The 1,123,964-nt window shown below is 43.3% G+C and overlaps 5 protein-coding genes, 6 long non-coding RNA genes and 3 pseudogenes across 38 annotated transcripts, besides 84 other annotated features; 5 read left to right on the top strand and 9 right to left on the bottom strand.

Annotated features, from left to right (window-relative positions):
- The first annotated feature begins 13,129 nt into the window (after positions 1-13,129).
- ZNF648 (zinc finger protein 648) lies at positions 13,130-28,206 on the top strand. Of its 3 annotated transcripts, XM_047445722.1 has the most exons (4): positions 13,130-13,706; positions 14,406-14,459; positions 17,875-21,208; positions 24,703-28,206. In XM_047445722.1, exon 4 carries the CDS (start codon positions 24,766-24,768, stop codon positions 26,470-26,472), a length of 1,707 nt encoding a protein of 568 aa, XP_047301678.1. In that variant the 5' UTR covers positions 13,130-13,706; positions 14,406-14,459; positions 17,875-21,208; positions 24,703-24,765; the 3' UTR covers positions 26,473-28,206. The 3 variants fall into 3 exon arrangements, with proteins under 3 accessions (XP_047301678.1, XP_024309028.1, NP_001009992.1); XM_024453260.2 differs by lacking the exon at positions 17,875-21,208; NM_001009992.1 differs by lacking the exons at positions 13,130-13,706; positions 14,406-14,459 and having other exon boundaries at positions 21,064-21,208.
- Positions 26,033-26,563: an enhancer, noted in NCBI's record as "H3K27ac-H3K4me1 hESC enhancer chr1:182025348-182025878 (GRCh37/hg19 assembly coordinates)". NCBI's record gives its function as "activates a minimal SCP1, AML or CMV promoter by ChIP-STARR-seq in naive H9 embryonic stem cells {active_cell/tissue: H9 hESC(naive)}" and the evidence as "EXISTENCE:reporter gene assay evidence [ECO:0000049][PMID:30033119]".
- Positions 52,659-53,048: a silencer, noted in NCBI's record as "silent region_1615". NCBI's record gives its function as "represses an Ori minimal core promoter by ATAC-STARR-seq in GM12878 lymphoblastoid cells {active_cell/tissue: GM12878}" and the evidence as "EXISTENCE:reporter gene assay evidence [ECO:0000049][PMID:35858748]".
- Positions 78,461-79,881, top strand: LOC105371640 (uncharacterized). Its single transcript, XR_922337.2, has 3 exons — positions 78,461-78,525; positions 79,201-79,341; positions 79,631-79,881. It is a non-coding gene; the product is annotated as an uncharacterized LOC105371640 (long non-coding RNA).
- Positions 91,377-91,544: a silencer, noted in NCBI's record as "fragment chr1:181960367-181960534 (GRCh37/hg19 assembly coordinates)". NCBI's record gives its function as "represses an EF-1alpha promoter that drives an FKBP-Casp9 reporter gene in an ReSE screen in HepG2 liver carcinoma cells {active_cell/tissue: HepG2}" and the evidence as "EXISTENCE:reporter gene assay evidence [ECO:0000049][PMID:32094911]".
- Positions 162,285-162,493: a silencer, noted in NCBI's record as "fragment chr1:181889418-181889626 (GRCh37/hg19 assembly coordinates)". NCBI's record gives its function as "represses an EF-1alpha promoter that drives an FKBP-Casp9 reporter gene in an ReSE screen in K562 erythroleukemia cells {active_cell/tissue: K562}" and the evidence as "EXISTENCE:reporter gene assay evidence [ECO:0000049][PMID:32094911]".
- Positions 227,028-227,322: an enhancer, noted in NCBI's record as "tiled region #5358; HepG2 Activating non-DNase unmatched - State 24:Quies". NCBI's record gives its function as "activates a minimal TATA promoter and a strong SV40 promoter by Sharpr-MPRA in HepG2 cells {active_cell/tissue: HepG2}" and the evidence as "EXISTENCE:reporter gene assay evidence [ECO:0000049][PMID:27701403]".
- Positions 227,028-227,322: a silencer, noted in NCBI's record as "tiled region #5358; K562 Repressive DNase matched - State 9:DNaseU". NCBI's record gives its function as "weakly represses a minimal TATA promoter and a strong SV40 promoter by Sharpr-MPRA in K562 cells {active_cell/tissue: K562}" and the evidence as "EXISTENCE:reporter gene assay evidence [ECO:0000049][PMID:27701403]".
- RN7SKP229 (RN7SK pseudogene 229) lies at positions 243,002-243,237 on the top strand (annotated as a pseudogene).
- Positions 274,692-765,077, bottom strand: CACNA1E (calcium voltage-gated channel subunit alpha1 E). Of its 14 annotated transcripts, none has more exons than XM_017002244.2 (50): positions 764,653-765,077; positions 669,196-669,643; positions 598,766-599,032; positions 572,194-572,299; positions 571,266-571,405; positions 504,907-505,010; positions 503,552-503,704; positions 502,000-502,181; positions 431,335-431,438; positions 371,707-371,822; positions 367,385-367,438; positions 366,647-366,736; positions 365,474-365,683; positions 364,609-364,721; positions 362,913-363,025; positions 362,439-362,570; positions 361,921-361,993; positions 360,901-361,018; positions 358,239-358,306; positions 356,614-356,711; positions 351,545-351,601; positions 349,742-350,392; positions 349,026-349,339; positions 346,342-346,501; positions 345,122-345,251; positions 344,350-344,409; positions 343,523-343,629; positions 332,289-332,300; positions 330,537-330,633; positions 327,379-327,539; positions 326,683-326,820; positions 325,650-325,851; positions 324,665-324,829; positions 323,908-324,018; positions 320,119-320,202; positions 319,245-319,370; positions 316,165-316,230; positions 311,392-311,483; positions 310,545-310,710; positions 306,548-306,675; positions 303,237-303,333; positions 298,992-299,097; positions 298,008-298,115; positions 297,358-297,458; positions 296,957-297,063; positions 292,220-292,331; positions 288,983-289,111; positions 287,732-287,912; positions 285,918-286,108; positions 274,692-284,484 (listed from the first exon to the last, which is right to left on the bottom strand). In XM_017002244.2, exons 2-50 carry the CDS (start codon positions 669,627-669,629, stop codon positions 283,942-283,944), a joined length of 7,377 nt encoding a protein of 2,458 aa, XP_016857733.1. In that variant the 5' UTR covers positions 669,630-669,643; positions 764,653-765,077; the 3' UTR covers positions 274,692-283,941. The 14 variants fall into 14 exon arrangements, with proteins under 14 accessions (XP_016857733.1, XP_016857732.1, XP_016857740.1 ...); XM_017002243.2 differs by lacking the exon at positions 303,237-303,333 and adding an exon at positions 301,253-301,349; XM_017002251.1 differs by lacking the exons at positions 303,237-303,333; positions 764,653-765,077 and adding exons at positions 301,253-301,349; positions 691,284-691,352.
- RNA5SP70 (RNA, 5S ribosomal pseudogene 70) lies at positions 311,132-311,210 on the bottom strand (annotated as a pseudogene).
- Positions 313,676-314,875: an enhancer, noted in NCBI's record as "MED14-independent group 3 enhancer chr1:181737037-181738236 (GRCh37/hg19 assembly coordinates)". NCBI's record gives its function as "activates an origin of replication core promoter dependent on BRD2, BRD4, P300/CBP and CDK7 cofactors, and independent of MED14, by STARR-seq in HCT116 cells {active_cell/tissue: HCT116}" and the evidence as "EXISTENCE:reporter gene assay evidence [ECO:0000049][PMID:35650434]".
- Positions 314,362-314,521: an enhancer, noted in NCBI's record as "active region_2195". NCBI's record gives its function as "activates an Ori minimal core promoter by ATAC-STARR-seq in GM12878 lymphoblastoid cells {active_cell/tissue: GM12878}" and the evidence as "EXISTENCE:reporter gene assay evidence [ECO:0000049][PMID:35858748]".
- Positions 453,480-453,756: a silencer, noted in NCBI's record as "fragment chr1:181598156-181598432 (GRCh37/hg19 assembly coordinates)". NCBI's record gives its function as "represses an EF-1alpha promoter that drives an FKBP-Casp9 reporter gene in an ReSE screen in phorbol 12-myristate 13-acetate-treated (for megakaryocytic differentiation) K562 erythroleukemia cells {active_cell/tissue: K562(+PMA)}" and the evidence as "EXISTENCE:reporter gene assay evidence [ECO:0000049][PMID:32094911]".
- Positions 456,108-456,157: an enhancer, noted in NCBI's record as "active region_2194". NCBI's record gives its function as "activates an Ori minimal core promoter by ATAC-STARR-seq in GM12878 lymphoblastoid cells {active_cell/tissue: GM12878}" and the evidence as "EXISTENCE:reporter gene assay evidence [ECO:0000049][PMID:35858748]".
- Positions 568,268-568,317: a silencer, noted in NCBI's record as "silent region_1614". NCBI's record gives its function as "represses an Ori minimal core promoter by ATAC-STARR-seq in GM12878 lymphoblastoid cells {active_cell/tissue: GM12878}" and the evidence as "EXISTENCE:reporter gene assay evidence [ECO:0000049][PMID:35858748]".
- Positions 577,282-577,511: an enhancer, noted in NCBI's record as "active region_2193". NCBI's record gives its function as "activates an Ori minimal core promoter by ATAC-STARR-seq in GM12878 lymphoblastoid cells {active_cell/tissue: GM12878}" and the evidence as "EXISTENCE:reporter gene assay evidence [ECO:0000049][PMID:35858748]".
- Positions 577,932-578,051: an enhancer, noted in NCBI's record as "active region_2192". NCBI's record gives its function as "activates an Ori minimal core promoter by ATAC-STARR-seq in GM12878 lymphoblastoid cells {active_cell/tissue: GM12878}" and the evidence as "EXISTENCE:reporter gene assay evidence [ECO:0000049][PMID:35858748]".
- Positions 584,624-584,773: an enhancer, noted in NCBI's record as "active region_2191". NCBI's record gives its function as "activates an Ori minimal core promoter by ATAC-STARR-seq in GM12878 lymphoblastoid cells {active_cell/tissue: GM12878}" and the evidence as "EXISTENCE:reporter gene assay evidence [ECO:0000049][PMID:35858748]".
- Positions 597,412-597,541: an enhancer, noted in NCBI's record as "active region_2190". NCBI's record gives its function as "activates an Ori minimal core promoter by ATAC-STARR-seq in GM12878 lymphoblastoid cells {active_cell/tissue: GM12878}" and the evidence as "EXISTENCE:reporter gene assay evidence [ECO:0000049][PMID:35858748]".
- Positions 598,504-599,027: an enhancer, noted in NCBI's record as "H3K4me1 hESC enhancer chr1:181452885-181453408 (GRCh37/hg19 assembly coordinates)". NCBI's record gives its function as "activates a minimal SCP1, AML or CMV promoter by ChIP-STARR-seq in primed H9 embryonic stem cells {active_cell/tissue: H9 hESC(primed)}" and the evidence as "EXISTENCE:reporter gene assay evidence [ECO:0000049][PMID:30033119]".
- Positions 599,028-599,552: an enhancer, noted in NCBI's record as "H3K4me1 hESC enhancer chr1:181452360-181452884 (GRCh37/hg19 assembly coordinates)". NCBI's record gives its function as "activates a minimal SCP1, AML or CMV promoter by ChIP-STARR-seq in primed H9 embryonic stem cells {active_cell/tissue: H9 hESC(primed)}" and the evidence as "EXISTENCE:reporter gene assay evidence [ECO:0000049][PMID:30033119]".
- Positions 599,905-600,034: a silencer, noted in NCBI's record as "silent region_1613". NCBI's record gives its function as "represses an Ori minimal core promoter by ATAC-STARR-seq in GM12878 lymphoblastoid cells {active_cell/tissue: GM12878}" and the evidence as "EXISTENCE:reporter gene assay evidence [ECO:0000049][PMID:35858748]".
- Positions 600,075-600,204: a silencer, noted in NCBI's record as "silent region_1612". NCBI's record gives its function as "represses an Ori minimal core promoter by ATAC-STARR-seq in GM12878 lymphoblastoid cells {active_cell/tissue: GM12878}" and the evidence as "EXISTENCE:reporter gene assay evidence [ECO:0000049][PMID:35858748]".
- Positions 600,355-600,484: an enhancer, noted in NCBI's record as "active region_2189". NCBI's record gives its function as "activates an Ori minimal core promoter by ATAC-STARR-seq in GM12878 lymphoblastoid cells {active_cell/tissue: GM12878}" and the evidence as "EXISTENCE:reporter gene assay evidence [ECO:0000049][PMID:35858748]".
- Positions 600,536-601,068: an enhancer, noted in NCBI's record as "H3K4me1 hESC enhancer chr1:181450844-181451376 (GRCh37/hg19 assembly coordinates)". NCBI's record gives its function as "activates a minimal SCP1, AML or CMV promoter by ChIP-STARR-seq in naive H9 embryonic stem cells {active_cell/tissue: H9 hESC(naive)}" and the evidence as "EXISTENCE:reporter gene assay evidence [ECO:0000049][PMID:30033119]".
- Positions 628,711-628,840: a silencer, noted in NCBI's record as "silent region_1611". NCBI's record gives its function as "represses an Ori minimal core promoter by ATAC-STARR-seq in GM12878 lymphoblastoid cells {active_cell/tissue: GM12878}" and the evidence as "EXISTENCE:reporter gene assay evidence [ECO:0000049][PMID:35858748]".
- LOC107985232 (uncharacterized) lies at positions 650,387-663,035 on the bottom strand. Of its 2 annotated transcripts, XR_001738319.2 has the most exons (3): positions 659,341-663,035; positions 651,445-651,559; positions 650,387-650,860 (listed from the first exon to the last, which is right to left on the bottom strand). It is a non-coding gene; the product is annotated as an uncharacterized LOC107985232 (long non-coding RNA). The 2 variants fall into 2 exon arrangements; XR_007066763.1 differs by lacking the exon at positions 659,341-663,035 and having other exon boundaries at positions 651,445-654,920.
- Positions 652,195-652,474: an enhancer, noted in NCBI's record as "active region_2188". NCBI's record gives its function as "activates an Ori minimal core promoter by ATAC-STARR-seq in GM12878 lymphoblastoid cells {active_cell/tissue: GM12878}" and the evidence as "EXISTENCE:reporter gene assay evidence [ECO:0000049][PMID:35858748]".
- Positions 657,914-658,003: an enhancer, noted in NCBI's record as "active region_2187". NCBI's record gives its function as "activates an Ori minimal core promoter by ATAC-STARR-seq in GM12878 lymphoblastoid cells {active_cell/tissue: GM12878}" and the evidence as "EXISTENCE:reporter gene assay evidence [ECO:0000049][PMID:35858748]".
- Positions 658,983-659,032: an enhancer, noted in NCBI's record as "active region_2186". NCBI's record gives its function as "activates an Ori minimal core promoter by ATAC-STARR-seq in GM12878 lymphoblastoid cells {active_cell/tissue: GM12878}" and the evidence as "EXISTENCE:reporter gene assay evidence [ECO:0000049][PMID:35858748]".
- Positions 684,154-684,263: an enhancer, noted in NCBI's record as "active region_2185". NCBI's record gives its function as "activates an Ori minimal core promoter by ATAC-STARR-seq in GM12878 lymphoblastoid cells {active_cell/tissue: GM12878}" and the evidence as "EXISTENCE:reporter gene assay evidence [ECO:0000049][PMID:35858748]".
- Positions 763,747-764,377: an enhancer, noted in NCBI's record as "H3K4me1 hESC enhancer chr1:181287535-181288165 (GRCh37/hg19 assembly coordinates)". NCBI's record gives its function as "activates a minimal SCP1, AML or CMV promoter by ChIP-STARR-seq in naive H9 embryonic stem cells {active_cell/tissue: H9 hESC(naive)}" and the evidence as "EXISTENCE:reporter gene assay evidence [ECO:0000049][PMID:30033119]".
- LOC107985454 (uncharacterized) lies at positions 770,448-773,563 on the bottom strand. The gene is made up of 3 exons (XR_001737809.1): positions 773,390-773,563; positions 772,932-773,028; positions 770,448-770,520 (listed from the first exon to the last, which is right to left on the bottom strand). It is a non-coding gene; the product is annotated as an uncharacterized LOC107985454 (long non-coding RNA).
- Positions 774,055-774,555: an enhancer, noted in NCBI's record as "H3K4me1 hESC enhancer chr1:181277357-181277857 (GRCh37/hg19 assembly coordinates)". NCBI's record gives its function as "activates a minimal SCP1, AML or CMV promoter by ChIP-STARR-seq in primed H9 embryonic stem cells {active_cell/tissue: H9 hESC(primed)}" and the evidence as "EXISTENCE:reporter gene assay evidence [ECO:0000049][PMID:30033119]".
- Positions 836,177-836,377: a silencer, noted in NCBI's record as "peak492 fragment used in MPRA reporter construct". NCBI's record gives its function as "represses an SCP1 promoter by STARR-seq MPRAs in K562 erythroleukemia cells {active_cell/tissue: K562}" and the evidence as "EXISTENCE:reporter gene assay evidence [ECO:0000049][PMID:32103011]".
- Positions 844,172-846,388, bottom strand: LINC01699 (long intergenic non-protein coding RNA 1699). Its single transcript, NR_046249.1, has 3 exons — positions 846,271-846,388; positions 845,039-845,144; positions 844,172-844,206 (listed from the first exon to the last, which is right to left on the bottom strand). It is a non-coding gene; the product is annotated as a long intergenic non-protein coding RNA 1699 (long non-coding RNA).
- Positions 874,818-875,727: an enhancer, noted in NCBI's record as "H3K4me1 hESC enhancer chr1:181176185-181177094 (GRCh37/hg19 assembly coordinates)". NCBI's record gives its function as "activates a minimal SCP1, AML or CMV promoter by ChIP-STARR-seq in naive H9 embryonic stem cells {active_cell/tissue: H9 hESC(naive)}" and the evidence as "EXISTENCE:reporter gene assay evidence [ECO:0000049][PMID:30033119]".
- Positions 900,288-900,787: an enhancer, noted in NCBI's record as "H3K4me1 hESC enhancer chr1:181151125-181151624 (GRCh37/hg19 assembly coordinates)". NCBI's record gives its function as "activates a minimal SCP1, AML or CMV promoter by ChIP-STARR-seq in primed H9 embryonic stem cells {active_cell/tissue: H9 hESC(primed)}" and the evidence as "EXISTENCE:reporter gene assay evidence [ECO:0000049][PMID:30033119]".
- LINC01732 (long intergenic non-protein coding RNA 1732) lies at positions 900,568-908,292 on the bottom strand. The gene is made up of 3 exons (NR_125966.1): positions 908,201-908,292; positions 907,310-907,439; positions 900,568-900,887 (listed from the first exon to the last, which is right to left on the bottom strand). It is a non-coding gene; the product is annotated as a long intergenic non-protein coding RNA 1732 (long non-coding RNA).
- Positions 915,915-915,984: a silencer, noted in NCBI's record as "silent region_1610". NCBI's record gives its function as "represses an Ori minimal core promoter by ATAC-STARR-seq in GM12878 lymphoblastoid cells {active_cell/tissue: GM12878}" and the evidence as "EXISTENCE:reporter gene assay evidence [ECO:0000049][PMID:35858748]".
- Positions 915,995-916,044: a silencer, noted in NCBI's record as "silent region_1609". NCBI's record gives its function as "represses an Ori minimal core promoter by ATAC-STARR-seq in GM12878 lymphoblastoid cells {active_cell/tissue: GM12878}" and the evidence as "EXISTENCE:reporter gene assay evidence [ECO:0000049][PMID:35858748]".
- Positions 922,129-922,423: a silencer, noted in NCBI's record as "tiled region #5219; K562 Repressive DNase matched - State 9:DNaseU". NCBI's record gives its function as "represses a minimal TATA promoter and a strong SV40 promoter by Sharpr-MPRA in K562 cells {active_cell/tissue: K562}" and the evidence as "EXISTENCE:reporter gene assay evidence [ECO:0000049][PMID:27701403]".
- Positions 923,012-923,131: an enhancer, noted in NCBI's record as "active region_2184". NCBI's record gives its function as "activates an Ori minimal core promoter by ATAC-STARR-seq in GM12878 lymphoblastoid cells {active_cell/tissue: GM12878}" and the evidence as "EXISTENCE:reporter gene assay evidence [ECO:0000049][PMID:35858748]".
- Positions 928,258-930,863: an enhancer, noted in NCBI's record as "VISTA enhancer hs1862". NCBI's record gives its function as "enhancer in: heart[6/6]" and the evidence as "EXISTENCE:transgenic organism evidence [ECO:0001131][PMID:17130149]".
- Positions 929,487-929,771: a silencer, noted in NCBI's record as "fragment chr1:181122141-181122425 (GRCh37/hg19 assembly coordinates)". NCBI's record gives its function as "represses an EF-1alpha promoter that drives an FKBP-Casp9 reporter gene in an ReSE screen in phorbol 12-myristate 13-acetate-treated (for megakaryocytic differentiation) K562 erythroleukemia cells {active_cell/tissue: K562(+PMA)}" and the evidence as "EXISTENCE:reporter gene assay evidence [ECO:0000049][PMID:32094911]".
- Positions 929,611-929,820: an enhancer, noted in NCBI's record as "active region_2183". NCBI's record gives its function as "activates an Ori minimal core promoter by ATAC-STARR-seq in GM12878 lymphoblastoid cells {active_cell/tissue: GM12878}" and the evidence as "EXISTENCE:reporter gene assay evidence [ECO:0000049][PMID:35858748]".
- Positions 932,751-932,810: a silencer, noted in NCBI's record as "silent region_1608". NCBI's record gives its function as "represses an Ori minimal core promoter by ATAC-STARR-seq in GM12878 lymphoblastoid cells {active_cell/tissue: GM12878}" and the evidence as "EXISTENCE:reporter gene assay evidence [ECO:0000049][PMID:35858748]".
- Positions 940,653-941,153: an enhancer, noted in NCBI's record as "H3K4me1 hESC enhancer chr1:181110759-181111259 (GRCh37/hg19 assembly coordinates)". NCBI's record gives its function as "activates a minimal SCP1, AML or CMV promoter by ChIP-STARR-seq in primed H9 embryonic stem cells {active_cell/tissue: H9 hESC(primed)}" and the evidence as "EXISTENCE:reporter gene assay evidence [ECO:0000049][PMID:30033119]".
- Positions 940,653-941,654: a biological region, named in NCBI's record as "H3K4me1 hESC enhancers GRCh37_chr1:181110258-181110758 and GRCh37_chr1:181110759-181111259". NCBI's record gives its function as "regulatory_interactions: IER5".
- Positions 940,800-941,349: a transcriptional cis regulatory region, noted in NCBI's record as "candidate enhancer chr1.10177 targeted for multiplex CRISPR interference". NCBI's record gives its function as "positively regulates IER5 gene expression with high confidence in K562 cells {active_cell/tissue: K562}" and the evidence as "EXISTENCE:mutant phenotype evidence [ECO:0000015][PMID:30612741]".
- Positions 941,154-941,654: an enhancer, noted in NCBI's record as "H3K4me1 hESC enhancer chr1:181110258-181110758 (GRCh37/hg19 assembly coordinates)". NCBI's record gives its function as "activates a minimal SCP1, AML or CMV promoter by ChIP-STARR-seq in naive and primed H9 embryonic stem cells {active_cell/tissue: H9 hESC(naive and primed)}" and the evidence as "EXISTENCE:reporter gene assay evidence [ECO:0000049][PMID:30033119]".
- Positions 941,165-941,244: an enhancer, noted in NCBI's record as "active region_2182". NCBI's record gives its function as "activates an Ori minimal core promoter by ATAC-STARR-seq in GM12878 lymphoblastoid cells {active_cell/tissue: GM12878}" and the evidence as "EXISTENCE:reporter gene assay evidence [ECO:0000049][PMID:35858748]".
- Positions 946,763-946,812: an enhancer, noted in NCBI's record as "active region_2181". NCBI's record gives its function as "activates an Ori minimal core promoter by ATAC-STARR-seq in GM12878 lymphoblastoid cells {active_cell/tissue: GM12878}" and the evidence as "EXISTENCE:reporter gene assay evidence [ECO:0000049][PMID:35858748]".
- Positions 947,010-948,209: an enhancer, noted in NCBI's record as "MED14-independent group 3 enhancer chr1:181103703-181104902 (GRCh37/hg19 assembly coordinates)". NCBI's record gives its function as "activates an origin of replication core promoter dependent on BRD2, BRD4, P300/CBP and CDK7 cofactors, and independent of MED14, by STARR-seq in HCT116 cells {active_cell/tissue: HCT116}" and the evidence as "EXISTENCE:reporter gene assay evidence [ECO:0000049][PMID:35650434]".
- Positions 947,132-947,715: an enhancer, noted in NCBI's record as "H3K27ac-H3K4me1 hESC enhancer chr1:181104197-181104780 (GRCh37/hg19 assembly coordinates)". NCBI's record gives its function as "activates a minimal SCP1, AML or CMV promoter by ChIP-STARR-seq in naive and primed H9 embryonic stem cells {active_cell/tissue: H9 hESC(naive and primed)}" and the evidence as "EXISTENCE:reporter gene assay evidence [ECO:0000049][PMID:30033119]".
- Positions 947,423-947,842: an enhancer, noted in NCBI's record as "active region_2180". NCBI's record gives its function as "activates an Ori minimal core promoter by ATAC-STARR-seq in GM12878 lymphoblastoid cells {active_cell/tissue: GM12878}" and the evidence as "EXISTENCE:reporter gene assay evidence [ECO:0000049][PMID:35858748]".
- Positions 950,606-950,655: an enhancer, noted in NCBI's record as "active region_2179". NCBI's record gives its function as "activates an Ori minimal core promoter by ATAC-STARR-seq in GM12878 lymphoblastoid cells {active_cell/tissue: GM12878}" and the evidence as "EXISTENCE:reporter gene assay evidence [ECO:0000049][PMID:35858748]".
- Positions 950,686-950,865: an enhancer, noted in NCBI's record as "active region_2178". NCBI's record gives its function as "activates an Ori minimal core promoter by ATAC-STARR-seq in GM12878 lymphoblastoid cells {active_cell/tissue: GM12878}" and the evidence as "EXISTENCE:reporter gene assay evidence [ECO:0000049][PMID:35858748]".
- Positions 952,075-952,184: an enhancer, noted in NCBI's record as "active region_2177". NCBI's record gives its function as "activates an Ori minimal core promoter by ATAC-STARR-seq in GM12878 lymphoblastoid cells {active_cell/tissue: GM12878}" and the evidence as "EXISTENCE:reporter gene assay evidence [ECO:0000049][PMID:35858748]".
- Positions 952,435-952,514: an enhancer, noted in NCBI's record as "active region_2176". NCBI's record gives its function as "activates an Ori minimal core promoter by ATAC-STARR-seq in GM12878 lymphoblastoid cells {active_cell/tissue: GM12878}" and the evidence as "EXISTENCE:reporter gene assay evidence [ECO:0000049][PMID:35858748]".
- Positions 953,825-953,924: an enhancer, noted in NCBI's record as "active region_2175". NCBI's record gives its function as "activates an Ori minimal core promoter by ATAC-STARR-seq in GM12878 lymphoblastoid cells {active_cell/tissue: GM12878}" and the evidence as "EXISTENCE:reporter gene assay evidence [ECO:0000049][PMID:35858748]".
- Positions 969,756-970,955: an enhancer, noted in NCBI's record as "P300/CBP strongly-dependent group 1 enhancer chr1:181080957-181082156 (GRCh37/hg19 assembly coordinates)". NCBI's record gives its function as "activates an origin of replication core promoter dependent on BRD2, BRD4, P300/CBP, MED14 and CDK7 cofactors, with strong dependence on P300/CBP, by STARR-seq in HCT116 cells {active_cell/tissue: HCT116}" and the evidence as "EXISTENCE:reporter gene assay evidence [ECO:0000049][PMID:35650434]".
- Positions 976,529-977,423: an enhancer, noted in NCBI's record as "H3K27ac-H3K4me1 hESC enhancer chr1:181074489-181075383 (GRCh37/hg19 assembly coordinates)". NCBI's record gives its function as "activates a minimal SCP1, AML or CMV promoter by ChIP-STARR-seq in naive H9 embryonic stem cells {active_cell/tissue: H9 hESC(naive)}" and the evidence as "EXISTENCE:reporter gene assay evidence [ECO:0000049][PMID:30033119]".
- Positions 976,529-977,756: a biological region, named in NCBI's record as "H3K27ac-H3K4me1 hESC enhancer GRCh37_chr1:181074489-181075383".
- Positions 976,957-977,006: a silencer, noted in NCBI's record as "silent region_1607". NCBI's record gives its function as "represses an Ori minimal core promoter by ATAC-STARR-seq in GM12878 lymphoblastoid cells {active_cell/tissue: GM12878}" and the evidence as "EXISTENCE:reporter gene assay evidence [ECO:0000049][PMID:35858748]".
- Positions 977,267-977,756: a silencer, noted in NCBI's record as "silent region_1606". NCBI's record gives its function as "represses an Ori minimal core promoter by ATAC-STARR-seq in GM12878 lymphoblastoid cells {active_cell/tissue: GM12878}" and the evidence as "EXISTENCE:reporter gene assay evidence [ECO:0000049][PMID:35858748]".
- Positions 977,777-977,836: a silencer, noted in NCBI's record as "silent region_1605". NCBI's record gives its function as "represses an Ori minimal core promoter by ATAC-STARR-seq in GM12878 lymphoblastoid cells {active_cell/tissue: GM12878}" and the evidence as "EXISTENCE:reporter gene assay evidence [ECO:0000049][PMID:35858748]".
- Positions 982,894-983,093: an enhancer, noted in NCBI's record as "active region_2174". NCBI's record gives its function as "activates an Ori minimal core promoter by ATAC-STARR-seq in GM12878 lymphoblastoid cells {active_cell/tissue: GM12878}" and the evidence as "EXISTENCE:reporter gene assay evidence [ECO:0000049][PMID:35858748]".
- Positions 985,427-985,943: an enhancer, noted in NCBI's record as "H3K4me1 hESC enhancer chr1:181065969-181066485 (GRCh37/hg19 assembly coordinates)". NCBI's record gives its function as "activates a minimal SCP1, AML or CMV promoter by ChIP-STARR-seq in naive H9 embryonic stem cells {active_cell/tissue: H9 hESC(naive)}" and the evidence as "EXISTENCE:reporter gene assay evidence [ECO:0000049][PMID:30033119]".
- On the bottom strand, positions 989,876-994,076 carry IER5 (immediate early response 5). The gene has a single exon (NM_016545.5). The coding sequence runs from the start codon at positions 993,871-993,873 to the stop codon at positions 992,890-992,892; it is 984 nt and encodes a 327-aa protein (NP_057629.2). The 5' UTR covers positions 993,874-994,076; the 3' UTR covers positions 989,876-992,889.
- Positions 992,269-992,563: a silencer, noted in NCBI's record as "tiled region #8031; K562 Repressive non-DNase unmatched - State 1:Tss". NCBI's record gives its function as "represses a minimal TATA promoter and a strong SV40 promoter by Sharpr-MPRA in K562 cells {active_cell/tissue: K562}" and the evidence as "EXISTENCE:reporter gene assay evidence [ECO:0000049][PMID:27701403]".
- Positions 992,578-992,747: an enhancer, noted in NCBI's record as "active region_2173". NCBI's record gives its function as "activates an Ori minimal core promoter by ATAC-STARR-seq in GM12878 lymphoblastoid cells {active_cell/tissue: GM12878}" and the evidence as "EXISTENCE:reporter gene assay evidence [ECO:0000049][PMID:35858748]".
- Positions 993,138-993,357: a silencer, noted in NCBI's record as "silent region_1604". NCBI's record gives its function as "represses an Ori minimal core promoter by ATAC-STARR-seq in GM12878 lymphoblastoid cells {active_cell/tissue: GM12878}" and the evidence as "EXISTENCE:reporter gene assay evidence [ECO:0000049][PMID:35858748]".
- Positions 993,558-993,717: a silencer, noted in NCBI's record as "silent region_1603". NCBI's record gives its function as "represses an Ori minimal core promoter by ATAC-STARR-seq in GM12878 lymphoblastoid cells {active_cell/tissue: GM12878}" and the evidence as "EXISTENCE:reporter gene assay evidence [ECO:0000049][PMID:35858748]".
- Positions 994,028-994,297: a silencer, noted in NCBI's record as "silent region_1602". NCBI's record gives its function as "represses an Ori minimal core promoter by ATAC-STARR-seq in GM12878 lymphoblastoid cells {active_cell/tissue: GM12878}" and the evidence as "EXISTENCE:reporter gene assay evidence [ECO:0000049][PMID:35858748]".
- LOC124904465 (uncharacterized) lies at positions 994,275-994,979 on the top strand. The gene is made up of 2 exons (XR_007066762.1): positions 994,275-994,501; positions 994,906-994,979. It is a non-coding gene; the product is annotated as an uncharacterized LOC124904465 (long non-coding RNA).
- Positions 1,003,165-1,003,224: a silencer, noted in NCBI's record as "silent region_1601". NCBI's record gives its function as "represses an Ori minimal core promoter by ATAC-STARR-seq in GM12878 lymphoblastoid cells {active_cell/tissue: GM12878}" and the evidence as "EXISTENCE:reporter gene assay evidence [ECO:0000049][PMID:35858748]".
- Positions 1,004,234-1,004,767: an enhancer, noted in NCBI's record as "H3K27ac hESC enhancer chr1:181047145-181047678 (GRCh37/hg19 assembly coordinates)". NCBI's record gives its function as "activates a minimal SCP1, AML or CMV promoter by ChIP-STARR-seq in primed H9 embryonic stem cells {active_cell/tissue: H9 hESC(primed)}" and the evidence as "EXISTENCE:reporter gene assay evidence [ECO:0000049][PMID:30033119]".
- Positions 1,004,768-1,005,302: an enhancer, noted in NCBI's record as "H3K27ac hESC enhancer chr1:181046610-181047144 (GRCh37/hg19 assembly coordinates)". NCBI's record gives its function as "activates a minimal SCP1, AML or CMV promoter by ChIP-STARR-seq in primed H9 embryonic stem cells {active_cell/tissue: H9 hESC(primed)}" and the evidence as "EXISTENCE:reporter gene assay evidence [ECO:0000049][PMID:30033119]".
- Positions 1,019,929-1,019,978: an enhancer, noted in NCBI's record as "active region_2172". NCBI's record gives its function as "activates an Ori minimal core promoter by ATAC-STARR-seq in GM12878 lymphoblastoid cells {active_cell/tissue: GM12878}" and the evidence as "EXISTENCE:reporter gene assay evidence [ECO:0000049][PMID:35858748]".
- Positions 1,020,619-1,020,748: an enhancer, noted in NCBI's record as "active region_2171". NCBI's record gives its function as "activates an Ori minimal core promoter by ATAC-STARR-seq in GM12878 lymphoblastoid cells {active_cell/tissue: GM12878}" and the evidence as "EXISTENCE:reporter gene assay evidence [ECO:0000049][PMID:35858748]".
- MR1 (major histocompatibility complex, class I-related) lies at positions 1,020,838-1,049,389 on the bottom strand. 11 transcript variants are annotated; one of them, NM_001310213.2, is made up of 7 exons: positions 1,049,312-1,049,389; positions 1,048,702-1,048,889; positions 1,045,664-1,045,779; positions 1,033,464-1,033,724; positions 1,032,490-1,032,765; positions 1,029,099-1,029,203; positions 1,020,838-1,027,551 (listed from the first exon to the last, which is right to left on the bottom strand). In NM_001310213.2, the coding sequence occupies exons 4-7, from the start codon at positions 1,033,576-1,033,578 to the stop codon at positions 1,027,511-1,027,513; spliced, it is 537 nt and encodes a 178-aa protein (NP_001297142.1). In that variant the 5' UTR covers positions 1,033,579-1,033,724; positions 1,045,664-1,045,779; positions 1,048,702-1,048,889; positions 1,049,312-1,049,389; the 3' UTR covers positions 1,020,838-1,027,510. The 11 variants fall into 11 exon arrangements, with proteins under 11 accessions (NP_001297142.1, NP_001522.1, XP_047274855.1 ...); NM_001531.3 differs by lacking the exon at positions 1,045,664-1,045,779 and adding an exon at positions 1,030,266-1,030,541; XM_047418899.1 differs by lacking the exon at positions 1,045,664-1,045,779 and adding an exon at positions 1,030,266-1,030,454.
- Positions 1,036,113-1,036,615: an enhancer, noted in NCBI's record as "H3K27ac-H3K4me1 hESC enhancer chr1:181015297-181015799 (GRCh37/hg19 assembly coordinates)". NCBI's record gives its function as "activates a minimal SCP1, AML or CMV promoter by ChIP-STARR-seq in primed H9 embryonic stem cells {active_cell/tissue: H9 hESC(primed)}" and the evidence as "EXISTENCE:reporter gene assay evidence [ECO:0000049][PMID:30033119]".
- Positions 1,037,733-1,037,882: a silencer, noted in NCBI's record as "fragment chr1:181014030-181014179 (GRCh37/hg19 assembly coordinates)". NCBI's record gives its function as "represses an EF-1alpha promoter that drives an FKBP-Casp9 reporter gene in an ReSE screen in phorbol 12-myristate 13-acetate-treated (for megakaryocytic differentiation) K562 erythroleukemia cells {active_cell/tissue: K562(+PMA)}" and the evidence as "EXISTENCE:reporter gene assay evidence [ECO:0000049][PMID:32094911]".
- Positions 1,037,934-1,038,173: an enhancer, noted in NCBI's record as "active region_2170". NCBI's record gives its function as "activates an Ori minimal core promoter by ATAC-STARR-seq in GM12878 lymphoblastoid cells {active_cell/tissue: GM12878}" and the evidence as "EXISTENCE:reporter gene assay evidence [ECO:0000049][PMID:35858748]".
- Positions 1,038,294-1,038,433: an enhancer, noted in NCBI's record as "active region_2169". NCBI's record gives its function as "activates an Ori minimal core promoter by ATAC-STARR-seq in GM12878 lymphoblastoid cells {active_cell/tissue: GM12878}" and the evidence as "EXISTENCE:reporter gene assay evidence [ECO:0000049][PMID:35858748]".
- Positions 1,048,884-1,048,993: an enhancer, noted in NCBI's record as "active region_2168". NCBI's record gives its function as "activates an Ori minimal core promoter by ATAC-STARR-seq in GM12878 lymphoblastoid cells {active_cell/tissue: GM12878}" and the evidence as "EXISTENCE:reporter gene assay evidence [ECO:0000049][PMID:35858748]".
- Positions 1,049,124-1,049,223: an enhancer, noted in NCBI's record as "active region_2167". NCBI's record gives its function as "activates an Ori minimal core promoter by ATAC-STARR-seq in GM12878 lymphoblastoid cells {active_cell/tissue: GM12878}" and the evidence as "EXISTENCE:reporter gene assay evidence [ECO:0000049][PMID:35858748]".
- Positions 1,049,424-1,049,613: an enhancer, noted in NCBI's record as "active region_2166". NCBI's record gives its function as "activates an Ori minimal core promoter by ATAC-STARR-seq in GM12878 lymphoblastoid cells {active_cell/tissue: GM12878}" and the evidence as "EXISTENCE:reporter gene assay evidence [ECO:0000049][PMID:35858748]".
- Positions 1,059,383-1,060,166: an enhancer, noted in NCBI's record as "NANOG-H3K27ac-H3K4me1 hESC enhancer chr1:180991746-180992529 (GRCh37/hg19 assembly coordinates)". NCBI's record gives its function as "activates a minimal SCP1, AML or CMV promoter by ChIP-STARR-seq in primed H9 embryonic stem cells {active_cell/tissue: H9 hESC(primed)}" and the evidence as "EXISTENCE:reporter gene assay evidence [ECO:0000049][PMID:30033119]".
- Positions 1,059,625-1,059,724: a silencer, noted in NCBI's record as "silent region_1600". NCBI's record gives its function as "represses an Ori minimal core promoter by ATAC-STARR-seq in GM12878 lymphoblastoid cells {active_cell/tissue: GM12878}" and the evidence as "EXISTENCE:reporter gene assay evidence [ECO:0000049][PMID:35858748]".
- Positions 1,059,845-1,059,974: a silencer, noted in NCBI's record as "silent region_1599". NCBI's record gives its function as "represses an Ori minimal core promoter by ATAC-STARR-seq in GM12878 lymphoblastoid cells {active_cell/tissue: GM12878}" and the evidence as "EXISTENCE:reporter gene assay evidence [ECO:0000049][PMID:35858748]".
- STX6 (syntaxin 6) lies at positions 1,059,906-1,110,051 on the top strand. 2 transcript variants are annotated; one of them, NM_005819.6, is made up of 8 exons: positions 1,059,906-1,060,137; positions 1,077,313-1,077,482; positions 1,080,076-1,080,170; positions 1,089,351-1,089,413; positions 1,092,667-1,092,792; positions 1,094,431-1,094,537; positions 1,098,005-1,098,099; positions 1,106,130-1,110,051. In NM_005819.6, exons 1-8 carry the CDS (start codon positions 1,060,103-1,060,105, stop codon positions 1,106,204-1,106,206), a joined length of 768 nt encoding a protein of 255 aa, NP_005810.1. In that variant the 5' UTR covers positions 1,059,906-1,060,102; the 3' UTR covers positions 1,106,207-1,110,051. The 2 variants fall into 2 exon arrangements, with proteins under 2 accessions (NP_005810.1, NP_001273139.1); NM_001286210.2 differs by lacking the exons at positions 1,077,313-1,077,482; positions 1,080,076-1,080,170.
- Positions 1,083,377-1,083,577: a silencer, noted in NCBI's record as "peak491 fragment used in MPRA reporter construct". NCBI's record gives its function as "represses an SCP1 promoter by STARR-seq MPRAs in K562 erythroleukemia cells {active_cell/tissue: K562}" and the evidence as "EXISTENCE:reporter gene assay evidence [ECO:0000049][PMID:32103011]".
- Positions 1,091,807-1,091,967: a silencer, noted in NCBI's record as "fragment chr1:180959945-180960105 (GRCh37/hg19 assembly coordinates)". NCBI's record gives its function as "represses an EF-1alpha promoter that drives an FKBP-Casp9 reporter gene in an ReSE screen in phorbol 12-myristate 13-acetate-treated (for megakaryocytic differentiation) K562 erythroleukemia cells {active_cell/tissue: K562(+PMA)}" and the evidence as "EXISTENCE:reporter gene assay evidence [ECO:0000049][PMID:32094911]".
- Positions 1,101,009-1,101,088: a silencer, noted in NCBI's record as "silent region_1598". NCBI's record gives its function as "represses an Ori minimal core promoter by ATAC-STARR-seq in GM12878 lymphoblastoid cells {active_cell/tissue: GM12878}" and the evidence as "EXISTENCE:reporter gene assay evidence [ECO:0000049][PMID:35858748]".
- On the bottom strand, positions 1,113,414-1,118,260 carry MR1P1 (major histocompatibility complex, class I-related pseudogene; annotated as a pseudogene).

Below are 1,123,964 nucleotides of genomic sequence, written 5' to 3'. Positions count from 1 at the left end.
CCCACACTGTTTGAACCTGATTTAATCTTACTCTGACTACTTAGAAGACACCAACTTTAGAGGTGGTATGGGTGTTGGTATAGACCATGGGCTCTGGAATCAGACTCCAAGGGTCTGAATCTTTGCTCTGTCACTTATTAGCTATGTGACAAAGGGTAATTTACTTAACCTCTCTGTGCCTGTTTCCTCTTGTACAAAATGGCGATGAAAGCATCTGCCTGTGTTGCTGTGACACGGGCCTGGCACCTGCTAAGCACACAATAAATTTAAGTCACGGTCATCTCGCAAGGCATCGGTATTACTCTGTAGTCTCAAGTTAGAGAAAGGAAGTCTGAAAGCTTATAGTTTGGAAGGGGCCTGGGAACATTTTATAGTGATTCCATTCAATTGTTCTCTTGCTTTTTATCTTCTTGTCATTAGGATAACATGGAGAAGGTGTCCCAACTACAAAGCTGGTGAATGAAACTGTCTGGGTGGTGGGTGGGAGGCCACTAGTCCAGGACGTTCTGCAGCTCTGGCAGTTCTACGATCCTAGCCAATTTTCGCCCAGATAGCACTAGGCCTTGTCTTGTGCCCCAGAAGGCTGTGGTCACTGCGCTCCCAGATGGCAGCTCTATACTTGTTCTAGGGCTAAACACAGAAGGGGCCAAACTTGATAATACTCTGCTTCTGGTCATAATTCTTCTGCAAAATTGTTATATATACCTCTTTATATATAAAGACAAAAACTCATCCTTTAGTGGCCTCCAGAGACCCCGGGAAAGAGCCCAACTCCATAGCATGTCCCGCAGGTCTGCTGTGGGACACTCACCCCTATAGCATCATCCCCATATCCTGCTACATTCCAGCCATCCTGACCAGCTCATGGCTCCCCACACTCTCTCAGTAGCCCCCACCCTCTCCTCATTAACTCCTGATCATCCTCAGGCCTCTGTTTAGCCATTTTCTGAAACTCTCCCACTGCCCACCGCCCACCTCCACTACCACCCCCACCCCCACCCCCACCCCCCCCCACCACCCCCACTATGGTTCATTTAATAGTTTCTCCTGTGTGCTCCCATGTGCTCTGGGTTTACCCCATTGAAGCCCTTAGGGCACTTTCAAACCATCTGCTCCCCTCTTTGCTTCATCTGACTGTAAACTAACTTGAAGATAGAAACTGTGTGTGGATTCCTATTGCTTCAGTGGCACCAAGCACAGCACCTGATTTAAAGAGGGTGTTCAGCAAGATTTCTTAAGGAAATGACACTCAACATGAGACTTAAGGGTTTGGGGTGGGGAAGAGGTACAATTTCAAGAAAGGAAAGAACATGGCAGCAAGTGCAAAGCCCCCAGGGTTGGAAAGAACTTGATATATCCAAGGAACATGCTAAGGACAGTGTGGCTGGAATGTAGAGAGGTAGCGGGCAGGTGGCAAAGGATTTGGTCTGGAAGGTTCAAAGCATGGTGGGAAGTAATTGAAACAGGTTACACTGGATAGAAACAATATCCTATATCCTCAACATCTTCTCTTCCCCTTTTTGCTCTCATGAAACATGGCTCTCTTCTGAGAATAGCTCCTTCTCAAGTGGAGGATTAATTTTCTCTTCCACATCCCTCCTACCACTAGGTGGGGCAAGTGTCTTCCTCACTCCTTTGCTATTTCAGACCATTCTTTCTCTCTTAAAGCTCCCCAGCTTTGAATAAGCAGCCTGTGGCATCCACCACTCCTCCATGAAGTCTCCCACAAACCCCAGAGGGCTTCCTCTCATTCCTTATATGGATCTCAGCACCTGGTTCACCATCATTTTCACCAACCCCACTTGTCATCATTCTAAGAACTACAACTCTGTGGAGCTGGCTTTTTGCTTCCCTGAGTCTGTGAGCTCCTCTTCTCCAAGGATCTTGTCCTTTACTGTATCAAATATGCAAATGGCCCAAATCTAAAGCTTGTCCTCAATAACAACTGCACTCCCTCTGCAGTCTCAATTTGGTGCAACTCCCTCTCTGGCCAGCACCTCCTTAAACTTCCCAGCTCGCTGCCCCTGAAATCCCACCACCACCCATCCTTCCACCCAGGGGAAGTCTGGCCCTTCCACCTTTTAACTCGTCCTGCTCCCCTCAGGCTCTCTCTCCGCATCTGACTTGGCTTCAATTCCATGCTTCATCACATTAGTCACTTCTTTTTCATAACCCCTCATCTTTATACCTTTCTTTAGTTTCGTTGTATTTGTCTGGCAAAACTCTAACAATGGTGAACTCCAAGCTTCTGCCCACACAGCCAACATGTTGGGGGAAAGCACACCATCTTCCTGGCTGGCCTAACTTCAATTCATGACCACTAACCTTGCATGGGCCTTTATTGCTACCTGGCAATTATGAACCCATTCACTCTGCAAATGAATATTTTATGCCTTTTTTCTTTTTAGACTTCCCACACTTCCTCCACTATCATCCATCTCAGCCAACGACCTTGCTTCTTATTTTGCTGAGAAAAAGCAACCCTAGCAAGAGTACTTCCTCAAGCTGCCACCTCCACATCTAGCCACACCCTGTGCCTGTGTCCATGACTTCCGCTCTCCTTTTGCTGTGGACCAGCTGCCTGTGCCGAAGCCACTCCTGTACAGGCCCTGAGTCCCATCCTCTCTTACTTTCCCAAGGACACAATCCTATTTCTCTATTCCCACATAATCACTCCTTGAATAATCTGTTTAGACTCACAGACTACAATTCCTCTCCTCCCTTAAATCTACTCCAATCAGGTTTGATCCCCATGTAGCTTAATTGGATGGCCAATTCTTAGTTCTCATTAATAGGAACTCTCAGTAGTGTTTGACATCATGTGGCACTCCCTTCTCCTTGAACCATTTTCTTCCCTTGATCTCCAGAATATCACAGACATCTGACTTCTCTTCAAACCTTTTGTCCACATCTTTTCACCTCTTTTGCTGGGCATTTCTCATCTCCCCTACTTATGAACATTGGACTGGTCCAGGGCTCAGTCCTCGAATCTCTTCACTGTATACGCTCCCTCGGTGACTCATAGAATCCGATGGCTTTAAGTGTAATCCACACGTTGATAATTCAAATTGTATTTTCTACCAAGATCCTCATCTTGAAATCCAGATGCCTCTCCAACTGTCGCATCAATGTTTCCAAGTGGAAACCTCATCCAAACTGAAGCTCCTGGACTTTCTCTCCTAAACTCTGTTTCTCCCACAGTCTTCCCCTGCTCACTTAATGGCAGCTCCATCCTTCTGGTTGTTCAGGCCAAAAACCTTAGAGTTGTCCTTGACTCCTCTCTTTCTCTCACACCCCATAGCCAATATATAACAAAATCATGTTAGCTCTAACTTTAAAACGTATCTAGAAATTGACCATTTCTCACCATTTGTGACAACTCTGGTCCAAGCCACCATCATCCCTCACCCAGATTACTGCAAAGACTCCTAACTGATCCTCCTGAGTCCACCATTGCTCCCATCAGCTGTCTTAAAATAGTAGCCAGAGTGATCTGGTTAAAATATTACTCAGAGAAAATGCCAAACTCCTTTCAATGACCTGCAAGACCCTATGTGATCTGGCCAGGACTTTACCTCCTCCTTCTCTTCCCACTGCCCATTCCATTCACCTAGGTGTCCTTGACCCGCACATTTCAGGCCTCTGTACTGGTTCTTTCCTTTCTGGCTTCTCCCAGATATTTGCACATCTTACTCCCTTGCCTCATTTAAGATTTTGCAAGAAAGTCAGGTAAAATACACAAAATATAAAATTAACCACCTTAACTGTTTTTAAGTGTACAGCTCAATGATATTAAGTACAATGATCCTCTATTTACAATGGCTCAACTTAAAATTTTCGACTTTACAATGGTGTGAGAATGTACCACATTCACTAGAAACTGTACTTCAAATTTTGAATTTTGACCTTTTCCCAGGCTAGCAATATGCAGTGTGATACTCTCACAATCTGGGCAGCTGCATCAAGCTGCGGCTGTCAATCAGCCACGCCATCACAAGAGTAAACCGTGATACTCTCCCGTGGACTGTGATGCAGATGATTCTGTTCAACTAGAGGCCAATGTAAGTGTTCTGGACACGTTTCAGGTGGGCTGGGCTCAGCTGTGATGCTCAATAGGTTAGGTGTACTAACTGCAATTTCCACTTAGAATTTTTTTCACTTATGATGGGTTTATCAAGATATAACCCCATCATAAGTTGAGAAGCATCTGCACATTCATATTGTTGTGAACCCCCATCTCCACCATCCATTTCCAGAGCTATTCTCATCTTATAAAACTGAAACTCTATACCCATTTAAATAGCAATTCCCCATGCCTCTCTCCTTCAGCTCCTGGCAACCACCGTTCTACTTTTTGTCTTTATAATTTTAACTACTCCAGGCACCTCATGTAAGTGAAATCATACAGTATTTGTCTTCAGTGTTATTGGCTTATTTCACTTGGGATAATGTCCCCAAGGTTAATCCATGTTGCAGCTTATGTAAGAATTTACTTCCTTTATTTATTTATGTATTTATTTTTATTTTTATTTTTTTTGAGATGGAGTTTCGCTCTGTCACCCAGGCTGGAGTGCAATCGTGCAATCTCGGCTCACTGCAACCTCCGCCTCCTGGGTTCAAGCAATTCTCTGCCTCAGCCTCCTAAGTAGCTGGGATTACAGGCACCCACCACCATGCCCACCTAATTTTTTTGTATTTTTAGTAGAGATGGGGTTTCGCCATGTTGGCCAGGCTGGTCTCAAACTCCTGACCTCAGGTGATCCACCAGCCTCGGCCTCCCAAAGTACTAGGATTTCAGGCGTGAGCCACCGCATCTGGCTTTACTTCCTTTTTAAGGCTGAATAATATTCCATTGTATGTGTATACCACATTTTGCTTATCTGTTCTTCTGTTGAAAGATATTTGGGCTGCTTCCAGATTTTAGCTATTGTGAATAATGCTGCTATGAACATGGGTGTACGAATATCTCTCCAAGACCCTGCTTTCAATTCTTTTGGGTATCTACCTAGAAGTGGAATTGCTTGACAATGATACTTTTAACTTTTCAAGGAACCACTATACTATTTTCCACTGTGGTTGTACATTTTCACGTTTCCACCAACAATGGACAAGGGTTCCAGTTTCTCTGCATGCTTGCCAACACTTGTTATTTTCTAGGGTTTTTCTAATGGTAGTAGTCATTCTAATGGATGTGAGGTAGTATCTCATTGTGGTTTTGATTTGTATTTCCTGAATAATTAGTGACGTTGAGCATCTTTTCATGTGCTTATTGGCCATTTGTATATCTTCTTTGGAGAAATGTCTATTCAAGTCCTTTGCCAATTTTGTAATAAGGTTGTTTGGTTTTTTGTTGTCGAGTTTCTGGAGTTCTCTATGTATTCTGAATGTTATTCTCTTATCAGATATATCATTTGGAAGTATTTTCTCCCATTCCGTAGGTTGCTTTTTCATTCTGTTGATAGTGTTCTTTGATGCACAGAAGTTTTTAATTTTGTGAAGTCCAGTTTGTCTATGTTTTCTTGTGTTCCCCAAGTCTTTGGTGTCCTATTCAAGAATGTATTGACAAATTCCATGTTGTAAAGCTTTTGTCCTATGTCTTCTTCTGAGTTTTACAGTTTTAGCTCTTATATTTATATCTTTGATCCATTTTGAGTTGATTTTTGTATATGGCATTAAGTAAGGGTCCAACTACAATATTTTGTAGGTGCAGGCCCAGTTTTCCTAGCACCATTATTTGAAAAGGCTATCCTATCCTATTGAATGGTCTTGGCATCCTTCTCAAAAATAATTTGACCATATATGCAAGGGTTTACTTTTAGGCTCTCTATTCTATTCCATTGTCTATGTCTGTCTTTATGCCAGTATCACAGTTTTGATTACTGTAGCTTTGTAATAAGTTTTGAAATTAGGAAGTGTGAGTCCTCCAACTATGTTTTTTCTTTTTCAAAATTGTTTTGGCTATTTTGAGTCCCTTGAGATTCCATAAAAATTTTAAGATTTTTTCATTTCTACAAAAATGGTTATTGGGATTTTGATAGGAATTATATTAAATTGGTAGATTGCTTTGGGTAGTATTTACATCTTAATAATATGTCTTCCAATCCATAAACATGAGTTGTGTTTCCATTTACTAAGTCTCCTTTAATTTCTTTCAAAGATGCTTTGTAGCTTTCATTGTACAAGTCTTTCAGCTCTTTAGTTAATTCCAAAGTATGTTCTTCTTTCTGATGCCATTGTAAATGAATTTGTTCTCTTACTTTCTTTTTAATGTTGCTTACTGTTAGTGGATAGAAATATTGTTAGTGGTTAGAAATGTGTGTTGACTTTCTATCTAGCTTCTTTGCTGAATTTGTTTATTAATTCTAATGGCATTTCAGGGGACACCTGCATTTTGACCTCGCTGGTTTTTTTGTTTTGTTTTGTTTTGTTTTTTGAGATGGAGTCTCACTCGGTAGCCCAAGCTGAAGTGCGGTGGCGCCATCTTGGCTCACTGCAACCTCAGCCTCAGGGGCTCAAGCGATTCTCGCTCCTCAGCTTCCCGAGTAGCTAGGATTATAGGTGCATGTCACCACGCCCAGCTAATTTTTTGTATTTTAGTAGAGACGGGGTTTCACCATGTTGCCCAAGATGGTCTCAAACTCCTGAGCTCAGGCGATCTGCCTGCCTTGGCCTCCCAAAGTGCTGGGATTACAGGCATGAGCCACCACGCCCAGCCATTGACCTCACTTTTTGCTGGATAAAATCTATTATTTTGGCAACAGGCCCTTTCTCGGTATAATGCTTTTATTTTATGGCCAGTCACAGGGGACTGGCTAGGAAAAAGATTTGGTCCCTGCTCTGAAGGAACTTCCAGCCTGTGGTAGGGACGTAGACGGTTATAGAGAACTTCAACAAATATGGACAAATATGGAGAACAAGGAAGTGTTTTAGGGATATGCAAGTTAACTATGCTTTTTTTTTTTTTTTTGAGACAGAATCTTGTTCTGTTGCCCAGGCTGGAGTGCAGTGGCGCTATCTCGGCTCACTGCAAGCTCCGCCTCCCGGGTTCACGCCATTCTCCTGCCTCAGCCTTCCGAGTAGCTGGGACTACAGGCGCCCACCACCACGCCCAGCTAATTTTTTGTATTTTTAGTAGAGACGGGGTTTCACCATGTTAGCCAGGATTGTCTCGATCTCCTGACCTCGTGATCCGCCCGCCTTGGTCTCCCAAAGTGCTGGGATTACAGGCGTGAGCCACAGCGCCCAGCCGCAAGTGAACTATTCTAAGTTATAAAATGTGTAGGGACAAAGTTGTTTATAACATTTCCTTATTATCCTTTTAATATCTGTAGCATCTATAGCGATGTCATATCTTCTGTTCCTGATGGTTAAATTTAGGATGTGTTTTCTCTCCTTTTTACCTAATCAGTCAGATCAGAGATTTTTCAATTTTATTGATTTTCTCAAGAATCAGCTTTTGGCTCCATTGTTATTGTTTCTCTGTCTCTCTCTCTCTCTCTTTTTTTTTTTTTTTTTCTGGGATGGAGTCTCGCTCTGTCGCCTAGGCTGGAGTGCAGTGGCATGATCTCAGCTCACTGCATCTCCTCCTCTCAGGTTCAAGCAATTCTCCTGCCTCAGCCTCCAGAGTAGTTAGGATTACAGGCGCATGCCACCACGCCCGGCTAATTTTTGTATTTTTAGTAGAGATGGGGTTTCACCATGTTGGCCAGGCTGGTCTCAAACTCCTGACCTCAAGTGATTCACCCACCTTGGCCTCCCAAAGTGCTGGGATTACAGGTGTGAACCACCATGCCCAACCAATATTGTTGTTTTTCTGTTGTATTTGTTTTCTATTTTTTCCTTTTGACTATAATCTTTATCATTTCCTTTATTCTAATAACTTTAGATTTATTTGATCTTCTTTTTCCTAGTTTCTTAAAATGGAAACTAAGGTCATTATCTGAGACCTTTCTCCTTTTATATAGTATAGGCTTTTAGTTCTATAAGCTCCTGATGGGTACAATTTGTGTTTGTTTTGTTCACTGATAAGACCCTGAAGCTTACATTGGTGCCTAGTAAGTACTAAACAAATATTTGTCAGGTGAATGAATTGATGCCTCCCTCTACCCAAAACTCTTTGAACGGTTCCCATCTGACTCTAGATAAAGCCAGTTCCTTACATAATCTTCATGGCCGTACACAATCAGGCCCTTGCTACTCTGTCCTCTTTTCTTGTTGTCTTTCCCTTAGCCTCACTGGCTGTCCATCAAACATGCCAGGCAGGATCTGAACTCGTGGCCTTTACATTTACTGTTCTGCCTAGAACACTCTCTCTCTTCCCTTCCCTGCATCCCCCAAACAAGAGAGTGACGTGGCTTACTCCTTCACTTCTTTCAGGTACTTGCTGAAAGTCACATCAGAGTCTTTCCAGATAACCCTCTACTCACTTCCCATCCTCTTGCCCTATTACCACCCACTTCCCACTTTATTTGTCTCCATAGCACTTCATAGTTTTCATCACCTTCTAAAGCACTCTTTCGCCTATTTTTTTTGTGTCCTGGCAAGAATGTGAACTCCTTGGAAGTACAAAGGTAGTACCTTTTTTCTTTTCCTCTTCCCCTCTTCTCTTTCCTCTTTCTTCTGCTCCCCACCCTCCTCCTCCTTCTTCTTTTTTCTCTCTCTCTCTCTTTCTCTCTCTCTCTCTCTCCCCTCTCTCTTTTCCTGCTATATCCCCAGGCCTTGAGCAGCATCCAGCTCATAGCAGGTGCTCAATATATATTTAACAAATTCATAACTTACAAAAAGATTGCTGTGGTTGTCATGTGGAGAATGGATTGCAGGGGAGCAAAAATGCTCACATGAAGACCAATAACAAGGCAACTTCAGTATTCCAGGAAGTAGATGATAATGGCTTGTGCTAGAGAAGTGGCAATGGTGGTGAAGAGAAGTAAATTACTTCAGTATACAGTTTGGAGATTAAATCAATAGGACAAGCTGATCCAAAAGACAAGGTGGTGAAAAAAATCAGGGTAAAAGAGTAACTCCCAGGATTTTGGCTTAACCAAGCCAATTGTTGATGGTGTCATTTATTGAGATGGTAACATCTCAGAGAGGAGTAGATTGGGGGATTCAGTTTTGAATGGTTATGTTTATGATGTTAATGAGTAAAACTAGGCAGTTGAATTATAGAGATCTGGAATTCAGAGATATATTTTTGGTGGGTTTTAGAACATAGGTGAGATTTCAAGCCAAGAGCATGAATAAAATCACTTAGAGAGAACATATGGAGAAAACAGAAGAGAAGAAGAGAGGAGAGAAAGGAATAGGATCAGAGAAGAGAGGGAAAAAGGGGAGATAAAGGGAAGGGGAAGAAAATATTAAAGAAGAGAAGAGAGAAGAGGAAAAGAGAGGTAACAGAAGAGATAGAAGAGGAGTGGAGAGGAATGGAGCACTTAGGGCCAAATTCTGAAGAATGCCGACATTTAAAGACAGAAAGAGGTGGAAAAGAGACATATGAGGAAGCCAGGAAAGGAAAGTGGGGAAGGAGGGTGAGGCCAACCATGTTTACTGAGGCTGAGAGTTTCAGTAAGGGACAAAAAATGTGTATTTTGGCTTTTCCTAAATGGAGGTCAACGACCTTGACTAGAGCAATTTCAATTAGATGGAGGGTAGCAGCTAGAGTGTAACAGGCTTGAAGAGTAAATGGAATGAGAAAAAGTGGAGAGAGCATGTGTAGATAAGGGTTTCTAGAAGCTGGCCTGTATGGGAAAGAAGCAGTAAGAGAGAAAAGGCCTCTCTTACCTAGGACAGCACTGGCCTCTGCAGCTGGGCTGAAGTGGGAATTGTAGGTGCTACACCTGGGTACAGAGGTACACACATGAAGATGTGCTGCCCAGATCTTCCTCCAGAGAAGCACTTGCTGTGCAGCTGTGGGGAATGTAGTCAGCAGACAACCTTTAGCTGTCAGCTCCTTCAGAGTCTGCCTCAACTGCAGAGAGCTGCCTTGTCCGAGATCATAGCCTTTCCACTGCCTCCTGTATCTGGTGACCTGGATATTGAAAGAGCTGGCCTCTTCAGCCCAATGCTGGGCACTCTGCCCAAGGAAACTTGCTCCAAAGCTTTCTGCCAGGTTGGCTGAGGCTTTGTTGGGCCTCATCTTCCGCTACCCAATTCTGTTGATCCCCCTTCCCTTCAGAGATGTTGGTCCCTAATATAACATCTTGTACCCCCAAATCAAAATTCAACTCACAAGAGAAGTCCAGCTACCCAAAAATAGCATAGAAGAGATGTGACATCACCATTGCTTATGTACAAAATGCTTTGGGATGTTTCTTAACACTGAAGGGGTTAGGTGGTTGTGCCCACCAGAAAGGCCAAAGTTTTTGGGATACCAAGGGAGAACCAGAAATAAGGAAGAGCCAAGTCTTCTTTGCTCCATAATGGTCAGACCAGCTGCACCCAAAACATCATGTTCAGTTTGGAAGCCATGTTTGAAGAGACCCGTAAACATCATCAAATGCTGAGTCCTGAACAGAGAAACTAGGACTACAAAAGGACTGCAGTTCTTTTCTCATTTTTTTCCTCAGCTACCAGTCTCTCCATGTTTTCTACTTTTTGAGAACAACACAGCTGTTATGCACTGAGCTCTTGCACTGTGCACGGTGATGATGAAATGTTTGTCTGCATAACACATACAGAAGTTCCATAAGAGAGGCGCTGTTAACCCCATTGCCCCTCCTACACAAACAGGCCTGAGACAAGCCAGAGAACTTCATCAAGGTCATACAACTAGCAAGTGGCAGAGCAGGGATTTGAACGCAAGCCCTTCTGACTCCAAAGTTGTACTCCATACTCCTGCCTTTTCTCATTATATAAGTTGAGTATCCCTTATCCAAAATACTTGGAATCAGCAATGTTATGGATTTCATATTTTGGAATATATGCATATACATAATGAGATATCTTGGGGATGAGACCCAAGTCTAAACACAAAATTCATTTATGTTTCATATACACCTTATATACATATTCCAAGGTTAATTTTATATGATATTTTAAATAATTTTGTGTATGAAATAAAGTTTGCATACATTGAGCCATTAGAAAGCACAGGTGTCACTATCTCAGTCACCCATGTGGACAAACCAAACATGGTTGTTTGGCATCATCATCATTCCTGACTCTAACTGTGGATGCTACCAATAAGCAATCATTTTCCTATACTTATTTACACATAAGTACTTAAACAGTAAAAAAAGATACATTATTAATACAATGAAAAAATAATGTGTCTGGGTAAATAAGCAGCACAGGAGCATCACCAGAATACCTGTATCAGCTGTCAGACAACAGCAGCAACAAACAACAGGCTTTCAGCTACAATGCTGTGTTTTGATTAAAAGGTCATTGAACGCTGTATTTTTTTTTTTTTAGGTGAGGAGAAACATCCAAAGCAGTGGGGGACCAGGAGGTGGGTCCCTTAGGATGAGGAGGCATTCTGAATAAACTGTGTGTTGTGCACCTGCATTTTGGCTATGACCTGTCACATGAGGTCAGGTGTAGAATTTTTCACTTTTGGCATCATGTCAGTGTTCTGAAAGTTTTGGATTTTGGAGCATTTCAGACTTTGGATTTTGAGGTTAGTGGTGCTCAACCTATACTAAGCAGATGGCTACAGTAAGGCTGTTCTGAAGCTTGGGGATGTCTTCACCTCTTAAGAGGAAGAATCCTAATGGGTGAGGGTAAACCACCCAAGGAGCCGATGTGGGTGTGTAGCCCAGAAACACAGAGCTGAACAGGCTCAGGAAGCCCCCAGGTCCACTGAAGGTGCTGAAACAGTGTCACTGGGACTGGGATGAAACTATAGCTGGGTGCTAACTAACTAAGGGGCAACCTTTACAGTTGAAGATGTGTCAACAGGAGAATGGCCTGCCAGGGTCCAGGAAAAGGGACTTGGCAAAGCGAGAACTTAGGTCTATCCCCAGTACTGCCCATATAGGTTGTGTGAGAGCAAACCTGCAGCTGGAGCCACAGGTAACAGGGCCCTGTGCAGTTATAACCAGGAACCTCTGTTTTAAAAATCACCCATTTCCTTTTCTTCCTTCCCTTCCCTCTTACCCCTTCATTCCTTCCCTCTCTAGACAATCCCCTCACCAGTGCATGCTTATCTAATTATGCTCTTACCTAAGAAATCCCAGAGGCTAATATTGAAACAATCCAGGTGCCCCACTCCTCCCACTTAGGGGGAGTTGTGAACAATTGAGCCAAAATCAAGCTAATACCAACCAGACCTCCTGATGAGCAATTAACCAAGAGAGCCAACGGAACAAGACACACAAGTCCAGTACCCTGTACCACTCCCACATGTCCCCTATACCACATATCCCTTTAAAAACTCTATGGTAAGTTATAAAATGTAAGATGATACTTTAGAATGCTAGCTTGCCATCTTCTGGGTTTGCTGGCTCTGCTTTTCCTCCCAGAACCCCTTGCCTCTGGCTTTGCAGCAGCAAGCAGCTGAACCTGGGTCCGGTTACACAGCCGTGTCCTTGGGGTGCAGAAGAGGCACCAGGCTCCTGATACCAGCCCCAGCTCTGATTCAGTGCTCTTGGTGCTGTAGTTCAACTTGTCTACACTGTCCTATGCATAGAGCCAGGCTGGTGAGCCTTCAGGAATGTCCTGGGATCCTCGGCAGTCCCGTTTTTCCTGGTAAAGAAGGACTGCACATCACTGTGCAAAGGGCCTCTGCCATATCTCATCCTCCCTCCCCTCCTAAGTGAGAAAACCTGGCTGAAGAGCAGAAGCTTGCTCTCCAGAGTAGCCATGCCTGGAGCCCTCACACCTCTGCCCTTCCCTAACTAGCCTGGGCACCTGGGGTGGAGGTGGTGACAGGTGGGTGGGGGAAGCGTGTCAAAATAGAGTTTTTGTCTCTGCAAGGCCAAGGACTGGGTCTGGCCCAGGCACTTTCATCTGATGAGGCCCAGCTATTAGCAGATTGTTGATACTTTTTATTCCAAATGTAAGATTTCAATTCTACATATGTACAAGAATGTAATTTGCTTCATTGATGTTTTCAAACATGATGACATAAAATTGCTCAAAGTATGCCTTTATATTTTTATACCTTACTTATATTTTATTTCTTTTTAACTCACCCAGCCCCCACTCCCCATTAGATTTGCCAGAGGTTTTCATGGTCTTTTCAAAGAATAGACATGCTTACTGTTCAATATAGGCAAAACCAGGCCACAGCTCATCCTGCCAGGAGAATCCACACCTACAGAGGGATGCCGCACTCCAGCAGCCCTATAGGAAATTTCTTTCAAGAAACTTGCTTCACACCCGTGGCCAGAGTGCTATGAAGAGAGGTCCTCTCTGGTTACGTTCAGTGCAGCAGTTGAAAGAGGAAAAGGGAGTATGTTTTTATGGAAACCTCAAATGCCCTTCCACATCTCCTGTGAATTACCTCTGTGTTCAGGCAGCCGAGCTAGACAGCTGCGAGGAGAGGCGTGTGGTTTTGATGGGGGCCTTGGAAAGAAAAGGCCCCTTGTACCCTGGCCAGCGCATGTAGGTGGTGTGACCTGGGAGGACAGCGGAGCCAGGAGCTCCGCAGCTGTGTCAGAAGCCAGGCTCCCAGCGGCAATGTTCCAGGGAGCCAAAGGGGGAGCCAGAGAGCCGGGAGGCTCCAGCCTGGTCCAGAGAGAAAGAGACAGCACCTGCCCAAGGCGGTAAGCAAGGATCAGGGAATATGGGGGAGAATTCTGGACGGTGGCGAGCCCCCTGCCTTTCCCTTCCTCTCTCCTTCCTTCCTTCCTTTGTTCCTCCCTTCTTTCTTTCTTTCTTCTAAGAACAGAGAGGAAAATTTTCTTTTCTTTTTCCTTTGAGACTCGGTCTCACTCTGTTGCCCAGCCTGGAGTGCAGTGGTTTGATCATGGCTCACTGTAGCCTGAGCTTAACTGATCCTCCTGCCTCAGCCTCCTGAGTAGCTGGGACCACAGGTGTGTGCCACCACATCCAGCTAATTTTTAAAAATTCTTTGTGAAGGTGAGGTCTCCCTATGTTGCCGAGGCTGGTCTCGAACTCCTGGGCTCAAGGGATCCTCCCGCCCCAGCCTCCCAAAGTGCTGGGACTACAGGTTACAGGCATGAGCCACTGCACCTGGCCCCAGATTATTCTTATGTACAGCAGGGTTGATGCAATGTACAATGTTTTTCAACTGTGTTTGACCAAGAATCAGAGCAAACCAGACTATGAGATACAGTCTTCATTATATACCCCCAGACTATGTTTATAAACCTAAAACAAAAATTACATGAAACTATACTTTTATGTGTGAGACACTTTGATATATTCTACTGTCTTCTGTTCTATTCTAAAAAAGAATGTTGGTTGTGGCTCACTAAAGTGATTCCCTGTCATATTCACAGATTGTGTCCTGCAGTCTGAAAAACACTGACATAGTAAAGCTCAACAAATGTTTGGTGAGTAAATGAATGATCGAACAAATAAATGAATACTTCAATCTCAACACCAGTAAAACAGAGGGGCTGCACTAGATAATTTCTTAGATCTCTTCATTAAAAATACTGAGGTCGATGCCTTTGTTTTTAAATTTCCAACAGCTTCATCATGCCCCTGGGCTCTGGTAAGCCTCAGTTCAAGGGATTCCCACTGATACAAGAGATCAGAGGGTTCTTTTTCAATGTGTTTATTACGTAAAGATAAGCAGTATCTTCCCTTCTAACCTCCCCAGACCTTCTATCCCTGAGCCCAGAAGGACCAGTAAAGTCAGAACGTAAACCTAAGGTATAGAAGATTCCCAGAAGTCTCATTTGTGGTGTTCTTCCTCAGTTTTCTACAAGGTCCCAAGGCTGAGGTGGAATGTGGAGGAGTGGAGGCCTGAAGTCTCTGTGGCCTTGAAAGATGTGGTAGTCAGTGTGGGCCAAGATAATATGCTGCTATGTCAGTAGACAATTTGAATCTTCAGCCTCTTGTACCCTGAGGGTTCCATGAACCCATCCAACTGCTTGCAGTGAAGCCCAACCCACTGCTTGCAGCTTATGCTCCCTCGGCCTGGGCCAGAGGCTTCCAGGGTCATCTGGCAGGGTCACTATAGTGCAATGTAGGTCTTGAGAAGCTTGGAAAGGGCTGGTCTTCTGGTGAGCTCCAGAAGTGGCTCCAGAGACCACTGCCTCAGTAGGACCTGGTTATACTGAGTAAGGGCTTCAGAAAGTTTGAGGAAAAGGTTCCAGTGGAGACCAGAGGTGGGTTCTCTGGGTTCTCTGCTGTTTAGACAGGAGGTAGAGGTGCCTTCCTACCCCATATTATATTGTTAGCTAATACTGATTGGGCACTTGTCCATCCCTTGTACTCTGCAAAGCACATCATCTCATTTAAACCCCACAACAACTCTGTAAGCTAGATATTAAATATTATTATTAGCCATAATTTACAGACAAAGAAACTGGGGCACAGAAAGGTTAAGCAACTTGCTCACAGTCATGCAGGGTGTAGAAATAGGATTTACCCAAGTAGCCTGATGTCAGAGCCTGTATGCTCCATCACTACACTGTGCAGTCTTCACTGGGGCAGGTGGTGTTGAGTTAGTGAAGAGAAGGCATTCTACCTGGCACTGTTCTGCAGGGGGTGCCAGGAAGTACTGACATGTGATGTCATTGCCTTATAATGTCATCCCATCCAGAGCACAAACCTTCCACTCTGTCACTGATTGCCACGTGTGCCAAGTGTAGCACGCGATGACAGACCCAGGTTTATGACATCACTGCTCTAGGAACGTTATTGGCCTCAAAAAAGGCTGCTTGGTCAGTCTCTCAGTGGGAATGTTTGGGGCTAGGAGACCAGAATCAGAGAATGGCACCCTTCTGGAAGCAGAGTAATTAAGGGCTAGCATTCTGGAAGAACAGGGATGGAGCAAAGGTATCAGCAAGCTCCCAATAGCTCTAGGATAAAAATAATAAGGCTTATAATTTATTGAAAAATGACTATACAGCTAACACTAGACCAAATGCTTTTAAAATGTGGTTTCAGATTATTTTACAACCCTATCATGAAATTATTCTTATTCCCATTTTATGGGTGAGGAGCATGAGGCTCAAAGAAGTTAAGTAAATGGACCAAGATCATCAAACAAACAGAAATGGGATTAAAGCCAGGCCTTTCTGACTCAAGGTTGTGTACTGAGTTCCTGTCCAATTCTGCTTTCTGCATGTGTATTCATACTCAGCAAAGTTTGATGCCTGCATGAAAAACAATATTTAAAGTCTCCACCATGTATTGGCCACTTAACTGCCTCTATCACTCCTCCTCAAGGATGATGAAGGGCTGGGGCAAGAAGAAGATTAGATAGTATACCTCACCAACCATTCACACTGTTTGGAAGCAGCTCAGGCAGATTGCTGTGATGACAGCTGGCAGCAGAGCATGGGGAAGAACATAGGCCAGTGTGGCTCATGTTCCACCACGTCACTCCACTCCACCCATCCAGTCCATGTCATTGATAGGCACAAATGAGCTCCTGCACCATGCCCATCAAATGCCCTTCTCTCTCCCAGATGCCTTGTGTTACTCCTTCAGTCTCTGCTTTTTCCTCTTCCCAGACAGGCGGGCAGACCCTTGTTTTCACTACTGCCAGTCAGCAGCTCAGAGGAATTGCCAGATTTTAGAGGCAGACTTGCAAATAATAACCAATACATAAAAGAACACCTACTTTGTTTCCATGCTTAAGGAACTGGGCAGAATGACACAGATTTCAGAAGTTCCTAAAAGCAGGAAAAGGATGTGGCCTTAGGGAAAGGGCCTTCCGCTCTCCATTTCTAGTGGTCCTTACAGTGAGTGTTGGAAAGATTAAATGAGACAGTAAATGTGCTTGTGCTGTCAAAAGGGAAACACACCCAGGAAACAAAAGGGATTCCTGTCCCTTGGAGTCTGAGCAATAGGTTGACCAGTGGGATAGGCAAGACCTGGGATTCAGATCTGAGGCCTGATCTGCACCCACTATGTGCCACTCATTAGGATAGTGAAGTCTCACATAGATAAAGGCACATGGCACTTCCAAACAGCGTTCTTAAGATGGCTTGGAGGATGTATCAGGGTAGGTGACTCAGGGAGATAAGGGGCTTGTGTACACCTTGTCTCTTGATGTAGCCTCCAGGCCAGTCCTGGTCCCATTCACCACTAGGTGGACTATCCCATACCAGTGAGATGGCAACACCAGTGTGTCTTGAAAACCAAGGAGGACTCACGTGGACAATTTAACGTGGAAGTCCCAAGGTGTCTGCTAATTACTCGGTTGTTACGGTTTCTAGAAATAAAGCATGATGGAAAACAGGCTGTCCAGGCTGAATGAGGAATAGGTGATGAGACTGTGCAGGCACTTAGTGGGAACCATCTCTCTGGGCAGCAAGGCTGAGGGAGAAGAATGCCTTCTGGGGGAATGACTATAGTGACCACAGATACACAGGTCACATAGCCTTGGGGAGGAGGGACTAAGACTTTCCAGGAGGAAATAAGGGTAGAGTCAAGCAAAGGCCAAGCATGCAGGCTCTGAGGGACAGTGTTTGGGAATCTAATGTGGTAGTGGTTAAGAGTGCAGACTCTGATACCTTGGCTCAAATTGCAGCTCCACTATGTAGGAACTGTGTGGCTGTGGCCCTTAAGCTGCCTATGGCTCTGTATCCTCCATCTGTAAATGCAGGTAACACTAGTAGTAGCTGCTTCGTTAGGATGTGATGAAGATTAATTGGGGCATTGTGTGTGGCATGCTAGCATAGTGTTAGCACTAGTAACTGCTCAATAAATGTACCATTGCTGTGAGGCTGGGAATGGGAGGGACATACACACACACACTCATCCCAGCTCCAACTTTCATCTCCACAGGCTCCTTCACAATCAGTGAAGAATTAGGTACTTTCTTGCCAAAGATAGCTGAAGCTCAAAGCCCGTACCATATGGACACTTGGGATATTTTGAGCAACCATGTTGGGATGCGGGCTAGTGGCAGCACCAACTGATAACGTGGCTATGGGAGCTATTTTAAGTGTTCACCTACTCTCCCCATCCCATGCTCTCCCCAAATGCCAATGGTTCTCAACATTTTTTGGATCATGGCCCCTTCAAGAAATGGATGGCTACCAAGGATCCTCTTGTCAGAACAGCACATGTCCCCATATCTGCCACATTCTGCACTTTATTTCAGAGGCTCTATGGACTTCAGAATTTGAACCCTATTCCAGATATTCAGACTCAGAGACCTAGAGGTATGTCTCTGCTGCCTGCCTCTTTCCTCTGAAACCATGCCTTAAAAACACCAAGGGGACATTGAAACCTGCTTTTCTGGATCACATTCTGAAAACTGCTGTTCAGAAGAGTTGCAGCTTCAACAGGGCCACAGGGATATAAAAGCAGCCCTGGAATGATGTCTTCCCTAAAAACAACAAAATCATCAATAATGAATAGGAAGAACCAATATTGTGAAAATGGCCATACTGCCCAAAGCAATTTATAGATTCAGTGCTATTCCCATTAAACTACCACTGACATTCTTCACAGAATTAGAAAAAACTATTTTAAAATTCATATAGAACCAAACAAGAGCTTGTAGAGCCAAGACAATCCTAAGCAAAAATAACAAAGCTAGAGGCATCATGCTACCCAACTTCAAACTATACTACAAGGCTACAGTAACCAAAACAGCATGGTATGCTACAAAAACAGGCACATAGACCAATGAAACAGAAAGAGAACTTAGAAATAAAACCACACATCTACAACCATCTGATCTTCCGAAAACCTGACAAAAACAAGCAATGGGGAAGGGATTCCCTATTTAATAAATGGTGCCAGGAGAACTGGCTAGCCATATGCACAAAATTGAAACTGGCCCCTTCCTTACACCTTACACAAAAATTAACACTAGATGAATTAAAGACTTAAACGTAAAACCAAAAACTATAAAAACCCTAGAAGAAAATCTAGGCAATAACATTCAGGACATAGGCATAGGAAAAGATTTTATGAAATTGCCAAAAGCAATTGCAACAAAAGCAAAAATTGACAAATGGGATCGAATTAAACTAATGAGCTTCTGCACAGCAAAAGAAACTATCATCAGAGTGAACAGACAACCTATAGAATGGGAGAAAATGTTTTCAATCTATCCATCTGACAAAGGTCTAATATCCAGAATCTACAAGGAACTTAAGCAAATTTACGAAACCCCCCACAAACAACCCCATTAAAAAGTGGGCAAAGAATGTGAATAGACACTTCTCAAAAGAAGACATACATGCAGCCAACAAATACATGAAAAAAGAGCTCAACATTACTGATCATTAGAGAAATGCAAATTAAAACCACAATGAGATACCATCTCATGCCAGTCAGAATGGCGATTATCAAAAAGTCAAGAAACAACAGATGCTGGCGAGGTTGCGAAGAAATAGCAACGTTTTTACGCTGTTGGTGGGAATGTAAATTAGTTCAACCATTGTGGAAGACAGTATAGCGATTCCTCAAAGATTTAGAACCAGAAATACCATTTGATCCACAATCCCATTACTGGGAATATACCCAAAGGAATATAAATAATTCTATTATAAAGATACATGCATGCATATGTTCAATGCCGCACTATTCACAATAGCAGACTTGGAATCAACCCAAATGCCCATCAATGATAGACTGGATAAAGAAAATGTGGTATATATACACCATGGAATACCATGCAGCCATAAAAAGGAACAGGATCATATCCTTTGCAGGGACAGGGATGGAGCTGGAGGCATTATCCTCAGCAAACTGGCAAAGGAACAGAAAACCAAACACCGCATGTTCTCACTTATAAATGGGAGCTGAACAGTGAGAACACATGGACACAGGGAGGGGAACAACACATATTGGGGCCAGTTGGGGGAGTGCGGGGTGGAGAGAGCATCAGGAAAAATAGCTAATGCATGCCGGGCTTAATACCTAGGTGAAGGAAGGGTTGATAGGTGCAGCAAACCAGCATGGCACATGTTTACCTATGTAACAAACCTGCATATCCTGCACATGTATCCCGGAACTTAAAATTTTTAAAAATCGTCAATAATAACAATGAAAGCAGCTAACGTTTTTGGGTACTTGCTATGTTCCAAACACCGAACTAAGCTCCTTACATGCATTATCTCATTTAATACTCCCCAAACTTCCATGATGGCAATAGTATCCTGGTCCCTGTTTTGCAGATGAGACACTAAGGCACACAGAGGTTAAATAACTTGCCCAAGATCACACAGCTAGTAAGTAGTAAGATTCAAACCCAGACCCAGACCGTGCTGTCAATCAGTATACTTTGTGACCACCTAGTGACATCACAGGAACCACACTTCCATCACCTATTTTAATGCCCTGAATGTTCATCCTAATAAATGCACATTAGACTTGAGTGGGTAAAAATTCTGAATGTACTGAGTCTTCTACCTTGGGCCAATCCTTCTCTTCAAAATGAACCTGCATGGGAATCAATGCTGAAAGTGGAAAGAGACCCCAGACAGGCCTGGCATCTGTATGCATAAGACAGAAAACCATCTCCCTGCACCCCTACTCCCAGTTAAAAGGCTGTGGGCATCTTTGAGCCAATGAATGGGCTGCTACAAAGAATTCTGGGAATCCCAACCCCTCACAGTTCTGCAACTCACAGTCCTGCAAAAGGTGGGTACTAGAATAGGGAGGTGGGCATATAGGCCAAATACTCTGTTCTGCCTTCCAGGAGGGAAAAAGCATGCTACCCAGGAAGCTCACAAGTGACATGTGGCCCATGGGCATACCAGGGCTAAAGTGAAGGATGGACTGCTCTGTGGAAGGAAGGAGTGAAAGTGAACAAGAGGCATAGGGCCACCTGCAGGAAGACTGAGAGGAGGGAAGGAGGAAGGCTGGCTTTGGCAGGGAGGGGAGGCAGGAGCAGAGGGAGCCAGAGGATCGGTTCAGGCAGTGAGAGAGGGCAGCCCCACTCTATTTCCCAGGCTGCTCTCTGGATGCAGGCAGGAAGGTTGAGTGTATTACACTGGCCCCACCTCCAGAGGCTCTCTCTGCAGCCGCTGGACTGGACACAAAGCGTGAGAGACAGAGACACCATCTCTGCTGATTTGTACCTAACTGGTTCCTGTTGCTGAGAGCCCACGTGTCACAGAAGCCAGGGCAGAGGCCCCACACTGCTGTCTGCATTTCCCAGGTAAGCAACCGTCTGTGTGTGAGCCAGGAGTGGAGAGCAAGGCCTGAAGGCGGTGAGCAGAGAAGAAAGTAGGAGGCGGCTGCCTAGGATGGACTTCAGTACAATCTGGAAAGAATGAAGGAAAGAAGAGGGGTATGGGCTGGGGTTGCAACAAGCCCTTAGGGTAGGCTTCTGCAGAGTGTTGATGGATGTATGAGGTTGGGGAGTCAAAGGCTGCATTTGGTCCACTCTTGGCTGGCAAGTGCAGAGGAAGTTCCAGCAAAGGACTGCTCTGACAGCCTCTGGGGACTAGCACATCTGGGGAGCAGAGAGGCCCGCCATACCATGGCATCAGTGTTCCTCTTTCAGACCAGGTATATTTGTGCAGACTTTGCCAGAAAATCCCTCCCTGTGCCCCTGCCTGCCTCCAGGTCTTCCTGGTGGTCGAGAGCATGCGTGTGGCAGCGACAGGAGGAAGAAAGCAGGACATATTCACTGGGGATATGGCTTCAGATGGAGGAGGGATACCTCATCTGAAAAGAGAGTCTCCTGACGGGCTCTGGAGAGGAGATTGGTTAGCTAGTGGAGGGCTGTGTGCCACCCTAAGGAGGCTCCCCTGTGGCCCAGAGGAAAAGAATGACACACAGACTGTGGAAAATGGGGTATTTGTGCTGGAGGTGGGGTGGGGAGCGGGTAAAGTCAGTGATCTGTGAACAGTGCCACAGAAACAGGCAGTATGTTGTCGTAAAGAGGGAAAGAGACCTAAGACATGTGTTTCATACAAATCCAGCATCCCTTTGCTGTCCCTGCTGGGGGACCTACAGCCCCGGATCAAGCCTGCTGGTCTGAGCAAGTTCTATGAGGTTGGCTAGTGGTATGTCCCCTCTATGAACTACACATTCACTCCCTAAGATCCACTATGCTGAAAATATGTCAGATCTGGGCTCCTGTCAAAAGGCATGCCAGCTACCCTCTGCCATGTGATGGGTGAGGGAAGCAGTGAGAGAAGAGGAGTGGTCCCTGGGCTTTAGGGCACAAAGAGACGTGAGATGCTGAATTCCAGTCACAACTGCAATGTGTCCTCCCTCCATCCATGGCTTCTGTATCCAGAGCAGAAAGTGAGGATTCCTCCATACTGCTCCCTCTTCATACACACAGGGTAACTGGGCTCATGATCAGGCAGAAACCAGGGAAGAACAGTTTAATGAGATGGGGATAGGGTTAACTGTACCAGCCAAATACAAAGATCACTCCTTTTATCCAGTCTGAGATGGCAGTGAAAGGTGGGCAGAGGTAGAGAGAAGGAGCTTTCAGAAGGTAAATACTCAGTGACTAATACTCTTGAGCACCACAGGCAGTGGCCTCTGCAACATGGGTCCTGGCTCTGATGGGCAGCCACTGGCCTCTCTCTTTGGCGGAGGGCAATCTGGGTCAATGAAAGCAGGGAGGAGCCCAGCAGTGAGGCCCTGTAGCCAAGGTTCCTTGGCCCAGAAAACACAAGGGGCTTTGATGCCTGCAGAAAGCCACGGCTTTTCACCCCAGGATGCTGCAGCTGCTCTTGGGCAGAGCCCAGCCCCAGAGCAGGCTTCAGTCTGAAGGCCACAGCTGGGAGGCAGGACCATTTGGGGCTTAATGGCCTTAAAATTAGAGAGAAACCCCACTGCTGCTGTCTATGAGCTGTGTGGCCTTGGGCAGGTAAGTAACCTCAATAAAGCTCAGTTTCCTGGTCTGTAAAATTGAAAGAATAATATAGTAATAATAGCATCTATCTTTTTTTTTTTTTTTGAGATGTAGTCTCGCTCTGTCACCCAGGCTGGAGTGCAGTGGCGCGATCTCAGCTCACTGCAAGCTCCGCCACCATGCCCAGCTAATTTTTTTGTATTTTTAGTAGAGACGGGGTTTCACCGTGTTAGCCAGAATGGTCTCAATCTCTTGACCTCATCATCCGTCTGCCTCGGCCTCCCAATAGCATCTATCTTAAAGTTTGCTGAGAGGAATAAATGAAATTATGTTTGTGAAGCACTCAGCATAGTGGCTGGCTCATAACGTGTGCCCAGAAAAATGAGAGTTTTAATACCCCCTCTGGGATTCTCAGAAGTTTCTCTCCAGACTAAAGCAGATTTAGCCCTCTGGTCAACAGTTGTCCCCCTGGAGAGGCCCTCAGTACCCTGCCTCTCTAGTAACTCCTTTAAAATCTGTCACTCATCCAATCCTTGTTAACCAATCCTCCAGCAGGCTTTCTCCATGTCTTCAAGCTAAAATAAAATAAGTTTGAAAATAAAACCCAAATGGCTCTCATGTCTCATGCATTATGTTTGAAATCCTACATCTGGCTTCTTGAGTCAGGAGATGTGTACCCCAGTGGACATCTGTGGTATGCCAGGGGATCAATATGGCACACTTGGGGGAAGATTAAACATTTAAACCCAGGTAACTTTAATACTATTTTCTATAAAACAAATGCGACTGGCAGGGCACAGTGGCTCATGCCTGTAATCCCAGCACTTCGGGAGGCCGAGGCAGGTGGATCACAAGGTCAGGAGTTCAAGACCAGCCTGGCCAAGATGGTGAAACCCTGTATCTACTAAAAATACAAAAATTAGCCGGGCATGGTGGTGGGCACCTGTAATCCCAGCTACTCAAGAGGCTGAGGCAGAGAATCACTTGAACCGGGAGGCAGAGGTTGCAGTGAGCCAAGATCGCGCCACTGCACTCCAGCCTGGGTGACAGAGCGAGACTCCGACTCAATTAAAAACAAAAACAAAAATGAGACATAAAATGTAAACTCTCCTGAATGTTTATGATGAAGCAAAATTTCAAAGACAGGTCAAGCTCTCAGTGGGCATCCTCTGCCCCCGGGTGCTTATGGGTAGCCTTCCTGGCAGTTAGGAGTTCCTCAGAAGTTACAAGGGCCTGAGAAGCCCCGCTTAATCAGTGAGGGGCAACTGGTGCCTTCCTGACTCACCCTCATTCTCCCAAGGGCTGCTCCTTATCTTTGGAAGAGGTGGCCTACACAGCCCAGGGCCTGAGAGGTAACCCTAGCTGACACCATCATGGGATGGCAGACTTCCATTCCTGGCAGGGACAGCAAAAGCCAGCCTGGTTTCCAGCTTCCTGAGTGGGGGACACTGTAAGAGTGTCTTAGGAGGACCACAGCTTGGTTCCTACCCTCTCATCGAGTTGTCCCCCATGCTGACAAAGGACACATTTGGTTAGTGGTTGGGGATGAGCACCCTAGACAGGACAAGGCACAGCTGGCACCCAGCAAATGCCCCACCCTGGCTATTCCTGACAGCATGGTCTCCTGGGGCTTATAGCAAGTGGGATCTCCAGAGGGAATAGGATGACTGGAATTTTCAGCAGAGCCAGGCCTCTGTCCTCAGTGAGGCTCAACAATATGCCTGACATGGAGACCAGTTGGAAACAGAGCTATAGTGGGAACCTCAGTCCCTCTGCTCATGAAAGTGATTAAGTACATTCTTTGTGATTTTCTCTTCGTACTTTTCTTTTTGCAGGTATCCTGAGCCAAGCAGGATACTCCTCCTCAGAGGAGTAGGCAATAGAAGCGCCTGAACATCATGGCACAAGTGGACTCCCAGGACAGGTGGGGAGAGGCGTCTCCTCTCAGCAGCTTGACTGAGGAAGCTCATGACACCCAGATGCTGAGCATGAACTTAGAGAGTGACGATGAAGATGGTGGGGAGGCCGAAAAAGAGGGCACCGCTGACCCGGTGGCCTGTCCAAGGGGCAGCTCCCCAGTAACACACGAAAATCCTGACTTGCCATGGCCCCATCCACTGGGCAAAGAGGAAGAGAAATTCTCTGACTCCTCCAGTGCTGGGGGCATGGGGCAGAAACCAGTGGAAATGTCTGGGAAAGCCAGTTGGAGCAGAGATGTGACAAAGATCAACGAGACCCAGGGTTCCCCGGGAGCAAGCAGAGCTCTGGGTTCCCTTCCCAGTGGTCTCGCACACAAATTGTTAGGTCAGATGCAACCTCTTGGGGACCGACTACCTGCGGGTGATGATGGATACTCGGGGGCAAACCAGGACGCAGTCTTGGATGTCCCACCCAGCTTCCCCAGCAATGGAAAGTATCTCTGTGCGCACAAAAGTGTAGACACGTCCGCAGGGAACTCTTCTCTGTTGTGTTTCCCCAGGCCGGGGAGCAACTGGGACCTTCCCACGCAAGAGACACATACACCAGCCCAGGCGTCGGCCACCCCAGCCAGCCTGGCTGCCGCGGTCCTGGCAAAAGCGCGGAACAGCAGGAAAGTACAGAACCAGGCGGGCCGGCGCGAGGGCGGAGAGGCTGAGGCGCGTCCCTACAGGTGCCTGCGGGGCGGGCGGGCCTTTCAGAAGCCCAGCAAGCCGCTGAGCCCCGCGGAGACGCGCGGCGGCGCCGCCAAGCGCTACGCGTGCGAGCTATGCGGGAAGGCCTACTCCCACCGCGGCACACTCCAGCAGCACAGGCGCCTGCACACGGGCGAGCGGCCCTACCAGTGCTCCTTCTGCGACAAGGCCTACACCTGGTCCTCCGACCACCGGAAGCACATCCGCACCCACACAGGCGAGAAACCCTACCCGTGTCCAGACTGCGGGAAGGCCTTCGTGCGCTCTTCGGACCTGCGCAAACACCAGCGCAACATGCACAGCAACAATAAGCCCTTCCCGTGCTCCGAGTGCGGCCTGACCTTCAACAAGCCGCTGTCGCTGCTGCGCCACCAGCGCACGCACCTGGGCGCCAAGCCCTTCCGCTGCCCCGCCTGCGACCGGGAGTTCGCTGTGGCCAGCCGCATGGTGGAGCACCAGCGCGTGCACTCGGGCGAGCGGCCCTTCCCCTGCCCCACCTGCGGCAAGTGCTTCACCAAGTCCTCCAATCTGTCCGAGCACCAGACGCTGCACACCGGCCAGAGGCCTTTCAAGTGCGCTGACTGCGGCGTGGCCTTCGCGCAGCCCTCGCGCCTCGTGCGCCACCAGCGCATCCACACTGGCGAGAGGCCCTTTCCTTGCACGCAGTGTGGCCAGGCCTTTGCCCGCTCTTCGACCCTGAAGCGGCACCAACAGATCCACTCCGGGGAGAAGGGATTCCTCTGTGCCGAGTGCGGCAGGGCCTTCCGCATTGCCTCTGAGTTGGCCCAGCACATACGAATGCACAACGGAGAGAGGCCCTACCAGTGTGAGGACTGCGGCCAGGCCTTCACCAGGTCCAATCACCTCCAACGACACCGAGCCAAGCACGGCACCTGCAAGAAGGAGCCCATCCCTTCCTCCTCTGACGAGTGAAGATAGCATCGTCGACCTCACTACTTGGAACCTTCCCAGGTGGGCCCACTCACATGGTATTGCCAGCCTCACTGGTCAGCCTCGCCTCCCAGCAGGTCGCGGGTCATCAGTGGTCCATTTGATTATTTATTTGATCCCTTGAACAGAAAGTCACCACCGAGAGAGCACCCAGGTGGGTGGTTTCACATCAGTGGTTCTGAGTGTCCGAGGTCATAAGCAATTGGAAAAGGGAAAGACAAAGTAGTGGGAGCTGATCAAACGTTGAGTTCCTTGGGTTGGGGAACCTGAATCAATCAGAAACTGCTTCTAGAATTACATGCTGGGCACTGGGCCGGGCTCCAGGGATAAGGTGGGGAAAAAGACTAACCTGTCCTACCCTCAAAGCCATATGCAAATACTGAAAAGAAGGCCTGAGGGGCTGGTCCTCTTTAGAGAAAGATGCTTTTTGGTTTTTATATAAATAAAGGAATCCCCAGAAGTGGTCCCTATGATGAACTCCCCCAAAGCAACGCCGTTTTTGGAGGAACTCAAACCCAGTCCAACATCCCATCATTTCACTTGACTGCAGAAATGGCTTTACCCTTAGGATATATCTTTATGAGTCTTGGCTTTGAAGTGGAGAAGGGCTTTATCTTAGAGAAGGTGGTTTATGTCATATTCCAGTTATTCTAGAAGTTCAGGACAGCCTTAGCATCTGAAAAAGAAGCCCATTCCTCTTTATAGTGGAATTTAGTAAGTAGATCTAACCCGAGTCTCACCCACAGAATTCATATAAATTCATATATGCCTTCTCTCTGGCTGCCTCTTTTCCTGTTTGCACTCTGAGGGCTTAAGTCATATGTGATATTTACAAAGCAATTGGCCCATTTACAGAGAGACATATATAATTTCTCCACAAAGCCTTGACCATGGTTCATGAAACCGTTTGGGTTCATTTAAATTTGTCTGAATCATTAGTCTTGACTTGAAGTGAACAAAACACCCTTTGCCCAAGTGCCATTGGCTTGTCTGCATTTCAAAATCATTAAAACCAGGTATGGAAGCCTACGTGCTCACAGTTATCTAATGAGGTTATTTCAAAGTTTGCATTACTAACAGCCATTCTGCAAAGTGTATTGATGTGTATAGTGATCTGTATAAAGTCAGTAGTTCTTAGCTGAACCTCAACTGTGAGGAATCTATGACTCCACAGATGTCCTTGGTGCACATAGGCAAACGGCACTTCTCATCTTACTGAAGTTAAATAAGATATTCCATAAGAAGGTATAGTGCCCTTTTTGGGGGAGTACCTTTAGTATATTCCTAAAATTGCCACCAAAGAATGCCAAATCTGAATTTCTCTTGGTTTCCACCTGATTTGGAACTAGGGTGTGACCTCTAAATAGCATTCTCATGACACATGGGGGCGCCAAAGAGAAGTAAGAGAGATAGCTAGATAGCTAGATAGCTAGATAGTCTTGTGTCTTGTTTGACCAAGGTAACCGTAATAAAAGAGTCCATCCCCATCCTTTACTGTTGATGTGACCTTGGGCTTCAGTTTCTGCATCTGCATTGGCAAAATAGAAGTGATAGTAGTAGGTAAAAGTTAGAGTGATCCTACTATATGACGGAAACTTTGGCTGGATGCAAGAGCTTTAAATTGGTAGAAAAGTCACAAGATGAGCTTGTGACTATGAAGAGAGCAAAAGCTAACTTTTTTTTCCTAGATAATCAATAAAATATTTGAAGACTGAAGGATTACTCCTTTTCATTGTATCCTTTCTTGAAGATGGTCATTAGTATAGTTTTTACAAATTAAAAAAATTGGTTTTGTTTTATAATTTTTATGGAGTTGTTCGCCAAAACCTGGTTGCATAGGAGTCACCTGCGCTGTTTGTTAACCATATAACTTGCTGAACCCTAACCTTGAATACTGATAAAGGTCTGCAGTGTGGTATCTAGGTATGGCTTCCACATGGGCATAGCTTTGGAGAAGGAGTGAGCGTACTTGTTAATAGGCAGAAACGCTGGATTTGCTTGTGCTGGGTATCTTTGGTGCTGTATACTATGTTTCTGGAATATAAGGGGTAGAATGTACTGAACAGGTCCAAGAGAAGTTCATTAGTCCTTCAGGCCTTTCACAAAACAACTCAGATTTTAAGGAAAATTGTCCCAACCAGTCTTTTCTCACATCAACTGCAAGGGTCATTCTGAGTAGGTATTAGAGAAGAAAGGAATCCCATTGGAACCAGTAGTCACAGATCACTGGACCAGACAGTGGTACACAAGTAGAAGGCAACAGTACATGGAGTGGACAAAAGAGAAGCCAACCAGCTGTGAGGTGGCTTGGGACAAATTCTGCCCAGTAGAGTCTGTCCATTCAGAGTAGGGGTAGTTGAGTCACATCTTTGGAAAAGAATCAATGCTTGAAGACAGGTTATTCTGTCTTGCATTTGTGCCCCAAATTATGCCGAGCTACTTTCTGGTTTTCTGTTAACCTACTGTACATCACAGCAGACAATCTTATTTCTCTATTATGTAATTAAAAATCAGGGTAAAGCCAGGTGTGGTGGCTCATTCCTGTAATCCCAGCACTTTGGGAGGCCAAGGTGGGAGGATTGCTTGATCCCAGGAGTTTGAGACTAGCCTGGGCAACATAGTGACACCCCCATCCCTTTAAAAAAAAATTTAAAAATGAGCCAGGTTGGCCAGGTGCGGTGGCTCATGCCTATAATCCCAGCACTTTGGGAGGCTGAGGTGGGTGAATCACCTGAGGTCAGGAATTCGAGACCAGACTGGCCAACATGGTAAAACCCCATCTCTATTAAAATTACAAAAATTAGCTGAGCATGGTGGCAGGCGCCTGTAATCTCAGCTACTTGGGAGGCTGAGGCAGGAGAATCGCTTGAACCCAGGAGGCGGAGGTTGCAGTGAGCCAAGATCACACCATTGCACTCCAGCCAGGGTGACAAGAGTGAAACTCCATCTCAAAAAACAACAACAAAAAAAATGAGCTAGGCGTGGTGGCACACACACATAGTCCCAGCTACTGGGGAAGCTGAGGCAAGATGATTACTTGAGCCTAAGAGGTGGCGGCCGCAGTGAGCTGTGATCATGCCACTGCAATTCAGCCTAAGTGAGATGCTGTCTCAAAATAAATAAATAAAATAAAATAAGGGCAGGGCCTTCTTCGTGACAAAAAGAATTTAAAGCTTCTCTCTGGGTTAATGCTGTTTCCACAGTACAGGGTGCCAAAATTAATTTGAATATACTCAGTAAAAATGTTCATTTATATGTTTCCACTTAATAAAAATTCCCCTGATGGGTTCACCAGTCTATGGTGCTCATGACTTGTATTCTTTAGACCATAATGATAATAGCCAACACTTACATTGTGTTCAGTTTGTGCCAGGAACTGTTCTAAATGTTTTATATATGTTAACTGTTTTTTAAAGCAAACTTATGGTGATTCTTATCCCCATTTTTTTAAGATTAGGAAATCAAGGGAGAAAGATACCACAGCTAGAAAGTGGCTGGCATAGTAATGATGTGACATTTAGACATGCTTGCTCCAGAGACTGTTCACAGGGCCAACTGCCTCTGTTTGGAATGGAGTTGTTGATGTGCATTTTTAAAGTGGATGACAATAAATTTAGTTTAAACGATGATAAAAATTGAAACACAGCACAGCAGAAATCATGGCATGACTCAGGAACAAAGACCTGTGAATGACTTAATGGATCTGGGAGAGTCTGGGTTGGCAGCTCTTAATCATTGATGCCTCGGAAACTGTCAATAACCTAGCCAGGGGGAATAAATTGGAGTTAAAGGAGTAATACTTCCTTGAAGGCCCACTGTTGTTTCCTATCACTGGCTAAAGAAACATTCTGTGCCTGTGCCTTACACAGAAAAATATACCAGCAGTTAATCTTGGCAGTCAACATTTACACACTCTATACTCTAAATGCATGCACATTGAAAAGCTATATTAACCTGATATGAACACAATAGATCACCCAGGAATTCCAACTAGAGCTTAAAAAATCTTGCTTGGAAGAAAATTTTGTGTAAAGCATTAGTTTAATTGCCAGAACACTCAAGCAGATGTCATTGCTAGACTCAGAACTAGAATACGAACTACAAACTCCATGACCCATGAACATATTGCCAAAGATGGAGTGACTCAATGTTTCATCAAACCAGAAGAGGGCAGCTGTTTAAGTTGACAGGAAAGCTCATTTTTAACATCAATTTCCCTCTTTCCATTCTGCATTAAACCATGCCAGTACAATTTTTCCACTGTCTAGATAATGTTTTTATCTTTCTCTCTCTCCTCCTCATTTTTCTCCTTAACCACCCCCACCCTACAACTTTCAGTCAAATTGGTTCAGAGTTTCACTGTTTAGGAGTGTCAGGAACTCAGCAGATTGGTTCAGCAAATGAATAGAACTGCTATAAAATATAAGTTATCACTAAGATTTAAAGAAAAACACCTCTTGCTAAAAACAAATAATACATGGAGGAGGCCAAAAACAGGGATAGAGGGAATCTCTTGTGGTAGTTCAGATGAAGTCAAGGACAAGTGGGGACAGAGGTAAGATGAGAAGATGCCAGAGATTTCAGGGGTGGAGTTAATAAGGCTTGGTGAAAGGATAAAAATAGCTACCATTTAGTGAACACTTTTTAGGGATTGGGCACTACATTCATTATCTCAATTAATTCCTACAATAATCTGTTATGAAAGGTCCTTGAAAAATATTCCCACATGGGGTCTGCAACAATTTTCCTTTCCAGGAACGCAATCAAGATTAATAGGTCATGCTATTGTCTGTTATTGTTAAGCAAAGGTCAATAAGGTCTACGTGTCCTCTCTAAGAATAGGCTGCCTGTCTGCAACAAGGAGAATATGTAGCAAATTTCTTGCCTTTTGGTTTAGAAGTTATGCCTGCTTACATTTTTATTTTTCATCATCACTGTGGTGGCTTTAAAAATGTGTTCACAAATTCTTTGACATACCTCCCTTCGAGAGTGGAGCCTAGTTTCCTTCCCTTTTAGTGTGGGCTGGACTTAGTGACTCGGTTCTAATGGATAGAATAAAGCAGAAGTGATGGTGTGTGACTTTGGAGGCTAGGCATAAAAAGTACTGTGGCTTCCATAGGATACTTTGTTTCTCTTTCTCTCTCTTTTTCCCTCATTCACTTGCTCTGGCAGAAGACAGCCACCATGTCATGAGTAGCCTTGTAGAGAGGCCCTGTGGTGAGGAACTGGGTGTTCCACCAACAGCCACATCAGTGAGCTTGTAAGTGGATCCTCTATCCCCAGTCAAGAGTTCAGTTGACTGGAGACCTGGCTGACTACTTGATTGAAACCTCATGAAAGACCAACAGCCAGAACTGTGCAGCTAAGTGGCTCTCAAATTACTGATCCTTGGAAACTGTGTAAAATAATAAATACTTGTTTTTTTTTAAGATGTTGAATTTTGGTTGGTAATTTGTAATGCCACAGTAGATAACAAACAATAATATAAAGAACAACTTCCTCCTAACGAGTAAGAGACTAGTCACCACAAGCCCTGATTTCTACCTTAAGTAAATTGCCAGAAGGTTTGGAAACATGTCTGCTGCCTCTTGCCACATTCTCTCCAATGGCCACCCACTAAGGCTGGTTGAGGCCCAGTTGTTGCATAGGTACCCTTGTATAATCTGTCCCATTGCCAAGTGAGCCTTAATAGCTCCAGGGCCCAGGAAGAGGGAGCCTTTGAGAAGGGGGCAGAAATACCTGGACACCAGTATCACATCTGATAAGGAATCGTAAGTATGAATCCCTTTTGGTCACTCTCTTTCTTGGTATATTTCAATTCTTAATTCAAAGATAAGTAAATTAATGTATGGTCTTTCCTAGAAAGGGGAGAAATTCCTAGTTCTCCAGAGCCTAAAACACAGTCCTTTGAGGGCAATATTATAATATTATCCCCATTTTTCAGAAAAGGAAACACCATGCAAAGGATTACTGCCAGTAAAATTACAAATGTGAAGGAAAGCATTTATTACAAGTATACTAAAGATGGTGCTTTTGTATTGATATACCAGTCCTGAGAAAAGTAGTAAAGAACTAAGGATAAGGATGAAATTAAAGTGAGTCTGAAAATCACTCCAGAGTTTCCAAAATGCTATAACCAATTAGATCTGCAGCTGTTTCCTAAATCTTTATGATGAAAATGCTTCTGAACCTTTTCTTGAATCACAAGCTACTTGAGAATCCAATAAAAGCTGCGGACCCTATCAAAAACCCCTCATTACTGATGTTTTGTGTTACAATTTCAAGGAGTCACAGGCCTCCTGAAGCCCATCAACTGGCCTAAAATAAAGATTCTCTTTTGAATTCCACTTCCAAATGTGTCTCCAGCACCAAAACCCAGGAACTGAAGTCAGTTATAATAGCAAAAGGGCTAACACAGACTTGCAAAGTAAGCCCTATCAAAGACTATCTTTTGGATAATTTTTAAAAGAGAAAAACAAACAAGGTAACTAAGACAGCTTATACTCCAAAGTGGTAAACAAATTTCTTCAAATACTGAAATGAATGTATTGCTGATACAGGAAATCAGTCATGTTATGTCTTATAAATGTAACGATTACTCTTGGAATATATAAATGGTATATGTAGTTTGAAAAATCATCCAAATAAGTATTGTTACAGCTTTTAAGAAAAATAAATACTTTCTTTTGAAAAGTACAAATAATTAATGACAAAGATAAACCAGACTGCAAATGGACTTGAGGAAAGAGGCTACATTTACATTCAGAACTGCATGCCAACCATCACAGGGATTGCAATTACGGAAAACTTCAATAAAGACTAGTCCTTAAGAAACCAAGTAGAACACCAGATTATGAAAATGGCTTGGCTCCTTGATAAGGCTTATTTATTTGAGAATTAAATAATTTTTACAGTTGAGTTTATCAACTATAAAAATTTATATATATAAATATATTTATATATAGCTTATCAACCATAAACTCAACTGTAATAATTTATTTAATTTTCAGCCATTAATAACAGTATTATCTATACCTGTAAGTACCTATCTTATTCTTGCTAGAAATAACCACAGCATTTCTGAGGGAGAAAAACTGCATTCTTAGATTTATTTCAAGCCATTCATGAGGGGCAGGGCCTGGAGGAGAAGCCTGAACTGAGTAAGTTAGTGACAGAAAACTTGTTTTATTGAATAGATCTTAATAGACATAAAAACAAAAGGTGGAGATAAACTTGACAGCTCAGCCACTAGGGTCCCTCCACTTCATGAGTCCATCATGCCTCCTCAAGGTCCCTGGCTGAGTGACAGCATGAGCAGAGGAAGCACAGGAGACTGCTTTCTCTCCAGAATGAATCCGCTGATAGGGTTGCAGGGATACCAGCTGAGTGAAAGTCCCCCACACTCATCTCGGTAGAAAGGCTGCACTCTAGAGTGCATTTATTGGTATCTTTTTCACCTGTCCACATGGACAAAGGCCACACCACACTCTTGGCATTTTTGTGGCTTGCTCTGCTGAGGGGCCACCTTAAGTCTTGACAGCAGGTTTGATTTGTGAAACTCCTTACAGCAGAGAGGACAGATGTGTGGTTTGCAGTCTTCCTTCCCTGTGTTTTGTTCATCTGAACTGTGCTGGCTTTGGTGTACCATGGACTAGGGATCTCTCACAGTACACTTTCCATAGTCATTTTGGAGCACTCCATCTCATGCACATTACACAGGTGCCTCCAAACATCCGCTGTGCAGATGAAACCTTTATCACTTTCAGGCCCCTTACATGGCTGGTCTCCAGAGTGAATCAATTTGTGCATGCATAGGTTGGCAGCCCAGAATAATTCCTTGCTACAGGTGGGGTGACAGTAGGAATCCTCCCCTAAGTGGTTCTGCTTATGCTCCTGAAGTCCTGTGAGGTCCTAAAAAGATGTCCAACAATTGTGCTGTTGATCAGAGCAATCTTCTCTAGAGATCAGATCTATGTCTTCATCATAAAATGTCAACAAGGATCATATTTTCATCATCCTCAATAGACTCTCCCTGAAGTTCTTCTGAGTGCTTAGAACAATATGATTCTATGCCTTCATCCTCATACTGTAGGTTAAAGTTGGTTCTAGAAGTGACCGAGATCCCTATAGGGGTTTCACTCTGGGAGTGGTAACAGATTTCATAAGTTTCCTCATCTTCACACTAAAGTTCTACCAGAAGCTCCTGCCAACCTGAGAAAACTGCTAAGATACAGCCAGCAAGGAGGGTAGCCAGTACTCCTCCTGAATATCCATATGCAGCCTTAATTCCTGATTTATCTTTCCTGAGCTCGGGCTGGAGTCATCTGAAGATGCCTTCTCTGTGTCCTGGGCATCATCTGACTGCCTTGCTACCTCTATGTCCATTCTCAGGCCACTGGGCTCGGTATTTGTTTTTGGCTTTTTGGTGAAGGTCCTTTGGCCCTACATACTTCCTAAACAGTTTTGACATAGCTTTATTTTAACTTTTAAACATCCTAAAGGAAAAGAAAATAACTTTTATTCATATAATTTGCTAAAATCTACTCAAAGAACTCAAAATTATTTACATTTTTCTCAATAGATAAATGGTTTCTATTTATTTAATTTGAGACAGAGTCTTAACTCTGTCACCCAGGTTGGAGTGCATGGTGTGATCTCAGCTCACTGCAACCTCCATCTCCTGAGTTCAAGCCGTTCTCCCAAGCAGAATCAGGCCTCAGCCTCCCGAGTAGCTGGGATTACAGGCATGCACCACCATGCCTGGATAATTCTTGTATTTTTAGTAGCAATGGGGTTTTGCCATGTTGGCCAGGCTGGTCTCAAATTCCTGGCCTCAAGTGATCTGCCTGCCTTGACCTCCCAAAGTTCTGGGATTACAGGCATGAGCCACCACACGCGGCCAATAGTTTCTAATTCTAAAAAGAAGTAGAACAGTAGTTGCTTGACCTTCAGTCAAGATGGTGTTGGAAGTTTACACTTTAACCACCACTCCTAAAATACATAGCAATGCAATTGTAGATAAGATATAACAAGAGAAAATACTTAAAATATAGCTGTTCTTAAAATTAAGATTAAAGCCCTTACGGACTATAACTAAATAGAAATACAATGCAGTAGTTGAGACTAAAGATGTAGGCTTGTTGGGTTCTGTGTCTGAGAATTGGCAGAAGTGGCTGAGAGTACAGTTCCCAAAGTATAAATAAAATAAAAATGAAACTTAGGTAGAAAAAGTTGTGCTCACAACCTGTGAGATGCTTATACAAAGCTGCATAGCTGGAATAGCAGTTAGAAGAAGATACATCCTCTGAACCAGGATGTGGTCACAATAAGAAGAAATTAGTAATCTAGAAGACAAGCAGGAGAGAAAGGGATTACAATGAAAAGTTGGTTCTTTGTAGACACTAATCAAAAAGAGAAAGCACTAGCAGGACTGTTAAAGGGAAAAGGGAGAAAGGCACCAAAATATTAGAAATGAAAAGGGAGGCTAAGCATGGTGGTTCATGCCTATAATCCCAGCAGTTTCAGGCTGGTCTCAAACTCTTGGCCTAAGTGATCCTCCTGCCTCCGAGGTAGCCTGAGGCTAGAAGGATCACTTGAGCCTAAGGCTAGGAGGATTTTTGAGCCTGAGAGGTCAAGGCTGCAGGAGGATCACTTGATGCCAAGAGTTTGCGACCAGCTTAAGCAACACATTGAGACCCATCTCTACAAAAAATAAAATATAAAAAATTAGCTGAGTGTAGTGGTGTACACCTTTAGTCCCAGCTACTCAGGAGGATGAGACAGGAGGATCACTTGAGCCCAGGAGGTCGAGGCCACAGTGAGCCATCATTGCACCGCTGCACTCCAGCCTGGTGACAGTGAGATCCATCTTTAAAAAAAAAAGAACTAGAACAGAATAAATAATATTTGAATAAACTAAACCACCTAGTGCCTGTAAATTTAAAAACTTCAATGAAATGGAAAAGTTTCTGGAATAATATAAATCATCAAAATAGCCCTGGGAATATAGAAGTTCAAATCAGGCTGGGTGTTGTGGGAAGTCAGGGACCCCAAATGGAGGGACTGGCTGGAGCCACAGCAGAGGAACATAAATTGTGAAGATTTCATTTTAATATGGACATTTATCAGTTCCCAGTAACACTTTTGTAATTTCTTATGCCTGTCTTTAATCTCTTAATCCTGTTATCTTCGTAAGCTGAGGATGTACGTCACCTCAGGACCACTGTGATAATTGCGTTAACTGTAAAAATTGATTGTAAAACGTGTGTTTGAACAATATGAAATCAGTGCACCTTGAAAAAGAACAGAATAATAGCGATTTTTAGGGAACAAGGGAAGACAACCATAAGGTCTGACTGCCTGCGGGGTCAGGCAAGAAGAGCCATATTTTTCTTCGTGCAGAGAGCCTATAAACGGACGTGCAAGTAGGAAAGATATCACCAAATTCTTTTCCTAGCAAGGAATATTAATATTAATACCCTGGGAAAGGAATGCATTCCTGGGGGGAGGACTATAAACGGCCGCTCTGGGAGTGCCTGTCTTATTTGGTTGAGATAAGGACTGAAATACGCCCTGGTCTCCTGCAGTACCCTCAGGCTTATTAGGGTGGGGAAAAACTCCGCCCTGGTAAATTTGTGGTCAGACCGGTTTTCTGCTCTCAAACCCTGTTTTCTGTTGTTTAAGATGTTTATCAAGACAGTATGTGCACAGCTGAACATAAACCCTTATCAGTAGTTCTGTTTTGTCTTTTGTCCTGTTCCCTCAAAAGCATGTGATCTTTGTTACGCTTTTTGCCCTTTGAAGTATGTGATCTTTGTACCTACTCCCTATTTTACACCCCCTCCCCTTTTGAAACCCTTAATAAAGTCTTGCTGGTCTGAGACTCCGGCGGGCATCACGGTCCTACCGATATGTGATGTCACCCCCGGTGGCCCAGCTGTAAAATTCCTCTCTTTTTACTCTTTCTCTTTATTTCTCAGTTGGCCAACACTTATGGAAAATAGAACCTACGTTGAAATATTGGGGGCAGGTTCCCCCAATAGCTGGGTGTGGTGGCTCATGCCTATAATCCCAACACTTTAGAAGTTAGAGGTAGAAGTGTTAGAGGTAGGACGATCACTTGAGCCCAGGAGTTTGAGACCAGCCTGGGCATCATAGGGGAAACAATGTCTCAATAAAATATTAAAAACTTAGTCAGGTGTGGTGGTGCACACCTGTGGTCCCAGCTACTTGGGAGCATGAGGTTGGAGGATCGCTTGAGCCTGAGAGGTCAAGGCTGCAGTGAGCTGGGATCACACCAGTGCACTCTAGCCTGGGTGCCAGAGAAGACCCTGTCAACAAAAGAAAAAAGAAAGAAAGAAAACATTCAGGCCAGGCACAGTGGATCACATCTGTAATCCCAGCACATTGGGAGGCCAAGGCAGGCAGATCACTTGAGGTCAGGAGTTTGAGACCAGCCTGGCCAACATGGTGAAACCCCATCTCTACTAAAAATACAAAAATTAGCCAGGCATGGTGGTGCCTGCCTTTAATCCCAGCTTCTCAGGAGGCTGAAGCAGGAGAATTGCTTGAACCTGGGAGGCGGAGGTTGCGGTGAGCCAAGATCATGCCACTGCATTCCAGCATGGGCAACACAGTGAGACTCTGTCTCAAAAAACAAAACAAAACAAACAAAAGACAAACAAAAAATTTCAAATCAATAAGCACTAAAAATTATTAATCTATTATTTAAAATTTTATTCCCTTTCCCTCAACCTCCAAATAACTTAGGCTTACATGGTTTTACAAGTAAATTCTATCTATCTATCTATTCTTCAAGGAATAGATAATCATTTTCTAATACAGACTATCCTAGAAAATAAAATGAGAGAGGGCAACTTTTACATAAGACTGGATTAGGAAGATATAAGGGAAGAAAATTATGACTGCATCTCACGTGTAAATACAAATATAAAAATCCTAAATAAATGTTAGCAAATAAAATCCAATAGGGAAAAATAAATCCTCAAAACCAAATAACAATGAAACAAAAAAATATATGACTAAGGAAGATTTATCCCAGGAATAAAAAGATGTTGCAATATAAAGAAATTCTACTGAAGTAATTAACCACATTAACTGATTAAAATCAAAGAAACAGGATAATCGTAACAGACATGATAGAAAAAGTATTCAATAAAACTCACTAGAAATTCATAATAAAAACTCTTGGAAACTATGAAATTAAAAGACACCTCTTTAGATTTTCTTGACAACAGAGGTTAAGACAGAGACCAAAGTACTAAGTACTCTTTTTGGGAGATGATTCCAGGAAGTAGGAGTGAGGCCACAAGGAGGATGAAACAAGCAAGGAAGGCAAGCCAATATAAGGGTGTGTGTTATCAAGATTGCTGCTCTAAGCAAGAAGGTCTCAATACCACTGAGACTTCTAGGAGTATACAAAGAATTGTCCATCAGAGAAAAATAAGACTAGAGGCTGAGGCATCTATTCATAAGCTCCCATCCACCAAAGATTGACAGATGCCCACAGGCAACATTAACACCCCCAGCCCAGGACTCCCAGGTTGTACCCACACTAGGACTGAGTGGGCTCCTGTGGTTTCTGAGAAGGCCTGCTATTGCAGAGAAGTCATTGGGCAAAAGAGAAAGACACGTGGCATATGCTTGAGGTGAGATGCTGTTAGCATAAGCCACCAATGTCTGCTATAGCTGCGGCTATAATTAGAGGTGGACAGAGGGGATGTGATGCTGGGTACCAAAAATGTCTATCATAGCTAACTAACAAAAACCTACAACTGACTGGGTGTAGTGGCTCATGCCTGTAATCCCAGCATTTTGGGAAGCCGAGGCAGGCAGATCACTTGAGGTCAGGAATTTGAGACCAGCCTGGCCAACATGGTGAAACGTCATCTCTACCAAAAATATAAAAATCAGCCAGGTGTGGTGGCTCACACCTGTAATCCCAGCTACTTGGAAGGCTGAGGTGGGAGAATCGCTTGAACCTGGGAGGCGCAAGTTGCAGTGAGCTAAGATCATGCCACTGCACTCCAGCCTGGGCAACAGAGTGAGACTCTGTCTCAAAACAAAACAAAACAAACAAAAAAACCTACGACCAACATCATAATGGTGAAATGCTTTAAAGTCAGAAACAAGAGAAGGAGCCTCCTGTTATGAAAATTACTGTTCAACATTGTATCTGAAGGCCTACCTGATGCTATAAGGACAGAGAAGTATAAAAATTTAAAAGGAAGAGAGAAAACTGTATTTGTAGATAAAATAACTGCCTACAAAAACAGTCTAAGAAAATTTACAGATAATTCATTAGAACTAAACACAAGATTACCCTATAAAAATTAATAGATTTCTGTACAAGCAATAATCAATTTTTAAAATGTAATTAAAGTAATATTCACATTAACAGTAAAATCTCTGTGATCGTTGGGAATAAAATCCAATAAAAGATTAACAGAACTCTTATGGACAAAATTATAAAATGATATTGAGGAACATAAAATAGAATCTTATAAAATACAAGATAGATCAACTTTATGCTCATAGATGGAGGGACTCAGCACTATAAAGATTAAATTATCTGGAACTTAAAGTCAACACATTCCCAACAAAAACTCCAATGCATATGTTTTAAGGACCTTGAATAAAATGGTTCTCAGATTCATGGAAGGGTTGAAGTCCCATAAATGGCCAAAATAATTCTGAGAGGGAAAAAATAAAAAAGAAACATGGAGGGGTAGCCTGACCAGTTAGTAAGATGTATGCCACGGCAAGTCATTTTAGAGTCATTGAGTCAGTTTTATATTGACAAAACATTAGACAAATATTTTCATAAAAACAGACTAGAAAATCCAGAAAGAGACCCAAGCATACATATAGGCTCTTGGTATATGATAGAGCGGGCATTACAAATCAGTGGAGAAAGATCAAGTTATTCAATAATGGTGTTGGAACAACAAGATATACATACAGAAAGAAATAAAATTCGATTTCCTCCTCATGCCATAAAAGATTAAATATCCAAGTGTAAATAACAAAATGTTAAAACTCTAAGAAGTAAACTTACATACCTTTATAGCATAGGAGATGATTTTCTTTAACAAGACATTAAAAGGAAGTATAAAGGAAAATAGGCTGGAATTAGACCACATTAAAAACTTAAAGTTCTGTAAAACAAAGGGTGACATGACTAAATATAAAAGACAAGTGACAGATTGAAAGAACATTTATGACATATGTACTTGTCAAAGGAGGACTATCCATAATCTATAAATAACTCAGACAAATCAATAAGGAAAACATATCAAAAACATTGGCAAAGACTAGGAAAAAAATCTAGAAGAAACATGAATTACCAGTAAACATGGGAAAAGATGCTCAACCTCAGGAATAAACAAGGAAACCCAAAATAAAGTGCAACTCCATTTAACTTCCATTAGATTGGCAAACATTTCACAAATTTCACAACCTCCTTACGCAATTCACTGAGGACGCAACATCTCTTGTATAATATTCCTGACAAAAATGCACAACCCAATCAAATCACGTGCAAACCATTAAGCAAACCCAAATTTAGGAACAAGAAACAAAATAACTGTCCTGTAAAATTCAAATACATCAATGTCATGAAAAATAAAGAAAATCTAAAAAACTGTTCCAGATTAAAGGAGATTAAAGAAACATGGCAGCTAAATACATCGTATGTTCTGGGTCAGAAAAAAAATTGCTAGAAATAACTTAATTGGGAAAACTGGTGAGTTTTATAGTTCTACATCAATGTAAGTTTCTTGAATTTGATAATTTTATCATGGTTATGTAAGAGAATACCTTTGTTCTTGGGAAATACATGTGTGAATATTTAGGACTGAAGGGTCATGATGTCTGCAATTTATTCTCAAATGGATTAAAAAATTGTATAAGTAAAAAATAAATATGTATGAAGGGAAGAATGTAATAGAGGCAGGAGACAGCCAAGGGTCCCAGGCGAAAGCCCTCCTTCAAGCCTAAAACAACGCTAAGGCTCAAAAACCAGACTGCTGGTCCGGGATGGATGAAACCTGCCCTTTCCTGACTGATTCTCCCTGAATAATGCTCACCTGTGCACTGGGGGAAAGGGGTGGAGCCAGGGGAAGTTCACTCCATTTGAAGGGGGAGGAGCCTGACCTCTTCAGTTCCTGTGTGGTGGCCTGGGATTCAATCTGTAAGGTGGGGGCCTGCTAGCAGGACTGTCTCTAACTTTGCTGAGAGTTCCTCTTTCCTTTTTTTCTTTTCACCCAATAAACCCTGCCCTACTCACCCCACAATGTGTCTACGTGCCTGAATTTTCCTGGTTATGTGACAAGAACCCCATTTTTTCCTACATTTTTGGTGCCCAGAATGTGGGATCTGAGGAAGATTCAGTAAAATGCAGACCCAAAACCTCTCACTTTCATTTCTGAGCCTTTTGGTCCTATGGCATTTTTCTTCGTTTTTCAAGACAGTAACAGCACCTATCTTTTAAAATATTGCTGGTGGTCCACACCCACGTCAATGGCGGCAGGCATGTGCAGGACGATTGGGTGAGCTGCAGCTCCCAACACCCCTTCTCTCCCAGGGGGATACACGGCTGTGTCTGCAGCATGTGTGTAAGGTGAGGTCACACAGAATGGGAATAAGCCACAGCCGCTGCCCAGGCCCCAAGGCAGCCCCAAAGGGCTGACTGGCCAGACTCAGTCCAAACCCAGGGGAAAGGAACCATTTGCATTAAGAATAAGAGGTTCTTTCCCCAGGCGTCTTTCCAACCCTGCACTTTAAACTTCTCTCCTTTTCTCTACCCTGTCAGCAGTTAACTTTTAAGGAGTTGTTTTGTTTTGTTTTTGTTTTTGTTTTTTGCTTTTAGAAGATGTTTTACTAGGCCAGGAATGATAAGGATCACTGTTTATATTCTCTGCAAAGTTTTTTTTGTTTGTTTGTTTGTTTGTTTTTTGAGATAGAGTCTAGCTCTGACACTCAGGCTGGAGTGCAGTGGTGCTATCTCAGCTCACTGCAACCTCTGCCTCCCAGGTTCAAACTATGCTCCTGCCTCAGCCTCCCAAGTAGCTGGAATTACAGCCACGCACCACCACGCCTGGCTAATTTTTGTATTTTTAGTAGAGACAAGGTTTCATCATGCTGTCCAGGCTGTTCTCAAACTCCTGACCTCAGGTGGTCTGCCCACCTCAGCCTCCCAAAGTGCTGGCATTACAAGTGTGAGCCATTGTGCCTGGCCACTCTGAAAAGTTTTAATTAGGTAAAAGGATTTGTGAGGTTGGTCTTAAGCTGTAGCCAATCTGGTGTGCTTTGCATGATTTTCTGTATAGTCAGTAGCAAACTTTGCTGTAGGCCTCCATCTTTTTCCATGTGCCTGGGAGCATGACCTGTAACCACGTGGCAATATTTTGTTTATCCTGTAACACTTTACAATGGCAGCTGATTCAGTCCTGGCTTAGGGAATGAGTACTTTCAGGTTGATAGCTGTGTGGCTTTTGCCATTTACTGATTGCCATTTACATTAAAGGTAACCTTTAAATGTTCTAAATTTTGTAAGAACTGCTTACCCCCTTTGAAAATACCTCATACACTTGCAGTTAAATCATAACCTTAATTAAGACTTGCTGGTTTCACCTGTGAGGTTACGTTTAGTAAAGTTTGAAAGCCGGAAATATTGGCAGCTTGGTGAGGCTAAAGTAGGATAATAATGGAGTTAAAAGGATTTTCTTAGAGCATGCTCAGCTTAATTAAAACTGGATATCCAAGTTATAGGTATATTTAAAAGGCCTTTATGTTTTTTTTTTCTTCGATCTTGTTTTGCTGGAAAATTTTTTTTTTTTTCTCAGCCAAACGAATTCTTTTTCTCCATTTTGTCTTGCCACTCTTAATGCACACATGAGAAGCCAATAATCCAATTAGGAGACTGGCAAAGGAAAACTCGTATGGCTGCTGGGTTTTCTTCTGCCTATCTGTGTAGTTACATATGTGTTGTGATTGTGATGTCTATTAAAAAAAAGCTCTAATTAATTGACTTAAGGATAAGTGCTTGGATCAAAAAAATTTTTAAAGGTTAGATAAAAGCTGTGGTACCCTTCAGTTCACATGATTTTAATCTTTGAGAAGTAAAAACAGCCTTAAAGATTATTGGTAAAGTGCAGATGTCCTCAAAATGTAAATAGGTGGACTAGATTGTGCAGGTCAGATACTAGGTTTGCTAAATGTTTTGGGGTTATAAACTGCTTTCTTGGTTTTTGAGAACTGCTCAACTTCCTGCCTCACAATTGGTAAGGCCTGGGGACATACAGAACCAACCACACCCTTAATTATGCTGGAAGGAGTCAAACCTTGGCTTCACTTAGTACATAATTAATACAATTTACCAGGTTTTACATTAAAGTTAAAAATTGTTAGGAATTACCATTATAACATGTAATAGAAACTACTGGAAATAGATTTACATGCAATGTATGTAAGAGCAGTAAAATGTGTTTTTAATAAAAGATTATAAGAAGGTGTGGAAATGTAAATTCTTTCTTAGGGTTAAAGGATTGTTTTGAATTAGATAAGATAAAATTCAAAGTTCAAGCTGTGGAAAGGCTGTAAAAATTCATCTTGCAAAAGAAATTCTGTGTGTGAACATATTAACTAAATTCAAAAGGTTATTATATGGTTTTTATGTAAATTGAGCATTGAAATAAAAGCACAAGAAGATACTCTTAAGGTACTAATCTGCTCTTTAGCAAAATTTGTAAATGGTTATAAAAGGTTTTTGCTTTTTTAAATTTTTGAATCATTTTGGCAAAATAAATAACTTATGGTAATCTGGAATTCTGTTTCATAACATCAAGTGTTTTAAACCTCTCACATATTTAATCGGCTTCCCCAAATCAAACTTCAGTTTCAAAATTGTCTTTCCTGATGCCTGGCTTTTGGATGCTACAGAGGGCCCCTGGAATACTCAAAAGGGAGGTAAACGGGATTAGTTGACATGTTTAGGTACATGGGTTTGCCAAAATGATGTTCAATCTTCTTTAGGTTATATTTTAGTGAATAATATTAATATATATTCCAGAATTGTATGGGATTTCTAAAATTCTAATGTCTAAAGTATATACTCTCAATCCTAATTAAGGTTGTTATATTAAGTTATTGTAAACCCCAGAGATAACCAACCTTCTTTGTCAACTGTGTTTCTGACTGTAACTACCCTGGACATTTTGTTATTCAGAAAAGTGTTGTCTTGCTTTGAGCCTTTTCAAAAGATGGTTTATAATAAGCTACAGGACTCTGCCAGGTGCACTCAAATACAGGTTTCTGATAACTTTGGAGATTGTAACATTGAAATAAAGGAAAAACTATTTATGGCCTTTAATAACTGATAAAGGCATGAACAAAATTTGGAGCATGTTTGTTTCTTTCTGCCTGGTTCCTCTAGAATTTGGAAACTATCTGTGAATATTCTTAACTTATGGCAATATAGTTATTTCCATCAGGACTCATGAAGAGCTGAAATGCTCATGAATATCAAGCAAAACAAGACTCATTGAATGGACTGAACTAATAGAAAATTTCAGTAATCTTTTTTATTTTTGCTTGGAGCATTGTTAATCCTTGTTTTGTTTTTCAGAGTTATAGAAACTTATTTTGAACTATTTATGGCCTTTAATAATTGAGAAAGGTGTGAACAAAATTTGGAGCATGTTTGTTTCTCTCTGCCTGGTTCCTCTGGAATTTGGAAACTATCTGTGAGTATTCTTAACATATGGCAATATAGTTGTTTGCATCTAGTGCAATAAGAATCCATTTTCTGTTGCAACAGGATGCAATTAGAGAAACTGGTTGTTTTACCAAGGCTTTGACTGGAAGGGCATGCTTCCCTTTAAAGAGTCAAGCTCGACTTGCAGAGCTGATAAAACTAGGTCTCATACCCTTGTCTACACAGTCTCCATACACGGTTCCTAACCTGCAGTGAGTAAAGAATGTCACTTTCCAACAGGCCCAGGAACCACATGCTCTTGGGACCTCAAGAAGAGCAGAGTTTACCCAACTCACAGGTATTTGAGGATACAAACCCATGGCTGGGCTCAGCTTTAAAAGGTCTTACCAGAGATTCCTTGTGGAACAGTTCCACCAAAGCCAATCTAAAAGGCCTATGTAGAAATAATTATTCTTGTTGCACTTTATGCAAATAATCAGGCCAAGTATAAGACTAACATCTATTTCGTAAATAATGCAGTCCTATCCTGATTTGTTTTTAACATAAATGAGGACTAAAGAAAGAGAAATTATATTTTAAAACTTACACATTTATCATTAAATTCTAGACTCATTAGTTGTTTTTAAATTTTTGCCTACATTTTAAACTAACTCTGTTTATTCCTATAAACCGACCAGTGATCTCCAGCTGCAGCTCAGAGGGAACAAGAGGGATAGGTGATATAAAAATCTGGATCGATATTCTAGTTCTGAGCAATTATCCTGCAATTCCTGCCAGGTGATGGGAATAAATAGGGTGCCCATAACCCGGAGGTTTCCTTTTTGGGAAAGTAAGACCAAGAGAGCTAACCAAAGCCAAGCCCCATGCATTCCAAACCTTAGCAAGCATATCTATAGTCACCAATTATCTGGATGTCCTTTTCTCTCCCTTGTTGGAGGAGGACTCAATCCCACAGCTTCATTGTAGCATTCGGCTTATGATAAGGAATCCATGCAATGCCCCAGAGACACACTCAATTCCAGGCTCGGGTAAAAGCCCTAGGAAAGAAAACTGGATCTGAGGGATCCAGAGGCAGACAATAGCAGAAATTAAAAGGCACAGCACAGGTGAACATGACTAATTCCTGCCGATTAAACCAAGCTTCCGGTTTCATGGATAAAAGTCATGCTAGTATCCATGGCATAAGTGAGGTCTAAGGAATTCAAAGGCTACTGACAGCAGGGTAGATAGGGCATATGTAGGTAAGAGCAGATACTCCCACACCATCCTGGTCCCCCTGATAAAATGGGTGAAAGCCGCTTTGACACCCATGGGTGGCACCCTGTCATGGTTACTGGGACTTGGGGATACAAAGAGCAATGCCCCACTTTCTCTCCCTCATGTACCCTGAGTATTTTCCAGGGAAAGAAAGGAAGCAGGGACACCTGCTTCTCTCTTTCTAGATGAGTAGCCATTTATCTTCAGTCTGTATCCCTTTCAAATGCATCCTGAACCCCTGAGAGTCCTCTGAAAAAAATGCCTTCTTTTTTCCTTTTTCTTCCTCTGTCCTCTCTTCATTGAAAAGTAATTGTGTCTTCATACTACAGGAAACTCCCCTTGGATGCATCCTCCAAACTGGAAAAAGTTAATTTCCCAAACCTTAAACTCATTGGCATAGGATTGGGCTTGGGGAAAGGGAACCCAGAAGCCTGAGATGCTGGCACAAGGGTAAAAGTTTTTTTTTCCAGTTGGGCTTTTGGCCTCCTTCTCCCAGTGCAAACTGGTAAAAGGCCTTAGGATTTTTGAGCTGTCCTTACTCACCTTGTTTCGTTTTAATACATATTTTCTAACAACCTGATTTGTTTCTTCTCGCCTCAGGCCATCAAACTCTAAAAGGTCATGCATCCAGAGCCTCGGATGATGGCCCCTTTTGCCAGAAACCGTTATATAGGCCTTTGAGGGAGATCTGACTGCCGTAGTCCCAAAACAGCGCCCCCTGTCAGCAGGAGGCAGTTAAGATTGTCTTACTGTCCTTATCCTTATCTTTAACCCTTATCCTTATCCTTATCCTTATCCTAACAGCAGTTAGATGTACTTCTTTAGAAGGGGGAATGATAGAGACAGGAGACAGCCAAGGGTCCCTGGTGAAAGCCCACCTTCAAGCCTACAACAGCCTGAAGGCTGAAGAACTGGACTGCTAGTCCCGGAAAAAGCACACCCTTTCCTGACTGATTCTCTCTGAATAATGGCCACCTGTGCTCTGGGGGAAGGGAGTGGAGCCAGAGGAAATCCCTGCATGGGGAGGAGCCTGGCCTCTTCATTTCCTGTGTGGTGGCCTGGGATTCAATCTGTAAGGTGGGGGGCCTGCTAGCAGGACTCTCTCTCACTTTACTGAGAGTTCCTCTTGCCTTTTTTCCTTTTCACCCAATAAACACAGCCCTATTCACCCTACAATGTGTCTGCATGCCTAAATTTTCCTGGTTGTGTGACAGGAGCCTAGCTTTTTCTACAACAGAGGGAAGGGAGGAAAGAAAAGAGGGAGATAGACAAAGAGAAAAAAAGGCAACTGCAGCAAACTGTTATTAATTGGTGAATCTAGGTGGAGGTTATACAGGATGTCATTGTATTATTCTAACAACTTTTCTGCTAGTTTGAAATTTTTTCAAAATAAAATGTTAAAAGTACATATTTACATCAAGTGTTGGTAAGGATGTGGAGAAATGGAAATTTTCATACTCTGATAAAAGGAATGCAAATTATTGGTACAGTTCTTGGAGAGTAATATAATGATGTTTAATATTACATTGATATAATACTATTAATACAGTATGATGATGATGATATGATAGTAGTATCAGTAATCATCAATATATCTATACCTTATACCTTAGCAATTCAAATGGGATATGGGAAGAAAATAGTAGAATTTTGTACTTATCTTTTAAGAAAAAATTTACATTTGATAATGGGTATTACATGTTAATACAATAGGACATTTATATAATTTATAAATAGAGACATATTGAGGATAAGCAGTTAAGCTTTTTTATTGATGAGGCAACACAATCAGCATAGCAGGAGACCACTCCCCCTTAAGAAATTTAAGTATACATGAGGAGATTATAAATATATGTAAGAATATTAATTGCAGCATAATTTGTAATGGCAAAACTTTGGAAACATTTTAAATATTCATCAGTAAAAGAATACATAAATCAATTGTGTTTTATTAATATAATGGGATGTTAAATAGCAGTTAAGATGAATGAAGCGAAGCTGTAAGTACAGGTTTAGAAAATGTTGAGTGAAAAAACCAAGTCACAGAACCATAAGTCTATTCATATAAATTGTCTTATTCATTTGGCTGTTCCAACAAAGTACCATAAACTGGATGGCTTATAAACAACAGAAATTTATTTCTCACAATTCTGAAGGCTTGGAAGTCTAAGATCAGGGCACCAGCAGAGTCAGGGTCTGGTGAAGGTCCTCTTCCAGGTTGCAGACTGCTGCTGACTTCTAATTGGATCATGACACGGCAGAAGGAGAGCTAGCAGTTCTTGGACCTCTTCTTATAAAAGGCACTAATTTCAATCATGAGGCTCCACCCTTATGACCTGATCACCTCCCACAGGCCCCACCTTCAAATATTATCCCACCGGGATTAGGATTTCAACATATGCATTTTAGGGTGGACACTTTCAGTCCATTGCATAAATTTGGGCACAGAGAAAGACATGAATAGAAGGATAACAACGTGGAGAGACATAGGGAGAAGATGGCCATTAACAAAGCCAAGGGGGAGAGGCCTGGAACAGACTCCCCCTCACAGCCCTTAAAAGGAACCAACTTTTAAGACACCTTGATATCAGACTTCTAGCCTCCAGAACTGAGAGGTGAAATTTTTATTAAGTCATCCAGCTTATAGTACTTTATTATTACAGCCCTAGCAAACTAATACAACATTTATAACTTGGCAATTTTGTTATTTTTTTAAAAAGTATGTTTTCAACCAGAGGGAAAAAACCCTTCTTCCCTCAAAAATGTAAAATGAGGAACTAGAAGGGGTGAAGCTGATCTGCTATTTAATAGAATATCTTTATATATTTTAATAGTAAAGTTAAAATTTTGATCTGTTATCAAAGAGGTTTTTGTTTAATAAACCTGGTGGGTCAGTCTCATGGAGCAAGGGAAAACAATTCCCATGTGCTCAGAAGAGCATTTTGTAATTTCCTAATTAGGGATAAGAAAGACAATTCCCAAGTTTCCTTCAGAAAAGACTGGGGCAATAAACATAATTAACTCTAAGAGGTTTAATAATAAATCACCAAATCTCATGAGCATAATAAATACAACTAGGGAAGTATTTTAATATAGTCTCAATATAATAATCACAAATTCAACTTCAGAACAGTGTGAATTACAAATATAATGTGGATATTTTCTTGGCATAGATCTCAGGCCATGCTATTTTTAAGGTCATTTGTTATTGGAAGCAGAAGGGGCATGATAATATGTAACCTTAGTCCTGCTGACAGAATTTCAGCAAGAGTAACAATGTCCTCCTGCAAACTCTTGATGATACCTTGCTAGAGAAAAAATATGAAGCTGAATAAAGCACAGAATATGAATATGGCCCATGAGAAAACTTCTTTAAGACCACCTGTAGAATTCTGCAATCACATACGCAGGTTTTCTTGTTAGCAACATGCTGGTCTCTCTAATTCCCAATAGCATCTTGCTGTGATATTGTGAGCCTTTAGCATTTTGAATCTCTTGTCCTCACATGTTCAGAACAGTGCCCGGGATATGCCTTTGATAGGTGTCAACTGATGAATAAGGTGAGACAAACAGTTTGATATGAATCCATATTTATTGGATCTCATAAACCCAAAGCAAGCTTACTGACAAGTACAGCAGATGGGGTCAGGGTGGGGGCAGGAGGGTTGCTTTGTTGCCCAGGCTGGAGTGCAGTGGTGTGATCACAGCTCACTGCAGCCTCAAACTCCTGGGCTCAAGCAATCCTCCCTAGTAAGTCTATCGAGTTGCTGGGATTACAGGCATCAGCCACCATGCCCAACCAATCAGGTGATTCCTCTCCTCTGCTTCTGTGTTGGGCCTATAAAAGTCCATTGCTCACACTGTGCAGCACTCTGAACTTTTGGTTCTCAGTGATGCATGATTCCTGAGTCATTCTTTGCTCAAATAAACTGGTAAATTTAATTTGTCTAAAGTTTTTCTTTTAACACATGTAAAGTATTATTACAGAAAAAAGTGTAACTATTAAAACAGTGTTTTCAAGGACCAAAAGCACAGAAGTCAATTAGTTTAGGCAACAACAATAAAATACTTTAGACAACTTTTTTTTTTTTTTTTTTTTTGAGACGGAGTTTCATTCTGTCACCTAGGCTGGAGTGCAGTGGCGCGATCTCGGCTCACTGCAACCTCCGCCTCCTGGGTTCAAGCGATTCTCCTGCCTCAGCCTCTTGAGTAGCTGGGACTACAGGCGCACGCCACCACGCCCAGCTAATTTTTGTATTTTTAGTAGAGACGGGGTTTCACCATGTTGGCCAGGATGGTCTCGATCTCCTGACCTCGTGATCCACCTGCCTCGGCCTCCCAAAGTGCTGGGATTACAAGCGTGAGCCATAGCACCCTGCCGACAACTTTTAAGAATAACCACACTGATGAGAATGTCCAGATATTTACTATAACAAATAACTTTTAAATAATGCTTACACTAGAGATTAAGAAAGAAATGGAGACTAAATAGGAGAGGGAAATGTTAGTCCTTTACACTTTAAATACTAAGAATATCAAACTAATATCATCTTTTCCTCACAAAGTAGCATTTATTAACTTTAGTACATGTTTTCTCAATATTTTTCCAAAAGAAATAATGGTTTCAATGACCGATCCTCAACTATCCCCCACCCCTTTCCATCAACCTCCTTGAGTTCATCATATCAAGATCTTCTTGTTTCCCAACAAGTCTTCATCAAGATTTACTCTCCAAGCTTTAGTTCCATCCACTCACCTACCCAACCTTAAAACATCTATTTATACATTTGTCCGTCCCTTTTCTCCCACGTATATGTCCATCCTTGTAGCTATTCCCTCGCCCACCTGTCTGTCCATCATCAATCCGTCCATGCTACATTTACAGAATATTGAGATAAAGGCATTGCCCTAACAACTTGATACAGGAATAAGTAAAGAGAGAATTATATCACGGTATAAAAAATGCCACCAAGGAGAAGCATCCCAGAACTCGATGGTAGTACAGTGGAAAGACCTGTACTTGGAGGAAAGATAATGGAACTTTCTAGGAGAGTTGATACATTGGCTGAATTTCGAAGGTAAAATAAGCATTAGGAAGGTAAAGGAGTATTATGTACAAAGACAAAGAGATATATGAAAGCAATATGAGTCTGGAGAAACTGTAATTTGACCTGACTAGAAGGTAAGTTGAATAATGAGAGATGACTGAAGAAGCAGACAAAGTGGAGATGGCAGATAGCCTTTCCTTCAGTTATGGTTTCAAACCCTATGAAGAAAGCTGTTGAGTTTCTATCCACCTGCATATTTTTTATTATTATTTTAGTTAGGTGTGCTTTTTTCAAAGATAAACACTCTATTCCTTTTGCTTCTTCCAGTTTTCAACTGAAGATGTGGAGACCTCTCCTCACAGATGTGTTTTGAAAATTTAAAAGCATTTTAAACAGCAACCTAAGTAAATTAATTATTCAAGACAAGACACAGACCTCTTTAATTGCTTCAAAGAAAGTAAAATACCGGGTAACTTGTCAGGTATTTGTCCAAATCTTCTTTTCCCACAACTTCTGCTCCAAAGATTATGCATTTAGTAATAATACAAAAATCTATTAACAATATTTAGATTAATACTAAAATTTAGTAATAATTTAGAAATCTCTAGTTTGAACTATTCATGAGGAAATTACAAACTACTACACATCTCTAACTGGTAGCATTCACATGCCAGCTGTGGTCTATTATTTGGTGACATGCGGGGACTGCTTCTAAGTTGTTTGAGGGGCTTCTATTTTCTGAATATATCAAGGACAAGATGATGTGACCTGCAGCCCATTGGGGGTCAAGGGGAAAGGTGGTAGAGGTGAGGGATAAGAGAAGTAAAATGTAAGTGCAAAGGCTTTATTCTCTCTGCTTATGGATCTTTCCTCATATCCCCGAACGGAGTCCACCAATTCTGCTTCCCAGTAAACAGCCTATGGGGCACCTGCCTGTAAATACCTGGAGCATCATCAGGTTGGGGGGCGGGGAATTAACAAACACCCTAAAGCCTTTGAGGTAGAAGCAACGCAGGCCCTCTTATAATGTGGGCCAACCGCCCGGCCCCAGGCTCCGCGGATCCCGCCCGGAGTGGTCTCCTGGATCCTCTCTCCTCGGGCGGGCGTCCGGTTCCCGCGCGCTCCAAAGGGCTGCCCGCAGGCCGAGACCACAAGGGGGCGGCGCCTGACCCACTCAGCGGGCAGAAAGCGCTGCCTGCTCCGCTCTCCAGGCGCCGCCCCGGCTCCCGGATGTAGGGTGCTCTCCGCCCGCCCCGCCCCCCGGGGGGTGTGGTGCCCTCCGTCCGCCTCGCCCCCCTCACCCGCAGGCCACCCGGCTTCCCACCGGATGGCGGCGGCCGGGTCCTGGAGGCCCGCAAGGCGGGCGCCGCTCAGCGATCTTCGCTGATGGGCCGCGGCGGTAAAACCTGCCCCGCCCACTCGCGGTAAGCAAAGGTACGGCCCCCCAGGCCCCGCCCCCTGTCCTGACAGATAAGCCTCCTGGCCAACCAGGCTTCTCATCTTCCTCTTAAGTTTTGCTCCGTATCCCCGCCCCAGCTTTGAGCCCCACCCCCAGCGGACAAGCTCCGCCTCCAGCCCGCCTCAGAGGAAAGTGAGCTACAGGATAGGAAGCTGCGGGTCTGCGCAGCCTGAGTGCACAGAGTACCTGTAATGCCTGTGGTGCCGGCCGGGAGGGTTGGGCCCAGAAGAAGGCAGACTAGCCCCTGCCCTGCCCAACTTCAGTCCAGCCAAAGAGAAGTAAACGAGGGAGTGGGTGTTAGGTAAGGAAAGTACCCTGACCGGACGGGTTAGGTGAGAAGGTTTCTTGGAGGAACTGAGACCGGAAGATGGAAGGAATTCGCTAGGCCAGAGGCGGGAGGGTGCCCAGGGGAGGGGACAGAGTTCCAGTAAGAGAAAATAGCAGGCCTCGGTGAGAGGATCACCATAGGTTCCAGAAACTAAAACAATTTTTGACCAATATGGCTGGAGCATAGAGTAGTCCAGCAAGAAATAAAGCTGGACAGAGAATGGAAGTCAGATTCTAGAAGACTCTAGAGGTTCACACCTCTAGAGGCTTTTAAAGTGGGAACGTGGCATAATCAGATCTACATTTCATAAAGGTCACTCTGCAGAGTGCATTGGGAGAAGATCAGACTAGGGACAGGAAAATCAGAAGACTGGCATTGATGTGGACTAGGATGGGGGCAGTGAGGATGAAGAGAGAGGGGTGGATTTGAAAGATGTTTTGCACATAGAATTAACAAATTTTGGATGAGGTGGCAGGGTAGGTGAGAATTCAAGAGAATGAAGAGTAAAGATGATTTATTTCTGCATCAGCAAGGTCAATGGTGACCATACAAGTTATCGCTCGCTCCCCTCCATATTTTTAGCACTTTCAGAGCTGTTACCTTACTGCCTTGAGTGTTTCTCTTTTGCGTAGAGAATTTATTGCTGTTCCAGATTAGAGCTTCCTTGAAGAAATGGACATCTTCAGGTTTTCCTTTGCTTAGATTGTACCGCAAATTACCCATTTGATCATTTGCTGAATGATCCAATGAATCAATGGCCCCAAGGGTTTGATCCTCAAAACTAAAAAAAAAAGCTGTCAGAAAGGCCAGTCCTCAAGAGGTACATTTATAGTCATGTGCCCCATAATGACATTTTGATCATCGATGGACTACATATATGACATTAGTCCCATAAGATTATAATGGAGCTGAAAAATTCTTATCACCTAGCGACAAAGCCATTGTAACACTGTACCGCAATGTATTACTCACATGTTTGTTGTGATGCTGGTGTAAACAAACCTACCATGCTGCCAGTCATATAAAAAGGTAGCACACATGATTATGTGCAATACATAATACTTCAAAATGATAATAAACGACTGTTACTGGTTCATATATTTACTGTATTATACTTTTTATCATTATTTTAGAGTGCATTCCTTCTACTTATAAGAAAAGTTAACTGTCAGCCTCAGGCAGGCCTTTCAGGAGGTATTCCATAAGAGCATTGTCATCATAGGAGATGACAGCTCCGGGTGTGTTATTGCCCCTGAAGACCTTCCAATGGGACAAGATGTGGAGGTGGAAGACAGTGACACTGATGATCCTGACTCTCTGTAAGCCTAGGCTAATGTGTGTGTTTGTGTCTGTTTTTAACAAAAAAGTTTAAAAATTAAAAAGTTAAGATATAAAAAGCTTATAGAATAAGGATATAAAGAAAAAAAAGTTTTGTGTATCTGTACAATGTATTTATGTTTTAAACTTATTATAAAAGAGTCATTTTTTTCAAGTTTATAAAGTAAAAACATTATGGTAAGCTAAGGTTACTGATGAAAGAAAAATATTTTTTCATAAATATAGTGAAACCTAAGTGTACAGTGTTTATGAAGTCTATAGTAGCGTACAGTAATTTTTCTAACAAAAATATATACTATTCACAGAATATTAAAAAGACTAGAAGATAAGGAATCACTTTTCTGATATGAGTCAATATTTGATCCTACATCATGTTATCACAGTAAAATAGAATCAAAGATTGACTCACCCCAGCATTATCAAAAGACCATGGAGGCCAGGCGCGGTGGCTCACGCCTGTAATCCCAGCACTTTGGGAGGCTGAGGCGGGTGGATCATGAGGTAAGGAGTTCGAGACCAGTCTGGCCAACATAGTGAAACCCCATCTCTACTAAAAATACAAAACATTAGCCAGATGTGGTGGTGTGTGCCTGTAATCCCAGCTACTCAGGAGGCTGAGGCAGGAGAATCGCTTGAACCCGGGAGGCGGAGGTTGCAGTGAGCTGAGATCACGTCATTTCACTCCAGCCCAGGCGACAGTCTGAGACTCCGTCTCAAAAAAAAAAAAAAAAAAAAAAAAGACCATGGATTTGGGGGCCAAGCAGCCCTGGGTTTGAATATTGGCATATTGGCTCTATCCCAAACTAGCTGGGCAATTCTGGACAAGTGAGGAATTCCTTAAGACTCAGTGTTAGTTTCCTAGGGCTGACATAAGAAAGCACCAAAAACCGGGTGGCTTAAAACAACAGAAATGTATTACATTACAGTTCTGGAGGCTGGAAGTCCAAAATTGGTGTCAGTAGGGTCATGCTCTCCTGAAGGCTCTGTAGGAGGATCTCTTCCATCTCCTAACTTCTAGAGGCCCAGGTGTTCCTTGGCTTGCTGATACATCACTCCAATGCTCTGTCTTCACAGGGTGTTCTGGGTCTCACCATCTTCTTATGAGGGCACCAGTCACATTGCATTTGGAACCCACCCTATTCTAGTATGAACTCAAATTATTGTATCTACAATGTCCCTATTTCCAAATAAGGCCACATTCTCAGGTACTGAGGGTTAGGACTTTCACATGTCACTTTTCGGGGGACAAAATTCAATCCATAACACTCAGTATCTTCATCACATAGTTGCGAATAAAGGTACCTTCCTTGGAGAGCCATTATGAGAACCGTGTATGAACTTATTTTTAAAAATTCCTAGCACAATATCTGACACATGATAAATAAGAAAAGTGAAATGTAATAAAAACCAGTCCATTGGAATGATACATTCTTTTTTTTTTTTTTTCTCGCTCTGTCACCCAGGCTGGAGTACAATGGCGTGATCTAGGCTCACTGCAAGCTCTGCCTCCCAGGTTCATGCCATTCTCCTGCCTCAGCCTCCTGAGTAGCTGGGACTACAGGCACCTGCCACCACACCCGGCTGATTTTTTGTATTTTTAGTAGAGACGGGGTTTCACCGTGTTAGCCAAGATGTTCTCGATCTCCTGACCTCGTGATCCGCCTGCCTCGGCCTCCCAAAGTGCTGGATACATTACTTTTAATGGTGAAAAGCACAATTACTTTTGCACCAATCTTATAGTTATCAATACTGTCTTTAAACAGTGTTTCTAATATTTTCTGCTATTATCCTTTACAGTCACAAGCAATGAGTTCTGCTTTTCACCCTCTTCTTGCCTTACCCTATTTGTGTTTCTATTTTCACTTTTTTAAAGTAAACCATCTTTATCTATATGTGGGATATACCTTTTAAAAACTCTAGCACACACCTTAATGAAGAGCTCCCAAATATAATCAACAAATGTCTCAGGTGATATGTCCTAGAAGTGAGGGAAGGGAAGGTGAGAAAAAGCAGTGTTTTGCACTAATATATTATTTCTAATTCTCATTCCAACCCCATGAGACAAGCATTATTAACCTTGCTTTTAGAAGAAGAAACTCAGGCTGAGAGAAGGTTAAGTAACTTGCTTAACGTCAGAGCTAGCATGTGGTAGGGACAACATTCCCCCCAGGTTTGCTTGGCTCCAAAGAGCACATGTATTATTCTCCCCTCCTTCCATCACCTTGTGGTATTATTTCCAAACTCACATTATCTTTTCCTATTTCCTTTCCAAGTAGTCACTTGGAGCTGTCATTTTCCGTATTCATATATTTCATTAAATCCTTGCTTCTCTTTCCCAAAATTGGCCAGAAGTAAAATTGTGAAGTATGTAGAAATCTTCTTTTGATCATTTGGTAAACTTTGACAAGGCCTTGTGGAATACTTTGGAGACTGACAATCATACCCAGCCTTTTCTCTTTTTCTGCATTCTCAGAGGCCAAGATCCTTCTGTGTAAGACTCACCCCTCCTTTGTGCTCTTAATCTCATCCCTTTTAGTCTCTTTGGGGATCTTTATCTCAGAACTGTATCTTTCATCATTCCCACTTCCTCTGCACTTACTAATATTCCCTATTTTTAAAAAAATCCCTTTATAGCATCCACCCCCCGAGTCATCACCCAATGGCTTATTTTCCATCTTTTTCTTTCGAGCCCTGGAGAGAAAAGTATAGTATACAGTTGTCAACTCCATTTCTTCTTCAACTAATCTACTGTAGTCAGATTTTGATCCCACCTTCCACTGAAACTGCTCTAAGATTACGCGAAAGCCTTTTAAATACCAAAGCCAATGAATGCTTTGAAATCATCATCTTACTCCATTTCTCTGCTGTAGCAGACAGTTTTTGTTACCTCATTCTGTTTAAAACTCTTCTTTTTCTTGGCTTCTGGAAGATTGCATCTGTCTGTGCTCCTCTTAGTTTTCTTGGGTTTTTTCTTCCTCTACATTGTAATATGGCCCACAGCCTGTCTCTCATTGCATGCCATCCCGAGAATTCTTCCACTCTGATAGCTTCAACCAGTACCTTTATACATAGCTACGCACCAGAGATGTATAGCTGATTCTGTCCTCACCTGACCTCCTCTTTAATATTTCCAAAGGACTTTCTCTTAAGATGAATATTGAAGAAAAAGTGAAAATTTGCTGTGAACCTCTCAGAGAGAGAGGGCATTCTAATCAGGCAGTTTCGACATCATGTGCAGAGGTACAGAAGTATGAAAGACCAGTAAAAATTGAGAGGTCTGTGGTAAGTTCAGTATTGCTGCAGGGTGAAGTGGAATAGGTGTGGTCAGGATGTGTGGAGAGATGAGAGGTGAGGCTAAGCAGATAGGCAGGGGTCAAGTAATATGAAGGGTCTTATTAGCCGTACTAGATGGTTTCAAATTTTGCCCTGTGTATGGTGAGCCATTGTGGGATTCTGAGAAGAGTAGTGTAATTGGCTCTAAGTTTTAGAAAGCTTACTGTTAGGAAAGTAAAAGAAGTCTAAGACTAGAAGCAGGAGGCCAAGGAAGAAGCTGTGGTAATAATCCAAGTGAGAGATGGTAATGAGGTGAACTAGGACGATGGACATGGTTTGGAGAGTAGAGACAATGGATGTTTCTAAAGTGGAATCAGGAGAATTTGTTGACAAATCAAATAAAAGGGAGGAAAAAAGGTGGACTCCAGGATGATGAGGTTTCTGGTTTGCGTAACGGGGTAGATGAAAAACAATTTAGCACAATGGATTATAGGAAGTGAAGTGTATTTATTGGAAAAAATTCATGTATTGATTCATTCATCAGACAGACATTTAAACATTTTCTACATGCTAGACACTATGCTAAGCCCCAGAATAATTTCTAATTTGGACATAACTTTGAGAATGCCTTCAAACATCGAGATGGAGATGTTTAGCAAACAGGTAGAGATAGGCATCTAAAGCTCAGCAGACATGTCTCCATTTTGTTGTTATTATTAACAACATTGTCACATATGTTCTTGTGGGTAAATTTTTGCCCAGATGCTTAATTATCTACACTGTGCAGAAGATATTAGAGAAATGAGAATGGCTGAAATTTATAATCCCATGCCATGTCATTTATATTACTTTGTTTAATAATGTCCTTATCAACTTTTGTTCTTCTATGATTGACATAACTTTCTAAAAGGAACAAATGTGCAACTACATGACTGAGCAGTGTGATATAACTGATTTCTGAAAAATTTGGTATAGAATCAAAGGGTTAAATATCCTCTTCATAAGCATTTTTATTACTCTCAGAGAAATTTACTACCTTCTTCAGTTTAACATTTCAGTGTTCTTGGACTTAACGTTTTAGATATGATTACTACTTATATATTGTGATAGCATTATGAATAAGCATTATCCTTTTTGGAAAAGGGGAAAAATTTGGGAAGTCATAAATATATATACCTTTTAACTCAGTAATTCAACTTTTTGAAAATTCAACTGCTCTAAAATCATCTAAGCAATAGAAAAAGCTGTATGCATGATGATGTTTATCACAGCTTTATTTATAGCTTTTAAAGGAAAGGAAGCAACCTTGGTGTCCCTGGGAGTAAATTATAGTTATTTTATGTGTAACCATTAAAATAATGGTTGGAAAATTATAGAGAGACATGAAAAGTGTATATGATAGAATGTTAGACAATTCAGGAGAAAATTTTAAGTAGACTATAATTATAACCATGTAAAAAATACATATGAAAAATAATGTAAGTATATTGCCAAAATACTAACAATAGTTATATTTGGATGGGGAAATTATAGTGTGTTTGTTTGTTCCCAAATTATCTGCATATCAGAGATTGATCATTTTCATTTTCCCAGGGATCACTTGCCCTTTCTCTAATAAAAGCACCCTGACTCAACAGAGGGAATTGCAGGTTCCTTCTCCGAGTTCATGTGGTTTCAGTGGGGTTGACTCCACCCCGCCAGAGACATAGCCCAAGCCAAGATCATCAAAAGCAATTAGACCCAATTCTAGGATTTTTATTGGAACTTTAGGAAAAGATGCAAGTTATTTCCACTGCGGATTGGTAAGAGGATAGAGTGGAAGCTTGGAGCTGTAGGCAGCCATATAGTCAGAGTGGGGGTACAATCTATCTGTGAAAGGAGCCAAGACAGAGGAACACAAAGACAAGAGATGACTACAAGGAGACTGGATTCTGAGAACACTCTTTGAACCCCAGGACCTAACTGTGTCTGATGTGAAATTATCCCTGGAATTTTCAGTTATGTGAGCCCATAGCTTTATTTTGGCTTCAGCCAGTCTGTATTTTTTCTCTTTTAATAGACAACAACAACAAAAAGAGTCCTAATTAATTAGATAATCAGATTTTGTCACCTTTTTGTTATTTTTTTTAAAGCATATGCATCGAAAGCATTCCAAACCATCCTAAACATTCTAAAGTTTATATTCATTTCTTGACCTGCGCTAGAAGCGCAGGTGAAATATTGATTTTAACTTCAGGATTCCAGAAATTCCAGAAATCTTGACTCAGCCCAGTCACATTGCCTTCATAAAGTTACCGAAGGTTTTAAGCAGAGGGAACAAAGTAATACAGAAGGACTTTGTTGTTAGTTGGGCTAGTATTTGATAATTACAGTAATGTGTACTTTTTGTTTTGTGTCTCTAGAACCCCTCCCTTCTCCTGCTGACAGCATTCCCTACTTCTTTTTGGGAACTATTTCTTTACCCAGCTCTGCCAGGGATGGGCAGATTATGTAACTGTGGTCATTCAGGATCCTTTTGAGATTTTCCAAATAGAAATTAAGAAAAAAGACTCTTTTACCTGAAGTTGAAGCGGAAAGATGCCAGTGCCCATGACTCCAATCTTCTAGAGGATGCTGGTCTGAGAGGAGGCCGTCTTGCTGAGGAAAGCAGAGGCAAGATATAAAGTCCAAATGGTAAATAATTCAGTTCTAGTAAGTCTCCAAGAATAGCTACATTCCCGCCCTTTGCATTATTTGATTATATGAGCCAATAAAATTTCCCCCACCCCCTAAGGTACTTCCTATTAGATTTGTTCACTTGCATCTGAGAGTCCTAGCTAAATATATGTCTAGTGCCCCAGTAAACCTAGGTAGGGACATGTAGCCTAACCTAAAGGTCACGTCAGATCTCTCTGTTTTTCCCTAAACATGCAGATCTTGGGATTTCCACTTTCTAGTCAGTGGCATGTTGGAGATCAAGCCAAGGATTTTTACTTTGTGTATGAATGAGGAAGATAGTACAAGATGGCAAGGAGTGTTTTGAAGCAGGAAGTTCTTTTTTTTTGTTTGTTTGAAACGGAGTTTCGCTCTTGTCACCCACGCTGGAGTGCAGTGGCGTGGCTCACTGCAACCTCCGCCTCCTGGGTTCAAGCAATTCTCCTGCCTCAGCCTCCCAAGTAGCTGGGATTACAGGTGCCTGCCACCATGCCCGGCTAATTTTTTGTATTTTTAGTAGAGACGGGGTTTCGCCATGTTGGGCAGGCTGGTCTCAAATTCCTGACCTCGGAGATCGAGACCATCCTGGCTAACACAGTGAAACCCCGTCTCTACTAAAAATACAAAAAAAAAAAAAAAAAAAAAAAAAAATTAGCCAGGCATGGTGGTGGGTGCCCGTAGTCCCAGCTACTCGGGAGGCTGAGGCAGGAGAATGGCGTGAACCTGGGAGGCGGAGCTTGCAGTGAGCCGAGATCACGCCACTGCACTCCAGCCTGGGGGGGCAGAGCGAGACTCCGTCTCAAAAAAAAAAAAAAAAAAAAGTCCTGACCTCGTGATCCGCCTACCTCGGCCTGCCAAAGTACTGGGATTACAGGCGTGAGCCACCGCGCCTGTCCTGAAGCAGGAAGTTCTAAATCAGCTTACCCACTTAAGTGAAAAGGAGTAACAGAGAGAGAACAAGATGGCTAGTCATCTGTGAGGAGGCAGTTCATTAGCTGTAAAGAAAAAGGAAATGGAAGAGAGAGTATCTACATGGCACTGAAAAAAGAAGGAAGCACCCACTAAGAAATGTGGTCCAATCAGTAACTTGAAACCCAACTGGATTAGCAATTCTTCTCCCCTGAGAAGGGGAGAAGAGCAAAAACTTGGTGGAAGGAAAAACAGGAGAGTTGAGAATGGGATAAAAGTTGCATGTTGGTTTAGTACTAGGAGAGTTTTACAGAGATATACTATACTATTCCAGTTTTTTTAAAAACAGAAGGAGTGCTTGCTAAATATTCAATCATCAAAGATAAAACATGGCAGTATATTATTTCTGATTTCTCATTGATATTATACTTCTCATATGAACAACTAAGTTTGAAACTCTAAGGAAAAGAAAAGCTCACATAAGACCCGGCTAGTCAGGTATGTATATTGAAATTCAATCTTTTCATAATAAAAAATAAGGATTCTTACATTTTCTCTAATATGAATCAAAATGCACAAGATTTTAGTTGTCATCAGCAATGTTATATAAATTAGCAAACACAAGAAAAATATGAAAAGGTTGTTAATATTTATAAATTTAGAGATGCTATTTATATCCTATCCCTTTGAATTTGATGCTAATATATAAGAGTTGGTGAGTTAACTTGGACAAACAGCTTGGAAGATGAAATACATTTACTTCAAAGTCAAAGCCATTTTTCTAAAAGGATAAACTAGTTTTGCAAATGTACATGCAAATTTTAAAGGGAGCTGATGTGTTAGTACATGATTCAGTTATTGGAAAACTTCTAAGTATGTTTGAAACAATTTGGGCATATAAATCTATTTTTTAAACTGTAAATTTTATGAAATCTTACTACAAGCATTTCTGATGAAAATTTAACATCTGCACTGAGATGTGCTATAAGTGTGAAATATACACCAGATTTCAAAGACTTAGTATGACAAAAAGAATAGAAAATATTGTAACAATTTCTTATATTGATTACATTATGATATTTGAAATATGCTGGAATATGCTGTTCTATCTCAGCGTGAAATTTAAGAAGGACGGTGTGGAGGAGGTGGGAGTAACCTTTCTGAGCTTACATTTCAGCTTATTCCCTTTTAGCCCACCACTGCATTTCTCAAGGGTTCCTTTGGAAATTATTTTGCCAATGAGCCTCCACTGGAAAACAAATGACAAACATGGAGGAAATGTTTATGTAGTAACATATAGAAAAACATTCTCACTAATAATCAAAATGATGCACAGTGAAACAGTGATGAATACTCTTTCTTGGATCTTCAACTCAGCTGTGTACATACCCTAAATATGCATGTTCCAATTCATAAGGGTGAGCCACTGATTCCAGCTTGAGTTCAAGGGAATTGCCTGGGAATTCACAGCTCTCGTTTTTCCTGTCTGGAAGTCTTTATGAGAGCAATTAGGCAAAAAAAGAAACAAGACATCCATAGAGAAAAGGAAAAGGTGAAATTGTCACTGTTTGTTGATGACATGGTCTTATATATAGAAAAATCTAAAGACTCAAAAAAACTATTGAAACTAATAAATAGATTAAATAAAGTTGCAGGATGCAAAATCAACACACAAAAATCAGCATTTCTATACACTAACAACAGTCTATCTGGAAAAGAAATCAAAAGAACAATCCCATTGACAATAGCCACCAAAAAAAAAAAAAAAAAAAGCTTAGGAATAAATTTAACCCAGGAGAAGGGCCTATACACTGAAAACTATAAAATGTTAATGAAAAAATCAAAGACACAAATGGAAAGATACCCCTTCCAATCAATTCATCGATTGGAAGAATTATATTGTTAAAATGTCCATACTACCCAAAGCAATATACAGATTTGAAGCAATCCCTATCAGAATTACAATGTCATTTTTTTTATAGAATAGAAAAGATAGTCTAAAACTGATATGGAACCAGAAAAATTTTGAATAGTAAAGACAATCACTAACAAAAACAGCAAAGCTGGAGGCAACACAATACCTGATTTTAAACTATACTACAAAGCTACGGTAATTTAAACAGTTTGGTACTGCCAAAAAAATACACACATTGACCAATAGAACAGAGTAGAGACCCAAGAAATGGGTACATGTATGTAAGGTCAATTGATCTTCAGAAAAAAAAGTCAAGAATACACAATGGGGAAAGGATAGTCTCTTCAATAAAAGAGTCTTGTAAAAACTGGGCATCCATATACAGAAGAATTAAATTGGACTCTTACATCATATGCAAAAATCAACTCAAAATGGATTAAAGACTTAAATGTAAGACTCGAAATTGTAAAAGTACTGCAGGTTGAGTATCCCTCATTCAAAATACTTGGGAATGGAAGTGTTTTGGATTTTGTTTTTTTTTATTCTGGAATATTTGCATTACATTTAATGGTTGAGCATCCCTAACCCAAACATCCAAAATCCAAAATACTCCAATGAGAATTTCCTTTGAGCGCCACACCAAAACTAAAAACGTTTCAGATTTTGGAGCATTTCAAATTTCAGATTTTCAGATTAGGGATACTAATTTTTTTGTTTGTTTTTGAGACGGAGTCTTGCTCTGTCGCCAGGCTGGAGTGCGGTGGCGTGATCTCAGCTCACTGCAACCTCTGCCTCCTGAGTTCAAGTGATTCGCCTGCCTCAGCCTCCCAAGTAGCTGGGACTATAGGCATGCACCACCATGCCCAGCTAATCTTTTGTATTTTAGTAGAGACGGGGTTTCACCATGTTGGATAGGATGGTCTTGATCTCATGACCTTGTGATCTGCCCACCTTGGCCTCCCAAAGTGCTGGGAGTACAGGCATAAGCCACTGCACCCGGCCTAGGGATACTAAATATAGAATAAAATAAAAGGGAAAAACTACATTACATTGATCTGGGCAATAGTTTTTTGGACTTTTTTTAACCCCCAGTGCTCAAGCAACAAAAGTAAACATAGACAAATGGGACTGTATCAAACCAAAAAGGTTCTTCACTGCAAAGAAAACATTTAGCAGTGTAAAGAGACAACCTATGGATTGGGAGAAAATATTTGCAAGCTGTACTTCCAATAAGGGGCTAATATCCAAAATATGTAAGGAACTCAACTCAATAGCAAGAAAACAAAAAAAACCCAACTAAAAAATGGGCAAGGGACCTGAATAAACATTTCTCAAAAGAAGATATATAAATGGCCAACAGATATATGAAAAAATGCTCAACATTGCTCATCATTCAGAAAATTCAAATTAAAATCTCTGTATCATCTCACACTTGTCAGAATGGCTATTATCAAAAAGCTGAAAGGGAACAAGTGTCAGGAAGATTTGTGGAAAAAAGGGTCCCTCTTGTATCCCTCTTGTATACAGTTGGTAGAAATGTAAATTAGTACAGTCTTTATGGAAAACTGTAGGAAGTTTCCTCAAAAATCTAAAAATATAATTACCATATGACCTAGCAGTTCCACCTCTGGGTATTGACTCAAAATATTTGAAATCAGTTTGTCAAAAAGATGTCTGCACTCCCATGTTCCTTGCACTACTATTCAAAATAGCCAAGTTACAGAATTAATCTAGATGTTCATCAACAGATGAATGGATTAACAAAAAAGTGGTGTATATATACAAAATGGAATATTTTTCAGCCTTAAAGATTCTGTCATTTGTGACAATATAGATGGAATTGGGAAACATTATGCTAAGTGAAATAAGCAGGCACAGAAAGATAAATACTGCATATTCCCACTTACATGTAGAATCCAAAACAATTGAACTCAGAAGCAGAGAACAGAATGGTGGTTACAGAGTCTGGAGGGTGAGGAGAATGTGGAGATGATGGTCAAAGGGTACAAAATCTCAGGAGAAAATGTTATTTTTTCTTGAGAGCTATTGTACAGTATGATAAATATAGTTAATAATAGTGTATTCTACATTTCAAAATTGCTAAGAGTAAATTTCAAATGTTCTCATCACAAAAAAAATTTGAGGAGATATGTTAATTAGCTTGATTTAATTATTGCACATTATATTCATAAATCATAATATCACTTTGTACCCCATAAATATATGCATTTATAAATTGTCAATTTACAAAAAAATGGAAAGATACGTTTGGTTTGAGATGAACCTGTAGTGGGCTCCCCTCCCCACTCCCACAGAAGGAAACTAGATATTTGTCTACTAATCAGTGAGGAAAACTGCATGTTTATAGGGAAGTGAGGTTGGCATGTTACAGTTACGAAATCTGCTGGGTGGCTTGGATAGTATCTTGTTGGAGAAAGGACTCCTAGTCAAGTTTTAGGCCTAATTCTGCTCCTAAGATACTTGCCCTGGAAAAAATCACTGATGTCCCTAAGTCTCTTTTCTATAATTTGAAAATTGGGCATTAAAACAGCTGAGCTTCAGAGTCCTTTTCAGGTCTATCATCCTAAAATTATGTAATTCGTGAATCACAATAATTTCAGAAAACATAAGTACATTTTTCCCCCATATGGGGCCACCATCCATAATTCTCAAACACTATTATTAAAGAAGATAAAATAGAAAAAAAAAAACAGGTTCTATGGCTATTTTAAGGGTCTATTGGCATAATTCCATGAAGCATTTTGGTAAGTGACCTTGTTTTAGTTCTGCAGTTTTAAATTTCAAGAAAGTTTTCAGACCAAGCTGTATCACCCTTGGAGAGGGAGTGGCTGAAGGAGAAAAATGGTTATTATGTCTAAGCCTCTGTACACTGCACTGAACTCGGAAGTGACGTTGTACATTGGCTGGGCCAGAGATTGATGAGATGCACCTGACTCAGATGAAGACATATCCTGATTAGTCTATAGACAGAACTACTGGAGGGGATTAATCAAGCTTCACATGACCCTCACTTACTTGGACTTAGCAACATCTGTGCTTCCTTCCCCTCCCCTCCAACAGAATCAGGGAGGGGGTTCTAGAAGCTTGCCCCTGCATGTTTGCTCTAAAAAATAATGCTAAATTCTGTATCCTTCCTTTTGTACCCTTTAGAGAATTGAACTTTATCTAAAAAACCCAAGAAAAGACTGTCAGATATTTCCTGTAGTCTGAAACTGTAATTGAACTTAACAGTACAGTGGTTGTTTATGTAAAAATGAAGGAATCCAGCCTGGCACGGTGGCTCATGCCTGTAATCACAGCACTTTGAAAGGCCAAGGTGGGTGAATCACGAGGTCAGGAGTTTGAGACCAGCCTGACCAATATGGTGAAACCCTGTCTTTACTAAAAACAAAAATTAGCAGGGCGTGGTGGCGTGCACCTGTAGTCCCAGCTACTTGGGAGGCTGAGGCAGAAGAATCGCTTGAACCTGGGAGGCAGAGGTTGCAGTGAGCCGAGATCGCACCACTGCACTCCAGCCTGGGTGACTGAGATTCTGTCTCAATAAATAAATAAAAACAATCCAATAATTTATTCTTAGTCTAGTATAGAAAAAAAGCATATGTTGAGGCAACCAAGAATTGAGTAGCAAATGAAACATTAGAATTTCCCGTGAAAACAAATACTACATGGAATGAAACTGGGCCTCCAAAGCTTTATCTTAAGGATAGCAAGAAATAACCAACAGTAAATCCCATACATTGAGAAGAGCCAGCAGGAGGCAGCAGATCTCATTGACTAGGGGAAGCACTTGCCCTACAGTAGATCTGAGGTCGTATTTCTTTTCTAAGTCATATTTTTTTTTTCATTTCAATTATATGAATTGAATCAATCTACTTCATGGGTTTCTCTACTTTGCATTCACTTTTGAAGGATATTCTCCCTGCATGTGAAATTTTAGGAAGTTTTTTGGGAGTTTTTTCAGCACTTTACACATGTTGTTCCTTTGTCTTGGGTCCTCCATCATTTTTTGTTTGCATTGTGTTTTTGTTTTTGTTTTGTTTGTTTTTGTTTTTGACACGGGGTCTCACTCTTGCCAAGGCTGGAGTGCAGTGGCATGATCTTCACTCCCTACAACCTTGGCCTCCTGGGCTCAAGCGATTCTCCCACTTGAGCCTCCCAAGTCGCTGGGACTACAGGTGTGTACCACCATGTCCAGCTAATTTTTGTATTTTTTGTAGATGAGGTTTCACCATGTTGCCCAGGCTGACATTGAACTCCTGGACCCGAGCAATCCACCTGCCTCGGTCTCCCAAAATGCTGGGATTACGGGTGTGAGCCACCATGCCTGGCCAGGTCCTCCAGTGATTCTGATGAAAAATCAACTGCCATTCTTCTCAATGTTCCTTTTTATGTATTGTGACTATATTTTTCAGGTTATTTTAAAGACTTTTGTTTGTTTCAAAAAAGGCTTTGGTCTTCAGTAGTTTGACATAATGTGCCTGTATGGTTTTCCTTGTGTTTATCTTGCTCAGGATTGTTGAAATTTTTGGATTGTAGGTTGATTTGTTTTTAACAATTTAGAAAAATATTTGCTATGATTTTTTCAAACATTTTTTTTTGCTCCAGTCTATGTCTTCTCTCTCTCTTTTCTCTTCAGTTATATGTATATATTGCTTTATGTTGTTCCATATGTCTCTGGGATTCTTCTTATTGATTTTTTTCTCTTTGTAAATCAGTTTGAATTGTTTCTATTGTTTCAGTAAATAATCTTTACTTTTACAGTATCCAATCTGCTATTAATCCCTTCAAGTACATATTTCCTTTCAGATGTTGTACTCTCAATTCTATAATTTCCATTTGATTTTGTTATAGTTTCCATTTTTCTGCTGAGATTTCCCCATCTGCTCACTTATTATATGTATAGTTTTCTTGAAACCCTTGAGTATATTTATAATAGTTTAAAAATATTTTTCTGCTAATTTAAACATCTATGTCATCTTGAATCTGTTTTCATTTAGGTGTGTGTATGTGTAATTAACACTAATTTTGCTATTCTTGTATTTAGTGTTTTTTTTTTTAATCATACATTAGATGTATCAATTGCTATGTTAAAGAAAGTCTGGATTATGCCATCTCCTTCAAAAGGTACTGAGTTTTGTTCTAGCAAGTAGTTAACTTACTAGTGAGTCATTTTGATCCTGGGGTGACTTGGCTTTAGGCTTTGTTAGAGCAAGTCTAGAGTAGCCCTCACTCTATGCTATGGTCTTCAGTCCTAAAGAGTGGCCTTTCTAGCATTCAATTGTTTACATTGAGTGTTCAGCAAAGCCTTTCCACTTTGGCTGGTAGGAATCCCAACATCTCCCAGTTTTGTGCAAGCTCTTGCATTTTCTTCTGGCTAGAGCACTGCCCCCCACAACCCCAGCAGCGATTCCATGCCATGTCCTTATAGAGTCTTCCTACATGTTTGTGCAACTTAGTTTTCACCCAAAAAACCAAGGAGACTTCTACACATGTTTCTGGGGCTGCTTGTTTACAGAGCTCCTGCCTCATTAGTACCACAAATCTGAGCTACCCCAGCATTACTAACCTCTAGTCTGTGTTTTCTCCATCCAGCATGACCACTGCCTTTTGTGTTGCCCTCAAGCAGAACCTGTGGTGAATATTGAGCTCACCTCCTGTGTTTTCTTCTTAAGGATTACTGCCTTGTGCTACCTCTTATCCAACACCTAAAAATTGATGCTTTATGTATTTATACATTTTTAGAGTTATTCATTTGGAAAGTAAGTCCAAAATTCATTATTCATCATAGCCAGAGCCATAATATTATGTGCCTCTCTAGATCTATCTCATTTATGCCTTGTGTCTTCTATCAAAAGCATTTGGCTTTGATACTAGACCTTGTCCTGATACAAGACTGTGCTCATCACTTAGAAACCTGGAAAATAAATATCCTTTTTCCTTTCAGCTCTGATTCTTTTACTTTTTTATTTACATATAGATATTCAAAGTGATCATATTTTTTTTGCCCTTACATACTTGAGTAGGATTGGTATTTAATTGTGGAGCTTATTATAATGATTCTCAATGACTTCAGCAGAGGTTTTTGTTTTGTTTTATTTTGTTTGTCCTAGAATATTATGTGGGCACTTACTAGAAATAAGTAAACCATGGCCCAGGTCTTGAAAAACTTTTTGCTAGTGTTTGATGAAATAAAAATTAACCTGGTATATCTTTTTATTTTTTATCAGTTTTTTTATTTCAGTAGGTTTTTGGGGAACAGGTGGTATTTGATGAAATGGACAAGTTCTTTAGTGGTGATCTCTGAGATTTTTGTGCACCCATCACCTGAGCAGTGCACACTGTACCCAATGTGTAGTCTTTTATCTCTCGCCCCACTCTCACCTTTCCCCTTGAGTCCCCAAGTCCACTGTGTCATTCTTATGTCTTTGCATCCCCATAGCTTAGCTTCCCCTTATAAGTGAAAACATACGATGTTTGTGAGTTACTTCACTTAGAATAATGGCCTCCACTTCCATCCAGGTTGCTCCAAATGCCGTTATTTCATTCCTTTTTATGGCTCAGTAGTATTCCATGGTGTGTACACATATTTCTGGGTCTGCTTTTTTACATATATATATATATCACATTTTATTTATTCACTTGTTGGTTGATGGGCATTTGGACTGGTTCCATATTTTTGCAATTGCAAACGGTGCTGCTATAAACATGCTTGTATAAGTGTCTTTTTCATATAATGACTTCTTTTCCTCTGGGTAGATATCTAGTAGTGGGATTGCTGGCTTAAATGGTAGATCAACTTTTAGTTCTTTAAGGACTCTCCACACAGTTTTCCATAGTGGTTGTACTAATTTACATTCCCACAGCAGTGTAAAAGTGTTCCCTTTTCACCACATCCATGCCAACATCTATTATTATTATTATTTTTAAAATTATGGCCATTCTTTTAGGAGTAAGCTTGTATCATATTGAGGTTTTGATTTGTATTTCCCTAATAATTAGAGATGTTTAGCATTTTTACATATGGCCACTTGTATAACTTCTTTTGAGAATTGTCTAGTCATGTTCTTAGGCCACTTTTTGATGAGATTTTTTTTTTCTTGCTGATTTGTTTGAATTCCTTGTAGATTCTGGGTATTAGTCCTTTGTCGGATGCATTGTTTGCAAATATTTTCTCCCACTCTATGAGTTGTCTGTTTACTCTGCTGATTATTTCTTTTGCTCTTCAGAAGCCTTTTAGTTTAATTAAGTCCCATCTATTTATCTTTGTTTTTGTTGCATTTTCTTTTGGGTTCTTGGTCATGAAGTCTTTGCCTAAGTCAATGTCTAGAAGAGTTTTTCTGATGTTATATTCTAGATTTTTTATGGTTTCAGGTCTTAAGATTTAAGGTCCGTGTTGAGTTGATTTTTGTTTAATGTGAGAGCTGAGGATCCAGTTTCATTCTTCTTTTTTTTTATTTTTTATTTTTTTATTTTGAACCATCCTTTTAGAGTAACAGAGATTTATGATACTTGTTAATATTTGGCAGAGCAAGTCACTTCTTTTTTTTTTTTTTTTTTTTTTTAGTATTTATTGATCATTTTTGGGTGTTTCTCGGAGAGGGGGATTTGGCAGGGTCATAGGACAATAGTGGAGGGAAGGTCAGCAGATAAACATGTGAACAAGGGTCTCTGGTTTTCCTAGGCAGAGGACCCTGCGGCCTTCCGCAGTGTTTGTGTCCCTGGGTACTTGAAATTAGGGAGTGGTGATGACTCTTAACGAGCATGCTGCCTTCAAGCATCTGTTTAACAAAGTACATCTTGCACCGCCCTTAATCCATTTAACCCTGAGTGGACACAGCACATGTTTCAGAGAGCACGGGGTTGAGGGTAAGGTTATAAATTAACAGCATCCCAAGGCAGAAGAATTTTTCTTAGTACTGAACAAAATGGAGTCTCCTATGTCTATTTCTTTCTACACAGACACAGTAACAATCTGATCTCTCTTTCTTTTCCCCACATTTCCCCCTTTTCTATTGGACAAAACCGCCATCATCATCATGGCCCGTTCTCAATGAGCTGTTGGGTACACCTCCCGGATGGGGTGGCGGCCCGGCAGAGGGGCTCCTCACTTCCCAGATGGGGCGGCGGCCGGACGGGGCGGCTGGCCGGGCGGGGGCTGCCCCCCACCTCCCTCCCGGACGGGGCGGCTGGCCGGGCAAGGGCTGCCCCCCACCTCCCTCCCGGACCGGGCGGCTGGCCGGGCGGGGGCTGCCCCCCACCTCCTGGACGGGGCAGCTGCCGGGCAGAGACGCTCCTCACTTCCCAGAGGGGGCGGCTGCCGGGCTGGAGGGGCTCCTCACTTCTCAGACGGGGCAGCCAGGCAGAGATGCTCCTCACCTCCCAGACGGGGTGGCGGTCGGGCAGAGACACTCCTCAGATCCCAGATGGGGTCGCGGCCAGGCAGAGGCGCTCCTCACATCCCAGACGGAGCAGCGGGGCAGAGGCGCTCCCCACATCTCAGACGATGGGCAGCCGGGCAGAGACGCTCCTCACTTCCTAGATGGGATGGCGGCCGGGAAGAGGTGCTCCTCACTTCCCAGACTGGGCGGCCGGGCAGAGGGGCTCCTCACATCCCAGACGATGGGCAGCCAGGCAGAGACGCTCCTCACTTCCCAGACGGGGTGGTGGCCAGGCAGAGGCTGCAATCTCGGCACTTTGGGAGGCCAAGGCAGGTGGCTGGGAGGTGGAGGTTGTAGCGAGCCGAGATCACGCCACTGCACTCCAGCCTGGGCAACATTGAGCACTGAGTGAGCGAGACTCCGTCTGCAATCCCGGCACCTCGGGAGGCCCAGGTGGGCAGATCACTCGGGGTCAGGAGCTGGATACCAGCCCAGCCAACAGGGTGAAACCCCGTCTCCACCAAAAAATACAAAAACCAGTCAGGCGTGGCGGCGCGTGCCTGCAATCCCAGGCACTCGGCAGGCTGAGGCAGGAGAATCAGGCAGGGAGGTTGCAGTGAGCCGAGATGGCGGCAGTACAGTCCAGCCTCGGCTCGGCATCAGAGGGAGACCGTGGAAAGTGGGAGACGAGGGAGCGGCATCAGAGGGAGACCGTGGAAAGTGGGAGACGAGGAAGAGGGAGAGGGAGCCAGTTTCATTCTTCTACATGTGGCTTGCCAGTTATCCCAGCACCATCTGTTGAATAGGGTGTCCCTTCTCCACTTAAATGTTTTTGCTTAGTTTGTCAAAGATCTGTTGGCCGCAAGTATTTGGCTTCATTTCTGGGCTCCCTATTCTGTTTCACTGGTCTGTGTGTCTATTTTTATGCCAGTACCATACTATTTTGGTGACTATAGTCTTGTAGTGTAGTTTGAAGTCAGGTAATGTGATGCCTCCAGATTTGTTCTTTTTACTTAATCTTCCTTTGGCTATGCAGGTTCTCTTTTGGTTCCATATGAATTTTAGGATGTTTTTCTAATTCTGTGAAGAATGATGATGGTATTTTGATAGGAATTGTTTTAAATTTGTATATTCCTTTTGGCAGTATGGTCATTTTCATCATATTGATTCTATCCATCCATGAGCATGGGATGTTTTTCCATTGGTTTGTGTCATCTGTGATTTCTTTCAGCAGTGTTTTGTAGTTTTCCTTGTAGAGGTATTTCACCTCCTTGGTTAGGCATATTTCTAGGTTGGTTTTTTTTTCAGCTATTATTAAAGGGGTGACTTTTGTATTTGATTCTCAGCTTGGTTACTGTTGGTGCATAGCAGAACTACTGATTTGTGTACATTAATTTTTTATCCCGAAATTTTGCTAAATTCATTTATCAGTTCTAAGAGCTTTTTGGAGGAGTCTTTATGATTTTCTAGGTATATGAGCATATCATCCACAGACAGCAACAGTTTGACTTCCTCTTCACCAATTTGGATGCCCTTTATTTTTTTCTCTTGTCTGATTGCTCTCGCTAGGACTTCTAATACTATGTTGATTAGAAGTAGTGAGAGTGGGCGTCCTTATTCCAGTTCTCGGGAGGAGTGCTTTCAACTTTATTCAGTGTTATGTCAGCTGTGGGTTTGTCATAAATGGCTTTTATTACATTAAGATATGTCCCTTCTATGCCAATTTTGCTGAGGGTTTTAATCATAAAGGGATGCTGGGTTTTGTCAAATGCTTTTTTTTGCATCTATTGAGATGATAATGTGATTTTTGTTTTTAATTCTGTTTATGTGGTGTATCACATTTATTGACTTGCATATGTTAAACCATCCCTGAATCCCTGGTATGAAACCCACTTGATCATGTTGGATTATCTTTTAGATATGCTGTTGGATTCAATTCACTAGTATTTTGTTAAGGATTTTTGCATCTATATTCATTAGGGATAGTGGCCTGTAGTTTTCTTTTTCTGTTATGTCCTTTCCTGGTTTTGGTATCAGGGTGATACTGGCTTCATAGAATAATTTAGGGAGTATTCCCTCTTTATCTTGTGGAATAGTGTCAATAGGATTGGTACCAACTATTCTTTGAACATCAGACAGAATTCAGCACCAGCTGTGAATCCATCTGGTCCTGGACTTTGTGTGTGTGTGTGTGTGTGCGGCAATTTTTAAATTACCATTTCAGTCTTGCTGCTTGTTATTGGTGTGGTCAGAGTTTCTATTTCTTGCTGGCTTAATCTAGGAGGGTTGTGTATTTCCAGGAATTTATGTATCTCCTCTAGGTTTTCTAGTTTATACACATAAAGGTGTTCATGGTAGCCTTGAATGATCTATTTCTGTGGTATCAGTTGTGATATCTCCTGTTTTGTTTCTAATTGAGCTTATTTGGATCCTCGCTCTTCTTTTCTTGGTTAATCTCACTAATGGTCTATCAATTTTATTTATCTTTCCAAAGAACAAGCTTTTTGTTTCATTCGTTTTTTGTATTTTTTGTTTGTTTATTTCAGTTTCATTTAGTTCTGCTCTGATCTTTGTTATTTCTTTTCTTCTGCTGTGTTTTGGTTTGGTTTGTTCTTGTTTCTCCAGTTTCTTGAGGTGTGACCTTAGATTGTCTATTTGTGCTCTTTTAGACTTTTTGATGTAGGCACTTAAAAATATAAACTTTCCTCTTAGCACTGCCTTTGCCATTTCCCAGAGGTTTTGATAGGATGTGTCACTATTATCTTTCAGTTCAAAGAATTTTCAAATTTCCATCTTGATTTCATTTTTGATCCAATGATCATTTAGGAGCAGGTTATCTAATTTCCATATATTTGCTGGTTTTTAGGGTTCCTTTTAGAGATAATTTCCATTTTTATTCCACTGTGGTCTGAGAGAGTACTTGGTAGAATTTTCTTATATTTATTGAGACTTGTTTTGTGGCCTATCATGTGGTCTATTTTGGAGAATGTTTCATGTGCTAATGAATAGAATGTATATTCTGCAGTTGTTAGGTAGAATGTTCTGTAAATATCTATTAAGTGCATTTGCTCTAGGGTATAGTTTATTTTTATTTTATTTTAATTTTTTTATTTTTTTTGAGTCGGAGTCTCACTCTGTCACCCAGGCTGGAGTACAGTGGTGTGATCTTGGCTCACTGCAACTCCGCCTCCCATGTTCAAGCAATTCTCCTGTCTCAGCCTCCTGAATAGCTAGGATTACAGGCATGCACCACCATGCCCAGCAAATTTTAGTATCTTTAGTAGAGACAGGATTTCACCATGTTGACCAGGCTGGTCTCGAACTCCTGACCTCAAATGATCCACCCTCCTTGGCCTCCCAAAGTGCTGGGATTGCAGGTGTGTGAGCCGCTGTGCCCGGCCTGTTCTAATGTATAGTTTAAGTCCATTGTTTCTTTGTTGACTTTCTGTCTTGATGACCTGTCTAGTGCTGTCAGTGGAGTACTGAAATCCCCACTATTATTGTGTTGCCATCTATCTCATTTCTTAGGTCTAGTAGTAATTGTTTTATAAATTTGGGAGCACCAGTGTTAGGTGCATATAAATTTAGGATTGTGATATTTTCCTGTTGAACTACAAATTTTGTCATTATATAATGTCCCTTTTTGTCTTTTTAAACTGTTGTTGCTTTAATGTTCCTTTTTTCTGATATAAGAATAGCTACTTCTGCTTGGTTTTGGTGTCCATTTTCATGGAATATTTTTTTTTCACTCCTTTAAGTTTTTGTGAGTCTTTATTTGTTAGGTGAGTCTCTTGAAGATAGCACATACATGGTTAGTGAATTCTTATCCATTCTGCCATTCTGTGTCTTTTAAGTGGAGCATTTAGGCCATTTACTTTCCATGTTAATATTGAGATGTGAGGTACTTTTCTATTCATCATGCTAGTTGTTGTCTGAATACCTTGTTTTGTTTTCATTTTATTATTGTTTTATAGGCCCTGTAAGATTTATGCTTTAAGGAGGTTCTATTTTGGTGTATTTCAAGGATTTATTTCAAGACTTAGAGCTCCTTTTAGCAGTTCTTGTAGTATGGGCTTAGTAGTGGTGAATTCTCTCAGCATTTGTTTTTCTGAAAAAGACTGTATCTTTCCTTTATTTATGAAGCTTAGTTTCACTGTATACAACATTCTTGGCTGATAATTGTTTTGTTTAAGGAGGCCAAAGATAGGACCCCAATCCCTTCTAGCTTGTAGGGTTTCTCTTGAGAAATCTCCTGTTAATCTGATAGGTCTTCCTTTATAGGTTACCTGATGCTTTTGCCTGAAAGCTCTTAAGATTCTTTCCTTCATCTTGACTTTAGATAACCTCATGACTGTGTGCCTAGGTGATGATCTTTTTGCAATGAATTTCCTGGGAGTCCGTTGAGCTTCTTGTATTTGAATATCTAGATCTCTAGCAAGGTCAAGAAATTTCCCTCAATTATTCCCTCAAATATGTTTTCCAAACTTTTAGATTTATCTTCTTCCTCGGGAACACCAATTATTCTTCGGTTTGGTCGTTTAACATAATCCCAAACTTCTTGGAGGCTTTATTCATTTTTTTAAATTCCTTTTTCTTTGTCCTTGTTGTATTGGGTTAATTCAAAAGCCTTGTCTTTGAGCTCTGAAGTTCTCTCTTCTACTTGTTTGATTCTATTGTTGACTTTTTGGTGTATTTTGCATTTCTCTAAGTGTGTTTTTCATTTCTAGAAGTTGTGATTGTTTTTTATTTATGCTGTCTATTTCTCTGGAGATTTTTCTGTCTATATCCTGCAACATTTTAAAAATTTCTTTAAGTTGGTATTCACCTTTCTCTGATGCTTACTTGAGTAGCTTAATAATTGGCCTTCTGCCATCAGAGAAATGCAAATCAAAACCACAATGAGATACCATCTCACACCAGTTAGAATGGCGATCATTAAAAAGTCAGGAAACAACAGGTGCTGGAGAGGATGTGGAGAAATAGGAACACTTTTACACTGTTGGTGGGACTGTAAACTAGTTCAACCATGTGAAAGACAGTGTGGCAACTCCTCAAGGATCTAGAACTAGAAATACCATTTGACCCAGCCATCCCATTACTGGGTATATACCCAAAGGATTATAAATCATGCTGCTATAAAGACACATGCACACATACGTTTATTGTATGCTATAAAGACACATGCACATATACGTTATTGTGTCTTTACTATTCACAATAGCAAAGACTTGGAACCAACCCAAATGTCCATCAGTGATACACTGGATTAAGAAAATGTGGCACATATACACCATGGAATACTATGCAGCCATAAAAAAGGATTAATTCATGTCCTTTGTAGGGACATGGATGAAGCTGGAAAACATAATTCTCAGCAAACTATCGCAAGGACAGAAAACCAAACACTGCATGTTTTCACTCATAGGTGGGAATTGAACAATGAGAACACTTGGACACAGGAAGGGGAACATCACACACCAGGGACTGTTGTGGGGTTGGGGGATGGGGGAGGGATAGCATTAGGAGATATACCTAATGTAAATGACAAGTTAATGGGTGCAGCACACCAACATGGCACATGTATACATACGTAACAAACCTGCACATTGTGCACATGTACCCTAGAACTTAAAGTATAATTTAAAAAAATATATATATATATATGTAAAATGCCTGGCACGTAGTCAACCCACGTGTTAGTGATTGCTACAATTTAATTAATTTGATAGCGTGTTCAGAGCTAGATTTAGGGTGTGGCTATCATGGGTGCTAAAATATAACAGGTACATAAAAATATCCCTAGAAATATCATGAGATGAATAAAACTGTATTTATCAGAAAAAACAATTGGCCTTCTGAATTCTTTTTCTGGAAATTCAGAGATTTCTTCTTGGCTTACATCCATTGCTGGTGAGCTACTGTGATCTTTTGGGGGTGTCAAAGAACCTTGTTTTGTCATATTACCAGAATTGTTTATCTGTTTTTTTCTCATTTGGGTAGACTATGACAGAGGGAAGATCTGGGACTCAAGGGCTGCACTCCAGATTCTTTTGTCCCATGGGGTGCTTCCTTGATGTGGTGCCCTCCCCCTTCCCCTAGGGGTGGGGCTTCCTGAATGCAAAACTGCAGTGATTGTTATTTCTCTTCTGGGTCTAGCCACCCAGCGGGCCTACTGGGCTCTGAGCTCGTACTGCGGAGTGTCTGCAAAGAGTCCTGTGATGTGATCCATCTTCAGGTCTCTCAGCCATGGATACCAGCACCTGCTCTGGTGGTGGTAGCAGGGAAGTGAGGTGGACTCTGTGTGGGACCTTAGTTGTAGTTTTGTTTAATGCTCAGGTGTTCTCGAATGCTGGTTTTGCTGGCAGTAAAGTTGTCACGTGGACAGACTCAGGACCTCTAGTTAGCCAGGATGTCACAGGCAGTGGAGTTAGCTATTGTTTTCTCCTTTCTTGGGGAAGGGTTATTCTTTTATGAGTTGCTGTAATGGTTTGTGTTGGTTGGCCTCCAGCCAGGAGGTGGCGCTTTGAAGAATGCATCCGCTGCAGTATTATAGGAAGGATACAAGCTTGCCCTAGGGTAGCCTAGATAAATACTGGGGTTTCTCAGGTGGTGGGTGGTGCCATAGAGCTCTCAAGAGATTATGACTTCGGCTGCCACAGCGCGTAGAGAAAGACCATAGGTGGGGGAAGGGTTAAGTGTGTCTGAGCTCAGACTTTCCTTGGGTGGGGCTTGCTGTGGCCACTGTGGGGATGGGGCTGTGTTTCTCAGACTGACGGAGTTATATCCCTAGGGGGATTATGGCTGCAGGTCACCAGGGAAGTGGGAGGTTGCCGCAGTGACAGGCCCCACCCAGCTCCCACACAGCCAGTTAGGCCAGTCTCACTCCCACCATGCTCCCCCAACAGCACCGAGTTTATATCCAGGCAGCTGGTAAGCAGGACTGGGAACTTGCTCCAGGCTACAAGCGCCGCCACCCTCCCCACCCCCCCAACCCCGCGCCCAAGAAAGCAAGCAGGGTTTTCAGGTTTTGCCCCTCCTCACCATGGCTTCTGTGATTGCACTTCCCATTCACCCCCAGATTCTGCCCTGGAAAATTCATGCTTGGTTGAAATTATTACAAAGCAGCTGGAAGTTTCCTTCTCCCTGTGGTCCTTCCCCAACTCCACTGACAGCCCTCCTCAAGGACTTCTGTGAGATAAAAGTCAGAAATGGGTTCCCTGGGCTTTCTTGGGGCCTGGGAGTGCCTACAGGGCTCTTCATGCTGCTGCTTCTACTTTTATATTTCTCCCAGCTTTCTAAATTCGTTTCAGCTCTAGGTAAGGTTAAATTCTTCTCCTGTGATCTGGATTTTCAGACTCTCCAGTGAGGATGTGTGTTCAGAGGTAGCCTCTCCCGCCTCGCGCTTTGGGCACCCGCAGTTTTTCAGCTGCCTCCTGGAGTTTACAGCAGCAAGCTGCTTTTTTCAAAGGGTCTGTGAATTCTTTTGGTTTTCATGGTATGTTTCTCCAGTGGTTCTTGGAGCAAAAGTTCACAATGTGAGTCTCCACATGCTATTCTGTCCATCTAAGTGGGAGATGCAAGTTAGGCCTGCCTCCTATTTGCCATTATCCCCTGCCTAGAGGTCAATTATCATATTGATCTAGAATGGCTGGGATCCTGGCCAAACCCCACCCTTAAGCCTGGAACCATCGCCCTAAATGAAAACAGCTGACCCTGTTTTTCCACCCAAATGTTGCTTTTTTGGCCTGCCACGCCCCTTTCCTGTGTTCACAAAAATATTTCAGCTGGCAGAGTTATACAATCTGCTGAGCGTCAGGAACACAAGCTGCTGAGCATCGGGGATACAAGTGGCTGAGCGTCAAGCACAGAAGCAGCAACTGAACATCAGAGACTAAGGATAGACATGGCTAACTTCAGATGGTGTGGCTTCAGGGAAACATCACCTTCTTCCTGCACTACCTCCTTTCCAATTCCCCATCCCACTGAGAGCCACGCTTATTGCCCAATAAAATCCTCCGTGTATACTACCCTTCAATCCGTTTGTGTGACCTGATTCTTCCTGGGCGCCAGACAAGAACTCGGGTGCCAAGAGGGCAGGGGCTTGGATGCTGCTGCAGGACCTGCACAGAGCCTGCTTCTGCCAGACAGGAGTGACCGGCTGGTTCCAGCATTTGTTCCCTCTGTTTCCTGCGCTCACTTTCTCACACACTCCCTCTTGTGAGGAGTGGCCAGTGGCAGGCTGAGTGAACCGAGCCACCCTAGTTCCCGCCCATGAAGGGAGTCAAGGTCAAGGGAACAATCCCATCTCAATATTTTTTGACGTATCTTTTTAAAAAGGTAAGTCTGTGAAATAAACTTTTTATCTACTGATACCTGGATTCATTCATTTTGTTTATTTTAATTTTCAATACTCACTATACATAATTTTAAAAAAACAAACTTTCTTTACTGGAGTCAGATAAAATATCAGAAGAACTCTTATAGGTTCAAAATTCAGAGATCCTTCTGCTCAAGCCGCAACTCTAGGCTGCCCTGAGGGACTCTAAAACAATTACTGATGAAATTCTACACATGCTTTATATAAAAGGGTCTATAAGACAGGTAAGATTTTAATCACTGAGGGACAATACAGCAATAATGGGTTGAAATCATAAAAGCTATACAGTCTTAACCCAATAGCAAAAGGGGCAAGGAATTTGAATAGGCAGTTCACAGAAGAGAATACTAAATATCCAGTAAACATGAAAAGGAGCTCAAAATCATTAGTCATCCAGAAAATGAAAAAACCATAATAAAGCACCACTGTACATCTGCTAAAATGACTGTAATGAAAAAGACATACAATAATGAGTGTTGGTGAAGACAGAAAACACTTGAAATTCTATATTCTGTGGGGGTGTAAACAGATACAACCACTTTGGAAAACTAGCAGTATTCACTAAATTTAAATTAGGCATACCCTATGCCTAGCAATTTCACTCCTATATATAGCTCACAAAAACATGTACACATGTAGACAAAAATATCAATATAAAAATGTTCATATCACATTGTTCATTATAACTCCAAATTGGAAACAACCAAAATGCCTGTTAACACTATAAAATGGTAGTAGTATTTTTATGTGACTGAATGCTATGAAGCCATGATAAATAATGAACTGCTATATGTAAAAATATGAATACATATCATAAACACTAGTCAAAATCATCCATACACAAAAGAATATATGTTGTATGATTCCATTTATATAAAATTTTTAAAAATACAAAAGCCAACCTATGATATATCACTACAACACCTACCTTTGAAGAAGGGGGTACAGATTAGAAAGGGGCACAAGGGAGGCTTCTTGGGTATTTCTAAAACTCTATTTCTCGATCTGGGAGATAGTTATATGAGCATGTGTACCTTGTAGAAATCCATCAAGTTATACACAGATGGTTTGATAACATTAAGAAACATTCTTAAACTGGAGTTTCGCCCACAGCAAATGATAAGTTACATTGATGGAATGAAACACTATTACCCATAACTATTCCTGAAATTTGATTTATATAGAATTCCCACATTCTGAGACTAAACTGGTAGATAAGATTTAGGCAAAATTTAGAGAGACTGGTGCAAGTAGAGAGAAAGGTATGAGAAAAGCATAAAGGTCAGCAAGTGCAGATCATGTTCAGTGACTAGCGAGAGATGCAGCATCATGGGAAAGGTAGCTGAGAAGGGAATCCAGGACTGGACCAAGGAAGGTCTTGAATATTGGACAGGGTTTGTTCTTAATCTCGTAGGCTGTAGAGAATCAATATGAGTTTTGAACAGGATAATAATATTCCCTTCCTTCAGTTCTTCTACTTTTAATAAAGTGAGGTATGGGGAGAGTATCTGAACTTATTCAGAAATGTTTTTGTCCTAGACACGCATGTATGTGCATGCGCACACACACAAAATAGTGTTGTGTGTGCTATTTTGTGTGTGTGTGTATAAAATAATTTCATCCCCACAACAATCCAAAGGAGTGAACTATTCCTACTTCACAAATGAGGAAATTGATGTCTAGAAAGGTAAGTAACATCTGAGGACAACAGGAGTAGACTTCTGCCAACAGAGGGACAGCTTTGCTTCCTTTTTCAGAGTAGCCTCAGGAGACAAAGCACAGAGGGATTCAGCACTTGTCTTCTCCATTGGTGGTAGGAGGTGGTGAGCAGAAAAGAAAGCAAAGAAAATCTCAGTAGCATTCTGGGGAAGCCACCCTTGAGGGCAGGTGGCTGGCATGGTTCCTATAGTAATAGATACGAACCCCTGCACAAAACTTCATCCTCCTCTATGCCAGAGAACCCAATTTGATGATTTAATCCAAGCTGTGGAGTCAGAGTCACTCAATTCTGTGTCAGCTCAGGGCACTGCCTCTAGAAAAATACTTTTTATTTTAGCAAGTCATTATTAATGATTCTTCTTTCTTGTTTCAGAAATGTTCTCCTGCTCAGTGATGTGCTGGGTGAATGAGTATTTTTTGAAATTTTCCATCTCCTTCATAGCCTTCAGATTTGGCTCATGTGAAAGAAAGCTGAGAAGGTGGAAAATTTCCTTTACCCATACTGATCTCTCTTATCACCAATTGTGTCTATATATGTGAATCTAAGATAAGCCATTTTCTCATTAAATGTCCAATATTAGTTTTGGTGTCAGATAGTAGTTTTAGTTTCATTCTCAGACCCATCCCTTCCTAGTTCAGTGATTTGAAAATAGTTAACAAACCCCCTAGAGTCTCAGTTTTCTTATCTGCATTGGGATGTGATGCTAGTACTTACTTCATAATGAGAAAATGGATGTAAAGTGCTTAACACACAGCCCAAAGCCAAATAAATTATTAATCCCGTATGGAGACTTGTTTTCTGGCCTTTTTATTACTTAATGGAGAATTTCCTAGTAATTTTTAACAATGACTATCCAAGGTAATTGGTAAATATAGTGTTTCAATTAATTGAATATTGCCAGTAACTGAGTTGATACACACACACATAAAACCAATACGTAAGATCAACAATACTTAGGGAATAAGATTCACAATTGAATTCTAAGGGCACTATTATTGTAAAGCACTTAAAACCCAGGATATGAATCCAGTTGGCTAACCTTAGTGTCCCTACATTAAGATATAAACAGAGATAGGTTCTGCATGTACCCATTTAAAACATGCAGAAACTGAGATATGCCTTTTTATCTATGATATTATTACACCTGAATACATGGCCCTTCATTGTATAACCATGAGAAAGTCACTTGAATTCTCAGGATTCATTTTCCTTGTCTCTAAAATGGATACAATCATAATACCTCCTTCATGGAATTGTTGTGAAGTTTAAATGACAGAGTCAATTTTTAAAAAGCTTATCATTAGGCTACCTATAATCCCAGTGCTTTTGGAGCCCAAGGCAGGTGGATCTCTTGGAGTCAGGAGTTCGAGACCAGCCTAGTCAACATGGTGAAACCTCATCTCTACTAAAAATTAGCCAGGTGTGGTGGCACACGCTTGTAATCCCAGCTACTCCGGAGGGCTGAGGCAGGGGAATTGCTTGAACCCAGGAGGCAGAGGTTGCAGTGAGCCGAAATCATGCCACTGCACTCCAGCCTGGGTGACAGAGTGAGACTCTGTCTGAAGAAAAAAAAAAAAAAGGAAAGAAAGCTTATCATATAGTACATACTCATTAGTGTAAAGGATTAGCTTTGTACTCCACCTAGATCCTCTTTATAGGCCTCTTTATATCTCCTGGTTGCTGTTGTTTGTGTTGGCTGCTGATAATTCTCAGCTGTGCCTCCACTAGGAACTAGCCTTCAGCCAAACAGAAGCCTCCTTTCCTGGGAGGAAACCCCCCCACCTCCCAGGACAGCCAATTGTAACAGACACAGTAGTACAAAAGCCTGCCCACCGAGCTCTCTACCCGCTACCTCAAAGTGGGCTTAATATGTGGTGCAACTTGCGCTTCCCTGTAGAATCAAACCAAAACTAGTCTTCAGCCGTGACCACACTCTTGTTTAAGTTTCCTATTCCTGTCCTGTCCTGCTGCCTTCACTCCTCTTATCCTGGGAGCACTTTCCCAATCAAGCATAAGAATCTTCATCTCAGTCCTCACTGCTTAGGAAACCAATTTAAGACAACTGGCATTGGAGATGGATTCTAGGGTTAATTCACTTGCTGGCTGGATGGCAATGAGGACCCCACTGGTGGAGGTAGGTGGAGAATTAATCCCTGGTATGCTATACAGTGTGATTGCTAAGATTTCCATTGTAATGAGCTGGTGTGGGTTTGGGTGGAATGTCTGGTGCAGTGTCTCAGGCATTTGAGAAATGAGGGAAAATAGTTATAAGTTACTTGGAGTTGAATGAGTAGTTGAGAGAAAATTACAGACTCAGATAAATTAGTCAAAATTTTAATACAAAGCATGAGAGTAGAAGGCTTCAATTCCTGCAGCTGGAATGGGGTGGGGGCACAGGACTTGATTGCAATAGTGCAAAACTCTGAGAAGGCAGAGCTCTCAGGCTAGGCAAGTCTCTTAAGCCAAAGTCATGATCTTAATAGGGAAAGCATGTGATTTTGACTCTTGGAATAGATCTTTGCATATATGCACTTCGAACTTTAATTTCCCCTGAACCCTCCCCGTTCCTGAAGAAATGGCCTATTCTCCATTGTTGAAGATTGTCCCCCATTCTCCACCTTGCTTGAAGACTATAAACAGACTTCAAATAAGGCCTTACAAGACCATGAAGGGTCCTCTTCAGGATATACCCCCACTTCCCCTCTTAGCCACCTGATGCGTAACTAGCATCAAATCTCAGCTCAATCAGAAAAGTGCTGGGCCTTCGTAATGGAAGATGACATTATTTGTTCAAGGAACCTCAGGACCTAGAGAAAACTTACTAAGCAGAAGCTGAGAGAGTGTGTCTAAGAGAGGACCCTAGGAGTGCCTAACCAAAGGGAACAGAGTATAAGTTTGTTAAGGGAAAGCTTGGAGATTTGGGGCACTCCACCACTGCTGTAAGCTAATTCCCTAGCAAGGACTTGGGAGGTGACTCAAGCTGATGCTAGGAAACATTTTGGAAGACTGAAAAAGGCAATGAAGCAAAGTGAAGTAAAAATGCAGGAACTTTTGTGACAAATAATGGAGAAGGTATTAGAAATTTCAGAGAAGTGGGTATGCTGGATTACATCTGCTAAATAAGGCAAGAAAACCACTAGATGACCAAATTCTTAAGAGAACTCACAGGGCAATCCATTTAGAAAGAAATGCACTGGTGAGGGGGCTTCAGCATCATTGAAAACCTCAGCAGTAGCTGTCTTTTGTAAGCCAGTTCTGGTGGTAGGGCATGCGGTTACAGAATTGGGTGCCTAATAACAACGGAGATGATAGAAGTCTGGAAAACCAAGTCAGGTGGCAGCACTTAACTGTCAGAAGCAAGGTGGGTGTAATAACCATAATGGGCAGCAGGCTCAGGATGGCAGCCAGAGAGGCCTAACCTACAGATATCAAAGGAGATGGCTAGAACATGGTGTTCCTAGGGACAAAATAAATGGACAGCCAAAAAGGGTACTGCTTATTATATATAATCAAGAGATCAAGAATGGTTGGGTAGAAGGCTGAAGTCAGCCACTTCTGTAGAAAGTCATAATCTCCTAATCAGTTTTTGGCTCTCTGGTTAGAACCCATTTACTGAAGGAGAGGCCAGGTCCCTATGAGAAAGAATGCTGCAACACCATGGCAATTGTAGATGGTAGTTATTTCTCCAATCTTCCGCCCCAAAAAAATCTTTGACCATTTACCCAGATCTTTCTAGAGCTATTAGATACATATTTTGGGTTGATGCTGATACCCAGGGGGCTCAGAGCACCAACGTGGCACCGCTGTTAGAGTAGGGGCACATTTGCGGCTGAGACAGCAAATGGAATCTTGGCCCAGATCCACCTCACGGTGGATCCAATGGGTCACAGTCCCACGCTGTGCTCATTTTCCTGCTTCCAAGCTTGGTAATTGGAAGAGACATATTTAGCATTTGGTGGAAACCTCACATTCATTTCTTGATGTATACAGTAAGAAGTCCTGTAGTAGAGAAGATTAAGTGGAAACCCCTGAAACTTCACACCACCTGTCCCCTTTCTGCCCACACCAAGACTAAAAATATTTTATCACAAAAGAATGGCAGAGATTAGCGCCACCCTGAGATCCAAAGGATGCAGGTATGATTGTCTTCATTGCATTCCCCTTTAATTCACCAGTTTGGTCCCTGCAAACAGATGAATTATGAACAATATTGGATTATTAAATATGAAACCAAATAGTATTCCTAATTGCAACTGCTGTGCTGGATGTGGTATCATTACTTATCATAAACTTATGACAAAATTATCTTCCCCAAGAGTACCTATGTCTTTCATGAAAGACATTCATGAATTCATGAACTTGGGAATTTTTAAATAGACCAATTAGACATAGAGTTAATTTCTTAAAATGGGTTGGGTGTCTGATTACATTTTGGGTTGTAGAGTAGAGTGAGAATGTAAGTAGCTAGTAGATTACTTTAAATTTCTACTATTAAGCAGGGCTTTCAAATAATCATGCCAATTAACAAATTTATACATTTCGGTAAGAGCTTATAATATATCAAATCTTGTTTTTAAATGGTTTAAAATAGATACCTTACAAACAATAAGTATGACTCACAGTTGGGGATAAAAACAGATTTAAGCTTTGTGGAGAAATGTGGGGAACCAGAAACTCCCCCTATTCTGACTGGAAAGTATAATCTTTCTTCCCCCTAAAAGCTTGTTTGCCAGCTGGCTCTTCCTGAGTCCAGCTTTAGGAGAAGACTGAGAGGGAGCAAAATCTCTGCACAGAGAGAGGGAAAATCTAATCTGAATTATACCAAGTCTTTGAGAATCTACTCCTCTCCCTCATGTTCACACAGATCCTTAAACTTCTCCAAAACATTCCAGGGATATATCACCAGGAGGAAAAGAAATGGAGCAGGGGAGAGCTCCACTGCTGCATAGGATTTTTACCCTCCCCAGAAGGCCACCTAAGGCCAGCAGCCCAGAACAGAAGCAATCTGAAAAGAGGTTAATCTCAACCAGTCTCCATTTTAATTGTGTAAAGTACTTTCCTGTGACTGAATGCAGAGTGAGTCTCTACAAAAAGACTACAGCTGCCTTCTTGCAGTCCCCAAGAACAAACACATAGCCTTTTGTTTAAAAGGTTGTAGTGCTCTTTACTACTGGGTCACAGACTTGGAAGAAGTTAAGAATTGATGAAGTTCTTGTCATCACTCCTTTTCCATGTCCTGAACTCCTTGCCTAGATGATAGCAGAAACCCCACTGATCTCCTGTAGGCTTAACTATTTACAGAGTGCTTGTCTTACTTCTCTACTTCCTCGTATCCCAATCTTCCCTTGGTCTTATGGATCTTTCCTCTCCAGTTCCTTCTTTCCTACATGAGTTCGTGGTATCATTGGTCCCAATTCTTTGCCCCATTATCTGCATTCTCTGCCCCATTCACTGCATTCACATCCTTGTCATGGCCTCATTGTGAGTGGGGCTTGACTTTGGGCTTAGTCCTGTTGCTTGCTTTGCATTTCCATTTGCTCTCTTGCACTTTCACCATTTGCCATGAGAAGGACATGCCCAGGGTAGGGAGGATAAGACTCATGTGATACAAATCTGCTCCCACCACTGGCAGCTTAAAGCAGACCTTGCCTCCTCTTACCCTGCCAGCTGATCTGTAGAGCTGTAGTGAGAAGCAGAGCCCAGTCCAGATCTGCTGAACCCCAGTTGACAAACTGAATATGAGCAACAGTAAATTATTTTTGTCTTAGGCCACTGAGTTACAAAATGCTTTTTAGTTAGCAATAGGTGGACAGGTCTCAGGATTCCACCAGAATCAACAAGTATAAACTGCAGCCCTTCTTCTCAGTTGGTTAATATTATCTCTGAATCTCAAGATATCACTGGCAGACATTGCCACCCCTGCATGCCATAAAACACACACACCTCTGAATGTTAAATAAACCAACAACAAAACAAAATCCAATAACTTTGCAAGAGTCTAAAACTATTAAAAAGGTATAAAAGTTTAGGATATTTAACTGGTTTATTAAAAGTTACAAAGATAAATGTAGTACTCACACCTACCTTTATTTTCCTTTGTTCATAAGTTGGCCTTTTATTCTCTCATCATTGAACTTGGATACAATACCACAAAGACAATATTAAGCACTATTAAACAACAGGCAACACTTTGCCAGATACTCAACAAGTATTAAACTATAAACTTAAAGGCCGGGTGTGGTGGTTCACACCTGTAATCCCAGAACTTTGGGAGGCCAAAGCGGGTGGATCACCTGAGGTCAGGAGTTCAGGACTAGCCTAACCAACATGGTGAAACCCCGTCTCTACCAAAACTACAAAAATTAGCCAGGCATGATGGTGGGCGCCTGTAATCCCAGCTACTCAGGAGGCTGAGGCAGGAGAATCGCTTGAACCCGGGAGGCAGAGGTTGCAGTGAGCCGAGGTCACATCACTGCACTCCAGCCTGGGCAACATGAGTGAAACTCCGTCTCAATAAAAAAATAAAAAAAAAAACTATAAACTTTATAAATAGAGAACCCTACCATACTGTGAATTGAAACATCCAAATAATGTAAGGACTTCAACTATTTTCTACCTACTTGACATTAATACACGTCCCATAAAAATTCCAATATTTGGGGACTTGAAAAAATGATTTTTAATATTTGTTTAAAGAAATGAACATCTGGCCAGGCACAGTGGCTCATGACTGTGATACCAGTACTCTGGGAGGCTAAGATATGTGGATCGCTTGAGGCCAGGAGTTCACAACCAGCCTGGACAACATGGTGAAGCCCTGTCTCTACAAAAAAAAAAAGAACATCAAATAATGAAAAACAGGAAAAACTTAAATTCACAGATGTCAAAACAAATTACAATAATTAAAACTATAGTTCTTACACAAGAAAAAACAGGAAAAACAGCTAAAAATAGAATGCATTTACATATAAGAATTTTTTACATGAGACAGCAGTGGGAAAAGCATTCTGCTCAGTGATGGAGCTGGGATTAACAATTTGTAGGAAGCATCAGTTCTGTAAACTGCTGGAGGCAGGACCATTTCTGCTCATCTTGTACCTCCAATGCCTGAAATGTAGGAGGCACTCATCAAATAATACTGAGCATATTTTACTAAGGACCTGCATTTACAAAATTTAATCACAGTGAAACAAGTAATTGTGAAATTTCTAGAGAAATATATGATTAGTAGTAATCATTAAAAGGGGATCAACTGATTTAAAGATTTTAAGGACAGATCTATTAAAAGGCAAATAAGTAACTGATGGATCAATATAGAGTATTTCTACAAAGTAATAGGAAAAGCACTAAGCACTGAATGGATACATAAGTGATGTTTACAGACAGATAATTCATTAAAATGAAATTATATGCAAATATACAGAAATGTATACAAATCCATTTCCTCCTAAGTTAGCAAAATATTTTTCAATAAAAACAATGCCAATGACTGCATGTGCATTTATGCTTGCATGCGTTAGAAGTTGGTATAATAATTGTAGAAGTTGATTTCTGTAAAATCCACCAAGAATCATGGAAATGTAATAAGGTTTGCTCCCATTCTTTACAGCTTTAGGGTGCCCCTCCTAAAGAAATCATTTAAAACTTTACTCAGATAGTCACAACGATCTTATTTAGAACAATAAAAGATTGGAAGCAACATTAAAGTCTAACTAGTGGGAGGGTTAAGTAAAATATGGCGTGTCTGTTGTATAGGATATTTGTAACCAATAAATGTAATAGTTGTGAAGGTCATCAAGTTCCATGGAAATACAATTATTATACAAAGTTAAGTGATAAACAAAAGGCATGACACCTTATACTAAACTAAACAGGCTCTGCAAGGTACTTGCCAGTCATCCCGCTTCCTTCCATTAAACCAAGTGCAGGCCATACCTCTGATGGTTTGTTGTTTCAACCACAGGCTGTTGGGTCATGTGTCACATGACTCCTCATCATAGCTTTTGCCCAAAGGGTGAGTGTCTGTGTTAGTGGACCTTTTTAATTTGGAGACTTGCATGTTTTAGTTTGTGGATGATTTTTTGGTATTTATAGAAAATTTCTTCCCATTCTTTTTGTCTGCAATCTTCATAATTCCTAATAATTGGATGGATTATAAACCTCTTTAAGTTTCTCTGTGATTTAAAAATGTATAGTCATCCCTCAGGATGCACAGGGGATCGTTTTCAGGACCCCCTTGTATGCCAAAATTCACATATATGCAAGTTCCACAGTTGGTCTTTTGAAATCTGCATACAGAAAAAGTGTAAGCACCTTTTGTATTCCTCAAATACTATATTTTCCATCTGCTCATAAGTGGATCTTCCCAGTTCAAACCTGTGTTGTTCAAGGGTCAACTGTATCTCCTGATAGGTTTTCTCAAGTTTATCTTCTACATTTTCTACTGAATCTTTAATTTCAGCTATCATTATTCATTTTCATGAGCTCTTTCTTGTTCTCTGATAGTTCCTGTTGCAGACATGTGGAGCTCAACAAATATTCCATGTGCTTTTCTACATTTCCTGGCTTTCGTTAGATTGGAGCCATGTGACTAGTTCTGGTGAGTGGTCTGTGAGAAGAAGTGACATAAGTCACTTTCAGGCTGAGGCAGGTAAAAGCTACTGTGCCTGGGTCCATCCCTCTTGCCTCCTGCTCTGGTGTCCTTGTAAGCCACATGTAAAAATGGTGGTGTCTTAAAATCAAGGGAGCTTGCATCTCTGAGTTCCAGATAAAGGAGAACAACTTATAATTGCTTTGGACTTGCTATAAATGAGAAATAAACTTTAGTTGTCCTCAATCATTGAAAATTGAGTGTTGCTACAGCATAGCCTATTATATTTTAATACAATGCTTTTTCTTTTGTTCATGGCATTCTGTCTTGCTTCATGAATGCAGTATTTTTTCTCCTCTCAGTATTATAATAATGCCTTGCTGGTATAATCTGTTTTTCTTCTAATTCCTTTTTCCTGTTTGTTGTTTCTCTTTTGGATGTTAGAGGCTCTCCTTAAGTATCCTATGCTTTTTGACCATTCAATTTAAAAATAAGGTATTAAAAATTTGATACAAAATTTCGTAAGCATGGATGGGTCTTGTAGCCCGTTAAGCAGGGGTTAGCTCTTTATTGAGAGACCCACATGTGTCAGTACACGAAATCCTTTGGGGGCTATTCAATATCCAAATAGAATAATCCTCCAATATTTTGGGAGGTGGGATGGCACATATATACGTCTGTATTGTGAGGGCAAGGTGTGGGAAGAGTCTCATTATTTAAAGTGCAAACTTTCACTAAATTCTGCATTTTCAATGCCTGGTGTCCCCACATTTGGAAGCCTTATTCGATTTTGTTAGAGAATCAACTTCTGATCTTTTGCAGGGTTAGTCATCTGGTTGTGCAGTTTTTTTGTTTTTGTTTTTGTTTTGTTGTTGCTGTTTTGAGATGAAGTCTTGCTCTGTCACCCAGGCTGGAGTGCAGTGGCTCAATCTCGGCTCACTGCAACCTCTGTCTCCCAGGTTCAAGCGATTCTTCTGCCTCAGCATCCCGAGTAGCTGGGACTACAGGCGTGCACCATCATACCCAGCTAATTTTTGTATTTTTAGTAGAGACAAGGTTTCACCGAATTGGGCAGGTTGGTCTTGAATTCCTGACCTCATGATCCGCCTGCTTCGGCCTCCCAAAGTGCTGGGGATTACAGGCTTCAGCCACCGTGCCCAGCCTGTGTAGTTTTGAGAAGGGGATTTGGGAGGATCCAACTACATACAGATTTCAACCAAGCCCTCTATTTTTAGTCTTATGCCTCATCCTCATCTTTGGCAGTGCCTGGGTCTTCCAAATGCTAAGTCCTCCCAGGAACCCATTGGGCAAGTTACCTTTCTGCTGTAGGCATGTGGGCTGGGCTTACTCCACTCTGCAGTCAGTCACTACTCCTCCATCTGGTATTTGGACTTGACATAAATGAGATCTTTCAAACTTGCCAAATTTTCTTCTTATCTGTGGTTTGCTTGTGTGTTCTCTTGTTTCTTGTGGGATTTATGTATTTTTATTCCTTCACTGAGACTTGACGGCATGTAGGAACAGAGAAGAAATTTCTTTTAGAAAATAAATGATAAATTACCTCTTTTACCTGGAGATATATTGCTTTTGTAATGGAAAAATATGAATAAAATAATTATAAGGAAGTGCCAACACTGCTCACTATGAATTACTAAAATCTATACAAGTACAGCAAGAAAGTGGCCAACAGACATGATTTGATTTTCTTTCCACTCACCTCCCTCTAATATCAGCAAAGATTTCATGGAATTCTGTAGGTGCTTATGCAATTCTTGAAATATTAAGAAGGTTTAGTAATTCAATTTCAGGAATACTTATTGATGAGAAAAATCACATCACATCACTAAAACTCCTTTCCAGAATTGTTTTCTGTGAATTGGCACCAATAGTACAAGCAAAAATTAATATTTTAGTTTTTGTTGCTTTGTTATTTGGTTTCTGAACAAAATTGTAAACTTAAAAAATTGACTTTTTTGGAGAAAGGAATAGATGTAAAAGTTATCATTTGGATTAACTGCATTGTAACATATAAACTCAGATATATTTGCTAAGTGTTATTCATGTTTTCATTGTAGCTTAGCTCTATTTTAAGTTTTTCTTTCATAAGGTTAATTTTTCCCTCTCATATGCAACAGTGAGCCAGAGATAGCTTATTCCCCTGATTCCCACTCCCCTCAGCACATACTATATTACCATGAAAATAGAAATATGGTTTGCCCTCATCCTTACATCTTTTTGGGAATCCATTCTAAGGAAATGATCCAAAATTCAGCATATTTGGCATTAAGTTATTCATAACAGTCTTGTTTATAACAGGAAGAAATTAAAAGCACACACAGTTTCAACACATACACACTCAACTTACCCCAGTCAGGTGTTCTTAATTATGTGAGGGAAAGATTGGCTTCAAAGAGGAGCATAGGGTTCATCTTTAGTAACAGCAGGAAGGCAGAATATATGGGTGCAGATGGTGGAAGGTGGGTAGATTGAGGGAGTGGGAGTTTGTGGAAGTTCTCTTCTGATTGCTCCAATTTTGCCAGGAAAGTAAGAAGCAAGGTTGTCTGCTGCGAGTGGGGGCAGAGGTGTTGGATGTGTGAGGAGAAAGAAGAAGGTGCGAAATACTCATCTAGTAGAGTGGGAGGGTGAATGTACTAGGGAAATACAGTGTGGTTGTCAGGCAGCTTTATGGACCTCCTTGAGGTCAAGAGTTGAATTTAAAGCAAGACATGCCAGCATGGTTTTTTATGTTTCCAGCCACTTCTAGCTGGACTGACTTCATAGGCCAAAGCAGCAAAAATGAGAAATAATCAAATTTGGAGTTTAGCCAAGCAAATGTAATGAAACAACAGGGACATGGAAAGTGAGGATATATACACAGAAGTGACTAATGACTGACTATGGATCTAAGCTGGTTTAGGAGGGAAGAGAAGAGGACATAAAGTGGGTGGGGACAGTAAAAAGGTGGCAGGATCAATGGATTATAGGTTCTGTGGAGGGGGGTGCAGAGGATTTTTTGGATCTAGGGCTTTAGAAAGAGCTAAAAATATAAGGGCGATCACAGAGGGAGTATCACGGAATAGTCACAGTAATTTGTTATGATAAGGCCCAGGGTGTCACCATGAGAGTAATGAGGGAGGGTGGAGGACAAGATCACCAATGCAGGGACATTTAGTGAAGTGAGTGGCCATGACACATGAAGTTTCTTCAGGTGGTATATTAAAATCACGAAAAATCGAGATAGAAGTAATGTTGAAGAAAATGACAGTGAGACAAATGTCAGTAAGTTATAGCTGCAATGAAGGGTAGTGGGTGATATAGTCGGATGACATATGATTCAAAGCAGGGGTATTTTGGGAGGAGAGAGGGAGAATGGTCTGGAAGTTGTGATGAGCAGCAAGGAGGACCTCATCCTGCCTTCAAGCCCAGAAGTCTGAGGGCCGTGGGAGGAAAAGCAGCCTCTGCGCTACTGGAGGCAGTGTCCTCTGGGGAGAGCCAAGTTTTGATTAGAGCAAGAAAGTGAATGTTCAGAGAAGAGGCTGGAGGCAGAGGGATTTTTTGCTAATGATGGATCATGAATTCAAGAGGGCACAGTGGAAGGTTTGGGGAGCTCAGGAGGGGTGGGATGTGGGGATAGAATTAGGTTGTAGAGAGTCATATAGGGATAAAAAGATGGGAAGTGAGAGTGTCCTGGGAACCAGCAGCTTCTTGGGGCAAGTAACACAAACAGGGACAAACGCCATAATGAGATTGGTTCCAGTGGACTCAAGGCAGATGTTGATGAGAAACTCTGAGTGTTGAGCTGTGAGCATTTGAGGGTATGGAGTCATGAGTGTCTGGGGCTTCCTGCTGGCCCCTGTCCTTGGCAGGTAGAAGAACTGGGATCTTAGAGCTGGGGTAGAGCTTTTGCTTGAGCTCTCTTAGGGAGGGACCATGGGGTTACTATCATACATTGTCTTTTAAACCTAACAACTCTAAAAGGGTTTTATTCCTCATTTTATAGATGAGAAAGTTGACCTTAGCTCAGAGAGGTTAAGCAACTTGCCCAAAGCCACACAGCTAGTCAGGTTTGAGTTCAGATTCAAAAGCCAAATCTGTTTTTTCTTTTTGTTTAGTTTTGTTCAGGTGTGTTTGTTCACGTTTGTTCTTTTTCTCTCAAATCACACTGCCTCTATACCTCTTCTTTGAGATGAATGAGACTGAGGTAACATAGGTATAGCTGAAGATACGTTTGTGGAATGGGGGCAAAGTTGAAGAAATTTACTCTTGAAGGCATGTTTTTTGTTTTTGTTTTTGTTTAATCCAGATATCCATTTGTGGGGGTCCTCTCTTTCCCTTTAAACTGAGATAAGAGTGCTTCAGTATTTCAAACAAGTGAAAGTTATTAAGGCCTTCCCAAAATTTCTACAGAGTCCCAGGGCTCGTGTTTTCATAGATTCCTCTGGGTCTCAATCATAGCGCTCTTATGTCTACGCTTCATTGCCCCAGATAGAAAAGTGTTCCTTCCTTAAATTCTACAAAACCACATTCTCACAAAGCGCTTGTATTTGTGGTAGACTGTACAGAGGCTTTTGATGGGAGGCAGACAAGGGGTATTTATTCACTCTTGTTCTTAAAAGCCTTTGTTTTCCCCACTGGGATTTTGCACTTGGGGCTTCTCCTGAGTGTCAGTTAACTTTGGCCAACTTGCCGACTCCTCCCTATTCCTCTCCTTGTTGTCCTTCAGAATGCGATTTTTTTCCACTCTATTATGTTAGGCAACTGTTCCTATCCCTTACTCTCCTTTCTGGTCTAAGCCTTCCTTTGTAAATCCAAGTTCATTAAGGCTTTCCACTGATGAAAAGATCTTCCATGAAACAAGATCCAGCTGCCTGGTTTCCCTTTCTATTGCCCTGTGTGCAGATAGAAGCAAGGCCATCTGCTAAGATGGGGAGCTAAGGTGGGGAAAGCAGGAGTAATAAAGGGCTTGGGAAGGGGGTAGGGTAATGCCAAGTGGCCTCTACAAGGAAAAGGGAGGCAGGAGTATCAAGGGAAAGGAATGCCAGGGATGCTGGGGAACTCAGCTGAAACAGATTCTTTAGCAATCAGCCATGTAAGCAGAAAAGTGAAACATTTGCTGGGTTTTCTTGGGGTTAAAGTCTGCAGAGTGAGCACAGGATAAAGACAAAGACACAAAGTTATGTAATGTGCTGACAAGACAGTTGCTGGCGAGACTGGCTGTGGGTCTGAGCGGGACAGTGAGAAAATGGGCCAAGAAGAGGAGAGGGAAAACAAAAAAGGAAAGAAAAATCCAACATCTCAACAAGATTGGAAAATGGGCTGTGAAAGGAGGGGCAAGACAGGAAGGAGGTAATGTTAGAAAGGGGATTCATAGAGGAGTTAAGATTCAGCAGTTGCTTGGCTCTCCTTGCACCCTAGGACCTGAGTGCCCACTGGGCCTCAACGCCATGCTGGCGCTGCCTGCTGGCTGTACTCCCATTTTCTCCCTGAAAGACATCAGCCTGCCAAAGCTGCAGCAGCATAAAGCAGCCCACCTCTCCAGCTTCACAGAAGCCTGATGAGAAGGCTAATCAGGAAATCAAGTGCCCCTCCCTAGGCAGGCTTAGCACGGCTCCCTGCAGCACCTGTGGTCATCCAGTTTAGGAAACACACAGTCGCAGAATAGCTCCTATTTCTCTCTCTCCCACTTCTCTAACATCCCACTCTCCTTTTAGGGAACAATGTTCTCTTCTGCCTGCTGCCACACATATGGGGGGTAGCAGGAGTGGGCATTTGATTTCCCTGGATTTGAAATTGAATCCATCTCTACTGAAATTCTCTCTAATTTACATGTGCTCAGTGTTATCACCTTGTGGTCTGATTGCTCATCAGTTGCCTTCCTCCAATCCCACAGTCTCCCCACATTTTTGTTTCATTTTTATTTACTCCTCTTCCAAATCAAATGTCATCTCTGTTAACACTATATTGGAAGAAGGGCAGAGAGAGCCCTTCTTTCTGCATTCTTGTTAGAAGCGAGCTGTGGTTTAGGAAATGTTCCACATGCCATAGGTGATCCATCTGTCATCAGTGTAGCACAAAGCAGCATTTCTGCCTGCTTTTCCTTTCTCTCTCTTCCCCCCCAAGCCATATCTCTAGTAGCTTGATATCATGTACTACTGTGCCTATGGCACAGTTAGGGACCACTTTAAAGTTAAAACAAATGTCCTTAGTCACGGGGCCATATGGAGACTTGGTGGGTGGTACCATTAGTGGTAAAGCTTGAGGCAGATTTGCATTTGCTTTGTCCAGAAGAGAGAATCCCAAATCAGAGAAATGTTTTCATAAAATATTCTGGAACAAATTTAAAGCTGCTCTACCACCAAACAAGAATCTTCCTGTTCTCTGTGCAATTTTTCCCCTCAAATGATTTCAGACATGCCCATCCTGGGCAGAAGCTCCCGACACTTACCTGCGTGATCCTTGGCGACCATCATTTTATCCCAATGGGCACATTTGATCATGGTCTTCTCCAAAATCAGCACAGAGCTCTCTCAGGGGATTTTTTGGGAAAACAATGACCCAGTTTCTCTTTAATATTTCATCATAGATTCACATATTTCTGGTGAACTCACAAGGAAACATCTAAAGCACAGAGCAAGCTATTAGCCAATGAACTATAAGCAATCTTCAGCTTCTGGGCATTCTGCTCACCCTTCAAAGTGATGTCCTCAGCTAATTAGACAACTTGCTCTTCTATCACAGGGACCGGAATAGACCATGACTGTGAGCAGCTTGGAGGCAGGGGACATGTCCCTTCTCATTGCACGAGCACATGTTTGGCAAGAAGTAGGGCCTTATGGCAGAACCAAATTGAATCTGGAGCTGAAAGGAGCCCACAAAATCATCTAGTTAATAGGTTCCTTAGAACACTAGGGCCCAATGAGATAGAGGTTAAAGGGTGTCGGGGAAGAGGAAAGAGAGAGGTTCAGGGGCTGTTTCATGGGCAAGTTAGTTTGGAAAATAATGTAATCAACAAAGTTTTATTACTATTATAGAACATACTGAGTCTTTAAAGTGCTATTGAGCCTTATGAATGACCAAAAGAAGGGACATACGTGTATATTGTGTATTCTCACTAGAGTTCTGTGAGTCGGTGTGGGAAGGGCTGATACCATTCAATCCTCTCATTTTATACATGAGGAAAATGAGGCTGTAAGAGGAAATAGCAAGGCCAGGTGTGCCACATGCCTGTAACCCCAGCTACTTGGGAGGCTGAGGCACGAGAATCACTTGAACACGAGAGGTGGAGATTACAGTAAGCCAAGATTGTACCACTGCACTTTAGCCTGGGCAACAGAGGGAGACTGTCTCAAAAAAACAAAACAAAACAAAAAACACACTCAGAGACATTTACTTTATTATCAGTGTTTCTGGGATTAGAACCTAGACCTCTCCTTGCTGTGCTTTTTTCCACAGAAAATCACCACAGCCTCTGCATCCCAGGCAATGGGGAGAGAACCTGCTGAATGAGCCAATAGCACTAATATGATGTCAAGAGCTTGTTTTTAGCTTGACATTTCAAAGATTCATGTCCTGTGACAAGAAGAATTACCCCAAACCTCCCCAGGCCTTTAGAGAACACATTTTCCCTCATGAACCATGCAGTTCCCAAACTTTTGATCCATGTGAGGAGATGTCATACGCTGCTTTATATTTTATTCATGAGAGCCCAAGCCATCACATCACCTGTAAAAAAAAAAAAAAAAAAAAAAAAAAAAAAAAAAAACGCAAAAATGATTGCTACAGAAAAAACCTTTATGGAGAGATGCAAAACCCTATACTGAAATTAGAAAAACATAAAATGCCAAGAAAAACAGTCAAACGTGCATGGAACACTAGACAGAGAGGTGTGCATGTGATGGAGTGGGGGTGTCTTCTGAATCATTTCCCTAAATATAGCAATGCAGTTTTAAAAAAATAAGCCTTTAAGTGCTGCTTCCCAGAAATCCTGTTATTTCTCTGCATATGCCTTATGTAAGTCTGTGCCACAGGCCTGCAGAACAGTCAAACGGGAAAGGACAGCCCTATCCCGAAAGAACCATCAAGAGAGATTCAACAGAAAATTTGAGAGACTATGAAGCTCAGGAAGCTTTGGCTTTTCCATCCGTGCAGCTGTGAGTGGTGCTGTCTGTTACAGCTGATGTCTGTCAAGTGCTTCCCACCTAGATATTGTGGGGTAGCTCTAATATTTATTCATTTCACTTCTGAATAGAGCTGTCACTGTTGTTAATCATTTCCAAAAGCCTTAATGTTATTCTTATTAAACTCCTGAAGGAACGTCTCTTTCTACCTCCTACTCTCATTCCTTTGGCATCTCTCTCCATTTTCCTTTTTCTATCTTTACCTTCTGAGTGGTTTTAGAAAGAGGCCTCCAGAGGTTTTAGAAATCCATTTCTTTAGATTCTTCTTCCAGCTTACATTTAGTAACTGCTTACAACAGTTCTCTGAACTTCCTCCTAGTAAGTGGTACAGGGTGGCAGGAATCCTGATGGCCAATGGCAGGCATTTGTATACCACACAGGTGAGTTGTTGAAAGAGAGTCACATTTATGTTGGAACAACTGTCCTGATGTTTCTGGCTCCACTCTGCCGCCTCCATAAATGCCCATGTTTGGGGTCAGCTTTGAGCACACCAGTGAACAGAGTGAGTTGTCATGATGGCAATCTCCTCTCCTTTCTAGAAGTCCCTTCTAATGTCATTGACCTGCGTGCACCCTCATCCTGGCAGTTTCTCCTACCTGGGCCTCTCTTTTTCCTACTTACCCATAACAAAGCCTCTTTACCTATCTGCAGTCCCATTTAATCCTTTTTAGTTTCTCCCCTGAACTGCTAGAGATAATCATGCATCCCTGCTAGCTGGAGCCCTGGAAATAAGCTGATAAACAATTTCCTAATAATCTATTAACTGATAATGACTATATGTTATTTGCCTAGGATACTTCACATTTTCTATTAAAATATGAAGTATCCTAGGCAAATAATATAGGCAATAATATAGGCAAATAATATAGGAAATGTGAAGTATCCTAGGCAAATAATATATTACTCATTAATTCACAAAAGTACTGAAATACCTATCATGTGCTAAGCCTTATTCTAGGGATCAATTTAGACAAGGTCCCTGCTTACCTTCTAGTGGGAGAGACAGACAGTAAGTACATAAACAAGACCATTTGTGATAGTAGTAGGTTCTATGAAGAAAATAAAGAAGGTAATATAATAGAATAATTAGTTGAGCTTGGGTAAGTAGGGAGGGCTTCACTGAGGAGGTGATATTTGAATCTTCCCCTGAATGAAGCAGAGCAAGATCTGGGAAAAGAGTGTTCCAGGCAGAAGGAAGAGCAAGTGTAGAGTTTCTGAGGTGGGAACAACTTGGATAGGAAAGGGAAGGAAGTGAGGATGGCTGTGGTGTGATGAGTAAGGGAGTGGAGGGAATAAGCCCGGAGAGGTGGGCTACAGTCAAGTCATGCAGTGCTTTGTAGTTCCTGATAAGAAGTTTAAATTTTATAAGTGCAATGGGAAGTCTTTGGAGGGTTTTGGAAGGGGACTGACTTTCAATTTAATTACTAAAAGGCCAGGCTCTAACTTAACAGAATGTTCCTCTACCTGTGGAGAAACTTTCAAGCCAGCAGAGGAAGAGCTAAGACAGTGTATTGAGAAGCAGCTTCAGGACATCTGGATCACAGTTCTAACTACCCAAAACAACTTAGGAAGCTCCTTCACCTCATTGCTTTCAGATTTTTCACATGGACTATGATGAGGTTGCACCACTTAGTACCCACAAGCCTTTTCCCATCATAACACACATAGAAAGTAATTTTTGTACTGCACCCCTGGGAATGAGGCTTCTAGAGTCTTCCCTAAGGGCTGAGGTACACCCATAACACACAGGGAGGGAACTTCTAGACTAGGTGACTTCTAAGGTCTGTCTTCGTTCTAGTAGTGTAAGAGTTCATGATATTTCCTTGTGATGTCCTTCAATTCATACCACACAGGCGATTGTCTATTCTAAAATAAGAGCAATACCGACCTAGGTGATAATGATTCATGTGGCCTATTATTTCACATTTCCCAAGCATCAAGCCTCAAATTCTAAATAAGCATTGTCATCTGGTACTTTCTGCTGCTGACCATACACATTTCTCTGACTCCGGCTTTTCTGCCACTTGAGTGATCAAGCCCTTCCTGAAGTGGCCTGCCCAGCTCACAGCTGGCGATGCTTCAGAATGTTTTACCTTTCTGATTTGCAAACTTAGATTTCAAACCAAGTGGCAAGATAATCCATCACAATGACTGAAGTCCAAAGTGTTTATTATGCCCTTTCCCCTTTTCCATAGTTTGAAAAAATTTCTTATTGCCTAAAAAGCTAGAGCCATAGTCTGATGTAATAGATAAAACATGGAGACAGGAGGTATCTGCATCAGAGGATCAAAAATCACTCTAAAACAATAAAAGGTAAATGTGTAAAGATTGCAAGTTATCCTCTACCCATAGAACATGTCCTTTGATTTACACATTCAGTCACACAGATGCCTTTGAATGTATCCCTCCTCATTTTTCTATCCTATCCTAGTATATACAAACTAATTGAACTCTACATTACTTACATTTATTGTACCTCCAGACTTTAAACATCCTTTCTGTTTTATGATTTACACCTCCCATACTCACCTTTGCTCTGCACCCCATCATGAGCTCAGTTTTTTTTTTATTTTACTTTAAGTTCTTGGATACATGTGCAAAATGTGCAGGTTTGTTACATAGGTGTACATGTGCCATGGTGGTTTGCTGCACCTATTGACCGATCCTCTAAGTTCCCTCTCCTATCCTCCCACCCACCAACAGGCCCTGGTGTGTGTTGTTCCCCTCTCCATGTCCATGTGTTGTCATGGTTCAACTCCCACTTATGAGTGAGAACATGCAGTGTTTGGTTTTCTGTTTCTGTGCTAGTTTGCTGAGAATGATGGCTTCCAGCTTCAACTATGTCCCTGCAGAGAACATGATCTCATTCCTTTCTATGGCTGCATAGTATTCCATGGTGTATATATACCACATTTGATTTATTTTTCTTTATCCATTCTATCACTGATGGACATTTGGGTTGGTTCCGTGACTTTGCTATTGTAAACAGTGCTTCAATAAGCATAAGTGTACTTTATAGTAGAATGTTTCTATAAATAATATTTATAAATATTTTTGATAAATATTTTAAAAAGATATATATAAAGGATATTTAAAAAAGAGTAGAATAGTCCACTCTTTATAGTAGAATGATTTATATTCCTTTGGATATATACCCAGTAATGGGATTGCTGGGTCAAATGGTATTTCTGGTTCTAGATCCTTGAGGAATCGCCACACTGTCTTCCACAATGGTTGAACTAATTTACATTCCCACCAATAGTATAAAAGTGTTCCTATTTCTCCACAGCCTTGCCAGCATCTGTTGTTTCTTGACTTTTTAATAATTGCCATTCTGACTGGTGTGAGATGGTATCTCATTGTGGTTTTGATTTGCATTTCTCTAATGATCAGTAATGTTGAGCTTTTTTTTCATATGTTTTTTGGCCACATAAATGTCTTATTTTGAGAAGTGTCTGTTCATATCTTTTGTCTACCTTTTCATGAAGTTGGTTTTTTTCTTGTAACTTTGCTTAAGTTCCTTGTAAATTCTGAATATTAGACCTCTGTCAGATGGGTAGATTGCAAAAACTTTCTTGCATTCTTTAGGTTGCCTTTTCACTCTGACGATAGTTTCCTTCGCTGTGCAGAAGCCCTTTAGTTTAATTAGATCCCATTTGTTAATTTTGGCTTTTGTTGCAATTGCTTTTGGTGTTTTAGTCATGAAGTCTTTGCCTATGCCTATTCCCTGAATGGTATTGCCTAGGTTTTCTTCTAGGGTTTTTATCATTTTAGGTTTTACACTTAAATCTTTAATCCATCTTGAGTTAATTTTTGAATAAGGTGTAAGGAAGGGGTCCAGTTTCAATTTTCTGCATATGGTTCGCCAGTTTTCCCAGCACTATTTATTGAATAGGAGATCCTTTCCCCATTGTTTGTTTTTGTCAGGTTTGTCAAAGATCAGATGGTTGTAGATAGGTGGTGTTATTTCTGAAGTCTCTGTTCTGCCACATTTGTCTATGTGTCTGTTTTGGTACCAGTACCATGCTGTTTTGTGTAGCCTTGTAGTACAGTTTGAAGTCAGAACAGCCTCCAGCTTTGTTCTTTTTGCTTAGGATTGTCTTGACTATACCGGGTCTTTTGATTCCATATGAAATTAAAAATAGTTTATTTCTAATTCTGTGAAGAACGTCAGTGGTTGTTTGATGGGAATAGCATTGAATCTAGAAATTACTTTGGGAAATATGGGCATTTTCATGATATTGATTCTTTTTATCAATGAGGATGGAATGTTTTTCCATTTGTTTGTGTCCTCTCTTATTTCCTTAAGCAGTGGTTTGTAGTTCTCCTTGAAGAGATCCTTCACATCTCTTGTTAGCTGTATTGCTAGGTATTATTTCTGTAGCAATTGTGAATGGAAGTTCATTCATGATTTGGCTCTCTGCTTATCTGTTGTTGGTGTAAAGGAGTGATTGTGATTTTTGCACATTGATTTTGTATCCTGAGACTTTGCTGAAGTTACTTATCAGCTTAAGGAGTTTTGGGGCTGAGATGATGGGGTTTTCTAATTATACAATCATGTCATCGCAAACAAACAATTTGACTTTCTCTCTTCCTATTTGAATACTCTTTATTTCTTTCTTTTGCCTGATTGCCCTGGACAGAACTTCCAATACTATGTTGAATGGAGTGGTGAGAGACGGCGTCCTTGTCTTGTACCGGGTTTTCAAAGGGAATGCTTCCAGCTTTTGCCCATTATGATATTGCCTGTGGGTTTGTCATAAATAGCTCTTATTATTTTGGGATATGTTCCATCAATACCTAGTTTATTGAGAGTTTTTAACATGAAAATATGTTCAATTTTATCAAAGGCCCTTTCTGTGTCTATTGAGATACTCATGTGGTTTTGTCTTTGGTTCTGTTTATATGATGGATTACATTTATTGATTTGTGTATGTTGAACTAGCCTTGCATTCCAGGCATGAAGCCGATTTGATCGTGGTGGATAAGTTTTTTGATGTGCTGCTGGATTCAGTTTGCCACTATTTTATTGAGGCTTTTCACATCGATGCTCATCAGGGATATTGGCCTGAAGCTTTCTTTTTTTGTTATGTCTCTGCCAGGTTTTGGCATCAGGATGATGCTGGCTTCATAAAATGAGCTAGGGAGGAGTCCCGCCTCTTCAGTTGTTTGGAATAGTTTCAGAAGGGATGGTACCAGCTCCTCTTTGTATCTCTGGTAGAATTCAGCTGTGAATCTGTCTGGTCTTGGGCTTTCTTTGGTTGGTAGGCTATTAATTACTGCCTCAATTTCAGAACTTCTCATTGGTCTATTCAGGGATTTGACTTCTTCCTGGTTTAGTCTTTGGAGGGTGTATGTGTCCAGGAATTTACCAATTTCTTCTAGATTTTCTAGTTTATTTGCATAGAGGTGTTTATAGCATTCTCTGATGGTAGTTTGTATTTCTTTGGGGTCGGTGGTGATATCCCCTATATCATTTTTTATTGTGTCTATTTGATTCTTCTCTCTTTTCATCTTTATTAGTCTGGCTAGCAGTCTGTTTTGTTAATCTTTTCAAAAAAACAGTTCCTGGATTCATTGATTTTTTGGAGGGTGTTTTTGTGTCTCTATTGCCTTCAATTCTGCTCTGATCTTAGTTATTTCTTGTCTTCTGCTAGCTTTTGGATTCATTTGCTCTTGCTTCTCTAGCTCCTTTAAGTGTTTTTGTTGTTGTTGTTTTTCTAAATTTTAGTTCTGGGATGCATGTAGAGAACATGCAGTTTTGTTACATAGGTATACATGTGCCATGGCCGCTTGCTGCACCCATCAACCCACCATCTACATTACATATTTCTCCTAATGCTCTCCCTCCCCTTGTCCCCCACCCCACTGACAGGCTCTGGAGTGTGATGTTCCCCTCCTTGTGTTCATGTGTTCTCATTGTTCAACTCCCACTTATGAGTGAGAACATGTAGTGTTTGGTTTTCTGTTCCTGTGTTAGTTTGCTGAGAATGATGGCTTCCAGCTTCATCCATGTGCCTGTAAAGGACATGAACTCATTCTTTTTTATAGCGTTTTAAATTGTGATATTAGGGTGTCAATATGAGATCTTTCTAGCTTTCTAATGTGGGCATTTCATGCTATAAATTCCCCCTCTTAACACTGTTTTAGCTGTGTCCCAGAGATTCTGGCACGTTGTCTCTTTTTTCTCATTGGTTTCAAAGAACTTCTTGATTTCTGCCTTAATTTGATTATTTACTCAGGAGTCATTCAGGAGAAGGTTTTTCAATTTCCATGTAATTGTGTGGATTTCTTAATCCTGAGTTCTAATTTTATTGCACTGTGGTCTGAGACTGTTACGATTTTAGTTCTTTTGCATTTGCTGGGAAATGTTTTATGTCCAATTATGTGGTAGATTTTAGAATAAGTGCCATGTGATACTGAAAAGAATGTATATTCTGTTTGCTTGGTCTAGAACTGAGTTCAAGTCCTGAATATCCTTGTTAATTTTCTGTCCTGTTGATCTAATATTGACAGTGGGGTGTTAAAGTCTCCCACTATTATTGTGTGGGAATCTAAGTCTTTTTGTAGGTCTCTAAGAACTTGTTTTATGAATCTGGGTGCTCCTGTATTGGGTGCATACAAATTTAGGATAATTAGCTCTTCTTGTTGAATTGATCGCTTTACCATTATGTAATGCCCTTCTTTGTAACCCCTGCTTTTTTTTTTTTTCTCGCTTTCTATTTGCTTGGTTAATTTCCTGCATCCCTTTATTTTGAGCCTATGTGTGTCTTTGCATGTGAGATGGGTCTCCTGAATACAACACACTGATGGGTCTTGACTCTTTATCCAATTTGCCAGTCTGTCTCTATCTTTTTTTTTTAATTTTATTATTATTATACTTTAAGTTTTAGGGTACATGTGCACAACGTGCAGGTTTGTTACATATGTATACATGTGTCATGTTGGTGTGCTGCACCCATTAACTTGTCATTTAGCATTAGGTATATCTCCTAATGCTATCCCTCCTGCCTCCCCCCGACCCCACAGCAGTCCCTGGTGTGTAATGTTCCCCTTCCTGTCTCTATCTTTTAATTGGGACATTTAGTCCATTTACATTTAAGGTTAGTATTGTTATGTGTGAATTTGATCCTGTCATCATGATGCTATCTGGTTATTTTGCACACTAGTTGATGCAGTTTCTTCATCATATCATTGGTCTTTATGTTTTGATGTGCTTTTGTAGGGGCTGGTACCAGTTTTTCTTTTCCATATTTAGTGCTTCCTTCAGGAACTCTCTTGTGAGGCAGGCCTAATGGTGATGAAATCCCCATCATTTTTTTGTCTGGAAAGGATTCTATTTCTCCTTCACTTATGAAGCTTGGTTTTGCTGGATATGAAATTCTGGGTTGAAAATTCTTTTCTTTAAGAATGTTGAATATCAGCCCCCAATGTCTTTGGCTTGTAGGGTTTCTGCTGAGAGGTCCACTATTAGTCTGATGGGCTTCCCTTTGTAGGTGACCTGGCCTTTCTCTCTGGCTGCCCTTAACATTTTTTTATTCATTTTGACCTTGGAGAATCTGATGATTATGTGTCTTGGGGTTGATATTCTTGTGGAATATCTTAGTGATGTTCTCTGTATTTCCTAAATTTGCATGTTGGCCTGTCTTGCTAGGTTGGGGAAGTTCTCCTGGATAATATCCTGAAGTGTGTTTCCCAGCTTGTTTCCATTCTCCCCCTTTCCTTCAGGTACTCCAATCAATCATAGATTTGGTCCTTTTATGTAGTCCCATATTTCTTGGAGGATTTCTTCATTCCCTTTTATTCTTTTTTCTCTATTCTTGTCTGCATCCCTTCTTTCAGCAAGGTGGTCTTCAAACTCTGATATCTTTTCTTCCACTCAGTCAATTCAGCTGTTGATACTTGTGTATGCTTCACGAAGTTTTCGTTCTGTGTTTTCCATCTCCATCAGGTCATATATGTTTCTGTCTAAACTGGTTATTCTAGTTAGCACTTCCTCTAACCTTTATCAAGGTTTTTAGCTTCTTTGCATTGGATTAGAACATACTCCTTTAGCTCAGTGTAGTTTCTCATTACCTATCTTCTGAAGCCTACTTCTGTCAATTCATCCATCTCATCCTCTGTCCAGTTTTGTGCCATTGCTGGAGAGGTGTTGTGATCATTTGGAGGAGAAGAGGCACTCTGGCTTTATGGGTTTTCAGCATTTTTTCATTTATTCTTCATGAGTTTGTCTAGTTTTGATCTTTGAGGCTGCTGACCCTTGGATGGGGTTTTGGTGGGGACTTTTTTTTGTTGTTGATGGTGTTGTTGTTGCTTTCTGTTTGTTTTTCTTTCAATGGTCAGGTCCCTCTTCTGCAATTTGCTGGGGGTTCACTTCAGGCCCTATTCATCTGGTTACCTCCTGCACCTGGAGATGTCACTCAAGGAGGCTGGAGAACAGCAAAGATGGGTGGGTGCCTGTTCCTTCTTCTGGGATCTCTGACCTCAAAAGGCACCAACCTGATGCCAGTAGGATCACTCCTGTGTAGGGTGTCTGACAACCCCTGTTGGAGGGTCTCACCCAGGTGGGTGGCATGGGAAACAGGACCAGTTTAACAAGCACTTTGACTGTCCTTGGTGGAGGGAGTGTGCTTTGCTGGGGGGTAACCCACTTGTCTGTGCTGCCTGGATTCCTCAAACACACCAGGAGGAAAGGCTAAGTCTGCTAGTCTGCAGAGACTGCAGCCACCGTTCCCCCTAGGGGCTCAGGCCCAGGGAGATTGGGGTTCTGTCCCTGAGCCTCTGGCTGGAGTTGTTAGAGTTCCTGCAGGGAGGCCCCACCCAGTGAGGAAGGATGGGTCAGGGTCAGGCCTGAAGAGGCGCTCTGGCTGCAGTTTCCCATATCTGGTGTGTTGGGCTGTGGAGGACACCTTTTGGGATCAAGCCGTCCAGCCTTCCTGGCTCCAGCAGGGGAAAAGCTTGGCCTGGAGCTACAGAGACGGAGCCCAGGAAGCTTAGCATATTAGGCAGTTATGAGTCCCAGTGCAGGTTGCTGTCCCTCTCCTAAGGAGCTCAAATGGCTTAGATAGGCAGCAGCAGCTTTGGTGCTGGTTGCCCCTTTCCCCAGGAACTTGCCAACCTTAAGCAGATTCTAGCTGAGAGGCTGTTGAGAATCTGTGCAGGTCCGGGATTGGGACCCTAGGCCCTGGTGGGGTGGGTTTGCAAGTGGGATCTTCTGATCCGTGGGTTGCACAGTTCCGTGGAAAAAGCATGGTTTACCCTGCCGGGTAGCACGCTCACTCATCACCTCCCTTGACTGGGGGATGGGGACTCGCCTGCCTCGTGTGGCTCTCAGGTGGGCCACTGCACCACACTGCCCTTCCTTCCTCTCTATGGATCACACCAGCCGTCTAGTCAGTTCTGATGAGAAAAGCTGGATACCTTGATTGCCAGTGCAGGATTCACATGGTATAATGGTTCTTTTCTTCTCTTTCTTTCTTTCTTTTCTTTTTTCTCTTTTCTTTTCTTTTGAGTTTTGTTCTTGTCACCTAGGCTGGAATGCAATGGTGTGATCTCGGCTCACTACTACCTCTGACTCTCGGGTTCAAGCAATTCTCCTGCCTCAGCCTCCCAAGTAGCTGGGATTACAGGCAGCTGCCACCATGCCTGGTTGGTTTTTTGTATTTTTGGTGGAGACTGGGTTTCACCATGTTGGCCAGGCTGGTCTCAAACTCCTGACCTCAAGTGATCTGCCTGCCTCAGCCTCCCAAAATGCTGGGATTACAGGCGTGAGCCACCATGCCCAGCCTAATCATTCTTTTCAGTGGGAGCCTCTGATCACTGCTGCTTCTAGTCGGCCATCTTGTGAACTCAGTTCTTTGACCTCCCTAATTCCACCATCCCATCCCACCTACTCCCAACCTCACTTATTTCCCTTCTCACTGTCTATGATGTGTTCACCATAATTTCTTGTGACCTTGACCTACTTTATCAGTTCTCAACCATAATAGCCCCCTGAAATCCCCAGCATTACCAGTTAGATAACCCAAACAATTGTGAGTTGATTTTGAAAGAGTCAACTCTGTGGCCACCTCTGGTTAACACTGGGTTCTACCTAGCTGGTCTCAGGCTTCCCCGTAAGTGTGTGTGCTTTTGCTTTCTTTTATGTTGGGTACAATTTATTTTTTATGTTGGGGGCTTTTTTTTTATGTTTCAGGTTGGGGCAGGGTTTCCTCAATCTTCACCCCAAGAATCTGGTGAAATTCCTTAAGGTAAAATTCATGAAAGTGTGGAGATCCACCCTAAAGTGAGGCACCCAAAGTTTTATCTCTCAAGCTGGTTTACATTAAGTCTCCAGCAATTAGTCAATTTTCCTTAAATACTCCTACCTGTCTCTAGCAGCAGCTTCTGCTCCAGGTAAGCTGCAGTTCTCTATATTCATCTGCCTCTCCAATTTTGAGGATGTATTTAATAGTTGGCTTTGTGACCTTAATTCTCTGATGGATCTAAGAAGAATTACTGGTTTTCAGTTTATTTCTTGTTGTGAGGACAGGAGTTACAATTGACAAGCTCCTTGCATATCAAACTGGCAACTGTGGGGCTTCTTAGTGATAGTCAAAGAATTTTATGGTGATACAATGCCTAGAAGATAGCAAATATTTAATAAATGTTTGCTGTGTCAAAGTCTAAAAACAAGGGCGCACTAATTTTAGGGGCAATTTCTCTGAAGATATAGGGCTTATTTTCAGCTGTCATGTGAGAAAAGGAGCTTTACTCCTTGGTCTTGAGCTAAGATTGTGGCTTTACTTGTTTACGTACTTTTTGGAATAAATAAGTGTTTTCCCAAAACTTCTGACCCAGAATCAGATCCTAGTTTCCCAACTAGGTACCATCTGTTGTATTATTACTATTATTATTTTATTTATTTATTTATTTTTGAGATGAAGTCTCACTCTTGTCCCCCAGGCTGGAGTGCAATGGCAGGATCTTGGCTCACTGCAACCTCCTCCTCCCAGATTCAAGTGATTCTCCTGCCTCGCCCCCAGGTAGCTGGGATTACAGGCACCTGCCACCATGCCTGGCTAATTTTTGCATTTTCAGTTGAGACTGGGTTTCACCATGTTGGCCAGGCTGGTCTGGAACTCCTGACCTCAAGTGATCCACCTGCTTCAGCTTCCCAAAGTACTGGGATTACAGGTGTGAGCCACTGAGCCTGGCAGCATCTATTATATTCTTAATGACTCTCCTCTAGAATTCTGACAGATTTTCTAAGTCTCAACTTGAATAAAATACCTCGTTTCCTACGTTGTCATCTACCATGAGCCCCCTGAATTTCTGTTCTCTCCATCTTAAACATTTATCCCTATCCTCCTTTAGGTCAAAGCTATTAAGCAAGTTAAAAACACCAGGTATTGTGCTGTGTGCTTTATAGAGATGATTTTATTGGCTTCTCATAACAAAAAATATGAGATGGGTATGAGTTCTGCATTTGGAAGATATGGAATTATGACTTAAAGAGGTTAAGTAAATTACCTAATTTACATAGCTGGTAGGTGGCAGAGCTGGGAGATATTCAACCTCTCCCCTTGTCTGTCTCATCTCAGCGCATCCATCTATCCTACAAGCCAAAGCAGAACACCTTCATCTGACAGGCACAGAACTAGGTGCCTTGGTGGTTACAAAGATCAACTGCATGTTCTTGTGCTCAAGAGTTACAATGCCCTCCTCTGGAAAAGAGTTGCCAACCTATGACTAACTCTGACAAAGCAGCCCCTGAAGCTGCCATTTTTGCTTCCTGCCTGGACTTCTTGCAAACTTGGAATGGGGCAAACTGATAAGAGTTAAAACTTGTTGGCTGAGTGTGGTGGTTCACGCCTATAATCCCAGCAGTTTGGGAGGCCGAGGCGGGTGGATCACTTGAGGTCAGGAGTTTGAGAACAGCCTTGCCAACATGGTGAAACCCCATCTCTACTAAAAATACAAAAGTTAGCTGGGCCTGGTGGTGCATGCTTGTAATTCCAGCTTCTCAGGAGGCCGAGATATGAGAATCACTTGAACCCAGGAGGTAGAGGTTGCAGTGAGCCAAGATTGCACCACTGTGCTCCAGCCTGGGCGACAGAGTGAAATTCTGTCTTAAAAAACAAAACAAACAAACAAACAAAAAACTGTTTTGGGGGATTAGTTTTATTATACTGTATTAGCATTATATACATTAAATATTAGAGTATTATATATTTTAGGTTTTTTTAACCTGATTTTAGTTTTCAAAGCTTCACAAATGTGCAATTCTGAGTTGCAATTTGATTTGGGAGCCATTTACAGAGATGAAGATAAATGATAGAATAGATAGAATAAGTAGATAGATGAGATAGTGTGACCTGACCAAAGGGAGGAAATTATAACACCTTAGGGTTGTGAGGGAAACTTAGCAGTCAATTAGAGTCACCACTCCAGGAGTTGAGTGGGCCTAACAAGCTCTCATGAGCTGTCAGGCCACCAGAACCTCACTCTATTCTGAAAGTGTGATAACAACTAGCATCTGGCTTTCAGAGTAATTAATCTACCACCAGGTCAGTAGCTGACATCCCAGGATAATTTTTTACCTTTTATCATCTTATAACTCATCTTTCTAATGTTTTGAAAGACTATGGATAAATATAACACCTGTCAACCAGTTAAGAAAGAACATTTCTATCTAAAAACATAACTTTATGGAAGTTCTTGATATGACATTTGTTTTACAAGCTCAAATATTTTAATCTTTCTTTTACCATCCAAACAGAACTTGCTTCTTGTATTCTTACCTGTAAGTTTCTCTCTGCTTCTCCCAATGTCCTTCCCATTTCTTTACCCTCTGTTTTTCTTTTCTTCAAAAACTTAGAGCAGACAGACCTTTTCTGACACAAGCTGTTTGGAATTGGACTTGTTACCTCTTCAAAATTCCTTTTTTTTTTTTTTTTTTTTTTCTGAAAAATGGGGATAATAGCAGCTTCACAGAGGTTTTTCAAGGTTAAATGAGTAATAAAGATAGGGCCTATAGCTCAGTATCCAGCACATAAAGTGTTATAATTGCCTAGCTCTTATATTTAGCCATTGCTGCCAGTGTTACTGTTTTTATTTTTATTTATTCATAGGTCCTTTTCTGTTTCTTTTTTCCTATGTCAGAAAGCCATTTCTAGATTTTCCTGGGTTTTCTATTCATGTAAGGCCGTCTTCTATGTAAATCCAGAGGTTTGCTCATGTGTCAAAATGTTTTCAACCCATAATTGGAAATATCTATGATGAAGATGTAGGTACCATGATGTTTACTCTGGATGTGGGGACCTGGGACTTCTTTTTCAATTTCTAGTGATGATCTACACACAGCAGTTTATAATAAAAATTGTTACTGAGGACTGAATAGAGGAGGCATTTTATTGCCCTGTTTGGTCAGTCTCCATGGAAATTTGACCCCAACTATAACAAAGTTATTAGTTGACAAAGACAACCTTGGAGGGGGACTGGGAGGGCAGAGTCTGTTTTACCCCCACCTCCTCAGGTTTGCATCCTCCATCCTCATAGTGTCCTGGGGCCCAGTGACCACCTGAGGCTGCACCCAGAAAGGGAACAAGGAGGACTTGGAAACATTCCTGCCAGGCGAGGCTCTCAGATGGCCCCTGAGGGTGCCTTTTGAAATATGTATAACCCTAAGTCACTTAGAAATACAGCTCATTAAATGAGATTTTTTTTTAAATGGGAAATAATTTATAAAGATAAAAATAGCCTGGCCACAAAAGCACAAAAATAAATTCTGTAGCTTCTCTGCCTGATTCTGGGAGGGAAGGAAGGGAGGGTGAGAGTCAGAATGTATTCTGGCTGAAGTTAAGTAAGAACAGAAACTTGACCAACTTGCACTGGTCCCCCAAGATGCAGGGATCTTAGGACAATGAAGGGGAATTGGATTCTTTAAAAATGTATATATATATAATTCCTTACTCCTGAGCTCCAGTCATTCCCAGCATGGGGTGCTTTGTTCCTAGACAATGGCACACCACAGGGGTGCAAAATCCATCCAGCCACCTGCCCTAGTTCCTCTTCCTCCCAAAAACCTTTTAATCACAGGGCTCATAGCAGAAAATAATAGCTCTCAAAAGGCCCCTTCCTTCAGCATTTTAAAAATACTTTCTCAGGCCGGGCGCAGTGGCTCACGCCTGTAATTCCAGCACTTCGGGAGGCCGAGGCGGGAGGATCACGAGGTCAGGAGATCGAGACCATCCTGGAGCACCCATCTCTACTAAAAAATACAAAAAATTAGCTGGGCGTGGTGGCGGGCGTCTGTAGTCCCGGCTACTCGGGAGGCTGAGGCAGAATGGCATGAACCTGGGAGGCTGAGCTTGCAGTGAGCCTAAATCTCGCCACTGCACTCCAGCCTGGGGGACAGAGCAAGACTCCGTCTCAAAAAGAAAAAAAAAATATTTTCACATGACCTCAGCTTCTAGTGAGCTCCTCTTCACTCACCTGCCCCAGCCTTGGTGCTTCTTAAGAAAAGCAGCCATATTCCTGCTTCAGGACCTTTGCACTGGCTGTTCTTTTTTTCCCTCCAGAGGCCTCTTCCTCGAGAAAAGCTCATTCCCTCACCTCCTCCAAGCCTCTGCCAAAACATCACCCTCTCAGGGGGCTCATTCACCAATGCCCCTTCCCCAGCCAGCACGTTCCATCCTCCATACCCTGCTCTACTTCTCCTGTGACACATGCCACCTTTAAACCTACCATAACAGTTATTTCTCTTATGCTTCATCTTCTCCAATGAGGGCAAGAATTTTCATCTCTTATGTTTATGGATACATCCCCAGATCCAGAACGGTATCCATCACATGGTCTGATGAACAAACAAATGATCAAACTTCTTTTTTTTCTTTTTTCTGACACAGAGTCTCACTCACTCTGTTGTCCAGGCTGGAGTGCAGTGGCGTGATCTTCATTCACTGCAACCTCCGCCTCCTGAGTTCAAGCAATTCTCCTGCCTCAACCTCCTGAGTAGCTGGGATTACAGGCGTGCACCACCATGCCCAGCTAATTTTTGTATTTTTAGTAGAAACGAAGTTTCACCGTGTTGGCCAGTCTGGTCTCGACCTCCGACCTCTAGTGATCCGCCTGCCTCAGCCTTCCAGAGTGCTGGGATTACAGGTGTGAGCCACCATACCCAGTCAAAATTTTCAATCACATCTGATAGCAGCATAGGACAGACTTCCCCCCAAAAGGATTTGATGAATGACAGATTCTCCCTTCCAGCCATGACTTAGGTGGTCATGACTTAGTTATGATGATGAGAGCAGGGTGGCCTCAGGGATGTATGATTGCCGAGAGCTTATCAGGCAAACCATAGCACCTATGACTACTCAGAAGATTTGCTTTACTCAGATTGTACCTAATATAGCAGCCACATTTGTACTTCAAGAAATTGGAAATGGAATCATAGCAAAAGAACCATGAAGAGGTCTTAGTGTGGAGTGAATTTTTCCCCTTTGTTTTTTTCTGTCCTCTGCCTGGAACACAGCCATGTGCAGGGCTCAGAACACAGGAAGTAGGGGCATCTTTTACATTGACTGTGTAAAAACCCCATTATTTCTCAATTCCTGTGTTCTGGGCTTATAATATACCAAGTGAGTAATTGTGAGTAGTTAGAATAATGCATGGTTCTAAGCACTTGGTACGTAGCTGTAAATACATCTTTAGTGAGGCATCCTGTGCGTGTTCTGGCTGCCTGTCTGCTTCCCCTAATCAGCCAAAGACCTGAGAAGCCTCCAAACCCCATGCGGAAAAGTAGAAAGCACGCCTTGATAGCTGAGGAGCAGTCGGGGAAACTGAAGTCACCCTTGAAAGAGCACCAACAGGGATGGGGGCTAATATCCAAAATATACAAGGAGCTCAAGCTACTCAAAACAAAAACTATTAAAATGGGCAAAGAAATGTCAAATAGACATTTCTCAAAATGAAGACATTTCTCAGAATATATAAATGGCCAAGAGATATGTGAAAAAAAAGTTCAACATTTCTAATCACCAGAGAAATCCAAATTCAAACCACAATGAGATATCACCTCACACCATTTAGATTGGCTGTTATTGAAAAGGTGAAAAATAAATGTTGGTGAGGATGTGGAGAAAGGGGACTTCTTATGCATGGTTGGTGGTATTGCAGATTAGTGCAGCTATTTTGGAAGACAGTATAGCGACTCCTCCAAAAATGAATAATAAACATGTGATTGAGCAATCCTACTACTGGATATATACCCAAAGGAATTGAAATCAGTATGCCAAAGAGATGTCTGTACTCCAATGTCATTGCAACATTGTTCACGACAGCCAAGATATGGAATCAACCTAAGTGTCCATTAATGGATAAATTGATTAACAAAATATGGTATATGTGCACAATGGAACATTGTTCAATCTTAAGCAGAAAATTCTGTTATTTGCAACAACATGCATGAACTTAGGAGACAGTATGTTAAGTAAAATAGGCCAGGCACAGGGAGACAAATATTGTATGACCTCACTTATATATGGAATTTTAAAAAATCAAGCTCATAGAAGTAAAGAGTGGATGGTGGTTATCAAAGGCTGGGGGAAAGGGCAATAGGTGGGGAAACAGGACGTTGGTCAATGGGTACAAATTTTCAGTTAGAAGTAATAAGTTCAGGTGTTCTATTGTACAGCATAGTGATCACAGTTAATGTATATTTCAAAATAGCTGAAAGATAGGATTTTAAATGATCTCACCAGAAAGAGGTGATAAATATTTGATGTGATGGATATGCTAGTCTGATATGATCATTCCACAATGTATACATGTATCAAGACATCACATTGTACCTCATTAAATATAAACAATTATTTGTCAATTAAAAGTAACATAAAACATATAATATATATTATATATATATTTTATATATAGAGAGAGAGAAAGAGAGAGAGAGAGAGAATGCACGCATGTGAGAGAGCACACCAAGACAAAGCAGGTAGCACTGCCTACCCTAGACCCAGCGTCAGAGTCAAGGCTCAAACCCCAGCTCCTCCACTTGTCAGTTCTGCAAGCTTAGATGAGGACTTGAATACAGTCAAGCTTCATTTCCATCTGTGAAATGAGACATTACTTGTTCTATTTTCTCTGTGGGGTTTTAATTATGAAAATGGTTAACACCTATTGAGTGCTCACTATGTACCAGATGATGTTAAAAGTGCATGTGTATATATTTATACACATATATATATATGTGTGTGTGTATATATTTGCAATAAAGTGCACAAATCTTAAGGGTAAAGCTTAGTGAGTTTTTATATATTTATACACTTGTAAAACCACTACCCAGATAAAGATATAGATGACAAGCACTCCAGAAGAGACTTTCATGCCTTCTCCCAATTCAAAGCCTCCAAAGGTAATTGATATTTGGCCTCCATCACAATAGATTAGTGATAGAGTTTGGCTGTGTCCTCACTCAAATCTCATCTTGAATTGTTCCCATAATCCTCACTTGTTGTGGGAGGGACCAGGTAGAGATAATTGAATCATGGGGGACAGTTTGCCTCATCCTGTCCTTGTGATAGTGAGTTCTCATGAGATCTGATGGTTTTATAAGGGGCTTCCTCCTTCACTAGGCACTCAATCTCTCACCTGCCACCCTGTGAAGAGGTGCCTTCTGCCATGATTGTAAGTTTCCTGAGGCCTCTCCAGACATATGGAACTGTGAGTCAATTTAATCTCTTTCCCTTATAAATTACCAAGTCTTGGTTATGTCTTTATTAGCAGCTTGAGAACAGACTAATATAGTAAATTGGTACTGGGTAGTGGGGTGCTGCTGTAAAGATACTAAAAAATGTGAAAGTGACTTGGAACTGGGTGAAAGGTAGAGGTTGGAATAATTTGGATAGTTCAGAAGAAGTCAGGAAAATATGGGACAGTTTGAAACTTCCTAGAGACTTGGAGGGCTCAGAAGACAGGAAGATGTAGGGAAGTTTGAAACTTCCTAGAGACTTGTTGAATGGCTTTGACCAAAATGCTGATAGTGATATGGACAATGAAGTCCAGGCTGAGATGGTTTCAGATGGAGGTGAGGAACTTGTTGGGAAGTGGAGCAAAGGTGACTCTTGTTATGCTTTAGCCAAGAGATGTGGTGGCATTTTGTCTCTGTCCTAGAGATCTGTGGAACTTTGAAGTTCAGAGAGATGATTTAGGGTATCTGGTGAAAGAAATTTATAAGTAGCAAAGCATTCGAAAGGAAGCAGAGCATAAAAGTTTGGAAACTTTGCAGCCTGATGATGCAGTAAAAAAGAAAAACCCATTTTCTGGGGAGGAATTCAAGCCTGCTGCAGAAATTTGCATAAGTAACAAGGAGCTGAATGTTAATCACCAAGATGGTGGTGAAAATGTCTCCAGGGCACATCAGAGACCTTCATGGCAGCCACTCCCATCATAGATCCAGAGGCCTAGGAGGGAAAAAAATGATTCCTGGGCTGGGCCAAATGGTTTCCTTCCTGCTCTATGCAGTTGAGGGACATGTTGCCCTGCATCCCAGCTGTTTCAGCTCCAGCTGTGGCTAAAAAGGAGCCAAGGTTCAGCTTGAGTCGTTGCTTCAGGGGATGCAAGCCCCAAGCCTTGGCAGCATCCACGTGGTGTTGGTCCCGCAGGTGCACAGAAGATGAGAAATGAGGTTTGGGACCCTCCACCTAAATTTCAGAGGATGTATGGAAATGCCTGGATGTCCAGGCAGAGGTGTGCTGCAGGGATGGAACCCTCATGGAGAACCTCTGTTAGGGCAGTGCAGAAGGGAATGTGGAGTTGGAGCTCCCACACAGAGTCCTCACTGGAGCACTGCCTAGTAGAGCTGTGAGAAGAGGGCTTTGTCCTCTAGATCCCAAAATGGTAGATCCACCAACAGCTTGCATTGTGTGCCTAGAAAAGCTTCAGACACTCAACACCAGCCCAAGAAAGCAGCCAGGAGGGGAACTAGACCCTGCAAAAGCCAGAGAAGCAGAGCTGCCAAAGGCTATGGGAGCCCAACTGTTGTATCAGTGTGACCTGGATGTGAGTCATGAAGTCAGAGGAGATCATTTTGGAACTAAAGTTCCAAAGGTTTAATAACTGACCTATTGGATTTCAGACTTGCTTGGAGCCTGTAGCCCCTTTGTTTTGGCCAATTTCTCCCATTTGAAATGGGTGTATTTACCCAGTGCCTGTACCCCATTGTATCTAGGAAATAACTAATTTGCTTTTGACTTTACAGGCTCATAGGCAGAAGGGACTTGCCTTGTCTCAGATTAGACTTTGGACTTGGACTTTTGAGTTAATGCTGGAATGAGTTAAGACTTTGGAGGACTGTTGGAAGAGTGTGATTGTGTTTTGAATTGGGAGGACATGAGATTTTGGAAGGGCCAAAGGTAGAATGATGTGGTTTGGCTGTGTTCCCACTCAAATCTCATCTTGAATTATAGTTCCCATAATCCCCATGTGTCATGGAAGGGACCAGGCGAGATAATCATGATGGTGGTTTCCACCATCGTGTTCTCGTGATAGTGAGTTCTCATGAAATCTGATGATTTTATAAAGGGCTTCCCTCTTCGCTGGGCACTCATTTTCTCTCCTGCCATCCTGTGAAGAGGTGCCTTTGCCATGACTGTGAGTTTCCTGAGGCCTCTCCAGCCATATGGAACTGAGTCAAACCTCTTTCTTTTATAAATTACTCAGTCTTGGGTATGTCTTTATTAGCAATGGACTAATATGATTAGTTATGCATATTCTTGACTTTTATATAAATGGAATTCATACAAGATGCATTCATTTTTTTCCTGGCTCTTTTCATACACGTTTGTGAGATTCATCCATGTTGCATGTAACAGTCAGTTTTGTTTACTCCTGTGTACTGTTTTATTATATGACTATATCAAATCTGTTATTGATGAATATTTGGTTGTTTCCAGGTTTTGCTATTATGCATAAAGCTGCTTTGAAAATTCTTGTAGAAATATTTTGGTGGAAATCCTTTTATTTCTTTTGAGTGTATAACTGGGATGGTTGGAAGGTGCTAGATCTAGGAATTATGTATGTTTACCTTTAATATCAACTGCCAAGTGGTTTTCCAACTGGGTTATACCAATTTTTACTCCCACCAGCAACAACAATTTGAATTCCAGTTGCTTTGTATTTTCATGAACACTTGGTATTGCTAGTCTTTAATTTTAGTCATTCTATAGAAAATGTTTTGTCATGGCTTTAATATGAATTTCTCTGACTAATAATGATAAGCAACTGTTTATATATGTATTGGCCAGTTGGATAGCCTCTATTTGAAGTTCAGGTCTTTTGCCTTTTCAATTTTGTTGTTTGTATTATTGGTTTATAAGAGTTTTTATACATTACAGGTGATAGTCCATTGTGAAGTATATGTTTTGCCCATATCTTTTCCCTCTGTGTCTTGACTTTTCACTCTGTTGATAGGTCTTAATGTTTATTTAGTTAACAGTGTCTCACTGTATCGCACAGGATGGAGTGCAGTGGCACAATCATAACTCACGGTAACCTTAAACTTTTGCCTCAGACTCCTGAGTGGCTGGAACTACAGACATGCACCACCATGCCTGGCAAGTTTTTTTATTGTAGAGACAAGGTCTCTCTATGTTACCCAGGCTGGTCTTCAATTCCGGTCCTAAAATGATCCTCCCAACTCAGGCTCCCAAAGTGCTGGTATTACAGATATGAGCCACCATCCCTGGCCCATAGTTCTTAATTTTAAAGAAGCCAAAATTAATATATCCTTTCTTTTATGATTATTGATCTTTATGTCCTGTCTAATAATATTTGCTTCTGGCAAGGCTTCTGAAGATGTTTTCCTATTCTTTCTTCTAGAAATTTTATCATTTTATGTTTTATATTTGGTCTTAATTTTTATGGTGCAAGATAGGAGGGTCACTTTCATTTTTCCTATATCAACATCCAATCGACATTTATTAAGAAGGACATCCTTCCCCAGTGACTTGTAATGGCATCTTTGTAATAAGTTGTGTGATGGTATTTATGTAGAAGTATTCCTATGTTTCATTGTTCTTTTTCTTTCACTGATACCACATAATATTTATAGTACTGTAGCTTTAAACTAGATCTTGAACTTTGATCTTCAACATTTTTTTTCACAATTCTAGGTCTTTTGTATTTCCATGTAAATAATAAAATCTGCTTACCAATTTTTATAAAAACCTTCTGATAATTTGATTGGATCAGTCACCTGGGGGTAAATTTAACATCTTAAATTTAACAATGTTAACTATTCCAGTCCATGAATATGGTATTTTTCTCTATTTATTTGCTATTCTTTACTTTAATCTCAGCAAAAGCTTGTAGTTTTCAGTGAAATTATTTTAAGTGCTATGCTTATTTAACCTCCTGAACAGCCTTAAGAGATAGGCACTATTATCCCGGTTTTCAAACTCATAGAAGGTAAATGATTTGCTTAGGGTCATGTAGCTAAAAAGTGAGTGAGTCACTATGCAAATGAAATATAATCATGCAGGGACATGAGTTTATAGATTAGTGCTATAAAGCAAAAGAAACAATCAACAGAGTGAAAAGATAACCTATAGAATGAAAGAAAATACTTGAAAACTATTCATCCAACAGGATTAATATCCAGAACATATAAAAAACTGAGACATCGCAAAAGAAAAAAAAAATCCAACTAACATAACAGGAAAGGAGGTGGCTGGCAAGATGGCCGAATAGGAACAGCTCCAGTCTGCAGCTCCCAGTGAGATCAATGCAGAAGGTGGTTCTGCATTTCCAACAAATGTACCTGGTTCACCTCATTGGGACTGGTTAGACAGTAGGTGCAGCCCACAGAGGGTGAGCTGAAGCAGGGTGAGGCGTTGCCTCACCCAGGAACTGCAAAGGGTCAGGGAACTCCCTCCCCTAGCCAAAAGAAGCTGTGAGGGACTGTGCCATGAGGAATAGTGCATTCTGGCCCAAATGCTATGCTTTTCCCATGGTCTTTGCATCCCACAGACCAGGAGACTCCCTCAGGTGCCTAAACCATAAGGGCTCTGGGTTTCAAGCACAAAACTGGGCAGCCATTTGTGCAGACACAGAGCCCAGCGATGTCTGGAATGCCAGTGAGACAAAACCATTCACTCCCCTGGAAAGGGGGCTGAAGCCAGGGAGCCAAGTGGTCTAGCTCAGTGGATCCCACCCCCTTGGAGCCAGCAAGCTAAGATCCACTGGCTTGAAATTCTCAGCGCCAGTATAGCGGTCTGAAGTCGACGTGGGATACTTGAGCTTGGTGGAGGGAGGGACATCCACCATTACTGAGGCTTCAGTAGGTGGTTTTCCCCTCACAGTGTAAACAAAGCCGCTTGGAAGTTCCAACTGGGTGGAGCCCACCACAGCTCAGTAAAGCTGCTGTAACCACACTGCCTCTCTAGATTCCTCCTCTCTGGGTAGGGAATCTCTGAAAGAAAGGCAGCAGTCCCAGTCAGGGGCTTATAGATAGAATTCCCATCTCCCTGGGACAGAGCACCTGGGGGAAGGGGTGGCTGTGGGTACAGCTTCAGCAGACTTAAATGTTCCTGCCTGCCAGCTCTGAAGAGAGCAGCAGATCTCCTAGCACAGTGCTCGAGCTCTGTTAAAGGACAGACTGCCCCCTCAACTGGGTGCCTGACCCCTGTGCCTCCTGACTGGGAGATACCTCCCAGCAAGGGTTGACAGACACCTCATACAGGAGAGTTCCGGCTGGCAAGTGCCCCTCTGGGATGAAACTTCCAGAGGAAGGAAGAGGCAGCAATCTTTGCTGTTCTGCAGCCTCCGTTGGTGATACCCAGACAACCAGCGTCTGGAGTGGACCTCCAGCAAACTCCAGCAGACATGCAGCAAAGGGGCCTGTTAGAAGGAAAACTAACAAACAGAAAGGAATAGCATCACATCAAAAGAAAGGATGTCCACACACAAACCCCATGTGAAGGTCACCAACATCAAAGACCAAATGTAGATAAATCCATGAAGATGAGGAAAAAACAGCACCAAAAGATTGAAAATTCCAAAAACCAGAAGCCTCTTCTCCTCCAAAGGATTGCAACTCCTCACTAGCAAGTGAACAAAACTGCACGGAGAGTGTTTGACAAATTGACAGAAGTAGGCTTCAGGAGGTGGGTAATAACAAACTCCTCCAAGCTAAAGGAGCATGTTCTAACCCAATGCAAGGAAGCTAAGAACCTTGAAAAAAGGTTAGAGGAATTGCTAACTAGAATAACCAGTTTAGAGAACATAAATGACCTAATGGAGCTGAAAAACACCGCACAAGAACCTCAGGAAGCATACACAAGTATCAATAGCCAAATCGATCAAGCAGAAGAAAGGATATCCGAGATTTAGAGATCAAAATACACAAGTGTCAACAGCCAAATCAATCAAGCGGAAGAAAGGATATCTGAGATTGAAATCAACTTAATGAAATAAAGCATTAAGACAAGATTAGAGAAAAAAGAATGAAAAGGAACACCACAAAGATACTCCTAGAGAAGAGCAACCCCAAGACACATGACAATCAGATTCACCAAGGTTGAAATGAAAGAAAAAATGTCAAGGGCAGCCAGAGAGAAAGATCGGGTTACCCACAAAGGGAATCCCATCAGACTAACAGCAGATCTCTCTGCAGAAACCCTACAAACCAGAAAAGAGGGGAGCCCAATCATTCTTAAAAGAATTTTCAACCCAGAATTTCATATCCAACAAAACCGTGCTTCATAAGTGAAGGAGAAGTAAACACTTTACAGACAAGCAAATGCTGAGAGATTTTCTCACCACTAGGCCAACCTTACAAGAGCACCTGAAGGAAGCACTAAATATGGAAAGAAAAACCGGTACCAGCCACTGCAAAAACAAACCAAATTGCAAATACTATCAATACTATGAAGAAACTGCATCAACTAATGGGTAAAATAACTGGCTAGCATCTGAAATTCACATGTAACAATATTAACCTTAAATGTAAATGGGTAAATGCCCCAATTAAAAGACACAGACTGGCAAATTGGATAAAGAGTCAAGACCCATCGGTGTGCTGTATTCAGGAGATCCATGTCACATGCAAAGACACACATAGGCTCAAAATAAAGGGATGGAGAAATATTTACCAAGCAAAAAAACAAAAAAAGCAGGGGTTGCAATCCTAGTCTGAGATAAAACAGACCAACAAAGATCAAAAGAGACAAGGCCATTACATAATGGCAAAGGGATCAATGCAACAAGAAGAGCTAACTATCCTAAGTATATATGCACTCAATACAGGAGCATCCAGATTAATAAAGCAAGTTCTTAGAGACCTACAAAGAGACTTAGACTCCCACACAATAATAGTGAAAGACTTTAGCACCCCTCTGTCAATATTAGATCAACGAGACAGAAAATTAACAAGGATATTCAGGACTTGAACTCAGCTCTAGACCAAGCAGACCTAATAGACACCTACAGAACTCTCCACTCCAAATCAACAGAATATACATTCTTCTCAGCACCACATCACACTTATTCTAAAAGCGACCACACAATTGGAAGTAAAACACTCCTCAGCAAATGCAAGAGAATGGAAATCATAACAGTCTCTCAACCACAATGCAATCAAATTAGAAATCAGGATTAAGAAACTCACTCAAAATTGCACAACTACGTGGAAACTGAACAACCTACTTCTGAATGACTACTGGGTAAATAACGAAATTAAGGCAGAAATAAATAAGTTCTTTGAAACCAATGAGAAAAAAAAGACAATGAACCAGAATCTCTGGGACACAGCTAAAGCAGTGTGTAGAGGGAAATTTATAGTACTAAATGCCCACAGGAGAAAGCAGAAAAGATCTAAAATTGACACCCTAACATCACAATTAAAAGAACTGGAGAAGCAAGAGCAAACACATTCAAAAACTAGCAGAAGGCAAGAAATAACTAAGATCAGAGCAGAACTGAAGGAGATAGAGACACAAAAAACCCTTCAAAAAATAAATGAATACAGGAGCAGGTTTTTTGAAAAGATTAACAAAATAGATACACCACTAGCCAGACTTATAAGAAAAGAGAGAAGAATCAAATAGACACAATAAAAAATGATAAAGGGTAAAACACTACTGATCCCATAGAAATGCAAACTACTATCAGAATACTATAAACACCTCTACAGAAATAAACTAGAAAATCTACAAGAAATTGATAAATTCCTGGACATATACACCCTCCTAAGACTAAACCAGGAAGAAGTCAAATCCCTGAATAGACCAATAACAAGTTCTGAAATTGAGGCAGTAATTGATAGCCTACCAACCAAAAAAAAAAAAAAAAAAGTCCAGGACCAGATGGATTCATGGCCAAATTCTACCAGAGGTATCAAGAGGAGCTGGTACCATCCCTCCTGAAACTATTACAAACAGTAGAAAAAGAGGGGCTCCTCCCTAACTCATTTTATGAGGCCAGCATCATCCTAATACCAAAAACTGGCAGAGACACAACAAAAAAAGAAAATTTCAGGCCAATATTCCTGATGAATGTTGATGTGAAAATCCTCAATAAAATACTGGCAAACTGAATCCAGCAGTACACCAAAAAGCTTATCCACCATGATCAAGTCAGCTTCATACCTGGAATGCAAGGCTGGTTCAATGTATGCAAATCAATAAACATAATCCATCACATAAACAGAACCAATGACAAAAACCACATGATTACCTTCATAGATGCAAAAAGGCCTTCAATAAAATTCAACACCCTTTCATGCTAAAAACTCTCAATAAACTAGGTAATGATGGAACGTGTCTCAAAATAATAAGCTATTTATGACAAACCCACAACCAATATCATATTAAATGGGCAAAAGCTGGAAGCATTCCCTTTGAAAACTGGCACAAGACAAGAATGCCCTCTCTCACCACCCCTATTCAACATAGTAGTGGAAGTTCTGTCCAGGGCAATCAGGCAAGAGAAAGAAATAAAGGGTATTCACATAGGAAAAGAGGAAGCCAAATTGTCTCTGTTTGCAGATGACATGATTGTATATTTAGAAAACCCCATCGTCTCAGCCCAAAATCTCCTTAAGCTGATAAGCAACTTCAGTAAAGTCTCAGGATACAAAATCAATGTGCAAACATCACAAGCATTCCTATACACCAATAATAGAAAGCCAAATCATGAGTGAACTCTCATTCACAATTACTACAATGAGAATCAAATACCTAGGAATACAACTTACAGGGGATGTGAAAGATCTCCTCGAGGAGAACTACAAACCACTGCTGAAGGAAATAAGAGAGGATACAAACAAATGGAAAAATATTCCATCCTCATGGATAGGAAGAATCAATGTCATGAAAGTAATTTATAGATTCAGTAGTATCCCCATCAAGGTACAACTGACTTTCTTCACAAAATTAGAAAAAACTACTTTAAATTTTATATGGAACCAAAAAAAAGAAAAAGGCCTGTATAGCCAAGATAATCCTAAGCAAAAAGAACAAAGCTGGAGGCATCACGCTACCTGACTTCAAACTATACTGCAATGCTACAGTAACCAAAACAGCATGGTACTGGTACTAAAACAGATATATACACCAGTGGAACAGAATAGAAGCCTCAGAAATTACACCACACATCTACAACCATCAGATTTTTGACAAACCTGACAAAAACAAGCAATGGGGAAACAATTACCTATTTAAAATGGTGTTGGGAAAAGTGGCTAACCATATGCAGAAAACTAAAACTGGACCCCTTCCTTACACTTTATAAAAAAATTAACTCAAGGTGGATTAAAGAATGAAATGTAAAACTTAAAACCATAAAAACCCTTAGAAGAAAACCTAGGCAATACCATTCAGGACATAGGCATGGGCAAAGACTTCATGACTAAAACACCAAAAGCAATGGCAACAAAAGCCAAAATTGACAAATGGGACCTAATTAAACTAAAGAGCTTCTGCACAGCAAAAAAAAAAAAAAAAAAAAAGAAAAACTACCATCAGAGTGAACAGGCAACCTACAGAATGGGAGAAAATTTTTGCAATCTGTCCATCTGACAAAGGGCTAATATCTAGAATCTACAAGGAACTTAAACAAATTTACAAGAAAAAAACCCATCAAAAAGTGGGCAAATAATAGAACAGACACTTCTCAAAAGAAGACATTTATGTGGCCAACAAACATATGCAAAAAAGCTCATCACTGGTCATTAGAGAAATGCAAATCAAAACCAGAATGAGATACCATCTCACCCCAGTTAGAATGGCTATCATTAAAAAGTCAGGAAACAACAGATGCTGGAGAGGATGTGGAGAAGTAGAAATGCTTTTACACTGTTGGTGGGTGTATAAGTTAGTTCAACCATTGTTGAAGACAGTGTTACAATTCCTCAAGAACCTAGAACCAAAAATACCATTTGACCCAGCAATCTCATTACTGGATATATACCCAAAGGATTATAAATCATTCTATAAAGACACATGCACATGATGCACATGTATGTTTATTGCAGCACTATTCACAATAGCAAAGTCTTGGAACTAACCCAAATGCCCATCAATGATAGACTGGATAAACAAAATGTGGCATATATACACTTTGGAATACTATGCAGCCATAAAAAAGGATGAGTGCATGTCCTTTACAGAGACATGGATGAAGCTGGAAACCATAATTCTCACCAAACTAACACAGGAACAGAAAACACTACATGTTCTCACTCATAAGTGGCAGTTGAAAAATGAGAACATATGGACACAGGGAGGGAACATGACACACTGGGGCCTGTCGGGTGGTGGGCTAGGGGAGGAATAACATTAGGAGAAATACCTAACGTAGATGATGGGTTGATGGGTGCAGCAAACCATCATGGCACGTATATACCTATGTAACAAACCTGCGCATTCTGCACATGTTTCCCAGATCTTAAAGTATAGTTTTAAAAAACCAGGAAAATGATCTTAACAGACATTTCTCTTAAAAAGGCATACGAATGGCCAGAAACATATGAAAAAACACTCAACATCAGTAATCATCAGGGGAATGCAAATCAGAACCATGATAAGGTATCATTTTACCCCGTTAGGATGGCTATTATCAACAATACAGACAATAACACATGCTGGAGAGGATATGGAGAAAGGGGGACTCTTCTACACTGTTGGTGGGAATGTAAACTATTACAGCTACTATGGAGAACAGTGTGGAGGTTTCTCATAAAACTACAAATAGAGCTACCATATGATTCAGCAATCCCATTACTGGACATTTATCCAAAGGAAAGGAAAGGAAATGATTATATTGAAGAGACCCCATGTTTATTGCAGAACTATTCATAATAGCCAAGATAACAAATCAAACTAGGTGTCCAACAACAGATGAATGGATTAAGAAAATATGACATGTATACACTGTGGAATACTATTCAGCCATAAACATAATGAAATCCTGTAGTTTTTGTCAAAATGGATGGAACTAGTGGGCCCTATGATAAATGAAATAAGCCAGGAATAGAAAGTTAAACACCATATGCTCTCACTCATGTGGAAGTTTTAAAAAGTTGATCTCTCTCTTTTTTTTTTTTTTTTTTTAGTATTTATTGATCATTCTTGGGTGTTTCTCGGAGAGGGGGATTTGGCAGGGTCACAGGACAATAGTGGAGGGAAGGTCAGCAGATAAACATGTGAACAAGGGTCTCTGGTTTTCCTAGGCAGAGGACCCTGCGGCCTTCCAAAGTGTTTGTGTCCCTGGGTACTTGAGATTAGGGAGTGGTGATGACTCTTAACGAGCATGCTGCCTTCAAGCATCTGTTTAACAAAGCACATCTTGCACCGCCCTTAATCCATTTAACCCTGAGTGGACACAGCACATGTTTCAGAGAGCACGGGGTTGAGGGTAAGGTTATAGATTAACAGCATCCCAAGGCAGAAGAATTTTTCTTAGTACAGAACAAAATGGAGTCTCCTATGTCTACTTCTTTCTACACAGACACAGTAACAATCTGATCTCTCTTTCTTTTCCCCACATTTCCCCCTTTTCTATTCCACAAAACCGCCATCGTCATCATGGCCCGTTCTCAATGAGCTGTTGGGTACACCTCCCAGACTGGGTGGCGGCCGGGCAGAGGGGCTCCTCACTTCCCAGATGGGGCGGCGGCCGGATGGGGTGGCTGGCCGGGCGGGGGCTGCCCCCCACCTCCCTTCCGGATGGATTGTTCTATATCACTGTAGGGTGACTATAGTTAACAATAATATAGTGTTTTCATGAAAAAATGCTTATCACTGGCCATCAGAGAAATGCAAATCAAAACCACAATGAGATACCATCTCACACCAGTTAGAATGGTGATCATTAAAAAGTCAAGAAACAACAGGTGCTGGAGAGGATGTGGAGAAATAGGAGCACTTTTACACCATTGGTGGGACTGTAAACTAGTTCAACCATGGTGGAAGTCAGTGTGACAATTCCTCAGGGATCTAGAACTAGAAATACCATTTGATTCAGCCATCCTATTACTGGGTATATACCCAAAGGATTATAAATCATGCTGCTATAAAGACACATGCACACGTATGTTTATTGTGGCACTATTCACAATAGCAAAGACTTGGAACCAACCCAAACGTCCAACGATAGACTGGATTAAGGAAATGTGGCACATATACACCGTGGAATACTATGCAGCCATAAAAAAGGATGAGTTAATGTCCTTTGTAGGGACATGGATGTAACTGGAAACCATCATTCTCAGCAAACTATCGCAAGGACAGAAAACCAAACACCACATGTTCTCACTCATAGGTGGGAATCGAACAATGAGAACACTTGGACACAGGAAGGGGAACATCACACACCGGGGACTGTTGTGGGGTTGGGGGAGGGGGGAGGGATAGCATTAGGAGATGTACCTAATGTTAAATGACGAGTTAATGGGTGCAGCACACCAACATGGCACATGTATACTTATGTAACAAACCTGCACGTTGTGCACATGTACCCTAAAACTTAAAGTATAGTAACAATAAAATTTAAAAAAAAACACAATAATATAGTGTTTCAAATAGCTCGGAGGCAGATACTGAATGTTCCCAACACAAAGAAAGGATAAATGTTTGATATGATGGATATTAATTAATCTGATCACTATACATTGTGTACCAAAACACCAGTATATACCTCATGAATATGTACAATTACTATTTGTCAATTAAAAAATTTTGTAAATGTGCCGTCCAAATGTCAGCTATGATTATGGCTACATTTTGCTGGACAGATGGATCCCAGTGCTGCCATGTAAATATTCAGAGCCTGGAACCTCTTGTGAATTTTAACATCCTTAGCTTGGCTCATTAGTCTTATAGACTTTATTTTGAATTCTCCCTTCTGAATGAAATTTGGTATCCTAAGAAAAACTTTTTGGTCCCCCCGAAAAACTCCGCTGATGCAAGGACCATGTCTTTCTCATTTCTTTAGTCCCCTACGGCCTGGCATGATGTCCGATACATAGTACATGCACTAAGTGTTTGCTGACATGATGGTCCAGTCGTAACGGTGAATTTTGTTAGCAGTCATCATGCCTTCTCAAAATAATTCTTTTGTAATCATGGCTCACTAGAAATTTAGTGACAAACAGCTTAAATCCAATGGACAAACTAAATTGTCTACTCCAAATATTACAGGGGAATAACGGCAGAGGATGAAGTCAGATGAATAAGGCTTCTCTCCTTAAAGATGATTCCTCTCTAACATATTTCTGAGTTAACACAATACGCTGTTTGTTTTTCAGTACTACATAATCAGTAGGTGTGCAATCTAGTGGATACTAGTTTATAGATCATTGGAGAACTTATTTCAGATATTTGAATTAAAGACTTTTCTATGTTAAAATGTTCAAAGCATGCAATTATGGAAGACAATCTGCTTCAGAAAATGAAGCATAAACTCAGTGCTAGTGGCTCATAAGAAAGGTTCTTTGTGTATCTTTTTCAGAGGTTGGTGAAGCTGGCACTTGAAATTAAAAATAAAAATTTCCGCCTAATCTCCATTACTACAAAACTGAAAGTGCAAAGTGTAAGATATGAGAACTTTTACTATCATATCAGATATATATAACATATATATATAAAATGATACATATGTAAAATATATAACAATTGTCACAGTGAATTTTCACTGCCTCTTGCCCACAGGTCGGCACTATGAAAGCTAAGAAAGAAAACCTCTAAAATTAAAGGACCAAGTCATCTACAAAGCTGGGGTGCTGTGTGTGTTGGGTGTGTGTGTGTGTTTCTGACCCTGCATATTACTAGTAAATACCCCAACATGAGGTATAATTACCTCATAATTCTCACTGGCAATCTTGAGCATTGATCTTTGCTAAAATAGACCAAATAATATCTAATGATGGGGATGTCAGAGAATCAAGCAAAGGTAGCAAAAACTTCATATAATTAAGAAGACAGCAAACTATGTCAGGAAAAGATGTAAACATATAAAAGTTCCTTTAATTTAGTTAACTTCATGAAACAGTTCTAAGCATCACTTATCAGCTTTTAATGTATCTATTTGTTATATAAGCTATGTTTTTGAAGATGCATCAATCCCAATGGATTCTTCTCTATGGATTTAATAAAAGATTGACCTAGAGAAGCACAGAGAATAATAATTACAGTAAAAAGTAATAGCATTAATAATCCACCTTGAATTTATACAAGGACTTTCTTATGTCAAATGCAGAGCATTCCTCATATTTTCCCATTAATACACAACATTTAGGCAACTTAGGAGCTAAAACAGTGTTTTCACAGATGGAATTAAGTTTAAATAAGTTAACTGACAACATTGCACATGGTGCCTGTGAATGAAATAGGACAAATAATTCCCAATTTTTTTCATCAAGCATCTTTCAAATAGGTTATACTTTTCTCTACTAGTACACTCCAATGCTTTGCTTCACTAACACATTTCTCTTTTTTTTTTTTTACCCCTATTCCCTGTAAGAAATGAGGTACACATATCCTTTCATTATGTTTGTTGAACAAGCAATAGAAACTAAAGTATGCTGCTGGCATTAAGGTAGTTTCAAATATTACATATATTTAAACAAACAAAAATGCAACCTTGGGATCCATTTGATTACTAAAATTTCAAGAATGTAATATAAACACTCAATTTTACTAGCTTCAAATATTCTGATGGTGACCCTAAGTTATTTCTAAATTCTGAGACTATAAACACTTCCTCTTTCTGTCTATGTATATTTTTAAATGGCTGCCCCAAGTAGAAGTTAGCAGTAAACAAATTATGAATCAATGAAAAGAAAATGTCTAACAGTATGTGAGAGACTCAAACGATGAGCATACAACTGTTGCAGGATTTAGAGGACTTCAGGAAGCCATTCAAGAGCCTTGAAAGTTAAAATGAAGTCTATGAATTAATAGCAAAAAGTCACAAAGGGAGATAAGGTGAAATGAAAATCATAAAATGAGATTAAAAGGTAAGAATTTTGTAAGAAAATTGTAACACAAATATTATACATTAAAATTTACTGTCAGACGCGAAGAGCAGAATTGAAATTGTAGAGAACTGAATCAGCAGATGAAACGGAAGATTTTGGAATTCAGATTAAAAGGACAAAGAGAAAAATGCTGACCAAGAATATTTTGAATATAGATGGTGGAAAATAGAGAGCACAGTATGTGGATAATAGGTATTTTTGGATGAAAGACCAGAGTAAGTGGAACTGATGTAATTGTTCAAGAAATAGAGAAAAGTATTTCCATTATCTGGTTGTGGGGTAGGAGAGCACGTATTTGCATGCAAGCTTTAGACAAATGAATCACTTTAAGAGATCATATCTAGATATAGCCTGACCAATTTCTTTTAATTTAAGAAAATCTTACATACATCCAAAGATAGACTAAGAATAAAGAGAAAAAAATCAGGCTGAGGTTTTATTTTAAAAAATCTAGAAAACTCAATTTTGAAAACATTGTGGAGCTTCCAAGTCAATGAGAATTTGTGAGGCTACAATCTGGAAAGAAAAACTTAAGGGGATAAGCCCAGCATTTTGTGTCATCTTACCTCGTAAGACATTTGTCAATTTCAAAAGCAGCTGAGTTAAGATTTATACCCTATGGGAAATCATGAATTAGGAACGACTCCCAGAGAGACATAAGACTACCTTTGAATCATCTAAATATCTGATGGTAGTAAGTGATCTGGGATTGTTAGTACTCCCAGAGTCGTGGCCCATGGGAAGAAAATATAAGCTGTTTTTGAAGGAAGATAAAAATATCATCCAAAGCCTCAACTATTTATAAAATTTTTCATTAATGGTTTTCAGAACTTAGTCAAATATAGCCAGGTATATGAAAACAGAACACTTAAGTGAAAACAAAGAGAAAATAAAAGCAGACAATAAAAACAAATCCATGAAAAATATATATAAGGAAGTTATAAGGGAAGCTATAACAGACTTTAAAATAGCTTTGATTAGTGTGTTGAGGGAATTAAAAGACAAGGGGAATTTCTGAGAACCAGAAAATTTTTTGAAAGTAAATGGAAATTCTAGAATTGAAAAACACAGCTGTAATTAAAATTCTGGGTTTAGATAACAACTGAAAAAAACAGATAAGACAGGTAAGAAAAACAAGGTAAGAGTCAAGGAAAAGTGATGAAATAATGGAAAACTTTAGAGTCACACAGGTTATGATGAAAAGTTTTAATATACAATTTTAATCTCAGAGGAAAATGAGGATGAGGATAGAGGTGATATTTGAAGCAATTATGACTGATAATTTTAGGAAACTGAAGACCTCAACCTACATATTGAGGAAGTACTATGAACTTCAAGCAAGATAAATACAGACAAAAATACACAAGGAACTTCAAAATATGCCAAGAGTTGATGATAAAGAAAAATTCTTAAAAGGAACTTGTGCAGGGGAAAATCAGGCTGAATCATAGCAAAGGAAATAAAGGGAAGGACTTATAGACTTAATTATATTAAGATTGAAAACTTGCATGTGATGAAAGCAACATGAACAATATCAGAATACAAACAGGACATTGGGAATATATATTTTATAACATATGACATAAACTATTAGTATTTTCTTATAAAGAAATATTTCAAATCAGTAGAAAGTAGGCAGAGAACATAGAGAAAATATTCAAACTTAATAGACATCGAGAAGTGCAAATTAAAACATTTCATTTTCATCTGTATTCTTTTCTCATGCTGCTATAAAGAACTGCTTGAGAGTGGGTAATTTATACATGAAAGAGGTTTAAGTGACTCAGTTCCACATAGCTTGGGGGGCCTCAGGAAACCTACAATCATGGTGGAAGGGGAAGCAAACACATCCTTTTTCACTTGATGGCAGGAAGGAGAAGTGCCACATAAAAGGGGGAAAAGTCCCTTATAAAACCATCAGATCTTGTGAGAACTCACTATCACGAGAATAGCAGCATGTGAATAACTGTCCCTATGATTCAATTACCTCTCACAGGGTCCCTTCCATGAAACATGGTGATTATGGGAACTCCAAGATGATATTTAAGTAGGGACAGAGCCAAACCATATCATTTGCCCTGGGCCCTCCCAAATCTCATGTTCTCACAACTCAAAACACAATTATGCCTTTCTAACAGTCCCCAAAAATCTTAATTCCAGCATTAACCCCGAGTCCAAGGTCTCATCTGAGACAAGGCAAGTCCCTTTTGCCTATAGGCCTGTAAAATCAAAAGCAAGTCAGTTACTTCCTAGATAAAATGAAGGTATGGGCATTGGGTAAATATACCTATTCCAAACGGGAGAAATTGGCCAAAACAAAGGGGTATAGGCCCTATGCAATTCCAAAATCCAATAGTGCAGTCATTAAACCTTAAAGTTCCAAAATGATCTCCTTTGACTCCATGTCTCACATCCAGGTCATGCTGATGCAATAGGTGGGCTCCCACAGCCTGGGGAAGCTCTGCCCCTTTGGCTTTGGCAGGTATGGCTCCACTCGTGGCTGCTTTCATGGGCTGGCATTGAGCATCTGCAGCTTTTCCAGGCACATGATACAAGTTGTCAGTGGATCTACCATTCTGGGGTCTGGAGGATGCTGGCACTGTTTTCACAGCTCCACTAGGCAGTGCCCCAGTTAGGACTCTGGGGACTCCAGCCCCACATTTTCCTTCCACACTGTGCCAGCAGAGGTTCTCTTGAGGGTTCTGCCCCTACAGCAAACTTCTGCCTGGACATCCAGGCATTTCCATACATCTTCTGAAATCTAGGCTGAGGTCCCCAGACCCCAGTTGTTGACTTCTGTGCACCTGGAGGCCCAACACCACGTGTAAGCCACCAAAACTTGGGGCTTGCACCTGCTGAAGCAATGGCATGAACTGTACATTGGCACCTTTTAACCATGGTTAGAGCTGAAGCAGCTGAGACTCAGGGCACCATATCCAAAGGCTGCATAGAGCAGGGGGGAAACTATTTGGCCCAGCCCAGGAAACCATTTTTCCCTCCTAGGCCTCTAGGACTGTGATGGAAGTGGCTGCTATGAGGGTTTCTGGCATGTTCTGGAGATATTCTCCCCATTGTCTTGGTGATTAACATTTGGCTCTTCATTACTTATGAAGATTTCTGTAGCAGGCTTGAATTTCTCCCCAGAAAATGTTTTTTTTTTCCTACTGCACCATCAGTCTGCAAATTTTCTAAACTTTTATGTTCTGCTTCCCTTTTAAACATAAGTTCCAATTCCAAACCATACCTTTGTGAATGCATAAAACTGAATGCTTTTAAGTGGACCCAAGCCACCTCTTGAATGCTTTGCCATTTAGACATTTCTTCCACCAGATACCCTAAATCATCTCTCTCAAGTTCAAAGTTCCACAGATCTCTAGGGTGGGAGCAATATGCCACCAGTCTCTTTGCTAAAGCATAGCAAGAATCACCTTTATTCCAGTTTCCAACAAGTTCCTCATCTCTGAGACCACCTTAGCCTGGACTTCATTGTTCATATCATTATTAGCATTTTGGTCAAAGCCATTCAACAAATCTCTAGGAATTTCCAAACTTTCCCATGCCTTCCTGTCTTCTGAGCCCTCCAAGGCTCTAGGAAGTTCCAAACTGTCCCATATTTTTTCCTGTCTTCTTCTGAGCCCTCTAAACTGTTTCAATCTCTGCCTATTACCCAGTTTCAAAGTTGCTTCCACGTTTTTGGGTATCCTTATAGCAGCATCCCACTACTTCCTGATACCAATTTACTGTATTAGTCTGTTCTCATGCAGCTATAAAGAACTGCCCAAGACTGGGTAATTTATAAAGAAAAGAGGTTTAATTGACTCACAGTTACACATGGCAGGGAGGCCTCAAGAAACTTATAACCATGGCAGAAGGGGAAGCAAACACATCCCTCTTCACATGATGGCAGGAAGGAGAAGTGCCAAGCAAAAGGGGAACCAGTCCCTTATAAAACCGTCAGATCTTGTGAGAACTTAGCATCACAAAAACAGCATGGAGGTAAGCACCCCCATGATTCAATTACCTCCCATCAGGTCCTTCCCAGGACAAATGGGGATTATGGGAACTAGAATTAAGATGAGATTTGGGTGGGGACACAGCCAAATCATATCACTATTATATCTACAATATAAAATGGTAAAACCAATTTTGGCATGGACATAGGAGAATATGAACTCATTTCTGGTCAAAACCATAAATTCAGATAAATTTTTTCGATAGCAATTTAGGCAATGTGTATCATAAGTTTTAAGTGTTTAACTCTTTGCTCAACAATCTTTTAGGATTTTTACTTAAAGGAAATGTTTAAACAAGTATAAAAAGGTAGGTACAAAATCCCAATTGCAATATTAAAAAATAGCTCAAACTGTAAATATCAATATCCAATTCGGGTTGTTTATAATGAATTTCATAGACCTCAATACATTCCTTTTTGTTTTTTAAGTTCAGGGTTACAAACGCAGGTTTGTTACATAGGTAAACTTGTGTCATGGGAGTTTGTGGTACAGCTTATTTCATCACTCAGATATTAAGGGTGGGGGCTTAATACCTAAAGAAAGGGGCTATACCCTAAAAATAACCTAGTATGCATTAGTTATTTTCCCTGATCCTCTGAAAGACCCCCGTCTGTGTTGTCCCCCTCTATGTATCCATGTGTTCTCATCATTTAGCTCCCACTTTTAAGTGAGAATATGCAGTATTTGGTTTTCTGTTCCTGTGTTAGTTTGCTAAGCATAATGGCCTCCAGCTTCATCCATGCCCCTGAAAAAGACATGATCTCATTCCTTTTTATGGCTGTATAGTAATCCATGGTTTATATGTACCACATTTTCTTTATCCAGTCTATTGTTGATGGACATTTAGGTTGATTCCATGTCTTTGCTATTGTGAATAGTGCTTCAATGAACATACATGTGCATATGCCTTTGTAATAGAATGATTTATATTCCTTTGGATATATACCTAGTAATGGGATTGCTGAGTCGAATGGTATTTCTGTCTGTAGGTATTTGAGAAATTGCCACACTGTGTTCCACAATAGCTGAACTAATTTACACTCCCACTAACAGTGTATAAGTGTTCTTTGTCTCCACAACCTCGCCAGCATGTTATTTTTTGACTTTTTAATAGTAGCCATTCTGACTGGTGTGAGATGGTATCTTATTGTGCTTTTGATTTTCATTTCTCTAATGATTGGTTATGTTAAGCTTTTTTTCATAGGATTGTTGGCTTCATGTATGCTGTCTTTTGAAAAGTGTTCATGTCCTTTGTCCACTTTTTAATGGGGATGCTTGTTTTTTTTTCTTGTTAATTTAAGTTCCTTGTAGACTCTGGTTTTTAGACTTTGTCAGACGCATAGTTTGCAAAAATTTTCTCCCATTCTGTAAGTTGTCTGTTTACTATGTTGATAGTTTCTTTTGCTGTGCAGAAACTCTTCAGTTTAATTAGATCCTATTTGTCAATTTTTGCTTTTGTTACAATTGCTTTTGGCGTCTTCATGAAATCTTTGCCCATGCCTGTGTCCTGAATGGTATTGCCTAGGTTGTCTTCCAGGATTTTTATGGTTTTGGGTTTTACATTTAAGTCTTTAATTCACCTTGAGTTAATTTTTGTATATGGCATAAGGAACAGGTCCAGTTTCAAACTTCTGCGTATGGCTAGCAAGTTATCCCAGCACCATTTATTGAATGAGGAATTCTTTCCCCATTGCTTGTTTTTGTCAGGTTTGTCAACAATCAGATAGTTGTAGGTGTGCAGTCTTATTTCTGGGTTCTCTATTCTGTTTCATTGGTCTATGTATCTATTTTTGTACCAGTACCATGCTGTTTTGGTTACTGTATCCCTGTAGTATAGTTTGAAATCAGATAGTGTGATGCCTTCAGCTTTCTTCTTTTTGCTTAGGATTGCCTTGGCTACTCAGACTCTGTTTTTGTTCTATATGAATTTTAAAATAGTTTTCTCTAGTTCTGTGAAGAATGTCAATGGTCGTTTAGTAGGAATAGTATTGAATCTATAAATCGCTTTGGACAGTATGGCCATTTTAACAATATTGATGCTTTTGATCCATGAGCATGGAATGTTTTTCCATTTGTGTTATCTCTGATTTTTTTGAGCAGTGGTTTATGTTCTACTCGTAGAAATATTTCATCTCCCTAGTTAGCTGTATTCCTAGGTATTTTATTCTTTTGTGGTAATTGTAAATGAAAATTTTTCCTGATGTAACTCTTGGCTTGACTGTTGGTGGTGTTAGAAATACTAGGATTTTTGTACATTGATTTTGTATCCTGAGACTGCTAAAGTTGTTTATTAACTTAAGAAGCTTTTGGGCTGAGATGATGGGGGTTTTCTAGATAAAGAATCATGTCATCTGCAAACAGGGATGGTTTGTTTCGATGTCCGTTGTTTGTTTTTCTTGCCTGATTGCCCTAGCCGGAACTTTCAGTACTCTGTTGAATAGGAGTGGTAAGAGACAGCATATGTGTCTTGTGCCAATTTTAAAGGGGAAAGGGTTCAGCTTTTGCTCATTCAGTATGATGTTGGCTGTGGGTTTGTCATATATGGCTCTTATTATTTTGAGGTATGTTCTTTCAATACCTAGTTCATTGAGAGTTTTTAACATGAGGGGATGTTGAATTTTATCAAAAGCCTTTTAATGTATCTATTGAGGTAATCATGTGGTTTTTTTGTCATTAGTTCTGTTTATGTGATGAATCCCATTTATTGATTATGTATGTTGAACCAACCTTGCATCCTGGGGATGAAGCCTACTTGAGCATGGTGGATAAGCTTTTTGATATGCTGCTGGATTTGATTTGGCAGTATTTTGTTGAGGATTTTTGCATCAATGTTCATCAAGAATATTGGCCTGAAGTTTTCTTTTTTAATTGTATTTCTGCCAGGTTTTGGTATCAGGATGGTGCCAGCCATCTAGAATGAGTTAGGGAGGAGTCCCTACTCCTCAATTTTTGGAATAGTTTCAGTAGGAACGGTACCAGCTCTTATTTGTATATCTGGTAGAATTCAGCTGTGAATCCATCTGGTCCTGGGCTTCTTTTCATTGGTAGGCTATTTATTACTGCCTCAATTTCAGAGCTCATTATTGGTTTGTTCAGGAATTCAATTTCTTCCTGGTTCAGTCTTGGGAGGATGTATGTTTCCAGGAATTTATTCATTTCTTCCAGATTTTCTAGTTTATGTCCACAGAGATGTTCATAATATTCCCTGATGGTTGTTTGTATATCTGTGGGGTCAGTGGTAATATCCCCCTTGTTGTTTCTGATTGTGTTTATTTGCATCTTCTCTCTTTTCTTCTTTATTAGTCTAGCTAGTGGTCTACCTATTTTATTAATTTTTTCAAAAAACAAGATCCTGAATTTCTCGATCTTTTGAACCGTTTTTTTGTGTCTTTATCTCCTTCAGTTTAGCCTGGCTTTGGTTATTTCTTGTCTTTTGCTAGCTTTGAGATTTGTTTGCTCTTGGTTCTCTAGCTCTTTTAGTTGTGATGTTAGGTTGTTAACTTGGTCTTTCTAACATTTTGATGTGTGCGTCTAGTGCTATAAATTTCCCTCTTAAGACTGCCTTGGCCAGGTGCAGTGGCTCATGCCTGTAATCCCAGCACTTTGGGAGACCAAGACTGGCAGATCACAAGGTCAGGAGATCAAGACCATCCTGGCTAACACAGTGAAACCCTGTCTCTACTAAAAATACAAAAAATTAGCCAGGCGTGGTGGTGGGTGCCTGTAGTCCCAGCTACTTGGGAGGCTGAGGCAGGAGAATGGCGTGAACCCAGGAGGTGGAGCTTGCAGTGAGCGGAGATCGTGCCACTGCACTCCAGCCTGGGTGACAGAGCGAGACTCCATCTCAAAAAAAAAAAAAAAAAAAAACGACTGCCTTAGCTGTGTCCCAGAGATTCTGATACATTGTATCTTTGTCTCATTAGTTTCAAAGAACTTCTTGATCTCTACCTTAATTTTATTATTTACCCCAAAGTCATACAGGATCAGGTTATTCAATTTCCATGTAATTGTATAGTTTCGAGTGAATTTCTTAGTTTTGATTTCAAATTTGATTGTGCTGTGGTCTGAGAGGCTGTTAGAGTGGTAAGCTGGATGAGAAACCCCAAGATCCATTGGTTTGCTGTCAAGAAACCCATCTCACATGCAGTGACACACATAGGCTCAAAATAAAAGGATGGAAAAAAATGTAGATAGCAAATGGAAAACAGAAATAAGCAGAGGTTGCAATTCTAATTTCTGACAAAACAGACTTTAAACCAACAAAGATCAAAAAAGACAAAGAAGGGCATGACATAATGGTAAAGGGTTCAATTCAATAAGATCTAACTATCATAAATATACATGCACCTAACACAGGAGCACTCAGATTCATAAAGCAAGTTCTTAGAGACCTTCAAAGAGACTTATATGCCCACACAATACTACTGGGAGTCTTTAACACCCCGTTGACAATATTAGACAGATCATCAAGACTGAAAATTAACAGATATTCAGGACCTGAACTTAACACTGGATCAAATGGACCTCATAGGTATCTACAGAGCTCTCCACCCAAGAAAACAACAATATACATTCATTTCATTACCACTTGGCACTTACTCTAAAATCAATTACATAATCAGAAGTAAGACACTCTCAGCAAATGCAAAAGAATTGAAATTGTAAGACAGTCTTATATTTCCAAATTAAATGCATGCTACAATTGATATTGAAGGCCACCTACATTTGTCTGGTAGAATAGTAAATTATAATGTGATTGTCATTACTTTTACATGTATGAACCTCATTGAAGACTATAGTTTTACACTGAGTTGTCTTTTTAGTTAAGTTACTTGTCTTGGTATAACACTAACCATTGAACTTTAACTTATTTTGAAATGCCTCTTCATTGCATAAAACGTCCCAAAAAAATGTCTGTATGATGACAACATTAAAATAAAAAGGTTTCCTGCAAATAGAAGATTGCATGTTATATGCTAAGCAATGTGATAAAAGATGGTAGGTACCATCAGATTTCTTGTACCAAATAGAATTTTCAAAACTAGAAAAGCTCTGACCAATTCATGTGTCTGGAAGAAGTGCTGTCACTCAGGCTCTGTCCAATAATATGATTAAGGAAATAATAAAAATTTCCAAATGGGAAATGTAGACAAAATCCTGGCATTACATGGTCTACTTTGAAATTATAGTATTAATTCTAATGTTGCTAAAAAGATCAATGTTATAAACATAAGTTATAAAAGTATATTATTCTTATGTATGATTGCTAATGACTAAAATGTTTCATAATTTTTTTTAAACTTCAGATGAAAAGACAACTTAAAGCTTTTATTTTAATATTAGAATATACTTATACAGACAAATGTGTTTTATTGTCTACTAGTAAACACAAAACCACTTTTATGTCCTTTAGTGTGATGTCCCTTTCTTCCCAATAAGCTGTTAATAAATTAATGGTAATGTCACAATCTCAACTTCATCTTATAAATGGAAAACTATATCATAGGAATAAAAAAATCTGAAATTATTAATATTAAAGTATTGTGTTCATTGCTGGTAGTATTTGTATATTATTTTTCTTTGCCTGATAAAACAGGTTGATTTTAGATTCTAGAAACAGGAAATTCTGGAAAACAATGGAATACAACCTAGAAAATTTTGTAACCTAAGAATTTTGTACAAAGCTAAGCTTTCTTTCCTTATGTGTCAGCAATTTGAAGATATTCTAAGATGTTTAGGTACTCAGAAAATGTCCTACTCATGTATATTACTTTTTATAAGCTACATGAATATTTTTTCCCAATGAATAATGGAGCAAAACTGAAAGCTCGAGGTTAGGGAGATCAGGATATAAAAAGAAAAGCAGCAATGACTACTTAAACCAGTTAAAATAGAGATGTCTAAATATTTGCTGTTTATATGAACATAAAATTTAATGAAAATTTCAGGCCGGGCACAGTGGCCTGTAATCTGAGCACTTTGGGAGGAAGGTGGGTGGATCATTTGAGGTCAGGAGTTTGAGGCCAGCCTGGCCAACATGGTGAAACCCTGTCTCTACTAAAAAATACAAAAATTAGCTGGTCCTGGTGGCACGGGACTAAAATCCCAGCTACTTGGGAAGCTTGAGGCAGGAGAATTGCTTGAACCTGAGCGGCTGAGTTGCAGTGAGCTGAGATCGTGCCACTGCACTCCAGCCTGGGCAACAGAGCAAGACCCTGTCTCATAGAAAAATTAGTGAAAACTTCAAATAATTCTTATCAAAAGATAATATAAAGCATATAAAATAATTGCATAATAAAAACATGGATAGAAAAACTTGAAATGTAATAAAAAACGTAGAAGTTGGTGATCGAGGGGTAGGGTGGAAAAAATGGCATCAAATATGGTAGTTTTAAAAATATTGTTGAACTTCTTAATCTAATTTTAAAGAAATATAAGTTAACACAATGCTTTTGAAAAGCTTATGGGAAGCCAATGGCATAATTAGGAACTACTTATACCCTTTGAAAACTATAAATAATAAATGCAGAGAAAATATAATTTATCAACAGAAAAGAAAATTTTAAAGTATGGAATGCTACAAAAGAACTAAAACCAAATATGAAATTTATCAAAATAAATGCAAATTATTAATAGATGAAGTTTTTCATTAAAATATAAAGACATTCAGATTGAGTTTTTGAAAAACCCACAACCTATATCCTTTATTCCTAGGATATAGTTTTTCATTTATAAGATGACATTGAGGTTGTGATATTACCATTAATTTATTAACAGCTTATTGGGAAAAAAGGGACATCACACTATAAGACAGAAAATTTGTTTTCATTTATTTGTTTTTACTAGTAGACAATAAAACACATTTGTATAAGTATAATATTAAAATAAAAACTTTAAATTGTCTATATCTTATTTATCTGATACTTATTTAAAGCAAAGTGGCAATAAAATTATGAACATGCCAAAAGCATTTTATGCAAATGCAACTAATAAGGAAACAGTGAACAATATCAATATCAGATAAAAAAAATTTTATACATTTTTACACAGAGAACCACTATATTAACAAGGATGTAGTTCTCAATGAAGCCGAAACTGTCATAAACCTTTATGTACCAAATAACATTGCCTCAATTTGTTTAAGGGTAAAATGATAGAAATACAAGAAGAAGCAGAAATATAGTAATATTTCGACATTTTGCATTTTTAACAGGCAAATAATAAGGATATAATTGAATAATATGTATATTGCAATGTATACCCTACATATCAGAGATCTTTATAGAAAACCATCACATTTTACTGAAGAACAAAGATTTTGTCTTCTGCAATTAAGAGAATATTTAATTGATCACATATTAAGCTACAAAGAAAAAATCACAATAAATTCTAAGATTTGGCCACAATCTCTGACCAAAATGCAGTGGACTCAGCATCATAAGTCATTAAGAAAATGCTAATCATAACCACAATGAGCTACTCCTTCATACCCACTAGGATGACTAAAATAAGAAAAATATCAATTATTGGGCAGAATGTGGAGAAATGGTTGGACTATAGAATGATACAGCCACTTTGGAACACAGTTTGACAGTTCCTCAAAATGTTAAACATAGAGTTTTAATATACCATATAATACAGCAATTCAACTGGTAAAGGTATACAGCAAAGAGGAATAGTTTTTGTGTGTTTTTATTCATGCAAAAATTTGTGCACAATAGTTAATAGTAGCATTATTCATAATAACCCAAAAAGGAAACAATCCAAATGCCCATCAGCTAATGAACAGAGATAAATGCAGTAAATTCATGCAATGCAGTACTATTCCAGCCATAAAAAAGAATGAAGTATTTATTCTTGCTACAACATAGAAAAGACTTGAGAACATTTTGCTAAGTAAAAGAAGCCAGACAGTAAAGGCAACATATTATATAATTCCATATATATGAAATGTCCCTAACAGGAAAATCTATAGAGATAGAAAATACATGAGAGGTTTCTAAGATGGGAGTGGGGTGGGGGTCTAAGGAGATTAGGGAGTGATGGCTAATGGATATAGGTTTTCTTTTTGGAGTGATAAAAATGTCCTAAAATTAGATGGTAGTGATTATTACATAACTGACATACAAAAAACAATTATACACTTTAAAAAGGTAAATTTTAGGGTATGTGAATTATATCAATACAGCAGTTATAAAAATGTAATGCAACTAGAAATCGAGTATTTTTTAAAAGAATCATAAGAAACTTTTAAAAGCTTTTAATTTTTGGACAATAGAAAAAACTAAAACTTCAATAATTAGAATTTTAAAAAAATAGAACATTATATATAAAAACAAAGAATATAGCTAAATCTGTACCTTAAAGGGAAAATTCATGGTGTTAAGTAATTATAAAACAAGAAGTAATGAAATATATTTATCCAGGAAAACAAAAATCAAGAGACTATAAAACAGAAAAATGAAAGGCAGTAGGCCTGATAAATAAGTCCAACAACATGATCTTTGAAAGATCACTAAAATAGACAAACATCTGGAAAAGCAATAAGTCCTTTTCAATTTACTCTCCTTTGGTTACCCCAGGCTGTAGATCACATTTTTCACACTAGCTAGGGAAGAATCAAACTACCTTCAGTTCTTTTATGGACAAGGCATCGTATAAAACACAACTTAAAAGATTGTTCCTTTAACTATAAAGTAATTAAAATGGACATTTATCTGATTTTTCTATATTTTGACAGTAGAGAAACACCAGACAGATCCTCTACCCCTTTCCTCTCATAAAGCAAAGATTAGGTGACTCGTATCTGTCACAGAGTAGTCGGTGTCAGAGAGGGGATGAGTGTCAAGCCTTCTAGCCCCTTGGCTGTCATGCTCGCTTTTAAGTGGCTCCTAACCTTTATGGGGTTGGACAGTGTCATACAGAGCTTTGAAAACTAGAGGAAAGCTAAGCCTTCTCCCTAGAAAAAATATATCCACATCCCCTTGTTTACTATGCCAGTGAGGTTCTGTGCCACCCATGTGTCCCATTCGATACAGAAATGATGAGAGTACATAGTTGGACAGTCCAACTAAGCCTCTGAAACTTAAGTTTTTAAGTTTTCGGTTATTAAGTTTTTTAGTCTCAATACCCTTTTACACTCTTAAAATGAATATCCAGGACTCTAAAGAGCTTTAGTCTATGTGGGGGGGGGGGGGGTAACGTCTCTCAATACTTAACCATATTCAAAATTAGAAATTTTAAAAATGTTCATTAAAAATAACAATTCTTGGCCGGGCGCGGTGGATCACGCCTGTAATCCCAGCACTTTGGGAGGCCTAGGCGGGCGGATCACGAGGTCAGGAGGGCGAGACCATCCTGGCTAACACGGTGAAACCTCGTCTCTACTAAAAGTACAAAAAATTAGCTGGGCATGGTGGTGGGTGCATGTAGTCCCAGCTACTCCGGAGGCTGAGGCAGGAGAATGGTGTGAACCCGGGAGGCGGAGCTTGCAGCGAGCCGAGATCGCACCACTGCCCTCCAGCCTTGGCGACAGAGCGAGACTCCGTCTCAAAAAAAACCAAAAAAACAAAACAACAACAACAAAACCAATTATTACATACACATAATAACGTATTTCAATAAAATAACTGTATTTTCCAAAAAAGTAATAAATGACGTTTTTTAAATTTTGCAAATCTTTATAATATCTTGCTTAATAGAAGGCAGCTCCATTCTCATATCTGCCTCTGTTTGAGTCTCATATCTGCCTCTGAGGACAGTGTAGGTCACATAGCCCTGGGAAGACTCCAGTGTACCCTTATAAGGGAATAAGAAGCCAAAGGCGGAATATGTCTTAGTATTACTATAAAAATAATTCTGACTTTGCAAAATCCCTAAAAGGTTCTTGGGACTCCCTGGACCACACTTTGCGAACTGCTGCTCAAACTCTATAAAGCATTAAGCCTTCAAAAGGTTCGTAGACATTAAACAAAAAGAAAGAAAAAGGCTGCATACTCAAATGACATTGAGAAAACAGGTTTCCTTTTTTTAACTTTTAAGTTCAGAGGTACGTGTGCAGGTTTGTTATATGGGCAAGTTGCATATCACGGCGGCAGGGGGTGCTGGTTTACAGGTTATTTTGTCACCCAGGTAATAAGCATAGTACCCGATAGTTTTTGATCCTTTGCCTCCTCCCACCTTCCACCCTCAAGGACACAAGATCATGTCCTTTGTAGCAACACAGAAGGAGCTGGAGGCCGTTATCCTAAGCAAACCAACACAGGAACAGAAAACAGGTTTTTATACCACAGGACTTGTGAGGCTTCCTGTTCAGGAGCACTAGGAAAACTACAGGTGCAGAAAGATGGAGGAGCTACTGCATTACACAAGATTGCCATTGGATGGCACTGCGGTTCCAGTCACAGGCAACCGGAGGCTCTGCATCAGGAAATGGCCCCTAGCTTGTGGAGGTCCACATGCCCCAGAGAGCTGAACTTACACAGGACACTGTTTTTGCTTTTTTTTTTTTTTTTTTTTTAATAGTGATTAAAGGTTTTCAGAGAGGGCAACATAAGCACGTTTCTTCTCAGTCCAGTGGGTGTTTTCCCCTTCACCCCCAGTTGTGGGCTTTCAGGTTGTCAAAATCAACAGTGAGGTTTGAAAGTACCTTCCAAGTTCATGACTCAGATTAGGAATCTGAGAAAGTCAAATGTGGAGATGACAGAGGCCCTGACCACAAAACATTAGTTATATGTAAAGGTCATGAAGAAACCAAGATGTTCTCAGCTAATATTCCCAGATCTGGCTAATACTGAGTTAATTTTACAAGAGTAAAAAATTAACTGGACTCCCCGAGAATATCTGCATTGAAGAGGGCAGTGCACATGAGGAAAAAGCTGTCCTGAGAGACCAAGGGCTCAGAGAGATGAGGGCTCCCTTCAGGTGCTAATAGGCTCTGCAAGAAGCCACTCAAATGATGGGAGAGCCTGATGGTGGTGGAGGAGTGACACACACTCTGGTCCATGGTGAGGCACTCAGCCTGATGGCAGTGTGGGGGTGACACATGTCCTGGTTCATGGAAAGACACAGAGAGAACCTGATGGTGGTGCGGAGGTGACACCCTGGTCCATGTTGAGGCGCTCACACAGAGAGCCTGTTGGCAGTATGTGAGTGATACATGTTCTGGTGCATGCTGAGATGCTCACACAGGCAGCCTGAGGGTGGTGTGGAGGTGACACATGTTCTGGTCCATGGTGACATCCTCACAAAGAGTAAGCCACTGGTGAACCATGAGCCGTCACTATTTTTCTGGGTTCTGCTGCTCTGTGCCAGCTGTCTAGCCGTGAAATTGGCTCTGGCTAGAACATCAACATTCAGAGGGTGGAGAAGGCCTCAGAACAAAGGTCTGGAGAAGGTTAGTGGCTGGGATATTTTTCAGGGCTTCAGTGTAGCATCTGAAGAGTGTTGGGGGAGAGTGTAGGCTTGAGAGGCCAGCTCCTGCCAGGTCTCAAGGAAATCTAGGCAGGCTGTGGAAGTTGGTCTTTGTCTTAGGGGTGGTAGAGAGCTACTGAAGGGTTGTAAGTCAGTGCTCTTGGATTTGCTATGTTCCAAAATGTTAATTGCTGTGATATGGAGATACAATTCATAAGGTGGTCAGTGACTATTAAGAGAGACAGGTATATACGTATAACTGTTTATACTTTCCTTGTGCTAGTTATTAACATCAACTTATTTAATCCTCTTTTCCTCCCAGTGAGGTAGGAAGTATTATCACCTCTTCTCTCTAGATGGGGAGACTGAGGCACAGAGCATTTAAGGGACTTTCCCACCATCTCACAGTCAATAAATGGTAGAGCCAGGATTTGAACCCAGTGAGTCTGGTTCCAGCAGCTATTTAACTACCCCATTATACTTCCTCACTAATTAAAGGGGGAAATGGCCTTGGAGTGCTATAGCTAGTTTGGAGACATCACTTGGGTACAGTGGGAACCCAAAGGAAAAAATGTCAAATCCTATTGGTATTGGGGTAGAGAAAGAGAGGGTGCAGTAAGACAAAAATTCATAGCTTGTGCTGAATCTGCCAGTGGAGTTTGTGTTGATTAAGTATATTGTGGGGTGGAGGAGAAAAGTGGGGGGACACTTAGAAGAAGCAAGGCTCGTCTCAGTACTGCAGGTAGTTACCTTTGTCCAGAGTCTAAGGAACTTGTAGCCACAGGTAAAGCTGGCCTGGTGATGACAGGGCGACATACCCCATGCAAAGGAATTCATATTTGTTACTAGTAAGCTTAGGTTGTTAGAGTCAATCCATTATTTCATACACGTCGAGATCATTTAGAAGGCTGCCTTTTCCAAATATTAGCCTTTTTGGGGTTCTGACATGGAAACTTGATAAAAATGTCATCATCCAATTCATGGTTTAAAATACTGATTTGGGACAGAAATCAGTTAGGGCAGAACCCCTGAGCAAAGGACATAAACCACAGCTTATGGCTAATCAATCAGTTACATAGTCACCCCACCATATTGTCGCCTGGTCCACATCTTCGTCTTATTCATAGCAGCAGCAAGAAGACAAGTATTTAACTGAAATAAAGATATCCTGTGTGCTCAGCTTTCTTGTATCTTTCAATCTCATAATCACACTGGATAAGAAAGAGGGATTCTGGTGTAACTTCTTCATGAACCCATGTTGATTTTTTATGATTATTCCTTTTGTCAAAATTGTTCATTTTAAAGTCCATTCTAGAATTTTACCTGAACAATGAGCCATTGTTCTTTCTTCCTTCCAGAAACCAGACCAACATTTTTCCATTTTAATAGCCCAGCCGATCTTCCGTTTTCCATGGTTCGGTTTGAGATTTCTCACAAGGCCCTGGGAAGTGATCCATCTGGGTTGAGGGCATGCAAAGCCCTTCATGATCTGGATTCTGCTGGCCTCTCCCAGGTCTCCTAACTCTTCCACACTCCAACGCCCTAGGGCAACTCTGAGTGTATTCCCCACTGTGTCACATGTTGAGTATTTGTAAATACTTGAAGATGATTTCTTCCTTCTCTCCACCCAGGGAAATCTTTTTAAATTTAAATGTTATATGGGTTCTAAGAAGTCAAGTAGTTATAAGCCTTATTATGAAAAATAGCAGATTCCCGGCCTTCCCCTTCTCCATCCTTCTTTCCCACTTCCCAGAGGCAACCACTTTTGATTGCTCTTTGGGCATTTACCTCCAAATTGTTAAATAACATGTTTCTACTGCCGACCTCTTGATTTTTCATTTTAGGAATTATTAAATTCTCACTATGAAAGATGAAGAATTAGCTCTCTTTAACACCTCCCTCACCCACCTCCACAATTTTTTTTTCCAAACCTCCCAGTAGGCTTATATCATCATTTTAGTTAGATCTGTATTCAGTGTTTACATAATTATGACTGTATTCACAGCATGTCCATGTAGTGTAAAGGATGATTGCATTTTCTTTCTTGTACAACATTTAATATTCCTTGGAGTTAATAATTGTCTTATTTCTTCGTTTGTGCAGTTTTCTGTTCACCTACCACTAATTCCTACCTAGACATTCTTCCATATATGTACATTTCTTCTCAATATATTTAAACACATCAGATATTCCAAGAAGTTCATCTTCTTGGGAGCTTTCTAGATACTCTCTGTGCTTCCTCTCCAGTCTGTGCTACCTGCACTGCATGCCTGCTGAGCAGCTATCTTCCTCAGTTCCCTTCTTCATCATCTTAGAATTCTCTTTCCCCCCTTCCCCTCTCCTATGTTAGATTCCCTGTTTCCTGGATCCCATGTCATCTTGTCTTTATTTACTCCCTGTCTTTGTCAAACCATATCCTGAAGTAGCCTCCTGAGAAAGATGTATGGGTGATAAATGTTTTTGAAAACTTGCAAGCTGGAAGTATATTTATTCTGTTCTGACTTTTGATTGACAGTTTGTCTATGTATAGAATCCTAGATTGGAAATGATTTTTCTTCAGAGTTTTAAAGGCATTGCCCCATTTTCTTTACTCACTACGAATCCACTGACAGCAGCTCCCAATGCTTTTCTCTTGGATTACGCAGTTTTCTCTGGAAAATAGTAAGTGAAGAAATGAAAACTAAGCAAGTCTGATGCCTTTTTGGTTCTTGATCCTTTGTATCTGACTTCCCTGAAAACGTTTCAGGGGCTTCTCTCTGTCCTTCATAGTATGAAATTTTACAATGATGTGCTTTGATGTGAGCCTGTGTTCTGTCATTGTGCTGGTTGCTTGGTGCACCTTATAATCCAGAAGTTAAAGTCCTTCAGTTCTGGGAAATTTTCTTGAAATATTTAATAATTTCTATTTTTGCCATTGTTTCTTTTAGAAATTCTTTAGTATTCCTGGGCTGATTCCCTAATTTCATAATTTCCTGTTTTCTATCTCTTTGTTTTTTTTCTTCTATTCTCTGTTTTCTTCAAATTATCTTCCAAATATTTGTCGAGTTTTTATGCATTTCTAAGAAATTGTTAATTTTTGGTCCTCTGAATGACCTACTTCTTTCTAAATCATCCTGTTTTGTTTCATCAGTAAAACTTTCTCTTCTCTTTAAGGATATTGAAAAAATATAGATAGATAACATAATCTATATTATATATATCATAATACATATAACATATCTTAGATATTATGTATAATATATAATAGATATAATGTTACTATATAGCTTATATATAGTAATAGATGTTATATATAATATATAACTATATATTGTAAAATATAAGATATATATCTTTTATATAATTATATATCTTATTTCTTCTCTATATGATATATATATCTTTTATATATATGAGACCTATACATATATATATGAGACCTATACAATTTTATATATATATGTAAATTGTATATATAAATATGAATATGTATATATAAAATTACACAGGCCTCTTTTCCCTGACTTGTCTTGATTTTCTTCTAAATTCTTTTTTTTCCTGTTTTTGGAGGGAGGGGGAGCTTTGCTTTCAGAGGCTTTTCTCCAACACCTGGAAATTCTGGGCTGTCCACTCTAAAAGCCAAGCCCTAAAGAACTCTATGCTTGTGAATGGGGTCTGTTGACTAGAAACAGCTTCATCAGCTGGGTGATGTGACCATGCTGTTATATGGTGGCACCCTTTATATCTTTTCTCTTGGACTAGGCAGTTTTCTCTCTTTTCCTAGAGAGAATGAGCCTGGTGCTGATGTTCTGATTGCAGAAGGCTCTGACAGTTCTATCTGCAGACTTTCCCTGAATCCCTGCTTTCAGGACAACACTTCAGCCCTCACTGTACCTGATGGCCCCAACCTGGAGTCCCTCTAGTTCATCCTCTCCCAACTTCTGCCATGGTTGAGGAAGGAGAGCTATCTGCATGTGTTGTGGGGAGGGTGGTTGTGGGGAGAAGGCATCATGGGGTCAACTTTGAGATGCTTCTGCTTTTAGCTTCACTTTCACCTTCATGATTAGAGACATCTTGTACCTTTCTGGGGTTCTGCGGTTCAGTCACTTCCACTGCCAGTTAAGATTTCAGTCTTCTCAGCTCTGTAGAGTCGTTATCAAATGCCCATCTGCTTTTCTTCTTCAAAATAAGGTGTTTGGTATTGTTTCTTTTCCTGATCTCCTTGTCTTTAAATATTTATTCCTTAAAGAAAAAAATCCCTGTGTTGTTTTTTGGTAAGGTTTCAGGAGATAGTGGGGATAATGTGCATTCATTCCACTAACTCGAATAGGAAGTACACAGCTATTTTTCAAATTTGTGTGTGGCATGATCTCCTGTTAGGACACTTGACTGCCCCCACACCTGTAGGATCAATGGCTTCCTTCTTTATAGCACTTCTGTATCTGAACCTTGTACATACTTATTTAGTTGCATATGTAACATGATTACATAAGAAGTTTGGGTCTTCTTACTGGACGATAAACTGCTTGAGTGAAGTAGTCCTGTTATCTATTTTTACATCTTCAGGATCTAGCACAGAACCAGGTACTTAAATTTTCAATACATGGATGTTGAATTGAGCAGAAATTGAATGGTATTTTCTATAAGCAGACTCAACTGCAAAGGAATGAGTGGCTCAGTTGTCCTGCCAGCAGGAAGCCCCTAAATGTGAGGGTATTTTCCTAGATCCTATTTCATCATTCTTAGGAATGGTGAGGAGTGGAATTGCAGACTGAACCTTTCCTAAGCGATATCCTTCAAACCTGGGACATGAATTGGGCTTAGTCACCTCCCTCAGGAACAGGGTATTAAAACTAAGGGCATTGAAACTAAGCGTGTCCTTGGAACAGGCATAAATTGAATTGTTTTTGTCTGTAAGTTAGGATAAGCATGGTGTCCTGGCCCTGGAGGGATGGTGTTTATGATCATCATCTCTCATGTATGGGAAGTAGAGTGTGAAAGAGTGGGTGTTGCATCTTCTCAAGCCTCCTTGAATGTTCCTTGTCCCTAAAACACACCTAGTTCATTCTAATAAAGGCCATATTTCCAAAGGCAAGGCCATTCAAAGCTGGGCTGTGTTGAAGAGCCTTGGCAGCTTATAAGGTTTGGTCTGCAGTGACATAGACAGGGGTCTTGGCTTCAGATCTCCCTGCTAAGAATCTAGCTAAAAATAATATAGTAGGACACCCTCCTTGCTCTGAGTTGGTCAGTAACTCTGCCTCTTCCTCAACAGGCAGGTTCAAGAAATACAACTCAGGTCAGTGACCAAGAAGCCATCCAGCAACTGTGTCAATAAGTTGGACCCTGTTCTTTCAGTTGGAGACTCTAGGTTGTGGAAAGGTGGCCTGGGATAGTAGCCTGAACCTCTGGAAGGTACACTAAGTTAGGAAGGTCTTCAGAGGGAAAGGAAGCTTGGAGGGGCATAATTCCAGGCAGCATTAATAGGCAGTGGCAGGCTATAGGGCAGAATCAGAGACAAGAGACAGCAAAAACACACCTGGAGACCAATTAGGTACATCCAATCTGATGGGTGAGAGGAGAATGGAATGACATTGAGCTAAAAGGATCATGTCTGGACCAAACACCCAAGTCTTAGGAGTACTTCTCTCTTCTTAGCTATTCTGGCTTCAGAAGTGTTGTCTTAAGATCTCATGCTCCCATTTGCAGCTAATGCCGTCTGCATTATGGCACTTCTCTCTGCATGACACCTCACCATTCATCGTGGTGACAATGTTTAGTCAGGACCTGTTCAGGCAGGAGAAAGAATCTAAGAGAGAATAAGTAAAGAAAAAAAAAGATACTATTTTCTTAGGAATGGGTGTGTTTATACCTCTCTCTGGGGGAAATAAACCTGTCAGGAATCTGTTGGCCTATTTGGGTCATTGATATGATGTTAAATGCTGACATATAATCCAGGCAGCCTTGTAGGCCTGGATGATTGACCATTTTGACATATACAGATATGCACATGCTGGAAGAAACTTGACTTTCATAGCCAGAATGGCAACATATGGGAGTGGGGGGAATGGCAGTTCTAAAATGGACAGGCACAAATCCTCCCTTGTCTCCTCTTCATTTGCTTATTTTCCTTCTTCTTTACGATAAATTTAAACAATAAATGGAATTTGGACATGGATCTGGACATCACTGAATTGCAAATATGTGATTACCCTTAGAAAACCCAGAGAGTCTTGGAGAAAAGGTCAAGCAAGGCCAGGAATTTTTCCAGTGGCCTATGAGACAATCTGGGCTTTTGTACTCCTTCAGGTGATTCTTTCCCATCAACTGTCATGGATGAGAATGGGGCATAGAAGTTAATAAGGCCCAACTCTGCCTCTTATTAACCATGATCCTAGGCAGGTGAACTCACCTCTCAAGGTGTTAGTTTCCACACTTTGAAAATAGGAACACCTGCCTCATAGGCTGATTATGAAAGTGATCAAGAACATGTAAATAGCAAGCTTCACACAGAGTTTGGCATCTCAGTGCCCAACACAGGCTATGAAATAATGTTGATTTTATTACTGCTCTCATGGCTAGAGGGCAGCAATGGTTTGCCTGTTGGCATTCTATCTTATGGTCAGGCAGCATGGGCCATTCCTTGGCCACTCTATGGAGATTATCTGAACTTGGCCAAAGAAGTAAGTCTTTTAAAAAGAGGGAGTAGAAACTCCCTCATAACATTGTAGGTGTTCTATAAAGAAGTCACTATGAAAGCACTTCATTAATGCTAACCTTAGCTATTGGTAATGTTTTCTGGGAAGCAGTGCAATGGTGCACACAAAGTGTAGACTCAGATAAACATGGGATCTGATTCCACCTCCAGCTTACAAACAGCTTCACTCCGATCAAGGGCACTTTCACTCTGTGTGGCACTGGGGAGTTTTAATCTGTTTAAATGTTACTATCAATGCTTTCCTTGTAGGTTGTCACTAGAATTAAAGGAGGTAAAATATATGGAAATACCTTCAGTCTGGGCAACATGATGAAACCCCATCTCTACCAAAAATACACACACAAAATTAGCTGGGTGTGGTGGCACACACCTGTGGTCCCAGCTATTCAGAAGGCTAAGGTGGAGGATTGCTTGAGCCTGGGAGGTGGAAGTTGCAGTGAGCTGAGATCGTGCCACTGCACTCCAATGTGGGTGACAGAGGGAGGCCCTGTCTTGAAAAATAATAATAATAAATATCTTGCCTAATACCTTGCATAAGGAAGGCATTCCTTGATCAATGTTAGCTTCCTTCCTTCCCATGGTTCCTCTTCTATTACCTACTCAAGAATCTCTGGTGCATAATTTGAAATTCAGACATCAGGGCAGACAAAAACACTGAGAGATGATAGAATCAAGATTAAATAGCATCTTAATAGGTTAAGAGATTGAGGCTGAAAAAATATAGAACAACATTTAACAAGGCTGTCTGTGAAAATGACATTTTGTATCAACATCCACTTAGTACATAAGCGTATGATGGATTTGTGTGAGTTTAGGTGTGTGTGAGCACAGCTCATACCCAAAGCTTTAGTGATAGAAGCACCAAACACTAATTACTGGAATTCCATGGGTCCATTGTCGTCAGCACTGGTCAGGCCATCCAAGGGAATGTGTCACATCTGGGAGCCATGGTTTTTAAAAAGGAACCCTGATATGTCAGAGCCTTTCCAGGGACATGGCCAGAGTGAAGAGTATCCTTAGGAATGGCTGAAGGAACTGAGGAACTCTAGTATGAGAAATAGAAGATTAAGGGGAAACATGACAGCTATCTCTTTTTTCAATTGAAGGATTTTATAAAAGAGGGAATGAATGGGCAATGTGTTATACAAGGAAAAAAACATGAAATTGCAAGTCTCAAAAAGACAATTTTGACTCCCAAAAGCTTTTATTTGCTCATATGTTCATTCATGTATCCAGCAAATATTGATTGAATTGAGTGCATATTTGGTGTTAGACATGGTGCTCTGTAGGCAGGGATATGCTGGTGAATATTTAACAACCAGCTCTCCAGGAAAGGAAAAAATTCCTGATTTATATAATTTGCCAATTTCTGTGGTGTAAATACTCCCTCCATGGCTGATTACAAGCTACTAAAGTAAATGTGGAAACTGGGGAGAGCTGCTCAATTGGTTTTTCCAAGCTGGAGAAAGCTGGCTTCAGCACGATCCTGCCTATGTAGGCTCTGGGGATGCAGAGCTCAAAGGCACAGACTTTGCATCTAAGAGACCTACAAGCTAGTGGTAGAAACCACTTCATCCAGCTGTGACCTAGGAGTGCGTTTGGTTCTGAGAGAAGACCCATACCTGAGTGGGAGGGTGTGACTTATTGGGGTTGGCTACAGGGAAAAGCAGAGGGAAGGGAATTCCAGACAGAATAGCTACAAACCTGTGCAGCTAGGAGGAGAGATGATAAACACGGCCATGCAAGTTGTCCAGTTTGACTGGAGCAGAGAGGACAAGGCTGATTCAGGAAGACTGACATGAGAGCTATGTGGTAGCCAGAACACAATCATGAATTTGGGCCTAATTTCAAAGGCAGTAGGAAATGGATACAAGATTTTTAACAGGGAAGTGGTGTGATATTTACTCTGAGGGAAGCATAGAAAAATGTATTATGTCAGGTCAAAGATGGAGATATCGATTAGAAACATGCCCAGATAGCTGACAAAAAATAGTAATGGTATGAAGTATTGACTTAAAAGCATGAGATCTAAAATTTGGAAAAGAGAACTTTATTTCTTCTGAGGGGTTGCAACCTGCAGGCTGGGAAGTGAAGCCTCCTGCTGAGACCAAAAGCAGGCACTTAGAGGGGAGGAAAGGTAGAACAGGAATTTTATGCCAAACAGGAAATATACATATTCAACAGGTTTTAGGAGGAGCTATGAATATTCATAAAGGGAGGTCATGCAGGCATGGCAAGGAAACATACATGTTACAGACATCCCAAGTTCAGTTTGGGGTAGAGACGTAGCATTAAAATACAGTAAAATTAGTCTCTATACATCAAAAGGTGAAATTTAGGACACAGGTGCTTTGTTGGGCACAAGCTTCATAAACCAGCTGGACCTAATTTGTGGTTGATGGTCATTTACCAGGAAAGAATGCTTTGTGAAACTGATTAGTGTCACCAGGAAACTGCAAAAAGGGAGGGGAATTGGCCATAATATCAAGTGGTTGGCTGAAGTCATCAGAGGACTGAGTTTTCCACTCTTTGTTTTCCAAGGCTGGTTTCTATTTAACTCTTAGGAAAAAAATCTGGCAAGTTAGCAAGGAAGGAGGGTGTACTGAGAGGCATGACCAACCTCCTGTCCTGTGATGGCCCAGAAATTTAGTTTTAAAAGTTTTTTTGGAGTCTTCTTGGCCAAGAGGGGTTCATTCAGTCAGTCAGGGAACTTAAGATTTTATTTTTGTTTCACAGAAGGTAGTGACATTGGAAAATAGGGAGGGTACACATCTAAGTAATGTCAGAAACATTAGATGGGACAAGGAGAGAGAAAAATAGGGCATGGTGAATAACCGGATCTGCAAAGTAAGAGGGAATGATGAGTTAGGATGTGCAGATTGGTGACAGTGACATTCATCTTGTTAGGAAAGAGTTCCTACAATAACTAACTTGGTGAGCTTTTTGAAAATGTCATTTCCTGGGCTTCACCCTAGAGGCTGAGGTGGAGTGGGGCCTCTGAATCTGTATTTTAAAATCACCCCAGTGGAGTCCACTGCATAATTCTGAGCCCATACTTTCATTCCTTATGTCCCAGGCATTGTTCTAGGTGCAGGAGATGCTGTGGTGAATGAAAGTCCCTGTCTTTTACAGCCTTTAAGTAGGAGAGACAGAAAATAAAGCAAATATATACAATAATGTTTAGGTTCCAATACATTCTATGAAGAAAACACAGGATAAGGGGATGGAGATTGTTGGAAGGTGAGAATAGGGTTGCTATTTTAGATAAGGTAGTAGAGAACCCTCTGAAAAGGTGACAAGGTGAGACATAACAATAAGTAAAAAAGTTTGAGAAACACTGAGTTACAAAATATAGAAATAGTAACAATGGAATTGATCAATGGCAGGGATAAAGGAGTGGTAAGTTCTGTTTTGGGCATGAGTTAAAGCTCTCTGTTAGAGATCTGAGTAGAGATAACCAATAGATCGTTGCATAGAACTGTTCAAGGCTCATAGAACAGATCTGGGCTTGGGATCTAGTTTGGGAGATATCAGGCTATGGGTGGTAGTTGAAGCTGTGAGAGTGTATGGAGTAAGAATAGGAGCTAAGAAAGAAACCCAGGGAGGGAATGCTCTTCTGAGGCAGGTAAAGGAAAGGACCCTGGGAAGGAAAATGAGAGGCAACAGAGAGGTGGGAAGAAAACCAGTAGGCAGTGCTGCCAGTGAAAAAGAAAGGTTTGAGGAGGGAGACGCAAACAGGTTCAAGAGTTGCCCAGAGGTCAGATGAGATAGTGTTTGGCAAGTGAAGATAATTTTCCATCTTGATGAGCAGCCTCAGAGTGGAGGTGGTGGGACTTGGAATATAACAAACAGAGGATTCAACGGGAGGTGAAAAGTGGAGACAGTTGTGGTAAAACTGCCCATTGAAAAAGCAGAAGAGAAGTCATGGAGTGGTGAAAGAAGGGCAAAGGAATGAGGGAGAATTTTTTAAGTTAGACTTGGACATGTATATTTGTCAAGGGAAAAAGCAGGGCTGGGCCCAGTGGCTCATACCTGTAATCCCAGCACTTTTGGAGGCCGAGGTGGGTGGATTACCAGACTCCAGGAGTTCAAGGCCAGCCTGGGCAATGTGGCAAAACCCTGTCTCCTCAAAAAATACAAAAAATAGCCAGGTGTGGTGGCATGCACTTGTAGTCCCAGCTACTCAGGAAGCTTAGGTGAGAGGATCACTTAAGTCCAGGAAGTAGAGGATATAGTGAACCGAGATCATGCCCACTGCACTCTAGCCTGGGTGACAGAATGAGAATGTTTCTCAAAAAAAAAAAAAAAAGTCAATGAAGGAAAGATGATAGAGAGAGGGGGGAGATAATTAAGACACTGACAAAGCACAGGGACTGTGATCTCTTCCCTGAGATCAGAAGACAGGGTGGATACTCATGCAGATGCGGTGCTAGGTAGGTTTGGGAGGTAGTGGATTTCCAACCCAAGAACCTTTATTTTACTTGATGTGAAGGTTAAAGCCATTTGCAGGTAATGAGGCAGGTAGGTGGTCTAGGCAGGCGGGGGAGAGTGGCAAAAGTGTGGAGGGCATGGACTTAAAAATAGGTTAGTGAGGTGGCAGGACCACAGTGTGATGGTTGGGTCGTGGCTGAGCCAAGTTGAAGGCCCTCACTTCGAGGGCCGCCAATCTGCCCAAGAATACGTGTTTATCCGACAAAATTCAGTATCTCAAGGAGTTTAAAAAGGTGGAGAATTAGATAGATCTGGTGTTGGGGTTTTGCTGTATGAGAAAGGACAAGAAAGGAGAGATAATTGACACTTTTTAAAAATTATACTTTAAGTTCTGGGAAATGTGCAGAACGTGCAGGTTTGTTACATAGGTATACAGGTGCCATGGTGGTTTGTCGCACCCATCAACCTGTCATCTTCATTAGGTACTTCTCAAAATGCTATCCCTCCCCTTACCCCCCACCTCCCAACAGGCACTGGTGTGTGATGTTCCCCTCCCTGTGCCCATGTGTTCTCATTCAAATGCCAATTATGAGTGAGAACATGTGGTGTTTGGTTTTCTGTTCCTGTGTTTGCTGAAAATGATGGTTTCCAGCTTCATCCATGTCCCTGCAAAGGACACAAACTCATCCTTTTTTATGGCTGCATAGTATTCCATGGTGTATATGTGCCACATTTTCTTTATCCAGTCTAACATTGATGGGAATTTGAGTTGGTTCCAAGTCATTGCCATTGGGAATAATGCTGCAAAAAACATAAGTGTGCATGTGTCTTTATAGTAGAATGATTTATAATCCTTTGGGTATATACCCAGTAATGGGATTGCAGGGTCAAATGGTATTTCGGTTTTAGATCCTTGAGGAATCGCCACACTGTCTTCCACAATGGTTGAACTAATTTACACTCCCACCATCAGTATAAAAGCATTCCTATCTCCAGCATCTGTTGTTTCCTGACTTTTTAATGATCACCATTCTAACTCTAACTGGTGTGAGATGATATCTCATTGTGGTTTTGATTTGCATTTCTCTAATGACCAGTGATGATCTTTTTTTTCATGTGTTTGTTGGCCGCATAAATGTCTTCTATTGAAAAGTGTCTGTTCATATCCTTTGCCCACTTTTTGGTGGGGTTGTTTGTTTTTTTCTTGTAAATTTGTTTAAGTTCCTTGTAGATTCTGGATATTAGCCCTTTGTTAGATGGATAGATTGCAAAAATTTTCTCCCATTCTGTAGGTTGCTTGTTCACTCTGATGATAGTTTCTTTTGCTGTGCAGAAGCTCTTAATTTAATTAGACCCCATTTGTCAATTTTGGCTTTTGTTGCCATTGCTTATGGCGTTTTAGTCATGAAGTCTTTTCCCATGCCTATGTCCTGAATGATATTGCCTAGGTTTTCTTGTAGGGTTTTTATGGTTTTAGGTCTTGCATTTAAATCTTTAATCCATCTTGAGTTAATTTTTGTATAAGGTGTAAGGAAGGGGTGCAATTTCATTTTCTGCATATGGCTAGCCAGTTTCCCGAACACCAATTATTAAATAGGGAATCCTCTCCCCATTGCTTGTTTTTGTCAGGTTTGTCAAAGATCAGATGGTTGTAGATGTGTGATGTTATTTCTGAGGTCTCTATTCTGTTCCATTGGTCTATGTATCTGTTTTGGTACCAGTATCATGCTATTTTGGTTACTGTAGCCTTGTAGTATAGTTTGAAGTCTGGTAGCATGAGGCCTCCAGCTTTGTTCTTTTGGCTTAGGATTGTCTTGGCTATAAGGGCTCTCTTTTGGTTCCATATGAAATTTAAAGTAGTTTTTTCTAATTCTGTGAAGAAAATCATTGGTAGCTTGATGGGGATAGCATTGAATCTATAAATTACTTTGGACAGTATGGCCATTTTTACGATATTGATTCTTCTTATTCATAAGCATGGAATGTTTTTCCATTTGTGCCCTCTCTTATTTCCTTGAGCAGTGGTTTGTAGTTCTGCTTGAAGAGATCCTTCACATCCCTTGTAAGTTGTATTCGTAGGTATTTGATTCTCTCTGTAACAATTGTGAATGGGAGTTCACTCATAATTTGGCTCTCTATTATCAGTGTATAGGAATCCTTGTGATTTTTGCACATTGATTTTCTATCCTGAGACTTTGCTGAAGTTGCTTATCAGCTTAAGGAGTTTTTGTGCTGAGAAAATGGGTTTTCTAAATATATAATCATGTCATCTGCAAACAGAGCTAACTTGACTTCCTCTCTTTCTATTTGAATACACTGTATTTCTTTCTCTTGCCTGATTGCCCTGGCCAGAACTTCTAATACTAAGTTAAATAGGAGTGGTGAGAGAGGGCATCCTTGTCTTGCACTGGTTTTCAAAGGGAATGCTTCTAGCTTTTGCCCATTCAGTATGATATTGGCTGTGGGTTTGTCATAAATAGCTCTTATTATTTTGAGATATGTTCCATCAATACCTAGTTTATTAAGAGTTTTTAACATGAAAATATGTTCAATTTTATCAAAGGCCTTTTGTGCATCTATTGAGATAATCATGTGGTTTTTGACATTGGTTCTGTTTACGTGATGGATTACGTTTATTGATTTCTGTATGTTGAACCAGCCTTGCATCCCAGGTATGAAGCCAACTTGATTGTGGTGGATAAGTTTTTGATGTGCTGCTGGATTTGGTTTGCCAGTATTTTACTGAGGATTTTCCCATTGACGTTCATCAGGGGTATTGGCCTGAAATTTTCTTTTTTTGTTGTGTTTTTGCTAGATGTTGATATCAGGATGATACTGGCCTCATAAAATGAATTAGGGAGGAGTCTTTTTATATTTTTTGGAATAGTTTCAGAAGGAATAGTACCAGCTCCTCTTTGTACCTCTGGTAGAATTTGGCTGTTAATCTGTCTGGTTCTAGGCTTTTATTTGTTGGTATGCTATTAATTACTACTTCAATTTCAGAACTTGTTACTGATCCATTCAGGGATTCAACTTCTTCCTGGTTTAGTCTTGGGAGGGTGTATGTGTCCAGGAATTCATCCATTTCTTCTAGATTTTCTAGTTTATTTGCATAGAGGTGTTTATAGTATTCTCTGATGGTAGTTTGTATTTCTGTGGGATCAGTGGTGATCTCCACTGTATCATTTTTTACTGTGTCTATTTGATTCTTCTCTCTTTGCTTCTTTTTTAGTCTGGCTAGTGGTCTATCTATTTTGTTGATATTTGCAGAAAACCAGCTCCTGGATTCATTTTTTTTTTTTGAAGAGTTTTTCATGTGTCTATCTCCTTCAGTTCCGCTCTGATCTTAATTATTTGTTGTCTTTTGCTAGCTTTTGAATTTGTTTGCTCTTGCTTTTCTAGTTCTTTCAATTGTGATATTAGGGTGTTGATTTTAGATCTTTCCCACTTTCTCCTGTGAGCTTTTAGTGCTATAAGTTTCCCTCTGCACACTGCTTTAGCTGTGTCCCAGAGATTCTGGTATGTTGTGTCTTTGTTCTCATTGGTTTCAAAGAACTTATTTCTGCCTCAATTGTGTTATTTACCCAGTACTCGTTCAGGAGCAGGTTGTTCAGTTTCCATAAAGTTGTACAGTTGTATGTGTGTATAGTTGTGCAGAGTTGGCAGGCAGGAGCATTTAAATCTGCTGAAGCGGTGCCCACAGCCACCCCTTCCCCCATGTGCTCTGTCCCAGGGAGATGAGAGTTTTATCTATAAGCCCCTGACTGTGGCTGCTGCCTTTCTTTCAGGGATCCCCTGTCCAGAGAGGAGGAATCTATAGAGGCAATCTGGCTACCATGGCTTTGAGGCACTGTGGTGGGCTCTGCCCAGTCTGAACTTCCAGAGGCTTTGTTTATGCTGTGAGGGGAAAACTACCTACTCAAGCCTCAGTAATGGTGGGCACCCCACCCCTGATCAAGCTCGAGTGTTCCAGGTTGACTTCAGAATGCTGTGCTGGCAGCGAGAATTTCAAGCCAGTAGATCTTAGCTTGTTGGGTTCCATGGGGGTGGGATCCACTGAGCAAGACCACTCGGCTCCCTGGCTTCAGCCCCCTTTCCAGGGGAGTGAACAGTTTTGTCTCATTGGCCCTCCAGGTGCCACTTGGGTATGAAAAAAACTCCTGCAGCTAGCTCGCTGTCTGCCCAAACGGTGCCCAGTTTTGTGCTTGAAACCCAGGGCCCTGGTGGTGTAGGCTCCCAAAAGAATCTCCTGGTCTGTGGGTTGTGAAGACCATGGGAAAAGCGTAGTATCTGGGTCTGGATAGCACCATCTTTCATGGCAGGGTCCCTTACCACTTCCCTTGGCTACTGGAGGGAGTTCTCCAACCCCTTGTACTTCCTGAGTGAGGCAACGCCCCACCCTGCTTCTGCTCACCCTCCATGGGCTGCACCCACTGTCTAATCAGTCCCAATGAGATAAGCTGGGTACCTCAGTTGGAAATGCAGAACTCACCTGCCTTCTGCGTTGGTCTCACTGGGAGCTGCAGATCAGAGCTGTTCCTATTTGGCCATCTTGCCTGGGAATTCCCAATTGACGCTTTATGTTTTATTTTTTAATTTTTGAGATGGAGTCTTGCTCTCTCACCCAGGCTGGAGTCCAGTGGCTCAGTCTCAGCTCACTGCAAGCTCTGCCTCCCAGGTTCATGCCATTCTCCTGCCTCAGCCTCCCGAGTAGCTGTGACTACAGGCACGTGCCACCATGCCCGGCTAATTTTTTGTATTTTTAGTAGAGGTGGGGTTTCACCATATTAGCCAGGATGGTCTCGATTTCCTGACCTCTTGATCCACCCACCTTGGCCTCCCAAAGTCCTGGGATTACAGATGTGAACCACCGCGCCTGGCTCCCAATTGACACTTTTAAAGTAAGCTACCTGTGCTTCTGGAAGGGCAGCCTGTTATCATGGGATGGCCATTTGGTCCAACCCACCCTGTAGGTGTGTCTGGTCTGATCTGAGGACTGTTGGCATCAGAATCACCCTGGAGTTTGTAACATGAGCAGTGAATCTCTGAGGGGCAGAGCCTAGGAGTTTTCAATTTACAAGCTTCCTATACCATTCTAATGTATATAACAATTTAAATATTGCTGCTTTCTGAGTCCTAAAATCCCTCCCCAGCATCCTGATACATCACTAGCCCCATTGCAATGCCCGCAAATGAACAGCAGCAGGCAGTAGATGATGCTTCTGGCCAGCAGCTCCAGAGGAAAGCCTCCTCTCCTCTCTCTCTCCTTGCAGTGTAGTTATGTCAGTCCCTCAGCTTGACCAAATGCCCCAGCAATGCCCTTGCTAGCTGCCAGGAGTGCTCTGTATCAATATCTATCAACACCAAGAGGGGATCCCCCCTTTCCCCTCCCCTGGCATCCTGCCCACAGGCCCCTCAGGTCCTTTGCTTTGTCCAGGTCTTCCCAGCACAGCTGCAGAAATGTAAGATGGCCCCACAAGTTCCCTGAATAGCTGAGGGGGTCCAGCCACTTGCCTTGCTCCCGGAAAGTCTCTTCCCTGGCTGTGCTCTTTTCCATTTTCCCACTGGCTCTGCCCCTGCAGCTTCAGCAAATCCCACTCCCCCGCAGCTCCCAGCCACCCCTTCACAGACCAGAGAGCTGAGAATCTAAGAGGCAGAATTAATTAGGCAAATGTCATGCGGGCATGAGTCACCAAGGCCCTGAGTATTTTAGTGGATTACAAGTGGGAGCCCTCACAGCAAGAAGGACCCTGAGACAGTGTCCGCCACCCCCCATAGGTGCTGATCCCTGCTTGTGGATCAGTGCTGCAGGCAGTTTTCCGGAGACCCAGCAGATTTCCAGCCAGGACTGGGTGTGGGCAGGGGATGTGACCCCAGCAACTGAGGGAATCCTTATCAGTCTTTTGGATCATTGGGTGCTGAAATATGCAACCAAGTGAAACCAGAAGCTTGTGTAGGCTATAAAACTGGGAGTATTCTCAGTGCCGAAGAGAAACTTCACGCAGGCTGTAAGGAAACCAGCAACCTGCCCATCCTGAATGTCTTTTTTGATAATTTTCTAGACTCAATGAGCCATATTCTTATCCAGTTATTCTCTAAGATGGGGAGCAGGGGGCATCAGGTAAGTGACTGCCATGTTCTCATGGGATCCCCTGGCTTATAAGAAGAGCTGAGACCTTTTCCCCCAGAAATCTGCCCTCTTGCACCCTATCCAGTCCTCCTGCCAAGCTCACCCTGCAGATCAGGCAATAATTGTCAAAGTAACATAAAAACCAGGAGGAATCTTCCAGATGGATTTTTCCTGATGGATTTTTCCCACCTTTCAATGAGTTTTATTCATTTACTCATTTAGCCAAATTATTGAATATGTAGCAGTATGCTACATACTGTTGTCAAATGAATCTGCCATGAATCCTGCTCCTGGTAGTTTTAATCTATGAAGGGAGTCAGAATGTGCTCACCCTAAACTATAATACAAGGTAGAGTGATGAAAATATCTTAAGAGATATAGGGGTTGTGTGTGGGAGGGGGCATGGTTATGACTGATCAGAAGGAGGAGAGATTATATCAAATTAGGCTGCACTAAGAATACAAACCTTCAGTTAAAGGATGAATGAGAACTGGAGACCAATAATATACAACACAGTGACTATAGTTATTAACACATATACCTGAAGTTTGCTAAGAAAGTGGATCTCAAGTATTCTCATCACAAAAACATGGTAACTGCTTGAGGCGATGGATATGTTAACTTGCTTGGTTGTATTAATTATTTCATAGTATAGACACTTATCAAAACATTACATTGTATACCCTAAATATGTACAATTTTCATTTGTCAATCATATCTCAATAAAGCTGGAAAAAATTACTGGGAGGTCCCAAGGGAAAGCTTGCAGTGGGAGGTAGTGTTTGAAGCAGTTGGGCTTGCAAGCATGGCTCTCCAGTCAGAGAGGCTGGACCTCATGTCTGAGTGCAAAGAGTTTGTGGCTGGCAGAGCAGGACGAGTGGTAGAACTTCATTCTCCTGAATCCCACTCCAGGGATATTTAGCCATTAGATGGTAAGTTTTGATCCAGCAGGCAATTCAACCTAACACAATTGATGAAGTATTTACAACACTCAGTACCAAGCTGGGTCTGATGAGGTATCTTTCCTCAAAGAACTCCAAGCCCAGAGCAATCAAAAACTTCTTGGTAATAGGCTAATAATAGTAATAGGCATCACCTTCTCCCTGCCCACACAAGTGAGGCCTTAGGAGTCTCTTTTTCCTCTTTTGAGACTCTCCCTTTCCTCCTTACTTCCTACATTGAATTTATCACCAATTATTGTTGGTTCTGCCTCATTAAAAATTCTATCAATATGTATTTATTGGACATCTCTGTTAGGTTCTGGGAAACAAAGATGAATAAGGCACAGTCTCAAGGAGTCCATGATTAATGATGGGGGCAGACTTGTAAACCAAAAATATGGTGCGATGTGATATGTGAACAATACATCACAGCAGAAGTGCTGTGGGAACACAAAGGGAGTCATGAACTCAGCCTGGCGGGGATTCAGGATGGGTGCCAACAAATGGTTTTCTAGTTCATCCCACCCCTCCATCCCCAATGCCATATGTGCCATCACTCTAAGCTTTTGACAACTTGCAAATGTCTCTTAATGGTCTTCTTGTCTCCATACTGGCCCTCTGCCTATATATTCTCCACGCTGCTGCTGGGTCTTTTTAAAGTGCAAACTCACCTGTGACACTCCTCACCCTACTTAAAGCTCATCAGTGGCTTAGGATAAAACCTGAATGCCTGTTCTAGTACACAAGGCTGGTAACAATATGGTCTCTGCTTACTTTCTCAAACTTTTAATAGATATTAATCCTTACCCCAGCAAACAAAACATCCCACTTATTTATAAATACCTTTGCACATGCTGTTCTCTTGATCTAGAATCCTCTCCCTACTTATCCCCCTGAGGAATCACCACTTTTCTTTCAAGACTTCATTAAAGCTCACTTCCTGAACCCTGCCCTCTGGTCTTTAGGCATAATTCCTGGCTCCATTTTTGTCTCTTCTTGGTACTTCAAACATTCTCTATTACCCTCATCTCTCTGTTCTGGACAGCAATGGTCCGTTAGACACAAGCTTATCCCCAGATAGTGAGCATTCTGTCGACAGAGGCTATGTCTTACACATCTTTATACCAGTCCGACACATAATAGGCACTTGATAAAAGACTGTCACATAAATGTAATTAAATAATCGGAAAAGAAGTGTGTTATCAGAGACTTTAGCTTTAAAGAAAATCATCTACAAATTAAATGGAAATTCTGTGGAAAGCAACTGGGCAACTAAAAGTATATTGAGATGACTTGGTCTTGACATTACCGCTTAATTTTTACTTTAAGATTTTTCCTTCATCTATGATGAACAGCACATAACTTGAGACACCCATTTATTGCTAAAACAAGGCATTGGGTATTCCATTGCTTCAGAACATCCCAAGAGATATGATATGCCATGTCCTCTGTGTTCCAAATCTGGCACTTTCATTAATAGCTTTGTGATTTGGATGATTTAACCTCTCACAGTCTTGGTTTCCCTTATGTAATAAAATTGTCAGCCTGTGGTGAGTTCAGTAATGTTGCCTGTATTTGTCCGTTTTCACACTGCTAAAGAAGACATACTCAAGACTGAGTAATTTATAAAGAAAAAGAGGTTTAATGAACTCACAGTGACATGTGGCTGGGGAGGCCTCACAATCATGGCAGAAGGTGAAAGTCACATATTACATGGTGGCAGGCAAGAGAGAACTTGTGCAGGGGAAACCCCTTTATAAAACAATGAAATCTCGTGAGACTTATTCAGTATCATGAGACCAGCACAGGAAAGACCCACCCCCATGATTCAATTACCTCCCACTGGGTCCCTCCCATGACACATAGGAACTGTAGGAGCTATAATTCAAGATGAGATTTGGGTGGGGACACAGCAAAACCATATCACCCCCTAAAATATATGTCTACCTAAGACCTCAGAATGTGACCTTATTTGGTAAGGGCCTTTCTAGATGTAACTAAGGTAAGGATCTCAAGATCATGACGGATTAGGATGGCCACTAAATCCAATGATAGGTTTCCTATAAAAGATAAGAGATGCAGGTACAGAGGAGAAACATAGAAAGACCTTATGAAGAAAGGAGAAATTGCAGTGATATACGTAGAGGTCAAAAAATGCTGGGATTCCCAGCAGTCACCAGAAGCTAGGAAAAAAGGATGGAAGAAATTCTCCCTCATAGTCTCCAGAAGGAGTCCACCGTGCTGGCACCTTTGTTTCAGATTTCTGGCATCCAGAACTGTGAGAGAATGAATTTCTGTCTTAAGCCACCTAGTCTGATAACTTATAATGGCAGCCACAGGAAATGAATACACAGCCTTACCTGGCCCACAGAGTCTTGAGAAGGTCAAAGGAGGTGGTGTACATGGAGATGCTGGGCCACAGAGCTGGGGGTGGAGGAGCTGAGCTCTGAGCCCAGCCCCAATCTAGCAGAGCAGCTCTTTTTTCTCTGGATCTGAAGGGAGTCTGTTCTAGGTCCCAGGTGACCTTTCCTCTGCAGAATACACTGGCCTCACAGGAGAAACATGCTCAGCTAGGCCTTTAGTGCTTCCTTGAGAAGTAACTCCCTCTCTTCAAAGTGTTTTGAGAGCTCAAGCCACAGGTGCCCTGACGACAAAGGTCTCAGGCTCTGATCCTTTTGGTTACTTCCGGAGGGTGTTTCATTCATCATCAATTTCTGGCTCTTGGGCCTAGGTTAAATTTATTTAGTCTATAACTTTGTTCTCCTGGCTGCTCAGCTGGGCCCCTCTGAGCACTTTGGCCTGAATTGGTAAGGGACCTGGTTACCTCCATCCCCCAGGATGACTGAGTTTTCATTATTATGTACAGCATCCCAGACTCAGCAGACAGGCCCTCTATAAATCGGCACAGTTATTATGTTGCTGCCAAGGAAGCCTGCCTCAGCACCAGCCTGGGCTTGGCCTTGAGGGTCAGGCTTGAGAGTACCATTTGCAAAGCAACCACTGTCAGCATAGTGCTGGTGTTGATGCGGGGTCTTGAATCCCAAGGAGGGGTTTGCAAGGGCAAGACAGGGCCTGATGCTCATAGGAGGGTCAGGGAGAGACCACTTGCTGGAACAGGAAGGTTGGGGTCAGGGCTGAAGCATAAACTCAGTCATCCAAACTAAGCATACAGCATAGAGGGCAAGGACAGAGATGGAGTAGACCTCAAGAACCCCATTATTAGAAGGGGGGAATCTTGGGGAAATGGTACAGAGGAACAACCAAGCAGACCTGTGGTGAGCATTGATTCTAGGTCATGGTTGTCAGACGAGTGATTTGGAACCCAATGCAAAAGCCCATTGGCTGTGGTCATTGTGGGAGCAATGTCATGAAGTGAGGGGGTTTGTGCAGTTTCTAAACTGTACCAGATGGAGGCTAGGGAGGCCTGACAATACTTAAGTTGTCAGTCCTTCCACATACTGATAGTTTCTTTTTTACCCAGCTGATGTTTGTCCTCATCATTAATTGTTATGAGGACAAAGGAGAGACTACAGGCAAGGAGACAGGGAGAACCATTGAAAGGCAAGGGCCAGGCCAGAGATAATGGTGGCTTAAATTATGATAACAGTGAAGGCAGGGTAGAGAGAGAGAATAGTTGGTATATTCTCTGTGGGTAAAATGAATAAATAAAATGAAAAGAGGATTAGTTATGAGGTGTAAGAATAAGAAGGGCAACAAGGATGACTCCAAGAGTTGTCATAAGCACATGTGTCAATCGCAGGACTATTTCTTGAACCAGGAAACATTGAGGTAGTGAAGATTGGTCTCCAGGGATATAACTTGAGAGTTTGGTTTTACGCGTGTTAGCTTTGAGATGTCTATTAGACATTCAAGTGTGAAAGTAACAATAAGCATTGGATACATGGGTCTGGATGTGTGGAAGAGGCTGGATTCTGAGGTAAAAATTTGGGAGTCCTTGATAGACGGAACTGGATGATGTCATTCAGGGAGTAAAGGTGGGTATAGAAGAGACCCAAGGACCAGAGTCTCTCTTCTACATTTAGAGATGTGGAAGAACAGGAAAATCCAGTAAAAGAGAGTGTTATTTTATACCTGGTCTCCCTTTTTACTCACCTGCCTAGCCCCTGTAGGCATTTGGGTGGTTAACAGCACCAGCCCTGGAGTCAGACACACTCAACTTAGAGACCCAGCACCATCTTTTAACAGTGTGAAAATGTTGGCCAGTTATTAACCTCTCTTCAATTTTTCTCCTTCTTTTTTCTTTCTTTCTTCCTTCCTTTTTTATTTCTCTCAAATTTGGATAGTAGCCCCTACTTCCAAAGGAGTTTGTGAAAATTAAAGGTGAAAATACATCTGAATCACTCAAAATCTGGCACACGAGAAGTGCTCGTTAAATTTTAGCTATTGTTAACAATGCTATGAAAAATGCTTTATAAATTATAATGTGCTGAGAGATTCTACTGCTACTACCATCATTATTTTACAGATTCTCAGAACCTGTGTATTTTTTGGGTCCATGATCATTAAGATGACTTACCAATACACATGACATCTTAAATAAGAGAATCTGAAGATGTTCTCTCAGTGACCTTGACAAAGCTCATTTAATTTGTTCCTGGATACTTCTGTTTTCCCAATAATATGATCATTTCACATGCTTAAAAAGCAGAAGAAGGCTGAGGTAGACAGGAGAGGTTTTCCATGATCAGCCTCCAAAAGTACAGCCAAAATAGAGTTTCAAACTCTTTAATGACATTTCTGAAACAGAAAATTCTGGAAGAAGGTTTACCAAGGCACCTCTGCAATTGGGTGTGGCATTCTCTGGGGACTATCCTACCCTCCCCAGGACTTTATGGAAAACTTGAGGATTCTTTAGGAACATCAGCTTCTCTTCCTGGTGCCTATGAAAATAGGAACAGCAGCAGGTCTCGGCTGATTTGAGTGAATGGTCTGCTGCTGCTTATCTCAATAATTAGAGTACGAGAAGCTTGGCTAGGGATCTGGAAGGCTTACAGAGAACAGGCATCCTGGCCCAAAGTCAGATACCTCAATTCCTTCCTGGCATTCCACTAAATTCTGTCAGAAGCTGAGCCATGTCTCATGGCTGAAGAGTATCCAATTTGCCACCAGAATGGCAACTGGAAGTGAAAACATGCCTCTTGGAACCTATCATAGCCTCCGACGATCTTTTATTTTCACAGAGTAAGGGGAATAGAGGATATTCTAAGTCCAGTGGAGTTACCCATACAGGCAGTGTAAGGGAGAAGGCAGGCAGTTTTGAAGTCTGAAGCAGGAAGCAACAGACACTGAGTGCCTCAGACCCAGCTCTTCTATGGCAAGAACTCTCTGTTCTAAAAATCAAGATGGTTCCAAATTAACCCAGAGTTTTAATTTTACATTATCTATTGGCTATTAACCAGCTATTCTAATGACCCATTGTCAAATTGTTTAATAATTCAGTCAGTATGGAACAGTAGTTCTTATCCCTGGCTGAACTTTAGAATTTAATGGAGAACTTCTGAAAAATATTGTTACCCAGATCACACCTTCAAAGATTCTGCTTCAACTGGTCTGCTGCCAGCCCCAGTAACTGATATGTTTTTAAAGCTCCTCTGGTGATTCTATTTTGCAGCTGGGGCTGAAAGGTACTAGTATAGAGAATACCTAGCCCAAGCCTAATTGTTGTAACTATTAAGATGACTGGCTTGATCTGGCTGCTGTTGGTTGATTGATTTCTCAGCAGTTGACCCACAAGAAACAATTGGCTATTCACACATGACCTGGGGATCCATAACCCCACCTTCAGCAGAGACTTAGAGACTTAGAAATCCTTCTTCGAAAGAGGAAGTCATGTTCAATCCAGGGAAACTAGCCTCACATACAAAGATGTGTGAATTCCAGATCCACTGCTGAATTTGAATATTTTAATTTTTAGATGCAAATCAGAGAAAATGGAGCATTTCCAGGATGAGTCAGAGCACCTCACTCTGAAAAAAAAAAAAATGCTTAAGGCAGGACCTTGGAGAGAGACATACCTCCTCAGCAGAGAAGAATCTAGCAGCTCTCTTCTATAATAATTACATTTTCTAGTTCTCATATTTGATGCTTTGAAATCTAGGGCTTTCCTCATCCTGTAGGGACTGCCCCTCCCAGGGTTAGCCAATTCCTAAAGATGGTAAAGGACTGGGCTGCAAGCCTGTGTTTTACATGCAAACCATCCAATCCAGAGCCCACATCCCCAACTATCTCCTCTGTGCAGTTCTCACATGCAATGCCACCATTCCCCTGCCCTACTCACCCCAGGACCAGAAGCCAGAAAACTAGGAACATCCCTAGAAACCACTAAAATTATTCAAACTAGCCCATTCTAAGGCTGCTTACCCTGCCTTGGCCGTTTCTTCCCAGAGAAATTACAATAAAAGCATTTCCCATGTTTTCATTCCATTTTTTCTGTCTCTCTACTGACCCTGGTACATTCTTGCGCTGCCCCTCCTTTTGCAGTATGTTACTGTAACAAGTTCTCTTTTCAGTGGTAGTTGTCTCCCAATCTATTGGCCTTGCAATACCAGAATAATAATTATAATAACTTCTTTCTTAAAAACTTTCCCGAGTCTGGAAAAAGAAAAAAAAGGAGTCAAGCCAAAAGCAACTAGGAAGGAAATGACACTCTTGCTCTATGGGTTGGGGGATTTGGGGTGGAGGGGTTGTGTTGAGAACTGCCTTGGAGATCCATGAGTTTTAAACTGTAAGAAGGATCCCAACATTGAAAACTTGGTCTATGGATGTTTACCTAGCAGAACACTGCCCTCTCTGGCAGAAGCCTTTGTTGCTTCTTTCCAGGTAGAAGTCAGTAAGTCAATGGTAAACCGCATGTGTCAAGGAATCATTGATAAATGTGGCTGAATTATACTGTATTCGTCTGTTCTCACACTGCTATAAAGAACTACCTGAGACTGGTTAATTTATAAAGAAAAGGGGTTTAATTGACTCACAGTTCCACAGGCTGTACAGGAGGCATGGCTGGGGAGGTCTCAGGAATCGTACAGTTATGGTGGAAGGGTGAAGGGGAAGCAAGCACGTCTTCACATGGTGGCAGGAGAGAGAGAAGGAGGAAGTGCTACACACTTTTGAACAACCAGATCTCAGAACTCATTCATTATGAGAAGTGCAAGGGGGAAATCTGCCCCCATGATTCAATTATTTCCCACCAGGCCCCTCCTCCAACATGTGGGGATTACAGTTTGACTTGAGACTTGGATAGGGACACAGAGCCAAACCATATTATATGCTAAAGGAAGTGTGCCAAGGACAGGTCATCCAATTAGTACAAAACAACTGCCATAGCAAAGCCCTCCTTGGGGCAATTTTGGAAACTTAAGCAAATTGTTCTTTGTGAAATCCGAGTTCAATGACTATCAAGGGGAACTTTGGAGGTGTGAAAACGGGGGAAAGTGTCCCAAAGGACTAGCATGCAGCTGGCAAGGTACATGTGGAAAGAGAGTGAGATTAGACTACTAGGAGCCTTCTCAGTTTCTCTTGAGGGCCAAGGGCAGGTAAGAGTGTAGTAAGTGCTATTATTAACAAGACATAATGCATTAGCATCTGAGTCATGTGGAAATGAAATGCTACCCTCTTCTTTGCCCACTGTCTCTCTGTGTTGCTGTTTCTAGCTACTTGGCACTTGGGATTGTAGGAGTCCCACACACACAAAAATTTGAAAAATGTGAGTCTTTGTCCCAACTTGGTACATAGCTCTGATTCAAATGATGTACTAATAGGTTTCCCCCGCTGAGAGTTGGTTTCTAGAGCTTCTCGTAACTTAATAAATCTGGTGCTGAGTCTGAAAATGTGGGCTCCCATTCCTCAGGACCTGATTCATACTAGATCAGTCTGGCTTCTCGGTTCCTCATTTTCCTCATCTAGTAAATGGAAAATATATTTAATTATCTACTTATTATATTGAATATTGAATGCATTTATATATGCAAATATTAAGAACAATGCTTAGTGCTTACTTAGTAAGCATTCAATAAATATTAGCTCTTATTAACCACTAAGAAAACTAGAAGGTGCTAAGATGCTAAGAAGTAACTCACTTGATTTTGTGAAGGGTAAACTGTTCTTGGACCTCACATGAAAGGTGGAAATAATCAGTTATTTGTCTCAATTTCAGGAATGCTCAGGGTATGCCCCACAGGTCTCAGAAGCTATAGGTTAAATCAAGGTCTACTACTTTAGGATTATTGTCAAAGTAAGATTGTTGAAGCTCATCTCACCCCCTGGGACCTGACTAGGGACACTTCACCTCCCTCAGAGTTAGCCCAGTTCTGGGAGCTCAGAAATCTTCAAGGCTGGGGCCCCGGTAGCTGTGGGAGTCCATTTTGAAAATGGACAAGAACCAGGCTCAAAATCCATTCTGAGATATAGTAGCTAAGGACTCTGGAAAGCCTTCTTCCTCCCTTCTTTGTCCAGCTAATTCCTTTGCCCTTGAGAATGTGATTCAGGTCAGTTCCTAAGAGAAGCCTTCCATAACTGGCTCAGACCAAATTTGCTGTCCTTCTAGCCTTACTTCTGCTCTAATATTGCCCTGCCTCTCAGCTTGAATGGCACAGTTGAAATAAAACAACATATTACAGAGCACTGTACAGTCATTTTTCTGTTGACATATCTGTCCCATGAATTAGGCTGATTTGATCATGAGCTCCTCAAAGTCAGGGTCTTTGTCTCATTCATCTTTGTAGCCCCAGGGACTGTCAGAATGCTGACACACTGCACAGTAAACGCTGTACAGTAAATGCTAGGATAAGTGAATGAATTAGAGAAGCTACTCTGAGCATCAATCTAAAAGTGAGAGAAATAATACTTCACAGTATTATTGTGTGGATGCAGTAAGATACTCTCTAATTGTGTACAGGATAATTATAGCCTAGGTGTATCCTAGTGCTCATTGTCTGATACCAGTATCTCTTCAATCAGTGGTTATTTCCTTCCTTTCCCCCAGGGTTCTTTTTTGAAGGTGACTTTGCCATCAGGGTCTCTAAGTCTGTCTTCCAGAGTATCTGGGAGGTCTGTATCCCCATGATTGGAAACCTGGCTGGGCACCTCACCCATAGTCCTCCAAGTGTGTGAAGACCTGCCTTCCTCCACCTCAGGGCAACTTTCTTAGACTCCTTAGCCACACATTCCCCAAATTATTGTCTGAGACTTCTTATCATGGATTCTTGTCAAGGATTATTTCAGAGCCTATATTATTTCTTCTAAAAAATTGACGCTCCTCCTCCTCAAATTCAGTTAAATATTTTGGTGAAAGCCTCAGCAATTAGGAAGATGCTTACCAGATACAGCATGACCTCGCTAGCACTTTTTTTGGGCTCCAAGACTATTTCTGGACAGAAAAAGAATCATTTACTTGCACTAAAGGGCACCCTGTTTCACTGTAGCTATTTTAACCTGTCAGAAATATGAGCATTACTTTTTCTCTTCCTACTCCCTTTTTATCAAATAATTTCCATCATATATTTGACATGGCCACTTGTAATGGAGGCAGCCCCTGGCTGTGGGCAATGTTGCTTAGTCAGTCATCAGCTCTCTAACCCAGGAAGGATGATGGGCCTATGTGATGGATGGCGGTCTGGGGAAAAATCAACCTAACCATGCCCCTGGGCATTTCCAGATAATCAAGTATATTGTAGATGGCTCTGGAATGGGATCCATATTCCCTCTATGGACTGTCATACAATACTACTCCTGCCACACTAAGACCTTTGGAGGAATCTCAGGACTTAGCAGTCCTGCAAGAAGAACACAGCTGGAGAGCATTTGCCTCCATGCCTTCTACTTGTCATTTGATGCAGGCTTGTTGGCATGGTGAAGATGATGATGCTGATTTGCAGCTGTACACCACATAGGAAACTGCAATGAACTGCGAGGTGCTGCAGATGCTGAAAGTGCACCTAGCTTTCAAGTTTGCCTCAGGGCTCCAGAGGATGCTAGGAGTGATTGATTGTAACACAGTGAGGCAGTCACTGTACCTGCCAACCTGCCAAGCATCTGGGTGCACACTAAAGGGGGGCCTGCTGCCTGGTGGTGGTGTCAGGAGTTTGATGAAAATACTACCTAATGATCCCGTGACGTGGCACAGGACATAACTCCCATGTCCTGGCTACATGGTAAGTGTGGTGCCACATGTGCTAATACCACCTAACTTCCTGGATTATACAAGGGTACCAGTAACAGAGCTCTTGTTCTACCCCTCCTAGAAACTAGCATTACACATCCCAGCATATTGAGATGGGCTTCTCAGTGATTACTTGCAGCAGAATTCTGCTTTTTGAAAGACACTATTAAGGCAATAAAAAGCCACACATTGGGAAACTATATTTGCAAAGCCTATATCTGATAAATAACTTACATTTAGAATATATAAATCTCAAAACTCAAGAAGTAACCAAGTTTTTAAATGAGCAAAATATTTGCACAGACACTTCAAAAAAGATACACAAATGGCATTTAAGCACATGAAAAGATGTTCAGTATCATTAGTCGTGAGGGAAATGCAAATTAAAACTACAATAAAATATTACTACACATCTTTTAGAATGGCTAAACTTCAAAAGACAGAATACCAAGTGTTGGCAAAAATATGAAGGAACTGAAACTCTAATCCATTGCTGGTAGGAATGTAAAATAATATAATGGCTGTGGAAAACTTAGTTTCTTAAAAAGTTGAACACATGCCTGCCATGTGATCCAGCTATTCCACTCCGAGGTATTACTCCAAACAAAAGCACATGTCCATACAACAACTTGCTCACTATTCATATCAGCTGAATTTGCACTAGCTCTAAACTGGAAACAACGCAAATGTCTACCAACAGGTGAATAGATGAACAAATTGTGGCGTATCCATACAATGAAACACTACCCTATCAAGCAATAAAAAGGAAGAAGTCATTAATACACACAACCACATGGATGGATCTCAAAATAACTATACCGAGTGATAGTAGCCAGGAAAAAAAGAAGTACATACTACATGATTTCATTTGTATGAAATTCTAGAAAATGCAAACTAATGCATAGTGACAGAAGCAGATCTGCGCATGCTTGGAGATAAAGATGGGGAGAAAGGCACAAGGGAGGGGATCGCAAAGAGGGATGAAGAAACTTTAGGGGGTGACACATATGTTCGTTATCTTGATAGTAGTGATGCCGTCACAAGTATTTAAAATGGCAAAATTTATGAAACTGTACATTCCATATATACACAGTTTTCAGTATGTTAATTATACCTTAGTAAAACTGGAAGCGGCATCCCATGGGATACTTTTCCTGTGCATAGTTAGCAACAGTGATAGCATAATATTCCTGCCATGGGGACTCCTGGGTGTTCTGGATTAATGGGGCACCACATGGTGAATCTCCAGATCATTCTGAGCCTGCAGATTCTTTTTGAGGTAAAGAAAACATCCATGGAATTATCTGTTGACAGCTTCGGTCACTCTGCCACACATGCAACCTAGTTCTGTGCCCCGTTCTCATGGGAACATGGTTTAGAGCCAAGCAGCTTCTAGTCCTTAAAGGAATGAAAGGGATCAGGATATGCCACCCCTGCATATGCTACTTTGGAAAAGGGATAGTTTTGAGATGAAGGCAACTAAGAACCTACAAATGCAGAAAGAGATTTCTGTGCTTATCTGCTTAAAAGCAAGGCATAAATTTATTCTGTGAAGGTTTCCCCCTGTACCAGGAAAAGAAGAGGAGGGACTCTTATCACTGGAGACAGAGAGTTGACACCAAGATGAGTTTGCATAAACAGGTTTACTAAAATAACCCTTACATTCATTCCCTAATTTATTTCCTAAGTCACTTCCCCATGATTTATTGTCCCTCAAAGTCCAAACTCCCTTTCCTTTGTTAAAATTGTCTCTAAATCCCTGATTCTAACTACTTCTTTGAGTCTCACTTTTTTCTGTGAACTCCTGTGCATGTAAACATTAATGAAAATTATGTGCTTTTTCTCCTATTAATCTGTCTTTTGTCAGTCTAATTTGAAGGCCCCTAGTCATTAGTCATTGAACCTAAAAGGGTAGAGAAGTTTTTCCTCCCCAATAGGAATTATGAATCAAGTGGAAAAAGCAAATTAGCCTCAGCATATAATGATTCAACATAAAAAATATATTGCTTGGTAGACTTGGCTCTTGGTTCAATTCCATATGCTGATTGAAATTATTTCATGATGTATAAAAAGGGATGGAAATACTTATCCTGCCCCTTGTGGAGGTGCTATAAGCATAAAGTAATTAGATAATTGTCGGAATGTGTTTGATAATTACTCTCATTTCAGATGTTTTAGATGCATACAAAAAGAAGCAGGAGGGTGAAGACTGTGTGGTTAAAGTCTGTTGTGTCTGTCCAACAGCCTTCCCTTCTCATGGTACCAGCCTATCCTCTTCTCCTTGAAACTTTCTTTTCCAGGCACTCATGTGCTTATAGGGAATTTTAAATTTTCATATGTTCCCATAACCTAACTTCAGGGTCCCTAGTGATTTATTTTAGAAGTGAGTGCTGGTCCAAGCCAACCCTGTCAGGGTCCTTCCCTGTCACTCTTCAAACTGGCGCTAAAATAATAGTGGTGATTATTTTCTGGAGGTAAAAGCTATGAAGTGTGAGGGCTGGGCACTATCCATGGCATCTGCACTGCTTTGTGGAGAAAGCTGAACTGCAATAAAAGAGAATACAGAGAGGAAAGAGAGAGAGAGATGCCGATGGCAGTCCAGGTTCTGTTTCCCGCCTGAGGCATCCCTGCCCCTCCGTTGTTTGATTATTCGACTCTTCTTTTGCTTACATAGATTATTTTTATATTCTCCCAAAAAAATCACCTTTTTGCCTAACCAGTTTGAGTTGGGTTTATGTCACTTGCAACAAAAATTTTTACTTCATAAAAACAGAGTGGGAAAAATTTTCACAAAGATTCAATTCAGTTAACTATTAAGCACTTACTATTTGCCTAGTGCTTTCACGTATATGTAATAAAATCTTCTTAGAATGGTGATGTTTTTTCTCACATTTTCCAGATAAGGAAACTAAAAGTAAGAAATATACAGCAAATAATAGATAATAGAACTAATAACAATCAGAGGCCAGGTGTGGTGGCTCACACCTGTAATCCCAGCACTTTGGGAACCAAGGCAGGCAGATCACTTTAGCTCAGGAGTTCAAGACCAGCCTGGGCAACATGATGAAATCTCATCTCTACAAACAACACAAAAATTAGCTGGGCGTGGTAGTGTGCGCCTGCAGTCCCAGCTACTTAGGGAGCTGAGGCAGAAGGTAGGATCGCTTGAGCCCAGGAGGTCACAGCTGCAATGAGCCATGTTTGTGCCACTGCACTGCAGCCTGGGCAACAAAGCAAGACCCTGCCTCAAACAACAAGAAAAAATCAGATCCAGGACTCAGTCTGTCAGTTCCAAAGTCACTCACATTCTTCCCACTATATATACTATGCTGCTGTGAATAGGGCTCTTCCAGACCAAGTCTTACCTACCTTGGTATTTTCTACACCTTGCAAATTTCTTATGTGGTAGTTACTTTACACGTTGAATGAGTGAAGTGTTAAGTTTAATTAGAATTGTTCTGAATTCAAAGAGCTAGGATAGGACCAAGCAAGATTAGGTAGTCTCTGCAAATAAGGCATTCTACGTAATTGATGTATTACTCAAAATGAGTCTAAAATTAAGTTTCCCTGAACCTAGTAACATTTTAAACATGGAAAAGAACTTGCTTCTTAAAGGAACCTATGATAAATCTTTTTAAACAATAATTATGCCCTATTTTAACTTGTGAATAAATCTAGATTTTCCCATAATAGGTCTACTTAAATCAAAAATTGCAGACCAGTAGCCTGTGGGCTAAATTTGGATTTCAGATGTTTTTTTTATTCAGCACAGTGTTTAAATACTGAAATAATTGCCAACATTTAAAAGCAGGAGTTTTTACATAAAACTCTGAGTTTGTGGGGCTTTTTATTTTTTTGTAAGTGGGATGATGTCACATTAAGCCTGTCAGCATGTAGCATGTGACAGCAATCAGCTGAGTGAAGGAATGACCACCACCTTTGGTCAGAGCGAGGCCACAGTCCTCCCCTGATCCTCACACTGTACTTACCTCCCTGTGTGCATTTACATTAGAACTCTTGGATGAAGATGCGTTCTATCTCTCTAGGTCATATAGAGCATGGGAAGAGCACATGTAGGTGGGAAGGGTTCTGTCCCACAGGTTTCCCAAGGAACCCCCAAATGAGGGACTTATCAGAAGTGCTAACAAAAGGCACATGTTTTCCTGACTACCTGGCAATCTGTATTTGGTAAGTGCCATAAGTTACTTCTCATATTGTTTCACTTGGTAAATAGTAAACTTGGCTTTCTCTCTGGCATATGCACCAGCAGTAGACTCATCGCCTAAATTTCTTTCCAGAAATCTTCCCTAATGGCATTGAAATGCAAATTAGAATAAATGCAAAACCAAGACTTTGGAACCCTGGCAATTAGCAAATTCATTTTTTGACTCGGCAAAAAAAAAAAAAAATACTGGTGTAGGAAATTACTCTGTCACTTTTTTAGGTTTCTGGACTGTTCTTTTGTTTTGTTTTCTTAATTTGGCTTTGGTTTCTTGTGATGTATCCCTAATGAAGTTAGCAAAATGGATAAGAATTAAGATGTTTTTAAATTCCCTTCCTCTCCTCCATGAATTACTTCCCTAGACTGTGTTCAATGCCTACATGTCATATATAGTAAAACATAGACATTAAGCCTGTGGAATCAGAGCCAGAATAATCAAGCTCTCACACCTACTAGAACACAGCTTATTGGTAAAGTTGGTTAACTCTTTGTCTTGGCCTTCTTAGAAGACAACTCAGAAGTTAAACATGTAAGCTTTGATATCAAACAGCCTAGCTCTGCATTCTGACTCTATTATTTACTGTTCATATGTTCTTGTGCAAGTAAGGAACGCCTCTGTGTCTGTTTCCTCAACTTTTGTACAGGAATGATGACTATAGCAACCACCTCAGAGGATCATTGCAAGTATTATAATATCAAACTACATAATTTTCAATAAGTGAAATACATAATTATGCAAATATAAGGTACAAAATGTATCAAGGATTAATTTGAATTATTAATGATGGAACCAGGAGGATGATAAAACTGGTGTAAAGGAAGATACAAGAAACTTGGAAAATAGAAGCACCAGAATAAGATTGGAACATTTTGACAGAAAACTGGTTAACGTCCTAAGTAAAAGCACTATGATCATTAGGATTATCTTTCCTATCAGACAAAAATAATTTGCAAAAATCATTCGTAACGTTTGATTTTCTAAAAGTTAGAGAATCATATGACCCTTATGCAAGTTTGTTGGACGTTGCTCTGTACGTCTTCAAAAGGTCATGATGTAGCCTTTTTACCTTACTTCCAAGTTTTTGGTAATTTTACTTAAAGGATTTAATGCAATAATGCTCATAAAGCCATTGAAATAGTGCCTATGTTCAGTAAGTATTAGATATTTTCATCATTACTTACAAAATGGGGAAAATGTTTATGGCCCACATGGTGGTATTGTAGAAAAAACTGGGTTCTTGTCACACGACCAGGAAAGATTAGGCACGCAGACACTTTAAAGGGTGAGGGGTTACAGGATTTATTGGGCAGAAAGGAAAAAGACTGTCAGCAAAGCCAGAGAGGTTCCTGTTAATAGGCCGCCATCTCACAGATTGAATTCCAGGTCACCATCCAGGAACAGGAGAGGCCAGGCTCCTCCCCACTGCAAATGGCACGAACTTCCCAAGGCCTCACCCCATCCTCCCAGTGTGCCAGCTGGCCAGAGTTTCTCCAGGGGCCCCTTTTAATTACTTGGCTGTCTTGGTGGTGGTGGTGGTGGTGGTTTTCTGTTTTATTGTCATTGATTTTTAAGAAACAGGGTCTCACTCTGTCACCTAGCCTGGAGTGCAGTGGTGCCATCTCAGCTCACTGTAGCCTCAACCTCCTGGCTGGGCTCAAGAGATCTTCCCACCTCAGCCCACCCCACCCTGCCAATCCCACATGGTTGTTGAATTAATCTGTATAAGGTCTTAGCATCATGTCATCCACATAATAAGTACTCAATAAGTGTGAACTGTTGTTATGGTTGCTGGAATGTCAGAAACATATAATCATACTACAGTATAACTGTATTGGGAAACTATGATATGAACTTTACACATGATTACAAATTCTGGAAATTCTCCCACTATTAACATTTTAAAAATGTGCCACGTTCTAGTAGTTTCAATGCCAATGCTTTGTATTCAAGTGTCCTTAATTTTATTTTATTCTAAGAGGAACACCTTCAACTCTTTACAAGAAAGGCTCTTTTCAGATTAATCAGTCTGTCAATCAACCAGAAGTCCACTGAGTCATACTCTCCAATTTGGCTCTGTGTTCTATTTTATGAATAAATTTTCACAGGGAGAAAATGTATTATCCACTTTTTTGTAAATAATGTTGAGTGAGTGCATCTATATCTAAGTTTTCACAGAAAACTTTTGCATTAGACATGACAGATTTCTTGTCTCAAAATTTCTCATTAATGAGATCCATGATCTTTACTACCACTGTCACTACACCCACTCCTTATCTCCAGAGAATACCCAAGATCTGAAAAGTAGCTGGTGAGAGATGAAATACCCAGATTAAATAATAAGAACACTTTTTTCACAGTCTGTGTTGGTTTCATTAGCAATATCTACACTTATTGAAAACTGGCCAATATTTAGAGCTATTTCTCAATAATGAATGAGTGTAGAGGCAAGACAGTTCTTTTACATTCACATCCAACTATTATCAAGCACCTACTCAATGCAGTATTCCACCACATCTGGTATCTCATTTAATTCACCCTGAGGGCAGAGACCATTCTGTGGGTGGACTGTTTCACACTCAGCACAGTAATAGGATTGAATATACCCCTTGGGCATGCGAATGTTGCAGCTTAGAGGTATTTGGGAAACTTCAGGAAGAAAAGAAAAAAGAAATAGGCCATGGGAGCTACTTTGAGCATCTTTACATAAGCTGGTTACAGCTATCAAGGATCATAAAGCTTGGAATCTCATACCTATTTAGAGAGGCTGGAAGGTAATTAAACACCTTTGCACCAAATCTACTTTCAAAAAAAAGTGGAGAAGCCAAATTGCTCAGCTTGGAGAATCTGGACTGCTCCACCCTAAGATTCCAAGAAATTGACAAAATCTGTAAAATAAATATTTAATTATCTCCAAATTATGTGCCATTAATAGGACTAAGAAAGCCGTTCAGCCTTTTAAGAAAGCAGACTAAGTCAATTGCTAAAGTCCTGGATCAATCAGCAAATATATTTGAGACCAGTTGCTTTCCATCACTCTCTTAGGCACCCTGTATCTTAGATTAAAAGATAAAAGTAGCACAACTGTAGAGATGCAGCATTTATGTCTATACTGAGCCTTTAATAGCTCCTCACTTCACATGTGTAAGGAAGGAAAGACTTTTCCTCTACCCTCTTGGGGGTAAACCAAGGGTATATGAGACAGGTCTCAATCAACTTAGAAAGTTTATTTTGCCAAGGTTAAGGACACACCCATGACACAGCCTCAGGAGGTCCTGACAACATGCACCCAGTGTGGTTGGGACACAGCTTGGTTTCATACATTTTAGGGAGACATCAATATATGTAAGATATACATTGGTTTGGTCCAGAAAGGCAAGATAACTCAAAGCGGGGGCTTCCAGGTCATAGGCAGAAAAAAGACAAAAGGTTGCCTTATTTTTAGTTTCTGATTAGCCTTTCTCTGAATACATGATTTATAGGAATAGTCACTTATGCTTTAGTCTGGCTTAGTGAAACAATAGAGCAAAGGAGACAATCAGATATGCATTTGTCTCACGTGAGCAGAGGGATGACTTTGAGTTCTGTTTGTCCTTTGTCCACAAGGAATTTCTTTGTGGGCAAATTGTGAGGGAGGTATGTAGCTTTTTATCTTTGTAGTTATCTTATTTAGGAATAAAATGGGAGGTAGGTTTGCCTGAAATAGTTCCCAGCTTGACTTTTCCCTTGGCTTAGTGATTTGGGGGTGCCAAGATTTATTTTCCTTTCACATTAGTTTCTGTTCCTGGGCCTTTGAATTAAACAGACATAAGACACCTCAGCAGGAGAAAAAGCATACAAATTTTATTTGATGTTAATATTTTTATGTGGCATTGGGGATCCATAGAAATAATTTTAAAAACCCAAAGAAGAAGTTATACCTGTGGGCCTATATACATTTTAACAAAGAGTAATAGATTTTGCAGCCATGACAAGAAAAAGGAAAAAGGGACTTGGGCTGGAGGCAGTAAGTTGTAGGAAAGCAACTAGGAAATATATAAGGAAACTAATGGAAGATAAGTGTTATTTTAGTGAGGTTTATTTGTACAGACTCATCTCTGTGTCAACTCCCTGTTTCTAGAGATAGGAATGTTTTCTTCCTGGCACATGAAGGGCCCCTTTCCCAAAGGAAATTTTTGCCCTACCTTTTAAGTAGAAATGGGGAGAGTTGAGAGCCCTTTATCCACTCTTTCTCATTGTCTTCAGCTCAAAGTAATCAATATGGCAAAGCGGCATATCTTGGGGTAGTGTATTCTGATTCCCTTCTAATGGTTTTAAGTTGCAGCATCTTTCTAGTCAATTTCTTCTATATCCAACTTATCTTTATTACACCCAAAGCCCAGTATCCAGAAGTGACCACAATATTCCAGGTGTGTTATAACCAATATGGAGTATAGAAAAGCCATCACTTTCTTTTTTCAAATACCATAGTTCAGGTCAATGCTATCAAAGTTGAATCAGTTCTTTGGCTGACACAGCTCAGAGTACTGACTCATCCTCAGCCTCTTGTCACACAATTCCCAAAGTCTCTGTCACATGTGCTGTTGCTAAGCTCCTTCTCCTCCACCCTTGCTGATGCAGATGCTTTTTTTGGAATAAAGAGCTAACTCTGGGACTTAAATGGGTATTCTTAGGTGTGGCCTCTGTATTGTTCATTCAGGTAAACAATTTTTATGAGTACATTTGCTGAAAGAGAAAACATAGGAAGAAAAGCAGGTGTTTTCTTGGTTTCTTGGGTGAGTTATAAGTTCTATTTTGCACATGATAAGCTTGGATTGGCAACAATGGAGACGTCAAATATACAGTTGAAAATATTAATGCTAATTTGAAGGGCAGACCCAAGCTAGGATTAGGGATTTGGAAATTATCAGTAGATTGATGGGAAGTGAATAAAAGGGACAGGATGAGAGGTCCAGGGGTAAGAAGAGAAAAGGGTGTAAGAAACTCCACCACATAGGTCTTGGAAGAGAAAGAGGACTCCACAAAGGAAGAAGAAAGGGAGTATCCCGACTTACAGATAGAAAACCAGCAAGGAGGTCTCAAGGATGGAATTGTCAATTGTTTCAAATGCTGCTTAGAGGTCCAGTGTATTTCTTTCATTACAATTCTATTATGCAAACTTTAGCAAGTATGTCACAATATTCATTCAAACAAATTTGTATCTACATGCTAGGCATTCTTCTAGGTCCTGGAGCTAAAGCAGGTAATAAAGCAGACTTGCTCTGTGTAAGGCAGATTAAAATATTTCAATAAGACTGAGGTAAGACAGAGTACTCTCTTTCTATAGTTGGAAAATCAGCTTCCTTTTGTTTCAGCTAATTTTGACCATCTTAATAAATAATATCAAGTTTGCATTTTGTTTTCTTCCCCAAAAGGTAACATGAGAGACCTTGTCAAATGCTATATTGCAATCTGTGATGGTAATATTGTCAACTTGACTGGATTGAAGGATGCAAAGTGTTGTTTCTGGGTATGTCTGTGAGGGTGTTGCCAGAGGAGATTAACAGTTGAGTCAATGGACTGGGAGAGAGAGACCAACCCTCAATCTGAATGGGTACCATCCAATTGGTTGCCAGGATGGCTAGAAAAAGCAAGCAGAAGGTGGAATTAGCTGACCTGCTGAGTCTTCCAGCCTTCATCTTTCTCCCCTACTGGATGCTTCCTGCGCTTGCACATCATACTCCACGTTCTTCAGATTTTGGACTCTTAGAATTTTACCAGTGGTTTGCCAGGGGCTCTGGGATCTTCAGCCACAGACTGAAGGCTGCACTGTTGGCTTTCCTACTTTTGAGGTTTTGTGACTCAGACTGAGCCACTACTGGCGTCCTTGCTCCTCAGCTTGCAGACAGACGGCCTATGGTAGGACTACACCTTGTGATCGTGTGAGTCAATTCTCCTTAATAAACTCCCTTTCGTATATACATATATCCTATTAGTTTCATACCTCCAGAGAATCCTGACCAATACAAAATCTAAATGTAATAACTGTCTTGTATTTTCCTGATCTCCTGGGGTAGCAGTATCTATGGCTAATTTTTCTACTTTGTGGGGGATGGAATTGTCAGAAAATCAGTTTGAAATTTGTCAGATACTTGAATTTTAGTCAACTAATTCAGCCCACAAGTTATTAAATATTTACTGAATATCCGCCTTTTGTCAGGCACTGTTCTAAATACTGGGATACTCTGGTGGACAAAACCAACAGGGACCCCAACTTTTCACAGAAGGTAGGGTAGTACTTAAGAGCATGGACTGGGTTTAAAGCTCTTCTCTGTCACTTACTAGTAAATTATTTCCTCTTTGACACAATTCTATTATCAATTAGGGCTCAGTTTCATCAAATGTAAAATGGGGATAATGAGAGTAAATCTATTACATGGTTATTAAAAGATAAATTTTAAAAAGGGTAAAATGATTCTCATACAAATGTAAAATGTAAAGTGAACATGTATTAAATATTTATATCATAAATGAGGAAACTAGTAAGATGTTACACATAAATCAAAGAATATGTACACATGTATATATGCACACATACGCTATGCAATATATATATATATATATATATACATAATCAGAAATGCTAACGTTAATGCTAATTTGAAGGGCAGACCCAAGCTAGGATTAGAGATTTGGAAATTATCAGTAGATTGATGGGAAGTGAATAAAAGATAAGCGGTCCAGGGGTAGGAAGAGAAAAGGGTGTAAGAAACTCTCTTGTCTGTAAAAAGACACAGAGCTGCCCAATATCAGCAGGGTGATAATCAATTGCATTTTACTGAACATGAGAAGTGACATCTGAGGCAGGTAGGAATTAACCAGATGATAGTGGAGAGACAGTAGAAAGGGGAAAGAGGACTGCTAAGTCTGGAGGTGAGTGTGAGTTTCAAAAATTTGGGGAATCGAATGCAGCTTAGTCTGATGGAGTACTGAGTTCAGGGTGAAGGGAGAAAATGGTCAGAAATTAAAATAGAAGACCTTAAAGAGCCTTGAGCACCATGTCTAAAAATTTGGGTTTTAAGAGCAAGAAAGAGATATTGAAAGTTTGGTATACAGAATTGGTAGAAAGTGGTGTGCATTTTAACAAGGTCTTACGGTTGAGGTACAAAGAACTGTGTAGAAAGAAACCAGACTGAAGGGAGGAAGACAAATTCTTTTTTTCCCAGTAATCCATGCTAGAGATGGTGATAGCCTCAACCAGGGGCTAAAAGTAAGAATATATAAAAATAGAATCAAAATTATATATGAAGTAGCCCTGACTTAGTGATAGATTGTGATGGGTGAAATGAAGAGAGAAGGAGAAATTCAAACTGCAACCCATGTTTCTAACTTGGGTACCTGAGGAGATCATGTTGTCATTCTCTAGGATAATAAAAAATAGAGGAGACAAGTTTTGGAGGGGAAAATAAACTGAGTTTTGGACATGTAGAGTTTGAACAGCCTATGGGGCATATAAATGGAAATGTTTAGTAAGTATTTCAGATATGAAGTTTAGGGCATTGAGGCAGTTTGGGGTCATTGCGATATAAGAAAGAATTGAAATAACGTTTGGGATAGCTCACCCAAGGAGACTGAGAAGAGAAGACCTAAGAAAAAACCCTGAGGAACATTAACATTTAGAGGATGGTAGAGAAATAGTACCTGCTAAGGAGATGAGAAGCAACACTGGACAGGTCTCTGGAAAGCTGGAGGAGTGCAGAATGGCTGAAAATAGTGTTTCAGGAATGAAGAAGGGAGTGGTCAATAATAATACTAACACTTAGAGAGTGCTTACCCTGTGCCAGGCACCCCTGTGCTAAGTGCTATACACAGAGCTCGTCACATCCTCCCAACAATCCTATAAGGTAAACACCATTACTAACACCCTCATATTCCAGGGAAGAAAACCAAAGCCAAGTGAAGTTAGAGAACTTACTCAAAGGTAATAAAAGGAGTAATCAGAGACAGACCATGGCACTGTGGCTACAGAGTTCATGCTCTAACCACTATGCTATACTGCATTGTCACACACCACAGAGGCTGAGAAGGTAGGACATGAGAAGTGTTCATTGGATTTAGCAAGAGAGTTCCTGTCAACTTTGGTAATAGGAACTTTAATGGCATGAATTGGAAAGACATATTTGAGTAGAAGAGTGAGTGGGAGATAGTTGTGTTATGTGTGTGTTTTAAGAAGTTTAATTGTAAAAGAAAGGTGAGAGGGTAATATCTGGATGGGAAGAAGGGATAAAGGGAGAAGGTGTTATGGCTTTATATGTTGTTTCTGTGTTACAAGGGAAGAAAATTAACATCATTTAACAATAAGTGGCAAGAAACCAGTAGGGAAGAGGTGGTTTAAGATACAGGGGGAGAAAAGGGTAACCTATAGGTGAAAACTTCTGAGAAAGAGGTCGCATAGGATCCAGAGACCTTTCCCTCTCTAGAAGGAGAAAAGTAGAAAAGAATGACTAAGGATGCAGGTTCACTTATGGATCTAGGGGCCAGAATTGGAGTGAGGTTACATCTGATGGAAGAGAGAAGTCCAGATATTTTGAAGGGCCAGAAATTGAAAAGAAGTAGAGAAGGTATGAAACAGCCTTGTGAAGATGGGGAAGTATAGAAGGAACCTACAGAAGAACAATTGGGAGGCGCTGAGAGACCACTCATGGCTGGAGACTCAGATCAGAAAGTCCAGATCGCAATCGTTACAATAAGGGCTAGTCAGCAGTTTCTCAGACCTTACCTTATCCAAAGCCCTGACCACAGGTTCCTCAGGCCTTCAGCCACAAACCCTGAATATGTATCCCTAGGTTTTTCCTGGTGAAATCATCCCTGCAGTTGTCAATCACAGGAATGGGAGGCTTTTAGAGTTCGGTAGGTCTCTACAGGATCCTTATCACACCCAAACACACTTCTGGAAGACAGCACGTCCCTCCTACAATATTGTTCATGGAGAACGTTTTGGAGGGCAAATATTTGTCTTAGTATTTTGAAAGAAAAGAAAGACTAAATATCTACCTTGAGCTGGAAAACTTTGTCTTTTTCTGGTTTCCACTGAAAGAATAAACCATTTTCCATCCCTGAAAATTGCAAATGAAGTCTGAAGGGAGAGAATGTATGTATGCCTGTCTTACGGTTTTATAAAATATTTCCCACAAAAACCAAACATTTTGCAGTTTCACAATTCTAAATGTATTCTAGTCTGTTGCAGTAGGTATGTTTAGAGGATAGATGATAGCCAGATAGGTATCTAAGCAACTCTTCTATGACTGACTTAAATTGGGGAGCTGCAAGTGGGATTATAAAGAACACAGAAACATCCTAAAAAATTATCACAAGGTCAAACAGCATTGCCAGTGGCTTCTGGCAAGGGACTGCAATTGAGCACCAGAGCTGCACTGGAGATAAGACACCTCAAGGCCTCCACGTGATGTTGTCAAAGTGATCTCAGTTCAACTCTTTAGAGGGGTCATTCTTTCTCCTCTCCTAACCCATCCCCACTTTAAATAAGTGGTATTTCATTGTATGGATGTATCACTTTAACCATTCATCTGTTGATGGACATTTGGGTTTCTTCAAGTTTGAGACTATTCCAAATTAAGTTTCTATGAAAATTCATGTATAAGTCATTATATGGACGTATGCTTTAATTTATCTTGGATAAATGTGTAGGAGTGGAATAGACAAATCACAGTAGTTGTATTTTTTAACTTTTTAAGAAATTGTGAAACTGTTTTCCAAAGTGGTTGTACCATTTACATTCCCAGCAGCAGTGTATAAAAATCACAGTTCCTCCCCATCCATGTTTCTCAGTAGTTAATATGGTCAGTCTTTTTAATTTGAGCTACACACACACACACACACACACACACACACACACACACACTTCAAGTTCTGGGATACAAGTGCAGAAACTGCAGGTTTGTTATGTAGGTATACAGGTGCCATGGTGGTTTGTTGCACCCATCAACCCATCATCTTATGTTAGGTATTTCTCCTAATGCTATCCCTACCCTAGGCCCCCACCCCCTCAACAGGCCCCAGTGTGTGATGTTCCCCTCCATGTGTCCATGTGTTCTCATTGTTCAACTCCCACTTATGAGTGAGAACATGTGGTGTTTGGTTTTCTATTCCTGTGTTAGTTTGCTGAGAATGATGGTTTCCAGCTTCATCCATGTCCCTGCAAAGGACATGAACTCATCCTTTTTTATGGCTGCATAGTATTCCATGGTGTGTATGTGTCACATTTTCTTTATCCAGTCTATCATTGATGGGCATTTGGGTTGGTTCCAAGTTTTTGCTATTGTGAATAGTTCTGTAATAAACATATGTGTGCATGTCTTTATAATAGAATGATTTATAATCTTTTGGGTATATACTCAGTAATGGGATTGCTGGGTGTCAAATGGTATTTCTGGTTCTAGATCCTTGAGGAATTGCCACAGTCTTCCACAATGATTGAACTAATTTATACTCTCACCTACAGTGTAAAAGCGTTTCTATCCTCTGCAGCATCTGTTGTTTCCTGACTTTTTAATGATAGCCATTCTAACTGGCGTTAGCTGGTATCTCATTGTGGTTTTGACTTGCATTTCTCTAATGATCAGTGATGATGAGCTTTTTTTCATATGTTTGTTGGCCGCATAAATGTCTTATTTTGAGAAGTGTCCGTTCATATCCTTCACTCACTTTTTGATGGGGTTATTTTTTTTTTCTTGTAAATTTAAGTTCCTTGTAGATTCTGGATATTAGCCCTTTGTTAGATGGATAGATTGCAAAAACTTTCTCCCATTCTGTAGGTTGCCTTTTCACTCTGATGATAGTCTCTTTTGCTGTGCAGAAGCTCTTTAGTTTAATTAGACCCCATTTGTCAGCTTCAGCTTTTGTTGCCATTGTTTTTGGTGTTTTAGTTATGAAGTCTTTGCCCATGCCTATGTACTGAATGGTATTGCCTAGGTTTTCTTCCAGAGTTTTTATGGTTTTAGGTTTTACATTTAAGTCTTTACTTCATCTTGAGTTAATTTTTGTATAAGGTGTAAGGGAGGGGTCCAGTTTCAGTTTTCTGCATAGGGCTAACCAGTTTTCCCAGCACCATTTATTAAATAGGGAATCCTTTCCCCATTTCTTGTTTTCATCAGGTTTGTCAAAGATCAGATGGTTGTAAATGTGTGGTGTTATTTCTGAGGTCTCTGTTTTGTTCCTTTGGTCTGTATATCTGTTTTGGTACCAGTATCATGCTGTTTTGTCATTCAGGAGCAGGTTGTTCAATTTCCATGTAGTTGTGTGGTTTTGAGTGAGTTTCTTAATCCTGAGTTCTAATTTGATTGCACTGTGGTCTGAAAGACTGTTTGTTATAATTTCCATTCTTTTGCATTTGCGGAGGAGTGTTTTACTTCCAATTATGTGGTTGATTTTAGAATAAATGGTACGTGGTATTGAGAAGAATGTATATTCTGCTGATTTGGGGTGGAGAGTACTGTAGATTTCTATTAGGTCCACCTAGTCCAGAGCTGAGTTCAAGTTCTGAATATCCTTGTTAATTTTCTGTCTCATTGATCTGTCTAGTATTGACAGTGGGGTGTTAAAGTCTCCCGCTATTATTGTGAGGGAATCTGTGTCTCTTCATAGGTCTCTAAGAATTTTTTTATGAATTTGCATGCTCCTGTATTAGGTGCATATGTATTTAGGATAGTTAGCTCTTCTTGTTGCATTGATCCCTTTACCATTACGTAATGCTCTTGTCTTTTTTGATCTTTGTTGGTTTAAAGTCTGTTTTATCAGAGACTAGGATGGCAACCCCTGCTTCTTTTTGCTTTCCATTTGCTGGGTAAATATTCCTCCATCCTTTTATTTTGAGCCTGTGTGTGTCTTTGCATGTGAGATGGGTCTCCTGAATACAGCACACCAATGGGTCTTGACTCTTTATCAAATTTGCCAGTCTGTGTCTTTTAATTGGGGTATTTAGCTAATTTACATTTAAGATTTATATTGTTATGTGTGAATTTGATCCTATCATCATGATGCTAGATGGTTATTTTGCACATTAGTTGATGCAGTTTCTTCATAGGTCATTGGTCTTTATATTTTGGTGTGTTTTTGCCATGACTGGTACTGGTTTTCTCTTTCCATATTTAGTGCTTCCTTCAGGAGCTCTTATAAGGCAGGCCTGGTGGTGACAAAAATCCCTCAGCATTTGCTTGTCTGTAAAGGATTTTATTTCTCCTTCACTTATGAAGCTTAATTTGGCTGGATATGAAATTCTGTGTTGAAAATTCTTTTCTTTAAGAACGTTGAATATTGGCCTCCACTGTCTTCTGACTTCTAGGGTTTCTGCAGAGAGATCTGTTGTTAGTCCAATGGGCCTCCCTTTGTAGTTAACCTGACCTTTCTCTCTGACTGTCCTTAACATTTTTTTCTTCGTTTCAACCTTGGAAAATTTGACAATTACGTGTCTTGGGGTTGTTCTTGAGGAGTATCTTAGTAGTGTTCTCTGTATTTTCTGAATTTGAATATTGGCCTCTCTTGCTAGGTTGGGGAAATTTTCCTGGATAATATGCTGAAGTGCATTTTCCAACTTGGTTCCATTCTCCCCATCACTTTCAGGTACACCAAACAAATGTAGGTTTGGTCTTTTCACATAGTCCCATATTTCTTGGAGGCTTTGTTTGTTCCTTTTCATTCTTTTTTCTCTAATCTTGTCTTCATGCCTTATTTCAGTGAACTGATCTTCAATCTCTGATATTCTTTCTTCTGCTTGATTGATTCAGCTATTGATACTTGTTTATGCTTCATGAAGTTATCATGCTGTGTTTTTCAACTCCATCAGGTCATTTATGTTCCTCTCTAAACTGGTTATTCTAGTGAGCAGTTCCTGTAACCTTATATCAAGGTTCTTAGCTTCCTTCCATTGGGTTAGAACATGCTTCTTTAGCTCAGAGGAGTTTGTTATTACCCACCTCCTGGAGCCTACTTCTGCAAATTCATCAGTCTCATTCTCTGTCCAGTTTTGTGCCCTTGCTGGAGAGGAGTTGTGACCATTTGGAGAAGAGGCATTCTGGTTTTTGGAATTTTCAGCATTTTTGCACCTTTTTTTTTTTTTCATTTTTGTGGATTTACCTACCTTTCATCTTTGAATCTGATGACATTTGAATGGGGTTTCTGTGTGGGGGTCCCTTTTGTTGATTTTGATGTTGTTGCATTCTGCTTTTTAGTTTTTCTTCTAACAGGCCTCTCTTCTGCAGGTCTGCTGCAGTTTGCTGGAGGTCCACTCCAGATGCCGTTCATCTGGGTATCACCAGCAGAGGCTGCAAAACAGCAAAGATTACTGTCTGCTCCTTCCTCTGGAGCACTGGCCTGATTCCAGCTGGAGCTCTCCTGTATGAGGTGTCTGTCAACCCCTATTTGGAGATCTCTCCCAGTCAGGAGGCATGGGGGTCAGGGACCCAGGGACCCACTTGAGGAGGCAGTCTGTCCCTTAGCAGAGCTGGTACGCTGTGCTGGGAGAATCCGTCTTGTCAGGATCAGCTGCTCTCTTCAGAGCAGGCAGGTGGGAGAGATTAAATCTGCTGCTGATGTGCCCACAGCCAACCCTTCCCCCACGTGCTCCATCCTAGGGAGATGGAAGTTAATCTGTAAGCCCTTGACTGGGGGTGTTACCTTTTCTTCAGAGATGCCCTGCCTAGTGAGGAGGAATCTAGAGAAGCAGTCTGGCCACAGCTGCTTTGCCATGCTATGGTGAATTCTGCCCAGTCCACACCTCCCAGCCTCCTTAGCACTGTCAGGGGAAAACCGCCTACTAAAGCTTCAGTAACGGTGGGTGCCCCTCCCGCCTCCAAGCTGGTTCGTCCCACGTCAACTTCAGACTGCTGTGCTGGCAGTGAGAATTTAAGCCAGTGGTTCTTAGCTTGCTGAGCTCCATGGGAGTGGGACCCACTGAGCAAGACCACTTGGCTCCCTGGCTTCATCCCCCTTTTCATGGGAGTGAACGGTTCTGTCGCTGGGGTTCCAGGCACCACTGGGGTACAAAAGAAAAAAAAAACTCCTACAGCTATCTCAGTGTCTGCCCAAACAGCCACCCAGTTTTGTGCTTGAAACCTGGGGCCCTGATTGTGTAGGCACATGAGGAAATCTCCTGATCTACAGATTCCAAAAACCGTGCGAAAAGTATAGTATCTGGGCAGGGTAGCACAGTCCCACATGAATTCTCTTGGTTGGGGGAGGGAGGTCCCCCTGGCTCCTTGCACTTCACAGGTGAAGTGACGCCCCACTCTGCTGTTGCTCACCCTCCATGGGTTACACCCACGGTCTAACCATTCCCAGTGAGATGAACTGGGTACCTCAGTTGGAAATGCAGAAATCACCTGCCTTCAGTGTTGGTCTCACTAGGAGCTGCAGACTGGAGCTGTTTCTTTTTGCCCATCTTGGCCCCAGTGTTTTTTTTTTTCCCTCACTCTGTCTCCCAGACCGGAGTGCAGTGGTGCATCTCGACTCACTGCAGCCTCTGCCTCCTGGGTTCAAACGATTCTCCTCTTGAGTGAGTTTTTGGTAGTTTGTGTATAAGGAGCTTGTCTATTTCATCTAAGTTATGGAATTTATTGGCATAAAGTTGCTTGTAATATCTTTTTACTATCCTTTTAATATCTGAAGGATCTGTGGTGCTGTATTTTCTCCCATTTTTAATATTGGTGTTTTGAGTGTTTTTCTTTTTTCCTTATCAGTCTTGCTGAAAGCTTATCAATTTTATTAATATCCTCAAAGAGCCAGCTTTTGATTTTGATATTTCCTTTTTTTGTTTTTGATTTTATTTATTTATTTATTTTTATTATACTTTAAGTTCTAGGGTACATGTGCACAACGTGCAGGTTTGTTACACAGGTATACGTGTGCCATGTTGGTTTGCTGCACCCATTAACTCATCATTTACATTAGGTATTTCTCCTAATGCTATCCCTCCCCAAGCCCCCCATCCCACGAGAGGTCCTGGAGTGTAATGTTCTCCACCCTGTGTCCAAATGTTCTGATTGTTCAATTCCCAACTATGAGTGAGAACATGCAGTGTTTGGTTTTTTGTCCTTGCGATAGTTTGCTGAGAATGATGGTTTCCAGTTTTATCCATGTCCCTACAAAGGACATGAACTCATCATTTTTTATGGCTGCATAGTATTCCATGGTGTATATGTACCACCTTTTCTTAATCCAGTCTATCGTTGTTGGACATTTGGGTTGGTTCCAAGTCTTTGCTATTGTGAATAGTGCCACAATAAACATATGTGTGCATGTGTCTTTATAGCAGCATGATTTATAATCCTTTGGGTATATACCCAGTAATGGGATTGCTGGGTCAAATGGTATTTCTAGTTCTAGATTCCTGAGGAATCGCCACACTGACTTCCACAATGGTTGAACTAGTTTACAGTCCCACCAACAGTGTAAAAGTGTTCCTATTTCTCCACATCCTCTCCAGCACCTGTTGTTTCCTGACTTTTTAATGATCGCCATTGTAACTGGTGTGAGATGGTATCTCATTGTGGTTTTGATTTGCATTTCTCTGATGGCCAGTGATGATGAGCATTTTTTCATGTGTTTTTTGGTTGCATAAATCTCTTCTTTTGAGAAGTGTCTGTTCATATCCTTTGCCCACTTTTTGATGGGGTTGTTTTTTTTTTCTTGTAAATTTGTTTGAGTTCATTGTAGATTCTGGATATTAGCCCTTTGTCAGATGAGTAGGTTGTGAAAATTTTCTCCTATTTTGTAGGTTGCCTGTTCACTCTTAAGTCCAGGACCAGATGGATTCACAGCCGAATTCTACCAGAGGTACAAGGAGGAGCTGGTACCATTCCTTCTGAAACTATTCCAATCAATAGAAAAAGAGGGAATCCTCTCTAACTCATTTTATGAGGCCAGCATCATCCTGAAACCAAAGCCTGGCAGAGACACAACAAAAAAAGAGAATTTTAGACCAATATCCTCGATGAACATTGATGCAAAAATCCTCAATAAAATACTGGCAAACTGAATCCAGCAGCACATCAAAAAGCTTATCCACCATGATCAAGTGGGCTTCACCCCTGGGATGCAAGGCTGGTTCAACATACGCAAATCAATAAATGTAATCCAGCATATAAACAGAACCAAAGACAAAAACCACATGATTATCTCAATAGATGCAGAAAAGGCCTTTGACAAAATTCAGCAACTCTTCATGCTAAAAACTCTCAATAAATTAGGTATTGATGGGACATATCTCAAAATAATGAGAGCTATCTATGACAAACCCACAGCCAATATCATACTCAATAGGCTAAAACTGGAGACATTCCCTTTGAAAACTGGCACAAGACAGGGATGCCCTCCCTCCCCACTCCTTTTCAACATAGTGTTGGAAGTTCTGGCCAGGGCAATTAGGCAGGAGAAGGAAATAAAGGGTATTCAGTTAGGAAAAGAGGAAGTCAAATTGTCCCTATCTGCAGATGACATGATTGTATATCTAGAAAACCCCATTGTCTCAGTCCAAAATCTCCTTAAGCTGATAAGCAACTTCAGCAAAGTCTCAGGATACAAAATCAATGTACAAAAATCACAAGCATTCTTATACACCAATAACAGACAAACAGCCAAATCATGAGTGAACTCCCATTCACAATTGCTTCAAAGATAATAAAATACCTAGGAATCCAACTTACAAGGGATGTGAAGGACCTCTTCAAGGAGAACTACAAACCACTGCCCAATGAAATAAAAGAGGATACAAACAAATGGAAGAACATTCCATGCTCATGGGTAGGAAGAATCAATATCGTGAAAATGGCCATACTGCCCAAGGTAATTTATAGATTCAATGCCATCCCCATCAAGCTACCAATGACTTTCTTCACAGAATTGGAAAAAACTACTTTAAAGTTCATATGGAACCAAAAAAGAGCCCGCATCGCCAAGTCAATCCTAAGCCAAAAGAAGAAAGCCGGAGGCATCACACTACCTGACTTCAAACTATACTACAAGGCTACAGTAACCAAAACAGCATGGTACTGGTACTAAAACAGAGATATAGATCAATGGAACAGAACAGAGCCCTCAGAAATAATGCCCCATATCTACAACCATCTGATCTTTGACAAACCTGACACAAACAAGAAATGGGGAAAGGATTCCCTATTTAATAAATGGTGCTGGGAAAACTGGCTAGCCATATGTAGAAAGCTGAAACTGGATCCCTTCCTTATACCTTATACAAAAATTAATTCAAGATAGATTAAAGACTTAAATGTTAGACCTAAAACCATAAAAACCCTAGAAGAAAACCTAGGCAATACCATTCAGGACATAGGCATGGGCAAGGACTTCATGTCTAAAACACCAAAAGCAATGGCAACAAAAGCCAAAATTGACAAATGGGATCTAATTAAACTAAAGAGCTTCTGCACAGCAAAAGAAACTACCACCAGAGTGATTTGCATATGTTAATCCAGCCTTGCATCCCAGGGATGAAGTCAACTTGATTGTGGTGGATAAGCTTTTTGACGTGCTGTTGGATTTGGTTTTTTGGTATTTTATTGAGGATTTTCACAATGATGTTCATGAGGGATATTGGTCTAAAATTCTCTTTTTTTGTTATGTCTCTGCCAGGCTTTGGTATCAGGATGATGCTGTACTCATAAAATGAGTTAGAGAGGATTCCCTCTTTTTCTATTGATTGGAACAGTTTCAGAAGGAATGGTAACAGCTCCTCTTTGTACCTCTGGTAGAATTCAGCTGTGAATCCGCCTGGTCCTGGACTTTTTTTTGGTTGATAGGTGATTAATTATTGCTTCAATTTCAGAGCCTGTTATTGGTCTATTCAGAGATTCAACTTCTTCCTGGTTTAGTCGTGGGTGGGTGTATGTGTACACGAATTTGTCCATTTCTTCTAGATTTTCTAGTTTATTTGCACAGATGTGTTTATAGTATTCTCTGATGGTAGTTTGTATTTCTGTGGGATCGGTGGTGATATCCCCTTTATCATTTTTATTGCATCTAGTTGAGTCTTCTCTCTTCTTTATTAGTCTTGCTAGCAGTCTATCAATTTTGTTGATCTTTTCAAAAAACCAGCTCCTGGATTCTTTGATTTTTTTTGGAGGGTTTTTTTGTGTCTCTATATCCTTCAGTTCTGCTCTGATTTTAGTTATTTCTTGCCTTCTGCTAGCTTTTGAATGTGTTTGCTCTTGGTTCTCTAGTTCTTCTAATTGTGATGTTAGGGTGTCGATTTTAGATCTTTCCTGCTTTCTTTTGTGGGCATTTAGTAGCATAAATTTTCCTCTACACACTGCTTTAAATGTGTCCCGGAGATTCTGGTACATTGTGTCTTTGTTCTCATTGGTTTCAAAGAACATCCTTATTTCTGCCTTCATTTTATTATTTACCCAGTAGTCATTCAGGAGCAGGTTGTTCAGTTTCCATGTTGTTGTGTGGTTTTGAATGAGTTTCTTAATCTTGAGTTCTAATTTGATTGCACTGTGGTCTGAGAGACAGTTTGTTCTGATTTCTGTTCTTTTACATTTGCTGAGGAGTGCTTTACTTCCAATTATGTGGTCAGTTTTAGAATGAGTGTGATGTGGTGCTGAGAAGAATGTATATTCTGTTGATTTGGGGTGGAGAGTTCTGTAGATGTCTATTAGGTCTGCTTGTTCAACTCAGTTCTGAGTTCAAGTCCTGAATATCCTTGTTAACCTTCTGTCTTGTTCATCTGTCTAATATTGACAGTGGCATGTTAAAGTCTGCCATTATTATTTTGTGGGAGTCTGTCTTTGTATGTCTCTAAGGACTTGCTTTATGAATCTGGATGCTCCTGTTTGGGGTGTGTATGTACTTAGGATAGTTAGCTTTTCTTGTTGAATTGATCCCTTTACCGTTATGTAATGGCCTTCTTTGTCTTTTTTGACCTTTGTTGGTTTAAAATCTGTTTTATCAGAGACTAGGATTGCAACCCCTGCTCTTTTTTTTTTTCTATTTGCTTGGTAGATCTTCCTCCATCCTTTATTTTGAGCCTATGTGCATCTTTGCACATGAGATGGATCTCCTGAATACAGCATACTGATGGGTCTTGACTCTTGATCCAATTTGCCAGTCTGTGTCTTTTAACAGGGGCATTTAGCCCATTTACATTTAAGGTTAATATTGTTATGTGTGAATTTGATCCTCTCATTATGATGTTAGCTTATTATTTTGCCCATTAGTTGATGCAGTTTCTTCCTAGCATCAATGGTCTTTACAGTTTGGCATGTTTTTGCAGTGGCTGGTACGGGTTTTCCTTTCCATGTTTAGTGCTTCCTTCAGGAGCTCTTGTAAGGCAGGCCTGGTGGTGACAAAATCTCTCAGCATTTGCTTGTCTGTAAAGGATTTTATTTCTCCTTCACTTATGAAGCTTAGTTTGGCTGGATATGAAATTCTGCATTGAAAATTCTTTTCTTTAAGAATGTTGAATATTGGCTCCCCACTCTCTTCTGGCTTATAGAGTTTCTGCTGAGAGATCAGCTGTTAGTCTGATGGGCTTCCCTTTGTGGGTAACCCGATCTTTCTGTCTGGCTGCCCTTAACATTTTTTCCTTCATTTCAACCTTGGTGAATCTGACAATTATCTGTCTTGGGGTTGCTCTTCTTGAGGAGTATCTTTGTGGTGTTCTCTGTATTTCCTGAATTTGAATGTTGGCCTGCCTTGCTAGGTTGGGGAAGTTCTCCTGGACAATATCCTGAAGAGTGTTTTCCAACTTGGTTCCATTCTCCCTGTCACTTTCAGGTACACCAATCAAATGTAGGTTTGGTCTTTTCACATAGTCCCATACTTCTTGGAGGCTTTGCTCATTTCTTTTTACTCTTTTTTCTCTAAATTTCTCTTCTCACTTTATTTCATTAATTTGATCTTCAATCACTGATAACCTTTCTTCCACTTAATCAAATCGGGTATTGAAGCTTGTGCACGTGTCACGAAGTTCTCGTGCCATGGTTTTCAGCTCCATCAAGTCATTTAAGGTCTTCTCTACACTGTTTATTCTAGTTAGCCATTCATCTAATCTTTTTTCAAGGTGTTTAGCTTACTTGTGATGGGTTTGGGGTTTGAACATCCTTCTGTTTGTTATTACTGACCTTCTGAAACCTACTTCTGCAGCTTGTCAAAGTCATTCTCCATCCAGCTTTGTTCCACTGCTGGCGAGGAGCTGTGATCCTTTGGAGGAGAAGAGGCACTCTGGTTTTTAGAATTTTCAGCTTTTCTGCTCTGGTTTCTCCCCATCTTTGTGGTTTTATCTACCTTTGGTCTTTGATGTTGGTGACCTATAAATGGGGTTTTGGTGTCGATGTCCTTTTTTTTGATGTTGATGCTATTCCTGTTTGTTAGTTTTCCTTGTAACAGTCAGGACCCTCAGCTGCAGGTCTGTTGGAGTTTGCTGGAGGTCCACTCCAGACCATGTTTGCCTGGGTATCATCAGCGAAGTCTGCAGAACAGCAAATATTGCAGAACAGCAAATATTGCTGATTGATCCTTCCTCTGGAAGCTTCGTCCCAGAGGGGCACCTGCCTGTATAAGGTGTCAGCCAGCCCCTGCTAGGAAGTATCTCCCAGTTAGGCTACACGAGGGTCAGGGACCCACTTGAGGAGGCAGTCTGTCCATTCTCCAAGCTCAAACACTGTGCTTGGAGAACCACTGCTCTCTTCAGAGCTGTCAGACAGAAATGTTTAAGTCTGCAGAATTTTCTGCTGCCTTTTGTTCAGCTATGCCCTGCCCCCAGAGGCAGCAGGCCTCGCTGAGCTGTGGTGGGCTCCTCACAGTTTGAGCTTCCCTGGCTGCTTTGTTTACCTATTCAAGCCTCAGCAATGGCAGATGCCCCTCCCCCTGCCAGGCTGCTGCCTCGCAGGTCAATCTCAGACTGCTGCGCTAGCAGTGAGCAAGGCTCCGTGGGTGTGGGACCCACTGAGCCAGGCACAGGATATAATCTCCTGGTGTGCCATTTGCTAAGACTGTTGGAAAATTGGAAAAGCACAGTATTTGGGTGGGAGTGTCCTGTTTTTCCAGGTACCGTCTGTCATGGCTTCCCTTGGCTAGGAAACAGAAATCCCCTGACCCCTTGCACTTCCCAGGTGAGGCGATGCCCCACCCTGCTTTGGCTCACCTTCTGTGGGCTGTATCCACTGTCCATCCAGTCCCAATGAGATGAACCAGGTACCTCAGTTGGAAATGCAGAAATCACCCATCTTCTGCATCAGTCATGCTGGGAGCTGTAGACTGGAGCTGTTACTATTTAGCCATCTTGGAATGGAATCCTGTTTTTTATTTTGTTAATAGCCACTGTAATATTTATTTTTATCTTATGCTTACCTTGGATTTAGTTTGTTCTTTTTCTAGCTTAAGATAGAATCTCAAGTCATTGATGCAAGATAGATCTCAGGTCATTGATGCGAGATCAGCTCATTGATGTGAGGCTTTTCTAATATATGCATTTGATTTTCCCTATTTACTTCTTTAGTAGGATCTTAAATATTTTGATCTGTTATGTTATTTTCATTCAGTACAAAATAATTTCTAATTTCCCTTTAGACATCTTCTTTGTCCCATGGGTTATTTAGAAACTCATTTTTGTTTCCAAATATTTGGACATTTTCCAGGTATCTTTCTGTTCTTGATTTTGTATTTAATTGCAATGTGGTCAGAGAACATGAGAACATGCTTTATATGATTTTTTTTCATTTCAAGTATACTGAGACTTGCTCTATGAGCCAAGGTATAGTCTATCTTGGTAAATATTCCTCATGTACTTGAAGGGAATATTTACTCTGATATTGTCAGCCAGAGTATTCTATACATACAAATTTGTTTGAGTTGGTTGATAGTCAAGTCTTCTACATTCTTACTGATTTTTATGGGTTTGTTGGTTTGTTTGAGATGGGATCTCACTGTGTCACCCAGGCTGCAATCTCAGGTTACTGCAATGTCTCCCTGCCGGGTTCAGGTGATTCTCCTGCCTCGGCCTCCCAGGTAGCTGGGAATACAGGCTCACACCACCATGCCTGGCCAATTTTTTTTGTATTTTTAGTAGAGACAGGATTTCACCATGTTGGCCAGGCTGTTCTTGAGCTCCTGACTTCAAGTGATCTGCCTGCCCTGGCCTCCCAATCTGCTGGGATTAGAGGCACGAGCCACCATGCCTGGCCTATGTATTCATATTCTATCAAGTTTTGAGAGAAAGTATTGGAAGCTATTGCTACAATTATGGACTTGTCTTTCTCCTTGAAGTTTGGTCAGTTTTTGTTTTATGTATTTGAATTTGTTATAAGATTTATAAACATTTAGAATTGTTATGTTGCACTGACCCTTTTATTATGTTTAAATGATCTTTTTATTGTTGGCTGCATGTATGTCTTCCTTTTAAAAGTGTCTCTTCATGTTGTTTTCCCACTTTTCAATAGGTTTCTGGGAAAGAGGTGGTGTTTGTTTACACGAACAGGTTCTTTAGTGGTGATTTCTGAGATTTGGGTGCACCTGTAACCTGAGCAGTGTACACTGTACCCAATTTGTAGTCTTTTATCCCTCACCCCCATCCCACCCTTTCCCAAGCCCCCAAAGTCCACTGTATCATTCTTACGCCTTTGCGTCCTCATAGCTTAGCTCCCACTTATGAATGAGAAACAGGTGATCTTTGGTTTTCCGTTCCTGAGTTACTTCACTTAGAATAATGGTCTCCAGTTTCACCCAGGTTGCTGTAAATGCCATTGTTTTGTTTCTTTTTATGCCTGACTAGTATTCCATGGTGTGTGTGTCTATATGTAAATATGTGTGTGTGTTTGCAAATATGTTTGTGTATATATATACACACACACACATATATATACATACATATATATACACACAAAAACATATATATACACACACACACACTTGTTGCTTGATGGGCATTAGGGCTGGTTGCATATTTTTGCATTTGTGAATTGTACTGCTATAAACATGCATGTGCAGGTATCTTTTTTGTATAATGACTGAGCTCAGACTCTCCTTGGGCAGGGCTTGCTACAGCTGCTATGGCAGATGGGGATGTGGTACCCAGGCCAATGGAGTTATGTTATGGGGAACTATGGTTGTGTCTGCTGTGTCACACAGGTCACCAGGGAAGTGGGGAAAAGCCAGCAGCCACAGGCTTCACCTAGTTCCCATGCAGCCTGCCATGTGAAAGGCCCATCTCACTCCCACCATGTCCCCGCAACAGTACCAAGTTTATTTCCAGGCAGCCAATGAGCAGGGCTGAGAACTTGCCCCAGGCTACAAGCCTCCCAGCTGAGAAACCAAGCAGATTCACAGTTCCTTGGCTGTCCCATGGAGCCTACAGCAGCAGCTCACCTCCTTCAAAGGGTCTGTGGATTTTCTCAGTTTTCCTAGTATGTTCCTGTGGTAGTTATTGGAGTAAAAGTTCACAATGTGAGTCTTCACATGCTGCTCTGTCCATCTGAGTGGGAGCTGCCCGTTAGTCCTGTCTCCTATCTGCCATTCCCTCCAACCCTTTCCCACTTTTTAATGTTTTTTTCTTGTAAATTTAAGTTCCTTATAGATGGTGGATATTAGTCCTTTGTCAGATGTATAGTTTACAACATTTTTCTCCCATTCTGTAGGTTGTCTGTTTACTATGTTGCTAGTTTCCTATGCTGTCCAGAAACTCTTTAGTTTAATTAGATCCTGTATGCCCATTTTTCCTTTTGTTGCGATTGCTTTGGTGTCTTTGTCATGAAATCTTTGCCCATTGTTATGTCTAGGTATTGCCTAGATTGTCTTTGAGGGCATTTATAGTTGTGGGTTTTACATTTAAGTCTTAATGCATCTTGAATTAATTTTTGTATATGGTATAGGGAAGGGGTCTAGTTTCAGTCTTCTACATAAGGCTAGCCAGTTATCCCAGCACCGTTTATTGAATAGGGAATTTTTTTTCCCATTTCTTGTTTTTGTCAGGTTTGTTGAAGATCAGATAGTTGTAGGTGTGTGGCCTTATTTCTGGATTCTCTATTCTGTTCCTCTGGTCTATGGGTCTATTTTTGTACCAGTACCATGCTGTTTTGTTTACTGTAGCACTGTAGTATAGTTTGAAGTTGGGAAACATGATGCCTCTAGCTTTGTTCTTTTTGCTTAGGATTTCCTTGGATATTTGAGCTCTTTTTTGGTTCCATATACATTTTAAAATATTTTTTTTTTAGTTCTGTGAAGAATGTCAATGGTAGTTTAATAGGAATAGCTAACAATCATATGAAGAAAAGTTTTTCTTCATATGATTATAAGAATGGCTATTATTAAAAAGTCAAAAAATGACAGATGCCTGTGAGGTTGCAGAGAAAAAGGAATGGTGTACCCTGTTGGTGGGAGTGTAAATTCATTCAACCATTGTTGAAGACAGTGTGGTGATTCCTCAAATATTTAAAAACAGAAATTCCATTCTACCCAGTAATCCCATTACTGGTTATATACCCAAAGGAATATAAATTATTCTATTATAAAGACACATGCACGTGTATGTTCATTGCAGCACTATTGACAATGGCAAAGACATGGAACCAACCTAAATACCCATCAATGGTAGATGGGATAAAGAAAATATGGTACATATATGGTACATATACACCATGGAACACTGCGCTGCCAGAAAGAACAAGATCACGTCCCTTTCAGCAACATGGATGGAGCTGAAGGCCATTATTCTAAGCATACTAATGCAGGAACAGAAAACCAAATACCACATGTTTTCACTTTAAGTGGAAGCTAAATGATGAGAATACATAGACACATAGAATGGAACAACAAACACATGGACACATAGAGTGGAACAACAGACACTGGGCCTGAGGGTGGAGTGTGGGAGGAGGGAGAGGATCAGAAAACATAAGTAATGGGTGTTAGGCTTAATACTTGGGTGATGAAATAATACGTACAACAAACCCCCATGACACAAGTTTACCTATATAAGAAACTTGCATATATACCCCTGAACTTAAAATTTAAATTTAAAAAGTGATCTTCTTTATCTCTGTTAATATTCTTGTTATGATATTAAAACAATCCCTCCAACCTTCTTGTATTTTTTTTTCCCATAGATTACTGGGGTACAGGTGGAGTTTGATTACATGAGTAAGTTATTTAGTGGTGGTTTGTGAGATTTTGGTGCATCCATCATCCGAGCAGTACACACTGCACCCTGTTTGTAGTCTTATCCCTCACCCTCCTCCTACCATTTCCCCCAAGTCTCCAAAGTCCATTGTATCATTCTTATGCTTTTGCATCCCCATAGCTTAGCTCCCACATATCAGTGAGAACATACAATGTTTGGTTTTCCATTCCTGAGTTACTTCACTTAAAATAATAGTCTCCAATCTCATTCAAGTCACTGTGAATGCTGTTAATTCATTTCTTTTTATGGCAGAGTTAATATTCCATCATATATATATACTACAGTTTCTTCATCCACTCATTGATTGCTTGGCATTTGGGTTGGTTCCATGATTTTGCAATTGCTAATTGTGCTGCTATAAGCATGCATGTGCAAGTACCTTTTTTGTATAATGACTTATTTTCCTCTAAACAGATACCCAGTAGTGGGATTGCTGGATCAAATGGTAGTTCTACTTTTAGCTCTTTAAGGAATCTCCACACTCTTTTCCACGGTGTTTGCACTAGTTTACATTCACACTAGCAGTGTAGAAGTGTTCCTTGATCACTGCATTAACGCCAACATCTACCATTTTTTGATTTTTTTATTTTGGCCATTCTTGCAGGAGTAAAGTGGTATCGCATTGTGGTTTTGATTTGCGCTTCCCTGATTATTAGTGATGTTGAGCATTTTTTCATGTTTGTTGACCATTTGTATGTCTTCTTTTGAGACTTGTCTATTCATGCCCTTAGCCCACTTTTCAGTGGGATTGTTTGTTTTTTGTTACTAATTTGAGTTTCTTGTAGATTCTGGATATTAGTCCTTTGTCAGATGTATAGATTGTGAAGATTTTCTCCCACTCTGTGCGTTGTCTGTTTACTCTGCTGGCTGTTCCTTTTGCAGTGCAAAAGCTCTTTAGTTTAATTAAGTCCCAGCTATTTATCTTTGTTTTTATTGCATTTGCTTTTGGGTTCTTAATCATGAAATCCTTGCCTAAGCCAATGCCTAGAAGGGTTTTTCCAATGCTATATTCTAGAATTTTTATAGTTTCAGGTCTTAGATTTAAGTCCTTGATCCATCTTGAATTGATTTTTGTGTAAGGTGAGAGATGAGGATTCAATTTCATTCTCCTACATGTGGCTAGCCAATTATCCCAGCACCATTTGTTAAAAAGGCTGTCCTTTCCCCACTTTATGTTTTTGTTTGCTTTGTCAAAGACCAGTTGGCTGTAAGTATTTGCCTTTATTTCTGGGTTCTCTATTCTGTTCCGTTGGTCTATGTGCCTATTTTTATACCAGGGTCATGCTGTTTTGGTGACTATGGCCTTATAGTATAGTTTGAAATCAGGTGGTGTTATGCCTTCAGATTTTTTCTTTTTGCTTAGTCTTGCTTTGGCTATGTGGGCTCTTTTTTGGTTCCATATGAATTTTAGAATTGTTTTTTCCTATTCTGTAAAGAATGGTAGTGGTATTTTGATGGGGATTGGGTTGAATTTGCACATTGCTTTTGGCAGTATGATCATTTTCACAATACTGATTCTACCCATCCATGAGCATGGGATGTATTTCCATTTGTTTCTGTCATCTATGATTTCCTTCAGCAGTGTTTTGTAGTTTTCCTTGTAGAGGTCTTTCACCTCCTTGGTTAGGTATATTCCTAGGTATTTTATTATTTTTGAAACTGTTGTGAAAGGGGTTGAGTTCTTGATTTGATTCTCTACTTGGCCACTGTTGGCATATGGAAGAGCTACTGATTTGTGTACATTAACCTTGTACCCGGAAACTTTGCTGAATTCACGTATCAGTTCTAGGAGCTTTCTTGAGGAGTCTTTAGGGTTTTTAAGGTAAACGATCATATCATCAGCAAACAGGGAGGGACAGTTTGACTTCCTCTTTACCAACTTGGATGCCCTTTATTTCTTTCTCTTCTCTGATTGCTCTGACTAGGGCTTCTAGTACTATGTTGAGGAGGAGTGGTGAGAGTGGGTATCCTTTTCTCGTTCCAGTTCTCAGAGGGAATGCCTTCAACTTTTCCCCATTCAGTATTATGTTGGCTGTGTGGTTTGTCATAGATGGCTTTTATTTCATTGAGGTATGTCCATTGTATGTTGATTTTGCTGAGAGTTTTAATAATAAAACGATGCTGGATTTTTTTGAATGCTTTTTCTACATTTATTGATATAATCATGTGTGTGTTTTTTTGTTTTTAATTCTGTTTATGTTGTATATCACATTTATTGATTTACATATTTGAAAGCATTCCTGCATCCCTGGTATGAAACCCACTTGATCATGGTGGATTATCTTTTTGATATGCTGTTGGATTCAGTTAGCTAGTATTTTGTTAAGGATTTCAACATCTATGTTCATCAGGGATATTGGTCTGCAGTTTTCTTTTTTGGTTATGTTCTTTCCTCGTTTGGGTATTAGGGTGATGCTGGCTTCATAGAATGAATTAGGGAGGGTTCCCTCTTTCTCTACCTTGTGGAATAGTGTCAAAAGATTGGTACCAATTATTATTTGAATGTCTGGTAGAATTCTGCTGTGAATCTATCTGGACGTGGACTTTTATTTGTTGGTAATTTTTAAATGACCATTTCAATCCCACTGCTTACTATTGGTCTGTTCAGAGTATCTATTTCTTCCTGATTTAAGCCAGGAGGGTTGTATATTTCCAGGAATTTATTCATCTCTAGGTTTTCTAGTTTATGCATGTAAAGGTGTTCATGGTAGCCTTGAATGATCTTTTGTAATTCTGTGGTATCAGTTGTGATATCTCCCATTTTGTTTCTAATTGAGCTTATTTGGATCTTCTCTCTTCTTTTCTTGGCTAATCTCACTAACGGTGTATCAATTTTTTTTTTACCTCTTCAAAGAACAAGCTTTTTGTTTCATTTATATTTTGTATTTTTTTGTTTCAGTTTTATTTAGTTCCGCTCTGATCTTTGTTATTTCCATTCTTCTGCTGGGTTTTGGTTTGGTTTATTCTTGTTTCTCTAGTTCCTTGAGCTGTGACCTTAGAATGCCAATTTTTGCTCTTTCAGCCTTTTTGATGTAGGTGTTTATGGCTATGAACTTTCCTCTTAGCACCATCTTTGCTGTATCCCAGAGGTTTTGATAGGTTTTCTCATTATTGTCATTTAGTTTGAAGAATTTTTAAATTTCCACCTTGATTTCGTTTTTGGCCCAATGATCATTCAGGAGCAGGTTATTTAATTTCCATGTATTTGCATGGTTTTGAGGGTTCCTTTTGGAGTTGATTTCCAGTTTTATTCCACTATCATCTGAGAGCATGCTTGATATAATTTCAATTTTCTTAAATTTATTGAGGCTTGTTTTGTGGCCTATCCTATGTTCTGTCTTGGAGAAAGTTCCATGTGCTGTTGAATAGAATGTGTATTCTGTGGTTGTTGGATGAAATGTTCTGTAGGTATCTGTTAAGTCCATTCGTTCCAAGTGTAGTTTAAATCCATTGTTTCTTTGTTGACTTTCTGTCTTGATGACCTGTCTAGTGCTGTCAGTGGAGTATTGAAATCCCCCACTATTATTGTGTTGCTGTCTGTCTCATTTCTTAGGTCTACTAGTAATTGTTTTATAAATTTGAGAGCTTCAGTGTTAGGTGTATATATGTTTAAGATTGTGATATTTTCCTGTTGGACAAGGACTTTTATCACTATATAATGTCCCTCTTTGTCTTTTTAAATTGCTGTTGCATTAAAGTTTGTTTGTCTGATATAAGCATAGCCACCACTGCTTGCTTCTGGTGTCCATTTGCATGAAATGCCTTTTTCCACCCCATTAAATTTATGTGAGTCCTTATGTGTCAGGTGAGTTTCCTGAAGACAGCAGATAGTTGGTTGGTGAGTTCTTATCCATTCTGCTGTTCTGTATCTTTTAAGTGGAGCATTGAAGCCATTTACATTAAATATTAGTGTTGAGATGTGAGGATCCATTCCAATCATCATGCTGTTTGTTGCCTGTTTACCTTGATATTTTTGGTTTTTGTTTTTGCTTTTTAAATTGTATTTTTGTTTAATAGGTCCTGTGTGCTTTATGCTTTAAAGATGTTCTGTTTTGATATCTTTCCAGGATTTGTTTCATGATTTAGAGCTCCTTTTAGCAATTTTTGTAATGGTAGCTACAAGAATTCTCTCAGCATTTGTTTGTCTGAAAAAGACTGGATCTTTCCTTCATGTATGATGCTTAGTTTTGCTGGATACAAAATTCTTGGCTGATAATTGTTTTGTTTGAGTAGGCTGAAGATAGGGCCCCAAACCCTTCTAGCTTGTAGGGTTTCTGCTGAGAAATCTGCTGTTAATCTGATAGGTTTTCCTTTATGGGTTACCTGGTACTTTTGTCTCACAGCTCTTAAGATTCTTTCCTTCAATTAACTTTAGATAACCTGATGACTATGTGCCTAGGTGATGATCTTTTGTGATGAATTTCCCAGGTGATCTTCATGTTTCTTGTATTTGGGTGTCTAGGTCTCTAGCAAGGCTGGGGAAGTTTTCCTCAATTATTCCCCCAAATACATTTTCCAAGCTTTTAGATATCACTTCTTCCTCAGGAACACTGATTATTCTTAGGTTTGGTGGTTTAACACAATCCCAGACTTGGAGGCTTTGTTCATATTTTCTTATTCTTTTTTCTTTGACTTTATTGGATTGGGTTAATTTGAAGACCTTTTCTTTGAGCTCTGAATTTCTTTCTTCTACTTGTTCAATTCTATTACTGAGACTTACGAGGGCATTTTGCATTTCTATAAGTGTGTTCAATGTTTCCTGAAGTTTTGATTGTTTTTTCTTTATGCTATCTATTTCCTTGAATATTTCTCCCTTCACTTCTTGTATTGTTTTTTGGATTTCCTTGCATTGGGCTTTGCTTTTCTCTGGTATCTCCCTGATTAGCTTAATAACCTCCTCAATTCTTTTTCAGGTAAATCAGAGATTTCTTTTGATTTGGATCCATTGCTGGTGAGCTAGTGTGATTGAGGAGGGGGAATGTTAAAGAGCCTTGTTTTGTCATATCACCAGAGTTTGTTTTCTAGTTCCTTCTCATTTGGATAGTCTCTGTCCAAGGGAAGGTCTATGGCTGAAGACTGTTCAGATTCTTTTGTCCCTTGGGGTGTTCCCTTGATATAGTACTCTCCCCCTTTTCCTATGGATGTGGCTTCTTGAGAGCCAAGCTGCAGTGATTGTTACCTCTCTTCTGTTATCTCTCTAGCCACCCACCAAGTCTACCAGGCTCTGAGCTTGTACTGGGGGTTTTCTGCACAAAATCCTGTGATGTGAACCATCTATGGATCTCTCAGCCATGGATATCAGCACCTGTTCCAGTGGAGGTGGCAGGGAGGTGAAATGGACTCTGTGAGCATTCTTAGCTTTGGTGGTTTAATGTTCTGTTTTTGTGCTGGTTGGCCTCATGCCAAAAGGTGGCACTTTCCAGAGAGCATCACCTATAATCGTATGGAGAAGAACTGGTGGTGGGCAGGGCCCTAGAACTCCCAAGTGCATTGCCTTTTGTCTTCAGCTACCAGGGTGAGTAGGGAAGGGCTATCAGGTGAGGGCAGGGATAGGTGCGTCTGAGCTCAGACTCTCCTTGGGTGGGACTTGCTGTGGCTGCTGTGGGGGGTGGGGGTGAGGTTCCCAGGCCAATGGAGTTGTGTACCTAGGAGGACTGTGACTGCCTCTGCTGAGTCATGCAGGTTGTTAGGGAAGTGGGGGAAAGCTGGCAATCACAGCCATCACCCAGCTCTCACGCAGTCCAAAGGGCTGGTCCCACTCCCACTGTGCCCCCCCACCCCCAACAGCATCAAGTATGTTTCTAGGCAGTGGGCAAGTAGGGCTTGAGAACTTGCCCCAGGCTACCTACCTCTCAGCTGCAAAAGAAAAGGGCTTTGGTTCTTCCCCCACCTATGGAGTCTGCATGTTGGATTCATGCCCTCCCTGAGTTCTGGCCAGGAGGCTTCTTGCCCCATTCAAATTGTTACAAAGTTCAGCTGGAGACTTCTTCCTCCCTGTATCATTTTCCCCATGCCTCTGGCCACCCTCCTGAAGGATCCTTGTGGTGCCAGGAAGGAATGGCCTGCTTGGGGACCCTGCGAGAGTTCCCAGGGCCTTTCCCACTGCTTCCTCTGCCACTGTATTTTTCTCAGCATTCTAAGTTGACTCAGCTCCAGATAAGGTCAGAAACTTCTCCCACAAACTACACCTTCAGTTTCCATAGTGGGGATGTACACTTGAGAGTGAAGGATCTCCCTTTCCCACTTTTGCAGTTTGGGCACTCACAGTATTTGGGGTGTCTCCCAGGTCATTCAGGAGCAATCCACTTCCTTCAGAGGGTCTTTGGGTCCTCTTGGGATTCCTGGTTTGTTCTTGCAGTTGTTCAGGAGCTAAAATTCACAATGTGAACCTCCACATGCTGCTCTGTCCATCTGAGTCAGAGCTGCAATCTAGTCCTACTTCCCATCTGCCATGATGATAGATGATTATCACACTCACACTAATCAAAAGAAGGTCAAGTCCCTCTGACCTTCTTTTGATTAGTGTGAGTGTGGTAATCTTTTTCCATCATTTTACTCTTAAGCTATTTGTGTCCTCATATTTGAAGTATATTCCTTGTAGTCAGCATACAGTTGGGTCTTACTTTTTATCCAATGTCATAATCTCTGCCTTCTAGTTAGGGCACTTTGACCACTTATATTTAATGTGATTATTAAGATGGTTAGGTTTGGGTCTATTATATTATTTGTTCTCTATTTGTTCCCTATGCATCCCCCTTCTCCCACCTTTTCCCCCTATATTTGCCACCTTTTGGAATATTTGAATAGATTTTATTATTTCATTTTATCTAATTTTTTGGATTATTAGCTACATCTATTTTTTATTTTAGTATTTGTTTTAAGGTAAATAATATACTTCTTTAACTTATCAGAGTCTACCTTCACTTCATATATAATAGAAGAAATTTATGATAGTGTATTACTTCCCTTCTGAACTTTATGCTATTTTAGTCATCTATTTTACTTTTACAGATGTTTAAAACTGTAATAAACTAAATATCACAATGTATCATTTGTGTCTAAGCAGCTAATTATTGTTAAAAGTGACTTAAATAATAATATATATATATTTACCTATGTAGTTACAATTTCCATTGTTCTTAATTCTTTTTTACAGATCTGTATTTCCATCTGGTATTACTTTCCTTCTGCCTGAAGGACTTCTTTTAACATTTATTATAGTGCAAATCTGCTGTAAAAGAAAAGCTGTAACATTCTTTTAGTGTGAAAAAATATTTAGCCTTAATTTTTGAAAGCTATTTTCACTGATTATAAAATTCTAGGTTGATAGTGTTTTTTTTTAGTATTTTGAAGTGTGACATCACTGTCTTCTCAACTTGCATTGTTTCCAATAAGATGTCTGTTTTCTTTTTTTTTTTTTTAAGATGGAGTCTTGCTCTGTCGCCTAGGCTGGAGTGCAGTGGTGCGATCTTGGCTCACTGTGAGCTCTGCCTCCTGGGTTCACGCCATTCTCCTGCCTCAGCCTCCAGAGTAGCTGGGACTACAGGCGCCTGCCACCACGCCTGGCTAATTTTTTTGTATTTTTAGTAGAGATGGGGTTTCACCACATTAGCCAGGATGGTCTTGATCTCCTGACCTTGTGATCCACCCGCCTCGGCCTCCCAAAGTGCTGGGATTACTGGCTTGAGCCACCATGCCTGGCTTGTTTTCTTTTTTATCTTTGTTCCTCAGCCATTAATGTCTTTTATTCCTCTGGTTGCCTTTAGGATTCTCTATCATTGGTTTTGAGCAGGTTTCTTATTCAATGTGGTGTAATTTTCTTTAATTTTTTGTGCTTGGGTTTTGTTGACTTCCTTGGATCTGTGTCTTATTGTATTTCTCAAATTTGGGAACATTTCAGTCATTTTGTTCTGTAAATATTTATTATAACATTTTTTTCTCACCACTCCTCCCTCTCTGTCTCTGTCTCTGTCTCTGTCTCTCTGTCTGGGTATTCTAGTTTTAAAAATATTAAGCTGCTTGAAGGTATCCCATAGCTCACTGCTGTTTTATTTTTAATTCTTTTTTTCCTGTGTGTTTCATTTTGAATAGTTTTTGTTGCTCTGTCTTTATAGTTTACTGATCTTTTCTTTTGCCATCTCTAATCTGCTATTTCCAACTAGTGTGTTTTTATGTTAAACATTGTCATTTTCTTCTCTAGAAGTTTTCTTTAAGCTTTTTTCATAGAAATATCTCTAGTTACTTTTTGACTTATATAGAGTACAGCCATAATAACTGGTGGTTCCATGTCCTTGTCTGCTAACTCTAGCATCTGTGTCAATTCTGGGTTATTTTCAATTACTTGGCTTATCTCCTCATTATGAGTTATATTTTCTTGCTTCCTTTTATGGCCAGTAATTTATTTTTGTTGTTGAATGCCAAACATTGTGAATTTTATCTTGTTGACTGCTGGGTATTTTTGTATTTCTATAAATACTCTTGGGCTTATATACTCTGGAATATAGTTAAGTTACTTGGAAACAGTTTAATTTTTTTCTGTCTGGTTTTAAGTTTTGTTAGGCAGGATTGGAACAGTTATCAGTATAGGACTAATTATTCCATACCACTGAAGCAACAACCTGTTTGACCTACACATTGACCTTTGAATCTTGAGGTCTTCCATTCTGGGTATTAAGAATAGGTGCTATTTTTGGCCCTATGTGGATGCTGGATGCTGTCACTTCTAGTCCTTTTAGACAGTTCCCCCAACCCAGTCTTAGGTAGTTTTCTTATACATTTTCAATATTCAGTTGAATATTCAAGGGGTATATTTGCACATATCCAAAGTGCTCACACTTTCATTCTCTCTCTTTGTAGCTCTTTCTCTCTGGTATTCTGTCCTTAGAATTCTACCAGCTTAATCTCACCAGACTCTGCTTTCTCCTTCCAGCTCAAGGAGTCCACTAGGCTCCACTCTGCACCAGAGCCTAGAAGCTTTCTCAGGTTTCTCAGGTAGTAAGCTTGGGATAATCAATGCTTACCTAATGTTTTTCCCATGTCTCCAAGATTATTGTCCTTCCTTTTTTTTCTATGTGAAGTGCCCTGTAGAACATTGTTTTATATACTTTGTCCATTTTTGGCTATTTTAAATGGGAGAGTATCATGATCTGTTATTCCATCTTAGCCAGAAGTGGAGGTCTCAGATATTCTCAGTAAGTGTGGGATTGGGCTCAACGAAATGACTCTGAGGAGCGATCAAACTTGAGAGCCACTGCTTCAGGTAAAGAACCACCTTAGTAAAAATGATATTTTCATTTCCATAATCAAACAAGTAACACAATATAGGCAAGCTTTATTTTCCTTCCTCAATTATCCAATATTAGAAGCGATTTCCTTTCTGCTGCTATGGCCCTTTGTTTAGTCTAGAGAATAATCAGTCTTATATCCTTCCCTTTCAATGCTAAGATCCCAGGAAGTGCTTTTTTCATTGCCCACTTTGTTCTCTAAGTTACTGCTTTTCTCCCTCACATATAGTTATGGTAAAAACTCACCATAACTCTTTGAGGAAGATAGGTGTCGGTTATATGTTGCTGTATTTTGCAGACTGAACAACTGATGCCACAGGGTTAGTAAATAGCACAGGTCCTGCTATAGTTTTGATATTTGACCCTCCAAACCTCGTGTTGAAATTCAATACTCAATATTAGAAGTGAGCCTAATGGGAAGTGTTTGGGTAATAGGGGCAGATTCCTCATGAACGTCTTGGTGCCATCCTCACAGTAATGAATGAGTTATTGCTCCATTAGTTCTCATGAGAGAGAGTTGTTATAAAGATCCTGACACCCCCCTCCCATCTCTCTTGCCTCCTCTCTCACCATCTGCTCTCTGCACAAGCCAGCTCCCTTTTGTCTTCCACCATAAGTGGAAGCAGCCTGAGGCCCACACCAGAAGCAGATACTGACATTATGCTCTTTGTACAGCCTGCAGAACCATGATCCAAATAAGCCTTTTTTCTTTACAAATCACCCAGCCTCAGGTATTCCTTCATGGCAACAAATGGACTAAGAGGCTGAACCCCAATTAGAGGCAGATATAACAAGGAAATCTCTGACTTCCCGGGGGAGTTCATAGATTTTATCAGAGGAAGGTATGCAGCCCTTGAGGGAAGACTCACTATAGCCAACTGCAGCTTGAGACCTGGAAACTAATGTCCTTTGTAATTTTGCCCAGGTGAGTATTGCTACAAAAGCTATTCTTATCCTCAGGCTCTAATTTGAGATGAAAGCCTAGTGGTTTTTCTGTCTAGTTCACCACTTTAGCTGTCACTTCCCCATCTGAAATTACAGTTAGAGATTTTTTTCACCTTGACTGAATTTGTGGGTAAAAAGCGTACCCCAAAAGAGCTTCATAATCTCCTCATTGTCCCACATTCCAGATTCAGGGGATTCCATTGGAGAAGGTGTGACTCATTCAGGCTAATATTTAAATTAAATGTTTATGTAATATATATTAAATGTTTATTAGACCTTTTTTTATAAATGAGGACACTTAGACCCTGATGAATTATATGGCTATGCCTGTTCAGAGAAAGCTCTATGTTATGCAGAATTAAGTGCTTGCTTAAGACCTTGAAGTTGCAAAACATTAATCTCTGGCTTCACATTAGACTGCAACACAAGGTAAAATAAAAAATACCCCTAAGTGGGTGTTTCAGACACTATTATATAAAACTGCTAGAGGGGTTACCAAACTCCACCCCCTTATGAAAGGAATTCATTAACTGCTGGTCAGATCAAGTGGAGCACAGTCAAGTTAAGCTATGCTGAACTCAGCAATATATGGAATAATTTCTAATTCTACTAGTCAGAGTTGTTTGTTGTTGTTTTCAAGCTATCAGAACTTTGATAACTAAAATGAATCTAGTTATTTTGTATGTATTAAGCACCATATATAATTTTTAAAAACTGAAGTATCTATAAGGTAAACTTAAATAAAAAACAAGCCTATGTTCATCATAAGTATGTCTATAAGTAGAAATGTGCAAAGGACAGAAAACTTGAATCAAGTTATGCAAAAACACAAAGAAGGAGGCGGTCTTTAGAGGAATGTTTTGCCTCCTGTGTGAGTTTTGTCTAGGACTTGACTACTTCAAGTTACCTCTAATATGTGACTAGAAAGTTCAGAGCTAGAATTATCAGTTCTTGGTACTTAGTTGGGTGGCTGCCAAATACACACTGAATGAATTAATGAAAGAAGAAAGGAATGAGACTCTTCTGTCTGGTTTCTGCCTGAATCCCTGGACTCCTCACCTGTCTCCTCCACTGTTACCATCCTTTAGATTCCCTGTTCCTCTTGTTTTGTCTGAGTCATGACCACTCATTCTTGCTTTCAGGTCTTTACACAAGCTGTTAGCTTTGGCTAAACAATTCTTCCCCAGATCTCAGATCAGCTGGAGCACAGTCAAGTTTAGCTATACTGAACTCAGCAATATATGGAATAACTTCTAGTTATTCTTTCTTGTTGACCTTTCCTAGCTTCCAAATCTAAAATGGTTCATTAGTCACCATATCACATAACTCTCCTGATTTTCACCTTAGTATTTTCACCACCTAGTATTTTTTCTATATATTTCTCTATCTCCTTTACTAAAACACAAGCTCTATAATAACTGATGTTTATATAGACCTTCTAACCTTGCACCATTCTAAGTACTTTACATATTATTTTTTTCCTCAGCTTTTATTTTAGGTTTGGGGGGTACACGTGCAGGTTTGTTACATGGGTAAGTTGCATGTTGCTGGGGTTTGGTGTACAAATGATTTCATCACCCAGGTAGTGAGCATAGTATCCAATAGGTAGGTTTGTTTTTTTTTAAATCTTTACCCTCCCCTCACTCAAAGTAGGCCTCAGGGTCTGTTGTTCCCATTTTTATGTCCATATGCACTCAAGGTTTAGCTCCCACTTATAAGTGAGAACATGTGATATTTGGTTTTCTGTTCCTGTGTTAGTTTGCTTAAGATAACGGCCTTCAGCTGCATACATGTTGCTGCAAATAACATGATTTTATTTTTTATGGCTGTATAGTATTCCATGGTGTATACATACCACATTTTCTTTATCCAGTCCATTGTTGGTGGGCATTTAAGTTGATTCCATGTATTTGCTATTGTGGATAGTGTTGTGATGAACATACATGTGCATATGTCTTTTTGCTAGAACGGTTTATATTCCTTTGGGTATATACCAAGTAATGGGATTGCTGGGTCAAATGAGAGTTATTTTTTAAATTATTTGAGAACTCTCCAAACTGCTTTCCACAGTTGCTGAACTAATTTACATTTCCAATAGCAGTGTATAAACATTCCCTTTTCTCTGAAGCCTCATCAACATCTGTAGTTTTTTGAACTTTTAATAATAGCCAGTCTGACTGGTGTGAGATGGTATCTCATTATGGTTTTGACTTGAATTTATCTAGTGATTAGTGATGTTGAGCATTTTTTCACATGCTCATTGACCATGTGTATATCTTCTTTTGAGAAGGGTTTTTTCATATCCTTTGTCTTTTTTTTTTTAATGGGGTCGTTTTTTGGTTGTTGGTTTAAGTTCTTTATAGATTCTAGATATTAGGCCTTTGTTGGATGCATAGTTTGTGAATAATTTCTCCCATTCTATAGGTTCTCTTTATTCTGTTTCTTTTGCTATGCAGAAGCTCTTCCATTTTAATTATGACTCACTTGTCAATTTTTTGTTGTTGCAATTGCTTTTGGAGACTTCTTGAAATCTTTGCCAAGGCCTATGTCCAGAATGGTATTTCCTAAGTTTTCTTCTAATGTTTTTATAGTTTTAGGTCTTACATTTAAGTCTTTACTTCATTTTGGGTTGATTTTTTTATATGGTGAAAGGAAGGAGTCCAGTTTCAATCTTCTGCATATAGCTAGACAGTTATCCCAGCACCATTTATTGAATAGGGAGTCTTTTCCCTATTGCTTGCTATTGTTGAGTTTGTTGAAGATCAGATGGTTGGTTTTAAGTGTGTGGTTTTGTTTCTGGGGTTGCTAACCTATTCCATTGTTCTATGTATCTGTTTTTGTACCAGAACTATGCTGTTTTGGTTACTATAGACTTGTAGTGTAGTTTGAAGTCAGGTAGTGTGATGCCTCCAGCTTTGTTCATTTTGCTTAGGATTGCTTTGGCTATTCGGGCTCTTTTTTGGTTCCATGTGAATGTTAGAGTAGTTTTTTTAAAATTCTGTGAAAAAATGACATTGTTATGCTTAATAGGAATAGCATTGAATCTGTAAATTGCTTTGGGCAGTATGACCATCTTAACAATACTGATTCTTCTTGTCTACAAGCATGGAATGTTTTTCCATTTGTTTGTGTTGTCTCTGATTTCTTTCAGCAGTGTTTTGTAAATCTCATGGTATTTAAATATAACAACATGTTTAATCCTAACTACAATGCTATGAGATTAATATACTATTATTATCCTCATTTTACAGATGATGAAACTGAGGCAAAGTTGCTGATGAAATGGAGGCAGGGAGAAATTAGACAGCCTGTTAGTAAATGGCAGGGCAGGGCTTCAAACCAGGCAGTCTGACTCCAGAGCCTGTGCTCTTAACCACTCTCTTTGCCACCTCCTGCACAGAGTTGGGGACTGCTAGTCAGGGCCCTCTAAGAAGCAGACATCAAGATGGGGTTAGAGATGTGATATAGTTTAGATGTCTGTTACCTCCAAATCACATGTTGAAATGTAATCTCCAATGTTGGAGGTAGGGCCTGGTGGGAGATGTTTGGGTGTGGCTGTGGATCCCTCATGAATGTCTTGGTGCTGTCTTCATGATAGTGAGTGAGTTCTCATGAGACCTGGTTGTTTAAAAGTGTGTAGCACCTCCCCACTTCTCTTGCTCCTGCTCTCACCATGTGAGATGCCTGCTCCCTTTTTACCTTCTCCCATGATTGTAAGCTTCTTGAGGCCCTCACTGAAGAAAAGATGCTAGAGCCATGCCTATAAAGCCTACAAAACCTTGGGCCAATTAAAAATCTTCTCTTTATAAATTACCCAGCCTCAGGTATTTCTTTATATCAACACAAAAATGGCCTAATACAAGACACAATAGACATACTGGGGGAAACACCAGTAAGGGAATATGGGGAAGAAACCAGAGAAAGCTGGAAAACAGGTTAGACTATACTGGAGTTCTGACTCTTGTGAAGGAGGGAAAGTAAGAAAGACAGACCATGGATTGCAGTATAATTTTAAGAAAGTTTCTGGAAGGCCAAGGAGTCCCTAAGCCAAAGTCATTCATTATAGGAAGCCTACGTCTTTCAGGACCTGGCCTATCCTAGTACCTCAGCCATGTTCAGTTAACAGCTGGAAGCAGATTATGGGAAGTGTAGCCTTGGCAGGAATATTGTGACAGATTTCAGAACACAACAGCTAGGGGTGTCAGTGACATTCCCTGAAATAGGAGATCTGAGAGGTGCATTTTCATGGTAGCCACAGGGACATTGTCTTGTTCACTACCATATCTCCAGTGCATATACCAGCATTTTACACATGGCCAGCACTCAAATATTTGTCAACTAAACAAATTTACATATTCCTTGGATTATGCAAAAAGTACTCAATGGTTGACTATCTGTGAAAAAATAAATGAATAAATAAACACAAAAAATAAAAACAAGTCTCTTAACTCCTTCACAATTTTCCCACCACCATTGCTGCTCTGGTGGAAAGTGAGAGTGAGCAAACTGGGCTTAGGATCACAGGAGATAAAGTTTATCTGCTTCACTCTTTCTTCCTGGTGATGCCCCACTTAGACAGTGATTTACGAAGACAAGTAGCTTCCCCCAAGGAAAAGAATGAGACTTGGCTGTTGTTTGGGCAGGTACATTTACAGACACTTCAGACCTGCACATTTCAAGCACTTAATCCATGTGAAATAATGATACTTCACCCTCCTGAATCCATTCCAAGCTGGCTAGATATATCGCTTTGTGTAATGTTTCACAGAAGCTTCAGATTGGGGCTCTAAGGCTCGTGAGTTCGTTTTTTTCTTGGCTTAAAACAACAAAAATTTATTTTTACAGTTCTGGAGGCTAGATGTCTGAAATCAAGCTGTCAGCTGGGCTGTGTTCCCCTAGGGCTCTAAAGGAGAATCCCTTCTTGCCTCTCCCCAGCTGCTGGTGGCTGTTAACAGTCCTTGCTTGGCATTCCTGGACTGCATCATTCTAGTCTCTGCCTCTGTTGTCACATGGTGTCTTCTCTGTGTCTTTCATCTCTGTATCCAAATTTCCTCCTTGTTTTTTCTTAAATTTTATTTTTAAATTGTGGACAAAATACTTAATATAAAATTTACCATTTAACTATTTTTTTAGTGAATAGTTCAGTGGCGTTAAGTATATTTACATTGTTGTACAACCACCACCATCTATCTCCAGAACATTTTTTCATCTTCTCAAACCGAGACTCTATACGAATTAAACAGTAATTCCTCATTGTCTCCTCTCAGCCCCTAGAAACCACCATTCTACTCTCTGGCTCTATGAGTTTGACTACTTTAAGTATCTCATGTAAGTGGAGTCATTTGCCTGTCATAAGTGGTTTATTTTACTTAATGTAATGTCCTCAAAGTTTATATTTTAGCATGTTGTCAGAATTTCCTTCATTTTTAAGACTAAACAATATTCCATTGTATGTTGTATTAGTCTGCTAGGGCTGCCATAACAAAATGCCACAGACTGGGTGGCTTAAAAAACAGAAATTTATTTTCTCAAAGTTCTGGAGGCTGGAAGTCCTAGATCAAGGTGTTGGCAGGTTTGGTTTCATTTGATGCCTGTCTCGTTGGCTTGAAGATGGCTACTTTCTCACTGTGTCCTCACATGGTCACCCCTTAGTCTGTGTTTTCTGTGCCCTAATATCTTCCTATAAGCATACCAATCACATGGCATAGGGGCCCACCCATAGAATCTCACTTTATCTTAATTACCTCTTTAAAGGCTCTATCTCCAAATAGTCACATTCTGAGGTACTGGGGGACTTTAACATAGGAATTTTAGGAAGATGCAAATTCAGCCTATTGTATATGGTACAGTTATCAAAATCAGGAAATTAACATCGATACGATTTTATTATGTATTTACCAGACCTTGTTCAAATGTTGCCAATTATCCTATCTCATTTTCCTGATCCAGGATCCAATCTGAGATCACACAGTGCATTTAGTGGTTGTCTTGTCTCTTTAGTCTTCTTTAATCTGAAACAGTTCCTTGATCTTTCTTGTTTTACTTTAACATTTTTCAAGAATACTGTTCAAAATATTATGCAATATTCCTCAATTTATATGATGTTTCCTCATGATTGGATTCAGAAAAGTCATTTTTTTTCAAGAATTCAACAGAAGCGATATCATGTCCTCCTCAGTGTATCATATCAGGAGGCACACAATGTTGACTTGTCTCATTGCTGGTGACATTATCCTTGACAGTTGGTCAACACGGTGTCTGCCAAGCTCTTCCACTGTATTTCCCCTTTTAAATAAGTATCTTATGGTAAGATACTTTGAGACTATGTAAATACCTTTTTTTCTCATCATATTTTGTCTAATTATAGTTTCTATTGATGATTCTTGCCTAAATACCTGTTACTGAGGTATTTGATGAATGGTGAACTTCTCTTTTCAGCATTCCTTCTACATTTATTAATTGGAGTCTCATAAAAAAAGTGTTTTTCTTTCTTTACCATTTATTATTTATTTATATAAGCATGGACTCACAGATTCTTTTTATTCTATGAGTAATAATTCATCACCATTATTCATTTTGTTGCTCCAATTTTTCTGATCACCAGGAGCTCATTCAATTAGCTCCAGTGTCCTTTTGATATGGCCCTATCATTCATTGAGTGCTTTTAGATCTCTGGCACCCCAAGATGGTGGAGGCTTATCTTATACTTTCCCTGTCCTAGCCCTGGAGTGTGCCTTTTCTTCAAGGAGTCCCGGCTTCTTTTACTGACAAATGATATTTTATTGAAAGCATTCCTTTTTTCTAGAGAATAAGTGTTAGGTTCATTCACTGATATGTAGGTATAATTGCTCCTAGTCCTCAGAAGACAGGCCTATGAAATACATGTATGAATATATACACACACACATATTCCTATAGCTATTTCTCTATCTAGATGCATTTTCAAACCTTGAGCTAGTACTGATAACTCCAGACAAGGTTTTTTCTAGCCTTCCCCTTTTCTTATTCACAATGCCCTTCCCTAACAAAAACCAACCTATTATTATTATTAATATCATAGGCTGATTCATAGAATACATGCAAAGTAGTTTCAGGATACGTAAGCCTGTGGAAAACAAACCTAACTAAAGTACAATATTTGTGCACAGTTTTTCTTTTGTCTTTGACCTTAAAAATTTATAGTCAAAATGATGTTTTTTAAAGTTAATTGGTTAGTTAGCTACAGGCACCACCCCTTCAGTGTGGTTATATTACAGTCACACACCACAATATGATATTTCAGTCAACAATGAACCACATACACATCAGTGATCCCATAAGGTTATAATACCATATTCTTACTGTGTCTTTCCTGTGTTTATATATGTTCGGTAGGCTATACCATCTGGGTGTGTGTAAGTACACTCTATGATGTTCATGCAAAGACAACATTACCATTTCTCAGAGCATATCCCCATTGTTAGGTGACACATGACTGTATTTGTAATGGAGTGTGGCTCATTCTTTTCTGTTATATCCTATTTGAGGTCTCCTTCCCCACTTTGTTAATTATTATATTTACTCCAAGTCTGTGAGAAATTACCATAGTTCTAAAAGTCATATATATATTTATTTATTTATTTATTTTTTTACTAGAGAAGTGTCACTCCCCCAGTCCCTTATACTCCATTCCCCTTCTTTTTCACCTGGTTTCTACCCACAGTCTGTAGGTAAACACTCTTATTAGTTTCTGGTTTGCCTTTTCTGTTTCATTTTTTCACAAATGAACAAAGTAATGTGTATTTTCTTTTTTTTTTTTTTTTTTTTTTTTTTTTTTTGAGACGGAGTCTCGCTCTGTCGCCCAGGCTGGAGTGCAGTGGCGGGATCTCGGCTCACTGCAAGCTCCGCCTCCCGGGTTCACGCCATTCTCCTGCCTCAGCCTCCCAAGTAGCTGGGACTACAGGCGCCCGCCACTACGCCCGGCTAATTTTTTTGTATTTTTAGTAGAGACGGGGTTTCACCGTTTTAGCCGGGATGGTCTCGATCTCCTGACCTCGTGATCCGCCCGCCTCGGCCTCCCAAAGTGCTGGGATTACAGGCGTGAGCCACCGCGCCCGGCCGTGTATTTTCTTATTCCTCCTTTCTTATACTCAAAGTAGCTTACTACTGGCACTTTTGTGTAGGTTGCTTCTATTCAACTAACATTCTATGCTAACAATTACTCTTTATCAGTTCATAGATAACTCATTCTTTTTACAGCTGTATAGTATTGCACTGTGTGGATGTACCATAGTTTATTCATCACTTTGCTATATTTTATTCTTTAAGTTATTTCAAATACTGAACAATTACAAACAATGCTGCCATAAGTAATATTGTACATGTGTATTTTCATATTGCTGAGGTTATATTTTTAGGGTAAATTCTTAAAACTACTTCTCACAATTGCTTCGACTATTTTGCTGGGCCAAGAGGTAACTGCATATATATATTTTAAATTATGTATTGCCAAATTCTCCTCCAAAAGAATTGTACTAATTTATATTCCCACCATCAATGTAAGAGGGAGCCATTTCCACATGGCATCACCAACGAAATGCCTTTTGTTGTAGTTTTCACCTTTCTGATAAATGAGAAATGGTATGTCAGTGTAATATAATTAGTATTAAATTAATTTGCATAAAATCTAATGAGTGAACATTTTTTCATATGCGTGAGGGTCATTTTGTATGTTTTTGTGAGTTGCCTATTCATGCCTTGCCTACCTTTATATCAGGATTCTAGTCTCTCCTCTTAATTTTTATGAGACATTTACATATTAGGGATATTAGCTTTTATCTCTGATATATGTTGCAAATATTTTCTCTTGGCTTTTCTCTTTTGACTTCAGTTATGGTGCTTTTTTTATCATGTAGTTTTTGGTTTATATACTAAATTTATCAGGAAGGTAGATTATTTCAAAACTGTACCCTACATGGTAGTTGAAAGAATTTCTAGGAAAGAGCTTGAGATAGAAAGTAATCCCTAATCTTCACTATTTAAATGACTGTCATGTTAAAGGAACAGACTTATTCTGTGTTTCTCCAAGGGAAAGCACTAGGTTAAGTGACTTGAAGTTAAAGGAAACACCTTCTGCCATTATGCAAAAAAAGGGCTTTCAAGTGACATGTGACCCTTGTATTCACAAATGGCTTGTTCTGTATGACTAGGAGAATTAAAAGTTTCTGTCATGATGTCTGTTATTTAAATGATTAAATATTAGCACTTGGTACAAAGTGAGATGCCGGTTAGCTGGAATAGTGAGCCTAAAATAAATTGTCAAGAGCTGGGGGTGGGGGGGTTATAGGAAATGTGACATTCAATAACAAAGCCAGACTAAGGTAGCAAAACCAAGGAAGTCCAGAGTTACACAAAGCAAGTCAGAATGCATAAATAGAAAGGAGGCTGGACCAGTTCTGGAAATGTGTGTTCATATCCTTTATGATTTACATGGGTTCCTGCTGCATGTCTGTCTAGGTGGGTTGAGTAAACCTAAACCATACCAATAGACACTTTGATTCATTTTCATATTCTATCAATATTTCTTGAGCATCTTTATGGCCCCAACACTGTCAGGGTGTTTGAAACATCGCAGAACAAGAAAAACATTTTCTGTTTCACAAGGCATGCAGTCTTAGCAACAGTTGCTTACCAGCTGTGAATCTGCCTACTGGAACTTTGTCCTGGGCCAAATTTTTGCACCTAGCACATAACAATATCAGGAAATGTCATTCCACGGAAATTCAGGTGACTTTCCTGGCTGGGCTAACCGGAATTAATTACCATACCTTTCATTCCAAATACTAAGAACATTTTGTATGATGTAATCATCATGACTATCCTAGGAAAAGTGTTTTCAGTATCTCCATGATAGTTTTGAAAGGAGGTGATAAGTTAGAGAGTAATAAACATCCCAGGTTTGGTGTGAGTCAGCAGAGGACCCAAAGCAGGACCAAAGACCTCGTACTCAGAACCTCCACTCAATGGCTATATCACACAGCAGGAAAATTTGGAATCCTTGTGCTTTGTTTCCATGACAACACACAGAGACATCCCTAAAATTCATGGAATAGGGAAAAATTGCTTGAGACATCAGGCTATACTTTACCCTAAACTATACCCTGTAGTGTACCTCTAGCTACATTTCTCTCAACCCCCAAATTTAAATTGTGGGCTTCTGGAACATGGAATAATTGAATGTCATACATTCTTTCAACCTCAGAATTGGAAGGGTTCTTACAGTTCACCCACTCCAGTATCCTGTACTATGATGGCCCAAGGAGGTCTTCCCAAGATCATAGCTGTTGGATGTTATCTCAGGGTCTTCCATATTCTGCTCCTGTGTACCTCCTCTTCTTTGTCTCAGGATATTTTCCTCCTGTTCTCTATGATCTAACTCATCTGAACTTCCTTTAATTCCTCATGTGTGATGTTCTCTTTTGCCGCTAAAACTTCACCACACGTGTTTCCTACTGTTTGGATTACTTTTCCTTTACCTTTCCCTGGATAACTGTCACTTAACTTTCTCATCTTCACTTAACTCTCAGTAAGTAAAAGTCCCTTCATCTATGCCCCCATAGTATCTTTCATATCCCTCTTGGAAATGCTTATATCTGCAATTACATGTTTAGTGCTTATCTCCCCCAATGAATTAGTAAGCTATTTTTGTCTTATTTGCCATTGTATCTCCAGAATCTAACCCAACATTTTTGCACATACTGGTTACTCAATAAATGTTAGATTGAATGGAAACCGGGGCTCAAATTTAGTTTTTCTGTTCCTAGTATGACTTTATTTCCACACTACAGCCCTGCCTCCTGACTGAACATTCTTTTCTTATGGATATGTTAAGGGATAATTGACAAGGCCTAAGTATTTGCTCTGAGGATCATATGGTTACTTATGGTACTTACTTGACTAAAGAAAGATATTTGAAAGATTAAGATGACTCAAAGTTAGATGGATGTGGCCTCACACAGGATTATAATGTAAACAGCCATTTTCCAATGTGTAGGGCAAAGATACACATTTAGTTTGGTCAAATCCTGGATTACAGCAAATGTCATCCTGGATTGTCTAGCTAACAAGATCAGTCCATCAGCTCTGTCATTCAATGGTGTAATAGTTTGCCCTTATACCCACGGGTTCTTTTGAGTTCATGAATACTTGTAGCAATTCAAGAGTACTTGGGGGAAATTTGAACAAAGTTTCATTTGTTTACGGGCTCTAATAAATCAAATATGCTTGTTTAAAACTAAATGTTTAAACGGGACAATAAAATCTTAGGTAGAATATTAATATATTTTTCTATTTGTTTTTTCTTTATATAGAAGTTAAAAATAATGGAAGTTAATGAGATTGGATTGTAGACATTTAGTTCACTCATGCATTTTAGAGTACAGTTAAACAGTGTTCTGAAAAATTAAGCGACTTGCCTATGTCCACATGAATAGTAGTAAAACTGTGCTGTTTTTGTCCTCAGTGTGCTACAGTATGATCATGTTTTTGTGTATAGGAACATGTGCAGATTTAGATATGCAAAAAAATCTTAAGGAAGTTGATATCACACTTAGATTTAGGCACACATTCATACATGAAAAATAAACAAATAGACAATACCCATGGCTCCAGACTAACATAGGACATTTGACCTCATCATAATCATCAGAGAGGAAGCTAATGTCACAAATGATGCTTGTTATCTGTGGGATTCTTCTGGAGCAATGTTTAAGAAACCAAATTCTGTTGGATTGGAGGTATGGAAATATTCTGTGAGTCCTATAGGGAAACTTTCAGCCACACAGGCAGCCATTGGCCCTGATCATGATTTAGATAATATTCAATATTTCTGAAAGCACTTTTGCAGGCATCCCAGGACTTTTCATTGATTAGAAATTTGTTTCAACAGGCCCTGAGGTTTACTTTTGATTTACAAACTCTTCCTTCATAGAGAGCGAAATTCAAGTGTGCTAATATGATTTTTGAGGGGATAATCAGTCCAGAAGTCACGATAGCCCACTGACTTATTTTCATAGGACTTTGTATCTATAGAGCTAAATAAATAGCAAACATTTTTTCACTGTAGAGGAAGATAGCATTGTTATTAAAGTAATGACTATTAGTCCCCTTGTCTCCAACTCTCTGCTACAGGCATAAATATGCTTGTTTCATCCACCAGTCACATATTTAATTAGAGGCATTTGTTATCTCTGATTGACACTTGAATATGTCCTAAATTTATCCTAATGAATAGTCACCAGTCTCCCCACTATTTGGGCCTTCCAAGCCTTCATCTCATTTAAGGAGATGCCAAGCTCACTCCCATAGGGCTAGACCAGCACTGTTGAATAGAACCTTCTGTGATGAAGGAAATGCTTTTTATCTGCACCATCCAGTATGAAAGTCACTAGATATGTGGCTGCTGAACACTCAGAATGTAGCTAGTGTGACTAAGAACAAAGTTTTGTTTGTTTATGGGCACCAATCTGTGAGTCAGCAGAGGACCCAAAGCCGGACCAAAGACCTCATACTCAGAATCTCCACTCAGTCTGCTTACCAGAACTTTGTCCTTGGCCATATTTTTGCACCTAGCACATAACAATATCAGGAAATGTCATTCCACTGAAATTCAAGTGACTTTTCTGGCTAGGTTGACTAGAACTAATTACCATACCTTTCATTCCAAATACTAAGAACAATTTTGTATGATGTAATCATCATGACTATCCTAGGAAAAGTATCTTTTAAATTTTTAGTATTTTTTATTTTTATAGAATTAGGGGGTACAAGTGCAATTTGGTTCCATAGATATATTGCATAGTGGTGAAGTCTGGACTTTTAGTGTAACCATCAACTAAATGGTGTACATTGTACCCAAGAGGTGACTTTTCTTTCTTTTTTTTTTAATTTATTCTAAAAAAATGTGATACATGTGCAGAACATGCAGATTTGTTCCATAGGTATATGTGTGCCATGGTGGTTTGCTTCACCTATTGACCCATCTTCTAAGTTCCCTCCCCTCACCCCCCAGCCCCCAACAGGCCCTGGTGTGTGTTATTCCCCTCTCTGTATCCATGTGTTCTCAATGTTCAAATCCTACTTAAGAGTGAGAACATGTGGTGTTTGGTTTTTTGTTCCTGTGTTAGTTTGCTGAGGATGATGGCTTCCAGCTTCATCCATGTCCCTGCAAAGGACATGATCTCATTCCTTTTTATGGCTGCATAGTATTTAATGCTCTATATGTATCACATTTTCTTTATCCAGTCTATCATTGATGGGCATTTGGGTTTGTTCCATGTCTTTGCCATTGTAAATAGTGCTGCAGTAAACATACATGTGCATGTGTCTTTATAGAAGAATGATTTATATTCCTTTGGATATATACCCAGTAATGGGATTGCTGGATCAAATGGTATTTCTAGTTCTAGATCCTTGAGGAATCCCCATACTGTCTTCCAAAATAGTTGAATGAATTTACATTCCTACCAATAGTGTAAAAGCGTTCCTATTTCTCCACAGCCTTGCCAGCATCTATTGTTTCCTGAGTTTTCAATAATCATCATTCTGACTGGCATGAGATGGTATCTCATTGTGGTTTTGATTTGCATTTCTCTAATGATCAGTGATGTTAAGCTTTTTTTCATATGTTTTTGGCCATGTAAATGTCTTCATTTGAGAATTGTCTGTTCATGTCTTTTGCCCATTTTTGATGGTTTTTTTTTCTTGTAAATATGTTTAAGTTCCTTGTAAATTCTGGATATTAGACCTTTGTCAGATGGGTAGATTGCAAAATTTTTCTCCCATTCTTTAGATGGCCCGTTCACTCTGATGATAGTTTCCTTTGCTGTGCAGAAGCTCTTTAGTTTAATTAGGTCCCATTTGTTAATTTTGGCTTTTGTTGCAATTGCTTTTGGTGTTTTAGTCATGAAGTCTTTGTCTATGCCTATTCCCTGAATGGTATTGTCTAGGTTTTCTTCTAGGGTTTTTATCGTTTTGGTTTTTACACTTAAGTCTTTAATCCATCTTGAGTTAATTTTTGTGTAAGGTGTAAGGAAGGGGTCCGGTTTCAGTTTTCTGCATATGGTTTGCCAGTTTTCCCAGTACTATTTATTGAATAGGAGATCCTTTCCCCATTGCTTGTTTTTGTCAGGTTTGTCAAAGATCAGATGGTTGTAGATATGTGGTGTTATTTCTGAAGTCTCTGTTCTGCCGCATTTGTCTATGTGTTTTGGTACAAGTACCACGCTGTTTTGGTTACTGTAGCCTTGTAATATAGTTTGAAGTCAGGTAGCATGATGCCTCCAGCTTTGTTCTTTTTGCTTATACTTCTCTTGGCTATACAGGGTTCTTCTTTGATTCCATATGAAATTTAAAATAGTGTTTTCTAATTCCATGAAGAATGTCAGTGGTAGTTCGATTGGAATAGCATTGAACCTGTAAATTACTTTGAGCAGTATGGCCATTTTCATGATATTGATTCTTTTTATCAATGAGGATGGAATGTTTTTCCATTTGTTTGTGTCCTCTCTTATTTCCTTGAGCAGTGTTTTGTAGTTCTTGAAGAGGTCCTTCACACCCCTTGTTACCTGTATTCCTAGGTATTTTATTCTCTGTAACAATTCTGAATAGGAGTTCATTCATGATTTTGCTCTCTGCTTGCCTATTGTTGGTGTAAAGCAATGCTTTTGATTTTTGCACATTGGTTTTGTATCCTGAGACTTTGTTGAAGTTGCTTATCAGCTTAAGGAGTTTTGGGGCTGAGATGATGGGGATTTCTAAATATAGAATCATGTCATCTGCCAACAGAGACAATCTGACTTCCTCTCTTCCTATTCAAATGCCCTTTATTTCTTTCTCTTGCCTAATTGCCCTGGCCAGAACTTTGAATACTATGTTGAATAGGGGTGGTGAAAGAGGGCATCCTTGTCTTGCACCGGATTTCAAAGGGAATGCCTGCAGCTCTTGCCCATTCAATATTTTATTGGCTATGGGTTTGTTACAAATGGCTGTTATTATTTTGAGGTATGTTCCATCAATACCTAGATTATTGAGAGTTTTTAACGTGAATGGGTGTTGAATTTTATCAAAGGCCTTTTCCGCACCTATTGAGATAATCATGTGGAATTTGTCATTGGTTCTGTTTATGTGATGGATTACATTTATTGATTTGTATATGTCGAATCAGCCTTGCATCCCAGGGATGAAGACGACTTGATCATGGTGGATAAGTTTTTTTGTGCTGCTGGGTTCAGTTTGCCAGTATTTTATTGAGGATTTTTGCATTGATATTCATCAAGGATATTATCCTGAAGTTTTCTTTTTTTGTTGTGTCTCTGCCAGGTGTTGGTATCACAATGATGCTGGCTTCATGAAATGTGTTAGGGAGGAGTCCCTCCTTTTCAGTTGTTTGGATTAGTTTCAGAAGGAATGGTACCAGCTCCTCTTTGTATTTCTGGTAGTATTCAGCTGTGAATCTGTCTGGTCCTGGGCTTTTTTTGATTGGTAGGCTATTAATTACTGCCTCAATTTCAGAGCTTGTTATTGGTATATTCAGGGATTCAACTTCTTCCTAGTTCAGTCTTAGAAGGGTGTGTGTGTCCAGGAATTTATCCATTTCTTCTAGATTTTCCAGTTTATTTGCATAGAGGTGTTTATATTATTCTCTGATGGTAGTTCTTATTTCTCTGGGGTCAGTGGTGATATCCCTTGTATCATTTTTATTGTGTCTATTTGATTCTTCTCTCCCTTCTTCATTAGTCTAGCAAGTGGTCTATCTATTTTAATTTTTTCAAAAAAACACCTCCTGAATTCTTTGATTTTTTTGCAGGGTTTCTCATGTCTTTATCTCCTTCAATTCTTCCCTGCTCTTAGTTATTTCTTCTCTTCCAGCTTTTGGATTCGTTTTCTCTTGCTTCTCTAGCTCTTTTAATTGTAATGTTAGGGTGTGAATTTGAGATCTTTCTAGCTTTCTGATGTGGGCCTTTAGTGCCATAAATTTCCCTCTAAACACTGCTTTAGCTGTGTCCCAGAGATTCTGATATGTTTTCTTTGTTCTCATTGGTTTCAAAGAACTTCTTCATTTCTGCCTTAATTTTATTGTTTACCCAGGAGTCATTCGGGAATAGGTTGTTCCATTTCTGTGAAATTGTGTGGTTTTGAGTGAATTTCTTAATCCTGAGTTCTAATTTGATTGTACTGTGGTCTGAGAGACTGTTTGTTATAATTTCAGTTCTTTCCCATTTGCTGAGAAGTGTTTTACTTCCAATTATGTGGTCAATTTTAGAATAAGTGCCATGTGGCACTGAGAAGAATGATTATTCTATTGATTTGGGGTAGAGAGTTCTGTAGACATCTACTAGGACCACTTGATCTAGAGCTGAATTCAAGTCCTAATATCCTTGTTAATTTTCTGTGTCATTGATACTGACAGTGGGGGTTTAAAGCCTCCCACTATTATTGTGTGGGAGTCTAAGTCTCTTTGTCAGTCTCTAAGAACTTGTTTTATGAATCTGGGTGCTCCTGTACTGGGTGTATATATATTCAAAATAATTAGCTCTTCTGGTTGAATTGTTTCCTTTACCATTTGGTAATGTGCTTTTTTGTCTTTTTGATCTTCATTTGTTTAAAGTCTGTTTTGTCAGAGACCAGGACTGCAACCCCTGATTTTTTTTTTTTTTTTGTTTCCATCTGCTTGGTAAATTTTCCTCCATCTCTTATTTTGAGCCTATGTGCGTCTTTGCATGTAAGATGGGTCTCCTGAATACAGCACACCAATGGGTCTTGACTCCTTATCCAATTTGCCTATCTGTCCTTTAATTGGGGCATATATCCCATTTAAATTTAAAGTTAGTATTGTGTGAATTTGATCCTGTCATTATGAGGCTATTTGGGTATTTTGCACACTAGTTGATGCAGTTTCTTTGTAGTGTCATTGGTCTTTATATTTTGGTGTGTTTCTGCAATGGCTGGTACTGGTTTTCCCTTTCCATAGTTAGTGCTTCTTTCAGGAGTTCTTGCAGGACAGGCCTGGTGGTAATGAAATCCCTTAGCATTTGCTTGTCTGGAAAGGATTTTATTTCTCCTTCACTTATGAAGCTTAGTTTGGCTTGATGTGAAATTCTGGGTTGAAAATTCTTTTCTTTAAGAATGTTCAATATTGGCCCCCAATCTCTTCTGGCTTGTAGAGTTTCTGCTGAGAGGCCTCCTCTTAGCCTGATGGGCTTTCCTTTGTAGGTGACCTGGCCTTTCTCTCTGGCTGCCCTTAACAGTTTTTCCTTCATTTAGACCTTGGAGAATCCGATAATCATGTGTCTTGGGGTTGATCTTCTTGTGGATACCTTACTGGTGTTCTCTATATTTCCTGAATTTGCATGTTGGCCTGTCTTGCTAGGTTGGAGAAGTTCTCCTGGATAATATCCTGAAGTGTGTTTTCCAGCTTTTTTCCATTCTCCCTGTCTCCTTCTGGTACTCCAATCAATCATAGGTTTGGTCTTTTATGAAGTCCTATATTTCTTGGAGGCTTTGTTCATTCATTTTCATTCTTTTTTTTCCCTATTCTTGTCTGCATGTCTTATTTCAGTAATGTAGTCTTCAAACTCTGATATCCTTTCTTCTGTTTGGTCGATTTGGCTGTTGATACTTGTGTATGCTTCATGAAGTTTTCATGCTGTGTTTTTCAGCTCCATTAGGTCATTTATATTCCTCTCTAAACTGGTTATTCTAGTTAGCAATTCCTCTAACCTTTTGTCAATGATCTTAGCTTCTTTACATTGGGTTAGAACATGTTCCTTTAGCTCATCATAGTTTTTTATTACCCATCTTCTGAAGCCTACTTCTGTCAATTTGTCCATCTCATCCTCCATCCAGTTCTGCACCCTTGATGGAGAGATGTTGTGATCATTTGGAGGAGAAGAAGCGTTCTGGCATTTTGGGTTTTCTGCATTTTTTCATTCATGTGGCTCTTTCTCATCTTCATGAATTTGTCTAGTTTTGGTCTTTGAGCCTGCTGACCCTCAGATGGGGTTTTTGTGGGGGCCCGTTTTGTTGTTATTTTTGTTGATGGTGTCATTGTCACTTTCTGTTTGTTTTTCTGTCAATGGTCAGGTCCCTCTTCTGTAGGGCTGCTGCAATTCGCTGGGGATTCACTTCCAGCCCTATTCATCTGATTCGCTTCCATGCCTGGAAATGTCACTCAGGGAGGCTGGAGAGTAGCAAAGATGGATGCCTCCTGCTTCTGGGACCTCTGACCTCAAGGAGCATCAACCTGATGTCAGTAGGATGCTCCTGTGTAGGGTGTCTGACAAACCGTGTTGGAGGGTCTCACCCAGTTTGGTGGCACCAGGAGCAGAACCCATTTAACAAAGCACTTTGTGCCTTGGTGGAGATGATATGTTTCGCTGAGGTGAAACCCACTCATCTGGGCTTCCTGGATTCCTCAGAACTACCAGGAGGAGAGGCTAAGTCTGCTGGTTCACAGAGACTGCGACCACCCCTCCCCTAGGCCTAGGGAGATCCTAATTCTGTCCCTGAGCCTCTGGCTGGAGTTATTGGAGATCCTGCAGGGAAGCCCCACTCACTGAGGAAGGATGGGTCAGGGTTAGAGCTAAAGAGTCACTCTGGCCACAGATTGCCACAGCCAGTGTGTTAGTTTGTGGAGGCAAGTCTTTGGACCAAGCCATTCAGCCTCCCTGGTTCCAGCAGGGGAAAAGCACAGCCTGCAGCTATAGAAATGAGTGCCACCCTTCACCCACCCAGGGAGCTTAGCACGTTAAGTAGTTGTGCATCCCAGTTCTGGCTGCTGCCTCTCCCCCAATGAGCTCAAACGACTTAGACAGCTGGCAGCCACAGCCGGTGCTTGTTGCCCCTACCCCTGGGAGTTCAGTAGGCTCAAGCAAATTCCAGCTGAGAGGCTGTAAGTATCTGTGCATTCTAGGGTTGGTATGCTAGGCTCCAGTGGTGTGGGTTCACGAGTGGGGTCTTCCAATCCATGGGTTACCCAGTAAAGCACAGTTTCCCTGGCTAGGTAGCAAGCTCACTCACTGCCTCTCTTGGCTTGGGGGAGAGGGTTCCCCTTTCCCATGTGGCTCTCACATGGGCCGCTGCACCACACTGCTCTTCCTTCTCTCTCTCAGTCATGCCAGCCTTCTAGTCAATTTTGATGAGAGAACATGGATACCTTTGTTGCCGGTGAAGGATTCACACGCTTATTATGGTTTCTTTTCAATGGGCGCCTTGGAACACCACTGCTTCTAGTGGGCCATCTTGGCCCCACTGACCAGTAGGTAATTTTTCATCCATCACCCCCTCCCACCTTTTGGAGTCTCCAATGTCTGTTATCCCACTCTGTATATCCATGTATACCCATTCTTTAGCTCCCACGTATAAGTAAGAACATGTGGTATTTGATTTTTTTGAGTTGTTGCACTTAGGATAATGGCCTCCAGTTTCATCCATGTTACTGCAAAGGACATAATTTCATTCTTTTTTGTGGCTAAGTAGTATTCCATGGTATATATGTACCACATTTTCTTTATCTAATCATCTATTGATGGACACTTAGGTTGATTTCATAACTTTGCTATTGTGAATAGTATTGTGATAAACATATAAGTTCAGGTGTCTTTTATATATTATATATGTATATATATAAAGTGATTTTATACATACATAAAATGTGTGTATATATAGACACATGCACACACAACACACATATATATATATACAAACACACACACACACACACATACACACACACACACATAAAATGATTTATTTTCCTTGGGGTACTCAGCAGGGGGATTGCTGGATCAAATCATAGTTCTATTTTTAGTTCTTTGAGAAATCTCCATACTGTTTTCCTTAGAGGGTTCATTAATTTACATTCCCACCAACAGTGTATAAGTGTTCCCTTTTCTCTGAATCCTTACCAACATCTGTTGTTTTTTGACTTTTTAATAATAGCTATTCTGACTGGTGTAATATGGTATCTCATTGTGGTTTTAAGTTGCATTTTTCTGATAATTAGTGATGTTGAACATGTTTTCATGTTTTTTGGCCACGTGTATGTCTTCTTTTGAAAAAGTGTTCATGCCTTTTGCCCACTTTTTAATGGTTTTCTTTTTTCTCGTTTAGCTGTTTGAGTTCTTCATAGATTCTAGATATTTTTCCTTTATCAGATGCATGGTTTGCAAATATTTTCTCTCACTCTCTAAGTTGTCTGTTTGCCCTGGTTATTTCTTTTGCTGTGAGGAAGCATTTTAGTCTCAGTCCCATTTGTCTATTTTTGCTTTTTGTTAATTTGCTTTTAAATAGTTACCTGTGGCTAGGGGCCACTTTATTACTTATTGGTAACAGTGAGTATGGATGATCACTTTTATCCACATCCCACTTGCCAGAACCCATTCTTATTGTTCCAACATAACTGCAAATTATACTGGAAAATGCAGGCTTCTGTGTGCTTGAGAAAAACAGGTTTGATAGTGGACAGCTAGCAAGCCTCTTCATGAACTGCCCATCTGATCAGAGAAGTCTCTTTCATTCTTGCTTTTATACATAGGACATGCTCTCCAAGGGCATCACCAAAACCCCCTCCCTCAAGTCCCTGCATCCAGCTTAAAGTTCAAGAATCCTGATAGTTGTACAGTCATCCTTTCCATCATATCTAAATGTTGCTTTTTTAAGCCTGGCAACTCATGAAATAAAAAAGTTATATTCCCTTCCCCCCAGTATACAATGATGGAACAGAGGTAGGATAACCACAATAAGTACCCTTCAGAAAGGGAAAAAGTAGAGACACTGTTCAGTTACTTGTTTGTAACACTTCTGGAATCCTGTTAGGCAGATGTCATAAGGGTTCCTTAGCTATGCCCTGACTATGGAAATAACTCTCTTGTTCGTTATTCTCGATGGCTCCTGATTTCTCTCAGAGGCCTCCTATTATATGTAATTTTTCTTAACCACATATGAAAGTACAGGGAGTTTTGTGACCAAACCTAGAAGTGATGCATATCACTTCCAGACACATCCCATTGGTGAGAATCTGATGGCCTCAATGTAATTCCAGAGGAGGGTGGGAAATGTAGCATTTCTTTGTGCACAAGAAGAAGTTGGATTGATGAGCATCTAGCCTGTCTCTGACCACTGAAGATGTTCCAGGAACTTTATCATTGTTATTCTCACAACAATACTATGCAGAAGGTGTTAACCTCATTTTGTGGGTAGGAACTAGAAAGAGCTAACACTCTTAGTCATGCCACCTTTTGTTGCCCAAAATTAAGAGTCTCCATCACAAGGCAAGGTAGCTATCAGGGAAGGTTACCTGATTGCCCTTTAACCAGCTGACTTCACCTAAGTCCAGGTTTTAGCCATCAGTTTTGAACACCTGAAACCTGTTTTGGTTTTCTGAGAGTGAGTGAGTCAGGGGTAGCATTACGTTAGTCTCACATGAGTTAATGTACATATTACTTAAATTATTTATGAACTTATGAAAAGAAATATAATTGTCACATGGGTTTTAATTTCATGTAGGTGTGATATACTCTTTTTCTGAAGGCTGGTAATATTCAGAAATGGGTGATGGCATGAATGCCAGGGTCACTGGAGAGGATTTCAGCAAACACATGGCCACTTGCCTTCATCGTGACACACTTGCACCTCCTGGAAAGTTTCCTAGGTGCGGACAACCTCTCTTTGTCGTTCTCCAATTGACCACATTCATTATAAATAGGCATGTTTTTCTGGACAGCTAAGTGTTCCAGGATTAGGCAAATAGAAACAGTGTGTTTCTTTAGATGGGGTCCCACTCTAGCTAAGGTGGCTTGAAACTCTTCAGTGCATTATGAAGGGTCCTTTACCAGTGGGAACTCTCCAGTTTGCAGTCAGACTTTCTTCTGTCCTAGACAGTGCTCGAAGACTCTGCCAACGCTGGCCTCTGGCTTTGTATTTTCTACCCCTTTTATGTAGTTGAAGTCATCCCTCTATTTATTTTTTTCTAAGTTTCTCTTGCTGTTCATCCCTATCCTGATTGCCATATGCTTTCTTGGACATCCAAGAAAGGTTATATATAACCTGAATGGACATCCATTCAGGTTATAGTCAAATCTTGCTGTCTTTTAAGATGACTTTACATATCTCTGCTGTAACTTATTATGTCCTGTAGGCCGGGCATGGTGGCTCATGCCTGTGATCCCAGCACTTTGGGAGGCTGAGGCAGGCAATATAGTGAAACCCCATCTCTACTAAAAATACAAAAATTAGCGGGACCTGGTGGCACCTGCCTGTAGTCCCAGCTACTCAGGAGGCTGAGGCAGGAGAATTGCTTCAAGCTAGGATGCAGAGGCTGTGGTGAGCCAAGATTGCGCTACTGCACTCCAGCCTGGGCAACACAGCGAAACTCCATCTCAATAGTAATAATAATAATAATAATAATAATAATAATAATAATAATAATGATGATGATAATAATTCTGCAAGGCAGCTTTACCTCCTTTCCAAATTCTGGATGGTGTCTTATTTTGTCTTCATGACCCCTGTGCATTATAACAGAGAAAGCATGGCATGAAAGAAGTAAACAACTTCCCTCTGCTTTGGGATTTCTTCTCATTTTCTCTAATGCTATGATGATCAATTTTCATACATGGGGAAACCTGAGAGGAATATATTCTTTTAAGTCAAAGATGACAGATTTGTGGTGTTAGCACAGTTACTTGCCTCCCCTGTGTCCATGGCAGGTGGCACTGATGGATCATGGCTGAGTAGTCATCTGTAGTTTGCAGTCAATATAAAACATCCCTCTTTAAGTTTTGTTCATATTTGGAAAAGACATAGATTCTCAGTATATTTTAGGATTATCTGAGTCATAATTTTCTTAAGACATTGGTTAATTAAAGGATAGAGAAACTGAGTTGAAGAGAAAGAAATCAGTGAACTCCAGGGGACATTCAGATTCTTCTCTGGGGGAGTACATGGTCCTGGGTGGGAGGTAAGTCCAGATTAATCCCAGGAACTCTTCTAACCCTGATATTCTAGCAGCTTTATGGTTCTTCTTAGGCTTCTCAGCCACTCTTCCTGAGGGTAAATCTATGTCCAGCAGCAACTCCAGGTTTGTGATTTATTTTTTTCCCCCACTGGACTCCCTGCCCTCTGCTGAGATTCCCTTCCCTCTGAGAGCTGACTCTCACTTAATCTCTGCACACACCATCTTCATAAATGTCCCAGATGGAGCAGCACCCCTGGATTTTAGAAACCGTTTTTCATTTTATTTTTATTATTATCTTAGTGTTTCAGTAGAAGATGCTGTTTGTGAGTTGCCTGTGTAAAATGAATAATGGCTCATGGAATAAAGAGATAATCACTTAAGGCAGCCTGTTGTGCACACTAACCATACCAGCATAGGCAGTTGTAAAGCATCAAGTAAGCCGGAATAGACTTGTTAAAGAACTCCTCACTATGCTCAACTCAGTCATTCCTAGGACTCAGTAGCATACTGGAGCTTGTTGGCACTGGCTTATGCAAGCCAATTGTTCATATCTCTTCCCAAACCCCACATTAAGTAATCATGCTGGTTGCTTGAAATTGAACATAGTGGGAGGATTTATGCTATAAGTAATGGATAATGCTATAAGTCGATGTGTGTTTGTTTCTTCCTTGAAGAGCCACTTGTTAGATATTTAGCAACACACCATTGTCCAAGGTTATGGTCATGACATTGCTTCAGTTCAGTGATTTCAGAAGAGACTAAGGATAGAGATCTAGTCACCTATATCTCACAGGGCACCACAAAAAAGATGCTTAATGAAGTCTTGTTGCATTATAAATGTATAATAACTATAGTGTGGATATAAACAATGTATAAATACAACATTGATATCTCATTTTTCTCTATATATTCCTATGATGTATTTTGAAGAATCTTTTTAAAAAATGTTTGAGATTGTATAAACTAACTTATAAAACTCCTCCTTTATTTTTCAATTAATGAAATTCAAATTTCATTAGAATTAGTGGATGTCCCAGCTTCCCGATTTCCTAAAATGTGCTGCTATCTTATTTAAATAAAAAGTAATATAAAGGGACGTAGCAGTTATTAATATACTGACACCCAGTTTTCATTAGAAAATTGGAAACCATATCTGCATCAACTAAAATATAATTTTCAAAAGTTGCAAAAATTAGTTTGGGAATTTTTTTGTTTTTTTTTTTTGACACAGTCATACTCTGTCGCTCAGGCTGGTGTGAAGTGGTGTGATCTTGACCCACTGCAACCTCTGGCTCCTGGGTTCAAGCAATTCTTCTGCCTCAGCCTCCCCAGTAGTTGGGATTACAGGCACTTGCCACCACACCCAGCTAATTTTTTGTATTCTTAGTAGAGACAGGGTTTCACCACGTTGCCCAGGCTGATCTTGAACTCCTGAGATCAGGCAGTCTGTCAGCCTCTGCCTCCCAAAGTGCTAGGATTACAGGCATGAGCCGCTGTGCCCAGCTAGTCTGGCAATTTCTCAAAGAATTTAGAACTACCATTCAACCTAGCAATCCCATTATTGGGTGTATACCAAAAGGAATATAAATTATTTCACCATAATGACATATGTATATGTGTATTCATTACAGCACTATTCACAATAGCAAAGACATGGAATCAACCTAAATGCCCACCAATGGTAGATTGGATACAATGTGGTACATATATATCATGGGATACTACACAGCCACAAAAAGGAACAATATCATGTTCTTTGCAGCAACATGAACAGAGCAGGAGGTCATTATTCTAAGTGAACTAACACAGGAACAGAAAGTCAAACACCGCAGGACTTAAGAGACAAATTCTTAAGGACAGATTGTCCTTTCCTTTGCCAGATATTGAAGTGGAATAAGGCAGGAGACTAAAAAGCTAAGCTTAAAACCTCTGAAAGGAATAATAGAAGCACATGCCATCTTTCGGGTGGAAGAAAGATGCTCACTAGACTACAAAAAGCCTTGGAGGGCTAATCTTGGGGTATAGGGACTACCAGAGGTAAACTGAGTCACAGAAAATCTTCAAACCAGACACTATTCAGTAGAAAGCCTGACCAGATTGAGATTATTAACTGTATACTCAATAAGCCTAACAGACAAAAAGGGAGAACAATAGCTATAGAACTTATCATCTGGTGTCTTTATGGTTTTTTATGAACAATAGGTATATTAAAATTAAAAGTTACTGAAAATGCAAACAGGTTAGAAAATAGCCAAAAACAAGGAAAGAAGAAGAACAAGAAGAGGGAAAGAGGAAGAGAAAGAAGAATAAGGAAAGAAGATCCACAAATGATCCAGATATTGGTGTTAACAGACAATAACTTTAAAGTAACAGTGATTTATGGTAAACAACATAAAGAGGACCAAATGGATAAAACATGAAACATTTCATCAGAGAATTGAAAACCAATGAAAGTGTCAGGTGGATACTCTAGAACTAAAAAGTACAAATTAAAAATTCATTGATCTTAAAATGTCATTAGTTTCAACAGTAGACTTAGACACAGAATATAGAATTAGTAAACTGAAGATCAAGAGATAATACTCAAGTTGAAATTGAAGCACCGCAGATTAAAAATTTTTAAAAACAAGAGAGTAACAGATGCGTGGAACTCAGTTTAAAAAAAAAATTGTAGTAGGACGGGAATGGTGGCTCATGCCTATAATCCCAGGACCTTGAGAGGTCAAGAGAGGTGGAGGGCTTGAGCCCAGGAGTTCAAGATCAGCCTGGGAAACCTGGTGTAATTTCACCTCTACAAAAAAATACCAAAAAATAGACTGTGGTGACAGTTGTACTTGTAGTCTCGGCTACTTGGGGGGCTGAGGTGGGAGGATCACCTGACCCTAGGGAGGTAGAAGCTGCAGTGAGCCATGATCACACCACTACACTCCAGCCTGGGTGACAGAATGAGACCCCATCTCAAAAAAAAAAAAAATTATAGGATTACATATAGGTCCCAGAAGAAGAAGAAAGACAGGTTGGGGCAAAAGTAATAACCGAAGAGGTAATGGATAAGAATTTTTCATTCATCGGTGAATGAAAGTCTTCAATTCTAAGATCAAAGCGTTTAGCACATCCCAAACAAGCTAAGTCCAAAGAAAACCAACTATAGCACATACATTCAACCTGCTGAAAACCAAAGACAGAGATAACCTTAAACATAGCTGGGGGCAGAGCAAAGTGGGAACTGCAGATATCACTTCCAATGTAACAACAAGATTAAGGGCTGACTCTTCAACTAAAACTCTTTAAGCCAGAGGCACTGAAATGACATCTTTTAAAAAACTACGTCCAGAGAGAATATCCTTCAAAAAATAAAGGTGAAATTTAAAAAACCCCATAAATTCACATTGATACCAATTAGTAAATGACTAAGAAGGAAAAGCTGTTTCTGATGCTAGATAGCCAATGAATTTAGAAAGAAAAATGTAATTAAAAAATTATCACGGGGTATGGTGGCTCAAGCCTGTAATCCCAGCACTTTGGGAGGCCGAGGCGGGCGGATTATGAGGTCAGGAGATTGAGACCATCCTGGCCAACATGGTGAAACCCCATCTCTACTAAAAAAAAAAAAAAAGCAAAACAACAAAGATTAGCTGGGTGTGGTGACATGTGCCTGTAATCCCAGCTACTCAGGAGGCTGAGGCAGGAGAATGGCTTGAACCAGGCAGTCGGAGGTTGCAGTGAGCCAAGATTGCACCACTGCACTCCAACCTGGCGACAGAGCGAGACTCTGTCTCAAAAAAAACCACAAAAAACAAAAAACAAAAACAAGAAGTGGGGCTGGGGGAGAAGACAGAGAGGGAATGATATGATAAATGCAAAGAAGTAATCATTTGAGGAATCTAGGTGAATATAGAAATTCTTTGTATTATTTCACCTTGTATTACTGCTTTGAATTTTTGAACTCTGAAATTCTGTCAAAATAAAAAGTTAAAAGAAAATTACGGTAAAGATTTTTAGACAAATAAAAACAGCATCCACTGCAAGCAAATAAGCACTAAAAAAACAATAGAGGAGGTTCTTAAGGCTGTATTAAAATAATCCTATTGGAATCATGGAATTATTTGAAAGAATGAAAACAACAGGAGATGGTAACTAAAAATGCTTTTTAAAATGATGATGATGATATAAAGTCCTATGAATTTTATTACATATGTAGCTAAACTATATATCACAATAGTACAAATGGCAAGAGATTGAAGTTAAATACAGTTAAGCTTTTGTTTGGGAGATTGCAAAAGTACTAACTTAAGATGGATGCTAAATACGTAAAATATGAATGTTGAAATTTGTAAGGTAACCACTACAAGATGTTAGCTATAGGTTTTTCATACATGCCGTTTATGAGATTAAGAAAGTGTCTGTATATTCTTGCTAACAGATTTTGTCAGGAATGGAGGTCAGATTTTGTCATGTGATTTTTCTGCATCAACTGAGCTGATCACAGGGTTTCACTTTTATAGATTATTAATATGATTAATTACATCACTTTATTCCAACTTTTTATTTTGGTAAAATACATATAACATAAATTTACCATCTTAACCATTTTTAAGTGTACAGTTCAGTGGTATTGACCATATTGATATTGTTGTGTGACCATAACAACCATCCATTTCCAGTACTCTTCTTATCTTGTAAAATGGAAACTCTATAACCATTAAACCATAATTTCTCATTCCCTCTTATCCCTAGCCCCTGGCAACCACCATTCTATTATCTGCTTCTATGAGTTTGACTATTCTAAATACCTTATATAAGTGGAATTGTGAAATATTTATATTTTTGTTACTGGCTTATTTCACTCAGAATAATGTCCCCAAGGTTCATCCTTGTTGTAGTATTTGTCAGGATTTTATTCCTTTTTAAGGCTGAATAATATTCCATTGTATGTATATAACACGTTTTGATTATTCATCTGTTGATAGACATTTGGGGTTGGTTCCACATTTTAACTATTGTGAATAATGCTGCTATGAGCATGAGTATAAAAATAACTTGTCTAGACCCTGCTTTTAAGTTTTTTGGGCATATGCCCAGAAGTGAAATTGATGGTTCATGTAGTGATTCTATTTTTAATATTTTCAGGAACTGCCCTTTGTTTTCCACAGAGGCTATCCTATTTTACATTCTCACCAATAGTTCACAAGGATTCTAATTCTTCCACATCCTCACCAACACTTGTTTTTTCCTGTTTTTTTTTTTTTTTGACTGTAGATATCCTAATGGGTAAGAGGTGAGATATAAGCACAACTTTTATTCACATTTCTCTGATTATTAGTGAATTTGATCATCTTTTTATGTGCTTGGATATGAGGGTGATCTGGCTGCAGCATCTGTCTCCCCTTTGATTGCCAGTGTTGATTTGGCTGATCTGGCTGGCTAGGCAGCTATGTCCTTCCTCTGTCACTGCTCCATGTGCGTCCCTCTCGAAGCTGCATGCTCAGTCATGGAGGATGACCATCCCCGATAGAGGAAGACAGGACAAGGGTATATGAGTAGGAGTAGCTGCGCTCCCCTGCTAGAACCTCCAAACAAGCTTTCGTGTGCTTATTGGCCATTCGTATATCTTCTTGGGAGGAATGTCTGTTCAAGACTTTGACCATTCTTTATTCAGGTTGTTTGATTTTTGTTTAGTAGTTGTAGGAATTCTCTATATGTTGTGCATATCAATTCCCTATCAGATATATTATTTGCAAATATTTTCTTCCATTCTGTGGGTTTCCTTTTTACTCTGATAGAGTTTTTTGATGCACATTCAAATTTTTTTATGAAGTCCAATTGTTTTTCTTTTATTGCTGGTTTTTGTGATGTCATATGTCAGAAATCATTGCCAAATCCAGTGGTATTAATATTTTGCCTTATGTTTTCTTCCAAGAGTTTTATAGTTTAGCTCTTATGTTTAGGTCTTTGATTCATTTCACGTTAATTTTTGGGTATGGTGTTAGGTAACAGTTTACCTTCACTCTTTTGCATATGGATATTCAGCACCTTTGTTGGAAAGACTTTCCTTTTCCCATTGAATGGTCTTGGCACTATTCAATGTTTATTTCTGGACTCTCTATTCTATTCCATTGGTCTATATGTCTGTATACTAGTACCACACTTTTGATTACTGTAGATTTGTGGTAAGATTTGACATCAGGAAATGTGAGTCCTCCAGCTTTATTGTTCTTTTTTGGGATTGTTTTGGCTATTCAGAGTCCTTTGGAAATCTATAAATTTTAGAATGAGTTTTTCTATTTCTTCAAAAAATGTCATTGGGACCTTGATAGTGATTGAATTAAATCTGTAAAGCACTTTGGGTAGTATTGACATCTTCATGCTATTGTCTTCCAATTCATGAACATGGGATGTTTTTCCATTTATTTACATCTCCTTTAATTTCTTTCAGAAGTGTTTTGTAGTTTTAAAAAATTTTAATTGACAAATAACAATTGTATATATTTATTGGGTACAGTGTGATGTTTTGATACATGTATACATTATATAGTGATCAAATCAGGGTAATTAGTATATTCATCATTCAACCTTTTTTTGTAATGAGAACATTCAAAATTCTCTCTTGTTGCTATTTTGAAATACACAATACATTATTGTTCACTGTATACTCCTTACTGTATAATAGAACACCAGAACTTCTTCTTCTCTAACTGTAATGTAGCTGTTGACCAATCTCTCCCCATTCCCACCTTTTCCCTGCATTCTCCCATCCTCTGGTAACCACTGTTCCAATCTCTACTCTTAAGAGGTCAAATATTTCAGATTCAATGTATAAGTGAGATCATGTGGTATGTGACTTTTGCGCCTGGCTTATTTCCCTTAACATAATGTCTTTCAGGTTTATTCATGTTTTTGCAAATGACAGGATTTCATTCTTTTTTATGGCTGAATAGTATTATGTTGTGTACATATATCACACTTTAAAAATCCATTCATCTGTTGACAGACACTTGATTTCATATCTTAGATGTTGTGAATTTTTGCTGCAATAAACATGGGAGTAGAGATATCTTTTTAACATATTGATTTTGTTTCCTGTAGATGTATACCCAGCAGTGGGATTTCTGAATTACATGGTAGTTCTATATTTAATTTTTTGAGGAACTTCCATACTATTGAATATAGTGGCTATACTGACTTACGTTCCCACCAACAGTGTATAAAAGTTCCCCTTTCTCCACATCCTTGCTGGCATTTGTTATTTTTTGACAGTTTGATAATGGCTCATCTCTTTAACCAGAGTGAGATGATATCTCACTATGGCTTTGATTTGTGTTTCTCTGATGATTAGTGACGTTGAGCACTTTTTCATGTACTTGTTGGCCATTTATATAATTTATGTGTCTTTTTTTTTTTAATTGAGGCAAAGTATCACTCTGTTGCCCAGGCGTGAGTGCAGTGGCTTGATCTCGGCTCGCTGCAGCCTCTGTCTCCTGGGTTCAAGTGATTCTCATGCCTCAGCCTCCCAACTAGCTGGGATTACAGGCGCATGTCACCACGCCTGGCTAATGTTTTTGTATTTTGAATAGAGACAGGGTTTCATCATGTTGGCCAGGCTGGTCTCAAACTCCTGACCTCAGGCGATCCACCCACCTTGACCTCCCATATTTCTGGGATCATAGGGTGAACCATCATACCTGACCACGTCTTCTTTTCAAAAATGTCTATTCAGGTCTTTTATCCATTTTAAAATCAGATTTTTAAAATTAATTTATTTTTGCTACTGAGTTGTTTAAATTCCTTATATATTCTAGATATTAACCCCTTGTCAGATGCATAGTTTGCAAATATTTTCTCCCCTTCTATAAGATGGCTCTTCACTATGTTGATTGATTACTTTGCTGTGCAGAAACTTTTTAATTTGATATAATTCAATTTGTTTATTTTTGCTGTTGTCTGTGCTTTTGAAAGGTCTTATCCAAAAAATCCTTGCCTAGACCAATGTTATAAAGTGTTTCCCCCAGGTTTTCTTCAGTAATCTCATAATTTTGGGTCTCCCTTTTAAGTCTTTGATCAATTTTGAGTTGATTTTGTATATGGTGAAAGATAGGAATCTAGTTTTATTCTTCTGCATATCCAGTTTTCCCAGCACGATTTATTGAAGAGATCATTCTTTCCCCAATGTACACTCTTGGTACCATTGTCAAGAATCAGTTCACTGATTCTTGCATGGATTTATTTCTGCATTCTCTATTATGTTTTATTGGTCTATGAGTCTGTTTTATGCCAATACCATGCTATTCTAGTTACTATGGCTTTGTAGTATATTTTTCAGTCAGAAAGTCTGATGCCTCCAGCTTAATAATCAACCTTCTAAATTCTTTTTCTGGCAATTTGGGGATTTCTTCTTGGTTTGTATCCATTGCTTATGAGCTAGTGTGATCTTTAGGGGGAATTAAAAAACCTTGTTTTGTCATATTACCATGACTATTTTTCTGGTTCCTTCTAATTTGTTGTACTATGTCAGAGGGAAGATCTGGGGCTCAGGGGCTGCTGTTCAGATGCTTTTATCCCAAGGGGTGCTCCCTTGATGTAGTGCTCTCCCCCTTTCCTTAGGGATGTGGCTTTCTGAGAGTTAACTGCAGTGATTGTTATTTGTCTTCTGGATCTAGCCACCCAGCAGAGCTACCAGGCCTCGGGCTGGTACTGGGGGTGTCTGCACAGTGTCATGTGGTGTGAACTATCTTCAGGTCTCTTAGCTATGATACCAGCACCTGCTCTGGTGGAGATGGCAGGGGAGTGAAATGGACTCTGTGAGAGTCTTTAGTTGTAGTTTTGTTGATTGCACTAGTTTTGTGTCGGATGGCCTCCTGCCAGGAGGTGAAGCTTTCAAGAGAGCATCCACTGCTGTAGTATAGGGAAGATCAGGCAGTGAGCGGGGCCCTAGAGTTCTCAAGATATTATATCCTTTGTCTTCAGCTACCAGGGCAGGTAGAGAGAGACCATCAGTTTGGGGCAGGGTTAGGTGTGTCTGAGCTTAGACTCTCCTTGGGTGGGGTTTGCTGCAGCTACTGGTGGGGATAGGGGTATGGTTCTCAGGCCAATGGAGTTATGTTCCCAGGGGGTTTATGGCTGCCTCTGCTGTCTAATGCAGATCACTAGAGAAGTGAGGGAAAGCCGGCAGTTACAGGCCTTACCCAGCTCCCACACAGCCCAAAAGGCCAGTCTCACTCCCACCCACCCCCTACCTCCCAACAGCACTAAGTTTATTTCCAAGCAGTGAGTGAATAGGGCTGAGAACTTGCCCCAGACAACCAGCCTCCTAGCTGAGAAAACAAGCAGGGCTTCAGGTTTCACACCTCCCAGCCTACAGTGGCTTCTGTGCTGTGTCTGCACTCCCAATGCACCCCCTACCCCAAGTTCTGTTCAGGAAACTTTGTGTTTGGGTGAAATTGTTACAAAGTTTAGCTGGAAGTTTCCTTCTCCCTCTGGTCTTTTCACAGATCCTTTGGCAGCCCTTCTCAAGGACCTCTGTGAGACAAAATCAGAAATGGCTTCCCTGGGGACCAAGAGAGCCCACAAGCCTCTTCCTGCTGCTTCTTCTACCCCTGTATTTTGTTTGACTCTCTAAATTTGTCTCAGCTCCAGGTAAGGTCAAATCCTTCTCCAGTGACCTGGACCTTCGGGTTCCCCAGTGTGGGTATGTGTTCGGGGGTGAATGATTCCCCTGTCACATTTTTATGCTTTGGGCACTCACAGTTTTTTGGCTGTCTCTCATGGCCTGCAAGAGCAATCCACTTCCTTTAAAGGGTCTGTGGATTCTCTCAGCTTTTTTGTTATGTTCCTGCAATAGTTCTTGGACCAAAAGTTCATGATGTGAGTCTCCACACGCTGCTCTGTCCGTCCAAGTGGGAGTTGCAATTTAGTCCTGCCTCCTATCTGCCATTTTTCTTCCCTGCCTTTTTGTTTGTCTTCTTTTGATAAATGTCTGTTCAGATCTTGTGCCCATTTTAAAATCAGATTATTAATTTTTTCATAGTTGTTTGATCTCTTTATATATTCTGGTTATTAATCTCTTTATTTCTTTCTCTTGCCTAATTGCTCTGGCTAGGACTTCCAATGCTGTGTTGAACAAAATTGGTGAAAGTGAACATCCTTATCTTTTTCTGAATCATAGAAGAAAAGCTTTCAACTTTTCTTAGTTTAGTATGATGTTAACTGCGGGTACATCATATTTGGCCTTTATTATGTTGAGATATATTTCTTTTATACCTAATCTGTTGAAAGTTTTTTTTTATGATAAAAGGATGTTAAATTCTACCAAAGCCTTTTCTTCCTTTATTGAGATTGTTATATTATTTTTATCCTTCATTCTGTTAATGTGATGTATCACATTTATTTGTGTATGTTGAACCACGTTTGCATTCCTGGAATGAATCCCACTTGTTTATGGTGAATGAATTTTTTAATGTGCTGTTGAATTTGAATTGCTGGTATCTTGTGGAAGATTTCTGCATCTATGTTCCTCAGGTATATTGTCCTGTAATTTTGTTGTTGCTGAGGTGTCTTTGTCTGGTTTTTGTATCAGGGTAATGCTGGTCTCAAAGAATAAATTGGAAGAATGTCCTCCTCTTAAATTTTTTGTAATAGTTTTAGAAAAATTGGTATTAATTCTTCTTTAAATGTGAGGGAAGCCTTCAGGTCCTGGGCTATTCTTTGAGAAAAAGGTTTTCATTACCGCTTTAACATCAGTACTTTCTATTGGTCTGATTATGTTTCTATTTCTTTCTGATTCAATGTTGGTAGGTTTTATGTGTTAAGAAATTTATTCATTTCTTCTAGGTTTTCCAATTTGTTGGCATATTTGTTCTTAATAGTCTGTTATGAGCCTGTTTATGTGGTATTTGTTGTGGTGTTTCCTTTTTCATCTCTGATTTTGTTTGAGTTCTGTCCCCCCTTTTTTAGTCTAGCTAAAGGTTTATCAATTATATTTACGTTTTCAAAAAGCCAGCTCATCATTTCATTAATTTTTTGTATTTTAAAAAATCTCTTCTGCTCTGATTTTTATTATTTCTTTTTTTTCCATTAATCTTCAGTTTAGTTTTTACTTTTTTAGTTCCTCTACATGCAACATTAGACATTTACTTATGGTCTTTGTGTGTCCGGGAATTGGTGGGTTCTTGATCTCACTGACTTTAAGAACCAAGCTGTGGACCCTTGCGGTGAGTGTTACAGTTCTTAAAGGTGGCGTGTCCGGAGTTTGTTCCTTCTGATGTTTGGATGTGTTCGGAGTTTCTTCCTTCTGGTGGGTCTCGCTGGCTTCAGGAGTGAAGCTGCAGACCTTTGCGGTGAGTGTTACAGCTCTTAAGGTGGCGCGTCTGGAGTTGTTCATTCCTCCCGTCTGGAGTTGTTCATTCATCCTGGTGGTCTTGTGGTCTCGCTGGCCTCAGAAGTGAAGCTGCAGACCTTCATGGTGAGTGTCACAGCTCATGAAGGCGGTGTGGACCCAAAGAGTGAGCAGCAGCAAGATTTATTGCAAAGAGCGAAAGAACAAAGCTTCCACAGTGTGGAAGGGGACCCAAGCGGGTTGCCGCTGCTGGCTCGGGCAGTCTGCTTTTATTCCCTTATCTGACCCCCACATCCTGCTGATTGGCACATTTTACAGACAGCCGATTGGTCCATTTTACAGAGAGTTGATTGGTCTGTTTGGACAGGGTGCTGATTGGTGCATTTACAATCCCTGAGCTAGACACAGAGTGCTGACTGGTATATTTACAATCCTCTAGCTAAACATAAAAGTTCTCCAAGTCCCCACTAGATCAGCTAGACACAGAGCACTGACTGGTGCATTTACAAACCTTGAGCTAGATACAGGGTGCTGGTCGGTGTGTTTACAATCCTTTAGCTAGACACAAAAGTTCTCCAAGTCCCCACTAGATTAGCTGGACACAAAGCACTGATTGGTGCATTTCCAAACCTTGAGCTAGACACAGGGTGCTGATTGGTATGTTTACAAACCTTGAGCTAGACACAGAGTGCTGACTGGTGTGTTTACAAACCTTGAGCTAGATACAGAGTGCTGATTGGTGTATTTACAATCCTTTAGTTAGACATAAAAGTTCTCCAAGTCCCCACCAGATTAGCTAGATACAGAGTGCTGATTGGTGCATCCACGAACCCTGAGCTAGACACAGAGTGCTGATTGGTGTGTGCATATATAATCCTCCGGCTAGGCATAAAATTTCTCCAAGTCCCCACCCAACTCAGGAGCCCAGCTGGCTTCACCTAGTGGATCCTGCACCAGGGCCGCAGGCGGAGCTGCCTGCCAGTCCCACACCACGTGCCTGCACTCCTCAGCCCTTGGGCGGTTGATGGGACCAGGCGCTGTGAAGCAGTGGGTGGCACCCATCGGGAAGGCTCAGGCCATTCGGGAGCCCATTGCCGGGGGGCTCCGGCATGGCGGGCTGCAGGTCCTGAGCCCTGCCCTGCAGGGAGGCGGCTGAAGCCCAGCAAGAATTCAAGCGTGGCGCCGGCAGGCTGCCAGTGCTGGGAGACCTGGTGCCCCCTCTGCAGCTGCTGGCCCGGGTGCTAAGCCCCTCACTGCCCGGGGCTGGTGGTGCTGGCCAGCTGCTCCGAATGCGGGGCCCACCAAGCCCATGCCCACCCAGAACTCGCCCTGTCCCACAAGCACTGCGCACCGCCCTGGTTCCCACCCATGCCTCTCCCTCCACACCTCCCCGCAAGCAGAGGGAGCTGGCTCCAGCCTCGGCCAGCCCAGAGAGGGGCTCCCACAGTGTAGCAGCAGGCTGAAGGGCTCCTCAAGCATGGCCAGAGCAGACGCCGAGGCCAAGGAGGTGCTGAGAGCAAGCGAGGGCTGCCAGCATGTTGTCACCTCTCAATCCCCCCTCTAAATAGGACACCCCAACTGCTGTTGTGAATTTGTCCGATGACCGCTCTAGCTACTTCCTGCTGGATGGGGCAATGAAGGGACCCTGCAGTTGTAGGGTCCTCCAGAGGGGAGCTCTCTAGGCCAGTGAAAGTGCCAGTGGGTCAGTCCAGGGGTCCTTGGTAGAAGTTGTTAGTTGAACTCATTTGGAGTTCCATTTGTAAGACTATCTGTAGCTTGATGGCCTTGATTCTAGAGGAAACAAATTTGAAAAGAAGGCTAAAAATACAGGGCTCAAAGGTGAGTAACAGCAAGATGGCTGCCATGGGACCTAGAAAGGGGAGAAGCCATGTTGCCCAACTCCAGAGGTTGGTATAAGAGTTTGAAAGGCATTGTCTGATTTCAGAAGCCTTTTCCTGTAAACACTGGGTGGCATCTCATACTATCCCTGACTGGTTAGTGTAAAAACAACACTCTTCCCCTAAAAAGGTGCAGAGTCCTCCTTTCTCAGCAGTGAGGAGGTCTAGGCCTTGGCAGTTTTGGAGAGTCATGGCTGCCAAAGAGTCTATTTGGGATTGTAAAGTAAGGATAGATTTTGTTATTTCTTGCAAACTGTCTGAGAAATCCTTTGAGAGTGTGTGGTAGTAGGAAAATGAAGTAGATAAACTGGCTATTCCTGTTTCTGTAGCAGTAGCTATTCCTAACCCTATAAGTAGGGGTATTAGTTGTATGGCTCTGTGCTGACAGACTTGAGCTTTGAGGAGTACTGATAAGGTCTGATTTCCAGGGACAATGTTAATGTTGGGACGTAGAAAGACTAAGGTGCAGGTGCCTGTCCAGTTAGTGGGGAGGCAGATATAGGTCGATGTTCCACATAAGAAGAATATACCTTGGCTGGGTAGACAGAACTAGTTATGCATGTTAAACAGGTGTGTGAGTTTGTTGTTTTCATTTTCCCATACTCCTAGAGTACTTGCCAAGGTAGCTTCAGTGAGTGGCTGGAAAGGGGTGTTGGGAGCAAACTGAGTGGCAAGAAGGCATTCACTAGTGGTGGGGGCGCTGCTGGAGGGTGGGGTCCAGGGGTGAATGGTCATGCAGGGGGTATGTTTGCCATTAGAAAACCTGGACTGTTTGTTAAGCAGGGAGGAGGTGATGATTTTGGGGGGCCCTGAGAAGCAGACAAGCCATCTGAATGGAGCTGTTTGGGTGACTCAGAAGTTACTATGATCAGTTGGGGCTTGAAGTCGTAGGATGTAATTACACTCATGCAGTAGTAGGTGCCCCAGGGGCAGGCCTGATAACAGGTTGCATTGGATGCATAAAGGGGCTTGGAAAGTTAAGATAGTATTCATGGTTACAGGGCCTTGTATGGGTTTTCATTTCTTGTGTAATAGGTGAGGTTGGAAATGTAAGAACGTAAAATTTGGATTGCATGTCATATTAGGGTATTCTTGGTCCATCAGATATGGGGAAGTCAGCTAATGATTGCATATTTAGAAGTCAGAAAGGGTCTTTTTCCTTCATAATGAGGGTGATAGGTTAAGTTGGTAAAGACCCAGTTTTTTGCAGGAATGGGAGTGGCAATGTAGGCAGAAGTTGATAGAGATACAAAGCCAACAGTCATTTGCCAGGGAAGGATTGGACTGGTTTAACAGAGAGCGAGTTAAGTTGAGAGCCTTGTAGAGGTAATTAGGAGCTAGTGGAAGGGGAGGGGTGATTGTGTGAGGTATCCAAGGAAGCAGGAGGGATACATAGGCAAAGAGCAAATAGGAAGGTAAAGAGGGTACTCTGGAAAATGAGATCATTTTATCTAGTCTGAGTTAGAGGTAGGAGTAAATTGCTGTCAAAAGGAAGGAAGATAGAAAGAAGGTTGATGTGATTAGGATTTTCATCCTGGCAGGAGCTACAGTATATAGTCCTATCACAAAGAGTATGGTTAGTATGCTGTTTTCACTTATTTTTTTTAAAGAGGAAGGGGTCTTTCCTCAGGATCAGTGGTAGGGGGCTTTTTAGTCTGGAATATTTCCTTCCGAAATAGGAGGTGCAAGTCCTCTAACGGTTCACAGGTGTATCGAGGCTGGTCTGGCTGATCTTGGGATTCCTGAGCTGATGGTCCCGCAGGTTCCTCAGGGGATGTCCAAAGTTTAACTCGGGTGTGGTGAATCCAAGATTCCACTCCTGCCACCTTAACTGCAGTGGGAGTAGAGAGGATTACCAAGTATGGTCCTTCCCACAAAGAGTCCATAGATGGGGAGGTAGAGGGGAGAGATTTCACCAACACTAGATCTCCTGGTTGAAACAACTCTGTTCTCTTTTCTCTGTGACATCCTTCAGGTAGGTTTTTAAGGTTTTGTTGATATTATGCCAAATGAGTTATATCTTTGACCAAGTTGGCCATTTCCTGATCAAGTAGGAGGTCATTTGTGAGAAAAGGTGGTCCATACAGCATTTCATATGGAGTGAGCCCTATTTTGTGAGAAGAATCTTGGATTCTCAACAGGGCCATGGGCAAAAGAGTAGGCCATGGGAGATGAGTTTCTTGTGTTAGTTTCCTTAAATGCCTCTTGAGTGTTTCATTTGCCTTCTCGACCTTCTCTGAGGGAAGATTTCTTAGTTACTTATTTAACTCCTTACTAGTTATAGGTCTATCCAGATTTTCTATTTCTTTGAAGTTTCATCTTGGTAGGTTTTGCGTTTCCTCAAATTTGTCTATTTTATGTAAGTTATCCAACTTGGTGGCATCCAGTTGCTCATAGTACTATCTTCTGATTCTTTTTCTTCGTGTAGAATTAACAGTAATGTCTTCACTTTCATTTCCAGTTTCAGTAATTTGAATCTTCTCTCTCTTTTTTCTTAGTTCATCTAGTTAAAGGATTGTCCATTTTACTGATCATTTTGAAGAACTCACTTTTGGTTTTGTTGATATTTTTTCTCTTATTTTTCTGTTCTCTCTCTCTCTTTTTTTCCACTCTATCTCTGCTCTAATCTTAATTATTTACTTTCTTCTGCTAGTTTTGGGTTTAGTTTGTTGTCCTTTCCCTAGGTGCTTTCATTGTAAAGATAGATTATTGATTTGAGATATTTCTGGCTTTTTTAATGTAAGCATTTATAGCTATAAATTTTTCCCTTAGCACTGCTTTTGCTGCCTCCTGTAAGTATTGGTATGTTGCAGTCTTATTTTTGTTCATCACTAAGTATTTTCTAATTTCCCTCATGATTTCTTCTTTGATTCATTCGTTTTCTAAGTGTGTGTTGTTTAATCTCCATAATGTCAATTTTTGCTTCACATATTTGATGGTCAGTTATTAGGTGCATAAATGTTTATAATAGATATATTGTTATATCTATTATGAAATATGTTATATTTTCTTGCTGGATTAAATATTATATACAATATCTTTCCTTATCCTGTCTTTTTTTGATTTAAAGTATATTTTGCCTGATATTAGTATAGCCATCCTTGCTTTCTTTTGGTTACTATTTGCATACAATATTCTTTTCTATTTTATCACTTTCAGCGATATGGATATCCTTATGTGGATAGCATATGGTTGGATTTTTTTTTTTATTCTGACAATCTCTGTCTTTTTGATTGTATAGTTTAATCTATTTACATTTAAAGTAATTGCTGATATGAGGAACTTCTGTCATTTTGCTACTTTTTCTTTATGGCTTATAGCATTTTTGTCCCTAGTTTCCTGCATTACTATCTTCTTTTGTGTTTAGTTGAATTTTTGTAGTGAAACATTTAAATTATTTCTTATTTTCTTTTTTGTATGTTGTTTAACCATTTTCTTTATGATTGCCATGAGGATTACACTTAAAATCCTAAGGTTGTAATACTTTAATTTTAATTTATACCGGTTTAACTTCAATAGCATATGAAAACTTTTCTTTTTTAACAGCTCTGTTCTCACCCCCTCAGTTGTTGATTTTATACAATTACATCTTTATACATTGTGTGTTCAGAAACATAAATTAGTCGAATTTTAAATGCATTAGTTTCATAAGTTAGATAATATAAAGTTATAAACTTAATAATATTAGCTTTTAGACTATTTAAAAATATATATTAGTCTCTTAAATCATGTAGAAAACAAAGAGTAGAGTTACACAGCATTGCTTCAATAATACTAGCTTTTATAATTGCCCATGATTTGCCTTTGCTGTGATAGTTATTTCTTTTCATCACTTCAAGTTATTGTGTTGTGTTCTTTCATTTCAGCCTGCAGGATTCCCTTTGGCATTTATCCCAAGGCAAGTCTTGTGATAATGAACTCTCAGCTTTTGTTCATCTGGGAATGTTTTAATTTCTCCTTCACTTTTGAAATAAAGTTCTGCTGGATATAGAATTCTTGGTTGACAGATTTTTTTTTTCCTTTTAGCTCTCTGAATATATCAGCCCACTGCCTTCTATCCTCCAAAATTTCTGATGAAAAATCTACTAATAATGTATTGAAGATCTGTTATATGTGAGGAGTCACTTCTCTCTTTCTGCTTTCATGGTTCTTTGTCTTTCAGCAGTTTGATCATCATGTGTCTCACCATAGGGCTTTTTATCTTCATTGTACTTAGAGTTGGTTGAGTTTCTTGGGTGTTTATATCTTTCATCAGGCTTGAAGTTTCACCTACCACTTCAACTATTCTGTATGCCCCTTTGGCTCTTTCTCTCTCTTCTTCCTGGAACTTATTATTAGTAAATTGGTCTGCTTAATGTTGGCCTACAGGTCCCTTAGCCTCTGTTCACTTTCCTTCTGTCTTTTTTGCTTTCCTGTTGCTCAGACTAAGTAATTTCTACTGTTCCAACTTTAGGTTTGCTGATCCTTTTCTCTGCCTGTTCAAATATGCCTATGGACCTCTTCTAGTAAATTTTTCATTTCAGTTATTGTACTTTTTAGCTCCAGAATTTCCTTTCGGTTTCCTATTACATTTTCTGTCTCTAATATTTCCATTTTGTTCATACATAATTTTATTGATTTAGCTTCAGAATTTCCTTTTGGTTTCTTATGTTTTCTATCTCTAATATTTGCATTTTGTTCATACATAATTTTATTGACTTTCTCTACTTCTCCACATCTTCCTCTAGTTCTTTGAGCATTTTTAAGCTAGCTGTTTTTGCCTACAAAATCCATCATCAGGTCTTTTGACAGGGACAGTTTCTGTTGATATTTTTTTCCTTTGAAAGGGCTATACTTTCCTATTTCTTTGTATGCCTTGTGATTTTCTGCTGTTGAACACTGAATATTTGAATCTAACAATGTGGTAACTCTGGAAATTTAATTATCTTTCTTTGCCAGTGTTTGCTGTTTTTGTTTTTAGTTATTGTAGGCAGTCTCTGGCCATAGTTCAGCCTGAGGTATAAACTTAAGGCTTTTTTGCTAATCCTTTGGGATATCTGTCTTTGGGAGGCATGGTGACTTTCTACTTATGCCTCATATGTATGGTTGCTTTTGAATGACCTAGTCTTCAATATCTGGGTCCCTGTCAGGGAAAAGAAAAAATAGAGAAGGGGGCACTGCAAATAAAGGAGGTGGCAAAGCAAAGCACTAGATCATTAAATACTATGAAAGTCATTTCAGCCAGAGGAGGAGGGTCTTGAAACAATGTAGTGGGGAGGTGTAACAACATTGGCTGTCATCTCTTTGTCTATATCTCTAAGATGAGAACACAGATCTTCACTGTTGGAAGGACATTGTACTTTTGCCCACCTTGGCTCCCACAAACTGTGCAAGCTACTCCAGGAAAACATGCACAGCTGTCTCCTACAGGAATGAGGAGTGGAGAATTAGGAGTAGCTACTAATTTGCTAAGAGCTGAAACTAGCTGAAATTAATTGTAATTTATTGTCTAAAGCTTCCTTTGGAAGTTACATGCCTTCAATAGACTTCAGTTTCAACATTTTTACATCAGACAGATTCTACCAGTGTAATTGTTGTCTAGGTGGGAAGACAGATTTCTGGTCATTCCTACTCTGCATCTTCCCATAATTCTATGTTAATTGACTTTTGCATGATGAACTAATCTCACATTCCTGAAAAAATTTCACTTGATCATGATGTATTATTATTTCTACATACTGATGGATTTAATTTGCTAAAATTTTATTTATAACTTTTGCATTAATATTTATGAGGATAGTAATTGATAGTTCACTTTTTGTAATGTTTTTACCTGATTTTAACATCAATTTAGTAATAACCTCATAGAATGACTTGGGAAGTAGTCCATCCTTTTCAATTTTCTGGAACAGTTTGTATAGTATTTGTATTACTTAACCAGTGAAGCCATGTGAGCTTGGGGTTTTCTTTATGGGAAGGTTTTAACTACAAATTTAATCTAAGTGGTCAAATGTATTGAGATAAATTTATTTATAATATTCCCTTATTAGGTTTTTAATATTACTAGAGTATGTAGTAATGTCTTCTATCTAATTATTGATACTACTTGTTTGTATCTTTTCTTTTTCTTTTCCTAATCTGTCAAGCTTGAGATTTATCACTTCATCTCAAAGAACCAGCTTTTCATTTTATTGATTTTTTTCCTATTTTCTATTTCATTAATTTCTTATCTGAAATTTACTTTCTTCTGCTTCCTTCAGATTTAATTTGTTCTTCTTTCTCTAGTTATCTAAGATGGAAGCTGAGGTCATTGATTTGAAGCTTTTCCCCTCTTCTAATGTTGACATTAATGCTATAAAATTATGGCATCTCACAAATTATATATAGTCTTTTCATTTTCATTAATCTCAAAATACATTTTAATTTCCCTTTTGATTTCTTCTTTGACTTGTGTTATTTAGAAGCATATTATTTAGTTTCCAATTATTTGAGTGATTTTCCATAAATCTTTTTGTTACTGGCTTTTAATTTCATTTCATTGTAATGAAAGAACATACTTTGTGTTAGCTGAATATTTTTTAATTTCTTGAGGCTTTTTAATGGCCCACAGTATTGTCTATTTTGATAAATATTGCTTGTTCATCTGAAAATATCTCTTCTATTATTGTTTAATCTTCTATGGTCTTCAACTACGTCAAATAATGAGGGAGGTATTCAAGTCTGCAATATCCTTACTGATTTCCTGTCAGTTTTATCAACAAATGTGAGAGGAGTATAGAAATATCCAACAATAATTGTGAATATGCTTATTTATTCTTGCAGTTCTATCCATTTTTGTTTTATGTGTTTTGAAATTCTGTCACATGGTGCATAAACCTCTATGATTATTTCTACTGGATGAAATGACCCCTTTAGCATTATAAATTAACTTCTTTCATTCCTAGTAATCTTTACTTTGCAATCTATTTTCTTTAATATTAGTATTACCACTTCAGCTTTTTAAAAACTATTATCAGCGTTGCATATTTTTCCTCCTTTTATTTTAAATCTACTTCTGTCTTTATATTTGAAATGTGTTTCTTATAAGCAGCATAAAGTTGAGCCTTAAATTTCATTTTAATCTGACAGTCTCTCCTTTTAATTGGTGTATTTAGACCATTTAATATAATTCTTGAAATGTCTAGTTTTAATGTATCATGTTGCTAGTGTTTTCTGTTTCCCATCTGTTTTTCATTTTCTTCTTTTTTCTGCCTTCCTTTGGATTAAGTTAGTATTTTTACAATTCCATTTAGTTTTTTATTGGTTTATTCACTATAACTCTTTGCTTTGTTATTGTAGTGGTTGCCTTAGGGTTTGTCATGTATGTCTTTAACTTATTCTTTGTCTATTTTCAAGTGATAAACCACTTCTAACAGGATATAAGACACTTATAATACTACACTTTCATTTCTCCCCTCATTTCAGGAGGGGAGACTTACAGTAGACTTACACTAGTAAGTCTATTTACTTACAATAGACTTACAGTAGTACACTTTTCATTTCTCCCCTCCTGAAATGAGAAATGAAAATTGTACTACTGTAAGTCTCTTGTCATAAATTTTACTTTTACAGATGTTGTAAAAATACATTATTTCTTTGATTTAAAACTTTATCTTTAACAAATATTTAAATAATAAAAATACTATACATTTACACATGTAGTTATTTCCAGTGCTTTTCATTTTTTTTGTGTGTAAATTCATATTTCTATCTGGGGTCATTTTCCTTTTGCCTGAAGGACCTCCTTAAACATTTATCTACTGTGTCTTTCAGCTTTTGTACATCTGAAAGAAACTTTACTTAACCATCATTTAAAAAAAAAGTTTCACATTTTAAAAAATTTAGTACTTTAAAGATGTTAAGCCATCTTCTCTCTTGCAATGCTTCCAATAAGAAATCAGCTGTCATTCTTTTATTTGTTACTTTGTCTATTGACTTTTTATTTGCTGCGGTAACAAATTACAAGAATCTTAGTAGCTTAAAACAGTACAAATTTACTTCCTTTCAGTTCTGGAGGTCAGAAATCTGAAATGGACTCATGAGCTACATTCTTTTCTGGAAGCCCTAGGGGGAAACTTTTTTTTTTTTTTTTTTTTTTACCTTTCCCAGATTGTAGAAACCTTTCACATTTTTGGCTCCTGGTCCCCTCTTTTGTCTTCAAAATCAGCAACATTAGGCCATGTCCTTCTCACACTGCCATCTCTGGTCCTCTCTTTTGCCTCCCTCTTCCACTTCTAAGAACTCTTGTGATTACATTGGGCTCACTCAAATCAACCCAAATAACCTCTCTGTCTTAAATTTAGCTGATTAGCAAACTTAACTTTCTCTTCTCCCTTGATTCTTTCTTGCCATGAAACCTAACATTTATAGGTTCCAAGGGTTAGGACATGGATATCTTTAGGAAGAAATTGTTGTGCACACCACACTCTGTATGTATTATGTCTTCTTTTCTCTAGATGCTTTTGAGATTTTCTTATATCACTGACTTTGAGCAATTATATGCTATCCCTTGGTGTATATCTACCTCTGTTTCTTGTGTTTGTGTGGTTCATTTTCTTGCGTTTGTGGTTCATTTAGCTTCCTGGGTGAGCTTATAGTTTTTATCAACTTTGGAAATTTTTCAACCATTATTTTAAAAATATTTTTTCTGTCCCTCCACCTTAAAAAATTCAAGTCGCACTTTAGTTTGGCTTCATAAAGTTGGCCCAAAGATCACTGATGCTCTATTCATATTTTTTAATTTTGTTTTTTGCATGTTTTCTATTTACTATGTATGTTTTAAAATCACTAGTCTTTTCTTCTGTAAAATCTAATCTGCTATTAATCTCACCCAGTTTATTTTTCATCTCACACTTCGTAATTTTCATCTCTAGTAGCTCAATTTGGGTAATTTTAATGTCTTCTATGTCTCTTCTTAATGTTTTGAACATACATAACACAGTTATAATAATTGTTTCAGTGTCCTTGTCTGCTAATTCTAACATCTCTGTCAGTTCCAAGTCAGCTTCAATTTTACTAATTTATCTCATGAGTTGTATTTCTTGCTTCTTTGCCTCATGAAAATTTTTGATTAGATGTTGGACACTTTACATTTTACTTTGTGGGGCACTGCATATTTTTGTATTTCAATTAATATCCTTGAATTCTGTTCTGGGTTGTTTTTATGTTACCTGGAAATAATTTGATCCTTTAAAGTTTTGTTGTTAAGATTTGTAAGGCAGAATTAGAAATGTTTTCCTATAACTAATTGTTCCCTATTATGAGTTAAATACCTTTTGGGAAATATACCAAATACCCCATTAATCTGGTTTTTCATTCTAGTTTCTTGCATTGTCTTATCACCAGACATTGTTACCTGTAATCATTTGAAATCATTCTTCCCAGCTATGGTTAGTTTTTTCGTATGCATGGGCTGATCAGTATTCAGTTCAATTCTCAAGGGGAAATCGCTACAGAGCTCCAGGGTTCTCTTTGAAGCTCTTTCCTTTCTGGTACTCTATTCTGCCAGTGTGAACTTCCATGGTCTCCCACAACCTCTCCTCTCCTCTCCTCTCCTCAGCTCAAGGACTTCACTGGGCTCCATATGGGCCCCCTTCTCCCAGCCCTTAAACCATGGCCTGCAAACTTTCTCAAGAAACTGTGCTGGGGCAATCATAGTACTCACTTCATTTGTTTCCTGTGTCTCAAGGATTACTCTTCTTCATTGCCAGATATGCAGTGTCTTACAAACCATTGTTACCTATAGATGGTCCTTTTTTTTTTTTTTTTGGTTGTTTGAAGTTAAACATAGACCCTATTATTCCATCTTGGATGGAAGCAGAAGTTTTTATAGCCTCACTTTTTGGAAGTAGAATTATTTTACATTTAGGGGTAGGGGGGAGGAATGAAATTCTAGAAGTCATATGGGCTGCCCTAGAGGAAAATACTGTTCTCTAGCATTTCTCAGCAGCAGACATTATTTGGCTTCTCTTTTACTAGCAGACTCTGTAGTATCCAGATTGGATCCTCCATCTGCTTTTGTGTAATGCTGCAACTTTCTGGGAATCATGCTTCCTGGTTGTATATTGTGGGTAGAGAGCTAGAGTGAGCCTAATATTGATAACTAATGAGATAGCAACACAGCATTTCATTATAAAATATCCTCCAGAAAGAATATTAGAAAAATCATTCAGAAACATCTCTTTCTGATATATCTGGATTACACAGGCCTGTAGCATAGATGAAGGGCAAAATTATTCAAATAGTATTCTTATAGTCCCCAGTCTTTTCCCCCTGCTCAACAATAGTTTATTCAATAATTGTATTTAAGGGATATGACCAGAGATACTTATTCATCATCCATGTATCCACTAAATAAATATTTATTGAGAACTTATAATGTGGCAGGAAGTAGCTGGCACTTTCACCCTCTCAGGTTGTATATATGTGCCTCTTTATAGCATTTTAAACCTTATTACTCTTTCCTATGTCCTAGAATTATGTATATGAATGTTTATGTTCTCATCTGATTTGTAAGCTTATTTCATTCAAAGTCCCTTCCTTATTTGACATCTGTGAATCCCTCATAGCCCTTAGCACAGTTCCTAGAATCTAGAAAGGTCTCAATAAATTATTGCCATTTGAAATGAACTTTTTTAAAAAACTTATTTCCATAAGTTTTTGGGGAACAGGTGGTATTTGGTTACATGAGTCAGTTCTTTAGTGGTGATTTGTGAGATTTTGGTGCACTCATCACCTGAGCAGTATACACTGAACCTAATTTGTTGTCCTTTATTCCTTACCCCCTTCCCACCCTTTCTCCCCAAGTCCGCAAAGTCCATTTTATCATTCTTATGCCTTTGCATCCTCATAGCTTAGCTCTCACTTATAAGTGAGAACATATGACGTTTTGTTTTCCATTCCTGAGTTACTTCACTTAGAATAATGGTCTCCAATCCCATTCAGGTTGCTGTGAATGCCATGAATTCATTCCGTTTTATGGCTGAGTAGTAATGAACTTTTAAATACACATCTGCATTTGTGGTTTTAATATGTAGATATATACCCTACTTGTATGTGCGTGCATTTGCTACTTACAGCCTTATAGCTTTCGCACAGGAAACAATTTTAAGGAGACAGTATGGTTCTTTCTAAAAGTCATTCCTTCTAAACAGTAACAGTTGCTGCTCTGCAAGTTTGATCAAAACAAGGCAAGAGTGCCCTAAGAGGCCCTAGTTGGTGAGTTTAAAAGGAAGAGGGTTTTATTTCTTATAAATATGAATACTTGTAAAAGGAAGTTTTTTTACAAGTATTCATATTTAATACTCGTGCTTGGAAATTATGATGCTAATCATTTACAGTGAAGGACATAGCCATTCCTATGGATGCACTACAGCTTTAGGCTGAAAGGTAGCAAGAGGAGTGCAGACATATACAAATATTACCCATTTCCCCCGATACATTTCAGCTCAGACTGAATGATAACAAATGAGAAAACTTTTCAGCAGAGGTTATTTTTACCTTTATTTAGGCCCTATTGACTTCTCCATTTAGTTATTTGATAAATTTTACCAGGGCTGGGAATCAGTTTTTGGTCTCTACCTTTATCTTTTCTGTAATACTCCTCTGCACACATTCAGGTCTATATCAATGAATCTCAGGCTCACAGGGAGGGCTGATCATTGTCCAGGGTAAAAGGACTTTGGGGAACACCAGGATGGGTTTATTGCTTGAAACTAATTCTAAATCTATAGAGTTAGAGGTGCACATCAAAACCTCTCTCAAGACATGAGGCTGTCATTATTCTTATCCCCAAAATATTACAAGAAAAAAAAACTATAGACCAATATTTCTCATAACCATAAATGTAAAAATCCTTGATAAAATATTAACAGATTTGAAGTAAGCAATTTATAAAATTAACCCAACAATATTTGAAAGGATTTAATACAATCCAGATAATAATCATAACAGGCTACTGTTGAGGAAATTGACAAGGTGATTCTACAATTTATGTAAAAATACAAAGAACTAAGAATAGTCAAAACAATTTTGAAAAAGAAAATGTTGGGCTAACACTATTTGATTTCAAGATTTATTATAAAACTACCAAGACAGTATGGTTGGTATAAATATAAACTTATAGAATAATAGAACATTATAAATATTCCAGAAACAGACCCACATGTATATGGTCAGTTGATTTTTGTTTTAACAATCCAATATAATTGAATGGAATAAGTTTAGTCTTTTGCTTTTGTTTCTGTTTTAAGGGTGCTAGAACAACTTGATATCCATATGGGCTAAAAAGGAGCTTCAATTCTTAATACCATAAACAAAATATACAAAATGTTTGTCCTATAAGAAAATATAGGAGAAAGTTATCATGGTAGGCCAGCAAACTTTCATCTGTAGTCTCCTTGTGGTAGGCAGAATAATGGCCTTCTGAAGATGTTCACATCTAATTCCTCCAACCTGCATGTTACATTATTACACGGCAAAAAGGAATTAAGGGAGAGGGTGGAATTAAGTTTGCTTATTGGTTTACCTCAAAATAGGGAGATTATCCTGGATTATTTGAGTGGGCCAAATGTAAAACCAAGGGTATTTAAAAGCAGAAAAGGGAGGCAAAAGAGAGAACCAGACAGATAGCAGTATGAGAAGGACATGGCCAGATGTTGCAGACTTTGAAGACAGAAGAGCAGGCCATGAGCAAAAGAATGTGGGAGGTCTCTAGAAGCTAAAAAAGGAAAGGAAATGCATTCTCCCCTAGAGTTTCCGGAAGGGAATACACCCTGCTTACTTGTTGACCTTTGCCAGGTAAGATCCATGTTGGCTTTCTGCTCTATAGAAGTGTAAGATAACAAAATTTGTGTCACTTTAAGCCACTAAATTTTTAGAAATTTGTTATAACAGCAATAGAAAACTAATATACTCCTGCTGAAGACAAACTATTGAGCAGATTCTAATACAGACATGGCCATGTTCTGTGCCATATGACTCCTAATCCCAATTTAGCTGCAGCTAATTTATGCCTGAAAGACATCTCAAATAAAAGCTGCCCATCTATAGTTTGGCCAGTAGCCCATTAAATGTTGCTTAAATTGGGTTAATCAGGGTTTTTTTACCCCCCCTTGAGCTTTTGAACTCTGCGATATGAGAGAATCAGAATTACATAAAAAAAAGAAGAAAGAAGTGGAAAGACCAGGGGGAATCAGCCATGGGGAGAGTAGCTGAGTCATGCTGATGGTGTGGGCTGGGGATACGGGGTTGCCTTGAATGGATGCCTGCTTCTAAGGGGTCAGTTGTTAGCCTATCTGCCAGGTCACCAGAATTCTGCAGACTACAAACTTTTTCCAGTCTCAGTGGCATCTGGTCATATGGTCAAGATTACTGCTATTCTTATGTCCAGAGATAGCCTTATGAAATTTCCTCCAGTACTAGTGCTAACCTGAGTGGATGTAGCTATTCTTTGCAAGCAATAGAGCTTAAGTAATGCTAGTATCTAGAATTTCAAAGGCTCTGAATGGTGGGTGATTGTTTGGAATACTTATGCTTTGTTTTTATTTTAGTTAACGAAAGGCCTAAGAAGCTATAACAAAGACCTCAAAGCATAGGAGTTTGAACAAGTTATAGGTTTATATATTTCCTCATTTAACAATCCAAAGTTAGGCAGCCAGTCATCATAGGTCAGACAGTACTACCTTACCCTACACGATCATCCAAGAACTTTGTTTCCTTCTACCTGGCTGCTTCCCCATCCCTTGGGCATATGTTCCACCCTCACCTGCTCCCATTTGGCTTACCAGCACCATATCTGCCTTCTAGCCCAAATAAAGAAGGGAAGAGGAAAAAGTCGATTGTAAGCATTTCTTTTTAAGAAAGTTGTATGTATCACTTGCACTTTTGTTCCCAGACCAAAATGAGGGTCAGGCTGCTTATTCTCGTGGCCCAATAATGAGATGCAGATGAACTGGGAAAGAAGAGAGTTTATTTCTGTAACCAGGTACAGGGAGAAGGCCTGGAAAATACTGCCAGAAAAACTCAAAAATGACAAAGTTTTCCATAGCTTATATACCTTCTAAGCTATATGTCTATGTGCAAGTGTGCATTTATCTAAAGACATAGTGATTAATTTCTTTTAATCTATAACCAAGATCTGAGTCCTGAAGACCTCCTTCTGGATCCTTAGTAAATTTACTTAACCTAAATGTGTCCAGGTGCTGGGGTGATTACCCTTATCTTGTCTTCTGCTAAATTATGGAGGTTTGGGGAGTTCCTTCAGACCCCCAGTAAACTTGTTCGTGGAAGTCTGGAGAGTTTTTTCAAAACCCCAGTAAAACTCGTTTAATTCTAAACGGGCCCTGTTAAGAATTCCTTCATTGTCTTGTTATCTTAGTTATCGTGTAAGGCCCAGGAAAGGTGTGGGCAAAACTCTTGGTGGGCTTTTGTTACATTCCAGCCTTTGTGTAAGGGCACTGGCTCTATCAGCTTTTAATATTTAACTTAACCACTCAGTCAGTGCTGAATCAGTTGTTATGGAGGCCTGCATTAGTAAGACCAGGCCTGCCACACTTTGATTCCACTGGTGAAAACTTAATGACTGTCTACATCTAGCTCCAAGGTGGGCTGGGCAATGCTGTCTCTGGTTTGGTAGTCATGTGACCTAAAATACCAGTGAGAAAATTCTGTTCTTAGAAGAAGAAGGGAGAACAAATATTGGGAACAATCATCAGTTCCTTCCATGGTTTCTAATGTTCCTCTGAAAATATTATTACTCTATGCTAGGTCCCTGTTGTGTCAGAAATAAAAACTGTTGAAACATTAACACAGTCCTTGCCTTTGTGTAGCTTACATTCTAGTAGAATGGATTGACCAATTATAATTTGGTGTGATTCTATAATATGGCGATAACAGGGAAAGTACAAGGTACTATGGGAGTACATAGAAGAAGTGCTCCACCCAGACTTATTTGCCATTGGGGAAGATTTTTCGCCTCAGCTCCTCCTGAAGGTTGAGTAGGAAGCTGGCAAAAGATAGTTGGGAAAGATTTTCAAGGTAAATAAAATGCATGCCTCAGTCCGGAGGTGAGAGAAAGCATGTTGCAATAAAGAAACTGAAAGGTCAGTGACTCTTTTATATCACTCTAGCATATTCTAAGTGAATCATCCATTTCCTTCAATTAAACATTTTAGTACCTATTATGTACTAAGTACCATTCTGGGCACTGGCAAACTTAAATGACAGAAAACCTTGTTTTTAAGCCAAGAACTGCCATTCGGTAGCTGTGTGAACTTGAGTGAATAAGTTACCTCTCTGAGCTTCTTTTTTGTTTCCTTTTCATTCATTAAATAAGATTAGACTATCTCTATTTTTTCTCCCAGGTAAAACATCCGATCATGAATAATTTCAAAGATATCTCATTCTAACCACATTCTTGATGCATACTGAACTGCTGGCAGAGTATATGTACAAATACAAAATCTCACAGCCTTCAGAGTCATGAAGGATTACCCTAGTAGAAGGTCAGAATATATAGGATTACTTTATATACAATAAGATTAGCAAACACTGATTGAGAACCAGCTCTGTCCTAAATATTGTGCATATTAATCTATTTAATCCTTGTAAGAATCATATGAGGTAGGAACAATGATTGTCTTCATGTTTCCCATGGAAATGACTTTCCCAGGGTCAGGAGGTAGTGAAAGCAATATTTGAACCCAGCCAGTTTGGCCCCAGAGTCTTTGCTCTTAGTTGCTATACAAAATTGGCATAGTAATAAATAAATGGCATAAATAAATACATGGCATATTAATATTGTACACCAGGGTCATTTAGTCTCCAAGTAGTAAATCTCCCTCTTTATTCCTCATTCTTTCATATTGAGTTCTTATAATATTTAGTACTGACTGGACAGTCATTACTATACAAAGTAAATGTCCTGTAAATGGGTGAAATTAGTAAATAAATTGATTAAGACAATGCCTAAAATTTGATTATGTTTTTGAGGTGATGAAAACATTCTAAGGTTGTCAGTGGTGATAGTTGCACAATTCCATATAATAAAAACCATTAAATTGTAATTATACATGGATGCACTGTGAGATATGTGAATTGTATCTCACTAAAGTTGTTAAAGGACAAAAATGTTAAGGCAAAACTCTACAATTCATGAATAAAGAATGTTTTATTGAAAAAAAATGCTTTTCTTTGAAACATATGCAACCCAGTCTGTAGGAACTGTGGCTCAAGAAGTTGGTTATCATACTCAGCTCCAGCTGTTATAACACATTACCACAGACTGGGTGGCTTAAACAACATTTATTTCTCACTGTTCTGGAAGCTAGGAAGTCCAAGATCAAGATGCAGCAGATACGGTGTCTGGTGAGGGCCTGCTTCCTGGTTTGCAGGTGGCCATCTTCTTTTTTTTTTTTTTTTTCACATTTTTTCAAAGCAGCTTTATTAAGATATAATTTACATACCATAAAACCTATTTTATTTTATTTTTTCTTTTTTTTATTATACTTTAAGTTTTAGGGTACATGTGCACAACGTGCAGGATTGTTACATATATATACATGTGCAATGTTGGTATGCTGCACCCATTAACTCGTCATTTAACATTAGGTATATCTCCTAATGCTATCCCTCCCCCCTCCCCCCACCCCACAACAGGCCCCGGTGTGTGATGTTCCCCTTCCTGTGTCCATGTGTTCTCATTGTTCAATTCCCACCTATGAGTGAGAACATGCAGTGTTTGGTTTTCTGTCCTTGCAATAGTTTGCTGAGAATGATGATTTCCAGCTTCATCCATGTCCCTACAAAGGACATGAACTCATCACTTTTTATGGCTGCATAGTATTCCATGGTGTATATGTGCCATCTTCTTGTTGTGTTGCTTATGTGGTGGAAAGAGTACTAGCTACCTTTCTGGCCTTTCCTTGTAAGGGTATTACAGTGGTTTGATTGATGGTGCCACTCCAAAATTCATGTTAAAACTTAACCTCCAATACAAAAGTATTAAGAGGTGTGGCCTTTGGCAGGTCACATCTGCCATGAAGTCATGAGGGTGGAGCACCCTTATAAAAGGGCTGGAGGTTGAAGGGAGCACTCTCTTGCCCTCCTGCCTTCTGCCATGTGAAGACACAGCTACTAGATGCCATCCTGTAAGAGACAGCAGCCCTTACCAGGCACCAATGCTGGTGCCTTGATCTTGGACTTCACAGCCTCCGCAACTCCAAGAAATAAATCTCTGTTCTTTATAAATCACTCAGTCTATGGCATGTTGTTATAGCAGCACAAGTTGACTAAGACGGATACCCATCCCATTTATGAGGGCTCTACCCTCCAGATCTAATTAGCTCCCATTGGCCTCACCTCTAAATACCATCACACTGGAGTTAGAGTTTTAACATATGAATTTTGGGGAGACACAAACATTCAGTCCATTGCATCAATCATACCAATGTTTTGAATGGATTGTCTCCACATCTCCACTTGGCTTCAATTTATTGTCACCATTGCTAAAACAATTCCCAGTCCACACCTGGAAGGTAAGAGGAATGGATGCTTTCTCCCTCCATATTCTGGATGGGGCCCTTTTCACAGGGTGAAAGATTCCACAAAGATTCCACAAAGATTGTGGAAATCTTTGTGCTTTTCTGTGGGTCTGTGGGTCTCCTCCGTTCACCTCACCCAGTTCTAATGATAGATGCTGCATGGGAGGAGATGGGGTGGGGATGAGGATCTGGGTTCAGTTCTGGATGATGCACTTTAAAAAGACAGTAATGTTGTAAATCACACCTGGAGGAGAACTAGGAGTTTGGAAAGGGGGCTTGACACCTGAATAAATTAGGGATGTATAGCCTAGGTAGGTCTTGATAACTTTTTCCAAATATTTGAAGAATTGTCTTCTGGAATAGGAATTAGACTTAGGTAGCTCCAGAGGACAAGTCTATGAGCATTATTAGATAAAAGTCACATGGAGGAAGATTTCTGAAGACTAGCAGTATGCGTTCAGATATAAAAACAAAAAATAAAATGGGAGAAGACAGACACAGAATAAAACAACATGAAACGGGTCGCATCCCAAATTGCCAGCTTTTTAGTTAAAGCCAGCTTAAAATACCACATTAGAAAGCTTACCCTTTGCCCTGAAATTTAAGGACTGATTCTATATGCTATGGAAAAACCAGAGATGAGGCATACTGACATGAAATGCCTTGGGTCCAATTCTATAAACTGCAAATTTGGGAGCCTGAATTGTTTTATTATGTCTAATCTCAGGTACCTTTAAAATTAACATCCCCTGCCCTGGCTGAATCAGTGTGAGGTCTCGGAACCTTGTATACAAAAGCAGACTGGCTCAAAGCAGCTGGTGCTTCTAAGAAACTTCTCAAGAAGGAAAACAAGACATTACAGCTTCTGTTCCTTTGAAGCTGGCATCAGCTACTCACAGAAAAGAAATGCCAAACCCTATAAATATGGCTACATCTAGTGAAGTCTCTATTTTCTTTTTGTCAAATATTTTCTGAAATGATATTTTCGAGAAGGATAACATGATCAGACAGTCGCAAGGAAAGGGACCATGTAATCCCGAAATGCTATAAATGAAAATAAATTTGAACCAGGAGTGGAGTGCATATTTGAGGCTTTATTTTAGACCAGGTTGCAGTTGCGTATTGTGTGGCTTCAGGCAACATAGACTTCTTATCCATAAAATGAGCTGTAATTAAATCCCTGCTTTCCAAACATAGGTCCTTGGACCATGTATAATCAGAGTCATCTAAGGTGCTTATAAAATTGCAGAATTTGGGACCCTACCTAAGACATATGGATGGAATCAGATTTTTGCAATAGAACCCAGACATTTACATTTTCAATAAGCAGCCCAGGGGGTTCTGATACACACTGAAGTTTGAGAACTACTGGATCAGGTAGTTACTAATATCCCTTTCATCCTGCACATTTTCTCATTCAATGATTTTTCACCAACTGTGGAGAACCTGGAACAGCATTCAAGCCAAAATTTGGCCTTGCATCTTACTCTTTGTGAGGAGAGCAAAGATGACCAATTGTTGGTTTGCAGTGAACTAAGGGGATTCCCAGGTTGTAGGATTTTCCATTTTAAAACCAGGACAGTCTGGGTAGACTGAAAATGAATCAGTCACACCACGAGGACCCAGTTACGGTGGCTTCTTATTGCAGTGCAGAGACCTACCGGTTCACAAAATTACCAGTAATTCTCTGTCCAGCGTGCATTCAAAACAAGCTGAGGATTATTTTCCCGGACACTCTGTTTAGCAAAAGGTCAAGCTGCCTTTGTTTACCCCCTGGCCTGAGGATCAGGTCAGAAACCATGTTGCTCACTCTACAGTCCATTTGCTCCCAGTGAAGATGGAGGTGGGTGGTCTTCAGTCTCCGAGGAGTTGTCAAGGAGGTTTTAATCGGCCACTCCCAGCCATCTGTACAGCTCTTAAGATCGGCAAACGTGAGTCACCTCTGCTGCATCCATGCAAACCACCCATGGAGAGTTCGACCTCCGCCTATTTCTAGAGAGGCATTTAACGAAGACTGACCTAATTCAAGCAAAAATAGGTCTTGATTAGTGTGTGACTAACCTGCTTATTTCTCTAATTAAAAAAGAGCCTTTCTTCTATGCTTAGTGACTAGATTGTGATGCTTGATAATGGTAAAGTTGCCAGTTACCATTTTTCTCCTTTTTCTTCTCCTTCCTCTTCCTCTCTTTTCCATACCTTTTTTTCTCTCTCCCTCTCTTAAAAAAAAAACAAAACAACAACTTATGCTGGTATCCAATTATGCTGCCTGAGAACCTCTGTTATTTCCTCAATCTTGCAGAGCAGCTGCCATTCAGAACTCTAGTTATTGCCCAAGGTTAAAGTCATCTCTTCCCAGTTCAGATCTGAGCGGCAGCTGCTTCTCCCTACAGACACGAATTCAGTGTGCAAAGACCCACCTGGCACCAGGAACTCCTTGTTAGCTCAGCTACTCCACTGCTAGCCGAGGGAGCATTACCAATCTCCCCAAGAAGCACTCATGCCCATACAACATCGCTTATTTTAAATTGATTCTAAGAATCAGGGAGTTATTTAAAACTTCTTTGAAACTGTTCACAATTACAGTCTATCTATGGAGACCCTCTCCTTTATTTTTATGACGCACACCACATTGAACAAAAGAAAAGTGATTGAAAAAGATAGTTTCCAAATGCCTGGAAAATAAGAAAGGTGATCTGATAGGTCTGGGGCAGAAATATAACAGGGAAATAGAGTCCCAGGCAAAGGGACTTAATACAAGAGAGGACTTTAAGTAGAACTGGTTAACCAGTTTTACCACAGCCACTAGTTTGCTTCTCCTTAGACAAATATTTGAGGTGAGTTTCACTTTAAGATATGCTCCTGGAAATTGTTCATGCATCAATTTATTAACACAATCCTATTTTTAAGGGACCATTATTGTGTTTTAATGAAGCAAAGACTGCTTTGATGACATACATCAAGCTTCTATAATTTATCTCAACCACTGGCCATGATTCTATCAGAGGATTTTCTTACTAGAAAATGAGACTGTGGTCTGATTTCTTTTGGTCCTTGGCTCATCCTGTGAGAAATGTTCTGAAGAAGCTGAAGATGTTCATTACAGAGCTGTATATGCCCTTAAAGGAAACTTGAAAGGTATCGTACGGACGGTCCCTTGGGTCTCTCAGGGCAGTGCAGAATCAGCAGGGAACGTCTGAAGGCTTCACTAGGGCTGGTCAAACTGACTGCCTTCCACTGGTGGGTATAGACATGTGGAGCTTATGTTGCTGAAAGAATTAAATGAGACCCTCTGTGGTAGGCTAAAAATGGGGGAGAAAATCAGGTCTCCAGAGGGTCTGGTGTGACCTTTACTCATTCATGTTTTCACTTTTAGCTGTGTACCCTCTCATGCAGAATTCAGTGGCCAGAAGCTTGTATCTTGGTCTTGGATAATACAGTTATCTCTGTATTTTGAGTTTCTTCCTTATTCAGGTAAGTAAACCTGGTTTGGTTTTATCGATGTGTTGTCTGTGCCTAATCTCCCCATGATTTAATACTTGCCATTGCTGTTTGCCAATACAGGGATGGTGTGAAGGCTAAACTCTGAGAAATGGCTTGTAAGCTCTCCCTTCACTCTCCAGCCTGTCCTTTAACAAGCTCTCTCAAATATCTGCTCTTGAACTAGAGCAAGATACCTCCTCCTGCACCTCTACCTGACATCTTCGCCCCATCCTTATGGCCCAGCCAACCCTTGTTATTCTTTAGGTTTTGTCTCAAATAGCAGTTCTCCCTGGAAGCCATTTCTGACTCCCCAAGTTGTTTTAGGGGCTTCCATAGTACCCTGAAAATTCCTCACCCTCACAAAGATTACACCATGGTGCAGTGGTTTGTTTTCTTATCTGTAGCTTCCATTAGGCTGTGAACAACTTAAGGACACTGCTTCATCTGGCTTGCTTATTAAAACCCTAGTGCTTGGCACCATAGTAAATGGTTAATAAATACATTCAATGAATGAGTGAACAACAATAATAGCAGTCATGTTTTATTGCATACCAGCTATGTGATAGACACCATGCTGGGCGCTCTCTCTCTCTCTTTCTCTCTCTGTGTGTGTGTGTGTGTGTATGTGTGTAATCCCTAATCCTAAATACAACTATGCAAGGTTAGTCTTGTTATCCTAATTATACAGTTAAGGAAGTCCAGGGTTACAAGCTAAGTAACCTGGCTGGGGTCACTGTTAAATGCATAGCTAGAATTTGTACCCAGGTCTACCTAATGCCTTATGCCAGTGTATTTACTGAGCTATATTTATATAAGTTGCCCTTTTCTCTTCCACCCCACCTCCCAGATAGCCACACTGTATTCCCATCATTGTCAAGCCATCTGATCTGGTCACAGAGGCAAGCAGTATTTCCAACATGGCAGGAAATCAGCCTGGATTCCGTCCTCTATTTCCAGGCCTGAATAGTTTGATCCAACTGTCATAGCTCGCTCTTTGAATTACTTTGATGAAAATAGCTCATTTATGCCTGGTCTTTCCATGATACCACCTGCTACTGTTGCAGGGGTTATAAACAGGCTCAGGTTGGGACTGGAGGATGTAAACACTCAGATTTTTTGGTACCCTTTTCAAGGGAGAGGATACACAGCTTCCATTAGGTTCCCAAAGGAGTCTTCTGGACACATGAGCAAAAGAAGGCTCCTGGGGTGTGTTTCAGTTATTTTTTCCTTCTTTTTTGGACGGTTGTGCTAGGGTTGCTGAGGCTACCCTCAGGAGCCTAATATGGCAGTCCAGGTTCACAGGATACTTTCTTGGCCTCTGGAAAACCCATTTTAGAGTTTTTCCAAATGTCAGATCCCTCATATATGAAATAGACTCTGGCAGAATCAATACCTAGGCTCTCCCTTAAGCCAACGTTCTGGGCTCTATGATTCCTGTGTGTTGTAGAATCATTTAGATCAGCAGATGAAGGCTATAGTTATTATTGTTGATTTTAAACACACCCATGATTTTGCCTGCAGAAGCAGAGGATGGGGATCTGGAAGCAGTGCCCCGAGGCATGGGAGCCCTCTTTCTGGATGGATTTATAGTGCTTGGCTTCAGTCTTACATTGTTTTGCCTTCTGGTATCCTGAATGTTCCCCTGGCGATCTCCTGGAAAGGGTTTCTCAATTTATTTATGTCCAGAGTTGATGTTTTATGAACTAATCATTCTTTATTGACCACTTAGGAATGGTCTTTAAACAGAATTATTATTATTTTTCCTTTTTTCTAATGGACTAACAGGCCACTGACCCTAAATGTATGGTTCACTTACATGTGTCATCAATTTGTGAGTTACTTGATATTTCAAATTGCCTTGAATATTGCCGTGTTTATAGGTGTACAGTATTTTTAATGTTGCCATTAACTTTATTGCTACTTTTACAATTACTATCTCCCACTAATGTTTCTCCCATTTTGTTATTAAACGAATATGGAAATGAGAAATGAAGAATAAACAAAATTATGACTTGTTTCTGATGCAAGAGTGGCAGCATTATTTTAAAATAGCTACATAGTAATGGTTTGCTTTTTAAATGTATCCCCCTTTCCTTAGAAACTTGCCTAAGGATCAACTCGTCCTCTGTGTTTCATTAACAGAAGGGGAGCACCCACCAGTGTATTCTCAGCATGTGGCCCTGAAAGATTCAGTTTCTCAGATGTGGTGGGTTTGGGGAATGCACTTGTATGTGGTGCTAATGACGACAACGATGGTGAGACCTGACATTTATCAGATGCCTATTGTGGACAGACACGGGCTATTCTCTTCATACACAATAATTTGGTCACTCTGCCTAACCACCCTACGGGGTTGTTGCTATTATTGTTCCCATTTTAAAGGTGAAGAAAGTGAGTTTTAGGTTAAGTGGCCAACGCAGGGCCTCACAGCATGTAACTGGTGGTGCACAGGTTGGACCTCAGTTGGTTCTATTCCAGCGCTTGCATTTGTAGCCTCTATTCTTTTCTTTTTGTTGCAGGTGTTTAAGGAGTTCCCGGGCTATGTGTGCCTGTGACTAGTCCCAATATTTTGTGATTAAATATTTTAAAAACTGAAATCCGGGTCTTTAGTTTGGGAATTTTCCCAGCTCATTAGCAAAGTAATGTGATACACAAGTAAAGACAAGTTTCTAATATCCCAGAGGCAGGATAGAAGATTTAGGAATGTAATGTGTAAAGGTAACCAATAGATGATCAGATCATAGCACAAAAACACTCAAGAGAAACTCAGAACAGTGTCTATTTTTCTTTATATCTGTTTCATAGTGCCATTAGCCTGTGGAAAACTGTGGACCTGAGTTCTAGGTTAGAAGAAAACAAGAACAGAAATCATCAATCCATGTAAATGGCTTACAAACCAACCTTTGCCCAAGAAACCAACTTATTATCTCATAAAAGTGTGAAGTTAAAGGTTGTCAGATTCTAACTCCAATGGTGATAGAAGCCACAGGAAAGAAATTATGATTGAAAAATAACATAAAATTTAAAAGTTGTAGAGAATCTTAGAAATTTCTAAAATCCAGCCTGCAAGGACCTAGACCTCCCTGAGAGATGACCACATATCACATTTTTGGATGTTTTTAATCATAAGAAAAATCCTAGCTAATAAAGTCATATATCTTAGGGCTCAAGAAAATATCTTGGCTCAAACTACAAACTTAGGGGACTTATTTTGGAATGCTGGTTTCTATCTAATTGATAAAAGCGTTGCTCAGATTAAAATAATTAACACTAGGATTAGGTGAAGATATCTCCTCAAGCAGAATGAAGCAGACAGTTCTCGGAGTGGCAAATCAAATGGAGGCCTGGGCCTGGGGCTTGCTGCTTTCCCTGTGGCAAGGGAGCAATTGCAGTTAAATGGGGAGTGATGTGGACAGGAGGAAGAATGGACAGTATCTCCTAAGAGTCTTGGGAATCAGCTGCTTCCTGAACTTGGCGGCTGAGCTGGTGCCCTATAATCCCCCCACCTTTTTTCAGAGGAGGCTGGTCATAGTTTTTCTGGTCACAGAGCCCTGTTGTTCCATAAGGAAGTTCTCTGCCTACCTTGTTAAACTCCTCGCTTGCAGATCAGGACAATGTCCTGATTAGAAAATCTGTTTTTCTCTTTCAGGGAATGAGTTTGTATGGAATCTTTAAAAAAAAATGTTATCCAAGGCAGAGAACATTTTTATTCCTTTTTTTTTTTTTTAAGAGATGAGGGTTTCACTCTGTCATCCAGGCCAGTCTTGAATTCCTAGCCTCAAGCAATCCTTCTGCCCTAGCTTCCTGAATAGCTGGGGTAACACATACGAGCTACCACACACAGCACAAAGTGCATTTTTTAACAAAAGAAAACCTTTCAGAGCCAGGATGTCCTTGGGACTTTGAAAGCCTCCTGAATTCCTCCTGACTGGTCTGAGCAGACCCCAACTAAGTGCAGCTGCAGAGCCTGCTGCCAGCTTACCCTGAGGGTCCTGGCAGGCTTCACTCCCATGATTTCCCTTTCTGGTAGCAGCAAAGAAACACATCAAGTGAGGGAAATCAGGCCGATGCATTCTTTACAACAAGGTTTTATTTATTCTTTTCTTTTATCCCCCCCAAAACATTAAAGTTTTTCATCTTTCTTTTATTTTTAATGGTTTTCCTTTTGGATCCAAACGAGCATCTATATTATAGGATATCCGCCTGGTCAACATGCAGTGCTGAACTGTGGCTTTAGGAGAGATGCACCGATACTCTGGGTGGGCCAGCATCAGCTGCCATTCAAACACCGTGACTGCAGGGGTGTCAGGCTGGCACACCACAGTGGATGCTGCCCTAAGGAGGTGTCTTGTGGGGCATGACTTGCACGTTTTAGAATGCAGGTAGCAGCATTTTAACAGCCTGAGGCAGAGCACCCAATTTCCCTCCTGATCTCATCTTACATGCTCATCCTCTAGGAGCAAAACAAAGAGGGAATGGCCTGACCATGGGCCCCGAAGGACAGAGGGTGTGGACCCTGTAGTCCACCTCCTTGCAATGTTGTTATTTGAGGCTAGAACCGGTGCACCCTGCAGAGTCTGAAATCTGTTCCTGATGAAGCTCATTCCCATCCCACTCACTGGCCCTTCTCCCATCCCATGGTATTCTCACCACTAGGAAGTTAACATAATCTCTCCTTTATTGGTGCTACTATGTTGAAGAGTTGCTGAAGTCATAAAGATTGTCTTCGAGCCGCTTTAAAGCAAGAACCTCTTTCTCTCCATCTCCCAGGTCTGGAAGAAAATTTTGGGAATCTATTAATCCTCTGAGGCCTTCAAAGCCACTACCCTAGGTGAGTTTAACAGAAAGAACTTCTCTTAATCCAGTCTTGTGCTAAGAAGTTTACCCATATTCTAAGTGAAAAAGAGGATCCAAGGTTACACATCTCTAAGTCTGTCCTCGTCTGGGACCTGTTACTTTCTACCTCACTTTGCTTTTGTTCTACAGCTTGTCTTCCTACCCTCTACTCCATTGTCCCAGCCATGAAATGCCAAACACATGTGGTGCATTAGGCTTTTCTCCTCCATTTGTTTTTCTGGATGAATTCAAATCTTGGACTCAGTTTGAGCGGAGTTGGACTGCCCTCTAATATCACGAAGAGGCAAGTTCCTCTGCAATTGCAGCACTTAGGGTAGCTTTGTATAAATTTTGACTTGTTCACAAAACAACATGATAGAAAAACACTGACTAAAGTTCAGCCTGCAGGCTAAGTATATATCCCAATTGGTAGCCATTAAAACTCAATACCTATGTTTTTACTAACTCCACTGGGATCTGCTTAATATTACACAACTCCATATCAAATGTAACTAAGACCACAACTACTGTCTACCTTAACTGGCAGTTATATTACATTGTTTAGCCCTCATTTCATATTACCTTTATTCTTAAAAATTGATTAATGGCACTTTAAAATTTTGGAGTGTGTTTTTCTTGCTCATCCCTTATAAAAATGTTCAACAGATTTGCTTTAAGTGGTGGTTCTTGTGCCATATAGGCCATTGCCATAAAAAAAAATTAGAGTACTGGAAGGAAAATATTGAGTCATCAAATAAAGTCAAATTCGGATTTGGTATATTTGATTATTTCATTTCCTTTTCAGTTTTGGGGCCATCCTCTGAGTGAAGTGAAGAGGAAGTGGCACAGCCTGGTATAAAGTCTAGGGTCTGGTTGTAGAATGTAGACAGCAATCCATTCTCATCTCTGACAAACTTGTAGGACAAAAAGAGAAAAGATTCGTTCAGATTTCCAATGCTGGGTTGGAGAATATGTCTGGGTGACAATCTATGACTGGTTTAAGTTTGCACAAAGAGAAGGAGACATAAGGAAGCTCAGATCATGAAAACCCAACTTTCTGGATAGAAAAAAAAAAGCCTAGGTTTTTTTTTTTTTTAATTAGAGAGACAACAAGAAGAATAAGGGAAAATGGGAAGAATAGAGTGAAATTAAAGCAAATCTTGGATTCAGATTCCATTAAACAGGAAGTTTCCTTAAAAAAAATCAAATGCTTATAGCAATGCTGAGAATTTCATAGGTACTTCATGGGATCTAACAAGTGAAGATTTTTCTAAATTGCTTTGTGGAGACTAAGTGCTTTAAATTATGTATTATTAACTTAACAGACACTTTACATCATGAGTTAGCCAAACATTCATGTTTCAATTGACAAGGGAAAGAAAGTGAAGAGATGCTTGCTGAAGGCACAAGTTTGAATACAGAAAGCTGGAATATAAAAAACTATTGACTTCCAATAGTTTTCATTTATCAGATTACTACACTATTGTAAAAATTATCTTCTTAAGACATAAATTTTGTATTGGTTAAAGATGTCCTGAAAAAATTCTGTACCTCCTTGGCTTTCACTGAAGTTTTGGGGCAGTTCTTCATTAATTTGGGTTATATTTTAAGTCCTTAGGAAAAGACAGAGGCCAATTTAGACAGAAAGAGAAAGACGACAAAAAGGAGACCAGAGAGAAAAGACAGCTGGTACTATAACCTCAGATTTTTGACTCAAATATCATATCACTAAATTTGATGGCAATCACTTCCTAAAGAGAAACAGATTCAGAAACATTGCAGATCACCAAGGTATCCTTCTTTGCTATTCCAGAATAGGTCTGTTACAAGAAACCCAGCCACCAACCAAACAACCCCAAACAAATAAAAATAAACATAAATCCCCACACCTCTTTTGACTTGGTCTACTCAACTCTTTCATACCTCCAAAAATAAAAATGCAAACCTCAATAATGTATTTACAGGTAGCATGGCTTATTATAAAATCTCCTTTTGCATTTAGAAGTTCAAGATACTAACTCCCCTAACTTACAGCATGCGGAGAGAGGGTGGGTGGAAGAAAGCAAAACTACAAAAACAGAAGGGCAGTTTGGGGGTGTCCCAGCCTCAAAAGCCATCAATTGGACTTTGCTGTGAACCCCATTCATACTTCTCAGCTATCTTGAGTTTTGTTTAGAGAGGCTTTTCAGGCCCTTTGGGTAGGCTGGGACAATCTATGAATTTTTTCTCTTTGGCTTGGTGTGACCTCTCTGGGATGCATAAACCTCAGAAGTTTAAAGCAGAAAGGATTCAAGGAAAGAAAAAGATGGCCTCCGGAAAGCAAAGATAGTTCTGTTTGTCCTTTGTCCCTTAAAGCGCTATGTCTATGTACTCTGACTGGGTGGGCTGTAGCACCTAACAGCTGACAAAACACCATAGGTCTGCAGCCGAGCCCTCCCTCCACAGACAGCAGAGAAGCCATCAGCTGCTGCTCTATTTGGGGTAGACCTGGCTATGATGTACAGGGTGGTTCAGGAAAGAAACAACAAAAGACAAAAAGACAAAGCTGGTGCTACAGGCAGTGCTTATTAATGTAGGATCTCTTTGATCACCTTCTTACAAAGGTTAGGTCACAAGCCCTGAGTTAATTTTGTTTGGATTTTGTTAAAATAAGAGTCTCAATGTGGAGATATTTTAAAGAGAAGTTATCCAAACCTGAACCTGATTCCTGATTTCTGGAGTCAAACCATCATTCCCTGTCTGGCCACTTGCAAGGGACCCACTTCTTCCTTCTTTCCTGCATCATAAAGTCCTCTCCTGTACCTCCTGGACGGTGCCCATTGCTCTGGGATCTATGAGAGAAGGACTTGTAGGCTGGGTGAGAGAGCTAGTGGGGAAGAATTCACCCCAAGGCATGGCAACGCCTCTCACCAGGATTCTTGGTATACGCTAACCCTAGGCCTCTGAGGATCTCAAAACATAACAGACATGAAACTGATGAACAAAAATAGCAGTAAAAATTCCTTAACCTTCAAATCTCAAAATCCTTGAAAGGTAGCTATTTGCTCCCCTTCTGCTGTACGTTTGCCCTTTCTTTACATACAACCTCATAATATTTATATCTTATAAATGAGCCGAGAAATATCCCTCAACCTGTCCCTGGCCCCAACCACTAAAGAAACACTTTGTCCAAAAAAATGAAACATCCAGAGGGCTGAGAAGTAGGATGTAATGAAAAATTGAGAACAACTTTTTAAAAATCAAAATTATATGAGATTTTTGTTGCATTATGCCAGGAGACCTCATTTTCCTGCAGTGAGCTTTTATCCAGTAGGTGGGCATTTTGTCCACCCCCACACCCTACACCTTGTGTCAGTTGTCTTGCGAGGAGCACCAGGTGAGTTCCAAACCCTATTTCATTAGAATGCAATATTCCCCCATAGCTGAGAGAGTGGTGGAGTCAGTCAGGCAAGCAAATAAGCTTGGATTGGGTGGAATTAACCATCTCAGGAGCTGGATCAGCGCTAACATGCAGCAAAACAGAGGCTGGGATGGGAGAACAGAGGGAAGACGACCCTCATGCTCACCACATAGGCTCTATGGGGTTGGGAGGAATCTGTGCAAAGAAGGGAGATACTGGCTGAGAGGTGGATTATGGGGCCTTCTCTTTGTGGCCCCAGAGTCAAGAGAGGTCAAAATCTAGAACATTTGGACTTCAGCTTCTGGGTAATGTTCTTGGTGATCTCAGTGCCCTATGGAGACATTGAATAGGAACTACAAGTGAAGCCCAGAAGAAAAACAGATTCTTCAGCCAGAAGAGCAGCAGAGACCCCCACTGACAATTGTGTTCATGACTCATGTGGAGCCAAGGGGATGCTAGCTGGTGCCAGCCCTTCACGGGGCAGGAAATTCTATGTTGACCCTGGCTCAGGGGCACCTTGGCTGGAGCCCTGCCCCTGTCCAGAGGTCGCTGGCACTCTGTCCTCTAGGAGATGGGGAGACAGACACAGAGAAAGAGACAGCATGCATTCCCTACCTGGAGTCTGTCTGGAGCCTTAAGTGAAATGAGGGGTAACTAAATGCAAACCTACTTAGAACATCTCCCTGCCTTGGTTTCCTTTCCTCCTCCTTTTACCTTCCTCTATCTTGGCTTTGCTCTTGTTTTGAGGAGATGGTGAAGACGAGTCATATATTAGCAAGAGAAACTGAATATATGACTCAAGAGTCTTCTGAGGTGGACCACCAGTGCCCAAATTTGATCTTGTGGTATATCTGAAACACTGGTTGTAGTCTTCTTTTGCATGGAATTTCTCAGATGCTGCTGTAATTAACCAGAGAAAAGAATAGGTGTTGGGGTCTACAGGGGCCTCTTTTCAAGGGAGGCAGACTCTGACACCCAGCAAGGGAAGGCTGGCATTCACTTTTGTTCAGAGGCAGCAGAACACCAAACAAGATGATGAGTTTGTGACTCAACGGAAAATTATTTTATTTTCTGGTCTTAATAGAAGAGTAAGTGCAGGCTGAGGGAAAAGAAACCCAATTTCTTGGTCAAGGGAAGGTGAATAAAAGAAATTCACTGGTAATAGAAAACCCAGGTGGTCAGTCAGGTGACCGCATCTGCAGTGCTTTCCAACACTTTATTCAGGACTCAAATACCTGTGTGTATGAGTTCAAGGAGTTCAGGAAGATTTCCTGGCACAGTAAATTTAGTGTTGTTTATACTATTTGCAGGCAAATTCCATTTCTGGAAATTGCTCTGCCAGCCTGCATTTCTCCTCTTGAAATGGCATAAGGTGTCACTAAAATTCCCTTTCTCAAAACACCATGCAATAGACTCACTGGCTCAGAATGGTCGTCCTGTTGTAGGCCTCCCCCTAGGGAAAGCTGCATTTCCGAGGTGGAAAAAGCAATTTTGTGCACACAAAGCAGCCCATAGCAGCACTTTGGCATGAAATGATGCTGAGCAGAGGAAACTTTAAAAGCAATACAAGGCCCAGTATCAGCGTCTTACGTAACAATCACACCTGTTAGGATCAGGGTGCTGTATATCACATTCCCAGCCACCCTCAAGCACACATGTGCTAAGTGGGAGAGGAAAATGAAGACAAAAGAGGGTCTGAGAGTGGGAGAGCTCTGTCTCTGCCTCACTGGCCTCCTCTGTTGGGACAACTTTGGTTTGGGGGCTGACCGTGGGTCATGAAGCTCCATTAGTATCAGAAGAGAAGGCGGGGCCATGACAAATGATTCTCCAGCCATGTGGTTGAATTTGGCTTTTCAGGGCTGATGCAGCTATTATATTTCAATTTAAAAAATAGAGGGAAAAGAGGCTCCTTCTAAGAAAAATAACAACTCTGGATTGCTCCTGCCCAAGAGGAGGAGTGTGTCTGGGCTGGAGGAGTGTTTATCCACTGAGTGCTCAGTGCAGGGCAGATCAGGATCCTGGGTGGCAGGTTCCATCTGTTCCTGGTGGGGGAAGGAGGGCCCCGTAGGGCACCCATTCACCTGCTGTGATGGCACTAAGGAGGAACTTAAGGGAAAGGTACATTTCCACCAGATAAAGCCAGTGATGTGTCCCCTCCAATGGAGCTGTATGCCATATACCAAAAGAGCACTGGCTTGGCAAGAAAGGGCTCTCTTGCTCAGTGCTTCTGCGTTTGGGCTATTAGGAATGACAGGGTGGGACTGTCAGCCCCAGCTCTTACTCTGGGGAGGGGTGAAGCCCCATCTTGGCCCAGGGGCATGTTCAAGGTGAACAGGGCCCCAGTCTTGTCATCCTGTATGATGAGGCCCCACTGGAGCCTGCTTTGCTAGAAGGAGCAGCCCAAGTCTAAGCTGAGGTATATTTACTAATCACCTTAAAGCATCCTGACAAACTGACCTGAACCCCACACCAGCTGCAGAATCTGCGGTCCCAACGGTCCCTCCTCAGGGGAGGTCCTCAGTAAATCCAGACTTTCACAGAAGCTTATTTCAATCTATCAGCCTTTCCCATCTTTACAGAAATCCCTACCCAGTGGTGGGTAGCCTACTTGGATATGTGTGTTCTGCCCTCTCAGAGGAGTGGCAGGGAAGGCTGGGCCTCGGCACTTGGCCTTACCGGGCTTGGCACAGCACTGGCCTTGCTGCCTCATGGACCAGAGTGTGGGCTGACCTTCAGCCAGGAGGTGCTGGTGTGGCCGTAGCACTGTTACGCATATTTAATTGCTTCCACACTGGTTGGAAAACAGACTGTTTTTAATCTCTTAGGTGGCCCCTGCTACTCTACCCACACCCTCAGGGTTCCCCCATGACTGGCATCTAAAGAGCCAATGCCTGGAATAGCATGGGCTCCGGCACTAGGACCAAACTCCACTTACATTGATGCCATAGCGGTTGTTAAATACTTTTATCTTCACCCTTACCAGAGCCTCAGGCACCTTTGTGGACCCTGGGGGACTTCCTGACCTGTCCTAACTCTCAGCACCTACTGTGTGGGTGACAGGCCTCAAGGATGGGGGGCTATACCCCCCAGCACCACCAGTTCTGTTTCTCTGTCTCCCTCATGGTAGGGGCTGCCGGGCTATGGCTTTTCTTGTCCAGACCAGCCCTTGCTGCTGTTGCCTCAGCACCCTGACCCCTTTCGCTTCGGCTTTCTCCTCCCTCCCTGGCATCCGATGTTCCTGACTTAGCCTGTGCTGCCCTGGGGGAAGCAAGCCACAGGGTTATGCATGAGATGCTGCTGCAGTTGCCCTGGTGGCAGTGGTGCTGGCTGAGGCGTAAGAGCTGGTGAGGGAGGAGAGTCCTCTCCTATGGTCTCCACTACTCCCCAGTTAAGAGCCAGAAAGTCTTCCAGGCTTCTCAGGGCACTGAGTGTAGACATAGGCCAGCTAGATCCCTCCACAGCTTTTAGAAAAGTGGGAAGGGGCAAGGGGAAGCAAAGCCATCCTCGTGTCCCTTCTCCCGCAGTAATAACCCTCCACGTTCCTGGTTTCTTTCCCCAGCAAAGAGGCAGAACTATGGCAGTGCCCATCTTGCAAAGGGGAATAAAGCAATTTGGTGGGTTTGACTGGTGTTCTGATTGTCCTTTACTTCCTCTTCTCTGATAATGCATGGTGTCCTTCCATCTTCCTTTTCCCTCTTCCTCCCCCCCGGGCCGCACTGGCTTCCCAATTCTGTCTTGGTTTTCTCCATGTGAGAGAAGAGCATGCATCGGAGGGGGGAGCAGCCTCTAGCATTTGTCATCTTCTTCCGTGTCACTTAGCAGGTTGTTGACAGCCCCACACATCATGCCTGGCCCAGGCCCCCCGCGCCTCCGCCGCCGATAGTGCCCGTTGGGCATCTGCCAGCTATGCCGCAGGGGTGGGGCTGAGCCGATGGTGTTGGAACGGCCCAGGCTAGTAGCCACGGCTGCTTCGAAAGTGAGCGTCTCCTCCTCACCACAGTCTGAGGCGTGGGAGTCTTCGTGCAGGGCCAAGTAGGGCTCGGAGATGTAGCGCTGTGGGGAGGCATGTTGGCTCTGCTGGGGGTGCGGAGAGTTGGAAGACTCGGTCAGGCAAGCATTGTTGCTCTCCAGAGCTTGGGAGGTCAGCGGGGAGCCCTCCTCGCTTCCATCAGCAGGTGGAGAGATGCTGCCCGCGTGTCGAATCAGGGAGCTGTAGGAAAGGAGGGGCCGGGGCTTTGGCGGGACGGGTGGGAGCTGCCGACGACTTCTTCTTGGGGTGCTGGTGTCAGAGACAGAGGGGATGGAGCTCTCACTTAGGGAACCTGTGCCCTGTATAGCAGGAGAGACATGGCATGTTAGATTGGGCTTGGCATGATCCCTACTTGCAACTCTGTTAAGAGAGTCCTTGGAATCTGAATTCTGTCAGGGAGAGGCCTGAGCTGGAGCTCCCTGTAGTATTCACATCCACTCAGGGAAAAAGGGATTGAAGAGATTAAGGAGTCAAGAACATTTAGACCAGGACATCTCAGACTTTGTGCATACAAACCTCTGGGGATCTGGTTAAACTGCAGATGCAGGCTCAGAAGATCTGGGGCAAGGACTGAGATTTTGCATTTCTAACAAGCTTCCAGGTGATGCTAGGGGTGGCAGGTCTGTGGAACAAGCACTTGGACTACTAAGGAAGCTCTACATATGTAACAAGGGGCACACTAAAAGAGAGACTTTAAACTTGAGAAAGACAACTCTGTGGAAGGTGAACAAATGCTGGAGTTGCTCTGGCTGGGAAACCCTTATTCCTGCCCATGTCTTCTGTGGTTTGCTGAACTCAGCTTCTGTACCTGATACACTCAGTTGTTGGCTCAGGCCATACTTGCCCTCACCTATTCCCAAGGGAAACTGAGCCCAGGTTTTGGGAAGTAAACCTCCAGGAGAGCATTTCTTAAGGTATGTGTGACCTACGAACCTCCTGCTGAGAATCCTACAGAGGGGTCTTTTCAAAGGCAGACTCCTGGGTCCTTCAGGCACCAGGAATGTGCAGTGCTAGTAAACCTCATGGGTTAATGCTGTTCTGCACTAAAATTTGAAAACTGTTGTTCTAGAAGGGAAACCTCTCGACTGCTGTGTCTCTAAAGGTTTGCATTAGCAGCCCTGCCTTTTCTCCGCTGATCGTTTCTGTTGAGGGGGTCTCCTATTATGGGTCAAAATGCCATGACTAGAGATAGGGCTGTAGTAAGGAGTAAAACAGAGTCTATGAATGTTTTCATACAGATCTGATAGTTATTCCTTAGGCACCAAGCTGGTGGTTCAGCAAAAGGCATGATCTTGCTGGGACGGCTGCAAGCTAGGTAAATGAGGGTGAACTGCTCTGACTTGTGAATCCTGGGCTGAGAGATGAATCACAATTCTCACAAATACTGAGGATCACAAGATGGCCAAAGGAAACTTTCTGGCTAAAGGACCATCCTCTCCTCCAAAATCTGGCTGTCAACCTATTTATATCTCTGGTTTCTGAAGGCTGGAATGGAATGACCTCTAGACACCATCTTTTTGGGGGAAATCTGGTTTTCTGTGAATTCAGATCATCTCTGAGTACACAAGCATTGAGCAGCTAACCTCTATGCACTATAGGTATAGCTTCCTGTGAAATTCCAGTCTTTGTGGGTACTTGAATGCGTTTGCGAAATGCTCACGACTTGCATCTAATGATACAGCCCACCCTCCCCTGTCCTTCTGCTGTAGACTGGCTTCCTCTCTGCGCTCACCTGTCTGTTGGGCGTCTGTGACCTGCCCTCACTGGGTGACCTGGATTGACGGCGCTCTGGGGACTCCCAGTCAGCCTGGGTCCCTCGCTCTTCTGAATTGCAGCGGGAGACATCAGGAGAGAGAAGATGCTTTCGCTCTTTTGATCGTCCCCGCTCCCTGCCCCCTGAGCGGTGAGTGTCAGACTTGTGGCCTGTGAGAGGTGACAAAAGCACTTGGTTATAACTCTGTCCACTCTGACCAATGATGATGAAGGGACTTCTCTCCAAGTATCACATCACAGCCTGGGGTTGGGCCCTCAGAGGAACCACATGTTTGTGTCCCCCCCCAAATTCAAATGTTGAGGCCTAATTTGTTCCTGATGGTATGGTATTAGGAGGCAGGGCATGAGGGTGGGGCCTCCATGATGAGATTAGTGCCCTGATAAGAAGAGGCCTGAGAGTGCTTGCTTCCTGTCTCTCTGCTCTCCATCATGTGAGAATAGAAAGAAGACAGGGATCTGCTGGTACCTTGGTCTTGGATTTCCCAGCCTACAGAACCATGACAAATACATGTTATTGAATCTACCCAGTCTGTGGTAATTTGTTGTAGCAGCCTGAAAAAAGATAGGCCCCTAAAAGAATCCTGGCTTCTCCAGGTATGTCAAAAGATGATCTGAAAGGGAAGCAGGGGAGAAAGGCAGGCTAGCAAATTACCTATTTTGTAAGCAGGTAAGTTTGCAAGGTGCCACTAGAGACACATATGTCAAACAATGCAATCTATTCTGTTTCTATTTATGCTACACACAATATAGGATCTTGGTTAACAATATGGCTCAGGAACTCTATCATAAATATGGCTGCATAACTTTTTGGGGGGAAGGTGGCACCAGCAGAAGGGAATTAAGAAATTTCTATGAACTAAATAATAACACACCTAACATAATGCTATGGTGAGAAGTCCAGGATTGAAATGAAAGGATCCCAGTGCTAGTCCCAGTTCTGCCACTTAATGGCCCTATGACATGGGACAAGTCACTGCTTTTTCAACTTTGATTCCTTTATCCAATAAAACAAAATAGTTGAGCCAGACTAATATATATATATATATATATTTAAAGCAAAAAGCTTAAAAGAAATTCAGGCCAGGTGCAGCGGCTCACGCCTGTAATCCCAGCACTTTGGGAGGCCTACGCGGGCGGATCATGAGGTCAGGAGATTGAGACCATCCTGGCTAACATGGTGAAACCCCGTCTCTACTAAAAATACAAAAAATTAGCCGGGCACGGTGGCGGGCGCCTGTAGTCCCAGCTATTCAGGAGGCTGAGGCAGGAGAATGGTGTGAACCCGGGAGGCAGAGCTTGCAGTGAGCCGAGATCACACCACTGCACTCTAGCCTGTGCTGCAGAGTGAAACTCTGTCTCAAAAAAAAAAAAAATTCAAACACAGGAAATAACTCCAGGTAGCACTGTTTAGGTTGAAGTGGAACTGGTGGTTAAAGTTCAGTCCTTACAGTGGGTCTCTAATACAATCCTAAAAAGCCCCAGTGGTTTTGTAGAAGGCTATTTGAAAAGCTCCCTCAATTCTAATGATTTGTATAGCCCTGCTCCAGAAGGAAGGGATTGCAACAGCTTTTCCGGTGAACACAGAGGAGGGCTTTGGCCTGTTTCAGGATGTAAGTCAGATACAGGAATTCCCTTTGGTAAGGAGCATCCTTCACTTTCTTCAGCCCTTGTCTCTGAATTCTTTTCTGGTTATCTACAGTCCTTGGAGAGTAAGTGCATCAGGGCAGGAGCCCACTGCCTGATGAAAGAGCTGGACACTGAAGACCTCCTCACCTGAATCAGAGTTCAGGCGGTGGGCTGACAGCCGCAAGGAGGAGTGGTAACTCCGGCGACGGGACTTGTAGGTATTTTCACTGCTTCGCTCCATGGAGAATTCCTCCAACCACGAGGAATTTGAACGCTTATCCCGAATAGTGGAAAATGAACGTCTCATGGAGCTAGGGTCTGTCACCACCTGGAAATACAAGCCCCCAGAGAAACACAAGGTATGGATTAACGATTGAAAAGATCTAAAAGGACAGAAGCAGCAAGACTGAGACGTTAAGGAAGGCAAATTGTAACCCCTGGAAATGGTAACTTCCCTTGAATCTCTCTTGCTCAAACCTTAGCTGGTGGAAACTGTTCAAGAAAGCATCCTTACATTATGTTAATATAGTCACTGGAAATGGTCCAGGATCTTTTCTTCTGTAGCTGAGTGTACCAAGGCAAAGCCATGCGGAATGCAGGCAGGAACTGTGCAAGCTCCCATAGAGCCCTCTACCATGGGGCGCAGCCAGGCTGCAGCAAATACTGTGCTGCTTTGAAACATGTGAGGGCAATTGTCTAAGAGGCCACCCCATTCATGAAAGAAGCATGGCTTTGCTTTTTTTTTTTTAAACGCCCTTGCCAGAGAAGGCCCTGCCCTGCAGCACTAGAGCCTAGGAGAGCTTGCAATTTAACAAGTGCTAAGAATGTATCACTCTCCCTCTGCTGCCATCAATCCCACCTAGCCCCGTTTTAAATTCTGGCATTTTGATTTGCCACAGATATTAAAACAAATCTACAAAAACTTCTTGTCTCTGTCAAAACCTGATGTAAGACCGACAGACAGGAAAAAGAAGCCAGGAAAACAGACAAAGAAATGAGATGTGGCCTGCACTGGTTAGGACAGACAGTCCTGACACAGACCTGTGTGTGTAAGTAACTGCATATGTGCTGGAGGAGTCAGGAAACAAAAAAAGGATGGAGAAGTACACAGAGAAAATCCTGGAAAATATTTCTTGCATGGCTGGTTGAATCTTGAGAATGTTTAACCCGTCCGGAGTGAAGTATGCAATTTTGTTCGCTGGGCTGTTGTGGTTAGGGGGGGTCATTGAAAACACCGGAGAAGCAGGCTCTATTAGAGACGACCCATGAGCCAGGTTTTATTTATAGGGAAGGGGTGCGGGCAAGTCAACGGCTCACCTGCAAATATCAGATATTATTCCATAACCCAGCTAATACAGCCCGGATGCCACTGCATTAATGTAGGTGGTTGCTTTTTACCTGGGGATCCACAGTCAGACGTGGCATAGAAGATGCCCTCCCAGATCCCGCATGCTCCTGGGTGTCCGAAGGAAGGTAGATGCCATGGTTAGAGGGCTGCACGCTTTTTAATTCACTAACCTCTGGCTCCTGGAAATAAACACACAGCCAAGCTTGTGGGACTTGGTTCCATCTCATTGCTTCTCACGTCCAGTGGACAATTCAGCCTCCTCAAGAATGGCTTTCAAAAGAGAGACTTGCAGCTTTAAGGTCTCAGTTGTATGTATATGTGTGTGTGTGTTTATGTGCACCTATGTGCTATATGTTCCGGACAGGAAGCTCTAGCTGGGATTGAGTGCTGAAGGTCACCTATTTTTCTGGTGTAGATTCCTCTTTTTCATCACTAAGCAATGATTCAGATTTTATTGTTTTCTGCAACAAACACTGTTTGGTATAATACTTTTCAGATATGTGAAGTTCGCTTTCTAAGAAGTGATAGCATTGGATTTATTCTTTTAATCTGAAGAAGCCTTTTATCAATTAAATAGAAACCAGTTTTCTAAGGGAAGTCAACAATTTCTGATGTCAAATACGTCTTCTCAAGCCTTAAGACACGTGACGTTAAGAGTTTTCTTCTGATTGAAACCATCCAAAGATGTGGTGGGTGGCTGTCAGGGATGCCCTGAGTGACACAGTCCCATGGAAGGATGATGCAAGCCACTTGCAGAATTTTAAATGTCCAAGTAACCATGTTGTTAACCATGTTGTAAAAGGTGAAATTTAATAACATTTAATTTAGCTGAATATATCCAAATAGTAGCATGTCAACATGTAATCAATATAAAAATTAGATAGTTTATATTTTATTTGGACTAGCCACATGTGGCTAAGAGCTATTGTTTTGGACTGTGCCAGCCTACAGTGTTATCAGGTTGGACTGGAAATCTCTAAGGTTCTGTCATTCTTGTTTGGCAGCTGTGCATGCGCTATACAGATAGCTAGTATCATTGCATAAAGAGCTGTATGAGAGATGTTTACGTGGGCTACCTAACAAAAAGACCTAAGAACATCTTGGGCAGATGGAGATCGTACCAGAAAAAGCTATTTTATATTTAGGAAATGACACCCTAAAAACAGGGCATTGCCCAAAGGAAAGAGTGTCTGGGACCCCCACCTTAGCCTATGTGACCATTTGGCTGAGCGGTTTCTGGTGTGTATGGCAGGGGTACTTTCCCAAGACATGTGCTATGGTGCACTTGAGGGAGTTATAGTGTTTGTTTGTAGTACATGCTTTGTATAGCACACAGTTCTGACTCCAGACAGACGTGGTAACAACACTGCAGTCTACAGGTATCAGAGGTGGTGTGAGACACACACTCCATATGCACACACACAATCATGGCCACGCCTGGGGACATGGAGCAGCAGCCCCGAGGGATGGGCAGAAGTACACAGTGTTGAGTGTGTAGCACAGGCTGACACCTAAATTGAATTACAGACACTGGTACTGACAATGAGATGAACACATATCCAAAAAGTCCTGGCACTACGGCTCAGCCCTGGGGAACCCGCAGAAATGATGTCATAAAGTCTCCCTGTGAAAGAAAGGACACATTATTGAGATTTTTTTCCCACTAGACACATCGCCAGGCAGGCAAAATGCTGCGAGGTCTTTTTAAGAATCAAACTATCTATAGTTTATTATTCCACAGGTCTTGGTGCTAAGTTCCTCAGAGGGGAGGGCAGAGAATGACTCTACTAGTTCCTACCTGCCTCATCAAGAACACCCTCAGGCAGTCAATTGCTCAGCCCTGGGGGCGTCTGGACTAACTGTCTCCCCCACACAACCATGCACGATTCTCTGTCTCAGCACTCGCAGGAGATAGAAGCACGCATTTGTTTGAGCTACTGAGTGTTTTTCGCCCTCTGTGGGGGTGCCCATTCCATCACACATCATTCAGGGTGGCTCTGAGGTACACAGTAGCAGCGGGGAGGGATCAGGAGAGAAATGAAGGGGAGAGAAGAGCCACAGATGAATCAGAATTTAAATGATATGGAACTCACTTAGTACAAGCTGTCTGTACAGACTTTTGCAATGGTTGGGTTTTGTCTTTTTTTCTCTTCAGTCCAGTGACTGCTTGGGCTTCAATTCTAAGCTAAGGTCGGGGTGGGGGACCTTGAGCTCATGGCTCCTGAACTAGGAATAATGGTAAAGTCAATGATGTTTAGGAACCATATTTTAGCTTTGTATTAGCTAAGCCAAAACTTGAATCTCTCCTCTCTTCTTCAGGCTTTCACTTGACTCAATAGGTCTCTCAGGAATTGCTTTTTTGTTTGTTTTTGAGACGGAGTCTTGCTCTGTCACCCAGGCTGGAGTGCAGCAGCGCCATCTCGGCTCATTGCAAGCTCCGCCTCCCAGGTTCATGCCATTCTCCTGCCTCAGCCTCCTGAGTAGCTGGAACCACAGGTGCCTGCCACCAAGCCTGGATAATTTTTTTTGTATTTTTAGTAGAGACGGGGTTTCACCGTGTTACCCAGGATGGTCTCGATCTCCTGACCTCATGATCTGCCCGCCTTGGCCTCCCAAAGTACTGGGATTACAGGCGTGAGCCACCGCACCCAGCCAGGAATTTCACCATTTATGCTAATAAACTCATTTTGGGGTCAGGGAAGTGACTTTAGTGGCCTGTTAGAATGTCTTTGAATTGTGACCAAAAGGGACAATGTGCCTGAACCCACACAGAGCAGAGGTAAGACAGTCTTCTGTGCCTCCTGGCAGGCAGCTCATCACTGTGGCACATGCTGCTGCTAGGTTCTAGAGGAGGTGGGCATCACTAAGGAATGGCATGGGGCATTTGTGTGTCCCACAAGCAGTACCTAACTACACTAAGAGGCAGGGTTGGTGTCACTCATTCTCTGGTGATGCATCTTCAAGCTCCCCATCAAAGGCAAGATTTTATAAGTGACTTCCGGTCTTACACTTGATATTCGGGCATAAACTAAGAGGGCTTGGCCTAAAGCAATTTAAGTTCCTGCTGCAGGGAAGGGACCTCTGGGACTGTAAAACCTGAAGAGGGAACATTGTCAGAGCACATGAGAAACTGGGCTAGAAAAGGGCTAAGGCAGGACACCTCCAGGGCAACTGGCTAAACTACTAGAATGGATTTTCCTGACGGACCATGACTATGTAATAAAATTAGTGAGAGGGATCAGGAAACCAAGGAAGTAGTTTTGAGGTCATATAACTCATGCATTCACCAGAGACTGCCGTTCTTGGAACTGTCCGTCATCGGCGGGGTCCATACAAGCCAACTGGAATATATCCTGGGGAGAGAGTGGACTCATCGAAGGGTATCCACTCCGGCCACTCCTGAAAAGCAATGTCAAATCCAGAGGTAATGAGGGACAGTCATGCCACTAGCAATTCCCACCCCAGCAGGGCAACACCCTTTAGCCTTGGCTGGCTTTTGTAAACCTAGTAACTTACATGTGGCTAGTCCTGAAATTAAAAAAAAAAAAAAAAAGCACTAGAAGAGACAGAAACTGATGTTTTCAACCTGCATCCTGCCTTTGAAACCATTCATTATTCTGCCGGGGGCTAGCATGTCTATGACAAATGACATCATTTGTCACATTCAGCCATATGGAAGAGCAACACTAGATTGTAAACCTATTTCTGCTCAGTTTCCCCATTTGGCGGAAAAACACCCTAGTTTACACAGTGAACAGTTTGTTTAAATATTAAGCAGCCATGGACTTTTTAAAAATTTTCCCTACTCGCAGTAAGAATATGGTCTTATTTCGCCAACATCCCTGGCCAAACTAAACAATTAAGTCCAATTCCATTGCCATTTATTGAAGGACTACTTTGTACCATACATTAAGTCTGTTGGTTCATGAACTGAGAAGGATTTCAGAGGTGGTGGTGAGGAGTTGAAAACCTCTTGGTTGATGGCAATGTAGGAAGAGGTTTAAATGGTGGTGAGAAAAGAGGATGGAGACAAAGTCTGCCCAGTTGTTTAGAGGCCTCCAAGGGAAAAGAATGCAGAACTGGCACAGTAGGCTTGTTATTAAACCACTGTCTAGTACTTCCAGATACTCTTAACCTGACGGGATCCACTGGGCTTGTTAGGAGAGAAAGAAGCAGCCAAGCTTTCTGGAGAATGAGGTGCCTGTTGCCAAATTATTGGCTGACTGCCACCAGTATGGTAATAGCTACCATCTGACCTGCTCAAGAATGCAGAGTGAGCTTCCAGATTATGGGAGGAAGGACTGGGGTCAGTGGCTGGGCAGCAGCTCTCTTGGTGGCGGAGTTAGGAGGGAGAGATGGGACACCATCTCTTTTAAGTCTACTGCTGATGACTCTGCATCCAATGGAAAACTCAAGGCATGAGCAAGGATTGCCAATTACTTAAAAACAATCCATAGGAATGTTTTTTTAGATTACAGGAGAAGATATGAAGAGCAGAGAATCACCTAATCTGTCCCCTTGCTTCCAATGAGAGCTTTTGCTGAGTTTTCACAGCTGCTACAGAGTTTTTACAGTATTTAAATGACCTGCCTAAATGTCAGTCATCTTCCCCACTTGTGGCATCTCCTGAGAACCACTGGGAACAAGATTGAGCACAGCTAGTATAAGAATGAGTGAGTTCTCGGCTTTGCACTGTGTTTCACACCTGTACTCTCGGCACTTTGGAAGGCCGAACCGGGAAGATAGCTTGAGCTCAGGAATCTGAGACCAACCTGGGCAACAAAGCAAGACCTGTCTCTACAAAAAAAATTAGCCAGCAGTGATAGCACGTGCCTGGGGTGGTCCCAGCTGCACAGGAGGCTGAGGCAGGAGGTTCACTTGAGCCTAGAAAGTCGAGGCTAAAGTGAGCCAGTTGTGCCACTGTACTCCAGCCTGGGCAACAGAATGAGATCATGTCTCAGAAAGAAAGAAATGGGTTCCTTTTTGTCCTACAGAGAGTAAATAATTATAGAATCCTCACTAGAGGGAGAGGACCCTTGGAATCACTTAATAATCTCACAGAGTTAAATAACTGGAACCCAGAGTGATCTCCTACTTTGAAAACCTTGTCAAGCCGGGGCATAAAGTCCAGAATTCTGAACACAGCCTCCCTCATGATCTGGTCCCTACGTCACTAGCCTCCTCTTGTACCACTTTCCCCTTTGCTCCCTGAACTCCAGACATGGCGGCCTTTTTTAGTTCATTGGATAGGCTAGGCTTGTTTCTGCCTCGAGATTTTAGTAGAGGCCACTCTAAGAGTGCAGAACACTTCTCTCCAACTCCCCTACCACTCTGTAAACTCTTTCTAGCACTTATCAGAACTGTAAGTAAATCACTGAAAATGCAACTTTTCTTCTTTCCAATAATCCTCTGTTTAATGTCTGGTTTTCCACCATATTTGAGGGAGCGACCCTATCTGTTATGTCTACCACTATACCCCTAGATCAACCTCTACTGAACAATGCATGGCTCTAGAAACACAGATGGTTCTGAGGAACCAGCCTGCTGTTCCACCAGTGTCCCAATGTCAGGAAATGTACCAACATGCACCCAAAGGCTTCACCCAGAATCCTTTGCTTCCTCCTTCCCCTTTAGTCCAAGTAGCAAATCAATCACCAAATCCTATCCAGTCTTATCTACCAAATTTCTCACATCTGACCATCTGTCTCCATCTCTATCCTGCTAGTCCAAGCTACTATCACTGATAATTTACACAACTGCAGTAACCTACGAAATGGTGTTCCTGCCTCTAGAAATGCTTCCCTCCAATCCATTTAGCCTACACTGAATTCAAGAAAGCACACATCTGATCACATGATTCTGATGCATAAAACCCCATTATCCAAAGACAAAATCCAATTTCTTTATCCTGCTTATAATGCCCCCAAAGTACTAGCCCCTGTGTATCTCTCCAAATCCATAACTTAACACATCCCCTGAGCTCTCCATGCTCCAACCATCATGACAGTTTTTAGGTTCCTTAAACTTACCATACTTTCTCTTACCACTCTTGAAGAGCTTGTCTTCAAGTCTCACTCAAATGTTACTTCCTCAGGAAGGACTCTCTAAACCCTCAAACTGAGTGAGCTGTTTCCATGACATCACAACAGCCCACCCTTCAGCATCGTTTGCCTGTATTGCTCTTGTAATTTCTTCTTCCAGATTTGTCTCCATGGGGACGTGTTCTTTGCCATAGCCCCAGTGCCTAAGTCAGCTCTGGGGACATATTGGCTCTTAATAAATATTGGTAAAAATCAATGAGTAAATGGATCAATAAATACATGGAGAAAAGACAGAGTGATCCTATGGTGGTGGGTTAATTTGTAAAGCAAATTGTAGATAAACAGAGATTGCAATTTAGGGGGTGGTATCCCCCATTTCTAAGCCAAGGACTGCCAAAACAAAAACAACTCAAGCCTGTAATCCCAGCACTTTGGGAGGCCAAGGCAGGCGGATCATGAGGGCAGGAGATCGAGACCATCCTGGCTAACACGGTGAAACCCCGTCTCTACTAAAAATTAGCTGGGCATAGTGGCGGGTGCCTGTAGTCCCAGCTACTCGGGAGGCTGAGGCAGGAGAATGGCATGAACCCGGGAGGCGGAGTTTGCAGTCAGCTGAGATCGTGCCACTGCACTCCAGCCTGGGCAACAGAGCGAGACTCCGTCTCAAAAAAACAAACAAACAAAAAACAGTGTAAACCCTTCCAGTGAAGAGGTCCCACTCTTCCAATCATACTTCTTTCCCTCCCTCCCTCCTACACAAGCAGAAGATAAACACTGACTTGTTTTCTGTGGACAGGAGAATTCACACACTGTACTTCATAACATCAAATTATTTAAAAAAAAAATGACCTTGGTCATGACTCTCATCCTTTTCTTCTCTTCCAAAGATGTTGGACTTTGATCTCTGAAAACAGTGCTTTTCAAAAACAGTCCAGCCCCACAGGCAGAAAGAAATCAATGATCTGAGCAATTCCAAATGACTCCGACAGAAGTCTCATTCCCAAGCCCTAAGTATCACTCTCTTAGTAATTAACATAAGCGATTTGGTGATTCCTGGTTTTGTAAGAACTGGGACTTTGTTAAACCCAATCACAAAAGCTCATTTACATTGAGTAGAAATACTTGTGTTCTTTAGGTATGCACTAAATGCTTGCTGATGATCGAAATATAATGTTATGAGATACATATGCTATAGTAGATTAATTGGGGCAAAGGCTTATCACTCAGAAGGATGGGAAAATTCCTTAATTTGTGTTTTATTTTTACTCCTATTATAGAAAAAGTAAGTTCCCTTTCTGAATAAGGTCCCTTTTGTTCATTAAAGAAAACATGGTATAGTGAAAACACTCTGGGGTCAGAAATAAGGAACTTAAATTCCAGTTCCACATTCTACTACCCAGGACTTTAGGCAACGTAGTTAACCTCAGTTAGTCTCCAGTTTCTTCATGTGTAAAGTGGTGATATTAATATATACCTCCAGGGTATAGTAGGCTGCTAGAGTGGGAATCAAGTGAGATTCTGCAAATAGTGTCTCTATAAGTGTCAACCTCAGGGAAAGCAGTAACTGCTGGTTTTATTCCCCTCTTACACTCAGCCAGCATGGCACCTGTGAGGGAGGCTCTATCTTCCAGCAGGACACTAGATCCACGGGGAAGCGATAATCAAGAATTAGTTGTAGTTCTGTTGTGAAGAAAAATAATCTCCTCTATAAGACCCAAGTATATTAAAAGAAGTCAAACTCCCTTCTTCTATTGTTCATTCAAAGTGATCACCGACGTTGACCACAGTGCTAAGTATGCTTAGTCTGCTTTTCTCTTACTCCTGCTGAAAATCACTTTAAGATATTCAACTTCAGAAAAAGGATCACTCAAGCTCAGAGTATTTGTTCTTGGGCCCTTCTGAGCAGTGAGTTTTGGGGTCTGCACAACAGCATGGGTGACAGATTGCAAACAGCCATGCCAGGGATGTTTTGGTGCTACTCACAGGCCTGAAACGGGGTCCTGCTGGAGGTAAGGCAGGGCTTTGGCATTAGCAATGATCTCCTGAGGCAGAGATGAAGGCTCCATGCGCTGGAACATGGGGGCATTTTTCTGGGTAAAAAGAGGGAAGAAGAAGGAAAGAATTCCAATGACTACGGAGTTTGCTGTGGGGAAAATAAAATTAACATGGATAATACAGGCACATAACTTATCCCTTGTTTGACCATTTTAACCTTCGATCCACTGGGTTTCTAATTCCACGTCACTAGAAAGTTCTTGGGCCCCGCACCCATTACTGCTGCTTCTAAGTCCTTGCCGGGCACTATGCCCCAGGGAGGCACAGGCCTATTCCCTCCTGCAACTCCTCATGGCCCACCCACTTAGCATGCTGGCATTGACTTTCACCTGTTCCTCCAGCTGCTGCCTCTGCTTCTTCACCTTACTCTGCTTATAGTAGTCCATGATCATCATTGCTGCATAGATTTTGCCCACAGTCAGGTCAGAGGCTAGAAACACAAATGTGGCATGATGGTGAACAGGGAGTAGATAATGGGAGAGAGTGAGGAACCTCTAAGCTTTGTTACCCACTCTCTGGAACAGGTCTGTGCTATCAGTCACCCATTCATCCAATGTATATTGAGGGCCCCCATGGTGCCAGGATCTGAGGATGCAGAGTGCATAGATCCCCTGATCTGTCCTCAGGGGGCTTGCATGCCCACCTAGTGATGGTGACGATACTGAGGATAAGCAGTACATGAGTAAGCATCACGCCTACCATTCTAAATCTCTATAGCTAAGTGACAACATCCTTTCTCCCATGAAGGTTTGCTGAGCAGTATTATATGGAGGGAGAGAGCTATACACCCAGGAAGTCTCATCCACAACCACAGTGACCTATCTTAAAGAACATGTTTTATCCTTAAGTCCCTTTTGTCCTTATTAATTGAAAAGGGCAAACTTTCCTTATCTCTTTGATCACTCTGGGTTCCCCCCAAAGACGTAGTCTTCACATGCTGGGCCCACAGTGACAAGGATACCCAGGAGAAGACCCAAACCTTTGGGCATGGGCACAAGCAGATCCAGCATCTTCTGGGATAGGTGAGGCCAGATGGCTAGGGTCTCCTTTTGTAGCTCTGAGTCTAGCTGCTGCCTGTCTGCACCACCTAGAATAAGATAAATTACTAATAAATAGAATAGACCCAGAAATAACCAGGACTGAGGGAGGAGGTGAAGGTAGGAGCTGAATCAGCAGGGCACCTCATATTTTAAGAGGAAATCTTGGCACTGAGTGACAGTGGATCTTGCAATACCAGGTCTTTCTGCTGAAGAAGCAGAACACATTTTGGCTCCCTTTTTCAGTGACTCAGGGATATCCTGCCAAGAGATCTGAGGCCCTCAGACTAAGAGCAACTTCCTCATTCGTTCTAAAAGCCTCCCAGGTGCTCAATACATCAGAGGAGAAAATAACAATAGCCGCAAGTACGTTCCTCTGCCTTCTTATCCATACATCAATCCCTCCAGCAACCCTAACTCCATAGTCTGAGTGACCTGATTTTAAAAAGGATTTAGATTGCACAAAAGCAGAAAGGCTAAAGGTCCACCTGGAAGTAGTAGTAAGCCTGTTCTCTCCTAAATCAATCATTAGAAATCAAGAGGAATAAAACACTACCATGGCCTCTATGACAGCACCTTCTGCCACAGAAGCCTCTCAAGACTTCAGAGAAAATAAACCATATACAGAAAAAAAGGACAAAATTAACCTCTGGTCAATAAATATTTCTAGAATACCTATTGTGAGCCAGACACTGAAGATCATATACTTTTAAAGCTGAAAGAAGCCCTAGAGATTATCAAACCATTCACTGTACCAGAAGGAAAGGGCAATTATTAGTTATTGAGTCAGATACTTGATGTTCAGATGACTGCATTATTGTGTCCTTAACTGGATAGATGACAGTTCAAATATCTCCATCCTGTGCCACCTGCATGAGTTGTTCCAGAATTCCTCCTTCCCACCTCCCTTCCTAAGCTAAGCTTACCTTTGGCAATTTTAATGTCCAGAGCTGTCCGGATCAGAGCCATAAGTGTGGAGGTGAAGTGGACCGTCATGTCCTCAGCTACTGGCATGTTCATCAGGACCAACCTCTGTGTGAAAGAGAAAAAAGAAACAGCAGGCAAAAAAAAAAAAAATTGAAAGACATCTCAGTGAGAAAGGAAGAAAAGGGTAGAGGTCAAATGCACAGACGAAAAAGAAGGGCAAGGATCCCCATCCCCTGCCCCAGTCCTTCTCTCCCTGCTTCTCACTTAAGGCTCATTTGCTGCTGTTTTGTTGTTGTTGTTGTTGTAGTTTGTTTGTTTTTTCTCCACCAAGGGAATGATGCCAAATTCCAAAGGGAAGGGGCTTCCCTAATCATTCAGTAAGGCCCCCCCTTGGAGTCCTAAGAATGTCTTTGTTAGGGATGGGAAGTGATTTCTAAAAGAAGTGGCTCAAGGAAAGGAGTCAGCTCGGGGAGGTGGCTCCATTTCCTGTTCAAGGCTGCTCCATATTTCCACTTGTCCCATGAATACCCCCTGAAACTCATATGGAAATACAGTGAGAAATGAGATTTTGCTTTGCTTATCTAACTTGAAAGATGTATCCTGGTGCCCCCTTTTTGAGTCTTTAATAGATGAAATTTGCCCGCACATGATTGAACATGCATAAGTCCAACTTGTCTAAAGGATGAGGTGGAGCAGGATGGACAAGGGGGAGAGTGCAAACAGGCTCTGGGGTAGGAGGATGGGGAGAGCGGAGGAGACAGAACGAGGAAGGGTGGCCCAGGCAGGAGCAGAGTGGGCAGGCCTTGTTCCCCTTACCCAAAGAAAGGGATCACACTGAAATGGCCAAATCCACTTTCCAGAGAGTATTTTGCTTTTGGAGCTCTTTAACTTTTCCTCCAATCCCCGCTCCCCTTCTCCCACCAAGCTTCATCCCAGAGGTACAAATTCAAGGCCACATTCTACCACCTGGTACTTTTGGATGTGGCCATCGTGAGCAAAAAGGATGCCAGCCCCTAAGCTGTGCACGAGGAGCCATGTACTGGGGGGAATGAGGGTCCCTAATGGCCATGTTCCAGTGAGATGCTATCTGGGGCCATACAATGTGAGGTAGCAGCAGGAGAACGTCCTCTGGCAGAACCACCAGCCTGGCAGAGAGGGAAGTACCTCTTCCCAAAGAAGGGTCTCTAATGTTCCATTGCAGCATCCTGCCTAAAGCTGATGCCACATGGTGTCTTAGAGTGGAAAGCCAGTTTCTTGTTTGGATTTGAGTTCCATCTCTCTCCCACTTCTTTAAACATCTAGAGAAGTGGAAACATTACTATGATGTGTTCCTAGGTGAATGAAAGAGCTCCAGAGTTCTGGGTCAGTCTAAATAGCAAAGGGGAACTAACAGTAACTATTACTAATGGGTGGCAAAACAACTCATGTCCAAAAGCTATGAGCACCCCAAGGGCAAGTGACTCCCAGTGTACAATAATCTCTAAACAGCAAGCCATAGGGGAATCCACCCATAACTCTGGGGCCAGGCCCCATAACTATGTTATGCCAGTAAGTCAAATTTAATGCTGAATACAACTTGTGCCCATTATTTCCCTTCCTTTTGAGTATTTCCAAGAGAATTGGGTAGCTGGGCTAGTGGAATAGAGCTGCATTCCTCAGTCTATCACAGGATGGAAGACAGGTTCCTCTTTTCTTCTTACACCTAGAAGGAACCTATGCCATTCTTCCTATGTCATGGGTGAAAACATTTGTTATGAGTTTTCCTCTCTCCTAAAAATTTCTTGTTTAAAGGAATTTTCCTTTCTCCTAACAATTCCACGTTTAAAGGAATTTCTGCATGATTTCCTTATCTGATTGAAGATATTTCTTTGCATATGAGCACTGATAGCTGTTTTGCTGTAGGCTTCCTTCTTGCCCATATATGCCATCCCACAGGCCACCACTCTGCCTCCTCTAAAAGGAAACACACCACTTAACACTGCTTGTCAGGTAACTCACTCACAAGAAGCCACACAGTTGTAGAAACACAAAATATCACATAAAAAACCATGTTGAACAGTATTAAAAACCATTCCTTGTATTGTCTCATGAGTTCGTCCTCCTGGGAACCTTCCTGACTCTTCAGTCTCATCGTGCCTTTCCTCCTTAGTTCCCTCCTCCACCTCCCCAGCCTGGCTTCCTCCCCATGTTCTGGCCTCCCCACAACTAGATCCCATTTCCTGTTGGTCTGTAGCCCAGAGCAAAGGAAGGGGTGGTCTACCTTATATGCCACTTTGGAGGGACATCTCTTGCCGAGGCCTAGCGGAGGTGACATGAGAGTCAGCATTTCATACATCTCAGTGTAATGGATGCGGCCACTGCTCATGGAGGGTGGTGAGTTGGGATGGGGTGGGTTAGCGGGGCAGTGGGGTGGCAGGGAAAGGAGAAGGAAGTGGGGAGAAGGATGCAGACAGATAGGAGAGGAGAATAGGCATTCCCAGAGAGCAAAAACGAACAAAATACAGAAAACAGGAGAAGAAAAACAAAACAAAATGGACAAACGGGAAAAGAATAGGAAACCTGTTAATCAAGGCAAATCGTAGACATGACTCCATCCTGGTGCGGTTTATATCACGCCCCACACAGACCCGGGAAAACTGGTGGCAACCTTCAGTCCCTATGACTCTCCATGGGAACAGTCACGGGGTCTCATTTTCTCCTCGATTAGCATTCCCCTGACTTCCCTGTTCACTTCATCCCTCCCCAATACAACACAGCTTATTTTCAATTCCCAGGGCTGTGTGTGAGTGGTATAAACCGGATAGACGGTGCTCCAGCCATGGGTTGGAGTTTCTGACCCCGGCTGGGGCGCTGGCCTGGAAGTCAGGCTGTTCTCCACTGAACCCACAGGCAGAACGTCGTGTATCCCCCCTCTGGTGTGTGTGTGCAGCAGGAGGCGGCGTCTTGCACTGAAGGTGGTGGGCTGTGCTTGCTGCTCAAAGAGTTGGCCCCGTTGCTTCCACCTGGCTCTGTGGACAAGACTGCTCTTTATTCCCCAGCATGTGCCAGGTCAATGGCATGCTGGGGACAGAAGAAACAAAAACAGGAGGAGGAAGAGCATCTTGCATGCCATGCTACCCTCCCCAGCTCTCCCACATGCGGCTGCGGGTTTCACCAGGGTGGAGTTTAAAGAGTCTCAGCAGAGGCAGCTGTCCAGCCTCCTGAGTATGGAATCACCGTGTCACCATCCCAGGCCAGCTCTATCCCATTGTCCAGGCTGGCATCCTTCCTGAGCCTAGGTCATCTTCCAGCTGCCTGGGCAGTGCTATGCCCCAGGGAGCCCATGCTTCCCTCCACTTGCACCAGGAGAGGGTTCCTTACCTAGCAGGCTTGGCCTCACATAGGGGCTTAGTAGAGCCATTGGGATATAGAGAATTCCCTGGGTATGGCAGATTTGAGCAGGGAGGTCCTACTCACCCCTGAACAATATCCTTGGTGTAACTGACAAGAAGTGACTTGGAAATTATGACAGCTCCCTCAGATCCCTCACAGCAACCCATGGCAGGACCCTAAGGTAGGGACTCTCTCAGTAGTGCTTCATTCACTGTGATCTTCCCAGACTCTCTGAGCTATTACTACCTTCTTCCACACAGCACCAAATCCATGCCTCTTTTACCTACTCTCACCTCTTGCCCTAATTCCTTGTTTCTCACCCCTTCTGTCCTATAGCTTTCATAGTCATTCTGACCAGACCATCCAGGAGCTGGGAGGGTGGGATCACTAGGATCATACTCCATACATTACATATGGGACGATGAGGCTCTTTTGCTAAAATGAGGCTTCTCCATCTCCAGTGAAAAGAAGCCAGAATTCTTTTGCTGGGTTAAAAATATTTCTGCATTCTATAGAGAAAGGAGAGGTCCCTCTGATTAACTATACAGACTAAGGTGGACCTGTGTGTGTGTGTGTGTGTGTGTGTGTGTGTACATGTGCATATACACACATACATGAGTGTGTGCATGTGAAGAGAGCGATCACACTGGTCTTCACATGAAGTTCTTAACTCTTCTGCCTTTTCCCCAAAGTATGCCCTTATCTTTATGTAACAGCTGCTGGTTCTGGAAGGGTTTGGACCTCTTTAAACTCAAAGGAAAGCAACATGAAGGTTCCCTCATGTGGCGCAGTGGTGGTGGAGCAGAGGACAGAGAGGAGGGGTTAGATGTTGCATCCCACGGCAGATCATGGCTGGGGACTGGGAGGCAAACCTTGCAAGCCACCCTGTAGGGGCAGTTCTCTCCCAGGCCCAGAGGAGGCGAGATCACCCGCACTAATTTGTACATATCCTTATACGGGATCCTGCCGCTGTAAAGGAAGCACAGGTGGGTTAATAGGACACTCAGAGAAGGGTAGAAAAGAAATGACAGCTTAGCCATGAAGAGGATGGCTGAAAGAGGTCAGAGCAGCTTCTTTCCTTGGGCCTGGCAAAGCCAGACCAGGAGAGACTGAAAACAGTAAGCACCAGAGAACCATTACCTTGCCAAACTGCACTGCTGCAATTTTCTAAGGAAATCAGAGCCTGGTCAATGCCAAAGGGAACTGCCTAATGACCAAGAGCACCCCATTATACCTATCTGGACCATACCTGGCCAGATGCAGACACAGCCCTGGCTCTAGCTAGGCTTCTAGGAACAAAGCCTGCCAATTCACAAATGACTCAGACCGCTGTCCAGAGCAGATGTCAGGCTGCCTTGAAGTGGACTGCAGAACTGTTTGCTTTTCACAGACACTGATTACAGTCAGTTACTCAGACCCACTTTTCAGGGGCAGTGGGAAGTCAGCGGCTTTCTGCAGTCTGGAAGAGACAAATTTCCCATTAGGCTAATTAGCAAGGAGCACAGTTGGCATGAGGGAAATCACAAAGGGCTTTGTTTCTCTTTGTGACAGATTTTTCTGCGTTCAGCTTGGGCAAGTCTTCTTTACTCAGTAGGAGCCTGCTGAGGTCTGTGTTCAGAGAGCAGCCAGGGAGGAAGCCATGGACACTCTCCCCGCAGCCCTCTTTCTGCCACTCAGCCAACAGCAGCTTGGCTGGAGCCAGCCAGAATTCTAGCTATCTTACCAACCCTTTTCCCAGGAGCCCATTAGAGAGTACCAGCTTCCTATGGAAGGGATAGAATTAATGATTGATTAATTTTCAGTGGCTACAGCATCTTCTCTGTCAGCGTCCAGAAAAAGAAGCAACACCCAGGGATCTGCAGGTCTGTATACACCCTGGAACAGACCAGGGTTTCCGCTGGAAATTATAAGCACAACATCTCCACCTCTGTGCATTCAGTCCTTGCTTGCAACTGTCTGGAGACTATTGCTTCAGCCCAGCTTTACTCTTTCTAGGCTTTTTGAAATTTGAGGGTTGATTCCTCCTATTCTTCCAGATAGCAGCTCATCAGTACCTCCAAGTCTCTCAACTCTTGAGAGGAGGTAATTTAGCCAGTTGTCCTTTCATTTTGCCTTAGTGAGATTGGGAAGTAGGTGGGTTGGGAGTGGCTATAGACTGACATTTTTTGCAACTGGTTTCAGCCCCCCTTTTGAAGACACTGGCTCACATTACTTTTGTTAGTCTTCCTCACCCACCTTATAAAGAAAGCCAACCAAACTCTAACTAACTAGAATGAATTACACTGTGAATTACAAAGCACACAGAAGAAATTCTTCTTTGTCTTTATGCTCTTTCCCAGTCCACACGTCTGAGTCTCATGATTCATCCTCATGGAATCATTTCTTCCCAGCAACTGGAATAAGTAGGGAGGAGCATGTTTTATACACACAGCATTTGGATCCCAAGATAAGTGAAACCACAAGAAGCTGGGGTTTCTGGAAGCCAAGGATACCTGAGTGAGCCCAGATGAACAATGGACTTTTTTGCTCACAGTTGGTTTCTCCTCTTGGGTGAGTGAAGAGGTCCCTTCTTAGGCTCCCAATCCCATAGATATCCATGGTAACAGAGGCTGATTTTCTAGACATTCCAATTAGCATTCCCGTGTGGTTATTGTTGATTATAATAACAGTTACACATGATTTAATATCATCCTCACAAACACCTTGCAAGTTATGTAGGTATCACGATCACCATTTTACAGGTAAAGAAGCCCAGAGTGGTTACGTGACTTGTCCAAGGCCATGGAGCTGAAGACACGCAGGCCTGGCTGCCTTCTCCTCTAACACACTGCCCATTGCTTTCTAAGATCTATTTATTAGAAAGTAAGACCAGAAAGAAAAAGCTGTTGCTCAGCCATTGTAATAGGAATGGATTTAGATAACTCTGTACCCTAAGTCATTAATAATTAATGAAGGAAAGAATTCTGATTCACCCTTCTAGTCTGTAAAACAGTGACCCAAGTTCAACAGCCTCACCAGAGGATAGATTTTTGGGAAAAGTCTCTGATTATGAAGGGGGTTCCAGGTGGAAGCAACTTGGTCCATGCCTGTAAAGGATAACATTTCTTGTAGTATTTTTCAGAGGGGGACCAGAATGGATAGAGGATTGGTGAGTTAAGACCCAAAAGCTAAAATGACCTGGAACAGAACAGTTCCTTTGGAGTAAGCATTCATAGAACTCTCACCTTGTCCTCAGCCATGAGGGCCAAAATGCTGCCTTTATACTCCAAAGCAGGGATTAGCAAATGTTTCTGGCAGTAAATTTTTTGACAGTAAAATATATAGGTTGTTGCAAAAATGGCCCACAATTACTTTTGCTCCAACCTAATATTTCTGTAGTAAATACTTTCAAATTTGAGGACCATACCATCTCTGTCACAATCACTCACCTCTTCCTTGTAGTATGTAAGCAGCCAGAGACAATACGTAAACGAATGGTTGAGCTGTCTTTCAATAAAACTTTATTTGCAAAAACAGACAATGGGCTGAATTTTGCCCATGGGATGTAGTTTGCCAATCCCTGCTCTAGAGCCTAGAAGGCACGCTATCACTTCAGAACTACTAAACAGCAAAAGAGACAGTAAAGAAGTTATCTTCACCAATTCCTACCATTTAATTTAGTTCCATGTAATAAAAATCCACAAATATTTAAGGGAACAGTTGGAAGAACAACTTGTTTGGTTTTTAAAAAATAATTTCAGAGTTATATCCAACTGTATCTGTTGAGAGGAACGAGAAAGAGAAAACACAGTCACTGATCATGGTGGCCAGATGTCCAGCTGGCCAAAAACCCTTGTCAAACCCCCTGATAACTCAAAGGAGTCCACTAACCATTGGCAGAAAAAGATTATTGGAAAGTTCTCTTGGGACTGAGCCCAAATAATCTGAGGTGAGGACTGGATGATGAGACCAGCCCACAAAGGGAAAACCCTGTCACAGAAGGAAAGAGAGGGGAAAGGAGGATACAGAAGTCCTTGGTGACTGGCTTGATACCAGAGCCTCTTCTATGGGCCACAATCAAGAGGAATCTCCTTTCCTTCTGTAACAGGCAGGCATTTGGGTGGCTCCAATTCCAGCCTCTTCCCTGGGAACTCCAGAGACCTTTGCTCTGGGCCCCGCTGGGGCGGCCGAGGGGCCTACGCACCATGCTGCTCGGTCATATTCTGCCCAGACGCGGACAAACTCGTCCAAGTGGTGAGGCCCCAGGATGGAGGAGTCCCGAGTCAGGTACTCAAAGTTGTCCATGATGACGGCCACAAACAGGTTGAGCATCTGAAGGGCAAGGGGAAGAAGAGGGGTTAGGGGAAACCTAAAGCAGAGCTCAGGAAGCAGAAGAACAGGCTTCAGGGCATGGAGGAGGGTGTTTTAGCAAACGAGCCAGAACAGAGGTATGCAGGGACAGGGAATAGTCAGGGATCTGCAAGGAGGGCGGAGCAGCTGGATCCAAGTGCCGGATCACAGAAGCATCTCATACACTGAGCTAAAGAGTGTAGACCAGGATCGGTGAACTGGTCAGATAGCAAATATTTTAGGCTCTGCAGGCTGTGTGGTCTCTGCTGTAACTATTCAGTTTTGCTGTTGTAGCACCAGACAGACCATTTGTATACAAATGAACACGATGGTTCTGGTTAAGCTTTGTTTATGGACGCTGAAATTTGAATTCCATGTAATTCCACGTCATGAAACATCATTCATCTTTTGTTTTCTTTCCTCAACCATTTAAGAACATAGAAGCCATTATTTCATGGGCTATACAAAAACAGGTGGTAAACCTGATTTGTCCCAAGGGCTATAGTTTGCCAACCACTGATCTAGATTGTTCTGTAAGCAACAGGAACTACTAAAGGGGTTTAGAGAGGAGAGAGATAAAGTGACATTTGCATTCAGAAAGAACTCTTGGTAGCAGCATGTAGGGTGGGTGGGAAACCAAGGGAGGATGTTGCAGTACTCCTGAATCTACCAGGGGCAGGACGACAGCACAGACCAGAGTAGAGAGTTAACAAAGGTGGAATCGACAGGACTTGATGTTCAACAGCACTGTTTCCTTGTTTCCTGGCTGCCCTGCTCACCCATTCACTGTATTTCTGGCCCAGGTTCTTGGCTGTTCCAAGTTAGTGAGATTCAGTGGGATGCCCTCCTGTGACCCAGGCCTCAACTAGTCATTAAACCCCATTTCCCTGGGCACAGTGGTTGGTGATCCCATCAAAACCAATAAAATGGTATTGAATCTTCTGGGCAAAATAGTTCTTCCTGTTGCTCTTAAATGTGTGAAAATGTGCGGTCTAGAGCTGCCACTACAGCCATCTTGAGATGTTGATATTTGCACTCACAAGGATGGAGCAAGGTGGAGGCAGAGATCTGTAAATAGAGAGAAACCTGGACCTGGTGATATCATCTGAGCCCCATATCAAGCCTGCTCTGCCCCAGGACTCCTCATTTACAGGAGCCTATAAAATCCCACTTTACTGAAGCAGATTTAGCTGGGCTTTCTGTCTCTTGTAAGTGAAAGGGTCCTGCCTGATAGATAACAACTGGTGGGAAAACTGGAGTCTCTATTGTGGACCCCCAGGCCAAGTGGCCAGGTGCACAGAGGTGCCAGATATGCAGACAGGGTGTACAGGATAAGGAGACAGTGTGGAGGAAGGACATGGTTGGAGTCTTTCTACAACACAGAGACTGCTGGTCATACCTAACAGCCAGACTCTTCTCTTCCTTCTTTTCTCCTGCTGCCTAGAGTAGAGATGGATGGCTGGAGGTCTAGGTGTCTTCTCTTCCATGAGGATGAGGGACACACCACAGAGGTGATGGAGCAGAAAGCAGGAGTAGGTCTGGGGCCCCAACACCCCTTTGGAGCCACCATAAACAGACTGCCTGCCTTCCTCCAGACTTCACTGATGTGGAAGGGAAATCAGCATCCCTCCTGGTTAAGCCACTGTTATCTGGAGATTTCTGTCTCATGCAGGCGAACCTAATCCCAACATGGGCCTGTCTTTCTGCCTCTGAGGTTGGAGCCACAGTGAACTTGTTCAACTACTACCTATCAGGCAGGACCCTTTCACTTACAAGAGACAGAAAGGGTTTTCCATGTATCCAGACATTTCTTTTGTATACTTTTCGGGGTACCTATTATTAATGTCAATGAAAACTGTTAGCACTGTTACTGCCTTTCATTTGAACAGTCATTAAGAGTGTAGCGTGTGCAGTCACACCTATTACTTGTTGTTACGCTTGCTCCAACTCTTTGTGAGGCAGGTTTAATTACCATCACCCTTCAAGGACAGAATTGCTTTGGATTCACATTTTTTGTTCTTAGCTTCCAGCACAAGGCCTCGGGCACATCGTAGAGGCATCAGTAAATCTCTGTAGAGTGGCTGGTTTGAGTTGAGAAGCTGTGTGACTTGTCCAAGGTCACAGTCAGTCTCATATAGATCTGAAAGCAGATCATCTCGTGCTGAATATAGCCTCATTAAAAATAACAGTAATGTGAATTATGCAGCACCCTCTGTCTCAAAATTCCAAAAGTACCTTTAAGGTCCCTAATTAATTTCCAGTTATATCTTTGGTTTCTTTTAAATATTTATTATGAAACACTTAAACCATATAAGATAAAAGTAAGATGTCCACATGCGCTTCTATCTGCTCCATTTCACCCTAGCAGTGAGCACCGATTCCTGGAAGCTGTGAGCTGGTTTCACCCCTTGACTACTGGTGACTGAGGGATGGGCCTTGCTGAGAGTGAACCTCACAATGGCCACTCAATAAAAATGTGCTGAAGATGTGAATAAATGGAAAACTCCCATCAATAGCATTATTCTAAATTTCAGGGGGTTTTTTCTTTATACATTATACTTCCATATTTGTAAATAAGATACTGTTGTATATTCTTTTCTTTTTACTGAAAAACCTTTCACATACATAAGAAGGAAGTGTATTAAAACACATGGATCAGTTCATTGTGTATAAAATGTTCCTATTATTAAGTCATTTTTTTCTCCCATTTTATAGATGCTATAAAAGGGAAAGTGTCTTGGCCCAGGCTAGCAGAGGAACAAAGCCAAGACTACTGCGTGGGCTGCCCACATCTCCCATTAGCTCCCTCCCTGCCACACTGACCTACAGGCAACACTTAATGGTCTTTCTGTAGCCCACCCCCCTCACTGGAGAGCTGGACATGTGGGAAGTTTCAGTCCCCTTGGGATCACTTGCAAGGTAGCAATGCCTGGACATAAGACAATTAATTCACTTTTTGATGCATGGCCATGAAATTGACCACTTTTCAGTGGCATCACTGTCTTAGTTTTAGGTTTTTGTACAGCCAGTGGCATTAGCAGTGTAGTTGAGCTGAGGAATTTCAGAGTGACCAGAAACACTAAACTGGCCCTTTTATTATTCTATTTATCACTGCTTGTCTGATATGCAGGGTAGAAGTTTCTGGAAGTGGGTGTGCTGAGTCATGCTTTCTCCAAAAGAGACTTCAGAGGCACGTAGGGCTTCCCACCACTTTATAGGTGGGTATGCTCCACATATACTACTCAATATTTACTAACACCCAAAGCAATCAAGCAATCTCATTCTTTCTCATCTATCAGCTGGTCAATTATCATCAAATGTAATAACATTACAAGTCAAGAGAGAACCACATTTATTCCATTATCATCATTCTACTCTTATCAATGCCATAACCTTGCATTTTCAAGGTACCTTTTCTCAAGCAGTTCAAAAATCTCCCAAAGCGAAGATATCCATAGACGTACTTATAAGATAAAATACCTGAGGTATGACAAAGGATTACTCTGAGTGTCCATAGATTCGATATGAAGCTCAATGCACTTAAATATGCTCACCTTCCCTTTTCACAACAATCTTTCCCTAGAACCAACAAAGACTTTTCTCAATCATTGAAAGTCACCCATCCAGGAGTCTGACAGGCACTCTAATCTCCAAGAGTTCTCCAGAGGATGATCTAGTTCTTAACCTGGGTGTGGACGTGAGTGTGAGTGTGTGCATGGTGGGGGTGTGGAGAGAGGAGGGGAGGGAGGCACAAACATACACTGAAGCAAACATCTCCGGTCTATGTATCAGAGGGTTAGGGGTAGGATGGGATGGGCCACATAGCAAGGCAAAAGCACAATGTTGCTCACCAAGAAGGAGCAGAAGAAGATGAAGGAGACAAAGTACACGTAGGCCAGATCGGTGCCGCAGCGTTCGTTCTCGTTCTGCCCTGATGGTGCGGTGGTGTCAGGCTCACAGCCCTTCTCCCCAAGGCATGACAGCATAATCTCCTGCCAGGCCTCACCTGTGGCACTCCTGAGCCCAAGAGACATTTTGGTTAGCAGGAGCAGCTCTGCAGATCCTATCATATTCTTGGTCCTCTTTCCCAATTTCCCCATCCTCGCTCTTGTCTGGGCCCAACAGGCTCTCTTTTTACCCAGTTGACCCCTTCTAGTGCTTTCCATGCAGAGATAAAGAGTCCCACTGAGGTCTGTTTTGGGTTCTGCTACCCCATCCACTGCGTCTCCATCTTTTATGGGGTCTCTGCTACTAGTCATGGGATTCTCTAAGACCCAGCATAAACCTGGCTATCTAAGGTTTCAGCCCTTAAGTGGAATTTGGTCTGCAAACACTGTCCTGACATTCCCCCCTCCCAAACCCTTGCAGGCCATGTTGAAGTTAAAATTTGCAAATTAACTGCTGAGCCAAAGACATTGATGAAATTTTCTCCCACCCAAGTATTTAGCAGACCCAACCCTGCTTAGCTTCCAAGATCAGACAAGATCAGGCACATTCATGGTGGTATGGCTGTAGACAAGACAAAACTGTCTAATGTTATAGGGGCAGTTTGGCAAAGACATTGCCTGTTCCCCTTTCTACTGACAGGAGCAAAGGAAGTGGAATAAAGATACAAAGGGAAATGGGAGGAAGAGGCAGACAAACTCTCTCTCCCTCCATCAGGAGAACCCCAGCTATGACAGTTACGCATCCAGGTACCTGAAGAGTAGCATTAGGGACCCAAAGAAACTCCGGAAGTTGTTGTGCCGGTTGATGTGACTCTCCTCGTCTAATTTTATGTTTCCAAATACCTTGAGGAGAGAAACAACAGAAAACAGTGAGCATTACCAAGCTGTGTGATGTGTCCAGCACATGAGGGTTGGCAAAGCCACTTGCATGGCTCTTCCCGATGACCTACCCCTGAAGCAGACAACTCAGACCCAGAGAGCTGCTGGATACTGTGCTTTTGGGCTGATATGCAAGAATAATTATCCTCCACTGCTCTAGTGCAGCAAAGGGGACCCATGCAGCAAGGTCCAAGCATAACGTAGAACGCAAGCTCTTTTGAAGTCATTCTGCCTGTACATAGTTCCTCCTACACCTAATCTGGTCTTTTAGTTCCATGGTACCTGTCACCATGGTACTCAAGCGTCTGTCAAAGACATTATCTCACAGCAGGAGTGCACAGAAGGAGCTACCCCTCTCTTCCTGTCTCAGGTAGTCATGATGGGAGCATTCAGATTTGCAAGAAGACATCATTTATGGCTTGGGCAGATGCCACCCTGCAATTTACAAGCAGATCAGGTTAGAGAGTGGCATCTCTATCTTCCTTAGATATGTTTCTATCCATTGAGTCACATCTTAGAAGGTCTGTATGTCATTAATGTAGAATCTATGAGATTGAACACACATATATCCACATGCATATATTTATATATGTCCACATGTATCATCCAACAGACCCAAATCCCATCCAAAAGGAAACATTTATGCAGGAGCTAAAATGAAGTCCAGGCCAATAGGATGGAGAAAGTCGGGCCAACTGGGCACTTTGAAAAGGAAAACAGAAAATGGCTTTGGGCAGATTCTGGGTGACAGAATGAGATTTGCTGATCTGCTGCTGGCTACTGAGCTTAGAATGTAATCACTGTGAACATTCAAAAGAGGGAACACTCAGAGATCTTTATCCACAGAGACTGAGTAATGATGAACTCCCAGACACAGCACTGCCTGGAGCCAAGGTCAACCCCTCCACTCTTCAGATGAAAAGGAGGCTTTCACATGCACCCTCCTTCCCCAACCACATTTTGGGTATCAGGACCTATTCTCACAAGTCAATGTTGAGACAATCGCGGACTTACTGGGTTACTTTTCCAGTCATTTGAGACAATTTTCAGCCTGCATTGAACATGCTTCAGTTTATCCAATGTATGCTAAATGGAACACATTTTCCCCCTCACAGTTTTTAGAATGTGCAATTGAGGAACAATCTCTGCCCCCAGCTATTTTGCTCAAGTAACTCCCACTGACACCTGCTCTGGGAATTTGTTCTCAATGCTGTTTTTCAAAACCCAAATACTACTTGTCTCTCAGGGAGAATGGAGGTGGCAAGTGAGGCAGCAGCAGAGAAGAATGGAAAGAGAAGAAGCAGCTAGAGGGCCCCAAAGAGACAAATAGTAGCATTTAAAAAATCCCACCCAAGCAGTCAAATCTAATTAACTCTGGATACCCCAGGAGGGCACTGACATTTATCCTTGCCCTGTTCACATTTCCTGCCCTCTTCTTCCCTCTTGGTTTGGAATTCATGATTTATCCCTGATTCACCACAGACATACAACTTACAGTGTCTTTTTTCCCTATGACACTTCTGGAGGTATCATGAGTTGAATTCATTATGATTTTCTCAAACACCTCATCCAATCACAAACTAACTGCAGAGCACACTGCGATTTTGCACAAAGTATGTGTGTAATAGTCCAAGAAACCAAAACTATTTATTTTGAATCTAAGATAATTTAAGTCAAGTCAAGCCGGGCATGGTGGCTCACACCTGTAATCCCAGCACTTTGTGGGGCTGAGGTGAGAGGACTGCTTGAGCCCAGGAGTTCAAGACAAGCCTGGGCAACACAGTGAGACCTCATCTTTACAAAAAAAAAAAACCAAAAAGCAGAACAAAACAAACATAATTTAAGTCAAAAACACATATTTATTGTGAAGATGTTCTTAAATTTTTTGTACTTTTTTTTTTTTTTCAACTTTTCACTTAGTCCTTGTCACTAACTTAAACCTCCATCAACAGGGTATGGAAGAGAAAGAAGGGATGCTGAGGCCTCATAGAAAAATCTCATGAGAGTATAGATTTAAATCCATTTCAGTTGGGATTACAGAACTTTAGAACTAGAAGAGACTTGTGAAGGTCTCTAACCAACACCTCCACTGTACTGGTGAGGGAGTTAAGGTGAAGAGAGATACAGTGACTTCACCAAGTTCACACAGTTGTTCAGTGAAGGAGCTGAGGCTGACAATCCCACTTCCTGACACCACGTAGCCACAGGGCTCTTTCTCATCCCCAGCAAGTTACTCCTCCTTTCGAACTTCCGATTCTTCTGCAAAGGTCCCTTTTTCCAAGGCGCCTTTGAAAGTTTGGAATAATAATGGTTTTTCTCATAGACATACCTTGTTGCTATTAATATTTTTCCAAAAGCTTGTCTCTGCCCTTGCGTTTATTATTTGTACAGATCCCTCAGTTTTGTTGTGACTATATTAGAAACAGTCTCTCTAGCAACAAGCTCAGGTGTCTGCTTTGTGCTTGGTGCTGTGTCTCTGTCATAGACCAGGATGGGGATGGCCAGCTCAAAGCAAGTCATAGCAGAAATGTCATTCATGTCTCTGTGGAATGGACATGGTGCTATTATCCTTTGGAAAGAAATCTGAGGGGAATAAGATGTTAGACCATACAGTTATTGTGAAGACTACAATTTCATAATTGAACAACTTCTACCTCCAACTAGAGGGTAAAAATAAATACTTGTGTCTGCTTGTCTGGTGGGATGAGACACAGTATAGAGTTATGAACATGGGCTAGGGAGCAGACAGAGCTGATCTTACAACTCACCTCTTTCACTTACTGTCTGAGAACTTGAGCATGTTATAAGTTACTTAACTATGCTAAGCATCAATGGAGACAATGAAACTCACCTATAAACGTTTTCACATTACTCAGAAACATTAGTCATATGTCTTGCCTGGACATGCTCACTCTCTCTTCCTTTCACTCCCTCCCTTTCTCCCCCCTCACTCTCTCTCTATGCATACATTTAGTACAGCGTCTTGTACACCAAGGAATTTAAATAATGATAAACAGCATTATCACCATTATCAGAATCAACAATATTCATACCAGATCAGTACTGGAGATGGTGTTATTCTAGTTTATTTTATTTGAAGATGAAAAGGGGTAAGAACTATTTTGAGCATAGGCAAAAGGAACTTCATGATAACCAGATGAGAAGAATTATAATGTTTCCAACATAAATAAGATATAAATGTTTGAGGTGATGGATAAACCAATTACCCTGATTTGATCATTACACATTGTATACGAGCATCAAATTATCACATGTACCCCAAAAATATCTACAATTATACATCAATAAAAAATCAATTTTGAAAAAATAATTTAAATCAAGCTTTCATTTGGCTCTTCAAGAATATTTTAATTCCAGAATCAAATATATTGGAGTTAGACAGGACTTCATGAACGTTACAAAGCCAATATGAAACTTCAGCAGGAATTCTATTTCCAACACTGCCAACATGATCATTAAATTCCTACTGAAATATCCTCAGTGAAGGAGAACCCACTACTTCTCAACCAAGTCTCACACATTTTGACACTTGACATTCTATTGTATTTTTAGAGAACAAAATTCTCCAGTAATAGAGTTAAAGAATGAAACCAAGAAGTACAGGCAAGAGAGAAGAGTGAAAGGAAGAGACATTTCAGAAAGGGTCTGGAAAAGGCTGCAGACACAGCAAGGCTGGGACACTCCAGCAGCAGCTCCAGGTGGCAACACAGTTGGGAAGGCAGCCAGCAGGCCCAAGGCAGCCAGACTGCCTGACTGCAGGAGGCTGTCACATAGCCGAAGTTCTATGCTGGGATCTAGTCACAATATCTCCAAGTCAGAAAGTTAGCCCTCTGGAGACAAGCAGAAAGCCTGTGTCTCCAACCAGATAGGTTCATGGGATGTGCTGCTGGTTATTTACAGTAGGAATTCACCCACCAAGAACCACCATCATCTTTGAAAGATCCTTTGGCTTCTTCTGCTTAGTAGGCCTCTGGCTACCTGCATAAATACCTGGGATGGGAAAACAAGGGAACTGTCCAGGAAGTTGCATGGCCTAATTAGCTGGAATGTGGCCCTTGAGTCTCCCTAGGAATGAACGGGCTGCCAGGAACTCCATGAGTTGTTCACAGTGATGTATCTTAGGGCATAAATCTCAGCCAGTCAAGACTGTGTAAGTATAAGACTCTATAAGACAGCCATGACTATATGTGGTGATTTGGTGTCACCATATACAGGAAGAACTAACATCTGACCTTCTTTTAGGCCAAGTCAAAATACCAGAGATCCTGAGAAATAGATCCTTAGTCTCCTGGGGGATCTTTCTGGCTAAGAACAATGGTGTCATCTTTGCTTTAGTTCTATGGCTGTCACCACAGAAGCCCAGCTGCTTATGAATTAGCACCATGATCTGACAACCTGAGATGAAGCCCCTGTACCAGACTACCCTGAATACTTAGGCAAGCTAAAATGGGGAGCCACTGCACATGTGAAATTCCCAAGGTCACACTGTGACAAGACCTCAGGGGAGCACCCTTAGGCAAGAAGGGGTTCAAAGCATCTTCAGGTCTTGCATGCTTAGGTTGCTAAGCCAGAGATTATCTGGGTAACAGCTGTCCCCCACCGGGCCCTTGATTTACCAGCTCACCTGCATCCCAATGATGGCATAAATGAAGAAAAGCATGGCAATTAAAAGGCAGACATAAGGGAGGGCCTGGAAGGAAAGCAGAGATAAGACGTTAATCAAAGAAAAGCAGCACCCAAGCTCAACAACCTGCAGTCACCGGCAGTACAGGATCTTGCCTGGAGGCTAATGCAAACACAGACTGGGACTCCCTATTCCCTGGGGTTGTTCTGTTTTGAGGTGTAGTACTTTCTCAGGCATCCTTGTCCTCTGACAGATAGGTAAACAGTTGGCCAAAGGGAGGCTTAAAATTTACCTCTATCAGGGAGATTCACTCACCCATAAATGTAGCCCATATCTAGAAGGAAAGCTGGGAAAACTTCCTGGGCTTGGGGTTCATCCCACTTGCCATGCAGAAAATTAATAACCTAGCAATTGTGATGCAAATTAAATATGAAGCACCTAGCTTTGGCTTCCAAATCCCTGTATTACCCCCTCCCACTCCCATACCCAAAGTGGCACCCATAATGAAGAATCTGGAATCAAAGTGAAATGATTGGGGTCTCACTTGTTTGTAAGTTCCTAGAAAGGTCATTCATTTTCTGATGAAATGTCATTTCCCAGTATTTAAGCCTCCTGGCGTTTTATTATGTTTCATGCAAAAGCCTGGTAAGTTAGCCACCAAAAAACTCTGCCATGAAGCCATGTGGCACAAAATTCCATACTGCGCATGCTTATTGCCACTTTGGGATAACATTTCAGTTTTAGAGGTGAGGGTCAAGGCAAGGAGATATGAGGCAGGGAACTGGCCTTGGTACTGGAGGAGGATGCAGACATAGGACAGTTTGGATTTGGGGCCAGAGTGGGACACTGTAATTTTGCGTTGATCTCAGCGCTGCCAGAGAAGTCCCTCTTCTTTACCATCCACTAAGCTCCCTGGCAGACAGTGCTACGAGGAGTCTCCACCCTGTCTTGATTGTGCACATCATGAATCCCAGGAGATCAATTGAGGCTTTCAGACTGCATGAGCAGGGCAGAGCTTTTCAACAGCACTAACAAAATGAAGAGCCCTATGAGACTATTTACAACTTGAAGAGAGGCTAAAATTAAAATGCAACTGAAAGTGGGTGGGAGAATTCCCTCTCCAATGAAGTGTTGATTCCTAGGCTCTGTGATGGGGGTTGACTACACTTTGATGGGCAATGTGGACCTCCTCTACAGAAAGCCAGAAGGAAGGACAGGGTTTCTTGTGCCTGCAGTGCTGCTACCTTTCATCTTTACCTTCTGCCCTTATTCTACTGTCTCCACTCTAGTCCCTAGTTTATCTCTCCCTACTCCCAATGTAGGGAGAAAAGCAAAGATTCATTCTGTTTTCCTTTCTTGTCATGTTTATACATTCTAACACAAAATAAGGGAAAAGAGGGAAGAACTCTAGAGTAGGGGTCAGAGGTAGAAAACTGGATGCTGTTTAGGGAGGGTGGGGGAGGTATAGGCAATGGCGATGCTCTTTATATCGTGTGGCTCTCTGCTTTCTATTTGCAGAGGTAGTCTTTGTTAATCTGACTTTTAAAAATCAAACTTCTATACTGTGTCACAGAACTGTTCTGAAAAGGGAACATCTATCTATAACACAGTGTCACCTGGAGGCAAATTCACCTGTCTTCCCTGTTCTCTGTAGTATTTGCTGGAATAAGCCAACCATTTGGCCATCAATTTTTGACAATATTTTCTTTGCCCTCAATAGTGTATGGTTTCTCAGAGACTTGGTGATTGTGATAATATGACAGGATGACACATATTTCTTAAAAGACTAACCACTGAAGTTTGTTGGGCAATCCTCTAAAAAAAAAAGGTTTTAAAAGCATGTTGTGTTTCCAATTCTAAATCCAAAATCACCTGAGACTCAGAAAATTCTCACTAAGGTTTTAGATTTATCCTCCATATCTAACTTTAGAAAAATAGTTTTCATTGAAGTGAGGCCTCGTGGGAGTCATTACGCCAAACACTTTCTCTGGATATGATAAAAAGTGTCAAGGTCGCTCCTAGGAGCCAGAACATCCTTAAAATTGATCTCACATCTCAAAATCCCAGGTCCTCGATGAAGAAGTAAATCAGTAATGATGGATGTGGGGAGAAATCCTTTTCCAAGTGATGAGAAACCATGAATTCACTGGCTTGCCTTCTTTAGCTTAATTTTTAATTAAACTATAAATAATTAAAATAAGAAAGTCAATTTGGTGAATTCATAATTTCTCATCTTTGAATCACTTAATTCCATCAAATTTATTTTTAAACACATTCACTGAAAAACTCATTTTGGTAAGAACAGGCATTTGAACAACATTTAGGCCCCCCAAAGCTTAAAAACAACTAATTTATGATATTTGCTAGAGTCCAAAGATATTTCAGTATGTTTAAGAAACTTTTACTCAAAGTCTGGGTCTCAGCTGTCAATTTTTTACTTATATTTATCATATGTACACCTCTGTACAGCTCCACGAGACTGTGCAGAGGAAACACATCATATTAACCTGCCCAGATGTCCCTATTTATTTGTAGGACACAGAGGTGGCCATTAGTATACCCTGTGTTCAGTGGCTCAGGAAATAAACACTGATGAAGACAAAGGTGGGGCTAAGTATGAATCATCTCTCTATGAAACACAACTCAATGAGTCCTTTGAAAAACTTTCATGTGAAATAAAAACAAACACCCAAAGTCCCTGAAAATGCAGAGGACATCTGACTACAGATGGCTGGCTCTTTACATGGATGGGGTTACTCAGGACTGTCTGGAATCTCTATGGATGAAGCACATCTTATAAAATGTGTCCCCTGCCTCAGCAGACAGAGAGGATGCCTGAGTCACAAAGTCAAGGTGTTTTTCTAAAATAAGATTCTATCCAGTAGACATAAGCTGATCCCAGTCAAGCCAAGCTGTGCTGTAACTAAGAATTGCAGTATTTACTGAATGCTTCTAACAAACACCCGTTCTACTAGCTTCAGCTTCCCAGAGGTGAAGGGACTTGGGTAATGATGCCAGTGTTGCCTGGCTGTACTGTCTGATATGACAACCCTCAGAGAGGATTTGCTGGTACCTCTTACCTTAAAGGACTGCACAAAGGTCCACAGCAAAATGCGTATGGTATAGCCCTGACGCAGGAGCTTTATGAGGCGGGCAGCTCGGAAGAGCTTCAGAAAGCTCATATTGAAGCCACTGGTGTTCACCAGCTGGTGGACCAAAAGGAAACATATAATTAGGAACATTATGGTGATTTAGAAAAATCTAAGCACTAGTATTTGTGTATTTATCCCTCATTCCGATAAATGGGACACAGTCTCTGTCTTTGTTAACCCCAATTCCAGCTGATGGGCTGGCCAGTGAGGCCCATCTCCTAAGCCTTCCCATGCCTGCTCTCTATCCCCAGGTAGAAGGGTAAAGGATGTACTGGAGAAGGGTACCCTGCACACAAAACCAGCCTCCCTAGTCTTCTACTGAGTGGCCTGAAGTCTGCACTTAAATGCCAAAAAGAGCAGATCTAGGAACCCCTCTAGCACACGCTGGCCCTCTAATATTCAAAGAGAGTTACCCTGAGCTCTCCAAGTCATCTTTAGAAGGAACAAGTTTATGGAAAAAATACAGGTCTGTGAACTTTGAGGGCAAAGATACTGTGCCTCCTTTGAGACTCTAGTGCAACGCTATGCATACTAGCTCTCTTCTGACACCGTCTATCCCACCTACCCCATTAGAGGTCTGCTGCCTGAGTCAGGCAAATCAACAAAGCCTTCCTGGAGATCCAGTGCCACTCCCAAGTTTGCATTCCCTGGCTGATGCCAAGCAGCAAGGGAGTAAATTCCCAACACTTAGAGGGGTACGCATTTGCTTTGGTGGGTTAAAAATGGACTGAATATACAGAGGAGTTTTAAAAATGCTACTCCAGGGCCAAGCTTACAGACATGGATCTTATAAGCCATTCACCTTGCTGTCTGTCAGGATAATTTCTGTGATACTGCCAATCACGGTGATGAAGTCAAAGATATTCCAGGTGTCTCGGAAATAGTTCTGCCAAATGAATTCAGTCATAGGAACATCAGAAAAGGAAAGAAAAAAAAAAGGAGAAAAGACATCTTTCATTATATAACTTTGTTTGTCCCTTGGAAATAAAACTTGTCAATTAATGCATAAGTTCACTCTTACTTTGGCTTCAGTTTCCCATTTCTAACCAGAGATGCCATTTCTCCTTTACTAATCTGGAAATTTCTCATTTGGAAAGCAGTTCTATCACTATTTGAAGACTTTATCTTTGAAAACTGTCACCAAAAGCTCATATGTAAAAAAAGTTTTTTTCAATTTTTATTTTTAACAAATATTTATGTATTTAAAAACCTCTATGGAGGCATGATTGACAAATAAAAAGCTATCCATATTTAATGGCTATATCTTGATGGGTTTGGGGAAACGTTTGTACCTGTGAAACCATTGCCATGGTCATACAGCTATAACTTTTAAATTATCTCTATTGCGTCAAGTGCCCTATAAAATACAGTCTGACTTTCAACTATCAACAAAAGTCACACAAGTCATAAGTGACTGAAGGTTACAGATGTGCCAAAAATCTCCTCCTAACTCCATTGAGCCTTTTCAAACCAACTACTGATTGGTAATAGGATAAATAGACTTCATCTTTCCACTCTTTCTCTGCTGTTACATCTTTTGAGGAGATGTAACTAAGTACAAGGAAGCAGTAATACAATGAGTGGGCTGAAGGAGATATAAAGAGCCTGGAAAATCCACCAACCAGATAACACTCCATTTAACAGGAGAGGGTGGACTATGCATCCATCTCCTAGGCTCAGATGAACACAGACCTTAGACTATGTTCCTTTAAAAACAAACAAAAAGGACACTTGAATCTCAAAAACAATTCACTTGCCTGCCCCTGGGACATTTAAAGGGCAGTCTGTAACACAGAAAACAGAGATTTAAATCAACAGAATAAAGAAATTCAGAGGAGACAGAGAAAGTACCAGGAGGAGAAAATTTCAAACACCTGTAATTGATATCCTCAGCAACATCACAGGACAATGGATTATTTTATTCTATCCTTGGAATAAAACACAAGAGACTCTCAGAGCACTGCAGAAGTATACTCCAACCCAGCCTCACAACTAGCATCATTGAATTCCTACATGAGCCAGACACTAGGCCAGGCCTTTGGCATTCTTTCAACTCATTTATTCTTCTCATGGATCCTAGAGGCAGGGATTGAAAAATATCCCATGTTCATAAAGTCCTGAATGGAAGAGTTGGCAAGAGGAGTTGGGGGAAAATACCCAATAAAGAAAGAAAAGGAATGTGGAGAGAGAGAAGTTACATTTAATGAACACCCACTCAGAAGGTTATGAACATCACTTAATTGGATACATACAACAAAGTAGCTAAGGCCATAAGGTAGCTACTATTATCCTCATTTTATGTATGAGAAAATGAGGCTGAAAGAGGCCTTATTACAAAGCCACATGTACCTATGGGGCATATGGACAGATTGAATCACACAGTTTCATAAATTCACTTTCCATTAGAATATTTAGTCTATCAGTGGTGGAGCTAAATTAAGTCTCCGAATTCCTCAATTCTCAGGGCTCTCCTATTGTCCAACCTGGGGTGAACTTCCTAATTCTTGGTTTTAATTCTTTCTAAACCTTGGTGCATGGATCTAGGTCTCAGAGGACCAGAAGCTCTGGATTCCAGTTAACAATGCTTTACAATACAGAATAGCATGCTGTGGTATAGACTAGAACACTGGTATATGGTATAGAATAGTACAGTGCAGTGTAGACTAGATTATTGTGAGCTTTGAAGTCAGATAGAACAGGGTCTGAATCCTGGCCCTACCTCTTACTAATCTTGGCCAAAGTATTCAACCTTTCTGAGCTCCAGCTCATCCATAAAAAGGAGAAAATAAGAATGCTTATTTAATATATTGTTATGGAGAGAAAAGCAATATGTAAAGCATTTGGTACTTAATAGCCAACCAATTGTTGTTACATCTTTCCCTCTTTTTCTTTTTCCCTTCCCTTTTTATTCCCATTTAGCCTTGCAATTCTATTGCCTTTCATTGTGTAATCTTTAAGAAGCTATACAATTTTTCTGAACTTCAATTTCCTCATTTAAAATAACAACAACAATAATGGCAATTATGATAGTGACATCTGCCATGCCTATTTCAGAGTCACTGAGAAGATCTAACGAAATAGTATATATTACAATATTCTGAAAGCTTAGAGTGCCTTAACAATGTAAAGACTTATCAGAATTAGTGGTACCTTTTACAGAGTGAAAATCCCTCTAGACCTTGAATGAAAACATGGGGGTAGGGTGGGAAGGAGGCAGGCTTCAAGGGCCGAATCTAGTTAAGGCTGTGAGTATATATTCAGCACTCACCATAATTAGACACATAATGGGACTTAAGTCACAGACAATGTCAATACCACATACAAGTAATCAACATGCATAGAAAAAATTTCCCTGTTGTGGTGCTTGCGTCTCCCTCTCTCTCAGCTCCCCCTGCTCAGGGCTAGACTGTATTATAAAGGCATCTTTGTTGGTAGTAGTTTCTTTTACTTTTTTATTTCCCCAAGTCTCAAAACACTCAAAAGGGAGCCAGGCAAACACAATGCAGCCAACTGCAATTGGTTCCCTTAAACTCTCCACCCAAAATGATCAAATTAATGGTTTTTCAAAGAACCGCTGGGAGACCAAAAGCAGCCCCCGTAATCAACACTCACAATTATCGAACCCAGCCCAGAGTCTCTGTTAAAGCTGCTACCAGACAAACACTTATTCAGATAATGAGCAAAGTTCTCCTCCTTGCAGGGAAAGCCATACACACATGTAATTTGAAATGGTAGCTCACGTCCTAAGTAAGTGTGAAACAGCTGTCACATGGGCTTGCATCCCACTGAACTTGCTGCACACAATGAAGCAGGTTGGGGGGAGGGTGGCCAAGGGGATTATCTTGTTTATAGGGCACTGAAGCCAAGGGCTGGATTTTCTTAACACTCTTGAGGACAGATGCAAGAATTTGCCCAACAATTATAATTATTAATAGTAGTTGAGGAGAAGAAAAAAGAGGGCTCATGGCAGAAAAATTCATCATCCCCAAACCTCCTCAAACTTAATTCCAGAATCCTTCCCCTTGCACTCCATACACACACACACACACACACACACACACACAGACACACCCCTTAAAGGTCATTAGCCTTTATAGGCATAAGTAATAAACACCTATTTTCTTTGGCAGAAATTACTCTTCATGTTACTAATGGCAGAAGGACTAATAGGTAAAAATCTATTATTTGCTATGTTTGAGGCTAAGAGAGATAGTTATTTTCCCATTTGTGTTATAAAACTGTTATACCTTTTACCAGTAAATAAGCACTCGAAGTTTATTAGTCCAATCTTTGGCTTCCTCCTTCATCTACACATAAATTGCAGTTCTAGTGAAACTCAATGATGGCCGCCTCTGGACTGCTGACAGAATTTCACAGGACCAGGCTGATGGCTGTGGCTTCCTTTGCCCTTTCTCCCAGCTTCCTCACACATCATCTTGTCTCTACGGCAGTTTACTGAGCAGTCAAAACGAGCCCACATCTAGGTGGGTGATTTCTGGAATAGCAGTAACCACCTCCCCTTCAACAAAGACTGGGAAGGCACCCAACAGAAAGAGACAAGCCCAGTGCTGGGAAGGATTCAGCAACATACCAAAAAGCCAAAAGCGATGACCTTCAGGACACATTCCAGGGAAAACACCATGGTGAAGGCGATATTCAGGTACTTCAGGGCCAGCTCATAGGTACAGGGAGCAGAATAATACTGCCAGGAAGAAAAAAGAAGAGAGAAAGAATCACAGCCTTAAGGTAAGAGGGGGAATACATGTCACTGAGGTTGGCCATCTCTCATTCCTGCCCTGTGGGACACTCTGGTGTGTGGTACAGGAGGAGAGATGGACTTCGAGTGCTGGAGAGGAGAACCACATATTCTACCCAACAAAACAAAGGAAAACACAGACCCACGCCCCACCAGACTTAATAGCAAAACAGCCAGTCTTCCTAGAGATGAGGGTGGGCAGGGAAGAAACATTTTCTAGAGTTAGTTACTGGAGTTAGTCATTTAATATTAAATAGGATGAGCCTCTCTGAATACTCCAAGGCTCCTTTAGACCCCGTGATGATGGATCTCTGTCTCCTGATTTTTCCACCCTTGTCTGAAGCTGCCTCCCATTGCCATCTCAGGTCTTGGGAGCCCCTGGATGGCTACTATAGTCTGCACTGCATTTTGCTCAGTGGACCCCCAAAGCCCCAGAGGTTGGGTTATTGAACAAAATAAGATCACAAAAGGATTCAATGATGGAAAAGTAGGTAAAGCAGTGATGGGCTGGGATGTTGGGGTGTCTTCCCACTTGCCCTGGGAGGGAACCATCGCTGGGGCTCAGTCGGCTCTTGTGCCTCTCTCCTCTCACCTTCATCATCAGCACAACAGTATTCAAGGCGATCATGGCCATAATGGTGTACTCAAAGGACGGAGACACCACAAAGTGCCACACGCGGTACTGGAAGGTGTGTCTGTTCTGCGGCATGTAGCGGGTGAGAGGTTTGGCGCTGATGGCGAAGTCGATGCACGCCCTCTGCAAGAAAGTCATGGTTATTAGCACAAATTCAAATCCCCTAGATCTACCATGGCAGGCTCTGTTCCATGCTCAGAAGAGGAGGACGGTGAATGGGAAAAAGGGCAGGGCTGGGCAAGTAAAGATGGCAACTGGGGTCACTTGGACAAAACTACAGACAAGGCGTCACCTTAAAGGAGTACACAAAACTGGAGGTGTTGCCACATGGAGTAGGGACTTCATGGTTATTAAAAAAGTCCTTTACACAGCATGTGGCTGAGCTGTTTAGGCAGGAATCCTTCCTTGATGTCCTTAGTCAGAAGTAAAGATCTACCTACCTATGTATTTCTACAGCACTTTATGTCGCATTTCTCTTACAGTCCCTAACAGTTTCTAGTTCAGTTCCATCGAAAAAATAAAATAAAATAAAGAAATTTCAAAAACAGCTTTTGAAACCTTACAATGTGCCAGAACTATGCTTGTTGCTGGAAAAGCTGCGATAAGACACATTCCCTGCCCTTACAGCAAGTACATGGCATGGAAGGTCACAGTCAGATAAGCAGATATCTGAAGTTATCATTGTTTTCTAGACTATGTGCACACAAAGGTAAAGACTGCATGTTAAACATCTTACATATCTTCCAGATCTCCGTGCCTCATACGTGGGCCTTAAACAGTGCTTGGAAAATGCTTATTTAATGGCTGAATAGTTACTTTTCCCATCTTCTCTCTATAATTCTTAATCAAGTTAAGAAAATGCAGTCCTCCTTTCTTACATTGCTGGCCCAAGAATCCTTTCTGGAGCCTCTGCTGCTCCCCACTTTAGACCAATTGTCATTACCTCATTCTTCTCCAGGCTGCACTCCTCCATCATCTTATCCCCTTGCTCCTGGAAGGTGATGATGATGAGAGCCACAAAGATATTGACAAAGAAGAAGGGGAAGACCACAAAGTAGACTACATAAAAGATAGACATCTCCATGCGGTTGCTGCGGCTTGGGCCTCGGTCTTCCTCTGTCACATCTACAGAGTGCTGCAGAACTCTATGGGGACAGAACAAGAGGGCACAGATGGTGGATGACAGTCTTGGCTTCGTTAGGAAATGTGCCACCTATTATAATTTTTTATCTGACTTCTTTGACTTTGCAGATCCTCCATTAATTTTTTTTGAGTCCAAACCCAAGTTGTCATATCCTGCTATCAACAATCCACTTCTCTTTCTAGCCTCTGTTCCATCACGCACTCAACTCCTAAGCAACAGAGGGACACCATTTCATAGTTTAGGTTGTCATGTTCAATACAAAGAGACTCCCAGATTCCCATTTAACATTTTGCTGCCAAGTAGAACCTGTTGCCACTAGAGAGTGGTGTCTTAGTCATTGCTAAGTCTCTGAGAAATTAGCTTTCAACTACGGGCAGCATAAGACCTGCATTCTGTGGTCTTCCTCATGATCACAGGAGGTGCCTTTGGGTTTTGCCAACTCATTCTTAACCCTCAATCCTCAGGCTTTCAGGTGCTGGGCCCCCCTGGAGGATAAATCTGTCTATAACAGCTCTCAGGAATTCTCCTTATGGGTACAGGGCTGTTCAAAACTCATTTGTTCCATAGAAGTCAGATGGCTCCACTTGACTCCTCAATAATTGGCTAAAACATTAAGAGTTTCAAATATTTTCCTGATTTGCTCACCCACTTCTCTATTTTTGCCTGAAGAATTTTCATTCTTCCTCTTTTCTGCCTGTGTCACCTTCTCAAAACCCCTTACTTTCCCTGATACAATAACAAAGCGTGAGCCTTGTTCATCTTGAGTCAGCTTCTCAAGGCAACCAGGGGTCCTATCACAGCCACAGACAAGCATGACAACTCAATCACTCACTGAGGCCATCCTTCCCCTGTGGAGACGGTGAAGAGGGTCAGCAGGGCCCAGATAATGTTGTCGTAGTGGAATTCATGGCGCTTCCATTCCCGGCCCTTCACCTCCATCTTGTTTTTCTCATGATCTACATAGTTGCCTCTAAAACCAGAGCAGAAATGAAAGAGAGCCTCCTCACTATAGCTCATTCTACAGAAGAGTCAGCACATTCTACAGGCCGCAATAATGTGGGGGTAATAATGATCACCATACATGTGTAAGGCAAAAGGAATTCTATTAAAGGAAGGTATTTTTACCATGGAGCAAAAATGGGATTTGGTGCCCAACAGATACAGGAGTAAATCCTAACCCTTTCACTACTGGCTGTGTAACCTTGAGCAACTTGCTTAAACTTTCTGAGTCTTAGCTTCCACTTGTATAATAAGCAAATAAAACTTATTTCAATAGCTGGTTATAGGGGTTTGAAATGAAAACTCGAGTGTAAAATGTCATGGTACGAGATATTTTACACTCAAGTTTTCGTGTCTGACACAAAAGAGGCACTCAGTAAAAAGTTTATTGATTCCATTTTGTCTTTTTGCTGAAAGAAGAGCAGAGATGGGTAAGATAGAAAGGAGGGAGGGTGGACCTGTGGTGGTGGAGTGGGATCATCAGGACATGCTTCAGCAAAATCAAGTGGAATGCGCTGGTGGCACTTACATGCACTCCTTCTCTGTGTCCTTGGAACTGTCCGTGCAATAAAAGAACTTTCCCTTGAAGAGCTGAACTGCGATGACAGCAAAGATGAACATGAAGAGCTTGTACACAATGAGTATGTTGAAGACATTCTTCAAGGAGGTCACTACGCAGTCGAAGACGGCCTGTGGACAGAGCAAACAGCCCTGCTGTGTGAACCCTGTGATGGTCTGCATACTTGCCTAGAGCCGAGCTGGGCCATACCACCACTACCCAGCCCCACCAAGAAGTTGTCCCAGGAGAGAATTTCCTGCTAAGAGGTGAGGTGGTGCTCATGAGATTAAGGGCTGGCTTCTAAGCTGGTTATGACTGCAAGGACCTACCACCTGGGATGGGAACACATGTTCTGAAACTGAATGTAGACCCAACGCAGTAGAAATCAGATGATATCAAGCAAGGAATGCGGTCCTCTGTGTGATCCTGGTACGGGTACTCCACTTAGTGTGAAGCATAGAAGTGTATAGCTGGAAGGAATATTTGAGATCATTTAGCCAATTTTAGTCTTTAAATAGCTTGTGCTTTATTTGGTGACGTTCTTAGATTCGATTTATATACTGATTATGTATTGTTTTCTCCTTACCTTTCTAAAAGGATCAGGTAATAATACACTATCATCTTTGTTCATTTCACTAATATTTCATAGGCAAGTTCATACATTTATGATTATATTCAGCACTTCATGTAAATGTTCTCTAGTGAAGGTGGCTGCATTTGGGATGAAGACCAATAGAAGTAATGTGGGAAAGACCAATAGACACCTTCTCTTAGAGATGGCGAGGCTGGGTAGATAGAACTAGGGACTTACACTTCAGTTAAAAGGCAACAGACCTCCAGAGACCTCCACTCTAGGCCCTAAGCTGTGAGGAGTTACATGGGAATTCAATACATTGCAGGGCATTTTCAGGTTATTTTCTAGGTTTTTAGGTTTAGCTCACAGGACAATCTAGCCCCACGGTGGTGCTGCATTTGTGCAGTTGCTTCTTTGCAGCACTGGGTGAAGCACTGCTGGTTTAATTAGTTCAACACTGCAGGGAATGTAAGTGACAGGCACCCTTGTGGAATCATCAGAGCCACCTACGTCTCTCTCAGGTTATGGAGCTGCAGAGCGAGGAACTAGCCCTTTCTAATTTAACAGAATTAAGCCAGGTTGCAGGGTGCTTTCTCTGGCCTATTAACGAATCTCATCAAGCTTGTCTGCACTCTCCTTGAGGCCCACTGAATCCTGCCCTGCAGGATCACTGACAATACTGATAAGGGTCAGGGCCCAAGGCAGCCTGGCCACGCTCTGTGTGTGAGGCAGAACCCAATGAGCATTTATGGGCAGGAAGGTGGTAAGAAACAGCTGACATTGTGAGAAGTGCTTCCTCCAGGGGGGAAGGCGGGGTAGCCAGGGAGGACAGCAGTCGGCCAGGCCACTTCCTTGGGAGCATGGGTGTCTCTCTCTGGGAACCCACGCGGTGGGCCAGGGCCCTGGGCTCTGAAAGGTAGCCAGGTTTCAGTCACATCGGGGCCTCTCAGAAGTGACTTTTCTTCTGTTTCACAAACCTAGTTAGTTTTGCCTCCTCTCTGCAGAGCTAAATGGCTGAAAGGGAAGCAGTGCTATGAGGCCTGAAGGAGGTCTGGGGTAGGCGTGGGCAAAGAGTATCAGAGGTGATGAGAATTCAATAGGAAGTGGGAATTGAGAAGCAAGGGAGAGCCAAGTGCACAAGAGCCCTCCCCAAGCTGTGTCCTCCGTGGCAGGCTTGGGAGAGCAGGCCCAGGCATTCCAGAGGAACTGTTGAGTTTTCTAACAGGGACCACTCACGTCAGTTCATTTTCTCCACACCACAGATGTATGAGTTACAATGTGTCCTCATTTCCCATGTGAAAGAAAGTCAAAGAATAAGTAATTTGCCCTGGGTCATATAGCTTCTAAGTCCTAGAGCTGAGCCTCGCACTCAAGTGGGTTCTTTTTAATATTGACAGGGGTTCTCAAACTACACTATATTCTAAGAGTCACCTGGGAAGCCCGTTTAGGAGGCGCACTCCAAGCCCCTCCCACAGGGAGTCTGGCTCTGTTGTGTTGCGGTTGTCAGCAATCTGGATTTTAAGAAGTACCCAGGTGATCCTGATGCAGGTGGCCTATGACCCACACCTTGAGAAGCACTGCATGATTCCATGTGATGCTGAAGTTAGGGAATTGAGTCTGCTTGCTGGGAAGTATTCTGGTGTAGCCCCTGAAGATGGGGCTTGACTGGCTATGTGGCCTGAGCAGCAGAAAGACTTTGGGGCTGGAAACCAGGAGCTCTGGTCCTCTCCCTGGCAGTGCCTTGCTGTCATTCACAGGAATTCAGAGAGAAAGAACTTTCCTCCCATGGAGCCTCAGCTTCCACTAACAGCAAAGTATGCGGGGTGGGGCAGGTGGGTTCAACAGTCTAGCAGAATTGTGTGATAGAGTGCAGGAAGCTTTCCTGAGAGGCAGGGAGACTCGTGGAAGGTGGAACCCCAGGGGAGTTGAGGAGGGAGCATATTAGACAAGGAGAAATCTGGGTAAGATACCTAGTAAAGGTCCTGGCAATAGGAAGAACTTAATTCATGTCAGCTCACTTCCCATTTCTTCTCTGCCTCTGCCAAAAATGGACTGCATGTCCTTGGACAAGTTACTGACCTATCTGTGCCTCAAAATTATGAAGGGTAGGGCTAGAAGAGCCTCTTCTCCTCTTGAGTTATAAGAAAAAGAAAATGTCCCAGGATACTCGGCCTTAAAAAATATGCAGACCAGAACACACAGAGGGATCCCGTTGCTTCCATTCTGGTGTTCTGGGTCTGCACTGGGGACATAGACATAGGAGGCCCCAGGACAAAGCCACACAGGATTCCCTCTTGGATGACATATCACACCGGAGAGAAGACACCATCTGGGTCTGAACTTAAAAGAAAAAGCTTTCTTATAGATTTCTTGGGATGTTGGTTATTTTCCTTTGAAACTAAGACCTTTAGCTCAGGCAGATGAAAAGAACTTCGATATCCGTGTGAGAAAAAGGAATATTCCCAGAACAAATTCTCCAAAGGCAGGCCAGCCATGGCTAAAGAGAGAAGATGGGAGAAGGGGATTTGATGGGAACAAACTCTGTAAACACTACCTTGAGCTTGGGCAAGCGCTTGATGGTTTTCAGTGGCCTTAGAACTCGGAGCACCCGCAGAGACTTGATGGTCTTGATGTCCCGTCCTTTGTTGGTTCTGCAGGGGAGAGGCCCCCAGGGAATCATATGGAATGGGGGAGAAATAAAAATGACATTCAAACTATGGCATTAGTAACAACAGGCTAAAAGGGGAGAGATGTATGGGAGAGATGGAGGCAAGAAGCCAGAAACTGAGTCAGATTTGACTCCAGGGACATCCTGCGAAAAATGCTTCAGGAATATTCTCAAATCACTTCCCAGTGTGCACGCATGAACACACATCCACATGCACGTACACACTCATATATACACACACAGAGGAACATACAGGCACACAGAGGCATCCATGCACATATGTTAATAAACACTTCCTTCCCTAACTACCAGTCTAATGCTGCTGATTACCACACTGGCACAATGAAAACGGAAGACACATCAACTAGGGAACGTGAGCAGTAGCCCACTTCAGATCCCTACTGTGCCTAATCCAGTGCTTGTCAAATGATAGGTTCTCAAATGATATTCGCTGAATTGATGAACCCACAGTTGAGAGCAAGTCTCATCAGGGCACTAGACTTAATCTGGGTTTGTCACCGCTGCACAGTTCATTAGTTCAGGAGACAGCAAGGTGAGGCAGGGTGGCAGACATGACACTCTCACTGGGCCACGTGTTCCAGAGAAAGCATGTCATGCAGGCTTCTAGCTAGGACCTTGGCTCACACCCCAGTACCTCTGTGTGGCTGGCTGTTCCCGCAGTCCCTTCCATTGCAGATGGTGTGCACCTAGCACAGGCTGCAGAGAGCCACTCAACTGGAGGAGGCCCAAACTGCAGGCCCAGCCTACCTTTATCCTGGCCCTACAGCTATTGATCCTCCCTAGTCAGCCTCTTGGAAATGTTTACTCCTAATAGTGACAGTATGTTTCTCTTTTTATTTTTAGGAATAAAATGAACAAATACATTTGCATTTCTCTTTCTTCTCTGTTCATCCCCTGAGATATTTGCATTCAATTCAAATAGTTGTCATTTATAAAACACACAAATGGTGGAAAACAAGACTCTAAATAGTGGAGTCAGGCTCTGTCTCTTTCTTCATGTTGACCCAGATTACTCTTACACCAACAATCTGAGGAAATGGGGTCCAGAACATCAGGTGGGAACTGCAAGGCTTCCGGCTGCTTTCCCCCTGACCTTCCTGCGATACCTACCCCCCTACCCCACCCCCCTGACAGGGAGATAAAAGTCCATCCATTCTTTCACAGAAAACGAGGCCAAAAGATATTTAATCGAATTGAAGGAATGCTGACTTTGCCCAGAATGTTTATTTTAAGACTCTCTTAATGATTATAGGCCATGACCTACAAGTCACTTTTATTCAATCCCAGATCTGAATATAAATAATCCAAAAGCCTTGCACTGATGTGGTCTTTAGCATCCAGAGACTTTGGCATGTTTTACAAACGATTTCACTGCATTAGGCTCATCTGTCTACATACCTAAAAGAGGCAACATATGAGCCGAATACATATCCAAACCAATAAGAATGACCATTTCCCAAGAAGGCTTGGTGACTCCTAATTTTGATCCCTTGGATATAAATAAAAACTGACCACTCTTTTCTCAGTGCGTGAGCCCCTCCCCTCCCAACCATACTTTCTCGCTCCTCCAACTCATTCCTTGTATCGTTTACTTCAAAGATAATCGAACATATTTACCCCAAAGCGTTCCTATGGAGGATCCAATCAGAGAGCAGTAGAAAATCAAAATAAAACAAAACAAAAAAATGGGGTTGGGGTAGAGAGAAGAAAGACAGTCAGAACACTTCAGGGAGAAAAGAGAACCCTACAATGATAGGGAATCAGAGCAGCACAGGCCCAGGGGACCCCACCCACAGCCTTGGCACTTAGAGTGTCCACACCTTTGTGAAAGGAAGGGCCAGCACACCATTTGCTCCATTGCCACTGTCCCAGCCTGCAGGGGCGAAGGCCCTCTGCCAGCACAAGGGACAATTCTACATAGACTTCTGGGTATTGTGTGTTATTTCCATGGAGTCTGGTTTAACTGCAGTTTTCTAAGTGCAGGCGTTTACTTTCATTTCCTATGCAGTCTTCAGACAAACTCTGTTTCCAGTGAATTTATAAGAAACCAGGCTGCAGGAACTATGCCCACTCTGGGCCAGAAATTCTCTCACACACTGGCACAGTTATGCTTATAAAGGGTTTCATCTAAAGAGGGACACGCAACCACTCAGAGAGAGACTCACTGATGTCTCTTAGAAGCTCAGAGGAGCAACACCATTAAACCAACTTGAAATAAGGGAGGGAGGCATTTGTCTGTCAAGATCATGATGTCACACCAAAGTTTGCCTTTTGATAAATTAAATGACCGCCAGTCCATTGTGAGCATACTGTGCAGCTTGAAGGTGAAAAATCATCCCAGTTCTACTGGTGAGGCATTTAAAATAAGTCAGGGCATAAATATCTTCAAGATAGAAATAATGACAACTTCTAAATTTTTTGAATATTTATTTATTCTGGGCCAGACTCTGTGCTAAGCAATTTTAGTGCAAATCTTTATTTAAACCTCCTAACTTTAGCACATAGGAATCACTATCCCCATTTCACAGAAGAGATTCAGAGAGGTTGAGTGCCCGACATCAGCTGGCAGAGCTGGGACATGAACCCAAGCATGTATGATGATCAAAGCTCTTGCTCTTAACCACTAAGGCTCTGCATCAGCAGGTTTTAGTTCAAGGTTCTGTCAAACAGCACAGTGAATTTCTGAGCTGGAAGAGATCCCTGAAATCCACCCAACTGCACAGGAAACTGAGGCCCCAGGAGGAAGTGCCTTGCCTAAGATCATTCACTGAGTGAGTTTAGAAACATAGGTGAACCTGCATCTCATGATTCCCTATCCTGGCCTGCTGCTAAGAAGAAGTGCTCATAATTCAGGCTTTGGTTCTTAGTTGGACATTGTGATGAAGGTTACTTTTTTTCTTTCCTTTCTTATTTTTTGCCAACGTATGGCAAACCTATGTTCCACTACTGTATGTCACAAGCAAAGACTTCTAATGGTTATTTTACTCAACAAATGATCCCATATTCAAAATTAAATTAATTTTCACTATAAATGCCAAATGAATCATGACTTGGGAATTAGACCCAAGGCCTTATAAACCTTAAATCCTTAATGTGATAACCTCTAAATGTTCAGAGGACAGAAATATCTTCCCCAGCATCTTCTCACATATAAGACAGGGCATATGGTAGGTCAGCCAAACACATCTTTATTCATCCATATACCAAGCATCTGTGGAGTCCTTAATATATGTCAGGCACTGTTCTGCATACTGGATATACAGTTGTGAACAAATGAGGTTGCCAACCTTTTGAAACTTACCTAGTCTAGTAGGGAAGATAGACCTCAAGTAAACAAGCACATTAATAAAAGTATAACTGCAAGCTGCCATAGGAAAAATGAAATCAATTAAAAAATTTACCAAAATAACCACAAAGGTTTCCCTTTCCCCAGGCTACATTTGTCTTAAGGAAGAACTAAGGGATAATCTTTCATATCTCTAAGATGTAAGAATAGGGTGGGAGATCAATATATGGGCAGGTGATCTAGGATCACACACCCCAAGCTTCTGCCTTCTGCTTAGCTCAAGTCCTTATCTCGGAGACCTTTCTATCCTGTAGCATCTGAAAAGGTTCTCAGAGGTCATGCTCATAGACATGCGTCTTCTGCGGGAGGGCCCAATATTTCCTGCTCCTCCCACACACCTGGATAAAGGATATAATTTGCTCTCTTGAATTAATTTCCCCCCAGAATCCTAGTAAAGCATCATGGTATAATTCATTGTATTACCACATATACCATATAAGGCATGTTATAATGCAAACTCACCATTGTCTCTTGTTTTGGAAAACAGGGTTCCTTAATGGTACACTCTAATCTTAACAGCTGAACGTGGCTGCCAAACCACTGGGGGGGCTATTTGTCACATCCTAACTCCCACAGGTCTGAGCCAAGGATAGCAATCAGACACAGGCCAAAAGTAAAATAAAAAAAAATAAAATTAGTCATTGCTCTACGCATCTTTCATCAGGTCTCTTACTGCAGAGGAGCCATTGAAAAGCTATGAATTGGAATAGCTGCAGAAAAATATGCTTTCATCCTCAGTTTTGTTAACAGGGGCAAGATTTAACTGATTTTAAAATTGCCATTTGAAATGAAAAGAGTACTGAATAACAAAGCCCTGGAGTCAAGAAACGCCTCAACACTTTAGTCCCCATTAGTTAAAATATAATTTACACATGGACTAGGCCAAAGTACTGCTCCCAAATCCATACATACAAGAGTGATTTAAGCCATTATCAAAGCCAACAAGATTGCAAGGAAGACATTTCACCAAACTAAAAGGATGAGCTCTTCAAGTACCTTAATTGAGGCACATTGTTTAGGAAATAATTCACGTGCATTTTACAAATCATTTAAATGTAACTGTTTGATAACACTTTGCTAGTCTCTGATACTAAATTATAATCAGATATTTTTACACTGCCTCATTAATAAAATTTCTATCAGGTTCAAAAATTGACTCTAATGTTAAAATCTAAGGACAATTCCACACACTAGGATGCACTGGTCTCACTTTAATTGGGACTCAATTGGGCCACACATTTTACCATTTATTTTCTATTTATTTGGTAAGTTCCTGGCTGCTCTCCAGTAAAAAAAAAAAAAAAAAAATGACAGATTTTTCTTGTTTCATCAGTAAAAGACGAGAATTTTCCAGCTCAATTGTCAAGCTGCCCTCCAGATCTTTCATGTGTAATTACTCATCATTCAATGTAATCCCGCTCTTCACCTCCCAGCCCCCTCTTCTCAAAGGACATGCTCTCAAGTTGATTTCTGCCAGGAACTGATTCTCCTCCCATGAGGGCAGAGCAGGGACATCAGGTTCTAAAGAACCCTTCTGTCCTTTAAGTGCCATGGCCTTCTGCCCTACCCCATGAGCGGGGAATAGCTCAGGGATCTGAAGGAATCTCTTGCCTCAGGGAATGGCCAGGCTCGCAGGAGTGAAAGGTAGATGGAGGGGTCATGCTGTGAGGAGCCTCGAGTGTCTCACTAATGTGTCTGGACTATTATTTGGTAGGAAATAATAACTATCATTTATTATACAATTACTAAGTCCTTGGCACTATAGCAGACATTAAATACATTTTACCTTATTTAATGCTTATAGGACCAAAATATTATTTTGAATCCCCATTTACAGATGAAGAAGCAGAGGTTCAAAGTTAAGGCGGTTAATAATAGTGCTGGGATTCAGGCCTAAATGTGCCTGACTCTGAAATCTATGCTCTTATTTGTGATGTTAGAGTGCCTTTCAAATGGGAACCACTGGAGCGTTTTAACCAAAGAAGGAAACAGTAAAAGGACCAAGTACTTCCTGATCTCAAATACTAAGCTATCACACTCCCCTCCCTGTAATCAGTTTAGGGTCTATGAGGGTTCCTAGGAAAAAAAAAGTTACAGATGAAACAACAAGATGGACAAGTTCAGGGATGACCTTCTCCATCTACCCATAGGTCTTGTCTGTCACCAGGTAGAGACAGAAGGATCTGTAGGTTGAGGAGAGATCTATACCAAGCCACTGCTCTTAGCTTACAGGGGTTAATTGCTTGGAGCTAACTAGAACATGATGTGTAGAAGGGCGCTTAACATAATGGAGACAACACTGAACTTCAAATCAGAACACCAAGGTTGCTCAAGAACTGGCTTTGCTATTTACTAGTCAAATGAGTCAGACTAGTCAAACCTCAGGCAATCCACTTCTCAACTGTAAAACAGGACTGTTCGGTGATAAATAAAATAAAGAGTGTGAAAGCACTTTAAAAATTCTAAAGACCCCATGGGGAAGTTTCCCCTTTTGCACTGGCAGTGCCTGTCTCTCTAGGATCTGCAGATAAGGATATGTTCATCTGCTTCTGTGAAAATTTTAAATTTACCACTTTGACGTTGTCACTGCTTAGCGGCTACCATTTGGGGTTTATTTTTCCTCGTGGTCCATGCCTCAGCATTTCTTGGGGTCACCCTCGAACCCTCAATCCATTGTTATTCTGCCATCTTTCTTTGTCATGTGACCAGAGCACTAGCTCTATGCTAAGTGGTGCATAATCCTTTCCCTCTTGCACATGGACCTCAACGAGCTCCTCACACACACTCCCGAGAGCCTTTTGCAAGCTTTCTCCTTTGCTATACACAGCACCATACTCCAACTGGCAGGTGTTTTTGTCCAAACACTGAGAAGCAGCAGGAGAGAGCAGAGCATCTAACTGTCTCCTAGCAGTTTTATTATTCAATCTGGTGAACAGTGGATTTAGTTGTCTCTTTTGTCTTATTCTAAACATACCCAAAGACACCTCATCTGCTGATCTTTCTAAGAAGGCCTTGGAGCTGGTGGAAGTCCACCCAATACACTTGTCCCACTGAAGACTAATTTGAAATGCTAGGCTGTGCCCCTGTGCATGTGGATTAGGAAGGTGGCTGGCATGATCTGTGTTGATGGTCCCCAAGTCCCATTATGAAGTCTTCCGACTCAAGTTACTCTAAAATCTACTTTTAAATCTGGAGGGCACTATGAGGAGTTTCCACTAATCCAGCAGTACTGGGCTCTTCCCATGGTTGTGAAGGCTCACAGGGTGCATTTTATATCTGGGTCTAGTTGGTTGTTGGTTACCGTGTGGATGGGGCAGTGTTCCCTGATTGGATCATTTCATTTTGCTTGGGTCTGTGGCCACGGGCTGAGATCCCATTTACAACCAACCATCTCCCAATTTCATGCTGTTAATTAAAAAAAAAAAAAATACTTGGGTGTTCACACCCATTGCCTCCATAAGATAAAGGTCTCAAAGTGAATATTCTACAGGCAGTTCCTCAGCAGTACCAATGTCACATGCAGCAGACAACACATTTTCCAGCGTTCACTAAAAAATATGCATGCTGAGACTTAATGCCAAGAGTAGGTAGACTGAGGACTTATCTCCTTTCAGACACTCACTCCCTCCATGTGGCTGCCACTCTGTCCCTCCTTACTCCCTCCCAAACTCCATTTTCAAGGCAGCTATGATATAGTAGTAGGCACCTCAAAAGTCCATGGGCATTGATCATCCTTAGTGTCCTTGTCTGGGCACAAAAATCAGATGTAGTCATTCTTGAGGTGACTTTTAAACTGGAGTGTCAGGAAACAAAATCCTCCTATCTGCTTACAGTTGGAAATTTCCAATTCCTTTTCAGCTGGCCTCCTAAATCCACAGTTAATGGGCTACTTGACGGCTAAATTTAATTTTAATCCTTCGTTCTCTTCCACAGAACAGGGGCACTGGATGACCTGTCTGGCTCAGTGGTAAATGGGTCTTCTTTGCATGAAGCAGGACTTCGTCCACTTTTTTTGCCTCCAAGATTAATGTGCAGTCACTGCTTCCTTTGGAAGACTCCCCTTTCAGTTTGAAAAGAGGGAAGTTCTGTCAAGAAAGAAGACCCATAGGCAACGCTGGAGGTTTGAGGGGACTGCCTCAGACACAGGCAGGTAGTGAAGAATAGGAGAAAGAAACAGCCAGGTTTAGGGTGAAATGTTTGTCTGTTGTTTCTATGCTGTGCTGAGCGTGAGTGTGTACGAGCATTTTGGTGCTGAATAGCCACCTCTTTCTTACATGTGCACATTCTCACCTTCTAAAACACAAAATCCCACAAGCAAATCCGGAACCAGAGGACCATATTCTCAAACTCCCAGCCTTAAACAATCCTCCCACCTCAGCCTCCCGACTCGTTGGGGTTACAGGCATGAGCCACCACGCCCAGCTCCCAGAGGAACATATTATGTGGCTCCTTAGGATCCTTCCAAATCTAAAATTGTCCATGCCTGTGTATATAACTCTGCTGCTACAGCTACTGCTGAATGCATTCAATGGACCTTATCCATCTCAGTGACTAGGGCAGAGTGTCAAGTGTCAGGAAAGTGACATACTTCAATGAAAAGAATGTAATAAAAGCTAATGTGGGAACTCCAGTTCCTTCTGGCATCAAGAGGCAGATTGACTCATGTTTTTCGTTTCTGGCTAAGGACTGAATAATGAAAGGCCAAGTGCGGCTGTGAGCCAAATCTCCTGAGTGCCAGGGAGTCCTGACCTCACCCCATGCCCTGCTACAACAGCAAATGGCAATGGGAAGCTTTGGCGTCAGCCGCCAGAGAGCCTGTGTAACTGACTGATGCACGGGCCATGGTAAATTCCGAGGTGGGGGAGGAGATGGGAGCAGAATTGCTAGTTATTTTTCTATTAAACCATCTGTGCTGACGATCAATTATAAGCTGTGAGATGACTACTTAGAATCCAATCCAGGAGCGCTCACCTGCTCATGTGAATCGAGCTAGTCAAGTAACGTGCTGTAGAGCAGTGGAAATGGAGAGGGTGAGAGTCCTGGGTTGGAGTGCAGGTGTCACACACAGAAAGACACACACGCACAGGTGTCCTGGTCCTCTCCTACATTTCTCCAGAGATGCTGTCCCTGCCCACCTGTTTGCCCAAGTCACTTCACTAGACATGAAACACATGAAACATGAGGGTTCTGTGAGGTTCATGAATGTAATCTGTGTAGTGGTTATGTGACCTCCCTACAAGGCAGCTGACTTTGGTTGGGGAGCAGGGTCCCCCAAAGCAGGGGAATGTGCCTCATGTGCAGATCCCCAGAAATGCCAAGGCTGTAACCATCTTTGCCTTCCATGCAGGAGTCTGGGAAGCAGCAGCGATGGCAACAGGGTGTGTGGAAACTAGACAAAGCGGTTTCTGGTCCTTTCACATGAAATCACACAAAAGAATCCCTCTTCATTGGAAAGAAAAAGATAAAAGAGGAAGGTTTCATAGATCCAGCCACTCACCAGACTTTTCTTGAGACCTCAAAGTACAGAAGGCACAGCTCTGGACATTTATAGTCAGCAAACACTCTGTCTCCATGTGGCCCAGAAAGCGGGTGTTGTCAGGGCAGCGGAATAACGAAGCCCTGAACCCAACCTTTGCCAAAACTCTGCCCACCTCCCTGCAGGGACGGTGGGCTTAAGGAAGGAGACCTGAGTGTTCTTATAAATGCCTTATAACGTAAAAGTGAATTGGAAAGAACAGAAAAGTTGCAATGTGGGTATCTTTCCATTTATTTTTTTTATCCACTGCTCTGCCCACACTTAAAATAAATCCAAGAAGAAAAATAAACAAATGAAAAAATCCCCTTCCCTTCCTCCTCAAAAGTCAATAAAGTTCCCTAATGGAATTTTCCAGCTTTACATTATAAACGTTCCCTTAACTTGATGTATGCAGCTGTGGAGAACAGTCTTCTCTTCAGCCACTGCATAAACAACATATATGCTTGTAGAAAACATACATGGTGGCAGGCACACGCCTCGGCAGGAGGGCTCAGGGGACACCACAGCTTTGTTTGAGAATTCAGCTAGAGGTCACTCCCCCGACTCGGTGAGGGGCTTTGCTCCTGGGAGTTGGGCCAGGGTCTGAGAAGGCTCTGGCTGGGTGGTGGAAGGAATGCCATGTCAGCCCTGGTTTCTGAGGAGCCACAGAAAGATGCTACCATGGCAACCACCATAGCTCAAGTTTATTAAGCAATAGGCTTCACAGAAGCCTCCTCACTAAGTCATGGTTCAATTTCAAGAAGGGCAGAAAGAGACTGGGACAGGAATAAGGTTATTTGAATGGTGGACATTATGGGGCAAATATATGGGATATGATAACGAAAGTTGTAAACACAAGGAGAGAGATACTTGACAAGCCTGCAGACAACCCCACATTTGGCTTTCTGCTGGCCTGAGCCCCTGACCATGAGGAATATAGGCTCAGTGACTTCTTTCACTCTCTGCCCCAGGCCAGGCCCTCTCTCTGCTGGCAGGTGGGACTCTGGCTAACCCCATCAAAGTGATGGGAGAGCTGAATTCTCTGGTACGATTAATGAGGAAAGGAACAGGGCAGAGTTAGAAAGCATGGGTGCATGAGTGAGAGAAAGCATTACCTGGACCTCCCTCAGCAAATGTGACGAAGGCCAAAGGAGGGGGAGTGGGAACCTGCTCCATGAGCGGAGAAAGGGGAGAGGGAATGGGCATGGCAAGCTTGGGAAGTTGAAGGCAAAAGAGAAAATGGATGGAGAAGGGTGAGCAAGTATCATCTATGTTTCAGAGAAAATGAAGAGAGAGTTCAAGAAGTAACATGACTAAAAGCAAGTGATGGATCATAACTCTCAATACATCACATAAGTGTGGACCCCAGAACGAGGGGGTTCCTGGGGGCCCCTGCACTGTACCTGGTCTGAGGACCAACAGAGAGGCTTCAGCTCCGGGGCCGTTAAGGCTTCCCCTGCCACCAGCGCCAAAGCCACCACCGCCATGTTTCAAAGGGCACAAAGAAAGAACAAGACAGATGACAGCTCTACTGCACATCATCACTGCTCTGGGTCTCAGGAGAGATGTCTGGACTGTGGACAATGGGCAGGCATGCAGGAGCTCCCTCTAAAACACACCTCCTCCCACACTGGCACCAACACACCAGCCTGGTTACCAGGCACACGGGCATAGGCAAGGGGGGTGTGTCTGTATAAAACAACTAGGTCTTGGGCCAGCCTGCACACATCTATCTGTATACATTGTGCATCAATATGTACTTCCTCCTATATTTGGATTTCATGATGTGATAAGAGAATGGAAGGATGAGGAGGGGAATCAACATGTATTGACTGTTCACACTACATCAGGCCCCGTCCTAAGCACTTTACACACATTATTTTATCTGCATTTCAGAGATGAGAACTGAGGTTAGGAGGGTTAATATTTTGCTGTGTGGCTCAAGGACACAAAGCTGGAAAGTAGAGGGGCTGGGATTCAAACAAGAGCCCGTCTGGTTCCACAGCCCAACCTTTCTTGCCACTCTGTCCTGTTATGCCAGTGGGCTCTGTTCTTCCTAAAGATGGGGTGGGTTCTTTCCTATATGCTTCTATCTCTTTGTCCTTTATACTTCAAAGAGAGACACATGATTTTTAGAGATCAAAATAAGAAGAATGATACAGTGAATAATCTATGCAAATGAATTAGTAAAATGAAAGGGAACTTGACCTTTTAAAAACCTAAGGATAATATTTATCTCTAACAAAAAAGGTGGGTCTCCTTAGGGCAAAGGCAGACTTTAATCCTTCTTTCCAAGAAGACGGAAGAGGAGCTGGAAGTCCCTCTTTTGGAGCCAGAGCTGCCTTTCCTTTCATTGCACCATGAGAATCCAGACAGGGCCCAGATGCTTGAGAAAATACCCCATGCTTCTGTAAAATTTCCTCAAGAACAGTCCAGCCACATGTGACAGAAAGCTTTCTTTTTGTGGGGGACAAAGGTGACTGCACACAATGGAATTAACATGTGCACAAGGGGACAAGGGACACTGGAATTACCTTGATCACCAGCCCATTTTAGAGTCACAAACTATGCTCAATGTGGTTTTCTTTTGAAGGGTCTCTCATGGCTGAGGAAGCAGTGGACACAGTCCAGTTCCAGGGTCTGGGAGATCCTACACTCCTAGCACAGCTGGGAGTGTATCTTGTACCTCTCCTTAAGAGAGAGAGAGCCCTCCACTATCCCCACCCCCACCAGGCCACTTGAGAAACATCTGGTAATTTTTATCCCACCTGTTTTTCTGCCAGAAAGGATAAGAGACAGCAGCTGACAGTGCTTGAAGAGAAGCTTGGGGAGAAGCACTGTCAGCTTCCCTGTGTTTCTAAACATTTAGAAGGGCAAACCCTTCCAAGGGTGATCTCTTTCTAAACACTTGGAAGGGCAAACCCTTGGAGGGAAAACCACTCAGAAGGGTAAACGTATGAAGATACTGTGTTCCTTTTGCAGCTGCCATCAATGACAGAAGCTCCTGAAAGCTCTCCTGCCTCACTACACAGTGTAGCTAGCCTTGCTTAGCCTAAAGATGAGGCTTCCACTTGTACTCAGAGAGACTTGAGGGATGGCTCTGAGAATTCTGTTGTGCCTCCTGGAAGAGGCTGAAGCTGCTCAGGGTGAACAAGGTACAGACAGAGCCCTGAGGCTGTCATTCATCCTACTGGGACACTCTATACACCGGGTTAGGAAAAAGGCCCTGAAAGCATCCCATTTCCTAGTTAATCCCAGGAGGGCTAGAAGAGCCCTTTCCTTGGCTAGATTCCACAGGAAATGTCAGAATGTGATTGAAAACTGGCTAGAGCTGGATCCATGTGCAGGGGGGAAAAAAATCCCACAAATATTATGAACATGATTTTGTTGCCTGAATGGTTTAAGACTGTTTTCCTAGGTATGTTATCAAGGAAAGTTTGGAAAGCCTTTCCTTTTGGAGATTACACATATTATTAGGTTTGTGCAAAAGCATGGTTCTGGCATCCCTGGAAGAGCTCTCGTTTACACCTGCTATGAATAGAAAACCTCACCATGCCTAGGATTCCGTGATCCTCAACTTTGCTCTACCCTCTGCATCTTTCTTTCAAGCTGCTTCCTTGATTGACACACTCAAGAAAGAAAGGGCCCATAAGCTGTTCCTGGGTCCATTGCTGAATGCATGGAAACACTGTCCACACTGTGAGTGCCTGCCCATGCTTACTCATCTCTAGGAAAGGAATTCCTAGGGCCTCTGACTTCTCCCTCCTGACGCTCCCTACTCCTGCTTCCCCCGTTCTGCCACTCAGGTCACGTGAGCTGGAGCTGCAAGGCGCTCAGGAGCTCTGCTGGGGGCGACTGGGGAGCAGATTTCCAGCGGGGGCATTCTTTGGCATCACCCTGCATGTTGCATTTCTGGAAAGGGCTTCAAATCAACTGGAGTCTCCAGGAAGAGGGGAAGGAAGGGAATCAAATATGAAAAGAGTCACTTACGCCAGAGCAAAGGCCACCAATGCGCCAACGACCACCACAAAGTCCAGGATGTTCCACAAGTCTCGGAAGTAGGACCCATCCTGCAGGATCAAGCCTTGGTCTATCATCTGCAGAAGGATATGAACAGCCACAGTGAGCCAAGAAAGTGTGGGCAACACTTGACCTGAGCTCTGTTCATCATGGCAGTGCCCCCACTGCCACTGTCTCCACAACCAACCCTATGCTAGGACCTGGAGAATGAGAGGTTAGGTCCAGCAGGCTTTCTCCACATAACTGAGTCCTGAGGCCCCCATCTCATAGTCACCCAGGGTTCACTAGACTCCTTGGTTGTCACAGAACCCTGACACATTCCTCCTTTCATTTATGGCTCAGAGCACTGGGCATTGCCACATATGCACAGATGGGTAAAATCCTGGATGGATGAGGCTGGGAACAAGACAGACTATGGAGTGTTGTGGTGGCTGGGACTAGATGAAGCCCAGGAAGACTCATCTCTACCTAGCCCTTTGCCTTGGCACACACCCAGGCTCAGCCAAGACAAGCACTGGGGAGGGGAGTGCAGGCCCCAACCCTGTCTGCACATCTGTTGCCTGCCTCCTACTTGGGCCATGTCCACAGGCCTGCAGCAGTACAAACACATCCACGCAGCCGTGTCTTGCTGAGACAGATTTCTTCAGGATTCTGAGGCCAGAGAAGGGGCGGCAGAAGCTCTACTGAGGGCTGCCATTGGCTGGTAGGTGGTAACACTGAGGAAGGGCTCTAGCCTAAGGAGCAGACAGGTGACCCATCTAAACCCAAGAGCCCAGGTTTTCTCTAGAAGTTTTTACCTTTATAACCATCTCAAAGGTGAACACGCCCGTGAACACATAGTCAAAATACCTCAGGACCTGAAAGACACATATGGTGGAAGGAAATGACCATGTGTGGCCAACAGGCTACTACATGAGCTCCCACCTGCCAGGACACATGCACTCGTGCACGCCCACCCTGGCCCTCACCCACTGCACCCTCAGAACAAAGGCTTGGAATTAGAGCCACTAGCTGGACTGAGAGAGAAATGCCAGAAGGAGGGGCATGGGCCCTGCTGGAGCCATGTGACCCAGTGGCCACTCCTTGGCTGCTCCCTCTCGTTGGCCAGAACTTAGCATTTTGGGTCTGAATTGCCCACATACCTGTCCCTTAGTTCAGGCTCGGGACCTGAAATCCTTGTCAGCTCCTGTCCTCCTCGCGTCCCTCATGTCTCCTGACACATACCCGTGGGACCCCAGGAGAGGCCTTGGCCCCCTGTGGTGGAGCTGCAGCTGCCAGCTTCACACACACCATCCATGACCCTATATTAGACCCACATCCAAGCCCATGGGTGGCTGCAGAGCCCTGCAGAGCCCTGGCCGGTTTGGGGCAGAGCCTTGTAGTATGTTGGGCTAAGAAGGGGCTTGTCTGGGAATGGTTCATACTTCGCCCTGAGGAACAGGAGTGGACAATTTCCAACCCTTGCTCATTCCCCAGAAACCTTGCTACCATCTCGGTTCACCTCCAGTGCTGGGATGGGGTGAGCACCAGAGCACTACAGAGGCTGGCACATGGCCCCTGTGTACCCACTTTGTTGCGCTCCGAGTTGGTCAGGACGGGGTCCTCTGCCGCCAGGGCGATGCTGCTGGCTGCAATCACCAGGAGGATGCACATCTCAAAGTAGCGCAGGTTCACGATGTAGTGGCAGGCCCTCCGGATCCTGCGGGCAGTGGGCATGGCTGAGCTGGCCCACTCCCCACCACGCCCATGCCCTTACTCCTCACTCCCACATACACATATTGGCCCCTTCCAGACAGCCAGGCCCTTGCCAAAGGAAGCCGCCAGGGAGAGCAATTTAATTTCTCAGCCACCACCCTTGATTTAAAGCCCCAGTGGAGGAAGGTAATCAGATTGGTTAGAGGCTGCAGCACGCAAGCCAAGATACATTATCCACAGACACGTCTGAGCCATGGGGAGCAGCCAGCATCAGCCTACCAACTCAGGGCAGCTGCATAGCACCCTCTGCTGTATCTCGATGTCTACTCTCCCACTGAAAGGAAACTGGGACATCCCAAGGAAATTACAAAGAACCAAAAAACATAAAAAGAGATCTTGATTCTAAAATTCCTGACGAAAGCAGTAATGAGTTTTCATGAGCCCCAGGTTATTCTGGTTAAAGTAACTGTATTCTATATTCTGCATTCTAGCCATGGATGGCTCACATGCCTTAACTCAGGTTGCTCCCTTCCCAGAGCCCTGCTGGAACGCTCTTCCCAAATTCCATCTTTCCTGAATCTAACCTTCCAGACTCCGCTCTGTCACCCCCACTTCATGTCCCTGCCTCTGCTCTGAGTAGCATGCTCAGAGCAGACCATTTCAAAACTCCACATGTAGAGCAGTGTGACCAAAATTCTCAACTCCAACAGGTGATCTGGTCATTCTAGGCTCCACATTCTTGGCTCTATCCACTTCTGGAATATTTGGTGGCAAAATCTCAAGTAGATTTCCTTCCTCCCTCCACACTACCTACTGACCAAAGACTGGTAAAGAGTTCCTTTCCAATGACATTTCTCATGTTCTCCTGTCGATGTTACTCTTTCAGCTATGGGCACAGAGTTCAGAGGCTGACTAACTTACCAACCCACCTCACTTAGGGGGCACCCCAGATGCTCAATGTCTGGCCATGCTCCACCAGGAAGGCTTAAGAAGATGGCTGGGCCCCCATCCTTCCTCTCCCCTTCACCCTGCCCTGCCTCACACCTGGCCGTTTACCCTAGCACTAAAGAGGGAGCAACGCGAGGGTGGCTTACGGGTTGGTGGTGCTGAAGATGAACATTGAGCTGTGGGGCACCATGGCTTTGCCTGTCTCACGCTTCTCCTTCTTCTGCTTCTTCTTCTCCACCTCCTCCTCATCCTCTCTGATCTCTGCCTCCTTCAAGGGACTGGCTTCCCCATCCGTCTTGTTGCTAACTGCAAGAGGAACACGTTGAAATCTTCAGAAATCATGAGGCATGTGAAAATGGCACCATTTGTGTTTAGTTGGGGATGAAAGGAGAGGAGGAGAAAGGGCTCCAGGGATGTCCCTAACAAGGTGCCCTGCAGGCACTGGGGGTATTTACTACCTGACACTGAGTTAAACTCCTCTTCTCTTCTTATTTTTACCCTCCCCAAATGTTATGAGAAATAACCTTTTATGTCATATAAATGACCATGATCATGTTTCCACTTTTAAGGTTGAACTTTTACAGTCTGATAAACAACATGATGTTTCTGTTATAAAATTCACAAGGTTTAGATTTTATATCTAAACTCTGGATTCTTTGTACATGCTCACTTACTGAATTTTCCCACTGAGGGGTATACCCTCAGTGGCATGTATTATTACTCCCATGATACAGATGGGAAAACTAAAGTTCTAGCAATTTAAGTACCATTCCTAAGGTCATACAGCTAGTATGGGTTCCCAATTCAAAATCCTATAGCCTTTCATTGAATCACCCTGCAATGGAAGATTTCAAGAAATCATGATTCTGTTTGCAGCAGGCTTTCTGGCTGTGCTTTTCTCGGCCATGGTTAATGTAGAAATGAGAATGCAATATTCATGTGAGTATAGGTCCATGACTGCATCCAAGGATTGGGAGGACGAAGGAGCCAGAGGTCGAGGGGAGCTCTCAGCTGCTGCTCTGTTTCCATACTCAAGACACGGTGTAGGTTAAACTGGCAGGAGGCTGAAGCTGTCACAGTGGGGAAAGGGCCCCAGTCACCCTCGCCCACTGCTCCCTGCTCATTGAATGACTCCACCCTGGAACCCTGTGTCAGCAGTGGACCTCGGTGGTCCTGGCCCATGCCCAGGCCTCCTAAAGAGTAAGTCATAAGAAGTATCCAAAAGCCTTCCTATCACATGCTTTTACCTATGACCAAGACCAAAGACTAGCTCTGGAATTACAACAGAGGGAGAGTAAAGCTTTATGTTCTTTCTCATAAAAGAAGGCCCAAAACACTTCTTATGTATTAAAGCAAACAAACACCAAAAGAGCTGTGGGTCTGGGATCCTGAGACATGCCCAAGTCAACTGAAGCATGCACTGGACATGGGAGATTGCACTTTCTGAAGTAGCAGTGGCACGTTGACTATAGAGAAGATGCGGAAATGGAGAGGGAGCCATGGAAGAAAGAAAAACAGGGAGGGAAAAGATTTTCATGTGAAAGAGTAAATACAGAAAAAGTAGAGGAAAACAGCAAGGCTGGAATCCTGTGGTCACAATTCAGTGATCACGGGGCAGCAGGTGGGATTAATGCACAGAGATCATGAGGCCAGAGCAGGGATGGGGTATGGGGTCAGGGCAAGGATAGGGTGTGGAATTCATAATGCAGGGATGAGGTGTGGGGTCAGCGCAGGGATGGGGTGTGGGGTCAGGGCAAGGATAGGGTGTGGAATTCATAATGCAGGGATGAGGTGTGGGGTCAGGGCAGGGATGGGGTATGGGGTCAGGGCAAGGATAGGGTGTGGAATTCATAATGCAGGGATGAGGTGTGGGGTCAGGGCAGGGATCGGGTATGGGGTCAGGGCAAGGGTAGGGTGTGGAATTCATAATGCAGGGATGAGGTGTGGGGTCAGCGCAGGGATGGGGTGTGGGGTCAGGGCAAGGATAGGGTGTAGAATTCATAATGCAGGGATGAGGTGTGGGGTCAGGGCAGGGATGGGGTATGGGGTCAGGGCAAGGATAAGGTGTGGAATTCATAATGCAGGGATGAGCTGTGGGGTCAGGGCAGGGATGGGGTATGGGGTCAGGGCAAGGATAAGGGGTAGGATGAATACAGGGATGGGATGTAGGGTCAGGGCAGGGGTGGGGAAGTGCTTTTTTTTTTGGCTGTGTTTCCCTTTAGGACACCATTGATTAACATTTGTTGCCTAAGGGAACTGTGATGGGGAGAACTTGTGGCTAAAAGCTCCTAGGAGAAAAAGAGTTGATAAGAGCAATAGAATCATATAAAATGTTAGTACAGGGAAAGGCCTCAGAGATCATCTAGTACAATGCTCTCACTTTACAGATGACAAACTGAGGCCTCAAGAGATGCAGAGATTTTTCCAAGATCACTCAGTGAGCAGAGCCATGGTCCACTCCATCAGAGGCTCCCTAACTTGCCAGGGCAGCAGAGCACCTGGGAGACCCCAGACAACACCATCAAATATTCATGCACCAAAGCAAACAGCTGAATATCTAACTGGGCACAAAGTCACAAGTGATCACTCTGAAGACTTGAGGGTGGTCACAGGAACAAGCCTGGGGAAATTTTATGGGAAAAATTTAAGATGAAGAGAACGCTAGCTTATTTTTGTTCTGCACACTGGGAGAAAACCGCCACTCATTTTTACTTCTTGAAGGATGATTTACTCCTCCTGGTGGTGCTTTCCATGTGGCTTTATTGTCATGGCCCCAGCCCCAGATGGGATAGGAGTTGGGGGTGGAGGGGAACAGGGACTGTGCTCTCACTGTGCACCACGGTTGAGTCCACCAAGGGGTCCACGTCGGGGATGGCGACGGTGACGCTGGTGCTCTCGGTGGTGGCCTTGTCCGTGTTGGCCGTGATGCAGGAGAGGTCAGGCTCGCTCTGGCTGATGACCCGGCCCATGTCTAGCTGCACATTCCCCAGCAGGGCCTGCTCACTGCTGCCTTCTGGCTCCTGCTCCGTCAGCACCACGTGCTTCCCCACTTCCAGCTCAGGATGGGGCAGGACTAGGGGGGTGTCAGCCTCATCAAGGCCTCCTGCCAGCCCGGAGCCTCTGGACACCATCAGACTGTTGGTCCTGTGAAGAGAGAGGAAGAGAGAGCTGGTGCTCAGACGCTGTCCCCAAATGGCAGGTGTGCCTGGCACAAGGGGAAGGCGGGGAAGCTCAGGCAGCCTGGAAGGTACAAGGCCACCACTGCCTTCCACCCCAACCAGACAGGCAGAGAGGTGCTAAGACCCACAAGCCATGGCCACTGCCTTATTCCCATCCTTCTATCCACGACCCACTTCCAACAGGCCCTCGTTTTTGGGGGGACAGAGCCCACTGCCTGTTATATTTATTCATACCTCACAAAGTGTGTGTCAGCATCATTTCCATTTTATAATAGGAGAAGAAACTGGAGCTCAGAAAGGCTTATATTGAGGAACACCTAACAGCAGCCTGTGTGCCATCCATCTGGGAGCCCTGTGACTCACTCACCTCCTTAAATCCTGGGCTCTCTCTTCTTGGATCGTTGGCTCCTTGGCACCATGGTTGCCCCTGAGCTCATGGTCCTTCTCCCCTTCAGTGGGCATGGCTTCATCCAGACTGCGTTCCTGGCTGGCAGACCTGCTCCGGGAGGCTGAAGAGGACTCCTTGCCTTCTGTCCTGACGCGGCGATGCCGGCTGCGCCGTTGGCTCTGCCTGTGCCTGGCCCGGTCCTCAAAGGTCACCACAGCCTCTCCTCCCCCTGCCTCCTGCTGAGTCGGGTCACAGTTTCCATGACAGGGCCTGGCCAGCCATGGTGGCTCCCGCTGGCCCAGGGACAAAGGGGTCCTCTGGTTGTCCAGGGCACTGGATCGGTCCCCTCCATCCCCCTTGAGGGACCCCCCACGGCTGATGCGCTCCTCCTCGAACTTCTCCAGGGCCAGGCCCAGGGCCAGGCCCTCAATGGCCCTGGGTCGCCGATAAAGGCTGGGGTGGGCATTGAGCGGGTTGAGGGAGCTGAGCGGGTTGAGGGGGTTGAGCGGGTTCATGGTCGGCGCCTCCTCTCTGTTGAGGGCCTCCTGGCTGGACATCTGCATGTGCTTCCTCAGCTGGCTGGTACGCTGCTCCCACACGGACATGTGGTGCCGGCGCCTCCGCTCCCTCCTGCCAAGGGGAAAGGGCAGGGCCGCGGTCAGAGCCCAGAAGCTGCAGGCAGGGAGGGTGGCCACAGGGGCCATGTGAGAGGGCAGGACACATGGTGGGGGCAAATGGGAGTGCCCAGGACCTGCAGACAGGAAGCACAGAAAGATGCGAGGAGCAGGCGGGCCACACGTGAGGAGCTCATCAGGCAGGTGCCTCCCAGCCCAGGTACTTTCTGCTCCAATCCCTGCTTTGTAGTAGCTGAGGGCTGGGTAGGCATCAACCCTGGGAGGAGTTCCAAGTCCCCAGGGCCTGCTGGGGCAGCCATCCACAGGCTTACCACGTCTTCACTCCCCTGCTCTCCTTGCTTTCGGGGCATCTGCTTGTACACACTCAACGGCCCTTGATTCAAGGTCAAAGGTCTTTCCTCCTCCTCTCCCCCTCATCTCCCTTCCCTCTCAGGTTACAGCCCGGGATAATGAGGGCTGAAATGGTCAGATACCATTGAAGGGTAAGAAGAGTGCCAGGCAGACTTATTACAAAAAGTCTTGATATCACCCTCAAAAGTAAGAGTGCTAGGAGTCTCTTCCACAATAGCTAATAAAAGCCAGAGAAGGCTAAGTGCAGAGACCACCAGCAGCTCATACTCAAAACTGCGATCGAGCATTTCAGCCCAGGGGCCTAGAGGAGCATTCATGGGGCAGCGGGAAATCATGAACATGACAAGTGCAGGAGAGCACATGGGAGAGGGCTCGCTGGGCGGAGGGGAAGTTACCTCCTCCCTGAGCCTGTGCCTGTGGGCGCACACCTACAAACTGTGAAGGGGACACGCGCATGTACCCACACGCATCCTCGCTGAGGCCCACACATAGCTGTACACAACTACCTACGTGAGAGGTATACCCACCAACACTAACACAACATATACCCACTCACAGGCCAGACTGAAGAGCGAAAAACACACAGTTCACAAAGGTAGACACACGCTGATATAAGCAAATGTTGAGAGGTGCAGAGGGCATATCCACAGATCATGTGAACGGAACACACACACACACACCAAGCCACACACTGACATGCACACCCAGTGCCACTTTGTCTATGGCAAGGACAATGACACATTGTCCCACGCCCACACGTAACCACTCACAAACACGCAAACTGGTACACACATACAGGTGGCTGCTGCGTGGCTCCCACATCGACATGTGGTGTCTTCTCCTTCTGTCTCTTCTGGGGAAGAAAAATGGACAGGTTCAGTTCACCCCAACCTCTAGGAACCTCAAGCCCCACAGCCACCAGCAGATTTCCAGAGGGAGACAGGGAGTCCTCTGTGTGGCCATCAGGTCTCCATGTGCCTGCTTGCCTTCTGTAGACTCCCCACATTCGATTCTCCAATGGAGTGACTTTCGATTCCTTGCTATGTGCAAATACATGGATCTAGTTTTTGAAGCACACATGCAGAGGCACACAGGTTATGCCATTTCACATGATCCACAGCTCCAGATGCTCAAACACCATGCCTCACAGGCACGCAAACTTCCACCTACACATCCTTCAGATTCCTATTTTGGAAATCCTGTAGATGTTGCTGAGTAGTTTTCTTCCCCTCCCCCGAGTCATTTCTAGGGCTAGCATAGCACATTCATTGGGTGTGGCTCCCCAGCTCATGACTCCCATAGCAGAACCTGACCCAGCTTCACAAAACATGCAGCGGAGCAAGTGCTCTGCCATGCACGATGTCAAGGCTACGAAGTGGTCCATGGTCAGAGGCAGCACCATCTTTCCGTAGGCCACCATCCATGTACTCCAGGATGTGAGCAGTGACCTCTGCCTTTGAGCAACGCAGAGGCCCTGGCCATAGACCCTGTTCTATGTTCACCTGGGCAGAGCAGAGTATTGACCTTCTTAGCCTTGTACAGAGAAAACTCTCTTCCATATGCATGTTGTGTCCTTACAAACACAAGGTTAGAATGGCAACGTATGAACTGTTCCCGCAAAAACAGACAGGATGCCTGGTAAATAAGCTGTCAGCACAGGTTCAATGCTCAGCTAGAGGACAACACATCTGGGCTATCCTTGCAGTGAGCCTGCCCCAGTTACTGGCCTGATGAACTCAGTCCAGCCCAGTGGGCCCTGCTTGGACCTGGGATGTTGGCAAATGCTGATCCTTTCCTGATAAAGCTGATGCCCACCCACGGAGAACATGCTAGGCAAATTAATCCCCCTCAACTGCCATCTTTCACATGTCTGCAGAAGAGCCCCACACAAGGGTGGGACTGAGGGAGCAGAGGCAGTTGGTCTGAGGCCCACTCTGGGTGTCTGGAAGATGCACAGTGCACATGTGTGTGGCCACCCAGGAGCACCCACTGATGCAGACATCATTGTGGAGAAGCCTGTGAGCTCCTCAACTGAATACAACCCTCAGCATCAGTGACCTGCAATGCAACAAGGCACAGGTGGGGGCGGGAGAGCCAAGAAGCATGGGTAGATACAGAAGTAGAAGCGTACGCTTTAGACAGGCAGCATGCACATCTGCTAGGAAAAGCACATCACACCATCTATTTGCAAATTCTCAAATATTCAAATACCAGCTATCCAGAAGCATGTGTGTAAGAGTGTACGTACGTGGAAGGATTCTCTCACACACACAAGCATGAGCATTCTCTCTACTCACATATGCACAGATTCAAACTTACATTCATACCTAAAATCATACAGAGAAGCATCCACATGTCTCCAACTCATATGAATGAGACCTTGTGTACGCCTCACAATAGCCCTTGTGGGATAGGAAGGGCAGGTGGCATTCTTCTCATTTCAAAGATGAGGAAATAGAGGTTCTGAGATCGGAGTGGTTTTCTCTCTGAGGTCACAGGGTATATTAGTGAGACAAATATAACTAGCACTCAGGCACTTTGCTTTTTAACAGTGCTTCTTCTGTGTTTCTTCATGGATAGCCATGTTTGCACTTAAAGTGTAGTCGGAAATCAGCAGTTTCGCCTTAACACCCAAGCAGGGCATGAACACCTGAGCAAGGCATATACAACTGAGCAGAGCACACACACCTAAGCAATGTACGCACACTGGTGCAGGGCACACACACCTGTGCAGAGCACACACACCTTAGCAGGGCACATACACCTGAGCAGTGTACACACATCTGTGCAGGGCACACACAGCTGAGCAGGGCACACACACCCGAGCAAAATGCACACACACCTGAGCAGTGCACACACACCTGAGCAATGTTCACACATCTGTGCAGGGCACACACAGCTGAGCAGGGCACACACACCCGAGCAAAATGCACACACACCTGAGCAGTGTACACACACCTGAGCAGGGCACACACACCTGAGCAATGTTCACACATCTGTGCAGGGCACACACAGCTGAGCAGGGCACACACACCCGAGCAAAATGCACACACACCTGAGCAGTGTACACACACCTGAGCAGGGCACACACACCTGAGCAATGTTCACACATCTGTGCAGGGCACACACAGCTGAGCAGGGCACACACACCCGAGCAAAATGCACACACACCTGAGCAGTGTACACACACGTGAGCAGGGTACATACACCTGAGCGATGTTCACACATCTGTGCAGGGCACACATAGCTGAGCAGGGCACACACACCCGAGCAAAATGCACACACACCTGAGCATTGTACACATACCTGTGCAGAGCACACACACCTGTGTAGGGCACACACACCTGGGCAGAGGACACACACCTATGTAGGACACACACACCTAAGCAATGTAGACACACCTGTGCAGGGCACATACACCTGGGCAGAGTACGCACACGAGCAGGGTGCACACGTCTTTGCAGGGCACACACATCTGTGCAGGGTACATACCTGAGCAGAGTGTACACAGCTGAGCGGGGCACACACACCCGGAGGTGGCTCACACCAGCAACGCCAACCTCACAGCACATGTACAGCACCAAAGCCCGGGTCTCTGCTGGTCTTGGATGTTTGCAGCACGTCCTTCCACCTCACTGTGCCCTGATGCACACTCTGCTCAATTCCCACGGCCCTGCCTGTGCCTACCCACATTTCATTCATTCTTTCATTCCAGAAATAGTGAGTTTCTACTCTGGGCCAAGCGTTGTCCCAACTCACATCTCTCTAAACCCACTTCTCCCCCAGGCTTCCTCATCTCAGTAAATAGAACCACCCACTCCTAAGTGACAGCCAGTCCTACCCATCCACATTTTTGGATACCTGTGTGTATGTGTTTTTAACCCAAACTCATGAGTTCAGGGAAGGTGGAGTAGAAATTACTCAAGGCCCAGAGAATATTCCAGAGAGGAATATTCCCTATCAATCTTTGGCATTTCCCTATCAACCTTTAACGATTTGGAAGGGAATTTTTCTCTTTCACTCACAGAAGAGGGATCCAGGGGCCAGGCATTTGTTACGAAAGGCAAAGGCAACATGATGGCCGTGCAGGAGGGAGGTCCCCCGCTTCAACACACAACCCTGGCACACCCCACAAGGCAAGGAAGAGGCTGCCTGGGAGCCCTTCACTGGAACTCTAGCCAACCAAGGGCTCTTCCCTTACTAGCTTCAAGTAACAATGACAGGGTCATTGCCAGGATAGACTTCTACCCCCTTGGGGGTCTCGGACCCTCCCACAGATGCCCCAGCACCACTCACCACTCACACAGTCCTCATGCAGGCCCCGATGCAACAACAGGAGTTATGTGGTTCTATGGTCACTTCCCAGCCTCTTCTCCAACACCCCTCTGTGTCACCACGCAGAGACCAGGCCACGCAGGGCCCAGGCCGACTACCTGTAGCTCTACCACAGGTCCAGGCTAGATCCCTGAAGCAGTGGACTCACCACTCTCCTTTATCACATCCTGTTCTCTCCCTAGTCCACTTCAACTGGGTTCTGTTCCAACCTGGCCACGAAAATGGCTCTTGTAAGGTCACTAACAGCTTTCATTTTGCCATATGCAGTGGTCCCTTTTCTGTTCCTCATTGTATGTGATTTTTCTACAGTATGTAGCACCGGCACCCACTCCTCCTTCCTGCAGTTTTCCTTCACAGGTTTCCAGCACACTATACCTCCTGTTCTTTCTCTTGCCTCCCGGCTGCACTCCCTTGGTCTCCTTAGCTGATTTCTCCTCTTAAGCAGGAGGAGCGCTGTCAGCCTCTGTCCTCAGCAGCTGGGTCTCTGGGTCATCTGACCCATACTAATGACTTAAATGCCATCTAAATGCGAACAACCTTCCCCAATCATTGTTTTAATTCTGACTTTTCTGAGCTCCAGATGCAGGTAACCAATAGCCAGTTCAATACTTGGATGCCTTAGAAGTATCTCAAAATGAACTTTAGATTTCCAACAGTTTCCAGGGATACAGTAACTACCACCACTCCCCAACCCGTTGCTTAGTCCACAAAACCTTAAAACCTGGGATCGATTTTTGTTTCTTCCCTTTTATTCATCCTCACCCCTGCCACATTTAATCCATGAGCTCATCCTATTGGCTCTCTCTCCAAACTACCGACTGAATGGGATTACTCATCTCCTTGACTTCCCCCACCCTAGTCTAAACCCCCATTACCTCTCACCTACTTTACTCTGAGAGCAGACTCTTTCCCTGCCTCCACTCTGGCCCCTACAGTCCATTATGCTCCATAGAACAGAGTGACCTTTTTAAAAGTGTAAATCATATCCTATTCATCCTTCCACTTGAAGTCCTCTTGTGATTTCAGCTAGAATAAAAGCTAAACTCTTCCACCTGGACTTTAAGGACCTCCGAGTTGGCCCCTGCCCCCTCCCTGGCCCTTTCTCTATTTCCCCTCATTAATTACACACCAGTCACACTGAACCTTGCTGGGGAACACTCTTCCTTCAAAATGTCACATGACTGTCATCTACACACTTAGGTCTTGGCTTAAACAGCTCCCCTTCAGAGAATCCCTTCTGGCTTGACATAAGCTGCTCCCACCCAGCTCCTGTACTTCTCCACCATAGGACCCTGTTTCATTTACTTATAGCACCTGTCACTATCTGAAATGATGTGCATGTTTATTATCTATCTCACTCACTGAAATAACACTTCCATGAAAACAGACTCTGTCTGGCTCACTGCTGTATTCTCAGGAACAGTTCCCAGCATGTAGTAGGTACACTCCTATAACCAATAGTTCTGTGAGTTGATGAATTGGCTGTTAGCACAGGAGCTCAGGGATCAGTGAAGGGGGCAGCTGACTCACTCGATCGAAGGCATGTTGGGTGCAGACATCGGGCTGACCTCCTTGGCCTTCTGCAGTGCATGTTTCTGGTTGAAGGCCTCTTCTTCCTCCTGTTCATCCTAGACACAAAGCAGAGATGGCTTTGCCTGGGATCCCCAGGAAGGAGAGTAGCTTCCCTTGGCTGCTCTCCTAAGGAGGAGTTCTGAATACCAAGTGAAGTGAGGAAGACACAGGAAGAGGATAAACAAGACAGCGAGATGTTAGGTTGGCTCAGAGACTTCTGATGGCCAGAGGCCAGGCCCCTTGGGAGTCAGTAGTCTCACAGCTATAGCGTGGCCAGCAATCCCTGTCTCCATCCTGGAGCCATCCACAGGTTGCTCATGAGAACCAGGAGAAGTCTACCCCAACCCCTAGCCCTCAGTGGAGCTGGCTATGGCTGTGGAGGTCAGTGGCAGGAGCTGACACTTCCCAGATGTCCTACAGTGTCTGGAAGTGATGGAGCAGGGGCCTTCCAGGCAAGGACCCCGCCAAGTAAAGTGCTGAGGCTGAGTGCCCCATTGTAGTGTCTTCTTTGCACAGCTAAGTGGGTGCTTAGGCCAAGATCTCATCCCTTCAGCAGCATTCCTGCAAGTGTCCCCTCTATGTGATGAACCCAAGGAAAACCAGCTCAGGTAAAATGACTAGAGCTAATAAGAGCACATACATCTTCAGAGCATGCTATGGTTTTCACAGACGTTATTTTACTTGATCCTCACAGTAATCCTGTAAGGTACACAATGCAGATATGGCATTCCTGTCTCATGCATGAAGAAACCAATGCTAATAGAGATCAGGAGTCCAAGCAAAGCCAACACAGCCAATGGCAGGTGTGGGACTCAGACCCAGTTTCTCAGCTACTAAAGCTGATATTTTTCCTACCATATATGCAGATAAGAAGACCCTCAAGGATGTAGAAAGATCATCAGAGAATGCATGGAAGAAGCTCAGAAATGTCAGCAGGATGCTATGCACCTCTGCCCAAAACCAAATTGGCACCCTCTGTGAAGAGAAGGGTTTTTACTCATCTCTGTAGACCATCCCACTGCTGTTAATATTACCTCCCCACACTGGGGAAATTAATCAGAGAAAAGAAGGGAACAGTTCTGTGAGAAATTTAGTATCTGGCTTCATTGAAATTTCCCCAAAATGACCTTTGCCTACTGGAATATCCCAACAGCCATAGCCCAGGAACTGTGATGGCCCTGATCTCTCTCCCACCAAAACCCAAAAGGGTTAAGTCATGTGATTCAGGTCACACAGCCGCAGGTTGCAGTAGCAGAGGTGGAACTTAAAACCAGGGCTTTAGAATTTTCTTGACTCTCCATGATGATCCTGGAAAGGACTCCTTTGAGGGCTCATAGAAATTAAGATGTTATTTTCTGTGTTCCTTGAGGCCCCCTGGGCTAGGTTGAGGCTCACCAAACTCAATAAAAGTGAACCAGCCTTCCGTCATGGGTGTGTGGCTCTCCAACTGTCCAGAAGTTTCCAGAAAGGGCCTTCCTGGCAGGCCTGAGTCAGACAATGTAGACTTTGGGAGAGAGTTCCAAAGGCCAAAGGGTACCCAATGGCACTAGAGAAACATCAGATCCCCAGAAAACAATGCTTACCTTGGTCAGTTCCTGGGCGTTGGCGAGATTATCCACAGCGATAGCCAAGAACACATTCAGTAGCGTGTCTGGGGTGATGAATTAAGGATGGGCAAATAAGAAAAGCAAAAGTCTTCAGCAAGGCTGAGAGGCCACCTGATAATCTTTCCTGCCTGGGACATTAACAGGAACAGAAGCTACCCTGAAGAGTCACTTAAGCAGGGGCTGTGAGAACAGAGAGGGAGATGTTGTACAACTCTGTTGAAAGGAGAAAGAGGATATTTCTTCCCTCCTTCTGCATATCATCTCTTTACCCAGGATAAAGAAATACTTGAATCAAACCATCTGGGGGCCAGATGGGGTGAGGAAAATTACGATACTGTGAAAAATTATTATTTGGTCTTTAACTGTGTTTCCTGGCATACAACTCTTTAAATCCTTAGAAACTCCAAAGTGTTATCTGGTAGCCCCTAGGTAGCTTCTGGATGGGGGCTGGTCACCAAACCAAGGCATGATTAGAGAGTTGGAACTTTCAGCCCTACCCCCACAACCCCTGGGGAGGGGTGAGGGGCTGAAGGTTAAGTTGATCACCAATGACCAATGGCTTAATCAATCATGCCTATGTAATGAAGACTCCATAACAATCCAAAAGGACAGGGTTCGGAGAGCTTCTGGATAGCTGAACATGTGGAGGTTCCTGGAGACTGGCACTCCCGGAGAGGATATGAATGTTCTGTGCCCATCCCCATGCCTTTCCCTCTGCCCCTCTTCAACTGCATCCTTTGTAATATCCTTTATAATAAACCAGTAAATGTGTTTTCCTGAGTTCTGTGAGCCATTCTAGCAAATTAACCAAACCCAGGAAGGGGGTTGTGGGAACCCCGAATTATAGCCTTCAAAACACAGGTAAAGTAACCTGAGGCATGCAATCGTCATCGTAAGGCAGGGGCAGTCTTGGGGATTGAGCCATCGACCTGTGGGATCTGATGCTATCTCCAGGTAGATAGCGTCAGAATTGAATTAGAGGACACCAATTAGTATCCACTGCCGGATTGCTTGCTTGTTGGTGAGTAAAAAAACCCACGCATTTGGTTACAGAAGTCTTCTGCATTAATTGTTGATGAGTAAGGGAACAGAAAAAGCACTTTGAGTTTGTTCAGCCACATTCAAAAGGTCTTTAGACAGCTGTGGCCTCTACCCATAGCAATAACAACTAAGAGAATCACTGAACGAGATGTGTAGGGAGCTCAGTATGGGAGCTCATCTCCCCATTCTGGGAGGCTGGAATTGAATCCTACCTAGACCAATGGGCGTCACACCATTCTGTCCTTAACGACAAAAAGAATGAGATTCCAGAGCCCCTGTTACTGAGCATCTCCCAATAATGAGATGCTAACTTCTCCCATTCTTCTTGTGAGGGTCCTGAAGGGTTCCACATTTCATTTAACAAAATGTGACACAGCAGACATGATTCACTATGAAATCTATTCCTATGCCATACTCTAGTGCCTGAAGTCTCAATTTCCAACTCTCTTCAAAGCCTATGTGTTGTGGAACATAGAACTGTTCTAGCATCAAAGCCCAGCTCTGACTACCCCCAGAATATCAGGAAAATGATGGTGCCATTGGGACACATGGAGCTTCCATGTCTGTGACTTACTGCCTAGTGTTCTTTTCATGAGTTTCTCATATTGAGCTTCTAGTCTGTCCCAACCTCTAGATGTTTTCAGGGTAGAAAACGTAAAACAGCATGTCTTCTCTATGAAACTATGGAAAATGCAAAAATACACCTGCGTCCCATGGTTCTGCCTTTCTGTTCTACTAATCCCAATTCACGGCCAACCCAACTCCCCAAAAGCATCTAACAGTTGTATAGAAGTTTGTAATTATAAATCACATGCAAATAAATTATCTCATTTAGTATTCACCACGAACAAAGGAGATAAATATTATTATTCTCCTTTCAGTTGTAAAAAATAGAAGCTTGGAGTCATTAAGTAACTTTCCCAAGGCCACACAGCTGATACACAGAGTTGCTGGGATTAAAACCTAAATTTCCTGTTCTAGATCTTGTGATTGGATAGGGCACTGGAGTTAGATGGAACTGGACTTTAGTTTCCCTTTACAATTTAGTAGTTATTTTACTCGAGATATTTTTTTCTCTGTCTTGTAAGGATTAGATGAAATAGTGCCTATGAAGCACTTAGTTTAAGGTCTCACGTATAGCCCAAATACAATACATATTTGCTATAATTAGCAGTAATAGCATTAATCCTAACACTAATTTTTTGGGATCTTACTATGTGGCAGGCTCTGTTCTACATTAGCATGTAATTAATTCATTAGTGGTATAATGTGCCTCTTTCAGCCTACAGTGATCTCTGCTTTGTCTAATGTTCCCCAGCTCATAGTACCTCCAACCATTCAATGTAACAGCCTCCTATGTTATTCTTTGCATACACTACAGATTTGGATAATACTCTATCTTGTTTACGTTTGTATTCTTTACCCAACTAGTACATAAAGTCCTTCAGATCAGGATCCTTATTTACTTTAGTACACCAAACAATGTCCACGCCCCTGTCCCACCAACCCAAGCTCTAGCACCACCACCACCAATGCCTCCTCAAATGCTGGTCCAGGAAGGCAGGCAGCTTGAGGAGGTGCATCTTAAAAAGGATACAGTTGCCAAACAAGGTGAGCACAATGAAGTAGATGGCAGACCACATGCCTGAGCTGACCCCACCCTGGGAGCGGATCCCATTGTACATCACCTCATTCCAGTCCTCACCCGTCAGGATCTACAAAAAGCAAATGACAGGCGCATCAGAAACCTGGGCTGGAGGAGAAAATGGGGCCAATGCCAAGGGCAAATTCTGGGCCTGGGTCTTTTGCATCTACCCCCTTGCTTGACAATCTTGCCAGGGAGTTAAAAAAAAAAAAAGTCATTTCCATAAATAATCCTAAACTTTTTTTTCGTATGGAAAAGAATTTTAGGCATTGAAAATGGAAGGAGAGCATCAAAGGGAAAGATTCTGTTCCTCCAACTACAGAGTGTCTCCCACCTCCAGTTTTGCAAGGTCCTTGTGGAAATGACACAGATCAGGTGGTCTGGTCATTACCTAACTGTCCTCAGAGCTGCCCAGATACAGGGTCTGGAACAGCAGCATGATTGGAAAGAGCCTTGTGGGCTGCAGTTCAGGAAACGGGTTGTGGTCCAACCTCAGATTCTGGCCAAACAGTATTTTTCTTTAGGCCTAAGACACTATTGATTTTGAGTTTTCCCCATGATTTAAACGGTTGAGTTTTGGGGGGAGTAGGGATGGAAAAGAGACCTTGTTAAATAAACACCATTTAATGGATACCTCATTAAATGGGTTAGAAGATGCCCCTAGATTTCAGAAAACCATAGATGTGATTCTTGGCTGAATGCCTCAGACTCAGTGTCTCCTGCAAACTCACAGGTGTGAGAGAAGGACAGTGAGATGGTCCCAACAGAGCTCTCTTACTATTGGTAAGAACAAAGCCACAGAAGTTCTAGGGATTATTGTAGTAATGACCGCTCAACTAGAAAGAGTGCCTCAATCCCCTGGGAGGAGCCTGGAAAGGAAAAGCAGAATTATCCTGAAACTCATCCTTGTCTTGCAGTGTGCAGTCCAAGGGACCCCATGCAGCACTTGTGAACCGTCAGCTGGCCTCATACCTGGAACACAGTCATGATGGCTGCAGGGAAGGTATCAAAATTTGCCGAAGGAGTCCCATCATTAAAGTTAAACCTGAAAAACAAAATTAGAGAAAATAATGAAATGAAAATCTCACATACCAAGTTTTCCATTCCCCAAGATCACAGCTTTCATCACTTCTTTTCTCCTTTCTTCTACAACCCCCCTCTTCCCTACTTTTTCCCCATTCCACATAACTTACAAAGACTGTAACAGTGACTACTACTGATAAACTATGCACTTTGAAGAATGTGCCCACGCTGCACATTTCAGGGACAGCACCAAAGAGATGGGTCCCCGGAATGAGAACCCTGTACAGCATGAAAGGAATAAAAGCAGAGACGTTTACTCCACATATGAACTCACTCAGTGGTTAATTCAGGCCATGGGCAAAGGCAGACAGGATAGTAACATGGTGATTGAGTTAATGACCCTAGCCCAACACAGGCTACGACTGGGTTTTGAGCCTCCTTTGGATGGAAAGCTTCTGGGCACTTACCTGCCTCCAAATAACTGCATTCCTAGGAGAGCAAAGACAACGATGAAGAGGAAGAGGAGGAAAAGCAAACTGATGATAGACTTCATTGAGCTCATCAAGGAGACCACCAAATTCCGTAGGGAAGCCCAATACCTACAAAACCCAGACAATGTGACAGCTGTGAACACTGCATACCAAGTCACCCACCAAGCCCAGCTCAGCATATGCCTGGTAGTCTATGAAATAAGCTGCATTTGTATATTTGTAGGAAGTAAAGAGGGCAGAAACCTATTGCTCCCCTTGGGAATGTGGCACCATAGATATTTTTGGTTTAATCTTTGGAGAAAAAGGAAGAGCTAAAGAATAGAAAAGGGGTGGGGCAGGGAAGGGATACTTTCCCCCTAAGGGGGAAAGAGAAGATGGAAGAAAATATAAGGCAGAAAAAAGGTTCTACTCTCAAAGACATTGGGAAAAGTCCAAATTCTGATCACTTACTTGGTTATTTTAAATATTCTTAGAAGCCGGAGGGCTCGCAAGACACTGATTCCAAAAGACGTACCAGGTCTGAAGATTGCCCAGACCACTTCAAAGATACTGCCCACTGTGACCTAGAGAGGCAATGCCAGCCACAGTGAGAGGAGGAGGAAGAGGAGAAGAGGGGGCATTCTAGCGCCCAGCACACCATCAACAGCTCTCAGTGGGGGATGGGGAAATAAAAACTCTCCTCTCCCACCAGCCCTACCTTCAGTAGAACTACCTATGTGGGAAGCTGCCACCTCTCTCCCATTGCTCTCCAATCCCCTTCCTAACTTTAATCCTTCACACTGTAGATTGGCTTACTGACTCCTGTCCTTGGTGAAAACTACAACAGCCAGTTGCTGCTTCTGCTGCTCTGACAAAGGAGTGGTACTCAAACCAAGGAAACTGATTAGTACAAGTTGCTTCTCAATACAGAAATCTCAGAGAAGGTCTACATTCTCTCATCATCCTAAAATTTAGTGCTAACAAGAATGTTTTGGTCCTTGATATAATAAATATCTTTCAGTCATGGAGGTCTTGCATCCCGCAATGTGACAGTTCATGGTGATGTAGGATCTGATTGCTGCAAGATGCAGCAATTTCAGATGAACATTTCTATTTCTTTTATTTTAATTATATATTTATTGAATGTCCACTATGTTCTAGATATTGTGCTAGGAGAAACAACAACTATTAATCCTGACAGCAATGCCGAAAGGTACGGACACAAAGAAACTGAGGTTAAAGTGATCTCTCACTAGCTGTTATGCCTGAAAATTGCCCGTACTCAGAACCATATGTTCCAAGTTAAAATGTAGATTAGCAAGTGTTCAAAATCTTTAGCACCTAACTGAAGCTTTGGCAGAAAAAGTAGTGGGATTGACAGAAAGAGAAGTGGTTCAGGAGCCCAAAGTTCTGCGACCCAGTTCTGCTGCTAACTGGGTATATGAACTTGGGCACGGTAGCTTCTATTTATTCTTGTGTAAATGGGAAGGCTAACTCCTGAAATGTAATGTAGTTCATAGGACTCCTGTAAGCGGCAGGGGACAAAAATAAAAGATACGTGAAAGCACCTTGAAGTGTTAGCACAATGTATACATTTAGATATCCATGCTATGTAGAAAGTAAACAGCTGACTGAGATATTCTCTGTGAGGACTTGCTAATATAAGGGTGTGTGTGTGTGTGTGTGTGTGTGTGTGTGTGTGTGTGTGTGTGTGTGTGTGTGTTTGAATGAGGGTCTATCTAGATAATTATCCCAATTTTAAACTGAAGTAGAAAAACAAATATATAAGCTTCTCTTTCCTATGGAACCACCTCTAAAATCAAGTCCTTTGTCCTTTTCAGGCTTCCCCCAAGATAATAAGTGGTTCAAAACTCTGGCTATGGGTAGCTTTGTAAACTCTCACGGAGCTATACACTTAAGTGTACCCTCTATAATGTATGTGTTACATTTTAATAAAAATATTGAAAATCAAAGAGCTCAGAAAAACAAACAAACCCTGCATGGGAAGGATTCACTCGCTTCTGAATTCCCTTTAGCTAATCTTATCTATTCCGCTTTTACATATTCTGATTTCAGTGCCTCATGCTGAGTAAGGAGCAAGCTGCTTATCTAAAACCAGGGCATATCAACACGAAGCAGGAGCAGAGGCAGGCTTCCGAGGACTTACCCCAAAATCAAAGCAGTTGAATGAAGAGTGAAAATAAAGGCGAGGCCCCATGCCATACATCTTCAGGGACATCTCCAAGAGGAAGAGTCCCAGAAACAGAAATTCTGCATAGTCTGGAAGTATTAAAAGTAGAGCATTGGTTCCACATGTGGGGTGGGCTCATGCACTTCTCAGCTAACACACCCACCTACAGAGGATCTCACAACAACACACGTCAGGACATTCGGTGGCCACATCAGGCCAGGGCTGGACAGAGCCTAATGATGTCCGAGTACCCTCTGACCCAGGCCGAGTCCCAGGTGCACTCAAGAGATCAGCATTGCTCTCTTTCAATAGGTAGGCCTGTCACTGGTCTTTATATGGTAGAGGGCCCTCAGGGGGAAAGAGAGGACTTACTATGGCTTTGATCAAAGAGCTGGATTCCTCCCTACATGCCTGGCAGGGACAGGCCCCTGACCCTCACTCACACCCAGTGGCAGTCTAATCTGGAGCTGACCTATAAGCTCTTCTTCTGGTCTATTTGAGGTCTCCATTGCCCTGAGAACTTCCTGCCCAGGATTTCAATGATCAAAACTCCTGATCATTGAGCCTCCTTAAGAAAGGAAGTGAAGGCTTTATGGTACCCAAAGGTATAACGTTATGCTATCTTGTTGATTCATCAACAATGATCTGTTTACCTAAAGAATGAAAGCTGGAAACAGTCATGAGATACTCCAGCCCCCTTGAGGACGATGTGGCCTCCCTCACAGCGTGAAGAGGTAGAACCTTTCCTAGCAGGGTGCTTTGCTGTCTTGCGTTCACACACACATCAAGCTGCCCCACATGGGGACCAGCAGAGGAGGCTTTAGAGAGAGGCTTTACTTACAGAGGAGGTGGGTGAGCCACTGGGGCTGGTTGTGATGGACAATGGCCACACAGGCAGTGTTGAGTGCCACAAGGCTCAGCACAATCCAGTAAAACACCTGGGATTTAACCATGTGGCGAATGGAGATGCGCAGAAGCCTTTCCTTGTGCCGGAAATAAGAGACCCCGTCTACCTTTGCACTTTTGATACTGGCTCGGGCCAGAGGTGTGCCTAAGAGGGAGAAGTAAGGAAGAATGAGACTGCAAAATATCCTGTGGTCCGGGCCAGGGAGCATTCGAAGGGCAAGATGGGCTGCTCTAGTCCCAGGGCAAGGTGACTGCCACATTGCAGGTGTGGGGAATCCCCATCTTACGGGCTCAGTAGTTTCTATAGGCAGTGACCCTGTTTTTCCTCTCTGGGCACTCTCAGTCCTAAGAAATGGAAAGATTCCCCAGACAGGACACCAGTGTCTTGAATCTTAATAGGATCGTGTTTATGTTTTTAACAGATTGGGCTTCTTTCTGCCCTTTCCTTTTAAAATAGCTTCAAGCACTGGAATTCTTCTGCTACACTGGTGATATTTCTACCACTGGTGGCACAAAACAGCAATGAGCTTTGTAAGTCTCTTCTGCTTTTGAGGATGGAACAAGACCTTTCCCTTTTTCTGGGGAGGAAAAACCTGCCATCAGCCAGAATCTCTAGGAGCACCTGAGATGGAACACATAATGTTAAATAATTGCCAATCAGAATTAGTTTAAATTTCACATGATGGAAGTAGGTGGGGGCTACTGTTGTTAAGCAAATGGCTTCAAGATCTCACATCCGTGTCCCTGGAAGCAACAGGTCCTCAGGATCCTTTGAACAATGTCCCATAGTGGGTTCTCATCATCACTCCCAGGAGAGGGTGGATACTTCTGCAAATGGAATACATCTGCCACACCTGAAAAACTTGGGTTGGATTCTTAGCCCTAAATCCCATGTTTCGTGTGAATAAATAGCATCCCCAGGTCCTTTTTTTTTTTTTTTTAAATAAATCATTGTAATCTAGATTCGATTTCCACCCTTTTCCTTAATTACATTCCTAAATTCTGGACCCTTTGGATTCTTTCCCTCCTTGTGGTGCTTCTCAAAAGACAGGATCTTCCTTTTCGTGGGAGATTCAGAGCAGTAAAAGATCTAACTGGATCCACTCACCCACAGAGGAGATATCAACACAGTGCTCATCACTGGAGTCTCGAGTCATGGCCTCTGTCCGGCTCCTCTTGATGGTTGCCCTTCGAAGCACTGCATCAGGGAAAGGGAAGACCAGTGAGAGGCCACAAGTACACCCAGACCATTCTGGACAAAATTTTGAGGAATGCAGGCAAGATGCCTTGTGTGAGGCCCCTGTAACACAGGCATCTATCTGCCTTTAATACCTGAGCCAGGGTAACAGAAATCACGGATGTCTACCGGACCGCAAATGCTGTGCTCACCAGCACCTTCCTGCAACACAAGAGCTCTGGAAGCCATGCTAGAGCCTATCTAAATGCAGGAGGTAAACAGGCACTCCGTATCCATCTGTCCTGGCTCTTCATCTACAATGCCACTTCCTGGTAATGAAAGTGGTCTCAAGGTGATCCCCACACATTTTAAGAGAAGGTCCCTTTAGATAGCATTGGTTGTAGGATGGCCTTTTCCTTGCTCAGTATCAATCACATGCCCTGGAACAAAGCAACTCTTGGGTTTCATTTTCATCACTTTAAAAGGCATTTAAATCTGTGACTCAATTCCCTTCATTTTAAAGCATGAGGGATTTTATGACAGAAAGACTCTCATTTCCAATCCCAGAACACCATCTTTCATTTCTTTCTCTCCTTTTGAATAACAGAGATTGCCATCGCCTAAGAGGGGCAAATGCAACTGGAATAAGGCATCAGAACATTTCCTTACCTTCTAAGGCGGATGTTCCAGCATTTTTATTTTCTTCAGCGAGCATGACTTCCTCTATATGGAAACAAATGGTTTGGTAAATTATCTGTAAATGCCAAATTATTCTGCAAGATTAAAATCCCTCAGGGACAACTTCAGCTCAGGGCAACAGAGAGAGAGCAGAGTTCAGAGCCTGTCACAGGCACCAGCATCAGAAAGAAAGCAAGTGTCACAGAGGGTGCACAGAGAGCTCCTGAGAACAGAAAGGAAGCCTCGGGGAGGGGGTGTTTGGGGTAACAATCGGCTCTGTGTCTGATACTCCTGTTCAGGAGGATACCTGTGAGAAGAGAGGAAGAAGCTAAAATCCTTGATAGGAATGAAAAATTTCCATTTCTGTTTTTAATTCCACCCAGCTTCCTGTCTTTCCTAACTCCTTGAACTTCTAGCAGCAACAGCTTCCTTAGCTTCTCTTGCCAGTGGCCATGGGTTATAACATCTACACCCTCATTCAGGAGCTGAGCCCATGTTTTGGGCTTTATTCTATGTCTCTGAGGAGGAGTCAGAGGAAGATGCCCAAAGGTCCTTGGAGACAGGAGGGGGGCTTGTGGGTTTCCTCCTGTCCCCATGGCTTCCATCCTTTGTTGGTTGACCAGAGCCTGAGCCAAAGAGGCTTGGGCCAATCATGAATTTGTCCCTAAGATAAAATTTAAAAAGTATTTGGTTTTTGTCTCTGGTTCCTGGCAGTCTTTCATATGCTAATGAAATGACTCATGGAGGAGAGAGGGGCCCTGGATAGGTTAGAGGAGGTAGCTTGTAGCCAGAACAAACAGCCACAGGACTGGAGGCTAGAACTTTCAGCCTCCCCCTACTCCCACTTCTAGGGAGGAGGGGCACTAGAGATTAGTTTAATTGCCAATGGCCGATGGTTTAATCGAGCATGCCTATGTAATGATGGGCATGCTAAATGTTGGGGTTCAGCATGTTGGGGTTCAGGAGGCATCTGGGTTGGTAAACACATCAGTGAGCTGGGAGGGTGGTGTTCCCAGAGAGGACATGAAGCTCTGTGCTCCCCACCACCATACCCTGCCCTATATACCTCTTCCATTGGGCTGTTCCTGAGTTGTATCCTTTATAATACAGTATGGTTTTGCCAAAGTTCTGTGAGTCATTCTAACAAATTACTGAACCAGTGGGGAGTGGGGTGATGGTTGTGGGAACCCCAGATTTGTAGTCAGCCAGGCAGATATGTTGGTTGCCTGGAGATCCCACTTTTGGCTGCCATCTAAAGTGGGGGCAGTCCTGTGGAACCGAGCCTTTAACCTGTGGGGTCTATGCTAATTTGAGGTAGTATTTCGTGTTAGAATTTAACTGATTGTTGAACACCTAGTTGGTGTTAGAGAACTGAAGGACTGGTTGATGATGAAATAATATATTTGCTTGTTGGAGTTCTAAAATGACACCAGACAGTCCCCTGTACTCTTCCCACTTGGTGTCCCCAGGAGCAGTCCCATACTCTACTGAGGTGTCATCATCTGAAGGGGAATATTTTCTACTAAGACTTTTAGACCAAACCTCACTAGCATCCCTCCAAGTGCATCAACAAAATAGCCCTTCTCTCCCAAGTCTGGTGGGATCCTGCATGCCCTATGAGGAGTAACGGGATGAGTTTGAGCTCAACCCATAGGCCAGGGAGCCAGAGGCCTCGTTAAACATTCCCTAAGATCCCAGCTGCTGGGGGAAAGCTAGCTTCAGACCCTACTAAACAATGGTTTAATTTAAACACTTTTAACAAGTAAAAGGACAGTAGGAGAGGTTAAAGTCATTACCGTAATTCCAGCTACAGATAAAACTGAGAGTACATAATGTATTTCCTAGGGAGGGGAACATTTTAAGGCTGGGATGGTACTCACCGGATGGCCATTATTACAAAGTCATAAATGTTTGCTTTCTTTTTTAAGTATAGCCTCTGGCAAAACGCTAAATTAACAGGTTAAGTGTTATTGGTGGGGCACTCCTTCCTGCAGACATAAAGGGTTTTTAAGTCATTTTATAGCACGTGTTTGGAGGGCATCATTTAAAAATTAGGAACTTGTTAAAATACCTCATAGCAACTTTAATTATCTTAGCCAGACAGTCAAGTCACTTTTGCTGTGCACAGTGTCTGGGCTTTGGGGTGAGCAGATCTGGGGACCCCCCAGGACAGATGGAAGGTGTGTGGTGCTGCCGAGATCTCTGGGAAGCACTCAAGGGCTCTGGATTTGCTGAAGCCATCCCCCTTCCTCCTCACCCCATGCCTTTTGCCAAGTTCGCTTTAGAACTTGAGTGTCTTTCCAGGGAAATGTAACCCATCTGTCTCTGATTCACTGGCGCTCCATTTGTAAAGGGAAGGGCCAGGAAGCACACTTTGACGTCGCAGTGCGTCTTTTTTCTTAGAAGGAGGAGAGAGCTGGCTTTGCCAACTGGAAGAAAGGGAAGCCTTGGAATTCTGCAAGTATTTGAAAAGCAGAGCCCCAGCGAGCAGCATACCCTGCCACCTGACCTGTGTGGGGTGGCCAAGGCTGGGCGGGCTCCTTCCTGGGTCTGCTGCCAGCTCTCTTAGTGGTCTGTCAGATGGCTCCTCCGCCGAGAAAGCCAAGGACAGCTGGGACCATCAAGCTGCCTTCCTGGCCTAGAGGCAAATCTGCTTGACCTCCCATGGTAAGCCTGAGTTACCATTCTGGGAAGCGGTAGGGGATATTTGTGTCCACTTCATCCCTACACAACAGCCTTGGAGGAGAAAGGGCGAAATGCAAGTATAGTCAACACACATTGCTCATGTTTCCAGAGGCTACAAGGGAGTGCAGATCGCAATCATACAGGTACCCTCTCAACCCTTGGAGGTCACCAAAAGTTGACTGCAGAGCTTAGAGAGGGTTTTTGTGTGTTGGCAGTCACAGTAAGTGTTATAGTGTCATTCCAAAGCTCCTACAGAAGAATAAGGCTCAAGCAACTAAGCACTAAATCATACTCCAAATTTTTCCTCTGTGACCTCACTTTTGTGCTATGTTTTCTATTAGGAATAGAGAAAAGATACTGTCATACGTGTAGTTTTTATTTAAGAAATCACTTGTTCCTCTGGAAGAAAATGAAGATATATAATACTAATGCAAACCAACCTTTAAAATAATAAAGAAAGCAAACCCGTCCCTTTTATTGACAAATATGGGGGTGATTGATGCCCTTCATAAGCATCTGAGCCACAGCCAAACTTGAATCTGGTGGCTCTGTGGGTTAATGAAATCATGATAGGTTTGGACCTATTCTCACAGGCAGCTGAGAACTATTCCTAATGTTGAGTCACAGGGTAAGAACTGATGACAGCTCAAGGCTTAGGAAAACACCTGTTCTCACCATTATCTCCTCCCTAGATGGCGGCACTACTAGTCCCTCTGCTTCCAGCCTTATCCTTCTATGGTCTATTCTCAATGCGGCCAGCACGTCAGTCCTCTGCTCAAAACCCTCCCATGGTTCTTGTGTCACTCAGAGTGAAGCCCATAGCCCTTACAAGGCCCCATAAGGTCAAACACGATTGCTGCCCACTTCCCCCATGACAGCTGTCACTCTGTCTCCTGTTCCTCCTCCCTATTCCTTCCCCCTTCTGCTCCTTGGGCACCCCAGCTCACTCCCATGTTAGGTACTTGGCGCTGAAATACTCCTCTCCCAGAACTTCTTCTGGCTCACTCCTTCATTTCTTCAAGTCTACACACCAATGGGCCCACCCTGACCTCCTATTTAAAACTGTGGCACATTCTATATCCCATACCCCTAACTTGATCAGTTTTCCCATCATATTTACCACCTTATCATTGTCTTATAAGTTACTCATTTATTATTTTGTTTATCGCTGCCTTAGCCAACTAGAGAGCTTTACAAGAGAAGAGCTTTGGTGAGCTGGTTGACTGTTTGGCTCACTGCCATATCCCAAGTGCTTAGAACAGGGTCTGGCACAAAGTAGGCACTCAATAAATATTTGCTGAATGAATGGACTGCTGTGAGCACCAGGAACGGTATTACAAAACGCCATCAGCCCAGTCTCAGCTCCAGGATTGGGTTATGTTACTTTTACTCAGTTCACCTTGCTAAGATGCCTGCCTTAAGGTGTTGGGACAGTTTGATAGACAGGACAGTTAGACCCCAGAGGAAGAAAGTCGGATGAGCAGGGAACCTTAAGAGCCAACCAAGCATCCAGAGTGTCTCTCTTGTCTTGTCTAGGCTGCCCCTTGAATGGGAGCATTGGGAGTGAGGGGCCGGCCCTGATGTCTCTGCAGCCCACTCACCAGCCTCCTGCAGCCCCCCAGGCCTACCTGCTTTGTCTATCCAGGCACGGTAGCCATTCAGCTCACGCTCAATCTGCTGCTGGCGCCGCAGCTTCATGAAAGCCCTTCGGTTCTCCACTCTCTCTCTCTCTTTGGCAAATTCCCTGTGGACAAGAAGGATAAGATTCACTGGGTTTGGACAGGGCCATGACTAAGGGAAAGAGTGAATCAAGCAACAGAGAGAGAGCATCTGAGCAAGTACCTCTATTAAGCCCATGTACCCTTTCCCCTGACCCAGGCTGCAAATATGACCTCCTTACAATGTTACACAGAAACACACCTCATTCAGCCTCACAAAGGAAGCCTTCCCAGACTAGCTGCATTCCAGTCAGGACCAACTGATTGCTTGCTCTGTTTTGAAAGGTATGTTCTTAGCCATGTGAGAAACTAGGTTTCAAAATGCCATGTTCCACCTCTTCAGCTACAACAAAAACCCTTAACCCTCTGAAGGGCACAGCTACTCTTTCTCCTTTTGATAACAATAGTGATTAACGTATATTGACCAATTATGATGTGTTGGCCCTGTATCAAGGTTTTTACACCCATTAACTCATTTCATCCTCACGACCATCCTATGAAGTATTAATACTATTAAAATTCCCATTTAACAGATGGGGAAGCCAAGGTTTCTTGAGGTGAAATGCCTTGCTGGGATTTGAACCCTAACCACAATGCTGTGTTGCCTCTGCTGTCCTGTACTCTAGTGCTCAATAAAAGCTGCCACTGAAGATCAATGAGCCTGATGACTTCAAAGGCTAAAATGCTATTCGAAGGTGACTGATGTCAGTTAAATAAGAAAGGAAGGGACGTGAGAAGGACACCTGACTCCCATAAAGCCAGTGGGAAGGTGGTGGGGGTGGGGTGGAGGGGAGATCATGAGGCAGAGGGAACACTCAGGTGAAGGTCAGGGTCAGGAAGAAGATAGAGCCCAAGATGGGCTCAGGGGGCCAATGCCACTCCGTGTGACAACAGGAATGAGAAGGCTACAGCTCCATGGGAGAAAGAGAAGAGAAGAGGACTAAGGGCTCCCTGATAGAGAAGAGGAGGATCAAATTTATTGGGTGAAAGAATGGGGATAAATAAATCACAGTTTGCTAACAGGTTCCTCCAGAAGCCACCTCTAGCAATGCCTCTCTCATCACCAAACACCCTTCCAGGCTAGGATGCCCTTACCAGTGCAGTGCCTCCCAGCCATGGCTCAGGTGTTCTCCTACTACCTGGGAAGCTGTTCTACTTATTAAATGTGATCCCCATAAAGAGCTGCAGGCCAGGCACAGTGGCTCATGCCTGTAATCCCAGCACTTTGGGAAGCTGAGGTGGAAGGACTGTTTGAGCCCAGGAATTCGAGGTTACAGTGAGCTGTGATCATGCCACTGCACTCCAGCCTGGGCAACAGAGCAAGACGTTTAAAAAAAAATAGAGCTGCAGACTGAATCTGAGGGAGTCCAGCACCCACTGTAAGTCCTGCCAGTTTCTCTGTCATGTCTAGGAAAGAAGAAATGAATGAGGGGCTGGGGGATGGGCCCCAGCTACAGTGCAGGGAAAGGGAAGACGCCAGTCTACCATAATGCCAACAGACACCTGTTCGTGTCACACCTGGCCCTCCTGCCAAAATAGAGCTGGTGTCCTTGGGTACAGCCACCTGCTTACAATCAGGCAGAAGGTGTAGGGAAAGGCACACCGGAAGGACAAATTCTCCTGTGCTTGGCTTCAGGTTCATTGGGTTCTACTAAAGGTGCTATGGGGGAAGGGAAGGAAAGAGTCAAAATGAAGAGTGACCAGGGCCAGTGAGGGCCAGGATAACTGAATTCAAGCCCTGGGATGCCTCCTTTCTACTTTCTGAATTTCAGAAATTTGAAAGTAACAAGGGGCTGGCTTGGTTCATGACATCACCATCCACCAAAATTCTTACCTTTGGATTTTTGCTTCTTTCAATCCCTCCTGTCCAGTTAGTACCATTGTCCTGTTGGTTCTACCTTCATAAAAGCACTTGAATTCACCCTGCCTCTCCATCCTCACTATCTTGATCCATGATCTCATCCTTCCCTGCCTGGACCACTGCAATAGCACCCGGCTGGTCTCTCAACCTCCTGTCTCTTTCTCCTCCTTTCACCCATCTCACACTATCAACGTTATCTTTTTAAAAGGTCATTCACTGGATCTTACCACTTCCAAACCTCCAGTACTAACCATGGCAAGTAACATGTGTAGAGCACATCTTAATTTACCAAGCACCTTCATATATTTTGCTCATTTAATCTTTACAACCATTCTGAGAAGAAGGTAGAATAGGTATTTTCATCCTTAACTTAAAAGTTATGCAACTTGATGGAGTTTAAGTAAGAAACAGAGCCAAGATTAGAACCCAGGCCTTTCTCTTGTAAGAGCCCAAGTCCTTCATGCACCACATATTTGCCTAGCCAAATGGCATTTTTATATGTTACTTTACCTTTTCATAGGTCTGTGTCTTGATTTCTCAACCCTGGGGGAATCCAGGGAGGTTTAATAAGAAGGTGATATTTTGAGCAAGACCTTGAAAGAGGAGAATTGAAGCAGGCTACGACCGGAGGAACATGATCATCCTTGAGCATCTAGGATAAGCATTATGACCAACATATCCATTTTCCAGCTCAGAAAACTGAATCTAAAGTGACTTAAGTGGCCCTTTGAGAGGGCAAGTGTCCAAGGACACATAGCCCCTCAGAGGAACCACAACTCTCAGATCTTCTAAATTTCATCTCTTTCTACTCTATTAGCCCCTCTTCTATGGCTTCCATCACCCTCTGCTCAATGAAGAGGATGAAGCCTTCAAGCGTGACGTTCAAAGTCTTACACAGTTGTAGCCAAACCTTTCTCTTCAAGCCTTATCTCCTCCTGCCATCCCTATCCACCCCCTGCCTGCCTACAGCCCACCACAGCCACACTTCAACTACAGCACATTTCCCACACTTACTGAAAAGGCAGGATGGGCGTTCAAGGCTAGTGCACAATGCTTATCTGCCTGAGTCAAAATCCTTCTTCAAGGCCAGGCTGAAATGTTGCCTCTTCTCTTTGGGTCCCACCATCACTGCACCCCAACCTTCTGGCCTCCAGTCTACCTCTTCCCCATCCCTTTAGAGCTCATCTTGCAGTCAGACCTTTACTATGGTCAGCTGTATGTCTCTCCTTCTATGTGAGCTTTTTGCAAAAACATTCTGTGCCTTACTCAACTTTCTATCTTCCTAGACTAGAATAGGCCTACCACATAGTATATGTTCAGTAGATTTTTTTTAATGACAAATATCCAGGCTAACTAGGAGAAGTCATAGTTCTTCCCTGACTCCCAGAGGCTTAAAAGGAGGAGTACTCCATCTCTGCACTGACTCAAAGGGAGCAGGTGAACTAGGAGCAACTCCTGCACACTGCCACCAGTTTCTCTTCATTTGACTCCACTATAATCAGTGTAAATTAGACTATGAAGAATGGGGTATGTCATCTTTATAAGGCCCCCAGAATGACGATGTAGCTTGATTTCTGGTAGGATAGGCCAACAAACCCCCGTCTAACCTCCCTTTATCTAACCTCTTCCGGTTCCAGGTTAAGCGCTGTTTCCACATGCCTCCTTGTGTTTGGAAGTTTCCTGGATCCAGGTCTCACTCGCTGGGTTCCCTGCTCTTCTTCGCCATTGTAGGCTCCCTTTCCTCCCACCCTCCCACCTGGCATCCTAGCTGGAACTCACAGTCCCAGAGCCCAACCAATTTGGCCAAGCCTCTTGGCTAAAAGAAGTAAAGCAACGAATGTGCACCACTGGGAGTACCTCCTAAGCAGCTCCAGCACCTTAATGGAGGATGTGGGGGACCTTCTTTATGATGCTTTATCAAGCAGCCTTTTCTGTTTTGTTCTTTCATTGGGAACCTGGGTAGCAAGTCCAGCACCTGTGTCTTTCCTAACTCTTACAGCCCCTCTGCCCTCGCTGCTGTAATTGTTAGTACCCATGGCCTGTCTCCCTGACTAGTCTGCAGGCTTCATGAGGTCAAGTAAAGCCTTCATGAGGTCAAGTATCACATTCCAACAAGGGTCAGCGAAGCTTAACCCAGTGTCTGGTATGATAGATTCCATAGATTATAGAAATAAAATATCAAGAACAGCTAATGTTCATGTAACACATTTAAACTTGTTAAATTTACAAATCATTTTCATGTAAATTATTTCATTTATAGTTTCAAAAGCCCTGCGAGATTCAAAAAGATTACTTGCCCAAGATAATCCAATTAGCAAGAGGCAGAGACAAAATTCAAACTAATGTCTTCTTCCAGGTTATGTGCTGTTTCCACAATGCCTTAGCTGTCTTCCCTGCTATCTAGAAGTCAACATTTAAAATCTACAAGAGGGATTTCATTTCAGCCCAAGGTTGAGGAAAATAAGGATATTAAAACAGATGGGTTTTGTTTTTCTTTAAGGGACTATCCTTTTCATTGAGACAGTAGCATAAAAATCCATTGCTCTGTGTTGGGTTATTAAAGACCTAGAATAAAATTCATAGCGTTAGTCAAGCTAGTGATATACTGCTTGATTTTGTGTCCATTTATTCATACACATATTGCATTCTGGAGAGAACAGGAGCAAATAAGATTCAGCTTCATAAACCTTAGATTTAACATGCCCATCAGGCTCATGGGTATATATGTGGCCAGACCTGCGAAACAAAGCATACTCCTTTAACTGGTCCCTCTCTCCTCTGAGGATCTGAGTACCCTGTCCTCTTCACAGAGGATCCTGGGGTGATTCGGATGATGATGCATATTACGGTTATTTAGTTTACCAGATGACTGCTGAATTCCCCCACTGAAAGGCAGCTCATAGCAGGGCACTATGAATATCTTAATTTATCCAGTTCCCTTGGAGCAAGGCATAGAAAATGTAAAAGGGGGAATCTGGCCTATAGAAGAAGAGTGTTCATATTCCCTAAGGCCCCTTGGCAACAGCCTGTGGCCTAAGGTAAGAGGATAGGTAATTGGCTCCTTTTCATTTGTTCTATCCAGGGTTTCTACACCGAGAGATGCAACAGAAATCAAGAAGGGATGCATCTAGATTTCAGAATTCCAAACAAGGGGAACAAAAACAAATCCCCATGTGATGCAGCAGAAACACCACCATTCTATTTTCAGAGCTGGGGATCTAGGTATCCTCTGCTGCTTACAAACTGGACAGTCACCTTGCTGTCTCAATTTCTTCATCAGTAAGAGTTGACATTAGGACCCACATAAACCCTAGGCTCATAACCAGAGGCAGGGATAGATCTGGTTGACTCTGAGAGTCCTGACTAGATTCCCATAAGAGATTGTACAGTGACACAAATCCAAGTCGTGTTTCATTCCCGATACTTCTCCTTACCCAATTCTGTCATCCTTAATTTTAGGTTGCTCCTCCAGCCCCAAACCTGGCTCCTCTGAGGGAGGATAACCTGTAGGTCCCCTCACATACGGCTCTTGCATACAGGGAAGTAAGGTGAATTGGAGTTAAGCATGGATGAGCCTCTACTCTAGATGCTACATATGTATGCAAGGTTTGGGTTTCTAAATTTCAGTCATGGAAACTAAGAACAAGGTGGATCTCTTTGCCCTGCATGGTTGAGCACAGTTTTCTTTTATCCTGGTTACTACATTTGTATTTGTGACTGCTTTTTTTCTGCAGCAGTTTACATGAGAAATATAAATTGTAAAACTCAACTATTCATACACAGCTAATTCTATATAATTAATCATTAAGATGAAGTGGAAGAATTACATAATCTCATACAAGGTAGAATGCCCAAAACATTTATCATGTGTGCCTGGAGGGATGAGGGGAGAGAAGACAGAGACTTCTTTGAAATCATTTTAGGTTATTATTAAAATTAGCATTTTATGAATGTATGAACCTATAAGGAGCCACTGCTACAGACAAATCACAAAGTGGCTAATTTCTGCCTTAATGAAGTAACTGGTTTTAGCCCATAGGCTGATACTAGGAGGGTCTTCGGTCATTCACATTTCTAGACTTGATTATGCTGTTGCTAACTCTTGGGGATTAGAAGTGAGGTTGATGAAAGCCTAGCTCCAGCCTGAAATGTCTGCCCATGTTATGTGACCCCAGAGTCAGTCACAGGGCACCTGGACTGGTATCTCGATGCTTGTCTAGCGATGAAGATGTTCTGGTAGGTCGGCTGGGGTAAGAAAGCCTCGGTTGGAGGACTGCTTGACTCATGTTTTAGCCTCTCGCTCCAGACCTCTCCTCCCGGCTCCATGCAGGGAGCTTTGTTTACTGATGCACAGCCCCTCGCTGCTGTCATGACAACCAAAAGGAAGACAAAGTGCCAGGATGGGCTGGCCTGTGTGACTCAAAGATCTGTTTATCCACACTACTGTACACACTTGCATGCTTCATCACACACATTGGCATGGAAACACACACTCATCCTGGCACAAGCAGCATACGTACACACACTCTGCCAAGCACACAAATGGCCACATGGTCATATTCCTATTAATCTTCAGAGTCCATGTTTCAGAGAGCTTTGCTACCCATAGGGAAACCTTGCCAAGGTTCCTGTAAAGTCTTTGCTTTAGGAAGGAGGAATTTGGGTTAGACATCAAGAAAAACCTCTTCAACCCTAAATGTTCTGAAACTAACAGAGAAATTGGAAGCAAGATTGGCAATTCTGTGTTGGCAGTGGTTTCATTTCAGTGCCATTGGAAAATGGGTTGGGGTTAGGGTGAGCCTCTTCAATGTTTCTATATTTTCAGTGTTCTTACGAGCCTGGGGAACCATTTCTCCCATTTTTCAGAGAAGCAAACACAGCCCCAGAGAAGGTAAACACCTTCCTGAAGGTCATAGAGTTCAGCAGTATTAAAGTTGTTTATGCTTTATCCCTTGACTTGTTCCAGAAAGGATTTAAGGAGACTTAGGTTGTCAATAAAGGCCAAAACAGAAGCTAGCCCTCTAAATCCTATCCATTATTGACTCTAATAAGCAGGATGGGTGATGCAAATGCTCGACGACATCATATGGGGTCATTCTTCCTTAGAATCTGGAGCTTTCAGAAGGCTCCTCCTATGAGCAGAAATCCTTCCCTAAAGTGGTTAAGGCAAATAAATGGCATTACATGAAGTGCTATATCCCACTCCTACTCCACCACCTTATGTCCACGGCAATGGAAGACAGACCAGGAGTCTCACAGACCAGGATATCAGGCGAGGGGAACCTGACAGATCACCTGTCCAAGACCGGCTTTCCATAAGCAGGGAAACTAAGGCATAGAGAGAGGTCAGATGACTTGCCATTTCCAAGGATTAGGGCGGTGGCGGCAGACCTAGAGCATCACGTTCCAAAGCCAGTGCTATTCCACAGCTTCATGACATTTCAGTTATGAGAACTCAAAGAAGATTATTCTTTTAGGAGCTCAGGGAATGACTGGTCTTTTTTCTTTCTCTTCTCAATATTGAGATCTCATTTATTTGTTTGAGTAGACACAGGGGAAGAAAAGCATGACAATTAATGTAAGGGAGATAATGAAGGAACTGGAATATGTTTCCTGTTTCGGTTTTTAACCTTGAAGTTGGTGGAATCCAGAATGTTAAAGTATAATGATTAAAAGCTCTGAAGTTGTACAGACCTGGGTTTGAATCCTAGCTCCATCGTGGTGTGATCTGGGGCAAGTTCTTAAACTAAATCTTAGTTTCCTCATTCATAAAATTAGGAATAATGATCATACCTATCTCAAAAGGTTGTTGTGAGGATTAAATGATAGAATGTGCAAGGTATAGTAGGTGCTCCAAGTAGCTGTTATATTACTGACTTTTCTGAGAATGTATCATAATACAGATAACCTATTATCAAGGCCTTTATTTTATATATTCATTCCACCTCCAAAATACAATTTATTGAGTGCCTACTACATGGTAGGTACTGTTTTAGAATATGAGGATATAGCAGCAAGTATAATTGGGCATGCTGGTATGCACCTGTAATCTCAGATACTTGAGAGGCAGAGGAAGGAGGATGGCTTGAGGTCAAGAGTTCAAGACCAGCCTGGGCCAGAGAATAAGACCCCCTTCTCAAAAAAAGAAGCAAATCTTTGTCCTCAACAGAGCTTACATTATACTGCAGGAGAAAAACAATAAACAAGATAAATAAGCATAATAAACAGAATGTTATAAACTGATAATTCCTCAGGGAAAAATAAAGCAGAGAAGTATAGTAAGTATTGGGTGTCGGGGAGCTGGAATATTTGGTTGAGTGGCCAGGGAGGGCCTCACTGAGGTGGCTTGAGGAATGACATGAGAGATGTGAGGAAGTGAGCCATGCAGACATCCGGGGAGGAGGATTCCAGGCAGAGGTGATGACCAGGGCAAAGCTGTGGGGCAGAAGCATCTTGCAGGAGCTTTTGAAGAACAGAAAAGAGCCAATGTGACTAGAGTGGACTGAATACATGGAAAAAAGGTCAGAGTGGTAGCAGGCAGTGGGGAAGTGGAGGGCCATCATGTAGGGCCATAGATACCCTATAAAGATTTGAGTTTTACTTGGTGTCATTGGGAAACGATTGGTCAGTTGCAGCAGAGGAGTCCCACAACTTAAGTTTGCAAAGAATGTCTCTGGTTGTCCTGTTGAAAAGAGACTGAAGGGGATTAAGGGTGGAAGCAGGGAGATCTTCCAGGTTGTATCCAGATGATGGTGGCCTTGGCGAGAGTGGTAAAGTATAGCTCATGAGAAACAGTGGGGCTCTGGATAGACTGTGAAGACACAGCTAGGAGGACTTGCTGGCTGGTGGACGAGGAGTGTAAGAGAGACATGCATCCAAGATGACCCCAAAGTTTTAAGCTACAGCAACCAGAAGAATGGAGTTAAACAAACCAGGATGGAAAAGATAATGGAGCAGGTTTGGGAAGAGGGAGGATCAGGAATTCAGCTGTGTATATAAGTCAGCTGGATATCCTGACATGTTTATATTAAAGATCATTAAGCTCAATAGCACCAAATTCTCTGTCATCCACACAATATGTGCCAGCTGCTTCAAGGATTGTCTGCTGTGAATGAAACAGAACCATCCTAGATGCTCTTTCTCTGCCACCCTCCTTCCCCTCTGCTGGCACATGCTAGAAAGATGTTAACTGATAATTCAGTAAAACATCATCAATAAATTGTTGTTGATATTGCTGCAAATAAAGTTTAAAACAAAACCAAAAAACCCACAAATATTCTTGGATGCTACACTATTTCATTATAACTGCTTCATGAATCCCTCCCATAAGTGGGATGATCACAGAATAGCATGTACTATGAATATTGAAAAGTTATGAGTTCTCACATGGTGGTCCTTAAAACCTTTTAAGAAAAGGGCTAGGGGACCACACTTTCATCTCTGTTTCGCAGTTTGGAAAAATAAAGGCTTTCAAGAGTGTTGAAAGACAAAGAGTTACACAGCAGAATTCAGACCTACTCTGTTTAATTCTCCGCCAGTCTGCGCCACCTCATTGTAGCACACAGATACTATCAAGGCATGAACTCAGAGGTGTACATGCTGCTTTCTCTCTGTCTCTGCATATAACAGTGTATGTTTCAGTCACAATATTTCAGTGGGTTCAAAGCCCCGTGGTGCAGGAAGAATGAGCCACAGGGAAGTAAGAGCATTTCATATTCTTCTTTCTCCTCCATCTACACCCCCCACAGCACTCTAATTACAGTCTGAAAGAAGCATCCTAACAGAACAAATGGCTGTGTTCTTCTCAGAGACACATTTCGCACTCCTCTGAGAAGGCACAGCAACCAGCTCCCTCCCCAAAAGCTTTGGAGGTGTCTGAGGAGAGGTGCAGCTGTGTTCAAGGAAGAAATTGAGAGTTTATTACCAGGTTGAAGCTTTGTACACTTCACCCTGTGTGGGCATCTTTCCCCTTTGTAAAAAGTTTTGCATTTCCCACATTCCTTTGTTAAACATCCCCAGATAATTTAAACATCAAAGATTCCTCTCAGGAAGGCAAAATGTCATGGTTCATCACCAAAAGGTTCTTCCTTATGAAAACAAGTCCTTTTATATGCTTTGGGACGGTCAAGTGGAACCAAGGAGAAGGCCCAAAGCTCACAGAAATGGGATGGTGGAGATGGGAAAGAAGAGCCAAAATATGAGGGAAAATGGAGCAGGGGGAGCTCCTGAGGAGAGACTCGAAGTGAGCGGAAGGAAGTTTAGAGGCTCGGCGTGGGCTAACGCACCAAACGTGACTCAATACACAGAAGGACTAGCCTGGCCTTTCCACTCGCTGTCCTTTCCAGGGATGCAATTAAAATGGGATGGGATGTATAGGAGTTTTGATTCACACAGTCATTAATTCACATCTTCAGGGTATCTTAGAAAGTCTCTCAGACTTAGTTCTATTTTTCAGGCAGGAAAATCCAGGCTTAGAACAGCAACTTGACTTACCCATATCACACAGTCTGTACTAGAAGCAGCTGTACCTCAACTATTTCCATTTCTTGGAATTGTCTCATTTCTCGTTGGTGACCCTATGATGCTGTAAGCTCTGCAAGGGCAGAAACTGTGTAGATTGCTCTTGTTCATGGTTATGCCTGAAGTCCCAGCACAGACAGGCTGTCTGGCAACTGTTTACATCATGAATAAGTGCACCACACACTACGGGCAGCCACCAGACAAGAAGCAGTTCAGATTTGGGAACAACAGGAGAGAATGGAGTGGAGGGGGCACACACCCTGTGCCTTGACCTAAAACAACTGAGGTTAGCTCAATTCCAGGTCAGTCCTGAAGCTGTGTGGGTCCAGGGTCTGTGGACTCAACAGGGGTTTGGGGCTCAGTGGATCTTTAGACTTCAGCTTATCCTTCCAGGAGAGGCCTCTTCTCTTGGGCTTCCATGACACCCACTCTTTTGTTTGATTCTTCTCAATCTCCTTCACTCCTCCTCTAGACATTGGAGTGCCCCAGGGCCCAGGCATAGGTCCTCTCTTCTAAAACATTCTCCCTCCAGGTGACGTTGCACAGGCCCATGGAGACTTCCAACATCATCTCTATGCTGAAAGCTACCGAATTTTTGTCTCCAGCCCAAATTCACCACTGAGCTTGAAACCCAGTTATGTAACTGTCAACTTGACATCAGCTACTTGGATGTCAAATAGGCATCTCGGATGTAACATGGCCAAGTGATTTCTCCCCAAACTTCTCCTCCTCTAGTCTCTCCCACCTCAGTAAACAAAACCACCCAAGTTAGGGGTCATTTTCCCTTCTTCCTTTCTCATCCCAACCTCAGCCCAATCCATAAGCAATTCCTGGCAGTCTTACCCCTTTTCTCCAAACCCACTGCTGTCACCCTAGTCCAGGCTACTGCTGTCTCCTGCCTGGATGCTTCTTGCCTTCAGTTGGCTGCAAGAGCGCAGTAGCCTCCCTTACTGACTTCACATTTCCATCTTTGTCCCAATCCCCCTATTTCCTTCATAGCAGGAAAACAGGGTGACTTGTGAATTCAAAATACATCATGCTATCCTTCTGTTTAAGACTTTCTGCTGGCTTCTCATTGTTAAAATACAAACCCTTTATTGTGGCCTATGAGACCCTCCATAGATCTGCTCTGTCTCTCTTCCCGACCACTGGCGTGGGATGGGAGAACTTTCCTGATCACAAAATTAAAATTAATGGCCCCATTACCTGCTGCACTCTACCACATTAACCTGTTTATTTCATTAATAACATCTGTCCCTAAAAGCTACCTTGTTCAGCTATTTGGTTTTTTGTCTTTGCTCAAGAATATAAGCTACACAATAAAAGGATCTCTTCTGCCATGTTCACCATCATATCCTCAGAACAATGCCTGGTGCCTAGAAGGAATTCAAGCAATATTTGTTGCATGAATGGATAAAGGCATCAGAACGTTCAGAAGTACATATTCTTTCTTCTGGAGGTTACCTCTATGAGTCACAACCACTGCAGATCATATCTACTGGTAATGTAGTCAATCTAAGAATTCTCTACCAGGACCTTCTGAAAACAAGCTGTACACCTATTCTTTGACACTCTATATGAACTTTCAAGACTATTCCAAAGCTGTAAAGCAACATCATGGCAGGAAATTCTTCACTATATTCAGCTTAAATATTTTCTGCTGCAATTGAGACTTTGTCCCTCTGTAGTCTCAGTATCATTTAAGTTGACCGTTATCATCCCTTACTTAGAAGTCTTTCTTAAATTGAGGATATTTAATAAATCACCAACTTCTTTAAGCCTGTCTTACAGTTAACCTAAGTTCTTCATTAAAATGCAATTAATTGTTACCTTATTGAAAATATCCTTATCTATTAGAGATAAATGAAACAAAAGCTGGTGACATACAAGCAAAGACATTTTCTTACTAGATGGCTGGCCTGTCATGGACTCCAGTGCCTAGGGCTGTGGTAGGCTATGCACTTTTCCATGAGGATTCGTACAATACATATACAATGACAGTGACAAAATGCCATGAAAGACGATTAAACCTGTGGTATTGTAAAAATAAAAACTGTATTGGGACTCATTACACCTATCTTTGAATCAGACCACAGGCAAGTTATTGAAGCTTTCTGAAGTTCAATTTCCTAATAAATGGCATTGATAAAAACTGCAACTTCACTGAGCTGCTGCATCAGCAAGCCCATGTGAACCAAGGCACCAGTCATGGCGCCTAGTATGGTAGATCTTCAACAGATAAGAGTGGACTCTGAAATTCCTAAGGAGCTGCTCTCTTAAAGTACAAAGTACTGTCAGTTGACAACTCTTATTACTTTGTGACCTTGAAATATTAACTCAAATCAGACATTTGCATCAAGGATAATACAAATCAACACTGGAAGGGAAGGAATACTGGTGAGGTTTAGAGAGGAGGAGAGTGCATCTTTTGATAAAGTCTATGTTACTGAATACGTGTAGACTGTTAGACAACTTCTGAACTCTAGCTGTTCACCTCATAGATTCTAAATAACTCTACCACCTTCAGGAGAAGACATTTTTACATAGGACCTTTTATGTGAAGATTTCCTTCAAAGCAGACTCTCCAGAGTTTGGAGCCATCAGAGACATGCACGAGGGTGGAAGCTTCCAGCTTGGACCATAACCCCCACCCCAGCATAGACTTCTAAATACTCCTAAGTCCCTTGCCTTAGCAAAGTCCACCCTTATGTATTTATAGGCAACAGTAGATCTGCTCTTCACAGAGCAGTGTATGAAGTATCGGTCAAAGTGTGAACCATGGACCAATGCCTATCTGCAAACTATTTCCAGTCCATAAGATAAATTCAGAAATTAAAAGCACTAGTAACTTCTACAATAATTTTACAGATATTTGATGTCTACCAAATGTAAGAATAAAAATTGATGGCTGTATTTTATATCTGTTTATATTTTTCATTTCAGTTTTCAGGTAATTCTTTTTATAAACAAATGCATTTTACAAAAGTATAAACACACAGTAGACTGGTAATGTTTAGAAGCAATTCTTCGACACGGATAGTTTGAAAAGCACTGTCTGGAGCAAAACCATTTTTTGCAGCTGGAAGATGTGGTATTGATATCATCATACTAATGACCACTTATTTTGTGTTTATGATGTACCAGATGCTCTGCTGAAGTTTGTAAGCACTATCTGCTTTGATTTTCACAAAACTACAAAATACCTGATACTAGCTCACTTTTTAAATGAAGCCAAAGGATGTTTAAGAATCTGTTCAAGATCATACATCTAAGTACTGACAGAACAAGGTTCTTCTGACCACAGATAGGTCTAGAGAGGCAAATAGAAGCCAGGGGACCTGTGCCACCTGAGGCCCTTAGGATTACATCAGCAACATTTCACCACAGCTTTTCAGTGTATTTTCCTCTTCTTTCTTCCTGTGTGTTTCCTCCCCTGCTTTTGTTATTCTTTTTCATCCTATTTTTCCCCTTCTGTATTCTCTTCTGCCTCTTGTCTCTGAGGATGTACTCAGATGAAAGGATAGGACCCGAGGTCAGAAAAGCCCCTGAACTCCACTACAGAGTATCTCTTCCTCATCCTGCTCTATGGAGTGGAGAAATGAGGCTATAAAGAAGGCATTAAATTCACATTCTTATTATGTGCAGGAAGCAGGAAATTCACATTACCCTTATATTATCAAACAGTAATTACTAGAAATGGATTCCTATGAAAAACACTAGTTGTCACTAGCATAAATAAAATAGTCAAATTCTTTTGCAAGTAATCACGCTCTACCAATAAACACTGATCTTTTTTTAGATATCTTATATCCAAACATTACAATGAACCCAAGTTAAAATATTACTCCATTCTTATCTGAAAATACATCTTATCTGCAAACATTATCTGTGCATACACGTGTCTACATCTGCAGTCATGAAAATGTACATGCATACACATGTGCATACATACACCTGGTCACAGCTCCACTTACAGGAAGGCTGATGCCTAAAAAGATACACCAGGCCAACATTTTTTCCCCACAGGTTTAATCTACTCCTTTGCAATAACGACTCCTCCCTGGGAAACTAGTAAGTATAGGCTTTACTTCTGAAGGGGTAACTATAGAGAATTTGGTTATATAATTCTGTTTGTGTGAAATAAGGTAATCACATGATACTATAGTATATTTCTACCTAATGCTGCTCAGAAAAATGTTATATTTTGCAGAGAATCTGAAAAGTCAAAGAACTGACTTCTACTCTGGCAGAATAAAACACCAGTGTTCTGAAATAACTTTTACACAAAACACCCAAGTGCTAGATTGACAAGCATGATAATTAATGCATTCCTAAGCTTACAAAAAAGTGATGGAAATCTCCAAGGTCAAAAAAAAAAAAAGATATATGTTACGTAAATATTGTCTCCTAGTCTGTGTCTTGTTTATATTCATTTTCTTAATGGCATCTTTTGATAAACAGAAATTGTTTATTTTGACAAAGCCCAACTTATTAATTGTTTTGATTTCATTGTTTATGCTTTTTATATTGTATTCTGTCCAAGAAACATTTGTCTCGCCTGAATTCGCAAAGATATTCTCAAATTAATTTTAATCTACACAGAGAGAGGAAGGTCTAGATTCTTATTTATTAATTTATTTATTAGAGACAGGGTCTAGCTCTGATGCCCAAGCTGGAGTGCAGTGGCGCAATCTCAACTCACTGCAACCTCCGCCTCCTGGATTCAAGCAATTGTCATGTCTCAGCCTCCCGAGTAGCTGGGACTACAGGCAGACACCACCACACCTGGGTTATTTTTGTATTTTTTGTAGAGATGGGGTTTCGCCATGTTGGCTGGTCTCGAACTCCTGACCTCAAGTGATTCGCCCACCTCAGCCTCCCAAAGTGGGATTACAGGCATGAGCCACCACACCCAGCTGTAGATTCACTTTTTTTATATGAATATACAGTGGATATAGCAAAATTTATTAAAAGACTTTCCTTTCCCCCTCTAAATTGAACTTGCATCTTTGCCACAAATCAACCACCAATATACATGAGGGGCTCTCTAATCTGTTCCAGTGGTCTATTTGTCTGTTGACAGCAATACCATATTGTCTTGATTACAGTAGCTTTACAGTGGATCTTAAAATCAAGTAGTGTAATAAGTCCTACAATTTTGTTCTCTTTTTAGAATTGTTCTGGGTTCTCTAAAGCCTTTGCCTTTCCATATCAAGTTTTGAATCATCTGTCTAGTTCTTCAAATTAACCTGCTAGAATTTTGATGGGGATTTTATTTAATCTCCATATTGATTTAGAGATAATGGATATCTTAATAATATTAAGTTTTTCAATCCATAAAGATACCATGTCTCTCCATTTTTCAAAAGACTAATTTACTTCAGCAATGTTCTGTAGTTTTCAGTAGAAAGGTCTTGACATCTTTTGTCAGATTTATTTCTAGATATTTGATTTTTTTGTTATTCCTTAAATATTTAACATCCATTTTTAGTTAATTTAAATTTAAATTTAACTTGGTCATTGCAAGCATATATAACCCAATTAATTTTTGTATGTTGACCTTGTATCCTGTGACCTGGCTGAATTCACTTAATTAGCTCTTGTAGTTTAGAGTCTACTGTTAGATTTTCAAAATACATAATCATGTTATCTGTGAAAAAATTGGTTTTTATTTTTTCCTTTCCAATTTATGTACCCTTTATTTTCTTTCCTTTCCTTATTAATATGGCTCAGATTTACATAACAACATTAAAGACAAGTGGTAAAAGTGAAAGTCCTTGCCCATTTCCAGATTACAGGGAAGAGGGATTAATATTTCATTAAGTATGATGCTGGCTGTAGGTTTTTTATAGATGCCTGTCCCAAGCTATTTTGTGCCACTATAACAGAATACTTGAGACTGGGTAATTTACAATAAACCAAAATTAACATGGCTCATTGTTCTGGTGGCTGAGAAGTCCAAGATCAACGGGTTGTATCTTGCAAGGGCCTTCTTGCTGCATCATCTCATGGCAGAAGGGTGTAATGGCAAAGCCTATGCAACAGAGCATGGGAAAGTGGGATGAATTCATCCTTTTATCAAGAACCCACTCCCACAATAATGGCATTAATCCATTCACGAGGGCAGAGCTGTCATGACCTAATCACCTCTTAAGGGTCCCACCTCTCAACTCTGTTGCACTGGGGATTATAACACATAAACTTTGGAAAACACATTCAAACAATAGCAATGCCATTTCATCAGACTGAGAAAGTTCTTTTCTATTATTAATTTACTGCAAGTCTTTATTATAAAGGACTAGTAAGTTTTAAGTTATTTTTGCACATATTAAGGTGCTGTATGCTTTCTCCCTCTTTTACTGCTAATGTAGTACATTAACTTGACTGATTTTCAAATGCTAAATCAACATTGCATTCACGAATTAAACATCACGTGGTAATGACATATTATCCTTTATATTTTGCCAGATTTAATAATATTTTCAAGGAAATTTGCATTTACATTCACAATGGACATTGTTATTTTCTCATTACATATTTGTCAGGTTTAAGTAATGGGGTTATGCTGATCACATCAAATGAGTTGAGAAGTGTTTTTCCCCTTGCCTCATATCCTAAAGGGGTTTGTGAAGGATCAGCATTATTTCTTCCTTAACGTTTGGTAGAATTGACTGGTAAAACAATGTGGCCTACAGTTTTCTTTGTGGGAAGTTTTAGAATATGAATTAAATTCCTTTAACAGATCTGTGTTTATTTAGATTTTAAATTTCTTCTCTTAGTTTTGGTAATTTTCTTTATTTCAACTTTTATTTTAGATTCAGAGGGTACATGTGCAGATTTGTTACATGAGTATATTGTGTGATGCTGAAGTGTGGGATATGAATGATCCTCTTGCCCAGGTAGTGACTATAGTGCCCAACAGTTTTTCAACCCTCTACCACCTCCAGTAGTACCCAGTGTCTATTGTTGCCATCTTTATGTCCATGAGTGCCCAATTATTTAGCTCCCACTTATAAGTGAGAACATTTGATATTTGGTTTTCTGTTCCTGCATTAATTCACTTAAGTTAATGGCCTCCAGCTGCATTCATGTTGCTCCAAAGGAGATGATGTCATTCCTTTTTATGGATATATAGTATTCCATGGTGTATATGTACCACATTTTCTTTATCCAATCCACCATTGATGGGCATCTAGATTGACTCCATGTCTTTGCTGTTGTAAATAGTGCTGCAATGAACATATAAGTGCATGTGTCATTTGGGTAGAACAATTTATTTTCTTTGGAATTATATACCCAGTAATGGGATTGCTGGGTCGAATGCTAGTTTTGTTTTAAATTCTTTGAGAAATCTCCAAACTGCTTTCCACAGGGGCTGAACTAATTTACATTACCACCAACAGAGTATAAGCATTCCCTTCTCTCTGCAGCCTTGCTAGCATCTGTTGTTTTTTTTTTTTTTTTTTTTTTGCTTTAGATAGCCATTCTGACTGGTGTGAGATGGTATCTCATTGCGGTTTTGATTCGTATTTCTCCAATAATTAGCAATGTTGAGCATTTTTTTCACATTTGTTGGTTGCTTGTGTATCTTTTAAAAAGTGCTTTTCATGTCCTTTGCCCATTTTTTAATGGGGTTGTTTGTTTTTTGCTTGTTGAATTGTTTATGTTCCTAGAGATTCTGGATATTAGACCTTTGTTGGATGCATAGTTTGCAAATATTTTGCATTCTCATTCTGTAGGTTGTCTGTTTACTCTGTTGATAACTTCTTTTGCCATACAGAGCTCTTTAGTTTAATTAGGTCCCACTTGTCAATTGTTTTTTATTGCAATTGCTTTTGAGGACTTAGTCATAAATCCTTCTCAAGGCTGATGTCCAAAATGGTGTTTCCTAGGTGTATTTCTTGGATTCTCATAGTTTGAGGTCTTATATTCAAATTTTTAATTCATCTTAATGTTTGCATATATTGAGAGGTAAGGGTCCAGTTTCATTTTTCTGCATCTAGCTAACCAGCTATCCCAGCATTGTTTATTGAGCAGGGATTCCTTTCCCCATTGCTTAATTCTGTCAACTTTGTTGAAGATCAGATGGCTGTAGGTTTGCAGCCTTATGCCTGGGTTCCCTATTCTGTTTCATTGGTCTATGTTTCTGTTTCTGTACCAAGACCATGCTGTTTGGGTTACTGTAGTCTTATAATATAGTTTGAAATCAGGTAGTGTGATGTCACTGGCTTTGTTCCTGCTACTTAGGATTGCTTTGGCTATTTGGGCCCTTTTTTAGCTCCATGTAAATTTTAGAATAGTTTTTTCTAATTCTGTGAAAAGTGACATTTGTAGTTTGATTGAAATAGTGTTGCTTTGGGCAGTATGGCCATTTTAACAATACTGACTCTTCCAATTCATGAGCATAAAATATTTTTCCAGTTTTTTGTGTCATCTATGATTTCTTTCAGCAGTGTTTTATAGTTTTTCTTGTTGGTAGAGATCTTTCATCTCCTTGGCAGATGTATTGCTAGGTATTTATTTTTTGTGGCCATTGTAAAGGGGATTGTGTTCTTGATTTGGCTCTCAGTTTGAACACTACTGATGTATAGAAATGCTACTGAATTTTATATGGATTTTGTATCCTGAAACTTCACTGAAGTTGTTCATCAGTTCCAGGAAACTTTTCGTGAAGTCTTTAGAGTTTTCTAGATGTAGAATTGTTATTGTTAGCAAAGAGAGATAGTTTGACTTCTTTTCCTATTTGAATACCTTTCATTTCTTTCTCTTACCTGATTATTCCAGGTAGGACTTCCAGTAGTATGTTCAGTAGAAGTGGTGAGAGTGGGCATCCTTGTCTTGTATCAGTTCTCAAGAGGAATGCTTCCAGCTTTTGCCCATTCAGTATGATGTTGGCTGTGAGTTTGTCACAGCTGGCTCTTATTATTTTGAGGTATGTTTCTTTGATGTCTAGTTTGTTGAGGGTTTTTATTATAAAGCAATGTTGGATTTTATCAAAGGCTTTTTCTGTATCTATTAAGATGATCATATGGTTTTTTGGCAATGTTTTGGTATTTTGGTTTTCAAGAAACTTGCCATTTTATCCAAGTTATTGAATTTACTGGCACAACATTATTCATAATATAACCTTAATTATCTGATTTCTGTAGGATCTATAGTGATGCCACCCTTTTCATTCCAGATTTTGATCATTTGTGTTGTTTTTTCTTTAAAATTTAAATTTCAAAGATAGGTTACAGGACAGAGCAGATAGCAGAACAGAAAATGTATGTAAAATGTAGTACCTAAAAAAATTAAATAAGTAAAAATCTGACCAAATATGTACAATATCTACATAAGGAAAACTACAAAACTCTGATAAATAAAATCAAAGAACTAAATAAATATATATATACACATATATATTTTTAATGCAGTGCATAGAAATAAAGAGATGAGAAAACTGAAAGTGAGGCTAATAGAAATGTTAGGTTGAAGATCTTAAATAAGTCAAGTCAGAGTTTCATAAAATGAGAAGAGACAAATGATGAGAGAAAATATTTGAAAAGATAATATTTGATTTTTCAAGAATGAAATATTCAGATACATAGATGCAGTGAGCACAATGCATATAAAAGCAGGATAGCTAAAAGGAAACCCATAACTAGCACCATTAGAGTAAACTCCATAACACCAAGATAAAGTCTTTAAAGAAGCCTAAGAAATTTAAAGAAGTCGTCTATGTAGAAAATCCAAAATACTTGATTAAAAAAAACTAGAACAAAGTCTCAGGATACAAAATCAATGTGCAAAAATCACAAGCATTCCTATACACCAATAATAGACAGAGAGCCAAATCATGAGTGACCTCCCATTCACAATTACTACAAAAATAATAAAATACCTAGGAATACAACTTACAAGGGATGTGAAGGACCTCTTCAAGGAGAACTACAAACCACTGCTCAAGGAAATAAGAGAGGACACAAACAAATGGAAAAATATTCCATGCTCTTGGATGGGAAGAATCAGTATCATGAAAATGGCCATACTGCCCAAAATAATTTACAGATTCAATGCTATCCCCATCAAGCTACCATTGACTTTCTTCACAGAATTGGAAAAAACTACTTTAAATTACATATGGAACCAAAAAAGAGCCCTTATAGCCAAGACAATTCTAAACAAAAAGAACAAAGCTAGAGGCATCATGCTACCTGACTTCAAACTATACTATAAGGCTACAGTAACCAAAACAGCATGGTACTGGTACCAAAACAGATATATAGACCAATGGAACAGAACAGAGGCCTCAGAAATAATGCCACACATCTACAACCATCTGATCTTTGACAAATCTGACAAAAACAAGCAATGGGGAAAGGATTCCCTATTTAATAAATGATGTTGGGAAAACTGGCTAGTCATATGCAGAAAACTGAAACTGGACCCCTTCCTTACACCTTATACAAAAATTAACTCAAGATGGATGAAAGACTTAAACGTAAGACCCCAAACCATAAAAACCCCATAAGAAAACCTGGGCAATACCATTCAGGACACAGGCATGAGCAAAGACTTCACGACTAAAACACCAAAAGCAATGGCAACAAAAGCCAAAATTGACCAACGTGATCTAATCAAACTAAAGAGTTCCTGCACAGCAAAAGAAACTATCATCAGAGTGAACAGGCAACTTACAGAATAGGAGAAAACTTTGGCAATCTATCCATTTGACAAAGGGCTAATATCCAGAATCTACAAAGAACTTAAACAAATTTACAAGAAAAAAAACAACCCCATAAAAAAATGACCAAAGGATATGAACAGACACTTCTCAAAAGAAGACATTTATATGACCAAGAAACATATGAAAAAAAGCTCATCATCACTAGTCATTAGATAAATACAAATCAAAACCACAATTAGATACCATCTCATGCCAGTTAGAATGGCAATTATTAAAGTCAGGAAACAACAGGTGCTGGAGAGGATGTGGAGGAACAGGAATGCTTTTACAGTGTTGGTGGAACTGTCAATTAGTTCAATTCTTGTGGAAGACAGTGTGGCAATTCCTCAAGGATCTAGAACCAGAAATACCATTTGACCCAGCAATCTCATTACTGGGTATATACCCAAAGGATTATAAATCATTCTACTATAAAGATATATGCACACATGTTTACTGCAGCACTATTCACAATAGCAAAGACTTGGAACCAACTCAAATGCCCATCAATGATAGACTGGATAAAGAAAATGTGGCACATATACATCGTGGAATACTATGTGGCCACAAAAAAGGATGAGTTCATGTCCTTTGCAGGGACATGGATGAAGCTGGAAACCATCATTCTCAGCAAACTAACACAAGAACAGAAAACCAAACACTGCATGTTCTCACTCCTAAGTGGGAGTTGAACAATGAGAACACATGGATACAGGGAGGGGAACATCACACACCGGGGCCTGTCAAGGAATCAGGGGGCGGGTAGGGGAGGGATAGCATTAGGAGAAATACCTAATGTAGATGATGGGTTGATGGGCGCAGCAAACCACCATGTCATGTGTATACCTATGTAACAAACCTACACATTCTGCACATGTATCTCAGAACTTAAAGTTAAAAAAATCAAAATTCTGTCATTCATGACAACATAAGTGAACCTCAAAGACATTATGCTAAATAGAATAAGCTAAGCACAAGAAGACAAATATTGCATTATCTCATTTATATGTGGAATCTAAAAAAGTAGAACTCATAGAAGCAAGGAGTAGACCAGCAGCACCTGCTGGTTACCAGGTGCTGGAGTGGGAAGGGGAAATGGAGAGATGTTAGCCAAATGGTAAAAATTGCAGTTAAACAGGATAAATTCTGGAGGTCTATTATATAGCATGGTGACTAATTAATATCAATGTATTGTATATTTGACAATTACTGAGAGTAGATAGCAAATGTTCTTACCACAAATAAATGATAAGTATTTGAGGTGATAGACTAATTAGCTTGATTTAAACATTTCACAATATATACATATATCAAAACATCACTTTGTACCTTGTAAATATGTAAAAATTTTGTCAATTATAACTTAAAAAGGATAGGGGAAAAGAGCAATTGGGCATTATCTTGCAGAGTTAAGCATGCAAATGTCCTATAGCCCCAGAAAATTTCCAGAATCTTCATAGCAATGTCACTTGCATTAGCAAAATTCTAGAAGTGGAGAGGGGATAACTTGCAATACACTTACACTTCTGCTGTGTAGAATTCTGCTCAGCAGCGAAAGTGAAGTGAATGAACCAACCTCTATAAAAACATACACTGTATTTTACAATTCATATAACATTTAGCGATATATTGCATAGGGAAATATACACAAGTGGTAAAACTAAATGATAAGCAAAGGGATAATAAATACTACCCTTGAGTGGGAGGGCGAGAGTTGCAGGAAAGGCAATTGGGTTTCCCTGGCATCAGTAATGTTCTATCACTTAAGCTTTATTGTTAGTGCCCAGATACTCATTTCATTTTCATTTGTCCCACATATATGGAACAAACCATATGTAATATATATATATTCTTTTGTGTATATGAAATATTTCAGACAAAATGATGTTTGGAAGTCAATGAACCATAAGTCACGAAAACACAATGCTTCATGGTTATGAGGGAATTGAGTTATATTGAATAATAAGAGAAAAAACACTGAGCCAGAAGGAATAAAGGTGGTTTCAAGTTCTGACTCTGGCATATTCTATGTGATTCTAGTTAAATCATCAATAAGCCTTTGTTTATTAATTGAAATAATGGGGGAAATAATGTCTTTTAAAGTTATAGTAGGAAAAAAAATAAAATATATATATGGAAAATGCCCTGGAATCTGTAACAAACCATATACTATTGTAGATGAATACAATGACCCTAAAAGCAAACAGGTTATAATTTTTCTTCCAGTCCAAAGAACTGCGTGTCCATTGGCTGTATCCTTTTATTTGTCCCAATGCCCCTTCTTTCAAAAGTCATAAAATCACTCAGAAGCCATCTTTATTTTTCCCTCACCATGTGCAGAGGTGAGCCTCTGGGGCTCTCAGACCCAGCTGCCTTGCATTCACTTAGTTAGAAACTTAGGCATGCCTTCTTCCTGAGCTGTGCGTGTAACACCTTCTCAGACTTAGCCAGCTGAGGGGTGAACTGGACAAGACAGAAGAAGTGTGGTGACAGCCCCCCAAGCTGTCTAAATCAGTAAATAATAATCCCAACTCCAAGTGGGGGTATGAAACTTGTCCTGAGTGACTCCCCAAGGCATAAAGAGTCATAGATCCTATTGTTCATTAAAAAACATTAAAAGGCAGGACAGAAAACATGAAAATCCCAATAGAAGACTTTTGGTGGGAAACTGCTGTTATTCCCCTTGCTCAGGCAACTGCTGCCCCAATGACTCCAGGGTCTCGGCTCCCATCTGCCACTGGAGGTTAGATGGTTCATTCCTCCCTTCAAATGAAGTCCTTCTGTGCTCCTCTCTTGAAATCTGTGAATTATGGGGAGCTTGAGAACCACCCCCACCCCACCAGTCTCATGTTCCCAATCACATCAATCACATTTCTCTTGCCAAGGACATAACAAAAGACAATATCTACAGAGCCAGTAGGAATACAATAAAAATTGGCACCACATGTCACCCAGGATCTCTGCCTGTCTTTGAGGTGAGCTACAGAAAAATCCAAAAGGTCAATGCAGTCTTTTTAGAACTCTCTTTGCCCCTCACCCACAAGCCTGTTTTCCAAACACCTCCATGCAGGGAAACTCTTCACATGAAGGTGCTGCAAGCATCCCCACCATGTCTTGGCCTCTGAACACCATGTCCTCACTGGATTAGGAGGGCCTTGTAATTCCTACTATCAGTGATCCAAGCTGTATTATCTGGATATCTATGAAGATTAAAAGAGCCTCATCACCTTGCTACCAGCCATAGCAAGTCAGTGTGAAAGGCCAAAACTCAGACGTGAAGCCATCCCTTAAAAAACTTGGCTCTGGCCAGGCGCAGTGGCTCACACCTGTAATCCCAGCACTTTGGGAGGCTGCTGCAGGCAGATCACCTGAGGTCAGGAGTTCGAGACCAGCCTGACCAAACATGGAGAAACCCCATCTCTACTAAAAACACAAAATTAGCCAGGCATGGTGGCGCATGCCTGTAATCCCAGCTACTCGGGAGGCTGAGGCAGGAGAATCGCTTGAACCCAGGAAGTAGAGGTTGCAGTGAGCCAAGATCGCATCATTGCACTCCAGCCTGGGCAACAAGAGTGAAACTCCATCTCAAAAAAAAAAAAAAAAAAAAAAAAAAAACTTGGTTCTTACTGGCCTCCAAGCCTCTGTAATTGGATCTAATGAGGAATGATGACAATAGCTTAGCATCAAATAAAGAAAAAGGGATAACAAGGATGGAAATCAAATATCAAAAGGTTCACCGGACAAGGATAGGTAGACATAGGGTACTGACTAGGAGTCAGGGGCCTGGATTCTGGCCCTAATCTACCCCTCACTGTCTCTAGGTCTTGGTCAAGACTACCCTGGGGAGGCAGAGAGTGGGGGCGGGTGGGGGTGGCTTCATTTTAACTGCAAAGTGCTCCCTGAGAGCCTTTCTAGCCCAAGCACTCTACAGGTCTAACTCAAATGAAACCCAATGTTAGTTGCATTTGATTGCTTTCAGGAAGTAAAACTTAGAGAACTAGGATGCAGGAGATAAAAAATATAAAGGACAGGGTCATTTTATATACAACATAGGAAACAAGTGGGGTACAAATGAGTAAGTATTGAGAAACCAGAAATAATAAAACTATGAGATATAGGTGAAGTATTCCAAAAGGTCTTCCAGACAAAGTTTGAGAGTGTGCCTTAACAATAGGTCTGTTTGTGCTTTCCCCACCAAAATTAACAGAGCACTTAACTCATAGCAGAAACTTTAAGTTTATTGAATAGGTGAGACCAGGACTGAGAACATCTTCCAGAAATGGGTTTAAGATTTACACAACTGAAAACACCTGGCCAAAACATGGCAATTTGAAATATTATTGAGAAAGTTCTGAGAACCTTCCAAAAGTAAAAAGGAGATACTCCAAGAGGGGCCAAGTCAGTGGGGTAAGGTGACTGACCTCCAGTAAGGAAGATTGTGCAATGAAACTGTTACTGGCAGAAGATAGACCACACTGGGTTAGTTATTCACATTCCAACTCGGTTCCCTCAACACTTGTACAAGGCATTCATAACATAATACTTGACTTGAGAGGTATAATATATATGGTTGCACAACAACTTGTTATGAGGACATGAAATAACACATATAAAAATCATTTAAAAACTTAATTCCGTCTCAAAAAAAAAAAAAAAAAAACTTAAAGGTGGGCTATGTGCTACCTAGGCAAGGCAAAAAAAAAAAAAAAAATGTTTCCTTTGTAAGCATGCTCCTGGGAGGAAAACTTCTCCATTTGTTCATCAAATTCTCCTAATTAGTATATACTATGCAGCAGACATGATGCTGGATGTTACATATAATACTTTCAAATGTCAGCCACTTTACAGTTTGAAAAACTTACAGAGAATCTCAAGAGTAACTCAGTCTTTACAATATATTAAGCCCCCCAAAGCCATATGTACTCCTTTAATTCAAAGGCTGTCCAATCACAAATCAGAATTACCCTGTTTATTTTCTGTAGCATGTCACTAACAAGGCAAAAAAAAAAAAAAAGGATTTAAAAAATCCTTTATTTAGGAAGAACATCCATCTTGAATGGGAATATGGCATTATCACCAAACATGAAACAAAGCAAATCAGCAAACCAAATGAAGACAAGAGAGAAAGTTGACAATAAGAAGCAATAGGGAAAGACTCCATATTCAATAAACGGTGCTGGGATAGCTGGTTAGCCATATGCAAAAGATTGAAACTGGACCCCTTCCTTTCACCATACACAAAAAACAACTCAAAATGGATTAAAGACTTAAATGAAAAACTTAAAACTATGAAAACCCTAGGAGAAAACCTAGGAAATACCATTCTGGACATTGGCCTTGGCAAAGATTTCATGATGTAGACTCTAAAAGCAATTGCAACAAAAACAAAAATTGACAAGTAGGACCTAATTAAATGAAAGAGCTTCTGCACAGCAAAAGAAACTAACAAAAGAATAAACAGACAACCTACAGAGTGGGAGAAAATATTTGCAATCTATGTATCCAACAAAGATCTAATATCCAGAATCTATAAGAAACTTAAATCAACAGTGAAAACCAAACAAGCCCTTTAAAAATGGACAAAAGACATGAACAAGCACTCCTCAAAAGAAGACATACACATGGCCAACAAAGCATATGAAAAAATGTTCAACATCACTAATCATTAGAGAAACGCAAATCAAAACCACAATGAGATACCATCTCACACCAGTCATAATGGCCATTATTAAAAGTCAAAAAATAAGAGATTTGACAAAGTTGCAGAGAAAAGGGAACGCGTATACACTGTTGATGAGAATGTAAATCAGTTCAGCCACTGTGGAAAGCAGTTTGGAGATTTCTCAAAGAATTTAAAACAGAACTACCATTTGACCTAGCAAACCTGATCAAGTCATTGTCATATTTCCCCTAGAACCTGGCCTGAAGGAGCAATCTGTATATATACCCAAAGGAATATAAATTGTTCTACGATAAAAACACAGGCATACATATGTTCATTGCAGCACTATTTACAACAGGAAAGACATGAAATCAACCTAGATGCCCATCAACAGTGGACTGCATAAAGAAATTGTGGTGCATATACACCATGGAATAGTATGCAGACACAAAAAAGAATGAAATCATGTCCTTTGCAGCAACATGTTGCAGTTGGAGGACATTATCCTAAGTGACTTCATGCAGAAACAGAAAACCAAATACTGCATGTTCTCATTTATAAGAGGGAACTAAACATTGAGTACACATGGACAGAAATAGGTTAACAATAGATATCAGGGCCAACTTGAGGATGAAGATCAGAGGAGAGTGAGGAATGATAAACTCCCTATTGGGTACTATGGTCACTATCTGGGTGATGAAATCATTTGTACACCAAACCTCAGTGACATGCAATTTACCTATGTAACAAACTTGCACACGTACCTCCTTGAACCTAAAATAAAAGAAGAAAGAAATAAAATCTGATCTTAAAAAAGTCTCTTAAACCCAAGCATAAGAGCATGGAACACAATGCTGCAGGAGACTGAAAAACTGTAAGCTAAATGCAATTCAGTAGTAAGTGACTGAGAACAAAAATCAGAAGTTCCAACTCTTCCACTGCCTGTTGTTGAACCTGTGGGAACTGGTTCTTTTCCAATAATTCAGACAAGAATTCTATCCAGTGCCATTGCATAAAGTGCCACTTGCTAGACTGGAAAATGCAAAGATGCATAAGATGCATAAGATGCCCTTGCTGTACTCAAGTCAATCTTATCTACCAAGGAGCCAGACAAGTAAACCAATATAAAACGTCATATGCCATAAATGGGACATGGATAACATAGGGAGGGGAGGGGCTCCAATTCTATGGAAGGAACTGGGGAAGGTATTCATGGAAGAGGACACTGCATGTTAAAGGACAAGTAGAGATCAATGGCAACACCAGTGATATGGTTTGGATCTGTGTTCCCGCCCAAATCTCATGTCAAGCTGTAATCCCCAACACTGGAGGTGGGGCCTGGTGGAAGGTGACCGGATCATGGAGGTACTTCTCATGAATGATTTAGCAGCATCCCCTCGGTGCTGCTCTTGTGATAGTAAGTTCTCATGAGATCTGGTTGTTTAAAAGTGTGTAGCACCTCCCCACTCACTCACTCTCTTCCTACTGCTCCTGCCATGTAAGACGTGCCAGCTCCTGCTTTAACTTCTGCCACAATTGTAAGTTTCTTGAGGCCTCCCCAGAAGTTCAGCAGATACCAGAATCATGCTTACTGCACAGTCTGCGGAACCATATGCCAATTAAACCTCTTTTCTACATAAACTACCCAGTCTCGGGTATTTTTTTATAGCAATGTGAGAACAGACTAATACAACCAGCCATTGAGGAAATATAGGCTGGAGGGTGGGATTTGCTGGGAGGGACAATGAGAGTTCAGAGGTGGCCATACTGAGTCTGAGATGCCAGCAACCAGCTTGGCGGGAATGTCTCACCCTTCTTGGTCCTCCGGTTTCCTCACCTGTGATAAGCAAAACTGACAAGAAGATAGTCAGCATTCCTTCTAGTTAGAGCATCTTGGAGGGTCAGTTTTTATCATCAAGTCCTAAATGTACTTAAAAGTATTGTGTATCCCATCCTCTTTGGAAGGAAGCTAAGAAAAATCTGACAAAGTCAACTGAACTATGGTCACACGGGGTCCCAGTGTCAGACCTTGACCAGGCAAGAGGCACTCCAAAGGGCAAGGGTCTATACCCACTATGGGGTCATCGTTAATCGGATAGTCATTAACGCTGCTCACATAATACTTTTGGCTCCCAGCCTTCTTGGCCCCCAACATTGGATGTGGCCACATGACCAGTTCTGGCAAATACATTTAAGGGCAAATATTGCATTGCCAGGGTAAGGACCTCCAGAGCTTCTCTTTCCCCTTTCACAGTTATAGAAAGTGTGGCTGAAGAGAAGTAGGCAAGAGAGTAGGAAGTGATGAGGTCAGAGAGAAGCTGCTTCCCCATCCCTGGTTGTAGAGGAAGAAAATGACTTGCCCAAAGCCCCCAGCCAACCAGATGATAGGCACAGAACACAGCAAAAAATAAAGGCAACCCTGTGAGGTAGGTATCATTATCTCCCTTTTATAGATTGAAAAACAGAGTCAATGAAGTTAAATAACTTACTCACAGCTGGTAGGTGGTAGACCAGCATTCAGATCCTTGTCTGGTTCTGTTCAAATACAACCCCATTCCCCCAATGACTTGATGTGATTTACTTCATTCTGTGGGTTGTAGGAAATAGTCTAAGGTTTTTACATAAGGGAGTAACATGATTAGGTCTATTTTTAGGAAAATAGCTATGTTTTTGCCAAAAACTAAAGAGGAGGAAGGGACACCATTTGGTAGGCTATGGCAGAAACCTGGGTGTGACAGGATCAAGGATACTGGAAATAAACAGGAGGATGGGGAGAGCAACAGACATTTCACAGAATAAAAGGGAATTTGCAGACCAGATAAGGATGCTCCAGGAATTCCAGAGGCCCCCCAAGATGGCCAAGTGGGTTTTTGGTAGGGGAAATTAATTTGGTTTGTGGGATGCTAAGCTTGAAGTACTTCATTTGAATCTACCACACAGTTGAAAATACGGCTTTGCAGCACAGGAGAGGCAGAAGTTGGGGACATGGATCTGAGGGTCACAAGGACACAGAAGGCTTAGAGCAGTGGTAGGCAATCACGCTCAGAACAGCTCCCTGTGGAGAACCACCCAGAACCCAGAGAAAAAGAACACATCCAGTTCTCCTCAACTGTTCTTCACCCTTGAGGGGAGGCACGGCCACGTGACTCATTTCCTAATGAAACGTCAGTAGAACTGTCACACACCGCCCTAAAGCATTTAACTGACAGTGCTCCCTCTGCAGCCTTTCCCTTCTTCCAGGGCGACTGCACGGGTACTTGTTGAAAAGGTAGCATTGGCAGACAATGGAGTATTCCTCAGCCTGAGTCCCTGTGTGACACCTGGGAAGCAACTCTGACCTAGCACCTATGGCAACAGGGCTGAAGGTTTCTCCTACTGATGCTGGGAGGGAGTGGTCAGACACATAGGAAGTGAGAAATGAGAAATCTAGGGGAGAAGGAAGGTCTCAAGGAACTGGCCAACGTTTTCAAGCGCCCCAAGGAGGTGAAAGAGCTTCAAGGCTGAGAGACCACTGACTGGGAACACAGAGGATAACTGAGGACAGGGATGGGGTGTGGTGAAGTGTGCTGCTGCGTGGACCGATGTCTGGCAAGATGTAAAAAGCACTCTCGGGAGGTTTTCCCTTTTTGGCTCTTCGTTTCCGGAGGCAGGGCGTGTGAGAAGCAGGGTGGGCTGGGCTGGTCGGCATGTGCATGAGAGAACATGTGCGGGTGGAACACACAGTTCTTGACTTTCCCGGCCCTGTGGGTTGGCAGCCTACACGCTGCTCACTGTGGCAGTTTTCACTCACTCAGGCCCATGTGGTTGTCACATCATTGGCTTGTGCTCTCACCCCAGATCACATCCTTCACCCTAATGGTTGGAGGCTCATGCATCATAGCACGTCAGACCTGGCTCCTTGAAAGTGCCTAGCCACTGTCACAAGAAGGACATAGGAACCACACTAACAGCCCATTCTCTGCCCAGGGAATACCTCTAGTGACATCTCCCAAATGCCCATTTTGATTCCCCTCATTCACTGCTTCCCTTCCACCCACTGGTTTCTCCTGGGTCTTGACTCTTGCTCTCTGTCTAGCTGCTGAGATTGGGGACTCTTTTTTTTTTTTTTTTTTTTTTTTTTTTTGAGACAAGGTCTCACTCTGTCATGCAGGCTGGACTTCAGTGATGCAACCACTGCAGCCTTGAACTCCTGGGCTCAAGCAACCTGCCTGTCTCAGCCTCCCGAGTAGCTAGGACTATAGGTACACACCACCATGCTCTGCTAATATTTTTTATTTTTAAAGTTTGTTGTCAAAATGAGGTTCCACAATGTTGCCCAGTCTGCTCAAGTGATTCTCCCCGCTCAGCCTCCCAAAGCACTGGAATTACAGGTGGACTTAACTTTAGAAGATCAGCCTCACCCGGACTTTGATGCCCTTCTGAACATGGATTTGTCAATTCTGCACACTTCTATGGCAAGTAACAGGTTGCCTGCCTGCCCTATGTTCCCAGGCCACTGTCCAGCCTGGCCTGCTGTTAGCCCAGCCACTGACAGGAGGAGGACAAAGATCTCAGAATCCCATCACTGCAGTGCCATCCTGATGGGTAATATGCCTTGTGAGTGTGGCCTCTCTGTCCTCCTGAGACCAAGCCAGCTCTAAGGACACTGGAAGTAACCGTTTGTGAAAGGATACCTTGTGGCCCATTTCCCTCTTTCACGTGTTTACATGGAGCTCCCTGGCATTATGTCCTTATCTGCCCCCTGGCTGCCCAGGAGCTCTGGCCCGAGTTTGCCTTCTTCTAATAGGACCTTTGCTCTGTGCATTTTCCGAGGGGCAGCAGAGTGTAGGACAAAGCACGTGAGCTTTGGATTAAGAGAGACCCAAGTGAAAAATCCTAGTCCCCAATTTACTAACTGGGGATCCTTGGGGAAGTATGCAAGGCTCCTGCAGTTCACATTCCACCATGGGTAATATGGAGAAACACAGCCTGTCATACTGAATTGTTGTAAGGAAGAGATAATATACAAAACCTAGCACATTGTAGTTATCCAATACATTTTGTTAACTTTCCGGCTATTCTTTTCCAGATTTCTTCATCGTTTACAACTCTACTCCCTATCTATTAAAATGACTCTGTCCTGTCTGAGTACCTCTCTCCTGGGACTCTGTCATCCTTAGGTGCCAGTAAGTGCGTCATGCAAAGGTGTGAAAGACCATGAGGAAGAAAATGTGGAACTTTCACCAGATATCATATTTGTAGTTATCTAGAGGCTCTTAAAAAGCCTTAACTCAAAGATAAAAATGAATAATAGAAAATTCATGTTTCACAGGAGGCTAGTTTAAGAGGTTCTTAATAGTTATGTGTTACTGAACATCTCTTATGTGCCAGGCACTGTGCTAAGTTCTTTGTATTCATTACATCATTTAATCAACAAAAACTCCATGAAATATTATGATCCCCACTTTCCAGGTGGAGAAACTAAGTCTGAGAAAGGTTAGAAAATGTGCCCAAGGTGACACAGCTAATTAAATGAAGAATGAGGATTTGAGCCCCGTAATCCAAAACAATGCTAAATTGCCTCCCTCTTTTCCTAAGAGGTCCTTCCAAAACCTTCAAATCAGGGTTGTTTTTGTATGTCTGTATTTACCCCAGCCTTTTCAAATCCTAATACCAGTATTCAGTGTGTCCTTGTTAGTTCAGTATGTCCTTGTTAGATACATACATGTTAGATAGATGTGCAGCAATACAATAAGAAAAGTTCTAACAGGCGGTTAACACTTTATAAACAGTACCTGTTTTATTATCATTATTGTTATTATATATAGCCCATTGCTACTGCTCCCAGACAGTGGTGCCTTTTCAGGTGAATGGTGACTTTGTTTCTGATTTCTCATTTATCTAGAAGATAACAACAAAAAAGCTCTTTTAAAAAAATAACATGCATCCTGATATCCAATCTCAAAGCCATGGTCTGGGTAGAATAAACACTCTCTCAGTCCTCTTTTAGAGACAGCCTATCCTAACTTCTGTGCTGGGCAAGTCTGCCACAGTTCAGAGTGGCTGGCAGAGGGGCACCACTAGAGCCCTCATGCTGGGGCCACTCAGAGTTCCTAGAAGATTAAAGTTGAAGAGGCAGCAGAGAACCCAGACAAGCAAGTGTCCTCATCCACAGAACAGGCCTGCAAGCTAATCTTCCCCAAATACTATGTCCCGCATGGTCATCCTGCCCCCTCCATCCAGCACCCACAGTAACTCTCCTGCCTTAATTCCCTCTGCTGTGAGGTCCTCCATGATCTAACCAGACCTAACTAAACCAATGATGTTCCCACCACTCTCATATTCAATATCGTTTTTATCCCACAAATAAATTAGGGCCTGCCTCAAAGTTGGGGATCATCCTGTTATTCCTAAAACTTCTCCCCCAAAACCCACTCTATGACACCCCTGGGCTTATATAAGTTCCAGCTACCTTTCAAAGCCCTGTTCAAATCTCACCTCTTCTACAAAACTGCTCTTACATGATAGAAACCACAGTGGTATCTCCAGCCCAGAATGCCTATTTCAGGGATCACCCATATGAAAAGATGTGGCAGGTTTCAGCTTTCTGTGGGAGGAAATAAGCCCCCAAGACAAAGGACCAGGTTTCATACTTCTTTTGAATTCTCCTGTGTTTGGTGATCAGGAAATTGCACACTAGCCAAGTGTACTATGAACATAATTTGTGTTTTGTGACTACTCTTTTCCAACTGACCTGCGATATAAATATCTAAGGTGCTAGAATTGCTGGATGTCTTGAAGGTGACAAAAATCACATCTGAGATTGTATTGTATCATTTAAAATTACATGTTTAAAGGGGGAAAAGACTTTCTAATCATGTATAGCAGTGCTGTGGGGATCAGTATACAATTTTCCTTTTATTCCCCTCCTGATTATGAAACCAGCTGAGACACGGGACATACTGGAGTTAGATAAATAAAGACAAAAAATAATCAGTTTCATTTCTGATAAAGCAAGTTGGAGAACATGACTTTAGATCTATCATCTATCTTCTAGATCTATCCTGAGTGTATACCCCAGAATTTTGAACCATCCAGTCATAGGAACAACCACAGAAGCCCAGTCCTACCCTATTACAGGGCACTGTCCCAGAAGCTACAAGCAAAAGGGAGTAGAGAAGATACGTTCCTGGAGGGCCGGCCAGTTCTAAAGAGGAGGAAGAAGCTGAGAGGAGCACAGCCAGTTCTTCTAAATCCATCTATTACAGTTCAGGAGGAATGAGCAAAGGATGATGACAAAGGCCTAAAAAGTGTTTTCTGGAGGAAGTTCTTCCACCAAGAAATATAACAGAGAAAAGGAGGTTCCCCTCACTGACTAATGGTTCTAAACTATAGGAAGCATTATGCAAATATTAACTACTTAAGTGGTTAACATCTGAAAGAAGCTAAAAACTTAATAGATTTAATCTTTGCTGATACACAGAACTCACACAATGATTTGCTTATTTCACTGAGAATTGCTGTCCTCCATAGGGGATATTAGTTCACTTATACATCATCCACTCAACTTGACATGTATTGCCAAACAGCTATTCGTTGGAGTCTAGCCGGAGCACATATATACTAAGGAGGGCTTCATGCTTCAGCTGGAACTAAGCACTCATTCATTCAACATATATTAATTACTGTGTGCCAGACACAGAGCTTGGTGGTAGAGACATCATAATGTACACCCTAGATAGTCTCGTGGGCAACAATATCAAACAAGCACAAGGGGGCAGCAGGATCCCCACATTCAACCAGTTCTCAGAACAAGTGCCTTAACTGATGGATTGGCTCAGATGCTGTTAAACACCGATTATATTATGGAAACATATGTAGTGCAACGTCCTGGCCATTATAATGAGGAAAACATGAACACGACTTGAACCAGGACAAGGGATACCAAGGGATATCTTCATTAAAATACACTTTTAATAATAAATAATTCTAAGATGCTGTGGGTGCATTTCCAATTTGAGTATGGTGGGCAAAAACATCATTACCTACAAATCCTTCTTGGCTTTCACATTCTGCACTTCTCAATGCTTCCTTCTTTTGTATAAGCCTCGCACAGCTCTGGGACACTTTGCTGGGGAGAAGAGCCTTATAGTTCTAACGAGTGCCCAATAATGGGGATTTTACATTCTATACCATGGTGGTAAGAGTGACACAGCACACACTGTCGCTTGGGCTACAGTGAAATTCATTGAAAAGAGTAAAGCTGAGCTATAAGAAAGGGCGGGTGGGAGGGAGGAAAGGGAGGAGAAACGGAGCAGGAAGACAGCCTGGCTTGCAATGGGTTCTCAAGCACAATGCACTTCACACACAATGCATGAGGTCTTTTTTGTCAAAATCCCTTAGCTGCGCATTGTCCAGAGCCCGGGAGGCTGCAAAGGCATTCCAACCCCTGACGGCAATCCCGCAGGCTCTGCCCAGGTCAGCCAGGAGCAAGCAGCTTTGACACTCCCAACACACAGAGGGTGACAAGAAGGGCTCACAGCCTCTTCAGATGTATCCTTTGCTTCATGATCACTGTTTTATTATTTTTATTATTTTAATTCTTTCCCTTTTGAGCTTCTCTGCCTTCCCATGCAAAACTGGTTCAGAGATGCCACTTTTGGAGCTCATTATGTTGTCATGGCAACTAGAATTTTCAAAGTTTATTTCTCCTCCTCTTCTCTCCTCCATGAACTCTCCTTCCCCATCCCCTTCTCTTAACACATATACGTTTTGCATAAGAAACAAAACATGGAAGAAAATAAGACCTATAGCAGCACCATCAGGTAAATTTTTTCTCACACGCTATTTTCTCACACGCTCTTAGCACAGCATGTCCCTACTGGGTACGTGAAATTACCCCTGTTCCCACTGTCTCCAATTAATATTCTTAGACTCCCAGTCACCCATGATGTTTCGGAGCAAGGCCTTGGGTAGCAGCCATCAGCTGTGCCTCCTCCTCTTTTCCTCCTCCTCTCTTCCTGCAGAGAGAAGCAGATATATTCCTTCCTGCTTATATAAACCACGAACATGCTGTGTCTTATTTGTCATTTGTTAGTCCCTGAAAACAACAACAACTGTGGATGAGGGAAAGTGAAAACACCTCAGATGCACTTCACAGGGGATCTCTCTGGAGACTGGAGGAATTACAGTTGGCAAAACAAAAGGAAAGGAAATCCCCAAAGAAAATTTGCTAAATTGATTGTTTAATTATAACACTAACCTTTGCTATCAAAGACCAGGTGAGACAGAGAGGGAAAAGGAATCGAAACAGGAATGAGAGAGCCTGAACTTCCACACTGAACATAAGCCACCTAAGAAAGGCAGTCACCCTGCCACCTGGGGGACACTCATGCCCTGGCACGCTGAGCTGGCACCTGCAGGTGAAATGCTTGTTTGGTCCACAGAGCTGCTAGAGGGGTGGCACTCTGCAGACCTCTGCTCTCTCTGTGCTGGGGTGTAGAGAGAGACTTGAGAGAGATGGTCAGGTCAAGCCTGTGGCAGAGTCCCTCTGTCCCCCTGAGAGCCCACACCCCTGCTGCACTGCCCTCGCAGGAAGAGGTCAGATAACTGGCCCAGAAAACATGGGAATTCGCAGCTGAGGGGGCATGGAACATTCAGATGAGGCCTGGTCCATATTAGGGGGACTGTGTCCAGGGGCTCTAAGACAGAATGACCCTCTGGCTACTGAGATCCAGTATTTTTAATTTATGGGTCTACTGAATTTAAGATTAAACTCTGTGACATCAGACATGATCAATGAGTATTTTAATTGAGACTCTGCTTATTCTTTTTTTTTTTTTTTTTTTTTTTTTTGAGATGGAGTCTTGCTCTGTCACCCACACTGGAGTGCACAGTGGCGCGATCTCGGCTCACTGCAAGCTCCGCCTCCCAGGTTCACGCCATTCTGCTGCCTCAGCCTCCCCAGCAGCTGGGACTAGAGGCGCACGCTGCCATGCCTGGCTAATTTTTTTTTTTTTTTTTTTTGTATTTTTAGTAGAGACGGGGTTTTACCGTGTTAGCCAGGATGGTCTCGATCTCCTGACCTCGTGATCCGCCCGCCTTGGCCTCTCAAGGTGCTAGGATTATAGGCATGAGCCACCGCGCCCAGCCCTCTGCTTACTTATTCTATCATTTATCATTGGTAGCATAAGGAGAGCCCCAACTGCTTAGGTCATAAAAGCTCCAGACTCTTGTATTGCCTAAATTGGCCCTAACAGGATTAGCTGTGTGGCTGGGGAACTGAACAATAATAACGGGAACATGGTACTCTACACTGAGGAGCAGGGTGAAGGGCAGCAAGGCTGTGCAGGACAAATGCACGCTGGGAGCTGGGATAAAATAAAATGGTGGTTATATTGAGGAGAAAGAGGCAACGAACGAGAGCTGGCAGAGCGGGTGTTGGGGTGTGCACTGCTGGGTGGGGTTGGGAGGAGGAAACTGTGTTTCAGGAGAGGGGTGGGGTCATGTCGACTGTAATTTCCAGGACTCTAGCTGCCATGTGGGTTGGGACAGGAATGTCCTGCCCAGCCCATGGCTTCCATCCGCTGGCCCTATAAGGGATGTCCTCTTTCTGGGCAGTGGACCATCTGCTCTCCGGCTCACTCTAGTCCTGAATTCTGTTGTCACTCTGCTTCTTCTAACTCACTCACCTTGGAAAAGCTGTTCCTGGCACATAGTAGGTGCTCCACAAATGTTGAATGAATGATCTACTCCTTGAATGTGGAGCAAGAGCATATGCTCTGGATGCCACCCCATATCCCCTCGGGCCACCTCTGGGTTCTGCAGCTGCAGTGGACAGGACTTAAACACTCACACAGGTATGTGACAGTGCCCACTTTGAGTGCTTACATCTTCCTGCTTCTCCACCTACGGAATTTCTCCAGGCACTGTTAAGTCCACAAACAGGGCAGCCCCAAAGTGTCATCACTCAAGGATGGACAGGGATTGATGGATGGGGGAAAAATACACACACACACACACACACATACTCATATACATACATACATAAACATACAGATACATGTATCTATGTCCCAGTTTCCCAGTTGCTTGGTGGAGCAGGGCTGAGGTACGTTCTACATGGTTCCTTCTAGGGTTCCCAGTGGATTAAGCCTCAGCAGTTCATACTGACAACCCTCTCAATTAACACATAACTCTTTGGCTTTTTCCCCTTCTCTGCCTCAATTTTCTCACTTGCTCCCTTTTGCAGCCAATTCTTTTCTTGGGGTCGTCTTTCAGGGAACCCAGGCCAAAACCCCATACGTGAGCTAGTTAAGTCCAACAAATAACTCCTCCCTGACCGAAGGACAGGGAAGAGAAAAGGGGAACATTAAACTAAGGGACAGCAAAGGTGCATGATCTCAAATACAAATGCCACCAACTTCTCAAATTTTGCCAGGAGAAAACCTTGACCAGGTTTGAAAGACTATATGGATAAGAAATGCCTAGAAAGCAGGGAAAATGTTTGCATTGTCTGTGAACATGACCAGCACAGCGCAACCTTGCAATAGGTATCTGCTACTGTTTCTGAGGGTAGTGCAGAGGAAAGGGGGCCAGAAATGAATGACTGAAGGAAGACCTTCCTCTCTGGAGCCAGACAGTCTGGGATACAACTTGGCCTTGGCCTCGAGGTTCCCTCTGACCACTTTAGGTCCTTTCTTCCCTCCTATTCATAGGTGTTTACAGAGGGAATTTAGAAGGTGAAGATATCAATAAAAGCACAGTCTTGGTTTCCAGATCATTACCTTTGGAAGAAATATTAAGTTACTTAATCCACTAGGGCAACTTTCCCCACTAGTTAATGCAAAGACATCCTTTTTTTCAAAAGTTACTTTATTTTAGGTTTGGGGTACATGTACAGGTTAACTCATGTCACAGGCATTTGTTGTACAGATTATTTCATCACCCAGGTATTAAACTTAGTACCCAATAGTTATGTTTTTTGCTCCTCTCCCTCCTCCCACCCTCCACACTCAAGTAGACCCCACTGTCTGTTGTTCTCCTCTTTGTGCTCATGAATTCTCATCATTTAGCTCCCACTTATAACTGAGAACTTGAGGTATTTGGTTTTCTCTTCCTGCGTTAGTTTGCTAAGGATAACGGCCTCCAGCTTCATCCATGTTATTGTAAATGACATAATCTTGTTCTTTTTTATGGCTGCATAATATTCCATGAGTATATGTACCACATTTTCTTTATCCAATCTGTCACTGATGAGCATTTAAGTTGATTCCATGTCTTTGCTATTGTAAATAGTGCTGCGGTGAACATTCACATGCATGTGTCTTTACAGTAGAATGATTTATATTCCTCTAGGTATATACCCAGTAATGGGAATGCTGGGTCAAATGGTAGTTCTGCTTTTAGCTCACAAAGGCATCCTTTTTAACACCCCTGAGTGAAGAATGAAGCCTTCCACACAAGTTAATTATGCATTCAAGGTCCTATTGCTCCGGTTTTTGTTTGTTTGTTTGTTTGTTTAGCCCAGTTGGTTGGTAAATCACATCTTCAGAGTAACTGACACTGGCCACTAGAGAAACACAAGCATCATTTCTCCTGTAGGGAAATAGTGTGGGAGCCGTTATGTCAGGTGAGGGAAGCATATCCATAGAATCACACGGGGTCAGATCAATGCAGGCTGTAGAAGTCTGGCAGCAATTCTCTCAAGTCTGATTGTTTTTTCTTTCTAAGACAGGAATCAAAGTTGCTATCCAAAGCCTGCTCATTTTCTTCATAACATTTCCCATTATTTGTGTTATTTGCTTGCTTGTTTTCTGTCTCAGCCATGAGAAAAATAAAGTTCATAAGAGCAAGGGACTGCATCTTCTTGTTCACTATCAAACTCAGAGTGCCTGACATATTGGTGCTTAACAAATGTTTGGTGGCTGGACGCAGTAGATCACGCCTGTAATCCCAGCACTTTGGGAGGCCAAGGCAGGAAGATTGCTTGAGCTGAGGAGTTTGAGACCAGCCTGGGCAACAAAGTGAGATCCCACCTCTACAAAAAATTAGCCAGGTGTGGTGATATGCACCTGTAGTCCCAGCTACTGGGAAGGTTGAGGTGGGAGAATCCCTTAAACCTGGGAGGTCGAGGCTACAGTGAGCTATGACTGCACCGCTGCACTCCAGCATGGGTGACAGAGCAAGACCGTGTCTCAATAATAACAATAATAATAAATGAATAAATGTTTGTGATTAGATATTTTAGTAAGTGATCAAAGAAGTATTTCTCCCCCTTACCACCTTTTACTTTAAAAAATTAGTCTGTACCTTCCTCCTTCAGCTCTTGCTCACTAAGGTATTAATTGCTCATAATTAGATCATCCCTTCCTCATATTATATTTGGTCACTGGGTACCTTGATCTAAATAGAACATACAATGTGAAAACACAGGGACAAGAGGATGGAGGAGAAACTTCTCTGTGAACAGCACAAAAGGTAGTGGGGTGGGGGCATGGGGAAGGGAAGTCATGTCCTACTTTAATGCCATTTCAGTCAACTCTGCCGAGGGTGGGGAGGCCTCTTTTGGTCTGGTCAGCTTCAGCCTGAGGACGTGTCAGCTGCTAAAAAGATTAGCTATCAAGTTGAGTCTAATATAGGTAAGAATATGTGGCCCCTTTAACAGGTTTTGGGGCTCCTCCAGTTGCCCCAAATGCCCTCAAATGCCATTCATTTCCTGGGTTCTCTGTGGAACACGGCATCTCAGTGCTCTCTTGCATAGTAGAGTTAGCTTCTTCAACAGGAAAGAGTAATTTCAATATTTTGCTAAATGAAGAATATTTTGGGACACAACGATAATTAAGTGTTGAGAATGTAGTGATACACTTGACACCAAGGGGAAAATAACTTTTAATTCAACTACAACTCTAACAGCTTCTCAACTTAACAGCTAGAAATGCCAAGCACCCAGTATATAACCAAATTGTAAAGACTCTGATTATCAGCCGGGGAAATTGGGAGGTATTATTTCAGCCACCTCAGTGTATACGTGTCTGCAAGTGCACAGAAAACATGTCTAATTATAGGGCCTCGACTATGGACTATAACCTCAGAATGATGTGGGGCTCTAATGTTATTACAAATTTCCATGTGGCAAAGCCAATTATTATGAGGTTCTATAGACCAGAAAAAGAGACAAGTTTAAACAAAAACATATTTTTTTCTAATCTGGAAAAGCCCAAGATTTTGGTATCAAAGCTATAGTGAAGTGAATGTAGGAGATAAATTATCATGGGGAGAGGGAAAACCATTCAAAAGGCCTTCACAACAGCAACAATTACACTGGGATCATGTCCATCATGCTGATAACAAATATTCCCTCTTTCTCGATGTAATGGAGACGTTCTTGGAGTGGCACACTTCTTGGAGTCCTACTACAAGTGCCTTGTGCTCTGCTCTTCAGCTAATATTAAACTTGGGTTTCAGGGGAATTATGCACACTGAAAACAATGCTCAAAATCTCAGGAAAATTTCTGATGAATACAGACATCACAAACAGGAAGTTGGCCTTTGATTTGTTCACTTGAGGCCATTTACTGGGAGCTTACTGTGTGCTTGTTAATTATGCTTGCTAAATGCTGGGGAAAAGAAAGTGAACTCACCATGATGCCCTTCTTCGTAATCCTGTGAAAGGGACAAAGACCTCCACAAATAACTATAAAATAACGTAACGAGTGCTCTAATAGAGGAGTATATATAGTGCAATGGGAACCCAGATGAAGAAACTTGACCTGGAAGGATGAGTCAGAGTTCCCCAGTCAAATACAGCAGTGGGTGGAAGTGGCTGTGGGGGTTGGTTATTTCTAGCCAAAGAAGTGATTACCTGGGAAATCCGGGAACAGTGAGCCGTGTGGCCAGGCTAAGGCAGAGGAATCGTTGAATTGAGGCTAGAAAAGTAGGTTGCAGCAAAGCTTTGAGAGGTCTTGCAAAACAAAGAACATTAATTTGGACCTTTTCTTTAATGAATTGATGGTGAGTGAAGCTAGCAGTTGAGTTTTTGTGATTAATCTATTTGTTTTAAAGTCTTTAACTGCTAAAATTAAAAGTTATTAACTCTGTATTCAACTTTTCTACCCAACCAATGTTAGTTTTGTTGTTTATTTTTTTCCTGAGAACTTACTGGTCCATAATTTTAAAAACATGATTTAATAATTATTGGTCTACCTTATTATAATTTTTTTTGAGACAGGGTCTCACTTTGTTGCCCAGGCTGGAATGTAGTGGCACAAACACAGCTCACTGCAGCCTCGACCTCCTGGGTTCAAGTGATCCTCCTGCTTCAGCCTCCTGAATAGCTGGGACTACAGGCACATGCCACCACACCCAGCTAATTTTTTTTTTTAAAAGAGACTGAGTCTCGCGTTGTTGCCCAGGCTAGTCTCAAACTCCTGGGCTCAAGCAATCCTCCTGCCTCAACCTCTCAAAGTGCTGGGATTACAGGCATGAGTCACCATGCCCAGCCTGGGTCTACATTATTGTCTTATAACTTCGAGATAAATTTGTTAATTAATAAGATACTTATTAATGTTCATTGTATATTATTTAATTTTCTAAGCCCACAGGTAAGAATATGGAAAAACCAGAAGTCTCATGCATTGCTAGCAAGAATGTAAAATGGAACAGCCACTCTGGAAGACAGGTAGGCAGTTTCTTATAAAACTAAACATGCACTTACCATATGGCCCAGCGACTGCACTCTTGAGCATTTTTTCCCAGAGAAAGGAAAATTTATGTTCACACAAAAACCTGTACACAAATGTTCTTCATAGCAGCCTTACTTGTAGTAACCCAAACTGAAAAAAATTCACATGTCCTCCAAGGAGTGCATGGAAACAAACCGTGGTATATCCATACCATGGAATACTATTCAGAAATAAAAAGGAATGAACAACTGATACATGGAAAACCTGGATAGACTTCAAGGCAATTATGCTAAGTGAAGAAAGGTCAATTTCAAAAAGTTTTCTATCCTATGATTCCATTTATTTAACATTCTTGAAATGACAAAATTAGAAGAATGTGTTGGCAAGGGTAGAGGATAGTAGATGTGGCTATAAAGGGTAGCACAAGGGGTCTTATGGTGATAGGACAGTTCTGTATCTTGATTGTGGCAGTGGTTATGCAAATTTACACGTGATAAAATTACATGGAACTACACACACAAATGAGTGTATGTGAAACTGGTGAAATCTGAAGCTCTATGGATTGCACCAGTGTCAATTTTCTGGTTTTGGTATTGTGCTACAGTTATGCAAGATGTTACCACTGGGGGAAACTGGGAGAAGAATACATAGGACCTCCCTGTAATTTTTTACAACTTCCTGTTGATTCTATAATTATTTCAAAAAAAAAGTTAAAAAAAAAAAAGACAGACACGTCCTCCACATTGCCAGCTTCAACAGCTATTTTTTAGTCAACTGTGTATTGGATCTCTATGACTCATTCAGCACTTGGGGTCTTCTCATTCCTTTTTGAAACCCTGTACTTCTTCATCCTCTATGATGTGATGTTTCTGGTATGTCTTTTTGAAAATCTTAATATTCTCTTAAATGGTGTTTCTAGAAACCTCTATCTGTGGCTGTTTTTTCTTCTCTACCTCCCCTCCATGGATAACCTTATGTATTTGTACCATTTTCTCTATTGTGTTCTGATAGTGTATCATATCTTTCCTCCCTCTTTTCTTAAGACACAGATATTGGATGATCCTATCTACTTGTCCAGGCCTCTTGAACTTCAAACTTTCTAAGTCTAAAATTAAACAAACCTTTCTCTCAGAATAAGAGCTTTTTTCTTCTTCTATTATTCATGTCAGTAAATGGAACCAAAGTTCTCCAAAACATTTGCAACTGAATCTTGGGATCATATACTAGGTGATCTTCCCTACTGCTTACAGCCAGTCATTCATCATCTCCTGACTATTTTACCACTTAAAATCTTCAGCTGGTTTTCACCTTACATTTCAGCCATCAGTGCTTGAAATCCTCATTTTCTGTCTGGAACTAGAGCTTTATTACAATCTTATTACTTATCAATCATCTTTTTATCACCTTCCTGAATCCTCTATATAATCAATCTAAAATTTAAAACTAACTCATTTGTTTTTGGAAGTTATTAATAAATTATAGTGGTCAGTGTATTTTTATTTTTACAAATTCAAACATATCAATTATTTCCTTTATGGCTTATTGATTTGCATAATGCTTAGAAAGGTCTTCTCCCTTGAAGTTTTTAAATTGTCTGTGTTTTCTTTGAATCCTTTTATGATTTAATTTTTAAAATGCATGTACTAGCTCCACCTGCAATTTATTTTGATATAAGATATAAGATGGGGCTCCAACTCAATTTTTGTCCTGCCAAGTAACTAGCCAGTCACACAATTCACTGAATGATTTGTTTTCAATGATTTGAAATGACACTTTACACTTATATATACTGTAAATTCATATATATACACACACATACACAATATATGTCGTGTGTGTGTGTGTATATATATATATATTTGGTTCCTGTATTCCTATATTATATCACATCATTTCAATTATTGTAGCTTTAGAATATATTTTACTCCCTATATAAAAAGTTCCTGTTCCTCATTGTTCTTTAAGGAAATGTCTTGGCTACTCTTATACATTTACATTTTCAGATAAATTTTAATATAATTTAGTAAAAACATTGTTTACATTTATCAATATCACATTAAAGACTAAAGTGGAGAAAGCAGACATCTTTGTAATTTGAAGTATTCCTTTTCAAGAGCAGGGTTTGTCTTTTCATTTACCTAAATCAGAATATATGTCCTTAGACTCTCCCCATACTGGAAAGCAACTTTTATGAGGGCAGGGATTTTTGTTTTGTTCCCTGCTGTATTCCTAACATCTAGAATACTGCCTGGCACACAGAAGCTCAACATCTATTGAAAACTGGTTAAGTGAATACATAAGTGATTCTATCGTTTAGGCAATGGGATCCCATTATAAATAACTAAGGTATACAAATTCTATAATTAAATGTCTGGTTTGTAAAGACTGTTTTCTCATGAATAGCAGGCTGCATTACAGCAGGGAGAACATTTAAAAAGACAATTGCTATAGTCCAGGACATAGTTTTATGAAACTTAATCAGTAGGTCTTGATGAGCAATTAGGCCCAGAGAATAAGTGAGGAGAAGATACCAGGATTAACTCAGGTTTCTATCTTGGATAACAAATGTGATAAAAGAATCACAGAAAGAGTAAAAGAAAACCAGAGAATATAGAAAGAATAGAGAGTGTGTTTAGTGATGAGGAAAAGAAGTTAAAGAATGAATTCTGTTTGGGGCATCCTAAGCTTAAGACACCTAAGGGATATCTAAGTGAATATGTACACTTCGGAGCTTAGTAGCAGACTGGAACATTAAATCCAGGTCTGTCTCTTAGCAAAGCCATCTTTTTAAATTTTTTTCATTTGTTTTTATTTTTTAATTGGCACATTGTAATTGTACATATTTATGGGGTACAATCTGATGTTTCGATACATAAATATGTTGTTTAATGATTAAATCAGGGTATTTAGCATATCCATCACTTCATGCATGTATCATTTCTTTGTGGTGAGAACAATTAAAAGCCTCTCTTCAAGCTACTTTGTAATATATAATGCCTTACTGTTAACCATCATCACCTACTGTGCAATAGAACACCAGAACTTATTTCACCTATCTAAAAAGCCATCTTTTTAAACATTACTTCATGTTATATTTTACTAAGTAGAAGTTATCTCCTCCTCTAAAAAACAAATAAAACTAGATTTTAAAATGGAACATTCTTGAAATAAGTTTAAATGTAGTCACTCTGCAAGGCAAATTCAGAGAATGGCACAATCATCTACTGGGTTCCTTAAGTACTAAATGAAGGGACAAATCCTGGAGTATATGAATTGCAGTTTGCACATGAATAGAAAACATCATATACATGTGTGAAAATGTGTGTGTATGTATGCATATATGGGTGTATATATACACAGATATGTACATATGTATAGATGTATATGTGTGTGTGTGTGTGTGTGTGTGTATAGGTATATAGGTATACAGGTATCAGAGTGTTAGAAGATTTACCTATACTAAGTTAGAGCATGGCTGAGGAGCTACAAGGATGTTTCAGTTACCTAAGAACTTGGTCAACCAGAAATTTCATGTGTGAAAACTTGAACAGAGAATGGAGGCATTTTTATATTTGGTTATTGTCTTCATATCCAAAAAGGCACCTAATGAAGTCCCAATCTAATTGTCAACAGTTCGCTTTAAAAAGGATAAATGCTTGTAAAACAGTACCTTGTTTTGATTATTTATGTTGATAGTTCTACTTACTGATTTCTCTATTCCTTTTCCCTCAACACCTTCACCCTGCCTCTCACATGCAACCTTTCTGGATAGGATTCTTGGCTTCTCCCAGCTATGACTTCACCTCTCCACCCCCGCCATACCTCTGCAGCCAAGGATGCTCTCACCTTGGCTGAGCCCCCAGAACCACCTATCCTGACACTGCCTCTGCTTCTCAAGGTAGATAACAGCAAGAGACACTAGAGATTAATTTTTGAAAGGAGACAGAATTTTAATTAATACAAGAAAATCAGAGCCTTTTTCCCCCCAAAAGCAGCTGCATTACATTTCACATTCACATTTCACAGCCCATAGCGTTATCAATACAGGGCAATTTCAGGGTGTTGGTGCTGATTGTACTTCTTCCTAATAATAAAGTCCTAAAATGGGGGTAATATTACATAAAATATAGATTACATGTGCAACAGAAAAATATAAGCTCCATGGAGGCAGGGATTTTTGAATCCCCAGCATCTAGAGAACAGTGTTTGGCACTATCTGTTGAATTAATCAACTCAAAAGAGCACTTTGTTGTTGTGCTGGGGCATGTGTGTAAATCACATCTCTGTTGTGAGTAGAAGCTGAGCAGCAAAGGTCCCATTGCAAATGCCCACTCCATAGGGGAAGCACTCCTTTGTGGAACAAGAGCACTGGACTGGGAGTCCTAAAATCACACTTACATTTGTCATTTAGGGCATGTCACTTGCCCACTTCGAGCTGCAATCTCCTTGTTTGTAAAATACTAATATACTTCTTAGGATTATTGTGGGAATCAAACACATGAAATGCTTTATAAACCAAATGCTCTAAAATAAAAAAGAATAACTGTTTTGTCTTTTTCTGCTTCCAACAGCCTTATTTGCCCACAATTGCCTATAGGATAACAGCTTTAACAATCCTTTAGAAGTGATTATTCTGAAAACATGCACCACATATGATATAAAAGGTTAATATCCTTACTATGCAAATAATCTAAGTTCATATGAAAAAGATAAATATGCCAATTTATGGGAAAATGGGCAAATGGTATAAGGAATTAACTCAAAGAAAAAAATATTAGCAATGGCCAAGTGTAAAAATGTCCAACCTATCATAATTACTTGTCTGTAATGCTTGTAAGCTGGGATCAACATTCCAGAAAGCAAACAGCTTCTCTGCAGGTTTTTCGAGGATCTCCAGTACCAGTGATTATGCTCCTGACTTTTAAGATGCCAGCCTCTTCCTCAGTTCTCTGCAATACTATCCTCCAGGAGGTCATAGGGGGGCATGGCATTCCCTAAGAGGGTCCTGATGTTACTCGGTTTCCCTTCAATTCATCAATCATTTCTTGAACACAAAAACAAGGCACTAAGATATCAGGAGCGATCCAAATACATGGAAAGACATCCTCAGCAGAAGAAACAAAACTTAATGGGTGACAGAGACATCTGTGACTCCAAAGCACAGGAAGATAGTGCATCCAGGAGAAGGGAGGAGAGCTCTGCCTCTCATTAGACTGTGCACCCTTAGGCAAGACTCTTAGCCACTCTCAGTCTCCATTTCCTCAATTATAAAATGGGGTTAACAGCAGTACCTGCCTCATAAGGCTGTTACAAAAATTAATTGAAATAATGTATATAAAGCATTTACCATGGTATCGGGCAGATGACAAGGTTTCAATAAATATTACATCTTATCTTTAGTAGTATTAAATTATATAACAATTCCATGATATTACTATGAGTGACAGATTCTATAACAAACAGGCATATAGTGCTATGGGAACATGTGGGAGAAAGATTTTAATACTAATTGTAAAATGAGATTGGGGGGTATAGACCTGGAAAGATCTTGTGAAAGAAGCCAAAGTTAAAACAAGCTGAGAGGGATGAGCAGGAATTTAACAAAGAAAATTAGAGGCTTACTCCAGACCACATGAGCAGAGAATAGAAAGGCCCAGGTACTCCAAGGAACTTCAAATGGTGGAGTGTCTAAGCTGATGGCCTCATGTGGGGCCCAAGGGCACAGTCTGTCTTTGCTGTTCCCTGTAGGGTGCCATGGATGGTCAGCTCTACCAGTGGTATCTGAAAACATCTGAGCTCATGCTAATTGACTCAATGGGAGTACTTGGTAGGTAAGAATGGCTCTTTCCCAGCCCCACCTACTGAGTGTAAACCAGGCTCTTGAGAAAGAAATCTGCTACTAACAGCTAACATTTATTAAGTAATTACTATCACCCAGGTATTAAACACTTAACATGTATTATCTGATTTCATTTCCCCGGTAATCTTATATGACAAACACCAATATCCTTATTCACAATTGGGTAACTGAAGGTATAGAAAAGTGAAATAATTTACCTAACATCATTGTCATAGCTGGCAAGTGATAGGAACAGAACTCAAACCCAGCTAGACTGTCTAGAGTCTGTATTTTACTACTAGGCTATACATAGGGCATGGAGGAAAAAGCACCCCAGACAGGGAGCCAGGGCAGCTAGCTTCTAGCCAAGGTCTAACACTAAATAGCTGTCTACAAACTGAGCAAGTCATTTCACTCTCCAGCCGAGTTTCCTCCACTGTAACAAGGAGGCAGGCACAAACGACACTTAGAGTCTTGTCTTCCTCAAATAATTTTTATCTCACCCTAAGATACAATTTTCACAACTGATACACTAAGCAGTGTCTTGGGGAAATGCAGATTCTCTCAGCAAGCTCCCATAAGCTTTTTATGTGACCCCCATGGTCACACAACTCACCCAGGAAAAGTCCTTCTCATCAGTGTAGGAATTATGAACACCCCACTCTGGTCATCATAGCAGGGTATCATACAGGAAATTTCTGTCCACAGGACTGGGAAGTTACATGTGCCATGGCCGTCATGGAGGACCTGTTCATTTTCATCAAGTTCTGCTGTACTAGATGACAGATAATTTCCTTCCATAAAGGACATTTAAACTATCTGGAGGATCTGCTTAAAAGCATAGGTGTTTGTGCCTAGTAGATCTCAGTCCAAATTCTGAATCTACTGCTCATGAGCTTTGTTTACTTTGGCAAATTACCAAGCATCCCACAGTATCTCTATTTATAAAAGGAAGTTAGTACTTCCTCATATGGTCACTGTGAGGATTAAATGAGACAATATGTGTCATGTGATTGGCACAATGCTTGATGGGTAGCACAGTCTCAAAAAATTATAGCTTACAAGAAAAACAACTTAAAACAAACCCTACTCTACTCCTGTGAACTGGCCAAAAGTCATGAAGTGTGTTACGCTTTCTCATACTCAACAGGTCCAAAACCTGCCCTCTTTCCCTTAAGACCTACCCTTTGGCCTGTGTTCTCCCCCAGCCACCTACAGTCTCAATTCAGAAACCTAAAAGCAATCCAGAAGACTTCCCTCTGATTTCCACACCAAACCCACTCAGACATACCCACACAGTCCCGAGTCCTGCAGATCCGACACCTGGCCCCCAACACCTCCTGGAGCTGTCCTGTCCTTTCCGTCCCCACCGCTGTACTTCAGCCCCGCTGCTTCTCTGCTTCTCCCCTGAACTGCTGCTCCTCTCTGTTTGCTTCCAGTCTTGCTTCTCTATGTACCTTCTCCAGGGTGATCATCTTCAAATGCAAATCTAGCCATCTCCTTATCTAACAATCTAAAACCTCCCACAAGCTTCTGGAATCAAGCTTAAACTTACCAGCTTAGCCCAAGAAGCCCTTCTCGATGAGCCTCTGCCTGTGCCTCTGTGCTAGAATGTGCTTCTCCCTTGTGCTCGCAAACTATCGCTGGCTCTTCAAAGGCACACACCACTGTCACCTGCCTCAGTTGGCCTTACCTGATCCTTGCCCCTTCTAATTTAAATGCTCCCCTGTTGCTATCTCTTCCTAGACTCAAACCCGTTGAGGGGTAGCAGCTCTCTGTCCTTGTTTGACCTGGTATCCCTAGCCCCTAGCAGTGAGTCACATACAACAAGTACTTAGTAACTCTTGCGTGAGTCAGTCATTGACTTTCTACTGGTTGATTCCAGTGTTAGAATCCCAGCAGAATTACTCTCCCTTATGTTAGCCAGTCACCTTCAATGTCAGCCAGCCTTGGGAGGAGCAGATATACGTCAAACTAATACCCACCAACTCCCCTCAGAGATCTCATCTGGAACACTGAGCTGGGCATGAATAATTTCCTTCTTAAGACCAGCAGCCATTCCTGTCTCAGGTCAGGCATGGGAAACACTCAGGAACCACCTCCTAAGATGCAATGGCACACCCAACAGGAGATGCAAGGTTTAACACTGAAGTTATAGTTGTTAATATGCCCATTGTGGCCAAGACCTAGGTCTTATTCATCTTTTTATCCTCAACAATGCCTTGCAAGATAGTAGGAACCCAACATTAGTGACCTGCATATATGAATCTCAAAAAAAAATTAGCTTTGGGGAGGGACTAGCCTTCTGGACTATTTGAACTTAGAGTCCCATTACATGTATTTTTGAAATATTTCCATAATTAGTCTACAATCTCCTCATTTTACCCATCTTTGTATTCTAAATGTCTAGCCAGGTATCTTTTGCATAGCAGACACTCAATAAACACTTGCTGAATTGCACAGAATCAGCTTGCACATGAGTTGCTAGCAAGGCAGACAGCTGTAGTTTGGCTTGTCGTGGGAGCCACTCTATGCATTCATGAGATGCAACCAGAAGAATTCCTCCTCTACTATGGACACTTCACTACTTCCCATTAGTCTTAGGGCAGCAGGACCTTGACAGTGGGTCTTGGCATCTTCTGCCCTGTACACATACCGGGTCACATTGTATACGTGAACATCAGTGTGTGTGAATTAGTGTGTACATCAATGCACATACACATTAAAACTTGCACCAAATCTATATGGTCAAGATGATATTCCAGGCTTACCACTGGCGGCATATCTCTGGGTATGCCACCTCAGGTGTCAGTATCCCTGAATAGAAGCTACGTAGTGTACACTAAAATAAGCACTAACTAGAAGTTGAGAAATTGTAACCTCTGGCCCCACCTCTGCCAGTAACTAGTTGGAGATTAACTAAACCTCCCTCTTCTCATTTCCAAATAAAGATACTGTCCACATACTGCATGGAGTCATTGCAAAGAACAAATATGATCACAAAAGCAAAGGTGCTTTGAAAACTATGGCATGCTTTACACAAGAGAGCTCACATTGCTCCCCACACGTATATGGAAGCAGTCTCTGGTCTGACTGTCCCTGCTCTGGTTTTGAGACAGCTCAACTGCTTCCCCATATTTACCTTTCCCTGTCCAGAAGCCCAGGCAACAATGGATGGAGACAGTGGGATGGCTCATGGTCATTTCTGTTTGTGTTAGCCGCTGCCCTGTAGCCCCTGATGGCATTTCAGGATGTGCTTATGCAGCCCTGCTTTGTTTCCATGGAGACAGGAAGCTCTGCTTCTCTTCATGCCTAAGCTAATGGTTTTCATCAAATCCCATTTCCTTTGAGACAAGTAAAAATGCTACAATGCTTCCATCCATACTTCCTCTTTAAATCTGAGCCGACAAACATGCCTCACAGCCTTCCTCCCACCAATGCCTGTGCCCCAGAGGCAGGTGCCTCAGTCATTTCCACACTTGGCATCCAGGGGTCCCTGAGCACCAGTGGATGTGGCCTGCCCCCTCTCACATGGACTCTCTCCCTCACTTGCCCAACCTAGGAGCCATGTGTGTTCCCCCTTTAATTTCTGTCTCTCTCTGCTCTGGGAACAGCCTTGGTACATAACATTCAGCTGCCTGCAGGTCACAAGAAACCTGCTCCCTAGGTTTCCAAGCTATTTCCCAGGCTGCTTCTGAATTAAATCCCAACTAAACCCCCACTCTAAGGAGAAAGCTCACAATCTTTCCAAAGGCATGTGAGAGACAACCAAGCAGAAGAGAGAACCCACGGCCCCTCCTGTACACAGGACTGGCTGCTGCTGAACCCCCTGCAGACACCAATAAAGCCCACCCCAAACTGTGCTGAGCTTCAGAATGAGAAAAAGAAACCAGGTCAGAATGATTTCAGTCCCAGCCTATAAGGCCCCTATTGTGAACACTCCTTAAAATGTCAAAATTTATTCATATCAGCTGTTCCCAGCTGCCACTGTCACTTCCTAGGCTTCTCCAGAAGTGCTAAGAAGGCATCTGCCATCCCAGTTCCATGACATCTAATCTGTGCAGACCATCTCCCAGAGGAGCCCATGGCCCGACAGCTGGATCAATCGAACATCCACAGGCCGTTAAGCAGGTGATGCCACCTGGACCTAAGAGGCTGAGAAAATGTATGTTAATATTATCGAAGGATATAGGCAGCTAATAAGAGCTAAGGGCTACTCCATGCCAGACCCTGGGCTAGGGTTTTGTATATGAGAGAGCTATTGCTATCCCATTTTACAGAGGAGGAAGCAGGCTCAGAGTAACTTATCCAAATTCGCAATGCTAATAAGTGGTTTCTTACAGGGTTAGGCTTCTCACCCATGAATGTCAGATGCTAAAGCCCATGCCTCTTCCAATGTACAACTGTTTCCCATGCAGAGAAAGACGTAAGAGAATGAAAAGATGTGATTCCAAACCAGAGAGAGTCCATGTGGTCAGACACAAGGCACTGTCCAGTATGGTAGTGTTCTGTTCCATTTCCAGCTCTGTTAAGACACAACTCAAACCTATGCTGGAGCCTCATCCAGAACACCAGTGGCTTTTGTTGGCACCACATCTACTTTTCTCCCCAAATATATAGTAAGAATCTGTCTTAAATTTTCCAAACTAAAATATATACACACTTAGGACAAAGAATATCAGATAAGATTACACAAACATGACATTATCCTCTCAGTAGAAATACAAGAGGAGAGCCTGTGGTCAGGCTTCTCTGGGGGCCAGAGTTATGGAAGGTGCACATTGGAGTTGTAGGTACTGGCTGGCTGGAGACAGTAACGTCTAGCAGTGCTTGGGCACGAACAAAGAATGCCAACAAACACTCACTGAATGAGTAAATATAGAAGAAATCTCTTATGTCTTAAGACTCTCCACTCAAAATAAACATTATTAAAGTTCTTCTTTACGATGTCTTCAGTTTTTCACAAATTACCACCACAGGCTCTTAGTACCACGTCGTTGGATTACTATGGTTGTTTCCTGCTTAATCCTACTGAATCTGGTCTCTCTCCATGCCAATCCTTCCCCCACGGATGTTAGATGAATATTCTTATATACGCCTTTCGTCCTACACTTTTGTGTGTGTGCAATATTTTTACTTTAAAATTTAATTTCTATTTTTTCAAAGTAACACATGTAGAATTTAAAAAGTCAAATAATTTTGAAAGACTTCTAATGAAAAACTGGCAGCCCTCTGCTTTACCTCTCCTAACCCCTGAATTTCACTCCCCAGAGGCAACCACTTTCAACTCTTTTACCTGTTTCTTCTGGTATTCATTTCCAAATTTCTAAATATTATACTTAAAAACTGAAATGTCTTTATCTTTCCATTTTAGATATTGCCTAAATACTTCCTTACTGTGGAACCTAAGATTTCAGTCTTTGACTGAAATCTCCCCCTCCCTTTCCCCTCCTCATATTCAGCCTCCTCCATCCACTTAAGGTAATCACAGCACTGTAAGGGGCTATATCAAAATTCGGCATCAGCAACATAAATTTGGTTGACAACTGAGCTGAATAGAGGACCTACTTACTATGCTTATATTTCTTACTGGTAACAATTTCATATTTCATGGAATTAAATGCTTAGAGTGTTTTTTTGTGTATGTGTGTATATACAAATACATACATATATTCATACAGTCATGTATGGCTTAACAAAAGGGGTACATTCTGAGAAATGCATTGCTAGGCAATGTTGTTGTTGTGTGAACACCAGAATGTGTACTTACACAGACCTAGATGGTATAGCCTACTACATACCTAGGCTATATGCTGTAACCTATTGCTCCTAGGCTGTAAACCTATACAGCATGTTACTATACTAAATACTGTAGGAAATTATAACACATCATTAAGTATTTGTACATCTAAATATATCTAAACATAGAAAAGGGATAGTAAAAATATGGTATAAAAGATTTTAAAAAATGGTACACCGTAGAGCACTTACCATGAATGGAGCTTGCAGGAAGTTGCTCTGGGTGAGTCAGAAAGTGAGTGGTGAGTGAATGTGAAGGCCTAGGACATTACTGTATGGCACTGTAGACTTTATCAACACTGGACACTTAAGCTACACTGAATTTATTAAAAACATTTTTATTTCAATAAATTAATCTTCACGTACTGTAACTTTACCTTATAAACTTAGAAAAAATTTAACTTAGACTCTTTGGCAATAATGCTTAGCTTAAAACACACATTGTACAGCTGTACAAATATATTTTCTTTCCTTACATCCTTATTCTATAAGCTTTTTTTATTCTTACTTTTTACTTTTTTACTTTTTAAAATCTTTTGTTAAAAGCGAAGACACAAACACACACACTAGCCTAGGCCTGCACAGGGTCAGAACCATCAATATCACTGTCTTCCACCTCCATATCTTGTCCCACTGGAAGGTCTTCAGGAGCAATAACACACAGGGAGCTGTCATCTCCTATGATGACAATGCCTTCCTCTGGAATACCTCCTGAGGAACCTGCCTCAGACTGTTTTACAGATAACTTTTTTAAAAATAAGTAGGAATAAATTGTAAAATAACAATTGAAAGTAAATGCCAAATCAGTAACATAGTCATTTACTGTCGAATACTATATACTGTACATAATTGTATATGTTCTACTGTTATATGATGGACAATTCAGGGTTTTTTTACACCAGCGTCACCACAACCATGTGAGTAATGCATTGCACTATGATGTTAAGATGACTATGACATCACTAAGCCACAGGAATTTTTCAGCTCCACTAAATCCTGTGGGACCACTGTTGCATATACATCAGTCATTGACTGAAATGTCATTATGTGGCACATGACTGTATATAGTTTTGGCAAAACCATGAGCTCTTTTGAAAATAATAACACACATTGGGGAATACATTAGTTTTATTTTTTCTTACAGATAGCATTTTTAGAGGCCTCTGTCACCCTACTCAAATCTTGATACTGCTTGATACTCTCTAGGCTTCTGTCATCCTAGACTTCCGTTCATCGCCCTGGGAATCAATTCCTCTTCTTTCTCTCCTCCATCGAATCCCTTGTTTCCATGAGTATCACATTCTTCTCTTTCTTCAATTACTTCCTTATTTTTAGTGACTCACATTCACCAGTAACTTTTTCAAAATGGATATCAAAAATATTGTGATCCCATCCTAAAAAACAATTGGTATTCGAGCTAGGTATAGAATTCTATCTTGAAAATTATTTTCCTTATGAAAGTTTTAAGAACTTATCTATTTGTTACTAACTTTCAGTGTTGCCATTGAGAAGCCCAAAGCTATCCTGATTCCTATTTCTTTGTAGATAAATTCTATCTCCTTCCTAATTACCAGGCACTTTCAGAATATTTTTTAATCTGATATTCTGAAATTTCATGATGATTCACCTTGGGGTTCTCACTTTCCATTAGTCATGCTGAGTTTTCAGTGTGTATTTCATTATTAATTAAACTCATTTGTTCTCTTTTACCTCCATACCTACCTTATATCACCCTGCTATAAAAATTATCATTAAAGTAAAATAAAAATTTAAAAAAATTATAATACATTCAAAATGTGCCTTTGATTTGAATGTATTTTCACAAACTGTATATTTTGTGTGCATGTAGTTTTATGTAAATGGTATCATATCACAGTGATTCTTGTTTTCACTAAAATCTATGTTCTTAAGATATCTTATGTTTCTTTTTTTTTTTTTTTTTTTTTGAGATGGAGTCTCGCTGTCGCCCAGGCTGGAGTGCAGTGGCGTGATCTTGGCTCACTGCAGGCTCCGCCCCCTGGGGTTCACGCCATTCTCCTGCCTCAGCCTCTCGCGTAGCTGGGACTACAGGCGCCCGCCACCTCGCCCGGCTAATTTTTTGTATTTTTAGTAGAGACAGGGTTTCACTGTGTTAGCCAGGATGGTCTCGATCTCCTGACCTCGTGATCTGCCCGCCTCGGCCTCCCAAAGTGCTGGGATTACAGGCGTGAGCCAGCGCGCCCCGCCCAAGATATCTTATGTTTCATGTGTACACAGTATTTGTTGCTCTGTGCTACATAGGATGCCACAGTACATACTGCTACATACTGTGCCATGGTATACATCCAATATTTTACCTATATAATCTCCCAGTTATGGACATCCACGTTGCCTCCAACTCCCCACTACCATGAAATAATGCTGGAAAGAACATCCTTGCATCTGCCTCAACACATCTTTTAATCTGGCAATGTGAGTCTTTTGGCTCTGGGAACATTTCTTAGATTTTTGTTAATTTCTTCCTTTCCATGTCTCTGTTCTTTTTATAGAACTCCTATTATAGTTAAAAGCTGGATCAATCCTATTTTGCTGTTCTGTTTTGTAGGTAATTTCATCAATTTTATATTCCAAATATGTATTACCTTTATATTTTATTACATTCTTATATTTTTACATTATTTCATTTTTATATTTAATGTAAATATATATAAGTATATATATATTACTTTGTAAAATGAATGTACATTTTACATTAATTTCCAAGAGCCCTTAACCTCTAAATGTTTTTTTTTTTAATTTATTGGCCTGTTATTCTGTAAATGAAATGGTTTCTCTTCTATCTCTAATAGCAGATACAGCTTTTAAATTTGTCTTCTACTCCCTGCATTGTTCATATTCCCTCAATTACCTTTTTATAATTCATGATTTTGTTTTTTGTTCTTATGTGTTGGTCATTTTCCTCAAATGCTGATGATCCCTAGCTGTGTGTTCATATTTAAAAGCACGGCACAAAAGCCTCATTGGCAACTCTGTATGCAAGCTTGGAGCTTGTAGAATGGTGAATGTAATGGGATGACTGGGAGCCCCCCAAAAGATTTGTTCACATCCTAAGTCCTGGAACATGTGAATGTTACTTTATTTGGAAAAATAATCTTTGCAGATTATTAAGTTAAGGATGTTCAAATAAGAGATCATCCTGGCTTATCAGAATGACCCTAAATCCAATGACAAGTGGCCTTATAAAACTGCACAGACATTGAAAAAGAGGCAATATGATCACAGAGGCAGAGATTACAGTGACGTGGCTATAAGCCAAGGAATGCCTGGGGCTGCCAGAAGCTGGAAGAGGAAGAAAATCAATTCTCCTTTAGAGCCCTTGGAGGGAGCACAGCTGTATTAGTCCATTTTCGTGCTGCTAATAAAGACATACGCAAGACTGAGGCATTTACAAAAGAAAGACGTTTCATGGACTCACAGTTCCACGTGGCTGGGGAGGCCTCACAATCATGGCAGAAGGTGAAAGGCACATCTCACTTGGCAGCAGACAAGAGAAGAGAGCTTGTACAGGGAAACTCCCTTTTACAAAATCATCAGGTCTCGTGACAATCATGAGAACAGCACAGGAAAGACCCACCTCCATGATTCAATTACCTCCCACCAGGTCCCTCCCACAACACCTGGGAATTGTGGGAGCTACAATTCAAGATGAGATTTGGGTGGGGACACAGCCAAACTATATCAATGGCCCTACCAGATTTTGGGCCTGTACCCTTCAGAACTATAAGAAAATGAAGTTTCTCTCACAGTTTTAAGCCGCGGAGCTATGGTAATTAGTTGAAAGCAGCCATAGGTAATTAATACAGTGAGTCTCACCAAAGGTGATGAGGTAGGAACCTGTTTCTCTGGTCTCTCCCAAATATCAGTATAAATTTGTCCCTTCTCTTCAGACAGTTCCCCAAAAGAGGAATCCTCTCAACTCCTACCAGACTGCTATGTTTTTAAGAGTCAAGCAGAAGTGGGCTGGACTACGCACATTCAGTTTGTAGACTTTCATTTAGCCCTCCTGTTTTCAGTACAACATATCAACACTACCCTCAGGTGTATCTGATGGTACAATTCCAAGCTTCTCTGATTCCACATCTACAGAGATTAAGTCTCCTAACTTTTGCTAGGATGGGAGTTGGGTGAAGCAGATATCTGTCAGCATTGCCTGGAGGTTATAGTGGGGTGGGGCAGGGATTCTAATGTTCCTTACAAGGACTTTGCATCAGTCCTTTTGTTTTTAGCACCACGCCTACCCCAGCTCTCAGACCTACCTGGTGTCTCCAATTCCTGAGCCTTTCTAGGGCTCCGAAGAACAATCAGTTTGCTTTTTTACTGGCATTCCCTAAACAATTAAACTTCAGCTTTCCTATCACTGTCTGTTGCCAATTTTTTCTATGTTCAAAAATGTTGTTGACATCTTTCATCTCTTGTCATTCCTCTTGTTCTCTTTGTCCTAGTGCCCTTCTTAAAATTTATTTTCTGTGTTAGTGGAGTTTCAAGAAATGACCAACTTAGTTCAATCTGCCATGTTTAAACAGAAGTGCCACCTTATAAATTTTCATTTGAAGAACGTATGCCACTCTGACAAAAAATTAAGTTCAGTTTTGCTTAGAAAAATATAAGAATCTCTAAAATATATCCCCGTCTCAGCTCTCCTAAGATGTTACATTATAATTTCTTCACACTCCATGACAAGTCCCATTTTTTCATCTTTGCTTATGGTGTGATGTTCCCCTTCCTGAAATGTTCACTCCCATATAGTCTATGTAATCCTACTACATATTTCATAATCCAAGCAAAATCTCAATCCTTGATGAAACTATCCCTGATGACTTCAGATTACATAGATTTGTCCTTTCCCCAAAACAAATGATTATACCTTGTATAAGTCAGTAAAAGAACTCCTATTCTCTGTTTCATGTGTATCATCTTCTTGGCAAAACATGTTTCCTAAGGAGAGGAACCACACCTTATACTTTGTGTGCTCCTGGCGATGCTTACCATGGTATTGGACCCCAAATAGTTGCAGATTTGTATAAACTAATTCAAGCCACAAATATGAGACTTGATCCCCAAAACACTACAGAGTAAGAAACTTTTGAGGCACAGCCTGTGTCTAGTTCAATTTTATTTCCCTAACAACCAGCACCGTGTTTGACATAGGTCTCTGACTGCTGAGTTACTGAATGAAAGCATGGATGAATAAATGAACTCTCACTACATACTGTGTTCAGTGTTGTGCCTGACATCAAGACTTTTTAATTCCTGAGAATAATCAAGATTATTAGAATGATGGTTCACTACTGCATTCCCAGCATCTAGAAAGCATTTGGCACAGAGGAACTGCTAGGTAAGTGTCTTCTAAATGAAGGTTAAATGAATGAATCTGCCATGAGTCAGGAGGCATTAGTTTACAGTTAGCAGTCAGCAAATGAGTTAAGAAGAGAGAAACATCTGGCTCACCCGGAAAGCACTCCCAGGACTAGGTTGAGAACAAAGAAGGATCCAATGATGATGAGGGGGATGAAGTACAGCCAATTCCAGGTGGCTCCTAAGGCATCATTGGTCTGAAAGAAAGAAAAATGGTTCCTTAATACTTAAAGCCATCTTCCATAAGTAAAGCTTACATTCTTGCAGCTGCACAGAGGGTGATGTAAAAACCACAATGCAATACAGTTAAATATTGCCTTACTCCATTCCCAATTTGGTATTACCGTGAGTTAGCTCAAAATCTCCCATGTACGTAATGAAGAACACAGCATCAGCCTCACCATAATATACTGAGTTGGAATATTCTCACACTCTTGCTTAGCACATGAGAAGACAATACAGAAAGGTCAGATACTTTTCCAAGGTCACGCAAACAACCACTGGTTTTATAGCATTTGGTAATGTGGGTTCTAAGCCTCTGCACACAAAATTGGGCAAATTCTCAAAAAGACAAAGGCAGGCTGTGCCCAATCTATTCCATGGATGCTAGCAAAGGCCTTGACAGGGTTATTTGGAAGACATTTTAGGGTCCTCTGCGTCTTGCTCAGCCCTTGACCCACGCTCAGCTTGCTTTCTTCCATCATAGTACAATAGCACAGAGCTGGCCCAGGCTTGGCCCCAGCAAGGCTCTGGCCAGAACAAGGAATAAATCTAGATTTGAAGAGTGATCACTTGCACTCTAATGTTAACACTCAGTGAATTAAAAAATGCCTGCAAATCCATATTCCGGATTCTCGAATCATGAATCAGATGCAAGACCCTTGAATGGTCAGGGATTGAGGAAGAATTATATCTCATGACTTAAACAAAGAAGCAATTCTTAGCAGGATATCTTATTAGAACCTTGAAATAGAGCTTGGGAGTCTCTCTAAAAGCTGTACCACTCAACTAAGGGTTCTCAGTCTTCCCTTTGACTCTTCCTCCCCTGACAGCACCTCGAAGTCTTTCCAAATAGTCTTTCTGAATTGCATTTCACATATGCAGGGCTTTGAAATCCCTTCGACCCCCACTCCACTCTCTCACACACAAACTCTAAGACCCATTTGAAACTTACAACAGATATTTTATCTCTACTTCACTGGAAAAACAAGGCCAAAGTCAAATGCCATGCCTAAAACTCACAAGCTAAATTAGTAAAATTAAGACCAGAACTCAGAATTTCTATAGCAAAGTATTTCTTGTCCCTCCAATTTACCTTTTCCCCCTCTCACTACTAAATTCTGAAAACATATTTTGATTCATTGTCCCCATGCTTCCTGTGGACTTCTGTGACATTCTCTTGTTTTCTTCCAAATTATCTCATTTCTGTCTCCCATTCAAATATTCCAGTCCACAGAATATAGCCTCTTATCAGTCATGGAAGCTATCACTGTATAGTTGATTCATCCATTAACAACAGCTTAACTTTTATATTAAGTTCAAGGGTACATGTGCAGGTTTGTTATATAGGTAAATTCATGTCAGAGGGGTTTGTTGTACAGATTATTTCATCACCCAGGTATTAAGCCTAGTACCCAATAGCTGCTTTTTTCTTGGTCCTCTTCCTTCCCCCACCCTTCACCCTCCAAAAGACTCCAGTGTGTTGTTCCTCTCTATATGTCCATGTGTTCTCATCATTTATCCCCCACCTATAAGTGAGAACATGCAGTATTTGGTCGTCTGTTCCTGTGTTGGTTTGCTGAGGATAATGGCCTCCAGCTCCATCCATGTTCCTGCAAAGAACATGTTCTCATTTTTTTTAAGGCTACATAGTATTCCATGGTGTATATGTATTGCATATTCTTTAACCATTCTGTCATTGATGGGCATTTAGGTTGATTCCATGTCTTTGCTATCATGAATAGTGCTGCAATGAGCATATGCATGCATGTGTTTTTATAACCGAATGATTTATATTCCTTTGGGTTGTAAGCAAACCCAGTAATGGGATTGCTGGGTTGAATGCTAGTTCTGTTTTGGGGTATTTGAGGAATCACCCCACTAAAACAGCTTCTAAGGCAATCTCCTTTCACCACACTTGTGTCTTTTTTTTTTTGCCCCTACACTATTCAGAGAGAGATAATTGCAATTGAAGCAGAATAAAAGTTAAAAGTAAACAAGAAAACACTTTCTGAATGGGAAGGGACAGATGCAGGGACCTGCCAATTTCAGTGTGTAAGATGGAGCTCTTTGGTTCAATCAGGTCTGGTCAGTTAAATACAATCAGGGAAGATGTGGGCCAGACCTCAGAGAAAACTGTTCCTGAATATTAGTAGAAAGATCCAAAGGAACTAGATGCCAAGAGTTGTTGAGGGTTTTAAGGGAGGTAGGAAGCCGTTTTCTCTGAGATCGTTAAGACATGGACCTTCCCTATGAGCTGAAAAGTGAATTGCAATGATATTTGTATAGCTAGCTCTGTGTTTATTTGTGATTACAAATCAGTCCTTCTGTAAGGCTGGCTAGCTCTGATGGTTCACCAGTAAAGCTCCAGATTAACAGGGTTTATTCACTCTATGGCTTAGCCAGTGGCCAAACCCCCCAGCACCCCAACATTCCTTGGCAACAAAAACTGAGTCTACACCCAGCACCCAGATAGGACTTTGTTGCCAACAAACATTAGCAGGTATCAGCAATAGCAATGATGAAATTGTGACTTTTAAGATAATTTTGTTCTTAAATAATTGAGCTACAGTTTGAGGGTGGCTCAGAGCAATTTCACTTGGGTGACTACTTGCCAGGGATGCTGTAATGAGGATGTCCAAAATTACATTGTTCTCATTGCTAGAGATCTGTAAGAAGTTAGTGTATTTTGTGGAAAAGGGGCTTCTGTAACCAAAGAAATTTGGGAAACAGCAGATTATATTTTCTTCTGAGCCCGTGAGAAGATCCACAAAAAAAGAACATTATTTACCTTGTTTATTCCACCATTTCATAAACACTTTTGATCATAGTGAAACCCTCATTTTCAGAGAAAATCTAGTAACACATCGAAGAACATAGCCTTTGAAATGTAGGAACTACAGTGGGTCAGAATCTGGAATGTGTTTCTCAATTCTATAAAAAACCAATGACGAGCAGTGTCTTTTGATTCAGCATTTTGTGAGTATGTTTTGGTGTTGCTTCAACCTATATTCAGGCAGAAACCTTAACTGTCTGCTCATTTCTGTATCTGGCACCTAACAAAGGGTTTGGCATGCATAGATGGTCGACTAATCAAAAAACGTCCACAATTCTAATATGAAGATTCTCCTGTTAAAAATACACTGATACAATTCATTCTCATAGCCCCCTCTCAATCTGTGGAGATTTCTCTGAATTGCCGCAAACATTATCCACCACAGTGGGGCCTGCTGGATGAAAAAAGAGGAGGATGGGAACTAGAAGGAGAAAAGCATAGCTGGGAAGACACCAGCACCAGCAAGGCCCTGGGGGTTCTTGAAGATGACTGACAGCTTAAAAGGTTCTTCTGGAGAAAGCAGCTTGACAGCTCCTGTAGGTTATTCACACACCTTTTAATAGGCTTGCCCCACCCTTCTCCACACCTTGCTCCTCTCCCTCCTGTTTCATTCTTCCTGGCCAACTGGCTTCCACTCCCCTTGCATGTTTGTCCACGGGTCAGTGACACACCCGGTAGGACAAAGGGACACACCTCGGCAGGAAGCAGGCTAGCAAAGGAATGCATGCTTCCCTTTTTCAAAATGGCATGGTTCTTTCTGATGCCAGTTGGGGCTTCAATCTCCTTCTGATTCATCATTATTAAAACAAAATTGTCCAGTGTAGGAGAGACAATGACTCAAGCGTCCTTTGAGATTAAAAAAGCAGCAGCAACCGACAACTCAAGGCAGCAAGTACCCAGAAAGCACGTGAAGTGGAAGTCGGGGTGAAGCTGCCAGTTCAACCACAGAGTTGTGACTGTTTTCTCTCTCGTGGTGTGCACGTGTCTGTCTCAGCAGGAGGTGCAAGAGAGGAGGGTTGCCTGTGAGAGGGAGAATCACTCATTCTCTCTCTACAGCATCCCCCCCAACTTCTGTGACAGAGTGGCAGTTCTCGCAAGCTCCTTTCATGTAAGACTTGCACTCTATTTTCCCCAGAGACTCTTCCTTCAGGAACACGGGACAGCCATGCTAAGTACTCCAATCAAGATTCTGGCCCCAGGAGAACCTTCACAGCCGAGACCTCTACTGTGGAGCAGCTAAGGGAAACCAGGGCCCTCCCTGCAAAGAATGCTGCCCAGAAGACGCCAGCCCCTCCATCCCACACCACTCATGCAACACCTACTATCAGTCAGGCATCATAGGAGAGTGCTTCTCTTTGGTCAGTGTCCTCTTACATGGAGCACTGATGCTCCTCCCATCTCCCAACACCCTCCCCACCCAGCCCTTCCCTAGACTGGCACACTGGCTGCTCTCCATCTTCCTCACCTGCCGATCCCCTGAGTGACACACACATGCACACGTGTGCACGACGAGGGTGATGACAGAGAAAGCAGTTCGGGGGCGGCAGCCCACCTGCACAGGAGTGCTCAGCGGGTACCAGTCCTGACATTGTGGGAATGTGTTCCTTTGGGAACCTGACTGATGGGGGTGGTGAGCTCACCCACTCCCTGCGTAAACAGGCACACATGGTAATTATCACATTAATCTCCAGGGGACTGGGGGAGATGCTGCAAGGTGGGGTGGGAGGAGGATTGGAGAGAAAGATGGGGATAGAGCAAGCAGGAGGAAAGGGGCCCCATGGGTCCCCTGAGCTGAAGCTATGCAGGCAGGGCCCAGCCCCCAGCCCCAGAGACAGGTCTCTAACAGGGTTCCCCAGGGCTCCATGGAAAACATTCTCCCTGTCTGTGCACCCTCTTCACAGAGCAGCTGTAACCTGGGAGGCTGAATTGCCTATGACTGAGTGGGGAGGCTGAGTGTGTTGGGGCTGGGAGTAAGGCAGATGCTGATTCCATGGTCCTTTCAGAAGCAAAGGGTCTCTGGGGAACACCTGCTCCAGAGGCTGTCAGCAGCACCTGCTGGTTAGATCAGGGCTGGCCTAGGCAGGGCTTCCTCCACTGCAGCACTGCCAGCACCTGTGGAGAGACAGTTCTGTTTGGTGGGGGCTCTCCTGTGTGTGCCTTAGCAGCATTCCTGGCCTCTACCCATTAGAGGCCACTAGTACTTCTCCAGATGCAACAATCAAAAATTGCCAAATGTTCTGGGGGACAAGATTACTTTTGATTAAGAACTGCTGGACTCAAGGCTCCATCTCGAGGAGAGATCTTCGGCTCAGGCCAGGAGAGGGTTGGAGCAGCCAACATAGGCTAGCAAAAAAGCCAGGCCATTCATCTCTGCAGAAGCATCTGTCCAAAGCCTCTGCTGACCACTCCTAGGGAAAGGAAAATTCACAGAGCAGTGAGTGGGGAAGGAAAGAGGCCAGGGACTGATTCAACTACTTCACACCTTCCCTCACAGACACATACCTGGCCTCCTGCACCTCACAGGCCAGCACACCCTCCCCTAGGCTCCCATTTCCTCCAGCACCAAGTATGACAGCTCCTGTCCCACCCCGAGGGACTTGGATTCCATGTCTTGGAGCTGAAATGCCATATTTTTTATTCAACACATTCATGGGCCACCTACTATGTGACAGATAATTTTCTGTGTGTTAAGGATGATGAGCAAGACAGTCTCAGTCCCAGCTCTTTGAAACTTGTGATCTAATGGGGGAAACACCCATGAAGCAAGTGAGCACACAAATGTAACTTTAACTCTGGAGTGTGGTCAGTGCTATGAAGGGAGCACAGGGAACTGGGGCAGGTGGGCCTGCATGGGTCCGGGAAGTCAGAAAAGGATGTGCTGAAGTTTTCAGGGAAAACAATAACACGGGAGTCTAAGAAACTACCTTCGCTGAGACAGCAGAAGCCAGAAAGGCAGTGAAAAGATTAATTATGGAGGTAGAAGAAAGATGGAGAAAAAGATTAAGATGAAGACATGCCAAGAAGTGGGGGACCTATAAGAAGAAAAAAGAGGGTGGGGAACGCCCTCTCAGAATGAACTGCTACTACCTTGCAGTAGCAGCGCCCTGGAGCTCTGTGTGGATGTTATGCTGAAATGCAAGTCATAAAGGTACCCCGGATTTTGTCAAAATATATATCACTGGACAACCAGCCTCTAGATAACCTTAAGGTCTTCCTCACGTCCCTTCCTAGGCACACTATCCCCCACCCCAAATGTAACATCATCCCAACTTTTAGAACAATCACTTAGATTGACCTAATTGGAAATCCCATCTGAACACTTTCCTGCATGTGCTGAGCCATCCACAGGAATCAGCCACCCAGGACAGCCCTCTCCCACCCTACTCCTGCCTTCCTCCCTGCGCGGCTGTCACCAGTAAGGACGTGGCAGGCTCTGTGGCATTCTGGCCCATGTCTCATCCCCCAGCTGCTATGTAACTGTTGGCTGCTAATAACTCACACCTGCCTTGCTCCTGTACGCTTTTCAGATGCTTGCCCTTGCCTGACAGACCAGCTTCACCTGGAATGTTATTCCTGCCCCTGCTGGTGATGATGGGGGGCTGTAACAGATAACTACCTAATGTAGGAGTTATCAATGGCCCGGCCCTTTTGCCACTGGGTAAGACAATTGCTGTGGTGGAATTCACACTTTGGGCTGCCCATGGAACCAGGCTGAGGCTTTGCCTAGTTTTTCCCTTGACCTATCCTGCTTCCCTCACATACCTTTAGGTAACTCCTAAGAGCAGTCCCTCATTAAAACACTGCCACAAGAAGCTCAGTTTCACAATCAGTTTCTAGGGAATTTGATTTAAGGCATTCTATCAGGGTTTTGACCCACCATACAAAGCTGGCAACACCCCTCCCCTGAGTCACACCAGTTGGATGGTGTTTCTACCTCAAAGCCAAGGTATGATTCCTCTGACCACACCCACATTTTAGGAAAAGGATACAATGTACAGCATACCCCACACATCACTGGGCAATTAAATGCCTATAACGGGTTTCCTGCAGACTAGGAAATCCAGTCATACTCTTGGAAGAGGATGATGAGAACAAGTCATCCAACTCATCATTCCATAGGAGAGGAAACTGAGCCCCAAGGAAGCAAAGCGACTTCCCTGAGGATCCAAGCAACTTATCGGCAGATCTGGGGCCACAATCTAGAACCAAAATGGGTCAACTTCTTGCAAACCCTTGACTCTTCATGTCTGCTTTAGTTCCAGAACTCTTAAAAGCAATCCTACCCATACTATTACTACCTTCTAGGGCAGAACAAAAGACAGATAGGACAGTCACCACTAGGATCTTACAGCCAGAAAAATGAAAGCTGTCTTCTCAGCCCCCAGGCAAGAGGCAAAGGTTGGGGAGCAGGGGAAAGAATGAGGACCTAGAGCTCCAAGTGAAACATAGGCACCTGCTGCCACCCAGCCAGGAGGCTGAGCCTGTCAGGCCCAGGAGCAGGGCGTTTCACTGTAACTTGGAGCCCTGAGTATATTTAATAAACATACTAAGTCTCCCCACACAAACAATCTCTGGAGGCAGCATCTGGCTTAGCCAGGGGCCGTTATGAGTAAGCAAGGCTTCCCACACATTCTGGTCATTCAGAATCCTCTGGACTTGATGCAGCCACCATCTCCCCGCTGCCAAGAATGTCAGTGATTGTCACTGAGGATGAAGCAGTGCCTCAGTCCAGAACCACATTTCACCACCTATTCTTCCCCTTCTTTTGCCAGTGGGAAAATGCAGCAGAGTGTTTGGCAAAGAGGAGGAGCACAGAAAGAAACACTCCTCCACCCAACCTACAAGCAGCCACACGATGCTACCGAGACCAGGGTCAGGAGCTCTGGCCGGTCAGCTGCAAGGGCTGGCATGGCCCACCCCAGATGTGGGCAGTCCTCACCACTGGCACTGGGCAGGCAGGTACCCGTGTGTCAGTGAAAACCCATCCACGCTCTTGGGAGGACAATTCAAGAGCAAAGAGCGGTGCCACATAGGACTACGAAGGCTGCCGTGGCAGGGTCTGCAAAAGTGGGCACCTCCAATATGGGCAGGGCTCAGGGTCCTGCTGTGCTTAAAATCCCTCTGCTTAAATCCTAGTAATTCCAACATTGATGTCATGTGATATTTATCCTGTCCCTCCCCTCTCCCTTTCTGAACTCTGACACAGAAGCCCAACAGGGAGATGCCGGATCCTCTAAAGACTTTAAGGTCTTCTTGTAACTGCTGGGGCTGATGTGGGTTACATAGGGTTTAATATTTTATTCTCTCTACTTTTGTGCATGACTGAAAATCTCTATAATAAAAGTTTTAGGGTCTTTCTCCAAAATAAAATTAGTTTATTTAAATAGTTCTGGGTCATGGGTGAATTTTAAAAGAAAACCTTTTTTAGTCAAAACAGTGAAAAATGTTATTAATAATAGTGATGATAACCTGTGGGGGGAGTGAGGGGGTAGAAATGAGTTATTCTTAAAAATTATTTTTATATTTTTGCAACTATCATGCAATAACAAAGTGTTGTTTTAGGGTTTGAAAAAAATGATTATTAGAAAAACATTAAAAAGAAGGCCCTCTGCAACTGCAGCCCAGGGTGCTGGGGAGGCAGATGCTCTGGGGGGCCAGGATGGAGGCAGCTGACCCTGTGCTGGGCCATCCAGGCTGGGATCCCGCTTTGCTTTGGGAAAAGGCCAGTGTGTTGATCTGACACCACTCCCACTGTATGCAGATCAGCCAAAGCAGGTGAATTTAAGAGAGGATTAAAGAGAACGTGCCCAGTGGTGATGAGCTAAAGTGCATCACCCCTTTGCCCCTTCTACAGGGCTTGCTGATGAGAGATTTGTATTCTTTAAAGAGTGGCAAGCACCAGAAAGGGCTCTGAAAACAAGAGGGGAGGTGAGTATCAGAAACGCAAAAGAGTACAGGAGGCTTCATATATCCTCTATTGTGAACGTTTTGTGCAGTGCCCATCCTATTCCAGAAAGAACATGCTGGATAATACCAAGGTAACCGCTCTTCAACCAGTCCCTCTCTGATTCTCCACTTTGTCCTATGGTTGTCAGGAATCAGTCCTTCTGGTCGCCATCATTTATTGCTTTTCCTGATGTTCCCCTCTCCCCTCTTACTAACAAATCACTATTTCCCACTCAGTCTAATATGAGTACTCTAACCTTTATCATCTTGCAGATTCTAGAGCTGGAAGGAATCACAGCATCTTGCACAAACCCCTCATTTTACAGAAGAACCAAGGTTCAAAAGCCAAGTGACTGCCAAAAGGTACTCCACTTATTGGGTACGGAAGTAGAACCAGAATGCAGGACTTCTGACCTCCAATCAACTCTGCACAGTTCTTCTGTTCTGTCTACTCTGTTTAGCACCTAATTATATACAGCCCTGCTCCCTCTTATTATTTTGTATATAATTAGTGTTGCCCCAGGCCAGGCGCGGTGGCTCACGCCTGTAATCCCAGCACTTTGGGAAGCAGAGGCAAGCGGATCACAAGGTCAGGAGTTCAAGACCAGCCTGGCCAAGATGGTGAAACCCCGTCTCTACTAAAAATACAAAAATTAGCTGGGTGTGGTGACGCATGCCTGTAGTCCCAGCTACTCAGGAGGCTGAGGCAGAAGAATCGCTTGAACCCAGGAGACGGAGGTTGCAGTAAGCCGAGATCACACCACTACACTCCAGCCTGGGTGACAGAGCGAGACTCTGTCTCAAAAAAAAAAAAAAAAAAAAAAAAAAAACAAAAAATTAGTGTTGCCTCATGATCTCATTTGAAAGCTACCCGAGGTTGAAGACCATGATTGTCTCTCGTTTCCTCTGAAGGTTAAGACCACTGAAATCAGACCTGCAAACACTGCCATTTAATGAAGATAGGAGCAAGGATAGAGATGTCATGTAAGGCTTCCTGAGACTCTACTTTCACCCAGACATGAAGTGGAAGGTGGATTCAGATGGCCAATCAACAGAGGAAGACATTCCAAGGAGAGAGAAAGAGGTGGGAATGCTAAGGCCACAGTGGGCTGCCTTTGGTGGCAGCAAGCAAGGCAAGGTAAGACCTGAAGGATCAGATCATGGAGGACCCTGAATGGTGGCATAAATTGTTTGGATTTGCTCAGTCCCCGTGAACTCTTCCTTCTTTCTTCTCCCTCCTGTCCCCTTACTCCACCAATTACAAGTCCTCTCATACTTGAAAACACTGCTAAGCCGCTATAAGGTTTCCCCTAAACATGTCATTCTACTTCACTCCAGAATTCCCCCAGCAATTAGGCACACCTCACAGTAGCATACATATTCATTCAACACTTTTGAGTGTGTACTCTGCACAAGATGAATGAGAAAGGAAAACAGTTCTCAAGGGCTTTGGTATCCATAAGAAGGCTAAGTCGTGAGTACAAATACCTATAATAGAAAACAGAACATTAAGTGCTGCACTCAGGCATTTATTTGCACTTATTTATGGACCTTCTTTATATGTGTTCTGTCTCTTTTACATATTGGTCCTCCATTCCCATTAGGGCTGAATGTTTCTTAAAGACAGAACTGCATCTTTATTTCTGTGTTCACTCTACAAATGCCTAGAATATTACTCCACAAACAGGAGATTCTCGATAATGTTGTTTACTAATAGGAGATTAGAAACCTGCTGGCATTCTTCTGCTTCACAAGCCTATATAAGTTTCCTTCTCTGGAAATAAATATATCACCTGTAAAATGTCATCTCTGTTGACATACAGCAAGTACACTTAGCTCACTCAAATATTCAGCACAGCCTACAAGGGCAGACGCTCAAGAAAAAAGCTTCAGATAATCATTTTTCTTGGCTTCCATTCTTCCCTCCTCAATGAATTCTGAGCAGAAGGCGAATTAATTTATCATTGAACATCTCTGTTTTAATTAATGATTGTGTATCAAACACTATGTAAGTCTGGTTAGCCCCACTGGTTTCCTGAAGAAGCCCCAGGACAGTTAGTTTCGTTTATTCTGTGGCCACAGGAAACACTCCTATTCCTTAACAAAAACAGGTTGAAAGCAAGGAACCATGGCTTGTAAGTCTTTGTATCTCCAGAACCCAAGACAGCATCAATGGAAGACATGCTCAATAAGTCTACATCAGCGTTGATGCAGTGATAATGAAACGTCAGTCCTACATGCCTATTAATCACCTGAAGGCCTGAAGGTACATGGGTGAGTCACTCCAAGATGGCCCTATGAGGTCAGTTTCTCATAGCACACTGAGCTACAGATGTGCACAAAATATCTTCCCATCACCTCTTTGACAGACCTTGGGGACAGTCAGTCCCCAGGCTGGTCAGCTCCATTTGTAAGTAGCCTCATCCACTTCCCGTAGTGCCATATAATTGTTATTTATAGAAATCACTGTGTCAGGCAACCATCTGTGAGGGACACTGATGCCGAATTCCTCCCTTGAGTAGGTGCCTGTATCAGACGACAGATGTGGGGTTCCTTCCCACTCAGACTCCATATTTCTCATTTTGCTTCTCCTCTCTCTCATGGACTCTAACTCTCAGGTTCCAATTCTGCCATTCCCAACCCCCTTCTCTTTACTCATCTCTTGATTTGTGATGATTTGTACTCTCTTATTCACTCTCCTGCTGCCCTCCTAGAAATTCATCTTGGTTTTCCTCTTTGCCCAAAGATACACAAAGCTCATTCCAAATGAGCATCCCCATTAGTTTGGGGCACAACAAGATTAAAACAAAACAGAGATAATAAAGTAATCATGTTCATTGTTTCTCCAATCTGGGAAACATCGGAAAGAATCCCTTTTTACTTTGACCACTTTGCATAGCTCTCTCTGCCGTTCATTAGGGTGGAATGTAGGAAGAGCAGTGAAGATGGGAGAGCAACACAAGAATGCACGTAAGCTGTCGGAAGGCAGAGCTGACCTAAACCCATGCAGACCTCTTTCTGGAAGTACTAAGAAGACATAATTAAAACATCTTTATCTGAACATTTTCCTGTCACTTAGACCCTAAGGCTCCATGTATCGAAGGGGAGAAAAATAATAATGGTTTCCACTTGTTAAGCATCTACTCGGCTGGGCGTGGTGGCTCACACCTGTAATCCCAGCACTTTGGTAGGCCAAGGTGGGTGGATCACAAGGTCAGGAGATCGAGACCATCCTGGCTAACACGGTGAAACCCCATCTCTACTGAAAATACGAAAAAATTAGCCGGGCATGGTGGCAGGCACCTGTAGTCCCAGCTACTTGGGAGGCTGACGCAGGAGAATGGCGTGAACCTGGTCAGCGGAGCTTGCAGTGAGCCAAGATCATGCCAATGCACTCCAGCCTGGGAGACATAGCGAGACTCCATCTCAAAAAAAAAAAAAGGCATCTACTCTACTCTAAGCTGGACATTGGACCAGGTGCATAGCATACATTAATCTTCACAACCACATGCAAGAGAGGTGCTATTGCAATTGTACATGTAACAAACTGTATTGGTTTGTTTTCACACTGCTATAAAGAACTGCCCAAGGCTAGGCAATTTATAAGGAAAGAGGTTTAACTGACTCACAGTTCAGCATGGCTGGGGAAGCCTCAGGAAACTTACAATCATGGTAGAAGGGGAAGCAAGGCACCTTCTTCACAAGGAGGGAGGATGGAGAATGAATGCAGGAGGAACTACCAAACACTTATAAAACCACCAGATCTTGTGAGAATTCACTCACTATCATGAGAACAGCATGGGGGAAACTGCCCCCATGAGTCAATCACCTCTACGTGGTCTCTCCCTTGACACATGGAGATTGTGAGGATTATAGGGATTACAACTCAAGATGAGATTTTGGGCGGGGACACAGCCAAACCATATCACAAACCAACAAGCAACAATAACAACACAACCCAGGCTCAGAAGGCACAGGGGATGTGCCCAAGCTCCCACAATAAGCATGTGAAGCTGGGTGAAGATTCGGAATCCACACCCAGCTTGGGCCTCTCCTCAAGAAGCTATATTGTATTGCCTGGGTTAGAGGGCAAGGGGGTTAGAGATAAAAATAGCAATGTTTTAACTTACAATATATTTGAGAAGGGAGTGATGGATGCTGGTATTTACAACAATGCCAGCAGAGAAAATAGTTTCTAATTTCATATTGTAATACTATTCCAATGTTGTGTTGCTTCAATTCCTTTGATATCTATACCCTAACTTGGCAATTCCTTCCCTGCTCTGGATGTCAGATAAGGTTGGAAGACTGTCACAGCAAATTCCCTGGCTAGTTGTACAACAGCCATTCTGTTGCCAGGGAGATCTTGTAAAGTGGGGCAAGTGATTCCCAGGCACAGCTGGTTTCATTCTTCAGAGCAGGGAAGAGTTGTCATTTCTAACCAACACATCTTGCCCTGTCTCTCCCCTGCTTAATACCTTGAAATGGGAATTTGCCCATGCCAATCCCCTACCATGACTGACCCAACCTACCCTCTCTAGCTCATCTGTCTCTCACAGCATCTGCCTACCTGTATACCAAGTCACACAGCCACATCCAGCTTCTTGCAATTCTATGCCACATTCTTTCCTATGTCTACACTATTGCTCATGTTGTCCCCACTGCCTATAATGCCTTTCCTACCTTTTCCACCTGAAAAGCCTCCACTCAATCCCTGACTGAATGTTACCTTCACTAAAAAACCTTCCCAGAGTCAGTCACTCCCTTATGCCCTACACTGAATTCCACCATACCACTTAACTGCAACATAATCATTGTGGGCTGGTATGTTGTTCACTTCTACAATATTTGACACCCTCAAGAACAAGAAGCAGGTTTGCTTTGTCTGTTTCTGGCCCAGAACCCAACTTAGCTCTCAGTAGGTGCTCAGCAAGTGTTTGTTGAATGAACAAACAAATAAGTGAATAAGCGGAATGTATGGCTCCGATTAAATCTGAGACAAGCAGAAAGGATGAAAGACAGAAAGACACAAAGACACACAGAAAGGAAGGAAGGAAGGCAGGAAGGAAAGGAGGAAGGGAGGGAGGGAGGGAGGGAGGGAAGGAGGGAAGGAGGGAGGGAGGGAGGAAGGGATTAGAAAGATTTCCCCAAGAGTGAGTTAAGTGCCTAGGGTTTTGTGTTTTTTTTCCCACCACTAAAATAGCAAAACTAGTAGATGATTAGAGGGGCTTTATCAGGGATGATCACTTAATAACCCCTTCCCAGGTATATCTTGCCACAAAGAACTTCTAATCCTCTCTGTAAGAAGAAAGTTTCTATCACTCTTATCTCTGATGAGCTCAGGAAAGGATTAAAACAAAACTGGTAGATTCTGCTTTCTCATATAGCTACAGTCTCAGCTGTGAAGCTGGGTCTAAGAGACAGAAAAGAGAGACCTGACTCAACATGAATGTGGACTGTGGTCCCTGTAGAGCCCCAGACAAAGATTGGGAAACTCTCTCCCTGATTTCCAAATAACAAGAGGAAATCACTTCTCTCAGGGATGGGGGTGCATATTGAAGAGGGGAGAGGGCAGCCTCTTTGGAGAAGGTTCAGAAAACACAGCCTCTTTGCTGATGGGCATTGCTAGGAAACGCTCTGATAATGCTGACAGCACCAGCCCCGTGGCATTTGGGCCTGAAAGTGACCCTGGTTCTCTAGATGGAAAGACTGGTCAAGGCTAAGCTTGAAACTCTCACACCCCAGCCTGAGGGTTCTGCCTTCCTCAGCTGTGTCAACCAGAGACTGTAAAGCCTCAGTCCTGACAATCCCCCTCCCTCCTCCAAAACAAGTTTCATGGTCCAAATCCTGGCCATCCATCAGGGCCTTTCTTATATTCCATTGGGGTGCACTGATTCTCCGACAGCCAAGTAGGGCTGCTTCCTCTGACTGGTGCTCCAAGGAGTTTTCAGGCCTGTTTTGGAATTCTCTAATCCCCACATTGAGGTCCAGCCCCCATCCATTCTCTTGACAAAATCCTGGAGATTTATTTAGTCTGGAAGATATCAATTTCTCTAGGCCAATTCTGTGATATTCAGCCTCAGGTCAAAATATGTTGGTAATAAGAGTCAACGTGTTTTGGAGTAATTACTATATATGTTTTGACTACATTATCACATTTCATCTTCTCAGTAATCTGCTGAAGCAGAAACTAGTACTATAACCTTTTCCTCTGATGAGGAAACTGAGGCACAGAGTGGTTAAGTAACTTGCCTGAGGTTGCACAGATAATGACAAGTCAGGACTATATCCCTAGCAGTCTGACCGCAGCACTCTTAACCAATATGCCTTGTATGTGGTACAGTATCTGAAACATAGTAAATGCTCCACAAACATTAGATGTTAATATTATTATTTAAATAGGTTAAGCTCAGTTCCCTTCAGGCAATTCTTGGCAAAGAAAGAAAAATAAATGAATAGGTCATTATTATTTATATTCCTATCATCTAAATATTTTACTTGCCATGAGCAAGGAGTTGGTTGTATACTTTTAAATCTCTTATTATTTGCAGGTTATTACAATACTTATCACCCCATATAATAATTACTTATTTACTGTGTCTTTTGTACAGATCTGTGAACTCTTAGAGGGCAAGGTTTTATGTTTCTCTAGGTAGCTAGTACCTAGTACAGTGTTTCACACTGAATAGATGCTCAATAAACATCTGTTCTATGAATGGATGAATGAGCTAATCAAATACTTTAGAATCAAAATGCAGAGGAATATTCCAGCCACAACCAAATCAAACTGGGTAAACATAGTCTAGCGCAGTTGTTCTCAGAGTGTGGCCCCTGGACCTGCAGTGTCAGCATCATTTGGGACCTTGTCAGAAATGCACTTTCTTGGGTCCTGGTGCAGAGTCCAGATCAGAACTCTAGAGGAAGCTCAGCAATCTGTGTTTTAATAAGCCCTTTAGGTGATGCTTGCTAAAGTATAATATAAATAAGAAGTCTACCATGAGTAGCTTTAGCTGCTACATTGATGTATCATAACTAGGAGTAAAAAAAGAGAGAGAGAGAGAACTGGGGAAGGAGAAAGCTTGAGGTTGAGTGGGGAGGAGGAAAGATGACAGAAGGCTGTGGGGAGAGATGGAGAGGGAGGAGAAGAGGAGTGGGTGACAAGGAGATTGATTCACCTTGCAATTGCCTCTGAATCAAATGGGTTCATGATCTCAACTGGTTGCTGCCATAGCAACAGGTACAGCCCCTCCCACAACCCCTTCTCTAGGATGACCGGGCATCAGACACACCTACACTGAGTCCTGAAGCCTGCAGAAGGATGTAAGTTTCAGGAGTTGGAAAAACAGAGGGGAAAGCTTAAGGGAGGATCTTCCCACTTGGGCTCTGGCCCCAGTAGGGCTCCTGGAAAGGCTGCTTCATAGCATAAAGGTAGAAGAAAGCTGTTCTGTCTCAACAAGCGGTGAAGACATATCTGGCTGAAAGCCAGTGTAGAGGTGCTGGGGTGTGTCCTCTGAACGCCAGGTCATACCATAACCAAGTCTGGCTAGGATGGCATGGCTTCCCTGTGGGACTTCTTGCAGGAAAAGAATGATCGGCTTATGAGGAAAAGGAGAGAGAGCCCATCGTAGAGGCAGGGTTAGAAGCAGAGGAAGGCACAGCGAAGTGGGGGTTCAGAGAGCAGGGATGGGTTACTCCAGAAGCCAGGTGAGGGGACATACCTGGAGTAGGAGAACAGAAGCAGAACTCACACAAAAATTCAAGGTTGGAGGCTCTGATAGGCTCCTGCCTCTGTGGATAATGAGGGGCAGAAGGCTCACAACACTGTCACTGGCCTTTGCTGGAGTTTCTAGGGCACCCACAAGGCTAGCATACACATAATTGGCCTCCCGAATAAAGCCAAGATGGGGACTGCAAGAGGAGGACATCAAGATAAGCAAACTGCACAATGCTCTACATGTTCGATGGAAATAACTTAGTAAAAGCAAGTTTACAGCCAATTAGACATTAAAAGTAAGATATAATTGCTGTTGCTATGTTTGTTTCCAAGAAGAAATGTGTTATGATTAGACTAACAGGCTAGTGTTAGAATTCTGAGCAAACTGCATGGAAGACAGTCTCGCTTTCTCTCTTGCCTCTTGAGAGAGGGAAGCAAATGACAAAACGCTGAATCAATAAACTATGGCTATGTTCAGAGTATCTGCCCTTAGATAATCTTTGTGCAGCCTTGAACCCTTTTGCCAGGGAGGGGAGAATGTGCTGAGAGATTTCTCATACCTGATTTCTTTTAATCCTCATAATGACCCAATGAAGTCATCATTATCACCCCCATTTTAAAGAAGAGCAAAGTGAGCTTAGAGGTGTGAACTGACACGTAAGTCATAAAATGAGAGCTAGAATTCAAACCCACATCTGCCTAACTTCAAAGACCACGCTCACTGACCCACAACAAAGGGCATGATCGGTCCACATTAATGGAAAGGGGTGCAAACTGGTGGGCCATCAATTACCCAAGGTCTGTGATGCCTTCTCCAGCCAAAACTGGGTATCTACCTGGACAGGTTATCTCTGTGAGACATCATAGGCTAATAGGAAAACCCTGGCCTTACCTCTTTCTTCTTTGTTCTGTGACATCGGGTAAATCCCTTAACCTCTCCATGCTTTAGTTTCTCAATTTGTACAATGGGAATGATAATTCCTATCATGGGATAGCGCTTTGAAAATTACATGTGAAGTACAGTTTGAGGCCAGGCACAATGACTCATGCCTGTAATCCCAACACTTTGGGAGGCCAAGGCAGGCAGATTACTTGAGGTCAGGATTTCAAAACCAGTATGGCCAACTTGGTGAAACCCTGTCTCTACCAAAAATACAAAACTGAGCCGGGCGTGGTGGCAGGCGCCTATATTCCCAGCTACTCAGGAGGCTAAAGCATGAGAATCGCTTCAACCTGGGAGGTGGAGGTTGCAGTGAGCTGAGATGGTGGCACTGCACTCCAGCCTGGGTGACAGAGCAAGATTCCATCTCAAAAAAATAAAAAAGTGTAGTCTGACAGTTATTAATAATTCCCCTCTCCACCTCTCTGCCTACCATGGTATTCATTGTGCAGTTCACTTCTCTGCCCCTTAACTGCCTCATCTCTACATTGCATGAATCGGAAACAGTGCAGCTAAAACACTCGCTCAAGCTATGGCAAGCAGAAAGCATTCGGTAAGTATTAGCTATGGTGATAAGAATGAATTTGAATGCCTGGAGTGGATACCATGATATTATACTCAGGTTCTGCTTTCAGGGCAGACACTCTTATTCCCCAGCTGCTGCACCCTTCCTTGGAAACTGCCCCTTGCCTCGATTAGAGACACCTCTGAAGGGACATCCAGTTCTGGTGGTGCGAGTCAGCCTTTCCTCTGTTGAACTTTGGCTTTTTTGCATCCTCAGGTGTATCTTCCCAAAGCACACTTCGAAAGACGTTCTGCTTGCAATTCTCTTTTGCAGAGCTGACTTCCAGGGAAACCAACCTAAGATAGTACCTATATCATACAGGGTGCTAATAAAAAGTAATTGACAACAGTAATAATATTCTCCAAACTCAAAAAGACTATGGTATTTTTTAGGAAACTACTGGAAGCTTTAAAACATTGTTGGCTGGACTGTGCATTCTTTGAATACATGGATTGTGTCTTGAATGTCTTTATGTTTCCTCCAAGTGCCCTGTAGATGGCAGATGCTCCAGAAACATTTGACTTGTACAGGTTCTATTTCCATTTAGCCCAGAATCAAATCAATCTGCATGGGTCCAGGGGGTACAAATTTCATTTCCACGGTGTTGACACATGTGACTCATAACTGGAACACACAGAGGCTCAGCAATAAGGAACTTTATAAATGAAATTCCTCTGACAGGACAACTTTGTAAAACTGGGCCAAACAAATCACATCAGGAAGTGGGTTATATATGGGCTATGACTGTCATTAATTCTTTTTAAATTAAATATTAAATATGTAACAAAGCCCACATCTGTAAATACAGGTGTTACTGACCTGATCCCCAGCATCCTAGCAAGAGGGGCATAAGCTCCTTGGGGGCCAGCCAATCCCCAGCAGCAGGCTCCTTTCAACACCTGCTCCCACCCCATGCCTTGACCAGGATGACACAGAGAGCCAGTGGCAGCACTTGGAATAAAAGCCAGCTCCCTTACTCCCAAACCTGTATTCTTGGGTTACTCTATACCCTCTATAAACTGGCTCCTCTGGAAATGTACGGATACAAGAAAAGAGGAAAGGCACAAGCATTGCTCATTCAGTGCAAAGAAACAGGTTAGCTCCCCACTCTTGCTATCCCTCAGGAATATCTCTGTGGAGACTACAGGGTGAAGAGAAGTTGAGAAAAGAGGTGTCATATGAAGAATGTGTAGCTGCCAATATTGCATCAGCTTATTCAATTCAAGGTGAATCTGGTTCAGTCTGAAGTCTTTGGGGCTACACTGGGATGAACTCTTTTAGAATATCAGACAGATTTGTTGCTGTTGATACCATCTCCTGCACTTCGTGCCCTAATTCTGAACTCCCCTGAAAATCTGAGTTCCAGTGGGATCTTGAGATCTACTTGAAACCTGAGGTAAATCTGATCTCCCTGGGCTTATGGAGTCTTCAAAGGGATCTAGGAATGCCCATGTGGATCATGTGTCTCCCACAAAGGATCTGTCAATGCAAAAAAGTGGTCAAGCCCGGGGTTCCTCAGCTCTCTACTTTCAGCTTGCAATGAGGGAATAAAATGGGCATTTTGCCAGTTGAGCTTTCAGTCTAATCCCTGGAAGCTGAAGATCTATCTCCTCCTCTTCCTCCCTCAGGTGCTCCAGGGTTTACTTCACACTGACAAGCACCATCCCACTGAGGGGGCAGGCAGGAGGCCTATCTCACCACCCAGCCATACTGCAACAACGCCCTCTCCTTCTGGGAATACGGCCCAGGCACTCCTCTGGAATCCTGAACACACTCCAGGCACCTCTCTTCTTGCTGAACACCACCTATGCTCAGAGCACGATGCTGGGGGAGCACACTGTGAGAGGACACCTCTGGTATCAGGCAACTTAAGATATATTCAGAGAGACTGAAAACTGCAAGGATTCAAGGCATAGCAGATGATATACAGGCAAGAAAAAAGACATTTAGAGAGGGGGATAGAGCCTGAAGGTTTGAATGGTCCTACAAGACTTTCTCAAAAGTCATCACCCTGGACCTGAAACATCAGAGCTCTTTCCAGAGTAAGTCTATTCTCAGAGGTCTCCAACAACAGCCCAGACTAATCAGCACACAGCCTGGGCTGCAGGACTACCTATAGTTACCTAATTAACTGAGGATCATGCACCTGGCTGGCAGCTCGGCCACCCTGGGCACCAGGCCGAGAAAGCTCCCCTATTCTGCAGCTATGCAGCGTCAGGCCAGGTTTGTTTGTTCTTGGAGAGTAGGCCTTCAAAGAGCCCTGGGGCTGAGGGTGAAAAACCCAGGGCTCCTGCCAGCCAGGCCTTCCAGCTGCCTGAGAGCAATTTCAGAAGGTGCTGGCCAGCCTGGCCTGGGAGGAATTAGGTCAGGGTCAGAAAAAACAACACTTGGGAGGTAAGCAGAACTTGAAACCAGTACACATGGACAGCCTCTGTTGGAGACCTCTGGCTGAGAATAGACTTACTCTGGAAAGAGCTCTAATGTTTCAGGTCCCAGGGTGACGACTTTTGAGAAAGTCTTGTAGGACCATTCAAGCCTTCAGGCCCTATCCCCCACTCTAAATGTCTTTTTTTCTTGTCTGTGTATCATTTGTTATGCCTTGAATCCTTGCAGTTTTCAATCTCTCTGAATACATCTGAAGCTGCCTGATACCAGAGGTGTCCTCTCACATGGTGCTCCAAGCATAGGTGGTGTTCAGTAAGAAGAGAGGTGCCTGGAGTGTGTTCAGGATTCCAGAGGAGTGCCTGGGCCGTATTCCCAGATGGAGAGGGCGTTGTTGCAATACAGCTGGGTGGTGAGATGGACCTCCTGCCTGCCCCCTCAGTGGGATGGTGCTTGTCAGTGTGAAGTAATTGACAAATGTTTTCTTTTTAAATAATAACCAAAGTAAGAGATGAATGAATATTAGGTTTTAAGGCGGGGTGGGGGGGCATGTTAATTACACTGCTTTGTCCCATGCATGAAGACAAAGCCCTCAGGAAGAGGTGGAGAGTTCATCTCACCTGGCACCACAGAATTGTTTTCTAGCTGGTTTGAACAACACTATGGCAAGACAGTAGCAGAAAAAGTGTACTAATCTGTTCTTAATTTCTAGGTACTTATTTTGTCTTTGTACATTAAATTACAAAGGCAATATGTATACAACTGCATACAAAGATGTATATAGAAAAAGTTACTTGCCCCCACCCTCCCCCCATTCCCATCCTGCTGTGGTAAGTGCTTATGGCCCGATGTGTTTTCTTCCCACCTATCTTCATGCACATTCAAACTTACACATAGCATTTTGCTATTTTTTTGAATGGGATCATACTATACACATTACTCTGTAACTTGCTTTTCTTATTTAAAAAACACACTGTGAATGTGCCTCCAGGACAAGCACCTAGATCTAAACTCATTAAAGTAGACCCACACAGACGCACAGAACCACAGGTAGGCAACATTCCACTAATCTTCCTACTCATGTTAGCCAATCTGATGGATAAAGAATTGGTCCAATTTATTGCTTTAATTTGCATTTTTCTGAGTTTTAGCATCATTTCAGGTGTTTATTGGCCATATGGTTTGCCTTTCCTTTGAATCGCTTACTCTCTTCCTTTGTCCATATTTCTATATGTTGTCTTTTTCTTATAAATGTATAGAGGCTCTTTATATATACTTATATTAGAATTTTTTTCACGTGTCATTTTTCTCAGTGTATTAATCATTTGTTGACATTACTTATGGTGTCCTTTACCATAAAAAATTTGTAATTTATATATAATCATTTTTAATGTTACTAAGTCAAATATGAGAGTTCCCACTAAAACTGAAAATATTCATGTTTTTTCCCTCTCAATCTTATTTAGGGGTGCCCTCCTACTTCATGAATATAGATTGAACTTACAGATTGAAGTAAGACAATTCACACTACAGAAACTCCACAAGTGTATTTGATAGAAAAGTTGGAGAGAAATAATAGTGAAATAACCCCTCCCTGGCCATTAGAAAAATACATGTTGCAAACAACTTTTCCCCACAACTCACTCCATGTAGAAGGCTAAGCAAAGAGCATCAGCTGCTTCACTGCTTGTCCTGAGACTGAAACTCCTCAACACCAAAGTCCTTCCAGTTAGTTAATCCCAAACCTGCCTCTGATCCTGGTCTTCCTTGGATGGGCATCACCCAAGCAAGCACCTCCTCACATCTTCAGATCCTTCAGTAACCCCTGCCCTGGGAAGCCCTCCCCAGACAGAGGGACTCCGTGCTACCACAGCTTCTCTGTACTCCTAGGATTTGCATTTACCATTTCCTACGGTAATTGTTTACCTGTCATTCTTACTTATATTCCCAGTCCCTATCACTGGGCCTGAGACATAGTATTTACTCCTTAAGTAGTTGCTGAAAGAAAGTGAGCAAAGAAAAAAAGGCAAGAAAATCAAGAAAGAAGCACTAAAATCCAAATCTGAATGTTAGCAGTTAACTGCCAACTCAAGATCAATCAGTAATGAATGTTAAACACTGCTGAAATTACAGGGAAAGTTAATGAAGGAGAAAAAAGGATTCCATTTACAAAAAGCTGATTGACACACAAGATTTCAAGAACATGCCTGGTTCCTAAAGAAAGGCCCGCCTACACTTCGGGGTTGCAGGGCTGTCTTTCTCTCGCTACCATATTTCACTCTAGGACAAATGGGTTTTGGTCAAAGTCTAAATATTCACTTTTTAGACTCCTAATGAGTTTTGGAATGATCACTATCATTCAGCCCTAACTGCAGCCAATTTTCTCTGAGTTAATCTTGACATCAACACCCCACCTAAAAGCCTTTTCTATGATAAAAAGAAGATTCATGTGATAGCATTCACACTTCAAGCTCACATCTTCCAGAAGTGATATATTTTTGAATTGACTATAAGACTACAGAGAAGGCACTGGCAATGAGCTCCTGGGAGAAAGAATTTCAATTTTTTAATAGAAGAATGATAATTTAATTATACAGAGTCCTTCTTGAGAAACAGAGCCACTGTATCCACTCTGTAAACCCTGGACATTTACTCTGACTTGGTCTCATAAGGTCCCTGAGTGTGAGTTTGCTGACGAATCTAAGAAAATGGAAAGTTCTGAGGCACCCCCAGTGATCAGTCCTGAATCAGCAGCTGAACACGTGCATTTGCAGTAGGGCAATCGAGGTTCTCACTTAGGACAGGTTCCAAAGGTTATCGACATTGACTCAAGAGACACACAGTCCATCTCAACTTCTTCATCTCATTATCTCATCATCTTCAATAGCTTCTGGGTGATTTTTTTCGCTTTTAAAAAATATGACTTAACTAATCCTATTTTTTAAAACTCTAGCTTACAGCATTAAAGAATATTTCCAATGATCTCAAATGCCAATTTCACAATACAGAAATAATTACTTCCCTTTAATACTAAAATGAATATGAACTAAATGCCAATAACATGGGGTGGGAGACGGTTAGAAAGAGAAAGCAGAGGTGGGTGGAAAAGACATGACACTAAAACAATGAGATTATTGTATCACAATTCTAACAAGTTTAGCAACCTGTAGCCTCACCCACTGAATAAGCATGTTAGTGACACAATTTAAACCTTAATCTTCCTAATTTGTAATAATTAAGAACACCTGGGAAGAAGCCTGGTGCTTATACAGCATTCCCTTACCCTGAACCACTGTGCTGCCCAGTGAATTCCCTCTGACCCTCCTGAAGCCAACATCAGTGTTCCCAACACACTGTTCTCATGGTGGCCTTCCTCTGCTTAGAACCCTGCAGTGGCTCTACTTTGCCCACTAGTTAGACACCATGACACAACAGTCTGGGCCTCATCCATTTACCGAGCCTTATCTCCCCCCACTCCTAAGGAGGATCCCTCTCAGAAACATTCACGGTCCTTTGATAATGCATTACATTTTCCAGATACAGGTACCATTTCCTCTTCCCAAGATGCCCCATTTTCATATTCTGTCAATTGATAACTCTTCCTATAAGACCTAGTTCAATAGCTTTCCCTTCTGTGAAACATCTTGCTCTGTGAACAGCTCTCCTTCTTGAATCAGTTACTGGTAACCCCTGCAGTACCTGTAACATTGTAAGTGGTAAATAAATATTTATTGAATGAAATGGATAAATGTTCACTGAAATGAACTGAATTTTGAAATTCTTCCTTGTTCTTTCATCTTGCTAGAGTATCTATCATTCTTTTTTATAGGATTTGTTTCTTCTAACTATAAAAGTTATATATGAACATTTAGAAGTACAGAAAAGCATAAACGGGAAAACAAAAATTACCCACAATCATTACCTAGAGATAACCACTCTCATTACCCTTTTAATTGCACATTTTACACCAATGCAATTAAGAAAATTTGTGTAGTATGGAAGTCCTACGCCCTGGGCATGTTTTCCTGAATTTAGATCAAGTAGCATACTCTACACTAACCCAGCATTTGGTTGACCAGAATCTCTGCTAATGAGCACTCCTACTTAACAGTACAATGAAAGCAAATGTTCTTGGTGATGACTACAGAGCCCCATAAGTTTCTGAAGTGCTTTCTCTTCATGAAAGAGAAAGTGAATCATAAATTCATAGAGCTTTACTGCTCGGAGGGACCTCAGAGAACGTCTATACTTACACTACCTATACTTCCTCCTCTGCATTTGCTGACATGACTAACAATTCCAGGTACTTTTCATAGATGGGTTTGGACATGGTCTCAGAATCTTTCTCCAGTAAACCATGTCCATACACTGAAAACTGCATGCAAGGTAAATCTAGTTGTCATCTGAGAGTCCATGGCCTCACCTTGTAAATGGTGAAAGGCCCTGAGAGAGGCTGAGTAACTTCCCAAGGTTCAAAAGTCCATGAAAGGCACAGCAGAAAGCAGAATTCTCTAACCTGGCTTTAGTGTTCTTTTCTTTTTTTCACACATCTAAGACACGAGATTAGTTCTACAGGCATACCTCATTTTACTGTACTTTACTGCACTTCGTTTTATTGTACTTTACTGCACTTCACAAATGTTGCATTTTTTACAACCCTGAGTCTAATAAGACTATGGATGCTATTTTTCCAACAGCACATGCTCGCTTCGTGTTTCTGTGTCACATTTTGATAATTCTTGCAATATTTCAAAATTTTTCATTATTATTATATCTGTCATGGTGATTTGTGATCAGCAATCTTTGACGTTACTATTATAATTGTTGTGGGGTACCATAAGTCATGTTTATGTAAGTTGGTATGCTTAATTGATAAATGTTGTGTGTTATGACTGCACCATTGACCTGCCATTCATTCCCCCATTTCTGTCCCTCTTTTTTGGCCTCCCTATCCCCTGAGACACAACAATATTGAAATTGGGCCAGTTAATAACCCTAAAATGGCCTCTAAGTGTTCAAGTGAAAGGAAGAGTCACACTTCTCTGACTTTAAATCAAAAGCTAGAAATGATTAAGCTTAGTGAGGAAGGCATGGCGAAGGCTGAGATAGACTAAAAACTAAGCCTCTTACACCAAATGGCCAAATTGTGAGTGCAAGAAAAAGTTGTCGAAGGAAATTAAAAGTGCAACTCCAGTGAACACATGAATAAGAAAGCTAAATAACCTTTTGCTGATACAGAGAACGTCTGAGTGGTCTGGATGGAAGATCAAACCAGTCACAACATCCCTTTAAGCCAAAGCCTAATCCAGAGCAAGAACCTAAGTCTCCTCAATTCTGTGAAGGCTAATAAAGGTGAGAAAGCTGCAGAAGTTGGAAACTAGCAGAGCTTGGTCCACGAGGTTGAAGGAAAGAAGCCGTTTCCATACATGAAAGTGCAAGGTGAAGTAGCAAGTGCAGATACAGAAGTTACAGCAAGGTTTCCAGAAGATTAAGATAATTGATAAAGACGGGTACACTAAACAACAGATTTTCAATGTAGATGAAACAGCTTCATATTGCAAGAAGCTGCCATCTAGGACTTTCATAACTAGAGACGAGAAAATCGTAAGTAGAGAAGACGACGTTTGGCTTCAAAGACTCAAAGAACAGGCTAACTCTCTTGTTAGGAGGTTAATGCAACTGGTGACTTTAAGTTAAAGCCAATGTTCATTGGCCATTCCAAAAATCCTAGGGCCCTTAGGAGTTATGCTAAATCTACTCTGCTTGTGCTCTATAAATGAAACAACAAAGCCTGGATGACAGAACATCTGTTTACAGCATGGTTTCCTTAATATTTTAAGCCCACTGTTGAGATCTGCTTCTCAAAAAAAAAAAAAAAAAAAAAAGATTCCTTTCAAAATACTGATAATGCACTTGGTCATCCAAGAGCTCTCATGAACATGCACAAGGAAATTAATGTTGTTTTCATGCCTGATAACACAACATCCATTCTGTAGCCCATGGATTAAGGAGCAATTTCAACTTTCAAGTCTTATTACTTAAGAAATGTACTTCATAAGGCTATAGCTGCCATAGTGATTCCTCTAATGGATCTAGGCAAAGTAAACAGAAAACTTTCTGAATAGGATTCACCATTCTAGATGCCATTAAGAACATTCATGATTCATGGGAAGTGGTAAAAATATCAATATTAACAGACATTTGAACAAAGTTGACTCCAACCCTCATGAATGACTTTGAGGGGGTTCAAGACTTCAGTGGAGGAAGTAACTGCAGATGGGGTGAAAACAGCAAGAGAACTAAAAATAGAAATAAAGCCTGAAGATGTGACTGAATTGCTGCAATCTCATGATAAAATTTTCATTGATGAGGAGTTGCTTTTTACTTTTTGAGATGAAATCTACTCCTGTAAAGATGCTGTGAATGTTGTTGAAATGACAACAAAAAATTTAGAAAATTACATAAACTTAGTTGATAGAAGAGCAGCAGGGTTTGAGAGGATTGACTTCAGTTTCAAAAAAAGTTCTACTGTTGGTAAAATGCTACCAAACAGCATTACATGCTATAGAGAAATCTTTCACGAAAGAGTCAATGGCTGCAGCAAGCATCATTCTTCTCTTATTGCTATAGTTTGGAAATTTGACCCTCCAAATCTCATGTTGAAATTGGATCTCTAGGGTTGAAGGTGGGGCCTAATGGGAGGTGTCTGGGTCATGGGAGTGGATCTCCCATGAATAGCTTGATGCCTGGTGCCATCCTAATGATGACGAGTTCTCCATTCTTGCTCTATTAGTTCTGTCTAGAATTTTTAAGAGCCTGGTACCTCCCTCCCCACTCTCTTGCTTCCTGCTCTCACCATGTGGCAGGCTCCCCTTCGCCTTCCACCATGAGTGGGAGCAGCTTGACGCCCTCACCAGAGGCAGACGCCAATGCCATGCTTCTTGTATAGATTGCAGAACTGTATGGCAAATAAAAAGCTTTTCTTTATAAAATATCCAGCCTCAGGTATTCTTTTATAGCAAGAAAAACACACTAAGACGTTTTAAGACACTGCCACAGTCATCCCAACCTTCAGCAACCACTACTCAGATCAGTCAACAGCCATCAACATTGAGGCAAGACCCTCCACTAGCTAAAGATTAAGACTTTCTGAAGGCTCAGATGATTGTTAGCAATATATTTCTTATTTAAGGTATGTAGATATGTTTTTTTGACACGATGTTATTGCACACTTAATAGACTACAATATAGTGTAAACATAACTTTTATATGCACTGGGAAACAAAAATTTGTGTGATTTACTTTATTGTCATTCACTTTATTGCAGTGGTCTGAAATCAAACCTGCAATATCTCCAAGGTATGCCCATATATTGTTTGAATTTAAAATGTATTTTATTGCTGTTCAATTTTTTCAAAATTTGTAATCTACGAAATCTATATAATGTTATTTAACAGTAATTTCTAAATTTATGGGCCCAAAAAATACCCATCCTCAAATTATTTAATCATTTAATCATTCAGCAAACATTTGAGAACTTTTTCTGTGCCTACTCTCTGTTAAATTCCAGCAAACAAAAATTATATAAAGTGTGGTCTTTTGTCCTTAAGGAACTTATTTTGTTATGTATATGTGTACATTAAAGATTTTAAGGTACACTATAATACATACCAAATAAGTAATACAGATGTCAAATGTTACACAAATTTTGAAAAGGGGTTTACCATTGTGGGCCAAATTAGTTAGGGAGAGCCTTCTGGAGATGGCGATTTTAACTGAGGGGTTGCATAATTGGAAAGGTGGGAATGGGGTTGGGGAATGTTTGTTGAATGACCAAATGGACTTCAATTGCAGCTGATGATGATTAATAATCATTGTGTCCCAGTTATAGTATCTGATTTGAGAAAAAATGATTGTTTTTCTTTTCCTAATTAGCCTAATAAAAGAAATTAGAAAATTTCCTTCACCACAGGAAGTCCAACTGTGAGGGTGTGTTGCTGCTGAAAGGTGCCCAGAAAAAGCTCCTAAGCATAAGTGGGCTGTCGCGGTTTTTTTAAGCAACACTTCAGATCTCTCCCTTGCATCTTCTGGATCCAGGCTCAAATAGACTTCCAGAAAAGGTGAGGGAAGGGAAGTAGAATTAGGAGAGCAAGGACAACAGGACAATGAAATGTGGAGTGGGAAGAGCTTCCCCAGGATTATGATCGGAATTGTGTCTCCCACCAAAATTCACCCCAAGGCCATAACTCCCACTATATTTGGAGACAGGGCCTTTTAAAGAGGTGATGTGGTTTAAAAATCAGGTCAATAGGGTGGGCCCTAATCCAACCTTACTGGTATTATTACAAGAAAAGTAAACTTGTACACAAAAGATGCATGCACACAGAAAAAGAACATGGGAGGACACAGCAAGAAGGGGGCCATCTGCAAGCCAAGGAGAGAGGCTCAGGACAAAACAAACCTGCCAACACCTTGGCTCTAGGACTCCCAGCCTCCAGAACTATGAGAAAGTAAATTTCTGTTTAAGCCAGTAGTCTGTGGTGTTTTGTTATGGCAGCCCTAGCAAATATACCCACCAACTACTCTAACATTACCTTCATAATCAGAAGAGGTTCCATCATGAAAGGGCCCTGACTCAGTGAAAGAACAGCCCTCTACTAAGCCAAAAGCTGGACTTCCCAGAGTTCCAAGCAATTACAGAAGACTCGCAGGGGAAGGAAATGAAAGATCTAGCCTTGGATATGCCAATGCTTCCTACAGCATAACCTAGGCATGGAAATAGGCATGAGGCAGCTCTGATGGACCAGTGCCATGGAGAGTTGGTGGAGTCCCTGTTGACCTAACTCATCCAGGAGCAGGGAGTAGGGACTCTGCTATTCTTGCTACTCAAGGACAGTTATTATGGCCAGGGGCATTCTTGGCAGTGACAAAGACCCCATACTGGATGTCTTAGCTCGGCAGGGTCTTGTATGCCCCTTGAGGAAGGGATGCACTCATGGCTGCATCAGGTATGACCCTCGCCACAGCTGACAAAGCTGGCTCAGTAACTAGAGGTTCCCCTACCTATGTATTGTAGAGATACTGAGCTTGGCACAGTGCAAGGCTAGGTAGCACAATAGGTCACTCAGTCTCTCGGCATCTTGGTTTCCTCATTGAAATTGAAAGATGGCTGATAACACTAATTTCATAGGGTTGTAGTAAAAAAAACTCGTGTGATACAGTCATGCTTTAAGCCATTAAGGAGCTCCATAAATGCTAACTAGTTGGCAGTTATTAAATTTATTCACTATATCTCATTCTGCTTATCTATGTTCTGTCCTCCCTTATTGACAGGCTGACTTGCAATGTGGATATGTGTTTTATATTCACAGATATACCTGGGATTATTACTGTTGAATTTTTTTCTGTCTCCCTTTTACATGTATTAGAGAACCACGGACATAGTAAGCATTTACCAAGCACCTAATTGGTGAATGTACAGTCGACTCTGTATGTTTGAAAATGACTCCATGTCTTTCTGTTAACCCATACTGAATTACCTTTAACACTCTCCACTCTTTTCCTGGTTTATGGTTTTCCTTCACTTCCCCACCACAAGTCACCCCATAACCCAAGCCATCTGGCACATTGTTGCCAAGATATCCTTCTAGAACACTATTTTTAAAACATCAACCTCTCATCCAAAACCTTCTATACCTCCTGATTGCCCATGGGGCAAAGTCCTAAGTCCTTGGTTTGACATTCAAGGCCTCACATTGAATAGCAACAGCCCACACATTTTTGTCACTGCTTTCCTAAATGAATCTTCCACTCTGTTCAGTGTGATCTCAATGATGCCAGACGATAAATATTTCCTAAATAAGTAGATGGATATTTGACTAGCATCAGCCAAATAAACTTTCCATGTATTATGTAACTCTATCTCCTTGTTTTTTTCCATGCTTTTTTTCCCTCCTGGAGTGTCTTTCCATCTTGGGGCCATACACATGGATTGTGACATTTATGGTGCTGTTTAGAGTTGTTTATGTACAACCTGCACAACCACACTAGGAAGCCCTCTTCCTCTTTACTTATTTAAGTCTTCCCACTCCTCAAAGGTCAGCTCAAGCCCAATCTCCTATGTGAATGAGCCTTTCCTGACTTTATGGCACCTAGGATTTCACTCAGAATTTCTCATGACTCATATGAACTATTTCATGCCTCTGTTGTCTGGCACCTTCCATCTTGCATTACTATTTGAATTTTCATGTAAGTCCACCAGATAAGTTCCTTAAGGGAACTCTCCAAGTCTTCTACTTCTTTGCACCTCCATTACCAACCATAATGCCATGAGTATAGCACAATCCATTTGGGGCTCCTTGGAAAGAAACACCTTATGACAAGTTGAGAGCAGCTGTGTTCTCAGGGTTTCCTCAGCACATGATCTCCAGCCCATTGGTCAACTCTACCTAAGTCTCACCTTGAGGTGAATGTATCACAAGAAAAACAAGAAATGAATTCAATTGCACGTGTATGCCCATGTCTCAACATGTGGATGAGGAGTGCCTACATGGTGAAATGACATTATCCAGGTGAGTTTATCTTCATATCTATAATAGCAATCAGGATGTCTTCCCCTTCACAGAAAGGATGATAGCAGAGCTGACTCAACACCCAAGGCTGCTTTCCTGGCAGTGAGGCTGGCTTAAGCTGATCCACCCCCTTCCCTCACCAGCTCACCTGTAGAGTTAACACATACTTGCTCTACATGGCTATCTTGGATTAGTAGCCCTGAAGCTAATCAGTTGACCCCCAGAATATAATAGAAAACCCTATCTTGGCCATATACTAATAAAACTCATGACATCAGCTTTATTCACACCTAATTCTCATGGTCTTAAAAACTATATACTACAATAATGCAGATATATATGTATTTTTTCACCACAAACTTCTCTGAATTCAAGTCATTTTTCTACCTGCCTACAAAAGATCCTCTATGGATGTCTAGTAGCCACCTCCAACTTCACGTTTAAACCTGAGTTCCTGATCCTTCCCCCCTCCCCAATAAAACACAGACCTGCTCTTCTCACCATTCTCCACAGCTTAGTTAATTACAATGCCATCCTACCAGCTGCTCAAGCCAAAAGCCTTCAAATAATCATGACCCTCCCCCTTTGTCTCGCATATCCCATGTCAGGTTCATCAATAAATCCATCAGCCTTTCCTTCCTTCAAAACCTATCCAGAATTTCACTCCTCCTCACCATTCATACTGCTACCCTCTGGGCTAAGCCACCATCATCTCTCACTCATATTATTGCAATTGCCTCCTAACTGGTCTCCTTACTTCCATCTTTGCCCCCTTTCAGTCCATTCCCAACAAAGCAGCTAGGGTGACCCTATTCAAATGTAAGCTGAATCATGTCACTGACCTCTTTGAAGCTCTCCAAAGGCTTCCTAACTCACCCCAAGTTAAAGTCAAAGTCTCATCATGACCTACAGGATTCTACCTGACCTGGCTCCCCTAGTTGATAAGCTCCATCCATATGGTTCTCCTAGCTCCTCCCTGACCTCTCTAGACACCCTCCTTCCTCAGGGCCTTCACACTTGCTGTTCTTTCTCAAAATGCTTGTTCCCCAGATGTCCATATGGCTTAATCCCTAGCTTTCTTCAGGTCTTTATTCAAAAGTCAACTTCTCTGTGAGGCCTTTCCTAACTACCCCATATAAAAGTACACCATCAGGCCCTCCTACCAAAACCGACCCCGTCCCCTTGTACTGTATCACCATCTAATGCACTATGTATATGATTTATCTGTTTTATTTTTACACTGTAAACAATGTAAGTTCCATGAGGGCAGGGATTTGGATTGTTTTGTTCCCTGATGTATCCCCAGTATTTAGACCAGTGCTTTGTATATAATATTGATACTCAACAAAAATTTGTTATATGAATGAACCCTCATCTAATAAACTGAAATCCATTTATTTTACTTGTTATCATGTATCTATGAATTTAAAAACTGATAATTTTTGTAGTACTTTAGGGCCAGATTAACCAGATGCTCTGGAGAACAACTTAAAGTGTAACATAAATGAATTTTCAGCAGCTGTAGGTATATATTTGGTGTTTACTCAGCAAATATTTATTGAGCACCTACCCTGTACTACTCACTGAATTAGGTGCTGGGAATACAACAGTGATCAACGTCAATATAGTCTTTGACCTTTGAAATTCACAGGCTAGCAGAATCAGATTCCAACTTCTTCTTCAAATAATGAAACATCTCTGGATTTCAATTGTATTGTCTATAAAATATGGATGAGGACACTTCGTCTACTGAAGGACAAAGGACTCAACCAGATGGTTTCTTTTTTCTTTCTTTTTGAGATGGAGTCTTGCTCTGTCACCCAGGCTGGAGTGCAGTGGCACGATCTTGGCTCACTGAAACCTCCACCTCCCAGGTTCAAGCAATTCTCCTGCCTCAGCCTCCCGAGTGACCAGGATTACAGGCATGCACCACCATGCCCAGCTAATTTTGTATTTTTTAGTAGAGACAAGCTTTCACCATGTTGGCCAGGCTGGTCTCACACTCCTGACCTCAAGTGATCCACCTGCCTTGGCCTCCCAAAGTGCTGGGATTATAGGCATGAGTCACCACGCCCAGCCCAGATGATCTCTTGAAGTCCCCTCTACCACTGTGACTCTCATCTGCCATGCCCACCACCATCTCTTCGCTGGTGTCTTCTTATTCTTCCCAAGAATGCTTCTCTCTAGTTCATCTAGTCCCCTTGTCTCACATATTCATACAAATACAGACATACAGCCAATTCATAGTTGGTTCATCTGTAACATTCAAAACAGCACCGTAGGCGAATTAAATGTCATGCAGAGACTCATTGTCTACATCTTTGGGCCTCTGAAGCAAGGCAGGGGGAAAAAGCCATATCAACTTTGGAGTCTTTGAAAAAAATAAAAGGAACTGACAGGCAAATCCAAAAAGCTTTTCTTCCTACACCGAAAATAAACTCCTTCAGCTCTGGGGCTCACCCAGCTAAATGTGGACAAAACAGCAGTCACCCAGATGACATGCAAAGCCCTAATGGCACATCCAACGGAGTCATTTTGCTAATACCACATCGCTCTGTCACTGTCATAACTTTGCGCCCCTTAAAATACCAGGAGTCATTTGGGCTCTTTTGTAATGAAGAGAGGTGTGGGAGGCAATCTTTCTGTGAGAGAACATTGAAAAGGAGGGGTTGTTGGGAATGTTGGCAAAGAACATGCTATATACTTAAGCTTGTGGCACCCCTCACTGCTATAATTGTGAGTGATGGAGGTGGGAAGAAGGAAAGCAGAAGTTCTTGATAGGGGGATTGGCATGAAACAGATAAGCATGAAGACTGGCTAAATCATCGTCAGATAGGGAATACACAGAGAACAAAAGTCCTCAAGGGAGTTGCACCGATTCACTTGTTGCAGGACAAACTCAGATTCCTGATGATCTCTGTCCCACCTTCCACCCTTGACAAAGACCTCAGTGCTCATTCTCTCGTTCATTCAATATTTTCTGGCGGAAGACTTAGGATGTTCCAGCTACTATTCCAGGTACAAAATACCATGATGAGCAAAACACACACTAACAACTCCCACTAGGAAAAAAAAAAAATGCTGCTCATAAGAAATACACCTTAAATATAAAGATATGCATGGAAAAGTTTGAAACAGAACAGCATATTAAACCCCTCAAATTTAGAAGGAAATAAAGAACATAAATAAAAACAAAAATAAATTTACAATCCAGAAAAATCAACAAAACCAAAAATTGGTTCTTTGAGAAGACTAATGAATTTGATAAACTTCTAGCAAGACTAATAGATATAAATAAATAAGAGGGAGAAAGCAGAGATTATCACCATCAGGAATGAAAAAAGGACATCACTACAGATCCTATGAATGTTTTAAAAGATAATAAGGAGACATTATGAGCTTTATGCAACTAAATTTGAAAATAAGAATGCAATGGATAAATTACTTCAAAAAATAACTTACAGTAATTGACACAAGAAGTAGAAAAGCTTAATGGTTCTCTTTCAAAGAAATTAAATCTGTAACTTATAAGAGACATAAAAAAGACAAAACAAAGAAAGTTTGAACCTCATTAAATTTTTTTCTGCATTGATTCCATGATTCCCCCCACCTCCTTTTTTTTTGTTTGTTTGTTTTGTTTTGTTTTTTTGAGATGGAGTCTTGCTCTGTCACCAGGCTGGAGAGCAGTGGTGCGATCTCAGCTCACTGCAACCTCTGCCTCCCCAGTTCAGGCAATTCTCCTGCCTCAGCCTCCCGAGTAGCTGGGACTACGGGTGTGCACCACCACACCCAGCTAATTTTCGTAATTTTTTTAGTAGAGATGGGGTTTCACCATGTTGGCCAGGATGGTCTCAATCTCGACCTCATGATCCACCCACCTTGGGCTCCCAAAGTGCTGGGATTATAGGAGTGAGCCACTGTCCCCAGCCTATTCTTTCAACATGGTAAATAACAGATTGATTCTCCACTGTGTTAAATTACAACTTGGTAGAAACCACAATAAAAAACAAAAAAAACAAAACAAAACAAACAAACAAACAAAAAACCTCCAAGCCCAGATATCTCCATGGGTGAACTCTAAGGAAGAAAATACTTCAATCTTACAAAATCTTCCAAAGAGTAGAAAAAGACAGCATATCTAGCTTGTTTCATTAAGGAAACCTAACCTTAATATCAAAACTTCACAAGAGCATTGCAAGAAAAGCAAATTATAGGCCAGTTTCTATTGTGAAAACAGATAATGCAATCGTAAAAAATCAAACCCAATGATATAGAAAAAACATATCACAACAAAGGTGATGTCACTCCAAGGTTGCAATGAAAAATCAATGTGATTCACTATATTAAAAGAATATAGGAGGAAAATCATGATCAGTGCAATAGCTGCAGAAAAAAAATTTAGTAAAGTTCAACTTGTGTTTATTAAAAACACCTAACAAATTAGGAATAGAAGGAAACTTTCTTAGTCCTAAAAAGGGTGTCTATAAAAAACCTACAGCAAAGATCATGTTTAATGAGAAAACAGTGAAACTTTTCCATTGAGACTGTGAATGAGATAAGAATTCCATTATTGCCACTTCTATTTAATTTATAACAAGGTCCTAGCCAGTATAATAAGAGAAATAAAAAGGGAATAAGAATTGAAAATGAAAAATTAAACTACCATTATTCACAGATGACAGGATTATATATATAGAAAATCCAAAAGAATCTTCAGATACACTACTAAAATTGGTAAGTGAATTTATCAAGATAGCTGAATATGGCTAAATTAATGTGTATATTTATATACTGGCAACAAAAACTAGAAAACAGAACTTTAAAAATAATGCCAATTATGATAGCATCAAAATGAGTTTAATAAAAGATATATCAGCCAGGCATGGTGGCTCACACCTGTAATCCCAGCACTTTAGGAGGCCGAGGCGAGCAGATCATGAGCTCAGGAGTTCAAGACCAGCCTGGCCAAGATGGTGAAACCACATCTCGACTAAAAATACAAAAATTAGCCAGGCGTGGTGGCAGGTGCCTGTAATCCCAGCTACTCCAGAGGCTGAGACAGAGAATTGCTCGAACCCGGGAGGCAGAGGTTGCAGTGAGCCGAGATCGCACCACTGCACTCCAGCCTGGGTGACAGAGTGAGACTCCATCTCAAAAAATAGAATAAAATAAAAGATATATCAGACCTCTACACAAAATAGTATAAAACTTTAATGAGAAAAAGTATATAATGAATGGATGACTATATTACCTGCATGAATGAGAAAACTCAATATTATTATAAAGATGTCAATTCTCCCCAATATTCTATAGATTCAATGCAGTCCCAATCAAAACCCTAGCAAGAGTTTTTTTAGTAAAAATTGACAGGATAATTCTAAAGTACATACAACTGATCCTTGAACAACACATGTTTGAACTGCATGGGTCCACTTATATGCAGATTATTTTCAATAAATATATTGGAAAAAAAATTTGGACGTTTGCAACAATTTGAAAAAACTTACAGAACTGTGTAACCTAGAAATATCAAAGTTAGGTATGTCATGAATGCACAAAATATATGTAGATATTAATCTATATCATTTACTACCATAAAATATACAGATTATAAAAAGTTAAAATGTATCAAAACTTATCCACACATTTACAGACTGTACATGATACCATTTAGTTAAGAGAAATGTAAACAAATGTAGAGATGCAGTATAAAGCATAACTGCATAAAATTAACTGCATGTGTAACTGTACTACTGCCTATATTTTTGTAGCCACCTCCTGTTGCTATTGCAATGAGCTCAAGTGTTGCAAGTATCTGCTTCAAACACCATGTGACAATAATCATCTCTGAGTGAGCAATTGTCTCCAGTAAATTGCATGCTGTAGTAAAAAGTGATCTCTCATGGTTCTTGCATAGTTTTCACTGTGTTTAGAGCAATACTGTAAACCTTGAATAACATCATGGGGCCCATAAGAAATGTCACTACTAGTGATGCTGGAAGTGTTCCCAAGAAGTAGAGAAAGGTCATGACAGTATAAGAAAAAGTTAAATTGCTTGATATTTGCCATAAATTGAGGCCTACAGCTGTGGCTACCTGCTATTTCAAGACAAATGAATCCAACATGTGGATCATTGTAAAAAAGAAAAAAAAGAAAAGAAAAGAAAATTGCGAAGTAGTTGTAGCAGCTACGTCAGCAGGTACAAAAACATTATACTTTTTGTGAAATATCTTTTTATCTCATATTAAAAATGCAGCTTTTACATGGGTGCAGGATTGCTATAAGCAAGGCATACCTATAGACTAATTTGATTTGAAAAAAATTGAAGTCATTATATGACAAAGGAAAAGGAATGTGAATTATCTAAAGCTGGAGACTTTAATGCCAGCAAAGGATGGTTTGATAATTTTAGAAAGATATTTGGCTTAAAAAAATGTCAAGCTAACAGGAGAAGCAGCTGCTACCAACCAAGAGGCAGCAGAGGAGTTCCCAGGCACCAGTGAAAAAACATCATCGAGGAGGAAAGATGTCTACCTTAAGTGGTTTTAATGCAGACAAAGTGCCCTATTTTGGGAAAAAAATATGCCACAAAGGACATTTATTAGTAAGGGAGAGAAGTGAGCACCAGGATTTAAGGCTGGAAGGAATAGGCTAACTCTACTGTTTTGTGCAAATGCAGTTAGGTTTATGATCAGGACCTTCCTGATAAAGTACCCATAAAGTTGCTAACCCCCAAGCCTTGAAGGGAAAAGATAAACACCAGCTGCCAGTCTTTTGGTTGTACAATAAGAAGGCCTGGACAACAAGAACCTCCTCCTCCTCAGCCTACTCAATGTGAAAATGAAGAGAATGAAGACTTTTATGATGATCCACTTAGGCTTAATCATAGTAAATATGTTCTCTTCCTTATGATTTTCTTTTCTCTAGCTATCTTAAGAATACAGTATATAACACATATATTATATAAAATATGTATTAATGGACAGCTTACGTTATCAGTAACGCTTCCAGCCCATAGTAGGCTATTAGTAGTTAAGTTTGGGGGGTCTCAAAAGTTATATGTGGATTTTTGCCCAGGAGGTGGTCAGCACTCCTAGCCCTCATGTTTTTTAAAGGCTAAATGTATACATAAATGCTGAGAAGAAAACAAAATAACCAAGACAAACCTGAAAATAGAGAACAAATTTAGAAAAATTACATCACCACATGACTTTTATTATAAAGCTACAGTTATTAAGAAACTGTGTGGTATTTGATACAAAGAGATACAATGGAATAGAACAGAGTCCGGAAGCAAACTCATACACACGTGGTCAGGATATGGTTATGATAAAGGTGACAGACAGTAACAGAGAAAATAAAAACTTGTAATAAATAGTGCTAGGTCAATTGGATGTCCACATAAAAAAATAAATCTTAACTCCTGCTCACAACACACATAAAAATCAATTCCAGGTGGATTGGAAACTAAATGTGAAAAATAAACCAATAAAACTTCTAGAAAATAAAACAGGAGACTGTCTTTATGACCTCAGGATAGGCAAACTTATTCAGTCAACCTGACAGTTATATGTGTACTCAAAAACTGAAGGAGGGGGTATCTTGTGTGGGATTGTAGATTGCAGTAGCTGTATAGCAAAGAGCCGTTATGAATATGATATCTCTGTGCATGAGTCTACCCTCCATGGAACTGTCCCAGCTGCCTTAAAGAAAACTCAGAGTCAAGTATCACCAAACTGGAAAAGGAATGGCATCAAGGACTATTGCCTACAGGCCAGACAGCATTCTCCCAGGAAGCCTCTAGTGAGAGGCTTTCCTGAGTAAACTCTATCTACTCCAGAGTCCAGCCCTCAATGTCAGTTGCTCACAAACCTGATTGATCAGCCCTGACAGTTGATTGTTTCTCAGGTCGAACTCACTACACCTGAGCATTCCAATGAAAAATAAAACCTTGCAAAGACCAGGGCCCACATGAGCTCAGGTAAACCCATCACCCTCTCACAGGCAAGCCTCCTGGGAAGTCAATTTGTGATTGGAAGATGGATCAGAGCAAGGAGAGTGCATCACGTGACTGAGATAGTCAGTGGCATTAGGCTGCAGTAGCATGGTTCAGCCTGCTCCCCTCCAGAGAGACCTGAAAGTCCAGCCCTTGGACGGAGCTCCCTCTTCCCTACAGATGTTGGGATGGGTCCTACCTATTCTTTCCTCTGGTGCTCTTTCCCTTGCTTCCATAGGTGGCCAGGCCATGAGAGGGTCATCCTTTTTTGGGTATGGTAATCTCAAGTGTCGTGTTTTCTCCTGGGACAGGAAGACTCTGTAGGGTGACTTGACAGTCTCTGCTCTTAGGTGCATTGGTGCATTGGCCTTCAGATGGAAATCTTCTCTTGCGTGTTTTTTTAGAGAATATCTTTTTTGCCTTCTGTATGTATCAAGGGAAAAGTTTATTCTCAACTAGAATTTCATCAGAGATGATCACAGAGAGTTGGTTGCATACTAGAATGATCATATACAAGTGGTCTTTATCTAAGAACTGTAACATAAGCCTGTTGCCCAAGAAGAAATCTGCCAACCATAGGGTCTTTCAATATTATAGCTTTAAATACACTATAGTAACTATGGCAGTAAACATAACTCAGCCACAGTGCAAGGATAGGGTCAGAGGCTGAGATCTGCTTTCTAAGTCAGGAAGCACCCTTCCCCTATTGAATCTACAAATTATCTAGTGGGATAGGGCCTCTGGAGGTAGATCCACATCATGCATGAACTCACTTCTGTGTACCTCAGGTCTATCTTATCCTTGAGGAAGAATGGCAACTGTCTTGACAGTAGAGGTGCACCTGCCCAAAACCCACCATCTGCCTGCTAATGTCTCACATTCTTTTGATAATTGACAAGGTTTTTCATTCTCTGATTAGAGGTAAGCACTCAGAATGAATTGCTTCTGAGAAAAAAAAAAAAACACTGACTTAAAAATCAAGCAAAAATGGAAGTAACTGAAATTAGAATCTTTCCTTAGAGCAGTGCCCACCATGGTACCTAGCACATAGTCAGCATGCAATAAAGATCAGTTGACGAAATGAATGAAGGAATCAATGGGGAAAAGAATTTGCTAGTGGAGACAGTGAGAGGTAGAAGTGTGTTGATGGTGGTGATGGGGGTGGAGAATTTTACGAAAGGTTCTAAGGGAAAGGACAAAAGGGCTGGCAGCTAGAAGGCATGCCTTACTATCTCACAATTTTGCCAAGGCCTTGCTTGTTCATAATCATGGAAATGGATTAGTATCAGAACCATGCCCTGTTGGAACTACTACACAGCAGGAGGCATGTCTTTCAGAACTGGTAGAGGCTAAGATCATGGACTGAGCTGTGACTTTGGTGAGTTATTAACTCTTCTGTTTCCCCATCTTAAGAAAAAAAAATTGTAGTAATGTTAGATTGCAAAGTTGTAAGAGTTGGAAATAATGAACTTAAGCCCTCTACATAGTGCCTAGCACATATTATAATAGTAAAAGTCCAATAAAAATAGCTACTTCCATTGTTTTTATTTATATTAGAGCAAAACTGCATGCTGTTGTGCATGGGGCTGAGCTGGTCCTCAAAAGTCCTCATTGGAACCACCCAAGATGCTCCAATGTGGCTGAGGAGCTCACCACAATGCAAACAGGGATTTCTTGAGCCTCAGGACATCTCTATTGACATTACTACCTGAGTAAGTACATGTCTCTGCAAATAAGACCTTAGATGATCAAATTCACAAGGCCTGATTTCAAATTTTTCAACAAACTTAAGCATAAGAAACAATGTTTGGATCAGAACTTTTTGCTGTATTGCAAGGAATAATTAATAATATTCAGCATGTCCAACTTCAAAGCCAAAGACAGACCACACTGTATTCTGTAGCTGTCTTTTATAGACCACGCAAAGTAGAAAGTGCTGCAGACAAAGACATAGCACTTGGGCATCACCCAACAAGTCCTCATATACGTTCTGTAGATCATCCAATTACCCAAGATATTTGGGAGGAGCGTTCTCAACCTTAGTATGTTTAGATTATTGGTTTATTATTGGGATGGGAATGAGGAAATGGCTGGAAAAATTATCTAATTGGTACTTATGTGCAGGGACTGTGAAAAGACTTGCCTTCAGGAAGTATGCCCAGTCTACAGACTCTCTCTGTAACACTGGAGGCAAAAGGCTTTTATCCTTTCTCTTGTACAACATAGGGAGCAAACTGTCATGGCTTTTACAGTAAGAGGTCAGGAAGATGCTTTGTGCACACCAAATGGACCAGGCTTTTCCCACCGTTCTTCACCATCCAATGAATACTGTGTTGGTGTCCAGGGGCCACAAAACTGGATAACAAGACATGGGATGGGGAGACAGAGGAAGATGGAGATGTGCTCTGTCCTGGCAATACTTCTCTAACTCCAGCCAATATGCTGGGAGTTAATGCCTAGGAGCTATGTCCAGAAGGAACACTCCCTTGACCATCCTGGTTTTGCCCACTTGAGTTTCAGATCCAGCGTACTGCTTGTCAGCTGTATGGGCAAGTTACTCATGTTCAGCCTTAGTTTAGTCATCTACAAATCTAGGCAAATCATAGAAAATAGAGTTCTAGCTCACACAACTGCTGTGAGAATAAGATAATGCACGAAGGAGCTAAACATAGTGCTTAATGACATGAATAAATGATGATTTGCATTGGTTTATTAGCAATTTTCTCATAACTTGCACACAAATAGCCAAGCAAAGCCCTCATCAACTCCCCACCCTGTGTTTGAGCTCCTTCTGCCACACTGAAACCGGTGTGCCTTTTCACTCTGTTCTTTTCCTTCTCTTTCTACTCTGCCACATTTAGGGCCATTATTCCCAATCCTTCCCCATACTTGGCTGTTCTTCTGTTTAACATCCTCCCTCAAAATTCATCCTTCCCAAACATCTTGACTTCCTTCTCACACTACCAACCCATACAAAACACACACAAGCCTCTCCCTCTCAAAGCAAGAGGCTTGAAAGGAAGGGAGCAAAGAGGAGGAACAAGCAAGCCCACTGCCATTCTTTGTCTAGGGCCCGCCTTCCCTGCAGTTATGTTTTATTTCCTGTTCATCTTATTTCAGGCCTACACCCAGGGGGCACCGCCAGCATTTCACTTTCTTTCCACGTGATCCTGATGGACCTTTTGTGTTTGGCAGACATTAAATAAGAATTGGCATTACAACAAAGGTAGAGACTGGCGGGAGGTAGCCCTGCTGGGCAAAGCATTCATTCAGGTGCTAAGGAAGAAAAATGTTCTCTCCCCATTTCTTCTTCCTAAGCTGAACTTTCCTTTGTGGATACTGGGGGCCCAGCTCTGGGTGTGGCCATCTCTTCTGATGCTAAAGCTGTCTGTGTGGCCCAGGCTGTGGCAGAAGATTGAAATGGTCAGGAGACACCCCTGCCCCAGCCCTGTAGGCTCAGAAACCTCTGACGGTCATTCATGAGTTGCAGTAATAATATACAATCAATAAGGAGAAATGTGGAAGAAACCTTCAGAAATAAGGGAAGAGGCAGCAGTGACAGTAGCAGAGATGTCCCAAGGAAAAGAACAGAAAAGCACGGGTCACAAAGCCCTGGCACATGACTAGAATAGAGGAGAGGGAGAAGGTGGCATCGAGCAAAGCAATCCTGCTCAGAAATGCCAGGCTTGGGGCTTCTCTGTGCCCTGGGGTCTCCTGTAGACATGCCCTTGCATTCAGTCTCATCCATTCCCAATGGTTCTTGTGTTCACCCAGCGCTCTCCATTCTCACCGGTGGTCACAACAGTGTTCTGGTCATTCCTTGCCTCCCTCTACTCACATACCTCTGCCCAAACCATTTCTCCAGACACTTTTCATAATGGATCTCCTCTGTGGAAACAACTGCTGTAGCCCCCCTTGTCTGCAGGATAAAGCCCAGTCTTCCAAGCCTGACAATCATGGTTTGGTCATTCCTGCCAACTTCTTAAATCCTATTTCCCACTAATTTCTTCAACTGCTCCATAGGTATTCTCCAGCCTTTCTGCTTTTTCTCCCATCACTATCCTTACCTGGATATCCTCATCGTTCCTCGCTCCTCCCTGTCTTCCCAAATAATACCCATCCACACTGGTTATTCTCCACTTACCTGCCCCTCCCTCACCTACTTTCCACCCTTCTCTGTTCCCTGAGATGTGAGGCCCTACAAACTGCATCACCCAGCTCCCTAGCCCTCTAGTTTCTAAGAGGTGGCACCAGAAGCATCAGTGTGGCAATTCAGGCAGGTTGAGGTCCCTCTGTGGTCACGGTCAGGCAGCCCCTCTTCCTTCCTCACCAGGCTCTAACAACCTCATTTCCTCACCTTGCTCCTTCAGGCCCAGGACTAGAAATGACATCCCACAATAGCTAATCCCCAGGGTCTAAGTATGGCTTCTCAGTCCCATATTCCTGTCCACATCCCTGAAATGGTACCATTACTAAACCCTCTTCAAAACCCAGCTGAAGTTGCCTTCCATTTCCTGCCAGGATGCTGCCTGAAACACCATCTTTCCAGCCTCATTCCTAATCTCCACCTCCTGCAGGAAACTTTCTTCTCTGTAGTTAAGAGCAATTGCTCATCTCTCGTCACTCCCCAGCATCCTTACTTAATTCCAACACTCTCATGGAGCTTTGTAGTTTTCAAAGTATTTGACATAAATGAACTCATCTTTTCCTCACAACAACCCTGAAAGATAGACAAGGTATTATTACCATTAATAATCTCATTCGCATTTTGCAGAAAGGCTGAAGCTTCTAGAGAATAAGAGCCATGGCCAGGAACGCCCAGCTCTTAGGCTGTCATAACTCAAGCAGTTCAGGCTACCGCACACGCTGGGATCGCAAGGATACAGACCAGTGGGAAGGGGAGGAAGGTGCATCCACCTAGACAGGGACTGAAAGGTACATACATGTCTATAAAACATCCAAGGAAATGAAACCTAGTGAGTGTGACAACAAAATTTAAGACGTAATCCTCAAAAAGCAACAATCTTTATTTGGTGAAAGTTTATATACACATAGCTGATAATCATAACACAAAACAGAACAGGACTAGGTAGGAGGGGCCTTAAGGACAAGAATTCTTTATTCTGTCTTTTAGAACATCCCACCCTGCTCCACTCTCACCTTGTGCTTGAATCAAAGCCCTAGGCACAAAAGTGTTCGAGATAGATTCACTCATTTATTCAACCTCTACGATGGACCATCCAGGGTGCCATATCCTGGAGACACCACAGTGAACAGGACAGACATGGCCCTGCTCTCATGGAGCTTAGGTTTAGTAGGTAGAATGGTATTAAACATTCCAAAAACAACTGGAGTGTTACAATGGTGGTAAGTATTCCAAAGAAAAATTGAAAGGGTCATGAGTGTGATTTCTGAGAGGGACTGACTTTGTTTAGGGTCAATGATCAGAGTGGATTTTCCAGAGGATATGTCCTTTACACTGAGATGGAAACAATAAGTAGGAATTAGCCCAAATGGGAGGGGCCGCCGAAGGAAGAAACCCTCATGCATGCAGGACAGCATGTCCAAAGGTTCTGAGGTTGATGGAGTCGGGTTGGGGGCTGATTCTGACACAAGCCAGCATGGGTAAAACAAGGGCAAGGCTGGAAAGGCTGGCAGAGGCCACTCGTCTTATGGATCATGTTAGCTTTGGGTCTGTATTTCAAATGAATCCAGTAAAGGGTTTTATAAAAAGGGAAGTGACATAGGACATTTGCATTGTTTAAAAATCCTTCTGGCCATGGAGTAGAGAATGGATTGAAGAGAAATAAGGAAGAAAGCTGGAAAGACAGTCAAGAGGCTGCTGCAGTCATCAGGGGCAAAGAAGATGGTGGCCAGGTCAGGGTAGATGTAATGGGGAGGGAGGACTGGGCGCAGCCGGGGATATATTTTGGAGGTAGCATCCATACGACCTGCTGTTTGATGGCAGACAGAAAACAAGAGGGTGAAGGAGTAGGGAAAAAGAAGGACAATGTGAGGTTTTTGGCTTGGGCAACTCCGTAGGTGGTAGAGCTGTTTTACTAGGACAGGCAGGTGGGAAAGAGAACAACAGAGGGATCAAGCCCTCAGTTGAAGGCTTGGTAGTCTCAGGTATTTAGAACGGTGCTAACAGTAGCTGATTAGATATGAGTCTGGAGCTCAGAAGAGAGTTCTGGGCTGGAAATAGAAATTCAACTCATTGGTGTATAGTCAAGAGACTTCAAAAAGATCTCCTAGAAGGAGAGGGAGTGAGAATAAATGAGAGCCCCAAAGGAGAAGAAGCAACCAGAAAGACGGATGGAAACAGGACGGTGTAATGGCACCAAAGTCATGAATTTTAAAGAGAGAGAAAGCAACCGTGTTGAATGCCACTGAGAGATAAAGCAGAAGAGATTGATCCATATACTGTACTGAAGGTAACATGGCTGAGTTTTAAATTCCCGAATTACCCCCAAGTTTATATCCAGCACATTAGGATAAATGTCAATGCCAAAATCTCCATCTGGACAAATACCTACCATGTAAAGCCGGAAATCTCTATATGCTGAGAAGCTCCTCAAGAAGATGACACACCCTGTACCCCATTCCCTTGACTGGCTCAGCAATTCTTCCCACCCAAAATAGCCCAGGACACTGGAACCCAGGAACTGCCTCCCAGACTCTGGGCAGTGGCAGAGGTTGCTCTGAGGGCTGCTGGGGGGTGTCAGAAATAGCTGCATAGACAATACGATTTGTGCTTGCTCCCGACCTGCTAAGAACACTGGGTGTTGATTAAATCTTCATGCCTCCTTGAATAGATTTTTTTCCCTTTCTATTTTTTTTTCCTGTGTTTCTCTTTTGGTAGTTTTTATTCCTGTTTCAAAAACACGAAGAAAAGGAAACACAATACGATACTCTTCTCGTGTGTGTTTGGCCTGAGCTTGAGCTGCCAGTGCTGCCTTGGGCATGGCTCAGGCTTACAAAAGCACCTGGAAGACAATGCACATAGGCAGAACTTCCCAGCCCCCACCTGCTTTCTCCCCCACCCCACCCTCCCCTTTTTCTTCTGCTTCTGTCTCCCCAATTGCATGTGGTCCATTCACTGCTTCTTTAGGCAGGCTTTTGTCCATGTTATGCCCCTTTCTCCCCCATCTTGGAACTCTTCCTGCTTGTTCTAATTTCTTTCTCTCTGTTTCCTCCGAAATTGCCTCCTAAGTTAAGCACGTGAATGTATGAGCATGCATGCACACACTCAAAAGCACTTTCTTTTCTCTCCCTCTCCTCCCTCACTCAATCTCTGGACAGCTCTCCTTATTTCCATTCTCAGAGAAGAGCTATCAACTAGACAGCGTGGCTTTCTGAGAGAAGACAAATAACTGCCCGTTCCTCCTCCTGACTCAGAGTGACAAATGAGGCCTCTCTCATGTCTCCCACACTGGGAATTTGGGGTCACTGTCTTCCCCATGTCCTACAAATTGGACTTAGAAAGGGATAAAAGATTCACTCTGACCTCTGTTAAGAAACTCCCCGCTAGGTTAAGCAAGGCATCCCCGGGCCAAGTTCCCACCCTATGAGGATCAGAGTGGCTCTGAGAGGCCCCCGCTCCTCCCTCATCTCCTCCTCCAGCTAAGATATGGGATCAGATCCAGTCAGAGGTTAAAATAGGGCAAAGTGTGTAGTAAGCACAGTTCTACCTCAGTCCCACAGGAATTGTGACAGGTGACCCAATTTCATCTCAAGTGACTTGGCAGCAGCTTGCCCTTGTCAATAGAAAATGGCATTAGAAGCCTAATTACATGCAGTGTGAGGCCTGGCACTGTGCAGAGGATCTCCTAGTCCAGAGGAAAATACTGCCTGCAAGGGCCAAACCCAACTGCTCCTTCTCCTCCCACTTTCCATGTCCCAGTCTCATCCTAAGGAAAGTGTAGCCAACCTGGGCTTCTCTGAAACGATCCCTCAGCTGGCCCTTTTCATGAAAAACACCATCTCAAGCTTGCCCAGAAGAAGAGGGGAAAGTTCTATGTGTTATATTGAACCCGGATATCTAAAAGTGGGGTCTGGGGGTCCTGGTTACTCCTCCAAAAGAAGGGCTGACAAGCAGGGAGGGTTCCCCAAAAGCTCACGCCCTGGTGGTGAGTGGGACCCCAGTCTGAGACAAGGTTGGGGTGGAATTAGTCATGAGCCACAGGCCAGAGAAAGCAATGGAACTTGAAGACTGGACCCCTGGGTGCCATTCATGGAGTCAACAAAGACCTTCCTTCCAAGTCAGGATGGGTGCAGCAAACACAAGAAGACTGGCCTCTCCCTTAAAACCAGCGTTTCCAGGATGAGAATGGCTGTCTAGCTCTGCCACCCACAGGGAAGGGCAAGGTACAGAGGGCAGTGGGTCACAGGGCAGTCGCCAAGCCTCATTTTCACTTAGTGGCACACTTCTCCTACCAAGTGAGCAGCTCGGCGGCAGCTGCACAGCCGCCTCCCCATCCCCCAACACCTGACGGTGAGCCAGTACATATCACCAGAGACTCAGAGCCAGGGAGACAGGCAGGCGGAGGCGAGAACAGGAGGCAACAAGACAACTGGCCCCTCTGAGAACTATAGATTAGTCCTAGGCTATCAAGAATTCCTCAGAACAGAGGATCAAAGGTGAGAAATGCTCAATAGCATCTGACCAGTCTTCATATGTCCCAAAGCCTCTAGGACTTTCATCTAAGAGATGGCCCTACTTTAACATTCTCTCCTATGGGGAAAAAAAAATGTGTCACGAGCAAAGTCTCCGGGTAGGTGCAGTGTTGGGGTGTTGGCGGGGGCGGGGGAGGGGGTTGCTTTTCTCTCTTGGAAATACTAATTACAGTGTTCACACATGCATGCCTCATGAAAAGTCCGTTTCCACACACAGCTAGCTACTCCCCACAACAATACCACACATCAAAATGTAACACATAAGTGTATTAAACATCAGTGTATCATCCTAAATGGCCCTAGAACAACACTTCTTTTGAGATGGTTGTAACATAATCAACAAGAGCAAAGACCCTGCAGACAGGCAGCCTTGGTTTTCTCAACTGTAAAATGGGAATATAATCTTTCTACCTCAAAGGGCTATTGGGAAAATTAACTGGGTTTATATCCACAGAGCGCTCTTAGAACAGCGCCTGGCATATAATATGTGCTCTGTGAATGTTTGCTATCATTCCTTACCCTCATCCTTTCACCACAGTAAATATCCCCAAGGATATAAGCAAGGGGCCTTCCAATTCTTAAGGCCAGTAGGTTTTAAGATTCATTTACCTCTGATTCATTTACAGATTCAAACCCTACCCAGAGGTGTTTAAGGCTTCTTACGGCACCTGAATGAGGTGTTTAAGGCTTGTTGAGGCTGGATGGAGGCCTCCTCATGAGGACACCCTTGGCAATTCCGATCCCCCACCTATCCCCCAGCAAGAGATCCTAGAGTAATTTTCATGCGTAAGTATGGATCTTGTGGACTCAATGAATGGTTGTTTTTATTAATACAACCTCAATGAGCTCTTTTGTGGATTCATCTAACCCTAAACCTTGGATGATCAGTTTGCCTAATAATACTAAGGACATCCCAGCAAATGGTTCAACTTGCTAAGGCCAACTGGCTTCTAGTGTGGCAATGCTATTCTGAGAACACAGCTTAGGTCCCTAATGGCATCCAACCATCTCACAAATGCAGCCCACTTGTCACCAAAGGGCCTAGTGCAAAGACTATGAGAGTAACAGTAACTAGAACAAATACAGTGCATTGACCACCCTCCCATCCCATGAACTCATGTTCTGTCATTTATTCATTCAGCAAATATTTATTAAATACAGGTTGAGCATCCCAAATCCAAAAATCTGAAATCTGAAATCTTTCAAAATCCAAAACTTTTTGAGAACCAACATGATGGCCCAAGAAATGCTCATTGGAGCATTTCAGATTTCACATTTTTGGATTTGGGATGCTCAACCAATATAATACAAATATTCCAAAATCTGAAAAAATCCTAAATCTGAAACACTTCTTGTCCCAAGCATTTCCAATGAAAAGTAACTCAATCTGTACTTACCTTCTGCCAGGTACTAACCTGAGCATCAACTGTTTGCAGCAGTGTGTGAGACAAAAGTCCTGCCCTCATGAAGCTTGTACTCTAGTGGGATCACTTAGCCAATAGACAAAATAAACAGGCAAAGTATATACTGTGGTCGCTAGTGATAAGCTCTCTGGAGAGAAATACATCTGAAAGGGAGTTAAGAGAGTACTGGGAAGGAGGAGGTTTGATTTTAAATACGATGGTCAGGAAAGAACTCACCGAGTAAAGACCAGAGGACGGGAAAGAGTGAGCCCACCCTGATAACTGGGAAGAATGTTCCAGCAAGACCCATGTTAGCAAGGTTCCATCCAAGGCAGAAGCATGCCCAACATGTCATCTGCAGCAAGAGGGCTACTGTGCTGGAGCAGATTAAGGCAAGAAGCAGAAGGGAGTGGAAGAGCAGATCATGGAGGGCCCTGTAGACCCTTGCAAGGGCTCTGGCTTTTACTCAGCAAGGGAAGAGGAGCTACTGGAGGGTTCTGTGCAGAGCGGGGACATGGTCTGATTTACACTGCCAGGATCATAAGGATGTTCTGAAGTGGGGTAATGATGCAATCAGGGAGAGACTGCACTAACTCAGGCAAGAGATGGTGGTGGCTTAGACCAGGGTGCAGCGCTGGAGGTCAGGATTGGTAGGCAGATTCTGGATAAATGTTGAATATAGAGCCAAAGGAGCTACTGATGAGTTAAATGTGGGGTGTAAGACAAAATGGGAAGACTGGTTCCAAGACTTGGTAGCTAGAACATCTAATAATGATATAAGAGGTATGAAAAATGATGGACAGGTAGATGATGTAATAGCCATCAATAAAATGAGGACCAGGTGGGAGAGAGCAGATGGCTTTGAGCAGGAAAAGAATCACGGGGAGGAGCCGTGTGTTTGGAAAGGGAGCATCCCAGCACTTAGCAGTTCTGAGCAGTGTCTAGCACATGGCAGGCCCTCAATAAAGGTTTGTAGAATGAAAAGGAGTACAGTTACAGAAATAAAAATTAAGCTTTAAAAACATCAGCTTGAGGGAAAACAATTTTCACAGGAGAAGAACAGCAGACAAAAGGAAAATGAACCAAAACAGAACAGACTCAGACTGAAGAGCTCCCTCCACACCCGAATCTCTACCTGCCCTGCACCTTCAGCTAGCCCATGGGGTGGTAGTGGGAATTCCTATTTTCATCCCCTATGGCAAAGTAGCCCCTGTCATAATAACTTCCTAAAAGGAGCAACAACACTAAATTTGGGCTCAATTCCAGAAGAAATAGCCCCAAGAGAAGATGATCAAGTTCTCAGGGCCTTAGTAATAGACCTACTGCAGTGCTAATAGACATTAAGTTGTAGTTTCTCAGAGCTAAGTCGTTGGTCCTCTTCTCTGTCTATGCCTTCTTCAAGACTAAGGGACATCAGTCCATCTCATGATTCAAAACACCATTAATAAATTAATGTTTCTCAAGTGTATATCTCTTGCTCTGACCCAGCTCCAGACTCAGATGTCCAGCTACTTACTTCTTATGACATCTCTAACTGGGCTATCTCATAGACATCAATTAGGCCACTCCAATTTAACATGCCTCCAGCTCAACTCTTGACCTTGCTCAACCATCCTGCCCCTTCTCTCGGCTCCCCTATCTTGGTAGATGGCACCGCTATTAACAGATTAATGTAGCTGAAGAGCCCTCCTTGATCTTCCCATCTCTCCTACCCCACATTCAACCCATTAACAAGTCCTGCCAGCTCCACCTTCAAAACACATCCCAATCTAATCACTGCTCAGCCCCACCAGCAGAGCCATTCCAGGCTGCACCACCACTGCCAGCTGCCCGCCTCCACTCTTGCCCTGCCATGGCCAGTTCTCCATACAGCAGGTAGAGTGATCTTTCAGCATATATCAGATCTTCTACCTCATCTGTTCAAAGCACCTCAAAGACTTCCCATCACACTCGGAGTAAAATCCAAACTCCTAATCACAGTCAACGAGGCCCAACCTGATCTGGCCCTGACCCTCTCTCTGACCTCTTGCCCCTCAGAGTGCTCAAGCCTCCCTGGCCTGTTGGACACTCCCTGAACCTGCCAAGCAACCACTTTGGGTCCCTGCACTTGCTGGCTCTCCATCTGGAATGCTCTTCCACAGATATCCCAGGGCTTTCCCTCCCACTTCTGCAGATTTCTGCTCAGATACCACCTCCTTCCCAGACCACCTCATCTGAAGCATACTGCCTCCCTGCAACACTCTCTGCCCCTTCCTTTGCTTTGTCTTCATATGACTCATCACTACCTGACAGTATACACTTATTTTTTAAATTGTTTAATAGATATCATCACACTATAATACGAATTCCAGGTGGACTGATTTTGCTTGTTCTTCACTATATCCCTGACTCCTAGCACAATGCCTAGCTATAATCGGTGCTCAACAAATATTTGTTGAATTAAAAAAATGCAATTGGAAATACCAACAAATTTGCCTCATTTAACATAGGCTTTGTGTTTTCACTGAGCATAAGAATATTCCCTGCTGATAGCTTGATCCTATATCATTCACTAATTTATTACTCCATCCATCCAGTAAATCACCAGATTTTTTACTAAGCACCTACTACATGCCACACGATATGCAAGGTTCTGGCAATAGTCATGAAATAGTAGACATCCCTGCACCTACAGAGTTTACAGTGTAGTTAACAGAGCAGAAACTTAATAAATGGTCACACAAATACACACACAAGAGGTGATAAGTGCTATGAAGGAAATAAGATTGTGATTTAAAAAATTATACCAAAAGCACTCAATTTATATTAGGATTAGGAGAGTGCTCTCTAAGGAAGTAACAATTAAGATGAAGCTTGAGGGATCAGTAGGCATTGGCCAGATGAAGAATACAAAGACATGGAATCAACCTAAATGCCCGTCAATGATAGACTGGATAAAGCAAATGTGGTACATATACACCATGGAATACTCTGCAGCCATAAAAAGGAATGAGATCATGTCCTTTGCAGAGACATGGATGGAGCTGGAGGCTGTTATCCTTAGCAAACTAACACAAGAACGGAAAACCAAATGCCCCATGTTCTCACTTATAAGTGGGAGCTAAATGATGAGAACACATGGACACATGGGAGGGGGGAACAACACACACTGGGGCCTATCGGAGGGCAAGAGTGGGGAGGGGGGAGAGGCTCAGGAAGAATAGCTAGTGGATGCTGGGCTTGGTATCTGGGTGATGGGATGAACTGTGTAGCAAATCACCATGGCATACGTTTACCTATGTAACAAACCTGCATGCACATCCTGCACATATACCCCTGAACTTAAAACAAAATTTAGAAATTTAAAAAAAAAAAAATGGCAGAAACAGTGTGGCCACAGCCAGGAAGCAGGAAAGAGCCTAGACGGCTAGCAGTCATGGTGAAGGGAACACAGTCAATGGAGGAGGCAAGGGCGTGAAGTAAGACAGAAGAGCAGTCCAGGGACAGATTATCAGGGCTATGTGGGCCACAGTAAAAGACCAAAGGAGGCATGAAAGGGATGAACTCTAGTTCATTAGACTAATTCCCACATTTGAGCCCTGGGGGCACTGAACAAGGACAGTGTCAGACAAAAAGATGTACAGATAAGTCATTGATAATTTCAAGTAATGAGATGATTTCCCTGATAGAAGGAACTCTGTAGTCATTAATGGACACTCAGTCCTTTATCACTCACCCCCAATCTCTTCCCCAGTCTCATCTCCAGGCATTTTCCACCCCAACTCCTTTATTGTGGCCACTTCCTCAACACGGCACACAAATGTCATACCTCCACCACGCTTCTGCCCAGGTCCTGATCTCCTTCTCCCCCTGGTGAAATTCTATGTCTACAAGGTTTCTCTATGAAGCCTTTCTTGGCTACCTCAGAGAGAACACCGCCACTGCCTTTATACCCCACAGCAATGGGTCCATAATGCTCAAAGGGACCATAACACTTCCTCAAGGCATCCACTGAACACAAGCATGTCTTGTCTCCCTGAGGGCAGGAGCAAAAGCTCTTCCACCATCCAATGCCTAACACGGGCCCTGGTAATCGGTCGGCACTCCAATGTTTGGTATGTCCGTTAAGTTGAAGTGAATTGCCGAAATCATTCATCCATCTCCTCTCACGTCCTCCTCTAACAGGGAGTAGTGGGGACAGCCTGGGCTTTTCTAGCTCACAAGACAAGGTTCCAGTTGGGCTTTCTACCTTAACAGCTGTATGACCTTGGGAGGATCCTTTAACCTCTGTAAGCCTTAAGCGCCTGATATAGTTTGGCTGTGTCCCCACCCAAATCTCATCTTGAATTGTAACTCCCACAGTTCCCACGTGTCGTGGGAGGAAGCCGGTGGGAGGTGATTGAATTATGGGGGCAGGTCTTTCCTGGGCTGTTCTCGTGACAGTGAATGAGTCTCACAAGATCTGATTACTTAAAAAATGGGAGTTTTTCTGTACAAGCTCTTATTTTGCCTGCTGCCATCTGCATAAAATGTGACTTGCTCCTCCATGCCTTCCGCCATGATTGTGAGGCCTCCCCAGCCATGTGGAACTGTAAGTCAAATTAAACCTCTTCCATTTGTAAATTGCCCAGTCTCAGGTATGTCTTTATAGCAGCATGAAAACGGACTAATACAGTGCCTCATTTATCAAATGAGGACCGATCCATCACCTTCGAGGCAGTCACACGTGTAGAGTGCCCAGCACTGTGCCTGGGCACACAGTAGGTGTAAGAGGAATGCTGATGGTACGTTTATCCACGTTTCCTGTCTTTCATCTGTATTTTCGGTATTATTTAACATTCAAAGAGATCCCAACGAAGTGTGTTTTGTCCTGGGAGAGGAGAGGTAACACAATGCGAAACACAAAAAATATACATGGATAGAAGAGGCTTCACTCCCTGGTGAAGAAGAGGAAGGGGCAGACTGAAGCCATTGTAAACAAGATGACTTTGACAATAATAAGGGAGCCCCTTTCTCCTCTCAAATCCACCTCTGCTCACTACAGAACTGACCATGATGGCAAAAGCTACAGAGGGTCCAAGTCCCATGGAGGTGATAAACTCCTCTGAGTGCCAGGGTGGGTCTCATAAAAGAGATTGGTTGCCACAGCAGTCGAGAACATGCAAGCTCTTCCAAATTAGAACAGAAATTTAATTAAACCAGGAAAGGAATGAGAGATAAGGAGATGATTAAGGCCCCATGATATCTCTTTCCTTCAAAGGGAGGGGAGGAGGCAGGGCAGAGCTAGAATTCACCCCCACTTGCAATCTGCACCCATTCTCCCTGCCCTCAGCCCCTTCTCCTCCACATCCCTATTTCTGCTCCTCCTGAGCATCTCCTTCCTCCTTTTTTGGACACCTAGGCCCCTACCCCAAAACCAGCCCTGTGCAAAGCTCTCCCTAAGGACATATGTACTGCTGACTCACTCTCCCAGCTTCTAACAATGTTGGAAACTTTTAATTCCCCAGTTATTATCTTTTCTTGTTCTTTCTACTTTATCTTGCTTCGTGTTATGAATTATGTACAGTACTACAGTACTTCTGGTACTCAAGAAACACCCTTTATCAAGTCTGTACAAAAGAGAATTCACGAGTGATCTGGATGGACCAAGAGTCTCTTGGCAAAGAGCTCCCTGGGCCTGCAGGGCATCTGAGCTTAAATATGTGTGTGTACACACACACACACACACACACACACACACACACACACACGTACATGGTGGGTGGAAGACTACTCTCTGGAGATGAGACTCCCTGAAACCTCATTTGGACAGGGTGACGATAAAATGCCCCAACGACGTTCTTCCTTGTACACCTGCCCTCTATTAGGCTGCACAAGTCCGACGCAGGTGGAGGGGGCACGTGACCGTGACAAGCAGGCAAAGAAGTGGGGAGCTACCCTTCCAGGTGCGGTAGGTAACTGTAGGCTTTGTGCAATCTGCACTCCTAGGCTGTGCCTTAGTTTTTTATTTATAAATTGTAAAAGCAAGATATGTCCACAGGAGGCTGCTTCCCAAAAGCCTGAGACAGAAAGCTCTTCAAGATCCCCCAGCAAAGGGGATCTCTGTCTGTGAGCCACAGCACACCATGCCTTCCACTACCAAGGGGAGGAAAATAAGCCACGTTGTGTTTCTTTTGGCCTCTTTCTCTCAATCTCCCCGGCCCAATCTCCCATCTTTCTCCCTCCTCACCGCCCACTTCTCCACTTGCTAAAGCACCCAAGATCCAGTTTAAATAACCTACTTTGCAGTTTATTTAGCTCTAAATGGAAGTCGTAAGACAAATGCAATAAATAACCTGGATATAAAAGAGAGGTCCATACCTTCCTTTTCGCTCTGTCACCCACATGCACACACAGACTAAACACTGGCAATTACTCTCTGTGGTCACCTTCCCAGGCATGGTGTGCTGATAGGTACAGCTGCCTATAGTAGCGCCAAGTGGCAGGCAGGCAAGTTTAGTGTTCCTGGGTGGACTGAGGTCCTACAGCGTGGACCAAGGCTCCTGGCTCAATGAGGCAATGGAATCTGCAGTCCCAGGAGCCCTGGATACCCTCGCCTGTGGGGAGTGTTATCTTGGTGACCTGGCCAGCCACGGATGCCTCTCTGCTATTCCTCCCCAGCTTGGGCAGGTGGCATGATCCCTGAGGGACTGTCACACCATTCCAGTGCAATCTGCCAAGGAAAAAGAACCTGTCACAGAGAGAGGAGAGTGGGAGACCCGGGAAGGGGAGGATGGTGGAGAGATACAGGCCTGCTGAAAACACTAGGAGAAAGGGAAGCTTGTGACAGAGATGTGGCAGCCTTGCTGACTACGCCAGCCCCGCCTGTGCCTGGGGAACATGTGCTGCCAAGAGCTTAAATGTGTGCAGGGGACGAGGGAGGTGTGATCACCTGGGTGTGCATGTGCCTGCTGCCCTTTGGGCCTGCCTTTCCTTCCAAATTGTTAAGGCAGCTGGTGGCAGCCACGAGAAGTACCTTCAGAGGCAGTGGGGGACACGCCTTGATCATTCATTCAAGGATGGCATCATAGAGACCCCTGGGGAAGGAATCAAGCTCCACACTCCCTTTCTTTTCTGCTTCACCTAGAAATCTGATGTTTTTATACAAACTACTCAGGCAGTGGCAGCTTTGTTTCATATCAAGAAAACACTTGAAAAGGTCATGATATCAGGATGCTTTGAGCACAAAGGAAAGAGAAATATCCTAACAATATTTTGAATATACGTTCTACCTTTCTTCTGAGGGATACCATTGACTGTATCTGTCAAAACATGTTTAAAAATGATACGTGAAAAACCTGTATTGTAAATCTCAATAATAGAAATCTTCCTAACATGAATGTTCATAACTTTAAAGGATTTTTATAATACCTTAAATTCGTAAGGCACATCTTGATGCACAAAGCACTCTCACACATACATTTTTCTTTAATTCTTACAGCCATTGTATGCACTAAGTACTGAATTGGTGTTCCTAATTAATAGAAGTTGAAAATGAGTCTCACTGAGGTCACGTGACTTGCCTAATACCATGGCAGAGTCAGGAAGAATGGATAAGAAACAAAACTTGCAGCCAGGTGCGGTGGCTCATGTCTGTAATCCCAGCACTTTGGGAGGCCATGGCAGGTGGATCACTTGCAGTCAGGAGTTCAAGACCAGTCTGGCCAACATGGCGAAACCCCGTCTCTATTAAAATACAAAAATTAGTCTGGCATGGTAGCAGGGGCCTGTGATCCTAGCTACTCAGGAGGCTAAGGCACAAGAATCACTTGAACCTGGGAGGTGGAGGTTGCAGTAAGCCAAGATCACGCCACTGCACTCCAGCCTAGGTGAAACACTTGGCCCAAATACAGGTCTTCTGAATATAACCCAATGCCTGATACTACTTTATTCTTAGAAATGGCATTCACTATACCAGCCTATGTGGTTTTCTAAAATACTCATTCTTCAATGACAGGTTACATAAATGACTACCAGTTTCTCTTAAAATTAATATAAAAATCTCAGTATCACTAGAATGGAAAAGAAAACTCAACCTGCTAATAGCAATATTATGCATTTGCAAGTAAATTATATAATTATATTAATATATTTACCTATTATATCTATTACATAGATAAAATATATATCAGCATAGATTTTTAGCCTTCACAGATCACAAAATTTTCACAAAACAAAGACAAAAATATCTATGCTCGCAATGATGTTCTTAACTTTTTATTTTGCCAGGAAAGGACACTAACATTTTCAATGTTTAAATCCAGTTTCAAGTTGAACAAATTTAGTTTCATGAAAAACTACATTGCCATTATTTTTCCATTATGCTATTCTGGTATAGACTCTCTCATGGGCTCAGCCCCAGCTCATTCAGGAACACTGCCACAGATGAATGTCAGGTCTACCCTAACACTTGCAAAGGTTAAGATGTCCTTGGCCAGGCATGGTAGCTCACACCTGTAATCCCAGCACTTTGGGAGGCTGAGGCGGGGGGATCACGAGGTCAGGAGTTCGAAACCAGCCTGGCCAATATGGTGAAACCCCGTCTCTACTAAAAATACAAAAATTAGCTGGGTGTGGTGGTGGGTGCCTGTAGTCCCAGCTACTCAGAAGGCTGAGGCAGAAGAATCGCTTGAACCCGAGCGGAGGAGGTTGCAGTGAACCGAGATCATGCCACTGCACTCCAGCCTGGGCGACAGAGCAAGACTCCACCTCAAAAAGAAAAAAAGTTCTGAAACATGTTTGAATTTGGAAGCAACTGCAACATAGGTTTCACCAGTTATTCACAGTTTATGCAAGTTAGCAAGAACTATTAAAGTGCCACTTTTGCACCAAATATAGGTATGTTTTTCAATATGTACAAAATATAAATACTGTATTTCTAACCAAGATCACAGGACCTGAGCACGCTCACAACACAGAACAAACACAGCAAACTGATGCTAAGAGACAGAAAATATGTTAGGATAATTTGTCTTACATGCTCCCGAAGCAACCAGACACCCACTCTGCATAAGCACAAAAAAACTGCTAACTTAGCAAAATTGAGTTTGTAAGTCCACAGCTCACAGCAGCAAAAAGTCATAAAAATAGTACACTCATATAGTGAGGGCTGAACGTCTTTTTCAAAGCACTTTCGTATACTTTTTCTCATGTAATTGCTATAAAACTTTCAAGGTAGAAACAGCAGGCAGCATTACCCCCATATTACTGATGAAAAGACTGATGCACATTTATTTATTCATCTATTCAATACTTACAAAGAGGAGAACAGTGTTTTGCCTGCAATCATGGGGCTTATGGCAGGAGGGGATCAAGTGACTGTTCCCCTATCCCCAGTGAAGATATCAAAGCCCAAGCTTTGATGTGAACAAAAGGTTAAAAAAAATGTACCTTGTAAAAGGTCTAAGTCGAAGGTGGATTCACTAACAGAATATGACTCAAGAAACAAAAGTGTGTTTGTGTGTGTGTGTGTGCATGCATGGGAGAGTTGGGGAAAGAAGGAACAAGGGAGTCTTCACTTTAGTGGCTGTCCTTGGTCAAGCATCATCACCAAAGACAGGGCATGACATTTTTCTTCACTCTCTTCCCAAGTCCCCAGCACCCCTCAGATTGCCTAGGTATGGGTCTCTTTAAGAGCATTTCAAAGTCAGGTTCCAAGCTGAGGAGGCCAGCTGTGTCACAGAAATAAACTGCTAATTACACGCAAACCCTCTGTAAACACTGAAATAAATTACCTTTCCCCTACTTTTCATTGTTTCCCCACCCCCCACCCCCCACCGGTCACTGGAGGAGGGAGCTGAGCTGTAGTGAGGCAGGACAAGCAGAGGCTGCAGCAGCCATAGTCCCTGCGGACAGCAGCTCACTCTGAGAGCAGAACCTGTGCTGCATCTCCCGACAGCCTGGCAGTCTGGAAGCCATGGCATCTTTGGTGGGTTCCGACAGCCACTCTGTGAAATCAATCCATCAGTGGATATTTACCGAATACTTAGCCATGTCTAGGGGACTGGGGTTGATGCCAGGAGACAGAACATTTAATAAGGAAAAGGGATGTAAACACCTAGAAGACGATGAATGATACAGGAGAATCTGGGAAGGAGTGCTAATAACATTTAGGTCTGGGGGAGAAGGCTCAGGGAAGCATCTCCTCTCTTTTGAATTTCTCAGGGATAGTCAGAGAAGGCTCTGTGGAGAAGGCGACATCAGAGTTTTGGAGGTAATTCCAAGAGTGTACACTCAAGGTTGGCAATGATGCAAATGGAAAGTGTAAAGTGGCTAGACTGAGAGACAGGAAGGACCAGTCTGAGAGGAGCAGGTTTATACAGTGGGCCAATGGAAGAAGATGCTTTGTCTATCCTAGATGGTTTTCAAAACTTTTTAACTAATAATTTCTCACATGAGTGCTATGTGCCAGACATGTGTCAAAGGCTTTATCCATGTTACCTTACTTCTTACTACAACTCAGTGAGGTGGGTACCATAATTATCCTCACATTACTGATAGAAAAATAAAGGCACAGAGATTAAGTAAGTTGCCAAAGTCACATAGATAGTAAAGTAAGACCAGGATTCCTAACCACTATGTTATAGTACCTTTGGCATCAGAAATCACTTTTTTCAAATAAAACTTTTATCAGAACATCCATGCATAAAACTTACAAAAATGAGACATCTTCTGGCATAAATATATTGTATATATTTAATATAAATATATTCATAATAAAGAACATTTATTCAATATCACTCAAAACATGAGGTTGTTTTCTGGAAGATAAAAATTTGAAACCAGGGTTATAGATGACTATTGCAGTCTTGAATCAGCTTTGGCATCCAGCTTATTTTTGTATTTTATTTTAGTTTCACAGTATTGAGAAAATCTTGAATCATACAGAAAGGTAATAGTGTGATCACTTACATCACTTTATAAAAGCAAACAAGCTGGGGCCTGATTCTTTTAAAAAGACTAACACAGAACTAGAAGCTTTCTAATCAATACCACATTTACACAAAGCTCAAATAAATGCAGAGATAGCAAAGGGAGATTGACTCCAAGGTCTCCACAAAGAAAAGAATTAAGCCAGTGTGACTGTGGGTGGTCTTCAAGTGTGAAAATTTGTATAACACATGGATTACATGTGGCTTTTAAAATCAGTTTTATTCCTTCATTTTCTATTTCCTCAATTCTACAATATACCTTTCTTTACAGTGGAAGGTTTTGTAACTCAGAATATATGAATACATAATGCATAGAAAGCAGTAGCTTTTCCCCCAACATTTAATAATGCTTAAATTTAATAACAGAATTATTCAATTTTTGATAGAGTATATAATCAATGGCATCTTAGATTCAAGAAAATGTGGTAGTTAAAAGATATATTTTAAAAACAAAACTTGCAACAAAATTTATGGATGCCATCAAAGCCCATCCACAGATACCAGCTGACAAGTCCTGGGTTCGGAGTGAAGGCCATGGCTTGGGGATGGTGAGTGGGGAGAGTGGGAGGGAGGGGTGGGAGCACCTGCAAGGCACCCTCAGGAGAACAGAAATTCAAGTGGTCCTCTCTGACTATCACAGGTGCTGTGACCCACCCACCAGCTCCTGGGGTGAGGAAGACTGCACACTGCAAGGAAGGGCCCCGCCTTGGGTCACTGCTTCTCAAGAAAAGGGGCACTAGGAGAAGCTGAGGGGACAAAAGTCAGAAGATATCCCAGGTCCTCTGGCATTGGTCCTGTCACTGTGGCTTCTTTATCTGATTTGAGTGTTGTGATTTCCCAAAACATCAAAGATATTCCAGTGCAGATGATAAACCAAAGCTGTACTCATCAGTCAAATACAATATATATATATATATATATTTTTTTTTTTTTTTTGTAATTGACTCCACTACTCTGCTGCCTCATCAGTGCACAAAATCCTGTTTCCTCTTGTGGACAGACAATGGGGCTCAAGGTGGAAGGCAGTGAAGAGTGGAGGTTCTCAGGAATCCCTTTTAAAAGAGCTCTCCAGAAGTGTAAATGGGGCCCCTAGTACCTGGCACCTTAAAGGAGAAAAGATCCTGTTCAATCCTTCCCTCTCTTTGGGAGGGAACTGAGGTGTAATTGAGGGCACACATGTCAATCAACAGGGAAAGCTGCAGCTGAAGCTTCGCTGTGGCCAAACAGCTGACATCTAACTGCAACATAGGGAACTGGAGGCAGGCAAAGGTCTGTAAATCTACGCATATTGTTTTCAACAGGCATGGAATGAGGACCAGCTAAGGAGAGGATGGTTAAGGGAAAGTTAGTACATCCAACCCTTCCCTCCCACCAAAAGGGTTGGGCAAACTAACTTTCAAGTCAGTTTCTGAGCCTTGTCCCTAAAGGAAGGTAAAAATATAAAGTAGCATCTAAGCACCCAGTGGGTAAATGATGCCTTTGATGTGTTATCAAGAGCTCTGACATCTTTGTCCAACAGGCTACAATCCAGTATCATGGGCTCCCCTTGAGTTCACCAGCTTTCACATTTCTACATGGGCTGTCCAGAAGCTCACTTTATTTTATTTTCTTTTTAGAGATGGAGTCTCACTATGTTGCCCAGGCTGACCTATGATTCATAGGTCAATCATAGCACACTGCAGCCTTGAACTCCTGGACTCAAGAGATCCTCCTGCCTCAGCCTTCCAGGTAGCTGGGACTACAGGTGTGAGCCACCAAGCCAGGCTCAGCAGTTCACTTTAAATTATCCACTCTCTCCTCAATCCTCCCAGAGATCTCTGCTTGTATATCTCCCAATTATTCGCTATATTTAGTTTGCCCTATTGTTACAAGTATATGTATGTACCCATGCACCTGACTTATTGCCCCTTCTTGACCTAAGTCCATAAATTAACTACTTCCTGAGAGCCCACTGTGTGTCAATCACTTTATGTTAGGCAAACATTGAATAACGCATGACCTCATGGAAATTCACATAGTAGGCTTGCAGCCTGAAGGCAGAAGTGTGCCTTTTTCTTCAGTACTCTCCCATTTATGTGCCATGTCACCCTCTTACTGCCTGGCAATTACATTGATGTAGAACAGTGGTTCTCAAACTTCAGCGTGGCCTCAGAATCACATGGGAGCTTGCTGAAAATACAGATTCCTTCCTCCTACCTCTAGAGATGCTGGCCCACCAGATCTGGGGCAGGGCCCGGGAATCTGCAATTACAATAATTACCCCTGGATGATTCCAAGATGGACCACACTCTGAAGGGCATGAAAAAAATTGCTCATAAGTCTTCGAGTGAATAATGAATTGAGGAACAGTGAATAAAGACTTCTTGGCTTTCCTAGTGTGCCATATACTGGCACTGTGCCATCCCCACCTGGCTGAGATTCTGTCAGCATTTGGATTCCAGAGTGAAAAGTACCTGAAACAGCCATTGAGTCACCAACGCACCACCTCCAGCTAATTTCTGCCCCTCAGTCCTAAGGCCTGGTGTTGCCTGAGAACAGGAAGATCATAGCCCAAAGCTGCATGACACATCAGGCACCTGAGGCCTTTGGCCATGGATTAGAAATTAAACCGCATATTAGAGTAAATGAAACAAAAAGGAAAGGAGCCCTGAGCCAGCCTAATGGCTATGCACAGACAAAAGACTAGGAGACTGGCCTGGTTCGTGGTGTGAAATTCAGGCACCAGATCAGGAGGCACACTTAGCACATTTGGAATAAATCCCAAACATGATGGCATCCTGGTTTGACAAACCAAGACAGAAATGCAATGAGTAGGAATAACTTCAGGGTGGAGACTGCTATGGATGGGAAAATAGTTAAGTGTGAGAAAGAAAGAAAACGCCGGTTTCTTCCCAGGGAGGGAGCGGTGGGGAGAAGGCTGTGGACCACAGGCTCCCAGCCCAGCAGACAGGGGCCAAGAAGAAGGCACTGTAGGGTTTAGAGAGGACAAGTATTAACAGAACAGGCTGCCAAAGTCAGCATCATAAGCTGCAACGTTAAGTGTGTTTAAAAAAAGAGACAGACACTCTGAGGAGGAAACCAAGATGACAGAGTACAATGCTAGTGAGGTAGGTGGGCGGGCCTGGTGGGTTTCAGTCCCCAAATGTTCCCCAAGTTCACATTCTGAATTGAGCTGAAACAGGACCAGACACCCTGGGAGTGGTGCCACAGAGGGCCCAGCGGTGCGCCGGCGCCCAGAGTCACAGCTTACTCTGCACATGTGCGGCACATGCACACACTCACTCTCCTTCCACTGGGGGCAGTGCGAGCATCAAATTAGAAATCAGAACATTTGGTTTCAAAACCCACTCCCTACTTCTATGCAGTGAGACAGGTTTCTCAACTTACTCCACAGACTGAATTTGTCCAGCAGATTCAAGAGTACATTTCTTTCTTTCTTTCTTTCTTTTTTTCTTGAGACGGAGTCTCGCTCTTTCACCCAGGCCGGACTGCAGTGGCGCTATCTCGGCTCACTGCAAGCTCCACCTCCCGGGTTCACACCATTCTCCTGCCTCAGCCTCCTGAGTAGCTGGGACTACAGGCGCCCGCCACTGCGCCCGGCTATTTTTTTATATTTTTAGTAGAGACGGGGTTTCACCGTGTTAGCCAGGATGGTCTCGATCTCCTGACCTAGTGATCCGCCCGCCTCGGCCTCCCAAAGTGCTGGGATTACAGGAGTGAGCCACCGCGCCCGGCCCTAAGAGTCACATTTTAAAAACGGTCTATAATCCACGTTCTCTCCTCCCTTTTCACGGTTTCTCCGCCACCTCTTTGCTCTTTATCCAGCTCAAATTCCATGGCTATGTTATAGTCACTCTCTTGATCTTCTCTCATTTTATTGTGCTCAACTGGCAAAACTATTCTCATAAAAGCCAAATCTCCACCTACTTCCCATATTCAGTGGCTGAATGTGACCAGAGGAAAACACACCAGGCTCACTGGTCTCACTTGAACTTCATCACAACTAACTCCAAGTGAGTCCATAAAGCTGCCCAGCAACCCAATGCATTTCCTACTCCACTTACTCCCTCAGTCTTCTGGAAAACTATGTTATACCTTCTCAAACTTTCAACATTTTCCTCCTTCCACCCTCTGCTGATGACCTTACTTCCTCTTTCATTGAGAAAATAGAAGCAATAGGAAGAGAATTTCTACAAGATTCCAACACCACATCTACCCACGTACCAGCCTTTGCAGCCACTTGTTCTTCCTCTACTCCTAGTACTATGAATGGATGATTAGAGCTCCTATCTAAGCCAATCCCTACATCTGTGGTCTAGACCTCCCCACACCACACACACACACCTGTTCAAGGAAATCACTCCACCAATTCTCCTCCCTCTCCTTCATCAACAATAATTTTTATCTCAAATGGATCATTCCCATCAGCATGTAAGTGGTATTTCTTCCACGCTGTTTCCATTGCTCTCTGAAATCCTTCCTACTCCACTCAAACTGCTCCTGGCATTCAGTGGTTCTTAGCCCTCACCTTCCTTGACCCATCTGAAGCATTTGATTCAAATGAGCAAAGCATATAGATAAGAGTTTTTGAAAGAGTAAATATGAATGTGAATTCAAGAGAATCTGTGGATGAATTTATACAAATGACCAAGAAATTATTTGCAAGATACTCTAGTAATAACCTTTTTTAACTGAATAATCATATGATAGGAAAAACACTTCTTCAGAGAACTGACTTGATCATCCTCTACTTTATCCCTCTGCAGCGCGCTCTTCACTTGGCCCCAGGACACCAGGTTTCTAATTTTCCTCTCACCTCCCTACTGCTCCTTCTCAGTCTTCTTTGCTGATAACCGTTTTCCTCTTCACCTTAACATCAGAACTCAGTCCTGGAATCTCCTCTCTTCCCTGTCTATATTCACTTCCTTGGTGGTTTTGGCCAGTCTCAATACTTTACCATCTATACACTGAAAACTCCCAAATTTATTTCTCCAGCCAAGCCTTCTACCATGAACTCATTTATTCACCCCCTTCCCTATACTACTGTATCAAATGAGCATGGCAAATTTAACACATCCAAACTCAATTCTCCTCTTCCTCCCAACATACTTTACCTGTGTTCTTCCCCAGCTTAGTTAATGGCAACTCCACTCTTCTTGCTGCTTTCTCCCAAACTCATATTCAATCCATCGAAGAATCCCATGAGCTCTACTTAAAAATATATGCAGAATCCAACCACTTTTCACCTCCTCCGCTGCTACCTCCCTGGCCCAAGCCTCTATCATTTTTTTTATATCCTTGCTATAACCTTGATTTGAATCCCTGTTTCTACTTTTGCTCTACCAAAGGAGGTGGAGTGATCCTTTTTCAAACACAAGTCAGGTCATGTCACTCCTTTCCTCAAAACCCTCCATTGCTTTCCCATCTCACTCAGAGTAAAAACCAGAGTCTGTATAATGGCCTTCAGGGCTCCACATGATCTGACTGACTATTCCATCTCCTACTTTCCGCCTCACTCACTGCAGTTCAACCCACTGTGCTCTTTGCTGTTCTTCAAATACACCCAGCCCGTCCCCATCTCAGGATCTCTGCACTTGCTGGCCCAGCTATCTGGGACTCAGGAGACTCTTCCCCCAGATAACCACATGGCCCACTCCCTCACCCACCCACTTCAAGTCTTTGTTCGAATGCCATCTTCTCAATGTGGTCCTCCTGACATCTCCATTTAAAATTGCAACCAAGTTCTCTTTTTCCCCACATTTTTTTTCTCCACAGCATCTATCACTATCTGATATACCATATGTTTTCCTTATGTTCTATATGCATTTTCCCACTAGAATATAAGTTCCATGAGGGCCGGGACTTTCCTATGTTTTACTCTCTACTGTATCACCAACATCTAGAACAGTATTTGGCACATAGTAGCCACTTAAAAATTATTTGGTGAATGAATGAGTTAGTGAATGAATCTATACTTATGTATGAATGTAAACAGAGGGGAAAAGCCTTTACTATGAGTTCAGGAAATAGTTTCCCTCTCCCTCTACTCTCTCCTCTCCATGAAAAGCCTGACAAGCAAGGTGTTCTGCCAATTAAAAAGAAGTTATCATAGCTCCTCACTAAGCACATACACCTCACCTCCCAGCCGTCATGGGAAAAAGAAAGTAACTTCCAAGATCCACTTACCAATCCCTCTATGGATAAGTAACAGATGAACAGATACTAGTATCCAATTCCAAGCATCACCTATATTACAGGATCCCAGACTCATGCAAGGACATAAGAACAGGGCAGTCCAGATGGGGTTGTTTGAGGCAGGGGGGGGGACCAGTTTATTCCAGAGCATGAGTGATCCTGGATACCAATTACAATTACAGTAACACTTACAGTATCTACAATACCAGTCACAATTACAGTGTCTACAAATTTTAGGAACTATACACCTGATCCTAGGTCAGTTGGTTCATCTTATCACTCTAGCACCATAAGATAATCATAGACTCCTGCCACCTATTTGTCAAATTAGTTTTGAGTAGTTCTACTATAATGTGGAGGAGGTGGTAGGAAAAGACTGAAGCAAAGATGGAAGCCACATTCCCTAGTCTCATGGATCTCAGAACCCAAAGCATTCTCTGTAGATACCACAAAATGAGAGGAACTTCATAAAGAGAATGGTAGTTTTTCATCAACTGCGAGATGGATGTTATGCCTCACCATGCTCATAGAGGAACATAAAGCAAAATCTCAATGAGACAGAAAGTGAATAGCTGTTAACCATTTAATAAATCCTGACTATATGCAGCTGTGAAAAGGCAACTTAAAAGACAGCCACAGTCATTGTTTATAGACCAAAAGATTTCTGAGGAGTTGGGAAGACTCTCAGAAAGCATCCAGACTTTCAGTTGCCTCTTCTTGCCAAAAGCCAATGAAGTCCATAAAACCCCTTCCACCATAGCAGCTTGGAGCATCTTAAGTAGTCACAACAGATGCGGAAAGCATACCTGCAAAGCTGCAGAAACAGTACACCTCCAAGAAATTTCTGCCTCTACATGAGTTTATCAACAGTAAGTAAGAAGAGAAATAACTCCAACTACAGAAATACAAATGAAACATACTAGACTTCAGGAGCAAAGATGTGAGTAACTGCAGACAGGGACTGGGAACCTCTGCAATCTGGGAATTAGTCCTGATACAATAAAAGAGCTAACTGAATCAGCAGATAACATAAAACTATAATGACAAAGAGAAATAAGACTCAGATCAGAATCAGAAGAAAGTCACTTCTCTCAGCCACCTCCAGCCCAGGTGAAGAGGGTTAGCGAGCCACAGTAACATTTGTTGAATGAAGAGCATTGATCAGAAGGAGAACACATTGTACTGTGGAAGACATACTTATCAGGTTACGAGAAATAAGTAAAGAAGAGAGTTTGCAAGTCGAGGAGACCTTTGGGACAGACAGTGCAAACAGGTAGCAATAGCCAGAACTGTCGACAGTTTTGCATTCCTTCCACCAGAGGAGGGAGGGAAGCCAAGAATATAGTTGGAGTTTGACCAAGCAGTTGACATTTGGATAGAGACTAAATGAAGCACAGGTGACTCCAGGTTGCCTTGACAATGGGAACCCTCCCCCTTACAATTCATTATAATGAGAAAAGCCACAAGCAAATGAAGTTAATAGTAATCATTGGCAGAGCAACACAAGGTCATAGGGAGGCATCTAGGAAGAGTCTGTGCTACAGAAAAGGGAGGCAAACATGAGGGAAGCATTTACATTGCATATAAAAAGGTTAAACTGAGCCCACATGCTTGAGAGCTTCTTCCTACTGGGTAAACCTGAAGATTCTCCTACTGGTTTGGATGTAACTAACAACAATAAATCTTACATGTTCGTTGCACCACTGAATAGAAGGTGCATAGGGCTGGGAAATAGGGGATCCCCCTCTCTTAGTGCTCTTCATGAACAAATCCAGCAGCTGGGTGAACTGGGCCTTCCCAGAATGAGGAGTGGTAGAAAGGAAAATCAATACAGTTATATTTATATTTGTATCTTATTGGTGGTGGTTGTGGTGATGCTTAGTGAGTCATTTTTCTATATGCAGAAACACACACATATATATGTATACATGTATTTATAATACTAAGCTGACTAGTCATTCATAGTTAACTTCATGGTACGCAACCAGTGTGTATAAGTGTGTGTGTGTGTGTGTGTGTGTGTGTGTGTGTGTGTGTGTAGGAACAGTCCAAACAGGTAGCAGACAGTCCAAACAGGTAGACAGTCTTTGGGTAACAGTCCCCCTAGCCCTAAATCCAGCCATCAGAATAGCAGGAGGCCTTCAGTAAACTCAAGTTCAATGACTGACAGGCTGGAAGTCAGAGTATGTGAGTCTGTGGGCCCTGGACACCCATGCAATAAAAGGTTTCAAAGTATCTGCAACTTGATCTCCTCCCCTCCCTCCTTCCCTCCTTAGTGAGCAAAACTAGAGAGAGGAGCAAAATCTCTGCCTGTGTGTAACTTCTAAACCTGTGGTTGACAGGTAACTGGGGAGAGAGGGATTTGAAGAGAGCACTATGATAGCAGGAATCATGGCACTTTTTTCTCCCTATTTCCCTAGTGCCTAGGACAGTGCTTGGCATGTAATAGATGCTCAGTTAATAAACACAGAAAGAATGAAGGAATGAACAAAGAAACTAATAAAGAAAAAATGAGTGGTTCTTCAGCTGTGCTCCTTCTCCTCTCAGTACCATCTGAATCTTGGCTAAAGAGGACCAACAATCACGCCTGTATCCTCAAATGCAACACTTCTCCTTTCAGGCTTTCAATGCATTTATCACATCACTTAGGTGAGTCTACACATATAATTGAAATGCATCACTCTCAAAGCCCTCCATGTGACACCAGCCACTGCAGGGCCAGTGCTGCAATTCCTAGAGGTGCCTGGCTAATTTGAGTGGCATGGCCTCAAGACAACCTTTACATCTCAAATGAGGAGTGACTGCACTCATCAACCTTGCCTCCCTCCCCTCCTTCCTGCTGCCTCCCACAGCTGGTGAGAACTGCAGAGTGTCCTCCAGGGCTTTCTGGGTCACACTTCATCCCTGGGCTTGCTGGGTGTAAGCTGGTCCTTGGGACTTCTTCACTGCCCTTTAGAGCTTTAGCATAATAGCCAGTGACTCTTTTCTGCAAAGCTTCAGTCCTGCCTTGCTCATCCTATGTGGGAATGGATCCAGGTTAGCAATGGACCTCTACTAAGTACTTCCTTTTACAGGCCTTACACAATCCTTGCTCTTTGGGCATTATAGTCTCGTCGAGTTTCTTCTGAGACACAGCATTTCCTTTCCCTCCAGTGTAAATTATATCCAAAGCTCTTTCTAAAGGGTGCTTTGTATAAGCCACCTTATGTTCCACCTAATAAGTTTTATACAGATAGAATCAGGCTAAAAAGATCTAGAGAAGAACTGAAGGAAACAGACGGCACCTTAAGGTAAAGGCAGACGGTGGGAGCGTGCATAAGAGGCATGATCATTCCAAAGTTACTGTTTTGGGGTGGGCTGGCTGAATGCAGGTAAGGGTACAGTCCTTCAAAAGCACCTGCCCAAACTGCTTTACCCACCTAGGATCCATGTACATCAAACCACATACCTCAAGTCACTCTCATTTTTGAGCATAGAGTCTGCACCAAGCCTTTGATAACTTATTAAAATTAGACTCTGGAAGATGGAAGAGACTTCATGATCACCCTACCTTCTGTCCCCATGCAGGAATCCCCAACATCCCTGACAGGCAGCTAGACCAACTCAGAACCTTCTCAACATGTCTGATCATGTGAATCACCAGGGCACTTGAAAAAAGCACAGCTCACTAGCTATACAAAGCTACACAAAATTAGAATCTCCAGAGAAGGGGTCTGTGAATCTGAATTTTCAACAAGCACCCCTGGTGAATCTCACAATTAAGCATGCTTTTTATGTGTGTGTAATGCAGTAGTTCTTGACAGTGGCTACATATGAGAATCAGATAGGAAGCTTTTTAGAAAAGTCAATGACTTTTCTAAAATGACCTTCACCCCTAAATATTCCTACTTAATTGGTGTGGGATGGAGCTCAGTTGGTATAATTTTTTTTTCTTTTCTTTTTGTTCTTTTTTAGTAAATTCTCCCAGATCCTGAGGGGGTGATAAAATTTTTTAAGGCTTCCAGCTAATTCTACTGGGCAGCCAGTATCATACATTAGTACCCTTCACTATACCCTACCGCCACGTCCAACCAACATATTCTGTAACTATTAAGTTGATCTGACTTAACTAATTTGTTCACCTATCCAACATAGGATGTAATTTCCTAATCGTATTAAGAAGCTGTGTACTTGTACGTAGCAACAGGCCAGACAAAAGAGGGTTATGAACTGCTAAGGCTTATCCCAGTTGAGTCTTCACCTCCCATCCCAATACACCTATATCCATAGCCCTCCCTGTCCCCGGACTAGCCAGGCCAAACAACCACAGAAGCCTCCATCCAGGGTTCTTCCCTCCTCCTTCCAGGTCCCCACCAGCTCTACTCACATTGTACAGCACAGTGGTCCACCCTTCCATGGTGATGCACTGGAAGACAGTCAGCACAGCAAAAAGGATGTTATCAAACTGGGTGATCCCATCATTGGGGCCGATCCAGTCCTTGCATTCATAACCAGCTGGGCAGCCCTGCACACCACATGGGTGAGGGGGGTCAAATCCTTCTAGAATACCTGCAGACACATTTGGAGGGTAGGAGATAAATCACATGGTGTTTCGCATGAGCTGGAAATGACCCCAGGAAGCCATAGGCAAGCAATTCCATTCCCCCACGGAAAGAGGCCTGCCCTTTTTTGTCTCAGGCTCCCTCTCCTCCCTGGCCTCTCTGCACCTCCCAGCTCACATATCATGTGTTCAATCCAATGTTTCCCAGTCTCCTGAAAAATGGAGCCTCTCCTCCACATAGTCCCCTGCTCTCTGCAAGCTTCATCCTCTACCCTCACCTGAAGTACCACAGGAATTAAGAGGACTGAATCACACGGCACACTTTGAGGAAAAGGCAAAGTGAGGTTTTCTGGCTTCAGACTCCAGGATGAGCCCTGAGTTCTTCCTGGGTTTCTTGGGGACAGTTATAAACTATGGTCCTTTTAGGGGGGTTTAACTCCTTGTTTTTCCAGCGTGGATTCCTGGTTTTGAATAAAAGATAAAAATAAAAAATAGAAATCCAAGGTGGAAAGTGTTCTTTTAAGGTTCTTTTCATAAAAAGCATGGTACTTATTTGGAATTCTTCAGCCTGCCTCCCATCTCCTTTCCTCCTAGGATACTCAACTCAACTTGAAAAGAACAAATGAAATACAAAGATATGAGAATTTGGGGTTGTGTACCCTAACAATCTCCCAAGCACACTTGCAAACCAAGCTCAGAGCTCCCTCAGTTCTTCCATACCACGTGTGGGTCAAAACAGAGAGCGAGAAGATGGTGAGAAGGATCATGAAGGGAAAATGTCTCCACAGATCCGGAGGGACCCAACTCTGACTCTGGACTCCTAGATCTCACCAGCCTGTGGGCCAGAGAGGCCACTATACAAAAAGTACTTATTTATTCAGTCAGAGGCTGCTGTACAAAGAGTAAAGGGGTATTGATTCAGATATTCAGAGAGGTTGCACTTTTTTTTTCTGTAGACAGAGAGATAGGGACAGAGAGACACTAGTTGTCCAGGCTGGCCTCAAACTCCTGGGCTTCAACAATCCTCTTGCCTAAGCCTCCAGGGAGTAGCTGGAACTACAGGTGGGTGCCACTATGCCTGGCTCAGACAGATGGCTTTTCAAGTTCATTCCCATGGCCCTTGACCATGGGATAGGGGAGCCAAGACCATCTATTTGAAATCTTCCAACTACATATTTGCTTTGCAATATTAATGTCAAGTGAGGATATCTAGTCTTGGTTGACTGTGCCTCAAAAGGCTGCTGACTAGAAGCTTCTGATTCTAATTCCAGGGTCAGAATAGGACATACTTTTCCAATGAGCCTCCAAGTGCCCTGAAATTACCCCAGTTAACAGAGGGGAGAAGGGAAAAGGAGAAGACAGAAAAGAACGACCCTACCTGAATTGTTCATGAAGCATGCTCGATGTAACTTGCCACTGTAGAACTCCAAACCAATGATAGCAAACATCAGGATGGCAAAGAAGAGCAGAAGGCCAATCTGCAGAAGAGGTACCATGGCCTTCATGATGGACTTCAACACAATCTGCAGGCCTAGAAGGAAGGACAGAGAATGACCAATGCAGCTGTCCCTCAGCACCATCTGATAGGGGAGGATTAGTTTCATTCCCTCATTGGTTTCATCCATGCTGCCGTCTGCCTCTGATAGATTAAATTTATTAGAATGTGCTCCTTTCCTAAAGGAAATTAGGCCCAGCTCTGCTAGGCTGTAAATCCTTCAAGAGCTGGGATAAAGTTCATCTTCCCATTCACTCTATCTCAGACCCAGTTCTCAGTCTCTGTTGGGGAAGCACAATTAGTACAAGCACTATTCAGAAAATGCCATATCCTTTGACCCACACATTGCATTTCTAGGATTCTAGCCAAGAAAACAGTCAGAGATTTGAATAAAGATTTAAGTAAAAAGGTGTTTGTTGCAGCACATTTATAGTTGGAGAAAAACTGGAAATAGCCTATTTTTATTTTTTATGCCATCCAGCAACATAAAACATAAAAATGGCTAAATAAATCATAACACATATAAGAATTTTTTTGTTTTGAGACAGAGTGTCGGTCTGTCGCCAAGGCTGGAGTGCAGTGGCGTGATCTTGGCTCACTGCAGCCTTGGCCTCCCAGGCCCAAGTGATCCTCCCACCTCAGCTTCCTGAGTAGCTGGGACTACAGGAGTGAGCTGCCATGCTCAGCTACATTTTTTTTACTTTTTTCTATTTTTTGTGGAGATGGGGTTTCACCATGTTGCCCAGACTGGTCTCAAACTCTTCCTGAACTCAAGCAATCCACCCACCTCAGCCTCCCAAGTGCTAGGATTACAGGTGTGAGCCACTGCACTCAGCCAAGAATTTTTAAGGTTAGGAAAATAAAATACTTATTTCAGGATATAAAACTACAATCTACATAACGATTTCAATTATATTAAAATGCACAGGGGAAAAATGAAAAATATTGAAATTTTAACAAAAGTGATTTCTGAGTGATAAGATAAAGAGCACTTTTCTTTTTTGTTGTTTACTTTCCACATTTTCTGTAAAGATTTTCTATTATCTTTTATATTTGCAAAAAGTTAAATGTAAAGTAAAATGTTACACCAGATTGCTCCATCTCCACTATTTATTACCACTGAGGCTTCCTCCCAGGAGGAATATTGTTTGTTTATCCCAAATTCCCTTAGACCTGGATCCAGCTGAGGACACATGAAGAAAGTTCTTAGCAGAGCAGAAAGAATGGCAGATGCTCACTAGGTATCCCTGACACGAGCTTCAAAGGCCGCAGGACACGCACAGCCCGGAGGGTCCTCAGGTCCACGTGAGTATTGAAGTGGGTTCCTGCAGTGGCCAGGATGCTGCAGACAGAGACACAGAAGGGTCAAGGTTACCAGTCTGGTTTTCCCCTCTTGTTCCATGCAGGAAGCGGGGCTGAGGCAAGCTCAGCCTGGAAAGCACACAGCGCTGACGCCAGCTGTATGTGGGTGCACCTGAGCTTGGGTGAATCACCAGTGGCTCCAAGTGGAATTAAATTTAGCCATCTGGGTTTTACTTTGCAAAGAAGGAAAACTTATCATCATACCAGAACCCTAGTTCCAAATCCCAAGCAAAACACAAGGGCCACAACATCTGTCCCATTCCTGTCCCCAACACTTGTCCCCTTTCTCCTCTCTGCCCTGTTTCAACTCCTTCCCCTCTTTCCAACCCACCAGGCCCTTGTATTTTTTTATTTCAAAATTTTCTTAGGTTCCCCTGTCTATCTCCTTCAGGAAATTTCTCTGGATTAACTGCAGTAAAAAAGTAACTCACTCATCTCTACCTTGACAGAATTTTTACCAAACAAATCAATTATGCTGATGCTTGCAACTGGAGAAGAATTTCAATGGTCTTCACATAGTATCAGTATTTTTATAATTGCACAAACCACTCTTTGACCCTAATTGGATTTCTTCCTATTTTTCCATGTTCCACAGCCAAATCCAGAAATACACACACATACAAATCCATAATTCTATTAGATTGTGTACACCAAGGAGACAACTTATTTCCTATAATCTCATGACATTGCAGGGACTTTGGAGAGACAAGGACATATATGTATTTATGAAAGACATAGCAGAAGATTAAGAGCAGAAGAACTGAGTTTAAGTCTGACTCACTCTGTTGAGAATGGGGTAACTCAACACAAGTCTCTCAACCTCTATGAACCCCACTTCTGTCATCTCTAAAATAAGGGGGTATCGTGGTCTAGTTATAAAAATAAAATGACATGGTATTTAATATTAAGAGTGTTCTATAAACTATAATGTACACACAGACATTGTGGCTAATGCAAAGCTTACTAATATTAATAAAATCTTAATTTAAAACTTGCTCATTTTATTCTTCTTTCTGTGAAGAATGAAAGGAAGTTTCTCACCCATAATCCCTCCAGAACAATCTCAGCTACTCAGAACCATCAGGAAATGAGGCATTCAGAAAACTGGGTTCCTCTATAGTCAAAGGGTGGCAAAAATGGCTTGTTTTGTTTATTTCTGATGGAACCTCTCTGAAATAGTTCAAGTATTAAAGAAGGTACCTGAACTTCCTTCACTATTTGACGTGTCTTCAATCTCAGAAAAAGAACTGTATGGAAAGTGCATGCCCTATGGCCCTCGGAAGCAGATATACAATCATTAGGTACAAATCATACAGACCAGGACAACAGAATCGCAAGCGGTAACTGACACAATTAGTGCTGCCAACAGCCAAGCGGACGGCTTCATGTGCTGGCACCCTTCCCAAAACTCCAAGTATCCGGGAGCTACCTGTAGAGCATCATTAGGAAGTAAAGAGGGATCCTACATGGGGTAAAGGTTATTTAAACAACCAATAGAGATTCCTGTCAACTTTAAGATTCTCTGAGTCTACGTTCATACTACCTAAAAATAAGAAGCAGAAAGAAATCCTACTCATAAAGAATCTCAAGAGCTAGACAAGGTTTCTGAATCTTCCCCATCTCTCCTGAGTCACACTTCCATGCCGTCGTCAGAAACGGGGGGACTTGGGGCAGTGGAGTCTTCCACACTCCTTTTGACTCTATCTTCCAAGGCCAAGGAAAGACATTAAGGAGGGGGTCATATAATTTCTAATAAGTAGGGAAGGACTAAAGAGAAAAAAGAACGAGAAGCAACATAGAAAATAGAACTGAAAAATATGACAGAAATAGAAAAAGAGAAAGAGCGAGATAAAGAGAAACTTCAAGGATAGGTGTGGAGATAGAGAACCACAAAAAAGAAGGAATCATTGTTTGGCTGGTTCTTGTAATAAAGGTAAGGTGCACAGCACAGTCTCCTGTGCTGCCCAGGTGGGAGACTCTCCTTTCATGATGATGTCTTTCAAACACAGTATGCAGAATATGAGTTAGAAATTAGACTTCTGTTTCCTAGGATACTCAGATACACATGAGACACTCTTTTCATATCATAAAAAGCCCTGTTGGAAATGAAAATTTCCTCTCCAACCCTGAGTTTAACAGTTATGTTTCAGAACATGGTGATAGAGGCAGAAAGATAAAATTAAAAGGCAAAGAAGGCTCAAATGTAGAGGGGAAAAATGGTAGAGGGAAAGAAGAATAAGATGATAGAAGAGTGAGCAGTAAAAGAAAATGTAGGGATATAAACAACAAAGGAAATAAATAAGAACTGGGGGGAGAAGCAAATGTCAGAGAAATGGGAAAGAGAACAAAAGCAAAGCTAACTTGAAAAAGGGAAGGAAAAAGGTGGCATTTGTTGCAGGGGTCTCACAGAGCCAGCCATGAGGTATGCGCATGTCACCAAGTTAGTCTTTGGCTGAAACTACCTGCTCCCCAAATTCTCCCAACCACACTGCAGCCAGGGCCATGCAGCCTGTGGCCTTGTGCTGTCCTGGGCCTCCAAGTGTTCTTTTCTGTCCTCCAGTGCAGGAGGGCTACCAACTGGGTCTTTAATTGATGCACATTGGCCACTGGCAGCTTCCTAACTCCCACAGTTCCAATACTCCTTGAGGCAGGAATGACAGCCGGCTCCCCGTTCACCTGTTAGAAAGTAAGCAGGGACAATGGGATTCTTTTTTTTTTTTTGAGACAGAGTCTTGCTCTGTCATCCAGGCTGGAGTGCAATGGCACGATCTCAGCTCACTGCAACCTCCGCTTCCTGAGTTCAAGCGATTCTCTTGCCTCAGCCTCCCGAGTAGCTGGGATTACAGGCATATGCCACCAAACCTGGCTGATTTTTGTATTTTTAGTAGAGACAGGGTTTCACCATGCTGTCCAGGCTGGTCTCGAACTCCTGACCTCATGATCCGCCTGCCTCGGCCTCCCAAAGTGCTGGGATTACAGGTGTGAGCCACCATACCTGGCCAACAATGGAATTCTTAGAGGAAAAAGACAATAAAGGAAAATAGCCTTATTCTGTGCTCCCATAACGTGTCCACCTCCATCACTGCCCTAACCACATCCTAGAGAAATTCTGTTTTCTCATCTGTCTCTCCCACTAAATCTGAAACACTTCTAATGGAGGCACCATTTTACTCATCTCTACCCCCAAAACCTAGCCCAGTGACTGGCAAGTAAGAGGCACTCAATAAAGGCTTGATGAATTGAACTTGAATTGCACTGATTAAATTAATAAATTTGTTGAAGCAGAGGTCAAAAGGAGAGAACATCAAGGAAATCCTAGAACTTACTGAGAATAGGGTAGCAAGCTGGGATACTATTCAAACATACATGTGTTTGAGTACACAGGAGAATACTGGGAATCTATACTCAAGCATTTAGAGTCTAATGAGGATCTTCTAATATTCTTTTTTAAAAATTTTAAATTCTGAGTTACATGTGCAGAATGTGCAGGTTTGTTACATAGGTAAATGTGTGCCATGGTGGTTTGCTGCACCTATCAACCCGTGACCTAGGTATTAAGCCCGGCACGTATTAGTTATTTCTCCTGATGCTCTCCCTTCCCCTCTCCCCACACTTACCCGTGAGAGGCCCCAGTGTGTGTTGTTCCCCTCCCTGTGTCCATGTGTTCTCATCATTCAGCTCCCACTTATGAGTGAGAACATGCAGTGTTTGGTTTTCTGTTTCTGTGTTAGTTTGCTGAGGATAATGGCTTCCAGTTCCATCCATGTCCCTACAAAGGACATGATCTCATTCCTTTTTATGGTTGCATAGTATTCCATGGTGTATATGTACCACATCTTCTTTATCCAGTCTATCATTGATGGGCATTTGGGTTGATTCCACATCTTTGCTTTTGCAAATAGTGCTGCAATGAACATACATGTGTATGTATCTTGATAACAGAATGATTTATATTCCTTTGGGTATATGCCCAGTAATGGGATTGCTGGGTCAAATGGTATTTCTGGTTCTAGGTCCTTGAGGAATCACCACATTGTCTTCCACAGTGGTTGAACTAATTTACATTCCCACCAACAGTGTAAAAGCATTCCTATTTCTCTACCATCTGTTTTTCCTTGACTTTTTAATAATCACCATTCTGACTGGTGTTGAGATGGTAATATTCTTGAAAGACTCTTACTGAGGACTGGACAGATCCTGTCCCGTGGGATCTTCCCAGTTCTCAGTAAGAGAGCTAGAGAGACAGAGGAAAGAATGGAAACTCAGAAGTTAAAGACTTGCCTCCTAGCAAAGCTTAAGTATTGAAGTACACACAGCTCAGCAAAACTATGGGCCTTGTAAGTACCAGGGCTTAATCAGGAGGCTACTGGAAAAGTAAAGAGTTGAAAATGGCCCTTGATTCTCAGTCTAGTGGAAGTAGACAGACACATAAAAGAAATAATTATAACACACCATGAAGCATTATAACAGAGTTAGTTACAAAGTGCTATGAGAATGGGAAACACCGCAGTGACAAATACAAGGTGCTTGCTGTCAGTTAGCATTTTCAAGTGGTATGTCATTAAATCTTCAAAATTTTCCTCATATTGCTATTGTCTCCATCTCATAAAAGAGCAAGCCAAAGCTCAGAAAAAATTAAATTGCTAATAAATGGTAAGATCAGGAGTTAAAGTCAGTTCTCTTCTGATGTCAAATCCAGTCCTTTCCCCACCCTGCCATTACGCTGTGTAATGTTTGCCCAGTGCTGGGAGGGTCCACTGTTCCTTAGTCCAGTGTGTTGCTAAAAAATATCAAGATTTTTTAGTTTTCATCCCCAAACAGGCAAGTGAGCATTCTTCCCTTCATTCTAAGGCCACAAATTACCAAGCGCCACAGATCACTTGCCATATCTCACTCTCAGGACCAGACTCCATGCACCTCTCCTAATTACTATGTACAAAAGTAGCTTAATGGCAGGTGATGATTGCTGCAATATTTCTATATACACACATGGAGAGACACACACACCACAAAATCAGAGTGGGGCCACTGAGAATAACTCCAATTTTGAGTTAATAAAAGCCTAAGCTCTCTGCTGTCCCAAGAGGCATATATCTGTGCTCCTCAAGAGCACAAGCGTGTTTTCCATTTGTTTTGTCACTATAGGCACACAGCCCGGTGGAAAGCTCTGTATACAGGGGGGTGCTTAATGCCCACTTTGCCCCCACAACAGAGGACAGTTGGAGAGTACACTCAGCCCTCTGACCACCACCAGCACAGGTATCATGTTCTGCACACAGTCAAGTTCAATAACTATTTCCTGTTAGAGATCATGGCTCAACCCTACCTTGAATGTTTTTACTTTTAGGTGTCAGCAAATAGGAAGAGAATGGAGATTGATACAATCCTGATGATGCAGCACAAGTCTTTCTCATTGTGGCCATAGCACAGTGGCACAGCAGAACAGAAGACAGAGGCAATGCTCTGGGCAATGAGAACCAAATCATCTCTCCCCAAGTTAGTCGCCCAAAGAATTCTCCAACCTTGCATTCCCTTTGAACTTGGGGTTCTTTCCTAGCCTCCTTGTCAATCCAGGTCTATAATATCTTTTCACAGGCACATTCACTGTACAAGTCTATGCCTGAAAATACCCTGAAACAGTGGTCATAGGTTCAGGGTTGCCAGCCAAAATGCAGGACACCCAGTTAAGTTTGAATTTCAGATAAATAATTTTTAGTGCAATGTTTGTACAATGCATGGAATATTCATTGTTTATCTGAAACCTAAAATTCAAATTTAACTGGATGTCTTATATTTTCATTTGCTAAATCTATCAGTTACACTTAAGTAGTAACCAGAAAACACCAGATAAAGAGCTCCCTTCTTAGTCATTGTCCCAGCCCTAGAAAAAAATTTCCAATTTCTCTTCTGAAAGGAGACACAAGCCAGAGATCTTACACCATTAGGTCCAGGATGTCTCCCAAGCTCCAGAAATTACCCATATCGATACCAACAAAGAACCTTGTTAAGTTTTTGAAAGACAGGCTGTTCATCAGCATCTGTGAGAAAAGGCTAACACTAGCAAAGGATGTTAGATGTTTAACCAGCCCATGTGATGAGGAGGCCATGAGGAGGCAGCAAGGGACCTAATACAAGCTGAATTTCCAACACAAAGTTGAGTCAGAATATCATTCCCATGGGTAGTTGACATAAATGAGTTGCTGTGTCCATTCAAAAGCATTCCATACGTGGTTGGTTCCTTTATCTGTCATTCCACTTTACCTGTCATGTCCCTTCCTTTAAATCTCTTGGATTCACTTCTTAGTCTCCAGCCTCTCTCCTACCTGGAATGCTTCTCCCTTGCCTTCTCTCCCCTGCCTAAACAATTTGATTCAGACCTCAGGGCCCAGATGACATTCTACTTCCTCCTTGGAAAAGGTCTAAGACCAAAAGCTAGTTGAACTAGGATTCTGAGAAAGGGATAAGGCACACGCTCTTCAGTCACACTGGCTAGTTTCAAATCCCAGTTCCATCACCTATACTAGCTGTCAGGCTTTTTGAAATTGCCACTCTGAGCTACAGTTTTCTTACCTGGAAAAAGGAGATAGTGCCTTCCTAAGAAAGTTAAAACAAGGATTAAAAAAAAATAATGCTTGTAAAGTTCTGCACATAGCACTGATTTACCATGGAGGTTCCTGGTCATAAACAACAGAAACAGATTTCAACTGTCTTAAACTGCAGACCCATCAGCTCCCTCCCTCCAAAAAGGTATACTGAGAAGATACCAGGAACTCACAGAATTGAGGGGATATTGGAAGACCAGGCTGGGAAAAGAGGAAAGCAGAAACCTTGTTGGGGCAGGGATATCCAGGTCCTAATTGAGAAATCTGTGAACGTTACCTGTTATGGCAAAAGGGACTTTGCAGATGGGATTAAGGATCTGGTGGTGGAAAGAATAACCTGGATTATCCAGGTGGACTCGAGGCACAATCACAGGTGCCCTTACAAGAAAAAGGCAGAAGATTGACTAGAGAGAGAGAAGGCAATGTAAGGACAGAAGCAAGTTATTCTGCATCTGACTCTGAAGATAGAGGAAGGGCCCAAGGGCCAAAGAACACAAGAATGTAGCTCTAGAAGCTGGGAGAGGCAAAGAAACGAACTAAAGCCTCTGGGGAGGAGAGATGGGAAGCACAACCCTGGATTTTAGCCTAGTGAAAGTGATTTTAGACTTCTGACTTCCAGAACTGTAAGAAAATACACGTGTTGCTTTAAGCCACCAAATTTGTGGTCATTTGTTACAGAAGCTATAGGAAACTAATACACTTGGCAAAGGTCAGAGATTCTGGGAAATCTGATTCTTAGGCCACTGTGGCTATTGGTATGATTATAAACATCAACTGTCTTGCTGTTGTTGCATCATCAGCTTAAGAGTAAAGTCAGAAGAAGCGTGTGGTCAAGGTTAAGTCCCCCTGCACCCAAATCCCCTACCACTTCCAAGGTGAGCAAGACTCCCCCCGAGGAACACACAATAAGATCTTCCCAAAAGGGAAAACTGGTGCCACTGGGGAAGCTGAATGAGGAAGAACTTTAAAAAAAAAAAAAGTCTACTACAGTTTGGCTCATAGAAAATAATTAGGTGTTACAGAGGAAGAAGAGAAATAATATATCAGTTTCCTTATCTATAAAATGAAATGATCAGATAAACGGACCTCTCAGACCCCTCCTGGCTCTAACTCTGTGAGCCAACACCTGCCCTGATGGTGCTATGCTTCTGTAGCTCACACCAATCTCCCTTCCTCTCAACATCCAGAGAGCTGCTCTATGTTTAACTCCCAATTACATACAGTTCTTATATCTTAGAACATGGGTCTGATCATTAATGAGTTAGATCCTCGTAACTCAGTTCAAAACCAGCTCCCTGATGGCAGAAACCATCTTTCCCATTTCCACACACTATGGCTCCTTCTGGAACAATATGCAACAGTAATGCTCTAGAAATGCCCTTCGCTCAAGGAGAAGTGGGTGTTAATACATTTCCAATTGCAGATTAGTTGGACTCATCCACAGACGCATCCACGGAGCTGTGACTGGGCCCATGACACCTAATAATTGGATATCCAAATTAAAGGGGGTGTAGCCACATGTGTAAGTAATTATGATCTATCAAAAATCTACTGAATTACACATGATGTTTTGCTCTCTATTTCTTTTAAATTACTGAAGTGTGATTTGATTTGGGAATCAATTTCTGGAGACTTTACTTCATTTTATTTTTTAAAAAGTCCCTGTGTATTAAACTGTTCACATAGAGATAAGCCAAAGAAAATCAACTTGACCAAGGAAATATATCTGAGGGAAGAGGACGAGGCTGGGAAAGGTGTAAAAGATGTCAAGCCCAGCCCAGATGGCTGCAAGCTGCCTCTTCCTCCCCACCTACTCTGCCGGGGCCCCTTGATGCCATCAGGCTTAGCTCCATCCCAGAGCCCAAGACTTACTCTACAATCGAGATACTTCTGACCATATGCCATGCAGCAGGCCCTGGCATTACAGTAGAGAAGATGGTGATCATGGCTGTCCTTGCGATACTTAATGAAAGAGACATACATTAAATAGGTCTCAATTATGATAAGCGAAAGGTCAGGGAAGGAAGCTTCACTGTGGAAGTGGCAGATGAGCTAAAAAGTGAAGCTGGAGTAGGTCAGAGGAAACAATGTGGGAAGAACATCCCAGATGCAGAAAAAGGCCTGCACAGAAAGTCTTGAGGCACAAAAGAAACCAGCATATCTGAAAAACTGAAACAAGGCTGGTGTGGCTGAAACCTAATGAATCAGGGGAGAGTAGACAGTAAGGAGTCCGAAGAGGGCCAGGCACAGTGGCTCACGCCTGTAATCCCAGCACTTAATGGAGGCCAAGTTGGAGGAATTGCTTGGGCCCAGGACTTCAAGGCCAGCGTGGACAACATGACAAGAACCTATCTCTACGAATCTCTATGAAAATAAATAAAAATAAGCTGGGCATGGTGGCATGTGTCTGTAGTCCCTGCTACTTGGGAGGCTGAGGTGGGAGAATCACAACCCCAGGAGATAGAGGCTGCAGTGAATCACGATCATGCCACTGCACTCCAGTCTGGGCAGCAGAGAAAGACTCTGTCTCAAAAATAAATGAATGAATGAATGAATGAACAGATCTGAAGAGACTGGGAAATGTCACAGAAGGAAAATTTTATAGGCTGTATTAATGTTTTGGACCAAGCCTGGCAGTGTTCAAAGAACTCCAGGCTTAAATTTGGCAATGGAACACCAGGTTAACCACACTGCTACTCTAAGCTCAAAAGAATTTTCCTGATTAACTATTGGTCTTTTACCTTCTCCCCAAGCCCCAGCCCCAGTTGCCATAACTGGGTGTTTACCTTGGTCTCTGTACCTAAACTAATGCTACTTTCTCTATCCCCACAGGCCATTCCTGGGGCGGCTGTGCTGGCTGCCTTCTCTGCAGCAGCCTTCCCTGACAACATGCATGCTGGGGAGGCCAGGCAGCTCTCCAGACTCCCCTGTGGGTGAATGTAGATTCGTATAAGCAAATCATCCACTGTCCTGGGTAGTGACTGGTTTAGGAATGAGCAGGTAAGCAGGTAATGAAACTCAGGCCCCTGAGTTAGAACAGAAAATACACTTTGGGCTTCAATTGACCTATGTTCTAGAACAAAGGTAAAAGCATATAAAGTGGTGATTTTCAAGCCTTTTTGATCATAGCCTACATTAAGCAATGTATTTTACATCACAAGCCAGATGTGTGTGTGTGTATATATATGTGTGTATATATATATACACACATACATAAAATTACATAATGTTTCATAAAACAGTACTCTTTATTTGTGTGATGTACTCATGTTTTCTCTTCAATTCTTCCTTACTTAAGGTTTTAATCAACTAAATGCATTTCATGACCCTCCAAAGGAGCTGATCCACAGTTTAAAAAACCCACCTCTACAGAAGACAAGGCAGACCAACATGAATGGCTGCTTTAATAGCACCATGCAGCTTCTTGGTGTTATCCCAGAATGATGAAACAGTTTGCCTTGAAAGGTTTTGCTGTGCTTTTCCAAGAACCACAAACATGGCATTGTAGAAGAGAATCTGTTCCCTCTTATGCTACCTGAAGCAACAACATCTTGCTGCCCTCCAGAATGGACAGTCTTAAAGCTCTTTCTCCTCTTTCACACACACTTCAAAACTGTCATGGGGCAGTGACCTGTTTCTGATTGGTTGGTTGGTTTGGAGTTTCTTTTGTTGTTTTCCATTTGTTCATTTGTTTTACAGCTTGGTGGGGTATATTGCTCAATACATATGGCTCTGAGTTAATTTATGGCCAAACTGGAGCACAGACTTTCTTCTAAGACCACAGACAATATATAACAGATAAGAAGCCATGATATTTCTTAAGAGGATGAGAAGGGGAGTAGAGTCACCTTGCCCTCTCCAAGAGAGATCTGTGCCATTTCTAGGAGGGAATAAAGAGTACTGTATTTAACAAAAGTAAGGCAACCCCTTCTGGAATTTAAAATGGCATTCATAATTAAATTTCAGAAAAATCCTAGCGGGTATGAAGTGGTCTCAATATATGCCTTTTGATGAGAATAAAAATCATGGCCTAAAAATCCTTTCTCCTTCTCCACCAAAAGAAAGCTCAACAATCAAAACCACCACACTAAGAAGAAGATGTTGTATTGATGTTTGGGGACAGACAATTGGTGGTGGGGAGCTGCCTTATGCATGGTAGTAGTGTATTTAGCAGCATCTCTGGCCTCTAACCACTAGATACCTGTGGCAACCCCTCCTGCCAACCCCCTCCCACCTCACCCAGCAATGACAACCAACAACATCTCCAGACATTGTCAAATGTCCTCTGGGAAGCAAAAATCACCCCTAGTTGAGAACCACTGCTATAGGTGAACCTCTCAGATAGAGGTTCCATCAAAACTGAGAAATGCTTAATAGCCTGATTAAAGGCAATGGCATATGTTTCACATTAGTCCCTATTCACACTGGGAGAACATACACATAGCTCCTCTCTCTTTCTTCCTGAAACAACTCCTCAGAGCATGAAGCTTGGCCTGAACGTGTCTCCAAAGGAAGCCTTCATCTCACCTTAACCTCAAGAAGAGGTTCCCCAAAGGATGCCAGACGAAGAATACAGAAATAAAGAGTTTGCTTAACCTCAGTATGATAGAAACAAAGGTCAAGTTCCTACCAATGGTCCTGCATTTCCTTCTCTTTTCTGAGAAAGTCCCTGATTATTCACTCAGACACAGCTAGGAGAAATGCCAAGAGATGGAGAAAAACTCTGTCATTCAGGCCCAGGTGATAACAAAAAGAAAAAGAAACATTTCTTATTGTTGTTTCACAGTTTATATAGCCCTGTTCCATACAGGTACCACTATCCCAATTTTATAAGTTTGAGAATTAAGGTTCAGAGAGAGAAACTAGCTAGCTCCAGGTCACTGAGATAATACGTGATCAAGCTGAGACTCAAACCCAGAAATTTAGATTCCAAATTTGGAGTGCTTTCAAAAGCTACGAAAGATAATGGCTAATAGCTAGTAATATATCCCAAAGGCACATATATTTGACAAATGCATTCTCTAGGACAACCAGAGTTGCCTCTCTGCAGAGCTTTATGGTATCCTATGATTGCAGCATCATATGAATGTTACCAAAACTGTGCTTCAGAGAGTTGGCAAAGGAAAATTGCTGGAGAGGGAAATCCCACATTATAAGAAATCATCTACATAAATACATGTTCTTTGAGTTGTTTTTCTAGCAGTGGCGAGGGATTTCTGTTGATCTACCACCCACACACTTTCTCTCCGCAGGTACCCCCCAGGACCAGGAACAAGCAGTTGTGAGATGGCTAGTCAGGGATAGAGCAGGACACAGCTGAAGACCAGGATCCAGCTAATTATCCATGTGGGAGCCACACCCCCAAAAGTGGCCTTGTTACAAGATGCACTAATGAACTCCAGTATCCAAGCCCCATGATTAGCTATATAATCCAGCACTGCCCACAAAGAATGTACACCTATTGTTTTTACTACCAGTCCCTCCTCTTCCTCTGACAACAATACTTCATCCCTAAGGTCTTTCCAAAAATTTCAGTGCTCTTACATGGCACTACTGGCCACAGTTAACAGGATCAGGGGCAGGAAGTTCCTTCCCTGGATGTTTGGAGTTAGGACCAATAGAGTTTGGTTGATCTCTTCTGAAGCAGCTGAAGCCATAAGCTAAAAGGCTCAAGAGCTGTCACTATCCATGTTTTCTCTTCCAGAAGAAAACTGGCTACAGTGAGAGAGAAAAATAAAGCCAATCTTACAGGGCCAAGAGGGAATGAAAAGAGGAAATAATTCTGGTGGACCTGGAGCCCTATTTCTGCAATTCCCAAGGCCTATTTTCTAATTCTGCCTGCAGCGTGGCAGTTTTGTGAAACATCATTTCCCTGAAAAGTACCTCCTTGCTCAAACTAGTCCAAGTTAGGTTTCTGTCACTCACAATAACCCACTTGCCTATTCCATATAGATAATACCATCTAGATAAGAAACCAAAGTGAAAGATGGTAAAACTGGTGTGGCCAGACTTATAAGAGCCTCAAAAGACAGGCTGACTCTCTTGTTATGGGTAAATGCAGTTAGTGACTTAAGGTGACACCAATGCTCACTGACCATTCCAAAAATCCTAGGGCCCTTAAAAATTATGCTAAATCTACTCTGCCTGTGCTCTATAAATGGAACAGCAAAGCCTGTGTGACAGCACATCTCTTTACAGCATGGTTTCCTGAATATTTTAAGCCCACTGTTGAGACCTGCTCAGAAAAAAAAAAAAAGATTCCTTTCAAAATATTACAGCTCATTGACAGTGTACCAAGAGCACTGATGGAAACAAAGATTAATGTGGTTTTCATACCTGCTAACACAACATCCACTCTGCAGTCCATGGATCAAGAAGTAATTTCGACTTTCAAGTCATACTATTTAAGAAATAACATCTCAGAAGACTACAGCTGCCATAGATCATGATTCCTCTGATGGATCTGGTCACAGTCAATTGGAACCTTCTGGAAAGGACTCACCATTCTACATGCCATTAAGAACATTCATGATTCATAGGAAGAGGTCAAAAGACCAACATAAACAAGAATTTGGAAGAAGTTGATTCCAACTCTTATGTATGACTTTGAGGAGTTGAAAACTTCAGTGGAGGAAGTAACTGAAGATGTGGTAAGAATAGCAAGAGAACTAGAATCAGAAATGGATCCTGAAGATGTGACTGAATTGCTGCAATCTCATAAAACTTTCACAGTAAGAACTGCTTCTTATGAATAAGCAAAGAAAGTAGTTTCTTGAGGTAAAATCTACTCCTGATGAAGATGCTGTGAACATTGTTAAAATGACAACAAAGGATTTATAATATTACATGAAATTAGTTGATAAAGCAGCAGCAGAGTTTGAGAGAATTGACTCCAATTTTGAAAGAAATTCTACTGTGAGACAAATGCTATAAACCAGTATCACAAGCAACAGAAAAATATTTCATGAAAGGAAGAGTCAACGGATACAGCAAAGTTTGTTCTTGTCTTATTTTAAGAAATTTCCACAGCCACTCCACCCTTTAGCAACCAGCACCCTAATCAGTCAGCAGCTATTAACATCCAGGTAAGATCTACCAGGAGCAAAAAGATTACAACTCACTGAATGCTTAGATAATCATGAGCATTTCTTAGCAATAAAGTATTTTTAAGAGATGTACATTGTTTTTCACATAATGCTACTGCACACTTAATAGACTACACTATATGTATAAGTTACACTATAGTGTAAACATAACTCTTATATGCACTGGAAAACCAAAGAATTTATGTGACTTTCTTGAGATATTTGTTTCACTGCAGTGGTCTGGAGCCAAACAACCATTCTCTGAGGTATCCTTGTACATGAAAAACAAGGAAAAACCCAAAACTATGTAACTGGCATGGAGCCAGTATACCAATTGGAGAGTGTGCAAGCTTTTTTCTTGATATCATGTTAGCAAGTGTCTTAATCCCTAAGATACCAAAATGATGCTTCCTTTTCCCCTTCTGGAAGACTGAAAAATTTACTCACTCATGATCCTTGAGCAAGCCAGAGTCCTCTTCTCATGACATCAAACACTGACGAGTGTGGGTTAACACTGAATGGAAAGCTGGCCAAAGAGATCTTTCAAAGTATGAGGAAAAGAAAAACCCAAGCAATAAAATTCTACTTTCTCATAGTGTTGTGTGGTATTGGGGGACAGGGGCCCTTTTTTGGGCAGTCTGGGAAATATCTAGTTTAAAGGATCTGTTTGAGTTTATAAAAACCTTCTCAAATAACTCTTTCAGGCAAGTCACAGATCCATAAATTTTAGACAAAAATATATATTTTTCCATTGTTCTACTTTCCTAGTTCTGCCTATGATGCCTGAAAAGTTGATTTGCATGACAGGCATAGGCAATCCGCCTCCTAGGATGACAAGTATTTAAAAGAAAATACCCAGTTCCCCATACTTGCAAAGAAGACAAACCTACAATTACAGTGCTTGATGAAGAGGCAATCATAAAGTTTTATAAAATATCAGCTGTCTGTCGAGCATCAAAATGAACGAGAGCTATTTGTCAGAGAAAACAAAATGCTTTTTATTTTTAGAGTTATTAAGTCAAAATTCATTCTAGTACTTCTGAGTCATATCACATCCCATACCATCTATTTGGAATAAAATAAAAGATAAGCAATTTTAATAATTAAAAAAGAATTGTGCCTATATACAGGAACTGTTTGCTGCCTGAATCTATTTGATAGAGCTATGCAAGCATGAAGTAAGTGATTTTAATTGTACTTTCATTGTGAACACATAAAATGCTGAGTTGTTAGAGGAATCAAGAGGTTACTCTCACAACAGGGAAACTAAGTGGCATGGCCATTTTCTCAGAGAGGAATTTAAAAGAACACTTTTTCTATTTATTAGGAACAACAGAGAGATGTCTGCCTCTCACAGAAGTGCTGACACCCAGTGTCCAAGTTTAACTTGAGGGCAAAAATCTTTCTCTTCAACTCTTATTTTTACCTTGCCAGCTACGCAAATTAACTCGTGACCTCCGAAAGTGAAAGAAACGAGGCTAAGACCAAGTTAAGATTTTATGAAAATACTGTAAACTGCTGATCCTGGCATGGAGCATCACATACTGTAGAACTAATCCTGTAGAGATACAGCCATGGCAAATTTCTATGTCAATCCAGTATCAAAAAAGGCAAGGGATGATGACTCACAAAAGAAGAAACACAGACTGTTTAATAATCATATGAAAAAAAGTTCCATAGCATTATAATCAAACAAATTCCAATTAAGACAACACAATGGCCTGTCATGCCTATTAAACTGCCACCAGTAGGACAGTGAATTGGTGCAATGGTTTTGAAGAGCTGTTGGACTATGGGCATATAAGGATGGTGAAGATGTTCACTCTCTTTGATTTAGTAGCTTTAGGAAATTATTATAAGTATAGACCCAAAGTGAGGGCAATATTTTCACATACAATGTTGTTCATTGAAGCATTATCTATAATAGCAAAAAATTTAAAAATCATCTACAACTAAATAATAAAACAAGCAACCTAATTAAAAAATGGCCAAAAGAAGTGAACAGGTCACTTCAGCAATGAGAGATAAGGAGAATAAATAAGCACATGAAAAGATGGGACATTATTAATCATTAGAGAAATGCAAATTAAAACCACAATAGTTATTACTACACACTTATTAGAAGGCTAAAAACAAACCAAACCAAAACAATAAAAAGCCTGATAATATTAAATGCTGCTTAGAACGTGGAGCAACTGTAACTCTCATATATTGCTGACGGGAATGCAAAATAATACACCCATTTTGGAAAACAGTTTGGCAGCTCCTTACAGAGTTATACATATACTTACCATTTGACCCAGCAATGAATAGTTATTTATCACAGCTACATTCATAATTGCCCCAAACTGAAAACAACTGAAATGTCCCTCGATTGGTGAATAAACAAATTGTGATCATCCATACAACTGAATACTAGGCAGAAATAAAGAGAAATGAACTACAGATATATGCAGCAACATGGATGAATCTCAAAAGCATTATGCAAAGTGCAAGAAGCCAAAAAGGCTGTAGACTCCTCTTCCCATTTATGACATTCTAGAAAAGGCAAAACTATAAGAACAAAAAATCAGCAGTTACTAGAGGCTGAGGATGAAGAGAAAAGATTAACTAGAAAGAGGCTGGAAGGAATTTGGGGGGTGATAGAAATATTCTATATCTTGATTATGGTAGTAGTTAGCCAACTATATACATTTGTCAAAACACAGAGTTGTATATCTAAGAAGAATGGATTTTGCTAAATGCAAATTATACCCCAATAAACCCAACTTCAAAAAAATGTCAGTATTAAGATTTTTAATTGTGGTAAACTATACATAACATGAAATTTGCCATTTTAAACCATTTTTAGTGTAGAGTTCTGCGGCATTAAGTACATTCCTATTGTTGTACAACCATCACTACCACTCATCTCCAGAACTTTTTCATCTGCCCTAACTGAAACTCTGTACCATTAAACAATAACTCTCCCCTCCTGCTAGCCCCCTGGCAACCATCTTCTGCTTTCTGCCTGTGAATCTGACCACTCTAAGTACCTAATATGAGTGGAATCACATAGTATTTGTCCTTTTGTGCCTGGCTTATTTCACTTGGCATCATGTTTCCAAGGTTCATCCATGCTGTAGCATGTGTCAGGCCTACCTTCGTTTCTAAGGCTGAATACTGTTCCATTGTATGTTCAGACCACATTTTGTTTATCCATTCCTCCATCAGTGAACACTTGGGTTGCTTCTGAAACCTTTTGGTTATTGTGAATAATGCTGCTGTGAACATGGGTGTACAAATCTGTTCAAGTCCCTGCTTTCAATTCCTTTGGGTACATACCCAGAAGTGGAATTGCTGAATCATATGGTTTAATTTTTATGGTTCAATTTGGTTTATATGGTTAATCATATTATGTTTAATTTTTTGAGGAACTGCCATACTGGTTTTCCACAGAAAGACTTTAGTGTTTTAACAGTAGGGGAATGGTTGAGCAAAGTATGGTGCACTCAATGGAATATTACACAGCCTTTTAAATGCTATTAAATGTTATTTCTACAGAACTTTTAATACAATGGAAAAGGCATCATATAGTCTTAAGAGGAAAAGCAGTATAACTTTAAAGGGAAAATATTTTATCTAAAATATTAATTCAACAGTGTAAAATACATTCAAAAGGAAAAAAAAGACTAGAAGGAAATATACCAAAATGGTAACAGTGATTGTCTTTAGGTAGTGGAATTACAAGTTATCTGTATTATCTTTATGCTTATCTGTATTTTCTTGATTTTTTTTCCAATGGAAATATATTCCTTATAATCACACACACAAAAAAAAACTTAAAAAAAAAAGCAAGGTTGTTTGCAGTATCTTCCTAACCTTCTGAAGTTGGCAAAAATATTGAGAGCTCTTCACAAAAGCAACTCTTTGTGACCCTGTCTAGGTGGGCCTGGATGGTGAGTTTACATTCAAATTAAGAGCTGTAGTACATGTTCTGATTGCTAAACTTCAAATATGACTAAAGGTCAACAAATACAGAAAAAAAAAATAGCTCTTCCATAATCATTAGAGATCCTTATTTTAAACAATCAAAACTTTCTAATACCAATGTGGACTGAAGTCTCCTAAAAGCTGGTGACCCTTTTTCTCACATTGCAGAAGAATGTCGATGCTCTGCATCCCACGCCTTCAGCAGCTCTGTGATGACCCCCTCTCCTGTTTCCTCAACTTTTTGTGTGCTCTCTTCTGACACAGCTCTTCCCTGCATCTCTGTGGCCCCTCCTTAGCCTCCTCACTTCCCTGGTCCAGCTTCTGAAGCTGGTGCACATTTGTACCCTCTACCTACCCAGCCTGCTGCCCCTGGCTGCTGTCCTCCTCACTCCGTGAAAATGACTCATTACAGGGCATCAGAGGCCCGCAGGTCTCCAAATTCAAGATGTACTTGTCGGTATTGTATTGCAGCACTTTATAATAACTCTGTAGTGTTTAGTACCCTCTCCTTGAAATTCCTCCCTTTCCTTCTGAGTTATCCTTTTCTCCTTTGGCTACTCCTCTTCCTCCACTTCCCTTTAAAAGCCACATTTCCTAAAGTTTCATACTTGCCTTTCCCCACTTTTATTTTCAATCCACACTCACTCCCTAAAAGGCCTTACTGAAACGAAGTGCCCAACTATCACTTGGATGCAAATGACTCCCAGTCTTTATCTCCAGGACAGACCTCTCTCCTTGCATACCTGGTACTCTGCTGGGCATTTCCACTCTCCAACAGCTCCCTACAAGGCCTCCAGCCTGCACATATTCTGTGCAATCCATTCTTTACACAGTGGAGTGAAATTTCTAGGGTGTAAGTCAGACCAATTTGCTTATAGCTCCCTAGCTTCTCATTACACTTGCAGTAACAGCCCAAACCTTTCCCAGGAACAAACCTCTCCCAGGCCCTGCAAGATTCAGGCTGTCTCCACTGATCTCTGTGATCTGGGCACAACAGCCTTCTCTGTTTCTTGAATGCTCCAGGCTTAATTCTGTTTCAAGGGCTTCGCTAGTCCTTCAATTTGGAGCTCTCTTGGTCTCACATCTACACGTGACTGTTTTATTCTCATCTTCCAGGTCTCAACTTAAATGTCACCTCTTCTGTCTTTCCCAAAAGACCGTCTTGTAGGAACTCCATAGCTTTTTCTCTATTAACAGTTTCATTTCTCTATCCCTACTGCCAACGTCCTCATAATTTTTCACAAGAATACCTACTGGTTTCTCTCTGCCTCCCTACCCTTTCCTCCCGTATTCTTCTCTCCAGACCATTACTAGAGTGATCTTTCTAAAATCCAAGTCTGGCTTATAGCTTCTCATTTAAAATCCTCCAATCCTTCCATGCTGACTTTAGAATAATGTCATGATCTGTCTTCCACCTTGTCTTCCAGCCTCTTGCCACGCCTCCGCCTGCCACCCTCCAGTCACCTGAACTAATTTTGGTTTCCTGCAGGTGCCCAGCTTTCACATTTCAGGGCTCTCGCATGCACCTCACCCTGGCTAGGTTTAAACTGCTCCTCCTCAACACTGTTCAGCATGCACTTGCTTCAGGAAGGTTTCCCAAACCACCCTTTCCCTCAGTCTTCTATCTTATAATTCAGTTTTCTTATCTGTTTTTCCCTACTAGACTGAGTTCTCTGAGGGCAAAGCCTGTGCTGCCTTTCCAGTATAACACAAACTAAGGTGCTTGGCATGTAGTAGGTACTCGATAAATGTATGTGGCAGGAAAGGGTGAACTGATAAACTTCAAGTTGGATATGATCTTAGAAAATCAAGCCCAAACTCCAGGAACACAGTGTTCCTGGGCGAAGCTCATCCCAGCATCTATATGAACTCTTGCAGTGAGGGCAGCACAGCCCATCCCTGAACTTGGAGCTACACAAAGTAACCCTCTCTTAGTGTAGCTTCAAGACTGCCCTTCAAGTGTTCCAAGACAAATGTCACTTGCTTCTGGAATTATTCTCTTCTCCAGGCCTATGTCCTCACTCCTTCTCTCATTTCCTGGTAACTCACTCTTTAGATTAAACCCTAGTTATTCTGGACAATTGTATCTGAGACTACTCCTTTTTGCTCTTCTAAGGTAGCACCCATTTCAAAAACACTGCAGAGGCAGTCTAGCCAGAGCTGAATTTAAAAATGGGACTGTCTGAATCTTATTCAAGGCCTGGAATCCCAGTCACAGCAGGTCCAGAGGGTGGGATCCCTTTTGGCAGCAATCTCACTTTCTTAACATAACCCGAGTCCTTTCCCCACAGAGTGCCGCTGAGCCAGCTCTGCCCCCTCCTCTCATGAGCACTGAGACCCATGGATGGTTTCTGCCCAGCGGATAACATGAGCAAAGCTATGCTTTAGGAAGGTCTCCCAGCAGTGGTTGAGAAAGTAGACAGGAAGGGGAGAGATGCTGGGCCAAGGGAGCAAAGCAAGTTGGAGGCTCAGCCACAGCCTGATGCGAGGGCACAGAGTTCTGAACTCGGAGGCAATCACTGGGGTGAAAAGGAAGTTCATTATCTCTGTCTTCCCAGAGTCTGAGTACTTGGCATGCGAACAGGACACTCCTGCTCCACACAGCTGTCAGCAAGAGGACTGTTCAAATATCTAAAGCTGTCAGATGGAATGGAGGCAGGCACTGAATGGCAAAGGGTGATCACAGTAAGGTTAGAGCTCCTGGTGGCATTTTCCAGAGGGCAAAACAAAGGCTGTACAGAAAACTCAGTAGGTGCTCCTGAGTAATACGCAGAGGCTCCACAGCAGCCCTTTCTATGGATCCCACCACATCTGTCACTGGCTCCTCCCCATGCCCTTCCAAGCAATCTCATCGTCAGGTACTTTGTACGGCACAGCCAGGAAAGTCCTGCTATGGACCTGCAGGGCTGAGCCTTCCAGAAGCCAGCACCCAGGTGACAGGGAGGAAGGTGGTGGGAATGTTGATCCCACACACTCCCCAACATGCTCCCCAAGATGACACCCAAACACTCCCCCAGCTCCCACCAAAATCCCTTCTCCCAGGGCCAAGGAGACAGAGACCCATGCCTCAGCTCCCCTTTCCCACACTGCACGATGTTCACAGCCTGCTGATCTCACACCTTCTCTGAAACAGTTACAAAAAAGGGAGGGAGAGAAAGTACTAAAAATTCTGTGTGAACTCTAGGAAAGGCTATAAACTAGCAAATTATCCTCGGTTCTCTTTCCAAACCCACATTTCACACCTCTTTGTAGCAGCAGCAGCAGCCACACTGAACACACTTTGATCTTCACTCTGTTGAGAAACCTGAGCCCCTCAGAACTGGAAGCTTTAGCAGTCCATGACCTCATTATGACCACAGTGCCCTCCTGCCCCAACTTCTTCCCATCAGCCCCAAAATGTGGTCTGAGGCCATGCACCCTCTAAGCAAATGCAATATAAGAAGGAGATCCTCAATACAAAGTGACCCCTCTTTAGGGGAGAAGGTCCTGCTGGGTAGCACGGAAGGGGCACAATCAAAGATCAATGCTCAGAGGATTCTTTGGGGATGTGCTACCCAGGGAGACAGGCTGGCCTGCTCCACCCTCTGCCTCCCCCTCCCACAGGGGCCCCTCTCTGAGTCCCTTTCAGCAGTTAACAGCTACTGTGATTGTAAAGGGAGCCTGAAATTTTGCTTTCTTATTTATATCCTTGCTCTAGAGGGGGTTGTTGTGGAAACATGAGGAAGCAAAAGTACCTTTCAGGAATACTTTGGAATAAAAATGTATGAGAAATTGCTGTCCTGGGGTCAGCAGTATTTAGTGTAAACCCCTCACCAAGGTGTGCTGCACCCCATCCACCCCAGAGGGACCAGGGGTGTTGCTGCCATGATGCAAGACATCTAGTAAGAAGATGCCCTGGGCTACTCTAGTCTATAACGAATTTGAAGCCAGAAAACCCATCCTGCATCCTTACACTGCAGCATCCTTCACTTTGGCTGTATCCTCCAGTGAAGGAGGACACATGGTAACCACCACTGGCACAACAAAGGAGGTGACAATAGCTAGAGAACTAGGCTCATCTTTGTTATTCCAAAATCATTTGCTGGTCTAGGCCCATGTTTTCGTCAGTCTCAGAACATTTCATGCCTTTATATAGAGTTTAAAGAATAAAGATGGGGGAAGCTTTTCTGAACTTCTTTCTAGCCTTCCTCTTCATAAAGCTTAAGAAAGGCTGCATGCCTTTCAGACTAGCAGGAGCCACAGTTCAGGTAGAAAAGAATTCTCCCTTCACTTATTCAGTCATTCATTCCTGCATGCACATATGATTACAACATAGTACATTATATTTACATAAATACATCATCTTGTATTTCCTGCCCCTTAGACCTTACAACATAGTGGATCACATCTTCCAAATGCCAAGACCAGGGATGGAAGAATGACTGCTGGCTCTGAGTTTATGCACCATTAAGTCCTAACCTATTCCTTCATACCTTGGTTTTCCCAATGAGAAAATGGGGCTGCAGGTGCCACAGGAGAAAACCTGGTTATTCTCTTTATGTAACCCTCCCTTCCACAGTAACATCAGAAGAAATCGCAGGTGGCACTGGATTAGCCTTCTGAGGCTGGGGGAGGGTGGAAAGAAAAAGAAGAAAACAGAACTCTATGTATATGGTGCCCTCAGACCAGGATCGATATGTCTTGTTCCTGTAATGATTTCTGCTGATTAGGAGAAGGTGGGAAAGATTCGCTCTAGATGAAAGACCTCTAGAAGCATACCTTTTCCTCCTGGAGTCTGCAATTCTGTTTCTTCCACCTCAAGCACAACTCAGTGGGCAAGAGCTGGTAGGTATACCCCTTTCTGGGTCTAGTGACCAACATTCAGTCATACCTCTGAGTGTCTTATGAATATTTTTTAAAAATCTAAAAGGGGGAGGATAAATTCTGTTAAAAGTGAAACTTGGATAGGAGATAATACTAGTAGGAACACTTAACCATTTTAAATAACAAAAATGGCTCAAGTGTGTCTGCAACTGAAGTCTGAGAAGCACTTTTACACAAACATTCTCCTGTATGAGCATCTCAGCATCTGTGGAAATACTCTGCATAGGGATTATAATCTCCATTTGGAAGAGGAGAAGACCAAAGCTCAAGGTTGAGTGATTTGCTGTTGGTCTCATTGATAAAAAGCTGTCATAGAGCCAGACTTGAACCCAGCCTGCAGCTCCAAATTAAATGCTCACTTAGATCCAGCACTGATAAGACATCCAAACAAGCAGCTTGTGAGAAACTGGGGATAAAAACAGAGGCCTTAAAACCTGAGCAAATGTCTTGATTCCAAACAGAAGACTCTACAGTGATAACCAGTAAGCTCATTGTCAATCCCAGGAGAATTCAGCCGTACGTCAGTACACAGTGTGTGAGCAACGAGAAAGCAGGATGATCAAACAGTGCATGGGACAAGCTTAGCTCAGTGCCTGGCACAGGCTGGGACTCAGCAAATGTGAGGACCATTAGTATCACTATTGGCATTGTTTCTTATTATTAGGAATTAGCATGAGATTTCTTGGAATAAACCGATCCAAGCTAATCTTGTTTCTTTTTTTAAACAGGGTTATTGGACAAACAGACTAGGAAAATGCTAAAGATATGGTACCCTGGATTTCAGCAAGCCCCTTGACAAAAATCTCATCTGCTACACTGACACAATGGTAGATTGAACCCCTGTCAGAGTCTGTGCCATTTGAACAATCATTCCCAAATTATATGGATTACTGAATAACAACTAAATTCAGGCTGGGCGCAGTGGCTCACATCTTTAATCCCAAGCACTTTGGGAAGCGGAGGTGAGAGGATCACTTGAGCTCAGGAGTTCGAGACCAGCCTGGGCAACATGGCAAAACCTCATCTATACAAGAAATAAAACTAAAAAAATTAGCTGGGCATAGTGGAATGTGCCTGTATTCCCAGCTACTAGGGAGGCTGGGGTGGATCCCTGGAGTCCAGGAGGTCAAGGCTGCAGTGGGCTGTGATCTCACCACTGCACTCCAGCCTGCATGACAGAGTGAAACCCTAGCTCAACAAAAAACACTAAATTCAAATACTGACTTTGCTATTTAGAGCCTGTGTGACCTTGAGCAACTTATTTTACCTCTCTGTGGCTCTGCTTTCTTATTAGTAAGATCATGATAATGATAGCAATCACCTCAAAATACCAGTGACTATATCAAAAAACTTATCCACCACGATCAAGTCGGCTTTATCCCTGGGATGCCAGGCTGGTTCAACATACGCAAATGAATAAACATAATCCATCACAAAAACAGAACCAATGACAAAAACCACATGATTATCTCAATAGATGCAGAAAAGGCCTTTGATAAATTCTACATCCCTTCATGCTAAAAACTCTCAATAAACTAGGTATTGATGGAACGCATCTCAAAATAATAAGAGCTATTTATGTCAAACCCATAGCCAATATCACACTGAATGGGCAAAAACTGGAAGCATTCCCTTTGAAAACTGGCACGAGACAAGGATGCTCTCTCTCACTACTCCTATTCAACATAGTATTGGAAGTTCTGGCCAGGGCAATCAGGCAAGAGAAAGAAATAAAGGGTATTCACATAGGAAGAGAGGAAGCCAAGTTGTCTCTGTTTGCAGATGACATAATTGTATATTTAGAAAACCCCATCATCGCAGCCCAAAAACTCCTTAAACTGATAAGCAACTTCAGTAAAGTCTCAGAATACAAAATCAATGTGCAAAAATCACAAGCATTCCTATACACCAATAATAGACAAGCAGAGAGCCGAATCATGAATGAACTCCCAATTCACAATCGCTACAAAAAGAATAAGATACCTAGGAATACAGCTAACAAGGGATGTGAAGGACCTCTTCAAGGAGAACTACAAACCACTGCTCAAGGAAATAAGAAAGTACACGAACAAATGGAAAAAACATTCCATCTTCATGGATAGGAAGAATCAATATCGTAAAAATGGCCATACTGCCCAAAGTAATTTCTAGATTCAATGCTATTCCCAATGCTATACCATTGACATTCTTCACAGAATTAGAAAAAAACTACTTTAAATTTCATATGGAATTAAAGAAGACCCTGTATAGCCAAGACAATCCTAAGCAAAAAGAACAAAGCTGGAGGCATCATGCTACCTGATTTCAAACTATACTACAAGGCTACAGTAACCGAAACACCATGGTACTGGGTATCGAAACAGATATACAGACCAATGGAACAGAACAGAGACCTCAGAAATAACACCAAAATATCCATGTCCCTGCAAAGGGGCCTGTTAGGGGGTGGGGGCGAGGGGAGGGAATTTAGAGGATGGGTCAATAGGTGCAGCAAGCCACCATGGCACACGTATACCTATGTAACAAACCTGCACGTTCTGCACATGTATCCCAGAACTTAAAGTAAAATAATAAATATATAATGATTTTAAAAAATGTTTAGAGCAGCTTTATTCATAATCACCCCAAACTGGAAAACATCAAATGTCCTTCCATTGCTGAATAAATAAACAAACTGTAGCACATCCATACAATGGAATGGAACACTCTAAGGAAAAAAAAAAAGATCAGTGATTAATTGGTTAGACAAGTAGATAGTTGGATATAAAAACAGAAAAAAAAAGCTATGAATACTATTATAATTTCCACCTGCAGGGAGGCCTCTAGAGTTTTGCCACGGCATTCCATCATCATTTCTGTCCATTTCAACGTGTTTCTCAACAGCTTAGATGACAAAATCAAAAAAGTACAAATGTAGAGCCCAGCATCAGCTGCTCATATGTAAAAGATCTGGGAACGACAGAGAATCACAGCCTTTGTATCAGCCAAGGGTGTGAGGAGGGGGCTACAAAATCATCTCAGACTGTTCACAAACATGGGTGTCACCCTAAAGTCCTCTGCATTGGTCAGACCAGTCGAGTACTGTGGTTCATTCTGGGTGTTATATTTTAAGAGCAATATGGAGAAATATAGGGGATGGGGAAATAACAAGGGGTCTTGAAATAATGTCAGAAGTAGCTGAGAAAAGTATGAATGTTTTGTTGGGTGGCAAGTGGTTGTCACTTTGATGAAAGCTTACACTGCTTTCCTTCTTGGCATAACTTGAGTCAGTGAATCAAATTAGAAGGGGCCAGAATTTTGCCAAAAAAATGAAAGGATGCAAGGAAAGGAGGGGGGAAGGAAAGATGGAGAGAATGAGGGAGGAACGAAAGAAGTGAGGGAGAGAGGAGAAAATGTAAAACCTATTCAACAATGGAGTGGTGTGCCTTGCCCGGTAGTGAGCTCCCCATCACAAGGAGAGTCCAAGCAGAAGCTTGGTGACCAGCTGTCAGGGATGTTGTTGAAGGTGTTGATGAACTGGACGATCTGAAGGGCCTCTGGCCTTCTGTTGTCCTCAGAGTCTATTATCCCAGCCACTCTCCCCTGCACAGAGCTTTTTCGCACACCCCTTCCCCCACCAAGGTTGCTGTGGAGCTCCTAATCCCATGAGCGCCTGCCAAAATTTGGCCTGTGAGATGCATATTCAACAATGAAGGTTTCAGCTGGCTGAGCTGGCGGGTCTGTCTGAAGATTTCAACACCGCAGCAAGTGACCCTCTGGAATCCTAAACAAACTGTCAAAAGCTTCAGCAGCCTGGGCTCCAAGCAGCCTGCATTGAGGACCTCAGCTGCACAGGCCAAACGCTGCATCACCACCCCACCAACCACCCACCATCACCATGGCAACCACTGAGTCTGACTGCCTAGGCGAGGCTCTTCAATCCAAGCAGGGGGAGGCCCAGTTTTTCCTGCAATTTCCCAAAGTAGTGGGCCCTAAGGGGATGCAGGTGGGAGGACCAGAGAGGGAGAGTTTACCTTGTCCTTCCCCAACAGGATGCCCTGACACCACCTGGAGACACAGCCTGTCATCTATAACTTGACCTTGGCATCCTCTAACTCTAAGCAAAACACAGGAGAACGAGCCACTGGGGAATCTCATTATTTTTAGAAGCAAGCACAATCACTTAGCAACCTAAATGTCCCGTTTCTTCCCCACCCCTCCAAAAGCCCAGAGAAATAAATACAGTATTGAGGACTCCAGTGTTTGGCGCTGATACAGCGTAAGGATGTAATAATAATAATACTTTCAATCTATGTAGAAATAAAGCTTGCCTTCCAAGGGGCTCAGAGCCTTGCTAAAATTAAGGCACCGATCCTTTACACTCGGCCTCCCCTCCCTCTCAGTACAAACTGCCCAAAGATGACTGTTTCCCTGCTATCTGACAAGGGACTTTACATATGGATTCTGAGACACGGAACAATCATGATTCCATTCCAGTACATTACTGTCTGCTACCAAAAAAAAAAAGCATTTATTTCTAGCAAGGGAACAGAAAAAGGTCAGGGCTTCTCAAACAAATGCCAGCAGTGAATTCCTCCCTCACATTTGAACCTGGTAACCATTCCCTTCTGGAAACTCTTTCTCCCTCATTTCCCTGCTAATGGTCTCAACCAATCTGCCCCCACCCCTCCTGCCAGCTCCCTCTCAGCCTCCATCCCAGGCCCTCCATATTTTCCATACCCATTTGATTCAGGGCCTCTTGGAGTCTGTCCTTGCCCTCTTCTCTGCCATTTCACTGGGACAATCTGACCCATGTCTATGGTTTCAACTACCAACCATGCAGTGATGAATCGAGGTGTCCACACAGACCTGTCCCAAGCTCCAGCCTTTCTATAGGGCACCACACCCAGTCCAAAAGACACACCCAACCGCCAAAGCCAGAGCCACCCTCATCCCCTCTCCATACCAGACTGCTCCTCATCCAGGGTGAAAAAAGCCACCCTCCCCTACACTTGGGATTCATCTTGGATTCTTCCCTCTCATCCCCCAAGTTTAAAGACCCCTAAGTATTTTTTGTATCTGTCCCCTCCTCTGGTCCCACTGACACAGCCCAGGTCACAGCCCTCAGTATATTCTAGACAGTAAAGATGGTGTCCTAACTAGTCATCCTAGCTCAGCCTCACCCCTTCCTCCCTAATTACCCCCAACACACACATGTACCACCATGGCAAGATTCCAAGGCTCTGAGTGCTGGGAGGTCTATGTAGCCAGGATTCTACCACCCCCTCACTTTAAGCCTCTTAATGGCCCTCTATTGTCTTCACAGTAGAATCCAGAAGTGTCACCGCAGTACACAGACCTAGAGCTCCTGCCTGCCTGTTCACCCCCACTCTCCGCCATGCTCCACTCCACGCCCACTCCAGTGGTTGCCGTGACATGCATGCCGTTCTCCACGGACACTGTGCTTGCTCTGGTCTCCATGCCTGCACCTGTTGCCTCACTGTGGCTTTCTTCCCAGCCCCACCCCACTGCTGACAACCTCCTTCTGAAGAAATCTGCCAACACCCATTGCTCCAGCAAGCACGATGGGAACCCATGGGCAACTCCCCTTCTCCCATCATCCCCCTTTAGACAGTCACTTCTCAGAAGTTTCCAGAAAGTTCTAAAAACTGGAGGCAGCATCATCATTATAAGGGAAAGAGATGAATGAATGTGAAAGCAGCCTGAAGGTGAGCTGTTGTGTCTACACCCAACCACCCCTGCCAGTCTGTGGCATGATTTTAGCCTTCTATTCTCTTACTTCTCTTTCCAAAAAGGGAAACTATTCAGAAACAGAAGCAAATACGACTGATCCCTCTCTCTTCAGCCCTTCTTCCTCATTCTCACTCTGGCCCCTTGGTACCCTACCTGTCCATTCTAATCCATCCACTTCTGTCCCTTTCTTAATGCCCTCAAAGCCCTTTTGACAACCTGGTTGTGTGACATTTTTCCTAAGAACCTGATGGAGCTGTGGTGTTAAGAAAACCCACACCAGGTGGTTGTAGCAGCAGCCCAAGAGTCCAGAGCTCTTTCTGCCCATCCTGACGCCACTCCTTCACCATCCCTGTGGCTTTAGGCTACTTTCCTTTATGGGGCTTTGACTTTTTTATTTGTAAAATGCAGTCAGACCTTCCAGCTCTCAGAGGCTTGGGATCGATTAAGAATGATTCCCCTTTCCGGCTGGCTTTTCCTTTCTGTTTCTCCTAGACGTGCCTGTTCTTCTCAGACCATCTCAGTTTCGGGGCTTGAAAGATGCTGCTGTGCCTTGTTACCTGGGAACTTGCTTTATTCTCTGTGCCACAGAGAAAACAATAAAAATCCCATCTCTTCATTATCTGGGCTGATAGAGGAAGAGGCTTAGCCAACTAAACATGATGGATAAGACGAAAGTCATTTATCATATTTGGTTTTGAGATGTGGTTAGAGACACATTCTGAGACACAAAACTATCTTTGCCCATCTGGAAACCATCCCAAACCCTCCTAGCCTGGCCTTAGTCCCAGTCTGGGGTTTGGCCACACTGTGGAAGAAAGCCCTGGGCTGTGTAGATAAACCACATGAGGGTAAGCTACTGTTAACTCTGTCATTATTCATAATATTCAATTCAACAACCATGTATGAGCACAACCATGTGCAAGACATTGTGTGGACAAAGCAGCCTACGGGCCATACAAAGAAAGACTTCTTATTGTCCCCAGAAACATAGGAGGAGGCAGGAGTCTGTTCATAATTATCCATATGACATGAGCAACAATAAAGATACTAATAAAGTGTTATGGAGGCTGGGCACGGTGGCTCACATCTGTAATCCCAGCACTTTGGGAGGCCAACGCAGGTGGATCATTTGAGGTCAGGAGTTCAAGACTAGCCTAGCCAACCTGGTGAAACCCCGTATCTACTAAAAACACAAAAATTAGCTGGGTGGTAGTGGCACGCACCTGTAATCCCAGCTACTCAAGAGGTTGAGGCAGGAGAATCGCTTGAGCCCGGGAGGCAGAGGTTGCGGTGAGCTGAGATCGCACCACTGCACTCCAGCCTGGGTGACAGAATGAGACCCTGACTCAAAAAAAAAAAAAGAAAAAAAAAGTGTTATGGGAACAGAGGGGAAAGTATACCTACCTCTAACCAGGAGGCTCTAAGAAGCCTCAGATAGAAAATTAAGGCAAAGCTGACAATGCTGTTAGTGGACAGGTCTTCATCACAACTAATGGCTCAAATGTGAGCCTTGCCTGGAATTGTCCTTGAAACCCAGTGAATTAACAAGTAGATAGTAAGTTCTCCTCTATGCCTAGAACTTCAGGAGATGCTGTGGGCTACAAAAGATATTTAAGACAGTTTTTACTTCTATGTATGAGGTAATTAGCAAACGAGGCAGTGTTATATTCTGATAAAATAAAGGGCTCAATGTGTGGAACTGACAATAAGAATGAGAACAAGCTATAATAAAGTGCTAATTGCATCGCAAATGCAATGAATAAGAAGGCCTCCACAAACATTGTTATTTACTCCCACTGCATCTCCGCCGCTGTTGATGACAACATCCCAGTCAGCTGTGGGCGAGAATGCTTCCTCTACATCTTTGGGCAGCATGGTGTGGTGGAAGGAGCGCTGGACTAGGAGTGAGAGGTCTGGTCCTGGAATAACCTAGTGTGTAGTCAGTGGCAAGTTACTGCCCCTTGCGGGGACTCTGGAAAGAAGCTGGACTCAAGGACCTCCAAGGTCCCTTCCATTTCTAGTGAACAGAGGATCTGAATGCAAATGCACCAGCCCGTGTCATCGTGAAAGGCTTTGAAAGATGCACAGGAAAGAGGAGAGGATAGAGGATTCCAGAGGAGGGCAGATCATGAACAGGGGTGAGAAATCCAAAGCGACAGGCATGAGCACCACTGGAGTTAGGGTGGCATCGGTGGCCAGAGTCAGGGGCAAGCATCAGCACTGCTGGAGTTAAGGTGGCATCGGTGGCCAGAGTCGGGGGCAGGCATGAGCACTGCTGGAGTTCAGGTGGCATCAGTGCTGAGGAAGGCTTCAAAAGCCACAGAGAACAGGGCAGAGGGGGCAATGGGAAAGAGGGAGATGTTTTGGGTTCCCATTTAGGCATGTGCCTTGCTGTAGAAGGGCTTTAGTGAGATTTTCATGGCCGTTAACAGACTGAAGCTGGGGAGAAAATGACGGCAAGAAGCCAACCAGTGAGGCTTTAAATCATCTAAGTTATCAGGTAATGAGGATGTAGGCTGGTGGCCAGGAGGACGACATCAAAGGGAAGAACAGATCGCTTGATTTAAAAGGACAGGCACGACTTGAGAAACTGTCAGGCATAAAGAATGCAGGAAAGGGGTGAGCCCAGTGCCTGGGTCACTACTTCTTACCCCAGGCTAACACCAGACACCAAATCCCCTGGGTTTGAAATGGCCCGACACTGATATTCAGAGCACATCATGTCCTGAGAGGTGGACAGTTGTCATGAAGAGGCAGAACAGGAGCTGATGAATGTGCACTGTCTGCACGGCTTTTTTGTGTAGAGAAGAGGGTGTGTTTATCACCGCAGCAGCTGGCCCCAAGCTTGGCACAGAATGGGTGAGTGGTGGTGTCTACTAAGAGCCCCCTTCCACCCTAGCCCCAAACAGTCCCTCACATAACTTTAGAAACTTTCAACATAGAGGACAACAGGTCTGGGAAGGGAAAGGGGACAATTTGAGATAGAAAACAGAAGGCAGGGCCCCAGCAGGGACTTTTATGAAGAGCTCAAGGGCAGCAGGAAAATTGAGGGGGTGAGGAAGAAAGTCAAGGGGGCTGAGGCCTGGTGGCAACTAAAGGATTAGAAATCAGCATCTTCCAAGTGCCCTAATTCCTTCTCATCACTCCATAAGGCAGAGGAAGGGCACTACCTGCTCTCACACAGCAGGGCAGAGGTTCGAAGAAGGAAGAAGCTAGCAAGAGCCCAGGGCTCCTAACTTTCAGACCACAGTCCTCTCTTCCAGCCTCCCTCTTGCTCAGGGATGGCACACGCTGCCAGGCTTCCCAACTGGCCTGAGACTGCTGTGAAACTTGACGACCTGGCACACATCCCCTTCCAAACCATGCCTTACATCTGCTAGAGGTGAACACTCCATTTACAAGACTGTCGGGGCAGCTTCTGCTTCCCCACGGCGTGTCTGTCAACACAGGCCAGTCATCCCGCTCTCCTGCAGCACCCCAACCCTCTCCCCACATCTCAGGATGGCTCTCTAGGTTCCTTAGGCTCCTCCCCAACCCCCTAGAGGCACACGTGATGCTCCATCTGCATATATTTCAATATAATGGGATCACAGAAAGAACACTCCTGAAGGAACAGCAAAGAAAGTGTTTGGACTTGGGGCCCCTGGGGGAGCCTTGGGCCAAGAAAAAAATAAATCATCTTTCCTGGAGACAGAGGGACATGAAAGGGGTCTTGAAAGCTATGAGGGAAAAGAAAGGCAGGCGACAACTATTGTGATCAAAATGTGGAATTCACCCAAACTCCCTGAACAGAAGTCCATCAGGGTAAAGCAGACAGACTGTGGTTTCCTCGTGCCTCCTCTCTTTCCTGTTCTCAGGGGAGAAATTCTATCCTCCAGCTTCTTGAGCTCCTGCCCCCTGCCCTAAGGGACAGCCTGTGTGGAGCCAGGAGTAGTCAAGACCACACCCTCACGTGGGAGGAGGAAATCTCCCACCTCAGTGTGGGGGGATTCCAAGCTGGGAGCACTGCCATCCCCCCACAGCCCTGCAGGACACAGGGAGCCCACCAACTGGACCACTGTCTTCCCTGCCTCAGTGCGCTGAGTCCCTGGAATGGACGAACATCTAAAATGCCAAGTATGACAAAATACTTTGAGATACTGCATTTCAAATAGTCAAAAAATAAGGCAAAAGATACAACAAACATGGTATTATATGTAACAGGGGTTAATATTTTCTGTTATTTCTTTCAAATCATGTTTTAAAAAACCTAGACATTTCAGACACAGGCAAGGCTCCACCCAACCTGTTTTCATCCCCTCCTTCTGGGAGTAACTACTGTCCTGGGGTTGGTTAGATCAGCCCCATGCTTATTTATGTACACCCCCAACATAGCAAGACTTTTTTTTTTGGAGCTGAAATGTTTTTACCGTGGTCCATGAGCCACCTGCATCAGAATGATCTGAGTGCTTGCTAAACAGGCAGATTCCTTACCCTCTGGGGGTAGGGCCAAATTTTTCATTTTAAACAAGAACCTCAGAAGATTTTGATGCACGCTGAAGTTTGGAGAGCCACTGTGCTAGCTTAAGGCTCCAAACATTCTTAAAATGCAAAACAACCAACCACAATGACCAAAACAAACAGCCATACCCTGGGAAAGGTGACCCTTTAAATTGCTATCTGTCATTTGCTGCCCCATGTAAATGACAGATTCTGAAACAGGTTTTACACTCTCTCTGATTAGCAAACCCTCCGGGGTCAGCCTGCTGCTTCCCCACCATGTCCACAGCTCACTTGGGGCCACAATAGAACAACAATAAACATTTATTATCTGCACGGGAATGAAGGAGGGGGAGAAGGGTGCTAAAACGCCAGCTACATCTAAATTTTCAGCTTGCACCAACCCACCACTGCCACCATTTGTAGTATGCCTCTGGCACCTTATAGGTTACAATAAAGTTAAAACGTATACTGCAATTGGATATTTGTACTTTTGTTGCCATCCTAATTTAGAAGCTATATGCATTTTTATAGCAGCTTTATTGAGTTATAATTTACAACCACATAATTTACCCTTCTAAAGCGTACAATTCAGTGGGGTTTTTTTTTTTAGTATATTCAGGATTGTGCAACCATCACCACTATCTAATTTTAGGACATTTTCAACGCTCCAAAAAAACTCCAAACCCATTACCAGTCAACTCCCCACCTCACTTCTACCAGCCTTTCGTAACAACTATCGTACGCCCTTTATGGATTTGCTCATTCTGAACTTTTTAATATAAATGGAGTCATAAAATATGTAGCCTGTTGTGAGGAACTTCTTTATGTTTTCCAGGTCCACCCACATTATAGCAAGTATCAGTACTTTGTTGCTTTTCATTGTCGAGTAGTATTCCATTGTCTGACATGCCACATTTTGTCTACCCATTCATCAGCTGATGTACACTTGGGATACTTTTTGTCTATTGTGAATGATGCTGCTATGGACATTAATGCACAACTTTTTGTATGGGTATATGTTATGCCTCTTAAAATTTCTAGAGGTGAAATAGCTGGGTCATATGGTCCATGTTTAACATTTTAAGGAGCTTAAAAGAGGCTGTGCCATTTCACATTCTCAACAGCAATGTGTGAGGATCCAAATTTCTCCATATTCCTGCTCAATATTTGTTATTGTCTGTCTCTTTTATTGTAACCACCCTAATGGGTGTGAGGTGGTATCTTATCGTGGTTTTTATTTGCATTTCCCTAATGGCTAATGATGTTGCCTTGCTCAGTTCCAGCTGCTTTAAAAAATACCATACACTGGGTGGCCTCAACAACAGAAATTTATTTCTCAAAGTTTTGGAGGCTGGGATGTCCAAGATCAAGGTGCTGGCCAGTTAGATTCCTGGCGAGGACCCTCTTCTCAGTCTGCAGAGAACCATCTTCTTACTGTGTTCTCACATGACAGAGAGAGATGAAGCAAGCTCTCTTACGGCTGTTCTGAAAGCACTATTCCCATCATAAAGGCTGTACCCTTATGAACTAATTAGCTCCCCCAAACCCTACCTCCAAATATCATTACATTGGGGACTGGGGTTTCAACATATGAATTTGTGGACAGGAACATTCAGTCCATAGCAGATGAACATCAGTTCCTGTGCTTATTGGCCATTTGCATGTTCATTCTTTAAGCTCTTACTCAGGAACCTGAAACCCTAGTGAACAGTGGTTCCCAAAATGTGGTCCCCTCCCGACACACGCACCCATCAGCAGCATCAGCATCAGCAGGGATCTTATTAGAAATGCAAATTTTCAAGCCCTACCCCAGGTTATCTGAATTAGAAACACAGGGAGTGGGGCCCAACAATCTCGTTTTAAGCTTTCCAGACAATTCTGATGTAGGCATAAGTCTGAGAATCAGTGTTATAAGACAACATTTCTTACAGAGTATTCTCTAATATTTTAATATGTGACATTTGACTTTAAAAATTCCTTGGTTATATGAGTTTAGGAAACAATGGACTACGCAAACAAACAAAAAATCCTTAAGACTTGTTTATATTCTTTAATATGCTTATGAGCAACGTGTATTTCCAAGAAGGAGATCTAGTATGCAGCATTTCCCAAACTAATAAACACATCAAACCCCTTATATATGGAGCATCTTGCAGGACTACTGTTCCACAAAAGTTACTTTAGGTAACATTACTTTAAAGGTATTCCATAAATCAAGAAATTAAAAGGCATGCCACTGTATTAGTCCGATTTCATACTGCTATAAAGAACTGCTCGGGACTGGGTAATTTATAAGGGAAAGAGTTTTAACTGACTCACAGTTCAGCGTGGCTGGGGAGGCCTCAGGAAACTTAGAATCATGGCAAAGGGGAAGTAAGACACTTTCTTCACAAGGCAGCAGGAAGGAGAAGTGCTGAGCCAATGGGGAAGAGCCCCTTATAAAACCATCAGATCTCGTGAGAACTCACTCACTATCATGAGAACAGCATGGGGGAAACCACCCCCATGATTCAATTACCTCCACCTGATCTCCCCCTTGACATGTGGGGACTGTGGAGATTACAATTCAAGATGAGATTTGGGTGGAGACACAAAGCCAAACAATATCAGCCACTATTTCTTCATCAAGTCAAGTCTGTTGTTAAGAACATCCTTTAAACTAGTTCTTTACAAAGTTTTTTGCTTTAATTATCTATTAACACTTCTGAAAAGCAAGCTTCGTGGCTTAAAACAGTAATTAGCAATGTGGGGAATCTGAGAGTGTTTTTGTGGGGATCTTTTGCTCAAGATCTCTCATGAGGTTGCAGTCAAGAAACCAACCACAGTTGGAGTCAAGCTGTCAGCTGGGGTTTGCAGTTATCTGAACACTTGACTAATCTGGGTTTCCAGGACGGCTTACTCATGGCTTTGGCAGGAGTCTCCAGTTCCTGATCATGTGACTTTCCATAGGGCTCCTTGAGTGTCCTCATGATATGGTAACCTGCTTCCCCACCAAGCAAGTGATCCAAGAGAGCAAGGAAGATATGGCAATGTCTGCTAGGACCTAGCCTCAAAAGCCACACCCTCACTTCTGCCGTGTTCTCTTGGTCACCCAGACCAAACCTGATACAATGGTGGGGAGCAAGGGCCTACATGAGGACATAGAGACCAAGCAGCAGTGATCACTGTGTTAGTAAGTGACAAAGCTGAGATTTGAACCCAGGCAGTCTGGCTCCAGAGTTCATGCCACTGAGACTGCTACTTCTCTATTATACGAAGAAACAAGATCTCTAATACTCCTTGAAGAATGTGTGACTCAAAAAGACGAGTCTTTGCAGGTCAAAACATAACATGTGCTCCTCTGCTTGGTGTTAGCATGTCCACATGGTTTAGCAGCTGCTGCTAAGCACTGCGGCTTGCCCAGAAACAGAGCCTTTCAGAACATAGGACTGGAACTGTTCATTAGCTAATTAGGCCGTTCTCAACTAATCTGGGAGATGAGCATCAATTTACTTCTGTTTTGCTGCTCTCAACGATCCTGTTACCATCAAACTGCAAATCATCCCCTTCCCCCTTTTTTTTTTCATTGTCTACCTATCTAATGGGGAGATTCATAACTCCTAGTACCTCTAGCTCCTGAAATCCTATTCCTTGAAAATTCTCTCCATCTTTTTTTAAGTGTATCTTTAACTGTTATTATGTTAAACATATATAATGTTGGATATAAAGCTTCAACTTCTTTCTAAATGGAAAGTACAACATTTCTGCCTAAAAACCTGTTAAATCTTAAGATTTTTTAGGACCTTAAGAACATCCTTGCAATATTTTGCCCGCGTAGTGGAGGAAAAAACCTTTTCCTTTTACCCTTCCAGGTTCTCAGCTGTGGTTCTATAACAAAAGACAAATTAACAAAAGAAAAACATACAGATTTATTTAATTCAGGTTAAATATCCTTTATCCAAAATGCATGGGAGCAGAGGTGTTTTGGATTTCTTTGATTTGGGAATATTCATGTTATACTCACCAGTTGAGCATCTCTAATCCAAAACTCCAAAATCTGAAATGCTCCAATGAGCATTTGAATACCACGTTACAAGAAGTTACAGATTTTGGAGCATTTCCTGATTTTGGATTTTTGGATTAGGGATGCTTAACCTGTATAACTTTTATAAGACACAGGAGCCTTTATAAGGAAATGAGGACTCCAAGAAATGATTATACCTGACTGTTTTAATACCAGGTTTGATGAAGAGTGGAAAATTATGGAAAAATACAATAAGACAAAATGGTGTGGGCTAAGTACAGTAAACTAGGGGAGACTTTGCGAGGTCCATTTGTTCATATCCCTGTCAGTGTCCCTCTGTCTTCAGGGATCACGATGCTCCTTTCCTCCAGGGATGGGAGGGCACCTCTCACATGAGCGTTCTATGAGCTCTTTCAGGGGAAGACCAGAGAGTCTTTCCTGCACACGTTGTTTTTCAAATTCCTTTAGCTTAAAACATTGAGTACGCCAAGGTGACATATTTTGGGGAGCATATTCTAAACCCCATCATCTGCCTTCCTAATTCTCTCACTTTCATATGTGTCATTCATTTGTTAATTTGTTCAATATTTATCAAATATTGCTGAATAACTACTAAGTGCCAGGCACACAAGGAGTACACACTACCATATAAAAGCCATATAAAACACCATGTTGCCATAGAGCACAGAGATTAGGGTAGTAAACACAGGGGAATCAGCCCTGTGCCACGGTTTGGGAGATGAGGATACAGGGCATTCCTGATGATGAGGCACCTACTCGAAGCCCTCTGATGTTTATTGTGTGCATGTATAGAATTACAATAAATTCCACAAGGGATCTAGGAAATGCGTTTACATCGGGGGATTTTGTGAAGGTTCTCCATCTCCCTTATTATAAACAATCTGAAGGGTCTAACTGTGCATCACAAGCACACAACAGGATGTCACACCCAAATAGGAGGTGTTCATTGAGCATCTGCTGATGGTGATGATAAGGAGGAGAGAGACCAAAGAGGACCTAAATAGGAAGCATGTTTATTTGTTGTAAGACTGGGGACCTGAAATCTGGCATCCTGGTTTCTAATTTTACCTTTGTCCTATTTTAACACAAGACCTATAATAAGTAATACAGCTCCACTGTACACCACTTTTACATGTGGCCACTAAAAGCAAAGACTAAACTCTGGGTCTATCTTCTGTGGAGACAAGGTGAATTTTAACATGAGTCTTATCCATTAAGTAATGTAATGGTTTTATACATAATATTCAGAGGTTACTGCTCAGAGGAAGGATTTCTACTAAGAAAAATGCTTATCAGTTTTTTCAGGTTACTTTTACTCAACTTAAGAAAAGCTTCAGTGGGACTCAGACCTTGCGGGACACCTGGATTGAGAGGCTCATACAGAGCATTAGTAGTGGTAAAAGGACCATTAGAGAAGGGGTAAGCAGACCGGGAATAATATATTCTTCCTCCCATGAAGGTGATCATGTGACAAGGATTGGCTGGATCAACCTTCCATTTCTTCATTTGGCCTTAAAGGTATCCTTGAAATATTTTGCCTGTCTTCCTGAATTCTTCCCCCTTTCATATCTGCCATTCATTCATTCATTAATTCATTAATTAGCTTGTTCAGTCATTATCTGTTCATTTGGTAATATTTGCTGAATGACTACTAAGTGCCAGGCACACAAGGAGTTCAAATAGAATACAATACAACCCCTGCCTTCAAGCCCTTGGTGAGAAGCTATGTAGTGGAGGAGATACTAATGTCAACTGGGTGAGTGAAGTTTAGGGTGAGCCTAGTCAACGAGTAACGGAAAATAGAAGGAAATGGGGAGGAAGCACAGTCAGGGAATAGTCACTTAGCTGAATAGATACCAGCCAGAGGGATGGCAGGGTTGGTGTTACAGCATGCAAAAGAGCACATTCAAAAGGAAGGAGGCATGAAATAGCACACAATTCAAGGAACCACAAGTAGTCCAGTATAGCTGGAGGGCAGGCTGCATGTGGTCAGGTCAGGAGGGATCTTGTATTCTGCTGCAGAAAACAGCAAACCACTGAAAGCCTTTAGGCAAAGAATTGCAGAATTATATTACATTTTGTGAAACCATGCTTATCATCTTCTGCATGATCTTTTTCAAAATTCAACAGAAGCCTTTTCAGATTAACACTATATCACTGAACAGATTTTCACTTTGTAGATTCTCAGGACTTTGCTAGTCAGTTTGCTTTCCTCCACTTTCCCTGACTGAATGCCCTTTCCCATGTTCTCCTTGGCAATCTCCTACCCACCTTCAACATCCAGCTTAAATAAATATCACCTCTCTGTGTTTTTTTTTTCCCAAACACAGTCACCTTCTCCTTCTTCCATACTCCCAGAATACATTCAACAGAGCATTAGTGCGGTGATGTATTGCAATTGCTTCTTGTCACTCTCTTCCACTAGACTATGGGTCCCAGGAAGGCACAGATTTGCATTCCAATTTACATATACATGCACATTTACGTATAACACATGAAAAAGATTCCATTGAATCAGCAGTACTTTATTGAACACCTGCTCTGTGCCAGACAATGTGCTGGATGCTGGTATTCAATACAGAACCACCATATAAAGGACATCTTTCTCATGCAGCATGTATAAAAATGCATGTAATATATATGTGTATGGAAATTAGAATGTAAGTTCCCTTAAAGCAGATATATTTTTCAGTTCTCTGAACCTGAAAGATTAACCACAACTGATTTTTTAAAACTCATTACCTAATTTATTTGCAATCATATCATATGAGAAAGCAGAAAGATTTAAAATGGTTTCAAGCACCAATAACTCAATATGTAAAAATTTTAAATATTGAGCTGGTAGGGTAAGAATCAAATGGCCAGAAACACACAGCTTTTATATTACATAAAAACACTAAGACAGAAAACACTAGAACAGGGCACCCTGTCCAACTAACTTCTACAAGATCTTCTGCAAACTGCATGGAATATAAATATTTGGTGACTTTTCATTCACTCAGTATATATTTATTAGTGCCATTTTTGTTGTTCCAATATATTTCAGGTACTATGCTAAGTGCTTTACATGTGTTAGCTTAATAATTCTCAAACTAATCCTACATAGTAGGTAGCCCCTTATCTGGGTAAATTATTTAATCTCACTGTACCTCTGTTTCTTCATCTATAAAATGGCAATAGTAATAGAATAGACATCATAGGGTTGTTGAGGCATTAGATGTGTTTGCACAGGTAAAGTACTTAGAACAGTGCCTGACATACACTCCAATTTCAAATATTAACTGAGAATCACCACTACCACCCTCATGCTTCATCATCATCACCACCTCATTTTGAATGTGAAGTAACTGAGACTCAGAGAGGTTAGAAGAAAATATTGCCTCAACTTCTCTCTCAGACAGGTAGACTGAACACACACTGTGACCTCTCCCCCCTTCCACCAAATTCCTAGAAATCATTTTCTATATACATACAGTAACCACACTGGACAGAAAAAAGAGAAACAAACCCTCACTAGGCTAGATGTTGTGATGAATCCCCTCTGGACAGAAAGTAGCTACAATCTGATTTTTAAAAAGAAACCACAGGCCAGGTGTGGTGGCTCACACCTGTAATCCCAGCACTTTGGGAGGCCAAGGTGGGTGGATCGCCTGAGGTTAGGAGTTCAAGACCAGCCTGGCCAACAAGGTGAAACCCTGTCTCTACTAAAAACACAAAATTAGCCAGGTGTGGTGGTTCATGCCTGTAATCCCAGTTACTTGGGAAGCTGAGGCAGGAGAATCACTTGAATCTTGGAGGTGGAGGGTGCAGTGAGCCGAGATCGTGCCACTGCACTCCAGCCTGGGCAACAAGAGCAAAACTCCATCTCAAAAAAAAAAAAAAAAAAAAAGAAAAGAAAAAGAAACCACGGCCCCCAGCCCTCAGAAGAGAATATGACCACTCTAAATGTAGGCATGTCACCACAAGTGCTCCCACCTACAGAGGGTGGCCACTGGGATCTGATGGGATCCAGGTGACCAACAGGGTGATGGTTTGAATACAGTAGCAGGAAGATCAAGCACTCACTTTAACCCTCCTCCTTAACCCACCTTATCCCTCAGACCAGGCAGCAAAAAGGAAAATATGCCCACAAGCAGGGGCAATGGGCATGAAAGTTGGGTGAGAAAGATGGGGAAGTGCTCTCATGCCTTTCCATGCCTGAGAGGAACAGGAAGTGCTCTCTCCCAGGGGACTGGTCATCAAAGTGACCCATCCAGCAGCAGGTCTCACCACTTCTATACCCTTGCCAGACTATTAGCTTCATAGGTATTCTCCTTCCAAGAAGTTTGCACAAACAGACATGGTAGAAAGAAGATAATATTACAATCAAGAATCACCAAAAACTTGAGGAATTTCAATACCACGGAGAGAGAGAGAACAAACTCAACAATCAAAGAACTTATACTCAATGAGAATGAAGACATATAATTATCAGCTTAGAGAAAAGTGTGAGAATATTGCAAGCATTTTACAAAATTACCTAGAGATGGTGCAATTGAACATTTCGATAACTGAAAACTTTTAAAATGATTAAGTAGATTGAGTGGCAAAATAGACAGGTGAATTTGAGATGTGAAAAACTGAACTGAGCAGTGTTCCCAGAAATCAACACAAGAGTAAGAAAAAGATGAAAAATATAAAGAAAAGATTAAAAATAGAGGGAAGAAATTCCAACATCATTTAAAACAAGTGCTACAAATAAAGAATAGATAAAATGGAGAGAAGCAAAATTAAGAAGTGGAGAAGCAGAGAATTTGAAAGTAAAAGAATCAATTCAAAAGTACTTCCCAGCATTGAATAAAAATAGAAATCTTAAAATGCCATAAAAATAAAAATAAATAGAAACCATCATATAAGACACATATTAGTGAAATTTTACAGCACCAAAAGTAAGGAAAAAATGCTAATGCTTCCAATGAAAGAGGAAACAAAAGTTATCTGTAAAGAAATAATCATGTTGGCCAGGCATGGTGGCTCATGCCTGTAATCCCAGCACTTTGGGAGGCCAAGGTCGGTGGACCACCTGAGGTCAGGAGTTTAAGACCAGCCTGGCCAACATGGTGAAACCCCATCTCTACTAAAAATACAAAAATTAGCCGGGGTGATAGTGCATGCCTGTAATCCCAGCTACTTGGGAGGCTGAGGCAGGAAAATCGCTGGAACCCGGGAGGCAGAGGTTGCAGTGAACTGAGATTGCACTGTTGCACTCCAGCCTGGGCAACAGAGAGAGAATCTGTCTCGAAAAAAAAAAAAAAAGAAATAATCATGTTGATATTGGAAGCACTATCAGCCACAAAGGATAAAAGACAACAATCGAGTGGTTAAAAATTTAAAGGTAATCATCTATATGTGCATGGGTATGGGTGTATTACATATGTATGTATGTGTGTGTATATATGGCAGAAATGTAATTTACATTTATACATATATACATAAAAATATATTTATATACACACATTATAGTTTTATCAAAAATTTCAAATACACAGAGTAACTGAACTACAAAAGTTTTGTGATGATGTTGGTGGTGAATTTTTAAAAGTCAGAATTGCAGCATACATTTTTTCTCTTTGCTGCCCATTACCTTGTTCAAAACTTAGTTCAGGACCTCTAATGCCTAAGATTAGCCAATTTTAAAGACAAATGGGGGAGGGGAAACATTTTATAAATGTTTAAGCCTCTGAGGACCTGCTTTGTAAATCAACCTAAGTGCCCAAAATGATACTGAACTTTTTTATGAAGACCCCTAAATTTTTGTTGCATTTTGTTCAAAACCAGTTGGAAATCTCCTTACCTAATAGTTACCTTTACGTTTTTAACAGACATTTATTCTGACGGTGCATAAGTTTTAAATGTCCTTCAATTATTTTCTTTTTATCACAGTGAAATAGTCACTATTGTTTCCTTTGATATTTTCACCTTGAATTTTTTTAATGTTATGTTCACTTACTTTTGGTTGGCATTTGTCTAGAACACCTTTTGCCACCTCCTCTATTTTCAATTTTCTAGTGTCATTTTACTTAGCTTAGTCATTTAAACATAAGATCAAAAAATTAAATAAAGTCACAGGGCCTCTGACTTTTAAAAAATAAGTTTAATCTGTTACATTTGTTTCAATTGCTATTAAGTCAGGACTTACTTCTACTTTCACACATTCTGCTTGCCTCACTTTAAAATCGCTTCCTTTCTCTGCTTTCTTGCTTTTTGATGAACTTGCTAAATTTTCTTGTTACTTTTTCTTTTTTACTCATTCTTTTTGCCTACTACTTCTTTTCTTATTTTTTATTTTTATTTCAATAGTTTTGGGGGTACAGGTAGTTTTGGTTACATGGATAAATTCTTTAGTGGGGATTTCTGAGATTTTAGTGTAGCCGTCACCCAAGCAGTGTATACTGTACCCAATACATAGTCTTTATTTCAAAATGCGGAATACCATACTTTGTGTGGCTGTGATAATGAATTCTTTGTCCATACAATTCATCCTATATGTTTCTGTTCCATAGGTTTCTTAATTTAGTAAAAACTTTGTTTATACAATAACATCATGTTTCATCAAAATTGTATGTATATTATCACTCCAAAAATAAGCTTATTGCTAGTACTAAACTTTTAACTCAGTTTTCAATAGCACCCACAATAATGTCAATGTTTAATCTTCTACAGAATGAACTTCCAAAACCTTTGAGTTTATGAATTAGATGAAAATATTGAGCTATTATTGACATTAGTTTAACAATCATTCTTTACTTCCTTTATAAAGAGTATTCACCATAACATTATAAGGAACATCTGTCTTCATTGTTAAACTTTAAATAAGGAACAAAATAAGACAGCCTTCTATTACTGTCATTACCCAACATTTTCCTGGAAGTCCTGTTTAGGGCAATAAGATAAGAAAAAGAAACATATACTAGGTGAATTAGAAAGAAACAAATACAATAACACTTGTTTGTAGTTAATACAGTTTTCTACCTATATAATCTAAAAAAAAATCTACCAACATGATTTTAACTAACAAACTTTTACACGATTGCTGGATATAACATCAACGAATAAAAACTAACATTCCTATACATTAGCAACATTCTATTAGAAATAAAAAAATTAAATCATTCACAAGAGTAATAAAATTACAAGATACAGAAGAAAAATTATAACAAAGATGCGCAAGTCATAAGTGGAAAAAATCTCCAAAACTATAATAGGGTATAAAATATATCCCAAATAAGTGGAGAAATATTGGTAAGATTCAACATTGTGAAAATGTTAATTTTCCCCAAAAGTAGTCAATAAATCCACTGCATTTCCAAACAAAACCTGAAGATTTTGACAAGTTAGTTCTAATTCATATGAAATTATAATGGCTAAGATTAGCCAGTTTTAAAGACAAATGGAGGGGAAGATTGGCACTATCAGTTATCAAAAAGTTTTATAAAAATATAGTCATTAATCATTGCCAATGGGATAGAAAAGACAGCCTAAAAACAGACCACATATATATGGGAATTTGGTATACAAACAGAAGTGACATTACAAATCAGTGGGCAAAAGTTGTACTGTTAGTATTCACTCAGTGGAGTTGGGAAGTGACGGAAAAACATATAGGTATAGTCATACCTCACATACTAGATGCAAAGAAACACCATATGGATTAGGGACCTAAACATGATAATCATAACTTATGCTAGAAAATAAATTTTTATGCAATATTTTTATGATCTTACTAAAAAAACCCCAAATGATCAATCACCAAACTGCCACATCTTCATCAGAGTCTTGGATTTTATTCATATCCTGTCTCTGTCTCGATTCCCTATTTAAAAATGTGGGATCTGACTGCCTAAGAGACAAAAAACTTGGTTCAGGACTTAATGTAACCAACTTATTTTTCCTAACTCAGCTTCTAAAGACCAGGACACATTAAGAAGTCTCAAATACTGAGAGGTTTTGTAGATAGGGAATGCCACTCTTCCACAAGCTAGGCAACAGTCCCATTGCCTCATGCAAGCAAGTATGTAATAATAGTCTTCAAAGACAAGGGAGACCTATAAAGCGAATGGTAACCAGGTGTTCTCCATCTCCAGTAAAGGAGATAGACAAGGAAATAAAATTAGCGTAGTAGCAGGGAGTGTTTAGGAGAAGATCCAAAGAAAAAAGTATCCCCTGCTTGGGAAGGTTTGAAGTACTGTAATGTAAAGGAAGACAGGCAAGAGATCTCCTTTCCTCAAATGCTTTGAAAATCAAATCAGCTATTCAGCTTGGGGAGAGTGAAGTGTTGGCTTAAAGGGGAAAGCTTCAGTTCACTGACAAATCCAACCCAAACCAGAATCACTGGTCTGGAAGTCATACACCCATAGAGAACCTTGCTTTTCTGGAAGAAGCTCCAACACTCTCTCTTTGAGAGAACATGAGAGAAAGATCAGGTGCAACGTGCTCTGCCCCTGGAGGTGGCCTGCACAGCCCCTGCACCAAGCTTGGGAGAAGCTTGACCTTTGTAATGAGGTGCTGCTGCCACACACCCATACACCACATCATGCTGCCCCAGCATATGGGCCATGAATCATTCACAAAGCTTCTGAATCAATTATTCATCCAAACCAAAGACCAAACACTTTGCTAATTGTCCAGGAAGAGTGGGGAGAGGGGAAAAGAGACTGATTGAAAAGAAATCTGTGTCATGCAAACAACTGACTGTATTAACACATCATTTATTTTAAACAAAAAACAACAAACACTCAAACAGAAAATAGAGTCCTCCAACTTAATTGGCTAAATGATGTGGGCTGCCTCTGAAACAGGAAGGGAGAAACACACCAGCCTCCTCAGAGTCCTGATCAAAGGACCCCACTCCATGTCACCCAGTTTTCTTTTCTTTTCTTTTCTTTTTTTTGAGATGAAGTTTCACTCTGTTGCCCAGGCTGGAGTGCAACGGTGCAATGGCGGCTCACTGCAACCTCTGTCTCACAGGTTCAAGTGATTCTACTGCCTCAGCCTCCTGAGTAGCTGGGATTACAGGTACGTGCCATCACACCGGGGTAATTTTTTGTATTTTTGGTAGAGACGGGGTTTCACCATGTTGGCCAGGCTGGTCTCAAACTCCTGACCTCAGGTGATGGACCCGCCTTGGCCTCCCAAAGTGCTGGGATTGCAGGCGTGAGCCACCATGCCTGGCAATTTTTCTACCTTCAGCCTCAGTCCCACAGCTGGACTATGAGCTTAGAACCCACACTCTTACTGCTCCTGGGCCTAAGGTTTGGTTATAGCTTAGATTTTTACACCTGCTACCTGGGCTCAGGAGCAGTAAACACACCCTGGGCAAAGTATGAGTGAACATGGACGATAAGGCGTAAGCTGGGCTCATGATTTCCATACCTCCCGCCCTGCCCAGCTCCATGGACAGGTTTGCACAGAACCCTGCTTTTCACCTCTCACTCATCTTGCATTTGTTGGGCATCTATTGTGGGTCTAAGAATATATACACAAGTCACCCTAGAGAACAGGGAAAGGAGAACATGACCCCCGCCCTCAATCTCAGTGAAGAAACAAGAGGGCCACGAGAATAACACAGAGGGGACACAAATGCCTGCTGATGGAGGGAAAATGCAGATAAGTGCTAAGTGGGCACAGAGGAAGGGGGCTATCCCCCTAGGAAGCCAGGTCTTAGACTGGTTCCCACACAACAGAACATCATGGCATGGATTGGTAAAAGGCAGAAAAGATACAAACAGAAAAGACAGGGGAATCCCATTCTGGAGCAATTTATCCAAATAAGTTATGGTTTCTCCAAAGGAAGGAAAAGGCTTTTAAATTCTTTCAACAAAATCATTCATAAAGCAAGCAAGCTGCAAAGGAAACACCACTGCCACACAGTTCACATTCAAGAGTTCTCCTTAGGAGAATATATGGTATAGAGGATGAATATGAAATATAGATGTAGATGTACTTTGATGTAATCTCAGGCAGGAATAAATACAACCCATAGGCAGGCATGCATACAAGCAGATCATAAACCATAAGCCTGTGCCTTCCTTCTTCAAAAGCTGCAAAATTTCTGACTATTCTTATTTCTTATTCTTTCTCTTCTCTTCCATTTTACCTCTCCAGCCCAGCAGCTCCTGGGAACACCATCAAATTTTAATGGGCTCTCTTCTCTGCAGCACCCATAGCCTGAATATAGATAACTGCATATGGTGCCCCTCATGACTCATGCTACTGGCCAGCAGAAGGGATGGGAGGAAGGTAGACAGGTAAAGGTACCAGCAACAATAAAGTTACCAGACATTTTCACATATGCCATTCCATTTAGTCTCTTCGATGGTTCTGTAAGCTAGTATTGCTATCTCATTTTAAATTAAGATTCAAGAAGATAAAACAACTAGTGCTGCAGTCATACCACCAATAAGGACCACTACCAGGATTCTACTAATTTGGGTCTAGGTGGGCTTTCCACTACAACACACCATTTTTCACTGGAATCAACTGAGTTTCACAGTCAAACTGTCAGCTACACATAAGTATTAAAAATCTGCTATATTCTCAGCATCAAATTTAGTGCTGTATGTATATGGATGCTTATAAGCCTGCAAAAAAGTTATATTAGTTCATTTTCATGCTGCTGATAAAGACATACCTGAAACTGGAAACAAAAAGAGGTTTAATTAGACTTACAGTTCCACATGGCTGGGGAGGCCTCAGAATCATGATGGGAGGTGAAAGGCACTTCTTAACATGGCGGCGGCAAGAGAAAAATAAGGAAGAAGCAAAAGTGGAAACCCCGATAAACCCATCAGATCTTGTGAGATTTATTCACTATCATGAGAATACCACAGCAAAGACTAGCCCTCGTGATTCAGTTACCTCCCCCTGGGTCCCTCCCACAACATGTGGGAATTATGGGAGATACAACTGAAGTTGAGATTTGGGTGGGGACACAGCCAAACCATATCATTCCACCCCTGGCCCCTCCAAATCTCATGTCCTCACATTTCAAAACTAATGATGCCTTCCCAACAGTCCCCCAAAGTCTTAGTTCATTTCAGCATTAACCCAAAAGTCCACAGTCCAAAGTCTTATCTGAGGCAAGGCAAGTCCCTTCCACCTATGAGCCTGTAAAATCAAAATCAAGCTAGTTACTTCCCAGATACAATGGAGGTACAGGTATTGGGGGAATACAGCCATTCCAAATGGGAAAAATTGGCCAAAACAAAGGTGTTGCAGGGCCCATGCAAATCCGAAATCCAGTGGGGCAGTCAAATTTTAAAGCTCCAAAATGATCTCCTTTGACTCCAGATCTCACATCCAGGACATGCCAATGCCAAAGGTAGGTTCCCATGGTCTTGGGCAGCCCCACCCCTGTGGCTTTGTGAAGTACAGCCTTCCTCCTGGCTGCTTTCATGGGCTGGTGTTGAGTGTCTGCGGCTTTTCCAGGTGCACAGTGCAAGCTGCCAATGGATCTACCATTCTGGGGTCTGGAGGACAGTGGCCCTCTTCTCAAAATTCCACTAGGCAGTGCCCCCGTAGGGACTCCATGTGGGGGCTCCAACCCCACATTTCCCTTCCACACTGCCCTAGCAGAGGTTCTCCATGAGGGCCCTGCCCCTGCAGCAAACTTCTGCCTGGGAATCCAGGCATTTCCATACAACTTCTGAAATCTAGGTGGAGGTTCCCAAACCTCAATTCTTGACTTCTGTGCACCTCAGACTCAACACCATGTGGAAGCTGCCAAGACTTGGGGCTTCCACCCTCTGAAGCCACAGCCTGAGCTGTACATTGGCTCCTTTCAGCCACAGCTGGAACAGCTGGGACACAGGGCACCAAGTCCCTAAACTGCATACAGCACAGGGACCCTGGGCCCAGCCCACAAAACCACTTTTTCCTCCTGGGCCTCTGGGCCTGTGATGGGAGGGGCTGCCATGAAGGTCTCTGACATGGCCTGGAGATATTTTCCCCATCGTCTTGGGGATTAACATTAGGCTCCTTGCTACTTATGCAAATTTCTGCAGCCAGCATGAATTTCTCCTCAAAAAATGGGTTTTTCTTCTCTACTGCATTGTCAGGTTGCCAATTTTCTGAACTTTTATGCTCTGTTTCCCTTTTAAAATAGAATGCTTTTAACAGCACCCAACTCACCTTTTGAATGCTTTGCTGCTAAGAAATTTCCTCCACCAGACACCCTAAATCATCTCTCTCAAGTTCAAAGTTCCACAAATCTCTAGGGCAGGGGCAATAGGCCACCAGTCTCTTTGCAAAAACATAACAAGAGCCACCTCTGCTCCAGTTCCCAACAAGTTCCTCATCTCCACCTGAGACAACCACAGCCTGGACCTTATTGTTCCTATCACTATCAGCATTTTTGTCAAAGCCATTCAACAAGTCTCTAAGAGATTCCAAACTTTCTCACATTTTCCTTTCTTCTTCTGAGCCCTCCAAACTGTTCCAACCTCTGCCTGTTATCCAGTTCCAAAGTCACTTCCACATTTTCAGGTATCTTTTCAGCAACACCCCTCTCCTGGTACCAATTTACTGCATTAGTTTGTTTTCATGCTGCTGATAAAAACATACCTGAAACTGGGAACAAAAAGAGGTTTAATGAGACTTCCAGTTCCACTTGGCTGGGGAGGCCTCAGAATAATGGCAGGAGGTGAAACATACTTCTTACATGGCAGCAGGAAGAGAAAAATGAGGAAGAAGCAAAAGTGGAAACCCCTGATAAACCCAGCAGATCTCATGAGACTTATTCACTATCATGAGAATAGCATGGGAAAGTCCAGCCCCCATGATTCAATTACTGCCCCCCCCACCCCGGGCCCCTCCCACAACATGTGGGAATTGTGGGAGATACAACAAGTTGAGATTTGGGTAGGGACACAACCAAACCATATCAGAAGTGGAAAGATGGGGAGTAAAATGAAACAGATAAAAAATGGTCTTCACCACAAGAGTTTGATAATCCAGTAGATAATTATAAAAAACTGGTTTAAAAGATGCTGATCAATACAGAAAGAAGTAAGAAGAAAAATGAAGAAACAGTAATAAAGTCTAATAAATAGCAAATAAAATAAAGGAAAAGAATAAAAACAAACCATTTATTACAATAAATATTAAGGTGTTATATTCTCTCAAAAGAGGAAGACTCAGATAAGTAATTGGAAAGCAACAAAAACAACATAGAACTATCATGAGATTTTGATTATATAAGTAGGAAGGCATGGGAAGTAAGTAATGAACTAGAAGGGAAATAAAGAGGATCTATTTACTGAAGGTACATTTAAAACCAGAACTGGAATGAGAATTCAAAAAAGAATACAGAGAGAAAAAGAAGACCATATATATCAGCCAGCATTTTGTTCACAGCCAGCTGATACTGTGCCTTAAAGATATAGCCCTACTTTAATATTATCAAGTGAGTGTAGCTATTCAATTATATTTTGAAACCTGTATCAAGATAAATTAAGCTATAAATACAGATCAAAGATGAAGTGATTCCAGGACTCTAAAGCCCACTGTAATAGACTGAATGTTTGTGTATCCCCAAAATCCATATGTTGAAACCTAATCCCCAATGTGATATTTGGAGGTTCAGCCTTTAGAAGGTATTAGGTCATGAGGACTCTGCTCTTATATGGGATTAGTGTCCTTACAAAAGAGACACCAGAGAGCTCCCTCACCCCTTCTACCATGTGAGGACACAGACAGCTGTCCAGCAGCCAGGAAAGGGGCCTTTGCCAGGCACTGAATCTGCTTTGATCATGGACTTCCCAGTCTCCAGAATGTTGAGAAATAAATTTCTGTTGTTTATAAGCCACCTGGTCTATGATACTTTTGATATAGCTGTCCAAATGGACTAAGAAATTAACTCAAGATTTAGTATGTTCTAGAAGCTAGCATAATCCAGCACAAGTAGCAACAGATTGAAAATACAAGGACAACAACTTCATCCCAGCTAGGGCAAGTTTTTTGTGGGGGCTAGAGTAACCCAGAGAATATATTTGTTCATTATATGCTTCCCTTTCCTCATCAATAAACTATAAAATAGTAGCAGGTACTATTGTTGAAAATCTACTATGTGCAGAGCACTGTTTCAAATGCTCAACATATATCATACCAGTTTAGTCTCATAAAATACTCAGAAATACCCTAAATCCTTCATTTCCCAGTAAGGAAATTGAGGATGAGAGGTTAAATAACTTGCTCAGTGTCACAAAGCCAGAAGCAGACTTCAAATACAGAACTATGTCATGCCAGAGCCTTTGTTCCTTGCATCTTGCCAGGCTGTCCTGTGTTATAACTCTAACCTATTGTTAACAGGCTAAATGGACAATATTTCTAAATTGATTTCAAGATCAAAATGATATAGAAAAACCAATAATCTATTGTTCTCTTAATTCCCTTCAATAGAAGCCATTTTTCCAGTAACTAAAACCAAGTAGTGAGTTTTATATTCCCTTGGATGGATTTTGACATCCAGACCAACAGATACACCCTTTCACTTTTGTTAATTAAGATGCATCAGGAGTAAAAAAAAAAAAAAAAATTCAGACCATGCAGCCACTAGATACATAAATTAGGAAGGCAGTGTAGCATCACGGTCAGAAACCTAAGCTCTGGAGTCAGGCTTCCTCATTGGAATCCTGACCCCACCAACTAACTATTAGCAGCATGATATGGGGGAATTACTGAACCACCTAAGCCCTGGTTTCCTCATCTAGTAGTGATTATAATAGTACCTACCTCACAGGGATGTTGCCAAGAATTTTTTAAAAATCCTTTGAAATGTTTAATGCAGTGATTAGCACTGAACACCAGCTATTAATTAGGTCCACAGTCCTGAATAACTAGGTAATCTCTGCTCTCCTTTCCATTCTTCCCCTCCCTGCCTCCTGACCTAGCATCCCTGCAACAAAGGCCAATTTCTGAATTAAGGAGCCCTTTTCCAGAATTGTGCACTGGAAATATCAAGGAGGCTGAAAAATTTGGGCAACTGCTTTCTGAAACTCCTTTCCTTAGGGCTATAAACCTGAGACCAAACTGGCCTTTTTCCATGGAAAAGGATAGCTCCCCTAGATCCAATTACCCCACATAGAAGCCATGTCATAAACTGCAACAAGCAGCAACATAATTAACATCCTCAAGGACCACTCCAATCTATGGCCACAATAATAAATCCTTCTCCAAAGACTCGTGACAACCATTTATTTACTACTGACTCTATTTGTTGTAGTTGCACACAGTTCATAACTAAAATTCTGACTTCTCAACCTTCTTTGTGCAGGCTAAGGATAGAAAAGAAATTAGTAAATGGAAAGGTTGGTTTTCCCTCTGAAACTGGCTCCTGATCCTCTGTTTTACTAGACTACAGAGTTTAGAGTTTGACAAATGTTAACCAGTAGTGATATCCAGGCCAACATGGACATTTTATAAATAGCCTCAGCTGGCTGACTACCCCTAGGCTTTGCTATCTTGAAGAGGACAAAAATAAGCATGACAACAAAAATAAAAAAAATATGAAATACACTAATTGTTTCTCATGCTTATCTTCAAAGCTTGATCAAGAGAGGTGGCAACAACAGTTCAATGGCTAGTTACACCAGCATGTAGTGTGTCAACAGCTGCTGCATTAGGGCAAAGTGAAACCACATTCCCAGTGATCTTCCATCTCTTCCCTATTTAACTCTACTGCTGTCCCTCCTACTGCTCACCGCTAGGCCTTACACATGGGACCCATTCAATGAAAGGAGGATAGATGGACAGATAGAAAGCTGATTGCACAGAGTAGAGCACATTTATTCCCAGTTTTTTCTTCTGATCAAATGTTGTCAAGCTCAAATGAAAATCATCTACCTATATATACTATCTACACATCAGACTTAAAGTTCCTTGGGGGCAGGTATCTTATTATTTATCTTTCTAGCCTCAATACTTAGCAAAATGTTTTGTACACACATAGCAAATATTTCTTGACTCAATGGATGTTACTAATAATTAGAAGAAAACATTTATTATATATCTCCTATGCATCTGACAATTTATACTCACATAGATAATGAAGAGATCATTACTGTCCTCCAAAATTGATGCTCTCCTTCCCACAGGGCAAGGTTGTTGCTAGAAGGCAGCTGCCCAATTAGGGATTAGATCTCCCAGTCTCACCTGCAACTAGGCTGAGCCACATGGCTGTTCCTTGTCAATGGGATGTGACTAGAAGTAATGTGTATCAGTTCTATACCAATACATTTAAGGAGTATGCCTTATTCTTACTCTCTCTTTCCACTTCTCTTGAAGGGACATAAACCACGAGATCATAGAGGACAGCAGAGCTACCAGATAGAAGGAGCCTGGGTCTCTACCTCACCAAGTGGAGGGAAGCCAGGAGCACTGTTCAGGACACACTGGCCTGTTCAAGGAGCAAGAGAGAACCTACTATGTTAACCCATTGAAATTTGGGGGGTTATTTGTTAGAGCATCTAGCCCTGCTTAATCTAGTACATAAATCTTGCAAGAGAGGTATTTTAGATTTTAAAAATGAGACTCCTATAGCCTGGACCAGCCAACCTGGAACAAGCTCTGTACGGGTCACATTGTTCCCAGCTGCCTTAGGACCACACATACATTCTATTCCAATTAGATTGCTCTTTTTTAAAAAAGGAAACATACCATTTATTTATAATTATTTCACTTTATCCACAATTTCCCATACAAACATAAAATATAAAAAAATAAAACCACCACTTGGGAATGTGAGTGTCTCTTTCATAGTCTGGTTGAGGGATGAGCATAAGCCCTCTCACTTTATGAAAAGGAAAAGAGTTAGGAATAATGCCTGAGAAATGGCTCTGCATGAGCAACCTAACTCATACTAGTGTGGGGTGGTGGGGCCTCACTGGCAAAGAGACTTGGGGTGTCACCTGCTGGGGACAGCATGGCTTCCCAAAAGGATGACAGCTGCTTGCTCCCAACTCCCAGACCTCCACTACCAAATACCAAAAATCAAACACGGGCCATATATCTCGTGAACTCCAATTAGACTGTTCTGTTCACGAGTGAAGCATTGTATCTAACTTCTACTTCTACTTTCCCCATCACCTCTACACAAGACTGAAGACCAGCTTGACTAAAATCAGGCTTTAGCCACAGGCAAAATGGGGCATACATTGCAGTTCTGGGCCTCATCTCCTTCTTTCATATCAATGGGTTAGTTACACTGAACTAGCAATTCTCATTCTTTCAAGTGTGAGGCTCTCTTTTTAATGTCACAAATTCAAGACCAACCCCATCCCTTGGAGGAGTTATTTCAATTACTATAGCCCCTTAACAACATGGTTAAATAATTGTTATTACCCAGAGCCATTCCTTTTTCTATGCAGATGGAGACATTGAGACTTAACAGAAGCTGGGTCACTTGCCCACAACCACAGTACTAGAAAACAGTAGAGCAAAGATATGAATTCAGGTTTGCTTGTCTATGAAGCCCAAATTCTTAATCACTATGCTATATTGAATAAATTAAAAAAGAAAACAATACTACTCATTCAACAATACTTTTAGATGTATTTATATTTTATAAATCACAACAGCATCCACACACTACAAAATATACTATGTTACATATTTGAGGGAAACTTTATTCAGGAAACAGCCAGTGCTTGTAGGTGACTTCTTGTTGCTTAGAGTTCAGACCAGTCACAGCTGGGGGGAGTGGAAATCATTGGAAGTTCCTCCTCCTTTATTTGCAGTACTAGCTAGTCAAACTTTGACCTGATCAGATTCCCAGTAGGGAGATCCCACCCCAAACTTGAATTTGCTTATTGGAGAAGAAGGACTGGAGGTCAGAGTCTAATAGACAAAGTTCTAAGAAGGTCTTGGTCAGAATGAGTCTCTCATACACACCACAACCACAACACCACGTACTACCCTCTGTGGCATCTACCTCAAACTCCCCAAGTCTTGTATTTCAGAACAGAATGTAAAATGAAAACAGGGAAGGATTAGGGAGACTAAGAAAAGGACAACAGAAGAGCAGGGAGGAAGAAGCTAACACGTTAAAGAGCTGGCTGCACTCATCTGAAGAGGGGATGTGGGATGGAAGTGGGCAGGAGAAAAGACCGGGGTGAGCATTTACTCCCTTCCCGTCTCTATCACCAGAGTCCATATGTGAAGGATCCATCTGGGTGACCTGTCTCCAGAACAGAGAATACGACACTTACTTGGAAAGGGAACTGGGATTCTCTATTTCCCTCTTCCAAATGAGTGGGTAGAATGTAACTCACAGAGCACTTTGAGCTCCCCACTGGAAGGATGTAAGGGCCCCTAAATCACAAAATGTTATATTTACAGTGGTTATTAACCAGAGTTCAGTTAGGATCCAGATTCAGCATCATGATGTGTCATGGGCTTTGGGAACAGGGAAAAGAGAAACATCCCATAAACAAGCATGTGGGTTGGCTTGATCTTTTGACCATTGTTCTATCAGAAAAATAAAAATCATAATAATCATATAGCAATGTTCTCAGCAAAGCATTTTTAAAATAATTTCTGTGCTGAATATAAAAAATAAAAGCCCACACACTCATCAATTCTTACCCATTATTTGAATCAGTAGGAGATGCTCAGAGTATAATCTCAGAGGGCCAGGGACTATGTCTCTACTCTGGGCAGGTTAACAAATCTTTAACATGTGCTCAGCTAGATTATAAGGTCTGTAGACTGGGTTTTGGTACAGCTCCAATAGGTTAAACAAAATTATAGTTGAGGGCTGATGTTGGAAGGAGGGGGCAAGAAGGAAGAAAGGGACACTGAGGACTTTAATCCTATTTCCCTAATTCTGAGGAGACATGGAGTCATTTGGGCAACTTGTTCTATCTTCTTCTCTGCAAACATCGTGCCTCTCCTGCAAATCTGTTCACTTTCCTGTTTCAAACCATTCAATGGCCTCCCACTGAACATGCCTGGACATGCCAACGAGGCCCTGAATGATGTGAATGATGTGGTCCCTGCCTACTTTCCAACCCCTCTTAGATTACAATCACTGTGGTCCCCTCCAGCCTTCTTTTTGTTTCTCACACCTGCCATGGCCTCCCCCACCTCTAGCCCTGCACAACTGTCCTACCCTCTGCCTGGAACTCTCCTCATCCTGTCCCCTTCCCTCTTCTCGTCTCATCCTAGCTAAGTATAACTCAGTCTTCAGGTCTCAAGTTAGGTTAGGGTCCCAGTGAAAAGTTATCCTAGCACCCTAAGTCTTCTCCTATGCAGCATGTTATACACTATTAAATTAAAGTAAATATCTGTCTTCTCTGCTGGACAGCAAGGTATGAATAGAGGCTATATCTCCATCCAGTGCTGCGTCCCTAGCAGTCAGCACAATGTTTGAACACAGGATGTGCTCAACTAATACCGGCTGCCTCTATACTTCCTTCCCTCCTGTCTTCTCCTGACTCTGTCCATTTTCCCCCACACCATAGTTCAGAGCTCATATATGGGTATTAGGGATGCTTAGCCCTGAGTGGGCTTCTTTCTGGTTTTCTCTCCCTCACCCAGAGTTTTGACTAAGATTCAACAGCAAAGATACCCCAAACCAGGTCAGTTTCAGTTCCATTTCAGATTGAGCTCTCCCATGGCTAGTCATGCCAACCTGGACTAGGTAAGGACTCTCCAAGGCCAGCTGGGCCCCAGAGGGCTGGTGGAGAGGAGGTGAGATGCAGGGACCCCCACAGTGATGTAAATTGTTTCCAATGCATCTGACATGTGAAGCAGCCACCCTTGTCACTCTGCCTCCTAGTCACTGTTCCAGTGCTGGAGGCCAGGGAGAAAAGCCATGGCCCTGATCCCCCTTCCTAAATGTTCTGTCACCAAGGTCCAGGCAACTGACAGAAGAGTGGCAGTCAAGAAGGAAGGAAATGAAAGACAAGAGGGAAGAAGTCAGACCTCAGGCTTCTTTTCAGCCCCTCCTTTGTGCAAGGGCTCTGCCTGGACATTCTTCCTGGAGGAGAGAGGGCATTGTCAGCCTTCCTGGGTCACATCCAGATGTGGGCGGACAGGGGCTGACCCCTCTGGCCTGTGTATGTTTTGTGAGAAGTGGGGAGGATAGAAGACAAAGAAAGGGAAGACCAAAAAAATGGAAATCTAGAAAATGTAACATTTTCCTTGTTAGAAAAATTTAAAATAAAGGCCTTTGTTTCAACTTTTACTCTTGGAACTTCTTTGTTGTTCTTATGGGTAATGACTGTAGCAGGATTTGACTAATTTTGATAAAATTAGATATGCTGCTGATAGGAAATAAGATACATCCTATGTGCGATATGTAGTAAACTTCTCTCTTGAGGCAAAATTATAACTAATGGAAAATTTTAAATTTACCATAGTTTTAAAATTTGCAATAGGTTTCAGTGAAATTTGTTTCTGTGGTTGCAAGTTTTATAGAGATAAATGACCATTCTTAATGAGGTCTACAGAACCATAGTATTTTGAGTACTTTCAATTTTTATATGCTGGTTTTTTTCAAGGCACTCATGGTGCTTTATGTGTATTTTAACATTTATCTTTATAATATCACTGTCCTGGAGGGAAGGTATTATTGTTCACTGATTTGGTATTTTGCTTTATTGTTTTGCAAAACACTTTGGCAGTGGAGGCTGTGCTGTACACTAGATATAGCAAGGGCTTTAGAATTGTTGATAATAGAATTAAAGGGCCAATCTCTCCCCTTAGTAACTATTTGACCTTGAGCAAGTGACTTTGCCTCTTTAAGTTTTGGTTTCCTCATCCGTAAAATGGAGATAATATCACTATTGCCTTACATTTCTATATTTAAAATAATATGTGCAAGTGCCAATATAGAATATGAAGCCTTCTGCATTTAAAATAAGACATGAGCTCCTGGTTAAATGGGAGCTGTCATTATCAACATCATCACTATCCTCTTTGCTTGTCATGAAACCTGGTGGAGGTAGCTACAGCAGGTTTTACCTTCACTTCATAAATGAAGTTTCATAAAGGAAAGCCAAGCTGAGATGGGTTACATCATCACCAGTATGACAGAGAGAATGTATGTCAGGATCAGGACCAGAACCCAGAGCCGCCAGGTCATTCAGTCCATGAGATTAAACTCTGTTTCCATGTAAGTTGCACATGTATATTCCAGCCAAATAACAGAAAATCTTATTTCTTAATACCTCCAGCTTCATGGCCTAAATACAACCAAGAAGCAGCAGATTCTCATCGCCAGGGGTAGTAAGGCATCGCTGCAACAGAGTCCTAGATTTGGAATTACACAGGATCCAAGCCCCAGCTCACCACACCCCATCTAAAAGACCCTGGACAAGTTACTTAGCAACATGCACTTTAGTCTTCTCTTCTGTGAAAAAAATAATAAGTAAGGGAAAGTTAGGCAAATTTATTATTCTCCTAGATCTAAAATTCAGTGATTGAGCTTTAGTAACCTTAGCCTTACCTTGTCTTCATACGTTCTTTCTTAAACCAGCATGCCCTCATTTTCCTCTCAACATCGGCTCTGCCCCACCTTGCCCCTTCCCTTTGGTAACCACTCTGCACTCATTATATCTGCTATTTCCTGACTTCAGTGACACATACATTAAATAGTGCTGCTGCATTTTCACATTTCACACCAACACATTTATACTTAACTGTGGACTACATTTACAACATAGACACAAGTGCACAAATCTCTACCCAAAGGAGGAGACATATTTCAACCACAGAATGGAAATGTAAACAGTTCCTTTAATTCTCAATTCTTGTAAATCTATAGAGTTCGCATTTATGCCATATCCACCTCTGCTTTGAAAACATACCTGGGGATTTTCACCCCACCTCCCTCTTCCACATACACTCATGCACAAGCACAAGAATGCACGAGTTTAACTGCCTTCAAATGAGAGCTCCAGGCCCAGGAGAACGGTCTGACTTAGAAAGCACCTTGCCATAATTTCTTTCCCTGTATCACCCTGAGTGAATGCAATGCCAGGAGACAAATAAAGTCCCAAACCAAACCACCCAGGGATTTCGAAGCTTTCTTCACTCCCTCTGGCTTTTCCTCCTCTTTGGTGATATCAAAGCCAATTCAGGCCCCACTCAGTTCTGTCCATATGGAGCTTCTGTCAATGGGTGGGGGTGGCAAGAAGAAGCCTTTCAGGAAACAGAAACCATCCCAACACCAATGTCTTACATCTGGAACACAGTGTATATTCAATATATATCTGTTGAGTGAACCAATGGTGCATCTCAATATAGAAAAAAGACAGAGTGCATACATGAGAAAAAATTCCCTCCCACCCAAGGCACAATCCCAACTCAGCTGCCCATCAACTACTAACTGGCACTCTCACTAGGAGTCTCCCTGAAGTAACTGGATTTATCAGCAGCACAGAGCTAAGAAGAGACCTTTAAGCTTCACATTTTGTCTTTTGCCCACCTCTCCCTGGAATCGAAATCCTATATTCTAACCTTATCTTTTCCATCATTTGCCCATCTGGGGGGAAATGCAATTGGAACAGAAATAATGTTCTGATAAAAGGAGATGCTGCAAGTGGCAGCTGTGCTCCCCAGTGTGGAGCTAGAAATGCACAAAAAGCCAGGGAGGAGGTGGAGATCTGTCAGAGGAGCAGCCAGCAACGATGCTGAGAGGAAGAACTGAAAAGTGGTAAGGCTTACAGGCTTGCAGACCTCCCCAACATCAGCATTAATAATGCTGATGCCAGGTTTAGTGCCTAGCATTAAGGCACTAAATAAATATCTGTTCATCTAGCAGCTCAGCTAAGTATCTCTGAGTCCCTTGCCTTGCTCCACTCAGCCTCGGTTTCCCCATCTCCTAAATAACAAGTTCTCATGTCTCCTCCCTCTACCCATTCTGCCCTTGCTCCCCATCTGCATCCTTCACCTGCCCAGAACAGTAAGGACAAGTAAAAGACAGGTCTCTGAGGTCCCGCCAGGCTCACTGGCCTGGTGATGCTATATAAATACCCACTGATATCATACTATTACCACAGGGATTCAAATTGGGCTGGGGGCCTGAGGACTGCATTCACAACTCTTCCCCCACATTCTCAGCCTCAGAGAGACAGTGCTGAGGAAAACTCTGCTTTCCTCGATCTTTAGCTGCTCAGGAAACTCTTGTATTAGGGCAGCCTCTTTACAGAAAACCCTCTAAAAATACCTATCAATATATATTTAGCTCTAGATAGCATCCTCCTACCAACAGGCTTCAGGCTAAATCGTTCTGCATGTGCCACTGGCGAGAAGCTGGGGATGAGGACGGCAGCTCCCAGCTTTACTGCAGCACTCCCTGGCTCTCCTCTCCCCTGCTCCCTTTTCCTCTGCCTCCCCTCTTTCTGCTTGGCTCTGCACATTCTCCCAAACTGCAGCTAAGGATGTGGAGATGGCTCCAACTTTTTTCCATGGCTTTCCTCAGAGTTGATTCCAGGGTAAAAAAGAAAAAAGAGTTGTGCCACATCCAGAGCAGACTCAGAGTGAAACAGTGAAATAGTGAACCCCCTGCTCAAAGCCTTCCGTGGCTCCCCACTGCCCTCTGGTTAAAGTACAGACTACTCAGAATGGCCTAGACTGGCCCCTGCTGACCTCTGCAGGTCTCTCCCCATGCCACCTGCCAGGCTTCCAGAAGTGTCCTGTGGTCTGTCTGTGTGCCTCTCTCCATGTGCCACCCCCACAGGGCATTTGTACATAGCATTCTTTCTCCCAGAAGGGCTCTTCTCCTTCCCTGCCCAGCTAAGTTCCATCTGTCCATCCTTTCCACTTGTTTAAATGTGACTTCTTTCAAGAAGCTTTCCCCAGTGCCCCAGGGCCAGGCTGGACACCCTTTCACGTTCTCATGTTGCGTGGCTCCAGCCCCCACCACCATGGAAGACACTAGGCCCCATTCCACCCACACCAAACACAGTACCTGGCACACAGTGGGTATTCAGCAATAGCTCTTGAGGGGCCTCCTAGGCCCTGGGGTGATGACCTTGGCAGAGGAAGGAGGAAGAGCCAGGCACAGACACACCTGCCCCTCCCCAGAGTCTACACCATGTGCTCCGCAGTAAAGGGAAGAGCCAACGCAGGTCACCTCCCACGCAAGGCTGACAAAACTCAGGAAAGAGCATATTTTGAGCTGATTTGGGGGTTTTCTTAGGAAAATAGACAATATTACCAACACTCAAGACTAGCTCTGTAATGTCACCAATACTTTAACATACAATGGAAAACAAAGACTTCCTAGATGGAAAGGGATAACACACTTTTCTCCATTTGGCCTGAACCCAAAGAGACACAAGGGAAATAGGGAAAGGAGACTAAATTGCTCCAGCAGCACAGGAACAGCTGGTGCTGTCGCTGAGTCTGAGGCAGTGACATCACTTGGCCTAGGGAAGGTGCCCAGGTGCTAAAGGCAAACTGGCCTGGGTTCAAATTCTGACTTTACCTTATACCAACCATTTGGATTTGGACAAGTTAAATTGTCTGTGCCTTGGCTTCTTCATCTGTAAAATGGGACTGGGTAATAGTCAAGCCTAATGATTCTCAACTCCTGGTACATTTTTAGGATTAGAAATTGTGTGTGTGTGTGTGTGTGTGTGTGTGTGTGTGTGTGTGTGGTCTTTGGCACATGGTTCAATAAATGACCATTTTTATTATATGGTAAACGCTAGGTGATGTGATACCCCTGCTTTCTCCTTATCCACCCCTCCAACCCCCACCCCATCCACAGCCACTTCAATGAGGTTAGGTCTTCAATATGCAGTGCTGACTCTGCCCTTATCACCCAGGAAGCAATTCTCAGGAGATAACACTGACAACCTGGTAAATAACCACAGGTGACTGGAAGCCCAATATTGCTTAATGGCCTAGAAATTGAGCTCCCAGCTTTCATTTTCCTAATAGAATGACCAGAATATGAGCAGCCTGGCAGAGGTAGATAGAGATGAGAGAGACATAGACACTGCCTGGCTCAGCCAGGCCAAGGGGGAAGGCTGGGAACAGACAATCCCTCTTTACCCCAGCCCCAGCCTTCCCCCAGCACTCATTTTTGTATCCTATAGACAAGAGAATCTGGGGATAGGCAAGCAATTCAATTCAATCAGCATTTACTGAGTACCAACTATATGCCAGGCACTGGGCATATAGAGATGAGTGGGCATCTAAGACACAGTCCTCGCCTTCATTTCCCTGTTGTTACCCATGATTTAGGAGTACCCTTGACTCTCATCCTCCCATCTCATCTGTCCATCTGCTCCAGGTACTATATTTTTATAACTCACTCTTGACTAATGTGTAATAGTGACTTCAACTAATTTGGAATTCTCCAGGTGGCCTGACAAGTGTTTAAAAATTGCCTGAGTTGTTCCCAATGCAAGAGAGATCCCAAGTTCTGTAAGATAAGAATGTGTTAAAAGAATGGCAAATTCCACTGTCTTTTAGCAGGTGGGAAAATATAATAACGTCCACATTTCTCGGTCCCAGCATTGCCTTCTGCCTTCACCAACACAATACTAGTTTCACTGAATTAATGAATTGGTGAGTGAATGAGTGAACAAACAAGCCATTTAAGGAAGAAATCAGCTGGAACTCTGATCCACTCTCTACACATCAAACCATGCTATGCTGACAGTTAAAGTGACATGCCTTCTTTACCACAGAGCAGGGAGTCTCATCCCAAGCCCACAGAGAGAAGTCTCAGGATGGACACATTGGGCCCCTGTCCCCTTCAACTCACATGTGAAGCCCCACCTTTGAGAGTGAACATTTGCCTGATCATACCTCCCTGAGCTCATCCCACACTGCCTCACGGGGACTAAAGGAACCTGCAACCACAGAGCCTTAGAACCATGGGGCCCTTGGGGTTGTGAAGTAACTGCCAGTATGGGGAAAAGTCAGTGAAAGAAGGAACTTGGAGCCAGGAGATGTGGTCTCAAGTCCTGGATCTAGTGCCTGCTAGCAATTCATGTGCCCTCTCTGATCCTCGGTTTCTTCATCTGTAAAATGAGGCTAGCAAGGTCTTTTCTATGGCATTATGAGGACAAGATGAAGCAATGTACATAAATGCGCTTTCTAAACCATGCACACCCTCAACTTATAGGCCAAAGAACACTAAAGTTTAGGAGGTCAGAGGTCACAGGCAGAATGTGGTAGCCCAGGCCCCTCAACTAGTCATCTCTCAGCAAAGATCAATAAGAGCAGGTCTTACACTGAGCCAGCTGACTGACACCTCAGCACCCACTTCCCTCCTGTCAGCACCGAGAGCTGAGAAGTTGTGCAGCCTCAGCCCTGAGGCACTGTGTCATGCTCCAGCACCTGTCATTCCTCCTGTGCAGAGGGGAAAATGGGAGGTGACACCTGGAGATGAGGTGGGAAGGAAGAGCTGTCAGCAGGGACTGCTGTGGGTGCAGGTGTCAGGAAGACAAAGGGGGACACCAGGTGGCCTGGTAAGGAGGCTGCACAGGGCAGGGGTCAAAACACCAGCCCTGGATCAAAAGGCACAATTCTGACTCCTGCATCTGCCATTAAGAGGCAGGTGTGATCTTGGGTGAATAACTTACCCTCTTTGAGTACCAGATGACTCATCTCTAAAGTCCACTTTGCCTGCCTCCCTGGTTGGTATCACATGTCATTGAATCTACAACCCCAACAATTGTAAGATGCCCCGTAATTTTATGTAGCACTAAGAAAGAAAAACATGCTGTCAATTAAACTATATCATGCCATTATTGTAAGACACAGGCTGATTTCAGCAATGTTCCAGCATGAAAAACGTGCATCTTAGAGCCACACAATGTGGTAGATGAGAGCATCATGTGACTGTAAGACTAAATATGATCATGCATTCCTGTGGGATAGAACCGCAACCCTCAGCCCCTCAGCAGGGATCTCAAGAGGACCAAGCTCTTTGCCTGGAGCACATTCACCCATGAATTGAGGAGAAAGGGAACGGTCCATGCTGAGAAGAGGGCTAAGCAGCAGGTCTGGAGGAGGAGCAGGAGCAAAGTCCTGTGAGTTCATATGGAAATCAGGGGCCTGTGAAGGCAATTCACAAAGCCAGGGACATCTGAAGAGCCACTAAGAAGGGAAGATGTGAGGGATGGGAAAGAGAGCACAGAGAGGACAACTGACTCAGCCAAGCTCAGCACCTGCACTGACTCTTGAACACCCCCTGGACATGCAGGCAAGGACCCAGGGGCCCTTCTTGGCTTCGCTGACAAAAGAACCCTATGGGTCCCTATGAATCTGCTTCTTCAACAACCATGTAGCAACCCTTATTTGCAGAGAGATTAACATCTACTGGAAGTCTTCTCTCATGCAGTCAAACAGACCAGTTTCTCTACCTCCTCTCAGCCATTAGTTCCCAGACCCCACACCAGAACAGCCGTATACTCCTCCAGAAGTACTTCTTCAACCTTGTAAAATGTCTCATAAAATGTGATATCCAAAAGACGTACGTTGGAGCATCTTTAATAATTATTTATCAGAGCCAAAAAACAGAAAGAATCCAAGTGTCAAGTAACTGCAAAAATGAGAAGCAAGATGTGTACATCTACTTAACAAACTGCTGATCAGTCATTACAGATTTTTACCAAAATATGCAATAACATGTAATATGCTCATACTATATTGGGAAGAAAGCAGCAAAATTACAAGCATTTAAAAGACAGCTTGCTTAGCATCGAAGGCCTGGAAGGAAATACCACAAAACAATCAGGAATTTTTCTGAATCAGTGAATTTTTTTTTCTTCTTTTGACTTTTCTGTATTTTCCATATTTCTTTAATGAACATATAATCATTTAAAACAAAAATAAATGGACTAGACAAGAAATTTCAAATGGATTCTGCCACATATAGAGCTGAGCAGGACCAAGAATTTACACAAACTTATTATATACACATTACAATACTTTTCTTTTTTTGTTGTTCTTCTGTAGTGACTTATACAACACTTTTCTTCTAGATAGAATCATAACATTTCTAAATGATTCAGATTCTCATACAGGCCTCTTCTAATACAGCACATATTATTTATTTTAGGGACATTTGCAACATTACCCAATATAGTTCTGTAATACTATGTAAAAACTATATCTTCATATACTAATTCATATTTAAAATGTAGTAGAATTTTCTTTTAGAAAACTAACCTCCAGAAAATCCTTTTGTAAGGCAACAGATATTTTTAAACATGAATAGTCATCCCAGTCTATTTATCCATTTCCCATATTGAGGGGCTGGCTGCTTACGTGCTTCCATTTACATATTCCAGTCCATTACATCTTCAGTGTTTTCTCTTTCATGTAATCCCAATGGTGTAAAGATTAAAAAATAAGAGTATTTTGTCTATTCCACATGACAACAAATAGATGCAATCATTCCCAAGCCCTTACCCTTCCTTCTAAGACTTTATCTACCTTCACCCCTCCTCTGACTCCTCCCTGGAAAACAATTCCTCTTTTCTCTCCTTTCCTGTTGGTCAATCACAGTAGTAGCTAATATTTCGCCTTCCCTGCCATTCTAAGTCACTCTCTTCTTTTCTTCATGGGTTTGAACCCTGTCTGCCAAGCAGTTGGGTAAGGGAATTTCCAGACCACATCACTTGCTGCCACATCCACACAGGACCACTCCTCAGTGCCCAGCTTTGCAGGTACCAAGAGCCACCTGACACAAAGACCAATAGGAAGCCACAAAAGCCCAGGAAGGCCTGCCCGTCACACCATTCCCAAGGCCAACACATTTGCTGCCAAGGGCACTGGGTCAACCCAGCTTCCTCATACTATATTCATTTCCAAAAGAATGATTTATCAAATATTTAACTAAATGTACTGCCATCATATATGCTGCTGTGACACTGGGTCAGCCCCAATGTCGTATGGCTATATTAATTTCCACAGAATGATTTATCCAACATTTTAATATGATTCGATTTTATACTATTAACAAATCTGCAAATGATAAAAACTTCTGTTGTCAGAACACAAGTCTCAATGATCAGTTCAGAAAATATGGCTGAGGTCTTCTCCAACGCCCAAAAGAAGCTGCATTTGACTACATCTTTTGGCCCGTCTTGGAGGTGCCTCCCAGGCGGGGGTAAGCTGCTTGCTTTGGTGAAAAGGCTCATTGGGAAATGTCACCCTCCCCAGAGAAGTGGGTGTTTAGCCACTGAGCCAAGCACAGAATGGAAAACCAGAAGTGGCAGCTTCCAGACCTGGCTGAGAGTCCCATGGCCTCTGCCTAACACCACACGCATCTCCACACAGTACTCATCCTCCTCTTGAGGTGGCTGACCTATGGTCCAGCACCCTGGGGAATCTTAGCCTTGAACTTTTTCTTCTGCCCCTACTCTACAGATTGCTGTCTTTCCACCCCAGGTTCCCTGCCCCCAGCCACCTCATGATACCAACCCCCTTCATACACACACACAGACAGAGAGAGAAAATGGACTTACCCACTGAGGACCACGATGAAGTCCATGACATTCCAGCCATTGCGGAGGTAAGAGCCCTTATGGAAGATGAACCCCAGGGCCACAATTTTGATCCCAGCTTCAAAGCAAAAGATCCCAATGAAATAAGGTTCTGTCTTCTCCTGTGGGGATGAGGAGCAGAAGCACCAGTGAGAAGAGGACTGTGCTTTATGAGACACAGGCAAAAGCACAGCCTGGCCCTTCCTGGATGTCTGTGCTGGGCCTGCCCATGTGTAGGTGGGAAGCAAGGGTGCTAAGGGACCCTTGCAGGCTGTCTGTGACTCAGGAGTGCACAGGGCAAGGGAGACCCAGGGGAGCCAGCTGTAGAAATGGACAATGTGAGGGTCACACCCAGGGGCTAGACTTCCTTCCCAGGAAGGTCCCTGATGGCCCTGGCTTTGCCCTGAAGGAGTTTGCTGCTCTTCACATAAGTTAGAAGCTTGAAGGTCATCATCTCAAGTACACACGTGAATTTTAGGCAGTTTGTCTGCTCTTTTTAGGGGGAATACGTTAGATGTGTGACTCATTTCTTTAAGGAGAATAAGGACGTAAGCATTGGGAAGTTCATAACCACAAATACACACAAGCACTGAGCATCCTTCATCCTCTCCCCTCTACTCCCCACCTCTTCCTCTCGTATCAGAAGTCCCTTAGGAAAGAGGAGGGAAGAAAATGGGCCTGTGCCTGCCCTTTCTTCTTCCCTGGCTGCCACGCAGCACAGACACAGTGTTTGTAATCTCTTCTTTTCCGTGTGAATCCCCATGGGGTCTGTCATTAGCTTGTCCCCCAGCAAAGAGCAAACTCCTCCCAGAACTCACAGGCAGGAAGGGAATGGGAGAGTGATAAAGCAGAGGAGAAGAAACCAAGAAAGACAAAAGGGGCAAAGGGGAGAAGGAGGGGAATCACATACCAGTCTTCGGGACATGGGGGTCTTGTCATCCTCAGGAAGATGCTGCTCCAGGGCCAGGACGATGCAGTTGGCAATGATGGTGGCCAGGATCATGTACTCAAATGGCGTGGGAAAGCGGAGTTAAGGAACAAATTCACCAGAGAGGGACACAGCCTCCAAGATGGCCGTGCCCATAAACACACAACTCTATCAACCCGCATTGTGTCTGTGCAGTTTGCATGATTTTTATTTGTAAACAGGCAGGCAGGCAAGACAGTGGATGGTCCTTAGCATCCACTTTTGGTTTTGTGAAACCAAAAACATTTGTGCCTGGTCTCTGAACACAAAGCATCTTCTCCAAAAAAGGAACGTATATAGCCAATACATAATATAGTTGGGCATATGGCAGACACTCCAGCTACTGAGTGAATTCAATAACAAATCCAATAACCAAGGCTGAAAATAGAAGGGGGAAGAAAGGAGGAAGAAACATAATTAATGCCATCGCAGACCCCTTGTTCTCCCCAGTCTTCAAACCACTGAACTGGGTAACGATGCTTGTGCACAGATCCAGCTGCTGCAATCCATTGCTCTCCTGGGCTCACAACTGGAGTCCTCTCTTCTAGAATCTCTGCACCACTGAGTAACAGAAGAACATCTGGAAAATAAACAATTCTCTCCATGTGAGCTTCCTTCTATTTTAAAATTCCACTCAGCAATGTACTTCTGGGGGAAGGAGAGGCTTGCTTTGTCCCACCTTATTTTCTTCTAAGTGTCTGCATCTATATGAAACAGAGACTGATCACGAGTCTGGAATCCTGGACAGCAAAGTCCAGTCCTGTAAGAACCACACTACAATGAATGAATGCAGGCTTTTTTCTGTTAGATGTTTTTGAAAACAGGTGAGGTGCTCCCTGTGCCTTTTCAAAAACAGGACTATGACCCCTGCAGGAAGGTTTTGCCACATGCTCCGAGGGAGGTGGGAAGGACTCTCAGAAGAGAAAGAGGGAATCACCAGCTCCCAGTGCTGTCATTCTGCATGTTGGAATTTCATTCTGTGATTACTGTTACGACAAACACAAGTTAGCTACTGCAGCTGGTCTTGCTGAGCAACCTGTGCTCCAGAAGATTCTGGAATCCAGGCAGAAGAGAGGAGCCGTAGATCTGGCAAAGTGGAGGGAAGGAAAGGGACTGTTCTTATCTCCCCACATACCCAGACAGGCTGTGTAGGGTGCAGGGCCTGGAACCCTGTCGTGGAGTTCAGGAGGGCAAATCACAGCTATCCCTGCAATGCCCCCATCCTGCCAGGCTACCTGTGGCAATAACACAATGTTAAGTTAGCACCCAGGGCATCTCTGGGGAGGGCAAGGCAGTGTGTGCAATGAGATGTGAGCTGCTCACCAGTTGCTCTGGTCTTGGTGCTGGCATCAGGGGCTGCAGGGCTGAGATGCTGGCTGTGTGTGAGCCCCTAGTCCTTCTCTTAATCCTCATTTGGCAGTGCCTTCTCCTCCCCCACCACCATGCATCTCTGAGTCACACTGGAGAGTCACACTCACTCGCCAGCAGCTGACCACCATCGTTCCTTCCCACGCACCTCTAGCACTCACACAGCACACAGACCCCAGAGACCATTCCACGGGCCTCTGCTGCCCTGAGGTTCAGCCACCGGAACTAAAAACAGACCTGGCCTCAGGGGACTTCAGAGCCTGTCCATTGCCTCCACACCCCACTGTGCCTGCTTAAACCCTCCCACTCAGAGGGGAGCCTCCCCACATGGAAAGTCCCTCAGCACCCATGGGCATTCCTCTTCCTTCAAACACTCCGGGTGTGAAGCCCCTGAGAGCCAAACATGCCAGCAGACACACACCACAGACGCCCACCCAGCTAGCATGACCACCTTCTAAGGACTGGCCCCCAACATACAGCCTGCCAAGGGCCACCCATGCCCACTGATCGCAGGAGGAGTGCTCCTCCCCTCCCATCATGGCTGTAACCCAGACCTCTGAAAAAATGCAGAGCAACCAGGAACCACACAAGGACCCAGTGTCCCATAAGCCTTCTGAACAGCCTAGGTTGCCCTGGGCCTGGCATAGGCACCCGGAATCCCAGACTCATCCTGCAAATTAAAGATGGGAACCCAGCAGCAATGGTGGCCAAGGAATCCATACCCTTTCCTGAAAACATGCTTGGGCGATGGATCCAGAAAGAGAACTGGCAACACGCATACAAGTCACTGACAAAAGACAACAGAAGTTGAGAGCGTTGAGAGTGGTATTCCTAAGATGCAGGCCATGAAATACTGGTGCTATAGGAACTTGCAATCAACCAATGAGAGAAAGCCTGGGTTGGGCAAAGTTAAGCAGGTTTCTCCCCAGCAGGACTTCTTGGGGCCTTTAATACTTTTGCATACAGTGGGCACACACCCCATCACACACACACACACACACACACACACAAGGCGTTTGGGACAGCACACAACATTTCCCAAACTTGCTTCACCTTGTAACTCTTTTTTTCAGAGCATCTCTTTTGAACGGTGTTCCCAGGAACATACCTGGGCAGCCTGACACAAAGTGGGGGTCTGTCTGCCAGTCCCCAAGAGCTGGGGCAGGAGGGATGATGGATCTGACTGGAGTGAAACCAGGGCCTCTTCCATGTCATCCCCTGTCCTGGTTCCTAACAAAAGTGTTCACAACAGTGTGGGGCTCACCTGGTCACTCCTCACAGCTGGAAACGTCTCATGCAATTTCAGACACCTGCTCAGCAGATCCAAGAAGCCCAGTGCCTGCCCTGGAAGGTAGGACTGGGCACAAGTACTTTCTCGTTCAAGCTGCAGACCTCTCGCATTCTAATGGGTCTATGTGGGGTCTATGATTGTTTTGGGGGGTTGAATCTTCTTCCCCTGAAAACCTGAAAGTGATAAGCACAGGCTTCAAAGTAGATGGGTTCTCAGTGCTGAGCCTGCAGGCAAGACAGGTCCTGGCAGCCATGTGCCTCCGAGGCCTCCCCACTCACAATACCCACTTGGACCATGGCAGCTCCTCCACTGCCCCTGACTCTCCACTCACAATATCCCCTTGGACCATGGCAGTTCCTCCACTGCCCCAGCTCCCTGCTTCCACACCCATACCTGCATTTTCCTAGCCAGTTAACCCAAGTATATTGCTCCCTATAAGGACCTTTAAGCTCAACTAGTCCAGAATGTCCAAGGGCAGATATGTGAGGTTTGTGGGGACACAGGCTAGCTCAGGAAGGTGTAGCCAACACCACCGGAAGATGCTCCAGGCAGCGGAATGGCTCTTGGCCCAGGTGCTGATGAGTCAAACTCCCAGTGACTGGCCAGGTATCTGGGTGGCTGAGAATTCATGAGGTCTTGATGGCTGGTGCTACCCAAGGCCCTAAAGTCTAGAATCTAAAGGTGGGAGTTTGGTAATTCACAGGTTCTAAGAAGACCCTATTCTCACTTCCTCTCCAGCCAAATCCTCTTCCCACTATCTGATGTGAGGCCCATTCACAGCAGCAATCTTCTGGCTTAAAAATATTTTTTTTTTTGCTTTACATTTTTAAAATTGTTCAGATATATATGCCCTTGAGAGGGATGTCCCTTTCAGCCTTATAGGGCATCTAGACCTCAGGATGAATTCATGGCTGCGGTAATGAAGAACCTGCAGTGAGAATGTGGAGATTCTGTGTAACTGTGGGCTAGGTGAAAGAATGGATAGTGGCAGGGAAATCTCAGGGGAGGTGAGCAGAAGAGACCATCCAAGTCTGCCTAGGCCCCAGCCACTCTCCCTTACAGCCCTGTTCTTTAAACTCTTTTCCACTTCCCTTTCTGAAGAAAGCACAAAAAAGAGGCATTTACATCTAGGTGCTTCTGCCACCACATGCAATGGCGTTTCTTCTCCTTTCCAGTCATACATCAAGACCAAGCTGAAATGCCACCTTGTCAGTGAAAGTTTCTCCCCGTGCCCCACAGCTCTTTGAATTGTGTGACTGTATTATTTCTTCTCCTATTTAAATCAAGAAACTATATCTTGAAAGCAGGAGTTTTGCTCATGTCTCTACTGGCAGTGCTTAGCAGAGCCCATGGTATATAGTAGGAGCTTAGTCAATGTTCAATGCAGGTAAGAATGAACATGAGGCATTCACTAAGGAGCCATTACAAAGACAGGGCTTTGCTCACCCACTCTGGCCTGAGCCATGGCTCCTGCTCACTCCCACCCTTGCAGGCTGCCTCCGAGGCACCACTCCCATTTCTTCCCGACAGCAAAACTTCACACCCCAAAGCAATGGCTCTGCTACATCCCCAAAGTGAAGAGCCTAGACGGCAAATAACACCCACCCACCAGTCAAGCTAGTGCCCCTCAACCTGGCAGACTGGACAAAGACATGACTTAGAAAGGTCAAAGGGAGCTCCGAGTCGCCACGGCCTCAAAGACCATCACCCTTCATGGCAACCACAATCAGGGACAAGATGGAAGTCTGTCCAGGACTCTGACTCTCTGTTCTAGAATTCAGTGACACTCATTACACTCTGTGCCTGACACTGTGCATATTTTAGGGAAGAATATCTATCCCTGGTATCCAGATTGCTTGTGTTTTGAAATCTTGAACAAATGGAGATGATGGGGCAGTAAGGACTGGGAGCCCCAGGGCAGGACCTTGCCTGCCTCACTCACCACTGTACTTGGCACACAGTGGGGCCCCGGTAACTGTTATTTTATTAATAAATTAATATTCAATTGATAAATGAATCATACAGGGAAACTAGAGCCAGAGGTATCCTTACAAAAGGTACCCACACTCTCCACACTGTATACCCATTTGAACTTTTTATACTGTCCACTGTAGACACACATGACCTATTTAAAAAAGAAAATAAACCAGCATACATGGAAGATCCCTTTCATGTTTAAAAAAAAAAAGAGAAGGCCAGGTGCGGTGGCTCACGCCTGTAATCCCAGCACTTTCAGAAGCCGAGGTGGGCAGATCACGAGGTCAGGAGATCAAGATCATCCTGGCTAACACGGTGAAACCCCATCTCTACTAAAAAAAATACAAAATGTTAGCCAGGCATGGTGGCACGCACCTGTAGTCCCAGCTACTCAGGAGGCTGAGGCAGGAGAATGGCGTGAACCTGGGAGGCAGAGCTTGCAGTGAGCTGAGATCGTGCGACTGCATTCCAGCCTGGGCAACACAGCAAGACTCCGTCTCAAAAAAAACAAAAACAAAAAAAAAGAGAAGGGAGAGAACAAGAAAAAATTCTGTCTTGCTGGAAGGATGATGAGTCTTCTCTCGGTAGCAGGGTTATTTTCACTTTCTTCTTTACTCCTCTAACCATTTTCTGAGTGTTCAAATGAGCATGTGTTCATTTATCACTACAAAATCAATTAAAGCTATATGTATCCTGAAAAGAACAAATCAACACAAAAACCCATCCCAACCTGAGAGTGAGGAGGAATGCGATGGCCAGAGAAATCAGAAAAAGACTTCGGAGAGGATTAAATGCAAGAGAATGAAGGGACCTGGCCAAAATGAGGAAATGACCATGAAACCACTTTGAAACTTGCAAAAGACATCTTCCTTCCTGCCTTCCCTCCTGTACCAGCTCACTGCTCACTAGAGGCCTCATTTCATAAACTTTACTGGCAATCTCCTCAAACACCCCTTCACTCCTCGTTCCCTCTGAGCCCATTAATGAGGACCTGTGTTGCTCCAACTCTCTTTCTAGTCTAGCAGTTTCAAGACAATCATTAGGGAAATGATAAAAATAGGTTCACTTATTGATTTATCTCCTTTACCCAATGCTCCTTCCTTTGAATGGTTGACTTGTTTCCTTAGCAACATGGCTAATTTGAGCAGCACGACGTGGCCTGCACACCTGCCATTTGTTCATTTCCTTCTTGAAGCACAGAAAGCTGGGGCAAGGGTGGTGATGCTGGTTCTGCTGTCACCGGAGCCCTGGGGGCCTGGCCTGGAGCTGAGCTCTTCATCTGCCTGAGCCTGAAAAGCCTCCTCATCATCACCTCTCAGGTACAGATCTGTAGGTACATGCTTGGGAAGGACTTAGGCCTCAGGCAGTAAATATTGGGTGTCCCCAGGCAAACATGCATCTCTATCACCACCAGGGGGCTCATCCTGAAGACCTCTGTACTTAGCTGTCTCCTCCCAGAGCCTATGACATCCGAACACTAAGAAGGCCATGCTCTGACAGGCAGGCAGATAGAATGCTGTGCACTCTCCCAACTTCAGCCTAATGCAGAATATGCTTTTGTGGGGAGCAGTCGGTGGGCACTCAGGCACTTCCTGGAAACTCCTGGGGGGGTATAGAAGAGTCCACAGTCTGAGGGGAGGCATTCCTCAGCCTCCTTTACCCATTTCCACCCCTCACCCCAGACCCTACAGGAAGACCTGTCTCCTTTTCTCCCTTCAGTCTCATGTTTTTGGATGTCTAAATCCAAGAGATGTAACAGCCTCAGAGGATGGCATGGACACCTTCATGCATGTCTTTCCACCTCTTCTTCATGTGCACATAAATATCATCCTAATAAGTGGACTTTGACTCAAAGACAGTAACAGAGAAAGAGCCTTAACTAGTCTGTGATTCCCTATTAGCATGACACCAAATAGACATTTTACATATGAACAGGAATGAAATACAGCTATCCAAGCCTTCCGTGTAACTTCAGAATCTTCTTCAAGACCTGGAATGCAATGGAAAAAATGTAGCTTGGTAAAGGAAACCAGAGCCAGGCCTCCGACTGCAAAAGCTGTCCCAACACAGTACTCAAGAGTCAATGAAGGGTTATGACCATCCATTCCCACAGAACCAAACAAGAAATACAAAAGGACTGAAGCCTAAAATGATACCGGAATCTGAACTCCCTCTGAAAACTGTAAAGTGTTGCACAAATACAGTTACTTTCAGTATCCTACTAACTCAATCTTTCAGCATCTACTGTGGCTCAATACTTTGGGGAAAGCATCTGTTGGTGGTTACAGCCTCCAGCCCTCAGGAGTGGGCTGGCTGGCTGTAGCCATGGACTGACACAGAGGAGACCAACTCCAATAAAGGATTTAAAAGAAAATTATGGTAATGGGCCTCCAGGAAAAGAGCAAAGACATTTGGCCCAGAACCTCCTGAGAATATGGAAAGCGCATCCAAACACCAGTCCCCAGAGGAGGATTTATGAAGCTGATGGCTCTGATGCAATCTCTCCCAGTGATTAGAAGGGATATTAATCACACCCCAGGCCAGGGCTAAGAACAGGAGGGGTTGAACCATCACAGAAGTCTGGCTCCAGTTCCCACAGACCCTGATGGAAATGCAGTGAGATCATGCTGGTGAGATCATATGACCCTCGTCTGAGCCGACTGAGAAAGATACATCTGTCCTGGAGGGACGAGTAATGCCGAAGACATAAGACCTTGTGCCTAAAACCCAGACATAGCAATAGTTATGACCATCACTTCAACAGTGTGTCTGCATCCCTCATGGTCTTCCTCACCTTCCTAGAAGCAGACATTCTTACAGAAATCTCTGCTTCCTAACCTGTCTACACAAAAGGAAAATTCAAACCAGCCCTGTTCAAACAGGCCTGGCCTGGCCAGGCACAGTGGCTCACGCCTGCAATCCCAGCACTTTGGGAGGCCGAGGCGAGTGAATCACTTGAGGTCAAGAGTTCAAGACCAGCCTGGCCAACATGGTGAAACACTGTCTCTGCAATTAATACAAAAATTAGCCAGACATGGTGGTGGGCACCTGTAATCCCAGCTACTTAGGAGGCTGAGGCAGGAGAATAGCTTGAACCCAGGAGATGGAGGTTGTGGTGAGCCGAGATCATACCACTGCACTCCAGCCTGGGGGACAGGGTGAGACTCTGTCTCAAAAAACAAAACAAAACAAAAAAAGAACAAGCAAGCAAAAACAGCCCTGGCCAGTCCAGCTCCCTTCCTGGAGGGATGTTTCACATTTTCTCCAGATCATGGCATAAAGTAGAAGTCAGTATGAGGTAAAAAGATGGAGAGCCAAGAGGGCTTTCTAATGCCTCTCAGCAAGCCGCTCCACCCTGCCCAGGTGAGAGGGCCCAGGTTAAGAGATAAGCTATGGTGCAAGGAGTCTTGGCCCAGGGCTCCTTCTGGACTTCTTTGCACTCACTCCTATGGCTGCCCTGGCAGGACATGGCAGCCCAAAAGAGACCAGCCCAGAAAAGGGAATAAACAGACAGAACTATTCCTGGAGATTCTGAGGAGCTATAGATGAACTTTTCAATTCTCTGAAAATAAATGTTAACCTTCCAAATTTATCAATATATGGACTATCTTCCTATTTGGGTAGTCCATACTTTTAGGTTTCCTGGGTCTGTTCTGGGCTGATCAACAGAAGGTGAACCACACATCACCTCCAAAGGGCAAGAGGGCTAAACCCCTGTGTTTCTCCATGTGACAGTTAGCAGTGTACAACTCTGGCTGCAAACCTGGAAGTCCACCCTGCATACCCCTCCCATCCCCTCTCTAACCACGGCAGGAGACATGCACTGTCAACAAGCAGAAAAACATGAAAGAAGGCTCTGCCTACTCCATACTGTCCCATGTCATCATCTCATTGCTTTCCTTGTGCAATTTTTCTCACCACCCAACCTCATCTTAAAAAAAAAGACTAAAAAACCAAACCCCTTTTCTTTTTTTAAAACAAAACAAAACAAAAATGTATCATGTGACTTCCAGCCTTAACATCAGTTTTTTAACTTTGGTTTCCATGGTGGTGGGATGCAACCTGCCATCGCCATGACAACAGCTGCCTCTGTTCAAATTCACCATCTGACAGGCAGTCCTGAACAGACACACACCTCTCTCCTTCTTAATCCCTCTCTCTCTCTCTCTTCCCCACTCCTGCTGTCAAGAAGATGGAAATGCCATCACACCTACTCCTAAAAACCTAATGAATGAAAGACAAATAAAGCAATATTGAGAACATAACAAAGAGGCAGAGAACTCCCCAAAAGGCCTTTTGTTTGCCAATACAATCCTGCTGCTCTCTCATGGAGGTCAGTGGACTCAGTTACTCAAAGCAAAAGATCCTAAGCATTACCCATTTAATGCTGGCTGTGAAGGCAAGTCCAAATTCTCATTACTTTAGACCAAAGAACTCCCATCTGACTCCCAGGACCCTGCCCTCTGGATAAAGTGGCTGAAAGGAAGTGCACATGATTGCTACTTTGGTGAACCAACACTGAGGTCAGTTCCAGACTCATCTGGGCCCTGATTCCCAAAGGATGGGAAGTGCTGGTTCTGAGAAAATAAGACAGTACTGTCTCCCTCCCTCCTCCCACTGCCATGCCCCTTGCAGTTACAGACAGCTGGATAAGTCTTAACAAATTCATTTGTTTTGCGTGTGACTGGATCCTGGACTCAAAACGCTGTCATTCAACACACAGTTTTGGTGAACAGCAGACAAATGATTGAACGCTACAGAAAAGGGAAAAAAGAAAAGGGGAGCATTAAAAGCCTCTGGAAGAAAACAAAACAGCAGTGGGAAAATTACCTGTTTCAGAAACGAGAATTTGTGTTTTGATGACACTCTGATGAATTGGAGCCCATCAAGAGTTCTGGCAGCAACGTGCATTTCAGGGAAGATGACTATGAGGTGCAATCAGCAACCCCACCCAAGACTACACCCCACTTCATATCAACACCAGCATCATGGAACTGAGACAGCATAAGAAAAATGAAAAGCCTTTTGTGAAAGAGTCCATAGATCACCTGTGGGAGAATGTTTGTTTTCCTCTGAAAACTCTGCAACTGTGCCCTGGCATTCAAAGACACCTACTGAGCCTGCAAACCACGTGAGATAATGTTGAAAGAACTAGGGATACTCAGCTTGGAAAGGGAAGACTTGAGAAATACATCACAGCTGCTTTCAAATATCTGAAGGGCTAGCTTGTAATAAGGGGCTCAGATGTTTTCTAAGTTATTATGGAGGCAAAGACTAAGACCCAATGTGCAGAGTACCCATCCGAAGACAGATCTGGAGCAATAAAGAGAAGAACTTCCACTGTTCCACAAGTGAATGGACTATTTTGTTAAGTAGAAAACTAAGTGTTGTGCTAATAGATGTTTAACTTCGGGGGAAAAGCCCCAATGTGTAGCATTTGCAAATTTCTGGGGTATAAATACTCTCTCCATGGCCAATTTCAAGCTACCATCTTGATATCACTGAACATGGAGTCTAGAAGAGACATACAGAGAGGACACTCAAGAGCTGGGACAAGCCAGTTTCAGCACAGCACTTATTGTGAGTTCCACATCCCCAGGGGAGTGTCAAGGATGTTAAGGCGGTGACTGCTGTATTCAATGGTAGTCATGCTGGATCAACCTTCATATGCATAAGGGGTGAACCAACCAGGTAGGAAGCAAGGTCAACAACTCTTAGTCACTTGCTCAAGGGCCTCCTGGGTGAGCCTTACTCTGTCCTTCAGCCTCAAATGGCCTCCTCAGCCAGACCTGCATTCAGGATGTCTGGTCCATCCCCCTCATCACAGAAGGCTGTTACCTGTGCAGCTGGAGGTGTGTCGGAAGCAGCCACAGGTGAATGGCTTTGTCAATGCAGTGACACATAAGAATTAATCACCCCATTCTCTCAGGCTAAATTTCAAGACACCCAGGCGGCTCCTGCTATTTCACCATAGCCTGCAAGAAAACTGAGAGGGAGCAGCCAAGACGTAATCAAAGTACACTCAAAAGAAACAGAAGGAAGTCAGGTAACTGGCTCCCCTCGGTCTAGAAGATCAGTGGATCTCAGCCATGGCTGGACCATAGAATCACCTGGAAAGCTTTTCAAAATTAAGAATACAGGGGTCCTATCTCCAGAAATTTGGATTTAATTTGTCTTGGCTGCAGTCTAGGTATCAGCATTTCTAGAAGTTCCCAGGCTTATTCTAATGTGCAGCCAGGCTTCGAATGCTGGAGACCAAGAAAGTTAATCGTGTCCTCCAATCAGCTGAAATAACAATGATGGAAACTAGAATCCCAGAGTCTCTACAGTGGGAACTGAAAGGCACCTTAGAGTCTTAGTAACTATTCCAACACACTCATTTTACAGATGTAGATGCTGAGACCAGGAAAGGAATGAGATTTTTCTAGAACCAGGGCTAGAAACCTCTCTGTACTCTCAGCCCTACACCCTGAAAAGCTTGGGAAAACTATTATCAGAATAATCAAATAAAATTCCCTGGTCTCTTAGCTCCAATAGAGAATTCTAAAAGAAAGGGATCTAAAGATCTTTTTATTTGAGCTGCTTCCTCCTTCCCAGGAGTACTCAATTGTTCTCAAAGAGCTACCTCTCAGGGCAGAGTCTGGATAGTTTGCCTTTCTTAGGGCTACTGAAGAGCCCAGCAACCATTCTGAGATGAGTGCTTGCCTAAGCATCCATCTATTCTCCCATCTGCTGAGATCTGCTCTTGGTTTTACACTGGGTAGAAGTCCATTGCCTATTGAGTTTTATATTATCATTTCACAAAGTTCTCCAGCAACATATTTGGGAAAGAAGAATATTAACCATTTTTCTGAGTCACTGTTACCAATTCTCACTGGATCTCTGCTGGTTGGCTTCACCTCTATGAATATCTTTCTCTTATCCATTCCTATTTTTTCTTACGTAAGTCCTTTCTTATTAGTCATGATCCTTATATCCAGCCTCCTATGCCCCAAACACCAAAAACATATACTTGCTAAGGATGAGGAAGCCCCAGAAGAGAAAGAAGGGACTAGAGAGAAGATGGTTGAGCACAGAAAGGGTACAGAGGAAAGAAGAGAAAATGTGACAAAAGGATGCTGGCACTTGGTCGCGGCCCTGGGTTCTAGGCTCTGCTCTGCCACTTATTGAGGCAAATCATTTAACCTCTATGGCCTTCAGTTTTCTTATGGATAAGTGTGAGTTTGATTCAAGTTTCTTTTTATTCTCTATAAATCTAATATTCTAGTATTCTGTTATGCTAATGAGGAACATGATGGGAAGGGAAATGGAGGAGAAAGAAAGAGCATACATGATTACAACTGAGAGAAGCCATTTTTGGTGAAATTACTAATGAGGAGATCCCACAATAGCATTCAAAAATGGAAATCCTGGCACACCCAGGGACATCTTGAAAGGGTCTAGAGTCCATGGAAATACTTCTAAATTGTCAAGCATAGGAGCTCCATGACCAGTTGGATTCGCTAGCAGCTTCTCTAACAGAGTTAAAGAAAAGCTAGAATCTTCACAATGGTGGCCTGGAAGTGAACCATTGTGGAAAAGCTGCCCTTTTCCACAAACCTACTATAAGCCTCTTCTATAGTCTTTATCAGGATATAAGAGTCTTTCTGCAGTCTCTCTATAACCCAACCCTCATTTCCTTAAAAAGCTGCATTCAGTATGTAAAATTTCAAGAGAAGGTCATGAAAGCTGCCACCTCCACACTATGACTCACACTATGGGTACCCCAGAACAGAAAGGACTGAGGGTAGACTTCTCTGAGAACCGGAAAAAAGAAAATGGACTTTCCATGCTAATATTGAAAGGGGAACTGGCATTTCCAAACCAAACGCGCTCTGCAGACAGATAAAGGAACTGCAGCAGTGGAGTTTTGGCGGGGGAAAGACAAAATAGCAAAGATCTCAGATTCCGACTCAAGCTCGCATTCCAGTGACCCAGGCCAGGATGTCTCAGGTCCATTTCATGATGACCATAATGATGGGAAAGAGATAGTTGCTCTTCTTCCATCTACTGATCCTTCACTCCTTCATGAGTTAGCCTCATACCCAGTGATGCTGCAGATGCATGCAAGTAGTTCACAGTGTCATCCTAAAAAGATACTCTGTTAGGGAAGAGTACCTGCTGGTCTTCTGGTCTAACCCAAGGCAGCATGAAACAATGGAAAGAGAGCAGCCAGTGGCACCAGTCAGACCACATCTATCTGTGACCTTAAGCTAATCATCTATAAAATGAGAACAATATCCACTTCACCCGGGGTTGGATTAAATGATACACTCCTCTAGAGCACACTGTAGAGTGCCTGTCATACAATAGGCATTCATTAAAGGTTAGTTTCCTCCATCCATTCTCAGGGATGCATATTGAGGAACAGAAAGCTCTCCAGGCCTGGAGGGAGGTCCTTATAGAATGGTGGTAAAATTATATGATAAAAAGACACGAAGGTAAGATAAAAAGAGAAATGGTAAGGCATATGATTATGCAGGTTGTTCTGCACCCAGCCTTTTTCACAGTGGAAGTATAGAAAGCTGTTAGAAGTTCTAATTTCCTAGAATCTATTCCTTTGCTTTGCTCTCCTGAGCCTGTCTACTGATGTTTGTGACAGAAATGAGCTCAGTCTTTCTCAGCCTGTACAGTCTTTCTGAGTGGGCATTTGTTACTCTTTAATCATCGCCAGGGAAAGAGGTTACCCAGAGATGTAACATCCTTATCCATAGAACTTCAGGTGGGGGGAGGTGGTGGGGCAGATGGTGATCTCAAAAATAAATAAATACCTCTCTATGAGAAGGGAGGGTGCTCTTGCCAAAATGCCCAGATCCTCGGATTGACATAGGCCCATATTCCTCAGACCTGCTCCCTCCTCATGTTACCACATCCACCTACTCACCCCACCTCCAGACAAGCCCACACCCTTCAACTGCTCCTCATATCAACAGACTAGAAGAACACATGCATCCTTGTGCATCCATATGGCTCAGTTATTTCACAAATACAAATTTCCATGCAAAAACAATCCAAAGTTAGCAGAAAGGAGAGGCAGTTCCTTTAACTTTTTAGGCCCACTCCTTAATTTCTTTTGAGTGCTCTGTCTGGTTTCCGGAAGCCAAGTGGTGCATCCTAATTCTCCATTCTCGTCCACACCAGTAAACATTTCCCACAGGTAAAATGCCCCTAATATCCCTAGCAGAGGACCTTCACCAAGCTCATTAGGCAAATTTCCAAGAGTCCCAAGCAATGGAGGTTTCCCCTTCCCCCCACAGCACCCTAACCCTTTCAGAAGCTTCCTCCACAGTTAATGAATTCCAATCTTTTCTCTCTTATCTGATAGAACAAACATAGAGGCCCTAAATACCCAAGAAGCCTAAGCAGATAGGAAGTAGTTAGCCAGGAGGCTGGCAACCCCCAGGAAGAAAATCTGCCCAGATGCCAAGGATCTAAAGGGGATCCTTCTACATGCCATCCATCAAGCCATCTGAAATTTTTTGCTACCATTTTTGTTCAAAGACAAAATCAAGTGAGTCTGTTAAGGTTATAGATCATTTTAAGTATCCTATCTGTTTTTATCAAAAGCTTTCTGGGAAAATTCTGCATCATTATTGCTCCTGAAGATATTTTTTCTGATTGTAAATCCAAATATGTCCTTAGGTACAATACTGGTATAAAATCAGCATTAGAAACATATAAAGGAAACAGGTTTTGATGTAGATATTTTAAATTTTATTTTTAAAAGTGTAAACCCAATAACTTTGAGAAGGAAGAAAAAAAGTCTTATGGAAAGACTATTTAGCTTCAGTGATTAAGAGCACGAGTTCTGATCCAGGCCTCCAGCTCTTACTGTGCGATCTCAGGGAAATGAGTTAACCTCTCCACACCTTAATCCTTCTAACTATGAAAGACAGAAAACAAGAATGCCTATCTCTGTAGGATTGTCATGAAGAATCAATGCAATAACTCATGGGCAGCACTTAGCACAGTATTCTGACACATAGTAAATGTTCAATAAGTGTTATATATTTATAAATTCTATCAACATTAACACTAATACTAATACCTAATATGTTTGCAAAGGGCTTTCATACACATTAGCCAATGCTAACCTCACAACAGTCTTATAAGGCAGGCAAAGCAGGGAAAGTGACCTCCACCTCACATCTGAAGACACTGAGGCTCAGGGAGGTGATGAAACCAATGCAAGGTCACGTAAACATTATCTGGCAGCACTCAGGTTAGAAACTTGGTAAGAGCCAGGAGGAAGTAGGACAGCATTGTTGGAAAGAGAAAACATAGCTGCAGAAGTTTAATGTTTATGTATCTGAAATTAACCATATACTAATAACCAAGATTTATTCACAGCTTACTATTTGCCAAACATTGTTCCAAGCACTTTGCATGTATTATCTCATCTGACCTTCACAAAAATCCTATGATACACCCCAGAAGCAAATTACTATCTCTGTTTTACATTTGAAAAATCCAAGGCACTGCAAGGGTAAGCAGGTTGCCTGAGGCACACAGCTATAAAGTGACAGAGGTGATACTGAGATTTGAATCCAGAGGTCATTTTTAACAACGACCCCCTAATACCCTAAAGCTTCCATGCAGAGACTGGTAAATCCTGAACTCTAAGGTGAAGCTTTCATCAACTGGGCATTGGACTAGATGACATCTAATATCCCTTCAACTCCTGAGATCTAGGACACAACACTTTTATTGTCTAAGAAAGAAATAAAATATTGTCTGAGTCTCTGAAAATGATACCTAAAGTGGACTTTGGAGAAACCAAGATGCTACCTCCTGCTTAAAATAGACATGAAGTAGTCATGAAAGTGTGTACTGATTTCAGTAAAGCATGTGACAAGAATATCGCGTACAATATTTTTACAGACAAAATACAGAAATGTCAGTAGGCTAAAGCACAGTTCAGAATACTTGAGAAAAGCTGAACGGTCAACGCACACTGACTAATACACTGATGATAAGCAGAAAGAGGGTCCCTGATTCTAAATATATTTTTTATCAATTACTCAAATGAAAGCATTAAGTATTTGCTTATAAATCTGCAGATGACATAGCACTTAGGGTGGGGAGCTCACTCATGAAACAGCAAAGTCCATAGACAGTGCGGTGTAGAAATCACTTAAACTTTGGATTCGGACCACTTGTTCAAGCTCACCGGTGGTGACCTTGGGCAAGTGATTTAATCTTCTTTAGCTTCAGCTTCCCCATATTTAAAATGTGGATAATACACTTGTTTGAAGTAGAGCCTGAAATTTGGTAGATGCTCAATGAATGTTAGTTCTTTGTTCTCAGTTGAAAAGGATCTCTGCAGGATAAACATTGGAGCAAAAGCAAGGAGATAAAATATACTTGATATAAACATAGAGTCCTGAATCTAGATTCAAAAATTAAACTGAATGAGAACAGAGTGAGAGAAAACTAACTCTGTCATCAATTCATATAAAAAAAAAGATTCAGAGATTTTAGCTGACTATCTCAAGTCAGAAACGGAATGCCACTTCTTTAAAAAAAAAAAAAAACACCACTTTAAAAAGTATTTTAATTCAAACTAATGTGTTAAATGCTGATGTTAATAAGCATTGCCTTATTATCTGGTAATTAGATAACGTCCCCCCTCCCTTGCAGGGATTTTAAACCAATACTAAAATTATGTGGTATGTGATACAACAAAGTAATAAATAAAGTGCCCTATGAGAGCCCAAAGGAGGAAGCTGGTCTTATTCGGCCAAGAGAAATCAAGGAAGGCTTCACAGAGGAAGTGACCTCTGAGTACAATCTTAAAGCCAGACTCATTCTAGGTGGAAAAGCAGCAAGTGCAAAGGCACGGAGGCCTGGAAGAGGATGGTGCCTTCAGGGATCAGCAGCCACTGAAGCAGCTGGAGAGACAGTGATTACAGTGGTCAAGGAAAGCTGGCGCAATGTGCAGAGTGGCTCATGAGAAGCCCTGCATACCAAGCCAAGGAGACCCTGCCCAGTTACAAGGCTAACAAATGACAGAACCAAAGGGGAGCTTAAGCTTTCTGACTCATCATGTATTCCCTCTGCTTGTGCCATCCTGTACAGTAGCCACTAGCCATATGTGGCTATTTAAACTTAACTAAAATTAAGTCAGTAAAATTTAAAATTTAGTTCTCAGTCGCATTAGCCACATATCAAGTCCTTAAGGGCCACATGTGCCAAGAGCCATGTCTATCATCACCAAAAATCCACCAACTGTGCTGTTCAATGCCATAGTATTGTCAAGTGAAAGGAAGTAGACTGAGTCTATATTGTTTTACAAAACAGAAAACAGGAAGGGAAAGAACAAATGGAAGCTATAAGGAGGAATATTTCCACTTCCTATATCTTAAGTTTTTTAACAACAGAAGAGCACCCTGTCACTGGAGGTATTCCAGCTTGACAGTCGTCTTTCACAGTGATGTAGAAAGAGTTTCTGTATTGAATTCATGCCCTTTGGTTAGAATGTTTGTGTTCTTTCATAGCAGCCTGGCTGACAGCCCAGTGCAACCGTATCTCTCTAGTTCCTTCATATAAAGTTCCTGTCGTACTTGCTCATAAAGGCTTTGATATTTGGTTGAGAATCACTACTCCTGATAGCCCAGCATCCCAACATCCCAAATTGTGGGAATTTTTTAACATGATAGATGTTTTTAAATTGTGATTCATAGACCTCTAAAATTGAATGCAAAATTGTATGTGTATTTTTCAGGAGAGACAGGTCTATAGCATCAACCAGATGTCAGTAGGATTTGTGATCCCAGTATAGAAAGCAAATGAACAAACACTGTACTAGAGGGACTTAATGGTCCCAACACTCCAAAAAGAGTCATCTAGATGCCATCTAGACACTTACTGAGGTCATCTAGACACTTACTCAGGTCACTACTCAGACATTTATTCAGGTCATACTCTGAAGTTCCATAGAGTTTCAAACTGACCCTGAAGAACCTAAAGACCATCACCCTACAACAGAATCATTTTAGAGCTCAACATCTCCTGACCTTCAGGAAGGAGGGAAGTGGGAGTAAAAAAGAGCAGGAAAATAAGCCCAAGGCATAAAAGTTGGATAACTCAGAGTCAGGTTGGGGAAGGTATCATCTGACAACCTCTTGCTGAGATGCTTATTGAAAGCTCTCTTGGAAATCTTGGTGGTTCATTTTCAGTGTTAGCCTACAGAAACAAACACACCCAGTTAGATGTGATACCAGCTTACCAGCTGGGGAACTTGCCCAGTAAATCTAAAGCCTGCTGAGCTATTAGTCCATTTTTGAAATAATGACTTTGTTCTAAATATCACCTGATACATGACAATTGCACCAGGATTCACCTCCAGCTCCTATAATATTTCTAGAACTAAAAGGTCTGATTTCTAGAACAACATACCAATTCCTCTGTCATCTGGTACAGCTGGAGAAGAACACTTTGGTTAATTGAACAAAAAAAGTGGTAATGAGCTACTTATATAATCAATATGAATTATAAATCACACAAAGCTCAAAATACAATGAAGTGCACACACCATTGGAACTGTGTTGAATATAATACAATGAATGCTCTTCAGAAAGCACTCCAACATTCTGTGGTACCTAGGGGGTCACCATTACAAATCTCAATTGTCATTATACTATATGCCAATTAATAAAGAGTTCCATGTAACAAAATGCCAGATAACAAATACCCTGGTTTTTGTTTTGTTTTGTTTTGTTTTGTTTTCCGTGAGAAAGCCTGCATCAAGTAATACAGAAACTGAAAGAATCCTGAGGAAAATTATGAAGTAGCTAAATCTTGTCTTTTACAGCCTCCCAATTCCCATGTGATGATCCTTCACTCCCCTCCCAGCCATCCACTGCCCTCACACCACCTCCTGGCAACCTCCTGTCCCCTCCCTGGGGCTACACCTGGTCTTACAGGTCCTGGTCAGGGCAATATGAGGCACTTTGTTGATGCTTGTTAACTCAATAGTAGCCAATTTGGGTATAAATCATCCAACAAAAGTTTACTGAATGCTCACCATGTGCCAGCATGTGCTAGGTGCTGGAATTAAATGGGTGCATGTCCCTTCTCAGAAGAGCCTGCTCTCAGTGATAAGTCCTGAAAGAACAAGATAAACTAACTCAAAGTTGATAATGACATATATTTTGCTTAATATGTCCCTGGTCTCAAGGTCATCAGCATTTTGTTAGAGAAGTCTCAAAGCCTCCTCACTATCCAAACCCAAAGCATAAGCTTTTGTTAGCAGCAGGGCTTTAGCTGGTAAATGAGAGAGATTTGGGATGAGGAAATGCATCAGCAATTTGTAAGACTGGCCTTCTAGAAAGGCATTGCCAGGCAGATAACAAAACCATGTACAGCAATGGTTCTCAAAGCATGATGTCCAAGACCAGCAGCATGAATATCACCTGGGAAATTGTGACCAACAAAAATTCTCCAGCCCTACTTCAGACCTACTGAACCAGAAACTCTGGGAGTGGGGGGTAGTAATCTGTATTTTAACAAGCCCTCCAGGTGATTCTGAGACACAGGTTGACAGCCAGTAGTGTAGATGAAACGGGCAGACCGCCTATGTCTGACATCAACACAAAGGAACTAAATGAGGAATTAGCCTTGATGTTGATGGAAATCATCTGCTGAAAGGAATGGTCGCTGATAGAAAAGCAGCAAAACAGTTCCCAGGAGAACACAGCTGGAAATTGCCAGGACGTTAGTGAGTGACTGTTGAAAATCCATTTCATGCTTTTTGGCTCTGACCAGTCCCATGAGACAATGGTGTGGAAATTGAGAAAGAGGCACAGAAAGTTTGAAAAACTTCCAACCTACAGCAAAGCTGAAGGCTGAGAAAGGCTCGAGAGTATTAATTTTCCTCCTAGTGCTGGTTTTCAGAGCCTCCGCTCTGGATCCAGAAGGCCACGCACGATGTCCTGCATCTCAGCAATGATGCCATAATAGACTGAGTATCATCAAGGCTCCACCCATGATCTACACCAGAGCACTTCTTCCTTTCCCCTCTAGCCTGCTACCTACCATCCAGCTACATCCTTTTTAATCCCTCCCCCAAAGGGAAGAAAGATGACACCCCCCTTTAATGACACAAGTCTTTGGAAAGCTCAGGCATATATCTGAAGGAGGCTTTCCAAATTCTCCAGAGATGAAGAGAACCGATGCAGCCCAAATGCAGCAAAAATGCAGCAAAAGACAAAATGCAGCACACACACAAAAATATAGCCTCAAGATTATGCAGAGTTGCAACAGTGATTCAAATCAACCACCCACAGGCAAAAAAAAAAAAAAAAAACATGCTTGGCACAGGTGCCAGGCAGGGCCTCTCTCTGAAGCCTCACGTGGCTGGAGCGTGGCTGGAGCCTAGCTGGGCATAGCATTCCCAAGCCCCACCCACCTGCTTCTGGGATTAACTACTGCTTTACAAATGGGTCTATTTGAGGCTCCTTTTTTTTTTTTTAATAAGTAAGAGGATTAAGGGTGGAACTATCTAGTCCTACAAATTTGGAGCTCAAGATACAATAAAGGAAGCTCCTAAGAAGTACCCACTGCTCTGGGAGGTGGCAGGGAGGATCTCTTGGATAACCGACACATTTTAAAGTCATTCATTGCTGTTCCCCTTAATCTGGCCCATCTTCACCTTATAAGAACACATCTTCTAGCTGCTCCCTGCTTTCCAGAGATGAGGACACTGGGGCTCGTCAAGCTTTATAAGGAAACATATTTGGGGTGCTCAGTGAGCAAAGATACACCATAAACATCTCTCTGCAATAACCTTAACACTAAGAAACCACGAGGTTGGGGGAGTCTAAAAACTTTGTGCTATACCTTCTGTCCTTAATTAAGATTGATGCTGGAAACATGACTGATGGGTGAACCCACACGTGCATCCTCTCTGTGCATGTTTAGAAGGCTTGGGAAAAGTAACATTGATCCAAGCCCCTCATGTTTCTATCCCTCTGTGGAAGGGACTGCTTTAGAAGCCACATCGTGGTGGTGGTAGTGGTGGCGGAGTGTTAGACACTAATTTCCATGCCTGGTCCCCATAACTACCCCTGCTCCCTGTAATTCCTGTAAAAATTCACACTGGAATTTGAAAAGAAATGGTTACAGAGGACTGTTCCTTAGCCTAGTCGTTCAGCATTTATCAGTGTGAAAACCCAAGATGATGAGAGGATTCAGAGTGACACGTACCTTCCACTTAACCACAGTCTCTGAGTAGAAAAGGCTAGTAGTTGCATATTTTGGGGGCACTCAAATGTAACAGGGCTGGGTAGGAGGCAGTCATCATAAAAATGACAAGAAAAAGCAGGTTACAAGATTTCTCCCCAGCTTCCTTTCTGTTGTGTGACAGTCCCACTGCAGAAAACAAAGGTCTTAGAGAAAAAGTAGATTCCTGAAGTTGGTCCTCTGTGAGAGACCTTAATAATCCTACCCAAGAGGAAGACAAATAACCTTCCTTTTCTGAAAATCCTAGGAAAAACCCACACATATAATGAATTATTCACAAAGGCTGAACCTAAAAATGAGAGAGGGAGAAATATAGAAAGATGAAAAGACGGGCAGAAAGAGAAAGTAAAGACCTGGTCTCTCTCTCTCTCTGAATAAATGGATATTAATTAGAGTTGCATTTAGGTTTCCTCTTTTATGTCTTTGTGGTCAGTGATAAGCAAAATAAGATCAGCAGAGTCACCATTGATGGACTGGATTGCACATCTGGGCTTTGGTGTTTGGTGAGCTGTAGCTTTCCAGGCAGCCCTGTGCATGACGTAAGGGAGGTGGCTGACCTGCTCATCAAACACATGGAGTCAAGGGTTTGCAAGAGTTCTGAGAGCTTAGCAAAGCTTCACTCAGTTTTATTTTCACTAAGAATATGAAGATTGAAAGAAACCAGATGTTCCTATAAAGAAGGGGGAAAGCAGCAGAATTTGAGGGGGAAAAACACCTACATTTTGTACAGCAGTGCTATAAAGAGATAAGTAATTTTGGATGGAGCTAATAATTTCAGAGTCTGGATGTTTCAGAAGAAAAAAAAAGCAGGCCTGTTCTCATTACTTTCCTCTTCCTCCTTTAATTCATAGCATGCACTGCGCCTATTGCAGAAAAAGCAAGTGGAGGGAAGTGGAGAAATAATGACATGCAAACCAACAGACAAAACTATCACATTGAGGATATTTTTGTCTCTATCCTCAAGTCATTTCATTTCTGTCAAATTCCTTCACTCCAACTCATTTTTCAGGCTTCATCCCAATTATAAATGGTCCCCACAACAAGTCATGGCCTGGTTTCCACATGAAACATTACCCACACTTCATATCAAAAGCAAAGCCAACAGGCAATTCAGAGATTGTCCTGGGATGCTCAGAAAATGAAGAACTTTCTCCTACAGCTCCAGTACCAGCTGCAGTCACTATCTGTTTCACCATCTGCATCCACGCACAGGTACACAGAAGATATGAACCCCTCTGCATTATCTGATCATAGGATATAATTACAGACTTCATCCTTGTTAGCTGCCATCATCTTCCCTAATCAAGGCATCTTGACTCATGATTCACTAGTTACATCAAACCTGAAATTCTTACCGGGACCTCAGTCTACTATCCTGCAATGTGCTATACATTTATAGGCAACAAAAGCAGAAGAAAAGAAGACACCAAAATGGGAGATTTAAGAACTAAAACTTTTGGTAACCCTCACCAAAATCCTCCAAAATAAACGGACATTTTACAATGGGAGATTCACAGTAGTAAAGCATACAACCTCTGATCCATAGCCAGAGTGCTTTGGGGATACAGTGAAATTCTCTACAATAAGAAATCATGGATTAATGTCCACAGGTTCATTGTGATGAGCTTCATTATCTCAGGGCTGCAAACATATTTGACCTTCCTACTGTAAGCCATATTCATTTCCACACGAAGCATGTTCTCCCCTGCTGAGACAACCAAGGCGATGGAGGTGTGGGGGGAATATCCTATTGCCCAACTCTGGCATAGAGTCTCCAAGCCAGACACACTACTTCTTGCCTTCACACCCGTGACCTGGAAAAGTTCAAACAAGTGTGGGGCATCCTGCAAACCACATGAGAGATGCTGTATGGCCCACAGGGTAACTGGCCCTGGGCATGAAACAGTGAGAGCTGGTAAGCATGAGGCACGGTGAACATGGGAGGGCACTCAGAACAGCCAACTGCCAGAGAAGATCTATTAGATGAGCAAAAAAGAAAATGAAAACGAGGAATCGTATAGAATGTAACATCACATTTTAAATCACATTAGCATTTTTAAAAAGAGTATGGTATCCACTGCAGAGGAAAGTGCCATAAGAAAATAAAATTATCTCCCTATGCAGATGTAGCTTCCAAGAAAAATGAAACACATTCAGAGTAGGCTGTTGACTTGCCACCATCTTTCATGCCAAATCTGGGTTATCTTGAGCATTTCTTCCCATAAGAACTAGACCTCCCCTATTAATAACTGGATAAGATTACCCTCCCCCTCCAAGTCGGGGTGATCCTAGAAGCATAAATTAAACCATTCCTTTTACTTAACCAATCTTTTCAGACAAACATGATTAAAGACCAGTAATGCACAGCATGATGAGACCACTAATGCGGCACATAGAAGTGTACATTATCCCCCTCGTCCTACAGTGACTTTCTGCAGCCAATGAAAGTGTAAGTCTCAAAACGTGTTGTAACACAAACAAAATCCTCAAGCATGCTAAATGTGCAAATGTCAATATGAAAGCAGGTCTTGACATGTTTTCTGAACAACTGAACAACCTTCCTTTCTTAAAAAAAAAAAAAAAAATCTGGCACTTACAAAGAGCAAAGAAGTACTTCCTAAACTTTAATGAGCATATTAATCACACAGGGATCTCATTACAATGCAGATTCTGATTCAGCAGGATTGAAGTGGGGCCCAGGATTCTGAATTTTTAGCAAGCTCCCAGGTGATGTGGATGCAGCTCCTTGCTCTCTTTGAGAGGCAAGAATCTAGAGGACTTCACCTGAACTAAGACCCCTCCCCACTTCAGGCACGCTGAAATTTCTGAAAGATGCCATTAATAATAACAACTAGTGATTACTGGGTAATTAGATAATGTTTTAGGCATGTGATATATATTAAGTCATTTAATTCTCCCAGTATTATTATTATTATCCTCATTTAACAGGTAAGAAGACTGAGTCACAGAGTAATGAAGTAATTTTCAAGGTCAGAAAGCTGGTGAAGGAACTAGGATTTCAACCCAGGCAGCCTAGCTCCAAAGCTTTATGGGCAACCACTACCCAGACTGACTCCCAATAAGACAAAGCAAGATACTTGGGAAGTTATTTGTTTAGAAAGGAAAGGAAGGTGAGACTAGGAATTTAGGTGCGTTTCCCACGGAAGCCCAATGTTTCCACGTGGTCACCACCAGAGGGAATATATTAGTCAATTACATTGTACATGGTGTATTTTATATTTTCCAACAGGGCTCCACTAAACACCTTAGCAGATGTTCCCTGAACACTGTTACCACAGCCTACATGCTGTAGAACCACTGTGAAATTTCCAACTATGCAGACAAAAGAGACCATTGGGACAGGGCTCGGGGCCAAGGCACTGAGCATGATGCTGAAATCAACTCCCTCGAGAGTCTCCCGTTTGACTCTCTTTGGTCCATTTTTGGCCAAAGACAAGGAAAGGGAGGAGTAAGACTCACAGCCGCACCTTGCGCGCTCGCAACGCCTGGTGGAAAGGCGGTGTCTTTGCAGCGGAAGAGAAAACGTGAAAAAAGGTGACCACGTGGTGTAGGAAACGTGCCTGGTTTCTCAGCTCCAAGGCTGGGCCCGGCCAGAAGTACCCGAGGTGCTGAACCCGGGTAACTGGGGAGCCCCGGGCCGCCGGGAGTTTCAGCGGCGCTGTCCGAGGTGCCAACGATGGCTGCTGGCACACTTTGCCACCCGCGGGGCGGTTGGGCGGCTTTGTCTACCGCAAAGAAACGGGAGGGCGCCTGTCTGAATAAACACGCCCCTAAGAGAGGGGCACAGCAAGGCAGCACCTGGTGGATGGGAAGATTTAGAGAACCGTAGAAGCCGAGTGAGAAAGGAGGGCCCAGCTGGGAAATCCGTAGACTGCCTAGAGGAATATTTGCAGCCGCAGCACACAACACAATGAGATCTGTCCGCTTTGTGCAGCGCACCGGCAGGCGTGACTGCAGGGACCCGACCCCTCCCCCGCCCGAAACCTCCACCCTAGCTAGATACGTTCAACTCAGGCAATGGATGGCCTGGGATCACTCTGTGAGAGTGGAGCAGGGGAGCGGGATGCAGAGAGGAGAGAGGGAGAAGCCCAGCCGGGGTTGCTGTGGGAGGATGCGAACAGCAGCAGGAAGAATATCTGCTTAGAGATGCTCCTTCGTTTCTAATGAGGGGGTGCTGCCTAGAAGCACCACGCGCCAGCCAATCACCGAGCTGCTGAGGCAGGGAACTAGAGAAGAAGGGGAAGGCCAGAGACTGGGGTTGGGGGAGTAGGGAGATGCCCAGGCCCTGGGGGAAATGAGCCGCGTGTCTGGCTAATACTAGAGACCCAAGGCAGCTCCAGCTGCCTCACTGCTGCACACCTGGACGGTGGGGGTGGGAAAGAGGGAGAATAGGGGAGAAAAGAAGGGGCCTCCATTGCAGATGCATCCCTCCCAAATCTCCCTCCCAAAGTCCCATGTCTCCAACCCCATCCCCATATTTAACGCCAGACCACTAGCTTGCCTCCTACTAATCCCCTTCACTGCCTCACCACCCCCAATTCCCAATGGCCTTGCCAGGCGTCCAATCCTTAGTGAAGAACAAGGCAGTGAGCTGCCTAATCAGCAGTCTGCATTTGGTGCACTTGATTAAACCTGCAAAGAAGCTCCTTCCATGCCTGTTCACCCTGACACCACCACCATCAGAGATGGCCCCCACCAGTGCTTTGGGGAGAGCAGTTCCTTTGGAGCTAGGGAGAGAGAGACTGCATGCACACCTCTGGCCTCAGCGGATGAATTCAGGCCCAGCCGATCCACCTGGATCCTGGATACTGGGAGAGCAATCAGCTGGGTCAAGCACTAAGAAGCAAGAGTACCCAACCAAGGACCAAGGACAGGATGGGCCTGATGAGCTGCTCTTTCTTGGCTGAGAGGAGAACTCCAAGTTTGAGCTCCTTGGGCTGTGGCAACAGAGATCACCTCCCCTGACAGACACTCACTCATGCCACTTTCAGTGGAACTTAAACTTAAGTCCCTAGAGTTAGCTGAGTCCCCACCCAAAAGCCTGTTTTATTTATTCATTTGTCTATCTGTACACAGGGTTTTGGCCCTGGGAACTTCTGAACTGATAAATCCCCTCATGGAGCCTTGACTTCCCTACAGGAAGACAGTGCGGTGTCTCCTGGTTGGTGGGGATACGGGCAGAGTGGCTGGCTTAAAGAAAGGAAAATGAGAATTAATTATGAAAGGAAGCATTGGGGCAACCCAATCTATGTAGAGGGCGGCATGTGAAGGGAGTAGGGGTGGGGAGGGGGCTGGGAATCAGACAAAGCCCAGCCCAGAAAGGGATGCACCCAGGGACACTAAAGATTTCCACATAGGAAAAATAAAAAACCAAAAGTCTTACCTTGAAAAACACTAGTGCCCAAACGGGTCTCCACGGCACCAAGCTTGCCCCTTAGATGCACCGAAGAGTGTGCTTCAGCAAAGGGGCAAATTGGCACCAGGAAGGGGTGGGGGATACATTCCATGCTAGGTACCCCCCTTCACCCGAAGAAATGCAAAGGGGGAGAGGGAGTTATGGTGGGCAAGAAAGGATATGGCCAATCGATGAGCTTCTTGGCATATTTCCTGACAATGTTATCTTCTCCGAAGATGAACAGGGATCTGTTGACGGTGAAACAGTTCTGCCGGACGGGAATGGGGTTGTACAAAGCCATAGTCCGCGCCCTCTGTGCTTTCGTCTGCTTGTAGGCGGCCGCCTGCCCCGAGGCCGGCACGGGGGTTCCTTGCCGGTTCCTGCTCTGGTCCGAGTCTCCATCGCCGGACCCTGGCCTGGCGACCACCGCCTCCCCGAAGCGAGCCATCCTGAGGTTTAAACAGACAGAAGACACACAAAGGTGATCGCGGCCGAACACCCGCACACAGCAACAAGCAGAAAGACACACGGAGACTCAGAGCCGCATCCAGACAAGCACGGGGACCACCGCCTCTGGGGAGCTCCGCGAGCTCTTCGGAGAGGCAGCAGCAGCAGCCCGCCGCTGTGAACTGTTGAATCTAAATGCAACCTCTGCGAAGCTCCATTCCTCAAGAAGGAAAAAAAAAAAAAAGAAAAAAGAAAAAAAAAGCGGGTGGTAGGGCTTGGGGGTGCCCAGTTTCTGGAGGAAAATATTTTTTTCAAAATGCCAGTGTGTGGTGGTGTTCAGGGACCAGAGAGGAGAGGGGTGGAGTAGGCTGCTCTTCAAACATAGCTCCTCTTCTGGCAGACGCACCACCTAGTTCAGGGAGAGAGGCAGGCACCGGCCCGCTAGGTAACAGTTTGGTGATTTATTGGTTGGGGGAAGGGGTGGGAAGGAGGGGAAAATGAAAACAAAAGAACTTTAAAAAAAAATAAACAAAGACGAGGACGGGGTTACGATGACATGCTTTATAACGCCAGCCCCTGCAAGTCCATCTAAGAAATTCCACCGCGAAGACTTGGGTCTTTATATCTGCCAGCAGAGACGCATCCAAAGGTTGGAGAAAGAGGGAGGGAGGTGGGGAGAGCGATATTGAGGTTCCTGCGTAAACCGCAATGCCCAAAATCTCAAAATAAGAAGTCGATCCAAGCGAAAAGGGACAAATGACTTCAAAGCTCCTGCGCTTGGGCTAGAAGTTGAGCAGCATCCAGAGAGCAGCGAAGCCTGAGTGCCAGCATCCGCCCGGAGCGCTCGCCACCGCCGCCTCCCCGGATCAGCATGCAACAGCGATCCGCGGCTGCGCCGCCGAGAGGGCGGGAGTGCGAGCGGGCGGGCGGCGAGCACCGGCGGGCGAGGAACAGGTTGCAGCCGAGCCTCGCGGCGGCCTGGCACCACACTTGTCCACAGACCGAACTTCCTCACTAACGGCTCAGTCTCCCTCTTCCCCGCAGGCAGCGCCCTCGGCGGAGCACTGGAGAAGATGCGGAAGGAGAATGGGGAGGCGAGGCAGAGGACAGCGAGCGGCGCGCAGAGGCGCAGCGAGGCGCGCAAGAGCGCTGGGAGAAGCGGGGGAGGAGCTGGCCAGGCGGGAGGGGCGGGGACGCAGCCGGAAGGCTGGAGGTTCCTGGAAGGTGAGGCTGGCTTGCCTTCTTGATTTATGTGGCCAAAGGGTAGCAGCCACCTCTGCAAAGGTCCAGTGAAGAGTCCCCTTTCCCCCAAGTAATGCCGAGAAGAGAGAGGCAGGTGCAGCCAGCGATGCGGCGGAGTCTCCGCAAGAGAGCGAGGGCCTGGCGTGGGGCGCACACGCACGCGCGTCTTGGGTCCCTGCAGAGAGGTGTCCCCAGTGCTGTGCCCTGTTCGGTGCCGGGAGCGGTGCCACGGGCCCGCCGCCGCCCTAGTAAGGTGTCGGGGCCTTTGCGCGCCTAGCGCCATGGCCGCGTCGCCGCTCCTCCGCACCTCCCAGGCTCCACGAACACGGCCAGGCATTTCCAAGTAGAGGGCAGAACCCTCTCCCCATCTCCCCACTTAGCACCTGGGAGGCCCCGTGGAGGAGGCTAGGACCTCTGGGGGTTCCACACTCTGCTGGTGGTGCTGGCTCCTGGCGGGAGCTTCTGCCCTCACGGGGCGGCCTCCCGGTTCCGCTGTAGGAAAGCCCTGCCCGACGTCTCCTGGAAGGGCCCTCCATGGTGAGTTATGGGCTAAAACTACCCTTCTCGAAATGCGAACAATCAGAAGGATCCTCCCGCCCCCCATCCTTTACTCCCAAATAAGCTCCACGGACTTTCTCAAACCCAACCCATTAATGTAGAAAAAAAAAAAAATAGAATTGGTATCTGAGCTGCAGAGGTGGGAAAGGTGGACTCCAAGCCCCAGGGAAAGAGCTCCTGTTTAGCCGCCAAGCCCTTCCCCACAGGTGACTGGTGGTTTGAACTGAGGGCAGGGACCAGCTGTCCCCTCCCATGTCCACACTAGCTGGGGCACACCGTCTTCTGTGTTTTCCTGCCTTGGCTCAACACATAGGCCTCTCCAAATCCTTCCAACCCGAACAATGGAAGGGAAGAAGGAAAGGAGGGGCTGAGGAAGGAAACAGACACTGACCAAAGCCCAGAGGTTGGAAACCATGGGTGAGTATGGCTTCACGCCTGTGAAGTGAGATTAACTGTTGAGAAGTGAGGTGATGTCTGAGTGCATGGCATGTGTGTTTCTACGGGTATGTGTCTGTCTGTGGGCAAGGCCCTGTGAGCACTGACATGTGTCTGTTGTGTGAGAATGTATGTGAGAGTGTGTGTGTGTGTGTGTGTGTGTGTGTGTGTGTGTAGGAAAATTCTCTACTGGAAATCCAAAGGAATGGTCTCAACATGTCCAGCCTGCTGCCCTTGGGGAAGGCATTTGACCTTTGGATTCAGGGGAGCCCATTTCAGGTGAAATTACTATTCAAGGTGAGTCAGCTGTAATTGTTACTTTGATTTCACATTACTGCCTTACTCTGTCCTTCCTCCTGCTTTAATCAGAGGGTCCTCTTCTGTCTGAATACCTAGTCAGTCGTGAAACGGAGGGAGGGTGGTGCTGTGAACCATGAAGTCCCATCAGCCAGTCACTTAGAACTAGTCCCAAGTGGCTATCTCGGTATCCCTGTAAACTACATAGGGTTAGAAAAAGGGCTTTCAGAAATTATTAAGTGTATGTCGCTCCTTTCAGACAGTACCATAATCCATAGCACAAAATTCATTCAAATCATTAGAGAAGTATCTTTGAGTCCCTTCCAGGTGCCAGGCACTGTTTTAGGCACTGAGGATACTATAATGAACAAGATGGGTGATGACATAAATCATGTAGCTTTTTACACTAGATTATACTAGATTGTATAACCTTGCAGGCCAGAAAGCTTCATGAACTTCACTCTCATGCTGTCACCTCACCCCTTTCCTTTGTGGTTCTGCCTCAGCAGGCTGGCGGCATACCTTCTCAATGCCCAGAATAAGCAGGGCTCACTAGCCTTTTACTTCCCAGACTTAGTTCTTGGAACATCAGAGATCCCCGACTTGTCTCTTCAGTGTTATCAGATGTCAGCAGAGATCCAGTATTCCACGTCCTGTATTCTCTTTGGCTGTTGTAATTCTTCAGAGACCTAGAATACTCAAGATGGGATACTACATGTGCAAATGCGACGACACACTGGAGTTGATATCTGCCTTCTTGCCTTCCAAGGAGACAGGAATCATAAATGCATAGGTTGGGAATTAATGTGGAATACCTTAGGGAGTTTCAGCACCTATGTGAGTTAAAAGGGATAATTCTTGGAGGGTGCAGCCAAAAAGGAAAGGGGCAAACATAATGGCATAAATGGCTTTGTGAAGAGACTTGGCCTAAGGGCAGCAGTGCTAGCAGGAAGACAGACTCTCATCTTCCACCCCCACCTGGCTGTCATAGCTCTTGAGAGCTTTGAGATCTATGAATTTCTATACTGGTTTCATACTCTCTAATCCCCCATTCTACCAGCCCCCAAGGCAGCTACAGTTGTTGTTTTTATTTTTTTTTATAGAGACGACGGTCTCACTATGTTGTCCTAGCTGGCAACTCCTAGGCTCAAGCAATCCACCTGCCTCAGCCTCCCAAAGTGCTAGCATGAGCCATTGCGCCCCGCCAGTGGCTACAATTTTAATGGTTGAATAATACATGTGTTTAATAGTTTTCAGTTTACATAAGCCCCACAGCTGAGCCTGACTCCAAACTTCTGAGGTGAGCCTGGTAACACATGTATCACGACCCTTGACAGACAAAGCAGCAGAGTTTCAGCAACGTTAAGCCGTTTGCCCACATCTGATAAGCGGCAGAGTGTGGACTTCTAACACATCTGACTTCCAATCTGCGGCTCTTTCTAAAACCCATGCTGCCCTTCAGGACAGCAATAGGGTAATTCTAAATTGTTTATCAAGAGAAGAAACTATACAATGACACTAAGCCTATGGAAATGCTATGCTTACCATCCTCAAATTGAATTTGATCAGAGGCCAAGTGTTCCTGGCACCATGCCCTCAATATCCAGGAGGATCCTCAGAAAAAGTTCATGACCAGAATACTGTAGTCATGCGGTATTGCATGACTTCATATGGGAATTTCTTCATATGGGAATTTGGTGGGCATTCTCCTTCCAGTGCCCCGAGTTCCACTGTCCTATTAAGGATCCACAAATGGAAATGTGGAAAATTAGCAATTAGTCATAACTCTGATTGGAAACCAGTCTGAAGACCATCTGAAAATCCCTTTCCAGTCTCAGAGGGACAGTAACTGTATTTTCCTGTTGTCAGAGCACCATCTACTGGTCACTGAGCACGAGTGCTTGGCAGCCCAGCACCCCATGCACCATGCCTCAGAGCTTAGATATTCCTAGGCTCTGACCTCTTGTCAACAGCCCTCTACTCCCCTATGGGACTTTGTTGAGGTACTAAATTTCACCACAATGCAGCCAGCCCATCTCACAGTAGTTGGAAAGTGCAGCCCCACACACACCCTCCCAAGTTAAGATGGGGTTACCAAATGCTCCACATGTTTTTCTGAAAGCAATGACCTGCAAAGTGGAAACCCAACAGGAGCTAAGGAAGCAAGTGGAAAACTTTCCTACTTTATAAAGCCCATGAAGACTATTACATTTCAAAGCATTTATCCTGCAGCCCCTCTACTGCAGTGTATCATCGAGCTGCAATCAGGTGTGAAGGGGACTGGTAGGTAGTCCCTCCAGCCTCTTCTGGAAAAGGCAGAAAACAAGGTGTCCACACTGCCCCAGATCAGGCAGCCTGTGGGAGTTTGTACTAAGACAGATGGACATGAGTGGCAAAGTTGGAGAAGCAGTTGGCCTATTACCCTCATTCTTAAGCTCTTCCCAGATCTGTCAGGCCTTGGGCCATCTTCATAAGAGATTTTTCACCCATCACTGAGAAGTCTGTGAATGTGGGCTTCATCCAAATGGCCTGTGCCCCTCCCACCAGGCCTGCTCCTTCATCTTCCCCCACCCTGCCAGTTACACTCAGATAGCTTATGCTTAAGTTATCAGAGCCCCTTTTGTTCTATTTTTCCTCCGTTGAGCTTTTCCAAGAAATAGACTCTTATGCAAAGCAGTGCTCTAAGGAACATAATGCAGAGAGGATTTGGGAGTGGGTTCTTAAGAAAAAAGTTGGCAGGAGACCATGTGCAAATGCATAGTGGAGCAGAGGAGCATTATGGCAATGCAGACATCTTGGGAGTCTGGTGGCTTTCACAATACCTCACAGCCCTTACTTGGGTGAAAACATAACTTCACATCCTTATGTAATGTCCGTCCCTAGAATCAGCATCTCTCAAACCTAAGCCTGAGAAGCCCCACACTCCAACATGCTATCAGCTAACCACAGGTCAGCAAAGTTGGTTTTAAAGTGTTTTAAAAACCATTCATTTATGACAACCCATCACTTCCTGGGTGCCAACCGTAATGTTTTCTCATTGCATCTTTGCAGAAGGACTGTGAGGCACATCCTGTTATCTGAACACCCAGAGAGTCAGGGACTTGTCCAAGTGCACAGAGCTAGGAAATAGCAGAGCTGGATCTCCTAATAATAAGGACAGGATTCTTCACAATATGTGACCATTATTAACATACTGCATGTCAAAATAATATTTTCCTTGCTTAAGAGTCAAGTTATAGGCAGGATCTTGAGCTTTAGAGAGGTAAGGCATGACCTTGAACCAGAGAGTCTCCCAGAGGGTTTAATTGTTAAGAATAATACCATTCTGCTCCACTGGGCTGTTGTGAAAATTAAGTTAGTTTATATGCATAAAGCTCTTAGATCAGTACCTTGCACACAATAAGTATGTGCTACGTAAGTACTTGTTATGTACATTTCACCTTCAGTAGCTGTGACCACGGTAACACACTGGAAACACTGCATGTCTACAGACTCTGTTTCTGAAAGCCAACTTCAGAAGTGCAGCCAGGGATGAACACACTCTGTTGTGCGGGGGATGGACAGAGGAGCAGAGACATGTAAGTGCCTGAGATCAGGTCAGAAAGAGGAATGGAGGAAAAAAGGAAAAAAAAATAGTAGAGACCAGTGTCTGGAGACCCAAAGGCCATGATACCTGAGAGAGCTGTGTGTTTGTTTACTTATTCATGAATTCATAAACCCATTTAACAAATACTCATTAATCCCCTTTGATGAGCCACACATTGTTCTCAGGGATTCTGGGGCTCAGAGATAAATTAGACACAGTCATAGCCTCTAAAAACTTACAGTTCAAAAGAGGAGAAGGGAAAACATACCCACAAAGGGCTCGAATACAAGGCGGGATGTGGAGTGCACCACAGGAGAGTACTGGGAGACAACAGAGCAGGGAGCCATCCCCTCCCACTGGAGGCAGCTGGAAAAGGGAAGAATACAAAAGAGATCTCTTTGAAGAGCTAGTTTATTGGAGGCATGGAGCAGCAGCCTGCAGCATGAATGTTTAGGATGTTTTGGGGGGTGGGGAGGGGGGCAGTACACAAGATGCATGGAGTTAATTAGTAAATCAGCATTTTTATTTTCTTTCAATGTATCTAGGATCACGAAGATTATAGCATTACCACTTCAAGCCTTTCTTTCCCATAAGATGAGGTCACCTTTCAGCCCAGAGAAAAGCCAAAAATATGCTTACCCTAATAGATATTAAGCTTTATTGGGAAAGTTGATTTGGAGGTTCGGAGTTTAGCCCCAGACAGCAAAGGATCCCATGCCCATCACTGTCTACCTCCCTTCCCACCCTCAGGGCCCAACCTTGCTGCTCAGCCAAGGCAAAGTGCAGCAGGAGGACTCAGCAGCGCCCCAGCTCCCACTGATGGGGGTGAGCAGAGGGTGAGAACAACCGGCAGGAGCACATCCATCCATCCACCCCCACGGCCTCTTGACTCAGAAAACACAACACAGCCCACACCTTGCAAAGCTCGTTCAGCCCGGGTGGGCTCAGGCCGATTGGTTCATTTAGCAGACATGCAGTGAGCACCTTCCACGTGTCAGGTATCATGTCAGGGGCTAGCCCAAAGGAGGCAGTGCCTAGGAGAAGGTGCCCAGGTTGGATTCGTGTCTTGCCTGGTCTTGATCCACTCCCTACATTTCACTCTTGAAGATAATGCCGCAGTAACAGAAAATGCAGCTCACAGCTGCAGTCAAGCCTAAAGGGGCCCTGAAGGCCCAGAGAAAGAGAATAAGATTCCACTGCACCCACCAATCCTGCCTCTCCAAGAACCCTTTGTGTTGGAATCATCAGCAGATTAAGCCACCACCTGTCCATCACCACACCCTCTCTCTCCCACTCTCTCCTACACTGAGCAGCTGGTTACACCCACCTAGTATAAAATAATCAAAGGGAAGAAGGCATTCCCATATGATATGGACTTAAGGCCAGTTTTGAAATATATACCTGGGCAGGCCATTTACTAGCTCTGCCCCTTCCACTCCACAGAAATTGCTCTAAGACTACCACTGAACCCCTGATGGTCCCTTTTTTTACCCTCCTACTTGACCACTCTGCAGCATTTGACACCACTGACCTCCCCCTCTCCTCAGAGGTCATCGTTCTTGGCATCCCAGCCACCACATCTCCCAGTTTCTCACCGTTTCCTTCTCTTCCTCTTACTGCTCTCACCTGTAGGGCACCCATGGGTCTGTCCCCAACCCCTTTCCTCTGTCTGACTTCTCTCCCTTCAAGATTATATCCTTACCTGCCATTTCAACTACCCCCTCCACACCACATCTAGCTCCTAGACCTCACCTTTCGCCTCATTTCCAGACCCAGGTGTCCAATGAAGTTAGGGGTAGCTGCATATGGATTGTCCCTCATCCCCAGACTCAATATGTGTAAAAGTGACGTCATTGTAAATCCTTCAAAGCAAGCTCCCCCTCCCAAAATGCCAGTTGCTATGCATGTTACATTGTCATCACTTCGGTGGCTCCCCACTGCCTATAAAATGGCCAGACACCTTAGCCTGACAATTCAAGGCAATCAGAATTCAACCTATCTTTCCAACACTATCTCCTCACGTACCATAGTATGAGGTACATAAACAAACGTGTCATGCCCATTCCTGCCTCAAAGCCCTGCTCACAGCGCCTGCTTCACACTGCCCCAAAAATATTCTTCCTCTTTTCTGCTTCTCCCACTCCTAGGCATCCTTCTATGCATGGTCCAGTTCAAATCTGCTCTCCCACAAAGCCTTTCATAATCTCTCCAACACTGACCTGTACCTCCTATAAACTCACAGAATTTCTGTATCGTTCATAGTACTGTTTTATCACTGATATTGTCATAACTGTAACTTTGCCATTATATTCATATTTAGTTTTTCAATTATGTATGCCTTGTCTCCTCAACTATGGTGTAAGCTTCTCAGGAGTAGAGGACATATCTTTCTCTTTGTTCTTTTACCTAGAGTGCCTGCATTATGTTATCCTCATAGCAAGCCTTTGCAAAATAAATTGTCACTGAATGCATGGATCTCCTGCAACTGTTATTGGTGAAAAAGAGCTTGGGCATCAATCAGGTATCTGGGCCCTGTCTGAGGAGCTACCCTTCCCCTAACACATTCTAGCTCTGACTAGAAGCCTCTCTCTGCTGCCAGGTGTTCCCAGCTGTTTCTTGTGAGTTGAGTGGACATCAACCCAGATGATATAAACAGGAATAAATATATATCAAAAAGGGGTATTTACTTCCCTTGTAGGAAATTAAGTGCCTCTAACTCAGGGGTAACTTCTCCAGCACACTAACTGCCCAAGCACCATCTTATCAATCATTAAACAATAGGGTTCATTGTCTTATGAGGAATATTTCTTGCTCTTAGAAACGGAGTTGAAATAAGATCTGGGGAATCAGTTATTAAAAGGAAACAGCTCCCCACCTAAAGAATATTTTGAGATCCCTTTCCACAGAAAATTAAACATAAGATAATAAAGTCCTGCTTCAAAAAAAACCCATATCAACTACAGTATTAATTCGTTCTATCTCTTCTTTACAAAAAGGCAAATGTCATCATGCCTATTTCTCTTATGAAGAATTACATATGAAAATGACACACACGTTTGCAAAGACATGCACTAGATTCTGATGTGATCTCACGTTCTGCCAGCCAAGTGTACAAACATGCAGGTTATCTTCCCATGCTACGGGAAGTTTTCAGACAGGCTTAATACAGTACATTCAAATGTGAAGAATTACAGGCTCTTTTGCAGGTTTCTGAATATTCCTAATGTGCAGTTTACAAATTGGAAAGGTGGAAATGTAATTCTCAATCAAGAGAGAATTTCTGAAATCCTCCTAACACCACTGACAAGCCAACTCCTTGGACACACACATATACATGCACTCAAGATTTAGCTTTTTCCTTTAAAGGCTTGTATTTTTTCACAAAACCACCCCATCACTGGATCATATTTTTCAATAATATTCTTCCATATGTAGTCAAGTATTAATAGAATAATTCAAAGTTTCCAGTTATGCTACTTTCCTTTGTTTAAATAATCTCTATTTTCATATTGCAAATTCTGGAGCTGTAAAAAAAAGAAAAATGGACATGGATCAAACAAATAAAGAATAATTACAAAGAAAAGTATAGGTGATGCTGTTTATAATATTATTTGTCCTAGGTATTAAATACTTACAATGTGCAAGGCTCCATGCTAACCAGATTCACTTTCCTTATTTCTCAAAATAAGCCCATGTGGCAAGTGCTATTATAAACCCCATTTTACAGGAAGAGAAGCAAGACTGAAAGGAACTAAGTAACTTCCCTGATGGTCACATAGGTGGTGGGTGACATAGCAAAAGATCAATCCTAGGTCACCCTGACTTCAAAACCCATTATCTTAGCCACTTTAATTCATCTCGCTGATATCATTAATAGAAATTTGAGCTAGAGAATAGAGATTTCATGATGATTCTACAGTTCCAAGAGGCAAGAATATATCCAGACTCTACAGATGGTGCCGAAGGGCCTCAGAATAAATGAGTTATCAGGGTGGAAACAACACCAGGAGGCTTGCACCTCAGTCCTGGTTGGGTTTATATCCTTACATGCAAAAATGGCAAAAGTAGTACCTGCCCTCTGAATCGCATGGGGCTACTGATAAACCAAATGTGATGATACATTCGTAGCCCAACCTGCTCCTCCTACTGCTGCTGTCATTTTGCATTGCAATATCCCAGAGCAACAGGAGTCAGATCAAGAACTGAGTGCTAATTCAAAAATTATTTCAACCCTTCAAAACTCTCAAAATTCAAAGGGTATGCTATTGCCCATAATTTATGCATAATTAGCATGGTTTTACACCATTTACTTGTTTTTCAATGAATGGCTAAGTCTATCCAAAATGTCCCAACCCTGAGCTCCCTGGTAGGCCAGCCTCAGTTAGCTATCTGCAAAAGGTATCAGCCAAACTCTGGAGAGGTCAGTAAGGGAGTTCAGGGAGCAAGGGGGAAGGATAGTTGTTCAGTCATAGAAAACAAGGGTCTGCTGCACCGGCGATACAAATACTATGCGGTGTTCAGCAAATCAAAGGGTAGCACTGTTCCTACCATTCAGGAACATCGATCCTGATCATTAGTTCTGGCTTTAATTTTTTTTCACAAATACTTCTGCTGCCAGCCCATGCCACTAAAGGACTCAGCGAATTTAAATCCTCCTGCATCTCAACTAGTTTTCCTGCCTGCACTCCAGCAGGTAAAACACCCACAGACTCACAGTGCTCTGGGCTGTAGAATTCACAGGAGTCTATAATGTTCAGGTTATTTTTAAACTTTCAGGCCACTCTCCCTCCCCATGAACAGCAGGCCTGCCATTTAGAACGGTGTTTAACCCACACCCCACCTGCTTTGAAACTTCAGCTTTTTGTGTTAAAAGAAGCAATACCTCAAGTGCGCGCGCACACACACGCACGCGTGCATCTAAAACCTGAAGACAGTCACCAGCTCACTGGGGCTGAAAGACCCAGCTCACAGAATGATGTTGAGATGGTAGAGATGTGTATTAAAATGCTTTGTAAACTCGGTGTCATGCCACTGTAGGTGGTATTACTATTATATTTACAGGTACAGATACCAGGCATTATAGGTGATGTCAAAAGACAACTTCCTTTTTTAAAAAATAAATTTTATTGTGTACATTTGAGATTTACAACAGGATGTTATCGGATACATATAGATAGTAAGATGGTTACTACAGTGAAGAAGATTAACATCCATTATCTCACATAGTTACTTTTTTTGTAACAAGAGCAGCTGATATCTACTTATTTAACACAAGTCTCTAATACAATACAATTTTATTAATTTTATTCCACATGCCCCACATTAGATCTCTAGACTCATTCATCCTACATACCTACTTTGTATCCTTTGACCTACGTCTCCCTACTTCCTCCTCCAGTCCCCACCCCCCACCCACTGGTGCTAACCACTGTTTCATTCCCTTTTTCATTCTACATATGTGAGATCATGCTGTGTGTATTTCACTTAGCATAATGTCCTCCAGGTCCATCCATGTTGGGGCAAATGGCAGGATCTACTTCTTTTTTACAGCAGAATAAAAATCCATTGTGTGTGTGTGTCTACATACACCACATTTTCTTTATCCATTCATCCATCGATGAACATTTTGTTTTTTCCATATCCTAGTTATTGTAAATAATGCTGCAATGAACATGAGGGTGCAGATACCTTTATGAGGTGGTGATATCAGAAAAGGGATTACTTTCACTGAGGGTGAAAGACCCAGTTTACAGAATGATACTGAGATTGTTGATATGTATGAAAATTCTTTGTAAACACAGAGTGTCACACCACTGTGGGTGGTATTATTGTTATATTTGCAGGGACAGACACCAGGCATTATAGATGATGTAAAAAAACAAACTTATTTCCAAAAGGGAATTATATCACTATAATCAAAGCATTCACGGCCCTTTATTTCCCCAAGAGCCGCACAGAAGTTGGCTAAGAGGTGTTAGGTTATAATTTTCTTCAAATTAATTACATTTTTTTCTTAATTGAAAAACATTGGGAGAAAAGGGAAAGAAATTCTGAAAGCAACTCAACCAAAAGAGTATTAAGTTAAAAAAAAAATCAAAGAAACTCTTCAAAGCAGCAACAGTAACCAACATCTGTGGAAGGCTGAAGCACTATATATGTGTTGCCTCGTTGATCTGCACAAGAATCCTACAACATAGGTATGGTTAGCTTCAACCATTTCCCAAATAAGGCGAATAAAGATCAGAGAAACTAAGTTCCTACACTAAGATCACACAGAACTACACTTGGAGCCTGGGCCTGCCAAATGCCAGAGACTACATCTTACTACTGCCCTTTGCTATGGTTTGAATGTTTGCATCACCTTCAAATTTCATGTTAAAACTTAATCCCCAATGCAGAAGTATTAAGAGGTAAAGTCTTTAGGACATGATTAAGCCATCAGGGCTAATCTTATGGATGGGATTAGTGTTTTATAAAAGGGCTGGAGAGAAGTAGCTAGGCCCTTTTTGTCCATCAGCTGTCTGCCATGTGAGGATACTGCCATCAGCTACTCTGGAGGAAGCAGCATTCAAGAAAGCAGAGACCGTGTCCTCGACAGACATTTAACCTGCCAGCACTTTGATCTTTGACTTCCCAGGCTCCGTAACTGTGAGAAATAAGTTTATGCTGTTTATAAATTACCCGTTCTAGAGTATTTTGTTATAGGAGCAAAAACAGACCAAGACAACCTTATTGCAAGAGACAAGCTGAAGGAGAAATTGTAGCCTGGAACTTAAGACTAGTTGAGGAGAGTTTCAAGGGCCTAGCGTAGAAGAGCAGGGGGTCACTCAGGACTTGATAAGAGCCAAGCAGTAGGCCCAAAGCTTCCTCCAAGCCATGGCCAAAGGTGAAAAGATAAAAAGTCCCTTTACCTGGGAACTGTAGGCTTTGTGTGAACTACAGATCCCCACATAGCCACTTGGCCATCAAGGCTATGGGGAACAAGATGGCACAGACAAAAATCAATCATAGAAGGTCCCCAAATGTCCTCTCCTTGGTTATATACCTCTCAGGGGAAAAGGCATTGTTGCCACAGTGCCCTAGGAACCTATTAGAAAATAAATCAAGGCCAGATGTGGCAGTTCACGCCTGTAATCCCAGCACTTTGGGAAGCCGAGATGGGAGGATCACCCAAAGCCAGGAGTTTGAGATCAGCCTGGGCAACATAGAGAGAATAGAGAACATAGAGAACATAGAGAATCTGCCTCTACAAGAAATAAAAATAAAAATAAATTAGCCAAGTGTTTTGGCACATGCCTATAATCCCAGCTACTCAAGAGGCTGAGATGGGAGGAATGCTTGAACCCAGGAGTTCAAGGCTGCAGTGAGCTGTGATCACAGCACTACACTCCAACCTGGGTGACAGAGATCCTATCTATAAAAAAAAAAATATTTTAGAGACTCCATCTCTAAAAAAAATTAAAATAAATCAAGCAGCTCGCTCACGCTCACTTGTGTGCTCTCGTGCTCTCTCTCTCGCTTTCTTGCTCTCTTTCTTTCTCTCACGCTCTCTCTCTCTCACTCTCTCTCTCTCACTCTCTCTCTCTGTAAATCTTTTAACCAAAACTCCTAACATGCAGGAGGGATGACTCACTGGAAAGCCTCCTCCACTCCCCCTCCCTCCTCACCCTCTGGCTGAAGCACTAAGAAGTGATAACATGATAAGGTGGCTCAACACTTTTACAGCTAAATATGTTCCAGGGAATTTTTTCACCCCAAAGTCTGTTTCCCTGGAGGCTATTAGGGTGTGCACACATTCTTATATATTGGGACTCAGCATGAATTGGCTTTCCTCTTCCTGCCTCCCTCAGGAGCATTTCCAAACTCCTCCTTCTACCTCCCTAACTGCTCCTTCATCTTCTTCACCTTTCCTTCTCCTGCCTCCTAAATGTGAACATTCCTCAGATCCCGGTGTCTGCCTTCTTCACTATGTATGCACTCTCTCAGTGATCTCATCCATATGGATGGCTTCAAATAAAGCTAATATCCAGAAGACTTCCAAACCTTTATCTTCGGCTCTGTTTTTTGTTGGTTTTTGTTTTTGTTGTTGTCTGGTACTATATTCACCATGGCTCAAATGGGCACCTCCACCTGGATGACCTGACAGCACCATGAATCAGTTTGTTTAAAAGCAAACTCATCCTCTTTCTCTACAAACCAGCTCCCTCCTAGGTCTCTAATGCTGTTTGCAGCATTGCAGTCTCCCCCTAACTCGGGCACAAAACTTTGGCTGCATCCTTGACTCCAACTCCCACAACAAGCATTCCCCAAGCCCTGTCATTTTTCTCTCTATGCCACAGTCACAGTCTTCCTGTCCTTGCCATTTGCACCACCACCCCTCGAGTCAGTATTACCTTCCATTCAGGAGATGGGCAGAGTCTCCTCATCCATCTTCCTCTTCCAGGTTCTACCACAAAAATTCATTGCACAGCTCAACTCTGACCCTATCTCACCTTTCAGTGCAATAAAATTGAAGCGCTTGTACAATGTTGTATCCCCAATGCCTAGAACAGTATCTGGTTAAAAAAAAAATTTTAATAAATTTTTTGTTGTTGTTGAATGAATGAATGAGTTTTCTAGTGCCTATCAAATATAACTATCCAATCATAAGATCTTATCATCTTAGGGTTGAAAGAAAACTTAAATGTCATCCAGTCTAAGTCCTTATTACCTGCCATTATGCTCCTAGCAATATCTCCTACTACTGCTCCAATGAAGCAGGACTGTTAACCCTTCCCTGAGAACACCTTGTAATTGACCTCCTCCATATCATTTCTCATTTTCTTTCTCCCTTCCTTACCCCTTCTTCCATAGCCACCTGCCAAAAAATTATTTAGACTTAAAAGCCCAGCCCATATGCTACCTCCCTTATGAAGCAATTTGTGGTCATATGACAAAAGTGATCTCTCTCTCCTCTGAGTACTGCTGGCACTTTATGTCACCCTGCCTCAGATACTGTGGTGTACACATCTTGGCTCCCCACTATACTACAAGGGGCTTGGCTCATTCATCTTTGCATTCTCCATAGTAACTAATGCACTGCCTTATGTCTAGTGGACTCTGAATACATGTTTATTAAATGAATGAATAAATGCATAAATAAATGAATGGAAACTATAAACAAAGCCAAATGGACACAAGCAGGACATGGACTCCTTAGGATCTGCACCATGTTGGGAAGGTGCTGTGGGAGAAGCTACAGCTGATAAAACCATTCTGGAGACAATCAGTTCAGCTCAAGGAAGCCTGTCCTCAACCTTCCCTTCACAGGTGCAAGTGCAACTCGCAAACCTAACATGACAAGACCAATGACCCAATGCGTGGAGGCAGACACAGTGGTCACCGTGAACCTGCAAAGCTCACATCTCGAGTACAATATTTTGTTCTTTGGTAGAAAATTGGGGAACATTTTCAACTAATTTCATTTCCTCCATGTATCTAGAGATGTGATGTGGGTTGAAGTGCTCTCTGTTAGACAGATGGGTAATAACCTAATCTAGCCACACACATCAACCTCTTCTTCTAACCCCTCCATGTTGCAGATAAGAAAAGACATGTAGAGAAGGGTGTCTTAAGCTCAGCATTATTGGCATTTCTGAGTCACATAATTCTTTGTCATAGGGGATGCCCTTGCACTGTAGGATATTCAGCAGCATCCCTGGCCTGTAGCCACTAGACACCAGATATACTTCCCCCACTCAGCTGTGACAATCAAAAATGTTTCCAAACATTGCTAAATGACCCTTGGGGCCCAAATCACCTCCCAGTTGAGACTCCTGGTGTAGAATAATTAAATAGATTGCTCTAGCTCATAGGACTCATCAACATCATGACCAGGAATGCAGGAACCCCAGTGGAATGCATTTGCCTCACTATGTACACTTTCATTTTCTCCCTCATATCTAGTAAGTCACAGCCTTTGAGAGTTGGAGTGAACTCAGAGCTGCACCTCTATTTTTCTGATGGTCTCATAGGCCTGCACAGGGCTCCATGCCTTAAGATAAAAGAAACTGAAGGGACAGCAGAGTCTGAAGGGACAACCCAAGCTGAAAAGAAAAAGTGACCTCAACCTGACATAATCAGCTTAAGGCTTATCAACTAGATTTCAAATAAATAGGATTTCTCCTGACACTTTGGATCCTAAGAAATTTGGTCACAAGCCCTGCAAAACAATGTTTCCCCCTCAAATCAGCTATGTCTGCAGTGAAAACTCCTACACTCATGCTTTCAACTCAACCCTGTGTACCCTCATCCCCTGCTTTTCATTCTGTTTTCTTTCCCTTCTTATTTATAAAGCTACAAGAAAGCTTGAATCCTTCAGCTTCTCTGGTCAACAACACCCTTTGAAAGCTTTTCTTCTAGAATTTGTCTTCACTAGAATTTGAGAACCATCTCCTTGCTTTCTGAATCTGATCTTTCGTTTCCTAAAAAGGCTCGATCACTTCAGGCAAGATATTTTTGGGAGCTGCTGGTAAGGACTTACCAATGATCACTTTTCTAAGTGAACTGCCATTAGCTAAGCACTCACGTACCATCTGAGGGGGCAGAAAGTAATTGCCCATTAATGCACTGCTGTTTCTCACCCACTTCCTTCCTCAAATCTTCCCCTGTGCTGTGTCCGGCACTCTTACTAACCTCTCCATTAGGAACATCTAGTTTCAAGTCTTAGAAGACTGTGTGTATTTCCCAGGGACTATTTTATGCTTTCCTATTTTATTCTCTTTGTAAAAGTCATTCAAGGATTCAGTACTAGAAAGATGGCAGAATAAGAAAATCTCTTGCTACACATTTCTAGAAAAACTGATAAAGTACAGAAATATATTTTCAAATATATTTGAAAAGATATATTGCTGAACTTGAAAGATATAAAAGGAAATCCCTAGGAGGAATTGAAATACAAAGGAGGAAGCGTGTGAATTGAAATTGCAGCTGTCCCATAGGCAGTAACTAGTCCTGGTAACAAAGATTTAATGGGTTGGGTTTTTTATGTGTTTTGTTTTGTTTTGCTTTGCTTTGCTTTGTTTTATTTTTTGTTTTGTTTAAGACAGAGTCTCGCTCTTTCACCCAAGCTGGAGTACAGTGGCCCCATCTCAGTTCACTGCAACCACCACCTCCCAAACTCAAGCGATTCTCATGTCTCAGCCTCCTGAGTAGCTGGGACCACAGGCACACGCCACCCACACAAGGCTTAATTTTTTTTTTTTTTTAAGTAGAAATATGGTTTTGCCATGTTGGCCAGGCTGTTCTCAAACTCCTGGCTTCAAGTGATCCACCAGCCTTGGCCTCCCAAAGTGCTGGGATTATAGGCATGAGCCACCATGCCCAGCCTAATGGGTAAGTTTTAATGTCCACTCAAGAGAAGTGATAAGGTCTTTAGACCTTATGTGGACAGAAGTTGGAACTAAGATTCTGCGCTAAGCTATAACCCTTAAAGAACTGTACCTTCAGTTAAATAAACTGCATGAAAATCAACTCTACAGCAAAAATAGATAACAAGGAAGCTTCTGTCTCTGAGTGAATGAGAAAAAGCAAAACCCTGAGAAATCAAAACTCAGGATTGTGTGTGACATGGATTTATGGGCTGAATTTACATGTTCAGCGGGATTCAGGAACACTTAGGCCAAGAAAATAACACCCCTGGGTCAAGTAAGAAAACCAAACAAAACTACTCTATTAGGCTACTCTCACAATCCTGAGTACACTGCATTTCCATGGGGAAAACAAGCACTACTAAACATGACTTGTAATCAAAATTTTTGAAGCACACAAGGAAATAATCAGCATAAGGATAAGTTAGCTAATACAAAGAACAAGAAGATTAAAGCTCCAGTACTTGAAATAATAGAAAAGATATGTAAAGAAATAAAATAATAGAATGCAATGAAATGAAAAAAAGATAATTTGAAAAAGTGGCAAATACAAAATTTCTTGTAATAAAATATATAATCATTGAAATTAAAGGCAATAGATAGGTTAACTATTAGATTATATATAACTAAGGAGAGTGTCAGTAAACAGGAAAACACATATGAGGAAACTCCACAGTATACAGCCCAGGGAGATAAAAATAGAGAAAATATGATTAAAGTTAACAGACATGGAAGACAGAATGAAGAGACCCAAAATATATCTAATGGGACTTCTATAAAGAGATCATAGAGACTGCAGAAAGACAATATTTGAAGATCTGTAGGATAAATTTTCTAGTATTGATGAAAGATATAAATCCTCCAAGTCAAGAAATTCAATGAATTCTAAGGAGGATAAATAAAAATAAATTCAACCTATACACACATATTCTAGTGAAATATCAAAAGATCCAAAAATATGAAGGAAAAAATCTTAAAAGCATCCTGAGAGGAAAGACAGATTACCTACAAGAAGCAGCAATTAGATTATTAATTATAATAATAGAGGCCAGGCCAGAAAGTGATAGAATAATATCATCAAGTGTTGAAAATAGCTAAATTATGACTCGAAATAAAGACTTTTCCAGGAAAATAGAGAGTTTACTATACAAGTTCAGGGGAAATAAGTACTATAAGACATTTCTTGGGGAGGAAATTTAAATGGAAGAAAAGAATGGTCTGCAAGAAAATGGTGTGAGGAGCAAAAGATATTAGTGGATATAATGACAATTTTATTTATATATATATAATGTCTAATTTATGAATACATACACAAAAAAGGAACTAAATTACTAATCAACAATGCCACGTAAAGTGGGCAGGATGGTCAGAGGTAAGGTGGTGTTCACAGGGAACACGGACTAAGTCAAGACATAGCTGTAAAGTGAAGTATCAGTCTAGGACACCCACTGAAACTCTTTCTATTCAGTATTGGACTTGAAGTACTGGTTAATGTAATAAGTAAAGAAAAAGAAAGAAAAGGCATATGGATTATAAAGGAAAAAACAAAGTTATCATTATTCACAGGTGATGCTGCCTGCATCCAAAATATAAGAGTTGCCTACAAAAAAAAAAAAAAAGCCACTCACAGTAGTAAGAGAATTCTACAAAGATGGTGGACATGAAATCAGTGTACAAAAGTACAAGTTCTGGTACACCTAAAACAAAGACTCAGAAAAAGTAATGATAAGAAGACACCATGCAAAAGCAACAAAACCATAAGGTACCTAAAAACAAACCCAATTAAAGATGTAAAGAAAAATTTTCAACTCTCTTGAGGGACTTTAAGAAAGCTCTAAACATAAGAAGAAATAAGTCATGCCCAGGGACTAAAAAAAAAACAAAAAACGAAGTAGCTTAAATATGGCAAGGCTCCCTTAGGTTAATCTATCCATTTATTCCATTTCAATTAAAATCTAATCTTTTTAGTGAAATGTGACAAGGTGATCCTAAAAATCATATGATGAATAAAGAGCCAATAGCCAAGACAATTTGGGGAGAATTAATATACCAAAACTACAAAGTTATAAAAACTAAATTAGTGAGACATGGGTGAGAGGGATATACAAATAGACCAGTGGAATAAAATAAAGTGCCCAGAAACAGCAGATAAGAATTGCCTACTCACTAAATGGTGTTGAGTCAAAGGACTAATCATAGCAGAGAAAAAATAGATAAAATTAGAGCCCACCTCACACTATACACAAAAATTAATTCCAGATAGATTAAAAGAGCCAAATGTGATATGCAAAACTGTAAAAAATGTTATTTAAAAAATATAAATGACTTCTTTTTTATCTCAGTATGTGGAAGGAATTTTTTAATGAGAGAAGATGAACAAAAATCATCAAAAAAATGCAGATACATTTTACCACACTAAAATTAATAACTCTGTATGACAAAAAGCACCATAAACAAAGTGAAAAAGACAAGTCATGTGGGGGAGAAGATACTGACAACTCACGAATTCTATCTAGAACATATACAAGATTCTCAGAAATCATAAGAAAAACACATACTACCTCATAGAAATATGGGCAGAGGATAGGAATCTACAGTTCACACAAGAGGAAATCCAAATGGCCAACAAACATATGTTCAGTGCTCAATTTCATTAGTAATCAGGGAAAGTGCAATTAATGCAATAATTGGATTCCATTTCACACCCATCAGATTGGCACACTTTAATAATTCTGAACATCTCAAGTGATGTTGAAGATATATAGAAATGGGAGTGCTGCATATGATATGCAGAGTGGAAATGACACATTCACTCTGAAAAGCAATGTGTTAGATAATACAGTAGTCCCCACCTTATCCACAGTTTCACTTTCCATTACCCTCAGTCAACCAGAGTCCAAAAATATTAAGATAATTTTAGAGAGGGAGAGAGAGCCCATATAAGTTATGTGAATAGCTTTCATTACAGTATATCACATAATTGTTCTATTTTATTAATAGTTATTATTCATCTCTTCCTGTGTCTAATTTATAAATTAAACTTTATCATAGGTATGTATGTGTAGGAAAAATATAGCATTTATAAGATTTGATACTATCCACAGTTTGAGGCATCCACTGGGGGTCTTATCCCCTGCAGATAAGGGGGAACTACTGTACCTAATAAAAGTTGGAAATGTGTATTCCTAAACTCAGCAATTCCACTTTTAGGTATCTTTCCCAGAGAAAATCTCACACATGCACCCAAGAGACATGGACAAGATGATCATTTTATCTGTAATAACAAAAAATTATAGCAACCTAGCCTCCCCTCAGAAGGGAAGCGAATTAAGAACCTGTGATTTATTTATACAATGGAGTTCTATGCAGAAAGTGAAATAATGAACTCAGTATGCATGTAATAATACTGGTAAATCTTAAAAACAAATGTTCATTTTGCTGCAAAAGGACACATTCTATGTATCACGTAAATAAAACTTTAAAACTCAAAAAATTCATATACATGCTTTTTCATAAATGCACATGTAGTAAAATTACAAAAATGCACATGGTAATGAAATATCAATCTCAGAGGAGTGATGACTTCCGGAGCAAGGAACAAAGAATGAGCATACAAAATGCATCTGTAACATTGTATTTATTTGAAAATGGGAGAGGGATGAAGCAAATATGGCAAATATTATTATGTATTTAATCTTGGTAGTGGGTACGTGGGTGTCTCTTGTTTTCTATACAAATGTTCGAAATATATCATAATTAAACTGTGTTTAGGAGAAGTTCAAGAGACATTCTTACTAACTGAAATACCCAGAGTTGGCAAAGATGAGTGCAATCTCATTCACTGTGGGTGAGGTTGGAATTAGCACAACCTTTCCTGAAGGAGGTAGGGCAATACTTCTCAAGAGTCATAAATATGTGCACAGCCTATGCCCCAATAATTCTAATCCTAGGAATTTCTCCTTATCAGGTCATTAGACTTGCACATGAAGATGCATTTATAAAACTGGTCATTGGATTGTTCATTTGAATATTAAAAACTACAATCTTTTTGTATTGTAAGTGAAAAACAATAAGGAACTTGTTATCAAATCATAAGAATCACATAAGAGAATTCTTGCAATTATTCAAAATCACATGGTAAAACTATATTTAATGACACAGTACACTGTTCATAATATATTATTAATCAGTAAAGCTGGTTACAAAAGCAAGATGTGCACCCTATAATCCCCATTAGTATAATAAGCTGTATGTGGGTATATGTATGTGTGTGAATATACATACAGGTATGTGTGTAGGGAAAAAAAAGCCTAGAAGGATATTTATCCATTATTAACGATCAGTTGTACATGATGGCATTACGGATAATTTTCATTTTCTTCCATATGCTTTTCCATATTTTCTATAACAAATGTAAAATACTTTTGTAATTTCCCAAAAAAAAAAAAATCTAAGATGGGCCTGAGATTCATATGAGTTGTTCACATCAGCCACCCTCAGAAATTGATGATTTATTCTGCAAGAGCTGGTATTTTTGGTTGAGCAAGTGAAGAAGACAGCATCAAGGGGAAAAATGCCCCAGAGTTTGATTGCAGAGGGAAGGCACAACTGCCTGAAGTATTAGAAACTATCATCTATAAAATGGATTGAACAACACTTTTTTTTTTTTTTTTTTTTTTGAGATGGAGTCTTGCTCTGTCGCCCAGGCTGGAGTGCAGTGGTGCAATCTCGGCTCACTGCAAGCTCCGCCTCCCAAGTTGATGCCATTCTCCTGCCTCAGCCTCCCGAGTAGCTGGGTCTACAGGCGCCCGCCACCACGCCCGGCTAATTTTTTGTATTTTTAGTAGAGAGGGGGTTTCACCGTGTTAGCCAGGATGGTCTCGATCTCCTGACCTCGTGATCCGCCCGCCTCGGCCTCCCAAAGTGCTGGGATTACAGGCGTGAGCCACTGCGCCCGGCCCAACACTTCTTTTAAACTATCTCACAGGGGTACTATCATAGTCATTCATAAACCGATACTGTTTTGACCCTCTCAAAAGAAAGGGCTCAGTTCTAGTCTCCTGAATAACTCCAGAGGAATGTTTTGTAATGATCTGTTACCTCCCTTAATGGCAAAAGCTCCAGTATCTCCAGGTTAAACTCTAGAAGGAAGTCTACCAGGTGAGGGCTAAGGTTGCACCCACCTCAATTCAATCCCCACCGTACTTCAGCTTCCCACAGGATTTATTTACTATGAGTGGAGTAAAGAGGGTATAAAGAGCATGTATCAGATATTTTATACACCCAAATCATTTAACTCTCACAACTCCAGGAAGTTAGTGTTAATTCCCATATTGCAGATGAGAAACTTAAAGGCCACATACCTAGAAACGGGTCAAACTAGAATTCAAACTCAGGGCTGGCAGAATCCAAGATTCAGACTCATCTTATTAAGCTAAATTAATTTTCATTAATGGAAGCAGTAGTACATTTTTAGCCATGCATCCCTTTCTGCAAAAGAAATACTACTCTAAGTGTAAATGAATTAAACAGATGAAGGCGGAGAGTTACTTGATTCAACTAGGAGCTGAACCCAAGCTCCTTCCTCCTGAGGGAACTCCATGGATGGGTTTGAATAAAAATGTCCTGAGGTTTCTGTAAAGGTCTTCAGTTCTCCCCAGCTGAAGTCTCTCTATGTTCAACAGGTGATGAAGGTCCTTGGTAGGTTGTAATTTGTTGTCTTGCTGAACCACATATTTGAATTTCAACCATAACAGCTGCTGTGCAAAGGTGTGGGTCCTGTTCCTGGCCCACTACCCAGTATGCTTCTCAGTACAGCCTTGTCTTATGGTTGCCCTTCACAAACACACAGGCTCATGACCACCACTGCTCCCACTCTGGTTCATGCCATCATCCATCTCTCCCCTGAACTGTGATAGTAGCCTGCCCACTGCTCATCCTGCCTTCCTTCAATCTATTCTCCAAACTGCAACCAGAGTCAGCTTTTTTAAAAGTCTAACAGACCATATCATTCTCCAGTTCAGTATTCTCTAATAACCTCCCCTAATTCTCAAAATGAAATGTAAATTCCTTATCATGTCCTACCAGGCCCTATATCAGCTGGTGCCTGCCTCTCCGTCTAAGTGTGGTTTCCCCCAGAAAGCAGAGCCTGAGGCAAGGGTTCAGGTGCCTTTATTAAGGTATGCAAACGCAAGGAAGCAGGAGTGAGGGAAAAGGGAAGTAAGGCAGGCAAGGAGGGAGAGCCAATATGATGGTGCATTACCTAGCTGGCCATTGGTAAAAGACAACTGTGCCTCAGGACAGTCCATCAGAAGACAGAGAAGAATTCATCTGCTCAATCTCTCACTGATCAAATGTTCATCACTCAGGGAGTTAATTTCCTCTCCACCTTCCAGTTGCCCAGGAGAGTCCTGTGCATCTCGTGAGTTGGTGTCAATAGGGAAGCTCCAGGGTAAGAGGTGGGAGGTACACCTTCATGAGGTGAAGTGCTGTCGGGTTTTACATGCATGGAGTTGGTCAGTCACTGCAGTGACAACTGGAACCTGAACAAGCAGCCAAAAGTCCCAGAAACAGTTGAGGCCACAAGGCTGTGACGTGGTGCAGGTAAGGTGTCTGGCACACTAACCCTCTGACTGTATCTTCCACGTCCTTCCCCATCGCTCCAGTCACAGGTGGAGTAGCTCCAGTGTTAGGCACAAGAGGGCATGGATGATGGAGTCTGAGGCATTACTATGACTGGTTTACTTGGCACTGGCCAGCGTGGGCAGCTTCTACAGAGGAATCCTCACAGAGTTCATGTGCTAGACACAACAACAAGCAAGGCTGGGAGCCATAGCTTCTCCCTACCTGAACATGTGTAAAGGGCAAGTTCCCTCAGAGCCTGCTGCCTGGTGCTGACTCAGCCCAAGTGCTCACCGGCTCACCTATCTCAACTGCCCTCCTTGAGGTTTCTCAAACATACCAATCTTGCTTCTGCCTTAGGGCATTAAGCTAGTTGTTCCCTGTACTGGGAATGTTGTTCCCTGTACTAGGAATGTTCTTCCCCATCCTCCCATAGTGGTTGCTTCCTGGCTTTCAGATCTCAGCTCACATGCTACCTTTGCAGAGCCTTCCTGGACCATCCACCCAGTCACAGTCTGTGACATCACCCCAGGTTAATCTTCCACTCTTTACTATCCTGTATTTTCTTGTCTATTTGTTATTGATCTATCTCAGATGAATGTAAGCTCCTTGAGAGCAGAGACTGTCAATATTGTTCACTGCTATCTCCCCATAGTTGGAACAGTACATAATATATAGTATGTAATCAATGGTTATTTCTTGAATATTTGTTGAATAAATGGATGGGTGGATGGATGGATGGATGGATGGATGGATGGATGGATGGATGGATGGGTAAATAAATGATTTAAAATGTATCATGTGAAAAGTAGCCATCAAATGTGATAGAAACCAAAGTGAAAGATAGAAAGGCAAACAATAATGCAGTGTGCCCAAATCACAGGAAACTTCACAAAAGTGAAGTCAAGGGCCCATACAAAAGTTTCTATATTCATAGGCATGGAGAGTCCCAGCTGCCAGATGCTTAGCTCATAGGTGTCAAGGGCATTCAGTTTATCTTCGTGTTTCTTGGAAGTGGCTTTTCACAGCTAAATCCTGCCTTGCTGTCTGCTGCCTTCTTTTCTCTTTCTAAGTGTTGATGGGACAAGTGTTCCCTTGCGGTTCTTGCCCAGACAAGGGTCCCATCTTAGTTCTGCCATAGCTCAATCTTGAAAGGGGCAGTCTATGCCTTGCCAGGCTTTTTCTGAAATGGCCGTAACAAAGGCAAATATTACACTTATTTCCTCCTCTGTTTTTGCCTTCTGGTGGGCATAGGAAACTGTGGGAAATGCAGAGGGGTAGGAATGGGGAGCCAGGTGGTGGTCTGTAACACCAGGAGTCCCCGAAGCACCAGCCTGAAGTCACCCATATCTTCTTCTGCCTCCGTGGCCTGCCAGCAAGATATTCCCACCCAACTGGAGACGACCCCTAGCCAGCTACCATGGCAACAACAGGACAAACTGGGGCATGAGAAATCATGACACACAGCATAAAAGAGCAGTTTGAAGAACAGGAATAGACTTTCTGGAAAACTGCTATAAAGGCAGGAAAAGGCACTGGAGAAGTGAGTGGAGGAGCCTCCAGCCGCTATGGGCGCTGGCTTACACACACAGATGGACTTAGACCTTGTGTGGAATCCATGCAGGCCAACATCCCCACCCACTCCCGGCCTCAAGGTTCTCCTTTTCATCCCTGCCCCATCTCCCACCTGTCCCTTCCCCCAGCATCCTGGAGAGGGACGATCCTGTCCCATAGTGGGAATGTACCAAGGTCTTAGAAATATCACCAGTTACTCTTTTTGTCATGCGCAAACCACATTGAGCTGAGACATTTTTCCTATTCCTGGCCTCAGACATTCGTTCAACTTCATCTATATGTTCAACTCCTGACTGGTGAGCAGGTAAGCACTTGGGCTGAGTCAGCACCAGGCAGTGGGCTCAGAGGGAACTTGCCCCTATGCACATTCCCTGCAGGTAGGGAGAAGCTATGGCTGCCAGCCCTGCTTGTTGTGCCTAGCACATGAAATCTGCTAGGCTCCCCCTGCAGAAGTTGTCCGAGCTGACCAGCACCAAGTAAGACCAGTCATAGTAATGTCTCAGACTCTGTCATCCATGCCCTCTTGTCACCAACGCGGGAGTCACTCCACTTGTAAGGAACAGTATGACAGTATTCCTTGGCTGACATTTTCTCCCTTCTCTGCAGCATGTCCTAAAAGCCCACCAATCTCATCTTCCTCCTTGTTTTGATGGACTGAATGTTTATGTTCACCCAAATTCATATGTTGAAATCCTAACCCCCCACGGGGATGGTATTAGGAGGTGGGGCCTTTGGGAAGTGATTAGGTCATAAGGGTGGAGCCCCCATGAATGAGATTAGTGCCCTTTTAAAAGAGGCCCCAAAGAGATCCTTTGCCCCTTACACCTTGTAAGGTTACAGTGGAAAGAAAGGTATCCATCAGGCAGAGGGCCCTTGCCAGACACCAAATCTACCAGTGCCTTGATCTTGGACTTCCCAGCCTCCAGAACTATAAAAAATAAATTTCTGTTGTTACAAGCCACTTACTTTGTGGTACTTTATTATAGAGGCTCACAGACTAAGACACTTATCTTTCAGTAGAAAAGTGAGCACAAGACCCCTTGACTTTTCTCAACAACATCTGAAATCTCAAACAGGCAGTCTTAAAGATTAAAATTACAATTTTTCCCTTTTCAAATCTCTAGGGAAAGACAGGTGGAGGAGGAAGGGAGAAAAAAGTCTTCTCCACCTCCAGCTGCCACATCCCACGGCCCCACAGCTAACACTGCAGGTAAATATTAGCTCCCATTGGAGCTGAAGAATACCAAAGACAGAGTGAGAGAGAGAGGGAGACAGAGAGGGTGAACATGAATTTCTGCTGCTTAGTGCCTTCCTGGCAGCGTGGGAAGCTGGTTGAATAAGCAAAATATGAGCTCTCAACTCCAGGCACATAAATAAGCTCAAACAGATCTACTGCTCTTAGCAGCCCCAGAGGGAGGCGTAAAAAAAGATGGCTCCCTTGGCCCCAACCCTCTCCATGACTTGCAGCCAGTCAGTTACTTGAAGCAAGGACTTCTTCCCCCTGAGGAGGAGGTATGGAAAGATTGAAGACACCAAGCAAAGGAGGTGGGTGTCTGAGTATGTGCCAAGGGAATACCTCAGATCACATGGAGGGTCGCAGAACAGGCACAGCCTCTCCTTACCCTCAGGCTCTTCACCCATAGTGAAACACAACTCCTCCTAGTCCAGAACACAGGAGTACCCCCTACAGACACAAATGGTATGTTCTCTAGGTTAATGGACTCTCTCATCTTGTCCTCTGTGACCTCCCCAGCCTCCTACTCACCTGCCCATCCCTCCTGCACTAATTTCCAGCCTTCCTGTGAGGCTGAACTCTTTTCAGTTTCCTCCTCACTCACTGGTACCATCAGCAATGATGCAGTCTCTCTCCAGAAGACCTTGACCATGACTCCAAATGGACCTGGTCCTTCTCCTCATCCTCCCTTCACCTCCCTCCAATTTCTTACCAGTTCTCCCTTCCCATTCCTGGGCTCAACATCCCTGAAACCAAATTCTTCTCCTCCAAACAGGCTCTCTTCCCATTTTAGTCAATGGTAACCATCCGAACCTCAGTCCCACAGGCATAGGCCACCAGTTCCTCCCTCTCCACCCAGTAAATGCATCCTGTTGAGCCTTCTTCCATTCCCTAAGTCCCCTCTGTGACGCATCTGGCACACTACTGCTCATGGGTCCTCCTCACAGAGCTAGGGACACATTCAAGGGCATGGCCTAGGGTGTAGGGCCCAGAAACGAGGCCAGAATGAGCAAAGACCATCTAACCCATTAATGAGTCTAAATTATGGTCAAGGATGAAAAAAAAGAAGTCAGAACTGGAGCTGAGTTACTGAGCATCAGATGCTCTTGTATGCCTGTTTTTGACCTTGCCTTGAGCAGATGAAAGACTAGTTCTGGAATACAAGGTGAACTGGGGCATTGATTCAGTGACTGGGGCAAGTAGTTCAGGACAGTGACCTGGTTAATTGAAAGGAGCCAAAGATCAGTTTTTATTGTGGTAACAACTGGGTGAATTTTTTACGAGCACAGCAGGTAAAAAGACAAGGCATCCAAACTTTTCTCCCTATTGCCCTGAACAGACCCTCCACACTTGCTCCCAAGGCTCTTCTCACGTTATCCTCTCAAGAGGAAGCCTCCCCAAACCTCTCCACATTATTGAATCCTCTCATCCTTCAATTCCTTATCAGTGTTTGTCCTTGTCCTTGGAGCTCTCCCTGAGCACTCCACTCCTCAAAAATTGCTCCTCCCCTTCACTCTGGACTTTTGTGCCCACCAGTGGTTGTCTTAGCTTTAGATTTCAAGGATGAGCCAAATTTCAAAAGAAACCAATATAATGTGGCCAACTTTCTATTTTTTTAAGTATGGGCTTTCAACCACCACTATTTATGCTCCAACATCTCATAAAAGAAAGGGCATTTTAGCACTAAAATGTTGGAAGGATATAATCTCAGAAAATCCTATTAAATAAATGTAGCCTTATGAAATAATCACACCTTGCCCTATTTTTCTCATTTCACAGAAAACTGATGAAAATGTTATCATCAACAAGTACAAATCCATAAATTAGCATTTGGGAACCACAGGCATAGATTTCTCATTTAACATTTAATCATATAGTGCTTTGCATTTTTGTTCACTTTTGTTTTTCCTGTATTGTTTATCCAACTTTTCAACTTTGCATGTCTTGGCTATGAAGTCCCTGTAGTACGCAAAGCCTAGTACATGTGGAATAAATACCAAGTGAATGAATATCAGGTCAGAGGAGGAAAATACTTAGAGGAACTAAGGGGCAGGAGGGAGTTAAGAAATTAAAACTGGTTTAGGGGGAAGACAGCATATTTTCACTACCATTTCTTGCTGCCTTTATGCTATGAACCTTGAATGATGCTAATAAAAATGGATTTGTCTATGATATAAGTGGTCCAGCCAAAAGCACCTCAGATGCAATAGTTCATGAATGCTCCCAAACTCTCAAGCCACCACCTACTTGGGTAGCAACTATGTGAAGGGGAGCATTATATTGGGAGTCAAGACAGGGCCACCCCCTGATTTGCCTTTGGAGCTTCATTTCACCTTGTCTAAGCCTCAACTGTCTCTTCTACTAAATACACCTATTGTAGATTATATTGAAAGGTCCCTTTCAATTCAGAAGGTTGTGATTTTTCACTTCCATTTTATCAGTGTTTGAATAGGAATAATGTACAGAGAAGGTTAAGAGTCTTGTCCAAGGTCCCCTGGAGGCTCTGGGGAGCGGGGTGGGGATGGGGGCCTGATCTCTAGACCCTCACTCCACCATACAGCATGGCTTTCCTGACCACTCACAAGAGTAAAATGCAACATCTGTGCTAGGCCACCACAGCTGTGGTCCTTGATCCCACCATGAAGCCCTTGGATTCATAACAAAAGTAATGAGGTACTATCTAATGAGTGTCTACTGTATGCCAAGCTCTTTCCCTGCACGCTCTCCCACCCTTTCAACCACCCATCAAGGTAGGTATCATTTCCCCTCTGCACTGTGAGAACCCTGAGGCAAGAGAAGTTAAGCAACCAACACAGTAAAGTGAGAAAGAGAGCAGTAACCTATACCCAGTCTCTGTCTGCAGAGCCTGTGTTCTCCCTGCTGTGGATCTGGTGGGTGACCAGCCTATCAGGGGCTAAGGGCTCAAGAGCTACTGGCAATCAAACAGATTTTGCAAAGCATACAACTGAAATACGTGAGTTTGTCTCAGCACCAGAATTCCTCTGGAGCCCACAGCTCTCTATCATCAACCACACCAGCAGCTGGGACTAGATTTATCAGGGTCAGCTCTCCTTGCTAGACCTTCTGTCCAGTTGGCTTCTGGGCCTCTGTCCACTGCGGGATTCTGCCACCAACCCCTACACTTCTGGAGCAGGATATAAAAGAGAAGTTACTTAGCATAATACTAATGTTCTCATTTGGAACCCTGAAATAAACTGATTACTTCCATTTTCAGGCCACCCTCAGCACTTACTCCATCCACCCCTCCCTGCCTCCTCCTTGTATTACTTAGGCACATGCTGGGACCATTAACTCCCTTGAAGGCAGAAACTGTTTGTTAAAATCTGTATCCTTTACAGAGCCTAGAGCTAAGCTTTGCACCTATACTGTAGGTGCTCAATAAATATTTAAGAAGAGGAGAAAGGCTTAGGCCTAGGTTTCACAATTTGTGAGTCAGGAAATTATCACTAAATTCTAGGCAGTTCTCAGCAAGGGAAACTACAGAAATGCTAACTTGTAATGTCACTGTATGATTAGGAAACAAAATTATTTCCTTTGCCCCTGGGCCCTTTGTCTTTAATCTCTAACTCATGCCTACTGGATACATCCAGGCAAACTGTAGCCTTTAAAAAAAGTAACTTAATGGACAAAGGATTGTTTTAATGAACGTACAATTTCTGAGAACAAAGGAATTATTAGATCCAACTACTTGAGATGCACTGGTTTCAGAAAAACACTGCCACAAAGTGTCCAAATACAAGTCCATCAAGATTTGAAGACACTAAAACTGTCCAGCTGATGGTCACAGGGTCAGCAACAATGCATGTCTGGGAAAGGATCCAAGCTGGTAAATGTTTATACTCGTTCTTCCAGTGTCTGGAGTGCCAGGAATCTAGAAAAAGGTGGTAGGGTGTTGGGGCAGAAACGAAACAGATTGTACTGAGAAGAACCACCAGACAACCTAGAACAAGATCCAGAGGGAATAGGCTGGAGCTGGAGCTGAAGAGTTAGGGTTAGAAAAGAAGAAGTGTTTTGCTAGATCTTGTATGTGGTTAAGCACAGGAATTCACACCAACTTCGGAGGAGGGTTTAGGGACAGGCCTACCTAGAGATAGCCTTGAAGACAGCATAGAGTAGGTTTTTCCACATTGGGAAATGCTTCCTTGGGGGAAACCTTCCAAAACAGGCTGACATAGAAAACTGGAAAATTCCTGAGAGCCCTGGCTGAGGTAGGGCTCTGGGAGCAGAAGCCCTGCTCCCTGAATGCTTCCCATCCCCTCCCCATCACCTGCAAGCCCAAGGCATCCCTGAAGGGCTCCAAGGAACACAGTTTGCAAACCACTGGAGAAGTGTGAAAGAATCAAACTTTGGATCTAAAGACCCAGACATGAAGACTGGCTCCATAACTTATTAATTAACTTCTAACGTCTCTGGGCCTCACTTCCTTATCTCTGCAATGTCCTCTAACTTACTTGTTAAAAGAATGAAATGAGGTAGCAGACATCAAAGGGCTTTGTAAACTGCACAGTCTCATAAAAGGCATTTGCTTTTACTAAGAACCCTTCCTAGTTATCCAAGTGTCTAGCCTTTAAAGGGAACTCAAAAGTCTATTTGTCTTCTCACCCAAGGAGCAGCCTCTTCTATTCAGGATTACCACAAAGGCAAATTGATTGACTAAGCCCTCATCCGGCCCTAACCATAGGGGCTCCAAGTTACTTTGTGGGAAACAATTAGCCCCCTTACTCTCTGTGCTACACACCTGCTACTTAATCATCACACCTGGCATGACCATTACTTTCCAAGAGACATTTATCTCGCCTACCCCAATTAGTTCATTGAGGGCAGCAACCTTGTCAGACATCTCTGGCACTCCCTTTAGTCCTGCAGGCCTCACCAGTTGCCTCATGCCCCTGCTTAAAATACATTATTGGCTCCCCACTTCTCGTAGGGTAAAGTCCAAATTCCTTAGCCCTGGGCCCTGTCTTCCTTCTTGCTACACTCTTCCTGAAGACTTTCATGCACTCAAAGGCTTTACCCTTTAGGTGGTGACTCTCAAATAAAACATTGCTAGCTATGACTTTATTTTTTTTGTTTTTCTTTGTTTTTTGAGACTGAGTTTCGCTCTTGTTGCCCAGACTGGAGTGCAGTGGCATGATCTCAGCTCACTGCAACCTCTGCCTCCCAGATTCAAGTGAATTCTCCTGCCTCAGCCAAGTAGCTGGGACTACAGGCATGCGCCACCATGCCCGGCTAATTTTGTATTTTTAGTAGAGATGGGGTTTCACCATGTTGGCCAGGCTGGTCTCGAACTCCTGACCTTAGGTGATCCACCCACCTCAGCCTCTCAAAATGCTGTGATTACAGGTGTGAGCCACCGTGCCTGGTTGGCTATAACCTCTTTCTCCTCAGCTCTTGTCTTTTTACAACCAACTGCCACAGGAACCCTACCACAGGAACTGTCTCCACAGAAGGGATGTTAAAAATATTGATCTGGTATGGCAAGGGCACTAACCAGTCAGAACAGGAGACCTCCTGCTATGTCACACAGTAACTGTTCCATTTCTAGATCTTGAGAATGCCCTAGGTACTGGGTTAGTTAGGGTGAGCGAGGCAGTGGAAGAAAATATATGAGTGCCTGCTAAGGGCTGACTATTCGTCAACAGCACAGAAGTATTTCTATACCTCCACATGCCCATACAGCTCTCATCTTTCCACCCCATGCCTCCACACTTGTGCTGCCTTCTCTGTCTCTGTAGCCATCAATGGCTCCACTATCACCATCCAGTTGCCTAAGCCAGAAATAGGGGTATTCTTATTGCCACCTCCTCTCCCTCAATCCTATTCTTCAATCACAAAGTCCTACTCTTTGCAATTCCTAAATATCTTTCAGATTCACCTGCTTTCTCCATTCTAGTCCTTAGGTCAGGCTACTGCTCTTATCACCTAAGACCACTGCAGTGGGTCTCCCTGATGCTGGTCCTGCCTCCTCCAAGCCGTTCTCTGTATCACAGCTAAAATCATCTCCTTTAAAGCCAAATTTGATCATGAAACTATTCTACAATTGTTCAGTAGCTCTGCATTTCCCTAAGGTTAAAGCACAAATTTCTGCACCTGGCCTATACATTATTATCTCGTTTTTTAGTTCCTGCTAATCTAATCTCTCCCCATACCTCCATCCATGATATTACTGCGCTCTAAAAACCACCCATAATCTCGGTTTCTAATTCTCTCAATTGCCAAATTATCTCTGGCCTCTGGGTGTTTTCCCATGCCATCTATTCTGCCTAGAACTTGTCTTTCCTTCTTCTTGAACCCCTTCTACACACAAACACACACACACACATACACACACACACACACACACACAATCCCCCTTCACCTGAAAATCTCCACTTTGTTTTTAGGTTTAGCTTGTATGTCAGTTCTTAAAGGAAGCTTTTCCTGACCATCCACTACCAAGATGGGGTTGGGCACTCACTGATATGGTTTGGCTCTGTGTCCCCACCCAAATCTCATATTGAATTGTAATCCCCAATGTTGGGGGAGGGCACCTGGTGGGAGAAGGTTGGACCATGGGGGCAGACTTCCCCCTTGCTATTCTTGTGATAGTGAATTCTCATGAAATCTGGTTGTTTGAAAGTGTGTAGCCCTTCCCCCTTTGCTCTCTCTCTTCCTCCTGTTGCAGCCACATAAGACATGCTGGCTTCTCCTTCACTTTCCACCATGATTGTAAGTTTCCTGAGACCTCCCCAGCCATGCTTCCTGTATAGCCTGCAGAACTGTGAGTCAATTAAACCTCTTTTCTTCATAAATTACCCATTCTCAGTATGTCTTTATAGCAGTGTGAAAACAGACTAATATAGGCACCCTCCTATGTGCCCCTGTGCCCCTATAATACCTTATATTTCCCAACCACTCCCCATAGCAATGATAACACTATATTGCATTTGCCATTTTAATTGAGAAATAAGTTGGTCATTTTTTGTCTTTGAATATCCAAAATAGATGTTTAATCAATGTTTCCTGAAATAAAACAAAGGAATTCACAGCCTAGCACCTTCACATAAGGTCATCTGTGGATAGGCATTGGCAGTGCAACAGAAAGAAGCCCCAGATGTCTGCTCTCCTGGGGCCTCCCACCCTCCTGGATACAAACAGAAAGAAGCCAACACCACTTCATGCACACTTCTGACTCTCAATGCAGAAGCTAAGGGGGAGAAGAGATCCCAATAGACATTATAAATTCCTCAGGAGCCAGGGCCTAAAAGCAAGTTAGTAATTTGCAATCCTGATATGTCAGAGTCAGGTCAATCAATGTGCAAAGACAGAATTGTGGTGTGCTGCCAGCCTGTCAGAGCAGTACCCAAATTGGAAGAAAAGAGCAAGAATACTGAAGCAGGACATAAGCCGATCACATTATTTAAAAGTGTGTATGTGAGCACACATATATGTGTATATGAGACTGAAGTAACTGCAGCCTCCATGAGTTGGTACTGTGGCAGGCATCTCAGGGATGGAACGGCATGTATCTTGAGATTTTTCTCATTCAGACACAAATGAAGTATCTCTGGCTTGGAAACGTGAGCTTCCAAAGTGCCACAGCATCAATAGTCTACCCACATCCAAACAAACTGCACTCAAAATAAATCAATTAACACACTGCTGGGGTGTTTCACAGAATGGGAGGCCTCCAGATGTGGCCCTGCCAATGGCCCCACCAAACTTGCCGCTCATATCTGCCCCATCCTATCTCCTTGCACCCTCAATTCCTGGAAGGTCTTTCTCTGCACAGCTCCTCCCATTATGACTGAGTTGGCACAGCCACTCCAGGCCGTTCTGTGCCAGTCAACCGTGCTGGCTGGGGCAGCTTGAATTGACCAAAGGCAGCCTCTCTGCAGAGTCCCAGGCAGCCTCTCTGCAGAGTCCCAGGCAGCTGAGATGAGCAGGACAGAGGAGGCTTGGACCAGCTTTCCGACTGGTATGCCCTCCACCTGTCACACCCAGGGGAGGCCCTGCAGGGATAAGATGCCTGGTTCCACTTTAAGCCACTTAGTTGACTTAGAGCTCAGCCCCACCAAAGGCCTTGAGACAAAGTCTCTTCACTTTATCAGTTATCTCTCTTTTCCCAGGTTGTGGTAATATACAATTGGTCTGCTGCTTATCAGAGGCTGGAGTAGGGGAAATGAGTAATCTATCTACGTCAAACTCAGACTTCAAACAGACTATAACGAACCTGGAGGAAACACATACATTTAAATAAGTGATTACTTCTGAGGCTTTTAGTTGAGATCCCAGGAGAAAAAATATGATGTGGTGGAAAGAGAAACATTCAGATTTGGAATCTTAGCCACCTGAGCTTGAGTCCTGACTCCTACGTTTACTAGCTTTTGGACTTCAGGAAAGTTAGTTAATTTCTCTAAACCTCAGTTAACTCATCATCAAACAAGGATAGTATCTATCTCATCTGGTTGTTGAGATGTTAGAATGAGGGGATGCATGTGCAGATCTAGCATGAGGTTTGGCATACAGTAGGTGCTCAAAAAAAGCTAATTTACCTCCTCCCCATTGTAACCTCTAGAATTTAAATTACATGTATTGTGTTTAATGAAGAAATCATATGTGGTACACAGAATAATGTCCCCCTCAAAGATGTCTACATCATAATCCCCAGAACCTGTAAATTACGGGAACTAAGACTGCAGATGGCATTGAGGTCGCTAATCAGCTGACCTTAAAATGAAGAGATTTATCATGGATTATCATGGTCTGACTAATTACATAATCTCTTATCTAATCACACCAGCTCTTAAAAGCAGAGATGAAGAGAAAAGAGTGAGTTCAAAAGACAGAGCATGAGAAAGACCCCACCCGCTATTACTGGCTTTGAAGATGGAGAGAAGAGGCCACAAGCCAAGGAATGCAGCAGCTTCCAGAAGCATGAAAGAGCCCTTAGGTTACAGCCAGCAAGGGAAGGAAACTGCGACCCTACAGCCACAAGACTTGACTTCTGCCAACAGCCAGAAGGAGCAGGAAATACGTTCTCCCTGAGAGCCTCCAGAAAGGAACACAGTCTGCCCACACCTTAATTTTAGCCTGGGGAGGCCCATACCAGGTCTCTGCTTTACAGAATTGTAAGATAATAAATTTGGAGTTTTTTTAAACTACTAAATTTGTGGTCATTTGTAAAGGCAGTAACAGAAAAACTAAAACACTTTACTATCTATACGTAGATTTAACTGCTTTTTTTTTTTTTCTTTTTAAGAGATGGTCTCACTCTGTTGCCCAAGTTGGAGTACAGAGGTGCAATCATATCTCACTGCAGCCTTGAACTCCTGGGCTCAAGCCATCCTCCCACCTCAGGCTCCTGGATAACTGGGACTACAGGCACACCACCATGCCTGGCTAATTTTTTTTTTCTTTTTTTTTTTTAGAGATGAGGTCTTGCTATGTTGCCCAGCTGGTCTCAAATTCCTAGCTTCAAATGATCCTCCCACCTTGGCCTCCCAAAGCTCTGGGAATGAAGGCATGAGCCACCATGCCCAGTCTAGATTTAACTTTTAAATACAGTTCTATTTTTATAGGGGGGGAAAATCCCAAAATAGAATAACAAGCAGGTTTTCTTTTACTCAGTTAACTATTCCTAAGAGAAACCTTGATATTCTGGATATTTGAACCCTGAGACTAATCCAGGCACCCTTTTCTCCTGGTAGCAGCTTGTGCAATGAGGTACATTTGGGAAGAATGTAAGAACCTTGGAAGTGCAACCTTACCAAATCACCCTACAGTGAAGGATAATATTACAAGCTTAAAAAACAATGGCCCAGATTCTTCGGGAATTAAGAAGAGTCCAACAGGTGCAGTTCAAAAGAACAGCACTCCTAAGAATACTGTAATTTAAAGATAGGAAACAAACCAGGTACCATTTACACCAAACACAGGATCTGGAAATAACACAGTGATCTAGTAGGTGCCACAGCCCCACCAGCCACCAGAAGAGCTTTCTCAGTGAAACAAATGGCACATTTCATGATGTCTCCCAGCATGTGAAAATCTGCTCTACAACCAGACAACAAGATACGAGAGTGTCCAAGGGCACGTGCTGGAAGGCAATAATGGGATTGAGCAGACAGCATTTGAACCAAGACAAATTCTTCGCTTTCAGTCCCAAAGACTTCTAGATTTCAAGAGCCCAAGCCAAGAAGCTGTAAACATGAATTCAGCATGGCACTTGATCATCTTTTTAAATGCCTCTGAATCTTCATATAGTACATTAGCCACCCCAACACCAGGAACAAGAAACTGATGGCAGTACCTCTACGCATTGTGCACTGACAGAGTCCATAGCCCCTGTAATGAAACAGCAGTCTGCTGTATTAATTAGATAATCTATAATAGCTTTATCCATTAGGCCGACTGTATGCTGACGTGCTCAGAATGAAACCCTTGGCACCAAGCAAGCCTGGGACCTTTGGCAGAGATTCACTTCATCCTTTATTACAGACCAAGGCAAAATCTAAGCTGTGCTGCAAGGGCAGGATGGCACCCCTGTGATGACCTCACAGATATTGGGAGACTCCAGAACAATGGCCCCTGCCACATCCTCTCCCAGTCCTGGAAGTCCCCCCAAAGAACACCACAGTCTGGTAAGGTACCTAAGACTGCCCCAGACATCTGAGGTCAGCCCTGCTAGTGAGCATAGAAGAAGCCAGCCTAGAAAAATGATGCTATTTTACCTGGAAAGCAAGTTGTCAGGTGGGCTCCAAGATGAATGAGTGACAGTCATTTGCAGAAAAAAAAACATGCATTCACCCTTACATTCCTCTGCTGTCCATAAGTGCTGGGGTGCCCAGTGTGGTGCGCTGTTAAGAGCAATTATCTCCTGAGACTGGGGTTGCTGGGGATTCTTTTGAACCAGTGGAAATTCTGGAGCCATGTGCAAAGGTGAAAAGATGCTCTCCCCATACTGATGCCTCCCTTTTTGGAATCTGAATGATCTTACTGCATGAATCACTAATTTAGCAAGTCAGGTGAGCTTGAGACCAGATCTGTCAAGAGCTACAATTTTTAACTCTTAACTTAGAATGCTCCCCAACTGCTGCCTCTGTGTCAGGCTGATCCACCCAGTTCATTGAGGGCAAGGCCCTTGTGTGCTACATCACCTGTTGTACCTCATACTCCTGGTGTAATACCAATTACAGGACAAGTATGCAGCAAAGACATGAAGTTGGGGAGGACTGACAGAAGCTCACCTACCAATGAGCCAGCTACACAAGGCACTTCCTCTAGGCCAGAGAATCACTTCCATCCTTCATCCTCACTTCCTATCCTTCATCCTCTCCAGCCCTGAAACCCAGAAGCATGGGGAATAGCAGGGTCATCTGGTGTGTTCATGTTTTCCACTTTTCCACATATTTGCTTAAATTCATGCTAAACACAGAAGAGGCACTCAGGAATAGTGTTGACTTGGAAATATATGAAAAAACAAATCTTGAATTGGAAGATTATGTATTGTATTTTAATCTTTGTTTTCAATTACAAAAGAAGTAGCCACAGAATTTCCTAAATACTAAGTTCCCTAGTGCATGGAAAAGGAGAATTGGTTAGTGCTCAGAAAGAAAGGGATTCCTGCCCTTAAGAAATTCAAAGTCATGAAGGGGAATGAGACATGAAAACAAATAAGTATAGAAGTGTTGATCAAGAAAGTAGGCTCAGTACGTATCTCTCTTTCTTTTCCTCCATTTTGTTGTGTTTTGTTTAGGAACATATCTAAAACTAGTACTGGAAAACATGAATGCCATCAGTGAGCCAGAGATGTGAGAAATTTCTGAAAGATCAGAAGTCAAAAAATTTACAGAGAGAGAAGACAGAGGAACCACAGCTGGGAAAAATGGAAGAGGAGACCCCAGAGGTGGGAGCAACCCCAGGGGACTCCAAGCAGAGTAAGTTGTCTACGGAGCACTCATCATGGCGGTGAGCTGGGGAATCACATTCTGAGCTCCTGAGCTTGCTGGCTGCTCCCATCTCCCCAGCTGGTGCTGGCCTGAATCAGCAGATGAATCAGCAGATGACCTAAAACTAAAGCAAAAAGTGCATCTGCTGGGGTCAGACAGGAGGGGCAGGGTCCCAAGTAGATAGCAAGGAAGCCCTACATTCAGAAACTAAATTATCTTCCCCAAACTATTCTTCTTCTCACCCATCTCAAATCCATTTTTCTTCCAGAATTCTCCATCTTACTCTACCCTGCTGCTGTAGTCAAGTACCTGGGAGTCCTCCCTTCTCTTTCCTTTCTCTACTTCTCCAGATAATCACCAAGTCCTGTAATTCAAATTTTAATGTCCCCTGTCAATTCCCTCCTCCCTTTCCCCCCATAGCAGTTCCAGTACCTTACACCCTCTCTTTTACCTCTCCTTCTCCATCTCTCCCACATCACACAATATAAAGAAAAATCTTTTTTTTTTTTTAATAGCACAGTCCACCTTAGCCTTGGAGGACACCTACTCTGTTGAGTGAATGCTTTGGTCAGCCCCACCTGGGGACATGCCAGAATAACCCAGATGCTCACTGGATTGCTATCAAAGGAAGGCAGCTCAACTAACTGCAGGGCTTTTTCTCGGCCACCCTGCCTATGCTGCGGGAGGGAAATGAATTACTTGGAACAATGGAGGAGATACCAAGGGATCAAAGCAAAAGAGTGAGAAAAAATAGATGAACCAATCCTGGAAGTAGAGCTGAGAAACAAGCATTAGGAAGAACAGAGATGTTAAGAATGAATTCAAGGAATTAAAGGAAGTTTGTTTAGATGATGTTTAATGCAAAATGTCTTCTTGATCTGGCCCCAGAAAATCTTCAGTAAAAGCTCCATTTCCCATCAGTGTACTATGAAACTAAATTATTTTGAGGATTCATCAAAGCACTAAGTCCTGCTGTGAGGCAGATACAGGATGAGAGCTGTCACATATACATTCTATGCATAATCAAATTTATTGTGCTGCAGGGGGAAGAGAATGGATCCTGGAGTTTGACGGACCTGGGATCAAATCCTGGCCTCACCATTGGAGAGACCTCTGTCTGCTCACAAAGCCTCAGTATTACCTTATCTGTAAAACAGGGATAAGAAGCCCTGCCTTACACAGTTGCTGCAGGACATGCCACCTCAGAACCTGTGTGTCTTTATAGCTGTGTAGTGAGGTGATAAGACTGTGGTCCTGCCTGCAGCAGGCTATCTGCCTCCTTTTAAATCTGTACCACCCTTTGTAGTTTTCCTCAGCAGCAGGCTTTGTTTTAGAATACCAGGCCTCAAAATACATTTAAGATATTTTCTTAGTCATCTCCAACATCTCAGACACAAAGAGAGAGCACATTTTCTGATCTCTTATCGCCATGGGGAAAACCCAGGGAAGAGACAAAGAAACCATGAAGTATGAGGTTGAAATTGAGACTATGGAGTTCGTGTCAAACATCTACTGGAGGCAGACAGCAGAATGGACCTGGATCTTTGGTTGAGAAGCCTGAGGCTGTACAGTTCTGTCCACCACCTTACTTTCATCTGGTATTTCATATTCTGCATAGTGCTTTCACACATTTTTATATTAGTTCTGTAAAGTAGAGAAAGTGGAGATTTTTTCCCATAGTTTGCAGAGAAAGAAATTGAGTATAAAAAAGTAAAGTGGTGTGTGTAAACTTACACACTTTGCAAAGCCAGAGCCAGGACTCAAACTCTAGCCTAGTGCTTCCTACTAAGTTATGCTGCCCCTCTGCACTGGGCCAGCTTATCTCCATTTGGGCTTTTCTTCTCCTTGGTTTAGAATTCTGCCCCTCCTGCACAATAAGCCAGAGAGGCCGGGTGACCAGGGCGCTCCTGACAGCAAGGCTGGTCTGCAGAGATAGACTTCCTGCAGAGGGAGCAGCCCACGTATGGGACAGTGGGCACAGCTGCACTAAGATCCTTTCTCTCCCATGGGGTGGAACATCACCTATGGAGCCCATTGACCCACCAATCACTGTCTTCTGGGGAATGGAAGGAAGAAAGAGACAGGATGTGGAAGGGCTTGAAATTGAGGGCCTTTGAGTTTATCTGAACACAAAGAACCAGGACATGGTCATGTCCTCCAACTCCTTCTAGGATATTATAGAACCAGGTCACTGGGAGGCTGTTTTGAGACCCTGCCATCTGGGCAATAGGCTGTGCTGGCCTGCCCCCAACAGAGGAAGTGGGGAGGTGGCCCACTGGAAGGCACTTTGTAACAGCTGGAAAGAGAAGGCGCAAGAACAAAATGAGGAGCAAAGATGAAGCTCTGTGTCCTTCACATCTGTGCCCTTCACACCTGTGTCCCCCACATCCATTCCCTTCATACCTGTGCCCCTTATACCTGTACCCTTCACACATGTTCCCCCACACCTGTGCCCCTTACACCTGTGCCCTTCACACCTGTGTCCCTCACACCTGTCCCTCATACCTGTGCCCATCACACCTGGCCCCTCACACCTGTCTCCCTCATGCCCTGACCCTCATACCTGTGTCCCTCATACCTGTGCCCTTCACACCTGTGTCCCTCATACTTATGCCCCCATACCTGTGCCCCCCACACTTGAGTCTCTCATACCTATGCACCTCATACCTGTGCCCTTCACACCTGTACCCTTCCTCCCTAAACCCAATCCTCCTCTCCCCATGCCCCAAGTGAGATGGGAAGCAGAGCTGCTACTTTTTGCAGCCTATTACATGGCATGCCAGAGTCCAAGGTCCGTGTGGGCTATAAAATACTGTGATTGTGTTGACAACACAACCTGCAAATGAGTAGACCTGGCAACTTCTGGCTCTGAGCTGTCAGATGAAATGAATTAAGGCTTTTCTAACTCTCGGCTCCCCTCCTTTCTTCCCTCACTCTCTCCCAGGCTGCTTCACATTCTCAAAACAGAGGCTTTCTTACTGCCAGCCACTTTCTCTGGCCCCTTTCCTACTATGCTATGTAGAATCAGGCTAAAAAGACACAAGAGTTTGCCTCCAGCCCAAACACACTTACAGCTGCCCGCAAATCCCAGCTCCCATGCAAACCCAGCAAAGCAGGAAGAGAAAAGCAGAGGCGGCGCTTGATAAATTCCTTTGAGGCCCAGTTGTCAGTGAGTCTCCCATATCCGATATGATGACTTTTAAGTTCTGAGTACTAGAACACACAGTGATTCGAGTGTCTGCATTAACCAGATGTGATGACAGAGCAAACTTGGAATTTCCAATCTGGGTAGGAAAGAAAAAGAATGACCAATCATTGTGTTCTTAAACCTATAGCAGCCTTCCAGTAGCACTTTCTTGGCATCAACAAATGTTAAAAGCAGTGAATTGGGCCAGGTGCGGTGGCTCACGCCTGTAATCCCAGCACTTTGGGAGGCTGAGGGAGGCAGATCATGAGGTCAGGAAATCAAGACCATCCTGACCAACATGGGGAAACCCCGTCTCTACTAACAATACAAAAATTAGCTGGGTGTGGTGGCAGGCGCTTGTAGTCCCAGGTACTCTGGACTTCTGCTGAGGCAGAAGAATTGCTTGAACCCGGGAACTGGAGGTTGCAGTGAGCCGAGATTGCGCCACTGCACTCCAGCCTGGGTGACAGAGTGGGACTTTGTCTCAAAAAAGAGCAATGAATTGTTAACTTAGCCGATTAAAGATGATAAGGATAAAATGAAGCCTTGCCATCCACTGTGGAACACAGATTTGACATAGCCCCTAGGGGCCAGGAAGCCTGCTTTTCCAGACTTTGGGAAGAGCTGGGCGCTTTTTTTTTTTTTTTTTTTTTTTTTTTTTTTTTTTTGAAACAAGGTCGTCTCGCTCTCTCACCCAGGCTGGAGTGCAATGGCATGACCATGGCTCACTGCAGCCTCGACCTCCCAGGCTCAAGCGATCCTTCCACCTCAGCTTCCTGAGTAGGATCATAGGCATGAGCCACCACACCCAGCTAATTTTTTTAAATTTTTTGTGGAGACAGGGCTCTCACAAGGTTGCCCAGGCTGGTGTCGAACTCCTGGGCTCAGGCAATCCAAGGCCTACCCCAGCCTGGATCCACCGCAGCCTCCCGAAGTGCTGAGTTTACAGGAGTGAGCCATGGTGTCCAGCCAAGCTGGGCATCTTAATAGCAGTGGCCCCAGGCAGGGCATCCTCTGTTGAGAGCATGATGTCATTCTGGTCACCCACAAAGCTATTTCAACTTTTTCAGTAATCAACATCAACCCTTTCTGCCTCTGCCTACCCTGCAGGTTCAAACACAGACCAATCACTCCCCCAAATTTGGGGGAGTTTCAGCTTGCTATTGTTCTTTGGTGGATTGACAGCTTCTTTGACACACACAACTTTCAGTCCACCTCCCCTGGGCCACCCTGCCCAGAAGCATTGTGCTATGCAGCATATCTGTGGATTTTAAAAATTGAAGTGAATTACAATTAATTTCCTTTGAAGAATTTCAAGACACCCCTGGGGCATCAATAAGCAGGATTGGGTATCACTGATGTAAGGTTTTACTCCCAGGGATGGGAAAGTTTCCATTCTTCGCTCCTTCATCTCCTTCTATGGAAGCATACGACAATTGCCTCTTTCCCCCGCACACTCATGCAACCTAAAAAATATGTAGCCCAATGCTGGAGATCATTTTCCAAAGAAAACATCTACCTGATCACAGGTGCTGCCTGAGATTTGGTCACCAAACCATACTGAGATAATTGACACGAAAGTACTTTTGAAAGGTCTAAAGCATTCTATAAATGTAGGTCTTTATTATTTCCTATTATGACTATTATTGCCGAAAGGATTGTACTCCACATACCACGCTCTGTTTACCACTTGATCTAGAGCCTTCTGGCCATCTTGGTGGAAATGCCCCCTAGACTTCTGTCCCCTGGCACTTAGTAGGATTCAATGTTTTTGCGATTGGATTAACTTGAAAAGCACTTCCGAAAGGTACTTCTTAAGTAGAAAAGATGCTGCCTCCCTGTGGGGATAAATTTGGCCATCACTCGGGAAAATCCATTTTATGTTTTTATACCTGTGACCATATGACATGTTATGTTCTTGGAAGTTAGTATTATACTGTATCTGTGGGAGAGGCTTGCCCTTTTGTGGGGAAATGCCTTAGATGAGCCTCTTGCCAGGGCACGCACATACACCAAAAAGACTACAAACACCGTGATGCAATTAAAGGTGACAAATAAGTACAGATCACTGCTGGTCACTGTGCTGGGTGATGGGGACACCAGGATGACTGAGTTGCAGCCCTGTCCTTAAGGGGTTCATCCTCTAGAAAGTAAGGCAACTGATTGTGTATACCGGTTTCACACCACAAGCAACTCGGAGCAATTTGGGAGCAGAAAAAAGGTAGAGTCTAGCTCTAACTGCCATAGACAAAGTCATGGCCTACTCAAGCAGGGCATGAAACTTGGTTTAAAGGCAGTTCTTTAAAAAAAAAAAAAAATCTAAATTTGGGAAACTCTAACCTTCTAAAATTTACAGGGAAAATATCTCAAATTTGAAATCTCTGTCTTTAATTTTAGACATATTATTATTCTCTATGTCTGAATTGACTCCAGATGCTACAGGGCTTTTTCCCCCTTCAACCCCCTGCCTAGCATGGGTACCATCTCTGACATATTTAACATACAAACTTAAATATTCAAATATCCAAATCAAATAGGAAAAGTTTGGTAGGTATGTTTTTAACTTAACATATAAGTCATAATATGTTATAAATCTCATCCAGTTCCTATTGTTTTTTACTCAACACTGTTGTGAAAATCTAACCATGCTGCTATATGTGTTTAGGCTGTCGCTTCTCCACTGCATATCCCTCCCATAGATGCTCCACCACACTTTATCTATTCCCTTGGAATGGGTACCTAGGTTGCCTCTAAGTCCCTGCTATCACAAGTAAAATACTACAATGAAATCTTTGTACACATCTTTTCAGAATTTATCTAGGACATATATACCCAAGAGTGGGATTGCTGGATTATAGGTCAGGCACACATTTCACTTCACTAGATTCTTCCAAAATAAGCGTACCAGTTATGCTCCCACCAGTGTACGCGTGCAAATTTCCATCTCCCTCATCAGTGACAAGAGTGGTATGATCCACCTTTCTGAATTTTGCCATTCTCATGGGTATAAATAAATTTCTCCTAATTGTTTATATTTGTATTTCTATATTGGGGATTTCTAGCCTAAAATACCATCTGAATGACAGTCTTTGATTTAGACTTTCCCACTCCCCACCTGATGATTTAAAAAAATAAAAAGGCAAAAGCAAATGGTATTTTTAAAAATGAGAATGGAATTGGAACAAACCTACTGCCCTGAAAGAATTTCCATAAATGCACCATTCCCCATCCACAATTCCAGCTCCACATCATATGGACCTAGGGATTGTACTACCCAGAAAACCAGGAAGTCAACTTCTCTTGCATGAATATAATTTTGGAAGTAGAGAGAATACTTTTGCCCACTCTAGCCTTCAGTTCCTCTGCTTCTAGAGCCATTATGAGACCAAAACTCCTAAGAAAAGGGGCCGGAAGTGAAAGCAGTGGGTGGAAGTGGCCGTGCATATCATGTTCTGAGACATATGCTACTAAACAAGGAGGGCTGAACTGGGCTCAAGACTGGTCCTGGTGACAGCACCCCAAGGGAGTATGGCCACCATTCTCACCACACACCTCCCTTAACTGTTTAGTATAATCTGGAATTGGAGCCACACCATAGATGGTAGTGTCATTTGTGGGGAAAGGAAGACATGAGGAGGAATAGACTGGAGGATGGCATAAGTCAAAAGTTCCTTGGACCTGTTCAGTTGAAGACTCTCATTAGACACCTGAGTTAAGATGTCAAGGGAACAGCTGGATTTCAGCCTCAGGAGCTCAGAGGAGAGATGAAGGCTGAATCTATAAATGTGGGAGTCATTTACATGTGGATTTATGTAAACCTACAAAAATGGGTGAGATCCTGGGAGTGAGCATAGACAGAGAAGAGAAGAGGGCCCAGAAGCCAGCCCTGGGGCACACCTACATCAGGGGTATAGCAGAGGAGCAAGAACCAGCAACAGAGACTGGAATGGGACAGCCAGTGAAATAGGAAAACTAGAACAGCATGCTACCACAAAAGCCAGAGAAGCAAATGCTTCAAGAATGAGAGTCTAAGTACTCTGAGAAGTCAAATCAAATAAAGACAGAGAAAGAACCATGGGACTCAGGAATGTGGGCATCACTAATGACCTGAACAAGAGCAGTTTTTGTGAGCAGACCACCTGTTAGAGTGGTTAGGAGGGGCAGGAGATGAGAAAGTGGGGACAACATTCGCCACTTTTCTGAGAAGTTTTGCTATACAGGAGAGCAGAGAAATGGGACCGAGGATAAAGAGGCGTATGAGGTAGCAAGGATTCTTGTGTTTTGTTCTTATATGTGACATTCTATTGCATGTTTTTACACTGGTGGGATGATCTAGTAGAGCTGGAGAAATTTATAGCACAGAAAAAAGAAAGAATGAGATCAAGAGCAAATGTGGAAAATTTTAAAAGAGAATATAAAACTGTCAGAAGTTAGTCTACACATATTGGCCATGCAGTGAGCACAGAAGTCTGTGGCAATAAGAGGGTGTTGCATGGGCTCCAGGGTGACCACATGTCAGAGAAGCCTCTGGCAAGTGCACAGAGAAATTGCTGTAGTCTCACTAGAAACATGCAGTTATTGACGGCTCTTGGTTTTTCGTGTTTTAATGGATAACATGCTTTTTTGGGGGTTTTCTATTATTTTAATTCATTTTAATTGACATAATAATTGTATATATTTATGGGGTTTAATGTGATGTTTTCATATATATTTAAATTGTAGATTTTACATGATAAAATCAAGCTAATTAACATATCCATCACCTCATATACCTATTTGTGGTGAGAACATTTAAAATCTACTGTTTTCGCAATTTTGAAATACGCAATCTGCTATTATTAACTATAGTAACATGCTGTGCAACAGATCTCTAAAACACATTCCTCCTGTCTAACTAAAATGTTGTACCCTTTGAACAACCTCACCCCTTTCTCATCCACCCCCCTCGTCCCCAGCCTCTGTAACCACCATTGTACTCTGTATGTCTGAGTTCAACTTTCTTGGGTTCCACATATAAGTGAGCTCATATGATATTGGCATTTCGGTGCCTGTTTATTTCACTTAGCATAATATGCTCCAGGTTCACCCATGTTGTCACAAATGACAATTTTCTTCTTTCTAAGGCTGAAAGTATTTCATTGTGTATACACACCATATTTTCTTAATCCATTAACCCATTGATAGACACTTAGCTTGCTTGCATATCTTAGCTATTGTGAATAATGAGACAATGAACATGGGAGTGTGGATATCTCTTCAAAATATTGATTCATCTCCTTTGGATATATACCCAGAAGTGGGACTACTGGATCATATGGTAGTCCTGTTTTTAGCTTTTAAAGAACCGCCATACTATTTTCCATAATGGCTGTATCAATTTACATTCTACCAACAATACATAAGAATTTCCTTCTCTCTACATTTTCACCAACATTCATTGTTTGTCTCTTTTATTATAGCCATTCTAACAGGTGTGAACTGATATCTCACTGTGGTTAAATTTGCATTTCCCTGATGATTAGTGATGTTGAGCATCTTTTCATGGATCTGCTGGCCATCTGTGTGTCTTCTTTTGAGAAATGTCTGTTCAGGTCCCCTGCCCATTTTTTAATAGGGTTATTTGTTTTCTTGCTCTTAAGTCGTTTGAGTTCCTCATATCTTTTTAATATTAACTCCTTATCAGATGTATGGTTTGGAAATATTTTCTCTGTGAGTCATCACTTCACTTGGATAACAGATGTTTTAAAGCTGCATTTTATTGCAAAATATCTTGTTATAATGTTAGGTTATTGCACAGTATTTTGTTATCAATTATTGAACTCTTTGGACTTAATATACCTCAACTCCAGAAATATCATTAAGCTGAAAAAAGCCAATCCTAGACATTCCAAGGAAAGGAACTCCTTTGACTGTATTAGTATCAATTTGAGAATTCAGAAAGGTAGGCGGATGCATTCATTCATTCAATAATATATATTGGGAGCCTACTATGTGGCAGACCCTGTCCTAGACATAAATAAATGGCCATGGTTCTGGCAAATAAGTAATTACAATGAAATAGAGTGGTCAGGAAAGTCCTCTGAGAAGAGAGATGTGAGACCAGACCTGAAGGATTAATAAATAAATAAATAAATAATCAGCTACACATAGAGAACAGAATGCAAAGTTCTAGATAGAAGGAACATTCTATGGGGGTGGCTAAAGCTAAGTGTGAGTAAGAGTACAAGGAAATGGTACCTTGCTGCTAGTGGAGGTATAAATGATGAACATTTTCAGTAGGGGGAGCAATTAGATAATTTTCTGTAGTAATTTCACTTCCAGTAATTTATCCTAAGGAAATTCTCAAAACTACAGTCAAAACTGCATATTGCCTCCCTGTAATTCATTCTTCACAGAGCATAGGCAAAGAGAATTTTTTAAAACCTAGATTAGTTTGTTCCAGTGGTGTGCTGGTAAACATTTAACAACTAGCTCTCTAGGGGAAGAGTAGCATCTGCTATAAACTCCTGTGTTATAAATATAGACAGTCCTGGGCTTATGATGGTTTGACTTATGATCTTTTGACTTTAGGAAGGGTTTAGATGGTGTTAAATGCAGTTTTGACTGATGATATTTTTCACTTACAATGGGTTGATCAGATTGTGTCCTGATAAATCGAGGAGAATCTGTAACTGTCTGCAACCCAGATCAAGCCACTTATCAACATGATTTCACTGAATAAGGAGCTGGGAAGAGACGTGCCAAGAGGCTCTCAGAAGCTCCCATGAGCCCGCTCCAGCACACCACTGAGTAGGCATCCCTCCGCTGCACGGAAGCCTCCAGTGCATGTCTCACACCTTGCAATGAAGTCCACAGTCCTCACCCTGAGCTCCGAAGTGTTCCCTGACCAGGTGGCTCCTGCCCACCTCCCGTAGCTCCTCCCACCACACCAAACCCCCTGCGCTCCCTGCTTCTGAATTTTGATTGAACTCCTCAAGTTCACTTCCACTTCAAGGTCTTTAACTTGCTCTTCCCCAGATCTCCCCCTTGTCATTCAGATGTCTGCTCACACATCACCTAACTCAGAAAGCTCCTCGCTGCCCACCCTACCTGAAGCTCAGGGCATCATCTTGTTGTATGTGATTGATAGCCTTTTCCATATCCAAACTTACCCTGCTTATTGATCATGTCTCCCATTAAAATTTAAATTCCATGAGATCAGACACTTGTCTGGTCTTGGTTACCCCTGTAATTTCTAGTATTTAAAAAAAAAAAAAATTGGCCAGTAGTAAGTACTCAATAAATATTTGTTACTGATAAACTGATTAATTTATAATAGTAAAAAAAATTAAGCCACTTAAGTGTCCAAAAATAGGGAAATGGTAAAACTAACATTTATGGATCATTTACTATCTGCCAGGAACTATGATAAGCACTTTATATGTCTCTCTCATTTAATTTGCACAACAGACCTATGAGGTGAGCACTATTATAATCACCACTTTACAGATAAGGACATACCCAGAGCGGTTAAGCAATTTGCCAAAGCCAGTCTGAGCCAAGTAGGAAAGTCAAGCCCAAGGTTGCTCCACAAGCCCAGCTCATCTTAGATTCCAGGGATGGGGACCAGGAAGCCTCACCTAGACCAATGAGCGTGGAAATGCAAACATGCCGGTCTCCAGTGCTTGCTGAGCTGTTAATAAGGTAGTTCTTTATTTCACATTTGGCTATTGCTTTTTACATTGGTCAAGAGCTCTTCAACAAGGAGGAATGAGAAGCAGGGCAGATACTAAGTTTATCTAAGTCCCTAGCTTAATGGTGACATAATATTATCAAAATCTCTCCCTGAACCTCAGCCATTAGCAATTACAAATGATGTTTTCAAACGATACTTAATGATATTGTTATAACGCTCACAGTATAATGAAAAGTGAAAGAAATAGAATAGAAAACTATATATTCTGTAAAATCTCCAGAAAAAGAAATTTAAAACACATTTACATGTATACGTAATGCTTAGAAAAAGACCAAAGATAAGCACATCAAAACATTAGCAGTGGTTGGGTTGGAGTGAGTGGATTATGAGTGATTTTTATATTATTCTTTATAAGCTCCTATATTTCCCAATTGTTTCACAATGAGCACGTCTTTTGTAATGAAAGAAAAAAATGTATATTGTTACATTTTTAAGTGGTTGAAGATTTTAAAGGCAATGGAATGCAAAATTAAGAGAACATGAAATGGCCTAGACAGAGCAGGAATGGGAGGCTGCAAATGGGTTACCTCAGGGACCAGGCAGAGATAAGGCAAGCTGGGAGGGATCTCAGCCTGAGAAAAAGCGAGGGAAGTGATTCCAAATCAGGAAAGCACAGGACAGAGAGCAGACAGTGCAGAAAGAAATCATGGAGTGGGGGTGGCCCTCAGGGTTTTGATCCCTTCACCCCATGCCTGAAGAGAAGCCCCAGGTTGGGGGATGGAAAGAGAGGCCAAGACACTCAAAGCTGAGTCAAGAAAAAAAGGTGACAATCCTCAAGGGTCAGGACTGAAAGAAACCTTGGAGCTCTGGAGGGCAGCACCATTCAAAACAGTAGCCAGGAGAGGTGTGCAGCTGCTGAGCGCCTGACACTGTGCCAGTCCAAACTGAGATGTGCTGGAAGGGTAAATTATACACAGCATTCAAAGACTTAGTGCAAAAAAATGTAAAATACTTTCTCAATAATTTTGTTTTGTGTTGAAATGATAATATTTTTGGTGCATTGGATTAAATAAAATATATTGATTTTACTTGTTTCCTTTTGCTTTTTTAACATGGCTACTAAAAATCTTAAAATTATACAGGTGGCTCAAATATTATTTTTATTGGACAGCACTGATCGAGACCAATCCTTTCATTTTACAGATGATAAAACTGAGCTAGTGAGGTTAAGGGGCTGGAGTTGTTTAGTGAAAGCCACACAGCTAGTTAGTGAGAGAGGGGAGACCAAAACTCAGACTTCCCACCACCCTATCCAATCCTGTTGCCTCCTCACCCAACATACACATCAAATGTTTAATTCTGGAAGCATTTAAATGACATATTTGGTTTCTCTGTGGAAAATTGATGTTATTTTTATCTGATGTTCTGTACACTTGGAACAACCAAAGGATTTTTTTTCTCAATGTCCTTTGTTACTTTGAAAACTGTCTTTGTGAAAACATTTTTTTGTTATTTTATTTTATTTATTTATTTTTATTATACTTTAAGTTTTAGGGTACATGTGATTCAGTTGAAACGATACATGAATGAAAACATTAAAAAATTTTTTTATTAACAGACATGCCAGTGGACCTGGGTGCTTGATGTTACTTAACACAGGTATCATTTCCACTTTTTCCCTCTGCTCCAAGCCACAGGGAAACTCAGCCATTTCCAGGGCCCTTGGCTTCAGGAAGGTCTCTTGATAAAAATTAAACTAGATCCCACCATTTCATTTAGGGGCATATTCTTTGTTTGCATTGGTTTTGTGTTGAAATGATAATATTTTTGGTGCACTGAATTAAATCAGGCCAAGGAGGTATCATCAGAAGTTACTAGGTGGGCTGTAGGGAAAGTTCTTCCAAAGGGGGCTGACTCCAATATCAGGCTTCCTTTTGCCCTCAGGTCTGCCACTTGGTCGATCGGCGATGCAGGAAGCCACACTAAAGATGGCAGGGTGGGCAGACCCTGTTGACATCAGAGAAGTGCCCCACCAGGCCCAGGCTGCCTCCTCCTGACTTGCTGTAATGAGAAAAATAAAACTGCAATTTGTTCTTCAGGTCACTCTACTCCAAAAGTCAAATAAAATTTCTGATACAGGAGCCCTGTATCTCTTATCTGTCCATCACATAGAATGAAAGGGTTTTAGGAGAAGACTATTTTAAAATGCAGGAATTTGCCCAAATCTCTGATTTGACCCAGTCAAAATCCTTGTACTAAAGAATCCTGCAGAATGCCAGGCAAAGCAGGCTCCATGCAACTGCAGAGACCTTCCTGAAACCAAGGGCCCTGGAAATGGCTGAGTTTCCCTGTGGCTTGGAGCAGAGGGAAAAAGTGGAAATGATACCTGTGTTAAGTAACATCAAGCACCCAGGTCCACTGGCATGTCTGTTAATATCCTGGACCAGGTCATGAAGGAAGTAGAAGCTACCCTACTTTTCTTTAACTTTTAACTGTCTGCAACCCAGATCAAGCCACCCAGCCAATCTCTGGCATCCATCACCCTGGAATATACCAATGCCATCTCAAAAGAACTCCTATTTTGGGAACCACCCTTTGAAAATGTCAAGAGCTGTGGGTGTCTTCAAAATGGTGAAATTACTTACCTCTGAGTTTCATGGTCAGTATATGTTGCCATCAAAACCGAGTCAAAACAGCTGGATAACCAAGACAGCATACACACTGCCACATCAAAACTCACTCCGCAATTTCAGCTTCTTACTTAAAGAAAACAACAACAATCTTCTATTGAAATTTACTTTAAAGCAGAGCTCCAATTTACCTTTTGTTTTACTTGCACAATTTGAATTCTTTTTTTTTTATTTTTTAAACATTTTTCCTAAAAAAAATTGAGAGGTATAATTCTTTGGAATATCATTTTTCTATTTCATATATGTAAAAGAAATCAATAAAATAAGTTATAGGAAAATTTGTTCCTGGTGTTATGCATGTGTGTGTGTTTCTAGAAATCTAATGTTATTATTGCAAAGCACATATTGTCCTATAGATGGTGAAAGTGAGGTTCAGGAAGGCTAAGTAACTTATGTAATATCAGACAGCTAAGAATTACTGGGTTCAAATCCAGATAATGCCCCCTCTACATCCAACTATCCCAGGACTCAGCCTCAGAGTCATAAGTTATGATCCAGTTGAGGGAGGAGAAAAGGAAAAACTAGTTGGGCAGACAGCTAAAGCTTGTCTTTGGTAAAATTCTTTCAAAATGAAAGACAGCCTGAAAAATCAAGCTACAGGCACAAATAGAGCAGCCTGGGGAAAACTCAGGCTGCAGCTGCACAGACAAGCAAGTAAGGCCCAACATAGCAGCCTTTGTTCTTGGTGTAATCAGTGGGCTCCCACAGAAAGGTTTCCTCCTCTTTTCGGGCATGTACACAGTGGGCTCCATGGGAACTTGCACAGGGAGGTGGGGGACCTACCCAAAACATAACCACAGTAACCCGAACAAGAGAAGCTGTGCTTTGTGCTTGCCTAAGGACATGCCCGCAGCTGCACAGATAAGGGGAATTACACAAACAGCTACAGAGATGAGGGGAGTTTCTTATAAAAGCTTTTGAATTCAACTGTAAAAAGGCAACCCTCTTTCGGGTCCCCTCTGTGGCAGAGGACTTTCTTCTTTTGCTTATTAAACTTTCGTTCTAACCTCACCCTTTGTCCACACTCCTTAATTTTTTTGGTCATGAAACGAAGAACTCCGGGTGATGCCTTACAACGAGAGACTGCTACATTGTGGTGCATTGGTAAGACTGTCACAGAATGAGCTCTGTCCCCTTACTGTATGTGCACAGAGATCCAGAACCTTTCAGAGATGTTCCAGTTGCCTTCTAACTGATCCAGAAAGGCAGCTTAGTCCCAGAAAAGAGTATGTAGAGGTCATCAGATGATCTCAGACAGTCTGCTGTGTCCCAAAAGGGAGATAGGGGGATTTGCTCCTGAAAAAGGCTGTGTCTGGCTGGGCAGGCCCCATGAGCACAAGGTACCTGCCCGCCCAGTTGCCATGGGTCTCAATCAATGGTTCTTAAACTAATCAATCACCTGAAGAGCTTGTAAAATATATACATCTATATACATCTTCCTGTTAAAACTTCACCTAAGATGAACTGATCTGAATCTTTGAGGGTTGGGGTCTAGACACCCATATTTTTTAAAAGCAGACTGGGAATGGGAAAGGCAGGGTCATTGGGCAGCTTACTGTGTAAATGGCTGTTCTGTCTTCCCGGCCACAGCCTGGGGGAAGCAGGACAGAGCCTAATAACAAACATGAGTAATAATCATACTAAGCACCTCACACACAACCCTGAATGCTGGTGTCCTCAGCCCCAGAAAGGTTAAGAGATGTGCCCAGGCTCCTGAGCAATAGACCCAGGCAAACTAATTCAAATGACTTTTCAGCTTCCACCAACTCTGCTGCCTGAAACTTCTTGAGAGGCGCCTGAGACAGCAGAGCTACGCATAGATGCTGGTGGAGATGAGGGCTCAAAGTAGGAAAGACTCAGAGCCTCCACTGTGTGGAGAGAGATTGGGCAGAGAGGCAGGCACCGCAACAGAGGAGCACCCTTGGGGAGCAAGTCCTGGCTGGTGTTCTAGATGGTTCTGGCTGCCCAGTATGGAGCAAACCAAAATAAGGACCACCTCTAATCCACATTAAAAAGGGCCCAGAGAGGTGAAGAGGCCTGGCCAAGGTCACGCAGCTTCCTATAGGTAGTTTCCTTTACAGAAACAATTCTTTTTTGTTTTTTTTAAGATGGAATCTCACTCTGTTGCCCAGGTTGGAGTGCAGTGTTGTGATCTCGGTTGACTGTAACCTCTGCTTCCCAGGTTCAAGCGATTCTCTTGCCTCAGCCTCCCAAATAGCTGGGATTACAGGCGTGTGCCACCATGCCCAGCTAATTTTTATATTTTTAGTAGAGATGGGGTTTCACCATATTGGCCAGGCTGGTCTTGAACTCCTGACCTCAAATGATCCACCCACTTCAACCTCCCAAAGTGCTGGGATTACAGGCATGAGCCACCGCACCCGGCCTCCTTTACAGCAACATTTCTTGAGCAACCCTATGTGAGCCTGGCCATGCACCAATGCCAGATTTAATGATATCCTTTCCAGGAGTGTGCATGTTATGAAAGAGGGCCATGGGTTAGAGTAATATTGATACGCAATCAGTCTTCCTGGGGTCAGTCCTCCCCATCAAAGGAACTTTGGTTTGAAAGCAGGCACCTCCCTGAGACAACTACACCCAACACAGCTTGGTGAGTGTCACTGTCCTGCAGCAGAACCAGAATCACAAACCCACCACTGGGGCCCAAGAGCAGCACACACCAACCATCACCACCACCTGGACACTAAAACTCCCATTCCTGCCCCCACTCCCAGCCTGTTTCTCTCCCCTACCCCACAGCAGGCACAAAGGGATCCCTGAAGGAACTTCTGAATTCACAAGCCTCTTGCAAGCGCCCCTCCACCCCACCCAGAAAGGCACCAGGGCTCTCCACTCTGTGCCGGATGCCCCTAGCTGAGCCACAGTGTCCCCAGAGCCTTGCCCTAGCTCTGGATAAAACCGAAGCTGTCAGCATGCTAATTAGGACCTTGAGAGGGTGGGCTCATGGACTGACAATTAATAACTCCATCTCTCTGTTTCCTGCTGGCATATTATTAATTCATCGGGCCTCTCCAGTGGGGCCAGAGAGATAACACAGACTGTGAAAGTTCACATTTCAATTTGAGGCTGAGATGCTGAGGAGGGGTGTTGAGAGAAGTGCCAGTCCTCCGGAGAGTGAGGGCATAGCGTGGGAAAGACTTGTCCACAGTCCCACTTCTAGGACTTGACCCTACAGAAATGAAAGTGCACATCCTAAAGGCATGTAGGGGAGGCTTACTACAGCACAGCTGGTAACTGCAAAGCAACTGGGAACATCCATTGATAGGGTTGCTGGAATAAACTGTGGTTCAGTCATGCTGAGGAATACTCTGCAGCGTGAAAGAGATGTTATGGACATCTTTCCAGAAATGGCCAAAGAAAGATGCACACCATATCCTGTAATTTTTAAAAACTAAAAGAATAAGAGCAAAACAAAGACCTATATGTGTAATATAATTTCATGTTCATCACAGAAAGAGGGAAGGGGAGGAGGGAGGGAGGGAGGGGGAATTTTTCCCAGCTTAAGTATAAACACAGGGGAAAGAAGCAACCATAACAGATGGCAGCTGGGGGAGGGGCTGAGATGAGAGAGGAGTTGAGATGGGGAGAGGTTGAGGTGGGGGAGGGGTTGAGATGGAGGAGGAGTTGAGATGGGGGAGGAGTTGCAATGGTAGAGGAGTTGAGGTGGGGGAAGGGTTGAAGTTGGAGAGGAGTTGAGGTGGGGGAGGGGTTGAAGTTGGGGAGGGGTTGAGATGGAGGAGGAGTTGAGGTAGAGAGCAGTTGAGATGGGGAAGTCTTGAGATGGGGAAGGGTTGAGGTGGGAGGGGTTAGGATGAGGAAGAGGCTGAGATGAGGGAGAAGTTGAGGTGGAGGGGGTTGAGATGGAGAAGGAATGAGGTGAGGAGGGGTTAAGATGGGGGAGGAGTTGAGATGGCGGTGGAATTGAGATGGGAGGGGTTGGGACGGGCAGGGGTAGAGATAGGGAAGGAGTTGAGATGAGTGAGGTTGAGATGGGGCAGAGGTTGAGATGGGTGAGGGTTGAGATGGGTGTGGTGAGATGGGTAGAGTTCAGATGAGGTAGGCTTGAGATGGGGAGAGGGTGAAATAGGGAGGCGTTGAGATGAGTGTGGTTGAGATGTTGAAGGGTCAAGTTGGGGAGACACTGAGATGGAGAGGGGTTGAGTTGTGAAGGGGTTGAGATAGGAAGGGATTGAGTAAGGAAGGGGTTGAGTTGTGAAGGGGTTGAGATGGGAAGGGGTAGAGATGTGAAGAAGCTGAGGTGGGAAGGGGCTGAGATGGGAAAGGGTTGAGATGGGAAGGGGTTGAGTTGTGAAGGGGTTGAGATGGGCAGCGGTTGAGCTGTGAAGGGTTGAGATGGGAAGGGGTTGAGTTGTGAAGGGGTTGAGATGTGAAGGGGTTGAGTTGTGAAGGGGTTGACATGTGAAGGGGTTTAGATGGGAAGGAGTTGAGATGGGAAGGGGTTGAAATAGGAAGGGGTTGAGTTGTGAAGGGGTTGAGATTGACAGGGGTTGAGACGGGAAGGGGCTGAGTTGTGAAGGGGTTGAGATGGGAAGGGGTTGAGATGGGAAGGGGTTGAGTTGTGAAGGGGTTGAATTGTAAAGGGGTAGAGATGGGAAGGGGTTGAGATGGGAAGGGGTTGAGTTGGGAAGGGGTTGAGATGGGAAGGGATTGAGTTGTGAAGGGGTTAAGTTGTGAAGTGGTTGAGATGGGAAGGGGTTCTGTTGTTAAGGGGTTGAGTTGTGAAGGGGTTGAGACAGGAAGGGGTTGAGTTTTGAAGGGAATGAGATGGGAAGGGGTTGAGTTGTGATGGGGCCATGATGGGAATGGGGTTGAGTTGTGAAGGGGTTGAGTTGTGAAGTGGCTGAGATGGGAAGCGGTTGAGATGGGAAGGGGTTGAGATGAGCTGGGTTGAGTTAGGGAAGGGTTCAGATGAGGAGGAGTTTAATTGATAAGGGTTGACATAGGAAGGGCTTGAGACGGATAGTGGCTGAAATGGGGAGGACTTGAGATGGAGAGAGGTTGGGTTGAGGAAGGGTTGAGATGGGGTAGGACTGGGTTGGGGAATTGTTGAGATGGAGTGACAGGAGGGGGATGCAGTTAGACCTGACCACCTGACCCCAGTGCACCCAAGCTGGGTGTGTCCAGCCAACACTGTCTCCACACCAGGAGCACTGTCCCCAGAACTGACCACTGGTCTGTCCTACTCCAAGAGCAGAAAGAGAATTTACTGAATTCCTCTGTTTTCTTTATAAATTTGGGAAGGGTTGCAGGTTCCTCATCACCTGATCAGCAGGCAGTAATGCTGCCTTTTTAGAACAGCAGTGAGGCTGAGTAGTGGGATGTGAGCACAGCTGCAGAGGGTCTGCAAGGAGGTCCCCAGGAGAGGCGGGGGCAGGGACAGAGGGGAAAGGGGGACAAGCCCTCTTCCTCACTCACACGCCAACCCTGCATGCCTTCATTCCCTCCCTGCTACAGGCTTCGAGAGAAAAAGAGGAAGAGAAAGATGGTTAAAGGAGCTAAAAGCAGAAGAGAAGAGAAGGAGGACAGTGTGGCTGGGGTATGAGCGGCTGAGGTGGGGTCCTCAGAAGGGTGCCCCACGCCCACCTCCTTCTCTGCGCCTCAGCCTTCTCACCTGCACCTTCAATGAGAAGTTATGTGCGATTAATTTTAAAGGTCTTTTCATCGGTGCCTGGAATTCTATAGGTGTCTAACTCTGCTTGGGGTCGGGGGGGGGAGCGGGGGTGTACAGCAATTTCATAAATATTTTTTTCAGCCAAAAAGGCCAAAGCGAATTCCTCCAATTATGTTCACCTCCTCCACAATGAGCACTTCCTTTTCTGCACGTGTCTTCACCCATCCCCTCACATCCAAGAGGAAAACGCCTTTGGCTCATTTGCAGCCATGGGTCCAGGCAAGCCCTTAAAGATGGCAAGGGGTTGCCAGTGGTCAGGGAGGGGGAAGGCCCTGGACTGCGGTGGGAGTCTCGGGGCGCTCATCGTGCCCTGCCAAGGCCCTTCTCCTCCTGGCTTCGCTTTCCTTTCTTGTGATGTGAGTGCTGACCACCAGGCTGCCCCAGCCCCTCCAGCTACACAGCGGAAAGCATCCCAGTGAGACTGCGGCTGCAATACACAGAAACAACCACTTGGGGGCACCATAAAAGAAGAAAAAATATCTCTTCTGAAAAAGAGGGAAAACAAATTGAGCAGCTGGCGCTAGAGGGCGCCGCTTTTCCCATTTTCTTCAAAAAGGTGGCTGGGGGCAGAATTTCCGAATCTTGACATGTTCAGAAGACTGAAGAGCCTCCTTCTACAGATATGGCCATGGGAGCAGAGTGGAGGCAGCCCAGCGCAAGGGCAGGGTGGGAGAGAGGGGACTGATTCACCTGAGCCTCCAAACAGGGAGGAGACTCTGATGGTACCACAAAAGGAAGCACAGAACGGGCCGATCCGGCTTGAGCACCAGGCTGCAGAGTCTTGGGGGAGAGTCCTCCCCCAAGGCCTGCCTTAGAAGGGAAGAACTGGGACAACAGATCTCCCCCAGCCCTTGCTCCCAGCACTGTGCTCTGGAAAAGATGGAAACCCTCTGCTTTCTCTCAGGGCATCCAATGGCTTCAGAAAGAGAAAGGGAGTGGCAGAGAGGTTATGCATTCGTTCTCTGCAAGAGATGAGAGTCGCCAGGCACTTAGCAGGGGGCCAGTCCCCCTCCTTCCCAGTACAGGACCCTCCTTGTCACAGGCGGTCTCCACTGCAAGCACAGAAAACCGCGCTGCTCGCGCACCACCTTGTTTATTCTCAAACCCAGTTCTCTAGGGAAGCATTTCTAGAACTGCGGAAGGTTGAAGGGAAAGGCGAGTCACCAGAGACCAGATCTAGAAACAGCCTCTTTTTTCTAATCCCGGGAGGACAGGTAAGGAAAATTCAAGGGTGTGTGCTGAAGTTCCCCAAAGGATCATCTTAAAGCAAATCTCTAGAAATCACCCAAATTGTGTCAGTTCCTAAGGGAAGCCCAATTCTCTGGATTCTCTGCACCTTCCTGCTCTGCTCAGAATTCCAAGAAAGCAGGGCATGTGCTCCGGTCTCTTCTTGGCTGGTGGTTTTCAAACTTGCTGTTGGTTAGTGATAACCCAGTGTGTTGAAGGCTCATGATTTCTGTGTTCCACTGGCATATGTTTTGGTTTCTGCAACCCTGTTATACTACAGCCCTAGGATCCTGAAATGCCTCGTCTCTGAGTGAGAAGGTTGGATTTTGCAGACCTGCAAACTCAGGTGCCTTCAGGACCAAGTCAGTCCTCTAATAGCCCTAAGGCAGTAGGGAATGGTGGGGAATACAGTGACCTGGAGACTTCCTGCCCCCTCTAAAAACATACACATTTAAATAAAATTAAAATATCCGATAATTCAACAAAGCACTCATATATAAGAACAAATTCTGCCATGCACCCTTTTGGCAATAGTGGTTCCACAGATTCCTGTATTCTAACAACCCGAGTGATGTCTGATGCTGGCAGCAGGTGGCAGCATGTGGACTGAGGTCTCCACTTAGTCTCACTAGATCTGCAGGAGGCTGGCCGCCTTTCAAAAGGCCAGCAAAAAAAAAAAAAAAATTGGCCCAATGGCCCTTAAATTCACCCATAAAGCTTCAAGGTTGAGACAGGTGTTGCCTTACAGAATATGTTGCTGATGCTGAATGCGGTGTGAATGCCAGTGAGACTGTTGTTTGAATGTGATCACCCCTACTAAGTCAGCATAGCTGCAGGGCACATGAGACAGAAGTGGGTGGGACTTGCAGGACTGGTTCCTCCTACCTTGTCACTCACCACAGTCCACTGACCTTCACATAAAGCACCAGCAGTCACCCAGGCTCTCAGGACCCCAGCTTCCTCACCTGTAAATGAAGCAGCTAGACCAGATGAATAATAATAATGATCATAATAATGGCTCATATGCACTGACTGTTGACCTTGTGCCAGGCACTGTGCATTCCCTCCTGTAGTCTCCCACATGCTGCTGTGGTCCGTTGATGTATACAGCTGATCCCAAGCCTAACTACAACCTCTGCACCTTGGGCTTCGGCAAACCTCTGATGCCTGTCAGTTTGAGATAATGACTTCTTGATCTGTACATATAAACATTGTTGTAGGGATGAGGCTGATGATGAAGGCACATGCGATAGATGTTTTTACGTAATTTGGATATGAACCTTTTTTATAGGGGTTGGCTAAGGTAGTAATGATGGGTAAGATTAAGGGGATTAGGGTTATTATGGTAGTGGAAAAATACATGTTTGCTACTTTTATTTGGAGTTGCATCAATGTTTTTGGTTCCTAAGACCAACGGATGACTCTAATCCTTTCAAAGTTGAGAAAGCCATGTTGCTAGGCATGGGGGCATGAGTTAGCAGTTCTTGTACACTTTCTCGGTAGACAAGAAGTTGCAGGCTTCTATTGTTAGATTCACAATCTAATGTTTTGGTTAAACTATAAGTGATAGCAAGTGACAGGCTCCTGAAGGTGAGGAACCAGACATCAAGGAGAAAAACAACCAAGCATCGGACTAAGTACTTTACATGCTGTTTTTCCTTCATAACAATTCAAAAAGGTTGCTGTACTCATCCACAATCTAGCAAAAGAGCAAAATGAGGCCCACAAAGGTTGGATATCTTACCCAAAGTCAAATAAGACATGGCTCTGTGGTGATCAAACAATAGCTTGAAGGAGGACAGTTCTCATACAACCTGTAAGTTAACCAACCTGTGTTTTACAGCTCATGAATCTCCACACCCCAGGGGCTGACCCTGGTCTAGACCTAGAGCCAGTGGTGTCCTGAGCTTCCTGGACTAGACCGTTTGGTATGGCTAGGGCTATCAGAGGCCAGGTGAACACATAGATCGTAACTATAACCATAGCCACTGTTACGGAACATTCATAAATATTCATTCACAAATAATTACTGAGGGCCCATATGTCAGCATTGCCCTCAGCACTGGGGATATGGAGTGAACGAGGCAGTCAAATCACTGATCTCACGGCACCAACATTCTTGTGGGGGTTGGTGGTCAACTGCATAGGTGATATGGCACAGTGACCAGGTGTCTATTTTAGACTGTGTGATGAAGGACAGCCTCTCTGAGGAAGTATCATTTGAGCTAAGGTCCAAATGGCAAGAATGAACCAACCCTGTTGAGATCTGGAGAAATATTCCAGGCAACGGCAGGAGCCAGGGTAGAGACATAAACAGGCATAGCCTAAATAAAAGGCGAGTGGGCAGGAGCACAGGGAACAAGGGAGAGAGTAGATGAGGCCAGGAGTTAAGCAAAGCTCAGGTCGGATAGGGCTTTATGAGCCAGCAAAAAGAGTTCATATTGTCCCTGCCTGTTGTGTCAATAGATCACATTCTCTTATTCTAGGGAAACAAAGATGCAAAGACACGTTAGCAGGCCATTGCAATGGTCCAAAGGATAGTGGCTTGGAAGAGATTGGTAGCAGTGGGGATGGAGAAGTGTTTGGACTTGGGATATGTTTGGGAGATGTTATTGACAGGGCTTACCACTGATCAGAAGTGAGGAAAAATGGAGAGAAATAAAAGATAATGAGAATATTTGGCTCGGACAACTGGAGAAATAGTGGTGCCATTTACTGAGATAAGGAAAAATGAGGGGCCAGACAGGATCAGAAGAGGATCAGGAGTTTTGTTCTAGCCACATTATGTTTTAGAAGCTGATTAGATAGACAACAGTGCAGAGATGCCAGACAAGCATTTGGCTTCAAGAGTCAAGGGTTCTTTGGAAATTTACATTTGAGAGTCATCTGCAGATATGTGGACCTGGTGAGGTCACCCAGGGAGGCTGTAGGCAGAGAAGAGGCCCAGAATAACCCTGGTGCTCATCAACATTTTGAGGACCCCCCACCAGACTATATGATCTAATAAATGTGGTCAAACTTTGCAACAGGCTTGCAAGGTAGGTATTATTTCTCTCCTCTACTCAAAAAATGCGGAGGTTACAAAGTGCCCAAGCCCACAATTTACAAGTAGCATTGCAAGAATTCAAGCATGAACTGAGTTCCCGTCATTTACCCAGTGCTGTGCCAGTTACTGTAGGGACACCAGTGAGTAGGATGGCTCAGTAGAACAAACATGGGCTTCGGAATTAGAGGACCTGGAGTGAATCCTCACTGGCTCTGTGATACTGGGCAGGTAACTTAACCTTATCAAGCCTCAGTTTCCCAATATGAAAAATCATGTTGTTGCTGTTGTTGTTGTTGTTTTTCATCTGCAAATGTCTACTGAGTGCCTATTATGTGCCCAACACAGTACTAAGTAAAGGAGACACAATGGGGAGCAGACAGACTTCTCTGCTTACAATCTAGTGGGGGACACAGACATGTAAACAGGCAATTACAATGTAGTGTGCTAAGTACTATGATTATGGAAATACCCCCTCCCTCTTTATAGAGTAAGTCATACCAACCTACGCAGACTTTAAAGTTACACATAATTTCCTTTCTTCCAGACCCATATGCAATAATAGTGCCATACAAAATGTTTCTGTTCTTCATCATGGTACCTATTATTTCCATTAGAATAAATAATACATGCAAATCACCTACCATATAGCCAGTGCTCAATAAATGGTGGCAGTCATTATCAAGACATAGGTTTTTGACCTAGTACCACCTCTAACTTCGGAGCTCATTTTTCTCTCCTGTAAATTATAAATAATAACAGCTAATTCATGAGGTCATTGTGAGGCTCAGATGAGATCATATGTATGAAAAATGTTTTAAGCTGGAGAGAACTATATTAAAGTATTAGTAAAACATTGTGACATGCCCACTTGCTAAAGTTATAAAACTTAGTACACAATAAACACTTGGTGCTAACCAAGAGGTCCTCATCACCTGAAAAGTGGGCCTGAGGAAACCTTTAAATAGGTTCTTAGGAAAACAACATTCTGTACAAGAAAATCTGCTTCATCTGAAATCACCTAAAGTACTCCTTCTCCCATCAGCATTTGGCTTACCCAGCCAAAGACAAAAAAAAAATGCAGGAGACCTCCCAGGTTGGTTTCTAGTCTGTTTCACTATCACCAGGGTCCTGACTCAGTGTCTAGGAGACAGGATTTGTAAAGCTGGTGGTATGTGTCCCAGGCTTTCACCTGTATAAGCAGTGGACAGGGCCTTGGGAGGAGCAAGATGCTGTCAGGGCTGCCCACAGAGAACCCTGCCTGATTTCCCACTACAGTAAATCCAAGCCCTGGGAAAGGACCAGGCTGCCCCTGTCCTAGAGCCAAAGGGATCCTGTCTAAAGAACATAAGTCAGGAGAAGCTGAAAGGCAGGAGACAGAAGGGAGGAAAAATTTCCATCTCTACAAAGTGCATGCAGATCCTGGGCAGCCCTGAAGTGGGGCAGAGAACAGACTCCCCACTTCCACTGCTGACTATTCAACTGGAGGACTCTGCAGTCAGCAACCTGTACAACCACACAGTGGACACAGGGAACTCAGCTGCCTCCTTCCCTGGAACTTAGCTGATTAGAATGGATATCAATTCCCCTCAATATGTTTACTTCATCATTCTTTCAGCAAACACTTATTGTGAGTCAACTGCACACTAGGCACTGTTTTGGACCCTGAAGGTAAGACAAAGGCCCTGCTTTCAAGAAGCTTGCACTCCAGTGCAAAATATCTGTGCTTGTATGTATGTGTGTGTGTTTGTGTGTCCGTTGGGGAAACAATAAGGGCTATGATGAAAAATAAAGCAAAATAAAGAGGGAAAGAGAGTGACAATGGGGGAATGCTATTTAAATAGGGTGATCAGGAAGTTCTCTCTGAGCAGAAACCTAAATGAAATGAGAGAGGAGCCATCCTGATAAATGGGAAAAGCATTCTAGGCAAAGGGACCAGCAAAAGGCAGAGGCCTGATGTGGGAGGTCTGAGTACATTCAAGGCATAACAAGGGACCAGTGTAGCCAGTGCAGAATGAGTTAAGGGGAAAGATGAAGAAATCAAACCAAAGACATTCATGCATCTTTAGGAGGCTGGCTGGGCAGGGGGAAGAGGGAGAAGATGGAAATCATGCACTGAGCTAAGGACTGATATGAAATATTTCTTAAGACTCTTGGACAGAAACTACTTGTTCTACCTTTCTAAATCCTTTGTGAATCAAAAAAGAAAAAGTAAGGATCTTTAGCTGCAGTTGGGGAAACAGAGTCTAGCAGGGAGGGGCAGAGGCAGGGAGGCTCATTAAGAGGTGGTTGACATTATGATCTTGGGCAAGTGACTTAAACTCTCTATCCCCCAAGTGCAAAAATGGGGACAATAATGGTAATAATGGTACCAGCTTCAATCAATTATTACATGGATAAATTAATTAATATTTATAAAGTACCTAGAATAGTGCTGGGCATCTAGTATCATATACGTGTGTGGAATAAAAATAATAAAAGGTGCTTGGACCAGGGAGACAGCAGCAGAGGTGGTGAATGGTGATCTGATACATTTTGAGGGGGGAGACACTGGGGATTGGCAAGAATTGAGTGTCAATGTGAGAATCAAAATGACTTCAACATTTCTGGCCCCAGCAACAGAAAAAATGTAGGTTTAATGAAAGAGAAAACTACAAGAGAAGCAGGTTTGGAGAGAAATCAATATTTTGATGTTAGACATGTTCAGCTTGAGATGTCGATGGATGTACAAGTAAAGATGGTGAATAAGTGGGTGGTATCTTAAATTCAGGGAAGAGGTCCTGAGTACAGACACCAATTTAGAGGTCAGCAGTATACGATGCTAACCAAAGGTCTGGGACTGGGCAAGAGCACTAGGAAGTAAGCACTGGTGAGAAGAGAACAGGCTGAGGACCAAGCCCTGGGACATCCAGTGTTTAGTAAGGATTGGGAAAAGGAAGTGGAAACTAGCAAGAGATTGAGAAGCAACCCACAACATAGGAGGAGAACCAAGAGTGGGTATCGTAAAAGCCATGTGACAAAACACTTTCACCTGTACTCCTAGCTCAGGAGGCTGAGGCAGGAGGATTACTTGAGGCCAAGAGTTTGAGATCAGTCTGGGCAACACGGCAAAATCCTGTCTCTAAAAAAACATAAAATATAAAAAATAAGGACAAAAGAGTTTCAAGAAAGAGGAAGTGATCAAATGTTGCTGCTAGGTCAAGGAAGATGGACACGAAGGAACACCCATTGGATTCTGCCTTGGGAAGGCCAATGTCACCATGTCAACAGCTGTTTGTTTGCCTGGGACAAAGACCTGATTGGAATGGGTTCCAGAGAAAATTGTAAGAAAAAAAAATGGAGACAGAATAAACAAAGGGGCTCATTTTTCTCTACATGGGCAACAGACTCCACATGGAACTTGAGGGGTGGTCAGTCCACAGTAACAGAAGGTAAAGGCCTGGTACCAGGGACCAGATGCAGCAGGCGGTCAGTGCAGTGGATGGAGCCTGTACATGCCTCTCCTGATTGCTGCTATTTTCCCAGTGAAGTAGGAAGGCAATTGTAGTCATGAGCTAGGAGCGAGCTGGCAGGAAATGATGGGATTTGAGAGTTAAGGGAAAAGCATGTGAAATAATCTCTAGAGGAGTGTGAGAGTGAATAGAAAAGGGAAAAGTAGTAAGATTTCTGGGCAGGACTAAGGGCCAACTGGAGGTGGCAGTCATCAATTCACAGTGAGGTCAATCGGCGTGGTTGTGACTTTTTCTATAGCTATGGTCACCTGCCCATATGTACATGAAGAATAGGGGAAAGTGGGATTTAGCAGGGCTGAAGTCTTGCCAGACAAGGTATAACAAAGCAGCAGAGGGACAACAAAGTTGAGGGTGAAAATAAGGAGATTATAATGATGGTGAAGCATGAAGTACACTAGAAACCAACTTGAGCTCCAGCATTCTTGCCCTTTGTGGATGATTCATTCTATCTTAGAAGTTGGTAGAAGAAAGAGCTTGAGAGGGTAGGAGGAGACTTCAAGTGAAAGGTCACTATTTTATCTGGAAAATATGTTTGGTGCTTATGATGGAGTTCAGTTTGATAAGATGGGAAATGGTGACATGACTGGGGAAGGGGATAGTGAAAAGGTAATAGGATCAGTGTCTTGTGGATGCAGTAAGATTAAAGAATCTTGGGAACTGAGCACTAGAGGGAGTGGAGAGAAAAGAGGGGGTGATCACACAGTGGGATGCTTGAAACCGAGATTATGGAGTAATGCAGTTACGACAATGTCCAGGCAGACCATGGAGGTGAGCTGTCAGCAGGAAGCAAGAAGGCAAAGTCACCAAACAGAAGGGGCTAAGGAACCAAGAGGTCAGGGTGCAGGAAGGGTCATCTACATGGATACTGAAATCACTAAGAACTGCCAGCAGCTGAAGACGTGGGGAAGAGAGGCAGTAAACCCAGGGCTAACCCATTCTTCCTGGAATGAAGCAAGTGACTTGGGAGTTTGTAGATGGTGGCAACGAGGGGTAGTAGGTGGTATTATCTGATGACATGCACGCCACAGCTGGCATTTTTAGGACAGGAGAGGGGAGTAATGGTCTGGAAGCAATAGTGAGGAGCAAATTGCTTCTCTAGACTCCAGGGTCCAAGGCAGCGTGGAAGGGAAAGCAGCTGTCACATGAGGCAGCTGCAGAGCAAGCCGCATTCCTGGGGGGAGGCTCCAGCAGAAATAAGAGAGTGAAGGGGACTTCCAGAGAAGATGAGGAGGATGAACAGGACTTTGCTGATGATGAAACATGAGTGCCAGACAGTGTATTAGTGAAACCGTGCCCCAAAGAGTTAAAGAGGCCAATGACTACATTCTTTGGCTTACAGGATAGCAGATAAGAAAAGAAACAACCTGCTGAAAAGCTGAAGCTGAAACTGTGCCCCAAAGAGTAAGAAACCAATGACTAACAGATATTCTTGAGCTTGCAGAATGGCAGATAAGAAAAGAAACAACTTGCAGAAATGCTGAAATTCCCCACAACGTGAGATCAAGAAAAAACTGGCTGACATCGGTTGGAACCAAGATGGCCTGGCCTACTGGCGTCTGCAGAACAAGCCTGCTGACACCACAGCCTGAACTTCCATGACATGTTTCATACTAAGTCCTCAAGAATTTTCACATGCGACCTGTGAGGTAGCATGAAGAGATAACTGAGCATGTCCAAGGACTTTCCAGACCTCCCCTTTCCCTCCACCAATCACTTACTAATCCCTTGAACCTTTTCTAATGAAAATACTGCCTTGAAGCGAGGACAGAGAGACAGATTTGGGCTTGACATCCCGTCTCTTTGTGAATTGACATGCAATAAAAAGCTTCTCTTCTCAAAAACCCAGTGCTGTAGTATTGGCTTCTAGTGCCCCGAGCAGCAAGCCCTCTTTGCTCAGTAACATTAGGGTTCGTAGAACTGGGGAGGGGTGTGGAGAAGATCAAATTAAGGCATGTACAGAGCCATGAGGCTAAGGAATTTGGGTGGTGAGGGGAAAAGCCATGATGAGGCCGTGAGTGTTGGGGAGCAGAGAAGGATGGGGCAACATCACTGTCTCTATCACTTCCCATTTTCTTTTCAACCCACTCCAACTGGGCTACTGACCCCATCGCCCTGTGGAAACTACTCCCATTCAGGTCATCTCTGTGTTGCCAAAGCCAGTGTTTCCTTCTCTATCTTCATTTTATTTGACCTCTCAGCAACATTCTATGGAGATGATGACCTTCCTTCTGAACACACCATTTTCCTTACTTCTTTGTCCCTATACCCTCTGGTTACCCTCCCACCTCCTTCTACTCCTTCTCACCTCCTTCATGTGCTCTTCCTCCACTGCCACACCCCTAAAGGCTGACATTCCCCAAGGCCATTGATGTGTGTACCCTGGTTTACCTCTTCATGGACCTGCCCAAGTGAAAACAGTCTCCCAATCATCCCCGCCAGCACCCCAGGTAGGTGGCTGGTACTAGATCTTGACATCCTCCAATCAGTAAAGTTTAACTTAGAGACATAAAAGTTATTTCCACATTGCTAGTCATGGTAAAGCTAGTTTTTCATTGAGTATTGTGGGATTTTTTGGGTTAGGCCAGATGATAGGCATTGAGTGACATGAACAATGTGCATGACAGTCTCAGCCCTCAAGTTGTTCAGGGTCCTCTTAGAAAGATAAGATGGAGGTGCATTAAAAAATAGTACTTCTAAATATGAAGAAAGGCCAGCTATCAGAGCTGCATTGTATTTAAAGGAAGTCTACTCCCTCCTACTTGTCTTTCGAAGTCATGATGAGGTGACTTACTCAAGGTCACACCACTAATTAGGTCACCCTGGGAATTAGACCCAAGTCTCCAAACCCCAACACCAGTGCTCTTACCATGGCATCTCAATAGGTTGTTGAGAGAAGTACTTTGAGAGTTAGAATGAAAGGCACTGTGCCATCATGGTTAAAGGCATGGATTCCACAACCAGACTGCCAGGGTTCAAATTACTAATTAATATCAAATCACAGTAACAATGCGGTTGTTATCCACGTGACCTTGAGAAAGTCACTTAACTTCTCTGTGCCTCATTGGTTACATGTGGCTAATAACTGTACCTACCTCATAGTTATGGTGAAGATTAACATGAGTGGATATATGTAAGGTGCTTGGAATGTTGCCTGGCACTTAAAGACAGGTATGCAAGGCTCTAAATACTAATAGTGCTGAGAGATGAACAACCAAGAGATTTGTTGAATGCTGGCTGTGCCCAACTCCTCTCTGAATCCCAGGAGCCCGGCATACATTCGGACTCACTGAATGAATGAATGAGCGAACTAACAAACATTAACATCCTTATGAAACAGAGATCAGCTCATTTACCCCTACTTGTATCATCCAGAACATTCACTGAAACCAAGTAGGTAAATCCCACCACGACCACCACCATCAAAATACATCTGTGACTAATCTCTTTGTACTTGATGACATCTAGCAAGTCAACAATCTAAAGCAAGAAGAGATGAAGACATACAGACCACAGGGCATGCCAGCATGCCGAGTAAACTCCGGCATCCACAGGACAAAGCAAAGTCCTTCTATGGAGCAAAAACCTGGGGCAACCGAGAGAATTAAGTGAAATCCCATCTTCCTTTAATTTAGGACTCCTAAGAAGAAAAAGCCAAAATTCTCAACAGGTGTGAATTAAAGTTGGCCTTTTGCCCTACACAAACAGAGCAGAAATAAAGCCAGGAGTGGCCACACAGATCTTGGACATTTTCCTCCATCCACTGGAGATGTGCCCAAAATGTAATCATTCATCCAAGGAGGATATTAAAAAGGCAGGGTTAGCTGCAGTTCCTGAAGTAAAGATGAAATAGATGATCCACGTTGTGAAGGATTCTCCCTGGCTTTCAGGAAAGCTCAGAGAATGAAACAGACCCCAGTTCTTTCTCCACAGGCTCTTAGTAAAACAAGTGAGCCTTGGGGGCAAGGCTGATTCACCCACATCTGACAGCTGAACGCCTCAGTGAGGCTGGACGAGGCCTACAGCCGGGTGGTGAGATCAGGGACTGACCACGAGGACCTCATCCAGAGGGTCCAGCCTCTCGTTAGTCGCAGCACAGCGAAAGCATCTCCCGACCCTCCAGGGCGGCCTCACGGGGCCCATCCGCTCCAGGAACCCACCCCGACCTCAGGCCCAGCCAGCCATGCCCGCCCCCGCGTCCCCGCCATACTCACTCCCATTCCTTGCGCCGGGCCTGCGGGGTGCTCTGCATCTTGTGCGCCTCGTGGGCCTTGATGATGTCGCGCTGCTCGATGAGGCCCCCGCGCCGCCGCTTCATGACCTCGGGGCTCACCGGCAGGAAAGGGCTGGAGCCCGCCTCCAGTGCCATGGCGCCCTCCCAGCCCTGGCCCTCGCCCTCCTGCACCTGGAAGAAGTTGTCGAAGCCAGAGGCGGCGCGCGGGGAAGCCGGCAGCATGCCCACCTCGTCCGAGGCGTCGGCCTCGAGCAGAGCGCACTGCTGGGGCCGCCATGCCTCTTCTTCCGGCAGGGCCAGGACGTGGCGTTGGCGGCGGCCCGCGGACCTGGGCTCAGGGCTCCCCGCAGCCGGGCAGGGGGCGGGCTCGGGCAGCCTGCGGTCTGGGCTCAGTCCACGCATCTCGGGCACCATCACAGAACATTGCTCTGTGGGAGGGAGAGGGCAGAGACAAGGAGTGGGGAAGGGAGGGAGGGAGGAAGAATGGGGCCAAGGTCACAGGGAAATAGAGAAGAGAAAGAAAGAGGTTAATGGCATTGCCTTCCAGGCCAAGGCTTCTGGCTTGCTCAGTGCTACATCCCGGGCCTGACCCACAAACTGGCACACAGTGGAGCTCGATAAATGATGTTGAAATTAGGAGCATCCGCGGCGGACCAGGCTGGGCCCCCAGGTGTCCAGAATTTAACAAAGTGGACTGGATTCTTGCCCTCATAAACTTACAGTCTACTGCAGAAGACACAGATTAAAGAAATAATGATATGCCGCGTTGGTAAGGTTTAGAGGTGCTGCAATAAGGAGAGAACTCCGAGGGCCGCACATCTCAGCCCCACCTCGGACAGCTAGCTGGCTGTTCCCTCCCATTTTTGGTAGAAGAATCCCTCTAACCCCTTCCCCAGGGCCCACTCTGGGGGGATTGCCACCACCACCTGCTGCCCTGCCTCCCAAGTGCGTGCCTGGGGGCACCAAGCCACAAGGTGGTCTCTCCTTTTTTTTTTTTGAGATAGGATCTGTCACCCAGGCTGGAGTGCAATGGTGCAATCACGGCTCACTGCAGCATCAACCTCCCAGGGTCCGGTGATCCTCCCGTCTCAGCCTCCTGAGTAACTGGAACCACAGGCACACACCACCACATCCAGCAATTTTTTTATTTTTTGTAGAGATGACGTTTCCCCGTGTTGCCTAGACTAGTCTCAACTCCTGGGCACAAGCGATCCTCCTCACTCAGCCTCCCAAAGTGCTAGGATTACAGGCATGAGCCTCTGAGCCCAGCCTAAGGAGAACTCTTCTTGAGAACTGGGTCCTGTATGCAGGTTCCTTCCTCCTTTTTTAATGCCTGTGCCTGCCTCAGGACCTGGGGCCACGTGTGACTCAGATGCCCCTGCTGCTCCCCTTGGCATCATTCTCCTTTTCCATGCCAAGGAGGACATAACCAGATTGGCCTCTGAAAGACGTACGTATTCAATCAGCGTTGACTGAGAACTTACCATGTGCAAGGCACTGTGCCAGGCACTAGGCACAACAACATGAGCTGGACTTAGTCCACATCATCCTCATGGAAGAGGCAGGAAGAACATCGATTGTGACCACATCACAGAATGTGCTATGATTGGCGTAGGCCTGATTGCTAGAGGAGCACATGAGAGGCACACCTGGCTGGGCGCAGTGGCTCACGCCTATAATCCCAGCACTTTGGGAGACCAAGGCGAGCAGATCACTTGAGGTCAGGAGTTTGAGACCAGCCTGGCCGACATGGTGAAACCTAGTCTCTACTAAAAATACAAAAATTAGCCAGGTGTGGTGGCGTGTGCCTGTAATCCCAGCTACTTGGGAGGCTGAGACAGGAGAATCGCTTGAACCCGGTGGGCAGAGGTTGCAGTGAGCTGAAACCGCACCATTGCACTCCAGCCTGGGTGACAGAACAAGACTCCATCCCAAAAAAAGAAAAAAAAGAGGGGCACCTAGCCCAGCTGGGGTTGGTCAGGAGGGCTTTGTGAAGGAAAGGACCCTGGAGCCGGGTTAAACAGAGTTTGCCAGTTGAAGAACAGGAGAGGAAAACAGGCAAAAGGAAGAGCATGTGCATGAGAGAGGATTTAGGGAAACCAAAGGATTCTTCCTGCCTCCCTGGTCACTCCTCTCTCCTCCTTTGTGCACTGTTCCTCCACTACTACACCCCTAAAGGTTGAGTCCAAAGCCATTGAGGTGTTTTCCCTGTTTTACGCCTCATGGACCTGCCCAAGTGAAAGCAGCACTCCAGGTGGGTGGCTGGTACTAGATCTTGACATGCTCCAATTAGCAAAGGTTTAACTTAATGAGAGACGTAAAAGTTACTCACACATTGCTAGTCCCCACAGCAGGTCTAAGTACTGGGGGGAGTCCTTGTGGCTTGAGAGGGCCTGAACTTACCACCTTTTCAAGATACCTGCTTATTGCCTCCCTCCTAGCCAGGAGCCCAAAACCAGAATTCCTCCCAACCACACGTCTCAGTGACCACAGGTGGCATCTAAGAAGTGTCCCGTGCTCTACATGCTCAGAGGAACTCTGGCCTCCAGATCATTCAACCAGTGTTGGATGGTTGAGCACCCACTATGTGTTGGGAGCTGTACTGGGCCCCCAGGGTGGCATCCTCCCAGAAAGTTGCCCTCCAGACACCATCTCCCACCCCGCCTTCCCTGGGTTGGACGGCAAGTCAAATTGCAAGTCACAAAAACAAAGACTATTTCAATGGTTAGGAATTATAATGATCTAACCATATCATTTTATGGATGCTGAGGTCCACAAAGGTAGAGAGCCCCACCCAGGATCACACTGCCAATAAAAAGCAGAGCTGGGAGAGAACTCAGATTTCAAGTCCTAGCTTATGGTTTTCTCCACTATATTGATCACAGTGTCTCTACCACATGAAGCAGAATCCATAAATGCCTCTCCCAGCCCCCCTCCTCGTTATGCTAAGATAATAAATAGAAACAAAAAGTCTGGATGAGAGGATGATCTTAGCGCATACATGATAAAGCCTGATGGGAGCATTCAGTAGACTCGGACGCCCCTGGAGCCCTAAGATACCTTCTCTATTCGTCCCCTTCTCCATCTCCAGCATCTGGACTGGTCTTCCTTGCCCTACCAGCACCACACCCTAAGGCCTCAATGCTTTTGAGCTTGAAGCTCCCAGGACATGGTAGCCAACACTCGGTACTTGGCCACCAAGGCCAGGTCAAGGGATCAGGGAGAAGGAAGATAAGGAGTCCAGAATGAGCTTGGTAAGGAGAAGAAAATGTATTCCAAATCATGCCAACAGCTGGGTGGGTCCCTAGAAAGAGTGATTCACGTTCCTCACGTTGTCATTCTGTCTCAACTCCCCTTGAGGGATTTTAAATTTATCCTTCATTCCTACGATGTTTAAATGTCTCTCCCTCACCACATGCACGCGCACACCCCTCCCCTGCTGCTCCCACTCCCTCCCCAGGCCTTAGCATCTCCAGCAACTCCAAGAATTCTCAGGCCCTGCTGGCTGCAGCCTCCTTTCCCTCGTGTCTGTCTGTGACAAAGGCTCCTGGGCCACCCTCCCAGCTCTCACCAGGCCACCAGTACCTGGCTCCCCACCTCTGTTTCCTGACCCATCCCACCCTCTCTCCTTACATGATTTCCTCTTCCCAGACACTTTGCCAATTTGAATCACATCTTTGCCAAAATTACAACAGCAATAATATGCACTGCGGAGCTCCAGCTTTATGTTATGAATATCAAAATATGAAATTATCTCATCTTTCCTTTAAGAATTTCTGTTAAACAACCCTTCTATTATTGATACAAATGTTCACCAGGAGGGTCTGTTGCCCCCACTGCTTGCCAAGCCGATCAGTCCCCAGTTCTGGCTAGCACCAAGCCGAGATCTCAAGCAATTCAGACAAGCCAGTCTATATCTTCTAGGAAAGGACACTCGAATCTATACTTAGCCTTCCCCCTCCAATCCCCAAATTCTGGCATTCCTTAAATTCCTTGAGATCAACAATTTTGTCTTGTTCTTCTTTCTATACCCAGCACCTAGTACTGAGTTCAATTCATATTAGGTGCTTATGGTGACCATTAGTGCTGTTTGCCAAATATTCTGATTATCCCCTTCTTGGGCACACAGTAGGATGTACTTCCTGGCCCTCTATGGTTGAGTGGGGCCATGTGACCATTTTGGCCAGTGAGTTGTGAGTGGAAGTGATATATGTTACTTAAGGGTAGCATTTAAATGCCCATACAAAACTCTCTAGAGCAAGGATTGGCAAACACTGCAAAGGGCCAGAAAATAAATATTTCAAGCTTTGCATGCCATATAATCTCTGTTGCAAAGGACCAGAAAATAAATATTTTGAGCTTTGCGTGCCACACAATCTCTGTTGCAACTATTTAAACGCTGCTGTTGTAGCATGAAAGCAGCCAGAGAATATGTAAATGAATGGGAATGACTGTGTTCTGATAAAACTTTATTTATAAAGTCCTGTAAACTTTGGTCTTTCATCTGCGTCTCTTGGACTCCATTATTGTCATTCAGCCTACGCCCATGGAAGCAGGTTCTACAGAGAACCTGGCAAAAATAGGAAATGGAGATCTACAAAAGAGAATGAGGGGTGGACCCAGGTGAGCAGCTTCCTGAGAGCAAAGTTGCTGTCCTATAGCTCACACTCAACACTCCTGAAGAGAGGGAGAAGAGGGCCTGCTTCGAAATTAAAAGTTATAAGATGAGCTCTGCAAAACTTGCCCAAGAACGAGCTAATGAAAGCTTTGAGAGCACCAGTCTGACTCTAACCCTTGCTTCCTACCTACTTCTCTTCTTATTCTTCATTGCTAAGTTTGGTTAATGAGCAGAGGGTGTGATTTTAAATTATGGGGATCCTGGGGTGGAAGAGCGTTTAGTGTAATCCAGCAGCCCCAGAAAAACCCTTCCCTTCCCTGTCAGGGCACAGTGGAATGGCAGAATAAGGGCTCTCTTCCTCCACCCCCACACAAGCACCCTGCACTGCCAAAAACACTCGAGCTCATAGCCTACTTCTGAAATTGTCTTCCCTGTCACCCTTCCAGAGTCAAAGTCAAGATCTTTGTCCATGAAGAAATATTATGTCCTTTGCACCATCTTTCCCTTTATACCCTATCAAGAGTTTTACTTCTTAATTCATCTATTTTTTACTGCTTTAGAAATAATGGTCCATGCACCCCTTTGGCTTATCTGTGCCTCTCAGACCCTTAAAGATGAGTCTGTCACATTGAGGACATTCATCTTCCTTTCCTTGGGTGCATGCCCATCCTATTCCCACCCCTCCACCACTCTCTTTCTGATTCCTCCAGAACATGTGCATCCTCCAACTTACCTTGTGAGAAGTGGATACACCAGCAAGTCAATGAAACTCATGCTTTTCTAAGTCTACTATCTTTATTCCCTGAAAGTTCTGAGTTCAGCAAAGAAATCTCCACTGCATAGACCACCAAGCACATTGGCTAAGAGATAGTGGACAGAAATGGAACTGATGAACACTACGAGGTGAGTGGTAGGCATACAAGTGTCCCCAAGCTGGCCCTGAGCTATCTTGGCTCTGTACCCTCTGTCTGCCATAGGCTGGATGAGGGTAAAGATGTCCTAATTCCCACCTGTTAGAAATTAAAAGTTATAAGATGGAAACAAATTTTGAGATATGATACTCTACAACTTATATATCGTGTTGAGTTAATTCTAAAAATGATTCTCTTGAGAGAGAACTGATACAGTAAAATGGGTTTCCTGCCCAGCAATAGGAATGGCAGGGAATGACCTACTCAGCATACTCACCCGCCTACTCTGAGAGGAAACATTCCCTGTGCAGAAATAAATATTCATCTAGGGATTTTTCTTAGCTGAGCCAGCCTGCTACCTGACTGAAAAAGGAGGAGTAAAAGCTGGGCATGATTTTCATTTACCATGACTTCCTAAGACCGCACTTCTCAATCTCTAATGTACATCAGAACCATCTACATTGCTGGTTAAAAATGCAGATTCCTGGATGTCTCTTCAGAGATTCTCATGCAGTAGATCTTGGGTGGGTTCAGGAACCTACATTGTTAATAGACACCCTTTCCCCCTAGGAACCATGTCTTCAAACACTGTCCTAAAAGCAGTGTGTCAGCCTGAGAGGTTGTGCTAAGTTGGTAAGAGGTATTGTCCTGGATGAGTCAGGTTGCTAAAAGCCACTAGAACAGTGTCCTTCTCAATCATTTCCAGTCTATATCATGAAAAGAACATAGCAAAACACACCCAGGAAGTGTTCCCTGACCCACCCCCACTCCCTGCAAAGCTCTATTCTCCCCTGGACTGGCATCAGTTTTTGCCTACCCCACATTCCTCTCCATGTGCCTATGTTGTTATGGTGACTGTTCAAGGATGGGCTAATGTCCAACAGCAATTTAACAGGCTGGTGCATTCTGAATGTAAACCAAGACTCAAGGAAAACACAGCTTCAAATATGGAGTGTGCACTAAGTCAGTCTGAGTCTCTGCGGAGGAGTTGAAAGAGTCCGTATTCTGGTATCAGAAGCTCTGGGTTCAGGCTACATTTCTGCCACTTGCTAGTCAAGCAACCTTTAGCTTGACTTCTCTAGGTCAGTTTTCTCACATAAACAATGAGGATAATAATATAACCTGCCCTACAGAAGCCTGTGATAAGAATCAACATAGTATCTGGGGAGGAACTTGGAACTGTAAGTTAGGTAAATATGGGGCAAAAAAATAGAAGTTAGGAGCCTACGCTCTGAAGCTGGGTATGAATCCCAACTCCACGCTCACCAACTGAATCCCTCGGCAAATTACATAGCCTTGCATATCTTAATCTGTAAAATGATCATACATCATTTTACAGATTAAGTAGATACATGTAAAGTAGATACATCCACTTTGGGAGGCTGAGGCGGGTGGATCAAAAAGTCAGGAGTTTGAGACCAGCCTGGCCAAGATGGTGAAACTCTGTCTCTACTAAAAAGACAAAAAAATTAACCGGGCATGCTGGCAGGTGCCTGTAATCCCGGCTACTCAGGAGGCTGAGGCAGAGAATTTCTTGAACCCAGGAGGTAGAAGTTATAGCAAGCCGAGATCGCGCCACTTCACTCCAGCCTGGGAGACAGAACGAGACTCCATCTCAAAAAAAGAAAAAAAAGAAAGGTAGATACATCATAAAGTTGTGAGAATTAAATACAGAAGCTCATAGAACAGCACCTGGCCATAAAAAATGCCCAATAAATATTAGCTACCATTTTTATTATGTAAAATAACTTATGTTTGTATTAAACAACCTCAAAATATCTATAGCTTAATAAAATAAAAACTTATTTCTCTCCAATATCACTGTCTAATGATGCAAGTTGGCCTGGAAGATGGGAAAGAGAGACTCTGCTCTACATAGTCATTCAGGGAACCAGGTTCCTTTCATTCAGTGGCTCTGCCATCCCCTGGGGAAGGGTTAAGCAAATTTTTTTCTTAAAGGGTTAGATAGTAAATATTTTAGCCATTGCAGGCCATAAGATCTTAGTTGCAACTACACAACTCTGCCTTTTCAGTGTGAAAGCAGCATAGACAATATATAAACAAATGGATACGGCTGTATTTCAATAAAATTTTTTATTTACAAAAACAGGCACCTGGTCCTGCTAACACCCAAGCCCTGGGCCTCAGAGTCTTCCTAAACTCTTTTTCTCTCCAGCTGGGAGACAAAGAAAAAGACTAAGCACTTGAAAGATTTTGCATGAGGCTTACAGGCAAGGCCTAGAAGTGGTGTATATCAACTCTCCACATTCCATTAGCCAGAATTCAGTCACCTGGCCCTGCTTAACCACTGGAGAGCAGAAATGTAGTAATTGTAAGCATTCAGTAAGTGCTTATAAAAGGAAGGAGTGAGGGGAGGAGAGAGGGAGAAAGGTAAACAGGTACGGAGGAAAGAAGATATTTTGCAGTTTCCCATACTTTTCTAAGGAACTTAAGGGAGGTAGAAAACTAAGGACAGAAAACTACTCCTTGGACAGTCTCTGGAAGGAAAAGTCACTAGGAGTCAGTAATAGTTAACTGGAAAGAAAACAAAATGCTACAACCCCTTGGACTTGGAGAAACAAATTGAAATGCCAGTTATCTAGACTGGGATAGAGAAGGGCTAGGGGCTAACTTCCAGAAGCCTCTATATAGTCCCTGAAGGGTGTTTGTCCAAACCACTGCAGCATCAGGCTCAGACAATGGCATCTGCAATGCTGCAAAATCTTCTCCAATAGCCTCTTTTCTATCAAAACATTTCTCAAGTATCAATCCCAGTAGCACTGGGGATCTCCAATTAGAGCCTCGTAATATCCCTCCCACCCACTCAGACCAAGATTACCTGAAGTGATTTTCTTGGAGGTGATTGTCTTTTAAAGGGAGTACGTTGGTACTGCAGTAAAGTTATGGACAGCACTGTTTGTGCTGGCAGATTAAATCTCCTCTCTGAGTAGGGTCATAACAGCAGCACAGGCTTTCAAAGGTACTAGCCCAGGGGCAACCCCTCATGCTGCAGCTCTAAGTAGGGAACACGGTTTGGACTGGGAGAGCCAGTCTGAGTTGCCACCTAGGGAAACAAGAACAAAGCCCAAAGCTGGACATATGGGGCCTACAATGTGGTCTTCATGGAGGACACCTCACAGCCCTCGAGTGCCTCACATGTTGGCCAGTTGTGAACCTCTGTGCTGGTGGCCTGAGCTCTTCCCCATCTGGCTGCCAGGCCTGGCCCCTTCTGGTCAGATTCCATCTGACCTATCTCAGAACCCAGCCTTTTTGCACACCTCAGCTGTGATCAAACACGTGGGAAGTTCAAAGAAGCTTGACAATGAGTGGGAAGATCTTGGGTTAGGATCTGGATACTCAGGAGCTGATGGAAATGGAAGAAGGGCATACCTGTGCCTCCAAAGCGTGTCTGATCTCTGAAAGCTTTTAGGATCTTTTCTTCATTCCACTCTCTTCTCTGTGCCCTCTGACTTCTGTTTTATGCTTTTTCTTTCTGGTCATTTACTACATATTTTACGACATGATTACCAACAATTATGTTATAATTAACCTGCTTTTTAAGCCAAAGAATTCATTGAGAACAAAATTCACATTTCTAGAGATAATGTGGCCTGAAGGATTTTTAGCTCAATAAATGCATACTGAGCACGATGTTGGCAATTCCAGGTGCACAACTCAGACAGGTGTTCCCTGACGTTCTGCAATAAGACACAAGGCACTTGTAAGATTAGACCAACAATTACAATCCAATTGAAAGTGCCCACATCTCTCCAATGATCTAAAAAGGAAAACTGTAGTAGGCATTATGTTTACCTCCTCAAGATCGTTCCATCCCCCAACCTTGTGCACCGTCCGTACAGTTTGGGGGATGGGCTCCAGCTCCATAGCAGGTTCTAATTAGACTAATCCAGTCAAGGTAACCACATCCCTTTGCCAGTGATTAGTTAAGGAAAAGGCATGTGACTCATTTAAAGCCAATGAAGTATAAGGTAACATTTACTAGGGTTTTGGAGGGAAAATCTCCCAGCTTTTAAGGGAAGGCTAGAAAAAGAAGTGGCCCCTCTCTGCCTCTGGACAGTGTGCTGCACAGATGCAAACTGTGAAACCGCTGCCACCACATCACTGCCAGCTGAGGATAAGCCTGCCACATGGAGGAGAGCAGGGCCAAGAAAATCACAGGAAATGGAGAGGGAGCCCCAGATTCAATCAACCCGGAAGCCACCCCACCTTAGACCACCAGCAATATGAGCCAATACAGCTCCTACTGGCCAAAGCCCATTTGAGTCAGGTTTTCTGTTACTTACACCCCAAAGCACATTAGTTGAGGGAGTTCCCATATTCACCTGCAAAATTATAAGATTTTAAATACTCCACATTCTACAAAGCCATTTAATTGTTCTGATCACAGCAGGAGGGAGTCTTCTTATCCCTCTCTATGTTTTTTGGTTGTAGTTCATCCTCTATAAATGGACACTGAGACTTCACTTTTGCATAAAATTCTTGGTCAGTATTCTAACAATCCTCAGAATAATGGAAAAATGACCCAATCTAAACTGAATAAAGTTAAGTTCAATTGGGCAAGCAGTAAGTTTGAGGTGGGGAAGTGAACAGTGCAATTGGGTTATATGTAAAAGGCCTTTCTGCAATTCAGTAGGGTAGAATGAGGATGAGGGGTCATACTAGACACCACCTCCACCACCATCATCAATAAAAATAATGGTTAATATTTATTGGGTTCTTAATTTTATACTAGATACTATAAGGGGCTTTTATGCAACAAATCCTTTACATTTTTACTTAATTCTCGAAAAAAATCTTATGAAATAACTATTACTGTGAACTCAATTTTACAAATGAGGAAACTGAGACTTAAAAGGATTAAATAATTTTCCCGAGGTTAGGATCACACAGTCATTAAACGGAAGAGCCTCTTATCCAGATCTGACTGACTCCAAATGCCATGCCACCATCTACTGCACCATGCTGGCTCTAATAATGGTATTAGTTCCATTTCTTGAACTCAAGACCTGAAATTCATGTTTATTAACCAACCTATTGGGTAAGTACTTTTATCTTTCCCATTAAGTAAATAAGAAAACAGGGCACAGAAAGTTACCCAAGGTCACATAGCTAGTAACACTGTACCTAGAATTCAAAATCTGATTCCTTACCTAATGTCTCTCTGGAAGTTGAAGTAAGGATAGTATAGGTTGTACTTTGAAAGTAGATGGGCCCTCAAATAGTCCTGTCCCTTGGGTATAAGACTGTGTGTTTCAGTGATGGCATGTACATATGTACATGTGTGTGCAGGGGGGTAATAAGTTCATACATGTTTGTGCCAGGTTCCACCTGACCCCTCCCCCAGGCCTGGCTCCTTGTCTTTATGCAGGTCCATGTAGAGGAAGCAGAGCTGTTGTCAGCAGCACTTTCTAACTAAGGACAGTACTGCATGGGGACGGAGTACGCTCTGGCTTGGCACAGCAGTCCTGGGCCTCTCCAAGCAGCATCATCACAGAGCAAGCTCTCAGACTGCCCCAAGAGGTAATGGAAAGAAGAGGTGGATCATCCTTTGTGATCTTGTGATTGCCTGATGGGAATGAAGTGATGGCTCTGCTCTGGGAGGAAACTAGGAGGAATGGGAAAAATGAGTCTTGGGACCCTTCCCACCTCTTTCCCTGGCCCCTGGGCTCTCTCTCACCACTTATACCTCTGTCCCCCAGCTGCCAGGGTCTTCACACCACCCTCTAACTGTTGCCAAATTCCTGTCTTCACCATAATATTCTACAAAATCCCCCATGATTATGGCAACACTACTCTTCAATCCAAAAAGGAAGATAACTGGTCTGAAAAGAATATTTTTTCTGATTCGCAAATTTATATATAAGAAATATCTCATCTGGTTATAAAAATTAGTATACCTTTAGTTGTGTTAGCAGATCACCTTCTTTGAAAATATGTAATGATACAAAACGGGAGTGAGAGAATGTCTGGGCCATCAATCATCACACACAAGCTCCAAAGTGGCCATCCTACATTTCTTCTACTTCTTCTCAGACCAAACACAAGTGCCCCAGGGCCAGGCTCTTCATTGGAGATGAAAATCGCTGACATAAATAGGCGGTATTTAAGGTGTCGGTATTCTAGGGAGCTGGGCCACTTAACAGCCAGGCAGTAATTCCAAGAGGAGTCAAGAAGAGGGGCCTCTGCTAGCAGGCATAAGAAAGATCCAATGCTTCAAAGTGCAGGGCTGCCACTTCCTCCTGCCACACATCTTTCAAGCATTTTAGCCTGATGTTTCCTACATAAAAATCCGTGCAGTTTTCACTGAAACTAGTTGAATCACAGACAATACAGAAGCTCTGTGACAAGAAGCCCTCCTTTATCATAGGAATTATAAATATAAACTTCCTTTTTTTGAGCCAAGCACCATACTGGAGGTTTTACAAGCCTTACTAGCCAATCTCCTCAACAATCTTCAAGCTTTTTTTAAAGTGAACTGAGTCATTCACTCATTCATTCAACCATTTACTTATTCAATACATTGACAATAAGCACCTATTACTTGCCCAACATTGTGCCAGCCACCAGAGCTTAAAACAGAAAAATAAACAGATTCTAACATGAACCTTGATTTGTGCTCAAGTGGAAAAAACAAATAAGGTTCTCTGGGAGGCTATAGAGGGTCTTGGGGAGTTGGGGAGGCTGCCTGGAGGACAGGGTGTTTAAGCTAAGAACTGTGCATCATGTCAGGGTCAGCAAGGCAGGAAGGATGGGAGTTAGGGTGGACTGCAACTGAAACAGTGTGGTCAGAGTAGGCCTCACCAAGAAGGTGACATTTCAGCATATTCGAAATAAGTGAGGAAGTGGCAATTCTGATATAGGGAAGACAGAAAAAGCTGCACAAAGGCCTAATGAGGGAGCATGCCTAGAATGTTCCTTGCTAGGAGCAGCAAGGAGGCCAGTGTGGCTAGAACAGGAGTAGCAGCAGATGATATCGGCGATGTAATGTTGGGGGGCAGATCACAGAGGGCCTTTGCCTTTTGCTCTGAGGTAAGTGGGAAGCCTTTGGAGGGTTTTAAGCAGGCATGACACTCCTGTGTAGCTGCTGGTGAGGACAGACCGTGGGAGAGCAGGGGAAGAGGCAGGGAGACCAGTTGGAAGCCATTGCAGCCATAATACAGCAAAGCGTGACCCTCTCAAACCCTGGACAGAGACAGCTTTGCAAAGTGCCTGATCAATAGGAGCTCAATGTACCCCAAGGGAAAACACAGGCCATCAGGACTGGGGAGAGGCAGAGAGAGAGAGCCCGTGATGGCCACTCCCTATCCCTAAAGCTCCTGTGTCTCCTGAGTGGTGCAGGAGGCTCTCTGAAGATTTCCTGTCTTCAGCACACGACCTTGAGCCAAAGAGGGGCACGGGGACCTTGCCAATGGTCCTAAAGGGGTCTCGAGGCTTGGGCAAGGAGGAGACAGGGTTCATGTATCAGGAGACAAGAGGCTTGGTAGGGCATGGGGATGCTTCAGCAGCTGATGTGGTGGGGGAGAGGTGTCAATGCCCACAGACAAGGAGGGCCCTCTTCCCTGCAGCCACGGCCAGTCTGCAGCCTCCCCAGAGGGTCTGCAGCCCAGATGCCCCACCCCAACGTCAGGCCACATAAACTTCAGGAAAGGAGGGGTAGCAGGCAGCTGACTGTATATACATCAAAGGAATGATATATATAATCAAAAGAATGATAAATCATCAGTTAACTAGAAAACCTCTGGCTAGAAATAAGGTAAAACATAAATTTAAAAAGATCAAGTTGTTTTCCACTAAAGTGGCTGGAAACTCAGAAATCTAGCAAGATCCTGGAAATAATGAATGCTAGATTTTTATAACCTGAGTTTTGTGAAGCAAATTCAAATCTGCTTCACGATGTACCCCTGGTGGGGGGGAACACTGAGATATAGCATAGAACTACAGTAGATCAGATTCCCTATTATTTATCTGGGTCACCTGTACTATTCATCCTTCAAAACATTTAAGGCTAAAATTTAGCAATGAAGGTCTTAAATGTTCAAGGTTACCACTTAGGGCCTCACCTGTAATTTTTACAGTTTAAATGTCCATTACTATGGCATGGGTTTTGTTAGCTTCATCCCAGGCAATGATATCCATGAAATTGTGATTTGTTGTACTAATTGTATTTTTACTATTTTAACAGTAAATTCCTTACCAAAGAAAATCATCAAGCATACCACCCTGTGGGAAACATCTAACAAGTCACACTTTGGGAAACACTGTCCTCACTGGCACGTAGTATCTACATAATATTAAACAGTCATCTCAGGTGTTAATGCTGAACATGAGGTGAGAACATTAAAGATCCCCCGAGCTATCTTCCCAGTCCTGCTGGAGTCAGCTCGATCACATTCCCTCCACAGTCATTCAGTCTTTGAACACCTCCGTTGACAGGGATTTCACTATTTCATTACCACCCTCTTTCCCCCACCACCCAAGCAACTATTCCAACTTTAGATAGCTCTATTAGGATGATCTTTCTTACTCTGAGCTGAAATCAATGTGTGTCAACACAGAAATCAGTGGTCTGTAAGTAAACACAATTCATTCACCTGTGGCCACCTGGGACAATCTAGAAAAAGAGGATGTAATCAGCAATAAAAACAATGAAGAGAGGCCAAAAATCAATGTATCTCCTGTCAGAATAGCTCTACGGAAATAACTCAGTGTTTTCTAAATTGACTTAGAAGACCACAAGATTTTTCATTTGCTTTTTTTTTTTCCTTCTACCTCTTTTCCTTTAAAAAAAAAAAAACTCTCTAAACTTTCTTCCCTGTGAAAAGCTAATTGTAACTTTCCTGCAAGCCATTACTCAGGTTATTTTGGGAAGAATCAACTCCTACAACTTCAGAGGAAGGACGGAAAGGTCACAATACTGGGAAGAATCAAAGGATTGAGGGGATGTGGTGGGGGGACTCACTGAAGGACCCAGGTTCATGTGAGGCAGAGGAGATTCTCCCTAATATTTATGTCCTCATAGTGTAGACAGAATTTCTGAAGTGACCTTCTACACAGCAGCATTGCCTGGAAGGGAGGAAGGGAGCTCTGTTTCCAGTTGGATCTCCATTGCCTTTTGCCTTTTGATTCAAGCTGAAAGGCTGATTTTTAGGGATGGGGCTACAGATTTCAAAGGGGTGTTGGTTTTCGCTTGATGAAGTCAAAGCCAGTGGAAACTATGACTATAGTAGGTCCAGCTGCACTGCTCAGACCTCGTTTCTGAAAGTGAGACAGGATGGAAAGTGGTCATAGTGAAAGGTGACCAGGTTGGGTGGGGGTGACAGAGCAATGCTGGTGCTTCATGGAAGCCAGTCCTCCTTTAGCTCATGGAGGGAGGGCACTCCGCACACCCTGCTCCAGCTGCCAGGAGGTGCCTCCAGAGTTCCTGCGCTTTGAATCAGCTTTTCTGGCCCTTCTTGCCCTTCTTCCAGCCCTGGCTTTGCAATTTACTGGCTTAATATCCTTGAGCAAGTCAGCCAACCTCTCTGGGCCTCAGTTTTCTCATCTGTAATATGGAGATAATTGTCCTTTCCTCCAATAGATTTATTATGAGGGTTAAATAAAATAAAGTGTGAGCATGCACTTCCTAAGCTACAAAGCTTATGGAAGAAATTGATGTGATCTTAATCTAATTTAAGGTTTTGGCACCAAAAATAGGTGCAAAGTTTTGTTTTTATTTTGTTTTGCCTTGTTTGTGTTTTTCTGGAAATGGTGATAAAGGGAGAGCTGGTCCTTGCACGTCAAGACTCTTCAGAGAAGGAAGGGAAATTAAACTGCCCCTCCTCTCAGCCAAGGCATCTGGGTAGAGCCTGTGGCTTTCATAGATGTTCAGATGGCAGCAGTTTCATTTTACAATTGACCTCAGAAGAGACAGAGGTTGAAGCAACAGCAGAGGGCTGAGCTTCAGAGTGGGGACAGGAGAAAGAGGCGGCTTCCCCAGGCAGACACTAGCTTAATAAGGTGACATTTGCACATTAGCAGCAGGCTGGCTAATTGATTTGTTCCTGTTACAGGAGCATCTGTCTCTGCAAAAAGGCGATGGCCACCAGCTCTGGCACAGTTGCTAGGAGAGTGTCCAGGATCTCTCAGGTCATTTTTTGCCCTAGCCAATAGGGTAAAAGCATTTTGAGAACCAGGAGAATGCCAATGAGAACTGACTGGAGTACAAGAAGGGTAAGGGCTACATGTGGAATCCCCAGGGCTGCGGAGCTCAGCAGGGAGAGGGAAGGACAAGACGGGATGAGGGGGAGGGACACCAGGTCCTGGAGCTGGATTCTAAGCATCGCTGATGTAGCCCATACAAAAGTTTTTCTCACTTTCCTCCTTTTTCCTGGAGTCTTCCTAGTGACGTGATGAGAGGCTGAAACACCCCACCCTGTCCAGGCGCAGTGGCTCATACCTGTAATCCCAGCACTTTGGGAGGCCGAGGCAGGCGGATCACTCGAGGCCAGTTCGAGACCAGCCTGGCCAACACGGTGAAACCCCGTCTCTACTAAAAATACAAAAATTAGCCTGGTGTGGTGACGCATGCCTGTAATCCCAGCTACTTGGAAGGCTGAGGCAGGAGAATCACTTGAACCCGGTAGGTGGAGGTTGCAGTGAGCTAAGATCGTGCCACTGCACTCCGGCCTGGAAATAAACAAAAAACTCACCGAGGCAGGGGCCTGGGTTTTGTAAGGGTTCAGGACAGAGTTCCCATCCACCATTATTGTGGTGAGACGTAGTAATAGAAGAGAATTCTATAATGTGAGGCCTGCTGGGAGCATGGGAGGCATCAGTGAGGACTGATGCTCTTGACCCTCCCAGAGACATTCTGAGAGCTCCTGTAGACCTCTGCCCTTTTTTACTGTGAAGGTCTGTTTGGTTGCCTCTAGAATTCCCTCATCTGGTGGCAGAAAACCCACCTATCTTCAGGGCTTGGAACTACCCTACAAAGCAGGTCTGCAGCTTGCAAGGGAGTCCCAGCTGTTCCATTGGCCAGGTTCGCTGCAGAGGTGTTCAAACCAGGCATCTTCTGCAGGCTGGACAGATGTGTTCTACTCTTAAAATAAAGTAGCTCCAGTCTTTACCCAAGTCCCAGAAGAAGAAGTAGTTAATGGAAATAATTTTCCCAATTTTAAGATTTCTCTCCTGTGATTTATTTTCCTTAAACTCTTGAGATCTGATACCTCTTGTCTCTATAAGAATGTAGTGGGTAATTTTATCTGTTTTAGCGTAAACTATTTATTCTGGGTTGAGGGAATCTCTGTTTCTATGTTATTCCACATTGTTCTACTCAGGACCAGGCTCCAGCAATTACCTTTCTCTTCTGCGTCATCAATTTTTCACTCGTTGGATTACTCCTATCAATGTGCAAACATACTGTTGTTTCTCTCATCTTAGAAAAACCACTTCCTTCATCAGCTATTTCCTGATTTCTTTGTTCTCCTTTGTGACAAACTCTTCAAAAGAGTCATTTCTATTCACTGTCTCAGTTCTCCTCCTCCCATCCCTTCTTACACCAACTTTGATCAAACTTTTCTCCCCACGCTTTTGTTAAGGTTATCAATGCCCTCCACATTGCTAAACCCAATGACCAATTGTTCTTGTCATGCTTGATGTGGTAGCCAGCTTCCAAGATGACCCCACCTCCTGGGATGTTCACCTTTGTGCGGTCCCCTCCCACACTGTACCAGGGTTGGTCTGTGTAACCAAGAACATTCAGAGGTGATGGCATGACACTACCACAGTTAGGTACAAAAGACTGTGGCTTCCGTCTGGGGTGCTCTCCTGCAGTCTGTCTCCCTCTTGGGCCACTTGCTGTGGGGGAAGCCAGATGCTATGTCATGAGGCCACTCAGATGGCCTACATGGCCAGGAAATAGGGTGCCAAGAACTGCAAGAGTGAGTTTGGAATGGGATTCTCCAGCCCCAGTTGACCCTAGAGATGACTGCGGCCACAGCTAACAACTTAATTTCAACCCGCAAGAGATCATGAGTCAGGACTAGCCACCTTAGCAACTCCTAGATTCCTAAGTCTTGGAAACTTTGTGAGATAATACATTTTTGTTGTTTTAAGCTGCTAAGTTTTTGAGTGATTTGTTACACAATGATAGATAGCAAATACACTTGACTCATCACATTATTTGACATAATTGATCACTCTTGCCCCCTTGAAACACTTTCTTCATCTGGCTTCCACGACATCACACTCTCCTGGTTTTCCTTCGACCTCATGGATCACTTCTCAACTTCCTTTGCTGGCTTTTCTTCTTCTGCCTCGATTCTTTAAGCTGGAGGCCCTCATGCCGCTCTTAACCCCAGCTGCTCTTCAAACGCACAAACCCAGGAGGAGGTTCTTGGTACCTGCTTGTTGAAAGTTCCAAATATTTTTTCCAAATACTTGAAATGTAATGGTTTTTAAAGTCTTGAGTCCAAATGAGTACTCACTGCCCCCATCAGAAAAGATGGTGACCTCATCCAGTCATGTGATTTGAATTACCATATATGTTGTCAACTCCAAAATTTATAACTCAGCTCAGACCTTTCTCCCAAATTTCTGACTCATATAACCAGGTGCCTCCATGACTTCTCTACTTGGATATATAACATACAACTCAAATTCAACATGCCCAAGTGTGAACTCCTAACTTTTCCCACCCAAGCCTGCTTCACAATCTCCTTCTGAATTGACGGCAGCTCTGTCCTTCTGGTTGCTCAAGCTGTCCTTGACTCCTATACTTCTCATTCCCCATATCCAATCATCAGTGAATGCTATTAAATCTACCTACAAGATATATAAAAAGATCGAGTCACTTCTCACCATCCACTGCTACCATCCTGGTACAAGCCACCATCATCTCTCATCTGGACACAGCAACAACCTTCTAACTGGTCTCCCTATTTCCACCCTTACCCCTCTACAGTCTATTCTGAACACAGTAACCAATGTGCAGCGTGAGCCTCTTAAATAGGCAGAGCACATCATTCCTCTCTGCATAGCATCCTGCAATGTACCCTCCCTTCACTTAGAGTAACAGCCACAGCTGACCTCCCAGTGGTCAGCAAGGCCCTGCACCATCTGGCTTCCTGTTACTTCCCAGACTCTACCTCCTTCTAGTCTCTCTTTCCTCTGCTCCAGCCACACTGGCCTCCATGTTGTTCTCGGAACATGCCAGGCTCACTCCCACAGCATTTGCACTGACTGTTTCTTCTGTCTGGAATGCTCTTCCCCTAAATATCATTCTGGCTAAGTCCGTCATCTTCTTCACATATTTGCTCAAATATCACCTTAACAATGATGGCCTGTCTTAGCCATCCTGTAGAATCCTGCACACTGCCCCACCCTCAGCACTCCCAATCCCCCTTATCCTATTTTCCCCTTTTCCCCCATAGCACTTATCATCTTTCAACGCATTAGAAGCTGTATTTGTTTATGATAGTGTATTGTCTATCTTTCCCTGCTAAAATCTAAACTAGAAAAGGGCCGGTATCTATGTCTGTTTTATTTGATGAGATACCCCAAACCCTTAAGGATTTTTGGCATGTAGTCAACACTAAAAATATTTTAGTGAATGAGTAAATTATCTGAAATTGTTACAAAAGCCTCACAAAATGTTCTGTATTATCCACATTTTACAGATGAAGAAACTGAGAAAAGGGAATTCACATTTATCAGTCTTACTATGTGCCAGACACTTTAAATATGCTATCTTATTTAAACCTCCCATTTTACAAGGCTCAGAGAAGTTAAGTGGTTTCCAAAAGTCACATAAGTGGTGAGAAGGCAAACTCTGATTTGAACCCAGGTCTGGCTGGAGATAAAGTAAACTCCCCCACCACTCTTCCCATTCTTGTATCAAGCACCTTCCACACACACCTGGACTGAGTCAGCAACCAACCGTCCCCTGAGAAGCCACCTTTGGCCAACTGAAGTCACCACATCACACTCTTGCAGGGTACCTTACAGGCCCTGTCTAGAGACTAGGAGCCAATCCCTACTTTTCTTCCTATCCCCAGGTTCAGGCACTCAGTCCCACTCAGTCCCACAGTGGCTGACAGTCACACAACATAACCCGAGCTGCTCTTCAAAAGCACAAACCCAGGAAAAGGTTCTTGGTACCTGCTTGTTGAAAGTTACAAACATTTTTTCCAAGTACTTGAAATGTAATGGTTTTTAAGGTCTTGAGTCCAGATGAGTACTCACTGCCCCCATCAGAAAAGATCACCAGTCCTTCTTGGCCAGGCACGGGGGCACACGCCGGTAATCCCAGCACTTTGGGAGGCTGAGGCAGGTAGATCACCTGAGCTCAGGAGTTCGAGACCAGCCTAGGCAACATTGCAAAACTCTGTCTCTACCAAAAATACAAAAAATTAGCTGGACCTGGTGGCATGTGCCTGTGGTCCCAGCTACTCAGGAAGTGAGGTGGGAGGATCGCTTGAGCCTGGAAGGCAGAGGTTGCAGTGAGCCAAGATCACGCTACTGCACTCCAGCCTGGGTGACAGAGGGAGACCCTGTTTCAGAAAAAAAAGAAAAGAAAAGATCACCTACCCCTCCAACAGTTCCATCCTCAAAGCCTTGAAGACGACATAAAAGACAACTAATGGTAATAATAACTAATGTCCTGTCAGCTTTTACAATAAGCTAGACATTCTTGAATCCTTTACATCTTGTTTAATCCTATGATAATGCTGTAAGGAAGGTATTATTATTAACCCCATCTTACAGATGAGGAAAACTGAGGCACAGGTTTATCAACTTTCCTAAAATCCCATAACTGGTAATTGGTAGAGCCAGGATTTGAACCCCGGCAGCCTTCCCCCACAGCATGCATTTAGCTGATAAACACATTTCAGCATGAAAGCATGTGGAACATGTAAACAACACCTGCAGCTGTTTATGCCTCCAGCACTCCACAAAGAAAATCCATTCACACTCATGGCAATGCCTGCATTGGCAAACTGACATTATAACTTCCAACACAGATATCTGCAATTAACTCCTTATCATTTCACAGATCTCATTCTTACCTCCCTGAAGAACCAGCCCTACATTTTCCACTAGATCAGTTATGTATTACTCATTGCTAAACATAACATTTCAAAATTGCCAATATCACACAATACCTCCATGCTAAGCTTCCTCAGCCTGCTTCCCATCTCAGCCTCTCTCTTGCCACTGTCTTTTTTTCCAGCTTCCTGTTAATTAGGGGCAGCCTCCCTTCTCTTCATGAGTCACAGTCTCACATTTGGTTCCAATGACTGTATTGCTCTGTCTTATTTCTAAAGCACCCTTTTGGGGTTCTGAGATCACTGATCACACATTTCTACCTGCTCAGCTTCTTCTCCTTTGTTTTATTGAACACTGACTACTTGATCTTTAGGACTGAATACATTTCCCTTCCACAGATGTTGGTCAGGCATCCGCTGTGTTCCTGCACACAGTGATGACATCTCTGGTGAATACAAAGACTTAATGACTCCCTGTCCTGGCCATGGAAGAGCCTGAAATATTTTTGGAGAGGTAAACTATCCTTCTTTGGCAAAACTATGATCTTACCAAGTAGTAAAAGCAACCTTAACCCTTTTAGGAGCTCTGAGAAGGAAAGCAAGATCCCTGAGTGCTGGAGGAAACCAGGAAGGCTTCCTGGAAGAGGTGAGGTTTGAACCATTCTTGAAGAATGATAGGAATTGAATGAAAGGAATCTTACATGCAAAGGCATGGAGGGTGAAATTAGTAAGTCTTGAGTTGAGCGTCAGGAAAAATATTCCAGTTAGAGAAACATGGAAGGTAAGATTGGATGAGAACCTAAAAGGCTTTAATGCCAGATTAAAAGACACTGGGATTGTATTCTGGAGGTACCAAACTCCCTATTCCTTACCCTTTCTGTGCTGATCTACCACAGACCTCTCTTAAGAATATTCTGTGCTTATCCTCCCAGGCTCAACAGGAGGCCAAGAGAGGCTCTTCCTCATTCACCAATCCCTGGCCCAAAAGAGGTCTGTCCTTCCACTAAACACACACACACACACACACACACACACACACACAGAGAGAGAGAGAGAGAGAGACAGAGAGAGAGAAAGACAGAGAGAGAGACAGAGACAGAGAGAAGATCTGGAGTGGCAGACCAGATTCCTGTGCTATGGTACTTTCTGACAGACAAATCCAACAGCCTTCTATTCCACCTACGAGCCAAACCCAGTCTGCATAAATAGTTCAGCCAGTGCCTGAAATTTACTGCACCACACTCCTGTCACATCTGTTTCCACCCTTCAGCATTCCCCAGACTCCCTAGAGAACTGGCTCTAGCAAGGTTTGACCACTGGGAGGCCCCAGGGGGAGACTAGAAGAAAGAAAGAAAAGAGGAGCCCGAGTATTTCCCCTCTCCCTCTTGGCTCTAGCTGGCATTAGTTGGCCATGGTGGTGTCTCCTTTGCCACGGAGCTTCCCCCCCAGACAGCCCCTCCCACTGAATTCCCAGCTACCCCCAGGCAGGACTCACCATGGTTGAGTAGGTTCCAGGTTCCAGGGCTTGGGTGCCTCCAGTGTAAACATGGTAACGGCTGCCTGCCCTGGGTTGCCTTCCATCTCTATTTGTACCTATGCAACCAAATCTTTGTATTAATATTCCCTGCTTGAAATACCCAAAGTTGTTTCACAGCTGGATCCCGACTAATACAGAAATCTACAAAGGTTTTTAAGCAGGGGAGTGGCAGGATCTTAGATTATTTTTTGAAAGATTACTCTGGCTGCTGCAAAAACTGCTGATAAAAGAGGAAAATGAGTAGAATTTTAAACCACCCTTAGGTGAGGCTTTTTCAGTAGTCTCAGCCACAGGTGATGTGCCCAGGGCTCCAGTGGTGGCAATGAATAAAGAGTAAAATTGAGAGCGTTGAGCTCTCTTTTTAAGACAGAAGCTAAGCAATTTGGTGATAGATTGGATGTGGGGAAGATTAAGAAAAGGAGAGAATTGGTGATAACTCCTCCAGATTTTTGGCTTAAGTAACTGGGTGGAAATTACAGAGATGGAAAGGTAAGGGCAGGGGCAGTTTGGCGGCCAATCAGCACATCAATCATCTCCTCCTTCATGAAGCCTCGGGCATCTTTCCAACAGGAAGCAATTTCTCCCTCCTTTGTAATCACACAACACTGGAGACACACTATAATTACATAGTTACATGTCCATCTGACTTTTTCCCCTGCTTGAATGCCATGTGTTATAGCTCACTGTATCTCCAACTCTCTGACCTCCACAGCATTTACGGTTCTAGGATGTTGAGCCACAGGGCAAAAGCACCGAGCTGGCAGCCTAACAGAACAGAATCATCTCTAGGCAACAGATTTCAGGCTCAAGCCTCGTACTACACAAAAGCATATGGCTTTCAGCAACCACTCTGAGCCCTCGCTTCCAGTCCTTGATGTGCTTCCCTGACTCATGGATTTACACTCTCCTACTTACGGGCAGCTGTCACTGACCTCCATGCCCAGAATTCTTCTCTGTCCAGCCCATGATTCCATCCTTTGTGGCAGGAAGGACACGCAGAAGCTCAACAAATGTCTATTGAACTGAATCAAGCTGTCATGACCAAGCAACAAAAACAACACCTCTCCTTTTACAGGTTCTCTCGACTTCTTTCACTTTCCTAACTTCTCATAAAAAACAAATAAATAAATAAATAAATAAATAAATAAGGTGTCTCCTCTCCTCTCCTGGGTAATCACTGCATTCAGCAGAAGCCCCTCCTAAGGCGGTCAGGTTAGCAACAGTGGGAACCCTGGCGCCATCGCTGATCCTGTTCCCTTGGGAAGGTGGCTTAAGCCCCCTCCCACTTTGCTCTTCTGAACAGTGGACACATAGCCCTGCCTAGGCTCAGGGGCACCGTCACGAAGAACAGCAGTCAATCACACGGCAGCAAAGTCCTCGTGCTCTCAGGAAGGAAAGTCCTTCCTGGGAAAAGGAAAACAAGCTTCTCACCAGTCCCATGCCAAAGCACAGTCAGCCTCCTCTAAAATCATCTGTATTGTGGCTGCAGCCACGTCAGTCTCCTCCTTCACTTTCTTCCACTGCCTCTTCATTGATTTTCTGAATTAACCTAAATCTCTGTGTCTTCACTTGAAGTATCTCTTAGGACCTATGCACATCTCTTGTCACATTTCATTCTCTCCCTCAGCTCCTTCTGCTCTAAATCAGCACTGATCTCCTCAGCAGCCCCAGTAACAAAGATTTGCAAGTGCCACTCTGGGTGAAACACTGTGCCAGACATGGCTGATGGAAATGAGAGGCTTGTCCAGCTGGAGCTGAGAGTCCATCTGAGGACACGGGACCAAAAGTAAAACACACACAGACACAAGCCACTACCTGGGACCTCCCTGCGACACACGCATGCAAGAAATTTCTGCTATGGCACTATTCTCCACATCCTGCATGAAGCCAACCACTATTTTTCTGCTTCCTTAGGGTCATGGTACAGTCCATCCTCATTAATTGCAGATTCCGTACTTGTGAACTAGTCTAGTCACTAACGTTGATTTGTAACCCCAAGACCAACACTCACAGCTCATCTGTGGACCTATGCAGGGTGTGAAAAAATTAGTCGCCCAACACACTCTTTCTCAGTTGAATTCAGACAGGTAACACGAAGTCTCCTTGTTTCAGCTCTCATGCTGTACACAAGGGCCCCTTTTGTGGTCTATTTAGTGCCATGATTTTTGCATTTTTGCACCTTCTGTTGATGATGGTGCTGCTAAAATGGCCCCAAACATAGTACTGAGTGCTGTCTAGTGTTCCTAAGTGCAAGAAAGCTGCAATGTGCCTCACGGAGAAAATACACGTTACGTAAGCTTGGTTCAGGCATGAGCTACAGGGCTATTGGCTGAGAGTTCAATGCTAATTAATCAAAAATGTATATTAAAGAAGATGTCTTTAAACAAAAACATACATGAAACAAGCTTATGGATTGATCATTTGATGAAAATGTTGTAAGCAGAAGCTCACAGAAACCTAACCCTATACAGTCATGCACCACAAAACAATGTTTCCATCAATGTCAGACAGCATATACAACGATGCTCCCATAAGATCATAACACGTTTTTTTTTTTTGGAGATGGAGTTTCACTCTTGTTGCCCAGGCTGGAGTGCAATGGCGCCATCTTGGCTTACTGCAACCTCCACACCCCAAGTTCAAGCGATTCTCCTGCCTCAGCCTCCTGAGTAGCTGGGATTACAGGCATGCACCACCACATCCAGCTAATTTTATATTTTTTTTGGTAAAGACGGGGTTTCTCCATGTTGGTCAGGCTGGTCTCAAACTCCCGACCTCAGGTGATCCACCCGCCTCAACCTCCCAAAGTTCTGGGATTACAAGCGTGAGTCACCGTGCCCGGCTTATAATACCATATTTTTATTGTACCTTTTCTATGCTTATATATGTTTATTAGATACACAAATACTTACCATTGTGTTACAAGGGCCTACAGTATTCAGTGCAGTAACATGCCATACAGATTTGTAGCCTAGGAGCGATAGGCTATACCATATAGCCTGGGTGTGTAATAGGCTATATCATTTATGTTTGTGTATCTGTGATGTTCACACAATGACAAAATCACCTAGCGATGCCTTTCTCAGAATGTATCCCTGTCATTAACTGACACATGACTGTATTTCCTCTTTGTCTAGAAGCAATGGCTCAGCATTGGCTAATTGAGGGCTCACGGCGACCTTCTAGAACGTTACCGCAGATAAGGAGCACTCACTAACTGGAGCTCTGTAGTCTCCCACGGTTCTCTTAGGCTGTGTCAAAGGAGTGGAACATCTAGCATGATGTTCCAGCGATGGCCGTGCTCTGGCTGCTCTGCTAAGACCACCGCTGGGTGCTCCACTCTCCGGGGAGAAACAAATGTCTATCGGCCAAGGTGACCACAGGAATTGAGACCTTATCCTCAGAGCAAATGTTGAAGGAACTCTTAGCTATCATCAAATACCAGTTCACATGAAGGAGGGATGATCAGGCTTGCTTTATAGGGTCCCAAGGGGGAAGGTTGGGACCCAGGAGTGAACACTACAAAGGGCAGATTTTAGCTCAACCTAGGGAAATGTGTTGCAATAGTTAGAGGTCCTGAGGTCAGGAGGGCAGCCTCATATGGTAATGTAGTCCACGTCGCTGCAAGTGACAACCACCAGGAAGGGACACAAAAAATGCAAGCACTGACTAAATTACATTTGAAAGTCTGTTATTCTATGAAAATACGTTCCCCAAGTAGGAACCAAGACTCTGCCAGGGCAGGATCCCTGTTCCAACACTAAAATTACCACGTCTCCAGTCTCCGTGTACTCTGAAAATGGGGCAACACCATCTGCACTTCCAGTTAGAGAGAACTAGCCCTGGGCACCGTGTCGTGGGCCTTCTGCTGCCACACAACAGAACACACTGAGGAGCAGCTCTCCCTTGGGGCAGGAGCTTCATATACCTTTGGCTCCTGTGGCTGAGGGGAGCTGGGGAAGAGGCAGATCATCTATTACCCCCAAATCCATTCAGAGCAATTACTATGAGGACATTTCCTTTTATGCCTCAAGCTGAGCCTAAAACATAAGCATGGAAATAGGCCCTTTTTTTAATCATTTTAAAACTAGAAGCCTCAGTGGGAAAGTGATTTGACTGTCCAGAGAAAATACAGGAATGGAAAGCAAGCTCGCTGTCACTGTAAAGCACTCAAAGGAGCAGCCCAAGTGTTCAGGGTGGTGACAGGTGCCTGCCTTTCTGCAGGAAAGCTGAGAACTCCCTCCACCTCACCCCACTCACAGCACAGAAACACCCGAGGGCTGGGCAAATGAGACTCTGGAAGGGCTCCCAGAGGTCACACGGCTTGGCTTCTCAAGGACAGACATCCCCTGTGTACTCTCGGAGGGCTGGGGCACACAGTCCTCACGGGCAGCCCATCTGCAACACTGGTATCTGCATCCTTGCACTTTCTACCCATCAGCCCAAGGAAATCAGGAGTCAATCAATCGAACAAAAGTTATTCAATGAACTCAGGCCATGTGGCCTGCGATGAGGCAAAAACAAAAGCCCAAGAGCGGTCCCCACTCAAAGCGTGTGCAGACTCATTGAGGAGAAATGGGAACACACATAGTTACCCAATTAACCAAGAGATTCAGTCAGTACAAGAGGCTTCAGTGTTTGGGGAAGGCTTAAGAGTTGCAGAAGGGCCTACATGGGGGTGCAGGAGGAATTTGATTGTATTCTGGATATGATGAGCAGACAATACTGATTTGTACTGTCCATTATGCTAGCTACTAGCCACGTGGAGCTATTTACATTTCAATAAAATACAATTTAAAACTCAGTTCCTCAGTTATACTAGTCACAATTCAAGTGTGCAATAAATAGTTTCCATGGCTAGCTGCTGCCATGTTGGCCAGAGACCAATTTCCATCACTGCAAAAAGTTTTATTGGATGGCTCTGATCCTGATTGTCCTCACCCCCTTCGGTGTCCTTCAGATGACCTAGAATAAACCTCAAACTGCCTACTGTGGCTCAGACAGCCCCTGCCTTGCTCTCAGGACTCATTTTTGCCATTCTGACCTTACATGTGATGTGTGCCAGCCACACTGATTGAGCTTCTTCCTGACCTTCCACAAGCTGCTCCCTTCAGCAGCTAGCTGGAACACCTCCCCTGCCCCTTTTGTTGCCAGGCTAACTTCTCACCGTCAAAGTATCCCTTCCCTGGGATACTTTGGATATCCTTCCCTCCTGACCCCTTGGATAAGAAGAGGTCTCTTGCTTTGCATTCTCAGAGAAGTCTGTACTTAGACCATCAGAGCCCCACTATCAGTTGTTCACTGATTTATACCAAGTGCCTAGAACATTGCCTGGCTCATAGTAAGCTCTCCTTATTGATTTACAAATGAAAGAATGAATGAACAAATAACACTTTGTTAGAATTCCTTGTGTTGTTGATTGTCAACCATCATAGTTTGCAAATTACATGAGAACAAAAATCTTATTTACCTCATTTGCTACTTTATCTCTACTCTCTTCAGTATATATATGGTAGATGATCAAAATTATGAGGAATAAGAGTAAAATAAATGAAGGAAGGGAGGAAGAGAGGGAGGGAGAGAGGAAAGAAAGGAAGGTAAAGAGAGGAGGAAAGGAACAAAGGAAGGAAAGAATGGAGAAACGGAGGGAGGGAGGGAGGGAAGAAAGGAGGGAGGGAAGTAAGAGAGGAGAGGAGGAAAGAGGAAGGAAAGGAAGGAAGTGGAGTAGGGAAGGAAATAAAAGTAAGGAAAACAAAAGGAAGGAAGGGGTAGGGGCAGAAATGACGGATTCAAAGTCCCTGCCTTAGGAAACAGGAAAAACAATAGTAATTAAGTAACAGAATAGCTGGAGAGTTCATGGCAGCAAGCCGTCTAGCTTTGGCTATTTACAATGCTAGAACAATCATCTCCCCATCACCAATTCAAGGACGCGCTTATAAAGCTTCCTTGAATATCCCCATCCCTGTCACCTCCACTCCCCAACCCAGTGAAATGAAAAATAGAAGAAGTGCAAATTAAGCTCTTTATTACAATTAGCAGCTGAACACAGGCATCACCTGTCTTGCTGTAATGTGATATTCCATCGGAGATGTTCATAATCATAACCCAATGAGGGAGACTGTGAACCAATTCACTGCCTGTTTTTCAACAGCTTTATATGAAATGATTTTTATTACTTGCACTCGCTAGCTATCTCCAAGGAACTCAAGGCAATTTACAAACTTTTAATTCTCATGACACCCTGGCAGTGTAGGAGGTAAGAGTCTAGAATTTATAGATGAAAGGAGAAGAGCCATGCAACAGGATTAAGTGTCTTTCTCTGCTGAGACAGGAGAGACTCACCCTGTCCCCAGAGACCGCCCTTTGTAAGCTGAAGGGAGGGTATTTACAGTGATATTCCCAAAATCCATCTCAGCAGAGACATCAGGGCAAAATCTAGGCTGGAAAGAGTGAAGGTAAGTGAAATGGAAGGCAGTAGTGATAGCAGGTATGGGCTTAATCATTGGTAAAGAGGAAAGAGGCAGGAAAGCAGGAAAGATTTCTTTTATTTTATTTTATTATTATATACTTTAAGTTTTAGGGTACGTGTGCACAATGTGCAGGTTAGTTACATATGTATACATGTGCCATGCTGGTGTGCTGCACCCATTAACTCGTCATTTAGCATTAGGTATATCTCCTAATGCTATCAGAGGGCAGAATGGAACATGGCAGGGTCTGGGAGGGGCTTGTACCGGGAACACCAGGAGTGAGGATCGTCCCTTCCAAGATAGGAGGAGAAGCACAAAGGGTGCAGAGAGAGAGCAGATATTTGAAAGGAGCATTTTAGAAAAAGAACCAAAACCAGAAATCGCAACTTTAAAGATGAGGAAGCCAATAATCAGAGAAGAAATGTAACTTGCCTGAGTCACACAGTGAGCTATGATGGAGAAGAAACGAGAACCCTGAGTTCACTCTGCTACCCTACATGGAAAAAGGAAGTAGTGTTGCTTGGAGGGCCTCCATTTTTCCCCAATAAAATAGGGTGAAGAAAGATTGGGAGCTCAAGAGAGGCAAAAGAAGAGTAGATTTTCCTTCTAAGAATGACACTGGATAATTGGATTTGACATTAGATACTGGGTTTGTCCAGCCACGTTGGTATCCAGCTGAGATGTATACTATATGAATTTTTAGTATAGGTGAATCAGCAGGTATCCCTCACTTTATGGCATAGATATCGCATCTCCGTGTCTTAACACCATACTGATTTCTCATGTACTTCACTGCGCAGTGCAGGTAAACAGGAGATTCTGCTCCATCCAGTCACCCAGGAACCAGAATCCTTGCATCAAAAGCTGTGGTGCCCAATGTGGCAGCCATACCCACGTAGGGCAGTTTAAATGAATTAAAATTAAATAAAGTAAAAAATGCAGTTTTTCAGTCACATTCGCTCCATTTCCAGCGCTCAGTGAGCACATGATTATCATAGTGGATAGCAGAGGCATGGAAAGTTGCATCACCGTGGAAAGTTCTGTTGGGCAGTGCTGCCCTCTGCCAGATCTCTGGCATGCAGCCAGCAGGAAATAAGAGAAAAGGCCTGGATGATGATGTAGGAGGTTTTGTGGGTCAGGTCTGGAGGTGCCACACATCCCTTTTGCCTACGCTCCACAGCCAGAGTTTGGTCACATGTTCATACCCCGTAAGGGAGGCAGGGAAATATAGTTGAGCTGTGTGCCCAGGAAGAAAAGGAAATGGGTTTAGTGAGCATTTGCCAGTTTCTGCCACAGTATATTCTAGCAAATTCCTAAAATAAAAACCTAATTTCCCAACTGAGTTCTGGAACAAAATCAGATTGATGATCCTAAAAGGAGAGTCTCTCCCCACAGACCGTTTTAAATTTTAAATGAGGAAGAGTTAAGATGGTGGTCAGGCTCCTGCTCAGTCAGAGTTTTCTAAAGGCATTTGCCACACACATACTTTCTTAGTTCTAAGCACTCCCAACTGCTCCGTTTACTACTTCTGCTTCCTTTCTGCCCCCGCTTGCCTCATCATCATACCTGTGTAGAGATAAATGAATCAGCATTCACCAGGGAATCTTAGCTCCCTTCTAATTTTTCTGTGCACCTACCACATCCAAAGGATGTATTTGACCTTGAATGAGTTCAATTAAACAACCTTCACTGGACTGTGCTATATGCATGAGCTACATGCAAGTGGGGCTGTGGGGAATAAAGAAGTGAAAGACACTATAACTCAAGGAAAGTTGGAAGTAAGTATAACAATTGGGCTGAGATAAATGCCTGAAAAGAGATACCAATGGGGAAGTTCAAAGGAATGAGAGATGCGGCCCCGGGGGGAAAGCAGAGAAAGATCCCATTAAGGAGAACACATTACAATATGGACTGTGAACACGGCCTGATTTGAACAGGCTGGAATGTGGGGAGGAGGTCCCCAGAAGAGGAGGCAGCTGTCCTGGCCTTGTCTTAAGACAAGATGGCTGGCTGTGTACTCAGAGCCAGTCTCTGGAGAGGAGTCACTTCTCCAGCTTCATCCCACCACCTAAGCCTCCGCCCCTTCTGCATGAGTCCCACTTTACAACACAGGAACCACCATTCCCTGCATCTGACTAGCAAGATAAGACCAGATCAGCTGGAGCAGAGCACCTGAGCAATGGGCTGAGCTAAAGGTTGGGTCAAGCCATGCCCTTAAAGGAAACATTGATTATGAAGCACACGGGAAGCTTTAAAGGACCACACACATTTGAGAGAAGATTGTTATTGCTATTTGCTAAGGTATTTGTACAGAGCAGAGTGGAAAATAAGGTGGTTGGTCAAGGAGTAATATTAGGCCATCCCTAACTCACTTCCAACTCTAAAATTTCAAGGCCCAAATGATTTGGTCATCAACAAGATTCCTAGACACACTGGGTTTTATCAAATCCTGCTCTTCCTACCTTAAATTCTTCCTCTCCACTGCCATTAACCTAGCCCAAGTCACTGGATGCACCTGAACTACTCAAAGAACATCTTAGCTGATTCTGGCTTCCACTCCTCCCCACTCCACAAGCACTTGTTCGCTTGCAGCCAGAGTGACCTTTCTAAAAACCCATTGATAACTTTCTATTGTCCTGAAAATAAAATCTAAACTCACCACAGCCTACCAGCCAAACCCAGTCTCACACTACCTTCCTCTCCCTTACCAACTCTAGCCACACTGCCCTCCTGAACTGTTCTGAGAACAGTTTGGGTCTTTCTCATCTCAAGGCCTCTGCAATCACTGTTCCTCAGCCTGGAACACTTTTCCCCTCATCTTCATATGGCTGGCTCAGCTCAAAGGGCACCATTTTGGATGACCTCTAATTGCCCTATTCCAAATAGCCCCTTCGCTATTTACTGTTCCAGCCTAGGGGCTGTCCCCAGGCTTCTCTTCCCTTGCTCCATGCTTTCTGGCCAGAGATCTCATCTACTCTCCTGCCTTCTGCTCTCACCTCCATGCTCATGTGCACATTTTCGTGGTAGCATTCACCTCTCTGCAGCTGTAGTTCCACATTCTCAACTAGCTCCTGGGTTTTCTCAGCTATATGTTCCCAACTATATGTTCCCTACATAGATTTGGGAAAATAGAATTCACAATCTTTTACAAACCAGCTCCTATTCCTTTCTTATTTCTGCTGATCCGACCACCACACTTCTAGTTTCATAAGCTTACAACCTCACAGTTATATGTAATTAATTCCTTGTATAGAATTAATAACTAACTATTCTATAGTATTGTACAGCATATAAAGGGCTTTCATGTATCATCTCACTAATCACTGAAGTTTTCATTACTATGTTAACAGCTTTATTGGAGTAGAATTGAGTACAATATGAAACATTACCAAAATCAAGATAACGAACATAGCCATTTTCCCAAAAAACTTCTTTGTATGTATCCCTTGGCAATCTTCCCCTTACCCCTCCCCACTTCCTCATCTTCTCCACGCAATCATTGATATGCTTTCTGTCACTATATATTAATGTGAATTTCCTAGAATTTTATGTAAGTGGAATCATATATTACATACTCATTTTTGCCTGGCTTCTTTCAGTCAGCATACTTATTTTGAGATCCATCCCATGTTGTAGCTCATATCAATAGTTCATCCCTTTTTATTGCCACATAGTATTCCATTGTGTTGATATATGGGTTTGTTTATCCATGCATCTGTTAATGGATATTTCAGTTGTTTCATTTTTTGCTATTATAAATACTTCTATGAACTCTTGTGTACAGGTCTTTATATGGACATTTTTTTTTTTTTTGAGATGGAGTCTCACTCTTGGTGCCCAGGCTGGAGTGCAAGTGGCACAATCTCAGCTCACTGCAACCTCCACCTCCTGGGTTCAAGCGATTCTCCTGCCTCAGCCTCCCGAGTAGCTGGGATTACAGATGCCCATCACCATGTCTAGCTAATTTTTGTATTTTTAGTAGAGATGGGGTTTCATCATGTTGGCCAGGCTGGTCTCAAACTCCCGACCTCGTGATCCACCCGCCTTGGCCTCTCAAAGTGCTGCTGGGACAGGCATGGGCCACCGTGCCCAGCCTATATGGACATATACTTTCATTACCCTTGGGTAAATTATTTTGGGTAAAATGGTTATATCATTTTGTAGGTATATGTTTAATTTTTTTTTAAACTGCTAAACTGTTTTCCAACATAATTCTATCATTTTATATTCCCATTATTAGTGTTTCAGAGTTCCATTTCTTCCACATCCTCACTAACACTTCATACCATCAGTATTTTTAATTTTAGCTTTCCTAATAGACATGTAGTGGTGCCTTGTTAAGGTTTTAATTTACATTTCTTAACAACCAACAATAGTGAGTGTACTTTAATGTGCTTATTTGCCACTTGTTTGAATTCAGTTTGCTGAAATTTTGTTTCAGCAAACAAACTATTTTTGCAACTATGTCCATGGGGGATGTTGATTTGCAGTTTTCTTTTCTTATTATATCTTTTGTCTGGTTTTGCTATCGGACTTTTCTGTTTTCTATGTAATTGATTTTAGCTTTGATCTTTATTATTTTCTTGAACTTACTTTGGGTTTACTTTGCTCTTCTTTCTTTTATTTCTTAAGATGGAAGCTGAAGTCACCACTTTGAGATGTTTCTTCTTTTCCAAAATAAGCATTTAGTACTATAAAGTTTGTGTCTTTATTATTTGCAGTATGTTTCTTGTAGGCAGGATGTAGTTGGGTCTTGTTTTATCCAATCTGACAATGCCTCTTTCAAGTGCGGTATTTATTGATAAGTTTTTTCCTCTTTTTCTGCCTTCTTTTGGATAAACTGAATATTTTGTATTGTTCTATTTTATTTCCATTATTGGCTTATTACCTACAACTCTTTGCTATTTTAATGGTTGATTTAGGCTTTATAATATATATATCAAATACATATTATATTTAAATATATATTAAATATATTTACCTTATGATATATATAAATATATATATATATATATCTTATGACAGTCTACCTTCCCACTACTTTAAAGATGTTGCCACTGACTTCCCATTTGCATTGTTTCCAAAAGAAATCTGCTGTCATCCTTACCTCTGTTCCTCTATCCATTATGTGGCTTTTTCTCTGGCGGCTTTTAAGATTTTCTCTTTATCATGTGCTATGATCTAAATGTTCCTGTCCCCCTCAAATTCATATGTTGACACCTAATCATGAATCTGATATTAGAAGGTGAGGCCTTTAGGAGGTGATTATATCATAAGGGTAGAGACCTTATGATTGGGATTAGCCCTCTTATAAAAGAGATCCCAGAGAGCTAGCTAGCCCTTTCCATCAAGTGAGGACACACTGAAAAGGGCACTGTCTATAAGCCAGAAAGTGAGACCTCACCAGACACCAAATATGCCTTGATCTCACGTTTACCAGCCTACCAAATTGCAATAAATAAATGTTGTTTATAAGCTACCCAGTTTGTGGTATCTTATTAAGGCAGTTCAAACCGACTAAAACATAGTGGTTTTGATTTGATATGCCTTGATTATGCAATTTGATTATAATGTGCCTTGGTATAGTTTTCTTCATGTTTCTTTTGCTTGTGGTTTGTAAGCTTCTTGAATTTGTAGATTTATAGTTTTCATTAAATTTGGAAATTTTCAGCCATTGTTTCTTCAAATATTTTTTCTCTCCTTTCTGTCTCTTCCTTTGTGGATTCCAGTTGCATATATACCAGGCTGCCCAAAGTTGTTCCACAGCTTACTAATGCTCTGTTCTTTTTTTAAACACTTTTCCTTTGTCTTACTTTGCATATTTTTATTGCTATGGACTTGGCCTCTGTTTATTTCCCATGTCTCTACTTAACTTTTTGAACGTATTTAATACAGTTATAATAATGATTTTAATGTCCTTGTCTACTAATTCTTACATTTACCTCAATTCTGATTGACTTATGTCCTCATTATGGGTGTATTTTCCTGCTTCTTTGCATGCCTGGTAATTTTTAACTAGATGGTAGACATTGTGAATTTTACTTTATTGGATGCTGGAAATTGTTTCCCCATAAATATTTGTGAGCCTTGTTCTGAGATCTAATTACTTGGAAACACTTCAGTCCTTTTGTGTCTTGTTTTTAAATTTTGTTTTGCAGAATCAGAGTGATGTTTGCTCTAGACATAGTTTTTCCCCACTACTGAAGAAGACTTTTCTGTGTACTCTACCAACTGTCCTTGAATCTTGAGGTTTCCAGTCAGCCTACTGAGAATAGGCACTATTTATGTCTCTGTGTGAATTCTGGGCACTGTTACCTCTAATCCTATCCAGCAGTTATTTCCCCAGCCTTGGGTAGTTTCCTCACATACATGCACTTATAAGTACTCAGCTGAATACTTAAAAGGAATCCTTTCCAAATCTCCAGAGTTCTCTCTGTGTACAAGTCTCTCCTGTCTGTCACTTTGTCCTGTAAACTCTAATCTCTTTGGTCTCCCTGGGCTCTCAGCTTTGTCTCCTCAATTCAGGGAGTCTGCTGGAATCTACCTGGGTTCCTATTCCCTGAAATGCAGCCTGGAATCTCTCTCAAGACAGTAAAGTAAGGCAATCATGGAGTTCACCTCATGTGCTTGCCATTGCTCAAAGATTACTGTCCTTTTTTGCCTGATGTTCAAGATCTTGCAAACTCTTATCTCATATACCATGTGTGATTTTTGGTTATTTCAGGTGGGAAGTTCAATATGGTCCTTTTTGCTCCATCTTGGCCAGAAGCCAGATCTCTGTTATTATTATTACACCTATATCACAAATAAGAAAATTGAAGGAAGGATCAGCCCAAGCTTCCAAATTGTAAGTGGTCTCAAATCCCACAACAAGTCTAGTGCTAAGTTCTATCAATTACTCCCTTTTTACCCATTTCTATTACCATCACTATAGTTAAAATCTTAATGGCCATCTGAATTACCAAAATAATTTCCGATTAACTAAATGATGAAGGACAAAACTATGTGCATTTTATTTATGTCTATATGTTGCTAGCAGCTCCTGCACATTGTTAGGCTTCAATAAATCCAAAGAGAATGGATAGTGTGTTATTAAGAGTATGGAATGCTGGAGCCAGACTGCCTGAGTACAAATACTAGCTCATTGTATTTGTTTATTGGCTATATGATCTTGGGCAAGTCATTTAACCTCATTATGCATTCATTTTTTACTGTAGCACAGGAATTATTATAGTGTCAATATCAGAAGTTATTGTGAAGATTAAATGATTTAACCTAGGTGAAGTGCATAGAACAGTACCTGATACACAGTAAACATTATTTAAGTGTTAGCTAATATTATGGGCTTGAATTGAACTGGTCTCCTTGCTTTCAATTTCTCCTCCCTTTAATTTATCCTCCAGAAGATAATTATTTTAGAAGATGCTTCCTGAATTTTAAGTTTTATCCTATTTCATCCCTGCTGTAAAACCCCTGATGGCTCCCCACATAACCTCCAAAGTGATCCTACTCTCTAACCCCAGCATTCATCTCTAAACACATCTCTCTACCACCACAAATACCATATGAACTCTTTGCTACAATAATATCAATTCATTTGCCAGACCCCAAACAGGTCTTTATTCTTATTCTGGCCTTTGCTCACACAATCACCTCCACTTAGAATTCCAGAATTCTAGCATCTCCCCTTCCACCCAACTCTACCCCTGATCAAATTCCTATCCATGTTTAGAAGTCCAACTAAAACTCCACCTCTCTTATAAAGTCTATTCTGATTACTCAAAAAATATTTAATCTCTATGTCCTCTCAACTCCTTTGGTAACAACTGTCCATGATTTTCATGTAACCCCTTTTTACGTTCTTTATAAGTGCTTGTTGTCATAGACCTAGGCACCTAGAAGGCACTCAGTAAACATCTACTCAATGAACAAATACATGAATTTGACTCATAAAACTAGCGGGGGCATTCAAGGTAAGGGACCATACAGTAAACTCTTTCCTTAACCAGTTCTTCTTCCTGGGAGAAGCTAAGCTCCTCATCATGCAAATGGTAGGAGGAGCTGAGCTGAAAACAGCCACATTATCCCTGACAGCCTCAGGGGTACAGAAGTAGCAAAGGCCACAAAACTCCAGTGCCAGTTTCCAGACTCTTTAATGGGTCTAATTAACTCACCTTCACTGAGTCGAATGTGACAAAGAGAAGCAGAAAATCCCATCAAATATAGACTCAGCCACCATCCTCCCCTGGAAATAGAAAACTAGGAGACAGCAGCTTAGGATACAGAGGAAGAGTGACATGATGTCAAAAAACTAAAACCAGTTCCCATCCCCGCCAACCCTGCAGCAAGACAGACAGTGGGAGCCACCCCTCACCCTCTCCTGCCCCAAGCTGTGAGGGGCCTTCCAAAAATGGGAAACAGGGAACAAAGGAAAATGTAACACAAGCTGCCTCCCAGCATGAGGTCCTCTATGCCTCTATCTCTTAGAGACTCAGGGAGGAAAAGAAAATTAAGACATAAAAATGTGTCCTGGCATATTCTGCACTGCTATACTGGTTCAGGAAACATGCAATAGGCCAATGCAATCGTAGAAGGAAAAGCGGCTCTTCCAGCTCTCCTTCCTTCTTTCTTGCCTCTGCGCCAGAAAGGCAAACAGCTTACCTTCCTGGGTGGGTAATTCTGGTCAGAGTTTATTTGAAGGCAAACAACAACAAAAAAGGAGGAATCCACATAGATGGTATGATTTGTGGAAGGTTTGTCCTAAAATATCTCCAAACCCCATGCCCACTCTCGTTCCCAGCCACCTTAGGTTTCTACCATGAATTCTTCCTACAGCTCAAGCCCTATCCTGGCTCCATTCACTTAAAAAATATTTATTGAGTGCCTTATGTGTGTCAAACTCTTGCACTAGAGATCAAATAATGAGAAAATGCATGCATAGTTTCTGCCCTAATGGAGATTACAGTCTACAGGGAGAAACAGACATTAAATAACTTTTATTTATATGTTATAAATAACAATATGTAATAATTATCTAGTAAGTTATAAATAATTTAACAGATTGAATGAATAATGTACATAGATAAATTTGTAATCATATAATGTGGTAAGTTCTAAGCAGGGCAAGTACAGCATGCTGTTAGAACACGCAACCAGAAAACTCAGCCTCATCAAGGGAATCAGGAAAGGTCTCCCAGAGAAGACTGGAAGGATGAGTAGAAGTAAATCCCTCACGGAGGAGGGGAAGGGGGGCTCCATTGCTTGCCATTGCTTACCAGCTAGGAAATCCACAGCATGATGCCTGACTTACCTGTGTCTCTGTTTCCTCATCTGTAGAATGGGGACTATAATAGTACTACCTGCTTCACAGAGCTGTTGTGAATATTAAAATAAGCTAACCAACACATTCGATGGAAAATTGTTTAGAATAGTTCCTAGAATAGACGAAGTAAGCACCAAACAAAAGTTTGCTTTTGTTATCATGGTTGTCCCTGATCCTCCAGGAACCAGCTCAAGTTTCTCCTCTTAGCAGACTCTATCAGATATCCCCAGAGGTCTTGGCTCAAACCTTGCAGCTGGGGGTTAGATTTCAACATATGAATCTGTTGGGGGGACATAAACATCAGTCCATTGCACATCCCCAGTACCTGCATGATAAGCATAATGTGCACATTCTATAAATATTTCTTGAAAAAATTAACAAATTCCCATCAAGTTGTTTCCCACAGGTGTTATTTGTCTAATGCATCACTAAGCACCTCATGGTCTCCCCAACTTCAGTGTCTAGAAATCTTCTTCAGAGCAACTATTTTTCTTTCACCTTCTAAAAATGTGACACCTGTGACTAATTGTGTTCTCTTCTTATTCTAGCTGCAAAGAAGTTCAGAGCCAAAACTGAAGCCCACTTCATAACTGAGAAGACATTTATGGCATATAGTGTACCCACTTTTTGATTCATCTTAACTATGTTGTATTATTTTGTTTTCACCCTACTAATCCTAATCCTTTTGTATCTTTTATATTTATTATTTGATATATGTAGAAATACAAAAATTATACGTATGGCTCAGATGTGTAAAAAAAGGTTTTACCTTTTTTAAAGCCAAATTTAGTTTTATTATTGAGCCCTAAATCTCTCTAGGCAGTAAGAGAAGGGGCGTTTAAACATGCTGTTTAAAGTTGCTTAAGACCCTGCTGACTTAAAACAGTTTTTCAGCCATGCTCAGTTGCTCACACTTGTAATACCAGCATTTTGGGAGGCTGAGGTAGGAGGATCACTTGAGCTCAGGCGTTCAAGACCAGCCTGGGCAACATAGCAAGACCCCATCTCTAAAAAGCAAAATTTTTTTAATTAGCCAGGCATGATGGTACATACCTACAGTCCCAGCTGTTCAGGAGGCTGAGATGGGAGGATCACCTGAGCCCAGGAATCCACGGCTGCAGTTAGGCATGATCGTATCACTGCACTCCAGCCTGGGAGACAGAACAATAACCTGTCTCAAAAAAAATTTTTTTTTTCTTTTGGGATATCTCAGCTTTTTAAGAGAAAAAAAACTGAATCAATTCAAAGTTGAATTTCCTCCAAAAAAAAAAACATAAAATAATGCCAAGTACTGTCTTGGACAACAGTGCAACAAAAATAGAAATCAGTATTAAGGACATCTCTCAAAACCATACAATTACATGGAAATTAAACAACCTGCTCATCAATGACCATTGGGTAAAGAAATAAATTAAGGCAGAAATAAAAAAATTATTTGAAACTAATGAAAACAAAGATCAAACATACCAGACTTTCTGGGACACATCTAAAGCAGTGTTAAGAAGAAAGTTCATAGTGCTAAATGCCTACATCAAGAAATTAGAAAGATCTCAAATTAACAACCTAACATCATACCTAGATGAACTAGAAAAGCAAGAGCAAACCAACCCCAAAGACAGCAGAAGAAAATAAATAACAAAATCAGAGCTGAACTGAATGAAATTGAGATGCAAAAATCTATACAAATGATAAACAAAACCAAAAGTTTGTTTTGTAAAAGAATAAACAATGTTTATAGACTGCTAGCTACATTAATAAAGAAAAAAAGAGGACTTCTGGGTCCCAGACAAGAGCATTTTCTCCTCCTCTGTGTCTGCCTCTAAAATCTACCTTGGGCCAGGCACGGTGGTCCATGCCTGTAATCCCAGCACTTTGGGAGGCCAAGGCGGGCGGATCACAAGGTCAGGAGATCGAGACCACGGTGAAACCCCGTCTCTACTAAAAATACAAAAAGTTAGCCGGGCGTAGTGGCAGGCGCCTGTAGTCCCAGCTACTTGGGAGGCTGAGGCAGGAGAATGGCGTGAACCCGGGAGGCGGAGCTTGCAGTGAGCCGAGATTGCGCCACTGCACTCCAGCCTGGGCGACAGAGCGAGTCTCCGTCTCAAAAAAAAAAAAAAAAAAGAAAGAAAAGAAAAAGAGAGAACATCCAAATAAACACAATCAGAAATGACAAAGGTGACTTACCATCAACCCCACAGCAATACAAAAAACCCATCAGAGACTATTGTGAATAATTCTACTTATAAAAACTAGAAAACCTAAAAGAAATGGGTGAATTCCTGGAAACATACAACCTTCCAAGATTGAACCAGGAAGAAATTGAAGTCCTGAACAGACCATAATGAGTTCCAAGATTAAATCAGTAATAAAAACCTACCAACCAGAAAAACCCCTGGACCAGATAGATTCACAGCCAAATTCTACCACAAATACAATGAAGGAGCTGGTACCAATCCTACTGAAGTTATTCCAAAAAACTGAGAAGAAACTCCTCCCTAACTGATTCTATGAGGCCAGCATCATTCTGATACCAAAATCTGTCAGAGAAACAATGAAAAAAGAAAACTTCAGGCCAATATCCCTGATGAACATAGGCACAAAAATCCTCAACAAAATGCTGCCAAACTGAATCCAGCAGCACATCAAAAAGATAATTCACCATGATCAAGTAGGATTTATTCCTGGGATTCAAGGTTGGTTCAACATATGCAAATCAATAAACGTGATTCATTACATAAACAGAACTAAAAACAAAACCCACATGATCATCTCAATAGACACAGAGATGGCTTTTGATAATATTCAATATCCCTTCATGTTAAAAAAAAAATATATATATATATATATATTCAACATCCCTTCATGAGCTAGTAGCTCAACAAACTAGGTATCAAAGGAACATACTTCAAAATAATGAGAGCCCCCATGACAAACCAGCATCTTACTGAATGAGCAAAAGCTGGACGCATTCCCCATGAGAATTGGAACAAGATAACGATGCCCACTCTTGCCACTCCTACTCAATTTAGTACTGGAAATCCTAGCCATAGCAATCGGGCAAGAGAAAGAAATAAAAGGCATCCAAATAGGAAGAGAGGAAGTCAAACTATCTCTCTTTGCAGACGATATGATTCTATACCTAGAAAACCCCCTAGTCTCTGCCTAAAAGGTCCTAAAACTGATAAACAATTTCAGTAAAGTTTCAGGATATGAAATCAATGTACAAAAATCAGTATTATTTCTATACACCAATAACATCCAAGCTGAGAGCCAAATCAAGAATGTAATCCCACTCACAATAGCCACAAAAAGAACAAAATATCTAGTAATACAGCTAACCAGGGAGGTGAAAGTTCACTACAATGAGAACTACACAACACTGCTGAAAGAAATCAGAGACAACATAAACAAATGGAAAAAATATTTTATGCTCATGTACAGGAAGAATCAATATCATTATAATGGCCATACTGCTCAAAGCAATTTACATATTCAGTGCTATTCCTACCGAACTACCAATGTCATTTTTCACAGAATTATAAGAAACTATTCTAAAATTCATATGGAACCAAAAAGAAGCCCAAATACCCAAAGTAATCCCAAGCAAAAAGAACAAAGGCATCACATTACCTGAGGTATCACGTTACCCAACTTCAAACTATACTACAAGGCTACAGTAACCAAAACAGCATGGTACTGGTACAAAAACAGATACATAGACTAATGGAACAGGTTAACGAACCCAGAAATAAAGTCACATGCCTACAACCATCTGATTTTCCACAAAGTTGACAATAACAAGCAATGGGGAAGGACTCCCTATTCAATAAGTGGTGCTGGGATAAATGGCTAGCCATATGCAGAAGATTGAATCTAGATCCCTTCCTTTCACTACATAGAAAAATCAACTCAAAATAAATTAAAGACTTAAATGTAAAACCTAAAACTATAAAAACCCTAATAGAAAACCTAGGAAATACCATTCTGAACATAGGCCTTGGCAAAGATTTCATAATGAAGTCTCCAAAAGCAATTGCAACAAAAACAAAAATAGATAAGTAGGACCTAATTAAACTAAAGAGCTTCTGGCCAGATGCAGTGGTTCATGCCTGTAATCCCAGCACTTTGGGAGGCCAAGGCAGGATTGCTTGAGCTCAGGAGTTTGAGAACAGCCTAGGAAACATAGTGAGACCTTGTCTCTACTAAGAATAAAAATAAATAAATAAATAGTCAGCTGGGTGTAGTGGCACATGCCTGTAGTCCCAGCTGTTCCATAGGCTGAGGTGGGAGGATTTCTTGATGCTGGAAGATGGAGGCTGCAGTGACCTATGATCACACTATTGCACTCCAGCTTGGGCAATGGCAAAAAATAAAAATAAACTAAATTTAAAAATAAAATAAAGAGCTTCTGCACAGCAAAAGAAGACATCAATAAACAGACAACCTACAAAATGAGAAAATATTCATGAACTATGCATTCAGCAAAGATCTAATATTCAGAATCTATAAGGAATTTAAACAAATCAATAGCTGAAAAACAACCCCATTTAAAAATGGGCAAAGGACATGAACAGACACTGCTCAAAAGAAGACATACGTGCAGCCAACAAGCATATGAAAAAATGCTCAACATCACTAGTCATTAGAGAAATGCAAATCAAAACCACAATGAGATACCATCTCACACCAATCAGAATGGTTATTATTAAAAAGTCAAAAAATAACATGTTGTCGAGGCTGTGGAGAAAAGGGAATACTTATATGCTGATGGTAGAAATGTAAATTAGCTCAGCCACAGTGGAAAGCAATTTGGAAATTTCTCAAAGAACTTAGAGCAGAATTATTTGACACAGCAATCCCACTACTGGGCATATACCCAAAGGAAGATAAATCATTCTACCAAAAAAAATGCACCCATATGTTTATCACAGTGTTAGTCACCATAGTGAAGACATGGAATCAACCTGGATGCCCACCAATGACGGACTAGATAAAGAAAATATGGTATGTATACACCATGGAATACTACACAGCCATAAAAAAACACGAAATCATGTCCTTTTCAGCAACATAGATGCAGCTGTAGTCCATTATCCTAAGCTAATTAATGTAGGAACAGAAAACCAAATACCACATGTTCTCACTTATAAGCGGGAGCCAAACATTGAGTACACAGGGGCATAAAGAGGGGAACAACAAATACCAGGGCCTACTTGACGAAGGAGGGTGGGAGGAGGGTAAGGCTTGAATCAGGTACCATGCTCACTACCTGGGCATGAAGAAATCATTTGTACACCAAACCCCAGTGACATAAAATTTACCATGTAACAAACCTCCACATGTACTCTCTGAACCTAAAATAAAAGTTGAAAGAAAAAAAAAAAAAAACTATGAAACAATACAAGTGTGAATAGTTAGAGTATCCTGGAACATGAGATGATTTTCTGAAACAAAGAGGAAGGCAACACTAACACAGTGTCCAAGTTGGAATGCAGCTTTTCAGGGTTCATTGTATTTTAATTTTGTTTTTTTTTAACCACACCCCTGAATGTCCTAGTCTTTCAATTTTGCAAACTGATTGACATCAATTAATAATTTTGAAAAATTAAAATTCTCAACTGTGAAAAAAAATAAACAAAGTTGAGTACACATGGACACAAAGAAGGGAAGAGCAGACACCAGGGCCTACTTGAGAGTGGAGCGTGGGAGGAGGGTGAGGACTGAAAAACTACCTGTTTGGTTCTGTGCTTATTTACTTGGATGACAAAATAATCTGTACCTCAAACCCCCATGACACACAATTTGCCTATATGACAAACCTGAACATGTACCCTTGAGCCTAAAATAAAAGATTTTTTTAAAAAGACAAAGTCGAATTTCCTACCAAGGGTGTTTCTCCCCTCTTCTCCTACTAATCAAATGGTGTTTGAGTTTCAGGAGGCCCATAGGGCATCTTGACGGCATACAGAAGGGACTCATTGGTCTTCCTGTGTCTCCAGGGCAGTGTGGTTAGTCTGGCCTGGCCCTGAGCAGCTGGAGCCCCTTGGTTCTTTGGTGTGTCATGCTTCAGGCTGGCACCAGCTGCTAAAAAAATGTCTCCTGGTATGCGGTCCCCACCTTTGAGGCCTATGTATTAAAACTACAGGATGGCTTTCATTCTACAAATTCACTCGAGAGAAAGCTCTGTGATGTTGCCTTTTGAGCTTCACAAGTCCCTTAGTTAATGTCTAGAAAATTAGCTTCCCTCGCAGGGGACTCTGACAGCCAGAGCAAGGCTCGTGACACCACAGACATTCGTTTTCTCCTGTGGCCAAGTCAGACCAAGAAACAGAGCCCGAAGATGCGGCCATTAAAAAGACTTGGTAGCAAGCCAGGTAATTTCTCCAGTTTCCAATCTCCACACTGAATTTTGTACAAAGCAAGGCTTCAATTAGTGGAAATTTCCAAGCTAGAAATACCTTGGAGCCAACTAGCTTTGAAATGTTGACACACAACTATTCACTGGTGTACTTGCAGTCCTGCATCATGAAGTGACGAATGTCCTGACCTGAACTAGTGGAGTCGCTTAGACAAAAGAGTCTACTCTCTTCCACAGCATGCGCTTCAACCCTCTGGACTGTGCTTCTTCTAGCATAGCCATCCTCCTGATAGAACATCATTCATACAAATCCTAGCAGTAATTTTAAAAGAATCTACCGTGGGCCCAGTGCTTTGCATATATCATCTTTACCTACTGAAGAATATGTAGGGAGAGTATTCTGAGATCCATTCTAGGAAAGTGGAACTGAGTAATCTGACTCCAAAACCCATGCTCATTTACCCTGCTGCCTCCAAGATACTTCATTTGTCTCCTTTCTTGGAAAGTTAGAAACAAATTCAGTATAAATAAACACCAAACAAAATCTTTTTGTGGAGTGCGAGGGGCTTTGTTTATACAACTTTTTCAAAATCAGTTCCATGGCCACTCATACTGAAGCCGCTCATGTTAACTATGGGCACAGCACTGCCCCCTCCTCCCTGGTCCTGCCCCCCAACCCCATCTCCTTTTCTCCATCCTCACAGACAGAAGAGGGAAAATGTCAGATGGAAATTTTGAAAAGCAGTTGTTACTACAGCTCCATAGGGATGTCTGAATTATTTGTTACACAACTCAACCTTCTCTCACATAAATTGATATTCTTATTTCAAGCTAATTGCGATTTTCAGCTTTGATCATTTCTAATTCAATTGTCTTTAATAACTTTTTAGAAATCTTTTCAACAATAAGATTTGTACATAGGTTCTCTGCGAAAATAGTTTTCATTTGTCACCCTGTTATAAATACCTTCTTTCTGGGTATTCTGGTAGATTTGCGATGTATTTTTTTTTTTTTTAGACAGAGTCTCTTTCTCTGTCTAAATGACACATTTTCTTTTTATTTTATTTTTTTTAGACAGAGTCTCTCTTTGTCACCCAGGCTGGAGTGCAGTGGCATGATCTCGGCTCACCGCAACCTCAGCCTCCCAGGCTCAAGCGATTTTCATGCCTTAGCTCACCAATAGCTGGGATTACAGGTGTGCACCACCACACCCAGCTTATTTTTGTATTTTTAGTAGAGATAGGGTTTCACCATGTTGGCCAGGCTGGTCTCGAACTCCTGGCCTCAAGTGATCTGCCTGCCTTGGCCTCCCAAAGTGCTGGGATTACAGGGGCAAGCTACCATGCCTGGCCAATTTTCTTTTTGTCAACTACTTCACAAGACAATCTATCAAAAGCATTGTTAAAGTTATTCTGAAGACTATATGAGAAATAAAGCATTATTTTCAAAGAAACCAAAGTAAATTATAAATAAATTGGCATATTTCTATGACTCTGGAATAGAATTATATTCATTGCATTTGAAAATGATTAAAATATAAAAGCTACTTTACCATATCTTACCCATCTCTTATGAAACATTTTTAAGTAGTCAACTAGTTACTCTCTGCTATTTTAATATCTAATTAAAGTTATAATTAGAAGTTATTCATTAGTAATAATTTGTTATATTTGATTAATCATATATTATATAATTATATTATAGTTATATATTATATATTATAGTATTATAATATTATAGTTATATAAATATAAATAATTGATTATTAATTCAAATCAAGTTCGTCTGGAAAGTTTCAAGCTTTATTTTTATTAATTTCTTCTACAACTCCAATGTCTATACCCCTTTGAGATGACAAGCTAGAGATCCCTAAATGTTTTGCAAGGTTATAGTGCACAGCAGAAATAAATATCCAGGAGGTCCTGGGAAAAGCTGAGAAAAAAATTCCTGGAACCCAAACAGGAAAAAAAAAAATTAGTTTGAAAGGAGAGATGAGACGGTGACAATTCAACTCAAAAAAGAGCTTCTTAAACAGCACTTTGGGTGAGGCACCAGGCCAAAGATCTTTGACAAATTCTAAATTTTGCTAAGAACCTGCCTTGATCCTGATGAGCGACAGGGCACCCAAATCAGAAGGCGCAACCACAACACTCTTTTGCGTGGCAACCTCCAGGGATGGGAGAGGTAGGAGACGCAGAGGTGTCCCAGGAAGCCAGGTGTCCAGGGCCCGCTCTGGGCCCACCCATCGGTAGCTCCCAAAGTAGCTAATAGGACACGTTAGGCAGGGAAGGCCTCCTTCACCACAGACACAGAATCACAAAATGGAAAGAGGAACAAGTTTTAAGGGATGCAAAACTCCATGCCATTGCCCCTTTACTTATGAAATGGAAATAAAAGTACCCCTAGATGGCTGCTTATGAGAATTATAGATCATACAGGTTAAGTGCCAAGCACCACAGGGGTCTTCAAAGGATGATAGCTACCACTATTATCAGTATTAATCTATCACTCTTCAGTTACCCAATATAAAGGCATATATGCTTCCTCTTCATTTTTGTGAGGCAGGTCTCAGGTTCAGAGAAGTGAAGCAAGTTGTCTGGGGTCACACAGCAAAGAGGTAGCAGGATCAGGGCTCACACTGCTAATCCTTGCAATTGCAGTCGGCCACGTAGCCCACTAAAGTGCCAGGATGCTCTCCCCTCCTACAGCAGCCCTTATGAAGCCTTGGCTCAAATGTTATCCCTGCAACTGTGGCCTCACCTTGGTAGGCTGCTGTTTTACTTCTCAAGTTGCAAAAAAAGAGGGATAAATGAGAAAAGCAGAGGAAAGTGGCAAGATTACAACAGGACCCCTCAAAGTGCCTCAGGTCAAATCAGTTAATAAGATGTACTTATTGACTCTTACCTTGAGACAACTAGGTCTCGTGCAACCTGCAAAGCAAGTAAATCCAATCAGATTCTAGCACATTGCATTGCCTTGAGCCAGCGTCTGATACCATGGACCAAAGGCCATCACAGACCCCTGTAGCAAGAATAGGAGAGATGGAAGGAAGGATGCAACACCACAGAGGTCATGTGTGAGAGGTGCTTCAGTACTCTCCTCCAACCCTAAAATGGAAGGTGTCAGATAGGAATAGGCATTCAGAGAGGATAGTCAAATGAGAACCAGGTCCCCAAGGGGAGTCCTGTTCTCTGGAGGCCCCAGGCCCAGGTTCCATTCATCAGCCTTTCTCCACCTCTCCCCAGCCCACAGATGTAGAGTCAGAGTAACAGAACACCTCAAGTTCACAGGCTCTGGCAGGCCTTTGGTCCCCTGCAACATCTCCCCAGTTACAGCAGAAGGTCCCCAAGAACCATCTCACTTGTGCTCACCAGCCAGTTTGCACAGTACATCTGCCCTAATCCTCCTCTCTACCCTAGCCCCCTTGTCCACTTCCTCTGTGAGGATGCTGTAGCTACCAGCACTTCCATCATCTGCCTTAAAAGACTACCAACTGTGCCTAGGTGCCATTTCCTGCTAAACGTCAGGACACCAGAGCAGGTCCATGGCCCCAGCCACAGAGAAGAAGGCCTGTGCCCAACAAAGCAAATACAGCTCCTTGAACTTCTTGCTGGGATGCCCCTCCCTGTCCAGACCCTGGCTTCAGGTTAGAAAGGGAGAACAGTGTCTAAGGCAGCCACTGAACTGACCACCCCGGCCCAGGCCTCCCCTTGCTACTTTTTCAGTAGAACAACAACAAATCAAGCCAATAGGCTGCAGCTGCCCTGACCCCATCATCAGATTTACCCAACTGTCTCCGAATGCCAGGTAACCCTCAAAGGCTAGGATCGGCCAGGTGCAGTGACTCATGCCTGTAATCCCAGCAATTTGGGAGGTCAAGGCGGGAATATTGCTTGAGGCCTGAAGTTCAAGACCAGCCTGGGCAACGTAGCAGGACCCTGTCTTTACAAAATAAAAATTTTTAAATTAGCGAGGTGTGGTTGTACATGCCCATAGTCCCACCTACGTGGGAGGCTGAGGCAGAAGGATCACTTGAGCCTGGGAGGTTGAGGCAGCAGAGAGCCATGATCGCGTCACTGCACTCCCACCTGGGTGACAGAGTGAGACATTGATTCATAAAAATAAAAAATAAAAAAAAGCTAGGATTGCCATCCTGATAGCAGGCTGTCCTCACCTTCATTCACAGTCATGCACACTCACTGGGAGTGTTAACCAGCACTACCTCCCAAAGCACGTGCTCAGTGCTGCTACCCAGACATGTCCAGGGTGAATGAGACCTCCCAGGCCCCTCAATGGGACAGGGGTGGCTTGGCTAACGAACGCTTCCAAAGGCTTGTACAGAGGAAAGGCCAGGAAACCACTCATTCTCCCAGCAGCCCTGCTGGCAGGAAGGGGGCCATGGGCAGGGGAGCAGGAAAAGCCTCCTGCCCACTCCTATCAAAGCACCTGGCTTTCCCTGCAGAGGTGGAAGACTGGAGCCCAAGAGGATCCAAAGCAACTACTTTCTCCTCCCACACCCCATGGCACCCTCAAGGGAAAATTTGCTCCCCAGAACCACACTGTATTGTATATCGCCTCAACATGCTGCTCCACTCGGAATTCTGTCCCCTCCATGCCACTACATCAACTACCTGGGCACAGCTACTCACCAAGGACACAGCATCATTCTACCTTCCTTTGTCCAGATCTTCGTAATCTTTCTTGTAGCTTCCTGCAATTCAACCCCTGTGTTGAACCATCCATCCCTGTTATTTCTTCTGTATAAGATCTCTGAGGTCTGGCCTTCCAATCTGGCTCCTTCTGGGATAGCCTCCATCCCACCTCTGATCACAGTGATTCATTGTACAGAATGTTTACTGCGTGCCTGCCATGAGCCAGGCACTCCTGACCCACTCATGATGAATCGGTGAGGAAAACAGAGATCCTGCCCACACAGAGCTCACATTCTAAGGACAAGAGACAATTAACGACGGGCATCATAAACAAGTGTGGTGTAAAATACAATGGCTGCTGACCAGCACTATGGAAAAAGCTGGACAAAGGCGCTTAGGATGGTGAATAAAGAAGACACACAATGTAGAGTTCAATGGAAGAGTCAGGGAAGGCTTTGATGCAAAAGTGAAATCTGAGCAAAAACCTGAAGGAGGTAAGGGAGGGAGCCAATCAGAGTCACGGGGAATAAACATTCCAGGCAATCTGGAACAGCCATTACAAAGGCCCTAATGGGAAGGGCATGCCTAGCCTGACTTGCCTCCAGGCTCTACCACCTCCAGTCCCCGTGAATATCACTGTTGGTTTCATCTTTCTCTTTTCCATGTGCCAGTCACCTCCTCAGGAATTCATAAGGGCTTATGGTGAACAGAGGACCAAGTTCAGACTTCTAACTCTGGTGATGAAGACATCCCATACTCTGGCCCCACCTCTCCTATCCGTAGTGAAGTCTGTTGCTGCCCTTCCCAGAGCTCTCTCACCACTTCCATGCACCAAACCACAGCTTCTGCATGCCTTGTTTCTGATGGCTGGCACCTGCAACCTTATTGGGCTTGGCAACTTCCCACATCATCATGCAGAGAGCCAGAGACCAGGGGAGTCTCTTTCTGCCCTGCAGCAACCTATATAGCCAATGACTGATGGACAGGGTCCATGTCAACCACCCTTGCCTACTGGTTGACAAACTGTTTTGTGCAATTTATGCTCCAGAGCTCCCTGAGGGGTCAGGCTGAGGCTGGGATGTCACCTGAAATTGCACCCCTACTTGTTGTTCTCCTCACCTTGTCCTGCCCCTCTAGTCCCTTACCTCTGTCTCCTCGAAGCACTTCCTTGGTAAGTCATTTGCATATCAATCTTTATTTCGAGGTCTGCATTTAGGGATATGACCTAAAACACCATCCAAATTTAGTTTCCACTATTTTCAAACATGGATTCTCTACTTCCTTCCTTAGCCATGCTGGCTAGGACTATTTCTCTCCTCTGAGGTATTATAGTAATAGACATCCCACACGCGCATTTTGGCAGGTATTCACAAGCGGGTTTGTTTCTGGTTTTTGGTTTGTGTAATAGTTTTCCCATATCTACTTCTCATCTTCCTAATGAGATTGTGAGTACCCTTGAGAGCAGGGATGAGATTTTAGGCTTCTTTATAACCTTCAGCACCAGACTAGGCACAAAAATCTGCCCTCAAGACTTAGGGGATGGAATCAGAAATGATACAGGTCTATTTGTCCCCTGTAGATGGTCCCCCAGGGGGAACTATGTCCACAGAGCCCTTGAGGGCCTATATGGGGCATGATGTCAGACCTATGATGGGACATTTATGTCCTTTCACAGATACCTCCACCCTCTCTCCACGCCTCTTGTCTTCAGTAAACTTATAACGAGATCCTAAGGAGGACTCCCAGAGGGAGGGTTACAGCCTAGGGGTCAGGTCAGCCCAAGGCAAAACTGCAAACAAGTCTGTAAAACAGGAAAAGAGTCTGGTTTTCATTTCTCCCATCTCCTCTTTCACATTTGCTCCGGTTCCCCCGTTTCCCTTCCTTGATGTTTGTTTCTAAGTCTTATTCCCATCATATTTCACTCTAATTCCTACTGACATGAGGTCCCCAGCAAGCTGCCTCTGGGAGACATTTGTGTTTCCAAAGCATTGGCAAACTTTAGATAGTCAGGTATCCCAGGAGAATAATCCCTTACAGCATTTTACAGAGCTCACAGTATTTTCACATTCATCATTCCATTAGTTTCAAGCAACAAGCCTGTAAGATGTGTGAGGCAAACAGTATCATCATCTCTATTCTACAGACAAGGAAACTGAGGTCTGGAGAAGCTGAGTTCCTCACTGGAGACTACATACCTATGGACCGACAAAGCCAAGGCCAGATGAAGCCTGTATCCACGTGGGAAACAGCAACAAAGGCAAGAACTCATTCCCGTAATGAGGAGGTCTTGCTGCCATCCACAGCAGAAAGGACTCACACATACCAGTCCATTCTTCCATTTCTGCACCTACTAGGAAAACACAAGAGACTTTGGGCCTCCAGGGAGAAAGAGTCAGGAGTTTGACAGACACAGAGCTGTGTGCTCATGATTGGGACAAAGCACTTCTCCTTTTGGGCTCTGATGAGGAAGGATTGGAAGTTGCTGGAGAAAACAGCTGGATCAGAAGTTGCTGGAAAAAGGTCCATTAAGGTTCATTTAATACCTACTGGATGCCAGATGCTTCAAAATAGTCCTATGAAGGAGGTAATATTAGCCCCATTTTACAGATGAGGAAACAAGCTCGGAGAAGGCAAATGACTAGCTCAAGACTGCAACCTAGTAATTATAATCAATGTGATAGCCATTTAATGAGCTCCTGCTATGTGCCACATACTATGCTGAGTAGTATGTACACTTAACAAATCTAATAATCATTAATGTCTAGACTGGAGAGGCTGTATAAGCTAAGGAATCATACCACCATTTATAGATGTGGAAACTGAGTCTTGTTAAGTAATTTGCCCAAAGCTATTCAGCTTGTAGATATCAGAACCATCCAGGGGACTTAAAGATCAAGTCTAATCCCCTTCCCCCTTACATCCTCAGATACAAACAGAGCAGTGACAGTCACAGGCAGAACTTGGGGCACCAAGGCAGACACCTGTAGGAGGGGAACAGGTTGAGGAAGAAAGGCTTGCAGGAGAGGTGGGAAGAGAATAAACAGCTGCCTCAATGGGGTGACTATGGGGGCATGAAAAGGCCCCTTTTCATGTTGCCTCTGCCCAGGGCCAGCCCTCTAGCAACCACTCCATCTTCTTCTAACAATAATCTGGGAGTTTTCCCAGTGAGTCATGGGAAAAGGAGTCTAGCAGCCAAATCTCCTGCCTTGTGAAACCTCTGAGACCTTCCCTGCTACATCCAGGAAAGGGGTCCCTGCCCAAAGTAGAAGACTGAGCCACATATGGTAGTAGAACAATATTTTTAAATATTAACCATTTTAAATACTTCCAAGCCCACCTCCATATTTCCCTATGCTCCTCTGTCCTTCCCTCATTGAGTCTGCTTACGACAGTACATTGCCTCAGGGAAGGAAGACACAGAGGAGTTACAAAGGAAGAGAAAGAGTTAGATTTGGCTTTTGGGTCTTCAAAGCCCAGCCCTCAGAAAGGAGCAGAGAGGATTCAGTGTCTAGGCCACAGATTGAGGAGACCACATGAAGAAGGCTCTCAGAGTGGTGAGTGGTGAGGGTGACTGGGAGTGGTGAGATGCCACCTGTGAAGCAAGGAGTGGAAAGATGTACTAGGTCCCTAAGAAAGAGGAACCCTGTGTCCTGCCTCCCACCCTTCAAAGGTACTAGAGTCACTCTCCCCACAGGTTTAAGGGATCTGAGAGCACTGTGGGTCCTTGCCCGCTTTCCCAGGTAGAACCCTAGGGGGCAACAAGATCTTGGAAAAGATATAGTTGTAAAGGCTGAGCCACATATGGTAGTAGAACAATATTTTTGTAAAGGGTGTCCAGAAATATTTTGTAAAGGGTGTCCAGAAGATTGTGAGGGTTTTTTTCAGTACTCAAAATTGAAATATAATTCACTTAACATAAAATTCACCACCTTAAAGTGTACAATTCAGTGGTTTTTAGTATATTCACAACGTTTTACAACCATCACCACTATCTAATTCCAGAACATTTCCATTCCTCACCCTCTAAAAGAAAGCCCATACCTGTTGTACCCGTGAGTAGTCACTCCCAATTCTCCCCCACCCCTAGTCTCTGGTCTACAGATTTGCCTCTTCTGGACATTCCAAACAAACAGGATCATGCAGTATATGGCCATTATGTCTGGTTCCTTTCACCTAATATAATGTTTTCAAGGTTCATATCTATGATACAGTATGTATCTGTACTCCCTTCCTTTTTATGGCTAAATTCTTTGTATGGATATGACACATTTTGTTTATCCATTCATCAGCTAATGGGCATTGTGTTGTTTTCATTTTGGGGCTATTAGAAATCATGCTTCTATGAACAGGCATGTACCAGTTTTTGTGTGGTTATATGTTATTGGTTCTTTGGGGTATATGCCTCGGAGTGGAAGTGCTGGGTCATACGGTAACCCTATGTTTAACTTTTTGGGTAAACCCTATGTTTTTTAGGGTGAACCCTATGTTTAACTCTTTTCTGCTAAAGGCTGTACCAGAAATAGGGTTTAGATAGCCCTGTGGTGCTGCCCCTATGGCCCGAGGTGTCATGGAAGCAGCAAAACCCTTATGATTCCCGTGCACCAGAAGAGAGGGAGTCAGACCTAGAGCAGCCTTGCATTGAGAGAGGGAGAGTCAAAACTGCTCAGCAGTGAAAGTAAGGCTGGGCAGCAATGTAGACATTTCAGCAACTGCCAGTGTGAATTCATGACCGATGCTCCCCCATGCACCCCAAGTTAGCTACAATCGTAAGGAAAGGAGGTGATCCCAAATTCAGTGAGGTTAAGTTTCTTCTCTAGCAGAATAGGAATGTATTATAGAAATAAGTTGTATTATAGAAAAATAAATAAAATTACATTTCTTACACACCTAAATTTGTGACTAGAGATAAGTACCCACTACACAGTTTAATCTTAGAAACGTCTCAGAGAAAAGACCAGGGAAGCTCGGGAGGAATTTTAAAACCCCCTATCACCCACACTTCTGGGTGGATATCCAAACTAGCAGAGGAAGCACAGAGCCATAGAGTATCGGAACTACTTCTAGCTTCTTAGTGGGAGCAGAAGCCCACCCGCTTACAATGGCCTAGTGAACTCATTTAGCTGGTTTCAGCTTCCTCCCCAGCATCACCTCTCCCTTCAGCCACACTGGACTGCTTGCTAAGCCCCATATCCATGCCATGTTCAAACTTCTGTGGTTTTGCCCACGCTGTTTTTTTCTGCCTTCTCACCTTGTACACTAAAAAGATCATATGTTAAGGCCAAGTGCAAACGTCACTTTCTTCAGTGTGTCATTTCCGAACCCTCTCAGGTATAATTACTCCATCTCTCCCCTCTGTTCCCTTAGCATGCTGTACACTTTGCCTTGTACTTATTTGTTTATATGTCTCTGTCTCCTGTCCAAACTCCATGCCCCTCCCCCAGCTAAAGGACAGTGTCTTATATCAATATGATTGTACATGCTATGCATTTAGCACATACCCAGTGTTCCATAAATACCTGTTCAGTGAATGATCAGGCCAAGCCTCTATTTTACAAACAGGGAACTAAACCCAAGAAAGGTAAAGAATTTATCAAGGACTCCAACAGTTAGTGAGTGGCTAAGCCACTGATCAAACATAGCATACCCAAGGCACTTTCCAAGGAATGGCCAGAAGCTGCACCAAATAAACCTTCTGGTGTCATCCAAAATTCCTGTTAGTCCCACAACCACTCTCTGAGTTGCTGATAAAATGATAAAAGTAAGGAAATGTCATAAGTGAGGAACATGGCTGGCATATGCATTAGACTGGTATTTGAGGAAAAACATATGGGGGAAAATGTTACGGGGACATTATGTAGCATGCTGGGTGTACTTCTGAGGGAGGACAGTTTATAGAAGCCTGCTTTACATTGATGGGGAATGATAGTTCATTATGAATAAAGCAGAGCTAACACACAGCTCTGTGATGGCCAGATTCCACACTCACTAACACTCCTCCTGCAAAATCGAATATTCACATTCAACCCATTCCAAAACAGCAGCTGTCTAGGCTTCTCCAAGAAATCTCCATGCCTAGTTCCTCAGTTTATCAGAACACCAGCCACAATAAAGAAGCTCTTTATAATATCCAAAATATAAAATCTCTCCTGCAACCTAGTAAATTTTCATAAGATTATACATTGAATAAGATTTCACCAAATACTCTTTAAAATGTCTCTTTATACAGTAGAATAGAAATCAATACAAATCTCATTGTTGCATCTTCCAGCAAAACAAAACTGAGTGTGTGATCTTAAGCATGATTTCATACACTTCCAGGTTCCAAGCTAAGTCTCCAGAAAAAGGTCCTGACCAAGGAATAGGAGTAGTAGGTATAACTCACCTGCTCCAAACAAGAGAAAGACTACTGCTAGCCTGGTCCCCCTGAAATTAGAGGAGTGAAGACTGCTTAGGCCATTGTAGTGAGGAAGACCTGGCCCCTTCCACGTAGAGAGCTAGCTGTGGACCCGGCCTGGTGTGTTTGGGTAGGCAGCACTCCCCATTCTCCTGCAGGAGTTGTCAAACCCCTCTACTCTCCTCAGTCTCCATCCTACTGCCTCCCCTGACACTAGAAGAGGACCAAACCTCCCACTTTCTGACAGACAGAACGCTCCACCAGCAAATCTCTCACCTCCTTTTCATGGCAAATGTCATGAAAGGCTCCATCCTCCCTTTTCTCCACTCACCACGAATGAGCAGCAGAGAAACACCCCTCACTGGAGTAGAAGTGACCTCCTTGCCATCCTCATTCATGATGCTAAGAGGCAGAGATTCCAGGCATGGTGTTCAACTAGGGTAGGCACCAAGGGTACCTCAGGGGGCTGGATGTTCATGGCATCTAGATGTCAAATGTCATTCAGCTGTTTGGAGTTAATCTATATAGCTTTGAAACCCAAGAAAAACCAAATACCCTTTAGTTTGTCTAAATTGAACAGTGATGGTTTAGGCAGGGCTGAATTTTGCCAAAGAGCAAGGAGGAGGTTTTCTTTTGGTCACATACAGGCAATCCTATCTAGGACTTTTCATCATCAACTAACCCTGAACTCACAGAGGCTGCCTGGCAGCATCCTTTCTCTCAAAACAAGAAACAAATAAAAATAGGGAAACAAGAACAGGAGTCTGCTCACTACAAAGGGTGGTAGCCCAGAACAGGGGACAGAGGGTCCAGCCCTGTTCACTAGGTGACCTGAGAAGAGACTAACGCATCCATCTCCATTTTCTCATATGGAGATGGGAATAAATCATAGTTTGAATATTGAAAAATTCCCAAAATGCCCCCCTGAGGACTTCTAAACATGGCAATGGTGAGGCAACACCCATTCTGAGGGGTCTGAGCTGAGAACAGGAGTGGGAGCCACCTCCGCTGGAGGGGAGGAAGCTGACAACCCAGGCTTCCAGAGACCTGCCCCAGACCAGTGAGCCTCTGGGGCTGATCCAAGAGCAAGAACAAGAGCAAGAGAAAAGGCTCCTTTCCAGCAGTGGGTGGGGGAGGAAGCAGCAGGCAGGAGGGAGGAAGGGAGCGAATTCAATGGAAGCAATCACATTCGCTGCTAAAAAGGAGAAGAGGAAGCCCGAGAGAAGGCAGCTCCAATTAGTGGTAAAATAATCAGAAATGAACCGTCGTTTACCCAAGCACAACTTCTCTGTACCCTCTAGCTGAGCCTCTTTGCTGCCGTGGTTATATTTAGAATCCATTCGAGCAACCAGGTTATTTTGTCCACTGGAGCCAAAGAATACTCTAAAAGCTCCTACCAGGGCTCAGGAGAGTGGGGAGGAAGGGACTAGAGCATAGAGAAGCTAACCTCCCTGCACCTCACATCCCAGGACAAGGAAACTCCCAGGATACAACAGGAGCCCGCCCTGGTAGGAAGAGATGCACAGCAGTAGAGCCTGGAACAGCCTCCACCGCCGCAGCTTCCTCCAAGGTGGCAGAGAAGTTTCAACAAGGCTGAGGCCTGAAGAGCCTAAGTGCCCTTCAGAGCAGACCTGGCTCTCTTCTCCCTGAAGGCCTGCTGGCAGGCTGTGCAAAGGCAAGAGCATGTATGTCTTCTGGGAACAGCAGAGCCACAAGTGGGTCCAGCTGCTAAGGGACCAAGTCAAACCAAGAGTCTTTCTTGCATATTTGTGTCCCAAGTGTGAGGCATAAAATCTTATATTAAACTAGGGGAAGGGGAAATAGTATGGGTTAGATGCAGAGCAAACAGTTGATATAGGGACTATCTTCTAGAATCTCACAATCAACTTGAACACACACACACACACACACACGAATAGAAGGCAACAGCCAGGGAATACAGTGGCTGGAGAGAGTCCTGCTACTTTTCTTCTCCCCTGAGTCCTCGTGCTCCACTTCCTAAAAATTCAGAGAAAAATAACTCGGCTCCAAGTACCTCTAAGTCATCTAGAATATTCCTAATAAATCTGTCTTCAGGAGCACTTGTTGGCCAGTGAGCCTAGTCTAATGGAGCAGTTTTCATGTCTGCTACTGCAGGGCACCAGGCACTGTGATGGCCCTGAGTCAGGCTGTGAACCCTGGGAGGGGGTGCCTTTATGGTGTTGATGAAAATGTTTTAAAAAATGAGTATTTTTTGAGCCAAAAAAAATGAGCAAAAAAGGAAAACAGGAAATGAAACACTTAAAACAACTTTAATATTATATGAACTTTTGGATCACAAAGTAATATGCAAATTAATTGCCTTACAAATTGGGTCTTCATTCCCCATTGGTTTGCTGCACAGTCCCTGAGATGCTTCACTTTCCTGTCTAATGCCTCCACTCTCAGTATCTCCTCCTATCAATTCAGCTTTAACATCCCCTGTCCTCCAGTGACTGTCACACAGCTGCTGCTCTGTAAACAAGCATTGCAGTGCAAAGCTCTCTTTTAAAGGGGGCCTTTGCATATTTTTTTAAAATTATCAATAAAATGAGCACTTAATCATGGGACCTGGGCTAAGTACTTTGTACTCATTGTCTGGTTTGTTTTGTTTTGTTTTGTTTTGTTTTGTTTTGTTTTGTTTTGTTTGAGATGGAGTCTCACTCTGTCACCCAGACTGGGTTGTATTGGTGCGATTTCGGCTCACTGCAAACTCCCCATCCCGGGTTCAAGTGATTCTCCTGCCTTAGCCTCCCGAGTACCTGGGATTACAGGCACGTGCCATCATGCACTGCTATTTTTTGTATTTTTAGTAGAGACAGGGTTTTACCATGTTGGTCAAGCTGGTCTTAAACTCCTGACCTCAAGTGATCCACCTGCCTGGGCCTCCCAAAGTGCTGAGATTACAGACATGAGCCACCATGCCCGGCCTGTACTCATTGTCTAATGCAACCCTTATTGCCACCCTATGAGGGAGGTCTCATTATTTTTCCACATTTTTCTGATGAGGAAACTGGTGCTTAAAAGGATGAAGAGTTTGCTTTGGGTCTCCCAATTAGTTCACGGTGGGACCAGGATCCAAGGATCCAAACCCAGGCAAGCAGACGGGCCCCGCCTGGCTTAGGCAGCCCACTGGGCTCTTTCCCCAGGGACTATTTTATGTGTATTGAGAAATTTGCACCTTTCTCTGGGTTTTCTGGCAGTGGGGCTCAGCTTTCCTTGTGGGGCAGGCACCAGCAGGCTCTGCCTGTGTGCTGGCCCTCTTTGCTCTCATTGCACAATTGAACACAGCCTGAGTTCCTGCAAGTATTGCTAAGGTCCTTAACCTTGCTGGTTCATGTTACTCACTAGGCTTGGGGTGGGCCATTTTAATTTTCTGGTTTGGTTTCTTCATAGGCAAAATCCTCCTTTTTTGCCTCCCTCTCTTTTCCCCTTTCCACAGTGGAACTTGGCACCCTTGCCCTCACCCATTATCCCCCCAAACCCTCTCCTCCCTAAAACCTTCCCGGAACCAAGGCTCTACTGCCCTTTTCCCTGTCTCCCTCCATGAAAACTACTCTGCGGGTGGGAACTGTAGCAAGACCTGCAGCTCAGTGTCCCTCTGAAGGGATGGAGCCATGTGCACTGTGGGAAGGTGCAGACAACCTGAACCATAGAGAAGAATCTCTAATTAAGACCCTTCTAACCACAGGAAACTGGCACAGAAGGTATTGATTCTAACAAGGTGGACTCCACAGTGCCCCCCACACTGATCAACTGTGTAAGCCCATTCACTCATTTCTTCAGGTGTTCACTCAAGTCACCTTCTCAGCAGGCCATACCTGAGCACACTATTTAAAAGAGCAAGTCCTTCCTGCCACTCCTTGTCCTCAGCCCCAGATTTTCTCCATAGCAGGAGTCCACATCTAACATGCTGTAGATTTTACTTATTTATTTTGCTTATGATCTCTCTTGCTCTAGGCCCAGAATGTGCCTGGCTCACGATGGGTACCCGATACATATTGGTTTCATTCATTTATTCAAATGCTGATTGAGTGCCTACGATGTGGCAAGCACTGTTACAATAGACTGTTTAAAAAAAAAAAAAAAAAAGTCCTCTGCCCTTATTCAGCTGCCAGTCTGATATAGAGATAGATATTCAATGTAAATACTATATAAATAAAGTAAGATTCCAATTTGTGTGTCCCAGGGGAGGAACCGAGTCAGGCAGCAGGGCAATTAGACCACACTCAGAGAAGTGGCTGTTTACTAAAATGTGTGGAAACCTTTCTATTTTTAGCAACCCAGTATGGCAATACAGGTACATAGCAAATAATTATTAACTCTAACAGACAGGGAATCTCTTCAAATTCCTTGCCTGTGAGTAAGAATGGTCTTGCCTTTTACAACCTTCCATTACCTTCCTTCCTCAGTGTGGTAGCCACAGATTTGTTAGCACTCCCTCTTTCAGGAGGTAGAATCTATCTATGTTCCCACTCATCCCTTGAATCTAGGTGGGTGGATCTGTGACTGCTTTAGCCAATGGGATGCATTGGGAAGAATGGTTTATTTACACTGTTAAACTCCCTCAGAACCCATTTCCTTAATGCCTCATCCAAAGTGTCTAGCATGCATGGTTCACTGACATCTCTTCCCACCCCCATCCGTCACCCAACAGCATATTCATGCCAGACTACTAATGGTTCCCCAAACACATCATGCTCTCTCTCTCTCAAGAGCTTGTCAATGTTTTTTCCTACTATCTGGAATGTTCCCCTTTCATTTGGCTAAACCCAAGTTATCTTTCAGACTTCAGAGCAGATATGACTTCCTCCAGAAAGCCACCCTTGACTCTCAGCACTGGGTTTTGTGTTCTCAGATCCCCCTGCACTCAGGACTGAAGCACTCTGTAGTGATTGCCTATCACTTGTCTGTTTCTCCGACTGGACAAACTTGGGGACCAAGCCTGAACCATGTTTGTGGTATCCCCAGAGCCTGACCCACAGTAGGCCCCCATTAAATGCTGTGGGATATATAAATGGGCCCCTCAAAGGATCTCAGGGAGATGATGTCCTGCAGGCCCATCAGGGTTAGTGGAGAAGGTCATTGGTTCATCAGAAGCCAGGTAACCAGTCATCCCATTAATTCCCAATATGTGTGGGCAACGATCTGTGTTAGATACAGCAAATAGCAGCACAGCCAATAACAAGCAGCTGTCCAGAAGCTGGGGCAGCATGACTGAAGCCCACAGAGGCCACACTGAGTGGGCACTGAGGGTCAATCCAAATCCCTGACCTGCCCTCCCTCAGGTCAGAACTAGTTCACTAGTTCTTCCTGGAGCCGGCCCACTGCTCCTCTCTTGCAGCCCACACTAAGCCCTACTCCCCAGCCCAATCAGGGAGTCGATCTTATTTGAAAGGTCTCATCAACCTGAGTCCTGCACTGAGACAGATCAAAGAGACACTGGCACAGTCCCCCAGGCACTTACAGTCAAGAGCCCGCACCCTCCAATCACAACCACCACCTCCACCCACAAACCAGGCAAGCAATTTAGTTGATGTCTCCAAATTGCCTTGCCACTTCTCTGATCTATTTCTTTCCTCTCAGCACCTTAAGATGATCTAGACACTAACAAGTGGCAGAGGAGGCGGTGAAGAGAGAGACCAATGCATTAATTATTCAAATTTATTCTTGTTTAACTTCAGAAATAATAAAGAGAAATTCAATATTTCTAGAAAGACTGTCTAGGTAGGAGACCTTATGGCTTCTTTGACAGATCTAAGAAAAACAATATTCTTTGCTTATTTACTTGATCTTGTCTCATAATTATTTAACTCCATCAATTCTTAAAACCTACCAACAAGTAACTCAGAACTAAAGCCAGCCAAGGACCCTGTTATGCCAACGGAAGTACTCACCCCTCCCCACCCACTCTCACCCCCACTCACTTGGATGCCGTCATTTCCCACTGCTCTCCGCCCTTTTACTCCTGGTCAAAAGGCTTTTTATAAGAGTCAATGCTACTGAAAGGCCCAGGGCTTCTGCCACCCCAAACTTCTCATCCCTCTTTCCTGCTGATCAAATCCTCTCCTGGGAATGACAGGATTAAGATGTTATGAAAAATTAAAATATCACAGCTGGTGACATAATCAAGTATAGGCCTGTCACCTCCAGCTGATGGCAGGATTCTCTGATAGCATTTTACCAGAGCATATTGAATGTCCAGCACTATCTACTCCAGATGCTGCAAGTGCATGGACTATGCCCTCACTGTCCCCACTCACCTCCTCCTCCTCTTCCTTTTATCATCTCATCTGTGGCAGGCTGAATAACAGCCAACTATGCTCGCATTCCAGTCTCCAGAATCCATAAATGACCCTAATATAGCAAAAGAGACATTGCAGGCGTCATTGAGTTGAGGATCTTGAGATGGAGAGATTATCCTGGATTTATCTGGATGGGCCTAAATGCAATCACAAATATCCTTACGAGAGAGGCAGAGGGAGATATGACAACAGAGGAGGAGACAGCAATGTGACTGTGGAGGCAGACATGGGAGTGATGTGGTCACAGGCCAAGGAATGCCAGCAGCCACCAGAACCTGGGAAAGCCAAGGAACACATTCTCCTCTACAGCCCCCAGAGGGAGCTTGGCCCAGCTGACACCTTGACTTCAGCCCAGTGATACTAATTGAGGACATCTGGCCACCAGAACGGTGAGAGAACAAATTTCTGTTGCTGTCAGCCATGAAGTTTGTAGTAATTTGTTAGAGCAGACACAGGAAATGAATACAACATCCAAATCACTTTATCTCCATACCGGAAAACCAAAGTTCTGCCACTCTGGGGAACTTATGGCCATCTTCCTCCACCTCAGAGAGTCCAGGGTAGGACCATTCTTCTCCCCACCATATTCCGTGATACACTCATGGACTCTGAGCACTTCTTGAGCCGTGGGGCTACAGCCCTAGATGCTGAGGTGGCTGAGACTCAGCACATCCACTCCCCACTGTGTGAGCCACCTATCCTGCCTGGATCCCCCCACGGCTCAGGAGTAAGGAGCTCAGACCTACCCGTCCTCCTCAAGGTATTCCCAGCCCCAGCCACTGGCTCTATCTGCAATCCTGCTCCTACAGCTCTTCACATGGCTGGCTCCTTCTTTGGTCTAAACCTAAATGTCACCTCTGAAAGGGTCTTTTCCTAACCCAGTCTCCAAAAGAGTCCCCTCCTGTTTTTCTCTGCCTCTGTGTGTTTTCTTCATAGGACTTACCACCATTTATCATTGTTTTACTTATTTGCTCATTTACTTGTTTGCCTTTTTTCAGTTGCCTCCTCCCACCCAAAGCACAGGGACTGCATTTGTCTTGTTCACCCCTGCGCCCTCAGCACCAGCACAGTGCCTAGTAAATGGTGGGCACCCAACAAATACTTGCTCAATTAACTAATTAATCCCTTAACTATATAAGGTTGTAGGTGGGAAAAAATTGGGAGAATATGAGGCAAAGCAGGGTGGGCATTTCTGATGATTTCCAAGTTTGAGTCATGGGGCCACGACTCTGTTGAAACAGAGCCCCAGTCTGGGTGGAAATGCCTCCTGTAGGAGTGCTGACTAGAGTTACTTTGACCCCCAGGGGTCAAGGTTAGTGCAAGCACATGACCAATGCTGCCAAGGGACTCATTCCGTCTAACGTTGTCTCAGTCCTGGGCAAGCTGAGCTCTGCGAGTCCTTGTGAGGTTCCATTGGAGACGTGGAGCCAGCTGACACTCCCAAGTCTCCCACCCTTGGTTATAAAAGGAGAGAGGAGAGGAGAGGAAGCAGAAAAAGAGCAGGAGAAAAGAGGAGGGGTGCTTAAAGCCCCAGAGGAGCAGGGCTCCACTTGATCTCCTTTTTGCCCTGTTCTTGGGGAGCAGCTGCAGGAACCACCCAGCTCTGGATGACGGAGGGCTCTCAGTGCCAGGACACACATCCTCCGCGAAGGCTCCACGGGAGTGATTTCAGCCTGACTGATGACAGATCAAGAGAAGAAGAATATCACTTGCGTGAGTTTCCCAAAATTAAAATGGAGAACGGGGCCTTAGGGAAGGCTGCCTGCATAATTAAAGCATTAATTCAGGCTCTGGTTTGCTGAGAGCATCAGGCTCCTAAGAGCCCACTAAATTTCCCCCAATAAACACAAGCAGCTCCAAGGCAGCTTCCTGGCCAGGGTGCAGGGGTCACAGGGTGCAACACCCTTCCTCTCCACACTCAGGGACAGCAAAGTTGAGGAGGCGAGGTTCTTTACCCAGAATATCTCAGAAGTTGAGGCTGGATCAGGTCTGAAAGGCCAACTACACGCCAGGATACTGAGTGCAGAGAAGACAGTGACTTGCCTGGGGTCACACAGCTGTTGGTAAGAGTGGAGGCCAGAATTCAAATTTCCCAACTTTGCTCCTTTTCACATTTCTTGGAGGCTTGTCCACAATACCCCTATACACACACACAGCCCTGATTCCTCCCTACACAACCCTGAGTCCTCTCTACACAGCCCTGAGTCCTCCCTATGCAGCCTGGAGTCCTCCCTACACAGGCCTGAGTCCTCCCTACACAGCATGGAGTACTTCCTACACAGGCCTGTCTCAGTAACTCAGGCCCAGCCCCGCCTCTTGCTTTGCTGCAGGCACTCCCACCCTGGCAGCCCTCACCCCCTCACTGTCTCTCTCATTTCACCTTCCTTCGGGCTTCAGTTCAAGGTCTCCCTTCTCTATTGTCTTCCCTTTCAATGTCACTGCTTCATTCCCCTCTTTGAACTCCTCCAGCACTTGGGAGTTTTCATAGAACACAATTTAGCCCTGAAATGTACCCTGCCTCCCTTGGGGCAGGGCTGTTCTTCCCAACAAGACTGGGGCTCCCCGAGGCTTCCTCTCAAGTCTCCCCAGCCCAGTACACAGTGAGAGCAATCGCTGCCTGCTCCTTGGCAAGCCAAGATTTGAGTCCAGGTTTAGTTGACCTTTGTGGCCTTGGACAAGCCCCACAGGGGACCTGTGTTTCTGTCCCCACCCAAACAGACAACAGGCATCAACTCCACCAAGGGCCAATTTTATTCCACATTGTGATGCTTCCCTGCACCTTCTCTCTGTCCCATAACAGCAGCCCACCCAAGCCCGCCCCCTCCCTGCTCTTCCCGTGGGTCCCCAAGAGCTCCCCAAGGATGCTGCTGTCTGAGGAGCCCCCTGACTGCCTATTAATCAACCATTCTGCTGTCTCTGCCCAGGAGAATGGCATGGCTGGTGGGACAAGCACTGGATAGGGAGTTTCACGCTGGGTCCTGGGTTCCAGTCCTGCCCCTACCACTGTCTGGCTGTAGGACCTGGCCACATCCCATTGTGCCTTCACTGAAGGCTCTTCCTCTGTGAAATGAGGATATGAGAACTCACTGCTGCTCCCCACAGGCTCTACTGCCCAGTGCTCTCCTAAGTTGTAAGTAGACATCGATGTCTCCAGGCACAGATGCCCAGTAGAGCAGCTGAAAGCAGAATATGGCTTTCAAGGCTGGAGCATTTAAGAGGAGAAAGGAGAACTCACCCTTTTCCTGGACATCTGGCTTGGATCTCCTAGAAGAGAGTGTGCAGTAAATACTAAAAGGCACAAAAACCACTGAGGCAACAATACACCCACCCAACACATACACAGTTGATCACCACCTCACACAGCTTCCCAGGAGCACAGCAATGGTTAATGAGATCTGGAGACTCAGTGGCTTGTATCAAGGCTCATCACCAAGATGATAACAGCAGAACTGCCATTAGCAAACCATACTGACCCTCTAAGTCAGCTCCTCAGATCACTCACGCTTTCTTTGACTGTGAAATGGGGAATGCACTAGATGTGGGGAAGGGGAGGGAAAGGTGAGATGCAGACTCACAGAGACCTCAGGCTTGGAAGCTCTAAGTTTAGATGCGACCTGGTTTGATACCCTCCCCCATGCTGACCTTGGGCATGCTGACCAGCCCTGCTGACCCCCATGACAAAGCGTGCCCACATCTGGAATGAAATGACCCCCCATCTCAACTGCAAGTCCATCTGTCCACCGAGACCCCATCGAAGCTCCCAGGATAGCTCTGTGCTGAGCTGCAACTGGCATCAATACCACCCTCCATGAGACGCACGGCTTCAAGGAATGGGACTGAGTCTGTTGTCAGGATGTTCAGCTCCAACTGCTCACTTCAGGAACCAAGCCTGGGTGGAAGGTCTGGCCCTGGCTGCACTCCCAGAGAGGATCCTTTGTGTTCCTGGCTGTGAGCCGCCTCTGGATGGTGCCCCAAGGAGAGCTGCTGTGCAGCCTCAATAATTAACGCCTATGCAAATTGCCTTTTACACCTTCAACTGGGATATTGTTATTTCTTGATAAAAAGGGGAAATATTTACTGTCTTAGAGCACTTCTCACCAGAAGCCTGATAGGGCACAACACTCAGAAAAACTCCTCGTGGTGAAGGGGCTATCCCCCATCCCACCCAGCAGGCTGAGGCCCACTTGCTGTCACCAATTCCATCACCCACAATGGCTGACACAGTCATTGAGTTTAGACTGTCACAAGCCCCACAAATGACTGAAACACGCAACGTGAATAAAGGCCTGAGTCACAACAAACCCCGAGTCACTGGTGGAGGAGGAGTGGGTGCAGAGGCAGGCATGGGCCTTTCGAATGGGCGATCCCAGAGCCTGCAGGGTCTGGAGTTCAGGGTGGAGATGGAGGGAGGGGGCCCTGATGCTCTTTGGGCAAGAGCTTCTCTAGTAGGAATTCTATCTGCCTTGCTGTGCAGAAACAAGCTGCACATTGATTCATAGACAAAAACACCAAACCACCATCTGGGGATGGGAGGAAAAAAGAAAGACAGGGAAGGAAGAATATGCAGACAGATTTTGATTCTTCCATTGCCTGCTTTGTATCTCTTCAGCTTGGGAAGGTTCCTGGGACTTTCTGCCTCCATGAACAGTCATGCTTTACAGAAAATTAGACAAACCCTAAGAGAAATCAGGTTAGAAGCGAAACAAACCGTCTGTGGGACAAGCCTGTGGGAGGCTGCATTTCTGTGATCCTGGTGCGCATACAGTAGTGTGGTGGCCATTCTTCGAAGTGATGGGGGATGGCACGGGATCTGAATGCAGGAAGCGTGGTGAGTGAAGATTTCCTTGGTGCTAACAGGAAGGCAGTGCTGAGATGAGATGTTTTCATGAAAAGGCATGGTCCTCCGTGATTAGCCCAAGACTGTCAGTCAGTGACTGAGCACCTACTAGGTGCCTGGCTCTGCTCTCAGGAAGTTTTTAGAGGACTCTGCACCTCAGATGCAGGGCATGCTCTCCTCAAAACACACCACCCGGGGTTTGCTTCCATAGAGAGACTTCCTTATGGTCCAAGCAGTGGCCCCAAGGCAGGAGTCAGCAGCTACTTCGTCCCAGTATCTAAGAGGCAACCCAGGGAGGCTTGATGCCAGGTGCCTCCCTGTCCCTGCCCATGGTGCCTCCAATTCCCGTCATTAAAGATCCAGCCCTTTGCATGAAGGGAATGTGATCCCAAGAGCCTCTGGTTAAAAGGTAATAAAGGTAAAGACATTGACACACCTGAGATTGGCTGACTCCCCTTAGAGAAGGGTCCTAAGGGAATGGAACCCTGCCCCAGAGAATTGCCAGGAGGGACTGAGAAAAGGTAAAGTAACCTGAATTGATTAGGAAGAACAGGGACCTATAATGTAGCCTACAAGTGATGGGGAAGTGACAAGGTCTCAAAATAAATTCAGGCTGCGTCCACTGATGGCCTTCTCCCTTCCACTGGGGGCTGCCCACTGTACTGGCAACAAATCAGACAAAATCCCTATCCTTCTGTAGCCTGCATTCTCATGGAGATACAGACAATATGGGAAATGTTTTTAAAGTACAACAAATGGCACTTTACATGGTGATAAGGACTAAGGAGAAAAACTACAGCAGAGAAATGTATTGGAGAAAGTATGACCCAGGAAAATCTTCCAGAGAAAATGACTTTTGAGAAAAGATCTGAAAGGAGTTGGGGACAGAACTATGGAGACACCTAAGGAAGCACACAGAGAGAAGTTCTGGTGTGGGTGCCCTCCAGAGGGAACCCTCGGCCCTCGCTGACCTTCAGTGCCCCCCAGCACTCCTGCCGTCCTGCTGCGCCCCTTCAGCTGTGCAGGGGTCTCCATTCCACATCCTGCCAGAGCGTGACAGCCTTCAATCTTGCACGTCCGGTTGGCCATCTATGGCCTGCCCCTCAGAAACACCTGGTCCTGCCTGAGACAGAGCTGTGAGGAGACTACCCTGGACACGTTGTGGGGAGCTGAAGCTCACCCTCGGTGCCTGCAGCCCCTCCTTCCTGTGGCCACTCTCTCCCCTCCTCCCACAGTACTCAGTGATCCTGGAGCCCCGACTCCTGCCTCTGTCAGACGGTCCTTGGCCAGAAGGTAGAGCTAGGCACAAGCCTGGCTCAGCCACTCAAGAAGCGGGGAAATGAGCAAGTCATCTGCCCTTCCTGGGCCGCAGTTTGTGCATCTGTAAAATGAGGGTTGTTGGATAGCTCATCTCGAACACCTCTTCCAGTCCTCGATGAGCCCCGCTCTCCACTGAGAAGCCCAAACTTGCCAGCGTGTTCATCTATGTCTCCTCTCCGCCAGTAGACTGACCTGACATTCTAACAGCAGCCCTGCAGTCACACAGCCACATGCCCAAGAAAGACCCAAAGCCAGCAGACCCTGGGGAGTTATTTTAGGCCTAGAGCCTTCTCGGTAGCCACTCATGCCCCAGGCGCAGCCCCCTGGCCCCCCAACTCAGCAACTCGGCATGTGGCCACATTGAACCATAAGAAGAAATGCAGCAATTCCATGTGCAGCCAGCCCTTCATCCGCCAGTGTTTCCTGTCACTCAAATTCACACTGACTGTGAGATCATCTCACCCCAGGGTCTGTGGCACTCTTATTAGGAGGCTTTACAAGCAAATAGCTACCAGCACTCCAATGCAATCAGCATCAATCAGCACAGCCGATGACGGCTCACCCTGCAAAGCTGCTTCTCCCTGGCTTTGCCTTCCAAGGAGCAGAGCCCAGCTAGGTGTGCAGACCCTGCTGAAGGAGGCACCCAGGCTGCAGCTGAGGCAGGGGGCTTCTGGCGCTGGCACCTCTGTTGAGGTGGGTAACAGGGAGCTGGCTAAGACTGCAGGAGTCCTGCCTGCCCCACTCACTGTCTTTACCTCCAGGGTCTGGCCTGGATCACCCTTTTCTGACAGGCATGAAATTCAATGTATCATACCTTGGCCACCTAGGAATGGTGGGGCAGGGGAAGGGATGTGGCATAATTACAAGAATGGCCTCAGAGCTGGTTAGCTCCCTGGGCTAACCCAGCCAGTGTAAACCAGAGGCAACTGGGGCTTTGCCAGCAGGTAATTAAAAGAAAGACTTCAGGTTCCCAGGCCGATGGCCAGCCCGGGGGCCTCAGTGCTATCAGCCAAGAAAGGGCCCTCTATCTTGCACTCTGGGTGTTTCCTTTTCCACTAAGGACTCCTCCAACATTCATGTCAAGTGGAGGTGGGCTGTTAGGCAGGGATGATGCCACAGTGTAATTCCACTGTCCTTGCCAAGTGTGTCCCTAGGGCAAAGAGCATTTCCAGCTGCTCAGACCCCTGGTTTTCCCCTGAGGCAATTATTCAGTCATTTTTGTCTCTGAGGGTGGCAGAAAGGCTGAGTGTTGTTTCTCTTTCCTTGCCTCCTCCTTGGTGACCTTTCAAGACCCTGAGGCAGGAAAGCATCTGCCATCTCAGGAGACTTTAGAGACAGCACCAAACTTCCCATGTCCTCTCCCTGCCAAGGGTTTGCCTTAGCCTTTCAGCCCAAGACAGGATCCTTGTAGAAGTAGCAAGACCAAGCATGTTTTGGGTGGAGAGAAAGAGCAGTGCCTGGAATGCGTACGGAAGTACGTTTGATGTACTGATTTAGCAAGCAGTGTTAGTGGAAAGAGAGTTTGCCTGGACAGGTACATGCAGCTGCTTGGAATCCAGCTGTGAACAGGACCCAACTGTTGCCCTCAAGTAGCTTACAGTTGCACAGAGAAGATGGAAGTGAAGAGATTCTTCCAGAGCAGTGGGGTGACTGCTAGCTAACAGGAGAGCTAACTAAAAGGAAGTTTGAGAGAACACAGGAGGGTACCTGACTCTGTTTGTGGGGCTGAGAAAGGCTTCTTGGCAGGAACAACTTCCTGTGGAAACAGGTATGCAAGCTGATTGAAGGGTGAGCAAGAGTAGCCAGGTGAGGGGGGTAGGGACAAGGGAAGGGCCTGTTGTCCTTTTATATAGCCAGGGAGGGGAGAGGAGAAGCCGGGGAGGCAGACCACCCAGGCACAGGCTTGGGGCCACAATGAGGACTTTGTTTTCTATCCTTTGGGTGATAGGGACGATTCTGAGAGGAGACAGGGCATCACCAGGTTTCCTCTTTAGAGAGGTCATGGGAACCATGGGGCCAAGGATGCAAGGATGCAATGCAAGGGGCCAGGCTAGAGGCCAACTAGCCAGTCAGAAAGCTGTCGCCTCCTTGATTTCTCCACTTAAATGCATAATACACATCTGGGTTAGTCCATTTTTTGCATTGCTATAAAGAAACAGCTGAGGGTAATTTAAAAAGGAAAGAAGTTTATTTGGCTCATGATTCTGCACCCTGTACCTGAGGTATACCACCAGCATCTGCTTCTGGTGAGGGCTTCAGGAAGCTTACAGTCACGGTAGAAGGGAAAGGGGAAGCCAGTGCCTCATACGGCAAGAGAGGGAGCAAGGAGGGGAGAGGTGCCACAGTCACTTGGACAACCAGATCTCACGTGAACTAGTAGAGCAAGAACTCACTCATTATCATGAGGACAGCACTAAGCTGCTCATGAGGAATCGATCCTTATGACCCAAACATCTCCCCCTACGCCCACCTCCAGCACCGGAGGTCACATGGCAACATGAGATTTGGAGGGGATACCATCCAGCCCATATCAGCCTCTCAAACTTGACAGAACGAAAGCAGCATTCTTTCTCTCTCCCTCCAGCCTCCTCCACCCCAGTCTTCTCCTTGTCAGTGAATGGACCCTCATCTACCCAGTTGCTCAAGCCAAGTTCCAGGAGGCATCCTAACTGATGCCTCCCTCATCACCACCACCAACCACAGCCAATCTGTGGGCACGTCCTGTGGCTGTCACCACCAAAATACCTCCCAATATACCACCCCCTGTCCTGTGATTTTGGCAGCCCACTAAGGGATAGTCCTCTCCCCTGGCTCTTGATGCCCTGCCACCCATTTGTCACACAGCAGCCAAAGTGAGGTTTCTATACCTTTTTGTTGTGAATATATAAGCAGGAAAGTGTACAAAACAAAACCATACGAAGTGAGCACATGTGGAAGCACCCACAAGGTCAAGAAATAGAACATCACCAGTTCTACCCCGAAGCCCACTTTGTGTTCTCTATCAGTGGTCCTCTTTCTCTGCCAAAGACAACCACTATCCACGCTTTCGAGGTAAGCACTTCTTTGACTATTCTTATATTTTATCACCCAACCATGCATCCCTAAAAGCATCCAAACATGCATCCCTAAAAGCTCTAGTCTGGGTTTTGGCTGGAACTTGAAGTCTCCACAAATGGAATCAGACGGCAAGGATTCTGTTCTGTTGGGCTTCTTTCCCTCAGCATGATATTTAGGAAATTCATCCGTGTGTGTAGCCATAGTTTGTTCATTCTTATTGTCATATGACAATCTATTATTTATCCATTCTACTGTTGATGGGCATTTGAGTAATTCCCAGGGTTATTTTTTTTTTACTGTTATGAATGATGTTGCTACAAGCAGTTTGATATGTCTCTTGGTGCCAAAATAGTCTTAAACATAGATCAGAGCCTGTCACTCCTCTGCTTAAAATTCTCCAAAAATCATCTTATCATACTGAAAATCCAAATGCTTTATAAGGCTATGCTTCCTCCTCTGACCTCCTCTTCTTCCCCTTGTCCCCTTGCCCAGAGCACTAATGCCTCACCAGCCTCTGGAACATGCCACGCCTGCGTCAACCTCTGGGCCTTTGTACCTGCCCTTCCCTTTGCCTAGAATGCTCTTCTGCCAGGTCTTGACATAGTTGGCCCCTTCTTACCATTCAAGTCTAGAGTCAAATATCACTTCCTCAGACCACTCCCTTGACCACTTCATTTGGAAGACACTCCCAAATCTCCCTCTTCCACACACCCTTGTCCTGTTTCCTTCCAGGAACTTGTCACTGTGGGAAGCGTCTTATTTACTTGTCTAGTTACTTGCTTGTTGTTTATCTCCTCCCACCTTTATCTTGTTCACTGCTGCATTCTCAGCACCTGGAATCTTGTCAGATGCAGAGTGAGCATTCAATAAAACCTTTTTGAATGAATGGATGGATGGATGAATAAATGAATTCCCAGGAAAAATAGCCATGTAAGTAGTCCAGTGGCAGTTGGGAGAAGGGAGTAGAGTAGAGAGCAGTGAACATTTTTGAGAACAACCGAGAAAGAATAAAGGAAAGAAGAGAGGCAGGAGATTAACACTGATTGAAACTCTGTGCCCTGTGCCCTAGGCCAAGGGTTTCATGTTGGGCCCATGCAGGGCTGGTCTCTGGTGTGCTAGAGGGCTGTGTGCCCCTTGCAGGCTGGTTGAGCTGAAGCCCAGGAGAAGGTTCCCTGGGAGGCAGAGAACACTGAACCCTCTTCAGAGCACAGCCAACCCTTGCTAAAGTGGGAGAATAAGGGAGGCTGCCTTTAATCCTCGTCTAGACAAGGGAGGAGGAAGGTGGGGGTGTTTCATTATTCTCTAAGAAATCAAGGCAGCAGCATGAGACACTCTGGGTGTCAACCTGACAATGCAACCTCTAGGAATGACAAACTCTCCTCACTGCTGCTGCAGTAAACATCCAGAGAGCAGCAGAAGCCAGCACCAGACCTCAGTATCTTCCAGCCGGGCTGTGGGGCGTGCTCCAAGCATTTTGAAGCACTTCCCTGCACAGACCCAGAGCAGCAAGGCCAAGGCTTTGGGGAGGGAAGACTGGAATAGGAGCAATCATAAAAGGCAAGGCAGGAAGGTGCTCCTCTCGGAGGTGGACTAGGAGGGCAGGACCACCATCAGGACGCGGGAGTAACTTTAAGAACCTGGACTGGAAGGTAAGAGGCCTGAGTTCTTCCTGGTCCCTCCTTACCTGTGTGATCTCAGACGGGCTTCTTAATCTGCCAAGGGTCAATTACTTCCACTTCAAAATGGACACAAATAGACACCCTCTTTGTCAACATCTCAAGGTAATTGTAAGGATCAAATGGAATCACATATATAAAACAGTTTGTAGACAAATGTAAGATGATATTGATGGGCCTGAAACACACTCACTACTCAAAAAGTAAAAGCAGATAGTAAATCATCAGCCAAATTTGGAGTAAGTGGCAGGATTTGGGGGAATTTTTCCTTGAGGGACACTCATAACATCCTAGGCCAGGAGGGTAGAAACTAAGTTTCTATCAGCACAATAAGATCTCTACTAGTTAACAATGTGGAACCCTGTAATAAAAAATAAAAACAAAACCCTAGGAATGAATTTAATAAAAAATATGCAAGATGGATGAAGAAGCTTTTAATTTAAATACTATTTAAAGACACAAAAGAAGAACTTGAACAAGTGGAAAATCATACCACATTCATGAATAAAGAAATTTTATATCATAAAGACGTAAATTTATTCTCAAAAAAATTACCAATAAATTTTGTGGAGGAGCTAGGTAAGTTTAATTTAAAGATCATGTGGAAGAATAAATAAGTAATATTATCCCAAAAAATTCAAAAAAGAAATGTATCAAAAATGACTAGCCATACAACATATTAAGGCATATTATAAAATCGCATTAATTAAAACCTGTATTCTGGCATATGAATAAACAAATTAATCAACAGAATAAAATAGAAAATGCTGAAACAGATGCATATACCTATAAGAAATATTAAATTTGAGATCACTGAGGAAGAGATGAATAATTCAATAAATAGTATTGGGACAAGTGAGTAGACATGTAAAAAAAAATTATGTAGGATCCTTCCCCCAAGTCTTCTACCAAAATTAATTATCAATGAATCAAAGATTTAAATGTAAGAAATAAAGCCATGAAAAGTGCTAGAAGTAAAAAAAAAAAGTATAATTTTTGTGTTTGTGAAGGCCTTTGTAAGAATAATATAAAACCAAGACACAATAATAAAGAGACTGATACATTCAACTGTATGAAAGTGTAAAAACTGTCATAAAAACATAAACACCTTCAAAAGGCAAACTACAAACTAGGAAAACATTTTCTGAATTTACTACAAAAACATTTTCTGAATTACTACAAAAGTCTAATTTGCTTAATATACAAAATAGTCTACAAATTAATAGGAAACTGTGCAAAGGATATAAACAATCATTCACAGAAATGGAAATATAAATGGTTTTTAATAATTTTAAAGATGTGGAATCTCACAATAAGAGAAATGCATATTGAAACCAGGAGATACCATTTTTTATCTCTCAGATAGTCAAGAACAAAAATGTTTGGTAACACAGTATATTAGTAGGGAGGCAAGGAAATAGGTACTATGTCGGTAGATGAATAAACTCTACAATTTCCTTGGAAGGTTATTTGGGACTATATTGCAAAATTTTAAACTCATACCACAAAATGTGGTATGTACATACAATAGAATATTATTTAGCCTTAAAAAGGAAGGAAGTTCTGACACATGATATAACATGAATGAAGCCTGAAGACACTATGTTAAGTGAACAACAGTATCAAAAACAATAAAATACTCAGGAATAAATTTAACCAAGGAAGTGAAAGATCTGTGCACTAAAAACTATATAACATTGATTAAAGAAATTGAAAAAAAGGCATAAATAAATGGAAAGATTTCCCATGTTTCTGGGTTAGAAGAATTAATATTGTTAAAATGGTCACACTGCCCAACGTGATACACAGATTCAGCACAATCCCTATCAAAATTCCAATGGTACTTTTCACACAAATAAAAAAACAATTCTAAAATCTGTATGGAATCATATAAGATCCTGAATAGCCAAAGCAATCTTGAAAAAGAAAAATAAAGTTGGAAGCATCATACTTCCTGATTTCAAATTATATTACAAAATTATAATAATCAAAACAGACACATAGGCATAAAAACAGACACATAAACCAATGGAACAGAATAGAGAGCCTAGAAATAATTCGAAGCATAGACAGTCAACTAATTTTTGACAAGGCCACCAAGAATACATAATGGAGAGAGGACAGTCTCTTCAATTAATTGTGCTAGAAAAACTGTATATCCACAGGCAAAAAAAAATGAAACTGGACCCTTAATTTACACTATACACAAAAATCATCTCAAAATGGATTAAAGACCAAAACATAAGACCTGAAATCATAAAAATGCTGGGAAAAAAGAAATAAGGGAAAAGCTCTTTGATAGTGGCCTTGGCAATAATTTTTTGAATATCACACCAAAAGCTTAGGTAACAAAAGCAAAAATAAACAAGTGGTACTGCATCAAACTAAAAAGCTTCTGAACAGCAAAGGAAAATCCAACAAAATTAAAAGACAGCCTACTTATTGGTAGAAAATATTTGCAAACTACATATCTGACAAAGAGTTAATATTTAAAGTATATAAAGAACTCACACAACTTAGCCACAAAAAAAAAAAAAATGGGTAAATGACCTGAATAGACATTTTTCCAAAGAAGACACATAGATGGCCAAGAGGTGCATAAAAAGGTGCTCGACATCACTAATCATCAGGGAAATGCACATCAAAACCACAAAGGGGACCAGGTGCTGTGGCTCACTCCTGTAATCCCAGCATTTTGGGAGGCTGAGACGGGCAGATCACTTGAGGCAAGAGTTCAAGACCAGCCTGGCCAACATGGCGAAACTCCATCTCTACTAAAAATATATAAATTAGCCAGGTATAGTGGCGCACACCTGTAATCCCAGCTACTTGTTAGCCTGAGGCAGGAGAATCGCTTGAACCTGGGAGGCAGAGGTTGCAGTGAGCCAAGATCACGCCACCGCACTCCAGCCTGGGTGAGAGCACGAGACTCCATCTCACAAAAACAAACAAAAAAAAGCCCACAATGGGGTATAACCTTATACCTGTTAGTATGGCTATTAACAAAAAGACAAGAGACATGTGTTGGCAAGGGTGTAGAGAAAAGGAATGTCTTGTACATTGTTGGTAGGAATGTAAATTGGTACAATCATTATGGAAAACAGCATGGATGTTCCTCAAAAAAATTAAAAATAGAACTACCATATGATCCAGCAACGCTTCTGCTGGTTATATAGCCAAAAGAAATGAAATCAGTACCTTGTAGAGATATTTGCACTTTCATGTTCACTGTAGCATTATGCACAATAGTTAAGACAATGGAAACAACTTAAGTGTCTACCGATGGATGAGTGGATAAAGAAATTGTGATATATGTACAGAATGGAATACTACTCAGCCTTAAAAAATGAGATACTCTCATTTTAGACAACACGAATGAAACTGGAGGATGTTATAGTAGACAGAACCTAAACACAGAAAGAAAAGTACTGCATTATCTCACTTACATGTGGAATCTTTAAAAAGTCAAATATGTAGAAACAAAGAGTAAAATGGCGGTTAGGGGCAGGAAGGAGGAAGAAAAGTGGAGAAGTAGGTCAAAGGGTAAAAACTTGCAGCTATATAGATAGGATGAACACATCTACAGATCTTAAATGTACAGGGTTAGCGCTATAGTTAACAATATTGTATAGTACACTGAAATTTTGTTAAAAGGGTAGATTCTACCATCCTGGCTAACACAGTGAAACCCTGCCTCTACTAAAAAAAAATACAAAAAATTAGCCAGGCGTGGTGGCGGGCGCCTGTAGGCCCAGCTACTCGGGAGGCTGAGGCAGGAGAATGGCGTGAACCTGGGAGGAGGAGCTTGCAGTGAGCCGAGATCATGCCACTGCACTCCAGCCTGGGCGACAGAGTGAGACTCCATCTCAAAAAAAAAAAAAAGAGTAGATTCTAAGTGCTCCTACCACACAAAAAAGGAACTATGTATGGTGAAGAATATGTTAATTTGCTTGGCTGTAGTAATCATTTTACTATGTATGTGTATATCAAAACATGTAACACCTTAAATATATAAAATATAGATATAAAGAAAATTAAAATAAATATAGATATATAAATATCTATATTATATATTTTAATTTTCTTTGCATTATATCTATGTAATAGATATGACATTATATAGATGTAATATAAAGACAACTAAATTCCAAAATCACTTCCTACTTTAAGAAAAAAAGACATTATGCTAGATGAAATAAGCTGATCACAAAAGCACAAATACTGTAGGATGTTACTTATATGAGATACCCAGAGTAGTCAAATTCAGAGAGACAGAAAGTAGATTGGTGGTTGCCAAGGGCTGGGGGAGGGAGGAATGGGAAGTTAGTCTTTGATGGGTAAGCAGTCTAGTTTGGGAAGATGAAAAAGTTCTAGAAATGGAATGCAGTTGCAGTTGCACAACAATGTGAATTACTTAATGCCACTAAACTGTACACTTAAAAATGGCTAACATGATAAATTTTATGTCATATATATTTTACCACAATAAAATAAATACAGAGAAAAAAGAAACCATAAACAATACACAAAGAGTACGAATTCTAAAGTCAGCTGTGCTAGGCCTAAATCCTTGCTCCTTCCTTTAACAGCTATGTCACCTGAGACAAGGTACTTAACATTTCTAAGCCTCAGTTTCATCATCCACAAAACAGTAATAATATACTGCATTGAGTTGTTTTGAGGCACGTATAGGGCTTAGAGTAGTGCCTACCACATTATAAGAGCTTGATAAGTAGTACTTTCTTATTTATCATTATTATTAACAGTTATTGAACACCTCTAACATCTGGGCATTTTGCCAAGTACTAGGAATACAGAGATGAACAGGATGGGTTCCTGCCTTTAAGAATCTCACCACTTAGTAAATGGTCCCTTAACTGATTCTATCTTCACTCAAGCCCTCACTGTACGAGCAAATGTTGAAAAGTCACAATAGAAGTACCCATCAAGAGGAAAAACAGGAGACTCAACTAGATTGAAGGTCTAAAGTAAGTTCTATTGATTAGACCTGTCTGAAATAGAAGGGACTATCCTGAAAAGTAGTGAGGTCGTCTGGATAACCACTTATCAGGCATACTGCAGAGAAACTCAGAAGTTGGACTATGAGATCTCTATGGCCCCATATGGCTCAGACAGTCTGTGGTGCTCTAGGGTGGGGGCCAAGGACTGGACTATGAGCAACTTGGCTGCGGAAAGGCTCCAGGGTGTCAGCCTCACAGATACCTCTGCTTCATGACATCATCCAAATTCCCCCCAGCAGGAACCTGAAGTGTCCATATGTCAGGTGTGAATTCAAGTTCAAAATTACAGACATGATTTCCACATAGACGAATGGAGATGAACCAAGGCACAATGGTCCCTGGATGGCAGACAGAAGGGTAAAAAGGCCCAAAGAGAGGGCCACCACTGCCTTTTTCTGGGCCAGGGCATGCTCCAGGATGCAGGCCTTGGATTAAAACTACAGCAGCATGCACAGCTGAAAACCTGAAGACAATACCCCAAGGCCACCTGTGAATCCAAAGAGGGTATCCTACTCCCCAGATTCAGGACAGCACATCTAGGCCAGCAACCAGAGGAGTCTGAAAGCTTAGCATTTAAGGAAAAGAAAAACAGGTCTCTTTCTTGGAGGTTTGACAGTGTCCTGCACAGAGACAGAAGGAAAGACAAGACTCCCGTTTCAGTACTCCCGTTTCAGTCTTGGGACATTATGTGCAGTCAAGACTTCAACTGCAGCATCAACTTAGGGCTAAGGATAAGGAAGGGCAGGGCAATATTCCCTACATGGTCTGCAACCAGGCAGCTTTCCTGAGGGTCTCAGAGGAAAGACAGTGTGGATCCTGTTTGCTAGAGATCCTGACTTCCTTTCTGGAGGGCAGGGTTGGTAGGAATAGCAATGTGATCAGGGAAGGCCTCACTGATACAGTGACATTTGAGCAAAGACCTGAAGGTGGTGAGGGGCAAGCCATACAGAAACCTGGAGAAGAGCATGCCAGAGGGAAGAGCAAGTCTACAGGGCCAGAGGCGAAGTGTGCCCAGCACATGTGAGGCACAGCAAGGAACCTGTGCAACTGGAATAGAGAGAGATGGGGAGAGCTGTGGACAGTCCAGGGAGATAAGCGGTGGGCCAGCTCTCAGACCCTGCAGGGCTCCATAGGCCATTTTAAGGCTCTAACTTCTACTCTCAGTAAGATGGGAAGACACTGGATGGTTTCAGGCAGAGGAGTGAGACCCCCTGACTCAGCTTCTAAAGGATCCTTTGAGCTGCTGGGTTGAGAACACACTCCAGGTAGGGCAGCATGACCACCTGTGTCAGTTAGTGGTAGGCTGTGACAGTAGCTTGAACCAGGCTGGTAGCAGTGGAGGTGGTGAGAAGCAGATATATTTTGAAGACAGAGCCAACAGGATTTGCTGACAGATTGGATGTGGGGAGTGAAAGAGAGGTGTCAAGAATGATGCTGAGATTTTTTGGCCAGAGCTATTAGAAGGATGGTGTTGTCATTAACTGACATAGCGAAGATTGAAGAAGGAGCAAGAAGATCAAGAATTCATATTTAAATATGCACAGTTTGATGTGCCTGTCAGACATCCATGTGGATACCTCTCATAACAATTGGATGGACACGTGTAGCATTCAGGAAGAAGGCCAGCTATATGTTTAGAAGTCATCTATATTGGGTGGTATTTTAAATCTGGACCTTGGATAAGTGATTATAGATAAAGAAGAGGCCTTAGGACTGCACCCTGGGGTATCCAAGGCTCACAGCTGGTTGATGACAGAAAATTAACAAAGCCCTGGAAGGAGTTAGCAATGAACACGAGGAGAGGGCGTGTCCTGAAAGCCAGATGAAGAAGTGCCTGTCCATGTCAAGGACTCATTAGGTCAAGTATCTCAAGATGAAAACTGAGAGTTGACTGCTGGATTTAGCAATGGGAAGGCCATTTATGATCTTGGAAAGAAGAATTTTGGTGAAGTGAGGGGAGAGGAGAGCCTCATTAAAGAGGGTTCAAAAAGAATGGAAGTAGCCAAATAGTGCAAGGAAAGTTTCTCTTTATAAATGTATTCCAACTAAGAAATAAAGAAGGAATGGCTGGGCGTAGTGGCTCACGCCTGTAAATCCCAGCACTTTGGGAGGCCAAGGTGGGTGGATCAACTAAGTTCAGGAATTCAAGACCAGCCTGACCAACATGATGAAACCCCATATCTACTAAATACAAAAAATTAGCCGGGCGTGGTGGTACATGCCTGTAATCCCAGCTACTTAGGAGGCTGAGGCAAGAGAATCCCTTGAGCCTGGGAGGCAGAGGTTGCAGCAAGCCGAGATTGTGCCATTGCACTCCAACCTGGGTGACAGAGTGAGACTCCGTCTCAAAAAAAAAAAAGAAAGAAAAAGAAATGAAGAAGGAATGATGGATTAGAAAGCATCATTTTGTAAGCCCCTAATGAAACAAATGATCTCAGCAGGAGCTAGCAAACTATGGCCCTTGGGCTATATCTGGCTCACTTGCTTTTATAAATAAAGTTTTATTGGAACTCATCCATGCCCATTGAGTTATGTATTGGCTGTGGCTGCTTCTGAGCTACATTGGCAGGACTGAGTAGTTGAGACAGAGACCACATGGCCCACAGACTAAAATATTTACTGTCTGGCCCTTTGCAGAAAATGTTGCCAACCCTGATGTATGTAATGGGTGTGGGCTTGGAGGAAGTGAGACCCCAGAAGATGGGCACAGAGGAGAGGGCAGGGCAAGTCAGGAGGAGAAATAAAGTGAGTAAAGGCTGAGGCTTGTGAGGGGAAGCCTCTTCCACAGACTTCTAGTGTGTTCATGCCAGAAGGGACTGGGGACTGATGTAGTCCACCCTCCACTGCCTCACCGTGAATTGCTTCCTGTGGGCCTGCTCAGTGGCGTCTGGGCCCACAGCTGATGAAGGGAGCCCCTTTCCTTCAAGGTGTAGGTAGCATCCTCAGAGAGATCCAGTTAGCACACAGCGGATGGAAACACCCCTACCTGCATGACTCCCATACCACCAGATGTTTCCATGAGGGCAAGCCCTAGGCCTGCCTTTCCACCTAGTAGTATCTCTGTCCTCTGCATTCTGCATGGACCTCTTCTGGTTGACTCACGATGGATAGCCTTGATCGAGGGTGATCCACCCAGGCTACAAGTAGAATGACTTTTAGGAGACTGTGGGGTCCCAGATGTAATATCAGCATTTGGAGTGTGCATTTTATCAGTTTGAGTCCATAGCTTTCATCAGATTTTCAAAGGGTTCTATGACTACAAAGGTTAATAATCACCACACTCAAAGTTTAATAATTGTTTGATGTACTGGATTTAGGAGCAAGTCTGGGATATAATTACATCTGTCAAGTCTCCTTCAAAAGTCAATATGTGCTCCCCACCCACCAAACTAGAAGACTTTTTCTGGATCAATGAAAATAAGAATTAAAATTATTCAATGGCAGGCTGATAACAGTGCAAATCTCAAGAATCCTCTATGTTTATAGGCCGAACAAAAGAGCAAACTTATCAGGAGCTAGTTCCCATGTAATAGTTGATATTATACACACTTAACAAGCCATGAATACTTAGAAAATAAAAATGGGGTACAATTTGTATCTTTTAATTGAACTATGTTTCATTATCTCTTTTTTTTCCAACTTTTATTTTAAGCTCAGGGTAACATGTGCAGGATGTGCAGGTTTGTTACATAGGTAAATGTGTGCCATGGTGGTTTGCTGCACAGATTGTCCCATCACCTAGGTATTAAGCCCAACATCCATTAGCTATTCTTCCTGATGCTCTCCCTTCTCCCACTCCCCAGTCTTCGACAGGCCCCAGTGTGTGTTGCTCCCCTCAATGTGTCCATGTGTTCTCATCGTTCAGCTCCCACTTATAAGTGAGAACACGTAGTATTTGATTTTCTGTTCCTACGTTAGTTTGCTGAGGATAATGGCTTCTAGCTCCATTCATGTCCTTGCAAAGGACATGCTCTTGGTCCTTTTTATGGCTGCATAGTATTCCATAGTGTATATGTACCACATTTTCTTTATCTAGTCTATAATTGATGGGCATTTATGGTATTGATATAAGAACAGACACATAGACCAATGGAACAGAATAGAGAACCCAGAAATAAGACTGCACACCTATAATTATCTGATCTTCGACAAACCTGACAAAAACTAGCAATTGGGAAAGGATTCCCTATTTAATAAATAGTGCTAGGAGAACTGGCTAGCCACATGCAGAAAACTGAAACTGTTTCATTATCTTAATGGTTTGAATGACCTCTACAAATTAGCATCACCCGAGCCCTCACAACTTTACATGCTGTGATGGTTAATATTAGGTGTCAACTTGACTGGATTAAGGAATACCTAGAGAACTGGTAAAGCATTATTTTGGGGTGTGTCTTAACGGTGTTTCCAAAGGAGACTGGCGTGTGAGTCTGAGTGGAATAGGTGGGGAAAGCGTACCTTTAATGAGGTCAGGCACCATCCAATTAGCTGAAGGCTTGTATAGAACAAAAACAGAGGAAAGACCCTCTCCTGGAGCTGGGATACACTCTTCCTCCCCTCTCCTTGGACATCAGAACTCAGGGCTCTCCACTCTTTGGATTCCAGGACTTATACCAGCCACCGTCCTTCCAGGTTCTTAGGCCTTTGGACTGAGCCATGTTACTGGCATCTCAGGGTTCCCAGCTTACAAATGGCCTGTGATGGGCCTTCTCAGCCTCCGTAATCACGTAAGCCAGTTCCCCTAATAAATCCCCTAAAATAGGTAGATAGAAAGATATTGTCTATCTATCTATCTATCTATCTATCTCCTATTGATTCTCTCTCTGGGGAACCCTAACTAATACACTTCCCCACCACAGCCATGCCTGAAAGGATATGAGATCCAAGGCAATCTGCACCGTCTGCCTCCCACAAATACTTTATATGCTTGTTTAATCTACTTTTATTGGGCTTGAGGCTCTGAGATGCCATAAGACAGCAGATTAAGAGGGCCAGCCACAGGTACTATGGTGGTGCCCAGCTAGAGCTCTGCTTGCCACCCTGCCCTCCTCCCTTCCCACAAGAGCTCAGTACAATCCCTTGCTCTCAAACAAGCCCAGATCATCTCTAGCTAATATTTGTTGATTGTTTCTACTGATTCAATCTTTACACAAATCCTGTGAGGTTAGGTACTATTCCTACATACATCAAGGAAACTGAGACTCAAAGAAAATAAGTCACTGTATGGAGCCACTTAGCTAATAATTGGGAGAGCTAGGACCCAGTCTGAAATTTGTTCCTGTGAGCCCTGCCCTGCAGCACTGACTCCCTGGCTGCTTAGCTCTTGCTTTTCTGACACTACGTTGGACTCACCTGCCAATAGGAAATTCTGTCACAGGGACTTGGGCAGCTTTATGTTTCAGCAACAGAATTTCAGCAATGATTTCTCAGGTGCCAGCAGGCCTTGCCCCACCCAAGGGGGACAGAACATGACAGAATCTGGGGTCGGAGTTGTGGCAGCCACACACGGAACTCGGGCTGTGTTTGCCCCGTTCCCCAGGCACCTTCCCCAGGCTGACCCTCTGGCACTCTCCTCCACTTATGCCCAGCACAGCCAGCATCACCAAGACCCCTGTTTTGACATTTCTGAGGTGCTTCAGCCTATGGTTTCAGCCATAAGAAACTGGAGGCAGGCAGAGAAGAAGGGGAGAGGGGGCTGGGGGGAGGTGGCCATGGCAGGGAGGGGTGGTGGTGAAAGCCAGAGGAAGCAGGAATCAGAGCGAAATCAGGGTGCCGGGATGCCTTCATAGGTCAGGGGTGAGCTCAGGAAGGGGCCTCAGCTTCTCTGTCCAATCCAGGAACAGCTGATCAGCCCAATTCCTTTGAGACCCTGGGTCTTCAGTATGACAATATCCCCAAAATGAGGGCACAGAGAGCATGAGGCTGGTAAGGCAGCAAGGAATGTGCAGGGAGAAACAATGCTACGTCTTAGCTCACATGCTCAGAACCAGAGCAGCTTCAGTTCCTCCTGAGTCAGGGACTGGGAGGGGCAAATCCCTGCAAGACCCATTCTCCCCTACTCCCCTCCACTCCCTTGGACCTGTATCCATTCAACCAACAGTGATTGATATGCTGCTATATACCAAGCACTGTGCTGGGCTCTGAGACACAGCCATGAACAATGCAAACACAGTCCCAATCCTTAGGGAACTTTCTGCCTGGGAGACACAGATGCTAAACTAACAAGTAACTAAGTATACATACATGAACTGGGATGGGAGCTATAAAACTGTAGGATGCTATAAGAGAGTGTCATAGGGGAACATAAATTAGATGGGCTAGGGTGAGGGGTGGCAGTTGTCTGTGAGACAGAAGATCTCACTGAAGAAATGACAGTTAAATCAAGAACTGAACAATGAATAGGCACTAACCAGGTGAATGGGGAGTGAGAGGATGGGAGATTATGGGGAGAGGGAACAGCATGTGCAAAGGCCTGCAGTGAGAAAGAGTGTGGCGTGTTTTAAAAGAGACCAGAGTAGCTGGAAGCTGGTGGGTGATAGAGAGCAAAGTAGGCATTGAAGCTGTGGTGGGGTAGGGGCTGGAGCATGCAGGGCACAGAGACCATGGCTAAGATCTTGGAGTTCAAGCTGAAAAGTGGTATAATCATGTTTATGCTTCAAGATCATGCAGGCTTCCTTGTGGAGCTTGGAGCTCCACAAGGGGACCAGAGAGGAAGTGGAGAGATTGGTTAGGAGGCTGTTGTGGTTGTCCAAGGGAGAGATGAAGATGGTTTGGTCTTGGTAATGGCAGCAGAGCTGGAGAGAAGAAGACAAGGTCGAGACATATTGAGGGATAAGGTGGACAGGCTTTCATAATGGATCACCTACAGGAATACAGAGATGCAAGTATCAACAATGACTCCTGGACTTGCGGGTGGATGAAGACGCCACTCACCAAGACAAAGAAAGCTGGAGGAAAAACAGATTTGGAGGCAGAGATTAAGAGTTCACTGTGAGATGCCTCTGAGACCACCCAGTGGAAAGATTAAGAAAGCCATTGACTATAGAGGTCTAGAGCTTAGGAGAGAGGTCTGAGCTGGAAGTATAAATTTGGGAGTTGTGATAAATTCTTTGAGTAATGACACTATGGTGGCTGTGAGAATGTGCCTAGCAGACCTCTAGGAGTCACAGGACTCCCTTGATAGCCAACTTTGGCGTGAGGGCCTCCCAAAAGCCTTGCAATCCTCAGATTGCACAGCAGGCAGGGACCCTTGAACTCAACTTACCTTCCCTCAATCTGTCACTCAGGGTTAGACTTGCATGGTGGTCTGATGGCTTTTCTAGCCTTTCCCAACTCCTTCCCCATTACTCTCATCACTTTTCTCCTAATAAAAATCCATGTACATTTCACCCCATCTTGGTGGCTACTTCTCAGAGGACCCAGGCTAACACAAATCCCAATTTGTTCACATTTTCCTATATCCACGCCTTGGGTAGTCACTTCCTATACTGAATCTAGCTTGGCCATGTGACTTGCTTTAGGCAATGGAACAGTAGGAAATGTGACACAAGCAGAGAACTGAAAAAGGCTTGCTCACTGGGGCTTGCCCTCTCTCCTTGCTATTGTCTGAATGTTTGTATCCTCCCCAAATTCATATGTGGAAAGCTATTCACCATTGTAATGGTATTAGAAGGTGGGGCCTTTAGGAGGTGATTAGGTCATGAGGGTGGAGACCTCATGAATGGGATTAGTGCCCTTACAAAAGAGGCCCCAGAGAGCTCCTTACCTTTCCACCATGTGAGGACACAGCGAGAAGGCACCACCTATGAACCAGGAAACAGGCCCTTACCACGACTAAATCTGCCAGCACCTTGATATCAGACTTCCCAGCCTCCAGAACTGTGAACATCAAATTTCTGCTATTTAAGAGCCACCCAGCCTACAGTGTTGTGTTACAGCAGCTCAAACAAAGACACTTGCTTCTGAAACCTTCTGCAACTATGTGAAGACACCTGGGCTGGCCTCTCTGAGGACGTGAAATCGTGAAGAGAGAGGCTCCAGCATCCCAGCTGTCCCCCTGCCCCTGCCTCAGCTGATGACCCATAGATGTCAGTGAGGCCAAACCAGACCATCCAACTCCAGCCAGGCCAGCCTAGGACAAAGGAACCACCAGCCAACCCACAGAATTGTGAGAAATGCTAACTGTTGTTTTAGGCCTCTGAGATCGGAGGTGATTTATTATGCAGCAAAAGCTAACTGCTACAGGAGTGTGGGGCATAAAGATGATATTCAAAGCCATGGGACTCAGCTGGTCTGATCATGGATTTGTAGGTCCTGCCCTCATTCTCCCAACCCAGAACCTTTCCTAGAGTTCTTGCCATTAGCCAAAGCTCTTTCTGAACATTTATTTAGCACTTAACTGTGTTCTAGACAATATATTGAGGAGCTGTGGGTATACAGTGATAACTGAAATACAGTCTTCACCCTGGGGGGAAAGATGGGGGTTGGGGAGATCAGAGAAAACTCTTCTTTGATTTTCTATAAATTACAAATTGTTGGATATAAAGTTGGCAGGAATATGAAATCTGCCTGGATTCTTCCACTTCAGCTTCATGGCAACACTTTCTACACAGATATATATATACCACATACACACTCCGTAGTATTACTGCCTTCCGTCAACTCCCTGCTTTCTCTGAGAGGAGTTGGTGGGTACTCACTGTCACTTCAAAGTCAAGTGTTAAGGATCTTGTCAAAGTCATAGTTGGCGAGCACAATGACCCCATCATAGGGGAGATTGTACTGCAACAAAGGGAAGGAGAATCAGGATTTGCCAAAGGTTCCAGAGTAGCATCTTTACTTGTTTATATATTCAGTAAACTTATCAGTCACCTAAGGGCAAAGCATTGGAGACACATAGATAAAAGACACAATCCTCGCCATCAAGGATCTCAGCCTAGGAGAGGCTGACGGTTACAACACTACCTAAGGAGCACAGTGTCAGAGGTAAGCATGGGATGCCAAGGGAGTGCAAAGGAGAAGAACCCAGGACAGCCCAAAGGGATTGAGGAATCAGGATGAGCAACTGAGAGCCAGGCCCACGTGGGGTGGGTGAGGGCAGGTCAGGTGATGAACGTCAGGGCAAAAGGGAGGAACAAGAGTCACAAATGACTCCCAGATTTCTGTCTCGGGCAACAGGACGGAGGGCGGTACCATTTGCTGAAAGAGGCCATGTGAGAGGAGGACAAGATTTGGGAAATGAAGATGGGTTAGGTTTTAGACAAGGTGAGTTTGAGACACTATGATGTGCTGAAGTATAAACATCTAGTATTCAGTTGGAGAGAAATCTCAAACTCAAAAGAGAATCCTAGGTTAGAACAGAAATTTGGAAGTCACCAGCATACGAGCGGTGGCCAAGGCAAAGGGAGGGATGTGTGGACCATAAATAGCTGAAAGGGCCAGGGTGGACTGGGAAGCACCTGTGTTTAAGGATCAGTCACTCAGTCCCATCTGGAGGAGGAACTCAGCCAGAGCTAACCACAGGAGAAACTGCCAAGCAGTGGGAGCACCCATGAGACACCATAAGGTATCCAGGCCTCCTTCTCAGGGCTGTTCCGCTCTCCTCTCAGCAGTCTATTGTGAATGGCCAGGACAGGAATTAGCACTAAGAGCACCAAGATGTTACTGATTAGTAACAGATATCGTCAGAAATATTTGCATTTTAATTAGGGGTCCAAACCTCACAATAATTCTGGTTTCGAAGTCAAGACTGGATTCAAACTCAGGATCTACCACCTACTATGATCTCGGGTTCTGCAGGCCTTTCTGCTCATCTATAAAACAAGAATGACAATTCCTGTACCTCAAAAAGCTGTACATACAATATAACTAGTTTCTGGGGAGTTGTTAAACGACTTAGCATATGAAAAAATCGGAAATGAGGCGCTGGGGAAGGAGCTGGGATTGGCAGCGGCCTGGGTGTGGACAAATCCTCCAAGATTTAACTTCCAAGGAAACCGGCGGCGGAGCGGGTGGAGGAGGCGAGGATGTGTGGCCAGTGCACGCGGAGTGCAAGGCCGTCTAGTTGGGAGCCGCAAGAGCCTGCCTGGTGTGGCAGGCACACAGAACCCAATCCCTGTCTGTCCCCTGCGGCCTGGGAGGGGAGCGCCGGCCTCACCAGAGGAAGGAACAGGAAGGGAGGAGTTCCGAGAGGAAATAATTAGTGAAATATTTGCAGAAGATGCTGGGATGTGGATTTAATTCCGGATGGACAGTGGTGCTTCTGATTCCCTCAGTCTGTTTCCCCACCCACGATCTCCTATTTCCTTGGCCTAGACACACCAAAAATAATTCAATAAAATAAAAATAAAAATTTAAAAATAAATAAATAAATAAATAAAAATAAAAAACTAGTTTCTGGCACATGCTGGATGCTCCACACTCAGTTATCCTTCTAACAGGGGTTCCCAAACTAACGTGCATGAGACTCCCCTGGAGGGCTTGGCCCCGCCCCTAGAGTTTCTGATCCAGGATGTCTGGGACTGGGCATGAGAATTTGAATGCCTAAGAAGTTCTCGAGGGTGCTATGTGGCTGGTCCGGGAACCACACCTTGGGACAGGATGTTCTTCCTAAGGACCCCTCCCATGTGAGTGAATAAACACTCCATGTACCCCCAGACTGGTCTTGTGGCCCTGGGGAAGGGCCGTGAGGTCTGAGCTCTAGGGTCTAAGGGCAGGAAGCATGATAAACCCAAAGGGAAGTGAGGGGCAGGGACACACACACAGCCTTCTCCCTCAGCTGTCACACAAGATGTCTCAAAGGCTAGAAGTTGAGTGATTCACACCTCCGTGTTTGAACAACTGTGACTCACAGCTCTGGGTGCAGGAGGTGGGCTGTGTTGACTCAACTCTTCCGGCAGGCAGGTAGCAGGGAGAAGGGGAGCAGGTCTGCAAAGTCTCAGTCAGCAGTCCGCAGAGTGGACTGAGAGCCCCTCTGAGCACGATGGGCTGGAGAGAAGAGAGAGCTGTGGCAGCACTGGAGGAAGGCAAAGGCTATGAAGTCTGCATCCTGTGCAGCATGGGAAGAACAGCCACCCTCCCAGATGCAGGAGATGGAAGGAGGCCTGGACGTCTCTTCCCAATTCCTGCTAAGCTAACCTCTGTCCGCTCTGGGTTAAGAAGACCCTGAAAAGCAAGAAGAGCAACCTGGAACTTACTCAAGAACACTACTCCCTCAGTATTGCCTGTCCCTCTCCATCCCTCTGTACCCTGTAAACCCAGGGAACCTCCACTCTCCCGGGGCTTCATGGATGCAAACCTCCAGGAAAGCCCAGTAGTGGCAACAGTGGAAGGAACAGGATCTTCCTTCCACAAAGGCCTGTCCTAGGCATCATCTAATTTATTTCTTAAACATTTCCTTTGAACTCCCGATTTACATTTATAATTTAATTCATCCTACATTCAGTACTATGCTAGGTACTGAAACTGCAAATATTAATTAATCACAATGCTCAACCTCAGAGAATTTTGCTCAATGAGATATAAAATGTGCTGCATTCATTTCATAGTCTCAAACACTTCTGCATACAATTTAACTTATTCCTCATAATAGCCATAGAGAATCTGTGATATAGATCCTATTTCATTTTTATCATTCTGATCTTCGGCTTAAATATCACCTCCTCAGAAGCCTTCCCTGATGTTGCTATCTAAAGTGTGACCCTGTTACTGCCACATCACCCTCTATTAATTCTCCAAATGCCATTCATTACGGTCTGATTTTTTTTCTAAATCTACTTATCTATGTATGGTTTCTCTCTTCCTACAATATAATATAAATTCCACAACAGTATGATATCTGGCTGTCTCGTTCATTGCTCTATTCCCAGTATCCTAGTCAGTGCCTGGCCCAGAACAGGACCTCAGGACACATTTTCAGAAAGAGGGAAGAGGGGAAAGGTGAGTAGAAGAAAGGAAAGGGAAAGCAGGGAGAACTTAAGTGATTTTTCACCCAGTGACAGAACTGAGCTCACATAAGGGGCTTTGCCCCCCAAGCCCAGGCTCCTTCCTCTCCAGTCATCATGGGAGCTGCTCTGGACCAGGGCTCAGGTTCTGAGGTTGGAAGGCTGGCTTTCCTTGCCTGGATGAACCTAGGACTCTCAGACTTCAGCACCGAATAGCTCATTAACCCAGAGTCTGAGATCCAACAAAAAAAGAAGGCGGAAGTTGGATGTGTGTTTACCTGTCATTATGAATCCCTCACTAAGGAAAGGGTGGAACTTTTTTGTATTTAGGATCATTACTTTCAAGAAAACATCAATCAAGGACTAAATAAGTCAAGAGTAACTCAATTTACCTTCTTTTCAGAAGCAGAAATATAAAATGTTCCTCACAGCTTTTTAAATTAAGAACAAAGAATAAAATTCCTATTCAGTAAATATAGCAAACAAAAAAATCCTATTGTATGACTAGTAAAGGGTAAGAGAGGGAGAAAGATAATAGAAGAAGAGAGAGAAGGGAAGGGAGACAGAATCATATGACAGTCAATGATCCTAACATGGGAAGGGGCCTCAAGTGGCCATTGGCTCCAGTTCCCCTTCTCTGAAAGACAGTTCTGTGCCTGTGTATTAATAAGTGGAGACCCAGCAGGTTTAAGTGCTTTTCTTGTGGTCATATAGCTAGTATGGATTGGAACAAGACCAGATCCACTATGCCAGCGTCAGAGAATATATAATTTGATAAAAGAAATACTTTATTAAAGTACTGGACTTAGAGCTAGAAACCAATCACTTAAGAGAAAGAACCATGCATCTTTATTTTCTCATTCCTTCTGGAAAAAGCACATGTACACATTTGGTTCATGAGAAAGGGGAAGGAACCCCAAAAGGCACTTAAGAGAGGCATACACACAGATACTCTCTGCAAGACAGCAAGGCACAGAGAACTACTTTGATACCAAGTTGCATTTTTGCAACTACAGTGATATTTTCATCAATAAGAGGTGTGGCCATCGGTGCAGCCCTAGATTTTTTTACCCAGGTTAGAAATTATATGAAAACTCACAGGGACGGATGCACTCCCGTGCCATACGCAGTTGTGCCCAAGACAGCATCACACCTTCATCCTGGTGCTCCCAGGGGCTGTGCCCTCCCTCAGCCCCATTCAGCTGCTGCTGTCACTACCAATCCTGTACTGAGAATCTAGAGCACTCTCTCTTCACCCCAAGCCCAGACTAGTGTTTATGGAGGAAATTTTATTTTTCAACTGTCATCCACATAGTTACAAAGGCCCTGTGATTCAGAGACTGAATCTGCCACAGCAATAACACATGAACATAAACGGGAAGGCCTTTCCTTGGAGGAGCCCCATTCTATAACCTCATTCAGTGCAGTTACCCCCAAGTCCATGCATGTATTGCAGACAATAGAACCTTCTTGAATCCTCATGTCAGGGATGAGGATGACATTCATAACACCAGTTTTCCAGGTTACAATGAGAAAGGTACCACACATCTTCGCTTCTGCCAGGAAGGTACTTTATTTGCACATAAACAACTCTAACTATTTGTTACAACTGTTTGTAAAAATGGTTTTGCAAGGGGCTTTTTGGTTCTGAATGGCTTTATAGTTTGTAACATGTATACTTGGTCCAATGGCCTAGTTCCAGGCTCTCCCCACACTGTCAGCACCAGGAGGACAAAGACCATGTCTCTCCTTCTCCCTTTGTCCTATCTCTCACCCCCACCCTCTTCCCCCACTGCTCAGATAATCATTCAGGGCATATTGTAGATGGTTGTTAGTATACTATTGTATTTCCTGCTTTTCCCAATTCTCCCTCACTTGTTGGGAATGCAAAGTAATATATGCCAGCATCTCATCTACTCATCCCTGACCAGCTGAGCTACCCAATTTTTCCAGACCAGAACTGGGCTGAGGCCTGCCTATAGGAGACCAAGGGCAGTCGCTGCTCCACCCAGAAGGTTTCTTCCATGGCCCTCCATCTAACTCCTGTCCATAAGCCCCATCTGCCCCGCCTACCCTCCCCCAGTAGAAGGGAAGAGAAAAGGCGTGGTTCTGCCTCAGATTTACAGAGCACAGAGCAGAAAGCCACCCTGAATTGTGGGACTGCTGAAGCTAGAAAATATCCCAACCTTCATTTTCAGACAAGTTAAATGAGGCCCAACTAGGTTACCGATTTGCACAAGGTCACATGGCTTCTTAGAGAGGCTGAGTTGGGTAGAAATGAAGTCTCCCACGCAGTACTCTTTAACTACCCTATCCTGACCCAATCTCCGTCCTGCCTCCTTTCCCCCCAGCCATGCTGTTCTTGGTCTGGTAAATTATTGTGCTGCAGGGTAAGTGGGAATGACAATGCCTAGAATTATCTACATGAGCCTCTATTTTTGCCTTTATGATAGAGAGGATCTGAGGGACCCAACCAACACACTATCAACTAGTGATGGTCTGGTTCCCCTACTAGTCTACAGAACTATTTCTGGGGAAGCCAAGGAGTGAGAAGGCCTTTTCCAATCTAGGCCATGGTCAGTCTCTGAGACAACTGGATTCACCTGACTATGATCCTGAGAGAAGCAGGCATCAATAACTAAGGTGCAGACAAACCCTGAAAATCAGATGGTGACATGCGCTCTGCCTTTCCATTAGACAATTCCACCACCCCAGGTAGGATTCATGAGCTCACTGGACTGGGATCCAGAGGTGAGATCCCTGTGGTGAGATCTAGGTTGCCAGGCAAAAAGTGGAAGACACACAAAGTTTGGTTGTTCATCCCTTCCAAATCTCATGCTGAAATGTGACCCCCAGTGTTGGAGTTGGGGACCTAGTGAGAGGTGTTTGGGTCATGGGGGCTGATCCCTCATGAATGGCTTGGCACCGTCCTCGAGGTAATGAATGCATTCTCTTTCTATTAATTGCCACAAGATCTGGTTGTTAGAAAGAGCCTCCCTCCTCTCTCTCTTGCTTCTCTCTTGCTTCTCCCTCATCTTGTGATCTGCACACACCAGCTCCCCTTCCCTTTCCACAAAGAGTGAAAGCTTCCTGAAGCCTTCACCAGAAACGGATGTTGGCACCATGCTTCTTGTACAGCCTGCAGAGCCATAACCCAAATAAACCTCTTTTTTTAAAATAAATTATCCAGCCTCAGGTATTCCTTTATGGCAAAGCAAAATGGACTAAGACGGACACCAAGCAAGGACACTGCTGACAGAAAAAACGGGGGTAACATGAGTTAAGGACCAGTCAGGATGGCCGAGCAGACTGGCCAATCTACCCCACTCTGGAACCAGCCATCACCCCCCCGGCTGAGCAGCTGGGACTAACTCTGTGAGTCAGATGCCATCAACTTCAGCACAAAGGGTCAACCTCGTGTGCAGGGAGTCAGCTAGCCTGGGTTCAAATCCCAGCTCTGCCTCCTACTAGCTGGGTGAACTTGAGAAAGTTAGTTAACTTTTCTGAGCATCAGTTTCCTCATCTATAAAATGGGGATACCTACTTAATAGGATTGGTTAACAATTAATTATGAAAATGCCTGGAAGCTGCTTGGTATAATATTTGGAAAATATAGCAATAAGCAATCAATCAATGGTAACTACACTTTTTGAGGCCCTGCAGGAACTTAGCTGTCTGGCAGATTTATGGGCTGCAAGGGGGATGGAGGTGTGACTGACACATCCGTAAGAGTCCTCATCACTCCCTCACACAAGCAAGGAAGTAAAAAACAGACATTTCTCCACAATAGGATGCTTCTTGAACATGAGTTTCTCAGTTTGAAATCCAGACATGTAGGATTTTTTTTCCTCTTCCTTCTCTCTCACACTCAACACACACATCCTAGCCTTCAAGGAGTGGAGGCGCTGTGACAGCGATGATCCGATAGCTCAACCATGTGACTCTGTGGGTCACTGTATATCATGCTACCATCACCACAACACTCACAATTCCTGGCAGAAGGACAGCCTCCTGGGAGTCCCAGACTCATAAATACAACCAAGAAGACAGAGGAATAGATGTAAATCACTCTCAGTTTGTCATCCCTGCAGAGTTAGAGCATGAAGCTCCACTCCAGGAATGGGCATTTCAGAGGGACTCATGTAATTGGAGAAAAAGGTGTTCATCAAAGGACAGAGATTTGTATTTGAGAGCTGGATTTTCAGAGGGAACTGAAATAAAGCCCATTAGAAATCTGAGTCAGGAAAAACGATGCAAGATCCAAATGACATGAAACCAACACATGTTGCCTCTTGAATTATCCCTACCTCTAACCTAGCATAAATACAGTCACTCTTAGGGCAATCATTTATCTCTATCTGCATGGGAGTCTTCATTGGCCATGTGTAATTATTACCAACATCTCTGTCCACTCTCAGAAATGTCCCAGCTTGGACAATCAGTCAATCATAAATGATATGATTACACTATACTACAAAGTGGTAAAAAACTTCTTAGCTGGTCAGAAACTTAGCATGTGAGAGAACAGTAGAATGGAATCAAACAACAAGAAATGGTCATCTTAGTTTAGATGGTAGAAATCGCTGCACCATCCTACAAGACCCACGTATTTACAGTGGAAGTTCTATATCCCATTAGCAATTTATCTTGGAATTGCAAATGGGAAGTTTTTTCCTGGTGTCTAGCCCAAATCCCAACCCCAGGAGAGAAAGCCCCTTTTCCTCTGGTTCTGACCTCAGTGGAGATAAAGTAATGCCCTTATTTAAGCATCAGAAACATCCTTTCCTTGCAGGAAAACACTTCTCTGAGTTCAGCCTGCTCTGTGGATTAAGCTTATCCTGACTCCCAGCCTTTCCTCTATGACACAGTGTGATTCTCAGCCAAGAGTAAGTATGCATCAATGTTCCAACACGGTGAACCATTACGACAAGCCCCCAGATCTCTGCACGCACCCACAGCCTGAATCATCTGCTCTGAGCAGCCAGACTCACAGACACGACTGCAGCAAGTGACCTCAGTCCTCTGCGCAAGGAGGAAGCCGCGATCTCAAGGGAGACGTCGGTGGGTTAGTGTCTCCCATTATTCTCTCCAAGACATGGGCACAAAGCAAAAAAGCACAGAAAACTGGATGTTCCATCCCTGGGAAAGGACGCACAACCACTCTCGCACAAGGAGACTCAAGCCGGATCAAAAAGCAAGTCACCCTATGCAGCCTGGCTTCCTCTGTGCTCTTTCCTCCCCTACTTCGAGCCCCAATTCCCAGTCCTGTCCCAGGAAAGGACCCACCCTACTCGCTCTGACCCGCAACTCCATAGACACCCAGTCCACCCTACAGCAGTCCCGAGTCGCCTCCAAAGGCACATGCAGTTTCCTTCACGGAAACTTCGCTGCAAGCTCAGCCACTGGCCCGCGCGCCCTCCCCACCAGCGATCCGCGCACAAAACTTCCCGAAGCCGGGGACCTGCTGAGCCGCCCGCGCCCGGAGGCATGGAAGGGCGGCCAGAGGCCCCAAGGCTTGCGAAAACCCAGCGGCTCGAGCCTGCTCCCTTCTCGGAGCCTGGCTCCGCTCCCCGGCGGCGCGTGAGTCCCCCTCACTGCTTGGTGAGAACCCTGCATCCTCGAGCGGGATGCTGCCCTGAGCGCTGCGGCAAGGGGCGCAACACTCACACCCTAAGTGCCAAAGAGCGCGGGGGCGTTTCCCACGCCAGGACAATTCCCACAGAAGTTGCAAAGGAACGGACAGAGCGTGCAGAGGAGGAACAGGCAGCGCGTGCAGAGGAGATTCCGAGAAGGTTAGGGCCAACTACGGATCTCCAAGGTCCATGCATCCCCCCAACACGTAGAAGCGCGGGGGCCAGACCCGTGGCGCCGCCGGGGAGTGCAGCGCAGCCCCGCAGGCAGTGCATGCGGGGCGCAAGACAGACACATCTCTGGCAGTAAAAACCCGGGGCTTACCTTGAATTAATGCAGAGTCCCGCGCTCAGCTGAATGAAGAGGGTGTGCTAGTATTCCCGAGACATCACTGAATTATTTTAAAAGGGGAAAGGGGTGGGGATGGGAGGGCGAAGACGGGGGAGGAGAAATGGTGAAATTGAAGGGGGAAGAAGGAGGAATCCACAGAAAGAATGGGGAAGGAAGGCAGGCGGAGGTGAGGGCCACAAATGGAGAACAAAATAAATAAAAGAGAAGAGAGACAATTTAAAAAAATCTGTCTCTTGCTCACACAGTGGAAAAGAAATTTCTGGCAATCAGAAAGAGAACTCGCATACATGCCCACCACCCGAGAGGGCAGACCAGGGACTAACAAAGGAGGAGGGAAGAGAGCTATATCCAGACAGCAGAAGATAGCGCTGTCCAGACACGGGCGGCACGCGCGAGGCGGCAAGGGAGCGGCGGGAGGGTGGGAGCTGAACGCCGGCGTGAGCGCGCGTACACCCGGGGCTGGGGGCGGCGGGCGGGGGGAGGGGGGCACCACGAGGCTTCATTTAGGCGGGGATTTGTGTTGTAAACAGCCTGAGGTCAAGAATTTAGGTCAGGGTTTCTGTGGAAAAGTTCAATAACCTCAAACTTCCGCGGGCGATTTCCACTGGAGTACCCGATTCTCGTTTGCGGGCGGGATGGCCCCTTCCTGGGCTCCAGCTCTGGACCTCACCAGGGTCCTGGCCGCTGGCCTTACTGGGCAGGGAGAGGAAAAACATGATTACATCTAAAAAGAAACAAGAGAACTGGGGGCTTCAAGGATCAAGTTAAGGGGGAAGGAGAGGTGTAGGGGACCAGCCCCTGAGCCAGACTCTTCCCAAGGGAAGCCCCAGCCCGATGCAGAGCCTGTTCGCTGCCTGTGGACTGATCCAGAGGCTCTCTGAAGGTCTCCAGGAGCTAGCTGGGGGCTCTAAGGGAGACCCTGTTTCCTGTGGGCAGTTAAGGAGCACAAAAAAATCAACAGCCCCAAAACTGAGTCAAACTGGCGTTTCCAAGGCTTCCTAGACCTGAATCCCTCTAGGGTATCCTCTCCCCCATTTCTCTGGCTCTCTGCATATCTTTCCCTCAAAAATAATAGAAATGTCTCCCAGAACCCTGCAGGTAATGACTTTCCGTCCCACCCACCCATCTTTACAAGGCCCAGCAGGGTCCCTAGGGAGGCTTTGGCAGGTGGCTTATGAACAACTGCCTCCTGTCCTCCAGGAGCTCAGAGTCAGAGAAGAGAGGGGCTCCAGAAAAAGAGAGAAGAGGAGGCAGTGGGATTGGAAGGGACAAGAAGAGAAGGGAGTCACAGGGAAGGAGGAGGGAGAGAAAGAGAAGCGTTCTCTCCCTCTCCACTCATTGCTTTGGCTTAGCCTTGGCCCAGGTGGGTCAAGTCCTCAGAAGGCCTCGCTTGAGGGTGGCCAGGGCTGAATGACGACAGCTGGCCCTCCTACTTGGCCATGAGTTTCCATGGCTGAGGGCAGAGCCTGGCACACAGTGGAAACGTGCACTGAAGGGAACTAAATAGCCACCATGCCAACAGCTCCTCTCACCTTTCCTCAGCTGTGGCAGGAAAAGGGTGGCTATGTACCCTCCTTGGCTAGTTCCCAATTTACCCCCAGAAGGTCTGCTTGAGAGGCTCATGCTGTGAGGAGCCAGGACATTGGCCCCAGGGCCAGGTAAGTCCTGAAAATTCTCACCAAGCCTGAAAAGAATTGAGTCAATGAATCAGACTTTCAAAAGCTGGGCTTTAGCCTGACATTAAAAAGAAAAAAAACTGTTCTGGCAGGGCATTAGGAAAAAAATCAGGGCTACACCTCAGTTTTTCAGAGGCTGATAGATTTTTAGAACAGTCTTGGAGGTCTGGTTTCCCATATCAAAAGGTTGTTTGGTTGGTTGGTTTTTCTGTTCAAGCATAAGAGTGCAGTGGGGGCCTCTCCTGAGCCCTTGAGAAGAGCCTGGCCGTAGGATTCAAACCCCCAGGTCAGAAGCACAACATGGTGAAGGAGAGGAGGAGATTTTCCCCACTTTAAGAAATTACCTCAGAATCTGCTGGAGCTCGGGGGAAGGAGAATAACTCCATGAACCCCAAAATATACTCTTCATGCCCCCACCACTACCCCAACATACACACACACACACACACACACACACACACACACACACACACAGCATAGTTACCAGCCACCCAGGCCTTCTCCCCTCAGCCCGTAGCAGGAGCATTCACTCTACTATGTGTGGGTTTTTTTTGTTTTTAATGAAAAAGTTTAAAGAGCTAGGATACCAGACGGCTGATGGTTTTCCTGGCTTGGAATCTTCTAAAGAGCAGAGTGTCCATACCCGCTCCTCTCCACCGTCAAAACAAACAGCAATTGTACCCACAAACAAGACTATCTCTGACAATGCATTCACACAATTGGGAGCATGGGATGCTCACCAACAAGATGATCCCACAACCCATTCCCTTTACCTATCCATGCAGGGGGCTCAATGCCAGATGCCCAAGTATGATCCCCCGGACATACCTGCCATTTTATTTCTTCCTTCCCTGGCCACAAGTAACAACTACTTAGAACGATATGGTGTCCTTTCAGACATAACAAAAAGATTGGTTTTTGTTCTTGTCCCATTTGAATGAGTTGTGGCTGCTGCTCTAGACAGAGGAGGTAGGGGAACCAGGCTGGGATGCAGGAATTCTTCTCAGCAGCACACAGGGCCTGTCTCCCTCCATCCCTCCACCCGCGCTGGTGCACCTCCCCCCACCCCCAGACCTCTATACATCTAGCAAGGGAAAGAGCCCAGTGCCCAAGATGCCCTCCCTGTCCTCTCGGTTTTCAGCCAGACCTGCAAGAAAGCACCCTGGCTCAGACCTATGCCCCACATGACGCCCCCTAACGGGACTTCATACTGGGACCAGGGCTTCAAAGAAAAGACCCTGGTTTAATAATTCAGCTTGCGCGAATGCTATTTAGTAGCCATGGCAACCAGTTCCCTGACATCTAGTTGTAGGCAAGATGTGGTTGGAAAGGGAAAGAGAAAGTGAGAAAGAGGAAAAGGTAGAGGGGAAAGGAAAAGAAAGAAACCCAGCTGAGTTGTCATCTAAACTTTCCCTGCTTTCACTCCACACCATAATCCTGACAGTGAGACGCCAGTGAATCTCAGCCAGCCGTGCTTTTACCTAGCTTTCTTCCCTCCATCTCTGACTTTGCTCTCGCCCTACGTGTCTCCCTCTGTCTCCTCTTTCTGCAACCCACTGGAAGCTGGAGATCTAGTTTCCTCACTCAGCATTCCAACTAAACACCTTTGGGACTCTGGCAAATTATTTAGCCTTTCTTTGCCTCCATTTTCTTATCTTTAAAATGAGGGGCTTGTGGATGTCTGCTCTGGTTCCCTCTGGCCCTAACAATGCATGATTCTGTGGTCCTCTCTCTGTCTCGCCATCTCCCGACCATCCAGCTTTTCCTCTCTGCCCATCTGTCTCTGTCTCTCCCTCCCTCTGCGTGTTTGTTTGCTTCCTGTACTTCTCCATCTCTCTCTCTCTCCCCCCGAACCCCTCAGTTTTTATCTCTCATGAATACCATTTGCCATGAGGTTTCACCTGTGAAGCAGTTATGTTTCTAACAAATACTTCATTCCCCCTTGCTGGAAAGCATCCCATTACCTCCCTTTACCCAGATAATTCCCCTTCACCCTTTAGATTACTGATCAGACATCAGCTCTTCTAATAAACCTCCCTGCTCCCCAAAACAGGGCTAGTGCCCCTCTTAGAAGCTCCCATAGTGTCCTGGGTTAACCCCTATTGGATCTTATCTCACTGTATAGTACTATAACTGCCTTTTTATTTGTTGGCACTTTGACTAGCGTGTGAGCTCACTAAGGGCAAAAAGAGTGCCTTCTTCATTGCCGTATCTCCAGAATCTACCATTTGGAATGAACTTAAAAAGTAGATATATGAAAATGTAAATAAACTAAAGCCACAGGTTTCTGAATCATTGCTTGTTAAACACTCAAGACATGCCCTGGAAGGAGCACAGGGTAGGAAGCCTGGGCAGGAGCACCCCCCCCCCGTACTATAGCAGAGAGAGGGAAGGAGACCTCCTCCTCCCTGGACTGTTTTGAGGAGGTGGGGGGCCAAGAGCAAGGGTATCTTTCAGACATTCTGGGTGGACAACCCAGCTCCTGAAGGAAATGAGGATGGGCAACAGCAGGAATGGGGAAAGTGATCAATGCCAAGTGGGTGGTTCTCTTCAGCCCATCTCTGGGGTTGCCCTGGTGCCATTTGGGCAAACCTAAAAGGTAACTTTACACATCCAGTGCTAGGAATTCCTTTCATGGTGTCAGAGCTACAAGCAACTGCCTAACATCCAATGTCTCCCAGCCTTTTAGCCTGGCCCTTTCTTCCTGGGAGCAGACGGAGGCTGGGATAGTGCTACCAGAGGCACATGGGCCATGTGGGCAGTGTTTCAAGCCGCTGCTGGGAGATGCCAATGTGGATTTCAGTCATCCAGGAAGCAGCTTGCTTTAAAAACAGAAAATAAAATATTCTTTTGGTAATCATCTTTTTATGGACAAATAAGACCTCTATACTTTAAAAACCCTCAGCTATAAATGTGAATGAAAGGCAAGAATTTAAAAGACAGGGTTTCTTCCCAATGCCTCCTAATGAATTCTCTTTCATTCATACATCACACAAAGCGGGAGGGACAGAGCTGGTAAACACACGTACACATAAGCCCTTATACTTGTGTGCACAGAGCTACCATTAAGTTGAGACAACCTCTAACACAGGGCCAGGTTTTGCATGGTGTGTGCCCCCCCGCCCCATTCATCACTCAGAAACGTAGGAATGCCTATCTGAAGTCCCAGTCTTCATATAGCCACCCCCCCCACACACAAATAATTCTTAATCCAGACGGAGCTGCCTTACACTCAAAGATCTGCCAAGTGACACACAGTCTTCTTGATATTGTGCACATACTGAGTGACATATTTCATTAGCAGATGTTCATGAGTTGTCCCTACCACCCCCTCCCCAAGTGCAACATTCACATATCCCTCATGCAATACGCAGCTAGCCCCAAGCTTAAGAAAAAAGGATGAGGTTTAAAGCAGGAAGCTAGAAAAGAGAAAAAATACAAAAAGACCAGCACATACCCTGAAAAAAGACACTGCTTTGTAAAAATGATACCCCCAAACCTGGATTTACATCCGCATTAGATTGTTTGAGAAGTTCGATATGGATCCACACTGAGTTTCCCCATTCCACAGGAATATAACTCCCAGCCGGTAAAAAATTCAATCCTGTACCCTTTTGTGCAATAGAAACCTGACATGGGAAAAAAATAAGTTAAAAGCCTTCCTACATGCCCAAACCCTGCCACCACATTACCCTCCACTAAACCGAAGTTGCACGTCCTCTCCCACGTTCTAACCATCTTTGAGTGCAGCACCCAAACATTGGGACAAATCTGCACTCTTTCACCACCTCTGAGAACAGAACCGGAAAGCATGGCAGCAAATGCCCATACTAATTCCATGTGATATACACACAACGCAAACTGTCAAGTATCACACAAACACACCCCTCATACACAATAACTGAAACATAGGCATATGCACACATACGCATACATACATACTGCCCTCTTGAGGCATGCGTGTGTGTGTGTGTGTGTGTGTGTGTGTGTGTGTGTGTGTGTTGTGTGTGTATTTTGCTCGGAGACTGGTGATGCTTTGGATTATGAGGTTTCCATGGTTACCTTCTGCAGCGAGAACTGGGGTAATTGAACTCTTGGGGTTCACCATTCAACAGATGCTGCTTGCTCACTCCTGCATGCTCTCTCGCTCACTTGCTTGCTCTGTCTGCAATTCATCACCATCATTTTTAGTTACAGTTTCAAGTCGAGTATATTGTAATAGAGTCGTACCCTTCCTAGGGCTCTGGCTGTACCTTGGAAAGAGATAAAATTCTGAAATGGAAAACTCTGACTTCAACAGATGGGTTACCCTGGAAAAGTCTCAGGCTAATTAAGGTCTAGGAGCAGCCAAGATCATATACACCCATCCCCTCTCCTCTATGCAAGAAAGACAACCACCCTATAATGGGAAAGAAAAACCATATTTACTAATTCATAAGAATCTCCGAGAGAATAAAATCTAAGGGCCCAGACCAGCATAAGCCCACAGGAATGGGGACAGGGCTCCAACACTGGTATCTCCTCTCCACTCCATGTCCCTTCCCAGGGGACCTTTAAATGGTTATTGCCTTAGTCAGTTCAGGCTGCTATAACAAAGTACCATGGACTGGGTGGCTTATAAACAACAGAAATTTATTTCTTACAGCCATGGAGGCTGGAAGTCTAAGAACAGCATGCTAGCAAAGTCAGGCAACCAAGCTTGTCAGCACCTTGATCTCAGACATCTAGCCTCCAGAAGTGTGAGAAAATAAATTTCAATTGTCTAAGCCACCCAATCTGTGGCACTTTGTTATGGTGTCCTGAGACAAAACTGCAGAAGGTACACCAAAGCGAGACCCTGAGGAACGGCTCCCAAGCAGTGCTCCAGGCTAAGGCTCTGGAGTCAGATGCCAGGCTCACTGCCAGAGCAGCCACTAAGCAAACAACACGTGGGTTTGGGCAAGTGATTTAACCTTTCTAGGCCTCGGTTTTCTTGTCTGTATAATGTGGATAATAGCAATACCTTTCTCATAGGGTGATTGCAAGGATTAAAGGAGATGATGCCTGTCAAGAACATAGTACATAGAAAATATTCAATAAACATTATAATAAAAACAAGCCAAGCAATTTTTTAAATGGAGATTTTTTTAAATGGGCTGGAATTGAGTCAGGTGCCTTGGTTGGTCTTGCCTGAAGACAACGAAATAGGGAAGATAACTTCCCATGCACCCTCCTAACACTGCAATTACACAGAAGTCTGAGTACCACCTCCCTACCTTTCAGGGAAGGTTGCAAATTTTAATCCTGAAAATCCACACATATTGACTATTTTAGAAAAAGTAACCATAGTTTTCCAAAACCATCACAGTCTGTGAACTGTTTTGCCACAGGTGCCTTCATGCCTCTCTAACAGCCCACCTGAGGCTTTTCTAGTTTTCATTTTCCCATCCCTGTTTACACATCATTCCTGAGAGATCTCTGACAGGTCTCCACTCTGAGGACAACTGATCTGAATCATTATTTATTCTGTCCCTGTGGGATGTTTAGAGTAAAAGGAGGGGGAAGTGGGAGAGTTCATCTTTGGCACCAGACTAGAACAAGCAGGAATGCATTTCCATTGATCAGGAAGGGATGGTCCTGGACTACAGCAGGCAGTGCTCCCAGCAGCCTCTGCCCGAGCCCCATGGATGCTCTGGTGATGACTCACCAAATGTCCCTTCACTTTCCATTACCTAGGACCACAGGCAGCCTTGTCGGTTGCCCTCCTTGGGCCTTTGATCTGGTTGCTGCTGGGTCTGTTCTGCAATATTTCTATTGTTCTGCCCTCAGGAACCATGGCTGGACACCCAGGCCTATGGTTCTTGGGACTCTGGTCATACCCAGAATTTCATGAGGCTGTATTTGCTTGAGGGAAAGGCCAAGACCAAGGAAATAACATTTAGTTCCACATCTCCAGGGAACGCAGACAATGGTGGTCTGTCTATTCAGAGAGCCTAATGGTACACAACTTGCCAAGGCCCAGAATTCTCAAGCAAAGACCACATGAGTCATCAGAGAAAGAAAGTGGCTCATGCCTGTAATCCCAGTACTTTGGGAGGCCAAGGAAGGCGAATCACAAAGTCAGGAGTTCAAGACCAGCCTGGCCAACATGGTGACACCCCTTCTCTACTAAAAATACAAAAAATTAGCTGGGCGTAGTGGTGGGCACCTGTAATCCCAGCTACTCAGAAGGCTGAGGCAGGAAAATCACTTGAATCCGGGAGGCAGATATCGCAGTGAGCCAAGATCGCACCACTGCACTCCAGCCCAGGCAACAGAGTGACACACCATCTTAAAAAAAAAAAAAAAAAAGGAAAGAAAAGATATTCTCATCCCAAGCCCATGCTGTATCCTAGAGGCAGGTCTAACAGCAGGTACAACTGATTAGACAATGTACTGCTTCCTCAGCATGTGCCAACCCTGTCCTCCCAGGTGGATACCCTAAAAATGTTGTCACACATAGAAAGGTGGCCATTTAGAATCTCTCTCTTTCCAAGTCCAGGGAGATAAGGGACAGAAGAGACAGGGAGAAAACAGAAAACAATAAAGGCACAGAACCTTTGCACAAAGGAAGTCCTCTTCAGTTGTCAAGGTTAAAGACAAGTGCCTCCTTCCTCCTTCACCACACTGAGATATCAATGTCATTGGCATATTTCTGAAGAGCATATTTGGGAAGGAAAAAAGGAAAAGCACATATATTTAGACAGGTGAACCTACCTCCTTCTACACCAGAAGCTGGTAGGTTTTGAGGCACCCATTAGCTTTCTCTTCTCAGAAAACATACTAATAGTCCAACCATCATAAGAGGAAGGTTTGGGCATCTCTCCCATCAAAACCTTGCGTAGTCCCTGACAAGCTCTGCAGGTGTCATTAAGCACTCATATTGGCTTCATTGTTACTTTGCTGGCTTTATTGGGTCCACCATCCTTCCCCATGCATCTGTTATGTTACCCATTTAACAAAAGGTGAGAAAAGAAACCACAGTCTTATTAGCCCCCAGATTGCCCTCATTTTACCTCCTCAGGTGCTGAATCCTACCATTTCCCAGGACTTTTCGTATACAAGCTTGAGTCAGTTTCTACAAAGTGAGCAAACTTCTAGCCTGGCCAAATGGATTTAATTCTGCAAATAAAAATTTCATAAGCATATTTAATCCAAATATTTCAGACCTGAGCTTCCTTCTCTCCTCATCTTTGAGACACACAGGCCTTCATACTAGAATGGATGGCAGGATCTTCACACCCTCTCTGCATATCTGATGCCCCAGGTCTCTCTGAAGATCTGATGACCAAGCCAACATAAAATATATATAACATAAAACTCACCCTTTTAATCATTTTAAAGTATACAATTCGTGGCATTAAGTACATTCACATCGTTCAACCATCACCACCCTCCACCTACAGAACTTCCATCTTCCCCAACAGAAACTCTGTACCTATTAAACCATTACTCCATTCCCCCTGTCCCCAGCCCCTGGCAACCACAATTCCACTTTCTGTCTCTATGGATTTGACTACTCTACGTACCTCATGTTAAGTGGATTCATACAGTATTTTTCATCCCACACATATCCCTTGTGTCTGATTTATTTCACTCACCATAATGTTTTCAAGGTTCATTCATGTTGTAGCATGTGTAAGAATTTCCCTCCTTTTTAAGACTGAATACTAATCCATTGGATGTACATACCACATTTTGCTCATCCAATCATCTTTCAATGAACATTTGGATTGTTTCCACCTTTTGGCCATTGTGAATAATGCTGTAGTGAACATTGAGGTCCTAGTGTCTATATAAGTCCCTGCTTTCCATTCTTTTGGGGATATACCCAGAAGTGGAATTGCTGGGTCATATGGTAATTCCACATTTAACTTTTTGAGGAACTGCCAAACTGTTACCACATTCTCTTTTAAAAGGACCTCATCATGTAGATAAACCTTTCCCAGGGACGATGAATAACAAAAACCTGTCACCAAGAATTCCAAATAGCAGCTGGCCCTGGGGATTGCTTGTCTTAATGTCTTCAGTCCTCCAGCCCTCCCTGTGTCCACACTCTTTGCTGTGTAAAACTGGCAGCTCCTCCCACAAGAAGGCAGGGAACCGTCCCTGGCCTTTGAAGCTGGGCTCAGCCATGTAACTTGCTTTGGCCCAAGGGATGCAGCAGACACGAGAAAGCAGGGGCTTGAGGTGTGCTTGCACATTAGGGCTGTCTCACCTGCCCCTGTGACTCCACCATGGAAGGAACATGCCCAGCTTGGCCCACCAGTCCCAGGAGGAGCAGGAGGGATGCATGAAGAAGAGCTATGCCACCACTGTAGCCTGAAGGAAAGCTGCCCCAGCTCACCTGCTGGTCCCTGAGAATAAATGATCGTTGTTTTAAGCCTCTGAGTTTTGGGGTGGTTTGAGCTGATGGCACAGTAACAGGCCCACTTACTGTTTGTCCTAAATATAGGTGAGAATGAGATTTCTGGAGAATGAGATTGTTTGATAAATGGTAGCAAATTCTCGTTGGCTTCAGGATTTTTTTCTAACTGGAATCTGCCCTCACCTGAATTAAAAGCCGGGCATCCCCTTTGTCTCACAGCTGTCTAGGATTGCCTCGGCGGTCCTCTTGGGCTGTTTTTGGGCTGACGTTGTAATCAAGCTTTGTGAGTACGAAACCCAGCCTGTGAAAGTGCCTTAGCTCTGCATAAAATGGGGCGTACCAAACGGAACCAGAAATCAAGTAGCTCATCATAAAACTGTGATTAGCTGGCCCACTTGCAGTTCCTAAGACAAGCCCTACAACACAGTCATGGCCCGGCAGAGCCATCATCAGCGAAGATCTGATCTCGGCTGAGCAGCTTCTAAAACACAGTTCTGTCTGTCCCCTCCAAATTAACCAGTCTCAGGGGATAGTTCACATAAGCCAAAGTTTCCAGAGACTGAGAAACTAGAATGCCGGTTTATTAATTTACTCAGGGAGTTATTCTTTCCGAGGCCTGAAGTAATGTACTCAAATTCTCCAGCCAGCTTACCTCCTTCCTATCAGTGTATCTGCAAGACCACATGAGTCCTCGGAAGGCTGCTTGGTAAGCACAGAGGCATAACCAGGGAAGGAGGACAGAGTCGGTACAGTCTCTCTGGGCCATGGAAAATCCTAATAAGTGCTCCCACCCAAAAACAGAGCTTACAATTGAACCTTTCCATAATGTAGACATATTTCAAAACATCATGTTGTGCATCACAAATACAATTTGTTAGTTTTTTTAAAAAGACTTTTTTGTAAATAGAGCTCAATTCTAGGGACCAAATATTGTAAGAACTGGCCCTCTAACCAAATCAGTACTGTCTTGATAGAAGTAAAAAATAATAATAATATAATAAATGAGGCACAAAGCATTATACAAACATACCACATTATCATTTTATTATTATTTCTATTATTATATGTTTATAATAGTAAATGTGAGCAGTGCCATGGAGGTGGAAGCATACCAAACTGTGAAGACTCAGATTCTAATCACAATTTTGCTATCAAATTACTGCATGACCTTAGGAAACTGACTACGGCACTCTGGGCCTTGGTTTTCTCATGTGTAAGGTGAGTGAGTTGAACCAGGTGGGCATCAAAGACAAGACATTATGACTTGATGAGTCCGTGGGCAGCATGGACGATAAGTGCTAGGACTTCAGTGGAGGGAGAAATCAGTGAGGACTATTCACAAGATGGATCAGGAGAAAAGGCCTATGGAACATAACAAGGCTGATAGCACTCCCAGCAAGACAATGTAAATAGTATATCCTGTTAGGTCAGGAAACAAACTGATGGACACAGAATGTCTAAAAACCATCTGTGACTAGAATAACAATAATGTAACACTCGTTGCTGATCTAGAGACACCCTGCTTAGAAAATTCCTTGGTCTCACAGAACCTTCCGGGAGAAAAAGTCAGGCTGACATTTTGTGTACAGGATGAGACTAAAGTGCCACTCTTATTCAGTGCTGTGTTCTTACTTCATTGATGTTAAATTTTAATTTCAATTAAAATGCCAGGATCATGCCCCAGGATTTAACTTGGTTAAATCCTGTTGAAATAGCCATATTTGCTTTCTTGATAATCCTCATCTTGGCTTTAAGCCCCTCTACTTAAATTGAAATCTTCAGACACACAGGTCCATCATTTACTTGTTTCTTTTAAAGATTTACTCCTAATATTCTGCACTGCAAACTTGGAGCCCTCGACTCTTAAAATTGCTCTGTGACCACCTACAGTGAAATTTACAGACATAAATTCACAGACATTATTTTCTACTGCAAACCCAGAGCTCTGAGCTGTCAAAATGTGTTCCTGGTTTCAAGTTCAAACCAATTTTACTCTAATAACATGTCCTATGTTAGGCACTGATAGGTAGATAAATTGTTCAAGAAATGGGATCCAGCCCTGAAAATTATTACAGACTGATAGAGAAGACAGGACATGTACATATGAAATTATTAGAGGACAAAACAGGGGATAACATAGTCCACAAATACTCAGTTCTTGGAGAGATTTTTTAAGTGAGATTATTGACAATCTCAAAAGGCTTTATGAAAGAAATGGTATATTTGAAAGAGACTACAACTTAGTGTGAAAGTTACACGAGAGGCAGAAAATATGGCAGGATCCAGTGATTGCATTTCCCAGGATTCAGGGAACAGACCTCCATTTTTGATCCCTTTTCCCTGTGCTTTTGTAGACACAATATTCCCCCGCTGGAGGTAAGGTGGTCCTCTTGCTGTCAGACTGAAGGGCAATCTCATATATGGGAGATTTAAGAAGATGTTGCCATCTCAACTCTACACCTGCTCTGCAGACTGGGATGCTTGCTGAGCACAGTCCTGTGGGCTCATAGATGGGAGATGTGACACCTGACACTGCCCTGATTCCATCTAGCTCCAAGTGGCTAGCAGTGGCCATAGTGAGGCTCAGAACCTAAGAGGCAGAAAATTCTCCTATGGAGAAGTACTCATCATTAAAACGTGAGCTTCACCATCAGCCTCAACCCAGAAAAGGCAGGCTTTGCTATAGGGGAGTAGAGAAATCACTGTTGAAGGATTATTAGGATCAAAACTAATCCCATCTGGGCCTGCTCCAGAGACTGGACTTCCTCCTGAACTTGACACTTTCAACATTTTTTAAAGTACAGGTTGAGGATCCTTAATGCAAAAATGCAAAATCTAAAATACTCCAAAATCTGAAACTTTCTGAACACTGACATGACACCACAAGTGGAAAATTCCACACCTGACACCTTTGCTTTCCAGCAGTTCAACGTACAGGAATTTTGTTTCATGGACAAAATTATTAAAGTATATTGTATAGAATTACCTTCAGGCTAGGTGTATATGAAACATAAATAAATTTCATATTTAGACTTAGGTCCCATCCCCAAGATATCTCATTATGTATATGCAAATATTCCAAAATCTGAAAATATCCAAAATCCGAAACACTTCTGGTCCCGTGGATTTCAGATAAGGGATACTCAACCTGTACTAAGAGAAGTTCCGCTTCTGGTATAAAAGAGTGAACTCTTGCCAAGTCAAACAGCATCTATAAACTCTTAGAAAATAAATACAACAAAAAGTTACCTGAGAACTCTAAGGACTGAAACAAAGGCAGGCATATTTTGGAGGTGAGTGAAATTCGAAGCAAGTGGCCAGGCTGGAGTGAGTTCCTTGCTTATTGTGGCTTTACCCTGAGGGAGACCACATTTGCAGCAACACTGGTGCGGAACGGCTTAAATTCTGGTAAAAAGTCCATCATCTTTCTAACCAGAGGAACCAGGACAACCAAAGCTTCTGGAAAATAAGAGTAAACCCCAGAAAGAAGAGAACAAGAACAAGAGAATCTCAAATTGTATGTATAGACCTAGCCCAAGTCTCTGACTGACTTCTGAATCACACATACATGGAACAAACTGAAAGCAGCTGACTGACTGCTGTGACTTCAAGAACTGACCAGAGATCTGAGCCACTACCTAACACAGGCACAAGAGTTGGCATTCTGAGTCTAAATCAAGTTAATTGTCTGCTAAAACAAAATGTCAACACTCCTTGGAGAAATATAACAGAATGCAGAGTCTTTACAACATAATATTCACAGTGTCCAGGCTACGATCCAAAATTATTCAACAAATAAGACTCAGGAAGATGTGAGCCATTCTCAAGGGAAAAAAATAATCAACATGATGCCAACCCTGAGATGACCCAGATGTTAGGATTCTCAGGTGAGGAATTTAAAGCAATTTTATACAGTATAACTATGCTCAGTGAGGTAAAGGAACATATGCTTGTAATGAATTAAGAGGTAGGGAATATCTGCAATGAAATAGACATGATTGTTTACGTAGAAAGTTTTATAGGAAACTATAAAACAGTTGTTAGAACTTATTAACAAATTTAGCAAGGTTGTAAGATACAAGGTCTATATACAAAAAGTAATTCCACTTTTATACTTAGTAGCAAACAACTAGAAAATAATTATTTAATATTAAATGTGGATTTATTAGTAAGACTCTGACTAAATTATTACAAGGGAGAACACATAAGAATATGAAAAGTAGTGTGTTAAAGCTATGTGACAATTTCCATGTGATACAACAATTAAAAAATAGAAGGATGTTGGAAAGAATATGTGAAGAATAAAATAAGCTCACTGATTGCCTTATAGGAATTTATTGGGAGTAAATGACTATTACTTCAAAATAGATTCAGTGAAAGAAAAGGGAGAGAAAAGAGGGGGTTATAGACAAACAAAAGAAACCAACAGACAAAAACCCAAATCCAGCATCTTACCAAATGGAAACAACCAAAGGTGTTTCTACAAAAGTCGGGAACAAGACAAGACAAGCACTATCTCTTCCTCTATTTAACATTGTGTTTAAATTAATCCAGTTGGATAAGAGAAAGAATCTAGAGGAATAAGAATTGAAATGACAGAGGTAAAGTCTATTTACATATAATATAATCTCAAAAATTGCAAAGAATCAATAGAAAAACTACCAAAATTATAAGAAAACTTAGTAAGGTAGCAAGAATTAAAATTATTATATGCAAAGAAACCCAATTCAAAGTCTAATGAAAGAGAAAACCTCATTTTACTATAGCAAAAATAAAATACCTAGGCCAAAACTTATATGAGGAAAACTACAAAACAACCTGGAAGAAACAAAAGTAGACTTGAATAAATGAAATGAGATATCATGTTTTTCAATCGGAAGACTTACCATCCTAAAAATTCCATTTTTTATGTCTTCTAAGTGTAATGCAATCTCAATAACAAATATCATCAAATAATTTTTTATCTTGAGTTAGACAAGTATAATATAAAGTTCATTTGTGGCCGGGAGCTGTGGCTCACACCTGTAATCCCAGAACTTTGGAAGGCTGAGGTGGGTGGATCACTTGAGCTCAGGAGTTTGAGATCAGCCTGGGCAACATGAAGAAACCCCGTCTCTATTAAAAATAAAAAAAAAAAAAATTGTCCTGGCATGGTGGCAGGCGCCTGTAATCCCAGCTATTCAGGAGGCTGAGGCAAGAGAATTGCTTGAACCCAGGAGGCGGAGGTTGCAGTAAGCTGAGATCGCACCATTGCACACCAGCCTGGGCAACATGAGCAAAACTCTCAAAAAAAAAAAAATGTAAGAACAAGCAAGAATCACCAGGAAAAATCTAAAAATTAAGAACAATGGTTTGAGGTGAGTGAGAGGGGAAGAGTAGTCCTGTTAGAATTCAACCCTACCATAAGTCTCCATAATTAAAATTCACTGGTATTGTCACATGAACAGAAAATAAAATCTGGAAAATGACCCCACTGTGTATGAACATTTAATATATGCTAAAGACAGCATCTCAAAGTACCAGAGGAAATGTAGACTTTCTACTAAGTCGTATAACTGTATAACCACATGGAAAAAGATAAGATCGGATCCATTACTATGCCAGAGGTTGCAATTTTTTGAATTTTTGCATGAGTGAAAAAGCAGACCTTGGCAATGACCTTGAGCAGTAGGATATAAATAACTCCCCCATGCTTAGCGTTCCAGTAATGGAACACTAGGCGTAAATGGGTTAACCTGTATTCCAGAATGAATTCCAAACAGATCTGAGATTTAAATATTAAAAAATGAAACCAACAAATATTTGGAGAAAACATGGGTGAGTTCCTCTATAATCTTGCAGTAGGAAAAACCTTCCTATGACTCAAACCCAGAAGCAATTTTAAAAATTGATAAATTTTATTACATACATTTTTTTAACTTTTGCATGGCAAAAAAAAAGAAAAAAGACAAATGGCAAAATAGGAAAAACTGTTCACAATTTATTCATAAACAAAAGGTTACTGTTCTTAATATATGAAGACCTTCTAAAAATAAAGAGGCCAAAACATTTTTAATTTAATATACAATATATAATAAAATGTAATGTATAATAAAGATATGAACTGATAGTTCATAGGAAAAAATGCAAATAGCTCCTAATATGAAAAGATGTTCATCCTCAGTCATAATAAGAGAAAAGCAAGTTAAAACTACACTGAGATATCATCTCTCACCAATTAAATTAGTAAAAACCTAATTTCAAAATCACATTCTGCTGGCAAATCTTGTGGGAAGGCAAAATGATATAACCTCCTGGGGATAAGAATTTAACAATATCTAGCAAACTTCTCAGAAAGTAAGACTTCTATATTCACGTCAAAGGAACTCAGGAGCCAACTTGAATAGTTTCCTGCTAGCCAAGGAAGGGGCAATTTGAGAACCATTAAGGAAAGTAACTACAGTTGATTGAAACACATTAAATTAGTTTAAATCTATGAATTCACTACAATATTTGTTTTAAAAAAATTTCATTGATTACCCTGGGAAATCAACTCATTCTTTTAAAAACTGTTAATAAAAAGAAAGAGTCAAGCATTTATTCTACTTTTCCTACACAAACTGATGAGGGAAAGTTGATGAACAAAAGTTTCCCTTTCAGTAGTATTTCAGCTAACAAACAAAAACAGACATGAGAAAACTAGGTTATGCTCATTTTGCATTTTCTAAGGAATTAAATATAAAGAATGACCATTAAGGGCTACTCACATCACAAGACAACTAGACGTCACATCCCCTCTGATGGAAGGACATGGTTCTACCTATAATGTAGTCTGGCCTCCCCTACATTGAACCTAAATCTGGTCAAACCTCCAGATCTAACTTCTAATTTACAGAGGAGACAGAGGAACATGTCAGGCACTATCACAAGGATGCAATCAACAAAACAGTTGTTAGAAATAAATAGACAAATGACTGAGTTTCTTTAAGAATAAAAAACCGCCAAAGACAAAAAGGAATAGAATGGGAACCTATAGGCTAAAAGAGATTTAAGAAATATGTTAACCAGTTGTAATGTATTGGGCCTCCTTTGGTTCCTGATGCAAAGTTTTCAAAAGGAAGAGTTTTTATCTTTTAGAAATACATACTGAAATATTTATAGATTAAACTATATTATATCTGGGATTTGCTTTAAAAATCTGGAGAAGAGTAGGAAAACAATATACAGGAAAAAGAAATTAGCCATGAGTTGATAATTGTTGCAACTGAGTGATAGGTACACAGAGATGTATCAGGCCTTCCTTTTTTGTAAATGTTTTAAATTCTGCATAATTTTATCAAATGCCATATATAGAAAATGCACTATTCCTCACAGACACATGCATACTCAAGGCCACAGATTGAGCACTCCAGTGCTGGTTAGAGAGATAGGAATAAGGACCTGAATAATGAAGAAAAAATAAAATAATAATACAAGAAAATGACTGCAAAGAATGATGATAATTATACTCCAGGAACAGAGGAGGATGATTAACGCTACTCTCTAAACCCAAAGGCCCCCCCAAATTAAAGAAATAAAATACATGACTGAAATTAAAAATCATGACTATGCATTCAGAAAGCAATTTGATAATTGGGAGGTTAATGCAGGAGGATCCCTTGAGCCCTGGAGTTGGAGGTTACAGTTGGCTATGATCGCACTATTGCACTCCAGCCCTGATTACAAAGGGAGACCTCCATCTCTTTTTTTTCTTAAAGGTAACTTGGGGAGTTATATGTAACCTACTCATTAACAGCATAACTGTAATTATTTATCTGAGAGCCTCATGAGTACCATCATCATCTATCAGAGAGTAGAATCGGTAAAGGTTCTTCTGCCCCATCAAAACTCCATCCCTGCACTGTTCCCTTAGGATGCTGAGGTCATAGAAACGTGGATTAATCAATCCCTGCTAATGTGCTGAATCTTTCTGAATCTATCCCTTCTCCCCTTTTTTTGTTTTTTTTTGTTTTTTGTTTTTGTTGTTGTTGTTGTTTTGTTTTGTTTTGTTTGTTTTTCTTTTTTGAGACAGAGTCTCACTGCATTGCCCAGGCTAGAGTGCAGTGGCACGATCTTGGTTCACTGCAACCTCCACCTCCTGGGTTCAAGCGATTCTCCTGCCTCAGCATCCCAAGCAGCTGGGATTACAGACGCACACCACTATACCTGGCTAATTTTAGTATTTTTAGTAGAGATGGGGTTTTGCCATGTTGGTCAGGCTGGTCTCGAACTCCTGACCTCAGTTGATCCGCCCACCTTGGCCTCCCAAAATGCTGGGATTACAGGCATGAGCCACCATGCCAGGCCCATACCCTCTTAACAAACCTGCTCCACAAGTCAAATTTCCAGAAGGTGAAACCCATAATTCAATCAACAGTCTAGGATCTGAGGATGTTCTTTGAATTTTACAAAGATCCAGGAAATTAGAAAGGGAAATCCAGTTTCTCCTAATGGAGGGAATCCCATTTTTTCATAGAATGTAAAATTGAAGCTCAGGGAACCACAATTGAAGGTCAAGCATTAGGGGGAGAAAGGTGAACAGAAAGAAAAGGGAAGGGAAAAGCAAAAGCTAAAAGCTAGCACAGATAAGGAAAGGGGGGAAACCTCAAAAAAGGGAAGATGCTCCTCACGACAGAGCTCAAAAATCCCATTCTTTTCATGGAAATCTTTCTTGATCTGGGAAACCTGCTTACAGATAATTTTCTTATTAAATTTCACAGGTGATTGCTCAGTCATCAGAAGGAGAAGTGGGTTTGGTGGCTTTGTTTGAGATATATGTATTTGGCTCTTTCATGATACTTTGATTCAGAACAGCCTTCTGTTTCCCTGTTCTCATCAGCAGACCTTTTAGGAGCAGAGAAAGCCTCAGTGATGTCTGGGTCTGGCCCTATTGGGTCATGCACAGTACCTGGAGAAGCACAACTGTCACTTCTCCATGTCATATGTATGGGAGTCATTCTCACAGCGCTAATAGATGGCTTTGCATACTCAGAGCTAGGAGTGTTTGGAGAGGCTGAAGCCATTCTTGGGTTCATCATGATTCTCTGTAAACAGCTATTTGAGGGCATGACAAGAAGCACCAATTAAACAGATCAATGTGTCGGAAAACAAAAGTTGGCTGGAGTCTGATTGCAGCCCTCACTGTGCAACACGCAACATCAGCATGCTTTCTCCCATTCCCAGGCCCCTCTTGGAAACTAGTCAAGTTCTCATCATTATTAGCTCCTATGTGCCTTGAGCTTTCTTCCCCTCTCAAGGTCTCTACATTCATCTCCTACTCAACTTCATTTTGGTGTCTTCACCCCATCGAGGCAAATCTGTATGACAAATAAAATTGTGCAACCATAGACTGCACAAAAAGCACGATATTTTTGTTGTCTATAACAGAACTTAGTTCATGAGCCCTCATTTCCTCCTCTGTAGCAGAAATCATAATCTTTCCAATTCAAGGTTACTCAGTCTCTTTTGAACTTATTGATAAATACAGTTAATGTGACATGTACACTCTCCATCTCTTTTCCTTCCCTTCCTGCTGAGGATGCTCTAAATTCCTACGTTAGGGAAAGGTGGGTGTTGTCCTGGCTTCTAAGAGAGACATCTGATTGTTGACTTGTCCTCTGTCCTGGCTAACTCCACAGAGGGACATCTCATCTTCTCTGGTCCTCACCATTCATCATCCTGCCATAGCTTCTCACCAGGAGGCATGCATATTCTGCAGCCTCCTTGTAGAGACCAACTTGAGGCTCTTAGGGCCTCCCAGCTTGTTACCAGCCCCTTCTGCAGCCATTGCAGGTGCCGTGGGAATTATTTGCATGCTCTCTGCCTCCACGCTGGAGAGTACAGAACACTCTGTGGGACTCCATAAGGCTGTCCTCAGACCTGCCAACCTCGACTTTCCCCAGTTGTTGCTACTCTGCAGCCCAAGTGCCATGCTGGGGAAAGACTATACTATTTGGTCTTTGGCCACAGACCAGGAAGAGAGGCACAAGTGTCTGCTGTTCTTGGAACTCTTTTCAATCCATTTATTGTTTCAATCACCCAGTCCCACCCCATGTCCCCTAATTCATCCCAGGGGAATGGAGATTCTGAGCTCCTTTATGGAAACTCAGGCAACACCTAAGCTCTAGCAATATCCACTTTGGTTCTCCTCTTTCCCCCAGTTTGTCACGTTTTTCTCTCCTTTCAGTGGGAAATAAATTATATCATTCTGCTGTCTAAAATCTCAGCTATCTAGACTTTGGATCTTGATATTTAAAGCCAAGCTTTTTAGAATTAAAAAATATATATTTAAAATCCTCAACTTATTATTTACGTTAGGCAAGAAAGAATATTCCATCAAAAATCCAATGGGCTTGTTTGTTCCAGCTCCATCCACCCACCCCCTGAGTGCTGTGTAATAAAAAGCTACAGGTGTATTTGGAATGTGAGGGAGAAGTAAAGAGAAAAGGAAGCATGATGATAGGAGCAGGGGCTCAAGTTCTAAATATCTATCACCATCCCCAGAACACTTGTTTGCCCCCTCCCTTCTGATGCTTCAGTCTTGCTCAATCCTGCTTTCTTCCAGGTCTCTCTCTACCCTCTGCCCCCCAAGTAAAGATACTCACCACTGGCAGAACATTGCTGACAGCACATCTCCTCCAGTGTCTTCCCTTGACAACACTGTGGTCCTGGGTGATGGGTCCCTCTTTGTGTTAGTAGCCCTCCCCACAGGCAAACTGCCCTCAGCTGTTGACATCCACACTGGATGTCTAGACAGGGCTTCTCTGCAAAACCCTCTTGGGGCCTCTGGACTGTGTAGGCAGGCTGCAGGGTGACCTGTTTGCATGAGGGCCCCTAGGCCACGTGAGAAAAATAGAAAAGAAGGCTTTGGGATTGACAGGCTCTAGGGACAGAACAGTTTTAAGAAGACTTAAGAAACAAGCAAGGAGAAAGCTAGGCTACTCCAACCTGTGGTGAAGATGGAAAGGTAGAAAAGACCCGAGACATGGAAGGCCATCCCTGGCCTGCTGTTCAAACCCTGCTACTCCTGTCTAACCTCTCATGTGCGCATGATTTTTCTGTTTTTATTTTCTATCTTGACATAAAAATACGATTTTTTTAACAAACACTGCTGTGTAGCAAATAGAACAATGTTGACATGTCCCAGTTTTTATAGCTCCTTTCATATATTTTTGATCCTTCTATCACTAACTCTAACAATTCTAATTCTTTGTTCTTTGGGGAAATGGAAATCAAGTACGTTTTAAAGTCAAGGAGCACATGCCTGTGTTCCTTTGTATCTCTTTATACATTCTCCACAGAGGCAGTGCTCAGGAAGTGTTATCTACTTGCTAAATGTTAGAAGAGATATTTGGGTCTTACAAAATAACTTTAGAAACTGGCTAGGAATGACCACAAAATACAGACTTATCCTTTAGAGAGCTTTGAAACGGATGCTCCTCACAATAGGAGCATCCTCCCCTCCACTGTCCACTCCCTTCCTCCAGCCTAAGATTGCCATGAGCATGAGCTGTTGCTGCTAACTTTCCCTCAGAGTCCAAGGAAAGAGGTCCTGCTGCTTGATGCTCAGTTTGCCATTTCCAGTAATCCCATAATAGCAACACTACAAGAAGCCAGCTGTGCACCTGGGTAAGCATTCAGCTGCTCCCTGGGGCCCCACAAATTAGACCCTGAATTAGCCACATAGAGCCCAGATTCCCAGTCCCACCCACTGATCCGTCCCAGGCAATCCCCACCATGGCTAGGAAAAGACCACTCTCAGCCCATGCAGAATGAGGAGAGGGGCCCTGGAATTCGCTGCCAGAAATTAATATTCTGTGCAAGGAGTACTAGGAAGGGCTTAAAGAGGAGAATGGCGTGGTCTGACCAGTGGTTTAAAAAGATTTGGCAGGATCTGGCAGCAGGTTTTGTTTGCTGTAGTTTGGAAACTGTGTGTGTGTGTGTGTGTGTGTGTGTGTGTGTGTGTGTGTGTGTGTGTGTATGCATAATCTTTGGAACTTTGTGAAAATTCTGTGAAGTCCGGGTTTCCTCTGAGAGGATTTGCATCTCCTTCCAAGTAACTCTTAGAGACACAACCAACCCAGGACCATTTTAACCTACACGTTTGGATTATAATTTTGGAGGTTAGAAAGAGGATGTGAATTCCAGCCCTCAACCTGCAGGAGGGTGGGCATGTAGATATTCCCAGAGGGACTTTTTTTCTTTTTCCTTTCCACTCAGAACCAAGACTGGGAGAGGAACTTATTCTTCCCTCCACCTCGCTTGGCAGGGTGGGTTTTATTTTTTCACTAGGAACCAAGCCTCTGAGGGTTCTGGTGGTTTCATATGGGGGCCTCCAATCCCAGCAAGGGTCTCCAACCTCCAATCTCATTCACTCAGCTTTGATCTAAGATGGTTTTGACTGAGTCATTTCACATAGATTTCACGTGAAACCCAAGTTCTAGACCATCGAGAATCTGCAGTGGCCCCCAATCTCACACCAGATTTAGCACGAAGTTAGCTTTCCCTAGTCATATTTCTTGTCATTTGAGGCCCCCAGGAATTTCTACTACTTCCCTGCTAGTTTATTCATGTGTTTACAAGACATATCTTTTTTACTACATCAGCATTTTTTAGGTATTCTCTACCAAGAGACATTTAGTCTATCATATTGCTAGAAACAAATAGTAACTTTAGCCTTTTCAGTTAAGATAATTTATTGCAAGTATAAAAAAAACTTACCTTTAACATATACTCACATTAACAAATTCATAAAACATAAAGGAGTATGCTTTTACTATGTCTGATAATTCAGAAAAAATAGACACACATATGCACGCGTGCACGCGCGCACACACACACACACACACACACACACACACACAGTGGCAGATTGTATTTTCCAAAGATGACCACAGCAATATCTTCCATTCCACATGCTTCTTACAATGTAGCTTTGGCCCTCCTCCCACCAAAAGGTGGGCTCTTTGTCCCCTCCCCTTGGAACTGGGCATGCCTTGTGATTATTTCAAACGATAGAATAGAGTGGAAGTGATGCTATGTGACTGCCAAGGCTAAATCAAAAAAAAATGCCATATGCTTCTGCTTTGCTCCCTTGGGACATTTGCTTTTGATATCTAGCTGCCATATTGTGAAAAAGCCCAAACTAGCCTACATGGAGAGCTGAGTTCTCAGTTGATGGCCAACATCAACCACCAGACAAATGGGTAAAGATTCCTCTAGATGATTCCAACTCCCAGTCATCAAGTCACCCTCCACCTTTGCATCTTCCCAGCTGAGGCCCCACACATCATGGAGTGGAGATAAGGAATCTCCACTGTGCCTTACTGTGTGAGTTCATTATCCACAGAGTTTGTGAACAGAATAAAAAATGGCTGTTTTATGCCAATAAGTTTTGAGTGGTTTGTTACACGAAAATGAAAACTAGAGGGGCAGGGCATGTGTGTGTGTGTGCATGCACGCACGTGTGTGTGTATTTAATGAAAGGCATAGAATATGGAGTTACACTTACCCACTTCACAGCTTCATGATTTTGAATAAATCATTTAATATGTACCTCTGTGCTCACATCTGATTGAAAACGATGGTGTTGGTGGTAATAACGATGGTGATATTAACAATAATACCAGCTCTACCTACCTCATAGTGCCATTAAATTAGCCATGGAAAGCAGTTTTGTAACTGTAAAACACTATAAAGATATAAAATATTATTATTATTCCAATTTCTGACACAGTCTTGGAATACTTTATTGAAACCAAACTAAAATCTATCTGTCTGTAACTTTCACCAATAACATTCACTGAAAGCTAACACAAGCCTAATTCTTCTTCCACATGACAGTCCTTTAAGTATTGGGAAATAGTCCCAATAACATTCCCAAGGCTTCTTTCCGGGTTAATGATGGTTAGTATTCTTTGTTCTCCCAACCACATGCCATATGTCATAACCTGCCATGTCTTGTGGCCTTACTGGGCTCCTGTGAAGGCTCCTTTGGCTTCCTCAGGTTTCTGGTTGCTGAGATGGAGGCTGAAGAGTGCTGCCATCTCAGACAACTCTGCACTTCAGTGAGGGAGGCGGGTTCCAGCTGCAGCCTGTGCCCAATGCCAGGTCACTGTCCCACCCTTGAATCCTTACTCCCCACCCCTAAACCAGCTGGCTCTCCTGCTCTTTCTTGTTATAGACCAATTAAAATGGGCCTTGAACAGCACACACACACACACAAAAGAAATTTATACCCCCAAACATGAACACCAGTAAGATCTCATTTTAGCCAATGGAAAGTATATGAATTAGAATGTAAGAGGAATCATTTATGCATTCCATTTATATAGTTTGTTTCCTCTAAAATGCTCAGGGCACTGTACTGGGAAATGTTAATCAATTAACATACAGGGCTCAGCTTCTCAGGGCTTTGCAAATGTCATTTCACTCTCTTGACTCAACTCTCCCTCTGTTTCAGTGCAACCGTTTCTTGTCTGCTGTGCACTCATGGTGCCCTATGGTATGGAGCATGAGTGAAGAATGCTAAGCTGGAGCAGAATCACAGATGGTAGGGCCAAAGGAAAATTTCAAGACAATCCAATTCATGCCTTCATTTTAAAGACAAGAAATCTTTGACTCTGAGAAACAACTTTCTCAAGGTCACAGCTAGTGAGGAACAGCACTAGGCAGTTTTTTTTACCTCTCTCATCTGGAAAGCAGAAGAAAAATTAAGCAAGTCTGTTCTGCACTCCTGAGAGAGATAGAACTTGAAGCAACATGACATTTCTGCACAGTTATCTTAGCCTTGGCCATAAAAAATCTCCAAGTTTCCCAGAGAAGAGCAACTATAATGATTAGGTAATACAAGAACCAACTGAAGATGATCAAATAACCCATCCAGCTAGGTTAGTTCCATCAGTAATTATTTAAAAGTCTGTGACAAAACAATGATTTCATGTTTTACAATTAAGTGTTAGTGGTGCAAAATAACTTGAGTGGCATAAGGGAAGATAATAGGCAGCAGGGATGAACATGAAATTAAGAAAGAAAAAATTAAGGTTGAGTATCATGAGAACATTGCCCAGCACAGATTCCCATAAGGAACCCCAGTTACTTTTTCATAGATATAATAATAATCTTTGTTTTGGCAGTAAAATGAGCCTTTAATATTTCTTTTTCTTCTTTAGCTTTTGTGATTATTTATAATCATATATACGTGTATATACATGTATATACACGTATATATGATTATAAATGATTATAAATTATATATGTATATATGTATATTTGCATGTATGTATACATATGTATATACATATATATGCGTATATATGTATATACATATATGTATGTACACATATATATGTATATATGTATACACATATATATACACACACACATACACACACAGAGAGAAAGGGGAGAGAGAGATATATATATATAATGTTCAAACACTCCTACAGTCATAAAAATCCCTCCCTGAAAGCCTGTTCTATCCTTTTTAATTAATGCCAAAAGCAATTAAATCACGGTGTGCTTCCATTACCTGCCAAGTTTTGTTATTTTTAAAATACAGGAATACAGTTTCAGATTCTATTATTTCGTCCACACACAGCCTTTCAAAGTTGGTTTCCTTGGTTCCCCCACATATGAACTTTTAGCCAGGCAGCTGAAAAAAAAACACCCCTGCTTTGAGATTTCTTGATTTTGTTTGAAAAGACTCTCCTTTAAGGGGTACCAACCTGTCTGCCCTTTACCCAAGGCCCTCTCCAGAGGCAGTGAGAAAAAGGCCAAAGAGATGTTGTGTGCAGGGTCACCATCCCCACTGCCATGCGCACATAAGCCAGCCTTGATCATGGCTCCAGGTGCCCTCCAATAGATTTCTCTTCCTTTTGAACATTTAGGAATTAAATAGGCATGTGTGGCTTCCTGAAAAAAATATTCTTTTTGTTCTGCTAGGAGAAGTAGCTACCCAAATCATGGGGTGAGAGGAGTGTATTGTTGACTTTGGGTAGACTCATGTCATCATTAGCAGAATCCCAAAAACTTGCTCTAACGAACAGAGCTAAACAGACCTTGAGGGTGATCTTCAAATGCTGGGCCAGGAGAGACCTCAAGGTGTTCAACACCTTCCCCGCCTGCAAGAATTTTCAAATGACATAAGCCAGTATACCTAAAGGGTTTTTTAAAAAGGGAAATATCTGGCATTCAGTGATTAATATTCATAACAAAGAGTGTACAACTTTCCTAGATTAAAACTAGCTAACATCATCTCCTTCAAGCAAAAAGATCTACTTTGACAAGTTGACATTCATTATTAATACTTCAGTAAGCACCTGCATTATACAAGAGCACTGGGCTAGGTGCTATGGGGGACACAGAAAAGTATGAGCCAATCCTCGCCTGGAGAATTTTATAATTTATTGGAGATACAAGACAAATACATGTGAAAAGAAAAACGCCAAAGGCAGTGAATGAAGAATGTGTTAATGTCAAGTGAGGGCATTAGCAATAAACTCTAAAATACTCACCTTTGCTAGTGAGGAGGCCCATCTGTCCTAGAGACCAAGAAAACACCCAAAGCCAAAGGGAGAAAAAGCAACTGAGACTTTATCTTAGTGTCAGGAAAGACCAACTACAGCTTTGGGGTTGGTATACACTTTATCTCCTGCTACTGACAACAGACCTACCCTCACTTCACCCACACCCCAGAACCAAATTACCTCCCAGAGGTAGCTCAGAGGTTGCCTATGATCAGCCACTTGCCTTGGGAAGTACAGACAGGTAGAGAAGCCAGTGCACCAGGAAACACCCTTTCCCTTGTAGGGCTGCATTAAGTGCTGTGTTTCAATGTTTGCCAAGGGCAATGGAAGATGTTTTCCCTCTTGGAATTTATTTCTCTTCCTCCCTCTGTTCTGTCTCTAAGAGTGGCTCAAATATGACTCAGAAGTGGGGCCTCTGGAAGTCACTCTCTTTACCCACTCAGCCAAGGTTCCTGGTTCCCATTAGCTCTGCCTCTCCACTCAGAGGGCATTGGGGTGTGATGGGATTTGTTATAGAGTACAGAATTGTATAACCAAACAACCCAAGCATCTTTCAGATACTGAAATCCTTCCACAACATTTTCCCCAAATGTTCATCAAATTTACCCAGTGATGGAGAGCTCACTGCCCCAACAGACAAGCTATTCCATCTTGAAACTGTTCTCATTGTTGAAAACTGTTCCTTCACTTGTATTTCCCTGATACTTCCTTGAGTTGCTCTTAATTATAACTCTGGGGTCTGCCCAGATCCAATCTAATAAATACAGTTCTCAAGTCCTTTTTGAGTCCTCACTTCTGTGACAGCAACATACAGACTTCCTTCGGCCATTTCAGATATCGCTTGGTTTCAAATCTTTCATTTTCCCATTTTATCTCTTAGTGCTTTAAGATATCAATTTGTCTACATCTCTCTTAAAACCTGATCTCTACAGATGAATAAAAGATGAATAGAAGACTCTAGACATAAACTGACCAATGTAAAGTAAAACAGAAATTCTTCATTTCTGATACTTAGACACTATACTTTTATTAACACAGTCTAAGGCTGCATTCAACTCTATGTGTGGTCACGTGGCATGGCATGTGCTTACTGTAGACTAAAAACTTTTTGCTGAAAGGGCTTCCCACCTACTGATGAAATAGTTGATTTTCATTTATTATACCTGCCTCACACAGCTGGGCATTATCCCAGAAACTATGTAAGAAAGTGACATCTTTCACGATCTTTTCATCCTTTCTACTTGAGCCCCAATTATAGATTCAAATGACTGTCTCAAAAATCTAAGAAAAGAAACACTGTTTCTGACCAAGAAATCTCCATGGAAAGATGTTGAGAATGTCAACGTGGAATTCTGTGATATGAGAATAAAGGCTGCAGCAGCCCCAGAGGACCCCAACACTGTTCCTGATTTCCATCCTGCATCCTCCCTTCTTGTACCACTAAGCCAATCAGAATGCCCTGGGGAGAGGCCCTGCAGGATGAGTGAACTTCTCTGGTAACAAAAGGACAGGAGAGGAAACCTGCATTCAATCAGTCATTTATTTCAGTCCTGTGTGGTCACTAGACTTTAAGACATGGAAGGCATGGACCATGTCCTATTAAGCATCCTAAGATATTGACTGAATGAGTGAATGAACAAATGCTAAAACTTTGTATCTCTCTCAGTGTCTCAAATTATGTCTGGGAGAGAAAAGATGTTCAATTACTAGTTTAACATGTTAACTCAGTGGTTATAGTCCTAAAATATTATTACAGGTTTTTGTGGAGAGGATCAACTATATAGCTTGTTAGAAAAATAAAATGTAAGCATAAAACTGATTTAAAAATTGTATCACTATCAAAAACAAATTTTAAAATAAGCTCACATGAAAGTGGAGGAGAGGAATAGAAAACAGAGCAAAAATTTCTGTCACTTTGCTGCAGAAGAACCTCCTACAGCTCCCTCTTCAATTGCAGCAGCAAATCCACATGCCCCCACCCAGGCTTAAAGACATTTATTATTGGGGGTCCTCCCTTTATCCCATAATAGCTCCCAAAGTCGAACTTCCACCCTGTTTGGGTTAGCCTGAACACCTATGATATTGCCCGAGAGGTTTCTGTAGTCCAAAAGATCTTACACGTCTTCTTGAGCAGGCTCCACTCAGCCTATCTTTCAAGACAACACTCAAAAAACCTCTTCTGTAAAGTCTTCTCTACCTAATACCATCCCACATTGACTATCCTTTTTTCCAGATAACATATAAACAATCTTCGAGAGAGTACGTTGCTTATCTTTTTTACTGAAGGTCACTTTTCAGTGGTGAAAAATTACCAAAATAGTGAATTATTATGATTATTTTTCAACTTATATTTGTCTTGCCTTCCCAAGGGCTGGAGCAGTAGTCTTTACTTATTTTGTATTTCTTTAAAAAGCAAGATAAAACAGTTAAATAAATGCGATAAAAAAATGAATGAATACATTTCAGCATGTGAGTCAGCCTCACTGTTGAAGCTGTCCAGGGTTCTGGTGAAGAGATTGATGATAAGGTTAGGCACAACCAGCTAAGCAAGTGACTTAGGACAAATTTTGCTGACCCTTAACCCTGAAAGAGTTCATCAACTGGTTATCATAATGACCATGAAATAGCTTGCTGTCCCTGTCACCCTCCCATACATAGTTCTCTCCACCTCCAACACCTAAATCGCCATTTCATCATGTCAACTCCCTGCTCAAAAACCTTTACGTCAGGGCTCCCTATTGCCTGCAGTAACATTCAAACTGAGCAGCCCTAACAGAGTAGAAAGTGAGAGTTTTGTCGTTTAGATACTAAAGCACATCTTAGAAGAGTGGCTAACACCAGTTGAAAAAGTAAGTAATGAGATATTTCTGATGAATGTACGCTATGGGCTGAATTGTGTCCCCCCAAAATTCATGTATTGAAGCCCTAATGCCCAATGTGATGATTTTTAAAGATGTGATCTTTGGGAGATAATCAGGTTCAGATAAAGTCATGACGGTGGAGTCCTCATGACAGGATTGGTGCCCTTTTAAGAAAAGACACCAGAGAGCTCTTGCTCACTCGCTGTTTCTCATTCTCTCTCTTTCTCCCCAACCTTCTTCCCTCCCTCGCTCCCTCTCTTTTGCAGCCACGTGAGGACATAGTGAGAAGGCAGCCATCTGCAAGCCAAAAAAGGAGACTTCACTAGAACCTAACCATCCTGGTAGCCTGATCTTTAACTTCTAGTCTCCAGAACCATTAGAAAATAAATTTCTGTTCCTTAAGCACTCAGCCTATGGTATTTTGTTACGGCAACTCAAGCAGACTAAGAAAAGTGACCCTCAATAACTATATGAAGGCACAAACATAAATATACCTGATCACATAAGCTCAAGCACACACATTGATAAATATTGCTCTAGACTGTTGCTTCTACCTATGAATAAATAACTGCTGTAGAAATTGCCCTGCCAACTCATACAAATAAAAATCTAGACAAAACAACTATCTTCAGAGATTGAACTACAAGCAATGCAGAAGTATGAACCCTGAGAAAACTGAAATAAATGGGATAAGTTCTATGTTCACTCTGACTAGCTGCCTAGATGCAATTTCCAGATTGCAGCACAGGAGTGAGGAATCCAAACAAATCCTGGTAGTCTTGCCAAGTTTAGGAGACAGAGATTGAGGTTTGAGAAGGTCAAGGCAGTCAAAACTTTCAGGGTGCAGTCAAAACTTTCAGGGTAGAATACTGAAAATGAATGAGCTACATGAAGAAAGGGCTCCAGATAGCTGCATAGGGATCCCCTTAAGTCTTTGCCTGAACACTAATCTGTACATGCATAGGGTGAAACCTCATAATACTGAGAAAGAACAATTAGCAAAGAGCTGTAAGCCAAGAGATTTCAGAGCACAAACAGATCTGAAAATCATTTGAGTTTCCATCAGCCAAAGTGGACAGACCCCAAAGCATTTACGAATCATTCTTTAGAGACGCCAGAAGTATCATAGTGTGGTAATGTTGCAAACAAGCCCTAGAATAAGGTATACTCCATACCTACCTTAAAAAAAAAAAAACTTTAAAACAAGCCTCAAGATCAATCTTCAAGTAATTTAACTACCTGCCAAAACAAAGCCAATCACTCTTTAAAGGAATACAACAAAATCAAGCAGTCAATGAACTAAATTTATAACATTCACCTTCTAATGCAAATAGTTATTAGATATGCAAAAGCACAGAAAATTGTGTTCCAAAACCTCAAGGAAAATCAGTCAATGAACACACACTAAAAATGACAGATTAAATGAGGAATTTGCAGACAAGATGTAAAACAAAAAATTTAAATGTTGCAACTATGTATAAGCATTTAAAAGTAAACGAACATTTGAGGAGAGATATAAGTAAAAACAACATGAATCACCCAGAGATTTCAAACACATTATTTGAAATGAACAGTTCATTGGATAAGATTAAGAGAAGATTAAACATTGCAGAAGAAAAGATCAATTAACTTGAAGACATGAGAGTAGAAATGATCCTAATTAAGTACAGAAAGAGAAATTTTTTAAAAGACTAAAACAAAATACCAGCACCTTAGTAACCAGTAGGAAAATATCAAGATGTCTAACATAACAAGAAGTTTTGGGAAGGGCAAAAACAAATTTGAAGATATAATAGATGAAAATTACCCAGATTTTATAAAAATTGTAAATCCATGGATCAGACACTGAACAAACAGTCTAAGCACATAGTCTAAGAAGTCTAAACACACAGAAACCTCACCAGGACAACTCATAATCAATTTTTGAAAACCAGTGACAAGGAGAATATCTTTAAGAAGAACCAGAGAGAAAAAAGACACACAATACAGACAAACAAAGGTAAGATTTTTTTTAATTTTTAAGGGAACATAGTAGGCATATATATTTTACAGGGTACATGAGATGTCTTGATACAGGCATGCAATGTGAAATAAGCACATCGTGGACAATGGCGTACCCATCTGCTCAAGCATTTATCCTTTGAGTTACAAACAATCCAATTACACTCTAAGTTATTTTAAAATGTACAATTAAGTTATTACTGACTACAGTCCCCCTGTTGTGCTATCAAATACTAGGTCTTATTCATTCCTCTATTTTTTGTACCCATTAACCATCCTTACCTCCCTTCTACAGCCCTCACTACCCTTCCCAGCCTCTGGTAACCATCTTTCTATTCTCTATGTCCATGAGTTCAATTGTTTTGATTTTTAGATCCCACAAGTAAGTGAGAACATGTGATGTTTGTCTTTCTGTGCCTAGCTTATTTCACTTAACATAATGATCTCCAGTTCCATCCATGTTGCTGCAAATTGACAGGATCTCATTCTCTTTTATGGCTGAATAGTACTCCATTGTGTATATGTACCACATTTTCTTCATCCATTCATCTAGCAATGGACACTTAGGTTGCTTCCAAATCTTAGCTATCGTAAACAGTGCTGCAACAAACACAGGAGTGCAGATACCTCTTCAATATACCAATTTCCTTTCTTTGGGGTATATACCCAGCCATGAGATTGATAGATCATATGGTAGTTCAATTTTTAGTTTTTTGAGGAACCTCCAAACTGTCCTCCATAATGGTTGTACTAATTTATATCCCCACCAATAGTGTACAAGAGTTTCCTTTTCTCCACATCCTCTCCAGCATTTGCTGTTGCCTGACTTTTGAATAAAAGCCATTTTAATTGGGGTGCAATAATATCTTGTTGTAGTTTTGATTTGCATTTCTCTGACAATCAATGATGTTGAGCACCTTTTCATATGCCTGTTTGCCATTTTATGTCTTCTTTTGAGAAATGTTTATTTAAATTTTTTGCTCAACATTTTGATTGGATTATTAGATTTTTCCCTATAGAGTTGTTTGAGCTCCTTGTGTATTCTTGAAACTAATCCCTTGTCAGATGGATAGTTTGCAAATATTTTCTCCCATTCTGTGGGTTGTGTCTTCACTTTGTTAATTGTACCCTTTGCTGTGTAGAAGCTTTTTAACTTAATGTGATCCAATTTTTCCATTTTTGCTTTGGTTTCCTGTGCTTGTGGGATATTGCTCAAGAGATGTTTGCCCAGACCAATGTCCAATGTCCTAGAGATTTTCCTCAATGTTTTCTTATAGTACTTTCATATTTTGAGGTCTTAGATTTCAGTCTTTAATCCATTTTTATTTAATTTTTGTATATGGGTGAAAGACAGTAGTCTAGTTTCATTCCTCTACATATGAATAGCCAGTTTTCCAAGTGCCATTTATTGAAGAGGCTGTCTTTTCTCCAGTGTATATTCTTGGCAACAAAGGTAAGATTTACACAGACTTCTTACCAGAAACAATGCAAGCCAGATGACAATGGAATGCCATCTTTTTTTGGCTCAACACTTATTTTATTTTATCTTTTGTTTTTTTAATCAACAAATTAAAAATTATATATATTTATGGTGTACAGCATATCTTTATTTATGTATACCTTGTGGAATAACTAAATCAAGCTAATTAACATATCCATTACCTCACATATTTATCATTTTTTTGTAGTGAGAACATTTAAAATCTACTCTCTTAGCAACTTTCAAATATACAACAGATTGTTATTAACCATAATCACCATGTTGTACAGTAGTTCTCATGAACTTGTTCCTCCTAACTGAAATTGTATAAGCTTTTATTCATATGGACTTATCAGAAACAATGCAAGTCAGAGAACACTTAAATGAACCCTTTAAAGTGATGAAAGGAGAATAAATTTGTCAATCTAGAATTTAAAATCCAGTGTAAATATCAAAATGAAATAAAAAATGAAGTCAGGATAAACATTTTTCAAAGATTGAGAAAATCTGTTGCCAGAAGACCTTCATTACAAGAAATGTAAACTTATTCAGGAAGAAAGAAAATAATACCATATGGAAACTTGAAACTACCCCAAGGATGAAGAAAGTTGGAAAAAGTAAATGTGATGATATATGTAAAAGTCATTTTTTCTCATATTTTAACTTTTTTAAAGCTGGCTGACTATTTTTAAAAACTAACAACAACAATGTATTGTGGGGTTAATAACATATGTAGAAGTACAATTTATGACAACAATAACACACTGAGATGCCATCTCAAAAAAAAAAAAAAAAAACCTAAAAATTAGCCAGGCATGGTGGTGTATATCTGAAGTCCTAGTTACTCAAGAGGCTGAGGTGGGAGGATTGCTCAAGCCCAGGAGCCAAGATTACAGTGAACTATGATTGTGCCACTTCACTCCAGCCTAGGCAACAGAGTAAGACTCTGTCTCTAAAACTAAATAAATAAAAATAGAAACAAAGCAAAGGATAGGAGAAAGAAATACAGAAGTATATTAAAGTTTTGATATTACATATGAAGCAGTATAATAGTATTCAAAGATAGACTGTCATTAGTTAAACATGCATATTGTAAACCCTAGAACAAATATCACTCTCTCTCTCTCTCTCTCACACACACACACACACACACGCACACTATTAAGCTAAAGGTGGGGAGCAAATAGAATATTACAAAATAACCGAGAAAAGGTAGGAAAAAGAGGAAAATATGAACATATGAACAAAGAACAGATAAAAACAATTTTGAAGAGAAAACATATAGAAAAATAATAGATTTAGACCCAACTATATCAATAATTACATTAAATGCAAGTGGTCTAAACAGTCCCATTAAAAGGCAGAGATTGTCAGTCAAAAAAAAATTGGAACACAAAAGCATGTGCTGTCTATAAGAAATCAACACTAAATATAAAGTCAAAGATAAGTTAAAATGAAAAAGATGTAAAAAGGTATATATGATGAAAATACTAATCAAAAGAAACCTGGAGTATCTATGTTAATATCAGAACAAGGAATAAAACCCAGGATAAAGAGGTACATTTCATAATAAAAAGATCACTTCCTCAAAAAGATATAATAGCTTTCAATGTGTGTCACATAACAGTTTTAAAGTACAGGAAGCAAAAACATACAGAAGTGAAAGGAGAAATAGATAAATCCATAATTAGAGTTAGAGGTTTCAACACCCCTCTCTTAGTAATTGATAGAAGTAGACTAAAAATTCAACAAAAATACAGAAGACTTGAACAACACTATCAATCATCTTGAGCTCATTGATATTTATAGAACATATCACCCCACTCAGTATCTTCTACTCAGAGAACTTACAGTGTACTCTGACCATAACAGAATGAAATTAGAAGTCAACAACATAAAGTTATCTGAATCAAAATATGTTGAAATTAAATAAAATTCTTCTAAATAATTAAGGGGTCAAATAAAAATCATAAGATAAACTTTGAAATATATTGAACAGAATGACAAGGAAAACACACATATCAGAATATATAGCATGCAACTAAAGCAGTTCTTATTGGGAAATTAATAGCTTTAAATGCTGACATTAGAGGAGAATAAAAGTCCACAATAAATTATCTAAATTTCCACCTTACAAAAACTAGAAAAAAGAGCAAATTAAAACCAAATGAAGCAGAAAAATGAAATCATAAAAAAGCAGAAATCAATGACATATAAATGGATAAAAGTAGAGAAAGTCAATGAAAAAAGTTGCAGTAGCATTAAAAAATGAACTATTTAGGGAGAATTTAAATAAAATATGTGAAAAACCTCTATGCTGAAAATACAAAATATTACTGTGTAAATAAAAGTAGGCCTAAATAATTAGACAGATATACCATGTTTATGGATTGGAAAACTCAATACTGTTAAAATGTTATTTCTCCCCCAACTTGATCTGTAGATTCAATGGGACACATATGGAAATATCAACAGACTTTTTTATAGAACTTGAGAAGTTGATTTAAAAATGTATATGGAATTTCAAGGAACTTAGACAAAACAATTTTAAAAAGAATAAGATTGGAAAACTTACACTACTTGATTTTGAGAGTTACTATAAAGCTACAGTAATCAAGAGAGTACAGTATCAAGAGAGGATACACATGTAGACCAATGGAATTGAAGTGAGGGTCCAGAAATAGATTAAGGCATATATGGTCAATTGTCACTTTTGACAAAAGTGCCAAGGGAATCTAATAGGGAAAAGATTGTTGTTTCAATAAATGCTGCTGAAACAGCTAGCTATCCATATAGAAAAGAATGAATTTCAACCCTTTTTTCACATCATACAAAAAAACACTAATTTGATACAGACCATAGACTTAAATGTAAAAGCTAAAACTATAAAAGTTCTAGAAGAAAACATAGGAGACAAATCTTTGTGACCTTAGAGTAAGTAAAGATTTCTTAGAACGAATACAAAATTCATGAACTATAAAAGGAAAAATTGGTAAATTGACCTTCATAGAAAATTAAAACTTCTGCTCTTCAAAAGACAACTGTAACTCTCTGAAGAAAATTATAAGACTATATAGAAAAGGGTAAAAGAAAATTCAAAAGTGTGAAAGTATAAATTAATACATTTAGGGTATATCTGATCAATATCTTTTTTTATTTTATTATTATTATACTTTAAGTTTTAGGGTACATGTGCACGATGTGCAGGTTAGTTACATATGTATACATGTTCCATGTTGGTGTGCTGCACCCATTAACTTGTCATTTAGCATTAGGTATATCTCCTAATGCTATCCCTCCCCCCTCCCCCCACCCCACAACAGTCCCCGGTGTGTGATGTTCCCCTTCCTGTGTCCATGTGTTCTCATTGTTCAATTCCCACCTATAAGTGAGAACATGCGGTGTTTGGTTTTTCGTCCTTGCGATAGTTTGCTGAGAATGATGGTTTACAGCTTCATCCATGTCCCTACAAAGGACATGAACTCATCATTTTTTATGGCTGCATAATATTCCATGGTATATATGTGCCACATTTTCTTAATCCAGTCTATCATTGATGGACATTTAGGTTGGTTCCAAGTCTTTGCTATTGTGAATAGTGCCACAGTAAACATACATGTGCATGTGTGTTTATAGCAGCATGATTTATAATCCTTTGGGTATATACCCAGTAAAGGGATGGCTGGGTCAAATGGTATTTCTAGTTCTAGATCCCTGAGGAATCGCCACACTGACTTCCACAATGGTTGAACTAGTTTACAGTCCCACCAACAGTGTAAAAGTGTTCCTATTTCTCCACATCCTCTCCAGCACCTGTTGTTTCCTGACTTTTTAATGATCATCATTCTAACTGGTGTGAGATGGTATCTCATTGTGGTTTTGATTTGCATTTCTATGATGGCCAGTTATGATGAGCATTTTTTCATGTGTTTTTTGGCTGCATAAATGTCTTCTTTTGAGAAGTGTCTGTTCATATCCTTTGCCCACTTTTTGATGGGGTTGTTTGTTTTTTTCTTGTAAATTTGTTTGAGTTCATTATAAATTCTGGATATTAGCCCTTTGTCAGATGAGTAGGTTGCAAAAATTTTCTCCCATTTTGTAGGTTGCCTGTTCACTCTGATGGTAGTTTCTTTTGCTGTGCAGAAGCTCTTTAGTTTAATGAGATCTCATTTGTCAGTTTTGGCTTTTGTTGCCATTGCTTTTGGTGTTTTGGACATGAAGTCCTTGCCCATGCCTATGTCCTGAATGGTATTGCCTAGGTTTTCTTCTAGGGTTTTTATGGTTTTAGGTCTAACATGTAAGTCTTTAATCCATCTTGAATTAATTTTTGTATAAGGTGTAAGGAAGGGATCCAGTTTCAGATTTCTACATATGGCTAGCCAGTTTTCCCAGCACCATTTATTAAATAGGGAATCCTTTCCCCATTGCTTGTTTTTCTCAGGTTTGTCAAAGATCAGATAGTTGTAGATATGTGGCATTATTTCTGAGGGCTCTGTTCTGTTTCATTGGTCTATATCTCTGTTTTGGTACCAGTACCATGCTGTTTTGGTTACTGTAGCCTTGTAGTATAGTTTGAAGTCAGGTAGCGTGATGTCTCCAGCTTTGTTCTCTTGGCTAAGGATTGACTTGGCAATGTGGGTTCTTTTTTGGTTCCATATGAACTTAAAAGTAGTTTTTTCCAATTCTGTGAAGAAATTCATTGGTAGCTTGATGGGGATGGCATTGAATCTATAAATTACCTTGGGCAGTATGGCCATTTTCACGATATTGATTATTCCTACCTATGAGCATGGAGTGTTCTTCCATTTGTTTGTATCCTCTTTTATTTCATTGAGCAGTGGTTTGTAGTTCTCCTTGAAGAGGTCCTTCACATCCCTTGTAAGTTGGATTCCTAGGTATTTTATTCCCTTTGAAGCAATTGTGAATGAGAGTTCACTCATGATTTGCCTCTCTGTTTGTCTGTTATTGGTGTATAGGAATGCTTGTGATTTTTGCACATTGATTTTGTATCCTGAGACTTTGCTGAAGTTGCTTATCAGCTTAAGGAGATTTTAGGCTGAGACAATGGGGTTTTCTAGATATACAATCATGTCATCTGCAAACAGGGACAATTTGACTTCCTCTTTTCCTAATTGAATGCCCTTTATTTCCTTCTCCTGCCTAATTGCCCTGGCCAGAACTTCCAACACTATGTTGAATAGGAGTGGTGAGAGAGGGCATCCTTGTCTTGTACCAGTTTTCAAAGGGAATGCTTCCAGTTTTTGCCCATTCAGTATGATATTGGCTGTGGGTTTGTCATAGATAGCTCTTATTATTTTGATATAAGTCCCATCAATACCTAATTTATTGAGAGTTTTTAGCATGAAGCGTTGCTGAATTTTGTCAAAGGGCTTTTCTGCATCTATTGCGATAATCATGTGGTTTTTGCCTTTGGTTCTGTTTATATGCTGGATTACGTTTATTGACTTTCGTATGTTGAACCAGCCTTGCATCCCAGGGTTGAAGCCCACTTGATCATGGTGGATAAGCTTTTTGATGTGCTGCTGGATTCGGTTTGCCAGTATTTTATTGAGGATTTTTGCATCAATGTTCATCAAGGACATTGGTCTAAAATTCTCTTTTTTTGTTGTGTCTCTGCCAGGCTTTGGTATCAGGATGATGCTGGCCTCATAAAATGAGTTAGAGAGGATTCTCTCTTTTTCTATTGACTGGAATAGTTTCAGAAGGAATGGTACCAGCTCCTTCTTGTACCTCTGGTAGAATTCAGCTGTGAATCCATCTGGTCCTGGACTTTTTTTGGTTGGTAAGCTATTAATTATTGCCTCAATTTCAGAGCCCATTATTGGTCTATTCAGAGATTCAACTTCTTCCTGGTTTAGTCTTGGGAGAGTGTATGTGTTGAGGAATTTATCCATTTCTTCTAGATTTTCTAGTTTATTTGTGTAGAGGTGTTTATAGTATTCTCTGATGGTAGTTTGTATTTCTGTGGGATTGGTGGTGATATCCCCTTTGTCATTTTTTATTGCGTCTATTTGATTCTTCTCTCTTTTCTTCTTTATTAGTCTTGCTAGCAGTCTATCTATTTTGTTGATCTTTTCAAAGAACCAGCTCCCGAATTCATTGATTTTTGAAGGGTTTTTTGTGTCTCTATTTCCTTCAGTTCTGCTCTGATCTTAGTTATTTCTTGCCTTCTGCTAGCTTTTGAATGTGTTTGCTCTTGCTTCTCTAGTTCTTTTAATTGTGATGTTAGGGTGTCAATTTTAGATCTTTCCTGCTTTCTCTTGTGGGCATTCAGTGCTATAAATTTTCCTCTACACACTGCTTTGAATGTGTCCCAGAGATTCTGGTATGTTGTGTCTTTGCTCTCATTGGTTTCAAAGAACATCTTTATTTCTGCCTTCATTTCGTTATGTATCCAGTAGTCATTCAGGAGCAGGTTGTTCAGTTTCTGTGTAGTTGAGCGGTTTTGAGTGAGTTTCTTAATCCTGAGTTCTAGTTTGATTGCACTGTGGTCTGACAGACAGTTTGTTATAATTTCTGTTCTTTTACATTGGCTGAGGAGGGCTTTACTTCCAACTATGTGGTCAATTTTGGAATAGGTGTGGTGTGGTGCTGAAAGGAATTTATATTCTGTTGATTTGGGGTGGAGAGTTCTGTAGATGTCTATTAGGTCCACTTGGTGCAGAGCTGAGTTCAATTCCTGGATATCCTTGTTAACTTTCTGTCTCGTTGATCTGTCTAATGTTGACAGTGGGGTGTTAAAGTCTCCCATTATTATTGTGTGGGAGTCTAAGTCTCTTTGTAGGTCACTCAGGACTTGCTTTATGAATCTGGGTGCTCCTTTATTGGGTGCATATATATTTAGGATAGTTAGCTCTTCTTGTTGAATTGATCCCTTTACCATTATGTAATGGCCTACTTTGTCTCTTTTGATCTTTGTTGGTTTAAAGTCTGTTTTATCTGAGACTAGGATTGCAAACCCTGCCTTTTTTTGTTTTCCATTTGCTTGGTAGATCTTCCTGCATCCATTTATTTTGAGCCCATGTGTGTCTGCACGTGAGATGGGTTTCCTGAATACAGCACACTGATCGGTCTTGACTCTTTATCCAATTTGCCAGTCTGTGTCTTTTAATTGGAGCATTTAGCCCATTTACATTTAAGGTTAATATTGTTATGTGTGAATTTGATCCCATCATTATGATGTTAGCTGGTTATGTTACTCATTAGTTGATGCAGTTTCTTCCTAGCCTTGATGGGCTTTACAATTTGGCATGTTTTTGCAGTGGCTGGTACCGGTTGTTCCTTTCCATGTTTAGTGCTTCCTTCAGGAGCTCTTTTAGGGCAGGCCTGTCAGCACTTGTTTGTCTGTAAAGTATTTTATTTCTCCTTCACTTATGAAGCTTCGTTTGGCTGGATATGAACTTCTGGGTTGAAAATTCTTTTCTTTAAGAATGTTGAATATTGGCCCCCACTCTCTTCTGGCTTGTAGAGTTTCTGCCAAGAGATCAGCTCTTAGTCTGATGGGCTTCCCTTTGTGGGTAACCCGACCTTTCTCTCTGGCTGCCCTTAACATTTTTTCCTTCATTTCAACTTTGGTGAAACTGACAATTATGTGTCTTGGAGTTGCTCTTCTCAAGGAGTATCTTTGTGGCATTCTCTGTATTTCCTGAATTTGAATGTTGGCCTGCCTTGCTAGATTGGGGAAGTTCTCCTGGATAATACCCTGCAGAGTGTTTTCCAACTTGGTTCCATTCTCCCCATAACTTTCAGGTACACCAATCAGACGTAGATTTGGTCTTTTCACATAGTCCCATATTTCTTGGAGGCTTTGTTCATTTCTTTTTATTCTTTTTTCTCTAAACTTCTCTTCCCGCTTCATTTCATTCATTTCATCTTCCATCGCTGATACCCTTTCTTCCAGTTGATCGCATCAGCTACTGAGGCTTGTGCATTCATCACGTAGTTCTCATGCTGTGGTTTTCAGCTCCATCAGGTCCTTTAAGGACTTCTCTGCATTGGTTATTCTAGTTAGCCATTCATCTAATTTTTTTTCAAGGTTTTTAACTTCTTTGCTATTGGTTCAAACTTCCTCCTTTAGCTCAGAGTAGTTTGATCTTCTGAAGCCTTCTTCTCTCAACTCGTCAAAGTCATTCTCTGTCCAGCTTTGTTCCATTGCTGGTGAGGAGCTGCGTTCCTTTGGAGGAGGAGAGGTGCTCTGATTTTTAGAGTTTCTGGGTTTTCTGCTCTGTTTTTTCCCCCTCTTTGTGGTTTTATCTACCTTTGGTCTTTGAAGATGGTGATGTACAGATGGGTTTTTGGTGTGGATGTCCTTTCTGTTTGTTAGTTTTCCTTCTAACAGTCAGGACCCTCAGCTGCAGATCTGTTGGAGTTTGCTGGAGGTCCACTCCAGACCCTGTTTTCCTGGGTATCAGCAGCAGCGGCTGCAGAACAGCGGATATTGGTGAACTGCAAATGCTGCTGCCTGATCGTTCTTCTGGAAGTTTTGTCTCAGAGGAGTACCCGGCCGTGTGAGGTGTCAGTCCACCCCTACTGGGGGGTGCCTCCCAGTTAGGCTACTCATGGGTCAGGGACCCACTTGAGGTGGCAGTCTGCCCATTCTCAGATCTCAAGCTGCATGCTGGGAGAACCACTACTCTCTTCAAAGCTGTCAGACAGGGCCATTTAAGTCTGCAGAGGTTACTGCTGCCTTTTGCTTGTCTGTGCCCTGCCCCCAGAGGTGGAGCCTACAGAGGCAGGCAGGCCTCCTTGAACTGTGATGGGCTCCACCCAGTTTGAGCTTCCCAGCAGCTTTGTTTACCTACTCAAGCCTCAGCAATGGCAGGCGCCCCTCCCCCAGTCTCACTGCCACCTTGCAGTTTGATCTCAGACTGTTGTGCTAGCAAAGAGTGAGGCTCCGTGGGCATAGGACCCTCCAAGCCAGGTGCGGGATATAATCTCCTGGTTTGCCGTTTGTTAAGCCCATTGGAAAAGCACAGTATTAGGGTGGGAATGACCCAATTTTCCAGGTGCCATCTGTCACCCCTTTCTTTGACTAGGAAAGGGAATTCCCTGACTCCTTGCACCTCCCAGGTGAGGCGATGCCTTTCCCTGCTTCAGCTCACGCATGGTGCACTGCACCCACTGTCCTGCACCCACTGTCCAGCACTCCCCAGTGAGATGAACCCAGTACCTCAGTTGGAAATGCAGAAATCACCCATCTTCTGCATCGCTCACGCTGGGAGCTGTAGACTGGAGCTGTTCCTATTCGGCCATCTTGGCTCCACCCAATCTGATCAATATCTTAATGAAGCATTTATTAACATGTTATATTTATTAAAGTTTACATAGAAATAAAAATGCAAGGGCCAGGCACAGTGGCTCATGCCTGTAATACCAGCACTTTGGGAGGCCAAGGCAGGTGGATCACCTGAGGTCAGGAGTTCGAGACCAGCATGGCCAGCATGGTGAAACCCCGTCTCTACTAAAAATAAACAATTAGCCGGGCGTAGTGGCAGGTGCCTGTAATCCCAGCTACTTGGGAGGCTGAGGCAGGAGAATTGCTTGAAGCCAGGAGGCTGAGGGTGCAGTGAGCTGAGATCACACCATTGCACTGCAGCCTGGGGGACAAGAGCAAGACTTCATCTCAAAAAAATAAAATAAAAATAAAATGCAAGAGAACAGCTTTAAAACTGTACAAAAAGGAAGTATTATGAGGAAGACATATTTTAGCAGACATCAAAAACATTCTAACAATAAATATAGTAATAAATGTCAGCACAGGTCACTCAACAGCATGACAGAGTCTACAGTCAGGCCAGTGAATCTCTGTCTAGACCTCTTATGTTTAGAAGTGATCCTATCCCTAACCCCAGATTTACAACTTTACATGCCTAAGGATTATATGCTGCATTGTTTGTAATAACAAGAATAAAAACAATCTTAGTGCCCATCAAATAAAATAGAACATATGGATCTATTAAAAAGCATGAAGTAGATTGTACATATTCTGCCCTGGAAAAACATGCACAGTATATTGTTAGATTTTTTAAAAAATCAAGTTGCAGAACAATATGTATATTATGTTGCCATTTTAAAAATAAACAATAAAGGAAAAATTCAAAAAAAGACACCATCATGAAAATGAAAAGGCAAGATATACAAGAAAATATTAATAGTACATATGTGTGACAAAAGACTGATATCCAGAATATTTAAAGCATTTCTCCAGCCCAATATAAGACAACCAACCCTAAAAATGGCAACATATTTGAACAGAGTCTTCACAAAATAAGATATACAAATCTCAAGTACAGGAAAAGCTGATTATCATTAGTCATAAAGAATATGTCAATTAAAACCACAAGGAGATACCACTTCATACCCACTAGAATGGCAAAAACTTTAAAAACTGTATTGGCTGTAAGGATGTGCAGCAACTGGAATTTTTATACATGACTGAGGTTATATAAAATGTTGGAACCTCTTTGGAAATAGTTTGGCAGTTTCTTAAAAAGTTAAACATGCTCTTACCATATGACCCGCAATTCCACTCTTAGGTATTTATCCAAGAAAAAGGAAAACATATTTCCACAGAAAGAGTTATATACGAATGGCTATGGCAGTTTTATTTATAGTAGTAGAAAACTGGAAACAACCTAAATGTTCAACAACAAATGAATGAATAGCAAATTTTGGTATAGCCGTGCAATGGGATATTATTCAGTAATTTATTAAAGCTACATTCTACATATAAAAATAAATAAATCTCAAAAGCACTATGCTGAGCAGAAAACAACAAGTCTCATAAGAACACTTAACTATCTGATTCCATTTGTATGAAATTCTCTAAGAGGCTATTCTATGCTATATTTTTTGGTCTAGGATCATGGGTGGCAGGGGTATTGAGTGCTAAGAAATATGACATTTTAGGGTCATAAAAATGTCTTATATCTTGACTGTGCTGGTGTTTACTCAGGTGTATAAATTTGTCAAAATATATCAAACTACATTTATAATGGATGCAATTTATTTTATGCAAATTACACCTCAATAAAGTTGTATTTTTTAAAAAATACTAGTCTGAAGAACAAACCAAGACCCTCTCAGACTTGCATTCAGGATTCTTCATAACTTATCCCTACTTTTTTTCCATCCTTATTTCTCATATGCCCCGGATTAAATAACCCTCAGAGTCAAACAAATTGAAGGACGACATATCCTCCCCAAATAAGATTATTCACCCACTCCTACTCTCAGTTTCCTGGGCCTACATAAACCCTCTTCATTCTGCAGAGCCCAGGTTTATCACCACTCCTTCCACAAAGCCTTCCTCTAGCGTGTCCTGATTTTTCTAGCCTTTGTTATTTGTACCACTTTTAATATTTAGGTCATTCTTTATGTGTTTTCTGTGTGTTCCTCTCATCTCTCAAGGTTGGCTATCACCCTTTGATATACAGCTAACTCCCATTATTCCCAGTAGTTATGTTCTATAAAGTTGCTGGAAACACTGAATTAATGAATACTGAACCATTGCTCCTAGGGGAAACGTAAGGTTAGATTCCTGAGAGCCTCTGGTCACAACATTTTCAGTGATCAATCAATCCATTACCTTGTTTTACCTATGTTTCTGTTTTAAAGACTTCTTATTGGACATACATTGTTGATTCATTGAACTCATGGCCAACAACACTCTAACTCATGCCTGAAACAAACCTCACCTAACACACGCGTTTTTTCCACAATGCATATCACAGTCTCCATGTGCTTAGGAACATTAGAGCACACTTCAGCAGTATGCTTGGGAGCTATTTCAAACAATGAAATGACCAACAAAAAGCAAAAAAAAAAAAAGGCCAAAAAAAAGGCACTAAAGGGACACACCACAAAAGGGACACATTTAGAGTATGAGAGATGAAACAGAAAGGCACAGGATTGCCTTGTGCAACCTCAGCTGGGAACTGAGCTGGTCACATTGGGCGACCCACATTTTTCACCATTCTGTGCATGTCCATGGATAGCCAGGAAAGCGGCATGAGTATTGATTTGCAGGTCACAAATAAATTTTAGCAGGTAGGCAAATTCATAAATACTGGATCTGTGGAAAATGAAGATCATCTGTACTTGACAACATCTAGTGTAATGCAAGACTCTTAGCAGGCATTCTATAAGTATTACTCTAGATAATTGGAAAGACAAATAAAAGAAGAAACTAACTCATGGTTTCACTTAAATCTCTATCAAGAATGCATGTTTAAAATTCATTTTATGATGCATGTTCAGGCTGGGAGACAAGCTCCCCAGAAGTAAGTTATTGATATGCTTGCACAGAAAAATGGGAGGCCATTACTAGGAAGAAGTTGCCTGGAACCATCTGCTATTTGCAGCATCCATTAAGAAAAGGGGTTTCTTGTTCTTTATTAGTAATCTGAAATTTCCTTGCTTCTGACTGGGCAGAAGGTGTAAAAAGAAATTGATTGTTATGTTTTGAAAAGCAAAGACATATTTGCCATTTTACTTCTTGAAGAGAAAACAGAGAGATATTCACGGGATTTAATTCATTCCATTAGAAAACTCTAGGAATAAGCCAGAAAAGGAGCAATCAAGGAAAAAATAATAAGAGCACCAATAAGTATTTTAAGTTATAATGCCCAGTGTTGGCAGACATGTGGGGAAATGAGCTTGCTTGTACACTGCTAATGGGAGTATAAATTGATACAAGTTTTCTACAGGTGGATTAGTCATGTATATTAAGAGACTTAAAAACATCCATATCCTTTAATCCAGTGATTCCACCCCTAGGAATTTATCCTAAGGTAATAATTCAAGATGCAGGCTAGGATTTATATGCAATAATGTGCATAACATTGCAGTGTTATAGAAAATAGAAAGATCCTGAAACAAACTAAATGTCTACAGAGAAATTGTTAAATAAATAAATTATGATGCACCTCACAGCTCAGGTGTCATGCTGTCCTTCTTCCCCACCCGATCCCCACCCTTTATTTTCAAGGTCACCTTCCTCTACTATATGAGAAATGAGAATGTTTCACCTTAAAGATACTCAAGGTGCTTATCTTGCCATTTCCAGCTGCACTGTGGACCATCATTCACTTCATAGGTGGGCTCCATGTAGAACTCCTAGATACAGCCATCTCCAGTGACACCATGGAGGCTGGATTTGGGGCCAGCCACACTTCCTTTTACTGACATTTTACTTTATTCTTCATATATCTAGCCATAGGCTGTGAATGTAGCAGGTTTTTTTGTTTGTTTATGAAAAGCTTAGATTAATTAAAGGAAGTTATAAGTAGGAATAGAGAGTCTAAAGCTATATGCTGTATGAAGTTTCTCCAGCCTATGGGATGAGCAAGCTAAAGTTTGAGTTCTTCATGGAACTCCCATGGATGGGAAGAAGGTTTCTTTCGTTGATACATCCCATTTCCTATCTCTGCTCCCCAATCCCCATGTCTGTCCTCTTTTCTAACCACCTTCTTTGAATCTCCACACTAGTTTTGAAAAGCCCTCTTCCAATCTATAACAGAGGGTCCCCCTCTCTGAGTAGCACATGTCCCTCAATTTGAAGTAACCATTCCAGAATAAGGTCCTGTTTTTCAAGGGCGGGAGGGAAGAAGGGGAAGGAGAAGAGACTTCAGCAGAATAATCAACAATGGCTTTGACAATGCAATCTGGAGGAAATGGGCAAAGGTCAGCGGTTGGCAATCTAAGACCCATAGAGCAGAACAGGGTAAATATGGACATTACATATCTGATCTGTCTCTCTGTTTTTGTTTGTTTGTTTGTTTTGTTTTGTTTTGTTTTGAGACAGAGTCTTGCTCTGTGGCCCAGGCTGAAATGCAATGGTGCAATCACAGCTCACTGCAGCCTCTATCTCCCAGGCTTTAACAATCCTCCTGCCTCCTGCCTCAGCCTCCCAAGTAGCTGAGACTACAGGTGCATGCCACCACACCTGGATAATATTTTAAATTTTGCTATATTGCCCAAGCTGGTCTTGAACCCCTAGGCTCAAGCAATCCTCCCTCCTTGGCCTCCCAAAGTGCTGGGATTACAGGCATGAGCCACAATGCCCAGGCAATGATTGTCTGGGCACTTTTGTGATTCCCACTTCAGTAATCAGTCTCTTTTGTAATTCCTACTTCAGTAATAGTTGACACATTTGCCTGTTTGTTCTCCTAACTTTCCAGCAAGAAACTGTTGAGCTAAGTGCACAGCCTCCCAAGAACAAACAGCCATTCTCTGAAATAATAGTCTAAGTCCATGGCTCTCAACCTGATTGCACGTTAAAACTACCTGAACTGAGGAGCATGTTCTAACCCAACTCAAGGAAGCTAAGAACCTTGAAAAGAGGTTACATGAATTGCTAACTAGAATAACCAGTGTAGAGAAGAACATAAATGACCTGATGGAGCTGAAAAACCAGCATGAGAACTTCGTGAAGCATACACAAGCTTCAATAGCCAAATTGATCATGCAGAAGAAAGGATATCAGTGACTAAAGATCAACTTAATGAAATAAAGTGAGAAGACAAGATTAGAGAAAAAAGAGTGAAAAGAAATGAACAAAGCCTCCAAGAAATATGGGACTATGTGAAAAGACCAAATCCATGTTTGACTGGTGTACCTGAAAGTGACGGGGAGAATGGAACCAAGTTGGAAAACACTCTTCAGGATATTATCCAGGAGAACTTCCCCAACCCAGCAAGGCAGGCCAACATTCAAATTCAGGAAATACAGAGAACACCACAAAGATATTCCTTGAGACGAGCAACCCCAAGACACATAATCGTCAGATTCACCAAGGTTGAAACGAAGGGAAAAATGTTAAGGGCAGCCAGAGAGAAAGGCCGGATTACCCACAATGGGAAGCTCATCAGACTAACAGTGGATCCCTCAGCAGAAACCCTACAAGCCAGAAGAGAATGGGGGTCAATATTCAACATTCTTAAAGAATTTTCAACCCAAAATTCTTTCATATCCAGTTTCATATTCAGCCAAACTAAGTTTCATAAGTGAAGGAGAAATAAAAGCCTTTACAGACAAGCAAATGCTGAGAGATTTTGTCACCACCAGGCCTGCCTTACAAGAGCCTCTGAAGGAAGCATTAAACATGGAAAGAATCAACCAGTACCAGCCACTGCAAAAACATGCCAAATTGTAAAGACCATCAACGCTATGAAGAAACTGCATCAACTAACGGGCAAAATAACCAGCTAGCATCATAATGACAGGATCAAATTCACACATAACAATATTAACCTTAAATGTAAGTGGGCTAAATGCCCCAATTAAAAGACGCAGACTAGCAAATTGGATAAAGAGTCAAGACCCATCGGTTGTGTGTATTCAGGAGACCTATCTCAAGTACAGAGACACACATAGGCTTAAAATAAATGGAAGGAGGAAGTTCTACCAAGCAAATGGAAAGCAAAAAAAAAAGAAGGGTTTACAATCCTAGTCTCTGATGAAACAGACTTTAAACCAACAAAGACCAAAAGAGACAAAGAAGGCCATCACATAATGGTAAAGGGATCAATGCAACAAGAAGAGCTAATGATCCTAAATATATATGCACCCAATACAGGAGCACCCAGATTCATAAAGCAAGTTCTTAGAGACCTACAAAGAGACTTAGACTCCCACACGACAATAGTGTGAGACTTTAACACTCCACTGCCAATATTAGACAGATCAATGAGACAGAAAATTATCAAGGATATCCAGGACTTGAACTCAGCTCTGGACCAAGCAGACCTAATAGACATCTACAGAACTCTCCACCCCAAATCAACAGAATATACATTCTTCTCAGCACCGCATTGCACTTATTCTAAAATTGACCACATAATTGGAAGTAAAACACTCCTCAGCAAATGTAAAAGAACAGAAATCACAACAAACTGTGTCTCAGACCACAGTGCAATCAAATTAGAACTCAGAATTAAGAAACTCACTCAAAACTGCACAACTACATGGAAACTGCTGCTCCTGAATGACTACTGGGTAAATAAGGAAATAAAGGCAGAAAAAAAGATGTTCTTTGAAACCAGTGAGAACAATGACACAACATACCAGAATCTCTGGGACACATTTAAAGCAGTGTGTAGAGGGAAATTTATAGCACTAAAGGCCCACAAGAGAAAGCAGGAAAGATCTAAAATTGATACCCTAACATCAAAATTAAAAGAACTAAAGAAGCAAGAGCAAGCACATTCAAAAGCTAGCAGAAGACAACAAATAACTAACAGCAGAGCAGAACTGAAGGAGATAGAGACACGAAAAACCCTTCAAAGTATCAGTGAATCCAGGATCTGGTTTTTTGAAACGATCAACAAAATAGATAGACCACTAGCCAGGCTAATAAAGAAGAAAAGAAAGAAGAATCAAATAGATGCAATAAAAAATGATAAAGGGGATATCACCACCAATCCCACAGAAATACAAACTACCATCAGAGAATACTATAAACACCTCTATGCAAATAAACTAGAAAATCTAGAAAAAATTGATAAATTCCTGGACACATACACCCTCCCAAGACTAAACCAGGAAGAAGTTGAATCTCTGAATAGACCAATAATAGGTTCTGAAATTGAGGCAATAATTAATAGCCTACCAACAAAAAAAAAAGTCCAGGATGAGACAGATTCACAGCCAAATTCTACCAGAGGTACAAAGAGAAGCTGGTACCATTTCTTCTGAAGCTATTCCAATCAATAGAAAAAGAGGGAATCCTCCTTACTCATTTTATGAGGCCAGCATCATCCTAATACCAAAACCTGGCAGAGACACAACAAAAAAAAAGAGAAAACTTTAGGCCAATATACCTGATAAACATCGATGTGAAAATCCTCAATAAAATACTGGCAAACCAAATCCAGCAGCACATCAAAAAGCTTATCCACCATGATCAAGTTGGCTTCATCCCTGGGATGCAAGGCTGGTTCAACATACACAAATCAACAAATGTAATCCATCACATAAACATAACCAAAGACAAAAACCACATGATTATCTCAATAGATGCAGAAAAGGCTTTTGACAAAATTCAACAGCCTTCATGCTAAAAACTCTCAATAAACTAGGTATTGATGGAACGTATCTCAAAACAATGAGATGGAATGTATCTCAAATAATTTATGACAAATCCACTACCAATATCATACTGAACGGGCAAAAACTGGAAGCATTCCATTTGAAAACCAGCACAAGACAAGGATGCTCTCTCTCACCACTCCTATTCAACATAGTATTGCAAGTTCTGGCCATGGCAATCAGGCAACAGAAAGAAATAAAGAGTATTCAAATAGGAAGAGAGGAAGTCAAATTGCCTCTGTTTGCAGATGACATGATTGTATATTTAGAAAACCCCATCGTCTAAGCCCAAAATCTCCTTAACCTGATAAGCAACTTCAGCAAAGTCTCAGGATACAAAATCAATGTGCAAAAATCACAGGCATTTCTACACCAATAACAGACAAACAGAGAGCCAAATCATGAGTGAACTCCCATTCAAAATTGCTACAAAGAGAATAAAATACCTAGGAATAAAACTTACAAGGGATGTGAAGCATCTCTTCAAGGAGAACTACAAATCACTGCTCAAGGAAATAAAAGAGGACACAAACAAATGGAAGAACACTCCACACTCATGGATAGGAAGAATCATTATTGTGAAAATTGTCATACTGCCCAAAGTAATTTATAGATTCAATGCTATCCCCATCAATACCACTGACTTTCTTCACAGAATTGGAAAAAAACTACTTTAAAGTTCATATGGAACCAAAAAAGAGTCCACATAGCCAAGATAATCCTAAGCAAAAAGAACAAAGCCGGAGGCATCACGCTACCTGACTTCAAACTATACTACGAGGCTACAGTAACCAAAACAGCATGGTACTGTTGCCAAAACAGATATATAGACAAATGGAACAGAACAGAGACCTCAGAAATAACACCACACATCTACAACCATCTGATCTTCGACAAACCTGACCAAAACAAGAAACGGGGAAAGGATTCCCTATTTAATAAATGGTATTGGGAAAACTGGCTAGCCATATGCAGAAAACTGAAACTGGATCCCATCCTTACACCTCATACAAAAATTAACTCAAGATGAATTAAAGACTTAAATGTAAGACCTAAAACCATAAAAACCCTAGAAGAAAACCTAGGCAATACCACTCAGGACATAGGCAAGGGCAAAGACTTCATGACTGAAACATCAAAAGCAATCGCAACAAAAGCCAAAATAGACAAATGAGATCTAATTAAACTAAAGAGCTTCTGCACAGCAAAAGAAACTATCAGCAGAGTGAACAGGCAGCCTACAGATTGGGAGAAAATTTTTGCAATCTATCCATCTGACAAAGGGCTAATATCCAGAATCTACAAATAACTTAAACAAATTTACAAGAAAAAAACAAACAACCCCATCAAAAAATGGCCAAAGGCTATGAACAGACACTTCTCAAAAGCAGACATTTATGCAGCCAACAAACTTATGAAAAAATGCTCATCATCACTTGTCATCAGAGACTGTTGGTGACAGTGCAAATTAGTTCAACCATTGTGGAAGACAGTGGGGATTCCTCAAGGATCTAGAACTGGAAATACCATTTGACCCAGCAATCCCATTACTGGGTATATACCTGAAGGATTATAAATCATTCTACTATAAAGACACATGCACACGTATGTTTATTGCAGCACTGTTCACAATAACAAAGGCTTGGAACCAACCCAAATGCCCATCAATGATAGACTGGATAAAGAAAATGTGGCACATATATACCATGGAATACTATGCAGCCACAAAAAAGGGTGAGTTCATGTCCTTTGCAGGGACATGGATGAAACTGGCAACCATCATTCTCAGCAAAGTAACACAAGAAGAGAAAACCAAACACCACATGTTCTCACTCATAAGTGGGAGCTGAACAATGAGAACACATGGACTCAGGGTGGGGAACATCACACACTGGGGCCTGTTGAGGGGTGGGGGGGTGGGGGAGGGATAGCATTAGGAGAAATACTTAATGTAAATGACAAGTTGGTGGGTGCAGCAAACCAACATGGCACATGTATACCTATGTAACAAATCTGCATGTTGTGCACATGTACCCCAGAACTTAAAGTATATTTAAAAAAAAAAACTACCTGAAGTGCTTTTCAAAAATTCCAATGCTCAGGCCCCACCTCATAGATTATGATTGTATTGGTCTGGTGCAAATGTTCAAGTCAAGCTCTGAAAATTATGTGCAATGATTGAAAACATTCTTGAATAATACTTTGGGACCTGTTCTGGAAAAGTTTGCTCTGGAATCTAGAGCCTAGATAACGTTTCTTAACAAGAGCTCAAGGGACATTAGTTCAGCAAGATTTTTAACAGTTATTACAGCCCAAAAAGAAAAATTTTAAGTTTCTTTGCTCAAATAAGCTTTAGAAAAATCTAAACTCTGACAGAAGATAAATATTTATTTGCTGCAGGATTCTCAGAGGCCTTGATGTGTCAATACGCATTATGACTTTCCAAGAGGAGGTTGTATGTATAGAATGCAGCATTTTCTGAACTTATTTGACCACAGAAACTTTGTTTGTTTTCTTTTTGTTTTATAGGATGACTCTAGGAAGAGCTAAGAAATATAACTTGAGAAATATTACCTATATCATTTATAGTATATTCTTTTTGTCAAGCAATTTTTTAAAAAATATTTTTAAAGGAAATGGTGACAAAAGCAAATTATCCACATTTCATTAACCATGTATTTGGCTTAATCTTTGAGTTTCATTTCTCTATATAGTGAGCAAACCTCCTAAATCTTTGATAATCAGATATATCCTTTGATACTCTTCCCATTAGAGTCTATATTTCTTCCCTTTGGATATGAATGGAATTGTGACTCCTCCAACCTAGAGTATTCTGAAGGCTGGGTCATCAGGCCATGCAGCTTTTCTTTGGTTGCTGGAACACTTGCACTTGGAGCTCTGAGCTACCATGTACATAAGAAATCTGACTACCCTGGGGACCCGGGCCCAGGGAGAGGTAGGTATATGGAGGCATTCCAATCTACAATCCCAGCTGAGCTCAGTCTTCTGGCTATCCAGACATGCATGTGAATAGCCACCAAATGTTTCCAGAACCCCACCTTTCAAGTCACTCGCATTTGTTATATCTTCTCAGCTGAGGCACCAGACATCCTGAAACAGAAACAAGCCATCCCCACTGTGCACTGTTGAATTGCTGATTCACAGAGTCTGCGAGGATAATAAATTTGAGAGCAGTATATTAGGCAGCAGTAGATAACCAGAGCATACTCTAAAATAGGTTTTAAAAACATATCGAGCCTCGATCACAATTTTAATGAAGCACATTGAGTTCCATTTCTAAAAAGAGGAGAAAAGATTGAATTTCATGAGCCTGACAATAGTTCCATCAGACAGTAATATCCACAGCACTAATAGCCAGCATATGCTGAGCACTTAGTGTGGCCAGGTGCAGGCTAAGTGCTTTATGTGTATTTTCTCATGAGAATTATAGAAAAAGAAGCTATCAGATTGAGTGTCACTCTTAGAGCCAGTACCTTATGGCTCACACTGCTCCTGCACATGTCACTATATGTGCCTCAGTTTACTCATCTGTAAAGTGGGATAATATTAGTTCCTTCCTTAGGAAATTATTGCAAGGATTAAGTGAATTAATGTGTGTAAAGCACTTAGAACAGTGCCTAGCAAGGAGTGAGTGCAAAGCAAGTGTTTGCTTTTGCTATATGGGTTCCAAGGAAGAAAGGAAATGGAGCACAGGATGGGTATGAGAAGAAAATTTCTGTCTTTTCGGTAGCAGTGGTTCCCCTGGCCTCAGCAGGCCTGTATCTGTCCACCTTCACATCCCAGTTTCCAGCACAGTGCCTGGATCACAGCAGGCTCTCCATAAGTGGCTGCTGGATGCTGAGTTTCTGCCCATGGTTTCATTCCTCACCCCTATCTAATCCTAGTTAATACCTCCATCTGTGGAAACTGGGTCTTTGAAAGAAAAAATGACCCACGGAATGTCCACTGGTAGGAACCTCCAGCTCCCCAGTGCCTGTTTTGCCCTGCACTGTCCTGCCCTGTCCTGTCCCATGCCCTGCTTTCTCTAGCTAGCCTGGCCCCTTTGTTCAGACTGGCATGATGATCACTCTCACCAACCCCTGCCGGGCACTGACCCTTTTCACCTGCCCCTCCAGGGAACTGCGCTGGTGCAGGAAACAAACTCCTGCTGGTGAACACATCTCTAGCTCAGGCTCAGGGGTACCGAGGCCCCCTGGAAGAAGACCAAGTTGCTGAAACAGGTTGTGGGATATGGTTTTCCCACTTTCAGATGAGGAAACTGAGGCTCAGGTGATTGGGTGGTCCAGTGTTACTCAGGTGGTAAGCAATGATGCCAAGACTTGCACCCAGGTCTGTCTGATTACAGACTAGAATTCTTCCCATTGCGAAATCATTCCCCTGTTCTGCACCTCACCTACCTCATTCCTCATCACTTAACTTTCCATGTGGCAATCTGGCCCATTCCTTCTAGGAATTCATCTTCCTGCCTTGGTTGTAAGGAGCAGCCTTACATCCAAGAACTTGGAATCTATGAACATCTACACACCCCATAAATGTCCTCATCCTCTTTTGTCCTCTGAAAGACTGCTAAACACACACACACACACACACACGCACAAACACACACACACACACACACACAATGCTTCTGTTTGTTGGGGTTTTTTCCAGTTGTCACAATTTTTTTTAATCCTACCAAATGGACTGGGTGTGGGGAAGTCAAATAGTTACTATATTTACATGGTGAATGGATTTAGGTGATAATAAAGGCAGATGTTGCTATAGCAACTAACATTCTAGGATCCCGTATACATCTTTTTGCCTTTGTGCAAAGTGCACTGAGTTGTAGCTAACATATTCCCGAATGGTTGGTGCAGAGCAGGACACACTGACCACTGTGGTCAGGTCAGAGTCTGCTCACACCTGTGGGGCTCCTTAGCCACCAAAGTGTCCACTGCAGCTCCCGGCTCCAGGTAGACCTGGACAACCACTCAGCCTCAGGGAAAACCATCCAGAGGCTGCCCTGTCTGTCTCCTGGGCAAACTCTCTCTTGCTCACCTTTTCTTTCTCTCTTTTTCATGCTGGTTCTAAATTATGCTAACTGGTTAAAGACAGCCTGGGTTGTTTTCTGAACACCACCTCGAGGTACAAGGATAGGGTGTTCACTCTGACAATAACCAGGTGAGAGGGAGGTGCTCCCTGTGTGCTGTAGTGGGAACAGCCCGGGCCCCTTCCCCTAGGACTCCTTCCCTGCTTGTGGAGGGTTCCTGCCCGAGGATCTCCCACACCTCCTCCTCATCCCAGGTACCCAGAACTGCACATGTGCTCCCTTACTCACCCAACCAAAGCCAGTCCTTGGGGTATCACACGTAGGGGAAAAGATAACTGGAATGTAAAGGGTGTGGTTCCAGACCCAGCTCTGCCACCTACGAGCTGCATGACCTCCCAGAATCTCAGTCCCTTCCACTGTGAGACAGGGCTGCACCGGTGGAAAAAGTGCTAACCTAGTCAATGCATTCACAAGTCGGTGAAAATGACCACATGTGGCAAATTTGCTTCCCATGGTTATTTTGCCTTTTTCACAAAATAGGAGCCTTAAACCAAAAGAATAAATTTCAGGTGCTCAATCTGCCAGACATCATGCTAAGTTAAATTAGCCAGATACAGAAAGACAAATACCATATTATCTTACTTATATGTGGAATCTAAAAAAGTTGAACTCATAGAAGCAGAGGATAGAACAGTGGTTGCCACGGGCTGGGGGTGGGGAAAATAGGGCAGTGTTGATGAAAGGGTACAAAACTGCAAGTTCTAAGATGACTAAATCCTGAGGATCTAATGTACAGTGTGGGTGGTGATGGGTGTGTTCATTCATTTGGTTGTGATAATCACTATATAATATATGTATATCAAATCATTACTTGTACACCTTGAATATACACAATCTTTGTCAATTAGTCTAAAATTTTTTTTAAATTAATAAAAATTTAAAAAGAAAATTACTTCCAGAAAAAGAATAAATTCCAAATTGTAGAAACCCAGGCATCAGTTAACAGTGGAAGATATTCTCTCACAGCAATGGGCTCCTGCGATGACCATCTACACACAGGGCCATCACCCACCCACCTCGAAGCAACTGCATGCTCATGGGCTCAGAGTTTGGTAGGGGAGGCAGGCAGGTAAGAGACTGTAGACACACATTGTGATGGACACCCCTGGAGGTGTGCTCTGAGGAGGGATGAAACCAGAGGGAAATAACAGGTGTGTAAACTTAGGCAAGCTACTCAATCTCTGAGCCTCAGTTTCCACATCTGTGAATTGGACACAATGTCTGTCTCAGGGGGTTGTTTCTATATGATCTTAACTACTCCACACTTTGGATCATCACTATTTCTAATGGCTCCCAAACATCTTATATCCCAATACCCAGCCCACAACTTTTCCTTGAGCCCTACGTCCATATGTCAAGGTGCCAGCTGGCAGCTATGTGTCCCTCAGACACTTCAAACTCAATATATCCCCAGCTGAGCTCATCATGGCCCCCTATACTCTCTGCCTTCCCCATTTTCTCTATCTGGGTCACTAGTGCCATCTTTTATTCTTGCCTCTCCTTACACACTCATGGGGCCAACCAACCATTCAGTTCTGTGGACTTCACCTCCCAAATAGTTCTGGGTGCCTTCTCTCCAATCCTTAAATAGTTGCTCTGGCCTGACTCTGTGTCTTTAGACTTTAATGGGCCTTCTTCTCCCAAGTCTTGTCCCATAATCTCATCCTCCCCTCGCACTCTAGAGAGGACCTTTTTTTCTTTTTCTTTCTTTCTGTTTATTTTATTTTTATTTTATTTTTATTTTATTTTATTTTATTTTATTTTATTTTATTTATTTTATTTTATTTTATTTTATTTTGAGACAGGGTCTCACTTGAGTGTCCCAGTGTCCCAGCTAGAGTGCAGTGGTGCCATCATAGCTACTGCAGTATTGACTTCCTGGGCTCAAATGATCCACCTGCTTCAGCCTCCCAAGTAACTGGGACCACAGGAGCATGCCACCATGCCCGGCTGTTTTTTATATTTTTTGTAAAGACAGGGTCTCCCTATGTTGCTCAGGCTGGTCTCAAATCCTGGACTCCAGTGATCCTTTCACCCTAGCCTCCCAAAGTGCTGGGATTACAGGCATGAGCCCCGCACCCAGTCAAGAGGCCCTTTTAAATGCAGAGGGCCTCTGCATTTGCTCCCCATCATCTACTGATAAGTCCAAACCCCTCTATGAGGCTTTTCAGGATGCAGCACCACCTTCCCAGCCTCACTAGCCTCCACCACCCACAGTCCTCACTCCAGGCTCACAGACCTGCTTACAATCCCCTGCAAATCTGTGGCATTCCTCACCTTTGTGCCTTTGTGGAGTTGTGTGTCCACTCTGCCTGAAATGCCCAATTTCCCAACATCTCCTTCCTAACTGCTTCCCCTAGTTTCCCTATCCATTCATAACCAGGCATTGCCTCCTCCTGGAAGCCTCCTCTGACTTCCCAGGGCTGGGCTCTTGAAAGCCATGTGCGTAGCACTCTTGTGGCACTCGCCACATTGTCGTCTGTGTATGTGCTCATTTCACTCACCAGACTTCAAGCTCCCCTGCAGCACAGACTAACCACAGCTTACTCACACATATACCTCTAGTTCCTAATGCAGTGCCTGGCCCCTAGCAAGTGCTCCAAATATGTCTGATGAAAATGTAAATGAATGAAATGTTTGGAAGAAAATATTCCTCTTAAAATTCAACTGAACCCCATGGACTTTCTAGCACCAACTGAGCCAAGCACAGGCAATAGTGCTAAATGGGATGGCTGTCTCTAGATTGGAGCCATGATGGTTAGTTTTGTGTGTCAACTTAACCAGGCTATAGTACCCAGTTATGCAAATAGCACTAAGGTATGTGTTCTTGTGAGGGTATTTTGTAGATGTGGTTAACATCTACAGTCAGTTGACTTTAAGAGAAGAATATTATCCTCAATAATCTTGGTGTACATAATCCAAGCCATTGCAAGCTAAAGAACTGAGCAGAACCGAGGCTTCCCTGAGGAGAAAGAAATTGTGCCTGTGGATGGCAGCTTCAGCTCCTATGTGAGAGTTTCCAGCCTGCCCTTCCTGACAGCTTGCCCTGTGGCTTTCACTTGCCTAGCCAACCCCATAATTGTGTAAGTAAATCCCTTGCAATAAATTCTACTGGTTCTATTTCTCTGGCAGAACCCTGATGGATACACCAGCCTTCAAATCCCTGCTAGACCCCTGAACTGAACACTTATCTTTGGACCAAAGCTCTTCCAGAGAGGAGCACACTTAGGGCCCTTTGGATTTTGCCACTTTATGGAAGCTCTGCAGCATCCTGGAGAAGTGGGTGGGTGGTGACGATCATGCCCCTGTACTCCAGGAGAGGCTCAGCACAGGGTTCAATGTCTTGTACAATATGGCACAGTAGGACTGATCATCAGTATCCTGCCTCCCAGTCTGGGCTCCCCAGAAAACCAAGTCCGGGGCATCAGTAATTTGTATTGACGAGAAGAAAGGGCTACTAAAATTATTAAACTTGGACAATTAACAAGTAAACAAACATGTAATTGCAAGCCAGAGCCCTGGCTAACCCAATGTTCTCTGCTCATTTAATTTGACATGAGTCGTTTAGTTTTAATGAGGACAATGCGTCACAGTATATTAGTAGGAGTTCTGTAGTATATGCTGTGGAAATAATGAAGGCTTAGCAACAAGACCTGTTTCAGTGCTGTGCTATTAAACCTTCACTGAGAAAGGAAGTGAGGCTGCCAGGCTCTTTGTGGAAGTGACTGGGTTTGGAAATTAACACTGTTAGAAAGAGCTAAGTGAGACAGAACCTGGCAAAGCCCCCAGACTTGAGCAAACCCAGGAATGCTCAGCTCACAGACCTGAGCACCAAGCCCACTGCTGAACCTCATGACCACCCAGCTCCAAAGACCCCAGTAAGTCCTGGAATATGCCCCACCTCCCACCCCCACCACCAGTGGCCAAACAGGCAAGACAAATGCTGCCCAGGCAGTTCCCAGAAGGAGAATGGCCCCACTCGGATCCTATGTGGTCGCCTTCGGACTGCACTAACCTGAGCCTTTCTAGGCAGATCATTTGGCCCCTTATAGGAGCAGAATTGAGATTCAGGCCTCACTCTCTTATTGGTGGGATGAAAACTGAGCCGCTGTGGCTTTCTTCTGCCTTCTCAAGGGTGCACAGTCAGGTCGATTCATCATGAAATCGATCCCTTCATGCTCAGAAAGCAAAGAGCAAATTTGTGCCTCTCACTCAATTTCAGTTTGAATTCCACAACTCTAGCCTTCCCTTTCCTAACTCCTGATTCCCTACCCCTCTCCTAAGGAATCGCTGTCAATTAATCCTTAGCAGAGAAGCAGCCCCACCTTTGTTCTGTCTCCATCGTTTGCAGTTTTAGCCTTTCTCATTTGTGGACAAGAAGGCTGTCTTTTAAAGCAGTTCTGGGTATTACTGAATAAGTAGAAGATATTCACCTAAGAGGGATACAACTATTCCTTTCCCCAAAGTCACCACCAAGTTATAAAGAGGACACTGAACTGGGAGACACAAGGGATGCATTCTAGGCCAGCCCTGCCACATAGCCACCTCTAAAGTCATAAGTCACTCACTTCTCTGAGCCTCAATTTTCCTTTTGTAAAATGAATGTGTTAAGCCAAACCATTTTTCTGCCCCAAGTTTCTGAGATGCCAGAGGAAAAAAAGCTAATTTTCCTAAGGTCGCCTCTTTTATGCTGAGCCACTATCCCTGTCTTGGGTCTCTTTCCCTCTTCCTCTCCCGATCTGCTCTCCTTTCTCTCTTCTTTCTCCCTCTCATCTCCTCTCCTCTCCTGTCCTGTCCTCTCCCCTCCCTTGCTCTCCCCTCCCCTCCCCTTTCCTTCTCTCCCTCTCTCTCCCCGTCCTCTCTCCTACCCCTCAGAATTCAACAGGTCACCATCAAGGCAGACAATGTATAAATGTATCTCCACAATTCTGAAGCCCTATTTCCTGGTACCTAGGTAGCTTGGCCAGAAGAAATAGTCCCAGAGTGTTCAGCATGATAAGGGAGAGGATTGTTGGTGGGGGCATTGGCTACTATAAAAGGAAGGCTTAAAAGAGTCTTCAGGCCCCTGGAAGGTGAAAAAAAAATAGAGAACCTCAGCTAGTTGAAACAAATCTGGAGGTTTGGGCAGTACATGGGGTTGGTGCAGGGGGGAGGTGCACATCCCCTTGGTTGAGTCCTGTGTTTTGTGAATTTCGTTAACTTAATACCACTGTATGCATGGCATGAGCTCAGTGTCATTAACAAGACACAATCTTCAAGGAACTTGGGGTACAGAGGGGGAGATGGATGTGACAGAAGATAACTACAATACAGAGAATCAGCAGTGGATGTGCAGGAGTGCAGGAAAAAGCCAAGGGTCCACTTTGAGGGGATAGAGCAGACTTCTTGGAGGAGCAGCCTCTCGGTCTCCTAGCAGCATCACAGCAGGTGACTACTCCCTCCTCCTTGAAACACTTTCTTCACTTAATTCTCCTCCTCCATCCACCCTTCCTTACCTCCCTTGCTGGCGCCTCGTCCTCCACACCTTCGCATGTGGGAATGCCCCAGTCCTCAATCCTCACACCTCTTCTGTCGCTCTTACTCCCTTGAGGAGTTCACACATGTCTTGGCTTTAAACACCACTTGCAATCAGAAACCACCAAATTTGTATTTCTAGCTCTGACCTGTTCCTCTAACCACAGCTCAACATCTCCCCTTCAAGTTCTAATGGTAATCTTTAACTAAATCTAAACTCGACATCTCCCCTTTAAGGTCTAATGGGAATCTTTAACTAAATATGAGCAAAACTGAACACTTGAGTTCCACCCTAATCTCTCAGAAAAACTGCATCTCCCTCAGTCTTCCCATTTCAGGCCAAATCTCTGGAGTTCTTGAGTTCTCTTTTCCTCTCATGCCAACATCCAACCAGTCAGCAAAGTTTGTGTTATCTCCACCTTAAAACTAAGACCCTAATTTATCACCTCTCACCAACTCCATTGCTCTCACCTTGGTCTGAGCCACCAGCTTCTCCCTCTGAGACTTTTGCATCAGCCTCCTAATCAATCTCCTTGCTCCATCTTGCCCTTAAAATCAGAACTATCCTTTAAAATTGTAAGCCAGATGATGTTCCTCATGGCTCAAAAGCTCCCAGTGCTTTCCTGTGTCACTCAGAATAAAATCTAAAGTTTCTCTCATCACCTAGAAAAACATTGGTGTAATCTGGGCCTCTGCCTCTCTGGCCCTGATTCCTATCATTTCTCCACCAGCTCAGTCAGCTCTGGCCATGGCCGCCTTGTTGCTGTTCCTTGAATGTGCCAAGAACCACTTTCCCACTGCTAAGTTCTCCTTTCAATCTGAACCATCTTCCTTCCCCACTGCAATACCTGCCTGACTTTTTTTTTTTTTTTGACAGGGTCTCATTCTGTTGCCCAGACTGGAGTGCCACGGTGTGATCTCGGCTCACTGAAACCTCCACCTCCTGGGTTCAAGCAATTCTCTGTGGATGGCAGCTTCAGCTCCTACGTGACAGGAGCAATTCTCCCACCTCAGTCTCTCCAGTAGCTGGGACTATAGGCACATGCCACCACACCCCGCCAATTTTTGTATTTTTTGGTAGCAAGTAGGGATGGAGTTTCACCGTGTTGGCCAGGCTGGTCTCAAACTCCTGACCTCAGGTGATCCACCTGCCTTGGCCTCCCAAAGTGCTGGGATGACAGGCATGACCCACCACACCCAGCACCTGCTTGACTTTCTCCCTCGCTTCAAATGTCATGTCCTCAGAGGGGGCCTCTGTAACACAAATCCTTTGACCTATTATATTTGAGGGTCCCAGCAAGAAGTGGCTAGAACATTCAGCAATGATCTTTGGAGAGATCTTTCCATGAATATTCTACTCAAGGAGGAAACCAAGAAGAGATTTTAAGGCCCCTCAAAACTAGCCACACTAGGAAGCCAATACCACGGTTAGTCCTGCAAGAGGAGAAACTGGTGTTACCAGAGCCCCTCTGAGAGCCAGAGCCATGGAAGTGAGAGTGCTTGATGGCGCTGTGGCCTGAGGAAAACAATCATTGCAAAACTGTGGCCAAGCAGAGAGCAACAGAGCAAGCACCTGGCTCTCTTCCCACCCTCGAGTCTCCTGATGATGCCTCCAAATACAACTGGAAATCAGAGGGCAGAGAGCCCTGATGATGCAATCCATGGAGTTCAGGCTCAAGAGCACAGAGTGGAGCAGAGCAGAGCTATAAGAACAGATCTGGAGCAAGCAGAGATTACTCAGCACATCAATATCCCTGGTTTCCCCTCTTCCAACATGAGTCATCACATTCCTCCTTCTGCCTGCTGTAATGACTGGTGATAGTCCAAAGGATGAGGACTCAGTGAGCCTGGATCACAGAGTGAGAAAGATGCAGAATAGAGCCCACCTGCCCACCCCACAATTAACATGGAGCATGAACAAAAAAAATCAGCCCCTGAGATTTGGGGGTTGTTTGTTACTGCAGTTTCATCTAGCTTCTCCTGACTGATGCACTTCCTCTATCATCTTAACATGCCTTGTTTTCTTCATCAGACTTATCACCACCTGATAAACTTTCAGACTTGTTAATTATCTGTCTCCTTCCTCTAAAATGTAAACTATGGGGACAGGACTTTGTTTGTTTCACTACTAATTCTCTGCATCTAGAACACGACCTGGAAAATAGTGGATGCGGTTCTTTGTTTATCAGGGGAACCCGCCCCCAATATTTCAACGTAGGTTCTATTTTCCATAAGTGTCAGCCAACTGAGAAATAAAGAGAGACAGTATAAAGAGAGGAATTTTACAGCTGGGCCGCCAGGGGTGACATCACATATCGGTAGGACCATGATGCCTGCCTGAGCCTCAAACCAGCAAGTTTTTATTAAGGGTTTAAAAAAGGGAGGGGGTGTAAGTACAGGGAGTAGGTACAAAGATCACATGCTTCAAAGGGCAAAAAGCAAACTACTAGTAAGGTTCTAACAAAGATCACCAGACAAAGGGCAAAAGCAGAACTACTGATAAGGGTCTATGTTCAGTGGTACGTATTGTCTTGATAAACATCTTAAACAACAGAAAACAGGGTTTGAGAGCAGAGAACTGGTCCGACCACAAATTTACCAGGGCGGAGTTTTTCCCCATCCTAGTAAGCCTGAGGGTTCTGCAGGAGACCAGGGTGCATCTCAGTACTTATCTCAACTGCACAAGACAGTCATTACCAGAGCGGCCGTGTATAGACCTCTCCCCAGGAATGCATTCCTTTCCCAGGGTATTAATATTAATATTCATTGCTAGGAAAAGAATTTAGCAATATCTTCCCTACTTGCACGTCCATTTGTAGGCTCTCTGCAAGAAGAAAAATATGGCTCTTTTTGCCCGACCCCATAGGCAGTCAGACCTTATGGTTGTCTTCCCTTGTTCCCTAAAAATTGCTGTTATTCTGTTCTTTTTCAAGGTGCACTGATTTTATATTGTTCAAACACACATGTTTTACAATTTGTACAGTTAACACAATTAGCACAGTGGTCCTGAGGTGATGTACATCCTCAGCTTACAAAGATAACAGGATTAAGAGATTAAAGACAGGCATAAGAAATTATAAAAGTATTATTTGGGAACTGATAAATGTCCATGAAATCTTCACAACTTACGTTTGTCTACCGCGGCCCCAGCCGGTCCCTCCATTCGGGGTCCCTGACTTCCCACGACACCTCTCCCTTTATTTTTATATAAATGTGCCATGGCGATGAAGACTTCTTCGTTCTCTCGGTTTTGATGCAAGATTCTTTGACTGGTCTGGCACACTAAAAACAAGCCGATTAAACAGAGAAACATGATTCCAAAATGTACTACAGTGGAGCCCCCAACAGACTTAATCCAAGTCGTGGGGTTTAGTCCAGAAAGACTTTCTGCCACCTGATCTAACGCATCAGCTCCAGGCACAATGGGTAAATGAGCTTGAGAGGCTTCAAAAATTTGTTTCTTTAATTTAGTTATGTCCAAGGATAAATTATCTTCCCTACCCAGAAGGTGTCCTTTGACCATTTCCCATGAATGATCAGTCTTGTTGTAGGAATATGGTGTGACACAGAAATCAGAAGTATTCCAGTCACACTGCATTTGCATGTGATATTCAAGACTCATTCGCCGATCTCCAAGCCAAATAACAGAATGTCTTAAATCATTAATTTGATTAGCTAATTTTTGATCACTGCCCTGTTGAGAATTCCACATTTGGGTGGAATTGGCTTGCCAATCATTAACAAAATGAGTCATTTGAATAGATTGGTGTAATGCCACTCCAGCAGTGGTGGCCAGTGCAGTGACTGTAATTAGGCCCATGGTCACAGTCATTAAAGTGAAAACAAATCTCTTAGATCTTCTGAGAATTCATTGTAATATTTCATTAATTAAACATACTGAGGGGAAAGATTCCCAAGGTCTGGGTAAAGTTACCAGTATCCAGATTCCTTCTCGAGCTCGAATCAACATTACACTTTTCCTGAAGTCAAAACGGGAATTAACACAAGTGTGTAAATGACAATTAATGCATTGGACAGTTTGATTGTTTGTCCAAATTTTGAAATTTCCCACTAACAGCATGTAAGGAGGCTTAACACAACTCTGTATAGGAATATTCAGGCTGGAGGTAAACAAAGCAGAATGTTTGAATCTACATTGATACTGAGGGAGAGGAGCGGTGGTGGCAACGCCCAATGTTCTCCACTGTAAAGAAGCAATCCGAGGTGCCCGGGGATGCCAAAGAGGTAGAGTTAAGTCAAAAAGAATTATCATAGAGAATTATCAGAATTATCAGTCAAGAAGAATTATCATAATGCCAATTGGAGTCCCATAAAGGAGGATCAGCATCAAAAAGAGGAAAAGCGTTCAAAGGAGATTTATCACGGGGTTCAGAATCACGGATGCAAGGGGTGGTAGTGGGGACAACAGACAGAAAAGTTTCCCCATCCCATACTCGCAGTCCAGACATGGCAATAGCCAGTTTCCAAAGTTCTGGGTGTTCTGGGCTCAGAATGGGAAATATAATATGAGGCCTCAGGGGAGTAATGCCCTTATCTTCCCATTTTAAGGGAAAGAATGAGCTGAACCTCCTATGCAAAGTAGGATGATGATCCTTGTCCTCCCAATAAGAAATAAAATAAGTAGACTCCAGGCATTCCCTCCCACCAGAGGAGCAATTGTTTTTTAAATAGCCCTTTGGTGCCCAGTCTATTACTAAACCATATGAGTCATTTTTTAATAGTACTGCATGTGAGTTAACACAAGCTTCCCAAATTTAAGTTTTAGATGGGCCCTCAAAATTTTTAGGACATGGTTTTCCTACAGGTTTATATTGAAAGTATGGGGTATCTCCTATTACTCCCCTTTTCATTTGTCTTAAAGGAGAAAGGGAGAGGCCAGAGACCAAATGTCCCTGTTCCCCTGTAGCTAATCTCTCCAGAAGATAAGCAGCCCAGACTTGAGTTTCTAGATGGATCCAACCAGGTGCATGTCCAAGGCACAGAGGAGGGTATTTATAACCCATAGTAACATTAAATGCAGTGTTTTCTTCTGGTTGAGTGGGGAAACAGTCATCTGTAGCTCCAGGCATCCACACACTATCGTTAGTATAGATTTCTGCAGGAGCATCCATCCAGGGGAGAGGTCAAATAAGTGGAGGAAAAGGCACATAAGCCCAATAAGAATAATTTTGTTTAGCAGGTAAATCAGTATGAGGGCAAACTGGTGAGACAGAAAGTATAAGGAGGAGAATTATTAAATAAAACCTATTGTAAGTGAGATCCAGTGCTGAAGGAGGAAGAGAACAAGGGGATGTTATTTTTAAGCTAATAGAAATGGTAAGATTTTTAGGTTCGTAGGGAGAAAAAGAAAGGCAATTAGGAGAAGTGGGATTAGTTAGAGGGGTCTCCGTTGCCATTAGGGAGGATTGAATCAGACTCTCTTGATTTGGCATGCCAGTTTCTGAGGAGTCGGCACAGATCTCACCAGGTATGAGGGCGGTCTCTGATGCAGATGTCTCTTCCCTGTGGTTTTCATTGTTAGTATTCACATGAAGTTTCAGCCTCTTAGTGGGCACCCAGACAGGGGATTGATGATCTCCTGGTGAAACGTAAACATAACCTCTTCCCCATGTTATAATTGTTCCAGGTTCCCAGGTATTGGTTTGGGAGTTTTTCCATAACACTGGCTTGCCTTCGTTTAGGGAGAATTTTTTGCCTGTGTAATGGCTTTCAGCTGCGGTCAGAGTATTGTCTTTAGGAACATTTAGAAAGTTTAAAGTAACAATGCTAAATGTAATTGGGATTGGGGAGTGGTTAAATTATGGTTTTGTTGCTCAGACTGTTTGGACAACTGAGTTTTTAAAGTGCGATTGGCCCATTCCACCACAGCCTGTCCCTTAGGATTGTAAGGGATTCTGATAATATGGGAAATTCCCCATTGTTGCATAAATAAATCAAAAGCCTTACTAATATATCCAGGGGTGTTGTCTGTCTTTATCTGATATGGAAGCCCCATAACTGCAAAGCAAGAATACAGATGTCTTTTTAACATGGGGTGTGCCTTCCCCTGTTTTGCAAGGAGCCCAAATAAAACCTGAAAAGGTATCCACAGAAACATGTACATATGAAAGTCTGCCAAAAGAGCTAACATGAGTCACATCCATCTGCCATAAATCATTAGGAGTTAGGCCTCTGGGATTAATGCCATGTTCCTGATTTGGAAGTACAAAAACTTGGCACTGAAGACAGCAGTGGACAATAAGCTTAGCCTCCTTCCAGGTGAGAGCAAATTTATCTTTTAATCCAGCAGCATTGACATGAGTGAGATTATGGAACTCGTGAGCCTCTTGGATAGCAAAAGAGACCAAACAGTCGGCCTTATGGTTACTAGCAGACATGGGTCCCGGTAAAGTGGTATGAGATCTAATACGTGTAATATAGAAATGGTGTCTACATTGGTGAACCACCTGTTGTAACCTTGAAAATAAAGAAGCCAATTCGGAATTATTAACATGTTTGATAGTAGCAGTTTCTATATTTTTAGTGGCATGTACAACATAAGCAGAATCAGAGACAATATTTAAAGGTTTGGGGAAATCCTGTAAGGCAGTAATTACAGCAATTAACCCTGCCTTCTGAGCAGAGGTATAAGGGTTAGAAATAAGCTTGTCTGTAGGACCCACATAACCAGCATTTCCATTACTGGAGCTCTCCGTGAACACTGTAACGGCCTCAGGAATAGGCTGATCTTTGGTCAATCGAGGGACCACCCAAGAAGTCATTTTTATAAAATCAAACAATTTGTTTTTTGGATAACGATTGTCAATAACACTGATAAAATCAGCCAAGTGAATTTGCCACAGTATGGAATGTTGAAAAGCAGCCTGAACTTTGAGCTGATTTAAAGGAACCACAATTAAATTCGGATCAAATCCAGAAATTTTAAGTATTCTACACCGAGCTTGTCCAATTAGGGTGGCCATTTGGTCCAGACAAACAGATAAAGTTTTTGACACAGAATGAGGAAAAAAACACCGTTCCACTAAATCATTATGTTGAACTATTAGCCCAGTAGGGGAGTGCAATGAAGTGAAAACCAGAAGCTGAAAAGGCTGAGATGGCTGTACCCTAGACAACTGGGCAGTGTGGATTCTTTCCTCCATGAATTCCAGTTCCAGTGAAGTCTCAGGGGTCAAAGTCCTGGGACTGTGGAGATTGGAATTTCCACACAATGTAGAAAACAAGTTAGACAGCGCATATGTTGGAATGCCTAAAGTAGATCTTAAATAATTAATGTTACCCAAAAGTTTTTGGAAATCATTTAAGGTTTTTAAAGAATCTCTCCTAATCTGAACCTTTTGAGGTTGAATACATTCTTTATTGACCACCATTCCTAAATATTGAACAGGAGTGGTCTGTTGAATTTTATCCTGAGTGATGTGTAAACCAGCCTCTGTAACACGGTGACTCAAAAATTGATAACAGTCAATTAATTATTTATCAGTGGGGGCAGCAATTAATATATCATCAATATAATGAAGCATATAGGCCTGGGGAAATTGAGCTCGAACTGGAGAAAGCACCTGTCCAACATAAAGCTGGCAGATGGTAGGGAGTCTTTAAGATCAATAACTATGAGAGGCCAATTCTTAGGTATTAAAGCAGGGGCAGGCACGCCAGGTTGGATGGCACCCATAGGTTTAATTACAGCATTAATGGCCCTTAAATCAGTTACCATCCTCCACTTGCCTGATTTCTTTGTTACTAGAAACACAGGAGAATTCCAGGGGGAAAGAGAAGATTCCACATTTCCAAGTTGTAACTGTTCAGAAACCAATTGAGTTAAAGCCTCCAGTTTTTCTTTAGAGAGTGGCCGCTGCTCAATCCAGACAGGTGCTTCAGATTTCCATTGTAGGGGAACAGGATTAGGAGGCAAGCAGTGGCCGTCATTGAAAAGGATAACCTAAACCAGCCCTGTCTTCTTTTACAGTAACTTGAAGAGCTTTAGTAATTCCTTCATGTCTTGGACTGAGACCAAGTCTGGGAACAAACCCCATGTTTTCCATTATATGCTGACTGGGAGCACTGTAAGAGTGATGTGGAATATTAATTTCAGCCCACCTTTGTGCCGGCAAATCTCTACCCCAAAGATTAATGGGGATTGGTGTGATATAAGGCTGAATTGTACCCTTTTGACCATCAGGGCCAGTGCAAGGCAAGATAAATGTGCTCTGGTGAACTTCATCAGCTTTTCCAACACCTACTAGTCCCACGTTAGTGGGATGTTTAAGCCAGGAGGAAGCCATAAATTAGAGGAAATAATAGAAACATCAGCCCCAGTATCTATTATGCCCTCAAACTTTTTTCCTTGAATGTGTATGGTGCAGGTGGGCCATTGTTTAGAAATTACATTAATCCAATAAGCAGCTTTTTCACTGCTGGAGCCCATCCCAGGGCCCTGTGTCTTATCTCCTTTGTTTAAAACAATATTAGGTAGTAAAAGTGATTGAGCAATTGACTCACCAGCCAGAATGGAAACAGGAACCTTGCAGACACCATAAGTTTAATCTCAACAGAGGAATCAGAATTAATGAGACCAGTATGAACTGTGATCTTAAAAGCTAACATACGAAGGAGAATACCTTGAGTGCACTCATCAGAGACAGATTTTTCAACAGCATCTTGTAATTTACCCATAAAATCAAGATATAATTCATTGTGACCCTGTTTAACAGTAGTAAAAGAAACAGGAGCTTGGCCCAGGGCACTTAATCTATCCCAAGCTCTCATACACACCTTTGTTACTTGTTCCATGGTGAGAGCATCAAAGCCTAATTGGGCGGTAGTGTGAGAGTAATTATCAGAGCCTGTGAGCTGAGCCTGAGTAATTGGAATGCCATAAGCCCAATTTAGCTGAGCCTGCAGACGGGCCTCCTCTGATCACCAGATACAGAATTGTAAATGCTGAGATGGAGTTAGAACAGCTTTTGCCAAAAGGTCCCAGTCTCAAGGAAGCAAAATGAACTCAGTACAAAGGGTCTGTAATACCATTTTAACATATGGAGAAGTAGGACCATACTGAGTACAAGCATCCTTGAATTCTTTTAAAAAGGTAAGATTGAGCAGCGGATATCGATGCACTTATACCCCTTGAGCATTGGGAGGTTCCAGCACAACTGGATAAGCCCATGCCTCTAATCCACTTGTTTCTTTGTTCTAGTATAATAAGCGTTGCATGGAAGTTTCAAGAACAGGCACATGAGATGGAATCAGCATAGAAGTGACAGAAAAAGTATGTGTAGATAAGGGAAACTGAGGTTGAGGAGGTCAGACCAGTATGAGAGCATGAGAAAGGGGCACTGGAGGAGCAGAAGAGGCAGAAGCATACTGGTGATTATTGTCCCAATCCTGTGCAACCAGAATGACAGGGGTGTCCCTGCATGAGGAAGGGTACAGAGAAGCAGGTTGAGTGAATGGCAAAGTGACCAGTTGAGGGACCGAAATAACAGGAGGGTGAGGGGCTGTGGTGGACGGGGGAGGGCCTGCAGAATTACAGGTAAATTGTAGTCTGGTCCCGGAGCCATCAGATGGCTCCGGAGGCAAAGGCTGCAAAGGTTTGGAGAGGGAAGAGTTAGCATAGATATGGTCCCAGGCTGTCCAAGTCAGGGCCATGGGAGCTACAAGTACTGGCTTCTCGTGAAAAGAAATAAGATCATCAGGGGGTGATGTTAAGCCAAAGTCACCGGAGTTAGATATTGAATCTTCAATATCTTCAGGTGGGTGAGGAGTAGGCAAACGGAGAGGCTGAGCAGATAACGAAGGCTGAGTGGGAGAGGGAAACTGAGGAAGAGGTAGAGGGTTGCCAGATTCAGAAAACTGTGGTAACTGCAGGGGGTCACAGGATTGGTATGTCATTAGAATGGCATGTACCAAGGCCCAATCACCCAAACAGTGACGGGAACATAATTTTCTGTCAGGACCAGTTCCCGGAATTTTCCACCAACATGATCCCATAGTTCCACATTTAACATTCCCTTTTCAGGAAACCAAGGACAGTGTTCTTCCACCACCCTGGATAGGGTGACAATATTTTCCATGGGTACCCGAACTCCTCCCTGTTTTAACAGGAGTTTAATATAGCAGAGATAAGCATAATGTTTAGACTCCACATGACCCATAGTTACCCTGGACAATACACAGACAACTCACCAATCGTCAGGGAGCTGAACAAGCGTTTCTGTGGACCGGACCGATGAAAGTTTCTCCGCACCTACCAAAAGGAATCAGGTTCCCACATGCACTTAGGAAAAAGAAAACCACGTTGGCATGCCAGATACTGGGGGAACCCGCCCCCAATATTTCAATGTAGGTTCTTTCTATTTTCCGTAAGTGTCAGCCAGCTGAGAAATAAAGAGAGACAGTATAAAGAGAGGAATTTTACAGCTGGGCCACCGGGGGTGACATCACATATCAGTAGGACCATGATGCCCACCTGAGTCTCAGACCAGCAAGTTTTTATTAAGGGTTTCAAAAACAGAGGGGATGTAAGAACAGGGAGTAGGTACAAAGATCACACACTTCAAAGGGCAAAAAGCAGAAATACTAGTAAGGGTCTAACAAAGATCACATGCTTCTGAGGGAACAGGACAAAGGGCAAAAGCAGAACTACTGGTAAGGGTCCAACAAAGATCACAAGGCAAAGGGCAAAAAGCAAAACTAATAATAAGGGTCTATGTTCAGCGGTACGTATTGTCTTGATAAACATCTTAAACAACAGAAAACAGGGTTCGAGAGCAGAGAACCGGTCTGACCACAAATTTACCAAGGCGGAGTTTTTTCCCCACCCTAGTAAGCCTGAGGGTTCTGCAGGAGACCAGGGGGTATCTCAGCCCTTATCTCAATTGCACAAGATAGACATTCCCAGAGCGGCCATTTATAGACCTCCCCCCAGGGGCGCATTCCTTTCCCAGGGTATTAATATTAATATTCCTTGCTAGGAAAAGAATTTAGCAATATCTCTCCTACTTGCACGTCCATTTATAGGCTCTCTGCAAGAAGAAAAATATGGCTCTTTTTGCCCAACCTCACAGGCAGTCAGACCTTACGGTTGTCTTCCCTTGTTCCCTAAAAATCGCTATTATTCTGTTCTTTTTCAAGGTGCACTGATTTCATATTGTTCAAACACACATGTTTTACAATCAGTTTGTACAGTTAACACAATTATCACAGTGGTCCCGAGGTGACATACATCCTCAGCTTAGGAAGATAACAGGATTAAGAGAGTAAAGACAAGACAGGCATAAGAAACTATAAAAGTACTATTTGGGAACTGTTAAACGTCCATGAAATCTTCACAATTTATGTCCCTCTGCCGCAGCTCCAGCCGGTCCCTCCGTTCGGTGTCCCTGACTTCCCGCAACATTTGTTGAACAAATGAATGAATAAAGGAGCTAATAACATATATTATTAATTATGTCCAAGGCACATTCTCAAGCTGAAGCAGTGGAAAATTAAGCAACTCACTTAAGCTCACCCAGCTTAAACAATGGAGTTAAGTCGTGAAGGCATTTTGACCCCAGAGCCCAAGCACTTGACCTCTGTGCCATGCCTCTTCCAAGTATCAACAGGGCTTGATGGAGAACTTCAAGAGAGACCATTCCAGGCACAGGCCAGAGGCTGGAGAGGGCCAGAGCCTCCTACATGCTGCAAAGTGTTAGTTATGGCTGGAACCGAGAGAGATAACCAATAAACTGTACGGGGTAACAGTGAAAATTAAAAACTTTGATCACGTAAAAATAATGCTAATTAGTCATTTATGTGGACTGCTTACCATTGCTGCCTAATTACTAGGCAGCACAATAATTATGTAGATCTTTAACTAATCTCAACCAAACTTTGTGGTAGGTTTTATTTGATTATAACTGTCCAAGTTCAAAACAAGAGCTTAGAGCAACAATGAGTTGGTTGCTCATGGAGAATGGTTCTCTCCCCAGAATTTAAAATTAGAAAAGAATTACCTGGTCCTTACCAGATACTGCCTGTATTATTAGTGATCCTCCAGGTATAAGAATTTCATCTGGATTAGGAGCTCCTTGAAGCAGGGACTATCTAGTTTTTCCTGATACCATTATTCCCTCCACACCCAGAGTCCAGCTCAGCCCTAACTACAGTGGAGTCCCCTTCACCAGGGTTTATCTGTTGGTGCTCACTCTGTACAAAGATGGTCCTGGTTCATGTGTTTCTGAGTCTCTTCTCGCTGCCTGGAGGTGGGGGATATGGGAAGCCCATGAGTGTTTTGAAAGCATTGGCTGGAGGGTGCCACCTCTACACCAGCTTGGACAATTCCAAGAGCCTTCCTGGAGACGTGCAACAGGCCTTCAGAAGAGTTGGGATGAGGGAGTAGGGGACTGCTTGGTGGCCTAGAAGCTGAGTAGAACCCTTGAAATGTTAGAGAGGGCCAGCTGTCCCCTAATATCCATTCTTTCCTTCTAGAGTTAGAAATGTTTTAGCTGGGCACATGGCAGCCCTGATGAAGACTATATTCCCAGGCTGCTTTGCAGCTAAATGTAGCCATTAAGGTAAGAGAGCAAAAGCAATGTATGCAAGGTCAAGACCATGAATTTAAAAGAAAAGAAGGGACCCTCCCTCTCCTCTTTCCCCTTTTTCCTTGGTCTAGGGTGCAGGCAGGAGTTAGAGCTTAGACAAGCCTCCTTGGATGCAGGATGGAATAAGGTGTTGAGATGCCAGAGCAGCAGGATCAAAGGAGACTGGATGGTCAGAACCCAGAGCTGCAGCCTCACCCCATTACAGAGCATTGCCCCATGCAGACATGATACATGCGAATCACTGCAATAGCGTCGAGAAGAGTAGAATGTAGTCAAGGAATTAGGAAGGCGGGAGTTTTGAGTATTCATTACATTGACTTTTAATATATTCACTTTTAAGTTTATAAAATTTAATTGTTAATTATAGCTCTGTGTAACAATCAGATCCCAAGACTTCTGAAAATGTATGGCAGCTCCAGCTTTGGGTCTTTGTCAGAGTAGCAGAACCTGCATCCTTACTAACACAAAGCTGTTGTAGGACATGGGAGCACACTGGGAGCATGTTCTTGGGGGTGCGTGATAGACCACTCAGCCCGAGGATGAGCTGGCGTCCCCTGAAAAACCATGGTGCCCCCAGGGATAACTGTGAGCAAAAAATTCTCAAGCTTCTATTATGTTTTTTAAAAGCAAAATACTTCTTGCGGCCTAACTCCCACATGAACAGCCCCCTCTCTGTGGAGAACTGCTGTTCTAGATGATTGTGAGGGTTCCTGCTCCAATGCGCAGGGGTCCTTCATGACCCAACTCAGCATTTCTGCCTCTTTCCCATGCTGCCTCTCTTGAGACCTTCTCTTACCAGTTTAAGGGCAAAAAGACATCTCTCTGGTGTGAGGCATAGCCCCTACCCTAATTCTCACTTTCACAAAACACAGGATGAAAGGCAGGTAAGCCATTCATCCAATAAATCTGCATAGATTAACTGGGAAAATACGAGTCTCTGAGTAATGTGTCTAGTAGACTTCCACTTTGTTAAGAATCACAAAGAAGAAGAGAGAAGAGAAAAGAAAAAGAGAGGAATGGGGAAAGGAAGGAGGAGAGAGAATGAGGGAAGGAAGGAAGAGAGAGAGGAGGGAAGGAAGGAAGAGAGAGAGGAGGGAAGGAGGAAGGAAAGAATCTGTATAGGCTCCTTTCTCTCTATTTATATTTATATATTTATACACATACACACACACACAATATAAGAATTTGCATGGGGGCTGGGTGTGTAAGTGTGAGCCTATAGTCCCAGCTACATGGGAGGCTGAGGCAGAAGGATCACTTGAGCCCAGTAGGTAGAGCTGCAGTGAGCCATGATCACACCACTGCCCTCCAGCCTGGGCAGTAGAGCAAGACACTGTCTCTTTAAGAAAATCCATGGGGATAATAAACCTAAATTTATATTAAGGGCTACTTCTAGACAGGGAGGACAATGAAATCCAAAGGAACATCCAGGTTCTTTCAGCTGATCTGCAACGCACGTGCGCGCGTGTGTGTGTGTGTGTGTGTGTATGTGTGTGTGTTTTCATTTAAAGTAAGTTTGGCCAAATTTATAAGAAAAAACAAACAACCCCATCAAAAAGTGGGCAAAGAATATGAACAGACACTTCTCAAAAGAAGACATTTATGCAGCCAACAGACACGTAAAAAAAAGCTCATCATCACTGGCCATCAGAGAAATGCAAATCAAAACCACAGTGAGATACCATCTCACACCAGTTAGAATGGCGATCATTAAAAAGTCAGGAAACAACAGGTGCTGGAGAGGATGTGGAGAAATAGGCACACTTTTACACTGTTGGTGGGACTGTAAACTAGTTCAACCATTGTGGAAGACAGTGTGGCAATTCCTCAAGGATCTAGAACTAGAAATACCATTTGACCCAGCCATCCCATTACTGGGTATATACCCGAACGATTATAAATGATGCTGCTATAAAGACACATGCACACGTATGTTTACTGAGGCACTATTCACAATAGCAAAGACTTGGAACCAACCCAAATGTCCATCAATGAGAGACTGGATTAAGAAAATGTGGCACATATACACCATGGAATACTACGTAGCCATAAAAAATGATGAGTTCATGTCCTTTGTAGGGACATGGATGAAGCTGGAAACCATCATTTTCAGCAAACTATCGCAAGGACAAAAAACCAAACACCTCATGTTCTCACTCATAGTGGGGAATTGAACAATGAGAACACTTGGACACAGGAAGGGGAACATCACACACTGGGACCTGTCTTGGGGTGAGGGGACGGGGGAGGGATAGCATTAGGAGATATACCTAATGTAAATGACAAGTTAATGGGTGCAGCATACCAACATGGCACATGTATACATATGTAACAAACCTGCACATTGTGCACATGTACCTTAGAATTTAAAGTATAAAAATAAAAATAAAGTAAGCTTGGCGAATGTTTGGCAAGATCTAGTAAGTTTGGTGACAGATATTCATTATAAAATTATTTGTATTTGTCTATATGCTATAAAATAAAAATAAAAATGACCTTAATTTTTTTATTTCAAAAAGTGTATTTACTAAAATGAATTCAACCCTAAAAAAAGAAAAATGTTCACATTATACATACCTCTATTAAAGTAAGTGTCTCATTGCATTGTCATTATATAGTTGTATGCCCATATCCCCTTTAGACTATGAGTACTTGAGGGCTAGATCTAAATCCTTTAATCTATGAATCCCCAGTGCCTGTCCTAATGCCTGGTTCAACATCTCCTGAGCCCCTGTTATGTACCAGATGTTCTACTGGACTCCAGAGATACAAAAAGGTAATTTGTATTCAGCCCCTGTTTTTTAAGAATCTTACACATAGCAGGAGAGACAGATAAATAAATAACTCATTATAATTAACTAGGTTTGCTCTGTGATAGACTTGTTGCCCTGGGAGTGCCTCTTCCGCTGACGGAAACAGTAGCAAACAGGTGTGGAGATGCATCATATCAGGGTCAGGGGAGGGAACAGACTTCTGCTCACCTCCCAGCTGCACCACTCAGAGACATGGGACATTGAAGAAACCCACAACTTCGCTAATACTACTCCTCATCCATAAATTCTTTGCAGGATTGTCAGTGTTCAATGAGATAATCTAATTGAAAGTGCCTGGTACCTTGCTGGGATGGTGAGTGCTCAATAACTATTAGAAGACATGGAAAAACTAAGGGTCAAGAAAGCTGAATGATTCATTCAAGATCAGATTATCATAGATAACCAATCCAAGACTCCCAACCATGTGTAGGCTCCCCAGGGCACCTTGAACACAGTAAAAATCTTGAGTTTTCTGGGTCCTCAATAAATGCCTGTTGACTTGAGACTTAATTTTGAATTTGAAACCCCATCTCTACTAAAAAATATAAAAATTAGCCGGGCATGGTGGCAGGCACCTGTAATCTTAGCTACCCAGGAGGCTGAGGCAGGAGAATCACTTGAACCCAGGAGGCGGAGATTGCAGTGAGTCGAGATTGTGCCACTGCACTCCAGCCTGGGTGACAGAATGAGACTCCACCTCAAAAAAATAAAATAAAATAAAATAAGTAAATCCTTTAATCATAGAATCATATCACTTTAAAGCTAAAAGAAATTTGAAAGAATAAATCATTGAATCACCCCCTCTGGTCCCCATAATTGTAAGGAAGGCCAAGACAGAGATGTCAGCTGTCATCTCCAAGACCCCACAGCAGGGCATGGTGGACTTCAGGTCTCCCACCTGCCATCACACTGCATCTCCCAGGTTGAGAGGCACCCTCTGCTCTCCCCTCACAGCACATCTCCCCTCTCCCTAGCCTGTGACACCAGCAGTCACCCCTCACTCATGAGAATCTTTTCTCTCTGTCTTTCAAGGAAACACTCGCCCTTGGTTTTCCTCCGGCTTCTTTGTCAGCTCCCGCCAGTCTCCTGCCTGGGCAACTCCTCCTCTCCCCATGTGGTACTGTGTGGCTTTGGGTATGTCTAGGACTTCTTTGTGCCTCTGGAAAGGTAAGGCAGGCCAGGGTTAGGGCCTGTAGAGAGTACCTGGAAGGTGAACACCAGCTTAGGCCACCAGAATAGGAAAGGTTCCGATGAGGATGCTATGATACTTACTGTGTGCCAACAGTGTTCTTTGCTCACATCATTTCACTGAAACCTCAGAATCATCCTGAGATAAACCCAATTACAATTTCTGCTTCACAGAGAAGGAAACTACAGCTAAGAAAAGTTAGAGGAATTGTCCAAAGTCACATAGAGAGTAAATGGTACAGCCAGGACTTGAATGCCTAAGGCCAAGACTTCACCACTGTGTAACTCTACCTCGTTGGAAGAGGATGTGAGGCACATCCACAGGGTTCTATCCTCCCAGCAATGGTAGCAGTCAGTCCTCAGCTTGACATAAACCTACAAGGAGGGGAAATGAATCTGCACATGTATTTACTTTCTTGCGTTAAAATTCAAGTTCACAGCCTGGCCAACATGGTGAAACCCCGTCTCTACTAAAAATACAAAAAATAGCCAGGCGTGGTGGTGGGCACCTGTAGTCCCAGCAACTCGGGAGGCTGAGGCAGGAGAATCACTTGAACTTGAAAGGCAGAGGTTGCAGTGAGCTGAGATCGTGCCATTGCACTACAGCCTGGGTGACAAGAGTGAGACTCTGTCTCAAAAAAAAAAAAAATTCAAGTTTAAATTGTTTCAGGCCCACACTCTGTGCAGTTGGGTCTGAAGTCTACAACCATGTCCCCAACCCTTTCCTTCTCATTTTCACCTGAAAAGTAACCACTGCCTCCATATGGCTCCACCTACTAAGGATGGTATTGAGCTTTATACTTCCTCAGGGCATTTTTCTCTACAGTCTCAAGTGACCCTTTAAAGTCTATCCTATGGAGCTGGAGGCCATAATCCTTAGCAAACGAATGCACAAACAGAAAATCAAATGCCTCACATTCTCACTTACAAGTGGGAGCTAAATGATGAGAACACATGGACACACAGAGGGGAACAACACACCTGGGGCATATAAGAGGGTGGAGGATGGGAGGAGGGAGAGGGAGAGGATCAGGAAAAATAACTAATGGGTACCAGGCTTAATACCTGGGTGACGAAATAATCTGTAAAACAAACCCCCGTGACAAAAGTTTACCATATGACAAACCTGCACATGTACCTCTGAACTTAATAAAAGTTAAATTTAAAATAATACATAAATAAAGTCCATCCTGAGGATGGGTTTGGCAAAAGCATTCAGGCCAAAACCCCACTCCCTTCCTGGGTTGCCACTCCATTCCTGCAAGCAACCCGTCACCCTGGTGTGTCACCTCCACCAATCTTATACTTCTAAAACCCTCCCCAGAGCCAGCTGCTCATAGCTCACGGCCCCCTCTCTCTTGCAAAGTCTCAACCTTTAACAGGAAGGAGAGATGAAAACTCATGAGTCCTCAAGTCCTTCTATTTCCTACTCAAAATCTCAAAGTCTGTAGAGACACATTCAAGGTTTGGTTTTTTCACCTTGACTAGATGATTTTTCCTGTGTGAATCAGCAGAAGTGGTCAGTCATGGGAGATTTGAACAAGCAAGCTGAGCCCTATCCATGTCAAATTAGGAGACAAAGGAAATGAGAGTGTTTTATAGGTGGCAGAGCACTAGTCAGATGTTAGATGGTGGCCGTTATTTGAGATGAGCCATCCAAGAGGACAGCAGCCTGTCTCCTTCTTAGTCCTGTCTAATCAGACACATCTGACCTCACACCCCAAGACAAAGGGTCACCAACCCCCTGCCTGCAGGCAGCCCACCAGGATACCTTCTAACTTCCAGATAGTACCTGTGGATATAGTTCTCCTGGGGGAGCATCTGTTCAGCCAGGCAGACAAAACTGCTCTTAAATGCACTGATTTGCCACTCTGAGGACCTTGGGCACCTACCATGTCACCAAAGTCCTCCCCGCGCCCCATAACTGGTTAAATGGCCAAGACTTTCCCTTGAGAGAGAGTCTTGCTTCTTGCCCAATGACTCCACTCCATGTGTTTGCAAAATAAAAACATGCAGCTAACATTATTAAATAATTTATACATCTTACCCCATTCCATCCTTTCAACTATGTTTTGATATTTCTAACACATTACATTTTGGCAACTCGAGACTAAGAGAGGTAACTAACTTTATAAAAGCCCCAAGCTAATCAATGGTAATGCTGGGATTTGAATCCATGGCTACATAGTGCAAAAGCCTACTCTCTCAATCCTTTGGATAGCGACCCTCATCCTCATAACCTAAAAATAAAGAATATAAGTGTTTACAACTGACTAAAAACTGAGGCCTTGTCTTTTATTCTTGGAAGACTAGGTAAAGGGGCAAGCTGCCCTGCTCATAAACACTTTCTTCAAAAATCCCCCAAATTGGAAAGACATTGAAGCAACAAACCCCTCTTAGGTAACTCACAACATCTGGTGCTTCTCAGATTTTCCAGTGCCAAGTGACAAAGGGGGTAAACTTTGTTGATTGTTCTCCATGTGTCCCCCCAAGTCCCTTCTCCACCTTCTGTCCTGCTTTGACCTCAGAAGGTTGGCCCCCATAGGCTGCTACACTGAGGGGCTCTTGCCCTCCAGTTTCTGGTTTAGCCAATGCAAGCCACCAGCAAGTCAAAGGGTCAAAGGGACAGGTGCTGGGTGTTGATTCCCCCTGCTCCCGCCATGCCTTGCCACAGTCTGGGCAGTGGTTGCATCTCCCTGTGACTATAGCTTCTGAGGTGACCCCTCTTGCCCTCTTCCAAGCTCCCGCTCCCCAGGGCTCCAGAAGCATAGTCCCTTCTGTTGGCCCTGAGGTCTCAAGGTGGCCACAGCTTCCCACTCTTGCTCATCCCTGGGGCATCACTACTGCACATGGGCATCCCAAACCCTGACCACAGATAAATAGACCCCTCATTAGATTTTCTTTGGCTAAACCACCTGTCTTCCACTGGGAACTGAACTGATAGAGATGGCATGGTAGAAAGACAGTGAGATGAAGGAGAAGGAGATGAAGACGCCCCAAGGCTTGCTGACCATCAGCTGAGATAGAATGCTGGAGAGCATGTGTGTCTGCCACGTGTTTTCACACACATACCATTGGCTATCGGCTTCTCATCCTCCCTCAGATCTTTTTCTTCTGAAGTCACTAAAGCAGATCTGGGTTTTGCCTGGAAAATCTTCTTAGAGGAGGTAAGAAGCTTCTAAAAGAAAGAAACAAAGCAGTAAAATGGAAGTACACAGGGTCATGTTTATCTGCCCCGTGGAGATTATCACCAAGGGCTGCTGTGCTGGTCACAGGAGGTACCAGTGTGGGCAAACACTGCATCCCCTTCACCTCCCAAATAGCTGAGAGTGTCCACTGGCCAGTCCAGCTCCTGGTCCACCCATGCCTCAGCCCTAGGGACAGTGGCAATAATTCACATTGGAGACAATTTATTCAAAGACATTCACTCTACACAGGCCATGCCCCCGTTTGCTCTTTCATCCATTCCCTGCCCTTTCCCTGCTCTGTTCTGTTCCACTGTAGACTCATTTCCCAAGCTCCTTTGCCATCCTGTAGGTTCAACCAAAGGGGGATCAGGGTAAGATTGGAGGAGAGAGTAAGGGAGATGCCAGGGTATTTCTCTTCATTTCTTTCTACCCCAAATGACATCTCTCAGATCTGTCTTCCCCATGATTCCAGCTCCTCCCCTGGCTCCAGAGCCCTGGCTCACACTGGGCAGCCCCTCCCACTGGAGGGCCCTTGGCTTCCCACCTCCTGCAGAATCCCTCTCTTCTTGGCCTGTGCTCTCGGTCTCCGTTTGGCCCCCGTTTGGCCGCTGTTTGTCTCCTCAGCTCTTCCATTGCCTGTGTAATTAAACACCCTCTGTGGAAAGACCTGGGCCTGTTTCTGTTTTCCTGACTGGCAGAGTGATTTGTGCAAGATCACATGGGTGGTAAGTGGCAGAGCAGAATCAAACCAGTTCTCCTGACCCCGGAGCGCCCACTATCCCCAGTCATACCACGCTAACCACCTCGGAGGACTCCAGGTCTTGGGATCTCACCAGGCCTTCTGCTTCCCACTGGACACTGTGCCTGGGAGTCAGGGTTTTCATATGTGGATTCGAGGCCATGACACTGGTTACCTGATTTGCCTGGATCAGAGCTTACTCAGGACCTAAAACGTAGTAGACAGCAGGCCTAGAAAGAAGGCCTCTCTTTGCTTTTGTTTGCTTGCTTCTTTGTTTATTTGTGTGCAAGAAAATCGTAAGTCAATTTAGGAACTCTCTCTACCCCATATACAAATGCCCCTCAAAATCTTCTGGGCTGGAAAGAGAACTTACTTACCCAAGACTTCCAAGCAAGGAAAGCACACTGTCGTGGCAGCACACCTCTGGGACGCTGAGGTCTGCTTCACTCCACTGTCTCCTGGAAAATTATATAACAGCCCAGAGGGCCTGACCATAATTGGTTTGGGTGTAGCTCTCTCTCCAGTTCTCTTGCTGGGTGATAATGATGAGAAACAGCACGTTCCCAGCTCCTCTCAGGTAGCTCAACGTGAAACAGACCTGATGTGCACAGCACAGTAAAATAATGAGATTTCATCTAACAGAGAGGAGGTTACATAACTGGAAATCAGCCCACCAGCAATAACAAAACAATCAGGGGGGTCAGAAAGACAGACAGCTCCATTCTCAGCTATCGATCTGGGTTCTGATGGGGGCTGGGCTGGAGATTAACAGCAGGGCCCAGTAGAGATGCAATTCTAAGTAACTCAACTGGACAGTTTCCCTAGTAGTGCCGGGAGGCTGGAGGGCTCTCAGGACCGGCTTCTCTTCCTCCAGAAACCAAGCCAGCCTTGCTTTTCCGCTTCCTTTCTGACCTCCTAGAACAGCTATTGTCAGTCCCACTGGCCCTCAAATATTTCTACCTGACTCAGAAAGGGATGTGGGAAATGGTCAGAAGGGCATGTCATTGCCATAACTACATTCCCGCATACCTACTGCATACAGAGCGATGCAGGGAGAGAATGGGAAAGCTCTCTACTTGACAGTTACATACAGGAACAAATAATGATCTTTATTCACCCACCTGACAATGGAAAGAGCTTTGATACAAAAGTATCACATCCAAACCAATCATTACAATAGCTCTGCCAGAGCAAGTGGATTACAAAGGATTATCCCCCACACAAACACACTCACTCTCCACAGACTAAAACAAAATAAAACAGGCAGAAAAGGCAAATCAGCACTACAATGAGTTCCATAGCTAGTTATATATCAAAATCTCCTGAAGACCTTTTTTTATTATTTGAGATGGGGTCTCACTATGCTGCCCAGGTTGGCGTGCAGTGGCTATTCATAGACATGATCATAGCACACTGCAGCCTTGACCTCCTGGGTTCCAGTGATCCTCCCTCCCCAGCCTCCTGAGTAGCGGGGACTACAGGCATGTGGCACCACCCCTGGCTCACTGAGGACCTTTTAAAAACTCATTCACTGTTCCCATCCCCAGAAACCAGGACCCTGTTGTCTGAGGTGGATTTTGGAGGTCACACGCTGGCCAGCCTAGCAACCTGGCTCAGAGACGAGCCTGGGTAACCACTGATGAACCCCCACAGAAGGCTTGCCTAGACTTCCTCTCTCCTTCACTCATACAAAAGGCGTGACCTTCAGTCCTCAACTGCTCAGCTTCGCTTCACCCAATCCAGAGTAGCTGCAAGAATCGAGAAAGAACTTCATAAGATGAGGAGACATCATCTAAGATTTCAAGCTCCATGTTTTTATAGGTCCCAAACACCTATACAGTGCACCTGCATGTTCAGCACTGTTCTAAAAACTTTACAAATAGCAATTCATGTCATTAATGCAACACTTCTACCAATTCCCTGGGGTGGGTACTGTGGTTATCACCCCATTTACAAAGAGGAAACAGAGGCACCCTGAGAGGTGAGGTGGGGAGCCATGCAGATCTTTGGGGGAAGGACATGTGGGCAGAGGGGACAGCAGGTGCAAAGGCCCTGAGGTAAGTCCACTTCTGGCCCATGCAGCTGGCTCAGAGTGAATGAGGGCAGGAGCAGTGGGAGGTGTCTATGTCAACTCAAACTCTATGTCCACCTGCCACAAACTATTTCAGTATTCTTTTTTCCCCAGAATATAATTACCAGAATAAACGGTTGTAGGTGTCTTTGAAGGAAGGAATGGTAGAATCATTAACATGTATACCTGCAGAGATGTCCTTCTTCCTGGGGACTTTGCCTCTCCTTCAGTGAGTCCGGGAAACTATCTCACGTCCAGAAACCAGACAAGGAACTATGACTTTTTATTGGGTGACTGCACTTACAGTCCTGATCATCTATTCTTTTTTGTTTCTTTTCCTTTACAGAAATCCTTCCTTCTAATAATAATATTCTTTTATGATTACTTTGAGACATTGTAATTGCACATATTTATGGGATACAATTTGATGTTTTGATACATATATACATTGTAAAATGACCAAATCAGTGTAGTTAGCCTGACGGTCACCTCACACATTTATCATTTCTTTGTGATGAGGACGTTCAAAAGCCTCTCTTCTAGCTATTTTCTAATATACCATATCTTACTGTTAACCATGATCACCCTACTATGCAATAGAACACCAGAACTTATTCCTCTATCTAATTGTAACTTTGTATCCATTGACCAACCTCTCCTCATCCTCCCCTCTTTTCTCTCCTCCCCAGTCTCTAGTAACCACTTTTCTACTTGCTTCTAGGATGTCAGCTTTTAATTTTTTTAGATTCCACATATGAATGAAATCATATGGTATTCCTCTTTCTGTGAATGGCTTATAGACTGTCCTCCAGGGCCATCTATGTTATCACAAATGACAGGATTTTGTTCTTTTTATGGCTGAATAGTATTTCATTGTGTATATATATGATTTTTTCTTTATTCTTTCATCCATTGTTGGGTACTTGGGTTGATGCCATATGTTGGCTATTATGAATACTGAACCAATAAACATGGGAGTGCAGATATATCTTCGATATACTGATGCCTTTTTTTTTTTTTTTTCAAATACATACCCAGGAGTGGGATTGCTGGGTCATATGGTAGTTTCATTTTTACTTTTTGAGGAACCTCAGCACAGTTTTCCATTGTAGCTATTCTAATTTATAATCCCAATAGTGCCTAAGTGTTCCCTTTTCTCCACATCCTCACCAACACTTATTTATTTTGTCTTTTTGATAATAGCCATTCTAACTGGAGTGAGGTGGTATCTCACTGTTGTTTTGATTTGCATTTTGATGTTGAGCATTTTTTCATGTGCCTGTTGGCCATTCAAATGTCTTCTTCTGAGAAATCTCTATTAAGGTCTCTGCTCACTTTTTAATTGGGTTCTTTGATTTTTTGCTGTTGAGTAGTTTAAGTTCCCTATATATTTGATATTAACTGCTTGTCAGACGTAAAGTTAGCAAATATTTTCTTCCATTCTGTAGGTTGTCTCTTCACTCTGTTAATTGTTTCCTTTGCTGTGCAAAAGCTTTTTAGTTTGATGCAGTCCCATTTGTCTATTAATGTTTTCATTGACTGTGCTTTTGAGGTCTTCTTTAAAAAATCCTTGCCCGGCCCCAGGTTGTAAAATGTTTCACCTATATTTTTTTCTACTAGTTTCATGGTTTTGGGTTCGACATTTAAGTATTTGATTTTTGTATATGGTGAGGGGTAGGAGTTTAGTTTTGTTCTTCTGCATGTGAATATCCAATTTTCCCAGCACCATTTCTTGAAGAGACTGTCTTTTCTCCAATGTGTGTTCTTGGCTCTTTGTCAAGAATCTGTTTGTTCTAGGTGTGTGAACTTATTTCTGGACTCTCTATTCTGTTTCTGACAATCTATTCTTGATTTCTTCTGCTGGTACAAGTTGAGTAGTACCCTTGTTTGCTACCCATATATTTTGCCCCTAAGGACACTGTCTTCCATTAATCATTTCCACAACTATCTGTGAGTCAGACCCCCTTTGGCTATCACTCTGAACTTGCAGCTCACTATAATAATTGCCTCCATGATAATGGATTCTGCCATGCATTACAATTATTGCATCCATAAATGGCTTCTGGACGCTAAATACTGCCACCTGGCTTCTATTGTATTGGGGTCCTATTCCTTCTGCTACTAGTCACCCTAGTTTTATCTCGAACTCCTTATCTCTGGTGATCCACATGCCTCGGCCTCCCAGAGTGCTGGGATTACAGGCAAGACCCACCGCGCCCAGCCTAGTGAGCCTAGTTTTATAATGGTTCCTCCTACCATTAGCTCTGGTCCACAGAGGAGAGCCACAACCAAACTTTGTGATGTTGGTGACTCTCTCAACAGTGCATTCCTTAAATTGTGTAAGCTCATCTAGTGGGTTTCCTGGGCTCGTGTGGTATATGCATCGAGCATACCTATGACCCTGAGTCTTTTAATTCTTTCTCTGCCACTTGTTTTGGCCGCTATGGCATTTTGACCTAACTTAGGTGGGCACAGTTCTAGGAGCCACTCTAGTTTTGGGTTCACACCATCTGATTAAATCATGTGTCTTGTGAACATATTCAAATCAATATGCTTTCCATATTTGATCTTAAGCTCTGGCATTCATGATCAAGCACTCTCAGAATCCAGTCTAAAGAACTCCTCCAGTTCCTGCCAGTAAATGCTGGCTAGATTTGGGGAGATAGATAGTTCCCTTCCTCCTTTATCAAGCTCAGCATATCCCTGGCTGGACTGTGCTGTGACTTAACCCTGGTTACATATCCAGTGGCCAAAAGGAGGCAGGACAAATACTGAGGGAGGAGAAACACAATTTATCCTGCAGGGAGAGGCCTCTGCATTGTCTTCAAGCAAGAGGATGGAGGTAATCCTAGTTTTTGTTTTGTTTTGTTTTGTTTGAGACGGAGTCTCACTCTGTCACCAGGCTGGCGTGCAGTAGCACGATCTCAGCTCACTGCAACCTCTGCCTCCTGGGTTCAAGCGATTCTCCTGCCTCAGCCTCCCGAGTGGCTGGGACTACAGGTGCGCACCACCACACCCAGCTAATTTTTAGTAGAGATGGGGTTTCACCATCAAAACCAGGATGACTTTGATCTCTTGACCTCACAATCTGCCCACCTCGGCCTCCCAAAGTGCTGGAATTACAGGCATGAGCCACCACGCCCAGCTGTAATCCTAGTTTTTAATAGGGGGGATGACCAACTTCTGCAGGCTCAAAGAGTTCAGGGAAATCTGAGAAGTCAAGATTTTGGAGATTTGGCCCAGATATACATGTGTCAGGATTGTATCCTCTTCCAGCCAGGGCCCTGACCTTGGCATAGAAGACCTGCCTTGTTTGGGAGTTTAGCCTTCTTTGGACATCAACCACTCTGACCACTAAGGCCTGGACCTGGCCTTCTTTTCCTGTCCTCCCTCTGTAAGACAAGACAACCTGTTTACATGCTGCCAAGGAGGATTTAACCCTTGCTTTAAATTGGCTGATAACCACTCTCAGCCTCTTGTTATCTTTCTCTATCTCTTCATAAAACTCAGCAATATCCATCTATGAATGGAAAATAAGGGTCCTCAAAGATAGCCATGCTCTGATCCTCACAGCCCATGGAATATGTGACCTTACATGTCAAAAAGGACTTTGCAGATGCAATTAAGGTTAAGGACCTTAAGGAGGGGAGATTATACGGGATTGTCTGGGTGGGCCCAATCTAATCACATGAGTCCTTAAAGGCAGATAACTTTTCCTGACTGCAGAGAACTAGAGAGATAGCAGCATGAGAAGGACTCCACCCATTACTGCTGACTTTGAAGATGGTGGAAAGGGCCATAAGCCAAGGAATGCGGACAGCCACTAGAAGCTGGGAAAGGTAAAGAAGAACACTATCCCCTGGAGCCTTCAGAAAGAATCACAGTCCGGCTGACGTCTTGGCTTTTGAGACCTCTGTCAGACTTCTGACCTACAAATCTATAGGATAATAAATTTGAGTTGTATAAGGCACTACATTTGTGGTAATTTATTACAGCAGCAATGGAAGACAGACATCACCCAGTCCTATTGTGTCTATAGCAGTATTTTTCTCATTTTTTCTAACACCTGATGGATAGCACCAGCTAATGTGTTTTCTTCTACTGGTACACCATTCAAACCCACAACTGATGAAAGGTTGAACCACTAGACTAGTACCAGGGACTGTCTGTGCCCCACCCAGCAGCAATGATGGGATCATTATTCTTGGGAAGACAGGTGAATGATCCAGCTCCAAAGCCCCATCTTATCATCTGCTTTTATGGAATGCTCCTCAAGAAACTGCTGCAAACTGGGTTGCCTAGAAAGTGGACTATGAGACAGAGTTTACCACACAGGAAGTCTATTAGGGAGTACTCTTGGGATCAGCACTTGAATAGAGCTGCAACTCAAGTCTGACAGCTTTAGCCAACCCTATGGAGTCTCTAGAACTGAAATTGTCCCATGTTGGGCCAATAGAACTGGCCCACATTGGGCCAAAAATGCCAGGCAGTTATATCTCCACCTTAATCAACCATTGGATGTGGGCCAACACCGGAAGGACCTTGGGCAAGGTGGCTTCCTGCAGCTTGGATATCCATAAAGGATGACACCTGAGGGCCCGTCACTAACAGCAATCCCAGAAGCTGGCCCAACATGTCCTTTTTCGAAGGTGGAGATCCATCTCCACTACAGACCCCTTCCCCTTCTGAGCAGCCACTGCTATACTCCAAAGCAAGAGAATGAAGGATTTCTCTGTTGGGAACTGGGCCATAAAAAAAATATAGGGATACTGACCTTTGGGAGCCTGCAATGTATTGGCTTTAGGGAGGCTCACCTGTCAACAAACCTCTCAGAAGTTCCCAGGAGACTTAACACCTCTCTCTTAAATATAAACAGCCAAGAATTGCCAGATATTTGGAAGAAATTCTCAAACATGACAATGAAGGGCCAAAACAGAAAAAGAAAGAAACACAGAGGTAAAAGAAATAATGCAATAAACAGAAGAAAACATTTCTTTAAACTGTAATTTTATCCTCATAGAGATAAAAGAAGATACCATATTCATGAACCAAGGATACAACACTGGGGGAAAAAAGTAAGATTGATCGATTGATTCAAAGAAAAAAAAGGACTTTTGAGGCCAGGCACAGTGGCTCATGCCTTTATTCCCAGCACTTTGGGATGCTGAGGTGGGAGGATTGCTTAAGCCAGGAGATTGAGACCAGCCTGGACAATACAGTGAGATCTCGTCTCTACAAAAAAACAATTAAGGCTGGGCACAGTGGCTCATGCCTGTAATCTTAGCACTTTGGGAGGCCAAGGCGGGTGGATCACTTGAGGTCAGGAGTTCGAGACCAGCCTGACCAACATGGTGAAACCCCGTCTCTACTAAAAATACAAAAGTTAGCCAGGCGTGGTGGCACACACCTGTAATCCCAGCTACTCGGGAGGCTGAGGTAGGAGAATTGCTTGAACCTGGGAGGTGGAGGTTGCAGTGAGCCGAGATTGTACCACCGCACTCCAGCCTAGGTGATAGAGTAAGACTCTGCCTCAAAAAAAAAAAAAAGAGTATATATTAGATGGAAAACAAGATTATAAATTGTACAAGAATATAAACCAGACATACAAAATTTCTTCAATTTTACCTATAAATTGTACAAGAATATAAACCAGACATACAAAATTTCTTCAATTTTACCTCTCATGTACCCTTTCTTAGAAACTACTGGAAGATCTTTTTTGTTACAACAAAACAAATGAATAAATAAGGAAAAATTAGGATGTAGAATCCAGAAAACAGGCTGCAACACAGGAGAGTAGCAAAAGGAATTCCCTAAGATGACAGTAAGCGTTAACAGCTATACAACAGACCTAGCAAGAAAACAGATTAGAGGAGTTGAGCAATCCCTAGAGGGCTTTCCCAAAGAAATCACTGGGACTGATACATTAGCAAGCAGGTTTAACTGTGCTGCAATGAGATTTAGAGTTCTGTAAGGTGGGGATCAATTAGTGACAGGCACTGTATTAGGTAGAGTAAGCTGATCTGTAGAGACAAATATACCCCTCCAAAGTCTGCAGCTTACAGTCAACATGTTTATTTCTTTTTGGTGTAATGGCCTTGAACAGACATTCATACTGGCAAGTGACTCCCCCATCACATTCATCAGGGACCCTGGTTGACAAATGCTCCCCCATCTTCAGCACCTGTCTTCCAAGCTTCTTGTTGTCACCCTCCCAAGCACACAGAATGGGGCAACGCACAGAGAAGCCTGGGGGAGGCTTTTATGAGCCAGTCCTGGAGGCAGCATACACCATTGCCGCTCATAGGGTCACACTTAACTGGAAGATAGGCTGGGACACGCAGTTTAACTAAGGTCCAAAGGAGAGGAGAGTGGATGCTGGTGGAAAACTAGCAGTCTTTACCTTAGATACTTGGAGGGATGGGATCCAATTTTGGGGCCCTGAAGCTTATATAACTAGAGGGCTTCCTTAATGAAAAGAATACAGAACTACAAACACAAAATGACTAGGGCTCCTTCCAGGGCCCTGAAAGGGGCCTGGGCAAGTGAGAGATCCTGAAGCTTGAGCTTCATTCACCTCATGGAAAATCTGCCCACAGGTACTATCATGGCTATTAATACTAGGCCCCACAAAGACCCAACAGTATAGGAGCTCAAACAAGATAGCAGGCATCTTTCTTTCTCATGGTAACACAGGCATCTTGTATTATGTTGTCCTTCCTTCAACACACAACTTCTACCCTATGGTCTAAGTTGGCTGATCACACTCCTGCCACCACATCTGCACTTCAGTCCACAAGAATGAAGAAGGAGAAATGGGATGGTACATGCCTAGCCTGTTATGGCAAGATCCAGATGTGGCCACATTACATTTGCCCACCTCCTGTTAGCCAAACCTCATCACAATGACTGTAGCCAGCTATCAGGGAGGAGGATAGGAACTGTAGCTTTAGCTGGGCACCAATAGATGCAGCTAAAAATTCTCTTACTACAGAGAAGAGAAGGAAGGATGCTGGGGCACAGCTAGCTGTCTCCATCACAGGTACATAGAAAACAAAGCCAATAAGAAATAAGCAATTACTATTCTAAGACACACCTAAGTTATATCGTAAAAGATATGTAATCATAATACACTAAATGGCTTAGCTGTGAATAATTTTACCTAGAAAACTAAACACTGATTTTTATTTAACCAAAAATTATGAAAAGCTTTGCAGGGAAGATGGAGGGAAAGAACTGGGTCTGTTGAGAGGGACAGGGATGAATGGAAAAATTAATCATCAACCTGAGGGGAAAGTTGGGAGATAACACCAAAAATTGAAACATCAGGAAACAGTAGTACACATGTGTCATTTAAAAATATGGAGGCTAAAACGCAGAATAAATATTAGCTAAAAGAATTGAAAGAGGTTGCCTCTGGGAATATGAAAGAGGAAGATAGGAACTGATGATTTTTATTATAATTGTTATAGTAGTTTTAGAATTCTTAAATTTATATTTTTTTAAGAAAAATAAAAATTTAAGGTATGGTGTAGGTATAAAAAAAAATGCTGAGGATGGGCACGGTGGCTCATACCTATAATCCCAGCACTTTGGGAGGCCGAGGTGGCGGATCACAAGGTCAGGAGTTCGAGACCAGCCTTGCCAATATGGTGAAACCCCATCTCTACTAAAAATGCAAAAATTAATCAGGCGTGGTGGCTCATGCCTGTAACCCCAGCTACTCAGGAGGCTGAGGCAGGAGAATTGCTTGAACCCAGGAGGCAGAGGTTGCAGTGAGCTGAGATCACACCATTGCACTCCAGCCTGGGTGACAGAGCAAGACTCTGTCTCAAAAAAAAAAAAGAAAGAAAGAAACAAGAAATGCTGCGTAAATGCCTTCTTTTGAGAAGTGTCTGTTCATGTCCTTCGCCCACTTTTTGATGGGGTTGTTTGTTTTTTTCTTGTAAATTTGTTTGAGTTCACTGTAGATTCTGGATATTAGCCCTTTGTCAGATGAGTAGGTTGCGAAAATTTTCTCCCATTTTGTAGGTTGCCTGTTCACTCTGATGGTAGTTTCTTTTGCTGTGCAGAAGCTCTTTAGTTTAATTAGATCCCATTTGTCAATTTTGTCTTTTGTTGCCATTGCTTTTGGTGTTTTGGACATGAAGTCCTTGCCCATGCCTAAGTCCTGAATGGTAATGCCTAGGTTTTCTTCTAGGGTTTTTATGGTTTTAGGTCTAACGTTTAAATCTTTAATCCATCTTGAATTGATTTTTGTATAAGGTGTAAGGAAGGGATCCAGTTTCAGCTTCCTACATATGGCTAGCCAGTTTTCCCAGCACCATTTATTAAATAGGGAATCCTTTCCCCATTGCTTGTTTTTCTCAGGTTTGTCAAAGATCAGACAGTTGTAGGTATGCGGCGTTATTTCTGAGGGCTCTGTTCTGTTCCATTGATCTATATCTCTGTTTTGGTACCAGTACCATGCTGTTTTGGTTACTGTAGCCTTGTAGTATAGTTTGAAGTCAGGTAGTGTGATTCCTCCAGCTTTGTTCTTTTGGCTTAGGATTGACTTGGCAATGCGGGCTCTTTTTTGGTTCCATATGAACTTTAAAGTAGTTTTTTCCAATTCTGTGAAGAAAGTCATTGGTAGCTTGATGGGGATGGCATTGAATCTGTAAATTACCTTGGGTAGTATGGCCATTTTGCTCATCATCACCGGCCATCAGAGAAATGCAAATCAAAACCACTATGAGATACCATCTCACACCAGTTAGAATGGCAATCATTAAAAAGTCAGGAAACAACAGGTGCTGGAGAGGATGTGGAGAAATAGGAACACTTTTACACTGTTGGTGGGACTGTAAACTAGTTCAACCATTGTGGAAGTCAGTGTGGCGATTCCTCAGGGATCTAGAACTAGAATTACCATTTGACCCAGCCATCCCATTACTGGGTATATACCCAAATGACTATAAATCATGCTGCTATAAAGACACATGCACACGTATGTTTACTGCGGCATTATTCACAATAGCAAAGACTTGGAACCAACCCAAATGTCCAACAATGATAGACTGGATTAAGAAAATGTGGCACATATACACCATGGAATACTATGCAGCCATAAAAAATGATGAGTTCATGTCCTTTGTAGGGACATGGATGAAATTGGAAATCATCATTCTCAGTAAACTATCGCAAGATCAAAAAACCAAACACCGCATATTCTCACTCATAGGTGGGAACTGAACAATGAGATCACATGGACACAGGAAGGGGAATATCACACTCTGGGGACTGTGGTGGGGTGGGGGGAGGGGGGAGGGATAGCATTGGGAGATATACCTAATGCTAGATGACGAGTTAGTGGGTGCAGCGCACCAGCATGGCACATGTATACATATGTAACTAACCTGCACAATGTGCACATGTACCCTAAAACTTAAAGTATAATAAAAAAAAAAGAAAGAAGAAATGCTGAGTAGTAAAGCAAATAATATTTTAAATTTTGCTAATTTGAGAGAATAAAGTTAGTGTGACTGCAATCCACTCCTTCAACTTTCTACCTCAATGGTCCCCAAACTCAGTGTTTCTCAAAATGTGATCAGCGAATCGCCTAAATGAGAAGAACCCAGGGAGCTTGTATTACACACAGATTTCTTGGCACCACTCCTCTGGCATTCAACACACTGAAGTTTAAGAACAATCTCCCTTCATAAAATCTCAGCTCCAGACAAGCTTGTTCATGCTCTTGTTTCCCAAAAATTTTGGACACATTTCTAGCTCCAAACTTTCACCTGTTCTCTCCAGGGAATCCATCCCCTTTCCATCACCCACTTCTCCCTGCTTCTATAATCCCTACCAGCTCGAGTTCTTCTTGACCATCATGTGACCAGCAAGGAGAAAACCAAAAAGGTTGCCAACCCCAGTCCTGACCACGCACCGTGTCACTGCCCATCCTGCTTGGTAGTTGCCATTGTATCCAGCATTGGGCTGGTCCCCTGGTTAATAGTAGTTGACCAGTTGGCTGAAGGATTGAATTCAGTAGGTTTTATGCTGGGCTAGGGAATGCAGGTAATTAGCCCATAAAGGGTAACCCTGACCTAACATTTCACATGGCCTCTCATGAAGGGCAGTGTATGAGTCTCCTGTGGCTGCTGTAACAAATTACCATAAACCACATGGCTTAAAACCAACACACATTCATCTCACAGTTCCAGAACCAGAAACCAGAGTTTGTTTCACTGGACCAAAAGCAAGGTGTCAAGAGGGCCACACTCCCTCTGGAGGCTCTAAGGGAAAGCCCATTCTTTGCCTCCTCCAGCTTCCAGTGATTTCTAGAATCCCTTGTCTTGGGATCCCTAACGAGCACTCCGATCTGCAAGGCCAGCCTCTTCACATTTCTCTCTGCTCCATTTTCACATCGCCTCATCCATGGGTGTGAATAGCACCCTCTGCCTTCTCTTATAATAGTTCATGTGATAGCACTTAAGACCCACCTGGGTAATCCAGGATAACATCCCCTTATTAAGATTCTTAATGTAATCACATCTTCAAAGACCCTTTTTCCAAATAAGGTAGTATTTCATAAAGTAGTAAGTTCCATGGGTTCGGACATGATATCTTTGGGGGCCATTGTTCAGCCTACTACAGGCAGTGTCTTAATTCACAGAGCTGCCTCACCAGCAGGTGCCCCCAACACCATCTGGTCAAAGAGCTCAAGGGTGGTGTTTACAGATTCACCTCTGGAAGCAGTGCTTCCAATGCTGGCTGCATATGAGAATCACCTGGGAGTTATAAAAACATCTTGCTCACCCCCAAAGCTTCTGATTCTACTGTCTGAGGCATGGGTATTTTTTAACCTCCCAGTTGATTCTCATATGTACAGCTGGGCTGGAGAACCACAGCACAAAATGCCTTGGGGAACCCGGAGGAGCTGCAAAGCTCCCTTCAGCTGCTTGTAGCTCGGCCTCTCTTTCCTGACTAGTCAACCAACCCAGGAATCCCAGAGGCCTTCTTCTGATGCCCGGAAATAAGATGAAAAGTCCAGGCTGACAGACAGGGGCTGAGCAGAAGGGTTCAGGTAGAGCTTGTTCTCTTCCAGTCTGGCTGCCTGGGGCTCCACACTCGCTCCCTCTTCCCCTAACTGGGCTGCAGTCGTGATTCTCCCAGCACAGATCTAATTCCTGCACTTCCAGTAAGAAAGGATTGAAAAGGCAATGAGAGGAGCAGGGGCCCTGGGCAGAAAAATTATTGAAGAGTACAACCATAATCCAGTAAACCCATTATGTTCTCTCCAGGAATAAAGAGAGCTTCACAGACTATAAACACACATACACACACACACACACACACACACGGAATTGTCCCGCCTCAGTCTCACTCCCCACATACACATACACACACACACATGCACACTTATACCGTCAAACACATGCGCATACACACAAATGCATAGTAAACTCACTCTAGCTGCCTGTCAGGAGTTGGCACCCTAGCCCACCTCTGGGAAAACAGATGTTCAAGAAATGAAGCTGGAGCAAAGGAAGGCACAAGCCAGTTGTTCTCTCCTGTGCCCGGTATACAAAGAGATGTTTCTCAGGCTCCAAGGGCAGGGCAATGCCAGTGCTTGGAGTATAATCTAACTGCCTAAATAGGCTCAAGGCCACGTCACAGTTTTCTGGGAGCAGGACCAATTTGGCATTGCAGAGCTCAAAAGTGACCTCTGGGGTTTGGCAGCAACTGGCTGCCATTTGGAGCCAGGAGACCCTTACTGAAAGGTGGAAGGGCCACTCTGAGGTCTGCCTCTTGCTGTAAGACCTCAGACACAGCCTCAGACCCTGGAGCGATGTGTGGAGAAAGGCCAAGAGGCAGCAGACTATGGAGGTTACAAGCATGGCTATGGAGCACACCTGGCTTTGACCTTCACCCACATTCTCGGGGTCCCCATCAGCTCAGTGCACCCGTCTTCCTGAGCTAATCCCTTCCTGAGCTAAGGTTTGGTCAACCAGCTTTCTTACTCTTTTTTTCCTGTTTCTACATAATATATTTAGCTAGTTCTTCAGATTTCTAGTACTTTCCTAACCCTTAAAGTGCCTCTGTATCTATTAGCTATTATCAGTAGACTGCTGCTTAACAGCCACAAAACCCCAGTAGCATACAAAATTAAATAATGACAGCTCACACACCTGCATGGAGCAGCTGATGTGGGCTAAGCTCACTGCAGCATCTGTAGACCTGCAGGGGCTCTCTCTGGGATGCTCAGCTGGGGTGGCTCTGCCCTATGTCTCTCATCCTCCCCATCTCTGAGGCTAGCAGACCAGCCCAGACACGTTCCTTTCAGGGAGACAGCAAGACAGCAAGCAGAAACACACAAGGCCTCTCAAGGTCCAGGCTGGAAGCCTCAGACTCCCTTCCACCTTATTCTATTGACCAAAGTGGGTCACATGACTAATCCCAGATTCAAAAAATAAGGAAATCAAATCCACAAAGTCACATGGCAAAGGGCATGGATACAGAGTGAGGGAAGAATAGAGGCCTTTAGTGCAATCTACCACAGCCTCTCTGAGACAAGGAGAAGCACCACCCAAGTCAGGCCAATGATCCATCCTCCTGGGCCTGAAGGAGGTTTCGTTGGAATCAGGTACTTCCTACAAATGTGCAGGCTCCTCTTCCCCGATGATGCAGCCTGAAGAGAACTCTGGGCTCCAGAGACTGCTGCCTTGCTCCACCCCAAATGCCAGAGCCTCTGGGCTTCCTAGGGTCCTGGGTCCAGGGTGAAAAGTGTCACCTCATGGGGTGATGGAGCAAAGCAGCAGAACCTGCCAGGCTTGGGCCTCAAAGGCTCTTGGTACCTGGATCTGACTGGAACTGAAGAGGAGGAGGCTCCTGAGAGACGGGTAGGAGAACCGGGAGGTAAGGGGTAGGTACAGCCTCCAGGGACCTGCAATGCTGACCAAACACCTGACCAGGGTTTGATCTCAGCATCAGAAAACCTGATTCAAGTCCTGGTTCTGCCCTAACTAGCCAGGGGCCTCAGACAACTCATTCAACCTCTCAGGGCTTGTCTCCATATCTAGGAAATGGAGATGGTGTTATGTTCCTTACAGGTAGGGATTAGGCTATTTACATGAAATGGACTTTACTAAGTCCCACTAAATGTCCTTTGAAGCCCAGGCATCTTTGACCATCCTGCTCTGGGAGGGTAGGGGAGTGATATTTTCCATCTCCCTCCGCCTCCCCCAGACACTGCCCCATCTCCGAGCACTGCCAGTTCTCAGGGTGGGTTGTGGTACCCTCTACCCACTTCCCTGGGCACTGCCTGGCTGGCTTTCCCACTGTGGCACCCACTGTTTGCAGGCCTCCACAAAAGCCCTCTCCACTCACTGGGCTTCTTCTTAACGTTCAATTGCTGGCTTCTGGAGTTCTTTTAATTTCCTGTTCTCTGGCTGCCCTTTCTACAGGCTATGCCCCTGGCCACTCCGCCCTTGACTGGTTTAAATTTGCCATCAGCATCTCTTGGCTTGATTCCTTTGGTCTGTCCCAGCACGCTGGCCTCACACGCCCACATTAAAGGTCACCTCTTGGATGGTATTATAGCTGAGCAGCTGGAAAAAGTCTCAGAAGCTGATTTCCCTTTTTCTAGCTACGAGATCATTCTTTTATCCACCAACTCCCAGGTGAGCCCCTGGGCCTCAAAATGGGCTGTTCCCTGTTGCCTCAAACAATGGCTTATTTTAAAACCTCATCTGGACTCATCTCCCTGAGTGATCTCCACCTCCCTTGAGAACACAAACTGCCAAATCTATTCCTTGAGGCTTGCTCAGTGGCAAATGCTCACCATTGGAGGCCTCAGGAAAAGACGGAGCCATGAGGGACAGGAGGGGGTCTCCTCGACCTCATTTTCCCAGCCATTCAGGCAGAACCAGGTGCTCACCAGCTCCCTGCTGGCCTTCTCAAAGCTGGTAGGCAGGGGCCAGAGGGAAGGACAAAGGAAATGCTTCCTGACTTCATGAGTATATGCACAGGGCCCAGAGCAGAGGGAGAGAAGGCCCTGTCCTGCCAGCCAAGCCAGCTGATGGACTTGATCCAGAGATGGGCACCTATCTTCAGGGCGCCTCCTGCCCAGGCCTCTCAGACTTGGGTGAACCTCTTACCACCAAACTCTGAGGGGTATGTCCCGATCTCTCCTCTACCCCAAGATTAACAGATTAGATATTTCTGTCCTCCAGTTGGCAAATACATATTAAAACCCTGCCATGTGACAAGTAGGGGTGGGGCTGGGGTAACACCACGCTCAATAAAAGAGACAGGGTCCCTGCCCTCATAGAACCTACATCTAGTGGGGTCCCAGAGATCATAAACAGCTAGAGCAACTGATGACTAAAATTATTTCAGACTATGAAACATTCTGTCTAGAAAATAAATATAGTGCTGTGACAGAGTCCAGCAGAGCAGGAGCCTACTCATGATGGGTCATCCAAAAGGCCTATCAGAGGAGGTTAGTGATATTTAAGCAGAGACTCCCAGGATAAGGAGCTGGAGGAATAGCAGGCAGAGGCACTGGCTGCACGCACAAAAGTCCTGAGGCAGAGAGCACTTGGTGTGTCCTAGGAAGTGTAAGAGGAGCCCTGTGTCTAGAACAGAGTGAGAGAAGTGGAGGGCAGAGACTGCTGGGGAGGCAGGCAGGACCTGCTCACCAGGGTGGTGAGTCACAGAAGATTCTGGGTTTCTTTCAACTCAACGGGGAAGCAGTCACTGAAGGGTTTTAAGCAAGAGCACCGACATGGTTAGGGTTTTGAAAAGATCTCTCCAGTTGTGTAGAGAAAAGACAAATAAACGTTAAATCAGAACAGAGGAGCCAGGGTAGCCAGAAGAGAAGTCTTCCTGATAAACAAGACCAGCTAGTAAGGAACTTGCTAGAAATTTCTACTTTCTTGAAAGAACTTAAATAAGATGGAAACATTTATGTAAAATGGTGTCTAATTGTCTCACCTTGGAACAATGGTCTAATTCTGGTTCCTACATGAGCTGTGTCTCAGCTGAAATTTTTGATTCTATAAAGCAGAGAAAATATCTACCTGTTCTGCCTTTTTAAATTGAATAGATAGCAAATTTTTAAAACTTTAAAAACATTACAGGAATTATGTTCAAATAAGCCAACAGATAGGTGTTGAGGCATTTCCTATGAACCATGCTTTGTGGAAAACCAGTCACTGTCTTCAAGGAGCTTACACTCTGATTTGGGGAGGGATGACAAAATATGTATACAAGACGTTTAATCACAATCTGGTATTGAAGTTCAGTTCAAGACAAACAACAGAAGAAATATCATAAAGTTGTGCCTGAGAACTTCTAAGTGGATTTTAAAGAAAATGCCCAGGACTGTTGGAAGGAGGAAAAAGTCGTGCCAGGCCAAGCATAGCTGACTTTGAGCCAGGCTCTGGCCCCACTATGAGGATTGGGAAGGACACGCCAGTGGGTGAATGATCCAGACAAAAGCACCAACAGCGTGAAGTACAGGGTGTGTTTGAGGGACTGCTGGACATAGCCCTGTCTGGTCCCTGTTTCTACAGTCTTTGTGCTCTCTAAGCACAAAGAAAGAAAGAAAAGAACGCAGAATTACTAAGATAAAATTAGGTGTGAAAGAACATTTATTTAGAATAAGATAAATGATGACAAATTATTACTGGAGCCTTGGAAATTCAGGACCTTTTCTACTAAGATCTCTTTAGGCAACTTGCCAGAAATGCTTACATAGAAATTCTCCTTTCACTTAGAACACTCTATCACCCCCACCATCCCCCACCGGCCACAGTGCCTCCTAGAGCCTGGAGATAAAGCCTTATGAATTCCAAGCAAATCTTTCCCGAGCATAAGAAAACGAGAAATTGATTTGGATTAAATTTCCAGAAAACAGAAGGAGTGAGTCAGTCTATGGGACAGATCCTGGGGATGACCCTCATACCCCGTTGAGGACGTGGAAAACACAGAGGACAGTGACCTATGTGACCTGGCACATAAAAACCACCTCTGATTCATGTATGCACTTGGGTTCCTGCCATCATGGGCATTTCCCTCATGTGAACCCCCATGCTGGGCCCCCCAGTGGGGCCGGTGGCTCTTCTGCTTTGGCTGGGGCAGTGCCTTTGAAGAATACTGACAAAGCTGGAGAGTTTTGTGGCCCAACAGGTCAAACGTGAATTCCGTAAATTTGCCGGAGTGCTTCCAGTCATCAGTAGATCAGCGCTGGTTTGAGCAGGGTGGGACCCAGGGTCTCCAACCATGCCTCCCAGAGTCTCACGTGTGCTCCGTGAACCACATCCACATTGGTAGTCCACATTTTACTCCCCAGCCATGGCTGAAACTATACCATTTTCACAGGTGTGCCCCCTGGTGCACAGCAGTTCTGGGGAGGGGAGATGCAAGAGGAATTCCCCTAGTTTGGGACATTACCACCCTCAAGTCACCATTAAAGCTACCATGTCATCAAGTATCTATTCCAGAAAGAACCTTAGAGGTCAGTCAGTACGGTGGGTTGCAAACGTGTAGTCACCTTTCCTCCAAAAGAACTCTTATCTAAAGGCCAAACAAACAGAGGATTCCCCCACATCATTCACATTCTTTATTCTTCTAAAGTGCCTTAAATCTGGCCCCAGTCTCTACCCATCATGGTAGCCAAGAGGTCCAATATCAACCATGTCCAGTCTGTAAAGCTACCTCTTTCCCAGCTCACACCTCAGTCACCAGGGAGGGGGCTCTGCTCTTAATGCCATCTGCTGCTGCTCCTCATACAGGGAGGACCACCCTCCTCAACCCTCACCCATCTCTTAGACCCTGCTACTTAGGAAGACACAGAAATGCCTCTTTTGGTGATTCCTTACACCAGCACATGCTTGATGATATTCCCACCCGTGACTATTCTCAAGGCCACAGCATTGACCTTCAAAATCACAGCAGCCAACCACCCACCAAACACCACCACCTTGGCAGGAAAGGCATGGACCTCTATCCCTCATGGCCCCTGCCAGCCCCTCTCTTCCAGGAAGGAACACTCTTAGCCCCAGACTCCTTCTCCTCTCCTCCAGAACTCCCCACCTCCAAACAAAACCCAGCTTGGTCCCTGTGCATCGGTTTTTCATCCTAAAACTCAAAAGTTGTTCATAAACCCCTAAAGCAAGAAGGTCAGAATTCCAAATGGGAAGGTTTGGCTACTTTCTTAAGATGGAGGGAGAAAAAATCTCACTTTGATCTTTGGAGTCTCTCATGGCAGTCAGAACAGAGCATGAATTAATGGATGAGCTAAAACCTCAATGGATTACGCAAATGAAATAATGAATGCAAGACTTTTCAGGCAAAGGAGGCCAGGACCCTCTGACCCCATCACTCACCTTTATGATCCCTGAAGGCCAGTGGTTTGAAAAGTATTGAGTGCTCCATCCTCCCACCCGGACCCCCGACTCACAAACTTTGTTTTGTTTGTCTGTTTTGAGATGGAATTTTGCTCTTCTTGCCCAGGCTGGAGTGCAATGGCATGATCTCAGCTCACTGCAACCTCTGCCTCCCGCGTTCAAGCGATTCTCCTGCCTCTGCCTCCCGAGTAGCTGGGATTACAGGCATATGCCACCATGCCCAGCTAATTTTTGTATTTTTAGTAGAGGCAGGGTTTCTCCATGTTGGTCAGGCTGTTCTCGAACTCCTGACCTCAGGTGATCCGCCCGCCTCTGCCTTCCAAAGTGCTGGGATTACAGGAGTGAGCCACTGTGCCTGGCCTCACACACTTTGTTTTACAGGTGAGGAAATTCCAGGGGCTGGCCCAAGGTCAATCAGACCCTGAGACAAGCCAGAGGCCCCTTCAGCTCTAACAGAATCTGACATTTGACACCAGCTCTGGTGCGTGAGCAGAAGCCCTTTAGTCCTTGGCAGGTACCCTGACACCTCCCCAGGAGCTCTCCAAGGACAAAGAGAAAGAAGCAGCAGGACTTCCTCCTCTACCACTAGGATAGAGAGGAGCTCCTTTACCTATACGTGACTATTTGTCTGTGTGGGTGGGGGTTGTCTGCTTTAGGTCTGATCCTCTCAATTCGGAGCCTGCTGAATAACTGGAAGAGCTCAGGGCCTGAGAGGGACATGCTCTCTGCCCTGAGATCACCTAGGAGAAGTCAAAAGGGTATGTGAGACATTCCAGGAATCTGCCAAGCAGAACTCCTCTTCTAGAAGCTGTCAGAAATGTCACCAGGGGCTGGAAGACATTTACTTAACATGAAACATTGCTCCTGGAGGAGGGGAAGGAAACTGTATCAAGAGACCAGTGCAACCAAATGTTGGCAGAAGAGGTGGTGTCTGAAAATCACTGGTGGGATGCCTGGAATGCTTAATACAAATCCCAGAATGCCTGAAGCCATCTGGCTAGCAGGTATGAATTTAAAAGGAAATAAATATTTTGGTTGGGAGAAAACTGAATTGCGAGGAAGGTCTAACATGGTGAAAGAGTATTAGTCAGGACAATCCATAACATGCTGCAGTAACAAATCTTGAAATCTTAATCAGATTAATTTTAAATCTGAAGGCTTAATATAACAAAGATTTCTTTCTCATTCACAAAGAGGCTGGTGCATGTCAACAGAGCCTCCTCCATCTTGCAACTATGCCCTGTGGAAAAACATGGCCATCAAGGTAAGGAAAGAGATTTAAAAAGTACACTGAGGCCAGGCGCAATTGCTCATGCCTGTAATCCCAGCACTCTGGAAGGTCGAGGCATGAGAATCATTTGAGCCCAGGAGTTTGAGACCAGCCTGGACAACATGGTAAAACCCTGTCTCTACAAAAAATTTGCTGGGCATGGTGGTACGCACCTGTAGTTCCAGCTACTCAGGAGGCTTAGGTGGGAGGATCACTTGAGCCAAGGAGGCAGAGGTTGCAGGGACCGGTGATCGTGCACTACACTCCAGCCTGGGTGACAAAGCAAGACTCAGTCTGAAAAATGAAAGGTAAAAATAAAAAGGCATACTCCATCTTAACTGTGTCTGCCTGGAAATGGCTCCATTACTTCCATTCACAGCCCGCTGGAGACAGCCAGGCATGGCCCCGGTGTAATGCCCAGGGAAGCCAGCGTATGCGAGGAGCATGTGGATATTTGATGAGCACCATCTCAAGCACATTGGATTTAAACTCCCAACTGTTTGCCAAAATATCTCATCTTTTAACTGGGGTACTGAGCTCCTGGCCTCCAAAGAGTCCATTCATTTCCCTTTTGTCCAGAGCTGCTGTCAAACATGACTAAAGCATATTGTCCCAAGGGTTTGACTCAGCCCAGGTCTCACAAAAGCACTGCCCAGAGAGCTACCAAAAGAAAATATGACTTTTCCTCATTTGAGGCCCCTAGTGGCAAATGAGACACCCAGAAAGGCTAGGCAGTGGCGATGGGTGACAGCTTCTCATCCAACACATTTGTGGAGCCCTCACTCTGTGCCAGGCACTGTGCTCTGTGCTCAAGGAAAAACAGAGGCCAGGCACGTTGGTTCATGCCTGTAATCCCAGCACTTTGAGAGGCCAAGGTGAGCGGATAACCTGAGGTCAGGAATTCAAGACCAGCCTGGCCAACATGGTGAAACCCCATCTCTACGAAAAATACAAAAATTAGCCAGGCATGGTGGTGCATGCCTGTAATCCCAGCTACTTAGGAGGCTGAGGCACAAGAATTGCTCGAACCAGGAGGCGGAGGTTGCGGTGAGCCGAGATCACGCCACTGCACTCCAGCCTGGGCACAGAGTGAGACTTCATCTCAAAAAAAAGAAAAAAAAGAAAAAGAAAAAGAATGAAAGAAACAACAGGGACTCAAACAGACATGGCTCCTGCTCTCAAGGGACTTAGAGTCTAATCAGGAGGGCAGCCACTAATCAAATCACTCCCCAAATATATAACTACTAGCAAAGGTGAGTGCTATGAAGGAAGAGAATAGGGAGTGATGGCCGAATGCTAAAGTGGACCCAACCTTGCCTGGGTCAGTGAAGACTCCTCTGAAGAAGCGAGGTGGAGCCAGGTAGGAAGGGTGAGTAAGGGGAAGCCAGGCAGAGCATGAGGTGAAGGGAAGAGGGCTCCAAGGAGCAGCCCCAGCAGGTGCCAAGGCCCTGAGGAGGGAAGCACGTGGAGAGTTTGAGGAGCTGCAAGGTGGCCAATATGGCCAAGCTCAGAGGGCAAGAGTGCCCCTGGGTGCCACAGCCTTGGGGTATACAATGCATATGGAAAACCATGTGTTTTATTTTTTGTTTTATTTATTTATATTTTTTTGAGATAGAGTCTCTCTCTGTCACCCAGACTGGAGTGCAGTGGCGCAATCTTGGCTCACTGTAGCCTCTATCTCCTGGGTTCCAGCAATTCTCCTGCCTTAGTCTCCCAGATAGCTGGGATTACAGGTGTGTGCCATCATGCCCGGCTAATTTTTGTATTTTTAGTAGAGACGGGGTTTCACCATGTTGGTCAGGCTGGTCTCAAACTCCTGACCTCAGGTGATCTGTCCACCTGGGCCTCCCAAAGTGCTAGGATTACAGGCGTGAGCCACCATGCCTGGCCGTGTTTTATTTTTAAATGAGAGGAGGTTCCTTCCAAGATTGCTGAGGTGCACAGTGGTTACAGTTTGACACTGGTTCTTTAGTCAGTGTGGGACATGTGTGTGGGTCCTTCCTGGTGCTGGCACGAAATGGTTCATGATCAGTCCCCTGACCCAGCTCCCACGTGCCCTTCCCCCACAAAAGCAAGGGCTCCCGACAAACCCTCAGCCACATTTCCAAGGAAAACATGCAGAAAAAAAAAAAAAAAAGACAGGCTTACTAGAAAAAGAAGACTATAAAGTTCCAAAAGGCTTCTATGCTGTCAAACACCCTTGATGCCTCAAACCCCACTGACATGGGAAAAAATTGTTTAAAAAAAATAGAAATTAGGGAAAAGAGTTTAGCATGGAAGGCCAAATGCAAAAGGTATCCCAGCAGCCCAGAAGGCACTGAAAGCCTGAGTGAGAACTGAGGGGAACTAAACTGGCTGAAGGAGGCTCTGAACTTGTGACTCTTCTGTAGGGGGGAACATGCTCCCTCCTGCTCTTCCTCACCCTTCTCTCAGTTCAGCCTTCTCCTCTCAGGGAGATGCTCCCTGACCATCTCCGACTGCACTATGACAAGGATCCCTTACTGTTAGTCCTTCTTCCCTCTCAGACCACAGGCTTCCTAGAATCTAGCACAGCCCACTTCTACATGGGCCACCACTGTCTCTCCAGTGCCCAGCACAGTGCCTGACACATAGGAGGGGCTCAACCACTGTTTCCTGAATGAATGAACAATCCAACTGCAGAATGAGGGCTTACATTTCTCAAAGCCGGGAGTTAGTGTCTGATTTATTCAGGGCTACATCCCCAGCCCCTAGAACAGATACTTGTTCTATGAATGTATGAACTTCTAAGCCAGGATGGGCAACTCGGAGGTTAGTCTAATGCACTGTTTTTCCATGTGAGGAAACTGAGGCCCAGAGAAACGAAAGACCTGCCCATGGTTTCACAGTTCAGACAGCTGGACTGGGCTCCCAGAGCCAATGAATAAAGTCATCTGTAACAAACCGCCTGTCCTCCTCCCTCCATTCTCTGCCCCCACCCACATTCACCAACCAGATTTATTTGGAGGAAAACACATTCAGGTACTGACCCCTCCTGGAAGCATCTGCCTAAAGTATTTATGTATATGTGAAGGTATTTATTTGCTTATTCCCTGCCCTGCTCTAAAAAGAACTGGAGGCAGTTTGCCCACTGCAGCTGATGTCAATGCTGTATTTTCCAAACTCAAGAACAAAACACAAAGTTAAAAAAAACCTGTTCAGAAGGAGGGCTGATAGCACCTCAAACAGAATCAGCTTCCTTGTTCAGAAGAGAAAAGCTCCAACAGAGAGGGTTTTCTCTGTAATCAAATTACCAAAATTAGTGACTGAGAGGAACACAGCAGATGTGGCAGATTTCAATTTTGCTGAAGGGTTTGGCACAATGTCTCAAGGAACTGAGTTTGCAAAATTCTTGTGTAAGGACAGTGTCCCATGTAATAAAAATCTGCCTGCAGGACTACAGATGCGGGCAATACCAACAGCCAAACCCACAAAGTGATGTGATCATTGGCATGAGCCTCAGTTTCCTCAGTTGTAAAAAGAGGGCATTCTCAGTTGTAAAAAGTTGCCCATTCTGGCTTAGAAGTTCATCCTTCATTTAACAAGTATCTCTTCTTGGTGCTGGGGATATAGCCATGAGTAAATCAGACACAAGCTCCAGGCTTTGAGAAACGTAAGCCCTAGTTCTGCAGTTGGATTGTTCATTCATTCAGGAAACAGTGGCTGCGTCCCTCATATGTGTCAGGCACTGTGCTAGGCACTGGGGAGAGAGTAGTTGCCCCTTATCTGAAAGGGGCAGCAGGCAGCTCCTTGGAGGACCTGCAGCCACAGTGACAACAATCAACACCTTATATTTTTACATCACAGTCAACTTTCTAAAGCCTTTTCAGCCACACAGTCTTAGCCAATCCTTGCCATCAAAAGTAGAGATGCAAAAGTGATCCCCTAAGTCCCTGGGGCACCTGGGTGACTAAAGTACCTGCTCTGAGGTCCACTGTTTCCCATCCACTCGTGAAAACATCAGTTATCCCACTTGAGGGAGTGACTCATTGTGGGAAGGACATTTAACTCTTTCAGGACAGAAGGGCATCATATTTTTTAATGACTGCAAGTTACCATTACACTAATAGATAAATTAGTCTCCCAAATAAGTATTTTTAAGTGATCATTTCTCATGGAGGTATGAATGGACACACTCAGGGAGGGGAAAAGAGACAGAGAAACATCTCTGTCAGTGGTTTGTCTCTGAATCTAATTTCTGAATCCAGAGATGCTTGGGGAAAAAATGAATGAATAAAACATGGACACAGCCAGATGGGGAAACTGAGTCATCACTGGGCTGAAGGGCTTTGATGAAGGATGTAAAGTATAGCTAGAATTAGGCAGACCATGGACACCATCCAACATCCAGAGATCTGGTGACTATGCCCTCCCTAAGTTAGAAAATGCTACTCTTCAGCAGGTTCAAAATTTGGGAGAAGGAAACTGCAAAACACAAACAACATCAGACCTAGCAGTAAGAAGGGCTGGCAAGGGAGGCTCCAGCTCTCCATCTCTTCCCCATTATCCACCCAATTAAGGCTGGATAGCCCATGAAAGAGTCAGAAGCTGGAGCATTCAAGAAAGCAAAGAGTAACTTCAAGCCTATGATGTTATGAAGGGGTGTGGAGGTGTAGGGGATTGATCCCACCCTGATTATAGAGTTGGTAGACTCCCTGAAGCATCATCCACTCATTAAACAATTATTAAGAGCCTAACATGTTTCCACCTGAAAGACTGGTGGAAAAACACAGTCTTTGACCTCATGAAGCTCAAGACTAGAGAGGAAACAGGTCTGTAAATAGATCATTGCCATCTAGCAGGTAAGTGCTAGAATAAAGGTATGTCCAAGGTGCTGTGGGGGTCCAGAGGAAAAACAACTGACCTCCAGAGTGAGATGGGGAAAGGGCTGCTCAGAGACAGTGCCACTGAGGGCTGCATCTCACCAGGCAAAAAAAATACATCCTGTTCTCAGCTTGCTTCCACCAAAGGTTAGGAAAGCTTCCATTGTCCCGCAGTGACACAGGGAAACAAAATACCCAGAAGAGCGATGACTGTCACCAAGGTGGCCCTTCAAGTGGCCAAACCAAGACCAGAAGATCATAGTGCCTCCTCTTCATATCCAGAGAGGTGAAGAAGTAAAAATGCCATTCAGAAAAAGAAAACTAAAGGCAGAAGTCAGCAGGACAGCGAATCAGGGTACTTAAGAGTCAGAGGGACATCAGAACTCAGCCAGAGCTGGGTGCAGTGGTGCACGCCTCTATTCCCAGCTTCTCAGGAGGCTGAGGCAGGAAGATTGCTTGAGCCCAAGAGTTCAAGCCTGCAGTGAGCTATGATTATGCCATTGCACTCCAACCTAGGCAACAGAAAAAGACCTATCTTAAAAAAAAAAAAAAAAAAAAAAAAAAAAACAAACTACAACAACAATGGAAGAAATCAGCTTGGTCCCGAGGTTTTAGCCCACATGCTACACTGTGTTGACTAATGATCCTCTAAAATCCATGTCCACCAGGAACCTCAGTATACAACCTTATTTGCAAATGGGGTCTTTGCGGATGTAATCAGGTTAAGATGAGGTCATACTGGCTTGGGGTGGGCCCCAATCCAATGATTAGCACCCTTAGAAAGGGACATGGGCACCCAGGGAGAATATGGCCCTGTGATGATGGAGGTAGAGTTGGAGTGATGCATCCACAAGCCAAGGAGCAGCAAGCATGCCCCCGACAACACAAAGCTAGAAAGAAGCAAGGAAGGGGTCGTCTTCCCCCGAGCCCTCAGGAGTGCATATGGCCCTGCTAACACCTTGATCTCAGACTTCTGGCCTCCAGAACTGTGAGAGAATAAACGTCTATTGCTCTCAGCCACTCAGTTTGTGGGAATTTGTTATGGCAACCCCAGGAAACTAATATACATGCCTAGAGAACCAAATAGGTAAAATTACTGAGTGACCTGGCATGGTAACAGAAGTGGGCCTGATAGCACATCCCACAGCCAGGGGCAGCAGTTACTCAGGTCCAGCCAATGGCCTCCAAGAGGCCCTGATGATGCCAGATATGCCAATCTTCCTAGAGAAGGAAGAAATCTATACTTATTCTAATTCTTATTCTTGTAGAGACTATACCTCGCTATGGTGCCCAGGCTGATCTTGAATTCCTGGCCTGAAATGATCCTTCCACTTCAGCCTCCTAAAGTAACGGAATTAGAGGAATGAGCCTGGCCAAAATCCATACTTTTATATGAAACTTTTCAATGTTAGTACAAATGGGGTTTTTTCTTGGTTTTGTTGCTGTTTATTGTTTTTTGGAATCAGGGTGGGCCAGATAAAGCCAAACCAAGCTTCTCATTTACAGATGAAGAAACTGAGGCCAGGCATGGTGGCTCATGCCTGTAATCCCAGTACTTTGGGAGCCTTAGGTGGGAGGTTTGCTTGAGTCCAGGAGTTGGAGACCAGCCTGGACAACATAGTGAGACCCTGTCTCTACAAAACATTTAAACATTAGCTGGGTGTGGTGGAGCATGCCTATGGTCCCAGCTACTCGGGAGGCTGAGGTGGGAGGATCACTTGAGCCTGGGAGGTCAAGGCTTGATTCTGCCAATGCACTCCAGCCTAGGCGACAGAGTAAGACCCTGTCTCAAAAAGAAAGGAAAAGAAACAGAGACCCATGAGGCAAGGTGATTTATGTCTCACAACTGTTAAGTGACAGCCAGGACTGAAACCCCCACTGCCTTCTACCATGCTGCACCCCTGCCATCCACTGTCCATTCGGTGTTTCCTGCCAGGCTGGTTTCCCAGGAAGAATCTACACTGGTTCACAGCAGAGAAGTCCTCAGCTACAGAGAGAGAAAAGGATAGGCTGAGGCTTAGAGAAACATGGGGTATGGGGATGGGAAGGCCGTGTTAGTAACAGGTCTGGCATCTCCAGAAAGTGGCAGAAGGCCTCACCGGGCAGCATCTGTGATTCTACAGCAGGTGTTTCACAGCAGGCTATGGGGCAGCCTGGCCAGATGGGGAGAGCCTGTTCTCAGCAGTGTCCATGGAGACATCCTGAGCAGCTCCACTGGTTATTATAGGAGAAAGGACGTGGAGGCAAAGCAGCACGAATAAGATGCCAGGACAGGCAGACCCAGAAGCCCTTCGGAAGCATGTTGCTAGCTCTACCCAGCACACCTTTTCAGATAGGTTTTTGCTTTCCTGTGCAGGTTCTAAAAGTTCCTGGACATGAGGAGAGGGGCCTATTCAGTTCTGTCTCAACAGTGCCTATTGTGGCACCAAAGGCCAACAGCCCTGCAAGATACTCCTCTTAAATAACGAAGATGCTGACACCAATGCTGGAACCACACACTCAGGGACCTTATACCATCAAAGTCCGAGCACCAACTTCTCTTGTTGTGATGGGGGAAGCTTCTTGGGAAAACCAGCGAGAAATGAAGAGAGTGGTTTTAATATTTTGGCAAGATGCAACAGAACCTCTGCTAAAAGTTTTTCATGGAGACCAGAAATGAAACTTACAGCACTGTTTGGATCTAGCAAGCACATTACACTGTACAGTTCAACAGCTTCTGCCCCCACCTTTACCAGTCCTCACAGAGCTCAGTGAGGCCAGACACAAGACAGAGGTGGGCAGAACCGGCAGAGTACGGGCTGGCCTATGACTCCCACCAGGACCTCTGGCTGGTGGAGATGCCCTCATGCCAGTGTAGCTTGGCAAGACCCCCAAACATGCATACACAGACACACAGCCCGCACAGTGGCTGTTAAAGATGAATAAGAGGGCAGGCTCCAAGGACAGCAGCTCTCATGTTAAAACATGAGCCATATGCAGAGGCACGCCTCTCTGCTAAGCCCTCATCCCCCTGGCATCTGTGCCCTGCTATTTGCATAAGTAAATGGCAGCTCATTAAGAAAACATTAGTGGTTCTGCAACCATGTAAGGAAGCCAAGCTAGCGAACCCTAAGCCACTGGAGATTTCTCTGATTCCGTTTTACACCCTTGGAGGCATGAAGCAGACGCTGTCATCTGCCGTCTGTCTGTCCACCTAGAAGAGAAAGAATAGACCCTTATGAAAACACAGAAGAGAATTAATAAAAATTTGTTGAAGCGTGAATGATGGTAGGCCAGGGTTGCAAAGGGCAAATCTTGCTAAAAATAGGGAAGTGTTTGGACTGGCCTGGGGAGACATTTCTCCCGGTGTCTAGCCATCCACTAAAGGCTTGAGGATAGTGGTTGCAAATCAAAGTCATGCATCAAATCACCTGTTAGCTGTTTGGACACATCATGTAATGACTCTGATTCAGGAAGTCTCAGACAGTGCCCAGGAATCTGGAACTTTCAAATGCTTCCCAAGGATTCGTATTTGCTTCCCTGTTTGAGAACCATTGCTCTCAAGCTTTCCTTCTCACGGTGTTGCTCCAGAGAAACGCAACATGAGCATCACCTGGGGGCTCCTTAGGAAGGCGGAATCTCAGGTCCCACCAGGCCTGCGCAATCAGAAACCGCACTGCAACAGGAGCCTGCGGTGACTTTAAAGGTGGGAGGAGCACCCACCTAAAGGCAGTTAGGGTCGCCTCTGTGTGTTAGGGTCGCCTGGTGGGTCGTCTGACAGCCAGGCAGTCCCCTGCTTGAGCACTGCAGGGAGGCGGCCTGTCACCAGGTGTGTGGCCCTTTAGTCACAGTCTGAGTCTCCACATTACCGTCCTACAGGGCTCTGAGGTTGTAGCAGTGGCCTCAGAGGTCCTTGTCAGAGGGAGTTTCCTAGATATCAGAATCCCAAGACACCTTCAAACCCACAGCACTATGGGGTCAGTACCACAGTGAGGACCTAAGCTCTTGCCACACGGAAACTCAGAATGAGGGCTGCCTTCTGAAGCATGGACTGGCAGCCTGGGAGCAGCAGAAGCTTGCCTTCTCGGCTTCAGTGCACTTCCCTGCAGCACATAACAAAAGGAGCAGGAGCCGCAGGCTGGCAAAGCTCAGAATGGCCCAGGCCCAGGCTCTGCAATGACCCAGGAGGGCCTCCTCAGCTCTCTGTGGCCACGAGGGAGGGAGGGCGGGCGGGTGGGCAGGAGACCCTTCTGTCTCCTGTGTCTCCAGTGCCCCCAGGAGCTGCCAATGGTTTTACGGGTTTAAGCAGGCTGCCCAGGAGTTACCAAGCTAATGACTTCCAGCGAGGTAAAACAAGGCAGGCCCTGTGTCTGCCAGGGAAGTAGCTGTCCTTCTCTTCACACCGCCCTAACTCAGGCCTCTGCACCTGCAGCCAGTAAGGTCATCGTCAGTTCTCCAATGTGCCTGCCCTCCTCACCCTCAAGCAGTGCCAAGCCCTGCTCAGGGGAATCAGAACACAGCCAGGGCACAGTTTCTGACACACTGAGATGCAAGGCAGAGGCCTCCAAAACCATGCGGGTGTCAATTGTGGGGTATTTTTAGCCTGGATCCCTACAGAAAAACAGCTCTGAGATCCTACTGTCAGCACGCCCTTCCTCCTGTGTCCTGGGCGGAGCAAGGTTGCCTTGGTAACCCGGCAGCGTGGATCCACCGCTTTGGGAGACACCTGTAACCCACCCACAGGTATTAGGCAGAGGCATCCAGGGGTGTTCTCACCCTCAGGCACTGACCTCCTTTTCGGGACATAGTCCCTGGGGAATACAGCCCCGAGGGCTCAGGGGTCCAGGAAGCCCCCCCAGATGTCACAGTGGCCTCCATGGGAGACCTTGAGGCTTTGGGTTTTCAAAGATATTTAAGCCACCACGAAAACAACATGCAGAGCCTGCTTCAACTCGGGTCTTTAAATTTTCATGAAATCTCTGCTTGCTGAAAGTCAGTTCTTCATCCTGCGGGGGGTTAATTATTCACAGGATGTGATTCTGCAGGAAAGCGAGGTGGGACTGTGGAGACAGGCCCTGCCAGCCTCCTCCTCCACCACACTTTGCTCTGCAAAGCCCTTTCTACTCTTTCCTCGAAAGGGGTTGGTGCAAGGGGCCACGGTTGCTCTGCGGCCCAGGATTTCTAGGTGGTGGTGCCGCTCCTTCCTTTTTCACTTCTTCACTCCCATCAGGTGCGGGGTAAGGTTCAGCCCTAAATCTGCAGTTCGCCTCCTCACAGCGTCCACCTCTTGACAGTGATGAGCTTGGAGTGAGGCAGATAGGCTGCTTGTGAACTTGCAGCACGGAGGGGAAATGCTCTGAATGGAGCAAACAGGAATGAACCACGCAGAAGCTAAACCACCACAGCTTCCAATCAAATTTAGCTCTTTGACCCACTGGAGAAGAAGAAATCACCCCCATCCCCATCCAACTAGTTCCATCCTGTTTTTGAGTTGGTTACTTCAGTTGGTTTAAAAATAAGTAAACAATACAGACTGTATTTTTAAAATGTATTACCTGGTATCATAGATATAAGGCAATAAATGTAGGAAAATTCAACTTCTTTTGAACTGTAATCTAGTTCTACATTTTAACTGGTGAGAAGGTTAAATGTATCAGCAGAACAAAACACAAATCCAGTAATCGCCCTGAATCTTTCATTCTTCTACCAGGAAAGTGGCTCTGCTGGCTGGGCACCGTGGCTCACGCCTGTAATCCCAGCACTTTCGGAGGCCTATTGAGAGGATCACCTGAGGTCGGGAGTTTGAGACCAGTCTGACCAACATGGTGAAACCCTATCTCTACTAAAAATACAAAAATTAGCCAGGTGCAGTGGCACACGCCTGTAGTCCCAGCTACTCAGGAGGCTGAGAGAGGAGAATCGCTTGAACCTGGGAGGCAGAGGTTGCAGTGAGCCGCACCATTGCACTCCAGCCTGGGAGACGGTGAGACGCCATCTCAGAAAAAAAAAAAAAAAAAAAAAAAGTGGCTCTACTGAATTTTTTTCTGGCTATATAAATAATACCTGCTTCTTGTAAGAATTTAAAAATAAGTAATCAATACAGAAATATATTTGGAAAAAAAGGATCACCTGAAACCTGCCACCCAGAAATAACCACTGCCTGTTTTTAATGACCAGTTTTCACACACCTCGAGTACTTCTTACATACATACATGTGTAATTTTACATAAATGGAATTGTACCGTCCACACTGCAGTTTTCATAGCCACTTTTCTCTCTCTTTTTGTCAAGAGCGCTTTCAAGTTTATTTCAAAGCCTCCCCCTCCGACCTCTCTCCCTAGGTACCCGATGATTCCATCCATGTTTCTCCATGCTCAGGCCCAAATTGAAGGTATCCTCACCTGGGCCTTCCCTCGAGGAACCATCTCACCATGCCCCCAGAGCTAGAGGCCAAACACTGTTTCAGTCTCTCTTCAGCATCCTGCAAAAGCCGTCCTGTAAAACCTGAAGTCACTCCTCTGCTAGCAACTGTCCAGCAAAGGCTTTGAGGCAGCCCACACAGCGCTGCATGACTCACCCCTCTTCCTATACCATCTCCTACCTGTCTCCCTTTTGTACTCTCTGCTCTGGCCTCACTGGCCTCCCCTACCACAGGGCATTTGCACCTGCCATTCCTCCTCCCTGTTCTACTCTTTCTCTAGATAACCACAAGGCTCACTCCCTCACCTCCTTCAGGTCGTCGTGTAAATGACGTCTTCTCAGTGAGGCCTTTATTAGCCACCCCATTTAAAGTTGTACAACCTTTCCCCCAACACTGCTTTCCTATCCCTTGTTTTTCTCCAGATGCTTCTCTCCAGCTAGTATGCTGTGTATTTCACTTGTCCATTGTCTAGCACCACTAGAAGGCAAGCTCGATGACAATAGGGTTACTGATTCTGTCCTGCCTGCTACTCTGACTCCAGCACCCAGAGCAGTGCCTGTCGCAGGTAAGTGCTCACCAAATGATTGCTGAGGGAGTGAACCTTGGGATCTTCAGGGCTCAGCAGGGTGCCAGAATAACCAACCAATGTGTGTTCAGTAATTGCAAGTTCCTTCTAGAGTCACACCTTCAAGGTCAAACAGTGTCATAAGCCTTGCTGTTCACCGGAGCAGCCACCTGACTTTTCACCCATAGGGAAAACTCTCTGCTCCCTGAACTCCAGCAGCAATGGCTCACTCCTCCCCAGCTGCATTAAAAGTCCAGATAGATGCTCCAACACGTTCTCCACATGGGATCTGGGGGCATTCCTGCCTCTGAGTTCTTGGGAGGAGAACGCTTCCATGGGGGCAAGCTAGTCAAGCTTTCAGCTCAGCTTTCAGCCTCAGCTGGGGGCTGCTGGCAGCCTGGACTCTTGAGCAACACTGCAGCTCACCATGTGCCCTCCTGCTCCCAGACTGCAGAGAGAGATCCAGAAATGTCAGCCTCCTTCCTGAGGCACTAGGGAAGGGACTGCAGCAGATAGCGTGAGCCTTTGATTTGTTTATTTGTCTTATGTGTTGCCTATTTCTTCTTTTGGCCATTGATGATTATTATGTAATAGGGACTGTATTTTTAAAATGTATTACCTGGTATCATAGATATAAGGCAACAAATGTATGAAAATTCAACTTCTTTTGAATTGTAATCTAGTTCTACATTTTAACTGGTGGAAGAAGGCATGCTTGGGGGTGTGGTTGGGGAGACAGTTGATCAAAAACTCCCCTGCACCTGGTTTGAGACCTTCTGACATCTGGCTGGAGAGTCTACCTATGAACAGACACACACACAGGGACACACACATACACACACAGCACTCACAACCCAGATGGCAGGAGCCTGAGTGCCAAGCTGTCTCTGGCTAAAGGCTGTCTGCCTCCCCTCACTACCCCATGTCCAGGATCAGAAGCACAGGGAACTAGAAATTTCTAAATACTGCCCTTGGCCTTGCTGTTGGAACACTCCCTAGAAGTCGATACATATTGCAGCTGCCCCCAGGGCCAGTCCAACCTGGCTTCTCCAGAAGCTCTCCCTACTACTGCCTCCCTGGAAAAGGAAGGGACAGCCACATCTGAAGCCTCCTATCCCTTTCTTCCAGGAAGAAGCAGCCCGGCATTGTCCACCGCAAGTTCAGGAAGGTAAGGACACTAAGCCAGTCCGTAGTGACCGAATCCCTGCCATCCGAAAGGCAGATGGCTCCCTTGATCACAGGAAGACAGTGATGGCCAAGGTGGACATCAGCTCCTTAGTCAGTTCAACACTTGGAGAATTCGCTTGTCCCAGGGTACAGTGAGATGAAGGTTTTCAAAAATGAAAACATGACTGATTTGGAATAAATGTGAATGTGGGAACACTAGTGAAATCTTTAATTCTACCACTAGTAGAATTTTTAAAATATAATTATGTCTCTTTTAACTACACAGAGAAATATGAATTCAAGGCTAGACATTATACATAAAACAGCTCATTTAATACTTGCAGGCAGTCTGTAAGGCAAATATTAGAGATGCTATCTTATACGGGTGAGTGAATTGATGTTCAGAGAGGAGAGTAGCTAACAGCTGGTAAGTGGCGTCCCTGTAGCTGTTTACATTGTATTGATCTTGTCCATGGATAGAGGGGCAGGTAAATGGATGGACAGATGAAGAGGAGAAGAAAAGGCAACTAACCCTCATAGCCCCTCGGTTAGCTAAAGAAGGAGTGGAGCTATTTAAAAGAATAAATGAGAGTGAATGGTAATTTCCTTTTCCTGGTAACTGCTTTTAAGCAGTTACCAGGAAAAGGAAGAAGGAAGAGAAGGAACTACTATCATTAGAACTTGTGCTCTGAAGCCCAGCTGCCTAGGTTCAAAGCTCAGATCCACATTTACCAGCTGGATAAGCTTGGTCTAATTATTTAACTTCTCTGGGCCACGGTTACCTCATGTGCAAAATGAGAATATTATAACCTGTAAGGTTGTTGTGAAAATTAAATGAGCTACATAAAATAATGTCAAGGATTTAGAACTTTGTCTAGTGCCCAGCAAGTGCTCAGTGAGAGTTGCTATTGTTATTCCCATTTTGTATGAGAACACCAAGGCCCAGAGAGGTAAATAATTGTTTATTCTGTACCTCTCTCTCTTTTTTTTTTTTTTTTTTTGAGACAGAGTCTCATTCTGTCACCCAGGCTGGAGTGCAGTGGGAACCTCCGCCTCCTGGGTTCAAGTGATTCTCCTGCCTCAGCCACCCGAGTAGCTGGAATTACAGGCATGCGCCACCATGTCTGGTGAATTTTTGTATTTTTAGTAGAGACAGGGTTTCACCATGTTGGCCAGGCTGGTGTCAAACTCCTGACCTCCAGTGATCCACCCGCCTCGGCCTCCCAAAGTGCTGAGACTACAGGAGCGAGCTACCGCACCCAGCCTCTGTACCTATTTCAATAATGCCATTTTGGTACTGATAGTTGGCATCCCTTTTATTCAGCCATGGTGATAGCAGAAGATTTGACCCAACAGTTGCCAAATGATTTTCAGTTACAGTGAGGATCTAGATTTGAAGTAAGATTTTTCTTTTTCTTTTTTTCTCATGAACTTTTTATTATTATACTTTAAGTTCTAGGGTACATGTACACAACGTACAGGTTTGATACATAGGTATACATGTGCCATATTGGTGTGCTGCACCCATCAACTCGCCATTTATATTAGGTATTTCTCCTAATGCTATCCTTCCCCCAACCCCCCACCCCCTGACAGGCCCCGGTATGTGATGTTACCCACCCTGTATCCATGTGTTCTCATTGTTCAGCTCCCACTTATGAGTGAGAACATGTGGTATTTGGTTTTCTCTTCTTGTGTTACTTTGCTGAGAATGTTGGTTGCCAATTTCATCCATGTCCCTGCAAAGGACATGAACTCATTTTTTATGGCTGCATAGTATTCCATGGTGTATATATGCCACATTTTCTTTATCCAGTCTATCATTGATGGGCATTTGGGTTGGTTCCAAGCCTTTGCTATTGTGAACAGTGCTGCAATAAACATACATGTGCATGCGTCTTTATAGTAGAATGATTTATAATCCTTCAGGTATATACCCAGTAATGGGATTGCTGGGTCAAATGGTATTTCTAGTTCTAGATCCTTGAGGAATTGCCACACTGTCTTCTACAATGGTTGAACTAATTTACACGCCCATCAACAGTGTAAAAGTGTTCCTGTTTCTCCACATCCTCTCCAGCATCTGTTGTTTCCTGACTTTAATGATCACCATTCTAACTGGCGTGAGATGGTATCTCATTGTGGTTTTGATTTGCATTTCTCTGATGGCCAGTAATGATGAACATTTTTTCATGCCTCTGTTGGCTGCATAGATGTCTTCTTTTGAGAAGTGTCTGTTCATATCCTTTGCCCACTTTTTGATGGTGTTGTTTTTTTCTTGTAAATTTGTTTGAGTTCTTTGTAGATTCTGGATATTAGCCCTTTGTCAGACGGGTAGATTGCAAAAATTTTCTCCCATTCTGTAGTTTGCCTATTCACTCTGATGGTAATTTCTTCTTCTGCGCAGAAGCTCTTTAGTTTAATTAGATCCCATTTGTCTCTTTTGGCTTGTGTTGCTATTGCTTTTGGTGTTTTAGTCATGAAGTCCTTGCCCATGCCTATGTCCTGAATGGTATTGCCTAGGTTTTCTTCTAGGGTTTTTATGGTTTTAGGTCTAACATTTAAGTCTTTAATCCATCTTGAATTAATTTTTGTATAAGGTGTAAGGAAGAGATCCAGGTTCAGCTTTCTACATATGGGTAGCAGGTTTTCCCAGCACCCTTTGTTAAATAGGGAATCCTTTCCCCATTTCTTGTTTTTAATCAGGTTTGTCAAAGATCAGATGATTGTAGATGTGTGGTGTTATTTCTAAGGGCTCTGTTCTGTTCCATTGGTCTATATATCTGTTTTCATACCAGTACCATGCTGTTTTGGTTACTGTAGCCTTGTAGTATAGTTTGAAGTCAGGTAATGTAATGCCTCCAGCTTTGTTCTTTTTGCTTAGGATTGTCTTGGCAATTCAGGCTCTTTTTTGGTTCCATATGAACTTTAAAGTAATTTTTTCCAATTCGGTGAAGAAAGTCAGTAGTAGCTTTATGGGGATAGCATTGAATCTATAAATTACTTTGGGCAGTATGGCCATTTTCACGATATTGATTCTTCCTATCCATAAGCATGGAATTTTCTTCCATTTGTTTGTATCCTCTTTTATTTTGTTGAGCAGTGTCTTGTAGTTCTCCTGAAGAGGTCCTTCACATCCCTTCTAAGTTGGATTCCTAGGTATTTTATTCTCTTTGTAGCAATTGTGAATGGGAGTTCACTCATGATTTGGCTGTTTGTTATTGGTGTATAGGAATGCTTGTGATTTTTGCACATTGATTTTATATCCTGCGACTTTGCTGAAGTTGCTTATCAGCTTAAGGAGATTTTGGGCTGAGACACTGGGGTTTTCTAAACATACAACCATGTCATCCGCAAACAGGGACAATTTGACTTTCTCTTTTCCTAACTGAATACCCTTTATTTCTTTCTTCTTGTCTGATTGCCCTGGCCAGAACTTCCAACTCTGTGTTGAATAGGAGTGGTGAGAGAGGAAATCCTTGTCTTGTGCCAGTTTTCAAAGGGAATGCTTCCAGTTTTTGCCCATTCAGTATGATATTGGCTGTGGGTTTGTCATAAATAGCTCTTATTATTTTGAGATAGGTTCCATCAATACCTAGTTTATTGAGAGTTTTTAGCATGAAGCGCTGTTGAATTTTGTCAAAGGCCTTTTCTGCATCTATTGAGATAATCATGTGGTTTTTGTCATTGGTTCTGTTTATGTGATGGATTACATTTATTGATTTGCGTATGTTGAACCAGCTTTGCATCCCAGGGATGAAGCCAACTTGATCATGGTGGATAAGCTTTTTGATGTGCTGCTGGATTCAGTTTGCCAGTATTTTATTGAGGATTTTCGCATTGATGTTCATCAGTGATATTGGTCTAAAATTCTCTTTTTTCTTGTTGTGTCTCTGCCAGGCTTTGGTATCAGTATGATGCTGGCCTCATAAAATGAGTTAGGGAGGATTCCCTCTTTTTCTATTGATTGGAATAGTTTCAGAAGGAATGGTACCAGCTCCTTTTTGTACCTCTGGTAGAATTCGGCTGTGAATCCATCAGGTCCTGGACTTTTTTTGGTTGATAGGCTATTAATTATTGCCTCAATTTCAGAACCTGTTATTGGTCTATTCAGAGATTCAACTTCTTTCTGGTTTAGTCTTGGGAGGGTGTATCTGTCCAGTGTCCAGGAATTTATGCATTTCTTCTAGATTTTCTAATTTATTTGCATAGAGGTGTAGTATTCTCTGATGGTAGTTTGTATTTCTGTGGGATCTGTGGTGATATCCCCTTTATCATTTTTTATTGCATCTATTTGATTCTTCTCTCTTTTCTTCTTTATTAGTCTTGCTAGCAGTCTATCTATTTTGTTGATCTTTTCAAAACACCAGCTCCTGGATTCATTGATTTTTTGAAGGACTTTTTGTGTCTCTATCTCTTTCAGTTCTGCTCTGATCTTAGTTATTTCTTGCCTTCTGCTAGCTTTTGAATGTGTTTGCTCTTGCTTCTCTAGTTCTTTTAATTGTGATGTTAGGGTGTCGATTTTAGATCTTTCCTGCTTTCTTTTTTGGGCATTTAGTGCTATAAATTTCCCTCTAGACACTGCTTTAAATGTGTCCAGATATTCTGGTACATTGTGTCTTTGTTCTCATTGGTTTCAGAGAACATCTTTGTTTCTGCCTTTATTTCATTATTTACCCAGTAGTCATTCAGGAGCAGGTTGCTCAGTATCCATGTAATTGTGCAGTTTTGAGTGAATTTCTTAATCCTGCGTTCTAATTTGATTGCACTGTGGTCTGAGAGACAGCTTGTTGTGATTTCTGTTCTTTTACATTTGCTGAGGAGTGCTTTACTTCCAATTATGTGGTCAATTTTAGAGTAAGTGCGATGTGGTGCTGAGGAGAATGTATATTCTGTTGATTTGGGGAGGAGAGTTCTGTAGATGTCTATTAGGTCTGCTTGGTCCAGGGCTGAGTTCAAGTCCTGGATATCCTTGTTAACCTTCTGTCTCATTGATCTAATATTGACAGTGGGGTGTTAAAGTCTCCCATTATTATTGTGTGGGAGTCTAAGTCTCTTTTTAGGTCTCTAAGAACTTGCTTTATGAATCTGGGTGCTCCTGTATTGGGTGCATATATATTTAGGATAGTTAGCTCTTCTTGTTGCATTGATCCCTTTACCATTATGTGATGGCCTTCTTTGTCTCTTTTGATCTTTGTTGGTTTCAAGTCTATTTTATCAGAGACTAGGATTGCAACCCCTGCTTCTTTTTTTTTTTTTTTTTTTTGCTTTCCATTTGCTTGGTAGATCTTCCTCCATCCATGTATTTTTGAGCCTATGTGTGTCTCTGCACGTGAGATGGGTTTCCTGAATATAGGACAGTGATAGGTCTTGACTCTTTATCCAATTTGCCAGTCTGTGTCTTTTAATTGGGGCATTTAGCCCATTTACATTTAAGGTTAATATTGTTATCGGTGAATTTGATCCTGTCATTATGATGTTAGCTGGTTATTTTGCCTGTTAATTGATGCAGTTTCTTCCTAGCATCAATGGTCTTTACAATTTGGCATGTTTTTGCAGTGGCTGGTACTGGTTGATTCTTTCCATGTTTAGTGCTTCCTTCAGGAGCTCTTGTAAGGCAGACCTGGTGATGAAAAAATTTCTCAGCATTTGCTTGTCTGTAAAGGATTTTATTTCTCCTTCACTTATGAAGCTTGGATATGAAATTCTGGGTTGAAAATTCTTTTCTTTTTTTGTATTATTATTATACTTTAAGTTTTAGGGTACATGTGCACGATGTGCAGGTTAGTTACATATGTATACATGTGCCATGCTGGTGTGCTGCACCCATTAACTCGTCATTTAGCATTAGGTATATCTCCTAATGCTATCTCTCCCCCCTCCCCCCACCCCACAACAGTCCCCAGAGTGTGATGTTCCCCTTCCTGTGTCCATGTGTTCTCATTGTTCAATTCCCATCTATGAGTGAGAACATGCAGTGTTTGGTTTTTTGTCCTTGCGATAGTTTACTGAGAATGATGATTTCCATTTTCATCCATGTCCCTACAAAAGACATGAACTCATCATTTTTTATGGCTGCATAGTATTCCATGGTGTATATGTGCCACATTTTCTTAATCCAGTCTATCATTGTTGGACATTTGGGTTGGTTCCAAGTCTTTGCTATTGTGAATAGTGCCGCAATAAACATACGTGTGCATGTGTCTTTATAGCAGCATGATTTATAGTCCTTTGGGTATATACCCAGTAATGGGATGACCTGACACACTTCCCAAAACAGGTCTAAAATCCCATATCAGAAATCCTTGGAGCCAGATGCATTTCAGAACTTAGAATTTTCCAATCTTAGAGAGAACTGGAGTGCATATACTTTATACTCTGTAATCCCCAATAGGGGTCTGAGCTAGCATCTCATAATTAAACAGCCTAGTAGTTCTGCAGAGAACTGCATGAATATTCACACCAAGTATGATAAAGACTATAAAGAGGCCAGCATCAGCTCAGGTCAGGTTTTGCAACCAAAAAAGTTTCTTGCAAACAAACAGAAAACTTCAGAATCTGGAGATTTTTGGACTTCATAATGGCAGATAGGGGACTGTGACCTATGATGAATGAAGGTGTGTCCCCTCCTCCAGGCTGCTATGGGGTGTTTGGATTTGTGTCTCACTAATATTTTCTGAGCACTCACCATATGGGCACTGTTCTAAGCTTGTTTACATGAGTTGTCTCCTTTAGTTCTCAGAAGTAGATCAAAATAAGGCCTAGAGTGGAAAAGTAAGTAACCTAAAAAGTTGAACTGGAATTTAGCCTTCAGTATCTGCGATTGGCTGATAGAAGTTTCCCAGCCAGTGGGGCATTCCCAGTGTTTTTTTCCCTTCTTCCTCGACTTTTTATTTTTTGGTTACTCTTTTTTTTTTTTTTTTTTTTAAGAGACAGGGTCTTTGTCACCCAGGCTGGAGAGCAGTGGTACGATCATAGCTCACTGCAGCCTTGAACTTCTGGGCTCAAGTGATCCTCCCACCTCAGCTTCCCAAGTAGCTAGGACCACAGGCTTGCACCACCATTCCCAGCTAATTTTTGGTAAAGATGGGGTCTCACTATATTGTGCAGGCTGGGGTCTCAAACTCAAGCAATCTTCCTGCCTTGGCCTCCCAAAGTGCTGGGATTATAGGCATGAGCCACCATGCCCAGCCACAATCATACTTTCATGACAAGGTGTATTAGTCTATTTTCACGCTGCTGATAAAGACATACCCAAGGCTGGGCAATTTACAAAAGGAAGAGGTTTTTTGGACTTACAGTTCCACATGGCTGGGGAAGCCTCACAATCATGGTGGAAGGCAAGGATGAGCAAGTCACATCTTATGTGAATAGCAGCAGGCAAAAAGAGGGCTTGTGCAGAGAAACTCCTGTTTTTAAAACCATCAGATCTCACGAGACCCATTCACTATCACAAGAACAGCAAAGGAAAGACCCACCCCTATGATTCGATCATCTCCCACTGGGTCCCTCCCACAACATATGGGAATTATGGGAGGTACAAGATAAGATTTGGGTGGGAACACAGAGCCAAATCATATCATTTGGCCCCAGACCCTCCCAAATCTCATATCTTCACATTTCAAAATCATTCATGCCTTCACAACAGTCCCCCAAAGTCTCATTTCAGCATTAACTCAAAAGTCCGCAGTCCAAAGTCTCATCTTAGACAAGGCAAGTCCCTTCCACCTATAAGCCTGTACAATCAAAAGCAAGTTAGTTACTTCCTAGATACAGTGGGGTTACAGGCACTGGGTAAATACAGCCATTCCAAATGGGAGAAACTGGCCAAAACAAAGGGGCTACAGGCCCCATGCAAGTCCGAAATCCAGCAGGGCAGTCAAATTTTAAAGCTCCAAAATGATCTCCTTTGACTCCATGTCATGCTGGTGTAAGAGGTGGGTTTCTATGGTCTTGGACAGCTCTGCCCCTATGGCTTTGCAGGGTACAGCCTCCCTCCTGGCTGCCTTCATGGGCAGGTGGTGAGTGTCTGTGGCTTTTCCAGGTGCATGGTAGAAGCTGTCAGTGGATCTACCATTCTGGGGTCTGGAAGATGGTGGCCCTCTTCTCACAGCTCCACTAGGCAGTGCTCCAGTAGGGACTGTGTCAGGGCTCCCAACCCACATTTCCCTTCTGGACTGCTCTAGCAGAAGTTCTCCATAAGGGCGCTGCTCCTGCAGCAAACTTCTGCCTGGACATCTAGGTGTTTCCATACATCCTCTGAAATCTAGGCAGAAGTTCCCAAACCCCAGTTCTTGACTTGTGTGCTCTTGTGGGCTCAATGCCGCATGGAAGCCACCAAGGCTTGGGGCTTGCACCCTCTGAAGCCATGGCCCAAGCTCTATGTAGGCCCCTTTCAGCCATGGCTGGAGCAGCTGGGATGTGAGGCACCAAGTCCCTAGGCTGCACACAGCATGGGGACCCTGGACCCAGCCCACGAAACCACTTTTTTCTCCTAGGCCTCGAGGCCTGTGACGGGAGAGGCTGCTGTGAAGACCTCTGACATGTCCTGGAGACATTTTCCCCATTGTCTTGGGGATTAACATTCAGCTCCTTTTTACTTACACAAATTTCTACAGCCAGCTTGAATATCTCCTCAGAAAATGGGATTTTCTTTTCTATCACATTGTTGGGCTGCAAATTTTCCTAACTTTTATGCTCTGCTTCCCTTATAAAACTTTATAAAACTGAATGCCTTTAACAGCACCCAAGTCACCTGTTGAATGCTTTGCTGCTTAGAAATTTCTTCTGCCAGATACCCTAAATCATCTCTCTCAAGTTCAAAGTTCCACAAACCTCTAGGGCAGGGGCAAAATGCCACCAGTCTTTTTGCTAAAACATAACAAGAGTCACCTTAGCTCCAGTTCCCAACAAGTTCCTCATCTCATCTGAGACCACCTCAGCCTGGACCTTATTGTTCATATCACTATCAACATTTTTGTCCAAGCCATTCAACAAGTCTCTGGGGAGTTCCAAACTTTCTCACATTTTACTGTCTTCTACTGAGCCCTCCAAACTGTTCCAACCTCTGCTGTTGCCCAATTCCAAAGTCATTTCCACATTTTTGGATATCTTTTCAGCAGCACCCCACTCTACTGGTACCAACTTACTCTATTAGTCTGTTTTCACACTGCTGATAAAGACATACCCAAGACTGAGCAATTTACAAAGGAAAGAGGTTCAATGGAGAACTCACAGTTCCACGTGAGTGGGGAAGCCTCACAATCATGGTGGAAACAAAGGAGGAACAAGTCACATCTTACGTGAATGGCAGCAGGCAAAAAGAGAGCTTGTGCAGAGAAACTCCTGTGTTTAAAACCATCAGATCTCATGAGACCCATTCACTATCACAAGAACAGCATGGGAAAGACCTATCCTGTGATTCGATCATCTCCCACCCAGTACCTCCCACAACACATGGGAATTATGGGAGCTACAAGATGAGATTTGGGTGGGGACACAGAGCCAAACCATATCACAAGGACATTAAGTTCTTCAAGAAGTTTTAAGGATATAGCAGAGTCAGCTTCTAGCAACAGTAACAGCAAACACTTATATAGGACATACCAACACAATTTCTAGGGAGGTAAACAGAATCCTACTTTGATTAAAGCTTGGACAAAGACAATGAAGAGGCGACTCCCAGGACCTCAGGTGGTTAGATCAGGAGACTCTTAGCTCAGTTTTGCAAACAGAGGGCCTCCTTTGGTTTTCCCAGTCCATCAATCCCATTTGAGTCAATGCTTGTTAGGGAGCACCAGCCATGTGCAAGGCACCGTGCAGGATGCATTGGAGCTGGAGGCCAGGGAGTGGATGGAAAGGTAAAGAAGGGCACTCCAGACCTAAGACATTGCATCGTGTGTTTAGAGAAGGCAGAGTGGTCAGCAAGGCCAGAGCTGAGCTCACAGGCAGGTGATGGAAAACAAGGGGCTGCAAAAAGAGTCCAGGACTGACACTGACATGCTCCAAATGCCAACCGAGGGATGTGTGCCTTAGCCCCATGGTTCTGGAAACCCCCAGAACGCTATGGACAGAGGTTGCCCCATGGACACTGGAGATCCTGTCTTGCTCACAGCCATCTCCCTCGTGCCTGGAACAGTACCTGGCACGTTTATTGATGGAAGTAAAGAATAAACGAATGATTTACATTGGAGAACATACTTAAATGTAGAGCCTGTGGAAGGACTAAAGACAGGAGGACCCCATTAGGAACTCACAGCAATATGGAATCCAGGAGGCAGAGGTTCCAGTGAAACGAGATCGCCCCACTGCACTCTAGCCTGTGTGACAGAGCGAGACTCCATCTCAAAAAAAAAAAAAAAAAAAAAAAAAAAAAAGAATTCACAGCAATCATCCAGGTGAGAATTGACCAGGGAAATCAGTGGTGATGGGTACAGAGAGAAGAGCACACAATCAATCAACAGTGAGGGTGGGCACAATAGGACTTATAGACTAATGGGATACAGTGTACAGAGGACAAGAGGTGTTAAAGACACCTGGCCAGTATCCTGATGAATGAGGGAGAGGGGAATGGGCTGCTTGGGAGAAGAAACCTGTAGGGCTTGGAGATGTGAGATGCTCCAGGCCCACCCTGGAGAACAGCATGTGCATCCTCCACCGAGCAGATGTTGTGGGGAGGAGCTAGCGCGGGTGGTGAGAAGCAAATAGCGTGGAAAGTAAGAAAGAGCATGGTTACTGCAGCCTCCTGCAGAGAGCTGACAGCCTCCCTGCAGCTCTTTTCTCTGCTCACCAGGCCATGTAGCCCCTTACTCAGGGACACAGCCCTAGAGACAGAGGAGTGGCTGGATAACAGGAAGGGAAGCAGGGGTGCAAGGGAGTACAACTCGTGGTGGCAGGGTGTAGTGCCAAGCTGGGGCCTGTGGCAGCAGCTGAGGTGTCAGGGAACACAGAAGATGTGAGGACAGCCCATCTCACCAGTGGAAGCTCACAGGGAGGTTTTCAAGCCGCATCCGAGCTAGGGCTGGCAGGACCGAGGATGGATTCTATGTTTCATGGAGAGAGGACCAGGGTGGCTCCTTTCCCATGTATAGGCATATGTTTTAGGTTTGGGTGATGACATCATTATCTTGGTGTTCCCTACACCCTGTTCCAGAAATTTTGAGAAGCTGGGAGGAGCCAGGGACCTGCTCATGTCTGTGATACAGACCCCACCCCTAAACTGTCCTCTACAGATATACAGCCAGGGCAGGGGGCTCCAGGTGCCCAGGGGATGTGCTCAGGGTGATCCTCCAACAGCCAGCCCTCAGACGGCACATGGTTCCCAGGAAGGACTTTGAAAAGCTGAAATCTCAACCAGCCATGCAGGCTCCTTGGGAAGGATCCGTGCAAGGGTCCACAGGTCCACCCTCCCCAGGCTCACAGAGAAGGCCCAGGCTGAAGGGTGGACCACATGTTTCACTCGCACAGGACTATAGCTTTGGGTTTGAAAGGGACACACTTATTGAGTACCTACTATGTGCCAAGCTCTGTACTAGACACTGGGGATACAAAGATAAATGTGACATAGTCCCTGCCTTCAAGGAGTTCGCAGTTCATTGGAAAAAACTGACATAAAATCAAATAATTAGAATGCGTAAGGCCATTCTAAGGATTAAATGTAATTAATTGTAGTTAAGTGGGAGACAACACTAAGTCATTTAATCCTCACACGAACAGCCTGGGAGAGGTGGTGTTGGCCCATTTTACAGGTGAAGAAAGTGAGGTTACATTGGTGAAATCACTTGCCTCAGGTCATACAACTAGGGAGAGACACTGCCGGCGGAGTGCGGGAGCACCACACAGCCTGGTGAGAGTCACTTCTGGGCCTCTCTTCCCAGCTGTTTGCTCTGTGGTATCTCACTGGTGGCTTGAAACCTACCAACAGATGGGTCACAGAAATCAGCAAACACTACAAAGCAGGTGACAGCCTGGATTCAGATTCCAGTTTGAAACTAAAGACTCCCTCCAGTCTCCCCTAGAACATTCTCTGATTTGAACCACCCACTCCTTCTAAAAAGTCTGCCTCCCCAAGAGACTCACAGCAGCTTGCCCTGGACAAGACCAAAAAAGACAATGGATGTGGTCCGCCTTGGGAGTCCCCAAGGGCTGTGCAACAAAGTCAAGTCACCGTCCACCCTTCAGCTCTGAGCTAGAATCTCAGCAGACACATCTGGGCCAGGTAAGCCAGTGGGCCTGGGATGGGAGGGATAGAGTGGACCAAGAGGAAGAGGCGGCTGCGAGGGAGAGCGCGTTCATTTCTCTAGAACGCTCATCTGGAGAACGTGGTTAGTGTGATTAGTTGAGTAATCTCTGTCTCCCCCACCAGGTCCACAAGGACAAGGACTGTGGCTGGCTTCACTAACCACGGTAGTGCAAGCACCACACCTGGGCAGCAGGAAGCCCCGCACCAAGATTTGTTGAGTGAATGAATGAGGTAGTGAATGAAGCAGGAGGCCATAAACGCTGAGGGTGTACACCTGCCTCCCTCCCGCATCTCCTACCCACCCTATGAGGAGGGAGGGGAGGCAGCAGGAGAGCTGGGCTACCTGGGGTAGAGTCCAGGTTCTGCTACTTACTAGGTAACCTGTGCCTCTGCGTCCTCCGCTGTAAAACGGGGTCTGTGGGGTTGTCCTGAGAATTAAATGAGTTAACATTTGTAAAGTACCTGGCACGCAGTAAGCGCTATATGTGCTAAACAGATAAGGAAGATACCCCCGCCCCCCAACCCTCCACTCCCCAGATCACTCTGTGGGCAGAGACCGTTTTCTCCTCTGCTCTTCCAAGGTAACGGTTCAGCCCGTTCCACCCCGAAAGGGTTTCCCTGGGGAAAAGAACCACCGCCTTGTCAGAGCTCCGAGCGTCCTCCCCTTCCCCACACCCCGTCCCACCTCCAGCGTCCCCACCCACCCACCTCTGTCTCTCTGTAAGTGACCCTGAGCCTCGTCCAGCTCCGCCAGGCCCCCAGGCTCGCGGAAGGGGCCCCAGCAGCCCCGCTGCGGGCTGGGGGTCCGGGAAGCTGCAGGCTGGACGCACCGCCCCAGTCAGCGCCAAGGCCCGGCCCGCACGCCGCGGGCGCCACCCAGTGGCCATCTGCGGAATCGGCGGCGGAGGCGGCCTACAAGAGCCTGGAGGCCCAGAGGGCACCCGGGGTGACAAAAGGGAGAGAAGGTGGAAGGAAGGGCGTAACACCGAAGGGACTGCTAGTCTGTAGGTCATAGAGCAATTCATTCAGTCCAGGAACAGTGATCCGTGGGGAGGGCTGCACGGGCGCCGGTGCGCAGAGCCTGCAGGGGCCCTTTTCTCTCTGTGGGTTAGATATCCCCGGCCCCAGGTGACCCCTCCTGTAGGACAATCTCTGGCATGAGTCTGAGGTTCCTGCTCCTGGAATCCCTGGCTTCCCTGTGCCAAGCGCATTACACCCACAGCGCCACAGCTCTGGGCTGATGAGAAGACAAAGACGGGACTCTACACCCTGACGTTGGAGAAGCGCCTCGCTCCCTGGCTGAGGTCTCTGGGGAATAGCATTTGGCGGAGACTCCAGGTTCTAATCCCAGCTATGCCCTGACTCTACGTGTGCCCCAGCCCATCTGTGCCTCGATGTTCCCATCTGTGGAAAAATGATGATAAAAATAAAAAATCTACCCAACCTCCTTTCCGGAGGTGGGGGAGGTGAGGCTTGCACGAAATAATGCTGACGAAAGCATTTTGAAGACCAAAAACCATGGTATTCCAAGTTTCTGATCTGTGATAGCTTTAGTAACCAGGTGAATACAAGAAATTACAAATACACTTACTTAAAGAGTAAGCCCCTCAAGTTCTGACATTAAAAACTCAAACAGGAGACTTTTGTTTGGAGGGGAAAGAAAGGAGCATGCAGTTGAGATCCAAAAATACGAAGTTCCATATGGGAAATTTAAATGATCTTAAGGATTTTACTATATAAAATTTAGAAGGCAGCTCACTCTTCAGGAAACCAGTAGAACAGACATTACCATCCCCAAAGACATTTGGAGGACAAAGGAAAAGCCAAAAGTTAACTAGGATCCTACTTGATCTACTTCAAAAGCACAATCACAGAACCTCACAGTGACCTAGGACATCCCAACAGCCACCAGCATCTATTCAGAGTGCGCATGAACACCTCCACCTGCCCACTTGTACAGGGCTATTCCTTGTACAAGAACAAATCCACCTGCAGACCCCATTCTGATAGCCACAGCAGTGGAACCCAGGCCCCTGACTATTGGCCCAGTATCATAAGAATGAAGCTGTCCCCCATTTCAGAGTTCAGACCTGGAATCTCAAGGCAGGATGAGAATTGACCCCAGAGTGAGGGAGAGAGGCACCCCTGACCCAACCTCTACCCCCGAAACAGAGCAGCGAGCCAAACAGCATTCCCTCACTGACTGGGTACCATGGGTAGCAGCTGCGGGGAAAGCGAGACCACCTGCTTCAGGAGAGAGGATTGGGGCAAGCTGAGCAGGGGCCCAGCACCTGGCAGGGCAGACCCGAATGAGGGATTTCAGCTCCTTTGATTAACACATCTCCTCAAAGTCCTTTTTATTTTTTTTATTTATTTATTTATTTATTTATTTATTTATTTATTTTGAGATGGAGTCTCACTCTGTAGCCAGGCTGGAGTGCAGTGGCGCGATCTCAGCTCACTGCAACCTCCGCCTCCCGGGTTCACACCATTCTCCTGCCTCAGCCTCTCAAGTAGCTGGGACTACAGGTGCATGCCACCACGCCAGGCAAATTTTTTATTTTTTGTAGAAACGGGGTTTCGCCATGTTGGCCAGGATGGTCTCGATCTCTTGACCTCGTGATCTGCCCACCTCAGCCTTCCAAAGTGCTGGGATTACAGGCGTGAGCCACCTCACCCAGCCCCAAAAGTCCTTTTTGACATGCAGGGTCCTATGCAGATCCTAGCAGCCTCCTCCTCCTCCCTTCCCCCTCTCTTACTGTCTTCCTTCTAAGTAGAGAGGGTCACATACACCATCACAGCCTGTGTACTTCTGCTTCACCGTGTTTTTTCCCCAGTTTGTTCTGTTTCTCAGGCTTTTCTTCCCCCTTACATCACATGGTGCCACACAATATCTGTTTCCTCTGTGGTCCTCCAGAGTGCCAGAATCTCTGGGAGTGAGCTTTGACAGACATCTCCTCTGAGTTCTCCAGGCCCCGTGGGTTGTTGGATTTTACTGAGCTCCACTGTCTAAGTGCACTCGCACAGAGGCAGGCAGAGGGATGAGATGCCTAGCAGCCAAGTGGACAGCACTCTGATGTCAATTCTCACCCTGTTTAGAAGTTCCACGTCCTGGATTCTGAGGTGAGGGGCAGACCCAGTCTCATGGTAGCAGTATTGACTTCAAATTAATTCAACAATTCCCTGTTGCTCTTACTCTGGCTTCAGCACTGTGCTGGGTATTGGGGGATTTCAAAGGCAGGATGAGAAGATCTCAAGACTCCCTCACCTCGCCTTTCATTCTGACCCAAGGAAGAAGAGCACTCATCTGGTTGGTCAGATTTCAGGACATTGACATATTTGAAGTGGGTGTAGTCACTATGCATAAAAGATAAGCTGAGGACGTAGCTGCAGAGGTTCTCTGTTCACCCAGCAGATGCACTTCACTGGCCCAGGCTGAGGCATTGTCCTTGTCCTTCCATGTGGCTGGCCAGAGAACAAGAAGAGCAGAGATTTGGGGAGAGGAAGGCCCCCATACTCAGCCCAGCTAACCCCAGTTCACTGCATGGGGTTTATGGTCCAAGCCCAGCTACGAGTAAAGGTGATTCTGCTTCCTCCTCTGTTCTTCCTCTAGGGCTCCCTTTGGGACTTTGCAGGCAGTGGTTGCTAGAGTCTAGGTCTGCCTGGATGCCCTAGCCCTTACACATGGCTTAGCACCTCAGTACTGCCAATAGCTTTGATAAGGAGCCATCACCCTCCAGCTCAACAGGGAGGCTAGCGCAGTGCTGAGGGAGGAGGGAAGAGCTAGAATATGATTTCATCAGGGAGTTGGGAAAGGCTTCACAGAGACAGCAGAGTTTAACACTGGCCTTGAAAGACACATAGGATTCCATAGAAATTTGGAGGCAAAATTGACAAATGGGATCTAATTAAACTAAAGAGCTTCTGCACAGCAAAAGTAACTATCATCAGAGTGAACAGGCAGCCTACAGAATGGGAGAAAACTTTTGCAATCTATCCATCTGACAAAGGGCTAATATCCAGAATCTACAAGGAACTTAAACAAATTTTCAAGGAAAAAACAAACAACCCCATCAAAAAGTGGGCAAAGGATATGAACAGACACTTCTCAAAAGAAGACATTTATGCAGCCAACAAACATGAAAAAAAGCTCATCATCACTGGTCATTAGAGAAATGCAAATCAAAACCACAATGAGACACCATCTCACACCAGTTAGAATGGCAATCATTAAAAAGTCAGGAAAAAACAGATGCTGGAGAGGATGTGGAGAAATAGGAACACTTTTACACTGTTGGTGGGAGTGTAAATTAGTTCGATTGTGGAAGACAGTGTGGCGATTCCTCAAGGATCTAGAGTCAGAAATACCATTTGAACCAGCAATCCCATTACTAGGTATATTCCCAAAGGATTATAAATCATTCTACTATATAAAGACACATGCACACGTATGTTTACTGCAGCACTATTCACAATAGCAAAGACTTGGAACCAACCCAAATGCCCATCAATGATAGACTGGGTTAAAGAAAATGTGGCATATATATACCATGAAATACTATGCAGCCATAAAAAAGAATGAGTTCATGTCCTTTGCAGGGACATGGATGAAGCTGGAAACCATCATTCTCAGCAAACTAACAGAGGAACAGGAAACCAAACACCACATGTTCTCACTCATACATGGGAGTTGAACAATGAGAACACGTGGACACAGGGAGGGGAACGTTACACACCAGGGCCTGTCGGGGGGTAGGGGGCAAGGGGAGAGATAGATTAGGAGAAATACCTAATGTAGATGATGGGTTGATGGGTGCAGCAAACCACCATGACACATGTATATCTATGTAACAAACCCAGGAGTTCAAGGTTACAGTGAGCTGTGATTGTGACACTGCACTTCAGGCTGGGTGACAATGAGACCCCATCTCTTAAAAAAAAAAAGAAGAAGTTTTCACCTAATTTAGTAGATACCTGGGAGCCGCTGAAATCTATTGAGCAGAGGAAGGATCTGAGCGCTAAAAGGATGACTCTGGCAGAAGTGTGCAGGATAAATTGGAGCCAAACAAGGGGTGGGAGGACCAGTTAGGAGACAGAGACAGCAACCCAGGCAAGCAGAACGTGAGGGTGGAGTGGTGGTGCTAGACCAGAGGCCCCAGCTGGAGTGAGCATGGAACCTGGAGGGCTTCATCCCAAGGAAGAGACAAGCTGGACTGTGGAGGATTGCTCTAACGGCTCCAGGACAATGAGGGTGCCCACCAGAGAACCTGGGAAGATGGGGAAGGTGGCGCTGGTTTGCAGAAAGATGAGCCTGGCCACCTGCCCTGGACCTCTCCACCTCACCTACTACCACTGCTCCCAGAATACACCTGCAGTGGTGTCCCTGGGCTGCTATTGTCAAGAGCTGGAATATCCTTCCCCCAACTCCCATCCCCTTCCTCACCAGGCTGTCTCTCACTTATTCTTCAATTCTCAGCTCCAGCATTGCCTCCTCCTGGAAGCAGCCCCTGAGTCCCACAGTCAGACTTAGTCAAATGCCCTTCTTCTTCCCCAGTACAGCTTCTTACTCACCTCCATCCTAACACTTGTGCTAGGTGAACTGCAGTTACTGGTTCACTTCTGTTTCCCTAATCTTCCCAAAGCCTTTTGAAGACAGGTGTTTAGTTTATCCAACATGTATGCAACAATATTTATTGAGCACCTACTATGTTCTAACTCCCAGGTGCTGAGAACTCGCTGTGGAGCAAGGAATGCTTGGTCCGGTGGAGGAAGGAGGTGGCCATTTGAACTGATGCAGGGCTAACTCTTCTTTGACTCTTTATTCTTCACACTAGCAAGGCCTGGCACAGAGAAGACTCTAAATAAATGGTGGTGGAGTAAAAGGAGGACATAATGATTGGGATGTGTTGCAGGACATCCAGAAAGCAACTAGGAACAGAGGGCTGGAGTTCAGGAGAGGTGACCGCAGAGGGATATTTTTGGAATTCTGCCCTGCTCATCTGTAAGTTCATGTGAGTTGCATTAAACCTGATGTGGAGAGTGCGTGGGGGTCTCGGAGCCTAAAGGAAATATGAAGAAAATGAGCAAGCTCCCATCCGCATTGCCTCTGCACTCCCAGCACTGCTTTTGCATGAATAGGGGACAGACACATCCCTGGCACAGGGAGGCTGTTCCCACTTAGAGCACATCTGTTGAAGGAATGAGGACACCAAGTCTGCCTGCACCCTAAGGCCAAACATCAGCTGGGCATCCAACACTTACACTACCAAAAGCTGCTGTCCAAGGAAGCAAGAGAGACTGGGGAAAAGCGCAGCTGCCTGCATGCAGTGTCCCAGCAGCAAATCATGTCTGCAGGCTCTAGACCCACCAATGATTTTTCTTCTCTTCCTAATTCAATGCAAGGTTTCAGCTCCATCTGAGTGCCTGTGGCACTGAGAAAATTAAAGGTAGACTTAATTGATCCCAAATGATCTTGGCTCACTGCAACCTCTGCCTCCCGGGTTCAAGTGATTCTCCTGTCTCAGCCTCTCAAGTAGATCTTCATGCAAAGCGACATTGAAAATGGAAAGACCCTATTCTGGGCATCATTTCTGCTGGTCCTAAAAAAGGGTTATCCAAATCCCCACTCAAGAGCTCCCCTTATGGCTCCCTGGTGGAAGCCAGCCCAGGTGAGGGCTCCTTCACTCTCCCACAACTCTAAAATGCAGTGTATAAGTTCTTGTGGACAAATTGCCATTAGGAACAGCTTCCAGCTGTCAGAAAACACTTGCAAGTAAACAACCCCATCCCAGTCAAACTGTATGACTTAGCTTTGGAGGTTTCTGAACTTCTGAGCCCTTTTGCCATCCCAGCCCCACCCCTATAGTGCCTATGACCTTCAGCTCCTCCTCCGATGAAGATTCTAGACTGAAAGCTCCATGAGGAAGGGGCCGTGCCATGGTTCACTATCACAGTATCTAGTACATCTCCTGGAACATAGTAGGCCCTTGCTAAGGATTTGCTTTGCGGATTCAAACCTCTCTTGTATAAGATACAAAGATGTATAGGAGGCCGGGTGTGGTGGCTTACACCTGTAATCCCGGCACTTTGGGAGGCCAAGGTGGATGGATCACCTGAGGTCAGGAGTTTGAGACCAGCCTGGCCAACATGGTGAAATCTCATCTCTACTAAAAATACAAAAACTAGCTGGGTGTGCTCGTGCACACCTGCAATCCCAGCTACTTGAGAGGCCGAGGCAGGAGAATCGCTTGAACCCGGGAAGCGGAGGTTGCAGTGAGCCAAGATCATGCCATTGCACTCCATCCTGGGCAAGAAGAGCGAAACTCCATCTCAAAAAAAAAGATGTATAGGATACGTTTCCCACCTTCGGACCCATCCTCCTTCTTAGGACACAGTCTAGAGAGGGTGGCTGAGGTCTCTTCCCACCAACAGTCCTTTCGCCAGATGTGCCAGGGCTGGCCAGCCCCAGCAGTGAGACGCACTCCTGGGTGGCACCAGGGTCAGAAGAGCACCGGTCTAGCCACAGTGGCTCCTTTAGTCCTCCACTCAGGACCCTTCCTCTGAGCCTACAAATAATGCAGGCTGGCCTCTCCCATTCTCGACCCTCATTTTCCCCCATCAGCCCAGCGCTCCCTGTTCCCTCTAGGATGCTTCCAGGAATATACAGCACCGTTTCAGAGAGGATTGAATTGCATGGCTTCTTGAGCAACCTGGAACACTTGAGCCAGCCAAATTTCTGCTTTATTTCAGACCACCAGGTATAACAGCAGAATTCTTCATCCTGATTAGAAAGGTGTTAGTGTGCAGTCCATAGAGAGAGAGACATCATGGTTAAGAGGCAGGTTCAAGAGCCTGGATACCTCAACTCCATCCTGGCTGTGCCACTTACTTTCTGGTGGTGGTGGGGAAAGTGCTTCATCTCTGTTTTCTCACCTCTAAAATGAGGCTGATATTAATAGTTCCTACCTCACCGGGATGTTATGAAGGTTAAATGAGATCATCCATCTGAAGCACTTAGAAAAGTGTGTATGCAATACAAACCTTCATTATTATCCGTATTTACAGTTTACAGAGGGCCCCACCAGAAGTGTTAACTCTAATTTACAAATATAAGAGGGTGCACACACACTGGCTCCCTTTTCTCAATTTAGGATAGCACTTTCCACTTCACCTTTCTATCTCCAGGAGGCTCTTCTCTGCCCCCTCATGGAAACACTTCCACCAAATCCCACTGCCTCTCCCCCAGCCCACAAAACTGATCATTTCCCATGCCCTCCTGGCCGCTCCGTATTAATCAGCACAGCCTGTTTCAGATGTCCCCCAAAACTTAGTGGCTCAACACAACAAAGGTGAGTTTTGCCTTCAGAGTCCAATACGAGTTGAGTGTAGCAGACATTCTGCTCCACTAAGGCATTCGGGACCTGGGCTCCTCCCAAGTAGCTCCACTGTCTTTCAGGGCCTTGGAGTACCACCCTGGGTCCCCTGCATCCAACAAGCAGACGGGAAGAAAACAGGGGGAGGATGGTATGGCAGGTTTTAGGACCGAGCCAGGCAGGGCTGCTCATCCCTTTAGCCCACGTTCCACAGGCCAGAAAACCAGCCCCATTGTTAGCAGCAGTGAATCTGCAGGGGTGCGCAGCAACTTGATTCTTGCCCTCTCAGAGGAAAGAATTCGGCTGCGGGGGCAGAAGTAGTTTTAAGGCAGAGGGAGAGACCGAGGCAAGTTTTAGAGCAGGAGTGAAAGTTTATTAAAAAGTTTTAGAGCAGGAACAAATGGAAGTAAATACACTTGGAAGGGGGCCAAGCAGGTGACTTGAGAGATCCAAGTGTGCCATTCAGCCCTTGACTTGGGGTTTTATATGCTAGCACAGTTCCAGGGCTTCTGTTTCTCCTCCCTTGATTCTTCCCTAGGGGCGGGCTGTCCAGGGCTGTCCACTTGTGTGGTGGCCTGCGGGCACTTGGGAGGGGCCACATGCACAGCATGTTTACTGAAGTTGTGCACATGCTCATTTGAGGCATTTCTCCCCTTACCAGTAGAGTGTTCCTAGAGGAAGGTCATATACAGGTTAAACTCTGTCATTTTGCCTCTTAGTGCCCAGGCTAGAGCCCACTTGCCCAGCTCCTGAGATCTTACCAGGAAGCGGCTGCTCACCAGCTTCAGGTGTTTTCTATTAGGAGTCTTCCTTTCCTTGGTGCCAGCTATGCCCTATTATTATTTTAGACTGACAGTTAACAACTGCCTGACCATCACCTGATGGTTGCCTGACATTCCTGTGGGCGGGGGGGGGGTGGGGAGTCCTCTCCTGTCCTGCTCATGTCTGCTTAGCTACCTACTCTAACACTATGACTCCACCTTACAGTAGTGGAAGCTCAGAAAGATAGCCTTTCCAGCCGGGTGCAGTGGCTCACGCCTGTAATCCTAGCACTTTGGGAGGCCAAGGCGGGCAGAGTTCAGGAGTTTAAGACAAGCCTGGCCAACATGGTGAAACCCTGTCTCTACTAAAATACAAAAATTAGCCAGGCATGATGGCAGGTGCCTATAATCCCAGCTACCTGGGAGGCTGAGACGGGAGAATCGCTTGAACCCAGGAGACAGTGGGTGCAGTGAGCTGAGATCATGCCACTGTACTCCAGCCTGAGTGGCTGAGCGAGCCTCCGTCTTAAAAAAAAAAAAAAAAAAAAAAAAAAAAAAAAAAAAGATAGCCTTTCCATGTGTCCAGGAGGGGAATCAAACCTGTTTGATGAACATATTGTATTTTTTCTGCTACCTGCTCCTGAAGCAGAGGCTTTTCTGGGAGAAAACTTGAATCTATTCTCTTCAGGCCATTCTCTTAGAAAATAGGCCCAAAGTGATACTCCATGTTTCCCTGCAAATCCTGTAGCAGACGATGTCTCATCATCAAATCCTGCAGGCAGACATGGGAGAAAGAAGGTGGTCTTCGGGAGAGACGGAGCTGGTGCTGCTCTCAGCTCTGCCACTCCTTGGCAGCTCAGCTTCCTCCTTTGCAGGATGGAAGTGGGGGCATGGAGGACTTTGAGCATTGGTGACTACATATATGAAGAGTGGCCAGGGATATTACTGTCCTTGGCCCTGCTTCCCTGTTCTCCCGTCCCCCAACCACCTCACACCACCCCACACCACCTGTCCAGAGTCAGGGCTGCCGGGACAGGCACAGTTCTTCTGGCTGCCCGGGTGGTCTGTTTTCAGCCAGTCAACCCCGCTGACAGGGCAGAAACAATGGGGAAGGGGAATGAGGATCAGGACAGCCTGCGAATGTAATTAAGCGAAAGGAAATCTGAAAACCCAAATCCCTCTCCCGCCCCAACCGATGCCAGCTTGATCTTTTTTGTTTCTGGACCCCACCCCCAATGCACGCCCCCACACTTCATGCTCAGCTGATCCAGATGGTCTGTGGATGCTGAGAGCCAAACAGTGTGGGGAATTGGTTGTTTCATAAGCTCCTACAGACTCTGTCACTAATTGTAAACCCATTTGGGACACATTCTGAAACAAGAGGCTTTTCACTAACCTCTAGTTCCTAAACAAACAAACACAAATCAGGGTTCATGCTTTCTCTCATTCTACCCTTCCCCAGGCTCCTCCTCACCTTGCTTTAAAACAATTACTTGGGAAACAAAGGGCAACACCCACTTTGTGCGCCCCTGGTAATACCGCAGTCACCTACCAGCTCTGGAAGCAAGAGAGTCATTGTTCTCCTAGCAACACGCACTGCCCCAGCTGCACGTGTTTGGTGCTTGGATTACACCAGCCAGCAGCGGGGGTGTGCATGTTGCTAGGAGAACTTGAACTTGATTCTAAATTTGCAACCTCTCCTCACTGCCACAGCTTTCTTTCAGCTGCAAACAGACACAACTCAACTGCAGAATCCACAACACTGGGCCCAACGGGGAAATCCCCAGCCTCAGATAAGACCAGTGTGCTTTCATCCTTTTCTTTTCTCATGTCCTTCTTTCTTGAATTTCAGACAGATAACAACCACACAAATAAGCAAGAATTATGAAGATCCATTGTACAATATCGACTGAGCACGTCCTATTGCCGGCTGCTGTCCTGGTCACTTCAGACACAGCATGAAGGAAACAGACAAAAGATCTTCCCCTTAGAGAGCCTCCGTCTGGGGTAGGGAGGATGATAAGCAAATAAACACATCAGTATCAGTCGGGGTTCTCCAGACAAACAGAGCCAGGAGGAGCTAGATTAGCTCTAAATCTAGATGACATAGATGTGTGTATGTGTACATATTACATATATGTATAAAGGAATTTATTTCAGGAATTGGCTCATACAGTTGTGGAGGCTGGCAAGTCTGAGATCTGTGGAGCAGGCTAGCAGGCTGGAAACTCATGCAGGAACTGATGCTGCAGTCTTGGGGCAGAATTTCTTCTTGCATAGGGAAACGTCGGTTTTCCTCTTCAAACCTCTCCACTGATTAGATGAGGCCCACCAAGATATCAAGGGTAATCTCCTTTACTTAAAGACAACTGATCTTGTTTACCATATCTATAAAATACCTTCACAGCAACACTAGGTTAGTGTTTGCTTCAATAACTGGGTCTTGCCTGGGCGCGGTGGCTCCCACCTGTAATTCCAGCACTTTGGGAGGCAAAGGCGGGCAGATCACAAGGTCAGGAGATCGAGACCATCCTGGCTAACACAGTGAAACCCCGTCTCTACTAAAAAATAAAAAATAAAAAAATTAGCCAAGCATGGTGGCGGGCGCCTGTAGTCCCAGCTACTCAGGAGGCTGAGGCAGGAGAATGGCGTGAACCCAGGAGGCAGAGCTTGCAGTGAGCCGATATCGCGCCACTGCACACTAGCCTGGGCCACAAAGCGAGACTCCATCTCAAAAATAAAAATGAAAAAATAAAAAAAAATAACTGGATCTTATAGCTTAGCCAAGTTTGACACATAAAACCAAGCATGCCAAATGCATGTCCAATGTGTTGGGTAGTGATAAGTAAGTGCAATGGGAAAAAAGAAAGCAAGTGGAGAGGGACAGGGAGCCCCAGGCAGTGGGGCACAGGAGACATACCATGTGAGATATAATACGTCGTTCAATACAAACTTGAAAGAAAAATAAATGAACATACCTAGGCACTGCATTCAAAAAGCACAACAAAATCCTCACTTAGTGACAGATCTGCTTAATCATGACTCTGCAGCACTGGAATTGAGGACAGGAGAGAGGCCGTTTGCAGAGCTCTAATTAATAGCAGCACAGCCAAAGCAAGAAGCAAGTGTTTAGTCTCCGGTCTTGATGGATCTTCAGAAACAGATCCCTGTCTGCAACGGCCTCCTGGCTGAATTCCTGCTTCCACACTCGCCCCTCCCTCCACTACTCTGCTCCCACCCCTGACAGTGGTTGCAGGCACTTGGCCTCTTCTGCCCGCTGCCCCCCCACCCCATCCCTTCACCACCCCCTCCCACTGCAGCTGCAGTCCCGGTAGCCTCTTGCTGGTTCCCCAGCACTCCTTCTCACTTCTGCCCCAGGCCTTTGCTGCTCCTCCTCCACATCCTGGAAGGGTCTCCTCCCAGCCATGTGCCTGGCTCTCCCCACACATCCTCCTCAGAAAGGCCAGCCTTGACCACCCCATAAAATAGCACCCTCGTCATCACTCTCTGCCTCCTTAGCCCATCTTCTTGGTCTTCATAGTGTATATGTTAAATATCTATTTCTCTGTTGATTGTCTTCTCTCACTCTGTTGTTTTTTTAAAATTGTAGTAAAATTACATAAAATTTACCACTTTCAATTGCACAATTCAGTGACATTTAGCACATTCCCAGTGTTAGACAACCATCACCACTACCTAGTTCCAGAACACTTTCACCACCCTAAAGGAAACCCATACCCATTAAGCAGCCACTCCCCATTTCTCCCTCCTCCAAGCCCTGACAATCACCACTCTGCCTTCTGTCTCTGTGGCTTTGCCTATTCTGGGTATATTACATGAAAGGAATCATACAGTATATGGCCTTTTCTGGCTGACTTCTTTCACGCAGCATGATGTCTTCGAGGTTGGTCCATGCTGTAGCGTGGGGCAGTACTTCATTCCATCTATGGCTGAAGAGCATTCCATTGTGTGGGTGTGCCATGTTTTGTTTCTCCATTCATCCACTGAGGGACATTTGGGTTGTCTGCACCTTCTGCTATTGTGAATGATGCCACAGTGAACATACATGTGTGGTGTTTGTTTGAAGGGGACTCTGTCTTGATCATTTTGTGTCCCTGGCCTGTGAACGGACCTGCAGATTAACCTGTGGACAGCTTAATCTTCAGGCAAATGAATAAAAGGCAAAGTTCAGCATCTAATTTAATTTTCCCCAGGCCCCTTTATCAACCTTCTCTGCCACAGCAAGGACCAAGCCTTTGTATCCACACCTAACCAATATCCACACCCTGAGCCAAACCCATCCAGCAGAGCGGCAGGGGTCCAGCTAGGCTCCTCCCAGCTCCCTGCTTCCCAAAGGTAAGACATCCAGGCCATTGAGCCAAATGTGCCCTTTGGAATTCCCATACAGCCCCAGGATTCCCCCAAAACAAAGCACTTTTGTCCTCAGGTAAAGGCTGACTAGTAGGCTAATAAGACTTCGGATATTTCTTTGAATGGGATAAAATCTCAAATTTTATGATTAGAAATCAGACCCTAAGAAACATCCCTGGGACTCGTTTCCAAGGCTGCCATAACAAAGTACCACAAACCAGGTGGCTTAAAGCAACAGAAATTCATTTTCTCATTATTCTGGAGGCCAGAAGCCTGAAATCCAGGAGTCAGCAGGGCCACGCTCCCTCGGGAGGCTCTGGGGAAGAGTCCTTCCCTGCCTCTTCCAGCTCACAGTGGTTTCCAGCAATCCTTGGCCTTGTTCTTGGCATGCAGCTGCCTAATCCCACCTCCACCTCCATATTCACATGGCCTTCCTCCCTTGTATCTCACATCAGCTTTTTTTTTTTTTTTTTTTTTTGAGAGGGATTTTCACTCTGTCACCCAGACTGGAGTGCAGTGGCGCCATCTCAGCTCACTGCAACCTCTGCCTCCTGGGTTCAAGTGATTCTCTTGCCTCAGCCTCCTGAGTAGCTGGGATTACAGGTGCCCATCACCACGCTCAGATAATTTTTGTATTTTTAGTGGAAATGGGGTTTCATCATGTTGGCCAGGCTGGTCTTGAACTCCTGACCTCAGGTGATCCACCCGCCTCCCAAAGTGCTGGGATTACAGGCATGAGCCACCACACCCGGCCCACATTATCTTCTTAAAAGGACATCATTCATATGGGATTAAGGGCCCATCCTACTCCAGCGTGATTTCATCTTAACTAATTCATCTACAATGACCGTATTTCCAAATAAGGTCATATTCTGCAGTAGTTGGGGGTTAGGACTTCAACATATCTTTTCTGGAGACATAATTCATCACTTTGGAGAAGGGGTCATGGAATGCATAGCCTTGATTTTACTAAAGCGTAAATCATTGGTAAGGTATTGGGGAGGGCAGGGAGCTGTGTGCAAATAAAGAAGACCATGCACAGGCAGGGTTCCACTGATGAGGAGAAATGGGCAAGAAACAGGAGAATGGAACCTTCCTCTCTCTTCCTCTGTCTTCCTTGCAATTTAGCTGAGGGCCAAATCTGTACCTTGCAGCCAGCGCAGCTGCAGAACAGGGCAAGGAGGTATCTCAGGTCTCCTAGAGGGATCCTTGGAATGCACGGAGCAGCTCACTTCTCGCTCATAACCCTCCAAGAGCTCCCCTGTGAGCCCGGCTAATGCCCACAGGACCCCAGGCCATCTTCCCTCCACATTCCCGCTCCTATCCCTTCCCCACCTCTCACTCCACACCAGCCACATTGGGTTCCATCCTGTCCTTGAAAATGCCCAGTATGCTCCTGTCCTGGCACCTGTGTCCTCCTGGTCCCTATCCCTGGAATGTTCTTCCTTCCTTCAGAGATCTAAGTGGCTCAAACTGCATTCTATCTGGCCCTCCCTGCCCACCCTATCTCCCTTCCATCCTACCACTTTCTATGCCCCTCTCTTGCTCATTTTTTCCATAGCCCTTGCCACCACCTGATGTACATATATTTACCTACTTACTGTCAGTCTTCCTCCACTAGAATATGCACACGTGATAGAGGGAACATCGTGCTGTGCTCCTCATGGCCATATTCCTGGCCTCCCAGCAGCCTTGGCCTGTATTAGCTGGTCAGTGACCTATCATCAGATAAAGGAAGCTGCTGTGCCACACCAGGTGCTAGAGGAGCTCTGCAGCTGCTGGAGGGCCCCTGCACTGGGGCTAGTGTCCTGAGGGTCAGGGGAGGGGCGGCTGGGCTTTAGATCCCTTCCTGCCTTGGGCACAGGGAAGACCCCAACCCTACCTGGAAGGGCTGCTGTCCAGCAGGCCCCACACCGCCTCAGCAGGCCCCACACGGCCCCACACCTCCCAGAATTGCTTACCTCAGGCTGGGGAGGGAGTGGCCTTGGGTTCACCTGTTTTCTGGCTCTTCCTGGCAGCCTCTGCCGCTCCAGCCTGGGTGGTGGGGAGTCAGAGGGTCCATCTAGGCAGTGCATTTTCTGTTTCCTGCAGCTGCCGCAAAAAATCACCACAAACTCAGAGGTTTAAAATAACACAGTATTATTCTTACAGTCCTGGAGGTCAGAAGTCCAAAATAAGGCTAATGGGGCTAAAATCAAGGTATCAGCGGGGCTGGTTCCTTCCAAAGTGTGGGGAAGACAATCCATGGCCTGCCTTGGCCCCTCCTCCATCTCCAAAGCACAGCCCTCCAGTCTCTGCAAGCGCATCACTTCAGTCTGTGCTTCCCGGATCTTCCTGCCTTCTCCTCTGACTCTTGACTCCTGGGTCCCTCTGATGAGAACCTTTGTGATTACCTGGGGCCCATTTAGATAAGCCAGGCTAATCACCTCAAGATCCTTAACCGCATGGACAAAGTCCCTCTTGATATATGTTAACACTCCTAGTGCCAGGGATTAGGGCATAAACATATTTGGGGGCTGTTATTTAGCCTCCCTCAAGCAGGAAGGGGGCAGCCCTGCTCCCCAACCACTGTCAGGATGTTACTGGAAAGAAGTCCTGATCCAGACCCTAAGACAGGGCTCTTGGAGCTCACACAAGAAAGAATTTGGGGCAAGTTCACAGAGTAAATTGAAAGCAAGTTTATTTAAAAAGTAAAGGAATAGGCCAGGTGCAGTAGCTCACGCCTGATCCCAGCACTTTGGGAGGCCGAGGTGGATCACCAGAGGTCAGGAGTTTGAGACCAGCCTGGCCAACATGGTGAAAACCCATCTCTACTAAAAATACAAAAATTAGCCAGGCATGGTGGCTCATACCTGTAGTCCCAGTTACTCGGGAGGCTGAGGCAGGAGAATCGCTTAAACCCAGGAGGCAGAGGTCACAGTGAGCCGAGATCACACCACTGCACTCCAACCTAGGCAATAGAGTGAGACTGTCTCAAAAAAAAAAAAAAAGTGAAGGAATAAAAGGGTGGCTACTCCATAGGCAGAACCGCCCCGAGGGCTGCTACTGGCTATTTTTATTTCTTGATCATATGCTAAACAAGAGGTGGATTATTCATGAGTTTTCTGGGAAATGGGGCAGAGATTTCCCTAGGAACCGAGAGCTCCTCCCCATTTTAGACATACATGGTAACTTCTGGGCATTTGTAAACTGTCATGCACTGATGGGAGTGTCTTCAGCATGCTAACGCATTCTAATCAGCATATAATCAGCAGTGAGGGTAACCAGAGGTCACTTTTGTCACCATCTTGGTTCTGGCAAGTTTGGGCCAGCTTCTTTACCACATCCTGTTTTATCAGTGGGGTCTTTGTGACCTGCATCTTGTGACCTCCTGTCTCATCCTGTGACTGAGAATGCCTAACCTCCTGGGGATGCTGCCCCAGCAGCTCTCAGCCTCATTTCACCCAGCCCCTATTCAAGATGGAGTCACTCTGGTTCCAACGCCTTTGACAATGACGTGCCAGGCACCTGCCCCACCCTGCTGAGGTGGGACCTTGCCTCCCAGAGTCCTTCTATCAGCTCCTCCTCAACCCCAGCTTCAGATCCCCCAACACCCAACCCCAGGCTTTCCCACAGTTCCAGGACAGCTGCAGCCCCTGGTTACACCTTTTTGCTAAGGCTGAACCAGGGCTGGGCAGTCTCAGGAACTGGCGTCTCTGAGGCCGGGATGGTGGCACCTCCTTCAACTTTGCGGGGAGGGGTACAGAGACAAGGCAGGGATGAGAGCGGGATAGGTTAATGTCTCAAGGTCAGTTTCACACTTTTTTCTTCTGTTCTTTTGCCTCCTGCTTCCTCTCTTCCCCAGAAAACACCCTGGCTTTTCTCCCTCTAGTTCTCCATCCTCCCCTACCTTAGCTAGTGACACTCAGTGCATCCAGCACTTTCCATAGTCAGTGCATGGAGAAGGGCATTCACGGAGTCTATGCTGGGGCTCTCGCTCCCCCCACCCCACCCCACACATGGGAATCACATTCTGAATGATGTTCGATGGGAAAAGAGGCCAAGCACATGGACACTGCCCCACCTCAGCCCAGGGTGACCACAAGAGCTGCAGAGCCAGAAGGGCCACTCCCAGTGCCACCATCATCCCTGATGGCTGTGAGACTCACCCCCACAGAGACTCAGTTTTCTCTTCTATAAAATGGAGATCATCCCTTTCAGGATGACCGTCCCTACCTGTGGTCCCCAAACTACTGTCATAACTCACAAAATATCCATGATATGGAAGAATCGTTGTAACAGCAGAACAAGGAAGAAACAGAGATCATGGCTGCAAGAACCTTAGACTGCATGGGCACCTGGGGCCAGAGGTCAGGGGAACCTACAGCATCCAAGACCAAGCCTTAACCAGGGAAAGCACCAACTTTCACAATGGTTTTATACGCTGGAACAGCCCCCAGGCCCCTTCCATTGTCCCCCCTCAGGCCCCAGCACACCCCACAGGGCCAAAGAAGAGGTCCTCTAACCGCCCAAGGGGTTCACCTTGCCTCCTGCCTAAACAGAGCCAATTTATCAAGACAGGGGAATTGCAACAGAGAAAGAGTAATTCACGCAGAACCAGCTGTGCGGGAGATCAGAGTTTTAATATTACTCAAATCAGTCTTCTGGAAAACTCAGGGATCAGAGTTTTTAAGGATAATTTGGTGAGTCAGGGGCCAGTGAATCAGGAGTACTGATTGGTTGGCCAGGGGATGAAATCATAGGGAGTCAAAGCTGTTCTCTTCTGCTGAGTCAGTTCCTGGGTGGGGGCCCCAGAACTGGTTGGCAGGTCCAGGTGGGGCCATCCAGTTGTTAGAAATGTAAAAACCTGAAAAGACATCTCAAAAGGCAGATCTTGGGTTCACAATAGTGATGTTACCTTCAAGAGTAACTGGGGAAGTTGCAAATCTTACGACCTCTGGAATAATGGCTGGTAATAGTTAGAATTCTAGCCACTGTCATCTTGACTTCATAGCTGGTGGCCTTTCATTTGTTTTACAAGAACAGTTTAGCCTTTTGGGAAGGGCTATTATATAAACTATACACTAAATTCCTTCTCAAAGCTAGTTCAGCCTATACCCAGGAATGAATAAGGACAGTTTAGAGGTTAGAAGCAAGATGGGGTCAGTTATGTCTGGTATCTTTCACTGTCATAATTTTCTCAGTTATGATTTTTGCAAAGGTGGTTTCAGTCTCTAGAGCAATCCTGTCTCTTATTGCCACACACTGGTGAGGCCAGCATTGTCCTTGGAAGAAACAACTTCCCTAGACATTCCACATCCCGTGCAGGCTGGTTCCAACAGTGACAGTCCTTCAGGTGGCTGAGTAGCCCGCAGAGACAGGGAAGTGAGGCAGGAGAGAAAGCACACTTTTTCCAGTCATAACTGCCTGATTCTTCCTATAATTCCTCAGCTGGCTGTGGGGGCCGCGAAGTGATGTGAGGAAAGCACAGAATGGGCCCTCGGGAATTGCTGGTTCTCTCCCCACTGCTGCCCTACAAGGGGCCCCTGCACAAGGCCCTCAAAGCCTCTGAGCCTCCGTCACCTGTTAAACGAGTTGACAAGTGGCCCTGATGAAACTGCCTTTGCAAAAATTATAACAGAAAATTATGACAGCAAAAGAGATCTGATCTAACCAACCCCCATTTTGTCTTTAACCTCCAAACTTTCCTCCATCATTCCTGGGCATGGGCCAAGCTACCTTTGGGAGACATTTAGTTTACAGTTTAAATGGTAATAGCCCTTCCCCAAAACTAAACTGCCTTTGAAATGAAAGGTGGTTTACTAATGAAAATCTATGAATGAAAGGCCACCAGGTTAAGAGGATGAGAAGAGACTAGATGCTGCTGAGGTGTAGACATAAACGATTACTGGCCATTATTCCAGAGGTCAGAAAATTTGCAACCTCCCCAGTTAATTCTGCAGATCACAGCACTATCACAGAACCTAAGACTGGTCTTTTGAGATCTTTTTCAGACTTACCCACCTGGACAAGTGGCTCAAGACTCAGCCAGCCTGTGGCTCCCCGACCCAGAGGTGGACTCAACACACAAGGACTGTTTTCCGCAGCCCTAGGATTGCATCCCCAACCAATCAGCAACACCCATTCCCCCTGCCTGCCAAAATAACCTTGAAAAACTCTAGCCTCCAAAATTTGGGGGAGGCTGATTTGAGTTATAATATAGCTCTGGTCTCCTGTTTAGCCATCTCTACGTGAATTAAACTCTTTCTCTATTGCAATTCCCCAGTGTTGATCTTCAGCTCTTTCTGGGCAGCAGGCAAAATGAACACACTGGGTGGTGACACCATTACCTCATGTATGAGGGCCACCTTGAAGTGACCTGGCACAACATACAAATGTGTTACATAAAAGAACAACAAGGAATAAAGAAAAGAATTGGTTAGGCAGTGCATTCATTTCCTAGGGCTGCCATAACAAACTGCCACATACCAGGTGACTTAAAAAAACAGAAATCTATTGTCTCACAGCTCTAGAGGCCTAAAGTCTAAGACCACGTTGCCCTCAGAAAGGAGCTGTTCCAGGCCTCCCTACAGGCTTCTGGTAGCCTCAGGCATAGATGCCTCGCTCTTCACAGGGTGTTGCCTCTTCACAGGGTGTTGTCTTCACAACATCTTCCCTGTGTGTGCGTTTGTCTCTGTGTCTAAATTTCCCCTTTTCATAAGGACACTACTCATATTGATTAAGGCCCACCCTAATGAACTTATTTTAACTTGATTATCTTTGTGAAGACCCTATTTCCAAATAAGGTCACGTTCTGAGGTACTGGAGGTTAGGACTTCAACATATCTTTCTGTGGGGACACAGTTCAAGGGTTGGTAAACGTTTCAAGGGTTGGACACAGGAAAGGGTTGGTAAACATTTTCTGGAAAAAGCCAGATAGTAATATTTTAGACTTGTGAGCCACTGTCTCTGTCACAGCTACGCACTTCTGCTGTGGCAGCCTGAAAGCAGCCATAGACAATACATAAATGAATAAGCCTGGCTTGTTCCAATAAAACTTTATTTATAACAATAAGTTGTGGGCTAGATGTGGTTGGCAGGCCATAGTCTGCCAATCCCTAGGTTAGAACACCAATTTTAAAACAAGGAAAAAGAGTTTCTGCAGCCTTTCTGAAAGAGGGGACTCAGTCAGGGAACCAGAGATTCGGAGCAAAATCTGAGTCCCCAGAAGTGCTAAGAGGGGAGTCAAGGAAACTCCTGGGGTTTAAGAACGTGGACTCAAAATGCGGGAGGAAGACAGGGCACCCTGGAGGAGTTCCACAGAAGGCCCTTGGCTTGCCCACAGGCACTAAAGGCTGATCTTACAGCTGAGGAAACTGAGGCACCAAACGATCAAGTGACTTGCCAAAAGACACAGCTAGTAGAGGAAGGATTCCATCCCAATCAATGTGATTCCAGGGGCTGAGCTTGTAACCACTAGCAATTACTCCAGAGGACAAAGAAACAACAGAGGATCAGGCACTGGGAGCTGGGTGTCTCAGGCCGAGTTCTTCAGGGGTTGGAGTCACAAGGGTGGAACACAAGGGGGCCAGGGAGTTAGAAAGGGCCAGTAGAAAGCAGCAGCGTGTCAGTCATTAGAATGTGCGGGCATCAGCCTTGCTGTCTAAACATCATCAGGAGGGTCTTTACCAATACCCCCCACGGAACAAAGCTATAACACCTCTCCCGCAGAAGCAGTGGAGATGGGCGCTCTTACTCTGAGTTAACAAAGGTCTTATGAGTTGTGTTCAACATAAACTAATAAATACATACTCAGGGAATCAGTTCACCAGGATTGTAAAGAAATAAAAATAGAAACAAGGTCAGGTACTAATGGGAAGATGCTAATTGTGCTCTGTCATGGAACCTCACCCTTGTTGGCCTGTCATCTTCACACTTCATTGAAAATCCATTAAAACGATTGTGAGGCCATTAACCCTGACTTTCAGGCAGAAGCTTCCCTTGGGCGCAGTTGTGTGACTAGGGTTCTTTCATTAATATTTAGTGTAATTGCTTGAGAGCCGGATAATTGTGATTACAGACTGCCACTTAAATATGGAAGGGGAGCATGAAGATGGGATCTTTTCTTTGCATCTTTTTTATTTTTAATATGTGTGGAATCATCTCCCTCAGGCAAGATAATATATTAAAACTTGAATTTTTAAAACAAAGAGAGGGCTGATTACTCGGTCTACAAAAGAATTCACCACAGGATTCCTTAAATTGTGAGCTCCCAGAGCAATCAAAATTATTTGATTTACAAAATTTCAATCTGCTGGCATCTTTTCCATATTATGACTCTACCATAAAGGTTATATTTGAAAAAAGAAACACAGCTACTAATGAGTGCCGTAGAGGCTGCTGAGTGGAGAATTAAGGCCTGCATTTATAAACAGGGTGACCAGAAGACATACCTTAAGGACACCTTGAAATTCAGCCTTGATGCCTGGGATAGGACTGTGACTTGCTAGGACATGCAGTCAGACAGATGAACCAAGGGGGACACCAATTAGAGATGAGAGGACCCTGAGACCAGTCTGCAACTTGGAGCAACTGCAAGAAGATGCTCCTTCCAGAGTACAGAGGGGAAAACTGCTGCTCCCAAAAAAGATTCTTCCCCCTCTGTCCCTCAGCCCCATGAAATGGGACAAACTGATCCAGTACCACCTCAGATTTAGGCCTGTTAAAAGCCTGGGAGGATATTAACGACCTTCCCCATAAAACAGTGGCTTTCTCTTCTTATATTTTATCAGCTTCCATTGCTCTGCATTTAAAAGGAGGCACACAAAATTGCAATGCCATCCTCCAAGGTGTGTGGCAACAGCCAAGGTGAGTGGAACAAACGTGAACAATGTTTCTTCTGCTCTCACACCACCAACAACATCAATACAGAAGACTTTTGGCCGGGCTCAGTGGCTCAAGCTTATAATCCCAGCACTTTGGGAGGCCAAGCCAAGCAGATAGCTTGAGGCCAGGAGTTCGAGACCAACCTGGCCAACATGGTAAGAACCCCTTCTCTATTAAAAATACAAAAATGAGCCAGCTGTGGTGGTACACACCTGTAATCCCAGCAACTTGGGTGACTGAGGCATGAGAATTGCTTGAATCCAGGAGGCGGAGGTTGCACCACTGCATTCCAGCCTGGGTGACAGAGCAAGACTCTGTCTCAAAAAACAACAGACTTCTGTGACCAAATACTCGGTGGTTTTACCCCACCAACATGCAAGCAATCAATTCAGCAGCAGACGTGAGCTGCAGGGGTATCTTCCAATTCAATTCGGACACTGTCTACCTGGAGATAGCATCAGATCCCACAGGTTGAGGGCTCAGTCCCACAAGAATGCCTCCCTCTTCCTCCAGACACCAGTCACAGATCCTCAAGCTGGGCTTTCCACATTTCTTTAGGTTTGATTAATTTGCCAGAGTGGCTTACAGAACTCAGGGAAACATGTTTACCAGATTATGAAGGATATTACAAAGAATATAAACAAAGAGAGGCATAGGGCAAGGTATGGGGGAAGAAGCATGGAGCTTCCATACCTTCCCTGAGCACGCCACCCTCCAAGAACCTCCACGTGTTCGGCTATCCGGAAGTTCTCCGAACACTGTCTCTTTGGGTTTTTATGGAAGCTTCATTATGAGGCATGATTGATAAAGCCACTGGCCATTGGTGATCAACTTAAACTTCAGCTCCTCTCCCCTCCCCGGAGATTGCAAGAGCAAGGACGGAGTTTGGAAACCACCGCCCTTGACCTTTGCTGTCCAAAGCAGTAGCCACTAGTCCCATGTGGCTACCCACAATTGCAGTGAGGCTGGTCTGAACTGAGGTGTGCTATAAGTGTAAAATTCATACCAGATTTCAAAAACTTATCAAGAAAAGAATATACAATATCTGGTGAGTAATTTTTACATTGATTACATGTTGAAATGATAATATTTTAGATATATTCGGTTAAATAAATTATATCATTAAAATGAATTTAACATGTTTTTTATTTTTTAATGCGGCAACTAGAAAATTTTAAGTTACTATGTGGCTCATGTTATATTTCTGGGTTTTTTTTGTTTTTTTGTTTTTTTTGGAGATGGAGTCTCATCACCCAGACTGGAGTACAGTGGCACAATCACGGCTCACTGCAGCCTCAACCTCCCAGGCTCAAGTGATCCTCCTGCCTCAGACTCCCGAGTAGCTGGAACTACAGATGTGCACCACTACCGCTGGCTAATTTTTTTATTTTTTGTAGAGACAGGGTCTCGCTATGTTGCCCAGGCTGGTCTTAAACTGCTGGGCTCAAGCAATTCTCCTTCCTTACGCTCCCAAAGTGCTGGGATTACAGGCATGAGCCACCATGCCTGGCCTCAGCCCTGTGTGATATTTCTATGGGACAGTGGTGCTTAAATGATCAACTTCAATGGGAGAATGTGTGTACCTCTACATACAGAGGTAGATATATAGTTTCTGATTATATAAATAAATATAATATATTTGGCTTTGAAAGACCAAATAAACAGGACTTGAACTTTTTTTTCCATGAATGGTAGGAAAGTTATGACTATGAGAACCTTAATGTTTGCTATGAACGGCTTGGGGTGGCTTTACTCACTGTTCCAGACTACAGAGTTGATGCCTGGGTTGACCACTAGAGAGCAGTGGCGTATATAAAATGTGAGCGTTCACACAGCCATTAACTGTGAAGACACTCCGCCCAGCCCACATGCAGAGCCACTACAGGGTCGGCACTAGGTAATGATTAAAACCCATGCTCTTTCCCTCCCTTTTAAGTGCCATATGCCTGGGGAAGAAGAAAAGACTACAGAAAACTGGGTAGAACTAGAGCTGACCCTTAAACTGTGAGGCTCAGACAGCAGCAAAGCAGGAAGGCCATTCTGCGTGAAAAACATCAGATGTTCAAAGGCAAGTGTTCAAAGACCCAGGCGCGGAGTCACGTTTACCTTCCTGGCTCCGAGGCTATCAAAATGCGGGGCCTGAAGCAAGCCACTGGGCCTTGCTTCTGTAAGATGAGGTAGAGCTAGGTGAGCTTTAACATGTCCTCCAACGTCAGCATTGCAGCCATTCCAGAGTGAACCCCGCGGGCCTGCTGTTCCAATAGGTTTAATGGGGGACACAAACACCTTCCAGGCACAATGGTACTGTAAATCCATGCTTTAAGTGCCCCCCACCACTCCAAACACCTAGCAATAATACATAAGATATAAAAATTTTAAAAATGAAAGTCCAAGCCTTGCTCCGGAAGATCAGCATCTTGGCCGGGCGCAGTGGCTCACGCATGTAATCCCATCCCTTTGGGAGGCTGCTGCAGGTGGATCACCTAAGGTCAGGAGTTCGAGACCAGCCTAGGCAATATGGTGAAACCCTGTCTCTACTAAAAATATAAAAATTAGCTGGGCGTGGTGGCAAGTTCATGTACTGCCAGCTGCTCAGGAGGCTGAGGCATGAGAATCGCTTGAGCCCAGGAGGTTGCGGTGAGCCGAGATCACGCCATTGCATTCCAGGAAAAAAAAAAAAAAAAAAGATCAGCATCTCCAAGGATCAGAGAAACACAGAAATACAATTCTACAGCAGAAATGGTGCTATAGGTTCTCCAGGTCACCACTCAGGCAGAGGTGGCCAGGAGCTTTTCTCTTCTCTTGTGGTAAAAGGGGAACTATACATGGCCAGGGGTTCCCAGTCCAGAAACTGGGTGGGGCTTTCACACCCAAGAACCAGGAATATAAAATGCTGGGGCTGAGACTTATACAAAGCTTCTTATCCCAGTTGAAGAGGAACCTTGCCAAAGAGGTCCCCTGGCTCAGTGTTGGGATCAGCAACGTCCCCAAATCATGGCAGTATGGATACCTGAGCTGACAATTGAAAATCTGGTTCTGAATTGGGGGCTGCGAGGACCAAAAAGAAGCTACTGCAAAACCACTAGGTTGAAAGGGAATGAGCATAGAGAGAGACTAAAATTACTAATAATAACTCCCACAAGAGAAAGACTAAAAAGGCAGTCAAAAAATGTAATCTAAAAATGTAATGGTAGGAATTGAATTCACTTCAGAAGAAGTGAAAATGGTAGGGCAATGTGACACTGACTTTTTAAGGAATTGATTATTTATTTAGCAAATATTCTAAGCACCTACCATGTCCTAGACACTGTTTTAGGTGCTCAAGATACAATAATCAACAAAACAAGACTGCTGATATGGTTTGGTTCTGTGTCCCCACCCAAATCTCATCTTGAATTATAATCCTTTATAATCCCCACATGTCAAGGGAGGGACCAGGTGAGAGGTGCTTGGATCATGGGGGTGATTTTCCCATGCTGTTCTCATGATCGTGAGTGAGTTCTCACAAGATCTGATGGTTTTATAAGGCAGTTTTTCCTGCTCTTGCATGCTCTCTCTTCCCTGCCACCATGTAAGATGTGCCTCCTCCCCTTCCACCATGATTGTAAGTTTCCTGAGCCCTCCCCATCCATGCAGAACTGTGAGTCAATTGAACCTCTTTTCTTTATAAATCACCCAGTCTCAGGCAGTTCTTTATACCAGTGTGAAAACAGACTAATACAACTACCTTCTTGAAACTTACATTCTATGGAAGAGACAGAAAATTTTTTAAATTATGTAATATGTCAACTATTAAAAAGTGCTTGAAGAAATGTTTAGGATCCTCAAAGATATAAAGGAATGACTAACAACCATTTATAAAAACATAAACTATGAAACAATAAATAGGCAAACTAAAACAAAAGCAAGTTATAAAAGAGAACCAATTGAAATGAAAAATATAGGTATTAAAATACATAAACTCAGGCCAGCCACAGTGGCTCACTCCTATAATTCTAACATTTTGGGAAGCTGAGACAGGAGGATAGCTTGAGCCCAGGAGTTTGAGACCAGCCTGGGCAACATAGCAAGACCCCGTCTCTACAAATCATTTCAAAATTAGCCAGGCATAGTGGCGTGCACCTGTGGTCCCAGCTACTTGGGAGGCTGAGGTGGGAGAATTGCTTGAGCCTGGGCAATCAAGGCTGCAGTGAGCCATGATCACACCATTGCACTCCAGTCTGGGCAACAGAGTGATACTCAGTCTCAAAAAAAAAATACATAAACTCATAAGTATTGGATAAACTCTATGTTGTCATGGTAGAAGAGAGATCCACTAATTAGGAGGCAGTACTGTAGAAATCACCCATAATGCAACACAAAGAGGGAAAATGTATTTTTTTAAATATGAAAGGGCAGCTAAGAGATACAGAAGATACACTGACGGGCATCAACATACAGCTAATAGGAATTCCAGAAGAAAATAATAAAAGGAATGAGAGAGAAGTGATGTTCAAAGAGATAATATCTGAAGTTTTCCAGTATTAAAGTTAGAATTCACTAGATATGGATACATAGAAACTTGTATTTTCACTGTGATATAGCTAAGTGTCTATATATTACAGTGAAACTGTGAGACATCTCAGGATAAAGAAAAAAAATCTCATTGGGGGAAAAAAAAGATTATCTACAAAAAAAAAGAACACTGATGGGAGGAACATCATCAGAAACAGATGCCAGAAAACATGGGAGGAACTCACAAAGTGCCAAGAGAAAGTTACTATCAATATAGAATTTTATACCTAGCTAAACTGTTACTCATTCAAGAGTGAGAGGAAAATATATATACTTTTCTATAATAATTAAAAGAAATTATAGCCCATGTTCCAGGTAAAAAATTTATGTGGAATGACATCACATTGAAAATTACAAAAGTTTAGAACTAAACTACAAAAGCACTAAATATCTAAGCAATAATGACTATTGCTATGATGTATTGCTTCCAGCTGTGAGCCAGGCATTATATCATATTAGACATTTCCCAACTAGCATATCTCTTAGCCCTCAAAGTCATGTTATTAACTAGTTAGTGTTAACTCCTTTGTAAGAATTAAAAAAGCTTTTGGGAGAACAAGGTAACTATACTCTTATGAACTAAATGTTTGTGTCACTCAAAATTCATATGTTAAAATGCTAACTCCCAATGTGATGGTATTAGGAGGTAAAGCCTTTGGGAGGTAATTAGGCTTAAATGAAGTCATGAATGTTGGTCTTTCATAATGGGGTTAGTACCCTTATAAGAAGAGGAAGAGACTGTAGAGTTTCCTCTCTCTCTCTCTGTCATTTGAGGATACAGCAAGAAGGTGGCTGTCTGCAAGCCAGGAAGAGAGCCCTTACCAGACCTGAACATGTTGGTATCCTGATCTCAGACTTCCATCCTGAAAATTGTGAGAAACAAGTAAATGTCTGTTGCTTTAGCTGCCCAGTTTAGTATTCTCTTATAGCAATCTGAGCTAAGATGCATGCACAAAAATCTGGGTCTATATGAAGATAAGGAGCCAGTGAAGGTACAGATGGAATTTTATTGACACTTGAGAACAATAATAGGGGGCCTGAGCCAGGTACACACAGCTGTTTGACAGGGAGGAGGTGGACAGCATTCTAATTCAGAGGTATTTCATGCTAATGATTACTTTTCTCCTGCTTACCTTTCTCTAAGTCTAGCCCAAGCTTTCCTCATTTGAAATACAGTTGACCCTTAAACAACATGGGGTTGAACTGCTTGGGCCTACTTATATGCAGATTTTCTTCTGCCTCTGCCACTCCAAGACAAGACCAACCCCTTCTCTCCCACCTCCTCAGCCTACTTAATGTAAAGGCTATGAGGGTAAAGACTTTTATGATGATCTACGTCTACCTAATGAATAGTAAATGTATTCTCTCACTTACAACTTTCATAATAACATTTTCCTTTCTCTAGCTTACTTTATTGTATGAATATAGTTATAATACACATACAAATTATGGCCAGGTGTGGTGGCTCATGCCCATAATCCCAGCACTTTGGGAGACCAAGGCAAGTAGATTGTTTGAGCTCCAGAGTTCAAGACCAGCCTCGGCAACATAGTGAAACCCCATGTCCACAAAAAAATTAGCCAGGCATGGTGGCTCACACCTGTGATCCCAGCTACTCAGGAGACTGAGACAGGAGGATCACTTGAGCCCAGGAAGTTGAGGTTTCAGTGAACTGAGATCATGCCACTGTACTCCAGCCTGGGCAACAGAGCAAGATCCCATCTCTAAATAAATAAATAAAACAAATTATGTGTTAATTGACTGTGTTACTAGGGCCTCTGAACAGCCAGGCAAATACTTTAGCAAACCTCAGAGGTGCTGGTCTGATAGGTCCCGGAACTGGCTCCCCCTTCCTTGGAGGAAAATGTACCCCTTCTCTGAAATCAAAAAAGAGCACAGGGTGCTTTTCAGCATAACTAACAACCCCCAGGACTGGAAGAGGGGAGTCTTCTTGCTTCCTAACACTGACAGAATTAAGAGTAATGAGGAGACACTTCATTTCTCACTTGCACAGCCTCATGTGGAAATGAACTGAACAAAGTAAGTTTGCTGTTAAATCTTATTCTCTTGGATCTAGAATGCATTTCTCCTTATCCCCTCTCCTTCTCCCCCTGTCCCTTGCCCCCACTTCTCCACCCCCAGTGTCCTCTAAATCCTGGGCACACCTTCCCCACTCCCAGCCTGCAACCCCAGGCATCTGGCTGGTGATGCACCACACAGCCTCGTCCTTCCCAGCCCAGCTCGTCTGGTGTCCCAGCTGCTCATTTTCTCAGCCACTACCCAGGCTAGCACCCGAGTTTGCAGCAGACCTTGTGTAGACCATCCTGCCCGGGTGACAGCTCTCCCCAGGCCTCCTCACAGAAGATGCAGCTGTCTTCCTGAGTGGCCACGTGTGGACTGCATCATCTTCCGGTGCTCATGACTCCCAGTTGCTTATTACATAAAACCCAGCCTCCTTAGCAGAAGCTTGCGTCTTCTTTCAGCCTCACCTCACCCCTTCCTTCCCCCATCACTGTTTTTCCTGGGCTGTGCTCTCCACCCCACACATGATGCAAGGCCACCAGCGCCCTCCCTCCTCTGATAGCTGGCTTCAAACTCTGACCCCAACCCGCTCCCTGCCTCTCCTTTGCGACCCCCTCATGGCTCCTCTGATATCCCCTCCAGCGCCCCCTACACCCAACATCTAGGTCCTCGGAGCTCTCCAGAAGCATGGACCATCTGCCTCACTCTTCTCCATGCCCCTTAATTCCATTGTCAGTCCCTAATAGGAAACAGAAACTGAAAGAACCATGACTGTGCCCAGCTTGCCACAGGCCTCAGCCCACTGTGCCCAGTACCTCCCCGGTACCCAGGAGAGAAAGCTAGCAGATTCTGGCTAGCAGAAACTGCTTGTCCAATGCGGCCCAGAGCCCAGGCCCTGCTTCCCAATGACAGTCTGCTGCTCAAATATCCACCTGGAAATACTCGTGACAGTGAGCCACAAAGATCTGGGGACCCCTACAACCTTCTAGGGAAGTTCTTTCCTTCATTGCCAGACCACTTGCTAAATGCCAGGCCCTGCACAGAGCACAGAGGCGCAAAGCTAGAAAGACAGAGCCGGCCTTCACGGGACCCCCAAGGCAGCAGGGTGGACCAGCAGGTATACAGCTGTGACTGCATGGTGGGAGGAAAGTGGCCTTTGGGAAATTGGCTTTCAGGAGGCCAGAGGCCTGCTCCCCAGTGGGAGGTTGTGGGGGTCTGTCCCACAGACCCTGACCCAACGATGGATGAATAACGTACAGTGACACAGATATTCTGCTTGTCAGTCCAGTTAAGGGTCTGGGCCCCTCACAAACACCAAGGAAGGTGCTGTAAAGAGTAGCAGCCGTGGCCTCAACTAGCTGGTCCTGCCAGCATTTATCCAGCACACATTAAATGACAAAGGCTTTGAGTCAACACACCTATGGGTAATTAATCTGGTTGCCCTCCCCCAAAGACAGCCATCCTGCCCACGAATGGTCAAAGGTTAGTCTTAGGACCACATGTGTAAACATGCTATTTAGATAAACTCCCTTATATGCCTTTGTATCTGCGCCCTAAGCTCTTAGGCTCCTGAAAAGAGAATCTGGCTGCCTTCAGCCAAACTATCTGAAGCTATGCAGAACTCCCCAGCCTTCCAAGAAGATTTGTGTCTATATCCTATAACTCCATCTAAAATTTTTTCCACCAGCCTGACTGAACTCCCACATGAGGTGCCACAGAAAATGAGAACTGGGACGAGAGGAAAACAAGCCTGTTGCTCCCAACCCCTTTACACAGGGAGGCCCACTTATTCTCATAGTTCGGAGCCAAGCATCTCAGGGCACCCACTGGAAAAGGAAACTAGAAAGAGCTTCCACCTCGAGGGCTTACAGCCAAATTGACACGGAAGTCCTCAAAGGACCACACCTTCCCTCCAAGGAGCAAGGTCTCTGAGCCAAAGACCAGCCCCACCCATTCCTGCCTGACAGTCTTCGGAAGTCACCCAACCTCCTCAGCCTCCACTGATCTACAGCAGGAGGCTGCGGGACTGCATCTCAGGGTCTTAAGTGAGAGCAAAGTACGCATTTGGTAAACAGCAGCTAATGGCCCCTGTGGATGTGTGGTTGTGCGGGTGTTGTGGTTGCTGCTGTTGTGGCTTGTGTGGTTGCTGCAGTTCTGGTAGTTACTGCACTTGTGGTGTGTGGTCAAATGGCTGTGGTTGTTGCAGCTATGGTTGTTGTGTGGTTTGTGGCAGTTGTGGTTGTGAGTTTGCGTGGTTGTTGCAGGTATTCTGGTTCCTTCATCACAGATGGAGGAGGAGGCCAGCCACTGGGGAGGGGTGGCCTCTGAACACCTGGCACCAACTCATCACACAGCAGCGCCAGGCTGTGCCCAGACAAGCAAAGAAAGGGGAGGGCAGAGAAAGGAAATTCTCTTCAGATGAGTGTATGTCAGAAAGGAAGCCCCACAGCCCTCTCTGTGGCCATGGGTGACTCCCTCGCACTGCTGTGTAGGCCTCTTATCTGGAGCTGAAGCGAAGTCCAAGTGCTTGAAAACCTGAAGGTGCTCCTGCTTGCAGCACCTCTGTTCCCAGGAACATGCTCCTGTGCAGGAACCCATTATGGGCACCACCAAAAATAGACCCTGCCCCATCCCATCCCACTGTCCTGAGATGCCCAAGCAAGCCCAGCAGGTAAACTGATAGCCCCAGGGTGTGGGGACAATGGCCTTGGATCACACCAAAGGCCCAAGTGCAGGGTCCAGCCTGCTGACCACCTCCTTGACCCTGGACCCCAGAATCAGAATAAGACAAGGTGGGCTGGCACAGCCCTCCAGTAGGCAGGACCTGGGCATCTCCTGGCTCACCTTCACCCACCATTCATGCAAGAGCCCTATGAGTGGATCAGAGCCATGGTGAGGCCACACAGTGTAGCCAGCACAGCAGGCGGAGACCTTCTGCCCCTGGTACCCAGGCTGGAATTTTACAACTGCCTTAGGGAACTCAGGTCCTAAGCAACATATCCCCCTCCCCTGCACCCTGCTCCTAATCATACGTTTATTGAATTTTTAAAAAATATATAGATAATATTTCATGTGACCCAGTAGTCATATGCACAGAAGGAAATACAGTGAAATATCCCCTTCCCATAGTTTCTCTTAATCACCCAGAGATAGTTTATGAAAATACAAACAAATATGCCCAGGTATACATACAAAAGAACATGATGTAGTAATGAGAGTAAAAATTCTGAAGCCAGACTGCCTGAGTTCAAGACGTAGCACTGTCCCTCACCAGTTAGTATGTGACCTTGGACAGCTTCTCTGTGCCCCAGTTACCCTCATCCACAGAACAGGACATAATTGTGGTACCTACCTCACAAGGGAGGTTCAACACTATATATCAGCTCTCACTGTCACATATGTTCTTTCCCATTCTACAGAAATGATAGCACACTTTTGCACACACTGTTCTGCACCTTATTTTTTCACTGTGAAGTGTATCTGGGAGGTTATTCCCATATCAGTACATAAAGAACTTCCTTCGAGGGCCGGGCAAGGTGGCTCACGCCTGTAATCCCAATGCTTTGGGAGGCCGAGGTGGGTGGATCATGAGGTCAGGAGTTCGAGACCAGCCTGGCCAACATGGTGAAACCCCATCTCTACTAAAAAAATACAAAAATTAGCTACTCGGGAGGCTGAGGCAGGAGAATAGCTTGAATACAGGAGGTGGAGGTTGCAGTGAGCTAAGATCATGCCATTGCACTCCAGCCTGGGACAGAGTGAGACTCCATCTCAAAACAAAACAAAACAAAACTTCCTTTTTTTTTTTTTACTTGCATTAAAGATGAACTAATCTTAATTTTTTTAGAGCTGCATAGTATTACATTGCCTCAACATACAAGAACTGATTTAGTTGCTGCTTTTCTGATAGACATTTAAAAGGTTTCCAGTCTTTTACTCTTTCAAACAATGTTGCAGTGAATAACTTGGTACATACTTCATTTTGTCCAAAAGTGACTAGGATAAATTGCTAGGAGTAGAAAGCTAAACAACAGGTGTGTACATTTGTCATTTTTGTCACCTATATAGGCTGTATAGATTTAGTGTCCCGTCGGCAACGTATAAGAGTTTCTGTTCTTCATACCTTCACCAACAGTATATAAACAAATTTTTAATCTTTTGTCAATTTGTTAAGTAAAAAATGATAAATGCTATCTCTGTTGTTTTATTTTACTATTTCTCTTACTATGAGTAATGTGAAGCAGCTTTGTATATGTTCATAAAACACTTGTGTTCCTTTTTCTACGAACTCTCTGTTCATACCTTTTGCAAATGTTCTTACTGTATAGTATGTCATTTTTCTTGTTGATGAAGAGAAGGTCATTATGCATTAGGAATATTAGCATAATTTTTCTGGTTTGACATTACTCTTCTGAACTGACTTTTGTTCTTTTTCCCATGCATAATTTTAATGCAATAGAAGTTATTGTTTTTTTCTCTATGGCTTCTGTTTTTAGTGTCATACTTTGGAAGTTCTTCCCTGTTCCAACATGGTCATTAGATCCTTTTTTACTCTCCCAAACTTGTTTCTATCATTTTGAAACATTTAAATCACTGACTTCTCCTGGTATGTATCCTAATATAAGAAGTGAGATCTGAATCCAACTTAATTTTTTTCCAGATGGCTACCCAGTTGTCTCAACACCATTTATTGAATAATTCATTTCTTTTCCTGAATGATTTGAAATGCCATCATTATCAGAAGCTAAACTCCCAATAAGTTTTGGTTTATTTCTGGACGTCTTATCTCATTCCAACTCCAAGATGTCCTACACTATTTTATTTATTGTAGGTTTATAATATGCATTACAGTATATCTTGTAGGGCTCATTTCCCATTGATTTTCATTGCTTCTTTTTTCATATGAACTGTTAGGTTTCTTGGGATTTCTTTTAATTTATAGGTTAACTAAGGCAAAACTGATATTGACTATGATGTTGAGTCAGTTTTTGGCAAATTATATTTTCCCAGAAAAGTATCCAATATGTCAGGCTTTACAAAGTTGAAACTGACCACCCTCAGTTTCAATAATTTGCCAGGACTCACATAACTCACTAAAAGCTGTTACATTGTGGTTAATGGTTTATTATAGACAAAGGATACAGATTAAAATCAGGCAAGAGAAGAGGCACTTAGGGCAGACTCCAGGAAAGTTCCAAGCACAATGCTTCCAGTTGCCCTCGCCCTGCGAAGCCATGGAAAATGCTGCTTTCCCCGGCAGCAATGTGTGACAATACACACAGAGTATTGCCAAACAGAGAAGCTCACCTGAGCCTTTGTGTCCGGAGTTTTTACTGGGGCTCAAGAACACAGACATAATTGACTGTCCATGGGGCTGACCTTTCCTCTCTGGACCCACAGGAGGTAGAACAGATACCATGTGCCCCCAGCTCCCATCATAAATCACATGGGATTTGACTATCCAGGGTGGCCTAAGGCTCCCAGGTAGACAAAGATACTCTTATCAGGCAGGACATTCCAAGGGTCCAGAGCTTACCTTCCAGGAGCCAGGACAAAAGCCAAACCTCTCTTTGGGTAAGGTTAATTCTTAACTACATAAGTTTTTAAATTTTCTTACATGTAGTTCAGCAAAATAGTCCCTAAGGATTCTTTTAATTTCCTTTATCTGTAGTTATTGTCCCGTTGGTATTTCTTTTTTTCTTTTATTTTTTAAGAGCAGGGTCTTGCTCTGTCAACTAGGCAATAGCATGATCATAACTCACTGCAGCCTTGAACTCCTGGGCTCAAGTGATCCTTCTTCCTCTGCCTCCCAAGTAGCTGGAGCCACAGTCACACACCACCACACCTGGCTATTTTTTTTTTTAATTTTTTTAGAGACAGCATCTCGCTGTGTTGCTCAGACTGACCTTGAACTCCTGAGCTCAAGTGATTCTCCCACCTCAGCCTCTCGAGTACCCCTTAGCATTTCTTATTTGTGCTTCCTCTTTTCTTTTCTCTCAAGAGGATTAGCTGACAATTTAGAAATCTTACTGTTTTTTCAAAGAATTTTATTTTGAATATATTTATTATGTATCAGTTTATCAATTATAAAATATTTTTGTTTTTTAATTAATTGATTTCTGTTTTAACATTTATTAATTCCTTTCTGCTTTCTTGACATTTATTGCCTTTTTTCTAACTACTTCCATTGGATGCTTATTTCATTTTCTCATTCCTGTTTAATTTTTTATTAATTCATTATAAGACTATGCATATTAATCAGAGTTATCCAGAGAAACATAACTAATCGGATATCTATGTAGATATGTATTAAATTGTTATGAGGAATTGGCTCACACAATTATGGAGGATGAGAATTTGTAAGATCTGCAGTCAGCAACCTGGAGACCCAGGAGAACTGATGATGTCATTCCAGTCCAAGTCTGAGGGCCTGAGAACCACGATTGCTTATGATTTAAGTTCCAGTCCAAGTCTGAGTCTGAAGACAGGAGAAGATTGATGTTCCAGCTCAAAGATAGGTAGAGAGAGAGAGAGAAGATTCTCTTATTCTGCCTTTTTGATCCATTCAGGCCTTCAATGAATTGGAAGAGGCTCACCCACATCAGGAAGGGCAGTCTGCTTTACAATCTACCAATTCAAACACTAATCTCACATAGAAACACCCTCAGCCAGCATGGGGGCCCACACCTGTCATCCCAGCACTTTGAGAGGCTGAGGCAGGTGGATCACTTGAGCCCAAGAGTTCAAGACCAGCCTGGCCAATGTGGCAAAAACCTCATCTCTACTAAAAATAGAAAAATTAGCTGGATGTGGTGGTGCACACCTGTAATCCCAGCTACTCGGGAGGCTGAGGCATAAGAGTTGCTCAAACCTGGGAGGCAGAGGTTGCAGTGAGCCAAGATCATGCCACTGCACTCCAGCCTGGCTGACAGAGCAAGACTCCATCTCAAAAAATAATAATAATACAAAAATTAGCCAGGTATGGTGGCATGCCTGTGATCTCAGCTACTCAGGATGCTGAGGTGGGAGGATCGCTTGAGCCCAAGAGATGGAGGTTGCAGTAAGCCAAGATCACGCCACTGCACTCCAGCCTAGGTGACAGAGCAAGACCTTGTCTCAAAAAAATAATAATAATAATTTTAAAAAAGAAACACCCTCACAGACACACCCAGAATAATGTTTGACAAAATATCTGGGCACCCTGTGTCCCAGTCAAGTTGACACACAAAATGATCCATCACACTACGCATTTTCCTCTGGACACTGCTTTAACTGTACCTCCTAAGTTCTGGTAAGTGATGTTTTCATTATTGCTGTTTTACAGATAATCATTCCATCTTGAAAATGTCTTGTGGCTTACAGCAGGAATATTTTGCTACTAAATTTTGACCAAGAAGTAGGTACAACGACTTGCCTTTTCATATGAGGTTGACCTGATTCTTATGAGGCCAATATGAAGGTGAACCAGAACCTTCTCAGGGCCCAGAAGTTGCTTTGAAAAAATTCTCTCAACACTTGAAAAACTCATTTAAATATCAATGGAAACACACACCTACCTGCCTAGATGGGTTTCTTAACAACCAAGGTCAAAAGTTTCCCTATTGGATCTTGAATCTAAGAGGAAAAAAAGAAACCACCAACTCTTTCTCATTCAAATGTTCATAAATAATAATATTATTAACAATAATTATAATAGCTACCATAAGGCTGGGCACGGTGGCTCACACCTGTAATCCTAGCATGCCTGTAATCCTAGCATTTTGGGAGGCCGAGGCAGGTAGATCACCTGAGGTCAGGAGTTCGAGGCCAGCCTGGCCAACATGGTGAAATCCCGTCTCTACTAAAACTACAAAAATCAGCTGGGGGTGGTAGTCGGTGCCTGTAATCCCATCTACTTGAGAGGTAGAGGCAGGAGAATTGCTTGAACCCAGGAGGCAGAGGTTGCAGTGAGCCGAGATTGTGCCACTGTACTCCAGCCCGGGCAACAGAGTGAGACTCCATCTCAAAAACAAAACAAAACAAAACAAAAAAATAGCTACCATAATGCCATCTGATGTATGTTTTCAGTGCTTTACATATGTCATCTTATTTACATTTTACAACAGTTCTAAGATGGAAATATCACTCTACATTTTAAAGATGAGAAAACCAGGCTTCGAAGGGGTTACATAACTTACTTAGGATCACACTTCTTTCTAAGTGGAGAAGCTAGGATGTCACACCAGCTCCGATTTAAAACCTGTGTATTTTTTCAGGATAATACCTTGCCTCTTTTGCACACTCCTCTGCCCTGACTTACAGCAATAAGATGGTTCTGCCTCTCATGACAAAACTTATTTTCTAGGCAGAGCAAGTACGTCTGCTGTGGTCCACTCTCAATTAGGTAGAAGTCCAGCCTGGAATTGTGGCACTGCAATGCAGCAGGCCACCTGGCCACAGAAGGCCTTTGCCTGTAGAAGCCATATGGATGAAGAAGACTCTGAGCCAAGCACTAATGCAGAGAGGGGATGGAACAGGGGTGGGGGCTGGGGAAGGAGGGAGCTGGCACAGCTGCTTCCGAAGGGGACGTTACGATGGGCCATCAGTATTGACCACTAAGCCTGAATGTGCTGGACACACCAGTCACCCATGCCAAGCCCATTAAGTTCATCTCAGCTGTCTGGCAACTGCCCTCTAATGAAACAAGCCAACAACTTCCTATATTTGAGGTTTCAGTTAGTGTTGTTGGCCAAGTTTCAGTGGGAACCAGAGAAGACGACCACACGGGGGCTGTAGGCCCTGAGAGCAGCAGCCCAAGCCGACCTCAGAGCGCCTGCCAGCTGGGCAGATTATCAGCGTCCTGCTGCAGAGAGATAAGGAACGTTCTGATCCAGCCCCGAGAAGTGCAGGGCTTTATATAGCAGCTTGAGTAGGCTGCAAGGGAATGTCCTGGCCGAAGGCTTCTCCGTAGCCAAGAGAGAGGGGAGTGGGTGGAGAGGAAGGCGGGAGCTTTATAAATAACCCGATGTGTGCTGATCTGCTCAGCGGCCTTGTCTTAGCAAAGCCTGAGGCCTGGGGGAGGAGAGGGACATTTACAGATGACTTTTATTTTCTTTATCACTTCTCTATATTTTCTAAGTTTTCTACGATGAACTTGAACTCCTTTTATAATCAGCAAGTATGAATACAATTTTAAGAAAGCAAAAAAGAGAGGCATAAAAAGAATTCCTTTGGTTGGAGATTTTAGTGACCATCTTTACCCACTCAGAGGTTCCCAAACAAGCCCCAGTGCTCTCCTCCCTTCTCTGGTCTCTCCCATTGGGCCCCCTGGGGTGCCTGTACTCACCTATGATGCAGGATCTGACCAGTTTTCTTAGCTCCTCCCGGGTTCCCGCATTCCCCATACTCTCCCCCTGCTCCCACTAATCCAAATGTGGCTGTCCTTGGCCTTATTGTTTTTAAAAAAGGTGTCCAGGTCCCTCATCTCTGCTAGGGTACATAAGGGTTACTTGGGTATGTCCCCTGTGCCTGCTACACTAGCTTAATAATGGGTAAAAAGCCATGGAGTCCCTGTACAGAGTGTGGTTTATACTCTCTGTGCCTCAGGGTCCCTTTTCTATAAAATGGTGATAACAAGACCACCTACTTCATAGAGGTCACATTAAGATTAAAATAAGACAGTGGATGTAAACTGGCTGACACATTGGAAATGGCCAATTAAATATTAACTAATTATCACTCCACTGAGCATCCCTCCTCACACTCAGGCCCTGAATGACCACACCTACCAAATGTGACCAGACAGATTTTCACTGTTTCCAAAAATAACTCCTCCCAGGAGGTGTGAAGATTCACCACTGCAACTCTGGCACTGATTCAAAGCAGGAGTTCCAAAAATGTTTTGCGAGGTGACAGGCTCCCAGAATCACAGTCAGCCTTCACAGTGCCCCTTATACGGCTGCAATCCTCATTTGGATGTGTGAGTCATGGTAGGGCTACCACATAAACAGATAAATGAATAAACATGTTGTGACTTTGTAGTAACGACCTCATGTAAGCTAAGTTCAGCTCATGACTCTGGGGCAATTTTTAGGACACAAAAGTAGATAAAATATCAACCGATCCCTATTTTTTGAGCAAGCGCTATGTGCAAAAAGGCACGGCGCTAAAATGCAAAAATGGAACATTTTAAAAAGATGAAAGCTTCTGCTTGGAAAGAGATTACACCCTAATCGAGGAAGTAAAATGCAGATACAGGAATAGAAAGCACACTCAGCAAAGCAAGATATGATCCATGGAGGTGATAAGGTGGAGAGTTCAGAAGAGCACGCCCGCTGGGTTCTGGAGGTCAAAGCAGCCTCGTGGAGGAAATTAATACCCTTGATAAGTGGATGCCAGGCCTTGTAGAATTCTGATGCAATCAGGATAGAGTCTGAGAGAAAGGGTCTCACATGTCAATGTCAACAAAGCATGGTGCTAGGTACTCATATAAGTACATCATCTTTTTTTGATCTTGACAAGAATCTAGTGTGATGTTACCATTCCCATTTCACAGATAAGAAGACAGTGGCTCAGAGAAGCTCAGAGAGGTTAAGTTATATGCCCAAGGTCATTCACAGCAGAGGCAGGATTCAAACCAGGTTCTACCCGGCTCCACAGTCCATATTCTGGCTTCTACCATCTGGCACTGCTATGGCCTCCCTTAAATCTGGCTCCCAGAACAGACCTGGGCTGTCTGTGACCAGGAGCAGGGCTTTCATTCCATGGCTGTGGCCTTTTAGTAGAGAGGACACTGCCCAGTGTGGCTGACAAATTCTTTGGCAATATATTGACTTTACATTGCCTGCCAGTAACATGGGCTAAGGTGTAACAATTTCTAAGCCTAGATCAAAGTCACAATTTTGATCACAGGTTACAATTTTGTATATTTAATCCCCTGCTTCTACTTTGTAGTATTTTTGTCAGTTCAGCAATTCACCTCTTTTATCACCACTACAATCTATAATAAGCACATGGATTTTTCAGGAATGACATAGGAATAAGATAGAAATAAGCTTTCAGAGGTGACCTTTGCCCCCAATTTTCAGTCATGTGGACTTGGAGGATTTTTGTGATATAACAAATAGCACCTGTTGGTTAGCATTGGAAAAGTCCCCAGATGCATCTGGGAGCAGCCAACATCAGCACCAAGATATTGCCCATATCCACTGGTGTCTTGCCGAAAGCCCACCCAACACCAATATCACACAAGCCTAAGCTTCACATTCCCCAGGCCATCAACTAGTATTTATTGAGTACCAGGTTCATGGTTCTTAAAACCAGCTGGAAATCACAATCCAGTAACCCTAACTCAATCCCAGCTCAGACTGTATAACCATATTCTAATCATGAAGGGAATCTGGGAGGCTCTCTAAAAGAACAGAATTTGTCCCCTCTGAAACTCATGTTGAAACTTAATCTCTAATGTAACAGTATTAACAGGAGGGGCCTTTAAGAGGTGATGGGTCAGGAGGGCTCTGATTAATAATTAATAGTTAATGTGATTAATGGATTGATGGGCTAATGGATTAATGGGAAATCAGGGGAGTGGGTTTGTTATCACAAGAGCGAGTCTGTTATTAAAAGCCAGTTCAGGTCTCTCATGAGCCCTCCACCATGTGATACCCTGCACCACCTTGAGCCTCTATGGAGAATCCCCACCAGCAAGGCTCTTGCTCAATGTGGTTTCTTGACCTTGGACTTTCCAGCCTGCAGAACTACAATAATTCCATAAATTTCTTTTCTTTATAAATTACCTAGTCTGAGATATTCAGTTATAGCAACAGAAAATGGACTAAGACAAATGGGAACTGAAGCTGGGAGGGAGCCATAAAACCACTCCCCAGGGAACCAGGGCAGGGTCATTTCAGCCATGAAAAGCCCATTGCAGACATCTTTCCTTCAGCTGGGAGCCCAGTGTTGGGGAGAGATTGAAATAGATACCATCCCTCTTTCATGAACATATGAATAACAAAACCGATTCAGGAAATGTGACTTAGGGACACAGTAACCGTGTGCTTTCTAACACTGCATCCCAGGATCAGGCAGACTCGCCCTTCCACGCACTAGCACAGCTGCATCCCCGAGGCCTCCCACCGTGAGGCCTGCCTCACTAAGCACCTGGCTGAAAGCAATGATCATACTCTCTACAGGCAGGCAGATCCTAAGAGAGGGCCCGGAAGTGGCTGAGCCACATAACCTCAATTTCCTTTACAGGCTCACTAAGCAGTTCAACTACTAAAGAAAATAGAGTAAGAGACAGAGAGAAGCTAGGAATGTCACCCTAATCAAACTCCCTCATACGGAAATGTGAAAAGAGGAGAAAGTAAGTTCCTCCTCAACACTCATCCCAATTCCATTCTAAGTACACATAAGCCCCTTTTCAAGCCTCCCCAAAATAATATTATGAGTCAGGCTTTCAAATGATCAATAAAATTCACAACTTGCATAGAGCCACCGCTCATTACACACATACATGTACACATAAACATACACATACACATACACATACACATACACATACACATACACATACACACCTACTTAAGCAGGCCTGGGAAGCCTCCTACATGGAAGGTGAAAATGTCCAGTTGCTGAAGATAGGTGAGCTCCTCTGTGACCCCGTCTCAGAAGTGGACAATAAACATTTCTGAGCCTGGTCTGCTCTCTTGCAGCAGTCTAGGTCCAGTCACTGTCTCTTTTGCTTAAAGATGAGTCCATTCATTCGTTCATTCTTTATTCAATAGATATTTATGGAATGCTCACTATGTGCCAAGCACTCTGCGAGGCTGATTGTTCAGGAAACTGAAAAGCCAAAGGTGTTGGCAAACAGCAGCCCCAAACCAACCATTTGCCCAGGCCAGATACCTATTCATCATCCTTGACTCCTCCCCATCCTTCAAACCCCTTATCCAGTAGTCAGCCACCAAGTCCTGACATTCTAGGATTCAAGCATTTGAAAACCTTCCACTTCTTTCCATTCCTTCTGCTGTTCTTTGGTCCAGACCACCATGTTCTCTTCCTTGGATTGCTGCAGCAACTAGCAATTGATTTCCCTGCTTCTAAACTTGCTTTCATCCAGTCTAATTGCCACACCACGGTGTGAGTAAGGAATCTGGCCTCACCTAAGGAGAGATCTGGCATTCGTCCCAGCTCCTGGGAGGTAACCTCTAAATCCTTGCAATTTCCCAAGTGATAGGAGTATCTGTGTTATTCGTGGTGGGTCCCTTATTTAGTATGAGAGGACTCAGTGTATGGGTTGACCATGCCAGAAGGACCAACCATGTGGTTAGGGGGTTGGGGCTTTGGGCCTCATGATATCAGCCTGACCTCTGGGAAGGGGAGGAGGCCTGGAGATCGAGTCCACCCACAAGAGCAAAAATTCGATCAATCACAACTAGCTAATGAAGGCTCTGGACTTCATTATAGTCCAGTAAAAACTGTATGACAAAGCTTGAGTGGACTTCCTGCATAAATGTTGTCACATACAATGCTGGCAGGGCACTGTATCCTGAGGACACAGAAGCTTCATGTTTGAAACCCTCTCAGATTCTGCTGTATGTGTCCCTTTCTTTGACAGGTTCCAATTTGTATCTTTTTATTATAATAAAACTGTAATCATAAGTATAGCTCTTCCCGGATTTCCATGAGTTGTTCTAGTGAATCATCAAACCTGAAGGTAGTGTGGGAACCCCTGAATTTCTAGGCAACTTGTCAGAAGAGAAGGTGACCCTGAGGACCTCCAAACTTGGGGCTGATGTCTGAAGTGAGGGCAGTCTTGTGGAGACTGTGCCCTTAACCAGGAGTATGGCTAACTTGTTGTACACAGTCAGGGAGCTTTTCTAAAATGGGATCATGATCATATCACACGTCTACGGATCACACTTGAGGGATGTCTCGCTCTCCCTAGGACGAAGTCCAAATGCCTAAATACGGCTTCCAAGACCTCTGATGATCCAGGCCTGCTTAGCTCTCCATCTCACCCCCACCCCATTCCCCCTCAAACTTGACATTCCCACTTGCCACTGGCCAGGCGCTCCGTGCTCTCTCACTTTTCCAGACCTTGGGACATGTGGCCACTCATCCCGTAACATTCCCTCCACTCCCTTCTCTTGGCTGATTCCCATGAGTCCTTCAGGTGTCCACTTAGCGGTCACCTCCCTGGCACACCTTTCCACATACCTCCACCCAGTCAGAGCTAGATGCTCACGCCTCTCAATGCACATAGCTCACATGCTGAAGTGCCCTGGTCACTGTCTCCCACTCCAGACCATGAACTTTCTGACTATGAGGAATGTGTTTTCTTCCCTGTTATATCCTCCAGTGCTCAGCCAACTGACATACAATTCCAAAGAGATAAATAGCATTGTTACAAGGGAAAACACGGCAGACATCAAGGTGAATAGTGTTGAATGAATGAACTACTGCAGAGGAAGATTTTGGAAGGCTCTTCATTCTCCTTCATGGAGATGTGAAAGATGCCTGGAGTCAATTATAAGTCATCTTCCAAGACAGTTCCACCCACAGGTAGTTAATCTCATTTATTTGGGGCTGCTTTTTGTTGGCTTCAACCTCAGAGGATAAACAAGTTTGTTTTTGTTTTTGTTGCTGTTGTTGTTTTTGAGAAAGGGTCTCACTTTCTTGCCCAGGCTGGAGTGCAGTAGTGCAATCTCGGCTCACTGCAACCTCTGCTTCCTGAGCTCAAGAGGTTCTCCAGTCTTAGCCTCCTGAGTATCTGGGACTACAGGCATGAACCACTAATGCCCGGCTAATTTTTTTGTATTTTTGTAGAGATGGGGTTTTGCCGTGTTGGCCAGGCTGGTCTTGAACTCCTGAGCTCTAAGTGATCTGCCCACCTCAGCTTCCCAAAGTGCTGGGATTACAGGCATGAGCCACCGTGCCCACCAGGATAAGCTATTTTTAACTTTGTCTCCCAAATTTTGAGAAGTGTCCTGTTCTGAGGCCTGAATGCAACTCTGAATTGCCCTTTGGGCATTTCTTTGACTCCTGATCACATTTCTGATAATTTATATTTCCCACTCCACCCCATCTACAAGGTTTTAGGGTATTTGTGAAGAAAGGAGTATCAACAATGTACTACTTTTAAACATAAATAACTAGATTATGTATTAAAGTCATATTCATCACTGATTCGTACATGCATGAGTATATACTTTCTTATTGATATCTGTACTTTCTTATTGATCAATACTTGACAAAGCACTTGCTGGCATAGGCAAAATGGCATCTCCTTCTTCCTTTTGGCATTCAGTTAAAACAATCCACACAGGCTTCATCTTCCTTTCTTCTCTTTTTCCTTCCCCTCCCTTCCTGGCCTGGAAGAGTCACATAGGGCCCCTATGGGGTACTGACAGAGAGGGGGCTGCTGTGTGGAGTTCACTGATGATATGCCTGCTGGCACCTAAGGATACAGGGCACTAGAGGTGGGGACAGGGAGTAGAGGTGAAAGACACAGCTGCTGTCATTGGGAGATTGATTACGTTACAAAAATAAGTAAACTTATTGAGCAAATAAGTACATATCTTGAGGATAATGACAGTCCGGTTTCTTACTGTTGGAGAAGAGAATTACAAATATAGAAAAGAAGGAAACTATAAAGAACACTGAGGTGGATTGGAACTGGAGGTGTGAGTATCATCGACTTACTGTTTTCTGATATATAAACACAGGTAGATATGGAAATAGTTGTAGATGTGTGTATACACCTGTGAGTGTACATATGCACACATATATTTCCTAGATCTGTCCACTCAACAGGCCTAGAAGCAATGACACCTCAGTAACAAGAAGCACACTAAGGGCTCAGATTTTGGTTCCTAAACACCATCCTCCACTACAAGAAGGCAGGGCTCCTTGGAGAAAGAGCTAATTCCAGGCTGGAGAAGGAAAAGTACCATGATGAGCCTTGGTCATTTTGTAGTGCCAGAAAGTAAGACAGTGCTGAGAATGGTGGAGATGTGTCAGAAGGAGGCAGGAGCCAAGCTGAAGGGACTCCACTGGCCATATCTGGAGCAATGTGAACATCAAAATAAACAAGGACGGCAATGGAATACAATCCATTGAATAAAACAAGATTCCCTACTGAAATAAATATGCAAACGAACATAGAAAATGGGAAAGCTTTGTATTACAGTAGCCCACCAACTAATAAAATGAAAAGGAATGATGGAAATAGAAAACCATAATTTGGAAACTGTCATAGTTGTGGTTGATTCTGGCAGGAGACATCAATGGAGGCTAAGATTGGGAGATGCAAGTTTGATAAAGAACAGGATTACCTCCCCACAAAATGCCATCAATTTAAAGGGGGTAAATGGGGTCTTTATAGGAGAGAAACCTGGCAGACAAACGTTGGTACGTGACTGGTGATCAAAATAAACAGTTCCAGTTGTGGAATGGATTGACATCCTATGTCTCCTCCTTCCACCCCATGCAATTTGCTGAAATGAGAATAGCATCATTTCTGTGGTGTTCTTATCAAGGGAGCATGACCCAAGTCTGGACACCAGGACATTAGACAGACCCAGGGACGTCCTGCAGAATGAAAGGTTTGTACTCTTTAAAACAGTCGATGACATGAAAGACAGGGAAAGACTAAGAAACTGTTTCAAATTGGAGAAAACTAAAGAGGCACAAGAACCATGCAACTTGTATTCCTGGATATGATCTTGGACTAGAAAGGAAAAAGAGACATTGTTGGGACAGCTTGAAAATTTTGAATGGGGTCTGTGGATTGGATGGCAGATGTGTCCAAGTGCAAGCCCTGACTTGAAAGGTTCTATGGTGGCTATGTAGGAGATTATATAGTCCTAGTTCTGTAATAAATGATTTAACATGGCCAGGTGTGGTGGCTCATGCCTCTAATCCCAGCACTTTGGGAGGCCAAAGCAGGCAGATCACTTGAGGTCAGGAGTTCAAGACCAGCTTGGCCAACATGGTGAAATCCCCGTCTCTACTAAAAATACAAAAATGGCCCTGGCATCGTGGCGGGTGCCTGTAATCCCAGCCACTCAGGAGGCTGAGACAGGAGAATCGCTTGAACCCAGAAGGCAGAGGTTGCAGTGAGCCAAAATTGCGCCACTGCACTCCAGCCTGGGCAACAGAGTGAGACTCTATCTCAAATAAATAAATAAATACATAAATGATTTAACAGTTTGCCAAGGACCAAGGGAACAGCTTCCTCACTTCACGCAACAGAACATATAAAGATACATTTGAAACATCTTCATCCTTTGTTTATTTTCTAATATAATATGCTGAACTCCATCTAACATCATGGCATGGCCCCAACATCCTCTTTGGCCATTTGTCTTTCAGTCTATCGCTAAGAATTTATCTTCTTCCTGACCTGCTACTTCCTGGTTTTCTAACTTCAGGAGCTTTTTGTTCATTGAGGGTGCAAGCTTTTATTCTGCCTTGAAGCACTCTCCCCATTAGCTAGGAGATTTTTTGACAAGAAAGGTGTATCTAAGCCCATTTTCTGTAAAATCTGTCATTGCCTAAGTGGTACCCTGCTGCTTGAGTCCTCATTCGTCTCCATGGCAATGTTCTGAAACTAGTCTGCTTGTGTAAGTTCAAGGCCCATCAAATTATTTACCCTAACAGAGTCTTTGTATCCCACCAATGCACACACAGACACATTCAGTGCATCATAGCAGCAACCTTCAAAAACGTAGCCACAGTTTGGTTTATATTCATTTCAGAAACAACCTCATCTTTTGAACTGGATAGTCCACTCATCAGCTGAGCTTCGTTTACTCATCCATTCATTCATGTGTGTGGGCTTAGTGAGGGGTGACATAAAAACTTACCTCTTCCTTGGGGGCTGGAGTAGGAATCAGGGATGGCTTCATGGAGGAGTAGTTAGCTGACCACTGAAGGAGAAGGGCTTTCCTGACAAAAACAAAGCACAAAAGCATGGAGCTATGAATGAGATGACCAGGCTGGGGAATGGGGTGAAGGAGGGTGGTAATGAGAGGTACAGAGGAGAGGCAAGAGAGAAGGATGGGAACACTCTCCTAAGTATAAAATACTGAGGAATTGGCACTTTTCTTTAAGGCACTGAGGAAGATTTTAGGAGGAAATGCAGCATCCTCCGATTCATGTTTTCAAAAGCTCTCATTTGCTGCTGCACTGAGGTTTGATTAAAGGGTAAAGTCTCAGGGGCAGAAACACACTGACGAGGGCCTGAGCACACCACAGAGTGAGGGTGCACGGTGGAGATTCAGGCACCACTTCAGAGGCAGGCTGGGGAGGACCCAGTGACCATCAGATGGAGGAGAGAGGGACACTGCAGGGATTTCTGAGCCTGTTTAATGTCCAAGAAGGGAGAGTGTGGGAGAGAAGATAAAGAGTTTCATTTGGTACAGTTTGAGGAGTCTCTGAGACATTTAGTAATAAAATTAGATTTTGGCACACCCCCTGTCCTCCAATTTCCCCACACCCTTCATTCTCTATCACAGGGATGAAGCAACCTGATGAGCTAATCTCCACTGAGGTTGAATTAAGATTTAAAGGTTTAACCTGTGACTCCCCCACAGGAATTGCATTTTCATTTAACAGGAGTACCACTTAGCCAATCTTAATCAAAGGAAGGACTCTCTTTTAGCAAAATTCCAGGCAATGTGATGAGCAAGTTGGGGAGATGTTTTCAGGCAGGGAGATCTGCCAAACACCCCTCATATCACATGACAGAGGCTACAGCTACAAACTGTCTTAGTGAAGAGAATTCCCTGTTGAAGTTTCCCCTTCATTCCAAAAAACCCAGTTCATCCCATAAACAAAGGGATCTTCCTCCAGGCAGGACGATGATCTCTTATGGTGGGGTGGCGGGACAGCAGATGTCACAGAGGCCTGGGGTCACTGAGTTCAAGTCCTGGGTCTGCCATTTATTGCTGTATAATCTTGGGCAGTTATTTAATTTTTCTCTAAGACTCGACTTCACCATCCATTAAACAGGAGTTCAGAGCATTTGCCTCTGAGGCTGTTGTGAGCCCAGATTTAAATCACATGGTCACTGTAAACACTAGTTCCTTCTCCTCCCACCCCCAACCCTCACCTCCCCAACTTATTACTTCAGACTTGAAACACCATCAGTCATTCTCACTGCCTCCACCATTTATCTCAGTGTCTTTCAACACCCAATTCACTTAGAGAAGCCTAATTTTCTTCCTGTTCATGCGCTATTAGCTGCTCTGACAACTCTAGGTGATGAAAACCCATTTGTGTGGGACAGGCTGAGCCTCCACACCCAGCGGAGCGGGCTGTGTCTGCGAGCCGCCTGCAGGGGGCAGCATCGGGCAGCGTAAGGCAACGCCAGGGCTCCCTTGTAAAACGCTGGGGTCGGTCTGGGGAGGGCCGCAGAGAAGGCGTTTCAATTCAGACTCCAGCTGACAAAGGATCCATTTTACTCCATGCGGGTCTGACGCAGTCTGTCAGAGAGTCAGGTCTTTGGTAAACAAGAGTGCAGGGAGTGGCTATCCAAAAGCAACCCCGACCCGCGCAAGTCCAGCAGCGTTTTTCCCAAACCCACACCGGGACTAGGTTACCTTTTAATAAGCACGGGTGAGAGAAGCAGAAGACATCTCCTTATGAACTCACGGGGCCCTTGTTGCGGATGCGCCTTTCACCCCCAGTGAAGTAGTGGGAGAGAGCCCTTGACAAGGACAAGAAGGGGAGCTTAACCTCCCCCTCCCCATAAGCATTTTTAGATTTTCCCACACACTCAGCCCCTTCGAGGAGTCCTGGAGAAAACAAAAGAAACAGACACAGATGCTGATTCTAAAGAAGCTATTAATATTGTTGAAAAGACATGCAGATGTGAAGCTGGGATGCAAGGGTACACATGATCATGCTCTGTTTCTGAGAAAGCCTGGTGGCTCCGTGTCCCCAAAGCCCCAGGATGCACAGGCCAACCTGGGATGAATTTCTATGATTTGTGAATTTGTTGACGTGGAAAAACAAAGGGGCAGAACGTTTAAAATCAATCAAGCCTGCCCTGGAAGTCCAGAATATGGGATCGCCGAAGGGACAGATGATCAGAGCTGTAGGAATTTGAGGAAGGGAGCTATTGATGAATGTGGTGTTAAGTGGCCTGGACAAGCCAGTGGACTTGGTCATTCCTGAGAGCCTCGGGCCTCTGTGCCAATGAGAGACACTCATCACCCACTCTCCTATTGACTTTGGCTGGGGAGGGGAACTGCTATGTCACCATGACATCATCACCTTCCAGGAATCATCGAGTCAGCCTCAGCCCTCGAGGCCCCGGAAGTGGAGGCCCCAAGGCAGGACCCACTCACTTCCTCCTAGCCAAAGGCCAGGGGAGAAGGGGCTGCTCCCCACAGAGCTTTGGGCCTGTTTTTCACCACCCTCTCCCAGTACTCAAGGCAGCCAGGACCTGACCCAGGGTAGGTCAGCTTTGCAAAGAGACAGACATCAGCATGGTGCCAGCTGCACCACGCCCACCCACACTCTCACACTGTGGGAGAGAGGCCCCCAGTGGAGAATGGCAGTGGCTGAGAGTTGAAATGCAAGCATCCCTGGTAGAGGTCGGGCTTGTAGCTTTACCAGTCCTTCATACCTCCTTATGTACATGAGCTTCTAAGGGAAAAAATGTGATGGAGGAAGGAATTAGGAATGAAGTAAGAGGGAGTGGGGGCTGGCAGGAACAAGTGCAGAAAGCCGAGGTGGGGAGGGCTAAAAGGAAACCTGTGCCCACTTCATAGCTGAAGGTCACTGCAGATCTGGTGTCACCTGCAGATAGTCATGGGGGGAGGCAGATCGGTCCAGGCCCATTCCTTTCCGGAAAGACAGTGAGCACCACACAGCTCAACTCATCCCATGGCCAGAAGCCCAGGTACAGCACCAGAGGGTATCCACCTGTGGCCCTCAGGGGGTGACTTCCTCTTGCCCTTTCCTCCAGCATAGTCACAGGTGCCTCCCCCATCTTCCCCATATCAGAACTTTCCCTTCTCTGCTAAGAGGATTCAAACCAGTATCTGTCCACACCACATCAGCATCTGTTTCATCTTTTCATTAAACTCAGTGTTCCATTGCTCTGTAAGCTGGTCTTAGGAAAAAGAAAATTAACCAGTAGGCAATAATACGATTTTCTAGCATGGCAAACATCCTATACTCCTCCTACCCCCACTAACACACACACACACATACACACACACACGTGTGCACACACACAATTGGCCATGTTTACTACATTGATTCACTTAATGCCAACAACACCCTGCCAGGTAAATATCTCCATCTTCCAGCTGAGAACACTGCAATTCAGAAAGGGAAAGGAAGTTCTCCAGGGCACACAACTAGTGAGTGACAAAGCCAGTCTCAGAAGCCAGGTCCGTCTGTCTCCAAGGAGCTGGGATCTTTGCATTTGGGTACTCTGACTCAAAATAGGAGCCTCCTCTGCCTCTGAGTCAGAAACTTTAAAATTAGAATTTCATTCAGCGATTCACAAAATCTTAAGGTTGGAAGAAATGTTGAAGGTTGTCCAGGTCCATGACCCGGCAGACATCTGCCTCTCCTGCATAGCAGTGTTCTGGCTTCTGCTTGGATGCTCCATATCCAGGAAGTGTCCTGGTTCAGCCCATGCCGGTTTAGAATTATTAGATGGTTCTAGTGGTTTTGGAGCTGAACTCTCTCCCTATAACATCCATGCATTGGGTCTCCTCTTGGGAACATACAGAACCTAAGCAGTGTCACCCCTAAATTCTCTTTCACCAGACTGTGTGTTCTCAAGTCCTTGCAAGCTGCTCTTATGTGGAGGTTTCTCCCCACTCTCCTCTGTATGGGGGTCTGGTTTGTCTGTTCAGTCTCGAAGGGAGACCCAGCATGACTGTAATTCTCCGGAAGGGAGCTGACCAGCCCTGAGAAGAATGGGAGCAGGTTCCACTGAGGAGACTGTAACTTGTTCATTTATTTACAGATCTTAATACACTGGGGACTCATTTTGACCTTATTATGAATGAAAACCCTTAAATGCCTTTCCCATATGCTGTCCCTAAGCCACACCCTTTCCTGCCCCTGTGCGGCTGGGTTTGAGATGTTTATAACCTGTTCTCTCGGGTTAGGCAATGGCCTGAACATGCTCTTGTATGGTCTGACCAGCCCCCTGCTGCCCGGGCCTCTCCTCAGTGCTCCCTGGCACTGCTGACCCTCTAGGGCCCAGCCACATCCTCCCTCTGGCCCTGCTCTGGTTGTCCACTCTGAGGCTCAGCCATGGGGCCTCCTAGGCCCACCTCTGCAGCATGCTGGCTCTTAATTCCCAGCCTCCTTATGCCCCGCAGGAGGCACCTGGGAAGTCGCGGATACACCTTCATGCAGGTCGTGGAGAAGCAAGGGCCACTGTCTCAGCCCTTCCTCTGACAGGACACAATTTGCCAGCATTTCCACCATGCCGGGGCTGCCCTGCAGACACCTGCAAGGGACTCTCTTCCCAGATATCCAAATGGGAAGTAGGCGGCAGGCCCCTCTACTTTCTACCTCCTATCTACCTATGTAGGCTGTTTCTACCACCTTGCCCCTACCCTTAGTTCATGGGTGGTGGGTGGGGCACACAGCATGGTACCCTGCTCCCTCATTGTGTCAATCTCCCTCCAAGCCTCTCCCAGCACCAGCTGGGTTTTTCTTCCTTCCTGTGGGGCAGGCACTTCCTTTGTGTGGAATCCTCTGTTCTCTCCACTGTGGCTTCACACATCAAGCCATGCTCAGATCCCCCCAGCTCTGCTCTGGATTTACAGAAGGGATCTTCTTGGAAAGTAGAAAAAATATATCCCTCTTATTAACCAGGCTCTCAAAATTATTGACTATTAGCTTGCTATGGACTTTTTAAAATCTGGTTTGAAACACAAAACTGAGGAAGGCTTCTCTGTTCTAGGATGTCTGGGGCTTCCCTAAAGCCACTAAACCCGTTGATTCAGTGAATAGGAGCACTTGATTACTGAGAGTGAAAATCCATTGTTTTAATATCTCAGAGATAATACTTGACTTCTTTCTCACGGCCCTAGACAAACATCTAAAGAACTTGCTCTTTTTGCCTCTTATATTCATACGTTCCTCTCCCTTTACCACCAAGTCCTTCACGTGTCCTGAATCTGTTTCTCCCAGGACTCTACTTGACTCTTCATAAACATACCCCTAACTTATTTTAGGGGATTCTCTTTCACTCATTAGTCATCCCACCATGTGGCACAAAGGTCACACCTCCAAAGGTGTGCCGGCATCTGCTCACATCACCGTGTTTTCAACACAGGCATTAGCATATTTAAAACCAATTAAACTGTGATTATTTTCACCCCAGCCACATTACTCTCAACCCACTTAAGATGGGTGGGAAAGTGGGGTTTGTTTGTGTTTAAACCACATAGCCCAATTTATTACAAGCATAGATGCAGCCCTGGCAACATAGTGAGACCCCATCTCTACAAAAAAATTAAAAGTTAGCTGGGCATGGTTGTGCATGTACCTGTAGTCCCAGCTACTGAGGAGGCTGAGGAAGGAGGATCGCTTGAGCACAGGAGTTTGAGGCTGCAGTGAGCTATGATCATACCACTGTACTCCAGCCTGGGCAACAAAGTGAGACCCTGTCTCAAAAAAATAACAATAAATGAAAAATAAAATAAGCGTAGATGCAGCAAGGTCTCCACCAATGGCTATACCTCCCCTGTGATCCTCCTGGAAGCATCATCCCCAATGGCATGTCCATCCTGGACACTGACTCCAGGGATTGGGCTTCTAAAGCTCATCCTCACCAAACCCAGCAGGGCCCTCTAACCACTAAGGCCCTCACACAACTCTGCTTGTCCTCCACTTTGAGTCAGTCACCAACCAGCACGACTTGGCAGGTTCTATAGCATCCACCTCCCAAAATCCCTTCACGCCATAACGCTTCCCGACCATGGGAGCATTTTGTCATCAATCTCTTCAATGTGCTTCATTCAACAAACATTTATGAACAGCCTCACAGTCAAGCACTGTTCTGGACTCTGCAACTATAACTATTAACAGGCTTCCAAAATTACATTCTGGTGGAGGAGACACAATGTAAAAGGACACACATGAAAAAACAGAGCACTGTGGATTGTTTTTTTGTTCTCTGAAGGAACAAATGGGATCAGCCAAGAGAGTAGAGGGAGGCCACTTTAGGAAGGGACATCAAGAAAGATGTCTCTGAGGTGGAGGCCAAGATTTAAACTACACCTGACAGGTGCATCCTACAGTCTCAGGACAGCCACAGAAGGAGCCCAGAGCCAGGAAGGAGCTGGATGTCTTCAGGCAGCCCAGGGCAATGTGGTGGCAGAGAAAAGAGAAAGGAGGCGAGAAGCAGGAGGAGCAGAGGGACAGGGACAGGCTCAAAGCCGGGGGTTTCACTCTCAAGGCTGGGAAGCAGCATGGCCTGACAGACAGTTCAGCGCTCACTCCAGCTACCAAGAGGGGAATGGAACCTGGGGTCGGCGCAGGGGTGCCAGTGGGGAATCAAGAGTCCCATAGGCGGGTGGGGTGTGGTGGCTCACGCCTGTAATCCCAGCACTGTGGGAGGCCGAGGCGGTCAAGGGGTTCACGACCAGCCTGGCCAACATGGTGAAACCCTGACTCTACTAAAAATGCAAAAATGCAAAAATTAGCCAGGCGTGGTGCTGTGTGCCTGTAATCCCAGCTACTCAGGAGGCTGAGGCAGAGAATTGCTTGAACCCGGGAGGCAGAGGTTGCAGTGAGTTGAGATCACGCCACTGCACTCCAGCCTGGGTGACAGAACAAGACTTCATCTCAAAAACAAAGAGTCCCATAGGTGATCACCTTGTGTGGATGAGAAGCAATGACTCGGGGTTGGCGAAGAAGACGGAAGGCCCTAGAAGGATGGAAATACAATCTGAAGGGAGGTGTATTTTGGAGGCAGGACTAACCATTGGCATATTGTTGTTGTCAGACTTTAGGACAGTGTGTGAAGGAGCATCTCACCCTGGGAGTCAGAGACACTGGGGTGAGGGAAGTGGTCACGCATCCACAGAGGTGAGGAGCTGCTCAAGGCAGGCCCCGCTGTCTGTGTGCGTGCTCCGTGTCTCTGTGTGTGTGTGGTGTGTCTATGTGTCTGTGGTGTGTCTGTGTGTGATGTGTGTCTGTGTGTGTGGCGTATGTCTCTGTGTGTGGTGTGTCTATGTGTCTGTGGTGTGTCTGTGTGTGATGTGTGTCTGTGTGTGTGGCGTATGTCTGTGTGTGTGGTGTGTCTGTGTGTCTGTGGTGTGTCTGTGTGTGTGGTGTGTCTGTGTGTCTGTGGTGTGTCTGTGTGGTGTGTCTATCTGTGTGGTATGTGTGTGGTGTGTCTGTGTGTCTGTGGTGTGTCTGTGTGTGGAGTGTCTGTGTGTCTGTGGTGTGTCTTTGTGTGTGTGGTGTGTCTATGTGTGTAGTGTGTCTGTGTGTGTGTCTCTATGTATATGATATGTTTGTGTCTGTCTGTGGGGGGTATGTCCGTGTGTGTGTCTCTGTGTGTGTGTGCACACGTGCGCACAATTGAGGGAAGAGCTAAAAGCCTTCCAGAAAAATCCAGTAGGGGTTGGGGGTGGAAAGAGGCAGGCTTCGCCAAATACTAACAACCTGAATATTAAAAGAAGCTGTGCCTCTGGCCATGACATCATCGCTCCCTTCACAAAGTGTCCAATGGGGCATTTCCTGGTCATAGCAAAGGAATGGTGAAAATCAGCTGCACATCACAGCTGAATTGCTTTCTCCTATTGTTTTCTCATAAATATGAGGTTCTGAGCTATAGGTGGGCATTTCCAAGCTAGCTTCAGAACTGTGCCTCCATTCCCACAGTAATTCTGCAAGGCAAGGGGTTCTGCGTTCCTAACAAGCGGTCTAGAAATAAAGCCTTGGGAACAACTCAGAGGAAGTCACTCGGCCTTACACAAATTGCAGGCGGAGGACAGTTCCCTCTTTTGCAGATCACACTGTCACAAATCAGCTTTTTCTTATAAATCAGCATCTCTGCTGCTTACTCATGTTCAGCTTGTGGCCAACTATGACACTCCAGGAATTGTTTTCTTCTGTAATTTGACCCAGGAGGGTTTGAGCTGTAGTTTTTATGCCGGTTCGTAGTAGTATGGCCCAGAGGAGCCATCACAGGCAGCATTCTGAAGGAGTCTTTTAGAGAAAGCTGCACCTCCTTATGAACAAAGGCTAAAGAAAGTTTATTATCTTGGAATCCAGGGTGAAAACAATTCAGTTTTTTAAAGATCTATAAAAGTTACCCAAGGCTTCTTAGACCCTGCCAGTCTGAGACACAAAAACAATAGAAATCCATATTTGCCTGGCTCTGAACCACACCGCTGCAGCTCCCCCACCCCTAGAACCCCACCCAGCAGTTCCAGATGTCCCCACAAGGGCTCTCAAGTTCTCCAGAGAGGACAGTAGTCAGAGGCTCAGACAGGCAGGGACTCCAATGATGACTGGTGACGTGAGCCTCAGTTTCCTTATCTGTAAACTGCAAAATGTAAAATCTGAAAAGCGGAGATAAATCTCACTTCATGGTGTTGTTCTAAGGACTAAACGATCCAATATATGTAAAAGACCTAAGCCCAGTGCCAGGCATCTGGTAAGTAGTCAATAAATGCTACCCACCACTACTACCAGCCACCCCCATTACAGCCTCCTCATCAATACCCATCCCTGCTCCGGCTCGCCTCCCTCCCGACTCGGGCGTTCTCTCCATGCCTCAGATCCAGTCACCTCTCCCAAGGATCTCCTTGGTCTTCTCAGGAACCTGGCCAGCCTGCCCCAGCAGACATGCCCGGGCATGCCTCCCTCACCCTCAGCCTCATGCTGGGCTGCTGCCACGCAGATGCAGACACCCAGGGACACACAGGCAGAAACACCCCACTACAGTCTCGCTGCTCTCTGTCCTTGCCTGCCCCTCCCATGGGGCACACCCATCCCCAGGCTCCCAAGCTGGGGGACCAAGGCTCTGAAGAAACTAGCGCCTGGCAGGGATGGCACTGTGAAACCACAAGGCTGTTTAAGAGTCACGGTCACTGTCAGGGGGCCCACAGGAGAAGTCAGTAGTGAAAGCCAAACACAAAACACCCAGGATGAAATCAGGCAAATTGGAGAAAGTAGCTGGGGGCACAAGGACACTTGGGTGGAAGACAGAGGAAAGATGCGGGTCACATAGCAGCTTCCCCTAATTCCCACGCTCCTCCACCCCGCCTTGAAAATCTGGCATTGTCAACACAAAGCCGGAAAAACCCTGGAGGCAACAATCTCAAACCTGAGACTTAATAAATGCCAACTCTGTCATTTACAGAATGACCTTTGACAAGTCTCTCTTCTTCTGGGGGAACCACAATTTCCTCTTTTTTTTTTTTTTTTTTTTGAGACGGAGTTTCACTCTTGTCACCCAGGCTGGAGTGCAATGGCACGATCTCGGCTCACTGCAACCTCTGCCTCCTGGGTTCAAGCAATTCTCCTGCCTCAGCCTCCCAAGTAGCTGGGATTACAGGCATGCGCCACCACGCCAGCTAATTTTGTATTTTTAGTGGAGACGGGGTTTCTCCATGTTGGTCAGGCTGTTCTCGAACTCCCGACCTCAGGTGATCTGCCCGCCTTGGCCTCCCAAAGTGCTGAGATTACAGGCGTGAGCCACCACGCCCGGCCCACAATTTCCTCATTTCAAAACAGGAGAGCAGCCCAAATGGCATGAATATCTGCAGGCAGGCCCTGGCCGCTGCCCTTACCTCAGCTGCACTCATTAATTCACCTTCCCTGAGCGCCTGCTCTGTGCTGGGGGCCACTAGGCCTGGGAAGCAAAGGCTGAAGGCTGCTGGAGAAATCTGGTCTTAACCATTCCCACGCAGGCATGTGGGCAGGCAGTGCGGGCTGGGTGTGCAGAGAATGCACTGAATTCACCTACAGGGTCTGTCGCCTGAGCCTCTTGAAGGAACACAGGGAATTCAGGTAGAGAAGGCAGAGAGGACATTCCAGGAAGGGAAATGAAGGTGGGGAGGGAATGACAAGTGTGGGGTTTCTCAGGGTAGAAGAAGTTGTGAAGCGAGGGGTAGCAGGTGTGAGGCTGGAGGATTACGGCCATGTGCTCTCTCAGGAGCCTGTGGGAGGTGGGCGTATCCCATCCAGGCCAGGAGCCGCAGGAACCTGTCTGTGCCTTGGGTCAAGGTCATGCTGACTGCCTGAGCAGCAGGGGCCTGGTTGGGCGATCCCTGGAGAGGCAAGGGGCCAGCACAAGGTGGTGGCAGTGGGAACAAAGAGATGGAGAGGAGGGGAAATGGGGAGAAGCTGGCTCTCTGTAGAGAGTGCCACTGGCTCAGTCAGTTCAGGGATGCAAAGCAGACTCATTTTAAAGACCTGCTGTTCCCTTCTTCCCACTATACTCAGCAGCTTCAACCCCTCACTCCCTTGAATAAGACCAGCCTGTAATTAGCAAACCTCAGTAAACAAACCAGTGGTAGCGTCCTCAGCCCAGGCTGCAGGTTAGCCTCATATGGGGAGCTTGGGAACTTTTTAAATGCCAGTGTCCATGACCTTCCCCAGACCCAGGGAATCAGAACCTCTAGGGATGGGGGACTAGACTGCTGCATTTTTTTCAAGCTTCCAGGTAATTCTAATGTGCAGCCAGGGTTGAGACCTACTGGGCAGGCGTCTTTAGAATCGCTGGTTTCCTTAAGCTGATGATCTTCTAGTGCCTTAGTGAGGTGGGGATGCTGTCTCATCCAGGCCTTTGCTCCTGCTGTTCTCATTGCAGAGATCACTGTTGTCCCTTTCCCCCTGCCTGGGTCAGTTTCCTACCTACCTCAGGTCTCAGCTGAGGCAATATTTTCTCTGCAGAGGCACCCCCAAGCTCCCCAAATCTGGGTCATGGGCTGCTCCTATACTGTTCTTGCCTGTTTACGTGTCTGTACCTCCCAACTCTTACCTCTTCTGGGGTGGGGGGGATTTTAGCTTAGCTATCATTTATCCGACATGGAGTAGACACAATATACACACTTCTTGGGTGAGAAAATGAATGAATGAATCTTATTTACACTCCCATTTGCTTCTTCCTAGAATTGGAATTAATTCAAGTCCAAAATTTGAGTTCAAAAAGTTTTTCCCCTGTACCAGTAGAGTGTTTGAAAAGAGGAGGGAAGACCGGGTGTGGTGGCTCACACCTGTAATCCCAGCACTTTGGGAGGCCAAGGTTGGGTGGATCACCTGAGGTCAGGAGTTTGAGACCAGCCTGGCCCAACATGGTGAAACCCCGTCTCTACTAAAAATACAAAAATTAGGCTGGGCGCAGTGGCTCACACCTGTAATCCCAGCACTTTGGGAGGCCAAGGCAGGCAGATCACAAGGTCAGGAGATCGAGACCATCTGGCTAACACAGTGAAACCCCGTCTCTACTAAAAATACAAAAATTAGCCGGGCGTGGCAGCGTGTGCCTGTAGTCCCAGCTGCCGGGGAGGCTGAGGCAGGAGAATGGCGTGAACCCGGGAGGCGCAGCTTGCAGTGAGCCGAGCCACTGCACTCCAGCCTGGGCAACAGAGCAAGACTCTGTCTCAAAAAAAAAATACAAAAATTACCTGGGCGTGGTGGCAGGCGCCTGTAATCCCAGCTACTCGGGAGGCTGAGGCAGGAGAATGGTGTGAACCCAGGAGGCAGAGCTTGCAGTGAGTCGAGATTACGCCACTGCACTCCAGCCTGGGCAACAGAGTGAGACTCCATCTCAAAAAAAAAAAAAAGGAGGTGAACAGGTGGGTGGAGGGGACAGGATACTCACAGCCAGGACGGCCACTCCAGCAGCAGGAAGCTCCCTCCTCCATCTGCCAGGCAGTGCCTTTGCCATGGCCCCTTGAACCAAAATGTCTCCCCCTTCCCCTGCTGCCTCTGGATCCAGGCACGCTGTCACACCCACAAGGCCTGGAGCTTCGGAAGGATGGAAGAGGTTTTTCCGGGGAAACAGAGAGAAGGCCTTGCTGGGTCTGGGAGGGGGACTTACCCCCTCTAAGGAAATTCTTTATCAGCAACTTCCCTGAAGGTCTGAGGGACACCCCCACCCCTGGAGGCCTTGCACAGGGGAGCACCTGCAGACATGGCCTGCACAGTCGCAGTCTCTGACCCTCAGCACCAGCTGGTCACTGGGGCCCTGCAGCTCCCCGGGGCATCCAAGGTTCCAGTGCCACTGGGAGGTGCAGAATGTAAGGCCAAGAATCACAAAGGGTGAGCTCAGCACCTGGCGGGGTGGGAGGAGGGTGGGCAAGGAAGAAGCTGAACATGTTCCAGACAAGGTTTTAGGGTTGATTATCAGGGAGCCCCTGCTGTTCACTGTTGGCCCCCCCGAAGGTCCAGCAAACCACTGACAACCACCAGGTTCAAAATAAAAATCCACTCCCTCCTTCTTCTTCCCGTCCCCTCCCCGACTCAAAGGCACCTTCTCTCTGTGACTTCCCCATTTCTATAAATAACCCCTCCATCATCATTTCAGTCACTTTTGAATCCTCTCAGGCCCCGACTCTCACCCACTCATCCCCTGTCCCCACCCAGTGTCCCTGTAGATGCGGCCTCCTCACCACCCCTCCATCTTTGTGCCCCCACAGTGCTTTTCTGCCTCAGCCCTGCTGCTCTTTGTTCCCCTGCATTCCAACCCCTCAGGCCACTGCCAGGACAGGCCCACCCATGGGACTTCCCTCATCAAAACCATCATCAGACCCCACCCCTATAAAGAAAATACAGCCTCCCCGAGTGGCATTAAGACTTCATACAATGAACCAGGTGATGTGGCACAGGTCTGTAATCCCTGCTACTAGCAAGACTGAGGTGGGAGGATCACCGCATCCCAGGAGTTCAAGGCCAGCCTGGGCAACATAGTGAGACCTCATCTCAAATAAATAAATAAATAAATAAATAAATAAATAAATAAATAAATAAATGAATAAATGGAGAATGGAAAAAAAAAAAAGACTCCACAAATGGACAACATGCCTCCCTGGCCTGACTCTTCCAAACAGCACTCCACAATCTGCCCTTTTCTCAGATCCCAAAATAGGCCCTGTGCTTTGGTGCCTGCTATTTTCTCCATTTGGAAGAAATATCACCCTTCCAAGAGTCAATGTCCTGCTCATTCTTCAAGGCCTCCTCCATGCAACCCTCCCTGACACCCCCACCAGCTGTGCCCCTCCTCCACTGCACTCCTTCAGGCCCAGCCTTTGTTGACCCCTGGCCACAGTTTGGAGAGCAGTTTCGCCCCTTATTGGCTGTGTGATGGTGGGCAAGTCCCTTAGCCTCTCTGGGCCACGGCTTCTTCATCCTTCTCAAGGGTGCTGCAAGGACTGATTGGGACCACCTGCCGTGCAAAGCCCTGCACGTCGTAAGTGCTCGATACACAGCAGTTGCTGCAAGTCATCTCTAGCCCTTCTTCAGGTGGCTCAGCTGTGAGCCTGTCTGCAGATGCACACGAACAGACATCTCCCAAGATCTCTGCTTGCTGTCAGCTGTCCGCTGGCCACATCTGGTGACCTTGCTCAGGGATCTTCTGAGCCGCAGCCTGCCCTTCCTCAAGGTGAGCGTGCCCCGCTGGCAGCAATTGCTTCCCCCGTGGCCTGCCCTGCTCCCCATGGCTCCTCGGGGAGCATGTCTAAGGCACATTCTCCTCCAGAGCCCAGCAGGGCTGAACCACTGCAGGGACATTTTGAGGCAGGATGGAGCACCCCCACACCAGCACTGGAGCTGCAAAGTGCTTCCTAGAGCTGCCAGCCTGTGATCTTCAAGTGAACTTAATGGTGGAAGAAAAAAATCTTGACACTTGGTTGATGTTAAATGGACCTACATGCACTAAATCAGTCACACTCAACTTTCTCATGCCTAGTGTGCTCTCCCAGTGCCTCAGTCGTGCGTTCATTTGCAAAGATTTCCCACTTCAAGGACAGTACTTTCCAGATGGGACTGGAAGACAGACCCTGATAAGGCCTTATGCAGATGACTTGGCAGATTTTGGGCTAACCACACCTCAGGGCCAGAGTGTAGAGGGAGGGGGCCACTGCCTGGAAGAACTCAGCAGGGAGAGGAGCTCAACTCTGAGCGGGCTCCAGGAACAGAGCCAGGGAAAGGCAGGCATTCAACCCAAGTCCAGTCTGTATTGTCCTCAGCAGAGAAAATAGCCCATTCTCTGTGTCCTCTGTGACTACACCAAATGCAGACCGTGAGCCCAAATGAACATGGCACCAGAGAAGCACAAAGCCACATGCTTTTATTGTTATTCCTGTGTCTGCATCATTCATGCCACGCCATTGGGACCTGATGGAAGACACGGGATGTTCTGCCATCCGGCAGGGGACAGGTGCTTCAAAGCCTGTAAAATCCCAAACGTGACATTCTTTAAAGTCATGCCTCTAATGCCCTCAGTAATGCATTTTTACTCCCCAGGTGAACCCCATCAAAGGGGTATTAGTAGGAGACGTTTTCTTCCCACCCCTAGGGAGTCCGCAGTTGGTGCCTGCCATGACTGGGAACCAACCTGCATGGCCACTGGGCAGGGCCAGGCTGGGCCCCAGGCTGCTCTGCGGAAATTCACGCTGCAGGTCTCAGCCGCCCCTCCCTTTGACCCTCAGCCTGACCAGGGAAGGGCATCCGACCCACACACTCTCACTTCCTCTTTCCAAGAACAGAAATAAGGCACCAACTTAACACATTGTACTTGGAGAGAGTCTTGCACCCCTTTCAACTCCTGGACATCGTTCTTTCCTGAGTGCTTTTCTTCCCTCTTCTGCAGCACTCCCTTTCCTCTCCACACAGCATTCTGGTTCTGGCTTGCTCTCTCTGCTCTCTTCTCCCTTTGAGCTCTCGTACCCAGGATCCTAGAGCGTCCGTTCCTTCTGGGCTTTCTTTCTCCCCCCCATCTCTCATGTCTCCCTCCTCCTTTCCTCCTAAGTCCCAAGCCTAGAGTCCCCTCCACCTCTTTCCCAGGCCCTGCTCCCCTCTGTCTCAAACTCCTCCTTCTCCTCAATTCAGAAGAAAGCTGGCCAGAGAGATCTCCTGTCTCCTCCCCCTTCACTTCCCCTCCTCTCCCCGCAGGCACACAAAAGGGGACAGAGGCACCAGATGGCCCGGTGCTAAAAGAGGGGCTCAGGGAGGCTGCCGCCCACAGAGGCCCCTGCTGGGCCTTCAAGCTAGTCCAAGCTGCTGCCGGGCCCAGCCGCCCAGCTGGCAGAGGAGCAGGGCAGAGGACCAGCATCCCCAGTACGAGGCCAGCTCCCCCTGCCCGGCCTGCCCTGGGGCCAGCCTGGAGAGGGAGCACGCTTGCCAGCTGAAAAGCAGAGGGTGTCACCATGTGTCCAAGCCTCAAGCGCCAGGGGCAAGGGTCCGATGGCCCGTGGGGACACTGGGCTTCCTCAGGAAGAAGGAGAGGAGTGGCTGGCAGTCTGCTCTTTCTATGGAACAGGCTGTGCCAAGGAGGGGGCCTCAGCAATGGGTGAGCAGACCACAGGGGAGCCAACAATCCCCCAGTCCCCTCACAAAAAAGAAGATTTAATGACGCATTGGTTAATGTTAACAGCTACCATTCATTCAGTGGTTAGCTGGGCCAGGCATTATGCTAAGTCATTTCCTATAACATCCCTAATCCTTCAAGAGTTCTGCAGGGTAAACATTTTGATCCCTATTGTACAGACAAGAAAACTGAGGCTAAGAGAGGTTAAATGACTTCCCCAGGCATCATAGCTGGAAAGTCAGTTAACACAGTTTATTCCAGGGTTCAAGCGATCCTCCCACCTCAGCCCCACAAGTGATTAGGTCTATAGGCACGCACCACCCTGCCCATAGTGAGACAGGATCTTACTGTGTTGCCCAGGCTGAGCTCAAATGACCCCCCCAGCCCCACCACAACCACCACCTTGGCCTCTCAAAATGCTGGGATTACAGATATGAGTCACGGTGCCCGGCCTAGTTAATACAGTTTAAAGTTTCTTTTCCAGTTAAGATTCTGTAAGTCCTGCTAAGGTGGTGTTGCAAAAGCAGGCACCTAACAATGTCCCCACTAAGGCCTTCAATAAAGCCACAGGCAGGCCAGGCGCGGTGGCTCATGCCTGTAATCCCAGCACTTTGGGTGGCCAAGGCAGGCAAATCACATAAGTTCAGGAGTTTGAGACCAGCCTGGCCAACATGGTAAAACCCCGTCTCTACTAAAAATACAAAAAAATTAGCTGAGTGTGGTGGCACATGCCTGTAATCCCAGCTACGCAGGAGGCTAAGGAAGGAGAATTGCTTGATCCTGGGAGGCAGAGGTTGCAGTGAGCCAAGATTCCACCACTGCACTCCAGCCTAGGCGACAGAACAAGACTCCATCTCAAAAAAAAAAAAAAAAAAAAAAAAGCCACAGGCAGAAGCTTCCAATTCAGTTCTCCATTGCACATGCCTGTGTTGCTTTTTTAAACATCAAGCTCCCAAGTCCCCTCCTCTGGAGGTTCTGATGTACCCCAGCCTCTCCGGAGACACTTGTGCAGGAACAAGAGCTGTGAAGCAGGGCAGACTCGAGTTCCCAGTACCAGTCACGTGACATGGGAAAAGCTACTTCCAACCCTTGGAGCCTCAGTTTCCTACTATTAAAAAAAAAAATGGAGATAATAATGTTTGCTTTACCCATGTGTCATGAGGAGTCTAGGCTGCTTGGCACAGTGCCAGGTGCTCCATAGGTGCTCTGCTGACGTCAGCTCCCCTTTCCTGCCCTTCAGAAACCTGATGCTGCAGCATCCACACTTCAGAGAGCTAAAAAGAAAGGGGCATAGCCCATGGATACTACTCCAGTTAAGCTGACCTTTGGTTCTGGCCTTAATCTAAGTCCGTGCACCCTGCCCCAGGGTCAGGCAGCTCCCACAGGGCTGCAGGACAACAACAAGCCGGCGTAGGCTGGGGGATTTCCAGGGGCGGGACCTCTGCTTTCAGAACTTCCACGGAAAGGCCTCAAAACTGACCAGCTCCACCTGCAAAAGGTCACTATCCAGGCTGGCTGAGAGTCTCTGGAAACCTATCAGTCCATCAAACTGTTCCCCAGTCTTCCTTCCATCATCTGCCAGAGCCCGTATTTCCAGAGCCACCTCTACCAGCTGCCCCTCTGGATGCAACAGGCCCGCCCCCAGGTTCAAGCCCTCCTGCCTGGCCCAGCCGCCATGAGCCCCTCAGGCCATTCTCTCCTGCCAGCCCTAGGCATTTCCCAACCCTCACCTAAAACCCATGTCCCAATTTAAAAGGCAATGAGTGGCTTCCAAATACACCCTTACCTGTTTACTCAGAGTTGACTTTGAGTTACCTGGAAGATGCGCCCACTCCCAATAGCCTGGGTGACAATCTTTCCTTTCCACCTTTTTAACAGAGGACAAGTGAGTTCCAGGAAATGCCTGGAGTGCCTAGCTACCTCTCTGGAGTACACTCAAACCCACACTCATTCTCGCTAAGCAACTTGGCGGAGGCCCTGTTTCACAGGCACCATGCTGGGCACATCTGCCTTCCTCAGCTCCCCTTCTTGAGAAACTGGGAGGTAGGTGCCGGTATCTTTATTTTATACATGAGGGGACTGAAGCATTAGGCCATCTGTATAAGCTCCCACATCTGATGAGTGGTGAACTCAGGATTTAATCCCAGGACTTCTGGGTCCCAGACAAGAGCATTTTCTACTCCACTGTGTCTGCCTCTAAAATCTACCTCAGGCCAGGCGTGGTGGCTCATGCCTGTAATCCCAGCACTTTGGGAAGCCAAGGCAGGTGGATTACCAGCGATCAGGAGTTCAAGACCAGCCTGACCAACATGGCAAAACCCTGTCTTTACTAAAAATACAAAAATTAGGCCGCACAGTGGCTCACGCCTGTAATCCCAGCACTTTGGGAGGCCAAGGCAGGCGGATCACAAGGTCATGAGATCGAGACCATCCTGGCTAACATGGTGAAACCCCATCTTTACTAAAAAAAAAAAAAAATACAAAAAATTAGCCGGGCATGGTGGCAGGTGCCTGTAGTCCCAGCTACTCAGGAGGCTGAGGCAGGAGAATGGCATGAACCTAGGAGGCGGAGCTTGCAGTGAGCAGAGATCGCGCCACTGCACTCCAGCCTGGGCGACAGAGTGAGACTCCGTCTCAAAAAAAAAAAAAATACAAAAATTAGCCAGTGTGGTGGCGCCGCCTGTAATCCCAGCTACTCAGGAGGCTGAGAAAGGAGAATGGCTTGAACCCAGGAGGCAGAGGTTGCAGTGAGCAGAGATCGCGCCACTGTACTCCAGCTTGAGCAATAGAGTGAGACTCCATCTCAAAAAAATAAAATAAAATAAATCTACCTCAAATCTATTTCTCACCCTCTTTGTTGCCCCCATCCAAGGGGGCACCTTCCAAGCCACCACAGCCGAGGCCTGGGTGACTATAATGGCCTCCCAACTGGTCTCCCTGTTCTCACTCTTGGTCACAACCATCCATTTTCCACAACAGCCAGGATGGTCCTTCTCATGAAGTGATCATGTTGCTCCCCTGCTGCACAAAAAATAAAATCAAACTCCTCCCCATGGCATATAAGGCCTGTGTGATCTGTCCCTTCCCCCTCCCCGCTGTCCCTGATACCCCTTCCATTCTTGAAGTCTTTTCCTACTCTGGGATCTTGGCACTTGATGTTTCTTCTCCTTTCCTCTTGTTGCTCCGTATATTACTTTATTTTATTTTCTTCATAGCATTTATAACTATCTGAACCTTTTAAATTTATTTACATCTTGGGTGTTTGTCTGTCTCCATTGACCAATGTAAGCTTCACAAGACAATTTTATCATGCTTTCCATGGCACCCTTGTGCCTGGAACAGCACCTGGCCAATAGTAAGTGCTCAATAATTATCCACTGGATGAATGAATGAGGAGGTCTCCCTAAGGAGACCTCAGAGATGATGGGGCTGAAAGACATCAGAGGAGAAGAAAGCTGGGGCAGTTTCACCTGCAATATGTTCAACAGAAATGGCCCCACTGAGCCTCACAGTCAGCCATGCGACAGTGCACCTCGTGTCTGGGACAGAAGAAAGATGGTCAATGTGTGCCCCAAAAGAGGGAACTATTTGGAAACTGGGAGGGTAAAGAAATAATAAAAATGTTGGGTTTTGTAGTGGTGGCTGTTATTTTTTAAGCCCACTCAAGGGGGGTTTTCTGCAGTGGCTCAACATAAGCAAACACTAGAACTAAAAAAAAAAAAAAAAAAAAGAGGAATTAGAAAACTGGAAAGAACTAAATGCTGCAGCTAAAATGGAATAGGTTCCCCAGAGTCTGATCTCATGTGTGTGGGCTAACATGACTCTTAGGGAGGCCTCCTCCAGAAGAAAACAAAGCAGAAGGAGGAGGAGGAGGGAGGAAGAGGAAGGAGGAGGAGGAAGAGGAACGAGGAAGGAGGAGGAGGAACAACGAAGGAGGAGGGGGAGGAAGAGGAGGAGGAGGAGAAGGGGAGGAAGAGATGGGGGAGGAAGGAAAGGGGAAGCAGGGAAGGGGAGGAGGAGAAACAGCAGCCACCAACAAGGCAGCCCAGTGACCATAACATGGGAGTAGTCCATTGACAGAAGTCCTTCACACTGATGGTCACATGGGGAAGTCTCTGTCCATGTTCCTAGCATGCACTCTGACTTCAGAGAGACACTAGTATAAATAGGGTGAGAAGATGTAGGGTGGAAAGCAATCTAGCACCCATGTGAAAACTCAAGTCCCTTCTTCCCACCTCCTGCAGCCTGGTCTGAGCCCCTCCTGTTCTGAAAGCTGTGCTTGGCTGGGCTCTCCCTGCTGCAGACTGTCTGAGGATACTCAGTGCCTCAGAAGACATGGGCCACATCTCTCTGAAGCACCGATTCTACTTGATTATTTGGTGGAAGGTATTTTTATTAAACAGAGATTTTGTTTTGCCATAGATGCAAAACGTACATGACTTTTTTTTTTTTTTTTTTTTTTTTTTTTTGAGACAGGGCCTCACTCTGTGGCCCAGGCTGGAGTGCAGTGGCACCATCACAGCTCACTGCAGCCTCAACTTCTGGGCTCAGGTGATCCTCCACCTCAGCCTCCCAAGTAGCTGGGATTACAGGCATGCACCATCACGCCCAAATTTTTATATTTTTTTGTAGAGATGGGGTTTTGCCATGTTGCCCAGGCTGGTCTCGAATTCCTGGGCTCAAGCGATCCTCCTGCCTCAGCCTCCCAAAGTGCTGGGAATTACAGGTGTGAGCCACTGTGCCCGGTCACAATGAACGTGAGTTTTTAAGATAAGATGTGAGTTTTTCATACATTTTACACCTGTAGTACTTACTACAAATTGCCCAAAGGGCATTTACTCTCTCCTGTTTTTCAGCAGTATTAGGAAAAGCAGTATAGTGGTTAGGTGCATGGGCTCTGGGACTGCACTGCCTGAGTTTGAATCCAGGCTCTGCTTGTATGACCTTGGACAAGTTACTCCACCATTCTGTGCCTCAGTGTCTGCATCTGTAAAGTTGGGATGATAGTAATAGCACCATCCTCATAGAACTAGGTGAGTTCATGCATGTAAGGTGCTTGTTCAGAACAGTGCCTGACTCACGGTGAGCACTAAGTGTCAGTTATTTTATTACTCTGGTAGACAGGCTGAGAAGCTGTCAGAGCCCACAACAGCCAGTCCCTTGCCACCTTGAGCTACCTTCTCTCCCCAAAAAGAGTACTGGTAACAAGGGGGGTGGGGACAATGGTCTGGCTCTTGGGTGTGACTGATGAGGTACAGGCACTAACTAGCAGCTGTCCCAGACACACGGCGCCCCCTCCAGAGGGGTGGACATGAAGGAACCATGGGGCTCACTTCAGGCCTCTGCCACAAGCTGCTTCCCTTACCTGGAAGGCACTTCCCAGCTGTTCCCCATCACTGTCTTCCCCTTTCCCCCACCAACTCCAACCCATCCTCAGGACCAGAGCTGGGACTAAGGACACAAAGTGTAAGGGGGCACTCACTCCCAGGGTCATGCAAGTGCTCAGGCCTCGGCTCAGCTCTCATCTTCTCCAGGATGCCTTCCCTGAGTCCCATCCATCCAAGTCTTCCTGGTGTCCCTCACTGCACTCACCTCCAGTCAAATGCCATTGTAACCCATTGCCTTGTCAGGCTGCCCCCTGTGCATGAGCTCCTGGGGGTCAGGTGCATTTCCTCATTCTTTTTCTACCTATAGAGCCTCACACTTGGCAAGCACAGAGAAGGCACCCGATAAGTGTTTGGTGAATAAGTGTTGAATGGATCATTCTCTAGGGGATCCCAAAGCCAGCAAAAGTAAAATAATATGTTCATCTCCCAGGTAAGAGACTAGAAAAGGGGCCAAGGAAGGGAGAAGAGAAGGAGGGGAGCATGGAGAGAGCGCTAGGAATTGGATGATGGTAGAAATTCTCCTGACCTTAGGAAAGACACCCAAGAACAAGGGAGAGCACTCCCTTCTCCTCCTTCCTGAGAAGCATGGCATTCTGGAATGCACCCAATCATTCCTTCATTCATGCAATAGTCCTGTGCTGGGCACCAGCTGGCACCAAGCACACTGCTGAGCAAGGAGACAGGGAGGGGAGGGCCCTGCTCCAGGCTCCTGGGAAAACCCGGGGCCCAGCTCTGTTTCTGCTTCTCTCCATGCTGAAATGGGCCACGGGGGCATAGGCCCAATGTGCCTGGTCGTGGAGTCACAATGCTGTCAGCCTTCAGGCCACTTTGTGACAATCCTACCGTAGGAATTGTGCCTCTGGAGAGACACAGTAAGGTGTGATGAAAACGCACCACAAGACCAGGCACAGTAGCTCCTGTCTGTAATCCCAGCACTTTGGGAGGCCAAGGTGAGAGGATCATTTGAGGCCAGGAGTTCAAGACCAGCCTGGCCAACATGGTGAAACCCTGTCTCTACTAAAAATACAAATATTAGCTGGGCATGGTAGCACATGCCTGAGGTCCCAGCTACTCAGGAGGCTGAGGCAGGAAAATCGCTTGAACCCAGGAAGCAGAGGTTGCAGTGAACCGAGATCATACCACCGCACTCCAGCCTGGGAAACAGAGCGAAATTCTGTCTCAAAAAGAAAAAAGAAAACACATCGAGTTGTGGGGACTTGGGCATCACTGATCCTCTTGTCCTGGTCCCCTATCCCTTGTCTACTCCCTTGTCACAGTCCTGATAGGCCTCCAGATAGCTAAGAAAAGAATCCCCACACTGGATAGCCTGCCTGTAAATAGGAGAGGCCAGAGGAGGCAGGGAAGGAGCAGATAATTCGCCTGGACTTGATCCCTAGGTGTGGCCCATAACCGCGGAGTGACTGTGGGTCTGCCATCTAGGCTTTCTGTGCCTCAGTCCTAGCATTGTGGGTTAAGTGACATAACACATGTAAAGGGCCGGCATAGAGTGTAGTAGGCTTCAACAAATGCTAACTCTCTTCCTTTGAATAATGAACTACACAAGATATACATAGTTTTCTAAAATTTATTTTATGTTGCAGTGTCTCCTCGACTTAAAACACTATTTTCTAAGGCTGTTCATTTGTCAAACAATGACTACAGTTGCCAAGCATCCAAAACTCCAATTCTGGTCAGCAGAGCCCCACGGTCTGTTCTGGGGACAGGTAGCAGAAGCGAGGGGCAATACCTCCACCTGGGGCATCTGGAAATGCTAACACAAAGGGGTGAAACTGGGGCTAGGTTGGAAGACACAAATAGAAGTTGGGGGGATGAGCAGAGATGGGTGAGAACAAGGGAGGCCAGAGAGAAAGAACAGCTTGAGCAAAGCATGTGGCAGACAAGAGGTGTGGCACACTCGGGAAACCACACACAGGTCACCTGCCTGGGGGACAGTAATGTGCAGGAAGATTGGATAGGAGATGTGGCACTGCAAACAATCAGGGTCCAGTCCAGAAGGGCCCTTCAACGAACATAATGGGTTTGCATTTATCTTGACAGAGAGGTACCTGCAGCAGCAATGTGGATGGGAGAGGGTGGGGAGGCTCCAGGCAGGGAGCCCAGGCTAGAGGCCATTCTGATAACCAGGCTGATACATGATTCAAGCCTGGATTAGGACAGTGGCCCAGGAGGGGAAAAGAGATGTTTAAGTGGTAAGAGAAACAGACCTAGAGAGTAGGAGCAAGAGAAAGGGAAGTATCTAGGAAAACATCCACATTCCAGGCAGCTGCACTGAGACTATTTACTGAGACAAGGGAACCCTGGAGGAGTCAAGAGCAGTGAACTTGGTTTTAGATAAAATGAATTTGAAATACTTAAAGGAGGCCGGGCGTGGTGGTTCACACCTGTAATCCCAGCACTTTGGAAGGCCGAGGCGGGTGGATCACCTGAGGCTCACCCCGTCTCCACAAAAATACACACACACAAAAATTAGCCGAGCATGATTGCGGGTACCTGTAATCCCAGCTACTCAGGAGGCTGAGGTGGGAGAATCGCTTGAACCCGGGAGGCAGAGATTGTAGGGAGCCAAGATCACGCCACTGCACCCCAGCCTGGGTGACAGAGCAAGACTCCATCTCAATAAATAAATAAATAAATAAATAAATAAATAAATACTTAAAGGACATCTAGGTGGTGTCCCATAGAACCTGCCAGCAGGATGAGTTCAAACCCAAATCTGGTGAGTATTCACTGTGTACTCTTAGGCCTCCACAGTTCTGTTTTCTTATCTGTAAAATGAGGCTGCTACCTACTTCATAGAATTATTATTTTTGAGCCAGAGTCTCACTCTGTCATCCAGGCTAGAGTGCAATGGCACAATCTCGGTTCACTGCAACCTCCGCCTCCCAGGTTCAAGCGATTCTTGTGCCTCTGCCTCCTGAGTAGCTGGAAGTGCAGTCATGTGCCACCACACCTGACTAATTTTTGTAATTTTGGTACAGATGGATGGGGTTTCACCACATTGGCCAAGCTGGTCTCGAACTCCTGACCTCAAGTGATCTGCCTGCCTCGCCCTCCCAAAGTGCTGGGATTACAGGAGTGAGCCACCTACTTCATAGAATTATTGAGAGAATGTGGGCTAAAGAAGATAGCTGTGGAAAAGCACCAAGCCTCTTAGCTGGCACACGGTGGGAACTCCATGAATATTGGTTGAATCTGAAGATGACTGTGATCATGGATATTTCTGTGTTAAAGTGCTGTCACCACGAGTGTGTGGGCAGCTTGGTTCTTTTCATCACACGCCGTTCCAGCTAGGTGGAGAGGACTGTGGTCAGGGTTGCTGGGTGGCCAGCTGCTCCTACTCTCTCGTTCTGTTTTTCTTACCACCCAAACATCTCTTTTCCCCTCCTGGGCCACTGTCCTAATCCAGGGAGTTCTTCATGTCCACCTCCTCAGCCCCCACCCCTGGGACAGGCCTTACCTCTTCCAGATCCCCTGCAGCCACCCTGCCCAACAGGATTCCAAAGACTAGAAGAACCTCCCCAGCCTGACTCAGGCAAACTGAATGCCCTGTCTCAAACAAGCAGGGGCCCTGAGGCAAGTCTTGCTCTGGGAAAACAAACAGGTTTTTATTACCTCCACCTTAAGACAAAGCCTCAACCTCTGGCTGCTGTGAGACACTCATTCCCAGGAAGAAAAATGACCTCTAATTGCAGTAGTACATGTGACACCTCCCTGGTAGACTGTGAGCTCCCTGAGGGCAGGAACTGGGTCCTACAGGTCCTGATTTTCCTCCTAGCCCCTAGCACCTGCCAATCTGAGTACATGGTCAAGGAAGGTTTGTTGGGTTTTCATGCCTGTGTGTTTGGTTTCTGCTTCTGAGCTAGAGTCTCTTGCCAGGTAAGCAGAGTAGATGCACTCCTCAAAACTCAATAGGAAAACGTCATGCTGGGTCATGGTGAACAGGATCCAGGACCAAAGTCCCTGCTGCTTCCTTCTCCTCCTTCCCAACTCCACACCTGCCCGAACTTATGACAAAGAGACCGAGTGTCTTGGGAGTAGATTCCCAAGTCATGCCTAAAACAATGCATTAGGTCCTTGAATAGATACGATTTGGGTTACTAACCTCCAAGTCACATCCCCTTCATCAATAAATCAAGGCAACTCCAAGAACTTTCTCCTCCCCTGTGGTCTCACACACTGGTCCATGGAGCTCTGGAGTGGAGCAGAAGACACTAGGGCCTGTTCCCTAACACACTCACGGCACTTTCCACTAAAAACAAGCCAGCTTGGCTGGGCACGGTGGCTCACGCCTGTAATCCCAGCACTTTGGGAGGCCAAGGTGGGCGGATCACCTGAGGTCAGGAGTTCAAGACCAGCCTGACCAAGACGGTGAAACCCCGTCTCTACTAAAAATAAAAAACAGGGTGTGGTGGTGCATGCCTGTAATCCCAGCCAGCAACTTGGGAGGCTGAGACAGGAGAATTGCTTGAACCTGGGAGGCAGAGGTTGCAGTGAGCCGAGATCGCGCCATTGCATTCCAGCCTGGGCAACAAGAACAAAACTCCATCTCAAAAAAAAAAAAAACCAAGCCAAATAACACAAGTTCACCTTCCAGCCCTCTGAGTCTTCTCTTCTTCTGGGTCACCTCTTAGGCTTCTCTGGTCAGTACAAGGTGGACACCTGTAAGCTGCTTCTCATCCCAGCCAGCTAAGCCACAGTACACAGGAACCAGCCCCGTTCCCTAAACAAGTCATGGGATTCAGCAAAAGGCTTTCTCCCAGACCAGCCTCTCCTCCCCATGTGCCCTGGGCTGGCTGGGTCCCTCATTCAGTTACCAGACGGACTGCCTTTGCATCTGGACGGGCCTCTGACCTTCCCAGGTGAGAGGTCAGTCATTCAAGGCCTCCACTTGGAGAACAATCAATTTCGAGTTCAGAGATTTGGGGGACCTAGGGAGATTTTCCTAAATGAGATCCCCTGCTTCCAGCACAGACTCCTAGTTGCCTAGCAACTGTAGAAAGAGATCTGGGAAATCTGGAGCTTACTCCACAGCCCCCTGTGCTGTGATGAGCTCGTGTGGCCCACCTAGGGAGGAAGGCACTGCAGCTGATAATTATCAGGAGTAACAGCCATAATCCCAGACCTGCTATTACTGTGTTTACAGAGGAGCAATTACTGCAGAAGCTCACACCACTGGCCTTTCCCAGGCCCTCACCCTTCCCGCCCTGTGCTGACTAAGGGAGTAGAAATAGCCTCCAGCCTTTCCCAGGAGTAGAAGCTACAGCCTCACAGAGCCCCGGGGTGCTCTGATACCGGTTCTGCCACTTAAGCTGCTCTCCAAAGCTGTGAGTGGCCCTTAAGGAGGAAGGACGTGAGTGAGGCTCAGGGCACACACCCTTGGCCTGGCTAAGGGTAGAGGTGTCCAGTGGCAGGAGAGCCAGAGATAGTGCTTGGGGAGGCAGGAATGCTGGTCTTCTAAGAGCATGCTGGGCTTTTTCTCTTTCCTTCCTAAAGCCAGTGGCCTGCTCACCGCCCTTCTTTCTGAGCAGCTCTCTCAAGGCCAGGCTAAGGACAAGGCATAGATGTGGAGCTGAAAGGTTAAGCTCCCTACCCTCCACCCCTGCTGGTCTCCAGAAGGGGACAATTGGAATTCAAATATCCAGTGTCATGAAGCCAAGGAGAGAGGTGGCATAGGAGTCTATAAAGCCAGCCCACTAGCTTCTCTCTCCTGGGAACTCCCTGGTTTATGAGCTGCCAACCCGAGCTTCATGGGTGAAAAAAGCACCCAGACTTCCAGAAAATTGTCTGAGAATGACAGCCTTCCAGCTCTGCCTTCAGTCTCCATCCCCCATGTCCTGCATCCTGGATCTAGCAACAATATTCTGATGCACACCATCTCTTTTCTTTGGCTTCTCTCCCTCCATGACACAAAGGCCAGAGTATGATAGCCTGCCTAGAAATCAAGACCATGATAACTAATTAAAGTCATAGACTTCCAGACTGTTAAATCTTAGTGTGGCATTAGACATGATCTAATCTAACATCCCCATTTTATAGACGGGGAAACTAAGGCCCAGAGAGAAAGGCAGTTGATGTACAATCACACTGCTAGTTAGTGGCAAAACTGAAATCAGAGCTCAGACATCCTGTCCTTGCTCAACTGTTATTTCCAACATATGAACCTGCCCTTTGACTCTGATTGCCCTTTGGGTTCAGGCCACAGAGAAGATTATTTTTAAAAAATCGGTGGGGCATGTTGGCTCCACAGTTTGGGAGGCTGAGGTGGGCATATCCCTTGAGCACAGGAGTTCAGGACCAGCCTAGCCAACATGTCGACACCCCATCTCTACAAAAAATACCAAAAAAATTAGCTGGGCATGGTGGCATGACCTGTAGTCCCAGCTATAGGGGGCTGAGGTGGGAGGATCACTTGAGCTCAGGAGGTCAAGCCCAGTGCAGTGAGCTGTGAGCATACCACTGCATTCTAGCCTGGGTGACAGATCAAGACCCTGTCAAAAAAAAAAAAAAAAAAAAAAAAAAAACGCCTGGGTGCAGTGGCTCATGCCTGTAATCCCAGCACTTGGGAGGCTGAGACAGGCGGATCGCTTGAGCCCAGGAGTTCAAGACCAGCCTGAGCAACATAATGAGACACTGTCGCTATAAAAAGATTTTGGTTTTTTTGTTTTTCAGGATGAAGTCTCACTCTATTGCCCAGGCTGGAGTGCAGTGGTGTGATCTCAATTCACTGCATCCTCCTTCCACCTCCCGGGTTCAAGCGATTCTTGTGCCTCAGCCTCCTGAGTAGCTAGGATTACAGGCACCAGCCACCACGCCCAGCTAACTTTTGTATATTCAGTAGACACAGGCTTTTGCTATTGTCTAGGCTGGTCTCAAATTCCTGACCTCAAGTGAACCGCCCATCTCAGCCTCCCCAAGTGCTGGTATTACAGGCGTGAGCCACCACGCCCAGCCTCTATGAAAAGTTTTAAAGTTAGCCAGGCATATTGGCGTGTGCCTGTAGTCCCAGCTACTTGGGAGGCTGAGGTGGGAGGATTGCTTGAGTCTGGGAGATCGAGTCTGCAGTGAGCTATGGTCACGTCACTGCACTCTGGCCTGGGAAACAGATGGAGACCCTGTCTCAAAAAAAGAAACAACAACAACAAAAACTAGTATTGTAGGACTAGATACTAAACACTTTTAACTTTCCCAAAAGTTTTTACAACAGGGTTCTTATCCTATCCTCAAAGCATTGTTTTCAGGTAAATGGAGTTAATAATATTACTCTAGCTGCACAGGTTGGGAAACTGGCCAGAAAAAGTCCCATTAAGTTGAGAAAGATATGTTAAAAGTGGGTAGAAGAGTTCATGTTTGCTGACTCCTTATCCAATGCTCCTTCTACTATACTCCTTGCCTCCAAAAATTCAGCCTTGTTACTCAGAAAAACCTAGCTAACCAAATAATACTGTCACAGAGGCCCCTTCAGAGAAAAGATGTGGACACCAAGTCAGAACCAACACTGCATTTTAATGCTGAGCTAACATGTTTCCTCTTGCAAGTCACTGGTTCCTGGCTGGTCTTGAACTCCTGACCTCAAGTGATCGGCCTGCCTTGGCCTCCCAAAGTGCTGTGATTACAGGCGTGAGCCACCATGCCCAGCTTTTCCCGTATTCTTTCCTTATTTCTCTTTCTCTTTTCACTGCCCCTTTCTTCCCCAGCTTCACCACATTTTTGGGGAAGAGCGTTTCTACCTCTGTTGAATCCCACTCCCAGTTAGGAGAGATGTCGGTGAGAACTGTCCGCTCAGCATTTCTGGATGCCTCTGTTGTAGTTGTTAGTGAGTGGGACCCTCTAGCACCTGTTGCAAGCTGTAGGGTGTTCACCAGGAAGTCTGGCTTGTTAGAGCAATTACCCACTGCTAGCCTTGGCCTCTCTGCCCTGGACAAAGTATTCTTTGCTCAGATTCTTGCAAACATCATGAGAAAGAGTGGTTCTCACACCTTAGAGAGCATCAGAATCACTTGGAGGGCTTGATGAGCAGATTGCTGAGCCCTATTCTCAAAGTTTCTGACTCAGCAGGTCTGGGATGGGCCGGTAATTTGCATTTCAAGTCCTCAAGAGATACTGATGCTGCTGGTCCAGGAACCACACTTTGAAAACCACTGTGATAAAGGACACAATTCATACACTCGGTGGACCGTGGGCCTGGAGTATGGGAGGATCAGATAGCTGGAAAGGAGGGTTGGGGCTGAGGATGAGTGTGACCAAATTTGGCCAGCCAGCTACAGCAGCTCCTCCTGGCTTTCTCCGTGTACTCTGGTGTCCTCCCACATCCCAAAGATGCACGTGTTGGGTGAATTGGCATGTCTCCATGATCCGAGTCTGAGCGAGTGGGGATGTGAGTGTGCCCTGCAATGGAATGGCGGCCTCTCCAGGGTCAGTTCCTACTTTGTGCCCTGAGCTGCTGGGATAGGCTTCAACCCTAAACTGGAAAGCAGGTTAATAATTATCTTATTTTTATTAATCTTTCTTAAATGTATGCATAGCTCACATTTATTTCAGTGTTTAATATTAGAAATGTTTTGAGTCTTTATTAAGAAGTTTAGTGATGGCCAGGCACAGTGGCTTATGCCTGTAATCCCAGCACTTTGGGAGGCCAAGGCAGGTGGATCCCTTGAGCCCAGGAGTTCGAGACCAGCCTGGGCAACATGGTGAAACTCATCTCTACAAAACATACCAAAAAAATTAGCTGGTCAGGGTGGCATGCCCCTGTGGTCCCAGCTACTTGGGAGGCTGAGGTGGGAGGATCACCTGAGCCCAGGAGACAGAGGCTGCAGTGAGCAATGATCCTGCCACTGCACTCCAGCCTGGAAGACAGAGTGAGACCCTGTCTCAAAAAAAGAAAAAAGAAAAGAAAAAGTTTCGTGATATTTTTGTGACCAGAAATATTCCATAGGAACTTAACTCTTGTTTATATCAATTAGTCTGTGGTAAAATTGATTTCAATATGTCATTTTGCTTAAAGTCACAGTTTCCAAGAACCCATCGATCACGTTAGCTGAGGACTTACTGCACACTGAATGTCTGCATATGCAAGCAATATATACGTGTGACTATTTCAATGCTCATCCCCAGATGAATGTAACAAATTGGGAATTGGGCGCCTAGAGATGATTGGTCCTGGCAATTTAGGCCACAATTCTCTCACTGCCGGTCTCCCTTTCAGTTTTCACTCTCTCTCCCCACCCCTCTCAGCCACTTCCCTCCAGAGAAAGTTCCCAGCTCTTCAGATTGCTCTGCTTGTGCCTGCACAGCCAGTAGCTGGCTAGGGGGCAGGGAAGGGAGGTCCGCGGGGGGCTGCAGTGAGAGGAGCCTCAGGTCTCTAAATGCAACTGACCACAAGGCACAGAGACCTGACGGTGGGCATGTAAGGAGTTCAGGGACTTGCTAGCCAGGTGGGAGCAGGCCTTGGGCTGCCACCAAAAGGAAGGAGCAGGGCAGGGACAGGGAGGTGGAGGGGCTGTGGATACAAAGGCACAGCACCAGCTGCGGCTATCATCTGCTGACAATTGCCTCTTTCCCCTCCCGGGCTACTTCAGAAGGCCCAGTCAAAGCCAGATGTCTGCCAGATTTCCAACAGGGCAGGAATCTAGTCCATCGGGAGGTGCAGGAGGGTGGTTCTGGGAGATGGACCACCTCTGTGGAGGGGGAGGCACCCAACCATTCACCCTGGCACCAACCTCCCCTTCCCGTGCTCATCTTGGGGTGGTGGAGGCTGCAGAGAGAAAGAGAATCCCTCTGCAAATCAGCGAGCATGACTGTCCCCAGCTGGCTGCCGAGGCTGCCAGGGAGGGTGGGAAGCAGAGGTCTCACTGCTCAAAGATAAAACACCATGAAAGCTGACCCAGCCCTTCTGAGTCATTTCCCAAGGATCTTCCCAGGAGCCAATGGGCTTAATGTGCCTAGAACCAGCCTTACCTGTGGGCTGAGGAGGTATATCATATATAAATAAAGGGGGAGCCAGGCAGCTCCCCTTCCCCCAAATCCCTCTCTCATCTCCCATAGGAAGGCCAGAAATTGTACTCTCACTTTTCATGGCTATGGGCTGTAAGCTACTTTGGACATGGGGTGCATGAAGATTTTTTCTCTGCAGCAACAAGACGCCACCCGGGAAAGGCCATGGGGTTGACAGGAAAGAAGCAGGGGACAGAAATAGAACTTGAGAAGTCACCACCCCATCCTCTCCCCCATTGAAAACATTTCCTACCAGCATGCTGCAGGAGCATCTTAAACATGCTGCCCTCGGCCCCTGTGAGCAACATGTTTGGCCTCCTCCCTGCCTCCACATCCTCCACACCCTTGCTCCTGCCCGCCTCCCACCTGTCAGGCATGTTGCAAGATTCCATTGACCAATGTTTACAGAATGCTCTGAAGAGAATGATCCAGTTGCCAAACCCCTGAGTCATCTGGCCTAGTCACCCTTTGCTCCTCTGGCTTGGCTTTCCCACCAGAGCAGATATCATGTTCAGCAGCATTTGTTCACAAGGCCTCACCAGCCAGGAGGCCAACAGGCCAAGCAGGCTTCCCAGACCTGCCTTTTTAGAGCAATGCGAGGGAAGAAAAGAAAGAAACCTTTAGTGAATGCCTGCTATATGCAGGGACTGAATCGGACATTCTCACATATATTGAATTATCAAATATTACAAAAAACCTTGTGTGGTAGGCAATGATATTCATTTTTCAGCTGAAGAAACAGAAGCAGACAGGTGAAATGGTTTTACCCAAAAATAGAACTAGTTAGTAGCAGAGCCAAGAGTGGAACCTGATTGTCTTCACCTGAGTTCCCCCGAAAAGCAGAACCTGAGACAAAGGCTTACGTGCAAGTAGTGCGTTTGGGAATATAATCCCAGGAGGCAGAAACAGGGGACAGAGAGTCAATAGGATTCATTATGAAGCTGTCTATGGCTAAGGATCAACTGGTAACCAACCCTGCAACCCTGCAAGACCGTCTGAGGAAACTGAAACTCATCTTAAGATGATCCACCGGGAAAAGAATGGGGGGAAGCATTCATCCACAAGGTACGAACTCCTCCATACTTCTGAGTTGTACATGCACAAAGCTGGGAATCCTGCACAGAACTGGCCACAGGAGCAGAGGCTGGAAGATTTCAGACAGAGAAGACTTGAAGTGGTCCATAAGGCTGTGCACTAAACACAGGTCCCACCACAACTCCCCACACACACGCACACCATCCTAAGTATACTGAGGAACTTACACGAGGTCACTGGGGCACTCAGGGGAGGATCCAAATGTGAATCACAGCTCATGACTTCCATGCATTCATTCAACAAATATTTATGGCAGGCCCACTATGTGCTAGACATTGGGGTTTAGCAGTGAATGAAGAAGACAAGATCTTTGCTCTCATGGAGCTTAAATTCTAGTGGGGGTGGGGAGGACACGGACAACTGGCAACTAAACAAATAAACAAGTGATGATTCTGTATCAGGCACAGTGCTAAGCACTGAGAAACCCCAGAAGAAATTGTTTGTTTCTTAGGAAGACAAAGGAGCTTGGCCAGGCACAGTGGCTCACACCTGTAATACCGACACTTTGGGAGGCTGAGGCGGGTGGATCACCTGAGGTCAGCTCAAGACCAGCTTGACCAACATGGCAAAACCCCATCTCTACTAAAAATACAAAAATTAGCTTGGCATGATGGCACATGCCTGTAATCCCAGCTACTTGGGAGGCTGAGGCAGGAGAATCGCTTGAACCTGGGAGGCAGAGCTTGCAGTGAGCCAAGATCACGCCACTGCACTCCAATCTCGGCAACAAGAGTGAAACTCCATCCCCCCAACCCCCGAAAAAAAGGAAGACAAAGGAGCAAATGATCACAATCTAATAGATAACTGCCGTGACTGGGTTGACTGGGAGAACAGAGAAGGGACCTCTTACCCCAGAATGGGGAGACATGGGGCATCGGGAAAGTAACTCTGGAAAAGACGAGCCACAAGTTCTTTCAAAGGCCTCATAGGAAGAGCCAGGCATCTCTGGATTGGGAGAAGGGAAGGATATGCTCCAGGGAGAGTGAACAGCATGGGCAAAGACACAGCAGAATGACAGTAGACCATCCTCTGGAAAACTACAAACACCTCCATGTGTTTGGACTAGAAGGTGCCATGCATGTGGGATGGTGTCAAAAGATGAGGCAGTAAAAGTAGGCAGGGAATGGACCACAAAGGCTTGAATATCTAGTACTGGAGAATTTGAATTTAATCCTGAAAGTGAAGGTGAGCCTCTTTTCACCCTCTAAGCTCAATTAGCTCTTGAACGTGTCAGCTAAGGATGCAGATAAAACCAAACAGTCCAACACAGAGGTTGACAGGTGGAGATGGGAAATGCAGGGAACCTCAGGAGGAAGGCTCAGTGGCCTTGGAGTAACCAAAAATGGCCAGATCTGAGTTGCCAGAGTTACACGTTAATCACTCAGCTCTCAGAACTTGATTATGCACGCGGGCATGGGGGCTCCCTCTTGGTCACTCTGACTAGTGCAACAGGCTTAAGACCAGTTCCTCTGGGGCTGAAGAGTCCATCCTCTGCCCCATCTCTTTCAGCTTCCAGCTCAGCCCCTCCCCTCCACTGCCTTACCCTTTGCAGGGGAACTCCCAGGTGTCTGGCATTGAGGACCCTGGGTTCAGGCCAGGTGCCTCTGGCCCTCATTTGGTTTGCATATGATACCTGCCAGGGCTTTCTAGCTGAACCCCACCAGTGAGAGCTAACACCAGAAAAGCAACTGGCATCTGGCTGCCTCTCTTGCAGAGGGTTGTCACATCCATCATCTGGGCAGGAGAAGGGCTCCCTGCAGCTCACAACCACATCCCACAATTCCCCCGCAGAGCCCTTATCAAATGGAGCCCCTGGCTTCTGTTCATTCTTCAAAGCAAAGAAAGCTGAGGTGATCTGAATGCAGACAGGAGCAAAACTCCCAGAAGTAGCCTTCCTATTCTCATATTCAAGGTAGAATAAAATCTCACTCCAGCCCCCATCTACCTCACGGAGGTTCCCAGATATCCCAGGCCACAGAGTCAGGTCCACAGGCCCTATGGTTCAGAGATGGCTGAGCACCTCTATCCTGCAAGCCAGGACCCGGGGGCAGCTCCAGAGTCCTTCAAGCTCACCAGAGATGAAGCGCAGACAGCAAAGAAGGCTTCTAACCCTAACCCCCATGTTTATTTGTTTTTTTCCTCCCTGGACCTGTCCCCATCCCCATCATTCCCTGGTCCCAGATCCCATTCCTTCAGGCTCTTGGTCTGTGCTGGGTGGCCCTTTTCTGTGCCTGCTGCTCTGCAACTTACAGCACACAGTCATCAGGAGTGCAGAGGCAGCATTTGCATTTCAATGGGTACCCAAAATCATGCCTCAAAACTAGACCAATGTCCCCAAAGAAGCTACAGGCTAGTAGGAGACATGGTTAGGGGCATGTGAGTGCCTGCCCCTCCTCCTGAGACCCTTCAAATCACACCCAGGTCCTTCCCAAGCTACAAGAAATGATCCCCTGAAGGACATTCTGGGCATAGGATTCTGAGAGTGTCCACAGCTGTGGTAGAGGGAGGTTATTCCAGGACACACACAGACATAAACCAACAAAGCAGAGGTTTGCATCCCTGAAGATGCTAAGGAGTCTAATGAAACTGATTCCTGAGTTGCTCCCCTGAACAACTGAGCCAATCAGAATCCTTGAAAGGGACACATTCATTTCCCCAGACATTCACCATTCTGCAGTGGTCACCTCCACCCCCTCCCCACAGCTCTCTCTGGCTTACAAGTCCTGAGAGTCCCTACAGATACCTGGACTCTTCCCAGGGGGCTGCTGATGGGGATGGGGGCACTGAGCACTGGCCAGGGAAGGAGTTCTTGGGGTTCAGCAGGACTCCTTTTGCCAAAGATGGTAAACGAGAGATGGGCCCCAGGGCCAATTCCAGGCTGCCCAAGTATGGGGATCTTACCATTTTGCACAGCAGCTACAGCAAGCTCCCACCCGCTCCATCCCTGGCGCCTGGTAGATCTGTCTTCATGAGTCCAGGTTCTCAAATTGACACATCTCATCTTTAAAAGGACCAAGAGAGAGTAAACCTCCCAGTCGCTTCCTGGATCTCAGTGACAGATTTTTCTGATTCACCTCATTACCTCCTCCTACAGGGGCCCATTCATTTCCACCTCATTTTCTTCCCGGTTCTCATGCCTGCCCCATCCTGGCACATCCTGACAGGAGGGACTCTATCCTCACTCAGCGTTCACCCTTAGAGACACAACCCCACACGCTCTGCCTTTCTCTCTGGATTAACACGGTTTCTCTCTTCTGCCCCCATCCTGCAGATCAAAGTCCCTGGAAATCTTTGAAACCAGCATCTCAGGAAGAAACAAATCACAGGGCACTGGTGTTAAGAGAATGCTGACTGTCTGGTTTTGATGGGGTGGTAATGTGGGGCAGGACCACTCATTCTGGCCTGGAACCCCCTTCCTGCCTCACTGTATTCCAAGTGTTAGCGGCCTCTGCAAAGATCTTAAACCCTATTGTTCATACCTCTGAATCTCCTACAGCGTCTAGCAGAGCTGCAGTACAAAGTACACACTCAATAAATATTTGATGAATGGAATCCCTAGTAAAGCTCAAGCTATTCATCACATGCTGCCTAGGATCATTAGTATATTTCAAAATTGCAGAATCTTGAAGTCAGACGGGACCATGTGGGCCATCAGTTCACCCCTACCCAGCACAGAAACACAACGCTGCAGAATTTCTGACAGGCTAACTTCCAGCCCAGGCTCCTCGACCATCTCCATAACTAGGAATGCCTAAGGAAGCCCAGCTCCCCCTCATAGTTGAGACCTCTGTTTATGAGAAAATCCTGTCTTCTATTTACGGGGAATCTGCCCTACCTCTGCATCCCACACCTGCTCCACACAATGACCAGAGAACTGTTTGCAGGGCTTGTGTTTTCTGGGAGAGTATAAGCTCCCTGAGGTGCCCCAAACTCAGTGCCCTAAGTGCCCAGGCAAACTGGCTTGCAGGTCCGTTTGCTGATTGAAAGGGATAGCAAATTCCCTCTAGACCACTATCTTCCCCTCCCCGGGGAAATGAGCCAGTAGGAAAGGAAGCCAAGCCCCACAGCTCTGCTCATACTTGTCCCAACTCCAACAGCCAGGTGTCCACCCTTTCATATCTTCCCATCACCAAGACAGCAACTTAAAACAGAAAACAAAAGAAAGCCTTCTAAAGTTGTTGGCCCCCTTCCTGACCCCCACCCCATCCCACACCATGGAAGTGTTGATAACACTCTCTCCCCAGAGCACACACTTGCAGAGCACAAGGATGAGCTTCCCCAGGATGAGAAAAACAAAACCCCACTCCCTCTGGCCTCTGCTCAGTGTTCAGGACACAGTTAACTAATCCAGAAGGTTGGATGACCTTGTCTGAAACCTAGTGTAGGTTTCAGACAAAGTCTTCCAAAGCATAGCTAATTTTTTTGTCCTTCTAGGGCTTTCAAGGAACAAGACACTGACAATGAACCAAAGCCTGGCTGGCAGTTTTCTAGGTATTCGGGTATTAAGTGAATGGAGATGCAAAGATACACTATGCAAAAGAATAGTCATACCACAAACTTCTCTTCGTTCATAACTAAGCATCTTTGGTACTGGATCACATGCCTAGAAAGGACAAAAGCACTTCCTTGCCTGTGTTCTTGGGGCTTGCATTTGGCCCTAAGCCTAGGCTACAAAAAAGGTGGGGAAATATTGGAGAGCAGTATTCATGAGTATTTAGTTTTAAAGAGCTCCCATTTCCACTACTTCATCTCAACCCTTATCGCAACCCTACTTGGTTCCTTTTACCCACTAACTTTAAAACTCAGCCTTTCCCTTTAAAACTCAGGGAAAAAAGCCCTATGCAAATGTAAAGTATTACAGAACATAAGAGCAGATTCACAGGTAGAAGGTCCTCAGGAAATGGTAGATACATTTTCCTTACCTGAGGCATAATTCTACCCTGGAGTTTTTCTTTTTTTTTTTCCCCCTGGAGAAAAGGGAAGATAAAAGCTGACTTTGTTGGACAGAAAAGAAACAGAAGATGGATACATTAAAAATGTAAGTGCTTACAATTTGCAGCATACATGAAACTCTGCCCACTTCACTTAAATATGTCCACCAAAACCTCAGCCCCCTCCAGCCTCTGGCAAGGGAGTCCTAGCTGGGGTTCTGGGAGATGGCAGCAGAACCTTGGTGAGATGGCCTTGGGCTTGACTTTGCAGAGCTAAAAAGGAAAGACGTTCAAACAATGAAAAGTCCTCCCACCGGATTCCACCTTCTGTTGGCCACTTCCTTCCTTCCCTCCTTTTTCCTTCCCTTCCTGCGGGAGCTACTCTGCCCCACCTTCCTTCCTGGAGAGGAGGACCTACCCTTTCCTCTCTAGGGCTGGTGCCAAAGGGATGAACAATGTGATTGCTGGGGGGGCGGGTAGGGGTGCAGGGAGTCAAGAAGTGGGAAGAAGCAGCCGGTGTTCGAAACAAACCAGAGTAACCAAGCAGAGATGGAGGGAGAGAGATGTTTAGTCCTCAAGGTGCATTTCAGGAGTCTTTGACCAGTTCCCAGAAATTTCCTTCATTTAAGCTTCCAAGCAAAGAGACTGCTAATGGCAGCAACGGCAGTAGAATCCCCAAAGCCTCATCAAGGTGCCCAAATAATGTGACCTCAAGGTGACAGAAAAAAGGATGGCGTCAGTGAGGTAAAAGGGGCACTCAATCTAGGTAGCCATTTGCAATCTCCCTTCTGCTGTCCCACAGCCCAGAGAGAAAAGAAAAAGTGGAAAGGAAACCGTGAAAAGAGGCAGAGACATCAAGAGAGTTTCTGGAAGAGTCTTGAAAAGGGCAAGGACAGAAAGAAGATGCCAATAGGAAGGGGAGAGGACAATACAAAAGGTAATGTGGAGCTGAAAATAGGAGAGGGGAGAGTCGCCCTTCCATCAAATGTAATGATAAAGCTACCAAAGGAGACCAGAGAGTGGCGGAGGGGGAAGGTCAAATGGAGGCGTTCGTGAAGGCAGAGCTTTGGAGAGAGGGCCAAACGTGAGATGGCGAGCACACAAAAAAGGCGCTCCAGGAGGCAGTTGAGGGGGCTGGAACGAAGTGAGAGAGAAGAAGGAAGAAATCAAAGGGTTCATCGAGGGAAGGGGGCGCCTAGGAAACACGCCCGGGAGGGCCCCGCTTTGTCTGGCGTGGGCGGCGGCGGGGGCAGCACGTGCAGCCGGGAGCGCGCTGAGCCGCCAGGCTCCGAGCCGAAGAGCGCCGAGAGGAGACACGACGCGCGGGGGCGGCCCCAGCCCCTCAGACCAGCGAGACCTCTCGCCGGCGGGCCCAGCGCTGCAGAAGGGGCGCATTGTTATGTCCCAGGTCGCAGCAGATTGCCGCTGTCCTGCAATACTCTCGCATCCTGGCACCGCGCCACTGGCACGGCCCGGGGGCTGGAAATAACTGCGCCGTTCCCATGACGACGAGGAAGCTCCCCCCGCCCCCGCCCCGCCCCGCCCCGCCCGCTGAGCTCCGCCCACCGGTACCCGCCGCGGCCGCCTCCCCACAACGGAGCTCCCCCGGTCACCCTGGCAACGGCGGCCGCGGCGCGCGGGAGGTGACTCTAAAAGCGGCGGGCCCCGCCCCCGCCCTCCAGCCCGCAGCGCCGCGCCGCGCGCCCAGCCCCCGCCTGGGCCTGCTCTCGGGCGGGACCTCACTGGGGCAGCCGCGGGCGCCGGCGCAGGAAGCCTCCCTTCCCCCTCGGCCCGCCGGGCCCGGAAAGGCGGGAGCTGGGAGGAAGCTTCGCGGCGGCCGAGGCTGCGGGAGAGGACGAGCGCGCCCCATTTTCTCCGCGGAGCCGCCCCCAGCCCTCCTGACCTCCGCGCCCCTTTAAATCCTCCGCGGGTCTCCCCGCCCTTCCTGCTGGGATGGGAGGAGACCTTAGCGGACGGTGCTCTGCCTGTGCGGCCAGATGAAAGGGGGACTGGGAAAATGAAGCCAGCTCTTGCCGGTGGGCTGGGGGCGGCAGGAATCCGGAGCTCTGGCCGCTGGCGGCACTGGGCTTGAGGGAAGCGGCGGCACGGGAGGCGTCCTCGGGAGCCGGGGTCTCACGGTCCAGGGAACGCCCCCGCCGCCGGCTTGCTAGCGAGGCATCCCGTGAACAAAGAGGCCTGCTTCACCCTACTGGGGCGATCGCCCCCCGGAGGGAAGGGTTTCCACCTTGCACGGCACTCGCGCGTTTTGTCTGTTGGTTGTGGTGAGGAGGGTGTATTGCAGATCCAAAAGGAGCCTCTCGGCCTCCCAGGGTGTCTGGGTCAGAATTGAGACGTTCTGGGCGAGGAGGTGTTGGGAGGGGAGTAGGAGGTCGGAAGGAGAGAGGCCGACCCAGTTAGCTCTGTTCACACCGTCCCTCTCTAGGAGCGGAGCCTACACCTGACTTGTTTGGAATGTGAGCTTTTGCAGGGGACAGAGGCCCTGGCACGTAGAAAGTTCTAAACTGTCTGGTGAATTGCTGCAATTAAAACCAGAGCGGCTCCTTCAGTTGTCCTGGGTGGGCAGGGCATCCCAAAGAAACACAGAAAGTATGCAGGGTCCTTTGAAAATAGTGCCCATATCAAACAAAATATTAATACTTCGCATTTGTAAAGTCCTTTCCTCTAAGAATGTTGTCTCGTTCCATATATATTTTCCACTCCATAAAATTCTAGAGCACAAAGAAAGGATTCATATGGGAGCGAATAGAACAAGTAAAGACGGTCAGCTGTGGTCACAGTGGAGGAACTGAAGAGTTTAGACTTCACCAGCTCTTAGAGCCCTGTTTTCTTTGAAGTGGTTACAACCGAGTACTTTGGTGTGGCCTAAAGAGTTTGAAGGTATACAGTTAAAGGACCTGGAAATAAGATTGGGCTGGCCATTGGGGCCTTGCTTTTCTCATCTGTGAGATGATAGTTGTGAAAATGAGATTAGACTGTATGAAATATTCTTCGTAAGCCATAGGATATGTTATACAAATGCTTTAGTTATTGAAACATCTATAAATTGGTATACAAGTCATGATTACTGTAGTTGCAATACGGAGTTGGTGGGGTGCTTCAGATTTGCAAGCTGTAGGAGGTGGGAACAGGACTGAAGGGCTATGTGCTGATGAATCTCCTTCAGCATTGCTGTGGAATGGATATGCTTCCCCAAAATTCATATGTGTTGAAGCTCTAACCCCTAATGTGACTATATCTGGAAATAGGGTCTTTAGGAGCTCGCTCTCTCCTCTGCCATGTGAGGGTACAGCAAGAAGGCGGCCATCTGCAAGCCAGAAACAAAGCCCTCAACAGAACCTGACCATGCTGGCACCCTGATCTCAGATTTCCAGGCTCCGGAACTATGAGAAATACATTTTTTTGCTTAAACCACTCTGTGATATTTTGTTATGGCAGCCAGAGCAGACTAAGACAAATATGTCTTCGCTTGGAGCTAAGCGCCCCTCCTACCACCTCCACCACCTGGCGTTTTGTTCAGCACTTCCACAGTTGTCTCATTTTTAATTTGTAACCGTGTAAGTTGGAATTGGCAAGATTTATTTTAAAATGAAGAAGCTAAGAAACAAAAAGATTAAAAGGCCTGCTGAAAGTCACACAGATTGTGAATGACTGAACTAGAACTAGAGTCTCCCCAGACAACATCTAGTCCCTAGCATCTGCCAGGTTCTGGGCTAGATTCGAGGGATAAGGAGATGAATATGATTTAGAGGTGGAGAGGGTACAGTCTGGTCAAGCAAAGAAACGTGAACAAATCATTACATCAAGTAGAAAAGTCTGCAAGGATTCATTGGCCCAGCAGGTAAATGGGAAGGGTGGCCCAGGCAGGGGAAGACTGGGAAAACATGGCTTTGGGGGAGCCACAAGTGCTGCTGAGGATAGGGTACAGTACAGAGAAGGAAGGGGCAGAGATGTCCCAGATGCCATTGGAGATTCAGCTTTGCTTTCACTTTCCCAAGGACTCATGGCCTCCCTAGGGCCCTGGCCAAAGGGGAGACCTGAACTTAGAGATCAAGGCTAAGAGTCCTTAAGGACCTAATGTGCCTAAGGAAAAGCAATAGTAAACTCTTCCATTAGTTTTATGTTGACCCTTCTATAGAAAATTATCTTTGTTTTTGGACCTAGCTAGGGTCTCCTAAGGGGTTAGTTTATTAAAGCCCTAACCATTTGTAAGTAAGTGATAATGTGCTTTAATTAGAAGATATGAATTGCACACCTATGACTTTTTCTAGCAAGGTCCTACCCCTAATCAATGTTTTCGCAGAATCTCTGTCTCCAGAGGCACAGAGTCATACTTAAATGAATACATGATCATCCCTCACCATAGAAATGCAGATAAGGACCTTAACTAATGAAGGGGCTAATATCTGTCTCCTTTTGGGAACATTTGTACAAGCTCTTACCAGTTATAGTCAGATAGGAGGATTTATTTGTCTACTGTTTTCTTTATGGGTACAATATGCGTATTTGTGTATATCATATATCCTTACTCTGACTTTTATTATTTATTAAATCACAGCACTCAGATGCTCTCTTGGGGAGGGACTGTAGGTTAGGGACAAAATAGGCCCAGTAGGGCCCTTGCACTTAGAGCCCCTCTCCCAGAAACCAGGTTCCAGAAGCTTGCCCACCTCCCAGGGGTACTCATTCTGAGTACCAGGCCAACAGCCAATTTAAGGGCTGGTTCTGGGATTTCAGCATCTCTCTGCCTGGTACCAAATGAAGACTATCATCTCTGCCTCACTGGAGACCTCATTAGGACTTGAACTCTGGTCTTTGTTCCTTCCCAGTAGGTTCTATACAGTGGAGAAGGTGTGGGGAGGAGGGGGGTCAGGTAAGCCCACAACTCCCAGAACAGCAGGAGTCCAACAGCCTCTGAGAACCAGGAAGTGAGTAAACAAGCAATTACCAGAAAGACAGGGAAGAGCCCGGTAACCCGAGAAGTGGTTCAAATTATTTGATTCCACTCCCTGCCTTCCCTCAAGCCCTCCTCCCCACACCTCCCACCCAGCTTCTCAAGGCTAATTTCACCCCCCTCTGCCTACTCTCCAAGCGAAATTCCACCCCAGTGGAAGCCGGGTCCCAGGGATGAGAGGTGGACGTTACATTCTGGCTAGGGTCTTCAGGGCTTGGCCATTGTCAGTATCGCTGCCGTTTGTCTGTATGGCAAGAAGGGGATAGAATCAGATGGTGCTGCCTGCTATCCTTCCTACTCAGTACCCCTCCAGCCTTCCAATCCCTTTGGGGAAGAGGGGAGTTTAGGAAGAAAGAGGTGACTCAGACCTTGCTTCTCAGAAACTAGAGCGGGAACCCAGCTGGGCTGCAGGAAGTGTGGGGTCGGAGTGAAAAGAAACCTCACATTCCTTTCTCTCTTTTGGCTGGGGAGCTCCCTCTTGCCTACTGCTTCTAGGCTAGTCCCCATTTTTTCACTGTCTCTGGTTCTGCTGATACCAGAGCAGATCCTGGCAGAAAAGGTTTTGACATAGAAAAGATTAAGGTCTAGCACTTATCTTCAAAGAGTTTACAACTTGGTGAGAATAAGAGAGGTAAGACATTTCAGGAAATTTTAAAATATGTACACAAATAACAAGGCAATGTACGATAGATGCCTCAGGAGAAGTGCCACTGTTGCTATTGGCCCCAATCATTTCTCACCTGCATTATTGAACAGCCCTCTAACTGGACCATGCTCCCCTGCCCCACTTAAAAGCCTTCCTTGGCTCCCTCACATCTTTTAAGGTGAAACCAAACCCCCTTCCATGGCATGCCCAGTGTTTTGCAATCTGACCCCTCTTAATCCTCAGGGCCATTCTTCACACCCGTGCTCCAAACAGAAGGAAGGAAGCATTTGTGATGTTCAGCTCCTACCAGCTCTCAAGGCCTCAGGGCCTTTGCACATGCAGCTCTATCTGCCTGGAATGATTTCCCCCTTATTCCCTACTTGGCTAAGTCCAATTTGCCATTTGCGACTCAGCGCAGAAATAACCTCCTCTTCGCAGGAACCCTTCCCTCACACTCTGTCTGGGTTAAGTATTCCTCATCAGTATTCCTATATCACAGTAGTATTAACCCTGGATTGTAATGATCCATTTTTCATCCCTCTTCCCTCTAGATATCAACTTCCTTACTCATCTTTGTACCCAGTGCCTGACACAAAGTAGACAATAAATGATGGCTAAATGAAAGGCTGACTGGCAGGCAGAGGAGTTCATAGAGAATATGGGAAGTTATTAGAGGCTTTTGAGTCAGAGACTGATAACATCACCAAAACTGTACTGTCAGATGAGTAATCCATTAGTTATAAGGTAGGGCTGGGGTGGGGGTGAGGGGGGCTTTGACGCGAAATGGAGAACAGACTAAGAAGTGTTTGAAGAACGAAGATGGTATCAGTGGGAACTAGAAAGCAGGAATAGAAGTGAACTACATTGTGAAGATAATGCTGTGAGCTTAACGAGTGTTTAGATGTGTTGGTAAGAGGTATGGGGGATGGGGGGTGGAGGTAGGGGGTAAGGCCAAGATTTGCAACCCTGGTACCTGAGAAGAAATGCGAGTGGAAGAATCAGACAAGTCAGGAGAAGGCACTAAATGCAGATAGCAGTGGGGCGAGGGAATCTGTGAGACGAGATATCTGTTTGTTTTTAGAAATAGCTTCACTAATTAGGACAGAGAGCAAACAGACTGGAGGAATTTTGAGCCCTGGGTTGAGTTTTGTCTCTGGGTGGTCTAGGCATGCAAAGACTAACAAGTTAGAGCCTCACCTTATCTTTTCAGCAAACTGTGACAAAGGTCCAGTAATGATGCCGGTTTGTAAATCACTTTCACACCTTTAGCATGAAAGGATCCCACTACCAAGTGGAGCTATTAATTCTTTTGCATTCCCCCCACCCCCACGTTCCAGAGGAGTTTGCTGGGGGATGATGCTGTTTTTCCATCTGAACGGGGCTATGTTTTATCAAATACACTGCAGTTCTCAGTCCATTACCTTTTTCTCCTCACATTCTTCCTGTTTTCTGACTCTGAATTTATTTTAATCTCGTGTTTCTCGTTAAATCATCACAGACATCTGTCTCTCTTGCCTTCCCTATCCGTCCACTCCACTCTCCTCTCTTACTCTTAACATTCTTCTCTTGATCTTCTTGTCAGTTGCCTTAAGAGACCTCAAACTGCTTGGCTTCTCTCCCTCCTCTCTCGGTATCCGGAGCCTCTTTTTTGGACATGTCTCAACCTGTTTTCAGTCTCAGACTAATCCTCCATAACACTGAAAATGACAGATGAGGTCAGACTTGGTGGGGAGGGAAGGAAGAGAAAATTTTTACCCAGGAAACCATGCTCATTCATAACTGGCTTTCCAAATGAGAACAGACTACAAGTGCGCGTGTGCACGTGTGTGCATGTGTGTTTTCTGCTGGCAAGAATGACAAATCCTGCTTTCCTCATAGCACATGTTTCCATTCCAATATGTTTTAAACTCCTAATCTATAAAGGGGATGAAGCATCAGAAATCTCTATCTTTAGATTAGTAGCTGGCAGCACTAGGGTTTCAGGAGTGATCCTTTTATTCTCCAGGATCCCTTAGCAGTTTGTTACCTTGCCAACTGGTATGCTGGAGTTTCAGCTGCAAGGTTCTTCGTGAGCTGGGATTGAGGAGGGGAATGCAGACTGCTGATACTAACAAGGTCCCTGGAGTGATTTATTAGTGTCTCTTGTCTCCTTTTATTTGACCGGAGAAGAAAAAGAAAGGGTTTATTCCTCCTGATAAGAGACTCATATTTAGGAGTTTATGTATTCAAATCCCATTCACCGTCACTCTAGCTGTTTTCTGCACCCAATGGTTCTGCCTTAAGACATGTGCAGGCCCTTTCAATTGACCCCAGATCCTTTCTAGCTGCCACCTGGTTCTTTTTTGCCTTTATGCCAAATTTCTTGGGGAAGGAGCTACAGCCAGGGCCCCCACATCTTTCCACTCACTTATAATCTAGTTTTCTCTACCATCTTCTACAGAACCTCTGTCAAAATTCACTAGTTAAAACTTAGCTGAGCATAGAGGCGTGTGCATGTAGTGCCAGCTACTCGGGAGGCTGAGGCAGGAGGATCACTTTGTCCAAGGAGTTCAAGGCTGCAGTAAGCTATGATTGCACCACTGCACTCCAGCCTGGGCAACAAAGACCCTGTCTCTAAAAGAAAAAAAATGTGGCTGGGCACAGTGGCTCACACCTGTAATCCCAGTAGTTTGAAAGTCTGAGGGCAGGAAGATCTTTTGAGGTCAGGAGTTCAAGACCAACCTGGGCAACATGGCGACACTTCATCTCTACAAAAAATATAAACATTAGTTGGCATGGTGGTGCGCTCCTGTAGTCCCAACTACTTTGGGAGGCTGAGGCTGCAGTGAGCTGTGATCGTTCCACTGCACTGTAGCCTGGGAGACACAGCAAGACCCTGTCTCAAATAATAATAATAATTCACTAATGGCAGTCTTAGTTCAAGGACATTTTCTTTGCCCCATCTCCCTTCACAGCAGCCAGACTCTACTCCTACCTCTCTGCAAACTGTTCCTTTTAACAGAGCCCTCTTCCTATTCTAGCCCCTACCTCTAGGCTTCCTCATCACTAGGTCTTAGCTTTCTGCTCTTTTTCCTTCCCTGTAGTTTCTTTATTCTCACAGTTAAGCTGTAAACTTGACCATGCCTCTCTAGGAAGCAGCACGTGAAGAGGCCCAGAAGCCTGCAAATAAGTTACCTAAACTGCAGATAGTTCGTATGGCTGGAGGCAGCATGTGAGAGAAGAAATAACAAGACACAGCTGGACCTTGAGTGACCTAAAGCTGAGAAATTCATGCTTGATTCTGAGATCAGTGGAAATATCTGCTCTTTAAACTTTAATGTGCATATTGATCACCTGGGGATCTTGTTAAACTGTAGATTCAGTAGGTCTGAAGTGGGGCCTGAGATACTCTCCATTTTTCATAAGCTCCCAGATGATACCCATGGTCCCTGGACCATACTTTAAGAAGCAAGCGACTAGCCGACACTTAACATACTATCAAGTTTTGGGGGGGTTCTATGTTGTTTTGCGTCTTAACTGGAATGTAATGGTCGTGAGGGCCAGGGTCCTGTTGTCTGCATCTTTGTATTCCCTATTCATGAGTTTCTTCTGGGTGTTCCTGTCAATGCTTAATTGATGGGATCCAGGAGTGAGTTGTTTATATCTTTTAGCTTTGCTTTACAAACACTAATTTATCTTCTAATCACAATTGTGAGGCAAGTGGATACTTTATTTTAAAACTGTAAATAGAAACCAACAAAGATGAATGACTTTTCAAATCGTGAGTCACATGTTCAGAGTCAAGACCACAGCCCTTTGCCCAGAGAGGTCTCAAGGAATCAGTCCAGGGCTGATTCTAACACTGCCTCTGCTTGGGTCCTCACTTGACCATTCATGATGACCTGCTGCTCACTCTCTGGACCTCATTTAGTCTTTTCTGCCTGGTAAAGTAAGAGACTCCCCGCTTCATCTCCTGAGGGCATTCAGGAGCCTTAGCAAGCTGCCAGCTCCATGTTAGGCAGCCAGATGCCTGATGCTGAGGTGACTGAAAGGTTGGGAAGCAGACAGCTGGGCCAGCCCACGCACCAGAATCGCCCCCACACCGCATCTTTACAGCTGCTCTCTGCAGTGCAGGCTAGGAGCGCCTTTCAAAATGCATTCTGAAGAGGCAGGGGGGTGCGGGGAGAAACCGGCAGGAGCTGTAGAACATAATCACCCAAGCAGAGCATCCCATATACCTCAACTTCAGTTTCTGACACTGAATCTTTGCTTTTAGGGATTTCTCCCATGGCCCTAAAAAGAAAAGTCACTACACAGTCTCTTAAGTAGGTCACACAGAGTGCTAGCTGATAAATGCAGATGCCAAGGCACTTTCACCCTTTTCCAAACCAAAAATAAAACTTGGAAATTGTCTGAAGAAAACAGGAGGTTGTGATGCAGTTTAAGAAAAGCCAAGGAGAAAAAAGTGGGTGGGGTGCTCCTGCCCTAAATTCACTCGGCCCATAGCAGACCTTCTTGAGCAGAACTTGACTGAGTGGCAGTTCCTCCTCCACCTCCCCACATCACTTCACAATCCTGTAGCTCACTTCCCGCTGGTCACCTCTGCTGCACGACCCCAGGGGGTTATGAGGACTCCCCACTCCCACTTTAGTGACTCTGTAAAAAGTCTCTATTAATCAATCAAAGCCTAGAAGGGGGAGATAAGGCAAAGAGGCACTTTTGGATTTCTCCATCTGAGCAGCTCTGTGATTCATTATCTGTTCTAGAAAGCAGCACACGCAGTTCCAGCAAAAAAAAAAAAAAAAAAAAAAAAAAAAAAAAAAAAGTTGGGGTGGGGAGCGGAAATGCCTTGTAGCCCACGTTCGGGCTCCCCTGGCTTTGCCTCTCCTTTCCTGCATCTGGCCACAAGCCAAGTTGGGTTTCAGCTGCTGCTCCTGTTTCTAGGATGTATACTCCCCTACCCACCCCCTGCTATTATGATGGAATTGGCGGTCTGGTGAGACACAGTGAGAGGATGATTTCCAGCTAACACAGCTGTGGCTTGATCTCCAGGGCCCAGAGTCTCTGGAGATTCTTTGCAAGTCTCGTGGTCAGGAAATCCAAATCTCTGCTCCTTCTTAGCAGGCTGTAGCATTCCCACTCACAGTTCTCTCCTTAGCAGTCAGATTCTTCCCGAGGAAAATAATGAACATGAGAGTCCTCAAGAGAGGGTGGAGGGAGGGGAGACAGAGAAAGACCCAGACAGACAGAAATGGAAAGACAAAACAGCTACAGCGCTGAAGGAAGTATCTGTGCCACAGAAGACAGGCAGATCCTGTGACTGGCTAGAAAGAACGAACCAGATGTGGATCAACATAGAGAAAAACTCATGGATGGTATCTTGGATTCTGGAAGAGGATCAAGTGTAGAGAGTACCAAAGGAAATCCTACACTTCAGAGACAACATCAGTGTTTGCACAGAGGGAACAAAATGGTTTTTCTTTTACCTCACAGCATGCAAGTTTCCAACAGCTGCTCTGCCCCGACTTGAGAGGTGGAATGGGTTGAAGAACAAGCAGGTGGGAACACATGGCTTTCCGCACATCCCTGAATTCTAGAAAAACTGAAAGGAGCCTTGTCTTGGCATCTGATAGAACGATTGGGCTGGGGCAACCTTGCAGAGGCCCCATTCATAGGGAAAAAGCAGAGGGCTGGGACCAGGACTGCCTTGGTGCTAAATGGATGGAAAAGGGGCAGCTGTCTCACCATCCTGTAAGTTAGGGATATGGCTTACCACACAGGCCTAGAGGCTTCTTGTGACCAGGTCCCAGAAAACTTTATTACATAAAAAGTAGATTTACTGCAAATATCCCAGATGATAACGGTTTGCCTCTATGTCCCCACCCAAATCTCAAGTTGTAATCCCCAGTGTCAGGGGAGAGAAGTAATTGGATTATGGGGTGGTTCCCCCATGCTGTTCCCATGATAGTTTTATAAATGGTAGTTTTTCCCGCGCTTACACGTGCCCTCACCTGCTGCCATGTAAGACGTGCCCGCTTCCCCTTCCACCATGATTGTAAGTTTCCTGAGGCTTCCCCAGACATGCGAACTGTGAGCCAATTAAATCTCTTTTGTCAGTTACCCAGTCTTGGGTATTTCTTTATAGTGGTGTGAAAACGGACTAATATAATACACCAGGCCAGCTCTATGCCAGTCCCCTAAAAGAATCACCTGCTAGAGATGCTCAGTAGCAGTGCTGGGTACCAGCCCTTCTTCCTGCAGCTTCCAAAAGCTGATAGCCAATACTCTATTTCACCTGCCCATAAGTGGGCAGCATCCGGTGATAGAGGCTGCTGCTGGTCTGGAGAGGAAAGAGGAGAGGCCCTTTCAGGAATGCAGTCCCTGGAGGTTTCTCCTTCCCTGCCTGAAGGATTCCAGAGGTCTGAGATAAACCCCAGGCTGTAGTCCAGCAAAGAGCTTTGGGCTGTATTCCTCTGGGAGACAGCAATTGCTAGAGAGAGATTTTATTTTAAAACCCCCATTCCCACTGCGGGAGGGAGCAGTGGTAGCAGGCATTGGGAAAAACTGTGTTTGAATCAGGAAGGAGGCATTCAGCTAGATGTGCGTATCCTTTCACACTTTCTGCTCTTCCACATTTGTTCCCTATCGTACCCTTAAGAATTATTACTGAAAAACTCCAAGGGCATGTGTTAAGATCACAGTGATTCCTAACATCAACTCTCCTTCTATGTTTTTTCCTCCCAAGGCTTTCCACTGGGTTGAATTTTAAATTTGAACAATGGTTCAAAGGCTGAGAGACAAACTGCTCATTACTGGAAAGAGTGCCAGGAATCCTGGGAAGCAGGCCTCCCTCCCCACCGGAGCACTGCACCTCATAGTAATGGCCTCTTTCATAGTCACGGAAAGGTTGGATCAGCGTTTCTTTTCATTCCTGTCTTTTTTCAGGGACTGCTGGGATAAAAGGAAGTCTAGAAGAATAAAAAATTCACAAACAGGAGAAGAATAAAATATTTAGGGCAAGAGATCAGAAATCCTTTGGTTATTCAGTGAACTGAACTAACTCTACTTTTTTTTAAAAAAGTACAAGGAAATAAATGTCCATCAAATGCCATATCACAGTGGGATTAGCCTGTCGACCCCATCACACAGGATCTGAGGCTAGGTTATCATGCCTAGTAAGTTGCAGTAAGAGAGACTCAGACTAACCCAGTGATAAGATGGAACAGTTTTATAATTATTAATTTCATTCCCAATATTTCTGACATCTTTATTCTGAGAAGCTTTCCACCAAAGTTGTCAAATGACCCATTTCCTCTCACTTCACACTCCCAAATCCAATCAGTGATGAGTAGAAGGAATGGAAAGGTTATTTGGTGCCATAAAGAAAACCCAGTCACCTTGGAGGAGCAATTCAGGCTTTCCATCATTAGTTCCCATCGCCAAGAACAAATGATGGTTTCTAAAAGGGAAGACAGGGTTAAAACAACATGGTTGAGAAGTACATACTAGGCCGGGGGCAGTGGCTCACGCCTGTAATCCCAGCACTTTGGGAGGCCAAGGCAGGTGGATCACCGGAGGTCAGGAGTTTGAGACCAGCCTGGTCAACATGGTGAAACCCCGTCTCTACTAAAAATACAAAAGTTAGCCAGACGTGGTGGTGCATGCCTGTAATCCCAGCACTTTGGGAGGCTGAAGCAGGACAATCGCTTGAACTAGGGAGGCAGAGGTTACAGTGAGCTGAGATCACACCACTGCACTCTAGCCTGGGTGACAGAGCAAGACTCTGTCTCAAAAAAAAAAATACATTACTAACATTTATCCCTTTATTCTCTTTTTTCCCACCACCACACCTGGCTAATTTTTATATTTTTAGTAGAGACAGGGTTTCACCATGTTGGCCAGGCTGGTCTTGAACTCCTGACCTCAGGTGATCCACCTGCCTCGGCCTCCCAAAGTGCTGGGATTACAGGTGTGAGCCACCGCGCCCAGACTTTATTCCCTATTAATGTGATCTTCTTGGAGTACTTGTTGGAAAGCACTTTAAACATCTGGCTTTTACGCAGCAGTCAGAAGGTTTTTTTACACCCCAGAGCTAAGGTTAATTTGATCAAGAGACTAGGTCCCTCCCAGAGTGGTGAAGAAGTGGTTAGGTACTAAAACCATGGCATCGTTTCTAGTCACACTGCATCTGATTTGGTTGTGTGATAGCCCTAGGTTGGCATTGGGAAGGCTCTTGTCCAGAACCTATCAATAAGCATGTTTTAAACATTCCATGCGCAATAATTCAAGCAAAAATAACTTTATGGGCTACTTTTTTCTTTACTCATCCACAGAAAGCATTTGTATGTCAACAAGAACTTTGCTCCTTGCCTGTTTTCACTTCAGCTTACTCCTCCCTGAAAATAGAGTTGTTTGATACAATTGGAAAAATCATCCGGTTGGTGTGAGACATTCACAGCAACAAAACTATGTTGGTAGAACAAAGCTTCCTGACTGCCAAGTGTCCAGAGAAAAAGAGGAATAAAAGAACCCAGCATTCACACATAGGACCACTTAAAAATAGATTCTCCATTCTCCTCTTTTCTTACAAATACACACAAATCTTTGACCACAGTGTATCTGATTTATACACAGAATTAACTTCTACATTAACAATAATTAACAGTTGCGTGCTTATTACATATGAGGTACTCTTCTAAGAGCATTAACTCATTAATTTTCACAACCCTATGAGACAGATCCAATTATCCCAATTTTACATTTGAAAAACCTGAGGCACAGAGAGATGAAGTAACTTGTCCAAGGACCCACAGCTAGGTGGCAGAGCCAAGATAGAAAAACCCAAGCAGGCCAGGTTGTGGTGGCTCATGCCTGTAATCCCAGCACTTTGGGAGGCTGAGGCAGGAGGATTGCTTGAGGCCAGGAGTTCAAGACGAACCTGGTCAACATAGCTCACTTTATATTTACTTTTTATAATTAAATAAATAAATAAATAAAGGAAGACACCAAGCAGCCTGGCTCCAGGGCCCATGCTCTAACTACTATACTATACTGCTTCTGCAACAAAAAAGAGAATGATCTTTTCTAATTCCTACAAAGCTTTATCCTCCTATCAAGTATGCCAATTTACATTCTTTAAGCAGACACATGGACCCAGGTTCATCTTAATGTAAAACCAAGGATCAACTTTAGTCTCATCCAAAACACATCAGCTCTCTTAAACACACCAAACGTTACCCCCTTTAAAACATAAAATACACTGAGATCGCTGTTCAAGCATCATACTTTCTAACAACAGGAAATGTTTGCAGAATTAAGGCCCTGGACACCTTCTTCAGTTTAAGCAGTCAGCACTTGATGGATCTTTTGTAGCTGTAACAGAATTTAAGTAGCTACTTTCTGAAAGAAAAAGTCAGTTTAACAAGACCCTAATTTGAGAATGTTTAATTCTATAAATACATTATTATGGCGACAGAGCATAAAGTACAAAGTTCCCTATGCTTAAGGAACCACTAATAGATTTGCCGAAATATCAAGGCACGAGGCACTGGCCTATTCAGCTAAAACAGAAGTTCGTATAATTGGGAGTTAAGGCCAAGACACCATTCATATGCCTCTTATGCTCGAAGGCTATGACCTTTAAACCTTTGTCTTTCTTCAATCTCTCCCATCTTTTAAATACCCTATATACTCGTAAGTTGTTAGAAACCAGTACCATCTTTTAAAGTCCTGGCAACTGTACCGTATTTTAATAAACACCATTCCCTAATTGATTTGCTTCTGAAATAGATTACTGAATACCTTTCAAACATTGAACATGAAGAGACAAAAAACTCTCTTAATGGCAGTGATTTTAGTAAAATCGATGGATGTTTTGGCTATCATCACCTAAGTGTCTACCATGACCAAACACTGATGTCACCATTTAAGTAACAAAACAAATCAGGAAGTTTTGCTAAATGAGAACTAAATTTGCCTAGCCCTCCTTCCTTATCTGGTTTGATGCAAACAATTTCCCTCTCAGCAATATATTTACTTTCTAGATGTAAGAGAAAAACTGAAAATTTACATCCTGACATCCACTGTGATGCAGAGGTGGACCTGACAATTTGGACAAGTCAGTCTCTTTCATCTTCCTATGTCAGTTCGAATGGGCTTTTAAGGTAAACTACTATCTAAACTTTTTTTTTTTCAATTACAAAGCTAAAAGATGACCCGTATTAATAGCTTAACAGGAAACAAAGTTTTGCTGAAAAACATTTTTGTGGATAAGCGGGGCTTCAAAAGTTGGTTAAATTACTTAGTATTAGACACCCACATATTGGGTGACAAATTGGTCTAAACTGACCTTAGAAAAGGCAGTTGTAGTGGCAGGTTTCTAGAACCTGACAGGTCGCCGATATTAGTATCTAATAGCAGTCCTCTGATCTAGGAGGAAAAATTAAACGTGTCTCTCTTGATACTTAGTGGAGTCAGTAAACAATGTCCTCAGTCTGCGAATGACTGATACTAAGAACCACACCTTCAATTTTCTAGCTCAGGCCCTGGTTTCCCTCCTCCCACTTCCCTCCCAACCCAGGCAGGTTATTACAGACAAGCAGGCAGTTACGTTGCTTCAAAATATTTAATACGTGTTAGACACGTAGAAGTTACATTTTTATACAAAAATCAATACAACGAAGGAGAAAATACTGTACAAAAACCTTATCAGCTCCCCCAACCTTTATACAACAAAGACTGGAGTCACCATATCTACAAAACCATAAGGTCTTTCCACTTCGGGCTTCTGTCTGTAAACTCTCATTAAACACTTTTTAAAAGCACTGTGTAGTACTTCTGACCTAGAGCTTTTAAAAATATATCTTTTCTCTATAAACTCCATTATTTCCAAGCTTGAACTCTTCTGTGAAGTTCGTCAAGCTTTTTCTCCCCTGCGGGGAAGCAAAGGACCGTTAATACGCCCCTTTCCTAGAGTAATCACAGGATATAAACGTTTCTTCATTGGGAGAGAAAGGTGGGGAGGGACAGAAGGAATCCAAGTCTGTGCTCTTGGCTAAATCCCTCTCGTCTTAGGAAATCCTGTGCGGAAACGCCACTCCTGGCCCTGAAGCGGGTCTAGCTTTCCGGTGAGGGGTAGGTGTAAAGTCCCTCCCTCCCCGGAGAACGAATGGGGAACTCCCCGGCCCAAACCTTTTAGCCGCTTCCTTCTCCACGCAGCCGGCAGAGGAAAGTCCCTGTCTGCCCCCAATCTCTTAAACCCTGGGGAAGGAGTGGTGCATTCCAGAAGAGCAAAATAGTCTTAATGCCACAAGACAAACTTACATACACAGACATACACAAACACAAAAGTTAACGATCGTCCTCTTCCAATGAGCCTCAAGCTCCCAGGTCTCCAGATAAGCCAGATGCGCCCGGGGGCAGTTTGCGATGCCCAGAGGCAACCAGTCTGCCCAACGCGCTCAGCGCCCGCGGTCTCTGGGCGTCCTCGCAGCCGGGAAGGGCCTGGCCCTCACTTCGGGGACGCCCGCTGCTCCACCTCCTCCCCGCAGGGGGGCCAAGGGCTCAGAAGGCCACGATGGCTGTGCTCCAGGGGTTCATGTCTCTCAGCACCGGCTTATCGCAGCAGATCTGCCCGGGCTCGGCGGCTTCCGGACCGCTCTCCTCTCCCTCCTCTTCCTCTCTGCCGCCCCCGGGGCTTTTCCGTAGGAGTCCCGAGAAACTGGAACCGAAGATGCTGATGAGGTTAGCCACGTTCCCGGTCTCCATCTCCTCCGCGTCGTCGTCCTCTCCTCCACTCGGCGGCTGCTCTAAGTTCCGGCGGGGCTTCTTGAGCGGGGTCGAGCCGGGCGCCGGGCAGCCCGCTGGGCCGCCGCCCACCCCCGCCGCGCAGCGCTTCCTGGGGCACACCGCGGGCGGCGCGGGGGGCTCGTCCTCCGCTGGTTGCGGCGCGCAGCAGCAGGCAGCGCGGGGGGTCGCGGCCGGTGTACCCGGCGGGTCCTCCCCGCCTAGGGGGCAGCCGCAGGGGCGGCGCGCGGCACGAGATACCTCGGGGAAGACGCCCCAGCCTCCGGCGGTACCCTCGGCTTCTCTGGCCGCCGCCTGGCGCGGCCCCTCCACGCGGCTCCAGGCAGCTTCCGTCGCGTCCGCCTCTCCGCCCTGAAAAACGTCCCCGACTCCAGTCACCGTGGCCACCGGCACCTCGTCCCCTACCCGCGGCGCGTCTGAGACGGAGGAGCGCTCCGGCTGCGGCTCGGTCTCCGGCCAAGAGGCACGAGCGGCGGGCGGGGGCGGCTCTCCCCAGCCGGCGGGTGGCCCGGCCGCCGGCTCCCCGGGCTGCTGCTGCGGTGGCGGCGCCGGGGTCCCAGCGGGACCGGCCAGGTAGAGGCCGGGGCACGGGTCGCTCAGGTAGACTTGGCGGGCGCTGCGCAGCACCAGCGAGACCAGGAGGTTCTTATGCAGCTTGATGCCGCCGCGCTGGACCCGCGAGTTGTAGATCTTGCCCAGAGAGATGCTGACGATGCGATGAGCCTCCAGCTTGAACTCCATCTGCTTCCCCTGCACAGGGCCGTCGGCGCCGGGGTGACACGTTTGGAAATTGGGAGGGAACGGGAGGCGCAAACAAGTCCGCCCCCTGGGCACACCCTCGATCACCTAAGACTCCGAAGAGAAACGACTCTGGTGACGCGCGCGCTGCTCTACTAACCTCTCCAAACAAGACAACTTCCCCGTTTCGGGTCCGGTCGCTAAACAGGGCAGCCTGGCTGCCCCGCGCCTTATATAGGCTTCTCGACCGCCAATCACGAAGGGCCGCCAACCGTTCCGGGGCTGGCCGGCGCGCCCTCGTGCGCCGCGCACGGCCAATCGGAGCCCGAGGAGGGGCGCCAGGGCCCGTTCGAACGTTAGTCCCGCGGAGCAGGCTCTTAAAGGGGGCGACGGCTTGCGGCCGCAGACCAGGCCCGTGGGGAGTGAATGTTCGGGACGGTGCTCGAGAGCGCTACTGTTTGGAGTTACAGATTCTGGCTTGTGCGATGGCTTGCCGGAACCAAAGCGAACAAAATATTCGAACTTTCTTCCGAACACGGTGGTGGACTCTGTTCTGCCATAAAGTCCTGATCCTTCCCTGATCGACTCCGCCCTCACCAGCCACACCACCGTTTCCAGGCCGGCCACACCTGTAAGCGACCCCCCTCAACCCTGGCAAAAATAGAGATGGTGGCCATACGCGGCGGAGGACACCCCTGGATAACAAATAGTATTACTGCAAAGTATTTGGCAATCATTATTTTTGGATGAGCCGCTTTCCCCGCTAGAGTCACATACACTCTTAGCAGCTGTCAGTTCTAACCCCAAAGAAAAGGGGGATTCTAAAAGTTTTTGCCTAGGTTTTTGGCTTCTTTTCAAGGAATCGTGTCTAGATACAAAGTTATTGGTTGTCCTCTAAAGCTGGCATCTTTCACTTTGTTCTCTAGATTCTAGAACAAACCCAGTTATCAAATAAGTTAAATGGAAGATGTTACAGGTTCTCCACAATGATTTTTTTTTCCTTTTTTTTTTCCATTTCCATTTTTCCATTACAAGGACTGACCAGTCCACCCTTGGAAAAATCGAGCAAGTTCTGAAAATAAAAAGAAAGAAGTCCTGTGTTCCCATGATGATGTCATAATTTCATTTCGTGTCAAGGTAAAAATATAGTGCTAGGGAGTTCCAGAATTTTCTGGTCAGTCAACAACTTAGTCCATCTACTGGTCCTTATAAGTATATCAGGACACAATTACCACGGGGTTGCCCAGGGTCCTGGACTGGAAACATGGAGTCACTTCCAGTTAGTTCCACCGAAGCTCCACCACAGACCTGCCTGAGGACTCTGGGTAAATAACCTCAGGCCGCTTCAGTGTCTCCACTGCTGAAAAGGGGGAAGTCACATACACATCTGCGTTATTGTACAGACGATAAATGACAACTTCTCAGCCACAATCTGAATGAGAAAACTAAGCACTGCTTTCTTGGAGTCCATGTGGAACCCTGGGCCTGATCCTGCCCCGGGGTTGGTCAAGCAATGAATTTATTTAGGAAAAATACCAGTGAAGAGTGGGCTTGATCATGACCAATTCACAATCTCCAGAGGATGTGATGGCTCAATAGCATTACCTGTGCCCACAACTGATGGTAACTGAGACAGCAGGCTCTGAGACCCAGAGTTCCTCCCCTCTAGGAATTTTCAGCCCACGTAGAGGAAGATATAAAATAATGACACGAATAATTACAAAACCAAATAGCATATATTGAGTAATGACACAAGAATTTTTCTCTTCTCTTTTTCTTTGCAAGTTATTAGTCACTATAAAGCAATGGCTAAGAGCACAGGCTGAGGAGGCTGGCTTCCTAGGTTGGAATCCCAGCTTCACCTTTCACTTGCTGCATGGCCTCTGGAAAATTACTTCACTTCTCTGTGCTGCCGTCTTTTTTATTACAAAATAATCAGCCGGGTGTGGTGGCTCACGCCTGTAATCCTATCACTTTGGAAGGACAAGGTGGGCGGATCACTTGAGATCAGGAGTTCAAGACCAGCCTGGCTAATATGGTGAAACCCTGTCTCTACTAAAAAAAAAAATACAGTAATTAGCCTGGCATGGCGGCAGGTGCCTGTAATCCCAGCTACTCGGAAGGCTGAGGCAGGAGAATTGCTTGAACACAGGAGGCAGAGGTTGCAGTGAGCCGAGATCACACCATTGTACTCCAGCCTGGGCAACAGAGTGAGACTCTGTCTCAAAAAATACAATAAAATAAATATAAATATAATAATAATAATGCCTACCTCTTAGAGTTTTTGTGAGGGTAGAACAAGGTAGCACATGCAAAGCTCATAGAACAGCACCTGGCATATAATAAGCTATCAATGTAGGCTAGTTCTCAGAACACACTACCCCACATACTACCCTGGGGTGGGAGAAGAGGCTGGGAGAAGAAAGGAACATAGATGGGAGAAAGTTTCACCAAAGAAGTTGTATCTGAAGAGGGTGCTGAAAACCTCTGAGGTAGGATCCACAAGTTCCAAGCAGCAGGAGCAACAGAGTCCAGTGTAGGGAACATCTTACTTTGCAGTTGTGCTGGGCACATGCCCAAAAGCAAGTGGGAAAGGCTAGAAACAGAGGCCGAGGCTGCATGATAGTGGGTTGTGGGTGCCTTGATGAGGAGATAGGACCACAGGGACCTTACTAAAGGTTGTTCAGTAAGGGAAGCACAGAATAGATTCTAGAACAGTTGGTGCATAGAAGAGCACACATAAAGCTCTTGTGGAAATTTAGGCAAAGGGTTGTGAAGACCTGAACTAGGTGGAGGCAACAAGAATGAAGAAACTGGCAGGGCATGGTGGCTCATGCCTGTAATCCCAGCACTTTGGGAGGCCGAGGTGGGCGGATCACGAGGTTAGGAGTTCAAGACCAGCCCGGCCAGCATGGTGAAACCCCGTCTTTACTAAAAATACAAAAAATTAGCCGGGCATGGTGGCACGTGCCTGTAATCCCAGCTACTTGGGAGGCTGAGGCAGGGGAATTGCTGAAACTCAGCAGGCAGAGGTTACAATGAGCGGAGGTCGCACCACTGCACTCCAGCCTGGGTGACAGAGCAAGACTCCATCTCAAAAAAAAAAAAAAAAAAAAAAAATGAGGAAACTGAGAGACAAAAGAACTTTAGTGATGATCTGGGATGCTCCCACTCACCCATCCAGGCAGGTTATTGCTAGTGTCAAGCCTCTTGCCTTCCATGAAGGCTTTCTGACCTGCCTGAGCTGAGCTTTTCCATCATCCACCACTGTACTCAGCACACTCCTTCATCATTGCCCTCATCACTTTCTCCTGTCATGCCCAGTGTCCCTCCCAGACTATGCCCTCATTGAAGGCAGGAGCCCAGCTCATATTTGTAGCCAGGATATGGTGAAAATACATAACAGCTGGTGCAGTACAGGCACTAACCATCAGAACAGGGTCCTGGAGGCCCTTACAATGCTAGGGGTTTGGAGGGCTCCTGCAAGAGGGGCTGCATGGCCAGTAAGGGGGCTACTCACGGGCTTAGGGCAGAGGTTCTATCAACTGACATGGAAACATTTCAATACTTTAACAACTGGGTTGGCTGTACCAGTGCATACTGAGTGATTATACACTTGGATTAATGAATTCCTAATAATAATAATGTTTACCAAGCACTGTGCTAGACATAGTACATGCATTATTTAGCACATTTATAAAGTTCTGAAAGTAGATATCATTATCTTCATTTACATTTAACCTACTTAAAGCTCCAATGTGGGGTCATGGGGCTAGATTGCCTGGCTCCTCTTCTCACTGCTGTGTGACCTTTGGAAAGTCATCTCACCTCTAGGTGAAATGGGAAATCCATATTTTAGTTTGCTTATATAGGCAAGTTATTTAACCTCTTTGTGCCTCAGTCTCCTGTGAAAAATGGGAATAATAAAAATAACTAAATTGCTTAGTACAGTTCCTAGCACCATATAAACACTTATAATTCTTAGTTATTGTTGTTATTATGGTTATTGTTATCACACCAGTGCCTAGCACAGTTCTGAACACATAGTAGGTACACTCTTAGTACTTGTTGAATTTTTAATGCTTTTTCTGCTGTACCACATAATAGGTGCTTAATAAATGTCTGATGACTTGCAAGTTGCACATTATCACTGTCATTATCAGGATTTTCTTTGATCCTGAGCCAACGAAATGGAACCTTTAGAACTCATGTCTGGAGGGCCCGAGTTCGTATGATCAGGAAACTTCACCTCCACCTACCAAAAAAAGCAGGACGATAGCATATTCTTTTAAGATTTAGCAAGCAGGAACTGAGTTAGAATTTGCCATCATCCATCTCTGAGATTTTGTCAGTTGAAAAGAGAAGTTCGCAGCATGATCAGAAACAGTAGGGTTGTCAGAAGAACAGAGGAACCAACTGCTCTGGAAGAAAAGGCCAGAGCACCTCCCACAGGTCTGTTCTGTCTTTTCACCCCTCTGCTGGGCACAGGCAGATTAGTACAAGGAGCTTTGGGCTCTGCTGTTTCCACAGCTGTCTGAGGTCACTCAGGCGCTATCTGGGCTCAAGCCTGTGGATTCCTGTCGCACAGGCTGCTCTGCCCACTGCTGTTGACACTATTTACGCCCTTGTTTACACAACTAATTGAAGGCTAAGTATTATTATCAGATGATTAAAGATCTTAACTTGCCTTAAATTACGTCTAGTCTGTGCAAACCCACTACAGATTATGCACACGGTAGCTATGTGAGAAGTAACAATTAGTAAGAAGGGAGTTGGTGAAAGAAAAATAAGTTATTTGCACTGTCCCTACCTTTCAATATTAGGACATTTTCAATTGGTGGGGGGTGAGGGGCAGTGTCAAAATTGCTTATGCAATCAAATAGTCATTTGTATGACATACTAAATATTTAGGGGGAAAAGATCTATAAAAATACATTATTAGCACTTTATGTAAGTGATACTCCTTTTTTTCTTCTGAGAACAGACAAATCCACTTTTTTTTTTTTTTTTTTTTTTTTTGAGACAGAATCTCACTCTGTTGCCCAGGCTGGAGTGCAGTGGTGTGATCATGGCTCACTGAAACTTCCGCCTCTCAGTCTTCCAAGTAGCTGGGACAACAGGCGCATGCCACCACAATGGCTAATTTTTGTATTTTTAGTAGAGATGGGGTTTCACCATGTTTGCTACGCTGGTCTCAAACTCCTGACCTCAATTGATCCACCTGCCTCGGCCTTCCAAAGTGCTGGGATTACAGGTATGAGCCACTGCACCTGGCCCAAATCCACTTTTTAATTTGTTCCTTTTTTCTCTCACTATTCTGGATATTGTACATCTTTTTTTTTTTTTCTCTTGGCTGCTTGATTTTCTTTTTCATTTTTCTTTTTTTTAATTTTAATTTTAATTTTTTTTTTTTGAGACAGAGCCCTGCTCCATCGCCCAGGCTGGAGTGCAGTGGCACAATCTCGGCTCACTGCAGCCTCCACCTCCCGGGTTCAAGCAATTCTCCTGCCTCAGCCTCCCGAGTAGCTGGGACTACAGGCGTGCGCCACCATGCCTGGCTAATTTTTGTATTTTTAGTAGAGACAGGGTTTCACCATGTTGGCCAGGATGGTCTTGATCTCTTGACCTTGTGATCCGCCCGCCTCAGCCTCCCAAAGTGCTGGGATTACAGGCGTGAGCCACCTTGCCTGGCCCTGGCTGCTTGATTTTCTATATAATTTTTAAATTTTCAAATGGTGTTTGACTAGGAATGCACATCAAAACCTGTCTTTTTCCCTTCTCTCCATTTTCATTCCTAAACTGCTTACAACCCTGCCCACCTTCTTGTACTAAATTTTGAATCTTTGTTCAGATAACCTTAAATTGTTTTTTGTTTTTTCTGTTTTTTGGTTTTTGTTTTGTTTTTGTTTTTGTTTTTTAGACAGAGTCTTGCTCTGTCACCCAGGCTGGAGTACAGTGGTGGGATCTCAGCTTACTGCAACCTCTGCGTCCTGGGTTCAAGAGATTCTTGTGTCTTAGCCTCCCTGGGATTACAGGCGTGCGCCACCACACCTGGTTAATTTTTTTGTATTTTTAGTAGAGATAGGGTTTCACCATGTTGGCCAAGCTGGTCTTGAATTCCCGACCTCAAGTGATCTGCCTGCCTTAGCCTCCCAAAATGCTAGGATTACAGGCGTGAGCCACTGCACCGGCCACTAGAGAACCTTAAATTGTTTTTATGATCAACTTTTTCAGATTCTGTCTCCTTTAAGACTCCTAAGGAAAACAGATTCTTCAATAAGGGTAGAGCAATCAAACTCATTAAAATGAGCCTAGGATCCTATCAAGCTGCAGAATGAGAAAACACCACCATATAAAACCCTAGACCTGTGCTGTTCACTACATTGGCTACTAGCCACATGTGGCTAGTGAGCACATGAAATGTGTTAAGTACAACTGAGGAACTGCATTTTACGTTTTATGTAATTTTAATCCATTTAAATTTAAAAATTGAAGCAGAATACGTGTTCCCTGAAACCCAATCTTATTGTGTCATGTTTTTGAATTTTGAAAATCTAGCATCTCAGTTGATATGTGCTGTAACCGTAAAATACACAGCAGGTTTCAAAGACATAGGATGAAAAAGAGAATGTAAAATATCTCATTTGTATTTTTATAATGGCTATATGTTGAAATTATATAATTTAGATATATTGGGTTAAATAAAATAGATTATTAATATTAATTTAATCTGTTTATAAAATTTTACATATGTGGCTCAAATTATATTTCTATTGGACAATACTGCCCTGGGGACAATAAGGGGAGAGGGAGGTGTAGACATATAAATATGCATGAGCATATTGTGGGCAATTAACAAATGTCCTTGATTGGGGAAGAGGGAAAGGACAGAAAAGATAAATTTTAAAAGAAATGAAACATAAAACACTTAGATAGTTGTAGAGTTAAGGAGAAAATCAAAGAAAAATGTAAACAACAGAACTAATTGGCCAGAAGAAAGTTCTTTCTAAACAGACAACCACAAGTTCGAGGAGCACAGTTCTCCTTATTTGAATGCCATGACATAGAAATTATCACAATATTAGTTTTTAATTCAAAATATAAACATGAAAACTTAAATTTCAGAGGAGTATTTACATGGATAACATCAATCCCCTGGGTTGTTAGGGTGCATTTATTCCTTTCAATTCTGATGTCTTTCTAGAAGTTGCAGGACCATTTGTTTTTAATGTGCCATTTTCCTGCACAAAAACCCTCAGTGGCTTCCCATGACCTTTTATGGCAAAAATCCAATTCTCTGGCGTGGTCTCCAGAGTACTACACAATACATTGTCAAAGACAAACAACCGAGAGTGGTGCATAGAGCTGGGGCTCATTGGGTGTCCTGGCAGCTCTTACCAGCTGTGTGTCAGCAAATTTGAAGGTGGTCCTTTTCTCATAAAACTGGGGAGTTGGACTAAATCAGTAGACCTCAAACTAAGGCTGTACGTTAGAATCACCTGGGGAACTTTTAAACTTCCAGACACCCAGGCCTCACCCAGATCAGTTAAATCAGTCTCTGGGGTGAAACCCAGCACTGAAATTTTTAAAAGCTCCGTGAGTAATTACAACGTGCATCCACATTTGAGAACTGGTGTCCTAGCTGATTGTTTTAGAATCATTTTAGGTCCAAAATTCTATGATTCTATGAACCTAGGCTAATCTTTCCAACCTTTCTACTATCCTGAACAACATAAATGCCCTCTTTCTCAGCTAGACAGATCTAATCAAAAGTATATATCTTGGCCGAGTGCGGTGGCTCAGACCTGTAATCCCAGCACTTTGGGAGGCTGAGGCGGGTGGATCACCTGAGCTCAGGAGTTCGAGACCAGCCTGACCAACATGGTGAAACCCTGTCTCTACTAAAAATACAAAAATTAGCTAGGCGTGGTGGTGCGTGCCTGTAATCCCAGCTGCTCCAGAAGCAAATCGCTTGAACCCAGGAGGCAGAGGTTGCAGTAAGCCCAGATCACGCCATTGCACTCCAGCTTGGGCAACAAGAGCGACACTCTGTCTCAAAAAAAGAAAAAAAAAAGTATATATCTCATCTAGTTTCTTAAAGAAGAAATCATCTTCCCTCCCGCCCAAATTCTGCACATCACTTCCTCCAGGAAGTCTTCTGTGCCCATTGATGCTTATTGTGTGCTCACACACACACTCTCTCTCTCATAATCCAACAGTTGTTTGTTACTTAAAACCACAGTAGCACTCACTATCTTGTGGTATCCCTTATATTTCTGTTTTGTATTATATTTTGTTTACTCATATTACTTAACTTTTATGTGGATATAGTTCTCATTTCCAAATAGCATTAAGTGCTCGGAGACAGCACTTTGGGAGGCCAAGGCGGGCAGATCACCTGAGGTCAGGAGTTCAAGGCCAGCCTGGCCAACGTGGTGAAACCCCGTCTCTACTAAAATTACAAAAATTAGCCGGGTGTGGTGACACATGCTGGTAATCCCAGCTACTCACTCGGGAGGCTGAGGCACAAGAATCGTTTGAACTGGAGAGGTGGGGTCAAGATCACACCACTGCACTCCAGCCTGGGCTACAGAGCAAGACTCTGTCTCGAAAAATAAATAAAAAAAGTGCTGGGAGATGCTCCATTACACTTTTTTGCATCCTGCGCTCCCTGTAACCAGCACCCTGAATATTGCTATGTTTGTATCAGGGGATGAATGACTATTGAATAAATGGATTAATTAATGGGTTCCTAAAATTTGAGGCCAGAATATTTAAACGCAGCCAACTAGAGGATAAAAAAGGTACTTGACATAAATTATTCTAGTGGTAGATTAACCAAATATTACTGCAAATACATTTTATCTTAGCCTAGCTCGTAATTTTTCATGATTCTACATTATACCATTTCCCTATAAAAGCTATTTTTCACAAAAAATAAGTTGATTTTAAACAGTTTCCTTTTCCTGCCATGGTGTTTACAAATGTGTGATTTTTATCACTGAGCTAATTGCTTGCCCACTCTGTTCTGATTAAACGTTTATTGTGGATTACTGATGCACTGAAAACCTTGCAGGGTATCAGCAGCTCATTTAGGGACCACCTATATATTTCTTTCAGCCAATAAGAAAATCTTGCCCCCTTCCCCCTCCTCCTATTCTAACTGTAGTGGCTAATAGAACATATTCTAATTCATTAGTCAAGTTCACTTTAGATCAACACAGCTGATCTAAATTCTAACATGAATGTTCATTCAATTCAAAAACCCTAAATCACTAACCCATCGTATGCTCATTTTGACTAAGCAAATTCTGAGTAAGTATTTATACAAACACATCCTCCAGTGCAAAAGGAAGTTTCAGATCTGCTGGCTAACCAGGAGCTAGTGTGTGGCGGATTAGTAGATTTGTGTTTATAAGGCAGTCTGAGCTCTTTTGAGGAAAAATGTAAAATAGGCATTCTCTCATATCCTTCCCTTTATCATTATCACTTACATAGTTCTCTGAGCCCAACTCCTCTATTAATAAGAGATCATTCCATTTGGAGTTTCCTGAAAATGCTGAAAGATCATTGTATTAAAAAAAAATGTAGCTGGGCACAGTGGCTCATACCTGTATTCCCAGCTATTTGGGAGGCTGAGGCAGGAGAATTGCTTGAACCTGGAAGGCAGAGGTTGCAGTGAGCGGAGATCGCACCACTGTACTCCAGCCTGGGCAACAAGGGTGAAATTCCGTCTCAAAAAAAAAAAATGTCAAGTAGGATTAGCCATGCTTCCACATGAGCATTGGTCTAGGAAGAAAACCAAGTAGTTATAAAGTGATTGGTGGTGTTGCCCTATTAAGAAGCATAAGATTTTGGCCTGTGCGGTGGCTTACACCTATAATCCCAGCACTTTGGGAGGCCAAGGCAGGCACATCACTTGAGCCCAGGAGTTTGAGATCAGCCTGGCCAACATGGTGAAACCCCGTCTCTACTAAAAATACAAAACTTAGCCGGGTGTGGTGGCGCATGCCTGTAATCCCAGTTACTCTGGAGGCTGAGTCACAAGAATTGCTTGAACCTGGGAGGCAGAGGTTTCAGTGAGCCCAGATCACATCACTACACTCCAGCCTGGGCAACAGAGCGAGACCCTGTCTCAAAAAAAAAGAAGCATAAGATTTGGGTTCCCGGTCTTTGCCCCTTCCCACCCATTTCCTTCAGGGGCTCACCTAACTCTTGGAAAGTCTTAGAATCACATGGGGGCCTCTGAGGTCACAGTCCCGAGTAGCTTTTTCTTAGTCTGGGACTTTTTCTGTTTGATTTTGAACTTGTCTGTGCTGTGATGGGGTGAGTGTGTGTCATGGTGAATTATCCCGTTAGTGTGCCTGGCTAGAATTGTTTTCATGTGTGTCAGTGGGGTGTTGGCGGGGCTTGGGGATCTGCTTAGTCAGTTTGGCTGCGGTGGTTTGATCAGAATGGACGGCAAAACCCCTGGTGTTTCATTTCTGTTATGAAGGGTTTTTGCTTGGCTGTTTTTGTTTTGTTTTTGAGGTTATAAATGATTTTTAAACTATTTTGATTGGCTTCTTGGACAATATTATGTTTGTTTATGTCTTTCCATTGGATAGAAGAATGAATTTTGTTTTTTTTTTAATTAGTTTGGGTGCCTGTGCCTGAAAAGGACAAGGAGTCCTCTTTTCCCCTCCCTTCTCACAGATGCAAGAGTGAAATAGAGTGAAGGCAAGGGCACTGCTCTGCTCTTTTTCTTGCCCCCCCATGGAAGGGTTTGACAAACAATTAACAACCCTCCCAACTCTGCTGCTGTTTCCCAAAATAGCAGCTCCTTTGCTGCCATGGTAGATGGAGGCCTTCAGGGGAGGAAGACACAAAAGTGCCCTCTTTATGAAGCCTGAACGTCTGTGAGATCTTGAAGGCAGAGGGGGAAGCCCAGGGGATTAAATTAGCAGGCAGCCCAACCTCCACCTGGAAGGGAAATAGATAATAGGCTTTAAAGACAGGAAACAGCTTGTGCTCCAAAATAATAATTTCCAAAAGCAACACATGATGGATCCTGAGAGAGTTTTCTTTCCCCTGACTTCATAATTTTGAAGCGAAATCGTCCTTTAAGATGTCGCTCAGCAAGTGAGTCAGATCTTCGGTATTCCTGCAATTCTGCTTCACCTTGCCCCCATATTTGGAAGGACTGTTGCAGCCAGCCCTTCTATAAGCCTGATTCTCAGTTACAGAAATTGCTCAGCATCAGGTCTTGAAGAGATCTGGTTAGAACCAAGACTGCTGCTGCAGCCGCCTCTCCTTCATTGTCGGCTTTGTCCTTCCTCCCTGTTTCCTTCTCTCCTTTTTCTGCTCTCCTCGCCTGCCACTTTTACTTCTTCCTCTTCATTGTCTATGAAAGACTCCCTCTCACACTCCTCCTTGTCAACTGGTACTGCCAGCCCAGGCTCTGTGGGTCCTGAAATGTCTCCTATCATGACTGGGGATGTGGATGGGAAGGGAAAGCACACAATGAGCTGAACGAGGGGAACAGACCCACAGCACGCCTTTGAGAAGGTCCAGAGCCGCAGGTGAAGAAGGACCATGGAGAAATGGAAGGACCAAACCGTGCCCCCAAAGTATCAACAGATTATACATATCAAATTGGAATCTGGATTTTGCTGTTTCTAAATTTCCTTGCAATATACCTAAAGGGAATTAAAGCAGCCATCAACAACAACAACAAAAAGAAATCTGTTTTATGAATGAATCCACAATCAGCCTCAGCTGCTCAAAACTACGATCTTGATTCCTTAGCATTGTGTGCATACCTCTACTCTAGCAATGACATTCTAGTTCCTACGTGAATCATACAACTGTGTCTTGATCATACAACTGTGTCCCTCTGGACTGGGACTTCCCTGGGGGCAGAGGGCAGGTCTTGCCCTGTGTGTATCCTCAGTGCCTAGCATAGTACTTGGTCCAAAGGAAGCACTGAAGTTGGAAGGGCCCTTTAAAGTGTTGGGGTGAGTGGATGGATGAACGGATGGAGAAATTAGATAGAGGAGGAAGACATTTGGAATACTCATAAATCATCTCCTTTTCACCCAATAGCCAGAAAAGGAAGTATAAAATTGGCAAGCTTTCTTCTGACAGGTAGGCAAAATGGAGAAATCCTGTTAACTTTGATGTTCCAACAGGACTTGCTCCTCGTATCTCCTCTTCAGCACCTAGCGCAATAGATGGCATGCACAGGGTTACTCTCAGTGCACATTTGTTGAATTAATGATTTAGAGAAGAAAACCAGCTATTGTCCCTTCAGAAGGAGGTTTCCAGAAAAGGGAATGGAGGAGCTCTGTATAGTGATGCAAATATAAAACGTTTTACGACATTGTCTTTCCCAGTCTTGACTCTGAAACATCTTAAAGAAGAAAAAAACCTCATGAAGAGAAGAGATATTTTTGGAGACCTTGGAAGGGCTCTTAAAATAAGGAGAGAGGAATAGAAATATATATGTGGTGTGATATTTCCAAAAGATCCTCCTTTAAAAGTGTCTGTGGCTGACTCAACTGTTAGACGTTTGGATCCAGAGATGCTTACCTTCTTTTTACTTTGGCAAGGACTCTGCATGATACATGGATATTAAGTAGGGAGGAAGGTCAGCAACGAACAGTTGGCAAAATAGAAGCCCAGCGAACATGGCTTCTGCTCTGACCCAGAGCAGGGTCAGGGAAAGGCTGTGTGAATCCACGAAGGAATGAGGTGATGCTAAGGAAATGCATGATTGTGCAGGTATATAACCAACATTCAGTGTAATGACACAAGAACTCAATCTGGGATGTGCCACTCAGCTAGCTTTAAGATTATTCATTTACCCAACCTGCCCCCTACACAAGTCAAGCCCAGAAAAAAAAAAAAAAAAATGTGTATGGGAGCTGAGATTTACATAGGCCAGGAGCCGTACCAAGTTTTGAACGCAGAAATTTGCCTGGGAGGTATTAGAAAGGACAGTTAATTGGTTGGCTCCTGAATGTGTTAATCCTGAGCAAAGCTGTGTCAGTACCTCATTAGCACATTAATTCTACAGACTATTCTTTGTAGTTCTGTGTCACTTAATATCCTGAGCATTTCTGGAGGTTTTTGTTTTTTGTTTTTTGTTTACAAAATCAGGTTGTATTGCAAACTGAGAGTCTTGGTTCAAAAGTCCTTCTTCAGGAACATTTTAGATTAAGAAAAGATAAGGTTGTAAATATATGTCTGAAATACTGAGCTTGGTTCTTTCTTTTCTGTTCAGAAAACCTGTGGCTGGTCTGGGTATTGTCATGGTTCCTCATCTCTTCTGGAAGCACACAATGAGAGGTGAGCAGCATTCCAACCCTGCCAGCTGTGCCAGAAATGGCATCCAGGGACGCTGAAGGATGCCGTGTCCTCATCTCCACACACCCATACCCTCTCTCTCAAAGGAGAAGGGGGTGCTCACAGTTCTCTTTTCTTTTCTTTTTTGAGACAGTGTCTTACTCTGTTGCCCAGTTGGAGTGCAGTGGCACGATCATAGCTCACTGCAGCCTCGACCTCTCTGGCTCAAATGATCCTCTGCCTCAGCCTCCTGGGTAGCTGAGACACAGGCATGTGCTACCATGCCTGGCTAATTAAAAAAAAAAATTCTGGAGGCAGGAGTCTGTGTTCCCTATGCTGGTCTTGAAATCCTGGGCTCAAGGGATCCTCCTGCTTCAGCCTCCCAATGTGCTGGGATTACAGGTGTGAGCAACTGGGCTGGTCTGCTCACTGTTAAGATACCGTCTTTACTCCAAAGTGATCTGCCAGTTCTTCAGTTGGAGCTCATTACCTCCATGGATTTTTCCATGTACCTTATTGTATTAGTCCATTCTCGCATTGCTATAAAGAACTACCTGAGACTTGGTAATTTATAAAGAAAAGAGGTTTAATTGACTCATTTCCACAGGCTGTACAGGAAGCATGGCTGGGGAGTCCTCAGGAAACTTATAATCATGGCGGAAGGTGAAGGGGAAGCAGGCATGTCTTACATGGCTAGAGAAGGAGGAAGAAAGAGCAGAGGGAGGAGCTACACACTTTTAAACAACCAGATCTTTTTTTCTTTTGAGACAGAGTCTGGCTCTGTCGCCCAGGCTGGAGTGCAGTGATGCCATTTTGGCTCACTGCAACCTCTGCCTCCTGGGTTCAAGTGATTCTCATGCCTCAGCCTCCTGAGTAGCTGGGACTACAGGCATGTGCCACCATGGCCGGCTAATTTTTATATTTTTGGTAGAGATGGGGTTTCACCATGTTGGCCAGGCTGGTCTTGAACTCCTGGCCTTAAGCGATCCACCTGCCTCAACTTCCCAAAGTGCTAGGATTACAGGCATTAGCCACCACGCTTGTCCTAAACAACCAGATCTTGTGAGTTGAGAACTCACTATCATGAGAACAGTAAGGGGGAAATCATCCGCCATGATCCAGTCACCTCCCACCAGGCCCCTCCTCCAACATTGGGGATTATAATTCGACATAAGGTTTGGGCGGGGATACAAATCCAAGCCATATCAGTTGTTTTTTACATATGCGATATTTTCTACCATTTTCTGCCTGCATGTCTTTCTTGATCATTAGATTAAAACTGATTCAAGGTAGGAATCTTCTCTCTTTTTTTTTTTTTTTGAGATGGAGTCTCACTCTGTCGCCCAAGCTGGAATGCAGTGGTGTGATCTCGGCTCACTGCAACTTCCGCCTCCCGGGTTCAAGCGATTCTCCTGCCTCAGCCTCCCGAGTAGCTGGGGTTACAGGCACCCGCCACTACGTTCGGTTAATTTTTGTGTTTTCAGTAGAGATGGGGTTTCGCCATGTTAGTCAGGCTGGTCTTGAACTCCTGACCTCAGGTGATCCGCTTGCCTCGGCCTCCCAAAGTGCTGGGAGTACAGGCGTGAGCCGTGGCGCCCGGCTGGGAATCTTTTTCTCAACCTGTATCTCTCCAGTAGAATCCAGCCTACTGTCTTGTATCTAATAGGCACCCCATAAATATTTGTGGCTTTGAATGTTTGCCAGATGGCAGAGGATAGTGGAAAAAGCATTGAATGAACAATGAGATTCGCATATGGAATTCTACCACTCGTTAGGCATGTGACCCTGTGCAAACCATAGCACTACACAGTCATCGGCTTCCTAATCTGATAAAAGAAAGGGGTTATCTAAGGTTCTTTCCACTGCTAACACGCTAGAAAAAGGGGAATGAAAAAGACTTTGAGTAGCCCAACTTTATTTGCCAAATTACTGGCAGTAGAAGAATATCTAAAGGAAATAGGAGATCAGGCACAGCGGCTCATGCTTATAATCCCAGTGCTTTCGGAGGCCAAGGTGAGAGGATTGCTTGAGCCTAGGAGTTTGAGGTTACAGTGAGCCATTGCACTCCAGCCAGGGTAACAGCGTGAGACCCTGTCTCTAAAAAAATAAAAATAAAAAATAAAGGAAAAAGAAATTAAGATGTTTCCTGTATGTTTCCATTGCCTATTAAAATCCCTGCAGTTCAAGTTCTAAACCAACACAATATAAGAGAACAGAAAGAACCATCATAATATTCCAGATGGTTAATTTAAAAAATAATTAATTCTCAACTTCAACCACCCAATAAAGATTCACTGATTGTCTACCATGTGCCAAGCACTATACCAGGACCTAGGAATACTAAGACAAGTAAGCCCTCATCCACTGGTGCCTTCATGAAGCTCATCTCCTTGTAGGGGAAATGGACAGGTGAGATTATAATAGAAATACATTTTAATCAGTCCTACAATATGACTATGTACAAGGACAAGGGTGAGATCAAAGAAGGCAAAGGTAACTCTTCTATGATGCAGGGCATGGGGACAAGGGGAGAGCTGGGGGCCAAGGCTTATGGTATCTGAGAAGGCAGCTTGAGCTGTTTTTTCTTCTATTAGTTGCAGAAGAGAATAATGTATAGAAAGATGGGAGTGGGTAGAGAGAGTGCCAGTCACCATTCAATCCTTAATGAAGTAGCATCTGCCCCCAAAACATGCTCAGGGCACCACATTTGTTATGTTGCTCACTGTGGTACCTCTGGCACCTATGACAGTAGCTGGCACATAGCAGGGGTAAAAAAATATTTGTTGAATGTATGAATAAAAATAGTACATTAAGGTATGGCATGGTGGCTCACGCCTGTAATCCCAGCACTTTGGGAGGGTGAGGTGAGTGGATCACTGGAGGTCAGACATTCAAGACCAGCCTGGCCAACATGGTGAAACCCCGTCTCTACTAAAAATACAAAAATTAGCCAGGCATGGTGGTGCATGTCTCTAATCCAAGCTACTCGGGAGGCTGAGGCTGGAAAATCGCTTGAAACTGAGGTGGAGGTTGCAGTAAGCTGAGATCATGCCACTGCACTCCAGCTTGGGTGACAGAATGAGACTACATCTCAAAAAAAAAAAAAAATTGGTTGCACCACAGTGTGAATGTACTTTACTGAACTGCACACTTAAAAATGGTTAAGACCTTAACAGTGAATTTTATATTATATGTATTTTACCACAGTGTAAAAGAACTTGCTTAAGATCACACAGCTAAGTAGGCTGGGTGTGGTGGCTCACGCCTGTAATCCCAGCACTTTGGGAGGCTGAGGCGGGCAGATCACCTGAGGTCAGGAGTTCGAGACCAGCCTGGCCAACGTGGTGAAACCCTGTCTCTACTAAAAATACACACACACACAAAAATTAGCCAGGAGTGGTTGTGCGTGCCTGTAGTCCCAGCTACTTGGGAGGCTGGGGCAGGAGAATTGCTCGAACCCGGGAGGTGGAGGTTGCCGTGAGCCGAGATTGCAGCATTGCACTCCAGCCTGCATGACAGAGCAAGACTCCATCTAAAAAAAAAAAAAATCACACAGCTAGTAAATAGAGGGGGAATCCTTGGCTGGCTGGCTGTGAAATCTCTGCTCCTTTCTTTTGGTATTGTTTTTCATTTTGTTTTGTTTTGTTTTTTGACCTTAGATAATGAAATGTTATTTCAAGGATACATGGAAATGTGAAGAGATACAGTGTGTCAATTGTATTATAAAGGATATCCCTGGCTGCAAGTAATAAATAATAGTGACTTGGGCAGTAACAAAGACATTTATTAGGCTGGGCTCAGTGGCTCATGCCTGTAATCCCAGCACTTTGGGAGGCCAAGGCGAGCAGATCACGAGGTCAAGAGATCGAGACCATCCTGGCCAACATGGTGAAACCCTGTCTCTACTAAAAACACAAAAATTAGCCGGGAGTGGTGGCTCGTGCCTGTAGTCCCAGCTGCTTGGGAGGCTGAGGCAGGAGAATCGCTTGAACCCGGGAAGTGGAGCTTGCAGTGAGCCGAGATCGCACCACTGCACTCCAGCCTGGCAACAGAGCAAGACTCTGTTTCAAAAAACAAAACAAAACAAAACAAAACAAAAAAACAAAGACATTTATGTGGCTGGTCGTCGTGGCTCATGCCTGTGGTCCCAGCACTTTGGGAGGCCAAAGTGGGCAGATCACCTGAGGTCCTGAGGTCAGGAGTCTGAGACCAGTCCAGCCAACGTGGTGAAACCCTGTCTCTACTAAAAACACAAAAATTAGCCGGGCGTGGTGCTGTGCGCCTGTAATCCCAGCTACTGGGGAGGCTGAGGCAGGAGAATTGCTTGAACCTGGGAGGAGGAGGTTGCAGTGAGCCAAGATCACGCCACTGCACTCCAGCCTGGGCGACAGAGTGAGACTCTGTCTCCAAAAAAAAAAAAAAAAAGACATTTATTCATCTTTTATAATAAGGAGTCTGAAGGTAACTACAATGATGTAATCAAAGACAAAAATCCTGTAATCTTTCAACTCTGCCATCCTCAGAGTATCTTCACTAATGGTTACAAGATGGCTATTGCAACTCTGAACATCACATCTTCACATGAAAATGTGAAAACATAGGAAGGGAAGGTGGAGGTACAAGGAATTCTCTCCTCACACAGTTCTTCCTCATCATGGAAGAAAATGTTTCCCAGAAACCCCTAAAAGATTTTCCTTTATGTCTCATTGGCTAGAATTTGGTCACATGTCTATCCCTAGACCAATCACTGGCAAAGGGGAATGGGAAGATACCAACATTTGGCTTTGACCAGTGATGATCCATCTCCTGTGGCTGGGCACCTTGCCACTCAAAGGAAATATCTGTTGTTAAAGGTAATCTGCTATGGCAGCCCTAAGACACTGATACTAGGGTCATTCAAACTGGCTGTGATCTCTACTTTTTTCTGTTCATACGTATGGTAGTCTATGAGGCTGAACTACAGCAGAGAGAGAGGAATAATTGGGAAAGATCTTGGGAGGGTCAGTAAAAAATGGGACCTAGAGTTTTAGGTGGAGGCTAAGGCCCCAGCCCAGGACAAAAATAGAACACCTCTACTGAGATTGTGATTGAATGGAAGAAGATAAAGGGAAATGGGATACAGGTCCATTTGTGGATGGAGGAGCTAAGGGACTTCTGAGAGCCTCAATTATCTTTGTAAAGTTGGAGGTAAGTGGGGTACTTTGTAAAGTAAGCAGGGAGCTTGAAGGGAGTGAAGAAACTTTGGAATAGCTGTTGTGGACAAAACTGACCAGGGTTAGACCTATTAAAATGCATGCCAAGAAAATTGAGATTCTGGCCATCATGTCTAATCAATATATGAATAAATTCCATGGGGAACTTCCCCTAAGGAAATATGCAGTGACTGAAGTTTGTTCATTAGATTGACTGGTACAGTCACAATGGGAAAGAAACGTTAGTTACACATCTTAGATAACATAAGCCCCCAAAAACGGGAGATTTACCTGTAGATTCAAGGTGCAGCCATGAAAAGCTAGACAAGAGCTGCTGCAAAGAAATCATCTTAAAACCCAACAATCAGAGTAATTGAAGTATAATCAGTCTTAAGTGGTAGCCCTCCTGCCTGTGCAAAAAGAGCTTAAAGTTCAAATCATCTCATTGAGCTGCTCACCACCAAGTGATGAGAATTTTCAGTCACGTAAGTAGATGATGGTCACCTTAGGTGGTGACGTCTTCAAATTATGGAAGATAGTAGCAAGATCCAGGAACCGAATACCTTGGGCTTTTTCTTCTATAGAATCTTTTTTTTTTTTTTTTCTTTGAGACAGAGTTTTGCTCTGGGCTCACTGTAACCTCCACCTCCCGGGTTCAAGCAATTCTCCTGCCTCAGCCTCCCAAGTAGCTGGGATTACAGGAACCCACAACCACCCCTGGCTAATTTTTGTATTTTTAGTAGAGACAGGATTTCACCATGTTGGCCAGGCGGGTCTCAAACTCCTGACCTCTAGTGATCTGCCCACCTCGACCTCTCAAAGTGCTGGAATTACAGGCATGAGCCACTATGCCCCGCCTAGAATCTTAAACCAGTGGAAACATCCCCAAAAATCCCCAAACAAATGATATTTAATATTATGATAGTGCCAAATTTTAATAGGACAACCTTTTCAGATTATTCCACTGTTAATGGATCCACTTAAGTATTTTTAATTTACAACTTACTGATTGCAAACTAAGTGCAATTTTTTAAAAAGAGGTTTTAGGTAGCTATAAAAGACACAGGTCACTTTAACTGGTCAATTTTATTATTTGGCTAGTCTTTACGGAACACTCTATAGCAATTAGTTTAATGTATTTAGTTAAACCAGATAATTACAAATATCCTAACAGAAATGAGGAGGTGCATTGTCCTTTAATTAAAAAAAATTTACTAGCCAGGTGCGGTGGCTCATGCCTGAAATCCCAGCACTGTGGGAAGCCGAGGCAGGCAGATCACCTGAGGTCGGGAGTTCGAGAGCAGCCTGACCAGCATGGAGAAACCCTGTCTAAACTAAAAATACAAAATTACCTGGGCGTAGTGGTGTATGCAAGTAGTCCCAGAGACTGAGGCAGGAGAATCGCTTGAACCCGGGAGGCAGAGGTTGCGGTGAGCCGAGATTGCACCATTGCACTCCAGCCTGGGCAACAACAGCAAAACTCCATCTCAAAAAAAAAAATAATAATAAAATAAAATAAATTTACTTTGAAATAATTATAGATTTGCAGGAAAGTGCAAAGACAACACAGAGAGGTTCCATGTACTGTTCACCAAGTTTCCTCCAAGGTTATATCTTACATAATTATGGTACAATATCAAAACCAAGAAATTGATATGGTTCAATATATGTGTATAGTTCTGTGTCATTTTATCACACATGTAGATCTGTATGACCACCACTGCAATCAGGATGCAGGACCATCCCATCACCACAAAGCTCTTTCTCATGCTACCCCTTCACAGTCTACTCATGCCCTCCCCTGAGCCATTCCTAACCCTGGCAACCACTAATCTGTTTTTCATCTCTATAATTTTGTCATTTTGAGAATGCTATATAAATGGAATTATATGGTAGGTGACCCTTTTGAGACTGGCATTTTTTACTCTGCACAATACCCTTGAGATTCATCCAAATTGTTGCATGCATCAGTAGTTCATTCCTTCCTATTGCTGAGTAATATTCCATGGCATGGATGTACCATCATTTAACAGTTCACTTATCAAGGGACATTTTGATTGTTTCTGGTTTGAGTCTATTACAAATAAAGCTGCTATGAGTATTCATATACAGATTTTTATGAGTACATAATTTTTCATTTCTCTAGGGTAAATGCCCAGGCATAAAATTGCTGGGTAAGTGTATATCAAGTTTTTAAAGAAATGGCCAAACTAATGGGTACAAAAAAACAAAGAATGAATAAGACTTACTACTTGATAGCACAATATGGTGACTATGTCAACAATAATGTAATTGTATATTTTTAAATAATCTTTCTTTCTTTCTTTCTTTTTTGTTTTTGAGACGGAGTCTCATTCTGTCACCCAGGCTGGAGTGCAGTGGCGTGATCCTGGCTCACTGCAAGCTCCGCCTCCCAGGTTCACGCCATTCTCCTGCTTCAGCCTCCCGAGTAGATGGGACTACAGGCGCCTACCATCACGCCCGGCTAATTTTTTGTATTTCGTTTAGTAGAGACGGGGTTTCACCGTGTTAGCCAGGATGGTCTCGATCTCCTGACCTTCTTGTGATCTGCCCGCCTCAGCCTCCCAAAGTGCTGGGATTACAGGCATGAGCCACCGCGCCCAGCCATATTTTTAAATTATCTAAAGAATGTAATTAGATTGTTTATAATTTAAAGGATGAATGTTTGAGGAGATGAATACCCCATTCTCCATGATGTGCTTATTTCATAGTTCATGCCTGTATCAAAACATCTCATGTACCCCATAAATATATACACAAAAACTTTATAAAAAGAAATGACCAAACTGTTTTGAGTTTTTCCACATCCTCACCAGCATTTGGTATTATCACTTCTTTTTGTTAAGAGACAAAGGTCTCTCTCTCCCTCTCGCTCCCCTACCCTCCATACCCCAAGCTAGAGTGCCGCTCGCCCGACAGCACAGGCTAGAGTGCTGTGGCACAAACACAGCTCACTGTATCCTTGACTTCCTGGGCTCAAGTGATCCTCCAGCCTCAGCCTCCTGAGCAGCTGGGACTACAGGCAGATTTCACCATGCCTAGCTAATTTTTTTTTTTAATTTTTTATAGAATCAGAGTCTCACCATGTTCCTTAGGCTGATTCTGAACTCCTGGACTCAAGTGATACTCCCAAAGTATCACTTTTGGACTCAAGTGATACTCAAGTGAGCCTACCAAAGTGCAGGGATTGTAGGTGTGAGCCACCGCACCCAGCCTTCTTTTATTTTAGCTGTTCTTAGAGATATGCAGTGATAGCTCATTGTGCTCTTAATTTGCATTTCCCTAATGACTAGAGATGTTGAACATTTATGTCAAGACATGAGGTTTATCATTGGTTTCAGGGTTTCTTTTGGCAAATCACTTTACTCACTCTAGCCTCAATTTTCTCATATGTTAAATGAGAAAATTGCCGGGCGCGGTGGCTCACGCCTGTAATCCCAGCACTTTGGGAGGCCGAGATGGGTGGATCACAAGGTCAGGGGTTTGAGACCAGCCTGACCAACATGGCGAAACCCCGTCTCTACTAAAAATACAAAAATTAGCTGGGCGTGGTGGTGGGCACCTGTAATCCCAGCTACTCAGGAGGCTGAGGCGGGAGAATTGCTTGAACCCGGGAGGCGGAGGTTGCAGTGAACCGAGATTGCGCCACTGCACTCCAGCCTGGGCGACAGAGAGAGACTCTGTCTCAAAAAAAAAAAAAAAAAATGAGAAAATTGAACTATATGACACTCAATGGGCCCTCCAGCTCTGCAATTCTGTGTGCCCATAGATCTACCCTGGGTGAGTTGTTTTTGCAAGGTGAGGGAGCTTATACTTTTTCCTTTATGCACCAGCATCTCCATATACTAAGAATCAACAAGTAGCGAATGTTATCCACGGGTTTCACTGACATGTCCATGAAATGTGTGGTAACTTGCTTCATTTGGCCCTTTAGGCCTTGTTCAGCCTTTAAGTCACATCATCAAAGTCAGAGGAAAAAGATTCAAACTTTCCTAAATTTATCAGGGCCTTTATTAATTTTTGATTCATTGCACAGATGTTTGAACTCCTTTGTTCCCAAGATTAAGTACAGAACATAGTGTCGGCGAAAAGAATCGAACTCTGTAAAATATTTGAAGAGATTTATTCTGAGCCAAATGTGAGTGAGTGACCATGGCCCAGGAGGTCCTGAGAACATGTGCCCAAGGTGGTCAGGGAGCAGCTTGGTTTTATATATTTGAGGGGGGCATGAGACATCAATCGAATGCATTTAAAAAATACATTGGTTTGGTCCAGAAAGACTGAACAACTCAAAGTGGGGGCTTCCAGGCTATAGGTGAATTTAAACATTTTCTGGTTGACAATTGGTTGAGTTTGCCTAAAGACCTGGGATAGATAGAAAGGGAATGTTCAGGTTAAGATAAAGATTGTGGAGACCAAAGTTCTTTTTAAGTCTTACAGTGGCTTAAAGACAATAGGGGACAAATGTTTCCTATTCAGATCTTAGTTAATCTTTTTAGGATTGGGAGGGTCTGGAAGAAAAAGATCTAGCTATGTTAATAGAGATTCTTTACAGATGCAAATTTCCCCTGACAAAGAACAGCTTTGCAGGGCCAATTCAAAATAAGGCAAAGAAACATGTTTTGAGGTTTAAAATATATATATATTTAAATTAATATTAATATTTAAATTACATTAAAATTGATATATTTAAATTAATATTAAATATATTACATATCATATATATATATGTTTTTTTGAGATGGAGTCTCACTGTGTCACCCAGGCTGGCGTGCAGTGGCGTGCAGTGGCGTGATCTCGGCTCATTGCAACCTCTGCCTCCGCTGGGTTCAAGTGATTCTCCTGCCTCAGCCTCCCGAGTAGCTGGGATTACAGGTGACTGCCACTGCGCCCATCTAATTTTTGTGGGTTTTTTTTTTTTGAGACGGAGTCTTCCTCTGTAGCCCAGGCTGGAGTGCAGTGACGCGATCTCGGCTCACTGCAACCTCTGCCTCCTGGGTCCCGGTTCAAGCAATTCTCCTGCCTCAGCCTCCCAAGTAGCTGGGATTATAGGCACACACCACTATGCTCAGCTAATTTTTGTATTTTTAGTAGAGACAGGGTTTCACCATGTTGGCCAGGGTGGTCTTGAACTCCTGACCTTGTGATCCGCCTGCCTCGGCCTCCCAAAGTGCTGGGATTCAGGCGTGAGCCACCACGCCTGGCCAGGTTAAAATATTTTGATTTTCTTCTTTGTCTGGTAATGTTATGTCAGAGTCAAGTTGGAAAATAAATCATGATATGTAGGGTTAAATAAAACCCATCTGATGAGAATTTATGATTTATAGAGCATGACTCCCCAGTCCCCTTAGATAAGAATTTGGGCAAGATAAAAAAATCAGAGTTTAGTCCTCAATAGTTTTAAGTGGATGACACCTCACAGTTTTGGTCAGGCATTGATGGAGTGGGCCTACTGTGTGCAGATAGGACAGTGCCCTGTGTGCAGATAGGACAGTGCCCAGACTCAAGACAGTGTCTTGAGTCTGAATCATGCCTCTGCCACTTATTAACTATATAACCTTGTCAAGAAATACAATTTATCTGAACTTCAACAAAATAATAATAATAATACCTGCTGCCAACGTTGTTATGAGGAATAGAAGTAATATATGTGAAGTACCCAGTGCATAGTAAGCACCCATAAATGGTGGCTGCGATTATATGGGACATGGGGAGCAGTCCCTGGAGAGCACGTAGAGGAAGACACATCCCAGATGCCATTTCTTTGCAATATGCTTGCACACACACATCTCCTTTAATCCCCACTTTGACACTGGAAGACAGGTATTGACTAGCCCCGGGTTTTATAAAAATGAGGCTCAGAGAAGTTAAACAACTTAAGATCACCCTGATACTAAGTGAAGGACACAGAATTCACATTGTGCCCTTAAGGGGTTTATAGTCCAGCCAGGGAGATAAGCCGAGCAGAAACAGATAAATACCAACACAGAATAGCTAAGTGTCAGTTGAGTGGCAGAGCTGAAAAGCACTTAGGCGTTTAGTAAGGGAATTATTTCTCTGAGGATAGGCTATCAGGAAGACAAAAGGAAACTAGAGGATTAGAAGTTCCTCTGTCTCACTGAACATCTCTGAGTTCCTTGCTGTCGCCATCGCCACTGCCTATGGGTCCTCTTAGCCCAGCCCAGCGGCTGCAGGGAAGGAGGCAGTGCTGAGCCCTTCATCCTCCCCATGTCCTTTGTTTCATGGCATATTTATGTGCAGGCCCTCCCATCTCACTTGAAAGTTTTATTCAACCTGTGTCTTCAGTATTACTATGAAAGCTCACTGTCAGAGTTGTATTTCTTTCTTTCTTTTCTTTTTTTTTTTTTTTTTTTTTTTTTTTTGAGACAGAGTTTCGCTCTTGTCGCCCAGGCTGGAGTGCAATGGTGCAATCTTGGCTCACTGCAACCTCTGCCTCCCAGGTTCAAGTGATTCTCCTGCCTCACCCTCCCAAGTAGCTGGGATTATAGGCACCAGCAACCACACCCAGCTAATTTTTTTGTATTTTTAGTAGAGACGGGGTTTCACCATGTTGCCCAGGCTGGTCTCGAACTCCTGACCTCAAGTGATCTGCCCGCCTTGGCCTCCCAAAGTGCTGGGATTACAGGTGTAAGCTACCGTGCCCCCAGCCAGAGTTGTATTTCTTCTGTTAGCAGAAAACCCAGGGACTGTTTTATAGAAATGCATTCTAGATTACAATCTCTAAAATTATTTTCTGTGATGTGAGCTTGATTTTTCTATAAGCATATGTCTGGGCCATTTTTGTACTTGCTAATTTTCAGAACATCATTGTGCTGTGTTGCCTACAGAGTCTGGCTTGTAGGAGCAGCAGTTCATTTTGTCAATATGCATATGTACTGAGTGCCTACTATGTGCCAGGCACTGAAGTGTCAGGCCTTATGGCGCATATATTTCATGAATGGTTGATTAACTAATGAAGGCCATAAGAATTTGATTTAAATATCAGTATTTGTGGCAGATTATTAATAAGAAACTGGGGTAAAAAAAACTCTGTGGCTTGAATGAAAATATGGTGTATACCATGCCACACAGAAAAAACGAATAATTCCTTGTGGCTGGGGGCAGTCTCTAAAAATGTCATCATTAGGCCCAGAAACATGTCATCTTGTAGACTAATTTCAAGTCTGTGAAGCTGCACTAGTTTACAGATCTTTGAAATTTGATCTCAATTTCAGTTGCAAAGACCTAAATTGGATTAGAACAGCTTGCCTGTCTTCTTCAGGGATCCTCAGGGACCAATGACCATTCAGTCTTTTAACAGTAAGGTGAAGGGCTGCCCATGTGCTCGGCCTTGGTGGGTTACATCTGGTTTGGCAACTTCCTGTTGTGTGTAACACAGGGACTGTGCATTCGTAGCTGTTTCGTGAGTAATATGCAGAGTGCATGTGTTGGGTATTTTAAAGTACGTGAGAGGGTTGTGTTTCAGCAGCTGATGGGATGCCAAATGTTTGACTTTTTATTATTCCAGCCCTTCAGATTTCCCCAGAATTGTCACCTTCTAGAGCGTGTGTCTTGCCAGTGTGTTCCAGGAATTCTCTATTTATGCCACTGTGATGTTGCTCAGAAAACAACAGAGCTTTCGGTTAGTTCAAGTAAACTTAGAATCTGCGCTGATGCCTCAGAAAGGAAGAAAGGCCAGGACGGCCTCGGCTTGGGTGGCACTCTTATTTCTCCCTTGGTTTCACTTCCTTATTTTCGTGGCTTCCCATTTCATCCTGTAGCCTCCTCTCAGAAGCTGTTTCCCCCCTTCCTACTCCCTTCCCACCCCCGGGTTGTTTCCCCGGTTGTTCCCACACTCTAGCCCATTTGTGTCCTCAGAGGTCTGGCCGCTGCCACTGCACCTGCCTCAGACCCAGTGTCACCTCGCCAGGGCTTCAGCCAGCCTGACCTTCCAGCTGCCACCCAGCAGCTCAGCTTAGGGACTCAGAACCTTCTGGCCCAGACCTTCATACCCAACTCCCGCCCAGGGGCAAATGCAGAAGCCTCTGCTGGTGCAGCCAACACGGAGTGGGGGCAAGGCGGAGAGGAAAAGCAACAGCTCAGGGTGTGGTAAGAGTGCTCAGGGTGCTTCCCAGCTCAGGGCATTGGTAAGAGTGGGTGGAATTTGCATGTTAAGAACTTTCATTAACCAAATACCCAAATGGTGACAGAAAAGCAAATTCAGACTAGTTACATTTCTGGAAGGTTTCAGATATTTGGGCCCCCAAGATGGCTGAGAACTCATTTCTCAGCACCTCTTCTCATAGCCTTCGAGAAAAACAGTACCTCCCATAAGAACCTCCGAATTCTATCTTTGTCTTTAATATGTATGTGTTGGGTGGGGTGGGGGTATTGATGGAATGTTTCAGATCACTAATCTCACAGACAATGCAATGACAAGATAAAGTTTATTAGATGGAGAATGTTAATACAGCTGAAACCTTTGAAGAATTCAGACCAGTCCTCAAACCATTCATCCTGAGTACCTGGAATGTTATATGATCTTGAGTGGGATATTTCCCCTCTATGACTTCAGCTGTAAGATGACACTGTTCTTTTGTACCAGTACATGAAGACTAGCTAATTAAAATACTATACTAGTTCATTCAAAAAGTATTTACTGAGTTGCTACTACGTACAAGGCATCATGCAAACAGACTGTGCAGTATTACATAAAATTTTTAAAATAGATTTCCATAAATAAACACCATGATAGGATTATGTAACATCTTCCAGGGAATTTTAACCGTTTGGATGTACTACACAGTGGTTCTGGTTCTACCAGTCTAAATGAATTGACTTGTTTTTTTTTCCACCATCACTCCTCCCTTTCAATTCAATTCATTCATTCTGGTGTGCAGCCCATTTCTGTCTATTTTCTAATGATATGACCAGAGCCACCATGTAGGCTTGTGCCCTGCACAAGGATAGATACCCCACTGGGGAACAAACGGGACCAAAATCTACTCTGTGTTCTGCTGGCCAAGCCGGGTGACCTGGCCTGGGCTGGCGTCCTCCCAGAAGAAGGGTTCATTTTTCCAGTTTGCACACATGTGCTATTTGTGGGTTAGCTGAGGCCCTGCTTATGTCTTCAGTTGGTTCACAAACCAGAAACAGAACAAATGGCCATCATTTGATTACAAATGTAATCAAACTAGATTTACAACCAAGGCTTGCTGAGTGGCATTATGGGTTTTATCCTGTTGCATGGCAAGCCGCTCATGCACGGGCTGTGCTCAGTGTCCTTTTTCCTCAGCCATGCCAGCCATGGGGAAGCAGGAGGGGAGCTTGTTGGAGAAGGTGGCCTCAATGAGAGCCTTGGTGCATTCCCCTGAAGCCACAGTTTGGGGCTTCTCCCTCAGCAGGGGTCTCCACAGTCTGAGTGTTTTCAGAAATCTTATATCCAGGGGACCCCAAATCTTATGTCCAGGCCCCAGGGTCTGAACTCATATTTAAGTACTGAAAGGCATCAGCATCTCCCCTCTGGTTGAACTTGACCTTCTTACTGAGAACCAGCCAGGCAGGCATCAGAAGCCTCAGGCTCCAGAGGAGAAGCTGGTGGGCAAATAGGTCAGGAGCAACTGCTTTCACCATCAGGGATGAAAGTTGAAGACCAAGAACACTTCCTTGTCCTGTGGTGCAGGGGTTGGGATGGAGGGGTGAGTCTTATAAATGGAAGAGAACTAAGTGTTGTGATTTAAAGGAAGAACATTTGCCTCCTGCCCCCAAATGCTCCCAAACTCTCCAAAATTCCACAGATTCCTTTGGCTTAACTCCTTTCACAGAGGTAAGCTAAGGTAGTCAGTCTCACTGTAGTTGCGGTGAATTCATTTAATGATCTTGGTTTCCTAACTGCTAGATAATCCAGTGGAGCCAAAAAATTTTGGTGGATTGAGGGAACCTACAGAGGTTGGGTAGAGATGTGTTAGGAGTTGAATTGTTTCCTCCAAAAAATTCATGTTGAAGTTATAACCCCCAGTACCTCAGAATGTGGCCTTCTTTGGAAATAGGGTTGTTGCAGATGTAATTTGGGAAGGTGAGGTCATCCTGCAGTAGTAGAGTGGGTCCCTAATCCAGTATGACTGATGGCCTCATGAAAAAAGGAAATTTGGACACAAAGCCATGCATGCAGGGAGAACACCAAATGAAGACTAGAGTTACGCAGCCAGAAGGCAAGGAACAACCAGAAGATAGGAGGGAAGCCTGGAACAGATCCTTTCCCAGTCCCTTTAGAGGCAGCATGTTTCTGCCAACACTTCATTTTGAACTTCTGGCCTCCAGAACTGTGAAACAATAAATTTCTGTTGTTCCAAGCCACCCAGTTTTTGTGGTACTTTTAAACGACTACCCTTGGAAACCAGTACAAGGTGGAACGGGGAGACGATGGAGAACATGACATTGTGACATGTTGCATCTTTCCCAAAATGGCCACAATGATATCTCCCAACTACATGCTCTTCTTACAATGTAACTCTGACAATCTTCCTATTGAGTGTTGGGTTCTATACACCCTCTTTTTGAACCTGAGCAGGATTTTATGACTTCTTCACCAATGAGAGTATCACAAGAATGACATTTTGTGACTTCCAAGATTAGATTATATAAATGCTATGCACTTTGACTGTGATCTCTTGGGATACTCACTCTGAGGGAAGCTAGCTGCCATGTAAGCAGTGACTGCCCTGAGGCCACCATGTTGTGAGGAAGCCCAACCCACACAGAGAGATTACATGGAGAGTTCCTGAGACTACATGGAGGAGATGTAGCTGATGCCTGGCCACCACCCCTGGCTGCCCCATTTCTGTTCCAGCCACCACTTGCCTCCAACTCCATGAGAAGCCAGAACTGCTTACCCAAGCCATATCCAAATTCCTGACCCATAGAAACTATGAAAGAAAATAAAATGGGTATTGTTTTAAACCAATAGGTTTTGGGTTTTGTTACACAGTCTGTGGGGTTTGGGGCAACCAGAAGCTAGAAGGACAATGGAGAAAGGGAGGCCAGAGTGAAAAGGAGATGCAGAGATGTTACAGAGACATACAATGCTCAAAGATGGCAATTTCCAAAGAAAGAGAGGTGAAGGCAGCTCAGGCAGTGGAATCATCAACCTCTAAAAAGCACAATGTACTGAATGTCCTGAAGCTATTGGGGAAAAAAAAAAGATGAAAAGGGCAATGCAGTTAAGTGGGAAACACCTGGGCTGGGAGATGCCTGTGCTTCTTCCTAGCTCTGCTGCCCACAGCACATGGCTATGGGCAAAGCCCCCTGTCCTCCTTGGAGAACATTCTGTGAACTAATACACTGTGTGTGAGAAAATAGCAAACTCCAGAGAGCAGGTGCTAACAAGCAAGAATGTGTCCCCTTGCACCAATTCTGGGGTCATCAAGCACTCTACAGATTGTGATTTAGTTGTTCTTATGTAGATTTTCCTGCTGGAAGGTGTACTGACCAGCTGAGACAGATATCTGACCCACTTAGCAATTGTGTTTCTCACAGTAAATTAATACATTGGCACTCCACTTTATATATCCATCTGATCACTTTGTGGGGACACTAGACCTGCATATGTGAGGACAAAGACCCCAGACAGTGGTTTTCAAAATAAGGTGTGACTGCTCTGTGTGACTCTGGCAGAAAATGATCAGCTGGCCTCCCTAGTGGACAATCTGTTCCTCATAGCTACAAGTGCAAAAACATCTTCTCTCAGGCCAAAAAAAGAAGAGGAGAAACCAAGTCATTCCTCAGAAATAAGGAAAGGATCACAACTTGGAAATCATGGGAGTAAGAGGAGAGAGGAAAGGAGGACTGGCCCCTGATGGGAGAGCTCAGAAACTCTCGATGGAGTCTTGTTGGATTTTTCACCCTGCTCTTTAAACTGCTTTCTCTCCCTTAAATGTACCACATCAAAAACATCTGCCATTTAAATTTACCACATCTTGGTCTATATGCACATCAAAAACAAACAAACAAAAAAAACAAAAACAGGTAATAAATACAGTGGAGTTAAAAAAAAAAAAAAGAACAGAGTTGAACAGGTTTCTCATCTAGTGTTCTTGATCCAAAATATTCAGTAAAGAAAATTCAAAGCCAAAACATAGCTGTGGCAATAGCACAGTTATTTGTTTTTAATGTTTAGATCATGGTGTCAAATATTTCATAGGTTATGATTACTGAGCATCTGTACTCAACAACCATGAAGTAATGAAGCAATAACAAGGCTAAAACAATTAAGAAGTAATATAATCTTCAACCATCTATAGTAAAATGAAGGTTGCAGAATTTTAGGTATTACTTACTTATTTTATTTTTATTTTTTTGAGATGGAGTTTCACTCTTGTTGCCCAGGCTAGAGTGCGATGGCGCGATCTCGGCTCACCACAACCTCTGCCTCCCGGGTTCAAGCGGTTCTTCTGCCTCAGACTCCCGAGTAGCTGGGATTATAGGCATGCGCCACCATCCCCGGCTAATTTTGTATGTTTGGTAGAGACAGGGTTTCTCCATGTTGGTCAGGCTGGTCTCGAACTCCCGACCTCAGGTGATCTGCCCACCTCGGCCTCCCAAAATGCTGGGATTACAGGCATGAGCCACCGTGCCCGGCAGTATTTTTTTTTTAATCATCTCTTTATATTATGATTCTTTTAGTATTATAAAATCCCCCAGGAAGAAACATAAATGCTACAAGTGCATAACAGAATGTTTTGTCATCACATCCTTGTCCTTGCCTCCTCTTCATCCATTTGGACATATTATGTGTTAGGTGTAGGGCAAGGCCTTGGAAACACAGAGGCTTTTTATCTGTGTCTTTGATGAGAGTATCCTGCAGTTGCAGAATCAAAAGGCATTTACATAGATACATTATCACCTGTGTCTATGTAAATATGTACCTTTTCACTTTAAATGCCCACCCAAAAATATATTACATCCTAACTATTCTGATTGTAAGAAGAAACCATTCCAGAAATAAACTTGCCTACATTCTCTTCACAGTGCAACACTGCTTAAAAGTGGCACGGAAATTGCCCATGGCAACCCTAAAAACAAAATAAACACAACTGTGCTTCTATGCAACTCAACAGGCACCGGAAAAGAGAGATGTACAGTGGTAGCTTCATATATGGAATTACATGGGACAGTGGAGCAAGGAGGAAGCCTGGCAGGTGAGCTCTTAGAGGCCTGGCACACTGAGGGTATCTTTCTTTTTTTTTTTGGAGACAGAGTCTTGCTCCGTTGCCCAGGCTGGAGTGCAGTGGTGTGATCTCGGCTCACTGCCACCTCTGCCTTATAGATTCAAGTGATTCTCCTGCCTTAGCCTCCCAAGTAGCTGGGACTATAGGCACATGCCACCATGCCCAGCTAATTATTTGTATTTTAGTAGAGACAGGGTTTCACCGTGTTGCCCAGGCTGGTCTTGAACTCCTGAGCTCAGGGAATCCGCCTGCCTCAGCCTCCCAAAGTGCTAGGATTACAGGCGTGAGCCACTGTGCCCGGGCTGAAGGTACCTTTATCTGAGGCTGTAATGATTAAAGCCAAAGGTCAAATGTCACAGTCAAGGTCAAGGGAGAGCAGAGGTCAAACCTGAGGTGCAGGACAAAAGCCACTTGTCAAAGTTCAGGTCACTGAAGTAAGCATTAGGGCTCAGGTGCAGAGTCAAACGGGGTCAGAGAAGTAGGACCGAGGAATGTGTGACTGGCAGCCCCAGGGCAAGTAGCTCCACATGGCAGGGCAGTAGGTGAGGCCTCAGGGGTTGGGGATAGTAAGGAACATTAAGGGGATGTTCATTCTCACCATGGGCTTTTATTGATTCCCAGTGCATATGTATGAAGACAACCTATGTAGGAAGGCAAGTCATGCCCAGCTACCATGAGCCAGCACAGGAAAGGCAGAAATGAGAATTGAGCCCTCTCCTGACACCAAATATACTGTTATTATTATTATTATTATTATTATTATTATTATTATTATTTTGAGATAGAGTCTCACTCTGTCGCCAGGCTGGAGTGCAGTGGCGTGATCTCGGCTCACTGCAATCTCTGCCTCCCGGGTTCAAGCAATTCCCCTGTCTCAGCCTCCCAAGTAGCTGGGACTACAGGCACGCAACACCATGCCCAGCTAATTTTTTGTATTTTAGTAGAGACAGGGTTTCACCATATTGGCCAGGATGGTCTTAATCTCCTGACCTCGTGATCCGCCCGCCTTGGCTGCTCAAAGTGATGGGATTACAGGCGTGAGCCACTGCACCTGGCCATACTGTTATTTTTACATTAAAATAGTGCAGCTGGGTCCAGGTCTCTGTAGTTCCACTGGAGGTGATGATATGTCTGATAATTATTTCTCTTAATTTCCCACAAAAGACAAAAAGGGTGAGACTACCTCCATAGATCCAACCGGGCAGATTACCAAGATTCCAAGCTCCCAGGCAGGGTTGCTGTGAACAGCAGGGGACTTTGGCTTTCTCTCAGGCCAGAAAATGTATAAAAATAATCAGTCCATTCCCAGGCCATTGTAGAAACCTGCCGGCTACTCTCATGGAGTGATCCAATCCTACCTGTAGGGTCACAGTCATGGTGCCCATGATATTCAAAGCGCTTGTACAATAAATGTTCCCATGAAAGATGAATGAGAAAGGCCATTTTATGAAGTACTGAGGTTCCCTTCACATGGTGTTCAAGTGGAGGCTGGAGGCTCAAGTCCAAGGCATTGCAGAAGACAGTTCCTGCTCTGGTTGAAAAGATTCCTTCCTGCTCTGAGAATCTCCAACTAGTTGCAAATCATCATTGACAAATAGAATGTAGGGAAGCGTTGTGTCATGAGACAAGCTGTATTTAAAGTCAACTCTGATAAAACAGTCCATCAAAAGAGACTGAAAGCTGACAGTCTTTTTGGAGCCAAAGAACAAAGAACATTTTGTGGCTCCTCTGTTGCTGCCATAAATGCTCAATCCCATTACTCTCATGTATGTTGTGGGTGTCGTCAGGACCTTCAAGCACTAGGCTTGACTCTATGGGGGACAGAGGATAACATGGCTCCTAGAGGAAGGAGAACTGGAAAAGAGGGATCTGCAATCATCGATCTGGTGTTGGAAGGTAGATGGCTCCATTTTGCTCTGAAAGGAAAGGGGTTTTTAGTCAGATTACAAGAATGTTTCCTCACAGCTCAAAAATAAAGTATGCAGTGTTCAGCAAAATCTGAGAAACAGGCATCGACAGTTTTAGCTTGCTTTGTCAAGATTCTCTTAGTACTTGACAAACTTTAGCTCAAATTTGTAAACTCTATAAGATAAAAAGCAGGAACTCACAGTCTGTATAATTATTGAGAGAGGGATGTCATTGTAAAAAAATTTTTTGTTTGTTTCACTATCATTTATTGGATTAGGATTAGTGCTGTACTTTATCTATAAAGAAAACATTAACAACCCATTAACTCTCTGAGCTGATTTTCTTTTCTTTTCTTTTCTTTTTTCTTTTTTGAGACAGAGTCTCGCTCTTGCTGCCCAGGCTGGAGTGCAATGGAGCGATCTTTGCTCACGGCAACCTCCGCCTCCCAGGTTCAAGCGATTCTCCTGTCTCAGCCTCCTGAGTAGCTGAGATTACAGGCATGTGCCACCACGCCCAGCTAATTTTTTTTTTTTTAATATTTTCAGTAGAGGCAGGGTTTCACCATGTTGGCCAGGCTGATCTCGAACTCCTGACCTCAAGTGATCCGCCTGCCTCGGCCTCTCAAAGTGCTGGGATTACAAGTTGTAAGCCACCACGCCCGGCCTCTGAGCTGATTTTCTAGTAAAAGGGTTGGTTTTACTTTGATCTAACAACATGCTTTTGTACAGTTATCACCTGAATTGGAGTTGAGGTCTATGTCTATGAAGGAAAACCAAACTTCTGGTCCACTTTGGGTTCAAAGCATGGTCTCATCGGTACTATCCTGTGATCAATTTGAGCAATTAGTGAAGCCAGAGCCAGGAGATAACCTTACCAGGCTCTATTGTAAGCTCTATGAAAACAGGGATCGTATCTGTCTTGTTCATTGTTATATCCCAGCAACCAGTACAGTGCCTGGAGCACAGTAGGTCATTAATGTATACTTACTGAATGAATTTATGTTATTCCACATTATCAAGAGCCTATATATCTCCTACTTCTCCTCCCCTTTTCCTTACTCTAAGTCCCATTCCCTGAAGGTATCTACTCTTACATATTTAATGTTTTGAATAATGAATTTACAAGGAAAAGGACTTTCATATGCTTGGGATGAAAGAATGGTGGTCAAAATGGGAAAACTGACTGAAGTCTTGAAACAAAGGACACTGCCCCAGAAGTCAATAGTAATTAATAATAAAAAGATGGTTTGGAAAAAGACAAATCAAGATCCCCATATCTTCTCTGACCCAACTTCTAGGGGGACAGTTCCCCTGGACAGATGTACTAGTTTGTTGATGTCAGGCATCACCTATGAAAAGAGACCACTCTCCCTGTAAGCTTTATCCATGCTTTGTGTCCCCTACATGGTGGGAGGGTTGTCCCAGGTCCTTCTGTGATCCCAGCCTGAGAGCCAAGCCATTTCTGAATGGAGGAGGGAGCAGCAGGTGCAGAAAATAAAACTGGAGAGATGCAGGAGAGTCTGCAGCCCCCTGGATCCCTTCCATGTGCCTCTCACCTCGGGGCCTTCTTCTCCAGACTAGAACACCAACTCCAGCCAGCACAATGACAAGGACAATGGACCCAGAGACAGCTTTCATCACAAGAGGGATAGTTTCTGATTCTGAAAGCAAGCAAATGAGAAAAAATCCACAAGTCCCCTTTCCCTTCTGTGTTAACTTTCTGGGACTTTTGTCCCTGTGATCATCAGGAAACCCAACACCATTTTCCTTACTGTTGCTTCTCACTCATCAATCTGACCACTAATGGAATATCTGCTTGTGTTTTCTTGTGTTTAATTTTTTTTTTTTTTTTGAGACAGCGTCTCACTCTGTCGTCCAGGTGGAAGTGCAGTGGTGCCATTATAGCTCACTGCAGCCTCAACCTCCTGGGCTCAAGCGATCCTCCCACCTTAGCCTCCTCAGTAGCTGGGACTACAGGCGCATGCCATCATGCCCAGCTAATTGTTGTGTTTTTTGTAGAGATGAGATCTCAGTATGTTGCCCAGGCTGGTCTTGAACTCCTGGGCTCAAGCAGTTCACTCGCGTCAGCCTCCCAAAGTACTGGCATTACAGGAGTGAGCCACTGCGCCTGGGTTGTGTTTTTTTGTTTTTTGTTTTTTTGTTTTTTTGAGAGGGAGTCTTGCTCCCTTCGCACAGGCTGGAGTGTAGTGGTGCGATCTCGGCTCACTGCAACCTCCACCTCCCAGGTTCAAGCGATTCTCCTGCCTCAGCCTCCAGGAGCTGGGATTACAGGCATGCGCCACCATGCCTGGCTAATTTTTGTATTTTTAGTAGAGATGGGGTTTCACCATGTTGGCCAGGCTGGTCTCGAACTCCTGACCTCAAGTGATCCACCTGCCTCAGCCTCCCAAAGTGCTGGGATTACAGGCATGAGCCACTGCACCCATTCGTGTTTAATTTTTAAATTTTTAATTTGTAATGTAGTAAATAGCAATAGATATAACCCACATCAGCAAAAGCTCTCTGGGGTCCTCAATAATTTTTTAATAGTATGAAGGCGTCCTGGTTCCAAAAAGTGTGAGAACCACTTATTTAAAAGACCCATTCTAAGGCACACTGAGTGAGGCAGTGATCTATCCTCCCCTCCCTGGCAGCGAGCATGGTTTCCTGCTCACCCCTTTCTCCAGGCTCTCTCCCTAGACAGCCACGATCCCCGTCCTTACCCTGGGGGACCTGAAGAACCATGTGGACACCGCAGTGCTCCACATGACAGGAGTAAAGGTTGCTGCTCTGAGGATCAAGCTCAATTGATGCCCACGCCTGATAGGTTCCATCCCCACTGGGAAGAATGTCTCCATAATCAATTTCTTGGACAATTTCTTCCCCGTTTTTCATCCATGTCATGTAAATTTCTGGGGGGTAAAAGCCATGAGCTTTGCAGAAGAGAGCTGTAACCCCTGGAAAAGTTTCTTTGCGATTTACTCTGACCAGTGGGGGCTCTAGGAAGAAGAAGCTAAAGTTAAATCAAAGTGCCTTATGTACTGAGCATATAATATTAGAACTTGGCAACTGGCTTTCCTAATTTTTCTTTATTGCAGGAAACTTCTAAAGCTAAGAATGACCCAGAACTCAGGTTCATCAACAACAAACGTATTTACGTATACCTTCCATGATGGCAAGGTGCTAGGTAGTGAAGAATGTGGAGTTGGCCCATGCTCCATCCTCTAAGGGGGGAAAGTCATACAGCTTTGACTGTTTGGAAAGTGTGCTGGGGTTGTTTACTAGTAACCTTTGAAATACCTTTATGTGTCAAGGAAAACTGACCCATAAAATGTGTAAGTGACTGTTCCCAATAAGTAAGTCAGCAATAGATTGGAGATTAGAACTCCTTGTTCTCATTTCTGTGTTTAGTGCACGTAAATAACACAGCCATCCCCACTCAGTTTTGGCTCCGAATTGCCTTGTGTACTTGCGCTGGCATTTTGATGACTGCCATCAGGTACAAACATATGTAGTAGATCATGCCATGGTTGTGCCTTCGAAGAAACTGATATCATAGAAGGGCTCCAGCAGTGACACCAAAGAAGTACCCACGTGTGACCTTGCTTCCTCATGACTACTCTTAATTTTCCATACAGTCCTGTCCTTAATGTTTCTTGCTGAAATTGGGTCAAACAGCCATACCGAGACCAAAGGCACTATCTGGGGGGGACTGCTTCCTGCTCATCTCTGACTTGCCTCCTGACCCCCACCTTATCATCGGCCAACCCAATACGGAGAAGAGCCTTCACTCCAACAATGCTTTCCTTGTCTCTTTACCGAGGCATGATATTTGGTAGTAGAAAAAGGCTTTCCAACATTAAAAGTAAAATAAATGCTACTAGGAGGGACTGTGCTTTTTGATAGGGCCTGTAAGAAATTAATCCAAGATCCTTTTCTAGGAATGTGTTTTTTCTTTTCTTTTTTTTTTTTGTTTGTTTTTTTAGGAGTGTGTTTTGACCAAAAGGTTGAAAATCCATTAGGACACTGAATGTAGACAGAGGCCTGGAGAGGGGAGCTTCCCATACTCTTCCCACACACATTGTATCTAGGAGTTTCCTGTAGCATCATACAGGTGTGATTAATTTTGAATAACAAGACCATACATGAAAAGTTCTATATGAACTAAAAGTTGACCAACTGAATCATATCTTTAAGGTATAAGAGGAGCTCTTTGCTGAAAGGAATCTTATCATTAATACTTTTTTTTTTTTTTAAATAGGGTCTTGCTCTGTGACCCAGGCTGATCATGATCATGGCTCACTGCAGCCTTGACCTTCCAGGCTCAAGAGATCCTCCCACCTCAGCCTCCTGAGTATCTGGGACTACAGTCATGTGCCACCATGCTCAGCTAATTTTTTTTTTAATAGAGACAGGGTCTCACAATGTTACCCAGGCCAGTCTTAAACTCCTGGCCTTAAGCAATCCTCCTGCCTCAGCCTCCCAAAGTGCTAGGATTACAGGCATGAGCCATCATGCCCAACCTCATTAATCCTTTAGTAAAGCAGAGACCTTCTGTTTGTCTTGGTAAATCCAGATTTTTACTCCTACTGGTGGTGTGTGAGCCCTTTGTTAACTAAACAGTTTGTAAGAATTGCTCTATCTCCCAAAGAATTTCCCAGCTTATCATTGACGGAATGGAAGAATTTGCCTCAATAGATCCCTAAAAACAAGGTGCCCTTGGAGGTACTCCACTCTGTCAAGACAAGGGGAACTGTCAAATCTTGTCAAGATGCTGCTCAAAAGTAACCAGGGAAAGTTTTCGTGGGGGCTCTAGCCATGAGATCACAATAGGCCAACTAAAGAGATGGCTTTCAGGATACAGTGGATATAACCTAGATTAAAAGAGTTACGTATAAAAACAGTTGTTCAGGCAATGTGGGAATGAGGCCTTCTCTTTCTCTTTACCTGTTCTTTGTAGGGTGTCTTTCCCATACTCCAGGAATCTCTTTAGCCAGGCAATACATTCTTCTTCCAGCCAATTCTTTTGATACAGCAACTCATGCTGATTGGCCTCCCATGCCTGCTTGATGGTGTGAGCCACATTATCTACAGCCAGCCAGGAGAGGGTGTCTTTATTGAAGATCAGGAAATCCTGCCCGTCATATGCATACTGCAGAAATCCTGTGGTGCTTCCATCCTCCAGCAGCTCACAGCCAATCATTCTCTGGTAAGTGTGAGACCCTGGAACACACACAGAAGCCCAGAGGGGTCCACACAGAGACAGAGGTGGGCTCTCAAGTGCTGGGAGCAGGGGCATGGCTGGAAGCATCCTTTGGTCTACATTATGTCACCCCCCAGGCCTGCCATGGCATCGCTGAGTCCCCAGGAGGTCCCCCTTATGGAAGCCCACCTGTCAGCAGGTATCTGTGAAGTACCTACTGCCTGTCAAAGGAGTGTGCTAATTCCCGCCTTGGGGAGTTATCCTGTAATGGGAATGACTGATAAACTTTGTGGCTATTCTGACTGCAGTGGAGGAGGGAGAGAGATGCAGGAGCCAGAAATACCCCTGGGAAAGTTACTGTCGATACTCATAAGCAAGTCACTAGGCCTGACTACCAGGAAGTGAGACGCAGAATGGGCAAATTTAGAATGGAAAAGGAGATGCATATCAGAAGCCTGAGTGGAAATGGGATGCAGATACGGATACAGAGATGGGGAAGAGTGGGTGGGGCAAATGACAGAGTGCTCCTGGGGGAGAGAGGGACAGTCCAGAAGATGCACAGGCAGATGGGAGGCCCTGAACTCCACCAACCTGATTCCTCAGGCTTTGCCAAAGCTACAGCAGGTGCAATTCAGCATCCGCTTATTGGAGGCCAGCCCAGGGGTCTCTGCGGGTTGGGGTGGGATGGGGGAAGCGTCTGTCTCTGCCGCATGCACACCTGAGTGATTGTAGTGCCTCTGTAGGCGCTTCAGTTCCACCTTGAACATCTGCTGCCAGCCCCTCAGCAGCTGAGTGTACCTCTCCCAGTGATCAGGCGCGAGGTTCTCTGCCATCCATGGGGCCCGTGGCTCCTTCTGCCGAGTGACACTGTCATATGTGGTGATAGGGTGCGAGTCCACGTACCCAACCGAAATAAATTCAGGGACCCCATGGATGGGATCCGAAACGCCCAGGCGAAAATATCTCAGAGAGTGCGTCCCTGGAAAGGAGGCAAAGAAGGAAGACATGTAGGGTCCCAGATGATCCAGATCCTTCAACTGCATTCATTTAGCCCCACACGAGTGCTCCCTACTCAGCTGTACCCAGGCCTCCACGCCCCAGCTGCCATTTCCTCTTACAGAACCACAGAACCCAGGAACCGGGGCCTGGACAGGACGTAAGAGCTCCAGACCAGTGACTTGGAGCCTTTCTCGTTCAGGTTTGCAAATGCAGGATGGAATTTTATAGGTAATCTCAACTTGTAGACAAAATATAGAGTGCTGCTATGGTTGTAGGGGGAAGGGAGAAGACCACTCATTGGGGATACAGGGGGAGCTGTCCCTGCGGGAGCCCTCGGGAACTCTGAAGGCTTGAAAACCCTGATGACGCAGCCTTCTTCTTTTACCAAAGAAGCCTCTGGTGAATAAATGAGGACCCCCACTCCACCTCTGTGTGTGCACGTGTGGGCATATACACACAGGCACACAAACACATGCACTGAGCATTTTTTTTTTTTTGAGATGGAGTCTTGCTCTGTTGCCCAGGCTGGAGTGCAATGGCACGATCTCTGTTCACTGCAACCTCCGCCTCCTGGGTTCAAGTGATTGTCCTGCTCCAGCCTCCCAGGTAGCTGAGATTACAGGCACACACCACCACGCCTGGCTAATTTTTTGTAGTTTTAGTAGAGTCAGTGTTTCATCATGTTGGCCAGGCTGGTCTCAAACTCCTGACCTCATGATCTGCACACCTCGGCCTCCCAAAGTGCTGGGATTATAGGCATGAGCCACTGCGCCTGGCCGAAATTTATTTATTTATTTTATTTTATTTATTTTTTTGAGATGGAGTCTTGCTCTGTTGCCCAGGCTGGAGTGCAGTGGCACAAACTCGGCTCACTGCAACCTCCGCCTACCGGGTTCAAGCAATTCTCTGCCCCAGCCTCCAAAATAGCTGGGATAACAGGCACTGGTCACCACGCCTGGCTAATTTTTTTGTATTTTTAGTAGAGACAGGGTTTCACCATCTTGCCCAGGCTGGTCTTGTACTCCTGACCTCGTGATCCACCCACCTCGGCCTCCCAAAGTGCTGGGATTACAGGCGTGAGCCACCGCGCCTGGCCTATTTATTTTATTTATTTTTTATTTTTTATTTTTTAGAGACAGAGTCTCACTCTGTCGCCCAGGCTGGAGTGCAGTGGCATGATCTTGGCTTACTACAACCTCTGCCTTCTGGGTTCAAGTGATTCTCCTGCCTCAGCCTCCTGAGTAGCTGGGACTACAGGCGCGTGCCACCATGCCCAGCTAATTTTTGTATATTTTTAAAGTAGAGATGGGGTTTCACCATATTGACCAGGCTGGTCTCAAACTCCTGACCTCGTGATCCGCCTGCCTTGGCCTCCCAAAGTGCTGGGATTATGGGCGTGAACCACCGTGCCCAGCCTATTTATTTATTTTTTTGAGACAGAGTCTCACTCTGTTGCCCAGGCTGGAGTGCAGTGGCGTGACCTTGGCTCACTGCAACCTCTGCCTCCTGGGTTCAAGTGATTCTCCTGCCTCAGCCTACTGAGTAGCTGAGATTACAGGTATGTGCCAGCATGCCTGGCTAATTTTTGTATTTTTAGTAAAAACAGGGTTTTGCCATGTTAGTCAGGCTGGTCTCGAATTCCTGACCTCATGATCTGCCCACCTCGGCCTCCCAAATTGCTGGGATTACAGGTGTGAGCCACCATGGCCGGCCGAAATTTTTTTTTTTTTTAAAGCACAGTGCTTTTCCTATTATGTCAAACCACTGCTGTTAACCATTTTCTTATTCTTTTTCTACTTACTAGTTATAAGGATTGTAATAAGGGTTAAAAGTAAACCAAAATGAAACAAAACTGTTTGGCCCTCCCTGCTGTTCCCACATTGAACTTCTCTCCGCTTGTCCAAGAAGCTTAGGGCCTGACGGAGACAAAGTGGTTTCAAGGTGGCATTATGGGTGGTGGTGTGTCCGCAATTGGTGGGTTCTTGGTGTCACTGACTTCAAGAATGAAGCCGTGGACCCTCGCGGTGAGTGTTACAGCTCTTAAGGTGGCGCGTCTGGAGTTTTTTCCTTCTGATGTTCGGATGTGTTTGGAGTTTCTTCTTTCTGTTGGGTTGGTGCTCTCGCTGGCTCAGGAGTGAAGCTGCAGACCTTCGCAGTGAGTGTTACAGCTCTAAAGGCGGTGCGTCTGGAGTTGTTCGTTCCTCCTGGTGGGCTCGTGGTCTCGCTGGCTTCAGGAGTGAAGCTGCAGACCTTCGCCATGAGTGTCACAGCTCATAAAGGCAGTGTGGACCCAAAGAGTGAGCAGCAGCAGGATTTATTGCAAAGAGCGAAACAACAAAGCTTCCACAGTGTGGAAGCGGACCCGAGACGGTTGCCACTGCTGGCTCGGGCAGCCTGCTTTTATTCTCTTATCTGGCCCCACCCACATCCTGCTGATTGGTAGAGCCCAGTGGTCTGTTTTGACAGGGCACTGATTGGTGCGTTTACCATCCCTCAGCTAGACACAAAGGTTCTCCACGTCCCCACCAGATTAGCTAGATACAGTGTCCACACAAAGGTTCTCCAAGTCCCCACCAGAGTAGCTAGATGCAGAGTGTCGATTGGTGCAGTCACAAACCCTGAGCTAGACACAGGGTGCTGATTGGTGTTTACAAACCTTGAGCTAGATACAGAGTGCCGATTGGTGTATTTACAATCCCTTAGCTAGACATAAAGGTTCTCCACGTCCCCACCAGACTCAGGAGCCCAGCTGGCTTCACCCAGTGGATCCCCCACTGGGGCTGCAGGTGGAGCTGCCTGCCATTCCCGCGCCGTGCGCCCGCACTCCTCAGCCCTTGGGTGGTCATGGGACTGGCGCCGTGGAGCAGGGGTGGCGCTCATCGGGGAGGCTCGGGCCGCACAGAGGCCCATGGAGGGGGTGGGAGGCTCAGGCATGGCGGGCTGCAGGTCCCCAAGCCCTGCCCCGCAGGAAGGCAGCTAAGGCCCGGCGAGAAATCGAGCTGCAGCGCTGGTGGGCTGGCACTTCTGGGGGACCCAGTACACCCTCCGCAGCCGCTGGCCCGGGTGCTAAGCCCCTCATTGCCCGGGCCGGCAGGGCCGGCTGCCCCCAGTGCAGGGCCCGCCAAGCCCACGCCCACTTGGAACTCCAGCTGGCCCGCAAGCGCCGCCCGCAGCCCGGGTTCCCGCTCGCGCCTCTCCCTCCACACCTCCCTGCAAGCTGCGGGAGCGGGCTCCGGCTTTGGCCAGCCCAGAAAGGGGCTCCCACAGTGCAGCGGTGGGCTGAAGGGCTCCTCAAGTGCCGCCAAAGTGGGAGCCCAGGCAGCGGAGGCGCCAAGAGCGAGCTAGGGCTGTGAGGACTGCCAGCACGCTGTCACCTCTCAGTGTTATGGGATCCAAGCTGGTGTGGGCCCTTAGGAGAGACTTCCAGAGAAGGTGATGTCTTAGGGAGGTCTCAGGGACAGGTAGGAGGTGAGTAGGCAGAGGGGCTGGGAGGGGATGCAGGAGGGCGGGCAGGGGGAGCAGGGCAGAGACCACATGTGCAAGCAGGAGGTTCGAGAAGGCGGGGCGTGCATGGGAACCAAATGGCCTGGGACGTCTGGAGCACAGTGACAGGCGTCACGGGCAGAGGCGATGCCTGGGAGGTGGAGCCCAGGCTGAGAAGGCTACGTACCCCATGCCATCCCCAAAAGCTGGCAAATAGAAGGTATGCAGCCACAATGGCTTTCTTCCCCTACTCTGCCTGCCGGTGTCTGCAGATGCCCATGTCCAAGCCTTTTGTCCTGTTATCTCCTGCCATTCTGACCCATCTAAATCCTTCCCAGTCCTCAAAACCCACCTCCAAAAACATTTCATCCCTAAAACAGGATCATCCCTAAAATTTCATGGCTAAATTGAGATGACAGATGGAGGCTCACATACCAGAGATCCAGATATTTAAAAGGAATAAATCAATCTAACAAACTTGAAATATGTTCTATCCCCCCACCTTGAGAGATTGCCCTTTGTATGGCTTCGAAGACCAAGTTCAAATTAAAAAATCTCACACTGTGTGAAGTTCTGGGCCTGAATGGGGCGGCACAGAGAAAGCTGGTGTCTCCCTCCAGTCCCCGGCCCTCAGCCTGAGACTCACCTCTTTTTCTTCCTGTTTCTTGCTCCTTCCAGCACTGCCAAGGGCCTCCCACAATTAAACACCTCTACTTTTTTATTCAGGCTCAGCCACAAACTGCCTCTTGTCTGAGCTTGTCCTGGGCTTAAGTGATCCTCCCACCTCTTGGCCACCCCTCAGGCCTAGCAAGGCCCTCAAGGGCAGCCAGTCCACCTTTAGGAGGATGGGCCAAAGTGCGAGTTTGTTGTGTAAACCTCAGCAGCTCTGAGTCAGCTGAGTGGGGAACTCCAGGTTCCTGGGTGCCTGGAGTCTGGTCTAGAGTGGAGGGGCCCAGACACAGGGTTACCACCTCCCCTCAGCCTCACGCACTCCTCGCTCTGTGGGAAAGGATGTGGGTAGCAGAGGGCCAGAGTGGGGCTCTCTGAATGTGGGGCCATATCCAGGGGCTTCTCTTGCCTGTGTCTAAGAGCTGTACTACACAACACTTCCCCAGTCTTTCCAGATTGCCCACCCTGCTGCTGCCATCACCTTTAGGACCTCCCCTACATTCAGATCTTCTAACCTGGCCCTTGCCACTATAGAGAATCTTGCAAGGGTGAATACCACTTAATGATATTCATTCCTTCCTCCTCATTTATAAGCATATAGTTAAGAAAAAAGATCAGGCCGGGCGCAGTGGCTCACGCCTGTAATCCCAGCACTTTGGGAGGCCGACGCGGGCGGATCATGAGGTCAGGAGATCGAGACCAACCTGGCTAACATGGTGAAACCCCGTCTCTACTAAAAATACAAAAAATTAGCCAGGCGTTGTGGCAGGCACCTGTAGTCCCAGCTACTTGGGAGGCTGAGGCAGGAGAATGGTGTGAACCCGGGAGGCGGAGCTTGCAGTGAGCCAAGATCACGCCACTGCACTCCAGCCTGGGCGACAGAGTGAGACTCTGTCTCAAAAAAAAAAAAAAAAAAAAGATCAGACAAAAAAAAAAAATCAGCTCACAAAATAGTTGGATTAGCTTCTGTGCTACAAGTTTGTTTATATTTTTCTTTTCTCTAAAACTGCTTATGAAATAACTCATAATGTGCAGGTTATCTTTCAGAACTGACCACCCCAAGGCCAGGGTACCCTTACCTTGCATACTAGGAAAAACAAGAGGCCCTGAGAGGTATCTCCCAGAGCAACTGATTGTACTAGTTAGTGTATGTATGTGTGTGCATATGTGTGTGTGTGTATGACAGGGTTTTACTCTGTTGCCCAGCTGGAGTGCAGCGGCATGATCACAGCTCACTGTAGCCTTGAATTCCTGGGCTTAAGTGGTCCTCTCACCTCAGCCTCCTGAGTAGCTGGGATTATAAGCACGTCACCACTTCTTTTTAATAGAGACAGGGTCTGTGTTGCCCAGGCTGGTCTCAAATTCCTGGCCTTAAGTGATCCTCCCACTTTGGCCTCCCAAAGTGCTGGGATTAGAGATGTGAGCCACCACGCCCAGCAATTAAAATCATTGTTAGCACTTCTTTCTCCTTGCTCCTGGAGCTGGGGTGTAGCAGTTTGGCAGGGTTCAGAGTAGGTATCCCCGCCCCATGGGCTCCTCCCTCACAGGTGTTATCCTGCATGTCAGCTGCAATACTGAACAGGATGGAGGCTGGCCTCCCACAGGCTGGGGCAGCATAAGGTCCCAATGTCCCTCTGTATTGCTTTGACCTTTTACTTCCCCCTTCCCTTCCTGTGGTGGGTGAGGGCTTGGGTTGGGAGGGAAGACAGTGGAAGCCTCTGGGGTAGTCATGAGAGCCTCTTCATAAAAGTGTTGGTTCTTATGCAAACAAGAGCCAGAGATTGCATCAGAGCATGAGTTCTGTCGTAAAACCAATAGCTACCAGATTCTGCCTTCTGTTTCCCTCTGCTTACTACCTTCTACCTGCTTCTCAATCTTAAAGCACTTAAGAACAGGGACTTTGCTTTTTTCCTTTGTATTTCCTGCAAAGCTTAGCACAGGGAGCTTGGCACATGGTAGTAGCTTGGTAAATATTGGGTGAATTAAATTGTTGGTGAAACACTTTATTTCTGTGGTTTGGAATAATGAAATATGCTGAAATGAATATGAATCTATTTAACCTGGATCTTTTTTGAGACAGAGTCTCATTCTGTCGCCCAGGTTGGAGTGCAGTGGCGTGATCTCGGCTCACTGCGGCCTCTGCCTCCCTGCTTCAGGCAATTCTCCCTGCCCCAGCCTCCCAAGTAGCTGGGATTACAGGTGCCCACCATCACGCCTGGCTAATTTTTGTATTTTTTTTTAGTATAGACGGGTTTTTGCCACGTTGGCCAGGCTGGTCTTGAACTCCCGACCTCAGGTGATCTGCCTGCCTTGGTCTCCCAAAGTGCTGGGATTACAGGCGTGAGCCACCGCACCTGGCCTAAAAAATATTTTTGATTTGGCCGGGCGCGGTGGCTCACGCCTCTAATCCCAGCACTTTTGGAGGCCGAGGTGGGTGGATCACCTAAGGTCAGGAGTTCAAGACCAGCCTGACCAACATGGAGAAACCCCATCTCTACTAAAAATATAAAATTAGCCAGGCATGGTGGCGCATGCCTGTAATCCCAGCTACTAGGGAGGTGAGGCAGGAGAATCGCTTGAACCTGGGAGGTGGAGGTTGTGGTGAGCCGAGATCGCGCCACTGCACTCCAGCCTGGGCAACAAGAGCGAGACTCCATCTCAAAAAAAAAAAAAAAAAAATTATCTTTGATTCAAGGGAAGGCTGGTGAATGGAGAGTTGAACTGCAATCTGGGATCTGCAAAGGGTACTATATATATTCTGCAATTGATTTTGAAATAGTTCTATTTTTTCACATCTGGAAAGTTTTGTGGCTACACTGGAGGTACACAACTGTCTAAAGAAGGAGGACCCAAAAGGAGGAACAAGTTGTGAATATTAGTTCTCACACTTCCTTAATATTGATTTGTATATCCAATGCTTCTTCTGTGCCAGCCACTCTTCTAGGCCCTAAGCTTGTACCAGACCAAACAGATAAAAATGTCTGCCCTCATGGAGTCTACACCCTAGTCGGGGGAAGGGGAGAAGACAGACTAGAAAATAAAATATATAATTTTTTTAAAGTACAGTGAAGAAAAATAAAACTGCAAAGAGGAATGGGCAACACTATTTAAAAAAGGAAGGCGTATTAAGGAAGGTTTCCCACAAAGCTGAATTCTGAGCAAGTGCCTGCAAGGAGTTGGGGAGACAGGCAGGTGTCTGGGGACAGCAGTCTGGACAAGAAGGGCCATGCAAAGGCCCCTGGAAAGAACATGCCTGGCACATTCCAGGAGCAGCACAAAGGCCTGTGGCTGGAGTTGAGGGAGTGAGGGGAAAAGAAAGAGGGAGGAATCACTTCCATAGTTTTTCATGGGAAAAAATCCCCACGGAGAGCAGACTCCAGACAGAGAATGTGGAGAGGAGAAAAAAGAAGGAAGAAAAAAAGATGCTGTGTTGCTGAGCTAAGCTGGGTTGGTGTAGAACATCCCCTGGAATCTGGGTTTTCTATTTTTATGATCTCTGAGGTCTACATTCCTGATAGATGCCAACAAGCAAAAAAACCTCCAGTATTAACAACTTGGGGCATTAGTGCCCAATAGCAGGATTTATTCCAGTTAAGTATCACCAGCATCATCTCCAAACATAATATTTACAATTCATGTAACTTTGCTTTCTTATAAAAATGTAATTTTCACAAGAATTTGCATTATCTGAAGTTAAAAGAGGTAGATAGAGAGAAATATGGTCTGTTGACAATACTGTCCAAGTAAGTATTGTGCTTTATTTATTTATTTATTTATTTATTTATTTATTTATTTATTGAGACAGAGTCTCACTCTGTCACCCGGGCTGGAGTGCAGTGGCACAGTCTCTGCTCACTGCAACCTCTGCCTCCCAGGTTCAAGCGATTCTCCTGCCTCAGCCTCCCAAGTAGCTGAGATTACAGGCGCCTGCCACTACACCCAGCTAATTTTTTTATTTTTAGTAGAGATGGGGTTTCACCACGTTGGCCAGGCTGGTCTTGAACTCCTACCTCATGATTCCCCCTGCCTTGGCCTCCCAAAGTGCTGGGATTACAGACATGAGCCACCGTGCCTGGCTGTGTCTTTCTTTCTTTCTGGGTTTTTTTTTTTTTTAACTTCAATCTAATTCTGATGCCTGGTTTTGAAACAGTTGTTCTCCACCAGCCAGCCTTGACTTCAAAGTCCAGGCACCTAAAGGCTGGACTTGCTTTTTCAGTCACACCCATCCACCACTGGTTCAGCCCAGCGTGGCTCTGCTCCAGGACATCACAGTCCCTTCCTCTTCATTTGCCATGGGCCCAGTTACCCATCTGGTGCCTCCACAGGAACAAGTCATGCTTGCTCCTTAGCTGGGCCTTTAAAATGTTACCTCTGCTGTGGTGGGAAGTTGATTGACACATGTTCAGTCAGTAACTCACAACAGAAAAGATGAGGAAAAGTCCAGGTACCCTCTCTCTCCTAGTACATTAAAACTTGTGATAATTTATATCCCACCAGGATTTGTTGCAGACATAATCAGATTTCGAATCATTTGGAAAGGCCAATATTTTACCATTTTTGACCTATAAAAATGGCAATTTCATATCATTTGATCTAATCTTCCATTTCTCTTTTCTCGCCCTAATAATTTTGAAATTAAGTCTCTCTCTCCCTTTCCATGAACAGATAGATCATCAGCATCAACTCACTTATTAAGCTGAAATATACAATTTAGAATTTGGTATTCTGTCTAAACCAGTCAAGCTACTTCTCAAAAGGCATCTCCTGCCCAGTCTCATCAGCTTCTGACAGATAGTGCTGGAGAACCCGAACGACACAACCAAAAACTCTTAGGCTAGGTGCAATGGCTACTTGATAGTTCTAAATCATGTTCCCTTTAACCTGTCCATTAACCAGTTGGGCCATTCTTACAAAAGGCTGTGAAAATCACTGGATTGTAAAATAATTGATGAAGTGTTTTCACTTCATCCATGAGGGCAATTTTTCTTTTCTTTTTTCTTTTTTTTTTTTTTTTGAGATGGAGTCTCGCTCTGACACCCAGGCTGGAGTGCAGTGGCATGATCTTGGCTCACTGCAACCTCTGCCTCCTGGGTTCAAGCAATTCTCCTGCCTCAGCCTCCAGAGTAGTTGGGATTATAGGCGCCCACCACTACACTCAGCTAATTTTTGTATTTTTAGTAGAGACAGGGTTTCACCATGTTGGTCAGGCTGGTCTCGAACTCATGACCTCAGGTGATCCACCCACCTCAGCCTCCCAAAATGTTGGGATTACAGGCGTGAGCCACCGCGCCCGGCCTCATGGGGGCAATTATTTATTTAGTGTCTACTATGTACAAGGAATTGGAGGCAATGTTAGGAAGAGAAGAACAAATCAAATACCAGCTCTTTCCTCCAGGAACTTACAGTATTATTGGGGAGCTAAAGCACATAACAAATAAATGAATTCCACCACACACGGCAACAAGCAGCAAGCGCCAGAAAAGAGTACCAATGGAGTGCTCCAGCCACTAGGAGAAGAGAGACCGTGGTCCCATGAGAAGGGATCCACTGGGAAATGTTCCAAGGAGGTGGCAGATCAGATGGGCCTTCAATGAGGCATAAAGGGCAGCAGCATCTTAATCATAGTCATCACAACTGTATTTGTTTATTGAGCACATACCTTGTGTTAGGTACCATTTTAAGCCCTTGATAAGCATGGGTTTCACTTATTCTTCTAACAAACTTTTGAGGTAGGTCTTATAATTCCAACCCACAGATAGAAAATAGGTGCAGAGAGGCCGGGTGTGGTGGCTCATGCCTGTAATCCCAGCACTTTGGGGGGCCAAGGCAGGCGGATCACCTGAGGTCAGGAGTTCAAGACCAGCCTTGCCAACACGGAGAAACTCTGTCCCTACTAAAAATGCAAAAAATTAGCTGGGTGTGGTGGCGCATGCCTGTAATCCCAGCTACTTGGGAGGCTGAGGCAGGAGAATCGCTTGAACCCAGGAGGCGGAGGTTGTAGTGAGCCGGGATCACGCCATTGCACTCCAGCCTGGGCAATAAGAGCAAAACTCCATCTCAAAAAAAAAGAAAAGAAAATAGGTGCAGAGAGATTAATTGCCCAAGATCATCCTCAGAATCCATAAGTGAAGGAACCAGGAATCACACTGTGATCTCTCCATGGGAAGTCCCTCTACCTTGAGACTACCCAACCCTCCCTAGTGTAGGGGAAGCTTTCCAGGCCAGGCTTCTAGCCCCTGGATTATCACTGCTCTCTCCTGCCCCCTTGTGTCAAGGATGACTCACTGCCTCTGATTTCCCAGTCCCTGGGGCCACAGGCTCCAGACCTTCCTACACACAGGTGGCCGTGAGTCCTGATTGGATAACCAGGTCAACACAGTCTGATTATTTATTGGCTCTCTCAAGAAGTCCAATGCCTTAATAAGGTCAAAATGATTATGATTCCTGGGAATGACTCTTTAGAATTTCGAGCATCGTGGGAATGAGGGGAGAAGTAGGTGGCAATATTTTTAGTTAAGGGGACCTTTGGACACATCTCAGGCCATGTTCATGGATGGTTCTATGTGCAGCAAGAACCATTAGTCCCCTCTCCTAATGACATGTCTAACTAACTACAGGAACTTAGAGCATAAAAGTGGCGACTGTGACAAGTTTGGCTTGTGAGCTACTCTTCTGAGGCTACCCTTTTGAAGGTTGCCAATGTCTCACTTCATATAGGTATATTCTTTTCTGAATGTCCAATAAGCACAGTCCTAGCTGCTGGAAACAGAGCAATGAACACATGAAAGTCCCAGCCCTGTGAGATAATTTCTAGACAGGAGATTGGCAATAAATACATATATAATACAAGGTCAGGTGGAGATAAAGATTATGAAGAAAAGTAAAGCAGAGAAAAGAGAGTGTGGAGAGGAGAAGGCCTGATCTTTTAGATAGAGGGACCACAGCAGGTGGCATTTGAGCAGAGATGTGAATGGAGTAAGAAAGTGAGCCCTGTAGGACTATGTGGAGTTTTGGAAAACGAATGAATGAGCTCTGGTGTCTTTTTTCCCTCAGTACTCTCTGTACACAATGATGACTATATGTCTTATGTTTCCCAGAAAATCCCGATTTTATAAATTTTATTTTTCTAAAATGATCCTTTGAAGTTATAACAAAATGTGACTTAATATGTATACTCTTGAAAGATTTTCCCCGATAAATATAAATTCATACATCAGAAAAAACATCCTTTGTCATCTTTCTCAATTTGAGTTCCCTAAAATAAGTGTTCAAAGAGTCATGTGTTTGATCTTTAACTTAGGCTCCTTTCCTCCAGCTCTTAGCAATACTGTGGGGTAAGAGGATTGGGGTCAAGTGAGAATAGACAGATATTTCAACTAGTCAAAAGAAAAATCTACAAATTAGTTGAATTTCTCAAGTTTAGATAGATTCAATGCCAATTAAGAAGAGGGCCTTAGGGGAGTGAAACATTGTCTTGGAGAAATTTCTATGGCATATACCTTGGCAACAGCTCCATGGAAACAGACTGAAGTCTATCTAATAAAGTCTAAAGAAAAAGCCCATATTTTCTCATGTTAACTCTTTGAACTCAAGGTCACTTCTAAGCAGATAATATGCAAGTCTGTTTTTTAACAGTAACCCAGTTGGCAGCTTAGGGAGCTTATCCATCATCAGACCTCGCCTGTGAAGGACTCCACCATTCATGAAGTAGATTGATATAGCAGATTTATACAGCCATAAAATTATGAGTAATATCAAGAGACTGACCTTGGTTATGTCGAGATGAAACATACAAATCACATATGGCAATGCATGAGAAATCTCATGCCAGCCCCCAGTCTGATTACACCCACCCATATCGCCAATTCACAGTTTCACACAGGCTGAAATGAAGAACAAGATGAGTTGTAAAAGCATGAAACACCTTTTTAATACAAATCCTGCAACTACAGTAAGCCACAGTTTTGAATTTGCAGTCGTTATTACTGCCCGAGCTCTCTATGGCTCCCAGTCAAATAACTGTGATTTCTTAGGGACATTACCTCCGAACATAAATTCACTCAGCAAACATTTACTAAGTGCCTGTTGGGCACTAGGTATACCAGAGAAATAAGAAAAAAATGAAGATATCTCTTTCTGTCTTTAAGGAGAGCCTCAAAGAGAAGATTTTTGTAAATGGAAAATTACAGAACTGTGAACAGGAGCCATGGGAGCACAAAGGAAGGAGGAGTCAACTGCAGGCTGTGGAGTTGATGAAAGCAACACACTGAAAGTGATATTGGAGTTATGTTGACATTTCCTGGAGTAATGACCCACAACCCTGCAGTATCTCTTCCCCGTGTTTCCCCATCTATTACTGGTATATAGCTCCCACTCAGGGCTAGCACTAGGCATAAATATCAAGTAGACTGAGTCTTCTTTCATAATCTCATATCCTTTTCCAGCCAATATCCCTCAAAGCCCAGGAATGTTCAGTTAGGGTCCTAGCAGGAAACAGCCTTCAAGCCAGATGGGTCATGTGAGGAGACCTTAATGAAGGGACTCCTTGCAGAGATATGGTCAAGGTTAACGGAACAAACAAGGATGATGGGCATCTGCAGGCTAACAACTATGGGAAGCCATTATCACCCCTAGGGCTTAAGAGATAAGAATAGCAAATACCGTTACTGAAGCCCAATGGGAGCTAGAACCATGAAGAAGGGGTTATTCAGGGAAGACAGCATTACAGAAGAACATAGCTACTGCCAAAGACATCACAGAAAGTGGGGAAGGAGCAAGAAAGATGTATCCCAGCCTCTCTTTCCTCCCTGCTCTCTGACATCTCTCCTTTCAGTGTCTCCCATTGTATGAACCCAAGCAGAAATCAGCTTGCAAGAGAGTCTAGGTGATGCAGTCTAGCAGTCAGCCTCAAGGACACAGAACAGAACAGAGAAGGATGCACTCTAAGGAGTCAGAAGGAGAACAGCCAGCACCAAGTGACCTTCCCTTGCCTTTATAACTTACTTGTTTTATTTCCTGTCCCCCCAATTATCAAAGTGACAAGTCTTCACACCCAAAGGAGCAATGACATTGTGGAACAGCCCTGGACCGAGGGCCAGAAGATCTGCAGTCTCCTTCAGGTTGCTCCTTATGTGAGCGTGGTCACTCTCTAGGCCTAGAGAAAAATCTAGGCCTCATCTTTAAATGGGGATATTTTCTTCACCTACTACAAATAGTCAGTGAGATTGTCATAGGAGATAATATGTTTAAGGAATATTATTCCATATTATTGGAGAGTTCTTTGAGAATCACATGCAGGTAATATATAAGCTTTATTATTTCCAAAAATATCACCCTTTGCCTCTCTCCTCCTTTCCTCTTTCATCTTCTGCCTCTTACCCTCACCCCCAATCTTTCCCATAAATGATGACACTTTCTGGATTAAATTTTCATGGAAGCAGAGACTATGTTTGTCTTGTTCGCTGCCATATCCCCCAAAGTGCCTGGCACATAGTAGGCCATCAATCAATATTTGAACAATTAATATATGGATTTTTTTTTTTTGAGATGGAGTCTCACTCTGTCACCCAGGCTAGAGTGCAGTGGCATGATCTCGGCTCACTGCAACCTCCGCCTCCTGGGTTCAAGTGATTCTCCTGCCTCAGTCTCCCGAGTAGCTGGGATCACAGGTGCGCACTGTGCACAGCTAATTTTTTGTATTTTTAGTAGAGATGGGTGTGCCGAGCTAATTTTTTGTATTTTTAGTGAGATGGGGTTTCACTATGATGGCCAAGCTGGTTTCAAACTCCTGACCTCAAGCGATCCGTCTGCCTCGGCCTCTCAACGTGCTAGGATTACAGGTGTGAGCCACCACTCCCAGCCATATGATTTAAAATTTTTTTATTTGTATAAATTTATGATGTACACATGCAATTTTGTTATAGCATAGATTGTGTAGTGGTCAAGTTGGGGCTTTAAGGTATCCATCACCCAAGTAACACACATTGTACCCATTAAGTAATTTCTAATCATCCACCCCCCTCGCCCTTCCAAATCTCCATGGTCAGTCATTCCACTCTCTATGTGCATGGGTGATTTGAAAGAACTCCTTCCTCTCATGTTCATCAGTCACACCTATGGTGGTGGCCAAGTCTAAGTTCTGGACACTGCCCACCAGTACCAGTCCTCAGCCCAGGGAGCAAGTGATTAGGGCAGAGAAGCCTGGTGGTTCTAGCCCATGGGCCCTTTCCCCTATTTGAGGCAACAGAAGGCATTTGCTTCCCCAGTGACTTGAGCTCCCCGAATAATGAAAAACTCTCCCTTCTACTTGATTAATACTTCTCACAGTCAGTAAACAAACCCAGAGCCATGGTTTTATCTTTCTTGGATCTTTTATTACAGGTAGGGCTTGTGTTGAGGAAAAACATAAATAAACCTGAACAATGGATCTACTCCACTGTTAATGCCCCTGAAACTCTGACTACATCCTCATGAGACTCTGGAAGTTAGAAAAGAGGAGAAACAAAAGTAAAAGAAAAAATATGAGCAGAAAAGAAAGGAGGCCATGCTCAGAGGGAAAGTGAGGAAGTTCCAGAGTCTTTCTAGAACGGCTCCCCCTCCCTCAGAAGGTGGTGACATCAAAATCCTACAAATATGAACTGGGAAACTGTTCAGGCAATCCATTGCTCCTGGAGTCTGAGTGTAATACATACACGTTTCTGCCCCTGGCTTCTATATTTTTCACCACAAGTTTTAGGAAGAAAAGCTGTGCCTTCTAGGCTGCCTCGACTTTGGAGTTAGGAGAGAAGAGGACGTGGGATACTCACGGGAATCGCTGTGCTTCACCATTAACACAATGATGAGAGGTAACAGGAACGCCATCAGTTCCCCCATAGTCCTTCTCTTTCCGGGTTCTTTTAACCAAAAACTGACAGGTCCCTTCTGAGAACCTCTTGGTGACACACAAGGCCTTCTCCCAATAAGAACAGGGGAAGATATGCAGTGTCATCAGTTGCTAGGTTAAAAAAAAAAGATAAAATGAAAGCATGAACACCTTCTTCGGTAACTTTTAAGTCTTTGCTGGTTTCAGACACTGCTTGCTCCTTTTGGTGTATCTATCTTCACCCTATTCCCAATTTTTAAATATTTATGGAGCATAGTCATGTTCAAAGCACAGAGAAACAAAGATTAATCATATCTGGTCAATCAGGGAGCTCAAGCTGCTGCCTCTGCTTCCCTGGAGCTTAGAATTTTGCTTAAGGGTCAGTAAGAAAGAGTCACAGTTCCCACGGCTTGGAACTCCCTGCTCTGGCTCCCTATGATGCTGAAGTCTCTGTCTGAGATAGCAGGTGTCACTTAGATTGTCCCGTAATCTTCAACTTAGGTCTGTCCTCCCTGCTACTCTAGCACCCAGCACAATAAGCTCAAAACACTTACTGAATAAAAGAAGGCAAGAGAAAGGCCTACAGAAGATTCTGAGGGGCAGCCACTCAGCTTGCTCAATCAGCAATCCCCAAGATCAAGCTGTGGCTACACTGTCATAAGGAGCACATGACAAGCTGGAAAACAGCAGCTTAAGCTTGTCCAGGGAGCTAGGGAACAGGCCCAGACAGGAAAGAGGAAGTAGACATGAAGGGGAGAGGTGAATGGAGGCATGGCCATGAGGCAGGCAGGCTTGAGCTGGGTTCAGGGACCTGGGTTTGCCTCCCCACTATTTGACCATGGGCAGAATCCCAAATTGCACCAAGGCCTGATTTCTTCAACTTTAAAAGCAAATCCTGTCATATATTTCACAGAGTTGTTGAAGGATCAGAAGTTCTGTTTATGATGCATTTAGTAGGTAGTAGAACCTTATGTACCGGTTGTATGGTAGGTTGAGAATTGTCGCCCCAAAGATGTCCACAACCTAATTGCCAGAACCTGTGGATATATTACCTTAAATGGCAAAAACAAAATAAAACAAAACAAAACCCTTGGCAGATATGATTAAATTAAGGATCTTGAGACAGAGAGCTATCCTGGATTATCTGGTGGACCCAGTGTAATCAGAGGGGCCTTATTAGAGGGAGGCAAAAGGGTCAGAGTCAAGGAGATGTGACAATGGAAGCAAAGGTCAGAGTGATGATGCCATTGCTGAAAGAAGGACATGAGCCAAGGAACGCAGATGGCCTCTAGAACTAGAAAAGAGAAGGAACAGATTCTCCTTAGAGCCTCCAGAAGGAACACAACACTTTGATTTCAGCTGATAGGACACATTTTTGGACTTCTGTCCTCCAGAACTTTGAAAGAATAAATTTGCATTGTTCGAGGCCACTAAGTTGGTGGTAATTTGTTATAGCAGCAACAGGAAACTAATAGGTCTACCTTTACCCAGAATAAAATAAGAAGCCAAATAATGAAATTAACATTTGGCAATCTCTCAGCGGCCCCTGGCACCTTCTCTTCTCAGATCTTTGTATTTCTCTCTTCCTTTCCTTTCTGTTTCTTTACATTGTTTTTCCTTTTGTTACTCATTTAACAAATACAGTCACCTGGATTTCTCTTTTGGAAAACTCCCCCAATATTCCCAAATGTCTCTCAGCACTGGAATTCCATGGCCATGTATTTTTTCCTTTGAATTTTTGTTAATATCTTGTTCCAAAATGCATTCCATACCATAACCTGCTGTACTGACATTAAAAAGTAGGTATGAGGCCGGGCGCGGTGGCTCACGCCTGTAATCCCAGCACTTTGGGAGGCCGAGGCGGGCAGATCACGAGGTCAGGAGATCGAGACCATCCTGGAACATGGTGAAACCCTGTCTCTACTAAAAATACAAAAAATTAGCCAGGCGTGGTGGTGAGTGCCTGTAGTCCCAGCTACTCGGGAGGCTGAGGCAGGAGAATGGTGTGAACCCAGGAGGTAGAGGTTGCAGTGAGCTGAGATTGTGCCACTGCACTCCAGCCTGGGTGACAGAGCAAGGCTCCATCTCAAAAAAAAAAAAAAATGTAGGTATGTCAACGATGTCTTTCTTTTTTTTGAGACAGAGTCTCACTCTGTCGCCTAGGCTGAAGTGCAGTGGTGCCATCTCGGCTCACTGCAACCTCCGCCTCCCAGGTTCAAGCAATTCTCCTGACTCAGCCTCCTGAGTAGCTGGGATTACACACCCAGCTAATTTTTGTCTTTTTAGTAGAGATGGGGTTTTCCCATGTTGGCCAGGCTGGTCTTGAACTCCTGACCTCAGGATCCACCCACCTTGGCCTCCCAAAGTGCTGGGATTACAGGCGTGAGCCACCACACCTGACCGATGTCTTTCATTTTTTAAGTCATTGTATTCTAATTGCAAATTAGTAAATTTAATCCAGAGTACAGGGCAAATACATATAAAAAACCCAGAGAGTGATAAGATAAAAATCACCCATCAGAAAAAATTGCTGTTGGCCGGGCATGGTGGCTCACACCTGTAATCCCAACTTTGGGAGGCTGACGTGGGCAAATTGCTTGAGCCCAGGAGTTCAAGACCAGCCTGGGCAACATGGTGAAACCCCTATCTGTACTAAAAATACAAAAAATTAGCCAGGTGTGGTGCATGCGCCTGTAGTCTCAGCTACTTAGGTGGCTGAGGTGGGAGGATTGCTTGAGCCAGGGAGGTCAAGGCTGCAGTGAGCTGAGACGCCACTGTACTACAACCATGGCAACAGAAAGAAAGAAGGGAAGGAAGGAAGGAAGGAGAGAGAGAAGGAGGGAGGAAGAAAGGAAAAAATTTGCTGTTAACATATTTTAGTGTATTTCTTTTCAGTGGTTTTGCTGACTACATATGTCTGCATATAAGCATACCTTTATTTGTTCATTTTACCAAAAAAGGGTTTTACGTCCTAATAGTATTTTGTAAATTCTTTTCAAATTTATATTTTCCAATATTAATATGCAGTTTTTAATAGCATAGCTTTAATAGTCCTTAAAATTTTTAATAGATTCAATTATGCCAAGATCTTCAAGGACAGGTAAGACTGCCCCACTAAGCTGGGAGGCACTGAGGTAGGGAGAATCCCTCGCATTCTCTTTGTGGAAAAACAAGCCTCACCTCTGAGCAATAGTCTAAACTTAAATCTCAGGCCGCACTTTTCAGAGTGGGTTGTGCTTATCCTGTTCATTATAAATCCCTTTATGTGTTTGGCTTTTTAATACCTGATTTATTATATGTATTTTAAGGCCCCTCTGAGGAATCTGACTCATTTGCAGTTAGTGCAATTCATCCTTAAAAACCAAATGATGAATTATCAAGTTAGCAAAAGGGTCTTGTTTGTTAAATAATGTTGTTTTCAACATAATATATTTTATTATATTTAATCAGTAGTTTCCCCTTGGCTATTTCTTTTTTAATTCAGTAGAAGTGTGTGTGTGTGTGTGTGTGTGTGTGTGTGTGTCTGTGTCTGTGTCTGTGTCGAGTTTGATTTGAGCCCTTTTCTGTGGGTAGGTAAAATCCATTTGCCAATTTTTGGCCAAGGCTAGTCCTTGTACAAATGGGAGTAGAATACTGTAGCAAAGAACATGGGTTCAGGAGTCAAACTTATTTTCAAATGAGGCTCTGACATTTCCTACCTATGTGACCTTTGACCAAATTATTAACTTCTCTAAGTCTGGGATTTCTCATAGAAAATGGAGGTAATAACCAATTCTGCCTTACAGGATTATTGTGAGGATTCAATGAAATCAGCAGTGGTGGAACCAAGAAGTGACTTGTCACTTGTTGGGGCATTAGAGTACTTTTACTACACACGCATAATGGCCATCAGCTGTCTTAAGTAATCCCAAATAAACCTATAATTTAAGAAAAGAGGCCAGGCGCAGTGGCTCACGCCTGTAATCCCAGCACTTTGGGAGGCCAAGGTGGGCAGATCATGAGGTCAGGAGATCGAGACCAGCCTGGATAACATGGTGAAACCCCGTCTCTACTAAAAATACAAAAAATTAGCCGGGCGTGGTGGTGGTCGCCTGTAGTCCCAGCTACTCGGGAGGCTGAGGCAGGAGAATGGTGTGAACCTGGGAGGCAGAGCTTGCAGTGAGCAGAGATCGCACCACTGCACTCTAGCATGGGCGACAGAGTGAGACTCCATCTCAAAAAAAAAAAAAGAAAAGACAGGGGTCTCCCATGCCACATCAAGTCCCCTAGCCCTGCTGTCCAACCAAATTACATTCTAAAACCTGCCCCATATGGGGATTCTGGAGCTTCTGAAGATAATGCATGTGTGTCACTGTATTTGTTTTCACACTGCTGACAAATACATACCCAAGACTGGGCAATTTACAAAAGAAAGAGGTTTATTGGACTTACAGTTCCACATAGCTGGGGAGGCCTCACAATCATGGCTGAAGGCAAGGAAGAGTAAGCCACATCTTATGTGGATGGCAGCAGGCAGACAGGAGCTTGTGTAGGGAAACTCCACCTTATAATACTGCCAGATTTCATGAGACTTATTCGCTATCATGAGAACAGCACGGGAAAGACCTACCTCCATTATTCAATTACCTCCCACCAGGTCCCTCCCACCACAACACATGAGAATTCAAGATGAGATTTGGTTGGGTACACAGCCCAACCACATCGGTCACTTAGCACAATGCCTGGTACATAGTATGTAAATATTAGCAATCACTAGTACTATTATTGCAATGAGCCAGTTTACCAACACAGATTGATTTTTCTTTCCTTATACACAGTCACATTCATAAAGGATGGTAAAGAACATACCTCCCCTTCCTATAGTGGTTCAAATCCACCGTCTTGTCAAGAAATTCACTGAATTCCAATAACGTATTTCAGCTTTTTAGTACTCACCAATTTCCATTCATTCAGACCCTCCTAACTTGCCTTATTCTAAACAGGATTTAAAACTGTTATTTATTTATTTATTTATTTATTTTTTTGAGACAGGGTCTCACTGTCGCCTAGGCTGGAGTGCAGTGGCGTGAATATGGCTCACTACAACTTCTGCCTCCTGGCTCAAGTGATCCTCCCACCTCACCCTCACGAGTAGCTGGGACCATAGGCATAAGCCACTACACTTGGCTAATTTTTGTATTTTTTTTTTGTAGAGATGGGGTTTTGCCATGTTGCTCAGGCTGAAAACTGCTAACTTTTGATGTACTTTTTCGTATGTGGTCACTTGGCTTTTCACTTCTCTTTTATTACTTTTTCTCTTCTTTTTAAAAAACTTTTTGGATTTCTGACTATCCAAGTAAATATTTCACTGTAGTAGTTGACAAACTTTAAATAGATTTCTTTTTTCCTACGTGTAAAAATTTTCTATGTACCAAAACATTTTAATGTATAAGAAAGAACAGAGCTGAAATTGTATCATATGTATAATTTTGTGTCTTGCTGTTTTTACTCAAGCCATTCCTATGTCATTACATACTTTTAAACAACATTTCTAATGACCACCAAATGGATGTTCCACAAATTCTCCATCATTCCTTAGTGCTGAATATGTAAATTGACTGGAATTCCTCCTTGTTTATTTTAAATCAGTGTGTAGAGGGTGACAGTGGTGGAGGTGTTGGTAACAAACAGGAAGAGGAAATAAATCATGGCCAGTGTGTTTTGGATATGTGTATGGATATTTTCTGTGGTTGGAGGTAGGAAACATAGACAGTCATAGCCAGATCAATGGAACTTAACATAAGTGGAATGTTCTGGAATATGTACATGTATATCAGGGTTTCTAAAAGGTTGGATAATGATGAAGAGTATGATATCCTATATCTATGTTAACACTTTTCTCCCTTTCTTTACCTTGTTTCAAGAAGGATTTAGGGTGAACTCAACAAAAACAAAACAACTCAATCAAAAATGGGCAAAGGACTTGAATAGACATTTCTCCCCACCCCCCAAAAAAGATATACAAATGGCCAATAAGCACACGAATAGGTGCTTAACATCACTAATTATTAAAGAAATGTGAATCAAAACCATAATGAGATACCACCTCACACCTATTAGTACAACTGCTATAAGGGAAAAGAAAACCCAGAAAATAACAAGTGTTGATGAAGATATGAAGAAATTGGAATGCGTGTGTCTTTTAGCAGGAATGTAAAATGGAAAACAATATGACTGTTCTTCAAAAAAATTTAAAATAGAATTACCATATCCAGCAGTTCCACTTCTGGGTATATATCCAAAATAATGGAAAGCAGGGTCTCAAAGAGATATTTGTACACCAGCGTTCATAGCAGCATTATTCATTATAGCCAAAAGATGAAAGAAAGCCAAGTGTCGTCCACTGATGGATGAATGGACAAGCACAATGTGGTATATATACAATGGAATATTAGGCTTACAAAGGAAGGAAATTCTGCAATATGTAGAATGAATGAATGAACCTTGAAGATATCATGCTAACTGAAAGAAGCAAATCATAAAAAGACAGATCCTGTATGATTCCACTTATGTGAGGTACCCAGAGTAGTAAAATTCATAGAGACACACAGTAGAATGGTGGTTGCCAGAGATTGTTGGGGGAGAATGGGGAGTTGTTTAATGGGTATAGAGTTTCAGTTCTGCAAGATGAAAAGAGTTCTGGACATTGGTTGCACAACAAGGCAAATATATTTAACACTACTGAATTGTACACTTAAATATGGTTAAGATGGTAAATTTTATGTTATGTGTATTTTACCACAATTAAATTTTTTTTTTTTTTTGAGATGGAGTCTCGCTCTGTCGCCAGGCTGGAGGGCAGTGGCGTGATCTTGGCTCACTGCAACCCCTGCCTCCTGGGTTCAAGTGATTCTCCTGCCTCGGCCTCCCAAGTAGCTGGGACTACAGGCACGCACCACCAAGCCCAGCTAATTTTTGTATTTTTAGTAGAGATGGGGTTTCACCATGTTGGCCAGGATGGTCTCGATCTCTTGACCTTGTGATCTGCCCGCCTTGGCCTCCCAAAGTGCTGGGATTACAGGTGTGAGCCACCATGTCCGGCCTCATAAATTTAAAAAATAAAAAATTTAAAAAATAAAAAATTATTCCCATATATGATCCAGTTGTTCCTTATAACAGGCTAGTGAAGGAGCAGGCTGAATGTCATTATTTCAGAGTAGGGGAGATCCCCTTGTAGGGGTGTCATGGCATTCCCGCAGCTTCCAGGGGCAGGGGGTGGCTACCCACTGCAATCCCTCTCAGGTCTATCCTGGCATCCCCAGTGATATGGTTGGCTCCTTTCTGATCCTCAGCTCATTTGGCTGCCTGTGCCTTATTCTCTGTGTTGCCATCTCCTTATTTCTGCAGAAGATGCATTGCAGGACCCAGTGTGCTCCCTTCCTCATTCACTCTCCTAACTTTGGAGACTCACTCAGGAACCAGAGGTTCTCCTGGCTGCCCACTCAGAACTCTACAGAAAGCTCAGAGTTGGCATGTCAACCTCCCCCAGAAAAATGAACAGAAGTTAAGTCCAATTAAGAGTTTCGGTTTGAGGAATTCTGACAAATGATACTCTCATGTAACACACACTCCGTCAAGATACAGAGCATTTCTAGTACCCAAGAAAGTTTCCCTTCCCAGTCAAACTCTGTCCCCCAAGACAACCACTGTTTTGATTTTTTATTCCCTGAGAAATTTAAATTATTCTTTTGGGTTGGGGGTGGGGTAGGGGTGGGGGTGTGGGAAGAGATGGGTTTTTGCTGAGTATTCTTCCCAACCTATTGTTTATGCCAGGACGTGGGTCCTATTAAATGAAAAAAAAAAAAAAGAAAGAAAGAAAGAACCTCCTTTGTTTCTCCTTGCATTTTAGCCATAGCTTCCCTTTCCTTGTGGGCAGTGGAGGCCAAGGTCTAGTTTGAGAGAGGGTAAAGGAGGGTGACACATTAAAGAAAGGAACACCTACACACACACACACACATACACACATTTTATATCTTGACACTCCACTATCTCCATTGTTGGTGCTTTTTCTAATCCCCTAATTATGGGAACCCAAGCCTCTGTCCTCTATCTTCTATTACTACTTATAAAACTCTGGCCTGTCATATGTGGTCCAATTAAGAAATTCATGGAACAGATAATAAGAGGCCGTGTCAGGCACTTAGGTGATAATAACATTAACATAGTATCCTGTCCCTCCAGGAGTTTACTGTTTGGTGGGGATAAATGACATGCTAACAGCTAATTTACATTCACCCTAAATCAAATCCTCCTCTTGTGTTCTCTTTCTTGATGGTTGGAACCAACACTACCCATTTACAACCCCAGAAGCCTTCCTCCCTCTTCTTTCATCAATTCCCCCATACCCTGAACCAATCAGTCACCAAGTATACTAACTTTGCCTCTAAAGTATGTCTCAAATGCATCACTCTTCTCCACCTTAGTTGTCACAAGCCCAGCTCAGGATACCCTCATCCCTCCTCTGGACCATAACCTCCTAGCCACTGAAGCATCTGTCTCAAATGCCAATCTGACCCTGTCAATTCCCTCAGTCCCCATGGGGAACTGTCCATAGGAAGCGTCCACTATTCTGAACATTACAAACAAGGGCCCTGATAATCTGACCCTGTCCACCTCCAGGCTTAGCTCCTGCTGCCCCCATCCTTTTCCTTCTACTCCAGCAACATGGCCCCCTTCTCCTGGCTGCTTCTAGTCACTGCTTAGGAACCCCCTGCCCCAGCCCCGAAAACACACAAATATACTGGTATCTTGTCGCTGTGTTTCTATGGCAACCTGTGCCCTTCTCTCACTGTGTGTCTCTCCCACCAGTCTGTCTCTCCCACCAGTCTGACAGTTCCTTGAAGGCAAGAACCAAGCCTTGTTCATGCCTGTGTCTCAGTGCTTAGCACACAGTAGGAGCACAACATGTGTCAGGCACTGTTTTAAGCACTTTTCACACATCACCTCATGACACTCTATAAGGAAGCTGTTATTACGGTGTCTATTTCACAGTTGAGGATAGTGAGAGATGAAGCGGCTTGCCTGAGATGCAACAGTCAGGAAGCAGCAGAACTCAAGCAATCAGACTCCAAGGATGGTCTTCAACACCATGCTCACCTACCCCTCAATTTACATGTGCTTGTTGAATGAATGAACGATGACACGTTTTCACCTCCCCAGCTAAGTAAATTAAACAGTTCTCTCCCAATAAACATTAGCAATCACTAGTATTGGACACTGCTTCCTTTCCCCACATCTGCCTTCCATCATTCGCTCCTCCAGGGATTTTGGCTTTCACCCCTCTCTTCTCTCCCCTCCTGAAACCCATTCAGCCCCTCATCATGTCTAGGTGTTTAGTCTTGTTTTCCTTTTGAAACATCTGTCAGATTCACTCCTTCTCTGTTCTCAATCGCTGTCATCCTGGTCTGGACCTCATCCCTTCAGGCCACATGACTTTAGCAGCGTCCTTACTGGTTTTCCTGACTTCAGTAACTTAGTCCTTTGGGATCTTGAGGTTTACACACATTTTTATTTAACCATCACAACAACCCATGAACTAGCTATTATTATTTATGTTTTATAGATGAGGAACTGAATGATAGAGCCAAGGTTTAAACGGGGTTTGTGTTGCTCCAAGGACTGTGCCAGCTCCAGACTGGTGACCTTGGGCAAGTCACTTAACCTCCGAGTCTCAGATTTCTCATTTATAAAATGGGCATGATAGCAGTAATTATCACATTGTAAGAGCAACTGAGATAACACTTAACATCCTGCCTGACACACACACACAGTAAGTGCTCAATGATTTTCAGCAATCAAAGTCCACAATCCCCATCCACAAATTTCATAGCATATCTAGCATATGAGTTGGTTAATGGTTCTGGGCAAAATGTTTTCTCGAATAGCTCTTGAACCACAGTGAGAGGAAGTTGTCATACCTGGCCCCTTCTTTATTCCTCGAAGGTGTGCTCTCCTGGGAAGCACCATATGCTGTATGAAAAATTACTTTACATGGTTATTTGCAGAATGTACAGCAACAGAAAGTACACCCCATCTGGTGGAAAGTGCACAGAATCTGCAGTTCTGCCCTGTCCAGGCTGTGTGACTACAGGAAGTCTTCAAGCCTCTCTGAACTTATTTTCTTATCTACAAAATGAGAAAAATGGATGGTGTGGTGGCTCACGCCCATAATCCCACCACTTTGGGAGGCAGAGGCAGGAGGATCATGTGAGCTCAGGTGTTCAAGGCCAGCCTAGGAAATATACTGAGAGCCCCATCTCTATAAAAAATTTAAAAATTAGCCGGGCGTGGTGGCGCTCACCTGTAGTCCCAGCTACTCGGGAGGCTGAGGCCGGAGGATCGCTTGAGCCCAGGAGGTCAAGGGTGCAGTGAGCTGTGATTGTGCCACTACACTCCAGCCAGGGTGACAGAGAGAGACCCTGCCCCCCAAAAAGGGGGAGGGGGGAATAATACTTTCCCCCAAAGGATACTGAGATGATGCATACACAACCTTTAGCACACTGTCCAACACAAAGCAAGACCTACTTAAAGGATCTGTGTAACATTATAATCAGATACTATGCTTCATTTTAAGTCGAGGACCAGATAGATTTATAAATTACATACTGTCAAAATTAAGTATTAAAAGTAGAGGAAAGGTAAGAGGATTTTGCAAATCAGGTACAACTACAGCTTATCCTGAAAAGCCGACTGCCTAGTTCTGAGGGAACAAGCCACTCCTCACCCTCAAGCTTGAGGAGAGGGCTGTAGAAGCCCGCCCACCTCCACCGCCCCGAGGGCTCCGCCTCCAGGGCCGAGGGACGCAGGCGTAAGCCCCGCCCACTGGGGGGGGGGGGAGAGAGAGAGAGAGAGAGAGAGAGAGAGAGAGAGAGAGAGGAGAGAGAGGAGAGAGAGGAGAGAGAGGAGAGAGAGGAGAGAGAGGAGAGAGAGGAGAGAGAGAGAGAGAGAGAGATATATGCCCTGGTCACGTGAGCGGGGTGCGGAAGTCGTGTTTCAGGCGGCGTTCGTGATTGGCCGCGGCCGAGGGTCCCGGGGGTGGGGTCAGGCCCTCCGACGCTTCGGGAGGAGCCGGGACTGGAGGCTGCCGAGGGGGCCGGCGCCCGAGTCCGGGATTCGGCCAGTGGTGCTGAGCGAGTGCTGGACCAGCGGCCGTCCTGTGCACCTGGCCTGTGCGCGTGCCCGCTGCTCGGCTTCACCCAGACTAAGGCGCGGGCAGCTGCGGGAACAGGCGGGGTGGGCGGAGGGAGACCGGGAGGCACGGGCGCCCTGTGCGCGGAGGAGGTGAAGGCGGCCGGGGCCGGGACGCCATGTCCATGGAGGACCCCTTCTTTGTGGTGAAAGGGTGAGTGTCGGCCGAGCGCTCCACCGGAGGAAGAGGTGGCGGTGCTGCCTGCCCGCACCTCCTAGGTCTTCTCGCAGTGGGGGGAGGGGAGGCAAGTTGGAGCTGGGGAGGGGGAACAGTGGAGACGGCTTAGTCTTGAGGGCCATGACCAAGCGTCAAGAGACGTTCCCTCCATCCCTACCTGGACCGTGAAGCCACTGTCCCCAGCCAAGCCCCTGGTGGTGGGGGGCCCTTTTTGGCCTGTGTGCTGCGGTACAATTTATTTGGGGGCCGAGGGGCTCAGCAGCTCTGCAGGTGGGGAAGGAGACACGCGGGTCCTGGCGCACACTGGCCGTCTAGTCGAGCATGGGATCTTGCTTCGAAGGAGCGAAAACAGCATCTGGGCAGGAAAAGGGAAATGGCCCTCCTGAGCTTTGTAGTTCGCGTTGACGGGGGTGAGCTCCATTGTCCATTGAGTTTGGAGCGCTTGTCCGCAGACTGGCGAGACCACAACAAGCCCAGAGGCGTCTGAGCACGTTTGCTGGGAGGGAGGCGGGGGCGGGGGCCGTTCTGGGAGGCTGGGGAGCAGGGCACCGGAAGACAATTCAATGGGGGAGTTTTTACTGAGTAATGTGAGGAGAGGAAAGCAGTCGTTCATACTCAGTGATGATTTGGAAGGAAAACAAAATGAAACAAGCCAAACCAAACTTTCCTCAGCTTTCTATTAGCAACCGGAATTTTCTCACAGTGCTAAAGGAAATGAGTGTTGCTTGTTAACTCCTTGATTTCATCCAGGTTGTTTGACAGGTTTCTCCTATTTCTTCTGCCTTTCAGAATAGAAAGGACTGCCTTCTGTTCCCTTACAAGCTATCCTAGCTCATCTTTGATTGCTCGATTGTTTCTTTGGAGATAGAGTCTTCAACTGCACTTTGTAATATCCACTTCGTAGCCATTAAACACATGCAAGAAGATCAATTCTGATGTAACTTTTAGTTTCTTATTAGAAACTTGTCAGTTTTCTGTTTTAAATGTCAAACATGAAAAATCTGAAAACTGCAAAGTTCCCAGGTCAGTACTGATCACCACAGAATGTCCCTTGCTTTTTACTAGTTGCTGCTAGCTTCCTATTTCTGTAGTGGTGCAAGCTGGCCGTTGTATAGTCAAGTGTTGTAGAAAATTTAAATGGTATTTTAGGTGAAATACTTTATCGATTATGCAGTAAAATACATTTATACTACTTCTTAATATTTCCCTGGAAAGTTTTTTTTCTTCACCTTACTCTAATTTAGATGGGAAAATGCTGAGTTGTAAATTTACTGGTAATATGTGTATCCCTACCTAGAAAATGTGATATTTATTAGAAGGATTGATTTAGGGGTTAATTTTTAAAATAGATGTTTTTTCCTTGATTGAAAGTTCTTAATGCTTAGGTTGGCAAAGGTTATCTCTGGCGGTAGAGATCAGAGATGATCAGAAATTTTTTGTTTGACTTTTTATGGAATTTGTCAAAAGCCTAAATTCTTCTGTCTTGGCATTTTTTTTTCTTGATGGTATCCTATACAGTCTACTAATGCTTGCTCACTGATTAAATATCACTACTTTATCGGAACATTGGCTTGGAGGGAGTTTTGATTGATTTTTACATCATTTTAGCTCCTATCTTTAAGGTTCTTGAAGGAAAAGAGATTCTCAGTTCCTTCTGCTGTGGAAAGGTAAAGTCACCCATGAAGGTGTATCCAGATTTTTGGGGAGTCATGTACCTGTGTTTATTAAAAGTATCAAAAATGCATTACACAGCATGCAAAAATTAAAGGTGCCTAAATTATGGCCCTTAGCCTAGGAGCTTCTGGTCTAATCTGAGAAACAAATTACCCCAAAATTAAATAGAAATGACAGGTGGCAAATGAATGAGTGTTGAAGTGAATGCTACAGATAAGTGCCTCAGGAGTTCAGAGAAAGGTAACTCCTTGGGAATTGTTAGGATTAGGAGAGCTTTTGGAGGCAGTAGTGTATCTTGAATTAGGTTTTGAAGATGGGCAGAATTTAGATAATCAGGCCTGTCTCTCTTACCTGGATGCTTATCAGAGTCTTTTTAATTGTTCTTCCTGCTTCTGGTCTCATTTCCTCTTTCAGCTGTCCTGGGATCTATTGGATCATTGCTGTCCAATAGAAGTATAATGCCAGCCATGTATGTCATTTTACATTTTCTAGTAGCCGCAGTAAAATATAAAGGAACAGGTGAAATTAATTCTAATGTAATCTCTAATACATTCAAAATATTCAACATGTGATTAAAGATTATTGATGAGATATTTTACTTTTGTACTAAGTCTTCTAAATCTGATACATATTTTACACTTACTGCACATTTAAATTTGGACATTAAATTTTCATCAGAAATAATTGATCTGTATTTAAAGTTCATTAAATACATTTTTTTTTTTTGAGACAGAGTCTTGTTCTGTTGCCCAGACTGGAGTGCAGTGGTGCAATCACGGCTCACTGCAACCTCTGCCTCCCAGGTTCAAGCGATTCTTGCACCTCAGCCTCCTGAGTAGCTGGGACTATAGGTGTGTACCACCTCACCTGGCTAATTTTTGTATTTTTAGGACTATGGGCAGGGCACCCGCCACCACGCCCGGCTAATTTTTTGTATTTTTTAGTAGAGACGGGGTTTCACCATGTTAGCCAGGATGGTCTCGATCTCCTGACCTTGTGATCCACCTGTCTCGGCCTCCCAAAGTGCTGTGATTACAGGCGTGAGCCACCGCGCCCGGCCTACATACTCTTTAATTGTTCCAAACATACATAAAAGGTTTTTGATAACTGAATTGCTATCAGTTACCAAGTTTACATTAATTAAAATTTAATTTCTGTCACACTAGCCACATTTCCAGTCAGTAGTTGTATGTGGCTTCCGTGTTGGACAGCACAGTGTAAGCTTTTCTAGAGTCCTAGACAGGTGTACCCTACTTAATATTATTCAGTGGCTGCTGCTGGCCTGCAGAATAAAGTGCCAACACTTCCTGACCTCACTGATCTAGCCTCTGCTCTCCCTTAGCCTTAGTACTCCAGCAGTGCCAGACTCAATACAGTGACTGTGATTGCTGTACTGGATGCTCTTACTCTACATGCACCCACACTGCCTGATTCACCCACGCAGCTTTCTGGAGTCAGTGTAAGCATCTCCCTTGCCTCCAGGAAGTGCTTCCTTTGTCACCCCTAATTATTGGACCTCTTCCTCTGTCTCTCTTTCATTATTAGACTATGAGCTCTGAGGTTTGGGACTGTTTTTTTTTTTTTTTTCCTCTGTATTTCCAGCCTACACCTTGAATATATAGTGTAAATGTTGAACACATACTCTTTGTTGATGGTGGTGATTGTGATGGAATGGTGCCTCATGGGTGAGAACACCACCAGCCAAAGGCCTAAGTTGGGCAATGTGTGTTAGAAATGATCTGGAAGAGCAGCCCAGGTGGAGTAGACAGTTTAGGGAAGTAGTAACAGCTCACATTTAAAGGATGCATCTCCAGTGCCAGGCATACATGTAAAGTGCTAAGTAAGCACTTTATATGAATTTTCACTCTGTAAAAACACCCATATGATGAATACTAGCCACATTTTAGAGATGAGAAGCTGAGGAAGTGTTAGAGGGGTTAACTTACTTGCCTAGGGTCACACAGCTAATAAGTGGTGTACTCAGGCTTCAAATTAGAACAACCTGATTTCACACTACTGTCAATACTTCCCAGTGCAGGTAAAATAGGGTCAAGTTATGTTGGCCTAAGGAGAATCTCATCTTGAGGCCATTACAGATTTTTAAAGCAAGGAAATGACATGAAATTAGGATTTTAGGAATATTGATTTGGTGGTAGTGTTGGATGCATCAGTGTGAGGAAAGATGAAAAAGGAGACCAGTTAGAAAGCTGTTGTAACTTATACATGCAGTGGTTAGTGCTTGGAAGTTTGAAGCTCCTTTTGGGAGGTTTTGACATTGTCAATGTCCTGTTCGGAACAGAATCCCACAACAGGGATTGCTCTTTTATCCTTATGAAGTAGGTATTATTATTGTCATCATTTCACAAAAAGGAAAATGAAACTTAGTAAAAAACTTCAACTTTATAAGCTTGTACGTAGAAGGGCCAGGATTTATATATTTATTACAAATATATATTATATATATAATATGGTCATTTTAAAAATTGGGATTATACGTTATATATGGTTTTATCACTTTTTCTTTTCTTTTTTTTTTTTTTTTTTTTTTTTTTGGGACAGAGTCTTACTCTGTCGCCCAGGCTGGAGTGCAATGGCGATGGCGTGATCTCAGCTCACTGCAACCTCTACCTCTTGGGTTCAAGCGATTCTCCTGCCACACCCTCCCAAGTAGCTGGGACTACCAATGTGCGCCACTATGCCTGGCTAATTTTGTATTTTTAGTAGAGATGGCATTTCACCCTGTTAGCCAGGCTGGTCTTGAACTTTGACCTCAGGTGATCCACACACCTTGGCTTCCCAAAGTGTTGGGATTATAGGCATGAGCCACCGCGCCTGGCCTGTTTTATGACGTTTTCATCTGTATTTCTTTATATCCTTCAGACTTCTGGGTGGCAGCTTTTAATGACTGCATTGTATTTTGTCATATAAATGTTCATCCTGGAAGATACATTATATTTATGATCACACTACAATTAATGTGGTGATAAGCCTACTTGTCATAGGTCTGTATTGCTGCTTCTGATTTTCATAGCCTGTATTCCTGGAGCATAATTGCTAATTCAGAGGGCAGGCACAGCAAAGCGTTTGATGCATACTACCACGTTGTCCTCCAGAATATTCCCCCTTGCCCCTCAAAGTGTTTGAGGGACCCAATTCCCTTGATTCCAGTACTGGGATTTTCATTAAAAAAATCTTTACTAATCTCCGGGTGAAAATATCATATTTAAATCTTGTAGTCTTCATCTTTGTATTCAGTAAGGATGTACTCAGTGTTTGTTGAGTGAACCCATTTTGATTGTTTAGTTCTGTAGTTTTTTTCCTCCCTTGTTGGCAAGTTTTTAGAATTAGCCTCCTTTTAGAATTTGCACCTTCTAATCAGACAAACCCTGAAGAAAACCATGTAACTGAGCATGTGGAGACAGAGTATAAGTGAGCCACTCCTGTGGATAAAAGGTACAAATACCATGGCTCTTTGCTATTTTATTGCTGTGGAGGTTTTGTGTGTCTGATGAGGATAGTTTTTTGTTTGTTTGTTTGTTTGTTTTTTTGAGACGGAGTCTCACTCTGTTGCCCAGGCTGGAGTGCAGTGGCGCGATCTCGGCTCACTGCAAGCTCCGCCTCCCGGGTTCACGCCATTCTCCTGCCTCAGCCTCCTGAGTAGCTGGGACTACAGGTGCCCGCCACCACGCCCAGCTAATTTTTTTTTTTTTGTATTTTCAGTAGATACGGGGTTTCACTGTGTTAGCCAGGATGGTCTCGATCTCCTGACCTCGTGATCCTCCCACCTCGGCCTCCCAAAGTGCTGGGATTACAGGCATGAGCCACTGCGCCCAGCCGAGGATGGTTTTTTTGTTTGTTTGTTTGTTTTTGAGACAGAGTCTCATTCTGTCACCCAGGCTGGAGTGCAGTGGCGCGTCTTGGCTCACTGCAACCTCCGCCTCCCGGGTTCAAGCACTTCTCCCTGCCTCTGCCTCCCGAGTAGCCCGCCATCACGCCCGGATAGTTTTTGTATTTTTAGTAGAGACAGGGTTTCACTGTGTTTACCAGGCTGGTCTTGAACTCCTGACCTCAGGTGATCTGCCCGCCTCGGCCTCCCAAAGTGCTTGGATTACAGGCATGAGCCACCGCACCCAGCATGATAACAGTTTTATTTCCAGGTTTTTGGCTGTGGATTGATGTTGAAATAATGACATAAGTAAGCTGATGAGTAAGATGGTATATGTTATGTTGTGTTCTTTAACCTTCTCTGTCTGCATATCTAGCTTTATTAACACTAGATTATGAGCTCCTCGAGGGCATCACGCATTCTATTCACTGTTGAAAAACTGTATTGGTATAGTCACTGTGAAAAAAATAACCCTTGTTTGTTAATTTTGGCCTAGTAAAATTGAATGTAAATCAAATTTAATACTTTCTAAAAAGCAGAATCCAGTGTTTCGTTGTAAGAACAAATTTGCAAGCCTTTATTATAAATTTGAGTGTTTAATATTATTTAGCTCCTTAGTTTGGAGAACACTATGCAGATAAGTGAAAGATATATTGTGTAAGATTTTGCAGTAGAGTTGAGATGCTGTGGAGATTGAAAAAAAAAGAAAGACCCATGCTGGGAATGCTGGTCAATCTGGGCCTTAAAGGAAGTGTCTGCTGAGGTGTAAGGCTCTTCTAGGCTGGGGAAACAACTGAGTGGAAGTCAAGAACCAGGAATGAGAAAGATAAAGATGGGAAGAAGACCTGCCAACTGAAACAGAATTTGTTCAGTGAGAAACCATGCTTGATACTAAAGTCAGCCAGTTTGGGTTAGGAGGAGGAGTGGGAGAGGGTTTGAATACCTGCCTGAGGAGTTTAAATTTAATCTGATTTCTATCATAAATTCTAAATCAGGAGGCAGTTTTTAAACTAGCAGTTACTATTCACTTGCTTATAGTCAGCTTTTAAGGGTTCAAACCCAGATCTTCTGATTCTACAAAGAAAACAGATTTGTGGGCCAGGTGCGATGGCTCATGCCTGTAATCCCAGCACTTTGGGAGGCCAAGGCAGGCGAATCATGAGGTCAGGAATTCGAGACCAGCCTGGCCAACATGGTGAAACCCCATCTCTACCAAAGATACAAAAAATTAGCTGGGTGTGGTGGTGGGCACCTGTAGTCCCAGCTACTTGGGAGGCTGAGGCAGGAGAATTGCTTGAACCCTCTTTTGCAGTGAGCTGAGATCACGCCACTGCACTCCAGCCCTGGTGACAGTGCAAAACTCCCTCTCAAAAAAAAAAAAAAAGATTTGTGTGGAAGTTTTGGAAAAATGCAATTAAATAAGTCTTGGTAATAGAAAGTGTCTTATAATCAGGGTTGGAAGAACTTGAGGCAAGCAGCCAATATGTCTGAGCCCCAAGGTCTCTTATTTATGTTTAAGGAGCACAAACTAGATTATCTTGAAAGTTCTTTCCAGATCTGAAAATTCAGTGATTGGATTTAAGTAGAGGTTGTGCAAGGTAAGGAGGAGGAGGAGTCAAAAATGACTCTTGTCTAGACAAGTGTTGAAACTTGGAAAATGGTGGCACTATTGGCTAAAATGAGGAAGCTAGAAAGGGAAGCAGATTTTTCTATTTTGTTTGTTTTGAATACATTATGTTTTGTAGGGAGGATATGATTAATTTGGTTTTAGGCAAATGGAATGATCCTATAGGCAGCTAAAAATATAGGAATTAAGCCTGGCTGAGTGGTTAGGGTTGGAAGTATAGTGGGGGAGTCATCAGCTTAAGAGGGGTGCTTTGAACTTGTGAATGCTGATGAGCACATAGAGGCCACAAAGAGTACTGAGAAACATTGGGATCCAGTGGAGGAAGAGGAAGGAGAAAACTGGTAGAAAACTAGAACAGCACAATGTCACAGAGACAGAGAAAGTGAGAGTTTCAAGCAAATAGATATAATGGGCCATAGTGTCAAGTGCACCAAAAATGAGGACAAGTTAAATTCACTCGTGACTTTGACCTGCAGTGTCATTGGTGGAGTTGTGGAAGCAGCAGTAAGTTAGGGTCAAAAATTGTATATAATTGTAGGTAACTGAGTAAAAATGATGTTTCATTTTCACAAGAGTAATTACAAAATATGTCACAGTGTGGTTGAATTTGGAAATGGCAATAAAGTCAAGTAAAGGGTGTGCATGTGTTTCCTTTCAAATACAAACGATGTGAATGTAGAAGTCAAGCAATAAAAAGAGTTCCTCTCTTTCTGGAGAGATGAGTGGTGAAACCAGGTTTGTGGGGTATGGGGCAGGAACCAGTTGGAGAAGAGTGAGGAGTGGGAGTCTGATGTGTTGCAGAGGCTCACTCAACCTGAATTTTTCATGTTTCATTACTAGAATGGAAACTTTCAGCCTTGACTAGCCTCTTTTACTGTATTGATGAAATGGGGATCCCTCTGTAAAGACTTGCAGAGTAGGTGCTGTCCCAGATAAAAGAGTTGTGGCAGATTGTATTTTTTCCATTGATGGCTGCACCAATAAATGTTCTGTCCTGTGTTGCTTTTCTTTCTTTTTTTTTCTTTTTTTTTTTTGAGATGGAGTCTTGCTCTGTCTCCCAAGCTGGAGTGCAGTGGTGCAATCTCGGCTTACTGCAACCTTCGCCTCCTGGGTTCAAGCGATTCTTCTGCCTCAGCCTTCTGAGTAGCTGGGTTTACAGGTGCATGCCACCACACCCGGCTAATTTTTGTATTTTTAGTAGAGACGGTTTGACTGTATTGGCCAGGCTGGTCTCGAACTCCTGACCTGGTGATCCACCCACCTCGGCTTCCCAAAGTGCTGGGATTACAGGCGTGAGCCACCACGCCCGGCTGTTTGTTTTTATTAAATTGTGAAGCTGGCATTCTTTTATCAAACTGGAGTTTGTATTCCCTTCCTTTGAACCTGGGCAGACCTTTATAAACTGCTTTGACTAGCAGATTGAAGCAGAAGTGACGCTGCTTGACTCCTGAAGCTTAAGTCATAAAAGACAACCACTATACCTTCCATCTGCATCTTTCATCTTGGAACACAAGTATAGGCTACCCTGAGCTAACATGTAACAAGTCCAGTTACATTGAAGCCACTCTGTTAGAGCATGTGTGCAGACTGTGGAGAGATAGAGAGATGTGATGCCTTTACAGCCCCAGCCTGTTTAATATTTTCAGCTGAGGTCCCAGACATTGTGGAACAGGGACAAGTCAGCTCTGCTGTGTCTGATTCCTGATCTACAGACTCCATGACATGATAAATGGTTGTTTTACACCACTAAATTTTGGGGTCATTGTTAAACAACCACGATAACTAGAACATGCCAATTCAGAGTCTGCCAGCATGGGCAAAGAAGAAAGGATAAATCAAAACGATGAAGGGGGAGGCCAAGGCAGGAGGATCACTTGAGGCCAGGAGTTTGAGATCAGCCTGGGCAACAGCGAGACCCTGTTTCTACAATAAATAAAAAAAATTAGCTTGGCGTGGTAGTGTGCACCTGTAGTCCTAGCAACTTGGGAGGCTGAGACGGAAGAATCCTTTGAACCCAGGAATTCGAGATTACAGTGAGCTGTGATTGCACCACTGCACTCCAGCCTGGTTGACAGTGAGACCCTGTCTCAACCACAACAGGAAAAAGGATGATGGGGGTTGTGGCTACACTTACGCAATTTGTTGGTACAACTGAATGACAAATACTGGGGAACAAAGCTCCCTAATGGCTGAGATACTCTTTCTTCTCATTTTACTTGGCAAACTTGGTTAGATGCAAGTAAGAAAACTTTGTGATTTTTTTTTTTTTTGGACTGTATTTGGACTGAATGTATTACTTGTGGCCCCAGAGGCTAGTTTGGTGATGTACCATATTGGGAGGTTGTATGGAAGAGGCTCAACTATCTGACGAGGGATCAATGTTGGGCTAACTTCAAAAATAAATGAGGTTGGTTTGCCAGAATCAACTTTTTATTTATGAAGAATGGAAGAATTGGCTGGGCGCGGTGGCTCATGCCTGTAATACCAATACTTTGGGAGGTCAATGTGGGTGGATCACCTGAAGTCAGGAGTTTGAGACCAGCCTGACCAACATGGAGAAACCCCGTCTCTACTAAAAATACAAAATTAGCCGGGCGTGGTGGTGCATGCCTGTAATCCCAGCTACTCAGGAGGCTGAAGCGGGGTAATTGCTTGAACCTGGGAGGCGGAGGTTGTGGTGAGCTGAGATTGTGCCATTGTACTCCAGCCAGGGCAACAAGAGTGAAATTCCATCTCAAAAAAAAAAAAAAAAAAAGAATGGAAGAATCTGAATGCTCAGATGACTTTATTTTGTTTTTCCCAAAAGATGCATTCTTCAAAGATGTGGGCAGTGTTTCCATTTTTGACAGCTACTTACTGGGAAAGTTCTGCATTGCAAGTGGTCCTGTGGGCATTGTGGTGACTTGCCATGAAGAGCCTTCATTCTGGTGTCTGTAGGGAGTTTAATCCTTGAGAAGATGACAGGTTCCATGATTTTGATGGGCTGTTTTGTAGACAGCAGGGAGGAAAAGCCACATCCCTAGAATTGCCAACACTGGCTCTTGGTATCTACGAAATGCTACCTGTATCAGATGAAACTGATTTGGGCAGCATGTGTGACGGATAGCGCAAGATTTGCTTGATGTGTGGAGATAGCCGTCTTTCTCTTTCAAGGATTTGAAAAAGGCTTCTCTGGGTCAGCAGCTAAAACTATAATTCCTAGGAAAGTCATCAGCAAGTTTTCAGTGAAATGCTGCCAGATGTGATTCTCCAAGCTGTGGGTGAGCAGATTGTTATTTACCAAGAAGTTTGCTAAGCTGAAGAACTCTGACAATTCAAGGTATACCTGCTTCAAGGTATATACTGCTTCATGGTATATACTCTCTCATGGAAAGTTCTGGGTATCAAACTTTAATTTTTCTGATTACATAGTTGAGGAAAAAAATAGCTAAATCAGACATAAAGATAAGGGATAAAGAAGCACTATCTGTGATTGTCACCTTTCTGGAGACAGACAAAAATGGATCTCTGTTGCCTGAGCAGTCAGCAGTTGTATCTGCTCACTCAACGGGAAGTGCTCCTCAAAGTGAAGTGCTCCTCCCAAAGTGAAGTGCTCACACGGGCTAGTTGTGTAGAACGGACAACAGTGGTGGGTAGACATTTGTGGGTCATGCCTCACTAGCCAACTGATACTGAAACAACTCCCTTGCCTTTCCTGAGAAAGAAATGTGAAATCAAGTAGATGGGCACTTCTCTTATAAAAACCCTCACAAATCTCAAATAGGTGACATGATTATATGTTACTGTTTTATGAATTGACTTACTTGGAATGCCAAGTAATCTTCAGTTTTTAGTTGCAAGTACTTACAAGTGGTTCTGGATTGAGAGGGTTGTCTCCCTGGTTAGATTTGTACATTATTAGGTGTGTCTTGTGGCTCTTGAAGCTGTTAGAAATCCCACATGCTTTAGAAAATTCTGGTTACCATTAATAGTTGGCTTCCAAATAAGACTTGTGACCAACATTGTTTTCTGCTTCCAGTTCATGCCTTCTTTTTCAGGCTAACACTGAAATGATATTGGAAGAACAGTTGGGAGGTTTTCCACTTAGAGAGACCTCTTTGCTTGCTATTGAGATGGGATTCCCTGATACACTGCAGATTCTGGCTGTCTTTCAAGATCTGAGCCATTGCTGGCAGTTTCCACCTTTGTGATCCCTTAAAACATCCATCTTAAAAATGTAAAATAACGACTAGTTTACCTTTCTTATGTCTGTGTTACTAAATGAAAACTAAACATGAATCCTCTTTTTAAAAATAAGAGCTTTAGAATGGAATAAGCCAAGTTGCTGGTCAGGCCTGTAGGGTGCTGAGCTTTATTCTGCAACTGCTTTGTAGCATTTTTCTAATTCCTGCCATTTCTTTCATTTTTTTCCTCAGGACATGCTTTGCTTCTTGCATACTTAAGGATTCCTTGGCTTCACACTCAGTGCTACTAGAATCCACCCATGCACACTCCTCAACTTCAGTCTAACAGTGTCTTAAGACATTGTAGTTCTGAAAGCATGGCCTGTAAATCACAAGGGATCCCCAAGATCCTTTCACAGAAAGATCCACTAGCTCAAAACTCTTTTCATGATAATATTCAGATATTATCTGCCTTTTTCACCATGTTGACATTTGCACTGATGGTGCCAAAAAAAGCTGTGGTGGCTAAAACTCCTGGTGCCTTACCAAAAATCAAGGCAGTGGTGTCGTGCCATGCTTTCTGTGGTATTCCTCATCAGCTTGTACTAACAGTAAAAAAAAAGAAAAAAAAGAGTCATATTCCCCTAAGAATATTCTTCATGAGGCCGGGCGCGGAGGCTCACACCTGTAATCCTAGCACATTAGGAGGCTGAGCCGGTTGGATCACTTGAGGTCAGGAGTTTGAGACCAGCCTGGCCAACATAGTGAAACTCTGTTTCTACTAAAAATATGAAAATTAGCTGAGTGTGGTGGCGCATACCCATAATATCAGCTACTCGGGAGGCTGAGGCAGGAGAATCGATTGAACCCGGGAGGTGGAGGTTGCAGTGAGCTGAAATGGCACCACTGCACTCCAGTCTGGGTGACAGAGTGAGATTCTGTCTCAAAAAAAAGAATATTCTTCATGAAACAGTAAAAATTAATAATTTTATAAAATCTTGACCCTCAAGTATAATTTTTCTCATTTTTTTAAAGTTATAATTTACCTACAATAAAAAGCAACCTTTTTGGTGTACACTTCTGTGAAATTGACTAATTCATATAGTTGTGTAATCATCACTTCCACAAGCAGGATATAGCACAGATCCATCACCCCAAAACGTTTCTCTGTATGCCTTCTGGTCCTTCCCCCATGTCGAGCACCTGGCAAACACTGAACTGTTTTCTGTTCTTATAATTTTGCCTTTTCCGGAATGTTATGTCAGTGAAATCGTATAGTACGTGGCCTTCTGAATCTAGCTTTTTTCACTTAGCCTAATGCATTTGAGATTCATCTATGTTGTTGTATGTAGCTGTAGTTTGTTCCTTTTTATTGCTGAATAGTATTCTGTTATACATATATACTACAGTTTATCCACTCATTAGTTGAAGGACATGTGGGTTGTTTACAATTTTTGGCTGTGTGAACATAAGTTTTCATTTCACTTAGGAGTGGGACTTTGGGGTATGGTAAATATATGTTCAAGAAACAACCAAACTCTCTTCCAAATGGCTGTACTATTGTGCTTTCCACCAGTAAGGTATGAGAATTCCAGTTACCCCACCACCTTTCCAGCATGTTGCATTGTCATTTTGTTTTCATTTTAATCCATTCTAAATATGTAGTAGTATGTAATTGAAGATTTAATTTGCATGTCATTAATGATATTGGGCATCTTTTCCTGTGCTATTTGTCATATGTATGTCTTTGGTGAAGTGACTGGTCAAATCTTTTGCTTTTTTTTTTTTTTTTTTGGAAACAACAGTCTTGCTCTGTCACCCAGATTGGAGTGCAATGGCACGATCTCGGTTCACTGCAACCTCTGCCTCCCAGGATCAAGTGATTCTGCTGCCTCAGCCTCCTGAGTAGCTGGGATTACAGGCACCCACCACCATGCCCGGCTAATTTTTTTGTATTTTTAGTAGAGATGGGGTTTTACCATGTTGGTCAGGCTGGTCTTGAACTCCTGACCTCAAGTGATCCACCTGCCTTGGCCTCCCAACATGCTGTGATTACAGGCATGAGCCACTGCAGCTGGCTTTGTTTAATTGGGTTTTTCTTATTAAGTTTTGAGAGTTTAAAAAAATATATATTCTGGATATGTCATTAATCAGATATATAATTTGTAAATATCTTCTCCCTTAGTATATATTTTAATATTCCACTGGCAAAATGGAAGTTTGCGTGAAGCATTTTTGTGATGTATTGTTAAATAAAATGGTTGTCTCTAGGAAAAGCACTTATGTGATTGAGTTGTGAGTTGAAATAGCTGTTTTCCCCCCGCCCCGAGCAAAATCTCATTTTTACTGGAGAGAATGACAAACTGGTTTCTCAGACTTGCAGGCTTTCTCAAATCTCAAATTTATCTAAAAAATTCTCGAGATATTTTCTCACAAATGAGTGAGGTGAACCTGTCACTTCATGGAAAATAAATGACAGTATTTTTACCAGTGATAAAATTAGAGCCTTTTGTTTAAAAAAAAAAAAAAAAAAAAAACAATTTTGGAAAGCTTATATCAACTACTATGCTCTTACAGATTTCCAACACTTAAGTTTTTCTGATGAAACTGGTGGTGATAATAACAAATATGATTTTGGATACTGTGTATTGAAATGAGCTGGCATTTGGAGGTTCTGCAATACTCAGTAGACTAATACTTTCCTAATGACCACTATTTGATGTTATAAAATCATCCAAAAGTAAAAGATCCAAATTACAGGTTGAGCATCTCAAATGTGAAATGTTCCAAAATCCAAAACTTTTTAAGCACCAACAAGATGCTCAAAAGAAATGCTCACTGGGGGCATTTTGGATTTTGGATTTTCAGATTGGGGTGCTCAACTGGTAAGTACAATGCCAATATTCTAAATCTGAAAAAATCCCAAACATTTCTGGTCCCAAGCATTTTGGATAACGGAATCTCAGCCTGTACAAGATTGACCAATGGATCGTAGTATAAGGGAAACAAAGCGCCCTAATGACTGAGATACTCCTTCCCATTTTACTTGGTAAGCTAAGAAAAACAAGAAAATTATTACTGTAAAATAAGAAAATCTAAAAAGTTCTTTAATACAGTTTTAGGATCCACATTGCAGCTAACCTTTAACAGCCAGTTGTCAAGTTTTGGTATACTATCAAAAAAGTACATCCACAATTGTCCGAAAAGACTATTAAAATTCTCCTCCCTTTTCCAAGTATGTATCTGTATGAGGCTGGATTCTCATCATATGCTTCTACCAAAATGTATGTCCACAGACTGATGGTAGAAGTGGATATGAGAATCCACATTTATTGAAGAGATTTGCACAAATGCAAAACAATGCCATTCTCACTACATTTTTTTTGTTTTAGAATTTTTAAAATAAAAACATTGTTAACATGTAAGCTCACATTTTAAAGTTGACAAATATTTTTAAAATGTCTGTTTGAATTCCTAATATAGTAAATAGATTAGATACATAGTATACATAACTCTGAGCTCTTCGGGGTCTTCAGTAATTTTGAAGAGTTCAAAGGAGTCTCCTGAGACCAAAAAAGTTCATAGATTGCTACTTAGAATTTAATTCCAGCATCATCATTGTGTACTGGTGGTGGAGAACAAACCTAAGCCCTAGCCCAAGGCTTCTTGGTTTGAGGCTTCTAGTTCTCAAGAAGGAATTCATATTTACTTTACAGAATTGATATATTTTATATTCTTTAAAAGATGTCTTTACAGATAACCTCTTCAACTCTGTCTTCCATTATCATAAATGATACTCAGTACTTACAAATAAACCAATGCAATCAGCCCTCCATCTCTGTGGGTTCCAAATCTGTGGATTCAGCCAACTCAGGATTGAATGTATTCAGTAAAAAAAGAATGGTTGCATCCCTACTGAACATGTACAGACTTTTTTTTCTTGTTCCCTAAACAATACAGTATAACAGCAATTTACATAGCATTTAAATTACATTAGGTATTATAAATAATCTAGAGATGATTTAAAGTATGTAGGAGGATGTGCGTAGGTTATATGCAAATACTATGCCACTTTATGTAAGGACTTCAGCATCTGCAGATTTGGTATCCTGTGGAGGTCCTGGAACCAATCCCCTAAGGATACCAAAGGATGACTTACTTTGCATTAAGGAATGATACATAGCTCTTTCTCCACTAAATCACCCAGATCCCATAAAGAGTAAAGAAAGTAGATTTTCACCTCACTTAATTCTTCCCCATTTTATCTTAAATAGGGTTTCTCATTAGCACTGAAAGTCTAAAGGCTGACATGAAAGGAACAATGAGGTGACTTGCCTAAGCCTTAAACTAGATGAATAGACGTTGGTAGATTTGTTGTCCATATAGTTTGCTTATTTACTCAGCCTGCACCTAGAAGCTGTATTCTCTGTTTAACGTTCCGCCTCTTAGCTCTCATCAGTATGCCATAGACCTAAATATTGTAAGGTGCTTTTTTTCATTTTTGTTAGCGCTTTCTTTTTTCCAATACTTGAAACGTCAGAGGGTATAGGATGCGTGTGAATTCTGTTTTAAAGCCATAGACAACAAACACCCTAATCAGCTAGAACACGTTTTTGTGGTCTTTGTTCCAGAAGAAATCATAGAAGGATCAAAACAGTTCTTATAGTTCAGGAGCAGTGGGATTATCATCTTTGAACATGAGAGACCATATGATTATAAAATGACTCCTTTTTGGCTTTTATATGTGATAGTATTAGATTATAACATTTAAATAGTGGATATTGGCCCAATGGTGGGGGTAAAAGTTCTTAAAATCTTGTGACTATATCTAATCTAAAGGCATGCTAGATCATAGCACTTAATGGCCTAGTCTCATTCTCTAAACAAGAAAAACACTAATGTGGCTGGGCGTGGTGGCTCATGCCTGTAATCCTAGCACTTTGGGAGGCTGAGGCAGGTGGATCACCTGAGATCAGGAGTTCAAGACCAGCCTGGCCAATCTGGCAAAACCCCGTCTCTACTAAAAATACAAAAATTAGCCAGGCGTGGTGGCGGGCACCTGTAATCCCAGCTACTCGGGAGGCTAAGGCAGAAGAGTCACTTGAACCCGGGAGGTGGAGGTTGCAGTGAGCCAAGATCGCACCATTTCGCTCCAGCCTGTGCAAAAGAGTAAGACTCCCTCTCAAAAACAAAACAAAAACAAACACTAATCTGGTATATGGTATTGCTTAATTAAGGAAAGTAGGTATATTTAAAGCTAATAATGTTTGGAAATTGAATGAGATTTTGGGTTTAAGAATTTCTCGGATTAAAATACTTAACCTATAATAAAATGGTAGCTATGTAAGAGTAACCTTCCCTCCAGCATTCTCATTCCTCCCACACCAAGAAAAGAAAGGCCATATTAGGACTTATCATCTGAGTATAAATTATTAATACTGTCACACCAAGTGGAAGCATGTGGGAATGCTCATTGCCCTTTAGTTAATTTGTAGGATTGCTTCATTATACTTTTACGTATAGTCTGTTCAGAGAAAAATATTAAATTTGTCCTTCCCCAACAAACTTGATATTGTAGCTGCTTAAATAATGGCTATTGTATTCCAAGCATCAGCTGAGAACATAATACTCAGACTGTGTATCAAAGTTTTGAACTTTGATATTTGTCTGTGAAGAGCCTTCTGTGGGAATGGTGGTTGCTGAGGATGGTGTATGATCATAAATGTTAACCTAAATCATGCAGTAACTTGACCATGGAATGTTGTCTGTGATTTCTCTCCTTTGCCTCATCTTGATTACAGAGAGGTACAGAAAGCAGTCAACACTGCCCAGGGATTGTTTCAGAGATGGACAGAGCTCCTCCAGGACCCCTCCACAGCAACAAGGGAAGAAATCGACTGGACCACCAACGAGCTGAGAAATAACCTCCGGAGCATAGAGTGGGATCTAGAGGACCTTGATGAAACCATCAATATCCTTTTCTGTGGTGTCTGTGCCATTCGGGATAAATAGACAAATGGACAAGTTTTTCTCCAGTTGTTTCCAGTATGTAGATGAAACATTTTATAATCGATTAATGTTTGTTGCTCTTACTTGTACCATGACATGTTTAAAGTATTTGCCCAGTAACTTAAGGTACAGTAGCCAAATTCTTATACAGTGTGTGACAAATCCTGTACTATAAATGTATATATATATATAAAGGCAGCATAGTGTAATGATTATGACTGTGGACCCTGGAGTCAGATTTCTGGTGTTCAAGTCCTGCCTCCACCAATGTAAAGGGAAAAAAAAAAAACCCTTTTTTTCTTTTTTTTTTAAGTCTCTACCCTCACACTCAAGTCAGTATGATATTTCTGACACTGTCTACTTGGAGATAGCATCAGGTCCACAGGTTAAGAGCTCAGTCCCACAAGACTGCCCCCACTTCAGATGCCAGTTGCAAGCCCTAGGTTGTGACCAGCGCTTCCAACTGACCACGTATAAATTGGAGTTCCCACGACCCCCTCCATAGATCGAATTAATTTAATTTGCAAGAGCAGCTCACAGAACTCCGGGAAACAGTTTCCTTAGGTTTATCCATTTGTTGTAAAGGATATTACAAAGGATACAGATGAATGACCAGATGGAAGAGATGCATGCAAGGTATGGGAGAAAAGGTGCAGCACTTCCAGGCCCTCTTCAGGTGCCTCCAGGAACCTCCACATGTTCACCTATCTGGAAGCTTCCTGAACTCTGTCCTTTTGGTGTTTGTGGAGGATTCATTTCGCAGGCATGATTGATCACATCAGTTGGCCATTGGTGATCAGCTCAGCCTTCAGCCCCTTTCCCCTGGGGTGGGGTTAAGCAGGGGGCTGAAAGCTTCAACTGTCTAATCACATGGTTGGTTTCTCTGGGGACCAGCCCCTCGTCCTGAGGCTATCTAGAAACCCCCAGCCATCAATTATCCCATTAACATACAAAAGATACTCATCTGGAGATTCCAAGGGATCAAGGAGCTGTGTGCCAGAAATGAGGGGGCAGAGACCGAATTTGCATTTATTACAGTATCACAACCAGTTACCATGTGACTTGGGCTCATCACTTAACCTCCTGTGCTTCCGTTTCCTCTTTAGTGGAAAGTTAGGATAACAAGAGTACCTAGCTCATAGGATTATTGGGATTATACAGGTAAAGAGTTTAGAATGGCACCTGGCACACAGCTTATGTAATAGTGTTAGCAGTCATTATCATATAGAGGTCCATACAGGCCAGTGTTACACTTCGGTAATTAGAGATCAAAAAATCTTTTTGTAGACTGTCTTCATGTTTAAGAAGTGATGTTACAGTGCTACCGTCCATTGAAGAGATGTCTTGTTCCATGAAACTGCATTTAGTAAAAGCAGATCTGCTCTGCTAATTCATGGTATTGATGTGAAGTAAGTCCACTGATCTGACTCATGCACTGGAGAACTGTAAAAACTTCATTATATAGCCTTTTTTTCCAACTGGAAATCCCACTTAACCAAAACTTTAGATGGAAGATATGCCACTTGCATGTTCTGAGTTCTGTTTTGTTTTTTCCCTAAGTGAGATAAAACATAAGGAAACCAGCTTCTGTCAGGATCACCTTATAGTTAGCACAGGTTCGTATGCAGTTGATACATGGAGTAAATAATTTTTGTTATTCATGATGACCCTGGTACCTTTTACATTATTAAAAGGCAAGTATGTTCTCTAAAATTAGTGGCAAATATGTGAGGGGGCAGGATCAAAAGCACAGTTACAGGGAGATAATTCTTCCCTTGAGAAAGGAGGGAAGGAAAAAAAGTTAGGGGAGATAGAGAAAATGTGAGATTAAAAAAACAAAAGTTTTAATAGATACTCATCATTCAACCAGCAAGTGTTTATTGAGTATACTATGTGCCAGGCATTTTGTTGGTTACAGAGATTAGATTAATAAACACTATACCAGCCCTCACAGAACTTTGAGTGGATAGGGATGGGGGACAGATGGTAATCAAGTAATAACACAAATAGATACCTGCAGACTATGAACGAGAAGTATAGAGAGCTATGCAAGTGTCTGACATGGTGCGTCGGACCAGGCTAGAGGGTAAGGGAATGAGGGCAGCTTCTCTGAAGAAGGCCCGATCTCTCTAGATTAAGAAGTAGGGTTAGCATCTTGGCATAATGGGAAGTGGTTTGGAATGGCAGGAGAAAAAGGCTTGCAAAAGCTGTCTTAGTAAAGGTGATCAGGAGTCAAAAAAGGATAGACACAAGTGTTGGCAAACAGGAAGAGCCCAGCTCACCTGTGGTCAGATAGCCCTAAGTGTTTGCAGTGAAGCTCATCAGCAGGGGCTATGCTTCCTAACCAGACAGATCATCTCTGTCTTGGAGCAAAGGGATCCTCCCTCCTGTGGCTGTGGGCAGAGGAAGTCTGAGAATGATTGGTGTCCAGCTGACTGTGTTTTCAGAAAGTTTGAGCCAGATTTTATTTGTTTGCATGTGAGAGATTCAGTGAGTTAACAGGATGTTGTCAGGCTTTGATGATGAAATTGTTTTACCTTGACTTTTTGACCTACGCATAGTTGAAGCAAATCCTAGAAAATTTAACCTTGATGCAACTGAATTGAGTATAAGAAAAGCCTTCATTACAAGTACTCGGCAAGTTGTCAGGGTAAGGAATATGATCTTATTGTGTTATCTGTATAAGAAATAGCCAGACTTCTTAGAGCTCTTTCCCTTAATTGTAAACTAATAGGTCACCTCTGAAACCACTTTTTAAATATGAATTAAATGTGAGCTTCCCCATATATAATTTCTCTGATTGGCTGCGCATGGTGGCTCATGCCTGTAATCTCAGCACTTTGGGAGGTGGAGGTGGGTGGATCACTTGAGCCCAGGGGTTTGAAACCAGTCCGGGCAACATGATGAAACCCTGTCTCTACAAAAAAAAAATATAAAAATTAGCTGGGCATGGTGGTGCACACCTGTTGTCTCAACTACATGGAAGACCAAGATGGGAGGCTGAGGTGGGAGGATCAGGTTGAGGCTGAGAGCTATGATCACGTCACTGTACCTTAAAAAAAAAAAAAAATTTCCGTGATTGAAGAAAAAGAAATCTGTTTTTAATCTTTCTTTTTTTGACACAAGGTCTCACTGTGTTGACCAGGCTGAAATGTAGTGGCATGATCTTGGCTGACTACAACCTCTGCCTCCCAAATAGCTGGGACTACAGGCGTGCACCACCACACCAGGCTAATTTTTTGTAGAGACAGGGTTCACCATGTTGCTCAGGCTGGTCTTGAACTCCTGAACTCAAGTAGTTTGCCTGCCTCAGCCTCTCAAAGTACTGGGATTACTGGCGTGAGCCACCATGCCCAGCCTGTCAGGCTTATTTCCGAGAGCAAAAATGAGACAGTAATCTGCTGGCTTTGGGCAGGGTACATTCAAATGGTGTCATCCTGAATGATTAGACCCTTGTCCATACCTCTAGTTTCTTCAAGCTAGTTATCTTTCTCACTTTTTATTTCTTAGTGTACTCTATTTCTTGACGAACAAAACAATTGCTATTGTAGAAACCATTTGGTTTTTTGATTGATTGGTAATCACTTCGCATTGTTGAAGAGTGACTCTTAGTGGGTTTGGATAGCGGCCTCTTCCGCCATCTGAATTGCTTCTGGAACTCTTGCAACCCAAGATACTGACATTTCCATATGTAACTACTTGACAGCCGTTCCAGAGTTATCCAGAGCAAACAAGCATCTATCAGAGTGTAAAAAATTGATCCAAGTGAACAAATCTTTAGTTCTAAGTTATTTAGAATAATACCCATTATTAAAGAATCTGAGAAAAAATATTAAGTACAATCTTGTGTCATTAAAATGTTTCATATTTTGAAACTATATGGCTAAGCCATTTGATTAGCATAACTAGATGTAAGAGAACCAGCTGTCTTTAACATATGTACTAGAAAGCAGCTTCCTTGAATAAAAAGACTTGGGATCATACCAGTGCTAACATACGGCTTTTTAAGAGTCATCTTAGGCAGGAACCTTAGTTTGTGTTTGCCAAAGTCTTTATATCATGTGATTTCCTTTTGAAATTATTTCAAATGGTAGATTATCACTGAACTTTATATATTCTTGTTACTTGTTTTATTCATTAGTTGCCTTTCTATATACATATACGTAAATTGTTTATAGATAAACCCACATTTTAATGAGGGAGAAACCTTTCTGGACCTCAGATGCCCCATCCACAGTGAGTGTTTGGATTGGACATTCTTAATTTCTAGCCAGTTCAAAATACTGTTCTGATGAGGAAGCCTTGTTGTTAGGTGACATATTTTTTGTAAGATAAGTAAATCCCCAATTATTTTGTATAAGCTTTTTTTTTTTTTTTTTTGTAGTAGTAGGTTTTTTGAAGGATACTCCTATAGACGTTAATATTTAAGTGGGGCCTTGCAGTGAAGCATATGTCCTTAACCTTAATCATTATATTTATTTCTGCAAGGTAGACTTAGGAAGTTTGCAAATTGAAATTTAGAGGTTCGTATATTAAAAATTAAGTTCATTGGTATAATGGAAAGAAGAATCCAAAGTTCATTTTCTAATATCTGAAAAGCTTTTTAAAGTACATTCTTAGAAAGAGGTTGATATGATTTAGCTGTTTCCCCACCCAAAATCTCATCTTGAATTGTAATCCCCATAATCCCCATGTGTCAAAGGAGAGACCAGGTGGAGGTAATTGAATCATGGGGGCAGTTTCCCACATGCTGTTCTCATGATAGTGAGTGAGTCTCATGATAGCTGATGGTTTTATAAGGGGCTCTTCCCACTTTGCTCTGTCACTCTTCCCTGCTGCCTTGTGAAGAAGTTGCCTTGCTTCTCCTTCTGCCATGATTGTAAGTTTCCTGAGGCTTCCCCAGCCATGCTGAACTGTGAGTCAATTAAACCTCTTTCTCTTATAAATTACCCAGTCTCGGGCAGTTCTTTATAGCAATGTGAGAACAGAGTAATGAGAGGTATTCCAAATCAAGTCAGTACTTCAAAATCTTACTGTCCTTTTAGAGTTGAGATCTAAACCATACTCAACTATGTGATCCACCTGAATATTTTAGGGTTTTAAATCATTCTTGTTTAAATTTATGACCCCTTTGGGGGAAGCTGTTAGTATTTACCAGTGGTAGGCTAACAGTACCTAACTGAGCTTTTGCTGATCTGATTGTAATAAATTCTAGTTGAAAGTCCTATAGAAGAGGAGGAAATAGCAATGGTGCTAACTCGATTAAAAATAAAATATACCTTGTATAATTCCACATTACCACATTTAGCTAAACAGTGTTTGTATGTAGAGATTTCTGGGTTCTGGGTGGAAGAGCTCGATAGAGAGGGAGCAGAGGGTTAGCAGATTTGGAAAATGAGATGAAATGAAGTTCAAATTAGGAATTTGTACAAATTTATGTTAGTTCTTCTGTTACTATTACTAGTGGGCTTTCATTTAATATTGCTCCAAAATTTTGATTGACTTTATCTTTCAAACAGTGTATTCTACTTATGCTTTCTCTTTTGTAGGCAGGGGAGTCAGTGATACTCTATGCATTTTGTGGTTTTTTTTTTCTTTATTTGCTTCAACCTGAAGAAGTAAATCGCCTGTTTCTTCTTGATTAATGTCCATTGGTTATGCCTTTAGTAAGCTTTCCTTGTTTAGAGTTTTGTGTATGTTTTTCCAAGCATCTTTTAAGTCTGTACAAATCCAGTTTTGCTGGCAGTTTTTAGTGAAGAACCAAAATACTCACATTTTTGTGTAAATAGCTTTCATATTTTTGAGGTAATCATTTTTACTCTTGTGGAGTCACCTATACATCAAAGATTCCACATGTGAAATTTTTGTGTTTTAGAAATATATCCTAGAAGTGACTTTGGTTTTACTTTAGGATCAAGAGGTTTTGCAGTATATGGCAGAATAATGGTGAATATAAGGGGTAAGGGAACCTGAGTTCTAGGCTAAGCTGTGACCTTAATAAATCTTAACCATGGTAAGTCATTCAACCTCCCTGGATCTCAGTTTTATCTATGAAATAATCCTCACTAACATTCTCTGACTTTAAAAGTTAGAACTATTACCCTCTCCATGAAAAAACCGAACCTGCTCCAATGTAAGAATTGTTTACAGTCAATTGTAAGTCAAGATGGAAATGGCTTTGGTTAATCAAAAAGGGTGAAGTATCCAGTGTGAGCACAGATGACCTTGAAATGTAAGAATTATGAGTGGGAAGCACTGGGGTTTATGATGTCTCATTCATTCAGCTTGGAAGACAGTGTGAAATGGGAACAGAAGCATAAATAACCAGGACATTTGTTGTTCCTTTGGCAGATGAACCATATTTTATTGGGACTTGTTGCTTGACTGCTGGTTCTAAACGTCATGTGTTAGAAAGAAGATGAGTAATTATGTTTTTGGCATGATAGATTGTTATAAAATGTTTAAAACTATTTAGTAACATAGTTTAAGATCCCGAATTCCAATATGAAGGTGTTGTGTGGTATCTGCTAACTTTTGACCTACATGGATAAAGTGCCATCTTAGAAGTGAAAGCTGGCGGGGTGTGGTGGCTCATGCCTATAATCCCAGCACTTTGGGAGGCTGAGGCGGGCAGATCACTTGAGGGCAGGAGTTTGAGACCACCCTGGCCAACATGGTGAAACTCTGTCTCTACTAAAAATACAAAAATTAGCTGGGTGTGGTGGCAGCTGCCTATAGTCCCAGCTACTTGGGAGACAGAGGTGGGAGAATTGTTTGAACCGGAGACAGAGGTTGCAGTGAACTGAGATTGTGCCACTGCACTCCAGCCTGTGAGACAGAGTGAGACTCCTCAAAAGAAAAAAGAAAAAAAAAAGAAGTGAAAGCCATAGATCCTTAGATCCTTACCCGCGGTGGTGGTGGTCACATACAGGATGCCTACCCACAGGGCTATTGGAGGAATCTGCCTCATCAGGGCTAACACCCATGCAGGCACACACATAACCCCACATGGTTTTTATTAAGCATAAAACTTTAAAAACTGCAACTTTAGAATACACATTTAATTATGATAATGCAAGCTCAAAGAAAATTAGAGAAAATTTTCAAGAAGTAAAAGTAGGAAAAGGAATCTAAACTCAGAATAATACATAGCACAAGACTTTGCATTTTCTTCATAATTTTCCTCCCAATGCAGGGCAGTTGTATTTTTACATAGTTGTGATCATACTGTTATGCAATCATAGCATTTTATTTTCTTAGGTTAAAAATAATCTGTACTTGGTATTTATAAAATGCAAATAATCCTGATGAAAAAACTTTGAAGAGAAAATGCCTCTTCGTTCTCCAATTTCACTCCCTAGAAATAATTAGTGTCAACAATTTTATTTTTCACAGCCATTTTATGGACATTGAAATATGCAAACTTTTAAAAAGCAGTGGCATGATAATCTGTAACTTTTTTTCTATGAAAAATTACATTGTGGACATAGTCTTACAATGACACAGATAAATCTAGAGAAGTGCTGTTCAGTAGTAATAAAATGGGAACCTCTTGGTCATTTTTAGTTTTCTAGTTGCCACATTAAAAGAGTAAAAATAGGTGAGCTTAATATATTTTATTTAACCTGATATATCCAAAACATGATCATTTAAATATGTAGTCAATATAAGAGATATTAATGAGAGATTTAAATTTTTTAAACTGTTTTTGTAATAAATCTGGCATGTATTTTACACTCAAGCATATCTCAATTCAGATGTGAAATTTTCATTGGAAATACTTGATCTGTATTTAGAGTTTACAGAACTTACAATTGAAAAAGTAGAGTCACAAACCCAATTTTTTCTAGACATACTTCAAAGTTTTCTAATAACTGAGTATCAATTAATTAAAGTAAAATTCAGTTCCTCGGTTGCACTGACCACATTTTAAGTGCTCAGTAGCTAGTGGGTCCTGTATTACCCAGGAGCAGACTATCCTTTTTAATAGTTGCATACGTTTATTTGCTGATAATGTTTATTGAGTGCTTACTATATTGTTGGCTACTGTTAATCAGGCTTCATGTGTTACCTCTATTAATCCCTACAATGATTCTAAAAGATATTATTCTAAATGTACAGAAGAAATAGAAACTTAGTGCAGCTATTAAAAAGCATAACTAAGTCTTAAACCTAGGTCTTTGACATGAAAGATCATGCTGTTTCCCTCTCCTTTAATGTGGCTCTGTTATGATTTATTTAATCATTGACCTACCAGTAGATATTTTGGTTATTGTTTATTAGTGGAAATTGCAAACCATGCTTCAGTGACCATCTTTGTGAGCATAACTTACATAATTGTTTCGTAAAAAATTCAATGAGAATACACATTTTAAATATTCATTGCCAGTCATGATGGCTCATGCCTGTAATCCTAGGACTTTGGGAGGCCAAAGCAGGAAGATCAGTTGAATTCAGGAGTTCAAGACCAGCTTGGGCAACATAGTGAGACCTCATCTCTACCAAAAATTTAAAAAATAAATAGGCATGGTGGCACGTGCCTGTAGTCCCAGCTACTTGGGAGGCTGAGGTGGGAGGATTGTTTGAGCCTGAGAGGTTGAGGCTGCAGTGAGCTGTGATGGCACCACCGTACTGATGATGCCTGGGCATCAGAGTGAAATCCTGTCTCAAAAAAAAAAAAATTGTTTTCAAAGTATCCTACAAAAAGACCTTATCAGTCATATTTCTGATAGAGTATCAGAATATACCTTCACTAAGTATTATCAATCTTTTTCATCTTTCTTGGTCTAATTGGAGAAAATGTCTCTTAGCTACACTTCTTTGATTACCAGTGGGTTATTGCATCTATTCATGTTTGATCATTTGTGGGGTTTTTGTGAATTGTCTGTTCACTGAACTCTCTTCATAAGCACAATGCCTAGTACATAATGCCTAGTATATAATACTGCATTGTGTGGATTGTGTTGCTGTTCCCTTATTTGGGCTTGCTGCTTATTTCTACTTTTTTTCTTATTATAAATAATACTGCAGTACACATCTCTGCATGTCTTTTTTTGTATCTATTTTATGTTATCTCCTTAAAATAAATTCCTGTTAGTGGAATTACTGGGTCAAGGCAGTGAATATTTTGAGACTCATGGTACAGAATGACAAATTTATTTTCAAAGTGCTGTTCTAGTTTACCATCCAGCCATTGTTTGGGACCAGTAGTATTAAAAATACATATATTTACTAAAATATAACGGTACAGAAAAGTGTAATTAACCTAAACATATAGCTTAATAAATTTATAAACTGAACACAGCCATGTCAACAGCACCCAGAAGCATTGCAGGGTGTTACCAGCACCCCCAGAAGGTGCCTGTGCTCCTTTTTAGCCAATGTCTCTACCCCCCACTGCACTGACTTCTAACAGCAAAAGTATGTTGTACATGTAATGTTCAAAGGCTAACATGTCACTTTCCCATACTTGCATGTTGATATTTTTATTATGCAAGTAATGTGTTGTTTTAAAAAAACACTATTATAAAATGCACTGACTATATTTTTATTTTATTAATTTTGTAGAGATGGGGTTTTGCTATGTTGCCCAGGCTGGTCTGCAACTCCTGGCCTCAAGCGTTCCGACTGCCTTGGCTTCCCAAAGTGCTGGGACTATAGGCGCAAGCCATAGTGCCCAGCTGAGTATATTTTTAAAGGCATGTATTATCCCCCTAGTGAATGTTGCTCTGCGTAGTTTTTAATAATATTAAATAAATCGGGCTGTTGGATTGACTGTCAGAATGTCATCTTAAACTCTGATTGATAATCAGAAAACGAATCCTGCAGTCCAGGAGATACTAGCATAGTGATCAGTTTCTCTTGAAGGCTTCTAGATTTCCATTGTAAGACAAGGAATGGGGATGGGGAGGGGGCTTGTTAAAAATGTGCCGTCAAGAGTCTGACTTCGTAGGTCTCATAGGGGCCTAGGGAACTACATTTAAAAAATATTTTTAGGCCAGGCATGGTGGCTCATGCCTGTAATCCCAGCACTTTGGGCGGCCGAGGTGGGCAGATCACAAGATCAAGAGATCGAGACCATCCTGGCCAACATACTGAAACCCTGTCTCTACTAAAAATAGGAAAATGAGCTGGGTGTGGTGGTGCGTGCCTGTAGTCCCAGCTATTCAGGAGGCTGAGGCAGGAGAATCACTTGAACCCAGGAGGCGGAGGTTGCAGTGAGCCGAGATTACGTCACTGCATTCCAGCCTGGTGACAGAGTGAGACTGTCTCAAAAAAAAAAAAAAATTTTTTTTTAAATTTCTTGATACATATGGTTGTGCATATTTTTAGGGTACATGTGATATTTTGATACATGTATATAATGCGTAATGATCAAATGAAGGTAATTGGAATATCCATCATTTTAAACATTTATGCTGCAAACATTTGAATTATTCTCTTCTTGCTATTTTGAAATATACGATAGATTATTGTTGAACTATAGTCACCCTACTGATCTATTGAGCACTAGGTCTTATTTCTTCTAACTGTATTTTTTACCCATTAATCAACCTCTCTTCATCCTCCTTTCCCCCTGCACTCTTCTGGCCTCAGGTAACCACCTATCTATTCTTTGTCTTCATGAAATCCACCGTGAGTGAAATCTCATCCACTTATGAGTGAGAACATGCAGTATTTGTCTTTCTGTGCCTGGCTTATTTCACTGAGCATAGTGACATCCAGGGGAACTGCATCTTTAACAACACTCACGTGACTGACTCAGGCATGTCATCATGATGTGAACTCCATGTGGGCAGGGGCCTAGCTAGTATCATTCACTGCTGTATGCCTGGCCACATAGTAGACATCAGTGAGTGTTTGCTAAATGGATAGATGAGTGGTTTGAAAGTTGAATCAGGTGGTTCTCACTCACATTTACCACAGTTCTGGGATTGTAAAAGCGGTGGCACTGTCTCATCTGTTTACTTGTCATGGGTCTTTAAAGAAGTTTCTAAAAGTCTTACACTTTGATGTTTGCATAAATTATATTTTGACGACCTTTTAAAAACTGTTGTTGCAGTCATGTATTCAGTTCAAATCATTCTATAGTAGATTGGATTGTAGCTAAATAAGCAGAATGACTCATATTTAATAAAGTGTTTTGCTTCAGATAAAGTAATGGATCTATTCACTTTTCATTCCATACAAAATTATTTTTGACACCACTCTGGAAATTCACTCTGATGTTAGGAATAGTCTATACCTTTCATGAATCCAACTCAGAAATAAAATAAGTGACCTGTTGTACCACTATTTGGAAGTATTCTTTGGTGTTTAATGGTAAATATACTTTATACTAAAAGCACATGGTTTTTTACATATATTGTAAAAAAGATGCAAGCCCTTGAACACGTGCTTTTGTGTTTGTACCCCAGGGATGTTCTTTATTAGTGATGTGACTTTGAGAAAGTATCATCGTCTTTTTGGACCTAGGTCTCCTCAACCTTAAAATGGAAATAGTACCAGCTTCACAGGGTCCTTGTGAAAATTCAGTGATAATGTGTGTATGTGTTTAGCACTGTTTCTGACCTGTGGTAGGTACCTGGTAAATGTTAATTCCTTTCTCTTTCCTCCTATTCAAATTAGTATCCAGGTTACTTCTTTTTAAGGGACCATCTTTCTTTTTATTTTATTTTCTTTATTTTTGAGACTGAAAATAAAGCCAAGAAATGCGGTCTTCTTTTTAAAAAGTAATAATAAATTGTGTGTTTTGCTAATGTATGAAATGTTAACTGTGATTTTGTTTAAGGATATTTTTCATTTGTTTTCGTATCTTCTTTCTCATTAGGACATGAAAGATCAGATGTCAACTTCATCTGTGCAGGCATTAGCTGAAAGAAAAAATAGACAGGTGAGAAAACATCAGAATATAATTATCAATGACAGAAAGCATACAGTTAGATATTTGGAATTTAAAAATGCTGACCATCCATGGATCATGTAATCAAGAGGAAGACTTCTGCTTGCAGGCCCTGGTGTGACCATGGGAGGTTTTGTGACAGTCCAGGCAGCCTGTCCCAGCACCCTGTCAACATTTCCCTCCCCTCCTCTTACCCTCTGGTCTTCTTCTCTGGGCTCCATAGCACCTTTTGCCTACCCTTACTATAGCACTTATCACAGAGTACTTTTACTTTTTTAATGTGTTTATTCTGTACCTATTGAACACATTTTGTGTGCCAGGCTCTTTGAAGGGCTATAATTACTGTCTTTCTCTCTGCTGGGCTCCAGGCCCTTTGACAGTGAGGAGAGATGTGTGTCATGGTTTTTTGTTTCTTGTTTGTTTGTTTGTTTTGAGCTCTCTAGCAGTTACTACATTGCCTACCCATGGAACACATTAGACATCTAAGGATTGACATTTGATGTAAAGACATTAGAGGAACCTTAAACTTGTGTGTTAAATTAAGTTTCTCTTTGTTTTAAGTAGTTTTAAAAGAATTACATACTTTGGCATATTGATAGAAGCTCCTTTCTAATTGTTAAAATACAGTCCTTTTAAAAAATGTAGAATGATCATCTAGAATTTGGACTTTCATTTAGATTGAGATTTGATTTAGACTTTTTTTGGTGGGATAGAATGTTTTTGCCTGTTGCTAAACTGTTAGGTAATTTTTTTGACAGAAGTAGTTTTTTAAATTCTGTGGATATCCATTTTCCTTAGAAGTAAAAAAGACTTCATGAAAAATGATACTATTTGCTTTAAATGACTTACCTTAGTCTCATTTTATTAAGATTCCAGAAAGTTATGAATTGTCCATTTAGTAGGCTCTTGAGAAATTTCACTATTTATACTAACTAGCAATCAGTACTTCATACCTGTGGGTATTTGTCAAGACACTTAATTTTGAAAACAAATATTATGGAAGCTTGAAGAAGGGGCAGGGTTCTATAAATATCACCTAACTTAATTTTCCTGTTTCCTTTTCTTGCATTCCATTTTTCAAGTCATTGTTTTGTTTTTGGCTTTTTAATCTTATTTGCCTCCTTTGCTTTCTTTTTGAGCAATATAGCTAGGAAAAGCCACTAGCTGGTCCATTCCATCTGGCTCCCTCTCTTGAAAGAAGCTAGTGAATGCCCTCAAGTTGGCTAGTTTTGGAGTTCTCTTCTCATTTGCACTTGAGCTTATAGGAAGTGGAAGTAACTGAAGTAGTTGTGACAGTGAGGTCAGTAACACCTATGCTGTTACTCTTAATTTGAATGTTTTATTCTCTAGATAGTATAGTTGGGCTAACGTAAATAAAATTTATATTTATATATTTATAAATATATATATATAAATTTAAATATATTTTATATAAAGTATATATACATGTATGTATTTATATATTGCCTATCTAGTTATGGCTTGGAATTTTGTTTTAGGCTATGAGTGAAATGTCAAGTTGCAAATTTTCAAGGAATAGCAGGATCAGGGCTCTCTAAGCACTCCAGCAGGCATGGGCCTTGCCACGTTGTGCCAGGTGCCAGGCTCTGTGCTGCTCCTTGCCTCACCAGCACCCCTGCTCTGGCACCCACACACAGGTGCATCTTCCAGTCCTTGGGCCCTCTCTCAATCTCTATCCTATTATCACAAACATTTGGGATCAGACTGATGAACTTTAAGCTATTTCACAATAAAACGTGGATGATTTGCCCTATACTTAGCTCTACCTAAGTGTACACCATGGAAAACGTAGGAAAAATAGCCCTGTGACCTCAGGAGCACACAAGGCCCTGGTGGTGTCCCAGTTCTCTGTCCTTAGGCCAGTGATGCATTATAGCATTTTTCTGACCCTAAAAAAATTGTCACTATTTCCTCATGTCTTCCATAGAGGTCCTTAGAGTGTGGATCATAATGAGCAGGATCTTTTCAGTCTTGATAGCCCTAAGACCAGGTCAGGGCAGAGCCACCCACAAAAAGCCTTGGATCTGCTTTACACCAGAGACAGTCACCATCCAGCTGGACTGAAGCTCTGGGCCCCTGGAAGCTCTTGTAAGAAAAGCTTCTAATAACTGAGCTTCCCTGATCCTAGCCCCTGAAGTCTGGCCATTTGATGGAGTTCACCCCTCGCAGTCTGAGAAGAGGTCAGTGTCAGTATGGAGGAAGGTCATGGGGCTGTTGGAAGGGTTTTCAGACAGAACCAAGTAACCAGGCAGGCTTTTAATAGTGCCTGAGATTTTTTTTAAATTACCCGATAGGAAAATTTGGCAACTCTACAAGGAAAAAGAGTCTTAGTTGCTAGCGTCTTCTGGCTCTTGCCTGCGGGGCTGGTGTGAGCAGTTACTTTGACCAGTCAGGAAGGCTTGTGGGGATCTGGTCAGAACCAACTGCTGAGATGGAACTCTCACATTCCTGCCTGTCTTCTTCATGTGAGGAAGACATACCCATTTATGGCTGCAAACTTCCTTGAATTCATACTTGGGAAACCCGACCCTTGTGTCTGGGAGCCCTGGTGGAGAACTCTGACTTTAGGGCAGCCCTTGCCTCGGTTGCCAGGGTCAGGCATTCCTTGTGGTCATACCTGCCTGTAAAGTAACCCCCAGTTGTCATCTGGAAAGCCTGAAGGACCCTGGATTCTATTCATGGGTTAAACTTAACAGACATTGATGGTTCTTGTGCCTTTGTGTGTGAAGGGCTATGGCTTACCTTCTTGTCATTCCAGGGAACTCTCCCTTTCCCCCCACCAAAAAAACCCACAACTTCCCCTGGGTCACACTTTTTTTAAAAAAGTACTCTAGATCTTCGGAATCAGGTTGACTGGAACCTATGGGTTGCTGAAGTTCCACAGGTACCAGGAAGAGCTCTTTTACAAGAGATTGAATGCTTTTCAATTATAACACAGTATATAGATGGGTGTTTGTTGATTTAGCAGACGTTTATTTGCACTTTAAGGGGACAAAGCCCATTGTGAGGCCTATTGGGAGAGCTTAAAGACATAGAGGGCCCTTCCTGGAATTCCTTAAATAGTACCACCCAGGCACCAACCTACACCACTACATAAAAGCCTTGCCCAGGGGAAAATAGACAAGAAATGTGAAAACTCTTTATATCACTCTTGATGCATCACTTGTTCAGAGATAGTAATTGTTTGTTTCTCCTGACTCCTCTGGTTGTTCTTCTCACACAGGCACTGCTGGGAGACAGTGGCAGCCAGAACTGGAGCACTGGAACAACAGATAAATATGGGCGTCTGGACCGAGAGCTCCAGAGAGCCAATTCTCATTTCATTGAGGAGCAGCAGGCACAGCAGCAGGTACCCCAAGGACCCCAGACTTAGGACGGGCCAGTGGGAAACAAGACACCCCCTTAGTTCCTTTGCCAGCCATGGGGTCTTGTGGCTTAGTGACAAGGAGGGTAAGCCAGAGCTTGTCCTGTGTTGATTGTGTTTAATAATTGCATATGTAAAGGGTTTCAAAATCTTCACAGTGTGACTGCTTCAAGAGAACCAAGCTCAGCCAGGCGTGGTGGCTCACACCTTTAGTCCTAGCTACTGAGGAGGCTGAGGCTGGAGGATCCTTGAGCCCAGGAGTTCAAGGCTACAGTGAGCTTCGATCATGCCATTGCATTCTAGCCTGGGTGACAGAGCAAGACCCTTTCTCTAAAAAAATAAAGAACCAAGCTCAGTTAGTTCTCTTAGAAAAAACAGACCTTTGTCCATCTCAGCAAAGACACTTTCAGAAAGATCTCTCATTTTTTTCTTCGAAAATTATTGATTGGTTTCTTTTTTTTTTTTTTTTTTGTGAGACGGAGTCTCACTCTGTCACCCAGGCTGGAGTGCAGTGGCACCATCTCGGCTCACGGCAACCTCCGCCTCCCGAGTTCAAGCAGTTCTCCTGCCTCAGCCTCCTGAGTAGCTGGGACTACAGGTGCACGCCACCACGCCCAGCTAATTTTTTTTTTGTATTTTAGTAGAGACGGGGTTTCACCTTGTTTCTCAGGCTGGTCTCGAACTCTTGAGCTCAGGCAATCCACCTGACTCAGCCTCCCAAAGTACTAGGATTACAGGCATGAGCCACCGCGCCCGGCCTATTGGTTGGTTTTGTTATATGTAAAGATGACTGCTTTTGTGTAGGTTAAGGGGTAGAAGGAAAATGAAATTGATTATGTCTGTTGATGCCTTTGATATGTAGCTGTATTAATAAAAGCAAGCTAATGATAATGTGTCTGGGGATTTGAGGAGCATGTACCCATTGAAACTATTGATTCTTAAATATTGTGTTTTATGTATACATGTAGTTTATATGTTCTTTTGTTCTTTACATTAGTATGTCTGCTTAACCAGTTGTCTACTTAAATTGCTATTAAACCCAGGAAATTTTTTTTCTATAGAAAGTGAGAAGAATGCAACACAACTAAAAGTAAATATTTGTCAGTCAGTAGTTGTCCTTGAGGTAACTTATTGCCACAGGGAATCCTTTCGTTTGTCCTTGAAGAGAGAGGAAAGACTGCATAGTTTCCCCACATCCAGAGATTTGCCAGACTCTCTTGTATTTAAGCTGTGGCAGTCTGTTGTGGATTGAGACCTTGATCTTGGCAATGGGCTTCCTCCTCCCAAACATCCCCATGTCTCAATGGTCATCTGCACGTGTGCTTTCAACCATTGTCTGCTCCATTATTGGACGTCAGCCAACCAGAGTAAATCTCTCTTGGTGGTTTCAAGCCCCGCTGACTGTTCACAAGTTGGATCAGCAGGAGATATCAGTAGCTTAACAATCCAGCCTTTTGAGCAGTGTGTTCTCAGAGGCAACGGTCTGGTCCTTTGATTTCTGGGCTTTGCTTCTGAATGTGAATTGTCCCAAGTTGGCAAAGAAACTAGCAGCTGCTAGAGTGCTGGGCTTGGAACCAGGTAAGATGGATTTTAATTGCTTATTTCCCATTTCTCTGGCACCAGTTGATCGTGGAACAGCAGGATGAGCAGTTGGAGCTGGTCTCTGGCAGCATCGGGGTGCTGAAGAACATGTCCCAGCGCATCGGAGGGGAGCTGGAGGAACAGGCAGTGTGAGTATTGAGACACCCCTCTCGCTTCAGTGAAATTGAGGGGCAGAGCCATCCTATGACACCCCTAAAAAGCCTGGCAGCTACGTGGCTGGTAAAATCAAAAGCTATTTTATTCATAGCTGCATTTTTATTCTGTTTTACAGATTAGCCTCCCCAAAAGAAGCAATTCTACTTCGTAAATTTTACTACAGGCTTTAGGTGAAGTTGTTATTATTTTTAAACACCTCCAAAAACAGACACAGATGTCTCTGAGCAGATACTCGAAGTATAGTTATGAATGGGAATATGAAACAGAGAAGCCTCTGTAACCTGTGGGAATTTTTGTTCCAGAGAGGATAGGACATGAGCTGACTTTATCATCCCATGACTCTCCTGCTATATTGAACAGACACGTTTTGCTTTGAATCTTAAATTATTGTAACTTTGTTTTTTTTTTTTAAAAAAAACTTACAAATTTAACGCCAGTTAATAAAAACTCTTTCCTCTCAGAAAAATAAATAAAAACAAAACATAACCTCAGTTTGTTTTTCCTTATGAACAATCCCTTTTGCACCCAGAAGTTCGATGGCAAAAACTGCATTCTTAAATGCTGCCACATCATTTTGTAAATCTTTTGAAAGAGAAAAATGAAAAAACAGTCCACCAGGATATTTCAGAAACTTTCCTGTCTCGATATTACGTTTATCATGACACATTGATTGATTATGAATTCTTAGTGGGCCCGTGTTCTACACCGGGCCTTCTGGAAGCCAAGGGATATAGAAGGGAACAGAGCAGACAAGACAACCCATCTCTGCCAAAGAGTTTGCCGCTTGCAGGGTAGAACGGATATTGGGTAAGTGGCGAGGGGTCATTAGGTGATGGCAGTGAAGTGGGAGGGCCCCTGTGATGGGGCCAGTGCATGCTGCCTGGAGAGCCCTGACTTAGCCCAAGGTCCCTGAGGAAGAGGGGTTTAACTGAAATCTGAAGGATGTGTGGATGCTAGCCAGGTGAGGTGAGAGTTGGTGTGGAGGCAGGTGGTGTGGGGTGTGTAGACCAGGAGGAAGAAAATGCACCTGTGAAGATGGAGAGGTGCACACGTGCATGGAGCAGAGAGGTTCCATGTGTCTGGAGGCAGAGAACAAACCAGGGAAGGCCTTGTCAGCATGGTAAGGAGGTACGACTACTTATTCTCAGCATAATGAGAGACCAGTGGAGGTGAGGTGAGGAGTGATGGTGTGATCAGGTGTGATTTAGATGATGTGCTGCAGTGGAGTCAGGTAGGGAGACCAGGTAGGAAGCTGGAGTAGCCAGAATCTGTTTCATGTCTATCTAAAATGGGTCCTGACCCTAAAGTTCAGTTTGAGGAGGGGAAAGGACTAATGGCCTGAGCTTCTCTGTTGATGAGGCAGCCTGGCTGGGCAGTGGGTAATAGAGTCAGAGGGACTTCCAGTTAAAGATGGTGCATTGACACACCCCTACCTCCACTCCCTCTCCACAGCTCACTAGAACAATAGTAAAGGGGTTTGTTTTTAAGGGCATGAAACCGCTGGGCATGGTGGTTCACACCTGTAGTCCCAAGTACTAGGGAAGGAGGCTGAGGTGGGAGGATTGTTTGAGCCCAGGTGTTTGAGGCTGCAGTGAGCTATGATGGCACCACTGTACTCCAACCTGGGTGACAGAGGAGACCCTGTCTCTAAAAAAATAGAAATAACAGATAAATGGGAAAAAGCATGGGATTTGGACTTAGACCTGTGCCATCCAGTATAATAGCTACTAGCCACATGTGGCTGTTGAGTAAGTGTTATGTGGCCAGTCTGAATTGAGATGTGCTCCAGAGGTAAAATGCTTACTGGATTTTGAAGACTTCATATAGAAAAATATAAAATAGCTTATTAATAATTTTTATATTACATGTTGAAATTACAGTATTTTGGCTATATTAAACTAAATACAACAGAATTAATTTCACCTGTTTCTTTTGAAATTTTTACAAACATGGCTACTAGAAAATGTAAAATGGCATATGTGACTCATATTTTTGTTGGATGGTACTGAGATAGATTTGGGCTAGCAACTTGGTTGGTGAGTGTCCATGGACTGAAGGTCGGATGATGTGCCTGATGATGTGCCTGTTTTGTCTTCAGTATGAAAAGTCATACCTAGCGCAGAAAGGTAGCTCTTGCTTTTTAGAGTTTGGCCCTGCCTGGATAGGCCTGCCAGCTGCAGCGCCAAGATGCTGCCAGGATCTAAAATGAGTTAAATATTTTTTAATTTGAAAATTTAGGTAAGGGACAAAGACTTATTTTAGTTGTCAACATATATGTAACAGTTGATTTAATGAAGAGTTGGTTGCCCTGAATCCTGCAAGGCTGTCAGGTGTCTATTGTGGGCACAGATCAAGACCAGGAGTTTCTAACTGCCATTGATGCTGTCAGAGTTAATACAGCCTTTTTAGTAAGACTGTTAGTACTAATTGGCATATTACATTCTAGCCTCAGAATAATCATTTACTAATCAAAAGTTGAAAAGTCTGGAATATTTAGTGACTTATGAAATAGGCACTGCTGAAATAGTATTTTGGGGTTTTCTTTCCCAGCTGCACATTGGACAGCAAATAGTGTAAGCCTGCTGGAGTCAGTTTTCCTAGTGGGAAATACTGGTTTCTCTGTGAGGACAGATGGGGAAATGCGCGTGTGCATGCACAGACACACTGTCACACACCCCATCAGGGATGTTAGTCCTGAGGCCTTCTGGGTTTATAATAAAGCACGTAGTGCCTTATAGGAGGTTATTTTATTAAAGTACATTCCTTAACTCATATTGACATAAAGTGCTTTTGTTTATTACCTGGTTCTCACAAGAGCCCTGTGAGGGAAGTTGAGCTGATAGGATTGCCCTATTTTACAGGTGAGGAAACAGTCCCAAAGAGTTATAGAGTATGTTGTCGAAGGTAGCAATGTAAACAAGTGGCAAAGCCTGGTTGTCTGCCTCAGATAGCATTGTTTCTACCACATTGCACTGCCACTGAGTTTGTGTTATTGTATAGACAGGTCTATAGTCTTGCAGTTCTGAAATCTAGGAAGCTCTAAAGAAATCTCGTTGTTTTTTTTTTCTTTAAATTTGCCGCAAGCTCATGTTACAGAAAAACCTTACCTGAACTGACTCCAACTGTGATTCCTCATAGTTTTCTCTGCAGAAATATTAAGTATCTGATTACGGGGACTGCCCCAGACCCTCCTGGTGGTGTCCTCCTAGTGGTGTCGACTAATACAAAGGATATGTAATTTAGGCTTTTTTTAATCCTGAGAATTCCAAAATCAAAATCCTATCTTGTCCCAAGGATTTTGGATAACAGAGTGAGGTCCTGAAACCCAGTGTTGCCTATTTTGTTTGCTAAAATGGAGGCCTGGTCCTTTTAACCCAGTGCAAGTGCACTGCCAAGGCTTTGTGCTTACCAGCGACCTTCTGTGTCTGCTTCTCTCTAGTATGTTGGAAGATTTCTCTCACGAATTGGAGAGCACTCAGTCCCGGCTGGACAATGTGATGAAGAAACTTGCAAAAGTATCTCATATGACCAGTGGTATGTATGGCGTTTAAAGCTTAAGCATTTGTACTTAATTCTAGAACTCTGTCTTGGGGGTGTTGTCTCATAGTTATGCCCATCCAGATCCCTTTCTTATTTTTTACAGATCCCTTTCTCTTTTTTTTGAGACAGAGTCTCACTCTTTCACCCAGGCTGGAGTGCAGTGGTGCCATCTCAGCTAACTGCAACCTCCACTGCCTCCTGGGTTCAAGCGATTCTCATGCCTTGACCTCCTGAGTAGCTGGGATTACAGGTGCGTGCCACCACACCCAGCTAATTTTTGTATTTTTAGTAGAGACATGGTTTCACCATGTTGGCTAGGCTAGTCTCGAACTCCTGACCTCAGGTGATCCGCCCGTGTCAGCTTCCCAAAATGCTGAGATTATAGGCGTGAGCCACCGTGCCTAGCTGATCCCTTTCTTATGGCACATTTTTTTTTTTTGTGATGCCTTAGAATCAGAGAATGGAAGACTTGTATGTGCAGTCTTTATCTTCTCCTTGTAGCTTTAACTTGGGAAAAGTTAAGGCTTTGTGATCCCCCACCGTGTTTGGTTTTTTTCCCAGTAGAGTCACTTTCGTTGTGTTTTTTTTTTTTTTTTTTTTTTTTTTTGAGATGGAGCCTCACTCTGTTGCCCAGGCTGGAGTGCAGTGGCGTAATCTCGGCTCACTGCAAGCTCTACCTCCCAGGTTCACGCCATTCTCCTGCCTCAGCCTCCCAAGTAGCTGGGACTACAGGCGCCCGCCACCATGCCCAGCTAATTTTTTGTATTTTTAGTAGAGATGGAGTTTCACCGTGTTAGCCAGGATGGTCTCGATCTCCTGACCTCGTGATCTGCCCGCCTCGGCCTCCCAAAGTGCTGGGATTACAGGCGTGAGCCACCGCGCCCAGCCCAGTAGAATAACTTTCTTTGCAGTTACAAAATCCTTCTTTATTTTACTGGTTTTTTAAGATTTCCTTGCCAAAATAGGGAACTTATGTAAAACAACAGTTAAGCCAGTTACTGTTTCTCCTGAACATTCTTTCATTGATAGAAAAATACCTACTACTTCAGAATAAGATGGCATGTGTGGATCTATTTTAAATTGTTATGTTTAAATCAATACTGAAATATTTCAGCAAATTTGCACCAGGATGAGGATGAATAAACAATTTTCATAATAGTTACTGTATAAGATATGTTCCAGTGACTCTTTACATGGGAAATAATATATTTTAAATTTTAAAAAATCCAGTATCTCTTCTTTATCTGGTGGGGGTTGCTTGGTGGAAGGAGAAACTGAGATGCTCCTTGAGGTAATCTGAATGTTCCCTGACTGTAGAGCACCTCCCTTGTGTTAGAACATGCCCTGTTTCTTGACACCTTTTCTTCTGTTGGTTTCCTACTGTCAGGTACATGTTATAAGGTCTAATAGGTTAGCTTTTTGAAGCAATATTTAAATACATATGCAGGTTTACTTTTCAGAAGTTTAACTCATAGGTTACATAACAGTTCTCTGGGGCTCAGTTTCTTATCTGTAAAAATATGTTGAGTCCTACCTCTCCAGGTAATTGTGAGGATTAAATGAAATACCAGTAAAGTAGAAGTGCTTAACTGCGTTTACCATTTATTTATTGGTACTTAGTAAATGTTTTTAAGAAATTGTAAGGCAACAAAAATTGTAATGGCCCCAAGGCGCAATGGACCTATTACATCCAAAACAAAGAGAAGCTCCTATCTAGAGTCATTTTCTTCTTTCTCTTTAGGGACAAGTATCTTTGTTTCTAGCGGGCTCTTCATTGCCTGAAACTGTGCATATATGGGAAGCAGGCACCAGCTTAGTTCATCTGTCACACATTTAGAGAAAGGTTTGCAAAGTCTTTTCTGATTCCCTCTGTTCTCTCTTCTGCCTTCTCCCCTCTACTTAAAAACAAAACAATAAACAAAAAAAAGGTGTTTTAATGAAGAATTGTATAACCAGTTTAAACTCCAGGCCTCTCACTCATGTATGTAGTAGTTGCAAAGTCAAGTAGCTACTTCAGCACCAGTTCTGTTTGGGGAAGAGCAAGTGAACAAAGATGCACTGTCTTTGTTTCCCAGCATTCTGGGTATGAATAATTTAGAAAAGTACTTGCATTGTGAGAAGCGACCCAGTGTGTATAAATAGCACTGAAGTTTGCTTATGCTTTATTCTACTTTTTCCCAAAAGAAAAATTGGGGAAGCAATGTAATAACTTTGGTTATATTTGTATAGGAAAAAGAGCCAGGAAACAGAGCATTTATCCTGAACGGTGCTTCACTTTTGACAGGTTGCTTGTGTTTTCATTTTAATCTTTGCTTGCTACCCAAAGAAATACTCCCTAAGGACCTCTTCCTGCTTGGTGCTTTCTGCTTCAATTTGACAAACAAGCAATTTGTATTCGTCTCTGCTCTCCTCCATAATTTTTGCAGAAGTTCACTGCTTTAGTAATCAAACCTGTACATAAAGGAAGCCTATGGAGGCACAGCGAAGTGTGATTAAGTAGTTACAGGCACACAGGCGGACCATCTCCGCTCCCCGTGGCTGTCTGCTTCATGGGGAGAAACCAACCAAGACTCCACATTTACTTTTTTGAATGACCCAAGAGAGACACTAATTGTATTCTCCTACCCACAGAAGTATTTTATTTTAAGTAGATACTGAGATTTTTTTCCCTCTTACTTTCCAACATTCCATTAATCTTTTCTCTTTAGGGGAGAAAAATATTTTGAGAGAGAGAAAAAACTACCATTGGAGTTCTTTTGTTCCGCTCTGACTTTTTGAGGCAGGTCCTGAGCTTGCAATGCTGCTTAAAACTTTCCACTTGAGGTCACAAGAGCCCCTGTGGTTAGTACCCGTTCCTTCTATGCATGAAGCCTCTGCGGGAAGTGCTGAGAAGTCTGCTGGGGTAACAGCTCCCTGGGGTTACCTAGTTCATGCTTCGTAGAGGCAGCTTAGCCACTTCAGAGGAAAACGGCTTTAAAAGAACATCCTCGGGTTGTGCTGGCTTGTGTGGTATATGCTTCTCCTTGGTGAAAATTCCTACTTAATACAGTTGTGGAAGAGAAGGTGATTGGAGGGTGGTAGGAGGCATGAGTAGAGGCTGATGGAAAGCCAAAAAATGGAAATCTGGTTCAGTGTTGGAAATCTGGTGCTGAGAATAGCGAGATGCCTGAGGGAAGGGGGTAAACATAGGAGTGTGTGAGGTTGAGGGCGGGGTTGGAGAAGGAATACTTTCTCCGTTTTTGTCCTGAAAGAATCGCAACTAATCATTTTAGCAAAGTGGTTTTAAATTATTGTAAGCATTTTAATCTTTTTAAAAAATTAATAAACTATTTTTAGAACAGTTTTAGGTTCCTAGCAAAATTGAGCAGGAAGTACAGAGAGTTCCCATATAGCCCCCTTCCCCCATGCATAACTTCCCTGACTATTGACATCAAGCATCACGGTGGTACGTTTGTTACAATCAGCCTACGCTAACACATCATTAATCATCCGCAAAGACCGTTGTTTACCTTAGGATTCACTCTTGGTATTGTACATTCTCTGGGTTTGAACAAATGTATAAATGACATGTATCCATCATTGTAGCATCACACAGAGCTGTTTCACTGCCCTAAAAAATCCTGTGTTCCACCTGTTTATCCCTCCCTTCCCCCAACCCCCAAACTACTGATCCTTTGACTGTCTCCATAGTTTTGCTTTTCCAGCTTGCATATGGTTGGAATCATATATCACAGATCCTTTTCAGATTGGCTTCTCTCACTTAGCAGTGTGCATCTAAGTTTCCACTGTGCTTTTTCATGGCTTGATAGCTTATTTCTGTTTTAACACTGAATAATATTCTATTGTCTGGATGTACCACAATTTATCCATTTACCTACTGAAGGACGCCTTGGTTGCTTCCAAGTTTTGGCAATGATGAATAAAGCTGTTATAAACACCCATGTGCAAATTAGCCAGGCGTGGTGGCGTGCGCCTATAACCCCAGCTACTTGGGAGGCTGAGGCAGGAGAATCGCTTGAACCCAGGAGGCAGAGGTTGCAGTGAGCCGAGATCACACCACTGCACTCTAGCCTGGGTGACAGAGGGAGACTCTGTCTCAAAAAAAAAAAAAAAAAAAAAAAAAAAGTGCAGGTTTTTATATGGACATAAGTTTTTAAGTTCATTTGGATAAGTAACAAGGTATGTGGTTGCTGAATGGTTATGGTAAGAGTATGTTTGGGTTTTGTAAGAAACTGCCAACCTGTCTACCAAAGTGGCTGTACCAGTTTGAATTCCCACTAGGAGTTAATATTGCTCCACATCCTTGCTAGCATATGGTGTTGTCACTGTTTGGGGTTTTGACCATTCTAATAGGTGTGTATTGTTTCTTGTTTTAATTTGCCTTTCCCCAGTGACATCTAATGTTGAACATCTTTTCGTATGCTTCCCTGGCAGCTCTTTCATGGTGTTTTTTTTTTTTTTTTTGAGACAGAGTCTGACTCTGTCACCTATGCTAGAGTGCAGAGGTGCGATCTCAGCTCACTGCAACTTTTGCCTTCCAGGCTCAAGTGGTTCTTGTGCTTCAGCCTTTCAAGTAGCTGGGATTACAGGCCTGCGCCACCACGCCCAGCTAATTTTTGTATTTTTAGTAGAGACAGGGTTTCACCATGTTGGCCAGGCTGGTCTTGAACTCCTAACCTCAAGTGATCTGCCTGCCATGGCTTCTCAAAGTGCTGAGATTACAGGTGTGAGCCACCTTGCCCAGCCCCATCTCTTTTTTGATGAGGTGTCTGTTCAGGTCTTTTGCCCATTTTTAAAATCAAGCTGTTAGTTTTCATACTGGTGAGTTTTAAAAATTCTTTGTATAATACATTCTGGACAACAGTCCTTTATCAGATGAATCTTTTGCAAATATTCTACCCCAATCTGTGGCTTGTCTTCTCATTCTTTTGACAGTGACTTCACAGAGCATAAGTTTTTAATTTTAATGACATCCCAATTTCAATTATTTATTTCATGGATATATAGTGTCTTTGGTGTTGCATCTAAAAAGTCATTGCCATACCCAAGGTCATCTAGGTTTTCTCCTGTGTTTTCTTCCAGGAGTTTGATAATTTTGCATTTTACATTTAGGTCTGTGGATACATTTTGAGTTAATTTTTGTTAAGGTGTAAAGTCTGCCTCCAACTTCATTTTTTTGGCATGGATGTCCAGTTGTTTCAGCACCATTTGTTGAAAAGACTCTCTTTGCTCTGTTGTATTGCACTTGCTCCTTTGTGAAAGATCAGTTGACTGTATTTATGTCAGCCTATTTCTGGACTGTCTGTTCCATTGATCTGCTTGTCTATTTTCCTAATACTACATTATCTTGATTGATGTTATGGTAAGTCTTATAGTTGTTCCACATTTCTGGAATATTCTGTGCCAGGTTTTTTTTCAGTCTTTTTTTCTTTTTTCAGGTTTCTGTTGACAAATTGTGAAGCTCAGAGATCCTTTCCTTAGCTGTGTTTAGCCTACTAATGAGCCCATTAGGGGCATTCTTCATTTGTGTAGTCTTTTTGATCTCTATTTTTTTCATTCTAGAATTTCCATGTCTCTGCCTACATTATCCATGTGTTCTTGCATGTTGTTTACTTTTTCCATTAAAGCCTGTAGCATATTAATCATAGTTTTAAAAATTCCTCTTCTGATAATTCCAACATTCCTGCTGTATCTGACTCTGGTTCTGATGCATATGCAGTTTCTTCCTACTGTTGCTTTTTCCTTTAGTGTGCCTTTTACCTTTTTGTTGAAAAGTGGACATGATATACTGGGTAAAAGGAACTGTGGTAAATAGACCTTTACCATAGATGGGGTGGTGAGGCCGGGGGGTGGCATTTTCTAGTCCTGTGATTAGGTCTTAGCCTCTGGTGAGCCTGTGCCCCTGGCCCGTGAACTTCACTAGTGCTTCCCAGTTTTTCTACTGTTAGGTGGAACTGGATGGCTAGAGAAGACTGGAGTTGGGTATTTTCCTTCCCCCAGGTTAGTCAGACTCTGGTTAGTTTCTTTTGAGGGCAGACTTTGTTTAGAACAGAGTGCTCTGGAGTATTTCGTAGTGATTCTTTTTCCCCTCCGCCTGCTGGAAGCATGAGGGGATTTTTCCCAATATTCGCTGAGAACCTGGTCAAGCTCCTGGAGGTAAAACCCACAGAAGTGTGGGGGTCCCCTTCGCCTGGGTCCACCTGGAGTGTTTTTGTTTGTTTGTTTTTCATCTCAGACTTGTCCACACTGAGCCTTCAGCGACTCATCAATTAAAGCTAAGGTTTTCCTACCAGAACACTGGTTCCTATGGAGTTTGTTGCTTCGTGGGTTTCTGCTCTGATAAGCTGTGATTCTCTGTATGCATCTGTAGGTTTCTGCAGTTTTAGGGGCAGCAGTTTACCATGTGACCTCACTTCTCTGATGGATCTAAGAAGAGTTTTGCTTTTTCAGTTTGTTCAGCTTTTTACTTGTTACGACAGAGTGATGACTTCTAAGCTTCTTACATACTTGGCTGGAAATTAAAAATTTAACATTTTTAATCAGATGAGAGAATGCCAGTTATAAAAGTTTTCTTGACCATTGAAGTAATAGTTAAACAGGTCAAAGTGTGACCTGCAGTAGGCCATCTCTGCCTTCCCTAGACCTTTGGAACAGTCCTACCTGAGAACAACGAGTGATGGACCTGGGGTCTTTGTCCTGCTCAGAGTTAACTAAATGAGTTTCTAGTATGTCTGAGGTAGACCAAGGTGATCACCACTTAGAAGGTACTTGCTTTACTTATAATTTGGTGGCAGTTCTCTTGTCCAGTTCTAAGACTTTGATATCCATAATATTTAAAATAATTTTAAGTACATGTTTTGCCTTGTGGAGAGTTTAGCAGTTTATTTTCATAGATTGAGATCTTTTTGCAACGTGATTCTCAATAACTATAGTGTGCTAAAATCAGTGGGCTTTCAAAGAAACTTTAGTGAATCAATATGTCTTTATATTTCTATTTAAATGGAACTCTTATTCCTAGTGGTTGTACTGCATTTTCATACGCTAGTGAATTCTGTTATCAGTCGGGCCCTTTGTGGAAGATGCCAAAACTCATCAGTGGAAGGACTGCTCATTTTTTCTACATGTCTCCAAATTAAGGAAGCATCCTGATGTTGACAGCATCCTCTGTGCCCTAGGTTTGGGTATTGCACAGTGTGTGTATGACAGGGTTGTGTTGTTTAATTCTCACAACAGCCCTGCGGGGCAGCTGTTGTAGAGTTGGGACCACAGGATTGTGAGCTGCAGCAGGGCTCCCCCAGGGCCTGTCTGGGCCCTTCTGTCTCACAGGGCCTCCCTGCTCTCAGCCATTTGGATGGACTCTAGTCAAGTTGTTTCCTGTGCCTGCTGTTCCAAATTGTTGGTAGGGCAGAAAGTTTCAGAAAAAAAATTCCACTTTCATTTACAGAGGAGCTGTACAAGGTACTTTAACACAGTTACTAGTTAAGTAATCTTACTTGACTAGGTGTGGTGTGAAATTAATCATGCTGTCTCACTGGAGCTTGCTTTTTCAGCTGTATATTTCCTGAAGTGACCAGCAGTAGCTTTCATCTCCTTTCCCTCCTCCCGTTGTGCTCATTGAGAAAAGAATGTGATTATTGTTTAATTAAATGACTTGACTTTTATGGGAGATTAAAGCAGGCAGGCTTTGATCTGTAACACCATTGCCAACACCTTTTTTGAGGATATGCTAACTACCAGCAGAAAGCTAAGATCCGCAGATTTTAATTAAAGACTTGAGACACAAAGCATGTAATTATTACGAGACATTTTCAGGGGACTGGCAAAGTTGTGACTGCATGCGAAGTGCAGGCCAAGAACAGAGCAGCATTAGAGCATCAGGCACCTAGGCAGGTGTAAGATCATGGCCCCGTCATTTGCACGTTCTGCCCCTTTTCTGCTTCAAAGGGTGCCATAAATTCCATATAACTGTATCTTGGGGAATGTGGAGTCCCTGTGAGAGCTAATCCCCATGTCCTGCCTTCCAGATCGGCGCCAATGGTGTGCCATAGCCATCCTCTTTGCAGTCCTGTTGGTTGTGCTCATCCTCTTCTTAGTGCTGTGACGGCGGGGCCTCTGGGTGCGAGTTCCTCCTGCATATGAACCGAGGGGAGGAGGAGAAGCTGAGCACGTGTGACATTGCCGTCTACTCACATTCCTATCCTGGAAACATACTGCTGCACTGACTTTTCTCCGTGTGACCCCACAATTGACATGGCTCCTCCATCCCAGCGCTGGAAGGGCCAGTGGGAAGAGGAAATAGATGTCTGCACTCCTGGCTGCAGCTGGACAACAGAAGCCCCATGCCGCCTGTCCAGTTCGGAGGAGAACTAGCTGCTGCCTTGCCTTCCGGGACCTCGTTTGCTGAGGAGGGACTTACAGACTCCACTGGTGTTTTGCTGTTGCTCATTCCATGCATCTTTGGCAGCTCTTTTCTTCTGCTCAGACCCTTCCCCGTGCTCAGACAGTGCACCGCTGTCCCATCTAAAGAAACCTGTCAGGAATACGAGCTTCTGGGTATGTTTCGTTTCCCATTGCTGTAGCATTTCTTATCCCCTGAGAGCTGATGATTATTGAGGACAGAAGGCTCAGAAACAGTTTGTGACAGAAAATGCAGTGTTTCATTTTTCAGGGATAAATGCTAAGATAAAATTGCTTTTCCAGGTCATTTTTTTTTGTGGTAAGAATAACTAATGGAAAATAATGAAACACCCTGGGGTTTGGGGGTGCTAACAACTTGTGGCTTTAACTGACAGGAGCAATTAAAAAGAGCAAGAGGGTTCTGCATTGGCATAGCTTAGGGAAGGGTTAATGATGTCGCCACAGGTCAGCTCCTGATCCTTGCCGACTTGATGTTGCTGTACCAGGGCTTCCTCCCCAGAGGTGCAGCTTGCGTTTTGAGGGTGATTGCTACATATGTTGTTGCTAAACAGCTCAGTAACACACTTGAATGAATTTGGATACCAGATTGTCCTCATTACAGTTCTTTTACTCTTAGGGCACTCTACACTGGGGGTTGGGGTTGGGAGTGGTTAGTACATTTATTACATTTATTAAGAAACGTAATGACATAAAAGGTTAGCTCTGGGCCAGACTTCTCTTACTCTGTGGGTAATGGCAAGGATGTGTAGGTAAACTTGGTTCTTTTTTTTCCCTAAGATGACAGCTTGATTTTATCATCTGCAGTCAAATAACTGAGCCAATCCAAATTTAAATGATAGATGCTTTAATTGAGTTTAAGTAGCTGAAACTGCTGAGACACTAAACTTTAACCTTCTGATGACTTTTTAAAATGCCTCAAATGTGCACATGTATATAGGATATTTTTATAACTTCCCTGATGAATAATCTGATATTAAAGTAGTATTTGGACCCAGAGCCAGAACTCGGTGGTGGAGGCTGCTGGTCTCTCCTCACCACCTTCTTTTGCACTTGGAAAGAACAGCAACATCTGGATAGAGTTCTAGCTTTGACTTCTCATTTCCTTGTCTTTTTGGGTGCATTCCTCAGCACACTTTTTTTTTAAACCTTTTTGTTTTGTTTTGTTTGTATTTCATGTGGTTTTATTTGGGGGTTTTGGTTTTTTCACCCTTTTTTGTGATTTGCAATGATGTGCTTGCCCAGCTAACTTTTGAATTGCACTTTTTAATAAATATTCTTAACAATTTTTGAAGAAGGATATTTTATCTCATTTGAGATCATGGTAGGTTAAGAAAATATGCCTGTTGATGAAAGCTAAAAGCAAATTTATGAAACTAAAAGGGTGATTGACATCCATGTTTACACTCCGCTCTAATGTTTGATATATAAATAAGTTATTTTCAAATTAGGAAAAAACAGTGAGTATTACAAAGGGCTTCAGATGTTTAGAGTACTAGGTTATTTATGTTTTACAAAGTTTGAATCTTCTATAAACTAAGAAAGGGGATGATCCTTAGATTTGCATTAAAATATAGAAGTCTTTTAAAGTAAATGTGAACCTTGTCTAAGTACTGTAATCCACACAACACATTATAAGAAGCAAACCAGCATCTTAAGGAATTATAAAATTACCCTATTTAAAAGCCATGCTATTGTTCTGCTATTACCAGATTTATTGTGCCACACAAAAGGATCATGTGTGTCAGCAGGGGCCGTTTGGAACAAACCTAGTCATTAATGAGTAAGATACTCCTGTTAGTTCAGGGACCAAGTTTTATGACCCAGAGGCTTAATGATGTTTGGATATATTTCAAATCGGCGTGCTTACCTCACTGATTTAAATTATTTTCTAAATAGTGGCCATTGTAGACCTGACTCAGGCTGAAGCTAAATAGAGAACAATTTAGAAAGTTAACTAACAATACAGTGCATTCTACCCGTAGGGCCACCATGCCCTTCTGCCCCTGGCTGATTTGATCCTGTGTCTGATCCCATTGCACCCTGACTGGGCAGTCCCTACAGAACCAGTGTTAATTTGAAGGGCCTCCACTCAGGCTCCAAATGTGGCAGCCAAAGAGAACAATCCAGGGAACCTACATTTATTTTTAAGGACAAATATTTCCTCCTCAGTGGTCCTAATGTTCAGGGCTTTAGAGGGAACCCAGGTGGTCTCTTCACCCTGTGTCCTAGAATGGGAGAGTAAGTAGACAGTGGTGATAACCCCACACTGCTTATAAGTGCATCTTTATAGTATTTGGGGCTTTCCTACCCCTTTAGCCTTCTGTACCTAGTACCATATTCCAGTTTTAAAGAACTGGCAGAATGTGATGGATAACAGAGGAAGAGCTCAATTTATGTTTATTGGAAGAACATTTTACTTAAATGATTTGAGGGGTGGGAGGGAGTGAACTACTGAGTTTGCCAGAGTGAAAATCCATCTGAAAAACTCAGCTACCTTTAGTTTTTAGTCCTCATTTTTGGTCTTGTCTCTGCGGACTGTGAAGAATCACAATGCTCTATATGCCCTGGACTGTGTGGCAAATGCAGGTTGCAGCGTGTGTGTTACATGAGGATCTTCCACAATTTCAGAATGCACGCCAGAGCTGAAGGGGGAAACTTGGTAACTTGCCCATTATTCTCTGCTTTTAGCCAGAGTTAAACAGACTGATGGGTCTGGTAGCCAACAACTTGGCAACTTCCACTCCTTCTCACCTCGTGAGATTAAGGGCTGTGAAAAGAAATCTAGTCTAACTCCAACAGAAATCTGTCTCTGTTAAGTGTTTTACCTTCTGTAAGTAGAGATGGTAGAGCCAAGATTTTTCTTTTGGTAATTTCCCTGTCTATAAAGTGAGACCAAAGGGATATCTGTTCCCTGTTACCTTTTTGGAGAATTCATAACATTTGAAGATCAAAAAATTGAATGATAAATATGAATGGCTTTTCAATTCTGTGGACTTTGTACCATTTGGCTTCACCTTGTACTGCAAGATGAATTTGTAAACAAAACAAAATTGGACTGTCTGGAAAGCTAAAGTTCTGAAATATGGAATGTACTGCCTCTAATTTTTCTTTGTCTTCCTCTCACTGGCATTTTTTTCTCTCCCAGGTTTCTTAAGAATAATGTTTTTTAAAGGAGGCTTTTTGCCCATCAAGAATAAAAAGAAATAAAACCAAAGGGTTACCGGACTTAAGCCCCCGCAGTCACTGTGCGCCATCCCTGAGCAAAGTCCGCCCCTGAGGACAGTGCCCCTGCCCCAGTGACAGGCCTTACTCCTCCCAGGGCCTTTGCTTCTAATAGGGGGTGGTCTTTCTTTTCTTTCTCTCCTTTTTTTTTTTTTGATTAAAAAATAAAACCAAACCAGAATTTGCTGAAAGCAGGTACCTTTCAGTAGCTCCGATCAGAGTAACTCAGCTTAGAGATACTGTTACTCAGGACAACAGTATGTACAAAAGTCTCCGGAAAAGGAAAATAAAACAACCTGAAAAGAATTCAACTTGAAAAGGACTGAATTACTAGAATGATCATATAGCAGAATAACACAAAATGCAACAAAGAGCCACCCAAGCCTGAGGGTAAGACCTCTACTTCCCAGATTCTTGGATCATAGCCCATGACTTCTTGGGGCACAGAGGCTGGCTTCAGCATGAGGATCTCACCACTAACTGCATGTAACTCATCCATGCCTTGGGCAGAGGCTAAACACACGGAACAAGGCCACCAGACAGGTACACATGAACCCATGAGAGCGGTGCTCTCTGTAGAGTCTATAGACCTGGCAGGGACCATGGATAGCTTAGAGGTACTTACTCTGCAGCTGGTCACATAAGACCCTAGACTGGCCAGGCGCGGTGTCTCACACCTGTAATCCCAGCACTTTGGGAGGCCGAGGCGGGCAGATCACGAGGTCAGGAGATCGAGACCATCCTGGCTAACACGGTGAACCCCATCTCTACTAAAAATACAAAAAATTAGCTGGGCGTGGTGGCGGGTGCCTGTAGTCCCAGCTACTCGGGAGGCTGAGGCAGGAGAATGGCGTGAACCTGGGAGGCAGAGCTTGCAGTGAGCCAAGATCGCGCCACTGCACTCCAGCCTGGGCGACAGAGCCAGACTCCGTCTCAAAAAAAAAAAAAGACCCTAGACTGACCTAAGCCCTACAGTTCCCTTATCCAAATTCCCACTAACCAGTGAGAGAGAGGGACAAGACTTGGAAGCTGCCTCCAAACCAATTTTTGGTCTACAGTAAACAAGGATAAACATAAAACACCATTCCACAGGCCAGCTTCAAAAGAACTAGTGTGCAAAGAAGGTGAGAGATCCCAAAGCCCCATTTAGTAACCCCCACCGAAGGAGGGGGATGGGTGTGGGTGGTGAGATGGCCTGTTCTGCTGCTGTGGGCACCCCTGTGACCTGTCCTGCTCTGCCATCCGGCCTTAATTCGTACAGTTACCCCCGCTTCCTAGATGTGCACTCTCATGGCCCAGAGCTCTCACCTTTCTGAGCCTGAGCCTCCCGGCCTCCAGCGTACACAGAGTGGAAATGCCAGATCCTAAGGGTTCTCTGAGGAGGGTGAGGTGGCAGTTTTTCTGAGAACCTGGGGTCCTTCCATGCCACAACAGTTGTAGGTGGGGCAGGCCAAAGAGGATGCTGAGTTACTGGAGGCAGAGAGCAGTCGGTCAAAGAGCAGGGAGGAGAATACAGCTGGGAAAATGATGAGAAGTTTCCATTGCATGGACTCAGCAAGCAATTTCTGGGGTCACCTCAGTTATGAGGCGTGAACAGCAAAGCTTTAAAACTGATGTGAGAACAGTGTGTCTCCCTTTTTCCAAATTCCCCAGAGGAACACTACTCCCTGCTCTGGAACTTCACATCAAAGAAACAATACACCTGATGGGAAGAAGTCTTTTCAGGACCCCAGAAGTGCCCATTGGAGGCCCATCAGAAAAGTCTGGCTGCTTCTCGTTTGTGGGTCCGCACATTTTGGGCAAGATGGCTAGAGGGCTGGAGGTTTCCCAAGGCCTCTAGATGCAGTTGTGCAAAATCAATCCTCCACAAATCACTGGCCCTTGGTAGTATGCTCGTTCCACCACCCACTGGAAGTGAGGAAGATCTTTTTGCTGTCAGAGAGGGCTGTCCTTCACTAACACCATAAATCTGCTCCCTGGCTGCTGGAGTGCACAGGCCAAGGGGGTCTTGAAGATCCTCGTGTCAAACTTGAGTGTCAGGCTTGCAGTTGGTTTCACCGTAGATAACCCTTGTTGCCCTACAGCTTGGGTAACTGTTATTGTGTCTTGACCTTTTGCTCTTCCTCTTCCTTGTCTGAACTGCGTTCCCTTCTTAGATAAAGGACAACTTTTATGTTTATTTTCTTCGTCCACTGTCATGTCACCCACTTGCACAGGAGTCCCACCTTATCTGCGGTTTCACTTTCTGAGGTTTCAGAAATGGGTTGCACTGGAAAGCACTGTGCCTATACAAAGATTTCAGCAAGGGAGTTCCTATGTATATAAGGGAAGAAACAGTTTATCTAGTCAGTACAATCTGTGGTTTCAAGCATCCACTGTGGGTCTTGGAATGTATCCCTGCAAAAAGGCGGTGGGGCAGGGGGCACTTCTGTATACTTCAAAACGTGCACGATGAAAACATAGTGTTATCTGTCAATCTGAAAACAAAATCGCCATGACTTCTGGGCACTGTAGTCCTACCTGTGGACTGGCTGCCTGACTGTGGAGCGTCCTTGTATTGGACACTGAGGGACTAAGATGGCGACTTCTCATTTGGCAGCCTGTGGCAGCTGAGTTTGAATTTGGTGGTGGCCGTCGCATGTTAGGGTAGCCATAGAGCTGCTCGCTGTCAGCCGGAGCAGCAAGCACAGTTTCACTTGACCCATTTTACACCTGTTGTCTCCACCCAAGCACCATGGCTCCAGTTAGGAAGGGCAACCGTTGGGTGGCCAAGAACAACTTGTTACGGAGCCAGAAGCTGACCTCCTTTCTTAAGGATTTCAGCTGTGAAGTGCAAATACTATGGAAGCCAATTCAGTCAGGCAGAACCTCTCCCAGAAGATTGATAAGATGCATGACCAGGCCACTCAGCGGCTTCCTGAGGCACAGTGTGACATGAACTGGTAATGCACAGACTGTGCATTCGTAGCTGTTTCGTGAGTAATATGCAGAGTGTGTGTCTTGGGTATTTTAAAGTACGTGAGAGGGTTGTTTCAGCAGCTGATGGGATGCCAAATGTTTGACTTTTTATTATTCCAGCCCTTCAGATTTCCCCAGAATTGTCACCTTGTAGAGCGTGTGTCTTCCCAGTGTGTTCCAGGAATTCTCTATACCACTGTCGTGTTGCTCAGAAAACAATAGAGCTCTCAGTCAGTTCAGGTAACCTTAGAATCTGCGCTGATGCCTCAGAAAGGAAGAAAGGCCAGGACGGCCTCGGGGGTGGCACTCTTATTTCTCCCTTGGTTTCACTTCCTTTTCCATTTTTTGTGGCTTCCCACTTCATCCCGCAGCCTCCTCTCATAGGCTGTCCCCCCTTACCCCCACTCCATTCTTCCCACTCTCTAGCCCATTTGTGTCCTCAGAGGTCTGGCTGCTGCCACTGCACCTGCCTCAGACCCAGTGTCACCTCGCCAGGGCTTCAGCCAGCCTGGCCTTCCAGCTGCCACCCAGCAGCGCAGCAACTCAGAACCTTCTGGCCCAGACCTTCATACCCAACTCCCGCCCAGGGCAAATACAGAAGCCTCTGCTGGTGCAGCCAACACGGAGTGGGGAAAAAGGGGAGAGGAAAAGCAGCAGCTTCCTGTGCTTCCCAGCTCAGGGCATTGGTAAGAGTGGATGGAATTTGGCATTCTGCTTCTACCATTTTGAATGAATTGGCCTATTCTTTTATACCATCACCCCTCCCTTCCAAATCATTCATTCTGGTGTGCAGCCCATTTCTGTCTATTTTCTAATGAAATGACCAGAGCCACCATGTAAGCTTGTGCCCTGCACAAGGATAGATACCCCACTGGGGAACAAACGGGACCAAAATCCACTCTGTGTTCTGCTGGCCAAGCCGGGTGACCTGGCCTGGGCTGGCGTCCTCCCAGAAGAAGGGTTCATTTTTCCAGTTTGCACACATGTGCTATTTGTGGGTTAGCTGAGGCCCTGCTCATGTCTTCGGTTGGTTCACAAATCAGAAACAGAACAAATGGCCAGAGATTAGTGTTGTAATCAAACTAGATTTACAACCAAGGCACGCTGAGTGGCATTATGGGTTTTATCCTGCGGCATGGCAAGCCGCTCATGCACAGGCTGTGCTCAGTGTCCTTTTTCCTCAGCCATGCCAGCCATGGGGAAGCAGGAGGGGAGCTTGTTGGAGAAGGCGGCCTCAGTGAGAGCCTTGGTGCATTCCCCTGAAGCCACAGTTGGGGGCTTCTCCTTCAGCAGGGGTCCCCATAGTCTGAGTGTTTTCAGAAATCTTAGGTCCAAGGGACCCCCAATTTTTTTTTGTTTGTTTTTTTGTTTTTGAGGTTGAGTCTCACTCTGTCGCCCAGGCTGGAGTGCAATGGTGCGATCTCGGCTCACTGCAACCTCTGCCTCCCGGGCTCAAGTGATACTTGTGCTTCAGCCTTCTCCCTAGTAGCTGGGACTACAGGTGCATGCCACCAAGCCCGGCTAATTTTTGTATTTTTAGTAGAGACGAGGTTTTACCATGTTGGCCAGGCTGTTCTCAAACTCCTGACCTCAAGTGATCCACCCACCTCAGCCTCCCAAAGTGCTAGGATTATGGGTGTGAGCCACCGTGCCCAGCTGATGGGACCCCAAATCTTATGTCCAGGCCCCAGGGTCTGAATTCATATTTAACTACTGAAAGGCATCAGCATCTCCTCTCTGGTTGAACTTGACCTTCTTACTGAGAACCAGCCAGGCAGGCATCAGAAGCCTCAGGCTACAGAGGAGAAGCTGGTGGGCAAATAGATCAGGAGCAAGTGCTTTCACCATCATGGATGAAAGTTGAAGGCCAAGAACACTTCCTTGTCCTGTGGTGCAGGGGTTGGGATGGAGGGGTGAGTCTTATAAATGGAAGAGAACTAAGTATTGTGATTTCAAGGAAGAACATCTGTCCCCTGCCCCCAAATACCCCCAAACCCGCCAAAATTCTACAGATTCATTTGGCTTAACTCCTCTCACAGAGGTAAGCTAAGGTAGTCAGTCTCGCTGTGGTTGCAGTGAATTTGTTTAATGATCTTGGTTTCCTAACTGCTAGATAATCCACTGGAGCCAAAGGAGTTTTGGTGGATTGAGGGAACCTACAGAGGTTGGGTAGGGGTGTGTTAGGAGTTGAATTGTTTCCCCCAAAAAATTCATGTTGAAGTTGTAACCCCCAGTACCTCAGAATGTGGCATTCTTTGGAAATAGGGTTGTTGATTTAATTTGGGAAGGTGAGGTCATCCTGCAGTAGTAAGGTGGGCCCCTAATCCAGTATGACTGATGGCCTCATGAAAAGGGAACAGAGCCCTACAGTTTACACAGTGCTTTTATGCACGTTTTTCCTATCCATTTCTGTGGGGTAGGCATTATCATACCTGTTGATTTTACTCTAGTTTATTGCTTTTTTGGCCTACCATCTGTTAGCCTCACTTTTTCTAACAACAGGAACCCCTTCTGCCAAACACACAACATATTTTGGAAAGTTACCCTACCCCATTCCAACATGTGCTTGTGTTGAGAGGTACCAGTCTTAATCCTCCTGCCCAGCCCTAGCCTAAAAAAGTGTGTGTGCTGGTTAGGCTCTCCCCATCAGCCCCCAGCTAATCTCTTCTCTGCCCTTCCATGCCCCAGGAGGCTATACGCATCAGATTGCACTTCCAGAGCCCCCGGCCTCTGGTTGGGCTTGGCCACTGCGATGAGCATCCTCAAAAAAGACCAGAGAGCTGGAGGAGAGAGAGGCTGGGGCTTCATTCCCCAACCCACCTCACTGCAGTCCCGCCAGGGGCCACGGTCACAGCTCTCACAAGGAGCATCCTCTGCCAGGGTAGCAGCTCTTGCCGGACTATGATAACAATATTCTCTTTTACCCTTCAGCTCTGGTGGAGGTAATAGCTTCCCTCTGTCACACGTCTCTGGACACTTCACCATCCCGTACTGGTTTCCTCAGTTCTGATTATTCCCTTACAGATGCTGTCTGTTGAATTCATTTAAACCATATTGAGTTGTACCATTTAGTTCTTGCCAGGACTGTTAGCTATGGCTTGTCTTAGAGGCTTATCCTGATGGTCACGGTGATTAGGCCCAGAGGTACCACATGATCCAACGCACGTCAGAGTCCTCCCGTGACTTCCTTTTCCTTTTAGTAACCAGAGCTGGGAGAGAGACACCCATTCTTACGGAGTGGTGAAGCGATGGAGGATATGAGCTTTGTGCTGGCAGCCACATCCCTACCTCTTGGATAAAATCATTCACATCTTGGTTTTGATCTCTCGGGTCCCCACACTGCCCTGATTCCCACCTTTAAAATAGCATCCCACTTTGTGCTTGAGCCGGTTTACATAGGTTTCTGTTACCTGCAACCATTAAGAGATAGTTTTTCAGCTAGTGAACAGGAGAGTCGAAGCTCAGACTCCAGGCATCTGCCTCCAAAGCCTGTACTTTTAGCAGATGCTCCATATTCATAACTGTGGCCAGACACCTCCCCTGCTGTTGGCCACAGCTGAGAAAATCCCTCCTACTCCTGTGAGGAAAGGCACGTGTGTCTGGGTATTTCCCGTAGCATGATACAGGGGTAATTCATTTTGAATAATAAGATCATACATGAAAAGTTCTGTATTAACTGAAAGTTGACCAATTGAATCATATCTTTAAGGTATAAGAAGAGCTCTTTGCTGGAAGGAATCTTGTCATTAGTCCTTTAGTAAAGCAGAGACCCTCTGTTTGTCCTGTTAAATCCAGATTTTCACTCCTACTGGTGGTGTGTGAGCCCTTTGTTAACTAAACAATTTGTAAGAATTGCTCCACCTCCCAAAGAATTTCCCAGCTTATTGATGGAATGGAAGAATTTGCCTCAATGGATCCCCAAAAACAAGGTGCCCTTGGAGGTACTCCACTCTGTCAAGACAAGGGGAACCGCCAAATCTTGTCAAGATGCCGCTCAGAAGTAACCAGAGGGCTCAAAAGTTCGCAGGGGGCTCTAGCCATGAGATCACTACAGGCCAACTAAAGAGATGGCTTCAGGATAGGGTGAATGTAACCTAGATTAGAGGATTTATGAAACAATTGTTCAGGCAATGCAGGAACAAGGCCTCCTCTCTTTACCTGTTCTTTGTTGGGTGTCTTTCCCATATTCCAGGAATCTCTTTAGCTAGGCAATACATTCTTCTTCCAGCCAGTTCTTTTGATATTGCAACTCATGCTGATTGGCCTCCCGTGCCCTCTTGATGGTGTGAGCCACATTATCTACAGCCAGTCAGGAGAGGGTGTCTTTATTGAAGATCAGGAAATTCTGCCCATCATATGCATACTGCAGAAATCCTGTAGTGCTTCCATCCTCCAGCAGCTCACAGCCAATCATTCTCTGGTAAGTGTGAGACCCTGGAACACACACGCAAGCCCAGAGGGGTCCACACAGAGACAGAGGTGGGCTCTCAAGTGCTGGGAGCAGGGGCATGGCTGGAAGCATCCTTTGGTCTACGTCACCCCACAGGCCTGCTGTGGCATCGCTAAGTCCCCAGGAGGTCCCTCTTTGGAAGCCCACCTGACAGCAGGGTTGTTTTTTAAATTTTTTTTGGTTCATATAGCTTTAGGGATACAAGTAGTTTTTGATTGCATGGATGAATCGTGTAGTGGTGAACTCTGGGCTTTTGGTGTATCTGTCACCCAAATCGTGTATGTTGTACTCAGTAGGTGGTTTTTTTCACCTCACCCACCTTCCACCTTTCCCCTTCCTGAGTCGCCAGTGTCCATTATACCACTCTGACAACAGGTATTTGTGAAGTACCTACTGCATGCCAAAGGAGTGTGATAATTCCCTTCTTGGGGAGTTATCCTGTAATGGGAATGATTGATTGATAAACTGTGGCTATTTGAGTGCAGTGGAGGAGGGAGAGAGATGCAGGAGCTAGAAATATCCCTGGGAAAGTTAATGTCATTATGCATAAGCAAGCAGGTCACTAGGCCTGGCTACCAAGAAGTGAGACACAGAATGGGCAAATTTAGAATGGGAAAGGAGATGGGGATATGGGGAAGGGGGATGCGGCAGAGGATAAAGGGCTCCTGGGGGAGAGAGGGACAGTCCAGAAGATGCACAGGCAGATGGGACACTCTGAACTACACCAACCAGATTTCCCAGGTTTTGCCAAAAGCCACAGCAGGTGCAAGTCAGCATTGCTCATTGGAGGTCAGCCCAGGGGCCTCTGTGGGGTGAGGGAAGCGTCTGTCTCTGCTGCATGCACACCTGAGTGATTGTAGTGTCTCTGCTGGCGCTTCAGTTCCACCCTGAACATCTGCTGCCAGCCCTTCAGCAGCTGAGTGTACCTCTCCCAGTGATCAGGCACGAGGTTCTCTGCCATCCATGGGGCCCGTGGCTCCTTCTGCTGAGTGACACTGTCATATGTGGTGATAGGGTGCGAGTCCACATACCCAACTGAAATAAATTCAGGGACCCCATGGATGGGATCCGAAACGCCCAGGCGAAAATATCTCAGAGAGTGCGTCCCTGGAAAGGAGGCAAAGAAGGAAGACATGTAGGGTCCCAGATGATCCAGGTCCTTCAACTGCATTCATTTAGCCCCACACGAGTGCTCCCTGCTCAGCTGTACCCAGGCCTCCAGGCCCCAGCTGCCATTTCCTCTTACAGAACCCAGGAACCGGGGCCTGGACAGGACTTTAGAGCTCCAGACCAACGACTTGGAGCCTTTCTCGTTCAGGTTTGCAAATGCAGGATGGAATTTTATAGGTAATCTCAACTCATAAGCAAAGTACAGTGCAAGCTTGTCCAACCCACGGCCCAGGACGTCTTCGAATGCGGCCAACGCAAAATTTGTAAACGTTCTTAAAACATGAGGGTTTTTTTTTTTGTGATTTTTTTTTTAAGCTCATCAGCTATTGTTAGTGTATTTTATGTGTGGCCCATGACAGTTCTTCCAATGTGGCCCAGGAAAGCCAGAAGATTGGACACCCCTGGTAGAGAGTGCTGCTCTGGTTGTAGGGGGAAGGGAGAAGACACAGGGGGAGCTGTCCCTACGGGAGCCCTTGGGAACTCTGAGGTCTTGAAAACCCTGATAATCCAGCCCTCTTGTTTTACCAAAGAAGTCTGTGGGTGGATAAATGAGGACCCCCCACTCCACTTCTGTGTGCACGTGTGAGCACGCACACATAAGCACATGCGCATATACACCAGGTCGGTCAGAGCGAGATCCCTGTTAGGATTCAGGCCTAAGTGGGCAGGTAGCATCTATAGTGTGGAGATGTTGGACAAAGGATGATTCATGTTCTGAGTGGGACCATGTGAGATTTCTTCATGCTACCAAGAACAGTGAGCAATTTAAAACTTATGAATTGTGTATTTCTGGAATTTTCCATTTAAATTTTTGGAACCAGTAGCTGAAACCGTGGAAAGTGACAGCAAGGATAAGGGGCTACTACTGTCCATAAATTGTGGAATGGTTAGATCTAGCTTCCTAACAACTGCATAACCTCACATCATTCGCATAGAGATGATTTTTTTTTTTTTTTTTGAGATGGAGTCTCTCTCTGTCACCCAGACTGGAGTGCAGTGGTACGATCTCAACTCACTGCAACCTCCACCTCCTGGGTTCAAGCAATTCTCATGCCTCAACCTTCCAAGTAGCTGGAACTACAGGCTTGCCCCCCAACACCTGGCTAATTTTTGTATTTTTAGTAGAGACGGGGTTTCACCATGTTGGCCAGGCTGGTCTGGAGCTCCTGGCCTCAAGTGATCCACCCATCTCAGCCCCCCAGAGTGCTGGGATTACAGGCGTGAACCACAGTGACCATCCAGGATGGTCTTCCTTTAATGTCCAACTGCCTGCACCCAACTCCCAGCCTTAAAAAAAAATATGCTTATACTTAAAATAGTGAGGTCTTATTCTTGTGGGGCTCACATTGGTCTGCTGTATGTAAACAGGATGCCATTCTCACCTGTTTATTTGGCAATTAATTAAGGGCTCACGGGGAAACTGTGCTCTCTGGTGTTGAATCCAGAACAGTAAGAGAGTTTTGAGTAGAGGAGAATGATCCCTCAGCCCTGAACAGCATTGCTATGAATCTCATGACGGAAGCCCATGCTTGGTAACCCAGGGTGGAGGTGAAACTCCAAAACAGCTGACTTCTGTAGTTATCATCTTTAAGGGCAGACTCAGAGGGACTTGGGATCATTTAGCTCAGACCCTTATTAACCATGAAAACAATTACAGCTCACCCCAACATACATGGTAGCCATTTGGTGCAATGCATTTTGGACTTGGCCATTAGGAACTGCACCTTCTCTGGGACGACCCTAAGGTACTTACCTGGGGGCAGACTGATGCTAACTTGTCATGCGTCCTCCTCACCACTGGCGACTTGAAGTGTTTTGCCTTTTGCAAACACTGAAGCTCTGAAAGTTATAGTGGCACCTTGGTCAGGTTGTTGCAATCTAGATAAATTTGGGAGTTCTTTATTATATTAAAGTCTCTTTATTAATACAGATTGAGGGGAAGGGGAAGAGGAAGAAAGAAGCAGCTTGGTTTTTCTCTGCCATAAACAAACATGTTGGTGCTGTTTTCCTTCAGACATGCCCTTTGTGCAGAGCTGCCCTTCCCTGGGGCTGTGTGGGCGTTAACTGTGCTTAGACAGCGATTGTTCCAGCTGCCTGCCCTACTGCTTGGGTTTCACATGAACATTTCATGCAGTGCACCTGGTTTGCCAACTGCAGCCAGACTTTGTGCGAAATTGTATTTTACCACTTTTTAAAAGGTTATGAGCTGTCAAACCTGGAGGCCACTTGGTTATTCAGGGGTATGTTTGGACTAAGACCACCCGGGTTTGTTCTTTGCTGACCAAGGCCCTGTTCCCTGGCGTTCGTGGCAACCCAGCACTCCGCTCCAGCCAAGCTTTCTGTCAGCCCTGGGGTGGGACCAAGTTCAGGGTTTTTTCCTGCTCTGCAGAAAGCAGATTTTAGCTGAGATTGTCCTACTGAAAGACAACTGTGACCCTGCAGTTAAAGATGTCTTCATCTTTAGGAAAGTAGAGTATCTTTGCCCTCTCATCTGTGTGGGGCGAGGAGAGGACAGCCAGGTGTCCTGCTAATACGTTTTTGGAATTGCTTTTAGACTCCATGTGATTACTTCCTAACTGACACAGGCTGGGCTCAGCTCTCAACAAACAGACTTCAGAGAATGCTGGGGGTGAGGGGTGACCTAGAAGCCATCTAGGAAAGGGCCAGAGAAAACAAGCTGAAACCGATTATGGGTTCTGTTTCTCTAGCTGGAACTATCCTCTCATGGGCTCATTCGTAATCAGAAATTAGTGTAATTCAAAGACAGAATGTGTAATATGTGACAAAAGTCAGCAGGAATAAACCATTATGTTTTTTTCAAGGATAAATAACCTTATGGTGTTTTCATGTTAAATAACTAGAAGATACAAACCAAAGAAGTGGGATCAAGAATTAGAATTACAAATCCCTGGGTGGTTTCCAGATGGTGCCTGACTCCTCTACATAAAGAGAGGAGGGCCAGAACCCTAGTGCCATGGTTTACACTCCTCAGAAACAGGTAAATTTTTGTTTCCTCTGTATGGTGGGTCTCCAGGTGTGGTGTGGGACCAGCAGTCGCATCTCTGCATGGAGAACTTGCTGGAAATGCAAGGCAAGGCCAGCAGTGTGTTTCACCACGCCCTCCCGGGGGTTCTGTTTCATGTTCTAGTTTGAGAACCACTGCTACGTGGACTTTAGGTTACAGTAAAACAACAACCCCTACAAAATGAAACATTATCCATGGCTTTGATTGTCATCATAATGTGAAATAAAATATGATGACACTATAAACTTAGAACCCTAATCCCCCCAAAATACTGTGTAAAACAAAAAACTAGCCATCCTTAAAAGTAATATTTTTACACCATGAAGTCTCAGTTACTCTTGAGATATTGCAACTATATAAAGAATATTGTTCAACGTTAGAGAAGTGCAGATGCCATGAGCCTTGGCCTGGGTGTTTTTTTGTTTGTTAGGTTGTTTCTTAGTTTTGTTTTTAGTTCTTTTCATACCTAAGCACAGCTCCGTTCTTCTCCTCTCACCCCCTCTGATAAAAGACATGTGCATCTGCCTGGGGTAGGAAAAGTTTGTAACTGCTGGAAGATCTGAATTATAAATTGTGCTTTCTCTGGCAGAGCAAGTTATATGAATTCTTAAACCCCCGAGTAGCCTGATATGGTTTGGCTGTGTCCACATTCAAATCTCAACTTGAATTGTATCTCCTAGAATTTGCACATGTTGTGGGAGGGTCCCAGGGGGAGGTAATTGAATCATGGGGGCTGGTCTTTCCCATGTTATTCTCGTGGTAGTGAATAAATCTCATGAGATCTGATGGGTTTTATCAGATTTCCACTTTTGCTTCCTCCTCATTTCTCTCTTGCTGCTGCCATGTAAGAAGTGCCTTTCACCCTCCGCCATGATCCTCCCCAGCCATGTGGAACTGTAAGTCCAACTAAACCTCTTTTTCTTCCCAGTCTTGGGTATGTCTTTGTCAGCAGTGTAAAAACGGACTAATATAGTAAATTGGTACCAGTAGAGTGGGGCATTGCTGAAAAGAAACCCGAAAATGTGGAAGCGACTTTGGAACTGGGTAACAGGCAGAGGTTGGAACAGTTAAGAGGGCTCAAGAAAACAGGAAAATGTGGGAAAGTTTGGAACTTCCTAGAGACTTGTGGAATGGCTTTGACCAAAAGCCTGATAGCGATATGGACAATAAGGTCCAGGCTGAGGTGGTCTCAGATGGAGATGAAGAACTTGTTGGGAACTGGTGCAAAGGTGACTCTTCTTATGTTCTAGCAAAGAGATTGGCTGCATTTGCCCTTGTCCTAGAGATTTGTGGAGCTTTGAACTTGTGAGAGATGATTTCAGGTATCTGGCAGAAGAAATTTCTAAGCCGCAAAGCATTCAAAATGTGACTTAGGTTCTGTTAAAAGCATTCCATTTAAAAAGGGAAACAGAGCATAAAAGTTCAGAAAATTTGCAGCTTAATGATACAGTAGAAAAGAAAACCCCATTTTCTGGGGAGAAATTCAAGCTGGCTGCAGAAATTTGCCTAAGTAGCAAAGAGCCTAATGTTAATCTCCAAGACCGTGGGGAAAGTGTCTCCAGGCCATGTCAGAGACCTTCACAGCAGCCCCTCCCATCACAGGCCCGGAGGCCCAGGAGGAAAAAGTGGTTTCGTGGGCCAGGCCTGGGGTCCCCGTGCTGTGTGCAGCCTAGGGACTTGGGGCCCTGTGTCCCAGCCACTCTAGCCATGACTGAAAGGGGCCAATGTACAGCTTGGGCTGTGGCTTCAGAGGGTGGAAGCCCCAAGCCTTGGCAGCGTCCATGTGGTGTTGAGCCTGCAGGTGCACAGAAGTCAAGAATTGAGGTTTGGGAACCTCCACCTAGATTTCAGAAGATGTATGGAAACGCCTGGATGCCCAGGCAGAAGATTGTTGCAGGGGCAGGGCCCTCATGGAGAACATCTGCTACAGTAGTGCAGAAGGGAAATGTGGGGTTGGATCCCCCACACAGAGTCCCTACTGGGGCACTGCCTAGTGGAGTTGTGAGAAGAGGGCCACCATCCTCCAGACCCCAGAATGGTAGATCCACTTACAGTTTGCACCATGCACCTGGAAAAGTCACAGACACTCAATGCCAGCCCGTGAAAGTGACACGGGTGGCTGTACCCTGCAAAGCCACAGGGGCAGAGCTGCCCAAGACCATGAGAACCCACCTCTTGCTGTCAGTGTGAATTGGATGTGAGACATGGAGTCAAAGGAGACTATTTTGGAGCTTTAAAGTGTGACTGCACCGCTAGATTTCAGACTTGCATGGGGCCTTGTAGCCCCTTTGTTTTGGCCAATTTCTTCCATTTGGAATGGCTGTATTTACCCAATACCTGTATCCCCATTGTATCTAGGAAATAACTAGCTTGGTTTTGATTTTACAGGCTCGATTGATGGAAGGGACTTTTCCTTGTCTCAGATGAGACTTTGAACTGTGGACTTTCGGATTAATGCTGAAATGAGTTAAGACTTTGGGGGGACTGTTGGGAAGGCATGATTGGTTTTGAAATGTGAGGACATGAGATTTGGAAGGCACAGGGGTGGAATTATATGGTTTGGCTGTGTCCCCATTCAACTCTTAACTTGAATTATATCTCCCAGAATTCCTATGT

This window comes from Homo sapiens, chromosome 1, assembly GCF_000001405.40.
Source record: "Homo sapiens chromosome 1, GRCh38.p14 Primary Assembly".
NCBI classification, from domain to species: Eukaryota; Metazoa; Chordata; class Mammalia; order Primates; family Hominidae; genus Homo; species Homo sapiens.
Note: the sequence above shows the minus strand (reverse complement) of the source record. Positions and strands in the feature narration are given on the sequence as shown.

What these genes read in the sequence shown, in the direction of transcription:
- ZNF648 (XM_024453260.2), top strand. Translation starts at nt 24,766, where the DNA reads ATGGCACAAGTGGACTCCCAGGACAGGTGGGGAGAGGCGTCTCCTCTC.
- CACNA1E (XM_017002244.2), bottom strand. Translation starts at nt 669,629, where the DNA reads ATGGTGCCCGAGATGCGTGGACTGAGCCCAGACCGCAGGCTGCCCGAG. An exon ending in TGGAACATCCGCCTTAGAAG is followed by an intron (nt 366,737 to 367,384) that starts GTAAGGAAATGT and finishes TCCCTGATGCAG; the next exon opens with TGCTTCGAAGGGCAACCATC. An exon ending in ATCTTCAGCACCACCAACCC is followed by an intron (nt 345,252 to 346,341) that starts GTAAGCCACCCT and finishes CACTGCCCGCAG; the next exon opens with GATCCGGAGGGCCTGCCACT.
- IER5 (NM_016545.5), bottom strand. Translation starts at nt 993,873, where the DNA reads ATGGAGTTCAAGCTGGAGGCTCATCGCATCGTCAGCATCTCTCTGGGC.
- MR1 (NM_001531.3), bottom strand. Translation starts at nt 1,048,768, where the DNA reads ATGGGGGAACTGATGGCGTTCCTGTTACCTCTCATCATTGTGTTAATG. An exon ending in AGACACCCTACAAAGAACAG is followed by an intron (nt 1,030,542 to 1,032,489) that starts GTAAAGAGAAAG and finishes TCTTCTTCCTAG; the next exon opens with AGCCCCCACTGGTCAGAGTA. An exon ending in CTGGAGAAGAAGGCCCCGAG is followed by an intron (nt 1,027,552 to 1,029,098) that starts GTGAGAGGCACA and finishes CTTTCCTTTCAG; the next exon opens with AGCAAAATGGAGCCATCTAC.
- STX6 (NM_005819.6), top strand. Translation starts at nt 1,060,103, where the DNA reads ATGTCCATGGAGGACCCCTTCTTTGTGGTGAAAGG. An exon ending in CTGAAAGAAAAAATAGACAG is followed by an intron (nt 1,089,414 to 1,092,666) that starts GTGAGAAAACAT and finishes CTTCTCACACAG; the next exon opens with GCACTGCTGGGAGACAGTGG. An exon ending in GAGCTGGAGGAACAGGCAGT is followed by an intron (nt 1,094,538 to 1,098,004) that starts GTGAGTATTGAG and finishes GCTTCTCTCTAG; the next exon opens with TATGTTGGAAGATTTCTCTC.